Here is a 1,153,433-nt window from a genome sequence, read left to right as displayed (position 1 = left end):
TTAAAATGAATCAACTATACTGTTAAGAAAAGAACAGCGAAGAGAACAAAAGGATTTATTTTGAAATTAAGATTAAGACAACAGAAAGGAACAACCCAACTAAAAGTTGGAAGAAGCCATCTATTAAATGGAGCAAGTGGACATTGAGGAAATGAAAAAGAAAAGGTAAGCAAATTAGGGAGAAATTCCCATCCAAAATAGGAGATCAAGAAAGAAAGAAAATGGGGGGTCAAGAAACGGAATTATCCTTAAAGCAATTATTCATTAAAAATTTCCAGAATTAGAGGAAACAAATGCCTAGATTTTATGGACCAATTCAAAGCTTACTCACCGATGAAAACAGAACCCTATTAGCCACCTGTACATGTTAAAACACTTGTAACAAAAATATCTTATAAACTTTGAAGAGGAAACTACAGATCTCAGAATTTCATTGGCTTTCTCAACATCCATACTAGTAGTAAAAGGGAATAATTTTCTCAAGAAATATTATTTCAAATGTAGGCTTTTAAACTTAGCCAAACTGTGAAATAAATTTAAAAGTAGAAGGAAGACATTTTTGCTCATACAATAAGACCTTTGATTGATGCAATCTGCAAAGGAAAAAGGCTTTCAGAGAAAAAGCTTATTTTCCACTAAAAATAGACAATAGAAAAGCAGTTAGATTTCCTCCTATCCAAGGTGGAAAATGTTTAAAACCTGGAAACAAAGTCAAATCCCTTTTGTCCTTTTGCCTCCTTTTGTAAGAAAGTCTAGGAAACCTACAAGGAATAGCTATGAGTCATTACTGACTCTACAGCTGTGAGTTTAGTTTTGGTAATTAAATGGAAATTATTAACTTCAGGGGGGGAAAGCTTTGGAAGGAAGAAAAGTAATGAGGGTATTGTGTTAAGTTAGGTTCTCTAGAGACGAAAAACCAGTGATACTTGTATATGATTGTATATAGAAAGAGATTTATATCAAGAAAATGGCTTAAGTAGCTGTAGAAATAGGTAAGTACTCTGGATCAGATCAGGGGTGTCTAGATGACAAAATTCCCAACTATCCTAAATATATTATGTGGCTCAATTGTGAATTGGCTCACCAAATCATCAGAAGTAAAATAAGTAATCAGTATAAGATAGACTTCAGGAAAAATAAAATAAAACAAAATTAAATTAAAAAGACCAAATAATGAAAAATCATGCTAATTGACAACTGTGAAATCCCATAAAAATACATGGAGATATAATTGTTTAGCATAACAGTAGAATTGATAAATGCTGATCTAATGAGAACATAGAGTGAAAATATCACTATAGAGGCCATTGTCTTTGCACAGGTTTGCTAGAGACACAGAGGATTTACACACACATGAGCTGAATGTCAGGAAGCTTCAAAGGATACTTTGGACAAAGTAGAATACTATCATGAAATGTGCTAAGACAGGATTAGGTAACGAATGGGAAGAACATGTTCATCATTACTCAATCTGAAAGAACTAGAAGAAAATTGGAGCCTCCCATTGAAAAACTGAGGACTCTGAGCAAAATATTTTATGACACAGGAAGCAGCACCAGAAGATAGAAGGGAAACACAGTCATTGTACCAAAAAGAAACGGCCAACCTCCAGTCATTCCAAGAGGTAGCATGTGATCAAGAACTGATGGTACTGAAGGAGAAGTCACAAGCTACACTGGATGCACTGGCCAAAAGAAAAGAAAAAGTTTTAGTAATTGACAGCATAGGAAGAGAAACGTGTCAATAAACTGGAAATCCTCTCTCATTTATGCCAAAAATTTTTTTTATTTCTTTGAGGTGAATTTATTTGTCACTAAGGACCCCAAGTCCATTTCAATTTTATCTTTCTTCTGTTTATTTTTAAAGCCACTCAAACCACTATTTAGAGTTTAAGGATAAGGAATCTGGAGGAATTAATTATTTAAAAAGGAACATCATACACACACACATATGTTAGCCAGCCATCACAAAAATGAAATGACAATATTCTGTTAAACCCGCCATTTTTAATGCCAAGATACTTAAATGACAGTTACCTGGCTTGTGCCCATTCCAAAGAAAGGTGACTCGAGAGAATGCAGAAATTAGCAAAAATATCATCAATAAATCATGCAATTAAATTTTTGTTGAGTATACTTCAAAAACAGTTACAACTGTTGCTTTGTTTTGCTCTGTCTTGTTTTTGTGCTTATTTTTATTTCTACATGTCTATCTAGATAAGATAGGCAGGATAAACAAGCTGGAGGAGAAAACAATGGATTGACAGTTCCGGGGGACATGAAGGGGGGAGGAAGGATGTGGGTGTTAACAAACTCAGGATAAGGGAAAAACAAGTGATCTGAAATCAATGGCGAGGAGGGTACAGGGGGCCAAGTAGGGCTTGATCAAGGACAATGTAACTGAGAGGAATTGCTGAAATGCAAATGAAGGCTGAATGTGAATGTAAAAGGAAATAGAGGATAGAACTAGGAGGCAAAGGGCATTTATAGAGGTCTAAATATAGGCATGCTCATATGTAAATATATTTATATATGATGATGGAGAAATAGATCTATGTGCATATATTTATAGGTTTAGTACTAAAGTAGCAGATGGACATTGGGCCTGTACTCAAGTATTCCCTCAACATAAGAACCCTTTGTTCTATTAACCTGGCATTTCATGATAGTCACCTTCCTGGCATGATTACTGAAGACAAAGTGGGTGCAAAAAACAAATGTGGTGAAGGAAACCGAATGGTGCCCAGCTATCAAAAGATACAGCATCTGGGGGTCTTAAAGGCTTCAAGATAAACAAGCAGCCATCTAGCTGAGAAACAAAGCCCACATGGATGAAGCACACAAGCCTGTGTTATAAAAAAATCATATAAATGTGAATGAGGGAGAGTGCAGAGTGGATATTGAAAGTCCATCTGTAGGCAATTGGATATCCCTTTACATAAGGGTTGCAGGGAGGAGATGTGGCAGTCAGGGTGCAGTATATCACCAATGAAACATATAACTTTTCTCTAGTTCTTTAATGCTTCCTCCCCATCACTATCATCACCCCAGTTCTATCTTACAAATCTGGCTAGACCAGAACATGTACATGGGTACAGATAAGAGCTGGAAACACAGGGAATCTAGGACAGATAAACCCCTCAGGATCAATAATGAGAGTAGTCATACCAGGAGGGTAAGGGGAAGGTGGGGGGAGAAAGGAGGAACTGATCAAAATAATCAACATATAACCCCCTCCCAGGTGGATATAGAGCAAAAAAGTGGGTGATGGGAGACATCAGTTAGTTTAAGACATGAAAAAAATAATAGTTTATAAATTATCAAAGGTTCATGAAGAAGGGCAGGTGAAAAGATGAGAAGCTAATACCAAGGGCTCAAGTAGAAAGATAATGTGTGGGTAATGATGATGGCAACAAATGTACAAATGAGCTTGACACAGTGGAAGTATGTATGGATTATGATAAGATAAAATAAAATGTGAGAAAAAAGCTGCAACAGTACATTGATAAGAAGCTGACAAAAATTCAGGTATGATTTCAGGGTACAATTGCTAGTAGTGGATAGATCTTGGTTGAAGCAGAGAATCCAAAAGGATGTTATGCCAACTTGACCCTGTGTGAAATTGCGTGTGTATGTGTGTCAGGGGGGGGGTGTCCAATTTATCAATGAGGTCACAACCTAATAATGCCTCCTTGAAGGTGTAACTTTTTTAGTAAAAATTCATGCATTTGAATTACAATGCTGGTGAGTATTGAAAGTACTTTGGACTGCCAGAAGAACAGCTACATCTATCTTAGTACAAGCACTACCAGAATGCTCCTTCAAACAACAACAACAACAAACCCAAACCAAACTCACTGCTATTGAGGAATTTCTGATTCACATTGACTCTTAAAGAACTGGATAGAATTGCCCTGTGGGGTTCTGAGACTATAATTCTTTACAGAACTAGAAAATCTTTTCTTTCTCATATACAGAGGGCTGTTTTTAAGTGTGTAAAAGAACATTATGCTTGGTAAAGTACAAGGTCAGTGAAAAACAAAAAAGATCAACACAGTGGTAACATAACAATTGTGAGGATGGCACAGGACAGTACTGTGAACGGTTTTGTTCTGTTCTAAGAGGACTACTATGGTGAAACCACACTTGACAAAAACAATAATTAACACATGCGTATTTATATACAGGTATGAGTTACATAATATCTACATGTAATTTATGAGATGGCTTCAAAAGTTTTGTGGAAAATAGTATTGAAAGATAATGGATTTTTCCATGAACTTTTGAAGCTCCAGAGTAAGTAATTCCATGGCATAAGGAGGAGAGTCTTTCTTAGAGGGCACCAGATAGGACAGCATTGAGTGTGGAGCATTCAGGCAGCCTGGCCTCACTCAAGTATCTGTGGGTGCTTGGTTGCAGCCTATGAGCCATTTGTAGCTTTCAGCCACCACAACCACCCCCCAAACACACACACAATGCATGTCTTTGATTGAACCAAGGTGGCTGTCAACATGAGATCATCCAAAGCTCTGCTGAGCCACTCACTCAGTAGGTACCAGTAGGGGAAGACACTGGGTTGCAGTAGCTCTACTCCATCCCTCAGCATTGACTCAACTAGGGCATGTTGGGGCAGCTCAGACTGCTCAGGGACAACTATTACAATACAAAACCCTAAATCTATATCCTTTAACAGGAAGTCCTGGTGGCATAGTGGTTACACGTTGGGCTGCTAACTGCAAAGTCAGCAGTTCAAAACCACCAGCCTCTTCACGAGAGAAAGATGGGATTTTCTACTTCCTGAGAGAGTTATAGTTTCAGAAATTTACAGGCAGTTCTGCCCTGTCCTATAGGATTGCTATGAGTCAGCATGGACTCAGTGTTAGTGAGTGACTGTCATACAGCATGTGATTGTTGCGGCTGGTAAGTCCAAAACCTATAGGTCAGGGGAGAAGTTAAAGACTCTTAAGGGCTAGTGTTTATAGCCTGACAAAATATCAATTTATAGTATGGAGGCAGAACATAAATTAGGGAACTTTCCTTTCAATTGGCAACTCAGTCACTGCCATGCGCCACATTGGACTGAGCTGTCGAGAGTCCAAGTCCTGGACTGGAGCCTTGAAATCTGCCATGATGGGAGCCATGGAGAAGCTCAGATGCATACCAGGGATTTGCAGACCCCCCATGAACCACCTAGCCCAGAGTCGCAGACTGGGGCTTTGCAGACCCACCATGTGCCATCTTGCTTGGAGCCACAGGGAGTCATGGACTGGGTCCTTGCAGACCTGCTGAGCAAGCACTCAGCCCTTGGGGCCTCAGATAGTCACTGCCTGGGTCTATCACAGCTCGGGGATCATTGCTGCCCCATTCACTCCCAGCCAATGCAGTGATTGGAACAGTTGAGACCCTGGCCCAGAGGGCATCCTTCCCTCAAATGTAGCCTAGATCTGGAATCCAGGTGACCAACTACCTGGATATGGGAGCTCCCCCAGCTCACAACAGTCACACCACCTTAGACCCAAACAGGCCGCCACCCACCCATTGACCCCCTACAGCCTTACAACTTGTACTGGGAACTACCAGTCAAATTGAGTTCCTCACAGCTGTCCTCACTGGTGCTTGCAACCTCTCGTTGCTGTTGACCACTGAGTCACCGTGGCACCTGCCTACACTGCAGCCTGACCCAGCTCAGTAGGCCACAGGCAGCCATTGAAAACACTATTGCTAATCACACAGTGAAAGAATGCAGGCCTTCTTGTTCTCCTAGAATTATGGTGTCTTGCTCTTTGAAATCATCATGTAAACAACAGAATACCGCCTCACTCCCAATAAGAAAACAAGAAAGAAAAATCACAACAGCAAGGCTAATGACACTCATAGAAGGATCTGACATGGATCTGCCACAAAAAGAAAATTTCAGAAGACAGCTTGGAGTAATACAGGAGATGAGGGAAGCTACACAGACTAAGGATGCATTGGTAGAGCAGATGAAGTCCACGATAGAGGGAATGAAGTCCACGCACCAAAGGGAAATACAAGAGCTAATGGATGAAGTAGCAGAAGCTACACACAAGATAACAGATCTCATGACCAGTCTAGAGGTGGCTAAGAACCATATCAGTGATCTCAAAGGCAATCAGGCAGTCCTGAACAAAGGAGAAAGACAATTAAACAAGATAATAAAAGAGGCAGAAGAAAACCTACAATGATGGATGCTATGATGAGGAACAACATCTGAATTATTGGCCTACCAGAACAAGACACAACGAAGTCAACAGCTAAACTAAGAAGGGATTTCTGGACGAAAGCTTCCCCACCCTAATGAATGAGAACCAGTCACTCATACAGGAAGCAGAAAGGACACCAAGTAGACTAAACCTCAGGAAGAACTCACCACGGCATATAATAGTTAAACTATCCAACTTTGAGGAAAAAGAGAAAATCCTAAGAGCATCAAGAGAAAGGAAGACAGTCACATATGATGGCTTTCAGGTAGGAATATGCTCCAACTTAACAACAGAAACCATGAAGAAGAGGAGAGAGTGAGGTAACATCGTCCAAAACCTGAAAGAAATAACACCTCCCCTAGTATTTTTTGTCCTGTCAAATTATCTATTAAGATAGAAGGATAAATAAGGGTCTTCGAGGACAAGGAAAATCTTAAAGAATATACTGCAAGACATCCAAACCTGTGGAAGTTCCTTGCCGACTCACTATGGCTGGAAGACCAGCATCCACCAAGCACAAACCATATAGCTCAACTCCAACCAGAAGCCAACAAGCCCATACCAATCAGCAAGATAACATGGCCACAAAGGCAAAAGAAGGCAATAAAGAAGCCCCTCATAAAGACGCAGGACAGTGATAATAAGGGTGATAGAAAAACACCCAATTCAAAAGGCACAGGATTTCAGCTATGAATCCACAGATCATGATAATAACTCTAAATGTCAATGGCCTTAACTCCTACACTAAAATAAAAAGACTTGAAGACTGGCTTGGAAAACATAACCCATCGATCTGTTGACTGCAGGAAACACATGTTAAGCTTGCAGACAAAAATAAACTAGGAATAAAAGGCTGGTGGAAGATATACTAGGCAAATAGCAACTAAAAAAAGCAGGAGTCACAATCCTTATCTCAGACAAAACTAATCTCAAAGTTCAAACCATAAAAAGAGACAAGGAAGGGAACTTTATAATACTCAAAGTATCACTTTACCAGGAACCAGGTAGCATAATAAATATATATGCACCAAATGAGAGACCCACGAAATTTGTCAAACTATTCAGATCATGAAAAAAGATATCACAGATTCAACAATTACAGTAAGTAACTTTAATATACCACTTTCAAAGAAAGATAGATCATTGGGAAGGATGCTCAGTAAAGAGACTATAGAGCTAAATACAATTAGGCAACTAGACCCGATAGACATATTAAGAGCTTTCCAGCTATATGCAATAAAAATACGCATTCTTCTCAAGTGTGCATAGCTCATTTGTGAAAATAGACCACATGCGGGGACACAAGTCAAGCCTGAGTAAATTCTAACACTTAGAGATTATGCATAAGTCCTTCTCGGATCAACAAGCCATAAAGCTGGAGATAAATAAAAGGATGATCACAAAAAACAAGGACAAACAATTGGAGGATGAATAATGATCTGCGACATGAGATTGGAGGGGATATCAGAATGTTTCTAGAAGCTAATGAGAATAAATCATATCAACTCCTATAGGATACGGCAAAATCAGTTATCAGAGGCATCTTGATAGCAATAAGGGCATATATGAAGAAGGAAGAGAGACTTATGATGGATACGCTCTCACAAAACTTCCAGCAACTAGAACCAAGTCAACAGAACAATCCCTCCAACAGCAAAATAAAAGAAATAATAAAACTCAGGCAGAGTTGAACCATGGGACGACAAAAGAACGATGCAGAAAATTCATGCAGCAAAAGCTGGTTCTTTGAAAGGATCAACAGAATCGATAGACTACTGGCAAACCTAACCAAAGAATGGAAAGAGCAAACAACATTAGCCAGGATGAGGCATGAAGCAGGGGGAATCGCAATAGACTTTACGAGATTAAAAGGATAATCAAAAAGTACTATGAAAGTTTGTACACTAATGAATTCAACAATGTGGAAGACATGGACAAATACTTGGTAAAACAATCCCTCCCTAGACTATCCCAGATAGAGGTCAAGAACCTAAACAAACCCATAGCAAAAGAAGAAATAGATATAGATATCAGGAAGCTATCAACAAAGAAGCTCCTGGACCAGATAGCTTCACCAGAGAATTCTACAAAGGATCCTACAGGAATAGAAAACTATAGACCAATATCTATAATGAACACAGATGCAAAAATCTTCAACAATAGAATATAAAAGTATATAAAATGCATCATACATCAGGATGATGTAGGATTCATCCCAGGGATGCAGGGATAGTTTTATATCTGAAAATCCATCAATATTATACACAACATTGATAAGAGAAAGTATAAGAACCACAAGGTAATATCTATAGATGCAGAAAAAGCATTTGACCACATCCAACACCCATTCTTAATTAAGATACTTAGGAGGCTAGGAATGGAAGGGCAATTCCTCAAGTTAATGCAAGCTCTCTATGAAAAGTTGACAGCTAATATGTCAATGGAGAAAAGATGAAAACAATCCCACTGAAAAAGGGGACCAGACAAGGATGCCCCTTGTCCCTACTCCTTTTCAACATCGTACTAGAAATCCTAGCTAGCAACATAAGGCAGCAGAAGGACATCTAAGGTATCTAACTGGGAGAGGAGGCGTTGAAATTATCATAATTTGCAGATGACATGATTGTGTACATAAAAATTCCAAAAGCTCCACAACTGGAGTACTGACAGTGGAAGAAGAATATGGAAGAGTGGCAGGATACAATATTAGCAAACAGAAGTGGATTGGCTTGCTATGTACATCGGACAAGACCATGGAAGAGGAGATAAAGAAGGCAGTAGCATTCAGAATAGCCAAGAACAAACTGAAATATCTTGAGCTAACTAAACAAACAAAAGACCCATACACGGAAAACTATAAGACCCTACTACAGGAAACCAAAAGCAACCTACACAAATGGAGGAATATCCCATGCTCATGGATCAGGAAACTCAATATAGTAAAGATGTCTATCCTACCCAGGACACTTTTTAAGTTTAATGCTATCCAGATTCCAATACTAACAACCCTCTTCCAAGAATTAGGAAAACTGACCACTAATTTCATATGGAAATGGAAGAAGCCAGAATTAGCTGAGAATTCCTCAAGAAGAAGGACATAGTCAGAGGGTTCGCTTTACCTGACTTCCACACCTATTACACAGCCACAGTGGTCAAAACAGTATGGTACTGGCATAATGATGGATGCTCAGACCAATGGAAAAGAATAGAAAACCCAGAAATAAAATCATCAATATATAGACAACTGATCTTCGACAAGGGCCCCAAAAGCATTGAGTGGGAGGGTGACGCCCTATTTAACAAGTGGTGCTGGAAACAATGGAAATCCACATGTAGAAAAATGAAAGAAGATGTCTACCTCATCCCACACACAAGAACAAACTCAAGGTGGATCATGGACCTAGAAGTAAAACCCCAAACCATCGGGACCATTAGCAAAGGAATCAGGACAAACCTAAGAACCTTGGCCTAGGGAATACAAATGAAAACGATAGGGCAGGTTACACACAGAGGGGAACCTGAAATTGACAAGTGGGATTTACCAAGGACAAAACACCTAGGTGTGTCAAAAGTCTTTACCAAGAGGGTGACAAGGCAACCCACAGACTGGGAGAGTAGTTTTAGCAATGACACAACAGACAAAGGGATTATTAGGAAAATCTACAATACCCTCCTTTCCAGCAATAAAAGGAAAACAGTTAACCCCCTGAGGAAGTCGTCAAAAGAACTGAAAAGAAGTTTCACTAGGGTGGAGACCCGTATGGCTAATAAACATAAGAAAATTATCCCAGTCATTAGCCAGCAGATAAATGCAAATCAAAACAATCATGAGATACCATCGAACACCTTTGAGGCTAGCCCAAATCAGAAAATCAGAGAGCAACAAATGTTGGAGGGGATATGGCGAGATAGGAACTCTCCTACATTGCTGGTGGTCTTGTAGATATGTACAGCCACTATCGAAAGTGACCTGGCAATACTTTACAAAGATGGAAATTGAGCTACCTTATGACCCAGCTATCTCTCTACTGGACATATGCCCAGAAGAGGTAAGAAATAAACCATGATCAGTCATATGCGCTCCAATATTTATTGTGGTGCAATATATAATCGCAAAGAGTGGGAAACAATCTAAATTTTCATCGGTAGACAAGTGGATTAGTAAATTCTGGCACATACACACAATGGAGTACTGTGCATCACTAAAAAGCACTGATGAACACATGAAGCAGGTCTTTTCATGGGAAGAGCTGGAGGAAATTATGGCAAGTGAAGTCAGCCAATCACAAAAAGAGAAGTACAGCATGAATCCACTGATGTAAATGTAATTATCATGGTAGGTATAGAAGAGAAGCCACCTATATCATAGAATTTGAGTTGAGATACAGGGAATTGGGAGGAGGTTGGACCAAACCGAAGGGGGTATATGTTGGTCCAACACAAAAATGGGAAAAGGAGGGAGAGGGGAAGGAGAAAAAGAGGTGGGGTTGAAAGTGAAATGATGACAGAGGGAGCAGGGCACTAATCTACCCAGGGGGAGAGTACTGGTCTTGTCTCCACAGAATAGGGAGTGGGCATTCAGACCATGATGTACCAAACCATGAGGCCAGTGTGGCCCACGTGGAAGAATGAATGAAAAGAGAGAGCTATAGGGCTGGCCCCAACCAGAGCCAAAGTGACCTCCTCCCTGGAATTGGGTGTGGCAGAGAGTGGAACTGAACTTACAGCTTGGGGAGAGGGGCCAGCACACCACACCCACATGGATGCAGGCCGGGAGGGAGGAAGTGAAAGAGAGAGCTGGATTGGACCCCATGCTGGCACACCAGGCCCAGAGATTGACGTCCCTATGGGGAGCTAATGGGACACAGAGGGGACTGGGCAACCGACAACAGCACGTGTCACACTGCCCGCTTAGTGGAACAGACTGCAACAGAGGACATTTCTGGGGTCACACTGGGGAGGCAGTATGGTCTGAACCTCCAAAATGGAGTGAGCCCAGAAGAGAGCATACTGGAATAGCAGCTGGAGCAATCCAGAGCTATGTAGCCCCTGAGGAGCCCCCAAGGGGCACTCCAGACTGAGAGGGGCAGCTCCTGAGCAGTATTGAAGGTCAGTGAACAGACCCAGGATTTTTGTACATTTCTTCTCTCTCTTTTTAAATTTTTATGTTTTTTTATTTATTTGCTATTATCACTTTACAAAAACAGTTTGGGCTATGTCATAGTTGGTGTACCTACCTATATAGGATAGGCATGGGAGGATGCCTGAGGAGAGAGCAAAGGGGTCAATGGTCCTGGGGAGACCTGGGAGGTGAGGGCGGTGACAGAAGGGGGCAATGAGCAGGCTGTGCCATGAACAAGGGAACAACTGGGGTGTTGGAGTCAATAGCACGGAGGAGATAGGGATCTGAGGTGGGTGGGTGTGGGGTGTTGGAGCAACAGCAAACTAGCTAAGAGGAGGTACCAACAGGTGGAAATAAGGGGAAAGTGACAGTGGGGCAGGAGGAAGGTAAAAGGAAGCAGAGGAATGACCTAGGAAGCAAAGCAATGGATAGAGGTATAAACATAGCGGTGTACATTAATCCAAAGAATAAAGGTATTGGCCCATGTACATATATTGATATGGCAATACACTGAGGTAGGGGATGGACTTTGGGCCTCTGCTCAAACCCTCCCTCAATACAAGAACACTTGGTTCTAACCAATCAGCAGTCTGAGATGTTCACCCTCCCGAAACAATTGCTGAAGACAAAATGGGTGCATAAGCAAATGTGGTAAAGAAGGCAGATGGTGCCTGGCTATTAAAAGATATAGTGTCTGTGGTCGCAAAGGCTTGAAGTTACATAAACTGCCATTCAGTAGTGAAGCAACAAGTCCACATGGAAGAAGTACACCACTAGTGTGATCATTAGGAATCATAGAGACTGGATAATAGGCATCAGCAGACAATTAAACAAAAACATATTGTTGAGAATGAGGGGCGCTGGAGTAGAGATCCAAAGCACATCTGTAGAGAGTGGAACAATCTCCCCACAGAGAGGCTACAGGGAATGGATGAATCACCAGGGTACAATAAAGCATCTACTAAACACACTATATTCTCATGGTTCCTTGAGGCTTCCTCACTCACCACTACCATGACCCCAGTGCTGCTTCTCAATTCAGACTAGACCAAAACATGTCCACAGGTATAGACATGAATGGGAACTCACGACACACAGAATCCAGACACAGGAGTGGGAATAGTGATATCAGATGGGTAGGGGGAAGTGGGGGAGAGAAAGGGAGAAAGGGGATACTGATTGCAATGATCAACACATAACCATACACCCCTCTACAGGGGCAAGAACAACAGAAAACATGGGGGAAGGAAACAGCGGTCAGTGTGAGAGATGGAAATAACAATGTACAATCTATCAAAGGGATATGAGGGTGGAGTGGGGGAGGAGGTGGGGCAAGAGCCGAGTCCTTAATACCAAGGGCTCAATAGAAAGTAAATGTCTAGAAAAGAATGAAGTCAACATATGTACAAACATGCCTATTCAATTGATGTATAGCTTTTTATAAGAGTTGTACGAGCCCCCAATAAAGTGATTTTTTAAAAAAGTTCATGTGTAATGCAATGAAAAGATCATGGATTTCAAGCTTGAAGGTGAACAAGCAGCCATCTAGCTCAGAAGCAATAAAGCCCACATGGAAGAAGTACACCAGCCGGTGCAATCACGAGGTGCCAAAGGGACCAGGTATAAGGCATCATGCACACACACAAAAAGAATATATATATATATATATATATATATATATATATATATATATATATATATATATATATATATATATATATATATATATATATATATATACCATAGTGAATGAAGGGGGAAGTGCAGAGTGGAGACCCAAGGCCCAAGTGTCGACCACTGGAGACCCCCTCATAGAGGGGTTTAGGAGAGGAGACGGGTCAGTCAGGGTGCGATGTAGTACCGATGAACACAGCTTTCCCCCAGATCCTGGATGCTTCCTCCCCCCAACTACCATGATCCGAATTCTACCTTGCAGGACTGGATAGGGCAGAGATTGTACACTGGTGCATATGGGAGCTGGAGGCACAGGGAATCCAGGGTGGACGATACCTTCAGGACCAGGGGTGTGAGGGGCGATGCTGGGAGAGTGGAGGGTGAGTGGGTTAGAAAGGGGGAACTGATTACAAGGATCCACATGTGACCTCCTCCCTGGGAGATGGACGGCAGAGAAGGGGGTGAAGGGAGACTCTGGATGGGGCAAGATATGACAAAATAACAATCTGTGGATTATCAAGGGCTCATGAGGGAGGGGGAAGTGGGGAGGGGGGGTGGAAAGAGGACCTGATGCAGAGGGCTTAAGTGGAGAGCAAATGTTTTGAGTGTGATTAGGGCAAAGAATGTACGGATGTACTTTATACAATTGATGTATGTATATGTGTGGATTGTGATAAGAGTTGTATGAGCCCCTAATAAAATGTAAAAAAAGAAAGAAAATGATTAGGGCAAAGAATGTATAGATGTGCTTTATACAATTGATGCATGTATATGCATGGATTGTGATAAGAGTTGTATGAGCCCCTAATAAAATGTTTTTAAAAAACCCCACTAAATAAATAAATAAATAAAAAGAAAAGATCATGGATTTATGAAAACCCCCAATATACATACAGACATGCATACACATACATATATTATACTATTTATATGGGAAAAATCAGCAAGGAGAAGATGGACAGAAAATATTTCTGAAAAAATACCAAAAGAAGCTAATAGCCTCTCTTACCTCTCTCTCTCTCATAGAGAAACTGTAAATGCCATATAATAATAATCACTTCCACAAGTCGATTCCAGCTCATAGCAACCTTATAGGACAGGGTGGCACTGCCCCTAGGGGTTTCTGAACGACTCTTGTACCTGGTTTAAAAGGAAATATTACATGATACAAGGGGAATTCAAAAAGTTCATGGGGAGAAATGTTTTCCAGTATCTTGAATCCAGGATAGGTAACTCTATAGCGATAGCTGGATCAGTGGCTTACTGGGGGTGTGGGAGGGGAAGATGGAGGGATACAGGAGGGGAACAATGAGTACAAGAAGGAAGACAATGTTCTAGAACTGTTTGTAGTGATGATTATACAACTCTTTTTAACACGCCATGGAAGTATATGCTTTGTGATCGACATGTCAATTAAACTGTTAGGTCTCTCTCTCTGCCCTAAATTCCAACCTCAGCCCTTGGCTCCGCATGAGAAAGATTTCACACCGAAGCCGGGCTCGTGATCCAAGTGAATTTAATGAAGGTTCAAAGAAGCATCAGGGTTTACGCGGCACCCATAGGATTCCTTTGACCATGCGGCCTGGCAGAGACTGCTCCGGGACACGCAAGGATCTCTCCCCTCCCACGGAGACGACCAGACCGCCCAAGCAAGACAAGACCAAGAGCCCAAGAGCCCCTCTCCCTTCAGGTCCCTGCCTTTTCAAGGGTTCCCGGGGGAGGCGTGGTGAACGACCCCAGGTTGAGCCCATTGGCTGAATTGCAATCACCTGGCCCAGGTGGGCTGCTCCAGGTGTAACGCCCATCTGGACCCACCAGCGGGAAAATCCTGCTTTTGTCCGTTGCTGGCTCTCCTGGGCATGCGTAAATGGACTTCCCAATTCCCGAGGCTAAGCTACCTAACAAAACTACTTTATAAAAAGGTTCACAATGGGAATATCTGGTCTAGTAAAGTCCTGGGAAAGGTAAATGACATGTAGATGGAAAATGATGTTCTTGCAGAATCTGTTCAAAGAGGAACAATGCTCCTTTTCTAAGGTGTGCTTGAGTCAAGGCATGATATTATCAAGGCAGGTGTTTGCAAAATCGCAACAATCCATGTTGTAAATAATTATAGTCCTTATGTTCACATGAAAATAGGCTATATTTTATTATAGACTATATTAATAAGATATAGGCAAATATCTTGCTTTCTATCACCTCTCTCAGATATGTTTTGTTTGGGTGTGGATCACATGCAAATAAGGATGTGGACTTTGTTGACAGCAAGAGCTGGTTCAAATCCCAAATTTTGTTCTTACCAACTATAGGCTCTTAAGCCAGTATGAACTGCCCCAAAATAGGACTTATATCTATCTCTATCATCTATCCAAGACTTTCACTTAAATTCGAGTTTCAGATAAACAATGAACAATCTTTTAATGTAAGTGTACATGGAAACAAATGTGTCTTGGAAGAGTACGATCAGAGTGCACCCTAGAGGCAAAAATGGTGAGCCTTCGTCTCGCATATTTTAGATATGTTGTCAGGAGAGACCAGTCCCTGGAGAAGGACATCATGTTTGGTAAAGCAGAGGGGCAGCGAAAATGAGGAAGGCCCTCAACCAGATGGATTGACACTGTGGCTGCAACGAAGGGCATAGGACCAATTATGAGGATGGAACAGGACCCAGCAATGTTTGACAGTTGGTTGCTAAGGAGTCGACTCATGGCACTTAACAGCAACAACACAAGCATATCTCTTTTAGATATAAGTGTATAATCAGCAGTCAACACAAGTGTGGTTAGGTGCCATGGAAGCTTTCAATTCCTAGTGACTTTTCTTGGCTGTAATATTTACAGGGGCAATTGAAGCCTTTAGATGGGTTCAAATGGTCAACGTTCCAGGTTAGCAGCCAAGTGCTTTATCCTGTGTTCCACCTGGGCTCTTCCAGTGTGAAAAACAAATAAAAAATGAAAGCCACCGTCATCAAGTCAATTCTAACTCATAGTGACCCTATGAGCCCACATCAGTATCCCTGCAGCCAAAAGCTGCAGGCTGATGTCAAAGACCATATTGAGAGTCTGCACACCGAGTTAATTAGCTGACCACCTGTGTTAGTCTGGGTAGACTAGAGAAACAAATCCATGGACACACATATGTGTATAAGAAAGAGATTTATATACAAGAACAATTGAATACTGAGGAAACATCCCAGCCCAGTCCAGTTCAAGGCCATCATATTAGCCCATATGTCTGATGATCTATATTAGCACATATGTCTGGTAACAATCTATATTAGCACATATGTCTGATAACAATCTACAAAGTCCTCTTCAGACTCATGAAACACATGCAACGATACCGAATGTAGACGTCTGATCACAGGGCAGTGGGTACAAAGTCTTTGGGTCCAGTGATTGGAAACATCTCAGCGCTGGCAGGGCACTCTGCATCAGGGTGGATCCATGTGTCTTGTCAGCTGCTATGTCTCCTAGCTTAGAGTCTCCCACCTCCAAGGAAGAAGTACGGGATTTCTCAGAATTCTCAGAAGGCCACGCCCACACAGAGGCTTTAATTGACTATGATTTGATTGACAAGCTAGACTCCACCCCTACACTCTTAATCCTCAACCTGACAAACGATTATCTATCTCCCACACCACCTGAGTCACAGGACGGGAGCGTTTGCAGCAGCCAGGTGAGAAAACACAAGTGCTCAGAAGCAGTTCAGTTAAGGTAGGAGGCATGTTCAGGAAAAGAGGACACGAGACCTCACTTTGCAGTTTAACATTATTTTCATCATTTTGCATCAAACTTTCCCTGCCCTGCCCTGCCCTGGTGCAACCAAGTCGATGTTAGTAAAAGCAGCTAAAACAAGGCTAAAAAATGATCATACCTGTGATTAGCAGAAAGATGGCTTGACCTGTGCTGCGAAGATGTCTGGATGGATTAAGACTGTGCAAAGAAGCACATCACGGTGTCACTGCCTGGAAATGGACTCATGTCAGCCATCAGCGAGAAGGCACTGAGGGTTAGACTCTGAACCACAGACTTCAGTTGTCCCAGAGCCATCTCAGAAATCCATACAAAATGAGCTTGGGTCTGGCTGGAAAGAGCCAAAAGGAGATGCCTTTGACCAGAGCCCAGCTCATTGATTTGCTCCACAGGATTCCTTCATATAAATCCAACTGAGGTCCATAAAAGTTCCCAGACCCCTGCTTCTTATTTAAAAGTGGTTTCTTTTTTTCCTCAGTTATTTTTATTGTGAATCGAGTGGTTTGCAGAACAGGTTTTACATTTTAAAAATCCATACACATTTTGTTTCTTTTCATTTTTGTGACTCTTATAATGAAACATCACTTATCCTACCTCTTCCCCATTTTGTTTCTTAGGAAAGGGTAACTACCTCCTTTCCTGAGCCTTCTGAACTTTGTCCTTTGGTAAATGCTGCCCCTTTTACCTTCAGTGGCTAATTATTCTAAGAAAGACATACATACCCTTCCAGTGTTACTATTTCCCTTATAGATCTCGATAGAGTTTGGCTAAAAATTGAGCTGTGGGGTGTTCAGTTCTAGACTGACAGGAGACTATGGGAAGCCTTGGGACTTCCACCATTTTCTATCTCAGCGGTAAGATTGATCCTTTTCATGATTCGAGTTTTTGTTCCACATTTTTCTCCTGTCTGTCCAAACTAAAATACATACTCATTTCCATTGATTTGATTCAGACTCATGGTGACCCTATAGGACAGGGCAGAGCCGACCCTGTGGCTTTCTAAAACAGTAACTCTTTTTTTAAAAAATATTTATTTATTACATTTTATTAGGGACTCATACAACTCTTATCACAATCCATACATATACATACATCAATTGTATAAAGCACATCTGTACATTCTTTGCCCTAATCATTTTCTTTTTTTTCTCCTCTTTTCTTTTTTTACATTTTATTAGGGGCTCATACAACTCTTATCACAATCCATACATATACATACATCAATTGTATAAAGCACATCTGCACATTCCCTGCCCCAATCATTCTCAAAGCATTTGCTCTCCACTTAAGCCCCTTGCATCAGGTCCTCTTTTTTTCCCCCTTCCCTCCCCGCTCCCCCTCCCTCATGGAAGTAGAAATCCCCATGTTTATCCTGAGGAGCGGCGGATAGTTTGGAACTGCTGATTTGGTGGTTAGCAGCACAACGTGTAACCACTATGCCACCAGGGCTCCATCCCATTTGTCCGAGACCTTCTATTGTGTTCCCTTACAGAGCAGTTGAGGTGTTAACTGAACACCATCTAGTTCTTCTTGTCTCAGGGTTTAGGAGATAGATGTTCCAGTGGGCCAATAGCCCAATGGACTAATTGTTTCCAATAATCTATTAGACTAAGTGTCTGATTTTCATCTTATTTTTTCATTTGAACATGGAGAAACCAACAGTTTCCCCTTTGATGTCTACCCACAAGCTTCATAGTCCTAATTGTCAATTGATCTCAGCATTTCCCAAGACTATGGCCCTGGGCTGTCATGCCCAGTAACTCATTCCCTCATTCCCTTAAGGTGCTTTGTATGTCGAAGTCATTTTCATAAAATTTTTTCCTGTATGTTCGACCACCTTCATGGACAGGTTTGCAAAAAAGATAACTACCCATATACAAGTATCATCTGTCTATCTATCTATCTATCTATCTATCTATCTATCTATCTATCTATCTATCTATCTATCTATCATGTGAGTATTCTCTCATTCTCCCTCCTTTACCTATTCAGTCTGTGTGTTTATCCATGCATCTGCTCGTTGATCACGACTATTGGATGATTGTGTATATAATAGTTTTATAGTAGCTGTCTCTCTTGCCTTTAATTCTAGCATACCTCCTAGCGTCTCCTGATGCCTTCATCATTTGTGTGGGTGGGGGGCAATCTCTTTATTGTATATTGCCTTCTACTTCACCCAAATTGAATTTACTTGAATTCTTCTCCATTTGGAAGTCCCATGATTACACTATTCTCTCTTTTTATTTTGTAATTGTTTTGGTTATCAATTGATATTTCTCCTTCAGATATATGTATATATATATAAGTGTGTATGTATACATACACACTTATATATATATACATATTTGAATGCTTACATATCTGACCTGATATCTGGGTTGTGTTGAGATGTAGATTCTTCTCAGGTTGTTTTCTGATGTTAATTTTCTGTCCAAAGAACTCTTTGCACTTTTTATTGTATGGTTGATTTGGTTTTCATGAGTTCTTTTAATTTCTATTTATCTGGAAATGTCTTGAATTCACCATCATATTTGAGGGAAAACTTTTCTGGGTAAATGATTTCTGATAGATAATTTTTCGCTTTCAATATATATGTCATCCTAATGTCTTATATATGTTTTATATATGTCATTTTAGTGCCTTATTGTTTACCTGGTTTCTGTTGAGATATCAGTTATGTTTTGCTGGTCCTCCTTTCTGGGCCTCATATCATTTTTTATTAGCTGCTACCAAGTTCTTTTGTTGTCTTTGTCTTTGAAAAAAATTATTTATTATATGTATTAGTGATTTTCTTTAGGGGTCTATCTTGTTTGAGGCTCTTTTAGCTTCTTGAATACCTATTGTCTCATCTTTCATGATGTGAAGGACGTTTTCCAACAATAACTCTTTGAAAATGTTCTCTGTGGTTTTTGTTGTCTCTTCCTTTACTGGAAGTTTGATCACTCAAAGGTTATTCCTTAAATTAGGTCATAACCCACATAACTCTTAGACTTTCTTCAGAGTTTTTGTTTTTTATTTTCTTGACTATTCCTCTATTGGTAGATTTGTTCAAACTCACTAATTCATGTTCCATTGATTCATTTCTACTCCTTTGCCCTCATAATGAATGATTATCCATTTCTGAATATTTAGTATTCATTTTCTGGGTTTCTATTAGCTATTTTTTATGGCTGCCTGTGTTTCCATTAATATTGTCAAATTGTTCCTTTAGTGTTTTCCTGAATTTTTCTAAAGATTTGCTTGTGATTTTCTTCAGATTGTCTGAAGTTTTCCCAATCTACTGAAATGAACTAAACATCATTATTTTTAATTCTTTATCAGGTAATTCCAATGCCCTTTCTTCCTCAGAAAGTTTTTCTGTCTCTACTTTTTTTGTCAATTGCTTGAACCACTCTGCTTTGTTTCTCTATGTGAACTGAAATTGTCTGTTGTCTCTGAAACATTGTGGTATTGTTGTTTTTGTATTTAATTGATGTGTTAGTCTGGGTAGATGAGAGAAACAAATTCATAGACACTCCTGTGAATAAGAAAGAACTTTATATAAAGAGTAATTGTACATTAAGAAAACATCCCAGCCCAGTCAAGATGAAATCCATAAGTCTGATATTAGCCTATACGTCTGATACCGATCTATAATGTCTTCTTAATACTCACTGAACACATGCAATGATGCAGAATACAGGAAGATCAAAGGCCATTGGGTGGGAAGTCTTGTGGATCTAGTGGTGTTGCAAGCATCTCAGTGTTGACAGGGGTGTTCACGTGGATCCTTCAGCTTCAGGGCTTTAGGGTAGCTCCATATGTCTTGTCGACAGGAATGTCTCACAGAAAGTGAGCGTGTGTTCCACTTCCAGAGAGCTATTTAGCATCTTCACTTCTCCAAATGAGGTCATCAAGCTGAGAACTGACTGACAGGCTAAACTCTACCCTTCACTCGTAAGTCTCAAATTGACAACAGATTATGTAACTACCACAATTTATTATTGCATTTTAGTAAAATTATAGGTACTCACTACCTGTCTCCTGGTGGATGTGTCAGAGAATGTGCATGCATGCTATGTTCTCTGCTTGCTGTGCACATAGCAATGTTGAGGGTAGGTCTGGCTGATGTTGGTGGTGGTCTATAGCTAGTTAGGCAGTTCAGCATGAAGCACTGACCCTTATCCTGTAGGTAATGCACAGGGGTGACTTGGCTGCGTGGGTTAATTGGAGGAAAGCGTGTACACAATGACAAAGGGAAAAGAATATGACACTAAATAGAGAAAACAGAAAATAAGAATGAAATCAAGAGAAGCAGATAATAAAAAGAGAAGTGAGGAAAAATACAGTAAGCAAAACTAAAGAGTATAAAAAAGGAAAAAAGTAAGGAATATAAAAAGAGAAGGGGAACTGAAAAAATGAAGGGGGAGAGCAGAGAAACAAAGGATATAAACCAGGAAACGGGACAGAAAAGAAAAGGCAAACAAACAAAACAAAGACAAAGAAAGGTGAAAGCAGGCATAGGGTACCTGATGTAGGTTGGAACCCTCTGCCAGTTAAAGTCATCTCCAATTTTGTTTGAACGAAGAGACGGGCAGGGTCCCAAGAACTGTCGTTGATCCATAGTGATCAAAGACCCAGGTTTGGGGGAGCAAATGGTCTGGACACCTATCGTTGGCTCAGGGGAGATGTCTTGCTCACTGTGAGCAGTCTAACAAAGATCGAGGCTGCAGAGATAGGTGAGCCTAATTTATAAAGACCTGCATCTGTCTGGGGCAGCGCTTTTCCTGTGAGAAGAGCTTCAGGAACTACACTGATCTTCTGAGGTGTGGCCTTGAAGAGTTTGGGGTGCCAAGATGTTAAGACAGATTCACAGGGAAGCCAGAATATCGCAGAGCAATAGGGATGCTTTGATTAGTTTGTGCATCCTCATCATGGTAGTTAAGCATGAGGAAAAGGAGTTAGAGAAATTGGTGAGAGCAAACTTTCTTTCTGAGCTTTTATGGTCACTATTTACTCTCAAGAGAGGTGTGCAGGGTCAGGGTTGTGGACTGGATCCAGATAACACTGAATTTTCCCTCCTGCTCCGCTCTCTATTGGCGAGGAGGCCTGGGATAGGTGGTTGTACCTATCTGAGTCAGGTATCCCATCTGTAAAATAGGGATGGTAATGCCCACCACTTTGTGCATACACTGATCATTGAGATGAGCAGGTGTGAATGTCCTCCAGAGGTGCTATTAGATGCTATTAGTTATTAGATTGGGCACCACAAGGGAACCAGTGGTTACATCTACACTTCTATTCTAGTTTGGAGTTGGAGCACAGAAGGATATTGCCCGTGCTCTTCTTGTTCTTCCCCTGCTCACTCTCACACTGCAGGCAGTAATGCCGTCCAATAACTCTCCACAACAATCACTATGGGATGCCTGTTTTTTTACCTTTAGGATTTTGTAAGATGATTGGGCACTTTTCCCCCAGGGAACTCTCCAGAGCATTCCAGTAGATCAACAGTTCTGGAGGCTCAATGAAATGGCAAGTCACAATTTTGTGAAAGCGACAAATGGAAAAGGGCAATTTCCATGGGAAAAATGTCTGCTCCGAGTGAAGTTTTTCTGGCTTGATATTCAGTTTGGCCAGGCAGAGCCCCACGAACACGTCTTCTAATCTAATGAAAGGGACACTCTCAGAAACATCATATACCTTACTCGCAACATCACTAGAGAACACATAGCCCGTGCCAGAGCAAAAAGGCGGGTACCTGTCCCAGGGGTACTCGTCTTTACTGACAAACCACTTACTGGACTTATCCCTAATTGGATGGTCATTATTTATATCAAAGCCAGTGAAAAACCTAGTTGTTCTGTTTTTCTTTAGAAGCAGTTCGGTCAGATAGTAGACGTTCACAAACATGTCCGAGTCTGTCTTCATCACAAAGGCAGCCTGAGGGCAGAAGTGGTGGACCCACTCCATGCCCATCATGGTCTTCAGGGTCAAGTTGGCATAGACGTCCACAAAGTCCTTCTGGATAATATCTCCATGTCGCTGGCCTTCCCGAGACACCGCTGTCATTTCGTGCTGTGTGGCTGTGGTCCCCAGGAGAAAGAAGGTCTTTATCTGCTTCCCTTCCACGACGTTTGCTTGCCCCCACGTCTGTCTGATGGCCATGCGAGCGGGCACCTGTCTGTGAGAGGAAGTCACCAGCAGGACAAGGAAAGGAGGGTCCTGCCTGCAGTCTATTTCTGGGAGCTGGAGGAAGACCCCACTGTCTTTCTTGAAAACAAAGTGCTCTTCTTTTAAAGGAGTCAGATTGTTCATGCTGAAATATAAGCTCATGGCCCCGAGACCCAGAAGGAGAATAAATATACATCTCATCTTCAAGGAGGCCATCTTAAAAATCAAAGCAAATGATTAGATTTCAAGAGCAGGTGTGGTATTACATTAGGGGGTTAAGCTGAAGAAGAGGCCTTTGGTTCATGCACTATAGTCCAAAACTCCGGGATCCCATTACACAAAGGAGTAAAGTTCTATGGTCAAAAATTTGAGCATAGATGAGTTCCAGCAGCATTTCTCTAGGGAATAAGACAGAAAGCATGAGGATTATCACATTGGCCTGGCTCTGCTTCTCAGCAGCCTTAACCTATACCCAAATGCACACCAAACTCACTGCCATTGAATTGATTCTGACTTATAATAACCATAGAATATAGAGTAAAACTGTCTCTGTGGGTTTCCAAGGCTGCAGAATTTTACAGGAGCAGAAAGCTTCATCTTTCCACGGTATAGTAGCTGGTAGGTTTGAACTGCTCACTTTGTAGCTAACAGCTCAACACGTCACCCATTATGACACTTTACCCTATAGGACCCTCAAATGTCTTGTCTATAACATAAGGGATCAGGTGTCTCTCTCTAATTCCCTTATTGGTCCATCTGCCCTTGTCCTTCTGTGACTTGTTGGTGTGATCCAGATAGATAACTTACAAGACTGGAAGTCACATCTTCTAAACCTAAACATATACAATTTCCCCCTGATGTATTAATTATCTTTTTGTTGCTCCCAAAAGGACACAAAAGGTATTTCTGATTTGCATAACTACTTTGGAGTTCTGCCTTACCTGGCAATCATTGTGAGGTACCAAGGGTCAGCCATGACTCCATGTGTTACAGAGAAGAATTGCTACATAGGAATATGGTGGTCATAATATTTCTAGAAGCAGATCACCAGACCTTTTCATCTGTGGATCTACTGGGTAGGTGTGAATCACTAACCTTTAGGTTAAGGTCACCTGGATTCCTTTCCTCTATGAGTAGTTGCTATGACCCCCACCCCCTGCTACACACACACCCTGGTTACTGTTTAAATCACCTGTCTGATTCTTCATAGCTGCCCACTCATCTCTTCTATTATTGCCAATTTGGGATCATCAATGTTAATGCTATAGGAAAGCAAGATGAACCTTTGAAAAGTAAGCCACAGGGTAGATGCAAGAGGAAATTTGTTTCAGAGAATTTTCAGTGTTGGATGCTTGGCACCATCAAGTTCTGGGTTTGGTTCGACTCCCCTATATCATGAATCCAGAAGCTACTAGAAGGAAAAAAGAAAGAAGAGTGTTAGTCAGATCACATACTCCTTTCTGACTTGTCTCACACATTGTTGTTGCTAAAATTGGGTCACATATTGCTTACTACCCATCTTCAGGACACTTAGCCATCATGTGAACCCCACACAGCCCCAATTTAGTCATCTGCAAAATGCATATGATCAAGGCACACCTTGTCCACCATGTGGATCACCTCTCATCAAGGACATGCATAGGAAAATATCTGAGAATCCTTCAAGACTAAAAGGCTAGAAAACCACTTACTTCTTTCTAAGGAGATGTGAAGGACTTATAAATGAGCTCTAAGCAACTTATCATGTACAACTAACTTATCAAGTACTGCTTCCATAGACTAAACAAATCTGCCTTAGGAGAGGTACAGCCAGAACACTTCTTAGAAGTGAAGGTGGTGAGACTGTCTCACATATTTTGGACATGTTATCAGGAGAGACTAGACCCTGGAGAAGGACCTCATGTTTGGTAAAGTGGAAGGGTGGTAAAAAGGAGGAAGTCCTTTGATGAGATGAATTGACACGGTGGTTGCAACAATGGCCTCAAACATAAGAACAATTGTGAATGGTGCAGGGCCTGGCAGTATTCTGTTCTGTTGTATATAGAGTCACTACGAGACAGAATCAACTCAACATTACCTAACAACAAAAACACGAACTCAGTTTCAATTCATGGTGGCCCTGTGTGATGGAGTAGAACTGCCTCATAGGATTTTCTAAGTTGTAATCTTTACAGTCACATTTCAAATGCTTTTTGGCCTGTGGGGTCCATCAGCCAGCACTATCTCTGAAAATGTTCTGCTTCTATCCATTAGACCTTCAGTATTTCAATGCTATACATAGTTTTCAGCAGCTACTTCCTCTGAGGTGGGCAATAGTCTTCTTTACAGTCTGTTCTTTGTCTGGAAGCGCCAACAAAACATGTTCACTTTAGTTTACCCTGATGACCTTTGAAATACCAGTGATATAGATTTCATCATCACAGCAACATCCAAGCCACCACAGTACGATCAACTGACAGATAAATGGTGGCTTGTCTGACAGCCAAGAGAAGCTGCTTTCTCAAAGTAGAGTCAAGCATGCTGATGTGAATGAAGTAAGGCCTGTGAAAGTGGAAACTTTAGAATCTTCATTTGCAGATGGGGAAAGACTCAAGGTAGCAAAAATCTACTAGAATTTAGAACTTGGAATGTACAAAGTATGAATCAATGAACATTGGAAGTTATCAAAAATGAAATGGAATGTATAAAGACTGATATCATTAGTGAGTTAAAATGGATTAGTATTGGTAATTTTGAATCAGAAAGCCATATGATTTACTATACTGAGAATGGCACAATCAAGTGGAATGTCATTGCATTCATTGACAAAAAGGATATTTCAAGAGCTGTCATGAGGTACAGTGCTGTCTGTGATATTATTATATCTATCTGCCTTCAAGGAAATTCAATAAATATGACTTTTATTCAAATTTGTGCACCAACCAACAAAGCAAATGATAAAGACATTGAAGAATTCTACCAATGACTTCAGTCTGAAATTGATCAAACATGCCACCAATATGAATTGGTAGATATTGGTGGTTATAATGCAAAAGTTGGAAACAAAGATGGAAGGAACAGTAGTTAGAAAAGATGAATTTGATGATAGAAATGAAACTGAAGAGCACATGATATAATTTTTCAAGACCAATGACTTTCTTATAGAAAATTCATTTTTTTAACAACACAAATGGTAACTATACATGTGGACTTCTCCAGGTGGAATACACAGAAATCACATTGACCACATCTGTGGGAAGAGACAATGGAGAAGCTCTATTTCAGCAGCTGAAATCAGTACAGGGGCTGACTGTGGAAGAGACCTTCAATTGCTCATATGTAAATTCAAGTTGAAGCTGATAAAAATTATAACAAGTCCAGGAGAACAAAATACAACCTTAAATCTATCTCACCTGAATTTTGAGAGCTCTCAAGAACAGATTTGTGGCATTGAACACTAATGACAGAAGTCCTCATGAGCTATGGATGACATCAAGAACATCATATATGAAGGAAAAAGTCATTAAAAGACAATAAAGAAAGAAAAGATCAAAGTGAATGTCAGAAGAGATCCTGAAGCTTGTTCTTTATCATAGAGTAGCTAAGGTAAATGGAAGAAATGATGACTTCAAAGATCTGAATAGAAAATTTCAAAGGGTAGCTTGAGAAGAAAAAGTAAAATAGTATAAAGAAATATATTTAAAACACCAAAAATGAAGAACATGCTTAGCATATCTGAAACTTATAGAACTAAAGAAAAAATCCAAGCCTCGAACTGGAATGTTGAAATATTCTATGGGCAAAATATTGAATGATGCAGGAAGTATAAAAAGAAATTAGAAAGACTTCACAGAATAATTGTACCAAAAATAATTAGTTTGACATTCAACCATTTCAGAAGGTAGGGCATGAGTAAGAACCAATGATGCTACAGGAAGAAGTTCAAATTGCACTGAAGGCATTAGCCACAAACAAGGTTTCAGAAAGTTAAGGAGTACTGATTGAAATGTTTCAACAAGTTGATGAGACACTGAAAATACTTATTCATCGATACCAGGAAATTTATAAGGCTGCTACTTGGCCAACTGACTGGAAGAGATCCAAATTTGTACCAATTCCAAAGAGTGTGACCCAAGAGGATGTTCAAGTTATAGAACAATATCACATGAGCAAATTTTTGCTGAAGGTCATTCAATGATAATTGGAGCAGTACATTGACAGGAAGTTGCCAGAGGCTTAGCTGGATTCAGAAACGGACATGGGACGAGGGATATCATTGTTGATGTCAGATGGACCTTGGCTGAAAGCAGAAAACACCAGAAAAATGTTTAATTGTGTTTCATTGGCTTTTCACAATTGTGGTAGTTACATAATCTGTTGTCAGTTTGAGACTGAAGAGTGAAGGGGTGGAGTGCAGCCTGTCAATCAGGTCTCAGTTTAATGATCTCATTTAGAGGCGCCAAGAAGATAAATAGCTCACTGGAGGCAGAACACACTCTTACACTTAGGAGACATTCCTGTGGAGAAGATACCTGGAACTATGCTAGAGCCTGGAGCTGAGGGAGCCACATGGAGACCCCTGCCAGCAAGGAGATGCTAACAATACCACTGGATCCACAAGAATTTCTACCCACTGGCCTGCATTCTATTTTCTACTGTGATCATCTTGCATTTGGCATCATTGCATGTGTTTTATGAGTCTGAAGAGGACTTTATAGATTGGTATAGGACATGTGGGCTAATTTCAGACTTACGGACTTGAACAGGACTGGGCTGGGATTTTTTTCAATAATCAATTGCTCTTGTATATAAAGCCCTTTCTTATACATGAGTGTCTATGAATTTGTTTCTTTAGTCTATCCAGACGAACATAATAACACACTATGATTAGTCTTAAGAAGAATACGAATCCCAGTATACTTCATTGTATGCAGGACTTATACATGGATCAAAAGGCATTTATGGGAACAGAACAAGGGAATATTGCATGATTTAAAATCAGGAATGGTGTGCATCAGGGTTATAACCTGTAATAATATTTATTCAATCTGTATGCCGAGCAAATAATCAGAGAAGCTAGTTTATATGGAGAAGAATGTGGTATCAGGATTTGAGGAAGAGGTATTAAGATCTTTGATATGGAGAAACAAAACCTTGCTTCCTGAAAGTGAGGAAGACTTGAAGCACTTGCTGATGACAAGGAGTACCAATTGAAATGTTCCAAGCTGATGATACACAGAAAATAATCATTGATCCATACCAGGAAATTTAGAAGGCAACTACTTAGCCAACGAAGGATTGTATAGCTCAGTGTATGTATTGCAACTTAATGTAAAGAAAACCAAAATCCTTACAACTAGATTAGTAGGTAAGATTATGAGAAATGGGGGAAAAGATAGCATCTGTCAAGGACTTTGTCTTGCTTGCATCCATAATCAACGCACGTGGAAACAACAGTCAAGAGATCAAAAGATGCATCACACTGGGTAAATCTGCACAGAGCACTTTGGAATGTTGCAAAACGGGGAGATTACTTTGAGGACTAAGGTGTGTTTGACCCAAGTCATGGTATTTTCAACTGTCTCATATGCATGCTAAGGTTGGACGTTGAATATGAAAGCCCAGAGAAGAATCAATGTGTTTGATCTGTGGTGCTGGTGAAGAATATTGAAAGTACCCAGGACCGTCAAAAGGACTAACCAATCTGTCATGGACAAAGACCACCAGAGGGCTCCTCGGAGGCAAGGATGGCTAGACGTTGCCTCACGTGCTTTGGCCATGTTGTCTGGAGAGACCAGTCTCTGGAGAAGGGCGTCATGCTTGATAAAGGAGAGGGGCAGTGACAAAGAGGAAGGTCCTCAAAGAGATGAGTTGACACCGTGCTTGCAACAATATGCTAAATTCTAGGCGTGATTACGAGGATGGTGCCAACGGGACATTGCTCAAGCCAGTTGTACAAAAGGTTGCTATAAATCAGAAGCAACTCAGCAGCACCTAACCTCAACAATGGCAACAATTGTTTCTGGAATGGCTCTAGTGAAATAGTGCCTTTCATTAGTGTGCCATTGAAATCGAGTAATGTCAACTCAGTTTTTACCAAGTTTCATCCTGATGTACACATCCTACCTACCATGCTAACGGTAGAAGACAAGGCTAGCAGAAGCACAGTTCTGTGGGATGATTCATCCCCATGGAGGATAAAAAGCTGGCAGCCTCGCTCCAGGCTCTGTTTCTGAAGATCTGTACCTACGCACCAGCCTGAAGTTATGTGGCCAAGTGAGCACCTTCTCTTAGAGGGCCAGCATGGAGAATAAGGCCTGATATAGTTTGCTGAGCAAAATTAGTGCTTTCTAAAATCAGGTAAGTCCCAGAAAATCCCCAGAAGCACTTTTTACATTACAGATCCTTGTAACACAGTTAGGAGTAAACCCACACACCAGTATCCAAATGATTTTAGATGCACAAAACAAACACACAGAATTATAAAGGAAATCAGCTGTGTTGAAATAAATACATCCAAATATTTAAAATGTGTCAGTCTAACACTTGTAATTCTTCATTATTATATTTAATAATGGTATATATTTCTCATCTAGTAACTGCCTTAATATTAATTCCCAATAAAATGGTTTTGAAAAAAAAGCAGAATGAACTTGCTCAACAGTTGGGTGTATTCATAACTATTTTCATGTGGGTAAAAACACTGTTGATTTCTAGTGATAAAGCCATTGATACCACTAATATGTGAGTCAGGATATATATCCATAGTGGAAAGAAATGTAAAATTTCAATTTGAAGTTGGTAAAAATAAAGATGTAATTTTTTCCCCATCCATGGCTTCCTACCCACGGTTATTAGTTATTTTCTGGGAAAGCAAGATCTTTGACTTCTCAAAAACTCAAAAAACTCCTCATTGCCATCAAGTGAATACTGATTCATAGTCAATCCCATGAGCTTTAGAGATTGTAACTATTTAGAGGAGTAGAAAATCATGTTTCTTTCAAGGAGCTTCTGGTGGTTTTGAACCGCCAATCATGCCAATTGCAACACAATGTATAAGCACTACACCACCTAGGCTACTCCTGCTGGACAACCGCACACACACACACACACACACACACACAGACACACACACACACGTAGTCTCACGAGTAGTCACATTTCCACACACGTAGTCTCACGAGTAGTCACATTTCAACACTAATAATGACTGATTTTAGGGACGATGTCTCATTATTAAATGCAATAAAGATATCACAAATAGATTTATTAACCATATGGTGTGATAACTTCTAGGATGGCTTTTGGTCTTTTAATCTTTTGGGGTAGCAGTCACTTGCTTCTTCTCATCCTAGAGTGTTTCAACTTTACATCCAAAGACGTCTTTAAGATTCCAGTTGTTTCTGATTGCTGAGCACCATCTGATTTCTTCCCTTTCCTGTGCTATGGTACCCAATCTTCAGTGATCTCGCCACGAAGGCAAGCATTGAACAGGGCCACACTGTAAGGACTAATGGTTCTTAGACTAGGGCTTAGATTTGAGCTAAGTATGAACTCAAAACCCATTCCTAATTTTGAAGTTTATATATATCTCTTGCAACAGTGGTTCATTTTAGAGACAGCATTATCAGTTTAGTAGGAACTAATTTACATAACTTCTATGAAACATTTGGTAGTTTTAAATAAGAGTGTTATTAATCTATCCAATGGTACAGATTGTCAAGTACTACTGAGAGAAGGAAATATATATATATGAAAACTTTTTAGACTAAAATACATGGTATGCTCCTTTATACAAGTTAAAAATTTAAGTAATTGAACCCTGTTTTAGAAAGCAGTGAGGGTTAGATACAAGGCAAAAATTTCAATCATGGTCATTCACTAAGACAAAACTGTGTCTGCAGGACTAAGACATCACAAAAAGCAAGGCAAGTATGAAAATAACAAGTATATGGTCGTCATAAGTTGCCAACTTTTTGGAAAGTTGTGAAAAAAGAGATTTAAACCAGAGTCCTCTGACTTTCAAATCCTCTACCTCGGGGTAACAAGCCTCTGCTTCTTCTCACACTGCCACATTCCAGCCTAAGAATCATTCTTGTACTTCTTCCAAGACAGATTTGTTTGTTCTTCTGACAGTCCATGGTACTTTTCAATATTTCCCACCATTACCATAATTCCAGTGCCCCAATTATTCTGTGGGCTTCTTTATTCAATGTCTATGCATACAGACAATGGGCCAGGCACATCCTTGCTCTCCTTTAAAAAGGTCTTGTGCAGCAGATTTGCCCCATGTACTACATAACCTGATTTATTTCCTGCTGTTTTCAGGAGCATGGATCCAAGCAAAATGAAATATTGACAACTTCATCCTTTTCTGTGCTTTTCATGATTCTATTCAATGGTCCAGTTGTGAAGCGTTCTGTTCTCTCTAGATACCATTAAAAACCCTCTCTGAAGGCTGTGGTCCTCACGCTCCATCATGGTTTTGAAGCCCCCTTGTCTCTCAGCAAGCCAGGTTGTGTCATTTTCTTATCTTGGGTCTTCTTAAACCTCCTGCCAACTCTGGTGCCACATCCTTTTCATGGAGCCCATCTTCCTGGGCTATTTGCTCAAAATCCAGGTGAAATAAGTGTGGCGAAAGAGCACCGTCCTGGCACACGAGTTTTCTGGTTTTAGACTATGGAGTACCCTCTTTTCCTGTTCTTGTTCTTGGGCCACATGCTAACCTCCTGCTTCCATAAAGTGCATCAACTCCAATCAAACGAAGTGATTGGGGAATGGGAAATGCTGGTCCACGCTCACCACTACTCTCAGAATCAGTGAATTTTAGAGCTGAAAATCACTTTAGGCATCACCCCTATATTTATTGAGCACCTACTCTGTGCAAGGGATGGTGCTGGCCATTGTGGGAAGATGAAAGAGGTGCACTCATAGTCATGGTAGATACACATTGTATTCCCCCAAGTATGTGGAGAGCTGGGCTTACCTCCTTTGAACTCACTCCCCAGAGGAAAATATTGCTTTTTCCTTGTCAAAGGTAGATGAGCTTCCTCCTGGGAAGCTGCATTCTTGAGCTTGACATTTTCAACTTGTCTCTCATGGACACAGAGACGATAATTTCACTTCTCGAATGACTTGTGCAGGCAGGACAGAGAGAGGGGCATACATGTACTACGGGCCCTATTCTCCATTCAGGTGTCTCCTCACTCTTCCTGTGCAAGCTTCTCTACTGGGGAAAAAATGAACTTTTCTCAAAAGTTACCAGTGCATAAGGAACAAAATTGGGAAAAGATGAAGCTTTCTACTCCTGAAAATACTTACAAAAACTCATAGGGGACACTTCTGCTTTGTAATGAACTTGATGGCAGTGCACGAGTTGAAGCAACCAAGAACAGAATTTAGGGCTTTTTGAAACTCAACTCTCTTAAATATCTGAAGCGCACCCCGCCCCCCGCCCCGCTGAAAATTAGTCCAGACAACATTGAACATTTTTACTTAACACTTTTGTCCACGGTGTCAAAAAGGGAAAAACTGTGTTTATCGAGATGCAAGGTTCACTTACAGCAGCTGTTCACTGGAAATCAGCTTTCAATTTAGTTAGCTAAGACTCAAAGCACCGAGACGTCTCTTCTGGCAGAAATTTAGAGACAAGCTCATAACAGTAAAAAGGACACAGCAGACTGGCATTCAGGGTGTGGCTAATTATTCTATATAACCACCCTTCCTTAAAGGGGAAAAAAAAGGATGGACATTTTGATTGTGTATGTGTGGTGAAATATATGGAGAGAAATATTCTTTAGCTCATGTGAAATATCTTGAAAACCAATAGGAGACTTTTCTCAAAGAATATCTTCCTCCTCATTACTCTGGAATTCTGGACCCTCAAGAGTAGTATCATCATCTCCAGGGAACTTGAGTGTGAACCTGATAAAGAATTTGAAAGTAACAGGAAGTCAACATGTAAGTCACCATCACAGAGTTGGGGAAGGGAAAGATTTTTAAAAAGGCAGTGTGATCGTTCTAGAAACTATCACATAGCCGACCCAGATATGAACTTTGGGAAGCGCTCTGGGAAAGAACCAGTGGAAGCAGCACGGCAGTCACAATGAATTGTCCTGCATGAAATGCTTGTTAATCTTTGCAGGTAGAATTGTTATTTCTTGGCAAACAAGCTAGGTGACCTTTAAGAAAATGACCCAACTCCTTAAACCAGCTCCCAATGTCCTTTGTCATCTGTTCCAATTGACCTACCCTTGCTCCTGATGCCTGACTACACGTGTCCTTTTTGGGGGCCTTGAATGTAGCCTGCTCTTTCCCATCTTTGCACATAGCTCTCACTGAGTGCTGCCTCTTCTCTTTGCATCTCCCCACCTCCCACTTTTGTCCACTCACTCGCTCACTCACTGCCATCGAGTTGATTTGGACCCCTATTGACTGTGTAGAACAACAAACTGCCTCTGTAGGTTTCTGAAACTGGAATGTTTTATAGGAGTAGAAAGCCTCCTCTTCCTACTATGCAGCAGCTGGTGGTTTTGAACCTCAGACCTTGCAGTTACCAGCTCAATGCATAACCTGCTATACCACTGAGGCTCCTGTTCAGCTGACCCTTAATGCCTTTAATTGGGGCAAGGAGTGCTAGTGTGTAGTGGGTTACTCAATGAGCTGCTAACCAAAAGGCCAGTGGTTCAAAACTACCAGCTGCTTGTGGGAGAAAGATGAAGCTTTCCACTCCTGCCAAGAATTACAGTCTCAGAAACCCACAGGGGCAGTTCTACTCTGTCCTATAGGGTCGACATGAGTTGGAATCAACTTGATGGCTAATAGTTTTGTTTTCTTTTGTTTTTGTTTTGAGAGAGTCAGGGAATGCTCATGGCATCCATTGTATCATTTCCTGTTCAGTTGATAGGATTGATTTTATTAATTCTATGTGCAAAACATGAAATTCTGCCTACCTTTGTCACTAGTAAACCACTCCACAAGGACAGAGCCCATTTCCAGTATTTTCTTTCATATCCATCACCGCACACTGCTTGTGATAGAGAAGCCCAGTGGTCACTGCACACTGCTTGTGATAGAGAAGCCCAGTGGAGATTTCTGAATGAATAAAAGAGAACCAATGATACCCAGGCATCCAAAAGCCAAATTCTGCTCTGTTGTGACTCGGATATATTTTCTTTATATTTTTCTCTTACTTTTGCATTTTAAATATCATTATATTCATTTGTCACTTTTTTACAGTTATACATTTTCTAGTCTGTTTTGACAATAGTACTTAAAAGTTTTGAATCCAAAAAAAAAGAAAAAAAAGTTTTGAATCCATTAAGAGATGTTGATTTCAATTAGAAACATGTGTGTACATATTTATCAATTAAAAAACCCAAGATATGACTGTCCTTATGGATTCTTAAGATTAATAAAGGCTATACTTGACCATGCAGCTAGGAGAGAGGGAAACAAGCCAACCACTGCCTTGTGCTGCCTTGTTTCTGCAGTGGTATCAATATTGGTTTGGGTAGGGAACCATATGCCTTCATCCTATCAAGATGTAAAGATCAGATCCCACAATTAACATAGGGGTAGTAAGATAAGAGGTAGCGAGAGATGGAGGAGGAGGTTCTGGGCAGACATTAAACGGCCAAACAAGTTCATGAAGAAAAAAAATCTAATAATCAGAACAAACAACAGCAATCAAATCAAGACATACAAGCCAACTTATTTTGATGGTTTATATATATAGATGTTTAGCCAGCCTTCGATCAACTCCTTAAGGGTAGAACTTTATGTACAATTTACATGTTTCAAATAAGGTAGATTTTTCTTATTTGTTAAGGTTGAGTCACTTATCCAAGTTTTCACTTGCACACAGAGAGCTTTAAGGAAAAACAGAGGACATGAAGGGAGTTGACATTTTTTAGCCACAATGAAACAGTCAATAACCCCTTCGTACATGCTGGATTCAAGGCACGATCAGAAGCGAGTGTACCACAAAGTCACCAGGCACAAAATTGCTTGTTCATTGTAAAATTAATAACTTTAATTTTCTTACTGTATAGTATTTTTTTAATTCATAAAAAGGAATTTTTTGTTGGCTCTAGTAACACTAGTCCAATTCTGTGGACCACAAAGTTTATGTCCCCTGAGTCTCACCCTATTTTCTTGTTAGTCTCACATGATTGCTTTATCTTTTTAAATCATTTTATTAGGAGCTCATAAAACTCTTATCACAATACATACATACATCAATTGTGTAAAGCACATTTGTACATTCATTGCCCTCGTCATTCTCAAAACATTTGCTCTCCACCTAAACCCATGGTATCAGCTCCTAATTTTTCCCCTCCCTCCCTGTGCCCCCTCCCTCATGAACCCTCGATAATTTATACATTATTTTGTCAAATCTTGTACTGTCCGACGCCTCCCTTCACCCACTTTTCTGTTGTCCATCACCCAGGGAGGAGATCAGATGTAGATCCTTGTAATCGGTTCCTCCTTTCCAAACCACCCTCCCAGTATCATCGCTCACACCACTGGTCCTGAAGGGATCATCTGCCCTGGATTCCCTGTGTTTCCAGTTCCTATATGTACCAGTGTACATCCTGTGGTCTATCCAGATTTGTAAGGTAGAATTGGGATCATGATAGTGGGGAAGGTGGGGGAAGCATTTAGGAACTAGAAGAAAGCTGTATGTTTCATCGTTGCTACACTGCACCCTGACTGGCTCGTCTCCTCCCAGCGACCCTTCTGTAAGGGGATGCCCAATTGCCTACAGATGGGCTTTGGGTCTCCACCCCACACTCCCCCTCATTCACAATAATATGATATTTTTGTTCTTTGATGCCTGGTAACTGATCCCTTCCACCCCTCGTGATCACGCAGGTGGGTGTGTTTCTTCCATGTGGGCTTTGTTGCTTCTGAGCTAGATGGCTGCTGTTTATCTTCAAGCCTTTAAGACCCCAGATGCGCTATCTTTTGATAGCCAGACACCATCAGCTTTCTTCACCACATTTCCTTATTCACCCATTTTGGCTTCAGCAGTTGTGTCAGTAAGGTGAGCATCATAGAATGCTAATTTAATAGAAGAAAATATTCTTGCATCGAGGGAGTGCTTGAGTGGAGACCCAATGTCCTCTAAACCTATAAATACTCGCACATAGATCTATTTCCCCATCCTCATATCTAAATATATTTACATATGTACATGTCTTTATTTAGGCCTCTATAAATGTCCTTTGCCTCCTAGCTCTTTCTTCTATTTCCTTTGACTTTCCTCTTGTCCCACTATCATGCTCAGTCTTCATTTGGGTTTCAATAATTCCTCTTGTTCACATTACCATTGATCACACCCTACCAGGCCTCCTAAACCCTCCTCACCACCAATTTGGATCACTTGTTCCCTTGTCTCTGGGTTTGTTAACACCACTACCTTTCCCCCACCTCTCTCTCTCCCATGTCCCCCCAGAACTTTTAGTCCCGTTGTTTTCTCCTCCAAATTGTTCATCCAGCCTATCTTATTTAAACAGACTTGCGGAGATATTAACATGCACAAAAACAAGACAGCAAAACTAAGCAGCAATATACAACAAAACAACAACAACAACAAACCAATGGCAAAAAACAAAACAAAATACAACAAGAAAGAAAAGCTTGTAGTTAGTTCAAGGACTGTTTGTTGGCCTTTAGGAATGTTTTCCAGTCCAGTCTGTTGAGGCACCAAGCCCTGACCCCAAAGTCCACTTTCAGCATTCCCTGGGGACTTCGCCACTCGGTTCCCTTGCTGTTCTGTTGCACCCCCTTAGTGTTTGCCTTGGTGTGGAGGGATCAGATTGGGCGCAATTCCCACACTATGCCTCCAATGTTGTCACCTGTAGGGCTATGGGTCAGTGAGGGATGTCGTGTCTCATAGTGGAGCCGGCCCTGTGGTCCTCTCTGTGGACTGGCTGCTCTAAGCAGGAACATTGTCCTCAAGGCCTGGTCGGCCAGGAAGTGCTCCACTCCTCCTAATAACTTGAATTTATCCCTGCCCCCACCCCACTACATCCCTTCTTTTTATAAACAGCAAACCTTTTGCTATTTTATACATAAGCTAGCTGGCTTATTTCAATATGAAAGTGCCAATTCATTTTACAGAATTTTAAAAAGTTAGGTAGTGCTACAATAAATGTCCAGTAATCTACATAGGAACAATCTTTGATGGATGAAAATGATGAAGATTGAATAAGGTTACCAGATTACTTTATCTTATTTACATCTAAAGAAGATACCCAATGGTAAGAAAGAGACAGAAATTGGACAAATACTCACAAGGTGTAAAAATTACATCTACCTTTAAGTTTATGCTATAAGAAAATTTAAATCATCCTGCAGTCCATGACTATTTGTTCCTTGGGGGGGGGCTGTCTTCAAAACATCCCTTCTTGCTACAGATTTCACACTGTCATTTGAAGCTTCAGAGTTAGATTTTCAACGTTCTTCAAAATTAAAGAAAATCCCCTCTCTCCTACTAAGTTTCCCATCTCCCCCCACCTGGCAAATCACTCTGTGTTTCTTTTTTTACTCCCAGTCTCAGGCTGCATGATTAGGTCTCACATCCTGGGGTTTTTATATATAATCTATTGATCAATTAGTTTAGTGTAGATAACTTGAACCAGTACTGGAGCCACTATCAGGAGGAACACATGCTTTTCCCTGTAGGCACACAACAGGAAAGAAAGTGAACCAATTCAACCATGATGTTGGGCCTCCAAAATGGATAGAACTTGGCACAACTGGAGAAATGAATCTCTATCCTCCATGCTTTTCAATCATTTTGGATTCCTGGGCTGCTCTTTGATCTCTCAGAGCAGTGGTTCTCAACCTTCCTCATGCCACGACCCTTTCATACAGTTCCTCATGTTGTGGTGACCCCCCAACTATAACATTATTTTCATTGCTACTTCATAACTAATTTTGAGGCTGTTATGAATCATAATGTAAATATCTGATATGTAGGATGCATTTTCATTGTTACAAATTGAACATAATTAAATATAATTAAAATGTGATTAATCACAAAACAATATGTAATTCTATATTGTGAAATATTTATGTGTTTTCCAATGGTCTTTGGCGACCCCTATGAAAGGGGTGTTCAGCCTCCAAAGAGGTTGAGAGCCACTGCTGTAACTGTTTTCTTTGCTTCTCATAAGACTACGAGTCAGAGTCTGATACCACATGATTACGATTTTGAATAGTTTGAAATATAGCTTTAAATATCGGATAGTCACCAACAGGATCATCTTCATCATCCATGAATGTGGAATAGCCTTCCAGAGCAATCTCCTCAGCATCATCTTCTTCCCAGTCTTCATCATCACCATCTTCACCAGCTTGCTTACCGAGAATCTCCAAATATTTTGCCCATCTTCATCAGTATCATCTTCATCACTTCCTAGTACCTCAGTTTCATTGTCATCTTAGCTTCTTCATCATCATCACTATCATTCTCATGTTCTGTATGGCAGGCAGATGCTCTTTTTAATCCATTAAGAAGGCAAAAGCTGGCCAAATCTGTCCAGAAACCTGATGTCAAACTTGTGGTATTTGTTCTTTATCAATAAGAGCACGTAATCTCAGAACACACATCTTTCTGCCATGAAGTCCACAAAAGCAAGCAACATCACTATGCTATTGTGTAATGAAATGATTTCAACATTGCTGGGAAAATGAAGATTTTCTGATGTATTAAGCAGTAGTTAAGCATCATAATACAAAGTTGCAATAGCAACTTGCAGACACATTGTTCAAAGTTTACTTGTCTTAAGCTCTCTGGTCAGTCATTCTAAAGTGACTTCTACAAATAAGGGTAGAAGCACCTATCATCACCATGCCCTTTGCACTGTAGAATGAGGACTTCTAATAGTTGTTCTGTATGACACTCTGCATCTTCCCCTGAAACTTCTGTGAGAACCTTTTTGCACATTCTGGATATCACCTCAAGATACTTTGTATCAGACAGAGGAGTATCTATCAACTGCTACATACTTGTGAAGCAGAGGCATAATATCTGTGAAATAATCAAAGTCATCTTGCTCAAAGATGGAGTTTCTGCCAGCCTAGATGGTTTCTAGGGTCAGCATACTTTATCTGGAAGCATTTTATGCTAGCTCAGAGGTAGCTGACTTCCATTTTGTTCCAGGAAGGACCTAGGGAAACTGGAGGTTGCAGAGGTGATTATGAAAGGACTGTTGCACAGCCATGGTATCTGAAGTCGAGGTCATGTGTCCACACAAGTGTTGGGACCTGCACCCAGTGCCCAATCCAAGAGGGCAAATTTCTGACATTAGGCAGAGTAGGGATTGCGCTGGTGGGGTTGTCACCAACCTGTAGGTGAGTATGAGTGAGGACTTCTGGTCTCCAGAAGGTGTGGGAAACAAGGGGGGGAGTTCACTCCTTTGTGGTCTCCAGACTTTTGGGTGGAAGAGGACTTTTTTTGGTCCTCTCCCGGCAGTTTGCACACATCCCCGGATGGAAACTAAAAACAGGGTATGAACTGTGCCAAATTTTTGGAGGTAGAAGGAACAGATCCCAACGTAAATGATCCTAGAGAGAAACAGCCCAGTGAAGGAGAAAGACAGTGCTAATTTATGTATTAAGATATGGTAAGGATGCAAAGGTTATCCAATTCACGAGCAAAGAGGGACTTGTCTCAACACCATTGTTTGAGCGTGCTCTGTGAGCTCGTTCCTCTGCTCGATACTGGAATCACTGTCATGAAGGAAACTGATCCCTGACCCTGGTTTCTTTTGACAAGAGAAAGGATATTTTCCTTTGTCACCATGAACTACACAACATTACTTAACAGTGTACAAAGACGAGCCTAGCGGTGTGCTGTGCTGGTGTGAGCGCCAATGAGTCTACGAGTCACATTCACCCGTCCATACAAGAAGGGAGTGGACAGAACAAGTGGCATGTTGGGCCTTTTTAGTTTCAGTAATTTCTTATCTTATAAACAAGAAAAATTGGGAAGGCAGAGGACTCTGACTAAAAAAAATATGGACTTGGCAAAGGTCAGTTTATCCACCAACCCTGAGAAATTGGGCCAAAAAGTTTCTAAACGGTAAGAAGCTGTCCTCTGCACACTGACTCATCCAGGGGTGCTGTGCTGTCCATTGGCTTTGGGTTTGGTAATTGGGAAGCAACAGGGACCAGCCTCCACGGAAAAGGTGGAGTGTTTCTTCGTCAGGCGATCTCCCTGGTTTCCCTTGGAGGAGGCTGCAGTTTTGGAAGAGGTTCTTCACCAGCCAGTCCTCCTTCTGTTTCTAATGTCCTTACTGGGTTCTGGCTCTCAGCTCCTTTCTTGCCTCTCAGGGGCACAGTGCTAACAGCTCCCATTGTTGCTATTCTTGAGGGAGCCCCTACCCCCTTTTAACATGATTCTCTTTAATGACTTTCTTTGAGTGTGCATCTGTTTCCACGGACCCTGACTCCAGGAAGGTGACAAGACAGAGCGACAAAGTCAGCAATGAAACCTATTCATGAAAAGCATGTATAGATTACATACTTAGAAAATGTGATTGATGAGAGAGGTGCTTTACGTAGCAAACCTGGGCAACACAGGTGAGATGACTTGGTGACATCAGCTCCCAAAGTGGAAAGATGGTTGGGAAACAAAAGTTGTTTTATTGTTTTTTTTTTCTTTATTTAGTTCTTTTTCTTTTTTTATTAACAAATCATTTTATTGGTGGCTCTTACAGCCCTTGTAACAATCCATACATCAATTGTATCAAACACATTTGTATATCTGTTGTCATCATTTTCAAAACTCTTTCTGCTTGAGCCCTTACTGTTAGCTCCTCCCCCCCCCCAATTTTCCGACCCTCATGGACCCCTGATAGATTATAGATTTGTATTATTTTTATATCTTACATTGTCCACTCTCTTCCTTCGCTCACATTTCTGTTGTTCACCCCCCCTGGGGGAGTGTTATATGTCGATTACTGCAGTCAGTTCCCCATTTCTCCGCCTTCTCCCCTGACTTTTCCCCTACCCTCATGGTATATCACTACTCTCATTGCTGTTCTCTCCTGCATTATGTATGCCGAGAGCTCTTTATCTGTATCAGTGTACATGCTCCAGTCTAGCCGGTTTTGTAAAATAGAACTGGAAGCATGATAGTGGGGTGGGGAGGTGGGGGTAGGGATGTTGTGTGTTCCATTGGTACTATGCTACATGTGTTCGTCTGGGTGGACTATAGAAACAAATTCATAGACCCTCATATGTGTGTAAGAGAGAACTTTATATTAAAAAGGTAATTGTGTATTAACAAAACATCCCAGCCAAATCCAGAACAAGTCTATAAGTCTGATATTATGAAACCTGTCCAATACCAGTCTGTAAATTCTTCTTCAGACTCACGCAACACATGTAATGATTCAGAATGCAGGAAGATCACAGGGCAGTGTGTGGAAAGTCATGTGGATCCAGTGGTGGTGGAAGCATCTCAGTGCTGGCATGGGTCTCCACGTGGTTCCTCCAGCTCCAGGGCTTGACTCTATCAGTGTAGCTCCATGTGTCTTGTCAGCAGGAAAATGAAGCCTAGAGTCTCTCCCGCCTCCAGGGAGGAAGACAGAAGTTCCCAGAATCCTCAGGAGAAGGCCATGCCCACACAGAGCCCTCATTGGCTTTGGGCTGATTGACAGAGTAGAAGTAACTACCACACTGCACCCTGGCTGACTCATTCCTTCCTTGTCAGTATAAGATGGTATCTTGTTGTTGTTTAATTTGCATTTCTTGGATGGCTAGTGATCATGCACTCTCACTAACATTCAAATGTCTGTTGGCTATTTGGATGTCCTCTTTGGTGAACTAGTCATTCACGACCTTTACTCACTTTTAAATTGGGTTATTTGTCTTTTTCTAATTGAGGTGCTGCATTTCTATAGATTTTAGAAAGTATGACAATTGTGTTGGCATCAAAAAATTTTTCCAACTCCGTAAATTCTCTTTGTCACTCTTTTGATGAGAACTTATTTTTTAGTTTGGACTTGGGATATTCATATCACTCCATATTTCAATCATGTCAAGTAGAATTGTACAATTACTACCACAATCAGTTTCCAAACAATCTTTTTCTGCATGGACTCCTTGACATTGCCTCCCTTTACCCCAGCACCACCATTGTACTGTCCTCCCCTGAACCTCTTATTTTACTTGCTGTCCCTGGAGGTCTGTCAATCCTGGGTTTCATATTAAAAAAAAAACAGCAAACAAACAAACAGAAACACATATAACAGTTTCAAGAGAATGACCTCCATTGCCATAACATCTCTGAGATACGAACAAACAAAAACCAAACAAAACAAACCAAGACTATAGAACGTTTTGGAAACTGGACCAGGACCAGGCTGCCTCATAGTGGGGATTTACTGGCACAGTTTTAAATGTTCAGATCAGTTTTGATCTTCTCTCCTCCTCTCTCCCAAGCACTCCATTTAGTGACCACTTTCTTCCCATCCCTCCATTTCAGAAAGGGGGAATTCTCCATAGGCTAATTTCCCATGTCATTCCACTAATGAATCTTGGTCTCCCACTGTCATCCATCGCCTTCTGCACACCGGAGTCTCAGAATTTAAGTAGCTCTGATACCAATCCCTTCTTTGACTTCAGGTTATATGTGTTCCAATCTTTCAGTGACTTATGATGGTGTGCTTATTCCATGTGCATTTAGGTAACATCTCATGTAGATGGCTAATTGTTTGGAGGCAAGCTTTTCAGACCCCTGACGTTACTGTATCAGATAGCTGGGCACCATCTACATTTTTGCCACTTTTCTGAAGCACCTGTATCTTCTGTGTTCCATTCCTGTGGGTGAGTATATAGCAGGCCATGATGTCAGAACTAATTGTTCTTAAGTTAGAGCTAGGATTTAAAGCGAGCCCCAAATCCATTCCTGGGTCTATGCTTTTTTCCCCTTTTAATTCGTTGTAACTTGGGAGTCAATATGTATGTCATGTTTTCCATAGTTCAATCACATCTTTCGATGCATTTTCAGTAGGGCCCCACACATCTACATTTAGTCTGTGTGTTTACTTCCTTATATTCGATAGTGTGGTGATGCCCTTCAAGCAGGCCCTCAAGCCATTTCCTGTTTTCTCATTTATGATATTTATAGCTCTGGGCTTTACATTTAGTGCTTGACTCATCTTGAGTGTGTTTTTATACACGGGGTGAGATATGGGCCCTATTTCATTCTTCTACAGGTGAAAATCCAATTACGCGAACACCATTTTGTCAGAGAACAGTTGTTTGTGGATGGATGGGCTTATTTATAGGGTTTCTATTCTGTTCCACGGGTCTATTTATCTTTCGTTGTACAAGTATCAGGCTGTTTTAGCTACCTTGATTGTGTAATACCTTTCAAGGTCAGAAAGTGAGAGGCCCTTTTATTTGGGATGTGGATTTGTTTGGATGATTGCATTGTACTTAAAGGTTGCTCTGGGTAGTATCGACATCGACATTTTCACAATATTAAGCCTTCCTGTCTATAATCCTGGTATGTTCTTCCATTTTTTGTAAATCTCTTTTAGTTTCTTGTAGTAGTGCTTTTTAGTTTTCTTTTACAAGTTTTTTGTTTCTCTGATTAGGTTTATTCCTAAATATAACATTCTTTGTGTGGCTATTGAAAATAGTCTTGTTTTCTTGATTTCTTTTCCAGAGCTCTATTCAAAGAACAACTTCTTATTGCTGCCTGAAGACACTGTGCTCCACTTTTCTGTGAACCTCGAAGCCTGATGCTCTGCCTCTTGTTCACAGTCCTCTGTCTCATGGTCTCTGCACTGCTCCATTGGTGCCATGAAGGAATCTCAAATTTGTTTCATTCCTGGTTCTTCTTTCTTGCTGGTCATGGGATTCTGCTTCTAAAATGGCTCATTTTTATACACAGTAGAATGGAAACATGAATTAGTTTCCCCCATTAGAATTTCACACACCCTGCTTGCATCCTCCTACCCAGTCATTTGGTTGGAGTTACAAGTATGGATAGAAGAGCCATACCAAGCAATTTCCCTTCACTGTAGTGGTGTTTTAGAAAGGAGAGTATAGGTACAGAGATACAGCTTCACAGTTAATAGGTTTTATGGCCAAGGAGATGTATATGCAAAGATTAGCCCCAAACTACTGGAAGGTGAAAAAGACAAGATGGACCTTCTTCTATACTGACAGCCTGAATTTTGACATCTAGCCACTTTGACTTTCAGCAAGTACATTTTTTGTAGTAGTTTTTATTACTGCAGCACCAAGACCCTAAGACGGTGGGTCATGAAGGCAATGCAGTAAGATGGCCTTTTAAAAAAAAACAAACAACAACCAAAACCAAGAATTAAAAATATTAGAGAAGCTGGGCATAGTCAAGGTAACTATTGCTTTGTGGATTTTATGTGTGTGTGTGTGTTATTGTAATGGGGAAATCTACTGCAACAGATGTCATTGTGAGGACTAAGTGATGCCTGTCCCAAATCACCATATTTTTAGTCACCTTAACCGAAAACATGTAAAGGGTGAACAAGGACTCGGAGGGAGACCGAAGAAAACTTGGTGCATCTGAACTGTGGGTTGGAAAAGAATATCCAATGTACCATGGGCTTCTAAACAGCAACTCTGTGTTGCAGAAAGTGCAGCCAGAAGGCTACTAGAAGCAAGGACAGCAAGGCTTTGTCTCACATGCTTTGAAGGTGGACCTGGAGGACATCACTCTCAGCGAAGTAGAGGGCCGTAGAGAAAGGGGAAGACCCTCGGTGAGAAGGATTGACCCATTCCACCTGAACAGTGATCTCAAACATAACACCAAGTGTGAGAGTGACACGTGTGTGTGTGTTTTCTTCTGTTGCATACGGAGTCACTGTGAGTTGGAGTTGACTAGAAAGTGCTCGACAAAGAAAGCACAATGTATGTGTGAGTCATGATCCAACATGGATGAACTATTACAGATCAGTGTCTGAAAGTGATTCACTTGGAGTTGTACATTTCACTTTTATGAAGTTTCTGTCTCCAAATTACTAATCTCAGGACAGCTAACGTGATGCTGAGTTACTCCTACTTTTTATAGTTCTTCTGTGACTGAGAGGCCAGTGTGCAAGAAGTTAAGGCAGCCTTCCTGTCTCTCGTGGTGAAGGATTGAGCTATAGGCTTCTCCCTCTAGATAAACTGTTAAGCCTGCTTCCACTACCTCTGCTCCAAGACCTCTTCTACTCACTGGGCCAAGTCATCACCAGCTTTTTAATACAACAGTCCTGTCTGAGGGAGAAGGACAGGGCTATCTACTCCCATAGACAGGGACAGTCTCAGAAACTCACAGGGGGCAGTTCTACCCTCTCCTATAGGGCTGTTAAGAGTCAGCATCAACTCAATGACTGTGAATTTGGTTTTGATTTTTGGTAGTCAGTTCTCAGGGTCAGGAGAACTCCACAGAGGAGTGATGGGATGCTGTAACTGCTTTGATGGGGTGTTGTGCTGTGTGGTGGTTTGGGTGCGCCTATGACGGTGGAAGCTATGCCACTGGTGTTTCAGCCACCAGGGTTACTCTTGATAGTTTCTGCAAAGTTTATAGAGTAAAACCATTTAGCAAGAATGACCTAGCAATCTACTTTCAAAATTAGTCAATGAAAACAATATAGAGAACAACAGTTATCTGATATATTGCTGGAAGGTGAACCTCCTAGATCAGAAGATACTCAAATATACAGTGGCCACTACAAGCTACTTAAACATATCAACAATTATGACTATGGCACAGAACGGGGCAAAGTTTTTATTCTGTTGTCCAAGGGTTTGCCAGGAGTGAAATAACTAAGACAGCCCCATGGGCTTTCTTGGCTCAAAACCAAACACCAAAAATCCACTGGGATTAAATTGACTCTGACTAATGAAAACACCATAGGACAGAATATGACTGCTTTTTGGAGTTCCAAGACTGTAAAACTTTATGGGAGCGCACGGCTTCATCTTTCTTCTTCAGAGCAACTGGTGGGTTTGAACTCCCAGCCTCTTGCTTAGCAGCCCAATGTCCAATCACAGTGCCACTAGGCCTCCTCTCCCTTGTCCGGTAGGAGATTCACAGATTTAATGAATAATCTGAAAATGAATAATTTACAGCCGGGGTCGGGAACCTTTTTTCTGCCAAAGGTTTAATTATAACATCATTTATGGGATATCCATGATTTTCAAACTTGAAATTAGTCTGATATATTTGGTCAAACATTTAATTAACTCACCCTTAATGTGATGGCTGGAACTGGTTCTCTTTGGTGAGGTGTGTGATGTTAGCTGATATAGATGATTTTGCAGATTTTGTACAGCCCAAGGGTCAGATATTCCCCACACTTGACCTAGAGAGTCTTCAATCACAAGCCAAGGAACCTTCTTTTCTCAAATTGTTAAGCTCCAATACTCCGTTCATTCTTTCCTCTCAAGAAGCAACCATCTCTGTGCGATGCAGTCGAGGCCAATCTCCAAGTCTCTCTAGGAGAAAGGGTCCAGATTTTAGAATGCTGGTGGGATTATGTATTTCATCCTCATCTGCTCCAATAACAATTCAAAGAATTAAAAAGTAGTGTAAAATCCACTACTTTTCTATTAAACAGTCAGTAAGTTCTATAAGAATTTCTGCTTCAAGGATTACTGCAAAACAAAATATCTTTTAAAAAATGTTCAAAGTACCCTCTGTAAGCACCTGGCATTTTCGATTCACCTTACTCCTTCCCTTCCCACCCAGACTTTTACAGTAAATGGCCTGTGCTCACCATTTCTATTGCTTTCCTCATCAGTTAATTAATCCTTAACCTAGCTGTACCAGCCTGTGCTCACCATTTCTATTGCTTTCCTCATCCGTTAATTAATCCTTAACCTAGCTGTACCAGCCTTTCCTCCCACTGCTTTTAGAACATCACCCTATCATAGGTTACAGACAGCCTTCTTTTGATCAGGAAAATATTAACATAGGAATAAGTAGCCTCTTCCACTTTCGCAGTCTACCCAGAGTACTATGTTATATTGTTCCTTACAAAAAGGAGAGGATGCATGGAGGAAGCATCAAGAGAAATGGTAAAAGACAGAATAGAATATAAACCACATAGAAGAGGAGGGGCTCAAGGGTGACAGGAAAGACCCAATTGGGTTTCAGTGGCGAGACATCTAGTGTATTTGGAGAAAGGGGTGGGAAATGTGAAGGTGGCGGAAGAGGGAGCGGGGAATGAATTCAAAGTAGAAAGGGGCATTATGAGTGGCATCATCTTTGTTCCTGGAAAGACTTCAGGAAAGAGTCGGATCGCCCGTTGGCTATCAGACCAGTGGTTCTCTGAATAATATAATGTCAAGACTGATCCAAAGGACATCTTGACTTAATGCAGATTTTATCTTCAAAGGCTTGTTTCTGATGCCAGACAGTTTGGCTTTTCTTCTTGTGACTGTCAGAGTCGCTGGCCTCTAAGGTTCACTCTGTTCCAGCTCTCCTCCCACCTCCTTGCTTTTCTCTCGGGCTCTGCCCTGTTGGCTTTTCTTTCTTTTCCTGCTCAAAAAATTCAGGTGCATTCTCCCTCTGGACAAGGGCTTCCTTACTCACACCCATGCGTATGAACAAGACAACCGCCAACTCCTCCATCCGATTGGCTAAGGTAGAGGTTCAGTAAGTATTTATATTTCCACAGATATCTATGGAGATATAAATACCAACTGGACCTCCCACAGACATCTCAAATTCTGATCTTTCTCTCAGGCTGAATGTTCAAAAATCCACCGAGTCTCATTAGTCACAGGTGGAGTCCCAATTGCTACAACCTTATCTACTTCCCAGAGGCACACAAACTTGTACTCCAACTTGCACTGTGACGCTCAGAAGAACTTTCCAAACCCACAAACCAGACAGTGTTATGCCAATGTTGACAACCTTCTCGTGGAACCTCCACGACGCAGCCTCCACAGCTACCCCGGAGGGTTCCACAGAGGCACCAGATTGTTGCAGATCTTTATGCTGTTCTTTCTGTCTACATTATCCATTGTCTACCCACTGCTCCAATCCCTTCAGACTCAGCTCACATGTTGCCGTTCAAAGAAGTTTCCCTGACGAGTTGGCTTGCCCATCTCCCTTGGTATTACCACAATGTTGGGCACGAACTTCTATCATGGAACCACCAGATTAACCTTACTAGTTCATGTATCTTACTCTGCTTTATGATTGTAAATGGCCTGAGGACAGGGAATATTTTATTCGTTTCCATTTAAACCCTAGCACCTCACATCATATTTTATAGATAGTAGATGCAGAATAAAAATGGAATGAGTAAATAATGAATAGCTCAATGGATGAAATTGCCCAAAGGAACTGTACCTTGGACATATTTTGGTGAGCGGCGCCATTAGATTTTCACCTAGCCCTGACAACGCTGCCTGCACTCATTGTTGCTCTGAGGACTTCACAAGGCAAAGTCTATTTTCTTTATAATCTTTCCCCACTAGATTTTTGTTTTCTATGAGTAGAAAATTCTACAGGAAGGGACAAAGTAAAAAAGTAAACACCTGACTCAATCTCTGAAAATTGCTGCGGAAGCTATTTCCGTTCATCTGTGCCCCACTCTTTCTCTTGTTTTCACTCTGTAGCCCCTTTCAGGGACCACGTTCACGTCTGTTACCACCGCTGAGCCATCCCTGAAAATTGCTGTTTGGACAACCAAATGCTTTCCTTGGAACTCAATGAACTTAGTTCAACAAGGCAAGCTTGAGAGTACGTACAGACAATGCCACAATTTGAACATCACCTTCTAGTGAATATAAATCACCACCTTTGCTCTTTCATTGTTCTCTCACTTGACAACAGTAACACACACAGGAGTTTGATGGAGAAAAAGAGCTTTCAAAGTGGAAAAATAAGGTGTTTTACGGTGCAAAAGAGACTCCAAATCTCAAATATAAGAAGAACATTCAATTAGTCTTAAACAGGAAAAGAGAAGACAATGATAAAGATACATCACTGGATGCAGAAAATCATTAGCACAAGCTGGAATGGAGTTCACAGATTTGGGGATATTCAGAAACTTGAAAAGGGTAGGGAGGGCACGGAATCCTGATACCACATCCTTTTCCATATACTCCATCTGCTCTGATCATCTGCGAAGGATACAGATTGAGTAAGTATGTCGAGAGGACACAACCTTGAGACACACATTTCCTGATGTTGAATCAGGCATCCTCTTGTTCTGATCTTGATCCATCACTGCTTCTTGATCTACGTAGAGATTCAGCAGAAGCACAATGAAGTGTTCCAGAATTCCCATTCTTCTAAATACCATCCATAGTCAGTGATGGTCCACACAATTGAATGCCTTTGTTTAAATAATAAGACACAAGTAAAAATCCCCCCTGGTATTCCTTGCTTTGAGCCAAATTCTTCTTATATCAGGAATGATCTCCTTGTTCTATGTCCTCTTCTGAATATGACCTATACATCAGCAGCTCCCTGTCAATGTACTGCTGTAACTCTTGTTGGATGATCTTCACAATTCTACTTACATGTGATATCAATGTTATTGTTCTATAATTTGCACATTCTGTGGAGGCACCTCTCTTTATAATGGGTACACATATGGATCTCTTCCAGTCACTTGGCGAGGTCTTGCAAATTTCTTGGCCTAGACACATGAGTGTTTCCAGTGCTTCATCAGCTTGTGGAAACCTTTTCATTGGTATTCCATCAATCCCAGAAACCTTGTTGTTGTTTTGTGGTAATGCTCTCAGTATAGCTTGAACTTCTTCCTTCAGGACCATCGGTTTTTAATTGTATGCCATCTCTTGAAATGGTCGAATGTTGGCTAGTTCTTTTTGATATAGTAAGTTGGTGTATTCCTTCCATCTTCTTCTGATGCTTCCTGCATTGTTCAAAATTATGCTCAGAATATTTTAATATAGAAATTTGGGACTTGATTTTTCTTCAGTTGTTTCAGCTTGATATTTGCTGAGCATGTCCTTCCTTTTGTGGTTTTCTAACTCCAAGTCTTTGTACATTTCATCATAATACCTTACTTTGTCTTCTTAAGCTGTTCTTTGGCATTCAGCTGTTTAGCTCTTTGGCTTCATCACTTCTTCTGTTTGCCTTAGCTACTGTCAACAAGGAGCACATTTCAAAGTCTGGCATCTACCTTTTTTTCTTTCCTGTCTTTTAATGACCTTGGGCTTTCTTCCTGCATGCTATTCTTGGTGTCATTCCACAGCTCACCAGATCTTCTGTCATTAGTGTTCAATTAGAGGCACAGCTTTTTTGAGATAGTCTCAAAATTTAGGTGGTATATTCTCGAGGTCACATTTTGGCTCTTGTGGACTAGTTTTAATTTTCTTCTACTTAACTTGAATTTACATATAAACAGTTGATGATCTGTCCCACTGTCAGTCCCTGGCCTCATTTCAATCGATAACATTGAATTTCTCACTGGTCCCTTCCCTCAGATGTAGTAAATTTGATTTCTGTGTACTCCATTTGGAAAAGGCTGTATGTATAGCTGTCATTTATTTTGTTTAAAAACAGAATTGGTGATGAAAAATTCATTGGTCTTGAAAACACCTATCTTGCAATCTCCAGCCTCATTTCTTTCACCAGGGTCATATTTTCCAACCTTTCCCCCTTCCTCTTTGTTTCCATGTTTCATATTTCAATCACCAATGATTACCAGTGCATCTTTCTTCTATGTTTGATCAATTTCAGACTGAAGACAGTGGTAGAATTCTCCAATTCCTTCATCACTAGTTTTTGGGGGTTGGTGTATAAATTTGAGTTACAGTGGTATTGATTGCATTCCCTTGAAGGCAGGCAGATATAATCCTATCACAGACCATGTTGTACTTCAAAATAGATCTTGAAATGTTCTTTTTTGACTATGAATGCAACACTCTTCCTTCTGATTGTATCATTCCCAGCATAATAATTCATGTTTTTCTGATTGAAAATGCCCAATACCAATCCATTTCCGCCAACTTACACTTAAGATATTGTTCATTATGTGTTCCATTTCATTTTGATGATTTCCAGTTTTCCTAGATTCACATTTCACACATTCCAAGTTCCAATTATTAATAGATAGTTACAGTTTTGGGGTCATTTTAAAATTATACCCTCCGAGCAAATGAATATCCTGAAAGCTTTACTCCATCCACTTCATGATAGTCGAGTCTACTTTGAGAAGGCAGCTTTTCTTCAGTCATAGGCTTTGAGTGCCTTCCAACCTGAGGGGATTATCTTCTGACATTATAACTGAAAGTAGAAGGCTAGTGGCTAATTCCTCAGAAGTGGACAGCCTATCCTTTCTTTGCAACCTATTCTTCATCTGGAAGCTCTGCGGAAACCTGTTCACCTTAGCTGATGTTACTAGTAGTTAATATACCAGTGACATAACTTCTATAGCAACATGCAAGTCAACATAGCATGACAAACTACCCGACACATGGTAGCATGCAAAGTTAGTGCTCAGAAATTTAAGCTTTAATACACAGAAAATAGAAGAGAAATTGTCCTGAACTAAATAACAATCTCCCAGAGACCCCTGATGCAACTGGGTACACCTTGGAAAGAGAGGCTGGCATGGGCCAGGCAGATTTGCAAGGCTATTGAACCGCAATTCAAGCCCAGGATCCCGTCATGGCAGAAAACCATGTCTAAAATTGACCAGAAGCCAGTCCAATCAACAAAATATTACTAGATAGAATTGTATCCCCCCAAATATGTGTCAGCAAGTCACAATTCCTATACATGTGTGGATGTAATCTCATTTGGTGATAGAGCTTCTTTTGTTTGAGGTCCTATCACTGTTAGGTATGTCCTGAGCCAATGCCATTTGGGATTTACAAAGAGCAGACTAGGCACTTGAGGAGAAAGCAGAAAGCACAGATAGTGGAAGACATGTCTTAATGCCACACTACCTGAGGGTCGGCATGGAATTAAGACACATAACCTACTGTCAAAATGAGGAAGGGATGGAGTCTAGCCTATCAATCAGATCACAACTTGATGACCTCATTTGGGGCACAATGGAGATAAATAGTGCACTGGAGGCCAGACACACACTCTCTCTGCTTCATCTTCCCATGAGACATTCCTGTTGACAAGCCACATGAGGCTATGCTGATGTAGCTAGAGTCCTGGAGATGGAGGCGCCATGTGGAGACCCAGGCCAGCCCTGAGATGCTTTCACCGCCATTGGATCCACAAGACTTTCACTGGCCTGTGACCTTCCTGTATTCAGCGTCATTGCATGTGTTGCATGAGTATGAAGAGGAATTTATAGACTGGTGTAGGACATATGGGCTAATATCAGACTTATAGACTTGATCTTGACTGGGCTTGGATGTTTTCTTAACATTCAATTGCTCTTTTATATAAAGCTCTCTCTTATACACATATGAGTGTCTATCAATTTGTTTCTCTAGTCCACCTGGACTAACACACTTCCCCAAGAGCTGACAAAGAGAGAACTATGACATTAAAGTCACTTTCCTCCTTTCTCCTGGGTTAATTTTAAGAAAAGGCAAGTTCCAGCAATTCATTAGGATTAATTCTTGCAGACCTTTATAACCCTGTAAATTGATTAAGAGCCATTGCAGTCCCTCAGTTCATTATTTTACTGAACCTTCCCATGTGTGCAGCTTATATTTATTTATGATATGCAGACAGTGGAGACAGGAGAAGCCTATTGCTGAGAGAAGGTATGAAAGGATAAGGCCAGTCTTCTAAAAAGGGAGACGTTTGACACCGAGGGAAAATGTCATGTCTAAACAGTCCTTCTTCACCAAGTGCTTTCTGTCTGATGAGAAATTTAGATTATGAAAACTATGCCCCTCACAGAGGGGGTCTATGGGTGGAGATGAGTCAGTCAGGGTGTGATGTAGCACCGATGAAGAATACAGATTTCCCCCAGTTCCTAAATGCTTCCTCCCGCCCCCCACCCCAACTATCATGATCCGAATTCTACCTTGCAAGTCTTGATAGAGCAGAGGTTGTACACTGGTACATATGAGGGCTGGAGACACAGGGAATCCAGGGTGGATGATACCTTCAGGACCAGGGATGTGAGGGGCAATACTGGGAGGGTAGAGGGAGAGGGGGTTGGAAAGAGGGAATCGATTACAAGGAGCTACATGTGACCTCCTCCCTGGCGGACGGACAACAGAAAATGGGGTGAAGGGAGACGCTGGATAGGGCAAGATATGACAAAATAATAATTTATAAATTATCAAGGGCTCATGAGGGAGGGGGAATTGGGGAGGGAGGGGAAAATAGAGGACCTGATGCAAAGGGCTTAAGTGGAGAGCAAATGCTTTGAAAATGATTAGGGCAAAGAATGTACAGATGTGCTTTATACAATTGATGTATGTATATGTATGGATTGTGATAAGAGTTGTATGAGCCCCTAATAAAATGTTTTAAAAAAACAAATCAATATCACCCTTTTATTTTGGTAAAATGTATATAACAAAATTGGGGTATTTTTAACACCTTAAAATCTACCATTTTGTGACATTAATCACATTCATTATGTTGTGCAGCCATCACCTGAAATGCAGCCTCAGTACCCCTTAAGCAATATCTATCCTCCCCTCCTCCCATCCTTGAAAACCACTACTTAAAAATACGACTTCATTTATTTTTTATTTTAGTAAGTACACATCTCTAATTTTAATAACACTTGCCATTTCAACATCTTGCACATATGATTCAGTGGCATCAATTATTATAATTAATTCTTTTATAGGAATTACCACTATCCATTTCTAAAATTTTTATTACCTTTCACAGAAGTTCAGTGTTCTCTATGCAATGGTTCCTCCTTCATTCCACTCTGGGAAACTACTGATAAATTTTTGAATCTAAATGTACTATTTCTAGATATTTTATATGGATGGGATAATATAATATTTATCTTTTGGTGACTGACTTATTTCATTTATCACAACACTTCCAAAGTTTCTGAAATGAACTCTTCATGGATGAGTTACCTGGCTTCTCTAGAGAAACAAACCAGTGACAACTCATATGTGGTGTGTGTGTATGTGTATATATGCATATCCCCCACAGTTATAGAAGTGAGTAAATCTAATCCAGTTCAAGTCCAAGGGTCAGATGTAAGCTGAAGGTTTCTCCTGACTCCTATAGCTGCAGGGGCTGGTGAACAGAAAGCAGGAAGGTGAAGCAGGAAGCCTGCAGGCTGATGGATGCCGGCCTGAATGAATCTGAGATCAGCCAAATGAATCCAATGTTGGCAGTCTGCTGAAGGCTGAAGGTTCCTGGGATCTGCAGGCCATATGAAATGAAGAGCCAGGATCCAAACCCAGTAGTAGAAGTGATTTAGTTTCTGCATATTATCAATTTATGAGTAGGCCACACCCTGAATGAAACATCTCTCAATCCCATCAAGGTCATGACCAGATTAAGGAAGTGTGGTCTCTCCATGAGCTGGATTGGCACAGTGGCTGCAGAGGAACGATGGTGAGGATGGTGCAGGACGGGGCAGTGTTTGGTTCTAGTGTGCACAGGGTCGCTATGAGTTGGGACCCACTTGATGGCACCTGACAACAATGACAACAACAACAGCATTCTCTCCACAACTGCTTCACAGAAGGTCCCATCATAGAGTAGACCACCCTATTTTAGATCTCATGATGGAAGAATCCTGGCCCATCCAATGGACATAAAACCTATCACAGAGGATCAATAATATTTCATTGTATATATGGACCATATTTTGTGTATCTGCTCATTGTTGATAGGCACTTGGACTGCTTCCATCTTTTAGGAATGAACATTGGTATAGACACTGAAATTAAACGTACTTTCCCATGTGCTTTCAGTTTTCCTGATCCCACTGGAAAGTTACTCCTGTAACCCATCAAACCTTAAAAACAAACTTTGCTATCAAGTCAATTCTGATTCATATCAACCCTACAGCATAAGGCTGAACCATCCCTGTGGGTTTCTGAAACTGGAACTCTTTAAAAAGTCTCACCTTTCTCCTGGGCAGCGCTTAGTGGCTGGTGGTTCTGAATTTCTGACCTTGCTGTTAGTAGTTAAGGCTTAAGCCATTATGCCACTATGGTTCCTTGTGATTTATTATGTTCATGTATTTCTTTTGCATTTCAAAAAGCACAGATATGGTCATCATGTGAAAATCTCTTCTTGTTAAAATTCAAAAGGTAACTAGTACTCAACATTGAAAAATGTTTCTACGTTTTCTCTGTTTTGCTGACTGACGTTTCTGAGATGGGTGCATATGACTTGTACTGACAGAACTGAAAAATGAAATTAATTAAAGCTTTTCTTAGTGCCCTAGAGTGTACCAACATTTCTCTTTGATCAGTCAAGTGTTTAGTACAAGCTGTCTTCAGAACAATAAACAGGTCTTGGATTGTGCTTTTTCTCTCCACTAGAGCAGAAAATAAAAATCTTTATATTTTTTGTTATAGGTGGAAGAAGCACACAAAAAAAGAAAAAAATAGAAGCTGATGAAAAATTTGTCCTTCCATTCTGTTTGACCTTTAATTTTTGTCCCCGCAAAGAGCATGTAATTTCCCTTATGTAAGACATATATTCATCTCTGGTGCTGTAGAGTAGCCTTGTTGGTGTTGTCAGGTAATGCTGGACTGCTAACCCTGAGGTATGTGGTTTCCGACTCACCATCTACTCCTGCTCCTACGAGACAGCTGAGGCTAACTGTTCTCATAGAGATTCACAATGCCTCCGGAAACCTATGTTGGGTCATGAGAAGTTAGAATTGACTCCATGGTAGTGGTTTGCGGCTGTAGGAAGTATTCTTGGTGGTACAGTGGTTTTAAGTGCTGGGCTGCTAACCAAAAGTTCCATGATTCAAATCCACCAGCTGATCCAAGGGAGAAAAAAACTTCCGGTGGAAGTTTATGGACTCTGAAACCCTATCCCCAAACCAAACAAAATTCACTACCATTGAGTCCATTCTGACTCACAGTAACCCTATAGTAAAGGGCGGCACTGCTCTGTGGGTTTCTGAGACTATCTTTATGGGAATAGAGAGCCTCATTTTTCTCCTGAGGAGCTCTGGTGGTTCTGAACTGCCGAGCTTCTGTTCATATGCCTAACCTGTAACCACTACCTCACCAGGGCTCCAGTGAAGCAGGTCTGTTCTGTCCACGAGTGGTGACTGATTTGTCTAGTGCATAGACGATCTAGAACAGCGATTCTCAACCTGTGGGTGTCAACCCCTTTTGGGGTCAAATGACCCTTTCACAGGGGTCACCAGATTCATAACAGTAGCAAAATAACAGTTATAAAGTAGCAACAAAAATAATTGTATGATTGGGGGAGTCACCACAACCTGAGGAACTGTATTAAAGGGTCGCGGCATTAGGAAATTGAGAACCACTGCTCTAGGAGACACTGGGTAGTTCTAAAACTTAAAGAACTCAACTACTATCAGACCTGGAAATCTGCTTCTGAAAGATCACTACCACAGAAACCCTTTGGGGCGCAGTTCCAATCTAGTACATGAATTGGCAAGGACAGCAATTGGTTTGCTTTTGGTTTTGTGCTGAGCAGTCTCCTTATAAATGAAGGTGCTGTTGCCTTCACTAGACAATGCCATGAGTCCTGGAAAGTTCCGGTCCAATCTACTGGGTTCAACATGTTTATCTTCTTAATAATCAAGCTTCCTTTCTTCCTTCACTGTCGTTGGGCCGTTATTTGATGAAGATAAACTGTACACGATGAAGATAAACTGCAAGCAAAGAAGACAGCAGATCCGTGCTTATGTAGCGCACACACACTGTTCTGGCTAACTTTAGCTTGAATTATGGAAGTAGAAATACAATTTCATTTTACTCAAGAATCTAGATGGACGACCTTGATAGTTAATAAAATTTACAGACTGCTCGTATAAGTGCGTGTGCCTATTTGTTATGACAAGCATTCACAGAATCGCTGAGTCATTCAGTTTGCTTCCATCACATGAAGTTGGTGTGCATTAAACTCAAATTTTGTGTAGTGGGTTTTTTTTCATACAATTTCTTGCCCTTCACTGCCATCTGGTGTTTAAAATAAAGGATAGCAGTTCATAAGGACACCAAGAAAACTGTACTGTAGACATTCACTCACTCACTCACCTACTCACTCACTTACACACTCACTCACTCACACACTCACTCACTCACTCACCCACTCACTCACCCACTCACTCACTCACACACTCACTCACTCACTCACTCCACTCACTCACTCACTCCACTCACTCACTCACTCACTCCACTCACTCACCTACTCACTCACTTACACACTCACTCACTCACACACTCACTCACTCACTCACCCACTCACTCACCCACTCACTCACTCACACACTCACTCACTCACTCCACTCACTCACTCACTCCACTCACTCACTCACTCACTCACTCCACTCACTCACTCATTCACTCCACTCACTCACTCACTCACTCCACTCACTCCACTCACTCACTCACTCACTCACTCACTCACTCACTCCATTCACTCACTCACTCACTCACTCATTCACTCACTTCACTCACTCCACTCACTCACTCCACTCACTCACTCACTCTACTCACTCCACTCACTCACTCCACTCACTCACTCACTCATTTACGGCCATCCAGTTGAGTGTGACTCACAGAGACCTTACAGGACAGGGTGGAGCAGCCCCTGTGGGTCTCTGAGACTGCAACTCTTTACAGGAGTAGAAAACCGTGGTGGTTTCCGATGCTGACCTGTGGTTAGCGGCCCACCAGGTAACTACTATGCCACCAGGACTCCCAATAGAACATCCTGATAGACAGAGACAAGATGGAAGCTGGCCAGGATTTCATTTTACTTGGACCTACAATCAATGCTCTTGAAAGCATCAGTCAAGAAATCAAATTATTGGGCAATTGCTCCACACTTTCAGAGGGCAACCCTGATGTATGCGACCTCTTTAACGTGTGAAACAGCTAACACATCATTTTGAGGACTAAGGTGGGCCCGACCCAAGTCCTGGTATCTTTAATCTTCTCAGAGACAAGTGAAAAATGGTCACTGGAGAAGAAAGACCACAGAAAATCAGTGTATACGCATTATGGTGCTGATGAAGAAGACTGACAGTACCATGTCCTGTCAGAAGGACCAAGGACTCGGTCTTGAAAGAAGTTCAGCCAGAATGCTCCTTTGAAGAGAGGGACGATGAAGCTGGTTCCCATGCGTTAGTCATCAGGAGTGACTAGCCCCAGGGAAAGGATTTCTAGGATTTCCTCGTGGTAACGTAGAGGGTAAAAGAGGATAACTTGGATTACAGAGTGGGCACAGCATCCTCAACAATTGTGAGGATGGTGCATGGCTTGACAGCATTTTGCTCTGTTGTATAAACGGTCACAATGAGTCGGGGCCGATATGAAATTTCATGGATTGCATAGATTTGTGGAACAGAACATGTGGTTGGGCCATAGGAGGGACTAGAATCAGGAAGGTAGCAGGAATTTCTAGATTTCTTTGCAAATAGCTTGCCACTTTCGACACTGTGGTACGGTGGCCTTTGATACCATGATTTTGTCACTCTCACCAAAGGGGCTGTGCAAACCACATACTTGTGGTGCATCTAGAGAATCGAGTGGACTCAATTCACTGCCAGTGAGTCGATGCTGACTCATCGAGAGGGTCCAACTGCCCCTGTGGGTTTCTGAGACGGTGACTGCTTTAGGAGCAGAAAGCCCCATCTTTCTCCCGGTAATTGGATAGCTTGTTAGTAAGGCACAGAGGAGGCATGGCACCTTTGTCAGGGAGGCACCAATCAAATAATGTATAGAAAACCTTACTTAGGGGACTGGTACGTTTTGCCATCCTCCTATGCATAAAATGAGATAGCTCCAAGGTAGACAGAGGAAGTCTCTCTACTACCAAGAAGAATAACTGACAGTGGAGTATATCCTTTCGACTTGGATCCCTGCACTACCTAGATCTACAAGATGGAGCGGGATTGAACACAGGAAAGGGGGAGACGCGTAAGCAGAGAACCAGTGGGAGCAGAGGCAGGGGAAGAGGGAGTGCCGTAGGAAACTTCTTGGCTCACAGAGCCAGAAAGCTGTGGGTCTTTAGGCTGGAGGCTTCCTGGTACAGCAGGTGCCTCCAGGTAGCTGATGGGCCTAAACTTGATGACCTATGGAGCCGGAGAGCTGAGAGCCTTCAGGTCAAGATCTGCTGTTCAAATGGGGTGCCTCTGGGCACTCACTGGCATGGCAAAAGAACTTTGCTACACTGACCCAAGCAGAATGGAGGCCAGGTCATGACTGAGTGGCTGAAGGCTGAGAGGCATCACAGGACATGGCTGAGAAACTGTTGCTCAGTCACCCCTGAGGTTGAATTACAAAGTGTTACTTCTTTAAGCAAACCCATAGCTGTGGATACGGTTTGTGAATTCTGTGTGGTCATCACAACAGATGGTCAAAGCCAGCGGGGGAGTGCTGTGGGAGAGACAGAATTGGCAGAAAGCTTGGAGAGTGGAGAAAGGCTTGACCTCTGGTTCATAGGAATCAGTCTTGGGCTGCTGCTGTTGCCGATTCTCTTTCCCTTTCATGAAGTTAGAGACCGATATCTGATGCTCTCTCCATACTATTTTACAAGCTCTGTGTAGGAGACATGCAGGCTGAAAAGCAGAGGAGTCGGCGCAGTGCTCGCCTTCATGTGACTGCACGTCTCCAGTGAGGGGCAGTGTTTTCAACCAGCCTTGGCTGGACTCCAGTCTCTGATTGTGAATTCTGGGTCTGAACCTGATCCAGTAGAAGTTTAAAGTTTCTGAAACCCTACCCCCAAAACCAAACCAAATTCACTTTGTGGCCTAAAGTGCTTCTCATCCAAACACTGGTATTTGGGCCTGCTGTTGGGCAGAGTGTCCTAAAAATGTCTAGCTGGCCACCTGTGTTGAGTGTTTGAGCCTCTTTAGTTGGTCTATCCTTTATTGAGAGGAGGTATTAAAGTTTCCTGCTGTTCCTAAAGAGTTGGCTGTTTCTCTCTTCCATTTTGCAAGAGTTTTATTTTTGAGGCACTTTCATTGGGTGCAGGAGCCCTCGTGGGGTAGGGGTTCCAGGTTGAGCTGCTAACAGTGAGGTCAACAGTTAAAATCCACCAGCCACCCTGCAGGAGAAAGATAAGGCTTTCTACTCCCATTATTAGTATCACCTCCCATTTCCCCACAACCTCCTCTGTCAAAGACCAAAAAACTACCCTGGATTTCATATAAAGAAAAATACACAAAAGCAAAACAAACAAAAAACAAAACCCAACAACAATAACAAAATAAAACATTGGAAGTCTCAGTTGAAAAGACAACAGACAACTTTTTTCTTGTCTCGCTAGTTTTTTCCCATTGTTTTTCTGCTTTCCAGTTTCTAAAATTTCTGCTCTAATCCTTATGATTGCTTTTCTTCTGTTGTTAGAGAATTTACATTGTTGCCTTTGCTTTACTTGTGGTGGGTGTTTGTTGCTTTTAGATTGCTCCTCTTTTCTCATGTGTGCATTGATTGCTACAAACAGGGTGTTTTTGAATTTATTAAACTTATTAAAGTTTGCTTTACTGCATAACATGTGATATAACTACAGGATGTACTGTGTGCACTGGAGAAGAATGGGTGCTGTGTCCTTGTAAAGTGTAGTGCTTTGCATATGTCTAAGATGTCAAGCTGGTTATATTGTATACCTTTTGTGTTCTTTATTGAATTTCTTTCCTGATGGTCTATCTTTCCCTAAGAGTAGTATGTTGAAGTCTCCTATTACTATTATCGAGCTGTCTGTTTCTATCTGTGCATTTGATTCACGAGCTTTGAGGGCCTTTCATTGGGAGTGCATATGTTTATTATGATTATGTCTTCTTGTTCTTTTAATCATTGTATGGTTTCCACTCTTATTTCACATTATGTTATTTGCTCAAAGTCTATTTTATCAGTCATTAGTATTGTCACTTATACTTTTTACAGTTGCAATTGATCTAGTAAATGTTTCTTCATCTTTTGATTTTAGTTTATTTTGTTGTCTTTGGATTTAAGGTGTTTCTTTTGCAGGCAGGATATTGATGTATCATGTTTTCTAATCCAGTCTGCTCTCTCTCCTTTTTTCTTTTTAATTTTTTGAAACTTTATTGTGAAATAGGTGGGGGCTTACATTTCAGATCGTCATTTTTTTCAAAGCTATGTATTCAATTTAAAAAATATCACTTTATTGGGGTCTCTTACAACTCTTTAAACATTCCATACTTCAATTGTATAAAGTATATTTATACATAGGTTGTCATCACGATTTTCTAAACATTTACTTTTTATTTGAGTCCTTGGGATCACCTTCTCTTTTTTCCCTCCCCCCCCTCCCTCCCACCCTCATAAACTCTTGATAATTTATAAATTATTATTATTTTCATATATTAAATCGACTGCTGTCCCCCTTCACCCATGTTTCTGTTGTTTGTCCCCCTGGGGAATGGAGATTAGGTGTTGATCACTGTGATTAGTTTCCCCTTCCTCCCCTGCTCTCCTCAACTTCCCCCTCTCCTTCTGGTATTGCTACTCCCATTTCTGTTCCTGAGGGGTCAAGGTGACCTGGATTCCGTGTTTCATGAGCTCTTATCTGTACCAGTGTACTTCCTCTGGACTAGCTCTCTTGATTGGTGCATTACTTCATTGACAAGCAGTGTCATTATTTTATACGCCAGTTTATTGCTGTCATTTGGTTGTGTTTATATTTGTTAATTTCTTTCTTTCTTTTTCTTTTGGTGTGGTTTCATTGGTTCTGTGTTGTTTTGAGTGTTGGGTTCAGTGTATTTATTTCTGGGTGGCAATGTCCTTTATGATTCTCTCAGGTTTATCTGTTGTTATTGATTCTCTGTTCATAAGGATTCAGTTAATATATTTTTTGTAACTCTGTTCTTGTTTTATGAACTTTTTTAGCTTCTCCTTGTCTGAAAATACTTTTATTCATACCACATATTTCAAGGATCACTTTTTTGGATACAGGATTCTTGGTTGGCAGTTTTTTTCTTTCAGAATGTGATATGTCACTCCATTTTCTTCTTGCTTTTGTAATTTGTGCTGAGAAGTCTGTACTTATCCTCATCAGTTTTCTTTTGTAGGTCACAATTCTTTTTTCTCTAGCTGTTTTCATGATTCTCTCCTATACTGTGAAATTAGTTTGACTACCATATATTGTAATGTTGTTCTTTTGAGACTATCTTTTTAAGGGTTCTCTCAACTTCTTAAATAGTTATTTTTTTCCTCCTATGTAATTTGGGATACATTTCTTACATTTTTTCTGCACTTCTTTTTCCACCCTTAAGTTTTTTTTCTTTTAAATCATTTTATTGGGGTCTCGTACAACTCCTATCACAATTCATACATCAATTGAATCAGGCATGTTTGTACATATGTTGCCTTCATTCTTTTCTAGACATTTACTTTCTTTAAAAAAATCATTTTATTGGGGGCTCATACAACAATACATACATACATCCGATTTTTTGTTTCTTCTTGCTCGGGAATCCCAGTGTAATGTAGGTTGTTTTTCCTGCTACTGTCTCATATTCTCAGGCTTAAAAAAAAGATTTCTTCACTTTCTTGTTGATTTTATCACTTATGGGTGGTAGTCAGAGTGCTTGACTAAGTTCTCACTGATACTATTTCTCTTTCTTCCATTCTATTCCTCAGGTATTTTATTTTGTCGCCTAAATCTGTTGACTTATTGTTTATCTTCTTTGACATTTTTTTGGTATAAAGCTTTCAGTTTTTCAAAATCTTCTGTTTTGCTCATGAATAGTCTCCACATCTCTTGAAGAGAACTGTGTATCATAATTTGATGGATTATATTTCTGGTAGTTCCAGGATCTCTTTTTGCAGAGTTCTTTGTTGGTTTGGGGCTATTTTCAGTTGTTTGTGTTTGTTTTTATTGATTTTAGGGGTGTATTGTGGTTGATAATGCTTTCTGCAGCATCATGGTACATCTGCTTGTGGTGTTTAGACTGCTGAGTTATATAGGGGTGGTTGGCTCTGTCTAGAGACATGGAGGAGGTCTAATCAAACTCAAAACCAAACTCACTGCCACTGAGTCAATTCTGACTTAATGTGTGTATGTTTTGCACTGCTAACCCTAAAGTCAGCAGTTCAAAACCACCAGCTGCTCTGATGGAGGAAGATGAAATAAGGGGGGGAGTTCTACCCTTCCCCATAGGGTTGCCAGGAGGATGGCTAGTAGGGTCTGTAAATCCTACAGTGGTATGGAGAAGAATGGAGAGAGATAGAAAGTTAAAAGTGGGTTGGGGAGCAGAATAGAAAGAATAAAGTAAAAGCAATAATAATAATAGGCTGTCTTTATAGATCACCAAATTTGTAAATATAAAGGGAAAATGTATTTAAGATGTATAATAAGAATTTATAGATCTGTGGAAACATATTTCATGAGGAAAAGTAGAGAGAGAGCAGACAAAGATAGTTGATGGGTCGGGTTAAAAAGTGTAAGCATATAATGAGATCAGAAGAGAATTAATGTATATCTGTATTTAGAAGAAGTCATTAAAGAAGAAAAGAGAACAGTGTGGAAGTTTAGAATTGTTTTTCAATTTGAGGATTAAAAGTGAAGGAGTGAAGACTAAGCTGTCCATCAGGTCATAGTCAATGAGGTCTCTGTGAGGGCGTGGCCTTCTCCTGTGGATTCTGGGAACTCTGGTATTCCTCCTTGGAGGTGGGAGACACTCTCTCTCTGCTGACTCCCTGTGAGACATCCCTGAGGAGAAGCCACATGGACCTGCCCTGATGCAGCCAGAGTCCGGGGGGGGGGGGGGGCTGGAGAAACCACATGGAGACCCCTGCCAGTGCTGAGATGCTTACAATGCCACTGGATCCACAAGATCTCCCACCCACTGGTCTGTGATCTTCCTGCATTCAGTATCATTGCATGTGTTTCATGAGTCTGAAGAGGACTTTATAGATTGGTACTGAACATATGGGTTAATATTGGACTCATGAACTTGATCTGGACTGGGCTGGGATGTTTTCTCAATATTCAATTGCTCTTGTATATAAACCTCTTTCTTACACACATATGAGTCTCACTGGATTTGTTTCTTTTGTCAACCAGGACTAACACAAACAGGAAAGAAAGAAGAAAAGAAATAGAGATAAGGAAGGAGAAAACAGAAGAAATAAAAAGACAAGGAGAGAAAGAATAATGAAAGAATGGGACCGTGCAAAGAAAAGGAGATAAAACAAAAGACAGGTGTTGCTTCATGTGGATTCTGGGGTTCTTTTTCTGTTGCAACATGAGCATAAGCAGGCTGTGTACTCAGAGGAAAAGAAAAAATAAGTTCACTCAAAAACAAAACAAAACACATACCTGTATTTTGTGACTATGTCTGAATCTGCCTGCTTGCCTGCTTTTGCCTACGAGGCATGAACATTCCCAGGGGTGTGTGGCCACATAAGAGGAGAACGTAGGAGAAAACTAGGAAAACACAAAAATCAAAAAAGTTAAAATGATAAAAAAAATACAATCAGTGTGTGGATGGGGAATCTTGCTTCTTTGGAAGTGAATTTGGTGCACATTCTCTGGGTGAGCTGGAGGCGGTGTGGGAGAGAGGGACCAAAGCAGCAAGCTGGAAAGAAGGAAACACGAAATGGCCAAAAGAATTGCTTGAGCAGTGAGGAGGTCTGCACCAAGCTCCCCATATTCTTAAATCCCGCAGGGCCCCAAGGCCAACAAGTTAAGAGGTTTGGGCTTGGTGGTTGGCTCAAGGCAGGGACCAATCAGCTTATTCGGGGTATGAGGAGCAGCTTGGATCACTGTTCAATGGGGAAGGAGAGTCAGTCACAGCCCACAGGTGTTGCTGATCTCTAACCTTAAGCTTTTAGATTGTTGTTCTAGTTCCCAAGAGTCACAGCCTTCCCTCCTGGTGGAACCTCTTACAATGGCTGAGGAGATCTTCCTGCACTTGTTACCTCTTTCACAGAAGAGATACTGCTGACCTCACATTCCTGGTGTGAAAGTGTCTGATTCTTCTTTTTTAATGGTCAAGAGATTTTCTGTTCCTGTTGCTAAAATGACTCTTTTATGCCCAATGGATTTCTAAACTGAACAACCCCTGAGTCGTCTCTCCTTATTGTATAATCTCACCTAGTCGTTTGTTGAGAGTTAGAAGAGCTATGCCAAGTAATTCCATTTCACCTTGGCCACAATTTCTTTCTAGCCATTGTCCCTTTCCTACTTGAAAAATTACTCTTTTTTTTGGGTCCAGTTCCCTCTACAGTTACCACAATTCTCTCAGCATCCTCCCCCCCCCCCCACATCCTCTCTCTCAGATCCAGAAGTTAAGAAGAACCCATTAACCCAGTACTCTGAGAAGACAAACAAGTTATTTGATCTGAAGAATCTTCATTTATGATCGGAGCTTCAAGCATCTGCATCCATAAACTTAGTCAAGTTCAGAGCAAGCCATCAGGACTGTAGCAATGCACATAATCTCCCCAAATGAAACATCTTTTTCTTCATTGGGCTGGGTTCTGGTCAACTCAGCTTCATCATCCGAGTAAATAAGTTGGGTGCCACACCTGACTTCTTCTGGGTATGCAAGGGGGAAGTAAAATAAAACTCCATATATGTCCTAGGATGATTCTTCTTTGGAAGAAATCACACATGCTTCCATCACAGCCTCACTATTCTGTCATTAACTAAGTGTCACAAAGCTCCTTTAGTGCTGATAAATGCCCCAAGCTGCCTGCCCCAAGACACTGCCTGCCCCAAGACACTCTTGTTCTATTCATGCCCTGGGATAGTTGAGTTATTACATGGGGCATTAAAAAAAAGAGGTCATCAAAATTTCACTGGACAAAAAAGTTTGCAATGTCTGTTATAGAGTAATTAGAGAAAACAGTGACTTCAGAAAAACATTTGATTGATCAATGCTCATTTCTGTAGTCAAAAGAAATCTAACTTTCATTCTCAGAAGCAAGGAGTCCATGATGAAAGTCACCATGAACACCAGGAATTCCATTTCTACAATAACCCCCAGTCACTATGCAGGAGAAAAATAATGATCAGGAGGGATTCAATGGAGGCTGATCCCAAGTGCTTTCTATGCTTCCGCTATAAGCAATAGCCTTCTGCAAACTCCGAAATTTAAACTTTAATACACTCTCAATAACTCACATCTTTGCATAATGTGATAGTCACCTAATCTGGTGTCCATTTAAGGATTAAGAGTATAGAGGTGTAGTCTAGGCTGTCAATCTGGAGATAGCCGATGAGACTTCTGCGTGGGCATGACCTTCTTCTGAGAATTCTGGAAAATCTGGTACTTCCTCCCTGAAGGTGGGAGACACTTCTCTCTCTCAATCACTCCCTGGGAGACATTGCAGAAGACAGGCTACATGGATGCAACCAGACCTTGGAAGCCAGAGAAGTCACAGAGAGACCCCTGCCAGCACTGAGATGTTTACAATGCCACTGGACCCAAAGACTTTCTACCCACTGGCTTGTGATCGTCCTGCATTTGGCTTCATTGCATGTGATTTGTGAGTCTGAAGAGGACTTTGTAGATTAGTGTTGGACATATGGGTTAATATCAGACTTATGGCCTTCGACTGGACTGGGTCTGGAAGTTCTGTGTTCAATTCCTCTTGTATATAAAACTCTTTAAAAAATCATTTTATTGGGGGCTCGTACAATTCTTATCACAATCCATAAATACATCCATTGTGTTGAGCACATATGTACATTTGTTGCCATCATCATTCTCAAAACACCTGCCTTCAACTTGAGCCCTTAATATTGGCTTCTCACCCCCCCCACTTCCTTCTCCCTCATGAATCCTTCATATTTCATAAATTATTATTATTTTGTCATATGTCACACTGTCTGACGTCCCCCCCACCTTCTTCTGTGCTGTCCCTTCCCCAGGGAGAAGGCTATAGGTAGATTCTTGTAATCGGTTCCTCCTTTCCATCTCACCTTCCCTCCACCATCCAGGCATCGCCACTCTCACCACTGGTCCTGAAGGAGTCATCTGTCCTGGATTCCTTGTGTTTCCCATTGCTATTTGTACCCATGTACATCCTCTGGACTAGCCAGATTTGTAAGGTAGAATTGAGATCATGATAGTGGGGGGGGGGAAGTTATGTTTCATCGTTGCGACCCTGCACCCTGACTGGCTCATCTCCTCCCCACAACCCTTCAGTAAGGGGGTGTCCGGTTGCCTACCAATGGGCTTTGAGTCTCCACTCTGCATTCACTCACACTTACAATGATATGATTTTTTTTTTTGTTCTTTGATGCTTGATACCTGATCCCTTCGACAGCTCGTGGTCACACAGGCTGGTGTGCTTCTTCCATGTGGGCTTTGTTGCTTCTGAACTATATGGCCACTTGTTTATCTTCAAGCCTTTAAGACCCCAGATGCTATATCTTTTGATAGCCAGACACCATCAGCTTTCTTCACCACATTTGCTTATGCACACATTTGTCTTCAGTGATGATAATAGGAAGGTGAGCAACCACTGATATGATTTTTAGTTCTTTGATGTCTGATAATTGGTCCCTATCTATACCTCGTGGTCAGACAGGCTGGTTTGCTTCTTCCATGTGAGCTTTGATGCTTCTCAGCAGAGGACAGCACTGAAGCTGCAGCTAGGGAAGAGGGCATGTCTGATCAGAGTAAATTCGAGCAAATGAAGGGGGAGGAAGAGAGAGAGAGAGGAGCATATCCTGATCTACCAGGCCTGGAGGATGATATCCCCGCTCTGAACAGCCAATGGACAGAGTGGACATTATGGCTGATCCCACTATGAGACACACCGTCCCTTGATGGCCCAGTGCCCTAAGGGGGACAACACTGGAGACTCAGGGTCGGGACTGGCCCAGACTGACCCTGTGACACCAAGGCAAACCACTAAAAGAGTGCAGCCAAGCAACTGTGGGAGCAGAGCAGGGAGCCCCTGAGGGACTACAAAGGACAGACTCTGGGGTCAGAGCATGGTACCCCATCGGACCTGACTGAAGGACACACCTAGAGATAAAAAAAATCAGACCTTGATCTATTTACAGATTTTTTCTTTCTTTTAATTAATTTACTCTTCTATGGGTAATTGGTTTCCTTTTTTGTTGTCATCGCTGTGTTCTCACTCATCGCCTATCTTGCTATGGCTTGATTTTTGGTGCATATTATTATCTCTACAGATCTATCTAGATAAGATAGACTGGATGAATTGTCTGGAGGAGAAAACAATGGGGCTAATGGTTCCAGGGGGACACTGAGATGGGGAGGCAGGGGTAAGGAGGCGGTTCTGACCAACCCAGGACAGGGGAGCAACAAGTGATCCAAAATCAGTGGCAAGGAGGTTGTGGAAGGCCTGGTAGGGATTCAGCAAGGGCAATGTAACCGAGAGAAATTACCAAAACCCAAATGAAGGCTGAGTATGGTAGTGGGACAAGAGGAAAGAACTTGGTGACAAAGGGTATTTATAGAGGTCTAAAGACTGGAATATACATATGTAAATATATTTATATGAGTGTGGAAAACAGATCTATGTGCATATATTTATAGGTTTAGTATTAAGGCAGCGGATGGACATTGGGCCTCCACTCAAGTACTTACTCAATGCAAGAACACGTTGTTCTATTAAGTTGCCATTCCAGGATGCACACCTTCCTGACATGATAGCTGAAGAAAAATGTGTGCATAAGCAAATGTGGTGAAGAAAGGGGATGGTAGCCGGCTATCAAAAGATATAGCATCTGGGGTCTTAAAAGCTTGAGAGTAAACAAGTGGCCATGTAGCTCAGAAGCAACAAAGCCCATATGGAAGAACAGACCATCCTGTGTGATCACGAGGTGCCAAAGGGATCAGTTATCAGGCATCAAACAACATAAAATCATATCATTGGGTACACACCTCCATGACATGATCGCTGAAGACAAATGGGTATATCAGCAAATGTGGCGAAGAAAGCTGATGGTGCCCGGCTAAGAAAAGGTGTAGCATCTGATGTCCTAAAGGCTTGAAGGTAAATAAGCAGCCATCTAGCTCAGAAGCAACAAAGCCCACATGGAAGAATCACACCAGTCTGTGAGATCACGAGGTGTTGAAGGGATCAAGTACAAGGCCTCATCAGAACAAAAAAATCTTACCATAGTGATGAAGGGGGAAGTGCAGAGTGGAGATCCAAAGCCCATTTGTAAGCCACTGGACATCCCCTGGCAGAGGGGTCTAGGGGAGGAGACGAGCCAGTCAATGTGCGATGCAGCAACAATGAAAAATACAACTTTCCTCTAGTTCCTAAATGTTTCCTCCCCCACCACCCCACCCCACTATCATGATCTCAATTCTACCTTGAAAGTCTGGCTAGACCAGAGGATGGACACTGGTACAGATAGGAACTGGAAACACAGGGAATCCAGGGTGGATGATCCCTTCAGGACCAGTGGTGTGAGTGGCGATTGTGATACTGGGAGGGTGGAGGGAGAGTGGGTCGGGAAGAGGGAACTGATTACAAGGATCTACGTGTGAACTCCTCCCTGGGAGATGGACAACAGAAAAGTGGGTGAAGGGAGACATCAGACAGGGAAAGATATGATAAAATAATAATTTATATATTATCAAGGTTTCATGAGGGAGGGGGGCCGGGGAGGGAGGGGAAAAAATGAGGACCTGATGCCAGGGGCTTAAGTGGAGAGCAAATGTTTTGAGAATAATGAGGGCAATGAATGTACAAATGTGCTTTACACAATTGATGCATGTATGGATTGTGATAAGAGTTGTATGAGCCCCTAATAAAACAATTAAAAAGAAAAAAAAGAAAGCGGACCATAAGGTGCTTTGAGTCGGGTTTGGGACAGTGGTCATTCCCTGAGATTGGCCTGGCATGAGGTCCCTGGGTGGCTCGGACCAAAGGCCGTGCTGAGCTACTTTTAGAAAGACGGCTGCCAAGGAGCACTCTGATTCTGTGGCACCAGGGGTGCCGTGAGCTGGCCTGAACCCCCCGAACCACTACGCTCATTGGTTCCTCTCTGAGCAGATGGAGGTGGGGAGTCAGTGGCCCGAGGACTACCCCGTTTGACCCCCAGTTCTCACGTAATAATGCTCCACTGAAAATGACACTGGATTCCAGAGGGCTTCCTCTTACGATGTTTTTTTTTCCCCTTGCAAAAGAACCTGTTTTCATGAAGTGTACCTGCCTGGGAAGGAGACAGAACCGGCTTTACCAGCCTCTGGGTCTGTGCTGGAGGCAATGAGGGACCAAGGTCAGCCAGGCTATCTGAGGCCATCCATCATGTTCAGCCCCTCCCCTCAAACGCCCCCTACCCACCCACCTGTCACAAAGGCAGGGAGCTGTGTGTCTCCGGTTTCTTTGTGAATGAGGAAAACCAGGTTGAGTAGGGGGGTGAGAAGTGTCTGACTCTAAGGGACTTGAAATAGTCTCCAGGGAAGAATGAGGAGAAGAGGCTGGCTCGGAGAACAGTTTGGGCCCTGAGGCCTTTGGTGTCTGGGCCTGGTCTGTAGCTCCTGTCGGGGATTGGTTAATGATTATGGAGGAAATATTTTCCTCTGGGGCACTTACACCTTCCTGCAGAGACCACACCTTTATTTATAACCCAGCCAGTGACGGGACAGAAAAATGTCATGAGGCACCGTCCGTACACAGGTTACGGGAGACTGGGACTTTCTCAGGCCAGCAGGAATTTGTTCTGGAGTTTGTGTGGAGAGAGAACACAGGCAAGGAGACTTTTAGAAATGGAATGCTTGCTCTGAAGTCCTGAGAGATCAACAGCCAGAGGTAAGATTCTCGCTGTCCCGCTCCTGCACTGGGGATTTTCTAGTCTGTTGATTGATCCACAAGGATCTGGGCCTCCTCCAACTGATTACTTAGCCCTCCCGACCAGGAAGCTTTAGCTCAGAGGAAGCCTTAGGCTGAGTTTTTTTCTAAGAAGGGTATTGCTATTTTCCCTTAACTTCTACAAAGTTAAAAATGAGCTACTCTGAGCATTTAGATATTTGGGAAGATGTATCATGTAATCATTCTCAGGCCGGCAGTGAATCTCGCTCTCAGGGACATGTAGCAGAGACGGTGCTACAATTTTGTGGGGGAGGACTTAGAGACTGAAAACTTGCTATGATATCACCAGGTTCCTTCTTGGACACTGTTCAGTGACAAGTCTACAATTTTACTTCCTATGAAGATTTCCCTTCAATGAGACATGTTTATAGAAAATAAAATCGTGAAACCTATGGAAGTTCTAAGACTGCCCCTGCCTTATCAGGCCAGGCCAAGGTGAAACCAAGGCCCCACATGTCAGGGGACACAGAACTGGATCTTTGGGCTGTGGGAGGTGTGTTAGTGCTGTTTTATTTCTGAGAGATGGTTTGGGGCGAGTCCTTAGTATGGCTTCTGTTGCGATTAATTCCCACCAACTCTTGAGAAGCAACTTAGCCTCGGTTCTGTGTAGGCTTGGGTTTCGTGCTGCTGACAAACAAGGCATTTTGACAAATGGCAAACTATTTTCATCAACCCAGAAATAAGCATTAATTAATTGAGATGGTCAGATTTGGCAACCAATATGACTAACTAGCTGGGTGGGTCCGCACACATCTTCTGAGTGTTAATATCTGTCTTTTCAGTATAGTATGAAATAGGTTTGGTGGTTAGACCCTATCCAATATAATTTAACAAGACTTAACACTTTAAGATGACTTTGCCATTCACAAAAGTTAGGCGGTTCAATTCTTCCATAATGAAATGAGTGAGAAGTTACCTATTGGGTCTCATTGAGACCCAATTTTCCAATATTTTCCCATAGAGATATTAAATCGCACAGGCTTGGGCATAGGTCCTTGTTTCATTCAAGTGTCTGATTTTAACTTAAACTTGAAGCCAGCTTTGGGACAGTGTCCATTCCATGCACGTCCACCCAACATTGAGTTCATGTTGCTTGTAATCTCATGGGGTCCCTGGGCAGTAGAGATGATGAACATGTTTGCTATCAACTAAAAGGATGGAAGTTTGAGCCCACCCGGCGGCTTCTCAAACGAAGGGCCTGGTAATCTGCTTCTGAAACACTGGCCGCTGGAAACTCGGGAGCGCAGTTCCACTCGGACACACAGAGGATTGCTGTGGGTTAGAATCAGCTCCCAAGGTGTTCCCACTCTGCCCGCAGTTCTGATTGTTAAAGCCTTTGGACTCGTCAGAAACAGAATTACTTTCTCATACAGAGAATCAATATGAATCTCACGTGAGGACAATGGCCGAAAGGAGGGTTTAATATGTTTAATCATCTCTGCTTAGTCCCTGACATGCTTCAAATTGGTTATTAGTGATTAGAAATATTTCCTAATCCACCTTAATTTATTGCTACAGTTTTGTTAAGGTCTGTTCCACATTTCCTGTTGATAACTGTAAGATGCATAATAACCTTTTTATAACTAGGTGACTTAACGTCTCTGGTCCTTTGCAGTAGTCTCTTGTTCCAGATGACTGGTAGAGTGATTTAAAGGTAGAGTTTATAAACTGAAACTTGAAAATTAGTAAATGATTTATTTACTCAGGGTCTTAACTTATTTCAGGATGACTATGATTTCACCTCAGCTGTGTGCAACTGTAGCGCAACATGGTCTTGGAGCAGTCTTCGGGGATTGTCTGCACTGGTCCCAAATGATCTCCCATTAGGGTCACCAGGAAGCCAGCACATGAGTAATTACCATGTAGTCAAGACCCGAGCTAGTGCCAGAGAGTTGATTCTGGCTCATATCACCCCATAGGATAGTGTAGAACAGCCCCATAGAATTCCCCAAATGGAATCTTTCTCTCTCAGAGTGGATAGTGAATTCAAATCACTGGCCTTTCAGTTATTGGCTGGGTGCTTTGAGAACCAGAAAAATGCAGAGGAGGGGAACTCTATATTGCGCTAGAAAGCTGTAAACACTCAGTAATGTGCTTCAGCGGGAAAAGTTGTCACTAGCCTGTGCGTATCTACTCTTTCAACTCATATGAAGTATTTTTTTTCGCATGTTAAAGTGTGGTGATTAATTGGTCATGACCGTTTTAGTTTTTGTATGTCTTGTAGGAGCCCTGGTGATGCAAAGGTTAAGTGCTCAGTTGCTGACAGAAAGATTGGCAGTTCTAACCCAGCCAGGGGCTGTGAAGGAAAAGCACACTGGATGATGTGCTGCTATAAAGATTACAGTCACAAAACCCTCTGAGCCATCCTAATCTGTATGGCTACTCCGAGTCAGAATTGACTCTGCGAAGACAAGTGACCACACTGAGTATGTGGGTACATTTGAAAATCCCACTTGGAGCCCTGTGTCTTGTGATATCTGTGCAGATGCCAAAGGTATTACCTGAAATACTAGCCCAGGTCCCTGTGTGCTATATATCTGTGATATCTAAGAATGGCTGGGATGCAGGTCTTTTCCTGGGCCTAAATGGCTTCTGGTTTTGTAGACAGTTCTTGGTCCACTTTCCCCCACCTCCACCCTGCTGACCATGGACTTCCTCCCCTACCAAATCATATCCTTAGAAATTTCTCCAACCCCCAAATCCAAACTCACAGCTGTGGAGTTGATTTCGACTCATAGGGACTCATAGAGAGGGTTTCTGAGAACTCTACTGTAGTAGAGAGCCTCTTATTTTTCCCATGGAGTGGATGGTGCCTTCAAACTGCTGACCTTATAGTTAGCAGCCCAACAAATGACTCACTACACCACCAGGGCTCCTGATAGTAATGTTTAGTATCAACTTTAATCATAGAATATTATATGAGAAATATACAGGCAGATTGCTTAAATGAAATATTGCAATCACGTGTTCAGTGTCATGGAGTCCATGCTGACTCATAGAGACCTTATGGGACAGGGTAGAACTGCCCTTGTGAGTTTCCCAGACTGTAACTCTTTATGGGAGTAAAAAGCACCAGCTGGTGTTTTCAAACATTTGAACTTGGGGTTAGTAGCCCGATGCAGAACCATTACATCACCAGGGCACGTTGAAATATTGAAATAGAAATAAATACTAACAACGAAATTGTCTTGTAAAATCATTCTGCATTGAGGTACATTATTTCCTTTCTTTCTTCAAAATTATCCGTAACTTCAATTTTTATCCATGCCTTGGGCCACCTTCTCCTAGGGAACTTTAAAAAGTTTGTGGAACAATTGCAATGGATTTTAAATTCAATTGTCTATGAACTTATTTAAGTCCTCTCGTATTTATTTTGTTGTGTGTCTTCTTGAGACACACTTCTTGAGAGTGTAAACTCCTGTGGCTAAGATTAAAAGCAAAACAGATTTCTTATCCTTGATCAAAAAGCATCATGCTTATAATGAATACAAGTCAGTTCACTCTCTACATCTGGGCCAATAATTCCTTGGTAATGACAGGCCGCCGTGTCCCACAATGGGCCCAGAAGGTAAGATCACTGAATTCAGTGATTCTCAAACCGGAGCAGATATAAATATCATCTGTAGAATTTACTAACCCACAGAGTAATGGAACTACCCCCGTTTCTGATTCAGGAGATCTGAATCCCTTTGGGGCCCTGTGGGCTAAGTGCGGGGCTACCAACCATAAAATGAATGGTTTAAGCCCACCCGTCGCTCCTTGGGAGCAAGATGAGATTGTCTGTTCTCTTAGAATAGTCTGAGGGTGGCTATGGAATCTACTGAATGGCAGTGGGTTAGTCCCTGGATGATGCCAATGGTGGTTGGGTACTAAACAAAAGTTGGAGGATGGAATCAGAGATGCCTTGGAAGAAAGTCTTGTCAACTTCCAAAATATTAGTCATTGAAACCCTTTTGGAGTTCAATTGTACTCTGACACACATGGGGACATAAAGGGCATAGAATTTGCTTTCTTAACCAAATCCCTCGGTGAGGTTGATATTGCTAATCACACTATGACTGATCATACTATGCTTATCTAAACTGTTCACATTTCCTGGTAGGGGTGCAGCCTGTCTCTGACTGGTACTTGACTCATGCCAAGGCTATGACCTGTTTGCTTTCCCTCCTCAGGTGAGGAAGAAAATGATGAGATGGAGGGCCTCTGGAAAGGCATCCCCCCCCTCCTGGTCATCCTGACTGGGCTGGCAGGTATGGGTAATGGTAAAGTTGATGAAATGTTCTTTGGGTAGGACTCAAGAGGAGACCACTGGGGCAGACAGCTGTGCCACTGCTCCATGAAGGTGTGTGATACCAGGCCTTTGACAGGCATTTGTTGTGTGGCGAAGAAAACAGCTCCTCCTAAACTCGTTGTGGAGCTAACAAACCTCTCAACACTCATTTAGGGACATGGTGGCCAAGGGAGTTGTTTCAGCCACAGTTGGTGGTTGCAAACAACTCTTCTGGGTTTAGGTGGGAAACTAATTGATTTCAGGTCTGTTGTTTTTCTAACACCCTTCTTTCCTGCAAAAGTTGAGCCTTAAGTATTATTTTGAGGGGAGGGATAGCTTTGGTCTGAGGCCTGCAGATGGTTATTTCAGGAGGAGAGAGTCTTTGGGGGTAAATTATAGAGGTCACAGAGAGATCGGGGTCCATTTTGGGGAGTGAGCTACTTTTTATGCTTCGTTTTGGAAATTCTGGGTGGGGGTAGGGTCACCTCCATTTGTGGACTTGGCTCTGAATGTCTTAAGAGTAACCCAGGGTACATCCAAAGGGCTCTTCCCTCTTCATCTCGTTACTCTGCTGGGAATGCTCTTCGCACCAATATCCACATATTCTCCTTCTTTCATTTTCACAGCCAATATTCCGGAGACCCAGGCTCTGATCATTTACCTTAATGGCCCCGGGCACACACTCACCTTTAGTCTATTTTCTCTCACCAATTCTGAAGGACCATCTAGTCTGTTGATTTAATTTGTTGTCTGCTTTCCCTCTTGAGAACATAACCGCCTTGTAGACAAGATTTAAAAATTCATTGATTAAAGCGTCCATGCTGTACACCTCATCAGGATTTTAGTATATGTTGCTCCTGGTTTAATGGATAGTGGTATTTATAATGGATCGGCGGTACAGCTCTTGCTGAGCTAAGGTCAAATCTCAGACCATATACCTCATATGCAGCTGCCAACTACCCGTGGAAAATTGCATGTCCCTAGATGGAAAGGTCTCTTGATCTACTTTAAAAAAAAAAAAGTTAATGAAAAGTCTATGGATCACAGTGGTCTAAATGCAAACAATCGCAGGGATGGCACAGGACTGGGCAGTGCTTTGTTCTGTTGTACACAGGGTCCTTGTGAATTGGGGACTGACTTAAGGGCAATTAATAACAACAGAGCCTCCCCCAAAGCAAAAACTAACTAAATAAAATAACATTGCCCAGAAGTTGATGATTCAGACTCAGGGAAACCTCATCTGTGCCAGGATATCATTATGTTCCACAGGATTTTCAACAACTGATTGTTAAAAAATAGAACCACAAATCTCTTAGTAGTAGGTAAGTGCTTATCTGACGTGTTAGATTGGGTTTTCTAGAGAAGCAAAACCAGTGACAGTTGTGATGTCGATGTCAGTAGAAAGAAAGTTCTATCAAGAAAAGACTTACATAGTTATAGAAGTAAGTATGTCCAGTCTGGCTCAACAGATGTAAGCTTGAAGCTTCTCCTGATGTGGGAGCTGCCAGGCTGGTAAATGGGAAACAGGATGACGAAGCAGGAGGACCACAGGCTTGTGGGTGCAGAGGTAAACGAATTCAAAGTCTGCTGAATGGATCCAAAGTTGAGAGACTGCCGAGGGCTCCTTGGATTGGCAGGCAACACAATGGGAGATTGATGGATCCAGATCCAGCAGAAGGTGAAAGGGCAAGAAGGGGCTGGCTTTGCTCAGTCTCTTGTACAAAAGGCCATATGCCCCAAGGCCATGTCATCAGGCTATGATCTGATTTTTTTTATGACCTTATTGATAAGATGAGCTCCACCCCTACCTTCATCCAGAGTGTCTAGTTGACATAAACTCTAACCATTAAAATGGACACGTGTTACTTCCTGGCCATCACTAGGCTAAAAAGAAACCAGCCAGCCGTTGTTCCTGCCACACAGATGAAGTACCACTACAAAGGCCTCAGGCTTTTAAAATGTGGGTGAAGTGGAATGCTAACTGGTATTGAAAGAATGATGGGTTAAAGCCCCAATAGAAACTTAATTTCCCTTTTAGAAAGCAAGGACAGCATGTGCACGGCAACCCAAATCTCTTGACCGATTGAGTCGAAAAGATTGGTGTTCAACTTAAAGATGTGTATTGCTCTCCGCAGTCCTGCCAACCGTCCAGCATCACAGATCAGGCCCTGAAAGGCTTGCCATGCTTCTTCCAAGGTTCCCATGGCAGGGAGTCAATCCATGGCGTTTGCCGTACCTATTAGTGTCCTGGATCACCCCGATTGGGGGTGGGGAGGCGGGATTCAGGTCTGCAGTTTTCATTTAACCAGCCATGACTCAGCTAGTTTGACCAGTTTTAGGAAAGTTTTGAGCAACAGGAGCTTAGGGCCTAGAAGTGGGGATAGACTTTTGCAATAGACACACTGAACAATACAGTGTAAACTCAGCACTGTGACAATAGCATTAAAGAAGTATCGATGCTTTCAGAACCTCAGGTCAGATGATTTATAACTCCAAGAGCGTGGTCTAGGAAGGCTTCCCCGAAGAGAAGGCAGCTCCTCTAGAAGGCGAGACTTAACTGTAGTCAATGGGATGGGTACTTCAGGTTGAGTGCCTGCCTTTGTAGAGAGCTAGAGGCTAGAGAGGGCTGGCTAGTTTGATAAATTACAGAAGACAGAGTGCAGGGCAGTGTGAAGCTGAAAGGAAGCTGATGCGTGTCTAAAGACCCCATAGCTGTCGAGCCAATTCTGACTTACAGCGACCCTGTAGGACAGGGTAGAACTGTGGGTTTCTGAGATTGTAAATCTTAAAAAAAATCATTTTATTGGAAGTTCTTACAGATATCCTAACATTCCATAGTTCAATCACATCAATCAGTATCATGCAATTGCTACCCCAGTCTGTTTCAAAGCATTTTCTTTCGTTTTGAACTCCTTGATCTCAGCTCCCTTTTATCCCTTCCCTTCCCACCCTCCCACCAAGGAAGCCTTATTTTATTTTATTCCTTTGACGCAGCTCACACCATCCACTATATCCATTTATGTACAGTTTTGCTGGTCGCAGAGATTGAAAATCTTAACAGGAGTAAAGAGCCTTGTGGTTCGCAGCCCAATGAGCTACGTGCTATGCCACTTAAGATACAGTAATGTTAAGGGCTATTTTGGTATTTGTCCTGACAACTGAAATATCGTAAACCATGTGTGTGGGAGGGGGTGGGGGGCAGGGTCCTTGGTCAGATTTGTGTATTGAGGTCATTCTGGCTGTAGTATGGAAGACAGGTCTGGGTAGCTCCCACCACTGTCAGCAGGTGTGGACAGGTGTCTCAGACCTGCTTCAGGATTCCTCACTCTCCCTTCTCCCTTCCTTTCCCATGGTCCCAACTCCTAGTGTGTTTTGCTTCCATTTCAACCTTCCCAAAATGCAACTCTACAATCGTTCATGCTTTCTGCCCTATAACTTTTACTTCCAATGCACCTTTCCAATGTCTACTTTCCTGTGTTTCTGCTCATTAGATGACGTCCCTATGTGACACAAATGGTTGGCATGCTTGACTGGTAACCAGAAGGTCAAAGGTTTGGGTCTTCCCAGAGATATCTCTGAAGAAAGGCCTGACACAGCACTTCCTGGAAAGCAGCCATTGAGAATCCCATGGAGTACAACTGTACTCTGACGTACATGGAGTCATTGTGGCTTAGAGTTAACCTGAGTGCAACCTAGTACATTGGCATGCTAACCGAAAGGTCGGCAGTTTGAAGCCATCAGCTGCTCTGTGGGGAAAAGATGAGGTTGTCCACTCCTGTAAAGATTTACGGTCTTGGAAACTACCATGGCAACTCTACTCTGTCCTACACGGTCACTATGAGTCAGGACTGACTCAATGACAGCGAGTGAGTGAGAGGGTGCATCTGTGTTGATTTGTTTGTTTCTCATTGAACTTTAAGAGATGGGGGAGGGGAAGCCTCTACAAAAGGCAGCAAAGGAAGTTGGACAAGGCAAGGGGAGAGTGCAAGATGATAAGGCCCAGTGGGTGCAGGTCCTCCATGTCACCCATGCCAGGGGGACAACCAACAGCTGACCCAGGAAGCTGAGCAAAAGCAGTCACAGAGGGATGATACTTGTACTTAGAATCAGCTTAGGGAGGTCAAATATTGGAGTTCTGGGGGATTCTATGGGTGTTCTTGTCCGAGTTATTTCAATTTCTAGCTAGTCAGCTGGAATAAGCAGAAGGGAAGCTGATTGTTTCCATGGAAATGCCTGGTTCAGCAGGACCCTGAGGTCCAGAGGCAGGGCTGGCGAGGTGGGGCTGGGAATTGAAGAGTGTTGGCATGATTACAAACCTTGCAAGTGGAAATAACCTAAGTGCCTATCAATCGATGCATGAATCAACAAAATGTGCTCTATTCCTACCATATACAATCATTTAAGCCAAACTCTCTGCTAATAAGTTGACTCTGGCCCACAGTGACCCTACAGGACAGGGTAGAACTGCCCGTGTGGGTTTCCAACACTGGAACTCTTTCACGGGAGTAGACATTTTCCTCTTTCTCCCGAGGATCCACTAACAGTTTCGAATGGCTGACCTTATGGTTAGCAGTCTAACATGTAACCATTATGACACCAGGGATCTTTTTTTAAAAAATATTTTACTGGGGGCTATTACAACTCTTATCACAATCCATCCATCCATTGTGTCAAGCACATTTGTACATTTGTTGCCATCATCATTTTCACATTTTCTTTCTACTTGAGCCCTTGATATCAGCTAGTCATTTTTCCCTCCCTCCTCAGTCTCCCTCCATCATGAACCCTTGATAATTTATAAATTATTATTAATATTTTATGTCTTATACTGACTGATGTCTCCCTTCACCCACTTTTCTGTTGTTCATTCCCCTGAGAGAGGGTTATATGTAGATCATTGTGATCGGTTCCCCTTTCTTCCCCCAAGCTTCACCTTACCTTCCTGGTATCGCTATTCTCAATATGGGTCCTGAGGAGTTTATCTGTCCTGGATTCCCTGTGTTACTAGCTCTTAGCTGTACCTATTCTGGTCTAGCTGGATTTATAAGGTAGAATTGAGTTTATAATAGTGGGGGTGCGGTGGGGAGGAAACATTAAAGGACTAGAGAAAAGTTGTATGCTTCAACAGTGCTATACTTCACCCTGACTAGCTTGTTTCTTCCTTGTGACTCTTCTGTAAGGGATGGCCAATTGTCTACAGATGGGCTTTGGGTCTTCACTGTGCTCCCCCCCACCCATTCACAATGATATGATTTTTTTTTGTTCTGGATCTTTGATGCCTGATCTCTGATCCCATCGACACCTCATGATCACACCGGGACACCAAGACTTCTTAAACTATTTTCACCCAACTATAAAGAGACATGAAGTCCTGACGTATACCATAGCATGGATAAACCCGGAAAACATGCTGTATGAAATGCCAACACAAAAGGACCACTTATATGAGCTCTCATGAACCAGGCAAGGAGAGGAGGGACAGGGAGAGAAGATTCATTGCTTGGGGACACTGATGGGAAAGTTAAGGATAATTAGCAATAGATAATGATGTTTGTACAACATGAGGAATTCGATGAATGTCACTGAATTACAGATGTGAGGAATGTTGAAATTGTAAATGTTTTGTTACATACATATTTACTGTAATCACAACAATAAATTCTTGCAAGTGGAGAGTGCCTACAAGGAAAACAATATAGACAGCAGAGACTAGGAGCTGGTGTTAGGTGGCTCCGAAACTGGGGACCTTGGAGATATTGCTGGGTGGAGGCAAGGGTGTGGGTGGTGATGCATTGACACCTGATTTGTCCCCATCTTGCACACAGTAAAAAGAAGGGCAAAGGGGAAAAGAGGTTGTGAGTTGCAGTCCTTGGTTGTTTGATTAAAGGTCTTATTTACACTGATCTCATGTTTGCTCTTTGTGGGGCAGAGTTGCACAGAACGGGTAGCAGAAAATAGTGTCAAAAGTGGTCAGATACTCACATGACCAGAAATGCTACTTCTTAATCTTGAGGTTCAGCGGAAGGAGAGTTTACTTGTGGTTGTAGTAGGTGGCATTTCCAGAGGACTTGAGCACTCAGGACTTGATACTTTGGCTCAGAGTTTGAACCCATGCAGAAGTGATTTGGAAGCAAAACCTCATAATCTGCTTCAGACACAACAACTGTTGAAATCCCAAGAGTCGACTAGGGCAAGTGTGTGTGTGTGTGTGTGTGTGTGTGTGTGTGTTTAATTTGAAGGTGAAAGCCACACACAGGTTCAAGTTTCCCCTTGGAGGCGCTCTTGCCCTCCTTCTCGCTTAATCCCAGCTATGTCTGGAATACCAGCAGCCAGGCAAGATATGGGGCTTGCATGGACCTTATGACTCCTCAGTCTGTGTTTTTTAACTTTTTATCGTGATTTAGGTGAGTAGGCCATCAATTTTACATTTAAGAATTTATTCACATATTGTTCAAAATTGCCCATGTAAATCTCCTCAAGGGACTGTCACTTATCCTACTTCCTCCCAGTGTTTCCTGTCTCCATTCTTCCTCCTTTCCTCACCCTCATTTCTTGAGCAAATGCTTCCTTTGTGTTCTTAAGTGGTTGATTATTCTAATCTGAAGGTGATTATGGGCCGCAGTCTTCGGAGTGCTACTAGTCTCTGTACAACCAATAATTCTGTTCTCTTTCACATTTTGGGGTTCGTTTTCATATTCTGCACCCCCACCCCACCCTGACTCTATCCAGGAACTTCTAATTGGATCCTTTTTGGAGAAGTTGGTTGTGATGGCCAGGTACAATCTAGTTCTTTTGGTCTCAGGGTTATAGAGATTTATGTGTGGTCCGTTGGACTAATTGTTTTCATTTATCTTTTCATTTTTATCCTCTGGATAGGGAGACACCAAAATAGTTGTACCTTGGATGACTGCTCATGAGATTTTAAGAACCCAGCCACTATTCACCAAAGCAGGATGTAGAACATTGTCATTGTGAGCAATGGTATTAACCAATTGACCTTAGTGTCTCCCGAGACTATGGTCTTCAGTCTCTAGGCCCCAAGATTCATGCCCTTAAAGATCTTGGCTATGTCTAAGGAGCTTTCATAACTTTGCCCTCTGTGTGAATTTTAAAATACTGGTTTTGGAGAATAGTGTTCAGGCATGAAATAATTTCACTGTCTCATTGAGCAGAGAAAGGAGCTGTGGGTTCAATGGGTGGGCTTCTTATGTTGACTTTTTTGGAGGGTGGGGGGAGTTGGAGGCCCTGGAACTCACCCACCTCTGCATTTACTCTCCACAGCACTAGAAAGGTTTTGTCGATTAGCTCTGGTTAGTCCTTCTGTAGGAGCTTTCGTGGTGCAGTTGTTGAAGTGCTTGACTGCTAATTGAAAGATCAGTTGTTCAAATTCACCAGCAGCAGCTCCACAGGAGAAGGATGTAACAGTCATTTCTGTGCAGATTTAGAGCATTAGCAACCTTATAGCACAGTTCTACCATGTCATGCATGATAATGATGAGTTGGAATCAACTCAATGCCATGGGTGGGTGGTTAGGATCGGGGAGAAGGTTGTTATTATAGCATGGAGCATGAGAGTAGGTTTGGTCTCTTTCCTCTGGAGTTAGATTTGCCTTTTTCTTTACTTTCCCCCCTTTTCTGAAAGTACAGTTCAGAATTCATGGAAAGGGCTGAGCTGGTACAGGGCCTAGCCTCCCTAAGGAATAATGAATTACCTCCTTTCTTCACGCTTAAAAAAACCCCTCAGATCTAAGGGATTTTTGATGAAAAGGACTCGTCCAAAGTTAAGGGTAAGGGATAAGACCCACGCTAAGTGGTTTTTTAGTTTAGAGTTTTTAATACTGTGCCCACAAGCAAGACAAAATAGTGATCAGCTGCATTGCTGCCAACTCCTAACTCCTGGGGTCTTTATATTTTGACATTGTGATCAATAGGCTTTCCAGAAGTGGGTTGCCAGAATGCTCTTCCTAGTCTATCTTAAGCTGGAAGTGCCACTGGAATCTGTTGAGCATCCTAGCAGTACATATTCCCCAACTGACACAGGGGTGGTGGCTGCAGACGGCTTTTCATTTGATGAGTTTGAACTAGACTATCACTTGTGACAGAGAGAGTTCTATCATTAAACACTAGATTAACCTCCTTTGTTGATTCTGACTGCTGCCACCTGTCACTGCTTGCCCCTACAATTATGTTCTGTTAAGTGGTTCATTCTCTCCATCGACAGGTTCTGACAGAGCATTCTGGGTCTGCAGGTGAGGTAGTTAGTTTATTGTGCCAACCTGACTGATAAACACATGTGGTGTTAATTGAAGGGCAGAGGGATAAATGGCTCAGTGATCCTCACCTTTCTAGTTCTTGGGCCTTTTTGCTTTGTGATGGTCATAGCAGGGTGCAGCTGCCTTAGCCAGTTCTCTGCTTCAGCTGGCAAGGTTGACTTCCTCCTCCAAGACATCCCCGAGGAGAAGCCACACGGATCTACCTTGATGCAGCCCTGGGTGCTGGAGCAGCTGTGTGGAGACGCCCCCACCAGCACTAAGAAGCTTACACATTCACCGATTCGGCCTTCCTCCTGCGGTCGGCATCATAGTGTGTGTTTTATGAGATGGAGGAGGACTTTGTAGATTGGTGTTGGACATATGGGTGAATGTTGGGCTTGTGGGCTTGGGCAGCACTGGGTTGGGATGTTTTCTTGATGTGCACTTACCCTTTATATAAAACTCTCTCTTATCCATATGGGTTTCTGTGGATTGGTTTCTCTAAAGGACCCAGACTCACACAGCAGGTGAAGTGGTAATGTGTATCAGCTTTGTCCCTCCCCAGAAATTTTTAGAGCTAGAAGGAGATCCTTTTAGAATTGGCCTTCTGATTTGACCATATAAGTTGATAAGTTGAAGAGGGAGGCAGTAGTTACTTGGAGGCACACTTCCTGTCACACGATAAGATGACCTCTGTGGTGGAATCTATTGTCGGCAGCTATTGCGAAGTGTCTTCCAACTAGAGGGAAGAATATATCAGGCCATAAATTCTAATTTTCCAATGGCTGATTTTCAGAAGTAGATTATCAGAACCCCCCCCCCATCCCCCATCCCTAGTTGATCTCAATCTGGAAGCTCCACTGACACCTGTCCACAATGGTGACACCACTGGTCTTTGAAATCAGGTGGCATAGGTCCCATCATCCCAGCAACACAAAGTTAGGGGGTGGGAAGAAAGATGGTAGAGGGAAAGATGTCCTGGTGGTCCTGGAGGTTTCTGATCTACCAGTGGGTGACCTGGTGTTGGACCAGTAGGACATAGAGTCTGAGTTACTAGGTGAAACTGCAGGGGATCCCAACTGGTCAACCCCGAAGTTTTAAGTTGTACAGTTGGTTTATATTGATTGACTCACTTCTTGGCTTGAAATTTTGTTTGCCTTTTAGCTTCTGGATCCAGCTCTCAAATCCTAGAAGGCCCCAAGAATGCAACAGTGTTGGCGGGCTCAGAGGCTCGCTTCAATTGCACCGTGTCACAGGGCTGGAAGCTCATCATGTGGTCACTAAACAACACAGTGGTCCTGAGCCTCACTCCCAAAGAGCCCATCATCACAAACGAACGTTTCACCTCTGCCAATTATGAAGTGGATGGCAATTTCATCTCTGAGATGATCATCCATGATGTGAAGCTCACAGATGCAGGCCACATCAAATGCAGCCTTCAGAACAGTGACCAGGATGGCTCTGCATTCCTTTCAGTCCAAGGTGTGTATGCAGGTGGAGCCACAAGGGTGAGAGGTGAGGGGGTTGGGGTGGGTGGGGAATCTGGAGCCTATTGTTTTAGATAGAAGACATTCATGTCAGTTGTGAAGACATATATTTTCTATCCTTCAGAATTATGGTCTTGAGGAATGTTTATTGTTGTGTCATTTCTTCTTTCTTTCTCTCTCTCTCTCTCTTTCCTTTCTCCTTTTCTTTTCTTTTACTAAGACTTTCAGAGAAGGATTTTTGTCACTTCCCCATATAATCCATTCCAGTATCTAACAACTCTTGAAAATGTATCCTAGAAGACCTGGTGGTGTAACGGGTTATAAGTTGGACTACTAACCACAAGGATAACAACTCGAAACCACCAGCTACTCTGTTGGAGAAGAATGAGGCTTTCTACTTCCATAAAGATTGACAGTCTCTGAAACCCACCGGGGCAATTCTACCCTGTCCTGTCGGGTCATTATGGGTCAGAATGAACTCAGTGGCAGTGAGTGGTTTTGATTCTGGAATCCTTCAGGTGCCAAATGCAATCACTTTGCTCTGTGTTGGAGTGCCAAATGCAATCACGTTGGAGTCTGGGTGGAGTCTGCGTTGGAGTCTGGGTGGTGCCGATGGTTAAGGAGCTTGGTTACTAACTGAAAGACTGGGATTGGAGGCTTCCTGGATGCCGCTCTGAAGAAAGACCTGGCTAGATCTTTCTGAGAAACCAGCCTCTGAGAATCCCAGGGAGTACATTCTACTCTGACATATGTGGAGCCACTGTGAGTTGGCCTTGACCCATGGCAGACTGGCTTTCTTTGGTTAGATGATAGAGTTGACAGCCATTACCTCTTCTCTAATGTTTCATATGCTGTACTTGACTATATATTTGTTTGTCTTATATCATTTATGACATATAAAGCATTTATGTCATCTAAAGCAGGCTTTTTCTCTTCTCACTAGCTGAATTTCCCCATTATTTCTCTACTTTGCCCCTACCTACAGTACTCTCTATTAGAGGTGTGTGTTTACTCCAAATATCAAGTCTTTTATTGAAAATACAATATAAAGAAAAAATGTAGTAATGGATAAATTTACTTTTTCTCTGTAATGATAATTCCGAGTATCCAATTTTTATTTAAATTTGTGTGATATAGTTAAGGCTACAATGGTATTTTATAAATTGTTTTATGAGGCTATTAGGACTAGTTGAGGTCATGTTACATAGTGAAAAATAAATCAATAAAGAAATTCTCTATAATGCTCATAGAGCTCCTAATTTTTATGACAGTATTCTTTATATATGTGTTTTTGGCTTAAAATTATTTTTTACTCATCAAAGGAACCCTGGTGGCACTGTGAGTTAAGCATGGGCCTACAAATCCTATGGTCTGTAGTCTCAGAAACCATAAGGAATAGTTCTCTGCCCTACAGAGTCTCTGTGAGTCAAAATTAACCTACACAATTGGCTGCAGTCGAGTTGGTTTGGGTTATTTGCTCACTGAGGAGAATATTTCCAAAATTCTGTCTTTATCTGTGCTCCTGAAAAATTGAATTTGTTTACATTGGGTGGAGATAAATGTCTACATTTTATAAATTGCCATGTCTTTACTCTTCTGTGTCTTCAATTTAGTGTGATTTAGTTAGTGGTACAATGATATTTTATAAATGATTAGTGATTTTATGAGGCTCCTTAGGACTGTTGGCCTTGTTTACATGATGAGATTCTTATCACGATCGTTTGCAATATAAGGGAAAGAATAGAATCCAAAATGATGCACTCTGGCTTTGCTTTTATCAGGCAACTCCCTGGGTGTGCCCGGCATGGGTCAATTTCCTCATCATTCAAATGCTCATAAGATTTCTCTGCCCACTTCATAGTTTCATTATAAGGATCAAATAATTTTTAAAATACTGACTAAAAATGATGACTTGGAGATTACAATTTTTTACCTGATTTAGTTTAATAAATATGCAGTTGGAGAACCAGTGTGATAAAGCGGTTAATAGGGCAGACTCAGGAACCTGACAACCCAGGGTCAAGTTCCAGCTTTACTTACTATGTGATCTTAGGAACCCAAGACACTCAATGGGTTAAGCATTGGATTGTGAACATTTAGTAGTTTGTACCACAAGCTGCTTCACAAGAGAAACATAAGACAGTCTACTTCCATCTGGAAAGACATAGAACAGCTCTACGCTGTTATTATTCTGAGTTTGGGTTTTTTGTTATGTTTTTTTTGTATGTGATCTTGTTAAGGTTATGCAATAACTTTGTGCCCTAGTTTCTTCATCTTAGAACTTTTGTTGGAGCAGGTGGCTAGATATATATAAGCTTTTATTTAGAATATCACCTGGCTTATAGAAATTGCTATATAGTCATTCACTGTTACTTATTGTGTTCAAAGCAAGAGTATGCCATTGTGGTTAGTCTTGACGTAGGACATAAAGATGAATGGAGTCCTTGAATGTTGGAATGTTTAATGTATTCAGCTCAGTGGCTAATTGAAAGGTTGGATCTTCAAGTCAACACTGAGGCTCCTAGAAACTATTAAAACTCTGAGGTAGCACAGTTCTAATCTGACATACACTCCCCCACCCTTAAATTGAATAAAAATGATACAGTCCTTGGCCCCCAAAACTTTAGAAGAAGATGGATAAGAGAAGTACAAAATAATCCTGGTACATTTGTTGAATGACACAAAAGAGACCCCAGATTTACATATAATTTATAGAGGCACAGTTATCCCGTATTAAACATGGCAACATCAAGACCAAGTCAAAGGCAAAGATAATTCATCTAGATGAAGGAGACTGTGGAGATAGGCCACAGTGGTGTCCCTGGATATACAGAAAACTGACCACTTAAAAAGGACATGATAACATAAGGAAAGCTGTCACAAAAGCATGTTTGGGGTCAGGTCAATATATTATAGTTGCAGGCAGAGCCACATAAACAGGAATGGGACCATGATTGGCATGTGTACATGTGCAAGTTAGTAGAACTTACAAGATTGGTTCAGGGGTTCTCCAACCAAGGCAGTCAGGATATGACTCATGATATATTCGAACAAGTCCCTAAGGGCTAGATTGCCACTCTCTTGGATGGCTAGAGTGCATGCTGCCCGAGAGCAAGACTATTCACCGTGCTAACAGAAAGAATTCAGTGGCTCTGGGGAAATGACCTCTGTGGCCGTTAGGAGCCCTATGTGGACAGTAGACTGTGTGGCAGCTTGCTGCAGCCATCCTCTTCTCTGGTGTCTCTTCCACTGCATAGCCCACCTCCATTGCGCTGCGGTGTACACACAATAGCAACACAGTGAAACAGGAATCTCCATCTAAACGGTGGCTTTCAAAATGTGTTTTACTTATTGAAAATTTCTCCCTTTGGCTTTTGTGATTTTGGTGTATTTTCATAGTTTTCATTTCATTCCTTGTTCTCTTCTACTTCCTCCTCCCATGTGCCCCTACCCCCCTGGGAATATGCACACCTCCCAAGGCAAACTCACCTATACCATGATTATATTCTTTTTTTTTTAACATTTTATTAGGGGCTCATACAACTCTTATCACAATCCATACATATACATACATCAATTGTATAAAACACATCTGTACATTCTTTGCCCTAATCATTTTCTTTCTTTTTCTTTTTTTACATTTTATTAGGGGCTCATACAACTCTTATCACAATCCACACATATACATACATCAATTGTATAAAGCACATCCATACATTCCTTTCCCTAATCACTCTCAAAGCATTTGCTTTCCACTTAAGCCCTCCGCGTCAGGTCCTCTTTTTTCCCTCCTCCCTCCCCGCTCCCCCCTCTCTCATGAGCCCTTGATAATTTATAGATTGTTATTTTGTCATATCTTGCCCGATCCAGAGTCTCCCTCCCCCACCTTTTCTGGCATCCATCTCCCATTAACCAGTTTTTTTCTGTTACTCTGAGAGCAGATACATACTCATGCCCATGCTGACATAGCAACAGGAGTGTACAGCATCTACACCCAAGCCATATTCCTGTCTTGCTTATCCTTCTCTATCCTACACATTCAAAATTTTTTGTTATTCTCTTTATTCTTGTATCTTCTTCCCCTCTGTCTTTTTGTCTGTTAAATGTATATTTACACAAATCCTCTTCTTTGGGACTGATTATTTGTTTACACTTTTCTCATGCAACACCAATTATCACTTTCTCCACTTGCTCTGCTTTTCCTTATGAACGATGTTACTATGGCACCTATGAATTATTATCACACCTCTGAAAATACATTTACCCATTTTTAAAAATAAATCTTTTGGTCTAATCAGAAGGTCTATTATTACTATTATTATTTTCTTTTCTTTATTCTTCTCCTGCTTACGTGTCTCTTTTTTGTCTCCATTCCCCCACTGTATGTGTTATGGCTCTTGTTAGACCTCCCCCACATCATAGGCAACTACCCCTATAAGACCTAGCAGCTCACAAACCACCAATAACTGCACCTCGATGCCATAGAAACAGCAGCCTGTCACAGTGCACCCCCCCCCCAACAATCAAGAAAAGCAAACAAAAATAACTTAAAATTACCCAAACCCAATGGAAGACTCTGAAAAAGAGGCCCTGGAGTTGCCAGAAATATAAATAAGAAGATGATAAATAAGAAGTATCCAGAGATGTGGGAAATACTCATGAGAATGCCATAAAGATTTGAAAACTAGGAACTTTACATCGAAAGAGATCCCAGAAGGTTAATAAGGTTACAGAAGTAAGCATCATGTTAATAGGTGAGAAATAGAAGGAAAAGAAAGTGATAGCAGCAGGCTAAATACATTTGCTCAGATGACAACCAACAAGAGAAACAAACAACAAAAAGGCTAAGGAACCCAGTGAAAGCCTGAGAATGATGTGGGACATTACCAAGAGAACCAACCTGTGTCTCAACTGGATCCTGAACAAGAAAACAAAACAAAATAAAATACAGAGAAAATAGTATGAGAGATTACAGAATAAAATTTAGCTAACATCACTAAAGAAGATGAAATAACTCATCAAGAAGCGGAGAGAACTCCAAATAGCAGGAATCTCAAAAGAGAAACATTGTGACTAGTCACAATCAAATTCTACAATTTCAAGAACAGAGAGAATCCTGAGGGCAGCTAAGGGAAATAAAGAAAAATCACCTACAAGGGAAAATTGGCAACACTGTGCAGGCCAAAGGACAATGGAGTGACGTATATCAAATTCTGAGAGGGTGGGGAAAAAAAGCGAACCAAGAATCCTATACCAGCACAATTATCCCTCAAATATGAAAATATAAAAATATTTCTAGACAAGAAAAAAATTAAGAAAGTAGTAAAAACACAACTAGTGTTACGAACAAAATTTATGGATCACTATGGACAGAGAATTATCAACAGTGGCAGACAAACTTGACAGTATCATACAGGACAATATCACCCAGAAACCAATACAGTGCAGACATCACTCAAAGCAGCACAGCCTTACAGGAGGAACAGAGACACAATAAACACACACACACACACACACACAGAGCAAAAAGACAGCAATGAACTCCTATAGATCAGTAATGACAGTGGATATAAAAGGATTAAATGCATAATGAAAAGGCAGAGAGTAGCAGACCGGATTAGAAAACAAGACCCAGTCTTCAAGACGCCTACAAGAGATACACCTTAAACACAAAGACAAGAATAGACTAGAATTCAAAGTATGAAGAAAAATTTACCAAGCTAATGGTAATCAAATAAGCATGAATGGCAATAGTACTCTCTGATAAAATAGACTTCAAGGCAAGTAGCATAATGAGAGACATGAATGGACACTATGCAATGATTAAAGGAACAATACGTTGTCCTATATTTTATTTTGTTTTGGATAGTTTTCCTTCTTTTCTTGGTATATATATATTTTTCTATATGTAATCCAGGAGAGATACATCTATAAATAGTAAATAGATTAACAATATTTCAGGATTATGACGGGAAGTGAGGGAGGCAGACGGGAAGCTAATCATAAAGTGTGCAAGGAAGAGGAAAATATTCTACAATTGGTCGTAGTTATGATCACACAATTCTTTAATATGTTTAAACTATTGAATTGTATGATATATGAATTAGAAGTATAAAAATGTTAACTTTTTTTAAGAAAAAAGAAATAATTCATTGAAGGTTTAATGTATGCGAGAGACAAAATGAATTTAGAGATTCCATTGTGTAAATCATAGACTTCTGCGAAGTTAGTGCTAAGAATTTATACTGTAATGCAGTGGAAATGGTGGCAAGGGCAATGGGAGAAAGACAAAGCTTAGGTTCATAATGGGAAAGGCAATGAGAGAATCAAGAAAGCCTTCCTGGGAGACTGAGTAGAGAAGGCACCATTTGAAATTTGTCCACGTGATTGCAGAATATTCCGTCAAATGGGAAAGGGAGAGACCATGCTTGGATCTGGGAAATGCACGGTCAGAGGCATGGCTTCATAGTGCTGTGCTTATATCAGAGCAAATCTGTTAATCCGTGTGATTGGTTTTGTAGCATCTTTCCCCAAATCCATAAGTCTAAAAAGTCATACAAATAGCCCTTTTGATATAATGGTAATTATTATAGCTTTCTCTCGTAGTACAGATTGCAAAACAAGCATCGGGGACGTAAAGTCTCCTCCAAGGTGACACAGAAAGAACTGTTAGTCTGCGCAGACTCTATTTTATCCTGGTCCCATGGCTTGAATGACCTTTTGTACTTAGTGGAATAGATGCTCTGGACTGTGGTGGGGAGGGGAGATAAAAGACTCTTGACAGAGGAAGAAGCATCCCCACACACTTTAATGAGTGATACAGGATCCTGTCCTTAAGGTATTGACAAACAAAACTAAGGAAGTTTATATAACTGGTTGGTGGTTTGAGTACACCTGAGACCCCTACGGAGCACAGTTCTACTTAGACCCACAAGGGGTTGGCCAGGGTTCAGGGCTTTCTCGAGAACAACTGGTTAGTTCATTGCATCTGGGATTTCGGAGTACCCTTCAGATCCACTTGTGGTGAGTTTTATCTTCAATGTCAAAACTGTTTTCCTTAAAATACTAAAAGATTCAAGTTGCCTTTTTCACATTCATTCTTCCAGTGCACAGAGGAACCTTCTGCTCTACCCTGGGAAGATCCACATAACTCAGTGAACTCAGTCATTTTCCAAAGGACTAATCTACAATGATACAGAATCATGCAAATGTACTGAGCCAATCAAGCTCTCAGACAGAGCAGTGGATTTAAATTTAGCAGAGCATGAAAGCCTTTTGGTAATGCTTCCGATTTCCATGATGCAACGCTTCTTTAAGAAACCACCACTTGCCCAGTTTCTGTGAAGCATCAAGAAGAATACCCATGATTATCTGAATGGCTCTGAAGTATTCCTCACTGTTTCCACTACACATTTTGTGATATCAGATTTTCCTTATATACTTCGAATAAAAGACTATGGTTGCAACAGAGTGAATGAAGAAACAGATGTGAGCATTGAGCCAGATGTGAAAGGGATGAGCATAGCTCTTTATTTGCATAAAATAATGTTGCTTCTCTTACTAAATATTTTTGGTTTAAAATTTTAATTATTTTTCATAAAATATCTTCTGTGTTGACATGTAATGAGGTCATGCTATTTTTCAAATCATTTTATTGGGGGATCATACAACTCATCACAATCTATAATACATTAATTGTGTAAAGCACATGTGTACATTCATTGCCCTCATCATTCTCAAAACATTTGCTCTCCACTTAAGCCCTGGCATCAGTTCCTCATTTCCCCCCTCCCTCCCCAATACCCCCTCCCTCCAGAACCTTTGATAATTTATAAATTATTATTTTGTCATATCTTACACTGTCTGACGTCTCCCTTCACCCACTTTTCTGTTGTCTATCCCCCAGGGACGAGGTTATATGTAGATCTTAGTAATCAGTTGGTTCCCCCTTTCCAACCCACCCTCCAGGTATCACCACTCTCACCACTGGTCCTGAAGGGATCATCTGTCCTGGATTCCCTGTGTTTCCAGTTCCTATATGTACCAGTGTACATCTTCTGGTCTAGTCAGATTTGTAAGGTAGAATTGGGATCATGATATTGGGGGGGGGGGCATGCGGGGGAGAGAAAGCATTTAGGAACTAGAGAAAAGTTATATGTTTCATCATTGCTACACCACACATTGACTAGTTCATCTCCTCCCAGTGACCCTTCTGTAAGGGGATGTCCGGTTGCCTACAGATCGGTCTTGGGTCCCCAAGCTGCACTCCCCTCATTCACAATGCTTTGATTTTTTGTTCTTTGATTCATGATACCTGATCCCAATGACACCTCATGATCACACAGGCTGGTGTGCTTCTTTCATGCGGGCTTTGTTGCTTCTGAACTAGATAGCTGCTTGATTATCTTCAAGCCTTTAAGATCCCAGATGCTATATCTCTTGATAGCCGGGCACCATCAGCTTTCTTCACCACATTTGCTTATGCACCCATTTGTTCTCAGTGATCATGTCGGGAAGGTGAGCATCATGAAATGCCAGTTTTATAGAATAAAGTATTCTTTTATTGAGGGAGTACTTGAGTGGAGGCCCAAAGTCCACCTGCTACCTTAATACTAAGCCTATAAATATATGCACATAGATCTATTAACCCATCCTTATAAATAAATATATTTACATATATACATGCCTTTATTTAGACCTCTACAAATGCCCTTTGCCTCCTAGCTATTTCCTCTATTTCCTTTTAATTTCCTCTTGTCCCACTATCATGCTCAGCCTTCATTTTGGGTTTCAGTAATTCCTCTCGGTTACATTACCCTTGATCACGCTCTATTGTCATGAGTGGTGCGATCAATAATTACTTAACACTTTTAGACATTTTTGAATGCTCAGTTTATTCACTGAAAATACACATCAAACAATCTAAAAATAACTCAAACTACTAAGGATAAAGATATTGAAGCAAATATGAGTATAGGGTCATAATAACAGCACTCTTCACATATATTATTCTAGCATCATAGTCCCAACAAGTATTGCCTTCATCGGTGTACTCACCCTGGGTAGAGTTGGAGAGAACAGGAGTTTATGTCCTTGGTTCCTAGCTCTCCAAAAAGTCATTGTCTCCACCCAGGTTTAAATGGATAGCCTGGCTGTCTCTTTGACGTCTTCACTGTCCCAGTCAAGTCTTAGCGGGTTTCTCCACACTTTTTTTGGCTGGCTTTTGGGCATTGGTCAGGTCTCAGCCAAGTCTTATCAGTGTTCCCTACACTTCTCTGGTGGCTCCTTTGATCAGCTGTTGGTTCTTGACGAGGGTCCAACTTCTTGGCTAGGCCCTATGTCACACTTTATTTCTTCTCTAAAGTGGAGTTTCTTGTGTTTGTTTCTTTTGAGGTGACTCAACGTCTTTCAAGGTAGTTCAACGTCTTTCAAGGGAGTTCTTTGGTGCTCTCATCACCTACCAGGCCTCCTACATCCTCCTCACTACCGATTTGGATCACTTGTTGTTCCCTTGTCCCTGGGTTTGTTAACACCACATCCTTTCCCTCAACCTCCCTTTCTGCCATGTCCCCCTGGAACTGTCAGTTGTTTTCTCCTCCAGATTGTACATCCAGCCTATCTTATTTAGACAGACCTCCTGAGATAATAATATCCACAAAAACAAAACAAAGCAACAAAAGAAAATAAAACAACAACAAAATCCAGTGACAAAGCAACAATAAGAAAGAAAAGCCTTCAGTTAGTTCAAAGACTGTTTGTTGGCCTTTAGGAGTGTTTTCTGGTTGAGTCTGATGGGGTGCCAAGCTCTGGCCCCAAAATCGATTTTTGGTATTCCCTGGGGACTTGTTGCTCTGTTCCCCTTGCTGTTCTGTTGCACACCCTTAGTGTTTTGCCTCAGTGTGGTGGGATCAGATTGGGCGCAATTCCTTCACTGTGTCTCCAGTGTTGTCCCTTGTAAAGCTATGGGTCAGTGAGGGATGTTGTGTCTCATAGTGGTGGGGAGCCTTCAGGAGGTCATTCTATTTTTAAAAATATTTTAAAACAGGCAAATATTTACAGTTTTCATTTTAATTTCAAATAGGATCTCTATTGATAGATGTAGCCCACATAAATAAAAGATTTTAGGGGTCCTCAATGATTTTTATGAGTTTGAAGAGGTCCTGAAATGGTAACATTTTAATAGTAAATCATTGATTTATTCAATTATCTCAATTGATAGGTAGAAAATTGAGGTGGAAAAAAGAAACAATGACATGCCTAAGGAAATCGTAATTTTGCCGCTGAGGCAGCACTGAAAAATTAGCTGATTTTTCATTCGGTATTCTTTTGATTATGTTATGTATCAAGAAGCTTTAGAACATTTTAAATTTAATATATTACTATATGTGTCTCTGTGGATATATCTTTAGTAGGGTTAACCCTCAGATTATTTGATGAGTTCTGGCCATAAGAGTTCTTTCTAGATGGACTATCTACAGTGTGAATGTTGAAATATGTAGGAGATTTCTGAATAAAAAAACTTTCCAATAATTTATCTGAGTAAGATATGATAGAGCTTAGTTATATATGATTAGATTTTGATTTAATTTGTAACTAAAAAAAACCACTTTAAGACATTGTCTAAGAGAGAGTTTTATATAAAGGTTAAGTGCACATCAGGAAAACATCCCAACCCAGTTTTGCCCAAGCCCACAAGTCCAACATTAACCCATATGTCCAACACCAATACACAAAGTCTTCCTCCATCTCACAAAACAGATGCAATGATGCCGACTGTAGGAGGAAAACCGAGTCAGTGAAGGTGTAAGCATCTCAGTGCTGGCAGGGGTCTCCACTCGGGTGCTCCAGCACCCAGGGCTGCATCGGGGTAGGTCCATGTGGCTTCTCCTCAGGGATGTCTTGCAGGAAGTGAGCCTTGCAAGCTAAAGCAGGGAACTGGCTAAGGCAGCTGCACCCTGGTCTGACCAACAGAAAGCACGAGACCCGAGAACTCGAAAGGCGAGGTTCACTGAGCCATTTATCCCTCCGCCTTTCAATTAATCCACATGTGTTTATGAGCCAGGTTGGTATAGTAAACTAACTACCTCAGACATCATTGCAATAAGTTATGTTGTTGTATGTGCTTTATTTTAATGCATGACTTGATAGATATAGGCAGAGATGGACAGACAGCTAGAGAAATCCTAGCAAATACTCCTGCATGGTGCAAAAAGTTGTTTGTCTGCTCAGTGGAAGGTTGGAGGTTGGAGTGTAGCCAGAGGTACCTCAGCAGAAATTCCGGGTGATCTACTTGTAAAAAGCCAGCCATTGAAACCCCTAGGGAATACCGCTCTGCTCTGATGAGCGAGGGGTCACCAGGAGCCAGAGTTGACTCTATAGCGAGTGGTTTAACCAAATGCCGGGAAGGGATTCTTTTCCATGAGGTTCTGGGCTAAATTACCATGACATTGAAGAGAACAGAAGGGTTGACTTCACAGGACAGTCTGATGGAATTTGCAATTCTGCTTCAGTGATTGTGTAGCCCCTATTGCATGTTCCCTCTGGCTCCAGATTTTTCGCTCTTTCATTTTTTCCATCATTGTGTGTGATGATGGAGCACTCTCACTCTTTCCAGTGAAATCACCCACTGCCATCAGGCTGGTTCTGACTCTGAGTGACGCTAAAGGACAGAGTCCTCAGGGTTTCTGAGACTATATATTTTTTGTGGGACCAGACAGTCTCACTTTTCTCCAAAGAAACATCTGGCAGGTTTGAACCATACTTTGTGGTTAGCGGTCCAATTCATATCCCACAGCACCACCAGGGTTTCTCCCAGGAAATTGGCCAGTGTAAGTAAAGAGACACGTAAAACCTGTGTGAAGGCTTCCAAATGACATTCACACCCTCTCTCAACTGGGGAAGATGTCTCTCGTGAAATATTATTTGAAGAAACAAAAGGAAACAAGAACACCTGGAACTGCGAGGGATAATTATTTCTTCAGAATGTTTCTTTCTTTTTTCTTCTCCAGTTATGGGACAGTTGTTCATCCCCAGTGGCGATCTGGAAGTCACTGAGGATGAGCCCCGCAATGTAACTTGTCTCGCAGTGGGCTGGGTTCCACTCCCAGATATTGTCTGGGAGATCAATGTTCCAGTAAGCCATTCCAGCTATTCCTCCTTCCCGGAGCCTGACAACCCCCAAAGTGCAATGAGCATCCTCACACTCACTCCCAAAGGCAACGGGACCTTGACTTGCGTGGCAAATGCCAAGGGTCTGCAAGCCCACATGTCTGCTGCTGTAAACCTTACTGTGGTTGAACCTTCCTTGGGTAAGTGGATCTTTCTTACTTTCTATAAGATACATGAATATTTCATGCTCTTTATTTTATATGTCATGCTCCTTAATCAACAATGTGGAAGAAAATTGTACAGTGACATTGATTTCAGTTAGAAGTGGTAATGAGGGCAAATTACCTGTACTGTCAGTTTTATGACTCTGTAATTTCATATGCTTTTAAAATTCCATCTTTTGATTCTCCATTTTCTACTTACATATAATAACCATGAAAAGTCTCACCAGTTCTTTATCACAAAATAGCATCAATTTCAGGGACAAACATTTGGATCAAGATGTTTTTCTACAGCTTTTCGTCATTGCCCTCGTTTCAGGCAGTCCCCTAGGTCAATATGGAACAAGTCTTTCTAATATTTGAGGAGTAGTCTTCAATCCTCTAGGATTTCTTCTAATCTTAGGGGAATTGGAATGTATCTTGTCTTAACCCAGTAAGTCTACAGTGTGTTTGAAAGGATCAAGTGGATTTTAATATTATCTTGCCTGAATAAGTTGAATGAATTTAATGCTTAGATCCCCAAGAGTCTGTTCTGGATCTTTGACATAGTGAAAACTAAGCATACATTGTCTGCAGAGACTGTTGAGGTTATGGTATCCCTGGCTCAACTAGAAGGTTGGTTTATATTGTAGGGCTGCAGTGAGTGCTGGAGGGTGGTCTAAAGAAATACTGTCTTGGTCTTACAGCTGGGTGGTGGAGAGCTGGGCGTAGAACCTGGGAAAGGCTCCTTCTCTCGTTGTCCAAAGCTCTTCCCAATATAGAAACTACGTAAGATTTTTCAAAGTTACAATCGAATCAAAATGCAGTTGATTCTTGGTACTCTTGGTAGTTATGTGAACATTGGATTAGCTCATACTAGTTCACTTCTCCAGAGGAAATACAAGGGTAACCTCCCCTGTGGGGCTCCGACTATGCCATTTTCGCCACCCTATCAGCACATAAACTTGTTTTTGTGTTTCTGCTTACAAGACACCTTATTTAACACATATGTTGTTGACTCATTAGCACTGTACTCATGGACGGCGGTACTATAACTTGTGCCTGAATGTACTATCTTCCACATACAAACACTGGTTATCACATGCACACTATGCATGGGGCCAAAAAAAACCCCAAAATTAAAATGTGGGACTACATAGACACATAAAAATCCTTGTGAGGATGATGCAGGACTGGGTGGTGTTTCTTTCTGTTGCATGGTCGTTATGAATCAGACCTGCCTCGATAGCACCTAATAACACCACAGCATAGAGCATGGGAAGAATACATGTTTGGATTATGCGAACTCAACCAAGAAGACAGAGGGTTACACTGACTGACTAGAACTGGGGACACACGCACCAGCCAACTCAAATGGTTTGTCTCTGACCCTGTACACGGAAGACAACAAAGGTGCCCAGGATCTAGGTTATAAATAAATTCTCTTAAATGGTTCTTACTCAAAAATATGGAACCTGTGAATAATTAAGATTATAATCACAACAACCAAGTAAACAGTTGTAGTAACCAGTTCAATAAAATAGCAAGTGTTCTATACTTTTCTAACCATTGTTTCAACTACTTACCAATACACCTACAGACCAACATGAATAGGAGTGATTGCTCTTCGTATCTTCATGGTAAGGAGATGAAGGAATACTGCGTTTGAGATTTGCTTACATCCATAGAGTTAATAGATGGCAGAAGGCAGCCCTTGTGATCTGGATTGAGTCCGTCCATGCATTTACTGTGTCCACCATTGATGGGCATGTGAGTAGCCACTTGGAAGGGGTTGCCATGAATCTATGAAAGCTACACAGAGCCTAACCTGCTGTAAGTCTCAACAGTTTGGGACCTTACACCACAGGGATACTTACTCATGCAACACAAGCTTGATCCCTCCATGCCAATCTTGAGGATTTACGGTACTCAGGTATTCACACACAGGGAGATCTGCTGACAACAGAAATGAGCACATCAGTGAAGACATGTTTAAGGTAGAAGATAGACTGATGGGCCTGGGAGGAGCTGGGGGCCACACGTCCTATCCACGTGGACTGAGAGGCTGACGCCAGTCCTGGTGGGTTGTTGCCAAGGGAATGTGGAACCCGCACTGCCAGATATTCCAGTTTTTCAAGAAGCTGGAAATATTGATGTACAATATTACGCTCCTGACTTCTAAACGTTGGCACCTAAGCCAACATTTCTGTCACTCTGCAGGCCAGGAAGAACAACAAGGGCTTGGCAGCTCCCAATTGCCCAACTCTGCTTAAAGCCTCTTTTTGAGACATTGGGTCTTAGAAAACAGTGAAACGGTACAACAGGGTAAACATTTATCTCAAAGAGAAGTAACTCTCAACCACTTTTTCTTTCTTTCTAAACTCAGTGGCGCAACACCAAAGACAAGGGTTTCTCACCCTTTTCTCTCATTGGAATGTTCTGAGAGGTCTTTGGTTCTGGAATACTAAAGAGCCATAGATTGAGGCACTTGGGGTGGCCTTTGCCTCATCTATTTATTGCTCGCAGGCCTGTATCGGTGTATCTGTGCCTGGGGTGGCCCAGGGGGCAGCTACTCCAGAGAAGTTTAGACTCAGTTTCTGTGGCTCTCAAGGCTTTTGAGGTTAATGATACAGAATGTTTTGGTGCTTTGATTTTAAGTCAAGGTGAATTTTTTCCTTAGCTCATCCATCATCTCAAGACTTAACATGAAGATGAAGCTAGCATTCCAACATAGCTTTCTCGTCTCAGCTTATTATTTTGAATGAGTAAACATCATCAGGAAAGTAACAAGAATGGAACAGTGAATGTCTATATATCTTCACACCAATGATCAGTTGCTGTTGTGTCGATTCTCATTCTTGGTGATCCCATATGTGTCCCTTGGTGGTACCAGTAGTTAATGCTCTCAGCTGCTGACCAGAAATTTGATAGCCATCCGAGGTGCTGCCAAAGAACTGCCTGGCAGTCTCCTTAAAAAAAAAATCAGTCATTAAATATTCCGTGTAACACAGTTCTATTTTGCCACACATGGATCTCCATTAGTCACGATACTTTTCTCTCAAATGCTAACACTTTGCTAGTTTTGCTGTCTCTCAGCTTTGCTTTAGTTCCCTATGGAAGCATTTGGTAGCTATTTGGAGGCACTACAATGCTTTATCCCTAAACCCTTAAGCATGTACTATATATTAAAAACAAGTCCACTCTCAATAAGCCCAACGAGACTGAGAGGAAATTTAACATTCTACAACACTCTTTAAATGATACCTAATTATATGTGGCTGTTGAGTGACCATTCTTTGTCCCAACTGTCTCTCACGTCACACCTTTTTTACCTATTGCTAAATCATGGTCTGAGTCATTTGTTTCTACAGGGTTTTATAGTGCTTTTATGCTTCTATCATTCTGTGCTAGTCCAGGTTGACTAGGTGAACAATTTTAGACATTCATGTGCATAAAAGTGTTTTATATCAAAGAGCAATTATATATTGAGAAAACATCCCAGCCTAGTCCAGATCAAGTCTATAAATCCGATATTATCCCATATGTTGTTACTAGTCCATGAATTCCAGATCAAGTCCATAAGTTCAATATTAACCCATATATCAATACTAGTCCACAAATTCCACTTTAGACTAATGCAGTCATGCACTGACACTGAAGTGGTAGAAGCAGCCCGGCCCTGGCGTAGGTCTCCAACTTTGAGGCTCTGGCTGCCATCAGCCTGTCTCCATGTGGCTTGTCAGCAAGAATGTCTCTGAGAGAGTGAGTCTGTGTCCCACCTTCAAAGAGCTATTTATCTCCTTAGCGCCTCCAAATAAGGTCATCAGGCTGTGACCTGATTGACAAGCTAAACTTCACCCCTTCACTCTCAAGTCTCAAATTGACCACAGAGTATGTAACTACCATGCTTTCTTTCTATATTTATTAGTTCACACTCTTCTGTAAAGACGTGTCTTCCCAGTCCTTTGATTCCCTTTCTCGCCTCTTCTTTCCTTTCTTTCTTCTTCCCTTTCCTCTTCCACACTTTCTGTCTGGATTTTCAATACATTATAATCTGTGCCTGACGTTGCTAATTTGAATTACTCAAATGACTCCAGATTTGGCCAATGGGAATCCCTTCAAGCTTGATCTTGTGTCCTTTTGACAAAACCCAGAGTTTTTGAGCACTTGGTGAAAACAAGATCTTCCAAACTCACACAATGCTTTCCCCATCTCAGCCTGAGGTTCCTGGAGGCGCAAAAGTTGTTGTTCCACTACTAACCCAAGGCTGGTGGTTTGAAACCCATCCACAGCTTTGTGGAAACAAGCTCTGATTGTCTGCTTCCATAAAGACCCCAATCAAAAAAACCCTATGGATCTTGGGCCATATCTTTAACACATGGGGTCCACATGAGCCTGACATGACATGACAACAACAATTCCATGTTTTGTCCCAATGTGGACTCAATCATTTCTCCAAGGAGCAGACATAGCTTGTCTATAACCACACGTCCCCCCTACCTACTCCCCCCAATGTTTGATAATTGCTTTAAGCCATTCTATTTTTATGAAAGACCTACTGTATATACTCGAGTATAAGCCAACCCGAATATCAGCCAAGGTACCTAATTTTATCACAAAACTGCATTAAAAATGTGCTGAAAAGCTCAGCTTATACGTGAGTATATATGGTACATTAGGATATGGGTTTTTTTCCCCCCCTAACCCAAAGGAATCTCTGTCTCTCTCTCTCTCTCTCTCTCTCTCTCTCTCACACACACACACACACACACACACACACACTCAGGGGGAAAAGGAAGACTAGGATTCCACGCTTGTTGTGCAGCACGCTGTCAAAGAGGCAGCGCACACCCAGCACCCTGAGGGGCAGTGCCCAGCTCATCTCCCAGGAGAGCATGCTGCTTCTCTGCATCCTCTTGCCACCACTGCATTGAATTGTGTTTGCAAAACATAGAGGCTAGTGTTATTTTAGATTTTGTGCATCACTTGGTATGGTTTGTAAGGTTATTTTGATGGGGGTAGTGCTCAGAATTTTTTCCGCATAGAGATGAATGGTAATTGTGTCTTGGATTTGGCCTTAAGACAGGCTTCCTAGGAACCCTGAACATGTAGATAGCAGGAGAAACCTGTGCATAGATATGATCCACCGTGGTCCAGGTTTTGAAAGAGAAGATTCCCAAGAATTGTGTTAGTCTCAGAAGACATGAAACTGACCGCTGTACCTCCCATCTTAACAAGGTGACTGTGCAACCAGGCTGCTAGAGATTAGCTTGCCTGTGGTTGATTCCTTTTGTAGGGAAGGGTAAGGAGCACTTAACTTCTCTGGATTGATTTGATTCCTCTGAATTCTTCTTGGATGAGGAGTAGTGAAGTGAGCGGGCTTAATGACGGCAGCTGGGACGGGAGCACCCTGGCGAGCAGGGCACAGTGGGTGCGCCGCAATGAGTCGTACTTTATTGGGCTCATTAGGAAAAGGGTAATTTGTTTCTAAATTATTCATCAAGATCCTGAGCAGCTGGTGGCTGGCTGCATGGTGTGTGTTTTGTGCAAGTGTAAGTAGCTGCAGACCTCATTATGGCCTTGGCCGGCGGTGTTCGCAGGAGGAGCTGCTGAGCACAGCCAGGTTTGCAGAGAACGGAGAATTAATGAGGCTGCACCATGGCAGGCTCCCTCACACGGCCCCGAGAAGCATCCGTCCTGCCATAACTGTTTCCTCCAAGTGCAAGGAATTCATTTCCAATGCAGACCCGTTCCCTTTAAGGCATGCAGAGAATGGTGAATGTGGCCTAGAGACCTGAGGACATATGAACAGCTTCTAGAATCTAGTGACTGCCCTTAGAATCTTAATTGAGTGACAAGTGGCAGTAGTGGGGCAGAGAAAAGTGGTGGGGGAGATGAGCCCTTCTTCATTTTGGGTCTTCTGCTCTTGCCCCAAGTCACTGATCTTCGGGAGTCTGTTTCAGGCTTGTGAAATAAGGGAAAAAAGAATAATGCAGAGAAACTCTCTCCGGGATGGGAGTTGGGAGAGAAGTGCTAAACATGAAGCACTAGACTGAAGACATATCCCTCACCCCCCTCAGATACTCTGATCTAATTGGTCTGTATAAGACCAGGAAATTAATTGCAGTTTTTAATTTTATTATGCCAAAATACACATAACATAAACTTTGTCATTGTAACCATCCTCTCCCTTTTTAAGCTTACAATTCTATGACATCACTGTTATGCAAGAATCACTGCCCTCTGCAGTTAACACCCAACAATTCAGGGGTTAAGAGCATTGATCCCGCTTGAAGTTGAAAAACCACTTATAACATTTCATTTCCCCCCAACTTACCTATTGGGCTGCCATGGAACAGAAGCCCCACCAATAACGTCAACAGTAGATTAGCTCATACTTTGTGTGTCATATGTACCACGTCCAGCACTTGTTGGGCAGTTTGTCAGACTGTGGTAATGGCATGCTCCTGTCATGACGAAAGCTGTGTCACTGGTATTTCAAACACCAGCAGGGTCACCCCAAGTGCACAGGCTTCAGCAGAGCTTTCGGACTAAGAGTAGACGACTACAAAGAAGGAATAGGCTGTCCACTGCAGAGGGATTTGCCATGGAAAGCCCTATGGAGAGAATGAACACATGGTTAGTTACTGAAAACCTCATGAACAGGAGCAGAACATGCTAGAAATCGCGTCAGAAGATGAGCCCCTCAGGCCAGAGGCCCTGAAAGCATGAAGAAGAACTGCAGAAGGGCTGCCCTCTCAAAGCAGTGGTTGTTGTTGGAGGTGCTTTTGAGTTGGTTTCAACCCACAGAGACCTTCGCACAACAGAACGACACACTGCCCAGACCTGCGCCATCGTACAACCAATTGTTCCTACGCCTGAGCCCTGTGTCGCAGCCACTGTGTCGATCCAGCTCCTTCAGAAGCATCCTCTATTTGCTGCCCCTCTAATTCACCAAACGTGACATCCTCCAGGGAGTGGTCTCTCCTGACTCTCTGTCCTCAGTAAGTAAGACACAGTGTCACCATCCCTTCCTCTAAGGAGCACTCTGGCCATACTTCTTTAAGACAAACATTCCAACATTTGTCCTTTTAGCAGTCCACGCTCCTTTCAACATTCTTCTCCAGCACCACCATTCAAACGCATCGATTCTTCTTCAATCTTCCTTTTTCAGTGTCCAACTTTCACATACACACGAGGCAATGAATTAAAAATACAATGGCTTGGGTCAGGTGCACCTTAGTTCTCAAAGCAACATCCTTGCTTTTCAGTACTCTAAAGAGGTCTTGTGTAGCAGATGTCTGTTTGTGCTTGCTGTCTAGAAAACAGTTGGGGCCCAGTTTGCTGGCAAAGACTGGGGTCCCTGACCCCTACCTCGGGCAGGGGCACCTGCTGGAGGCCCCAGTTTCACAGCACTCTAGAGGTGCGCGCTGAAGCTGGATTACTGAGTTTGAAGCATTGAGGTCTCAGTAATTTTCCTGTTGTTGTGTTTTCTAGATGGGGAAGTGGGAGGAGTTCCCTTACGTTAGAGCATTTCTCCTTTTTAGGAGCAGTAAAGACCTTCATTCCCAGTGCACCCAGGACCCCGGAAGGGGCCCTGAAGCTAGGGGCTATGATTCTTCCAGTTCTGAACCTGCCAACATTCTACCCTTAGTAGAGACAGCTGGGGAGTTTGGTCCCCAGGCAGTCCACAGGCCTTTCACCCTGATTGAACTCAAGCAGATTAACAGTGACCTGGGCAGTTACTCCGACAAGCCCCAACAGTGCATAGAAAGCTTCCAGCACCTCACTCTAGCCTATGATTTTACTTGGAAGGATGTAATGGTCATACTGGGACAGACTTTGAGAAGGAATGAGTGTTCAAAGGTGCTAGGACGTTTGCAGAGGTGATATATGTGATGAGCGATAAGTACTCAATAGGGGAAACAGGTGCGCCTTTCACTGAATCTGCTTGGGATCATAATGACCCCAAGGACAGGTGGACACGGGAACATTTTCTGGTGTGTATCACAAGTGGACTGAAGTCAGGGAGACAAAAGGCTATTTATTATGCCAACGTGACAGCGATTCACCAGGGACCTGAGAAAGCCCATGGGCTTCTTGGAGTAGTTAAAGGAGGCTTTTGATCTTTTGACTGCTGCTTCAATATACATTGATCATGGATCCAAGAAAGATACAATCTTTGACAACTTCAAACATGATGCTATTACCTATTGGCCAAATTGTGAGGATTTTGGTCTTCTTTACACTGAGTTGTAATCCACACTGAAGGCTGTGATTCTTGATCTCCATCTTCAAGTCTGCCTCCCTTCCAGCATGCAAGGTTGTGTCATCTAAACATTGATGGTCATTAATGAGACATCCTCCAATCCTGATGCCACATTCATCGTCAAATAAGCCAGATTCTTTGGTTAATTGTTCAGCATACAGATTTAAGAAGTATGGTAAGAGTCTACAACCCTGTCTCACATCTTTCCTGATTTTAAACTGTGTAGTAGTCCCTCATTTCCTCCAAAGCAGGGTCTTTCTTTCATTGTTTGTTCTTAGTCTGCAAGCTCTGCTGGAACCTGCTCATTTTGGGTGACACAGCTGGAACTGGGTGGGCAGGTCATGATGGTGCCAAACTATTGAAGCAGGTTTTCGAAGCTGGAGGAAGAGCCCATTCCTGTTTTTCCCCTTTTGTTATGCCACTTGACGTTAGTGTCCCCTGAGCCTACATTCCTGAACTGTCAGACTCAGTGACTCATGTTCAAATGATGTGGATGGAGTAAAGAGGTCACATGATGCATTTCATTAGGTTAATCTGCTACACCAGACCCCTTTAAAGTGTGGGAAAGTAAGGCTTTACCTTGAGGACTGTGCTAGTTCCACAATCTCATGTCAACTTGAGGTTATTAAGAGTGAAGGAGTGGAGTCTAGTCTGTCAATCTGGTCATAGCCTGATGACATCTCCTAGTCAGTATGGCCTTCTCACGAGGATTCTGGGAACTTCCTCTCTCTCTCTGCCATTGTCTTCCTGTTGACAAGCCATGTGGTGATTTGCTGAGCCCTTGGAGAGTCTCTCTCTCTCTTTCTGCTTTACCTTTCTGCTGGTGAACCACTTAGGAACCTGCTGGAGACATGCCAGACCCTGGAGATATGTCCACTGACATTGGATTCATAAGACTTTTTACCCACTGGCCCGTGATCTGCATTCTGCAACATTACTTGTGTCTGTGTGAGTCTGAGGAGGAATTTATGGACCAGTATCAGATTTATGGGCTTGATCTGGACTGGGCTGGCATGCTTTCCTGATCTACAACAACTTCTTCATATAAACAGTTCTCTTTTACATATGTGAGTGCCCCTGGATTTGTTTCTCTTGTCAACTCAGTAACACAAAGTCTAAGGTATGTCTAAACCAAGCCGTGCAATTTTAATTGCCTCATATATATGTGAAAGTTGGACACCGAAAAAGGAAGATCAAAGATGAATAGATGCATTTGAATTGTGGTGCTGGAGAAAAATATTGATAAAAGACACATCTTCTGGGAAGAAGCACCGCCAGAATGTTCCTTAGAGGCAAAGACGGAGAGACTTCATCTCATGTACCTTGAACATATTATCAGCAGGGATCAGTCCCTGGCAAAGGACACGCTGCTTGGTACAATAGACAGCGATAAAGAGGAGGGCCCTCTACGAGATGGATTGATGAGGGGCCGCACCAATGGGCTCAACCGTAAGAGTAATTGTGACGATAGCGTCTCACCAGCAGTGGTCTCTATATAGGGTCTCTATGACTCAGAACTGTCTCAATGCACCTAACCGCAGCACCATCTGAACTGCAGCCACATGCCGACTGCATTTGCAGTATGAGAGAAAAAAGTACTTTGCAAAACGGGCGAGGTTTTTGAGACTGCTAGAGTACCCGCAGTGCCTGTCTTGCATTTCCTTGTCTCCCTTTTACAATGGTTCTCACACTGGCCTCGCTGACCTTGAAGTGACTGGCAACCACGGCCACAGACTTCAGTCCGCAGTCCACATCAAGCAATTTATCTTTATCTTGTAATGCCATGTCCTGGCTAGAGTTCACGTTAGCTAGGCACTCCTGGGTGAAGGTAGGGGTGGAGACCAACCTACCTATCAATCAGGTTGTAGCCTGATAATACTTCTTGAGGGCTGCGATCTTTTGTAGAAGAGAGATACCCTGAACAGAGGTGAACCCCTCTTTTTCCTCTTCTCTGCTGGTTCTGAATCCTGTGTCTGGTTTGTCAAGCGGCTGTTATGTGGCCCATTGATTCCAGGACCTGATTGCTGACCTTGGATTTACTTGCCCAATGTTGCATTCATTTACCTCTGCATCCACTGGCCTGTGGCTCTCCTGGCTCTTCCTGCTGCTTTCTGCTCACCACCTCCTGCAGCTGCATGAGTCAGAGAAGCTCTTGTCATATATCTGACCTGTGGACTTGAATGGAGTGCTCTCACCCGCTTTTACAACTGCGTAGATGGTTTCTCTCTCTCTATTTGTGTGTGTGTGTGTGTGTGTGTGCATGCACAAGCATCAAAGGTTTTGATTCTCCAGAGAACTAGCCCTAACACATTTGGCACCAGGAATAACAAGAGTTATTAAGAATAACTAGAGTAACAAAATCATAAATATGAGTTCTCCACATTGGTTCTCAAGTCGATTAGGCTTAAAAGCCCTGAAAACTCCTCCTCTCTTTCTGGAAGTATGGAGAAGTCTGTATTCACTATTAGTAAAGAGGGCACTGTTAATCCATGGGGTTTAACTAATACCTCAATAGCACCACCAATAGATGATGTGATGGTGACAAGTGAGGTTCTGGGTGTGTTTTATATCTTCCTATGGTTTTGTTGGGAGAGAAAGTATAGGAAAGCTGGTTGTTGGGACTACTTATAATAGACAAGCTAGTAGTGGAGAGAGATGAACTCAGACCTTCAGGAGCCCAGCTCAGTTGATGAATTAAAGACCTTGAAACTTCTTCATGTGCCATGAAAGTAAAACTTATCTCTTCTAGTAACAGAACTGATATTGTTGAAAACAAAACCGATGTTTTTACCTTATGAATAGCTGAATAAAAAATGGCAGCTTGATTCTCCACCAAGAAAGGTGTCTGATATTAAAGAGAGAGCATTTGATTAGAAAGTATTGGCCCCCTGAAACCAGGGATTGGATCTAGGGGCTGGTATCCAGAATATGGACACATTCAGCCCCTACGTTCCATTGAGCCACTACAGTCAGGACCACCCTCCCATCTGAAGAGATAAATCCACTCTCAGAAGAAGTGGACTCTACTCGTAAAGAACTGCCAGAGTTTTCTCACATGTCTTGACAGATACCTGGACACTCTGTGCGGGAATGGTTATTAAGGGTGTGGGATAATGTGACAAGGAACATACGTGCAGATCAGCTTGAGTTGATCAATATGGGTACACGAAGTCCAGAGCCTTCATTCAATGCTTCAGCTAGAAAGGTTAGGAGAGAATCTCAGGGTTTATTTGGTTGGTTCACTGAAGCCTGGTTGTGAGACAGCCTATACTAAGTCAGGATGAAGTACTAGACTTGGTTTACCATAGAAGAAGGTATCCAAAGGCTTAGGGAAGTTGACATGTTAGGGTGGATTTATCAGGATAGACCCATGGATCTACTGAGGGAGTACTCCAAGGACACAACTTTTACCCAAAGCAGTAAGAAGCAAATTTGTGAAGGAAGCCCCAGCATCTCTGAAGACTCTTGTGATTTCATTGTCAAGCTCAGCTTGATGATGGGAACCGTCCTAATTGAATGAAGACGGTTGCCTGCAATGGGGCTCATGGAGCCCTGTGAGGGGGGCCACGTTGCAGCACTCATTTGATGGAGAAAAAATTGGCCTGGGTACCATAATGAGCAGAAGATTCAAAGTAGTAATGAAAACAGCCTGACTTGTATGGATTGATGGTATTGGACACTTAGGTGGAGCATCCTTATAAATGAAATAGATGGGAAGTCTAGTAAATATTTACTTGAACTATACAAGCAGAAAAATTAAAGATCATGTGATTGACAGTCTAATTTTAATAGCCAGAATAGAGACTCACAACCCCTTAGTCAATTCTCACACTTGAGCCGGTTTACAGACCCACAACCACTTGCATGAAGGGGAGGCCAGGTCCTTTGGAGGAAGGAACCCACCGCACCACCACATGTTTGTCCTGTTAGTCTTTCTCCTGGTCTTCCATGAAGGGATCTGCAGTCTGTCACCAGGGTGACTGTTCATTGGGAAACAGGAAACAATCTGACTTTTGGTGTCGGTGATTACACTGGTTGTGAATTGATGCTAATCCCTGGGGACCCAAATCAGTGGGTCCAGTGGGATCTGAGCCCATTCTTTAGTAATTCCTCCAGTTTCAGAATGTGTTATTGGGTTAGACATAACCAGTAACTTGTACAACCCCAATACTGGGTCCCTGAAATATAGAATAATGGCTATTTGGTAGGAGCGGCAATTGGAATGTGCCCAGGAAAATAATAGACTAAAAAGAAGATTGCATTCCTGGAGGGTTTGCAGAGATTAACGCCACCATCAAGGATTTGAAGAGTGCAGGAATGGTGATTCCCACCACCTCTCCATTTAACTCACCTGTTTAGCCTGTCCAAAAATCTGTTGGAACTTGGCAAATGAGAAAAGATTATTGTCAACTTAACTATTTGTGATTCCAATTGTAGCTGTTGTTTCATATGTGGTTTTATTACATGAGCAAATGAACACTTCTCCTGGTTCCTGGTACGCAACTATTGATCTGGCCAATGCCTTTTTCTCAGTTCCCATTTCTAAAGGTCACCAGAAGTAGTTTGCCTTCAACTGGCATGGTCAACAAAACAGTTTTACAACTCTCTATCTTGGTTCTTTAGGACCATGCCATAATTTAGTGCAGCGGGACCTTGTTGCCTTCACCTGTCATAAAATGTCACGGTGGTCCATTGCATTGATGACAATATGATGATTGGACCCAGGAAGGAAGAAATATCAGTGACTTTAGGCAAACTGAGAAAACATCTACATGCTAGATGGTGAGAGATTTTATCCCAACCAAAACTCAGGTGCCTTCAACTCCTGTGAATTTTCTAGGGGTTCAGTGTGGGGCATGTGGAGATATCCCTACTAAATTGAAAGAAAAGTTATGGCACCTGGTTCCTCTCCTAACTAAAAAAGGATGCTTGATCCTTGATGGGTCCCTGGGTTTTGGAGGTGACATACCCTCATTTGTGTGTATTACTTCCACCCATATATCAGGTGACCAAAGAAGCTGCTAGCTCTGAGTGGGGTCCAGAACCAGAGAAGGCTCCACAAGAGATTCAGGCTGCTGTGCAAGCCACTCTGCCCCTTGGGTCATATGATCCAGCTGATACAATGGGGGGCTTCGGGGGTCAGTGGCAGCTAGAGATGAAGTTTGGAGTCTATGGCCAGGCTCTATTAGTGAATCATAGAGCAGGCCCTTCAGATTTGGGATCAAAGGTCTAACAGCCTATGCAGACAACCACTCCCCTTTTGAAAAACAGCTTTTGGCCTGCTACTGGATCTTAGTGGAGACTGAATGCCTCACCATGGGATTCCAAATCACCTCGCGATTTGAGCTGCCTAGCATGAACTGAGTGTTGTCTGACCCACAGAGTCATGAAGTTTGATGTGCACAGTAACCCTCCATTATTTAATAGACGTCGTATTTAAGAGATCAAGCTAGAGCAGGATCTAAAGGTACAAGCAAGCTACACAAAGAAGGGCCAATGGCCTAAGTATCATCTTTTTTCTAAGTCTGCACCAATGGTATCATTGGGGGTTCCTTATGATCAGTTGACTGAGGAAGGGAAAACTCATGCTTAGTACCGGCAGTTCTGTAAAATATGTGGGTCCAACTCAAAAGTGCAGTGTAGCATCACTGCGGCCTTTTTCTCGGATCTCTCTGAAGGACAGTGTTGAAGGGAAATCATCCTAATGGGCAGAACTTGGAGTGGTACACCTGGCCTTTCAGTTTGTATGGAAGGCAAAATGGCTAAATGTGCAACTGTATATTGATTCATGGACTGTGGGCAATGACATGACAGGACGGTCATGGACTGGGAAAGAAAATGACTGAGAAATCTGTGACAAGGAGGTGTGGGCAAGAGGTTTGTAGATAGACCTCTGGGAGTGGGCCAAAAAAAGAGACAACTGTGTCTCATGTGATTGCTCACCAAAGGGTTACCTCTGAAGAGGAGGGCATTGAAAATCAAGTGAGTCAGATGACACATGCTGTATAAACCAGCATTCTCTCTCCCAGCCCTTCTTGTCTCTGCTCAATTGGTGCAGGAACAAAGTGGCCTTGGTGGCAGGAATGGAAAGTATGCATGGTCTCAGCAGCATGGAATTCGGCTCACCAAGGCTGCCTTGGCTACTGCTACTGCTGAGTGTCCAATTGGCCAGCAGCAGAGATCAACACTGAGTCCAAGATAGGGGGTTATTTCTCAAAGAGGTCAACCAGCAACCTAGTGGCGATTGGTTAGCTAGGCCCACTTTCTTCAGGGAAAAGGCAGCATTTTGTTCTTACTGGAATAGACACTTACTCTGGCAATGGACTTGCTCTCCCTACATGCAGTACTTCTGTCTACCATTTGTGGACTGTGGTCGTTATGCTGTCTGTTGTCAATTTGACACCTAAGAATGAAGGGGTAGAGGTTTGCTGGTCAATCAGGTAACTGATTGGTGACCTTATTTGGAGGCATAAAGGAGATAAATGGCTCACTGGAGGCAGGACAAACCCTCACTCCCTGCAGGACATTCCTGTTGAGAAGACACATGGAGCAACATTAGAGCCCTGGAGCTGAAGTAGCCACGTAGAGATTCCTGCCAGTGCTGAGATGCTTCCACTGCCACTGGTTCACCAAACTTTCCACCCACTGGACTGTGATCTTCCTGCATTTGGCATCATTGCATGGGTTTCTTGAGTATGAAGAGGACTTTATAGATCAGTATCAAATATATGGGCTAATATCAGGCTTATGGACTTGATCTGGACTGGGCTGGGATGTTTTCTCAATATTCAATTGCTGTTGTATATAAAGCTTTCTTATACACATATGAGTGTCTATGAATTTTGTTTCTCTAGTCTACCCAGACTAACACATGGACTTACAGAATGCTCCATCCACTAACATGGCATCCCACACAGAATTACTTTAATCAAGGGACTCACTTCACAGTGAATAAAGTGCAGCAATGGGCCCATTCTAATGAAATCCATTAGTCTTATCATGTTCCCCATCATCCTGAAGCAAACAACTTGATAGAAAGACGGAATGAACTTTTAACGATGAAATTTAGTGCCAGCTTGGTGGCAATACCTTGAAAATTTGGGGCAATATTCTCTGGTAGGCTATGTATATACTCTAAGCCAGCATCCAATATATGGTGCTGATTCTTCAATAGCCAGTATTGACAGGTCCAGGAGTCAATGGGTGGAGATCAGAGTAGACCATTCACTTGTACTTTTACTTTCACTTTTACACTTTTGCCCCCATTTTTGCTTCTGGTCCCTGCAACCCCTGTGTTCTTTGCATCTGGAGGTCTCTGTTCCAAAGGTAGAGATACTCTACCTGGAGACAGAATGCTTGTTCTCTGGAACTGGAGCAGCTACGAGTATCTCTTGGTCATTTTGGACTCCTCCTAGCTCGGATCAACAGGCAAAGAAGGATGTTACCGTATTGAGTGGTGTGATTGATCCTGATTACCAAGGGGATATTGGATTAGTATTGCATAATGGTGGTGAAGAAGAATATATCTGGAGTCCCGGAGATTCCTTAGGTCATCTCTTAGAACTACCGTGTCCTGTGCTTAAAGTGGATGGTCAAGTACAACATCCAAATTCTGACATGACAACTAATATCCCAGCCTTTTCAAAAATGAAGGTTTGGGTCTACCCATTAGGCCAAGTACCACGACCAGCTGAGGACAAAGGAAATATGGAATGGGTAGTGGAAGGAGGTTGGTCTAAAGACCAGCTATTGACATATGACAAGGTGCAGAAACAAGACCTATAATTGTTATGAATAATTCCAATATATATGTATATATTAAATTTTTGTTTTGTTTACTTAAAAAATATAAAGTGAAAATGGGGTTAGTACATTTATGGCTGTTCACACATTAGTGGTCTCATTAGACAAAAGTATGCTTTTGTTACTATCTTTGGAGATTATGTATGGTTGAAGAGTTGTTTATAGGTGTGAAGTTGACAAAGGGTGGTCTGTGATGGCTAGAGTTTATTTCAACTAGACACTCCTGCCAATGAGCTGCAACCTACAAACAATTCTGAGGATGGCACAGGACAGGGAAATGTGTCACTCAATTGTACTAGGGTTGCTACGAGTCTGAAGTGACTCAATTGAACCCAACAACAACAGACATTACTGGCTAAGGGTAGGGGTGAACCCAGCCTATCAATCAGGTCACAGCCTGGTTATTCCCTTGGGTGTGTGGCCTTTTGTATAAAAGAAGGGCCCTGAGCAGAGCCGAGTCCCTCTTTTTCCCTTCGCCGTCTGCTGGATCTGAATCCCATGTCTGGTTCATCAATCTCCTGTTGTATGGCCTACTGATCTCAGGAACTGTCAGTCAGTGGCTGACTTTGCATTTATTCTTCCAATCTTGGATTCATTTGCTTCTGCATCCATCAGCCTGAGGCGCTCCTGCTTCTTCATCCTCTTTCCTGTCTATCAGCTTCCACAGACACAAGTGAGGGAAGCCTTCAGCTAACATCTGACCTATAGACTTGAATTGGACTGGACTTAGAACTTCTACAACGGTATAGGCCATTTCTTGGTATAAATATTCTTCTATCTATCTATCTATCTATCTATCTATCTATCTATCTATCTATCATCTATCTATCTATCTTACACACACACACATACACAAGTGTCACTTGTTTTTCTTTTTTAGCAAACCCAACCTAACACACCATCACTTTCTCTGCCTCTTGGGGGCACTGCCAGTATCACTAGCGTCCCTTCACAGGTTTACAGCATTGCATTCGATACAAGGAAACTATACAAGAACCTTGAGAGATCACATTTTGCTGTGATATGTAATTTACTGAAGAGATGAACTGCTCATTAGTGTCACATGACGCCAAACCCAAAATACAACAAAACACCTACTTATAAGTACCCCTGTGCAATTGACAACTGTGCTGCTCAAGGGTCACCCGTATTTCCAAAATTGCATCATCACCTCCAACAGAAGGTCTGGACCCATTCAGCAATATCTCCCTGCCCCACCCTCTCCCAGCCCCTGGTAACTGTTCATCTATTTTGGTCTTTATGCATTTGCTAGTCTAGATATTTCACGTAAATTGGATCATACAACATTTCTTCTTTTGTGACTGACTCATTTCACTTAGTATAATATTTTAAAGTTTCATCCGGTGTCGCATGTGTCAGGGCTTCATATCTCTTTATGGGTGAATAAAAAGATTCCATCATATGGATAAATCAAATTTGATTTATCCATTCATATACTAATAAATACTTGAGCTGTTTCCACTTTTTGAGCTATTATGGATAATGCTACAGTGAACACTAGTATATACATGTATCTGTTTGAATATCTACTTTTGACTCTTTGGGTAAATACTTGGTAATTTCTGGGTTATATTATAGTTAGTTTTTTGAAGAACTACCAAAATGTTTTCTAGAGTGTGTGTAGAAACTGACATCTCAAGAATAGCACTCCCTCACTTTATTTTAACGTGGCCAGGAGGATCGTTAGATTAACAACCTCAACAGACACACCTTCTAAAGCAACTTCTCTTCTGTTACACTGTTCATAGAAATGGGCACCACACAGCTGGGGTTCAGATCCCAGTTGGCCTGGTCACCTGCTGTGCGGCTTTGAGAAAGCTCCTTAACCCCTCCGTGCCTCACTTGTTGGTAAATTTGAAAGCCCAACCTACTTTAGGAAGTCTCTGTACAGCAAGACAATGATCATCATTACTCCATTGATCCAGAGACAGGATCATGCCTTGCACATGTTGGTGGTGACATTTTGTGTGAATAAAGTTAGATTAAGAAAATCCCATGCACTCTTTAACACTCCAGTCCTCTTTCAGATCATATAGGGAATACTCTTTTCTTTGTCCTCACAGATGGGAAAAGGACAGTCTCAAAACGAAGATTGAAGCCCCAGGGCCAATTCAGCAGCACAGCCCTAACATACACAACGATTTGTGAAGGAACATAGAAAGGAAACAGGTCGTGCTGACTGCAGATTTCTCAGGCTTAGTGTCCTCCTGTTCTCTCGAAAATTCGCTACTCAGCTGGAATCATGCACATCTTCCACTAAGGAACAAGTTGGCATCCACCTTTGGACTTTTCTTAAAATGTATTTATTTCCTTTGAGACCGGGGCTGTCTGTTCCCCAGAAAGATGGATGCCCAGAGGATGATTTCTAAACATTGCACTAGGGGACAGACATGAGTCAGACCTGGAAAGTCTCTGTTCCGTGTGTCTTTGAATGATTTACATATCTCTTTGTCCCGAGTGTCCTATCTGTACAAGGAAGGAGTTGGGCGACAAGTGGAATCATTCCAAGTTTCTTGGTGTTTTGTTCACTGACATAATTTTGCATGTATTGCTATGGGATTGTCATTATTTATTTTTCCCTTAATCTACTGTGAGTACACTCATTAAAAATGTTATTATCGCTAGCTGCTGTTTGGTTGGTTACAACTCATAGTAATTTATGCACGACAAAACAAAACACTGCCCTGTCCTGCGTTTCTCACAATTGCATTTATGGTTGAGCTCATTGCCGCAGCCACTGTCAATCCATCTCCTTGAGGGACTCATTCTTTTTTGCTGCCCCTCAGATTTACCCAGCATGATATCTTTCTTCTGACAACATGGTCAAAGCACACGATAGGAAAGCTTGCCATCTCGTCTGGAAGGAGCATTCTGGCTGTATGTCTTCCAAGACAGATTTGTTTGTTCTTTTGGCAGGTCATCGTACTTTGGATATTCTTTGCCAGCAGCATAATTCAAATGTATTGACTGTTCTTCAGTTTTCCTTATTCAGTGTTCATCTTTCACATGCATATGAGGTGATTGAAAACACTTTGGCTATGGAGATCCCCTCATAGAGGGGTTTAGGAGAGGAGATGGGTTAATTAGGGTGTGAGGTAGTACCGATGAAGAACACAGCTTTCTCCCAGATCCTGGATGCTTCCTCCCCCAACTACCATAATCCGAATTCTACCTTGCAGGACTGGATAGGGCAGAGGCTGTACACTGGTACATATGAGGGCTGGAGGTACAGGGAATCCAGGGTGGATGATACCTTCAGGACCAAGGGCGTGAGGGGCGATGCTGGGAGAGTGGAGGGTGAGTGGGTTGGAAGGGGGGAACTGATTACAAGGATCCACATGTGACCTCTTCCCTGGGAGAGGGACAGCAGAGAAGGGGGGAAGGGAGACTCCGGATAGGGCAAGATATGACAAAATAACGAGGTATAAATTACCAAGGGCACATGAGGGAGGGGGGAAAAGGGAGGGAGGGGAAAAAAAAGAGGACCTGATGCAAGGGGCTTAAATGGAGAGCAAATGCTTTGAAAATGATTGGGGCAGGGAATGTATGGATGTGCTTTATACAATTGATGTATGTATATGTATGTATGGTGATAAGAGTTGTATGGGTCCCTAATAAAATGTAAAAAGAAAAAAAAAAGAAAAGAAAACACTTTGGCTAAGGTCAGGCATATCTTCATCTTCAAAGTAACAGCCATACTTTACAACACCGGAAGAACTCTTATGCAGCAGATTGACTCAATGCATAGTTTTATCTCCTGATTACTGCTTCCGTGAACATTGATTGTGGATTCAAACAAGACACAGTCAATGACAAATTCAATCTTTTCTCCCCCCAATGTTATCTATGGGTCCAGTTGTGAGGATTTTTTTTTATATAGAGTTGTAATACATATTGAAATCTGAAATTCTTGATCTTCACTAAGTGCTTCAAGCCATTTTTACTTTCCACAAGCGGGGTTGTGTTATCTGAACACTGCATGTTCAGGTCCTCCAATCCTGATGCTGCATTCTTCTTCACGTAATCCAGTTTCCCTGGTAATTTGATCAGCATACTGGTTGAGCAGGTATGGGGAGAGGATACCATCCTGTGGCATACATTTTCTGATTTAAAACCATGCACTATGCTCTTGTTCTGTTCACAGGACTGCGCAAGTTCTTCATGAGCAGAATGTAGTGTTCTGGGATTCTGTTTCTTCTCAAGGTTATCCAGCATTTGTTATGATCTGTAGAGTCTAATGCCTTGGCATAGTAAATAAACACAAGCAAACATCTTTCTTGTTTTCTACTGTGCGTCAAGATTCATCTGCCATCAGCAATAATATCCCCTGTTCCAGGTCCTCTTCTGAACCTGGCCTGAACCTCTTGCAGCTCCCAGTCAGTACACTGCTACAATGGCTGTTGAGGGATTTCAGCACAATTGTACTTGCATATGGTATTCAGGATATTGTTTCATAATTTGAGAATTGTCACCTTTCTTTGAGAGGTGCACAAATATGGATCTCTTCTAGTCAGTTGGCCAAGGAGTTGTCTTCCAAATTTCCTGGTATAGATGAGTGAGCAGTTTTAGTGCTTCCTCAGCTTGTTGAAACGTTTCAGTTTGTGTTTCATCAACTCCTGGAGCCTTGTTTTTGGCTACTTCTTTCAGTAAAGTTGAAGTTCTTCCTTTAATACTATTGCGTCTTGATCATATGCTATCATTGAGTTTTGATTGGTTCTTTTTGGTACAAAGAGTCTGTATCCTTTCTATTTTCTTTGGATGCTTCCTGCATCATTCAATATTTTTCCCATAGAATCTTTGGATATTGCAACCTAAGTCTTGACTTTTTATTTAGTTCTTTCAGTTTTAATATATGCCAAATGCGTTCTTTGTATTTTTTTAAAACTCTAGGTATTTGCATAGTTCATTATAATTTTTTTACTTTGTGTTCTTGAGCTGTCCTTTGAAAATTTCTGTTTAGCCCTTTGATTTCATCATTTCTTCCATTTGCCTTAACTACTTTATCGAAAGAAAGTTTCAGAGTCTTATCTGACATCTAATTTTGTTTTTTCTTTTTCCCCTAGGTTTAGTTACCCTTTTCTTTCTTTATGTATGATGTTCTTGATGTCATTCCATAGTTCATCAGGTATTCTGTCCTTAGTGTTCAGTGCGTCAACTGTTCTTGAAATTCTGGTGGGAGATACTTAAGTTAATATTTTGGCTTTTGTGGACTTGTTTTAATATTCTTCATTTTCAACCAAACAAAAGAGCCATTGATGGTCTGTTCCATACTCGATCCCTGGCCTGATTTTGTCTGCTGATATTGAGTTAATCCATCTTCTCTTCCCACATATGTAGTTATTTTGATTTCTGTGTATTCCATCTGGAGAAGTCCACATGTACGTACTCACTATTGGTGTTGTTGAAAAAGGTATTTGCTATAAAGGTGCTCTTGGTCTTGCAAAATCCTGCCAGGTTATCTCCAGCTTTATTTCTATTACCAAGACCATGTTTTCCAACTTCTGTCCCTTGATCTTTGTTTCAAAATTTGTATTCCAATGGCCAATAATTATTAATGTATCTTGATTGCATGTTTGATCAATTTATGACTGAAGATGTTTGAAAAATTCTTTAATTTCTTCATCACTAGTTTTAGTGGTTGGTTCAAAATTTGTTTTGATTGGATTTCCTTGTATAATGATAAATATTTTACTATCACAAACATTTTTGTACTTCAAGATAGATCATGAAACGTCTTTTTCGATGATGCATGGGATGCCTTTCTTCCTGCATCTGTCATTCCCGGCACAGTAAACCATATGATTTTTTGATTCAAAGTCACCAATACCAGTCCAATTCAGCTCACGAATGCCTAGAAAGTCAATCTGTATGAGTGCTGGTTCATTGTTGCAGACTTCAAATTTCCTTAGAGTTACACTTTATACATACCAAATTCTGGTTATTAATTGATATTTGCGGGTGTTTCTTTTCATTTTGGGCCATGCCCTATAAGCAAATGAAGGTCCCTAAGGCTTTATTCCTGCAAACGTTTCTCCATCTGCGTCATTATGACTCATGCTATTTTGAGAAGGCAGCTTCTCCTCAGCCATATTTTGAGTGCTTTCCGACCTGAGGGTTTCATGTTTTGGCACTATCTCTGGCAGTGCTCTGCTCTTCCTGAGGTTTTCAGAATCTGCCCATGTTTTGACTCTATCCATAAGGTTTTCAGTGGCCAGTTCCTCAGAAATGACCAGTGTACTTCTTCTTTGTAGTCTGTTCTTAGTCTGGAAGCTCTGCAGAAGCCTGCTCACTTTGGGTGACCCTGCTGGTATTTGAAATTTCTTGACATAGCTTCCAGCGTCACAGCAACACACAAGCCATGGTAATATGACAAACTGACAGACAAGTCGTGGATTCCAAAGGAACAAAATAGACTCATGTTCAATGAACATATCCATGATATATGTATGTGTAGGAGGCCCCTAGATGATCCCTGGCTGTGCAGTGACCCAAAGGTCCACAGTTGGAGGCCCCTGGCCACTCTGCAGGAGAAAGACGGGGCAGCTTGTTTCTGTTTAGGTGACAGCAGTGGAAACCCTATGGCACCGTTCTACACAGTTGCTATGAACCAGAATCAATGTGATATCAGTGGGCTTGTTTGGGTTTAGTTACAAGAGGCCTCTAGGTAGTGAGAATGATTTGTGCCTGGCGACTAAACTGAAGACTGACAGTGCAAACGCAGCCACAGGGACCATGGAATAAAGGTTTGGAACTCTGCTTCCATAAATGCTACCGTCAAGAAACTCTCCGGAACAGTTCAATTTGATGGTGTCGCTGTGTGTCAGAATTGACTTGTTACCTCAGCAGCAGTGGATTGTGTGTGCGTGTTTCGTGCGTGGGCATGGCTACCGCTTGGGGACCATATCTGACCTCCTTTGGCTACCCACAGCAGAAGGAAAGTTCATCTTCACACCAGCCCAAGACTGATTTCCACACGGCAGAGGTCAGGCATGCATCCCTCTACTCTCCATTCTTCGATCTCCATATTCTGACACCAGATGTTCCTCTTTATGAAGCTCCGCTTCTCTGTGGGTCCCATAGTTTTTTGCAGTGGCCACACAGAGCTCTCAGACAGCACACACAATTACGGGGTTTATCAGGAGATGTGGAACCCCTGGGGGCATAGAGTTTACAAGTTTGGCTGCCAACGGTGGAGGTCACCAGCTTGAAACCACCACTTGCAGGAGAAAGCTAGGGCTTTTTACTCCAGTAAAGCGTTACAATCTCAGATACCCACAGGGACAGTTCTACCCTGCTGTACTGTGTCACCATGATTCAGAATTGACTCAATGGAAATGAGTTTAGTTTGGTATTAGGAAAGTTAAAGGTTACCCACAAGGCAGGATCAGGAAACGTTAAGGATTGTTCTACATCAACACCAAATTCTTAGCCAGCAGTCAAATCTCTGGTTCTTCCTCTGGTCCTCAGTTTCTCAGCCACAGGGTCCCTTGACCTCTACCTTGGTCCATGTACCAAGAAGCCCTCTTCCTGCTCTGCATCACAGTCACATTGTTTCAACACTGCTACTCTATTCTGTCTCTTTGCCTCTGGCCTCAGCATGGCATGGCTGTTGCTGCTTCCTCCACTTCAAGTAGGGAGTTTGAACATACTCCATTGGTAGAGTATGTTCCTTAATGGTTGAGATAGTTAGTTTATTGTGCCAGCCTGGCCGATAAACACATGTGGGATTAATTGAAGGGCGGAGAGATAAATGGCTCAGTGAGCCTCGCCTTTCTTGTCTCTCACTCTTTGATCATTGGACAAGTGTGTAGCTGCCTTTCTTGTTCTGTGTCTCAATTTGCAAGCTACACTACCTGTGGGGCACTTAACCTGTGAGCTGTGTTGCTGTAATTTGAGGTCCATTTAAGACTTGCCTCGCCAGAGAATTGGAATGTACATCTCTGGAGCTGGGGACTGACAGTTGGTGACCTCGCTGACGGTTGGTGACCTGCCTTGCTGTTTGCTGCCTGTGCTGGGATAGCCTAGCTCTCTCTACAGAGGACTACCTGTGTCTCACAACTCTCTCATGGGAGTGAGTTGCACTGAGCAATTTGTACTGCTTTATAATTTAAATGTTCATTTCTTGTATTATATATCTATCTGTATATAATTTAACAGTTCATTTCTTGTGTTATCTATCTATATATCTTTATATATATATATTTATCAGAAATCTGGTTTTATCTCTCTAGAGAACCTTGTCTAACACAATGGTCCTGAGAATTCTCTCTCTCTCTGTTTCTGAGATGGCTTTCTTAGACACAGACGGATGGCAACCAAAGCTGACCAATCCCCTTGATTAGCTATTGGTTCACTGACTGGAAGAAGTCCATATTTATGCCCATTCCAAAGAGAGGTGACCCAACAGAGTGTTCAAACTATAGAACAATGTCATATCTCACACAAGTAGCATTTTGCTGAAGATCATCCAACAATGATTGTAGCAGCACATGGACAGGAAATCTGCAGAAGTTCAGTTGGCATTCAGAAGAAGATGTGAATCAAGAGATATCATAGCTGATGTTTCAGATGATCAGATCTTGGTTCAAAGTAGAGAATACCTGAAAGATGTTTACTTGTGCTTTGTTGAATATGTGAAGGCATTAGACAGCATGGACTGTAATAAACTTTGAATAATCTTGAGAAGAATGAGAATTCCAGAGCACTTCATTATGCTCCTAAGGAAATTGTACGTGGATCAGGAGACAACTGTGAGAACAGAACAAGGGGACACTGCATGGCTTAAATTGGGAAAGGGGGGTGTCAAGGGTTGTATCCTGTGGGCATACTTGTTCCATCTGCATGCTGAACAAATCATCAGAGAAGCTGGATTATATGAAGAAGAATGTGGCATCAGGATAGGAGGAAGGCTTGTTAATAATAAATATTATTATGAATAATTATTAATATTAAACTCTGATATGCAGATGACACAACCTTGAGTAGTACGTGAAGCACTTGCTCATGAAGATCAAGAATTGCAGCCTTCAGTATGGAATATAACTTAATGTAAAGAAGATCAAAATCCTCACAATTGGACCCATAGGACACAAGATGACAAGCATAGAAAAGAGTGAAATTGTCAAGGATTTTGTCTTGCGTGGACCCACAGTCAATGCTCATGGAAGCAGCAGTCAAGAGACGAAGAGAAGAGTTGAATTGGGTAAATCTGATGCATACAATCTCTTTAGAGTATTGAAAATCAAAGATGTTACTTTGAGGATTAAGGTACACCTGACTCAAGCCATCATCCTTTCCATTGCCTCGTATGCATGTGGAAATTGGACATTGACTATATAAGGAATACCAAAGAAGAACTGATTCATTTGAATTGTGATGCTCAAGAAGGATATCGAAAGTATCATGGAATGCTAAAAGGATAAACCCACCTGTCTTGGAAGAAGTACAGATGCTCCTTACAGGCAAGGGTGGCAAGATTCTGCCTTACATGTTTTTTATATATTATCAGGAGAAACCAATCTTTGGAGAAGGGCGTCATACATGGTAGAGTGGAGGAGCTTGGAAAAAGAGGAAGGCCCTCAAGGAGACGGATTGACACCGTGGCTGCAGCAATGGGCTCAGCCATAAGAGCAATTGTAAGGATGGCACAAGACCATGCTGTGTTTCATTCTGTTGTGCATAGGGTAGCTATGGGTTGGAACTGACTCGGTAGCACCCAACAACAACAACAACAACAACAACAACAACAACAACAACCCAACCAGTTGGTAGAAGTTACAGAGTCCTGGGTAGAGCAGCCATATTAAGAAATTTCACTTTGTAATGAAGGGGGAAGTGCAGAGTGGAGACCCAAGGCCCATTTGTCGGCCACTGGAGATCCCCTCACAGAGGGGTTTAGGAGAGGAGATGGGTCAGTCAGGGTGTGATGTAGTACCGATGAAGAACACAGCTTCCCCCCAGGTCCTGGATGCTTCCTCCCCCCAACTACCATGATCTGAATTCTACCTTGCAGTACTGGATGGGACAGAGGTTGTGCACTGGTGCATGTGGGAGATGGAGGCACAGGGAATCCAGGGTGGATGATACCTTCAGGACCAGGGGTGTGAGGGGCGATACTGGAAGAGTGGAGGGTGAGTGGATTGGATAGGGGGAACTGATTACAAGGATCCACATGTGACCTCCTCCCTGGTAGACGGACGGCAGAGAAGTGGGGGAGGGAGACTCCAGATAGGGCAAGATATGACAAAATAACCATCTATAAATTATCAAGGAGTCATGAGGGAGGGGAGAGTGGGGAGGGAGGGAAAAAAAAGAGGACCTGATGCAAAGGGCTTAAGTGGAGAGCAAATGCTTTGAAAATGATTAGGGCAAAGAATGTACGGATGTGCTTTATACAATTGATGTATGTATATGTATGGATTGTGATAAGAGTTGTATGAGCCCCTAATAAAATGTAAAAAAAAAAAAGAAAAAAGAAATCGGATCTGTCCACCATTGCAGAAGTTAAATCAAAAATAGGTCATGGAATTGTGACTAAGAAGACCAAAAGTGTGTACTAAAAGCCTGTATCACATTCATATAATTAATTCCTGATGTGATCCTAATAAAATCTAACTGTCAACCTTAAAACCAATGAGTGATAAGATATTCAGAGATGGCAAAATGTTCATTCACCTTTGGATCAACAGACCTGTCAGTTATCTTAGTAAACCATTACTCCAGTCCTGTTCAGTCATTTTATAATCATTACTTTGTAAAAGCAATCAAGGCCTTCCTCACCTAGGACTCAAAACATCATATATATTTCTAGCCGTGATGCAGCGGGAAGTGCTATCTCGAATACTTGTGCCTCTAACTGAATGAACCTTTGTCATGAGTAATTCTGAATGATGTCTATATTTGATTGCGTTTCACAACTACAGAGATGATATAGCTTTTAGTCAATATGAAGTTGAATATATCACTGAAAATAAAGCTCAACTATAAAAAGAAGAAGAAGAAATTTCACTTTGCCATGATGTATGTATGTAATTCAGGGATCCCTGGTAGTCCAGTGGGTCAGGCATTGAGTTACCACCTAGACAATTTGTGATTCAAAGCCATTCGCTTTTTCAAAAGAGAACGATGAGGTATTCTGCTTCCATGAAGATTTACATCTTTGGAAACCCTATGAGATAATGCTATTTGGCCCTATGAGGTCAATCTGAGATGTAATTGACTCGACAGCAGTAGGTTGATATTATTCATCGTGCATGTTAAATTAAAAATTACTATTAAAAGAAAATGTATCCCTAGTACCAAATCATGCTTTCTCCTGGTGCACACATCAAAATCCTGGACTAGAGGGAGAGCAGATACCTTAGCTAAGTGTGAAATTCAGTGAAAGATTTGACTCCCATGAAATGAGGTCACGGCAAATAGGAAGCGAACGAGCAGGGATGAGATCCTGGCACCAGGTTTATTATTGTTCAAGCACGGGGTGTGCGTGTAACATCATTTTGTTATAGTTGGAAGGGGCAGCAAGGAATCAGTGCGGCAGCGAGGTCACGGTGTTACCTAGTCTCTTCCTGGACCTGGTCAACAAGCCTTCAAGGTGCCCTCCCTTCTTTTACACAGGCTCTCCCAAGAAGAAAGCATGTAGGTTATCTCTGTACTCGAGTAGTGGAAAGGTTATGTTAAGACTCGGTTGGCCAGAGGTCAGCAGGCTGATCGTTCTCCCCTGCAGAGGAAGAAAAGGCCACACTGACGGGGGGCGAGGTGGGCGGGTGTTTGGGTAGGCCACAGAGGCTGTTGTCAGAGGTGAGTGGGAATTTCAAACTTCTCTCTTAAATCTTGAGATGGACCTCAACACATCCCACCTGCTGGCTCCCTGATGATAAGAACTCCTATTATTTGCAAATGTGTTTGTAAGAGTTCACCATTCAGAGGGGGACCACAGCAACCTCAAACATATGCCACATACCTTAGAGCAGTGGTTGGTTCTCAGCCTGTGGGTCACGACCCCTTTGGGAGTCAAATGACCCTTTCACAGAGGTCATCTGATTCATAACAGTAGAAAAATTCCTAGTTATGTAGTAGCAACGAAAATAATTTTATGGTTGGGGGCCACCACAACATGAGGAAATGTATTAATGGGTTGTGGAATGAGGAAGGTTGGGAACCACAGCCTTAGAGTGTTCTTTGCCCTTTCATACTTTTTCTTGAGTCTCTGAGCATCCTGGGAGTGGCAAGGACTATTCACAACAAGCCAGCTAGAAGCTAAGGGTAATGCAGCAAGTACACTATGGCCACGGGGCTCCACTGGTTCCATGGACACAAAGCCCACAGTGATTTCAGCCATAAACCCCTCCCATGATGGTCTGATTTCTCAGACTGGATGGTGGTTATTACACTGTAATTCAGGTCTTCATATGTGTTTTTTAATTCCTGGCCTTCCTCCTCCTTCTGCTACCAAGCTGAGTACCCGGCTGTGGCCCTTTCTTCCTTTGCAGGAAAGAGCAATTAACGTGCCAACTGAATCTTAACACAACCTTTCCTCTGCTCCAACACAGAGATAACCTATTAGTTCTCAGGGAGTGCTTGGTCCCTTACTGCAACTGCCAACTATAGCAAAATGATACTATACTCCCTGAACTCCCTGAGGCAGGGGGCCATCTCTGTGGGTGGGGTTGCTTGGATCTCCTTTTGCTTGTGCATCAGACATTCTCCCAGTGTGAGTAATGGACACTTGCTTCAGAAACCCCTGGGGGTACTAGGCAGTCGACATGGGCCTGGGTCTGCATGGGCAGCACATATTCCAGGTGACACTTGGGATCACCAGTGTTAGTAAACCTGTTCTGTGGCACAAGGACATGCGCTTGTATACTCAGTGGAGACAGTGTCTTGAGAGCGCCGACTCTAGAGCTGGGGACAGCGAGCTGTAAAGGGTGGAGCCTGTCCTCTCTAGTCTTCCCTTTTCTTTGGGGAGCCAAAGCTGTCTGTAGCTGCCCCAGCCCATCTCAGATCTAGATGGATGTCATCAAGGAAGTAGTTTGGGCTTTTCTACAATTCTATACGGGGCATCTGTGATATTTTAAATAGTACTATTTTATCTCTTTCGGTTCTCATATCCATTGGAGCGGCTACACAGAACTCACCGCCAATATTCATGATTAAAAGGTTTATTAAGGAAGTTGACAGGTTGTCATGCAAATGAGAAGTGCTCAGAATACAGTTTACCAGGACATGCTACAAAGCTTGTTCCTGTCTCCTAATGAATCCCTCAAAGGGCATTCCACTCCTTTGTAAGCCTCAACCCAAAGGCATTCAGTTCAAGCTCCATGAGTCAGCAAACCCAACTCCCTGAATTAAGTGCTCAGAGGAAGCCCACTCCAGGAAGCCTTTGTTGAAGGCCCTCAGCTCCACTTCTGTGGGTCAGCGAGCCCCGTTTCCATAAGTAAGTGCCCAGTGGCACTCCACTCTATGAGTCAGCCTCCTGTCCCAAAGCACTCAGCTTTATTTGCTCTGTGGGCTGAGAAGGCCACCACTCTGTTCCATGTTTGGGCTCTTAATTCCCTCCTGCTCTCCTCTGATGTTGGTTTTATTTTGGTGGCGTCTTGGAGAAGCTCTGGTGGCTCGTCGAGTAGGGACTCAGCTGCTTAACACAAGGTCTGATTTGAAGCTCCAGTGGCTCTGTTAGAGGAAACGTTTGCAGTCTACTGCTGTGAACGTGGTAGCCTAGGAAAGCCTGTTCGACAGGGCCAGAATTGACAGGATGGCACACATCAGGAGCTAGACTCTTGTGTGCTTGGCACATATGAATGTGAGCCAGATGCCTTTTTCAATTGAGTCCAGCAGTTTGTTATTGGCTGCTCTTCAATCAGCCCCCACCTCCTGACCACCCCATGCACAAGGGCTGAAGACCCTGCCTGTTCAGCACCAGCTATCCCCACGATCAGTGGCAGATTGTAGGGTTTTTGTCAGCTGATGGTGGGGAGTACATTGCCAGGCATTTCTTCCTATTCTTCCTCAGTTTGGAAGTTCCATTGAAACCTTTTCAGTATTATAGTCATATGCAAGCTTCCACTGACAGACGGGGAGTGGCTGCCCTTGAGTTACTTTGGCAGGCAAGGACTTGAACCCTGATCTTCTGCAAGGAAGTAAAGAATTCTACCATAGATCCACTCCTGCTCCCACAGTCCAGGAGTAGGTGCTCAATAAATATTTCTTGACTTAATAAAAGAGGTCTGAGCTTGTTAATCATCATAAGCCCAGTTACAGAATGGGAGAGCCCCAGCTGTGTCTGCCTTTAGGGAATGCTAGAGACTCATTGTGGGGGAAAGAAGAGTCCCCAACAAATGGCGCCATCGCGTGGCAGTGGGAGGGGAGCTCTTTTGAGTAGTGCCCCATGTGGCAGTTGTATGGCCCCATGTTGGGCTCCATTTGTTGGGGGCCCTTCTCCCCCCACCACAACTTGTGTGAAAATGTTGTGTGGCTAAGTCATTATTAGCAGTAATTGCTGTTGTAACAGAAAGGATTGTAGAATATTGAGCAATTCCACAAACTGAAGGGCAGTTGGCATAGGATACCACACCACACCACACTTTAAGCCAGATTGTTATATTATTTGAAAACATCATCAATTGATAGTATGGCACAAACACTGATTGCATATCACAGGCAGTAACAAGCATCACTAATATTTTTTTTCTCCTTTCAAATTTATAGGCCATTTTAATGGATCATCATTGCCTACCTGGGCAATAATTCTCCTTGCAGTATCGTTTTCATTGCTTTTGATCCTGATAATCATTCTGATTATAATATTTTGCTGCTGTTGTGTCTCCAGGAAAGATAAAAAAGGTAACGCTTTTGTTCATATGGATTTGTATCTATTTTTGGTATGAGCAGGTGAAGTTCATCAGCGCACCAGGTCTTTGCAAAGATCTCTCAGCTTTCCAGATCCTTGAAAGGACACATAATCAGAGAAAGGACGTTCTTTCTTTCTTTTGGAAGTGATTTCTTAAGCGTCTGTATTAGACAGGGTTCTCTAGAGAGACAAACCAGATTGCTACCATTTATCCCTCTGCCCATCAGTTAATCCTCCTTGTGTTTACCGGCCAGGCTGGCACAATAAACTATAGCAGCGTCTGATAGAAACTTGCTATAAAAATACAAAAAAACAAACAAACCCCAAAACCCAATAACTGGGAGAATGGGGCATTAATAACAATGAGCACAAGAAGGAAGAAAACGCTTTAGAATGGATTAAGGTGAGGATTGGCCAATTCTTTAAAAATTGATTGAACTATTGAAGTGTATGATATGTGAATTTTATGTCAATAAAACTAAAAATAAAAAGAAACATACAAATACAAGAAACTAAACCACCATCATTGAGTCAATTCTGACTCCTATCAACTGGGACTGGAAGTTTTATGGGAGCAGATTGTTTTGTCTTTCTCCCATGGAGGGGTTGGGGGTTCAAGCCATGGACCTTGTGGTTAGCAACCCCAGACTGAGCTTACAACACGAATAGGGCCCCTTTGAAGTTGATGTACTTGCAGTAAATGAAAGGGGATGCACTTTGGGGAAAGTGGGCACCTGGCACTTTTCTTATCAAAGACGTTGACTACTTGATTTTCAGTTGTCTTTGTAAGTTGTCTGGCTTCTGTAATCTTTGAGGTCGATGGTATGGCTTTTCTAGAATAATGCCTACCTGAGCACACTAAAAACATGTTCCCTATTTTGTGGGGTTCCACGTCTCTCTGTATAGATCCATGTTGCTGCAGGAGCAGAAGGACAAATTATTTTCCATTCATCAAAATAAATTGAATAAAAGTCATTCCACATTTCCTCTGAAGGAAATCTTCTGAGATATCCCAAGATATATGAAAATGAAGGCCTCCTTTAAGGGCTGGACTCCACACTGGGGTGGATTCGATGTACCGTTGGGGAGTTTGCGACTTTGGAAGCTTCAGGAAACTATGTTCTGGACAGACTCAGGGCTTTCTGAGTCTGTGTCTGCCTTTCCTCATCAAATCTTCACCTACTCTTGGTTGCATATTTTGAATAGTTAAATTGTTTTGCTTAAGATCAGAAATTTGAAGTTAGAATACATGTGAATTTAATTGCAAATTTTCTTTTATCAACAAAAAAAGATAATATTGCTATTTGAGGAGAACTTTTCTTTCTTTATTTTTTTTTCATGCCAAGACCCCAGGTTAAGTCTTTTACACTGAGTAGCTCTCTTAATGAGATATTCTTTGTCAACCACTTGGTGGAGCATTAATTCCTCCACGGATTTGTTTTGTGATGGAGGATTTAAGTCTGTGGTATAACTTTCTATCTGGGAATAAAAAATAAAATTCCCGTTTTCCCAGATTAGGTATAATATTTTTACCTGGCACTTACTTCTAGTCCACTGATCAATGACTCAAGTAAAATACACTGGAATTTAAATGAAAATTATTAGATAGGACTTAACTTTCCATGCAGGTGTTCACTAGGGATTGTACAGTACTTTTAGGTTATTATTTGATCATCAACTATGGTGGAGTCCTTGAAGAATATGACTTGGACTTCCTGATTTTCCATAATAACTATTTTCCATAGTTCTTCTTAGGTTAGTGGAGAAGGCTCCAAATAGGATCTGCGGAGAGATGATTCTCTACCTTATCATTTCCTCATTTATAAAGTGGGAGGAAGAATTATCCTATAGATGTTTGGGTGGAAATTACACCCAAACTAGGTGTGTGTTTTCTCTTTAGATAACGAGATAAAAAGCCCACTGAACTATTTTATTTTCCTTTGCATTTAAATCAAGTCCAGGGAAGTCAATGAAAAGACCTGCAAAGATAGGTTTACAAACTTGCCCTGCCCCAGCAGGTGTGATCCCCTTTGGAAACCAGACTACAACTTAAAATAAAGGGCAAGGTTCCAGTCAAGTTCTGGGGTTTAGTGTTTACAAGGGAATGTCAATAGTTTATCCTTACATATTCATATTAGTATATGATATGAAACAGACTCAATATTATTTCTTAACACTATTTTAAAATTATTTTGCTTTTGAAATTCATCATCATATATTTTCAAAGTATGTTCTGCTCTTGACTTGACTGGAGCTGGGGAGTCCAGAGCTGACTGATCATGACTCCACTTCATTGAGAGGCTTTGGATTATTCAGAGAGAGCCGCCCAAAGGCCATCTTCTCCAGTCTTACACTGCTGGGAACAAGGAGGGTGATGTCCACTCCTACTAGAGGCCATGCCACTGCGTAGTACAAATAGTTAGTACACTCAGGTGCTGGCTGAAAGGTTGAGGGTTCCATCCTCCCAGAAACATCTTGAAAGAAAAGCCTAGAGATCTACTTCCATAAAAATCACCACTGAAAACCAGGCGGAACACTGTTCTACGCTGACACATATGTTGTTGCTGGGTGCCGTGGAGTCAGTTCTGACTTAGAGGCGACTCTATGCACAACAGGGACACACACACACACACACCCCGCCCCGTTCTGCATTCTTGGCACAGCTGTTCTTATATTTGAACCCACGGCGTCAGCCCATCTTGTCCAGGGTCTTCCTCTTTTCCACTGACCCTCTACTTCACAAGCACGAGTTCTTCTCCAGGGACTGGCCTTTCCTGATAGCATGTCCAGCGTATTGTAAAGCAGGGTCAACTGATGGCAACTTGTTTGTTTGTTTTAGTAGAGGCCATGGGGAGACCCAACAACCTCTCCCTCAATTCAGGTAGGCCATCTCTGAGGTTGAGTTTGAGGAGTGAATTGGCAGTACTCATTTAGCAAGAGTAAGGGAGCATATGATCTAAAGTTGGAAAATTAGTGTTTTTTGGAGCTCTGTTCAAGTTGATAGGCCAGAAAACTTGTGTAGGAGAGCACAGAGAACTCTGGGCTCGGGGCTGGCCAGTCCAGGACTGGACCACACCTCTGATCCTCCCATCTAGGAATTTTGTATCTCCTCCTGTCCATTGAGTAAAACCAAGCCAAACCAGTTTTTGTCCAGTCACCTCCAATTCAAGATGGCATCCTGTAGAACCGTGCTTCAAAGGGTTTTCAATGGCTGATCATTTGGAAATTGATTGCCAGCCTTTCCTCCAAGACATCTCTGTGTGGACTTGAGCCGCCAACCTTTCAGCTAGCAGGTGAGATGTTAATGACGGACACCACCTAGAGACATGATCCAACTGATGACAGCATTTTCTCTGCTGGCAGGAGGGATCCCAGTGCTGTGAACTGAATAGGAAACTTCTTAGATAGCGACAGGAAGTCTATCTTAGAATTCAAGAAAGGTGGTAGCTATAATTCTTAGAATTGAAAGAGATATGTTACTATAAAATTACTGCTAGAAATAAGTAGCAGATTTTTAATGATCCTTCGTCTTGGTTTATAGTGATTAAATGGGAGAACACACTGGTGTCTGTGGCTGGCCTGGCTCTGGTGCGCAGTTGAGATGGGGTCGATGTCTGCCCTCCTGTTAACACAGGACTGCTTGCTTTGAGTGAAGGGTGAATTCAGTCTATGTATTCTTCCCCAGCAAATTCGACACTCACTACGTTCTTATTGGATAATGACTACACTTCTGGCATGTGGGGCTGGCTTTGCTTATATTTTAGTTATTCTCTGAAAGACTAGTGAATTCCAAGATCATTACGCTTGACAGTCATGTGATCATTTGGGATCGGAGATGTGAATAATGCCTGTTGGGCTACAAATAGTTACTAAAGTAAGGTCTCTCCAAACCAGGGGCTCCAAACAAATCGCATTGCTGATTTTTAGAATAAATACCCTCATTTTCTTAATGCAATTCTGTTCTTTTTCAGAATCTAGTTACCAAAGTGAAATAAGGTAAGTTTAAATAATATCAATTTAAAAAATCACACACACACACACACACACACACACACAATACCAAACCAAAAATACAAAAACAAAGAAACCCCTCAACTAGAACCTTATTATTTATGTTATGAAAATTAAGTACTGAAAATGGAAAGAGTGATCATGTGCATGCCATTCACATAATTCCAGGGCCACATTCATTAGTAGGTTATACTGGGGGAGTTGCTACTGGCTACTTCGACTTGCCTTACTTCCCACTCATTTAGAACATGCTGTAGATAAGCTCTGGTGGGGAAGGGGTTAAGAAGTTGACGGCTAGTCCAAGGGTTGACAGTTTGAATCCACCAGCTACTCTTTGAGAGAAAGTTGTGGCAGTCTGCTTTCATTAAGATTGCTGTCTGGAAATCCCCTGGGGGCAGTTTCATAGTTTCCTATAAAGTCTTTCTGAGTTAGAACCCAACCCACTGACAAAGGACGTTTGCTGTTTAGCATTTGCAACTTGTTCCACAAGAGGGCACTGTGCACCGTGACTGCTGCTCTTCCTGCTGGAGTCAAAGCTAAGAACAAGTCCTGTTTCTTTTCTTTTTCTCTACACCCACCCCGATCCCAATTATCCTGATTTATTTTATCTTTATGTATTTAAAAATAATTTTATTTGGGGCTTGTACAACTCTTATCACAATCCATACATACATCCTTTGTGTCAAGCACATTTGTGCATTTGTTGCCATCATCATTCTCAAAGCATTTTCTTTCTACCTGAGCCCTAGGTATCAGCTCCTCATTTTCCCCCTCCCCTACCTTCCCTCCCTCATGAACCCTTGATAATTTATAAATTATTATTATCTTTTAATGTCTTACACTGTCCAATGTCTCCCTTCATCCACTTTTCTGTTGTCCCAGGGAGGGAGTTATGTGTAGATTATTGTGATCGGTTCCCCCTTTCTGCCCCCACTTTCCCCCTACTCTCCTGGTATCACTATTCTCATTATTAGTCCTGAGGGTTTATCTGTCCTGGACTCCCTGTGTTTCCAGCTCTTATCTGTACTAGTGTACATGCTCTGGTCTAGCTGGATTTGTAAGGTCATGATAGTGGGGGTGGGGGTGGGGAGGAAGCATTAAAGAACTAGAGGAAAGTTGTATGTTTCATCGGTGCTACACTGCACCCTGACTGACTTGTCTCCTCCCCGTGACCTTTCTGTAAGGGGATGTCCAGTTGCCTACAGATGGGCTTTGGGTCTCCACTCTGCACACGCCCTCATTCACAATGATATGATTTTTGTTTTTTGAGGCCTAATACCTGATCCCATCGGCACCTGGTGATCACAAAGGCTGGTGTGCTTCTTTAATGTGGCCTTTGCTGCTTTTTAGCTAGATGGCTGCTTGTTTATCTTCAAGCCTTTAAGACCCCAGATATTATATCTTTTGATAGCCAGGCACCATCAGCTTTCTTCACCACCTTTGCTTATGTACCCGCTTTATCTTCAGTGATCATGTTGGGAAGGTGAGCATCATGGAATGCCAGTTTAATAGAACAAAGTGTTCTTGCGATAAAGGAGTACTTGAGTAGAGGCCCAACGTCCATCTGCTTCCTCAATACTGAACCTATACATGTATATCTGTGTTCATTTTTATATAGTATTCCATTGATTATACGAGAGGCCTGTTTAGCTTGACATAATACTGTTACATCATTTTTTCAAAATAGATATGCTGCTTTAGACTTTGACCGGCTTTTAGAAATGGTACATTATTTCACCTTGGAGGATGTTTCATACTTATTTTATCAGCCCTTGGTGCTGGCCGTAGAGTCCTCATGGCATAAGTTAAGTACTTGGCTACAAAAAGAGGTTGGCAGTTCGAGTCCACCCAGAGATGCTTTGGAGGAAGGGCAGGCGATCTGCTTCTGCAAGTGCATAGCTTTGATGGTTGTATGGAGCACAGTTCTCCTGCGACCTCCATGGGGAGGCCAAGATGAGTTGGAGTCAACTTGATGGCAACTGTTTGGTGCTTGGTTGTAGCTGAGTGACTGGTGGGTCCCAACTTCCTCCCTTAGGACCATCCGCTGAGCTCTTAACTACGGCATCACCAGTACTGCCGTACATGCACAGTCCAAGTCCACATTGAGGTGGATGCTATTAAACTAAGTGCATGCCCAAGGTCGTGAGTAATTTGTTGGGGCACGAGGATTCAAATTGCAAGGGCTTTGACTCGATGATAAGCACCGTGGTCTTCTAGAAAACTATACAATTCCCATTACTTGTCTTATGTAATTTGTGTTAAAATAATTTAAATTGGAATATGAGTTTATCTTATAAATAATAAACTCAGAAAAACCTATTGACATTGAGACCGTAACTCTTTATGGGAGTAGAAAGTCCCGTCTTTCTCCCACGGAGCGGCTGGTGGTTTCACACCGCTGACTTTGCAGTGAGCAGCCTTACTTTTAACCACCACACCAGGGCCCCTCTTATAAATCATAGAGTTAGACATTTCCCTTTCTTACATTATTTTCACCAGTAATTCTGTTCATAGGGCAGACCTGTCTTAAAGGGAAGGAGTTAATGGGCTGCTTTTAATTTTTACTTTAAAAATTATTGGACAGCTGGATTTTTGCGAGTTTTGATATGAAAAATAATTTATGAATGGGTATTTTTTCAAGCACATTTGGTATATATCCTTGATTATCCCCCTAAAATTTAGGATATGTACCGAATGTGCTTAAAAAATAAAACAGTGGTTCTCAACCTTTCTAATGCCACGACCCTTTAATACAGTTCCTTATGTTGTGGTGACTCCCCCAATGATAAAATTATTTTCGTTGCTACTTCATAACTGTAATTTTGCTACTGCTATGAATCGGGCGAGTCCTGTGAAAACGTTGTTCGACCCCCCATGGGGTCGCAGCCCACAGGTTGAGAACCCCTGCCCTAGAATAAATTCTTAAAGGTTAAATATGAATATTCTAAATGGTTTGTATGTCCATTGCCAAATTCCTCCTTTTAGGAAGCTGCACCTTTTAATCCCTTTACTTCAGGGGCTAGTGTCAGGTTTTGTCCTCTGAAGAGCCAGATAGTAGATAGTTTTGGTTTGGACCAGCTTGATGGTCTCATGAAACTCAGTACTGTTGCTATAAGATGAAAGCAAAGAGGTGGGACTCTAGTCCAATAAAATTTTATTTGCAAAAACAGGCAGTGGGCTGGATTTGGTCTCTGGGGCAAAATTTACTGATCCTTGCTTTCTTGTTGGAGCCTATCCAGATAAAATCCCTTCTTCCACCACTGTGGGACTGGGATGGCAGTAATGAGAGTGTCCATTCAGATCCTCACCACTCCCCCAAGTCAGCAACCAAGCTGTGGACTTAGGACATCCTAAGTCCTATGTGTCATGAACCTCTGAGCATAGTCGTGTGAACCAAATCCTCATGGCTAATTAACATTTTCTTCTTAACACGATCCGATTCTAGGAAATCAGCAAACAAGAAAGCAAAAGCAGAAAGCAGGGAAAGAAAGATAAGTGGAGATGAAAACTATGGATACATCTCAAATGAGCCAAGGACTTCCAGTAAGTGGGCATGACGACTGGGAAGGGGTTGGCCTCGAAAGGGGGAACTGCAAGAGACACCATGGCAACATCAATTGCACAAGGGTTGCTGGGTAATTTTTAGAAGACTGGGAAATTTAAGGCACCTTCGAGAAACTGAATCAAAGTAAAAATTCACAAATTTCTCCAAAACTTAATATATAGTCAGGTGGAAATCTTAAGGTTTAAACCATGTGTAGGCATCTTTGTTTGTTTTTAACTCTTTCTTTGTGAGCCTACATTCACCTTAAAGTGTGAGAGGTGCCATTGTAATGCCTTGGGAATAATGTCCCCCCAAATTCATCTGGATTAGAATAAAATGGAAACCCAAAGACATCTGTTCCTATTCCACTTCATAACCCAATCTCGAAATGTCTTTTTGTACAATCTCACTTCCAATCTCGTACAGGACATAGGGGTAAACAGAGGCTAGCAGGCATGCATCTGTTGAAGGGAATTTTATTAGTAAGAATCAGAGGCAGTATTTGAACTTAGGTTTATTTTTTAGGGCTAATGAGAGGGAGGGGCTGTACAATTTCCCTTATAATAGTCAGGGTCCTGGTCAAGGTGGACGGATAAAGCAAATTTCATGGAAAGATGATTACCCAATCAACCCTTGATGGGTAGCTGGAAAATACACATTTTATTTGATATATATACTTTCCATTTCACCACAACTGCCTCCCATGCAAGGGCATTGGTGGTTCAGTGATTTAATTCTCACTTTTCACTTGGGAGATCTGGGTTTGATGCTCAGTCAATGCACGTCATGCCAGCCTGTACTAACAAAGCCAGGCAGACTCATATATGTGTAAGAGAGAGTTTTATATCAAAGAGTAATTGTACATTAAGAAAACATCCCAGCCCCATCCAGTTCAAGTCCATAAGTCCAATATTAGTCCATAAGTCTGATACCAGTCTATAAATTCCTCTTTACTCGAGCAACACATGCAATGACGCTACATGCAGGAAGATCACAGGCCAGTGGGTGGAAAGTCTTGTGGACCTAGTGGCGGTGGAAGCATCCCTGCACTGGCATAGGTCTCCAGGTGTCTCCTCCAGCTCAGGGATCTGGGTCCATCAGCATAGTTCCATGTGGCTTGTCAACAGGAACTTGAAGCAGAGAGAGTGTGGCTTTGGCCTCCAGTGAGCCATCAAGTTGAGGTCATCAAGCTGTTTGACAGGGTGAACTCTATTGCTTTGCTCTCAATAGTCTCAAGTTGACACCAGATTATGTAACTACCACACATGGCCTTTTGCAAAATCTCCAGCAGGCAGATATTTGATTAATTGAGAAATTAATGAAGGAATTTGATCAAAACCTCAATCAAAGCAAGACCCTCTTCCCCACTTGCTTAAATTTTCCCTGGATTTCTTTCCTTTGGCCAGCCATTAAACCTTTGATTTCTTCATGTAGTGGGTCAAAAAGGGAATAGATTTTGTGTCACTTTGCCATCATTTTATTTTGTTTAAATGAATACAATTCTGAAATTATGGTTAAGGATTATTTTAAGGTTGGGATAATAAATAGAAGCAGATGAATATCTTTATATTTAAAAATTGCTAGCATACAGCCATTGGTTTTTGTCACTGCCACTCTAAATCATTCTTCCACTCTAAAATCATTCATGTCATCTTGTTGCAGACGAGATCTCAGCTCTCCCTTCGAAGTCCTATGAACTCAATGTCCCCAACCAGCTCAGCCCCAGGCAGCCCCCTCCGGTGAGTGAGGACTTTTGTCCTCTTTTTGGAAAATGGTGTCTATTTAGAGCTATGTTCTTGGTATATATGTCATATATAGACTCTAATGCACGTAACCCTGTGCATGTCCGCGTATAAGACAGAGCTTTCAGTGTGGTTAACTTTTCAGAAGTAGCATGCCAGGCTTTCCTTCTGAGGCACCTCCGCAGAAACGAACTCCTGACCTTTCTGTTTTCTGCCAGTTGCATCCTCCTTTTGCAACCCCCGGGGCTTCTAACCAAGGGTTGTTGAGTAGATTCTGACTCAGGTTGACACCCTGTGTTACAGAACAGAGTTGTGTGTAGGCTTGTCTTGGTTGTAAACTTTACAGACTTAGGTTGCCTGGACTATCTTCTGTGGCACCGTTGGATGAATTCAAGCCGCCAACCTTTAAGGCGGGTAGAGGACTGCAAACCACTGGAACTGCCCAGAGTTCCTAGGTGATAAAACATGGTGTGTGCTTTATGTTCATGATGGAGCAAGTTGTCCCTGTTCCTCTCCCTAACAACTGGCCAGCCTGGAAGGAAGAGGTCTGAGACATGGAGTGCTAACTAAGTTCCGTGTACCTGTGCCTATTTGCTCTGTGTGCATTCCTGTGGAGGTCAGGAGTTGACTTGCAACAATCTCTGTCTGAATCAGTATTCTAATGAGCAGTGTTTGTGATTTGCCATCTCTTCTCTTTGAGCCAATGTTTCCCAGGACTTAATGCCAACAACTCTCTGCTCTCCTGGTTCGCCAGTATCCACAAGATGCCCTTCTGCACTTGGGCACACAGGGGTGTAGTTCACAGATGGCTCCTGGTGGCTGGGTCAGGAGCAGAACTGAGAAAATGTGGTTTAGTCCAAATGCAAGATTTGTACCTGGGAAACATGGGAATTGGAATCATCCTATGAGTATTGGCACTTTAGGGGAGAGAATGGGATTCATGGATATCTAAGGCCAGCATCCCTGGCAGACTGTGGTTCCCTTTTTCTGAGATGAAGAATGTTGTAGGTGGAGCAGGTTTAGGGGCAAAGATCAGAAGAGTAGTTTGGAATCGGCTGGTTTTTATATATACAGTTGAATACACCAACCTGGAGTTCTAAAAGCTGCACACATTTTAGGTGCTGCTTGTTGTCACACACCTATTTGAGGGATAGCATCCCTGGTGACTCTGTGGGTTAAGCATTGCACTGCTACCAGCAAGGTTGGTCATTCAAACCCAAAAGTTACTCCAAGGGCGAAAGAAGAAATTGTAAGCTCCCCAAAAGATACAGTCTTGGAAAACTTAAAGAGAAGTTCTGCTCTGTCCTATTCAGAGTTTCTATGAGATGGAATTTACTACCATGGATTAGAGGCTGTGAGGACACAGCATATTAATTTTCTGATGAAGAGCTAGCATTGCTGAAAATATATGTACAAGACATGTAAATATATTTACATATGATTATGGGGAGATAGATCTATGCATACATTTATAGGTTTGGTATTAAGGAAGAATATGGACAATGGGCCTCTATTCAAGTACTCCCTCAACAGAAGAACACTTTGTTCTAATAATCCGGCACTCTGAAGTGCTCACCTTCCTGACAGGATCGCTGAAGACAAAGTGAGTGCATAAGCAAATGTGGTAATGAAAGCTAATGGTGCCCAGGTATCAAAAGATACAGTGTCTGGGGTCTTAAACAAACAACCATCTAGCTGAGAAACAAAAAAGTCCATATGGAAGAAGGACATCAGCCTGCGTGATCATGAGGTTTCGAGGGGATCTGGTATCAGGCATAAACGACCCAGATTTTAAAAACCATAATGTGAAGGGGGGGGGAGTGTAGAGTGGAGGCCCAAAGCCAACCTGTAAGCAATTGGACATCCCCTTACAGAAAGGGTGGGGAGAAGATGGGCCAGTAAGTGCGTACTGTAGCACGGATGAAACATATAGCTTTCCTCTAGTTCTTTAATACTTCTTGCTCCCTAATTCTTGACCCTAATTCATGACCCTAAATCTGTCTTACAAATCTAGCTAGACCAGAGCATGTACATGGGTACAGATAACAGCTGGAAACACAGGGAATCCAGGACAGATAAACTCCTCAGGGCCAATATTGACAGTAGCCATGCCAGGAGGGTAAGGAGAAGGTGGCGGGAGAAAGAGGGAACCGATCACAATGACCAGAGTGATGGACAACAGACAAGGAGGCAGGGGGAAGACATCAGACAGTGCAGGGCATGAAAACAATAATAATTTGTAATTTATCAAGGGTTCATGAGGGAGGGAGGGAGAAGGAGGGAGAAAAATGAGGAGCTGATACCAAGGGCTCAAGTGGAGAGACAATGCTTTGAAAACGCTGATGGCAACATATGTACAAGTGTACTTGAGACAAGTATGTATGGATGGATTGTCATAAGAGATGTACAAGCCCCACCAATGATTTAAAAACTATATATGTGTACAAGCTAGGGTTCATTTTCAGAGAATTAGATACTTTTATATTCCAAAATATACTAGACTACATATGCAAATCCAGGTCATTGTGGTTCTCTGGTATGTCTTTCACTTTGCATGCAGGAAACTGGAGTTTGATTCCAAGTCAATGCGCTTCATGTGCAGCCAACAGCCCTCTGTCAAAGGTGCCTTGTGTATTGTTTTGATTCTGAACAGGGTTTAGTGTAGCTGCCACACTAAAACAGACCAGGAAGAGAGGTCTGACAATCCACTGGTGAAAATCAACCAATGGGGAAAAACCTTATGACTCACATGGTCTGATCTGCATCTAATCATGGGGATGGTGCAGGACTCAGCAGGGTTTTGTTCCATTGTGCACAGGATTTCCATGAGCCAGGGCGGCTAATAACAGCTATAGTCTCTACCCATCTCTTTCTCTCTCTCCCTCCCTAGCTCCCTATCACCTATTTACCTACTTATCTATCTGCCCCAAAAAGTATTGCTAATAGGGCTCCGGTTTATTCCAGGGTGTTTAAACGGATCTCTACGATCAGAGGATGGACCACAGGCAAGTTTTCTCAATAACAACCTTGCTTTATTAGGGTGCCTTTAAAAAAAGTCCAATCAAAAGTGGTTCTGAGAGGACCTACTGGACCAGTTAAAGTCAAGGCAGAGCGGCCAGTCCAGAATGTTATAGAGACTGCTGTTTGGGATATTGATAGATTTTCTCAAAGGACACAAGTCGATCATGGGCTTATTGTGAGAAAATTGAAAGAAAACAGAAAACCATATTGATGAGATAAAGGCCAAGAAATTTGCTTCAAGAAATTGCGTGCACACACACACACACATCACGCATCACAACATACCTGCTCATTCTTTGAGGGTAGCAAGTGGTATCCTGTGAACATTTCTCTGAAAAACCTCATCCCATTAACTTCAGAGCCCCAATCTTTCCCCATTCAGGCTTCTTTTTGTTCTCCAAACTCAAGGAAATGAAAAAGAAACACAAGATGAGTCCTTAGAGGGCTCTGAAGCTGTTCCTTTGATGTGGAAAGTGCAGAATTCTTTGGGGGCAAGAGTTAGGGAGATGGGGACCTTGACTTCAGGTGTGCATAGACCTAGATGAAGGATATGTTGAGAAACAACGACTTCACATTTTGATCTTTTTGTTTAAGAAAGGTTTTTATGATTTTGCACCAGTGCTTTTTGACCTCGCTTTGAATTTACCTCCAGCACTATTTTCCTGCCCTCTCTAAAGGCCACTTCAAAAAGGAAGCATTGTTTCCAAAAATTCTGCAAAGGAGTTCCCATTAAATATGAATGCTGTTCCCTTTTCAGGTTTTGGAAAAGCTAGACTGAAAGGTTGGCTTTCTGATGAGACATCGAATCAAACAGCGTTTGTTCTGCATAGGAGTTGTTAGTGGCCTAAGGTAATAGTGCTGAGTGATTGCCTTCACAGGCCCCCAGTCCTTCTCTCTTGGAAAGGAGAGAGCATATTTACTCCTTTCCATGTAGCTCTAGGCTGTAATATTCCCCTCTGTGGAGGGGAACCAGCTTGATGCATACTTCTTGCCAGTGATGTGTGCCTTCCAGGCCTCTAGCAGGAGAGAGGACCTTTGATTGATGCTCAACTATATGCTGGGAGCAACTAAGTGATGCTATTCGTGGCTACAGTAATCCCCAGGTGGGAAGACATATGAGCGAGCTGTCCTCCACAAGAAGAAGGTCTGCATGAGGAATGGTCAGCTCCTTATAGGAGGTGTTCCAAGGTACTCACCTCGGGCTAACTGTCAGGGAAATGGAAAGGCCAATTCCTTTCCATCAAGTCTGCTCTGTTTGGGACATATGTGTCTTAATTTAACCTGGGGCTGGAAGGAACAATCACTGAAATGCAACAGGTGCCGTTTGCATTGAAAAAGATATTACTGTGAAATGAAGTGATTTTCAGGCTATAATTTTAGAATTGCAATGGTAGTCAATCATTTTAAGGAGTAGCAGCTGTATGGGGGACAACATTGGAGACACAGTTCAGAAATTATGCCCGGTCTGACCCTCCAACTCTGGATAAAACATGAAAAGGGAGTACAACAGAGCAAAGCAATAAAGTCCCTGAAGATTCCCAAAATAGACTTCAGGGACAGGGCTTGGCACCTCATCAGACTCGGGGGAAAATATTCATAAAGGTCAACAAACAGACCTGGAACTATTTATAGGCTTCCCACTCCACCCCCGCCATGTCTGTCTATATAAGATAGGCAGGATAAACAATCCTGGAGAAAGCAATGGGACCAATGGTTCCGGGAGAGGTGGGGGAAAGGAAGGGAGGAGCCAACAAACCCAGGGACAAGGGAACAAGTGATCTAAAATCAATGGTGAGGAGGGTGGTGAATGCCTAGTGGTTTGATCAAGTGCAACGTAGTTGATAAGAAATACTGAAAGCCAAATGAAGGTCAAACATGATAGTGGGACAGGATGAAAGTAAAAGGAAATAAAGGAAATGATTAGGAAGCAAAGGACATTAATAGAGGTATAAATACAGACATGTGCATATATAATATATATAATGATAGGGAAATAGATCTATGTACATATAATTATATGTTAGGTATTAAGGTAGCAGATGGACATTGGGCCTCTACTCAAGAACTCCCTCAATGCAAGTACACTTTGTTCTAATAACCTGACATTCTGTGTTCACCTTCCCAACATGATTGCTGAAGGCAAAATGGGTGCATAAGCAAATGTGGTGAAGGAAACTGATGGTGTCTGGCTATAAAAATATATAGCTTCTGGGGTCTTAAAAGGCTTGAAGGAAAACAAGAAGCCATCTACCTGGTAAGTAACAAAGACCACATGGATGAAGCACACAAGCCTGTGTTATATGAAATGTTGACAGCATCAGAAGACCCTAAACCAACAATCATATCAATGCAAACGAGGTGGATCAGAGTGGAGACCCAAAGCCCATCTGTAGAAAATTGGACATCCTCTCACAGAAGGGTCACAAGGAAGGGATGAGCCAGCTAGGGTGGGTGCTGTATAGCACCGATGAAACATACACCGTTCCTCTCGTTCTTGAATGCTTCTTCCCTCCCACTCTCCTGACCCCAGTTCTACCTCACAAATCCAGTAGACCAGAGCATGTACACTGGTGCAGATAAGAGCTCTCGAACCACAGAATCCAGGACACATAAACCCCTCAGGAAGAATAATGGAAGTAGTGATTCCATGAGGGGAGTGGGGAGGTGGGAGGAGAAAGGGGAAACAGATCGTAATAATCCATGTATAACCCCCTGTGTTAGCCTGGTTACATTAGAAAAACAAATCCACATATGTATAAGAGAGCATTTTATATAAGAGAGAGCTCTATATAAAGGGTAAGTGCACACCAAGAAAACATCCCAACCCAGTGCTGCCCAAGCCCCACAAGTCCAACATTAGCCCATATGTCTGACACCAATCCACAAAGTCCTCCTCCACCTCACAAAACACACACAGTGGTGCCAACAGCAGGAGGAAAGCCAAATCAGTGAATGTGTAAGCATCTCAGCACTTGCAGGGTCTCCACCCAGTTGCTCCAGCACCCAGGGCTGCATCGGGGTAGGTCCATGTGGCTTCTCCTCAGGGATGTCTTGCAGGAAGTGAGCCTTGCCAGCTAAATCAGGGAACTGGCTAAGGCAGCTGCACCCTGGTCCGACCATCAGAAAGCAAGAGACCCGAGAACTAGAAAGGCGAGGCTTACTGAGCCATTTATCTCTCTGAACTTCAATTAACCCCACATGTGGTTATAGGCCAGGTTGACACAGTAAAGTTTAACTATATTAACCCTCCCCCCACACACACATACACACACCAGGGTGACAAGCAACAGAAACATGGGTGAAAGGAGACAGTAGATGGTGTAAAATATGAAACAATAATAACTTACAATTTATCAAGGGTTCATGAAGGTGGGAGAGTGGGGAGGGAGGAAAAAACTGAGGAGCTGATACCCAAGGCTCAAGTAGAAAGAAAATGTTTTGAAAAGGTTGATGGCAAACTATGAACAAATGTGTATGAAGCAATGGATGTATGGATTGTTATAAGAGCTCTAAGAGTCCCCAGTAAAATGATAAAAACGAAGTAGCATCTGATGAACAACAGATGATATTGGAGGAAGAAGCCCAAGCTGCACTGAAGGCATTAGTGAAAAACACACTCTAAGAATTAACAAAGTATCAGTGTAAATGTTTCAAAACCAGACGCAATACTGGAAGCACTCCCTTGTCTATGCCATGAAGTTTAGGAGAGTCAGTGGCTAACCCACTGGAAAAGAACCGTATTCGTGCCCTTCCCACTGCAGAGATCATCACATAATAGCATTAATGTCACACACAAGTAAAATTTTGCTGAAAATAATTCAAAAGTTGTTGCAGAAATACAATGACATGGAACGTTCAGAAACTCCAAACTGATTCAGAAGAGGATGTGTAATGAGGAAAACTATTGCTGACATCATAGATCTTGGTTGAAGGTAGAGAATACCAGAAAGAGGTTTACTTGTGTTTTATAGACTATGCAAAAGCTGTGTGGATCATACCAAAGCATGGATAGCATTTGAAGAAGAGGAATTCCAGAACACTTAAATGATTTGAAACCTGTACATCGATGAAGAGACAGTCATTCAAATAAAACAAGAGGATATGTCATTGTTTAAAATCATGTACATTATCAGTGATTCTCAGCCTTCCTAATGCTGTGGCCCTTTAATACACTTCCTCATGTTGTGGTGACCCCAATTATTTTCATTGCTACTTCATCACTGTAATTTTGCTACTGTTATGAATCGGGCGACCTCTATGAAAGGGTCGTTCAACCCCCAAAAGGGTCACAGCCCACAGGTTGAGAACTGCTGATGTACACCATGATTTCAAGGAAAAGTATACATCAATGTTATATCCTTTAACACCATTTATTCCATCCAAAGGCTGAACAAATAATCCAAGAAAGTGGATGACAGGCAGAAGAATGTGGTATCCTGACTGGAGGAATTCTCACTAACGATCGGCAGAGGCCACGGCGTTGCCTGTTGACGGGACTGGAGTACTCACCGGGAAAACCTGAGAGTCCTGCCTTTCCCGCGGATTAGGATTCCAACTCAACATAAAGGATATAGACATCCGCTCAACGTGACCAACAAGCAACTGATACTCAGAGAACATGTAAACGTTCTCCAGGATCACTCTTACTTGAATCCACAATCAACACCCATGGCAGCCATGTGCCGCAGGAGATCTCTTTGCAGTGTTCAAAAACGTCCCTTGGAAAACTAAGTTCACTTGATCCAAGTCGTGGTAGTTCATCTCGCCTGGTATTATGGTGAAAGCAGGAAAATGAATAAGGAAGATTGCAGAAGAATCGGTGCTTTTGGTGTGGGTTAAAGCTACTGAATACACCACAGACTGTCAGAAGAATGAACGAATCTGTCTTGGAAGAAGTAGGTCCAGAAAGTTCCTTAGAAACCAGGATGGAGCGACTTCATCTTACATACTTTGGACATGTTATCAGAAGAGACTAAGCCCATGCTTGGTCAAGCCAAGGGTTAGTGAAAAAGAGGAAGACTCTCTAAGAGAAGGACTGACCCAGTGTTTGCAACAACAGGCCCCAATAAAAGACTAATTGTGAGTGTGGTCCAGGAGTAGGCAGTGTTTATGAGTGGGCTTGGCTTGATGGCACTTAACAACAGCAAAAACAATCATTTCAGAAGGGTGTGGCCCTGTGGAGCCTGACAATTAAACAGATCTTTTGTTGTCTACAGCAAGCGTATTTCTCAGTCCCACATGGCGGGGCTCATTGGGTCAGCTAAATGTCCTAGCCACATGACAAAGTGTCAACACCAGGAACATAAAAGCTCTCACTTGGGTCTTAGTGCGGGATGTAGGTTTTGTTAACAGAAGAGCAACTGGTGAGCATGTGCACTTGTCCCTGCTCACCTGGCGCTCTCATCCAGCACCTTATGCTGGGGATGGCATTTACCTAACCTATGGCCATTGCCCACCAGGTGCTGTCCCATGGATTCCGACTCACGTGGGCCAAAGTAGAAGGTGCCTCACAAGGGTCTCAGTGGCTGATTATTCTGTAAAAGATCACTTGACCTTTATTTCGAGGTTTCTCTAGGTAAATTCTAACCTACAAACTTTTTTTTCCTTTAATGTTACATTTCCATTTATTCATTAACAGCTGACTGTGCGAAGCAAATACAGACCATATATATTTCTCTATTTATTACCCGAGCTGTGCGGAAACTGGCTCACTCCTCATAACAGAGTTCTAGATCACTTAACACTGTGTAATTTAGCATAGAGGAAAGACAGCTTTTCCCCAAATTCAGGCATCGCTGAAGAAAGAAGTTCTTATGTCAATTGGTAGGGATAGTCTGCTCTGCATTTTCACAGGTGTAAAATTAGAACAGAACAGAAAAAGTTCTAAATCGTTCTTTTTCTACCTGTAGGGTTTAGGTTTTATAGCCCCAGTCTGGGACATCTGTTTTATCATTTGAGAACATATGACTTGTTGATGCTATTTTTGATCTATATTTGTTTGTCTAACATCAAATGTCACCGAGCATCCTGTCCATGCTGCTCTTAGATATGAAACATCCTCACTTTTTTGTATCCACAAAACTTAGTTCTTTTACAAGAAAAATCAGAAGACTTGCTAAAGTTTTCGATCTCCCCTATAACTTTTTATTAGCAACCAAATACTTGACTTTTTCTAACACCAGTGAGTTCACCTCCAGTCCAGCACAGTCTTGCTGCATGTTTATCAATCATGCATTCATTGAAGTGAAGGACATCATCAGTCCCCAGAGTGAAGCTGCCCTAAGAGCTCACATGCCCCCATGTAGGACATGACATAGCTCTGTTAGCTGCTAATCACGATCCAGTGATGACCAGGAACATTACTTGATGAGCAGAGAGGAATACGTAACACAAAAGCAACATATTTAACGGGTTTTTGAAAAGAAAGTTAAATCATTCCATGTCCAATTGCCATTTCCTTCAGCTTTCTTCTAGGGTCTCAGTTCAAATACACCCCAGGGAGGAGGAAACCCAAAGGTCCAGGGACCTCTGATAGGAGGCAATGGTGTTATATAAAACGGGAGGGTGGGAATTTAGTATTTCAGGAGGGATTATGGAAGTTGGACATTGAATAAAGAAGACCAAAGAAAAAGTGATGCATTTGAATGGTGGTGCTGGTGAAGAACATTGAAAGTGCCGTGCGCTGCTAGAAGAACAAGCAAATCTGTCTTGGGGAAAGTTCAGCCTTAATGCTCCTTAGACGCGAGCATGGTGAGACTTGGCCTCATGTACTTTGACCATGTTATCAGGAGAGACCAATCCCTGGAAAAGAACATCGTGCTTGGTAAAGTGGAGGGACAGTTAAAAAGAACCTCAATGAAAGAGATTGACACAGTGGCTTCAGCAGCGAGCTCAGACCTAAGGACAAGTGTGAATAAGGTGCAGGACCAAGCAGTGATTTGCTCTGTGTACATAGGATATCTGTGAGTTGGAACTGACTAATAGTGCCTACCAACAGGAGAGATTGCTGTTGTTTATTGCCATCAGGTGTCAATTCTGCTTCATAGAGACTCCACGTGTGCAGACTATGTGGCTGCGACCTTCCAAAAGACAATCTCCAGCCTTGTCTTTCAAAATGCCTGTAGGGGATTTGAATTGCCATTCGTTAGGTTAATAATTGCACCAGTTAATGGCTTGTGCCACACAGGGACTCTTTAGGAAGACTTAGGAAACCCCATTTGCTGCTACACCAACCTCCCTTAATTCTTTCCCCATTGAGCTCCATTCCGATGAACGTCTAAACCCAGGAGCCCGCACTGCCACAGAGAAGGTCCTGATGGGCAGTAAGGGGACATATTTTCAAACCCTTAGTTATCTCTTAATGGTTCCATCCTGAGCTTCCGCAGAAAATGTCAGTAGGCATAGGCTTTGGGGTGGAGATTTCCCTGCAATGCCAGCCATTGTGCTCAGTAGCTAGCTCCAGTGGGTGGTGAGGGTTGATGTGGGAAGGCCAGGCCCAGTCTTGTGAGGCTGCGTTGTACTGGGTTGTATACCCTGGAAAGAACCACTTGCTCCTCGGGGAGCTTCACCCTGCTGGTCTTCTTCAACTCTCTCATGCATCCTCCTCCTCTGCTCACTGTTATATTCCCAGAATGGGGTCTTCTTACTAGAGGCTCCGGTGTAGGGCATTTCTTTCTCCTGACACCAGGTGGAAGAAATGGGTGTGTTTCCTATATCCTGGATTATTATTTTAGCCAAAAGAATCCATGTTGATTGGAGGTATACCCAGACCCTAGGGATCCTGCTGGCTTGGCAGTAGTTCTCAATACAGTAGTGTGTCAGAAGCACTTTGGACTCTTGTTAAAAAAAAAACACCCCAAAACAACAACCTCCTCCTTGGGGAACGACCAACAGAAAAGTGGGTGAAGGGAGACGTCGGACAATGTAAGATATGACCAAATAATAATTTATATATTATCAAGGGTTCATGAGGGAAGGGGGAGTGGGGATGGGTGGTGGTGGAAATGAGGACCTGATGCCAGGGGTTTATGTGGAGAGAAATGTTTTGAGAAGGATGAGGGTAATGAATGTACAAATATGCTTTATACAATTGATGTATGTATGGATTGTGATAAAAGTTATATGAGCTCCCAATAAAACGATTAAAAGAAAAGAAATAATGACACACAACCAATACATAAATAGATAATAAAGCACTAGAGCTCTCTCTTTCTGGATCCAAATCTCTTGGAAATAGAGTCAAAGGTATAGTCTTTTTACCACATGTCCCAGGTGATCTGCTTTAAGAAAACTCTTTTGGGGCCCTGGATAAACAGCTAACAGGTTTGCCTGACACTCTTGCAAAGGGAAAGTAACCTCTGAGTTCTAGGGGTCTTCTTACAACTGTGCCTTTAGAACCACCGGTGCCTCATGATCTCACAGCCCTGAACTTGCCACAAAGCATGAAGGGAGCTGAGGCGTCACTGCGATGGTTCCCAATGAAATGTCCAATGTGGTGCTCCTAAGGAACTTCCCATGGAAAGACCTTGACACTGAGATGCCCCACCATCCACACCATGCCACCGAGGGGGCACACATTTGTAAACGTTTTTGTTTTAGATGCCCTAAGGGACATCCTGGAGTCCTTGAGTAGAGGGCAAACCTCTAACACCCTTGGCTGCAAACGGAAAGTTGAAGGTCCAACCCAGCCCCCACCCCTCAGAAGGACGCCCTGAAGATCTCCTTCCAAAAGATGAGCTCCTGAGGATCCCATGAAGCGCACTTCTACCCCAGCACCTGGGCTCACCGTGGGTTAGTGTCCATTTGATGGCCACTGGTTTAAGGCCCATTGCAGCCAGTGTGAATTAAAGAGAGCAAATTAAAAAAAAAAACATTTTATTAGGGGCTCATACAACTCTTATCACAATCCATACATATACATACATCAATTGTATAAAGTACATCCGTACATTCTTTGCCCTAATCATTTTCAAAGCATTTGCTCTCCGCTTAAGCCCTTTGCATCAGGTCCTCTTTTTTCCCCCTCCCTCCCCATTCCCCCTCCCTCATGAGCCCTTGATAATTTATAGATTGTTATTTTGTCATATCTTGCCCTATCCGGAGTCTCCCTTCCCCCCCTTCTCTGCCGTCCATCCCCCAGGGAGGAAGTCACATGTGGATCCTTGTAATCAGTTCCCCCTTTCCAACCCACTCACCCTCACTCTCCCAGCATCGCCCCTCACACCCCTGAAGGTCCACCTGGATTCCCTGTGCCTCCAGCTCCCAAACGCACCAGTGTACAACCAAAGAGAGCAAATTTTATGACTCCAGAACAAGCATTAAATCAAGGATCAGAAAGGGAAAGGGGGAATGATTTTTCAAAGCTAACAGATATCAAAGCAGGACTCTTTTTTTTTTTTCCATACCAAGTATTTCTATTATGGCCAGATTTATAGCTAGGATACATTATTCTGACATGGGTTTCTACATAAGAGTTTTTGTCCCCTGAAAAATAGTGTAACTTTGGCTGGAACACATTAGAAAAAGAGCTAATAAATAAAATTAGAAAACCATACTAAAAATTCCACTCTGTTAATGGAGAAAGGCATGCAGTTTTTATTTTTATCTGAAGCCACGGGGTTTGAAAATGTTGTGCATCTTGATGAATATTTAAAACAAATAACCCTCCTTCTCCTTTCCTCTTTCCCCTGCTCGACTTGCTGTCAGTCATTTTTTCTGGTTATTTTAGGCAATTCTGTCTCTCCCTCTCGTGAGTCTGTCAGTTTGGGAAAGTGAGCATCATGATAGATAACTTGAGCCTGGCTCAGATCTTCACTGATCGCTCCCCCATGGAGATATCAACATAAATACACTCTTGATAAATTTAGCAAACAGCAATACGTTTGCGCACAGCAGCAGCGGAAACAGAGGCCAAGAAACAGTTAGAACAATTGCAAGCCCCTTCCCGACAGAAGGCTTGGTGGGATTCTTCTGGCCCATTTCTGAAATAGTTCTCTCAGCCCTCTTGTTTTCCTTGTGCTATCGGCAGTCAGTCAATGAAAGCCACGAGCCAGTGAGTCTATGCACAGGACTCACTGGCTCTCCGCTGCTGTGTAAATAATTTATTATGCCCGCTTACATTATTTAAGATGTTCAATGTGGCCACCGTGCCTTGGCATCAGAACCAGCTTTCTCAGGGCGGCCAGGAAAAGCATGCGGCATGCCTTTTAATACAGCCAAACCCAAACTACTTTCTGTCATGTCACGTTTGACTCGTGGAGGCCCTACAAGACAGCGTAGAACTGCCCTCATGGGCTTCCAAGGTTACAGCCTTTACAGAAGTAGAGTACCACTTCTTTCTCTCCTGAAGCAGCTGGGCTTGAACCACTGATCTTAGTGCTTGGTCACTCTGCCACCAAGATTCCTTACATTTTCAAGGGAAACACTGTTAAGCAGCAAGGACCCCTGGTGGGTGACATGCTGGGTTGCTAACCACAAGATCAGCAGTTCTAAATCACCAGTTGCTCTGTGGGAAAAGATGAGGCTTTACTATTGCCATAAAGAGCTACAGTCTCAGGAGTCCAAAGGGGCAGTTCTCCGTCCAGCACATTTGTACATCTGTTGGCATCATCATTCTCTAAACACCTGCTTTCTACTTGAACCCTTGGTATCAGCTCCTCATTCTCCCCTCCCTCCCCGCTCCCCTCTCCCCTCTCCCCCTTCATAATTTATAAATAATTATAATTTTATCGTATCATACACCATCCGATGTCTCCCTTACCCAGTTCTCCGCTCTCTGTCCTCCAGGGAGGAGGTTATATGTAGATCTTGTCATCTGTTCCCCCTTTATCCCTCACCCTCCCTCCACCCTCCCAATATCACCACTCTCACCACTGTCTGTCCTTGATTCCCTGTCTTTCCAGTTCCTATCTGTACATCCTCCAGTCCAGCCGGATATGTAAGGTAGAATTGGTACAATGATAGTTCAGGGGGAGGAAGCATTTAAGAACTAGAGGAAAATTGTATGTTTCATCGTTGCTACACTGCACTGACTGGCTCGTCACCTCCCCGGAGCCCTTCTGCAAGGGGATGTCCAATTTTCCCCTAGGTGGGCCCTGGGTCCCCACTCTGCACTCCCCCTCATTCACAATGCTATGAATTTTGTTTTGGTTTTTTGTCTTTGATGCCTGATACCTGATCCCTTCGATGCCTTGTCATCTCACAGGCTGGTGTGCATTTTCCATGTGGGCTTTGTTGTTTCTCAGTTAGATGGCTCCTTGTTTATCTTCCAGCCTATGGGGCCCCAGATTCTATATATTTTGACAACTGGGCACCGTCAGCTTTCTTCACCGCATTTTCCTATGGACCCGCTTTGTCTTCAGTGTTAGTGTCGTGGTATGCGAATTCAGTGTTCTTGTTTGTCTGAATTACATTACATTTCTGAGTGGGAGGAGTATAGACCAAGCCCATTCTTGACAGGAGCCAGCATTGAGCTCTGCCAAAACCAGGACTTTCATAGGAAAATCAAGAGACAAAAATCAAACACAAAACAGTGAGCCTTCTACTTATTTGTCTTCATTTTTTTAAAAAAAGGAGTATATGGCTTGTTCTTTGAGTCCTGGACTTGGAAAACTTTTAGAGTGTGTGTTATTAAAAATAATGGGGTAAAGGGAGAACATACTACATTTCCCCGCCCATGCCTCAATTTTATCCTAGATAGCAGGTGAAATTTCCTTCCCAAGTGTACATTTTAAAGTGATCTCTATCAATTAAATCACCCATTTTCTTGTTCTTACCAGGAACCTACTAGATCTGGGCCAGCCCCCACACCTCGCCCACGTGTTTCTTTCATGACGGCCAGTCCAAAGAAGGTCAGGAACGTCACATTGGTTTAGGAAAGATGTTCCTTGGACTTCGCTTTGTGCCCGGCAGACAGGCCCAGCATGAAGATGTCAACATGTCATCCCCACACTGGAGTCAAGCTTTGCTGACATGATCTAGAAGGGATGATGTTGGAATCACTGGAAATGATATTTTATTGTGAGAAGACGAATCCATTTTCCCAGCTCCTGAAGTAGAATTTGACTTTTAAAGTGTTTCAGTATTTTTTAAGTGAATCCCTTAAGGTTGTTAAATATTAAAAAATGAAAATTCGTCATGATAAAATCCCTCAACACTCAACACTCCTGCTTGTTAATCCAATAAGTGAAAGACATGTCTATATCTTATCATGATCTTTAAATGTTCGCATTATCCTAAATCACATTGACATGCTATTTATGTGTTTTTAATATGTGGGCATTATTATGGGCTATTGTTGAAGTAGGAGTCCATCAGACATCTAGATTTGGCAAATCAGAATATGGATTGCACAGGCTAAAAGTCAGATTAAGTTCCAAAGCGGATGCGCACCTTCCAACTATCTCAGTGTTAAATGTTTACATGAAGCGACCCATTTTTATCAACTCTCTTATCAGGCCATTCTTGTGTCTTCCAGTGAGTTAGAGATGGATGATGCTTTGTAAGACTGTATTTCACATACTACACAGACCATGAAAAATGTGCTCTTTAATAAATAAAAAGGAAAACCACCCAAACTTGTATTGCCTTTTTAAAAAATATATTAATTCCTTTACTCTCAGCAGAGCTTCCAGACTAAAACCGCGTCGGGAGAAAGATGGGTGACCTCTTCCTGAAATCAACCACCAGAAATCCTCTGATCTTGTTGTGTGGGGTCGCCATGAGGCAGGGACTAACAATCACCTTTCATGTGGAAGTTTAAAGAATCATAGTGTTTAGGAATCAAACATTTTCCCTAGAAGAAAACAGAAGCCCCCGTAGAATGCCATCTTCTTGTCTCTCTGTCTTTGCCTCCTCGGTATCTGCCTCATGAAAGACGGTGACACTTGCCATTTGGAGTGAGACAACTGCCTTTTCAAAATATTTTAATTTTTTTTATATGGATGGGTTGTTCTTGTTGTGTCTGTTGAGTCAATTCCTGCTATAACAGTACTCTATGACAGAGTTGCACTGCTCCATTGTGAAGTTTTGAGGTTGGAACTAAAAAAATATTTTATTGACATGTAATTCACATATCATACAATTCAATAGTTCAATCACATCAAGAAGATTTGTGCAATCATCACCAGAGTTTCAGAACTTTTTCTTCATTCTTGTACTCATTGTTATTAGTTCCCCATTTCTCCCCACGCCAGGGGAACCACTAATCCAGTGCCTGGCTTTATAGATTTACCAATTCTGGATTTCATTGTAAGTAAAACATTAACAAACAAACAAATCCACGTGTATACTAAAGATTATAATCCCCTCTAGGGGATTATTTTATGGTATTATATATAATTTTCAAGTGGGGTGACCTTGGACAAGATACTTAACTGTTAAAAAAACCGCACAAAAGCAGACATTTTACGGCCATTTAAAATGAAACACAGCAAATTAGTTCCCCATTCAGTGATATATATGTATGCATTCCTTCCCCCTACGGTGTCCCCCACTGCCCAGACTTTGACTGGTATCACCACAATGTGTTCACAGTGTCCCTATTTTCACCCTGCCTTCCTGTTTCCATCTATCCAGTTTCTCTAGCTCTCATTGGCTTCTCATCTTTGCTTTCCGGCAATGTTGACAATTTAGCCGTATCGTTGGTTATTCTACGGAGAACATTCCTTAGGTGTCATGGATTATTTTATAGGTCCACCTTACATAGGCCTGAAAGGTGACTTCCAGAAGTGGCCCGTCTTCTGGTACTCTCTCTGGCAACACTCTCTCCTTCATCCATCAGGTCTTCAGTACCTGACAATGTTTGGTGCTGTCCATAGGCTTTCAGTGGACAGTCAGAAGTGGACAGTCTTATTTCTTTTAATCCAAGACCAGAAGAACGAGGTGAGTTCTCACAGCTGGTCCAATAGGTAACATTATGATCCTGAACAAAGATTCAGCTTGTCAAGGATTTTGTCTTGCTTGGATCCACAATCAATGTTCATGGAAGGAGCAGCCAAGAGAACAAATGATGCCTTACATTAGGTAAATCTGCTGCTAACGACCCTTTTAGGGTGTTGAAAAGCAAGGATGTTACGTTGAGTACTAAAGTGTGCCTGACCTAAGCCGTGGTGTTTTCAATGGCCTTGTATGCATGTGGAAGTTAGATATTGAAGAGGTGAGCCCTGGACTGCTAACCACAAGGTCTGCTACTTAAACTCACCAGTCTGTGCTCAGGATAAAGTTTAGTCCATCTGTGTTAGTCTGGGTAGACTAGAGGAACAAATCCATGGACACACATAAGTGTATAAGAAAGAGATTTATATACACAAGCAATTGAACATTGGGAAAACATCCCAGCCCAGTCCAGATTAAGTCCATAAGTCCGATATTAGCCCATATGTCCGATATCAATCTATAAAGTCCCCATTCAGACTCACGAAACACATGCAATGATGCCGAATGCAGATCACAGGCCAGTGATAGGAAGTCTTTGGGTCCAGTGGCGTTGTAAGCATCTCAGTGCTGGCAGGGGTCTCTCTGTGGCTTCTCTGGCTTCCAAGGTCTGGTTGCGTCCATATGGCTTGTCTTCTGCAATGTCTCCCAGGTAGTAGCAGAGAGAGAGAGAGGTGTCTTCCACCTCTAATGAGGAAGTACCAGATTCCCTAGAACTTGCAGAAGGCCATGCCCACAGAAGTCTTATTGGCTATCTTCAGATTGACAGCCTAGACTCCACCCCTACACACTTAATCCTTAAACTGACACCAGATTAGGTGTGACTACCACACTATGTGCTCCCATAAAGATGTATGGCCTCAGAAATCCTAATATAGCGACACTAGGAGTCAGAATGGACTCAAGTGAAGTGGATTGAGTTTTAAAACAATGGTATGTCACTGTGTTTTGGGGAAAACTTGCATAGCAAATTAGATTTCCATTGAACTATTACTACACAAGACGTTAGTTACATTTTCCATAATGTGCCAACATTTTCATTACACCATGCGGAATCTCTCCTTTCCAGGAATTTGGTTTCCCTGTCTCTGTACTCTTTCTCCTTGCTTTAGAGTAACTAATAATTATTCCATCTCATATAGATTTTTTAAAAAAATGGTAACAGTGCTCCTTGGTAATAATCTTTATTTTATGATCCAATCTGTTATTTAGTTAAAAGGTGGCCTCAGGGGCTGATTTTGGTTCAAGGTTCAGGGTGATAGTATCTGGGTGACATTATCTAGTCTCAACAGGTCCCTTAAGTCTGTACTTCTTAAGAATTGGAGTTTGGTCCCGCATCGTCCCTCTCTATCAGGATCCATTGGTTGTGGCCCTGGTCAGTGCTCCTCCTCTCAGTAGATGGCTGTTGTTTGTGTGGACTGCTAATCTGCAGACCAGCTTCTTTTCTGATTCTTTGCATTCCTTCTTTCTTTTACTTCAGAGGAGAAGAGCCTGAAAGATGCACGTGAGATTGGCCAGTAACCACATTGTAAGACCTGAGGCCAACTCAGAAAATTAGGATTGAGAACATAAACTTTTTGAACTGTGTTGTGCCAATCGACTGCGTTGTTCTATGGTCCTAAAACCGGAAAGCAGTTCTGGAAGGTGTTTATTTATGTCTAAGAAGTACCCATGACTGTGCCCCTAAGAGATGTATTGTATATATGAATATTCATGTACACGGACATACACATGTATAATTTATATGTGTGTATACACGTATGCATATACACACATGTATACATACATGTACAAGATAGACACACACATATAATTATACACTGCATGCATATGTACATACATATGTAACCACACATAAATTTGTTGTTGCTATAAATGCCCAATTATGTATATTCTACAATTTACCCCAAATATTTGTTTTTCAGTGTGTGCATTTCGTAGTGACTTCCTTTACCTTGGTCAAGCTACGTGCAGCTCACACGACTTTAGGGCTACCTTTAAATATTTCTATTGTCTAGATGTATTTTAATTCTCTACTTTGGTCTTCCTTTGAGCTACCAGCAACAACTGGAGGACTATCTCTTAACAGTACAGGGACCTTTAAAGATTGGTCAGTGTGCGTTCTGTGTCATTTTGATTGGTCAATGCCCATGATATCTGTTCTCATTGGAATTGGTTATTTAATGTTAATTTTGACTGCAAAACGTGTCATATTGATTGTGAAATCTTTTAGTATCAGCCCTGTGATAGTTACAAAATTTCACGTCAACTTGATAAATAAGTATAGAGGTGTTCTAGCCTGTCAATCAGGTCACAGTCTGATGATGCCTCCTTGTGGGCGTGGCCTTCTCATGAGAATTCTGGGAACTTCCTCTCTTTCTCTCTGGAGGCCAGTGACACACTCTCTCTGCTTCAGTTTCTGGCTGTTGAGACACTCAAGAGGGCTGGCGGAAACACCCGCCAGTGCTGAGATACTTCCGCTGCTATTGGATCCACAAGACAGTTCATCCACCAGCCTGTGATCTTCCTGTATTCAGCATCATTGCATGTGTTGCATGAGTCTGAAGAGGAATTTGTAGACCAGTATTGGACATATGGGCTAATATCAGAGTTATGGACTTGATCTTAACTGAGCTGGGATGTTTTCTCAATACACAATTGCTCTCTGATATAAAACTCTTTCCTACACATATGTGAGTGTCCCTAGATTTGTTTCTCTAGTCAACCCTGCCTAACACACCTTTGTATTCTGTGAAATCCAGGTCATGGAGACCATATGCTGCAGAGTCAAACTACGCTCCATAGAGTATTCAGGGATGCAAAGTTTTAGAAGCAGATTGCTAAGTTTTTGAGGCACCTCTTTGTGAGTTTGAACTGTCAGCCTTTTTGTTAATGGCCAAATGCTTAACTGTTTGCACCACCCAGAGGCTCCATTATTGCTTAAAACATCCTAAAAAATGTCATCTCTTCTTGAACTCTCTCTTTAATGGGACGGAATTGGTTATCAATGTTTCTTGGGAGTAGAATTAAAATGTCTAATTAAAAAAATATTTGAATATTTCCATAACACTTTTCTAATAAAAATATTGTCACATTATTTTTCCATGTAAAGAATTGGCAATTCAATTCCTTAAAAAAGAGATATTTAGTAGCTTTCTCGATATACTATTCACATATCATATACTGCATAGTTAAGTCACTATTATAAAGAGTTGTATCTATATATCATCACAAACAGTTCTATGCTCTCTGTGCTCCTGCATTTGTTGTTTGGTCCCCAAATTCCCCCCTCAAGTCCCCCACCCTTGATCATGATAATCCACTGCATCAGTTAACCAAACTTGGCCAAGTGTTACCATGGGTAAAGGAGGAAGAATTGTTGCTTAGGGGGCCTTGAGTTTATGCTAATGGTGGCAGAATACTTTGGAAAAGGATATCAATAATTATACACCACAAAGAGCATTATCAACGGTACTGAATCATACATGTAGAAGTTGTTGAATTGGAGAATGTTTTGTTTTGTATATATTTTGCCACAATTAAAAAAAATAATTACTGTATAGACTTGAGTATAAGCCTACCTGAATATCAGCCGAGGCACCTAATTCTACCACAAAAGCTGCATTAAAAATGTGCTGAAAAACTCGGCTTATACATGAGTAGTATATATGGTACATGAACAACAGTGAGTACAAGGAAGAAGAAAATGTTCTAGAATTAATTGTGGTGGTAATTGTACAACTCTTCTTGGTATGATTGAATTGTATGACCTGGATGATGTGCCAATGAAACTTAAAAATGAGATTTCTGTTGATTATAACCTTTTACTCTCTAGTAGTCTGATTTGATCTCCAATACCTTCGTTAAATAGATTAGGAGAAGAGAAAAGACAGAAGGTTGAGAAGACCCTTGGGACAGAGCTTCTCTATGTGTTAACTCCATGCTCTTCACCTATTGATTAAGCATTGGCTGCAAACAGCAAGATCAGTGGTTCTAAACCCATGAGCTGCTCTGCACGAGAAAGATGAAGCTTTCTACTCCGGTTATGACATAGAGTCTCAAAAACGACAGGACAGTACCGCTTCACCCTGCCAGGTCACTATGACTCAGAATGGACTCAATGGTAGTGCATCTTTGTTGTCTTTTTTAGACCATCCTTAGAATTGAAATCCCATACTAAGGAAAATGGCATGTCTTTTATGCCTTCCATAACCTTTAAAACCCCTGGTATACTGTGTATTTGTAGTAAAAGTAAATATTGACACCAAGTAGCTTGGTATGGAAGAAGACAGTATATTGAAGCAGAGTGAATATTTATATTCCTACTACAAAAATTGTATTCAGAAGACTTACATTTATATGGTTACTTTAGGACCCAGAGGGTTTCAGTTGCATGTCAAACATAATTGAGTTTTAAGTTTGTACTCTGGGGAACAATGCTAAATGATTTTCATAGACCCTGGTGGTGCTACCAGATGAGCACTGGACTATTAATGGCAAGGTAAGTGGTTCAAACCTGTCAACCACTCTGAGGGAGAATGCTGAAGGTGCCTGCTTTTTGTAAAGATTCACAGGCTCAGAAGTCCTATTTAGGGTCATTATGAGTTGGAATCAACTTTATAGCAATGGGTTTGTATTTGTTTTATTTCCCCAATTTGTAAGAAGAAAATTCGCTATTTGAACAGAACTATTTAGAGCTTCATTGTGCAGTATGGTAGCCACTAGCCATATAGGGCTATATCAATTTAGATGGCTGAAAATAACATTTTCAATTCAGTTTTTCAATTACATTAGCCCCATTTCAATTGCTCAGGAGCTAGAGAAGCTAGTAACTACCATACTGAAGAATACAAATAACCGATTTCCATCATCACAGAAAGTTCTACTGAACAATGCCTTTGGAGAGGTAGCCATTTAGAAATGACCTTGTTGTGTTGAGGATGGGCTATTGTACATAAGCATACAACCTCTGCTTTCTGTCAGTAGGCTTAGCCCATTTTTTATTTAGGAATCCTGCAAACCCCAAAGCAGCTTTCAACTGAAAATAGTGTCTTGCTGATGTGGGAAATTCATCTCTCACTTGCGCAGTGCAAAAAGCTGAGGTAAGCCCAGGGGGGTTGTGTGAGAGCCGTAGATCACAGTAGCACTCCACCAAGTTTGTTTCTCAGAAAGATGGATACTGTTCTTTGCTACTTGATGAGCGATCAGCCTGCATATTTGCTTAAAGAAATACCATCCACCATGATAAGTCATAAATCCTAGGCAGGGCAACCACACCTCTCCAGTCACCCAAGAAGACATTGACCTTGGTGACTATGATCGCAAACCTGCTCTCTGCAATCCAGGATCTTCTGTAGGTTACTTAAAGCAAGAGTTAACTGGCCTTATCATGGAGTATCTAAAATAATTTTAGACTCAAATAGAAGCACTTCTTTTGCTCCTTATGACCTTGACCGTCTGTTAGGTGTATTAAGGCTGCTGTCTTAGCTTCTTAGAGGTGCTGTAACAGAAATAGTGTGAGTGACTTTGTTGTTAGAGGCCATTGAGCTAATTTTAGACTCATACAGGATAGAACTGCTCCTAAAGATTTTGCATGGTGCTGTCTCTATGGGAGCATACCACCAATTCTTTACTCATGTGGAATGGCTGGTGGGTGCCTGCTGCTTATAGCTGAATTTCAAGTGCCTTTAGTGAACAGAAAATAATTATCTCTCAGTTTATGAGACTAGGGATCCCAAGTTAGGGCCCCACCTCCAGGGGAAAGCTCTGTCACTCTGGGGAATAATCCACATCTATTTGAGCTTCTTACTCTTGATTCATCTTTCTCAAGTTGTACTGCTTTGCTTTTGTACCTAATCTGGTCTTTTATCTATCTATCTATCTATTTATTTTTGTGTAATTTTTTCCAGTTTTGATGTAAATATACAAAACAAAACATGCTCCAATTCAACAACTTCTGCATGTACAATCCAGTGCCATTGATTACACTCTTCTTGTTGTACAGCCATTATTTATACTCCTCTCCAACGTGTCCCACTAATATTAAATTAAGCTCAATGTCCCTAAGAAAAAACCCGTCCTCCTTCACCCATGGCAACCATAGGCCGAGTTTAGTTCCTTTTTTTTAAAGTCATTTTCTTGATACAATATTCACATAGCTGATCGTTTATATCTAAAAAGTGAGGGGCTTAAATTAAATTAAATCTACTCTGATACAGCCTCTTTAACATAATTGAAAATCTATTCCCAAATGAGATTTTATGAACAGGGTTTCCAAGACAAGTTGGGGGTGGGCCCAATTTATTTCATAACAGGTTGACAGCTCATAGGAGTTGGTTAACTTAAATGTTGATGGGTGTGCAGGAGATATATCAGACACTGTCCCAACACCTTCTCCTGCCATTTACAAACGCAGGACACTGCCCTAGTGTGGAGATGGAGCAGTTGAAAACTTGAAGTCTTGAGAGAAAGGAGCAGCAAGTGTGAGATAGAAAGATAAAGAAGGGTCCTGTGGAGGCAGGGCATAACATGGGCCTTGGGTAGATGAATGATTTGACAGGCCCTGAGGAGTACCTGCGGACCTGAGGCATTGATACTCCCAGCAGGATGGAAGGGTGGATGAGAGGTTGCTAGACTTGGATGGAAAGGACTTCCAACAAGAGGTGAAACAGGTACAGGACACAATCAACCTTTGGGAATCTGCTAGGGAGGGCGCGTAACAAAGAAGCCTGGTTCCTGCTCATGCCTCCATTGGATAAACCTAACCAGAACTCACTGGCTCAGTGATCTCACCTGGGGAGTCTGTACAGCACAGTCTCTTAGGAGAAGTTGAAGGGGGAAGGTGGAAAATGGACCCTGAGGGAGAGCCAGGATGTTCTGCCCAGTATATTCCACTCCTTCGCTTCTTGAAGGACGAAGTTATTCATCGCAAGAGGAAAGGCTTTGAGTTGCATTGACCTTGAGGGACACTTAGGATGACTGTTTCCGCATCAGACACTGAAGTGACTGGATAGATGGCGGGCTGCTCCAGTCCCTTCTGGCAGTGACCTTTGTTATGTGTTGAAATGTTTCTTCTCAAATGATGGGTTGAATGTGACACTGTTTGGAAATAGGATTTTCTTTTGTTATGTTGATGGAGAATCCCTACAAGATGCAAGCAATCTCTTCAACCTCTTTTACCTCAAAGACTTCCACCTGAAGTTCTCAGAAGAAAGACTTGGGAAACAACTTCTGAAAAAGTACCCATAGAAAACATTGTTTTCCCGTCCTCTGATATATGTGAGTTGGAATAGACACAATGGCACTGTTTTTGTTTGTATTATTAGGTCATAAGGAGCCTGTTGGTGTAGTGGTTACCAAGGGGGCTGCAATCCACAAGGTCAGCAGTTTGATACCAACAGATGCTCCTCAGAAGAAAGATGGGGCTTTCTATTCCAGTAAACAGTTATAGTCTCAGAAAGTCACAGGGGGAGTTTATATCCTGTCTTATAGGGTGACTGTGAGTCAGCATCAACTCAATGGCAGTGAGTCTGGTTTTGGTTTATTGGGGTCATAGTGAAGTAGCGTGGGTCCTATACCTAGTCCTTTCAGATTGGTATATCATCAAAGGGAAGATTAGGCCCTGAGACTCATGGATAGAAGGGCCAAGAAGCTTCCGAGGTTACAGAAATTCAAAGATCTAAGGGATAATCTTGCCCTAGAGGTCACAGCCCTGCTAATATCTTGAAGTGGGATTCCAAGCATCCAACCGTGAGGGAAAACACTTCTGTTCTTTAAAACCTTCCACTTGCAGTATTTTTAAAATGACAGCCCTAGGACACTAACAGTATGGCCTGGCTGTTAAGGTGGAGCCTGGCTCTGTCCAGGTGTGTGCAGGCAACCTCTCAGCCCTGCGGCCTGGGAGGGAGGTGTACTCATCTCTAGGCGATCAATATCCAATCCTCTACTAACTCAGCCTGCAAATCATGGCACAGGATGAGGCCTTAGGTGAGACTCTCTCCCTAGCATTTCTTTCTTTTTAAAAAAAAAAATCCTTTTACTGGGGGCTCATACAGCTCTTATCACAATACATCCATCCAACCATTGTGTCAAGCACATGTGCCCATGTTGCCATCATCCTTTTAAAAACATTTTCTTTTACTTGAGCCATTGGTATCAGCTCATTTTTGCCTCTCCCCCTCCCTCTCTCTCTCCCTCCCTTTTTCCCTCCCTCCCTCATGAACCCTTGATAATTTATAAATTTTTCACCCATGTCTTACACTGACCCTTGTCTCCCTTCACCCACTTTTCTGTTGTCCGCCCCACTGGGAGGGGTTATATGTTGATCATTGTGATCAATTCCTCCTTTCTCTCCCCACCCCCCTTCCCCCACCTTCCCCTTAGCCTCCTGGTATTGCTACTCTCATTATTGGTCCTGAGGGGTTTATCTGTCCTGGATTCCCTGTGTTTCTTATCTGTACCAATGTACATCCTCTGGTCTAGCCAGATTTGTAAGGTACAATTGGGGTCATGATAGTGGGAGGGAGGAAGCATTAAAGAATTAGAATAAATTTGTATGTTATAATTATGTCGGTGCTACACTGCACCCTGACTGGTTCGTATTTTCCAGGTGACCCTTCTGTAAGGGGATGTCTTATTGCCTACAGATGGGCTTTCGGTCTCCACTCCATACTCCCCGTAGCATTTCTGATGGAGCACACCCATTGCTCAATGCAAATCTTGACCAAATACAGAGTCTGAGGTAGCCGGTTGGGGCCTGGGCTGAGAGCTACCCCATCATTGTCTTTTCTCTCTCTATCTCTCTCTCTCTCTTTTTTTTTTTTTTTGCAAGAGTCATGTTATTTCAAAAAGTACCATGAGATTCTGAAACCCCTGGCTGGTGGGAAGATTGGAGATTCTAACAGCCAACTTGCAGCTTCAGACTGAGAAATTCCTGCTGGACTTCCTACTAACACTGGCTTGAGAGGGTAAAAATATTTTTAAGATTCTAGTACAGTATGGGGAAATGCAGCAAAGAGTCTATTGATTATATTTCTCTTCAGGAGCCTTAAAAATGTATGATGTCTCACAGGGTAACTTAATTTGGGATCAATTGGTGATATTCTGCTTCAATTTGTTGGCTAATAAAGTCTGAAGTAGTTCAAATAATAGAAAATTATTGTCTAAGTCTAAAACTAATTTTTAAAAATTACAGTAACCTATAATTTTTCCTCATAAAGTATAAATTGAATTGGACTGGGTGAAATGTAGTCACCCTGCAGTCTGCGGCCCCACAGATGATGGATCAACATGCCTGCAACTTTTGTTGTGCATGTGTACGCGGGTGTGTTGTGTGTGCACATACATAATTGTGCATGTGCTACCATATGTTCATGCATGTCCATATATGCTCTTGGAGGTATGTGAGTATAATGTGTGTGCTTGTGTATTTACCTGTGTATGCACACATCTGTATTTGCATGTTTCTCTCCATGTTGTGTTTTTGTGTATGAGTAAGTGTGTTGATATGTGTATATATCCTTTTATTTGTGCATATCCTCTTACTTCTGTGTGTGAATGTACACAGGTATGTGTACAGAGCAAGAGAAGGAAGAGACATAACTACTATAGAGATCAGCAAATGTTAGCTCAATATTTGAAACTAGCCTGCTGCCTGTTTTTATGTAGTCAAGTGCTTGAAAAAAATCAAAAGAATACTATTTCATGACATGATAAGTATGTTAAACTCTAATTTCAATGTCTGCAAGGAAGGTTTTACTAGGAATCAGTCACCCTATTCATTTACATATTGTCGAGGCTGTTTTCAAGTTAAAAGGAGCAAAGATTATAAGACCTTGTATTAATCTGGGTTGTCTAGACCCTAGAGGGGAAAAATTGATACTCACTTACAGATAAAGAACTTTATATCAAGGAGTAATTTTCTATCAGGATATCATCCCAGCCCAGTCCACCTGAAGTCCACGGGTCCAATGGTAGCTGGGGCCCTCTGCAGACTCATGTAGTTGCAGGTCTATCTATGATGCATAAAGTTGAAGCAGGAGGATCACAGGGTGGTGGGTGCAGAGTCGCACGGATCCAAGGTCACTGGGAACATGTGGCTGCCCCTGGAGGCAGACACAGAGTACCAGGGAAGAGGAAGGTGAAGGGCAAGAATTTGTAGAAGTTCCCTGTGTCTCTCTTATAAAAGAGCACACATCCCCACGGAGGAATCATCAGGCTGTGACGCGACTACATTTTCACATAGGTTCCCATGGACATAAACTCTAGCTGCCACAGAGCCACAGTGTCGCCAAGATTTACTATTTGATCCTTTACAGAAAAAGTTTGCTGCCTTTTAGCGCCCAAACTATACCAATAGGTCATTGGCCTTCTCTTTCATTACAGGATAACTTATGACATACTTGCTTGTGTAATTAATCAATGCCTAGTTCCCCTGGTAAATTTCCTGACGTAGGTTGGCAGGAACCACGCAGTTCTGCTTCTGCCCTGTAGCCCTGGTGCTGCTTGGTTAGACCTGAGAAGACAAATCCGGTGTAGTCAGTGCCTGCTTGCAGAATGGGTGATTACAGCAAGAGCAGAGAGGCCCCAGGGAATTTGGTTTTGCTTGGAGTCAGCCATGCTTTGTGTTGTCAGGATCTCTGGGCCGTCAAGCACCTTTGATACCTGCTTGTCAGTGGCATGTTCTGTTTATACATCCATTCAGCTCCTGGAGCAGCATCTCAAGCCACGGGGACAAAAACACCCACCTGTGGCTGAGATGTCCACCTCGAAGGTAATCACCACGCTCTTTGGAGTATTTCAAGTGAGCGTGTGAACGTTGGATTGTTCTCTCTTTGGAGTTCCCACAGAAGCAGCAGCTCAGAAAGGAGGAGTCACTCCATGTTCTTGAAGATGTAACTCGACTCTGAGCAAAGAAGATCACTCCAAACTCACTGCCATCGAGTCCCTTCTGACTCATTGTGACCCTAGAGCTAGAGCAGAACTGCCCCCAGGGGTTTCTGAGACGGGAACTCTTTAGAGGGAGTGGAAAGCCTCGTCTTTCTCCCCAAGCAAAGTGAAGGAAACTATTAACACTAGCATGTTCAGGTATTGCTCTCTCTCCATCTACTGATCGTCTGTAACTGGATGTTTACATATATCTTGAAAAGTTCTAGAGCAATAGTGGAGTCTAAGTAACATGCTGAATTCGTGGTAATTATATTGGGCTTCACACTGCTTTGTTTTCTGAATATATATTTGCAGATGCTGCATTGAGCATCTGTTTGAGTCGAAATTTGCCATTTAAATGAGGAACATTGCTCTGCGCTGGCTCGGCTATACTGTTGTTGTCGAGTCCATGCTGGCTCATAGCAACACTGTAGGACGGAATAGAACAGCTGCCCCAACTGGCTTCCAAGGGTGTGATCTTTACAAGGATGTGGGCAGATAGCCACACCTTTCTTCCGTGGAACCTCTGGTGGGTTTAGAAAGTCAAAATTTTGGCCAGCAGGTAATAGTTAACCACTGGGCTCCCAGTGCTTCCTGGCTAGGATAGATGCAGGAGAATTGTTAAACAAGTTGGTGGAAGAATGGAATTTTCCCATGCACAGGTTGAATCCCCTTTGTAGACTGCCAGAAGGAATGACCTTCCTACCTTACCCTCCAAAATGTATTGCTTTTCTTTGGCCCATTTGAAAATCAGAGACAGGTCATAGGTCACAAGGTCACAGCAGCCTGAAATCTAAGGAGGAAGAGTACCTCCCTGCCATCACCTCCCCTTCCACACAGACCAAAAAAAAGTAAAATAAGTCTAGACAGAAGCAGTGGCTCCTCTGTGACAAAATACAGGGGGAAGTGGCAGTTTTCTGTGTGCGCAAAGTGTTTCAAAGGCATCCACTAAAATTCTAACAATTGTTAAAGACCTGGTGTGGACCAGCGTGATGGGAAGAGAAAGCCTGGGAGGACCAGGCACAAGGTGAATCTGCACTCATCCATAGCAAACCCACAACACACGTGTGCACAGTGAGACAATGAACTCGTGACTGAGGGTCCACGTCTCCTGCTGAGGGAAATGCGGGGGGAAGGAGCAGCAGCCTTGCATTTTCTGTTTCCGCTCCCAGTGGTGTCATGTTCTGAATGGGCAGGCAGAGACTGCCCAGGACTCTTTGCTTCGCGAACTTTCTGGAGGACTGCCGCTGTTTAGACATGTCCTCTCCAGCATCCTTTTCAGACTCAGAGTATGTATGAGAATGAGTCTGTGAGAGGGCAAGTGCCAGACTGCTGAATGCTTCTTTTTCCTCCACGTTGGGGCCGTGACTGCGAACCCTTTGGGGGAAGTCTTGAAGTAAAATCTATAGTGTGAACTCATCGTGACGTCTCCTTCACTGGAGGCTTCGGGTTGGTGAGCCAATTCCAGTGCAGGAAGCTGGTAAGAGGGCCAGAATTTTCACTGTGTGTGCTAGTTTGGTTTTCTGTGCCAGCGTGGCTCCTGTAGGAACACGTGGGTGGAATTTATCTTGTCGATCAGGTTGCAGCTTGACTGGAGGGCCACCAAGATCACTGGCTTTCAGAGGCTGACCTCTGTCTATCTTTCTCCCTGAAGGTGGGCCACACACCTCTCTCTTTGCTTTTACTTTCCTATTGACATGATGAGACATCTCGGAACCCTGGAGATGCATCCGCTGCCACTAGATCCACAAAACTTTGCACCCATTGGCCAGTGATCCTCCTGCATCATCATTGCATGTGCTGTATGAGTCTGAAGAGGGATTTATGGACTAGTATTAAACTTATGGGTTAATATCAGACTTAATGGACTTCATATGGAATTGGCTGGGGTGTTTTCTTAATAGATAATTACTCTTTGATATAAAGCTTCCTCTTACACATACATGAGTGTCCTTGGATTTGTTTCTCTGGTCAACCTGGTCTAACACATTATGGTTACTGAAAAAAGTCTTTGATTTTTAAAATGTTTTAATTGAAAGGACCTTTGGTGGCACAAAAAATAAATATTTGGCTGCAAACCCAGAAGTTAGTGGTTCAAACCCATTCAATGGCTCCATGGAACAAAGACCTGATAATCTTCTTACTTAAAGATGACAACCAAGAAAACCCTTTGGGGACGATTCAGTCACATGAGTTGAAATAGAATGCGACACACAGCAGGGACAACAACAAAGATGAAGTCAGAACTAAGAATATTGAACATGTACTCCAGGGTTAGAATCAAACCACCTTCACCATCGAGTCAACCATGTTCTGATCATGCTGTCCTTGCAGTCCTTTCTGTTACTCAACTCCCTGGTCTCTGAAACTACAAGGAGCTTGTTTTAGAACCAGTACTGAACTTCAAAGAGTTCAGGTACTTTCTTCTCCAATGTATCCTTCAAATCCGTAGTTGGACTGTGGCCACTAGGCTTTCCTGGCAGATCACAATTAGGAGATGCACAAGTAGGTTCCTTGCTAAGTCTACTCCATCTTTCATGTCTCCCTAAACTGCTGAATTATTTTCTCTACTACACATCAAGGGATTTCTGGCAAGTTGATGTCACTCAATGTAGGACATTACTGAGTAAAGGTTATATTCAAGCCATTGAGTAAAATCTTAGAGCCATTCTCTGCTGTTGAGCTAAACTTACTGCATAAAAAATTTATGGTAATATCAACATTTCAGTAATATCAGCCTGATATAAAATTGTAGCAATTCCTCACCGGTTCAGAATTTTTAGAATCTGTTCCCACATTTATTCTCCTTCCTAGTTACCATAAATTAGCAAAAGCTTGCATTTGTTACTCAGTTAATTGGCATATGTGAAGGTTATCTTTCATTCCTCCTTCCAGATCCCTGTTCACAGTTGTCTAATGTTTTCAGAGTCCAGTTCTATATTAGTTACTCACCATACATTAGTAAAATTTTGAATATCTACCTGTCTGTCTGTCTATCTATCATCATCTTTGTGCATGTGGAAGCTATCCTCCATTTCTTCCCATAGGTCCCCCTTTACAATTGTCTGCCATGAATTCTCTACTGAGAGACTGATCTTTGATGATCTAAGTCAAAAGGATCCTATGTTCCCTGGATCTCAACTGAGTTCAGGCCCTGGAAGATCCTGGAGGGAAGGAACAGAATGAGGAGACAAATGATGTTTCAGCATGGTTTCATTATTTGTCAGAGTTTAGGATTCTTTGAAGATATTCTGTTCTCCACGAGCCTACTTCTGGGAGTCAGTAATCTATCTTCCGTCACCGATTTCGCGCATTCAAAAAAAAAAAAGTAGCTACCCATGAGCTGATCATGGTAGTTCCATAATTTGGTGTCAATTTGGGACTTGAGAGGATTAAGAGTGAAGGGGTAGAGTCTAGTTTGTCAATCAGATGAAGCCTCTGTGTGGGAATGGCCTTCTGAGAATTCTGGGAATTTTCTGGATTTCCTTCTTAGAGGCAGGAGAGACTCTCTGCTGACTTCCTGAGAGACATCTCTGAGGTGAAGCTATGTGGACCTACCCTGATGCATACCTCTGAAGCTGGAGAAAGCATGGGGAGACCCTCCTCCCCACCCTACGCCAGCGCTGAGATGCTTACAATGCCACTGGATCCACAAGAGTTCCAGCCTACTGGCTTGTGATCATATTGCATTCAGCATCATTGCATGTGTTTTGTGAGTCTGAAGAAGACCTTATAGATTGATATTGGACATATGGGCTAATATCAGACTTATGGACTTGATCTGGACTGGGCTGGGATATTTTCTCAATATTCAATTGCTATTGTATATAAACCTTTTTCTTATACACATATGAGTTTCTATGGATTTGTTTCTCTAGTCTACCCGGACTAACACACTGCTCCTAACTCATGTCAACTCCATATGTGTGGAAGAGTGCTTCATAGGATTTTTAGTGGTGACTGTGCAGAAGTAGACTTTCTGAAGTGACTCTGGGTGGGCTCCAATTTCCAACCTTTTGTTTGCCAGAATGTGCTTACCGTTTGTACCTTCCTTAAGCCTAGAGGTAGGCCTTCCATAGGCCTTTCAATAACTTGGGTAACTGAGTAACTGCTTTATAAAACTCCCACCTGTTTGCCTTGAGTTATCAAAAGGTTTTAAATGATAATATATATTATAATGTCACTTCAGACACATCAGACTAGACATAAAACATAAGATGAGAATCCCCTAAAACTATCATACAATAGCATAATGGTAATCTAATACAGTTATCATCTTGACTGATTTCCCTCTGGCCTTTTCTTCTAGATGAGTTTTTTGATGTATTTGAAATACTGGAATTTCTTTTAAGAAAATCACTATAATTATAAATATCTTTTCTATTGCTGAACAGTTTTCATAGTTGCCTTTTTAAATGACAACATGTTATTTCTTTGAGTGAATTTATCATATTTTATTTCTGTCCCCTCCTTTTGCTGCACATTTTAAGTCAGTTCCAGTTTTCTTGAGCTGTAAGGAAAAGCCTTTTTGCACATGTCTTCCACAATATAGAATATTCCCCTCGGGCTGTTTCTAAGTAAAGGAAAGATTGACCCCTCTTACACAGGTATACATGCATCACGTACTTACAAATGCATCAGCCTGCCATTTCTCCTACTAAAAATAACCTGCCTCTTTTCTGCTTATTCCCTTCTATCTTTGACTTTGCTATCCTCTGTCAACCCGAGAAAGCAAAACGTGCTCCCTCATTTCGATAATTCATGAAAATAGATGTCAGGTCACGGGTCAAATCCCAGTACTATTATCTAATAATTCCAAGTCGTGAATTTTGTACCTCTAAGTCTATCCATGGTGCTGCAGACATTGCACTGCTAACCGTAAGGTCACTGGCTCCAATGCACGAGCCATCCTGGGTGAGAAACATGAGGCTGTCTACTCTCTGTAATGATTTATAGGCTTCAAGCCCTACCGAGCAGTTCTCCTTGTCCTATAGGACTGTTATTAGTCAGAATTGACTTGACTGCAGTCAAGTTTGGGGTTTGGTTATTAATAACCAAAGAATTCCTCCAATTATTTTTTTTTCTTATCATAAATCATTCCTTTTGTGATCAAGACACATTTTTTAAAAAAAATCAAACCCAACAAAAAACCAAGGACACTTTAGTGTTATGAAAATTCATGCCTATACTTATAAATATTTTAGCTAAATATGTCTTTCAAATTATATTAATATATACTTAACACACAGGCGTGTCCTTTAAATACTTGTTCTAAAATGATGTGTTCATTTAAAAAGTAGAGAGGAAAACTTCAATAAAGCATTTTTCTTTTGTGTGAGTCAGCATATATTGTGAATGACAGTTACATAAAAACTAAAATGAATAAAAACCTGAGGATAGATTTCTATAGTTGGGTGATTTGAGTCCACAAATAAAAATTGTATTGACTCCAATATGTGACCTCTCTTTAAACAATGAACGCATCATCCTGCTATGGGGAGAGGGCCTACTTCAGAACCATTTGTTTCTTCTACTTGCAATCAACATTTAAGTAAGTCAATACACATTTTTTTGACATTTAAGGTTCCTTAGGATATAAAGAGTAAGGTACCGTTTCACAGTATTTTCAAGTTGTTCCAAAGTTATTCTTGCTTATGTTCTATGTCTGAGAACTTGTGTTTGAGTCATTATATGGGGTTAGTTCGAATGCTATCAGAAAAAGAGAAACATATCCTTTGATTTCCAGATTTACTTGATATGTCTACAAAGACTGGCTATACTGAAGCTAGTATTCAAGTGAGAACTTTTTGGAGTTTAGTGAAATCTTCGGATTATTCCAAATTGTCACTTTGGTTCATATACTTAGTCACCTCTTCACTCAATTACTGACTAGACATGTGACCCAGTAGCAAAATTGATTGAAGGGAAGCTTTTAACCAAAGAAGGTGATTCCAGGAAGCAGAAGTGAGAAAGCAGAGAAAGTAGATGGGGAAGGAGGAAAAAGCGGTACTAGTGTAAGTGTGTTGTTGATCCATTACTTATACTGTGGTAGCTGGTGTGTTGCTACAATATGGGAAGCTATGCCACCAGTATTTCAAATACTAGCAGGGTCACCCATGGGGAATGGTCTTGAGTGTAGCTTCCAGACAATACAGAGTAGAAAGAAGGGCCTGACGATATACTTTTGAACAGTAGCCATTGAACGTCCTGTGGGTCATCCTGGAATATTGTCTGATTTGGCGCTGGAAGGTGAGTTGGAAGGCACTTAAATTCCTATTAAACTGGAACATGCCAATGATTAAGAAGATGATGATGCAGAACTAAAGAATCCTTTGCTCTGTTGTATGTGGGATTGTCGTAAGTGAGAGTCAATTGGAAGGCAACTAGCAACTACAGATTTAGACCACTGCTGCTGTGGACAGTCGAGAATCAAGCCAGGTGGAGGTCCTTAAAGCGTATGGGCTGCTTCCCGGAAATATCCACTTGAAGGACAGGAGTGACCTGTGCCTCTCTCCATTGCCTGATGGATAGTACACATGAAATATTCCCTCTCCTCTTTCAAGATCTTACTGAAAAACAAAAACCCAAAAAACAAAATGTAAAATGAGGAAAATCTCTGGTGACTGTCTGGGATGGGATGTTGCAAGTGTGAGACAAAGTTAAGGTTGCCACACTGTTGAGCATATCTGTGGAAGTGGGACAAGGAGGTATGGCTTGAGAAACGGCGGCATCTACTGCAGAGAAGTCCACTGATTTCCCCATTTTCTTGTTTGACTCTGTTACTGAATAAGGAAATCAGGGAAAGAATCAAGGCAAAAGCCATGGGTTAAATCACGCAAACTCTGGTGCCAAGAGTCTAACACGCTAAGTCTTTCTGCTTTATTGGCAAACTGCTGAGAAATTGTGTGGTACTTGCAGCTGCTCGCTGATTATGATAATTATGAGGAAACGAATTAATGACGAAGCCTGGGGGTATTGATAAGCATTCTTCTACTGTCGCTGATATGCAAATAGATATTCTCTTATAGGAGTAACTAGACATAAAAATTAATGTGTGGGTCATGCTTTAAATTTATTTACTCTTTCAGGAGAAATGGAAGCAGAGGCAACAGCCATCTGCCAAATGCAAAATTCAGACCCGTTCTTTAGAAAACGTACAACTCTAATCTTCAAAAATCAATGAATGGTCAATTGTGGTAAAAGAATGTTGACCACAGTTAGTCATGTTTTAATACAGCACCATAATGCTCTTGACTTATTTAGTTCATCATTAAGATAAAAATAATTAATGACAGCTGTCTGAGTGAGGCACCACATGAAATAGAACTATGATTTATGTCTTCTTAAAAGCTTAAAATACAGAACAGACCACTTATGTGAGAGACAAAATAATGTCAAATCAAATGTGTGTTCAGTTAAACACTTTTAAAGACTAGCTATTTGATGACCAAGGATCAAGGATAGTGACGGCGAGGAGATTTAAAAGTTACTTTGGTGAGGTTAGCATAGGGAGATCTCATGATTGTTTTCATAATGAGTTCTCTGGAAGAAATTTGTCAAGATAAAAATGCTAAGTAATAATGTTGAGAGAGGGTGGTGGATATGAATAGACCGGAATCTCAAAGATGACTTGGGAATGGAATTATAACCAAAAGGTCATTGAATAAACTTTCCAAAGAAGAGATATTTTAGGCAAGTTGGATAGAAGTTGTTAAGAGAATAGATCCTTAATAAAATTGAATTAAAGAATGAATAGAGATGATCAGTGAAAGACACCCAGGGAAAGTTGGAGAGGTACTTTGAAGTAGTCGGTTTTGCATCAATTCATTATAAGGGGAAAACACATTACAGTCTTCATTCAAGAAAGATGTGCCCATGATGGAAAGTGCAGTCAAAGAGAAGGCTAAGTTGCAGACTTTTGGCTACTGAAGGGAAGGTTCCCATGTGGAGCATGATCGATCCCAGAATGGAAGCCAGCAAGAATACAAAAGATTTATCACTGGGCTAGCCATCATGGTCAGGACTTAGTGCTTGCAGTAGGCTACTAACTGCAAGGTCCACAGTTCAAAACCACCAACCTCTGTACAGGATAACGAAGAGGCTTTCTACTGCCGTGAAGAGTTACAATTTCAGAAACCCAAAAGGACAGTTCAGTTCTATCGTCTCCGGTAGATATGGGTCAGAATGGACATATGGCAGAGAGTAGAGTGAGTATTACTGGGCAAGGTCTCCCACCATTTATGAGTGAGAGCTTGTTGAGGTTCTTCTGAGGAAGAATTTATTTTAAAATTTACTTTATTCTTGTTACTGTTGAGAGTATGGGATTAAATACAGATTTAAGAATTTCCACATGCACAATTCAGCCACATTGATTACACTCATTGTATATTCTCTTTTTCCTTTTATTAATTTTTTTGTATACTGTTCTTGCGATTGCCACCGAGTTGGCTGCCATCCACAGGAACCTATGCACAGCAGAATGAAACACTGCCCCGTCTTGCACCATTCTCACCATTGAAGTCACGGTTTCAATTTGACCTTGCTCTTTTTTGCTGACCCTCTACTTGACCCAGCATGATGTCCTTTACCGGGGTCGGGTCTCTGCTGACAACATGTCCAAAGTCTCATCAATCTTGCATCTAGGAAGGGCTCTGGCTTCATTTCTTCTAAGACAGATTTGTTTGTCCTTTGGGCTTTCCAGCATACTATTAATACTCTTCTCCAGCACCACAAGCAGAAGCATCCATTCTTCTTTGGTCTTTATTCAATGTCTAACTTTCACATGTATATGAGGCAATTGAAAATACCATAGCCCGGGTCAGGCACACCTTAGTCCTCAAAGTAATAACCTTGCTTTTCAACCCTTAAAGAGGTCTTTTGCAACAGGTTTACCTAATGTAAGTGTCATGTGATCTTTTGCATGCCACTTCCAGGAGCATTGATTATGGAGTCAAGCAAAACAAAATCTTTGACAACTTTAATCTTTTCTGCCTGTGTCATGATGTTACTTCTTGGTCCAGTTGTGAGGATTTTTTTTATCTTCTTTGCATTGAGGTATAATCCATATTGAATACTGAAATCATTGATCTGCATCAGCACATGCTTTGTACTTTCAACGTTCCAATTATTAGTAGATTTTTGTAGCTGTTTTTTCAACTTTGAGTTGTGTCCCATAAGCAAATGAGAATCCTGACCGCTTCACTCCCACAGGCTTTACTGCATTCACGGCACCATGGTGGACTCTACTTCGAGCAAGCAGCTCTTCCTCAGTCACATTTCAGTGTCTTGTGACCCTGGGGGCCTATCTTCTGGCGCTCTCTCAGACAATATTACTGCTTCCATTCATTGGGCCTTCAATATCTGACAATGTTTCCATGCTATGCATAAGGCTTTAGCAGCTACTTCCTCTGAAGTAGGCAACTGACTCTTCATTGTTTGTAGTCTGAAAAACTCTTCTGGCATTTGAAATACGGTGACAAAGTTTCTAGCAGCACAGCACACAAGCCACCACAATAGGAAAACTGACAGATACGCGGTGGCAATGACCATAATGTACATATATCTGTTTGTGTCCTGTCTCTTACTTATGAAATTCCTATTGCCAGTTGTTTGAGGCGCTTCCATAGTGTTTCCCACAGTGGTTTCACATTTTTTCAGTTCTACTAGCAGTGCATTAAGTTCCATATCCTCAGTGCCTCTACAGCATTTGCTATTTCCATTTCTTGAATCCTGTTTGCATCATCACAGGAAGGTCCGGTCTTATCATTGTTTTGATTTTCATCTCTTGCATAGCTAGTGATTGTGCACATTTCTCTATGTGTTGCTTGGTCATTTGGATATCACCTTTTGTGAACTGCCAATTCATGTCCTTTTCCCATGTAAAAAATTGGATTATTTATGTTTTTATTGTTGAGGTGTTTGAATTTTTTATAGTGTTTAGAGATTTGTCTCTTATGTTGTCAAAAACCTTCCTACTTTTCGTTTTAAAAAAATTAAGTCTTTTGAAAAACATGGAGACTTATTTTTAGTATATCCAATTCTTCTTTTTGGTCTTCTACTATGTGTGTTATCTTAATTATGTTTGATAATGTGTCTATGACCAGGATTAAGTCCCTAAGCTTGTCCCTGTTTTCTCACTGACTGTCTCTATAACTCTTGTATTTACATTTAGGTCTTTTATCTATCTAGATTTCATTCTTGTACATGGGTTGAAGTATGTGTCCTGTTTCATTCTTTTTCAGAAGGAGATTCAATTTGGTCAGCATCATTTTTTAATAAACTATCACCTTTTGCCAAAGATCAGTTTTCGGTAGATGGGTGAATTTATTTCTGGGTTGTCTAAATTGTTCCATTGCTCCATATATCTATTATTGTACAAATACAATGGACAATTTTTAGTCCTCATATTGTTTTACCATTGTAGTGAAGTGAAATTCTTCATATGGCTTTTCTATCCATGTTTATTAAACTCCAACCAAATGATTGTATGGAACTATGTAAACAGGGTATGTGTAAAACTAATCTAAAAGTTTGGTCATTTTTATTTGCCACTCCCCTGGCTGTAAGCATAAACCATTTCAGAGACAGAAACAGAGAATTTCGGGACCATCAAGGAAGAAGAGCTGTTAGCGGAACACATTTGATATCTCTATCTGAAGTGGCAAAGATGAGAACAGAGACAGCCGAGGCTGTGGCATGGAGAACTTGGGATAGAGGAAAGGATCTTGGTGAACATTAGAGACCAAGGCAAGGAGACCATGAGACAGAGCAGAAGAAAAGTAGTGAGGCGATGAAACTACGAGGCATAACAACAGGCTGGCTTCCTAGCTGGCAGAGGCCGACGCCAGGGGACCATGGGAAGTGAGGATGAGACAGAAACTGGGCTATTGACTAAGGAGAGGTGCTTCTGTGAACAGAAGACTCTATCTTTAATATTTTCTAATCCTGGCTTGTGATAACCTGATAACTTCCCAAGAATTGTCTATCAGTTTTCTGTACTTTGGTGGCTTGTGTGTTGCTGTGATGCTGGAAGCTATTTCACTGGTGTTTCAAATGGCAGCAGAGTCATCCAAAATGAACAGGTTTCTGCAGAACTTCCAGACTAAGAGCAGACAATGAGGAACTCATCTGTACTCTTCAGAGGAAGCAGTGCTGAAAACCTCTTCAATAGCATGGAAACATTGTCAGATATTGAAGGCTTAATAAATGGAAGCAAAATACTGTCAGAGATAGTGACAAAGGATGGGCCACTCAGGTCAGAAGGCACTCCATATGTGGCTGCAGAGCAGCTGCTGTCTTGGGGTGGAGGCAACCATGGTGGTGTGAGGAGGATAAAGCCTGTAGGAATGGAGCCATGAGGCTCTTTATTTGATGATGAGGCACTACTCCAGGTAAGGAGGGGCAGCTGCAAAAATCTGCTGAATAAAGGTTCTTGGAATGTGAAAAGTATGAATCTAGGGAAACCAGAAGTCATCAACAATGAAATGGAACTCCTAAAAATCAGTGAACTGATTCGTGAACTTAAATAGGTATTGGCCCTTTTGAATCAGAAAATCGTGACGTACAATGGTGGGAATGACACAATCAGAAGGATGGCTTGGCATTAACTGCCAAAAAGGGCATTGTAAACCCAATCTGCAAGTACAGTGCTGTCTGTGACAGGATTATGTTATCCACCTCCAAGTAAATCTAAATCAGTTCAACTATTATTCAAATTCATGTATCCACCACAAAAGTTAGAGATCTGAAATTGACCAAATGTGTGATCAAGGTGCATTAATAATTATTGGCAATTGGAAGGCAAAGTTGAAAACAAAGAAGGAACAGTAGTCTTGGTGATAGAAATTAAATCAGAGGTAACATGATAAAATTTTGCAAAAGCAACAACTTGTTCATAGCAAATACCTTTTCAGCAACACAAAAGGTTGACATGCATGTGGACTTCGCCAGATGGAATAAGCAGAAATCAAATTGACTATGTCTGTGGGAAGAGATGATGGTAAAGCTCCACACCAGCAGTTAAAACCAGACAGGGGCTGACTATGAAACAGATCACAAAGTACATGCTTAGCATATCTTAAATGACAAGAACTGAAGAAAAATTTTGAGCCTTGAGCTACTATTCAAAGATTGTATGGGCAAGATATTGAACGATGCAGGGACACATTGAAAGAAGGTGGAAAGACTATACGGAGCTACTGTAGCAAAAATAATTGGAGGTAAAACCAATGATACTGAAGGGAGAAGTTCAAGCTGTACTGAAAGCATTAGCCCAAAACAAGGCTCCATGAATTGATGGAATAGCAAATGAAATATTTCAATAGGTTGATGAAACACTGGAAGTACTTATTCATTTATGTCAGGAAATTTGGAAGACAGCCACTTGGTCAGCTGACTGGAAGAGACCCTTATTTGTGCCCATTACAAAGAAAGGTGACCCAATAGAATGTTCAAATTATATGAAGAAGCATGTGGCCTCATAACTGGGGGAAGACTTATTAACAACCTGCAATATGCAGGTAACTTATTGAAAGTGAAGAAACCTTGGAGCCCTTGCTGATGAAGATCAAGTATTGCAGCCTTCAAAATGGCCATAACTGGACCAATAGATAACCTCATGATAGATGGAGAAAAGGTTGACGTCAAAGATTTTGTCTTTCTTGGATCCATAATTAATGATCATGGAAGCAGCTATCAAGAGATCAAAATTTGAGTTGCATTGGATAAATATTCCACACAAGACTTCTTTAGAGTACTGAAAAGGAAGGATGTTACTTTAATGGACTGCTAAAAGGACAAATTAATCTGTCTTGGGAAAAGTATGGTCAGTGTTCCTTGGAAGGAAGGATGTTAAGACTTTGTCTTCAGTTCTTTGGACGTGCTATCAGGAGAGACTGGTGCCTGGTAAAGGACATTATTCTTGGTAGAGTAGGGAGGCAACAAACAAGAGGAAGGCCTTCAAGGGGATGGACTGACAGGGTGGCTATGATGAGGGGTCACACATAAGAATAATTAATTGTGAGGATGGTACAGGGTCTGCCAATATTTTTTTCTGTTGTACGTAGGGTCACTATGGGTCAGAACCAACTTGATGGCACCTACAATATTATAAAAATCTCAAACAGACCAAAATAAGCACTAATAGTTGGCAGAATCATGACCCCAAACATGCCCATGTTATAACCTTGAGAATCTATGAATTGGTTACCGTTCTCAGTAAAAGTAATTGAACATGCTGTATAAAGAACAGTAACTGACAGTTGGTAATTTATGTTTATGACCTTCGAGTTTGGAATGTCCTGATGGATCCTACTTAATCAGATGGGTACTTACAGATAGAAGAGAAAGTCAGAAATGTGGATCAGAAATATGTAGACTTAGAAGACTATGTAGACTTAGAAGAACATCATGGTGGTGCCTTTGAAGAAGGAGGAAGGTGGGCATGAATCAATGAATACAAAGCCCTTAAAAAATGAGAAAATCCTTCAGTTTACAGTTACCAAGAGAAAGGTGCTTTGGTCCTATCTGTGAGGAAATGAATTCTTCAAACAATTCAAATGGAAGCCAAACAGATTCTCCACTAGAGCCTATTCACTAGATTCTCCACTAGAGCCTGTAGTACCCAGGCCTGATGGCATGTTGACTTTAGAATAGTGAGACCATACAGGACCTTCATCTTACAAAACTACCATCAGAAATGTGCCTTTCAAGCAGGGCTTTGAAAAGGTGGCTTCCACTTCAGCCAGTGCTGAGAATTTTCACTTTTGTCCCAGATACACTTAAAGAGAATCTATAGATTAACAAAATTCCCAAGCAATTCTTATAGATACCCAGGGATCTTTCTCTTTAGAATGTAGATTTTGATTCAGTAATTCTGAGAAAGAAAAGAAAATCCTCAGCCTGTGGTGGAATCACACCAGTTTGAAGCCCTAGTTTTAAAGCACTAAATTTGTGGTAATTTGTTACAACTGCAGCGAGACATGAACGTAATCTCAATTATCATTCTTCACCAAGCCAGGATTTTCTCTCACCTGCAAGGTTTTTGTTGTTATTTTCCATTAAGTGGATTAATTACTCTGGTTATTTGCTGGAGTAGGGCAATTAGAAGAGGTAGTCTCCCTTGTAGTTTACTAATTGTTTCTGCTCCATAAAATAATGATGTGATGCTTTAGAACACAATTCAGGTCATGTCTTTCTCTTACTCAGAAGGCTTCAAAGTCCCAAATTTTTATCATGGTCCACATGTCTCTATATGATCTGACACCCATATCACTTTATGATCTGAAATTCTTCCAGTTTTCTTCTCCTTCATTATCATGCCAACCACTTTGGTCTTTTTTTGCAGTTTCTAAATAACATTGAGCTCATTCGGTTTCAGGGCTTTTACCTTTTCAATGAGTTTTCCTTCAGACACTGACCTGGTTTACCTTCTTGTTTAATTCAGGTCACTGCAGGACTTGCCCATCATATTAAAAATAACCAATTGTATTACTTTTGATAAAATTGTATTTGAAATTAGTGAAGCTGGAAAAAATCACTTGGTCTTGAATCAGCCCTGACTCCTGATGACCTCTTGAGTTTCAGAGTAAAACTATGTACCATAGAATTTTCAGTGGCTGATTTTTTTTTTTTTTGGAATTAGATCACCAGATCTTTCTTTTGAGGTGGCTCTGGGTGTGCTTGAACCTCCAACATTTCAGTTTGTGACAGCAAGTTAAGTGCACCAGGGACTTCATCTGTTCCTACCACTTGCAAAAAAAAAAAAAAAAAAAAAGCTTCAAGTAGGCACATAAGCAAGTCCATGTGCATGCGTGTGCACAAAAGCACGTGTCTTATTGGCTAGAACAACTCTTGTCATATATATATTTTGGGTCTCCATACAAATTTTGCGGAATAAATAGGTGAAGGGCAGGGTGTGGCAAGGGAAATAAAAGGAACTCATCTTTTCCACACCCAGAGTGCTTGGGGAGGGAATGGAGTGAAGTCTTCCTTATTTTCTAAATGATTACTTCTTTACTTGCTCAGACTAATTAAGGCACCCGTTGGCACAGTGAATGAAGGGTCTCTGCAAAGTGATGGGAGGAAGTGGGCTGGATTGGGCTCCCCTGGTACCCAGGGCAACTCAAACAGAAGCATCTGACAGGACTGCTTCGGTGCCAACTCTGACTTTGGAACTCAAGAGGTGCAAGCGTGCACCGCGTTTTTCCTTGCTCCTTGGGTTTTCTGCTAACCCCATGTCGTTCTTGAGTATAATGGTGACTGGAAGGAAGTTCTCATTTCCTGCTGCTCACAAAGTGAGCTGGCACCATGTGCTCACACCCCGGAGAACAGGTCTGATGAAGTGATGCACCTCGCTTCTCTCATGTCTGACGGTGGTGTCTCTGAAGCTCAAGACAGTGCCTTCACAGGCCATGTGATGCTAACAAAAATACTCATTCAGCAAAGAGCCCCTATTTTTCAGGGAGGAGATGCCAGCAGGTAGGTCCTTGGGTCCATGTGAACAGTAGAACTCCGTAATCTCTCCATCTGCTTCCATTCACCCATATTTCAAGATGTACACCGGACAGCAGGGCTTCGGCTTCAACCACTTTCTCAGTTCCTATCATGAGTTTTTGTGTAGTTTTATCCAAACATTTTCCCTCTGCTTACAAAACAGTAGTTTTCTTTCATTTATCTATTTTAAAAATATTTGCTTTGTCTGTATTGAGTCTCTCTTCTAAATGAAGTAGGGTAAGAGGAGGGCATGGTTGACATTAGTGATTCAACCTGCTGAACTGCACTGAAGACATGCCTTGCGATGGGTCACAATTACCCTAACATGCACTGGAGCTTTCTGTGTGTCAGGCATTGTGGTAGTTACATAATCTGGTGTCAATTTGAGGATTAAGAGTATAGGGGTGTAATCTAGCCTGTCAATCATTATACAGCCAATGAGGCCTCTGTGTGGGCATGGCCTTCTCCTGAGGATTCTGGGAACTCTTGTATTTCCTCCTTGGATGTGGGAGACACACACTCTCTCTGCTTACTCCCTTGGGGGACTATCAACTTACAAGATTCACTGCCTGCAAGAAATTTCTGAGAAGAAGCCACATGAAGCTACCCTGAGGCAGTCAGATTTTCATAGCTGAAGGAACCACGTAGTCAGTGCTGAGATGCTTACAACACCAATGGATCCACAAGACTCCCAACCTACTGTGATCTTCTTTCATTTGGCATCATTGCATGTGTTTCGTGAGTCTGAAGAGGACTCTATAGATTGGTGTAGGACATATGGGCTAATATTGGACTTATGGACTTGATCTGGACTGGGCTGGGATGTTATCTCAATGTTCAATTGCTCTTGTATACAAACCTCTTTCTTATACACATATGAGGGTCTATGAATTTGTTTCTCTAGTCTGTCCAGACTAACACAGGCATAGTCATAAGAACAGTACTTTTATGCACAAACCTGTCTATTCTCTCTCTACGGGGCCACAAACGAAGAACAGAAATGTATTCTTTCACAGTTCTGGAGGCAGAAAGCCAGCAGATCCATGCTCTTTCTGAATGCTCAAGGGGTAAAATGCATTCTTGTCTCTTCTAGCTTTAGTGGCCACAGTGTTCCTTGGCTTCTCTTAGTGTCACTTTAATACTTACCTTCATCTCCACATGGCTGTCCCTCTATGTTTCTCTGTTTGTGTCTTTCTTTTTATAAGGACATCACTCATACTGAATTAGGACCCACCGATCTGCTTAATCCTATTTTCAAATATGTTCACATTCAAAGGTTGTGAGCTTAAGACCAGGAGTCATCTTTGGGGTAAACAAATCAACCCACAGCACATACCTACCAAGTAACCAATATCCTGACCAAGCAGAAAACATCCAGCTACATGAGCAGCATTCATTCATTCAAAATTATTTATCTTTCACTTTTTCCACATTGGGTTGGGCACCCAGGATGAGGAACAAATGAGGAGCAAATCTCAACATCTGGAACTTCGAGTGGAGGCGGGGGGAGGGGGCATATCTTTAAAGGCGACTTTTTTTTCTGTTCTCTTTAAATCTTTCATTTTTTCCCCCTCCTCATTATTTGAAAAAATGGGACGGATTCTAATTTCCCGTAAGGTCCTGAAATGTTCTATTGAATTGTGCTTCTGTTTTTGTTGTGCACACAACTCTCTTTTGCTCTGCAGAATCCAAAATTTGAACTCTAAAATAGAAACCCTAAAATTACACCCTGAAAGAGGAAAAGAGCTAGGAGGACCTGTCTTCTCTATTCTAGCACACCCACTGGAATATCCTCGTTGTCTCTAGGAGAAGATAAAGATCATTTTAGAATCTTCTTAACAGTTGCGTGAGAAAAACTTATTGAAAGATGTGTGGTACTTCCTTCCTATCACTATTGATTTATAAGAAGTCCATATTATTTTGCATTTGCTCTTACAGGATCAAGTCTCCCATGATCTATTTTTTGTTTCTTCTTGATACCTGATGTTTGTGGCCAGCTCATTACATCAGAGGCTTGGAGCAGTTTTTCTCAAATCTTCTGCTCTATGTTGTCTTGGCAGCAGAAGGATGCATGTTTCTAACTCCTGAGGGACTGACCTTCAGTGGCTTACCAAAACCACATTTGTGTGGGTGTGTGCATGAGTGTGAAATTTCATGTTTTAGCTTAATATTCAGCTTAATATTGCCTAAGTTTGAAAATTTCATCCCATTACATATTCTGTCATGTTTTAATATCAAGATGTTTATTTTTCAAGATGAGCTATCAAACAATGTTGGTGCTTTGGGATGCTGTGTGAAACACATTGACCCTACTACACATGTGTTGTGAGGATTGTGAGGGTCGTAACAAAGAAATCCTGGGTGGTACAAACAGTTGATGGGCCTGGCTGCAAACTGGAAGTTTGTAGCTTTGAGGACACCCAGAATTTATTTCAACAACGTTCAGCCATCGTGAACCTCATGGAGGAGAGTTCTACTCTGAAACCCTTCAGGTTGCCATGATTGGGGTTAGCTTAATGGCACAGCGTCCGGAGGGTGTAAAGAGCCCTATGAGCAAAGGGAAGGGTTCGATCCTGTCTTTGCTTATCATCTATGTGCCTAGCAACCTGTTACCTCGATTGTGAATGCAGTTGTAATTCTACCTCCGCATGCCAATATTGACTGCTGTTGTTGCTGGCAGGTGCCCTGGAATCAGGTCCAGCCCATAGCGACGTTATACACAAGAGCACCAACCACTCCCTGGTTCCATGCTAGCCTCATAATAGTGCAGACCTAGTGTCAATCCATGTCCTCGAGGACCTTTTCTTTGTTGCTGTCCCTCTGCTTTACCAAGCATGATGTCTTTCCTAAGGCACTCATCTTTCCTGGCAACGTGCCCAACATATGTAAGACAAGGTCTAGCCATCCTTGCCTCTAAGGACCACCTGGTCTTCTTCCAATACAGACTGGCTTGTCTTTTTAGCAGTCCATGATACTTTTAATATTCTTCTCCAGCACCACAATTCAAATGCATCTATTTTTCTATAGTCTTCTTTATTCAGTGTTCAACGTTCACATGAGTATGATGTGTGTGTGGGGGGGGAGGGGGGTACACCATGACTTGGGTGAGGCACACCTTAGTGCTCAAAGTAACATCGTTGATTTTCAATACTCTCTTTTGACTGCTGCATACCTGAGCATTGATTGTGGATACAAGCAAGACAAAATCTTTGACAACACCAATCTTTTCTCCATTTATATTTAGTGGCTTTAAAGAACAGAATGTTTTTCTTCTGGTTCAGGAGGCTCAAGTTCAAATTCAAGGCACCACGGAGAGGCTCTCTCTGTAGGCTCTTTGCTTCTTTCAGCTTCTGTAGCCTTGGGGTTTCTCTGCTCCTTGGGAATCTTTACATAAGAGTTATATTCTGCCCCCTACTTTTCCCCCTTTCTGCTTAATCTTTTTAAATAACAGTTTTATTGGAATATGATTCACACACCATACAGTTCAATGGCTTAAATGTATTAAAGTATTGTGCAATCATCACCACAATCAATTTTAGAATATTTTCTTCTTTTATTGCACTCATGATTACTAGCTACTCAATTTTAACCAATGTTCCTGCCCTAACCCTAAAGAACTATTCATCAAGTCACTGTGACTGTAGATTTTCCTATTCTGGATTTCATATAAAGAGAAACCAACACAACAAAGCAAGAAATAAACAAACAAAGCCCCAACAACAATGACAAAATCAAATAGAGAAAACCCTCAATTGAAAAGAAAGCAGAAAATATTAAAAACTGAAACAAATTTAAAATGGGTCCGCAGGCAGATCAAATATGAAGGTGTTACATGCTAGCCTAACAACATCTGCCATATTTGACTTAACAATGCTCTCTGATAGCAAACCTAGTCATACCCCAGAACTATGGTCAGGGGATTCACTGTAGCCGATCTCAGACTCATTTACTCTGCAAATGGATTTTGGGCTTCCTGTCATCCATGCTCGGCTCACAGCTTATTGCTATTGAGTGGATGGTGACTCACAACAGCCCTAAAGGACAGATAGGGTGTTTAGTCTTCAGAGACTCAGGAATGAGAAAGGTGTCATTCATATCCTGATTCGAACTGAGAGTTCAGAATTTAAGCTCAGAATTTAACCACCATTCCCTTCTTCATTTGGATTCTATTATTTCGAATCCTTGGATCAAGAAGGTTGGTGTGCTCTTCCTGTGTGGACTTAGTTGGCACCTCACTTAGATGGTTGCTGGTTTTATGACAAGCTTTGAGATTCAGGAGGCTATGCTTCCGAATAGCTGAGCACCATCTGATTTCTTCACCATGCATTGCTAAAGCTCTTGAACATATGCTACCTCCTGAGTTACCTGAATCTCACCAATTCTTCCTGGTACAATGACTTTCTATCTTCTTTTGATGCTTCCTGCATTGTTCAATATTTTCCCCATAAAATCCTTCAAAATTACAATTCAAGGCTTCTATTTTTTTCTTCAGTTCTTTCAGCATGAGAAATATCACGGTGTTTAGCCCCCTTAGTTTTCTAACTCCAGGTCTTTAAGCATTCCATTACAATACTTTATTCTGTGTTCTGCAGTTGTCCTTTGAACATGTCTAGCCAGCTCTTTTCCTTTATAATTTGTTTAATTCCCAGTAGCTACTCTACCTGTAGAAAGCAGTTACAAAGTATTTTGCTGCATCCATTTTGTTATTTTTCTTCCTTCCCGGTTGCTTTCTTCATGGAATTGATGTCATTCCACAGCTTATCTGGTCTTTGCTCCTTAGTGTTTAACGTGTCACATCTGTGATTCAGATGCTCACTAAATTGAAGTGGTATATATACTCAAGGTTGGACATTGAGTCTTGTGGACTTATTTTAATTTTTTTTTGTTTTAAGTTGAATTTGCATATGGGCAATTGATGGTCTGTTTTGTGATCGGTGTTTGGCTGGTTCTGACTGATGATACATAGCTTCTCTGTCATCTCGTTGTACTGATACAATTGACTTGATTTTTGAGTAGTCTATCTATCAAGGTTCATCTTTGATATAGTTTTTAGCTTATGTTGTTAACAAAAGGCATTTGTAATGAATAAGTCATTATAATAGGCCAGGCTATCTAGACAAATCCAGGGACACTCACTTATGTATACGAAATAATTTAAATCAAGAAGTAATTATAAACATTCCAGCCCAGTCCAAATCAAGACCATAAGTCCAATTCTAGCTCATAAGACCCTCTTCAGACTCACGTAGGTGCAGTGCAGGGGATGATGAAGGAAGACCCGAAGACCAAGGCCTGTGGGTGCAGACTTGAGCGGATTCAAGGTTGGTAGAACCATGCCGAGTGTTCCTTTGGTGTAGGCAGCAGAGTCCCCAGCAAGCAGGAAGACAAAGGGGCAGAGAGAGAAGGAGCTTCTCAATTTCCTACTCTTACAAGAAGGCCACACCCCCAAGAAGGCCACACCCCCAAGAAGGCCACACCCCCAAGAAGGCTTCACCAGGCTGTGATCTGGTTGAGAGGTTGGATTCTACCCCTAGTTTCATATAGCTTCTTATTTTAAATTGTGCCCATAAATAAATGAAATTTGTTTGCTCCATCCATGTCATTGAGGCAGACTCTGCCTTGAAGAAGCAGCTCTTCTGCAATATATTTTGAGTGCCTTGCAACCCACAGGGTACATCTTTCGACACTATATCAGATAATGCCACAATTCATAAAGCTTCCACTTTTTCAGAAGTAGAGCAGTTTTTCAGAAGTAGACCACCAGGTCCTTCTTTGTCTTTCTTATTCTGAACACTTCCATGAGACCTGCCCACTATGGATGACCCTGCTGTGCTTTGAAATATTTATGGTACAGTTTCCAGCAATACAGCAACACTGAAGCCATCCTTTGTCAAATTGACAGACGAGTGGTGACAGTAAACTTTACCTAACTTATTTTTCCACTTTTCCACATTGATTCTTTTTTTTCCTATTTGGGGCGAGAGTGACCACCACTCCACTTCCATGTCAAGTTTGAGGGGGTTTCTAGTGTAGACAAGTGTGATAGTACAAGGAATGTCATTGTGCATCTTAACGCGGGTCAACTTGTGCCTTAATAATGGAATTGAACTATTGGATTGTATGATGTGTTAATTATTGCTCAATAAAACTAAAGAAAATAAGTAAAAGGAGTCTGGTAGGTGTGGTGTGAGGGAGCAAAATGCACAGTAGGAAGACCAGAAAACAAGGAGAAGACACAGCATACCTTAAACAGCTGCAGGGAAGGACCCTGAACCTGGAACCTGCTCAAGCAAGTGTTGGAGAACAAGGCTGAGAGAATCCGGAGGCCAACACTTTTTACTGAGGTTTGGAGGCAGGGGGTTGGGGGTCAGTGTGTGCTGATATCATATTGGTCAATTTGAAAGCAGGTGGAATATATTACTTCAGCATAAGGGGAAAGTTTTATCATGGAGAATCATAATAGGGCCAGGCTGAAAGAGACCAGAATAACCAGGGTTGCTGACAGACTCAGGAACGTGGAGGCTATCAAGTAGCCTCTGATTTATAGCAGCCCCACATGTGCAGGGCAGAACGGTGCTGCCTCGGGTGGTCAAGGCTGCGACCTTTCGGAAGCAGATCACTGGGACTCTTTTCAGAAACATCTCTGTGTGGGTTCCAGTCACCGACCTTTCAGGCAGTTGCTGAATGTTTAAGCAACTGCATTCTCCACCAGATTGTTTCCTTGATAGCAGTAGGGTCTTTATCAGAAAACGCCCTAAAAGGCATGGCCAGAAATGTCAGCTAGAGGCCACACCTAATGAGAAACAGAGTGTCATGGGCTGAACTGTGTGTTTCCCCCAAATATGTGTTGTAAAAACTAACCCCTATGCATGTGGTGATCATCGCCTTGGGCATGGATTGTTTGTATTAAGTGAATGAGGTGGGGTTAGCCTAGGATGGTCCTCACTCAGTCTATTATGAGCTATAAATAGGAAGTGAACAAGCTAGCAGAGGAAACAAGGCTGCAGAAAGCCTGATGCAGCCACATAATGCTCTTCCAGGAGCAGAAGCTCAACAAGTCAAGCACCTCCTTTTGAGGCAACACAGAGACGCTTCCTCTAGAAGAGGCAACATGAATTTGGACGTCTAGCCCACAACATTCAGAGAAAGTAAGCTGTGTTTGTTAAGGATGCCCCCTTATGGTACTTCTGATACAGCAGCCCTATCTGAGACAGTGATGAGACAGAAATGGCCTTGCCAAAAACGGAGTGAAAGGCAACTCAAAACCCAAATCACAGCATGGAGTCAATTCTGGCCCATAGAAACCACAGGGCAGAACTGGCCCCATGCATTTCTGAGCAGCAACTCTTTATGGGAGTAGAAAGCCTCACTAAGCAGGAGGAAGTTTGAACTGCTCACCTTGTGGTTAGCTGCCCAAAGCATAACCAGTACATCACCAGCACGCCCAAAAGACAACTAGGCAGCAAACTGTGTTTGTCCTATGACCCAACCACATGTGAATGCCACTGTTGTTGTTTCGGATGTCACTGAGGCAGTTCCACTCACAGAGACCCTGTCTTCATTCAGTCTGTGCCATCCCCACAGCTGTTTGAGCCCATTGTTTGAGCCACTGTCCGTCCATCTTGTTGGGAGTCTCCCTCTTTTTTGCTGCCCCTCTACATTAGCAAGCATGATTTCCTTTTTCCAAGGACTGGCCTCTCTTTTTAACATGCCCAGTGTGTGTGAGATGGAAGTCTCACCATCCTTGCCTCTAAGGAGCCTTGTGCCTGTATTTCTTCCTAGACAGCTTGTTTTGTTATTTTGGAACTCTGTGCACTTTCAATATTATTCATCAGCACCATAATTCAAGCGCATTGATTTTTTTCCCCATCTTCTTTATTCAGTGTCCAAATTCCACATGCATATGAGGCAATGGGAAACATCAGGTTTGGGGTCAGGCACACCTTAGTCCACAAAGTAACGTCCTTGCTTTTTAAAACTTTATAGAGTTCTTGTACAGCAGATTTACCTAGTGTAGCACATCTTTTGATCTCTTGATTGCTGCTTCCACGAGCACTGATTGAATATCCAAGCAAGACAAAATCCTTGACAATTCCAAACTTTCCCCCACTTATTATGGTATTAGCATTTGTGAGGATTTGGGTTTAATTTACATTGAGTTGTAATCATACTGAAGGCTACAGTCCCTGATTTTCATCAGCAAGTGCTTCAATTCCTCCTTACTTTCAGCATGCAAGTTTGTGTCAAATTCATATTATTGCAGGCTATTAACAAGGCTTCCTCCAATCCTGATGCCACATTCTTCTGCACATAAGCCAGCTTCTCTGAATCTGCTCAGCATACAGATTGAATAAGTATAGTGAGAGGATACAACCCTGACACACCTTTCCTGAGTTTACACCACGCAGTATGTCCTTGTTCAGTTTGCACAACTGCCTCTTGATCTATTTACAAGTTCTGCAGGAGCATAATTAAATGTTCTGTGATCCCCATTCTTCTCAAGACTGTACATACTTCATTATGGTTTACACAACTGACTACCTTAGGACAGTAAAAAAAAAACACAAACACATGCCTTTCTAGCATTCTCAGCTCTCAGCAGAATTCCATGTGATATAAACAATGGCATTCATTTCCACATCCTCTTTTGAGTGTGGCCTGAACATACGGCAGCTCCCTGTCAATGTACTGCTGCAGATGTTGTTGGATGTTCTTCAGCAAAATTTTACTTGCATGTGGTATTAATGATATTATTCTATAATTTAAGAAATCTGTTGCATGGGTTTTCTTCTGAATGAGTACAAGTATGGAAGTCTTCCAGTCAGCTGTCCCCTCAAATTCCTGGAAGTCATTAGGGAAATCCAAACCCTTACCTCATTGCCTATTCTCCAATACCCTGAGATGTACACATCCATTAGCCAGACTCACCTGCTCATTTTGTAGTCCATGAATATAAATCTTTGGGGGTAAGAAGTTTGGAGAAGAAAGGTGAGAGTGGACCAAGAAGGCCCAAACCTAAAATAATCCCTTCATCTCAAGTTCTCCTCTAGTATCAGCCCCATTTCTTTCTCCATTGCAAAACCAACTCTCTGGAAGAGCTATCTCTAGTTGATCTCTTTATACACTTCCCCCATTCTTTGTTTAACTTGTTGTCACCCGGACCCCCACCATATACAGCAGAGTTCTCATGATGCATTGCCCAAGTTAAAACTATAGAAGGCACTCCTAAATCTTCTATTTTCTATAATTAATCTTTTTGAAATCTCCACAGTTAATCTTTTCTCTCATCCTTTCAGCATTCAGAAATAAATCTTGCCATGTTGTTGTTGTTGTTGATTGCCTTTGAAATGGTCCGTAACTCATGGAAAATGGAATGAAATGTTTCTCAGTTCTGTATCATTCCAATGATTGGTGATTGATCAAAGAAAACCTTGTGATCCATAGGATTTTAAATGTTGATTTTTGGAAGTAGATTGCCAAGCTTTCCTTTCTAGTCCATCTTAGTCTAGAAGTACTGCTAAAACCTGTTCAGCATCATAGCAACAAAGCAAGCCTCCACTGACATTTTGATGTGAATGCATATGAAGTATCTTGGCTAGAAACTGAACCTAGGTGTATTAGTCTGGGTATTTTAGAGAAACAAATCCACAGAAAATCATGTATAAGAGAGAATTTTACATAAAGATTAAGTGCACATCATGAAAACATCCCAACCCAGTGCTGCCCAAGTCCACAAGTCCAACATTAACCCATATGTCCGACACAAATCCACAAAGTCCTCCTCCATCTCAAAAAACACACTATGATACCAACTGCAGGAGGAAAGCCGAATCAGTGAAGTGTAAGCATCTCAGTGCTGGCAGGGGTCTCCACATGGCTGCTCCAGCACCCAGGGCTGCATCAGGGTAGGTCCATGTGGCTTCTCCTTAGGGATGTCTTGCAGGAAGTGAGCCTTGCAAGCTGAAGCAGAGAACTGGTTAAGACAGCTGCTCCCTGGTCTGACCATCACAAAGCAAGAGACCTGAGGACTCAAAGGCGAAGCTCACTGAGCCATTTATCTCTCCGCCCTTCAATTAACCCCACATGTGTTTATTGGCCAGGTTGGCATAATAAACTAACTCACTAGGTCTTCTTCATGGAAGGTGAGGACTCTATCATTGAAACACTATGATCCACATGTTACGATAGCTCTCTCTAATTGGCCACAAGGTATGAAAACACCTTTGTCAGTTCTTGGATTTTCCTAGACTATCTTTATCTTGGGATACTACACTTGTTATTCCTCTGTCTGGTACATTATCTTCCTTCTTCATCATTTAAATTCAAATGTACATTGCTCCTCCTTTTACCATGCTGACCAATTTGCTAAAATTGACCCATTCCATCTTTCACTCATAACTTGTGTTATCATCTTTTCCACACCTAATACTAACCAATGTTGTTATGCCTGTGTATATTTTAATTCTAATTACCTTTTTACCTCTAAGCAAGACCTAAGCTCTGTAAAAGAATTTCTTCCCAGGTGTATTAGGCCAGATTGACTAGAGAAACAAATCCAGTGACAATGACCTATGTGTAAGAAAAATGTTTATATCAAGAAGTAATTGTATATCAGGAAAATATCCCAGCCCAATCCAACTCAAGTCCACAAGTCTAAAACTAGTACACAAGTCCCTCGTCAGACTTGCACAGCCACATGCAATGATGGAGAATGCAGCAAGATCTCAGGTTGGTGGGTGAAAAGTCCTGTGGATCCAATGACAGTGGAAGCATCACAGGGCTGGCGCAGGTCTCAGCGTGGCTCATCAACAAGTAGGTGAAAGCAGGGAGAGATGGGTGGTTCCCAGGCCCCTCCTTATGAGAAGGCCATGTCCACAAACAGTCACCACCAGGCTATGACCTGATTGACAGGCTAGACTCCACCCCTACACTTTTATATCTTCAAGTTGACACAAAATTATGTAACTACCACACCAGGTTTTCCCAACATGCCATTCCTGCATGTTGCAGATGTTCATTGTATATTTACCCCAATTTTAAGGGATGAATCTATTAATTCTGACATCTTTTTGGCCATCATTTGGGAAATACAATTGAATATGGGTAAATAGTTATAGGATCCCTGATTGACAGGCCCTGTGTGGCCACTTTGGGGAATAAACGTTTCATGAGACCTGGAAGTAATTATAATCTTCTATCTCTGTGTAGCTTTTAACTCTTATAAACTTCCCTCTCCTTCCTAGTTATCTCTTTTCTTTTCTCTTCCTACATATTACTGTCTTTGGCTTCTCTTGGATCCTCACATATATTTGCTCCCCCGCCACCACACCACCCTCACCACACGACCCCCCTATCACCACCACCCCGGTTTGTTTGTTTTCTCAGCTTTCTCTTTCCTTCTCTAGATGGACTGAAAAAAGCAGAGTGTTTTCAGAGAAGTCACACAGCTCTCTAAGGTCATACAACTCATGCACCGAGTTGAATCTTGACAGCAGAGAGAGCCCTGTGAGACTGACTTGCTTCACAACTATTTTTCTTCCCAAGGAAGGCATGAGGCAAACAGGTCTTTGAGATACAGCATGAGAAGTCCTACAATCCAGTTGACAAGCCTTTGGAATGGCGATGACTCAGTGGAGGCAGGAGTGTCTCTGCAAAGAGCCTTCCAAACAGGCTTTGTTGGGGAGCTGGTAATGACAGTGGAGGAGGAGGGTACACTCGATTCAGCCTTGAGAACAGCTGGATCAGGCAAAGGGTGGGCTGGGGTAGCAGCAGCAACAGGGAGGGCTCCAGACTTAGGGAACAATTTGTATGGAGGCACTGATCTCTTTGAACTACATCTTCCTCTCAGCAATAAGATTAGCCAACTGCATCATGAGAGAGAACAGTCCCCACAAGTCCTCCCTTCCTCCTGACCCCAAATGCAAACTTGAGGGATTTCCCTCTGGACACCACACGCAAGTCTGAGGGATTTATCTCACTTTCATAGTTTTATGGAAAGATTCATGGAACTCATTAAAGGCTGTCACACGAGGCTAAGCCAAAAGGTATCGCTAGTAGGATTCCAGTTCATATATAAATGAATGCATTCCAAGCAAACCATGTTGAAAAATGTCCTTGCCATCAATGAATGCCTGCGGTTAAGTTTTCTTGGTGTTACACTTGACTTAATCTCATTAAGGCACCTTAAACAGCAGAGAGAGAGAGATGGAGAGAGAGACAGAGAGAGAGAGAGAGAGAGAGAGAGAGAGAGAGAGAGAGAGAGAGAGAGAGAGAGAGAGAGCAGTCAGAAGAGTGGCTTCTAAAGGGATCTGGTGGGTCATTTCAATTCAAGGCAAAGAGAATAGCTCAGAAGGTTGTGGCAACTATTTTGAGGGTCCTGAAGGAGTCACCTTGATAGTTTATTTTGAAGGACACAAAGTGCTCATGGGGTCTTCTTATGCAAAATTTTAAGAAAGGCCAGGAATGTTGTGCCATTTTTTCCCATCATGACAATGAATCTGCTCAGTGTTCAAGGGCAGCAATGGCTGTCCTATGAGAATTCCACTGGAAAACCTTACCCCATCCACACCACCACTCTGATCTTCCCTCCACATGTTTCTTTTGTTTCCCAGATCACAGAACATTTCATAGGAATGTGATTTGAGTTCCCTGAAAACGCCCAAACCGCGTTTTTGACATGGAGTGAATCAAAGAGCAGAGAACTCTTTCGCAAAAGGCTGGAGCAGTTGAAGCAATACCTTTGTAAGCGTGTAGCCCTAGATGAAGGCTATGTGAAGAAATAATGGCTTCACTTGTTGTTGTTGCTTAATAACGGTTTCTTTGATTTTGTAGTAATGTTTTTATTCACAGTTGCAGGAGAATTTATTACAGGAGAAGGTTATGAATTAAAATAAGCCAAGAAAAGAGACACATCGGATAAATGTCAGGAGAAATCCAACTGCAGAGCTTCTGGTCTTCCCATCCGTCAGACATCTCAGCAGGGTGACTTACGGCCCCGGTCCTGCCTAGGGACTAAGCCAATACATTAATTTTCCTTTTCCTCAGGAGAACAGATAAATCATATTGTTAGATTGTCTGGTGGTCAAAGCTTTCAAGGAAACAAAGATATTCATATCAGATAAGCCATCCTAAAGGTCTAGAGATTGCTTTCACCATTCATCTATCAGTCTGTGGCATTGTGGTCGCTTGTGTGTTACTATGATATGGAAAGCTATGTTACTTAATATTTCAAGTACCTTAGGGGACCCATGGAAGGCATGTTTCAATAGAGCTTCTAAACAAAGACACCCTAGGAAGAAAGACCTAAAAATCTACTTTTGAAAATTAACCAAGGAAGACAATGTAAATCACCACAGAATATTTTCTGGTATAGTTATGGAAGATGAACTCCTTATGTTGGACTTCATCTACACAGGATTTGCAACAATAAATTTTAAAATTCAAGTGATTTGGAAGATGGTGAGCATCATGGGTTGGAGATGACATCACAGTAACTAATGGCAACCATAATTTCCTCCTAAGATCGAGGAGCAAAGGTTACACCCCATTTGAAGAACAAGCATTTAAAAAAATATTATTAATTAGGGGTTAGTACATATATCACATCATTCCTTATGTTGTCACTGTCTTTGTTTCAGTTTTGCCAAGCTTAGTCTTCCATCTTGTGGTCTGTACGGCTTAAGACTTTTTCAGTTTTGTGATTCAACTATGTGTTTGTGGTCTGATGGAAGACCTAACAGAACAACATAGTTTGGGATCTTTCAAAGTAAAATTTTTTAAAAAGTCATTTTTCTATTTGACTCAACTTTTCTTTACTTCTGTGATTGGTAGGTTTATTGTGCTAACCTGGCCAATAAGAACACGTGGGATTAATAAGGTCGCAGTTTGATTGAGGGAAAAGAGATAAATGGCTTGGAAAGCCCCACTGCTCTCTTTCTCTTGCTCTCTGGTGATCGGATCAGAGTGCAGTTGCCTTAGCTAGTTCTCTGCCTTAACTTGTGAGCTACACTACCAGTGGGCCACCCAACCTGTGGTTTGTGTCGCTAGAACTTCAGGTTCATTTGAGACCTGCTTTACCATGCTGCAAATATATACATAGCTTGAGCTTGGGACTGTTGAATCCTGTTCTCTGGATGATCGTTAGTGACCTCACCTGTCTGCTGCTTGTGGCAGGACTGCCTGATGTCTGCTCTCTTGACCTTGGACCCAGCAGCTCTCGTGAGTTGAAGGACTTTCAGTATATTAACTGTCCCACGGAAGTGAGTTGAACTGAGTCTTCTGTACTGTTGTGTGGACTAATTAGCTGGTATATTCCTTCATGCTGTATCTATCTCTATCTCTTTATAAAATCATAAGTGTCCTGGTTTAGTTTCTCTGGAGAACCCTGCCTAACACAATTTCTTTTTCCTTTTTATTATGAATCACGTGAGAGTTTACATTTCAGATTTAAACAACTTATCAAATCACCCAATAGCTTGCCTTGACCACCCTTTTATCTCTTTATTCTCTTGTGGAATAATGTCTTCAATTTCACCTTAGGCATGCCATACCTTTATTCTATTGCTTCCTCTTCCTTCCCATACCTGATAACCATCAAAGTCTGTTTGTTTTGGTGTGAAAAACCTTTACCTTTATATTTTTCCCTTATAACAATGGCCTTATATACTACTTGCCTTTTTATGATTGACCAATTTCACTCAGCATAAATTCTCCAAATTTATCCATATTGTCACAGGTTTCACAGTTTCAGCCTTATTCTTCAGTGATGTGCAGTGTTCCACTCTGTGTATGTGCCAAAGTTTATTTACCCATTCTTCTGCTGATGGGCATTTAGGTTGTTTCCATCTTCTTGCTAATGTGAATAGTGTTGTTATAAACACGGGTGTGCATATATCTATTTGTGTTAGAGCTCTTACTTCTTTAAGTTATATATCCAGCAAAGGGATTGCTGTTGACCCAAATTTTAATTTATTCACTGGGTTGATGTCCTTACAGCATGCTACCTCACTGGCATAGCTGTCTTGAAGAAGTATTTAAAATTTGTTCCAATTTCCCAGGAAAAAAAGTGAATAAAAGGGAGTGGAAGGGTGAGTAAGAAAAGATAAGAGAGAGGTAAGAAAGAAAGAATCAGTCTGAGAAAAAGTGGACTAATACCTTTCAGACATTTCAGGGGGAAAAATCACAAGGTATATATAATTCAACAACAACAACAACAAAAACAGTAGGAAAATATTGTCCTCTATTGAGATACTTTGTTAGCATGGCAATTATCAGCCAATGACAGAAGAGAAGCCCCTCCACTCCCTTTTATTCACTTTTTCTCCTGGGAAATCTTTTATTTAAGCTCTAGAGATATTTATTGTGTGGAGAAAATCCATGATTTGAAGGTGATAAGTAAGAGCATCTCTACTTCCACTTAGAAAACCCAACTGTGGCAGTGAGGGTGGGTGATGGAAATCAGAAAACAACCAACCAAGCAAAAACCTTGTAAAGAGAGCTATTCATAAATAGACTTTTGAGACAGGTTAAAAGATCACTCTTGTGCAATCTTCAAAAGTTGACCAGCCTGCAAATACTTTCTTTTCTGGCCTGGGTGTTCTTTTAGGTTGAACTGTGTCCCCAGAAAAGGTGTATGGAAGCCCTAACCCCAGATCCCAAGAGTCCTCGTTTGAAAATAGGGTCTTTGAAGATGTCCTCAATTAGCATGGCATCAGATTGAAGAAGGATGGGTCCTAAATCTACATGAGTGGTATCCTTACAAGAAGAGGAGACATGTTGAGGGGAATGGAGGCAGAGATTAGAGTGATGTCTAAGAGTGCATAGTACTGCTGACCATCGCCAGAAGAGAGGAGAGAGACAAGAATCAGATCTCCCTCACAGCTCAGTCGCATTCCACACTGGTGATACTCTGATTTCAGAATCAGCCTCTAGGACTGTGAGACATGACGTTTCTGTTCTTATGAGCCATCCAGATGGCGGCACATCCTTATGGCAGTCCTGCGGAATAAATACATGGAGTAGGACGCCTTTTATTTTAAAGTTATTTATAATTTGGGCCTTAAACCCATAGCCCTGATAAAAACTTCTATCCTAGTGTCCAGATCCCAGAAGAGTGGGGGAAGAGGTATACTTTTATCTTCACCCCTTTTCTAAACTTCAAGAAATAATTATCGAGGTCTCTTTTAAACACATTAATTCCCTTGCCTAAATAGAGATTGAAATTTGTTAAGTGATAATTAATGTCTTTTTTACCTCTTAATTAAAAGTTAACTGTCAGTAGAAAGTGCCAAGGAATATTTTTGTGCTGCACCCAGGCAGTGAATGCTCATTTGTTTAACTGGCCTGCTGGTGTTGGGAGACATCAACCAGGTTGAAGGCCAGAGGCCAAGCACATGTATGCGAAGACAGGTTAGCGATTTGGGAAGCTTGAAATACAAGTTCTTCTATACGAAATTCAAGGTGAGACCAAAACAATAAAATGAAAAATTGCTTCAAAATCAGTTCCCAAACCCTTTACTCCACCACCTGCTTGCTGGAGAAGAAGGCTTTGTTTTGTCTTCCTGGGGACGACTGATGAGTCATGCATATACCAGCTTTCCCCGGAAACTTCCCTTAGTGGGAAGAGAGCTTGGTCACCATACTCTGAGATGCCACTGGGCCTGCACTCTCTCTGTGTCCTTCCTGATGTCATCCGACAGTGCTCTTCATGCAGACACAGGTGGTGTTGAACTGAAATTCCCCACAGAATGCTTTTTCCTCACCATTGTTCACACCTTAGTTATGACATGAGCTAACTTGGTCCAAGATTCAAGGCGAGCCACAGCTTTTGTATGTAGAGTGTATTTTTTAAAAATCACATCTTTCACATTACACACTTAATTTGCATATGATTTCTATTTATTACACATTGCGCTTTTATTTACTACGTGTAAAGTACTGAAACCACATCAAATAGCAGATGGTCAACCATTTTGACCTGCAAAATCAAACATTCATGTGGTTTAGCCTAATGCGTGACTTAACGTTATCCTTGCAATAACTTCATGGGAAAGATATTATTTTGTTTATTTCATGGGCGGTGAACAGCCGCTCTCAGTGAGATTAAGGTAGTCTGCTCAGGTTACACAGTTATAGGCTGTCACAGCCGCTTTTGTTATTCCAAAGCCTGTCTTGGAAGCAGTGTGTTATTTTCTACCCACTCCTTGGTTCTCAGGACCCCTGTCTGAGTGTTTCCAAAGGGAGATAGCTTGGATGAAAATTCAGTGTTTGTTTTTTTCACAGTAGTGAAGTGTGAAGTGGAACTTAAAATGAAGTAGGTAGTTTCGTTTTCAGGAATCCCCTGGTTGATGCAAACAGGTACGAGTTTAACTTCTGCCTGAGAGGTTGGCAGTTCAAACCCACCCAGAAAAGCCGAAGACGTCAGGCGGAGGAACCTTCTTTCAAAGGGTTGTCGCTTGGAAAACCTGTCAATCAGCTCTGCACACATGGGGTCGCCAGGAGTCAGAATCACCTGGAAGGCAGCTAACAACAATAGTAACAGCTTAGTTGTTACAGTGTCCCAGGCAGTTATTTGGAATTTAGAATGTAAGCATCCTTCAGGGTTGTGGGACAATCTAGACTGAACATGCTGCTCCCAAAGTTAATTACTTTCTCTTTAGAAACATGGATCCAAATGATCCCCGGGTTTCTTCTACAGTAGAGTGTGGTCCTTCTGGACCGTCCCTGAGTTTTTTTTATTTTTTTAAAGTGTCATTTCCCTTCCATGGATAAATAATTGGACTGGTGGGTTGTCTCTGACCAGTCCCATTTTTAGGACACACTGGGCCTACAGAATCAGGCTTCAGGCTATTTCTGGGTGCCATAATTCTGACATGTGGCCATATCTTTCAGGAAAAGTAGACCCAATGAGGGGGAGAGAAATGGGGCAGGATGAGAGAATAGGGGTGGGCATCTAAGCAAGCGGGAGATCCTCAAGATGCCCCAAGGGTAAGGAGCCACAGAGAATGATCGTCTTTGATCCACCGGGTGACCTGAGGGGCTGAGAAGGCCAACTGGCCAAGAAAGAGGGTCATGTCTAAAGGAAATGCTTCCTGTTTTTCCTTGTCCTTTCCTTGATGTGAGCAAATAATTATGTGAAGAAGAATGCAGCACCAGGACCTTAAATTTTTTTTCATTTATTTATTTTTAATTAATCATTTTATTGGGGGTCCTTACAAATCTTATAACAATCCAACATTCAATTGTATTAAACACACTTGTGCATATGTTACCTTCAACATTTCCAAAACATTTTCTTTATACTTGAGCCCTTGGTATCAGCTCCTCTTTTTGCCCCTCCCTCCCCCATCCACCCACCCTCATGCATCCTTGATTAATTATATACTAGTATTGTTATTTTGTATATTGCACTGTCCGTTGTCTCCCTTCACCCACATTTCTGTTATTCACCCCCCTAGGGATGGGGCTATATATCCAAACTTATGATGGGGTCCCCCTTTTGCCCCCTCCACCATTCCCCTACCCTCATAATATTGTTACTCCCAATACTATTCCTGACGGTTTTCTCTGTCCTGATTTCCACGTGTCAAGAGCTCTTATTTATACCAATGTGTGCTCTCTAGTCTAGCTGGATTGTAAGGTAGAACTAGTTTATAGTAGTGGGTGGGAGACGGGGAAAAGCATTCAGAAACTAGAGGAATGATGTATGTTTCGCTGGTGCTTTATTGCACTCTGGTTGAATTGCCCCTTCCTTGTAACCCTTCTGTGTGTGTGGGGTGGGGGGGTGTCCAACTGTCTACAGATGGGCTTTGGGTCTCCACTCCAACCCCCCTCTTTTGCATTGATATAATTGTTTGTTTGGGATCTTTTGATACCTGATACCTGATCCCGTCAATACCTCATGATCACACAAGCTGGTGTGCTTCTTCCATGTGGGCTTATTTACTTTCATACAAGATGGCAGCTTGTTTAACTTCAAGCCTTTAAAACCCCAGATGCTGTATCTTTTGATAGCTGGGCACCATCCACTTTCTTCACCACATTTACTTATGCATCCATTTTGTCTTCAGCAATCTTGTCAGGAAGGTATCAAAGAGTGCCAGGTTATTAGAACAAAATGTTTTTGTGTTTAGGGAATCGTTGAGTAGAGGCCCAAAGTAAGTCTGCTATCTTAATACATAACATATAAATATATGTCCACTGGCATCTATGTTTTCAGTATAAATTAATATATTTACTATACTTGCCTATAGCTATACCTCTATAAATAGCTTTGCCTCTTCATTCTTCCCTCTATTTCCTTTCACCTTCCTCCTATCCCACTATTAACAACCTGCAATACATAGCAGACACAATCTTGCTTGTTGAAGATGAAGAGGATTTAAAGCACTTACTGATGAAGATAAAGGCTTACTGGTTTCAGTCATGATTACTGCTCAATGGAAGAAGACCGAAACCCTCACAATTGAATCAATATGTTGCAATGTGATAAATGGGGAAAAGATTGAAGTTGTCAAGGATTTTGTCTTTCTTGGATCCATAATCAATGATCATGGAAGTAACATAAATCTATATCTTAAAAGCTCTTTGAAGTGTCGAAAAACAAGTAGATTACTGGGAGTACCATGGTGTGTTCGACCCAAGTCACGGCATTTTCAATCACCCCATAACCATGTGAAAGTTGGGCTTCAATAGAGAAAACTGAAGAAGAATCTATGTATTTGAATTTTGGTGTTGGCTAAGAATATTGAAAATACCATGATCTGCCAACAGAATCAACAAATCTGTCTCGGAATAAGTACAGCCATTATGCTCCTTAGAGGCAAGGGTGGTGGACTTTGCTCACATAAAATGGATATGTTGTCAGGAGAGACCAGTCCTTGGTGACATCATGCTTGGTTCAGTAGAGGGACAGCAAAAAAGAGAATGGCCCTTGACAAGATGGATTGATATAGTGGCTGCAGCAATGGACTTAAGCATAGGAACAATGGTTAGGAGAGAGCAGGACCTGACAGTGTTTTCTCTCTGTTGTATGCATTGATTGTCGGCATGCATGGTAAATGACTGGACACCTACCAACAATAACAACAACTCCTCCCTGAGTCCAGACTTCTTAGCTGGTAGTCTGACTTCTATCATTGGGGTCCATGAAGCAATACTACTTATCTATAATCAATCCTTCTTTTGACTTAAGCCAGCTGAAAATGTTTGTTGGATTTTTGAAATCAATATAAGCCTAAATAAGGGAACTCTGTTCCTTCCCGCACATGTGAAAAATGATCTTTGCTTTAGAACCCTCCTTTAGAAAATAAAGTTAAACTTGATGAAATAGGAAGATGCTCATCTTAGTTTGGTTCTATGGGAGATTAATCTTTGTAGAGTAGAAGAACTTAGATTTCATTGTTCAAGGCAAAATTTCTAAAATTAAATAGGCAAATTACTAGTGAAATAAAGATGTTATTAGTTAAATAATTTCAAAGGGAAATTTCCTGGTTTCTCAACTTTAAATTTTTTCTTCTTGAGATACTTCTTGGAAATTGCTTTTGACATCTGAAATTTAACCAATTTTCACCTATTTATGGTGAAGCCAATTTTAATAAAATTGAAATGCACTATTTTAACTGAACTACATTATGAAGTAAGAACATGGGTGCTCTCTACATCAAATAAACCATTTTCTATGACTCCTTTGTATTTTTTTCATGGATAATAGGAACATCTATTTTCCTTCTATTGAGATAATCACTGCTTGAGTATCCTAGCCTAATTATCTTTAAGGTTTAATCATTGCAAAAGTCACTGAACTACTTGGAAATAACAGCTTTAGCACCAACTAAAAGAATTATATGTGAAATAAATTCCAACCTTAGAAGCTGAAAGAGATGACAGCAGTAGACATCTATGACTCTATTCTTTTATTTTATAATTATAAGTATTAAATCCCATCATTATGAAAAATAATACACTTAATTAATTTTTTTTTAAAAACCTAACTTTTCTTCTTACATAATGGGGATCGGATGCTCAGCTCATCAAATGCTTAGGGAAATAATTTAAGATTTGGGGGACTTCTGGAGGGTCAAAGTTGACTTTGAAGATTAATCATTAGCATTCTAGATAATTATTTAAGAGCTTTGGGATTGTAACTTAGCTTTTGTAGAGACCAAGACTATGTTCCAAACCTTGGTATGAACTACACAGGTTGGAATCCATTTCATTCCTTTATTATTTGATGACATTTGGAGGGGGAACTCTGATGGTTATGCATCAGGTTGCTAACTACAAGGTCAACAGTTTGAAACCACCAGTTGCTCCTTGGGAGAAAGTCAGGCTTTCTACTCCTGTAAGAGTCTCAGAAACTCACAGAGGCAGTCCTCCCCTGTCCTCTAGGGTTGCTATCAATTGGAATCTACTCCACGGCAGAGTTTGGTTGTTGTTGTTTTAAAGTTTAAAGTTGTAAAGCTTCCTCTGTTTTAAAGCAGAAGAAATGGTCTGTTGAGGTTAGGCACATTTCTATTTGCCCAAAGCCTCATGCTGGGAGCAGTATCAGGCTTACCAGTGCACAAGCTGCAGAGAACTTTCTGAATGAGCTCAGAATTTCCCCTCCAGCTATTGACTTCAAGAGCAGGCAAGAATGGACCCTGTTCTACCCCTGAGTCACTCTGTCTCCAGGTGCCTGACACAGCCCTGCTCTGTGAGTAGTCTCAGTCTCATCAGGTCTTCTTTAATCAATACACCAGATTCTCTGATCATCAGTCACTGCATAGTATCTCACAAAAAGATTCCATGGGCGAGACGGGGAAATTTATAGAGAAGATGTTCCATCTCACAGGAAACAAAAGGTGTGATTCATGAAGATCATGCCACTTTTGGAGAAAAACCTGTAGCTCAGCTGAAAGATAGTAAAGTTCATGGCAAAGATGGTGCAGCTAATGAGAAATAAAGTGGGATTCATGGAGGAGATGGTGTAGATCATGAAGAAGATGATGCAGAGTTTCTGATCTTCACATGTCTATCTCCCAGAGGTCCATGGGACCACCCACTTCATTAAAGCTACCCTGTATTTTTGGTGTCTTCTCAATGCAAAATATCTTGCTCACCAGGCAAAATAAAACCAAAGTCTTTATATTAATATGGCAAACAAATCTTAGTCACTGCTGAGAGAGACCCACCAACACTCACCATCATCAAGTTGATTCCAACAATAGATCAAGCATCACAACAATTGTGAGGATGGTGAGGGTCCAGACAGTGTTCTGTCCTGTTGTGCAGAGTCCCTAAAGCAACAATGGACTTCTGAAAAAGCACAAGACGCTGAAGAAGTTCATGTCCTCCATGTCCTTTATTAAATCCTTTACTGTTATTGTTAAGGGGTGTCTGTTTAGGGGTGAGTGGGGAGTGAGATGATCCACACTTAATATTTGGTGTAGAGATGTTTTAATAGATAGAATTGTTGCCCTTAAAACATTCAGGATAAAATAAAACCACCAAAAGGGTGTTTTCACCTAAAATATTTTCACTTAGTTTAGACAACCAAACCTATTGTTCTTGAGTCAAAGCTGACTCATGAGGACCCCTATGTGTCAAGGTGGAAGTGCAAACCATAGAGTCTAAAGTGGCTGATTTTTTGGAAGTAGATCATCAGACCTTTCTTTGGAGGCACTTCTGGGTTGATTCAAACGGCCAACCTTTTAGTCAGCAGCTGAATATGCTTGCACTGAACAAGGAGTCAGTTGACTTAGATTTCTAGTTTCAAAAACTAGTTTTCAGAATAGGAATGAAAGCCTTTTTGTTTGGTTAATTTTCTTTACCATAAAGATCACTTTACCCATTTGGATAAAATTTATGTAGTTTTAAGTTTCATTATCCACAATTAAACCTTCATGGAAATATCTCCATTTTTAAGCTAATAACTGTCAATGCTCTGGGAGGACAATTGCTACAAAACATCAATCCGCAGTCCCATACTTCTCAACTGCTTAATTGGGGAGTTACACTTTTCCAAAGGCCTTTTCTTCACTGAACTTAATTGCCCCATATTTATTTATTTTATTTTACTTTATCATTATTAAATTCTTCAGCAGGAATGTTGGGTATTACTTTAAAAGCCAGTACTCATTTTAAATTGAACGAACTTGTCACTTCTTATGCTAATGTTTTGCAGCCTGGAAATAACTAAAATTACATGTGTTTTGCAGTCTGGAAATAACTAAATTTACATGAGTGTTTTACAGGAGACCAATTTTGGATATCTTTTTTTCCTTCATTTTGAAAGAAGTTAGTATAGTTTCCAGCATTTTATTGACATGTGCATTGGGTTCAGATAGAAGTAACACAATTATTTATATCTATATATTATTCTTTCAGGGCCTCTTCAAGTGTTGTCTAATTTATCGCAATAAGAGTGCACTGGGAACGTATAGTGATTGTTTGTTTCCTGTCTACCATGTTCTCCTGTCTCCATACAAGCACACACATTCATGATCTTGAACACATACACTCCCGCTTCCAACATCCTTGTCTTCTCTGGCTGGTTTTATAAGGATGCAAGAAAGAACAGTATTATTCACCAAGATAATACATTTATGAAAGAAAAACCTGATCACACTTTTTTTATAATGACTATATTCAGGAAAAATGGTTTGAATGATCTGAATTCAGAAACACAGAAGTTACTATAGGTGAATGCAACAGTTCTATCACTTGTTTTCATGTTATGCTCATTTTCAGATCATTTGGGGATTCTTACCTTAATTTTATCTAAAACAAACAACCTATTTAGCCTTAACCCACATTGACTCTTGCTGGAAACTCTTGTGATCACAGACTGACCTATCATACTTAATCCTACTAATCTCTCTATTTTTAGATGGCCTTTTAATTCAGGTGGAATACCCTGAAGGTTGTATTTGGGGTTTCGTGAACTTCTTCAGCTTCACTTGACTTTTCATACGAGCAATTGATAGTCTGTTCCCCTAACCTTGTTCTAACTGATGATACTGAGCTTCTGCTTTGTCCCCCCCTCCCACCTTACATATACAGTTTATTTGACTCCTGCATAATTTAATTCTTAAATAGTCCATCTGTCCAGATGCATGTATCTAGTTACTATTTATGTTATTGTCAAAAAGACATTTGCAATGAATGTTAATGGTCTTACAAAAATTTATCTAAGGGCCTATCTTAGCAATGATATCCCCTGTTACACAGTCTCTTCTCATTCTGCCTTGAACTTCTGGTATTTCCCTGTCAATGTACTGCTGCAACTGTTGTTGGGTAATCTTAAGCAAGATTTTACTTGTGTGAGAGATATCAGTGATATTACTCAATAGTTTGAGCATTCTGTTGGGTCAACTTTCTTTGAAATGGGCACAAACGTGGATCTCTTCAAGTTAGTTGGGCAATCAGCTGTCATTCTTGGCATACACAAGTGAGCACTGCCAGAGCTTCTTCAGATTTCTGAAACACTGCACTGGGTGCTCTGTCAATTCCTGGAGCCTTGTTTTTGTCTAATGCTTTCAGTGCAGTTTGGACTTTTTTCAGCACCATTGCTACCTCCTGAAGTGGTGGACTGTCGACTAGTTCTTTCTGGAACATTGACTCCGTATAGTCTTTCCATCTTCTCTTCATCCTTCCTGCATCATTCAATATTTTCCCCATAGAATCTTTCAAAATTACAATTTGAGACTTGAATTTTTTTCTGGAGTTCTTTCAGTTTCAGATATGCTGAGTGTTTCTTCTAATTCTAGGTCCTGGCACTTTTAGTTAGAGTATTTGGGTTTGTCTTCTTGAGTAGGCCTTTGATATTTCCTATTCAGCTCCTTGAATTCATCCTTTCTCCCATTTTCTTTAGCTGCTTTATTATTGAGATAAAGTTTCAGAATCTCATTTGATGAAGTCTTTTGATGAGCATAGAAGTCTTATTTTTAATAGGCCATGTCACCTATTTTATCTTTGACTGTGTGTGCTTCCTTCATTACATTTTATAGTAAAACTGCAAACTACAGAATATAGGGAAAATTACACAATTAGGGATAGGAAGGACATTTCTCAATTTAATAAAGGCTCTCTATATAAAAAACAATGCCAATATCCCATTTAATGTGGGGAAATCTGAAAGCAGTTCCCTCTAAAAACAATAACCAGACAAGGATACGCCCTATCATTACTCTTAATCAACATTGTACTGGAAGTTTTAGTCAGAATCATTAGATAACAGAAAAAAACAAACAAAAGAAACCAAATTGGAAAAATAAGTGAAACTCCCACTGTTTGCAATTGATAAGATTTTACATGTAAAAAACTCTAAAGGCTTGATAAAAAACATTAGTAGAAACAATTGAAAGGTTTGGCAACATGGCAGGATATAAGATTAACAATTTGGAATCAGCTGGATTCCTGTGTAATAACACAGATAGCTTTGAAAAAGACATCAAGAAAATACTATCATTTACCATAACAACACAAAAGGTGAAATACTTAGGAATAAACTGAACAAGTCAAACAAAAGAGCTGTAAAGAAACCTACAGCGCACTGTTACAAGAAACCAAAAGAAGACGTATGGAAGAGTATCCCATGTCCATGGATAAGAAGGCTTAATATTGTGAAACATGTCAACACTACCCAACACAATCTATAAATACAAGAAATTCCAATCCAACTCTCAACTTCATTCCTTAACTTAGTGGAAAACTCAGTTACTAACTTCAAAAAGAAACAGACCTCGGAAAAGAAAATATTTCCTTATAAAAAATAACAGGGGAGGCCTCAGACTACCTGTCCTCAAAACCTACTACACAGAAACAGAAGTCAAAACAGTCCATACTGGTGCCATGATAACGATAGAGACCAATGTAACAGAATACAAACCCAGAGATAAATTCATCCACCTACAGAACATAAATCTTTGACCCAGCACCAGAAAACATTAAATGGCACAGAGACATTTTCTTCCACAATTGGTGCTGGCAATACTGGATCTCTGTCTACAGAAGGATGAAACAGGAGCCATACTTCACCCTATGTACAAAACAAATTCAAGATGTACCAAAGCATTAAATGTAAATTCTAGAGCTATAAAAATTATCAATAAGAAAATTGGGGCACACTTAAGAGCACTATTGGAGGACACAGACATACTATCAAATATAATGAAGAAAGCACACGTAATGGAAGACAAAACAGATGACTGGCACCTGCTAAACATAAGACTCTTATGAAAGAGGGAACCCATCACAAGGTTAGATATATAGCTCCCCCAAGGGGACAAATAACAGAAATGTGGGTGAAGGAGACAGCAGATAGTGTAAGATACAAAATAATAATAACAATATGTAATTTATACAGGATTTACTCGGTGGGGAGGGTGGGGGAAGGAGGGGGAAAAGAGGTGCTTATGCCAAGGGCTCAAGTAGAAAACGTTTTGGCAATGATGATGGCAACATATGTACAAATATGCTCGATACAATTGATGTATGGAATGTCATAAGAGCTGTAAGAACCCCCAATATAATGATTTAAAAAATGAAGATTCCTATGCACATCAAAAGACTTCACCAAGTGGGTGAAATGAGACACCATTGTTTGGGGGGAAAACCCTGGGAATAACACAAGAGACATGGGACTGATCTATAAAATCTATGGAATACTGCAAGGCCTCTATAGAAAAATACACACAAATAATCCAATTTAAAAGTGAGGTAAAGACATGAACAGACAAATCACCAAAAAGGACATTCAAATGGCAACAACACATGAAAAATGTTCATAACCACTAGTCACCCAGGAGATGCAAATCAAAACAATGATGAGATAACACCTTCTCCCGGCAATGATAGCCCATTTGGAAACAAAACAAAGCAAAAAACCCATGAAATAACAAATACTAGAGAGGGTGTGGAGAAATTAGAACTCTTATACATTGTTGTTGGGCCTATAAACATGTACAACCGCTGTGGAAAGCAAGATAAACAAAAGCAAACACACTGTTGTTGAGTTGATGCTGACTCATAGCTACCTTGGAGGACAGGGTTAGAACTGCCTCTGTGAGTTTCTGAGACTAACTCGTTATGGGAGGAGAACGTCTCATCTTGGTTTTTAGGAGTAATGGTGATTTCAAATGGCTGTACTTTCATATAGAAGACCAATAAGTAACCACTGCAGCAGCGAGGCTCCTATTGCGGGAATTTCATGAAAACAACTGGGAATGGCAATCACATACAATCCAGGAATACCTCTGTTGGGCATATGCCCTAAAGAAATAAGAGATGTAACAAATGCCTGACTTATACACTGTTCACATTATCAAGAAGTTGGAAATAGTCCAGAAGCTCGGCATTAGAATGGCTAAAGAAACTTTGGTACATACACACAATGTAACACTATGCATTGTTAAAAATAACTAAGGAAACTGCAAAGCACTTCATGATCTGGATGGACCTGGAGCACATTATGCTGAATGATGTTGGTGAATCACCAAAAGACAAATATTTTTAGGTCAGTGCTATAAACACCAAAACAGGAATCTGTACTCAGGTCATGTGATCACTTAATGTGGTCTCCGCAAAACAGTATGGTGGGGTGCCTGTCTTTCTAATGTTTATAATCCATTGATCACTCCTTTATTTTTATATCTTATAAAACACTTCTTCAATGGAGGCTTCCCCTCAGTTTGTTTTAGTTTTTTATTTAATGGGGGGAGGAACAGGACTAAATAGTTCCTGCCATACAGAATTATCCCAGGGTCACCTCAAATTGATGGAGCCTCTCATAATGACAATCAGTGAGTTTCAATGGGAATTCATAATCAGAAACGGGGTGGGGTATGTCTGTCTCTGTGAAGGTGTTTTCATTTCTGTTGGTGGGTAAATCAAAGGTCAGTCTACCTATGGGGAAAATGCGTAACATTACATCTGTAGACCCCAATGGCAGAATCTGCCCACTATTAACTTGTTAATCATGCATTTTGGCTGTTTCTTTTCAGCCCTTGTTGACATTGACTGTGTGCTATATGCTACCTGGATTTTAGATTTTTTCTTTTCAAAGTGTACAGAAAACACATCAAATTATGTGATATGGAAACCCCATTATATTAGTCTGGGTACTTTAGAGAAATAAATCCACAGAAAATCATGTATAAGAGAGAGTTTTATATAAAGGTTAACTGCACATCAAGAAAAACATTCCAATCCAGTGCTTCCCAGGCCTACAAGTTCAACATTAGCCCATATGTCTGACACCAGTCCACAAAGTCCTCCTCCATCTCACAAAACAGATACAATGATGCCGACTGCAGGAGGAAAGACGAGTAAGTGAATGTGTAAGCATCTCAGAACTGGCAGGAGTCTCCACACGGCTGCTCCAGCACCCAGGGCTGCATTGAGGTAGGTCCATGCAGCTTCTCCTGGGGATGTCTTGCAGAAAATGAGCTTTTCAGCTGAAGCAGGGAACTGGCTAAGGCAGCTGTACCTTGCCTGGTCTGACCATCACAAACAAGAGACCTGAGAAATCGAAAGGTGAGGCTCACCAAACCATTTGTTGCTCTGCCCTTCAATTAACCCCACATGTGTTTATCGACCAGGTTGGCACAATAAACTTTAACTATCTCACCCATTAGGGGAACCAGATTTTACCTTAAACAGAACTGCTGCAGATTAAGGGAACTAAAATATTCTTTTGGACTGAACGCTGATACACCCTCATGTGAGAAAAAAGCAGAGGAATACTCTCTCATGATCATAGATTTAGAAGTCATTGGATTTCTAAAGCAAGTCAGTTGAAACCTCTTCCTTGGAGGTTGCCCCCAAATTAGAAATTTAAAACTATAATATATATGTTAATACTTATTTTACTTTTTAATATCTAAGTCATACAGATATGGTTTTGCTTTTTTGAGTGTGATTGAATTTTTTGCCTTGGGTCTAACTCACAATGCTGTCTTAAGATAGTGTTCCATTACTTAAGGTTTTAGCCTGTATAAGTGAACATCTCACATGTTTTAGTTTAAAAATCTTTCCTATATTTGCATATTTTCTTTTCTCCATAGTACTTTGAATTTGATATCATTGGCCAGATTAATGATACTATTATGAGAATTACTAAATATCTCATGGAGTTTAGTAAAATTATTTCTCAAAAAGCTTAAACTGTTGCCCCTAAAGTGAACCAGGCATCTGTATATATAAACTTCAGATAATACAAATGGATTCTGAGCTTACATTTAACCATAAACTCTAATGTAAGAATAATTAGTTCTTATGATGTGGCCCTGCTCAATACTTGCCTTCATGAAGGTATTGTGGAAGATATTGATGCTATAAGAAAGTGGGGCAAAGAAATCAGATGGTGCATAGCTATCAGAAATAATAGTATCTGGGCTTTTAAAGACTTGTCTTAAAACAAGCAGCCATCTAAGTGAGGGGTTAGCTAAGTTTACACAAAAGGAGCACACCAGCCTGTGTGATCCAAGGATTGTAAATAATAAAATCCAAGATCAGAGGGTAGAATTGTATTAAGGCTTAAATTCTGAGCACAGATTTTTGAAGACTGTGGGTGACAGTCATATCCCAAAATCCATTTGCAGAGTCCCCATGAGGAATGTATTCTATTGAATTACCTGGGACCATTGACTAGGGATGTGCATTGAAAAGTGGATTACTTCAGATACATTTAGGTTAAAATTTAACATATTATCAATTGTTTTCTTTCTCTTTTCTTGACCCTTTAAAAATTTGTTCTAGTGTTCATTATCTTCTGCTTTCTATTGGATTGAATTGTTTCTGTGTTTTATTTTGTTGCCCTTGTTGGTTTTTTATGGGGTATGATTTGAGGAAGTGGGGGGAGTCTAGCCTGTCAATCAGGTCATAGCCAATGAGGCTTCTTTGTGGACATGGCATTCTCCTAAGGATTCTGGGAACTCCTATCTTCCTCCCGGAAGGCAGGATACACTCTGTCCCTGTGAGAGAGATACAAGCTGTATGGAGCTATGCTGATGGAGCTAGAGTCCTGGAGCTGGAGGAGCCATGTGGAGACCCACACCAGTGCTGAGATGCTTCTACCACCACTGGATCTGTGATCTTCCTGAATTTGACATCATTGCATGTGTTGTGTGAGCCTGAAGAGGAATTTATAGATTGGTATTGGACACGTGTGCTAACATTGGACATATGGACTTGATCTGGACTGGGCCGGTATGTTTTATTAATATACAATTATTATTTATATAAAGCTCTTTCTTATACACATATGAGTGTTTCTGGATTTGTTTCTCTAGTCAACTCAGACTAAAACAAAGGGTAATGGGGAGCAAATAAATATGTGTACAAGTATGAAGAAAATGTACTAAAATTGATTGTGGTGATGGTTGCGTCTCTTTTGAATATATTTAAAATGTTGAATTGTATGGTATGTGAATTATATATTAATAAAATAAATAGACATGACAAGCTTAACACTAATCAGAGAAGATTTGACAAGCATGAGATGATATCAAGAACACCAAATATGAAAAAAGCAAAGGGTCATTAGAAAAACAAGAAAGAAAAGATTGATTTTCATCTCAGAAGAAACTCTGAAACTCGCTCTTGATCATAGGATAGATAAATCAAGTGGAAGAAATGATGAAATAAAAGACCTGAATAGAATTTTCAAAGGGCAGTGTGCGAAGACAAAGTAGAGTATTATAATTTTTATTATTAAATATTGAAGTATTATTATTATTAAATGTGCAAAGACCTGACATTAGAAAACAAAAAGGGAAGGCCAGGCTCAGCATCTATCAAGCTGAAAGAATAGAAGAAAACATCCCTACCTCATGTTTAAGTATTGAAAAATCCTATAGGCAAAACATTGAATCAAAAGCATCGAACAATAATCGAAGGAATTCACAGAGTCTCTGTATCATAAAGAACTGGTCAACATTCAACCATTTCAAAAGGTAGCATATGGTCAAAAACCAAAGGTAGTGAAGAAAGAGGCCCAAGCTGCGCTGAAAGCATTAGTCAAAAAAAGGGTTCAGGAATTTATATTATATCAATTGAAATATTTCAGCAAGCTGATGAAGTACTGGAAGCACTTACTTGTTTATTTCAAGAAATTTGGAAGACAGCTACCTGGCCAACTATTGGGAAAAGATACAAATTTATGCCTATTCAAAAAAAGTGACACATTAGAATGAAGAAATTATGGAACATTATCATTACTATCACATGGAAGTAAAATTTTGCTGAAGATCATTAATCAACTGTAGCAGTGCATAGACAGGGAGCTGCCAGAAACTCAAGCCAAATTCAGAAGGTGTTGTGGCATGAGAGATATCATCATTGATGTCAGATACATCTTGGCTGAAAGCAGAGAATTCCAGAAAGATGTTTCCTTGTGTTTTATTGCCTATGAAAAATCATCCAACTGTATAGCTCAAAACAAGCTATGGGTTACATTGAGAAGTTAAGAACATTTAATTTTGCTTATGGTGAACCTGAACCAAAAGTCAGTTAAATGAACAGAACAAAATAATAGTGCATGGCTAAAAATCAGCAGTGGTGTGGATCAGGGTTGTATCCTTTCACCATAATTGTCTAATCTGCATGCTGAGCAAATAATCTGAGAAGTTAGACTACCTGAAGGCTAGGAGGGCATCAGGATCGGAGGCACACCACCAGTCAGTGACATGTGGAGTGGCAAGTGAGCAGGGCTTGAGGCATTTGCTGATGAAGATCAAGGACAGTTGTCTTCTGTATGGATTACAATTCAATGCAAAGAAAACGAAATCCTTCGCAACTCCACAAACATCGTGATAATTGCAGAAAAGATCAAAGTTGTCAAGGATTTCATTTGTCATGGTTCCACAATCAATACTCAGGGAAGCAGCAGTCAAGAAATAAAGCTACCTGTTGTGCCGGACTATTCTGCTGCATGAGTGTTGCTTCTCTTTAAATTGCTGAAGAGCAGGGGTGTCAGTTAGAGGTATAAGGTCCACCTGACCCAAGTCATGGTATTGCAAATCACCGCACATACATGTGAAAGTTAGACATTGAGTAAGGTAGACAGAAGAATTATGCATTTACATTATTGTGTTGGTAAAGAAAATTAAAGTACTGCAGAGTGCCTGAAGAACAAACAGATTTGTCTGAGAAATATAGCTAAAATGCTCCTGAGATAGTTAGTTTACTGTGCCGGCCTGGCCAATCAACACAAGTGGGATTAATTGAAGGGTGGAGAGATAAATGGCTCGTTGATCCTTGCCTTTCTTGTCTCTCGCTCTTTGATCATCAGACTGGTATGCGGCTGCCTTGCTTGTTCCGTGCCTCAATTTACAGACTACACTACCTGTGGAACGCCCAGACTATGAACTGTGTCGCTGTAAGTTGAGGTCCCTTTAAGACCACACGATTGGAATTTACATCTCTTGAGCTGGGGACTGACAGTTGGTGACCTGGCTGACAGTTGGTGACCTGCCTTGCTGTTTGCTGCTTGTGGTGGGATAGCCTAGCTCTCTCTACAGAGGACTTCCTGGCGGTCCTCAAAACTTGAAGGACTGCCAGTGTCTCACAACTCTCTCATGGAAGAGAGTTGTACTGAGCCATTTGTACTGCTTTATAATTTGACTGTTCATTTCTTGTCTTATATATACATATATGTACATAATTTAGCAGTTCATTTCTTGTGCTATATATCTAACTCTCTCTCTCTCTCTATATATATATATATATATATAATTATCAGCAATCTGGCTTTATCTCTCTAGAGAACCCTGTCTACTTCAGCTCCTTAGAATCAAGGATAGTGAGACTGTATCTCGTGTACTTTGGACATCTAATCAGGAGAAACCAGTCCTTGGAAAAAGGCAACACGCTTCATAAATGGAAGGTCAGCAAAACGAGTCACTCCTTTGAGGAGATGGACTGACAGAGTGGCCACGCTGATGGCCAAACATAAGCCTATCTCCCTTGTGGGCAGTGTTTCATTCTCTTGTACTTTGGCTCAGTATGAGTTGGAACCATCTTGATGGCAGCACGTGGAAGTGGGAGTGTGAATAAGGAAGACCAGAGAATAATTTTACACTTGAATTATGGTGTTTGGAAAAAAATATTGAAAGTACCAAACACATCTGTCCTGAAAGAAGTACAACCAGAATGCTCCTTTGAAGTGAGACAGCTGAGGCTTGTTTTACATTGGATAGGCGAACAAGAGAGACCAGTCCCTGGAAAAGAACATCATATTTGGTAAACTAGCCAGTAAGAGAAAAGGAGAATTCTCTCAAGGATATGAATCGACAAAGTGCATGTAACACTGGACTCAAATATAACAATTCTGAGGATGCTACAGGGTGGGGGAGCATTTTTCTGTTGTGCACAGGGTCTCTGTGAGTCAGATCTGACTGGACAGTACCCAAGGACAACAGCAATCATGGAAGTACCACAAAAAAAAAAAAGGTCTGATTACCTGAGGCTGAAAGGTGACACAGCCTTGGAAAACCCATGGAGCACAGTCCTGCTGTGTAACCCGCAGAGTCCCCATCAGCCTGAAGTGAACTGCCACAACTGGTTTGGGCTGGTTTCCCTTTGGGTGGTTTTAATACTGCCACCTGTCCTCTCTTACTTCTAGGTCTTGTCTTCCCTTTACCCAGGTGGTGCAGAGGTTAAGCATTAGGTTGTTTAACAAAAGGTTTATGGTTCAACTCACTAGTTGCGTCAAGGGGGAATGTTAGAGCATCAGAAAAAACTATGGGGCTGTTCTACTCTGTCCTATAGGGTTGAAATGCCAAGACCTTGACCCAATGGCAGTGGGTGTCATTTGTGTTGCTCTCAGGAAGCCTGGTCTGCAGTTACTGGCCCTATACTATATAGAGTAAGAATGACGCTGGGACTTCTCCCAGCAGCACATATCTTGATGCTTTAGAAACGGTGATACATAACGTGATACACATGTTATGTCTACTCTAAGGCTTCCGATATCCACATCCTATTCTTTTCATCGTAACTCTCAACTTTCTACTTCACGCAGGGCAGGCCATCACTCTCTCCGAGATTCCAAGTGTTACAAGATTCCAGGTGGCTTGATATTATCTCCTGGTGCCTTCTCTAGAGAATTAAGTCTTGTATCTTAGGACAGTCTCCCCATGCCAATGCACTTTCTTTTGTCCGATTTTCCCCTGCTCTAACCCTGTCTTTATACCTTGATGCAACACTCTTGGAGTCCAATCCTGCGCATGTATGGTGACAAAGCCCTGTCACTCCTGTAGATATAGATCATCTCTTCACTAAGCAGGTCCAGACTTCCCAAGTCCATTTCAGAGTGATTTAACCACAGTTTTGAGGATAGTGGTCAGTGGGAGTAGAGGGCAAATTCTAAAGTGAACACGAGTCTCTGCATAATCTTAATTCAAAGGTGACTCCTTTTTAATGAGATTTGTGCTTCACTTATTATTAAGCCCCAGGCATACTTTTATTCCTCACCTGTTTCTGCCTTCAGATTGTAGAAATAACTCTTAAAAAAACCCATTTAATGAGAGCTTTTACAGCTTGTAATTTATAACTTACCCAAGAATGACTCTGGATTTCATACTTAGTCTGGGATTTGTGATTAATTAGGAAAGATCAATGGCTAGAAAGAAATATTATGTTTGTCAAATTAGAAGGTTGGTGAAATGCTAAATGATATGGATTGACACAATAGCCACAATGATGGGATCATATGTAATCAAAGATCATGAAGATGACACAGAAATGGGCAATATCTTTTTTGGGGTCATCTAATTCTATATAAAAGCTCACCGTGATTTGGAACCAACTTGACAGCAGCTAATAACAGCAAGCATTGGCTTATTTGGACCAACAGTGTTGATTTACCCGGAAGCAGCCATCTAATTCCATTGTCCTTGTAATTAAACTCTCCTATATATTCTTCAAATGATTAGCAAACTACTCCACTAGTATGCGCTAGATGGGCCATCCTACCTCTCCGAAGCAAACAGCTTAACAGTTCAAGTACTCAAGTAGATTGGAAGTCTCCATTCTCCACCTACTATCAGTGAGGGGTGCTCAATGCTGCTGGTCTGCAGGTGGTCTGTGGCAGTGTGTAGTTTCTTTTTTAACAAAATCATTTTATTGGGGACTTGTACAGCTATTATCACAATCGCAACATCTATCCATTGTGTCAAGCACATTTGTTGTCATCATTTTCAAAACATTTTCTTTATACTTGAGCCCTTGGTATCAGCTCAATTCCCCCCCTCGCCCACCTTCCTTCCCTCCCTCATGAACCCTTAATAATTTATTAAAATTTTTTTCATGCCTTACACTGATCACTGTCTCCCTTTACCCACTTTTTCTGTTGTCCGTCCCCCTGGGAGGGGGTTATATGTAGATTATTGTGATCCATTCTTCCTTTCTCCCCACACCTTCTCCTTCCCCTCCTAGTATCACCACTCTCATTATTGGTACTGAGGGGTTCATCTGTCCTGGATTCCTTATTTCCAGATTTTATCTGTACCAGTATACAAGCTCTGGTCTAGCTGGATTTGTAACGTAGAATTGGGATCATGATAATGGGCGGTCGGGGAAGCATTAAAGAACTAGAGGAAAGTTGTATGTTTCATCGGTGCTACACTGCACCCCGACTGGCTCTTTCTTGTGACCCTTCTATAAGTGGTTGTCCAATTATCTACAGATGGGCTTTGGGTCTCTACTCTGCACTCCCCTTCATTCACACTGATATGGTTTTTTGGTTTTGGGCCTTTGATGCCTGATACTTTATCCCATTGACACCTCATGATCATACAGACTGCTGTGCTTCTTCCATGTAGGCCTTGTTGTGTCTCAGTTAGATGGCTGCTTGTTTACCTTCAAGCCTTTAAGTCCCCCAGTACTATATCTTTGATAAGTGGGCACCATCAGCTTTCTTTACCACATTTGCTTATGTACCCATTTTGTCTTCAGCAATCTTGTTGGGAAGGTGAGCATCACAGAATGCCAGTTATTAGAACAACGTGTTCTTGACTTGAGGGAGTACTTGAGTAGAGGCCCATTGTCTGTCTGCTACCTTAACACTTAACATATAAATATGTGCACATAGGTCCATTTCCCTTTCATTATATATAAATATATTTACATATGTACATGCCTTTATTTAGACCTCTATAAATGTCCTTTACCTCTTGGCTCTTTCCTCTATTTCCTTTTACTTTCCTCTTGTCCCACTATCATGTTCAGCCTTCATTAGGGTTTCAGTAATTCCTCTTGGCTGCATTGCCCTTGATCAAGCCCCACCAGGCACCCTACGTCCTCTTTGCCATCAATTTTAGATCACTTGTTTTTCCCTCATCTCTGGGTTTGTTGACACCCCTTATCCTTTTCCCCACCTCCCTTTTTCCATAGCCCCCCTGAAACTGTCAGTCTTGTTTTCTCCTCTGGAGAGGAGTTCTGTTTCCAAAGAAAATGCTTTGCTCACAATCAGGTGTCCTCAAACTACAGTCTGTGGGCCACATGCGGCCTGCTGAGGACATTTATCCGGCCCGCTGGGTGTTCTTGCCCCATTTTTTTTAACTTCAAAATAAGATATATGCAGTTTGCATAGGAATTTTTTTTATAACTATAGTCCAGCTCTCCAATGAGTCTGAGGGACAGTGAACTGGCCCCTGTTTAAAAAATTTCAGGACCTCTGCTCCTAATTTTTGTGTGGTGATTCTGAGTTCTCTCCTTCTTGGCTCAGTCTCTTTCCATTTATCTCTTGTAAGAGAAAAGGTGATGTGAACCACACTCTCTTATAGAGCTGTGATCTGAGTAAGAGTCTGAATCCCATCCTCATCTTCTTACACTTGATGGCTAGTCAAATCACATCACATTATGGGAATGATCACATCATTACATAACTATCAAACCATATCATTGCATAACTTCCAAGCTACTGAGAATCATGGTCCAGCCAAGTTGACATGTAGATTTTGGAGACACTATCCATGACAGGCAGGGAGGTCAGGTTTTCTTTCTTTCTCTTTTAAAATTTATATTTATTATTTCTTGAGGTTGATTTTATTATTGCTTTTATTAAATCATTTTATTCAGGGCTGATACACCTCTTATCACAATCCATGTATATATCCACTGTGTCAAACACATTTGTACATTTGTTGTCCCATTGTTTTCTCTTTCAGATTGTTTATCCAGCCTATCATATATAGGTATATATATATATATATATATATAACCTGCAGAGATAATAATAATAATATACACACAAAAAAGACAGAGGAAAACAAATTGACAAAACAAAACAAAACAAAACAACAACAACAAAAACCAACGACAGAAAAAGAGAAAAGCCTATAAATAGTTCAAGGTCTGTTTGTTGACCTTTAGGAGTGTTTGGTGGTGGAGTCTCATGGGGTGCCACGCTCTGGCCCCAAAGTCTATTTTTGGTACTCCCTCGGGACTTCCTTGCTCTGCTCCCTTTGCTGTTCTTTTGCACACACTTAGTGTTTTGCCTCGGTGTGGTGGGGTCATATTGGGCACAATTCCCACACTGTATCTCTAGTGTTGTCCCATGTAGGGCTATGGGTCAGTGAGCGATGTCATGTCTCATAGTGGGACTGGCCATATGGTCCTCTCTGTGCATTGGCTGCTCTGAGCAAGAATATCGACCTCAAGGCTTGGTGGACCAGGATGTGCTCCACTCTCTCTTTCTACCCCTTCATTTGCTCCCATGTGCTCTGATCAGACACATCCCTCTCCCTGATCTGCAGCTTCAGTGCTGTCCTCTGAAGTAAATTCTTCTGGGGAGAGAGGGGGCTGTCCACACCATTGGGATTGGGACCGGCCCCTCAGACTTCTCTACTGGTTCCCTGCTTCACGCCGATATGTTGCATTCACATCTTGGAGCACCGGGTTGAAGTCTGGTCTCTCTTTCCCTGTGGAGATATAAACAATACCCTCCCCTTGGGTGGGTTAGTGCCCTGTGCCCCTGCTACCTATTTCTGTTTATCCCCCCCCCCTTTTTGGCTGGCTACCATCTGTACCCTGGCCAGGTTTTCATAGTCATTTATTGAAAATGAACTGCTCACAAGGGCATTCTGATTTTGGGTGGAGGGAAGTCTCCCTAAGGGTCTCAGTTGAAAGTTGAGTCCTTCCTCCCAAACTCTCAGGAGCTTAAGGAATGGGTTCTTCATTCCTGAAAAGCAGTTGAGGTGGCATTGACTATGACTCATGTTCACCCATGTGCTATACAGGGCTTTCAGTGGCTGATTTTTCAGAAGGAGACAACCAGCCCTTGAATCGGAGATACCTTTGCTTACCTTTTTGGGTTAGCAGCCAAAAGAACTAACTGCGACATCCAGGGACTGGGTTTCTGGAGGGCCCACTACATTGTTCTCTACAGAGACCACCTTCAGCAACAGTTGAGGAAAACCCTCCTTTCCCTCCCTCCCTCTCAAAAACAACCACTGACCTTCAAGTTTGAAAGCAATTCCAGGAGAATGAATTGGAGCAGTCAACCTGTGGGAAGTGATGATAGGGAAATAATTAAGGACTTGACAGATACGATTCTGAAAGGTGTCGTGGCTACTGAGAAGCAGAAGCCTATCAGCAGGTTCACAGTGTGGTCTTCACTGATGGGCTGGGAGTGGAGGCATCAGACATGGTGGTTCTTTGAATAAAACGCCTGCTGACCTTTTCATCAAAGAGAGGGGCTACAGAGGATGACACATTCTGTGAACTTCACACCATGCATTTCTGGAGGACAGGCATGGGCATTTAATTGGTCTGAAAAGGACTTCAGGTTATAAAATGACCTTTTCATCTGTAACCAGGGAACAATTTAAATCTTAAAAATAGCAGCTTTCCGGGAGATTACAATGAGAAATTAGAATATGAGTAAAGAAGGAGGGAACCTGAATGTTGGCACAGGGGCTTTGTCTGTCCACCTAGTTTCCCATACATTTCCCTGTCTCTGCTACTGGCTGTTGTTTTCTTTCTTAAAGAGTTTTGCTGGCATATAATTCATCTATCATGCAATTATGAGTCCAATCACGTTAAGAGGGGTTGTGAAATTATCACCAAAACCCATTTGAGGATATTTTCTTCTTTCTCATACTCAATGATGTTAGCTTCCCATCCCCTGCGCCCACCTTGCCTTAGGTAATTATTGATCCAGTTACTGTCTCTGTAGATTTTCCTATCCTGGATTTCATACACAGAAAGTCATACAAAGAAAAGAAACAAGCAAACAAAACCAACAACAGTGTGGTAGTTACATACTCGTGTCAATTTGGGACTTGAGAGGATTAAGAGTGTAGGGGTGGAGTCTAGTCTGTCAATCGGGCTATAGCCAATGAAGTCTCTGTGTGGAGAATTGAGCCCTTCTCCGGAGAATTCTGGAACTCTGGCATTTCCTCCTTGCAGGCAGAAGACACTCTCACTCTGCTCACTCCCTGGAGACATCCCTGTGGGGAAGACACATGGAGTGAGACTGATGAGCCAGACCTCAGGAGCCAGAAAGGCCACGTGAAAAACCCTGCCAGTGCTGAGATGTTTACAATGCCATTGGATCTGAAAGACTTCCAACTGACTGGCCTATGATCTTCCTCCATTCAGCATCATTGCATGTGTTTTATGAGTCTGAAGAGGACATTTTAGGTTGGCATCAGACATAGGGGCTAATATCAGACTTATGTACTTGGTCTGGACTGGGCTGAGATGTTTTCTCAATGTTCAATTGCTCTTGCATATAAACCTCTTTCTTATACACATGAGTGTCTATGAATTTGTTTCTCTAGTCTACCCAGACTAAGACAAACAGTGATAAAACAAAACAGAGAGAAACCTCAATTGCAAAGAAAGCTGAAAATATTAAAAACTGAAACAACTTTAAAATGGGTTGAAAGATAGATCTGATGATAAAGTATCACACTTTAACTCAACTACATCTGCCACATTCACCTTTAGAAGGCTCGCTCTCTGTGTTAGCAAGGCTATTGGCTGTTTTATTGTTTTTGAAAAAGGAATGATCACACCAAGAGTCAAGGTGACACTGGAGGTTGTGTAAGTGAAACATAAATTATTTTAGATGGAGAGGCAGTGGTGGGAAGAGGGAATGAGGAGAGAGAGAAAGAGAGGAGAGAGGTAGAGTCAGAGACTAATACATGTTTAATTACTTCAAGAAATTATAGAATGTATGTATCTGTATCAGTTAGGATTCTGTAGAAAAATAGAACCAAAAAATGGATTATCATTCCTATCTACCTGCCACTGTATCTAGTGAGAGATTTATTTTAAGGAATTGATTCATAGTATTATAAGGATTTTTGACCAAGCTCTCTGTCACCTTATAGGATGGAGTAGAACTGATCCTATAGGTGTCTGAGACTGTAGCTCTTTATGGGAATAGAAAACCACCTCTCTTTCCCATGGAGCAGCTGGTGATTTTTAACTACCAACCTTGGAGTTATCAGCCTAATGAATAACCCACAATACCACCTGGGCTCCATATAGTATAAAGATTCACAATCTAGAGTTGACCTTGAAGTTGTGGGCATCTTTGAGTCTGAAGTCTCTAGGAAAGGCAATAGGCTATTTTGTGGCAGAAGTTCATTCTCTTCAGAACACCCTGTTTTTTTCTCTTAGCATCTGAGTAAAATAAATTAATCATAAAAGGAAAAATATTGTAAGAAATCAATGTAAACATTCAAGAAAAGTTTATTCTTTGAAGGAGACTCAAGTAGGGAGGGAAGGAAACTACATCATTAACCTGAGAGTAGTCAAAGGCAAGAAGACCCTGGGAGGAGCACAAGACCTAAAGGCAACAAAGGCTATTAATATTATATACATGAGGGTGTATAACAGTAATGACAATAATCTATGAGTAGATAAATAGATAGACTCTCAAGCTGAACAAGAGTGGGAAGGTTAATGGAATTATACATGTGCTATATACTATATAGATTTGGTTGAGAATGTTTCCACATATATATTGACAGATGCTACATATATATGTATGAATATAGGAGCATCTATAGGGGACATTTTGAAAAATTCTTAGTCATAACCAAACACCTTGATGGAGTGACCCGTTGGGCCTGGGGGTTCAAGACCATAGTCTTGAGGGACACCGAGTCAACTGCCATAATATAGTCTACATCAACAGTATTCTATCTCCTACTTCAGCGAGTAGACACTGGAGTCTCAAAATCTGCTGAGCAGCAATCTAAGGTACAACTATCGGTCTCTCCCCACCCAGAACAAAAAGGAGTAAAGAAGACCAAAGACACAAGGAAATGATTAGATTAAAGGACTCATGACTGTGTGCACACTCGCCTCTATGAAGCTGAGACGGGAAGTGGTGCCTGACTCTCATTGCTGACTACTGTAAAGGGATAACGATGGAAGGTCTTGGATAGAATGTGAGAAAAATGCGGACCAAAACTCTAAGCAACAGCAGTAACAAAAAGACCAAGGTTATTGGTCTGATAAAGACTGGTGGAATCACCTAGGTCTAGAGCCTTATGAAACCCTTTATACCAAGAACTAAGCTCACCCCACTGGCTCAGTGTTCCACTGCATGATATGCAGACTTGCAAAGTGAGCAATGACACCAGTTAGATATGCACTTACAGCAGTCAACTACATGAGATCAAAAGAGCACCATTTGCCCAGGAACAAAGCGCACCAGACAGAAGGACAGACAAAAATGTGAACTCCAAGGAGGAAGTGGGAAGAATGTGCTTACATTGTAGAGACTGGAAACATGTCACAAAATAAAAATGTGTATGAACTGTTGAATAGAAAAGCAACGTGCTCTGTAATCGTTCACTCGAATTACAATAACAAGTTAAAAAAAAACAGAACAAAAAAATTTGCCTTGGCTTCCTCGAGCTGCCATACAAAGTACAGCAGATCGAAAGGCTTTAAAGACAGAGTTCATTGTGTCACAATTAAGGAGGCCTGGAGTCCATATTGAGGTGTCAACTGTGTTGATTCCTCTTCAGACGCAGAGAGAAGCTGTTTGATGTCGCTCTCCCAGCTTCTGGTGGTAGTGATGTTTCTCAGCATTTCTTTGCTGCTTGTAGATTTATCTTTCTATATGTCATCTTCCCACGGTGTAACTACCTCTGGCTGTTGTCTCCTTTTGTAAGACACTATTTAGACGAGATTCGAATCACTCCCACGGTGGTACCACTTATTATCTGATTACCATGATTGAGAACATCTCCCAAGAAAGAGCCTATTTCCAAACATGGCCACCCTCCAGCACATCTATCTGGAGCACACAACTCAAACTCTAACAGGACTGCAGCTGACTGGACGAGGCTCTCTCTTCTTCTGGAGAATAATAGACTTTACATGCCACCAATTAGTTTAAAAGCTAATCACATTTATAAAATACTTCCATAACGACACCTGGACTGCTGGTTGGTCAAACACCTGGGCAGTTCCAGGGAGAAGGTCCTCATTCTTTAAGTAGAGGCCAGGTAATGGGACAAGAGGTGGGTTTTCTTTAAAGCCCTTTCATTTCCTGAGACTATACCCAAAAGAAACACTGGGCATAGACAATCTGATGAAAAGCTTTAGGCCATTAACAGTCTCCTTAAATAATCCTCAAGGTGGATTTTGAAATGCTGCCTGGTCCAACTTTCCACCTTCAGGCAGGAACCCACTTCCAAGAAGACAAAACTAATCTATACATATTACGTATTTTTTTCAACAATTACAGAAACACATTTTTGTATTTTAATTCAGCAAGGCTGAAGTATTCCCCCAAGATCTAATATGTGAAGCTGTAGATCTAATTCTCTTGAAGTTCTTTCAGAATTTATTCCCCAGCTCAATATATTTAGTATATATATTTTTGCTTAGGTTGGCAGATGCAAGGTTTTAATATTTCTGTATTACTGGGGGAGCAAACAAGACACTGAGAAATGGAGAGACTCTTCCAAGGTCGTTCACAAAACCAAGGATCATGCCAAGAAGTGAAGTCCTAAGCTCTAGCTCATGACTCCATCCATTCTGCAATGCAGTGCTGGGTGGATCTGAGGCTCTAACGACTGTCCATTAATTGCCCATAATCAGTTGCCCGTGAGTTGATTCGGAGTCACCTGTGTGTGTGCGCCAGAGCAGAGCCAGGCTCCACAGAGTTTTCATTGGCTGAATTTTCAGAAGAACATGACCAGGCCTTTCTTCTCTAACACCCCTGTAAGACTCCAACTGTCTACTCTTCCCTGGTTGAGCAGCATCAACCATTTTCACAACCCAGGAATGCTGAGACCATCCAAGGTCAGGGCCTGCACTTGATGAGTCTGGTGGCTCATTTAATGTGACGATCCCACTGCTCCACAAGCACGGATGTGTCTGGCAGCAGGGCCATTCTGCCACCTGTGAGGTCATGGAAGATGTGCACCACAGCCTGAGGGCTTGTGGTATTTGCCAGTTGCTTGACTGTAACCCACGAGATCTGATTGTTCCATGGAAGCTTGACTGGCCCTTTGGGGCTACCCAACACGTGTGTTTTTTAAAACAGACACAGCTCCGCCACTCATTAACAGATCCATGATTTATGCTAGTTGTTTAAGATTTCCTGGGGAGATGGAGAACAGGATTTTCCATAGGGCAAAAATTTATGGGATTCCACTTAAGGTACTTCGCTTATTTTCTTGAGGAAACTGACATGGTCAAAGGGTTCATGCTCTCAGTTGCTAACTGGAAGGTTGGTGGTTCAAGCCCACCCAGAGTTACCACAGAAAGAAGTCCTGGATCTCTACTTCAAAGAAACCAGCCATTGAGAACCCTACAGGGCACAGTTATACTCTGACTCACCTGGATCACCATGATTTGGGATCAACTCAGGGACAAACTGTTATTTTTCCCCTGACATTCTCCCCTAGGGGCTTGTCAACTCATCTATCCCCTTTCCTATAGTCTTTGCAAACTCCTAATTGTCCGAAACAACAGCACATTTGGTGAGCAAAGACACAGCGTAGCCTGGGCACCGTCAATATCATACCACTCCTGTGGCTGTTGTTCAGTGTTTGCAAGCTCTAGGTTGTTGTAAATTAGTAAATACCATGTATTACAAGAGCATTTAATGTCATCAGCAGCACAGAGGCCGCTTACCCATCACGTCTCCTCAACGTGTCCCCTCAGCCGGAGCACAGTTGGCAAAGCCCTGCACCATGACACTCTCCAGATTTCCAAGGGAATTCCACCATCCCTCTCAAGGATCTGGATGATTGAACTCTTCAAGATAGCCCTTCCCTATGGGGCCTTCCCTATGGGGGTGGTTCTGCTCCTAAGGAATTCTGGTTTTCCCTTTGTCTTACTTACCTTGTGCTGTGGTAGCAAAAATACCACTAATGTGTGGCTTTACTTTATTTCTTAAAACCCCGGAAGTCTAGAAGTTAGGACTCTAGAGGTCAATTCTAGAGGGAAGTCCTTCCTTGTATATTCTAATTTCACATAGGCACTCACTCCCTGCCATCGAGTCGATGCCAAATCAGAAGTCCTTGGCAATGCTGTGTCGGTGGATTCATCTGCCTCCGTGTTTACATTCCCTGCCCCTTACTTTTAGCACCCGTCTCCCCTCCAGGCTATGCATGCCTCGGTTCCCTTCTGCTCGTTTATAAAACACCACTTAATTCCGTTTAAGACTCATCCTACGTGGATATAACCTTATTCAAATAACAAAAGCCCCTATTTCCAAGCAAGTTTCTGTTCACAGGTTTAGGTGTAAGTCCCTATCTTCCAGGGGCCACAGTTCAATTCATAATCTTGCACAGAAAGAGTAATGAGCCCTTGCTGCCTAGCCTGTTGTCTATCAGCAGGGAACACCAAGGCGCCAGCCATCATCCCTCATCCCACTTCTCTGTCTCCACTTCCAACCACCCCTGAAATCCTAAGCACATCCTGCCTGAGCCTTCAGACCAGCAGATACGGAGATGGACGGGAGGAAATGCCGGGGGAAGAGGATCCGAATACACTGGAAGCGGAGCTTTTATCAGCTTGCAAATGGTTCCGGGTAGTCAGGATTCTCAGAGCTAAGGATGTCTGTTTCCGTGGTGTGACATTTGAGTTGTTAAAATGAATATATCAATCTTCCCATTGAAAGGGGTTTGCTATGGACACGTTCCACGTAAAGCGGCAATGAATTAAGATTGATTTCCTCATGCCACAGACGAGACTCTGTCTTGCTGCCTGGTGTTTGAGCTTACTCGCGCTCACGTGGCGTAGGAAAGGGCGCTGGGCCAAGGAATCCTGGAAGCAGCTCATGTTCACTTAGGGGACATTTGGCCTTTCCCTCATTGGGAATGGGGATGTTGGCGCTACCAAGAAAATAATCAAAAGGAAATCTAATGTGCTCCTTGAGTCCTGAACAATTACTTCCCCAAGGTGATCTTTGTACCTTCGGCTGCTCCCTTTTGTGTGTATGCCCTAGTGCTTCAGATAATGCCATGTTCTTGCATTATGAGTCATAGCAAGATGAAGAAGATGCACTTATTTATTTTAGTAACAACATGGAAGTAAATTACGAAAACAAAGAAGCATGCTGCTGTGACGTTGATGTTGGCTCATAGTGTTTTCATGTGTGTCAGAGCAGAACTGGGTTGTGGAGACTTTTCTTGGCTATGGGGTTAACAGAAGCAGATGGGCAGGCCTTCTTTCATCGTTGCCCCTGGGTTGATTCCAATGCTAACCTTTGGATTTGCAGCAGAACATACCCTAAGTGTTGCTTCCTAAATGCTGCTTTTTTGAGTCATCAAAGAGACTTAGCATATATATACATATATAATTTAAAAGACTTGGGATATTATATATATGTGTATGTATATATATGTATGTGTATATATATATATATATATATATATATATATATATATATATATATATATATATATATATATATAACCTATTGTCATCTAGTTGATTCTGATAGTGACATGGATCTGAGAGAAAAAAAAAAAAGAGAGAGAAAACAAGCAAGCTCATCTTTCTCTGTCTGAATGGCTGGTGGGTTTGAACTGCTGAACTTGCAGTTAGTAGCCCAACATCTGAGAGAGGGATTGGAGGGAAGGAGAAAGAGTGTGTTTCCTGGTAGCACTTGGTTGCTGTCTGAAATATCAGAGGTCTTAACCCACCCGCTGCTTCTTGGGAGTAATATGACGCAGTCTGCGTCTGTAAAGATTCAAGGCATTGCAAACCCTATGGGCAGTTCTGCTCTGTCTGGCCATTGGCTTGATGTCAGTGGACTTTCTTATATTTTATATATGTATCCAAATATATAATATACACTTTTAAACATAGTTAAATTGAGTTTTAGAAATTATTAAAATCAATTAATTCAAAATAAAACATCATACAAGTAAATTTTAAATAGAATTTTATAAATACATAATTTACATGAAATAATGAATAAAATCAATAAAAGATATTTGGATTACTGTAAAACATACCATAGTTTTAATTTAATATTACTTATTTTACACTAATCTTGGGTTACCCCACTTGAATTTGGTGAGGTGGCCAGTGAAATTGGAAAGTTGCAGAAGGGACTTAAAAAATAAATTTACCTAAGGACAAAGGGTTAGGGAAGGAGAAATGGAAACAGGAAACACAGGGAGAAAGTGGAATAAGCGGTGGTGCATTAAGGGAGTGGAAATGGATGCACTGAAAGAAAATGTGTATAAAAGTTGAAGGTGGGGATCTCCAGAGGGGTCTAGGGGAGGAGATGAGTCAGTCAGGGTGCGATGTAGCACCGATGAAGAATACAGCTTTCCCCCAGATCCTAAATGCTTCCTCCCCCGCAACTACCATGATCCGAATTCTACCTTGCAAGTCTGGATAGAGCAGAGGGTGTACAGTGGTGCAGATAGGAGCTGGAGTCACAGGGAATCCAGGGCGGATGATACCTTCTGGACAAGGGTTGTGAGTGGCAATACTGGGAGAGTAGAGGGGGAGTGGGTTGGAAAGGGGGAACCGATTACAGGGATATACATGTGACCTCCTCCCTGGGGGATGGACAACAGAAAAAGAGGTGAAGGGAGATGCCAGATAGGGCAAGATATGACAAAATAATAATATATAAATTATCAAGGGCTCATGAGCGAGGGGGGAGTGGGGAAGGAGGGGGAAAAAAGAGGACCTGATGCAAAGGACTTGAGTGGAAAGCAAATGCTTTGAAAATGATTATGGCAAAGAATGTACACATGTGCTTTGTACAATTGATGTATGTATATGTATGGATTTTGATAAGAGTTGTATGAGCCCCTAATAAAATGTTAAAAAAAAAAAAGTTGAAGGTAAAACTGATGGTATGCTCTGTAAACCTTCACCTAAATCACAGTAAAAGTTAAAAATAAATAGCACGAAATAAAATAATCCTACATCAAATAATAAAATGAAGTGTTTATCTTTATTCTTGAACTCACACACTTAGCTTAAAATTTCCTTCTTTCTGGGCAGATCTGGGAGCAGCGACTCAGTCCGTCATTTCGCTTTGTTCCACTAGGTGGCCCTTTGCGCTCTCGGATACTCGCGAGGCGTTCAGACAGGTGAGTGAATCTCATTGGCTTCTGGGAGGCATGATGCCACCAGGCAGCCCTTTTTAAGAGGAAAGCCAGGACCAGGGAATCGCGGTCCTTGAGCAGCAGAGCTGTGCTGAGCGCTGAGATCCAGGAACTGCTGTGCTGACGCCAACATGAGCGAGGTGAGCAGTGTTTCTAACATGGAGAGGGGAACTTGGGAGTGAGGAGAGCGACTTGTGCCGCACAGTTTGTCCAGAGACCAGGGTGGGGGGTGGAGGTGTGCTGGGAAGGAACACATCTATCCTGGACCACATTTGAGTCTCGCTTTGTAACGGCAAGGGCAGCATTTGGTTAAGTTTGCAACTTTCTTTCAGCCTTAGCAACAGAAAGGTGTTACCCGCTTGCTCCTTATTCGATTCTGACTGCCAGACGTGTTTGGGGTCTTATTATCTTGGGAAGATGTGCGCTCAGGGCAGCCTGCCTGTGTGTTTTCTCTTTGGTGGACACCTTTCCAGACTGCTAGCAGGCAGACCATCTGGGGAAAGGAAGCTTTGGCGGAGGAGTGGGAGAGGGTTTGGGATCTGGCTCTTTATTGCACTACGGAAGAGAAGTAATGCTTGTACAAACTACATCTGCAGTTAATCAGGACACGGGTGTGTGTGCAAATAGTGTCACCTATAGAAAACCCTGCGTATATGGTTATATGGGTATCCGATGGGAGAAGGCATTGATAGCAGACAAGCTATGATGTAAAATTGGAAGTCACTTCTTTGAAAATCTCTTTCGTATGTGTTTGGTGGTGGCAAACTGGTAACTCATTTTATTTATCAAAGAAGAGCATGTTCTTTTCCGATTTTCATGAGGCAGATTTTAGGTTGTAAAACAGCATCCTCTAATTCAGCTAGATGACCGGCCAAGCCTGTTTGCATTTGGTTGACACTTAGTAACCTTTTAAAATCTTTTATTCTCTCCCTCTCTTTGAAAGATGGGCGATCCTTTCTGAAAGTCTAGAGTAAATTTGAACACTTCAGAAATAAAATTCCTCTTCATTGCTTTTTATCCCTTTGATGGGTGACTTTTGAGATTCCAGAAAGGAGGGGCGGCAGAGCGTTATAAAATTGAGGGATTAGGTTTGGGATGGAGCCAAGGGCGTGAGTAGAGAAGACAGCTAATATGGCGTGGAAGATGGGAAGTCCCCTCACACCAGCAGTAACAGTAACTACAACAATAGCTAATAGCTGCCAAGTCGTCTGCTCGCCCAGCGTGGGGCCAACAGTTCAGCAGCGCGGCCTTATTTGAGCAACTCTTTGAGGAAGGGGTTATTATTATCACTCCCAATTGACAGAGGAGGAAACTAAGGCCGAGACATATTAACTAATTTGCTCACCATGAGCATCTAGTGCTTGGCAGACCAGCACTTGGACTGCAAGCCCGGGCAGTCTACTGTCAGGTGGATCTTGATGTGCAAATGCATGTAGTATGCTCTGAACAGCTGGTGCCAGAAAACGAGGCAGGATGACGGTGGGAGGTGAAGAGAGGGAAGTTGGCACTCTTCACTGGAGGTAGGGCAATAAGGACAAGGCCCCGTCGCCTACAGACGGGGGTCGTCCAGGGACTTTCTGCTGGAAGCTACAGAGATTTCTGAATCAACTTACCTTGAGTCAGCTTCCCTGGCTGTGGCAAGCGAAATGGCAGCTTGGAATGGGAGTTTGAACATGACAGCTTCCCATAAAAGCAGGGTTTAGACACCTGCTCAGCCTTGGATGGCCCCTCTTCTGAGGCTGGTCTACTCCTAGGGGATGCCTCTCCTGTCAACGCATCTGCCCAGCATGGGACCCCGTACTCTCCAGGGAACCACAGCTCAGCTACGCTCACTTCACTGTGCTGGTCTTCAGTAAGCCAGAGAATTTCCTGAGCTCAGCCTGTTATTAGGCTCATAACCTCATTTCCCTGAACGTGTAATTGGGGCAGCTCCACGGTAGCTGCTTCCTGGACCCCAGCCGCCAGGATTCCATTCAGACACAATTGTAGTGCTAAAGCCTCTCCTTTTGGTGTTGATGAAATTCCACAACATGCATACTCCACTTGTTTGGCCCCCAAGTATGCTCACCAAGTCCCTCCCAGCTCTCCCCGCCTTTCTGTTCCCTCTGCGGCCATCCTGCCTGTCAAATAACATGCCATCCCTGCTTCTCCCCCGCTCCCCCCAACTCCCCGGCCTCCAGCCACTACTGAAGAAGTGTCCAGGCCAGCTTAGCGAGCATTCTCCGGCTGATGTCCAAGTTCCTGCCAGGCTGTTCCTGGGAGAGCAAGAATTTGTCCTTTAGCTTCAACTTCAATCTGCTTACAATATTTAATAAAGTTGGACAGAAATTCCTTTCTTGGGAGAGAACTGGATTATCCCTCCACCCAAAAAAAAAAAAAAAGTTTTCTTTGGTTGAAAGCCGCTGAATTAAATGTGGCTTCTAGTTCTCATGACTCAGGAAGAAGTAGATTTCATAGGAGCATTCCCGTTTGTGACTAATTGCTACATGGGTCAAGCAATGGCTTCTCTGACTCTGTTTCCATTTCAGGATTTATTTATGTCTGGTGTGAAAATAGTTCCTTCTGCAGCCATCAAGGGTTAAGTCCTCCTGCAGAAATTCTAGAACTTTCTAGCTGTCCCTGGACTGGCATGAGGAGCTGGGTTGGGCAAGAGTGCATTCCCAAAGGGTCTCACATTCACGAGGTCTCACAGACAGTAAGGTGAATGAGCAAAGCACTGCCTTGAACTTGGGCGACTCGACAGTGTGGCCATACCTTTTTGGAGGGAGGACTGACATGTGATTGAAAAGAGCAACTCAAGTACAGCGAGCAAGTAAAGTCCAAATTTAGGGCAGCGTGAGAGAGCGGAGGTGGTTTGTGGGGGTGTCTAATTTACATTTCAGTATTAAATATGTCAGATGTTCCTGAAGCAATAGACAAGATGGATTGGAAGACAATTTAGCAAGGATCAAATTGAAGGATTAAGACTATTAGCTGGAACAAGAATTCCAACCATCGTGGTTCAGGTTTACAAAATGCCCTTTCTCCTCTCTCTGTGGATCCCACCATGCACCAGAGAGGAAGAAAAGGGCTCCCTTTGTCTAGCCACCGAATACTTTTAAATTTTTTAAAACGTTATGTTCTGTGAACAATGACAACCAGTCCCATGTTCTTACTTAGGTATTCTGTTTTTCAAAGAGCTTTCCAAAAGAACTTATTTACACTGGCCAGGAGCAAGCAAAGCCTTTCAGGCAAGTATTTGCAGAGTTGATTTTAATAACAGCACCCAGACCCTGCCTGGAAAGAAGTTTCCCAGGCAAGTAACACTGTAGTTGACAGGTCTGACTTGTAATTGAGGTGCCCTTAGGAAAAGCACCCTCCTCACCCCTTGGCTGCACTGTGATAAACTTTCTTCCGGAGCTGTCTTCGATGGGAAGTTTTAACTCAGTACCAACATTGCGGTCTCCCTTTATATATATATTTGTTTCCAGGAAAGGTTTATGTTTGCCAAAGGGCGCTGCACCAAGGGCGTGTGAGGGCAGGGCAAACCTCTGATGCGGCGAAACCTTCCTGAGATGGAATTTGCTGACAGGATGGCCTTATATTTTCAGACCTCGACGGTTTTCTGGTTTTGATAGGAAACATTCTTACTACTTTTCTTTCTTTTCCCCCATTTTATTGGGAGCGCTTACAGATGGTGTAACAATCCAGAGTTCAGTTAGATCAAGGAAGATTGTATAATTATTGCCACCATCGTTTTCAAAACATTTTCTTTCTTCTTGCACTCTTCGGTCTCAGCTCCTTTTGGTCTATGCCCTCTCCCTCGCTGTTCCCCGGAACCCTTGCTAATATATGAAATATTATTGTTGTTCCTTCTTTCTTTTAGTCTCTCACACCATCAAAGGTATCCGTACACCTGCCCTTCTGTTACTTGTTCCCCTCACGTGGGGTTCTATAGTCATTGTTGCTATCAACCCTCCCCACTGTAATTTTCTATCATGCTCTAAAGAATGGTTCTGGCTTTCATGGGTTTTACTGAATATAAAAACAAGCAATAACCCATAAGGAAAGAAGAAAGCAGTGGTTGGCATGGTCTGGACAGAGATTTGCAAGGGGAGCAAATGCCCCTGGAGTATAAAGGTGTGGACCGAGAATGCACCCGGGCTTTTGTTTGTTTATTCTTCATCAAAGTAGATGGTGTTTTTTTTTTTTTAAAAAGCATGAACCAGAGGATTGGGGTTAAACAATTAGCCCTCACAGGAAGCTGCTGGGGAGAGAGATGGTAGAAGGAAGCCGACCTCAGGTGAGAATTATGAGAGACATGGATTTCTAATGAGATTGTAGTGCACTGAAACAGATGGGTGGGGGAGTAGGGCTGCAAGGAGCTGTAAATTGTAGTCCCGTTGTGGAGCCTGGGTTTTGAGGTAGCTGCATGAAGTGTGGGTTTTGTAACTGGTTCCAAAGGTCATCAGCTGAAGGTCACACGACAATTCAATTTCTTCTGTGATTTCAACTTCGTTTGGGGGCAGAGCTGCAGCTGAGAAATGGAAAGATCCAGGAAGATCAGTGCTGGTGTTGTGAGATCGCACACGGATAGGTGCTCTGCTTCCGCTCATGGAAACATCAGGTCTAGAAAGACACCGGTGACAATTTGGCTTTGAAGCTTGTCTTCCCCAGACTGTGAAGAGAGCAAGAGTTAGCATGAAAATGTGTTTGCTGGGCCACTGATTGCTTTGGACCACCATGAAATCTGTCTTCCACATCCCACATTTCATTAACGAATGCTGAGCCATGTGGAAGTCTCTGTGTACGAGTCTTCTTTTGTGAATCCTAAGCATGACAGAATGCTGCTAGATACATATTTTTTTTCCCCAGAAGGTAAAATGTGAATCAATGACTCACGATTGATTTCATGGAAGGTTACGTGAGGTGGTGTGGTGAAGAGTTTTAAAAATAGGTTTTTGGAATGGAAAGTGCCTTGATTTTTATGATGAAAGCACTGTCTACATTAGTAATGTTTTAAAATTCTAAGTTCTGCACTCAAACGAAGTGTTAAGCACTCACAATTTGGCGGCAGTCCATCACCTCCTTGTCTCTTGAACATGGGCTCAAGCTTGGGGCTTCCAGTTCTGTGGCCCAGTGGGTTCAGCGTTGGGCTGCTAACTCCACTAGGTCGACAGTCCAAACTCACTAGCCATGCAGCCGGGGAAAGATGAGGCTGTTTGCTCCCATAAAGATTTACATTTCTCAGAAAGCCTATGGACTAGTTCCGTCCTATCCTATCAGGCCACTGTGAGTTGGAATCAACTCATTGGCAGTGGATTTGGGTATCGAGAGAAGGCGTTGTTATCCTGTGGCAGTGGGAGGGAAGAATTTTAGAGATTGCATATGCAGAAGTTTATACTATATGTGACTAATGCTTTTTCCCCCCTGGAATGCAGCATGAAGATCATACTGTTAAGGTCTTTTGGGTTGTACTTTATTCATGAATCTTATCTTATCTGGACGGTGAACTTCTAGACCACCGGGAAGGCTTTCTCTCATCCTCAAGGCTCAGATCCTGGTTAGATCCATAGCATGTGTTCAGTTACCAAGAAAATAAATGCATTTTGAGATATGTTTATATAAGTTAACACTAATAAATAGATACCCTCTTTTCAAAATGCTGACATTTGTGTTAAGTATGGAGAGAGAGTGAAAAATAACGTTCTATCTTTCGCTCTTGACTACTAGTTTGACACCTTTGTCTGCCATTTACATCTTCCATTGGAAGCGAGTGCATTGTTTTATATATATTATATAAATAATGCTTTCCTGGTAGAAAAAGAAAATGAGAGCAAGGGAAGAGTCGCAACAGAAAGAACTCTTGACATTTGGGGAAATGTCAAGGAAAATGTACGAGCGAAGTGAGGGACACAATTCTAATATCCTAGCTTTCAGTCTTGTCTCTATGGAGAGAATGTGACTGCGGTGAAGTTGTATGGCGTTCACACAGCAGGGACCGCAGCCACAGAGGCAGGGCCTGGAAATAACTTGAAAAATTGTTTACTCTGTTGAAATAGGAAATCAATTTGACGTGCTTAGAGAGGAATGCAGAAGACCCTACGTAGAATATTAGGAGCCCTCACGATACAACGATGAAGCACTCAACTGCTAGTCAAACAGTGAGCTGTTCAAAGCCACCAGCAGATCCTTGGACAAAAAGACCTGGTGGTTTACTCCTGTAGAGAGTAAAGCATAGGAAACCCTGTGGGGAAGCTCTCCCTGGCAAATAGGGTCCCCAGGAACTGGAATGACTTTTCAGACAAGAACAACTAAGCATATCGCTAGTAAGATGGGCTCTTGTGCTGAAACACAGTTGGGAAAAATTAAAATTCTGGCATATTGTTTGTGGAAGGTAAAATCGATCTGGCAGACAGAAGACAGACTGCATATTTAATTTTTTAGTCAATTGATTATGAAATAAGAATATATGGCGCTCCATATACAGCAAAATGTTGACCCAGATTTGCTCACCTGGGAAGTCAGGGGTGAAATTGTGGGACCTGATAGGCTCTCCGTGTTCCTATTGTTCCCAGCCATAAACCACTTACCATTTTTCTCATGGTCTTTGGAATGAAATGAGGAATACATAATGAATGGATAAACATTTACCATTTGTTTTGATATAGATGCCATCTGGGGACATATCTGAGAATGTTCTATAGATTATTGTCTGTGCTACAAGCAAAAGACACTTTCCACCTCCATCAATGGCCCAACCCAAGCCTATAAATTCAACCTCCATTTCTGGGCTGCTTTACATGAACAATGCAGCATAACTTTCACATCCCAGGCATCAATCTGCTGGAATATTGTTTGTGCCTTGAATATAGTCCTAAATTTATGCTTCAAAATCTCTCTGAATTACTTCTCATTCCATTTCGGAAAGGGAAATGCTTGGCCATATTTATAACATTGCCAGTAGAAAAATCTATCACTCACTAAATGCCATGATTTCATATTTTACCCTTAAACTGCCACCTCATAAAGCAAGCGGGAGGTGAATTAGGATCGTAAAGTAAAAGGTAACTGTCTACAAAGTGAAGACTCCCCTGAAAACACCCCAGGAAATGGAAACTAACTATAAAATGATGAAGCAATTCAAGCGAGAGTAGTTTTTTTCTTTCTTAAAGCAACTGGAATGGAGAGCAAGCCTGTCCCTGTCATTCTACCCTTTCAAGGTCATCTGGGACAGGTCTCAATGTCTTAAGTCACATGTACTTCAATCTTCAACCCAATGACCTGGAAGACACGTCTTTTGCTTACTCGTCTTTGAATACTTGTTTTTGAATTTTTTTGATATTTGAGTTTGGATCTGGGTTGTCTTGAGATTTTTATTGATTGATTTGGGTAGGAGCAGTTGGGCATGGCAAAAGAAATGGTCCTCATGCCACCACCTCTGTGACGGCACTAACAAACTAAGAGGATGATTGTTGTTAGATGTCAAGTTGACTCTCCTTCCCTATTGATCCTGAACACAGCAGAAATGAAGCACAGCCTCTTCCTGCAGCCTCCCGCCGTCACTGTGCATGTTTGAGCCTGTTGCTGCAGCCTCTAGTCCAGCCATCTCCTGGAGACTCTTCCCCTTTTTGGCTGATCTTCTACGAAGGCCCGTGTCCTTCTCCAGGGACTGGTTCCTCCTGGTGACCTATCCAAAGTACATGAAATGAACTTTCGGCCTCCTTGCTTCTAAGATACTCTTCTGGAAGTTCACGGTATAATCGGTACTCTTTGTCAAAAGCAGAGTTCAAAGGCATTGGTTCTTCTTTAGTCTTTTCTTTTTCATTGTCCAGCTTCCACATGCGTCTGAGGCAATTGAAAGTACAATGGCTTGGAGCAGGGGCATCTTAGTCTTCAAAAGGACTTCTTCACTTCTGAGAGCTTTCAAGAGATCTTTGGTAGCAGATTTACCCAAACGCAGTCTGTCATTTCTTGACTGCTGTTTCCATGAGTATTGATAGTGGACCCAAGTAAAATGAAATCTTTAATAATTCCAATCTTTTCTCTGCTTATTGTGATGTTTATTTGTCCATTGTTGGGGATCCTCCCTTTCTTTATGGTGAGGTTGCCGTCCGCTTGCTGTCAGTGAGTTTGGTTTGAGTTTTTGCGTCTCAGTGTGATCAATGCTGGAGTCTGGGGTCTTTGTTCTTAATCAGTGTTGCATGCCTTCAAGTCCTTCAGGGTCGTATGTCCCAACTGCGCACCGCAGAGTGTGAACTAAATCTTCCTCCATCCCCAATGTTGCAGAGTCCGGCATCTTGTATTACTTACTCAGTTTAGAGGTTAAATAAGTATGGCGAAAGGATAAAACCTGGACACAGAATATTTTTCATTTTAAAGATTAAGGTGTCCCCTTGTTCTGGTCTAATGACTGCCTCTTCATCTTGATACAGGTTCCTTATGAATATAATTAAGTATTTTGAGTTCCCGTTCTTTGAAATGCTATCCATAATTTGTTATGATTCACACCGTGGAAAGCTTTTGCTTATTAATGCAGCAAAGATGAACATCTTTCTGTTATTCTCTGCTTGTAGCCAAGATTCTGATGTCAACCATGATGTACCTGATTCCATGTCCTCTTCGGAATCTGGCTTGAATGTCTGTCAGCGTTCTGTGTATGTGCTCCTGCAACTGTTTTTGAATTCTCTTCATCAGAATTTTACTTGAAGGTGATGTTAATGATGTTGTTCAATAATCTCTGCATTCTTTTGTTCACCTTCCAACTTGAGGGCTACCATTAAGTACTATAACTGTAAATGATCCGCTGCTATTTCTAAGGGTTTCCATGATCAATTTTCTTTGCTCGCTGTTTCTTATTCTTTCTATGTCAGTCTGGGAACTCTGTTAAAACCTCCCTACCATGGTTGAACCTGCTGGCATTTGAGACTCTGGTGGCATAGTTTCCAGCATCACAACCACATGGGAGCACTCGCAGGGTGACAAACTAATAGAATGAATTAGATAATAAAGTGACTAATTATTTTAATTTATACAACCCAGAGGAGAGGCAATAATTAAATGAACCAGACTGTCATAGTCTTGCTAATTGCAATGACTTTATGAACCCTGGTCAACACTTCCAGGCACACTCTCTATTTAAGGGAATTTAATTGTTCATGGGGATATTGAATTCAAATACTCTTCTTGGTAATCACACATTCTTTTGCATTTAATATGATGACTGTGGCTTTCAAACTCATATCGGCATTCTACTAATGTAGAAGCATTAATTAGTCCTTCCCTTATTGTTTGCATTAGTGGTATTAGTATATTTCCCATCTGTGATTTTATGAATGAATCCTTTAAAGTCACTTATTGGCTATAGGTAGAGGACGGCAGTTCAAGGTAGTTTGTATAATCTAGAAATTCTCTTATTGAAGCACAAGGAACTTGAACCCAGCTTGTGGCGGTATGCTGAGAGTAAGCCAACCAGACAGGTGTCCCTTCTCATCTCCAGTCACGTAACTATCACCCTTTCCCACCCACCGAATCGGGTTTTTGATGTTAGGTACCATCCAGCCACAACAACTTCTGCACAACAGAACAAAATGTGCCCTCGTCCTAAGCTGTGTTACAGCCTATTGCCCCAGCCATTGTACCCATTTCCCCCAAGGTCTTCCTCCTTTGATTGGATCCTCTCCTTTAGCAAGATGATGTCCTTTTTCTTCAGCTTGATCTCTGTAGATCTCTGCAAAGTATATGAGAAGAGGTCTCTCTCTCCTTGCTCTATCTTTGCTGCATTTTCTCCTAGAAAGAATGTGTTTGTTCTTCTATAATTCAGTCATCCTTTCAATATTCTTTACCAGTGTCATAATTCAAATGCATCATTCTTCTCTGGTCATATTTTTGGGTCCAGATTTCATATGCAATTGGAAATACTATACATGGTTTGAATTGTACACACCTTAATCCTCAGAGTGGTGTACATGCTCTTTAATACTTTAAAAGGGTCTGTGAAGCAGATTTGCCCAATGCACGGCCATTTTACTTTTTAAAAATTTAAATATCATTTTACTGGGGGCTCTTACAACTCTGACAACAATCTATACATCAACTGTATCAAGCATATGTGTATATATGTTGCCATCACCATTTTCTAAACATTTACTTTCTATTGGAGCCCTTGGTATCAACTACTCTGACAACTGCCCCCCTAATTGAAACTTTGATGAATTATAAATTATTATTAGTTTATTATCTTACACTGAGTGCTGTCTCCCTTCCCCTATGGTTTCTGTTGTCCACCGTCATTTGATTTGTAACTCCCACTAATCTTGTTAGTGGATCCAAGTAACGTGAAATCCTTGACAACTTCCGTCTTTTCTCCATTTATCATGATGCTGTCTCTTGGTCTAATTATGAAGATTTTTATTTTCTTTACGTCAAATTGGAATCCATTTTGAGAGCTCTGATCCATTCAAATGAGGGTCGATGGTCACGATACAACCTAAATTCCTTCTTAGTCTCCAGCGATGTAAATGGTTAACACTTTTGGGTGCCAAGTGAACAGCTGGTGGCTTACGTCTGCCTAGACGCAGCTCCGCAGAAGGGCCTGGTGACCGACTTTGGGAAAGTCAGCCACTGACTGCTGCGGGGCACCGTTCAACTCTAACACGTGGGAGGTCGTTGCAAGCCAGAATTAACTGTACTCGACTGGTTCTAATTTCCTCATTGTCGTCCGATCCTAAACAGAAGTTCTCAAGTTTTCTTCACCTGTGGCAGTAACACTTCACAATTCCACCGGTGTCATTCCATGGCCACTGCGTTAAACAGGGCCACTTAGAGTTGTACAGCACACATGCTGTGTGTGAGCGCGCAGGCCCTGCCGCTCCTGCACACGCATGGTCTAGAAATGACTGGCATGTCTCTTTGTCCTCCTCAGAAGGCAGGGAGCTGGCGGAAGTCATCGTTGCCGTTTAATTCAGCGCAGCCCTTTTAAAAACAAAACAAAAAACAACAACCGTGCTCTCAAAGGAAGGAGCCCTGGTGGGAATGGGCTCCAGCAACAGCACTGTGGGAGAGAGAGGTGGATAGCAACTTCGGAAAGCTCAACAGCCATGGAAACTGACGGAGCAGTTCTACTCATGGCCGGAAGGTTGTTATGAATCAATTTGACTGGAAAGTCATGGCCATGGCTCCTCCCCCACCCCCCCCCTGCCCGGTGCTCAGAGGTTAACCTTGTCCAAAACCAGAGTCTTTTGAGGAAAAGCGAGATGAGGCACTGACACATTTCCAATCCTATTAAATCTCTCAATTGCAGTTATCACCTGGATATAACCTAATTTCTCTCGCACTTGTCCCAATTCCATTCAGGGCTTGGGCATGACATATATTTAAAACATGATGGTCCTGGGTATTTTTTATTAAGCTCCCCTTTTAAAAATAAAAAAGAGCAATGACAGCAATCTTGATAAAGGCTTACTTGACATCTCTAACTGTATACCGAGAGAGGCCATCAGATGTGGGAGAGGACAGTTGGATAAAAGCCAGTGACGCTATTTGTGTGAAAGATCTCGCTAAGACCTTTGCTGGCAGCGCATCCTCCTGCCTTGCTCAGTATCTGTTTCTTGATTTGGTGTGAATGGCTTACAGACATCGTCCCCTCCATGCCTTGTCTTACCTTGATAGCAATGTTTGTATAAGAAAAAAGTATTCTGGAGCCAAGAACACAAAGCCGTTTAGAAAATTCTTTCCCAGGGAATGGTGGTCGTACATATGGTCAAACTGTTTCATGTCTCGTCTACAGTCAGGGCTTTTATCCGTCAACATTTTGCTGCCTTCCAGATTGTGAAACCCCGAATGATAGAGGCGATGTCTGCTCGACCTTTTTCTGTTCCAGGCACATTTCACTCAGCTACGGTGGGCTCTCCTTCTGTATTAGACACTGTGCTGGGAAATTACATAAGACACAGTCGCGTCCCTTCAAAGAGCTTATGGATCCCTGTCGGAGAGACACAATCACATAAAATAAGCTCTGTACTCTTTGTGTCTCAGGGCCCAAGTAGCATGATGATGATTTTCTTTTGGGGAGTTTGTTCAAGGGATGAGTTCATTCCCGTGTTTGCGTTTGTAACAAGATAGAGTGTGAATGGTTAATGCCAGAGCTGCTCACCAAAGGTTGGAGGTTTGAGTCCATACAGGGGGCCCATGGCAGAAAGGCCTGGTGGTACAGCCATTGAAATGTTCATGGAGCGCAGTGTTATTCTGACAGAGTTGGGGTGGCATGAATCGGAATGGGCTCCAGGGCACCTGGTGGTGGCTTTCTTGTTTTGACTTAAACAAGAACTATACAGAACAGGAGGAGAGTGGTGGTGCAGTGGGGAAATTCTTGCTTTTCATAAGATGCAAAACCAGAATGAACCCCACTGCTAGCAGGTTGATTCGGACCCTAGATAAAGTTTCCGAGGCTGTCGATCTTTATGGGGGCAGATAACCTTACCTCTGCCCCATAGAGTGGATGGTGAACTTCATCTCTTCTGTTAGCAGACCAGCACTTACCTGACAGTGCCACCCGAATTCCCAGGCAATGGACTTCACCCATAGCTACCATCATCTGTCCCGGGAGGGACAGATGATGCCGGACATATTTCAGGGATGCTTCCAGACTGAGGTGGACTAGGAAGAAAGACGTGGCAATCTAATTCTGACCAAACCCGCCCCCCACAAAAAAACAAAAACAAGCAATGAAACCCTATGGATCACAATGGGCTGGTCCCATTTGCGTGGGTTGCCATGAGTTGGGGGCAGACTCCTTGGCAGGTAACAGCATCATACAGAGCAGAGATCTAGTCACTGTGTAAACCAAGTGCCAAGGAAGCATTGATTGATTTGCCCTTCTGCTGGGGTGGGAAAAGTGGAAAGGAAATGCTCAGAAAGCTTTCCCAGAGGAGCGGATGCTTATGAACCTCAATTGATTGAACAATAGCACCACCATAGCTACCAGTATTTTTAAAAGGTCAAAGGATCTTAGAACTGCATGAGCATCGGTATCCAGTAGTCTTTGATTTCAATGAATGGACACATTGTGTCTATTATAATAGCGTGGCTACTTTCTAATACCTGCCAGGTGAACAGGATTGTTTTAAAGCATTAGAATCGTTAGCTTCCATATCAATGAATATTTGAGTTCTCTCGACTCAATTTTTATATAACGTGTTAATTGGAAAATGTATTTTTAGAACAGTGGAAGACTCATGAGGACAGCCAATATTTTTCGAGTGGAGAGGATTGTACGTCTTGTTTTATCTTGAAGGTTACATTGTCTATAGTAAGAAATGCTTACATATGTTTGCATGTGTCTCTATAGCGGACGTCCAAACATCAAAGCATTCACGTTTGTCCACACTGAGAGATCACTGAGCTCTTTGTACCACATTATTATTATTTTTCTCCTTTTGGAGTTTGTTCAAGGGATGGGCTCCTCGCTGTCTGTATTTATAGCTCTGTTCTCACATATGCATAAGTCCTGTCAAAATATCTAGATAATACAGTGCCACCTCTCCAATATTATTTCTGGCAATGTTCTATACCTCAGAAATGTGGGCAACTTCACCTCTTCTGGAAGAGTATGTCTTAAAATAGATGTAGCAATTTGTCAAGCACCTCCACCAGAAGCTTCCTTCCGGTTCAGAATTGTGTTTTTATGCTTCATCTGGGTTTTATTCTTTCACTTCTTCAGTGTAGATTTGTGTCATTTTTCTGGGCAATGTTTTATGAATTCCCAAGCCCTGCACTTCTGCTGAGAACCAGATTTGGCTGAAATTCATGTGTGAGCCCTCCCACAGTTGAATTTTTGGATGAGAATTTTGAATTTTCACATGACAAAAATATAAATGCAGTGTAATGTAACTGTAGAGCTATAAGCAGTGGCCCAAGGGAACTCCACTCCCGTTCCTTATGCCCCTCTTGGTTGCCACAAGGAAGCAAGACACGAACAGATCTCTGGCAGGATTGATGCCATTTAAAACCTAGCAACAGTTTGCAAAATGCTTCCTCCTGCCCGCCCCTGAAAGACACCATTTGTAAGGTGACATATCTGAGAGGTGGGAAGTACCCAGGGTGGGGGCTGGAGGCATGGCTAAGAACAGAAATTGGTGGAGGACCCATGAAAAATATCAGTGAGGAGTCTCTGCTTAAAACGTTGAGAATTTCCGAATGCTGCCTGCAGACCATGACCCCAAAGATGAGCGTTGTCTTGGCCTGGAGTCCTGTATGCACTGACCACATGTCTATGAAACTGGCCCTGGATGAGCATGTGGGGCTGCGATTTTTTTAAATTGTGGTGAAAATATACACAATAACTATCCATCAGCTCAACCGTTTCTACATGTATTCCATGACATGGATGGCATCCTCCATGCTGTACAACCCACGATCCTTCACCTTCTCCCAAGTAGCACCAGACAGGGTGCTGTATCGCACCAATGAAATATGCAGCTTTCTTCTAGTTCTCTAATGCTTCCTGCCACAATCGTGATCCCAATTCTACCTTACAATTCTGGCTAAAGCAGACCATGAACAGTGGTACAGATCAGAGCAGGAAACACAGGGAATCCAGGACAGATAAACCCCTCAGGACCAGTGGTGAGAGTAGCAATACCAGGAGGGTAAGGGGAAGGTGCGGTAAAAGGAGGAACCTATCACAAGGATCTACATATAACCCACTCCATGGGGGATGGACAAGAGAAAAGTGGGTGAAGGGAGGCATTGGAAAGTTTAAGACATAAAAAATCATAATAATTTATAAATTATCGAGGGTGAGGAAGGGAGAGAGGGAGGGAGAGGAAGAGGATCATGAGGAGCTGATACCAAGGGTTCAAGGAGAAAGCAAATGTTTTGAGAATGATGATGGCAACAAACGTACAAATGTGCTTGACACAATAGATGGATGCATAGATTGTGAAAAGAGTAGTATGAGCCCCCAATAAAATGATTAAAAAAATAGGTCTAGAAATGGCACAAGCCATTTGAGCTCCACTACTAACCTAAAGGTTGCTGGTGTGCACTAACTCACTAGTGCCGTGGAACAGGGGCCTGGCAACCTGCTGCTGACACGATTACAGTCAAGAAAACCCTATGGAATCGTTCCACTGCATGACACATGGGTTGCCTTGAGCTGCTATGGACTCAACTCAAAATAGCCATTGGGCACCAGCTAGCTCTGGTCTAGAAGAGGTTGGATTAGTGCTAACTAAGTTCTCCCATGAGTCTTTGGTTTCTTCACTCTCCTTTGCTCCAGACAGGAAGAGACCAAGAGTCATGTTTTAGGTAGCCAACTGAAAGCTTTTAAAGTAAGATATGAAACATTATCTTTATAAACAATCTGAAGCCAACTGACTGAGCCTATATTCCTAAGCCTTCAACACCCTCTCCCCCCATCAATGCCGTGTTCGGTTATATCTCGGTAGTATTTGTAACCATGCTCTTCTGAGGTTTAATATATGTGAATATATTCATAGCACACATAAATATGTAGATGCCCATGTCTGCAGATACACCTGTAAGTGCCTACTCATAGACTCACGCGTGCTTTACTAAAAATGAACATGGATCTCTGCTGCTTAAACGTCACTTCCACCAATCAGATGGAGGTTTTGGCTACCAATGAAACCCACTTAGTAGCACAACGTATCAAGAAACCTGGATGCTGGCTTAGCCTGGAGCGTGTTTAGCGGATGTAGTCAAAGGACGGATAGGAAAACACTTAGGAAAGGCAATATTTTAAAGAGACCATACGAATGCTAACCTATAACCACAATATGAAAACACTCCTGAATTCTACTCCCAAACAACTTTAAGAAGTGTTGATCATTTATTAGGCTGACCCGTTTGATTCAAAACAGTTTTGCACACACCACCCCTCTTTTTTTCCGTCTTCCCCTTGTGGCTCAAATGGTTAAGCACTTAACTACTATCTGAAAGGTTGATGGTTTAAGCCCACTCAGCGGTATCTCAGAAGAAAGACCTGGTTATCTACTTCTGAAAAATCAGCCACGGAAACCCTGAAAGAGCGCAGTGCTACTCTGCTGTAGGGCAGGTCTCCGGGAGTCGGAAAGACTTGACACCAACTTGTGTTTAGTTTTTCTTCTCAGAAGGAACACAGTGCCCAGGGAAGACGCAGAAAAAGAAGTATTATGATTGCTCAACTAAAGAAACATTTTTACACACCGGGCTTGGGAATTAAGGGGTTTATCTTAATAACAGTCATTAATAATAGCCAAGATCAATATGTTCAGCTATGAAGCGACCCGTCGGCGTGAGCATCATCCATTCATAATGGCACCATTCTTGGAAGACAGCCTTAAATTACATTTGCGTTCATTAAATTGCAGCTGAGTTTGTCTTCCAGGAAATTAAGTTGCTCTTTAAAGTTAAGTCTACATCAAACAAAAGAAGTTTTTTAAAAAATTGAAAATGGAATCTAAATCAAATATCCCTGTTAGATTGATTTACTAGGCAGTCAGGGAGAGATGCATTCATTTCTACTGACGAGATTATTAGAATATTCACCTCCACAGGGAGCAACCCAGACGCACTGGCGGTGGAGCGGGTTATGCTTTGGGCCGCCAATCACAAGGCAGCAGTATCTCAATTCACTTCCTTAGTCAGATCTTGGGAGAAAAATGAGACTTTCTTCTGCCATAAAGATTTCCAGCCTCACCAATCCAAAGGAGGCAGCTCTCTTCTGCCAAATAGCGTTGCTATAAGTCTGAATCAACTCGGTGGCAATGGGTTTGTTTATGATAGGCCACAACCTATCCAATAGACAATGTACCCTGTAACCTCTGAGTCTGTCTGAATTCGCTTCTTAGAGGTCCTTGGGGAGTGAAAACAGCTCGTGCTTGGTCACTAACTAAAAACCCAGTGCTTTGAACCCACCAAGCAGTGCCGAAGAAGAAAGGCCTGGAAATCCGCTTCTTTTTGTAAAGATGATGTGTTAGTCCAGGTTGACCAGAGAAACAAATCCAGAGACTCTCATATGTGTGTAAGAGGGAACTTTATATCAAAGGGCAATTGTACATTAAGAAAACATCCCAGCCCAGATCAAATCCATAAGTCCAATATTATACCATATGTCAATACTAGTCCATAAATTCTTCTTTAGACTCATGCAGCCATGCAATGATGCTGAATACAGGAAGATCACAGACCAGTGGGTGCAAGGTCTTGTGGATCTAGTGGTGCTGGATGCATCTCAGTGCTGGCGTAGGTCTCCATATGACTCCTCCAGCTCCAGGGCTCTGGCTCCATCAGTGTAGCTCCATGTGGCTTGTCATCAGGAATGCAAAGCAGAGAGCGTGTGTCTGGCCGCTGGTAAGCTATTTATCTCTGCTGCGCCTCCAAATGAGGTCGTGAAGCTGCAAACTAACTGACAGGCTAAACTCCACCCCTTCGTGCTTAATAGTGTCAAGTTGATACCAAACTGTGTAACTACCACAGATGACAGCCAAGAAAACTCTATGAGCAGTTCAACCCTGAAACACATGGGGTCATTACAAGTCAGAATCAGGCTTGAAAATGCAATGTGGGCCAAACATCCGTGCTATATTGAGTTTCTAGGATAATTATGAAGCTGGCATAGGACCTGGCTGGATTTCATTCTGTTTTCTCTAGGGTCACTATTATTTAGAACTGACTCAACATCCCCTAACAGCAATGAGATAGTGAGGGGTGAAACGTTTGTTTCAATGATGAGTTTATTAGAAGCTGCACATCAAGGAGTAGTCTATGGAACAATTCATATACGTACCTTTTAATCCAAATCTGTGTCTCAGTTCACTTCTTTAGCTGTGACTGTTGATTTAGGACCTACCATTTCCCTTTCTTCCAAAGTACACAACTTTATACTTCTGCCATTTTTCTGAAGCTATTTCTATTTGAGTAGAGGGGTTGAGGGGAGTCTCAGCTGCTTCTTGGACAAAAAAAGCCTCTTGTTTTGAAGCCTGGGACAGTGCCTCCTTGAGAGACCGCCTTCATAGTGTATAGTGCCAAACATATATCTGTAGTTAATCGCATAGAAGTCATCGCACGGGGAGGGGAGCAGACCTGTATGGAAGTCACACATAATGGAGAGTCTGTGTAGCTATGGGTGAAAACTAGACGGGTGAAAACTAGGTGAGGGAGCGACTTCCCTGGACCCAGCACCCAAGCTCACAGTTAATTGGGCATGTATCTACAGACGTAGAAGCAGAGAGGATGCTGGAAACAATATGTTTCCATCCATCTGTTCTTGACCGCAGAGCTTTGAGATGGTGTACCCTCCCAGAATACTGCTGTTAAACAAGGGGGGAGGGAGAGGGTTGGACAAAGATCATGGCCCCCACCCTGCCCCCAGAAGGATTGAGGTATAACATGTGTGAAGTCAGGTTCAGAAGGGGTCAGCAATGTGAGGTCCTCTATCTTCTGGATGACAGAGGTTTTTCCCCTCCAGAGGCAATTCACAGTTATGCCATCGAGTAGGCTCTGACTCATAGCGACCCTACAGGACAGAACTACCCCTGTGGGTTTCAAAGACTCTAACTTTACAGAGCAGAAAGCCTCATCTTTCTCCCATGGAGTGGCTGGTGGTTTCAAACCAATGATCTTGCAGTTAGCAGCCCAATGCATCACCTACCATGCCACCAAGGAGGCTACAGTAAATGGTAAATGCCCAGACCTGTAAGCCAGGCTGCTCATGTTCAAATCCAAAATTCATCCTCTCCACTAGGCTGCTTTTGTCTTTGGATAAAACCCTTGACCTCTGTGTCTCAAGTTGGCATAGTAGTTACCTCCCCTTCAGGGTGACTGCTCTCTTTTTTAGTTGTCAAGTTCAGAGTAGAACTGTGCTCTGGGGGAGCGGGGGGAGCGGTTTCAATAGCTGTAATCTTGCATGGAGAGATTGCCAGGCTTTTCTTCGGCAGTGCTGCTGAGTGACTTTGAGCTGCCCTTCCTGGTTAGCACTCAAACACATTAACCACTTGCCCCATCCAGGGACCTTTCTACCAGGCAGTTTCTTTGATTGTTATTGAGAAACAGAAGGTGGAAAAACCACCCAACCAATCCCCGGCTGTTGAGTTGATTCTGACTCTGCAGGGCCCAATAGTGACCCGTGGACCAGAATGGAATGGCCACGTGGAGTTTCTCAGGCTGTTGTCTTTATAGAAGCAGACTGCTGCATCTTTCTTCCGCTGGTGAGTTTCAACTACCAACCTTTCAATTAGCAGCTGACTATTTGGCCACTCAGGAGCCCTGGTGGTATAGTGGTTATGATCCAATGAGCTGTGAGTCGCATGGTTGGCAGTTTGAAACCACCAGCTGCTTCTCTGGAGAAAGGCAGGAATTTTTATACCATTAGCAGTTACAGTTACACAACCACCCCCAGGGGGTCGCTAGGAGTCAGCATTGAGTTGTGACAGCGAGTTTGGTTCTTGTACTTAACCACTGCCCCGCTGGGCTGCTTTTTTGAGCGAGGTTTTAGACAAAAAGGCTTGTGGCTCAGTTCAAAGGCAGGAACCAACAGCCTTTGTCCAAACCCGGAGGCATCCTTTTTTCTCACAGCCTTCGAGAAGGGCTGTTCTTGGCTCCCGGGATCTGGCTTTGCCTTTGTTCTTGGGCACACCGCCTTGTGCATGTAAAGGGAACGAGGAGTGTATGGTGACGATCATGATCAGCTACTGCGGTGGCAAAACTGACCCGTGGGACCGCAGTGGAGGAGAGTGGCCACTCTTCCCAGGGTGGGTGGCTGCTTCGGGCCTGACAAGCCTGACTTCCCCAGCTGCGGCTGTTTTTACCCGTTCATCTTCTGCCACCCTTTTGGACCCATTTACTACACCCAGCATGGCATTTGATACCCTCTTTTGCAGGAGGGACAGAGAGATGGGATGCTGTGAGAGCCACACCAAGAGGCTCTGCTCCCTGTGGTCGGTTTCTGTTTTGTGGGGAGACCACTTCTGGGGATTCTAACCTCACATTCACTTGCCCAGCTGCTGAAATATAAATTGCCCTGAAAATCCTCACATCCGTCCAAGAGAGACAGGCATAGTTTTGGTGTTTGCACTCTCTAGGCTTGGTTTAATTCCTGAAACTGGCCAGGTCTCTTGATTTTTCCCTTTCTTATTTAGTATAAGGTAGACTTGTGTGGGAACACAGCAGTGTAGAACCAAGCATCAATTTCTGCATTTAAATGTATCTTTGGGAAAACCTGTGTTAGTCTAGATAGATTAGAGAAACAAATTCATGGACACATATATGTGTATAAGAAAGAGATTTATAAACAAGCGCGATTGGACATTGAGAAAACATCCCAGCCCAGTCCAGATCAGGTCCATACGTCCAATATTGGCCCATATATCTGATGCCAATCTATAAAGTCCTCTTCAGACTCACAAAACACATGCAATGAAGCCAAATGCAGGACGATCACAGGCCAGTGGGTAGAAAGTCTTTGGGTCCAGTGACGTTGTAAGCATCTCAGTGCTGGCAGGGGTTTCTCTGTGGCTTCTCTGGCTTCAGAGGTCTGGTTGCCTCCATGTGGCCTGTCTTCTGCAATGTCTCCCAGGGAGTAGCAGAGAGAGAGAGAGAGAGAGAGAGAGAGAGAGAGAGAGAGAGAGAGAGAGAGAGAGAAAGTGTCTTCCACCTCCAAGGAGGAAGTACCAGATTTCCCAGAATGCTCAGGAGGCCATGCCCTCCAGATTGACAGCCTAGAGTCTAGACTCCACCCCTGCATTCTCAATCCTTAAATTGACACCAGATTAGGTGACTACCACACCTTCCCATGGCCTTTCTCCCTCTTGGCTGCTGCCTGGCCAGCCATGCCCGCCTGGGATGTGGAGAGAAAGCCAAGCTCTCTGTCTTTCTCGGCTCTGCTGAGGGTGAGGCCTTCTGAGCACCCTGTGAGAAATCATAAGCCTAAATCAAACTTACTGCCCTTGAGCCAATGCCAACTCATGGCTGACTGTAGGACAGGGTAGAACTGCCTCTGTGGGTTTCCAAGACTGTAACTCTTTACTGGAATAGAAAGCCCTCCTGAGGAGCTACTGGTGGTTTTGAACTGCTGACTCTGCAGCTAGCAGCCCAATGCATAACTACACCACCATCTGGGCTTCTCTTGAAAGAAGATAAACCTTTGGATATTGCTATCTTTGTCTGAGATCTGGTGGAGTCTTCTATAAGATCAGCAGTTATTATAGAGCATCTGCCCCTCATATCTAAAACCTTCATGTTGAGGATGACTTAGAAGAATTTCTCTGGGTTAAGCTCAGAGGCAGAGGTTGCCTAATGAGCTCTATGTTCATGCATCATTTTGGCAGCTTGTATATCCTGTTTGGGGGAACTTCCATTGAGTCAGCTCTGACTCGTGACCCCATGGCAAGAGAACGAACATGGCTCAGTCCAGTCCTACCTGCGTGGTTGTAGGACACTTGTATCCATTGTAACAACTACTGCACATTTCGAGTGCTTGCAACCTAAGGAGAGGGCACTGGCAGCACAGTAGGTGAAGCATTGGGCTGCTTATTAGCAAGGTCAGCAGTTCAATCCCAATTACAGCTCCATAGGAGAAGGATGAGGTGGTCTGTTCATGGAGTGGTTCTACTCTGTCTATTGGAATCAACAACACAGCAGTGGGTTTGATATTTGGCTTCCAGCCTAGATGGTTTCTCTTTTAACCAACACATTGGACAATGTTCTATTATGATCCGTAAGGTTTTATTGGCTAATTGTCACCAGGATTTTCTTCCTTGTTTGTCTTAGTCCGAATGCTCCATTGGAGCCTGTCCACCATGAGTGATCTTGATAATATCTGTTGGTGGTATAGCTGTCATACATGCCACCATAATACCACAAACTGACCAAAGCTGATGGAAAGATGGCTGATGGTATGTCACGAGGCTACCTCCTTTCAATATCTTCTCTTTGTAGAGTAAAATAGAAGCTGTGGTTTGAACCAAATGCACACACACACACACACACACACACACACTCAAACACACACAAAAGCAGCCTCAAATCAAATGCCCAGAAAACGTCAACTGAGATTAATAACTTAATAACTAATGTAGGTAGAGGCTGCATGCTTTATGAAAAAAAACAATTATTAATACTTTCTCTTAGGATTCCCATACTTGGCATGTAAGATGTTGTTTGATATTATTTCATTCATTTTCATTTACCATGAAGAAGAAACTGAAATGATTAAGCAGTCAAGGTTCTGAGAAGGAAATCACTGTGGTAGTTACACAATCTTGTGTCAACTTGAGGATATTGGGTGAAGGGGTGGAGCCTAGGCTGTTAATCAGGTTACAGCCTGATAATGCTTCCGTGTGGGCATGGCTTTCTCATGATGGTTCTTGGAACTTCCTCTCTTTCCCCTGTGAGGTGGGCAACACACTCTCTCTGTTTTACCTTCTTGTTGACAAGCCACATGGAGCCATGCTGATGGCAGCCAGAGCCCTGGAGATGCATCCACCACCATTGGATCCACAGGAATTTCCACCCACCAGTCTGTGATCTTCCTGCATTTAGCATCATTGCATGTGCTGCATGAGTCTAAAGAGGAATTATGGACTAGTATCAGACACATATGTTGATATCGGACTTATGGACTTGATCTGGTCTGATCTGGGATGTTTCCTCAATATACAATTGCTCATCTATATAAAGATCTCTCTTACACATACGTGTCCCTGGATTTGTTTCTCTAGTTAACCTGGACAAACACGAACACACTTAGCCAGTGGCATGTGGTCATATGTGAATGAGAGCCATTAATTCATACCAGTCTCCAAAAGGCAGAGTCCAGTATGCGTTTTATGGCCTCAACGCTACTGCACACGGAGTACAGTGGAATAGAAACATGTGTAGGTCTTCTCCACTGTGCCATTGTTTTGCAGGCTGGTTCTTTATGGGACTAGATCCCTGCAATGGGAGTATGTTTACCCCACAACCCAATGGAGTATGTAGGCTGCTGTCCTCAATCAGTAGAAGCAGTAATTGATGCTCAGAGGTGCTAAGTGGCCTGCTCAGTGCCAGGGTTGGGATTACCTGGGTCGCTTGATTCCAAGACCTTCATTCTTCTTTTTTTTTATATGAAAAAGTTAGGTTTATTAAGGTGTAACATATTTAATTAAATCTACCCTTTTAACTTGTAAAACCTGATCAACTGTGACTCAGGTGTATAGTCTCATGACTGAAATATGGAATATTCAATCTTCTCAAAGAGTTCTCTCTTGTGTCCCTCTCCCACCCCAGCCCCAGAGCATACATTCTTCCTCAGGCCACCCCAAGTCAAAATCACCCCAGCCCATCATACACAGTATTGGCGCTCTCTTTAGAATCGCAGTAGAAGTAGGTCAAAGTAAGTGAGTACAACAAGTACAGAGTAAGTGTTACAACAATGTCTAACTGGTGCTTGATAATTAATGAATTCTGAGAAACTTAACCAGGGATAGAGAGCTTGCTGACGGTTCCTGGCTCTTGTAAATGTAAACCATTTCAAGACCTCAGAAGCAGAGCGGGTTCAGCACGGGCCTGAGAATGTGAGCTCTTCCACGAAGCCCTCATCTTTCAATGGGTTTCTGTCCTGCTCCTTCGAAAACTGAAAACCCAAAGCAGCCCCTGATGCCTCCCCTCCAGGGGCTGTAGATAGCCATGCCCCGTGAGAGTGATGGGCATGAGAAGGCTTCCTTCCCCTCGCAGCAACCAGAGAACCAAACGCCCAACTTCAAGGGTCCCTACAGCACTGAGCCTGCTCCCGTGTGTCAAGCATGGTCCTTACTGAGCCTCAGAGAATGTAGTTCTTGGTGCTAGCTGGAAAGACACATGCCTCTGGACCAAAGAGTTGACGCTGGGCAGAATGGTTTAAAGAGGGCATTTGTCTCCTGTCTGTCCCAGAGAGGGTATCCTGCTTCTATGAAGTTAAGGTTTAGGAGAGAATTCAACTCATGGCCACAGAACGGCAGGTCCCATGGAGAAGAAGGGTATTGACTGGGCCACCTAGAAGGGAGGGTTCAGTGTCTGTCCTCAGGGGTCAGGGCGTTGAGAGCAGGTCCCCAGGGCACCCAGGAGAAGGTGGGGCTGCCAATCTCTCTTCAATGGATGTCTCTATCCTGAAGGACCTGGGTGGTGCAAACAGCTAACGCACTCAGATCCGAACCCATAGTGGAGTTTCTGTTCCACAAAGAGGCAGAGTCACCGTGGAAGAAAGGCCTGGTGATCTATTTCTGAACAAGCAACCGCTGAGGATTCCATGCTGAATCACGTCGGGCTGTCTTGAGTCTGCATCTACTTGGCAGACGTTAGTCGGACCTTGCTTGACATAGCCCAAAACAATGGGGCTTTCTTTCCTTCTGTGTGACATCTCTACAAGGACTTGGTAAATAAGAGCCAACAGCAGCCAGATGTTGGGAACAGAGGAAAAATTGCTAGAGCACTTGGAGTAAGCATGCGCCCCTCTCCGGATGCAGACAACAAGTTGTCCCCTTGCCGTCATCCAATCACGACGTTTCTGGGAAGCACAGCAGGCCCACTGGGACTCTTCCAGGGCATTTAGTTCCAAAGACTGTAACACACATTGCTCTGCCTCTTTCTTGAGCGAAGCTGGCTAACCCAGCCAAGTGATGTTAATGGCATTGCTGAGGTATGTAGGATTTGAAAGCTTATTGGTTCTGATTCCAGATGAATGAGACACAGTAGGCCAGACATTTCTTGTCGTCAGAACTATAGAATTACAAGGAACCGCGACTGCACCTCCGCGACTGCTCTTTAAGTCACATTGCGAAGCTGCAACATATGACATGATACGTGTGGCCTATGCAATTCTTATGAAACAGAGATGATACTGACATGTGTTCACACAGGGAAAAGATGGGAAGAGACGCTCCCGGATCATGAACATTGATCAACACTGACTAGTCAGATCCTAAGGTGGTTTGGCTTCCCCACCCCCCTTGTAGGTTTATTTCGTAAAATTTGCTCAACATCCAAACCCTACTTTTATAACTAGAAACCATTCTTTAAGAAGATGGTTGTAGTTAGGACGTTTATCTGACAACCTCCCCTATCTATTGTCATCTACAAAAAAATTGGGGTGGCAGAAATGATGGAATTTTCTTCCCTTCCTGGTGGAGTCGCTTGGGTGGAAATGGGGGAGCTCACGAAATGTGGACCGGAAGAAAGAAGACATTCTGAAACTGACTGTGGTGATGATCGCACAAACTTAATAAGACGGATGGTTCAGTTGTATGATAGGTGAAGTATATACCAATAAAACAATCTTTTTAAAAAGAGGATGGTGACACAAGAGCTATTGTTGTTGTTGTTGCTGTGAAGTACTGTCCGGTTGGCGACTGATTCATATTGTCGGGTCTGGACACTATCTCCATGATTGGTTCCAATCAGACCAGGGAGTACTAATTAAAAAAAATAGGACTGTAGGTTAAAATGTAAAGTGAATTTCCATAGAGAAATCACAAATCCTTAATAATGAGAGTCCTTTCTTAAGTAGTCTACCTAGACCACAGGGATGCTAATTATTCCTACTACTAAAAAGGTCAGGATAAAAATGCTGGAAATAGAACATAGTATTGGGTCAGAAATTCAGCCTGCTAGTCTCCCTAAGGTGAGAATGAGCTCAGAGTGAGAGAGAGCATTAGAAAGATTGAATATCTCTCCTCTCTCCCTCTTTTTCAGCCAACTCTCTCCCCCTCACCCAATCTTTCCTGTTGAAGTCTACTTTCAACCTTAGTTTCTGACTCCTTAGGGAATAAATTAGTAGTGATTATATTGCTCAATTTCTCCAATGCTTCCAGAGGAAGTAGAGCGGTGTTAAAAACATCAGTAGTAAGAAATGCACCTCATCTCTCTTGAGCACAAAAGTGTTGGCATGAATTTCTCTCTGGCTCTTCAGACAAATTCGGGGACTTTGATTTGGAAGGTGCTTTAATGATGTGCCTTTGATGTTCCTGAACGTCCCTATGCCTATAGGTGGCTGTGACTGCAAGCAATCATCAGCTACCTGCTGGGCCACCCTGCTCTTTATCCACAGCCCTGCATAATTGCTGGCCGTCTGCTCCCTGGGCTGCTTAAAGACTTATATTTCATCTAAAAGCGTGTGATTCTTCATCAATAAGACATCAGACCTAATACCATAGAAGCATGCCTTTTTTCTCTATAAACATGGTGATCAGAAGAAATCCACAGAAGAAACCCTTAGAAGGGCTGGCTGAGATAATTGGGGTGTTTCTGCATCTTGATTTCTCTGCCATTGCTTCTGGGGAACAAGTACACCGTGAGGGCTTCCATGGCCCCTGAATGCGAGTGTGCGAGGACGTGCCAGCGACCCGCAGATGTGCTGTTTCTCTTCTTCATGGCCCGCCTGAACTGCTTGCCAGGACGCCACCCTGCAGGGCTGCCAGAAACCCTGCCCTCATTAGAAATGTGTCATATCAGGAGACACTGGCACGGGAGGAAGACAGCAGCACAGAGAAAAATAACAAGAGAAAACGCATCACCGGGGACTAGATAGCACCAAATAGCACTAGCTAACAAGAACTTCCAGTTGAGATGGATGTCTTGTTCCTTCCTGTGGAGTGTGTACAGGGCTTGGTAGACCAGGGCAATAGAGGCCAGGCACAGAGTGCCTTCGAACAAACAGGTTTCCCTCTCTCGATGCAAGGAGCCTCCGTGGCACAGTGGTTATGTGTTGAGCTGTGATCCGCATGGTTGGCAGTTTGAAACACAAGCAGTTAAACATTAAACAGTGAGTCTTGGAAGCCCCATAGTAGGTCACCGAGTCAGCATTGACTCCATGACAACGTGTGTGCACTCTCTTGATGCAGACCAGTGATTTGATGTCATTGAATGATGCCGCTTCTGGGAAGCACTGTCGCTGATGGAGCAGCGAGCTGATGGGCACTGCACGTGTTTTTCTGCCAGGTCCCTTACCTGGTGCCGGTGGGAGTCAGGCATGATCATTCCCTTCTCCGTGGGAGGAAATGGAGACTTGGATGAGCAATCAATTCAGGATGTGGGAAGACTCCTTTTGCTACTCCCACTTTGATATGTGCTGGAGTCCCACCCATGCCCATGTGTTGGTCATTTTGGGGTCGCAGTTCTTACCTCTCCTTAGTGGGATGGGCTTTTCCCCTCTGTCTGACCCACTAGCCCGTGAGCTATGTAGGGGCAGGAATCTACATCTTACATTTTCTCAGCGACCTCTAGGCTTGCCCAGTGCCGGCTCACAGGCCTGCCTTCCTGAGAGTTATCTTCTTTCATCCAGTCTCTGTGTTACCAATATCATACACATGTATATGGTTTTTTTTCAACCTTTTGTTGAAAAAGTGTGCACCTATAGCAGGAAGATGGGAGTGAAGTGGGGAAATACCCATGGATAATGAAAAAGGCAGACAGGAGAAAAATCGATGATTTCAAATTGTGGTGTCGACAATGAGACGAACAGACAAATCAGAAGAAATACAACCAGAATGTTCCTAAGGGGAGAGGATAGCAAACCACAGACACGCCTACTTTAGGCATTTGATCAGGAACAAAACAATGACTAGAAAAGACAATCCTGGTTGGGAAAGTAGAAAGCAAACAAAATGAGAGAAATTCTCAGTGAAAAAGATGGACACAATAGTCACACCAGTGGGCTCAAGCATAACAAATGTCATGAAGGTGGCCCAGGACCTGGAATGCTTTCCTGCCGTTGGCCATCGGCTGCCTTGAGTTGGGGCTGACTTTGTGGTAACAACAACAACACAAGGGTGATGAATTGGATGGGAAGGGTCTATATGGGCCTTGGAGAATATGGGGATTGTGTGTGTCCTTATCCTTCAAAAGGCTGTAAGTTCCCTACCCCAGTGATGACTGTCTTGTCACGCCTTGTCTTAACAAGTCAAAAGCGAAGTCAAGTTCTCAGAGCGAGTACACATTCATCCATTTACAGGGTAGAGGTATAGGTTTAGAAAATGTCCTGGGATTACCATTTGTACCTCAATTCAGTATACATTTCAGTGACTTCACCTTGTATCGAAAAAGAAATTTGAAAAAATATAAAAGAAAGAAAAAATAAATTTGTTTTTCATCCTAAAGATGAAATATATACTGGGGTGAATGATTCTCCCCCCCTAATAGGCATGATCTATCTGGTGATCTGAATTATTGTTAATGAAGAAATGGATTTTGATGATTTGATTTCAAATATGGCATATGAGAAATATACATGATTATATGGAAATTGGGTAAAATTGTTTGTAAAAATTCACACCGTAATTCCAGAAATTATGTAATGAACACAAACAACAACATGAATCCTTAACTGACAACCTTGACCCATGAGAAATGTGTAGAGAAAGGTTTTAGAATAATTTTCTACACCCTTGTGATTATTCAGTCCCTTGAGTCCATTGACTTGCTTTAGAGGAGCACTGTGTTAGAACTTGAAGCAAAGGGCAACACCAGCAATACTGATTATGTTTTCATTTAAATTTTCAATAATTTGTTCAGCATATAGTTTGCATTAACTTAGATTTTAAATCATATTGGATAACCTTGATTTTGGAGAAGTTTGGTTTCGCTGAAATTCAGTGCCCGACATAAATGTCTCATTTTCCTTATCTGTAGTGATAACTCAAAGAGCATTATAATTTTGTAATAAATTTCTCTAGAAGAATGGTGTTCCCAGAAGTTGTCAAATCTCTCCATTTCAAAGGAAACATATACTTTGTGGTGCATCCAGTATGAATTCTTGGTACCAGCCCATTTTCTGCTCAATCTGATAATATTAAGACAAATCATTATTATTGATGTTTATATAGCTCCTCAATAGAGCATCTGCATGTGATACATGTCCTAATCCCTCTTCAAAGTACACAGAGAAATAGATCCAAAGGCATTATTTACCTGAAAAATAGAATGGACTGTTTAGCCTATGAGTCATTTAATATGACAGAATTGTCCGTCGTTTTGCAACGTGGTTAAAAAAATTAAGTTACCAATTTGTGTGCCAATCATGCATCTCTTCCTTCTTCAGACCTTATCAGTGTGGACACTTGTACGTGGCCAGCCCTATGAGGGCTCAGACGAACTTCAGGCAGGTGCCATCTCCCCACCTCCTGTCTTAGGGCTTCTTGTGGGCTGGAGAAGAGACAAAGAGGGTGCCTTGGCCCAGGTCAGAAGTCCAGGAGATGCACAACCCATGGTGCAAACCAAACACCAATAAGAAACAGGAGCTAGTGAATAAAATTACACTTCCTCCTGAGAGTCTGTCGTATTGGGTTGAATAGGGTCTCCCCAAAATTCATATCTACTTGCGTCTTTTCAGATGCAATGAGTGAATGCAAGTTATAGTGGACTCAGAGGACCCTAATCTACTGACCCACTCTTCACTCACTCACTCACTCACTCACTCACTCACTCTCACTCCACTCACTCACACTCACTCACTCACTCACTCACTCACTCACTCACTCACTCTCACTCCTATCAAGTTGATTCTGACTCATAGCAACCCTATAAATCAGGGTAAAACTGCCCCTGTGGGTTTCTAAGACCATAACTCTTTATGCGAGTAAAAAAACCTAGTCTTTCTCCCAAGTCTGATATCCTTATAAAAAGAGGTACAACTATGAAGACACACAGAGGGGGCGTTATATGGAGACAAAGGCAGGATTTAGAGAGATGCATTCCAATGTCCAGGGACACCAAGGAACACCGGGAACATTAAGAAGGAGGTTTTCTGCTCCTATGAAGATCTGACATCAACCCCCAGCGAGAAGTTCCATTTAGTGATGTGGGGTCTCTGTGGGTTGGGGTCAACTCAAAGGTAATGAGTACCTGAAGCTAGGAAAGGCAAGGAATGGTCCTCCCTAAGAGCCTGCAGAGGGAACAAGGTCCTGTCATTGCCTTGGTTTTTGATTCCCAGTCTTGAGTGCTGTTTTCAGCTGCCCAAGAGATTAACACCAAGCCAAACCAAACTCACTGCCATCGAGTCAATTCTGGCTCCTTGTGACCCTATAGGACAGGGTGGAACTGTCCCTGTGATTTTCCAAGACTAACTCTTCATGGAGGTATTAAGCCCCGTCTTTCTGCTGAAGAGGGGCTGGTGGTTTCAAACTGCAGACTTGTGCGTAGCAGCCTAATTCAGAACCACCAGAATGTTCAGATTCGAGCAAGCACAGCTGTCCTCCAAAGCAACTCGTACACTTATCTCGGAGGACAGCCCCACGGGCTCAGCACCTGCTTGCTTGTCCTCTGCTAACTCTTCTGCCTCCCCGCATCCCCCCCCCACACACACACACTGGAAAGTCATGGTACAAATAGCCTTTCCCTCAGTCCCTGCTTTCTGGAAAACTCGGCCTAAGACATTGTCTCTGGAATTATCATGCAGCCCTTGGTCCTATAGAACTTTCAGGGACAAGGACTTAAACACTCTCTCTTTAAATACTCCCCCTGGCGGTCTGTGAACACTTGGCTTGTGCTGGATTATAAGCAGCAGCATTCAAGGCACAAGGACTTTATTTCGCTTTCCCCTAATTAGAGCTTTGGTGAATTCCAGAATACTCTTACGAAGCGCTGGTGGCCCAATAGCGTGGTGCTCAGCCGCTAAGTGAAAGGTTAGCCATTCAAACTCGCCCAGGGGGAAAGGGCCTGGCACTCTACTCCTGTGAAGAGCACACACTGGAAAGCCTATGGGTACTTATACTCTGTTCTACAGGGTGAGTAGAATTGACTAGATGGAACCCAACAAAGCAGCACCTTTTAATTAGCGACCACCACCACAGACAGACATGCCCTCTTCTGAGGCTGGTGTGAGGCCCTGGTAAGCACTGAGAACCCAGAGCGAGTCTCCTCTGGAAATGGTTCTGCTGTTTTCCCTCAGTGGCTCTCAATGCTATCGCTCCTGGGCGGTGCAAACAGCGAAGACGCTCGGGTGCTAACTGAAAGGTTGCGGGCTTGAGTTCACCCAGAGATGCCTTGGAAGACGGGTCTGATGATCTTCTTCCAAAAGATCCAACAGTGAAAATCCTCTGGAACCCAGTTCTCCTCTGGAACACATGGGGTCACTGGGAGTTGTAGTTCACTGGACAGCAACTGGTTCCATTTGTTTGTTTGTTTTACCCTCTCCAAGTCATCTCAACAGCTCCCTGGCATGCATCAAGCTGCACACTTTGAGGGAGAGCGAAAGGCCACAGTACTTTTTAATAACCTTGGACGGGTGTTTAGTATTTCTTAATGGCAACAGAGCTTGGTATCTAAGGAGCTGGTTTGGAAAAAAAGGACCCTGTGGCCTGAAGAGCCAGGGTAATGAGCGTGACTGTGCTTGTGGCGGGATCCGCTCCCGCAGTGGCCAGCCCCTTGAAGAAGGCTTTGGTGACGGCAATAGGAGCATTGTTTTCATATGTTTGGAGACGAGGTGCCAGTCTGCACAAGGAGGTTGAACACAGTTGGCTGGAACAGCAGGGAGGCTGATTTCAGATGGTAGGAGGAGGAAGGGATGGCTATTCTAGACACTTGGAAAAAATGTAGGAGAAGGCGCTGTGCCTGCAATGGGATAATATGTTCTAAGGAATCTCCAATAGAAGTGAATCTAATGAAAGTGAAGCCATTAGAGTTGAGTGTGGCTGGAAGTAGACCAGGAAAAGACTAGAATGAGAACACTTGAGCCAAGTACCATGGCCTCGGGCAGACAGGAAACATCATGGTGGCGTTCCCATGGGGACAGAGTTGTGGTGAAATTTGGGGGCTCTGGTTTTGCTGTTGTTGAAATTTAGGTAGATTTTTTTACCTTCCCCCCCTCACCCCAAGAAGAACAAAACAAGCAAAAGGCCACCTATGCCATGCTCTGTTGTCTTTAGTGGCCGTGATCATTGACTACCTAGATCTCTTGGAGACAGCAGAGCAAATTTCTCCCGATAGACAGGCATTGAACGTCACCTTCATGAAGTGCTGTAAAACATATGTGCTTAATTTTCTGGAAAACTCTGACGGGGTGTTTTCCCATCTGAGTTAACCTGGGGATTTTATTATGTATAGGGGGAAAATTCCCTACCTTCTGCATTCCCAACTATTAAATTGATATATAAACTGAATAACATCGAGTATGGAATGTGTGATATCACACAACTCTTTTTGAAGTTACATGGAAAGATCTCAGAATTTCAGAATCTCATATCAAGGGTCTGCACGGAAGGCAGTTTGTTATGCGGGAGAAAGATGAGGTTTTCTGCTTCCGTAAAAATTACTTCCCAGAAGTTTTATTGGCATAAAATCCACATACCCTACAATTTACTAGTTCAGTCCTGTAGAGAATCACTGTACAACCATCTCCACAATCAGCTTTAGAGTATTTGCTCCAATCTTGTACATGTGTTATTGTCTCCCTATTCTGCATCCCTGCCATACCTCAAGGAACCACTAATCCAGTTACTGTTTCTATAGATTTACCGCTCCTGAATTTCATATACAGAAAAACTTTGAAAAAAAACAGCAAACTAACAAGAGTAACAAGGTAAAACAGATAAAGACCCCAATCAAAAAGAAAGCAAAAATAATACAAATGAAAGCAAACTTGAATGGATCATAAGGAAGATCAAATTAAAGCATGCTAAATTTTAACCTAACTGCTCTGCAACACAGACATGAGCCCTGTATAGGAACCAGAACTGAGGACAATGGGATCGTGGTTGGGGCTCATGGAGGGAGGAGGCGGGGATATTCTCTCCTTGGGAACGAGAGTGGGTGGAATAGATGGAGGGCCCTTCCCCAGGACTCTGACGTCTATTACCTCATTAAAAAAACAACAACCTAACTTTCCCTTCCTTGTCTTTTAGAGAAAGACCTACAATTCTGCATTAATTCATTTATTTATGTTAGCATAACCTACTCTTTGCTTCCTAATTTTATTTAAGCTTCACAGAACATTTCAGAGCTAGTATAGAATTGAGCCCTCAGCCGTTGGATTGACTCTGCCCGTCAGCCAAATGTCCCCCAAACCCTCAACCTGTGTCGCCGGGACCGGCACCACTCAAGGCCAGCAGTTAAGTCAGCCCCCACTTGTGGAGACCCCCTATGGGTCAGAGTAGAGGTGTAGACGTGTTTTAATGGCCTGGCTTGGGGAAGTAGATCACTGGTATTTCTTCCAAAGAGCCTCCGGGTAGGCTTGCGGGTCCAGCTCTCGGGTGGTAGTTGTGCCCATTAACTCTTTGAACCACGCAGAGCATCCTGATGAAGTCATGGTAACCTTGGAAGGTGGATTGCCCTACCTCACCAGTGGTGATTGCGGATGGAGACCTTTAGGAGGGGGGGCAGGCATGATACTGATACACCCCGGGCACAGTGGGGAAGAGGAAGAGCGTTGGAGCTGGGGCTTCTGGGGTAGAGTGCTGCCTCTTCCACTTTAGTACTGTGCAATCGTAGCCAGTTCCTCTCTGTGCCAAAAGCCCTAGGAGGAGATGGGACGGGTTAATGAGACCTTGGTGATATTAAAAGCCTGGACGTAAACACCTGGATGATAACTGGCAGTGCTTCGGTCATGTCTGTCCCCAGTGGGTGTGTACTACACAATCCCTAGTTATCACTAACCGTTCCTGCTGATAAAATAATAATGTGTCATGACCATTCTAAACCAAACCTGTTGCTCTAGGGTCAATTCTGACTAGGGTCACCCCCACCCCTCCCTGGCGTGTGTCAGAGTAGACATGTGCTATACGGTTTCTTGTCTACCATCTCTATGGAAGCAAATGAACAGGCCTGTTGTCTGCAGTGTCATCGAGTGGGTTGGAACTTCCAACCTTTAGGTGAGTGGTTCGTTGTAGACTCTTTGTGCCATACAAGACCTAAATGGCCACCCTGGATCCTGGGAATAGGGGCACACTCGGGTCATTCTCCTTCCACCCCAGTCTTTGTTTAAAATGTTGCAAGCTCCCCAAGGATTCTGAGATGAGACACTTCGAAGATGCGGTCTTTTTCATCAGGACCATTTTCAGTTGCAAGACATTGTCTTCTTTCGACAGTCATCAGCTTCTTTCTGACTTCCTCAAGTAAGACCTGACACAAAAAACCCATCATAGAAATCCTGAAAAACATGACTCCCCTCCTCTCTTGGGCACATATCACTTTGCTTCTAAAAGGTAATTTTTTTATGGAACTAAGTGCCCATTACATTTGAAAGGTGCCGGTGTTTAAAGCACTTAAAGACAGTGGGGCTGGTGGTGGAGGGAATATATCCACTTTGCATGCAGATTCCCCTCCATTTGGCTCTATCCAACTGTGAAACCAGGTCCTTTTATTCCACGGAACCTGCTTTTCTTTCTGGGCTGTCTATGAATTAAGCGGGGAAGAGTGGACGTTTTAAGTAATTGAGGAGTGGAGCCGCAGACTGCTTGGTTGCCCACAATGGCGGTCAGATGACCATCATTTTCATGAAGCAAACTAGCCAGCATTGTGGCATCAAATTAAGGACAAGCAAGAAGAAAGGGGGCATCTTTACTTGTAGATCTACTATGTGTAAGCACTGCGCTAACAAGTTTCAAAAAAGGTGATCTATATTACAGATTGATCATTTATTCTAGGTAAGCATCCCTGGGTGACTGAAATGATCAAATGCTTGGTGACAGATCAACCTCAGAGACATTACGAAGGCCTGGCAATGAGCTTAGGAAAGGCGCTGGCCTGGGAAACCCTGTGGAGCACAGCCCCACTCTGCACATACGGGGGCGCCAGGTGTTGGAGTTGACTTGATGGCAACTGGTTTGATTTTTTGGTTTCTGCCTGGGGCCATGGAGAGATGTCATAATTTCACCTGTCCGTTTGTGCACGAACAATTGATGTGTGGCTAAACATTGCAGGCTCATATAGCTATGTGCAAAGAGATAGGTCTGGCATTTAAGGAATTCAAGATCTTTCAAGTTACCCATGAAGAAGGGATCCAGAGTTATGTAAGTTCACACTTGCTTCCTCTTTTGTCTCTGTTCCTTGCTGAAGAAAGGAGGCTTTGTCTCCCTCTGACCTGGGAGGAACGTCTTGGGAGGTATAAAGGGTTAATGCACTTGGCCACTAACACAAAGGTTTGAGGTTTGAGTCTATCAATTGGTGTCTTGGAAGAAAGTCCTGATGATGTTCTAAGGAAAGGTGGGAGGAGTAATAAAATCCATATGGATCACCGTGGTCCCATGCCACTGTACCTTGTGTCACTGGGGCCAACTTGAGAGCAGCAAGCATCATTGATGACCTAGAAGGATGTTTGTATTTCAAATCGACTAGAACAGGACGAGAAGCCCTAGCGGCATGGTCAAGTAAGCAATGGACTGCTAACCGCATAACTGGAGGTTCAAATCCACCGTTGATCCACAGGCGAAAGGCGAGGCTATCTGCTTCCATAAAGATGTCCATTCTCAGAAGCCCTCTGTAAGGTCCCTGTGAGTTGGAAGCTACTGGATGGCAATAAGTGGCTGATGGGTGGGATGGGGATGTAAGGGAAGAGCAGAGAGTAGTGAGTAGGGGACTTATTCTTTTTCTTGGGCTATCAACCACACAAGTCAAACAGTGTGCACAGGAATGGTGACTCTGGTTTATACAAGTCTTTACCAATCACCCTATTTAATTAGATGAACTTTGCGAGTGAGCAAAATTCTCCCATATGATCCATCTATGGCTAGCAAGATTTGACTAAAGATCTGAGGATTTCACGTGATGACATGGAAAGCTCATGTGGATTAATAATTGTACTTCTGATTCTGCTTTCAGGTTGAAGTCTTGAAACCATTTGTAAAGTGTTAGGTAACTTCTTATTTCTTAGTAGGGTCACATATAAAAAGGTGAAGCGGTTTTCTCTGTGTTCAGTGGGCTGCCCCTCGTTCCAAAATGCCATTCAGATAATCACGTAGCAATGGCAAGGAAGTGGCTCCCCCACTAATTAATTCACTCAGTACTCATGGACAAATCACGTTCCCAACCAGGACCTCATTTGTTTTCTTTACCTGAAAGCTAGAGACTACACGATGTCTTTGTTGCTGCTGTGTGCTGCTTTTTTTTTTTTTTTTTTTTGGTGGGGGGAGAGAGCTTCTGTACAGCAGAGGGAAACCTGCCACCTTTAAGATCAAGGTTGTGTCTCAGGCCTGGACTGAGGTTATAGTGTCAATCTAGTTCATTTTCACCATCTCCTTATGTCACCAAACTTGATGGTCTTTTCTAGCAATTGATCTTTCCTGATGATGTGTAAGTGAGTTGAAGTCTCACCATCTGGCTTTTACAAAACCTTCTTGATGTGTTTTGTGTAAGAAAGATTATTTGTCTCTCTAAGCCTTTTTACCACTGAGCTTTTTTTCTCATCACAATAAAAAAACCCTGAATCAACAAAATAATATCTCCTTGTATTAGGAGAGTTATACATGTGATTTTAGGAGATAAGAACATTGTTATTCAAAGATTCACTCATTTCTGTCAAGTCCATTCTTACACTAACTGCTCCTTCAGGTTCATGAGACTCATTCTTGACAGTCTCGTCTTTGAACTACCGACTGTTCATTTCAGAGCCCAACACTTAACCTCCTGTGCCACCAGGGACCCTCCTCAGATAGTAATGGAATGAGCTGTGAGGAAATACACTTGCATGTTTATGCCGGGAATGCACTTCGCCCAGCTCCCTGAACTCAACTAGCTTCCTGCCCAAAAGTTCAAGTCTAACGAAATATTCGTAGTTCTGGTCAAACCTAGTAAAGTGAAAATACATAGAACAGACATTTTAATAAGGATAGAAAAATAATTGCACAATTGAAGCAATTGATTATGAGCATAATGCTTTCATTTTTAAAAATTTTGATATCCTTTAAGAAAGGATTTGGACTTACAGAGAAATTGTCCATCTTGCCTTGTTTCTAGAATTGATGACCTTGTCTTGGCATATTGTTATATACTAAAGTCCATTGTATATATGCGGATTCACTCCTTGTGTTGTACACTCCTGTGGATTTTGATAAATGGATCATGTCATGTGCCCACTGTGAAAGTACCATGCAGAATAGCTTCACATTTTGAAAAATGTTCTTTTCTTCACCTATCCATCTGTTAAATATACATTGTTTAATTACTTTTGCTTATTTAAAATTTTAAATTGTGCATTAGGAGGTTTACAGAGTCGATCATCAGTTGTACATTTCAACAATTCAGACAGACTTTTGGTCAACTCATCAATGGAATTGCAGTCCTGCATGCACCACCAATTATTTCACTTTCCCCACAGTTCCTGTTTCCCTTTCCCCTTCTTTCATAACCCTCTGAACTTTGCCCTTGGCTATTTCCTTTAAGTGGTTGATTATTCTACCACAGTTCCCGTTTGAGGCCTGAAGGGTAAGAGCCATGGTCCCAAGGAGCCCCCCTCATCTCTATCACACCAGTAAGCCTGGTCTCATTAAAGATTTTGAGTTTTGTTTCATATGTTTTCCCCATTCTATCTAGAATTTTCTAAGATACATGGATTCTGTTTTAGTTTGTTAAAATAAGGCTTGCACAGAAAAGAAATTATAACTGTGTAATGCCCATCACTGACAAATGTGAGGCTTCTGATTTTGAGATTGTACTAAACTTTGGCTGTTCCGGCCATTTCACAAAAGTCTGGCTTCTGATTTCCCTGACTGGAGAATTGCCTTTTCAAAGCAGTGAACAAAGGACAGGGTCTGGTTCCTGTACCCGGTCCTTTCCTGGGTTGAGCTCATGACACTGGCCTCTTGGGAACATCAAGCATACTTTAGCCATTTAAGTTAATGTGGAATAGAATTTGATATAATGCAAAGGATATTTGAAACAACGAAAGAAACCAAAGTAATTCTGACTATCATAGTAACGATTTCTTCTTCTTTTCACATCCCTTTAGCGACAAGGTGCCGGGGCAACCAGTGGAAAAGACAAGACAGCTGGTGAAAATGGTAAGATGACATGAGTAGTCCAACTTTCCTTTCCCCATACGTAGCCTTGGGCATGCAGCACGCGTGGACCATGCCCTCCATTCCAGTCAGCGTACTAAAGACGTCTGTGCTTAAGTTGAGAGAGGAGTGTAGCAATTCATAGTGAGCATCAGGGTCTGGTTTTCCAAAGACAACCAAGATAGATAAATGCAGTGCTAAGAACCATTTGTCTCCCAAAGGAGGAATCCCATTTTGGGCAACATGATAATTACGGCAAATATAGTCCTCTGCTTTCTTCATTAGGGTTGGTGAGAATCATCCTCGTTGTTGTGAGGATGAAATGAGATCAAATGAGAAAAGTGCTTTGAAAACTGTGAAGTGAGAAGCTCATGAAGGGATTTTGAAAATGAGCTTTAGTCCACCTCCTACAACCAAAGACGGTACAGGTCTCAGGAGACGGGCTGAGTAAGTGAGTGTCCACGTGGTGGTTCTCTGGGAAATCTAAACAATAGTGCGGAGACGAGCACTTTCCATACTGTCTCTCTGCTCTCCCCCGCAGCCTTCCACTGTAGCGATCACCCTCCTATTCCATGGATGGGTAAAGGGAAGTTTGGCATGGGAGAACTGGAATGTGACTAGGAATAGGAGTGGCATGGATTTAAACACAGTTTTATTGGCATATCATAGTTCACATATCATAGAACCCAGTGGTTTAATCATATTGAAAGAGTTGTGTAGTGATCACCAGTCAATATTAGAACATTTTCGTTGTTCTTGTACTTATTATTATTAGCTCTCCATTTCCCCCATCTCCTTAACCCTAAGAGATTATTGATTCAGTTACTTGTAGATGCATTTATCCGGAATTTTATATACAAACCAAAAACAATAAAAAGAAAAACCAACCAAATAAAACATAGGGAAACCTTCATTGAAAAAAAGTAGAAAATATTATAAACTAGAACAAATTTGAAAATTAAAAATTAGGATAAATTAGTCAAAAGGGTGGACAAATGATAAAGTGTTAAATTTTAACCTAACGACGTCTGCATTAATCCACTTTCCAATGCACTCTGACACCATGACTATTCACATCCTTGGGCAATGGTCAGAAGTGTTTCACCAGAGGCTTAACCACAGGGGGACCCAGCAAATGGATTCTGGGTTTAGGCTGTCATCCGTAGTCCTCCGCAAACTGGGTCCACAGAGTTGAAGCTCTAATACCATTCCCTCCTCTGGTCTTGGGTATAATTACTTACAAACATTGGATCAAACAGGTTGGCATGCATATTCTGTGTGGACTTAACTGACACTTCAGTTAGATGGCTGCTTGCTATAAGACAAGCCTTTCATATGCCAGAGGCCAGTCTTTCTAATGACGGCCATCAAAGGATTTCCACACTTTCCAGAATGGATCATGAAGGAGACACATTTGGCTTTAAGTCTTAGCTCCCCAACTCACTGATGGTGATGGAGAGAGAAAGTGTAAAACTGGGGGGTGGGGAGGAATCCCTTTTAAGTATTGGGGACTACACATTCTAGGCCTTGTGAGGCCAGAAGACCCATAGTCTTCTGACTTTTTCTTAATTACTAATCAAACTCACCTTTCATGGAAAACTACTTATACATTCATTTGGATAGAATTTGTGGTGGTGCCTGCCAAACTGTAGATAATCAGCAGCTATAAAACTCCGAGTGGCCTAAAAACCAAAACCAAAATGGGTCACCTATGGTCAGTGTGACCTGTAACTCAGGCAAGAATGGTTCCTAGTCATTGTTCTTGTCTAGGCCCTGTTGACATGCCCAGTCTTCTGGAACATCCTGCTTTGCAGAACGTTCTAGTAGGGTAGAAAGACGGGAGCCCAGGGCATCGTGTCCGTAAGTCGAGGGACCCATTGCCTGAGACTGCTCTGATCAGAGCTCGGTGGGATACTCTTATCCTCAATCTTACTGTGTTTCTTGCCCTCAAGGATTTTTTAACAAAAACTTCTTTAAATTAGAATGTGTGGGGGATGCAGATGGAACAAAAGATGGAGCTTGAAAGGGAAGAGCAGAAGTGGAGTTGCCTTCATAAGGAAGCACCAACTGATACACAGGTGTGCCCCTCATATCAGACCTTTAGGGGTCTCCGCTGTGGTTCTCAATCATATGTGAAAGCTCATTGTAGGTCACTTCAATTAGACCTCCCAGCCTTAGAATGCCTCACAGTCAGTCACAGGGCATCTCAGAAATCCACTACTGCAGTGCTCCTCAGACTTTTTTTGTTTTGTTTTGGTCACACAATTTCTCCTCATTCTTAAATATTTTTGAAAACGTCAAAGAACTTTTATGTTTCTGGGTCATTCTTACCAATGTTTCCCATATTAGAAATTAAAACCGAGAAGCTTTAAAAAAGGGATTTACTGATTAATTCATTAAAAGTAAACTAATAAACTTAGTCTCACCCACTTTAGACAGGTTGTCAGGAGAGACCAGTCCCTGGAGAAGGACCTCACGCTTGGTAAAGTAGAGGGGTAGCTTAAAAGAGAAGGCCTTTGACAAGATGGACTGACCCAGTGGCTGCAACAATGGGCTCAAACATAGGAACATTTGTGAGGATGGCCCAGGACCGGGCAGTGTTTGTTCTGTTGTGTACAAGGTTGATATGGGTCAGAACAACTCAATGGCGCCTAACAAAACAATAGGCCTATTTTATAAAAGTTAAGATGACTTTTTATTGGAAAATAATTATATTTTCCAAAACAAACAAAAATTTAGATACAAGTGGTAATAGTGTATATATTTTTGCAATCGATGCCTGCTTTATTAGAGGATTTCTGATTCTGCATTCAGTTTGTTGTGAGAACACGCCTCACAAGGCCTCTGAAACATTCCAAGTTGTATGGCTGGGATAATAGAAGTTAAGAAAGCAGCTATTACCTTAATAGTAACCAAATTATGTTTGATCTTAGAGATCTATCAAAGTAGGGAGGCACGCCAGGGTTCCGGATCCATACTTTGAGAACTGCTGCTTTAGCAATTCCTGTGTCAGAGATGAGCAGTTCCTTGTAGAATACTTTCCAAGAGGAATGGGGGCCACACCAGGATCAAGTCCCAGGTGTCTGATGCCTCTGCACCCCTGGTTTCACCATGGCACCCACTGATCCCTTGAAGCATGTCTCCTTGGCCAGTGTTTTCCACCAAGTAGAACCGTCAGTGATTACAGATAATAAGCTACTTCGTGCCATTTACAGATATAGAATCCCTTTTGAGCACAAACTGGTCTACCCAATGGAAACTGGAGTCTTTTCTAAAGAAGTAAAAAGCTAATTGCATGAGGAAATTTGAGATATGGATCTAGGTTTTGATTATATAATTCTAGATATTGAAAGCAATTCTTTTTTGATAAGAACACAAGGATATTAGAAGTGGGGGTTATTTAATAGTGATAGATAACAGCACTGTATAAGTTAAAGTTATTGTAAATATGCTGTTGCTTAATTTTAGGTAAGTTTTCTCATATGTAGACACACATTGCATTACTATAATGCTAAACTTATGCTTTTGCCTTTAAAAAAATGAACGAGGACAAAAGATCGTAGTAACCTGAAAGTGACTAGCAATCGTCAGGAAGGTGCTTTCTTAAGGAGTCCAAGTTGATTCCGTCTTTATTCTACAACTCTTGAAATGAGAAATCATCTTTGAATATCACTTTTAATGTAATATTGCATCCCATTGAAATTCAAATGGTTTCAGGCTGGCACCACAGGTCCCTAGGGAGATCTCTTATTATAATGTATATTTCTGATTAATATCAATGAGGCTGCCTACTTGCCTTGAAGGAATAAGGACCCTGAGAATGGAAATATGAAGAGCAAAGCATCAAAGTGTTATGAGGCTTGGATAATATTCAATTAATCATAGGATGGAAACTCCTAAATGTATTATTCTTCCAACCCTCAATGTATTCTTATTCCAAATATGTCAAATAAGGTCGAGGTCCTTGTGTAAGATTTAAGACAATTGGAATGACTTGAGTGTGCCTTTAAATTAAAGTTCATATTACTGAAGCGACAGATTGAGGATTTTCGCATTAAAATACGAGGGTACCTCAATTCTTGAGTGGTGCTCTGGAGTTTTGTTATCCTGGACACTATCTTGAGAGGGTCGCTGGATAGAAGTCAGGCTTCTTGTAATTCCAAGGTTTATTTTATTGTTGGGACTGTTGTCATGATGTGAAATATGACATCTATATTAACACTACCATTTAGAACGTCCCTGAAATCGTCCGCCTTTTTATAAGAAGCAACAAATCCAGAGTAAAACATTAAAAGTCTTGTTGGTGTCGTGGCTACGAGTTGGGGTGTGATCTACAAGGTCTGCAGTTTGAAACTAACAGCCGCTCCAGCATGGGTGCACTCCTGCTCCCACAGTCACCGCCTTGGACGCCCACTGGGCCAGTGCCACCCTTTCCTGAAGGGTCGCTATGAGTTGGCTTCAACTAGGTGGCAGTGAGTTTGTTGGTTCTTTGGGGGAAAGGCTGTGCCTTAAGAAGATTCTACCATGTGCCCAGATGTGCTGAAAGTCCTTCAGGGTTAGTTTGATTTGATATCATGGCAAACAGTGAGCAAAGTAAAACGGTAGTGCACGGGGAACTTCCTCTCGCTGCTTTGAATAACACCTCGAAAGAACTGTGTCTCACTTGGGAGTTTTGAGGACACACAACATACATACACATCAAATACGTGGAGAGATTAAAAAGGACCCCCAGTTCTACATAGTTACACTACCTACCCTACCATTATGCCGAGAAGGTCCGTGGGCAGTATAAACAACCAGTGGTTCAAACCCATGCAGCGATACTACAGGACAAAGGGCCTGGAGATCTACTCCCAAGAGTTCTACTTCCCAGAAGTCTACTGTAACACGCGGAACGCCATGAGTTGAAACTGACTCAACAACTAGCAATAGCCACATCCAACTGTGCGAGCTTAAAAGCAAACAGCCCAATCTCTAATGCCAAAGCACCTCCCTCCTCAGTTCATTTCTTTACTGCTGGGGCTCCAGATCAGCAGAGACCCCATGGTTCTTCAGTGCCAAGGTTAACGAAGATCTTTCCGGGTTCTTGATTTGGGCGGATTGTGGCGCTGGTACTTTTAAACGATCACTTCTCTCTGGTTTATGGGAATGTGTGGGGACAGTTATAATGTGTCAGGGAGGGGTAATCTCAGCTTGGAGTAAGGAAGACGAGGTGTCGGGCCCAGGTAGGAGAGCTGAATAAGTGGTTCTTACTGAAGCCAAGAGAGAAGGTCAAGTTTTGCAGGATGACTAGGGTGGAAGGCAAAAGGAAGAAATTAAGTTTTCAGGAAGGATACAGTGGGATTCTTCCCTGCTACTGATAGTAACAAGTAATGTTCTGCTTCAGCGTTGTACGAGGGTGAGGACAAGCAGCCTGTCATCTAGGTTTGGGCTCTGTTTGGGGCTGGAACATCCAGCCTCTGAAGGAAAGCTCTGACCCACACCGATGACTTAACATGCCAATTCTGCATCCTTCACAGCAGGAGCTTGGGAGGACACTTGTGGGCCTAAACTCCGCCTCTTTGTAAAGTGGAAGAGAGCTGAGGGTATCGAACTGCTATGCCCATCTTAAATGTGCTGCTTACAACAGTAACAGACTGTCATTAAAACAAACTAGCAAAAACCAAAGTCCCCATCCATTGCCTTGGAGTCGATGCCAACTCACAGTGACCCTATTGGAATGGAACTGCCCCTATGGCTCCCAAGGCTATGACTCTTTTTATTACTATTGAATTTTTTTTACTGCTGTTTGGTGAAAGGTTACAGGGCAAATTAGTTTTCAATAAGTTGTACACACTGTGTTTTATGACATTGTTTGAGTCTCCAGAGGTGACATTGCTCTTCCTAGTTTCCATTCACCCTTCTTTTCTGCCCATGTCTGCCTTCCCTGCTTTGTCTCTGGGCCAATCCTGCCCTGTTGGTCTCATATAATTGATTGCATTAATGTATAGTTATTACTTCATAGGCTTATCTGTTTTTTCATTTTTTTATTTTTGCTGAATGTTGATTCCCATGGAATAGGTTCACTCCAAGAATTTCAGGGGTGTCTCAGGGCCACAGTCTCATGGGTTCCATCACTGTCAATCAGACCAGTTAGTCTAGTCTTTTTTGTGACTTTGAATTTTGCTCTACAGTTCCCCCCCGCCCCTGTCTAAACCCAAAGCAACCCAAACTTGCTGCCAAAGAGTCCACTTTGACTCATAGCTTCCCTATAGGATAAGGTAGAACCCCTCTCCCCACTGACCCCCTTTCGTTTTCTGAGACTGTAACTCTTTATTGGAGTTTACTGGAATAGAGAGCTTCATCTTTCTCTCTCAGAGGAACTGGTGGTTTTGAACCTCCGACCTCATGGTAGGCAGCCCAATGCATCCTTTCTGTCTAGGACTTGCTATTTTGATCCCATTGAAAGCATGGTAACCAGTCACAGTTTTGTTATTCGGGTATCCTGGCAGTAGAGGTTCACAGGGCCCATTAGTCCTTTGGACCAATGGCTTCTTTCAGTTCAATTGTCTTCACTCTCCTTTGTTCCAGATGAGGAGAGACTAATAGTTACACCTTAGAGGCCTGCTTCCAAGTGCTTAAGACCCCATTTGCTACTTACTAAAGTGTAGACATTGTCTTTGTGGACTAAGCTATAAGGCTGCAAACCTCTAGGGAAGCAGACTGTCATGTCTTTTTTCTTTGGAGTAGCTGGTGGGTTTGGAATGCTGGCCTCCTATTTAGCAGTAGCCTGCTTCACCAAAGAGCCACAGGCACCCTTTCCATACAAAAAGCACCTTCCTACAGCAATGAGTCTCTAGGGTGCAACATTTTCCTGGCCAGAGAGCGGTCACTCTGTTTCCTGCTGGAGCAATCAAGCCACAAGCGGGATCATGCCAAGAATCCAAGGTGCTGATGGATCACGAGAGCTCCTACAAAGCACCAGGTGAGGTTGAAAGCAACTGGCACAGCGGGGTCTATTGGTCCTCCCTCTGCTTTTTCACATTTCAAGCAACCAGGGGGGAAAAGATATTTTAAAATAAGAGTAGTTAACCGTTATTTCTTGTTGTTCTTCTCACTCACAGTCAGTGCTGACTCATAGCGACCGCCCCCTGTGGGTTTCCCAGACTCTTGTTTTACAGGAGTCCGGTCTCTGGTGTCATCGAGTCAGTTCCAACCCAGAGCGACCCTAGGCACAACAGAAGGAAATCCCGCCCACTCCTGCGCCAGCCTCACACGTGGCTTTGTTTTAGCCCATTCTTCCAGCCACTGTGACAATCCATCTCAGGGTCTACTTCACCGAGCACGATGCCCTTTTCCAGGACAGCCTTCAAACATTGCTAGCAGGTTATGTTCTGTAAATGTTTGGTCTGAACTCTGTAGAGAAGCGGTATGCCATCACAAAGAGATGGATACACAAGGCTGCTTCTAATATTGATTCAGATGGAGGAAGCAATGGAATTGGAATTGCTTATTAAGCCAGACCTCTAAGCCATCAGGGTCTCTACAGCAGCCCGATCAAAGGGTAATATTGTTCAACAGCAAATCGATTATATGTGGCGGTTCTTTTAGGAATTAGTGCTGATGGGGAATTTATTACTGCCAATCTCAGTTTCCAGAGAGACTTTCCCGCACCCTCCAGAGTTTGTTATAATAACTTCCATGTGCCAGTAACCCCTTGGATGCATATGATGCCTCCAATCCGTTGCCTTTGGAGTAAACATGCGTGAAGGGTGGTCAACAGAGCAGGGCTTTGTACGGATCCCTAATTGCATTTCTTTGAGTCCCTGCATGGTGCAAATGGTTAAGGACTCAACCTCTAGAGCCTAGGTGAAATTTAGGGAAGGCTCCTGCGGAAGGTCGATTGACTTTCCTAATGAAGGTCACATAAGAGGAAAATAGCTGGGCTCAGGATTCAAGTTACCTGGCTCCTAATCCATTCACTTCAGAACATCTGAATTTGGGGTCTCTTTTGAGTTCCTCCATGACCAGCACTCTTGTCTGTGAACTAGCAACGTGGGTGGCCATGTGATTTGAGGCCACGTAACAGAATGAAACCAGCAGGACTACATATTGGCCAAACTTGAGCTTTAGTCTCCATTGTACTATTATTTCATCAACTAATGAACTCAAAACAACACAAAGCCACGGCCATCCAGTCAGTTCTGTGTGACAGTGTAGAACTTCCCCTTCAGGGTTTCTTCGTTGTAATCTTCATGGGAGCAGATCACCAGACCTTTCTTCTGTGGCGTGACTACCCGGGCTTACGCCACCAATCTCTGGGGTAGTAATGGAGGGTGAACCTTTCGCATCACCCAGGGACCCCCCTGCCCACTCACACACACTCAATTAGCTACTAGCAAATAGGTGTGACTTCAGACTAATCACAGGGACAGCCACGTTCTTTTTCAAAAATAAAAACATTGCTGCCTTGGTGGCATAGGGTTACAAGTAGGGCAACTAGCCTCAAAGTCAGCAGTTCAAACCCACTAACCACTCTAAGGGGAAACAATGAGGCTTTCTGCTCCTGTGAAAGTTTACACTCAGAAACCCAAAGTGCAGTGCGACTTGAAGGCAGTGAGTTTTGTTGTTGCTGTGAACTTTTCAGGGGTGGTGCTGGAGGGGGACGGTGTTGGCAGTATACTCATTGATGCGCTTAACCATAAATGTTGACGATAGAATGCCAGATAACTTTAGACCAGCTGAAGACAGAATACGATTGCACCATATCACTAAGTCGGGGAAAGGTCCCTATGCCCTGGTGAGAAAATGGAGTTTTAAATGATGCTGAAGGAGTTTCTGTTGATGATCTTTTGAAGCCTATGAAATAGCTTGAACCAGAAAATGGCGATCCTTTTCTCCTTTGGGATCCTGCCTCAGTCTGGAGACAGGAATGCTTCATATTCTGCTTACCAATGATTTGTATGGAAATACTGTTTCTCAAGTGCTTGAAAACACTTTGCTCTTTTAAGTTGGATAAACACTCCTAATTTTATTTATAGAATTAATTTGCACAGCAAGCAGGTTTCCAGGGAAGCAACTTGAACTTCAGCCTTGGCTAACCAGTGTTGTTAGTTGAGTCAGCTCTAATTCATGGCAACCTTGAGTACAAGAGAATGAAATATGGCCTGGGCCTGGGCCATCCTTGCACTGATCATCGGTCTGTTTAATCCATTGCTGTAGCTAAATGACACCCGCCCACTAGCCTCCTGTCATTCCCAACACGTGGCAGCCCTTCAGATGGAGTAGAACCGCCCTGCAGGGTGTCCAAGACTTTCCATCTTTACGAAGGAGACGTCCTTGCCTTTCTCCTGGAGAGCTGGTGGCTCCAACTGTTCCCGTTTGGCTTGGGAGCCACGCGCTTTGAGCACTGCATCAGCACGGCTGCTCGGGCAAATGATCAGATGGTTTAAATCTGCAGGTTTCACATGAATGAAATTCACCTGGGGTTGCAATCAGGCATGTCGAAATTCTCAATGTTTCTTCTGGGGGAAGAAGGATTCTTGGAATCGCGAAATTGTCTTAAACACTGGGACCTCCCTCACAGGGCAGACAAGATCAGTTCTCCCAAGCACACTGAACAGGGGCAGTGAAGCCTCCCTTCCCCTCATCCTGGCTTCCGGGATGTCCGCAGAGCAACCAGGGCGCTTACCGCAGACCCAGGACAGCGGTCCCCTGAGCGTCCTGACCGAGTTCTCAGTCAGTGCCTCCGGGGCACAGTATTCCATTGCACACTTGGGGACTGCTTTGCGTTTATGTAGATTTCACTCAGGAGAATTGATCCGTCGCCTCCAGCATCCTTAATCAGTAGGCTCTGGAGTTTCTTCTGATCGATACTAATTAATTGTGAGGAGTTAGCTCAACGCCGTGAATGATTTAATCAGGAAGTGGTGCCGTTTCGCTCCTCATACGGTATTTTATTGACACCGCACTGGGGCTATTCTTGCTTTCAGGAAGTGACCAGTTTTCATTAACTTAAGGCAAGCTGAGAATAGATTTGGCTCTGAATTCTCTTTTTTAAATGAGTTACTTCAAAATATGATAGTGGAATTTTTGGCCTTGTGCTACAGTCTCATCTAGCAGATTGGCAAGCACCACAAACACCAGCACTCTCTGCAACTACAACTCCCCCCGAGTCAGTCTCAGAACCCCTGAGGGCAGTGGTACCCTCTCCTATAGGGTGGCTGTGGGTCAGACTCAAGTGGACAGCAGTGAGAGAGGGGGGATGGGAAAGGGAGATCATTCCTTAGGGGTATTTGTGCTCTTTTTGACTCCGCATAGCGTTTCAAGGTTCCTCCTTGGTGTAACACGTTATCAGGATGCCGTTTCTCTTTACGGCCGAGTGGACAGTTTTACCTTGTCCTACAGGGTGGCTGCGAGTCAGAGTTGACTTGGTGGCAGTGAGTTTGGGTTGGTTTGTTTTTTAGTATTTTGTTGTATGCATTCAACAAATTTTGTTTATTTGTCTTTTGATAGAAACTTAGTTTGTTTCCATTTTGTGGCTAATGGAAATAATGCTAAAATCAACATCCCTATACAAATCACTGTTTCTGTTTCCCCTTTTGCTTCTTTTGGGTATAAGCTTAGGAGTGGAATTTCTGTGTATGTGGTAACCTATATTTAACTTATTGAGGTGATTTCCAAATTGGTTTCCTCAATAGCTACAACAGTTTACATTGCCACTAGCAATGAATGAGGCTCCCAGTGTCTCAATGTCCTTCCCAACACCTACAGTTTCCATTAATTTTTTTTCATCACAACAATCTTAGTCCCCTTTTTCTTTTCAAATGCTTATAAAAGTGACATCAGCTACATGACTTTCAGGGTCCAGTAAAGACAAACACAAACACATGAAGGTACAGGCCCCTTGTTCAAACATTATTAAGAATTTCCCCACCAAAGCATTAACCCAGCCTATGAGTCAACATTGACTCGATGGCAGCAAGCCTTACTGAGTTCAAAGTGCTTTGTGACGACTAGGTACATCCCAAATCTGTGAAGAAAACTTTGATGAAAGATGTCATATTCACATTAAAAATAAAACAAACAACACACAATTAAGTGTAGGTCTTTACTTACAAAATCTATGTTCTTTACAACACTTAAAAACTGCTATCTGATTCAAGCACAATAGCTAGATAATTGGAAACTTGTTGGTATGAAAAATTAATTTGAATCTACTGGGCCTTCTAAGTAAGGGTCATAGAATTTCCTTGATCTTTATATTTTCTTTACTTTATAATGAACTTGGCCCAAAGCTCGTCGATCACTCTCTACATTGGTGGTAATTTTGAATGGCTTCTGATTTTGGATATCGCATAGTGGATGAAAGATGGCAGCAAATCCCTGAAGAGGGGACCCACATCCCTTCACCTTGCACCTGGGTGGGCTCTCTGCTCCTTTAACCGGTATAATGCTACCAAAGTACTATCGTGTCAGTGTCTGGGCCCAGGTCAGAAACTGGCAGCTCCCATTTCCTCTGCGCTAGAATGCTCACCATGAGAGAAATCAGTTGCCATGTGAGAAGCCTGGCTGGCCTACCCCACCATGCTTAGAGGAAGCCCATGTTACACAGCACTAGTGAACATGAGCATAACTCACCTCTCTGATCTTTTCTCATCCGACTCTTCCCTTACTTACCTGCTCCATGTGCGCTACGATGGCTGCTTAGAATTTAATCATTCCTTGATTCAGTCTTTTATGTCATTGGTCTTCAGAAAGATGGAGCCCTCTTGGGACAGTGGTTGGGCACTCCGCTGCTCACAAGAAGATTGGCAGTTCAAACCTGCCAGGTGTTCTATGGGAGAAAGATGTGCTACTTTTCTCCCATCGGTTTGGTCATAAAGGGCAGCTATGAACTGGAATCAACTTTACAATTGAGTAGTTTTTAGAAAGGGCATATGGTGCAGGTAATAGACCCTAGACTCTAGCTTTCTCCCACCCATTGATTTGAGAAAAAGTTGCTCAGCAGCGACTAGACACTGTATTCCAAACTTGGGATGGAATATTTTCAGGGGGTCATGCTGGGAGAGTGATGTGGAGAGTTCTTGTTGACAAATGCATCGGTTAGGATCCTAGGAAAGAGGAGGCAGGACACGCCAACTGGCATTTTGTGAAAATAAAGGCAGTGAGGTTCTTTGGTAGAATTTTCTCCTGAAACATCAGCTAATGTGAAAACCCCATGGGCCATGGTGGTCCTATTTGCCACCAATTATGAGGCTGGTATAGGACTGGGGACGTTTCGTTCCATTGTGCATGAGGTTGCCATACATTGGTGCTGACCTGTTGGCCCCCAGCCATCATAACTACTAGAAACAAACCATATGCAAAGGTCAATGCAGGGTTTAGGGAAATCACAGAAGACAATGTGGCACGTTGGTTTGACCATGTAGGCTACGGAGGGGAGGTGCTGGGGTCAAAAAAGTACTACATGTAAGGACCCTGGCGTTCTCTTGAAGGAGACAACAGAACTGGGACAACTTTGCAGGGACTTGTAAGGCTACCAGATATAACAAATAAATACACCTCCTCACTTACGGACCCGATTCAGGTTCAAAGACTGGTGCCTTAAGCAAACTCCGGGTTATATAAGCTTGATGAAGACATGGAGGTGGCCCGGAAACTCAGACCCCTAGAACTGCTGTGCATGGGAAGGCAAGTCCCTGCCAGGAGCCCAGTGATTAGAGTAGAGGCACCGTTGGCTGTTCTGTGGCTCAAGGAACCAGCAGGTCCAGGGGTCAAGATAGTTGGGGGAGATCGCTTTCTATGCCAATATCCCCCAGAGACACCCCACTACAGCTCCATCATCTGCTGTTGCCCCTTATGGTCGGGAAGCTCCCACAGAAACATGACATGCTGCTAAGCTTAGAAGGACTAGAATCCAAGGCAGAGCCTGGAAAACTGCTCCGGAGAGGAGCTTAGCTGCGAAGCTGAAGAGGAAGAAGGACGGCTCTCACACCCCCAACTAACCCTATTACACTTTCTGCTACTGAGCTTGGTCCCTTCAGGCGCTGAGGTAAAAAGAACATCAGTATCCTCTCCACTCCAGTTGTTTGTACCTCCCCCTCGGCTCCTCCGGCCACTCACAGGCCCTTCCCAGAAGGGCTGCCTCCAAGTCCACCTCAGTGGGCCCTTTAGCACAAAGCTGAAGCTGCAGCATTGGCACCGGAGGTGGGGATGGGCCTGGCAAGAGGCCTTCTGGTGAGCTCGCTGCTTCTGTGAAGAGCCTGGCAGACATAAGTGGCTCTGTAAACCAGGGGCTGGACATGGGGAGAAGCCCAGGTTAGTACACAAAGGCCTGGGACAGGTAGTTTGCTAGTCCTGTAAATGTGAAAAGTCAGATAGCAAGATAGTTGCATCGGTTATTGAGGGAGGAGTAAGTATCTATGGGATGTTCAATTCAATTAGAATTTTATATAAAATATTTTAATATAATTATGTTCCATGACACTATTGAGACACGTTTCCCTCTAAAGCGGCTTTTGTGGTTTATCTAAAATTTCACATTTACCTGGGCAGTCTGTATTTCATCTGGCCACCTAAGCAGAAAGGAAGCCGAGGGTATGAGGAATACCCAGGCCTCTTTCTCCTTCCACCTTCTGGACATTTCTAATGCCTTCCATTGGGTGAGCTCAACCAGTACCATGGAGCACTGGTTCCACAGACCAGGACCGGGGTGAAGAGTGAATCTGAAAAAGGAGCATGATGTCCCTCTGTCCTTCCCAATGCACTTCCCTCACACAGCCCTTGGGCCAAGTTACCCCATGCCCCCTGGAGTCTCTGTTTAAAAAGCATTGCCCGTTATATTCTTAAGTATACACGTTATTATTGGGGTTATTTTATTTGATTCTTGTTAAAGAGGAAGACCTTGAAGAAGATTGCTTGGCAACACTGTGGCTACATCAGTGGGCTGAGCACAGCAATGATTCTGCAGACAGCGCGGGAGCAGGCAGGCGCCCTTCTGCTGGACACAGGGTGCTGGGCAGAGTCACCAACTCCATGACCCCCAACGGTCCCAGCCTCTCAGTGACCACACCTGCACAAAGACAAAGTGGGAATGCTTTGGGCACACAAATTCTGGCTTACTAGAAAAAGAGAAAGAGATGGGGTCCATCAACATATTTTTTAAAATTGTGTAGTGTCTGTCTGGTTTAATTTTTTAAAGAAAAGAAAACTGTCAGATCTATTTTTGAAGGATGACATATTTGACATTCCTACAGCAATTAGGCTGTCCCTGTGAAGGTGAGCGTGTGTTTCAGGCAGTCAGTTTGAGCTCCTTGCCCGCCCCTCCACTTCTCCCACCCACAAGTGTCATTCAGGAAGCAAAGGGAGGAGGTAGCCAAAGTGTGTGTTGGGGAGATGGGGGCTAGGGGGGATGATCAGGAAGACAGCAGCGGAGAAAGCAGGGGGTGTATATGGTAAGATATAGTACTGCACAAATCTCGACCACGTCTGAACAGAAAACCCTAATGGGACCAAATGGGGCCACCTGGGAGGTGAGTAGAGGTCAAAGCAGGCGTGGTCCCCTATAAGCCACATTTATCACCAAACTGAACTAAAACCAAACTCACTCCCATTGAGTCATTTCTGATCCATGGTGACCTTACAGGACAGTGTAGTACTGCCCCCAGGGAGTTTCTGAGACTGTAACTATTTACAGGAGTAGAAAGCCTCATCTTTCCCTGCAGAGCAGCTGGTGGTTTCAAACTGCTAACTTCATGGTTAGCAGCCCAATGGACACACAACCACTGTGCCACCTGGGCTCCTGGGAAGTGAAGGCATGGGGCAGAGGTAAAAGGAGTCATGGCAGTCCAGTGGTAGAATGTTCATCTTCCATGCTGAAGACACAGGTTCAATTCCTAACCTTTATACTGCATGTGCCATTCCCAACCACCCGCCTGTCAGTGGAGGCTTGCTGTCATGCTGGGCAGGGTTCAGTGGCGCTGGTAGATGAAGATGGAGTAGGAAGAGAGGCTTGGCAATCACTTTCTGAAAATCACTCAATGAAAACATGTCAATCACAGTGGTCTGGTCTGAAGTCAACCATGGGGAAAGCATATTTTGTTCTATTGTGCATGGGGCTGCTGTGCACGAGAAGTAGAATAGATTGCAGCTAACAGCCACAGAAGGGACCAAGTGAGGTGACATCTGAGCAGCATGAGTTCCTTCTGTGGTGGGCTGAAGCAGAAGGCCAAAGAGGCTGCCTTCTTGGGGGGCCTACAGTAGCCCACAGCTTTCTTCCACTAAGTGTGTGCATGATTCACCCCTCAAGCCCTGGCACCCAGGTGATGGTGGAGATGAATTCCTTGTCTGATTCAAGATATCCTCAGGGAGGCTGGGGTGGCAAGAGGTTGCTGACCCACTTAGCGCTTCAGATGTTGATCTGGGCTGGGAAGCCAGGTTAAACCTGATTTTGTGGTCGAGCCCTCCCCAGCTTCCTGTAAGGGCAGCACAGACAAAAGACACCGGGCATTTCTCTCATTGTCCTGATGAAGGGGCAGATGTGCTTGCATGTATGTCCCTTTGGGATTCCTTCATTTCAGAGCCTTGAATTAAACTTCAAACATGTGACTGCAATAGGAACTGCTCTTAAAGAGAAAGAAAGAAAGGAAGGAAGGAAGAAAGAAAGTCAGATCAGCAATTTCCATTTTCTAATGAAGTACAGTCCAAACCCAGAATTGAATCCCTCTCCCTCCCAGCACAACTAGGGATTATTGTTCTTTCTGGTACTTTGATGAAAGAAGTGAATTAGCACATCTTGAATGCAATAAGTGTGCTGGAAGTACGGAGTGAAGAAGGATAATCAATAGTCTAAGATCGTTGAGTTAAGAGGCAGTTGTTGATAAGTCTCATGTTTTCCAGCCTTGATTTGGGGGAGCATTTGGTTTGGGGAGACCTGTGTGTCATGAATGGATAAGTGCTTGATTCTTAGCTAAAAGGCTGGTGGTGGCAATCGACTCAGGAGTACTTGGAAGAAAGGTCATAGCTTTGGAAGACCCAACGGAGTACAGTTCTACTTGCTCACCAGGAGGAGTCACCCTAAGTCGGAATCCTCCTCTCCCACCACCACCAGGAATGATTTGTTTTCACAAAAATGGTTGCTTATTAGTCTGGCCCGTCACCACAGGCAGGTAGTATAACTTCTCAGGACCAGGACTTCCTCCTCTCATTAACTATTTTTGTCTCACAGCTCCTTTCTTAACGGTGACATTTTTGTTATTTTCACCATCAATGAGAAGACTCATTATTTTCCTAGCAGTAGATTGGATTTAGGATCCCTGGTAGCACAGTGATTGACTGCTAACCCAAAGTTAGGACTGCTTAACCTACCTTAGGAGAATGATGAGGCAGTTTGCTTCTAATCTAAGGTTCCAATCAAAACCCAAATTCCCCATCAAATCGATTCTGATACATAGTGACCCTATATATTAGACAGGGTTCGCTAGAGAGATACAACCAGATTGCTGATAAATATATATATACATATATATGTATAGATAGATAGATAGATAATACAAGAAATGAACTGTTAAATTATATACAGATAGATGCAGATCCACCTAGAGAAGATAGGCTGGACAAACAATGTGAGAAGAAAATAACGGGACCAACGGTCCTGGAGGGACATGAGAGTGTGGGAGGTAGGGGAAGGGAAGAGGTGTTGGCCAACACAGGGACAAGGGAAAAATGAGTGGTTCAAAACCAGTGGAGGGAGGGGATGGGAGGACTGGTAGGGAGTGACCAAGGCCAAGGTAACTGAGAGGAATTACTGAAACCAGAATGAAGGCTGAACATGGTAGTGGGACAGGAGGGAAGTGTAAGGAAATAGAGGAAAGGAGTAGGAGGCAAAGGGCATATATAGAAGCCTAAATTTAGACATGAGAATATGTAAATATATTTATGATTATGGGGGAAATAGACCTATGTGCATATATTTATAGGTTCAGTAGTAGGGTATCAGGTGGACATTGGGCCTCCTCATGCACACTCCCTCAATACAATAGCACCTTGCTCAGCTACACGGTCATTCCATGATACCCACTTTCCCGACATGATCACTGAAGACAGACGTGAGCATAAGCTATCAAAAACATATAGTGTCTGGGGTCTTAAAGGCTTGAAGGCAAACAAGTGGCCATGTAGCTCGGGAGCAACAAAGCCCACAGCAAAGAAGCACACAAGCCTAAGTGAACACGGGGTGTTCAAAGGATCAGGTAGGAGACACCAAAGAACAAAAATCATCATTGTGTGATCACCTTCCCCACATAAATGCTGAAGACGTATGTGTGCCTAAGTAAGTGTGGTGAAGAAGGCTGATGGTGCCCGGCTATTGAGAGATATAACATCTGAGGACTTAAAGCTTGAAAGTAAACAAGCGGCCATCTAGCCCAGGAGCAACAAAGCCAACATGGAAACAGCACACCACCATGTGTGATCATGAAGGGGCGAGGGGACCAGGTTTCAAGCAACAAAGGCGGGGAAAAAAAATCATATCATCGTGAATGAGGGGAGTGTATGATGGGGACCCAATGCTCATCTGTAGACAACTGGACATCTCTTGCAGAGGGGTAGTGGGTAGGAGATGAGTCGCTCAGGGTTCAGTGTAGCAACAATGAAACTCAAAACCTTCCTCTAGTTCTTAAATGCTTCCCCCCCCCCCAATTATCATGAGCCCAATTCTACCTTGCAAACCAGGTTACACCAGAGGATGCACAGCGGTGCAGTTGGGATCTGGAAACACAGGGAATCTAGGACAGATGAACCCCTCAGGACCAACGGTGAGAGTGATGATACTAGGAGGGAAGGGAGTATAGAAAGGAACCGATCTTGGGGATCTACATATAATCTCCTCTCTGGGGGGTGGGCAACAGGAAAGTGGGTGAAGGGAGATGCCAGGCAGTGTAAGATAAGATAAAATAATAATTTATAAATTATTAAGGGCTCATGAGGGAGGGGGGAGTGACGAGGGAGGGGGAGAGAAAAAGGGAAAATGAGCTGATTCCAGGAACACAAGCAGAAGGCGAATTTTGAGAATGATGAGGGCAACGAATGCATTAAGGGTGCTTTACTCAATTGATGTATGTATGGATTGTGATAAGAGTTGTATGAGCCCCAATAAAATTATTTATAAAAATTATACACAGATATATAGATAACAATACAAGAAATGAACAGTTAAATTATAAAGCAGTACAAATGCCTCAGTGCAACTCACTCCCATGAGAGAGTTGTGAGACACTGGCAGTCCTTCAAGTCTTGAGGGCCTCCAGGTAGTCCTCTGTAGAGAGAGCTAGGCTATCTCGGCACAGGCAGCAAACAGCAAGGCAGGTCACCAACCATCAGCCAGGTCACCAACAGTCCCCAACTCCAGAGATATACATTCCAATTCTCTGGCGAGGCAGGTCTTAAAGGGGCCTCAAATTACAGCAACACAGTCCATAGGTTAGGTGTCCCACAGGTAGTATAGCTTGCAAATGGAGGCACAGAACAAGCAAGGCAGTTGCACACTGGTCCTATGATCAAAGAGCGAGAGACAAGAAAGGCAAGGCTCACTGAGCCATTTATCTCTCCGCCCTTCAATTAATCCCACATGTGTTTATTGGCCAGGTTGGCACAATAAACTAACTATCTCACCCTGTAAGATTATATAGCCTTAGAAACCCTAAGGGTCTGTTATACTCTGTCCTACAGGGTCTCTGTGAGTCAGAATTGACTCGATGGCAGTAGGCTTGATTTGGCTTGAGTTTAAATGGAATTAAATAGGCCATTTAAAAAATTAAATTTTCCTTGAAAATTACATCCCTCCAAAACAAACAGATCATTTATCTTAACAACCCCCTGGAAGTTCGTTGGGTTCTTGTCACAGCCTTTGTGTTCTTACTGATACCTGCCTTTACTCTTTCCTATGGATAGCAGCAATTGTGTACACAATTGATTTTCTTTCCTACGACTTATTAAACAAACATCCACAGAAGGGACATGTTAGAAAAACACAAATGTATTCTCTTACAGTTCTGGGGACTTCATGTCCAAAATCAAAGTGTCAGCTGGGCCAAGCTCACTCAGAAGGCCCTAGTGGGGAAGGCCCTTAATAGTTCCTTTCCAGGTGTTCCTGGACTTGGTGTCCTCAGTCTGTCATGCTGTATTTGTCTTCATCTTAAGAAGATACCACTCAGATTCAAGTATGGACCAATCATGTTAACTCAATTGATATCATCTCCAAAGACCCTATTTCCAAGCAAGGTCATCTTCACAGGTAGGAGGGGTTAAGACTTCCAAATATCTTTTGAGGAGACATTAATGATCAGCCGAAGTGTATACTGATCCTATAGCACCAGATGGGGGATCAGAAGAGGAAGAGGCATTGGAATGACCATGGTATTTACCAGATATTGATCATGATGTTTACCAGAACACTTCTTCCATAATTGATGATTACATGAAATGGAGCATGCAGCTATTCTTGTGCCTGGCAAGTAGCTTCTACAATGTTTTTTACAGCGTCCTCTTCTCTCTACCATGCTATCACGCTAGACCCTGAAGAAAATTGAACTGTGCTCTGTCATTTATTTAGAAAGCACAGTCTCCTTGGATGTCGGAAAGCTGCTTTAGTGGCTAGGCAAGCATGTGAGGGGAGCGTTGCAGAATCTAGGCATGATTGAACTGACTTTGACCATGAGCATCACTCATTTCCCACAGCTTAGCCCTCATTGACAATTAGATGCAGTGGCGTCTCATTTCAGACTTTTCCGAGATTTGGGGTTTCAGTATTACAGTGCCAACATCAACCTTTCAGCAGCTTGAAATGATGTGAAGTGAGCAAAATTCCATCTCCCGCCAGTCCCACCACTCCCATCACTCCCACCTCAACAAGGTGCTTTCCTAGGGTGATCTGAAATGGGCCAGGTCATCAAGATGCTTCTTGTAAATTAAGATGCATTTGATGATCAAGAAAGTACTTGAAATATTCCCCATGGGTAGCTTGCAGCTCCATCATTGCTTAGCCTTTTAAGAGGAAATAGACACATTTTTAGTAGGTAAAAGTTTTCCACGGGGGTTATTCATGAAGTCTGCCAGAGTCTCCTCTCCCCTTGCTCTGAAGACTGTGATTTCTTCAGGATTTCTGTGATTGCTGAGAGTTCTTGACCTGCCAGCCATTGGCCTCAATGACACATCCTCCTCTTGATGGTCAGGCAAACAAGCCACCTTTGATACCTTGTGTGCTCTTGAGCAGCGTGCGCAAGAATGGAAAAGGAAGATGAATGGTATCATTTCTTCAGCCCCATTCATCTCTTTTAACTGTAGTAAAAATATAATGTATTTGCCAATAAATCAATGTTGGTGGCACCTATGGCATCAATCATGGTTTGCATCCATGCCAATGTCAGTTGCCACATTTGCCATCACCATAAGCAGACACCCATGCTTCCTGAATACTATGGTGGCCCATTCCTTTTATTTTGGTCAATGATGGTGCAATGTTGTCTTTTTACTCCTGTCTAATTTTCTCACTTTATCATCTGGCGGCCACCTCTTTTATGGGACACTAAGGATACTTGACTTCTTTTGATCTCCCTTTCTAAAGGCACCGAGGCAATATTGCTTATGAGTCCAGAAGAGAAATATGATGGCCTCTTGGCCAGAGGTAGTAGACAGGAAAGAAGATTCAATGGACAGAATCTGAATGGGATTGGTCCAGCTATGAAGGTGTGATCACACATAGTTATTTTTGATGAAATACCTATTTCTACAAACTGGGTGGAAATGGGATAATGTGGCCTTGTATCTGGACAACTACATCCCCAACTAGTTGAAGGCCAAATTTGCAAGTAGGGCGTATATTCTCAGATTTTGCTGCGTGTAGTTTAGTCTTGTAATGAGGACTGCTGGGTTGGTGAGGAGCCTCTGGGGAAGCCGAGATGTAGATGACAATGGTCCAGTCCTCACAGGCCCACAAGGGATGGGTGGCCTTGCATGGTGGCAATGAGTTACACCTGCACACTCCTCCTGAAAGTATCACGATAATTTTGCAGCCAAAAAGGTATTCCAATTTTCTTTTGAAACCACATGGCCATGTGGTCTGTGGCCCTAGACAGTGCCACATGGAGCCACGTGCTGTCATCTGCTGGTGTGTGTTCATGATGGCGGTGTTAGTTTCCTACGGCTCTCATGAAAAAAAAATTGCCTCAAATTGTGTGGCTGAAACAACCGAATTTATTCTCACAGTTCTGAAGCTTAGACATCAAGGTGTTGCCAGGGCTGTATTTTCTCTGAAGGCCTCAGGAGAAGAGTGTTTCTGCCCTTTCTGCTTGCTTTTGGTGGTGGCAAGCAATTCTTGGTATTTCTTAGCTGGTATGTGCATCGACTATCTTTACCTAGCTGTCTCACCTCTCTGTGTTGCTTTGTCACTATTTTCATGCTGGTAATATAGTGAGATACACATTGGGCTGTGAACCATAAGGTCAGCAGTTTAAATTCACTAGTTGCTCCTTGGGAGAAAGATGGGGTTTTCTACTCTTGTAAAGAGTTACAGTCTCAGAAACCCACAAGAGCAGGTCTACCAGACCATACAGGATTGCTATGAATCAGAATTAACTCACTGGTTGTGAGTTTTACTTTGTTTTCTTTTAAGCTTTCACTGACAGAGAAACTTATCCCAAAGAGATTCGGACCCACCCTACTCTAGGATGGTGTCATGTTAACAAATTACACCTTCAATGGCTCTATTTTCAAGAAAGATCACCGTCTGCAATATTTAAACATATCTTCAGCAAAGTCTGCCCTTTAGATCTGAAATGGTTGCTTTTACTAGCATTGAGGTGAGTTCAGTTTTAGACACGAAGGGTAAGGACCAGAGGCTTGTGTTCTCCATAGTCTTTATCTCACCAGGAAGCCTGGTTTCTTTTACCATTTTGGGTTCTGTTTCATATTTATTTCTCCCACTCTGTGCAGGCTTCCTAATGCAACCCTTTCCAGAGCAACTGTTAGTGATAACCTGGCACCATCACCAATGTCTGTGTGGTCCGTTAGTTCATGGAGCTAATTGTTTCCATGTGTCTTTTGATTTTTGTCACTCTCCTTACCTTTGGATGGGCAGAGACCAATCATTGCACTTTAGATGGCTGCTTGCTAAATGAAGATGTAGAACAGGTTCTTTGTGAATGGTAACATCCCCATTTTTTAACCCAGTAGAACTCATACCCATGATTGTGTATGTATTCATCTTTGGAATGTGCATGAAACTGCCAAGACATCCCATCTCCGAATCCCTGACAATCCAATAATGAGTTCCAACGACTCCTCCAAAAATTCTCACTTGCCTTTTGTATAAATCAAGCTATTAACACCTTCGCTGATGGAAAGGCAAGGAGGAGTTGAGCTTCAGTTATATCATTATGAGCTGATTAGCTTGCAGAAAAATAGGAGAAGGTCTTGGAAGGCACTGTGAGATAAAACGAGTTTTTTTCATTATTATTCTTCTCACATACTTCAAAGTTGAACAAAACTATAAAATCTTTCCAATTACATATCTGAGTTAGCCTATTAGGTCACCATGGCCATTCACAGCTGGCAAACTATAACTCCCTCTTGTACGATTCCTCAGTTCAGCTTAAAATGACTTTAGCTAAAGGCCAGATGCTACTGCTCCTGGGAAATGTTCCCATTCTCTAATAGACTGATGTTTGACATTCCCCCCGAACATTCTATCTAAATTGGTTTTCTCCATCAGTTCCTTGACATCACCCTCTGTTAATGTTCCCTTGAGCTATTATAACCAAAAGAGCATATTTTAGCACTGCTTAAAATTTTAATGTAGACAGAAATGCTTCTACCACCTCTGTTTATATCAGAATCCATCAAGGGGTAATAGGTAGCTCAATGTCGGTGGCTGGAAAAGAATGATTTTGGAAAAGGAAAAAAAAAGTTTTAGATCTTGTTGGCCAACACTAGAAATTTCTGTGTCTGAAATTCTTGAAAGTAATGGTAATGTTCTCCTACATATTTGGTACATGACAACTTATGAATGAAGAATCTTTGATGAAGTACACAAAGGGCAAGAGTATGGCTCTCCTGCTGTGCTTTTTTCCTTGCCGTCAGGCTGGCTCTGACTCTGGGTGACCTCTGTACAACACAACAGAATGTTGTCTGGTACTATACAGTCCTCGCAATTACTGGTTTGTTAGAGGCCATTGACGCAGTTACTCCATCAATCCATCTCATAGAAGCTGGCCTTCCCATTTTACAGGGAAAAACCAATTGCTAGGAAAGGATGTCATCGTTGGTTGGGAGTCGATGAAAATGAGGAAACCCTTGTGTGAGCTGCACTGACATAATTGGCCGTACCAATGGACCCAAACGCACCGGTGATCCATAGACAGAGTAGGACTGTGTAACATTGCCTTCTGTTCTGTATGAGCTTGCCACGTGTCACAGCCAACCCTTTGGCTAATTAAAACAATAGAGCTTTATTCCTTCTTGGGTAGTTATCTTTAGTTTATTTCATTCTCTTCTTTCAAATATGTGAACCCATCTTTAAGGTAAGATGAATAATAAAACACAAAGCCTGAGATGACATCCTCTTACAGCTAATTCTACAAATACTCCACCACCAGCTCTTAAGATCGTGTCGTTTCAGAAAAGCAAATGGAAACCTTGAGCACTGGCTCAAAGCCACCCAAGAGAAGTTCTTCAGAGGATTGTGGTTGTGAGGTCAGGCAACCAGAGGGTGGGACATATCACATTCACTCCCACAATCTACAGTTCCTAGACGCTCTACACACACCTCTGCTTACTCCCAGACACACACATCACAACATGGGCCCCACATCTGTTCAGAACCCTTTCTTGCCCTTGTGACATTCCGACATGGAACAGTAGGTCATGCTGTGTGATGTACAGAACTTTAAAAAATGAGAAATCAAAGGCGCATGTAGACACATCTATTGCTGCTCCTTTTTTCTCCTCACACATGAAAAAGAAAGAAGATGAAGCACAGCCTAGGCCCCAGGATGAATGGGGAATCAAGGTCAGAGAAGCCTTCCGTCTGAGCATTGAGCAGCAGTGGGCATTCATCCGCTCGCCCAGCTGGACCTGGGAGGAAGCTGGCTTTGGCTTTGCTACACACATCCCCTTTCAACGTGCCAATCAGGGATTTGCATCCCACATTGAATTCTATATAAATGGAGGCATCCACCAAACCGATTTGTGCATCTAAGAACCCTTGGAATCCCTGGAAATGGACCCAGGAAATGCGTGTCCTGCCCGGATTCGAGGGGCAAGGCTGGAGTGCCAGAATGGGAATGCGTCCCGTGAGATAGTGCAGCCCATCCACTTAGTTGGCAGAGGGTCCAAGAAGACTGCAGAATGATCTGCCAAGCCTGAAGCGAGACGCTGCCCCCCTGCTTGAGATGTGCCCTTTGAATCCGGCAACACCATGGAAGGAGAAAAGTCTCCCAAAATCCCCAGCATCTGGAAATAGCTGTGGGGTCCATTCTGGTGTTCATGCAATGCTTTCTCGTCCACTCTGCCAGCGTGACAGAAATGTGCAAAAACAGCAACAAAAACGTCGCTGTCAGTTCGATTCTCACGGATGGCAACCACATGATTTATAGAATAAAGGTTTTTGTTTTGATTTGATTTGATTTTCTGCAGTCTCGATGGAAGCAGATTGCCGTGTCTTCCTTCTGTGGGTCTGCTGCTCGGTTTGGGCTGCCGACCATTCAGCTGAGTAAAAACTGTTTAGGCCATGCGGCTGTTAATGCCACCACAACTCGTGCCTAGTCACACGATGACCGGCACTTGGTCTCCCCAGCTTTTGCTTCTGCATTGACCCCTAGGATGCATCCTATTTGCTCCGGCAACTACTTCGCAGCTTTCTTTTTTTCTCCTCTTTTCTTTTTTTACATTTTATTAGGGACTCATACACCTCTTATCACAATCCACACATATACATACATCAATTGTATAAAGCACATCCGCACATTCCCTGCCCCAATCATTCTCAAAGCATCTGCTCTCCACTCAAGCGCTTTGCATCAGGTCCTCTTTTTTTCCCCCTTCCTCCCCGCTCCCCCCTCCCTCATGTGCCCTTGGTAATTTATACATCGTTATTTTGTCATATCTTGCCCTATCCGGAGTGCAGTGATCGGGTTGCATGTTAGATAAGCAAAGACAATAGGGAGGGGACAGAGGAACAGATTAATTGGAAACAGAACCGAGAAGAGCTGGGAGAAAAATGTCACTTATAGCTGACCAAATTAGGCTTTGCATTCATGAGAACGTACTTCAAATGACGAAAGACTCGCCGTTTCAGGATACCTCTATTTTAGGACAAAATGAAATTCTCTTTTCGAAATAGCTGTGAATCTCCAGGAAGGAGCTAACTTGGGTCAGGGTAAAGTTAGAAGAAAGGGGAGTGGTGCTTTTATTTGATTTGGAGAGCACAATAGAGGCAGAAAGCCCCGTTGGCTGGCACAGATAATTCCTGACCTTGCTCGTTAATCTCTGCCTCTTCGCAAAGACCTGGAAAATTGCAATCCTCCGCCCCAGAAGACCCCGTTCAACAGGTCCAGAGCCAGCAGGCAGGACCGAGAGATCACTCCAAGCTCTGGGCTGGCTTTGCTGGGAGTCAACATTCCTGTCCAGCAAAGGGGCGGTTGCTTGCAGCTTACAACTCACGAACAACTGGATGAAGGGCAGCGTGGCCTTGTCAGTGACTATTTCCACTGTATTCTTAAAGAATGCATTGTCTTTCTATTTTCCTTGATGTTTCATTATGCAGACTGCTATATGCCAGCGATTTTAGATACTCTCTAGATAAATATATTAATCTTATTTTTTCCTCTGGAAGAATTGACCTTTTCCTGAACACAAGCTGCTTTGTTCCCTGGCTATAACCTGATCCAAGAAGAGACTTAAGGGATAGAAATTCCAATCCTCACCTGTTTTGCTTACCTCTCCCACTGGCACTGATTTCCCTTAAGAGCTATTTTGGATCCTTACCAAGGAGCCCCCACTATCGCTCCAGGACCGACCAGGTGGCCGCAGTGTCAGGCAGAGGGGAGTTCTCCCAGGGAACACTGGGAGTCAAAGGGTCCTGTGCCAATTAGCTTAATTATATTAAGGACAACACAACTGACAGCCGTTAATTCTTTCAAAGCTAATATTATGCTTTGAAAGAAGGCAGGGCATTCTCAAAAGCTTGGCATCAAAATAGCCCGTGTGTCAGGACGATGGCAGCTAAATGACTGTTATTTCTCTATGGCATGCTGAACTGTTGGGTCCTTTTATAGTCGGCTCTGTGCTGCGACTCCTAATCAAGGAAAACTCCTACTCTGGGCAATTATATCCCAATTTACTGCTGATGCTCAAATTTCTGATCTACAGGACTAGGCCTGTGGAGGTTGTCTGTTTCTATAAAATACATCCCAAGCTATGTAGGGATGCAAATATGCAAAGGAGAATCTTTACCTTTCTTGCGCGTGTGTGCATGTGTGTGTCTGCTTGTGTGTTCGTGAGTAGGTGCATGGACACCCACAAAACCCCCAAAACTGCTGTCTTCATGATTTATTACTAATATCCCTGGGAAATGAACTTAAATCATCATCCAGTTTGGGACAAATATATTTAAGAATGACCTTTCCCCAAACCTAAGGGTTCCTATGCTATATTTCTGAAATAGGTAGCATTTTAAGCGTTTTATCATCATCCTCTGGCTGTTGTGGTGTACTTGAATAGCTCTGTTCTGTGCTGGGTGACTTTTCATGATAGTTAATTTTTAAAGCATCTCTGTTCAGGAGTTGAGGTCTGTCCCTTAGACTGTGGATGCACGGGTGAAGAATACTTTTCTGGGAAGAGTCACCTCTCATCGATGAAGAGCCGTGCTGCCTCCTTCCATGAGAGGCTGAGGGTGTCTTTGAGGGGAGCTTCCTCCTACGGTTTCTCTGCTTCTGGGGTCTTCTCTGACAACCTGGGTACACTCCCACTCGCCCCCTCATTGCTTGGCACTAGTTCTGGAATTTCTGAAATACGATGACTTATTTATGCACTTGCCTTTCAACTTCCTCTTTGCCCTGGGTCAGCAGAAACGTGGGTGTGTTCTCTGCTCTCTCCAGGCATTGTACAATAGCCATGGGAATGGATCTGGCCTGCCAAATCATATGCGAAATAATACATTTGGAATGAGCATTCTCCCGGAGCATCTGGTAAACAGGCAGATTTTGCAAAAATGGTTAACTGTATTTAAACTCGGGTTATTTAAAAGATTTGTTTTCCCCGCTCTGTTAGTCTGGGTACTTTAGAGAAACAAATCCACAGAAACTCATGTATAAGAGAGAGTTTTATATAAAGGTTAAGTGCACATCAAGAAAAACCCCAACCCAGTGCTGCCCAAAGCCCATAAGTCCAACATTAAACCATGTGTCAGACACTAATCCACAAAGTCCTCCTCCATCTCACAAAACACACACTATGACACCCACTGCAGGAGGAAAGCCGAGTCAGTGAATGTGTAAGCATCTCAGTGCTGTCAGGGGTCTCCACACAGGTGCTCCAGCACCCAGGGCTGCATCAGGGTAGGTCCATGTGGCTTCTCCTCAAGGATGTTTCACAGGAAGTGAGCCTTGCCAGCTGAAGCAAGGAACTGGCTAAGGCAGCTGCACCCTGGTCCGACCATCACAAAGCAAGAGATCCAGAACTTGAAAGGCGAGGCTCACTGAGCCATTTATCCCTCCGCCCTTTAATTAACCCCACACGTGTTTATCAGCCAGGTTGGCACAATAGCCTAACTACCTCACTCACCAACGTACACTAAATGGTCTTGTAAAGAAGTCAGCCATGTTGGTCTTGGTCTCCATCCAGAGAGCCGGAAGTAGCTCTACACTGGAATATAAGCAGGATTTGGAGCCAGACCTGGATTCTGAGTCAGCCATTGGCCACGTAGTGAATGCGACACCCTTAGAAGTGGTGCATTATTTTCTATGAGCCCTTGTGCGTGGTGACGGTGACCATTCACTGGAGTTCCCATAAAATGCTGAAGAAGTTAACTGAGGAAAAGAACGCCAAACTGCTTTTAAACTTCCAATGCCCCCAAATCAGCACAGGTCAGTGGTTCTCAACCTGTGAGTCAAACAACCCCTTCACAGGGGTCACCTGATTCATAACAGTACCAAAATTAGAGTTATGAAGTAGCAACAAAAATAATTTTTAAATCATTTTATTGGGGGCTCATATGACTCTTATCACAATCCATACATACGTCAATTGTGTAAAGCACATTTGCACATTCATTGCCCTCATTATTCTCTAAGTATTTGCTCTCCACTTAAGCCCTTGGTATCAGTTCCTAATTTTCCCCCCTCCCTCCCACTCCCAGTCTCCTATGAACTCTTGATAATTTACGAATTATTATTATTTTTCCATATCTTGCACTGTATGACGTCTCCCTTCACCTACTTTAACAACAAAAATAATTTTCTGGGTGGCGGTCACCACAACATGAGGAACTGTATGAAAGGTGGTGGCATCAGGAAGATTGAGATCCAGTGGGGTAGGTGCTCAGTAAGCATGTGCCAAACTACAACACAGGATTTGAAAGCCACTCACCTGGTGTATCTAAATCAATAAATACAAGTGCAGTATTGGAAAATCAAACCATTTTCTCATTCTGTGGATTTTCATCACGATAGCATACATGCATGCTGTTTGCTTTCCAATCAGTTCCAACTCACGGTGACCCCATGTATATCAAGGATAGAACTTTGCTCCCTAAGGTGGGTCTTCCGTGACAGTTTTCAGGAAAAGATTGCATGTCTTCCTTTGGACGAGCCTCAGGATGGACTCAAACTGCCACCTTTTTGGTTAGTAACTCAGCATGGAAACAGTTTGCACCCCGCAGGGATTCCATTACAACTGCAGAGGCATATAATAGTTGGGATTTGGGATTGACCGGCAACTGGTAATAGTCCATTGCTTTTGTTTTTATGTCTTTTGTTTTATGTTTTTATGTCTCACTAGCATACATTTGCCATTACGTTACCTATAATAAAAATCCATGAGGGAAGACCTATTTAATATTTAGTGAAGAATGGCTTTTATTATGATTAAATCCTTAAGAAGGGATGACTATTCATTGATCTTATGACTTAATAAGCCATATCAGCAGGTGTCACATCCTGTCTCGGTGTGTAAAGAAAAGCAACGCTTCATGGAGCTAGAAGAAGGATCGGAATGAGGGCCAAGAAGAACTCCAAATGGGATGGTGTGGATTCCCAGAGAGAAGGCTGTGGCCATGCTGAATCCTGAGATGCTCTGAGCCCTCAGAGCACGTCCGGCACATTAGTGGCATGTCCACCTCCTCCCTTTTTTGTTGGATATGAATTTGATGAGGATTCGATCCAAGGAGAAAGTCCAACCCCCTGAGGCAATTTTGTACCTACAGTCTTTGAGGGAACATTTACAGGTGAGAAAAGTCCTTGGTGGTGCAAACAATTGCACATGATCCACTACTAACCGAAAGGTTGTAAGTTCAAGTCCACCTAGAGACTCCTTGGGAGAAGGCCCAGTGATCTACTGAAATGTCAGTCTTTGAAACCTCTATAAAGAGCAGCCCTACTTCAACATACGTGGAGGTTCTATCAATTAGAATAAACCTGGCAAAAATTGATAAATTAAGTGAAAATGATCTTCCAGAATCTAACCAATAATCCGATTTGTCTCTGCCAATTTGTATTCTGACCTCTTCAGACTGCCACATGTCCTCTGGGGATGGACGTGACAGTGTTGGGCACCTTTTGAAGGGATGTGGGATCTTGGTTCGCCCAGGAATATAGTATATTACATGTACGGGTATCTTTCTTCTCACACATTCTGTGTCGCACAGCCCAAAGGAGTGGGTTTTGCCTCATTCTCCAGTGGGGTTGGACTTGATGTCATTTGACCTTGGTGACTCAGTAGTAGCAGAATGCTCATCTTCCATGTGGAAGGCCTGCATTAGAGTCCCAGCCAGTGCATCCCAGTGGAGACTTGCTTGTTGCTGTAATTCTGCACAGGTTTCAGCGAAACTTCCAGAATAAGATGGACTAGGAAGAAAGGCATGATGAGCTACTTCAAAACTAGCCAATGAAAACCCCATGGGGCACAGTGGTCTATTCCACATGGGCTAGGTCAGGCAGCGTTTGTTCCACGCTTCAGCAATCAGGATGAGTAAGGGGATGGGCTAACTCATCAGCAGTCACGGCAGCCTCGGTAGAAGCAGCAGTAGCATCTTTTTATAATACATCGTTTCGTTGGTAATGCATAATCTTCCTCTTAGTTATCTCCAGAATGTCTACACAGAGGGTGAAATGACAGAATTCTGAAATCCCAGAGTGATAAGGACAACCACAACTGGGCGGTACTGGGCAGTTTGCAGCGAGTTTTAATCAAGTCCTGGTCATTCAGATGTACAAAGGGTCATCATGAGTGGTGCAATTTTACTCAGACAATGGGATCTTACTGACAACGTCAGGCAGAGCTTTCTTAGTTCGTGTGTGTGTGTGTGTGTGTGTGTGCAACACATGGAAATATGAGAGGAATGGTAGTGCTGCATTTTGGAAATGAGAAGGACACAATTTTCTCATAGAGTTAATGGAGATTCATTGTCCTTCTCTGGTGACATGGTAGGCCACATGTTGGGCTACTAATTGAAAGATTAACCGTCCAAATCCACCAGGCCTTCCTCAGGAAAAAGAAGAAGGTGTCTGCTCCCATAACAATTATAGCCTCAGAAACTCTAGGGAGCAGCTCTGCTCTGCCTACAGGGTGGCTGTGAATTGGAATCAGTATGATGGCAATGGCCTTGGCTTTTGATTTGGTCCTTCTCTGGCCTGTCGTGGAGTAAGAGAAAGCAAAGGGGCCTACAATATCCAGTGCTCTACTTGCCGTGAATGCGCAAGTGGACTCTGCTTGTGTAGTAGCGTTAGTTGTGTGTTAAGTGCCTCAGTCAGCTGCAGCTCGTGGTGACCTTATGTACCACAGAAGGAAACGCTGCCTAACCCTGTGTCATCCTCATAATCATTCCTGGTCGAGCCCATTGTTGCAGCCATTGTGTCAACCCATGTCATTGAGGAGACTCCATTTTCCCACGGACCTACTTGACCAGCACGAGTGCTTCGGGTCTAGTCTCCCCCTGACAACTTGTCTAAAGCACATGAGATGAAGTCTCACCAGCTTTATTTCTATGAAGCCTTCTAGATGGACTTCCTCCAAGACTGCTCTGTGTGTTCCTCTTGCAGTCCACGGCATTTTGTAGATTTTCTCTAACACTGTAATTCAAATGCATAAACTCTCTGGTCTTCCTTATTTACTGTCTATTTTTATATGTATATGAAACAATTGAAAATACCATGGCTTGGGTCAGGCACACCGTAGTCTGCAAATCACATCTTTGCTTTTTAGCATTTTAAATAGATCTTGTGCATCAGATTTGCCTAATGCAATATGTCGTGTGATTTATTGACTGTTTTTTCCGTGAACATTGATTATGGATCCCAGGAAAATGAAATCCTTGAAAATGACAATAAGATAGCTTTATGGAGATCAATTCACAGGTCATAAAATGTATCCATTTAAAGTATACAATGCAATAGTTTTTTTATATTTATAGATATGTGCAATCAGTTTTAGAATATATCACTTCAACAAGAAATCCCATATGCTTCTATTTTCATGTATCTTCATATACATTTCCATGTACTTTAAATATCACCCTTAATCCTTCCATTCCCTCCCTCCACAACCCCAAGTAATCACGAATCTACTTTCTATTCCTATAGACTTTCCTAGTCTGAACTTTCATGTGAATGGACTCACATAACATGTGGCCTTTTGTGACTGACTCCTTTCACCTTCGAGGTTCATCCAGGTTGTAGTCTGTATCAGTATTTCCTTCCTCTTTAGGGCACAATAACATCCCATGGATCAATAGACCACATTTTGTTTAACAATTATCCACTGGCGGACACTTGGGTTGTTTCCATTCTTTGGACTATTGTCAATTACACTGACATGAACATTCAGGTGCACGTTTCTGTGTGGACATATACTTTCATTTCTCTTGGGCATATACTTAGCAGTGGAACCTCCAGTTCACATGGCAAGATCACTCTATGTTTAATTATTTGAAGAATTGTCAGATTGTTTTGTCCAATGTTTATAATATCTACATGAAGTGTGCGCTATGGGCAGTACCAGTTGGCAGTGTTGAGTCTCTCTTTTTGACAAGGTTAAGTGTAGTCTTCATGATCTATGCTACTGAGCTGAGTCCACTTGGCACTCAGGCCACAACATGCAGCTCCTTGTCTTCCTGAAAGGCTGAGAGAGTACATTACCTGTTGTTTGATGTGGTCCGAGGACACCATGCTCCTGCTCAACTAACCCACCCTGCCCTTGAGCTCTCAGCACTTCACACTCGACGCCACAGGGAGTCTCTGCAAGCGCTATGTAACTTACAACATGGCTGTGTTCATTTCTTATGGCTGCCGCCACCAAATGCCACCTCCTGTGTGGCTTATGAGAATAGGAATGTATTGTCGCACAACTCCAGAGGCTGGGAATCTGATTTCAGTGTATCAACTTGATTCTTTTTGGAGTTTTGGGAATCTGTTCCATGCTGAGTTCCAAGCTTCTTTTATCTCCCAGAATTCCGTGGCATTCCTGGACCTGCAGCCCCAGCCGCTTTGTCTCCACATGACCATTTTCCATTTTGCTTATTTGTGTCTATGTCTATATTCCTTTTTTATAAGGACACCATTCATATAGGATTAGTACCCATTCTACTTCCACAAGACCTCAAGCTAACTGATAAGATCGTCAAAATTCCCATTTTTTTAAACAAAGTCAAGTTTATAGGCACCAGGGGTGAGAACATCAGCATACCTTTTTTGGAAATTCATAACATTTGGATTCACAACAATGAAAAATTGAATACTGAGGCTCTGGAGAGGGGCACAGATGCCATGGACGGGGGCAGTGGCTCTCCACTATCATGCATTTGCTCCCACTGAGAAGCTGGGCATTTAGAACAGATCTTTGCCAGGCTTCCAGGAAAACATCAAGCACCCCCCTATTCTCATATTGTTTGGTTGATCTATGCATCACCAAATCTAATCAGTGGTGCCCTCTCCTCTACAATTAATGTCTCTTCCACCCTGCTTTATACATCCTGGCTGCCTCTGTGGAAGAGGCCAACAAAGGCAGACCTTTAGGAAAGAATCAGTGAATCTATGAGGTAAACAGAAAGTAGTGCTTCTTTGAATATTAATGGTTTCTTTTTAAACACTGTAATCTTGTTCAAAGGCAAGAGAAAGCAATAAATCTTTTGGGGCTAAGGATATATTAGTTTAATACAAAATTATAAAATTTATCTTTATGATCCTTCTGTACTTTCCCAATATATTCCCTAAATGTACATAATTTTCTGCATTTTCATTTATCATTTTTCTAAAGGTAATATTGCGGTTTGGGTGCATTATTGTAAAAGGGAAAAGATGAATTGGGTCCTTCAACATCCTTAGGTTACCGCACTGCTTTATGTCTGAAAAAGATATCACCTGTCTTCTTTTGAATCAAAGCAATTTTATTGCAAGAGTTATTCTGGAAGGCAAAAGGAATTGGAATTCTAAACTATTTTATAAAAAAAAAAATCATGGTTCCTAGTGCTCCTGGGGGTTGCTGCTGTTGAATTGGGAGGTTTATGTATAACGGAGTTAAATGTTGCCTGGTCCTGCACCACGTTTAGTGTTGGTTAGTTGAGTTCACTGCTGTGATTAATGTGTTCATCGAACTCCTCTAGGGTGTCATGCATGTTCTCTGACCAATCATGACGTTCGCTATGGGTCATTCCTAATGACGTGTCCAAAGTAAGTGAGATGATGTCTTGCTATCATTGCTTCTAAGGAGCATTCTGGTCACATTTCTTTGAAGACTGATTTATTCATTCCTCTGGCAGCCTACAGTCCATTCAATGTTTTTTGCTTCTTGATTTTTTTGTCAGCAACATAATTCAAAAGCATCACTTCTTCATCTGCCTTCACTTCTCATTACCCAGCTTTCACATGCATATGAGATGATTAAAAGACGACCGTTTGGGTCAGGCACAGCTTAGCCATCAAAGTGAGTGACATCCTTGCTTATGTGCTCTTGGCACTGTAGGTTTATTACTGTTAGTAAGAGAAGAAGAAACCCGGAAACCATTCATATTGTAGGTTTTCTAGACACATGCCCTTTAGTCCAGGCTCATGTAATATCACAATTTGAAACATATATATATATATATATATATATATATATATATATATATATATATATATATATCAGCTTGAGATCCATTCAACTCATCTCCCTTCCACGGGTCCTAGCCCCTGATAGGTTTCTTGAAGAAAGTGCAATAGAGCTAAAAGGGCAAATAGCATCCAGGCGCAGTAACAAAGTGCTCCCTTTGTCCTCCTCCCCGTCTGGGTTCTTGTGGATTAACAAGAGGTGGCTCATAAGATTCTCCTAACACCGACAGACTCATCCTCTCGGCTTTTATGAACACTGGCAGCAAATCTAGGATAAAGGAAAATAGTTCATTGATTTAGGTCATCAACCAATCAGTCCAACAGGACTTGCAAAGGCCGGCCAGCAGTCTTGCCTTCCAGATGGAGGGAGTGATTGGAGGGCTCCAGGCAAAACCTGCTCAGGGTCTGGAGAAACTGAGCCGTCTCCTCAAGGGTCTGCCTAGGAAAGATCACACAACAGATGCATCTGAAATAAGAGCTAATGATCTTCTGTCCGGAGAGATTGGGGGACTGGGGGAGTGGAGAGAGAAAGAAAGGAGAAAGGAGAGAGAAAACAGGGTGAGAAAAAGAGAGAGGGAAACAGAAGGAGAGGGACAGAAAAGGAGAGATGAGTAGAGAGAAGGATTTGATATCTGGGGATGGGGGGAGGGCTATTGGAGAAAGAAAAGAGAGAGGAAAGGCGGAGAGAGCCAATGAACTAGAAGCCTGGAGTGTTAGAGCAAGCAGGAGGGAACCCTCTCTCCTTGACTGCCAGGCGCCTCGGGGTCTGCCCACTTTTATAGTCGTGAGTTCTAAGTGTCTTCTGCCACAGTCCCCAAGGACAGAAGTAATCGGACCATCAAGCCCCCAACTCACTGCCAGTGAGTGTATTCTCCATAGGATAGAGTTCAGAACTGTGTCCATGGGTTTCCAAGTGATATGTATATCACTTCATATACATATATATGGCATTTTCCAGTTCAACATTCCATTCTGCATTTGCATATATCCTATTTCCAAAGGTAATGTAATTTATTAATTAGTTTTATCCTTCTGCCATTAGTGAGAAATTCCTGCCATTAGTAGGACATCTGTTTCATTGGACTAGAAAGTTAAGTCTGATGGAAGTTCAGGGCAAACTGTGCTGTTCAGACTTCTTGATGATAAGAATGCAAGCCCATATTACAATAAACCCATTTTATTGGCAAAAGGGATGAAAGAGAACCCGGGTTGGTTGTTAACTCAGAGCTATTGGAGCAACTACTATGGACACAATCCCTGTAACAATGGTTCATATTTTGAATTAAAGGAGATATCAGAGAAAGCCACAGCATGGCTAAATGCATTTTTAAAATCCTATGCAGAAAGGAGTCTTGAGGAAAATAATATTGTACTCAGGAAAATGGGAAATGTCACAGCTGTGACCTCTGTTGATTCTGTGCCCTTGAGTTTCACTGTCCCTCTCCAGTGTGGCTCTTAGGCATCCAGGTGAAAGAAGACTGGGAACTGTGACGGGGGTCCAAACAAAACCCAAAACAACACTCTGCTGAATTTTCCTTTGTAAACTAGGTCTTGGCCCTGGGGCTGGAGGGACGCCTTGAACGCGCCACGTGGCAGACAGCAGGCCTTCCTCCCGCTGTTGTCTTCCTTCCCGCTTGCAGCTCAGTGATTGCCTTATGTTTGTGTTTTTTCTTGCGCAGATGGGCAGAAGAAAGTTCAAGAAGAGTTTGACATCGACATGGATGCTCCGGAGACAGAACGGGCAGCGGTGGCCATTCAGTCTCAGTTCAGAAAATTCCAGAAGAAGAAGGCTGGGTCCCAGTCCTAGCGGGAGGGCCCATCAGAGTGAGCCACTGAATGCAACCATCACTTACTAAGAAATTAAAAGAACAACATCCCTAAAGAGAAATTATCCAATCCCGGCACACCCCCACATGTGCGCATGCACACACACACATGCGCGCACACACACACACACACCCGAAACGTAAAATGCATGTTCTGCTACTGTGATATCTAAACCCTTGCCCTAAGGTGTAAAACCATGAGATTGTGAGTGGTTTCATCTCTTTGTGGATTTCCAGTACCATTCCTCCTGCAACCATCTCCCCTGATGGTGTAATAAATGGAGTTCCGAAGAGTAATTTAAGTGTCTGCCTTTATCTCTCTCTTTGTATGAATCAAGGGACGTGATTAGTGTGCAACAGATGAGCGCAGACCAGATGTCTGTTTTCCTGTTTTCTTAAGCACTGGGGGTGCAGCACGGAGCCTTCTGTGCTGAGCTTGGCTCTGAGAAACAGGGATCCAGTCTCAGCTGTGCTCCTCTCATTTGGGGAAAACTAACTACCCGCTAGGGATGGGATGGCGATACATTCTCATTTTATGATGGGAATTAGAGACCTCGTTTCCCCCTCTTTCCTGGGGTGCTAAAAATGCAGATGTTTCACAGGGGGAGGGGGATGGAGGTGGGGGAAAATGATGACTCATTCAGGGGAACAGAAGGCAACAGGGAGGGAGGCAGGGACACGGGACCCATCTACATTGGGAATGGGCCACCAGATTCACCTGAACGCAAAAACACTCAACGTCATTGAGTCCATTCAGACTCATGGTGACCCTCGGGACTGGGTGGAACTCCCCGTGTGGATTGCTGAGGCTGTCAACTCAGGAGCAGACGGCTTCGGCATTCTCCCTCCTCAGAGCTTCTGGTGGGTTCAAACAACTAGCCTTGCAGTTAGCAGCCCAAAGTTTAACCACTACCCAGACTCTTACCACCACCGAGTCAATTCGGACTCATAGTGACCCCTGTAGGTTTCTGAGACTGTAACTGTGGGACTAGAAAGCCCAGTCTTTGTCCTCCATGGAGTGGCTGGTGGCTTCAGACTGCTGATCATGTGGATCACAGCCCAAGTGGTCACCACCACTCTGCCAAGGCTCCTACCCAGCAAGCACACCTTTCAGAAACCCATAGCAGGAGCCCCTCCACGTAGAGGGCCATGCGCTGCACACCTGCAGTTTTTCTGCAGCAGTCTGCGAGGGGCGGGTTAGGGGGCAGGGAGAGGAGAGCTTCAGGAGAGAAGCAAGTCCTCCTGGTTCCACCACCACCTCTAGGCTTTCCTCTGCTCCTCACACTGCCATCTGCTCCCTGTCAGGTTGAGCTACTGGGACCAACAGCCTGGAGCTGCTCTCCGGCTTCTTCCCCACCTCGCCTCCATTCCCTGCAGACTTCACAGATAAATGACTGTACAAAAAGGTACCAACGACATCAAGGGAGAGTCCCCATGTGGACTCTCTTCGGCTTTTTCCAGCTGTTTGGGTCCATTTCACTGCTGGCATAGTGGTTAAATGATGCACGGCTACTACCTCAATGTTGGTGTTTTCAACCCATGGTAGGGGACCTTTGGGGATGTCCTAGTCTGTCCAAGAGGGTCATTCTGAGTCAAAATGGTTTGGGCACATTTCTGCCTTTAGGCCCCATCTATCAGGATCACCTGCTTTCCATGTCACCTGTGATATCTTTGCCCCATGAGCACCTGTTATAGAAGTCACAGCTAGTCTTCCAAACTCTGTGATGATTCCGCACCAGCCTAAGGCACCCTTCGGAGGGAGCTGCCTTTCTCTCTTCTGCACACAGGGGCTCCATATGTCCGAATCCACAGTGACTGGCAGGAGGGGTTCTGGTGATGGCTCTTTAGTCCAGAGTCAGGTTGAGGGAAGAAGGCAGATGGTGGCATGTGTGTGTGTTCGTATGTGCATGCATGCTCTTATGGGTGTCTGAATGTGAAAAAGATGAAGTTTGGTGGAAGTGAGGAAAGGGCCAACACGTGGCCTGTTGGTTGGGGAAGTTCTGCCTATCTGGCTGGGCTTCACTTGGTGTCACATGGTACAGATGGAGAAAGACTGGCAGGGTGGCTGGCTGTCTCCAAAAATCCATCTGAAAAGAGATTTATTGACTGTGTGTGGGAGGCCTTCCTGCTGGGCATTTCCTTGGGGTTAGAAACCAGGAAGCACGTGACTTGCTGGCATCAACTGCCAATCAGAGGAAAACAACCCAGAATTGCTTCAGCACTGCCAACCAGACCCTGCTCTGCAGGGGGCTCCAGATGGTCTCTGCTCTCCTCTGCAAACAGAGCCGGATGTTCAGGTAGCACTACTGGAAAATGTCTCCCAAACACGGGATGCGTACCTAACACAGAGCAATGAGAAAAGTCCACTGGATGTGTAGAATCCATTAGAATTCCCCAAGCTGTTCATGTAAGGCAAATTAGGGAAATATGAAATCATTTCAGAACTTAGATAAATTCCTTTATCACCCCATACTTCCAGTACCACTGTTGTCCCTCTAGAGATTTCATATGAAGGTAGTGGGGGTCTCCCCCTCCTGGATGAGGCGTTGACCCAATGATCAGGGCTGGTCTCTACAAGCTCTGCTGTAAACTGTCTCTGGAAGGGAATGTGGTTTTACAGTGAGGATGCTCCCCCTAGAGGGGACTCTCTGTGCAGAGGAGAAAATCCAAGGGTTGTGGATCTCAACTCCCCTTTCCTCCCTCCACATGCTAAGGGACAGGGGAAAGTCCCACAGTTTCATTGAGATGAGATGCGTAACAGTGGAAATGGGAAGAGGCAGGGAAGTTTCAGGAGACTTCACTGTCTGATCCTCCACTCTCATCACAATCATAGGCTACAGTACACTGGACTTCCCTTGAGCCTCAGAAATGAATTTATGTTTTCCCTTCCCAGTAGCATGCAAGACCCCATAGCTCCAGTGAACAGCAATGGGGGCTCCAAATATGCTCCCTCAGCATAGGAGTTATGTAGGGTTGCGTCACTGGCCTCATGGAGGTTGGAGAGAGAGACATGGCTAAGAGATCTAAGTTTGCAGGATCTCGCCCTTCTCCTGGACAGTAGTATTAATTAATCCAAGAAACAAGAGAGTAGTTTCCTCGGGCTGTACCCTGACAGAGAGGCCCAGGGTGTCAGCAAATTGGGGGTATCCCCAATTCTACTTAACTTCATAGTTACTAATTCCCTACTATATTCTAGGCCCCATGTTTGGTGCTCTGACTACCAAGGAGGAAAATTCTTCCAGTGAGGAGCTGAAAGCCTGGTGGGGAGGAGCCCTAGGCAAACAGATGACTGAAATGGAGACTCCAGGAGGGAGAGGGGCAGAGGGTCATGCTGTGACAGAACAAAGGGTGGGCTGCCCATACAGGCTTAAGATTCACAAGTCTCCCCCAAGGGACTGCTGCTTTCAGCTGCTAAGTGAAAGATGACCAGAACTACTAGGTGAAGGACTAATGATTGGTGTGTTCTGACAAATGCCTAGAGAAGAGGTGCTCAATTTTGCAGGCCCCAAACCTACTTCATCAGCAGACCGAGAGGTGTGGCCCTGGGATCCAAACCTGGAGAGGCTAGCATACAGTGTTACAAGCACTGAAGGTTTGGAATTGGATTAGCTCAACCACGAGTCCACAAAAAAGTTACCTACTTCAATCAGCTGGTTTCTTTAACAGTGTTAGAGGTCACTGTGTTGACTTTGACTCATAAAGATACTGTGTGTAGAAGAATAGAGGTACCACCTATGGTTTTCCATGACTGATTTTTCTTTTCTTTTTTAAAAATCATTTTATTAGGGGCTCGTACAACTCTTATCACAATCCATACATCCATCCATCGTGTCAAGCACATATGTACATCTGTTGCCATCATCATTCTCAAAACATTTGCTTTCTATTTGAGCCCTTGGTATCAGCTCATTTTCGCCCTCCCTCCCCACCTCCACTCCCTCACGAACACTTGATAATTCATAAATTATTATTTTGTCATGTCTTAAACTGTCCCATGTCTCCCTTCACCTACTTTTTCTATTGTCAATCCCCCAGGGAGGGGGTTATATGTAGATGCTTATGATGGGTTCCCCCTTTCTACCCCACCTTCCCTCCACTCTCCTGGTATCACTACTCTCACCACTGGTCCTGAAGAGTTCATCTGTCCTGGATTCCCTGCGTTTCCAGTTCCTATCTGTACCGGTGTACATCCTCTGGTCTGGCCAGATTTGTAAGGTAGAATTGGGATCATGATAGTGGGGGGGGGGGGGAGAGGAAGCATTAAAGAACTGGAGGAAAGCTGTATGTTTCATCATTGCTACCCTGCACCCTGACTGGCTCGTCTCCTCCCTGAAACCCTTCTGGAAGGGATTAGATGATCAGGCTTTTCTTCTAATGTGTCTCTGGAAGATTGATGGACTCGAACCCCCAATCTTTTAGTTAATTTCTCAGCACATTAACCATTTGCACCACCCAAGGCTTCCCTTAACATTCAAGTAGTGAGGAAATCCCTTGGCAAGGTGCTTGAGAAATAAGTAAATGCCTGTTTCCATGTAAGGATTGTTCTTGTGGTGCAAATGTTTCCGTGTTTGACTACTAACTGAAAGGTTGGTAGTTCAGATCCACCCAGAAGCACCTCAGAAGAAAGACTGGTGATTTTCTTCCAAAGAGCAGCCACTGAAACTCTATAGAATGTAATTCTGCTTTGAAGCACATGGGGTCACCATGAGTTGAAATCAACTCATTGACAACTGTGTGCTATTTTGTTTAATTTAATATAGCTAAGGTAATAAGTGGAAGTTCTAATTAATGATAAGAGTCAAGTATTGCTTACCTTAATAACAACCAATTTCCTGACTCATGAACCACAACATGGTACTATGATGTCTTTGGACAAGTGGTGGACAACTGAACCAAGAAATCGCCTTGGCTAATCAGATTCTCTTGTAAGTGGACTAACAACCATGGAAAGTGAGTTATGAGAAGGAGATGTGGAAGTGAGGCCAATGCCTGCACCATGCATGTAAAATCTACGTGCAAGCGCAGTTACCCAGCCTCTGAAGAGCCACTAAAAAAGCTACAAGAGCCCATTTAGAGACAGACGCAAGCAGATTGAAGAAACAAGATACCTGGTCTCTAGAAAGACATATAGAGGTAGTTATCTAGGCTCTTGCTGGTTGAATTAGTCATTTAGTTGCAATGAACAGAAACCCATTTGAACTGTCTAAAAAAAGATAGAATTATTCAGGTCTTACAGGCATCCAAGAATAGCATCTCAAGACATCCAAGAAAAGAGTAGAACACAACTAGCAGGCAGAATTACATTGGATTTATAAATAAATTGGGGCATGGTGGGGATGAATTGATGGCTTTTATTATTGTCTTTATACTATTTTGTGATTTTAGTAATGTTTATAGCTTTCTTCATGTGGGTTTTACACATTTCTTCTGTTCTATTTCTGGGTGTGTCACCATTTTTGTTGTTCTTCTAAACAGAAGATTTTCCATGGAATTTTAAAATGGTCTTGTTATTTTACTCGTTATACCAACTTCTGTATATTTGCCTATATATTCACTTAGTTTTTGGAACTACGTGACCTCTGATCATTTTTCATTCAATGGTTAAATTTCCAGGTAGTCAATCCTATTTTTTACAAATACAAACTTCTTTGCCTCTTCTTTCACCTTGACGTCAGATATTATGTAATTACTTCCATGATGAGATCTGCTATGAACTATAGATCAGTTAAAAGAGAGCTTCCTTGGGGGTGTTCCCTACTTCCAATATATGCATGTTCTGGCAAACCTCTCTTGCTTTTGCTTCATCCGAATCCTGCATTTGTCTCATCATCATCTGCTCTCTGGTTCTTTGAACTTGAGCCAGTAGCCTTCTGTATTGCCTGCCAACCTTGGGATTTATTAGCTTCTGAAGTCTGAGCCAGCAGCCTACCATCTACCTGCCAATCTTACATTTTTCAACCTCCACAGCACAGCCCATGAGCCAGCAGCCTACTGTCTGACCTGCCAATCTTGAGGTTATCAGCCCCTGTGATCATAAGAGTTAAGAAAACCCTCAAGCTTGCTCTCTGACTCATGTACTTGGGACTTGCTAACCTCTACAACTATGTGAGCCATTTTCTTGAGATACATCTTTCTCTCTCATCAATAGGACAGATTAGGTAGCATAGTGGGTTACTCATTGGACTACTAATCGAGAGGTCAGCAGTTTGAAACCACCTGTCACCGAAACCCATAGGGCACTTTTACCTTGTCCTATAAGGTGTCTATGAATCAGTGAGTTGGGGCTTTGTTTTGCTTCTTTAGAGAACCCAGATAAAACTCTTTCTTTCTCTAACTCTCTTTCTTCTGTTTTGTCATCCTGTGTTTTAGAAAGTTGTAGGAATTGTTGTGGGCTCAAAAGTAACAATGACGTACCATCTTATGGGGCAGTCCTTTTCAAAGGTTGATCAATTTCAATTTCTGCAGCGTCCAGCTTCACAGAAACAGGATTCTGCCACTTGCCTTGGATGTCCTTTGATGCAAGACGACCAGGCTGAACAGTACATTGGACTCTATTTACCATCCAATTGATTCAACACAGGACTCAGGTTTACACTCATCACCTGTCACTGCTTTTTCCAGTTACCACTTTAAGGCTGCTTCCATTTTCCTACGGCTGCGACAATGGCCTCTGTTTAATGCCACATTGGCCTTTTGGAAGTAGTTTGCTTTTTTTGCTAGCAGTTGCTTAATTGAATAACAATTAAGAGTAAGCAGAATGCTGCTATGCCTTATGTGACACCCCTGGGAACTGGGGATCTACAGAGCGTGGATAATGATGGGTTTGGAATAAAGCACGTACCCTGCTGCAATGAAGGGCAGTGCCCTGTTAGGGCTTATTGAGAAATGAATTGCTGGTTTCGCAGCAGGAGGAGTGTAAAATCAGAACCACTGAACCATTTCCCTTCCCCCTCTTTGCCCTGTAAAGCTGAGCTGAATACAGAGATTTTTTTAAGCATGCATTTTTATTATTTCAGTGGAGAATGTGCTTGTGCTGAAGGATCTCTGAAACCTGAGGGAGGGAGGGAGGGAGGGAGGATGGAAAGAAAGCAACCTCACTGCCATTGAGTCAATTCTGACTCATAGAGACCCTACAGGGCAGGGCAGAATTGCCTCCTCTTTCTCCCTCAGAGTGGATGGTGGTTTGGAACTGCTGACTCTGAGGTTATTAGTCCAACACGTAACCACTATGCCACCATGACTCCTTAAACACTCTACCAACCAAAAAACAAACTCACTGCCATCAAATCTACTCAAGAGAACCAATAGGACAGGACAGAACTGCCTCCAAGAGTCTCTGAGGCTGTAACAGTTACAGGAGGAGAAAGCCCCGGTCTTTCTCTGAGGAGAGGCTGGTGGTTTTGAACTGCTGACCTTTCGAATTACAGCCCAACTCATAACACTACACTGCCAGGGCTCCTTGACAGCACACAGTTGTAGGCCAAAGCGCGAATTAATTTTTTAAAAAGGTCCTTGTGAGGCTTTAGGCCAAAGAAAATTGCGTTCCATATATGTACCACAAGAATACCAGCAAAGACACTGTATAAACAAAGCAACAACAGCCAAGTAGAAAGCAAACATGTCTTCATTTGCCCCGTTTATCCTCAGTCGTTGTTATGGACAAACAAAGTTTCAGTTCAAGACACCAATTATCTCAACCATGTTGTGCAACTGTCACCAATAACCATCTGTGAATTTTCACCAACAGAAAGAAACGCAGTGGGTTTTTACTATAACCAAGAAATGAGTAGGGTTAGGGCCGGGTCTGCCCTGCACCATCTTCATAACAGTTGCTACATTTGAGCCGTTGTGGCAGCCATTATTTCAATCCATCTCATCGAAAGGCTTCCTCTTCTTTTCTGACCCTCTGCTTTACCAAGCATGACGCCCTTCTCCAGAGACAAAGTGGGTTTCTAAGGAATATTCTGGATGTACTTACTCCAAGACTGATGTATTCATTCTTCTCACAGTCCATGGTCTATTCAATATTCTTCTCTCACATCATGATGCGAACGCGCCAATTCTTCTTTGGTCTTGTTATTCACTTTCTGAATTTTAGTACCTCGGTAAAGTGGAGGGGCAGTGATTCAGAGGAAAGCCCTCAACGAGATGGATTGACCAAGGGGCTGCCGCAATGGGTTCAGGCATAGGAACAATTGTGACAATGGTGCCGACTGGGCATGTTTCATCCTGATGGGCATATGGTCGCTATAGGTTGGAACTGACGTGATGGCACCTCACACAGCAGCAGCAGCAGCAGCAGCAGCAGCTTTTGTATGCATTGCAAAAGACTGAAAACACTATAGCTGTCCCTGGTCACTATTTCCTCACTTCCTGAGTATTTTTCAGTCCTTTTAATGTGGTTTTCTCCTTACCAACGTGAGGGGTTTGACTCGAACCCTCAATCTTTCCTCTTTGCCCTCACCTGTGAATCTGGTTCCTCTCACTCCTATCCCTCTTACTTCTGAGCTGACCAGTTATTTCATAGAGCAGTTAGGGGGAAGCTAATAGCTACAGGCATTGTTGTTGCTACCTGCTATCAAATTGACCCCTGACTCATGGCTACCTCGTGCCAAAGGAATAAGATGTGATCTACTCCGGAACTTTCCCCTTCACTGGCCTATTGTGCTCCATCGGCTTTTCGTGGTCTGATGTTTAGAAGTAGGTTGCTAAGTCTTCCCTCCTAATATGTCTGCTGTTGTTGTTGTTAATGTTGTTACGTGCTGTCAAGTTGGTCCCTACTCCTTGCGATTCTGTGTACAACAAATTGAACACTTCCCGGGTTTAGATTGATTGAAATCTGGTTAGTATCATATAGAAATGAAAAACTTCACCAAAACATAGCTGTGTATAATTTGCATTGTCGAGAACCAAATCTGGGTCTAATCAATAGCCCTTCCCCCACCCCAATCTATGGAATTCACATAAGTTTTCTAACTGGAATGTGGTTGTTCCAAAGTCGTCTCCATGTCATGCTGAAGAAGGCATGGGGTGGGGGCGTGGATTGGACATGTTATGCAATGAATTAGGTCAGAGCAAATAATCTTCAGAAAGTTCACAAGAACATCGAATGAAAGATAATGAGATCGTTCCCCTAACTTTTTGAAGTTCTCTTATATATTGAAGCTTTGGCCCCCAAGTTTATAAATAAAACCCTGTTTGGAAATGGGGATTTCTCCTTGCTTTGTTAATGAGTCATTCCAGAGTAGCATGGGTCCTAAATCAAATCACTTGTCACGAGGGGTGGAGAGATGCCCTGTGAAGACCCCTCTATAGGCAAAGTAGCCTCCAGAATTGCCACTAGACACCAGATCACCAGCGACTAGGCACCATGACATGGCTGAAACCCTGTTTTGGACTTCAGGTTCCAGAACCATGAGAAAAATAAATTTCTGTTTTTAAAGGTTCCCTGTTGTGGTCTGTTTTGCTCTAATAGGTATCCAGGCCTGGAAGTGATTTATACCAAATCCATCCATTTTCCACATGCAGTCATCTGGCAACATCTCTTTGCCAGGGAATCTGGAAAATGTGTTCTACCTAAGTAGAGAGAGGGAGGTTTTGAAGGATATGCTAGTTTCTGCCACAACCTCTCCCTTCATCCCTTTCCCTCACACACAGCTTGCGTCTTTATGACACTTGCCGTGGCTTCAATTCCACACTGATTTCCATGATTCTTTGACACTTGTCTCTAGCACTCAAGTTCATGCGGTTGAGGATATCTCTTTTCCTGGCAGACGGAATGCTGGATAGGAAGTTGCTGAGAAATGCATAGATAAATAGTCTGTTCAGTGCACTCTACCGAAATGCTCCGCTCTTCCAGCATATGAGAGAGCAGAGCTCTAAAGAGAAACCTTGTGAATCTGGTCAGGAACAACCGAGTCAGACTGGTTTAAGCAGAGTTCAAGGTTAGCTTGTAGTCCTTCTTTTTAAAATGTTATTTTCTAAAGAGGGTCTTGGAAATCCAACTGTGTTATGGAGTCCTTTCTGCATTGTTTGCAATGAGTCAGTCACAAGTTGCACAGTTTGTGAGAGCAGTTGTTAAGCAAAAGGGTAGAGGCTCACTTCCACATACTAGTGCTGTGGAAGCAAGAATCAGCCATTGTAAAACCCAGGCAGAAAATTCTGTTCTCACACATACTGAGTTGCCATGAGTTAGAATTGACTCGAAGGCAACTCGTTTGTTTTTGGTTTTACCAGGGGTAGGCATGCAGTGGAACTCACGGTAGTTCATCCTCAAGATGCAGCTACATTTCCAGGCAACGCTCAAGCCCCTCCTCACAAAGGGTGAAACAAAATCCTCCAGCCCAGGGTAGCCTTAAGGGAAGCAGGTGCTTCATATTACCTTGTAATTCTTATGACTTCGCAGATCCTCCCCCCCTAATTTATTTTTGTGTGTCATCCTTTCCATATAAAACATTGCCCCTCCTCTCAAACTGCTCTAGCAGCTGAACGGTCTGCTTGGCGTTTGGGTTGGAGACCAGGTTTCATTTCCAATTCAGTCACTAGTACCAGTATCATCCCATGTTCTCAGATACTGGAGTTAGAGCCGCAACATAAATTTTGGGTGGGCACAAACGGATTCCCACAAATGGTGGGATTCACAAGGATTCTCTGGGTGCATCCAACATAAACACAATGATCCCTACAAAAGGGGGACAAGAGAGACGGTCCAAATCAGAAGAAAAAAAAGGTGCAATGATGCAGACAGAGATGGGAGTGAGGTGTTTTGAAGATGGAGGTAGGTGGGGCAAGCACTCATTTTGTGGGATTTCTCTGATAGAAGTACAGGCAACAATATGAGTTCTTCTTGAAATGCCCAGAAGGACCACAGCCCTCTGACCTCCTGGAATATAGCCCATAAAATCCAGTTCAGAGTTTCAAAAATATACACTTGTTGTGGCTGAGAATATACACAGCAGAACAAACACCAATTGAACACTTTTTACATAATAATAATTATACTATTTGAGTTGTACAATCATTCTCACCTTCTGTTTTCTCGATTGCGCCTTCCTCGTTCCCGTAAATTTGAGGCCCAATGAACTTCCTACCTAACCTTTTGGGTTGCGATTGTCAACTTGTTCTCACATAGATAGTTCTTGAAAGAGCATAACTCTCAAGGCAAATTATTTCCTAGTGACCCTAATGTGTGGTTTGGTTTTAAGATGACTTCAAGGGAAATTTTGGCTTAAGGTTTAAGGATTGCCACAGGGCAATAGGTTGAGAGTTTACTCGGCCTCCAGCATTCCAGAAAGTTTGCATTCCATACAAATTTGAAATTCTGTTCTGCAAATTCTCTCTTTTGATCAGAATTCTTCAATAGACTCTAGAATCAAAATCTTCAATACTGGTAGCTGGCTACCATCCCGTTATTCTGGTCTCGTGGCAAAGGTGGTTCATGAAGGCCTTCAGCCACACATTCCATATCCTCTTCCTATTCTTGACTCTCCTCCTGCTTCGGTTGCTCCAAAAACATGGATAGCAATTGTTATACCTTGTATTGCTGAGTGTAAGTTTTTAAGACCCCAGGCACTATACCATGAACTAAGAGGAAGAATAGAAACACTAAATACCGTTTGGGTCAATTAGCTGGGATGTCCCATGAAACCATGACCCTAAATCTCCAAACCCACTTTGAAGTTTTGACTTCCAGAATGATAAGATAATAAATATGTTTCTTTAGCCCTCTGAGTTGGTAGCCATTTGTGACAACAGCAATAAAAAGCCAATGAAGCCGTTTTCTGAGCTCTATCTTTTGTACCTTAACACCTATGCGCTCTTGTAATTTAACTGTGATTTAAATATACCCTTTACCGCCCTGTTAACAGAGACTTCCTTGAGGGGGAGACTATGCGTACCTCCCCGTACAAAGACAGCTTAGCCATGTGGCAGCTGCTGTAGGTGCTCTTGAGTTAATTCCAATTGATAATGACCTTGTGGGACAGGGTAGAACTGTCCCACAGGGTGTTATGGAGTGTAATTCTTAGGGAAGCGCACCACTGGGTCTACTTCCGGTGGAGCCACGGGCACAGGGCACAGGGGGCAGGTGGAGGGAGGTTGTTCAAATTGTCAGCCTTTGTGTTAGTAGCTGAAGGCACAACTGTTGTGCCGCCAGGACTCCTTATAGACACGTAAGAGGGACTAAATATGAATACATCCCTGTTGGAAGCAAACACCAGCGGTAAGGAAAACATTGGTGAGATAGATGGTGGGAGGACCCGCGGACCATCATGTCACCATTCCAGCTCTCTGGGGATGTAACTGTACAGCGGCTTCCCCTTTACAGCCTAACAGAATCCCCTAAGATGAGGAAGTTAGGATGGGCTGAAGGATCTGCAGCTCCCCATGACCAGACAACTGTGGGGTGATCTCCACATGTAGACGGGTCCTGCTTGAGGGCCGGCCTGGGGCGAGCATTTTCTGGTAGCTCAGGTATAGCTCTAGCTCTTCTGTGTCATTTGTTTGTAGTCGAGCCAGCAGCCACTGCAACCCCAGGGCACGGAGCCAAGCAGACAAAGGCACCGGCTGTGGGAATGGCTTTGCTACTGCAGCCGGGTGAGCGAGCAAGACGGACAGCACGGGCAGGGCGCTGCGCCGTGGCAGCATTCATTTCCCACTGCAGCCCCACTGCGTTCCTGCAGCACGCGCTGTCCTCACGAGCGTCCATCTCCAAGAGCACGAAGACGGCTTTCCAGGTCTGGGGCCTTGGTGCCACAGCACGGAGGGATCATACAGCAGAAAAGAGATGTTTGATTGGTTTGATGTGCTCCGCATTGGGTGTATGATGGCGAGCAAACCCCACGGAGTTTGGGTGGAGTAGCTGACCTGGATTTTGCTCTTGCCTGGGTCTGAATGAACAAAGACATTTTGCAACTTCCTGGTGAACAACCCAGCATGCGCTCCAGCTCTCATTTCCTTCGTTCCTGGGCCTCATCTTGCCCCCCATGTGTTCCTTCAGGATCATAAATCAAAGCGTGTTAGTGCTGTGAGCTGCCTTAGGGAACCTCTGTCTCTCCCCTTCTCACATCTAATTAAGGAGGAAAGGAAGGTTCGGTAAGATAGAGTGCCTTGTCCCTGCTACACGGCCAGGCCACCAGACACAGAGAGCCAGCCAAGTGTCCCCTGATGGGGCTTCACTCACACACAAAACGAACGCAACCAACCCACAAGGTCCTTCAGAGACGGAAGACTGCACTTTTCCCCAAATAGGCCTCAGTGGGTTCTTTGCTGATGGAGTGACCCAAATCCTTGGGAATGGAAGTGGAGTAAGGTCAGAAGCAAACATAAAGGGGCCTGCTCCATGGCTGTTTTAGTTAAAATTTCCCAAAAGTGGTGGTGGGTGGGGTGGGGGTGGGGGCACTCAGGAATGTAGCAGACGGGGTATAAGTCCGGCTGCTTTAACTAACATCTCAGATAAAACACCATCCCTGCTTGTTGACTCTGACGGATGGAGACCCAGGTGTATCGGAGTGGAACTGTCCTCCGTCGGGTTTTCAATGGCTGCTCTTTTACAGAGAGAGACTGCCAAGCCTTCCTTTCAAGGCGCCTTTGAGTAGATGTGAGCCATCGCCCTTTGGGTTAGTATCTGAGAACCTGGAAAGGTTCACACTACTCAGGGACTTCACACCCCAAACAACAATGTCATCACACCAGAGAGTTGGCTTCTCTCGCCCACAACCGTCCAGGAGGCCGAATGCAGGGCTAGTGTAGCAACTCTCGGGAGGGAGGGGCCCATCATCTTTTCATCTGCTTGCTTGGCCGTCCCTGGGGTGCCCTTTCTCACATGATCTAGCACGGCTCGTCGCCAGGTTCACATTCCAGGTGCGCGAGAGGACAGCAGATGGAGGACTGGAAGAGTGATTATAGACGTACAGCACACCCCCCCGACTGCACCAGCCGTCTCTGGTGGCCTCAGCCATGGGGGCGGGCACTGCATGGTCCAAGCATTCCAGACAATTGGCAGCTGTCCATTTTCTTTGGCACGGTTAGCCTGGGGGTGGGGGTTATGATTATTGTGGAGCAGATGCTAGCAGCCTTTCCAGCCCTCATCTTTCAAGTTAATCCCCGTGGCCTCTCCAAGGGCCCCTTGCACACTGCAGCACAGTAAAAAGCGACACGAATCCTTGCTGCTCAAAAGAGTCGCTGCTAATGATGCATGGAGATGGCCAAGGAATATCCCTGCTCTCTCGCTCCTAGGTGAGTACACTCTGAAGCATGTTCTGTAAAGCTCTCGCGCCTACCCACCTAGCTCCCTAGTGGGACTGATCCCTGAATGCCCATCCAGTAACCAGTCTGAAATTACATCACAAGCTTCCTCAGCTTTCCTTCGTTCCCCTTCCTTTGCAATGCTTCCTGATTAGCCTCCCACTTAGACCACTTGCATTCACATTGTCACATAAGGTTTGCTTCTGGGAGAACTTAACATAAGGCAAAGAAGATGTGTGGGCATTTTTAGGTAAAACTCCAGGTTCCAAAAATTCTGGACCATATGGAATCATATGTTTTGTTTACATCATGTTTTTCATATCCTCCTTTCATTAAAAAAACCCAACACTCTTAAGATTCAAGTGGATAAGAGTTGACATAATTTGTGTGCATCAAGAATTATTTCTTCGCTCCTCCTAGATCAGGTGTGAGTAAGTTCATTGCCTTGTTCTTTCTTAAAGGTCTTTCCACTCTTCAACTCCCAGGACATCTTAAAATGGTCCTTTTCCCTGAGACTAACCCCTTGTTTTTTTCTAATCTTAGTCGCTTAAAAGCATTCTGACCCCGGAGTCATTGCTTCCCAGTGAGCAAGCGTGAACATGATTAAGACTGCTAGAAAAAGTTAGAAGTCCAAATCCACCCAGAGGCCCCTCAGGGAAAAAGGCCTGGCCATCTACTTCTGAAGGATCCTGTCATTGAAATCCCGGTGGACTGCAGTTCCACCCGGCTGCCCTTGGCATCACCATGAATTGGAATTAACTTGGTGGCAACTGAGTAAAGGTAAAGGAGGGTAGCATAGGACAATCTGACTAGTGTCAGGTAGTAATTATGTTCTGAGTATTTGAAGATGGACAGGTATGAGCTCTTCAGGTATCCATGTGAGAAAGCAAATCGCAAATGTGTGAGAGCCATGTAGATGTGTCCCAGTGGGATTCATGCTTATGAGAAAGTGACTTTTCTGAAAAAGGAAGAGGTCTTCATGGAATCCAGGGAAGCTGACAGCTTCTGGGGAGGACTGGAGAGGTACAGAAGAGGAAAGGGGGTATTCCAAGAATGAGGACCACAACATCCATTAACAAGACCTTATTGCTCTCCAAAACCCTCCCTTCCCTTGAGAGTTGCAAATGGATTTTGCCTCTATTATTTTTCAGGTTGGCAAAACAAGAATTTCAGCTATTTGGAAGATAGTTATGTGGCCACCCAACAAGAAGAGATCCATCCTAAGGGGCAGCAAGTAGATTAAGGGCTTCTGGAGGGGCCCACTGGAGGTGGTGGGGTGACACAAGGGAGCCAATGTCACGGAGTTCCAGAAGGATAATAATGTTTTGAAGCTGATTGTGGTGGAAATTGTACAACAGGACTCGATGCGACTGAACTATGGAATGATATATGAATCAACTCACAAAAAATAAAAAGAATTAAAAGATTAACTACGTTTACACTGTATGCATTAAAAAAAGAGGCAGTTGTGTGAACAGAGCAAAGGCATACTGCATGGTTTAAAACATGGAAAGTTATATGTCAGGATTGCTTCCTCTCACCATAGTTACCCAATCTATATGCTGAGCAAATAACCAGAGAAGCTGGCTTACATGAGGAAGAATCCAGCATCAGAATTAGAGGAAGGCTTATCAACAATCTGCAATATGACACAACCTCGCTTGCTATAAAAGAGGGGGATTGGAAGCAGTTGCTTCAAGGATTGCGCCTTTACTACGGACTACAACTCAGTGTGCAGACAACCAAAACCCTTACAACTAGACCCACAGGAAAAATCAGGTGTTGTTAGTCTGGGTAGACTAGAGTAACAAATTCATTGACACTCATATGTGTAGTAGAGAGAGTTTTATATCAAAGAGCAATTGTAAATTAACTAACAAAGCATCCCAGCCCAGTCCAGTCCAAGTCCATAAGTCCCATATGTCCAGAATAATCTATAAATTCTTCTTTAGACTCACACAGCCATTCAGTGATGCTGAGTGCAGGAAGATCACAGGGCAGTAGGTGGAAAGTCATGTGGATCCAGTGGTGGTGGAAGCATCTCAGCAGGTCTCCACGTGACTCCTTCAGCTTAAAGGCTCTAGTGGAGTTCCCTGTGTCTTCTCAATGAGAATATCTTGCAGGGAGTTTGCATTTGTCCTGCCTTCAACCATTTATCTCCCTACTGCCCCCAAATGAGGTGATCAATCTGCGACCCGATTGACAGGCTAAACTCCTTCACTCTTAAGTTTCAAATTGACAACAGTTTATAACTGCCACATAAGGATAAATGTATAAAAGATTGACATTGTCAAGGATTTCATCTTGCTTGGATCCACAGCTAATGCTCGTGGAAGTAGCAGTCAAGATATTAAAATATATACATTGTACTTGGTAAATCTGTTATGAGACCTCTTTAAAGTATTGAAAAGCCAGGATGTTATTTTGAGGACTAAGGTACCTGTCCCAAGCTATAATAGTTTCAATTGCTTGATATGCATGTGAAAGTTGGATATGTAGTAAGGAAAACCAAAGAAAAATTGATGTATTTGAACTATTGGTGTTGAAGCATATTGAAAGTAGAATGGATGGTTAAAAGAACAAACAGATTTGACTTTGAAGTAATATAGCCAACATACTCCTTAAGAGAAAGGATGGTGAGACTTTGTTTCATGAACTTTGGACATGCTATCAGGAGAGACCAGTCCCTGGAGGACGTCATACTTGGTACAGTGGAGGACCAGCAAAATTGAGGAAGGCCTTCCACAACACGGATGGACACAATCCTCTCAAACACGAGAACAATAGTGAGGATGGCTCAGGACGGAGACGTGTTTGCTTCTGTTGTCTTTGAGTCGCTATGTGTTGCAACTGACAGCAAGGCACTTAATAATGACAACTCTTCTTTGCTAAAAGAGGTCTGACATAGTGTCTAAATAGACAAAACCTCAAGTAATTTTCAGGAAAAAGTAGAGCTAGTAGGGCTATGTGGATCATTACCATCTGCACCCATATCCCCTGTGTAGGTGCCAGAAGTTGAGAAATCACTGAGAGTGGGGAGCTCTGCTGCCTATCTCTTCTTCCCACCTTCCTGGCTATTCAGACATTTTTTCTGTCTCACTTAGATCCCTACCTTGTTGTTCTTAGGTGCTGTCAAGTCACTTCTGACTCACAGTGACCCCGTGTGCAACAGAACAAAACACTGCCTGGTCCTGTACCTTCACACAACTACCTTTCGACGTGAGTCCATTGCTGCAGCCATTGTGTCAATCCATCTCATTGGGGTCTTCCTCTCTTTCCCCAGCATGATGCCCTTCTATAGGCACTAGTCCCTCCTGACAGCATGTCTGAATTTTGGACATATTACCAGCCGCCCTACTTTGTTGTTATTGTTGTTGTGAGGTGTTGTTGTGTGGTGCCATTGAGTCGGTTGCAACTCATAGATGGCTAAGGAAGAACAGTTGAATTACATGGGATGATAAAAGTGAGCTTCTGTAACAAACAATCCACATCTAAATGGTTTAAATATGCAAAAGGGTGCTCCTCCTCTATGTTCTGGTGAGCACTGTGCTGCTTCCCTTGTCAGTCTTCCATTCATGGGTGACTCAGGGAGGCAGCTCCATTCCCTACCCTTGAGTCATTTGCTTCCAAGAAGAAGAGCTTGGGTTATTATACTGTGTGTTTGTTTCTTACGGCAGCCATAATAAAAGATCACAAACCGGATGGCTTAAAGCTACAGAAATTGATGCGCTCACAGTTGGAGGTCAGAATTCTGAAATCAAGGTATTGGCAGGGCTAGTTTCTTGAGGGAATTCTGAAGAAGAATCTTTTCCATGCCTCTCTCTGACTTCTGGCAATCTGTAGAGCTCCCTGGCTTCTAGATGTAAAACTCCAATCTCTGTGTCTTTACATAGCCTTCTTTTTCCTATAACTCTTTATCTGCCCCTTGCCTCTCTTGTATAAGGACTAGTCATTGGACTAGTCAAAGGCCATACTAAAGCCAAGACAAGCTCATCTTGAGATTTCTTAAATTTCATTGGCAAAATCCTTTGGTAAAAACTAGGTCTCTTTCATTGATTTCAGGAGTTAGGACTTCTGCACATTCCTTGGCGAGCTCAGTGACTAAGGAAGAGCAGAGAATGGATGTATTTGCATGACGCCACTGGTGAAGAGTGGTGAAAATGCCATAGACTTCCAGGAAAGGAAACAAACTTGTCCCCGAGGAAGTACAGCTGTAATGCTCCTTGGAGGCGAGGAGGATGAGATGTCATCTCATGTACTTTGGACAGGTTATCCAGAGAGACCAGTTTCTGCAGAAAGACCTCATGCTTGATAAAGTAGGGGTTCAATGTAAAAGAGGCAAACCCTCATGGAGATGGATTAATACATTGACTTCAACAATTGGCTCAAACGTAACAGTTATGAGGATGACATTGGATTGAATAGTATTTCCTTCCTTTGTATGTGAGGTCACTTTGAGTTGGCACCTACTCAATGGCACCAAACAAGTACAATAGGATTCAGTCCAGTACACATGACTTCTTTCATTGTCAAAAGGAGAGGTGGCACATGCTTCCATCCACATTCCACTGGCCAAAACAAGGCACAGCACCAACTGCCAGGCAAATCCAGTTTTCCTGTTCGCCCAGAGAAGCAAATGGTGTTGGCCAGCACCCAACCAGGCTCCTACATAATGGCTAATTCTCACATAGCACATACTCTCTGCTAGATCCCTGCTAAGGCTTTTGCAAAGGCGATCTCCTTTTAGTTCTCACAAGAAACCTCTGAGCTTGCTAATCAACCCAAACTAGTTGCTGTTAGTCCTTCTGACTCATGGAAATCTCATGGGTCAGAGAACTCTGCTCTACAGGTTTTCAATGGACAATTTTGTGAAGTGGGTTGTCAGGCCCTTCTTCTGAGTTCACTCTAGGTGGACTCAAACCTCCAACTTGGTAGATTGTAGTTCAACACATTAGCTGTTTGTACTCCCTAGGTACTCTCTGAGGTGGAGACTGTTAGTATAGATAATTCTCAGATGAGTGACCCACGACACAAAGTAGTTGTACAATGTTGCCAAGGCCATTTGTAAGTGGTGGAACCCCTGTGTTCATCGGAGCAGACATTCAGAGTCCCTATACCACACTGCCTCTAGGCACATGCCCTGTGCGACACCATCATGAGCTGGCCCCACCAGTCTAAGGTGTTTCTCAGTTCTTCTTTTACTCGTAACCACAGTCTGACATGGGTGTGGGGCTATTAGTTGCCATGGAGACGGCCACCAACTCATGCAGACACCATGTACAAATGACAGGATTCTATCATTGCGTTCCATGGGGCTTTCATCGGCTGATCCTTCTACTGTAGACCATCGCCCTCTCTTCCTAATATAGCTTAGTCCAGGAGTTCTCAGGAAATCTTTTCAGCAACATAGAAACACACCAGCCTCCACTATGAGAGTGAGGGCTGTACATGATGTGCACTGTCCATGGATCTCCCCATGGAAGGTGGGAATTCTACCATTGAACTACCACCCAGCCTGTGTGTAGCAACGCGCTTATCCTGTGGAGTTCTGCTTTTTTTTCTGAAATGCATTCTCCTGCCTTTTTGAGAAGTGTCTCAATTCCCTTCTCTCCTCGGTGACTTGTTCAAGGACACATGAAAGACCGATGGGATAGGCAAAGTGCTTACTGCTGGTCCCGTTGCTCAACGGTTCTGATGGACAAGGATGTCAATGCCGATGTCTCAAGTTGATTGAAGAAAGGCTGACAAGTTCATTCACCACAGAAGGGAATCTGGAAAGGTGGAGACTGGTGTGCACCTCAAGCATAATTATTGACTTTAGAGTGAGAGACTTCTGCAAATTTATTTCTATTTTGGCTTTTCCTGGAACTGCATTTCAGCAGCTCTGGCATAATCTACATCGAGCTGCAAAACATCAATTGGCAATTCATTTGAAACAGATCCAAATGACCTTGTCCGAATAGAGCAACGCAGCACATTTATAAGCAAGCAGTCTTTAGATTCGTGTCGTGCAGGGGAGGAAGGCACCTGGATTACTTTTACTCGCACTGCTGCCCCTTCTGTTCTGGAAATTTTTCTGTTGGTTTGCAAAAGACCAAAGGGGGAGAAGCGAGCTTGTGTAATCTTGTACTTCATTACTGATTATTGATCCCAAACCTTTTCTATATGCTATTGTCAGTACTGTTGAGTCTGTTCTGACTCACAGCATCCCTCTGTGTGACAGAATGAAACGCTGCCCCATGTGGGGCCACCTTCCCAACGGTTGCATGGCATGAGCTCATTGCTGCATACACTATGCCAATCCTTCTCATTGAGGGACTTCCTCTTGCCCCGGATCCTCTACTTTACCAAAAAGGATGTCCTTTGCCAAGGACTAATCCTTCCTGGAATATGGCCTAAGTTCAGGAGTAGGAATCCATAAAGTAGCCAAAAGATAAAGAGTTTTTGTGTTTCTTAAGAGTTTGGAGAGAACCCCTTGGCTACAGAGTAGGGCTAGTTGTAATCGTGACAGAAGCCAATGACCAGGCCTGGTTTGTCTGCAGTGCACTGGGTGGAGTTCAGCTATCCATCTTCCTGTGACCAGCCACGCACAAACAATCTGCACCACCCAGAGACCGTAAATAATAAACCTTCAAAGGAAATAAATATCTAGGAAGGGAGTGAGGGCGGAGAGGACAAAAAGACCAAAGGGGAGAAGAAAGGAAAGGTAAAAGCGGAGGGAGGAGAGGAAGAGGGAACAAAAGAAATAAGGAGGAGAGAAGTCATCTTCTGGTGGGGTGGGTTGAGGCTGTGGGGGCTCAGTGGTAGCATCTTGCCTTCCATACAGGAGACTTAGCTGATTCCCAGCGAATGCCCTCACATGCAGCTGCTACCACCTGGGAGTGACGTTTGTGCGATGCTGACGCTGTGCTGCTGAACAGGCTGCAGTGGAGCTGCTGGACTAAGACAGGTTAGGAAGAAAGGCCTAGTGATGCCATTCCTAAAAACCAGCTACTATGGCGCCGTGCCTGTGCTCTCCTGGTCTTGGGAGCAGAGCCAGTCTATACTTGTCAGCCCCTCACTCTCACAGCTGATTGTAGACACGTGGCACAATCCCAGCTAAGGAATATGGGCAAAGGAAAATGGAATTGGAGCCACTTTTAAGCCTGGTAGATTAAAGCAAATCAACAACATTTGTTTGCTTTGTGTAATTCTCTATTCTCTCCCCCCTCCCCGCCCCCTTTCAGGACAATAAGAAGACAGTCACTAGAAACACACCAGCCTGTGTGATCATGAGGTGTCGGTGGGATCAGGTATCAGGCATCAGAAGACCCAGAACAAACAATCGTATTGATGTAAATGAGCAGGAGCGGGGTTGGGGGTGGGGTGGTGGTGCAGAATGGAAACCCACAATCGATCTGGAGACAAATTGGACATCTCCGCACAGAAGGGTCACAAGGAAGGGTGAGCCAGCCAGCGCACATTACAGTACTGATGAAACATACAACATTTTGCTACTTCTTTAACACTTCCTCCCCCAACTATCATGACCCCAAATCTACCTTATAAATCTGGCTAGACCAGAGCATATAGATAGGTACAGAAAAGAGTTCTCAACACACAGAATCCAGGGCAGATAAACCCCTCAGGACCAATAATGAGAGTAGCAATACTAGTAAGGGTAAGGGTAAGGGTAAGGTGGGGGGAGAAAGTGAGAAATCTATCACAATGATTGGCTTAGACCCCACCTCCCCCACCATCACCACCACCAGGTGGATGAACAACAGAAACATGGATGAAGGGAGATAGCGGTCAGTGTGAGACATTAAAATAATAACAATTTATAAATTATCCAGGACTTATGAGGGAGGGAGGATAAAAGGAGGAGCTAATACCAAGGGCTCAGGTAGAAAGAAAATCTTTTGAGAATGATGATGGCAACCTATGTACAAATGTGACTGACACATGGATGGATGGATTGTTATAGGGGCTGCATGAGCCCCCAATAAAATGATTAAAAAATAGAAGTGGTTTCAGATAGAAGCAACCAAAGTCCCTGAATGATATATGGAAGCCTGCCTGACAGGACTCCACTTTCAGACTTAATATGTCCGCTTCTATCGTGTGACTGCCTGGCAATTTTGGTTTATACATTATAGCAGCTAACGCAGCTTAATTGATCCACCTGTGCGTGAAAGGTGAAGAGTGGGTGTTTCCTCAACAGCAAGTGAACAGCCAGCGAGTCTACATCCTTCAGCACATCGGGTAATAGGTCTGAGATGTGCCTTATTGTCAGTTTAAGTCTCATGCCGGAAGTCAAGGGAAGGTCCACAAGTTCTCGGAGAACCGTAGAAAACAACTTCTTCGGGGTACTGCCATTCTTTGGGATGTGGGGAGTATGCTGGAACGATGCTTGTCAATTCACAGATTTTTATTTCATGTTAAGTGTTGAATGTTTATTATTTGCAAGGGGTTCTTTGCCAAAAAAGACTCCATGTGTGGGCAGGAGGTGGACACATAGCGTGATACACCATCAGGGCTGACAATGCCACACGGGCACTCTTCTAAGTAGCCCCCGATTGCATCTTGTTTAACCCTGACCTTGTGAAGTAGACACTGTGCTGATCTCCATTTGGAAGCAGACTCAAACCCACTCACAGTTTTAAATTGTATTCATATTTCAGGGTTTTCAGTCCATTCAGGCCTTTAGATTTAAAAAAATGGGGATGGGGGGCCTGGTTTTTGTAAATAGATTCCCAGATGTTTCTTCCTACTTTGTGTTTGTCTAGAAGCTCCCTCAAAACCTGTCTACCATGTGTGATACGCTGATGTTCGAAACACCTGCAGCATTGCCCACAGCATCAGGGCAACACGTGAGGCGCCACAGTCAGACAAACTGGTGGACTAGAGGTCACTGTGAGCTACAGCCAACACAATAGATAATAGCAACATGCTTGTGAAGCCCTTGGAAGTCAAGTCTTACAGCATTGTGTTCATATTCTGATTTGGATTTTATTTTTCTTTTCACATTTATCACAAGTACTCTAGACTTCAATTAATCCTGAGCAGTTGAACAGAGTATTTAGAGAAAGGCAGATTCATCTCTGCAAGGCAGAGTTTCCCCAAAAAGCACTATAGCATATACAAGTCTATGTTGTGTCTTTTAATATCTGGGCAGAGGTAGATACTGCCTTGTAGAGTGATTTCCTCAGTTCCAGAAAGCATAGTTGGAATATGTTGAGCAACTGGTAGGATCCCTGTATTGAATCCCTGGCATATGGGGAAGATGTGTGCAGATTCAGAGAGGTGGCCTTCTCTGAATGGGTAACAAAGGTGTAGATATTTTTGATTCATGTGAGCGCTCACCAAAAAATTACCCCTGCTGAGGAGATTTTTAACAATCAAGTGAACAGGATAACATGTTCTATGGAAATGATCGTCCTCTTTCCCCAGTGACTGCTGTCTGTCCAATATGTGTAAGAACAAAGTCGCCATGATGGCAGGGCTGCGGCTACTGCATGGGCTCAGAAACAACCTCCCTCGCCCCTCACCCATCAAGGTCAACTTGGCAACGGCCACTAGAGCCACAGAGATCAAAATTGAGTTCCAGACATGGGACCCTTCCTCAATGATCAGCCAGCTACCTGGTGACAGGTTGATTACATAGAACCACTTCCATCATGGAAAAGACAATCTTTTGCTCTTATTGGAAATGCCAGCTATGCCAACATGATCAGTCGCAGAAATAAGGATTGCAATTGCTATGAGTATTTATTCCTTGTATGTACACATAAAATAATTTTGTTTGTTCACTTAGAAACTGTAAGAGTACAATTTTGGTTATATGAGTGTGTATACTACTTGTATCATGTTAGGCACAAGTGTGGTTATATAGTTGTCATTATTTAGAGATTATATATATTTTCGGGATATGTGTACAGGTCCAAGTTGACAAAGGGTGAACTGTGATAGTTAAGGTTTTGTTTCGATGCGACTGGATCAGAATTCTTAGTGGTTATGTTGTTAAACTGTAGTAATCGCTCATGAGGAGACATCCTTTCAAGTATGGTCTGTTTCCACTATTAGAAATGTTGAACAGCTTGCTGGGCTTTTGAAGAGTCTTAAGCTTGCAGGTGCTCATGGACGTCTGATTCTTTGGGCTTGAGCGAATGGCCTGCCACTTTGCCTGCTGATCCCGGGAGTCATCAACAGCTCCAAGTGTGACCTGCTACCTTTGGTTTTCATATACCTCTGCAGCCATAGCCTGACCTGCTGGCCTTGGATTTATTAGCCTCTGCAGTCACTAACTGTTGTCTTCTAGTTCATCTTGGGTTCATTAGCCCCTGCGGCTACTTACAGCAGAAGAAGCCTTCAGCTTAACATCTGAGCCACGGACGTGGAACTTGCCTGCTTCTACAACCGTGCGAGCCAGTTCCTTGATATAGCCTTTCTCTCTACATACACTGACAAGCTTCCCTGATGTCGCTTCTCTAGAAAACCCAGCCGAAGACAAATGCAATGATAAAATGTCCACTCTCCTCTGTCTACCTTTCTTTAAAGTATTTGCCCAGAAGACATTTAAAGACTAGCCCCATGTCTATACTTCCAAATATCACTGATAAACTTTGTCTTTGCTCCCTTGTGCTGCTGTAACAGAAATACCATAAGCGGGTGACTTTAAAGAACAGAAATTTGTTTTCTCACAGTTTAGGAAGCTAGAAGCCTTGAGAGAGAGAGGTCCTTCTTTGCTGACTTCTATTTGAAGTTCTTGTGTTTGTAGATTTATCTGCTCTCCTCATCAGCAAATAGCATCTGTTTTCCCTCCTTTGTCTTCCACTGTCGTGTGCTTATGCTGCTCTTTATACATAAAGTATGATGTTTAGGCACATGCTGCCCTGGCAAGAATTATGACCTCTCAGCAGATCAAATAAAACTCTATTTCCTAAGTCACAGGTCTGGGATCCAGGTTTTATATATAATATAATATGCATATAATAATATATAATATACTATATATCACAATTCAATCCATAACAATCATCCTGGATCACATTCACTCTGAGATAACGCTCTGCTTCTCTACACCTTGGCACAAATCTTGCTATCCACTCATTTCTTCTTTCCCTACTATTGAGTTCTTTTCTTGCTCCCACACACTACTAAATCAGAGACATTTTTGGACTACACTCAGTCTTCATTTTTCTTCACTTGAAGAATCTGATCTTCTATAAACTAACTGGCTCTCACATATCACCAACAGCTTCCTGGTTACAAATGTCCACTTAGCCGTGGCCTTGAGTTTTCTTTGAGCCTTGGTGATCTGTGTGTTTAACTGTTTGTACTACAAAGGATTTTCAATGATTTAAAAAATATTTTATAGTATCAATTCTTTCTTTTAAGGCATCCCTGTGTGGTATTGAATACTCAATCTTTCACGCACAAAGTCCTTTTCAGACAAACACCAGTAACACCTTGGTTTTAGCTTAGGTGGGGAGACAAAGATGAAGGCCAAGATATTCCTGCAATAATGAGACTTATGCAGAGAGAGGACAACATCCGCCCACCTGCTACCACTTCTGGATGGCCTCACACTATCAAGTGTGGAAAGTAGCTTCTTTCTTTGGCAAAGATGCGGAATTTCTGCCCCTTTTTACGTTAACTCCTCACTTCACTCTGTCTTTATTTGGAACTCTTTTCAACTTAAGCTATTCAGAAACTTTGGTTTTCTAAATTACCCTGAAATTACATTTTGTAGTCCATCTACAGCTTGATCAAAGAAATATGGTCCTTCATTCTTTGTAAGTTTAAAACAAAATTGCACTGCTGTTTATTTCTGTGACTTGGCCCACAAAGGAGCATGACATGCCTCTTGTGAACCCCACACCCCCTCCAGCTCACCCTCTCATTACGCTGCCCCTGGATGAAGTCTTGCTGCTTAGCATCTTGGCCTTGACTCACGTTGCAATCACCTGGGGAGCTTGTGAAAAAAATACCACTCACTTTTTGGGCACTACTCCAGATCAATTATGTGGCCCAGGCATCTGCAATTTTACACAGCTTTTCATGCGAGTTCATTGTGCTGCCAGAGTTGAGAACCATAGTGCCACTTGGATTTTTCCCGCTTCTGTTCCTTTCATCTGTTCAGGTCAAGATTAAAAATGATTCCAAGTTCTCATACTTTTTTAGATGTTAAAATCACTCGGAGCACTTGTTATAACACACATTTCTGGACCTCGCCCCTAGGGTTTCTGATTCGGTAGGACTGACTGGAGTGGAATTCATGGGAGGTGCAAAAAAGTTGACTCCTTCAGTTACCAACGGAAAGGTTGGATGTTGGCGTGTGCCCAGAGGTGCCTACAGAGAAAGGCTTGGCGATTACACACATGGGGTCACCGCGAATCAAAACTGCTTCAGAGGAAACCAGAAAAAAAAATCGATGGTAGGGCTCAAGATTTCGCATTTCTAACAAATTCCAATGGGATATTGATGCTACTGATCTGGGAATTCCACTATGGGAACCGATGCATCGCTCTGGTTACGATTCTTATTTTTCTAGAAATAATCCTCAGGATCAGGGACCCTACAGTGTCCACATTGACATTTAAAGTCCCATGTCTTGGGAAGCCCCTCAGTCCCAGAGAACTGGAATGGTTTCTTACTTCAGTGGGCTAATTGATGAACCTTTCCAGAAAGACATGTTCACACCTTAATCCCTGGAAACTGTGGATGTTGCTAGGATTTGAAAGAAAAGCTTTGCAGATGTATTTGTGTTAACAATCTTGAGATAAGAAGTTTCTTTTGGATTATCTGGTGGCTCCTAAACACAAAGGCAAGCATTTACAAGCGTGAGGCAGATGGAGATTCTGTGGTGAGAAGGGAAAACAATCTCACCACAGACACAGAGTGAGACAGCAATTAAGTCAAAGAATGCTGAGAGTCACCAATCATTGGAAGAGGTAAGAAAAGAACTGGTCCTAATGCCTTCAGACTGTGGAGACCCTGCTGGGTTTGAGATGCTGGTCCCCTAAACTAAGAGAGGACTACTTCTTGTTGCTTTAGCCACCAACTCCCAACAAATGATTTCACTGCCATCTAGCCAATTCAGACAAATAGCAACCCTACAGGACAGATCAGAACCACTCTGGGTTTCTGGAGCTATAAGTCTTTGAGACAGCAGAAAGCCTTATCCTTTCTCCCATGGAGCAGCTAGTGGGTTTGAACTGTTGACCTTGTTATTAAACACCCAGTGAAAAAACACTAGTGTTCCTATAAGTCACCAAATTAGAGATCATTTGTTTTCAGAGCCTTCGGACACTAACTCAGCTGCCTTAGCCAGTGTTCTTCTAGAAGGCAGCTTGGCGAACCTCCTTACCCTCTGTCAACTCGTATTGTCTCCATGGACAGAGTAGAACAGCCCCTTTGAATTTCCAAGAATTTAAATGTTTACTGGAGTAAACAGCCTCATCTTTCTCCGGTGGAGTGGCTGGTGGGTTTGAACTGCTGATCTTGTGGTTAGCAGCTCAATACTATGAGTCAGAATCAGCCTGGAAGCTGTTAGGTTCGGGGTGCTTATCCAATGTGACATCCTGAAGATGTGTTGCCACTGCAAAGACTAGCTGATTGGCTAATGAGTCTACAAAAAATGCTTCCCAGAGAGGACAGGCTAGAGACTAATGGAGCACAGATAATCTGAAATATTAAAAGTACCGAGGATTCCCTGAAGAGCAGCATTAAGCAGCAAATGATGTAAATAGGAAAATCTATTAATATTAAACATGCTACTAAGTTATGTGTGGGGTGGCAGTGTAACATTGCGGGTGGCCTGTCAAAAAGGCTCTGGAGCAATCGTCTTCTTTACACACAAACGTGACGACCCAGGGAACGTTAGCCCAACAGCTTCAACTACTGGGAAAGTAGTTCCATCCTAAAGTCAGGGGGCTGGAGCACTTGCTGTGTTCTGTAAAGATTCTGGCTGCTTCAGAATTGAGCCCAACCAAGGCAGCGTCCAGGTGAAAAGCTGTGTCCAGTGTCTGTGGTCAAAATGCCTGGAAGACAAAGGTCAAGTATACCATCAACAGGTGAATGGATAAATAAAATGTGGTATATACATAATATGTGAGGGACCTTTGGAAAAACATTTTAAAAATCATTATCTTTTAATTCCCCTTCATGTTTTCACACACCCACACACACACACCCGAGTCCTAGTTGTTTGGTGGCTAAACAATAGGCTGTTTGAACCCACACGTTCCCGTCAGAAGAAAGAAGAGACGGGCTTCTTCTGCAGATTTACAGACTTGGAATCCCTTTCCAGCAGGTCTACTCTGTTCTACAGCGTTGTTACGAGTTTGAAAGGACTCAACAGAAAATGCACACACACACGAGTATTAATTTATCATAAAAGAATGGATGTCCAAAGAACAAAAAATCATATAGTTGTGAATGAGGGGGCACGCAGAGTGGAGACCCAATGCCCATCTTTAGGCAATTGGACATCCCCTTACAGAAGGGTCACAGGGGGGAGATGAACCAGTCAGGGTTCAGTGTAGCACCAATGAAACATACAACTTTCCTCCAGTTCCTAAATGCTTCTGCAACCTCACCCCACCCCCACTATCATGATCCCAATTCTACCTTACAAATCTGGATAGACCAGAGGATGGACCCTGGTACAGATAGAAACTGGAAACACAAGTAATCCAGGGCGGATGATTCCTTCAGGATCAGTGGTAAGAGTGGCAATACCGGGAGGGAGGAAAAAGGGTGGGGTGGAAAGGGAGAACTGATTACAGGGATCTACATATAACCTCCTCCCTGGGGGATGGACAACAGAAAAGTGGGTGAAGGGAGATGTAGGACAGGGCAAGATATGACAAAATAATAATTTATAAATTATCAAGGGCTCATGAGGGAGGGGGGAGTGGGGAGGGAGGGGGAAAATGAGTTTCTGATGCCAGGGGCTTATGTGGAGAGAAAATGTTTTGAGAATGATGAGGGTAATGAATGCACAAATGTGCTTTATACAATTGATGTATGTATGAATTGTGATAATAGTTGTATGAGCCCCCAATAAAATGATTAAAAAAGAGGAATGTATCCTGATATACTCTGCAACATATATGAACCTTGAAAATACTATACTGAATAAAATAACTCAGTCACAAAAAGATAGATAATATATGATCCCAGTTATATGAAATATTTTGAATGAGAAAGTGCATAAAAACCAAAGTTTATTAGTATTAACCATAGACAGATGGGAGGGAAGGGAAAAGAGGGAGCCATTATTTCGGGGGACACTGAGCTTCTGCGAAGGGTAATGGGTAATTTGGAAATAAATAATGGTGACAAATAATGGTGAACACTAAATTGGTACATGTGAGGAATGTTGAAGTGAATAGCATTTTGTTACAAATATATTTCCCAAAATTAAAGAACCATGAAGAATGATATATAGGGAAAGCTGCCAAAAATGGTGAGTTGCCTTGTAAATGTTTCCATACTGGAAAACAATGTGAACATACATGGACATATTTGGGATGTTCTAACGATCATGCAAGAAGCCCTGGAGTCATAGTGGGTTACACACTGGGCTAGTAACCACACAGTCAGCAGTTCTACACCTGGCCCATGAGGTTTCTAGGAGTTGAAATAGACTCATTAGAAGTGAGTTTGTATGAGAGTTTGTCACTATCATGCTTATCATGCTTTGTTGTTTTCCATCTCTTCTGGAACTTTCACTATTGGTTCTGGATGATTCTGGTTCCCACATCTTTGCTGAAGTTAGTTATGGTTTTCTCAACCGTGGATTATGAGCTCAAGTACCCATATCGAACGATCATCTGTCTAGTTCCGGTTGCTCACACCCAGCCTCTGTTCAGCATATACTGTGACTTACTATATTTTTTCTTCTGTTTCTTTTCAGGAGCTTACCATTTGTCTCATGTGCACACCTGTCACCACATAGAAATCACATGTAATTTAAAGATAAGAAGCGGGTCTTCTGTTTGTTCACACTTTCATAGCATTCAAGTCTTTCATTATCACACAATAGAATTTTCCTTGGCACAAGCTTGTTCACAACTCCCATCTATTATGGATTTTGTTGTGTTTCCCATAAAAGATACATTGGAGATTGAATCCTCAGTGTCTATAAGTAAGACCTTATTTGGAAAGAGGGTCTCCGCAGCTGCTATCACTTAGGGTAGCATAACATCATACAAAAATAGGGTGAGTGCTGATCTTCTGTAACTAGCATTTATAAGAAAAGAGATATATAGCATTATTATATAACAAAAGAGATGCTGAGACAGAGAAATGTGTCCATGCATTTACAAGCCAAGGAACGTTAAAGACCACCAACCATCACCAGAAGTTAGAAGGAGGCATGGGGTAGATTTTCCTTCAGAGGCTCAGAAGAAATCAGCATGGTTGATAGACTGATCTTAGACCTCTAATGTCCGGAATGGTGAGAGAATATATTTCTGTTCTATGAGTTACACAGCTTGTGGTGCTTTGTTATTGTTGCCGTAGGAAACAATGTATCGGCCATCTCATTTTGTTATTGCTGAATTTAAATATTAATGCAACCTTCTGGTTCAATTGAGTGGGGCATCCTGAGTCCTGAGTGGGTGGTCAAAGCCAGCTCGTTGCTCTAGGAAACCAAGAAAGGGGATAAATATGTCAGATTTAGGAAAGATAGTGGGGCAGTAGGAAAAAAGCTTAGTTTCCAACACACTTGCACATATCCGATAAATGTTTAAGTGAATGTAGCCTCAAACAATCGAGTGACCAGGACCTTGCCATCAAACCAACTTGTCAAATTAACACACTGGCTCCAACAACAGGCTCAAACTTAACAACTGTGAGGCTAGTGCAGGACTGGACAGTATTTCCTCCTGATGCACATAGGGTTGCTATGAGTCAGAACCAACGTACGGCACCTCCCAATATAACAACAACCTTTAATGGATACTTTGGAGGGTTTTTACACCACAGAAAGAAGTGATTTTGAAGTTCTTGCTCTGCAAAGGTTGTCATATTGGATTAATTTATCTACTGAGATCACAGAAGGAAAATCCTAAATCATGTCCAATACCTGTCTAGGACACAAGCAGCCCAAAGGCCCAAGATCAATTTTAGGTGTGTTGGTGTAGGCTTAAAATTCACATGGCCTTTTATGCTCCAGTGCTTGCCTTGAAATTACCAACCAGAGAATGAAGTAAACATGTCTAGAAGGCGCACCATAGAAGCTGCATTATGTTGTTTCATTACTTTATTTATTTCTTCTTCACTGCTGAATGTCCTGGGGATTCAAGGTCTTCGGGCACGACTGACACGGAGTACAATGGTAAAGAGATGTTAGACTATTGATTTTAAAGACAGCGTGGTAAACATAGCTTATAAAGGGCCAAGGTGTAAAATACAATACTTCATTTTCCTAATTATCTCTATCATTAGTGTCTGTTTCTTGCTGCCAGGTGCTGTCAAGGTGGGTCTTTGATTTTAAGTCATGCGGAGGGTGATCTTCCCTCTGGGTTTTCCAGCTCTCGGTCTTTGCATGTTTCATGATAAAGTTTTCGTTTGTCTCCTGGAGCTGCCCTTTGAAATTTTCGGTCGAGCTCCGTGACCGGGTCATTTCTTATGTGTCCCTTAACTACTCTACAATTAAGAGCAAGTCTCAGGGTCTCTTCAGACACCCTCTTTGATCTCTTCTTTCTTTCCCATATTTTAATGACCTTTGGCTTTTCTTATTTATGATGGTATTGATGTCATCCCACAGCTCCAGATCATCTGTCACTAGTGCTCAATGCGTCAAATATGTTTTGAGTCATTCTAGAAATTAAGGTGGGATAGACTCAAGGTAATATTTTGACTCCTGTGGACTTATTTTGATGTTATTCAGTCTCTAACTGAACTTAGATATAACCAATTGATGGTTTGTTCCATTGGCTTGGTTTAGCTGCTAATAGTGAATTTCTCCATCAGCTTCCCACATATATAGTCTATTTGATTTCTGGGTATTCCGCCTGGAGAAGTCCATGTATATTGCCATCTTTCGTGATGTTGAAAAAAATGGTATTTACAACAAACAACTCATTGGTTTGCAAAATTCCATCATGTGATCTCCAGCTTTGTTTCTATCGCCAAGACTATATTTTCCACCTCTTACTACTTCCTCTTTGTTTCTAACATTTGAATTCCAACTGCAAATAATTATCAATGCATCTTGATAGCTTATTTTGTCAATTTCAGATTGAAAACATTGATAAAATTCTACAACTTCTTCGTCACTAACTTTGGCGGTTGGTGCATAGGTTTGAGTAATAGTTGTCTTGATTGTAGTGCCTTGAAGGTGGGTAGATATGATCCTGTCACAGACAGCACTGTGCTTCAAGATAGATCTTGAGATGTCCTTTCTGACAATGAATGCAAAGCCATTCCTCTTGATTGCTTCATTCCCGGCACAGTAAGCCATCTGATTTTCTGATTTAAAATGTCCAAGACACATTCTATGCAGCTGAATAATGCCTAAAATGTCAATTTTTATGAGTTCTATTTCATCTTTCAAACAAAAAATTTTCTGATACCTTTACTTTGCACATTCCATGTTCCAATTATTAGTATATGTTTAGATCTGTGTGCTATCATTTTGAGCTATGACTCATCAGCAAATTAAGGTCGCAGAAGCTTTACTCCCGCAGACTCTCTTCCATCCACAGAATTATGGCGGGCTGTTTTGGGAAGACACCCCTTCCTCCGTCACAGTTTGAGTGCTCTCCAGTTTGAGGACCCCAACTTCTGACACTGTCTCTGAAAATGTTCTGCTTCTTTTCGTGAGGTTTTCAGTATCTGACAATATTTCAATTCTGTCCACCTGGTTTGTGATGGCTAATTTCTCAGAAGTGGGCAACACATTCCCTTTTTTTTGTAGTCTGACCACTGTCTGGAAGCTCCCCCGAAGCCTGTTCACTTTGGGTGACCTGTTGGCATTTGAAATATTGGTGACATAGCTTCCAGCATCACAGCAACGCACAGCCACTCAGTAAGATAAGCTGACAGACAAATGGTCATGATTGGTGCTCTCAATATTATTAGTCAGAACAAAACCAGGACCAATTGTGGCAAAGACCATCAAGAGGGTGTGAAATTAGGGATAGCATTGATAATGATGGGTGGATGTCAGCTGGAATCAGAGAATATTAGGAAGATGTTTATCTGTGTTGTATGGACCATGCAAAGGCATTTGACTGTGTGCATCATAACAAACTGTGGGTAGCACTGAGACGACTAGGAACTCCAGAACACTTCATTGTGTTCACACAGAACCTGTGCAGGGCCCCAGAGGCTGCAATTCAAACAGATGAAAGGAAGACTGTGTAGTTTAAAATTAGAATAGGTGTGCATCAAAGGGTGCATCCTTTCGGCATACTTACATAACCTTCATGCTGTGAAAATAATACTGGAACCTGGATTTTATGAAGAACTTGGCATAATCCTCTGACTAAGGTTCACTGGTAATGTGTGATATGCAGATTACACCATCTCACTTCCCAAAGTGAAGAGCACTTGAAACAATTACTGATGAGGTGTGCATTTTCATTATGGGTTATAATTCAATAAAAACAAAACCAGAGTCCTGATACGTGGACCAATAGACAGCATCACTGTAAATGAAGAAACGATTAAAGTTGTCAACATTTTCATGGTACTTGAATCCACAATCACAGACGGAGAAGCTGCCAAACAGTTACATGACTTATTTCATTGGGCAGATATGCTATAAAACACCTACTTAAAGTGTTAAAAAAACAAAGATATCAGTTTAAGGAGGAAGATTTGCCTTACCCAAGGCATGGTATTTTTTTTTATTAACTCATATGAATGTGTAAGCTGTACAATAAATCAAGAAGACAGAGAAGACTTGAAACATTTGAAGTGTGGTATTGAAGAATATTGAAAATACCATGGACTGCCAGGAGAATAAGCAATCTGTCGTGAAAGAGGAACAGCCAGAAGGTTCCTTGGAAGAAAGGATGGTGAGACTTTGTGTTATGTAATTTGGATGTGTTACCAGGTGAGATCAGTCTCTTGAGAAACACATTATGCTTGATAAATTGGAGGGCAGTCAGATGGAATGATTCAGGGCTACAACATGGGCTGAGGATGACAAAGGACCGGCCAGTATGGAGTCACTTTGATTCAAAACTGGCTGGACTGCGCCTTCCCGCAACAATAAAGAAGAGAGTGGAATGAGGGCAGTGGTGATTCTGCAGGATGATGACTTTCCACATGGGAAACCTGGGTCCCAGTCCCAGGCAATGGACCTCATGCACAGCCACCACCTTCTGTAAATGATGCAATGATGATGAACAGGTTCCAGAACTTTGAAGCTAAGATAGACCAGGAAGAAATATTTCATGATGTATTTCCAAATACTGGCCAATCAAAGCCTCCATCTGGACAGAGTTTTTTTTTTAGGATAATAACTTCAGATTACAAAATTAACTTTGGCCAATGACAATCCTAGCAATCAGAAGAATCCAATCATAGGGATGGTACTGTACTGGGGTAATCATGAGTCTGGGTCCAACCAGACAGCAGCTAACAAGAACCACAAACCATTAGATAATCATTTTAATGGTGGGTTTGTAACAATTTTGCTTATGTCCTAGAAGTTGAGACTGATGACACTATCCGCCCCCACTAAGAATTTATGAAAAGATTAATCACTTCATGTAATGAGGAATACTTGTGATGTATTCCTCCATGTAATACATGGGGGGAAAGCAGGGCAGATATTCCAAGCAGTCTTAAAACAGTTTGAGAGATGTCTGGCTGGGATTAGGGGTCCCATAGGCGAGGGACTTGCATGGCCTGACTCTCCTAACAGTGCAATAGAAAGGTACCAACCATGATCACATGTATAGCAGAGGGAAAGGAGGGTGTGAGTTATGTCATGAGTCAAACATCAAAGATAGACTGGGAAAAAAGAAGATTCAGTGAGAGTTAGTGAGCAGAAAGGAGCAAATATGAAAGGCTTAGTAGGGTCTTTTCCCTCCTTGAAAACAGAGTAATCATGGGTGTTTGTAAGGTCCAGATGGAGGCTTTGATTGACAGTGTCTCAAGTGATACAGAAAGGAAGGTTATTGATGCTGAAAAGGCTGAAAAATGAAGTAGGCAGTTATTTTATTTTACTGAAAACAGAACTTAGGCCAGACAGGTCCATGCGCTTTGAAAATCCTTCCTCTCATCCTTTTAGCTCTTTGTTTGTGTCGGTGGAATTGTGTTCCCCCAAAATATATATTCAAGTCCCTGGTCTGTGTGAATGTATAATACATTAACATAACATCATAGTAGAGTATGGTGGACCTGACTTGATTGGACTGACGCCCTTTTGAAAAGAGGACAGAACACACAGATTAGCATACATGGGAGACAACCCTGGGGAGACACAGGGAGAAACTGGAGAGATGCTGCCACGTGCCAAGGGACTGCTGGGGCTACTAAAAGTTGGGAGAGGCACATGGAACACAATCTCTCTGGATACTTCAGAAGGGATGGACATTGCCAACATCCTGAAATTAGACTTCTAACCCCCAGTACTGTACTATTATAAATTTCTGCTGTCAAAGCCCTCCATTCTATGATGTTTTGTTACAACAAACCTATGAAGCCAATACACTGCTTAAGCATAAAGGTAGTGTTTTCTGTGACTTTTTTTAGTTAAACTAATTTTGAAGAAAAGTTTTATTCTGTAAACTTCTTTGACTGACATAAAGCATTCTTTTAAAATTTCTGGTCAGTTTAAATAAAAATATATAAATAACAATTTTTAGAAGTTACACTTTGATAAATGCCCAGCCATTCTCTTTTTTTATCCCCAGCTAAAGATAACTTACAAGCTTACAGAATTTGATCTTTCAGGGGGAAAAAAAATCCACCCGGCTGTTAAAAGTTGAGGTGGAAAATATCAGGTCAGCATGTTTCACAAAAAGAAGCATATAAGAATATCCAACTCAACTTGACTTTTCAGCCCATGAACCTCGGCGCTCACAGAATCACACTGTTGGGAAAATGCAAAGAAGACGGGGACTCATAAAGTGCAATGTTGCCATACCAGCTGAAAACACAGTACGTCTTTGCTTAATGGGGATCTAGCCCTGCTGGAGTTTGTGATTATGGCTGCTGAGCATAAGGGGCAAAATGTTCCCTGGCTCTCCAACATTTTCTTAATCGTTGAGATTTTAGTCGCAGTTATACTGTGAATACCTTCAAACTCAGAGGGCTCATTTAAAAGCACCATACTGGACAAGATTTGATGATGCTTACAGAGTTTGGGTTTGCTAGTTTGCAGATTTATATCGCCAGACCTTTTTTTCCAGTCTATCTTACTCTGGAAGTTCGGCCCGAACCTATCTTCCATGAGAGACCCTGCTGGCTGGACTTACCAGGGGTACATATCCTAGCATCACGGCAACATCTAAGCTTCTCCAGTGTGAAAACCTGACAGACCCCACGGAGTTAGGTGTGACGCTCTGAGCAAAGGGAGGGTTACAGGTTTCAGTGTGTGCAGTTAGAGTGCTGGTCTTCCAACGAGACTTCATGTTTTAGCCACAGATTCAAAGAAATAAATTCATGAGCAGGTAAACTTAACTTTAAGGACCTCAAAAGTGCCAATTCTTGGCCTGCAACTTAATTCCTTATCTTCAATCTTGTACAAATTAAGTTTAAAAAAGCAATATCTGTATTGGCTGCTTCACATAATTTAAAACAAACAAACAATCCAAAATGTCTCTTTAATTTTACTCTACCATGTGCTATAGTTCTCCAGGAGCAGAGTTATAAAAAGAAAATCTAGTTTTCAAGGTTTATTGAGAATGCTAACACAAGGAGGAAACTAATTTTTCATAAGCTTAATTTTATTTACATGACACTGCCTTGACTTTCTCCATTGTAAAGAAATCCATACTCTTCTAGAAATAGCTCCCTAGAATAATAGCCAAGAATATGGTCAGTTTTTATCTGTTAGGAGCTATCTTCAGACAGAGTATTTTTTAGGGCAATAACTTCAGATTACAAAATTAACTTTGGTTTTGGGACTTGATAATGAATTTCCATAACAGTTCCAATGGATATCCATCAGTATCTGACTTAAGTGTTTTCCTCATTTTGCACCAACGTGACTAATGCTTGAGGTTTTTATATCTGAAGTCATTATCTTTCCATTCGGTAAAGGAATGTTTGCTGTGTATTCCCTTTAATCTCCTCTTTCTCATTTGATGGCCTTTGCACAGCATGTCAACAGCCCTCAGAGCAGTCGTCCTCTCTCCCCTCCACTGCAAAGTCTCTGCAAGATTGGGACATAAATTTCAAATAAGTCATCAGTCAAATCAGTGATACTGCTGCAATAGGAGGCTTTGCTTTTGTCAAATCTTTGCATTGCCAAATTAAAAGTTTCAATGATAAAGCTGTGAATTAAATATCTCATAGCTTCTAATACTGTCTAACAATTCTAGCTTACTTTTGGGAAAAAAAGCAGCAGAACACATTACATTAACCAGTTGCATCTTGACAGGCTGCTGCTATTTTTAACAACACAAAACCAAAAATAAGCACTTTAAATTTTCTCCAAGATCATTCTCTGTAGCTAGCTATTATGGATTGAACTGTACTTTCAAAAACCATAGGTTGGAAATCCTAACCCATAACTATAATCCCATTTGGAAATAAGGTTCTTTCTGTTATGTGAAGGAGGCCTTACCAATGTAGAGTGTGCCTTAAGGCAATCAGTCTTAGGAGATCAAAAGAGTAGCTCAGGCATAGAGGCAAGGAATTATGAATGGGTGAAGATAAGTGCCACTTGGAGATGGCCAAGTAGCTCAAGAACAGAAGCTGAGAAAAGACAGACCTGTCCCCAAATCCCACAGAGAGAAAAGGTCTCCCTTTAGAGCAGGTGCTCTGAATTCTAACTCTGAGCCTTCTAAACTTCTGAGAAAATAAATGTTCACTTAAAACCCTTCATCTGCTGTAGCAAAGCTAAGAATCTAAAACAAATGAGATAAGCAAAAATTAGAAGGGCAGCATGACTTCATATTAAATAATATAAAATTATATATACATAATGAATTATACTATAAAATAAAATATTATAGTGAAGTGTGCCAAGACCTAGAGTTAGAAAATCAGAGGGAAGAACACCTCAGTATATGTTAGACTGGAAGAAATAAAGATAAAATTCAAGCCTCCGGTTTCAACAGTAAAAGATTTGGGGTCAAAATATTGAATGATTCAGGCAGCATCAAAATAAGGTGGAAAGAATACACAGTCACTGTACCAAAAAGAGCTGATAGACATTCAACCATTTCAAGAGGTGTATAAGCAAGAACCAATAGTACTGAAGGAAGAAGTCCAAGCTCCAGTGACAGCATTAGCCAAACACAAGGCCCCCCAAATTGATGGGATATCAATTGAAATGTTTTATTTATGAAACACTGGAAACACTCACTCATGTATGCCAGGAAATTTGGAAGACAGCTATTTGGCATTGACTGGAAGGGACCCACATTTGTACCCAGTCCAAAGAAAGATGACCCAAGAGAATGCTTACATCATAGAGACATATCACAGTCAAGTAAATTTTGCTGAAGAGCCTCCAACAGTGGCTTCAGCAGTACATTAGCAGAAAGCTGCCAGAGGTTCAGACTGGGGTCAGCACAGGAAGTGGCACAGGGCGTCATTGCTGATGTCAGCTGGATCTTGACTGAAAACAGAGACCCTCAGAAAGATAGCTACTGTGTTTTATTGACTAGACTAAGGCATTTGACCATGTGCATCATAACAAACTATGGATATCCTTCAGAAGAATGGGAGTCTTAGAACACTGCATTGGTCTACGTTTGGAACCTGTATATAGTTCAAGAGGTAGTTGTGCAAGGAGCACAAGAGAATACGGAATCAGAAAAGGTATGTGTCAGGGGGATAGCCTCTCACCATGCTTATTCAACCTGTATGTTGGGCGAATAACCAGAGAAATTGGCTTATATGAAGAGAAGTGTGGCATCAGGAGTGGAGGAAGGCGTATTAACATCCTGCAATATGAAGATGACACAACCTTGGTGCTTAGAGAGGACTTGAAGGTCTGATGAACATCAAGGATTGTAGCCTTCGGTATGGATTATAATTCAATGCAAAGAAAACAAAATTCTTCACAGCAGGAGCAGTTAGGTAACATCATGATAATTGGAAGAAAAATTTGAAGTTGTCAAAGATTTTGTCTTGCTTGGATCCACAATTAAGGCGTATGGAAGCAGCAGACAACAGATCTGTTGCCTTTGTGTTGAAAAGCACGGATGTTACTTTGAGATCTAAGTGCCGCCCGACCCAAACCATGGTATTTTCAAATACTACATATGCATGTGAAAGATGCAAATTGAATAAATAAAAGAGGTATTGATGTACTTAATTATGCTGCTGGCAAAGACTCTTGAAAGTGCCATAGACTGCTGAAAGGAAAAACGAATCTGTTTCAGAAGTACATACAGGCAGAAAGGTACTTAGAAACAAGAAGGGTGAGATTTCATCTTATGTACTGTGGGCATGTTATCAGGAAAGAGCAGTTTCTGGAAAAGGGCATCATACTTGGCAAAGTAGAAGGGTAGTGACAAAGAGGAAGACCCTGTGTCAGTCTGGGTAGACAAGAGAAACAAATTCATAGACTCTCGTAATATGTACAAGACAGAGCTTTGTAGTCACTGCTGTGGAAACAACGGCCCAGCATGCCCACTGTCTGCTAGCCGAAGCAGAGGCTACTCCCCTTCCTTTTGTTCAGTTCTGCGTCCTCCTCCCTGATAGCTTCCTTTCTTAATGTTCTTCTGTCATCTACAGATATCGCTGTATCTTAGTCTCCTAAACAACCATCTTTTCTAACCCTGACATCTCAAAAACAGGCTTCTATACTTGTTTCTTTTCAACATTGAATTAGTTATCTGACTTACTTGGGCTTTATTTGTCTCTCATATTTTATGTGCGGACTTTTAAAGCTTGACTTCTGGAAGAGCTAAATTAGGCCCACGACGTCCTCCCACTTGCTGCCAGAATCCAGTGTGTCTCCTCTATGTCCTGAAACTCAAACCTTCAGATTTTACTGTTCTAACGTCTCCCTTTTCTTCTTTCTTTTGCTACTGGCTCATCTTCTTTGTTCCTGTGCATTTCCCCCCCTAATTTCACAAACATCCTGAACTTTAACTTCAAATTCTATTAGTGTTATAGATGGAGTTGTATCCCCACAAAACTCGTGTTGAAATCGAAGCCCTTGTATCTGTAAATATGACCCTGTGTGGGAATAGACAGCTTTTTCTTTGCTTTGTTAACTTAGCCACACTGAAGAAGAAAACCAAAAACTCAGTGCCATAGAATTGCTGCTGACTCATAGGGACCCTATAAGACAGACCCTATAAGACCTTATGAGTTTGTGAGCCTGTAACTCTTTATGGGAGTAGAAGGTTGGTTCTAAATCTAATCTCTCCTGAATGACAAAAAAAGCAGATTCCGTAGAGAGACACACACCAGGGAAGGCACACATAGCAGATGCATGTATACGTCTAGGAGCTTAATGAATATTCAGTTACTAGAAATCGAAATAGACAGGAAAGGACCTCTCCTGGAGCTACACCTTGATGGTAGAGTTCGAGACCTCTGAACTGCAAAGACGTTAATCTCTCTTCTTTAAAGACACACATTTGTGGTATATTTTGTTATGACATTTCTTGGTAACTAAGACACTAAGTGATTTCCACGTCTTTCCAATGTGCAACAAACCAGATCAGGGATGCTCTTTGGTCATCTTCATATACTGGACCACTGTTATCATAAAGTTAATGTTTTGAGCTGAAACTTAGATTTTCATAGCTCATATTGACTCTACAACATTGGAATCAGTTTCACTCCTGGTATGCATGGGTATGTGCTCCCTGCGTGTCTCCAACATTGCATTCATCCGTCTGCATTGCTTTGTCTGAAACCTATGTTCCAATCAGGACAATTCCATATCCAGATAACCTTTAGCAGTGTATGAAAATATCATTGGTGTGACAACATTGAGAGATCTATGGATGTCTTGTAGGGAGAGGTCAGAGATGCTACTTAACTTCTTCTACGGAAAAGGATAGCTAGACTATGTGACAATGAGTTATCAAGTCTACAATGTCAATGATGCTGTAGTTGAGAAACTAATGCTAGTATGTTTTCCTGATCTTTGTACCTGCAGGGCTTGGTTCAATACATGAATTCAATAAATGTTTAATTAAACCAATGAATTAAGAGAAATTCTTTAAATGCCTTAGCATCTTCTCTTGAATCTTTAGTGGCTTACTCCTTTTTCTTTACTAATATCCATTCAGCTGAAATTCTAGCACCTCCATCAGGTCTTCCATAAGCCCTCAGAATCGCTCTTCTCGGCGCTCCTACAGCAATGACTTTCCTGTACTGACCTCTTCCTCTGGGGTAGCGTTTTATATGCATCCATTGCCACCTCTTTCATCATTCCCAAGTCTCTTGGGAGAACTTTAAACTGATTGCTCTTCTTTGGACCCTTCTCAAGGTCTGGTGGTATTGTCAGGTAAGCTTTTGACTGCTAATTTCAAGGTTAGTGGTTCAGCCTCAACAGCTACTCTACAGGAGAGAGCTGACGCTATCTGCTCCCGGGAAGATTTACAGTGTTGGAAACACTAAATATGGTCGATGTGGGTTGGAATCAATGCTATGCAGTGGGGTTCTTTCTTTCTTTCTTTCTTTCTTTCTTTCTTTCTTTCTTTCTTTCTTTCTTTCTTTCTTTCTTTTGTTCTAGCTTCTTAAGGCCTAACGGGGTGTTTCAGGATGGTGGATGAATTTCAATGCGCCGGCAAATGGCACGTACCCTTTTCTTGATCCAATGTACTTTTCAAGCACTAGGATGTCTCCTCTAAAAAATAGAGATTCTTGAGATTTCTTGTCTGGTGTTATTGCTAATCTAGTGATGAATGTCTGATTGAGAATTTTCAGCTGCTCTTTGTTGATACCAGTCTATTCTGAATCATGGAGATGCCAGGGGTTACTGAGTTGAACTACTCCAAAGAGTGTTCTCACCTGTAATCGCAACAGAAACAGATTGACCGATTTTTCCTCTGCAGTACTGTTGAGTGGAATGTGGGAACTGCCAACATTTAGGTCAGTAGTAGAGTACAAACTGGACCACCTTGATATTTCAGCAGTCCCCCTGTTGATGATTCTGTTGGTGCCTGTGGGGTGAGGAGAGGCCGCAACACATCATCACAGGTCCAGTAGGTGCAATTGTACAGCGATAATAAGTAAAGATTACAGTAAAGTCATAGAGAGAATGAGAGGTAGGGGAGAGATTCAAAATAATGGAGTCAGACACAATTCATAGTAGCATGCTCACCTCAGCCCCGCTTGGTGGTCCTCCTGGGGGGAGCCCGGCCATGAGAGCAGGAGAGAGCCTCCGGAGCGAGAGCAGGAGAGCTCCCATGTTATTGCTAACCAAGGGTTGGGAGGCATGATTACAGATAACCACACGTCACAGGAAGGGGCAGTACAATAGGTATACACATGGTAGCAAGGGGATGTATGACAGGCATAAGTGTGACAGGAGGGGGATGAGCTAGGGGCGTGCCCATAGGAATGGGAAGGTCTAAGGGAATACATGTGACAAGATGAGCGGACCCTAGATTCATGATGGCAGCCTAACCTTGGTCTTCCTTGGGTGGCTTTGACCAAGGAAACAGACAACTACTATCCTCAGAAGGGAGTGGGCCTATTTGTTGTAGGATAAACAGTGGTGTCTGCTTGGTCTAGATGGCTGATAACTCTTGGGGAGAATGACCCCTGATCTACTCCTGATGAGCTCCAAGTGTATAGTTAGTTGCAATCAGCTCAGTTTGGCATATATTTGGGGGAGAGAACTTGGGAGAAATCCTTCTGTTTCCCACAGGCGCCATCGAGTTGGTGCCGACCCAGAGTGACTTTATACACAACAGAACAAAACACTGCCTGGTTCTGAGCCATCCTCACTTATATTCCTATGCTTGAGCCCATTGTTGCAGCCATGGTGTCAATCCACCCCCTGAAGGACTTCCTCTCCTGCACTGCCCCTCTGTCTTGCCTAACATGATGTCCTTCTCCAGGGTCCAGTCTCTCCTGACCACATGTCCAAAGTATGTAAGACAAAATATTTTTATCCTTGTCGCTAAGGAGTACTCTGGCAGTATTTCTACCAAGAAAGACTCATTTGTCCTTTTTGGCAGTTCATAGTACTTTCAATATTCTTCTCCAGCACCACAATTCAAACGCATCAATTCTTCAGTTTTCTTTATTCAGTGTTAAACTTTCACTTGCATATGAAACACTGAAAAATCCCATGGCTTGGATCAGGAGCACCTTAGTCACCAAAGCAACACCCTGGCTCTTCAATAATCTAAAGAGGTCTTGTGCAATTGGTTTCCCCAATGCAAAACAACTTTTGATCTCTGGACTGCTGCTTCCATGAGCATTGATTGTGGATCCAAGCAAGACAAAATCCTTCACAACTTCAACCTTTTCTACATTTGTCATGATAGTACCTATTGGTCCAATTGGGAGGATTTGGGTCTTCTTGACATTGACTTGTAATCCAAACTGAAGGCTGCAGACCTTGATCTTCATCAGCAAGTGCTTCAAGTCTTCTTCATTTTTAACCAGCAAGGTTGTGTCATCTACATATTACAGGTTGTTAATAAGCCTTTTTCTAATCCTGATGCCACATTCTTCTTCATATAATCCAGATTTTCTGATGATTTTTCTCAGCAAAGTGATTGAACAAGTATGGTGAGAAGATATAACCCACAACCCTGATGCACACTTTTCCTGATTTTAACACTTGCAGGATCCCCTTGTTCTGCTTGCACAACTGCCTCTTGATCCATGTACAAGTTCTGAACGAACACGATGAACTGTTAATTCCCTTTCTTCTCAAGGTTATCTAGTCTGTTATGATCCACACAGTCAAGTGCCTTGGCATAGTCAGGAAAATACAAGCACACATCTTTGCGGTATTCTTTGCTTTCAATCACTATCCATCTGACATCAGTAATTGTCTCTCTTATTCCATTTGCTCTTCTGAATCTGGGATGGACCTCTGGCAGCTTCCTTTCAAAGTACTGCTTAAACCAGTATTGGATCATCTTAAGCAGCATTTTTACAGGGATTTTAGGTGAAGCATTTATTGGGTCACCTTTCCTTAGAATGGGTAAAAATATCTTCTCTCTTCTAGTCACTTGACCAAGTAGCTGTTTTCCAAATTTTCTGCCAAAGATGTCTGAGTGCTTCTTCTAGTGCTTCATCAGTTTGTTGAAACATTTCCATTGGTATTCCAATCCTGCGGCCTGGTTCTTGACCAATGCCTTCAGTGCAGCTTGAACTTCTTCAGCACAATTAGTTCTGCTCAGATGCTCCCTCCTGAAATGGTGGGATGTCGACTAGTTCTTTCTGCTGCAGTGACTCTGTGTGTGCATTCTTTCCATCTTCACTTGATGATCCAATATGTTGCCTATGGGATCTTTCAAGATTGCAACTCCAGGCTATCTGCTTAGTATTAGCTAAGTGAATTTCAACCAAAGGACTTTCAAAAACATTTTATGTAGCAGAGGCAGCATTGAAATTCATGAGTATCCTTTCATACAGTTGAATGATTTTTATATTAATATGTAAGTCAGTATGTTTGCATATAAATCATAAATAAACAACTCCTATTGCACTTGGCTGAGAACACATCACCAAATCATTATTAATTACTTTAAGAAATATGGTCATTTATTTAAAAACACTATGGGTTGAACCCAAGGATCCTGGTGGTGTTTTAAGCTGCTAATCGCAAGGCCAGCAGTTTGAATCCACCATCCAATCCTTGGAAGAAAAGTGAAGTTTTCTACTCTCATAAAGAGTTAGTCTTTGAAACCCACAGGGACAGTTTAACTCTGTCCTATAGAGTCACTTTAAGTCCTGATTGACTCTACAGCACTGAGCCTGTTTGTTTGTTTGTTTTTGAGAGTGGATTTACACTTTGGAGAGTTTTTGGTAGAGCGCTGGCAATGCAGTGGTTACTTGTTGGACTGCTAACTGCATGGTCAGCAGTTTGAAACCACCTGCTGCTCCATGGGAGAAAAATGGGGTCCCTTCCTTCTGTAAAGAGTCACAGTGTCCAACTGCCACAGGGGCAGTTCTACCATGGCCTACAGGGTAGTGATGATTCAGAATTAGCTCAATGGTAGTGAGTTTGGTTTGGAGTTTGGGGCTGGGTATCGCAAACAGTTTGCTTCGCTCATAACCAAAGGGTTGGAGACTGAAGATCACCTAGAAATTTTTCTGAAGAAAGATCTATCCATGTATTTCCAAAAGAAATCAGTCCTTTAAATTCCTACAAAGTAGCTTGACTCTGACACAGTGACATGGGCATGAGCCGGAGTTTAATTGATGGCCACCGTTTCATTTTGACTTTCTGAATCCTTGGAGTGGTCTAGTCCTCCTCAGAGTTGAGAACAGAGTGTCAGGAGGACTAACCCAGGCCCTCTCTGGTAGCTGAAAGCCTGGTTTAAACAAATGATCAGCTCGGTGTATCTTGGATCGTTTATAATCAGGTTCGGAAGCCTGCCCTCCCAATGGTTTTAAACAGAGGCCTTCAAAGAGTCTGAGGGAAAATTCCTTTATCTTTTATTTCCATTTTTCACAGCATTTTTGAAGCCATTGTTTATGTTTTGAAATCACTGGTTAACTCCTAGAATCTCAAGTGAAGAATTCAAAAGGGTCAAACTCACTTATTACCTCTTATTCATACCTTGTTTTGAGCATGTGTTTGAATATCTTCAGAAAAAAAAGCAATGTAAAGATTAGAGTGTTCAGAAGATTAGGACAATGGTGGTGGGATGGGGAGCAGGGGGAGGCAGCATATCCCTTGTCCTTCCTATGAATGACTCTTTAAAGTATTTCTGCTGGTCCAAATGAAGGCATCTCATTTCTGCCTCTGGTTAGGAAACTTCCAGGCATTTTTATTAGGGTTTCTATACTTTCTGCATAAGTGCATCATTGGGAGAGCTAAATTACATCTTTTATTTTAATGATATATTGTTGATTGACTTTTCACTCAATTTAATAGAGTAATCATCTTGCTCCCCAAGTGCCTATGACATGCTTCGATGCCCTAGGCCATGAGCCAGAATCAAGATCCCATGTAAGAAAGACATCAAGCTCTTTAACTGAGCAAAGAGAGATAATTGATTTCCTCTATCCTCATCCACCACCCCATTCCCACTCCCACTCCCACAGGCTGGCTTGAACTCGTTTTCATTTACGCTCCAAAGAGTTTTCCAAAATAGCAATCCCCGTTTATTTAAACTAATGTGTTATAGTAAGGCTTATTGTGCCAACCTGGCCAATAGGAACATGTGGGATTAATTAGGTTGCAGTTTGGAAGTCAAAGAGATAAATGATATTGCAAAGCCCACCCCACTCTCTCTTGCTCTCTGGTGATTGGAACGTGCTGGAGCGTGCTGCTGCTTTAGCTAATGCTGTACCGCAATCTGTCAGCTATCCTGCCTGTGGATCCTGCCATGCTGCTGGTGCATGCATCACTTGAGCTTGAGATGGTGGTTTCTGGCACCTTGCATTGCTTGCATTCAATATCCCATCTGGGCCTGCTTTGATAAGCTCCTGAGCTACTGCTGCTGCCCCACCCTGCTGTTTGCTGCCTGTGGGCAGACTCTGCTTGCCTTTTCCGAGGGAGGACTCCACTGTCCTTGATCATGGACCCAGAAGCCTAGGTGAAGGGCTTCTAGTATATTAATTCTTCCATGGAAGTGAGTTGAATTGAACCCTCTGTACTGCTGTGTGGACAAAATAGCTGTATTCCTTCTCACAGTATAAACCAACCTATCTATCTATCTATCTATCTATCTATCATCTATCTATAATAATAAAAGTCCTGTTTTGTTTCTGTAGAGAATCCTGCCTAACACATGATGTGCTCTTGATGAGCAAGAGATTGTGGGGTTTTATTTTTCTCTTTTCTTCTTAGTTTTCCTTTTGCCATGGAAATAGACTTTCATGGTTATAACTTTAATGTTAGAAGTAGTTTCATTTTTCTATTCAAAAACTGTGTGTTCATTCCCACAGAGAAGCTTGTACACACACATACACACACACACACACACACAGTGTGCTGAATTGTGTTTCAATTCTGAGCACTGAGTTTTCTGAAGCCTGCGGTTTAAATTCATATTGAATCTCCACATAGTTTCATCCTCCATTGAGTTATTTCTGGCTATTGATTGGCACAGTAAAAAGGTTTAAACTGAGACAGAATGTACTTGTTGACCAGGTCAGGAAGGGGCTATTTACCCTGGCCTTCTGGGAACTTGCTGGGTGGGCCCTTGGTGGAAGTTGGGATACCACAGCCAACTGATCATGAATCATTCCTATGACTTTGATTAATTGATCGCCCCCCAATCATGCATTTATGACAAAATCCCTCTGTTTTACATGCTATATAATTTAGCCATGTGGCTGTGAAGCCTTTGAATGCCATTTTGATCTCATACCAATGGTGTTTCTCATCTGGGTGATTTTGTTTTTTCCTGTTTTGTTTTTGATTTTCCAGTTTAAGATGTAATAAATAAATAAAGCCTTCAGTAAATCCCTAGTGGCATGGCGGGTTCTGAATTGAGCGACTAACTACAAGGGAAGCAGTTCAAGACCACCAGTCACTTTTCTAGAGAATGCTTAGACTTTTACCCTCAATTACACTCTGTCACCGTAAGTCAGAATCAGCTCGATGGTAGTGAGTTTAAACATATTTAAATTTGGGGTGTTGATCCTCTGTAACTGGAGAAAGACATCATGCGTGGGAAAGTAGCAGGGCATCAAAAAAAGAGGACTCTCAACAACGTGAATCGACACAGTGGCTGCAGGAAATGTGAGAACAATTGTGAGGATGGCACAGGACCGACTGGCAGTGTTCCATGGTCCCTTGTGTTGCATGGGTCGCTATGAACCAAAAATGACTCAACAGCACCTAACATAACGCATAACAACATCCTCTATCACAACGCACACAATTGCAATGAAGACATCTTGAATATCTTGGATAGTTTATAGCACATTGAGTACAAAGCATGCTCAATAGCACTGGGTTTGGATCACAGTGGAAATGATCATTCTGAAAGCCTCATGATTACAGCTGGCACTTTGTGGTTTAGTTTGTTTATTATCTACAACAATCATTAGAGGATCAATCACCAGAGGGAAGACAATGACCAAGACGCAGACACAGGTCCTCTGGCTTCTCTATCACAACAGCGTCTCTCAAGCTTGAGTATTATAAAGGCCCCTTAGAGGGGGGCAAAAGTATTCTTAGAGTTTCCTGAGACAAAGAGTAAAGTGGAATGCTGCTATTTTTTTTAATGATAACCTGGTCTAATAATGCGGTGACTTCAGAGGCATCCAAGCACACATACTATATTTATCTTTCTAAAGACTAACACCAAACTCCCAATAAACACAAACAAGCAATCATTGCTGCAGAACCCCGGGGCTCCTTGTGAATAGATGGACTCCAGAGTTTAAAATGCATCGCCCGCGACAAGGAATGTCATCTTCGGTAGTGTAGTGAATTAGGTTCACGAGTGAGCAGTTTGAATCGACCAGCCACTCCACAGGAGAAAGTTGAGGCTTCTTGCCCCATAAAGATTTGCACGTTGGAAACCCACAGGGACAATTCTACTCTGTCCTATAGGTTTGCTGTGAGTCCAAATTGACTCCATGACAATAAGTGTGATTTTCTGACAAATACTATTCTATAACCTCTTGAGTGAAGATATAGAATTCACCATCTTACTATTCAAGCTTCTGCAGAGGGTGGATCTCAGCCCCCGAATTCAGATCAGACATCCACATATGGAACCTTGTTTTTATATTTACATCTCAAGTCTTACCTGGATGGCAGAGAAGAGCCTAGAAAACTCGGAGTGCTGCTAGCTACTGTGGAAGTTATCAGTACACACAGACCCTCGTGGCCATCAAGCTGAAACTAGAGTGACGCATACCATTGTCATTGCCTGATTCTCAGACGCAAGTCACTGGACTTTGCTTCCCGGTCCACCTTATTCCGGAACCTCTATGGAAACCTGTTCAGCTTCACAGCAACGCTCAAGCCTCCATGTGAGATAGTCATTGCATGTGAGGTACACTGGCTGGGAATTGAACTCTGGTGTCCAGTATGGGAGGCAAGAATTCCACCGCTGGACTAGCACTGCCCTCATCCCACCCCCACCCCACCCCACCCCACATCCACCCAATTCAACATAAGCATAGCTGATTGAGGATTTCCTCTGACACATCACCATCTCCTCTTCTACTCAAAGTGTGTATACATTTAAGGGATGATGTTTTAGAAAGTGCCACTGCTTGGCAGAAGGAGGTATTGTGTCCGTTCCTCTCGTAGGTCATGTGTGCTGGCTTCTCTGACATCTACATTCTCCTTTGCTCAGGGGTCACTACTCTACCCAGAACTCTGTCTGCACTGTTCTGGCCTGCAGCTCGCATTCCCTTCAGCACGCCCTGGCTGGTTCTTAGGATGGGAAGGGCACCCTCTGGGGCTGTGGGCACTGCATTGCACTGCTCTTCAGAAGCCCACTTGTATCTCACTGCCAAGGTGAACAGAAAACCTTAGGACACTACACCACATCTGGGAGCATAGTTTCCAAAAGGCAATTCGAGACTACCAGCTGCCCCATGAGGCTTTCTCCTTTTGTAAAGAGTTAGTCTTGGAAACCCAATTAGGGAAGTCCTACCCTGATCTATAGGGTCGCTATGAGTCAAAACTGGCCCAATGGCAGCGAGCCATGCCTTATTACCCAAATAAAATATATCTATGTGTTGTTGTTAGATGCTGTTAGATTAAGTCGGTTCTGACCCATAGAGCCCCTGTGCACAACAGAATACAGCACTGCATAACCCTGCCCTGTCCTCACAAGAACTGGTTGGCACTCAGTCATGTCAAAGGTAGCATTTTTAAGAGCCAATGATAATGAAGAAAGAAGTCTGAGCTACACTGAAGACATTAGCAAAAACCAAGGCTCCAAGAACTCACAGAATAATAGTTGAAACATTTCAATAAGTTGATAAAGCACCACAAGCACTCATTCACCTATGAAAAGAAATGTGGAAGACGCTACCTTGCCAACCAGCTGGAAGAGGTCCGTGCTTGTAGATTCTAAAGACAGGTGACCAAGCACAATGTGGACATTATAGAACATTATCATGAATACCCTATGCGAGTAGGATTTTGCTGGAAAGCAGCCAATAACAGTTGCAGGTACATTGACAGAGAGCTTCCAGAATGCAGGCAGCATTCAGTAGCAGATATACCACAGAGGATAGCATCGCTGAGATCAGATGGCTCTCAGATGAACGCAGAGCATACCAGAACTATAGTTATTCATGCTTTACTAACTATACAAAGACGTTCGACTCTGGACCATAATGAACTACAGATAGCATCCAGAAGAGTGAAAAGTCTAGATCCCTTCATTGTACTCACAGGGAACCAACACATGCAACAAGTGGCAGTCTGCCAGCAGACCAAGGGGATATTGCAAGGTTTAAAATCTGAGAAGGTGTGTGTCAGAGTTGTATCATGTCATCATGCGGAACAAATACTCCTGGAAGTTAGAATCTGTGAATAAGAATGTAGCATCAGGATTAGAGGAAAGCTTTTTAACAATATGCAAGGATATAACCTTGCTTGCTAAAAATGAAGAGGACTTGTACTTCCTGGTGAAGATAAAGGACTGGCACTTGTAGTTTGGATTATAACTCCACATAAAGAAAGCCAAATCTCTACAACTGGACCTATAGACAGCATTGGGATCAATGGGTAAAAGGTTGAAACTGTCAAAGATTTCATTTTGTCCACCTCTACAACTGTGTGAGCCATTCCTTTGAAATAAACTCCGTAAACCCAAATCCTGACGACTGGACCCGTAGGTAACATTGTGGCAAATGGAGTGAAGATTAAAGTTGTCAAGGATATTCTCTTGCTTGGATTTACAATCTATGTCCATGGAAGAAGGAGATCAAGACGAGATGAAATGATGCAGTGCATGGGGTGAATCTGCTGTACAAGCCCTCTCTAGAGTGTTAACAAGTAAGGTGCCCCTGATTCAAGTCTTGGTATTTTCAATTGCCTCCACATGTATCTGTGAAAGATGGACTTTTAAATAAGGAATACCAAAGAAAAACGGATGCATTTGAATTGTGGTGCCGGCTAAGAATATTGAAAGTACCAGGGACTGTTAAAAGGACAAAAGTCCACCCTTGAAGGAGTACAGACAGGCTTCTCCTTAGAGGCAAGGATGGGGAAGTTCATTGCACGTGCTTTGGACATATTGTCAGGAGAGACCAGCTCCTTGGGGACATCATGCTTGGGAAAGTGTTGGGGCAGCAAACAAAAGGGAGACCCTCAGCAGATGGACTGAACAATGAGGAGGAGCACAGGCAGTGAGGAGCAGGAACGACAGGCAAATGTTGGGAGGAGCAGGCGGTGCCGCCCTGCTGTGCACGAGGTCCCTAGGAGCCAAAGCCAACTTGAGGACACCTAAGAACAACAACAACCACTACTGTACGTAAATAAGCCTCACTGGTTTTGCTGCTCTAGAAAGCCCATCCTCAAACACCTGCATTATTATTATTATTTTTATATGTTTATTGAGTTTCTTTCTCATTGCTGTGTCTATTGTTGAAAGTGGCATGTCCAAGTCTCCCACTATCATTGTAGAACGGTTGCTTTCTTTTTCAATTCTGTTAAGAGTTGTTTTATAAGTATTTTGGAGCTCTGTCACTGTGTACATAAACATATATTGTTGCTTTGTTTTCTTAGTGGATTGACCCTTTAATCCTTCCAGAATGCCAGTGTCTTATGATGGATTTTGAGTTAAAGCCTATTTTATTTGAAATTGGTATTGCTAGACCTCCTGTATTTTGGGGACTTATTTTTTGATATTTCTCCATCTGATTTTTAATATATATTTATTTTTTTGTGTATAAAATGTATCCCTTATAAGAAATATATTGGTTTTATTTTTAATCCATTTATACTCTACATCTTGTTTGGTAATTTAATTCATTCATATTCAGCATGATCAATAATAATTATAGATTCATTACTGTATTTTTAAAAGGATTGAAATTGTCAAGGATTTCATTTGGCTTGGATCCCCAATCAATGCTCATCAGAGCAGAAACCAAGAGATCAAAAGATGCATTGTTTTGGGTAAGTCTGCTGCATAGGACCTTTTTAAAGTGTTAAAAAGCAAGAACTTTACTTTGTGAACTAAGGCGCATCTGGACAAAGCCGTGAAATTTTCAGTTGCCTCATATGACACGTGTAATTGGACACCGAAAATAAAAAGACTGTAGTCAAATAAATGCATTTGATTTATGGTGCTGGTAGAGAATATTGAAAGTACCTTGGATGGCCACAAGGACAAACAAGTCTGTCTTAGAAGAAGTACGGCCAGAATACTCCTTGGAGGCAAGAAAGACAAGACTTCATCTTACATACTTTCAACATGTTATCAGGAAAGACCAGTCCCTGGCAGAGGGCATCGTGCTTGGTAAGGTAGAGGGGCAGTGGACGGCCTTCAGTGAGATCAATTCCTACAGTGGCTGCAAACGTGGGCTCAAGCATAACCACAATTGTGAAGAAGGTGCAGGTACTGACAGTGTTTGGGTCTGTTGTGCACAGGGTCACTGTGGGTCCACCTGACTTGATGGCCCTGAACAACAGCATGGAAGATTCCATTTTAGCTTTGGAGGATCCAGAATACTTTTGTCTATAAGAGCTGTGCCATTTTGCACACCCACCAGCAATAGATATGGCTTAATTTCCCCACATACTAACCACCACTTGTTATATCATGGCCCCGACCCTCCCCCCCCCCCCCGGCCACCATCTTAGCCATTCTAGTGGGAGTGAAATAGAATCTAATTGTGTTTTCAATTGGATCTCTCTGATGACTAAATGTGCACCTCACTCAAAGGGTGAATAAATGCGAGTCGCACTTTTCAAAGAATACTGAAAGTACCGTGGACAGCCAGAACTACAAAAAGATCTCTCTTGGAAGAAGTTTACCCAGAATGCTCCTTGGAAGCAAGGATGCTGAGACTTGGTCTCATGTACTTTGGACATGTTGTCAGAAGAGACCAAGTGTGGGTGCAGTGAAAAAAAAGGAAGACACTAGACAAAATGGTTTGACTCAGTGGTTGCAACAATGGACTCAAATATAACAATTGTGAACGTGGTGAGGTCCAGGTGGTTTTTCGTTCTGTTGTGAATGGAGTCGCTAAGAATCAGACTGACTCGATGGCAGTTAGTAACAACAACAACAGAGACTAAAGATGTTGAGCACCTTGTAGAATGTTTCATGATCATTTGAATGTTGTTTGCCCTTTTTTATTTGTCTATGAGTATGTTTTGAGTATTATTTGTTTATGAGTATGTTCTTCCAGGTTTAAGCATTTTTTCCTATTTATAAAAGTCTTTTTTTGACATCTATGACTTTTCTTATATGAATTATTTTATTGGGGGCTCTTACAGCTCTTAGAAAAATCCATGCATCAGTAACAAGCATATTTATACATTTGTTTCCATCATCATTTTCTAAACATTTTCTTTCTACTTGAACCCTTGGAATCAGCTCATTTTTCCCCTACCCCTCCTTCCCCTCCCACCCTCATGAATCCTTGATGTATTTTAAATTATTATTGTTTTCATATCTTCCATTGTCAGCTGTCTCCCTTTACCCATGTTTCTGTTTTTGATCCCAAAACCTTCTGTTTTTAACTTCTTTTTTTAAAAAAAAGTCTTTTGATAGCAAATGTTTAAAATTTTTATGAGCTTGGTACCATCACTTACTGTAAGGTTTTTTTTAATCATTTAGGACTCTGCTGTTTCTTTTTTCTTTCAATAGTTTTTTTATTTAATCATTTTATTGGGGTTCATACAATTCTTATCACAATCCATACATCCATCCATTGTGTCAAGAATATATGTACATTTGTTGCCATCACCATTCTCAAAACATTTGTCTTCTACTTGAGCCCTTAATATCTGCTGCTCATTTCCCCCCTCCCTCCCCACTGCCCCCTACCTCATGAACCCTTCATAATCCATAAATTATTATTATTTTTGTCATATATTACACTGTCCGATGTCTCCTCCCACCTTCTTCTCTGCTGTCCCTCCCCCAGGGAAGAGGCTATATGTAGATTTGTAGATTCTTGTAATCAGTTCCCCCTTTCTACCCCACAATCTCTCCACCCTCCAGGCATCTTCACTCTGGTCCTGAAGGAGTCATCTGTCCTGGATTCCCTGTGTTTCCGGTTGCTCTCTGTACCTATGTACATCCTCTGGTCTAGCCAGATTTGTAAGGTGGAATTGGGATTATGATAGTGGGGGCATGAAAGAACTGTAAGGTTTTAACCCTCCACCTACCTGTCAAGTTCCTGTATTGGCACGGCTTGCATATAGCAGTTATGCTGGAAGCTATGCCCCTGGTATTTGAAACACAAGCATGGTAACTCGTGATGGAAAGGTTGCAGTGGAACTCACAGACTAACTGGACAGACTAGCACCTTTGTTTCTGGAAATCAGTCAATGAAAACCCTATGAGAGGTCAGTTGCCTAAGTTAGAAGGCATTCAGAATACACAGTGACCGCAACAGATTAGAGCACGCCTACATCTATGAATATCGTGTAGGACTGGTCAGAAGTTTGTGCTGTTGTTTACAGGGCCACACGATTCGGAGCTGGTTGCACATGAAATAACAACAGCAGCAACTTTTTCACACCCATTAAGACCAAGCTTAAAGAATCTTCATCTTTCCCTTCACAAAACCCTTTCATAGGGCTAGAAACACAAAGCCCCAAATCCATCTATTCGATCACTTAGATAAATTACTATAATTATGTTTTGAAAAATGAGACTGGAAACACAAACACAGAATGAGCATCTAAGTACATTATAATTATAGTTCTGTTTGTCCTTGAATGAATTTCCAACTTGTCTTAGAATGAAGCAGATTCTGTTAAATATCTTTAACTAACTGCATATCAGCCCACTGCCATCGAGTGAATTTGGATTCATAGCTACCTTTTGTCAGGTTTCCAAGACCATAAATCTTTAGGAGAGAAGGAAGTTTTATATTTTTTCTCTTAGAGAAGCAGATGGGTTTGAACCACTGATGCTGAGGTTAGCAGCCTAACACGTTTCCAACATTACCACCTTAAGACACACTTAAATGTAAAGCTTTGTTTCTTTGCTCATAGTTACATATTGTCGTACAGAGCTAGCATATTGTCTGTTGAATGACTGAATCCATGATTAGACTATCGATGCTCATATAAAATAACAAGCAATTGGATGGATACACATCCACGTGGCTTACCCTCCTGGATGTTGTTGGTCTGGAGAGTACCACATCCATCGGACTCCTCATTTGCTGGAGGGTTTTTGAAGGTGATGAATCATCTAAACTCCAGGGTTAGCGCTATGCAACTAGTTCCAATGAACTCAGCCCGGAAAGTGACACACTGGATGTCTGTTAGCTGTTTACAGAATAAAAAGGATGTTTTTATAAAATAAACATAATGCATTAGAAAAAGGACATGAACAAAAGCAGGCCCAACAGCAGGGATAAAGCCAAGAGCACACCAGTCATCACTGCCATTGGTACTATGACCATAACCGGACGCTGGTGTGCAGAGCTGCTATGGAGGCAGAGCCCATCCCAGAGAGGTGCCTCTGGGTGGTAGCGATGACAAGTGATTTTCTCCATCGTGTCATCATCAAGGGGTCACCTCTTATTTATGAAGCCTGGAGCAGGAGATTCTCCTTTGCTGACCGCCTTCCTTTCCATTCAGCTTCACACATCTGCCTCACCTGTCACCAAAATTCTCCTCAGGGGGAAATTTTTGCCAATGGAAACTTTGTTTATAATCTAGATGAGAACCCCAGCCCAAAGTGGATTTTTTTATTACTTGGGTTGCAACTGAATTATAAAGAAATGTAGTTTTGCCAGAAAGAAGTTAGAATATCACCAGGGAAAGCAGCATGATCTTCTATTCTGATCCCTTCCAAGTGGTTGGCTGGTGGTCAAATGTCGCTCTTCTGGTTTCAGGGTTATTCAGGCGGAGCTTCATGTGGTCTGTTAGTCCAATTGCATCAATTATCCCTACCAATCTTTGATTTCCTTCTCTCCTTCTCTCTAGACAAGGAGAGACGAAAAGTTGAAATATAAATGACCACTCATTCGTTTTGAGACTGTAGTTGGTACTCCCTAAAGCAGGATGGAAAACATTGTCTTTGTGAACTATGCCATGCCAATTGACCTTCATGTCCCCGGGCCCAATGACTTATTTCTTCAGTGTTTTTTGTTAAGGTTAAGAAGTTTTCACAACTTTGCCTTTGGAGGATTTTCTTGGCTCTAACCGTTATGGAAGCAAATTGTCATTTTTTTTTCTTCCATGATGCCACTACCTGGTTTGATTTTGGTTACCATGGGGACAAATAGTTTATGCAACCAAAGAAACTGGACCCCGTAGCCTAGCCACGTGAATATATAAAAGTAACAATCACAGTAATGTGTGGAATACTCTTTGATTATCTCTGGTGTGACCCTAGTAAAATTGTGAAGGAAAGAGTTTGTTTCTTTACTGATGACTATCAACCATTTGGCATAGTGATTGAGATTGAAAATGGTTTTAATGCCATCCGAGCAAGGCAAAGTGTTTCCACCATAGTATGATTGTTGGGTTTTTTGTCAACTTGGCTGAGCCAGGATTCCCAATAGTTTGGTAGTTGAGACCTTCCCCACGATAACATGTAACATAATATAATCAACTCCATGATGAGATCTGCTTTAAGCCAAGCAGTTACTCAGGTTATAGCCCTGGTGGCATTTTCTCAGGGGAGTGACATGCTTCATATTTAAATAGATGCTTTTGAGAGCTGGCCTAAATCCTACATTTGTTGCATCAATCTTCAGTTGTTGAGCAAAGGGACTGTGATTTTACCAGCTGACCCTAGAAGCTATCAATGGTCCACCACATTGCCTGGTGGCTCTGAGAGCTACAAACAACATTCCATATTGTTTGCCAACCCTGGGAGCTATTAGAGCCTGCCAGACTGGATTCATTTGATATTGCCAGCCCTAAGCCTGATCTTCTGGCAATTAGTAGCTTGTGGTTTTCCTATCTCATCTTCCTGCTTCATGGGCCTTCACCTCTTGCAGTTGCAGGAATCAGGAGAAACCTTCAGTTTAACGTCTGATGATGCACCGACTTGGACTGAGCTGGACTTATCTGCTTCTCTAACTGTGTGAGGCATTTTCTTGATATAAATTTATCTCTTTATATAAGTATCACTGATTTTGCTTCTCCAGAAAATCCAACCTAACACACACAGACTCTAAAAGATACAAATGTCTGAATGGCCAAGTAATGGAACTTTAATGATGAGCTAGTAATAGGTAGCTAGATGATAGACAGATTAAATCTCATTAACTCTAACTCATGATGATCTTATTATAGAACAGAACAAAATATTACTTGGCTCAGCATCATCCTAAAAATTTCCAGCATTTTCAAATTCATGGTCACGGCTAGAGCATCAATTTACCTCACTGAGAGTGTCTCTTAGCCCCAGCCTCTCTCTACTACAGCAAACATGATGTCCTCCTCTAGCCTCTGATCCCTCCTGACAAGGTACACAAAGGAACTTGAACATGGTTCACTGGGCTTCATAAGGTTTGTATGGACTATTTTCAGAAGGTGGTCTCTGCACCCTTTTCCCAGCCTGCCCTCGTCTAGAAGCTCTGCTGCAACCGGTCGTTCACCTGCTGTTGGGAATCCTGGTGGCAAAGTTTACAGTGTCATAGCTACATGCAAGCCACGACAGCATGGAAAGCTGACAGGTATTGTGATATGACTTAATTATTGAGGTGCATGATATGAGAATTTTATGTCACTGAAATGATAAAAAAAGAAAGAAAACGGACAGATTCTCAGATGAGCATTTTGAGATTTAAACTCAAGACTTGAGTCAGATTTTGACCAACTCCACAGCTCCTACTGGAGCTTTTAAATTAAGATAATTTTTAAGTCTAGTTTCACATATTCCAAGTGCTAATTCTTAACACCACGGATTCATGTAAATTATAAAGAAAATTTCTCAGCGTATTGAGGAACTCTAATTTCAAAATTTCTGTGAGAAATTTTGTCCTTTCAAAAGTTTTATGTTAAGATTCTGTCCTTGGCTAATGAAACTGAGTTGAATAAGTTTGTACCCATTCAAACTTATGTACATGGAACAATAATATTGACATCAACGAGGAATCTTGTATTCAACGTGACTGGTGCTTGGGAACCAGAAAAATTGAGCTTCAAGTCTTATACCTGCTGCTTAGCAAATAACGCTGCATCTGTAAGTTTCATTTCTTTCCTCTTTAGAATGCGGGATAGTGATACCCATTCTATAGAGCATCATATTTGGTAAATTGGAGAGTCAGTGAAAACAAGTGAATCTGTCAATGAGATGAATTGATACAATCGTTTCAACAAGGAATGGACTTAGACATATCAACAATCCTGAAGATGGTACAGAACTAGGCAACTTTTTGCTTTGTTTTATTTAAGGTCACCGTGAATTGGAGTCAACTCAAAGGCAACTAACAGCAACACATTGTTACTCTTGCTACGGCATTTATGCAATGGTTGCAGCAGTACCTTGACAGGGAGCTGCCAGTGGTTCAGAATAGGGTGTGGAACAAGAGATGTCATTGGCTCTGTTTTGTGGATCTTATATGAAAGCAGAACATAACAGAAAGATGTTTATTTGTGTTTTATTGACTATGCCAAGGCATTTGACTATGTGGGTCATATCAAACCTTGGATAACCTAGCGAATGATGGAAATTCCAGAGCACAGGTGGAAATTGTACATGAACCAAACAGCAGTTGTGAGAACAGAAACAAAGGAATGCTGAATAGTTTTAACATCAGAAAAGGTGCGCATCGGGGTTGCATCCTCTCAGCATGCTTATTCAATCTGTATACTGAGCACATCAATAATCAGAGAAGCTGGCTTATATGAACAATGATGGGCATCAGGTTTAGAGGAAGGCTTATTAACAGCTTGTCCTATGCAGGTGTCATAACCCTATTTGCTGTAACTGAGGAGGACTTGAAACATTTGCTGATAAAGATGAAGGATTGCAGGCTTCCATATGGATTGCAATTCAATGTAAAGAAAACCAAAATTCTCTCAACTGGACCTCACAATGTAACAATAGGTAACATCATGATAACCAGAGAAAACCTGGGAGTTATTTAAGGTTTTCATTTTGTTTGGATCCATAATCAGTACTCATGGAAGCAGCAGCCAAGAGACCAAAGGACACATTAGGTAGATCCACTGCACAGACCTATTTAAAGTGGTGGAAATCAAGGATGCTACTTTGCTTTGAGGACTACGGTACGACTGACCCAAGCCAGGGTGTTTTTAATCACCTCATCTGTATGTGGAAGTTGGACACTGAATAAGGAAAACTGAAAAAGAATCAGCGCACTTGAACGATGGTGGTGGAAAAGAATATTGAAAGTACTATGTACTGCCAAAAGAACAAAGAGACCTTTCTGTGAAGCCATGCAGCCAGACTCCCCCTTAAAGACGAGGATGGTGAGACTTCATCTCACCAACTTTGGATGTGGTGTCAGGTACGACCAGTCCCCTGGAGCAGGACAGCGTGCTTGGTACAGGAAAGGGGCCACAAAGAGAGGAGGGATGGAGCGACACAGTGGCTGCTCTACTGACTCTGTGTTAGTCTGGGTAGACTAGAGAAACAAATTCATAAACATGCATATGTATATGCAAAGATGGAGTTTTATAAAGGGTAATTGTACATTAAGAAAACATTCCCAACTCAGTCCAGCCCAAGGTCATAAGTTTGATATTAGCCCATATGTCCGATACCAATCAATAAAGTCCTCTTCAGACTCACAAAACACATGAAATGACGCTGAATGTAGAAAATCAAAGGCCAGTAGGTACAAAGTCCTTGGATCCAGCGGCAGTGGAAACATCTCAGCACTGGCTGGGGTCTCGGCATGAGGATGCTTCATATCTTGTCAGCTGCTGTCTCTCAGGGAGTGTCAGAGAGTCTCCCACTTCCAAGAAGGAAATACCAGATTTCCCAGAATTCTCTGGAGAAGTCCATGCCCACAGAAGTCTCATTGGCTATCTCCAGATTGACAGCCTAGACTCCACCCTACACTCTCAATCCTTAAACTGACAGCAGATGAGGTGACTAACAAACACAACTCAAACATAAGAACAACTGTGAGGCTGGTGCCGAGCAGGGCCGTGTTCCAGTCTCTTGTACGTGGGGTAATTATGAATCGGAACCAATTCAATGGATCCTAACAGTAGTAACCCAGGACTTAGAGGTTATGCAGAGAATAGTGACTGAACCATAGTAGGCCTATACATGCTTGTTGTGAAGCTTGCTGGGAAATGTGATATCCATTTTCCTAGCAATACTCAGGTCGACTCTTGTTCACTGGTCTTGCCACACAGTCGTTTAGGAAACTACTTTCCATCAATTGACCCTTTAAAGGTTTGCTCATCACTTATTCTGAATTGCTTTATTTATAAGACATGCCAGCATGTATCCCTTTAAAAGTTAAATCACTGAAAATATGACCTTTGTGTTCTAAAGCTTCTTTTATCTGGTGCACACAAAATATTTGAAATGCCGAGACAGCCTTTTAAGTGGAGACATTTGCCACAGGCTGGCTCTACCAGATAAATGACCTTTCAGTTTACAGTGCACTAAGGAAAGTTCAAAGTTAATTTGCCAAACAACCGTTCAATTAAAGACTTGGAATCAATGCGGTCTTTCACATTGATTTACAACAGAAAAACCTACCTGCCCAGCCATGTGTTCCTCCCTTGTTTTCTAGTATCCTCCTCCCCATGTCTCTGGGGCATTGATAATAGAAGCTAATCTCTGTGGCTCCAGACCTCTGCTGGGATGCCTCATGGAAGCAGATTAGCCTGGAAGGCTTACAAAAACTCCTCAAAAAAAGCAGAAAGATATATGTGGGATCTGATGTCGCCGGTCACCAAAAATCCATTTTGCAGTGACAATGTTATCAAGTCTTCTTGCTGAATTCTGCCTCCTCAGGGGAATCCAAGGGCAAGTTATGTCCAGGTAGAAGTGTCAGCCTCTGGGTTTTGCCAAAGCAAAGAGAACAAAGGTTTAAGAAGAATGAGCCTGAAGTATGGAGCTTGTTGTTGTTAGACGCCATCAAATCGGTTCTGACTCAAAGTGCCCGGCAGAAGGAAGCACTGCACTGCCCCGTCCTGTGCTGTTCTCAACATTGCTCTTACGGTGAAGTCACTGTAACCGCTGCTGTGTCAATCCACCTCCTAGAAGGTCCTTCCCTCTCTAGCCGACTCTCTGTTTTAACAAGCTCCATGCCCCTTTACAGGGACTGGTTTCTTCTGATGTCCAAAGTATGTGACACAAGCCTAGCGATCCTCACGTCTAGGCAGCCTCCTGGCTATCCTCCCTCCAGATGGTGTTTCTTCTTCGGACAGTTTGCCATGCTGTGCTGGCTTGCATGTTGCTGTGATGGTAGAAGCTAAAGCTATGCCGTCAGTGTTTCAAATACCAGCAGGGATCCCCAGGGTGTCTGGAAATAGAGCTTCCAGAATAAGGACAACCTAGGAAGAGGAATTTCTGAGAGATTAGACACTGACAAACTTATGAATTGCAGAGGTACCTTATGACCTGAGTATTCCACTCTGAGGTGTGTACCCAGGATACTTACAAGCAGTGAAGAAAACAGAATCTTTTATCATGACAAGCCACATGGAGCCACGCTGATGCTGGACAGAGCCCTGGAGATGCTTCCACCACCACTGGATCCACTAGACTTCCCACCCACAGGCTAGTGATCTTCCTGCATTCAGTATCCTTGCATGTGTTGCACGAGTCTGAAGAGGAATTTATAGACTGGTGTCAGATATATGGGCTAATATCATACTTATGGACTTGATCTGGACTGGGCTTGGATGTTTTCTTAATATATAATTACTCTTCAATATAAAGCTCTCTCATATACATATGAGTGTCTCTGGATTTGTTTCTCTAGTTAACCTGGACTCACACACTGTACTAATCACAGTAGCCAAAGAAAAAAGGGGAAAAAGAAAGGAAACACCCAAGTATCCATTATGAGATGAATGCATAAATAAAATGTAGTACTTACATACTTAATAGAGTGTGTAAGTACTTACAATAGTTAAATGGAGTATTATTCACCTAATTTAAGAAAAATGAAGTTCTAATACATGTTACAGTATGAACAAACCTGGAAAACATAATGCTGAGTAAAAGAAATCAATAGCAGTAGGACAAATGTGTGATTTCACAAAGCGAAGTCCAAACAGTAGGCAAAGCATAGAGATCAGAGTTTAACAGTGGGTATGAGGAGCAGCAGAGAAGGAGAGGAGGGACCATTGTTTAGGACACATGGAGTTGTTGATGGTGCTAGAAATGATGCCAACAGATCCCAGTGATGGCTGTGCAGTGTGGTTGGTATAACTGGTTTCACTGAGATGCACATGTGAAAAATGTTGCTTTGGCAAATATTGTGCCATCCATAGCATTTTTGCAACCACAATAAAAGAGTAAGAATCAGGGCACAATCAGAAACTTAGCTTCCTTCCTATCACTTGGCCAAGACAGCTATTTTGACTTGAAAATTTCCTTTCATTTCTTTGTTGGAATCTGCAGCTCAGCTGTAGGCTGGCTGGTAAGCTGAAGTGTTCTGGGTTTTTTTTCAAGTACCCATCTTGATGGAAAAATTTCTGTTCTTTACACTCAAATGTGCTTCTTAATATCCAAGATAATGTTCATTTGAGTGTTTGTTCTGCTGTGGATGTTGTGTCCCTTTGAGCCAATTCTAACTTATAGCCACCCTATTGGACCAAACAGAACTTCTACAAAGACTTTGAAAGGTATAATCTTCAAGGGAGAAGACCTTCAGGTCTGTTCTCCTGTGGAATCAATGGTGGATTCAAAATGCTCACTTGTAAGTTAGCAGACAAGTGCTTAACCAATATGCATTGGACTCCGTAGTGAGCCTCTCAGGTGTTGCGTTTGCTGAGAGGTCACTTTCTGAAAATACTAACGCCTTGAATACAGCAAACAGAGCAAAGTTGATATGGAGTGAAGTCAGCAGGTCTAGGTCTGGTCAGAGGGATGATTGCGACCAGAATGTCTGCTGTTCTGGGACACCTCAAGCCAGAAGCCACTCCCTTTAGAAAGTCCCAGGTGCCCTAGATGTCTCTCCCAGGAGGGCTCCTCCTGGGACTGTAGTTCCCTCTGATGGCATGACCCAAAGACAGGATACAGTGGCTGTTTTCTTTCTTTTTTAAAAAAAATCACTTTATTGGGGGGCTCATACAATTCTTATCACAATCCATACATACATCCAATGTGTCAAAAACATATGTACATTTATTGCCATCATCATTCTCAAAACATTTGCCTTCTACTTGAGCCCTTAATATCAGCTGCTCATTTTCCCCCTCCCTCCCGACTCGCCCCCCACCTCGTGAACCCGTCATCGTTTATATATTATTATTTTGTCATATATTACACTGTCTGACGTTTCCCCCTGCCCTCTTCGTTGCTGTCTCTCCTCCAGGGATGAGGCTATGTGTAAATTCCTGTAATCAATTCCCCCTTTCTACCCCACATTCTCTCCACCATCCAGGCATCGCCGCGCTCATCACTGGTTCTGGAGGAGTCATCTGTCCTGGATTCCCTGTGTTTCCAGTTACTATATGTACCAATGTACATCCTTTGGTCTAGCCAGATTTGCAAGATAGTATTGGGATCATGATAGTGGGGGTGGGTGGGGAAGGAAGTATTTAAGAACTAGAGGAAAGTTATATGTTTCATCGTTGCTACCCTGCACCCTGCCTGGTTCATCTCCTCCCCACAGCCCCTCAGCAAGAGGTGTCCGGTTAGCTGCCTTCTGTTCCTGCTATCAAAAGCACTCCTGCCCCCGGAGGTCATTCCCTAGGGTCATGAGGCCACTTGAAAGGATGGACAAGCCACAGTCACCTTCAGGCTGAAGGAAAATCTTGCATTGCAACCCAGCATATTTTGGGCACAACTAGCTAAGGGCCATAGGATGTTGATTACTTTGCTTTTCATTTTTTGCTAGAAGCACATAACTGCCTCTTTAAATTATTTCAGCTAACCTCGGCTGATGGTCTGTGGATAAACAGAAGTGCCAGTTGCACTGAATTTGTGGGGTGATTTCACATAAAACAAGCTTGTTGTAAGCAGGAGATCTGTATTCAGGAGCATCTAATTAGGAAAACCTAACAACCACTTCAGTAAATGTCTCCCAGGGAGCCTGCATCTGTGCTCAGTGCTTCCATCGCACAGTACAGATTCATAGCTCTTGTGAGTCATTACAAACTCTTGTTACAGTCATAAAGGTATCCTCAGCCCTTGGGGAAAATGGAAACGGTGTTTGAGGTTTGAAAACTATTTGCTTGTGTGTGTGAATGTGTTAGTGTTTGAGTGTGCATGAGCATGTATGTGTTCACAATCATACATGTGTGTATATGTGAATATGCCAGTGTATATGTATGTGTATATGTTCCTGTGCATGTTTATATGTTTGAGTATGTAAGTACATGAGTGTCCAAGTACATATGCATACACATGCATATTATGTGTGTATCTCTATATGTGCGTGCATGTGTGTGTATCTAAGACAGTAGATCAGCTTTGCTCTGGATGCTTTCTTTCAGGTGTTCAGTTCTCTCCCTTGAGCTCTGAGTCTCCCCTATAAACACCTACATACCCATAAATTAAAACCAATCTAGTTACTATCAAGTTGATTCCAACTCATAGGAAACACATTTGTGGCAGAGTACAACTGTGCTCCGTGGGAGCTTGAGCTTTAAAAAGTAGATCGTCGGTCCTTTTATTTATTCATTTTGAGACAATGCTGAGAAGACTCAAATCTCCAGCCTTCAGATTAGCAGTCACACACTTAAGCATTTCCACCATCCATTTCACCCATGCCTTTAGATCCTTGAAATTTTGCTAGCTGTCATGTTTGGAAAATAGTATCCTCTAAGCCAATGGTTCCCAACCTTCCCAATGCCGTGACACTGGGAATACAGCTTCTTGTGTTATGGTGACCCCTGTTAGGGGGTCATAAAAGTATTTTTGTTGCTACTTCATAACTGTAATTTTGCTATTATTATGAATCGGGTGACCCCTGTGAAAGGGTGGTTCAATCCCCAAAGGGGTCGCGACCCACCGGTTGAGAACTGCTGCAAAGCTTTCTACATATAAAACATTTTAACATGCAACTCCTGGAAGCTAAGCAATGCTTCAAAATCCAAGAGGATTTGTGTCAAATAATGGCATTTATGTTTTCTCAAGAGTTAACAGGAAGGTTATTGTGGTTGACGGTGTCTCCATCACCCTTTAAACCATCCTACAGGACAAAGAGAAAGGACACTGTATTGTTGAATTCAGCTTCTGGGAGGTTATTGCTATCAAGTCACTGGCTGTATCCCCAGGAGCATCTCCGTGCCCTTATCTCACCTATTTCTTCCCCTGAAGAGAATGCTTGAAATTTCCTGGAATTTTTTAGCATTTGCACATAAATTTGACAGTACTACTCTAACAACATTTTATGAGCCAAAATCCAGAACAATTAGTATTAAACATTGAAAAAAAATACAGATTTTGATAGAGGAAAGCTTTAGCCAAGGGAGAGCTTTCTGAGCATAAAATCAGCAAGTATTCAGAATGGGAGAGAAAAGTGGTTTGCCTTTGACAGAGGCTGAGTGTAAGCAGGACTAGGAGAAACAGTGGGGAAGTGGGCTGGAAAGGTGACATTATCAGATAGTAAATCATCCTGGCGGATGGAGAAGATCGCCTATTCTCTGAGTGACTGGGGTGCTGTTGTGTCAATTCCAACTGCTAGAGATCCTACAGGAAAAAAGTCACCGACTGCAGTTTTAGTAGGAGCAGAGCTCCAGGGTTTTTCTGCTGCAGAGTTTCTGGGGGAGATCAACTCAATGACCTTTCAGTTAGCAGCCACATGCTTTAATTGTTTTGCCACAAAGCCTCCTTATTCTTTGTTGTTGTTTGTTGTTGGTAGGAGTCATCAAGTTGGTTCTGACTCAATGATCATTTGTCCAACCAACTCCTCCTGGTCCTATGCCATCCTCACAATTGTTACTTTTGAGCCCATCAATGAAGCCTTTGTGTCGTGTCAATCCAACTTGTCAAAGATCTTCCTCTTTTTTCCACTCTCCCCATACGTAACCAAACATGATGCCCTTTTCTGGGGCAAAAGAGACCACTCTTTTGACAAGATGTCCAAAGTACATAATATGAAGTTTTATCTGTCATCTTGCCTCTAAGGAGCATTCTGGCTGTACGTCTTCCAAGATGGATTTATTTTATTCTTTTGTCGGTCCATGGTACTTTGAATATTCTTCTCCAACACCATTATTCAAATGCATATGCTCTTCTTCAGTCATACTTATTCAAATCCAATTTTCAAATGCATATGTTAAATAAAAAACGCACTGCCATCAAGTTGCTGCCAATCCATAAGGACCCTATATGACAGGGGAGAACTGTCTGGTGAGTTTCTGAGACTGTAACTCTTTATGGGAGTAGACAGCCCCATCTTTCTCCTGCCATATATGTATGAGGTGATTGAAAATGCCATGCCTTGAGGAAGGTGCACCTTAGACCTCAAAGTAGCATCTTTGCTTTATAACATTTCAAAGAGACCGTGTGCAGCAGATTGACACAATGCATCATGTCATTTACTCTCCCGACTGTTACTGCCGTGAGCCCTCATTGCGGATTCAAGGAAGACATAATCCTTGACAAAGTCAACATTTGTTTTTATTTATCACACCTGGCTCAGTTGGATGATTTTGGCTTTCTTTACTTTGAGTTGTAATCCTACTGTAGGCTGCAACCCTTGACCTTCATCAGCAAGGGCTTCAAGTCCTTCTCACTTCCAGCACACAGAGTTGCGTCATCTATCTGCACATCACGGGCTGTTAATAAGCGTTTCTCTAATCCTAATGTCAAATTCTTCTGCCTATAAGCAAGGTTCTCTGATTATTTGCTCAACATCCACATAGAATAAGTGTAGCGAAAGGATGCAGCCCTGACACACACCTTTCCAGATTTTAAACCTTGCAGTATCCCCTGGTTGTGTTCTCACATCTGCCTCTGGATACATGTACAAGTTCCATAGGAATACAGCAATGTAATGCTATGGGAGTCTCATTCTGTTCAGGGTTATCCATAGTTTGTTATGATTCACACAATTAAGTGCCTTAACACTATCAGTGATACACAAATAAACACCTTTCTGATATTCTCTACTTTTAGCCAAGAGCTCACACTAGCAATGTTATCCCTTGTGATTCTGCGTGAACGTTCTCTTCGGAGTCCGCCTGAACATCTGTCAGCTCTCTGTCTGTTCTGCTGCAACCATTGCTGGATGATCTTCAGCAAAAGTTTAGATACGTGTGATAGCAATGGTATGGTTCTGTTTTGAGTCCACTGTTGGGTCATCTTTCTTTGGAATGGTTACAAGTATGAATCTTGCCAGTCAGTTGGCCAAGTAGCTGTCTTCCAAATGTCCTAACATAGACAAATGGGTGCTTCTCATGCTTCGTCAGCTTGTTGAAACATTTCAGTGGGTAGTCCATCAATTCCTGAAGCCTTGCTTGTGGCTAATGCCTTCAGTGCAGTGTGCACTTCTTCCTTCAGTGGCATTGGTTCTTGCTCATATGCTTCCTCATGAAATGGGAAACACAAAATCTAATCTCGCTGCCATTGAGTCCATTCTGATTGATAATGACCCTCTAGGACAGGGTAGAAATGCTCATGTGGGGTTCCAAGGCTGGGAATCTTTACAAAGCCTTGTCTTTCTTTCGATTCTCTGGGAGTTGTGAGGTGTCGTCGTGTGACTTCCAACTCATATCGACCCTCTGTACAACAGAATGAAACCTGGCCTGGTCCTGCATCATTCTCGGAATTGTTCTTGTGTTGGAGGCCATTAGTGTAGCTATTCTGTCGCTCCAACTTGTTGAGGGCCTTCCTCTTTGTTTTTCTCAGCTGCCCCTCCGTGTTCTGATGTGCTTCACCAGGACTGGCCTCTTCTGACATGTCCAAAGGCTTTGAAGAAGGAATTCGCTATCTACGTCAGAGGAATTAGCCACTGAAGACTTCGTGCAAAGCAAGGAAAGATTGTTGGATTCTCCGGGAGGGCCTCTTAAACAGGAAACAGAATGAACCAATGTAGTGGCTTTTCTCTTTCATATATACGTGCCTCAAGGAGTGAGAAAACATCTCTGATCAAAATATTCTTCCCATCAACGCTCTGGGGAGCCTGACTGCCATTATTGGCACAACTCCTTTTGGGTTCTGTGTTGTCTTAATTCATGTTCTTTCCTCTACTTCTCTGGGTTCTAATATCCGTTGTAATGACTGCACAGAATTCACAGACTATATTCACGATGAAAATTGTTTATTAAGGAAATTAAGTTGTAATGCCAGGGGGAAATGCTCGGGATAGTTGTTTATCAGGACATGTTAATACAGTTCTTTCAAGTCTGCTAATAAATGCCCAAAGAGGCATACCACTCCGCTGGAAGTCTCAATTCAAAGGTATTCAGTTCAACATCAGTGGATTAGCAATCCCAGCTCCCTGGATTAAGTGCCCAGGGACATCCTACTCTATAAGTCTCAGTCTGAAGGCACTCAGCTCCCCTTTCCTAGATCAGCAAGTCCAATGTCCCCAATTACATGTGCAGAGGCACCCTGTTCCACAAGACAGTCTCCTGAATAAAAGCACTCTGCCTTATTTGCTGCATGGGTTGGTAAGTCCTCCACTCTGTTCCATGCTCTGACTCCTGCTGCTGCTCCTCTGACATCTGGCTGGGATCTTGATCAGAAGACACACTCAACTCCTGGCTCTTGCTGGCACTGAAAGCCCTCTTCCTCCTCTTCAGAGGGCTTGTTTTCCACATAGCAGATGGCACTCCAGGAAGTCCTATCTGCACAGTTATTCATAGGGGAAGCCTATCTATATCTTCCCCAACCTTCTCTCCAGACCCATACAGGAAGAGGTTTTTTTGATGGGAGCTAGAGACATTGGCTGCAAGGGCCACATTAAATAATTCATTGTCCCTGTAGTTTCATGAAGGTTTTTTAAGCTTTCAGAAACTGCATATTAAAATATTTTATCATAAACGTTAAAAGCTCAAGGAATATTATTCTTTCCAAAATGTTGGTTCAGGCTGAGAGTGGGCCAAAACTCAGCAACTTTAGGAGAGGACAAAGAAAAGCTTAATGGAAATTTGATGAATAAGCCTTTGGTTCTGATTGCTCAGTGTGAATAAAGAAATCAATTATTCATTTCTGAGGCCCTGAATGGAAATGTGGTGGGTTTGTGTCTTGCCAAGGTCCCTGGGTAGCACCAATGGTTTGTGTTTTGCCACTAACTTAAAGATTGGTGGTTCAAAACCACCCAGCAGCTCTGGGGGTCAAAGGGTTGGTGAAATGCTTCCATAAGTACTGTAGCCAAGAAAAGTCTACAGAATAGCTCTACCCTCCAACACAAACGCCACCAGCAGTTGGAATTGACCTGACCATAACATTTTTGTCTTTGGTATCTGGGTCTTGACCTATAGAAAAGGGGGAAAGCTCATGGTGAAGCCTAGTGGCACAGACCGGATATTTTAGGCATTGTGGCCAACTGAGCCCGAGGAAAGCTGGTAGGAAAAGCACACTCCATCTTCCTCCAGTTCTTGCTGAAGTGTGAGGATAATCAGAGTTTAAGAACCTGGAGAAAAGAGAGTTGGCTGACTTTAATTTGGTCAAGACCAAGCAGAAGGAATGAAAAGGCAATTTTGAACATAAAACTTCATTTTTGCTCCCCAGAAAATCATTGCAGCCAAAAGTGGCTTCTCCTGACCCTCAAATTACAATGCGTGACCCACCCACGGGAGGCTACTGTTGGCTCTCAAGCGGCAGATGGCCTGTAGTTAGAGGGGCTATGAGAGCATCCCACCACACACACTCCTCCAGGCAGAAGGGACACAGGCAACAGGAAAGAAGGAGTGGAGTGGGCAGAGGAAAGTATGACCACAGAGCAAGAGGTGAGGCGGAAGAGAAGAGAACGTGGAAGAGCCACCACATGCTAGAAGACAGGGTGGGCCCATGCAAGGAGGGAAATGGAAGCTGAGGAACAACTGGTGTCTCCAGAGCAAAACATTGTGAGGGAGGAAAAGGCCCCAGTAGTGCATGTTACCTTCCAGAGTTTCTCCTCCTCCCAAGTGTCAATCAACAGGGCTGGTCCAAATGGAAGTCATGCCAGTCTTCTGCAATTCTGTAATTCCACACTTGACAATCCTCCGTGAGACATGGGGCAAAGCACAGAGAAGAACCCACAAAGATCCAGCACAGCCTGACATGAGGCTAATGCTGATGTATTTTCTTGCTAACGGTCTCTCTGGCCAGAATGAAAGCTGTCTGAGCACTGAGGGCTTGTTGGTTCACGGTGTGGGACCTCAGCTCCTATCTCGAGCATTTGATACATAGCAAGTACTTGGTGAATATTTGAATAAATGAGTGTAGATTGAATTGTATCCTCACTAAAGATATGAAAAACCCTAACTAACCCTTCTATCTGTGAATGTGGCTTCATTTGGAAATATAGCCTTCATGGTAACAATTAATGAAGCTAAAGTGAGATGGTGCTGGTTTCAGGTAGACACTAAATCCAATGGCTGGTGTACTTAGAAGAAGAGGGAGATCTGGCGACTCAAAGCAATACACAGGAAAGATGGTCAGATGAAAATCACCAGAGCTATAATTGAAGCAGTCCTGTGCAGTGCTGGGAGCTGCTAGAAGTTCAGAGAACTTATTTCCCCTCACGGCCCTCAGAAGGAAATCATCCTGCTGGGACCTTGTTGACTCAGAGACAATAAATATGAGTTGTTAACAGCCACCCAGTTTGTGGTCCTTTGTTTCAGTAGCCACAGGAAGCCAGTGCAAACGTAGGTGGTCAGACTTTATTTGTATTTTGTGAAACGTTTATATCTTGGATTTTTTATTTCACTCTTATTACCTAGTCCTGGTAATACAAATGAGAAAGGGCAAATCCCCTGGAGAAAGCCACTGCACGTCTCTTCACCTCTGTCCCTCATAGCAGTATGGCTCCAGCTGCTGTCAACTCAAGGCTGATTCATGGTGAAAGGGGCCCCATCGAGTCCTTGATGGCTGGAACCTTTCAAAAAAGATCATTAGACTTTTCTTCTCAAATGACTCTGATTAAGTCCAAGCTCCAATCTTATGGGTAACTGCTGAGTGCCTTAAAAGTTGGCCCCATTCCGGGGTTCTTAAAAATGGAGAGCCATCACGTTCCTGATACAATCGCTAAAAACAAAGCGGGTGCATAAGCAAATGTGAAGAAAGCTGATGGTGCCCGGCTATCAAAAAATGTAGGTGTCTGGGGTCTTAAAGGCTTGAAGGTAAACAAGCGACCATCTAGCTCCAAAGCAAAAACGTCCACGTGGAAGAAGCACACCAGCTTGTGCGATTATGAGGTGTTGAAGGAATCCGGTATCAGGCACAATCAGAACAAAAAAATCATATCATTGTGAATGAGGGGGGCGTGCGAAGTGGAGACCCAAAGCCCATCTTTAGGCAATTGGACATCTCCTTATGGAAGGGTCACAGGGAGGAGATGAGCTAGTCAGGGTGCAGTGTAGCAATGATGAAATATACAACTTTCCTCTAGTTCCTGAATGCTTCTTCCCCTTCCCCCTCCTGACTATCATGATCCCAATTCTACCTTGTAAATCTGGCTAGAACAGAGGATGTACACTGGTACAGATAGGAACTGGAAACACAGGGAATCCAGGGCAGATAGATGATCCCTTCAGGACCAGTGGTGAGAGTAGCAATACCGGGAGGGTGGAGGGAGATTGGGGTGGAAAGGGGGAGCCGATTAGAAAGATCTACATATAACCTCCTCCCTGGGGGCCGAACAACAGAAAAGTGGGTGAAGGGAGATATTGGACGGTGTACGATATGACAAAATACTAATTTATAAATTAACAAGGGTTCATGAGGAAGTGGGGAGCAAGGAGGGAGGGGGAAAAATGAGAAGCTGATGCCAGGGGCTTAAGTGATGCAAATGTTTTGAGAATGATGAGGGCAATGACTGTACAAATGTGCTTTACACAATTGATGTATGTATGGATTGTGATAAGACTTGTATGAGCCCCTGATAAAATGATTTTTTTTTTAAGAAGAAACTTTAAAGAAAATGGAGAGTCATATTTATTACACAGATGGAATGTGATTGATTACACAGGTGAAATGCAAGGAAATATTATCAACCTCTGATAAGAATGATCATTATCACTGGGACCATATGTCTGAACGCACTGTCATTGAGTCAATTGTGACTCATGGCACCTGTGGGTTCCAAGACTGTCGTTTTTACAGAAGCAGAAAGCCTGCTCCTTTCCCCAGAGAGCAGCTGGTGGTTACCAGCGATTGATTTTGTGGCTAGAAACCCAACACAGAACACAATGTCCCTGTGGGTCATGTTGCTAGTTTCCTGTAATGGTGCTATTTGCATGGATTTCATAACTGTGCTGTGGAGAGCAAGTGTACTGCCACATTTTGGGGAGTCGTGGTTTACTCATTTGAACAATAAGTTCTAAGCACTCTTCCCTCTCTCATAATCATGCCTACTTTCACAATTGCTCTCAGTGTAAAGACTAATGGTCCACACAATTTATTAGTCTGCATATTAGTCATAAAGGATAGAACAAATCTTTCTGGATGCACATGTCAGCATATTTCTCCCCACTGTGACTGAGGTCAGGGTAGGAGTGCATAGTTGCTGGCTCCTGTGGAGTCCATTACTGACTCATGGCAACCCCGGGCACAAGGGAACCAAAGCCACCTGAGCCCCTAAGCCACCCCACGATTGATGGGAGTAGGCACTGCTGTGCTTCGCTGACTGATATTTGGAAATAGATCGCCAGGCCTTTCTTTCTAGTCCCGCTTAGGCTGGCAGCTCCTTAGCCTGTTCATCATCATATCACACCCAAGTCTACACTGACAGAGAAATGCGTGGTAGCTATGCATCAGGTGCCTTGCTGGGAAGTGGACCTGGACGTCCTGCCTGGCAGGCAAGAACTCAACAACTGAACCACTTCTACACTACACCTGCATGATAATGAAACTCAGCTCACTGCGCTCCAGTCGATTCCAACTCATAATGATCCCCTAGGACACGGTAGAAGTGACCTCTGGGTTTCTAAGACTGAACATTTTCATGGGAGTAGAAACCCATGCTAATTCCATGCTGCCGGGTAGCTCCTTTTTGTTCCTGTTTCTCTTTCATTCCTTAGGAGGCTCCTGCTAAGACAAAGCAGCCAGAACACTTTAATCGGAGGGAAAATGAAAAGAAATCAGGGATGACGATCTTATGGGGCACTGGGGAAATCTGTGTCCTTTCTCTTGGGGTTCACAGGCTGAATTTCTCTTATTCCATCTTCTCACGTTCTGGACCTGCTGACAGGCAGTGAATTTTCTTTAAGACTGCTGTAGCACTGGGCTTCTGTTGCCAGAAATATCTTTTATGGAGCTATAAAAATATCCATGGAGCTTGAGAAACACACGGGTGGTCTCAGCTCATCTATAAGCGACTACACTTCTCAATTCCAGGAAGCAGACACTTTGGCCCTGGCTATTATGAAGCTGTAATTTATGACAGAGTTTAGAATTCTGATAATCCTGGGAAATTAAGATGAAATAGAAATTAATCAAGAAGGGTTTAAACTCCCAGCTCTAGGCCATAACTCTTCCAGGAAATAGATACAACCTCACCTGTTACTCTGATCTCAAAAGATGGCCTTTGAAGGTCAAGAAGTTCCTGTTGTTGATCCAACTTAAAGAGGTTGGTTCCCAAAGCACCAAGTGGTCTGTTTTGTAGAACAAATGGAGTTTTAATGACCTAAGGTGCTGTCTGAATATTCATGCTAATAGGTATTTTCCATTCAGGAAATAAGTGCATAGTGACCATGAATACTGATTAATTCCAAAGGCAGTTGTTAAAGACAACTAATTTACCCTGATTCTTGACTAGAAGCAGCAAATTGAAATATCCATTTAGAAAATTACAGAGACTCATCTATTTTTCCTTCACCTGGGCCTCCCAGAAGGTATCCTCCCCCAACTCCACTGAGCATCCAAATGCCTTTCACAAACATTTAACTGTTTTATACCAGCCATTAAATGTTCTGTTTCCCATTTACTGATATTCAGTTATCAATAAATATGCCCAATATGAAAACTTAGGTTGAATGTAAAAGTTCAACATTTAAAATGCATTTAACTAGATCCTTTAAAGAAGAAAGGCCTAACAGATAGGATAGTCAACCCTGTAGACCTGTACTGTGTAAATTGTCATTATTTCCACTGACTGTAAGGAAGCCTCCTGCTACAATGGTCAAGAGCTTGACTTTTAACCGAGAGGTGGGCAATTTAAAATCCTGCCAGCGCTACAGAGCTGGACCTTATGATGGAGAAGGTAGAATCAGGATTGGAGAAAGACTCATTAACAACCTGCTATACAAGGGAAAGACAAGTGATCCAAATCAATGTTGAGGAGAGTGTGGGAATCCTGGTAGGGCGTGATCAAGGGTAATGTAACCAAGAGGAATTGTTAAAACCCAGGTGGGGACTGAGCATGATAGTGGGACAGGAGGAAAGTCTAAGGAAATAGAGGAAAGAGCTGGGAGGCAAAGGGCATATATAGAGGTCTAGATAAAGGCATGTACATATGCAAATATATTTATATATGAGGATGGGGAAATAGATCTATGTGCATATCTTTATATGTTTAGTATTAAGGTAGCAGAAGGACATTGGACCTCCACTCAAGTACTCCCTCAATGCAAGAATACTTTGTTCTATTAAACTGGCATTCTATGATGCTCACCTTTCCAACACAACCACTGAAAACAAAGCGGGCACATAAGCAAATGTGGTAAAGAAAGCTGATGGTGCCCGGCTATCAAAAGATATAGCATCTGGGGTCTTAAAGGCTTGAAGTTAAACAAGTGGCCATCTAGCTCAGAAGCAACAAAGGCCACATGGAATAAGCACACCAGCCTATATGATCACAAGATGTCGAAGGGATCAGGCATCTGGCATCAGAACAAAAAAACTTATCATAGTGAATGAGGGGGCCAGTGTGAAGTGGAGACCCAAAGCCCATTTTTAGGCCACTGGACATCACCTTACAGAATGGTCTTGGGGAGGAGACGAGCCAGTCAGGGTGCAATGTAGCCACGATGAAAAATCCAACTTTCCTCTAGTTCCTAAGTGCTTCCTCCCCTCCCCTCCTCACCCCACTATCATGATCCCAATTCTACCTTGCAAGTCTGGCTAGACCAGAGGATATACACTGGTACAGATAGGAACTGGAAACACAGGGATTCCAGGGTGGATGATCTCTTCAGGACCAGTGGTGTGAGTGGCAATACTGGGAGGGTAGAGGGAGCGTAGGTTGGAAGGGGAACCAATTATAAGAATTTACATGTTACCTTCTCTCTGGGGGATGGGCAACAGAAAAGTGGGTGAAGGGAGATGTAGGACCGGGCAAGATATGACAAAATAATAACTTATAAATTATCAAGGGTTCATGAGGGAAGGGGGAGCGGGGAGGGACGGGAAAATGAGGAGCTGATGACAGGGGCTTAAGTGGAGAGCAAATGTTTTGAGAATGATGAGGCCAATGAATGTATAAATGTGCTTTGCACAATTGATATATGTATGGATTATGATAAGATTTGTATGAAACCCTAATAAAACAATTAGCAGAAAACCCTGCTATATCCAAATGAAAAAAATTGTCACTTGAAGAGGACTTAAAGCACCTCTTTCTTTCTTTCTTGCTTGCTTGCTTTCTTTCTTTTTTATAACTCATTTTATTGGGGGCTCTTACAACTCTTATCACAATTCATGCATACATCCTTTTTGTCAATCACATTTGTACTTTCTTGCCATTATCATTCTCAAAACATTTGCTTTTTATTTGAGCCCTTGGTATCAGCTTCTCATTTTCCCCTCCCTCCCCACCCACCATCCCTCAGGAACCCTTGATAATTTATAAATTAGTACTATTTTGTCATGTCTTACACTGTCTCACACTTCCTTTACCCACTTTTCTGTTGTCCGCCCCCAGGGAGGGGGTTATATGTACATAATTGTGAAACATTCCCCCTTTTTCCTCCACCTTCCCCTTCCCCTCCTGGTATGGCTACTCTTATTATTGGTCCTGAGGGGTTTATCTGCCCTGGATTCCCTGTGCTTCCAGCTCTTATCTGCACCAGTGTACATCCTCTGGTCTATCTGGATTTTTAAGGTAGAATTGGGATCATGATAGTGGCAGGGAGGAAGGATTAAAGAATTAGAGGAAAGTTGTATGTTTCATCATTCCTATACTGCACCATGACTGGCTCATCTCCTCCCCACACCTCTTTCTAAAGAAAATCATTATGGATTACACATCAACATACAGAAACAAAAATCCCGATAACTGCACCAATAAGACACATTCTGATCAACAGAGATTGTTTCAGGGAACAAAGGGGACTCCAAATATTTATTATAATTTAAGTAGAACACTTATTAAGTTTTAAACAGAACAACAACGAGACAAAGAGTTATCGTCCAGATGAGGGAGACTATTAACACAAATCATGGTGCCATGTAAGGATTTATAGCCACACAATCACTTTAAAAAGCCCTGGATAAGAAAACAAAGTGTCAAAAATCCATGATGGATAGTGGATCAATACATTACAGTTACAGGGGGCACTGCAGAAGAGGGAATGAAACATGACTGGGACAAGTACGTTATATATGACAGAAGATTGGTCTAGGGACTTCCAACCAAGGCAGCCATGATTATGGGACTCCCCTGTATGGGATTCCCAAGTATGGGGATCCCATCAAGGGCACACCTTGGCAGGCCCTAGAGGAGACTGAACTGGCCTTCCTGGGCTGGTGGAAGACAGGGGTGTGGAGGTGATCCACTTTCCAGTGCACATTGCCTGAGGGCAAGACCACGCAGAGGAATTGGATGGAGGCTTAATCCATGTGGGGACTCTGCAAATGGTTCTGGAGCTCTCACACTCATCCATCGCCTTTTGAAAATGGGGTCCTCAAGGTTGAAGCTCTGATACTAGACAAGAATGAAGTTGTCAAGGATTCAATTTTATTTGGATCTACAATCAGTGCCCATGGAAGGAGCAGTCAAGAAACCAAATGATTAATTGCACTGGTCGAATCTTTTCCAAACGACCTGTTTAAAGTTTACAGCTACTATGTCGCTTTGATGATTAACATGCGCTTGACTCAAGCCATGGCATTTTTAATCACCTCATATGCGAGGGAAATACTGACAAGGAAGACTGAAGAAAAATTATGTATTTTAATTAGGTTGTTGGCAAAAACTTTTGCACATACCCATCGACCACCAGAAAAATGAACAAATCAATCGCTTTCAAAGGAAGCAAAGCCAGAGTCCTTGAAGATGGTGAGACTTTGTTTCACAAACTTTGAGTTTATGAAGGGGAGAAGCCAATCCCTGGGGAAGGATAGTATTTAGGTAAAGCACACGTGAAAAAGAAAAAGTCCTCGGTGAGATGAATTAGCACAGTGACTACAACAATGGGCTAAAACATACCTGTCATGGAGATGGGGCCAGAGCAGGCACACTTGCACTTTGGTTCTGCTATCCTGTGCATGGAGCTGCTGAATGTTGGAACCTATGTTAAAGGATCACTGGATAACTCAGACACTATGCTAGGGATTGTGCTTTACGCTGAAGACTTAAGAATTAATGGAATGTGATTCCTGTTCTCAAGGGGGAGGGGGGAGTCATCCCTCAACAATGCGTTACGTGTCACAGAATAGATACGCAAAGTCTCTGATGGGCACTGAGAGTGCAATGCCGTTTGTAGTCATTTTTTATCCCACCGAACTGACTAAGTCTAAGCCCCAGTAGCACAATGGGTTAAGTGTTGGGCTGCTAAGAACAAGGTCAGTAGTTCAAACCCAGTGGTGACTCTGAGGGAGGAAGGTGAGGCAGTCTGCTTCCCTGAAGACTGACAGCTTTGGAAGCCCCTATGGGGCAGTTCTACACTGTTCTAGAGGGTTGCTCTGAATTGGCGTCAACGCAACAGAGTATTTTGTTTTCTGTCTTTGTCTTTAGTAAGCTTGCTAAGTGCTTTATATTTATCACATTATTTAATCCTCACAACTACCTTTGAGTTTATATCTTAAAGGCTTGGCTCTACAGAGAAACAAAACCAGTTAAGTGTGTTTATTTATACAGAGAGAGAGAGAGAGAGAGAGAGAGAGCTCTCAAGGAAGTGGATCATGCAGTTATGGAGAGACTGGCAAATCCCCTATTCTTGGCTCAAGTGTCAGGTTGGAGTTGTCTACTGATTCTCCGGGTTGCAAGGCTGTTGAACTCAAAATTTGCATGTCAGACAACAGACTATTGACTCACATGGCTGCAGAAGTTGGTGAATCTCAGAATGACCCAGTCAGATGCTAATTTAAGGGCCAACAACCAAAGGTCATAGATGATGATGATGAGCCAGATGCAGGATCCAAAACAATGGCAAGTCTGCCAGGTTATAGATTGAGTGTGAATCACAACCAGAAGATTTCCCTTACGTGAGAGTAAGGGGTAGACCTTGAGGAAGGGGGGGTGGGGGAGACTCGAATATTCCTTTTTGTCAGACTGTGACTCAGGACACACCCTGCCTAAATCTTGCTTTGTTGTTGCTCAATATCATCAAGTTGGTTCCTACCCACAAGAGCCCTCTTCTGCACAACAGAATAGAGCACTGCACCATCCTGACAATTGTTCCTGTTCATGACCCCCTTGTTGCAGCCACTATGCCAATCCATCTCCTTGAGACCCTTCCTCTTTTCAATCCCCCTCCTCTTTACCAAATATGATGTCCTTCTCAGGGACTAGTCCGTTCTGACAATAAGTCCAAAGTATGGGAGACAACATCTTGCCATCCATCCTTGCCTCTAAGAACCTCTCTGGTCATACTTCTTCCAAGACAGGTAGGTTTATCCTTTTGTCAGTCCATGGTTCTTTCAATATTCTTCTCCAGCACCACAATTCAAAGGCATCAATTTTTTTTATGGTCTTCCTTATTCAATGTCCAACTTTTACCTGTATACGAGGCAATTGAAAATACCATGCCTTGTGTCAGGTGCACCTTAGTCCTCAAAGCATCTTGTCTTATTAACATATAAAAGTGAGGCTATACAACACATAAAATGGAGAATAATTGCATAATGCCACACAAAAAAGTATAATCACAAATACCGGGAATTCTAGCCTAGTCAAGTTGGCTCATACGCTTTACCATCATAGTTTGAGTTTATATTTTTCTTCGTTTTACAGGTGAGGAAGTCAAGGAAAAGAAAGGTTGGGGAAATCATCCTACATCGTTCAGAGAGAAAGTGCAGTGGTTGGGCTCTGCAGCCCACACCATCACCAGACCAATTGCTTCTTCTTTCAGGAGGAGATACCTAAGGAATCTCAGATTCTTGAGATTCAGAAAATGGAGGAAATAGGAGCTGGATGATTTCTTTTCAAAATTACAACCCACTTGGGAAACACTACTATTTTAGGAACAGCAGCTGGTAGGTAGTTAGCTTAGGGACAGACGGTTATCCTCCCCACCCCCCACCCCCCGCCATGCCTGCAAAGGTCACCATAGAGGAGGTTGGAAAGAAATCAGGCAACCCTAGACACCTGTGAAGAGCCCAAACTGAGCATGCTCCCACTCAAGCCCCCAAACCAGAAGGGAGATACACCTGGATGGGCCAAATTAGGCCCAGGCTCAGGGCATCACCCAGATGGACCTAACTCAGTCAATGGGCCAATGGGATCAACTAATACCATCAGCCACACCTTTGCACAGCCAGGGAGTGGGCTAAAATAAAGACAAGGAACATGCTCTGGGATGCTCTCTTCACCTGCTCCTGGTCAGAGGCAGGGGAAGGGGGAGGGTCTTGCTCCCCTTCGTGGACTCACATGCACCTGCTTTGGACCTACTAAAGGACCACAGTCTCTTGACCCACGTGTCAGCCTCTAGGATTCTTGGACTTCCAGCCTCCTGGATCTGCCCCCCCACCCCAGTATCTGCATACACGAGTGTTCTTTTCCATGTAGTTGTTTGAGCCCAATTGTGAACCCTCTGAGACTGTTAAACCTGAAACTGGTGCTATCCTTCATAAAAACCCACTTGGAATACAAAACGGGCTTTGGCATGAATTCTTTTATTGTGCGAAGCCAAAAACCAAGGTATTACCACCTCCTGAAACCTAACATAGCAACAACCAAAAACAAAGAATAACTACCCCATAAAAATAATTATTGGACAATAAAGCCTATTAACATTTGAGATATGTTGTTTTGTGTTCTACCTTATTTATTATTGTCAGCAACAGAATCAAGACTGTGCTCACCTCATGATTTTTGCTAATCGGGCATAGAGGGGGAGCACATTCTGCAGCCTTGATTGCATCTGTACGGAAAGTCATGCAAACATGTTATAGCCACTGAGATGTCAGAGGAAGCAATAGAAGCCACTTCCGACTTCAAGAGGTGTCTCTTTGCATATCTCTGGGGATTCTGGCCTTTGCCTTGGGGCATTGAGTTCTAGAAAGCCCTACTAAAGGAAAGCTGAGCCATTAAGCTAGTCTTTCTGTGAGTGATTCATAAACCTTAATGTTTACTGACAGTCAAAGCCTAACCTGGTCTACCTTAACTAATACAAGTAGGCTTATGTATAGCCTCCTTGTAGGAAACAAAGATTTCTCCCAAGTCATCTCCCCCAAATATATGTTAGACTTAGGACACTGCTTGCAGCTAATGGTAAATGATTGTCAAGTTACCTTCCTGAAGGCAGTCAGTTGCCAGACAACTGTCTGGTCCCACCACAAGTAGGGCCCACTCCCTGCTGTTAAAAACAATGGGCTACTTCTCCCTAAAGACTTGAGACCATCAATCTGGTCCCTGTAGATGAGGTTTACACCCTACTGATAATGGCTTCTATAGTGAGCCAGAGAACAAGTCAAACATGCTCAGTGACAACCAAAGTTAGGCCGCCATCATAAATCTAGGGTCTGCCCATCTTGCCACATGTATATCTTTATTCCCTCATCTTCCAATAGCGTATGTACCCCTGGATCACCCCCTCCTATTACTGTATTACCTATAGCACAACCCTTTCCTCTGATGTATATCTTCACCTGTAATTAGGGGGCTTGCACGTCCCCAGAGAATATAAAAGACTTGGTTAACAATAAATTTCTCTCTCTCTCTCCATGTGGACCACCAAGTGAGGCTGAGGTGAGCATGCTACCATGAAATGTGCCGACTCCGTTATTTCAATCTCTCTTCTATCTCTCATGCTATAATCGTTACTTATTATCACATACAATTGTGCCTACCAGACTTGTGATGATGTGCTAGGGGCTGGTTTCCCTCACACCCCTTTTATTCCTACGCCGTTTTTCCAAGAAAGTCTAACACTCCCCAATTGTTGACTCTGCTGAGAGTTCTCCGCCTAGGCTGCAAGCCAGATTGTTTTTAGCATGATGCCCCTGTCAGGGAGAATCACCACTCTTTGTGGGGCCCAGGGGCATTGTGAGAGGTGGCCTGGATGGGCCCAGGCTTGAGAGGGAGTCTTCGGTCAGAAATGTCATGCTGAAGTAGTGTTAAGCCATTGAGATTCTGGGATTGTTTTGTTACCACAGTTTATGTGTCACCACTGACTGGTTGCAAGTAGCTTGTTCACAATGTTGCCTGAAGGCTGTGTGAAATGACACACCCAGGGCTTGGAGAGGATGGTTTGGCACAGACTCACTGAATTTGTATTGTCTCCTACAATGAACGCTGACATTAGCAATCCCAAGGAAGGGTGTTGTTGTAGCTAGGTGCCTTTGAGTTGATTTCTACTCACAGTGACCCTATGTCACAGAGTAAAACTGGTATGGAAGGGTAAGATCTCTCTCTCTGGGCTAGAGTTACACCTTGATCCTTGGCTCCGCACGAGAAAGAATTCATGCCAAAGCCTGGCTCATGATCCAAGTGAATTTAATGAGAGTTAAAGAAGCTTCAGGTTTTACACGGCACCCATAGGATTCCTCTGACCATGCGGCCTGGCAGAGACTGCTCGTGGTCACGCAAAGATCTCTCTCCCAAGTTTTCCTCCCAAAGACTCCTCTCCCTCTGGGTTTCTGCCTTTTCAAGGATTCCCGGGGGAGGCGTGGTGAACAACCCCAGGTGGATCCCATTGGCTGAATTGCAATCACCTGGCCCAGGTGGGCTGCTCCAGGTTTAATGAACATCTGTGCCCACCAGAAGGAAAACCTAGGCTTTTGTTCTATGCTTGGCTCTCCTGGGCATATGTCAATGGACATCCCATCCCTGCCTATCTGCCTATCAGAAGGTTCCCTGAAATGTAGGTTTTCTGGGAACCGATTGCCAAACTTTTTCCCACCGTGTCCCCGAGGAGCTCTGCCAGCCTTGAGATTAGCAGCTCAGTTGTTGCACCACCAGGACGTCTGAAGGAGGGGTAATTGGATAGAATGCCAAGAGTGCTGGGGTTAGGAAGCCTTGGGGTAAAATTCCAGACTATAGCCAATGAGCAGTGGGCATGTCACTTCCTCTGGCTCAGTCTCTGTTTCACTTTCTGACAATGCAGTAATAATAGCTACACACAGGCTCTCAAAAAGCTCAGCATTAATTTTGCAAAACAAACCCTACAAAGGAGATGTTCATGATGTATCGTGGTAACTAATTAGGATGGGGCATTTAATACCCACTTTACTGATAAGGGTGCCCAATTGGCACAGTGAGTTACACGTTGGGCTACTTATGACAAGGGCAGCAGTTGATCCTCAGCAGAAAGATAGGGCTGCCTGCTCCCATAAAGACCACCATCTCGGAAACTCTAAAGATCAAGTCGGCTCTGTCCGATTGGGGCACTGTGGGTGGGCATCGACTCCATAGCAATGGAGGCTTACAGATAAGGAGACTAAGGAGTAAAAAAGCTGATTGACACAGGACTGCAGTGTTTTATTATAGCGACCACAACTGATTTTAAGACACATGCTCATTTTATGTATTACTGAAGCCAAAACACTATGACAATTTAGCTAAATAAACAATGTTTCTTAGGCCTTAAAAGAATTTGTTTTCATAGCTACTGAAAGATATTTTAATCATATATCACTCTTAGACTTAAGAAAAGAAAACTGAAAGAACAACAAAGTATTGAACTTTCCTCCCTTAAATTTCATATTTAGATTCAGAGCCTAATTTACATTGGACTCAATTGCCACTCTCTGTGGCTTTGAGCCCACATCCCCTTCATACCATCGATGATGAGCCCAGAGAAACCCATTCATGGAAAGCAGAATTTGACTCCATCACCAGAAGGAGATTTAATGTATTTGCTCATTAAGGCATCAAAGATGGAAAGAGAGCGACAGGATGGTTTAGAAAACTCCCTAAATGTCTATGAAAACACACAAACCAATTAAGACAGAAAAACCAAAACCCATAGACATCAACTACCACAAAACTAGGAGGCAAGGAGGCCCACAAACCCCAGCATGCCTGTCCCGGGTGGTTGTGGCTGACAAATGGGATGGCTGATGCCATCACCACACTGCCTTTGCTATTTTGTCCCCTGCATCCCTCCCTTTCCCCCTTCTTTTTCCTTTGTTCTATTAAACCCAGACTTAAAAGGGGGAAAGAAACTAATAGTAACAGTCACTAATCTGTGCCCATCAGTGGGACCCACTGGGATCCCCGTAAACCTGAGTCATATGCATGGAAATTTCCAGAGTTCCCATGGTGAAAGGTAATGTTGTGCATTGCTATAAAGTCAATTTGTTGAAAGTACATAAATAACATTTGTGTGTGTGTGTTTGTAAAAGTTCTCATAAATAAATTCATAAGTCATAAAAATAATCTCTTTCCCCCCCAAATGTGTGCCATGGATTTGGTTTGGGAAATACAATTTTTAGAGAGGACACAAAAGGACAAATTTAAATTGAACAGCTTGAGAAACAGCTTCTAAATAAGACAGATGATTCGATTGTGAAATGGAGTTCAATGAAATTTGAAATGATTCGTTGTGTTTGTTTATGTCCCTAAATAAAGACCCAGACATTATTCAGCTCTGATTAAAATGGGAGGAAGCCAGCGCCGGGTCTCCTTCTTGGGGATGGGAAACTGTTCTACACTTTGCTGAGTCCAGTCCTGCCCTCCTCCCCTGGCCTCTGGGAAAAAGCTAGCATCCTTCCAAACCCATGTTTCAGGATGCTGCTCTCCCTAGCCTTGTTCAATCCCTGGAGATGTCTCCAATGCTGGCAACTCCCAATTTCATTCTTTGGTCTTGACTTTTCTCTGGGGTTCTAGACCCATATTTCCAAATTTTTGTAGGGCATCTTTATGGAAATATGGTGTTTTAAACTGGAATCCAGGGACAAAGGGTTCAAGAATGGCTGCAGAGTGTCAATGTTCTATGGAAGTTTTATGCAAAAAACATAGTGGGTGTATGTGTGTGCGTGTGTGTACATACACATGCCTGAAGGGGTGCATACCACCTATGCATTTTTTTCTTGGGAAAGAGACACATAGATTTGATCAGGTTTTCAAAGTGACCCTTGATGGCTTCTCCTCCTTACTAGCAAATTTTGGTGTTTTCTGATGGAGCACCTGGTGGTACACAAGGTTAAGTATTCAACTATTAATAGAAAGGTTGGCAATTGAGCTCACCCGAGGGTGTCTTGGAAAAAGGCCTGGCAAGCTGATGCCAAAAGGGGGTGGCCTCAAATTCCCTATGAGGTGCAATTCTACTCGACAGCACCATGTTTAGCGTGGGTTGGCCAACGTCATAATTGATTTCATGGCAACTGGCTGTTTTACCTCGTGCCAGCCCTTGGACTCAGCACGCTTACTTGCCTTGGTTGACTTCATGATTTCAGTAACCTTTTGAGGCATGATCTATGAGTATCTCCCATTTTTGACCCATAAAGAGCTGGAAGCATAATGAAGATGGTGAAGTAGCCAAGGTTATTTCCCTCGTTGCCATTGTGTCAAGGCTGACTCAAAGTGACCCCCTGACTGGTTCTGAGACTGTAACTGTTTACAGGGGGAGAAAGCTTAGTCTTTCTCCTGAGAAGCTGTTGGTGGTGGTTTTGAACTGCCAACCATGCAGATTATAGCCCAATGCATAACCACTGCACCATCAGGTGAGTGGTAGATATGGAGGACTCCAAGTCAAGTCTATCAGCAATGCCAAAGTTCTTGTTTCCAACACTGGGACTATTCTGACTCATGTCAAAGGTTAGGAATCACCCCTCCAAACCCCACATTCTCAGCTAACAAAGGTTTCACTGCCCCCTGCCCAGTCTTCTAGGACTCTTCTTATTAGTGAATTTTGTTTCACTTAAATCCATTTCTCAGAGGTTTCTCACAGCCACTCCTCCAAGCTTATCCCAAATACACTGTCTGAGTTTAGGCTCTCCTGATTTGGGAACTGGATTTTTGTCAAAAAGGCCTCTCTGCTTCTTCATCTCACCCCTAGCCCCGGTCCATCAACCAACTGTGGCCAACATTGTCTTCCTAAAGCAACAACTGATTGCGCTGCTTGATGTGCTTCCACAAGGTGCAGTCAGTCAGTCCTTTAGTACTGTGCTCGATGATCTGCCTCGCTCTGAGGCTGACAGCTGATGAGCTCTTCCAAGGGTTCTCCATTCCATCTGCCCTCGGGAACTTACAGCAAATTACCCCATCTCTTTTTGTGTTAAAATTACCTGTTGCCATAGAGCCCATTCCACCTCAAAGTGACCCTGTAAAGCAGAGCTGAACTACCTGGTACTGTAACCGCCGTAGAGGAAGCCGACTGCTCCGTCTTTCTCTTTCCAAGCAGCTGCTGTGTTCAAACAACCAACTCTTCTGTAAACAGTCAGGAACTTAACTACTGCATAACCACGACTTTTTCAGTGTTGCAATAAGGGTTTCAATTTCTATTTTAACAGGACACACACACACACACACACACCAGTTGTCATTCATTCAATTCCTACTCATGTGTGTCAGACTATAGGTGTCTCAGAATATAGCTATACTCTTTTCCCTTCCAAATGTTATTATTTTGTTGCAGTTGAGAATACACACAGTAAAACATACCCTAATTCAATCATTTCTGTACGTACAATTTAGGGATATTGAATACATTAATATTAGGGAATTGAATACATTGAACTGAATACATTGTTCAAGTTGTGCATCATTCCATTGCTATTTTATGAATTTCTACCCCCTCATCATAGATACACTCCTCAGGTTGGAAGGCATTTAAAGAAGACTTGGGAAGAGCTGCCTAGTGTAAACATTAGGGATATGGATGAAGTAAAGTTTATGAACCCTTAATTTACAGAAGTAGCATGACTCAAAGTGAGAACTGCTGCAAATATCTGTTAATGATCAGAATAAGAAATGTATAAAATATAAATCTAGGAAATTTGAAGTTATCAAAAAGAACTAAAATTCATGAAGGGAGATATCCTGGACATAAGTGAGCTGAAACAAACTGGTATTGACCATTTTGAAATATATAATCTACTATGCCAGGAATGAAATATGGAAAAGGAATGGTGTCACATTCATTGTAAAAAAAAACAACAACATTTCACAGTCTATCTTGGAACATAACACTGTCAGATGTGGGATAATATCAATTTTCCCACAAGGAGGATGAGCAAATGGGAGTATTATTTATATTTTTGCATCCATCACTAATGCTAATGATGAAGAAGTTGAAAAAATATGTGTGCTGATTTCTGCAATCTGAAATTGATCAAACATACAATGAGCACTTTTTGATGGGTACTTATGATTGGAGTGTGAAAGTTGGAAACAAAGAAAAAGAATCATCATTTTGGAAAGATGGCAATGGAGAAAAAAATAATGCAAGAGATCCCATGATAGAATTTTACAAGATCAAGACAGATCATCACTTGCTTATATGAAAGTTCAAGTGGAAGGTGAAGAAAATTAATACGAATCTATGAAAACCAATGTACATCCTTGAGACAATCCCACTTGAATTTAGAGATCATCTAGAAGATAGACTTGATGCACTGAGCCCTAATGACCAAAGACCAGATAAATTATGGGACAATATCAAGAACATCAGGCATGAAGAAAGCAAGGTACATTACAAAGAAAGACTAAATAGATGTCAGAAGAGACTCTGAAATTTGGGTTTGCAACTAAACCAATGGAAGAAATGAGGTCATAAAAGGAGGATTGTTGTCCATCCATGCAGATCCTTGAAATTGGTTCCCCCTTTCCACTCCGCTCTCCCTCCATCCTCCCAGTATCGCTACTCTCAACACTGGTCCTGAAGGGATCATCTGTCCCAGAATCCCTGTGTTTCCAGTTCCTATCTGTACCAGTGTACATCCTCCGGTCCAGTCGGATTTGTAAGGTAGAATTGGGATCATGATAGTGGGCAGGGAAGAAGCATTTAGGAACTAGAGGAAAGTTGTATGTTTCATCGTTGCCACACTGCACCCTGACTGACTCATCTCATCCCCGCAACCCTTACATAAGGGAATGTCCAGTTGCCTACAGATGGGCTTTGGGTCCTCACTCTGCACTCTCCCTCATTCACAGTGATAGGATTTTTTGTTCTTTGATGACTGATACCTCATCCCTGGGGAATAGACAACAGAAAAGTGGGTGAGCTGAAGGGAGACGTCAGACAGTGTAAGATATGACAAAATAATAATCTAAAAATTATCAACGGTTCATGAGGGAGGGGGGATCAAGGAGGGAGGCGGGGAATGAGGAGCTGTTGCCAGGGGCTTAGGTGGAGAGCAAATGTTTTGAGAAGGATGAGGGCAATGAATGTACAAATGTGCTTTATACAATTGATGTTTGTAGGGATTGTGATAAGAGTTGTATGAGCCCTGAATAAAATGATTTTTTTAAAAGGAGGATTTAGAAAAAACTGTGCAGAAGATTTCAAAGGCAGTTCTCATGCTCACTCACTGACTGTTAAGGAGTTGATGCAGTGGCCCTGTGGGATAGGCTAAAACTGTCCCTGTGAGTTTCTAAGGCAGTAACTCACTACAGAAATAGAAAGCCCCATCTCTCTCCCCCAGAGTGACTGGTAGTTTCAAACTGCTGACCTTCCAGTACACTACCTTCCAGTACAGTACCATAACCACTACACTACCAGTTCTCCTTAAAGGCAGCTTTAGAAGAAAAGAAATTATTACAATGGAATATGCAGAAACCTTGAGGTAGAAAACCAAAGGAGAAGAAAACACTGGGCATTTTTCAAGTTGAAAGAACTGAAGAAAAAAATTCAAACTTCAAGTTGCATTACTGAAGGATTCTGTGGGCAAAATATTGATAGATGCAGGACGACTTAAAAGAAGCAGGAAGACATATGCAGTGTTAATATGCCAAAAGGACTTGATCAATGCTCAATATTTAAAGAGTGGCATTTCGTGGAGAACTCACAGTCCTGAAGAAAGAGAGCTAAGCTGCACTGAAGGCACTGGTTTTAAAAATAGCCTTTGGAAATTAATGCTACTTCAAGTGAGAGGTATGTGAGGAATGCTCACTTGTCTATACTAAAATTTTTGGAAGACAACAGACTGGTGAACCACTTGGAAGAGATTCCTCTTCATGCCCAAAAGACCTCTTTAAAAGGGTTGAAGAGTAAAGATGTCCTATTGAGAACTGAGGTGCACCTGGTCCAAGCTGTGATGTTTCCAATGGCCTCACAGGCTAGACACAAGTAAAGAAGACAGAAGAATGATTGAGCTCTTTGACTTTGGTGTTGGCAAAGAATATTGAACCCCCATGGACTATAGCCTCAACAGCTGCCATTTGATGTTGCTGTTATAAAGGTATCTATTTGCTAATTCAATTTGTGTAGATACATAACTTATTGACCATGATCACAATAGCTGGCTGTATGACCCCAGCCTGAATCAATATGTTATTTCCATCACCTCACTATTGACCCTGCCTTTTACCCCTACTAACTTCTAATAAATTCTCTTTCATGTACTTGCTTTATCTTATCTTTTCATATAAGTGAGGTCATATAATATTTGTCCTTTAATGACTGATTTCCTTTAGTATTGTGTTCTCTAATTCTGTCCTTGGTGTACCATGTGTCAGTAATTAGATTCTCCGACTGGCTCAGTCATATTCCCTTGTATGTACATGAGACATTTTTAAATTCGGTTATTTGTTGATAGCCATTTCCTTTGTTTCCAACTTTTGGCTGCAGTGAATATTGGGGTACAAGACTCTTTTCAAGTTTATTCTTTCAAGTTCCATAAGATTTTCAGTGAATGAGTTTCCAGAAGTACATCATCAAGGTACCTCTTAGTGTATTAGAACCTCCAACTCACAGTTAACAAGTTAACCCATCCAAGAGCCCTGTATTTCATTTCCACTTTAATAATTTCAATACTTTGTTGTTGTTAGGCACCATTGAGTCATAGTGACTCTACGTACAACAGAACACATTACCACCCAATCCTACACCAGGCTCACAATTGTTCTTATGTCTGAGTCCATTGTTACAGCCACCATGCTATTCCATCATGCCAAGGGCCTTCCTCTGTTTTACTAACCCTCCCCCCTCCCCCATTTTATCAAGCATGGTGTCCTTCTACAAGGATTGGTCTCTCCTGACCATGTGCCCAAAGAACACGAGACAAAGTCTCGCCATCCTTGCCGCTAAAGAAATTCTCAATGTCCTTCTTAGACAGATGTGCTTGTTTCTTTGGCAGTCCCTGGCACTTTCATATCTGTCGCCAGCATCTTGGTTCAAGAGCATTGATTCTTCTTCAGTTTTCCTGATCCAGTGTCTGAATTTCTGCTTCCTCTGTGCTCTTCAGGTGGTGCTGGTGTGGCCCTTTAGTATGCCTTGTAATTTTTTGATGAAGCCCAGATATGTGATGTAGCCGAGAATAAAGCTGTGCATCTCTCAGTCGTGATCCTTTTAGATCCTGTACGTGGATCCAGTAGTTGTGACTTCTGATTCCAGTATGCACGAGTCTCTGTTCCTACATGTTTCTCCAATGTTCATGTTGGTGGCTTGGCCTATGACCTTCGTTCTTGGATTATGACACTGGCCTATGACATGAATTCTTGGAGAATTCATGGTTTTTAAGTTTTCGTTTTATTTTCCTGCGAAGGAGGATGATAGCGATAGTTTCCAAGCTGTTTCTATGCCAAGCAGAAACTGAAGGTCTGGATGCCCTGCCTTTACCCTGTTTGGAATATGGCAATAGTCCCCAGGTGGCCCAAATGGTTTGTTTCAACTACTAACTTAATGGTTGGCATTTGGATGCACCCAGTGACACAACGGCGGCTGATGACCTGCTTCCATAAAGATTACAGCCTGGAAAAGCCTATGCAGCTCTCTAGTCTGTGAAACACCAGTTGGAATCAACTCAGTGACAAGATGTTTTAGTTTTGGTTTCATTCCTGGCCATTGAAGGAAGAAGCCCAATCCTGAAACTGTAGCCCCAGAAGCTGAGGCAGCAGTTACTTGGCTGCATACTCTGGATCTCACAGCTTGCTGAGCCAGGAAAGCTCTGAGTTTATCACAAATAAGCAGGGAAAATGTCACCTTGCACCACCTGCTCTGGCCTCCTGGTGACAGTGATGCTGCCTCCCTTCCTCCTCCTCATCCCCAGAGGAGGGGAGTCACACCACCTGGCCCTGGCCCTCCCTCTCTCCACCTCTTCCTGCCTCCATGCTCTTTCATACATTTTAGACATCTTCCAACACCCTGCCTTACTTCTCTCTCTCACTATAAAAGACACTGGTTCTCTTGAGAATTTGAGATGATGTCTTAGTTTCTCAGGAATGACATAACTAAATACCATCCAAGTGGGTGGTTTTCAAGAACAGAAACTTATTTTCTCACAGTCCTGGAGACTACGTGTGTAGGGCATCAGTGTGAGGCAAGGTCCAAGCCTTTGTCTCTTTCAGCCTCTCAATGTTACTGCTGATAAATGTTGCTGAGTCATCCACAGCTCTGACAACTCCATTACGGGCTGGATCATTGCGGTCCAGAGGTTTAACTGGCTGATTTTTAGTAGTAAGTTGGGATGCTTTGCTTTCTAGTCGATCTTCGTCAGGGAGCTGTGCTGAAATCTTTTCAGTGTGCTAGCAACTCCCAAGCTTCTGCTGACAGATGGGGGAAGGCGGCACATGAAATGCATTTGATGGGAATTGAACCTGGGGCTCCCACATTGAGGGTGAGATTTCTAACACTGACTGAGATAGTTAAAGTTTATTGTGCTAGTGGCTCAGTAAGCCTCGCTTTTCTAGTTCTCGGGTCTCTCGCTTTCTGATAGTTGGACCAGGGTGCAGCTACCAGTTCCCTGCTTCAGCTGACAAGGCTCACTTCCTGCAAGACATCCCTGAGGAGAAGCCGCATGGACCTATCCTGATGTAGCCCTGGATGCTGGAGCAGCCCTGTGCAGACCCCTGCCAGCGCTGAGATGCTTACACGTTCACTGATTCGGCTTTCCTCCTGCAGTCGGCATCATTGTGTGTGATGGAGGAGGACTGTGTGGATTGATGTTGGACATATGGGTTAATGGGTTAATATTGGACTTCTGGGCTTTGGTAGCACTGGGTTGGGATGTTTTCTTGATTTGAACTTACCCTTTATATAAAACGCTCTCTTATACATATGAGTTTCTGTGGATTTGTTTCTCCAGTGTACCCAGACTAACACACTGACTCATCCATGTCCCTCAGCTCCTAGAAGTTGCTGGAAATCCTTGTCAGCTTTGGGTCTATTGATTCATCTCCCTCTGTCTTCATACGGGATCTTCCACAAGTACCTGCATCTATTCTGCTCTACTTTTAACACACCACTAAGAAATGGATTAGGCGTCCTGGTTCTGCAATGATTAATTGCCTGACTGCTAGCCAAAAGGTTAGTGATTCAAATCCAGTTGCCTCTCCTGGGAGAAAGATGTGGCAGTCTGCTTCCTTAATAAGTTTCCAGCCACGGAAACCCTCTGGGGAAGTTCTATTCCATTTTATGAGGTTGCCATGAGATCAAGTGGTCTCCTTGGCAAAAGTTTCCGCTTGTGCTCCTATCTGGGAATGAGGATTTCATTGTTAGTTAACGAGGCAGTGTCAGTGCAGGGTGCGTCTTAAGCCTTCACTCTGGAGATATAAAAGGAATAGTGTAGGCATCGAAGCAATTGGAGAAAGGTGCATGCCCTGTGGATCTTCAGTCTCCAGGAGGCTGTAGAGGAGAAAGTGAAAGAGCCAGAGATTTTTTCCCTCTGAGCAGATAACACCTAGAGCCAGCACCCTGAATGTAAAATTCCACCTTCCTAAAATGGAGCCCTGCTGGCTTAGTGGGTTATATTTTAGGCTGCTAATCCCAAGGTCAGTAGTTTGAACTCACCAGTTGCTGTGTTGAAGAAAGTTGAGGCTTTCTGTTCTCAAAAAAAAAAAAAAGTACAGCCTCCAAAACACACAGAGGAACTTCTCCTTTGTCTTGCAATGAGTCTTGGTTGACCGGAGGGCAGTGAAAGAGAGCTTCCTAAATTGTGAAGAAATAAAATTCTATTCACTTAAGCCAGCAAATTGTGGTATTTCTGTTACAGCTACCCTGACCCTAAGACAGTATTCATTATCCGTCTTCCACACTGATCGATGTGCAACCAGTCTTACTTAGTCTATATCCTCCTTTTCATTGGTTTGATTCCATCCCACAAATAGAAAGCATCAACACAAAATGTCTTCGCAAGATATTTATCTATACTCCTCAGAGACACATCACCCGCTGCACTCCCAGCAGCTGAGGACAACGGTTCTCAACTCTGAGGGGCATCTCTGGGGCCCACTGGGACATCGGCTGCATCCTTGCAGTGTAATCAATTGTTTTATATGGCCATTCCATTCTATCCATGGTCTTTTAACTTCCACAAAATGATTAGGCAAGCCCCAGTCTTGCAAGGGAGAGGTTAAATTGCTATCATAAATAAGGGCTTGATAATCCAACCAATGGGACAGAGCAGTCCAGGTACGGGATTGGTTGGTTTTGCCATCCCGCTAGTTCTATATAAAAGCAGGGTTTATAGCAGATGGCATCCTTTGGACCCAGGATTTCTGTACTGAGAACCGCCTAGACCCAGAAGAGAGAGAGAGCTGTAACTCTGAAGATTCAGAGACATGGAAAGAAAGAAACATTTGAAGCGGAATTTTCATCCCATGCAGAGATCTGAGCATCTCCGTTTAGAAGGATTGCCTGCCGTTAAAGAGCTGTAACACTTGATCATGTAGGATGGAGGATCAACTGTGCCTCAGAGAACACACTTTGCCCTTGTCCTCCGGGTAGCTCTAGCCTAAGCTCTGTGGATTGTATGCAGCAGGGATCACAGCAGCAAGAGAGAAGCGCCACACAGGCCTGGTAGGGCGGTGGGAGCCAGTGGCAGAGGGATGTAAGGGCCCATCAGAAAGGCTCAGGAGTCTGTGCAGGGCTCTGCTCCCAGGCAGGGCAGCACTGTGCGTCGTGGGTCCAGCTTGATCCCTGATAAGCATGGCACGGTGGGATGGTGAATGTCAGTGCATGGATGGGCTTCATTCTGAGGAGTCTTCTGATTGCCTGTGTCAGGGGACAGGCCTCCCTGTGAGGCAAGGTTGGTGTGCACACAGACATATCATCTTTAAAACGTCAAATAAAATGACCGTGTAGCGTTAGTAAGGAAAGGAGAGGCTCTCTAGTAGGAAAAATATCTCCCTTTAACAATCAGGAAAATGAGACCCAAAGAGCAGTACAATGTCTGCCTCACTGTTCGTGGAGTGACTCCTTCGCTGCTGGACCAGCCTTGGACTCTTCAAGCAGGTATGCCACTGATACAACAGGTGTGTGCTTCCTGAGTGATTGGAAGGCCTGTGACTCAAGCCCATCCACCAAAGTGGAGGATGAAAGGCCAAAAGTTCTTCTCCCAGAAGCCTTCTCCAAGAAAACCTCTGGGGGAAGCTCCATTCTGTAAGACATGGGGTCACCAGGAGTCAAATCGACCTGCTTTCAGGGAGCTTGGTTTGGCTTTTGTCTACTTGTTGACCGGCATTTTGTCTGCCTGCAGCCAAGTGCCTGCACTCCCCACCTCCCCGGGACAGAGACATCCAGGTTCTTTCTGGTCGGTGTTGGGTTGTGTGGGTTTGGGAAAACCATCTTGGAAGGTCTGCACTGGGCCCCTGCAAAGGAACCCATGGAACCGTCTCACAGCATGATAGATGGAATTGGCTTCACTGAATTTTACGTGTGACCATGTGAAATTGGCAAACCTTGTGTTCTCTATATTTTTATAAGAATTTCAAGTGGTGGTGTCTCTGAGATGGCTGCAAGAGTGCGTGTCACTCGAGGATTGTGTGCACAATCTGTGAAAAACTCTGGGATACTTGAGCTGCCCCATCTTTGAATTCCTCTGCTCAGTCCGTGTCCCACTTCTCAGTCTGTAGCTTAGGACTGGCATGTGGCAAGGGCACTCTAAGTGTTCTCTGAATAAACAAAGCATTTTCATAACTGATATCTTGCTCATCCAGCCTGCTAACACAGGCTTCTGTGCTTTCAATTGTCCCTAGGGAATCAGCATGATTTTCTCCATTCTTATTTATATCTAAAATTTGAAAAAAAATGTGCAAAATAAAAATGATTGTGCAGATGGCATTAGATTGGGAAGTATTTCATTCTGTTATATAGGAGGTCACAATGAGTCGGAGAGAAGCTGGATTATGCAAAAAAGAATGCAGCATGGTGACTGAAAGAAGCTATATTAGCAACCCCAATATGTAGACAACACAACCTTGCTTGCTGAAAGTGAGAAGGAACTGAAGCGCTTGCTGATGAAGATCAAGCATTGCAGCCTTTGATATTGAATCCAATTCAATGCAAGGGAGACCAAAACCCTTACAACTAGACCAATAGGTAAAATCATGGTAAATGGAGAAATGATTGAAGTTGTCAAGGATTTTGTCTTGCTTCGATCCATAATCAATGCTTATCGAAACAGCAATCAAGAGATCAAGCAATGCATTGCATTGAGAAAATCAGCTGCACAAGACCTCTTTAAATTGTTGAAAAGCAAGGAGGTTACTTTGAGGTCTAAGGTGGGCCTGGCCCCAGCCAGGGTATTTTCAATCACCTCATATGCATGTAAAAATTGAACTTTGAATAAGATGAACTCAAGTAGAATTTATGCCGTCGAATTATGCAGTTTCATCATGCTGCAAAATCTATGTCTTAATCCCACTGTCACTCCTCAAAACCCTATTCTTCTGTTGGAAATATGTGATTTATCATCCAAGGAGATTCTCTAGGATGTAGGCTTTGAAGGGGAGACTGGGAATAAGAGGCTTATTGAGGTAGGTTCTTGACAACAATGATTGTAAGGAAGAGGAGGGAGCTGATCTGGGTTGAGGGAAATGTTGAGCTGAGAAGTAGCTGTGAAAGGCCACAGCCTTTCCTATGGGGAGATCTGAGCTGGGATGTGTCTGCAGAATCTTCTTCACAAATTGATGCCAAAGGTGAGGCCTATTAAGCCTTACTAAAGAGTCAGAAGATAAGTTGGCCCTAGGGAAGGGTGTTATCCTTGAGGGTAGAGGTGGAAGCTCCATCTATCTAAGGCCAGTCCTGGACAGGATGCTGCAGCGCTGGTATGACAGAGAAACAGGAGAACACTGCATACACTGCTTTCATTGATTTACTCATCTAGATACCATTGATAGAAGCACTCTGGTCCTTCACAGCCATGATCAGACAAAGGACTCTGACACATGTTAGAGGGTTGTCATATAACTGTCTGCTACCTAGGGTTGTCTGTGCTCTCAGCAGTCCCCGCTCAGGCTTCCTTCCATTCCTGTATTCCAAGGGATAGTTTCCAAGATCAAGAACCCTGTAACTTATTTTAAAAAAACCTCTTCCATTCCAATTTCTCTCCTCACTTTCTCTCAAAACTACCTTCCCTAGTAACCGGTGCTGTCTGATTCTATTTTAATGTCAAGATGTTCCTTAATTATAAGAATAAGAATGGAGAAGATATGACAGGGTGGGGGGTGGAGATTTTCAGCCAACTCCCTCTTCTCCAAAACAAGAAAGCAAACAGACAAATGAGAACATGTCACAGTGGGAAATGTGGTAGAGCTGTGACCAAACCCAAACCAAATTAGTGGTCACTGATTTGATTCTAGCGTGGGGTGACCTCCGGGGTTCCGCACACAACCACGCCAGAGGGTTGTCAACACCTTTTGGAAGTGGCTTTCCAGGTCCTTGTTCTGAAGGGCTCTGAGTTAGATTTACATTACCGAGCTGTTGTTTAGTAATTGAGCATTGGCAGCACCCAAGGACACCGGAAGTAGAACAAGCTCCACACATAATCTATGGAGAGTTTGAAATGTACATACGGATCTAGTCATTTTTTATCTTTTCAAAATTGCAAAATTTTTATTTTAAAAAATTGCGACCAGGGATTCAGTTGGTACACGCATGAATTTATTCCAAACAAAACCTGCTTAGCTAGGCCTCTGTAAGCAGTGCAGGGCTGCAGACCAGTTCTCTCTGTCACACCTTAGTCTTAGTCTTCTGAGTGTGCCTTCAGAATAAAAGGCCTAATCTGCTGGGCCGGTTCAAGAGTTCGATTCAAGGCACAGAGATCAGCTGAGAAGGTTCTGGTGGTGGTGGTTGTTTTTTGTGTTTCCAAGGGGGTAATCTTGATAGATTTTCTCAATTCACAAAGGACACTCACAGGGCATTCTTCTGAAGAAGGTTTAAGAAACCTGGAAAAATGCAGGATGAAAAAAAGACCAGGAAAGTTGCATCCCATAATTTTTTGTCATCATGACAATGCACCTGTTCATCCTTTAAAGGCAACAAACACTGTTCCATAAGAATTCATTGGGGAATCTTACCCTATCTACCCCCCACAGTCCTGATATTGCCCCATCAGACTTCTATTTGACTCCATAATTCTTCGGGGAAGTCTTAAAGAGATGGAAACTTTACCTTCAAAAGGTCTAAGACCATAGGTTTCCAAGTTCATTTGGTCTGCGGCATCTTTTTCAGAAAAACAAAACAAAAAATAACATCTGCTCAATGCTACCCTGGCGATTGAAAGCTTCTGGATTACAGGCCGTCATCCAGGAAAAGGTGTAGGTATCTGTTTTACAGCCTCCTGTCTCCTGGGTCCTCCAGTTCCCGCCCTCCCCACAGTGGACTAGGGCTGCATCACCTTCTTGGGAAACATTTTTCTAGACCTAGATGGACAATATGCTACAAAACAATAGATTCTCATTTGGGTATTTTGTTTAACAGAGATTTTTCTAATTTAGGGGAAAAAAATTATCCAGAAGGAAAATAGAGCCCATTACTCCCACATGTGGGCCTTCCAAATATGGAAGTCACATAGCATGTGTCCTCTAGTTCACTGCCATCTGGTTTTGGAAACTTCCAACTAAAAGCTAACTTCTCCAGTGGTCACAGCTGCAATGATGGAGGTCACCCTCCTTTATCTCTCTTGGCATGCCTCCTGACGTTCACTGTCATATCGGACCTCTTTACCTATGGTGACAGTAGGCTCTCTGAGTTCTTCTCTGGTATGAGGGTAAGTCAAAAAAAGTTTTGCGGTTTAGTCACAGAAGCCTTTATTAAACAAACAAAACCATCAAAATGTGAAGCTATTGTGTCTCTGTACACCCTCCCTCCCGGACTATCCACTTCTGAAGGCGGCGCTGCCCCTTTCACTTCATTCCCTGTCAAAAATGGTAGTTTGGGAATCCTCGAGGGACTCAAATCGTGGTCCTTTTGAATGTTCTTTGAGTTTGGGGAACAAGAAGGAGGCAAGAGGAGGGCTATAAAATGGATGGGTGTCAGCTCCTCTTTTTTCTCTCCCTCATGAACCCTGGATAAATTATAAATATCTTGCATTGTCTGATGTCTCCCTTCACCCACGGGGGGCGGGCATATAAGGCATTGATCATTGAAATCAGTTCCCCTTCCACCCCTCCTCTCCCCCCCTCCCCACCTTCCTCATACCCTCCTGGTATCACTATTTCCATGACTGTTCCTGAGGGGTTTATCTGACCTGGAGTCTGTGTGTCCTGGTCTCTTATCTGTACCTGTGTACATGCTCCGGTCTAGCTAGAACTGAAAGGCAGGACTGGGGTCATGATCATGTGGGGTGAGGAAGCCTCAAAAACCAGAGGAATGTTGTGTGTTTCATTGGTGCTTTGCTGCACCCTGGTTGACTCACCCCTTCCTTATGACCCTTTTGTGAGGGGATGTCCTGTTGTCTACAGATGGATTTTGGTTCTCTGCTCCAACCACCTTCATTCTCAACAATATATTTTTGTTTGCTTTGGGTCTTCTGATCCCTGTTACCTGATCCTGTCAATACCTCTTGATCACACAGGCTGGTGTGCTTCTTCCATGTGGGCTTGCTGCTTCTCTGCTAGATGGCTGTTGTTTACCTTCAAGTCTTTAAGACCCCAGATGCTATATCTTTTGATAGCCGGGCACCATCAGCTTTCTTCACCACATTTGCTTATGCACCCGTTTTGTTTTTAGTGATCATGTCAGAAGGGTGAGTATCACAGAATGCCAGTTTGTTAGAAGAAATTGTTCTTGTGTTGAGAAAGGACTTGAGCAGAGACCCAAAGTCCATCCACATCCTCAATGTATTGCCACATAAATATATACGTATATAGACCAATACCTCTATTTTTATTCATTAATGTGTTTACATTAGTACACACCTATGTTTATACTTCTATCCATAGTTTTGTTTCCCAGATATTTCCTGTTTCCTTTTACCTTCCTCCTGTCCCACTATCATACTCACCCTTCTGCCTCTTAGTAATTCCTCTCAGCTGGCTTGCTGTTCCTCCAACACCACCAGGATCTCTACATCCTCCTCATTGTTGATTTTAATTTCCTAGTTGTTCCCCTGTCTATGCCGTTTTTTTGCTCACTGCTCCTTAACCCCACCTCATCCTACCTCTAAGTTCCATTGCTTTCTCCTCGGGTTTGCTTCCCGTGCCTCTTTTATATAAGAAGGCAAAACAACAGTAATGGTGACAAAACAAAAGATTGAATAAAAAGAGAAAAAAACTAGCTGAAAAAATGAAAAAGCATACATAATTCCAGGTCTGTCCTTTGTCCTTTATGACTATCTCCCCACTTGTCCTGGGTGTGTGTGGGGGGATGGTGCGGGGGGGGGTTCCAGGAACTGCCCCTCCTAGCTTAAAGTCTATTTTGGGGGCTTCTCAGAGGTTTGTGGGTACATAACAGATCAGCAATGGGAGCAAAGCCAAACTACAAAGGCAGGGAGTCTTTTGAGTTTATTCCAGCACTTTCTTCTCCATGGTAGCCCCACCTATTCCAAGGACTTTCAATGCTATCTCTGGGTTGTTGTTGCTCTCCCCTTCTTAGTGCCAAGCTGCTATGCACAGCTGCCACGGGGACCTAAACATTGCCAGATGCCTCACACAGATATCCTTGCTAAAATATTAAGATGCCCCATGATGGAGCAAACCATTATTCTTTCATTAAATCTGAGGCTCAAAGTAAAACTCCCCCTCTCACCTTTCACATGATCCCTCATGTAATTCCTCCTATTTTAATATTTGTTAGGACTCACCATTTAAATATTTATGGACTTTTAAATATTTGTTAGGACTCCCATTCCCTTATCTATGCGTTCATCTAACATTGCTGTCATTGAGAAAGAGCACCTTTGATGGCAGTGGCAGAAGAGAGAGAAGGTGGGTACAGCATTAACTGAGGAGCATGGTGAGGGCCCTTAAAGGCAGGTGTGCATACATGCAAAGAGTAGAGGTAGATCCCAGTTGTCATGGCTCACAAGGCTGCTCCTGACCTGCCTGGTGAGTCTCATCTTTATGCCGCTGCTGAGCAGATGCCCATGCGTGGGAAGGTGGCCACAGGGCCAGTGAGCCACGGGCTTTACTGCTAGCGACAGATTTACTGCCTGCATTTCTTGGGAACATGCCCTAACCTCTTGGGGCCTTCGATTCTATGTCTAACATAAGGCAGGTGTTAAATGAAAAAATATGTGTAAAATACTTAGTCCCGCACTTGACACATAGGAAGAACACCCACCCCCACATACTTATAGAATTGCTGAAGCTTCGTTATCAGTACAGGTTCACACACCATCTGATTCTGTCACTCTGAGGTGGGTTGCTTAGAGGTCTGTATTTTTTTTTTTACTAGATCAGTGGGTGACCTAAAACTCACTGCCGTCGAGCCAATTCAGACTCACTGCGACCCTATAAGACAGGGTAGAATGGCCCTTGTGGGCTTATTAGACTGTTACTCTTTATTAGAGGAGAAATCCTCTTATTTATTTCTTGAGTGGCTAGTGGTTTCAAACAACTGACCTTGTGCTTAGCAACTCAATGTGTAACCCACTACACAATAGACTCTATGGCACTGAGTTTGGTTTTGGCTACTATTGGGTGACCTGTTGGAGAATTACTGGCAGGTTTTTAGACACACAGCTAAAAGATGATTGAGACAAATCAGGCTTTTAATTTGAGTGGACTTCACCTTGGGCAAGGGCAGGAGACAGCTTTTCTGGGATGATGGGGTTGGGGTGGCCACTCTGACCCTGGGCCTCACAGCAGGCTGGTCTCATTTGGCCCTATTTAATCATGTCTCGTGTCTCTCAGCCTTTGATTGTTTGTCTCAAAGCTCAGGTATTTCACAGGCATTTTTATTTTCCATCTGCAACCACATTTTAATTCTGGCTCTGAAATTATTTTTAATTAATGGATACTTCTTAATGATTTATGATGTGCGCTCCCAGGTTACTAGGTAGGCGTCAAGTAGGAATATGTTTATGGGGAGTCAGAATATTGTAGTTCCTCCAAAAATTGCAAAAACTGAACACTAGGCTCATGGCCATGCTGTACACATTCCTCCCGATAATTCGTCAGCAGGGGAGGCTGTACTTTTTGATCTTGCTGGGACTGACCCAAAGCAAATTAGACATGTGCATTTTATGTTATCACACCAATGAACCCAGCTGCCTCATCAAAAGCAGGGGAGAGGAAAAATCCAAGACTACCTGGCCAGGTGCCTGTCAGTGCTCTGGATAGGAGGGGAAATCGTGGGGTGGGGCAACTGAAGCTGCTCTGTATTCTCTGGTTTTCCCTGACTTGAAAAGGTGGTAACCTGCTGTACTGGGGCAAAGGGACAAAGTCAGGACCTCCCAGCATTCTGATGCTGATATTTGACCTAGTTTAATATAGAAACCTACATGCTGCTTGTTCAACTCTACTTTTGCTTAGATTGGAGTCCATGGTGGTGCACATGGTTCATGCCATCAGTTGCTGACCAAAAGATGGGAGGTTCAAGTTCACTTGGATGGTGGTGCAGTAGAAAGGGGCCTGGTGAAATCTCTACCACTGAAAACTATCTGAAGCCCTGTTCTCCTTCAACACACCCAGAGTCCCCATGAAGCAGAGTGAGGAAGACAGTGACTGGTTACTGGTAATGTGACCTGAGGCTCCTTCCCTGAGGGGATATGTTTGAATGGCAGAGGTCTAGGAGCTCCCCTAGTTCTTCAGTTGAATGTAAAGATCTGGGTGGTCCTAGGCTACAGCTGCCTTAGCCCACTGAGCCGTCAACTAGTCCAATGGGAGTTTGCAAATAGTTTTGTTGCTAGTGGTCAAGACCATTGACCCTGATATCCACCATCGGGTTTGAATCCCATCTCTCTGTCCCATCAGGTCCTTTAATGACTGGAGCCTCAGGTTCTTCATCTATAGATTAGGAATGATGATGATGACCCCTCCCTTCATTGTTATTATAAGGGATAAATAACATTATATTCCTAAAGCTTTTAGAATGATGCCTGATAGACTAAATGGTAAGTAAGTTTAAAGATGGGGGGCATTGGGAGTTCCAGGCCAAAATTCTCTCCTTCCACATGGATGACTCAAATTTTATTCCCTGCTAATGTCCCTCACTGCACATCTGGCACCGATCTGTCAGAGGAAGTTTGTGTGTTGCTGTGACTCTGCACAGTTGTCAGTGTCACTTGCCGATTCAAACTAGGAAGACAGATCTGGTGGTCGACAACCACAAATTGGCTTATGAATACCCCAGAATTTTTTCCCTTGGACATGGAGTTGCCATGATCTGGGAGCTGACTCCAGGGCAGCTAAAAGGTTGGAAAACAAAAGAAGTAAACCAATGATGCTGACTTCTTTTCTTATGCTCCTCCCCTCCCCACTATCACCAAAGAATAAGACAGAGCCCTGGTGGCACAGTGGGTTAAGTGCTGGGCTGCTAACCATTAGGTCAGCAGTTGGAAACTACAGCTACCTCAAGGGAGAAAGGTGAGGCTTTCCACTCCTGCGAACAGAAACCCACAGACGCAGTTCTACCCTGTCTTATAGGATCACTATGAGTCAGAATTGACTCATAGGCAGTAAAGGGTTTTTTTTTTTTTGCTTTGTTTTTTTTAATGAGGTTTGAAAGCATAAGAAATAAAACATCATTCTGGTTAATGGGATTAACTGAGAGTTGGGGAGACAAGATGGACCACTCTAAGTTTCTATAATTCCCCCAGCATGGCCTTTCTTTCCACCACCTCCGCTTATCCCAGCACATATGATTTATGTGACTGTTGCCTTCTAACCACCTTTGATCCTCTCCGTTCAGAATGTCAAATGGGATCAGCATTTTCCTATAATTTTTTTTTTTTACAGATCTCTCATTTCAGTCATGGGTTGTCTCAGAGGGGTTCTATGTTAATTAATTTTTCTTTCTTTCTTTTCTTTTCCAGACAATTTGTTGCAAATGCTTGGTTTTCTGGAAGAGGTTTCAGGATGCTCAGATGTACACAGCAGGCCGGAATTTGGCCCTGTCACGGGGTTGGGAGATCAAGCATGACTATTAATAACAATTATCACAGGGAGCCTGCTCAGTATCAATGTCATATTCAAAATTATTATTCACCTAAGCATCTGCTCCCTCGAAATACAGGCCTGGGATTTTTATAGAACCCAATATTCAGTATATGCCTGTCTTCTCCCTTATTTCTAAAGAAACCCAGATCACGTTGTTGTTATCTCTAAGTTAGTTTCTTGCTTTTCACAGGTCCTTGGTAACAATATGGTAATGTCATTTTTAGGCGAGGGGGATGTAATTATATTGGGGTTACTGGAATCTAGATAGGTCATGGTGCATCACAGATAGAAGCTCTGCAAAACAGGAAGGAGACAGAAACGGACAGGTCAACATTTCAAACTCTTGGCTCTATCTTCCACTTCCTCCCCAGATCCAATGAGGCTGACCCAAATTGAAGACATGTGGGTCCTCTGACACACATCTTGAATAAGTGTTTCGATTAATTTTGCTGGATGGTTATATATTTTTATCATTGACTATTGCTCTCTGGAAGTACACAAGCAACTCTGGCTTGGTGGTTGTGCATGGGCTACTAGCCTCAACGTTAGTAAGTCAAAACCACCAGTAGCTCTACAGGAGCAAGATGAGGCTTTCTATATCCATAAAGAATTCAACTTGCATAAACTCACAGGAGCAGTTCTACTCTGTCCTATATGGTCGCTATGAGTTGGAATTGACTAAAAGGCAGTGAGTTTGGTTGGTGACTCAAAAGCCCTTAATATGTTTTCAAAACCCTAATGAAATTGGATAGTTCCATGTTGATCATGCAGTTGCTGATTATGTCCTAGACCAAGGATCCAGATATGCATGGTGGGCTTGGTATGTATGGTGCTTTTCATATTTCCTTATGAGGCCATTGTACACTTAAGCTAAAGAAAAGAAAACTAACCACTGAACCAGTGAATAACTTCCAAGTCAGTATCCATTGGGTTGATTTCACATGGTGACCTCATGTGTGTTCCATTACAACAGTGTTTCATAGTTCTCAGAAAGAGATCAGTAGGCTTTTTCCCCCCCTGAGATGCCTCTACAAATTCCTAGCCTTTCAGTTAATAGCTGAACCTGTTACCCATTTACACCACTCAGTGATTTAGCCAGGGGTTCGTTGGATCGCACTTTTATTGCATTGCATTTTGATGAAGGCCATTTTATGACCTTCAGTAAAGAGGGGAAAAATGAAAATACCTGTGATATCTGCAATCATTGACATATGTACATTCTACAGAGATTATTGTAACCCAAGAAACCCCACCCTAGGAGCCCTGGTGGCACAGTGGTTATACATTGGGCTGCTAACTGTGAGGTCAATAGTTCAAAACCACCAGCTGCTACACAGGAGAAAGATGAGGCTTTCTACTGCTGTAAAGAGTTAGCCTTGGAACCCATGGTGCAGTTCTATCCTGCCCTATAGGGTCACCTTGAGTCAGTTGACTAGATGACAGTGAGTTTGTTTTGTTTGAACCCAAACCTATGGTGGCACAGTGGTTAAGTGCTAAGCTATTAGCCAAAAAGCTGGTGATTGAAATACACCAAACTCTCCAAGAGAGAAAGATATGACAGTCTGCTAAATCTACATCCTTGTAACCCCTATGAAGAAGTTCTACTCTTCCCTACAGGGTTGCTGTGAGTAAAAAAGGACTGAACAGTAATGAGTTGGTTTTCTTAATCCTAACCTAGAAGCTAAACAACCCTATTTCCCTCACAGGAACTCATTTATATGATTGGCTTCCAGGAGCTTTTTTTTTTTTTTTACAAAACTACAAAGTCCTAGGAAAGGTTGGAAATGATGTGATCTTAGGGTCTTGAGGTTGGGTGTTCAGTAGTTACCGTTCTCTGTTACTAAGAGTTTAGAAATAAAATTTGGAATGGATTTTGGTGTCTGGGTCAGTTGCTCAAGAGATAAAATTACAAATGATTGATCCTTGGATGTTAACTTTCCGTTTCCTACAGAAATTGTAGTAAAGTGTCAAAAATGGGATAACTCCCAACAGCAGGAAGTCATTCTTTCATTGTTCTGGAGGTTAGAAGTTCAAAATCAAGGTGGTGGCATAAAAACACACTTCCTTTGAATATTGTAGGTGAAATGATTTTCTTGTTCCTTCTCAGGATTATATGTTTTCATTGATCCTTGTAATTCTGTGGCTGGTAAGTGCATCAATTTAAACTCTGCCTCCGTATTCACATGCCCATTCCACCCCCTCTCCCCACCCCCAATATCGCTATCTCTTCTTCTATTTTATAGGGATGCAAGTCATATCAGATTAGGGCCTAGTATGAGCTTAAATTCTGGCCACAGTACCTATGATGTCAGCCTATTTGGAAACAAGAGGGCTTTTTATTGGTGAATGAGACTACCACAGTAGGATGGGTACTTAGAACAATCACTTCTGAGATATAAAAGAGCAGAATAGCTACAAAAACACACCGGGGTGAGGGTCGGGAGGTGGAAGGTGGGAATGAGACAGTTGCTCACGATACCAAAGGAATACTCGGGATATAGACAAGAAAAAAATAAAAACTTCTGATAGCATGGACTTCTAGCTTTGAGCACTCTGAGAAAAAGAATTCTGTTCTTTAAAGCCTCCAGTTTGTGAGGTTTTAGTTATGGCAGCACTCTGAAAACTAAGACAGGGACCGACTTCAATATCATTCCATGTTAATTAATAACCTCTTCAAAGATCTTATTTACAGAAAAAGTAGCATGCACAAGTGCTGGACATCATTGTATCTTTTTTGAAGGACATAATTTAATCTATAACACCTAGGGGAAGAAGAAAAAGACCTGGTATTAATTGAAAAGATTTCTTTAGGGGATCTCCCTTTCAAGCAGCTGGGGAAATTCCTACCTACACCCCAAGGCCCTACAAGTAACTGGGGGAACTCCCGCCTGCTGTTTGTGGTGTTTCATGCTGCTGTAGGAACATCTGCCCAAGCTTCACGGTGATCTCTCTGAGTAGGGAAATTCTGCCTGCGATCCATGGTGCTCTACACCAATTAGGGTACACCCACCCTCTATGGCACTCTGGTTGCAGAGGGAAACACCACATGCCACCCAAAGTGCCCCAAGCCCCATGGGACACACCATTACAGCTTCCTGGGAAATCAGCCAGTGAAACGCCATCCCTGTGGGTCCACAACCACCTGACCAGTGTCCCATGAAAGGAGTATACAACTCAAATTTCAAATAATGGAATACTGGTTGGGTAGGGTAAGAGTAAAGCCACAGGATGATACAGTAGTAGCCTGATCCCCCAGTGCAGCTATCTGCAAGTAGTTCGAAGAAGCACTTATGCGAGTCTCCCGAGAGAGCCATCCCAGTGCTCTTCGACTCTGGAAGATAGTACCAGGTTCCTCTAAAACAATACGCAAAGAGCAACCATCCCCAACAGCCTCAATTAAAAAGCAGGAGAAACATTAGGCAATTCCAGAAGAAGTCATGAACCTAACAAAATGCATAGAAGAAGCAGACATGACCTGCCAGAGAAAGAAATGTTCAGAATGCAGTTTGGAATAATACAGGTTATGAGGGAAGCAATGGAGAAGAAGGAATAAATAATAAAGGAAATAAAGGCAATGCACTAAAGGAAAATACAAGACCTAAGGGAGGAAATAACACAATCAAGTAGCAAATTAACAGACTAGAGGCAGAGAATCACAGCAGTGACCTAGGGCATAACCATGCAGACTTCAACAAATGGGAAAGGCAGTCAAATAAGACAACCAGAGAAGCTGTAGAAAACCTGAGAGCCATCCATGTCTGATGCTGTGATTAGGAGCAATATTACAATAATTTGACTACCGGAACAAGACACAAGTCCACAGTGAAAATAACAAGGGAATCCTTAGAGGAAAACTTCCCCAGCTCAATAAATGAAAATCAGGCAATCATTCAAGAAGCCAAAAGAACACCAGCCAGACTAAACCCCAAGAAGTCACCAAGACACATAATAGTTAATTTATCCAACTATGAAGAAAATGAGAAAACCATAAGATCAGCTAGGGAAAACAAATAGTCACTTATAAAGATACCTAAATATGAATATCTTCAGACCTATCAGTGAACACGATGAAGAAGAGGGAGTGGAGTAACATATTCCAAAAATTGAAGGAAAATAATGCAAATCCAAGAATATTATATCTGGCCAAATTATGTATTAAGATAGATGGAGAAATAAGAGTCTTTGCAGACAAGGAAAAACTCAAAGAATATATAAAAAGAAACCCAGCCCTACAAAAGATCCTTGCTGACCCATCATGGGCAGAACATCCACACTCACTGTGCACAAATAATAGAAAATCACATAGAACAACTCAGCCCAGAGCGTGAAAAAGAGAAAACAGCCCCCAAGGTAGCATTAGCTCAATCATGGAAAAAAGGCAAAAATGAAACACACACACAACACAAACTGAGAAGATAGGTAGGTAGGAAAACACCCAACACAAAAGGTACAAGATCACAGAGTCCACAGATAGATGTAATAGCACTGAATATCAATGTTCTGGACTCAGGCATTAAAAGGCAGAGGCTAACAGACCGGCTCAGAAAACAGAACCCATGACTTTGCTGCCTACAGGAGAGACATCTCAAACTTACAGACAAAAAGAGATTGAGAATTAAAGGCTGGAGAAAAATATACCAAGCAAATGGCAATGCAAAATAAGCAGGGGTACCAATTTTAATCTCTGACAAAATTGATCTCAAAGTACAAGCCTTAACAAGAGACAAAGAGGTTCATTATAATGTTCCAGGGAACAGTAAACCAAGAACCAGTGAGCATAATAAATATATACATGCCCGACAAGAGATCCATGTAATTCATAAATCAAACACTCCAAAAGATAAAAAATGAATCACAGGTTCAACAATTATAGAAGATTACTTTAATACACCACTCTCTGAAAAAGACAGATCACAGTGAAATAGACTTAGCAAGGAGGCTACAGATCTAAAACAGCACAATTGGACGACTTACCTCATAGATATTTTAAGAGCTTTCCACCAAAATGAAAAAAAAAATCACATTATTTTCAAGTCCACATGGCACAAACTCAAAGATAGACCACATGCTGGGACACAAATTGAACCTGAGTAAAGTCAAGCACATAAAGATTGTGCAAACTTCTCTCCCCAACCTATATGTCATAAGGCTGGAAATCAACAAAAGTACAAGGAAGAAAACAAAGACAAACAATTGGAGAATGAATAACTCTACTTCAAAAAGAGTGGGTATTGGTCCAGCTCAAAGATGAAATCAGGAAGGTTTTAGAAACCAATGAGAATGAACATACTATGTACCAAAACCTTTGGGACACATCAAAGGCATTTACCAGAGGAAGTCTGATAGCAATAAATCCACACCTGAAAAAAAAAGAGACTTGTGGTTGATATGCTGGCACAAAACTTCCACCAATTAGAGCAGAGACAACAGAACAATTGTACTAATAGCAAAAGGAAATAAATAATTTTAAAAAACAGCTCTGAGATACAGGAGAGGGAAAACAAGAAAACTACTGAAAAAAAATAATGCAGCTAAAAGTTGGTTCTTTGAAAGGATTAACAGAATTGATAGGCCACTGGCAAATGTAACCCTAAGAAAGGAAGGAACAAATTTCCACAGCAAGAATGAGGGATGAAACAGGAGACATCACTACAGACTTTAATGAAATCAAAAGGATAATTACACAGTACTATGAATACCTGTACTTAATGAATACAACAACTTGGAAGACATGAACAAATACTTGAATAAACAATCCCTCCCTAAACTATCCCAGATGGACATCAAGAACCTCAACAGACCCATAGGAATAGAAGAAATAGACAAGGTCATCAAGGGATTACCAACCAAAAAATTCTAGGGAATGAAGAGGCGAAACGATCCTTATTCACAGACAATATGATTTTGTATATTGAAAACACTCTACATAAATGGAGTATTGGAAGAAATAGAGGAATATGGCAGAGTGGCAGGATACAATATCAACAAACAGAAGTTTATCAGACTGCTAAACACATCAGACAAGATCATAGAAGCGGCAATTAAAAAGGTAGTACCCTTTGCAATAGCCAAGCAAAAACTGAAACATCTAGGGATGTACCTGACTAAAAAACCAAATGATTTGTACAAGGAAAATTCCAGGACACTATTCCAAGCAACCAAGTATGACCTCAACAAATGGAAGAACATCCCATACTCGTAGATTGGAAGACTCAATATAGTAAAGTCAGTTGGTCAGTTCTGCCCAAGGCACTATATAAGTTTAATGCTATCCTGATATGAATAGCATCATCCTTCTTCAAAGAGAAATGGAAAAACTGATTACCAACTTCACATGGAGAGAGTAGATGCCCAGAATTAGCAGAGAACTCCCCAAGAAGATGGACAAAGTGGGAGAACTTGCTCTACTTGACTTTAGCACATATTATAAAGTCACAGACGTCAAAGCAGTATGGTACCGGTATAAGAACAAATATTCAGACCAATGGAAAAGAGCTGAAAACACATAAATAAAAATATCAGCATACAGACAATTGATTTTTAATAAGGGCCCAAAAATATAAAATGGGAAGCACTTGCCCTATTTAATAAATGATACTGGAAAAATGGATATCTTCTGCAGAAAAATAAAGCAAGAGTCTTACCTCACTCCATGCACAAGAATAATCTCAAGGTGGATCATAGAGTTTGAGGTAAGACCCCAAACTGTTAAGGCGATTAATGAGGGGATTGGGACAAACTTAAGAACCTTGGCACAGGGAATACATAGGCCAACAGAAATAGGGAAAGATATAAACACAGAGGAGCCACAAATTGACAAGTGGGATATACTGAAGATAAAACACCTGTGTGCATTGAAATAATATACCAAGAGAGTAATAAGAGAACCCACAGGCTGGGAAAACATCTTTAGCAATGACACATCAGACAAAGGCCTTATTACTAAAATCTACAATACTTTGCAAGCTTACAATCAGAAAAAACTAACTACCCCCTATGGAGGTGGACAAAAGACCTGAACACAAGTTTCCCAGGGGCAGAAATCCAAATGGCCAATAAACATATGAAATTGTTCCCGATCATTAGCCATAAGAGAAACACAAATTAAAACAACTATGAGATACCATGTAACACCCTCAAAGATAGCCAATTCAAAAAATCAGAAAGCAACAAGTATTTCGGGGGCTGTAGGGAGATAGGAACTCTCATCCACTGCTGGTGGACCTGTAGGTATGTACAGTCATTATTTAAATCAATTTGATGATATCTAAAACAGATGGACATGATCTACCATACTATCCAGCACTTCTTTCTATTGGACATATACCCAGAAGAGGCAAGAAACAAACCACGGCCAGACATCTGTGCTCCAATGTTCATGGTTCAATGCTCAATGTTCACAATTGCAAAGAGTTGGAAACAACCCAAATTTCCATCAACAGATGAACGGATCAAAAAACAGTGGTAAATACATACAATGGAGTACTACGCTTCCCTAAAACGCAGCGATGAATGCATGAAGCATATTGTCACATGGCAAGAACTGGAGGAAATCATGCTATGTGAATTAAGCCAAGTCCCAAAGGACAAGTACAACATGAGTTCACTGAGGTAAGCTTTTTTAAAAAACGGGGCACAGCAGGAAAGCTTTTATATACATACATACATACATTCCTGGGGTGAGGTCCAGCTACTATGGCAGGGGCCAAACCCAATCCAGGAATACATATGAGTGTCTGTGAATTTGTTTCTCTAGTCTTCCCAGACTAACATAAACTGCCCCACCTCCCTCAGTGGGAAGGGGTATAGGTAACAAATCATAAAAAAGAATTGTAAGTAGATTACCCTCCACAACATTGGTGGGTGTTTTAGTCTGGGTAGAGTAGAGAAATTAATCTTGGGAGACACTCATATGTGTATAAAAGAGAGCTTTATATACAAGAGCAATTGAATATTGAGAAAACATTCCAGCCCAGTCCAGATCAAATCCATACTTCTGATATTAGTCCATATGTCTGATACCAAATCATAAATTCCTCTTCAGACTCAGGGAACACATTCAATGATGTTGAATGCACAATGATCACAGGCCAGTGGGAGGGACGTCTTGTGGATACAGTGGCATTGTAAGCATCTCAGTGCTGGCAGGGGTCCTTCCGTGGCTCCCCTAGCTCAGGGCACTAGAGTAGTTCCATGTGTCTTCTTGACAGGGATATCTGGAAGGGAGTGGGCAGAGAGAAAGAGTGTTTTCTGCCTCCAAGAAGGAACAGTAGGAGTTCCCAGAATCCTCAGGAGAAGACCATGCCCACACAGTGGCCTCATTGGCTAGCATCTGATTGACAGGCTAGACTCCACCCCTTCACTCTGAATCCTCAACTTGACACAAGCTTATGTAATTACCACAATGGGTCTCATGAAATCACTAGACAGTCTTAAAAGGGGGGGGGGGCGGCGAAAAAGCCAAACCAAATTAAAAAAAAATCCTGAAAAACTTTAAATAAGCCATAGTCTTAATTTCACAGTGGTTAGGCACACAACTGTTAACCCACGGTTATTGGTTAGACTCCACCAGTCACTGTTTTGAAGACAGATGAAGGAAACTACTTCTGTAAAGATTAGAGCACTGGAAATTCCATAAGACAATTATGTGCTGTCCTACAGGGTCACTGAGTCAGAATGGACACAATGACGGTGGGTTTAGTTTGGAGTGTTTTCTTCCAGTTTGCAGCCAAGCACCTGACCTACAGATGTTGGATTTCCATCTGCCCCAAGCCTATGATCCAATTTAAAAAACAAATCTCTTCTTCGGTTTAAAAAAAATCATTTTATTGGGGGCTTGTACAATTCTTATCACAATCCATACATCCATTCATTGTGTCAAGAACATATGTACATTTGTTGCCATCATCATTCTCAAAACATTTGCCTTCTACTTGAGCTCTTAATATCTGCTGCTCATTTCCCCCCTCCCTCCCCACTCCCCCCTACCTCATGAACCCTTCATAATTAATGAATTATTACTTTGTCATATATTACACTGTCAGATGTCTTCCCTCCCCTCCCCGCCTTCTTCTCTGCTGTCCCTCCCCTCCCCGCCTTCTTCTCTGCTGTCCCTCCCCCAGGGAGGAGGCTATATGTAGATTCTTGTAATCAGTTCCCCCTTTCTGCCCCACATTTGCTCCACCCTCCAGGCATCGCCACTCTCACCACTGGTCCTGGAGGAGTCTCTTCTCTTTTATTATTAATTCTGATTCTCTAGAGAACCTGGCCAAACAATGTCTAGTCTTAAAGGCTTCTCTTGGATTTTCATGGAGAAGGAGTTGGTGTGGGAAGACTAAGAAGAGGAATTATACAACCAGAGCTTTTAGACTCCTCTCTTTATTAAAGAAAGCCCTGGGGACAGGGAAGAATGAGGTGGTTCATCAGGTAGGGGGGATTAGGAGGCTGGTAAGTAGAGGAAGAGAGATTTCTGGGTCAATCACTCAGGTGAGATACATCTCCATATGAAGACCGTGATTTCTAGCTTCATTTGCAGTCGTGAACTGCATCACACTATGTACCTAAATTTGTTTCTCAGAAGAACCTCTTGAGTCTTATAAGCTAGTGTTTATCATAAGAAGGTATTCAGAGAACATGGACCTACTCATTTAGTCCCCCTTCCCCTTACCCATGCACATCCTCTTTTTTTTTTCCATTCAGACAAACACAACCTTCTTTGTTATTGCTGATGTTGTTGTTATTGTTGTCACATGGCATCTCTTACCCATAACAATGCTATGCACAACCAAATGAAGCACTGCCTGGTCCTACACAATCCTCACAATTGTTCTTATGCTTCAGCGACCATTGTGTCAATCCATCTTGTCAAAGGCCTTCCTCTTTTTTGTTCCTCTCTACTTTACCAAGCATAGTGCCTTTCTCCAGAGATGGGGCCCTCCTGACAATATGTCCAAAGTACTTAAGACCATGTCTCATCATCCTGGCCTCTATGAAGCACTCTGGCCATACTCCTTCCAAGGCAGATTCATCCGTTCTTTTGGCAGCCGATGCCACTTTCAATAGTCATCGCTGGCACTCCAATCCAAGCACATTGATTCTTCCAACTTTCACATGCATATGAGGCAATTGAAAATGCCAGAACTGTGTCAGCCCCACCTTAGTCTTTAAAGTAACTTCCCTGCTTTTCAACTCTCTAAAAAGGTCTCATGCAGGGGATTTGCCCAGTGTAATTTGTCTTTTGATTTCTTGACTGCTGCTTCCATTGAACTTTGGTTGTAGATATAAGCATGATGAAATCTTTGTCAATTTTCATTTTTTCTCCACTTATCATGGTGATGATACATGTTGATGTAAATGTGGGGAGTTTTGTCTCCTGACATTGAGTTGCAATTCATACTAAAGGTTATAATCTTGTATCTTTATCAGCAGTGCTTCATGCCATCCTCACTTGCAGCAAGCAAGGTTTTGTCATCTGCATGCTGCAGATTGTTAATAAGCCTTTCTCCAATCCTAATGCCATATTCTTTGTCATATACTCCAGTTTCTCTGATTATTTTCTCAATATACAAATTGAATCAGTATGGTGAGAGAATACAACCCTGACACACTCCTTTTGTGATTAAACCATGCAGTATTCGCTTATGCTGTTTAAACAACTGCCTCTTAATCTATGTAGAAGTTCCTAATGAGAACAATTAAGTGTGTTGGAATTTCCATTATTTTCAAGGATATCCACAATCAAATGACTTCTCATAGTCAATACAACACAAGTAAGCATCTTCCTGGTATTCTCTGCTTTCAGCCAAGATCTGTGTGAAAATGATATTCCCTAATTCATATTCTCTTCTGAGAGGTTCGGGCTGGACTCTGCAGCTACTATCGTGGTATGATTTCAGCAAAATTTTACTTGCATGGGCGGGGAAGATGGCCGACAGGGACACCCGCATACTCTGAGAGCTCCTCCAAACAAAGCGGGATTGGCGACCAGGTAGCTGAATAGTAAGAGTCTGGTGAGTGAAATATCCCCCTGGGACAGCACCCCAGTCCTACCCCACGTATTTGTCCGGAGCAGGGGTCTAGGTCAATGAGGACCGGACTAGTGGGACATCTCTGGCCACTAAGCTGACGTGAGCTCACTGGCGACCGGCTTAGGCTCCATCCCCAAACGGACGCCAGCCCAGAGCCACTTGCCTGCCCTGCCTACTCCAGCGGCCCACTCCCCACTCCCCATACGCGGATCTCCACTGGGAGAGAAGCTTTCCTCTCCCGCAGTTCCCCTCTCCCCGCAGGGCAGCGATCTGCCCTCGGGCCCACGTCCCTCCCTCCATTCATCCAAGCTCAGGGGAGCGGACCCGCGGGTTGTCTGGCGACCCCCACGGGGGACCATCCACCCGCACCGCTGCCGCGGACCTCTCCACCTGCCCTCCGTGCGCTGGCCTCCCACCCCCGCCCGCCCCCGCCAGCCCCTGGCAGCCTAGCGCCAGCTCCACTCCTGGCCGGGACCCTGCGCTGAGCACTTCCCGCCAACAGGAGCCATAGCCCAACCCGCGCCTGTCCCGGACCCTGAGCTTCCGCGGAGCGCCGCGCCCCGCGCTGCTGAGTCTGCCCACCAAGGGCCCCCCCCTGCGCAAGGCACAAGAGTAGGTGCCCTCCCCAGGGTGCTGCGGGGACCCCGGCGGCCGCGACTCTGAGCCTGAGCAGAGGAAGGGCGCCATTGCCCCCTGCGGTTTCGCGCCAAGCCTCCTTTGCCGGCGCCATTACCCCCTGCGGTTTCGCGCCAAAAGGGCGGAGAGCGAACACCATTGTTCCCTGCAGTGTCCAGCCCGGGCAGATCAAACACTCCACCTGCAGTCTAGGCTTTGCAGTCCCTGAGGAGCCCTCAGTGAGCTCCAGCCAGCTCTCACCACCTGGGGCCCTGTTGGGTCCCCAGTGCCAGCCCTAAGCCTGCCGCAGCCCGCCCCAGCCACCCCAGGAGACGGCACAGTGGCCTGAGCCTCCACACAATAAGGTTACTCCTGTCTCCCAGAAGCATGGGGCCTATTAAAGGATCAAGGAAAAATCAACAGACCACATCACTCCCAACAAAAAAATCAGAAAAACGAGGCACTTTAACAGACCTAACGTCACTCATAGAAGAAACAGATATAGATCAGCCACAAAAGGAAATCTTCAGAACTCTGCTTGCAGTAATACAGGAGCTAAGAGAAGAAAACCAAAATAAGGATGCAACGATAGAAGGGATGAAATGCACAATAGAGGGGATGAAGTCCACAATAGAGGGGATGAATACTATCCACCAAAAGGAACTGCAGAAACTAACAGAGGAGGTAGCAGAGGCCACACAAAAGGTCACAGAAGCTATATCTAGGCTTGAGGAGGCTGAGAACCGTATCAGTGAACTCGAGGACGCTCAAAACAAACGAAGCAAGCGAGAAAAACAATCAGATAGGAAAATTAAAGAAACAGAAGACAGCCTGAGATCAATGACAGATGCTATGAAGAGGAAAAATATTCGAATAATTGGTCTACCGGAACACAACATAACACACAAATCGACCGCCAAGATAGCAAAGGAATTCCTGGAAGAAAATTTCCCCAACCTAACAAAGGAGAATCCGACTCTCATACAGGAAGCAGAGAGGACGCCGGCTAAGCTAAACACCAAGAAGAACACGCCAAGGCATATAATTGTAAAATTATCCAACTTAGAGGAAAAAGAGAAAATTCTACGAGCATCAAGAGAAAGGAAGACAGTCACATACAAAGGAGCGCAGGTAAGGGTATGCTCAGACTTATCAGCTGAAACCATGAAGAGGAGGAGAGAATGGAGCAGCATCTTCCAAATTCTGAAAGATAAAAATGCCTCCCCCAGAATCCTATACCCTGCCAAGTTATCCATTAAGATAGAGGGTAAGATAAGGGTCTTCCAGGACAAGGAAGAACTCAAAAAATATACTGCAAGTCACCCGACCCTGCAGAACATACTGGCTGACTCACTATGGCCAGAAGATCAAGCTCCAACTAGAACCTCCAGGAGACCACCATATATCCCATCTCCATCTAGAAGCCAACATGCCAGCAACACGTACCAGGACAACACGGTCTCAGATGGAAAAGAGGACAGGATAGAAACCCTCCACTCAAACGCAGTACACTGATATGAAGGAAGATAGGCAAAGACCCAAAACACAAAACAGAATATGGCAACCATGAAGCCAGAGATTGTAATAATCACTTTGAATACAAATGGGCTCAATTCATATGTTAAAAGAAAGAGGCTGGAGGATTGGATTAGAAAACATAACCCATCAATCTGCTGCCTGCAAGAGACACACCTTAAGCAAGCAGACAAGCATATGCTGAGAATAAAGGGCTGGCAGAAAGTTTACCAAGCAAATGGTAACTCCAAGAAGGCAGGAGTGGCTATCTTAATCTCCGACAAAATGGATCTCAAGATCCAAAACATAAAAAGAGACAAAGAGGGACATTACATAATGCTCAAAGGCTCAGTAAACCAGGAAGCAATAAGCATACTGAATATTTACGCACCTAATAATGGTGCGGCAAATTTCGTCAAACAAACTATTAAAAAAATGACAGAAGAAATCACGGAAACAACAATAATAGTGGGGGACTTCAACACTCCACTATCAGAGAAAGACAGGTCACAGGGAAAGAAGCTCAGCAAAGAGGCCAGAGAGCTAAACAATGTAATTAGGCAACAGGGCCTGATAGACATCTATAGAGCCTTTCATCCAAAAGCAAAAGGTTTCACATTCTTCTCCAATCCACACGGATCTTTCTCAAGAATAGATCACATGCTGGGGCACAAGGCCAGCCTGAGTAAATTCAAACACATAGATATTATCCAGACGTCTTTCTCAGACCACCATGCCATAAAGCTGGAGATTAATAGAAGGGCACCCAGAAAAGCAAGGGCCACCAATTGGAGAATAAACAACGATCTCCTGCGACATGAATGGGTTAAGGTCCAGATCAGAGAGGATATCAGGAAATTTCTAGAAACTAATGAGAACGAGCATACAACATATCAAAACTTATGGGACACTGCAAAGGCAGTTATCAGAGGTAGCTTGATATCACTGAATGCATATATGAAAAAAGAAGAAAGGCGTATGACAGATATGTTAACACAAAACCTCCAACAACTAGAACAGAGTCAACAGAACTACCCCTCCAATAGCAAGAGAAAAGAAATAATAAAAATCAGGGCGGAGTTAAACCAGTGGGAAGACAAAAGAACAATGCAAAGGATTAACGCAACTAGAAGCTGGTTTTATGAACGAATTAATAAAATTGACACTCCCCTGGCAAAGCTTACCAAAGATAGAAAGGAACAATCATCAATAGCCAGGATGAGGGATGAATCGGGGGCAATAACAACAGACCCCAATGAGATAAAAAGGATAATCACAAAGTACTATGAAGGTTTGTATTCTAATGAATTCAGAAACCTGGAAGACATGGATAAATATTTAGAAAAACAATCTATCCCTAGATTATCTGAGACAGAGATCAAGAACCTCAACAAACCCATAGCGAAGGAAGAAATAGAGAGTGTCATCAAAAACCTACCAAGGAAAAAGGCCCCAGGGCCAGATGGCTACACAGCAGAATTTTACCAAACATTCAGGGAAGAGCTGACACCGATCCTCCACAAAGTATTCCATAACATAGAAAAGAACGGCAAGCTCCCAAACTCATTTTACGAAGCCAGCATTACTTTGATACCCAAACAGGGAAAAGACCCCACAAGCGTAGAGAATTATAGACCAATATCTCTAATGAACATAGATGCAAAAATCCTTAACAAAATATTGGCCAATAGAATACAAAGGAACATCAAGCATATCATTCACCACGACCAAGTAGGATTCATCCCAGCGATGCAGGGATGGTTTAACATCCGAAAATCCATCAATATCATTCACCACATCGAGAAGAAAAAGGATAAAAACCATATGATAATATCCATAGATGCAGAAAAAGCATTTGACAACATCCAGCATCCATTCCTAATCAAAACACTCATGAAGATAGGATTGGAAGGTAAGTTCCTCAAGCTCATACAAGCTATCTATGAAAGACCAACAGCCAACATCATAGTCAATGGAGAAAAGACAAGAACAATACCACTGAAAAAGGGTACAAGACAAGGATGCCCCCTGTCCCCTCTTCTATTCAATATCGTTTTGGAGGTTCTGGCTAACAACATAAGACAGCGGAAGGACATCAAAGGGATCCAGTTGGGAGAAGAGGAGGTGAAACTATCGTTATTTGCAGATGACATGATCCTATACATTGAAGACCCCCAAAACTCCACAGTTGGAATACTTACAGCAATAGAGGAATACGGAAGAGTAGCAGGATACAAGATCAATAAACAGAAGTCGGTAGGGTTTCTATACACATCGGACAGGGCCATGGAAGAGGCGATTAAGAGGGAAGTACCCTTCACAGTAGCCAAGAACAAACTGAAATACCTAGGAATATACTTAACAAAAAATACTAAAGACCTATATAAGCATAATTATAAAACCCTATTACAGGAAACCAAAAGTGACCTTCACAAATGGATGAAGCTCCCCTGCTCATGGTTAGGTAGGCTGAACATAGTAAAGATGACAGTTCTTCCTAAAGCACTCTACAAGTTCAATGCTATACCAATCCAATTACCATCAACCTTCTTCAAAGAATTGGAAAAACTGACCACCAACTTCATATGGAGAGGGAAGAAACCCAGAATTAGCAGAGAACTCCTCAAGAAGAAGGACACAATTGGAGGACTCGCCCTACTTGATTTTAATGCCTACTACACAGCTACAGTGGTCAAAACAGCATGGTACTGGCACAATGATAGACACTCAGACCAGTGGAAAAGAATAGAAAGCCCAGGAGTAAAATCATCAGCATATAGACAACTGATCTTCGACAAGGGCCCCAAAAACGTCAAGTGGGAAGCAGATGCCCTCTTTAATAAGTGGTGCTGGAAACAATGGATATCCACATGTAGAAAGTTGAAACAAGACGTCTACCTCACCCCATGCACAAGAATACACTCAAGGTGGATCACAGATCTAGAAGTCAAACCCCAAACCATCAGGACCATTAAGGAAGGAATTGGGACTAATCTCAGAGCACTGGCCCAGGGAGCACATAGGCTCACTGCAACAGGGAAGGGGACACACACAGGTGATCTGGAAATCGACAAATGGGATCTAATAAGAATAAAACACCTGTGCACCTCGAAAGACTTTGCCAAGAGGGTGACAAGGCAACCCACAGACTGGGAGAAGATTTTTAGTAATGACACGTCAGACAAAGGGCTCATTACTAAAATCTACAACACCATCATGACCTGCAAAAAGAGGAAAACAGTTAACCCCCTAAGGAAGTGGGCAAAAGAAATGAGAAGAACTTTCACTAGAGAGGAGATCAATATGGCCAATAAATATATGAGAAAGTGCTCGAAGTCCCTTGCCATAAGAGAAATGCAAATCAAAACAACCATGAGATACCACCTAACACCCCTGAGGCTAGCCCAGATCAGTAAATCAGAGAGCAACAAGTGTTGGAGGGGCTGTGGTGAAATAGGAACCCTCCTCCACTGCTGGTGGTCGTGCAGATTTGTACAGACACTGTGGAAAGCAATCTGGCGATACCTAAAGAAAATGGAAATCGATCTACCTTACGACCCAGCCATCCCTCTACTGGGCATATACCCGGTTGAAGCAGCAAATAAAACACGACCAGTCATATGCGCTCCAATGTTTATTGCGGCACAATTCACAATAGCAAAGACTTGGAAACAGCCTAAGTTTCCATCGATAGACGAGTGGATTAGCAAACTTTGGCACATACACACAATGGAGTATTATGCAGCATTGAAAAGCACCGATGAGCACATGAAACACGTTATTTCATGGGAAGAGCTGGAAGGAATTATGCTAAGCGAGGTAAGCCAGTCCCAAAGGGACAGGTACAACATGAGTCCCCTGAGGTAAGTACAATCAGCATGACAGAAATGGGGCATTAATCAACCCAAGGGGAGGGTATTGTTTATATCTCCACAGGGAAAGTGGGACCAGACTTCAACCCAGTGTCGCAAGGTGTGAATGCATTATCCCGGCGTGGAGGACGGAACCGGTGGAGAGGTCTGGGAGGCAGGCCCCAGCACCATAAATTAAGTGGATTCCTGCCCCTCCCCCGAAAAGAACTTGTTCCAAAGGACGACATTGACCCTGCAGCTATGGGAGATGGTCATATTTGACCAGAGCACACGGGAGCAGATGAAGGGGCAGGAGGAGAGAGTGGAGCACAGCCTGGCCCACCAGGCCGTGATGATGATGTTCCTGAGTAGAGCAGCCAGTCCACAGAGAGAACAACATGGCTGGCCCTACTATGAGACATGATGCCCCTCAGTGACTAAGGGCGATACAGGGGACAGCACCGGAGACACAGTGTGGGAATTGCACCTGACCTGATCCCACCACACCGAGGCAATGCACTGGGGGAGTGCAGCGGAACAGCAAGGGAATGGAGTGGCAAGGTCCCCAGGGAATGCTGAAAGTGGACTTTGGGGCCAGGGCGTGGTGCCCCAACAGACTGGACTGGAAAACGCTCCTAAGGGCCAGCAAAGATCCCTGAACTAACTACAAGCTTTTCTCTTGTGAACTGTTTTGTTCTGTTCTTTTTCAGTGGTTTGTCTTGGTTGTTTTGTTGTCCGGTTATATACTGTTGCTTTGTGTTCCTCTGTCTAGTTTTCGTGCATGTTAGTGACTCCACAGGTCTGTCTGAATAGGACAGGCTGGATGAACTATCGGGAGGAAAAACAACGGGACCGACAGTTCCGGGGGGACTTGGGGTGGGGGGTAGGGGGGGTAAGGAAGTGGTGTTAACAAACCCAGGGACAAGGGAAAAACATGGGACCCCAAAGGGTAGAGAAGGGGGAGTGGCAGGCCTGGTGGGAAATGATCAAGGGTAAGGTTGATTAGAGAAGAGGTATACTCTAGCCCAGGTGGCAATGAAGCATGGTAGTAGGGCAGGAGGAAGGTCAAGGGAGATGGAGGAAAGAGCTAGGAGTCAAAGGGCATTCATGGAGGTCTAGACAAAGACATGTACATGCAAATATATATAGGAGGTTGGGGAAATAGATCTTTGTGTCTATATTTATAGATCAAGTATTAAGGTGGCGGAAGGACCTTGGGCCTCTACTCAAACACTCCCTCTATGCATGAATACCTTCTTTTATTAAATTGGAACTCTATGATGCTCACTCTCCCGACACAACAGCTGGAGCCTACATGGGTGAACAAGTAAATGTGGTGAAGAAAGCTGATGGTGCCCGGCTATCAAAAGAGATAGTGACTGGGGTCTTAAAGGCTTGAAGATAAACAAGCGGCCATCTAGCTCAGAAGCAACAAAGTCCACATGGAAGAACACAACAGCCTGTGTGATCGAGTGGTCCCAAAGGGATCAGTTACCAGGCATCAAAGAACAAAAAATCATATCATTGACTGCACACCTCCATGATAGGATCGCTGAAGACAAATGGGTGCATAAGCAAATGTGGTGAAGAAAGCTGATGGTGCCCGGCTATCAAAAGAGATAGTATCTGGGGTCTTAAAGGCTTGAAGGTGAACAAGCGGCCATCTCGCTCAGAAACAAATAAGCCCACATGGAAGAAGCACACCGGCCAGTGCGATCACGAGGTGCCCAAGGGACCAGATATAAGGCATCATGCAAAAAAAAAAAATATGTGTGTGTATGTTTGTGTATTTATGTGTATATGTATATATGTATGTGTATATATATATTATATTAAATGAAGGGGGAAGTGCAGAGTGGAGACCCAAGGCCCAAGTGTCAGCCAATGGAGATCCCCTCATAGAGGGGCTTAGGAGAGGAGATGGGTTAATTAGGGTGTGAGGTAGTATCGATGAAGAACACAGCTTTCCCCCAGATCCTGGATGCTTCCTCCCCCCAACTACCATGATCCGAATTCTACCTTGCAGGGCTGGATAGGACAGAGGCTGTACACTGGTACATAGGAGGGTTGGAGATACAGGGAATCCAGGGTGGATGATACCTCCAGGACCAAGGGAGTGAGGGACGATGCTGGGAGAGTGGAGGGTGAGTGGGTTGGAAAGGGGAAACTGATTACAAGGAGCCACATGTGACCTCTTCCCTGGGAGAGGGACAGCAGAGAAGGGGGGAAGGGAGACCCCGAATAGGGCAAGATATGACAAAATAACGAGGTATAAATTACCAAGGGCATATGTGGGAGGGGGGAAAAGGGAGGGAGGGGGGGAAAAAAAGGAGGACCTGATGCAAGGGGCTTAGGTGAAGAGCAAATGCCTTGAGAGTGATTGGGACAGGGAGTGTATGGGTGTGCTTTGTACAATTGATGTATGTATATGTATGGATTGTGGTAAGAGTTGTTGGAGTCCCTAATAAAATGTAAAAGAAAAAAAAAAAAAAAAAGAAAATGATTAGGGCAAAATATGTACAGATGTGCTTTATACAATTGATGTATGTCTATGTATGGATTGTGATAAGTGTTGTATGAGCCCCTAATAAAATGTTTAAAAAAAAAAATAAATTAAAAAAAAAAAAAAATTTTACTTGCATGGGATATCAATGACATTGTTCTATAATTTGAGCATTCTGTTGGGTCACCTTTTTGGGGAAATGGGTACAAGTGTGGATCTCTTCTGGTCCATTGGGTAAGTACGTGTTTTCCAAACTTCCTGGCATTGACAAGTGAGTGCTTCCAGTGCTGCATCAGCTTGTTGAAACATTTCATTGATATTCCATTAATTCCTGGAGCCTTGTTTCTGGCTGATGATTTCATTGCAGCTTGAACTTCTTCATGCATTGCCGTTGGTTGTTGCTCTTGTGCTACCTTCTGAAATGTGGAATGTCAACTAGTTCTTTTTGGTACACTGACTTTCTCTACTCTTTCCATCTTTTAGTACTTCCTGCATTATTCAATATTTTGCCCACGGAATCTTTCAATATAGCACCTTGGCTTAGTTGTTTGTGTTTTTTCCCCCTTGAGTTCTTTCAGTTTAAGATATGCTGAGCATGCTCTTCCTTTTTGGCTTTGGAACTTTAGATCTTTGCACACTTCATGATAATATTTGGCTCTGTCTTCTCCAGCTGCCCTTTGACATTTTCTGTCCATCTCTTTGATTTCATCTTCTCTTCCATTTGCTTTCTACAATGAAGAGCAAGTTTTAGAGTTTCTTCTGACAGCCATGCTGATCTTTACTTTCTTTTCAGTGGTCTTTTGCTTTCTTCCTGAATGATGTTCTTGATAGCTGCCGACAGCTCATTAGGTCTTCTGTCAGTAGTGTTCAATGCATGCAATCTGTTCTGGGGATGTTCTTGAAATTTAGGTTAGATAGACTCAAGAGTGGCTTTTTTTTTTTTTGCTTTGGTTTTTTTTTTGGCTCTCATCGACTTTTAAAAATTTTCTTCAGCTTCAACTTGAACTTAAATAAATGCAATGGATGGTTTGTTCCATAGTCAGCCTCCCACCTGGTTTTAGCTGCTGATGTTGAGCTTTTTCAACCCCTTTTCCCAAAGATGCAGTCTGCTTGCTTTTCAACATTCCATCAGAAGAGAGGTCTGACTGTTTAGCCACAGGCTGTGTTTTTGAAGAAAATGTATTTGCTACAACGAAGTCACTGGTCTTGCAACATTCTATCATGTGATCTCCAGCTTCATTTCTATCCCTTAGACCATATTTTCCAAGTACTAGTCCTCTCTCTTTGTTTACAACTTTTGAATTCCAATCACCAAGAATTATCGATGCATCTTCATCCATGTTTGAGCGATTTCAGACTGTAGATATATGTAAAATTCTTCGATTTCTGCATCACTAACTTTCCTAGTGGACGCATATATTTCAATGATAGTCTATTGTTTGGATTTCCTCTAATGGCTGCTATCCAGGGCCTTATCACAAACAGACTTGTATTTCAAGCTGTGTTTAAAAACCATTCTTCTTGATTGTCTCATTCCAGCCATATGATTTTATGATTCAAAATGGTCAATACTTAACCATTTCAGCTCACTTATGCCTAGATATTGATCTTTCTGTGTTACATTTCATTTTTGACAACTGTTTTCCTAAATTCAGTTTTCGTACGTTCTAAATTCCAATTATTAGTAAACTGTAGCTGTTTCTTCTTGCCTTGAGTTGTACCCATCAGCGAATAAAGATCCTCCAAGCTTTACCACCACAGGCTTTGCTCCATTCATGTTACCATGGTTGACTCTACTTTGAGCAAGCAGCTCCTCCTAAATCACATTTTGAGAGTCTTTGGAGCAGAGGAGCCCATCTTCTGGCACGATCTCTGACGCTATTCTTCACGCACTCCTCAGGCCTTCAGTATCTGACAATGTTTCAATGCTAGGCATAAGAATTTCAGAAGCTACTTCCTCCAAAGCAGGCAGTCCATTCCTTCCTTGTAGTCAGTTCTTTGTCTGGAAGCTCCACTGAAATCTGTTCCCTTTGGGTGAAACTGCTGGCCTTTGAAATACCAGTGATAAGTTGTTGTTAGCTACCATCTAGTCAGGTCTGATTCATATTGACCCCATGCACAATAGAACGAAACACTTCCTGGTCCTGCCCCATCCTCACAATTGTTCCTATGACTGAACCCACTGTTGTAGCCACTGTGTCAGTCCATCTCCTTGAGGGCCTGCCTCTTTTTTACTACCGCTCCAGTTTACCAAGCATGACGGCCTTCTCTAGGGACTGGTCTCTCCTGACAACATGTCCAAAGTATGTAAGATGAAACCTTGTCATCCTTGCCTCTAAGAAGCAGTCTGGACTTACTTCTTCCAAAACAGATTGGTTTATCCTTTTAGAAGTCCATGGTATTTTCAGTATTCTTAGCCAGCACTACAATTCAAAAGCATTGATTTTTCTTTGTACATAGCTTCCAGCATCACAGAAACACAAAAGCCACCACAATACAACAAACTAACAGGCAAGTCTTCTTTTAACATCTAAGATAACCACCTCCTTGAAGCGTTCTGTTAGACTGGCATGTATGGTCCTTCTTCTGGGATGCTTAATATGGCGCTAAAGTTATTCTGTTCTACTTTATCTGTCAGAAGGAGCCCTGGAGACACCATGGGTTAAGTGTTAGGCTGTTCACCAAAAGCTTGGTGATTCTAATCCCCTGACACTTCACACAAGAAAGATGGGATAGTCTGATTCCATATATACTGATAGCCAGGAAATCCTATGCAACTGTTCTATTTTGTCCTGTAGGGTCACTATGAGTTGGAATCAACTCAAAGGGAGTGAGTTTGGTTTATTTTATCTGCCAACTGTATTCATTTCATGTCTATAATCAGATGCTAAAATATTTGAAGGCCAGGATCTCATCTTTCAGAATTTTTATTTTCCACTTAAGGGAATAGAAAATGTTGAACACTTAGTACCTAAAAATATATCTTGAGTTATTGGAAGAGACAGCCTAAAGTAAGTTTAGAAGCTTGGATTAGTCAGGCATCTTTTTTAATTCTTTTAATGGAGCAGCTATGATGTGCTTGAAGAAATACATGTTTGATAGATTCTCTCCACTTCTTTTATTTCATTTTATGCACAAGTGTGTAAAGTTTGCCACATTCAAGCAAGAGTAGACCCCATTTGAAGGAACCTAATGACAGGACTTTCTTTGTTTTCTTGTTCTGGGCTCCGGAACATTAACTGATGAAGATAACGGAGGCATTCTGTTTTATCAACTAGTGAGTTTCTCAGCAGTACTTTCTAGAGCAATGGGAAGAAATGGTTTAGAAGGATTAAAATAATAGCATGAATACAATAAGAATAAGAAACTTTATCTGCAATATGCACATCACAAACTGGAAATCCTCTCTGACCACAAGAATAGTCTGATGCTCATTTTAAATGCAAATGTGTCCGTCCCTGAACGTTGGGCAGACCTGTATGTTTTTGCCTCTCACTGGCTCTTGCTTCACTCTGTCTTTGCCTCTCATCTGGTTCTGAGTGTCTCAGCTCCTCTCTCTGGCCCTTCACTGGTTTTTAATAGTGTCTTGTCATTTTTAGGTACAATAGCCCAGAGTTTTATTTTCTTGTAGGTATTATTATTATTATAGTTTTATTACCATATAATCCATGTATCATACAATTTAATGGCTCAACCGCACTAAGGTGTGCTGTACAATACACACCACAATCAGTTTCAGAACATTTTCCTCTTTCTCATACTCAATGTGTTAGCTCCTCATATCTCCCACCCACCCTGCACACCCCTAGAGAATTATTAATGCCTATCCTGTATTTCATTTACAGAGTCATAGAAAACACAAAGAAGAAATAAACAAACAAACAAAACAATGGCAAAACAAAACAGAAAAGCCTTAATAGAAAATAAAGCAGAAAATATGGAACATCGAAACAACTTTAAAATGGGCCAAAAGGGAGATTGCGCAATAAGGTGTTATATTTTAGCCTATTGACATGTACCATAATTAACTTTACAATGCTCTCTGTCTGAAAGCATGGCCATTCTCATCTCTGGAGTCTAATTAGAGGGGATTCAATGGAGTCTTAATCCATGTGGGTTCCCTGCAAATGGATTTGCGCTTCCACTATCATTCATAACCTTCTGCAAACGAGCTGTTCAACAATTTAAGCTCTGATACCATTCCCTTCTGTGAAATTGGATTATATATTTTTATAATACTTGGATCACACAGGCTTGCTTCTTTCATGGACTTAGTTGATGTCCCACTTAGATGGCTGCTTGTTTTAAGACAAGCTTTTAAGACCTCAGATACTATTCTTTCTGATAGTCGGACACTCTCTGGCTCCTATACTATGCTTTGCTCTAGCACCTTTATCTTCAGTGATCTTTTTACATGTGTAGTTATTGAGTAAGACTATGTCATAAGAATTACTGTTCATAGATTAAGGCTATGATTAAGTATGGTGCCAAATTCATTCATCTATCTATGGTTTATACACGTCTCTGGTTCACTTTAGAGACATCTCTGTCATTTTATGATAAGAGAATATTATCAATCATCACCATGGGACACAAAGTAATTTGATTGAGAGTATTTGGATTTTCTTTTTATTATTTATTATTGGGGATAGGGCAAATTTTCAGTAACACTGATTTTCAAAGGCAGAACCATACCTACAAGATTAATACATGTCAAAAGGAAGCAAGGAGAGCATTAAAATATCATATATATGGTAGTCCTAGACCACCACTTATTGGGCACCTTAAAAGCATTAGATCTAAACCAAAGTCCAACAACCACCAATTTCATAACATTGGCATAGCAGTCACCTGCTATTTCTCACACTGGGTGTTTCAACCTTAAGGCTAAGAAATATGTTGGTCCTTAAACCTGCTACATGTGAGCTTAAAGTTGTGGGATACAGAAGGATTTCTCCCAAGCTATCTACCCCAAATATATGCCTAACAGCTGCTTGTGAATGACCATACACTTGGAGGTCATCAGAAGTAGGTCAGGGGTTATTCTCCCTGAGAGCTATCAACCATCTAGAGCAAGCAGTCACCACTGTTTATCCCACAACAAATAGGGCCCACTCCCTTCTGATAAGGATAGTAGTAGTCTGTTTCCTTGTAGGAGACCCCAGAGAGGTCAAACCCGCCCAAGAATGACTAAGGCTAGGCTGCCATCTTGAATCTAGGGTCCGCCCATCTTGTCACATTATACCCCCAATCCCTCCTCTTCCTATTGCATGTATTTCCCTAGACCACCCCTTTTCGTTACTGTATTACCTATAGCACAACCCCTTCCTGTGATGTATATCCTTACCTATAATTAGGGGGCTTGCATGTCCCCAGAGAATATAAAAAGCCTGGGCTAGCATTAAACTCTCTCTCTCTCCCTCCACGTGGACCATCAGGCGGGGCTGAGGTGAGCATGTTACCATGAATCGTGTCTGACTCCATTTATTCCAATATTTCTCTTCTCTCTCTCATGCTCTCTATAACTTTACTATGATCTTTACTTATTATCACTGTACAATTGTGCCTACCAGACCCATAATGATGTGTTAGGGGCTGGCTTCCCCTGACATAAAGTAAACCCCAGTTTGTTTAGTGGCATTTCCACACAAAATTCTTCTAGTGTTGCCTATGTTGGTTGTTATGTGTCTAAAGCCCCAGTTATCTGTGGCCTGGATCACAAAGAGCTAGACAGTAACTAGGTCAAAAGTGTCCAATTACTGTAGGGGCATAGTACCAATCACATTCCCCTTTGAGTTCTATGTAAGCATTGTGAAGCACTTTTCCTGAGAGCAGTTTTGCTCCACCTGGTTTGCCCTCTAACAGAAGTATAATCACCTTCCTGAAACACCTTGTTTTGACTTGAATTTCCAGTAAGTGTCCCTAATCCTTCTTGTAGGAGTGTCTGTTGAGTTGTTGGTCTGTCTTAGAACAATGCTACATGGCAACAACTGATTGGTTTTCCTCCTCTTTCCCATCTTGAGAAACTGACCCAGTTTGTGAGATGAGACCTCCTCTGTCTCAGTGGTTTTTACGACACACAGATAAATGGGTGACAGGCTCATATGGTTCATGCGTACTAGGAAGGCTCCCTACCTCGTTGCTTAGGAGACTGGATTAGAAAATGGCATCACCGAAGAGCAGAAACCTGCTTTCATCTTGATGTTTCTAGTAATGGACTCATACAGTACTTGTCCTTCTGTGATTGACTAACTTCCGTCAGCATCATGGTTTTCAGGGCTATCTGTGTAATGAGGTGTTTCATGGATTCATTCTTGATTTTTAGGAATGCACAGTATTCCATTGTGTGATTGTACCAGAGTTTCTTTATCCATCCTTCTACTGTTGAGCATTTTAACAGCCCCAAATTATGCTGCCCTATCTGATGCATCAAATTTTGATGCCAATGATAAGAAAACAGTGATGTTTAAACATGGTATTTTCACATCTACCATTACTTGTATTTTTTAAAATTTTTTTAAAAAAATCTTTTTATTGGGGCTCATAAGGCTCTTATCACAGTCTGTACATACATCAATTGAGCAAAGCACCCTTATACATTCTTTGCACTCGCCATTCACATAATTCACCTTCTACTTGGGTTCCTGGAATCAGCTCGGTTTCCCTTGTATTATTTTTTTTGTGAGAGTATCTCCTAAAGGTTCCATGATGCATTCTTGTTGATATTGGATAATTTATATTAACTCTCATGTAAGTATAAAGGGAACAGCAATGATACGGTGTCTGGGTGAATCTTCACTGTACTCAAGAAGCTGTGGGCCTTCCCTATGTCAGGGGAAGTGGTACTTTGAATGAGAACAAAGCTAATCCAGTCTCTAAGAGAATTTAAGTAACTCAAGACTAGGGTGGAAGTATTTTAAAAAAAACACCCTCCAAAAACCCTTAAAAATAAAACTTCTCTAATTAGTAGAGCCATTTGCGCAACGCAAGTCTAAGTCTTTCACAACTTGCTCATTTGAGCCTAAACCCAAGAGCATCCTTTAGTTGAAATGATAGACTTGAACAGTGGCTTCAAAGTCATGAAACGTTAGTACTGAAACTTTAATTAAAAATGGCCATCACTTACCACTGTGAGAGAATGTCTCTCTTAATGGGCGTACTGTAGAGGAAATTTAGAAACTGTTTACAGCATCAATTTTGATTTCATCCTAATGGGAAACTTTAGAATATTTTAGAAAAAAATAACTGGCAAAAAATAAAAATGATAAACAAATATACACAGATCTCAAACAGGGTTGATTGACTGCCAGAGTCTGTGTCTGTGAATAGCCTTTTCCCCAGGGGAGAACTGGTCATTCTGAGAAGAAATGAATCCATCCGAGGTGAAGAGGTGGGTTATAGTTCTGGGGTGGATCAGCCTTACTCAAATGAAACCCTTGCTTGATCACTTTGTGTGTCTTCAGTAGAATTGGTTCTAATGGCCTTTATATTAACCTTGGGAATTTTATTGAATATGCACCACTTTTCTTTTTCAGGAAGTCATTGATTCGTTTCCAGGCTGGAGAGGTCACCATGAGTTGAGTTCATCAACCCAGCTGGCTAATTTATGTAATTCAGATCCTGGCAAGTCTCCCTCATTAAATAACACCCTGCTGTCTTCACAGAGCCTCACAGGGCAATTTATTTCAGGTAAGTTAACTATTACTGTACCACAGCTAGACCACAGCTTCTCATCTGTGGAAGGTTCCAACTGAGAAGCTGAGATTAGTAGACAGGGTTGAAGGAGAAAAGGGGGATAACGAGTCAGTTCAAAGTTGAGTGTTGGATGAAGGGTAGTGCTCACTCCCATCTGCGATGAGGATTCAGAGGAAGACAGACTGAGAAGAGAATGAGGAGTTCTGGCCACTTGGAAATCTCATTTCTGTTCTTTCTAAGTCTATGACCTAGGGTTGGCGCCTTGCTATTTGTAAGTCTGTTTTCGCACATGGAAAATGGGAATAAAAACACCTTTCTCGAGTAGTTGACATACACATCAAACAAGGAAAACATGCACAAAACTGGGAACCTGAAGTATGGTGAGTTGGCCAAGACCAAACCCCTGTGAAATGCCATTAGATTGGCTTGAGACCCTTTAAGTATGATGGAGGCCTATCAGTGATAGGGAGGCCGATCCCTGGGGATGCGCTGTTGTTGGTTGCCATCAAGTCCTTTCTGACTCATGTGTGCAGACTTGATGCTATGGGGTTTTCAAGGCTGTGACCTTTGGCTAGGTCTGTCTTCCCAGGTGCTTCTGGGTAGGTTCTAACAACCACCTTTGACTAGTCGTGGAGAATGTAACTGTTTCCATGCCACCCAGCACCTCCTATGGTGATTTGAGATCTTAACAATTATGATTCCGATCTCTATTAAAAAAATCATCTTTGTCGTACAAAGGGAAAAGATGTGAATGGATCCAAAGTATGTTCTTGTCCCATCCAAGTGACACAACTAGTCACCAGGAAAGTCACACAGATACAACACAGTCCATGCCTCCCCTTGGGGAGCTTCACGTCTAATTGGAGAAGCTGCAATATTTGGAACATGAGAACTCTGGATATCTTTTTCTGCATCACGGTCACTTCCACTTACTCCATCTTAGGTGTCGCTCACCTTTGGCGAGTTGTGTTCCTTCACCTGGAGAACTGAGAAAGTAAGCTACTGGGTCCTTGTGGTGGCATATAATAACTAGACAGGGCAAGCAGTGGCTTAATTACCATTACTAGATAAGATGAAAGCTAATCACAAAAAGTTCTTAAAATAGCACCGACTGGACAGCACCGCTAGAGAAGGAAATGGTGCTTTGGAATCCAAAGGAGAAAAGGTCAAGGTTTAGCTGAGAAACTCCAGGGATACTTCCACCAGCAGGAAATTCAATTGAGGCTGGGACTGAGCAATGGTTTCACCGGGTTGACTTGACTGAGGTGAACTTCCATGTCCTCTAATTCCTTCGCTGCATAGATGCTAGTTGGAGTGGACCACAGGACATTTACTTGTGAGTTCTAAGGCAAAGGAGAAGCCGTGGCTGCATTCCTTTAGAACCCAGGATACGTCGATGCACAGGTTTCACCAGTGTCACCACTCACACAAAATGTCTTCATGTGCTAGCTCGCCTGGTTGCTACAGATCAGTTGGCTCCCATGGAATTCTCCCTGTTGCTCTCCGGCTCACAGGACAGACTTGAGGTCATCCCCCAGACAGAGTGTCAGATTCTCTGGAAGAACACTCAGATTTAGAGGTGTGACACAGAGAGTGGCATAAGGCCCAAAATGAAGGTCTTGTGTTCCCCTGACTTCTGGGGAAGCTCAGGAGAGCCTTTAGTGGCTTACCTCATTTCTCTCCCAACTGTTCTCCTGCAGATAAGGCTCCCTAGTTAAGCAACTGCTGGATCCGCAATCAATGCTCATGGAAACAGGAGTCAAGAGATCAAACAAGGCATGGCACTGGGCAAATCTGCTGCATGAGACACTTTTACAGTGTTGAAAAGCAAGGACGTTATTCTGAGGACTAAGGTGTACCTGACCCAAGCCATGATATTTTCAGTCATCTAATATGCATGAGAAAGCTGGCCATCGAATAGGGAAGATCACAGAGGAATCGATGCATTTGAATTGTGGTGCTGGTAACATATATTGCAATTACCATGGACTGCCAAAAGAACAAACCGATCTGTCTGGAGAGGAGTATCCCCAAGGTGCTCCTTAAAGGCAAGGATGGCAAGACGTCATCTCTTGAACTTTGGACATCTGTCAGGAGAGCCCAATCCCCGGAGGAAGACACTGTGCTTGCTCAAGCAGAGGGGCAGTGAAAGAGAGGAGGGCCCTCAACACAACGGATTGGCCCAGTGACTGCAGCAAGGGGCTCCAGCATAGAAATGGTTGTGAAGGTCGCGCAGAGTCAGGCAGGGTTTTGTTCTGTTGCACATAGGGTCACTATGGGTCAGAATGGACTCAATGACACCTAACAAACGAACAAACCAGCAACAGTTTAAGCAACGTTCATTCCCACAGGGGCAGACATAAGGCCTGCTTACCCTTCTCCCACAGCCTCCAGTGCCCTACCTGCCCGAAGAGTTTTCCAAACAAGCTGATCATATCCTCCCAGGGAGCCAGAGACCACTCTTTCCCTTGGCCAGGTGAAGCCTGCCTCCCACAGCCCCTGTCTGTTCACGCTCTTCCAGAATGTGACCCTCCTGTGGCAACACCTGGGTGTCATGCATGTAACGAAACAGTAACTGTTGGGCTTAGCTCCTACTGTCACCAGTCCCGTGTTTGGGACTTAACCCCAGGTGGAAATCCTTCCCTGACCAATGAGGTGAAAGGGTGATGACAGAAACAGAGACCCACAGTCTAGTCCTCCCTCATTGAGGGCTCTGGCTCCTGCGTGTGGGGTCCAGCTTGTCCTCACGCTCCCCAAGTTCATGTTCGCCCTTCCTTTCCCTCCTGAAGGGAACCAGATACACCACCCTTTCAAATGTTAAAGAATAGAACCAGACACAAAGACCAGACGAGCCTTACAGAGAATGTTCGACAATCACGTGCTGCCTGTGCCACGATTGATGTTTCTCTGATGAACGTCAACTTTTACAGCTTTTAATAGGCACACTCAGGCTGAAGGAATAACAAGATCTGAAAAAGATATAAGACGGTGAGCCCATTCATGTGGCAGGTGGGGATTTTTAATCTACCACCTTGAGTCTACTACAAATACGACTGCCTTATTCCCTAAGGTACCCCCTTTTTCTGAAAGGGGAAGAGACAGAATATCTCTAACTCACATTAAACTCAATTACTGTTCAGGTTCTCTATGTGGACCCTTATCTTCAGAGGGGCGACTATTCCTTTCCAGGACTAACATGGTGACCTCGCAAGCAAGAGGGGAGCTGAACCTCAGTTGCCATCTGCAGACATTGGTCTCTCGGTGGCATCTCTGGTTCTGGTGGGCAGTCCTCCTTGCCCTGAGAGAGTATGCTCTTCTCCCAGCCTGTCCACTGTACACCTGACCTACAGGAACACATTTTTCTTCCATGCATCTATCAGAGTTGAGAGGGTGGTCTCTGTTGACCTCAACTACCCACTATGTATCTGCCTGTCCTCTTGCCTAGGACTCCAGGGGGTAAGCAGGGACCTAGGATCCTCAAACACATCAGAAGTTTTGTGGTCCTTTACCCTCAAGGTGGTATTTTTCCCTATAAGCAAAGAATCAGTTGCTCTTGAGTCAATTTCCATTCCTGGTGAGAGCAGGGGTCTCAGAGTAGAGAGTTCTTCACAGACTGATGTGGAAAATTTATGACTGATTATTTGGCAGGAAATCCCCAGGCTTTCTTCTGGGGAGCCCCCTGGGTTAAAACTTCCAAACCTTTCAATTAGCAATTGTGTGTTAACTCTTTACATGGCCCAGGAACTCTCTAAAGACAGGCAAGTATTTTAAACCTATTTTTTATCTCTTCTTTAGTCTATAGTTTTATAAAAAACAATAGCAATGCAAGAATAACACAATTATGAAGAATTTAACCTCCTCTTTATTTTCTAACTGAATTGATGGCTCTCATTTGAGCACATGGAGGCCCCAAAATAGAGGAGCAGGTGGAGGTGGAAATGGGAGGAGCGTATACATATGATTATCCTTTCTAAGCCTGGAGGTTTCAAGAAGATCAGAGCTGGAAGGAAAGAAGGAAGAGGATTTAAAGGAGGAGTTGATCAGGGCACTCTTATACAAAAGCCATGAAGGATGCGCCTTAGAGAGGCCATTTCATTTAACACTCCACAGAAAATAGTTTGGGTAGAATTCAAGGAAAGCAATACCATCACGAGGGTTAAGAAATCAGCAGGGATTGAAAATATGAGAGCACAGAGTGTTAGCCCCTTCTTCAAGATCATTATAAATAAAGGGAGACAGCTAATAGAGACTCTACAGCCTTTAAGGGATATTCAGTTCTCAGTAGGGTGGAAAGAAGGATATTTTTAGAATTCTGGAGGCTTGATTATTTTAGCTGACAGAGGCAAAAGAGCCAGACACCGGGAGAGATCAAACATGTATAGTGGAAAAACTCAACGCTTGGAAATGGGAAAGCTATTTTGGAATCTTGTCTGCGCTTCTTGTTTCGCTTGATGATCTTGCACAAGATAGTTAATTTCTGAGAGCTTAAGTTTCTTCGTTTGTTGTGGTGAAGTGAAATTGCTTAATACGCATCTTCAATCTATGCCTTTGTAGCTGCCACTACGTGATTGTGTGGTGCCATGCTATAGGGTGTGTGAAACTCCAATAGAAGGGCTTAGTCAGTTTTGCCATTCCTCTTGGTGTGAAAGAGCCATCTCAGAAGCAGAGAGAAAATTCTATAAGCATCAGAAAAGAAGAACCACCATGGAGTACTGCAAGATTCCTGTCCCGAGTGTTAGAGGCATAAGATGTCACAACTCCAAAATCATGAGACGCAGCAGAGGAGCCATGTCAACACCATGAAGCAGAGCAGAGATGCAGCACTGAGACCATGACGCAGGCAGTGGCTTTCCTGGTCCAAGGAACAAGGCAGACGCCAAAGGACCATGTGACCGAGAGGCTGAGCACTACAGAGAGAGATGCTTGTCCGCAGGGCTCCAAAGAGGTGTTGTGGGCAGAACTGTGACCACATGGAGTTTCTCTTCCTCATTGTGTGAAGTAGCCCCATACTGCTTTCCACAATGGTTGTACATATTTATCGTTCCACCAGGAGTGTATGAGGGTTTCAATCTTTCTGGACCTCCTCCCGCATTTGTTAGTTTATGATTTTTCAAATTTTCAGTTTCATTTAGCTGTTATTGCTGGTGTAAGGCAGTATCTCATCATTGCTTTGATTTGCATCTCCTGGATGCCTAAGGATTGTGAGCATTTTTTTCATGGTGGTTTGCCATTCAGATTCTTCTTTAGTGAACTGTCAGCTCATGTGCTCTCCCCATTTATTAAAAATTGGCTAATTAATTTTTCTTTTATTGAGGTTTTAGAGTTTTCTACAGATTTTAGAGATTAAGTCATGGTCCATTATCCATCATTTGTATAACTTTAGGGGATGTAGCAATTTGTATTGAAATATAATACATACTAAAAATGGGCAATGAATAAGGAAGTGTAATAAATTGATGTCTTTGAATTATGGTGCTGGCAAAGATGATTGGATACACTATAAGCCAGCAGTTCTCAACCTGTGGGTAGTGACCCATTGGGGGTTAAATGACCCTTTCACAGGGGTCACCCAATTCATAGCAGTAGCAAAATTAGTTATTAATTAGCAGAAAAAATAATTTTATGGTTGGGGGTCACCACAACATGAGGAACTGTATTAAAGGGTTGAGGCATTAGGGAGGTTGAGCACCATTGCTATAAGCTTCCATAAGGCAGATACACTAATCTTCAAAACTGCTGAATATTAACTGAAGTCTCTCAGCTCAAAACGCACTGTCATACAGTTGATTCTGACTCACAGCCACCCAATAGGATAGGGTAGAATTACCCCTGTGGGTTTCTGAGACTGTAACTCTTAATGGGATAAAAGTCCAGTCTTTTCCCTAAGAAACAGCTGGTAGTTTTGAACTGCTGGCCTTGTGGTCACCACCAGGGCTCCTTTCTAAACACTTCAATGTCACCTAACTCAACACATTTAGTATACATTTGTTCACTGAATCTATACACGCAGTGTATGTTAACTCAATGGAGTATATACATTTAAGGCACGTTAATCACTTAATTTGTTCTATAATTTGAACATTCTGTTGGGTCCCTTTCTTTGGAATGGGCACAAATATGAACCTCTTCCAGTTAGTTGGCCAAGTGGCTGTCTTCCAAATTTCCTGGCGTATATGACTGAGTGCTTCTAGTAGCTCATTAGCAGTTGAAACATTTCCATGATATTCCAGCATTCCTGGAGCCTTCCTCTGAGCTAATGCTTCCGGTGCATCTTGAACTTTTTCACTGGTTCTTGCTCAGATGCTACCTCCTGAAATTGTGGAGTATCGACTAGTTCTTTTTGGTACGATGACTCTGCGTGTTCTTTCCATTTCCTTTTGATCCTTGCTGCATCATTCAAAATTTCGCCCATTGAGTCTTTCGATATTGCAACTTGAGTTCTTTCACTTTAAGATATGCTGAGGTTGTTCTTCCCTTTGGGTTTTCTAAGTCTAGGTCTTTGCACATTTCATTATGATATTTGGTTTTGTGGTCTCCAGTTGCCCTTTGAAAATTTCTGTTCAGCTTTTTTTCCACTTCATCCTTTCTTCCATTTGTTTTAGCTACTCTAAAAACAAGTTTCAGAGTCGCTTCTAGCAGCCACTTTGATCTTCACTTTAGTTCCTGTCTTTTTAATGACCTTTTGCTTTCTTTGTGAATACTTTTCTCAATGTCCTCCTCCAGCTCACCAGGCCTTATGCCATTGGTGTCCAATGTGTCAAATCGGGATGTTCTTGACATGCAGGGGGGATAGTCATATTTGGCTCTTGTGAACTTGTTCTCACTTTGTTCAGCTTTACCATGAACTTGAATATGACTCTTCCACAGTGAGCTCTGGTCTGATTTCAGTGGTGGCTATGGAGGACTCCACAGTCTCTTCCCACAGATGTAATTAATTTGATTTCTGTATATTCCATCCAGATAATTCTTGTATAGTCATCTTTAGTCTTGTTGAAAGAGGATATTTGCTATAAACAAGTCTTAGGCTTTTCAAAAATTCTATTGTGTGATCTCCAGCATCATTCTATCACCAACTCCATATTTTCCAACTACTTTTCCTTCTTTGTTTCTGAAATTTGATTTCTAATAACCAATAATCATCAATGCATCTTGGATCAATTTCAGACTGAAATCATTGGTATAATTCCTCAGTTTCTTCATCACTAACTTTTGTGGTTGTTACAGGAATATGAATAATAATTATATGGATTGAGTTTCCTAGAATGCAGATAGCTATAATCCTGTCACAGGCAGCATTGCAGTTCATGATAGATTTTGCAATATCCTTTTCGGCAATGCATGCCATGTCATTCCTTTTGATTGTGTTATTTCCAGAATAATAAATTGCCTGATTTCCTGATTCAAAAGGGCCAATACTTGCCCATTTCAGCTCAGCTCACTAATGCCTAGGGTACTGATTGATGTTTGTGAGTTCCATTTCATTTCTGACACCTTTCCTAGATTCACCCTTGACACATCCCAAATTCCAATCATTAGCAGGCTTTCCAAGCTGTGCCTGCCTTCATTGAGTTGTGCCCCACCAGCAAATGAAAATCCCAATGGCTCTATTCCCAAAGGCTTTACTCAACTCATGTCACCCTGGTCGACATCACTCTAAGAACCTAGCTCCTCCTCAGTCACATTTCCGGTGCCTTCAGATTCAGGGCCCCGTTCTCTGCCACTATCTTTCACAATGTTCTGCTTCCATTCATTAGACCTTCAGTAACTGACAATGTTTCAAAGCTATGTATAAGGTTTTCAGCAGCTACTTCCTCTTAAGTGGGAAGCCAAGTCCTTCTTCATTGTCTGTTCTTAGTCTGGAAGCTCCACTGAAATCTGTTCACTTTGGGAACCCTGCTGGAATTTGAAATTCCAGTGACAAAGGTCCCAACATCACAGCAACACACAAGCCAAAACACATACAACAAATTGACAGACAAGTGAGGCTGAATGCAGGGAACTTGGCTGAAAGTGGACAAGGCCAAAAAAATACTTGTGTTTTATTGACTATGCCCAAGCATTTGACTGTGTGTATTATTTAAAAAAAACCCCGAAAAACTATGGATAACCTTGAGAAGAATGAGAGTTATGTAATATTTGATTGTTCTCATGCAGAACTTGTACATGGATCAAGAGGCAGTTGTAGAAATAGAAGAAAGGAATATGCATAGTCTCAAATCAGGAAAGGTGTGTGCCAGGGTTGTCTCCCCTCAACATACTTATTGAATCTGTATGCTGAGCAAGCCATCAAACAAGCTAGATTATATGAAGAAGAATGTGGCATCAGGACTGGGGGAAAGCTTACCAACAACTTTTAATATGCAGCCAACACAACCTTCCTTGTGGAAGTGAAGAAGATGTGAATCACTTACTGATGAAGATCAATGACTGCAGCTTTATGTACGGATTCCAGTTTAATGTCAAGAGGACCAAATTCCTCACAACTGGACCAATAGGTAACAGAAAAATAAATGGGGAAAGAGTTGAAGTTGTCAAGGATTTTGTTTGCTTGGATCCATGATAAATGCTCAAGGAACCAGCAGTCAAGAAACCCAAAGATGAGTTGCCTTGGGTGACGCTGCTGCACAAGACCTCTTTAGAGTGTTGAACAACAAGGAGATTATTTTCAGAACTAAGGTGTGCATTAACCAAGCCGTGTTAATTTCAGTTGCCTCTTATGAATATGCAGCTTAGATATCAAATAAGAAGAATATTGAAAGAACCATAGAATGCTAAAAGGACAAACTGGGATTTTTTGGCTTTGTTTTTGTTTTCTGGCAAGAAGCCCTCCCAGAGTGCTCCTTAGAAGCAAGGACGGCGAACTTCGCCTTAGATAGTTTGGACATATTATAAATAGGGGCCAGTCAGTGGAGAAGGACAAGTTTGGTACAGTAAAGGAGTCACAAAAAAGAGGAAGGCCCCTGATGAAGTGGATACACTCCATAGCTCCAACAATGAGCTCAAGCACGGGGACAGCTGTGCGCATGCGCAGGACCAGACAGCGCTCGCTCCATGGCTCTGCTGTCCATCAGGGTCGCTATGGGTTGGAACCAACTAAGTGGCACCTAACAACGACAGCAACTAGCCACTTAAATTAATAACCTGAAAGCAGGACTATGAAACAATGACCTTTACCATCCCTATTTTAGGAATGACGAATCTGAGTCACCGAGAGAAACCACTCATTCACGGACTGAGAACCAGCCATTGACGGGAAGACTGGCTAAGAAATCCATGCTCCTAACCACTGTGCACAATGATTCGGATGTCTACTTGACTATCAGAATAAAAAGTGATCACTTAGTTGATTGAAGAAAGAGGAATGACAATCACTAGAAAGCAAACTTGAGGGTGGAACAAAGTGGTGTGGTCAATAATCCAACTGTCAGAAGTGACCCTTGGGGGCTGAAAGGGAAGGACCAATAGGACAGGTGGAGCAGCAGGGTCTCGGAAGGCTACTGTAGCTCCTGTAGCCAGCTGCTCTTGAACCTACTCTTGAACTGACCACCTCTACTGCCTGGCTTCTGCATGAGCCAACCAACCACTCTCTTGCTTAAATCTAAATGGGCCGGGGCTTTCTCTCACTTTAATGCTGAAGATGATGAACTGATGCATTTCTGGAGTCCAGAGGTGGGGGAGGGAAGCAGAGTGTGTAGTTGTAGGTCCTGTGTTGCATATTGTCACCACCCAATCATTTATGTCCACCCAGAGACTCAGAATATAATAATTGACAAGATCAGTCCTAAGGGATAATGGACAACTCAACCACAACTCCAACCCCCAATAGCTCGAGCCTCGAAAAACTAAATGATTCTGGGCTACTACCACGGATGCTTTGATTGGGATCCTAGCAAAAGATGGAATGTGTCGGTGAAAAAGGTAGGGCAAAATTCAAAATCACACAAAAGACCAAACTGACTGCTCTGACGGAGACTCGTGAAACCTCTGAGACTATGACTCTTACACACTCTTCAAACCTGGAACTGGGACCACCCTGGGCTCACCATGTAGATAAACACTGCATAGACATATAAAGGGAACAATAACCCGTAAAGAACATCCTTTTCAGAACAATCGGCCATGTGAGATCTAAAGGGCAGCATGTGTCTCAAAGCAAAGTTCCCAATGCAGGAACATTAAATTGTTGAATGGGAAGCTTATATGTTCGGTCAACTTTCACCCAAACAACAATAACGTGTTTGTTTGTTTAAAAAGAAACTTTTTCTCAAATCCAGTTGTCATAAAACATAAATCATTCTATGAAAAATAAAATATATGCTTCAAAATCGATATTATACTCTTTTTAGAGACCCTTAAAAACGCACAAAATAATCTAAAAATTTAAAGATTGACCTTATTTGGAAAAAAGGCCACTGTCGGTGTAATTAATTAAGAAGACATACTGATTTAGGGTCAGCCCTGAATACAATGACTGGTGTCCTTGTGTGTTAAAAGAAGGTCCTGTGAAAATACAGAGACCCAATGAAAAGGTCAGACACTAATAGAGCCAAAGATTGGAGGGAGCTTCTATAAACCAAGACCTACCAAGGATAGTAAGGCAAGCACAAGAGCTAAGGGAATGGCATGGAATAGCACTGGAACCAAATGCTCTAGAAGGAAACTATTTAAAAAAAATTATTATGAAAAGAAAAGAAAATGATTAGGGCAAAGAATGTACAGACATGCTTTATACAATTGATGTATGTATACGTATGGATTGTGATAAGAGTTGTATGAGCCCCTAATAAAATGTTAAAAAAATTATTGATTAAATACTTTCATTGGGGACTCTTTCATCTCTTATCACAATCCATACATTCATCCATTGTGTTGAGCACATTTGTACACATGCGGCCATCATCATTTCCACGGATTTTCTTTCTACTTGAGCCCTTGATATCAGCTCATTTTTTTCTCCTCCCTCACCTTTCCTTGATTCCTCCCTTCCTCTATCCCTCCCTCCCTCCTTCCATCCCTCCTTCCCTCGTGAACCCTTTTGAAGCTCAAATGTTAAACCAGGGTTTCCAATGACGAAATAGGATTCTCGTTGCCATGTTCTTCACTCACACATGTGACTTGATAGCTAAGGACATTGAGGCAGGGGAGGCTAACTTTCCCAAGGTTCCATAGTTCATTTGTGGGAATGTTAATTTCGGATCCGGGTCCTCTGACTTCAAATCACACATTCTTCAGCATTGTGCTTTAAGACTCTTGTCGGGTTAAGCTCACAGGCACGTTTGCCTGCATGGAGAAGTCAGTACGAAGGATGCTGGACTGATGAAAGGCAAACAGGTGAGCTTTCCTTGAGCTGTTCTACTCCACGGAGCCTCCAGGTTCAGGGTACTTGATGAATAGACCTTGGTGTGGTGTGTGCTTAGGGTCAGAGGTTTCCACGTAAACCATGGGGTGAATTGCCTTGAAGTAATTTTCCCATAGTTACTATTTTTTGTTGCTCAAAGACTAACCCATATAAACTTTGTGCAAAAATACTTTTGTACATTTTTATTCCCCTTTGAGATCATTTGTTCTTCTCAAGTCAACGATCTCTTGCCCCAGGTGTTAGAATAGTGGGCTCTTCCTAGCAGGTGCTGGGAGAATGATCAGCCACAAAGCAGGACATCACAAGAGTCTTAAAAGGAAGCCAGGCTCAAATTTCTAGAAATGTGTTAAAAGGTCTCCATATGTATTTTAAGACCTATAAAAATTCTCCCTTCCACCTTTGAACATTGTCGTCCTCGCTGGTGGTACAAATGCTAATCCTCATTAGGTTTTAAACTTCGAAAGGATTTTGTTATCAAAGAGAAGGCTAAATTTGATGCTTCCTGGCAGAATACATTTCTGCTGAAGAAGCCAAATGACTTCCCCTCATGGACTTCACAGTCCTGACTGATTCACCTACTCCCCAAGGCTGTCGAACCAGATGAAAAGGGCCTTTGGTGGCTGTGTGCTTCAGCAGCATCCTGACAGTTCTTCATCTGGAGCTTGCCTAAGAGGGAAGGCTTAAACCCGGAAACTGGAGCTTCCACCGGAAGGTTTGTGAGACAAAGTCAGTGGGTGTGGCCACTACTTCCCATTATTCCTCCCTTTGTCTCATAGGCAACTGTAGAAAACCTCTCCAGAACTGGTTCCTGAGCCCTAGGGCAGGCAGAGCCAACTCAGAGAAACTGAATTATATGGAGGAGAGTGGGGTATCTGGATTGGAGGAAGGCTTATCAATATTACCTGCATTATGCAGATGGCACAACCTTGCTAGCCGAAAGTGAAGAGGAATTGAAGCAAGATCAAGGATTGCAGCCTTCAGTAGGAATTACAACTCAATGTCAAGAAGACCAAATGCTTCACAACTGGACCAATAGGTACGATCATGAAAGATAAAGGTCTGAATTTGTCAAGGATTTTGTCTTACTTGGTTCCACAGTCAATGTTCATGGAAGCAGCAGTCAAGAGATCAAAAGACGTGCTGCATTAGGTAAATCTGCAGCACAAGCCTTCTTTAGAGTATGGAAAAAAAGGATGCTTCTTTGAGGACTACAGTGTACCGTCGGTATTTTCATTGCATCACATGCATGTGAAAGTTGGGTATTGAATAAGGAAGACCATAGAGGAATAGACACGTTTGACTTGTGGTGCTGGAGAATAGTGAACGTGCCATGGGCTGCTCAAAGGACAAGCAGATCTGTATTGGAAGAAGTGCTCCTTAGAGGCAAAGATGGCAAGACTTCTCCTTATATACTTTGTACATGTTATAAGGAGAGAGCAGTCCCTGAAGAATGGCATCATATTTGGCAAAGTGGAAGAACTGAGAAAAGGGAGAAGACTCTAGATGAGATGGATGACACAGTGGCTGCATCCATGGGCTCGGGTATAGGAACAATTATGAGGATGCCAAAGGACCCTGCGGTGTTTCATTCTGTTGTACACGGGTCACTATGGGTTGGGGCTGACTCACTGGCACCTAACAACAGCAACAACGGGCAAGGCAGGGGAGCCTTTTACCTTTCAAGAGGGTTTTTGCTTTTGTATATTTACTTTTGGCTCACTAGCACCATCCTCAAGAAACTCAGGCTTTATTAAGAATCTCCCTCAAGAAATCTTAATTGGGAGGAATAAAAGTGGAAGTATTAAAATTATTATGTATTTTAATAAAATTTTAACTATTTTTATCGTGTATTTACTTACTTTCCTCCAATATGTGATGAATCTAAGATTTATGATTCATTAGAATAGTAAGAGGTACAAGGAAGAGAAAGACTCAGCTTTAAGTAGGGAGATGCAGAAACAGAACTTGAGATGTGATTTGACATGCAAATGGCTTATTAAACTCTTTCGATAGAGGCCACAAAGGGCATGAGGAGAAGAAAGGTTGGAAAAGGGAAGAAACCAAGAGCTAGTTTGTGAAATGTGACAAAGATCAACAAAAAGTGTTCTCATGTCTGAGCCCATTGATGCAGCCACTGTGTCAATCCATCTTGTCAAGGATCCACCTCTTTCTCACTGCCCCTCTACTTTACCAAGCCTGATGTCCTTCTCCAGGGACTAGTCTCTCCTAATAACTTGTCCAGAATACGTGAGGCAATTCTTTCACCCTTGCCTCTAAAGGAGCATTCTAGTTGTTCTTTGGTAATCCATGACACTTTCCATATTCTTCACCAACACCAGCATTCAAATACACTAACTCTTCTTTGGTCTTCCTTTGTCAACATCCAACTTTCACATGCATTTGAGGGAATTTTAAATTCCAAGACTTGAGTCAGGTGAGCCTTAATCCTCACAGCAGCATCCTTGCTTTTTAATGATGAAACATACAACTTTCCTCTAATTCTTAAATGCTTTCCTACCACCAGCACCCCACCCGCCCCACTACCATGATCCCAATTTTACCTTACAAGTCCGGCTAGACCAGAGGATGTACACTGGTACAGATAGGAACCGGAAACACAGGGAACTCAGTATATAGCTGATCCCTTCAGGACCAGTGGTGAGAGTGGTGATACCAGAGGGTGGAGGGGAGGTTGGGTAGAAAGGGGAACCAATGGTAAGGATCTACATATAACCTCCCTGGGGGACAGACAACAGAAAAGTGGATGAAGGGAGGGAGGCATCGTAAAGTGTCAGACATGACAAAATAACAATAATTTATGAATTATCAAGGGTTCATGAGGGAGAGGAGAACAGGGATGGAGGAGGAAAAATGAGGAGCTGATACTAAGGGGCATAAGTAGAAAGCAAATGTTTTGAGAATGATGATGACAACAAATGTACAAATGTGCTTGGCATACAATGGATGGATGTATGGATTGTGATAAGAGTTGTATGAGCCTTCAATAAAATGATTTAAAATAAAAAATAAAGAGAATTCTGGTGCAGTAGACTTACCCAATTTACTGCTTCATTTGACCTCTTGATGGATGCTTCCTTGACAACTTCAATCGTGCTCTGTTTATCATGATGTTATCTGTTGGTCCAGTTGTAAGGATTGCTGTTTTCTTTATACTGAATTGCAACCCACAGTGAAGGCTGCAGTCTCTGATCCTAATAGCAAATACTTTAAATCTCCCTTACTTTCAATATGCAACTTTGCTCATAAGCCTTCCTCCAATCTTAATGTCACACTCTTCTTCGTGTAATTTCATTTCTCTGATTATTTACTTAGCTTACAGATTGAATAAGTATGAAGAGAAGAGACAACCCTGATGTACATCTTCCCTGATTTTAAGCCATACAGTATGCCCTTGTTCTGTTTGCACAACTACCTCCCTCTTGATCCATGTGCTGGTTCCACGTGAGCACAAGGAATGTTCTGGAACTCCATCCTTTTCAAAGCTATCCATTGTTTGTTATGATCCAGACAGTCGAACGCCTTTGCAGAGTCAAGACAGCATAGTAAACATCTTTTTGGTGCTCTCTGCTTTCAGCCAAGATCCACCTGATGCGAGCAATAGTATCCCTTGTTCCACATCCTCTTCTGAATCTAACCTAAACCTCTTGCTGCAAGCGCCTGTTAATGTATTGCTGCAAACATTATTGGATGATCTGCAGCAATATTTTACTTCATATGGCATCAATGATATTGTTCTATAATTTGAGCATTCTGTTGGCTCACCGTTCATGGGAATGGGTACAAATATGGATCGCTTCCAGTCAGTTGGCCAAGTAGTTGTCTTCTACATTTCCTGGTTTACGTGAGCTGTGAATAGGCAGGTTGGATTTTTCCCACTGTCCTGTGAAAGCTGTAGAATGGCAGGGAGTAGAATTAGGAGTGTTTAAAGCAGCGAATTTATTGCCATCGAGTCAATTATAACTCAAATGACCCTATAGGATAGGGTAGAAATGCCCCTCTGGGTTTCGATGACCATTCATTTCTCACCTAGATAAGGTATAACCCATTATGCCAGGGTGGTGCAGAAAAAGGAAACCATGCTTTTTTCATGGCTTCTGTTTTCTCATGACTCTGTCTAATGAGAGTGAGATGAGGTGGTGGGTGGGAGCTTGAGTAGGGTCCTGCAGGATTTGCCTGGTCCAGGGGTAGTATCTGAGAGGATGGCTTTAGAGGAGCCTCTGTTTGGGTTGTTCTGTTTACATTTCCAAGGGTGAGCTAGATAGTGATGAGTCTCCTGACTCACATGCTTGTAGCAGGAGCAATGGCTTGGGGGGATGTGAACGAGGGGAGCAAGCCTTTTATTTATTTATTTTAATCATTTTATTGGGGGCTCGTACAGCTCTTATCACAATCCATCCATCCATCCATCCATCCATCCATCCATCCATCCATCCATTGTGTCAAACACATCTGTACATTTGTTGACATCATCATGCTCCAAACATTTGCTTTCTACTTGAGCTCTTGGTATCAGGCCCCTATTTTTCCCCTCCACCCCTCACCCTCCCACCCTCATGAACCCTTGATAATTTATAAATTATTATTATTTTTTAATGTCTTGCAATGTCCAATGTCTTCCTTCACTCATTTTTCTGTTGTCCATCCCCCAGGGAGGGGGTTATATGTAGATCCTTGTGATCACTTTCCCCTTTCAACCCCACTTTCCCCTTACCCTCCTGGTATGACTACTCTCATTATTAGTCCTGAGGGGTTGTCTGTCCTGGATTCCCTGTGTTTCCAGTTCCTATCTGTACCAGTGTACATCCTCTGGTCTATCTGGATTTGTAAGGTAGAATTGGGATCATGACAGTGGGGGGTAGGAAGCATTAAAGAGCTAGAGGTAAGTTGTATGTTTCATTGGTGCTATACTGAACCCTGACTGGCTCGTCTCCTCCCTGCGATCCTTCTGTAATGGGATGTCCAGTTGCCTACAGATGGGCTTTGGGTCTCCACTTTGCAACCCCCCTCATTCACAATGATGTGATCTTTTTGTTCTTTGATGCCTGATCCCTGATCCTATCGACATCTCGTGATCACACAGGCTCCACCAGCCTTTTAAACAGCAGGAAAACAACAGCAAAAAATGACTTTTCTGCTGACTCTTACACAAGGGTTTCCAGCTCCAACTTTAGAAATCTGCTAAAGATGATGTTTGGATAGAGTCCCCCCTACAGAGATTTTATTTAGAAGGGCCCGAGGGAAGGTCAATGTTTTCAACACCAGAATGCGAGTTTTGAGGCAATATGCAATAAAGCTTCCATTACCTGAAATCTGTGAACAACCAGGTTTTCTACATTCTTATTTTTAACTTTTCTATATCCTCCAGGATAAAGAGAAAATGCATGGCAATTAGTTGACTTTAGGAGCGTATTAAAAATACTAAAATACGTCTGATGCCCTTGACTTAAAGACATTCAGAGCATCTCTTGACCTTTCCACAACCGGTCTTCATATTTTCATTTGTTTTTAAACAATTAAAAACACTTACCAATCAATTGACTGATGCCCATACTTCATGGCATAGGTATGAAAAAATGAATGAAACACACCCTTCCCATACAAATACTTACAAGCAACTCAAACAGTTACCTAATGGGAAATGACACTTAGAACAACACTCTCTTAGTCAGGTTACAGAAAAGCCGTGGATGTCTCTGATCAATCTGCTTTGTTTATAGACAGAAGTCCATGCCAAAGGGCCTTGCACCAGATTTCACACCGAGTTATAAGAATAATTGGTGTTAACGTGAAGAATCTCAGTGCAATGGTCTTGGTTCAATGTCATGTGCTTTGCTAGTAGTAAATCCTCCTATGGTCCTACAGCATTAAACAAGCAACACTTTTTTAATGGTCAGAGCAAACACATGAGGCAAGCAAACAAATGCGTTTGGACAACAGTCTTTGCCAAGGATGGACACCTGTGTAGAAACATCCACCCGTTGTGCTTGGATAAATTCAAGAGTCTTATTCCTCCTGCTGGAATTGTCAGCACCTTTATAGGGTGCTTAGTTCTGCAACATGTATTGACAGAAGGTCATCCCGAACTTGAGGATCCTGAAAGGCTTTCAAAAAGGAAGCAACTAAGGATGACATGTAAAGAGTTTCCACGGGACAAGGAGGCCCCGTTGTCGTAAAGAGCACACTAAGTGTGGTACTGTGCTCACAAAGCGAAATCAAATCGATCTGAAAGGATGCCTCTGTCTTGGTTGGCGATAGCTCCAGTGTTACAAGGTGAACAAATTTAGGTAAGAGATGATTTTAGTCTCACTGTTCTGATGTGTGGGTGTCCAGATTCAGAGCATTGGTGGCCTAGCTTTGCTCGCCTTTTCTGGTCTGGGGGAAGGTGGGTTCTTTCTTGGTTTTCTATCCTCTGGTGGCCTCAGGTGTTTCTTAGTGTTTTTGGCACCTTCTCATGCTGCCTCTGCCCATGTGTGCACTGCCTCTGTCCTCCCTTTTTATCAGAAGGGTTAGGAGCCTCCTCCCTACTCTAGTATAACCTCACTAACTGATAGAAAGAGGAAAGAACCCAATTACCCATGTCCCACTCAGTTTATAGGGATTCACATTACATAGATTATAATGTTGTAATAACATATACCCCATAGTAGCATCTTTCTTTATGTGACTTGGGTGTTCAACTCGCCATAGGGGAAGAGTATATTGCTTGGGATTTTCATCAGTTGTGCCATTCCTTGGCAACGGCTAAGCACCTTCTTCACGTGGATGGGGAAACCGAGGCTGGGCATTGACATGGTATGGGGAATGTTATGTGATGTGGGTTTTCTCCATCATGGGCTCGATGTTAGCACAGAAAATCTCCGCTTGCTCAGGGCCAGATGGAGTCTTGCATTGTGACCTGTTTCTCTGTAGAAATTGCACAAATACAAGACCCACAGTCTCAGTATAGATATGGGAACACTCTTTTTAATATAGTGCTGAAATATTTACCCTAGGGATGATAAGATTATAACTTTACTTAGCGTGATGTTCACCCCCTGTGGGTGTCTGGGACTATAACTTTTTACAGAAGTAGAAAGCCCAGTTTTTCTCCCAAACTGCCAATCATGGAGATGGCAGACCAATGCATCACCACTACACCACCAGGAAATCACCACTACACCACCAGGGCTCCTGAGAGGACAAAAGTGTATGGAAAATAGAAAATTGGCCCTTTGAGAGTGTAACCCTTGCACCACACAAAGCATGGTTGGACGCGTTGCCTTCTTTCTGCTGGCGATGGCTCAGTGGAACTGGTAACCCATCTGCGTGCCAGTCTGCCCCCAGGCCCTGCTTCCCTGAGGGCCTTTCTGAAAGGCACACCTCACTCAAAGTATCTGCTCCCAGGGTTTTTGCACATGGAGACATGATGTCCCTGGGGCCTTGGAGAGGAGGCATAATGCCAGAGACAGCAAACACTGTCTCTTCTTCTTATAGTTTTGAAGTTTCTGGGACATAAACAGCTCTAAGGCTTTGCCAAGCTCGCTAAGGAGATGAAACAGCACCCAGTATCCTGGGCTCTAAGTTGCTTTCTCAAGGGGTTTAGTTTTTTTTGTGGCTCCTTATTAAAAATGAGAGGTACAGAACAGGAAGTGTGTGTGTGGGGGGGGGTTTCCCACCAACTTGCACACATTTCTGTGGCTGCGAGGGTCCCACTCAGAAGTCTGAGGTGTAGCTTGTCTTGCTGGAGAGTGACCTTATAGTGACCTTATAGGACAAGGTAAAACTGCCCCGACTGTAACTCTGTGGAAGTAGAAATCTCTGTCTCTCTCCTAAGGAGTGGCTGATGGCTTAGAACCGCTGACCTTGTGGCTAGCAGCCCAACATGTAACCCTTACACCACCAGCACTCCAGAGTGGAGGTTGGGGAAGGTACTTGGGGCTGCTCAGCATGTTTTAGTAGTGTCAGGAATGCTAGAGGGCCTGAATGGACTCTTTCAGCTACAAGGACTCCTGGTTCCGAGACTGAGGGTGTTGTTACTCACAGCTCAAGAGGCAGCGTGAGTATCATGGTCACAGAAGCACCCAGAGTCACCAAGGTCAATGGAGGGGTGTGGGGAAGACCAGGTGGACTCTGCGCAAGACCGGTGGCTGCTGCGCATGTGAGGCATCTCTGCTACAGCCGAGGAAGGCCAAGTTTAGGAAACACCAGTCTTTTCAAGAGGACTGCAAGTAAAATTTTTGCTTCAGAGGGAGACATTGTTTTTATGATCCCAGACAAATAACACTACTATCTTCAACCCAGGAGGGAGAACTTATCTCCATTTTCCAAGACTATTTGCTCTGCAAACATATCTGAAAAGATGGGGCAGAAGTTCCTGGTGCTTCTGCTCAGAAGACATGCACACATGCAAGAGACACACAAAGAGTTGTCTACCAAGTTATTCTCCTAACCCCACGGTAGTGATGCTTGCGGGGTCCAAGCTGGGCTGAGTGGCCTGCAGTCTGAAGTCTTATCTTGTTGCAGTGAAGACTGATCAAGATCATGTCCATGGTTACCATACTGTGCCAAGAGTGTGTTTTCTGTGTTGTATGGCATTATCAGAAGCCTGTCCTTGAACTGGCTCATCAAGGTCAGAAATTCTCTAGGTTACTCAAGAGCTCTGCCACCCTTTGGATTCTTTTCAGACTCACAAATGCTAGCACAGACCTGAAGATTCCTTCTTCATTTAAGCCCTTGTTAGGGTTGGTGAAAGCTTTTCCAAAGATTTTCCAAGACCTGCAGAAAATCTTCCCTTCATGGGCAGCCTTACTTCTTTTTCTCTGTGTTTGATGAATTACTTGGATCCAGTGGCTGGAGAAGCTGTGTGGTACTCAGGACCCCTGGATACTGAGGGCTTGCTATTCAGTCTTTCCTGGTGACCTTCAGAAAGATGGTGATACTCATTCTGTACCTCATTCTGTAGACAGTGTGAAAAGAAAACTTTTAAATATGAACACACTATTCAGTTCCTTTAAACCATTCGGGGGTAGGTGACCTAAAATGAACTAGTTCTTGAATTCCTGATTCTACCTCAATCCCAGGAGGCCGTGCACACTGTGCAGCATTGCTGGAAATAGGTTTTTAAGTTCCCAGTTTATCTGGAAACTCTCAGTCATTTCCATAAAAAATTCATGAAGGGGTTGGTGCCTAGGTGAATCGGGTATCACAATGCCAGGTCAGAGACTGTCCAACTTGGCATATGCAGAGCAATTGAGCCAAGAGTGTGCTGCTTTCTGTGCCATAAGACATTATCATAAATCTCAGTTTCAAGGGCACTGACACACAGTGAAGTAGTTAATATGACTCTTGTAGGCTTACTCTTATAACACCCACCAAAAGACTGGGTGGGACTATTCAAATAAGGTGTATGGGAACCACAAGGGATTTAGATAGCTTGCTGTAATACAAATCAAGGTACATGACACCCTTGCATGTGCGGGAGCATGCACATAAAGTGTATACAAACTTAAGAAGGGGACTGGTCATTTTTGCCATCCTAGCAAACTTAGGAGGAACCCTGGTGGCATACTGGTTACACATCGGGCTGTTAACTGCAAGGTGAGTAGTGTGAAACCACCAGACACTCCTTTGAAGAAAGAAAGGGCTCTGTACTTCAGAAAACAATTCCAGTCTCAAGAACTCACAGGAGCAGTTCTAATTCGCCCTACCGGATCCCTATGGGTTCATGTTAACTCAGGAAGTGAATTTGGTTTTTAGAGTAGGCTTCAAAGAGAGCTAGCAACAGCAGCAATAGCCAGAGAAATGGCAGTAGCAGGAGCAGCAGAACCATGAGACCAGTCAGAGAGAGCTTGGTAGGTTTTCCAGACCCCACAGTGAGAAAACGGAGTGCCTTCAGGCAGGATGTTTGTCACTAAGTGAAGGTTCCTCTGGGGACATGGCAGAGCTAAGCCTGATAAGCCATGGAGCTAGAGAACCGAGTCCCTCCAGGGTGAGGCTTACTGTTGAAGGGAATGTGCCTCTGGACATTTCCTGGGAGAGCTCATGAGCTTTTGACACTACCTTAGCAGGGAAAAGGCTGCGTCAGTCCACAAGGCCCCAGGGTGCAAGGGTCTAGACACTGAGGTCCAAAGAAGACCTGCTGTGGGCATGGCTGAAAAACTGTCTGTCCAAAGAATTGTATCCTGTGTTCTTCCCATTCTTGAGTTGTAACCTGGTGTTTCCCTAATAAACATAATCCTGAGGATTGTGCGTGCCATGAGGCCATTGCAATGATGTATTGAACACAGCAGAAACATAGACAGTACTATGGGAGAGTTGGCTTCGAGTCAGACTGGTTTATAAAAATGTTAGAGAGAAGCATCATGTCTAATCTCTGCCTCACAAAATCCAGTCCTGGGTTATTGGTCCTGAATTTCCTTCCCTGTTGTGAAATTAGAGGAGGTCAGATGCCTCCCTCATGCCAAATTTACAGTGGTAGAAACATGACGGAATGTAGGACATCGTGATTGGTAAAATAATGGGTCTCCAAATGCAAGGTGGGTCCTCCATGAGATGGGTTGACACTGTGACCGAAATAATGGACTCAAACAAGATGAGTCATGAAGATGGTACAGGACCAGGTAGGGTGTCGTTGGTTATGCTACCATGGCGAAGAATTAGAGCCGGCTCAATGGCAACTGACAATAGAGATCTAGTAGAGCCCAAATATGATGGTGTTTTACATCATCTTACTGTTCCATCACTTCTCACATCAACTTCTCCAACCTTGGCCTTTCATTAGTTGCCGTGGTGAATATGGAGAGAGGTAATGACCACACTGAAATCTGAATTAAATGGAAGCCCTGGGCTTCTGTAGATGGAATGAGTAGCATGCTACATGACTTACAGGTTCACTGTGAGGAGGTGAACATTACTCAGGTAGTCTACTGGCCCAATGGATGCCTAAGGGGAAACCCAGTTCATTAACTTTATAGCTATTGTCCATTGACCCTACAGTGATTGTCCAAAGGATAAATATTTCACTTAAGTTTCCCACTCTAAATTATAGCACTGCACTTGAAAATTTTGGCTAGTTAGATGACCTCCCAAATCCTGTAAAGAAAGGTAGAGATCAGGAGGAAAATTACTACTATTACCAATGATGTTTTTAGGTACAATTGAGTGGGCTGTGATCCACGGCAACTCAATGTACAAGAGACTGGAGCACTGCATGGTCCTGTGCCATCCTCACAATTGTAAGCCGTACTATCAATACAACAGTCTTTAAACATACACGGTGCCTATCACATCTACCACCTGTCAATCTAGACAGTGATTGTGGGCCATCTACCTACCTGAGAAGTAGGTGGGTCGTTTTCACAGTGTTTACATATTGAACGCTTTCTAATGAGCATTTTCAAGGTTTAAGACTTGACAGCCATCCATTCCAGAGGTAGTATTGATATAGAGTTTTTTATTTCTTATCTTGCTTGAGAGATAGAGAATAAACTAAATTTTGGTAATATAAAGGTTTTAGATTGATGAAAGATCATTTGTTTCCCCTCAGAAAGCTGCATTTTTTGCATGAAAAAGCAGTATGCGGAAATTCACATAATAACCTTTCAACATGAATTACATTATAAAACCCTTGCAAGAAAAAAAATGTACATCTTCCATTCATACATCACCTAATGTGAGAGCCAGCACGCATTCTTTGACGTGGTCTTGCAGCACTTCGGTGGGTGGTGCCACTGTAGCTAAGTGGGCCAAAAGGCTTGCTTAAAAAATAACGTGAAGTGCTCGCTTCGGCAGCACATATACTAAAAAATAATAACATGAAGGAAGTAGGGGAGGAAGGAAGGGAAGGGGTGGGAAGAGAAGATAAGGTGGAAGTTTCTAAACCTGCAGTTTGTAGTAATTGGCTGACTTATGCTCATAGGTTGAAAGGGAGTTTATAGAAATTATTCAAGAACACACGTTACCTGTGAGACTGAGCAGCCAAGGGCACTGGATCACGTGCTCTGATCAGAGCCAAACCTTTGACAGGAGGATATGCTTGTGTGTCCTTTACACAGAAGTGAGGCAGATGGGCAAGGATTATACCCTCTCCCCCAAGCCCATCATGTCAGGATCACAGCATGAGGTCTGCAAGCCATACCTATCGGTGAGTGTGTTCTTTATCAGCAGGGGCCCCACGGTGAATGATTCAAACTGAGAGGCAGGCACATCAAACTGAGCACTCGGAGGAACGTGGCTTCGTGTTGCCTAGTTTTCCTCTCCGTGCCGAGGGGTGAATTCATGGGCACGCGTGGCTGATGTTCTTACTGCAGTTTTGCTCCCCTGTCCTACCAGAGGTGACACAAGCCCTCAGTCCCGTGGAACAGACATCTCTAGCTCTTCTCTTCCTTTTGCAGTCAGTTGGGCCTAAACCCGGGGGTCTACAGCAGGGGTCAGCAAGCCCCTCCTGTCTCTGCATTGAATTGCGCCCCAGCACGCAACCCATGTGTCTGATCCAAGTGCCTGCACTTGCTGTCGTAACCCCACTTGGAAACAGTTACTATGTTAATGAGGGGCAGCATCGTTACAGAAGAGGAGCCCTGGTGGCTTAAGGGTTGCGTGTGGGGCTGCCAAACACAAGCCCAGCAGTTCAAAACTTACCAGGCACTCCATAGAAGCGAGATGAGGCTTTCTACTCCCATAAAGAGTTACAGTCTCTGAAACCCACAGAGGCAGTTCTACCCTGTCCTGTAGGGTCACTGTGATTAAAAAGCAACTCAACGACAGGAGAGTGGAGGAGATTGCAGGAGAAGCAGAGGTATTTGAGGCCTGGAACGTTACTCTGAAATAAAAGAAAGGGCTTCTTCCTGCAGCCAATGCCCTGTATTGACTCACAGCCTCCTAATTGTGAGACAGTATATTTAGCTCCTTTAAAACCAATCTATTTGTGGTATTTGTTACAGACAAACCCACTGCCAATGAGTTGATTCTAACACCCTATGTGGGTGTCTCAGGCTATAAAGCATTATGCGAGCAGACAGTTCATCTTTCTCCGAAGGAATGGCTGGTCGATTTGCACTTCTGACTTTGCGGTCACCTGTCAAACTTTACCTGCCACTACCAACAGGGGAAACTGAGACAGCGGGGGCCTAGTCCTATTGCAAGTATTCAACGTGGCCTCAGACAATCCCCAGGAGGTGGTTTTGGAGTAAAACTTAATTGATAAAAACAGCAGTGGGCTGGATTTGGCCCCAGGGCCATAGTTTGAAAGGGCATGGTCTCTCTGGTAGGAGCTCTGGTGGTGTTGTGGGGTTTGACTTGGATTGCTAACCCCAAGATGAGCAGTTTGAAACCACTAGCTGACCCATGGGCTTCTAAAAGTCAGGATCGACTCAATGGAAGTTAGGTCTCATGAGCAGTCTCAGTGTTGAGGAGGGAGGTGGACAAGGGCCTGTAAGAGTCCTGTAGAAGAGTTGAGCCAAAATCTCATTGGATTGAGATGAGCCCAGGTTGTGCCCACTGCCAGCCTGAGAGCAGGGGCTGCATCTTCTGTGCCCTTTCCAGCACTATGGACGGAGTTCACAGTGGGGGCATCTTCTCTGGCTTCTTATGTTGGGTGCTGGGTGGACTCAACAACCCGAGGTTTTGTATTCCCGGATACAATCAGTAGGAGGTAACAGAAGCAGGCATCCGAAATAAAGGCAGACAACCTTTTCTTTTTTTATTTCGCTTAGACAAAATGCAAAGTGTCTCATGAAATTAAAAAAAAAGGAAAAAGTAGAACAAAAAAGAAAATCAAAGAAAATCAAATCAAGTGGATCCCCCCCACCCCTTCACCGACGGCACTCATCCTAATTAACGACAAAAGATCAATTGAGGACCCAGCTTCCAATGGGAAAGAAACATGTGCAAACATGAATAAAGTTTTTCCCCTGCCCCCAATCAATGTTCCTTGTAAATTCACAAAGAGGGTCACTTCCCCCCGCCCTGTTTTCTTTCCTTAATATTGTGTGATAGAACGTCCAGTCAGAAGGTTTAATTCGTTCCCCCATGCACTTTGTAGAAAATCAGTAAAAATGCAGTAGCTGTGAAGGTCATAAAACTGGACTTCTTTCCCAAAAAATCAGATGCCCAGGTAGATGGAGCGCACACTCAGACAGAAAAAAAGCAGGAGAGTCTTTGCACTGTCTGTGATTTCAGTATTTCCTCTTTTTTTTAATATATTTTGGCAATTTTCTTTAATTATAAATATTGGAATTCAGTAAAAAAAAGGTAGCTTTGATTGGATTTTTTAAACTGTATTTACAACCACAGTCCAGTCATGCTGTTTGTTATACCAGGGTGTACGACTTTGCGTAGGGATTGTTTCCTTTCAAATGGCCCCGAGAGTCGAGCAGTGATTCTTGGGAGCTGCTCATTTTAGCTGCCTGTCCCAGCTCCGCCCCTTCTCGCTGAGGTAAAGTGGCCACAGCCCCGGACTGCCAGGACTGTCCTTCCCTCGTGGAGGAGGTGGAGGAGGAGGCCGCCTCCATGGGTATTGGCTCGAGGACTGTGGGGCGCTTCAGGGTCCGACTTTTCTGAGGTTCCAAGCAGGCTTGCCCTAAACTCAGGTCTCTGCTGGTGCCTGGACCTCCTCGGTTCAATAAAAAGTCCATTCTAAGGTATGGAGGCAAGTGGAGGAGGTCACCTGGAGACAAAGAGACAGCAGTTAGTTCTGGTTATCAGGGAACCCTTTGCCGAGCTCCTCCGGGCAGCGGAAGGGTTGGTACTTTGAACCCACCTAGAGGCACCTCCCAAGACAGGTCTGGGGATGTTTCAGAAAAAGGCCACAAACCTGAAAACCCTAGTAGCGCAGTTCTCACTCTGCATTCTCTGGGCTGCTATGCATCCGGATTGACCAACCGGCAACTAACAGACGCCACTACCAACCGCATTTGCTGAGTGGCCTGTGTAGGGAGGAGACCCTGGGAAGGCTGGTGGTGGAAATATCACTTTGCGCGGACACAGATTCAGTACACCTCATTAGAGTCTTGAGTACCTGGGAGGTGCCAACAGTTAATGTGGTCGGCTGCTAATGGAGAGGGATGAAGGTTTGAACCCATCCACAGAAAGACGTTGGAAAAAAAGTCCTGGTGATCTACTGAAAAAAACACACCTGTGAAAGTTCCTCATTCTATGCCAGCAGGCTCGAGTTTACCATGAATTGGTACCGACCCCATGGCAACTGGGTTTTTGTTTGATTTTAATCAGAGCTTATTACAAAGGCAAGTAAAACCATCCTCGTCCACTTCCAGGAGGCACAGATAGAGCTGGCCTCTGGGCATCGCATTACCTAGACTCGTTATACTTTTTATTGCAGTTTCAGTGGGGGTTTCCACTTCAGATCGTGGACTTGGTATGCCACAGTCTAATCCACGAATCGATCAGCTCAACCTTCCCCTGCACCTTGGTTTCCCTTCTCCCTTCTGCAGCTCACCATCCTAAATGCCATCCTTCACCCGGGAAATAGAGGTAACAGATCTTTCGAGAAACTATAGCCCAATGCAAAATAGACATCAAAGGCAGATGTGGACACTGAGTACCAGGTTAGATTAAACTGTACCCTAGTCTGTAAGTGCTCAGGAGAGTTTAGGGCTTGAAGAGGCCACCAGGGTTGCTATGGGAAGAGCAACAGAGAGCTGGTTTTCATCTCAACAATTCCGCTCAACTGTATGACCTTGGACGGTCAATGCGTGTGATGATTAGATTTTGTGCCAATTTGGTGCAGCTGTGGGAATATGTGGATGGAGTCCAACCTCTCAATCAGGACACAGACTGATGATGTCTCTGTGGAGGGGTGTTTTTTTTTTTTTTTTAAAGATCACTTTATTGGGGGCTCTTACAGCTCTTGGAACATCAATTGTGTGAAGCATATTAGTACATATGCTGCCATCATTATTTTCTAAACATTTACTTTCTAATTGAGACTTTGGTATCAGCTGTCTTTTTCCCCTTCCTCCCCTCCCACCCTCGTGACCTCTTGATAAATTATAAATTATTATTTTCATATCCTACTCCAACCACTGTCTCCCTTCATCCACCGTCTCTGTTATTTGAGGGGTGGGGTGGTGGGGGGAAGGTATGTGCTGATCATTGCGATTGGTTCCTCCTTCCTCCCCTCCTTTCATTCCCCCTACCCTCCTGGTATCACTACTCCCATTTCTGTTCCTGAGGGGCTTATCTGACCTGGATTTCATGTGTCCTGAGCTCTTATCTGTACCTGAGTACATGCTGTGGCCTAGCCCACAGTGAAAGGCAGGATTGGGGTCATGATAATTGGGGGTGAGGAAGCCTCAAAGAACCAGAGGAATATTGTTTATCATGCTATACTGTGCCCTGGTTGACTCATCCCTTCCTTGTGACCCTTCTGTGAGGGGATGTCCCAACTCTGAGTCCCCTGGTTCTCAACAATATGTTTTTTTGCTTGTTTGTTTTGGGTCTTCTGATGCCTTTTACCCGATCCCATTGACACCTAATAATCGCAAAGGCTGGTGTGCTCCTTTCAGGTGGGCTTGTTGCTTCTCTGCTAGATAGCCGCTTGTTTAACTCCAAGCCTTTATGAGCCCAGATGCTATATCTCTTGATAGCTAGGCACCATCAGCTTTCTTCACTACATTTCCTTGTGCACCCATTTTGGCTTCAGTGATTTTTCCAGGAGGGTGAGCATCACAGAATGCCAGGTTGTTAGAAAAAAGTGTTCTTGCATTGAGGCAGGGCTTGAGCAGAGGCCCAAAGTCTGTCCACTACCTCAGTGTATATATATATATATAAATTAGTGTATTTATGTATGTTCACACTTATATTTGTACCTCTATCCATAGCATTGCTTCCTAGGTATTTCCTCTGTTTCCTTGTACCTTCCTCAAGCTCCACCATCATGCTCGCTCTTCTCCTGCCTCTTAGTAATTCCTCTCAGATAGACTGCTATTGCTCCAACACCTCCAGGATCTCTAAGACCTCTTCATTGTTGATTTTAATTCCCTAGTTGTTCCCCTGTCTACAGTGTTGCTAGCTCACTAATCCTTTCCCCCATCTTTAAAGACTGAATGGAGAACTGGTCTCTCTCTCTTGTCCCTCTCCTTCCAGCTTGCTTGGATCCTACATCTGGCTTTGGGAGCCGGAGGCCCTTGTGGCTTGACAACCCTGGGAACTTTTCCTGTCACGTTCCTGCTGACTCTGGATACACGTGACTCCGGGCCCACCAGCCTGTGAGTTCTCAGCTTCCCACTTCACCTTCCTGCTTCATTAACTGGTGGCTACGTGAGGATGGAAGGGCCTCTGGCTACCAGCAGACCCATGGATTTGAGTTGGACTGGACAGGCCTACTTCTTGATCTACATTTATTTTTATACATATGTGAGTGTCACTGACTTTGTATCTCTAGACAATATAGCTAACACACTATTATCAAGTGTCTGTGACCCCTTTAGGTGAAAATACCAGTGCTAATAAGCCACCTTACCAGACCTTGCCTACCTGCTAAACTTCTTGTTTCTTCACAGTTTTCTTAGGAAACAGGGATGGGGTATATGAGAGGGCATTACATCGTGAGTTATGAAGAAGGCCCAAGGAAGGTGGCTTCAGGACTGATGGCAAGTATGAGTGGTGACAGATTAGAAGGGGTCAAGGCTGAATCCCTCTCAGGTACTAAGCTTAGGGAACCTGGTGACAGGTAGAACTGTCCACAGTGAAAGGGTAACTAGGAGAAAAATTTAATTAGTTGGAAAAGTTGATGGATTTTGTTTTAAACTTGCTGTGTTTTATGCGTTTATGGAGAACTAAAGAGGAAAAGGTTTAATGGGCATTTCATCTTAATGGTACGTCTAGAGGTATAACTCATTCCCACTTTTTCTCTAAAATGATGGTCACTATTTCTTTTGATTTACGATATTTCCTGCCTGCTTTATTTTCTTGTAAGTCTCACAGTCATCAATCATGCCTTCTTCAGGAGGCATCTCTGGACTTTCTAGAGTCTGAAGGTACAAGGTAGGGAGATTTCCAGAGCATTGATTCCAAGCAAGGGCTGCCATTAGCTGAGGTGATAGCAAGGAAGTGGAAGCGATGCATGCTGTTCGCACGGTGGCTTGCCTTCCAGCATGTTAGAAAATGTCTTCAAGTTTACCACTGAAAGGGAATAAGCCATACAATAGAAAGAAAGGATTGCCCAGTGGTGTAGAATAAGAAACAAATACAATAAAAACCCCACCCACTGCCACAGAGCTGATGCTGATGCGTAGCCACCTTCTGTAGAGTTTCTGGGGCTTTGTGAATCTTTATGGGATCAGATAGCCTCAAATTTCTCCTGAGGAATAGCTGGTGGATTTGAAGTGTCGTTGCTTACCTGATGGTGACACCAGGGCTGCAGGCATTAAAAACTGCATTTTGTACAATTTGAGCAAAAGACTTTTTAAGATACCATGACTTTTCTTAGGAATTTTCCCCAGGATGAGAGGAAAGATGAGCTTACTCTGTGGAGGTCTCTCAACTGATCTTCGTGTCCTTGCATTCTTTGACTGCTTGGTATCCATGATGTAAACATGCTTTTAGCATTTGCTTTTTTTGGACTTCTTTATCTTAGTCATTGATGGGGAATAATTATACAATTTAGTTAATAGCATATATTCACAAAAAATGGTTCCAGCTGTACTTTGGGTTGGGTTCTGTGGAAGCAAGGTCACTCTACTTTGACATTGGCTTCCTATCGCAAAGTAGAACATGGGGAAAGCCCAGAAATAAATACTTGGAAAGCACATTTTCTTATCACTCTTACAGAAATAGATGACATCATTTGGCTTTCTTTTGACAAGGATTTCGGTCATTTGATGCATTGGGGTTTGGCTAGCAACAAAGATGCTATGAGGTGAGGCCCATGACGGTCGCTCAGATGTTGACGGTACAGGTACATCTCATCACCTATTAGCATCATCCTGACAAATGGAAGTATGTAATTTTCAAAGGGGAAACATTATTTCTCTAATGCTTCTTAAGATATCATTGAAAATTATCTACATTGTGGTAGAGGGTGTGTTCTCTAACTGTTTCTATCAGGGGGCTAATTATCCATCAACAACCATCATGAAACCATCAACAGAAGCTCAAGAGAACAACAGGACAACAAAAAAGTGGGGCAGTGAAGAGCACATTGTATGTGAGACAAAACACCCCAACTGACCAATCTTGAAATTTGTGGCTCTAGATGAAGATTTTGAATATTCCTTCTAAGTATCATCGTTACTCCTGAGATCAATTGGTAAATTATATAATATAACCTTAAATTTGGTATTTTATTTGCATGGTTCATATTTGCTTGGAACTTTGGAGAAGAAACACAAAAGGCATTTGCTTCCAGGGTCCTTTGAAAATGTAGGTCAAGTGTTCCTCATGACGTTCCTGAGACCCAGCTCCATCTTGAGCACTTGACATATTTGCAAGGTGCTCTAACAGCTTTGGGGATAAGCCTCTGTGGATGAATAGTGTTTGTCAAACCCGCAAGAGGCAGCAGCACTCTGGCCCCAGCTGGATGGCCGCCTTAGATTGGGCTGAACAACCCCGTTGGAAACCAGGAGACAAAACTCAAGACATTCCCAGCCTGCTTTCAGGCCTTCTCCCCTTAAATTTGGTGATCCTGAGAGTTAGGTGAGTTGAGAAAGACTGGGGAGACATGGGACCTTCCGTAATAGAAATCACTCAGCCACGCTTCTTTATGGACAAAGACTACTGGTGTTTGCTTATCGCCGATCTGCCAGAGGATCATATCTCTCAATGATTTCTGAGTGATCCAAGTGAGGCTTTATCAAGTTGTGCGATGCTCTAATTAGCTCCTTTCAACTGTGTGTGTTTTCTGATTAGCACTCTCTGGTAACCCTTTCAACTGTCTGAATGCAGCAAATGAGCACTCTTAATAATTCATGCACTATGAACAAGAAAGCACCAGGGTAATGTGGGCATTGTTTATTTGTGCCATTTTATGTCACTGAAAAACCCCAGCCCACAGGCTAGTCCAAACACCAGCCTGAAACTGGATACTTGGATCGTCCATCCGCTTACTATGCTCTGCAGGTGTCTACAGACACCAGGGCAGCTCAGTTCTTATTACTGAAGAAAGGGTGAGAGACACAGAAAACTGGCAGTCTGGTTATCAGTACACTGGCTTCTCCCCCCCCCCCCCCCCCCGCCCACTTCGCCTTCCTGTATCCCATGTGAGAAACAAAGCATTGACAGAGGATGGAGATAAGGGGCAGAAGTCTGGAATGCTGTTGTCTGTATTGAGTCCAATGCAAGGTTTGAATCTGGGCTCATTTGTTTCATCCGTAAAGTGAGAATAAATTTACTGACTGTCCTTTCTTGCTAGACTGCTTTCTGAGAGTCTCACTAAACAGCTGCACTGAGAGGCAATCGACTCTGCCTTCATCAACCGCTGTGTGGGGTGTGGGAGGAACCCCAGCGGTTGCTGCCAAATGGCCTCTGCCTCCTGGTGGCCTCAGGTGTCACAGTAGGACTGTGCCCCAGAGGGGTTATGATGACAAGGATTTGTGGGTCAGCAAGGCTTTCTTCTGAACCAAGAGAAAAAGGAAAACGTTTCTCTTTCATGCTCCGTGACAGCAGCCAACAGCGGATGTGGCTTGCAGTGTCCTCCTCCTGGGCTCTGTGCCCTGAACACCTCCTCTGCAGGCTGAGCTGGAGATCTCCTGTTACCCATTTTTATGTCTCCACTGGGTCCAAGCTGGAAGAATGCTCCCCAACTCCCCTGCTCCACGAGGTAGCAGGCAGGTGGCCAGTTGGCCACCAGAGAAACCCTTGGGGCTCGATTGGGATTGCGCAGTGGGATCTGGACTTGTGGCTTTCAGTGGCTGCTCCCTGAGCCAGAATCCTCTTTGAACACAACTGACTCCACAGGGCTATTCCCTGTCCAACACCCTCCACCGCCTCCCCTCTCTGACCCCATTTGATGCTTTACGAAGCAACACATCTTGTAACAATCAACAGAGACCTGCTTGAGATGGTCATGTTTTGGGAACGAGCAGTGACCCAGAAAAAGTTCAAGGAGTCATTTGTCTTTGAATGGCAGGGTCACCGTGTTGGCTACCACCTCCTTGGATGTCCTTGTCTTTCAGGGACCACCCTTGGCACTTCGACATGCAAATCCATCATTGACAGACGTCCCCCCCCCCCCCCAAGTTAACACAAGTCCTGCTCTGGTGATTCTGCTCTCAGGAAAACAGTGACAATGACAATAGTGTCCAGGTGTCACATTGGTAAGGGTTTACACCCTCTTACCTACTTCACTCCCTCTTCTTGGTTTCCTTTTGACTTCTCTTTATTCCTTTCTCTATATCCCCACCCCCAGGCGCTGTGTGTTTCCTTTGCCTCCAGACTTTCATTGAAGTAAACAAAAGGCACAGGGAGAGAGCAGAACTGTGGTCTACAGAGTACAATGAGGGGAAAGCAGATGGCTGAGTTCAAACAGGGACTAGGGCACAGAAGTCAAGGCATGTGGGGGGAGTGTGAATGAGAGGGGAAGAGGGAGGGGGTGCATGTCTGAGAGAGGGGGAGACAGTGAGGAGAGAGCATGTGTTGGTGTGTGTGTGAGAGAGAGAGAGAGAGGGGGGTAGAATATATGTGTGTAAGAGACATAGTGAGGAGAGTGTGTGTATGTGTGTGAGAGGGAAAGAGAGCAAAGAGAGTTTTGTGTGTGTGTGTGAGGAGTGCATCAGTGTGTAAGAGAAAAGAATGAGTGTGATGTGTAAGAGTGTAAGTGTGTGAGAGACAAGGTGTGCATCTGAGAGAGCAAGATAGGGAAGTGTGAGTGATGAGAAAAAGAAAGTAGAGAGAGAGAGAGTGCTTGTGTGTAAGGGAATGAATGAAAGGGTGTGTGTCTGTGTATGAGAAAATGAGAGTGTGTCTGTGAGAGAGAATGAGTGTGTGTGTGTGTGTGTGTGAGAGAGAGAGAGAGAGAGAGAGAGAGAGAAAGAGAGAGATAGGGAGAATGTGTGTGAGAAAGATAAAGAGTGTGAGTGGAGAGCTGAGGGAGGGAAGAGAGGATGAAAGGAGAGGGAGAGAGAGCGAGACCTCACAGAACAGCCAAAGAGCAAGAGGAAGGAGGAAACGCCAGAGAGGGAAGCAGCAGACCAGAAGAGGAAGATAAGGTCTACAGAAGGCAGAGACAAACTGGTAGGAGGGCCTGGCTCCCATCCCACCACATGATCATGAAATAAATAGATCATGTGCCTCTAGCACAGTGGTTCTCAACCTTCCTAATGCCACGACCCTATAATACACTTCCTCATGTGTGGTGACCCCCAACCCATAACATTATTTTCATTGCTACTTCATCACTGTAATTTTGCTACTGTTATGAATCGGGCGACCCCTGTGAATGGGTCTTTCGATCCCCCAACGAGGTCACGACCCACTTTCTAATCTTCCTTTTCTCTGTTGACCTAACTGCTCCTATTCCGCACACCTGCCTACTCAGCTGAACCTAATTAGTGCTTCCTGCCCACAGCTGGTAGGAACACCCCGTGGTGACAGATGCCTGGCATGGTCCAGTCTGGGCCTGTGGGGCACAATCCACTTACAAACTGTGGGGCCTTTTAGTTGCCCTACTTGTACCTGTGTCCATCTGCATCTGATGGCATCTGATGGCATCTGATGGCCCTATGTTGAAAGTGGGGAGTGAGAGAGTGAAGGACTGAGATGCTGGAAACTGAGGCAGGTGAGGCTGTGATGGGAGGGATAAGGGGCGAGGAGACTGAGAAAGAGAATCAGAGTTAAAGAAACACACATTCGACACACATTCACACACACACACACACACCCCACACACACAGGGGTAGAAGTTAGTTAGAGGTAGAAAATGTTAAGGGAATCATGAAGAGAAGTTGCACATGGCGGCTGGCAGCGATTGGACACAATGAGAATATGCGACTATTTCGGATGGCAGACCCCACCCTGCGTCATCAAAAGGCTTCCCATAAGATACACCTTCTTTGCCTACCTGCCGCCCCCAGTTAGCTTGCTTGGATTCCTGCCTTCCTGGGATCCAGGGTGAAGTAGCCATTGTTTCAAGATTACGCCTTATGATCTGACATAATGCTCCACTTCTCATCCTTATGTCCCTGCCCTCTGGTGACCTTCAGTGCTACTGAAGTCTCTGAAAGTTCATATTAAAGAAGTCAGCATTGATTTCTCTGTCTCTAACCGCATCTACCACTGGAGTCATTAACACCCATTACTTACAGCCCAGACGTTTGGGAGAGTCCTCCAGCAGTTTTTCAATTGTCAGCAGATGGGCGTTCAACACCTGTCATCTTCTACCGTGGTCAAGTTCAACCCTTGGTTAGTCTGACTACCGTATTAAACCTGCCTTGCTTGAGTTGAACACAGGGAGACCGCCACTTCCTACCAGGAGCGCACAATTTCCTGAACTTTCTCAATTTATTCAGACTCACACAAAAAAAGTTAGAATGCATTTCAGCTTTGGGAGAAGAATGGCAAAATCAATACTGAAACAGAACAAGAATTAATTGATTCAGAAAATCTATAATGGTTGTACATCCATTAATCTGGCCTCAACCAGTGGCCCCTGCCACCTCCCACGCTCAGGGTTTGGAAATGTCTGTAGTTTAGGCTAGTGGCTCTCAACCTAGAGTGATTGTTCCCCTCAGGGGGCATGTGGAAATATCTGGCTAAAATACTGGCAAGGAAGGAAGGGACCCCTATAGGAATCTAATAGGCAGAGGCCCAGGATACTGCTCTTCTTCGTCTGATGCACAGGGCAGCCTCCACCACAAGAAATGATCCTGTTCCAAGAGTTAATGGCATTGATTTCTAGCAACTGTGGTTTAGATGATTAAAGTTCCTAATTCCAAGTGAGACATTAATTTGCTTTAATTTAACTCCAACATCTTTTAATTTGTCAAAAACAAGGAATCGGATTTGTTAACCTTGGAGAATGGATCTATCAAGACTCGTGACTTCAGTTGTTAAGAGGAGAAAACAAGACAGGATCGTGGTCACCTGGCAACAGTCTAGAGTTGTTTCTCTAATTTACAGTGAGATGGCAACTTAGTACATTGGAAAGAACACTGAGTAGAGTCTGAAGTTTTCTATTCAAGTCCTGCCTCCCACCTCTCAATCGTTTGGAAACTCCCTCCAATATTAATGCTCTTGGCTTTAAGGTGGGAAACAAATAAAAGCCTGTGGCCAATGAATTAATTCTGATGCATGGTGACACAATGCAGGGCAGATCAGTTCCAGAGGGTTTTCTTGGTTGTAAACTCTAGAAACCCCAGGCTTTTCATCTCAGGGACCTATGGGTGGGCTCACACCACCAGTCTTTCGACTAGTAGTCAAGCACAGGCCATTTACACCCTGGAGGCCTGTAAGTGAAGAGGCCACCACAGTTTCTAAGAACATCTTTAAGGTTTATAGATTCTGATACGCTAAGATATATTATGAGGAATCGGAATGGTCCTTATAGAGGCCAGTATGGTGAGACTGCCTCTCCGGTCCTTTGGACATGCTATCACAAGACACCAGTCCCTGGAAAAGGACGTGACGCTTGGCAAAGTGGGAGGCAATGAAAAAGAGGGAGAACCTCCACAAGGTGGAGGGACACAGCGGGTTCAACCCTGGGCTCAAACAGAAGGACACTCGTGAGGTCAGTGCAGGACAGGGCACTGTTTCCTTCTGTCACACGTAGGGTGGCTATGAGTTGACATGGTCTCAACAGCACTTTACAACAGCGTCGTTCATCATCTACAACGCAGGTGTAGCACATTTATTTTAGAGGCTTGGGGTTAAAAATGGGCAAACTAATATCTTTCTGGTGGCTGAGTTAGAATGGGCTGGATAGCAACTAACACCATCAACATGGTAAGGTGCATTGCAATTGCCCATTCCTCCTCCAATGTAATATTCCATTCCTCAGGGATTCAAAACATGCCTTTGCTTTGTGAGGCATGAAAGCGAATCATGGCCCCTAGAGGCTTACATTCCTTCCGGGGACACATAAAAAGGGACTTTCATCCATTCTGAAAAAGATTTGCTAGCTGTGCTTGGAGAGAGCTGGGGAGTCAAGCAAAAGTAAGCAGCAAACGATGCTTGTCTTGAGTTCTAGCTCTTTCTGTCGTAGCTGTGGGGTGCAAGCGGACTTGCAATGACAGTGAAGAAGTTACCACACGGGAGAGTGTGGGCTGCCAATTCCAGACGGACTGACACGAGATCTCACGCCTTTCTAGTTTAATATGGATGCTGTAGCATGGTAATGAAAACTTGTAAATGAACCTGTCTTGGTAAAAGAATCTTCGCTCCCAAGCAGCAACCAGGAAAAATCCTAAATAAATAATGTGCGATTGATATAAGAGGCTCATGTACACGAATTCTATTACCATCCTTGGCTTGTTACTTAGGAGGCTTCATGCATTTTTAAGAGCTCATCGATACTGTGATCCTCCCACTCTCTGGTGAAGTTTAAAAACGACACTGAGGTACGAAGTTGAGCTCTAACTTTGCAGCTGCTTGCGAGTCTTCAGTAGTCAAGGAACTCTGAAGAAAAACAAGATGAGAAAATGTCCCCCACACCGAGGCAGCTCAGAATTTGCTAGCAGAGACATTGGAGCACGCTGGGAAAGAGCCAAGAGACTCAAAGATGGATCTAGCTGCTGTGTAGGAATCCACATAGTTGGGTACCACCTATAGCAGATCTAAACCTCCGCTAGTGTTCCTCCGTGGGTGGTACCCAAGTGTGGGGATTGGCATAGGATGTGGATTTGCATAAGGACGGCAGCGCCATCTCAGCATCCCTGAGCATCTTGCATCCAGTAGAAGATGGAGCGGATGCACCTTGGAATTGTGAATTCCAAGCAGAGGAGAAAGGTATTTGTGGAGTTACAAATAGAGGCCAGAACAGGTTCCTGGTGGTGCTCACCTAAAGGTTGGTCCTGTGAGCCCCCCCCCCCCAGTAGCACACACAAGAAAAGGCTGGTGATCTGCTTCCATGAAGATGATAGCCCAGAAAACCCTGTGGCGCAGTCCTGTTGTGTAATTCAGTGACACAACAGGAGGAGACCAGTGGAGGACTGGAGTCTGGAGATCAGGGTCATGGTTGACAAGGAAGACAAGGCCCAACCTCACAGTAATTTGTAGGACCAACACTGGCTTCACTGGAAGATGGTCTTTTTACTCCTGTCTTTTTACTGCTGTCTTTTTACTTCATACTTTTCTGCATATTTTCAGGTTGCTCCTGCTGTCATAATGTACTGGACTGTGCATGTGTGTTAGTGAAGGGGCTTGTGGGTCCTGTCTGCCACAAGCAACAGTCCGTGTCCTGAATTCTGTCTTGTTTTATGAAGCCTTTCCAAACTCACCTGTCCTGAGTCTTCAGAACTCTCTGACTGCTCTCAATCATACACAACATTCTGGTAAATGATTGAGGATGTGGGCAGTACTGGTTGACTACAGTAACATTTGTACCAGGGCTGGTACCGGAGAGGGTTGAGGGATATGAGGGAAGCCTCGATGAGATGGACTGATAAAGTAGCAACAAGAGACATGCTCTACTAAAGACCTCCTCATGCTCGATTAAGTGATGGGGCAGCGAAGAGGAGGCAAACCCTCCATGAGATGGCTTGGGGCAGTGGCTGCAACACCGAGCTCAACACAGCAACAAGGAGAGGATGGGGCACAAGTGGGTAGTGTTTCATTCTGTTGTGTCCAGGGTCACTGTCAGTTGGAACAGCACCCGAAAGCAATATGATCATGACCATAAAGCACAGGCAACATTTCATTTTGCTATCCACCAGGTTGCATGATTTGGAGTCCACTTGATGGCAACTAATAACAGCATACAAGTATCCTAGGGTACCTGGTGCAGTATTTCTTGACATAAAAGATGATAAGAACAGGTTGGATAAATGCGAGTGCTAAGTCTGCATTTTAACCAGGTGTTTCTGGAGAGCAGTGAACGCTCCGTCACTATGGTGATCCTTTCTGCTTTCCTTAGTTACAATGGCATTTCGGAGATTTCTTGTTCTCTCAGGACACAAGAGGCCGGTTGCCTGTATGGGAACAGCTGCCTCCTCCCCTTTGACTACCAGCTAGAGGGGTTTATGCAAGCTTGAACTCCCCAGCAATAAAAAGTGAACCCCAATAAGTCAACAACACAAAAGGGTGAATCATCTGGGTCTAGAAGGTAAAGACAAGACAGACTGAGCAAGAGACTCCATCCTTGAGAACGCAAGGTGACAGACAAGGGCTCAAACCACAGCGACACAGTAAACCTTTGAGGAGGTGAATGAGTTCACAGGCCCATGTCCAGCTGGTGCCCCTTGTGCAGGAAGCAACTCCTGTAACCAGGCAGAGGGCAGAGGTGGGAGGAGGCAGCTGCAAGAGCTCCGTGGAAACACCTACTACACTCTTCTCTCCTGCAAATGGGCTTCGAGTTTCAAGGCCGGGGCTACTCTGCACAGGTGCACCATTACTGCATGGATCCGAGGGACATCTACTGAGGACAAATAGCGGATGCCGGAAAGCCTTTAAGCAGATGAAACTGTGAGGACCAGCAGTGGGATTTGGTTTTGCAGAGGGACCTGAGAGAAGAGCGGTGCATCCACACTGGTAGGACCACACGGAGAGGGTGTGAACAGCAACACGTGCAGGCTTTATTGAATGACCCCAGGGCCCCTCAATCAGGTGGGAGTGGTTAAAGTTTACACAGGGTGGTAAGGAACTGGTGGTGCGAGAGTCAAGCGCTGAGGGGCTAAGCAAAAAAGAAAAGTGGTTCCAATCTACCCAGTAGCTCTGGGAGAAAAGCCCCGGCGATTGCTTGTGTAGTTATTACAGACGAGGAGTCCCTTTGGGGATGGTGCTACTCTTTCAGTGAGATTTGCTATGAGTCCGAAGCGACTGCATGGTACAAAGTAACAACAGCAATACGTGGCAGCCCAGAGGCACACCTCACCGTGTGATGGATGCCGATCTCATTTTCACCCCAACACACTGTTCTTTGCTCTTCCCACTTCCCACGCTGCCTGGGCTCTGTCTCAGCCTTTAGATCTCGGGAACTGACAGCTCACTTCTCCGGAGATGCTCGTCCTGACCATCCCTCCCAGGCAGCCCCGGGACCTCTCTCCCTGCTCCTCCTAATGCCGTCGCATGTCACACTTCCCATGATCTGAAACCGTTTTCTGCTTACTTGATTATTGTCTGTCCTCCTTTCAAGAGAGCCAGCTTCTGGATGACGGGATTGTTTACCTGTGGGTGCTGTCTACCTACCCCTCTATCTTCAGCTGCTAAAGCAGAGCAGGCTCCTTAGTGGGAACCCAATTCCTATATGGTAGAGGAGGGAGAGCCAGAGGAAGAAGCAGGGCCAGCTTTAGGAAGGGGGTAGACCAGAGCAACTCATGTGTGTGTGTACACAAGGGCACCTATGTGAGCTAGCATGTCTATGTATGTAAGCACGTACAGGTGTGTGTGTATATGCTTATAGGTAACAATAATACTAATACTTGGGGGAAAAAAGACCTTTCCATGGCTTATGGGATAACATTAATGACAGAAATTTCAAATTTCGAAATTGAGTTGTAATGATGTGTGGAAGGAGCTGGGGAAACACCTTCGGCCCGAGGCCGGGGGGCTAAGCCCAGGGAAGACCTGTGCTCTGCGGGGTTTTCAAGGGCTGACTTTTCAGAACCGGATCCCCAGGTCTTTCTGACAAGAGACCTCTTGGTGAACTGGAGCTGCCAGCCTTTCAGTTCACAGACAAGGGTTTCACCCGGAAGCTTTTGAAAGGGAAGGTAAGAGAGTGCAGGCAATGGGTGTGAGGGATAAATCCTTGAATCTCAGGAGACAGGGGTAGGAGACACTGAGCCAGTCTACCGCTGGAGCAGAGTCCCAGCCTCAGATCACAAGTGAGATGCAATGTAAATAGATGGGGGGCCAGGGAGCAGTATTTGGCAGTGAAGATTTCTGGAGTCTAATTCTGACTCGAGCTAACTCGTGGTAGCCGTGTAGACTCTGAGAGGGAAACTGGCATGAGTGCAATGGCCGTGAGGACCAGAAGGCCAGCTGTCGGGTGGCACCAAGCTGAGCAGAAGAGTGAGCTTGTCCCCGGTGAAGGAAACAGCCATGTCTGTGTGCCCCAGTGGCCTCACTCACTTCCTACCTCGTGATTAAACACGGACACCCAAGAGAGAATAGGTACACGGTATTCCTAGAGACTAAATTTAAATCCAATAACTGCTTCACATAGTAAAAGAAAAAAACCAACAAACAATGAATGCTGAGTTGATTCTGACTCCCAGGGACTCCATGCATGTCACAAAAGAATTCTGCCCCATAAGCTTTCCTGTGTCTCTGCCCAGACTGGATGGAAACTCACCCTTCAAGTGAAGGGTAGTATCTGTGTGTTCGCCCCAGGGACTCCATGTTTTCCACGGCCCTGTCACTCAGAGAATCAACAAGTCAGCACCAGACAGTGGCCATGTCCAGTTAGACAACCTCACACATACGTATGCTGGGAGGGGCTGATATGCAGTTTTTAAGCCTGGGTCCCCAGGAGTGTTTACATTCAGAGATGTGAAGGGATTCAGCCTTCCTTGCTCCTAGCCAATTAGGTTGCATATTTGAAGCTCTGGGTTGGTTTACGTAGCACCACTGGATCAAGCAGGGTAAACATCATGCATAAGCAGCGGTAATTCAAGAATGTTCGAAGGGGCTCAATACGCTAACTGAAACCAAGACTAGATACTCCATACCCTTCACGTTCTGGAAACCACCCTGAGCAAGAGGGGGAAGTAGAAGGAGGCTGTTAAACGTTACCACAATTCCTCAGAAAAGTGGCGAGTAGTTTTGTTTGTTTGTTCTTAAAGAATAAAGTAATCTTTGCTCATTGGGGTGCAGGAGTCAGGGCATTGGATCATATATGAAATGTGCAAGGGTGAAAGTGCATTAAATCTAAAATTCAGGTTTTATTAGAAGCCTAAAGCTAGAGTCTGAACCCAGCCTCGGTGCTGATGAGTCATGTACACCGCGTTGGGAGTTGTCCCTATCTGGGAAGAGTTAAACACAAGAACAGGGAATAAATGGCTGTGTCTAAAGGTAGCCTGATGATGGAGCAGGCTTAAATAGCCTCATAAATTTCATCAATGCCATCTAATAACTGCATTATGTGAACCCACTGGTCAGTTTCATATTCAAGGATATTTATGAAGCACCCAATATGTTCCAGAAACAATGCACGGTATATGTCATCAATACCATGGATTCATTTGAAAATGTTCCTTGAGTCTTTACTATGTTTCTGGCAAAAGAGCTGGATCTTTTAACATTTAACACAACCCTTGTCTTCAGAGAGCTTGAAAGTAATGCTGCTACCCGAAACAGGCATAAAAACAGGATTATTAAAAAGAAAAAGAAAAGGTTTCGTGTTGGGCACAATGATATCCAGAGATTTGGAAGATTATGAATCAGATACTGACTGCTAACATCTAGAACCAAGAGGGAACACAGGTGAAGAATTTGATATTAATGCACAGTTTAGAAATCTGCTAATTCTGACATCGCCCGGAGGCACACATGATACATTATAACTATGTATTTTGTTCCCACCATTGGACATAGTTGTAAAGGAGCAACCGGAAGGCTCTTAGAAGAGGGGAATGTTTTTGTGAAGCATACTCACAGTTCAGTAAGAATCCAGTCATCTAGGGTAGACAACACAAAGCTTGCAGACATTAGAATTAAAAAAAAATTAAAAAAGATCTACTGCCTCAAGTTGTAACGTAATTTCATTCCAAATACTATACCCAGACTCTAGAAACTACCGAATTGTGATCTTTCCATTGTTGTGATTCAGAACCACATCATGAAGAAAGTTTAAACTTTTAAAATGCTAATGCAACAACAGGGAAAACATGTCACCCGAATGAAACATTAAACCTGGACTTATTCAAAAACAGCACAAAGGAGGACGAGCTGTGTCCGAAATCAGGTGGGGAGGGGGAAACTGTGACTGTGTCTCTCAGAGGGAAGCAGAAAGCACTCCAGTCAGGGACGCACAAGTGATGGGGCGGCTATCCCATCAGGGTTTCACCGGCTACTGAAGAAAGAGAAATGAAAACCGGAAAGACGAGAGACGCCAGTAGCACAGCTGCAGATGGCCTGGGAGTCAGGTGGGGATCTCACAAGGATCACACAGCAACGGAAAGAGCAGTTGATATCGCTGAGCGTGTTGTCTATCTATGCTACATACACCTGACACCCCAACCCACTGCCACTGAGCTGATTCTGACTCATAGCAACCCTACACAACGTTTCTAAGACTGGAACTCTTTGAGGGACTGGAACGTCTCACCTTTCTCTCTCCTGGGAGCAGCCATTGAGTCAGTTAGGTGCCATTGAGTCTGTTGTGACCCATAGCGACCCCGCTGCACAAGAGAACACAACACAGCCTGGTCCTTTGCCAACCTCACAATTGTTCCTGGGCCTGAGACCATTGTTGCAGCCACTCTGTCAGTCCATCTCCTTGAGGGCCTGCCTCTTTTTTTCCCCTGTCCCTCCACTTTACCAAGCATGATGTTCTTCTCCTGGGACTGGTCTCTTCTGATAAGATGTCCAAAGTATGTAAGACAAAGCCCTGCCATCCATGCCTCCAGGAGCACTCTGGCCCTACTTCCTCCAGATTCGTTTGTCTTTCACATGAATAGACTCTTCTTTGGTAATCCTTATTGAATGTCCAACTTTGACATGCATGTGAGGCAACTGGCACGATTGGAGCTTGGCATGCCAACCGTGTGGCTAGCAGTGTCACGCCAACCCCACAGTGCCACTGGTGCTCGTTTCATACAAAAAATCCTCCCAAAAAACACTGGCATCAAGTCACACCTGATTAAAGATCCAAAACCAAACCAGATTGCCTTCAAGTCTATTCCAGTTCAAAGGCTATAAATATTCATAGAAGCAGATGGCCACATTGTTTCTCCCAAGGAGCAGCTCCTGGGGTTTGAACAATGGATATTCCAGTAAGCAATGGGGTGCTTAAGACCGTGGGACCAAGATTCCTTCCCCAGAAAATTAAATAACTCTCTGTCATCAAGTCAGTTTGACTCATAATGACCCTAAGGGGCAGGGTGGAGCTGCTTCTGTGCGTTTCTGATGTGCAGCTCTTTAGAGAAGTGGAAAGCCTTGCTGTTCTCCTGAGGAAAGGGGGCTGGTTTCAAACTGCTGATCTTACAGATGGCAGCCCAACACAGAACTACTATGCCACCAGGGCTTAAAACTAAACCAGAATCCAATGCCACGGCATCAGTGCAGAGTCATAGGGACCCCTCTGCAGGTTTCTGAGACTGTAGCTGTTAAGCCAGTGTAAAGTTCAGTCTTTCTGCTTGGGAGCTGCTGGTGGTTTTGAACTGCCAACCTTGCAGATCACCACCTAACATGTAACTATTGCACCACCAGGGCTCCAGAAACCCACACATAATAAACCCATTCTATAGATTGCAGAAACCAGAGTGGAATGAGGTGAAACATGCCCACAGACACATTTTCTCCTGTGACCACCTTGCCCGGAAGCTGGACACGGACACACACACACCACGACCACCACCACCACCAACAACAAAAAATCTCTAGCACTGAACTGATGTTTTTCTGCATTTGCCTTGCAAGTACAAACCAAAAAATACACATTGGAAATGAAAACACGCACCAATAACAGCTCATCCTCTCCCTTGAGGGGCTGACGGAATGAAAATAAATGAAGCTATCACTCTTTATTGTTTGCTGGCATGAATCTTGGTTTAGAAGATTAGTTCCAGGGTAGAAAATTCTTATTTCATACCGTTTTATGCATTGGTAGGGCTTATTTCATCTGGGCTCTGTGCCATTAAACCAAGGCATTGGCAGTAATTTAGAATGGAAGATAAATGTTGAAATGGGACCAATATACAATGGCTCAGAAAATGGGTACCTGGAAGAATACAATTGAGTTCAACAAGATTCGAAAGGCCAAGCCACCAGGAGAGTTGCAGAGAGCTCTTTGATGGGCAAAGGCGATTCTTCTGACGAGAATCCTAACTGCCTTGGGTTGGATTCCCTCGGAAGGTGTTTCGTTTGGACGACACACTGGTTTGCAAATATCTGCGTTGACACTTGAGAACTGTGTGTTTCCAAATGAACTGGCTTCTCTTGAAAGACTAGCCCATGCCACATTTTCCATTTCCCCTTGGGATCAGTTAAGAGGAAGTTTGCTAGAATCTTTTCTCTTTCAGTAGTCCATGAATTCTATGAAAGTTCATATCCCCATCATTCTGATTTGCCCCCTACTCTCAATCCCCCTTCTCTCATTCCTGTTACCTGCCATGGCTTGTGGGCCTTAGTGTTTGGACCTCCCATCCCCACCCCCAGAGGACTTATTCAGAATTGAGTCAAAGACCAAAACTCCTGGTCAACTTACTGGTCAGTTATGGTCACTTTAGGCAGCACTTTAATATACAGTCCCAAACACAGGTGAATTCCTTCATCTTTCAAAGCCCGGTGGTGGCAGTTTTAGAACCCGTCCTTCCCATTGTGATGTCCTCTTCGCCTGGGTCCCTACGAGCCCTATACAGAAACTAGGGCAAAAGGGATTCTCTTCCGTTTCCAGGATCAGCCTTAAAAATGATCCACCAGCTCTGTTTTGTGGCTCTCGAAACATTCAACCCTAGACCCATGCAGCCACGACAGGTGCACTGCGCCCTGCAGAGACCTCCGGAGAGAAGTGTCACCACCAGCTCCAAGTTGACATGTGAGTGCACCCTTTTGGCAGTGATTCCTCCAATCCCAATGAAACTTCCAAAGGGGACACTGTGTGGAGCAGCAAGGAGTTGTCCCATCAAGCGCCGACCTCATTTCAGATTCACAAAAATGTCATTGTTGTGTAAAGGCTATAACCAAGGGAGTGGTTTGCCATCTAGCAAGACACACACAAAATGCCCAACCAGGACACCAAAGAAGCCTCTTTGAAAAGCAACAGTAATTGAAGAAGTGAATGTTCCTAAACCATGTCATCCCTCCCCCTCCCCCATTATACGCACACAAATCAATTCCTCTTCTCACCTGGCCGGTGTGCCTTTGGAACGGCCATGTTCATCACTCTTCCTCCATCCTGAGGCTTGGGAGGTGATGCAGTAAACCTGCAGATCCCCGATTCGGAAGGGGTGCTGGAGGTCAGACTGTCTGTGTACTCGTTAGTCCCTGCCGTCAACTGTTCGGACGACGTGTCCGATATGAAGCACTCTGTGATGGTGAATTTGGCGTGCCTCAACTGTTCTTCCAGCTTGGCGTGCTCGTAGGCCCTGGCAAGTTCTTCGTAAGTGGACGAGGCACTTTCTGTGGAGACCATGCTGCTTCTCGCTCGATCTAGGCCGTGCAAAAGAGAAAACACAATGATGACCTAGTCCCCTTAAGTTTGAACTACCTGGACTATCCGTTCTGGCCACTGAATGTCTGTAATCAGCCAGGGGTCTTGACTCTGAGCGGAGGAATCTGTCTGTCAATCAAGAAGCTGGCTTCATAAGCCACGACAACATGACCCCTGAATCCTGCGCCCCTCGCTGCAGTCAGTTGTCCCTAGCTTAGGACATTTCCATAAATGAGTAAATTCACTCTTATTTTAAAGAAACAAAACCTGCATGTAGTTAAACCAACTGGGAGTGTGGCATAACTGTACTGCGGTACCTTTTCCCTATTCTGACTTGCAAATTGATCGATACCATAGAGGCTGCTTAATTGGCATGAATGATTGGATTTCTATGGTTCAGCTCCCCTGGCCTTAGGCTAGGGGACGGAGGACGTGACCATGGTTAGAAAGGAAGATGTGAGTTTGCACATAAATTTTCCACTAGGCAGACTGGTTGGGGCTCCTGGGACTCCTCCCAGGGGGTTCTGGACAGACTGCCCTATGCAAGAAACAGAAAATAGCTCAAACAGAAGCAAATGTGCTTTTGAATCCAGGCACTATCTTCTGGTTGGGAGAGCTGTGCAGTGGAAGCCCACAAAAAAGTTCTGCAGTCACCTCAGTGAAACTCTGAGATTCTTCAAAGAAGAATTAACAGCCATAAAAATAAATTTACATGGTGACGTTCCACTTCTGGAACACTGTTTTTGAAGTATATCATCAAGAACAAAAGAAAAATGAGTATTCAAATTCCCTACAGCTATTAGGTTCAGATGTGATTTCTTTAAAAAAAATTTAGGTGTGTGGGGGGGGGTGCAATCCAGTGCTATTCTTAGGCCTTCTCTCTTCTTAGCAGTGCAATCTTGGTGCTTGATGACATAGACACTCGATGACTTACCTTATAATCAACCCGTTTAATTGTCAAAAGGATCAACCTATGTGCCCTATAGAGGGTGCTATGACCTTGTCACATAACTTCCAGTGCAGTATCATAATCTTGGAGATGGCATCGGGTTATACTCCCCTGAGGATAGCCAGGAATTATTGTCATTGTTCAGGTGCATGTAAAATTCCTCTAGGAGAAAGTAGCCTGACATTCAAGCCACTTGCAAAATAGATACCATTGGGGTCTGTTCTGCAGAATTCATTCAGCTCTGGATGCAAAGGCTAAACAGCTGTGTTGGTAGCTCTTAGGTAAATTGCTTTAAGCAGAAAATAAAACAAAATCAGTTGTTGAATGTATTGCAACTCACAGTGACCCTGACCCATGTGGGCAGAGTTCTGTTGTGTGGCAGGTTCTGTTCAGAGGGATTTCAATAGTTGATAATTTGGAAGTACCTCCAGATGGGCTCTCACTGCCAGCCACTCATTAGCAGCTTGAATGCTTACCCCTTTACACTTCCCAGAAATTCCAAGCTTTAAAAGACAGTAAGTTAACAAACAATGAAAAAATACAAACAGCCCCCCAGGAGTCCCCTAGAGAGACCCACAGCTCATGGTGTGGGCAAGTGCAAGGTCAGGGTCACCCAGACCAAGGAGGAGGAGTGCTGGTCCATACCTGTGTCCTGGGAGGGGCTGACGCTGTAACTGTCGCTCTCCTTGTCCACTGACCCTGCAGCCCTCGGTGTTGGCAGCCTCCAGTCCGTGGTGAGAGTGTGTGCTGAAATGGTGGGGTGGGGTCTGTTGAGGGTCCACTGGCTGGCATACCGGTTTCTCGCTGTTGGTCCGGCTTTTGCATTCCTCCTGGTGGTTGGATCTGTGAAGATTCAAGTCTAAAGTCTGTCTTGTTTCGAGATTTGCACGGCTGTTCACGGCTGAGAGGAGTTCCCCCATCTAGTCCCACCACTCGCCCCCTCCTTGATTTCTCCCTGCCTAGAGTCCGCTTCTCCTTTCTTTTATGGTGTGAAACACTCACCAGATACTTAAGTTGCTTCGAAACCATGATGATCTTACATGCCACCTTGCCTGCTCCGGTGCCACCCTTACAATTGCTGATATGTTTGAGTCCACTGTTACAGCGATGTGTCAACCCATCTTCTAGATGGGTTCTCTCGTTTCCCTTGCTTCTCTACTCTACGAACCACGGTGTCCTTTTCTAGCAATTGGATCAGACGCTTACACATTTAAACACTCAGTAGGAGAAAGAATATTAGATTTGGACCAAGAAGCTCTAGGTTGAAGCTTTGCTCTTGGCTCTAAATAATTTTGTGTCCCAGGGCTCATCTTTTAAACTCCCCACGCATCTCCATCTTTGTAAAATGAGCAAGCTCAGCCAAATATGCTGCGTCCATTCTAAGGTTCTTCTACCTCAAGATGCCCCCTGTACTACTGTCTCACGTGCACTTGTCTCCAAGCACAGCAGGTGCCAGCAAGTCAGACGAGCCTGGGGGTGACACTGTGCATTCAGAGTACCGCTATGCTCCCTAGGATGCTCAGCCCCTGCAAGTCGACCTTCAGCACCATCTGAAAGGTGGTCTTTGCTGGCTTTTAGCCCCAACCTTTCTATTAATAGTCAGGTAAGTAACCATTTGGTGACCCGTGAAGTCAGTCCCGTTGTCTCAAGTGTGATCGTCCTATGCTTTAGCTAAATTGCAAGCACTGAGAGCAGAAGGACCACACCTTTTGATTCCAGGGCTTCTAGGCATGGTGACCAGATTTTAACATCGGTGAAGCGGGACACCAGTGGGACACCATTGATAAAACTCATATCCTGGCGAAATAGCCACATGGCAGCCAAAAACCGTACACCCTAGCTTGTCGTGCATTCTTTCCAAAAATCGGGACTTTTTAAAAACGCTGCGGGACAAATTGTTAAAAAGCAGGATGTCTGGTCACCTTACTTAGAGGCCTTTGCATTTGGTAAAGTGTATCTTCAATGGAATTTTCCTAACTTTGATAAAGGTGACTTGGATTATTCAATCTGGAGAACAAATGGTGGTGGGCCATGCCTCTCTTACTCATCTGCCATGTGATAAAAGAGAAGGTTTATGCAAATAAGGGCTGGTGCCAGGTGGGTTTTCCTTGGGTCTGAAGCAAAGACACCAAATCCCATGGGAGGGACTAGGTTCTTTGCTATAAAAGTTGGAACACCTGGATTGGTTACCGTCGTTTATATTCCGTGTGTGTGTGTGTGTGTGTGTGTGTGTGTGTGTGTGTGTGTGTGTGTGATACTGTGGAAAGGGAAGAAGCTCTGGAATGATATTTTTTGCGGCTTTATCCTCACGCCCACCTCAGATCCTGGATGAGTCTTTCCCACTTTTGAATCCTCTGCTTCCCAAGGAGGAACCTCAACAGTTACATTTTAAAATGTCTGATCACGTCTAAGCACAGTCGCTTGTGCTGACAGATGTGATGGACGCTTACAGCGCAGTGATCCCAAGTCGCCCGTGTGTGAAACGCGGAAGGTGCCGCTTGAACATTTAAGCTAAGTTATAAGCAGCCTTAAGACAGCAGAAGCTTCTCTGACATAAACCACTTCGAATGTTATCAGCCACTACCTTGTTGTAGACCCCCTTGCTTTGTTGGCACAGGATATGACATAGCTCCTAGGGGATCTACGTTAACAAGTACTGAATGCGCACCCCCGGCTCTGAGCCAGTAGTGAGTCTCCTTTAGGCAATATGTGCTGGACACTCCTGAAGATCACGGCTGTCTGAGGTCAGAGGCCTAAACTACATAGCACTGCCAGGCTTTTTCTCTGCCAATGAGAGCAGCGTGGGCGCAGGTAGACACTCTTCCAGATGAATCTATGAACCTCTCTGAAGAGTGAGATTCTGCTGGAAATTCTGCCCCCACCCCCAATGCCCACCTTAGACCCCAGCTGCAAGCTACCTCCTCTCCTCCCATGTGCTGCGGTCAATCATCCTGCGGTCAATCATCCCTCCTTAGACCACTCACTAAAAGCAAGCATCCCAAGGCTGGGGATTTAAACCGCCACACTGCACTAACTTTACCCAACTCTGACTCCTTAGGTCGCAGTCAATGTCTTGGCATCTTAGCTGTGTGCTATGCTATGGCCACTTGGCATTAAACAACATGAGTTTATGCTGAAAAACCTGAATGTTTCTCTGCTTACGTTCACAAAATCACACAGGGCAACTGCTCAGCACGAATGAGGTAGCTGCATCCGAGAGGGTGCAACCCGTGGCATTGTGAACTCACCCAGCTATGTGCTCTTGAGGAGTCTGGAAGTGCCTCCCATGCAGGACATGGGGGTTCCTGTGCTGTACTGGGCCCATCCACTGAACCTATTGAAATGTCTCCCAGTGGTCAGATATCACCCAAGGTCACTTCATGGAGGAAGCAATAAAAGCTCAGGGAGAAGTGACAAAAGCGGAGCTCCAGGGAACCCACGGACAGAGGTCCACGATCGTTCGTCAGTTGACAGATGTGTCCTCACCTGGGGCAGCTGAGTTTTCCAAAACGCCCACATGACATTAATTCCTTTATCATTCCACGTGGGGGCATTAGAGGCTGGCACAGGTTAACCGGTGAAACGGCTTTCCTGTTTGCAAGTTTCTAGCCAGTGGACTTTGAACCTAATCCATCACTCGGTGAAGCTGGACGTGTCTTAAGATGGCAGGCAAATCAATGTATTTCAAGAATTCCTGGGCCATCACACACCTCGGTCTTGGTGCATACTCTCTGGGGCATTGATTTTAAGACTGATTTCATCCCTCACTTGCAAGGCTCTGCTGCAGAACTCCATTGGGAGGTTTTCTTTCTTGCTTGATTAGAATGTAAATGAGTGAGGCTGGTGTGCCAAGCTCTCTAGACAACAAGGTGTGAATGATAATTGCATCTGTCTCTGAAATGCTCCGAGAGAGGGCCTCAAAGAGATAGAAAAACATTATCCTGGGTAGGAGGCGAAATGTCTTCCAGGCACTATCGACTTGATAAGTGGAGCTTAAACAAGTGGAGCTTGTTATTTAAATGCTAATGAATCTTTTCCAGAAAATTACCCAGCTCCTTGCAGGAGTTTGGAGGGTTCGATCTTTATTCTTCTTGAAGTTTGCCATTATCGCCCTGGGTCATTCTGAGCAGGCTTATTGCTGGTAAGGGTGCTTGGAGGGGCCAGTTCTATAGTAAACTTTCTAAGGATTTCCATAAATTTACCCAGGATTTTACATAAACTATGAGGGTTCTCATCTACTCCCCACCCCCACACACACTCCCAATCCCCCACTGGGGAAGTAGGGCCAGGTAATCTGCTTCTGAAAGGTCACAGGCTTGAACAGCCTCTGGAAGCTTCTACTCTGTGGACTCGGCATAGTCACAGGTAGGGATCGGCTTGATGTCAACTAACACATCCATCATTGTTCTCGCATCATTGCAACCTCAGTTGTGGGTCATTCTGAGTTGGCTTGTTCCCGCTGAAGGCTCTAAGAGGGGCCAGTTCCAACGATCTACTTCAAGGTCGTGCTCACCCATCATTGCCACTGAGTCGAGGCAGGCTGGCAGTGACCCAGGCAACAGGGTAGAACCACCCCTGTGAGTTTCTGAGACTGAAACTCTTTGTGGGGGTAGATAGCTCCGTCTTTCTCCCTTGGAGTGGCCGATGGTTTCCAAGTGTTGAGCTTATGATTAGCAGGTCCTCGTGGAGCCCCTACACCACCAGGGTCCCCACTTCATGTAAGTAATTTTCTCAACCCCCTACATGCCTCACCTTTGTCCCACGGGCAGAGACCATTACTCCCATCGGCAAAATTTTTTACTAAGAATGTCCCACTGAGAGGAGCCCTGGTGGGGTAGTGGTTACCTGTTGGGCTGTGATCTGCAAGGTCAGCGGTTCGAAACCACCAGCTGCTCCTTGGGACAAAGATGGAGCTTTCCACTCCTGTAAACAGTACAGTCTTAGAAACTCATAGGGACAGTCTTCCCTGACCTATACAGGGTCACTATGAATCGGCATCTACTTAGTGGCTGTGAGTTTGTTTTGTTTTGTGTTTTGGTTTTTTTTGTCCCACTGAGGACATCGTAGGGTGGAGCTGCATGTGTCAGCTGCTATACAAATCTAGATGGCTCAAGTTACTTTTGTTCGTCATCCCCACTTTTTCTAGATGAAGACAGCTTCGCCAATGGCCTTGGGATGCTGAAATATAGGTCATGATATCCGTTCCTTTGAACCGTACCGATGGTTCTACTCTGCTCTGGACCAGCATCCTACAGGGGAAATTGTTTTTGTATGTAGAATACTGGAACATAAATTAAAAAAAAATTAACTAGGCTTTGGGGAGCTTTTGTTTTGTTTCCAACTAAACTATTCTGTCTGATTGCTCCTGAAATAGCAACTAATATATAAATTACTGAATGGAATCAAAGTCATATATATGTCTATATAAACACATGGAAGAGGTTACTGAATGGCATCAAAGCAAAATATATGTGTGTATATATATTTATATATACACTCTATGCATATATACATGTATATATTTTACTTTGCAGATAAGTATTGTGGATTTACTGCTACAGCATGTAAAGCACTACTAGTTTCCACAACATGCTAGTGAAAAGAAAAGTCATGATGAGGTATAATGTCTGCTAGAGCCAATAAGTTATATAGTGAGTAATATAAAGCACAATTGGCATTTCAACAATGGGTCAGACCCTTAGTTAAGCTTCTGCTCATGGAATCAAATTATTTTATTTGGCCTGAGTTTGGGATGGGTGAGTGGTTCATGGGGTTATAAACTATGTTATGTGATCTAAGATTGTGATCCTGATATTAATTTGACTTTCCTCCTCAAGCTATTGGCTTCTGTATCCATTGTCCACAGAGAGGCTGAAGCTAGCAGATCTAGATATTCCTGTCATTTAATTGATAAATGCTTCTGCACTGGGGGCTCTTCAACCACATCCATTGGTCCCCTCGCCCCAGTACCCCCTCTAGCACCATTCTGAGAGACTGAATCCATGCTGTAAGCTCTTCTTATTTAATAACTATTTAGAGTCCATTCTGTGGTCACTGCAATCTCTTTAAGTAACATCGATGCTAGTCTAAGGAAATATGGGAGTGGTTGAGAGCAGTGCTTTGGATAGGCTGCCAAAGTGTGAAGCCCTGTTTCACCACAAACTGGCTCGTTAGCCATGGCCAAGTGCCTGAAGCTGAGGTGCCCAATTCCCTCATCGCTGAGACCAGGTTGGTGTCAGCATCCACTTTTAGAGCTCTTGCAAGGAAGATTCACAAGCTCGAACTTCTAAAGCATGAGAGTGTCTGGGGAGAGTTCAATAGTGAGACTTTGCTCTAGAATAATACACACTCAGCAAGGGCAGGAGCACGTCCTGAGTGTACTGGAAAGATGTGTGTGTCAGAAATTTGGGGATTTGATGCAGCGGGCTAGAAATTCCATTAAGAGAATTTGACAGAAAAATATCCAGGAAAATCATAAAACTGGATTCTGGAGAACATACAGGATGCCTAAAGAAACGGAACACTATAGGTGGGCAGGAGCCACGTCCTACTCGTGTCTGTCCAGTTGCTTAGGAATGCTCTTTGCATGATATGTGGATGGATGGGTGGGTGGATGGAAGGGTGGATAGGTAATTCCCAGGTTCATAGAACAAAAAATAACAGGTCAGAGCTAATTGATACTTGTTACTTCACAATGTGTCTTCATTCTTTTGCATATGTTGATGTAAAATTGTATTTAAGTTCTCATTGGTAGTGAGTTCTTCAGCAAGTACCTCAAATTGTGGTGAGGCGTGACTATGTACAAAAGCACTTCACAGAGTTCATGAAAAAAATGGATGAAAAGGTCAAGGACATTTTCCATGCACTGTTTGATGCCCTGGGTGCGAGCATTAAAGACACCTCACTGTTGAGATGCTTGAGGTGATGACGAACAAAGAGAGAGGGGCTCAACTGAGTCTTATGTAAGCAACTAGTTAGATCTTTTTTCCTTCCCCTAGATTCTGCCTTAAGAACTTGACACTAGATCAATATTTTAAGGAGCTGTGCTAAATGCCTGATGTGTCATTTTGTGGCTCGGGCTGAGAACAGGGACATGAACTGAGTCCCAGATATTGGGAGCCCACAGGAGAAACCGAGAAGTGTTTTCACACGTCTGGAGACATAGTATATTGTTGCAATTTCTCCATTTGTGGCAGCTCGATGGCAGACTAATAAAATGCCTAGGAACATAACTTCTACACGCTAGTCATCCTAGTGGGCAAACAACATCTCCCAGCTGCTGTTCTTGCAATGAAGAGTTCCTATCATGGCAAACAGCCATCCCACAATTAGAACAATGCCCTTTTCAGGTGAGGAAAACCAAGGGCAAAAACTGAACTGATGCAGATTTGTCAACTGCAGTGAGAAGGGAGAAGACCTTGTCTCATGGGATGGGGTTGACAGAGGGGCACAGCCTGGAGGAGGTGAGCAGCCTCGGGGCATAGGAGATGACGGGGTGGGGGGTGGGAGGTGGGTGGGGGGGTCTGAACTAGAGAAGGGCTGCATTTGAGACTCTTGTGGCAACATTCTCCATTCTGCTTCCAGAATGGAATGCACCCAGTCTCTCAAAATGAGTTTCAGGGAATATTATTGAATGAAAAGTCTACTCAATGGTCTCCTTCTAGCACACGGTGTGCTACAGATGCTAAATGAATACTCTATTTTTTTAATCAGAGACTTGCATAAATTAGAGTAAATGTGTCTATTATGAATAAACATTATTATTGAGCGAAGTTCATCACAAATGGGAGAAGCATTGTTCCGTGCGTAAACTGCCTTTACTTCATTATAGTACTAGCAGAGCGCTACGCTCCTGGGGGCGGGGGAGGGGGTGGTGGGTAACCTGGAACTCCCAGAATGCAGTGTACACTAGTTAGTGACTTTGGCCTGCTAGGCCCTGCACGATCAGGCTCTCCCTCCTGCTCCATCCTCCTCCTCCTCAATGCATTCCAGGGCAGCTCCTGTCCCCCACACGCCTCAAAATCTTGGGAGTCTGGCCCTGGCTGCTTCCCTGCTCGCCTGTGAATCTTGGTTCAAGCTTTCTCCTCATTGGTGGCTTTCTCAGATGACCTGGACCTACGGGAGCTTCTTATTTCCCATTGCATTTATTTTCTCAATGACTCTTCACTATAGCTTGATGTCTTATTTTTCCAAGTACTTACTGAACAATAAGAGATGCTTTATTTCTTGCTTTACTGACCCAGGAGAGACTGAATATACAAATGACCAGACCATAAAGAAACATACAGCTCTGACCCACAACCCGCAGCAACCAGCCACAAAGTGGAACCATAGTCTGTGGCTACTAGTTGAGGAAGCAAAACGGCAATCCTTATAACAATGGGCTCCAAGTGGCCAGCACTTGATTAGTAAATAACAGTTGCCTTAATTTTTGTGCCCTTTCCAATTCAAGGTCAACCCCAAAAGCTATCCGTGTTCCCTGAGGCAATCATCTGCAACGCCTCGCTTCTCCAGCTTCCTCATGCACACAGCCTTCTATACGGCACCCTTCCCTCTTTTCCACTATAAAGCATCCCCACGTACTCGCCTGCTTTTGAGTCTCTGCCAAACCCTTGCCACACACCACAAGCCTGATGAAGTAGTCTCCATGTGTTCTCGTGCGGATGGCCTGTGTTGCTTCCCACACTGACTCCACTACTAGGAAGAAATAATGTCTTGTTGCATCTTGCTCATACTGTTGCATCTTGCTCATGCTGTGCTCCATCGCTGAGCACGGGCCCACAGGTCAAGGAAATGCTTAGTAAAGCTGCTGAATGTTACATGCGTGGAGTCGAAAGTCCCTTCCGCATGCTTGCAATACTTGAGCAGTGGGATCCATGTCGCGCCCTTCTCTGACCCGCCCACCTCCTTCCTATGTTCTATTCCGGTGGTCTGCGATGTCTGCTGGGGACCCAGAGACGTGTCTCTGTTCAGATTTTAAATGCCATAAGCGTGCTCTCCTCCTTCGTCTGAGCCCGAGCTTGCGGGAGGTGGGGTTCCCTGTGTGTCCTTGAGTGTCATGGCCTCTTCTCCCTTCTGGGTTATGCATTTACCACTAGCCCTAGTCCAGTTCTCTGCTCAATAAACCCTGGAAAGGAGGTGGAAATGCATGTTGCTTTTTCATCCAGCAAGGAGAGCCGCGGGAGAGCTACAGACTTGACAAGGATGCGGGACGAGGCACCTCTTTACCACAGGGGCAGGGGGCACAAGGGGCACTTCTTCCCATATTCCTCTGAAGCTGAGCCATTTCCAGTGGGTGGCATTTCTCAACATGGGGCTCCCAGGCACCAACATCACAATCATCTAGGATGCTTGTTACAATGCAGATTCCCGAGCCCCAACCTAGACCAACTGGATCAGGATGGTGCAGCCCTGGAATTGGCATTTTACACAGGACCCCTGGGTGATTTTGAGGCACACACCCCACTGTGGGGCACCAGTCCTGTGTCCTCTGCCTTTTGCTCTCTCCTGCGACTGCCCACAAAACTCCCACATTGGCTGCACCCCAGGAATGCTTGGGCCAAGGATCTGCTCTTGTCTGTCCCAGGCTCAACGCTTCCCAGAGGCAGGAGAGAAGGGCTCAGAGGCCCATCAGAGCCCAGGGTGGAGTCACTGAGATCACAATAGAAAGTCCAGTTTCTGGGGAGGATGAGAAAGGTCTAGAAGGTCTGAAGAGAAAGGCTCTCAGTTACACCCCTTCGCATGTCACAGTGTCACCAATGTCCCATTTTTGACCGGGCCAGTGACACCAAGGAAGGCAAGGTGGGAGGAGAGTGTAGAAAGAGATATAATGGAAGAATGAATGGCTCCTTTCGCACATTTTCTAAAGTAACTCGTCATGTGAAAGTCATTAACGATTCTAACTGTTCTCCCCAAAACTACAACCTTATACAACAGGCAACCTGTGGCACTTCACGGAGCGTGGCACGTTTCAGCCATACTTCACCAGAGAGGAGAATCGAGGGAGACTAGCTTTCAAGAGCAAAATATTTACTTTACTAATTCTAACACACTACTCTAGGAATGTAAATTTTAGCAAAGCGTGATTAGAGATTTAAAAGACAAACATCAAAGCTTTCAAAATGATAACAATCGGGACAACAATTTCTCAGTCCTTAACGAGGTTTAGGAACAATCTCAATTATGAAGAAACAAGAATATCTAATTAATAAGCTCTAGATGTGTATTAGGAAATTTAATTTCATGAAGTAATTGATTTCCATATATTATGGAGGCAAATATCCATAATTAAGCCCAACATAATTCCCAGGCTGTAATTTTTCTCCAACAGTTTCTTCAGCAGAAAAGTATAATAAGCTCTGAGGACAGACCCATCTAGGGCCGAATCTTGGGTTTGCTACTTATTAGACGTACAGCTTCAGGTTCTTTACCTAACCTCCCGGAGACTCGCCTTCTCCCGGATACAGCAAGGTCTCTAAGACTAGCTTTCCCCATGGGTTGCACAGATAATGAGTGTGAGAGCGCCTTTCTAGCCTGAAAGTCGCCCCGCAGTAGCCACAGGAATAATGTTAGCTGCCTTCCATGGGGGGTTGTCTAAATAACCAAACAAAAAATTACCTTACGCGGAAATGTCCAGTATTTTCTGGAGTAAATCAATACAAAGAGTTATTGGCTTGTAAGGACACACTTTGGATAACAGCGAAGACCCAACTGGATAACCCAATTTGAGATGCTAGTATATCCAATTGTTTCTGAGGCAGAGGGCTGGGGAGCCCCAACATTTCTCTGGTGCGGGAAAGAGGCACTTTCAACAGTGACGGTGCCTACGCGGTTTTAAGTGTTGATAGTCACTCACTTGTTCCTGGGCGAGCATCTGAAACGTCCACCAATGGCCCCGTGGCCTGCGACACTGACTGGTAGTGCACCGTGTGGGTCACCGTCAGCGACTTCTGTTTAGCCGCCTCCCCAAAGTCGGCATCGGTCAACAAGACAGTCGAACGGTCGTCTGCAAAACAGACACAAATGCAGAAACCCAAGCACTTTTACTCCTCTCTGCTTCCATGCCAAACACTTGGATAACAGTGACAGTCAATGAATCCTTGGACTTTAAAAAAAAGGGGGGTTTCTCCTTAGGCACTTGTGCTATTGATAATAACAAGGACGATGGTCTTTGCTGCCGCCGATTTGGTCCCTAGCCCATGGTGACCCCATTCATAACGAAAGCGAACACTTCCTGATCCTGTACCATTCCCATGAGCCATTGTGGCATGGATGGTTGTGTTTTGTAAGGTTTTTCTGGGCTGATTTTCAGAAGTAGATTGCCAGGCCTTTCTTGCTAGTCTGCCAGAGTCTAGCAGCACCGCTGAAATGTAATCAGCGTCATGGCAACACACTAAGATCCACAGATGGATGGTGGCTGCACATGGGGTCAGCGGGGGACTCCCACATGGCTATGGGGAATTCTACTGTTGAGCCAATGTCTCCATAACAACAATGACCTCTTGGGAAGCAACAAAGCAACTAAAACACAAGCACTATATCAAGAGTGACCCTGGAATGTTAAAAGTTAAACATTGTGCTTTGGGGTTGGTTTGGGGAGCGGGAGTTATACAGAATACATAATGGACAGATTGGGTCATTTCTCTTCCTCCATGCTTAGTTCCATTTGGATTAACCAAACACTGAATTTCAGGGGTGTTGGGGGCTTGTTGTTCTGGTTATCCATTTACCTCTGTTTGGGATTCACATATTTACAGAAATCTAACTTGAGACATCATCAGCAATGCCAGCCCCACCCAGCCATGGGCCTAGCAGTCACCTTTTGCGACTGAGGATGTTTCATAGTACTAGAAAAACACCTCTGCAGTTCTCGTCTCTATGTGTATATATTGATATTATTTCTATAATACATATTATATGCACACAGACACACCTTATATACACATTTCTGTTGCTGACTTGCAACAACTTTACATGTATCAAAGCAGAACTGTTCCTCCACAGCGTTCTCAATGGCTAATTTTTCAGAGGGATATATCCAGCCCTTTCTTCCGAGGTACGTCGGTGGATTTAAATCACCCCTGTTTTGGTCAACAGCCAAGTGCCTCACTGTTTGTAGCACCCAGAGACTTCACCGTTCCCTACTAAACCTGGCATCATTTTTGGAGAAAGACAGGAAAAGATGAGGAGGTCAGCTTCCTCTATTGTAAAGGATTGGAGGAACGACCCCTGTCTCCCCACCTCCTTTGAGCTAGAATTACTCGAGGGCACCCTTTCCCTGATTCACCTTACAACGACTCGCAGTCCTGCTGGTGTGGGCACAGGAAGGAGACACAGGGTAGAACCAGCTTTCCGTGGAACTCTGAAGATTACAGCATTCGCAGACAAGACTGTGCCGTGTGCTGTTATTTGGCTGCCTCGAGATTTTCATGACTTTGTTGTGATCAAGTCATTCTTTTAGACTTAAAACATAATTACTCTGAGAGGAGCTCTGTTCACATTTACGGATTTCAAATAAACTTTCAAGGACTGCAGCCCAGAAGATGCTCGCGTGAGCTTATCAGTGAGCTGGGCACACTCTCCGGTTTGCCGTGCCACCAGAACACCGATGTGGAAAGTCAACAACACCGCTAGACTACTGTGCCCAAAAAAGGCTCTGCGCAGAGTGAACCTTACAGAAATGCAATGACTCAGGCTCTGGCAGGAAAGCAAAGCCTCTCCAAGTGAGAATAAAGTGTCTTGGCAGAGAAGCTGAGGGAGGGCTCCAGTCTGCCACGGCGCGATGCAGATAGCTAGAGCGGACTCAGCACTGGACACAGGACCCCTCACAGGGGGCGCTTAGCTACAGCCAGGTGGCACCGACAGTTTGTGGTGCGGAACCTCACAGTGGTGCTTGGCGGTCTGCTTTGGTAAAGATTCAGAAAGGATTACGGCCCAGAGAACCCTATGGAGCAGTTCTACAGGGTACCACATGGGGTCGCCCTGAGTCCCAGTGGCCCTGTCAGCAGTGGGTTTTCTATAGACGCACTGACTTCCGCTGGGGCCTGGCTCAGAGGGTGCCTTCTATGGTCCCTAGAATAATGTTGAGAGGCTGAGGATTCTTCGCATCCCCCTGCTGAGAGCCTACCAGACTATCCGCAGGGCTAGGTTGCAAACTTTTAATGGGAAATCTCAGGTGCCTGTCAGTTTGTAATGTTAACCATTTATTCTGGCACCAAATTAATGGCCCTCGATTATTGGATTCTTCTTGTCAGAGCCCAGAGCATTTTAAAGTATCACATTTCTACTTCCCCAATAATTAGAAAATGCCATCGACCACCTGTCAGGCATCGCCAGGAGGTAAACGGCTCTTCATGACAGATGATCCTGGGTGGAGGGTGATGTATCTCCCCCTTACGGTCATTATTATGTAGAGAAGCATGGGCAGACCACCTCTGGGGTTAATGCAGCAGTGGCCAGCCTACTAGGCGACAATCTGCCAGTCACCAGGTGCATCGAACTCTATTTAAGAGCTAAACGTACACCTATTAACAAGCCTGGTGAGGAACACTTAGCCTATATCATAACCATATTAAAAGGTCGACAAAATTACATGTTGGCATTTGAGCTGATGCTTCAGGGAAGGTTTTAATTTTAATGTCCTCTCTATCAAACGAAATAAGAGAGTTCTCAGGGCTTTTACTGAAAAGAGAATTGAAAGAAGAACTTGGTACCTATCTGGGTGTGTGCACGTTATGATCATGGTCTGGGTTTTAGGCTGAGCTGTGCCTTCTCACAAGGGATGCGGTAGGGTGTTTACCATCCAGTGGGCTCCAACTTATCCCCACTCCGTGCACAGCAGAGTCAGATGTGACCTGGTCCTGTACCATCTTCACAAGTATCGGTCCATTGCTGCAGCCCCTATGTCTAGGGACCACTTTGGGCTTCACCGGCCTTATTCCAGAGCTTTGAATCTATTGAGGATGGTCAAAGAACTTAGCACGTAGGAGCCATTAGATCAATATTTCCCATCTGCCGGTCAGTTTGTTATGCCATGGTGGCCTGTGTACTGCTGTAATGAAGAAAGGACACTGCTATTTCAAATACCCGCAGCATCACTCACGGTGGGCAGACTTCGAGACTAAAACAGACTAGGAGGAAAGGTCTGTTCATCTGCTTCTGAAAATTAGCCAGGAAAACACAAACCCCGTGGAATGCAACAGAATGGCATCTAATGCATTGCTAGAAGCCGCATCTCCTAGGTAGGAAACACACCAAATCGCACAGTGGCGGCAGCCCTGGAATCTGGGGTGGCAAAGCTTGGGAGGACGGTGCAGGGCCAGGCAGCACGTCGTTCTGCTGTCTATGGAGTTGGGATAAATTGGAGGCAACTGGATGGCAATCCACAATCGGTCAGGACACCTTACCTGTGTTTTTTTAATCCATGGAAGGGAAGGCCAGGAGGGTAGGGATGGATGGAGCGTGGGAGACAAAGAGGGTGTGCTGCCAACCCTGTTACCCATGCTTTCCTGTCAGAAGGTGTCCGAGGAAGGGCCAGCAATTGGGTAGCTTTATTCAGGCTACAGGAAGGGGTTGCCCTGAGCCTGAATGTGAGGAAACACCTTCCAAAGTAAACATTGAGCTAACTTTGGAAGGAAGCAGCCCCAGGAACCAGGATCAGCGCCTGTTTCCATGGGTACCGGAAAGCTCAGAAGTATTGCTAAGGCAAGGGGTGCTGAGAAGTAGCTGGCTGAGTTGGAAGCAGGTGGCACTGCTGGTGGGGAATGGCCTGATGGGGAAGCAGGTGGGCTGGAAAGTATTCCTACTGGAAAGTATTCCTACTGGAAAGTATTCCTACTGGAAAGTATTCCTACTGGAAAGTATTCCTACTGGAAAGTATTCCTACAGGTAGGAATTCTGGTTCTGCTCTTAGGTCTAAGCGACCTCGACAAATCACAGGGCCTCGCCACACCTCCGTCATCAGGGGCGTATACACGTTTCCTGTGTCAGTGGGGAGGGTTAAATTAAATAATGCACATAAAAAGCTTGGAAAAGTACATTCCAGGGACTCTCGATGCGCGTCAGCTCTTCTTCGGCCTCTCCCTGCAGCAGGGGCATAGAGTCTCCAGTTCTGGATTGGACTGAATGAGACTGGATAGAGTCAAGACACCTTGAGCTTCAGTTGACTAAGCCCCAAACCTCCAGGTATCTGCTCTGCTCCTGTGAAATAAGGGGTTGGGTGTTTCCCAAGGATAATGGCTCAAGGGTATTGATGAGAGGGCTGGAGATCAGGCCTCTGAGAAACGACTTTTTGTCCCCCCAACTGCTAAGTAGAATTTCAATGCTTTCTCTAATGGAGGCCGGTCTCCCTGGAGCTGATGAATATAAAGTGTATCTCCAGGATGGGGCATTAAGAAATCTGCAGGCTTTACAGTTTTCTTTGGCTACATGGATTTTTTTCCCTTTCAAGCGGCATCAATAGCCTTCCAAGAAAGACTTCATGTGGAGACCAGAGCTGGGAAAACCTTGCCCCAGTGTATGTGACTCAGTTCTACCTCCTTTACTGTTCCTCATTCTCCTCAATACCTATTCTCAACTTTAGAACTCCTTGGCTCTTGCAGCAGGTCAGGCCGTCCCTCCTACCCTACAGTGCTTAGGCCAGGAGGGCATTGCTCCAGCAGCCACACCGTCTCCAGCAGCAAACCTGGCACCTTACCGATGGTCTCCATCGTGTCTCGCTCCTCAATCAAAAGCTGAGCCCTGGGTATATCTATATGCATTCTTAGCGTCTGCTGTTGCTTGCTCAAGGTATCCGAAGTCCGTGTATTCTTACTGGGAACAAACGAGAAGAAGGATATGTTAACAAATCCAGCTCGATGTCATTTTATGGCAGTGCTTGCTTAGAAACCAACTTGGTTGCTTCTCTAATTATACGACACACATGCAAGGACTGCAGCTCTGACTTGAGGAGAGGGAAGAAGACAAGTGCATCATGTGCGAATGTTTTCCCTTCATACAAATATTCACATTGGTTAATATGGAAGTCCATGGAAGCAGTCCAGAAGATTGCAAACTATCGCTTGCAATAGATGTTGGTTCGACACCTATCAGCAGAGCTTTTCTCAAAGGAAATGCTAAATGAGAACAAGAAATGAGCAATGTTGAAACCCAGAGCATTTGTCAGATGTGAGGTCTTTTCAGATCAAGGAGAAAGGTTGGTCAGCAGCTGCTGCTTGGTCAGCAGATCTGCTTGGGTGGGGGTTCGTTGGGTGGGGTTCGTTGGGTTGGCTTCATTGCGTGGGGGTTCATTGGGTGGGGTTTGTTGGGTTGGCTTCATTGGGTGGGGGTTCATTGGGTGGGGGTTCGTTGGGTGGGGTTTGTTGGGTTGGCTTCATTGCATGGGGGTTCATTGGGTGGGGGTTCGTTGGGTGGGGTTTGTTGGGTTGGCTTCATTGGGTGGGGTTCATTGGGTGGGGGTTCGTTGGGTGAGGGTCCCACTAATGGATTTGTATTTATAGCTGGCGCTGTTTTGTCTTTGTTCCAAATGTAAATCATAAACCTTGTTAGCTTCCCTGAACATTAGTTCCATTCTCTTAACTGATAGTACATTTCAGAATAGAAGAAAAGCAATTACTATAATAATTTTATCCCAGAAATTTGTGTACCAGAAAATTACTCTTCAAATGAGCTGTCTTCTCAAAAATAAATGGAAATAGGTGGTAAAGCTGCATGATATGCTCATATTCCATTACAGCCTGCGGTCAAAAACAAAAACGCAAATCCCAACGCTCTCCAAGTTGCACAAAAATACAAAATGTCAATAAAGGTCCTAATTAGCAATCCACATTAGAACGTGGCTGCTCGGTCATTATAGAAATGTAAGCATTTAGGAGTAGATTTCAAAATAATGTTTATGGAAACATCATACAAGGAGGCCCGGTCATTTAGGTAATTCAATCAACGAGTCAATCTATGGCATTCATAAATCATGCCCAATAATTGTCAAACTCTCCTTTTGGGGGTAGAATTCTAGAGCCTTAGTGCATGCAATGCTGATTCACTTCGGTGCTAGTTACTTTTCATAGGAAGCAGGAAAGGGGACACCCACACAGCAGCTCAGAGCCTTCCTCCACTTCAGCCAAGACTCTTAGTGAATCCCAAGGCTTTGCCTCCTTGGTTCCTTTCTCACGAACATAATATGAATCTACTGGCGATCCAGGTGGCTAGTGGAATGTCAATAATCCAAGGTCAGGTTCGTCCAAGAACTCCTTCCGATGTGTGCATGCTAACGCGGACGCTAATATTCTGAATATCTTATACTGCTTCTCTCTATTTGAATATAAACAAAATAGCCTCCGGAAAAGACAACTTACCGAAGATGTTAGCATTTCTATTTAGGGCTTGATCTTGAACCAGATTTCTTACCCCACAGATGAGGAACTGGGCTAGCTAGCTAGATCGTGCTAATTTTACAGAGCGCACATTCAAAGGTTTTGGCCTGAATTATTCACGTGGTCTCTATACCGTCTTAAACCACTTGCTTGCCTACCTTCTCGGCTTTATTTGTGGTTTAAACACATTAGTGGAACAAACAAAGTTTCACATACTTGTATAAACTAGTGTTTTGCTTACAGGGGGCTGCAGTTCAATCGGCTCTAACAAGCTGTATGTCCACAAAATATATGGGGACTCCTCTTCCGTGACGATCCGAGAGAGCTGTTTAGAAACTTCACCAGGGACCTGAGCTTTGTCCTTGCACCAAAAATAGCAGTGTGAGCTAGTTCCTTCTGCTCGTCATGAATAGTTATGAGGCAGTCAGGGGCTGCTCTATTAAACAGCAGCTATGAGCACAAAGTGCAGCCTGTGCTTAAATAACAATGAGGGGTGTGCGAGCAGATCTACACAGGAAGCAAGCGAAATAGCGGCTTGAACCACTGCAATTGGCACAGCGGCTTGGAACCTGATGAAACCTTACAAACAGGGACAATGAAAGCTGGAGGTCAACTCCACTGCCTTCTCTTCTGAGGTCAGCTGAGAGACGGCAAGAAAAGGCCCCATAACCTGAGACCGGAGGTCAATTGTTCCCCCACCATCTTTGCACTTGATGCTTCCTTTGCTTTGAGCAAAGGAACGCCCTCCCTCTTCCCAACACCCGCCTGGTTGACCTCTATTCTTTCTTCTGAACTTCACCCTGATGGCATCTTTTCAATGGGTCCATTGGATTCTCATGGGCTGTGGGAACTCACCACTCTGCTTTATTTTGTCTCCTGGACTGTCTAGCATATATATCTAATGCTCCATCTTCCTGATTATCAGTCTCTTCCACTGGAATGTAAGCTCCCAAAAGACAGTTTCATCTGTCCTGTTATTTCTCAATCACTGAAAACACCATATCCCACAAAGTGGTACTGAATAAATAAAATATTGTTCAAAGAAGGTTAAGCAGATCTTGTCCTTCTGTGAGCAGTTGTGTTAGCTGAATGACACAGACGCAAAGGCTTTACTTTGGGGCAATGATATTCTTTCAATTCTGAAATGTTTCTCAGACATCAACTAAATGGTGTCATTGTAATAATATTTACTGATATTTAATGAAGTATTGTTTTATGGAAATTATATCTCCAAAATTTCAACAATTGATTATTAGGACAGCAGCAAATCTTTACAAAGAATTATTAGAGGAAATCTCCTTTGCAACCTGGAAAAATACTCTCAATGGTTTCACTGTGGAAGCACAGGTGCGTGTCTTATGTGCTACAGGCTGATAATAAATAGAGGGTGAGCTAATATTAAAATATTCCATCATCAATTTGCCATCTGGATTTTCATTCAAATGACAGTGATGAGATTGGAGCATGATAAGGGACAGTACCTCCCAGCTCAGCCAATAAATTACTTAGTGACCCGAACCATTTATAGTCTTAATGTTTTCTTAAAGGTTGTGGGGGAGAACAAATGACGATGTGCTACACAGCGGTACTCACTCCTTAATAGGATGCAACGCATTCTGCAGTACCTAACTTTTACTGTAGGCCGTTAGGAGTACACCTTGCTGGAGTAACTGTGATCTCTTGTTTTAATGTGTGTGTAAAACTCTGTTATCAGGCGCTGTCAGGTCAGCGTGGCCCTATGTCCCACAGAACGGAAACTCCCTCGTCTTGTATCAGCCTCACCATCAGGCCTAAGTAGGAAATCTCTTGTTGCAGCTACTGTGTGGGGCCCTCTCCCTGGGAGGCTTTCCCTTTATTGCTGATCCTCTCCTTTCCCCAGCAGGGTGTCCTCCGGGAACTGGTTTCTCCTGACAGTACGACCAAAGTACAGGACACCATGTCTTGACATCTTCCCTCCCAAGGAGCATTCTAACTGTTCCTCCCCTGTAGCTGTGTTCATTCTTTTATCATTCCAAATTGAATTTTGGTAAAATCAATACTCTTCACCAACACCATAATTACAGGCATTAATTCTTCTATTGATCTTTCTTATGGACTGTCCAGCATTCACAAGAACTGAAAATGCCTTGGCTTGAGCTAGACCCACTCTAGTCCTCAAGATGAGACTTTTTCTTTTTAACACTTAAAAGAAGTTTTTTGCGGCAGCTTTGCCCAATCCAGTACCTACAGCCTTGACTTCTGTATTGCTGCTTCCATGGGTGTTAATTGCGGATACAAATAAAATGAGATCCTCGGCAGTTTCAGTGTTTTCTCTCTTTTATCACGATGCTGCTTATGGGTCCTGTGGTGAAGATTTTGCTTTCTTTACAGGCTATTGTTTTTGACCATAGCATTTCAAATCCTGTTCCTTTTCAGCAAGCGAGGCTAGGTCCTCTCGATATCATATGCTGTTAATGAGTCTTCCTCCAATCCTGATTCTGTATTCTCCTTCATCTCGGCCAGCTTTTTGAGCTGTTTGCTCAGCACAAAGATTGGATCAATATGTTAAAAAGATACAACCCTGATGAACACCTTTCCTGACTTTAAAGTGTGCAACATCCCCTTGTTCCGTTAGAAAGACAGCCTCTTGGCCTTTGTACGGGTGTCACAGGAGCACAAATGAAGGGTTCTGGAATGCCCAGTCACCACCAGGCTCTCCACCGTTTGTTTGATGCACACAGTCAAATGCTTTGCACAGTCAAAACAACACAGGTAGGCATCTTGCAGGTAGTCTCTGCTTCTAGGCAGGATTCATTGGCCGTCGCAATGATATTCCGTGTTCCATGCCCTATTCTAAATCCAGCTTGAATTCCTGGAAGTTCTTTGTCTATGTATAGCTGGGGCCATTTTTAAATTATCTGCAGCAAAAATGTATTTTCATGAATTTCTGGATAATTTCCACATTCTGTCAGATCATACTTCTTTGGAATAGACATGTTTGGCTCTCTTCCAATTGCCTGGTCACATAGATGCCTTCCAATTTTCTTGGCATCGAGAAGGGTGCGTTGCATCTGTTTGTAGAAATATCTTCAATGGCATTTTGTGCATTCCTGGAGTCTATTTTGTCACTAAAGCCTGCAGGGCAGCATGCATGTCTTCCTTCAGTACTGTCAGTTCTTCATCATCTGTTACCTCCTCAAACTATTAACTTCATTGGAGGCTAAGTTCATTTGAATCTCCTTTTGCGTAGAACCAGCTCTATTACTAATAATTACCCTTGACTATTAAACGTGTTGGTTAGTGCTTCTGAGCCAGTCAGTCTCACGTCTTAGGAGGCTGTTGTTTTTCAAATTGTTTTCTGGCTTAAGCACATAAAGGAGGAAGCTCGGTTAAGAACCGGCGAAGAGGTTGGCTGCTAATGGAAGGGTTCGTGGTTCAAACCTACCCAGAGGTTTGTTGGGAGGAAAACCTGTTGATCTCTGACTGTTAACACCGATAATAGAAAGCTCTCTGCGCAGTTCGACTCTGTCTTACGGGATCTTTGCTCAGTCATATTCACAGCACCCCACAACAATGGCAACCATAAAACGAAAATCCATGCGATCTGGATGGGCAGGGTGGAGTTTCTCCTATTTGACATACTTTACTCAGGGAGAAATGAAGGCCTGTCTGTAGGCATGGCATTTAGGCAAGAGAAATGGCATGTGGGCTCTAGGCTCCTAGGTCCTGGCTCAGCATGGAGTTGCACGTCTCTGTTTAGCCCTGAGGTAGCTCACACAGAGACTCAAGCCCGAGAGGACAACTACCCCTTTGGGTTCACAGGATGTAAATTTCCGTGGGAGCAGAAAGCCTCATGCTTCTCCTGAGGAGTGGCTGGTGGGTTGGAAGCGCTGACTTGTCAGGTAGCGGTTGGAAGAACTTTGATCCTCCTAAGCCACCCCAGTTCCTTCTAGGACACTGAATCCCTGAAATACTCACATGCCTCTTTTTGGCACATGGCAGAAAATGAAATGTTACCTCTGCCTAGACTCCAGAATGACAGTGCTAGAAACACCCTTAAATTGGTGACTGATTTGATCTCCTTTCAGCCAGGAAAGCGAGACACAGAGATCTAAAATCCCTTGTGCAAGATTGCAAAATTAACTGTTGGCAGCATGTGGTTGAGAAAATGAACCTCGGGTCTTCATTCTCCTCCCTGTACTCCCGGAGAAGGCAGCAGCAAGCATCAAGGACAGGAATCAGTATCCTGCTCTGTACCAATGGGTACCATGTGCCTAGATGTCTTGACCAACATCTGGAGAGCAGTGGCCTTTAACCACATAGGCGACACATCCTCTTGGTACTCAGCCTGTTAACTTGACAAACTGGGATTGATTCAGTCCTACAAGACGGAAAACATTTCTTTTACTTCTAAATTAATTATCTAAAATACCACCTTGGAATGTCTCTTCATTTTCAATCACTTGCACTCTTTTAAGAGAGAACCCCCCCCCACCCCGCACACCTTAATTCTCTTAAGTGGTAGTAATTACTGGTTTTAACACTCCTAATTTCATGTTGGCAACTGACAACTGAGAACACCAGTGTTAATTCTTGCTCGTATCAATAGGTGGTCTTTCAGCCACAGTAATTGCTCTGTTAACAGAGAGGATGCTTTCTAATGTCTTGCTCTGTGGCTCATGAGAAGGGGGAGGGCTGGATTCTAGGACCTCAGAGAAGCTAATACCAAATGCCAACTGAAAGAACACCGAATGTGTTGGAACAAAGCAGATTATGGATGCAGGGGATTTGGGAGGACAAGATTTATGGTTTTAGTGGTGGTATAGTGGTTACACATAGTGCTGCTTACTACAAGGTCAGAAGTTCAAAACCACCCCATCCACTCTGCAGGCAAAAAATGGCGCTTTCTACTCCTTAGAAGCCTAAAGAGGAAGTTCTGCCCTGTCCTATGGGGTCACTATGAGTCATCTTTGACTCCATGGCAGTGCGTTTGTTTTCTTTTTGTTTGTTTTGGCTCAGGAGGAGAAGTATGTTTAAGCATGATGGGAGGGAACGCGTGAAGCCGAGGGAGGAACCAGAAGAATTACAGGCATGGGCTCAGAAGCTTTTTCTGCAGGAGCCGGAGTGGGGATAGACATTAGTGAAGTGCTCTGGGAATGGGAGGGGGAGAGGGATGGGAAAGGTAGGAGGATCTGTGAGGTAAGCAAAAGACATGCGCATTCTAAATGGAATACTAGCTCGAGGAAACTATCGCCCTCTAGATTATGACCCGGCATTTTCTAGAAAAGTGAAAAAGTCAACATTGTATGGTGTCATTTCCTAAGCCATATTTTTAAAAATCTACAGTAGAACTGCTACTTTACTATGTAGGTCAGTTATGAATACAATAACTCAGGCTTATTTGTTTCTCTGGACGCTTTGTCTGAAGATTTACTCAACCCCAATGCACACGAAGTCACATGCCTGCCTTATACGGGGCCATAAAAACACCAAAGTACTTACTGAGCCGACAAGCACAGACATTAAAAGGTGAAAGTATGAAAGGCATTTCATGTACAGTCTCATAATCTTCGTAGGCAATTTTGAGATAAATAACCATTATGAGAGTGATTTTTTTTTCTGTAGAAAATTTGTATATGCTTGCCTCATCTCTGAGCTCCAGACTCTTACTTACAGTGGTCGATTGGACACCTTTACTGGATGCCTAAAAAGTATCCCACATTCCACACGGTCTGAACAGGTCCCTTCGTTACCATTAGTGACCTCCCTCCCTCTGAAAACAGTACAGTCTAGACTGCTTCTCTGCCTCCTGAATCTCAAAAAGTAGCACCCAATTGCATCTAATTATACAGAACATTGAAGAGTTATTCTTGATCTCTCCACCTCCTTGACCTAGGATTTAAATTGCTGTAAAATACTTTATGGTCATCTAAACATGTATTTGGGAAGTAATTATCGGTATGTCAATGATATTCTTCTCTATGACTTTGATCAAAGATGTCAGAGACATGGGACTGGGTGGCGTTGTAAATAATAATAAAAAGTACTAATTCCATATACAGACATGGTTAAGAAGTAAAAGCCAACTTTGGGTGGAGGAGGGACGGTCAAATCTCGTAGGCCCCACCCTTCTTCTTTCTCACACTGCCCTCACTTAGTGCCAAGTCTGGTTTCTTTGTCCACTTTTCAATTAGTATATGCAAATAGCTTCAAAACATTCATGGAAATGGAATTAGAATATCATGGAATCCTTCTCTTTTTGAAAGTACTTCACATGAATAAAAGGTTTAAAATGCAAATATCTAGTGATGTCATCTATGAGTTCATCCATACCTATGCAACTAACATCAGAAGGTTTCACTCGCTCAGCAAGAGAAGAGCTGACAAAACTGAGTATGTGGAGGAAGACAGGGAGTTCTTGAAGGAGAGGGACTGGGTGGGAGGTAGAGGTTGGGCTGAATGAAGAAATGTGCTCTTCTCACGCCTTCACTGGCACAAGCCTTGCGGGCACTTGATACTTTGAACAGGGACTTCTTGGTTTCTGTACTTGTGAACATTTGCTTTCTAACTCAACACCATTTTTTCACTCATGTGGCTCAGCATTACAAACTGAGCAATTGCAGTGCTGGGTCCTTCCAACTTGATGTTGAAAAATGTAGAATATGGTCTCCAGGACCTAAATGGACCAGATAATTGCGGTGGAGGCCAGCAAGGACTCAAGGCAAGTGGAGGGCAACGAGCCCTGGCAACTGAGGAAAGGGGACTCCCTCTAGGGCAGTCATCGTGTCTTCATCTTAGACCATCCCTTTAACAACACGGTACCTACCATTTTAAAAAATGCTTTTAACCTGGCAGGTTCTTTTAGGAAGAAGGCTCAGTTTCAAAGTTGATATATTTGTTGCTATCTTTTCTTGAGTTGGCTCTAACTCATGGTGACTCGGTGCACAAATCGATCCTGCCATTGCGATTCACAGGGTTTTCCATGGTTGATTTTTTCAGAAGTAGATCACAAGGCCTACCTCTACCTTAAGTCTGGAAGCTCTTGCAAACCCTGTTCAGCATCATAACAACAAGCAAGCTGCCATAACGTTCATGGTGGGGTGGGGTGGGGAGCATTACACTTGAGGTGTACAGGCCAGGAATAGAACCTGGGTCTCCCACGTGAGAGAAGAGATATCTCTCTAACTCTGCTAAATCTCAAAAGTGAGACTTATTTGAAAGCAAACCCAAAGCTACTTATCTACAAAGTGCCCCTTGGATCCCAGATTAATGGAAGCATTTTACTGGTTGAGTGCACACAATAAACAAACAACATATCATGTGTAAAAAAGATCTTATTAAAATTACATATGCAATAAAGTACTGCACAGGTATTTGGAATAAAGAATAAACATTACACGTCAAAAGAAAATGTGTCATATCAGAATATAATCATTAAAATAAGAGTCATCAACGCAAGCTTGACATTGTTTTTAGAAATGATCGTGGAATAGGAGGTCTTGTTCTTACCTCATAAGCATTTCAGCCAAACTCTTTGCATCTGAGGAAAGAAAGGTTGTATTAGTGCATGCCAAGCAACTCATTATCATTTACTTTGGTGACTTTTGACAAATATTCTAGAATGTCAGGTGACATTAGCCATTTTAAAATGCAATAGTATACCCAGATCAATACTAGTGATCTAATCTTTTATACATCGCTTATTTTTTCAAGGGGGCTGTTTTTATCTTGTTATTGGTATTACAAGTACATATCATAATGATCCCAGGCCATACATTTCTCAGAAATGTATTAAATGTTTCACTACAACTTATTGATTTTCACAGGAGTCTTTCTGTTACAGTGGGTTAAATGTTTGGCTGTGAATCACAAAGTGGGAAGTTCAAACCCCCGAGTTGCTCCATGGGAGAAAGATGATGCTGTCTGCTTCCATGAGGATTTATGGTCTCAGTAACACTTAGGCGCAGTTCTTCTCTGTCCTGTAGGGTTGCTATATGGGATGAGCCAGCATCAACCCTGTGGCAGGGTGGTTCATCGGTTTGTTTCATTGTTGATTGTCAAAGGAGCCTAGTTGGGGCAATGGGTTAGCCCTTGGCTGCTAACTGAAATATCAGTGAGTGAAATGCAGGGCATCGTACAGGAGAAAGCTATTCTGTGGGAGAAGAAGGTGGCAGTCTGCTTCTGTAAACCCTCTGGAGCAGTTCTTCTATGTCCTAGAGAAGTGGTTCTCGACCTTCCTGAGGCTGCAACCCTTTCATGCAGTTCCTCATGTGGTGGCGACCCCTTCCCCCAACCATGATTATTTTTGTTGCTACTCCAAACTGTAATTGGGTAACCCCTGTGAAAAGGTCATTCGACACCTAAAGGGGTCGTGACCCACAGGTTGAGAACCACCGTCCTGTAGGGTCACTAGAGTTGGAATTGACTATACGACAACAGGTTTCGTTTGCTTCTTTGTTCTCTATTGCTTCATATGTACATGAAAGTGAAAGTGCATCCAGAAGACCATAAAAGAACTGGTATTTGAATTATTTGTGGTGATAGATAATACTGAGTTCACCATGGACTAATAGAAGAATCAATTCATCTTGGTTGTAAGAAGTACCATCAGAAAGTTCTTTAGAAGCACGGATGGAAATACCTCTTCTTGTGTAGACTCGAAATATTATCAAAAAGGACCAGTCCCCCAGAGGCGGCAATCATGCTTGGTAAGGTACAGAACAGCAAAAGAAAGGAAGAAACTCAATAAGATGGATGAACACATCGACAATGGGCTCAACTCTCACACAGACTTTGAGGATTGGCAGATCCAGGCAGTGTTTTGTTCTGCTCTACAAGCCAGAGCTGACAGGATGGCACCTCACACTGTAAAAACATGTATTTGTCATGTGTAGAAATCCCGATTTTATATTCAGCTATCTGAAAATTAACATTTTGAAAGCAATTCATTTATGGAGTACAAATTCCACTGTCCCATTCTTCTATTTGTCATTGTTGTTGTTATCAAAATGCCATAAGTTAAAATGCGTGTGACATGGCAACTCAATTTTAAAAAGTGTTTCTTTTTTTGAAGCTATGAGTTCCCAAAGTGCGTCAGGCAATAAATGACGTATCTTGACACATAGCTATTTATTTCAAATTCACAAATAAAAGATGTTTTCCTTCCTCAGAGGCCATTGTTAATCTAGTCCTAGTTAGTCCTCCTGACAAAAGAAATACTACCTAAAAATTATACCAAAGAGAAAGTGATTTCTTTTTTTATGACATTATATTCTAAAGAAAGTGAGAATTTTCTTTAGAATTACTCTTCTTTACCCATTCTGTTCTGGCTAAATGAATGTCTTCTTTCTGAGAATACAAAAACCTTTGATTCCTTCTCCTTTCATTTCCCTCTGACAGTCTTCATGCTAACTGCACTGTTCCAGAAACAGAACATTCTGGAAACCGACTCAGCTGAGGGTGTGATGAGCTCTGTAGGGAACAAACCCATATGCAGGGGCATTCCATCTCAGGATCTGAGCACTGGCAAATGGAGCGTTTTCTGGTGGTAGAGCAGTGTGCTATTTTTGAGGTATGGGAAGAGCCCACAGTGGTAACTGAAGATTTCCAAATGGACCATCCCAGTCTCCCTCGGGAACCTCAAAGCAGGGTCCCAACTGTGCGCACAGATGGAGTCAGTCTGGGAAATGAAACCGGTCCTTTCAACCCACCCACATGGTGGAGCAAAGAAAGCAAAGCAGCGTTTAATTTCTAACTCCTTTCTATTTATCTTCAAAGACAAAGTAAATATTATGATGAGTTTCTTCTCTTCCTGAATGATTTAACACTTAAAAAGTAAATATATATGTTAAATGCCAGAAGTTTAGGATTAATTAGCTCCACGAACAGCCGAGCAGTGGCTAGCACAAAGCTCTAATAAATAGTAAAAACTGCCAAGGAGCAAACCTTCTACTTGAGTTCATCTTCTGAGGGTGAGTCACACTCTAACATCCTCAGGATCCACCTGGCGCGTTTGCTTCGCCCAACATCACTACTGAATTTCTTTCCTTAAAGTTAACGATCACAGTTGAGTTGGTACTGTTCTCTAGCATAACATTTTTCGGTATAATGCGCTATCAGCGTAATGTCCAACAAACAAGGACAGAATCCCCTCCAGAGTTGACATTGTCCACCTGCAATTTTGTGGTTTTTTACCACTAGTGGGCATTTTCCCTGAATGCTGCTGTTGGACAGGTCTAGGTACGACAACCACTTTGGTCAGCTGTGAGCTCTGCGATCACTGGACTGCCGGTCTTTTCGTTTCCCGTCTTACAGATGGGTCTCAAAGGAAATGCTATGAGAATGCTTCTTAGAAGGAAAGCTGGAGAGATTTCTTGCTTACTCTGGGCATGTCTCCAGGAAAGGCTAATCTCTTTTCTAAGAGCTCAGGTGGTTGTATGAGTTAGAAGTCGGGCTGCTAACCACAAGGTCACCAGTTCGCATCCACCAACTGCTTTGCAGGAGAAAGCTGAGGCTAGCTGCTCCCAGAATGATTTATATTCTTGGAAACCCTATATGGGGTCACTCTGAGTCGGAATCCACTGGGTGGCAGTGGGCTCATGCTTGGTCAGGTAAAACAACAACGACATCACCATGTGGTATGTCCACATCGCCAGTGATTTCAGTCATTTTCTCATTGCTCAGAAAGCATGTGTCCTCTAACCTAAATCCATTTTCTTTCAGCTCATACTTTGTACAATCGATTGGCTCTGAAAAGGGTGGACAACATCTTCGATCACCTGTAGTTTCCCCTTGCTTGTTCAAAGATCACCAACAGCGACCTTGGGGTTTCCACTGTAGAAATTTTGTTCAGAAGCCTCATGTGTGCATCCTTTAGGATCTAGAGACTAGAACCCCTTGGGACCTGCCATAATCTTGGCGATGGGGATTTTTTTTTTACCCTTGGATTCCATAGCATTTATATCAGCACTATTACACTGCTTATTATTTGTAACTTGTATGATAATGTTTTATAAATACAGGTAGTCGCCTGTACTTATGGGGGTTTTGACCACCATTTCATGGCCTTCACCTACATAGCCAGAAGCTGGTACACAAAAACAAAACTCAATGAAAAGACCCACTGCCGCCTACATGTAGGGCTGCTAATGCAAGGTTGGAAGTTTGAAACCACCAGTATCTCTGTAGGAAAACTACGGGCTTTCTACTCATAGCAAATCCCTGTCTTTCTCTCACACGGGGCGGGGTGGCAGAGGATTTTTTTTCAAAGGGCAGCTTGAGAAGACAAAGCCAGATATCATAATGAATGAGGAAAGACCTAGAATGTGGAAGCCAAAATAGAAAAACACACTCAGGATATTTTAAACTGAAAGAACTCAAGAGAAAAAATTGAAGCCTCAAGTTATAATCTTGAACTATTCTATGGGGAAAATATTGAATAATGAAGTGAGTATCAAGATAAGATGGAAAGAATGTAGAGAGTCAATGTACCAAAAAGAACTAGCAAATATTCCACCACTTTATGAGGTAGCATATGGCCAAGAACCAAAGGTGATGTAAGAGGAAGTTCAAGCTGCACTGAATGCATTAGTCAAAAGCAGCTCCAAGAATAGATGGACCACCAATGGAAATGTTTTGACAAGCGGATGAAGCACTGGAAGCGCTCACTCATCTGTGACAGGAAATTTGAAAGACAGCTACCTGGCCAACAGACTGGAAGATGTCCATATATTTGTACTCATTCCCCCTAAAAAGGTGACCCAACAGAATGCTCAAATTATAACACGCTGTCATTGATATCCCATGTGCCCATTATAAAGAAAAGCGACCCAATGCAAAACTCATACTAGAGATCAATGTAATTGATATCACGTTCAAATACAATATTGCTGAAGATCAGTTGCAGCAGTACATTGACAGGGAACTGTCAGAGGTTCAGGCCAGATTTAGAAGGGGACATGGAGCATTGCTGATGTCAGATGGATCTCGGCTCAAAGCAGAGAACACAAGAGCGTTATTTATTTGTGCTTTATTGGCTAGCCACTGGCCTTTGTGGATGATGATATACGGGATAACCTTGAGAAGAAGAGTTGCAGAATACGTCATCATGTTCATGAGGAACTAGTTCAAAGATCAAGAGGCAGTTGTGCAAACACAGCAAAGTGACAGTGCATGGTTTAAAATCAGGAAAAGTGTGCATCATAGCTGTAATGTCTCACCACACTTGTTCCAACTGTAGGTTGAGCCAATCATCAGAGAAACTAAAGGCTTAGAGGGAGGCTTATTAAATAGCTACAATATACATGTGACACAACCTTGTTTGCCGAAAGTGATAGGACTAGAAGCAGTTGCTGATGAAGAAAAAGGATTGGAGCTTTCAGTGTGGATTACAACTCAATGAAAAGTAGACCAAAATGCTCAAAAGTGGAAGAATTTTGCCTTTCTTGGATACACAATCAATGATCATGGAAAGATGAAGGGGATGTCAACAAACCCAGGATCAAGGAAACAACAAGTAACCTAAAATTGATGACAAGGAGGACATAGGATGCCCGGTGGGGCTTGATCAGGGCAATGTAACCTAGAGGAATTACTGAAACCAGAATGAGGGCTGAAGATGATAGTGGGACAAGAGGGAAGTAAAAGGAAATAGAGAAAAGAACTAGGAGACACAGGACATTTATAGAGGTCTAAACACAGGCAGGTACATATGTAAATATACTTATATATAATAGAGACATATATCTATGTACATATATTTATATGTTAACTATTAAGGTAGCAAATGGACATTGGGCCTCAACTCAAGCACCCCCTCAACACAAGGACACTGTGTTCTAATAACCCAGCATTCTGTGATGCTCACCTTCCCTGACATAATCACTGAAGACAAAATGGGTACATACATAAGCAAATGTGATGAAGTAAGTTTATGGTGCTGGGATACTAAAAGATACAGCATCTGGGGTCTTAAAGGCTTGAAGATAAACAAGCGGCCACCTAACTGAGAAGCAACAATGCCCACATGAAAGAAGCACACCAGCCTGTGTGATCATGAGGTGTCGATGGGATCAGGGGATCAGGCATCAAAGACTCAGAATAAAAAAATCATATGAATGTGAATGAGGGGGAGGGTGGAGCGACGACCCAAAGCCCATCTGTAGACAAATGGACATCCCCTTACAGAAGAGTCACAAGAAAGAAATGAGCCAGTTGGGGTGCAGTGTAGCCCTGAAACATAGAGGAAACATACATTTTTCCTCTAGTTCTTTAATGTTCTCCTCTGACTATCATGACCCCAATTCCACTTTACAAATCTGGCTAGACCAGAGCATGTACAGTAGTACCAGATAAGAGCTGTAAACACAGGAAATCCAGGGCAGATAAACCCTTTAGGACCAATAATGGGAGTAGCGATACCAAGAAGGTAAGGGGAAAGTGGTGGAAGAAAGGAGGAACTAATCAGAATTATTTATATATAACCCCCTCCCAGAGGGATCGACAACAGAAAAGTGGGTGAAGAGAGACAGCGGTTAGTGTAAGACATGCAAAAAAATTTTATAAGTGATTAAGGGTTCATGAGCGAGGGAGGGTGGAAAAAGGGGGAATGAGCTAATACCAAGGGCTCAAACAGAAAGAAAATGTTTTGAAAATGATGATGGCAACTATGTACCAATGCGCTAGACACATAAGATGGATGGATGGATTGTGATAAGAGATGTAAGAGTCCCCAATAAAATAATTTTTCAAGAAGTCAAAGGACGGTTTCCAATAGGTAAATCTGCTGCACATTAGAGTCTTGAAAAGCAAGGATGTTACTTTGAGGACAAAGGTGACCTTGACCTAGGCTATGATATTTTCCATGACCTCATATGCATATGGAAGTTGGACATTGAGTCTGGAAAACCAAAGAAGAATGGATGCATTTGAATTGCGGTGCTGGAGAAGAATGTTGACTGTATCAGGGTCTGCTCAAAGGGCAAACAAATCCTCCTGGGAAGAAGTACGGTCAGAGTGCTCTTTGGAGGTAAAGATGGCAAGACTTCATCTTACATATTCTAGACATGTTATCAGGAAACAAGTCCCTGGAAAAGGGATATCCTGTTTAGCCTAGTGGAGGGGCAACCCAAAAGAGGAGATCTCTCAACAATAAGGATACACCGTGGCTGCAAGCATGGGCGCAGGTATAGGAACAGCTGTGAGGATGGTGTAAGATCCTAAAGTGGTCCATTCTCTTGTGCACAGATCGGGTCGCCATGGGTCACAGCAGACTCGGGGGCACCTCTCAGAAAGTCTGAGGTGCTATGGAGCAGCTCTACCCTGTAATGTGGGCTCACTCTGAGTCAGGATGGACTCTGAAACAGTGAGTCTGGGTTTCTGCGGCCACCTAGGCAATTTGGTTTTTCATATTTGAAGATGCTCCAAAGTTACGCTTAAGGTTTCCAGGAGTTTCTTCCTCTGAAGTGGGGAGCCGAGGTCTTCTTTGTTGTCTGTTCTTAGTCTGGAAGCTCTATCTGGTGACTCTGCTGGCATTTAAAATACTGGTGACACAGCTTCCAGGATCCCAGCAACACGGAAGCCACCGCAGTATGGCAAAATGACAGACAAATAGTGTATTGGAAGAAGGAAGGCCAGAGTGCTCCCTAGAGGCTCCTTAGGATGGCAAGCCTTTGGCTTACATACCTTGGACCTACTGTCAGGAGAGACCAGTCCATGGAGAAAGGCATCATGCCCGGTAAAGTGGAGGGGTGGTGCAAAGGGGAAAGCCCTGGATGAAATGGACGGGCACAGTGGCTGCATTATGGAGTCAGGCACAGGAACAGTTGTGAGGCTGGTGCAGGACCGTGCAGTGTAGCCTTCCATTGTGTGGGTCACTGTGGGTCGGAGCCAGCTTGATGGCACGTAACAACCACACTAACGGCTAATTTGGACTCACCATGACCCTACATCATGTTTCCAAGGCTACAATTGTTTACAGGAACAGATGGCCTCCTCTTTCTCCTGACAAGTAGCTGGTGTGTTTGAACCACTGACCTTGAAATTAGCAGCCCAGTACTTACATACAATAAATGCCACATGGGCTCCTCCTATTAAAATTAAGGAATTAATTATAATTAATTAGGGGCTTTCTGATGACCTTTTCAAGCATATTGAGCCCATCTTTCTTTTGTCCTTTTTCCTTCCAACCTTTCCTCCCTCCCTTGTCTCCTCTTTCATTCCCATATTTCGTTCTCCCTCTCCCTTCTTTTCTTCCCTTCATCTAGGTACCTCCTCCTTTAACCCTTTCCCCCATCCTTGCTCCCTGCCTCCCTCTCTCCCTCTCTTTCTTTTTAATAATTCTTGTCCCACTTTTTTCCCAGTTCAAATAGCACTGTCAAAGAAAAGCGGATGTGAAGTGTCTCTTTTATTTGGGATCTCTTATTTTCGAAACATCTTCCCAAGCTTTGTTCTTCTTCTGCATCTAATACAGCTAATAGCAGCCACAATTGTCCCCTAATGTGAGGACTCAACCCCATGACACCTTCCCTAATGTACGCTTCCTGCCCATTCATTCTTTGTTCTGGGCTCTTTCTATCATATTTTGAGGTGGCAAATAATTAAGAAGGAGCATTCAAACAGTCAATATCGATTCAAATAATCGAATATTCAGTATCAAATAGTGATACTGGAATTTTGGAAGGAGAGAGTTTTAAAAGGACAAAATGCTCTCGCACCACTGAAACTGTCAAGAGGGTTAGAAAATTACAACTGGGGAGATGCATTTGATGCCTGGAAGATAACGGGCCATCAGAGAGCAGTTTCAATGCGGTGGTAGTTAAGCAGGATGGGACAGATGTGGAGTGGGGATAAAAGGGTATAAAGCGCAGGACATCATATTCTTTCAGGAACTCAGTGATCAAAAGAAGGTGAGAGGAGTTCAGTGGCTTGAAGACAGACAAGCTGGAAGGAATATATATTGAACTTCTACATTCTTTTGAATCACTCCTGCCATTAGAACCAGTCTTTTAAACCCATTTGCTCCATTTTTGTCGGCTAAAAGGCTAAATCACTCTCTCAGATAAAACCATTATCTCTTCCCATCACACCTGAAGAGATTAACCCAGCTGAACGGAAGATCCTTTGTCTGAGATATTGACTGTGGAAGCAGCTGGGCATTGCCTGGGGCAGCTGCTTTACAAGTCATTGCTGGGTGATCTCATGACTCACCCCATTAACCAGTTTTTAATCTCAGACCTATACCTAGATTTCCAGACCTATGACTAAACTTTAATATATGGTAAGAAGTACATAGTTTGTTATGATCTGTACATTTGTATGCCTTGGCATAGACAATAAAACACTCTCCAATATTCTCTACTTTGAGCCAAGATCCACCTGACATCAGCAATGACATTCCTTGTTCCACATTCTCTTCTGAGTCTGGCCTTCATTTCTGGCAGTTCCTAGTCAAGGTACTGCTGCAACAGCTATTGGATGGTAGCAACATTTTACTTGCATGTGATATCAATGACAATGTTCTATAATATGAGCATTCTGATGTATCTTCTTTCTTTGGAATAGGTACAAATAAGGATCTCTTATGATCAACTGGTCAAGTACCTGTCTTCCAAATTTCCAGACATAGACGAGTATGTGCTTCCAGTGCTTCATAAACTTGTTGAAACATTTCATTTGGCATTCCATCAATTTCTGGAGTCTCGTTTTTTGGCTAATGCTTTCAATGCACCTTGAACCACTTCTTTCAGTACCACTGGTTCTTGGTCATATGCTTCCTCCTGAAAAGGCGGAATGTTAGCACAGTGACTCAATGTATTTTTATTTTCTCTCGATGCTTCCTTCATCATTCATGTTTTTTACCCATAGAATCTTTCAAGATTGCAACACGAGGCTTGGATTTTTTTCCCTTGAGTTCTTGCAGTTTAAGATATACTGAATGTGTTCTTCCTTTTTGGTTTTCTAACTCTATATTTGTGCATATTTCATGATAATACTTTGTCTTTTCTAGCTGCCTTTCGAAATTTTCTGTTCAGCACTTTTACTTCATCATTTCTTCAATTTGCCTAAGCTACTCCATAATTAAGGGCAAGTTGCAGAGCCTCTTCTAACATCTATTTCGATCTTTTTCTCTTCTGTCTTTTAAATGAACTTTTGCTTTCTTCATGAATAATGTTCTTGATGTCCTCCCACAGATCATCAGGCCTTCTGTCATTCGTGTTCAATGTAAAAATCTGTTCTTGACATGTTCTCCAAATTCAGGTGGGATAGACTAAAGGTCTTATTTGGGCTTTCCTGGACTTGTTTTAATTTATTTTTCAGTTACAACCTGAACTTACATATGAGCAATCAATAATCTGTTACACAGTTGGCTTCTGGCCTAATTTAACCTGCTCATAATTATCTTTCCATTGTCTCTTCCCACAGATATCATCGATTTGAATTCCATTTGTTCCATGTGGAAGAGTCCAAGTGTAAAGTTACCTGTGTGTTGTTGCACAATGTTAGAGACACATGAGTAGTTTGTCTTGCAAAATTCTATCATGTGATTTTCCAGCTTCGTTTCTATCACCAAGACTACAGGAGGGGGCACCCTGCCCCCCCAAAAAAAGACAGAAGAAAGCTCCGCTGGGCAGAGCTTTCATAGTTTGCAATTTTCCTGCTAGGTGAGCATCAAGCAACTTGGTCTGAGTTAGTGCACCCAGTGGCATTGCCTGGGAAGGTTCTCTCTGGTCACAGTGAATTTTTTTGTAAAAGCAGTTTTGCTCAAAATTCATTTTTTTGTGATGGCCAATTTAAGAGAACAGCATGTGGCTGTAAAATTTTGTTTCCTGCTTTGGAAAAATGCTGCAGAAACTATCGGTGATGTTGTAAACAGCTTACAAGGACAACTTACAAAACTCGTGTATGAGTAGTTTCCTCATTTCAAGAAAGGTGAAATACCGATGGATGACAAACCTCATTCTGGATGTCCATCAACTTCTCTAATGGATGAAAATGTATTTGGAGTCTGTTCCACCAGGTCAGACTGTTAATCAACTTTCTTTCTATTTGGAGGTTCTGAAAAGATTGTGTAACAGTGTGTAACAAAAATCCTGATTTGTGGCAGACGGGGGACTGGCTTTGTTATCACGGCAATGCACCTGCTTACGCAGTCATCTCAGTGTGCCAGTTTTGGGGCAGAAAACAGCACGCCTCTTTTGTCCCACGAACCTCTGGCCTTGCTTGGTGTGACTTCTTTTTGTTTCCACAAATGAGGAGGGGCGTGAAAGAACAGTGATTTGATGACGTAGAAGAGGTGAAGAAAAAAAATGAGGGAGTTGCTATTAACCATCCAGAGTTTGAAAAATGTTTCCAAGAATGGAATCTCAGATTTGACAAATATAGTGTCATGAAGAGTACTTTGAAGGTGATAGCTTGTCTTGTAAAAAAATTTGAATACATAGCTTTGAAAAAAAAATTCCATTTTTTGTTCCTCTTTGTTTCCAACGTTTGCCTTGCAAATGCCAATAATTATTGATGCATCTTGATAGCTTTTTGATACATTTCTGACTGAAGACATTGGTAAAATTCTTCAATTTATTCATTACTCATATTAGTGATTAGAGCATAAATTTGAACAATAGTGTATTGATTAGCTTTCCTCATAGGCAGGTAGATAGAATCCTGTCACAGACAGTAGTGTACTTCAAGATAGATTTTCAACTGTCCTTTTGACAAGGAATGTCAAGCCATTGCTCTTGGATTGTTTCCTTCCCTGCATAGTGAATGCTATAGTTTTCTGTCTCAGAATGGCCAATGCCAGTCCATTTCAGCTCACAGATGCCTGGATATCAATCTTTATAAGTTCCCTTTCATTTCTGACCACTGTCTGTTTTCCTAGATTCATACTTCATACATTCCAGGTTTCAATTAATAGAACTTTGCAGCTGTTTCTTCTCATATTGAGTCATGTCCCAGCAGAAAATGAAGGTCCACACTGCTTGGCTTGATTCGTGTCATTAGGGTGGACTCAACTTCCTCAGCCATACTTTGTGTGCCTTGGTACTTTGGGTGCCTTGGTACTTTGGGTACCTTGGTACTTTGGGTACCTTGGTACTTTGTGTGCATTGGTACTTTGGGTGCCTTGGTACTTTGGGTGCCTTGGTACTTTGTGTGCATTGGTACTTTGTGTGCCTTGGTACTTTGTGTGCATTGGTACTTTGGGTGCCTTGGTACTTTGGGTGCATTGGTACTTTGGGTGCATTGGTACTTTGTGTGCCTTGGTACTTTGTGTACATTGGTACTTTGGGTGCCTTGGTACTTTGGGTGCCTTGATACTTTGGGTGCCTTGGTACTTTGGGTGCATTGGTACCTGCAGGGCTCATAATCAGGCACTTCTCTGCCATGTCCTACTTCAACCCATTAAGCCTTCACTATCTGACAACCACTCCATGCTAGCCATCTGGCTTGCAGTGGCTAATTCCTGCAAAGTGGACTGCCGGTTCTTCATAGTCTGGATGCTCTGCTAAACCTGTTCACCTTGGTGACCCTGTCGGTATTTGAAATACCACTGACATGGCTTCCAGCATCACAGCGACACACACACACACACACACACACACACACCACAGTATAGGCCAGTGTGTCGCCCCCATGCCACCAGTGTTAAACCACATTTCTATTGACCTGCTCAGTGACTCAGACACAGCCTGAGGCATATGAAAATGTTACAGAAAGGTTAGAACAAAGCAAAACAAAAGCACCACAAAGGCACTTTTTAGTACTTTTTTGTTAGTGCATGTTTCAATTGCTCAGTCCTAAGGAAAGCACCCAAGTTGGCTTCTGGGTATTCCAGCGTGGCCTTGCCCAGGCTCTGAGCTTTCTGTTGTGGGCCTTGCTTAGGTCATGAAGGAGCATGTCGATGATGTGCGGGAGGCAGAGTGCTAGACCTCATATGGTGCTGCTCTGCAAATCGGGAGGCTTAAGCTTCCTCGTGTTTATTTACAAAACAATTCCCACTCTGCCCCTCAAAATATATCGAAGTCATGGATCCTGTATCTGCCAATGTCACTTTATTTGGAAACAGGGTCTTTGCCAAGGTAATAAGGTTAAAATGAGGAAATACAAAGTAAGATGTGTTTGAAATCTATTGACTTATATCATTATCAGAATGGAAAACAAAAACACAGACATAGAGACCCAGAGGAGAAGACTGTGTGAAGATAGAGATTCAAGCAGCAGTTCTCAACCTGTGGGTTGCAACCCCTTTTGGGGTCAAACGACCCTTTCATAGGGGTCACCCAATTCATAATAGTAGTAAAATGTCAGTAATGAAGTCGCAACAAAAATAATGTTATGGTTGGGGGCTCACCACAACATGAGGAACTGTGTGAAAGGGTCACAGCAGTAGAAAGATTGAGAACCACTGGGTTGGAATGATGCATTCACAAGCTAAGAAATTCCCAGAACCACCAGAAAATGGAAGAGACAAGAAAATGTCTTCCTCAGAACCTTTGGAGGGGGCACAACCTGCCAATGCCTTGATTTTTGGACTTTTACTCTGCAGACTAGGATGTCAGTAAGGACAATCATTTTGATTTCTGGAGTTCTAGTTTGGTGAGATGAAATATCGGGGGTCCCTGGCACAAACCTACACTCAGTATCTATTTGGGATAGCAGATCTTGCCTCGTGGCCCTTCTTCTCATCAAAGACGAGCGTTTGAAATCTCCCTCCAACAATCTCTATTTGTCTCTGCCATTGAAGCTGTTCTCATAAAGAAGCTATTTTTGTAAGGGCTACAAACCTTTAGTTAGGCTTTTACAAGATCACGAAGAGGACTTTAGTTATCAGAATGCTCAAGTGAATAGTAGACTCCAAAGCCATGAGAGGCAATCCATCCACTGAAGAAAGCCTTTCCTTCTTGCGCTCTGAGAGAACTGCCAGTGCCAACACGGGCGAAACAGAGCCCCAGGCAGGGAAGAACTGCAGATCCGGGGCTAACACGAACTCTCTCCCTCCTGACTGCCCACTCTCGGTCTCCAGCTCCACTGGATGTCCTTGGGCCTGCTCTATCAATATCCCACGGTTCCTTGCTCCCCATTCTTCCATGCAGAAAGCCTTTTTCTAGTTATTTCTGCCACAGAAAGTTTGAAGATTTTGAAAGGATAATTCTATTAAGAAATGAAGGCAAAAGAAATACCAATGTCTTAAATGCCTCAAAGGACAGCCATGTGCCCCCAGTTTAACTACCGTTTGGTTATTTTTTCCTCTTGGCTATGCAACTTGTGGGGTGCCCACACCGTCTTGATTTACTGTAAGTCTTCTCTCTGTTGTTAAGTGTCACTGAGATCCTATACAAACAGTCCTGCCCCTGTGGATCCTTAAATTTCACTTGATCACTTGGTCTTCCGAGGGAGGGGAAGCTTGCGCTCATTTTCAGAGAAGCAGTGCAGCACTGTTAGCTGATACCAAGTTGACTCTGGCACCTGGTGGCCTATGTATACTCGAACGACGTGTTCCCCAGCTGACCAGTTCTGTGCCATCTGCAAGGTCATGGTCATCTTTGAGTGTATTCTGGTGACCTCGGTGTCAAACCATCTCATGAAGGCTTCTCTTGGTTTCCCTGATCCTCTATTTTACCAGCATCGAGTCCTTGTCTAGCAATTGGCCTTTCCTTCTTTGCTAATCTAAAGTGAGTGAGTACAAGTCTCACTCGTGAGCCTCGCTTCTAAGGAACATGCTGGTTGCATCTCTTCGATGTCTGATGTGTTCAGCCTAGCTGGAACATTACAGCAGAAGAAATGAAAGTGCTTTCCTCGTGATCCACTTTTTAAACTCAGGCAGCACCAGGAGCCCAGGTTTCTCTCTGGAAATGGTCTCCTGAATCTGACTGACTTTTATACATTCATCCATTTAAAAGCATGTTTAAAGTAATAAATGGATTTCTGTTCAAGGGAAAAGGGACATTTTATAACAGGAGCTTGGCCAGATTGTCTTTAACAGCTGGTTTTTGTCATTTGTTTAGCTGAAATCATTGGAGGTAGCTGTTTGACTTGGCACTACCAGGTGACTCACACTGGCTGTTGCCAACATGACCTTATACCCTCTTGGGTAAACTCACGCTAAAGGAGGAAGCTTTTAGAAATACTGAGGTCGATTTCTTGACACAAGAAACCAGATTTTCTAAGATTGGGCCTGCGGGGACTCTGGGCCCTGCTACTCACTTAGTCTATGAATTACTGCAAACCAAAGAATTACTGCAAACTAAATATGGCTTCTGCAGTCCTGGGCCAAGTTATAAAACCAACCCAAACCCACTGCCATGAAGTCAATTCTGACCATTTCCACTGAATAGGACAGAATAGAATTGTGTTCATCTTCACTGAAGCAGACTGCTCCCTCTTCCTCCCACAGAGGGTCTGGTGGTGTGAACTGCTGAGCAGATAACCACTGTGCCTTCTGAGCTCTTTGCATGAGGTTATGGATATTTTTTCAATGCACCATTTTCAGACAATTTAGCTTTTAAGAGGTCGCTGTGCTCTAAAATTAGTAAAGTGCTCAGGAAAGGAGAATATAGGTTGGCTAAAGTGTTTGAGTCCTATTTTCTTTCTTTCTTCTCTTTTTTTAAAAAATTTTTTATCTAAAACACACACATTTTATAGAATTTGCCTAGCTAGTTCTTGTCAATATGGTAAAACACACCTTATAGCTAATAAACATGTTAGTGGTTTCCAGTAACCCAACAATGCCCTCAAATTGACCTTTAATAGACATGCTAAAAATCTCGTATACAATATTTTCCAATAACTCAAACCATCTTATTCCCATTTGTTATTCTGAAGAGGGGTTACTTAGGCCACATTGACATGTTACTAGAAATGTCCTTTAATTTGGACAACCAAACTATTGTGTGAAGCAATTTTCTGTGTACAACCTGCAAATATGTTTGAACTCATTCCAGCGCAGGCACCGAATCTGCATCTTATGTGGGTCAGGTTGTAATTGGGTAATTCTCCTAATGAACTCTGGATTTGTAATAACGAAGTCACCCATTGCATTAAACACTATAACTGTAGCTTCTGGCCGAGTGAGGTGGAACTACTGTAGATTAAGTAAGATCTCAGTGGCCCCGCAGGGTTAAAAGGCAGGTCTTCCTGCAGCAAGGTCGGGCCCTGGGAGGACTCTCCCCTTACAACCAGCTTGCCTGCTTTGTCTTTTTAAGGCAGCATCCCTCACTGCTATAGAGAAGACGAGTCTGTACCTCCTCTGCTTCGCCTCGCCACCACCAGCGAGCCAGCTTCTATGGGGTGGAGTTTTACATATCTTTTTCTGTCTAGCCCGACACATGGCACTTGGCAGATAATAGGTGGTGTTTGGGGAAATTGAGTTTACCTTAATATGTCCCTCTAAACTTGCTGTTAAGCAGTTGACAATTAGGTCCCAAAGCCTTTGCAAGCTTGCTGCCCTCCCGTCAGACTCCTGCCTTGAAACGGCCTTAGTAAGCATCCACACAATGCCAGGCTTCTGCTTCCTGTGAACCAAGGCCTGCGACTTCTCTGGAATCCACAGCTCTCCAGCAGCTCCCCTGAATACATCCTCTCTGCCCCAGCATGGATCCACTTCCTGATGACAGCTGCATGTTGGCGCTATCTTTTCTCTGACACGAAGAAGAGAAAGCCGTGTCCAGGGAATGAGAGATCGTGCTTGCTGATGTGATGCATTGCTTTAAAAACATTTTCTTTAAACTGAGACTCACTATAAGACCAGAAGCAAGGATGCAAATAATAAAAATGCCTGCCCCAGGGTATTTTCTCGATGGAACCCGAGCAAAGCAATAACTAAATTACAAGGGACTTTTCAGAATGGAACTACAGCCTGCACAGGTCTTCTGGCAGTCCAACCCAAACGTAATGGTAAGACTCAGCAATATCTTTTAACTGGAAGTGTGCTGGGCAAAGAAAAGCAAGGTGAGTGGTGTCTAAGGCTTAAGGAGAGTAAGAAAATTAAAGGATTTGCCTTGGCAGGAAAGAGCAAAAGAAATGGCAGCTAGGAAACAAACAAACGAAACTAGATAGAATAGGCGGAAGGTGGTAATGTTCTGAAAATACACGACTTGTTTAACCCATATTCAGTCAAATTTTGTGATAGAGGCTTAAGTTTTTTTTTACTTTTTAATATGCCAGATTGACAATTGACAAGTTCCTAATTACAAGCAGTTCGACATAAGTGCATTAATATCATGACCACAATGTCCCTACAGTTCAGCTCATGACATCATGCTACCTGGGAAGCAGGGGCCATGTAAACGTCCAGTTGGTCTTTTTTGTGATGGTCATTCCCGCAGGGGCTCTGACCCAGTCTGCCCACATTGAATTCCTCAGTATCCTGAACTTGACATTTTATTTCAACTCATCCACTGCCACCTCCTCAATATACTGTGACTTATCCCACTTCCTCCAGTACTTTCCGTCTCTAGTCTGCTCTCTTTGTTAGCTATCTGAGCTCTGTCATGGGGGAAAGACTGCCTACCCATTTGATCTTAAATGCCCGATTCTTCTACCCCAAGGCTGGGTTCTGTTCCAGGCGTGAGGGGTGACCAATGGCTCTCGTCTATGGAGTCCCGCCAGCCTCCTTCCTACTAGTCTCTTTTCCGTGGTTGAGATTTGTTCCACGTTTTACCCCCATTCTCTTCAGGACCTTCTAATGTGGTTCTTAGCAGAGCAATTGGGAGTGGTAAGCAGACGCCATCTAGCTCTTCTGGCAAGCAGTATTATATTTTCGATTACTGTTTTGTTTCACTCTTAGGTAGTCTCCTTTTTGCTATTCACTTGGCATTTACATGGGATTGGTAAGGATCTTTGTTCTAGCATTCTTGCGTTCACTGCTACACATTCAGGTCTACCTTCTACAACAAACCTAGCGGTCACAAGATCCTTTCTTTGCTTCTTTGTATACCCGGCACCTAGCGCTATGATTTGGATAAAGTCACCACTCAATTACTGCCAAATTTAAGGAGAAATGATTAAGCTGATTTAAAAAAAGACTATATTTTAATGAGATAGATGAGCCATCTACATTCCTGGGTTGTAGACAGTACAAATGGAAGGGCTATTCTCGTATACAGATAGAGTGCAAAGTTCTTCGACTTTTCATTTGAGGGCAAAGGGAAAGAAAATTGAGAGTAGACTGTGTTAGATTTACACACACACACACACACGGAATGTGCTACGCTGAGTTACACAGATGAAACCAGATGACAATAATCCCATGTTTTCCTGCTCCAATTGGACTATGCCAAATGAAGTTTTTTTATAGAAGGTCTCAATATCTGTCCATCTTTCGCATCAGTGAGCTTGGGTGCCAGCACAGGCTTGCTTTAAAGAACTTGCTCCCCGACTTGCTCCTCCAATGGGATTTGGGAGAATATCTAGGACACTGCAAACCACACACACACACACACACACACACACACACACACACACACACACACACACATGCTCCAATGCAAAAGCCGAAAACCCAGCCCACTGCTGTGGAGCCATACTGGCTCATATTCTGGCAAAGAATGGCTGCATGGGGCTGTCTGGGCTGTGATCTTTATGGAAGCGATTGCTCCTGGAAGGGTTTGAATCACCAACCTTTAGAATAGTTAGTTGAGAGTAAACTATTACATTTTACAAAAAAGAAAAGAAAAGAAAAAGGCTTGGTTAAGCATCCTCATAGGTAAGGAGTGAAAGTCCACAGAACACTTCTGCCTCAGGTGTCCTCGCTCCGTCCTCAAATCAGCAAAGCAAGGAAAGTAAGCGCAGGTGGCCAGAAGCTGGAAATAGCCTCATCATGCAGAACTAGATAGAGCTGTACATTTTAATAATGGTGTCTGTTAACAATGGGTCTCATCTGGCTTATGTTCTCCATCTTCCATTAATCCCCCCACCCCGGCGCCCTGGCTCCACTTATGGTGAGGGAAATTCATACACCTCGCTGCAGCTCAAATTTCTAATTTAGGAAGCGGTGTATTTTCTGCTGCACAATGCTTTCCCAGTACCATAAACCTTCAATTTCTGATTCCAGGCAATGAAATAATTCTCATTTCCAGAGAGAATCAGCTAGGCCTTTCCTTGCAAAGGAAATTCTAATTGATGATCTTGCTGGAACAGCTGAAAAAAATCAAAGGGAATGGGATTGAAAACCCCACGGCAAAAACAACTTTCTCAGCCTACCAATAGGTGGGATTTAGGAAACAAGTAAAAGGTACTGTTTCATTCCACATCTGCTTCACTGAAATGGTAAAATTCCTATGACTTGTGCCTAAGGCTCTATGGAAGTTCTGGAGAAAACACAGGGACAAGGGAATAACAAGTGATCTAAAATTGGTGGTGAGGAGGGTGCAGGAGGTCTGGTAGGGCTTAATCAAGGGCAATGTAACCAAGAGGCATCACGGAAACCCAAATGAAGGCTGAACATCATAGTGGGACAAGAGGAAAGTAAAAGGAAGTAGAGGAAGGAACTAGGAAGCAAAGGGCATTTATAGAGGTCTAAATACAGGCATATACACATGTAAATTTATTTATTTATGACAAGGGAGAAATATATCTATGTGCATACATTTATAGGTTTAGTACCAAGGTAGCAGATGGACATTGGGCCTCGACTCACATACTCCCTAATGCAAGAACACTTTGTTCTATTAAACTGGCATTCCATGATGCTCATCTTTCCGACATTTTCATGGAAGACAAATTGGGTGTATCAGCAAATGTGGTGAAGAAAGCTGATGGTGCCCGGCTATCAAAAGATATATCATCTGGGGTCTTAAAGGCTTGAAGATAAACAAGCAGCCATCTAGCTGAGAAGCAACAAAGACCACATGGTAAAAGCACACTAGCCTGTGTGACCATGAGGTGTCGATAGGATCAGGTATCAGGCATCAAAGAACAAAAAATCATATAATTGTGAATGAGGGAGAGTGCTGAGTGGAGACCCAAAGCCCATCTGTAGGCAACTGGACATCCCCTTATGGTAGGGTCACGGGGAGGAGAAGAGCCAGTCAGGGTGCAGTATAGCACCAATGAAACATACAACTTTCCTCTAGTTCTTTAATGTTTCCTTCCCCCCACTATCTTGATTCCAATTCTACCTTAAAAATCTGACTAGACCAGAGGATGTACACTGATACACATCAGAGCTGGAAACACAGGGAATCCAGGACAGATAACTGCCTCAGGACCAATAATGAGAGTAGCGATACCAGGAGGGTAAGGGGAAGGTAGGGGAGAAAAGGGGAACTGATCACAATGATCTACATATAACCCCCTCCCTGGGGGATGGAAAACAGAAAAGTGGGTGAAGGGAGACGTCGGACAGTGTAAAACACGACAAAATAATAATTTATAAATTATCAAGGGTTCATGAGAGAAGGGTGGTGGGGAGGGAGGAGAAAACATGAGGAGCTGATAGCAAGGGGTCAAGTAGAAAGAAAATGTTTTGAGAATGATGATGGCAACAAATGTACAAATGTGCTCGACACAATGGCTATATGTATGGATTGTGAGAACAGCTGTATGAGCCCCCAATAGAATAATTAAAAATAAATTAGGTACTTTGAGGGATCTGGCTTGAAGAGGTTAAAATAATCCTTGCTGGGTTCAGCCTCCTGAGAGACGTCCCCATTGAATGCGAGTGGCAGTTTGCAGGAGTGGGCGAGTCCTCACTTACCTCTGAGCCTCTTCAGCCTCTGTTCCCTTCGCCGCCTCCGCACAACCAGCAACAGCACAAAGAGCAGCAAGACCCCGACCAAGATGCACGAAATGGTCACCAGCATCTTGAGCCCTTCGTTGGTGGTCAGCCCTTCTTCATTTTGGACAACTGACTTAATGAGTGGAGGGATTGTACCTGAAAACAGGGTCATGATGTTAGATGGCTATTAATGAAGAATAATGATGGAGTTTTTAGGAATGATGGGTTATAAAAATCGCGCTGGGTGAGCCAAAGGTTTCCGGGGTTATGAGCAATGAGAGAAACTCTTTATCTAGGTCCTCGCTAACCTATGTTCTCTTCCCTCTTTCTGCCCACACTTGGAATGCATTCCAAAGCTCAGTGAATTGGGATTTGCACAAAAAGGCATTTCTTTGGAAGGGACTCCATTGTGCAGGAACTTGGGAGCACAATGCCCAGACTAGGTGCTCCAAAAAAGTCATAATGCCTTTGCCCAGAATCAACTATGCTCTCGACATCAATGGAACAATTGATGGCGGCTGTTTGACAAATTGCACCTCCAAAGGGAACAATAGGCTTGGCCCGTGGGCAGGAGTAGACAGGTTGCCGAGAGAAGTTGCCATGGACAGATTTTATAGCACCTTAAAACCACTTGCCTTTTGCCTAGTCACCTTTGTTTTTTTAACCCAGGTGCAAGATGAAATCTTCTTTAAAAGCTGTTATTTTCAGGATGAAGAGCTACACAGAACCTGTCCAAGCAGAAGCATATCATCTCTAAGTGAACCGTTTGTTTCGTACGCATTGTCCAACAGGGCTATGGCATTCAGATTATTTAGTACTGCCAGGAAATTACCAAGTCGAGTGAACGCTAGCTCTTTTTAGCTCTCTTTTATCCAGAGACTGACTTCCAAAGGTACCAAGTTTTAACCACCAGCGTATTATTGTATAGGTTCAAGCATTTTAGCATCCTCCCATATGTAGGACACGTTATCCCACTGCATTTTCCATGTAAAATCAGGGCCATGAAGTCAGTGCTGGAGGAGAAGGAATGCAAAAATGATGTCATTTTCCCCAGAGCAAAGCTTGTCTTTATTTCGCATTGAGTACGCAGAGCAGAGATAATGAGGAGCCCTGGTCCCCTACACCAGGTGTTAAGCCTGAGATCAGTGCTCTTCCAACCTCCTGTGTTGACTGCTGGGCACTGCAGTCACAAATGTACAGATGTTTAGTTCAGAGGCATTACAGAGACCCAGGTGGGGATGGGTCTGCAGAGCAAAATAAAACAAAAGCAAAAAACTAAGGACAAGTGGGGAAACTGGGGCAAGGAAACAGTAGCACTATCCACGGACGTGGTCTGGCAGAAGAAAGAGCTTGATGTCCCACTAGTTATGGAGGTGTGGCTGATCGTCAAGGTTGGTTTTTCCCAATGAAAAGACAACTCGTCACGCAGATGCGGCAAATGAGATATTAAAGGTATGCAACCATGAGATTGGTCCAAAGACAGGCGCCATCTTTGTTCCAAGTGCAAATGTGTATTCTTATCTCTTGCCTTAATAAAACCGTGTGTGTGTGTGTGTGTGTACACTGCACTATTGGTTTTGGAAATAAATTCAAATGTGATTCATGTTTTCATGATGATCATCTATGATCCTGCATAGAATAAAAACATTATATATGTTTCAGAATGCAAACAGATTGAAAATTGATAAAGCACTCCCCCCACTCTCCAAAAAAGTTGTACTTTCCAATTGCGCACTTGAATAGTTTCTCATTGAATTTTTGGCCCACCCACAGATGTGCATATTTGGGCCATGTGCTCGCGTATCATACAGATTACAGGAAAACCAGAGCGTCAGAAAGAGACGCTCCATTTATGGAAACCAGTAATGTACAGAAACATATTTACCACCCCAGTGTGCAAAGGCTGTGGTGAACACTTTGTAGGGGCCCACGCCTTTATGGCAAAATGATGGAACAGCATTGGCAGGAGAAGCCGAGTCAAGAGCTGCCTGGAGGGGAGGACATTGGCAGCTACCCGTCCCACAGGCCGGGGACCTGGGCTGCTGTGCTTGGGAGAGACCTGAGAGGACAGGGGGGAGGGGGAGAGAATGGCCCTCACAGGAGATGGACATGGCCGGACACAGTGTACCAGGGGGAAAGAATCAGCTGTGGGCACACGAGCGCAGCCCAGGAGGAAGAAGCCAAATGGGAGTCAGCCTTACCCATTTCCTTGGGAATTTCAGAGGTTCTCGGGCTCAGAAGCATGCTTTTCCTAGGACACTACAGTGTATACTCCAAAGAGAGTCCTGCCAGGACTTTTAGGAAGCATGGTCCTAAATTCGTATTATTGGAGAGGGAGCCATCTGCCTTTAGCTTAATTGATTGTGAATTCGGTTTTAGTACTGACTGAGAGTGAATACAGTCTTGGGGTGTTTGCACAGGTGAAGATATTCTGGGCTAAGTCACTCTCACTGAGGGGTGAACACACAGGAGGTCCTGTAGAAAGCCAGCACCCAGCACACAGGGCTGGGTGCCCCGGCTCTCTCCTTTACCTCCGGAGGAGGGCACCTAATTCACTTGCTGTCACTCCCCGGGGGAAAAGCCACTGCAAAGCTCTGATTGTCAGTGTCCACAGGCTACTAGTTAGGGTCTGCTACGGTTCTCCACTTGATGGTAGTAGTTTTGTTTGGGGCCTTTTAAAGCCCCCTAGTCACAAGAGGGCAAGAGATTCTGCAGTGTTGATGGCATAACGATTTCAATAATGTAATTCCAGTCAACTAAATAGGAACCCTGGTGGCACTGTCGGGTAAGTGTTAGATTGCTCTAACCACAAGGTTGGTGGTTCAAGTCCTCAGGTGCTCCGAGGGAGAAGGATGGGGCTCTCTGCTCCCATAAAGACTTAGAGCTTCAGGAACCCTACGTAGGTTTGGTATGGATTGCAATCAACTCAATGGCAGTGGCTTGGTTTTCCTTGGTGGTTCAATGTCAAGTGACATCTAACTTGCCATTTAGAAAGTACATGAAAACTGTGTGAGTGCATCTATAAACCCTTGAACATGTGCCTGTGTGTACACGTATGGTGTGCATGTGTGTGTACATACAGTGTGCATGTATGAATGTTGTATATGCATGTAGTACATGTATACATTAACATTGTATACACTGAATATAGTGCGTATTCAATGAATATGGGTATCTGAGTGTGTATTTAAGTCTTGCATGTACGTGTGTGCCTGTGTGTTCTTGTGTGTATTATGAAGATTGTGCTTCTGTGGGCATGTGTTGTGCACATGTACAGAGTGCATGTATTTTTATGAACGCCTGTATTTGGCAGTGTATATATGTGCTACACCCAGGTGTATATATGTGTCCTACATGTGACTGTGTGTTTTCATGGGTTGGGGGTACATGTATGCACACATGTGTCGGTGGAAATACTTCAACGCATTATCTATCGGTGCCCCAGACTAACCTGACCTCCTTTACCATGGAAAAGTGTTTTTGCACATGCAGTTTAAGGGCTTAATGAGAGCAAAAAAGAAAGTTGTTATGTGGATTGGGATGGGGTGGGAAAGGGTGGGAGAAAACAAAGGCACTGTTAGCGCACCGTCGTCAACAAGGGCACAGGGCCACCAGGCAAAGCATCCTTCGCCCTCCAAGAAATATTCAGAGTTCCTCATGATATTCCCTAAGGCCCTCATGCTCTTATTTCTCGACACACAGTGACGGGCAGTCGCATGGCCACCTGGGGGGCTTGCACTAAAGAGCCCCATGCCAACTAGCACAGTCTGTGGACAGTGGTCACCCCCTCCAAGGATGAGTGGTAATGTGGAAGGGGCAGGGCAGGGAAGGCATGCACATTTCCTCTTGGGTGTGAGCAGGGAGGCTACAAAGTCGGCCACTTACTGCCATCGTAGTTGAGTGTGGCGAAGTTGGCCTGCTTCTCCGCACAGCCGGCGCTATTACACACCCGCATTTGCAGCTCGTACCAGGTGGCCTCCTGCAGGTCATACAGGATGTACGACTTGGAGAGAGAGGTCCGCTGAGCTGTTGTCCAAACGGTGGTGCCGAAGGGTCTGTACTCCAGCGTGAACGAGGTGATGGGGCAGCCGCCGTCATTCCACCCGATGAGATTCAGGCGCACGCGCGTGGTGTTGATGCTGGCAAAGAGTTCTTGCTCCTTTGAAAACTGGGGCTCTGCGGGAGGAGGCAGGTTCATGGGATACATGAGTGAAAACTGAAAAACCATCCATACATTTCCCTTCGGGATTTCTCAACCTGGAAGTCAGTCCATGTCTAATCTAGTCTCACAGGCCACTGCTAACAGGGATGTGATTGATCTCACCATAGCGATCTAGATGTGTGAGGGAAAAGTGGGCGAGGAGAGGTTCTCTGGGTTCCGTGGAGGTTCTGTGGTAGAATTCTTACCTGCCAGGAAGGAGATTCAGGTTTGATTCCCAGATAATGCATCGCATCAGTCACTACCCATCTGTCCCTGGAGGCTTGAGTGTTGCTACAAAGCTATACAGGTCGTGGTGGTGCTCCCAGACTACAACTAATTAACAAACACAAAAAAGACCCTGCTACTCTACTTCTGTAAATCGGCCAATAAACCCCTGTGGATGACAGTGGCCCAATTCTTTTGCCTATGAGATCACTGTGAGTTAGGATTCAACTCCATAGCGGGTACAGCAACAACAAAAGAATTTATCGTTGAGTGTCCATAAGAGTCAATGATTTTAATATGGGCTATTGGTTCTCACGGAGCAATATGCTGGGGTAACCTGTTTATCTTTCCATTCTGATAGACCCGAGTCGTGAGAAAACAAAGAGTTAGGTTTGGGAACTGCCAACAGGCAGCCCTTGTATCCACATTCTTGACGCTGGACCTTGCAGAGCTGGGTAGTTTCTGGATCAATCAACCCCGACCACGTAAAATCCTTACCACTTGACATCCCAAACTCAGGGACCGACCCAAGAAATGAGATCTCCACCTGACTTCTTGATCTCCTATCACCTGCAGCTGTTCCTCCCGGTCAAATTTCAGAGTGAAGGGACCTCCCAAGAACTTGTCTTCAACTCCCCACTACACTCACACCGCTCCGCATGATACCCCCACTTCTGGTGAGCCTCGGGCTCAGGCTTCACTGCTGAGTAAAATTGCCCAGGAGTTCATCTCTTTGAAGGACTTCTATTCAGATTTAAAAAAAAAAAAAAAGGAAGTCAAATTGGAGTACTAAGAAGGGATCCCAACCATGTCTCTCTTGGAAAAGAAGATCAGAAGCAATGCAAAAGTGATAGCTTTCCAACGGAGGTGGAGGCTGGGTGGGTGGGGTTCTGATTAAGGTTGAAGAGCCCACTGAGAGGGTTTAGGAAACAAATTCATTTGTTTTGGGCAAGTCCTGCTTTTCCAATGTTACTCTTCTTTGTAACTACAGATGAAACATTGAGAGAAAAAAGCAATGGAATACTCTTTAGGGACTGGCCATCTCGTTCAGTACTATAAAAACCAAACCACACCCTCAGCCATCCAGTCAATTGCAGTGCATTCCAACCCTCAACTGGGTTTCAAAGACGACGTACGTCTTCAAGGGAGAAGAGAGCCGCAGCTTTCTTTGGTCGAGTGGCTAGTGGGTTTGAACCACTGGTCTTGTAGTTAGCAACCCAGTGGGTACCTCACAGTGCCACACTCAGGCTCTTTTCACTGTGCCACACTCACTGCCATCGAGTCAATGCTGACTCGCAGCGACCCTACAGAACAGGGTAGAACTGCCCCTGTGAGTTTCTGAGACCCTTCACAGGAGTCGAAAGCCCTGTCTTTCTCCTGGTGGGTTTGTCCTGCTGACTTTGCAGTAGCAGCCCGACATGTCGCACATTACTCCACCGGGGCGCCTACCCCGTAGCACTGCCAGAGCCACCATATTCACACACATGTTTACAAATGACGAGTCTGTGAGGAGTCCAGTGCCCACTTCCACCTGGAAAAGAAAATGCAGAATCAAGAAGGCATGCATACCTTTCCCTAATGTCTTTGCTTCTATGATTTCACTTATGCGTCCTGGTCCCACTCCGTTTTGGGCAGTAAGTGTGAACTTGTACCAAGTACCACATTTCAGATTTTCCAGGCGGTAGGAACGTTCGCTTGGGCTGATGGGAAAACTTCCCCACTGCTCACTGTTATCCTCGGAGTACTGCAATATGTATCCTTCGGAAAAAGAAAAAGATTGAGATGACCGCATTTGCTTCCCACTTCCGGTTGACTAGTAGTGTCCTCTTTGTTATGGACCGAATTCTGGTCTAAGAACGCTGTGTTCGGGTGCCCTCAAGTCATGGCCACCCCACGCACAGAGAATGTAGCACACTGCCGTGTCTTGCTCCATCCTCACCATCCTGGTTATGTTCTAGTCCGCGGCTGCCGCCACTGTGTGTGGTAAATCCTAACATCTGTGCCTCTCACGGCCACCCAGTCAATGCTGACTCATAGCGATCCCCTGTGGGTTTCTGAGGCTGCCACTGGTGATGGAAGGAGAAAGCACAATCTTCCCCTGAGTGTTATTGGACTGTCACCCGTGTGAATCGCAGCCACACGCATAACCACTACACCACCTGGGCCAAGGACCTCTGTACCAGTGGATGCAAACCTTTGTGGAGTATGGGATTGTGTTATGCTAATGAGCCCCAGGGAGGCAGGGTGTGTTTTAAACCCATTGCGTTTGCTGTTGGGCAGGAGCAGCCTTAACCCTGAGAAAAGCAAGCAAAAACAGGCAGTCCCACACCCCGGGAGGTCTCTAAGGACCACCTTTGGAGATGCCAGGACCAGCTTTGCCCCAGAGTAGACCGGAGAGAGGAGCCTTCCACTGGTGCCTGAGTGTTGCACTCCGATCTCTAGACTGACTCCGAATGGTGTGAAAAACAGCGTCTGCTGGTTAAACCACCCACTTGTGCCGTGCCTCTTCTCAGAACCGGACAAGCTCTTGTAGGGCTAGAAGAGGCTGCTCAAAGTTCAAGCAGCTTCAGAAGAGAACGTTTGAAATCTTCTCCATTCCAGGAAATGTCACCTTGGATGGGAAAAGTGCTGTGATGGTAAAGTGATGGGTGAGGTACTTCAGCCACATCAGACATTACCAGAGCGCTATTTCTGCACCTCAAACAAACCCTCACCGCCGTCAACTCAGTGTCGACTCGCAGAGACCCACTGGACACAGACGAGCTGCTCCCTGGGGTTTCTGGGACTGGACTCCATACAGGAGCGGGGGCCTTGCCATTCTCTTACGGATCTGCTGCTGGGTTTGAATCACTGGAAACAAAAATGCTTTCTGTCCACTCCTTCCTAAAGATCCTGTTGGGCAGTAGAGAATCAACACTAACATCGCTAACGATCGGCCCTTCTCAGCATACTTGGCCATCGGGAGGGGCTGCTCAAGAGCTAAGGGCCTAGAAAAGGACTATACAGTATGTGGCATGGGATCTACTCAATCACCTACCTTACTCTTATGCTTCCTGGAGTGTCCAGTCAGTGGTCTGGAGAGGACTTGACTGTGGGTCCTAAGCCACGCCAACCTTTCAGCGGTAAACTGCTTTCTCCTTCATTCCAAACATTCCTTCCATGATTTTTTTCTCCACCTAACACTTTCGACCACTATTTCTACCACAACTAAGCACTGTCTACTTCTCGAACACTGTGTGTCAAACTTTGTCCTATGCCTCCTACTCATATTGTCTCACAGAGCCCTGTGAACAGTTATTACTGTCCCCAAATAACAGGCGAAGTCACTGGGGTCCACAGAGATGAAGTAATGAGTCCATAGATGCATACATTCATCCACACACACGCACACACACGCACACGCACACACACACACTTGCCACCTAACTCCTAGGGTTCCCATAGGACAGGGGAGAACTGCCCCTGTGGGTTTCCGAGACTGTAACTCTTTACAGGAGTAGAAAGCCTCCTTTTTCTCCTTTGATGCGATTAGTTATATTGAATTCCCAGCCACTGCTCTACCAGGGACTCATACAGACCACTGGCTTTTGGATCTTCTGCTCTTGGATCCTGTATGATAGTAAAACAACCATCTTTCTGGGGCAAGCACATCATCTCTGGCCTCTCCCTCTCTCTTGCTCAACACACATAGCTAGGACTAGACTTTCAGGCATATGGTTGCTATTGTCTATCCTGCTGGGGCATGTAGATGTAACACGGACAAAGCAGCTGTGTTAGCCCCAAAGGACAGCATCACATGTGTGCCGGTCCACTCAGATGGAGATCACCCATTATGCCTGGTCAGGACCTTCATGTCCCTTCTTACTCATTTCATCTCTGGCTCTCTGAAGCCACGGGGGCTTCCTCCTTCCCAAACCTCATCTGCCTCTTCTGTTGTGGCCCTGATCTGCATCCTCTCAACTCCTTCAATACCTGACTGATGAGCGATGGGTCAGGGAGCCCACTGCAGGGGCAGCCCTCAAGCCAACTCCTCTGTCACCACCTCCTGTGTGCTCTGGAGGACTGCACTCACCTGAGCATCTTCACTGTGTCAGCTCCATTCCGAAGAATGGCCATCTCCTTTGGAAAAAGCAATTCACTGAGAACCCCATGGAGCAGAGCTCTCTTCTGTCACACTCCGGTCTGCCAGGAATTGGAATCAACTCGATGACAATGGATCTTATTTCTTTTTTCTATTTTTGAACTACCAATGGAAAATCCTTACTCCCTGGTGATGGGTAAATGCAGGTCCCTGTGATTCGCCTTTGTCCTCTGTGAGTGTCATCAGTATCCCCCAGGACGTGCACGGTGGACTCACGGCTCTGATGCCAATGTCTGTGGTAAATCCGTGACAGGCACCACCCTCGATTGCCTTTGCCTTAGGAACGGTCACGAAAATGAGCTTCATCTCGCAGATCGACCACTCTGACACCTTTTTCGGTCTGCCTCCCCGACTCTCTCATACCTGCATAACCCAAACTTCACTTCAGTTGAGCCCAGAGCCCTCAGACTAGTCAATTCTTCATGAAAGGGCCCATTTCTCACGCTCTACGGCGGAGGTCCTCTGAACAATGAGACAGCATTGATATACCGTCCGAAGAACCCTCTCACTAGAAGGCTTGAATCCCTAACAGTAGTATGAGATTCCTAACAGTGCTTGCCTTGGCAGTTACCAGCCTTGGAACCCCAAGCCGCTTCTTCCCAGTTGTCCAGCATCCCTTGGGAAAGGCACCAGACCGTGATGACTGTGACCGCTACAATTGGTGCTATTTATCTGCAGCTGGGTCCTTGCTGCTGCCTGGCAATTACTTTGCTCATCTGTTAATGACTCGCTGTGGCATTATGCACGGCAGCTGTTACAAATCATGCCACCTCTTCTCCAACCCACAACCACAACCTCACCTCTAATCATCAGACTGTATTTTAAAAATAACCCCACCTTTTATTTTGTCCTTCTTATAACAGTAAAACTCCTCTCCTTCACCCAGTGGAGCAGTGCTAATAAATATGTAACATTGTATCTTTAAAACAAAGCAAAACAAAAAGAAAGGAAAACCATAAAGACCCAAGAGGCCCGGTATGCAGCATTGGTTGACTTCCATGGCCCACAAGTACTTTCAGGACGACTTCATGCACACTCTGGGAACTGGCGAGACGATAAAGTTTCACGAGCTGTAAGGACTCAGCCGAACACATCGTGGTCTTTCTTCATCACCAAACGTCCGTGTTTTTGCAGCTGGCCTCTGTCCTTTCTCCTGCTCAGAAAGAGCGGCTGTCCTCCACCTCCGATGTCCCCTCATCCTTTCCAACCCCATCGAGGATCTTTTAGTGTCTCTCGGCCCTCCTTTTTGTATCTTCAGTCTTTCTTCCTTTAGATAAGGCGTCCTCAAACTATGGCCCGCGGGCCACATGAGGCCCGCCGAGGACATTTATCTGTCCCACCGGGTGTTTTTGCCCCGTTTGTTTTTTACTTCAAAATAAGATATGTGGAGTGTGCATAGGAATTTGCTCATAGTTTCTTTTAAAAACTATAGTCCGGCCCTCCAACGGGTCTGAGGGACAGTGAATTGGCCTCCTGTTTAAAATGTTTGAGGACCCCTGCTTTAGATGAACCCCCATTCCTTGTTACACAGATTCCTTGGCATAAGCAGCTAAGCAGCTGATGACTAATCAAAAGGCCAGTGGCCTGAACCAGGCCTGGAGAGAGATCTGCTTCTGAAAGAACAGTCTCAGAGCACCCGCGGGAACAGACTCTGCCCGCGCAGGGGTCACCGTGAGTCAGGATCGATTCTGTATCGACTAACAGAAACAGCCCTGATTCCGCTAACTTGCTCAGAGAGATGCCTCCCACAAGGATTGCCAGGCCATGCCCTTCAAATGCCAGAGCGGCTGCTCCTGAGCCCAGGAACAAGTGCACAAAGAACATAGAGTAACACAGATTGGATACACAGTAACAACTTTGTGAATGGGATTGCTTGGGTGGATGGTCAGCACTTCAACAAACACTACAAAAATAGATTTGTGGCTTTTGTTTTAGGTAATGGAAGAACTGATTATGTAATGTGATTTGCAGGAGTTGGGGGTGGGGGGAGAATACATGACCATATAGCGATTAGTTGATGAAGATGTGCCCCTCACCGGCATGTGGGCCATGGTGGTTAATGAACGATTGTGGACAAATGGTATCTCATTACCTCTAATTGAGCTGCCCCCGTTATCTCCCGGGAGCCACGAGAGAGTAATGGAGGAAGACGTGGTTTTCGATACCGTGAGCCGAGGCTGATCCGGCGGAACTAGATAGGAGACAGTATTTGAAGAAAGAATTGGAATTAGTTTTTCACATCTTTAAGCTTCCTGAACAGTCATTTTACCAAATCATTTTTAACAGCCATTTATTAAATAAATGTTTTAGGTTGCCAAAATATGCAATTCACTTCTGTCAAAATGTCTAGTTCGTTGATATCCTGGGCTAAAGAGATAGAATAGAGTGAATCTATTATTTAAGACAATTGGCTCTCACAAAAATTCAACCCTGTTTCTACTTGGATTTATAGCTCACTCATTTCCTCACCAATCTTTTGAATTTCTGAGTTGCACATCACTAATTGAAATCTTCTTTAAACATACTAAAGAGTCAAGGCATATTTCATTGTGGATTCCAGCCATGAGAAAGATCAATAGCTATTCTGGGTTTATCAGGAAGGGGAAGAGAAGGGGGAGGAGTAAACGGTGGGTGTACCAGGGAGGATGCAGCTGGTACTCCACTAATGACCTCCAGATTTCTGATTTGAATCTCCTTGGTGGTGCCACTGAAGAAAGGCCTGGCAGTCTGTTTCCATAAAGATTGCAGTCAAGGAAACCTTATGGAGAATTCTGTTCTGTAGCACACGGGACTCCCATTCGTTAGTATCAACTCAACACCAATGATGTTGTTTGTTGGTTTGCTTTCTGTTTTGTTTTGTTTTAATCTACCAATACAGTTGCCACGGAGTCAACCTAGACCCATGTGCGCCAGAGTCAGACCTGTGCTCCAGAAGGTTCACGGGGTTTAGTAGGTGGTTGTTTAGTAGACCATCTGGTCTTCCCTTAACACACCTCCGGGCGGACTTTTCACACACCACCCCTCAGTCCTGAAAATCAAAGGTGTACTATCGAATGCAACACCTGAACTTGAAATTTCGTGCAAGATTGAAAGAAGACATGCTTCTAACGAACAGGCCTCCATATCATGTTAAACTGGTTCTGAGGGAGGACAGAAACATCAAACCAAATGGCAACAGCCAGAATCTGATTACCCGACTTTCCTAGAAAACTTCATGTGTTCTTTTTGTTTTTTTGCCTCTGGAAGAAACAGCCTGGTGCATTGACCCAAGGTTGTTCGCCCCGTCCTGCCAGAGTCATCAGAGAGTGTCTGCCTTTGAAAATGTCCAGGGAATCTCCAGACTTGCATTTACTTGAAATTCCAGATCAGTTTTGCAATTTTGTAAATGTCACCTGCTTCCTCTCTTTCTCTAACTGCCCCCTCACTCTTCCCGAGGATGATATTGATTTTATTTTTACTTGTTATAGTTTATTAACTTGACAACACTTAAATCCAAAGCAGCATACACCTGGATCTTTATACTAATAAAATATAAAACCAGAATCAGTCACTTGGAAATTTTAGGAACAATTTAAAAATCTCTTGAACTTATTGTACATTTTTTGCATATGAGATATAGGGGGAGGGGAGATCCAAATGCCTCGTGTTCAACATACTGCTAAATAATTTATCCGTATTCTTAAAATTTCACTAAGTTCCTTTTTTGCATACATTGTATATAAAAATGTACTTAATTAGCAGAAAAGAAAGTACAATTGAGACCTTTTGTCTTAAAATTTTTTGTTTGCACTTTTTGAATTATTCTTATATATGCGGAAACAGTGCAGTGGGAGGAAATTTTAATAACTTCTTAATGAAGACGTTTTCATAGAGGTGCATATAAGGAAAAAAGACATTAGATACTCTACCCCCTGAAATACGGGCTGTGTTAACTTTGGGCTTATGAAAGCTTTCTCAAAAATTTTTCCTTGAGTCATTTAATTGAATTTCCTAAAACGAATAAGCATTACTGTTGTACCATGAGAAAATAACTAAGCCTTAATGTTGATTTTTTTACATTTGTTTCATTTGCGTGCATAAAGGCCTGATTTGCAAACATGCAAACAACATGTCATTGAAAAGTCTCTAAACTTTGTACCTTGTACTTGTAAATTTAAAATAATTTCATCGGATCCCCAGTTATTGTTGGCGATGCAGCTGTAGTAGCCAGAGTCTTCTGCTTTCACTGTGCGGATAATGAAGCTCCCGTTGCTGAAGATGCTCCTTCGCCCATCAATCGTCACTAGGCTGGGTGTCCCGTTACTACCTCACAGGAAAAAAAATGCACAGATTAAAGAAATTACAACCCACATTAGCTCAAGGTGGGGACAAGCACACAGACTCTCCCGGAAGCAAACGGTTCAGTCGGAAGCGTTGTATTTCTTATATCAAGTAAATACTGTACGGTGCTTCTAGGAAGGAAAATACTCAAATAACTTGAGTTTTGTCCTTGGTGAAATGTGTTACATCAAAGGCTACGTCTGTGCCAAGGAACGGGGTTCTGGTTGGAGTCAGTGGGCTCCTCACACATGCCAGAGGCAGTCAGGTCTCCAAGGGGCTTCTCCCTCCAGCGCATGGGCTCTGGCCACTCTCTCTGTTTGGCAGTTCCAGGATTTTCTTCTGTAGACAGAAGCATCAAGGTTTCACCAAATCAGTCTTCCACATCCAGGGGCAACTACCTTTTAGGATTTCTTGTAGATTCACTTAAAGCTGCTAATATCTTAGGTGGGCAATGAAATGTATTTCAAGTGGGTGACCTGATTCTAGTGAAAAGGAGTTCTACACACTCATAACCATTGTCAAGGTAATGGGCAGTTGACCAGCCTGGGGTCTTCAGCCGGAAGGGCAGCTTGATGTTGATGGAGTCCTTATTTGCTTTCGATGAACTGACATTAAATGTAATGAGAAAGGCAATCGCTGGATCACTTCAATATTTAATAGATTATATCTTTTAAATATTCTTCTTTGTAAATAGTTATTCTTCTACTTATTTCAAATCTCATTACTCACAAGTGAATCTCAATTCATATTTATATCCATAAATATATATCTTAACAAATGTGTGTGTGTGTGTGATAGCCTATCCTATCCTATAGACAGGAGCCCTGGTGGTATAGTGGTTATGAATTGGGCTGTGATCCACATGGTCAGCAGTTTGAAACCACCAGAAGCTCCTCAGGACAAACACTAGGCTTTCTACTCAACCCACAGGGTGGGTCGCTATGCGTCAGCATTAAGTAGATGGCAGCAATGGTTTATTTTTTTTGGTATCCTCTAGAGAAAATATGTATGTATATATGTGTGTCTACACATATGCACATGTATATATGTATATGCTTACATCCATACACACACAGATATACACCCCTTAACATATATATCTAGCTCCTATTCTATATCTGTATATATATCCTATAGCTCTATTTAATTTATCTGTCTGGGCCTCGAGTCCCTGGGTTGTCCGTTGGCAACTGAACTTAAGTGCTAACTGCCTCTGCAGAAAGGCCGAGTGGCGGTGGCCCTTTCTGGAACACGTGGCCACTGACATGCTGTGGAGCAGAGTGCTACTCTGGCACTCTGGGTCGCCATGCGTCGGCGCCGACTCGCTAGCCACTGGCTAAGTAAGGACCATACAGGCCGTAGCCTCATTTCCTCCTCTGAATGAGAGAAAGCAAATGAAATATGCAATCAACTCTTTTCTTTCTATCTTGACTCTGTATTTTAGTAACTACTACTGAATATGGAAAATCAGATTTCATACTTCTGAAACCCTGATGCATTACACTGCTGCAAGAAGCTTCTCGCAGCCCTTGGGGTTAGTTAGCCTGGCTGGTCTATTGTCTGGGAAGGAGCGGAGCTAAGTGCCTAGTCTGTTGGGTACATAATTTGAGCACATTCATCTCAGGTACACCGACCAATTCCGCAATAAGATACAGCAAGCCTCCACAAAGATTACCGAGTTGAGCAGACAATTTGGCTTGTAAACATTTTCTTGAGAATTAAAAGCGGAATCTTAGGGTGGTACTAAACATTCGCATTGGGTTACTGGTTACCTGTCTTTCATCCACTTTACTGCAGGTGACGGATCCCCAACGGCTTTACAAGGCAAGACGATATCTTTCATCCACGGCGTCGTCACGGTTCCACTGAAGGTCAAGATGCGAGCGGGGGCTGGAACACCCAACAGGACAGAAGCCCAATTACTTCAGAGCTTGACTACAGTGGAGGCCAGACTGACCTTCCCCAGTGAAGTCATTTACACTCCAGGCCGCTGCAACATTGCCCATGCCTCTAACAACTGATCTCTGATGTCAGGGAATGGGGTGTTTTATCATAAGAAAGAACAAACAAGTAGCTGGGACCCTCATTGTAGCTTTTTCTTTTTCTTCTTCCATTGCCTGAACACAGGAAGCCTGAATTAAATACATGGGGTCCCATAATCCAAGCAGCTACAAGCTGTGTTTTCTACGAGCCAAATTATTTTCCAAAGCTTTTATTAAGCAATTTATCTTCACACCAGAACTGCACATTAAAATATACTTTTAATATCGGAGCGAACAGAGACCACAAAACGTAAAGCCCCATAAGGCAAGACGATGGAAAACAGGAACAACTTCTATTTATCAATTTTGTGGGACTTTCCTGTCTTTCTGATATCAGCTTCATCTTTAGCACCAAGACGAAGGAAAAATGAACATCTACAGAGGGATCGATCCTCTCTGAAAAGAACCACTATTTGCTTGGGACAATGACTGATGTCCAAGCACAAGGATTGGTCAGGGGTGTCTGGTATTGGCTTAGTCCTTCAATAGCTGAAAGGTTGAGGCAGTAGAGATGGGAAAGTGTGGAGCAGCCTGCCAGAGCGGCAAGTTCCCAGGAACACCTCCAGGTCTGACTCACATAAGCCAGGGAAAACACCAAGAAACACATCTTCCAGAGCCAGAATGATCTACTTGCCCGACCTTTGCTAAATATGTCTAACTTAATTTCTTAGGTTCCCAAACTCATTTGGTCTACTGTGCCCTTTAAAATACAAAAAAAAAAATACTCCTTGGCCCTTTGGTAATTAAGACTTCTACACGATAGACCATAATTGAGGATAAGGTGTCAACATCTGCTCTTGCAGCTCCACTGCCTCATTCTAGCGCCCCCCTCTGACATATGGCATGTTAATCTGGGTAGACTAGAGAAACAAATTTGTAGCCACACATACATGTATAAGAAAGAGGTTTATATACAAGAGCAGTTGAATATTGAGGAAACATCCCAGCCCAGTCCAGATCAAGTCCACAAGTCTGATATTAGCCCATATGTCCAATACCAATCTATAAAGTCCTCTTGTGAGCTACGAAACACATGCAATAATGCAGAATGCAGGAGGATCAGAGGCCAGGGGATGGGAATTCCTATGGATCCAGTGGCGTTACAAGCATCTCAGCACTGGCAGGGGTCTCCACATGGCTTCTCCAGCACCTAGGACTGCATCAGGGAGGTCCATGTGGCTTTCCTCAGGGATGTCTCACAGGGTGTCAGCCTTATCAGTAGAGAGTCTCCAGGGGAGTGAGTATTATCAGCAGAGAAAGATTGTGGCTCCCACTTCCAAGAAGGAATACGGGCTTTCCTAGAATATTCAGGAGAAGGCCAGGCCCAGACAGAGGCCTCATTGGCTATAACCTAATTGACAGTCTAGACCCCACCCCTTCACTCCTAATCCTCTCAAGTCCCAAATTGACACCAGATTATGTAACTACCAGACATGGTATCTTCCAAGTTGGGAACCTCTGCGTAACCTGGATAGACAGATGTATCGATACAGATCACAGCTGGAAGGCAATCTCACTCTGACCCCGGGCCCATAAGGATGGGACCAGGGTTCAGACTCCTCTCTTTGAGGATTTGGATTGGTTACAAGGGAATGGGAAGCAGATTTCCCAGAAAAATTCTAGAATGCCAAAAAAGATGAAGTTTCCAGAGTCAACTCATTATAAAACCATCCTGGTTGAAAACATGCACCTTAGACATTAAGATCTTTCAAACCAATCAATCCTCTTAGGGTAGTTCTAAGCCCCGTGGGCAGGAGTACAGAGAAGAGGAGATGCCAGCGGACTCCGAAGCTGGACTTGCGTGTGCAGTACGTCTCAGAGCAAAGACCAGCCATCGTTGGGAGCAACTGCACCTTCCGAAGGTCAAACCAGAGGCTCTTCCTCCTACGGCAGGCTCCTCTGAGACGGCGCCTGGGCTGTACTTCTCTGGGCCCAGAAGTGGTGTTTTCTCAGGAAGGGACCACTTTACCTGCTTCCTCATTTCTAATTTTCCATCATGATAACAAGAGAGACTCCAGTTCAGGGAGTGTCAAGCTTCTGCCCAGGTTAATGCTTTCATTTTTCCTTTCAAACGTTTCAGACTGTTGGTTTCTAGGAGGGCGGAAGTTCTCCCAAGGGAAATAGGGTGAGTAATGAAACTCACCTAGACTCAGGGGAGTTCAAGTTCTTCTAAGAGACACTCCACTGGTTTACATCAAAACGTAGAAGTCGCACAAACACAGGGTGTATATGAATATTTAGAGAAAACAGGTATGGTTTATCCATCTTTTGTCAAGAATCTTCCATTCTATTAGATTCCAATACACTAAAGTTCTTTAAGATGCTGTTTATAACCCTGTAATTGAATCTGGGGCTTTTGAACTGCTTACCACTAGCAATGTGCAAGCCACTTACTAGATCAACTTTCCTCTTCCAGTCCAGGCTCCGTTTCTAGAACTGACCCCCATTTGAAGCAGCAGGGATGTAGAGTCATAGATAAATATCCTCGAGTATAAGCCGACCGGAATATCAGCCGAGGCCCCTAATTTTACTACAAAAACTGCATTAAAAATGTGCTGAAAACCTTGGCTTATCCACGAGTTATATACGGTAGTTCAACTGCACCCAAACAACAGAACTCTCCCAACCTATGGCTCTGAAACTGGAGCAGGCAGCTGAATCAACTGGATCCTGTTGTTAAAATGCCATCTTCCCACGTTGTCCCTGTAGATTCACCGGGTCACTGGTGGCCTCAGAGAGTCTCTTTTAACAGTGACCCCAGGTAACTCGGAAGCGGAACTCTGATGCCCATGTGAAACCTGGGGGCTTGTATTCTCTTGGCCATATTCTGTTTGCCACACTGCCCCAGGTGGACTTCCTCTCGGATAGAGTCCAGGTGCCCATTCTGTTGGTCCTCCACAAAAATCCTCTTCTTGAACCGAAGGGTTGGGTTTTGCATCCTACTACCCATCAAGGCTGATAGTTCAAAAACGACCAACTGCTCCACAGGAGAAAGATGGGGCTTTCTACTCCCGTAAACAGTTAGTTTCAGAAACTCACAGGGGCAGTTCTACCCTGTCCTATAGGCTTGTGTGGCAGTTACATAATCTGTCAACTTGAACGATGGGATGGGGTCTTGCCTGTCAATCAGGTTATTGTCAATGATGCCTCTGTGTGGACCTGGCCTTCTCCTGAGGATTTTGGGACTTCTTCTCTTCCTCCCTTGAGGTGAGACACACTCTCTCTCTGCTTTGCATTTCTGTTAACAAGGCACATGAAGCCAAACTGAGGAGCGTGGAGCTGGAGGAGCCACATGGAGAGCAGTACCAGCATTGAGATGTTTCCCCAAGCCTTTCCCCCACTGGCCTGCGATCTTCCTGCTTTTGGCATCATTGCATGTGCTGCGTGAGTCTGTAGAATAATTTATGGACTAGTATTGGACATATGGGCCAATATTGAACTAATGGACTTGATCTGGACTGGCCCAGGAAGTTTTCTTAATATACAATTACTCTTGGATATTAAACTCACTCTCATCCACATATGAGTGTCTCTGGTTTTGTTTCTCTAGTCAACCCAGACTCACACAGCTTGCTAAGGGTCAGCATCAATTTGATGGCAGTGAGAACCCATCCATAGATTTAGATGGCTGCCATTCAGCCTGATCTCTAAATGACACCAAACAACAAACGACCTCTTCTGCCTATGGGTGTTCCCAGACCTGTGGCTGGATCTTTCTACTCTAACGGCTGACCAGGGTCTGTCTTTTCTGGGTGGTCTCTGCCAGACTAAATGATTCCCCATTCCTGATAGAGTCTCTAGCTCAGCACCTAGGCATAAAGCCCATCTAGATGAACCATAACTATAGGCGAACTTCACTTGAACATGAGAAACCGAACATTTCTAGAGAAATCGATGTAAAAGAGAACTGGGGGACTGCCACATGAGAAGGAGGAGCCCACGTGTACTGAGCTGATACACAAGGTCGGTACTTTGAAACCACCAGCTGCTCTGCGGGAGAAAGATGGGGTTTCTGCTCCAATAAAGAGTTACCGTCTCACAGGGGCAGGTCCACCCTGTCCTGCAGGATCGCTGTGAGTCGGCGTCGACTCGATGGCAGTGGGTGTGTTTGGTCTGGCTTTGGTATAAGAAGGAGCCCTGAGGGCTCAGTGGGTTGCACGTGGGGCCGCTAACAAAGTTATCAGTTCAAACCCACTAGCTGCTCCACACGCAGGAGACAGATGAAGCTTTCTGCTCCCCTAAAGATGCATAATCTTCCTGACCTACAGGGGCAGGTCCACGCTGTCTTATAGGGTCCCTCTGGGTCAGAATCGATTGGATGGCACTGCAAGTCGAGTTTGCACATGTACATGAAGGGGCCCTGATGGTACAGTGGTTCGGGGCGTGACTCCTAACCCAAAGGCCACTGCATAGGACAAAATAGATTTCTTCCATACGTATTTACAGACTTGGAAATCTGACTGATTGGCTCTGCAGTTCGACTCTAGTCGACAGGGTGACTCAGAAACCCACAGGGGCAGTTCTACTGGGTCCTATAAGGTTGCTAGGAGTGAGGAGCCACTCAACGGAGTGCGTTTTAGAGCTGAAGGTCGCTAATGAGGGAGAATCCCTCCACAGCAATGTATGTAGGTAGGTAGGATCTTGAACCTCAACTGGACTCAGCGTTCTTGGCTGCTCTGAAATGATTTCCTATTGCCCCCTGTCTCCTTAAACTGCTGATCCTCTCATCATCCCCAAATGGATAGAGAGACTGGCAGGTAGTTCCTGCCACCAAATCTGTAAGCCCGCTGGCATCTGCCCTGTTCTCCTTCCTTGCTGTCCCCGTTGGACAAGGCGCACATCTTCCATTTACAGGTGTTCAGATGACTGCTCTATCTCCCTCACACCCTATCTGCTCTCTCTCTCCTGTACTATCTGCCTCTCTCCACCCCCATCTCTACTGGATTCTTCCCGTTGCCATTCTGATAGCAAGCATATCTAAAACAATGAAATTAGAACGCTTCCTTGGCCATGACCCTCTCTCAGGCTTCCCCCTTTGTCTACACATCTTTTAAATGATGTGTGTTTCAAGACTTCTCCATCAGCTGTCACCTTCCTGACCTCCTTCCTATTCACTCCTGCGCGCTCCTTTGTCAGCACAGTGGTGCTCAGAGATCAGTGAGGTCCCCCTAGTGGCCAAAGGAAAAGGCACTCTTGAGACTGGGTTCACTGCCGGCCGGGCAGCTTTCTTCCTTTTTTTCCCCAAGCATCTACCTTTCATCTATGACATAACACCCTCCTGGTTTTTCTTCTTTTCTGGCCTTCCACATTTTGCTTGGCAGCCATCATCTCACAGCTCAGTCCTGCCCCTCTATCTCCTCTGGATGGATCCTCCCTCCCAGATGACTGCATTTACATCTGGCTCCACACTCACAGCTACACCTGTTGAGGGCTGGAGCTTACTCCAAGTTCACAGACATTTCTGAATGGACGGTTTCCTGACCCCCCAAAAGGTAGCATGTCCAGTTTTCAACTCCCGACCCCCTCTCACCTGCTTCGAAGTCAGCTTCTGCCACAATCAGGACACCTCCCCCTACAGTAACTCTTGTGAGAATTCTGGGTGCATTCTTGTGGCTCCCCTTTCTATCTCTGTTTCCCATCTACCACCAAGCTCTGTCAGGTCTATATCCAAAACCTATCTTGGACTGGTCTGCTTTTCTAATCCTCGCTGTCCCTGTGAGAGTTCAAGCCACAAACTCCCAGGGCTGCTTGTTCTGCCCTCGTCACTTTATGCTGCCTATTTCTTAGCATGTTCATAAATATGTTGCTAAGAGTCCATGGAAGGATAGTTAGCATCTTGAAATACTTGTTTACTCTTTCAGATCCCTGGAGGCCATATTGGTAATAAATTGCCAGTACTATGCAGTCAAAGATCAGGGCCATCTCCCACTAGCCTGGATTTGTGATATAGTAAATTCTACTTACAAAAAACACTAACTCTGAAAAAGTGAAGGGCAGCAGTTCCTAGAAGTAGAATACGAATATACTGCTTAGCCTTAGACTGCTAGCTCCAAGGTCAGTCGTTCAAGCCGACAAGCCACTCTGTAGCAGAAATATGAGGCTGTTTGCTCCGGTAAACCTTGGAAACTCTGTATAGGGTTGCCATGAGTTAGAATGGACTCGACGCTAGTAGGTCTTGGGCTGGTTTTGATGTGAGCTGTGAGTCATACTAAGCACTCAATGTGACAGAAGTACATTTGCTTTTAGGAACTCTAGGTCTTTGGAGACTGTCTTCCCACTGCTACTTCAGATCTTGGTGTATAGCATTCTATCGGTCGAAAAACAGACTATGGTTTTCTTATATGTGTAGCATTGCCAATTTTGTTGTCAAAACATATATACACTACTCACGAACTACATGACGTCTTGGAAAGCTGTTATGTAGTAGTGTTCACCTACCCACAGGGGTGGGAGGAAATTCCTTTTTCCCCTGATTTTTGCAGATAGTCTCAGTTGCAAAACCATTCCCTCTTCGTGGTCTGGTTTGCACAAAAGCCCGATGCTGGAGCGCAGCCCTCTTTGGGGGCGGAGACACTTCATGGGACATTTTAAAAGTGGAACTCGAGTGAGAAACCAGGGCCTGACGCAGGCAGCAGCACACCTTTAGCTAACGGCTCGACCGTGATGATTTCACTGCTGTTGCCCCTCCCGGCCGAAGTCACTGCCACCACCCAGACGCTGTACTGGCGGTTCCGACTCAGGTTAGGGATTCTGTAGGAAAATGAGTCAGGGGAGGCTTCGAATTCGCTGATAACCTGTGAGAGGAGACATAAATGTTCCCAAATTCAATAAGGTAAGTTGACACAAATGGGTTTCCTAAATAAATGATTATAAACATGCTAGTCACCCACATGCTACATCACCAAAACCTTACCTGTTAAAACCAATAAAAGTCATACCTCGAGTATGGCTAGAAGAAACTAGAGTCACAATATTAAAAAAATGTAATGGTGACTTTAGGTGAATCAGACTTTATATTATTCTATACAATAGTGTTGAGAGCCACCAAGGAGTAATTTAATCAGTGAGTAATTTAACCCTTAAAATTATTAGTGCTAACACTTAGAGTTTTAACCGAGATGGCTATTAAGAACCATATTTATGCTCTGAAGTGACACAACCAAAAGTCATATAAAATACACACAACAACGATTTGAAAACCATTGCATGTACCAGGGAATGAGGAATAAGTATTCTTAAAAGATAGGAAACAAAAGAGGTCAGTCCTACAGATACACTTTCTATTTTGGGGGATTTTTAGAGTGCAGCACAGAGGAGTAATACCTGCACTTCCTCCAGGTGTTGTGCCATTGTCCCACAGGGGTCCAGACTTGAACTGTCAGGCAGGAATGAGAAGGTGGGATTTCATAGGACTCACTCACTGTCATTGAGTCATTTTTGCCACCTAGCGACCCCATAGACAAGGTAGAACTGCCCTTGTGGTTTCTGAAAGTGTAACTCCACGGGAGTCGAAAGCCTCACCTTTCTCCCCTGGAGGTTTTGAACTGTTGACCTTGAAGTCGGCAAACCCACATGTAACCAACTGTGCCATGAGGACTCTTGTAGGACAGAAGAGCTAAAAGGAAAGAAGTACACCCAGAAGAACCCAGGGTGTCCACAGGGATTTCACTTGGTTATCTAGTGAGGCACTGGGCTATTCACACATGGGGAGAGCTTGCCGAAGACCAGAGAAAGAGCCATCGGGAAAGACAGAAAGTCCCCAGAACTCACACAAGCCTAGGAATACTACCTGTTCCCACCACCAGCAGTTTGCAAAATCTGGAGCTTCATGGGGTGATGGACATAACATATAAAGCGCTTTACTCAGTGGTAGGAAAAATTAGCTCTAGGTTATTATGCCTAACAATCTTAAACACAAAGCTTGGAAAGCCCAAACAGTAACTGAAATAATTTAACTGTATCCCAGAATAAAGCTTAAGACTATTTATAGAAATAACAATATCCAGGCCCAAACAAGGTAAAATTCACAAGTTTGATTGCCAACAAAAATTTTCCAGGCAACACAGTTACCTAGCAACTGATGGACGGAGAAGCAAAATGTGTTATAGCCATACAATAGTATATTGTTTAGAAATACAAATGAAATTCAGAATTGATAGACAACATAATATGAATGAACATTGAAATCACTATACTAAGTCAAAAAGGGCAATCACAAACACAAAATAAAACATACACATTTATATTTCCCATTGTATGAAACATCCATGATTGGTGCACTCACGAGGATAGAAAACAAATTAGTGGTTTCCAGGGACTGGAAGAGGGAGGCAGAGAATGGGCTGTGGCGGAGAGTGGATATGAAGTGCCTCTTTGGAGTAATGCAGTTATTTAAAAGTTAGATCATGGTGAAGGTTACACAACTAAAAACCTTCGAACTGTACACTATACAAGTGTGAATTGATGCTTTAAAATGATATGTATAATATATACATATGAATACCCCCAGACATGTAAAGAAACAGAAAAATATCACTTATAATAAGTATATAAAATAACAAAACATACACAGAAGAGACCCACGTATGATGTTTTGCAGACAAGACAGCTGCTATTTTAACTGTTCCATCCAAAACATTAAGCAGAAGCATTAAAGATAAAACAATGATAAAAATCAGATATAATACATGAGGTGAAAAATATATGTAAGGGGATTAGAAGTCAAATATTGCAGAAAAGAATTTGTAAACTTGAACAGACAGTGCTAGAAACTATCCAAAATGAAACACAAAAAGAAAAGGTAGGCATAAAAGTCACCAGCCTAGTACACAAAGTTAGCAGTTCGAAGCACCAGCTGCTCTGTGGGCAAACAACAAGGCTTTCTCCTCCTCTGAAGAGTTGCAATCTTGGAAACGCAGAAATGGAGTACTACCCTGTCTAGTAGTGTCGCCATGTGTCTGAATCAACTGGATGGCAGCGAGTAAGTAGCTTGTGTGCGTGTGCGTGTGCGTTGTGTGTGTGTTTGTAACTAGAATGACTCAGGGAAGGTAGCAGGGGAAGAGAACAGGGGAAAAATTCAACTAAATAATGTCTGAAAGTTTTCAGAATTGATGGAAAGGATAAACCCATATACTCAGACACCTCTATGGACCCAAGTGTTTCCGTCTCCCTAGCTGGGAGTGTGTGCACTCACACTGCCGCTCCCCACAGCTACACAACCACGCCAGCGACACGGAGAAAAAATTACACCGAGAGAAAAGTAATTATTTAGATTAAAACCAGGGGGAGAGAGGAAATCTGTGAAACGTTTCCCAAGTAGAGATATGACACAGATCAAGGAATAACGGTGAGAAAAGCAATAGATTTTGGGCAAGGAAGACAGGGCAGTAACACCCTGAAAGGACAGAAAGAAAGAAAGAAAGAAAGAAAGAAAGAAAGAAAGAAAGAAAGAAAGAAAGAAAGAAAGAAAGAAAGAAAGAATGAGCGGAACCTAGGATTCTATGTGCAGTGGGTGGGGGAAGATTTCAAAAATGGAAGTGGCCTCTTTCAAATTTATGAAAAGCTAAATTACTGTTTATGAAAACAATGATTGATAAATTATCAAGGGTTCATGAGGGAGGGGGGAGCGGGGATGAAGGAGCGGGGGAAGAAAAAGAAAAATGAGGCTTCTCTGTATGCCCTCTGCCTCTTACTCCTTTCCTCTATTTCCTTACACTTCCCTCCTGTCCCACTACCATGATCAGCCTTCATTCTGGTTTCAGTAATTCCTCTCAGTTACCTTGCCCTTGGTCACTCCCTACCAGTCCTCCCATCCCCTCCCTCCACTGGTTTTGAACCACTCGTTGTTCCCTTGTCCCTGTGTTGGGCGACACCTCCTCCCTTCCCCTACCTCCCACACTCTCATGTCCCTCCGGGACCGTTGGTCCCGTTATTTTCTTATCTCATTGTTTGTCCAACCTATCTTATCTAGGTGGACCTGCAGATATATTAATATGTGCATAAAATTGGGGATGGCTTTGACAGCACCAAAGTGGCACATAAGAACATGGCGTCGACAGCAGCAACATTGACAAGCTAACACACAAAAAAGCCACTGACATACAAAATTTAAAAGAAGAGAAAAAAAAGCATAAAAACAAGACAGGAAAAAAAAGAAAAGCTTGTTAGTAATTTAAGGTCTGTTATTTGACCTTTAATGTTTTCCAGATGAATCTGATGGGGTGCCATGTCCTGGCCCCAAAGTTCATCCTTTATACTCCCTTAGGACCTCCTTGCTCTGCTTCCCTGCCACTCCATTGCAAGCCCCCAGTGTTTTGCCTCAGTGTGGTGGGGGCAGCTCAGTCGCACATCCCCCACTATGTCTCAGGTGCTGTCCCATGTAGGGCCATGCGTCAGTGCAGGATGTCGCATCTCACCGTGGGGCCGGCTATCTGGTCCTCTCTGTACATTCGGCCCTCTGAGCTGGGCTATCGTCCTCTGAGCTTGGTGGGCCCAGGTGGGCTCCACTCCATTCTTCCTCCTTCCTTTGCTTCAGCTTCCTTCTGGGTGTGGTGTGGTAGGTCAGTTCCTTTCCCACACCAGACAATCTATTTTCATTTACTGTGGTACTCCCTTCAATGGTGGGGGTCAGGCTAATTCTGGTTAGGGCTGGCGTATATTTATGATTATGGGAGAAATAGACCTATGTGCATATATTTATAGGTTTACTAGTAGGGTAGCAGATGGACATTGGGCCTCCTTGAGTGCATTCCCTCAATATAAGAGCACCTTGCTCAGCTAAACAGTCATTTCATGATACCCACATTCCTGACATAATCGCTGAAGACAGACGTGTGCATAAACAAATGTGGTGAAGAAAGCTGATGTGCCCGGATATCAAAAGATATAGTGTCTGGGTCTTAAAGGCTTGAAAGTAAACAAGCGGCCATCTAGCCCAGAAGCAACAAAGCCCACATGGAAGCAGCACACCAACATGTGTGATCATGAAGGGCCAAGGGTTTCAAGCACCAAAGAAGGGGGGGAATCATATCATCGTGAATGAGGGGAGCACATGGTGGGGACCCAATGCCCATGTGTAGACAACTGGACATCCCTTGCAGAGGGGTAGTGGGGAAGAGATGAGTCACTCAGGGTTCAGTATAGCAACAATGAAACTCAAAACCTGCCTCTAGTTCTTAAATGCTTCCTCCTCCCAACTATCACGATCCCAAATCTACTTTGCAAACCTGGTTAGACCAGAGGATGCACAGTGGTACAGATGGGATTTGGAAACACAGGGTCTAGGACAGATGAACCCCTCCTGACCAACGGTGAGAGTGGCGATACAGGGAGGGAAGGGTTGTAGAATGGGGGAACTGATCACAAGGATCTACATATAACTCCGCTCTGGGGGATGTACAATAGAAAAGTGGGTGAAGGGAGACACTGGACGGTGTAAGATAAGATAAAATAATATTTTATAAGTTATTAAGGGTTCATTAGGGAGGGGGGAGCAGGAGAGAGGGGGAGGGAAAAAAAGAAAATGAGGAGCTGATTCCAGGAACCCAGGCGGAAGGCAAATTTTGGGAATGATGAGGGCAACGAATGTATAGGTGCACTTTGCACAATTGATGTATGTATGGATTGTGATAAAAGTTGTATGAGCCCAATAAAATTATTTAAAAAATAAAAATAAAAGATAAAAGTAAAAAAATGAAAAGAAAAATGAGGAGCTAATTCCAAGAGCCCAAGTGGAAAGCAAATGTTTTGAGAATGATGAGGGTAATGAATGTATAAGTGTGCTTTACACAATTGACTTACGTATGGATTGTGATAAAAGTTGTATGAGCTCCAATAAAATGATTAAAAAAAGAATAACTGACAAACTATAGCTGTGTAAGTTTTGTATTTGCATTCCTTTTTTTCAAAATTGAATGAAATGAGATTGTCATTTGAAGAAAAGCACCTGACAGTATATGTTGCCTGTTATTACATTTAAATAAAATTAAAAAGAAAAGCTAAAGAAATTAATTATTAGAAAATATGCAAAACAAAAGATGTTAAAGAATTTTCTTCAGGCAGAAAAACAATATTAATATGCATGTACATAAAGGATGGAAGAACACAAGGAATGGTCACTACAAAGTTAAATCTGCAAGGTTATTATTATTAAAATATATTTAAGAGAAAATGGGGAGTTTAAAAATATCCATGTTGAGATGTCAGACAGTGTAAGACATGAGAAAATAATAATAATTTGTAAATTATCAAGGGTTCCTGAGGGAGGGGAAGCAGCGAGGGAGGGGGAAAATGAGGAGTTGATACCAAGGGCTCAAGTAGAAAGAAAATGTTTTGATAATAATAATGGCAACAAATGTACAAATGTGCTTGACACAATGGATGGATGTATGGATTGTGGTAAGAGCTGTATGAGTCCCCAAAAATGATTAAAAATATATATCCATGTCATGTGGGGTTAATAACAAGTAACATTCATGATAATGGCCCATAGTTGGAATGGAAAAAGTGGAAATATGGTATCTTAAGGTTTTATAGTATATGTATATAAATATAACTAAAAAATACACGGTGGTTATGCAACTTACTTTAAAAGAAGCAATTAAGTTACAATACAAAGAGTTATGGCTAATAAGTAAAAAAATAAACAAGAATCACAAGAAACTCAATGAATGTAAATAAGGAAGAAAAGGTTATAAAATGAATGAATATGTCAATAAAAATAAACATCAAGGCAATAGATTTAAGCCTAACAAGATCACTAATGATATTAAATGTGAATGGTCTAAGAATCTCACTTAAAAAGCAGAGATTGTCAGGTTGCATATAAAACACAACAAACTATAAGTTGTGTACAACTAATCTAGTTCAAATATAAAAATCTAAGTAAATTAAAAATAAAAGGGTGGAAACATTAGCCTCAGAAACATTCAGCATAAAAAAGCTGCAATTACTGTATTACTATATTTCAAAGTAGCTATTAGAGCAAATAATATTGCCAGTGATAAATAAGGTTTTTTCAAAACAACGAAGGGACCAAAGCACCCAGAGGATACAATTCTGAAAAGTTATGTGTCTAATACCAGAGCTTTAAAACCCATTAAGAAAAAAAACCTGAAATGCTTCAAAAAAACTTAGATTAACATGGGTTACTCTCGTTTCTTAAAAGGTTTCCAGGTGGAGCTATGTTAGACATTAGAATGTCAACTTCAAGAGTGGTGGTTGAAACCCACCTGCCGATTCACACAGAAAGATGAGGCTGTCTGTGCCCATAAAGACTGGTGGATTCAGAATCAACTTGGTAACAGTGCTTTTTGCCTTAACTTGAAGAAGCCATATGAAGTCTATTGGTATTAGACCCATTTTACTGATAAGGAAATTAAGCTTCCTAGAAAAAGTGATTCGTTGAGGCTAGGAAAAAAAAGTGGAGGAAAAAACTAAAAATCGCTGCTTTGGGTTCCAGTTCCAGATTCTTTCTTCACATTCAATATTACCAAGTGTGAATGGTAGTACTCCACACTGCCAATCAGGAGGGGTAGTATTCATGAAATACTTCTGATTTTGTTAGTTACATAAACCCATGTATGTCCCTAAACTGAATAAACTAGGGTATCAGTCCTACAATTAAACAGGGGACTCAAATCTTAACTATACTTATTCATTGTTGCAGAATCCTTTGCTTCCTTGATAAATTCCATGTGCGTGATTCACCTATTGTCAGATATGCAACTTATAAGCAGTCAAGCCTCAGATGATGGAAGTGAGACTATAGAGCTCTGACATGTATGTGTTTGTGTGCGCACTTCTATGTATGCATGAGTTTTTACCCATAGCTGCCCTTTCTCCTCATATTATTTGTACTTTCTTCAGAAACCAAAGAGAAAACCCCTCCTTCCAGAAGTTCAGAGATAATTTGGCTTGATTCCTGGAATAAGAAGGCAATAATCTCACGAGTGTATGTGTTTGTATTCTGTAATGTCCCGGGGCTACATTGCTGCCAAATTAGGTTTGCAAAGCTAAATGATGTGTGCATAGTATAGCAATTATTCTCGCAGAGCACCGCATCAACAAAGAATTAGAATATATTTATAAAATAGGATTTTCTGTAAAGAGTACATAGCTTTCACTTAAATCTTCACGGCGATCCTGCCTACAAGGAACAATTGATTCTTGATTACCTCCAAGATACACATCTGATTTCATGTTAATCTGAAGCATAAGGCATGGCAAAAGTCAACAATACAAACACAGTTTCTTATGCAACAATATGCGTTTCACGATTTATATGCAAGATTGAACAACAGCTTATTTCAAAATGATTTAGTTATAGAAACTTCCTCTAATGAGAGAAAAATCACTTGTGGATTAAAATGGAAAATAACAGAAATAAACTCATTGTCTCCAGCTGGTTATTTGAGAAAGTGGGTCTCAGTAATGCTGTCACCATTTGATATCATCACAGGCTGTTCCTGACTGAGCACTGGTCTTTCCTGCGACTGCTTCCTAAGTCAGTTCTGACTTAAATCGAACACTTGGCTTTAAAGTTTTCCTGATTGTTTCCTTTTATCAATCATCAAGCACCTTCCTTGATGTGCAGTGTGATTTTCAACCCATCAGTGGCAAGGGGCATTTTCTTAGAGAGGGGATCTGCGACCTAGAATATATTTAGATATTCTGGCCAAGCTTACTCTCTCAATCCTGCCCTCTTCTTACCGGACGTACAGCCTTGGGGCCACAAACCTGCAAGTCTCTGCTTACATGTCCAACTACAAATGCTGGACGTACCACTCATTCCCTTTCCACCCTCACGCAGTCCCATTAGCCAGCCGAAAGTCTCGAGCCGGCTGCCTGGTCTACCGAATGTGGACTTGGAACTTGACAGTATCTATAATCGTGCGAGTTAATTCCATGAGGTAAGTCTCTCTCTGTTGTTCTGCTTCGGTTCTCTAGAGAAGCCTAAGGCAAGGAGTGAGGATGCGTATCCATGTAGCCCATCGGAGAGAGCCAGGCTGTATGGGGAGAGTGCGCGCCTCTGGTAAAAGCCCACATTGTGTAATGTATGATATTTATGTCAAATGGTGTCACTTAGCTACATGCGGTGTATAATTCTACCACTGATAACAGTTTTGGGAGGAGGCAAGTCCCTTTAAAATCACAGTGACCTTGTAGGACATGGAAGAACTGCCCCGTGGAGTTTCCGAACCTGCCACCGAAGCAGAAGCAGGCACCCCATCTTTCTCCCAAAGAGCAGTTGATGGGTTCCAGCCACCAGTCTCTCCATGAGTAGTTGAGGATGTACTGTTTGTCCCATCAAGGCCCTTCCCCTCAGGGCTAGAGAGCCAGAAACGCTTTTTTAAAGAAAGGAGCATCGTACGTGCTTCCGTAAGAGACTTTTCCTCACTACTTTCCCATGAACTCCTGTGTGACGGTGGTGAGGCGCCACTGAGTCACTTTGACGCATAGCAACGGTATACACAGCAGAACAACACACTGCCCGTTTGAAGTCCTCACAGCGGTTAAGTTTGCGGCCCCTGGTGCGCCACGGTGTCAATCCATCTCACTGAGGCGCCTCTTCGTTTCTTGCTGACCAGCTACATTCCCTCACTCGATGTCCCTCTCCAGGGACTGGTCTTTCCTGATGATGGGAGACGAGTCTTGCTGGAATATCCGCTACGGACCATTCTGCAGGAACGCCCTTCGAGACAGACTGGTTTGCTCCCTTGGTCGGCCATGGTGGTGGCACACAAAACAGTGATTACATTTACATTTTGCTATTGTTCTCCTCATTGGAGACCACATATTTTCTTAAACCATGATCTAGTAGTATTGAAGCAGAGCTCTTTTGTGGGTGTTTTGGGGTACCCCCCTCATATACCATAAATTTGGGTTGGCCAACTTAGAAGACACTGTTCTTTCTCATTTTACAATGTGCAAACATGTTGATGCTATCAGAATGCAGAGTTAAATGAACATTCATTATTAATTGCTTCTCACTTGGAATGATTCTAAGCAGTGGCCATGTTTGGGTTTGATCCTTCAGGGATTTTGGAATAAGAAGAGAGAAGTGCATTCACCTCTCTAGATCATAAGTTCCCATACTTCTTTGGCTTACTGCCCCTTAAAAAATAAAATAAGAAACACCTCAGCGCCCACTGATGATGAAAACCTTTTGTCCGGCAGCTCATAATTCAGGATACATTATATGGATCTGCTTTTGCATCCCCCTGCATTGTTCTGGTAACTGAGAAGGGGCAGTCACCCCCCACTTTGGGAAGAATTGCTCTAGATGAAGGTGTGTAATAAAAATAATCCACAGAGTTTTGTTTGCTTGTTCAGGGTGAGGAGAGACTGGTATTGTGTTTCAAGATATAAAGTTAAAATATAAGATATTTATGCCATATATATCATATATTAGTATGACTGTTTTGCTTGCAAATCAAATGTTCATGATTCTTACCAGGCTCTCAAATATCCATGGTATGATACGAACTGCACTGTTGGTATGGAGATGTGGGTAGGGCGTAGCCATGGTGATAATAAGTAGTTTAGGATACTTTAAGCCAGCTAGGTCAATGTGCTATATTATAGATTCCCAAATTGTCTGGCATGTGGCCCCCTTTTCAGAAAAAAAAATTACTCATTGCCTCCCTGGCATGTAAGAAATGTTGTACCTATAGCCCATCAAAATCAATATGGAGAACTTCACCGCCATTGAGTCGATTCTGACTCAAAGCAACCCTACAGGACATGGTCGAAGCGTCCCTGTGGGCTTCTGAAATTAAGTGGATCTAAAGTGTCAATGCCCCTGGCTTGCTCCAGAGCCCCCAGGAGCAGTGACCCTCACTTGAAGCGCCACCCTATCCTCTACCTTTGAGCTGTGGTACAGAAATCGATTAGTAGCCTGGCTAATCACAATAAGAGTTGTACAAGTTCTTGATTTTACTTCAATTTCATTTTATGTAGATCCACAATCAGTGCCCTTGCTAGCATCAGTCAGGAACGGACACAACCGGGCGCAAAGGTCTTCTTTAAACGGTTTATGAACGAAGAAGACACTTTGAGGACGAAGGTGCACCTGGAAGAGCTAGAACGAGATTATGGACCATAAAGAAGGCACTGTGGTGCTGGTGAAGCCGAGTGAATGGACGCCGGGCTACCAGAAGAGTGGACACCGCTCTCAGAGCAGTTCAGTTGACGCGGTCATCTGGCGTGAGCACGGGACACCTCACCGCACCATGCATCTTGAGCAGGTTAGCAGGAGAGCGTCATGGTTGGTCCAGAGAGGGTGAGAGACCCTTAGCTTAGAGACATCCTCAGGGAGATGATGGACTCAGTGGTACACGTGGCACCGACTGTGAGCATACTGCGGGAACGGGCAGTGTTGTCTTCTGTTGACAACTGTGGTTATGGGCTGGAGTCAGCCATAAACCACAGAATGAATATTTGCCGAGTTTGAATTATTATGACCTACTGTGATCAATCCCTGCATCTATGACAAGATTGGTTCTTGTCACCTTGGAACAAGAAATGATCACGGCCCGATTTCACTGGAATCGTTAACAAATGAGGTAAGTAGGATCCTATTAACACTTAAGGGGAATTCAGATGGATTCCCCTTTTGAAGTCTTTCTGTTGTAGCTGAGGCCGTGGGTTACTCTTCTAAGATACCTAGGAAAATAATGTGACAAATTATGAATTTGCATCCTAAAAATTACAGTCAGGTTTGTTTTTAGTTTTTTTTTTACAGCACTTCTGATGGGTCTGCCTCCTTCCAGACTATCCTGGGAGTGGGGAACACAGACAATGGATGGACCACTGCGCCCCCCATGGCAGCCAAAGAGCTCACCCTTCAAGGGCTCTGCTCGACTCTGCGCTATCTCTGTACGAATGGCCGGCAGCACCGTGGGTTTCTAAGACATTCAACAACACACTCCTCAAATGCATGTAAGGGTTTCTAGAAAGCTATTCTTCACCTTGTGTTTCAAGACCCGCCACTGAAAAGCTTGGAAACCGGTTCTGCTGGATCTAGCCTCACTCACTCCAGATACGTTGGCGGCATGATGTGGGATTAATAGTTTTCCTTTCATCTTTAAGACAACTTTCACCAGTAAATAAGAAACAATAGTGACAATGAATTACTCTAAATGTTCTTTGGGGATTTGTATAAATCTGGAAAGATACCCAATAATTAAGGTCCATGTAGACTATAAATGGTTGTACTTGGTTATTAGCCAAAGGGTTGATGGTTTGAACCTACCTAGTAGCAGTGTGGAAGAAAGGTCTGGCAATCAGCTTCCATAAAAATGACAACCTACACCCTACCCCTCACCCCTCAACCCCCCTCCAAAATAAAAGAAAACCTACGGAGCTCAGCTCTACTCTGAAACATGCAGGGTTTCCATTAGTTGGACTGATGAGTGGATGGCCACTAACAATAATAACAACATTCCAAGGATTGGTGAAGTCATCTCCATCTCGCTCTCAGTCTTCAACACACATGAATGCTCAGTAGCACCTGAATGGCCTCCACCAAGTGCTGTACCATAGTTGCCCTTTGCTAGCACATTAGCCTTTATGGTCGCCATTTTAGGCCATGCTGTGTTGTGGTTCAGGGTCTCAGACGTGGGGTCTGAGCCTTTCCCCTCCCTATACATGCTGCCTCTTGACTCTGTTCAGACCAATGCATAAGGCTGGCACCCATTACACTGGGGTGGACTGAGGACACGCTTGTTACACTGAAGTAAATTTAACATTGACCTAGATATTGTATGAATATGATAGAAATAAAATGTGTAGATAAGGACAGTGGAGTTACAACAGACTGCTCAGAACACATTATTCAGCACGTCAGATTGATGTGAAAATAATTCCACTGTACAATATTTCAATTAACTTTTTAATGGAAAACTAATTCTATCAAAGATATATTGAAACTGCTTTACAAAGCCCTGCTATGTGATTATTGAAATTCAATTTTAAAGAAACAAAAACCTCAAATGTTCTGATGTCATATAAGGAGTGTTTACAGTGATTACAAACACACACACACACACACACACACACACACTCACACCAAACAAAAACAAAATAAAAGCTCTACTCAATAGCAGAATAAACAAAATGGAAGGCTCTTAATTGTATGGCAACAACCATTTCAGAACACTTAAATTCCTTCCTTTTATTAGCCTGGATTCCATTAATAAGCAATAGTTAGCTGGATCAATTTATGATTTTTCTACATTTTAAAAATTCCTACCTGTAATATATTTAGACCGCTTTTCTTATCTCTACCAGAAGATAATGCTTTACCACACGCATATACACACAAACTTCCTAAAGAGATGTACTGGTAAAGCCAGCACTCGTCAAAGGGGGCAAATATGAAAGCTAATTGTTTTATTCCAATTTGATGGTCTCTTCGGCTCTTGTTGAGACCACCATAAACCAATTGGCATCTAGTGAACTCGGGCTCCTGGCCACCCATATGTGTCTGCTCAGAACTGAAGTCCCTCACTGTCAGTGGTTGACATTTTAGAAGTAGATTGAATCAATTGCACTGAAAACATCTAAATTCACAGCTACCCTCTAGAAAAGAGCAGGATGCCTGTGATCTTCATAGATGCAGACTGTCACGTCTTTCTCCCGCAGGAAGGAGATCATGACACCTTCTTATCGCACGATGTCTGGGGGAATTGGAACCACCAACCTTGCTTTGGCTTATGTAGCCATGGAGTTTGGTTCCTTGTTTCTTTGGTTTCTTGTTAATTGTCACGTGACATTTTTCTCCTCCTCGCTTGTGCTTGCTAATTTATGTGCCTAATCTGTTCTTTTTCTGTCTCTGACTTAGTTATCTCGAGCTTTAATAACACAAAAATCACTAGTGGATGACCTGTATCAACCACCAATATGTTTTGCTCAGTTTAGGAGGTTAGAAGTCTGAATCCAGGACATCAGCAGCTTTCTGGGAAAGCTTTATCTCTGTGTTGGCTCTGGGGAAAGGTCTTTGTCTCATTTTGACATCTGTGGCCTAGGCATTGACTAGAAACCTCCATGTCTTGGCATCAGTCTTCCCCTTAGCTCAAGGATGTTCTCAGCCTAGGTCCTAAGGATACACTCTGCTCCCAACAGTTCTTTCCTAATGGCATGGAGGTGACTCTTGCTCTGCTTACTTCTTTCTCTTTATCTCTTGTAAGCTAGAAGGTGATGCAGAAAACAATGCAGGGACCTGATCTTTATCTCAGGTCATACACCCCACTCGAATTCCCTGACAACGAATTGCTGATGACATCAGATCACATCATGGGGGATGATCACAGTACCAAACTGGGCCACTATGTAACTGCCAAACCACTGAGAAGCATGGCCTGTACAAATTGGCAAACATTTGAGGAAGGGAGAGAACAATTCAAAATATGACAATCCCCAAAGTGGATAGGTTTAAGATACACCTTACACTGATATAACAAAGAAAACCCTAATTTCAAATGGGGTTACATATGTAGATAAAGAAGGTGGACATTTAAGACATTACTTTGTGGGGACTCCAATCTGTAACAGATATAAACTGAAATCTAATATTTTCAAGATGACTTAGAACCACATTCCATCAGAACTGGCTGTGAAAAATTAAGAGGATTTCCAAGGGAAATGCTTTAATAATTCTTCAAGAATATACTTCAACAAGAGTTCTTATAAAACCAGGATTTATCTTCCTACATCTGGGATGCTTAGGTACTAGTTTTGCCTCAAGGACATGTTTCTGGGTCCCTTCTAGGCAAGGAATTGAACAAGATGCTCAGGGCTCCAGTGAAGTTGTGGTTCTTCCCAGGGCACAGGGAACCTTGCAGAGGCCTGCCCCAGGAAGGGCTCAATAAAGAGATGCTAAATGAGTGATTAACTGCATTTCTGTAAATGGAACATGATGTTATGTTCTCCAGCAAACATTAGGCATCTTCATAATTTTGAGTTTTGCCATTACATGAAAAAAGATGATCTACCATTAGACCTTTGAGATAAAAAAGTAGAAGAATTATTTCCACATTAGTGATCCCCCCCCTCCACCCCTTACTGGTAATGGAACTTCATTATTCAAAAGCACAGGAACAGTATCAATTTTTTTTCTGTAATAGAAAGTATCTCAAAGTATAATACATATTTTACTGCCTTTTTAAGCAGAAACTTAATGACTCACAGTAGTAATTTATAAAATGTAAGTCAAGACATTTCCTGATTATCCACTATTTCGGCATAATACTCAACTTTCTGGAAGGCATAGGAGTGGCTAACCTTGGTCCCTGCTCTTAAGAAACAGGCAAGCGATTGCAGGGCCAGATATGGGCTCAACCCCAATAATGACACAAATGAGTATGGTGAGGTTGAAAGTCAATGCCAAGGAGACTCTGTGGAGGAGAGGCTGTGGGCCATCCGGGGAAAGAGTCTGGACTTTGGCCACTGACACTTGTGAGTTCCAGACCCTATCTTCATCATGCTCTCTCTGTGATCCTGGTCCGATCTCACTGATTCCATTTTGTCATCAGTAATGTGCATCCAAGAAGGACAACATTTCTTGAAGATGGTGGTTGTCACGATGCAATATAGTGTTTTTTTAATGTGGTTGATAGAAGCAACTTAGAGTGGGTCAGCATTACATAGAGTAAGAGAAAAATTTGATTTCTGTATTTTTTGTTGCGTGTGTACATAGGATTGTGATTCTAACCTGTCCGTCTTACTTTGGATCATGAGCGAATAGATTTAAAATCATGAACATCAATGGACATAAAGCTTTAGCTAGAAGAGAGCAAGTACTCAAAATTAAAGGTTGGAGGTTTATGTTGAGCTTAAAGAACAACACTGTCTTCCCTGGGAGGATGCAAAGGAAAAGGCAAGGAGGACACACACACACACACACACACACACACACACACTATCATGTGAGTCAGGTAAAGGATGGCAGTTCCTGGGTGGTATAACCAGTTAATGTGGTTGACTGCTCACTAAGAGACTCGACGTTGGAGTCTACTCAGAAGTACCTTGAAAGAAAGATGTGGCATTCTACTTCTGGGGAAAAAAGCCATTCAGATCCCTACTGATCACTGCTCTTCTCAGATACACATGGGATCACAATGATTGAGAGTCAACTTGATGCTGCTGGATTTAGCTAGTGGGTGAGAGCAGGTCAGCAGACATGAAACTAGATAGGCATGAGAGTGGCGTCTTGAGACCTGGATGTGAAATTGAAGAGTTGGAACTTCTTTCTAAGGTGGAAAGAGAGGGCCACCTAAAGGTTTTACACAAAGGAGCGACAGCATCAGAGACAGGATTTGAAAGAGGAATTATGACGTGGTGCTGACAATGAGCAGGGAGAGACTGGCAGTGAATAGACTTGGCATGCGGTTACACTGGTGAAGACCTGAACTAGGCCCGAGGGTAATAAAAGTGGGCATGGAAAGAAAAATCAGCAAAATATTGCAGGGAGAGAAGGCTCATGACACGATCGTGATGTGGCTTGTTGACAGTTTCTCAGTCTTTAACACTCTTTCTTAACCCGATACATCAGGTAAAAGTCTCATCCTCCTACAAATCAGAAACAAAACCCCAAAATAACCCAAAACTGAGCCCACTGCCATAGAATCCATTCTGATGACTAGAACCCCTATAGGACAGGGTAGAATTGTCCCTCTGTGGGTTTCTGAGACTGTAACTCTTTGAGGGAGTAGAAAGCCTCATCTTTGTCTTGCAGAGTGGTGGTGGTTTTGAACTGCTGACCTCTAAGTTACAGCCCCCAAATAACCTACTATGCCCCCATAGCTCTCCTGTAAGACAGAGCTAATAGATATCTTTCAAGACACCATCTCTGATCTCATTGGTTCAATAAACCACCCCTCCTTTCCCAGCTCACATTTGCCGGTGATCAGTGATCCTGTAACATGCCCTGTTTTTTTTCCAATCGTTTTATTAGGGGCTCATACAACTCTTATCACAATCCATACATACGTCAATTGTGTAAAACACATTTATACATTCATTGCCCTCATCATTCTCAAAACATTTGCTCTCCACTCAAGCCCCTGGCATCAGATCCTCATTTTCCCCTCCCTCCCTGCTCCCCCCTCCCTCAAGAGCCCTTGAAAATTTACAAATTATTATTTTGTCATATCTTACCCTGTCCTGTTACATTCGTTGTCACACTGCATGGAGCGGTGCCGTTCTGCTTCCTAAGCACTAGGAGCTCCTCAAGGAAGCATTCTCTGCCCCCTTTCTCTGGAGGCCCATGTGAAAGATGCTCAGTGTTCTTCACTAAGCGTTTCGGTTTTCCTGTCTCCTAGGGATGTGTGAAACTTGTACTTCTGTGGATCCCTGTGGTTGGGTGAAGACGTGCCACATGCTAGTCGATGAGTTGTACTGGGGCACTTAATGCCAACATCTGACCTTCCGGAGATTTCTTTCCCTGCACTTTAAACCCTGCCTGCATCCTAGAGCGCAGAGAAGACATAGCAGAGCTACTGCCAACCCACAATAGGAATGAATGTGGAAGAAAAACGTAACTGTCCTTTTGTAAATGGCTGAGAGTTTGGGTTTGTTTGTTACACAGCACGTGTCCACTTCCCTGGGCTGATACACCTCGGGAACTGGCTCAGAGTTTCGTACAGTGTACATATGCAGAGGTCCTGCAATCTCTTGGGACTACATTTCCCAGGAGCCCTTGCACTTCCCAACAGTCTTTTCCACGTGAATATTTAAAAGCCTCTTTTCCTGTGGGCAGGCAGAAAGAAAGAAGTAACAGAGAGCCAGTCACAGAGGCTGGTATGGTGATTTCTTGCCCTCTCCCGGGAGATTCGTAATAAAATTTCTCCATGTGAAAACTCCATTCTGGGCCTCCCAAAATAAATCTTTATTTTGGTAAGGCAAGGACCCATAGCTCTGGTAAGAAATGCCTAGCAATAGACAATAGATAGGGCCCTGTTGGTTCAGTAGAATTCGTGCCTTTACTGCAGAAGACTCCGAGCAGATTCCTGGCCCCTGGAAGCTCAGGCCCCCTCTGTCAGCAAGCTGCCTGATGCTCTGAGGCCAGAGCACAATCCCGTGGGACTTCCAGGCTAAACTGGATTAGCAAGGAGGACTTCTACTAATCTACTTCTGAACATCAGCCCACACAAACCCTATGGATTGCAATGATCTAATATATAACCCTTAAAAGGAAGGACGCAGGGCTGGTTGGGGATCCATTTGAAGGCAGCTAAGAGCCGCATTAGAAAATATATTTTATATGTGAGATGACAAAAAAAATCTTATGTCTTTTAACAAGGTCTTTTCAGAAGGAAGCGAGGTGAGTCTGGGATCTCAAGAGAAAATTCCCATTAGCGAGAGGGTTAGCTCAGGGACTCATTGAAGGAAGATCCGATTGCATAGTGTGCTTTGTCCTGATTTATCCTTTCCATGTTCTACATTCAACTATGAAATCATTGCAGGAAGAGGAGAAAAAAAAGTCCAGATTTGTGAGCAAGAAAAATATGTAGAACTAACACTGCCCTCTGGTGGTTATTCCAACGCAAAGGCAGACATGTAAAAACCTTAAAATAATTGCTATGATCCAGTTTTCAGACTTAAAATTAAATCACAGAACTTAAAGATTTAAAAAACCTCCCATTCAAATATTTATGATTTGTTATTAAATTTTTATGAACAAACATAATTGATGGGATTTATTTCTCAGAGAAATGTATTCATTCTCTTTGCTCATACAGATATTTTAGCTTAAAAAGGGATCTGGGGAGCAGTGAGTTTTTGTTCACGGCAATTATGGATGAGGGTTGAATAGGATTAATTCAATGGATTATATTAATGAAACTAAATGTTATCCCTGAGACATGTTAGAGACAAATGTTCTTTCATACACAAGCACACACACACGCACATCCTGGTGATGGAGTGAGTTACACACTGGGCTATACAACACAGGTCAGCAAGTCAAACCCACCATTTGCTCCACGGGAGAAAGATGAGTATTTGTTGGGTATTTTGTAGAGTTACAGTCTCAAAAACCCACAGGGGTATATCCACCCTGTCCTATGGGGTTGCCATGAGTAGGAATTGGCTCGATGACAGCGAGTTTGGTTTTTAAATATATATATATATACACATATATTCAATATAAACATATATACACATATACATATATATACATATATATTTGAAATATTTTTAAAGGAAAACAAGAGGCCTCGTGGCATACACTGATGTTTAAAACAGATGAAGAGCAATGTGGCCATGCAGCTATAATGAGACTGCGTCTATCTCACTTAGCTTTACTGAGGACAGCCAAGGGGTACCAGATCCGACTTGTAAAACTCAATAATTGGTGTTTCCAGAATAATGCAGGCACCTTGGGACTAATTATTGTACTGATCACATTTCTAGATCTATGGTGATTTCTCAGGATAGCCAAAAGGCAGCCAAAGACACCCTCATAGTTGTTGCCAACCAGCATGAAGGTGAGAAATGCAGTTGTGGTAGATGTAATTGTTTGGAGATAGTCTTGTTACATGTTGTGTTCTGCCCAGAGACAGAAGGGAAACACTTGGGGAAATAATTTACGCTCCATCTTGCTTTATTTTGTTTTCAAAACATGAAACTATTATTATTACTATATACAATCCAATATATTCAGTGTTGGTTCTGAGATAGATAGAGCCCACCTTCCATGGAGGAGATGCATGATTAATTCCTGGTCAATGAGGGCTACTACTAATCCTGTGCAACTGCCACTGTCTGTCCGTGGAGACTTTCATGCTGCCATGATGTTGAACATGTTTCAGAAGAGCTTATAAGTAGAGCAGGAAGAAAGGTCTGGTGAACTACTTCCAAAATGCAGCCAAAGTAATTAAACCCTATGGGTTTCAATGGTCTGCTTGTGCTGTGCATGGGATCACTGAGTCAAGTGGACTCAATGGCAGTCATGAACAACCATCTTTACCCTGGAAGGATGGTGCCTAACATAACCCAGAGCCCGAACAAATTGTTGCTCTCTCATTCAAGTGTCAGTCACCTAGGACTGGGTCCCCACAGGCCAGAGCGGGACTTTCTGTGGCGAGAAGAAGACCAAAGGAGAGCAAATGTCGTTACATTTCTTTGAACCACTGCTGTCTTCCTAGTGCATCAAAATAGCAGAGGTGAGTTGATTGGCAAATAGGCACAGGAATGAATAAACGAAAATAAAAAGCACGTCAAATGCTCGTGGGAAGCAAATACCTTTTACTTCAGCAGAAACTTTGGGTCTCCTTATGAATAAGGGGGTCTCTTAGGGATCGTAAGACAATTGGAAAATAAATCCAGAGGAGGCAAAGTGGCAGCCTTTGCACACCTGCCTGGGAAGGAGCGAGCTCCGTGAGGAATTCTGAGGCACTCTGAGGTGGGATTTGGACCTGCCCTCCTGAATGTGTGGGAGAGGGTCACGAGCTACAAATGACAAGAGAACCTCCTTCCTACTTGAAGGAGCTCATGTTTCCCTTCACAGAGGAAGGCTCATGAGTGGGAAGGAGACACAGATTTCAGGCAGCTAAAAGGCTCAACGTGGTGTTCTCAGACTGAGGTGCGTGGGAGTATCCCAGTGTGTCCCCAACAAGATCTGGCACTTGAGGGAACCAGCGTACTACAGCAGGGGCTAACTTGTATTCCCCTAAATGTATCCTGGTAATTAAGTGCTTGGCTGCTCACTGCAAGGCTGTCAGTTCAACCTCACCAGGCAGTCTGTTTCTGTAAAGATTTACAGCCCTGGACGTCCTCGGGGACAGGACTCCTCTGTTCTGCAGAGTCACTGTGAGTCAGAATGGTCTTGATGGCAAGGAGGAAACACCTGCTGGAGCCCCTGAGGTGCACAAAGAGGTGGGTGCTCCCACACTAATTCAGGGAGGATGCTTCCAACCCTTCCAAGAGGCCTGTTGGTTTGCTTCCAAAAGGTTGTCCTTTCAAAAGCCCCACCCAGCAGGAGATCTGGTGGTGTAATGGTTACACATGGAGCTGCTGCTCACTGCAAACTCAGCAGCTCAAAACCACCAGCCACTCTGCAGGAGAAAGATGGAGCTTTCTGCTCTGGGAAACAGTCTCAGAAACCCACAAGACAGACTCATCTGTCCTAGAGGGTCCCTATGAGCGGGCATTGATTTGATGACAGTGAGTCTGTTATTGAGCAAGTCTACTCTGTGTGCCTGCGGTTACCAGGAGTCAGTGGACTTTGTGGGAATCACCAACATCAAACACATGCTGAGGTCCCTCTTTGGGAACTGTGAGCATGACCTCCTGCAGATGTAGCGTCTTTTAAGACGCTGTTGGTTGTCATGCCATTACAGTAGAGTAGATGTATCATTAGTCCGATCTGAATAGCGCTCAAATACAAGAGGAGGAGACAGATGACAAGCCACAGGGCAAGAAGATGGCCCTGTGAAGATGGAGGCAGAGATTGCCACGAGGGCATCCAGTGATGTCCAGGCTCACCAGCCATCAGCAGAAGCTAAGAGGGAGGCATGGAACAGATTCTCCCTCCAAGGCTCAGAAGACACTCTGATTCTGGCCTCCTATTTTCCAGAATTGTGCAAGAATAAGTCCTTGTTCTTTCTTGTAAGTCAACCTGTTTGTGGTCCTTCAGTAGGGCAGCTCCAGGACAATAATATATTTGCCATACAGAGTGCTGTGGATTGAACTATGCCCCCCCCCCAAAAAAAAATGTGTTGTAATCCTTACCCCTGTATCTATGGGTGTAATCCCATTTGGGAATGAAGTTGTTTTTGTTATGTTAATGAAGCCCTAGCAGTGCAGGGTGTATTGTTAACCAATCACTTTCCAGGTAGGAACTCAAGCTGATTAAACAAGTAAGTGAGAGAGGCAGAGATAGAGGAAAACACACACTTAGTCACATCAAGATCTCCCCGGAACAGAAACTCAAGGAGACCAAGGCCCTCCTCTCGAGTTGGCACAGAGAAAAAGCTTGTCCTAGAGCCAGTAGCCTGACCTTAAAGCTTCCCACTTGTGGTATTTCTGTGATAGCAGACCCTGGGGGAGAGGGAGGGGAAATGGATGGAGCGCCCTTGCCAGTACAGGGGGATGATAGCCTGGCATTGTCATCTCAGCCTCTTTTCTGCTTGGTATCACTTAGCCTTGTTGTTGTGGTTGCTAGGTGCCATGAAGTCAGCTCCAACACAAGAGTGACCCTCTGTACAATGGAATGACAGCCCTCCTGGTCCTGCCTATCTTCACAACTGCTGTGTTTGAGTCCAGGGTTGCAGCCACCGTGTCCGTCCATCTGTGCTTCCATGATGAAGTACTGCAGGTGAGAGCTATCCTCATATTGGAAAGCAAATAAAACCCCACACACATCTTCCAGAACCATTCTGGATCATTTTACCACGAGCTTCTCATTTTACTCCCAGAAGTATTACTATGGATATACACACAGTCCGACATGTGACTTCACTAGTTTCCTCAGCAGAGGATGGGTCCGGGTGACCTGCCCATTGGCTCTCCCTGTCCTTACAACTTCCTGCTCTCATCTTCTGGTGGTCAGGCCCCTACTGTCCCTGGACTTGGAGGAACACAGCCCTTTAAAAACAAGAGTAATTAAGAACTCAGTCCGAGCAGTCATTTCACAAACACTCATTGAATGACCACATCTGTCGATCGAGTTCTGTATCAGAAGTTGGGCATTAAAAAAAAACCCAAACATAGATTTCCATTGGAAAATACTAAAAACAAAACAAAAAACTAAAAGACAAACAAAAAAATGGGGACGTAAGAACTCGAACGGGCACCTAAATCTGGGCTTTATTTTGTCGTTTTCAGACTGCTGCTGATGGGGACTCTTGTTGAGTCCATTTTGACACCTGGTGCCCCCTGTGTGCAGAGCGAGCAGTCTGCGCTCCAGTGGGGTTTCCAGGCTGCGTCTTGCAGGAGAACGCCAGGCCTGTCCTCGCAGGTGCCTCTGCGGGGATTCCAGGTGCCAAGCCTTTGGCTAGTGCTTGAGAATTTAACTACTTTTGCCACCGGGCTGCTTTGGATCTTAAAAAAAAAAAAAGAAAAGAAAAAAGTGTGACTGCCATTTTGGCTTTTCTGTTCTTCTCTATGAAATGTTCATTTTGACTGGTTTTTCTCTTTTATTCTGAACTGAGAAACAGTTTAACTTGATGGTTATTATCCAGTAGTAGCTATATTAAAGCATATACATTTTCAATATTATTGTAAGTCCTTTAATCCTTCATTCCTTCATCATAACCTAAGCTGACCACTGGGATGGCGAGAGTCACAGCCAAGCAAGTGCGGCACAGTGGCCCACCGCTGATGGCGGACTCATGTGTGTCACTGTAGAACTATGACCCACAGAGCTTTCAACGGCTGAGTTTTCAGAAATAGAGCCCCAAGCCTTTCTTCCAGGGCACTTCGGGGTAGATTCAAACTCCCAACCTTTTTGTTAGCAGCTAAGAGCATTGAGTGTTTGCCCCACTCAGGAATGCTAGGAGGGTCACACAGCTTGGCAGTTGCCTTGAAGTCCATGTCTTCACGTGCTGATCCCGGTGCTGCAGAACAGCGCCTTTCAGATCTTTCCCACTAGGTACCTGGGAGGTGGGACTTGAACTTCCAACTTTTCCATTAGTAGTTCAGTATTTAGCTGTTTGCACCTGCCCTGGACATTCTAAAGGTCACGTATCCCCAAATAATTCCCTCATTTTCAGCCCAACATGGGCCTGCCTGCTGCTCTTTCTCAGTGGGGGATGGAGCAGGAAGGGACATGAGGTGGGAAGAATTACAGGGGGTGGGATGGGGGAGAAAGTGTGAAGTGCATGGAATGATGAGTCCAACAGCAAAATCAATGGGTGCTGTCCACTGACTGTCAAGGAAGGCACAATTAAGTCCTTTGTGATCAGCCCACAGGCCGGGTTGCACCCCTTCTCATGATTGCGCTGTCCGGGAGGGCATGGCTTTGTGTGTGGACAGACAGGGGGAAAAGAAACCACTGCAGAGACCCAAGCAGATGGAAAAACAAAGGAACAGACCCGTCCATAGCTGGGAAGGAAGGCTCTTGGTTATTTGCCAACGTACCGTGGGGTAGGGGTGGGAGCAGAACACGGTGTACTTCCGGATGATGCCGTTCAGCTTGAGAGGGGGAAGCCAGGACACGAAGACTGTGGAGGCGGACGCCGCGGCTGCCTTGACCCCAGCGGGTGGACCTGGAACTACAAGTGCAGGTCATTTAGTCACAGCAGTGGGGCTTCCCTTGCCCCCACCACCACCTCCCATCCCTCTTCCCCACATTCTGCTGGGCGCTTCCCTAGCCTTTTCGGTGCTCAGGGATTTCTGGCCTCTGACTTACAGAGAATTTAGCTCTGGGTCAGCCCTTCTGCCAGGAAATTTGGCTCTGTATAGGCTGGAGTCCTGCATCATTGTCCATCTTGCCTCCTGAGAAGTGAGGGTGAATGGGCTCTGCTATTTAGAGCCCCTGCTCCTCTTTGCCCCCCAAATCAAAGCTATTCCCCACAAGTAGAGTCTAACTCATGGGGACCCATGCACTGCAGAGTGCAACTGCCCCACGGGGTTTCCTTAACAAGGTTTTCTGGAAGCACATCAGACTTGTCTTCTGCTGTGTGGCTGAAAGGGGGGTTTGCACCGCCAACCTTGAGGTTAGTAGCTAAGCACCGACCAGGGACCTTGTTCTCGAGGCCCAGACACTTTGTGATGATGTCGCCTTTGGCTCAGGAGAAGATGGGGAATGCCTTTTGTGACAAGGACTCACTCACTGTTTGTGGATGTAACACAGGCTTCTGAAAGCCATCGAAGACAGCAGAATGCGGCGGTAGCAATAGTAAGTTCGATTAGGTAGTGAGATGGCACACAGAGAAATCTGCTCGTCCCCGCTAGCTGCCCTTCTGTCTCTGTGCGGGAGGGGGAGCACCAGAGTGGAGTGTGTGGGGATCACGGGGACACCAAAAAGGCTTTGGGCTGCTGCACAGAGAAGCCTCGGGCTCTTGTTCTGGTCCTCCCAGGCCTAATTGTTCTTGTGGAGCAAGGTCCTAACCTTGAAGAAGGCCATACGATTCAAACCAAGGTACGTTCCTTTGAAGCCCCTGGAAGGATTTTTTGAGTCTCTTGGTGACTCAAAGACAATGTAATCACTCATTGTTATAGCTTAAATTGTGCCCAACCCATCCCATACAAAAGCATGTTAGAATCCTAACCTGTGTGTAGGTAGATCCAAATCCTGTTCAGAAATACTGTTTTCTTGTGATGCAATCAGAGTGTATCAGAGAAGGATGGGTTCTCTATCTAATCGCTTAAGAAAGAGCGGACTAGACACACACACATTCACAGCTGAGGGAGGATAGAGGCCATCCAGGAGAGAATGGTCCGGAACCATGAAAAAACCAGGGTAAGAACAAAGAAGGACTCAACTTGGTATAGACCCTGATTTGGATTTGTGGCTTCTATAATTTAGAGCAAATGCATTTCTGCTCACTGTTACCTTGATGTTAATTAAATGGTTTATGGTTGAACATAGGTCATGTAGTTACCTTTCTCCTTCTAAGTCAGAACTACGCATACAGCAGTGTTTGGAAGAGCCAAGGTGGATTTAACATAGTCACCATTTGAAACTATAGCATCTTTATTTCCTTTTTGGTCAAGCAGCCTGAAACCACCAGCTGCTCTGCAGGGGAGGATGAGACTTTCTACTCCCGAAAAGTAGTAGAAACCCTGTCTCAGAAACCCACGTGGCTGGTTCTACTCAGGACTATAAAATGAGAATCAACTTTGGTTTTATCTCCAAGATATTCTTAATACACGAGGGGCAAAGATAATAAAGTATACAAGGGGGCTCCTATAGTGTGTGGAAAAATTGAATGAAAAGAAAACGAATTTACTCACAAACTTTTTGAAATCTTACCATATACTGCCTGGCAGTGTTCTGTGCATTAGTTGTGTACTCAGTTATTTATGCATGTACATTGCTCACATTTTCAGAAAAGGAGTAAGATTGGATCTACTTTATGACTTTAGGGTAAAAATATTAATTGGAAAAAGGAATAAATTGCATTTTAAATATTTTATAACAGAAGCACAAATAGGATCTATATTTTAAACATGTAGTCTGTTTTGGTTAGCTTTTGTGACTCCCTTAAATCTAACACACAATTGTATTCAGCTCTATAAACCAGTCAAAAACTTCCTAGATCAGCTAGAAAGGCTGTAACGAGGGCTGGCACACATAACCATTTCTAATTCAGAAATTGAGTCGTGTGAGTCTGGGAGGTAAACATGACTACACTTGCTTGTTACTCCTCCACCAGTCTCTGCTCAATTCATTTAGACCATTCTGCTGCATCCCAACTAAATATTGACACTGAGGTCAGCACCATTCATTAACCCACTACCATTACTATCACACTTGCGACGCCTTCTCCATAGGGCAAATACGTGGTGGGGCCAGCAGGGGGCCTTCCACAATCAAACACCCCTTTTTGTACCCCTTTGGCACTGGATAGAAAATACAGACCAAGTGATTGACAAACCAGGTCTTGTTTTGAGGGGTCAGGTTTTGAGGCAGAACTCTGTGGTTTCAGATACTGGCAAGTTAATTAAAAATTGATCCAAAATTTTCAGTCCATGCAGAGCTGTAGAAAACTTCTTCAAAATGCATATGTGAACATTTATACTGTGACATCAATTTGCTCTTTAAAGAATGATTCCAGCGGCAATTGTGCTACTGCTTAGCAATGATAGGGAATGTTTTACATCCACCCCCACATTGCCCTGAGCCAGGAAGAGGGGAGAGCAAATAAAATATTCAGTGTGCGGAAGCATCCTACTATTCGTTCAGCTAGATCGTCTTACCCATCACACTACACTTTATATCAGGATTCTGGGGAGTAGCACTGGTAAGGATACTTTGCAGATGAGGTTAGTCCAGTGTATAGAAGGCTAGGTAGTATCCAAAGTCTCACAGGCAGCAGGTGAATGAACCAGCATCTAAACATAGGCCTTTCAATATTGGATATTTTAGATTACATTATGACTCTTGTCACCTTGTAAATATCTCTATAGGTCTGTAACTTCCTAGGGCTCTGCATTTTGACCTCAGTTATTCCTAAAGAAGCCAATTCATTTTAGCAGTACTTGCTGACATCTGCACATTCCCAAGAAGCACTACCTGTGTGCCCTTGAAAACTACAGCTAATGAGCATCACCCAGTGTGCAGATTCTAAATTCCAAAACATGCTGGGTAGGGGGGTAATAATGTGGAAAGGTAGGTGCATAGGGCTGTTTGGGGGAACAGGGTCTGGTCTTCTGAGTGAGAACAGAGAGTGAGATGGAAGAGGGCAAGTTCTGAAGTTCCATAGGAAGAATCTACTCAGGCTTCTGAACATAGGTCACGAGTGGTGTGTTCTTGGGACAGATCTGGCATAAAACAATACCACTGTTTCCATTCTATGCAACAGAAAAGGGTGATCAGACATCAAACCTGCCAACATATGGGAGTTCACGAACAATGGGTAAAGGTTCGCTGACCCCCACCCTGCTTAGTTTACTAGGGAATAGATCCCCGAGGAGAAAAAAAAAAACAAGTTGCAGATTTAAATCAGGCACGGGATGTGGTTATTCTGGTTTCTACTCCACCTCTATTGTAATTCTGTGCTCTGATCTATAAGGCTCTCCAAAAAGACCAATTTGATAGTAATTTCTTCTTCTTTGTTTAAAGTGGAGGCAATTTTTCTCACTGTTGCTATCATACTTAATAGATTTCAAATTGTTCTTCAAACAAACATGGGTAAGGCTCTCAGAGTTTCCTTTAAAATAATTTTTTAAAAGTTCTTTTTCATATGGCTTTTGTAGGTTTGCACGATAATTACACTGCCAAATATAAATTGTGGTTTAGGACAGTAAAAATTAATTGCCTGAAACAAACAGAGCCAAGAAGCAAAATGTCGCTAGATCATCATGAATTATTTCAACGGAATAAAAGTAATAAATAATAATAATAGTGATAGAGATACTCTCGGATTAAGGACGTACATTGATGTAATCAGTGCAGAGTGATAGGATGTGGGCCCAATGTGTACATTTCCCCGAGAAGGAGAGGAATGACCGGAGTGCCTACTGGCAGCAAAAGGGCCACTTACGTTAATCTGAGAGGATAGTAAAAAGCATGTAGGATAAATATTACAGCTTTGTGACAAAGAACATTCCTGTTTAAAATAATATTGGGCATAAAAATGGGGGGAGGGGAAAGAGGAGGGAAACGAGAGACCGAGAAGAAGGAAAAGGAAAAGAGAGGTGGAGAGAGGCGGGAAGAGAAAAGCATTAATAAGTGAAGACAATACAAGAAGCTCATGGCTTGGCTTGCCCTGAGCCGGCGCGATCTGGGAGGGCAGCACACAGGTTGGTGGGGAACAAAGCTGAGAGCAGAGAGGTGAACTCTCAGATCGGACATTTCCAGAGATAGCTTCAGCCCAGCAATGCTCTGGGGACCCTCCAGCTAGTGGTGAAGGCGGAAACAGAGCTTTCCACCAGTGACTCCCCTCCCTTCTCACCATCTTCTTTGGTCCTGGTGAAGATCTGCTCACTTCGGACCCCGTCTCCAGCACGGGTGAAGGCCAACACCTGGATGCTGTAGTTGGTGTATTTTTCGAGCCCATCCAGCTCCAGGGAAGGCTGTGTGGTGGTGACGTTTTTAATGTCACCCAGCTCTAGAGAATAGGAATAAGAAAGGACAATCCCATTACCATCATCTCTCAATGTTCTCCTCCCCTGTACCACAAGCAGCCAACTGTCAGGCACAGAAATGACACAGCAGCACTGGGCACAGTCAATGAGTAACACAGCTGCCATGGGGTGATTTGACTCATGGTCAACCACTACAGGCCACTAGGCCGGAAATAGTATTGAAAAACAGAGCAATTCACTCCAACTTAAGGTAGACGCTGGACGGCTAACTGCAAGGCCAACAGTTCAAACTCACCAGCAATGCTACTTTTTGCTCCAAGACAATTCTACTATGTCCTATAGGGTTGACATGAGTTGGAATCAATTTGATGGCAGTGGGTTTTTTTAATTTGTTTTAGTTTTAAGTGTTATAAACCCAATGCTACTACCATGGCGATAACTCACAGTTGTTCATCAATCATATCCCCCCACACTCCAATGCCAAGAAGTCTAGGACCATATATCACTTACTATGTAAATATAATTCTCTAACTACTCATTGGGCTTGCAGGATGTAAATGGTTAACTTGTTCTGCTGCTAATTGAACAGATAGAAGATTGGGTTCACCTAGAGGGCCCTCAGAATAAAGGCCTAGTGGTCTAAGTAAGCACATTTTGCCACTGAAAATCTTTGGAGCACAGTTCTACTCTGCATACATGGGCTGCCCTTGCGTGGGAATCGACTCAAGACAATGAGCTATTCATTAGGAAGCTTAGCAAGTTGAGGTTCTTTCTTTCCAAAACTAAGTCTACTTCTTTAGCATGCATGTATTTTTAAGTACGTAACTTCTCAAAATTGAAGCCAGGATGAGATGGCTTGACAAACTTCTCCCTTTACCCGGTGTGAACCGCTCTCAGCATGGTTGGTGAAATGACATGCTGACATGCGAGAAACGTGGTGTTATCTAAAAGTGCTCCGTTTTCTGCAGTGGGATCAGCTAATAATATCCAAAGGTGGAACATTATGATCTTCCATCTTTGGCATATATATTCTACGTGGTAATTTTAGAAAACTTATAAATGAGGTTAGAATAAGTAACCTCAACTTGCATGGGTGTTTGGACCCTGAATTTTTCAAACCTGTCACCTGTTGGGCAAGGTCAGAGTAAGGAGACAGCCCAAGGGAGCTGATAGGGGGGCTTGATCGGGGGCCATTGATAGGGAGGCTTGGCAGTTTGCAGGGACACTAGGTACCATGTGTCTCGTTCCCAGACGTGTTGAGATGGGAGGCACGGCTCCACGAGGATTCCTCGCTGAGGAGCTGCCTCTGGGAAAGACCACCTTGGAAAACATTTAGAAAGCTATAAGCAGTACCTGTTGGTCTCTCTGTGCTGCTGACAGAGGGGCCTGTACGGCTCTAAGCATAAGTATTAACTCGCTTCACCTACACAATGCTCCCATTATTCATTGCCACAACCTATCAGGGAATGGAGACTAGTGCACGGATCAGTTGCTAGCGCGAGGAAAGGCCCAAGGTCTTAGAACCTAGCAGGGTTCCCGGCAGCATGGCCATCGAGTCAGGTACCGTGGCCTGGAGTGAGTCCACGGTCCACGCTCAGAGCCCTTCTGTCACTCTCTCCCCCAGTGAAAGACTGAAGAGGAGCCAAGACAGAGAGTCCAGAGCAGGCACGGTGGGCAGACTCAATGGACTTTCTCCTCTCCGCCTTTCTTGCCCCTCCTCCTGCAAGGCACTGCCTACAAGTTTGGAGCTGGACGGCCACCTGTTTTGTGATTTGGACGATCTCCGCACATCCTTTGTGTATCTGTGTGTGCTGGTCACCCCAAGGACCAGAGCGGAACTGTCTGGAGCAGAAAAGTAGAATTCCAGTAAGCACAGAGCAGGCAGGGCTGAAGGAACCCCAGGGGTCTGTCTAGTAGTTACCGTTGGTCTGCTAAGTGTGAGAAAAACCGCCTGAATCCACCAGGTGCTTCTCCTGAGAAAGATGAGGCTTTCGACTGCCCCAAAGACTGCCCCGATCCCTGCCGTCGAGGAGAAGCTGACTCACAGCAACACTCCTGGGGGTTTCCAAGTCTTTAACTCTTCACACGGGTCATGAGTGTAGACCGTCCCATTTTCTCTTGTGGAGCGGGTGGTAGTTTCAAACTGCCAACCATGCGGCTCTCAATCAGAACCCAATGTGTAGCCACTATGCCACCAAGCCCCAGCCTAGGAAATCCACCGTGGCAGTTCTACTCTGGCTTATAGGGTCTCTATGAGTCAGAATCAACTCACTAACAGTAGACTTTCTGTTTCATTTTGTTAGGCGGTGCAGATGTTTAGTCCACTCTTGTTTATGGCAAGAGTTGTGAGAGAAGTGGAGAGGGAGGCACTAAGAGGGACGTGTGGGTCATGTCCTGGGCCACAATCAGGAGACAAGCCACCTCTCACAGTTATTATGGTGGAAGGCACGTCCTCCTACAGTGTGTGTTGTGAGCCCCCCGCTCTGCATGTGGTTTGAAGGACCTTTGTGAATGGCGTGTTTCTGCTATGTTAGTGGAACGTGTTTCTGTTGTGTTGGCTTCTGTTCAGGGGAGCCGGCAGCCTCCTCCTCCTCCCATGGAGTGACTGGTGGGTTCAAACCACTGACCTTGTAGCGAGCAGCTCAACGGGTCGCCTGTTATGTCACCAGGGCTTCTGTTCTCCTGCTTCCTGGGGGAAAGATGGAGATTTCTACCCCCATCGTTACTGTCTTGGGACCCCACAGGGGCAGTTCTAGTCTGGCCTAGAGGGTCACTAGGAGCCAACGTTGATTCTAAGACATGATGCTACTGTGCGGTTACAGCCATTAGCCTTTATGTTAGTGGGTGAACACAAAGTGGTTTGGGTGCTATCGCCTTAAGAATGTTATTAAAAAGTACACAAGAACAAACACAGATACAGGTAGGTTAAAACTTAACACCTTATCATGCGTGTTCTTTTTGTCCATTTAACATGTGTTCTAGCTTTTATGATCTTCTGTTTTCTCTTTGACCAGGGGTTTACTTTGTTACTGTGTCTGCTCATTTCTGTGTGTTTTTCTTCATATGAAATCCAGCACAAATCAAACGTACTATCATCGCGTCGATGCCCACGCATAGGTGGGATAGTATATATGTGTTGAGCTGCTTACCATTGGGTCAGCAGTTCTGAACCATCAGCTGCTGATCCATAGGGAAGAGAGAGAGAGAGAGAGAGAGAGAGAGAGAGAGAGAGAGAGAGAGAGAAGGGATGGGGAGCTTTCCACTCCTGTAAAGAGTTCGTGTCATAAACTCACTGGTGTCGCTCTGCTCTGTCCTATGGAGTTGTTAGAAGTCTGTGAGATCCAGGTGAATCTACAGAGACAGTAACTGGATTCATAGCTTCCTAGGGTTAGGTCAGGGGAGGTGGCAGGGAAACAGGAAGCTGATAATGAGTACCAGAAAGATGAAAATGTTCTAAAACTGTGGTGATAATCACATAACTCTTTATAATATGTTCAAACCATTGAATTGTAGGATACGTGGATTAAACATCACAAAACTGTTAACATTAAAAAAAACAGGTTCCTAGGAATGATGAAAGCCTGCAAACTAAGACAAAATGGACAAATCTGGCTGAATCAAAATGCACAACCTTGATAAAAAAAAAAGATGCGCATCAAAGAAGTTTCTCAACAAACAACACTAAGAGATCAGTAGATTGAGGGAAAATATTTAAGAGTCATCTGTCTGATAAGGGTTTGATCTCAAGAATGTAGAAACAAATCCTACAGCTTAACAAGAAAATAAATAAAAGCAAACATCTCAACTGAAAAACAGGACGTGGATGGTAACAGAAATTTCACAAAATAATGAACACAAATGGGAAACAACTACCCGTTTTGAAGTTATATAGTTTGTTTTACAAAAAAGAAAGCTTTTAAAACAAAATATTGCATGTTCTCATTCAGACTCCATCTCATTCTCAACATGTTTCAAGGCAGAAAACAAAACAAAGTAAAAGGAGGGCGGCATGAACTTCTCTGAGGCAGACCCTGACCAGCACACATACACCCACAACTAGCTGACACCTAAATGTTGCTTCTTTTCAGAACCAACTGTCTTTGTCTCAGAGGAAGAAAAAAACAAAACAAAGTGTGCTAAGTACCTCAGATGCAGATGGAAACGGCGACCTTTCAAAATGGACAACGGGCCTAACAAATGCAGGTGAAGAGTTTCTGGCAGCTCTTAAAAATAATTTAACTTTTTGATAGGGAGAAAATGTGCGTACGTTTCTCCAGAGTTTTAAAATGGAATCTTTCCTATCAATTATGTTAGCCTGTTTTACCATAGCTGATGACATTAACAATGACAAAGTGACTTTCTTACATCTATGTCTGCGAGTACTTGGCGCGCAGCCAATCTTGGGAGTAGTAAAAATCTTTAATTCTTTCTGCTTCCTGGAGGTCTGTGAGTAGATGCGTATGTGATGCTGGCTCATTCGTGAGCAGGTAGTGTTCTTTACACACTCATTTACTGTTAGGTAGCAAGAGAGGGGGTTGTTCCCCTCCATGCTGAGGGGCCCTACAGGAGGCTGGAAGCCAACAAAGGCTAAAGGGCATGGCTAATTCAGGCCTCTAAGTGGAGCAGGGAGGGGAGAGGGGTGTGTAACACCTAGGTGGGCGGTACACCTGGACTGCCCCAATTTAAGCCAGGTGGACTTAATTCAGCCAACTGGGTCAACCAGTACTGTTGACCACGCCTCCCAGTGGAAGGCCCCAAAAACCCGGAGCCTGGAGACGACCACCACCCCCCTCTCTTTCCTGCTGCTCCCCTGCCTTCTGCTCTGCAGTGCTATGGGCTCTCGCTCTAGCCTCAGGTCCCCACGTGTGTGGGTGCAGTCCTGTGTTCAATTAACTGCAACACCTGAAACTTCTATCTTTTACAAAAACCCACTTAGATCTCAAACCAGGCTTCGGTGTGAATTCTTTGTCATGAGAAACCAAGGACTGAGGTATTTCTCACCAGAGAGATCCAATACTGTCACTGCTGAAATCACGTTAAATCTGCAGGCACCAAACTTTGCAGAAACTGTCTAAAGGGGACTTGTGGAGGTCTTGTGCACCCAGCAATCACATGACCCACCTCAATACCCACCCCCCACCCCCAAACAAACCCACTGTCCCACGGTCATCAAGTCGACTCTGATTTACTCTGCAGACAGCCTCGTCTCGCTCCCGGAGAGTGGCTGGTGGGGTTTGACCCAATAGCCTTGCAGTTAGCAGCTCAATACCTCTCCCATGGTGCGTTCAGGGATTGCATGCAGTTACCCGCTCATTGCAAAGGGTCTCTTGTATAGGTAGCAAAGTGGCTGTTTATAGGAAAGTTTGGGTTTTTGAGGATTTCTTTATGAAAGTAGAAGTGCATGTTGTATGTAATGCATGATTGATTCATCAAGCCACACGGTGCCTGAGTATGTAAACTATCTCTCAGATCTGCATACATTTTCAATACACTCCATGTAGAGAGCCTTATGCTTCTGGGCGCTCACGTTTGTGAAGGCATGGCTGGCTGAGCCATGTCAAGGACATCAACCACCAGAGGAGCTGGGGGCTAATAGGCATGATGAGTCCATATGAGATTTATGCAAACAGATGATAAACGAAACCCCCACATTCACTGCTGATGAATTGACTCAGACTTACGGGGAGCTTATAGGACAGAGAACTGCCTCATCGGGTTTCGAAGACTATAATCTTTACGGAAGCAGACTGCCATATTCTCCTGTGGAGCAGATGGTGGATTTGAACTGCCAACCTTTTGGTTAGTAAATGAGAGCTTAACCATTGCACCACCAGGGCTTTGCATAAGATGAATGATGTGGATGAATGACCCCTTCTGGAGTCTGGAAATGCTTATTTCCCACACGTACACTAGGAGTTGTTTTAGTGTAAGATTGCTTTTAGCTGAGTATGCCAGGAAGTGGAATGTTTTTAATCCAGAGGAGAAGTAGCTGACCAGAACAAGAACACACGAACTGTGATGACAAGGAATTATGTCAACTCGACTCTCCTGGGTAAGGCCAAGGCTGGAGCCCAACCTGTCACATGGTGTCACAGGCCTTTCATGTAAGAGAGAGAGCCTGAGCAGTCATCTCTTCCTTGGCCCCATGCCTTCTGCCAGAGCTGGATCTCTCATCTGGTTCCTCCCTCTCCTGCTGTGCTTTCTGCCAATCCCAGGAGCTGTCAGTGGACTGTCAGTGGACTGTCAGTGGATTGTCAGTGGCGGGTGCATTCGGTTGACTGCAGCCCTCTGCATGCACTAGCCTCGGCTTCACCATCCTGCTTCCACGAGTCAGGAGGCGCCTCCCTTGAGTCAGAATGGACATGCCTATTTCTATGACTGTGTAAACCATTTCAGGATAGAAATATCTCTCTCTGTTTACAATACATGCTAGTGTTACTGATTACTACTTCTCTACAGAACCCAACTTATGTACTGGTACCATAATAATAGTCTATCCATGACATAGATCACTTTTTCAAATGTTCATTGCTCTATATATCTGTGTGTGTGTGTTTAAAGCTGTTTATTTGGTTGGGGTGGTGGTGATGTGAAGTTGTTAAGGAATCAAGTTGAAACTGTTCATCTAGGGCTGCGGTTCTCAACCTGTGGGTCATGACCCTTTTGGGGGTCAAACAACCCTTTCACAGGGGTGACCTGATTCATAACAGTAGCAAAATTAGAGTTATGAAGTACCAACAAAAATAATTTGATGGCTGGGGTCACCACAAGATGAGGAACTGTATTAAAGGGTCACAGTGTTAGGAAGGCTGAGAACCCACAGACCTATGGGGTCGCCCAATAGGGCTATGAAATCTAGTTCATATTCGGGTTATACGTACGTATTAGCTTCTCTTACTCTGCCTAATGTAGAGTCTCCATCCAGGTGGAAACCACACCCTCTCTGCCTAGTGCCGTCCAGCACAGAGGAGCAGCTCCGTTAGCTAGCATGTCGGTAGGGGGGCGGATGGGTGGGTGGTTACAGCGTGCCTTCAGCACTGTGCATCATGAGAAGGTCTGGATCTGAATCAAGGAGTAGGCCCGGCCCTTGTGGCTGGGAGGCAGTTCTGGCTGCAGACATGAACAGCTACGTCTTGAACACCAGTATTTACTCGGCAAGTTGCAGTTATTTTGCAAATGTTTCTTCCTTCCTTTATTCGCAGACTGTTATAACAACAACACATGCAACCAGCATATTTGTTGTTGCTGCCTGTTCCTGCAACAGCACCCAGTCCAGCCATTAACGTGTTGGGTGACAGATAAGAACAGAATCTCCCGGGTGGGGGGTGGGGGAGAGAGTTCATTGGGAAAGACATGCCCACCTCAACCTGAGTCCCAATCATTGGCAGCTCCTACACTCTCTGAGACCCGCTTTTGTGTGTGTGTGTGTGTGTGTGTGTGTTTAATGAGTCATGTGTGTTCCAGGAATGAGTGCGTAGATGGGGCTCTGTTTGCAGAACCACCCCACGTGGGCCTAAGGAAGGACAGGGTTGGTTTGGGACAAGGTGTGCTCACACAAAGTCAGAGATCACCCACCGGAGTCCCCCCCTGGTCAGGTGGGCTGATCGAATCACCAAACTGGAGGAGGAGCCTGGCCAGGTACAGACGGTGCAGGAGGAAGCTAGGCGACTGACAGCAGGGAAGGATGCTGACGGGGCCAACTTTGGGAGGCCTGTCCTGCCAGGCATCGGTCACACGACAGAGTTCCAGGAGGGAAGCTTGGCCGACATGCACACCGTGATGGATGTTCTCTTAGGAAAAAGGCTAGCTGCCTTTCCAGTAGGGCTCTGCCTTCCCACAGTCTTGCCCAAACAAGCTGTAGGATTTTGGCCTACATTTTGAAAGAAAGCAACAACAACAAAGAAACAAAGGGGGAAGAGAGGAAGAAAGGAAATAATGGGGAAGAATGAAGAGAAAGCGATGAAAGGAAGGTACTAGAAAGTCTGCAGTGGGCCCTGCTTCCTGCGGGAGTTGCGGCACCACTGCTCAGACCCCAGGCCTGTAGTCTCACAGTCCAAATGCAGGAACTTAAGACGCTTCTCGGCAAAGTCCCTTTTGGGGAGCAGAAGAGGTCAATCTTGTAGGATTCAGACGTAACACTTGGTAGCTACTGGCTCAGGTGTCTCTGCTGGCAGCAGTGCGTGAGGGCGATGTCTTGGCATGGATGGTGTTGCTCTTGGGTGTCGTTGACTTGGCCCAATGCACAGTGACTCAACAGAAGGGACTGTAGCTGTGTCTGCACCACTGCCACAATCGCTGCCATGTCGGAGCCTATCGGTGCAGCCTCTGGTATCAGTCCGGCTCATTGAGGCTGCCCGTGTACTTCACCAAGCATTATGTCCTTCTCCAGAGAGTGCTCTCTCACAATGACAGGTCCAAAATACACAGACACACCCAATTAGAGAAACACACCTAGTCCACGCTTGCTCAAGGACCACCCCTCGCCTGTACTCCGAGTTCTTTCTTTGCCAGCATGGGATATTTGACATAGCTTTTATGTACCTGTCATTCCTGAGTTTAATGTGTTTGCAGCTAACTCAAAGGTTGGAGGTTCAAGTCCACCCAGACGTCTATTGGAACAAAGCAGTCTGGCAGTGAGTCTACTCCTGAGAATCAGTCTTTGAACACTGTATAGAGCATAGTTCTACTCTGACCCATATGGACACCAGAAGTTGGAGCCTACTCCAGAGCAGCAAAGTATAACGACAACAAATGTGCCTGATATAATGTTGGGTGAGGCATGAAAACGAAATAGCATGGGGAAAAGAGGATGGTGCCTATTTGTCTTGACCCCACAGTAGGAATGGGGTCTGCAAATTCCATTGTGTTTCCTGAGGGACAAATTCAACCCCCAGTTTAGTGTGCTTACCTCCGTCCATGAGGTTGGCCCAGTAAATGACTCGGAACCCCTGGAGAATTCCGTTCAGGGCTTCTTTGGAAAGCGTGGACCAGGATATTGATATGCTTTCTGGTGATGTTGCTATGGCTTGGACATTTTCAGGGGGGAAACTGGGCACTGAAATGAAATCATTAGACTCTGTAGTAACCGTGGGTGGTTTTAATTGTGAAAGCAATACTGAAGACACATCATTTACAGTACCAGTGTTCAAGCTAAACTGAAATTTGTCCTCAATGCCCCGAACAAAACACCTAACAACCACCACCCCCAAATTCCAAGTGCCGTTTACCCATACACACAGTTATTAGCTCAGAAAAGATCTTGAGTTTATGCTCAGGCCCTGCTGGACTTCCATAATTTCCCCTTCCACCTTTGCTGGTTTTCCGTTTATTAGCCTTTCCTCATTTTAAGCAGCTGAGTACATTTCTGATCAGATGATGGGAGTAAAGGGCCATTAATTGTCTGGCTTATTTTTGGATTAAAATAGTAGCTTCTGAGCTACTGTTTTAAGGCCCATTTATTCCACACACCCCACCTTCACCGTTTGTAATAGCTGGCATACAAACAGGGATTCCCACTATTGAAAGTGCTGAAGAGCAGAAACGTCATCCTAACTCGTACACTGGCCCTTCCCCACCATCGCCCCTTCCGAGATGAGAGTGTTTCATCAGAGGAAAGGGAAGCAGTGCAGTAAGCGACAGGTCAGAAGGTGATTGGGCCAATGGCAGCCCCGAGTTTGTGCAGACCGGGAGCACTGGGGCTGAGAGCACGCCTCATGATGAAAACTGAGGGTTGTAGTCAAAAGAAAAGGCACGTTGAGCCATTATTGCAAAGATTGTGAAATGAAAAGAAAACTCCACGGTCTTTGGGCTTCTGCTCATCTAAGACTTCTTTGCCTAGGGTAATGATCCAAAATTGTAGATATAAATCATAATCTGCTCCCGCAAACCTATGATCAAGTGGCTAGTTGCACACGAGGTGATTGCAGTCTAAGCTTGTTGCTTTAGAACCCACTCCTTGTTGCGATTGTTAACGCCTCCCCTGCCTTATTTCTGCACCTCCAGAGCCCCCTGGTTTTCCATGTACTTCTGTAGTTTATCATATTAGCATGTCAGAGTGCGAGGGAGATTTTATCCCCGATGGCCGCCAGGGGGCACTCAATCACTATCAGATTTACACAAGGAAGCCTGATCAGTCATTTTCCTTGGGTCTCAGAATACCTGATAATATTAAGCAATCAATTAAAAAAATAGAAAAATGCAGAAAGAAACCCCTTTTTAACATTGCTTTAGGAGACGTTCTTAGAAGATCAGATTGCTACATTCCAGTCAGACTGGAGGAACAATTAAGAAAGGCTGGATTTCACTCAAGCTTGAAATAAAAGAGGGAACAAGAATGGATTTGGGCTTTGGGGCTAGATTCTGCCAAGGACGTGCTCCAGTCCATTCAGCTCCTGGGTTAAGTAGAGGAGCTTCTTCCCCTCCAGAGACCCTGCCGGCCCTGTCGCCCTTGTCACTGCAGAGAGCCAGACTACAGGGACCACCCCCCCACCCCCGATGTCACACCGAAATAGTGAAATAGTCCCGTAGGAGCGCCATGACCTTCCCCGCCCCTCCTCAGCCATACCATCCTCGAGGGTGGTGGTGATGATTTCCTGAGAAGAAGGTCCCGTTCCGGCCCGGTTGCAGGCCTGCACCACCAGGCCATACTGGGTGAACTTATTTAGGTTGTCCAGGGTGTAAATCTCACTGTCCCCAGTGGTGTCAATACTGATGATGTTGAACTGGAAGTTGCCCCCGGTGCTGTACTCTCGGTATCCTATTTGGTAGCCTCGGATGATCCCATTCTGCAAGTGCTTCTTGGGAGCCTACACGGGAACAGGAAAGAAAAGAAGACACTGAAGAACCCCTGAGGTGCGACAGGGATGAAATCACCCCACCCCCACGTAGAGACTCTTCCAGGACACAGAAATATATTCAAACAAGAAGTGTAACTGTAGTGGTAAGGGCATCATCCCAGCGTACTCACCCACAGGGCTTGCTGTTGGCGCGCGTTCATTCCTGCTTTACCTGACCCGTGCATTCAATTCCTACCACAACCCTGGGAGATGACAGTCCTGTTACCCACCTTTTACAGCTATGGACCACAGGGGCAGTGATAAGCCAGGGATGCACACTGATCAGTGGATATCTGAGAAGCAGGTAGCCCTGCTGGAGGCCGGCCTCCCCCTCCCTTCTCAGCCTCTGCCCCACACCGTCTTCCCTGATTGGTTGAGACTTTTCACGTGGCAGATTGAGGTGTGGTGCTTCCACGCATAACAATGATCACACAGGGAAGCCATTCTTCCTTGTACCTGTGTATTGAGCTTGCAGACACTGTGCCAGGCTTTGATTTCAATGTGTTCTAGAAGTGAGTTTGCAAACTGAAGCTTGTAAGTCCGGTCCCTCTCTCCCTCTCTGATCTCATTGGAGCTCTTGTTGTTGTTTTGTTTGGGGGTATATTCTTGTTTTTGCAAGTCTATCTAGATAAGATAGGTGGGATGAATAATCCAGAGTAGAAAACAACAGGATTGACTGTTCCAGGGTCGGACGTGGGGACACGGGAGAGGGGGAGGTGAGGGAAAGAAGGGGGTGCCAACAAACCCAGGGACAAGGAATCAGCAAGTGATCTAAAATTGATGGTGAAGATGGTGCCCGGCTGTCAAAAGATATAGCATTAGGGTCTTAAAGACTTTAAGATAAACTAGAAGCAATCTAGCTGAGAAGCAACAAAGCGCACGTGGAAAAAGCACACCAGACTGTGTGATCATAAGGTATTGATGGGATCGGGTATCAAAGACCCAGAACAAAATATCATATTTATGTGAATGAGGGAGAGAACGGAGTAGAGACCCAAAGCCCATCTGTAGACAATTGAACATCTCCTCACAGAATGGTCATAAGTAAGAGAGGAGCCAGTGAGGGTGCAGTATATGAAACACACAGTTTTCCTCTAGTTCTTTAATGCTTCCCCCTATCATGACCCCAATTCTACCTTACAAAATGTGGCTAGATTAGAACATGTACACTGGTATAGATAAGAGCTCCAAACACAGGGAATCCAGGACAGATAAACCCCTCATGACCAATAATGAAAGTAGCAATACCAGGAGGAGAAGTGGAAGGTGGGGGGAAGAAAGGGAGAACCAATAAAAATGATTAAACTATATCCGCCTCCCAGGGGGACGAACTACAGAAAAGTGAGTGAAGGGAGACAATGGTTGGTGTAGGACATGAAGAAGAATATACATATAAATTATCAGGGCTCATGTGGGAGGTGGGGTAGGGAAAGGAGTGGGGAAGCAATGAGCTGATACCAAGGGCTCAAGTAGAAAGAAACTGTTTTGTAAATGATGATGGCAACATATGTACAAATGTGCTTGACACAATGGATGGATGGATGGATTGCAATAGGAGCTATAAAAACTCCCAATAAAATAGTTTAAAAAGAAAAGAAAAACGAGGCTCTCTACCCCCATGTAAAGCTAACACTCTAGCAGGACTTTCAACGACAGCGACCTTTCCAAGTTGACAGGTAGAATGTGAAGGGTCCTGAGCGACAAGGCAGGGAACCGGCCTTCTTGCAACAAGGCCTACGTTCCTTGGGGATCATTTGGGGGTGATTCTGGCTCATAGCGATCCTATGAGAGAACAGTGTACCAATTCAGAGACAGAGCATTTTGCTAGCCATAGTTGGCTCTTTTTTTAGAAGGCAGACCCTTCTCCAGCTCTCCCTAAGACCCACTCCCAGGGGATGGACAAGTAGTCAGTTCTCTGCAGGTCTTTGAGCAGTCAACACATGTGCGCAGATGTCTGTATGCTTTTGTTGTTAGGTCCATCGAGGCAGTGCTGCCCCACAGCAACGCTGTGCACAACAGAAAGACACTCTGCCCAGTCCTGACCATCCTCACAATTGTTCTTATGCCTGATCCATTGGTGCAGCCACTGCGCTAACCTCTCTCCTTGAGCGCCTTCCTCTGGTCCGCATGTGAGAGTGTAAGCCTACGGATGTATGTATGCATACACCAAAACCTATGTGACGCCTTATCCTTTGATCTCCTGGTGGACCCGTTTTAAAGTTGGTTCAGGTTTTCTTATTTTCTGCTTTCTTTTTCACAGAGATTTTTCTGTTTGTTTTGCTACTTCTATTGGTTTTATTGTTGGTGGTGGTGGTTTGGTTCCTGGTTTGTTTTGTACAATTTTCTGTATGTGACAGAAATTCAAGACAACTAAATCTATAGATAGTGTGGCGGTTACATAATCTCCTGTCAACTTGTGAAGGGGTGGAGTCTAGCCTGCGCGAAGGAAAGAAATAGTTCACTGGAGGCCAGATACAGTCTCTCTTGGTTCGACTCCCTGCGGGTGATTCCTGTTAACAAGCCACATGGAGCTACACTGATAGACCCAGAGCCCTAGAGCTGGAGAAGCCACCTGGAGACCCACATCAGTGCTGAGATGCTTCTACCACCACTGGATCCATAAGACTTTCTACCCACTGGCCTATCATCTTCCTGCATTCAGCGTCATTGCATGGCTGCATGAGTCTGAAGAGGAATTTATGGACTAGTATCGACATGTGGGGTAATATCGGACTTACGGACTTGATCTGGACTGGGCTGGGATATTTTCTTAATGTATAATTGCTTTTTGATATACAGTCCTCTTTTATACACATATGAGTCTCCCTGGATTTGTTTCTCTAGTCTACCCGGACTAACAGTGGATTACTAATTAGCTGGGTGCATCGCAGGGGAGGCTGTGGGCAAGTAAGTAGCTAACAAACACTGAGTTTGAGAAAGGAGAAAACGTTCTCAAATTAATTGTGGTGATGATTGCACAATTCTGAATATGATCGAATGATTAAATTGTATGACATGTGACTTTTATGCCAATAAAATTATTGAAAATGAAAAAAATTGAGTTTCAAAATACAAAAGATATATATGTTTACACACACATATGTATACAAATTATAAGACCATAGATTTTCCCTGAATTGTTTAAAGCCCTCCTTGTAGATGTATACCCATGGACGCATACATAACATCTTGAGCTCTCAGAGCTCTGAAAACCCGGCTCTGTGCTGAACTTGCCGTTCGCTCAGTTGGAGAGCAAGGGTAAACACCGAAGCACTTGAGAGACTCTACAGAACCGCGAAGTGTCTGTGTGCAGGCATTGGAGGGTGACGGCCAGCAGGCATGGAGAAAGTGGCCCGTGAGAGTGGTCTGAAGCGGTATGAAGAGGCAAACCCAGGTGGCTTTGGAAGAACGGGTGGGACCCAAGGAAGTGAAGAGGAAGATGCCACGGGAGGAGCCGGCTTCTCCCACAGAGCCGCTGACCGTGCAGTTAAGCAACCCAACGCATAACCCACTCTGCCCCCAGAGCTCCGGAGCCTCTCCTGGCAGAGGCTGTAACATGCACAGCCTGGAGAAAGGACAAGGTGGGGCTGGCCCTTGCAAAGCAGCGGAATCTGAAGGAGGGGAGTTTGGAGCGTGAGAAGTCAGAGAAGCAGCTAAGCCAATGAATAAAGCCAGTAAATTATGAAGACCATCTGCAATGTCGTCTCTCGGCAGGATTAGGCGCCTGGGCTGTGTGTAGACGTTAGGCTGCTTTACCCAAGAGAAGTAAAGCCACGCTCCACTGCCAGAGCAAGTCTCTTCCTGCTGGCGGCGCTCTGGGCCCAGTCTGGATGAGTGCTGTGTGCAGAGAGCAGGGGAGCAGCCACGACACCATTTCTTCTCCTAGTCCAGTCAACAGCGAGTCCTATGTAACAATCCGTACTTGCCAATCATATGCAAACACATGGGCCCCACTGAGCCAATAGGGAAGGGTGCTGCAGTTGTTCTCTGTGTTCTGAAAGAGGATGCAAAGATTTTAGATTTTCACAACTCATTTCCAAGGATATTGTTTTCCTACCGGTACTGAACTACTTTTCTATACTGAATCATTAAATCAGATTTCCTAACAAAAGTCATTGAGAGTCAAATTTAAACAAAGGTAAGTTCTCCTGTTTCACAGTTTGCTTGTTTTTAATTCTTAAATGCAGTGGTCACAATGGCGTTCGTCGTTGCTGTGTGCTGTTGAGTTGATTCTGTCTAACAGTCATGCCGTGTGTCAGAATAGAACTGCCCGTAGGACTTTCTTAGGAAATCTTTATGGAATCAAAAAGCAAAACACCGAACCCACTGCTGTTGAGTCCACTCTGACTCATAGTGACCCCATAGAATAGGGTAGAACTATACCTATGGGTTTGTGAGACTATAATTCGTTACAGCACTACCGAGCCTGTTCATCTTTACTCAGAATGGCTGGTGGGCTCGAAGCGCTGACCATGCCATTATCAGCCCAGTGCATAAGCACTACGCCATCTCTTTTTCTGAGGAGCTGCTGGATGGCTTAACACTACCAACTTTCCAGTTTGCAGTCGTGTGCTTAACCATTGTGCCTCCTTGTGCCCGACGTATTAAATGTTTAAAATTCGTCATTCATTCTCATCAATGGTTCAAGTGACTTGCTTTAAGATGTGAATCCTTTCTAAGTTATCAACTCAGAAGTCACTGTACAGAGTGATACCTTCAGGTGATAAGGGAAGTGTTGACCAGGGAAGCTAATGGCTCACACACAAGCCAATTGGGAAGCTGGCGCAGGCCCGAGGGGTGTTTTCCTCTGTTGTGTACGGGGCGCTGAGGGTCCGAACAGACTCTAGGGCAACAAGAACAACTACAACCTACCTAGTGTTGATGATCTCGTTCTTTGGCTAAAATGTTTTGTAGAAGAATTATTGCCTCACACTAAGCGTATTTGGGCAGTATTCCTACACAGCTTCTACCTACCTTCTGAATATTCAATTAAATGAACCCTTCAGTACATAAGCAAAGCAGTCTCATGGTTGTCTTCATATTCTGCACACCTGTTGGGTATCGTTTCTTTTCCACTTCCTTTTCTTTCATGGTTATAATCCCATGTTTATTCCAGTCTTTCCAACTCATTTTATTCTGATGATGCTTTATTTTTTTATGATGTTTTATTTAATTTAACCTTTTCCCCATTGTTAGGGACATTGCTTTTTCCTAATTTACTTTCTACCACAAATATAACATGTAGTTTGTGTGTGTAGTTTCTGTGATTTTTGAGTTTATTTATAACACTATATTCTTCGGCGTGGTTGACTCTCTTATTAATATAACTTTTTAGGTTATGCTTCCATTGGTTGTTAACAAGATAAGAGTGTGTAGATGTGCAATACAACGAGCAGCGTTACCGACCACATTTATCCAATGGAACAAATAAGAGCTCTCCTCTGTTTTTATTGCTATTTTGCTTCTGAAATGAAATATGCTAAATAGACTTATGAGTTATTTAAAGGTTGTTGTAGTCTAAGCAATCTATAGGTGTCACGTAGAGTAATTTGTCCTACCGGAGAAAGAAGTGGTAGGTGATTCATGTACACAAGAAACAGTTTAATGCTGGAGTCTTAGGCCCACCACCCGTGCATTTCTAAAATCATCTGAGAGAGGAAGTGTGGGTGGCGTAGGGGAGGACTGTTCATGGGTGTCGGCCTCTTTATGGGTTGGTGAAAATATTCAGGAGATAGCATGGCAATGGGTGTACAAGGAGAGAATTGTACCTTTCAAACAGGAATGCTACATTAATTAAACCTCAAGAAGGCTACTTCCATGAGTTGGAATCATGTTTAGACTACTTATCTCTCTACTTCTAGAACAATAATTGTCTATAGCATCACCATTATTATGAAGACCACCAATCAACACGCTCCACTGCCACCATCTCCACCGAACCAGCATTACTACCACCGATAGCAACACAACCACGTCTTACCACCACCTTTATCATCACTACCACCATCACCGTCACCATGGCCAATATTATCTGTACTTCCTCCTGGACAACCACCACCACCACTAGACTACCCGCATCTCCACCAACGTCACCCAACGACATTGTCATCACAACTACCGCCACCACTTGTCCTCTCCATCATTTATGGAACACTTGCTTTTCCCTAAACTGTATAATTAGCAGGTGCTGTGGGTGGGTTCCCAGTTGCCTTCCCATTGACCTCAAACAGCTTCACTACCCCTCTTTACAAACGATGAAATTGAAAGTCCAAGAGGTTGCAACTTTTATAAAGGGAAATGTAGAGATGGAATTCTATCCCAAGTCTAATGAATAATTGCATTTAATTTTAATCACTAGTCTTTAGTACGCTAAGAATTTAACACTAACCTAATAAATAATATCAAAGAGCCCCAAATTGCTTTACTTTCTTTTTGGCACAGCACGTTCACAAGGCTTGGAGAGTCGTGGCAAACAAACTATGCACAAGACATTTTACTTCTCTAAAATACTTAAGAAACTGCTTTAAAAAGAAAATTAAAGTATTTTCTTGGACAAAGTCAAACCAATGTGCTAAAGAAATAGGGGAAATCTATAAATTATAGGCTGACATGTCAGATTTGAATTTTTAGATGTACTAGGATTAAAGGAATACTTGACATCAAAAGAAGTAACACAGAACTCCTAAAAATACCCATAAATGCAGATTTTCTACATTAATCCATTTGTTTGACAGTATTCTTCTTATAGTTTGAAAGTTAGTAACTAATATACTTTACTTAAAAACTGGGGTAACGCCTTAAACACAACTGCTCGAGTCATGTGGTGATTGATTGATAAGGCTCAATTCTCTACTTATGCAAAACCTGAACTAGATAGAGATGGTTTCTGGTACAGGTAAGAGACGGTAACCTAATACAGAAAGCCCTTTTAGAATACAAAGCTAACTAGCATTAGAAAGAAAACAATTGTGAAACATGTAAGATTTATCACTAGGTTTTGTGGTACTATGTTAGTAGGTCTAATAGGATAGGGAGAATAAAAAGAGAAGACATCAAGTAGGAATCTTAAACAATATTTTAAATCTGGGTTGCAAAACGCGGAGGAGACACTTTGTCTAAGAAGTCTCCTTTAGCAATCCCTCTGCCTCCCCAAATATCAGGGGTTCCTTTTGTGGCCGCTGGGCCCTGCCGCAGGAGTCTGGGTATTATAATGCCCCTCTGTACTGGCTCGCTGACTCCATGAAGAAGTGTGGGCATTCTAATTCTTTTACATTTCCCCTGGTCACCAACCCCCCTTGAAAGAATGTCCTTCCTCGTGTTTTCAACCATAAAAGCCCTACTATTCTCAAAGGATCAACTCAACATTTTACTCCCCAGGGAGACCTCTCTTCCCACTGGTCACCTCTGGCACTCAGTGCTCTCCCATCAATTCAATGGTAACTAATCATTTAGGCCTCCTCTGTGGCCAGCATTCCATATCAAATGTCTGGCTTCCAAAATGTTGACCATGTAGTGGTGCTAACAAACCCAGGGATAAGGGAACAACAAGTGATTCAAATTGGTGGTGAGGAAGGTGTAGGAGGCCTGGTAGGCCGTGATTAAGGGTGACGTAACCAAGAGGAATTACTAAAACCCAAATGAAAATTGAGCATGGTAGTGGGACAAGAGGAAAGTAAAAGGAAATAGAGGAAAGAACTAGGAGGCAAAGGGCATATAGAGAGGCTAAATAAAGACATGTACATATGTAAATATATTTATATATGAGGATGGGGAAATAGATCTACGCACATATATTTATAGGTTTAGTATTAAGGTAGTAGATGGACATTGGGCCTCCACTGAAGTACTCCCTCAATGCAAGAATATGTTGTTCTACTAAACCAGCATTCTATGATGCTCACCTTCCTGACACAATCACTGAAGACAAAGCAGGTGAATAAGCAAATGTGTTGAAGAAAGCTGATGGTGCCCGGCTATCAAAAGATACAGCTTCTGGGGTCTTAAAGGCTTGAAGGTAAACAAGCGGCCATCTAGCTTAGAAGCAAACAAATCCCACATGGAAGAAGCATACAGTCTGTGTGATCATGAGGTGTTGAAGGGATCAGATATCAGGCATCATCAGAACAAAAAATCTTATCATTGTGAATGAGGAGGGGAGTGGGGAGTGGAGACCCAAAGCCCATTTGTCGGCCACTGGACATCCCCTTCAGAAGGGTCTCGGGGAGGAGACGAGTCAATCAGAGTGTGATGTAGCAACGATGAAATGTACAACTTTCCTTTAGTTCCTAAATGCTTCCTCCTCCCCCACTGTCATGATCCCAATTCTGCCTTACAAATATAGCTAGACCAGAGGATGTACACTGGTACAGATAGGAACTGGAAACACGGGGAATCCAGGTGGATGATCCATTCAGGACCTGTGGTGTGAGTGGCCATACTGGGAAGATGGGCTGGAAAGGGGGGACCGATTACAAGGATCTACATATAACCTCCTCCCTGGGGGACGGCCAACAGAAAAGTGCATGAAGGGAGACGTCAGACAGGGCAAGATATGACAAAATAATAATTTATAAATCATTACGGATTCATGAGGGAGGGGGGAAATGAGGAGCAGATGCCAGGGGCTTATGTGGAGAGCAAATGTTTTGAGAATGATGAGGGCAATGAATGTACAAATGTGCTTTACACAATTTATGTATGTATGGATAGTGATAAGAGTTGCATGAGCCCCTAATAAAATGATTAACAAATTAAAATAATAAAATAAAATCTTAACCATCAGCTGCTGGAGTGCAGGGTCCTTTCCACAAGCATGTGTTTGATCTCACCCTCTTCCCTCCCCAAATCATGGTTCCAACACAGTGGACGTTCTCACAAGATATTACTGTAGACAGAGAAGAGAATTTTTAAAAATCTAGGGAGAAATCCTCCAGTGGGCGAGGGAGCACTTGCATTGTGGATTTAAGCACCTGGCAATCCAAGCACATTCCAGGCAGGGTAAGGTGGTATCTGCGAGCCTGCCTCCAGAGCGAGTATTCTGCTTTCCCCTGTGCTCAAATCCCTTTGAGTGAACTGCCTGTCCCAGGGAAGGCCTCACCTGTGCCAGACCACTGTTCCCAGGTGATGAGGAACTGTTTTTCCAAGCTGAGCCTCACATGTCTTTCATTTACCTCTGGGTCTAGGAAGGGCTCAGACTCGGCTTGCACTTGTCTCTTTTCTCTGCCGTCCGTCCGGAGTGTCCTCTCTCCTTTCCAGCCCTGTCTCTGCTCGCCCCTCTTTCTTCTTTCTCCTTTTTGCAGTCTCTCCAAACAGCCTTCTTTCATCCTTGCTGGGGCGATTCCTCCAGCCTCCAAATCCCTCCCAACCCCCAATTCTTTTAAGAAAGAGCCTCTTTTGATCTCCATGACAACAGGCGCGCTGTGTCAATTTATGTGTACGCTTTGCCAGGGATGGTGTTTTAGGTGTCCATCCAAAGCAGCCTGCCAGCTGCGGTGGCAGGTTCCTCTCCCTTTAGAGAGACCGTGGAAGGGGAGCCTCCTGGAGGTGAATCATGAGAAGAGGTACATTGCAGAAAAGCCCCAGCCACGCCCGGTTTTCGGCATTCCTTCCTTCCTCCTGGCTTCTCAGGGTGAAGGCAGGGGTGGTCCTGTGGACCACAGACCTGGGCCCTTGATGATCACGGGACTATGCGGGCACTCTCAGTCACTCCACAGGTAGATGAGTGGTACAGTTTCTCTTCCAAGCCTTCAAATTGACTTAAACTGGGACCTGCCTTCATCCACCTTGAATTCCAAGGGTGGTGGTCTGTCCGATGCATCTTCTGGTCCGTCCTCCCTCTACACCCTTTCTCCTCTCCGACAGCAGCAGCTCCCCCATCAGTCAGTTCAGCGAACGGCTGTATTCAAGCTTTCACACATTAACTGAGGACCACTCCTAAAACCAACTCACATATTTCAGTCTCATCAGAAATTGCCATGGACTATTACTCAGTCTAAGGATCCCTGGCGGTGCTATCCGATAGAGCACCAGACTGCTGACGACAAGGGTTCAAACCCGCCAGTCTTGCCTTCAGAGAAATACGAGGCTGGCTGCTCCTGTACAAATTTGGAAAACCTTAGACACCCTACATAAGATCGCTACGAGTCTGAATTCATTCTATGGCAGAGGGCTTGATTTTTTGTTTTGTTTCATTACCAAAGAAATAAATACATAAAACCTTGCCTTCATAGTGATTTTAACTCACAGTGACCTTCAAGTACAGAGTAGAACTGTCCCAAGGAATTTTTCAGGCCCTCATCTTCAGGGAAGCAGACAGACCCCTCCCCCCCACTAACTCCCTTTCTCCTCCGGAGCTGCTAGTGGGTTCAAACTGCTGACCTTTCCATTAGCAGACTCGTGCTTAACCACAGTGCCACCAGGGCTCACAAAATTAAGAGCTTGGCTGCCAACGAAAAAGTCCAGTATTTCAAACCCACCAGCTTCCCTGTGGGAGAAAGATGCGACAGCTGGCTTGTACACAGATTAGAAATTTCTGGGGCAGGTGAACACTGTCTTATAGTGTCGATATGCGTCAGAATTCACTGGATGGCAATTGGTTTGGATTTTTTGGGTTCGTTTTTATTATACATAGAAGAAGGAAAAGAAAAATGCTAGGCTACTAACTAAAAAGTTGATTATTTGAATCCATCCAGGGGCTTCAGTTCTCTGGCGGAAAAATCCAGATGGTTGGTTCCTGTACAGATTGCCATCTAGAAAACACTATGGGTTAGTTCTACTCTGTCACATGGCATTACTATGGGTCTGAATCCACTTGATGTCAGTGGGCTTAAGGATGCCTCCATTAGCTGGAATTCTCGAGGATTGGGGCGGGATGGTGTTTTGGTTAAAAGTATTCACCCAAACCTCCCAAATGCTCCCAACTCTGTCAAATCGCTAAGTACTCAAATCTAATGTGGACCGCATCAGTTTGTTGTGTAACACTGCTCACTCTAAATACAATTCTCGTCCGCAGGGTCTGATACTGAAGGTTGGGGAATTGGAAAACTCATTCTAGGGATTTTTATCTTGCGTCATCATCCTTTAGATAATTGTTCTCAGTGCCACAGTGTTCAACAGGAGGACATTTCATATTGCGGGCACCGGACTGCTAAGCGCTCCTTCCTGTAAAGATTTTCAGCCTCAGGACACGTGCATCGTGTTGCTAGGAGGCAGAATGTGGGAGAGAGACGGATTTCTACTCCCGTTAACAGGTACCATTCTGGAAACTCACAGGGCTGCTCTGAGCCAGCATGGACTCGGCGTCAGTGAGAGGAAAAAAAAAAAAGGTCAGAATTCTTTTGATGGCAGTAGATATATGAATCTAAAGACATTTCTAATTTAAGCAAAATGAAATCAATAAGGAGCCTATCGTTTTTCCATCTCTGCTTCAGATTGCATTATCTAGATCAATGTTTTAAAATAATAATTAAAATATTAAAGATTATATCTAATTAATGCCTCTTAAAATGATATGTAAAATTGATGCTCATTCGTCTGTCATGAATTTGCATAAAATGGTGTGGTGGTGGTAACACAAATCTGAGACTGACCAGAAGAGAGAAAGTGACCCAAACCAGTCACAAGGGCGGCCCTGTGTCAATCCCAACTCAGAGTAGAACTGTCCCATGGATGTTCACAGCTGTGAACCCTTAGAAGCACCTTGCCAGCTTCAACCCACCAGAATTTTCATTCATAGTTCAGTGTTTCATCATTTGAATCACCCATGGAATCTCCAAGAAGGTGGTAGACACTCATAGGAGAGTCCTGTCCTGTCAGCATTTTGGACAACATTTTGGGATAGAGACTATAAAACAAACTTTTCTGAAAATCAAAGAATTTTTTTTTGGTTCATCATTTTCAGATACGTTATCAATATTTGTGATCAATTATCTAAATCTTCAACTATCCTTTCTGATTTTGAGAAAATCCAGCAATTATCCACAAAAACCATTCAGTAGAGTGAATTAAATTTACTCAAATTCTTTCCATTTTCAGACGCATGTGGGGCAAGAGCTAGAAAATAAGTCTTTCATGCTATTTTTCATTTCTTCTAGATTTATTGACATTTTTTCTAAGGAGCCTGCTAAGGTATAGCTTAGCATTTCTACTTCACTCAAAATAAGTAAAAGGATGTAACAACAGCCCATTCCGTCATTCTTTGTCATACCATGGTGGCTTGTGTGTTGCCATGAAGCTGGGAGTTATCATGGACAAAGTTCAGATCTTCTCTAGACTAAGACAGATAAGGAAGAAAGCCCATGGTAATCTACTTCTAAAAATTGGCCCCTCAAACCCTGTGGGTTTGGGCTCAAGCATGCCAACCATTATGAAGATGGAGAAGAACCTGGCAATATTTCATTATGTTATACATATGGTTGCCAAGTCAATGACCATCACCTTCTATAATACAGACAATTAGATATGGTAATGGTCCTTCTACATCTTCCCAGGGGCTTGTGTTTGAAGATGTTCCTTCCCTTTTAGACTTATTAATCAAGTAACTGCTGTCTTTTTAAAAAATTAAGGAGAATATTTATTGTCTTTAAATGGGACAAAGAACACAAAGACAAAGACACATCACCCAGGTGAAGGATCCCAGGAGCATGAGGTCAGGATGGCTTCTGAGGACTTCATAGCAAGGCATTCACAAAGGGAATGGTCACAAGGTCATGAATGGTGGCAGTTCCATACATCACAGTGACAAGTGGGACTACAGACGTGGACCATGATTGGGACATGTACATTATGTTAGACAGAAGAGCTTACAAGACTGGTTCGGGGCCTTCTGATCGAGGCAGTCAGGGTACGACTGATAGGACCTGACTCGTAACTATGAGAACCCCAGCACTTTCCTCAAAGACACACTCAACCAAGCCCTTCAGAGAGGCTGCCCATCCCTCAGCTGGCTGAAAAGTGAGAGGCAATCCTACTTTACAAAGCTCTCTGCCTGAGGGTAAGGTTATCTACATACTTGGTTAATTATCCAAAAGAATTTAATGGAGGATTAATCTATGTAGGGTCTCTTCAAATAGAATTTGGTTTATCACTGTCATGCATAGCATCTCATTTCAATTGCTACTTGTTTGAAGACAAGATTTCAGGCCCCAGACACTATTCTTTCTGCTAGCTAGGAACCACCTGATTTCTTCACCTCACATTTCTATGCAGATCTTCTCTAGACTAAGACAGATTAGGAAGAAAGCCCATGCGCCTATACCTTCAGTGATCACTTCCTGAGGGCTAGTATGAAGGATTTTTAATCAAAGATAGTAGACACCCAAGTGGCTACTTTATGCTGTACCAGAGTACAGATTTTATCTCTGGGCATCTACCACTGTAGACTTTGGGGTCTTCCATTGCCTCATGAATTAGGCCATCACCATAGTGCTTCAGAGGCCAATCAAGTATGGAACACCAAACTGTATGTCTCATTATCTCCAACACACTTATGATCTCACGCAACACTCATTCATCCATCCATTTATTTGTTCAACACAGTGGGGGTCAAAGATTAATGAAATACTCTCTACCCGGGAGTTCACAGAAGAGCAGGAGCGATGTACCACCATGCGACTGGAGCCCGGAAGATAAAACAATTCATTCTACCTTGGGGATTCTCACGTCCTACCTGAAAGGGTCCCATCTGATCTGAGCCTTGACTAAGCGTACTGGACAGGCAGGGAAGCGAATAGAATGAAGAGCATAAATATACTACTGCGATCATCAGTTAAAACCCGAGAAGGGGTGAAGATAAATGATTTTTTGTGTGTCTAATAATTTTTAGTGTATCTTCAGTAAAAACAAACAAAACATCTGTTGCCCTGGGTTCCACTCTGACTCATGGGGACCCCATGCAGGTCAGAGTAGAAATGTACTCCACAGGGTTAATGGCCGACTCCTAAGAAGTAGATCCCTAGGCCTTTCTTCCAAGGAGCTTCCAGAGCGGCTCCTAAATGCCAGATGTTTTCAGTGGTCAAACACTTGCCATCTGTATCGTCCAAGGAACCTTCTGTGTTTGGTAGGCCGCGGGAAATCATTGACAGGCCTGGATATTTAAATGTCTGAAACTGTTCTTTGACGAAAGAAATAATTAAACTAAAACGGGAAAGTTACTTATTTTATTTAAAAGAGGCTGCTTTTGCAAGATTGCCTGAACAATAATACATTAGTATTACATCCCATGTTATGGAAAAGTTTAAAAAGATATATTTGCCTTTTATATGTTCTACATTTTTACATGAGTTCTTCCTCATTATCATGGATGGAACTGTGTTCCTCCTACATGGTATATGCTAAAATCTTAACATCTGTACCATTAATATGACCTTGTTGAAAACAGAGTTTTTCTTTTCTGATGAGTTATACCTGTTGTGGGTAGGTCCTAAACCTAATTACTTCGAAGCTTTAAAAAGAGCAGAACAGACAGAGTGGTGTGAAGCAGGAAGGAAGACACTACAGAACACCAGGGATCTCATGGGTCTACTGACAAGGAAGGGTCTTTCCATGGTCCATTTCCTGAATTCTGTTTTCTAGCCATCTGAATTGTGAGGAGATAACTTTCTCGACCCTAAAGTGACTCACTTGTGATTTTCTTTTTCCTAAAGGCAGCACTCACTAACCAAGACACCCACCATGATCCCAGAGCTAGTCTCTCCTCGGTCTCTGCATGTGGCACAGCTTCTACTCCTCATCAGCTGCTGGTCTGGTGACTCAGGCCTCCCAGTGCTCCTGACACTTACCAGTACTCACTGACAGAGACCCCTTTGGGCTGATGCTATTTTCTTCCCATCGCCCCTTCTTGGCTTGTTTTCTTCCCTCTCCTCTTTCACTTCATGCCTTATTTCACTAAAATAAGAATGTCTTACAGGGCACAGATACTGAGATGGATTAACAGTGAGAGCGCACACTTCCTTAACATGCTTCACTGTTAACTGCAACAGCAGAGATTGGAGTCTACCCAGGAGTTCCGGGGAAGATAGGTCTGTTGGCATGCTTCTCAGAAAATGGCCTTTGAATACCCGTAGGGTGTGCACATGCTGTTGACTTGAGTCACAGTTGACTCAGTTGGAACTTGAGCAAGACTCTAGATTATGGATCGTAGCAGGCAATGTAGTTGCATCCACGGCATACTTTAGAAGCCCCTACAAAGTTCAATCACAAGCCAGTGAAAAGATATGTGAATCATATGCCAATACAACTGTGTCAATAAAAGAAAAGGCAGGTCTTATCTCATCTCATCTGTTTTGTCCCAACTTATCTACCCGAGTACTGACAGCTCCCCAGCAATGACCCCACTACTCCGAGTCTCATGCTGCTGCTCCTTGTAGACTCCAATTGGTGTGAAGTCTAATGGAAACAAGATGTTCTTTTAATCATCCACAAAACACTCTTCCTTTTGGTACAGAAAAGAAATTATAACTTCGATGGACCGACTCTTGCTTTTCTGTTGGGAGAGAAAAGATGCAATGCTTTTTAAAGCATCAAAAGTGGGTGCTTATGTATAAGATTGAGGTGCTCTGTAGAACGGTACCACTCTCATGCAGCTCCCCCTACCAAAAGAGAGAGAGAGAGAGAGAGAGAGAGAGAGAGAGAGAGAGAGAGAGAGAGAGAGAGAGAGAGAGAGAAGATAGTAGAAGCCACGGGGGGAATAACTGGCCTTTTTCAGTAAGGTGAGTGGATGAACTTCACAGAGGCTTAATTCAAGGGAGTGAGTCAGCACTCCTTTGTAGAGTGTGGGGAATGGATTTGGGATGATGGCCTGCTGACTGCCTTTTCTGGTCCAGTGTGTGATGCTTGTAGGCAGTGGCTGTGCTCACAGAAGAGAAAGACGTGGCTCCTGGCTGAAGCTCAGGAATCATGCCAAGCTGCCCACTGAAATGACAACTCACTAGGTGGGGAGGGAAAAAAAAATCAACTCTTAGGAACTCGTTGCAACCAGCTGGTTGCTGGTTAATCTGTGTTAAGAAGGGCATCTGTACCTAACAATGTGATACCCACTCCCTGATTTTTGAAAATGTGGCCTAGTCAATTTAAACAATGCTGTACATTGATTTACTGACTACTACTTCTATGAGTGTATTACATCTAAAGGATACATAACGTTTAACCCATAGCACAAAATAGCTCAGTTTTTATGCAATGAAAGTTCAAGATCTACCTTCTTTATAAAGCAACTTACAAGGGAAGGGGAAGTGAAAATGCTGAATGGGATTGCAAATCGCTGTAAACAGCTTTTCTAAAGTATTCAAAAGTAAAGCAGTCACATTGAGCACGAAGGTGTACCTGACCCAAGTCATATTTTCAATCGCCTCTGATGCCTAAGAAAACTGGGCAAAGAAAATGGGAGACCTGAAAACCATCGATGGCTTGAACTGGTGTTGGGGAAGAATACTGAACACATCAAAAACTGAGAGAAGAAAAGGCAAATGTATCCTGGAAGTAGTGGCAAGGTTGGGGAGACTTGATCTCACATCCCTGGAGGGACCACATTCTGGAGCTGGACATACCATGGTTGGTAGATGGTCAGCGATAGAAAGCAAGGAAGCCCCACCCCAAGGTAGATTTATACAGTGACTGGGATACAGCAGTGACTGTGGCAGTGATTTGTTCTGTTGTACATAAGTGGCTATTAATTAAAACTGGCGCCAGACTATTAGCATAGGAGCCCGGGTTGCAATCCGCTTGGTTGGCAGTTCAAAACCACCATAGCTCCACAGGAGACAGACTGGGATTTCTACTCCTGTAAACAGACTCAGAATCCCACAGGAGTCTCTATAAGTCAGAATAGTCTCAATGGAAGTGAGGATTGTTTTTTTGTTTGTTTGTTTTTAACAATAACAATAGCCATTTGAGGCATTCTTGTGTGGTGCAAATGATTGGGAACTCAGCTTCTAATCAAAAAGGTTGGAGGTTTGAGTCTACCCAGAGGCACCTTTGAAAAACCGATTTTCTACTTCTGAACAACCAGCCATTGAAAACCCTGTTATACTCTGAGACCCCCGGGGTACCCATGACTTGGAATCAATTTAGTGGCAACTAGTTCGCTAGGTTGGTTAGTCATTTTGTGAAGAAGCAAAACTAAGGGCAAAGCCAGATGAGTTGGAGGAGGCATGGAACTGTTCAAAGAGGTTTGTGATTGGAAGAGCTCACCGTGTTTCTTTGCGTGATGTCACAGGAAAACAGCTAACGATCAGGCAGGAAAGACCCATGAGCAATGGAAGTGACCTGGGCGTGGGGTAATTAGGCACCTACTCAAAAGTTTTGACTCAATCGCAACATTCAAGAGAAGATTCAATCTGGCCTCGATGGTTATTTCTAGGGACTCCTTGGAGTCATGGAGACGTAGGCACAGGTAGGTAAGTGCCAGGGTACTGACTTCAGGGTCAACAGGAGAGTGGCGTTCACGCTGCGGTCTGTGCTAGGCCTGCACCATCACGTAATCAACGCGTGCTCCTTTATTGAGAAAAGCTCTGTCTCGTAAAACATGTCTGCTAAACCGAACACTTGTTTGGTGGTCTAGTCGTTTACATGGTTCCTCAAGCGTGCTTGCTCTCCCGGTGACTAGCAATAGGCGTTTCTTCAGCTAACTAGCGGCGAGGCCCCAGGTCACAAAAGTTAGGCACGTGGTCAAGACCCTTCTTCTCCTGACCCGCATGCTGACAGGTATCCACCAGCCATGCTTCCCCACGAAGGACAGCAGAAAAAGTGACCACTCCGACAGAATGGGAGAGTGTAATCACAGACTAGTTTCACTCTTCCTGTGGAGTCCAGGCCTCTGTCAAGATTCAAAGGGACGGAGGTGGGGCATTCACAGCGTCCCCCCACCCCCCGGAGCCAGAGACCTTGCTGGCGAGGTATTCAAAAGGTGAGCACACAGAGCCCATGTTCAGAAATGGACTTTCAACCTGTTACATATTTTTTTTAAGTTAGATGTAATGCTGGTATCTTGGCAACACAACACTTAACCCGACAGGAACAAACGCTAGGAACACAAGTGTTTAGTATGGTTTACCTTCCAGGTGACCCTGATGCTTTGAGATGATATGGGCTCCAGGTGAACTTCCTGAGGTGGGCCATCAGGAGCTGAAAAGACCAAAGACCCACCAGCAAGTTAGACATGAGCAGGTCAGAGTACATTGAAATGCTTCAGCAGGCCTTCAAGACATCCCCACGTTTGGCATGGTTCCCACTGAGATTGGGCCGATGCCAACTCACAGGGACCCTACCGGGCAGATGAGACCTGCTCCACAGAGTTTCCAAGGCTGTCAAATCTTTAAGGGGCCAGAAAGCACCATCTTTCACCTGTCGTGCAACGGGCGGGTTTGACTCTCCCGCTTTGGGGCTCGCAGTCTCCGGGTTCACGCACTACATCGACATGGCTCCATGTTTGGCTTACAGAACCCAATCCAGCTTGGATTGTGGGCAAAATCTATTTCTCGGAGTCACTGTGTAAAGTCTGTTTGTTTTCTTATTTCTCAGAAAATCCTGAGAACTATCATTGCATTCTTTTTAGACAAATGGATGGACAAAGCCCGAGACTGTGAAAGTTGCTGGGTAAAACAGGAAGTCCTCAGCAACATTTCTTCTCCAACACTCTACCTAGGATGGCAGTAAAGACCTGTACTCTTCCCCTGGGGAGCCAGATTTCTTGAGGTGGCACTCTACTTAAGTGACTGAGGAGGGATGGGGGTAAACTATGCCGGAATTTTATACCTTGCAGTTGCTTTTTAAAATCATTTTATTGGGGGCTCGTACAATTCTTATCACAATCCATACATATATCCATTGTGTCAAGCACATTTGTACATTTGTTGCCATCATCATTCTCAGAACATTTGCTTTCTACTTGAACCCTTGGTACCAGCTCCTCATTTCCACCTCCCTTCTTGCTCCCTCTTCCCTCATGAACTCTTGATAATTTATAAATTATTATTATTATTGTCATATCTTATACTGTCCGATGTCTCCCTTCATCCATTTTTCTGTTGTCCATCCCCCAGGGAGGAGATTACATGTCGATCCTTGTGATCAGTTTCCCCTTTTTACCCCACCTTCCCTCTACCCTCCCGGTATGGCCACTCTCACCACTGGTCCTGAGGGGTTCATCCGCCCTGGATTCCCTGTGTTTCCGGTTCCTATCTGTACCAGTGTCCATCCTCTGGTCTAGCCACATTTGTAAGGTAGAACTGGGATCATGATAGTGGGGGAGGGGGGGAGGAAGCATTTAGCAGTTGCTTTTGTGGTGCTGGCCCTCCACAATTTCCCATGAAAACACTTGCTGGCTAACCAGAGCTGTCTCCACAGCGGCCAAGGCAGAGAAACAACATTTGCAGCTCTCATCAGCCCATGTCCCAGGCCTATGGGGTAAGCCAGGGAATCTCAGAGACAGAGCCATCACCCCCGGTTAACAGCCAGTGTGTGGGTAGCAGACTGAGTATCTGTGGGCATAGTGTGAAACCAAGAGGGAAAAGAGATGTCTCCACTGAGAGTGTTCAGAATCTAGTCAGAGTCATGCACCCTTATACCAAGGGAAAGCAACAATATAAAGGTGCCTATCTTCCAACAAGGCTTTCCCCTTCAATTGTCTTTCCTGCAGGTTCCAGCTTGGCTTGGGAGCCACCCACAGCCTTGGCTGGGTCCCCTCAGAGTAGGGAGGGCCATGATGCAATCATGTTAGCAAACTGGCTTTTTCAGTGGGACAGCCCTGCCCTCACTCTCTATGCGCACAGATCAAAGCTTCCTAACGTCAGGAGCCAGATCGACCATACATTCTTGCTCCTTGGAAGATAAAGTGATTTGCAGATGCTGAAATCTGGAACATGTATCCCTTCCTGGATAGCTGCGCTGGGGGTGCTATTGCTTCTTGGAAGGTGGCCTGGTGGCAGTTATGAGTTGGACTGCTAACCACGAGTGGATTATTCAACCCCACCAGCAACTCCCAGGGAGAAAGCGGATTCCTGCTCCTAGAAAGAGTTACGGTCTCGGAAACCCGCAGGCTGCTGTACCCTGTGCTTTAGGGTCTCAACGCAACGAGGAGGAGCCAACTCACGGCAGTGAGTGTACTTGCCTCCGAGATTTCTTTCTCTATCCTGAGTATGCTGGCGCTGAAGTTAATTTCCCAAAGTGTACCAAAGGTGGCAGCTGGCATCCAACTAATTCTGATCATTGTTGTGACCATTTCTGCTGTTTCTAATTTCTGCTCACAGGGTTGAAGGCTTTCACTATCAGACCCAAAGAAAGCCACAGACTGCTCCAATTTTGTGGTCCCCAAGAAGTATCCACATAATCCTTCTTGAAAAATTATTTTGAGGTCTGACAGCTGTATGGAGGTTTGGTTATTTTAATGTAGTTGTGTCTAATCCAATTACATTAAAGAAGCCTACTCGCGAGGCATCAGAGGCAATGCAAGTGTCCCTACCAGACTTTGGGGATGCCTTTCTCAGGAGGAAGGCAGACAGTGGTCCCACTAGGTATTTTCTCACTGAGATCAACGAACAATTAAAGACAAAGGCCCTAGTACAAAAAAAAAATCAGATCTATGGCCATTAGTCAATTCTTACTCATGGTGCCCTGTGTATGGTGGAGTAGAATTGCTCTATGAAGATTGCTTGGCTGATTTGGTGTTTAGTTCTTGTGCTTGGTGTTTGCCTGGAAACAGTGAGACTGGCAGTTCAAACCCACTACAGAAGAGAGCCCTTGCACTATGTTTTCATAATGATTACCACTAAGACACCTTATTGGCTCAGTTCTACATTGTAACATGCCCGGGTTGCCATGAGTCGGGAGAGATTGAATGAAAAAGTTAAAAAAATACCTCTATAGAGGTAGATTTCAGGCCTTTCATCTGCAGCATTGCTGTGTGTGTTATAGTCACCAGGTTGGTCCTAACTGACAAACTTTGGGTATGTAGTCAATCATAAACTCTTGTACCACACACCCTAGGGTATATTACACGATAACGTTGGGTGTCATCAATCAGTTCTGAACCACTGCGACCCTCTGTGCCACAGAGTGAAGCACCACCTGGTCCTGCACCACCCTCACCATTGTTCTTGAGGCCACTGCGGCAGCCACGTGTCCATCCAAATCAAGGGCCTTCCTCTTGTTTGCTGCCCTTCCCTGTTACCAAGCACGATGTCCTCCTCTAGGGACTGGTCTCTTCTGACAACATGACGAATGTACAGCAGATGAACGCTCGCCATCCCTGCCTCTCAGGACCATTCTGTCTGTACTTCTTCCAGGTAGAATACTTTAAACCCAGACTCACTGCGCTCGAGTCAGTCCTGACTCAGACTGACCGTATCTAGAGTGTCCAGAAGCAGACAGCCTCAACTTTCCAAGGAAGGATGGCTGGGCTTGCACCGCCGACCTGTGATTAGCAATCTAACCTCACCGTGCTCCTGCAGCACCTTAGTAGAGCACATGTGCAACTGGCCTGTTTCCTGTGACCACACACAGAGGACGATTTGGAGTGGGAGCTGAGATGATCTGCCCCCCAGCATGGCCCGCCATTTTCAGAAGGCCCCTAGCAAAGTGGTGAGAGGTCGTGGCTTTTTGCCTTTCCCACACAGACCCATGATCTTCAAGAACGGAAACCCTTTATTGGTGTCCACAGTGGTTACAAGCTAGGCTCCCAATGGTAAGGACAGCAGTTCAAAACCACCAGCCACTCTGAGGGAGAAAGACAGGGCTTTCTACTGACGTAAGGAATCAGTTTCTGAAGCTCATGGGGGCAGTTGTACCCCGTCTGAGAGGGTCACCCTGAGGCAGCACTGCGTCGATGGCAGTGGGAGTGAGGCACAGGATGTCATAAACAGTGACGGGATCGGCAACAATTTGAACGTTTGGAAGCTTGAATCTCTCCAGAGATGCCTCTAAAGAAAGGCCTGGCCACCAACTTCAAAAACATCAGTCGCTGTAAGCCCTCTGGAAAGGAACTTTACTTTGACCCACGCCGGACCTTCATAAGTTCAAGTCTACTTGACAGCAACTGGTTTGATTTTCTAAAATAAAAGTACCACCTTTGTGACTCAGTCTACCACGAATGTAATGTTTTGTTCATGTGATCTATATTGATTGATCTATTCTTTGAAGTGAGTATCTTGGTACCCCTCCTTTCTCAAAAATTAAAATCAGAGAAACAATATAACAGTTGAACAGCAGAAGCTTATATAATACAGGTAGCCCTCAATTTATATATTTGAGATGGAATAAGCTGTACTTAGAACGCTTGTTGTCATTATTTCCTATACATTGTATTGTTAGTAATATGTGCTGTGTAAACTATTGCAGCAAGTAGTAGTGTGTTAGCATTCTCAGACATTCACTTACTTTTCTCCATTTTATGATTTACTGTTCAAAACACTGCAGTATATAGTAGCCTATCACCTGGTCTAGATAAAGTTGATGTCCGTGTCAGGAGTCAGACAGGACAGAGAGTTGGGCAACAATCAATGGTGACATTTACAATGCTTGCATTGTATACACACACCTTACAGCCGTTCCGCTAATTTTGCTGTGAGACACTGATGCCAGTGACATTGTAGACCAGGTGTATGTTGTTGCTACATACTGTTGAGTTCGTGGCTACCCCCTAGTGACCCTATGCACAACAAAACCCGACACAGCAACGCCCTCGCGTTCATTGCTGCTTCAGCCCATTGTCATTGTCACTGCGTCAATCCAGCTCTGGTGAAGGATCTTCCTCTTTTTTGGCTGACCCTCTACCAGGAGCATGCTGCCCTTCTCTAGACTGGTCTCTCCTGATGAAAGGTGAGGCGAAGTCTCACAATCCTCCCTTCTAAGGAGCTTTGTGGCTGTATTTTTTCCAGTACAGAATTATTTATTCTTCTGGCAGTCGTGGTGTATTCGACCTTCTTGGCCAACATCATAATTCAAATGCATCAAATGCATAATTGAAAATTATCTTGTGGACTTCCCTATTCATTGTCCAGCTGTCACATGCATAGGGGGATGGGAACAACCATGACTTGTGACAGATGTACCTATGTGACCTTATTCAGTGTTTCCTATCAGAAGAAGCACCGGCTATTCATTTGAACTGGGGTATTTATTTAACTTATGTTGGAACTGACTGTGGCAGGCTTGATGAAACTACTCCTTCTTCCAAGTCTATCTAAGTCTGAAAGCTCTGCTAAAACCTCTCCACCCTGGATGGCCCTGCTGGTATTTGAAATACCAATGGTTTGCAGCAACATGCAGGCCAGCACAGTCTCAAACTCTGACCGACACCTGTTTAAAAGGCAAGGTATCACTTTCAGAACTAAGGTGCCCCTGACCCAAGCCATAGTATTTTCAGTCACCTTATAATGCAAATGAAAACTAGACAAGAAATAAAGAGGACCAGATGAAAATGATTGATACATTCGATGCTGGTAATGAATCCCGAAAGTACCACGGACTGTGAGAACAAACAACTCTGTCTTGGAAGAGGTAGAGAATGCTCATGTATGTTAAGCATGATCAAGAGACCAGTCCCTGGAAAGGACATCATGCTTGGTGGAATGGGGTCAGAAGAGGAGAAGAAGACCCTTCATGAGATCGATTGGCACACTGGCTGTGACAATGGGCTCAAATATTACAATTGTGAAGATGGCACAAGACCGGGCAGTGTTTTGTTCTAAGGCAGCAAGGGTTGCTGTGAGTTGGACTCGATAGCCCCCAACAACAACAACAACACACAGCAATGGGGACAGTAACAGTTTCGGACTTTGCTTCGATCCTATGTGCTGGAGGTTCCAGTCAATCCAGAGGTGCCTCAGAACAAAAAAGCCTGGCCATCTATTGTTGAAGAATCAGCCATTGGACCCTACGCCACCCAGCTCTACTCTAACACATGGGCTTCCAGGGACGGAGCGAATACTGACTGGTAATGGTGCGTTAAGCAGAAAGGGGGCAACGTGTGCCAGATGCGCAGTGGGTTTAATTTTAAACTAGATGGTCAGGGTGGGACTTACTGACAAGACATTTAAGATGGCAGGGGGAGGAGAGAAGCACAGTGGGGATAGAAAGATGCCTGGTGGGGGGTTCTTTCTAGCACTTACGAAGAATGACAAGGAGGCCAGTGATTTCATTCGGGTTCATTTCCAGTGTCTCTCCAAATGGAAGCTAGAGAAAACTGACAGCAAATTCTGCAACTAGATGACTGGAGGTAGGGGTGTAGCACGTGTCTAGTTTTCTCCTGGGGGAACTCTGAGCCTTTTACTGCTTTGGGGAATATACCTTTGATATCGCTCAGTTCTACCATGCCCTGCTGCTAGCCAGTTCCTGCTTCAAAGCCTGTGCCTCCAGCTCAGCAGACAGGGTGCCCCCTCCCCCCAAAGGGAGCTGTTCTTCTCAGCTGTGATTAGAAGTGATGCAAAGACTGTTTCCTTGCGGCATATCTCATGGAAACCAAATGACTCTGTGCCATGACCCTTCCCTAATGCTGATCCCTTGTTCTCTGGCACATCTGTGCAAACTCACTGGTGTGTCAAAGAGGAGCTCATATAATTGAACTCCACTTTCTATGGGCAACCTCCTAATGAAAATGATGAAGGAATCAGCCACTCCAAGAATGGTCACCGGCACTAAGTGACATGTGACCTTCAGGGTGCAGCCGCTAATGGGAAAGTTGGTCTTTCATGAGGGTCAGCTGACACGTGACATGCTGATTACTGTCAGAGAAGACTTGGCATGTCAGGCACGCTTTCAGTCCATTAGGAGCTAACCCCGATAACGCTGACAGTGTCTCCACTTACTCTCGTGACTTCTCCTTTTGGGGGCACTGAGGGTTGTAAGGGGGAGTCAGGGACAGTATGGTTGATAATCTGATCTCTCTTATGTGTTTGTTCTCTGAGGCCAAGTGCAGCAAATGGAATAATAATTCTTTTATGCACTGTCACATAAAAATAAACTCAACCTGTCAGAGTTAGAACAACACTCTTTTCCAATACTGGCGAGCTCTCACTCACTCATCGACATCAAATCAATACTGACTCATAGAGACCGGCTAGGACAGGGAAGAGCAGCTTCTGTGGGTTCATGAGAGTGTAATTCTTTACGGAAGTCTGAAGTCCTGGTTGCCTCTTATGAATCCACTGGTGCTGTCCCACTGCTGCCCTTGTGCATGGCAGGGGAACACATAACTGCTGTGCTAGGTGTTATGCACCCAGCAGGGAGGCCGTCTTCACTCAGCAGCAACCCCAATCACAAGTGTCCAGGGTCAAGTTATTTACATCAGAAATGCAGAGATCTTGTCTCTAAGGGACCAGGGGGGTAAAGTACTTAAGATTTGTGAGTCACTTGTGGATATTATTACATCTTATTTTTTTAAAAACAACTTTTCAATTTTTAAAACTTAATAACTCAAAACTCCACAAAAATAAGCCAGAATTATCTCCTGAAAAATATATAATTTGCTGATCCATGAATAAAAACTACTGTTAATGAGGGTAGATGGCCAGACTGATAAATGTCTGATGAAACCTAATCAGTTAGTCAGAATAACCCGAGAAGAAGAGATGCATTTGAATTATAGTGTTGGAAAAGAATATTGAAAGCGTCAGGGACTGCCAAAGGAACAAGGAGGAAGGACAGTCGGAGGACTTCTTAGAAGCCAGGGTGATGAGACTTCATCTCATGCACTTGGGTCACGCCATCCGGAGAGACATCTCCCTGGAAAATGGCATACCTGTCAAAGAAGCAGGTCAGTGAAAGAGAGGAAGATGCTCAGTGAGGCGAATTGTCACCGTGCTTGCAGCAAGGGTTTAAACATGACAATTGGGATGGTGGCAGAAGACCAGGCAGTGTTTTGTTCTGCTGTGTTTAGGTTATTATGAGTGGTTTTATCTATTTGAGTTTCAATATTGAAAGGTCCTACGAGCAAAATAATGGAACGATGCAGGAAGCATCGAAAGATGGAAAGAATACACAGAGTTACTGCGTCAGAAAATATAGTTGCCATCCAGCTATGTCAAGTGGTAGCATATAAGCAAGGAAGGACCAATGTCACTGAAGGATGTTCCAGCTGCACTGAAAGAATCAGGCAAAACCAGGCTCCAGGAATTGATGGAATCCCAATGGCAGTGTTTCAGCAATCTGGGGAAGCACTGGGAGCACTCACTCATCTCTGCCAGGAAATTTGGCAGACAGCTACTTGACCAACTGACAGGAAGAGCCTCCTATTTGTGCCTCAAAGAAAAGTGACCCAACAGAATGCTCAAATAATAGAACAAGCTCACGAGGATGGGGCAGGAGGGCAGCGTTTCCTTCTGCTACGTACCAAGTCACTGTGAGTCACATGCCTCTCTGCAGCGCACACCTTCCACACCTGACCTTTCTCTGGGCAACTTCTTCCTGTTTCCGTAAATGCAGAGGCACATGAGAGAACAACAATCTGACAATGTAGAAGAGGTGAAGAAAAAATGAGGGAGGTGCTGTCAGTCATCCAGCCAGATGGGTTTGAAAAATGTTTCCAATAATGGAAAAGTAGATTTGACAAATGCAGTAAGTGTAATGGAGAGTACTTTGAAGGTGATAAGGTTGTTTTTTTTAAAATATTAAAAAATTAAATAAATAGCTTGGAAAAAAGTTTTCATTTTTGGGGGGTGGGGTCCTTCATATGAAGAAGAATGAAGCACTAGGATTGGACTAAGACTTATTAACAACCTCCGGCACAAAAATGACACTACCTTAATTGCTGAAATTGAGGAGAACTTGAAGAACTTGATGATGAAGAGCAAGGATTACAGCCTTCAGCGCAGATCACAACTTGAAGAACAGCAAACGGAAGTCCTCAGAAGTGAACTGGTAGGCAACACCGTGATACACAAAGAGAAGGTTGAAGTTGCCAGCAGTTGCCAAGGAGTTTTTTCTAACTTGATTCCACATCAGTGCTCATGGACACATCAGCCAATAGATCAAAGGAAGAACTGCATTGGGTAAATCTGCTGCCCAAGTCCTCTTTAACGTGTTGATGAGCAAGGGTATTATTTTGTCAACTAAGTTGTTCCTGACCAAGCCATGGTATTTTAAGTTGCCTCATCTGCATGTGAAAGTCAGACATTCAATGAGGAAGACCAAAGAAGAATTGATACATTTGAATTATGCTGCTGGTGAAGAATGTTGAAAGGACCACGCACTCCCCAAAGAACAAACCAATATCTTGTTAGAATTACCTCCAGAATGCTCATTGGAAGCGAGGATGGTGGGACTTCGTCTCACATACTTTGGACATATTATTATCATTAGAATCTAGAATCTAGTCCATGGTAAAGGACATCATACGTGATAAAGCCAAAAAAAAAAGGAAAGTCTTCGACAAGATAGGCTGACACAGGGCTGCTACAATGGGCTCACACATAAGCGTCATTGGAAGACGGCACAGAATCTGGCAGTGTCTGTGCTCTGTGGTTCACAGGGTCGCTAGGAGTGGGAACTGACTCAAAGGGCACGCACCACCACCACTACCAGCTCAAAGGGTTTACAAACACTGGGCAGACTCCAAGAACACATACCAGCAGTTCTTATCTGTTGCGGGCTGCAGTTTCTGACCTGGGATGTGTTCCACCCGAATCAGAACTGACTTACAGAACGAGAGTCCGCTGGCACAGAAGCTTCGTGCATTTGGTGATTAGAGAGCTGATATGTGGGCCCCACTCTCTGTTCAGCTTTCTTCCTCCACTTTCTGTGTGTACCGCTTGCTTTTCTACATTTAACTAAATTATTTTTTCCAAATTTTCAGGGTGGATTTCATCCACCACACATATAGCTCCCACACATTCTAAAGACAATCAAATCCTTGGAGTAAGTTTATGAATCTCCAACCCAGTGTGAGGCACACAGTAGAAATAGGAGTGGCATATATCCCCAGGCGCTGGGGTCACAGGGTAATCAAGGACCCAGGGGACCACTGAGAAATGATGACAAACCTCAAAAGCTATGGTGAGAAAGACACACTCTCTGAGCTGGGGGAAAGAGACATGAAGTCCATCCATGGAAACCGGAAAGGATATATGGGGCAAGGGAGGGGGTACCTTTGACTTGGCTTTGGAAGGAAGCATTCTGAGTCTCTGAGAGCCTTCTAGCTACAGACAGGGAGCATATTATATGCACAGGAGTAAGGAGTGGGGTAGTTACAAGAAGTCCTCCTTGGGCTGTGGCCACACTGCGTCGGACTCACACAATCCTACAATCTCACAGGCTCAATCCCTGGGCTTGGTGTCTCTTCAGAGGTGTCCTCGGGTTCCTGAGACTTAGACATTGTAGGAGGGGGCTTCACAAAGTTCATGGGGAAAATCCCATGACTTTCCCTTTCCATTTCCCAGAACTTTATGAAGCCTCATATTTACAAAAATGGAATTTGCCCACAACTTCCAGAAGCTTCCATTTGAGGATTCTCACTGCTTGAATGATGACCTCATTTTATCTTGATGGTAGTCAGTGAGGCAGAGAAAAGGCTTGCTTTCTTTTTGAAAATGTAAACACCATGTGCCTGCGGGAAGAGGCAGCCATGGTAGGCAAGTCTGATCAAGGTGTTCTTTGCCAGCATTAGGAGCCCTGGTGCGGTAGTGCCTGGGCTGCTGCACCCAAGGTCAGCCGCTTGCATGCACCAACCCCTCTGCAGGAGAGACCAGGCTTGCCACTCCTGCAACGATGCCCAGCTTTGGCAACCCCAAGGGGAAGGTCTACTCTGTCTAATAGGGTCTCTGGGAATTGGAGTCCACTTGATGGCAATGGGCTGGTCAGAGTTGGTGCCCTGTGGGCTACCTGAGTCGCAGAAGACAATGCCTTTGGGATGTCAGTCACAATAACCTATGGATGGAGATAGAAGCACATTATGCTTTATAGCTTTCCTTGCTCATTCTTGTTCCTCTCTGTGTATTGTCCAAAAGTAAAAGGAGAGGCACGGTGGGTGCAGCCAGCAGCCAACACCCCAAATTCTCAAAACCAGCCCGGGAGCTGGGGAGGCAGCGCTGTGTCTGCGGTGCATGTAGGCAGCTGCACTGCAGTCTGCGGTGGGGAGTGGCTGGTCACCTGGCCTCCCGACAGGGAAGCAAACGCTGCCATGGCAACGGGCAGCTGCAGTGGAGGTCAGCCAGGGAATGAATACAAAGCAGCCACAGCAGCATGAGGAGCGGCAATCAAGAAGGCAGCACCAGGAAAACACAGTTAGGCTGAGAAGGTTGTGGAGCTGCGGCTGGATTAGGGAAAGGAGCCACAGGAAAGGAGAAGGTTGGTGTGGAAGTCCAAGAAGATATTGCCTGCAGAAGGGCAGAGGAGGCGCTTCTTCCCCCAAATCCAGCATGACAAGAGGCCACAGAGCTCCAGGCTGATTTTAGTAATTCCTCAAAAACAAAACGAGCAAAAACCACCCTCACTGCCTTCGGGGCAAGCCAACTATAGCAACCCTATAGGCCAGGGGAGCCGGGAAGAATGACCCTTGTGAGTTTCCAAGATGGCAATTCCCTATGGGAATGAAAAACCCATTCTTTCTCCCTGTAAGAGGCTGGTGGTTTCAAACTGCGGACCTTCTAGTTAGCAGCCCAACGCAGACCCTCTAGCCCACCAGGGCCCCTTTGGTAAACATTGGGTGGTGCAAATTGTCAATGTGTGTGGCTGATCTCCGGAGGTGAGAGGGTGGTGTGCACCTAGAGCCACTGGTTTCCACAGAAATCCCCCCAAAACCCAGCCACTGAAAACCCTCTGCGTGTCTGCAATACGAATGTGCTGTATATTGTGCTATGTTTTCACACAGTGAAAACTGAAAAGAACCCTGTGCTGCGCTGCACTGTTCTGCATCGAAAACACCTGGGCGTTGGGTGGGAGCACCATGTGGGGGAGTCAACTCAGCAGCTGAGAGTTTTAGAGAGTTATTATTACTTTCAGTGAGCATCTATTGTCACAGGAATAGGTCATTCTGGAGCCATGCAAAGAGCTTTGCGGGGCTGGAGGCCTCCAGGTATCCAATATGTTTGCAGTAAGGAGGAGGAAAGCAGCATTTTGCCCATCTTACGTATGCGAAGTGATGCACACACAGTAGCAGAAAAAGGCCCACCCTCAGTTTGTTATGCATACCATCACATCACCTACCACTGGGGACCGTCTCTAAGGAGTAATGTGCTCTGGTATTGAGGTCTGGCACAGTGGCTAAGCACAGTGGCTTGCTGGCACAGTGGCTTGCTGGCACAGTGGCTAAGCACTTTGCTGTTAACTGACAGGTTGAGAGATTGAATCCTCCAACCCCACCATGTGAGAAAGATGAGACAGTCTGCTTCTGTACAGATCCACAGTCCGAGAAACCTCATTGAAGAAGTGCTATCCACCGGCAGGGTTGCTCAGGTCAGAGTCAACTCCACAGCATCAGATATCTCGCATGTGTGTTTTTTGGGGGCTGCGATTTAGTCATCTTTTGCAGTTCAGGGAGAATTGTACATTGTAACATCTTTCTTCCAGGGAAAAACTGGTTGCCTATATCAAAATCTTACAATTCTGCATCTGTTCAAATCCTGCCAGCCTTCATCTTGGAGTTTGACATGAAATGACCTTAGATGTGCCGCAAGGGTGCTCATTACAGTGTGTCTTTAAAAATTAAAATGTTAAAACAATATCCATATCTAATAATATTGCCTGTGTTAAATAAACAGTAGCTGATGCTGTTGTAATTAGCACAAGAGGATTTAAGATATGCACTAAAACAACGCCTCTTTGGAGCACCCTTAATAAGGGTAACTAAGAAGGAGGTGGTCGGGCAAAAAAATCAAGGTCACCTGGAACCCACGTTCAGACAAACCACCAGTGGGCCCCTAGTTATCTGGGTGATAATCGCCTTCGTCTTGGCAGTGGAGAAATAGGATTAGCAGATGCTGTGACCTCCCAGCCTCAGTGCAGTAGGTAGGGCCCAGTCAGCGCTGATTCTAGGCAGGGAAAGAGACGGTCTATTGGAAACATAGATTTGTGTTTCTCCCAAGACACGAGCCAGTCCTTGCTCCTTACCTTTCCTGCCTCATGAAGCCCAAGGCAACTTGGTTCCTCCCCTCTTGCCAGGAGGTAGGCTGACATCCAGCATATGTGGCCCCTGTCTAACACCCCGGTCCTCCACAAGCTGTTTAACTGTGCTTCTGGACAGCCTAAGATGGGCACAGTGTGAAAGACTCGGTGTGTGTGTGCTCACACATGTGCCTGTGGGTGTGCTTGTTTATATGCATGTCTGTGGGTATTAAAACAGGTTGTAAAGATAATGTAGTAGGTTAAATCAGAATGGTCAGGGGTTAGCTTTTGGTGGCCAGATTATGAAAGCTGTTTTGCATTCTTCATTGTACTTATCCATAATTTCAAATTTGTTACGAATTACTTTGGAATAGGAAAAAAAAGAGCAAAAACTTTTTTTTTTTACAATATTGACATTCTTAGCTGGTATTTTGTATTAGTGAATACTTATTAAATAGGAAAAATAGTACATATTTACTAATATGAAGTCTTTATGTATGGCATGCCCCTTTTGCACGCTCTTAGGGAACATCTTTGTTTCCTGGGGCCAAGGGCAAGAAAGACACTCCTGGTTCTCCCTTCAGCCTACACTCAGGCATCCAAACAAAGGGATTATAAAAAGAACAGGGCTCTTTCATCTCAGCAGATTATCCGTCCCGCATGTCTTGCTTTAAGTCTGGGCGAGGAGCACCTTGAACTCGAGCCTATTTGAAGAGCAGTGTCTTCAACGTAGGAGACAGAGCACTGCCCGTGATTTTCACAGGACACAGAACTACGGCGAACACTCATCAAAGTCCCCCCTGGGGAGGGCAACGTCTGGTTCAGCATGCAACCTCCAGAGCCGAACAATGGGCTCCTGGGCTCTGGAGGGGATGTGAGCCGGAGCCCGGCTAGGCGTACCTGCCTCGTCCGCAGTGATGGTGAGCTCGTTGCTGGGCTCGCTCTTGCCGATCCGGTTCTTGGCATACATGCGGATGCTGTAGGTGGAGGAGGGGTGGATATCAATGATGGTGGCCGAGTTCAGCTGAGGGGAAACATCTTTGGTTCTCTGAGCAGAATCCCAGGAGTCTTTGGGGTTTTGTTTTTTTCAAAAAAGAAGAGATAGAGATGTGAGTTTTTTCCCTCTGCCTTTGAAAGTTCGCAAATAGGAATTAAACACAAAAACAGAAAGAAAGGAGAGAAAGAGAAATGACAACTCAAAATGAAGTCTTTATGCACGATTCCCAGTGATTTGGCAGGGCAGGGGACATCGGAGGGACCAGACGTCACACACTCCTTACTCACACTGCGGGGACCAAGGACTGCAACTGCAAGACTAAGAAACTCAGAGCAGGTGGACTGAGCGCTCACCAAGGAGACATAGAGTTGGTGGAAGCTCATGTCAGTAGGGTGGAAAGCAGCCATTTCTAGGCATGCACTGTCCATGATTTTATGCATTATGGTTTGATTATATACACCTCCCCCCCCTTAAAATGACCTTTCTGGTTTTAAACAGCATTGTACAATCAATGAGACTTCTAGGCACAGGTGGATCCTTCCTTTTGCCAATGCAGAGTCATAAAAACTTAAAAATCTTGGACAAACTAGTAGCAGTCTCTAGGATTGACACCAGCTACCGAACATCTTTCTCAATTTTCACTTTTGAAATCATCTTGGTTTGCACCCTTGATGGCAGGGATGTGGGCCCAACCGCAGCTGATTTTCCCAGTAGCTCTCATTCCATCCGTGTCAATCTGTACCTGGTGATTTTAGGGCTTCAACCAAAGATCAGGACGTTTCCAGGCACTTTCTGATTGGTGTTATATAAGGTGGGCAAGCTCCTTGCAGTGAACAACTTGACTTTGGGTCCTGGTCACACCTGTGACCAATCAGTAGGGGCTGACCAGACTATAGGGGACCACAGGAGGCCCAGTGCTGACTAAACTGCAGGATATGATGTCATCTATCATGGCCACAGGCTGCAGCCAATAAAGGGTTTAGATGATGGGAACACTGGGAAGCTTCCTGAGTGGTGAAAGGAAATGTCTCTCAAGCAGGGAAGTGCGTCCACAGCAACTGGGAAACTCTGTGCCCAGATCCCTCCCATGCCTCACCCGGTGCCTTTTTTCCTGCGAGGTTAAAGGTAGGCCTTTTCCTAAAGTCTGAGTTGTTCTAATAGTTGGTTGAACCTATGAAACAGAGAAGGGACTAGGGTGCACTGGACTAGCCTGGAAGGAGTAGGGATAAGAGAAAAGATAGCTCTGGGAGCTGAGGGAGGTCTGGACTGACCAGGGAAGAGAAGGGGAGATTTGTTTGGGACTCGGTTTGCGTATGGAGAGGGATTTGTGATCCACCACACCCTTAACATCAGAGGAGGATGCTCTCAGCCTCCTGAGACTGATTAGACACACGGGAGATGGTCAAGAGAGGCTATTAGCTTTGGGAGAGCAAAAATCCTCCTGAGAGAGTGGGTGGAGGCAATGCGTGCACATCCCACACTCCCCAGGTGCTCTTCCAGGAAGCTCATCATCCTTGTGCTTCAGTGGTATTCTGTATTCCCTGTTGGGGAATTCTAAGCCCCAACAGGGCAGGGAGCTCACTCGCCATGTTCAATACTGTATTCCCAGTGCGAGCACAGTGCTTGGCCCAGGGTAAAAAACAAAAGCACATGCCTCATGGAATAAATAGATAGTGTCTGACCTCAGAGCCCTTGGAATAATCCCGTCCTCCTTTCTGCCCTCACCCTTGTCCCCAAATGAGTATATAAATATAGAAGCAATCATCAATGCAAGAGATTTTCTGGACTTATAGGAAAAATGTCACTTAAGGACTCCCTTTGAATGTTCTAACATATTATTGGAAATTATGCAGAACAGAAATTGACAGTTCAATACTCTAGTTAAGTGAGAACGTTTCCTAAAGGTAGAAGAAGCGGGCATGGGGGCGGGGGAGGGGGAATTAGAAGAAGACAAGAACTAAGGCAGAAGAGCGGACAACGGAAGGGAGGTGCTTTTTGTACCAAGAGAACACGTAACTATGAGCCTTGGGCCACAAAAACCAACTCAGGCCTACTAGAGAGGAGGTTTGGGATAAAGGGGAAACCGAGACCCAGCAAGATGCAGCCGAACTTAGCGGTCACAGGAGAAGGAACTCGCTGGTGGTGAAGTATAATGCTGGCTGGGTAGGATGGAAGTTTCTGGAACTGTCAGGCCAATAAAGACACATTGGTCTTTGCTGGAAGACATGTCTGGGAGTGGCTAAGGCATTAAAACAAGCCTTTTAATGTCTATAGGCTGCCTCCCTTGGGAGAAAGATGGGGCATTCTACTCTTGTAACGATTTATACTCTCGGACAGTTCTACCTTGTCCTGTAGGGTCGCGATGAGATTGAAGCAACTCAACAGCAGTGAGTGAGTGTGTGGCTGCTTCCACCTCCTGCCAACTCACATTGGGTATAAAGAGCTATGTGGGAGGACCCAGGCAGGGGCACTAGGGCAGGAACTCCAAGGTCGTTGGAGAATGGTCCCTGTTTGCATGGCTTCTGTTTTGTACTGGCTGCATTCTGAAAGGGCAGGGTGGTGTCAGTGGTCAGGCTTTGTAGACTGTGGTTTACAATGCCACTGGGTGGGCTTTTCACTGTAGGTCAAGCAGATAAGAGAGGCCATGTCCTTCTAGGGAAACCCGCTCTGCAGACGATGTGATAGTCATAGGAGGACTAAAGAGGGGACAGGACAACCTAGGAGAATGGAGCTGGGCAAGGGGCTCACAGGATGACTCCTGGTCTGCCATGCTGAAGGGCAAGCAGGTGGATACTTGGTTATAAACCCAGGGTACTTGTGAAAGGGACACACTGGGCTTTAAAGACAGAAGCCCTGACACTTGGTAGGATGGAACTGAATCCTGAACTAGAAACTCGGAAGAACACACCATATGAAGGACACAAACAACATCATAGGAGTAAATCACTAACAAAAATGTGTGCTGGGAAACACAGGAGGCTGCAGGTAAAACCAGGACTAGAGGGCCCTTGGTTAAGGATCCAAAGAGAAGCGGAAGAATGGAATTGTTGGGGGAATTGATGACAGGTCTTCTGGACTAATGGAGAAGGTAGATGATTTTTATAAACGTAGGAAGCAAATGTAGCCTAAACCAAAACCAAATCCACACTCACTGCTGTCGAATTTATTCTGGACCACAGAGTACAATGCTCTATAGGGTTTCTGAGGCTGTAAGTCTCCGTGGAAGTAGACAGCCTCACGATTCCTGCACAGAGCAGCTAGTGGATTTGAATTATCAACCTTGTAGGCAGCAACATAATGCTTAACCCACTGTGCCACTAGGACTCCTTACATGTAGCCTAAAGACAGCCCTACAGTCACCACTGAAGAGTTCTTAGCAAGGGCACTATTTATAGAGGTTTGAGCTGGGTGAATGAGGAGCCCTGGTGGTGTTGTGGGTTGGTGACACGTTGGGCTGTTAACCGCAATGTTGGCAGTTCAAAACCATGAGCCTCTCTGAGAGAGATAGATGAGGCTTTCTACTCTCATAAACCACAGGGGGCCGCTCGACTCTGTCCTACAAGGTCACTATGAGTCAGAAACGATTTGATGAGTTTTGGGGGGGTGTCAAGATGAAAGGAGCCAGCCAGGATGGTGCGGCTCACAAAGACTAGTATGTCTCCTGGGTGGACGTGATGGATAGAGTAGATCTAAGGGAGAGCTGGTGGTGACTGTGTGGTTCAGGGAAAGAGGGGGACCTTACCGGACAGAGGGCAGCTTGTGATGCTGGAGGGATCCTGACTACGATCTCTTGAGGTAGATGGTATCTTAACTCATTGAACCAATGGGAATTGAAGAGGATATGTAGCCAAGTCCATGACTAGACAGAGTCAAGCCAAGAGAGGAACCAGGACAGCTGTGACCCTTCTTGCCCAAGCCTTGACCACCATCAGCTCCCAAAACACAGTGGGTGGGGCAGGTCCTGCCTGCAAGCATACGGATCCACAGTTAAGAGTTATGTGTGTGTGGTTTAGCAAAGTGACTGTTGGAAGCCGATTGTCCTGGATCCAGTATCTGCCAAGCCCTTCCCAGTGGTGTGATCCTGGGCAAGCTAGTCTTCACTACTTCACTTTGTGAGGCACCATAGTGACTTTCTCATCCAATCTCTCGGTGCCACATCTCTCAGTTTGCTCAACTGTAAAATCAAACTAGTAATACAACACTCATCACCATATTTATGGCCCTTTAGTAAGGTGTCCTGGTGGCTTTGTGGGTTAAGCCTTTGGTTGCTAACCACAAGGTCCGTGGTTCAAAACTATCAGAAAGGTGAGGCTCTGTGCTCCTATGAAAATTTAGTCTCAGAAACAATCTGGAGGGTTGCAATGAGTCAGAATCTACTCCAGCACAGTGTGGGTTGGTTTTCGGTGTACTGGATGGAGGCAGTGGCAGTTCAGGGCTAGAATTTGTACCACCCAAGCTGAGTCGTGGGATCTATTCCCAGGTTCTGCACTTGATGCAGAACCAACAGCTGTCTGTCAGAGGATGTTTGCCTGTTGCCAACTGAACAAGTTTCAGTGGAGCTTCTAGATTAAGACAGACTAGTGAGAAAGTCCTATGATCTACTTCTAAATGGCAGTCAAGTCTCATGATCACAACTGCCTAGGACCTGGTTGCATTTCTCAATGACGAAAGATGAGGTTCCCGGGAGCTGGGTGCCAACCCCATAGCAACTATCTCAACAACAGCGAGGCAAATTAATGGAGCTCTGCCAATTGTCTCCACATCCAGTTTGAATCCAACCAGTCATTGATCATCTAAACACTATCTCTTAAATCACCCTGCCTGATTTTGGGGTTTCCTTTACATCATTTGGGAAAACGCCCTTTCTCCAAATGTCTTGGTTCCCATGATGGCGTGATCCTTTATAATCCCATCTCCTGCTTTTGTGTGGTGGCCCCTTACATCCGCTGACTCCATTAGTCCCTGAGTCTTGACCTGCCTTCATTTTAACTTTGACTACAGCTTCAGTGTAACATGCACTACATTATTCCTGATTGTGTAACCTGCACGAAGGCCCAGTGCCCAGAATGAGAAAGTGAGGCTACTTCATGGTCTCCGAGGATTTTATTAACCCTTCTCATACTCATGATGCTCTAACGCCTCGGATCTTTCAGGAAGCATGGTAACAAAATGCAGACTCAAGCCTACAGCTGTGGTTTTCTCCCCTCGGCTCAGGGGCCCTGGCATTTTCCCATTCAAATGAGGAAAGGACACACCTTTAGAGTGGCCCTACTAGGTGGGTCCTCTTATCTTTGAGCTCTTTGGTGACTTGGGAAGAGCCAGCCCAGTGGAAATATGTGAGTGCTTTCTGTGTGCGATAGGAAATACCATCAGCCCACACTGCAGTATTTCAAGTGACTTCAGTGAGTGCCTGGATGAGCCCTGCTGGTGTAGTGGTCACATGCTGGGCTTCAATTAGCATGGTCAGCAGTTCGAAACCACCAGCAACTCCGCAGGAGAAAGCCGGGATTTTCTAATCCCGTCAACAGTTACAGTCTCAGAAATCCACAGGGGGGGTCGCTGTGAGTCGGCATTGACTCAGTGGCAGTGAGCGTGGTTGGCTTTGGCAGCGTAGTGCCTAGTCTTTACCAGGAGTAGTTCTCTACAACTACGATGAGGTTGGTGATTCCACCAGCCAGGGCTACCATCGCAGAGGGCCAAGCCTGGGCTGAGCTCAGGGTCCTGGACAGAGGGTCACTGTCCAGAGCAGGCCACCTGATTGGGAGACTGGGAAGTGAAGAGAAGCAAGCTGGGGTGAAAAATAATGGCAACACCTATCTCTACCATGAACTGCTCACGCACCCATCAGCCACAACGAGGAGCCCAGCTGAGGTGGGCGACAGCTCAGGGTGATGAAGTAAGGTGGAAGGACCCATCAATAAAGTGTCCATTGTTGACACCTAACTGCATATCCCTACGAAGGGAACCTGGAAGTCCTTCATACAAGCCAAGAGATAGTTGGGCAAGAAAGCGCACTCTGAACTACCGTGGACTCGAGGTTTGTTCTTGGAGGTAAAATGGAAAAGGAAAGAAAAAAAATTATCATAAAGCACATGGGCTTGTGAAGTTAACTGGCGCTGGAGAAAATAAAGGACTTACCTGATTTATTTTTGCATTCGATATCGTAGCCCGTGATGGGGCTGTTTCCATCGAAGCCCATGGTCCACCTGAGTGTAATTGTGCGTGCTTTCACGTCTTTGATCTCAATCTCCGGAGGATCGGGGGGCTCTGGAAGAGCAATAGAGAGGCGCAGGGTTACTTCAACTGTAGCTCAGCCAGCAGATGAAGTGGGGATGCTGGGGAGGGCTCACCCAGGGCTTGCCAGCATTAGACCAGGGTAGATGCTTTTTATCTGGAAATGGTTCTTGTTTCTGTTTTTTTTCTTAATAACAGTGCAGGGATATAATATTGTACTCCCACTCCCCCTGCCCCACACACATATTAGAACTTTCATAACCTTTGCGGAGCTGGGTCCAACTAGAAAGATTTAAATACCACTAGCCTAGGTTGGAATCCAGAGCTCAGATAAGCTCGTGTCCTGAGTGACCAGCTTTCCTTTGTCCAGAGCTGGCCAAAGGGGCGCCAGCATCCCACTTCTGTGGCTGAAGCATGAAGAAGGCTGTGGGGTCCACTGCCATTTGTGGTAGGGCGGGTACCTGGGTTTGGGGCTGCACTTTGACATGTGCATAGACTCTGCAGACGACGGCGTTCATGATATCAAACCTGTGCAAAACGTTCTGAAAGCAGAGCAGAGCACATGGAACCATGCAGAAACTGGAGCACAGGTAGGCATTTCCTACCCGGAGGGAGCTGTGTGTTTTTCTAACGCTGTCTGCTGCCTACCTTGCACTGTTAGCTGGATTATCCCACGGTCCTCTCCATAAGAGTTAATAGCATGGCAGGAAAAGAAGCCAGAATCTTCTCGCACCGTGGGCAAAATCTGCACAAAGAGAATACAATATATTCAGGAGCACGGATCAAGAGACCAACTGAAATGGCTTCGGGCTTTGAAAACCTTGACGGTCCCCTTTGATCTTTCACATACACACATGGACTCACAAGCACAGACACGTGAACAGACACCGCACATGCGCACGCACACACAGCCTTTGAAGAAAACTCAGCACAGTGGTCCATGTGCAGACGTGTAGATTCAATGTACATGATAAATGTCAACACTCGGTTTGCTAATTTTCTCAGTTGAAGTATAATTTATACCTTCAGAATAAGATGCCACAGCGGCTTGACACATACCCCACATCGTGTACCTTTAAGCCTCAGAAGCCACCAGGGTAAGGAAACAGACTCAGAAATACCACAAAGATGGATCCCACATAGTCCCACATATCCCCGATTAGAGTTCTGTTCTAGAAGGGTTCTGATTGGGCCCTTGATGGAGACTTGATATAAATGTCTCTAATATAGGGCCTTTTTCTTTGTTTTTTTCCCTTATGTTATTTCCCACCTCATATTAAAAGCATGACTCAATTAACTACCAACGAAGATTTTTTAAAAAGAGGGAGAATAAAAATACATTCATGATCATTTATTAGAGGTAAGATTTTATTTTAAACATTGGCATTTTCCAAGGAGAGTTGTGCTTTTTTGTCCCCACGATAATATTGTTGTGTTCCCAAACCCTTTGGTTTTTCTTCTCACAGGAAGTGAAAGCATGCACACCGCATTGGCTGACATTCTTCCAGAATTAAATGTCATTACAAAACCCTCTTATTCCCACCTCTTTTTTATGATAGCTGAATTTCCTGTCGCTTTCCTAGCAATGTTACTCTTACCAACATGATAAAGCGCTCTTTGTCCCGGCCACTTGGGAATCTTTCAGTGCACGGGCAGAGAGAGGCGTGTTGCAACTTCCACCAGAACAGTTGTTATTTGTCACCCAGCTGTGTGAGGGAAAGGAGCCCTGGGGCGGCAGTGGGTAAACCCTCCACTAAACAGACAGTCCTTCAGTTCAAACCCACCCGCTGCTCCGCAAGAGAAAGTTGCGGCAGTCTGCCTCTGTAAAGATCACAGGCTGGGAAGCCCCACGGGGCAGTTCAGTTCTCTTCTGTTGGGTCTCTCTGAGCTGGAATCAACTCAAAAGTGATGGGTTCGGCTTGGTTTGGGATGAAAGAGCAGACTGATTTTGCAAACACAGTTAGAGTCTCTGTGGGCGTGTCCTTCATGTTTTTACCTGCAGAGTGGAAATCACTTCCTCTCCCACCTCCTTGGTGGAGACGAGATAACGGGCCATTTCTGGGTTAATGATCCGGTCTTCTTTCTCCCAGCGGACAATGATGGGCTTCTCGCCATGGGCCGTGCAACTCATTTCCTTCTTCTGACCCTGAGTGGCCAGGGTTGTATTGGGATAGGATGTTATCATCGCAGGAACTGAAACCAGAAAGGACACAACTTGGTCAGCAAAACCAGATTCTTGGTTTTCCACTAGCCAGGTGATCAGTTCAGCCAGGTTTAAAGATATGTTTCTTTGAAATACATGATATTCCAGGAACTGCTGAACAGGAGTGGGGAACAAAGTATTGGTAGGAAAGTGGAATGTGAAAGAAATCGCTCTTAGTAGAAATAACAGAGTGACTTCCCATCCACCGGAGGAAGTGACTCTCGCCCCTCTAGAACACAGGAAAGTGCCTTTACTTACTTATTAGTCAGGACAGGAGCACACCTTTAAGAAGTAGACTCCTTCTCAGCCAGCATCTATGCTTCTACATATAATTTTCAACTCTGTCCGTGAAAACCTTCACTGCTTGCTTAGGTGGCAAGTCAATCCTTAAAGAAGATTTGGTGGTGTACTGGTTTACATGTTGGGCCGCTAACTACAAGGTCCTCAGTTCAAAACGACCAGTCACTCCTTGGGAGGAATATGAGGCTTCCTACTCCTGTAAAGAGTTACGGTCTTGGGAACCCACAGGTGCGGTTCTTCCTTGTCCTATATGGTCACTGTGAGTCAAAATTGACTCGACAACAGTGAGCCCATTCCTATATTTCCTTCTAGCCACTCCCATCCCTCCCCTATGTTGTGAGGTGCCAAGAGTCTATTTTGACTCATAGTGATCCCATGGGACAGAGTCAAATTGCCCCATGGGGTTTTTTGAACTGGGCCATTTTCAGGAAAAGATGGTTGGGATCCAATTGCTAATCTTTCAGTTAGATGCCGAGTGCTTACCTGTTGAACAACTGAAGGTTACAAACCTTTGCCAGTCCCCAGAGACCCTCCCCAATTCACTGAGCAAACAAAAACCTCCATTTGTGACACTACTCCACATTCCTCCTTGATCTCAAAATTATATAAAGACTCCAATTTCCTTCTCAGATTCGGTGGATAACATAACATTCTACCCCTCTTTGCCATGCTGCAAAGGCTGAGCAACATAGAGAGGGTTTCACAAAGGTTGCGCCAAGATTCAATGATCTTTTAATTCCATTTCCCCATGACTTTTTTAAGCCCGCCCCTCACCCCCAAATAACAAAGACGTTTTAAAATTCATGCACAGCTTACAAAAAAGTGAACAAACACCCTAGTTGCCAAAACCATAAGGAACTGGAACTACAGATGTAAGAGGACGTTTGGCTCCCCAAGACGTAGCGAGTTAACAAAGCCTGGGTCTCAAAGGACTCTGTCTTCAGAGCAAGGGTAAAACTGGGGGAGCAGAGAGGAGGGCCCACCCATGGCAAAGGGAGCGAACTGCCTTGGCTTTGCATGATGGGTTTTAAAATACAAAAGAAAACTCACCCCTTAGAATTTATAAATGGCCTGGTTCTTCATAGTTGGGGATTGAATTCAAGTGAGGAATCAGTATGAAATGAAGATGATTCCACTTTGGTAACCTGTCTGAAGAACCTAACAGAGGCAAACACATTCTATGGAGGGGTGTACCCTCAACCCAAGATCAATGTTACTTCTCGAAAAAAAGCTCTGCTTAGCACGAGGCTCACCACGCAAACCTACGAAACACATGAGAAAGCAATCCACTAGGATTGAGAATCAATTTTCAAGGACTTTCCGATGACCAGCTGCCATTGGGCCACTTTGGTGCTGACCCATGGTGACCCATGCATATTGGAGTAGCTCTGTAATCCAGAGGGATTCCCATGGCTGACCACTTGGAAGTAGATCAGTAGGGACTGCTTCCAAAGTCTCTCTAGCTATACTCGAACCTACAGTTTGTTAGCAACCAAGCACCAATAACCATCTACACCACCCAGGAAGGCCAGAACGGTCAGATACAGACTCTGAAATATATGTACATAGGCTGTCTAAAGATATTTTAAAAACACAAGAGACCAATAAGAAGCTATTTTAAAAGACGATGGATCTTTTTAAAATACCCCAAGCAAATCGGCATGGTGCCTAATTTTTATCTTGTTTTGAGTCACGGGAAGACAGACTTTCATTTCTAAGGCCAACATCACAATTGCACTTTTTGATACTCTTCCTGTTAAAGGCTTCTAGTACTCCCTAGGCGCTTGATCATAGAAACACTGTGGCCTCGTTTAAGACTGGCATGTGCCTTGTAATGCCTTAGCCCATGGCCAAACTGGTGGTTGAAATACATAATAAAAAGTCAGAGATCTGTCAATTTTGTAGCTTGTACACTCAAGGGAGAATTCCTTTAGAGGCAAAACCACTGCTTTACCGAGACACCGACAGTACATGGAGTTGGCAAATTGGTGACGGAGCCAAAGAGGACACACGTCCCAGCTCACAATGACAGCTCAACTGTTCCAGCAGCAAAACTGATTCTGTTATCCTCATTTTGGTCCATTCGTGTATCCATGTTGGACCAGAAAGTGACCTTGAAGGTGGAAATAATAACTTGAGCCCAGGAGAGAACAATGGAGGCCGAGATTCTTAACGTCATCGCGAAACTGCAGTGCCAGCCCTGGCCTGCTGTGGGACACGCTTACACGAGGGAAAACTAAACTATGATCTTTATAAACAGTGGTGCTCATCCGTCATCATTTTGAGGTTTCCTCTATAGGAGACTGAAGATTATTTTGAGCTGAACTTAAACCTTAGGTCTGAATCTTTCTGCACAATATGGCATATTTCCCACATAAAAGCAAACAAACAAACAACATCTACTGATCGACTTCGCAGGTGAGACCAGCCCATCTATTTATTACTAATAATAAAAATTAACTTATTATTCATTGGGATTTAATACATACACCGTAGCATTCTCTAGTTCCATCATGTCAAGTAGAATTGTACAATTGCTACCACACCCAGGTTTCAAAAGTTCTTTTTCTACCAGACGTTTTCCAATGCCATCCCCGATTGCCTAGTCATTGTCGTAGGTTGCTCTGTTATCAGAGAGAATAACGTGACCGATAGTTGCCTGGGCTTGAGTCTATAGTTGTGTCACTTGTTCCCTGCATCCTCGGTGGCCGAGTCTGTCCTTTGTACAGTGAGAATAGCAACTGCTGAGAAGGTGGAGCAGATCGGCACAGCGCCTACAGCCCGGGCTAGCTACCCAGCACAGGCATGGAGCCAGCGCTATCGCACCGTGTGTCAGACGGTCTCTTTGTGCACCTGATGGCAAGGATTTCCGCAGGCCTCACAGGAGGCAGGATTTTCAGACACAGCGTCTGCGGTGCGTGGCTGCCTCCGGCCTCTGAGTGGCTCTCCTTGATGAGCCCTCTCTGCTTCCCATACCTTCAGTTTGGGCCCACTCTGGATTCTTTTGAAGATCGAAGGCTAAGCCATGGCAAGATAGGATCCCCAGTCTACCAAGCTTGGCTTACATTGGAAAACTGAATAAATCCACTGTAAGATCTAGTGAAAGAAAATATTTACTCTTTACTCTTCCTCCTAACGCTGGAGAACATGAATCTGAAACCATAAAACCCACATACAATTTGGGTTTGTCACATGACCGCCAATCCCTCAGGGAAGGAGCCTGAGGCCTGAGCAATGAATATAGGCCTCCAGTCTGGAAAGCTAGGGAGCAAGGGTGACTTAGTGATAGAATTCTTATCTTTGATATGAGAGACCCCCGGTTGAATTCCCAACTAATGCGCCTCATTCACAGACGACAGTTGTCTGTCAGGGGTGGCTTGCACGCTGCTGTGGTGCTGAACCAGTTTGGGACTGAAATAGATTAGGAGGAGAGGCCTGGGAGCCCTCTTCAGCCAATCAGCCAGTGAGCTCCATCTCAAGCTCAATGATCTAATTTACAATCCACCATGAGGACGCATGAAGAGCAGGCAGTGTTTCGTTTCATTATGCACAGGGTCGCCTCGAATCGAGGCTGATGCCAGGGAAGCCCATGAGTAGCCACAGTAGTTGCAAAGTTGTATTTTGGAAATCAACCACGTGTGATAAAGAGGATTTTCCCACTGGCGGTCTTTCTGCAAAAGAAGATCTGAACCATGGCCAGGCATGGGAAAATACCGATTCCCTCTGCGGACAGGTAAGTGTGATCACGTCCCCAATCTAGGAGATTTCATCCTGCTGGTTTCTGCCTTTCCAAGGAGAGCCAACCAAGCCTGCGCGGAGCATCCCTGTCCTACTTTAGGAGCGGCAGTGCTGGGGAGCCAATGCCACGTGCGGCTGCATTTCTCTGGATTGTCAGTCCCTGCTACTTCAGAACAACTGACTGGAAGAAGGCATCATTCCTTTCTATGAAAACACAGCACTGTTTTGAGGACTGGGCTCCTCCCCCCCCCACCCCCCCCCCAGCTCCCACCTCCCATTGCAATTTTAAGTAACGGGAACAGCTCTGCTACGTCTGGACCTCTGGTTTACTTATGAGGTGTCTGTCTTTACCCTCACTTCTCCTTGAGAAAAGTGCCCAGAAAAATAAGCATTTTCATTCCAGTTACAAGAGTCAGAGTTTATTCAGGAATCCTTCCACTCCCCCCGGAAACTGGGATCCCACTCAAATGTCTTCAGTCCTTTAAGGGAATGGTCAGCAGGATTGAGAAACAAAACAAAATAACAAGAAGAAAAGTACAAATCAAAGGGCCCTTTGCAATGCTAATGTTTGGAGGCAGGACCTTTTCACTTGTCAGTCATGGTTGTGGGGAGATGACAATGTGTCAGCACAGCAGCCCTTCCTGACATGGACTCCTGAAGCATAACTAATGGGAAGGAGATCTCGGCAGAGACTGGCACCAAGGAGAGGCTGGGGCACACCTTGAGAGCCTAGGCAAAGGGAACACAGATGCAAAAGGGCTCTGTTCAAAGATCACGTCCTGTGACTTCCCTGCAAACCAACTCACTAAGAAAGGTCGGGACTGTTTCATGTCAGGATGCATCAGTTTACATACATTGTTATCCGAAAGTTTGCTACCACCAAACCCCACACCAAGCACACTGCCATCGAGAAGTGTCGGATTCATGAACACTCTATGGGACAGAGTAGAACTGTCCCTGTGGGTTTCCAAGACTGTAAGTCTTTATGGGAGTAGAAAATCTCATCTTTCCCCCAAGACTGGCCTCCTTATAGAAATGGGTAAAACCATAAAGAGCCACAGGGGAGAATGGTATCTGAAGACAACAGCAGCATTTTAGAGTGAAGCATCCACAAGTCCACCATGTGACTCACTACGCCCCCGGGACTCCTTGATACCACCCAACACCACCCTCACAGTCAGCACATCTCCTTTCTTATTGTCCTGGGGAGGATCGCCTGACCTGCTTTCCTGCAGCACAAAGATGGGAGGGAAGCACGGCGGTGCAGCCGTGCAGCTGTCACCAACCAAGTCCTCAAGGGCTGATTATGCCCTTTCCCACCAACTCTACAGCCCAGTGACATCATTGCTCCCTTTTAAGCTTGAAATTAGAACTGGTGGCAGTATTTACACTGCTGCAATTGGCAAATGTTAGAAACTAACCCTTTTTATCCCCAAGAGAGTTGTCACACATTTCCCAGCACACACCTATGTTTTGTCAGCACACATGTGTTTTCATTATATCAATGACTGCAAATGTGCTTCCTCCTCCATCAAGCCAGGAGCATGGCGAAGATGGGAAGTGGAGACTGAGAGTGCTAACTAACCTTACCCACCAAAGCGGTAGGTGCTGGGTCATGGAAAGGGTTAATGCATTTGGCTGCTACCCAAAAGGCTAGAGGTTCAAGTGGACCCAGAGGCACCTTGAAGAAAGGCACGGTGATATGTTCCGAAAAGTGAACCATTGAGAACCCCAGGGAGCAGTTCGACTTTTATGGACACGGTTGTGCCATGATTACAGTTGGCTCCCAGCAACTAGATGAACTGGTTTTACTTCTAAGAGTGGATCCTACCAACAGCAACAGCCTCTCAGTATGTGTTCACACAGATAACTCAGGCATACCTTGATATATACCTTGATAAAATACATTACTCCCCTCAAGTCTATTAATCAATCTACCAGTAACAGATCATTGATCCCAATCCATTTTTATTTCTTTCCGCTCTCCAGATCTGCTAGAAAAACCGCCTAAGAAGCAAACACAGAGCACAAAGCACTCCAGGTGACATCAGGCTAGACAATCGGTTGTCATGACCCTGCAGTGCAATCCCCTCATTTTACAGAGGAGAGGCGGAGCTTGAGCCCTCTCTGGGCTTGGCATACTTTTTTTTGACTTGAATATGGCTGTGATTCAGGAAGCTATGCGACCGATATTTCAAAGCCAGGGAGATCACCCATGGTGAACAGGGTTTAATGGAGTTTCCAAACTAAGATGGGGAAGAAAGGTCTGATCATCTGCTTTTAAGAGTTAGTCAATGGAAACTGTGGGAGTTACATTGAATATTGCCTAGTGTCATCCTGCAGGGAGTTCCTGAGTGGTGCTAATGGTGAAATGCTCAACTAGTTGGTGAAAGCCGAGTAGTTTGAACCTGCCCAGAGGTGCCTCAGAATTTGGTCCTGGATGATCTGCTTCTCACAGGTCTTGAAACCTCAGTGGGGCAGTCCTACCCGGTAGGCCAGGGATAGTCAGAATTGATTGGGTGACAACTGGTTTTCTTGTTTGTTAGTTTTTGTTTTTACGCGTTAGCATGGAAAGTTCTGTATCCCAAGAAATCTCTTTGTTCTTCCACTCAGTGATATCAGATGACTGAAGGAAGGTGTGGGTCAAGAAGGAAGCCATAAGTCTCCTCAAAGTCTCTCCCCCTGCCCCAAAGACAGAGACAGGAGATATTTGTACCTTCTAGAGGGGAGGGACATGCTCCGGGACTTCCACCCATTTTTCAAACTATTCCTTCAGTGACATGTATTTCAGTTCATCCTAACCTTGCATCTATTTGAATATCCAGGTGCTCACACAGAACTGTTGAACACCTAATTAGCATTCTCATACATGGATTCGAATTTAAATTCATTCTCTTTTATATTCTCAAACCAAAGCAACTGGTGTCTTCAAGTCAGTTCTGACTCATAGGAACCTTATAAATTGCCCTAGGACCCATTCCGAGGTGATATCCCCATCTGGGAGTAGAATGCCTCATCTTTCTCCCAAGGAACAGCTGGTAGGTTCAAACTGCTGAACTCTCAGTTTGAAGCCCAACTCGTAACTCACTCCATCACCAAGACTCCTGACCCTTCTTTAGTAGGGCGTCAACATTTATTGGAGACAAGATTTCAAAAACAAACGAGTGAAAGCATGAACCAGCTAGGGGTACCTCGGGATCAGACACTAGGACTGCAATGGCATCTTCTGAACTTGGACATCCAGGGAAGACCGTCTGGAATCTGCATTGTGTAGCAGGCAGAGGGAGTGACTCGCCCAGACCATGCAGATGTGGCTTGAGATCAGGTGGCCTTGGCATTGCAGCACTGTCCTGAGGCTACAGCTCTGCTCTTGTATCATGGTGACAGGCTGCAAAGAGTGGGCAGGCAGTCAACTGCTCTGGGCCTCTCTGTTCCTTCATGAGAGTTGAATGAGTTCGGGTCCTCTAAATCTAGGCTGCACCCTCTGAATTAGAGTCACTCAGGGCGCATGAAAATATGCCAGTCTGGGCCCCACTCCAGATGGAGTGAATTGGAGTCTCCTGGATAGGGCACAGGTATAGGATTTATTTTAAGTGATCCCACTTTACGTTGTGGGCTGAAACCACTCAGCCAGATGATCTCCAAGACCTTCCCAAGCCCAGCTTCACTCCCTCTCTCCCCCACCCCTCCTTTCCTCTCCCCGCTCCTTTTCTTCTTTCCAGCCACCTGTCTCTACATTCATATTTCCAGTAATCTCTTCAATCACCCATCCCTCAATCCATTCCTCCATCCTACTTTTGGTCCCTTCTTCTCCCATTTCCATCTCTTTTGCATCATAGGAAACTGAGCAAATGGTTAGATTTTATTATTTATGATGACATTACAGAGGAGAGACAGATGGAAATGTGAATGGATGGATGACAAGAAAGAAAGGAGGGCCCCGAGGGAGAGAGAGATATGGGAGAGGAATGGATGGAAAGTCAGACAAGGGAATGGCTTGAAGATGAAAGAATAAGTGAATGATGGATGCATGCATGCATTCATGCATGGGTGGGAGGGAGAGGTAGAGGGGATGTGTTAAGGGACACAGGATAGAGGTCACTCAAGTCACAGGGCTCAGGGCCCAAGGAAAATGTAGGGTCCGTGTTCAAGAAGCAGGAAAACATGCTACTCAGTCTGAAAAGATCCAGCTTGTTTCTTCTCTGGTCTCTTTCTCTGTGGGTCACAGGGTTCCTCATTTCCATTCAATAAAAGAGCCTCCCCAAGAGAGAGAGAGAGAGGGCAGCACTTGGGGTGCGTGCAGACCCTCACCTTGCAGGGACCTAACCGGGAGGTGGGCGTCAGCCCCGCAGGCAATGTGTCACAGGGGCAGCAGGGTCCCCTCCCTCTCGGGGAGGTGCCATACCCAGCTGGGGCCTGGGCTGTATGGGCCATCTGCCAGGAGGCTGCCCCTGGGTGCAAGTCCAGCATTCAGCTCTCTTGGTGGCCATTGCCATCCCTGTGCAGAGGGACGCATCTTGGGTCACCCTGGAGAGGAGGAAGAAGAATTGGAGAAGAAAGAGCCCTTGGGTGAGAGGCTAGGCCCGGTGACATGTAACCATGAAAATAGAATGGGAGCCAGATAGTTATTTTCTCCATGGCCGTCATGAAAGCCACACACAGCGAGGCGAATCTCAAAGAAAGAAGTGATTAATCCCTTTCTAATGCAGCACAATCTGGCCAACATCACCTCTCAGGGGAACCGTGGGCCCACAAACATTAAGGGGTGGGACACAAAGCATCAACATGCTCAGCTGCTAACTGAACCATGAGAGCGTTACGTTCCCCCATAGGTGCCCCAGAGAATAGGCCTGGTGTGCCACTTCCAAAACAGCGTCCCTGACAATCCTGTGAACAGTTCTGCCCTGAACCACTTGGGGGCGTCATGAAGTGGCCTCCACTCTGTGGTCTCTGGTGTGCACCAGGCAGTTTCTAATCCTTTACTAGCTTGGGGGCCCCAAGTGCCCCTCAGGAAGCCCCACCAGCATTTTCCCCATTACAGCCAACCACATGCTCCCCTCGCGATTCATCCCTTAAAATCTCAGTAAGCTTCGGAGGGGATTGCAAATCTTCCTCCAGCCTTTCAGGGGTCCAGCGGCACCTTCCGCATTTGGAGGCTCCGCCTCCCAGGTTCATCTCTGTTTCTGCATCTGGAAGAGCAATGGGCCCTGCAGTCTCCTCATGCTGAGACGAGGGTTCACGAGGTGACGTGCGTGGAACCCACTGAGAGGGTGGGAAGAAAGGCCCCGCAGAAGCACAGCGCACCATCATCACTGCCGCAGAATCAAGCACGGTTCCTGTCTAAAGACTTATTGTTCATAAAAGTTTTAGCAAGCGGGGCTGCCTACTGGGCAGCTCTAATCCCTATAAAGAAAATGATTTCTCCAGCCAGGAATTAATAAGTTCTTAGACATACTAAAATATCTCCTCTGCTGGGTTATTATGCTTACATAACGAAGTTACTTTGATTATAACCATTAATCAAATCCGTGTTTTCAAGCTTGAGCGGGTGCATTTGATGTTAAGCTTTAACAAGAATGCCAACATCTCCCCTCCCCGGCAGCGGCGCCAGGGCCTTGTGACAGGATGAAATGTGTCAGAGCAGGGACAGGGTACATTTAGGGATCATCTGACATCCATGCTGGAGTTGTTTCAGGTCACATAAGGGTTTCCATAAATAATCAGCAGGGCTTTCTTCCAGGGTGGGTTTGAACCTCTATCCTTGTGGTTGCTAGCTAAGCATGTTTACCATTTGTACCCCAGGGATTCCTTGTGAACATCGGGGAGAAAACAAAAACCAAAATAGTAGGTAGAGTTTGATTTTTTTTTTTTTAACTAACAGTGATGGCTTTAAAACACGAACAGGTTGCAAACCAATAGACTGTGCCATCCTGAAAAATTGAGGAAGAAAATTAACCCACTTAGGTTTGAAATATCAATAAAAAACGATGGTGTATTTGCCAGTCACCAAAGCCACCTAATGATTGCCCCCTGCTGGTAGGCAAGCTCCTGTGTGGTCCCCTCCCACATTGTGCCAGAGAGGTTAGTCTGTGTGACCAATAGAATAAGGTGGAAGGTGTAGCAAGTCACTGCCTGGGTGAGATCATCAAAAGACTGCAGCTTCCAGCATGGGTGAGTGAACTCTCTCCCTCTCTGCCTGCTTCTCTCCCTCTCCCTTGTCACTGGACCCGGGACATAAGCGTCACCATGTCACAAGGAAAGCAGTGACTCAAGGAAAGGAACTTCAGCGTCTGGCAAATAGCCTGCCAACAGCTCCACGAGGGAACTCCGGCACAGATTCTCCTCATCCAACTTTGTTCTCTACCGAGGATTTTGATTCAGTTCTTGGAAGACAGGGAGTTTCCATAGAAACAGAACCAGCAGTTTCCAAGTGCCCTGTGGACCCACAGGGTGTTGGCCCAAGGTTATGATTTAAATTTAGAGCAGGTACTTAATGCACTGCTGTACCCCCACCCCCAACACAGAGAATCCAAGTGAAAGAAAGAATCATCATCATCAGTAGTGGTGGTGAGTGAACATCACTTTCAACACCGCACAGCATCTGACTACTTGGCAATCCCGACAGCCAGAGGTGGGCCACCTGGAGCCTTTGGTTTGGTTGGGTCGGTGTCCAGGACTTCATTTCGGCCTTTGGAGCTACAACATGCTCACTGAAACTGTAGTCCCTCAAGTCGCCCCTGGCCCTTGAAGCCATCCCTCTCACTTGGTCTCACTCCCTCCGTGCCCTCTTCATTAAGCACGGCTATGTGCTTCGGTGTGCATGCCTGTAATAGGTGCAGGTGCTATTTTTAATTTGGTAGTCGGGATATGCATCATCTTTTTATTTTTGTGTGCCATTATTATATAACCATGCTTGTATCAAAAACATCAGATACCCTGATGTAATAATGATACGCTACTACCCATCTGTCAGTTTTCATATTCTGGTGATTTGGGTGGTGATGTGATACTGGAAGTTGTGACACCAGCATTTCTAAGACCACGAGGGTCACCTGTGGTGACAGGCCTCAGTGGGCTTCCAGACTGTTGAGGAAGAAAGGCCAATGATCTCATTCTGCAAACGGATCAATAAAAAACCCTGTGGATCGAAACTGAACATTGTTGGACTTACTTGCTTAGCACATGTCACCAAACAGGCCAATTATTGGAAGGAGAGCATGTGTTTGGTGCAAAGTCAGCCAACAAGGGTGAGGAAGACCTTTGCTGAGATGGACTGGCAAAGTGATGGATTTGCATATACTGGCAAAGGTGAGGATGGGGCAGGATTAGGATTAGGATTAGGATTCGGTTTCGGTTCTGTTGTCACCATGAGTCTGAGTCCATTAAAAGGCAACTGACAATATAATCTTGAGGCCAATTATAGCTAACGTGTGCTATAGAACTTGTGCTGCGAGCTTTATACCTGTTAGATTCCAATCTTCATAACAACCCTACGAGTTAGATGCTATCACTGCTCCTATATTTTGAGCACACTGATTGAGGTCTACATAGACTGAGTGGCATGTTCATGATCATGAAGGCAGTATGTGATGGAGCCAGAATTTTTAGCGAAGCGGTCTATATGTTTCCTAACCAGGAAGGTAGACCTAATAAACCTAGTTTACCTTAGCTCATTCTCACTGATATTTAGACTGCAGGTAAAATGCCCTTGCCCTGTCTGTATTTGCTTATGTCTTGGTGCTTCTATTCTACTTTATGATATGTACAGATACATATGTGTTGGTATCTGTGATCTGAGACTTTTTGCTATAAGAATTGAATCTAATTTATGGTGTCCTTAGATGTTTACGGTAGAACTGCACCAGAGAGTTTTCTTGCTTATAACCATTACAGAAGCTGACACTAGGCCTTCCTGTAGCAGTGTCACCGATTGGGTTTGAACTACTAATCTTGGTTAATAGTTGAGCAAAAACAAGTTGAACACCCAGTGAATGGGTAGGCATATAGAGAGACATGCAAACCATACATAATTTTCATTGCTGTATAATATTTCATTCTATGAATATTCCACAGTTGTTTATTTGGCTGGTTTCAATTTGGGGCCATTAAAAGTAATACTGCTACAAACACCCTCGTACATATAGCCTGTGCATGTTTGTATGAAATTCTTTATGTTCATTCAGAGAGATGAACATTCTGGTCATGATACACAAATGAGTATATATTGAACTTCATGAGGCAAATGCCAAACAGCTCCCAAAATAATGCAGACACAGTCTCATCTGAAATTAGTGCGTACTATTACTTTTTAAAAAGAGAGCTAGTGTTGTCTTGGGAGACCTGGTGACATAGTGGTCATGTGTTGATCTCTGAACCCCTAAGTCAAGCATTCAAAACCAATAGCCACTTGGAGCGAGAAATATGAGGCTTTCTATTTCTAGAAAAATTTATAGTCCCTGAAATCCACAAGAGCAGTTTGATCCTGTCCTGTAAGGTGGTTATGAGCCGGCATTGACTACATGGCAGTGAGTTTGGTTTGAGCGTTGCTGTGGGCATGGCATTGTGCTGCTCACTAAAGGCTGGGGTTCAAGCCCATCAGTTCTTCAGAAAGATTAGGCAGGCTGATCCCCTGAAGCTTTATAGTCTCAGAAAGCCTACATTGACTCCCTGTGAGACAGAATCAACTCACAGTCTTACTTTGTTTAGAATAGGGGTTCTTCAAGTGTGTCCCTGAATAAGCAGCATAGCCTCAGTGGGGAACTTAATGGAAATGACAACTCTGGGCCCTGGATCTCCTAGGAACAAGCCCTCCAAGGGTCTCTGATGTGTGCTATGCTTCTCTGTCCCTCTCCCATCACTCACAGTCTTACTTTCTGGTCCCCACTGGCTATGTTCTGAAAAAATAAAAACCCACTCCATCAGGAATCACAAGAGCTGACCCTGCATTTTGGATCTGACCATCCCAAGCAACTAACTTAGTATTATGTATGCTCTGCACCCTATTTCTCATATGTACAATGAGCATGCTGGTGCTCAATACAGAGCCAGTATAAAGCTCAAATATAAGAAAACCTGCTGTCATTTAGAGTATTTATACAAACAATTAGACCCCAAATCCAGCCATCAAAGTTGAATCTGACTTATTATGACCCTGTATAGGGTTTCTGAGACTGTAAATCTTTGTAAAAGTAGTCAGCCTCATCTTTCTACTACAGAGTTGCTGGTGGGTTTGAACTGCTGACCTTGCAATTGCCAGGCCATAATCTAGTCCACAACAGCAGCTGGGCTATTTATAAAGTTGTTTATAACATCAGCTGATTTCCTTTTCTAGAGCCCTGGTGAGGACGGGTGACACAATGGGCCGTGACCTGCAAGGTCCGCAGTTATAATCCAGTAGCTACTTCATGGGAGAAAAACAGAGTTTTCTCCTCCTGAAACAGAGTTTTTCTCCTCTCAGAAAGTCCTAGGGGCAGTTCTACCCTGCCCTATAGGGTCACTATGAGTTGAGGTGCACTCTATAGCAGTGAGTGTGTTTGTTTTGAGCTAACTTGTGTAGTCAAGTCTTCTTCCCATCTACAGCATGCATTCGTCTAAGGCTGAAGGGCTTTGACATGTAGGAATGGCTATCCTGGAGAAACTGAAGAGTGTTAAGATTTTGCAATTGTAAAGATTTTAGGGATGTAAACTATGTAGTGTGACTTTGATAAAGCTTGAGCAACAAATAAACTTTGCTTAAAAGTAAATTTCACATCCAAACGTAACTAAAAGAATGGTGGTCGTTGTGGTTGTGGTTGTTGTTGTTAGGCACCATGGCGTCCGTGCTGACCCATAGCAACCCCATGCACAATAGAACGAAACAACACATGGTCCTGCACCATCCTCACAATCAGTCCCACGCCAAAGCCCATTGTTGCAGCCACTGTGTAAATCCACCTCATCAAGGGCCTCCCTCTTTTTCCCTGCTCCTCCACTTTCCAGGGACTGGGCTCTCCTGAGGACAGGTCCACAGCACTCAAGGCAGTGTCTCGCTATCTTTGCCTCCAAGGCGCACCCTGGCCTGACTTCTTCCAGCACAGATCGGTGTGTCCTTCTGGCAGTCCAGCACCACAATTCAAGGGCAGTCATTCCTCTTCGGTCTTCCTTATTAAATGTCCAACTTTCACGTGTAGGTGAGGCAACTGAAAACACCATGACTTGGGTCCGGCACACTAAAAAGCTATTGCTATGAAATCAGAAACCTTTATTATACAAACTTATTTTTTAAAATTGAAGCTGTTGCTTCACAATATAGCCCTGTTTTAGGTCTAGATTCTTCTTTCTGAAGGTGATATTCCATCTCTCTAATCTTTGCTCAAATAATTCGGTGCTATTCAATGTCTATCATGTCAAAAATAAAGCTTTGGCATCCTCGAGGGACTCAATTTTTAAAAAAATTTTCTTTTTAGGAACAAAAGAGTACTAAAGGCACGAGAGGGAAGACTGAAGTTTGTTGGACGACTGGGGCACGGCTTACCAGTGCGCGTCTCCCAGCACAGCCCTTGCTTCGCCTGAAGAACGGACAGGTGGACTGCACTGGTGGAAAATCACCTGACATTTCCTGGTGCTTTTCAAGTTCTTCATAATGATCGCCCATGATTGAAGCACGCTCTTCAGGAGCAATGAGTGAATATTACTCTCTGGACTCTTAGAAAGCAAAGTCATCACCACAACCTTCTACGCTGGCTTCTCTGTCTTAAAATTCACTGGCCCAGCAGATCCCCTCTGAAGTTAATGTTTTGACTGGACTTTTTTCTTTAAGGCACCACAGGGAGATGCGGAAAGACAGATCATTGAGAGAACTTGTCTACACCTCCCCACACATCACAGAGACGGAGTTTAACTTGTTTTGTTTGGGGTAAAACGAGACACGTGTATGAACTGGAAATCCTGTATGAATACTTTCTGACGTACTCCTGTCGGTGTTCTACATAAAATACTAATGTATTTGGTAGACAATATAGTTATTGGAAGATGTGTCCCATTTAATCCGTGATCTTTTCAATAATCTCATGAATATGAAAGTTGGTAGTGAGAAAGAAAAAAGAAGACTGATGCATGTGAGTTGCCATGTTCATGGAAAACATTGAATGTGGAGTGTCAGAAATCTCTTGAAAAAGGAAAAATGAGTCTTATAATGAAATATCATGCGTATGCTCCTTTTAAGTGAGTTGGTTTACTTTGGACATACTCCCAGGACAAGCCAGCCCTAAAAAGCTACCGCGTTTTGTAGAAGAACAATGAACAGGAGGGAAGCGTTCAGGGAGACGAGACAGATTGACCCAATAGTCCCAACCAGGGACTCACACAGGCCAGTGGTCACGAAGATGGAGCAGGGCCAGGCGCTCTGTCTTTCTGTTTGACACAACTCTGCTTGATAGCAACTACTCACACCTGCCATCTGCCCCAGTCCATTGGTAGCATAGGTAAAGTAAAGCGGGGAAGGGTAGGTTCTGAACTGCTAGAGGAGCCCTGGTGGTGTAGGGTTATGTGTTCGGCTAGTAACTGTAAGGTTGACAGTTCAAAACCATGAGCTGCTCCTTGAAGAAGGACAGGGCTTTCTTCTCCTGTAAGGAGGGACAGTTTCAGAAACCTACAGGGGCAGGTCTGCCGGCCTTACAGGGTCACTATGAGTTGGAAGTGGCTGCATGAGTTTTCTTTTTTTTTGGGGGGGGGGATAATTTGATATGAAAAGACTGGGGGATAATCTGCTTCTTTTCAAGAAGAAAATCTTGGATTGTGTTTTCAAAGGGGATAACACCACAGACTAAGAGAAGGGTGTACATGTATGTTCATGCATGCATGTTGGGTATATGCAAGTATGTCTATGTGTACACAAGTGTGCCATGTATGATCTGTGAATCCCTGTGTCAGTGCATGGGTGTGCACATGTGTTTGTGTATGCTCATGTATGTACATGATGTTGGAGATACAGAAGGTAATTTCTGAGCCACTGGAGGAAGAATTTTTATTCCTCTAGCATCATTCTCCCAAATTTTACAGGAAAGCAAAAGTTCTGTCCATTTTTATGTTTATTGGAAAATATACAATTATATGTGTATTTTCCTTCTACGACTTCTCTTTCTTTCTCTTTCAAAAAAAAGCCACTTCAAAGTTCTCAGATCATCTCTTTCAATTTACCCTAATTTATAGATTTATTAATGGGATGACTGGCTGAGGCAGGGTCCAAAATAAGCAGACTCACTGTCATCGGGTTGGTTCTGCCCCATAGTGAACTTCCCCTGTGAGTTTCTGAGACTGTCACTCCCTACAGGAGCAGAAAGCCTCATGTTCTCCCCTGGAGCATCTGGTGGTTTTGAACAGGAAACCTGGCATGCAGTTAGCAGCCTAACATGTAACCCGCTGTGCTCCCAGGCTCCCTGAGACAGAGACTAGGGAAAGGGAAAATAGTCCAAGTGATTTCTAGATGGAAACCCAGAATAAAGAGCCCAGCTCTGCCTAGCCTGGTGGGAGCCTCAACTGGCCACAATGTTCTAGTCATCATTCAAAATGGGGTAACTTCCCCTTTGGATTATTATTGATGTGAACAGAGGCAGCTCATGGAAATGCAGGGTGAGCAAACACACGTGCACAGCCTCGTCTGGCTCGGTGGCATGGCCTTACAGGCTCCACGTGAGCCATAGCTACATTTGCCAATATTTTCCATGTATTGCTTCATTGTCTTCTGTTTACATCGGTGGATAAATCTTAAAAAGGAAGGAATGGAAAGGAGCAACGATTCTAGGCAAACGGAACAGTTAATAAGGAGATAGTTTATGATCAAACAGCTCTCAAGGGGATTTCTGATTTCAGGAACATGTGTAACCGTCCCTCCCTGGGGGGTGAGCAGACACTAATTGAGGTACTGATGGCTCCAAATGAAGCAGAAACCCACAAGGAAGACTCTGCTGCGGTGGGATCAGCCTGCCAAGCAGTGCGTGCCGGAGCATTAGTGGATTTCATTCACTGCTTGTTCGTGCAAGTATGAGTGGCTTTAAGCACAGAAGACTTGGTTCTGTTACAGCATCCAGGCCTGGGCTAAAAAGCCAGGGGGTCCAATCTGCTGAAGTGCTGAGAGCATCTCTGAAAATTTCCTAGAGCGCTTCCGTTTCAGAACGAGCATTGCATGTTTCCCTCTGTTTATATGAAACAGGTATTGCTCTTGGTGGCCATCTTTGAGGCTATTCCTACCTCCTGGCAACCCCACAAGCAGAAGGAAAGGCTGATTAATCCCAGGATCAGTTGCAGGTCAGGCCACAGGGATGCACATGGTGGCCATTGGCTGGTTTGGAGAGGCAGATAGCCAGGCCTTTCATCCTACTCCATCTGAGCCTGGGAGCACCGAGGACACCTCTTTAAGGTCAGATCAGTAAGCTGGGTGGGTCCCGGCTGTACGTGACATGTATTGTCAGGGCATGGAGACCAGGCTGCCCACAGGGAGAGTGAGAAGACTGTCGCCGAACCACCAATGTTCTCAGTCAGCACGTCACATATTACAGTGTTCTCATCACACAGGACCTAAGCTTGTTTCAAAGGACACAAGGAGCGGAAAGAAGGTTTGACAGCGTAATACGCAGCCGCCTAGACAGAGAGCAGTACTCTCTTCATCCAGCTGGGGGAAACGTAGCAGGCACTAGAGGTTCTTCGTTGTTTGACTTTTTAATATGTAGCATAACACCCTCACGGCAGCCGGGCGCAGGCTGCTTTCTCAGAAAGTCTCAGATGCCTAAAGAAGAGGGACTGTGAGCTGTGACGGAGCACGCACCGTGTGCTGTAGCTGTCGCTTCTTTCAGAACTCCAGCCAGTTCTCAGAAGAGCCAGTACACTCCAAGTCATGGCAGCTGCTGCGTGGGTGTCAGAGCAAGGCTGTGTGCTCTGCAAGGTTTCCACTGGCCGATTGTGGGGAAGTAGCTCACCGGGCCTGTCTTCTGGGGTGTCCTCTGATGGACTGGAACCTCCAATCTCGGCAGCTGACATTGAGTCAGTTAGTAGCAGAGTATATTCTAAGACGAAGTCATCTCCACGTACCGATGTAACCAGGGCCTTACCTATTGTGTTCCCAGCAAGGTGAGACATAACTAGGATATCCTCATCAGGGTGGGTGTGCCTAGTGACCTGGACAAGAGGTAAGACTGGAACCTCCGGCACTGGCCAGGAAGAGAGAGAAGATTGCTGGCTGGGATGGCCAGCAGCCGAGCTTCTCAGCTTGAGCCAGCTGCAGACTCACCTGGAGCGTGTGCTGAAGAGCAGAGGGCTGGGCCGAACCCCACCACATCTCAGTCACTGAGCTCAGGGAGGGGCCTGAGAGTTTGCATGTTGGATAAGTTCCCAGGCGACCCTGCTGGACTTAGGACCACAGGTTGAGAACTATGGGCCAGGAAGGATGGCTGACCCCAGGCCCAAACAGGGCCTCCTGGGTGCTCTGCACAGTGTTATCTAGATCTGTTCTGCTAAACCACAAAGGGAGTTTTTTAACTTCATCTATTTTTATTGTTAGTAAAGAAGTCCTAGGGGCCAGAAGAGGCATGGCTGGAGGGTCAAGCCATACGGTGGCTTTGACAGAAAAATTCCAGGCAACCTATCCCCCCAAATGACTGCAGGCAAGAAAACCTCCTGAGACAGGTCTACACCGTCACCTTGAGTCACTGTGTCAAAGCAGTAACAGTGTTTCAGTGCTTCACAGTGCAGCTTCACAGTGCTTCACACCATGGGTGCTGCGAACATCATAACCTTTGCTCCCACCCCAAGGTTTGCCAACATCGTCAAAGGAAATCTAGGTGAATATATTGGATATATATTGATTTATATTGAATATAAATCTAGGTGAATGTATTGCATATATATTGATTTATATTGAATATAAATCTAGGTGAGTATATTGAATATATATTGATTTAAACTGAATATAAATCCAGGTGAGTATATTGAAGACAAGAAAGAAATTGTGTGCACAGGCCTCAAACCAGGACCCTGAAAGGAAAAGTCTGGTCCCTGGGACTAGGTGACAATGTTACAATTCTACAAAGCAAGAAATGGACAAGCCAACAAAATTAGAACACCAAAACACTGGAAAACTTGACAATGCACAAGAAAAGATGATCATATGATAATAAGAGTACATGACCATGAACAAAAATTAAATCCACCAAAAAGCCAAACTCATTTCCATGGTGTCAATGCCAACGGTAGAACTGCCCACATGAATTTCTGAGACTGTGCCCTTTTGGGGTAGACATGCCCTGTCTTTCTTCTGAGGAGCGGCTGGTGGCTTTGAAATGCCGGCCTTGTGGTTAGCAGGTCCACTTGTAACCATTACACTTACCAGGGATCTTTATTTCAGAAAAATAATGTGTATGTATAGGGGTCTTTTTTAAAAGACAGAATATGCAAGAATCAAGTGTAAAGATACTAAACTTTTCTTGTGATCAAAACAAAAGCTAATTTTTTGCTGAGTAAAAACAGGGCAGAATACTTTGGTAGGGGATGGGATGCTGAGCAGAAATGCCAGTCAGCATGGCTTTATGGAACCTGTGTGGTCACATATAACAAAATTCTGCACCACCTCATCCTCTGGTCCTGAAATTCCTTTTCTGATATTTTCTTCTACGAAGTCACTGTTTGAGTTTGTGTTTAATGATACTTGTTACCTCCTCATAAATGACAAAACCAAACCCAAACTCACTGACATAGTGTCAAGGTTGCTTCATAGTGACTCCCCGTGGGTTTATGGGAGTAGAAAGCCCAGCCTTTCTCCAGAGGAGCTGCTGGTGGTTTCAAACTGTTAACCATGCTGATCACAGACCAACACATCAGCTATGGATCTGATTGACAGACTAGACTCCACCCCTTCACTCTTAATCCTCTCAAGTCCCAAATGGATACCAGATTATGTAACTACCACAAGGGATGGATGGCCTAGTTGACTGACTTATGGACATGAGCTGGATTGGGCCGGGCTGTTTCATTGGTGTGTCATTAACTTCTTGATATAAAGGTCTCTGTTACACATGCATGTGTCACTGAGTTTGCTTCCCCACTCAACCCGGCCCACACAGCTGCTCTGACAGAACCACTGCCGGTAGATGGATAGTTTCCACACACTGACACTTATTTCTTCACAGTTCTGGAGGATAGGAGTTAAAATTTGAGGTTCTGGGTTTAGGGGCACGCTTTCTCTTCCTGTCAGCCCTGGGGGAAGGTCCTTGTCTCTTCTGAGTTTCTATTCCTGGCGATTGTCACGTGGCTTGGCATCTCTCTTCCTCCATCTCTGCTTGCTTCCCTTATCAGCTTGGTTTAGATGCCTTATAGATCTCAAAAGATTGACTCCAGATGCACCCTACACTAACCTGCCTCATTAATTATCATAAAACAACCCGTTCCTAAATGGGATTATCAGTACAGGTCTAGAGATTAGCACTTCTAACACATTTTGTGGAGGAGGCACAATGAAATCCAAAATACCCCTCTCCCTTATATTAAAAACTAAGCAGTAACACAAAACAAGCCAACTTGATCCTCTAGAAAAACCCAGGCATGTTGGCTGGTGATGGACACATCTCTCCACTAGCAACAAAAGAAGACAAACAGCCCTGGAAGCTAAGGTCAGCGCTATTGTGAAATGGGGGTGGGGGTGGGTCTCTAAAGCACACGAAGCAGACAATTAAATAAGGAGGCACTATTTGGGGAAGCTGCAATCAGAATTAATAGCAGAGACAAGGTTCTGTGGGCTTAGAGAATCTGCCTGCAGCCGCTTGGACAATGGGAGTCCCTCTTTCAGGATGTTCAGCTCTGGTTTCTATGGCAACGGAGTGCACCTGCTCAGGCCTTGCCAAGGAGCCTGTGGCAGGAGGTTGTTAAGAGAGGCGTAGGGGAGGCGTGCGCGGGTATGTGGGGATACGGCCAACCCTGGGGCTGTCTTGAACAGGCTTTAGAAAAAACAAGTGAAGAGGACATTGAAGGATGGCTCCGCACCCCTAGTCCCCCCCCTGCTCTTCTGTACCGGAGGTGTCTGCTTGCCCAAGGCCCGCACATCTCTCCATCTTCTGCTCTCTATTCAACTCTGTCTGTGGTAACACATGAACAGCATATGACTCACTGCTGTGTCCACGATGCTAAGTGTACAAGTCATCGTTCATGACAGTCAATCTATTGTGCAATTATCTCCATGTTTTCCTCCAAAACGATCTCATCACCCCAGACGAAATCTCTGAACCCATGAAACAATAACTACACCCCACCCTACCCTGATTCCACCCTCCCCTGGCTGCTGACTTCCTGTCTCGATGCATTTCCTACTCTGGATGCTGTACACAAATGGGATCAGGCCATACTTGTCCCTGTGTCTCAGACTCTGCTCAGTCAGGAGAATGTTCCCAAGCTCCATCCATGTTGTGGCAGGCATCAGTCTTCATGTCTCACTGTGGCTGAGTCAGTGTCCTTTGTACGGATAAGTCATGGTGCGTTGATCTGTGTTTCCCTATTCATTTGTTGATAGACAGATTGTTTCCAAATATTGTACATTGTGAATATGCAATATACACCAGGAAATATTGTATATTGACTATACAATATGCTGTAATGAACATATATAAGTATCTATTAAAACTCTTTCCAATAGATACTTGGTTATTTAGAGTATACATCTTACATATTTGGATATATATATATATATATATATATATATATATATATATATATAATTGCTTAGCCATATGTGAAACCTGTGTGATTCTTTGAGTAAATTCCGAGCATTTGCCCACAGAAGGTGCCCGATTTTACTCGCAGGCTAATGCTGGCCTCTGGCTGTTTCTGTGACAGATTACAAAGCCTGGATTCTGTCCTGAGCAACAGGCTCCTACGTCTGGAAGTGTACTTGAGATTCCAATTGGATGGCACGCCACTAGCTCACACTCAGTATGGGCACAATGGAATATGGCAACTGCCCCTACCCCCAAGCCCTCACCCGACCCCTGTTGCCTATGCTTTCGGTCAATCTTCAGACAGTCTAAAACATGCACTGTCATCTGATTGGTTCCCATCCTACGGGAGAGGGTAGAACCGCTACATTGGATTTCCCAGATTTAAATCTTTATGGGAACAGATAGCTTCATGTTCCTCCCTCAGAGTGACTGGTGGGCTCGAACTGCTGACCTTGTGGTTAGCAGCTTAATGCACAGCACATTATACCAGGCTCCAAACCAAAAGCCCAACTCACTCCCATCCAGTGATGCCGACTCACAGAGACCTTACAGAACAGGTAGAACTACCCCTGTGGGGCACCTTCCAAATTGGACATGTCCTTTCTGGTCCCACACCCATCACCTTTGTCCAAGCCTTATTCACGATGCCTGTGGTGAACCACTGGCAATAGTTCCGGCAGCCTCCTTTCCTTTGTTCCTCACTGCAGTCTGTTCTGACCTCGTTCAGCTTTCTGAAATGCCACTTCCATGATGACATTGACTCATATTGGCTCCCACCATCCAGAGACTCAGCTGCATTTCCACAACTTTACATTGAAGCCATTGCATAATCTTGCTGTGACCTATATTTCTAGTGGCCAACAGACTAGTCTTTTAACCAGACCATCTCTGTCTTTGCTTGAACACGTTTTCCATGTTCCTACAACTGGCTCAATAGGAACAGGGTTTTCTTTTTCCAAGAAATGCTGACCAGGCTCTTTGGGCTTCCTGAGCATCATCTCTACATTGCAACAAGTCTAGGCATTCCACTGGTCCATAGCCGTTCCAGAGATTCCCTCTCTAAAGTGATTTAACTTCTCTGAAAACACATCAATTTATGCATGTTATGAATAATCCATGTATCCTTCTATTGCCTTTTGACATTACTTTTAAAATACGTTTATTTTGAAATAATTATAAATGCAGACAAAGTTGCAAAACTACGGCTGAGTCATCAAGTTCCCTTCAGCTAGTTTCTTTGCATGGTAACATTTCATACAATGAGCAATGAAAGCACCATGGCCAAAAACAAACAAAAAAATGTGTTGTATAGTCAGAATGGTCCTTAGTAACCAGGATGGAAAGACTTCAACTCGCGTGCTTTGGACATGTTTTCAGGAGAGACCAATCTTTGGGAAAAGACGTGATGCTTGGTAAGATGCAGGAGCATCAAACAAGAGGTGTCCAAGGAGACAGCCTGACACGGGGACTGCAGCAATAATTTGTTGTTCTCAAACAATAATTTGGCGCATGCCGCAGGACTGGACAGTGTTTCGTTGTGTTGTCCACCAGGTTGCTATGGTTTGGAACTGGCTCAGCAGCACCTAACAACAAGCATAATGTGGTGCAATGTCAAATGTCGGGAATTGGCATTGCCATTGGCGGTGCAGATAGTTGCCCAACTGCTGTCACATCAGGACTAGTCAGAGAAGGACCCTGTCAATCCGCTCTCTTGTTCTGAGTCAAGTCATTTCCTGTCCTCAATGGATGACCCTCTGGCGTCCCAAGAAGGCCTGCTGACAGGGACAGGTACTGGCTACACTTCTCACTAAGTAATCAGCCTCATATGTTTTCTGGTCTGAAGACAAAGTCACTCTCTACATAAAAAACAGTTCTGAAATGAGGAGCAGGACTATGACAATTTCCCCAGGGCATTGCATGAGGCTCTGTAAGGCTTCTTCAGGGGAGGGTCTTGGCATGGAGTGGCATGAACCCCTTTCTAGAACCTTCCATGACAATGTGACCACACTGGAGACCTGCATTAATGATGGTCAGCAGTTGCCACTTACCTTAATTACCTAGTGCTGCTATTACAGAAATACAACATTTCTTTAACAGACACACATTTATTTTCTCACAGTTTAAGAGCTCATAAGTTCAAAACCAGGCACCACCAGATCTAGGGGAAGACTTTCTTTGTGGGCCCTGGAGGAAGGTCCTTGTCTCTTAGGAGCTTCTACTCATGGGTGAGCTTCATGTGACTTAGCATCTCTCTTTGCCCTGTGCGTACTACCTTTGCTTGCTTGTTTCATCTTTCTTATATTTCAAAAGAGATTGGTTTAAAACATACCGCACACTAATCCTGCCTCATTAACATAACAGAAGAAACCATTCCAAAAGTGGGATTGTAACCACAGTCATAGAGGTTAGGATTAATAACTCCCATTTGTAGGGGACCCAATTGAGTTTACAACATAGGCTTAACATTCACATGCATCTTAAAATAAAGAGGGATGGTCTCTCTGAGGATCAGAAACAAGGATGCTACTTTATGGCTCCTAAGGGCCCTCTGTTCCTCTCTCTATATAGATCCCTAAAGGAAAATCAGCGCCATTCTTTTCCCCAATAAACCTAATTAAGCTAAGTTGCTCAGACAATCACCACAATGCCAGAGAGGAAGATATAGGGAATAAAGCCTTGAGAAAGCCCCCATCACGCCAGCATTTTGGGGTGATGCCATCCTTACTGGGAAATATTTTCAAGTACTCTGAGCATTACATCCACTGCTCTAGTGAGCCATCCTTTCTCAGGGCCAAGGAGACTCAGCGTGCCTACTTTAGGCTGCTTTGCACTTCCTTTCCATTGTCCTCACACTGGGACCACACACCTGTCTGGGGGGTTTCGACAGTAAGTGTGACATCAATGAATTCAGGCACCTGGATATAAAACAACCCTCATTTGGGGTCGCTATTTTCCATTTTCCATCTCATCCTTATAGTGAGTTGAGCTATGGGTCCCAAAATATATACTCATGCCTTCATTTCTGGAATGTCAGAATACAACTTTATTTGGAAGAAAGTGCCTTGTGTCTACTTCAAGGTTTTCAGTAATAACACTTAGGAAGTGGACAGTCTATTGATTCTTTGTAGTCTGTTCTTAGCCTTGAGGCTCTGCTGAAACCTGTTCACTTTGGGTGACCCTGCTTGTATTTTAAATACCAGTGACATAGCCTCCAGTATTACAGAAACACACCAGCTACCACAGTGGGACAAACTGACAGACAAGTGGTGGCTGAAATCCTCACAGCTGGACCAATGATAAATGGAGAAAAGATTGAAGTTGTTAAGGATTTCATCTGTTTGGATCTAGTATCAATGCTCATAGAAGCAGCTGTTAAGAGATTACAGGACGCATTGCATTGGGTAAATCTCTTGCCTTAGACCTCCTTAAAGTGTTGAAGTGAGGTTATTTTGGGGACTAATGTGCACCTGATTTAAGCCACAGTATTTTCAATCATCTCATAAACTGTGGAAGTTGGACACTGAATAAAGACCGAAGAAGAATCAATGTGTTCATTACGGTGCTGGCCAAGAATATTGAAAGTACCATAGACCGCCAAAAGAACAAACAAATCTGCCAAGGAAGAAGTACAGCCAGAATGCTCCTCAGAGGCAAGGTGTGGTAAGATTTTGTCTTACATCCTATGGACATATTGTCAGGAAAGCCAGTTCCTGGAGGAGGACACCTTGTTTGGTAAAGTGGTGGGCAGTGACAAAGAAAAAACCCTCTCCATGAGGGACTGATGCAGTGGTGACAGCAATAGGCTCAAACATAGGAAAAATTGTGACGATGACACAGGGCCAGGCAGTGTGTCACTCTGTTACACACTGGGGTGCTATCAGTTGGAACCAACTCAATGACACCGAACAACAAGGTAAGTCACTTCAGTTAAGATCATCCAGCTGAGACTAGGCACTAAGTGAAAAGACAGGTTTCATTACTGAGTAGAGGGGAAGCTTGTAGGTGGTAGACAGGCCTGTGGAGATGGAGAGAATTGCCGTATGGGTAAGCATAGAATGTAGACCTGATTTTCCTCATCCAAGTATCCCTCCCTGACATCTTACTCTGCATGTGTCTGTTTGGCTGTCTGTCTTGCAAGCAAGCTACATGGGAACAGTGACTCTGATGATTGGTAGGTAACCCAGGGCAGCCCAGCACCCAAAATTGTTAGCACTGAACAGATATTTGTGACATCACCTACATGAATGAATTGAAGCTAGGTGGCTGTGTGATTCTCTACATGAGATAAAGTACTCGGTATCAAGGATGGACAGATCAGAGGGTGCTGGAGAGAGCCTCACGCAGAGGAGTAATATGAGGCCAAACTCTAAGTCAGAAGACCTGCATATTGGCAGGTAGGCAGGCAGCAGAGAAGGGAGGTGCTTCTGGAGGATCATCAGTGAAAAACTGATGGGAAGTGCTGGGACCCTGCAAAGCAGTGATGGGATCTTCAAAGGTTATCCTTGTTCTTCCGCACCCCAGAAAAGAGGTTCAAACCCGGACAAAGACAAGGTAGAATACAGATTTGTCAGCTGCTAGCAAAGAGCTATACAAACAATGGCTAAATCAAGACAGTTTTTCTTCTTTTAAAAATATGCCACAGACTTCTTATAGATTTTCAATGATACCAGGCCCCATCTCTCAGCTTGGCCCTTAGTGTCCTTGGAACAAACATTCTTCTTACTGTTAGTTGCAGTCTATCTGCCTCCCCCGCATGTTGGCCCCAAGCACAACTCAGTAAACCACTGCTCCATATTTGTTGCTATTGTAGATTCTGAGTGCACTCCAACTCCCGAGGCGCATCTTCTAGTGCTGTATCAGACAGTATTCTATTGTGATCCACTGGATGGCTCTTGGATATTTTTTAGAAGTAGATTGCCAGACCTTTCTTCCTAGCTGCCTTAGTCTGGAAGACCCACTGAAATCTATGCTTTCTGGGTGACGGGGCTGGTGTTTGACATAGGAAACCGAGGTTCCAGCATTACAGTGACATGCAAGCCGTCATTACAGAACAAATTGCCAGATGGATGGTGGCTTTGCATAGGTCACAGTATTCCTCAGCACTTTAAATATTATTTTTTCCCTCAGTGCCCCATCTTTCCTGAGTCCCAGAGTTCCATTTATAGGCCCTACAAGTCTGACTCCTCAGATTTGGGTTTCTCCTCCTCCACTTGCGCACCCACACCACTCACTCTAGAAACATGCCCTCCAACCTTCCTTTTGGCGATTGTTGCCTTCTGCATGAAGGTCCCACTGCCACTGTGATTCTCACTGGCCCTGACTGCAGACCCACAGAGCCCCTCTCAGAGGGGCCGATTTTCACTTCAGAAGGTAAGATGCTCAAAAGCAGCCCTATGGAGCACAGAAGCCCTTTGTGGGTGTGATCAATGTCAGTCTCATGGACTGGCTTCGTTATAGCCACCATCTCGAGCAGACAGTCTAGATGGACGAATGAATGGATTCCTAGAAATCCACAATGCTAACACACGGAGAGAGCAGTGGGGGGTTCCCGGTAGAATTCCTGTCTCTGTGCAGGAGATGCAGGTTTGAAGCTTAGGCAGTCCACCCCTGTGTAGCCAGCCCCTGTCTGGGAGTGGAGGCGTGTATGTTTCGATCATGCTGACTGGGTTTCAGCATCGCTTCTAGACTAAATAAACTAGAAAGGAAGATTGGTTAGATATTTGTAAAAATCGGTCCATGAAGACCCTCTGGAGCACACCATATGGTTGTGTGTGTGTATGTGTGTGTTGTGTGTGTGTGTGTGACCATGAGTTGAAACCAACTTGTCAGCAGCAAATAACAGTATTGAATATATATAGATCGGCATAAAGGAAGTGTTATCAGTGGAGGGTTATCATGAAATCAGAGCTCAGGGCTCTCTGTGAGGGACTGTCTCTCCCCAACTATGAGATGTCCTGGGAAATCCTTCACTGCTTTGTGTCTCTGATTAATCATCTAGAAGAGCTGGGGGTTTGATTGAATGGTCTTTAAGATATCTTCTAGCTCACACCTGCTCTGATTCAATTTGGTACTCGGAAGTCTCCCAGAGGCACTTCAGTGGGATTTACATGTTTGGGATAAAATATATCCCTAGCAGAATGAAGATTAATAAGCACCCTCATGTCTTTAAAGGGAGGTGGGAGCCTGAGCAAGCAGAATCAACATTAATTCTACTTATACAAACCTGAAGGAATATCATCTACGTAAGATAGTTTCGGTTTAATATTGTTTTTCTTCTAAGCTCAGAATAAAGAGTTCAAAGCGCATTAAAAAAATGAGATCCTATCCTCGCCTCTTGTTGGAGCAACATTTATTGATTGAAGACTAATGATTGGAACTTTTAAAATAAAATGGCAGGATCAATAAATCACAATTCATATGTGAAACTGTCCATTTCCTTCTCCTTTTTCTTTTACACTTAGATTTGGTTTTTAATTCAAGATTCTCTAGAGGAGGACTCAGACAGGAACACAGACTCCACGCCAATATTCTCTCCCTAAGATAAGTGATAAGCAAACCAAGGATTACGTTTGTTATTGTTGTTTTGTGGTTCTCCTAGCTTAATCATGTTCCCTTTTATATAGGGTCAGTTGCTTTCTGAAAGGCTTTGTAAAACCATACACTAGAGTAGCTTAATAAGTCAAGAATATCTGCTTTGATATTGGGTTCTTTTAAGAACTCTCTCAAAACCCAGTCCCATCAAGGACAGTCCCACTTATAGGGGCCCTAAAGGACATGGTGACTGTCTCCCTGTGAGTTCCTGAGGCGATAACTCTTTAAAAGAGTAGACAGTCCCGTTGTTCTCTCAAGGAGTGGCTGTTGGTTTTGAACCGCTAACCTTGCAGTTAGCAGCCGAACTCTTAACCACCATGGTGAAGGATCTGTCTCTGTGGGCTTAAATTGATGAGAGTGACTGTTAAATTTAGATAGGTGCCTCAGGGAGCAATGAGTGATGTTAATGGTGGAGAGACGACTCCATGGGTGAGAATGGTTGCCCAGTTCAATTGACTGAGCTATACGTGTGGAAATGGCTAGAGCGGTGGATATTGTGCTGTGTATATTCTCAAGTGCAACAATGACAACACCTCTGGAAGCACAGTTGGGAAGCTGGTTTGGAAGCTTGCTTGGAATCACAGAAGTTTGCCTATGTGCAGAGCTATACGGATACCTTCTATTGTTCTATACAAGCAGCTTCTGGGTGGCACACACAGTAAGCCCCAAGCTACTAACTGAAAGGTCGGTGGTTTGCATCGTCCCATGTGTGACTTGGAAGAAAGACCTGGAATTCTGCTTCCACAAGGTCCAAGCCAATGAAAACACTATAGACAAGTCTCACTTTGGTACCATTTGGGTTACAAGAGTGAGAAGTCACTCAACAATAACTGTTTGTGAAGAAGGTTACCTTAGTCCGGTTCTCTGAGAAAAACATGAGGAGTATATACACACACATATACAACTCTTCTTAAAAGCAACTTAATTATGGAAGTATGTAAATGAGTGTTATATCAAGAAACTACTAAAAAAAAGAAAGAAAGAAAGCAAAGTTGGTCAATGGTTACCATGGGTGAAGGAGGAAGAAGTTTTGCTTAGGGGGTTAAGGGTGGTGGAATCATTTAGAAAAAGATGTCAATCTGGCTACACAATGCATAGAGCATTAGCAAGGGCTCTGAATTACACATGGAGACACCGTGGAGTTGGAGGATGTTTTTCTGTGTATATTTTTACCACAGTTAGAAATAATGAGGACAAGGAAGAAGGAATGTTCACAAATGGATCGTGGTCCTGATTGTATAACTCTTCTGGATATGTATCAACCATTGCATTGTATGATGTGTGGCTGAAGTGCCAATAAAACGGTTTTAAAATAGACTCACTGCCATTGAGTGAATGCCATACACACACATGTTATATAGTAATGTTACGTGTTCTGTGTGTATATGTATGTATGTATGTATAGACCTCTCACTGTTTTTTTTTTCAGAGAACCAAACTGCCATCTTTTATCAAAAACATTGTGACAATATGTTTATCATTTTAAGATGACTTCTTTTTTTAAACATTTTATTAGGGGCTCATGCAACTCTTATCACAACCCATACATACATCAATTGTAGAAAGCACATCTGTACATTTTAAGATGACTTCTTAATTAACTTTTAAGACACAGTATATTCCCTATTTAACATACAACTAGAAAATGAATTCACTATTTCCTTATCCTCTAACGATACTGTGTATTCATAAGCATTGCCTTTGCCTAAGTTTTTAAGATTATCTTCTGTATTCAAGCATTTGTATTCAAGAGGGAAATGAGCTAATTTTACCTTTTAATTATTTTTTTTCATTGATACAAATAGATTATGAAGGAATGCAATGCTGTGCAAACTTTACTCTGAGAAAACTCTAATAATTTGTAATCTTTTCTTAAAACCTTCATATTGTTAGCACCACACAGTGGTGAGAGAATTATTATATTCTTGATTCAATGTTTTTCAGATTTCAAATTAAAATGGTTTCATGTAGATTCAAAAATGCAGAGAAGTATAAAGCAGCACAACTTATACTACCCATAATTTTAATTCAAAGAAAGGTGAACATTTTTAGCACTGTTATTATTTTCTCATCTTTCCCATAAACTTTTCTTTGTATGTCAGAGAAAGAAGAATCAGTCCACTCCCATCAAGGTGTGCAGCCTCGGAGTCTCTGTGCTATGAGGTTGCTATGCGTTAGAATATGGTCTACAGTACTGTGTTTGGCTTGGTGGCTGTTTATTTTCTTTGCATTGCCAAGATTATCCTATACAAACATTTTAAAATAAGAAAGACAGAAGAAGAGTTGATGTATTTGAATTGTAGTGCTGCCAAGAAATATTGAAAGTATCACGGACTCCCGAATAAACATGTTTTTGAAGAATTACAACCAGAATGCTCCTTAGAAGCAAGGATGGTGAGACTTTGTCTCATGTACAGGGGGCACGCTATCAGGAGACAAGCCTTGGGGAAAGGACATGAGACTTGCTGCAGTATTGGGCCAGTGACAAGAAGGGAGAGCCTGGAAGAAATGGATTGACACGGTGGCTGCAACAATGTAAAGATTGCCCAGGACTGAGCAGTGTGTCCTTCTGTGGCACACAGGGGCCGTGGGAGTTGGAATTAACTTAATGACATCTTACAACAACATTTCTTTCAAACATCTTAGATCACATTTCCTTTACACTAAGAAAGCTACTTGAAATGCATCACCTAAAATTACTCGAGAATGCTGAATTGAGTAGATATAATTCATGTGCACTTTCACTTCCTTGTTTTAATGATCCTACAGTTCTATGGTGACTCTTAGGCATACATTTTTCTCTCCACATTTTATTTCATTGGGACAGCTAGTTAAGAATGTGCTTGTTGGTCTGGGGGCCATCACGTCCATTCCAACATCCAGAGACCCTATGAGCAACAGGATAGAGACCACCAGTCCTATGCCAAGGTAGTGAGTCAAAAAGATGTACACTTTGAAAGGTTTTGAGAAACACGCTAGCATGGATATATGAGTGTGTGTGCATGTGTACATGTGTGTCTGTGTGTATGTATATATATATACCAATCCATGTAGGTATGTAGGTATTTATCAGTTTCAATGTGGAGATATACATAGCTTTGTTTCACAATGTCTGTTCTTACAAATTTCTGTTACTGAGCAATGCTTTGTTTCCCTGCATGTTTATTACTAAAGTCAATGTTAAAGCAATTGCAGAACAGAGTGAAATTCACTTTAGATAATGTTCTCCTTCATAAAAACATTTACCTTCTATAAACTAACATGAATGCCAATATGCTGAAATCTGTCATGGGTTTGACTATGCTCATACATGTAAATTAATAATTTTCTGAATATGCTCACTGGAGTTTTTTTTCCTTCCATAAAATAAAGTGAATAATTCTGGGGAAATTAGCCTTAAATATCTATAGGAAAACAGAGAAAAGAAAATGTTTAGAAAACTAATAGAGGAACTATTAGAATACTGTGACCGCTCAGTCGTGTGTAGTATGAGAGACACACAATCTGGACTCACTGGCATCTCAGGAGTCAATGTCTAACCAAGAGCTGACAAACAGCAATCTAACAAACAGCTCTCTACCCTTCATAACATATGGTAGGTTTCTTGAAATTTGATCGTGTGTGTGTGTGTGTGTGTGTGTGTAAGGAGTCTACATTATGGTTGTCTGAGCAATATGACTTTGCATGTCAGTCTTTCACCCTTTTCTCCCTGTACTGTGGGGAGGGAGAAGCAAAAGGCTGGAGTTCATGGAAAGACGTCAGAAGGGTGCAGGGAGCAGCACACCACAATTAAAGAAAGCCAACACCTGTCCGTGGCTGGCCACCTCCTCTGTCCATTCACTATTTCCACCCAAAGCAAAGGCAAGAATCAGAGAAGTCTTGTTCAAAAAGAAGCACACAATAGAATTGAGTGTGCAAACTAGGAATGATAAATGCTGCATTGAATGTCTAAAGAGTTAGTTGCTGTGATTATCACTATTATTTACACAGGAAAATACCCTATATTCATAAGCATTGCTGTAGCCCGGCGTTTTTTAGGTTAAAGTACTTGGTATGCAAGAGGGAAATGAGCTAATTCAATTTTAAATTAATTTTTACAATGGCACATAAATAGATTATAAAGGCATTTGATCTTATGCAAACTCTGCTTTGACAAACTCTAACATTTCAAAATCCTCTTTTTCAGATATCTGTATAATGTTAGTGCCACACAGTGGCGAGAAAGTGCTGGAACTTCTACAAGAATTATAGCGATTTTCCCTAGGAGAGTGTACTACCGTCGAAAGGTGAGGAAGGACAGAGAGCACTCGAGTGGTTCTCTGCACAGAGGGCCATCACAAGCGGTGTGTATGCACGTGGACAACGCTGGAGGTGCTGCCGCATCCTCCCCACCCTCAAGTCTCCCCACCCTCAAGTCTCTCCACCCTCAAGTCTCCCCACCCTCAAGTCTCCCCACCCTCAAGTCTCCCCACCCTCAGGTCTCCCCACCCGGCCCAAACAGTCCCTGCTCCTACCTCTTCTCATTAAGACCAGTGTTCACGTGACCACATGGCTACTTTTATCTACCTTAAAGTCTATGGCCCAGGTGAAGAAATTGAGACTCAGAGACACAAAGAGACCTGCTTACAAGTCACTGATGAGAAGCAAGGTCAGGCTTTCAAGCCATTTTTGTCTAACTCCAATACTGGTGTTGATTCTTATGCAGGAGTTATGCAATCTCCTTAGCAGGACATGCCTCACTGACAGGTTCCTCCTGGGCTACCTGCGCTATCCAGCTCACGCCCCTCCGACCCAGTCTGCCGAGAGTACTGAAATTGGTAGAGTACGTTGGGCTGTTCACACTTGAAATGGGAATCACCTGAAGCAGGTCATCTACTTGTGAATTGGCCCCCTGTGGCCATCCAGTCCAGCTCTGCCTCACAGGGACGGATGGTCGTAGTGGAACTGCCTCGTGACCTTTCCAAGGCTGTTGATGTTTGTGGCGGCAGACCGCCATGCTGTTCTCCTCTGAAGCAGCTGTTGGGTTTCAACAGCCAACCTTTGGCTTAGCAGATAAGTTTTAATCGCTGCGCCACCAGGGATGCCTGTGAATTTGCCTACACAATAAAATGTACCAACAATACTTGTTTTTCTTTTTATGGTCAGAAGCATGAATAGAATGGTCTACAATTTAGTTGTCCAACATGCCTGTTCCCAACAAAGATGATGTTTTGCCTTCTCGTTTCACCTCTCCTATTAGAAAGAAGTGCCCTATTTACTGCCCCATTTTTCACATTTTTGGTGATTTCAGTTGGCGGTTTTGCTGTTTAAAATGGCTCCCAAATGAAGTGCTGTTGTACTGTCCAGTTTTCCTAAGCACAAGAAGGCTACAATGTAGGTGTTGGGTAAGCCTCCGTCATGCCTGACTTATAATGACATTTACCATGAGCTCGCGGTTCACAAATCAACAAGTGTCTTTAAAGAGTAATATACCCCAAACAAGGTTGTGCATTGGCAAGTTGATGAAAATGTTGCGACCGAGGCCCACAGTAACTTAGCCCTCGATTTCCACTGGCATAAAGGGTTCCAACCTCATTATTTCATTGCTCACCACTTATAGGGTTATTGAAAGGCCAGCAGTTCAAGCCCACCCAGGAGCTCCTCGGGAAAGAAAATCTGCTGATTTGCTCTTGTGAACCCCACCGCCAAAGGAACACTATGGGGTAATTCTACTGTACACCACAGGGGTCACCATGCATAGGGGCCAACTTGACACTAGTTAGCAACATCATATATTAGCAATTTCCAAAGGTGAACTTTAGCTATATTAGAGTCCTCAAGAATCTTTCAAGAATTTGTAAGACCAAAAGAATGTTCATAGTAGTACTCAGAAATGTGCTGTCTTTTGGAGCCTGTGATGCAAAAGGGACTGGAGGCCAACCCACCATGCCTTTGTCTAAATCCAGACAGTGACATCAATGTACAGGTTTTGTTTTTCTAGAAAACCCAACCTAACATAGTTACTGACGGAAAAGTTAGTAGATCAAATTTTCCTGGAGGCATCTAGGTAGAAAGTCCTGGTGATCAACTTCTGAACGATCCATCGTCGAAAACCCTGCTCTGAAACAGACGGGGCCACCATGAGTTGGAATGGACTCAACAGCAACTGACTTTTTGAAAATTATTACTTTTTTATAAATGAGTCCTGAGACCCAAGCAGTTGAGAAGTACTAGTCTATAAAATCGAGACAGTTTAAAAGTTCATAATCCATTTTAATATGCCTGTAGGGGGAGTCCGGGTGGTGTAGTGGTTACAAATTCAGCTATTAGCCAAGGTCAGTGATTGAAACCACCAGCTGTACCTCAGGAGAAAGAGATTTCTACTCCTGTAAAGAGTGACAGTCTTGGAAACAAGCAGAGAGAGTTCTACACTGTCCTATAAGATCACTAAGGGTCAGAATCAGCTCGGCAGCAGTGAGTTTGGATTTTGTTTATAGGGTTTAAAGTCTGATGAACTTTAAATTCAAAAAAGGGGCTCAAGCTCCATGTACACTTTAATCCATGAAAACGTTTTTTTCTCAAGGTTTTGTACCATAAACATTCCATATCCCCAGCAGACTCCACCAGCCATCTCATCAGCCACCTCATCAGCCTTCCTGGCCTTTCTGGATGAGGCTCCCATCCAGACTCATGTCAATGTTGGCCTTTCTGGATGAGTTTCCCCTTCTCCCAGTTGGGAAGAGAATTATCAATGTAAAATCAGGGCTGAGCTGCCCAGCGCTCTGGGGAACCTACAGCCCAGCTGCCACTGCTGCTTCTGTGCGCATTGACTGAATCCACGCAAGATGAAAGTCTCAATAACATCAATCTTTTCTCCAGGTATCGTGATGCTACTTATTGGTCCAGTTGTGAGGATCTGAGTCTTCTTTATATTGAGTTGCAATCCATTCTGAAGGCTACAATCCTGGATCTCCTTCAGCAAGTGCTTCAAGTCCTCCTCTCATTAGTAAGCAAGGTGTGTCATCTGCATATTGATGGTTGTTTATCAGCCTTCCTCCATTCTTGATACTGCATTCTTCTTCATATATGCCAGCTTCTCTTTTTTTTTCTCAGCATGCAGATTAAACAAGCATAGTGACAGGAAACAACGCCTACACAGATCTTTCCTAACTTTAAACCATGTATATGCAATCTCTTTGTTCTGTTCACACAGCTCCCTCGATCCATGTACAAATTCCTCGGGAAGGCAATGAATTGTTCTGGAATTCCCATTCTTCTCAAGGTTATCCATAGCTTACTATGGTCCACACAGTCCAAGGCTCTAGCACAGCCAATAAAACATGAGTAAACAACATTTTGGTGCTCTCTGCGATGAGCCAAGATCTGCCTGACATCAGCAATGATGTCCCTGTTCCACATCCTCTTCTGATTCTGGCTTGAATTTCTGGCAGCTCCCTCTCAACGGGCCTAGAAACTTGACAGCGATCATGGGGACAATGCAGAACCAAGCAGTATTTGTTCTGCGTTGCACAAGATTGCTATGAATTGCAGTCAGTATCGGAGCAGCTGTCAAGACCATCACCATCATCTACAACACAGATTTCTCTGCACATCACTCTGATCATACCACAAAAGCTCATAGAAATTCCTAGTAAACTGAGATGGCTCTGTCCCCACCTCCTGCCCTCACCCATAGTTGTGCAATGCTGGTTGTACATTAAGATGGCTGTAGTACTTGTAGACATGCGATAGCTTCAGGGGAGGGTCACACACTGTTATCTCCCTCAGCTCAGCCTTTTGATGACCTACGAAGCCTCACTCCATCTTCCCTTTCTTGTGGTTCATGGAGCATCACACTTCTCCATTTGAAGACCCTTACATTCTTTGTTATCCAGACGATTCACACTGAAACTGCAGCCTACAACACATCTTGGCACACAGTCAACTTGAGCTACTGGGTGAACCTCCGTGTGTCTGTAGTCTACAGTATCATATGGAACTTCAGTACCTACTGAGTTTCTCTTTCCTTGTAAGGTCTGCAGTATATTTTGGGGTTCACCTAGTGTCCTGAGTTAAGAGGGAGCTTTCCCACCTAAGGCCATGAGAGTAGTGAGTGTGAGCTTCCAGTTTGCTATCGAAGAGTTCTGTGGCTTCAGGACTTCCAGCACTGTTAGCTCACTGCCATCAGGTTGATGCTGACTCGTAGGGACACTCTGAGCCTGAGAGGAAATTAGAAACTAAACAAGGAACTATTATCGATTGAGTTGTGTCTCCCACAAAATGAGTACATTTGGTACAGTCTAACCATCATGCTGTTGGTTGTAATCTCATTTGGGAAGGGGGTACTTTTGTTATGTTGTGGAGATAGGATTAGTGTAAATTGTGGGTGTGCTTTTGGCTAATCTTTTTTTGGAGGACCATAGAAAAATGAGTAGAACTGTCTCTATGGGTTGCTGAGATTGTCACTGTTTACGAGAGTGGAAAGACTCACATCTCCCTTCCCCAGAGGGGTTGGTGGGTTCAAACTGCAGACCTAAAGGTTAGCAGCCCAGCTCATGACCCACTGTACCACTAGGGCTAGAGACTAGGCAAGCAACAAAAGCAGCGATGGTCCAAGAAGGAGGCCAAGCCACAAGAAGACTGCCCAGGAGCAGAAGTTCAAATGTGACCAAGACAAACCAGAGCGGACAAAGAAAGCCTTCATCTATAACCAGCACCTTGCATTCAGAGCTGTAGTCTCCTAAACTGTGAGAAAGTCAATATATATTTGCTAAAAACTACCTGCTGTATTGCTGATAGAGCAGCACCAGAGAAGACAGTAACGTCTCGATGGTTTCGGAACTGCATGTACAACAGAAGGGAATTTTGCCTGGTCCGGCACCATCTTTCTGAGACTTGGTGGGTTTGAGTCCATTGTTGTGGCCCCTGGGCTTGTTGAGTGCACCATGACCCAGTGACCTTAAGGAGTTCATCTCTCTGCACTGCATTGGACACTATTCTGTAATGAGCCATATGGTTTTCAATGGCCCATTTTCAGGCCTTTCCTCCCTGTCTGCCACTGCCTGGAAACCCCTGACACCTGCCCACGGTGGTGGCCTTGTTGGGATTTAAATACCAGCAGCATAGCATCCACCACCACAGCTGCACTCTGCTCAACAACAAACCAATAGCTGGACAACAAACCAATAGCTGGACACCTTGCTTGTCATGCTTTCCAGTGAATTTAATCTCTCTCTCAATAAACATGCAACTGAAGAGTAAACAATGATATATCAAGGTTATGTTCCTTTTTACAAAAAAATCAGACCCATTCACACTGTACTAGAGGCCATCATCGTTACAGAGACCTCTCCCACATTGGGGATGGTAAACATGCTTTCATCTTCAAGGGAGGAAAAGGCTCATAGTCACATGATGCTTTCCCATTATTCAAAATTAAGATTGTTTTGATCAAACAAAGATCACCAAAGCCCAAGTGATAAATTGCATGGTAACTCAGTTATACTGCTAGTACTATATTGAGAGTATAAAAAAATTCTATATTTCCTTTAAAATGTACAGCTAAATCTAAAAGGATTGTTTCTTCTTGTATATCTGTACAGGTCCTAAAGAATTGTAAACTGTCAACCTGGCTGCTCATGTTTCTTATCTGTATGTTAGAAGCAGCTCCCCTAGGGAAGCCTGTAAGTCGTCTGCTCCCTTCTTACAGTACTGCCCTATGTTCCAAGTCCACAGTCTAATCCAAAGTAGAGGTTCACTGAACAAACGATGCATGAACAAATCCAACATGCTTCCTCGAGTTCCCACTTCAAGGAGCATCTGGGCATCCCACACCTTTCACTGTGGGTTGTTGTCAGGTCAGCTCAGCCCTCAGACTTTGGTTTTCTCCTGTCCTGGTGAGTCCACACAGCTGTGGGTATCTTCAAAGAACCAACAGTTTTATAGAACTTCCATTTCTGCAGGGTGAGATTTCAGTGGGCAAACATGGGAAGCAAGAAGTGAGGCCTCAGTGCCTACAGCCAAAGAAATAAAGTACCAAAGGGGGTGGGGACACAGTGTAATGAAGGAAGGATTGAGCATAGGGGGTCTGGGGCCAGGCTGTTTGGGTCTGAATCTTGGTTCTGCCTCCAATAAGCCCAGAGGTCTTAGGAAAGTTATCCAGACCTCAGTTCCTTTACCTGTAAATTGGAGTTAATAAGAGCACTCACCTCATAGTTTTGAAATAATGATTCCACACAAGAATCATGATAAAGAGCTTGGAATTTGCTTGAGACTAGGGTGTTAAGTTGGCTCAAAATAGTACAATAATTGCCTCAGTCAACAAGGGCCATGTGTGTGCTGCATGACAACCAAATCTATTGTCAGTGGCATTTTGACTAGAACACAACCAGCTGGCCCTGCTCTAAGGCAGCAGCTGACTGGGTGGCTTTGAATGTGTGTTGTTCTCTGGCCTGACAATAATGTTGCTCTCTGAACGTCTTGCCATGGTGTTTCTTCCTGAAGGTTTCGACAGCCTGGTTTGGGAGATTCAATCTTTGGCAGGACTCTGAAGAGCAACAAGCTATCAAAGTGCCATAGGCCATCCTCTTTGAGATGGTGCATCTGCTTGTAACCTACTCAGGTCAAACCACCACAGGCAGCATGCTACGTAATCCACACTCTTGTTTACCACGGCGAGGGCTGCACCGTTTGAAAGTAGTTCAAAGTCTTGTCTATGGCAGAATAAACACAAAATGATAAGCATTTATTGAATTAGATAAATGAGTTATAGATGTTTTCCTTAACAGATTCTGATAGGAGGCTGTGCCCATTGATGTCACTGGGCCAGGTGTAAGGGGAATTTGAATGGGAAGTTGTAATAGATTAAATTTTGTTCCTCAAAAATATGTGTTAGACTCTGTATTAGGCTGGGCTCACTAGTGCAGAAAAACAGGGGCATGCATATATGTATGAGAAAGAGCTTTATATCAACAAGTAATCTTATATCCAAAGAGAGCACCCCACATAAACCCCCCACCCCAGTCCAACTTGAGTCCATAAGTCTTATACAACCCAGGGCCCTATTAAATGTCATAGCTGAAGGTGGTGATGCAGAAAAGTGAAGTGGGAAGCCTGAAGATCACAATCTGGTGAGTGCAAAGTGCCACGGATGCAAAGTTGGTGTAAACATGGCAGGGTATCGACGGCTCTCAGGTTGACAGCAGAGTCCCCACAAGCAAGAAGGCAAAGTTTCTCAAAGAAAGGAAGGTTCTCAGGTTCTCTGCTTATAAGGAGGCCACAACCTCAAGGAGGCCTCATTGACTGTGACCTGATTGACAGGCTGGATTCCAACGCTATACTTTCATACATCCTCAAGTTGACATAAAATCATCTAACTACCACAGAATCTTAAGCCCTATATTCCAATATCTGGGATGCAATCCCTGTTGGAAATACATTTTTCTTTTTATCTTTATTAAATCATACCTGAATAGGGTGAGTACTAAACCTAATCTTTTCTGAATTATAAAAAGAGGCAATTAGACTTAGAGACACACATTGGAAGACAGATGCTGCATGAGTGAAGAATTCATGTAGATGCCAAGAAATCAATGAATTTCTGGGCTAATGAAGGAAACATGGTGGAACTGTAGGCTAACCATTGAGATGCTAACAGAAACTCTGTAGTTCAAACTCACCAGTTGCTCTACCTGCAAGCTACAAGTCGATTTGATTCCAAAATTATTTATAGCCTTGGAAACCCTATGAAGCAAGTTCTACTCTATCCTGTAGGGTCATTGTGAATTGGAATTGAGTCAACTTCAGAGGATTTAGTTCTTTGGGTAGAATAAATTAACAAGGTAGAGACCCTGATTTGATTGTTTAACCTTGATAACTGTGAAAAAGGAAGTGTCCATTATTTAAAGTGACCCACTGTGGTGTTTGTGTTAAGGCAGCACTGGGTAATGGCGATAGAAACCACGGGGAACTTTATTGTACGCTGACGTAGAGCTTCTCCCATCAATTGAACACAGAACTACTCTCATCCAATTCTCACGCCAGCTCCTGGAAAGCATGTTCCGTGTGTCCCCGTTCACACACATGCAGTACAGCCCTCACTTTCCATGCCTAAGATAAGTCCACCTGTGGCTTTGTGTGGGCTTCATGAAGGGGTGCTGCTCTTTTTGCAGTGACACCTACCAGAGGAGACAGTGCAATCAGTACCTGGCAGCGCCTCACAGCTCTCCCCTGTCTTTCTGGAACCTTACCACTGCAAGTGAGAGAACAACTGTGCCCTTTTCACCCAAATCTCTGATGCTGGTTGAACCCCCCAGAAGAGGTGACTCTCCCACTTCGCTTAGTTCCAGAGGATGGAAACAATATTCTTCTGAAAAGAGGTCATCTAGTACGCATGTCCCACAGATTATTCACTGTTTAATTTTCTGTCTTTTTGAACGTTTTTCTAGGTAAGACTTCAGAGATATAATGCAGTAGTGGACAGTCATATGTCCAGAGAGGAGCCAGGTGGTTCTGATGGGTTATCCCTGGGCCTCCCCCGCCTCCAGGGGATCACTTTCAAAGATCTGTACAGCACAGAAAATAATGCAATATTTTAGGATGCCAAAACCACAGATCAAGTAAGTGATTGAAAAAAATAATTTTGGATCTACTAACGGGAAAATAAATTCTCCCCCTCCCCCTTAATTGAGAAGCAGTAGAGATAGTACTTAGATTGGAAGCAGGAGTTTGACTTAACAATTTGCTCAGGAAACTACAGCTGTGATAAATCATGTTCAAATGAGCACTGCCCTATACGCAAGCACATATGAAGTTGTCCGCAGAGTTAGCAATCAAGTGGAACAGGTGAAAGAGAAAATCCATGTGCTGATTTTACAGGAACTACTAACCCTGGAGAGGTCTTTACCCCTCATGACCGTCTGGTAGAAGTTAGGGCCACTAACCCCATTAATGTAAATGAGCACCATCCTTTTATTTATTTAAAATGGACTGAGAGCTTCCCATGAACTGTCACTTTGGGTCAGTAAGACTGAAGATGTATGCTCAGGCTCAGACAAGGCTCAGAGTTACCCTCCACGCAGTCTACCTAATCATTTTTGAGGGCTCATACAACTCTTATCATAATCCATAGAGACATCAATTTTTTGTTGCCCTCATCATTGTCCAAACATTTGCTCTCCACTTAAGCCCCTGGCATCAGCTCCTCATTTTGTCCTCCTCCGTTTCCCCTCCCCCTTCCTCATGAACCCTTGATAACTTATAAATTATTAGTTTGTCATATCTAACACTGTTCAACGTCTTCCTTCACCCACTTTTCTGTTGTCCGACCCCAGGGAGGAGGTCACATGGAGATCCCTGTAAGGACTCTCCCTTCCTACCAGATCTTACCCCGGACTTTCCTTTCCATTCTTGACGATGCATTCTTGCATTATCATCATTGAGCACGTTGGTGCTAGAACCCAAGCCTTCCTTGTAGGAAACCGGGGTTTGATTACTGGTCAATGCAATTCATGTACAGCCACTACTCGTCTGTATCTGGAGGCTTGCGTGTTCCTGCGATGCTGGAGAGGTTTCAACACAGCTCCCAGACTAAGACAGACTAGGCATAAAGGTGTGGGGACTAACTTCTGAAAGCAAGTCAATGAATCACATCAGACCCACCATCCACCATGAGGTCCCTGAGTGGAGCACAGTTTGTGCTCGACTGCTAACTTAAAAGTCGGTGGCTTGAACCACCCAGTGGTGCCATAGCAGAAAGGTTTAACAATCTGCTTCCATGCAGTGACAGTCCAATAAAGAAAAGAGAACGCTGTGGGACAGTTCTGCGCTGTAATCGGCAGGGGAGTCACAAGTCAGAATCAACTTGGCAAGGATGTGTTTGGTTTTTATGTTTTAATTCTTTCTTTAGAGCAGTGGTTCTCAACCTGTGGGTCACAACCCCTTAGGGGGTCGAATGGCCCTTTCACAGGGTTGCCCGATTCATCACAGTAGCAAAATGACAGGTATGAAGTAGCAACGAAGATAATTTGATGGCTGGGGGATCACCACAACATGAGACACTGTCTGAAAGGGCCACTGCTTTGGAGGGTCACGGATCACCTTCTCACAAGGTTTGAGATCTTCCAGGAAGAATGAGCTTTTGGAAGCAGACACTCTCATAAGATTTAGTCATTATTTTGCATAGAGTAAATTGCTCTTTGTGAGATGGAGCTTGAATGAGTAGAAGGGTGCAAGATTGTCCAAACAATGAAGTATGGAATCATCTCTTTGGCTCCATGGCAGTCACACTCTGCTTCTCCACCTTCTGGGTGGCTGGGAGGTCTGCGCTTCTGGATACCCTATTGTTAGGTGGGGTCACGTGGCTGACTTTAGCCAATGAGTTTTGAGGAGAAACAATGAGTGGTTTCATACTGTATTTGTTGGGATGAAACTATCCAGATGTTTTCCTGCAGGCATGGTGATAGGAACCTTGAGATGGTACTGCTTCATCAGTGGAACCTTGTGAGACCATAGTGCTTCTACTTCAAATGCATGGACCTACTGTTTTCACTGGAAACAAACAACTCTTTTGGCTTTGCACTAAAGAGAATGCAGGCCGCTGGTTTCGGAAGGCTTTGTTGTTGCTAGGCAGAGCTGAACTGATGCCAAGTGAGAGAGGAGATTTCCCTCTAGGGCTTTCCAGGATCTTCGTGAAAGGAGCCTTCACAGCACCCTGTGTCAGTGCGCGGTTGCTCAATGAAAAGGCAGCAATTTAGACCCAGCAGTTGCGCCAGGGAAGAAAGATGAGACAGGTTGTAAAGATGTATAATTCTACTCTCCTGTATTCACATTAACTCGATGTCAACAGGTAGGATGAGCTTTACAGAAGTCACCACAAGATCTTTCTCCCACCGAGCTTCTGGGTGGAGATTTGAGTTCCCCATGACTTGAAGGAAAGGAAAGGCGATCTACTTAGGAATCATCCATTGCTGAAGACCCTATGGAGCACCATTCTACTCTGACACAGCTGAGTTGCCATGAGTTGGAACCGACGAGACAGCAGCAGGGACCCAAGACTAAGACAGCATGAGGGAAACACAAAGGCAAAGAAAGAAATACTAAACCTGTTGTGGTGGAGCTAATTCCTCCTCATAGTAACCCCATGTATTGCAGGGAAGAACTGCTCTGTGGGATTCCCTCGACTGGAAATCTTTATGGAAGCAGGGCTCCAGTGTTTCTTTTGCAGTGCCGCTTAGTGTGTTGAAGCCACGCACATTTTTTAAGTCACTGAGAGGAAAGAGTTCACACCGTCGCTGGAGTTAGAGAAGGCCATGGTTTTGACTCAAAGAGTTGATTGTCAGCTGAGCATACTAGTGGGAAGAGACACACAGAGAGATTATGCTCTGTAGGTAGAGAGCTAGTTAGGGAGGTCATGCTTCAGGAGCCCAGGCGGGGCCACAGTTCAACACCGGATTGTTAACTGGAAGTTGGAGGTTTGGGCCTGCCCATCAGCTATTCGTGGGCTCATGACGTGGCCATTTGCTTCCATCTAGAAGACAGCCTAGAAAACTCAGCGAGGCAGCTCTACCCTGTCACCTGAGGGTTGCGATGGGTTGCAAATCCCCCTGAAGGCACCTAGCAAGAACAGGTGCATGAAGGAGGAAAGAGCGTAGCATTTTATTATATTTAAAAATACTAAACAGGATTTTAGAAGTCCTGGGGGCATAGTGGTTATGGTCTGGACTATGATGTCAAAGATCCTCTCCTCCGAAAAAAGACCAGGCTTCCTAGTCCCACAAATAGTCACAGTTCACACTGGATGAATGCATGGATTGGGATAAGAGATGGAAGAGCCCTCAATAAAAGCATTTAAAAAAAATAGTCACAGTCTCAGAAACTCAAAGGGGTAGTTCTACCCTGACCTACAAGGTCTTTATAAGTCAGCATCTGCCTCGAGGGCATTGAGTTTGTTATTTTAGACATCATTTTATTTATATTATCGCACTCAATCACTGCCATTGAGCCAATGTTGACTCACAGTGACCCTACAGGCCAGGGTAGAATTGCCCCTGTGAGTTTCTGAAATAGTGACTCTCAAGGAGAACAGAAGGCACAGGGCTTTCTCCTGCAGAACGGTGGGCAGTTTCAAACTTCTAACCGTGTGGATTGCAATTCTCACACACAAAATTATCAAAACAATACAAAATGCTGACTGGAACTTCCCTGATTGATTCACGACCCACTCAGAAGTTGAGAAATTTGATTTGAAAACTACTAACCCAACTCAGGAAATCTTTCCATTTTATTTTTTTAAGAATAGTTTTGTTGGCATTACATCACATATCACACAATTTGATCATGAAGAGGACGTGTGCAATCACAGCCGTGATTCATTTCAGAACATTTTCTTCTCTTACTCGTTGCTGTTAGCTCCCCATTTACCCCCAGCCTGCCCAGTCATGCCCTGGGCAATACTCATCCAGCTCCTCTCTCTATGGATCTACTTGTCTCGGATTTCATATGCAGAAAATCATGCACAGCATCAATAGGAAGCAAAACAACCCAAAAAACCAAGCAACAATGACAAAGCAAAACAGAGAAAAACCTTAATCAAAAAGAAATCAGAAAATATTAGAAGGCCCAATGATCAGGTGTTAACATTTCAGCATAGTCACATCGGCCATAACCAATGTTACTATGACTGCTGTCTGACAGGCAGGACCTTCACATCCCAGGGCAATGGCCAGAGGGGATTCACCAGACTTCATCCACATGGGAGTGATACAAAACAGATCCGGGGCTTCCACTATCAATCATATCCTTCTGCAAACTGGGTGCTCACAATTTCAACTTCGATGCCATTCCCTTCATCAATTTAGATTTTATTATTTACAATCCTTGGATCACACACACTGGGGTGCTTTACGCATATTTCCCCATGAAATGTGCAAACAGGACCAACTACATGATCTGTAGTGATCAGTGCAGAATGAAAATAGGCACACTTTATGAAAAAAGATGATGAATTTCAAGATGGTGACAGCAGGGCGCAAATTCAAGCATGCAACCCTCTAGTGTGCGGCGGCTTGTCCAGGCCCCAAAGGTCACACACTTGTGAAGTTGGCTCTGCCTATAAAATGCGAGCCTTTCAAGATTATAGACCACGTTTTACCAGTGCAGCCTCAGTTTCAGTGTTTTATCCTAGGACTGTGTGCACAGGGCTGTGAGGACTGAATTAGTCTAAAATTTCTGGAGGAGAAAAATAATGGGAAGAGTGGAACTCCCTGTCCAGCAGACTCTATCCTGGCCACCACTTTAGTTACCCCCAGTGCCAGGAGGGGCCCACCACCACAGCAGTCCACACGGACCTTGAGGGAAGGGGAAAGGAGGGAGAGACGCTTGGGGGGGAGGGAGGGGGTTCTACTATACTGCTCTGACTTAATTAATGAGTGATAATTTACCTCTTAAGTTCTAATATCCATTGCAATTGTCACATAGAAACGCACCGACAAAATTTATGATTAAAGGGTTTATTAAGGAAGTTAATAAGTTACAATGCCAGTGAAGAATGCTCAGGGTAGTTGTTTGCTAGGACAGGTTACAAAGCTTCACGTCAGCAAATAAATGTCCAAAGGGGCATTCAGCTCAAGCTCTGTAAGTCAGCAAACCCAGCTCCCTGCTCCCTGCAATAAGTGACCAGAAGCACTCCAGTCCATTAAGCCTCAGACCAAAGGCACTAAGCTCCACTTCCATGGTCAGCAGGTCCAGCTCTCCCAATTAAGTGCCCAGAGGTACCTCACTCCAGAAGTCAACCTCCTCCACAAAAGCACATTGTTACTTGCTCTGTGGGTTGGGGAGTCCATCAATCTGTTCTGTGCTCTTGGTCCTGGTTCTGCTGCTCCTCTGATGTTGTAGCTATCATCTGGATCTGGGAGGTTCACTGGGCAGGGATCTCTTTACCCCCAAGAGTCAGAGAGTGGAGCATGTCCTGTGGACCCAAGATCCCTGCCTGGTGACCCTCCTGGATGTCAATGACAGCTACAATGTCAACGGAGCAGCAATTAGCAGCCCAAGGTCAAACCCCTATTGCCAGCAGGGCTCCTGTTCACTCTCACCACCATCTGATACTCCCCATTTTCATCACACTGGTTCCAGCAGAAGAGGTGTGGGATTCACCATGGTGGGCTCATCCACTACTTCCTGTTTAAACAGTATCTGAAGTCCTGCTGCCTGTTTGCATCTCCTTTCCAAGATGCAGGCCAGAGAGGGCACACATTCTGAGGCGCTGATGGCACTCTGCAAAGGCTAGAAAAGGAAGGAGGGCTTTAGAGGCCTTTCCTCCTCTGAGTTCCTCCCAGCTCCGGGGACCTCGAGTACTGCTGGGGTGGAAGGATGGGAGAGGCCGGGCCCAGTAGCCAAAATAGTCATCTGATGGGCAGTTTGCAAGAGACGTCCTTCTTTGCCAGCAGCCAGAGAAAATAAACAAATAAGGGAGCGAGCAAGCAGCATGTAGACGTGCCCGAACTTCACACTGCCAGCTCTCTAACGAGGCAGGGCTCATTTCTGCTGAGTGCCCAGGGCTTGGCAGTGTGGAGGACCTTAGCGGCCTTAGGAACCTGCAAGAAGCAAACCAAGAGGAAGGAAGACAGCCACCTTGAACACACTTCCTTCCACGGCCAAAGGCGCCGACTCCTATCCTGGCCGTGCAGACACAGACTAGCTGTGAGAGAAAACCCACAATGGGTCGCTCCAGCAACTGCCAGAGCGATTTATTGGTGCTTGTGTCTTGAGGCGGCTGCTGCCTGTTGAGGTAATGACACATGATGGGTGATTAAAGTGCAAGTCCTTAAATCAACGCTGTGCTAGGGTCTGTGGAAGAAACAATCCTGGTCGGGGTGAGGGGGTGAAGAAAAGGGGACTCATCAGGACAGACAAAAAGGGCCTGCTATCCTAACAAGAACATAGTCTTTGCACTTGGGGGACCTGTTCATGTTTGCAGGATTGCCCCTGATCCTTCTCTCAAATATGCAAGAAAGCAGCAAGAACCCTCCCAGCATGCACCCTGGTGAGGCTCCGGGGACTTAGTTTGCATATGTAGCTATCTGCACTGCACCTCCAGTTCTGTCTGTAGGGGGACCCCGTCACCATGGAGCAAGTCAGAGGGGTTACACCTCCCAAACTCAAAACCCACTGCCTTCAAGTCTCTTCTTTTGCTGGCTGATTTTTAGGAAATAGATCACCAGGCCTTTCTCCTGGGATGCCTCTTGGTGGATCTGAACTTCCAATCTTTCAGTTTACAGTCAAGTGCCTTAACCATTTACACCTTCCAAGGATCCCTCGGGATGATTTTACCTGATTTGACCTGATTGCCAAAGCCTCTGTCTCTCAGCTTCCCTCTCTTCTGGGGTTAGGGATGGTGAGACTGGAGGGGACAGGCATAGCCACCATCTCTTGTCTCCTTTGATCTGGAGAGTTACAGGCAAAGAAGATACCATGGGTGAGCTGGTTGGAGGTGGGGAATGGGGACATGCGGAGGGGGGTTGCTTCTTACAGATCTGAAGCTGAACAGACCAATGCAGCCTTCTTCCTGTCTTGCTAGCAAGCTGAATGAGGTGGGGGGATGAAGGGCACTCTTGGAGGGTGGTGAAAACCACTGCCATGCTCAGCCCCCCCTTCCTTTTCCCTGAACACTTCTGAGCACTATGTTTAGAGGGACTGAATACGCATGGGCAAGAATTCCATCCACCTTCTCCAAGTTCAATGCTGAGCAGATGTCTGCCCAAATTGGGGCCCCTGGGGAACCAGACTGGGAGTGAGCACATGTGTTATGCTCAGGAACCGGGGAAGGTGAGAACAAACCCAGAAGGAAAGCAGAGTCGAGACAAAATCGGATGCTGCACTGCTTTGAAATGCAGAACTAGGAAAATGAGCGGGCAACTCTGGTGTGCAGCCCGGAGAAAGGAAGAGATTCTATCTCAGCTCCTTCACTTGTGAGCTGTGGGAGGGCTTTGCCTCGCTGCTGGACTTTCAGTGCCCAAACCAGGGGACCCAGGCAAGCCGAGAGGAGTGGAACTCTATGGATTACCTTGAGATACTGCTTAACCTTTGGTTACCAGCACCTTGTGTGCTTGACACAATGGATGGACCGTGATAAGAGCTTTAAGAGCCCCCAATAAAATGATTTAAAAGAAAAGTAGCAAAAAAAAATAAAAGTTCTCCCAACTACATTGGAAACATCAGCATAAAAGTACACCCAAAGTGTTCGTAGGTTTAATAGGACATTATAAGCCAGTTGTCAAGTCAGTGCCCAGGTGTGGCACAGTAAACAAAACAGAACCTCAATCCAAAAGAAAGCAGAAAATATAGAAAACAGATGGGTCAAAAGTGAGATCAGATAATGAAGTATTGCATTTTGACCGGTCATCTGCCATGTCGACTTTACACTGCTCTCCTTCTGATAACGAGGCTATTGTAGCCCTCGACTGTGGTCAGTGGGAATTCGCTGGAGGCTTCATGTGTGTGGAGCTCCCGCAAATGGGTTTTACGTGTCCACTGTCATCCATGGCCTTCCGCAAGGCAGTATTTACACTGTAAGCTCGGATGCCATTCCCTCCTTCCTATCTGGGTTTTGTTATTTTCAATCTATGGATCACACAGGCTGGTGTGCTTCTTCCATGTGGACTTGGTTGTTACATTTTAAGGCAAGGCTTTAAGGTCTGAGGCCCTATTCTTTCTGACAGCCGAGCATGGTCTGGTCAGATTTTTTCCATACCACCTTGTTACCAAATGAATGACATCTCTCATGTGAACAAGGGATCCACAGACACCATCAACCATAAATATATATGTATTTTGCTTGCATTTCATTCTCACCTCAATAGAAGGACAACTAGTTATTATGGCATGGCCCTGCTGGGTGCTTTCCTTATGACGAGATCACTGAAGACATGGTGCTGTAGAAAAGTGCAGTGTCGGAGCAGAACTGTGCCCCTGGGTTTTCAATGGCCAATCTTTCCAAAGCCGCTTTCCAGGACTTCCCATTGAGCCCAGGGAGGCCTAAACCTCGACTTTGATTCTGAAGCCAAACCCATTACCCATTTGTTCCACCGGGTACTCCAAACAGTAGACTGTTGCTGGTGACTGCCATTGAGTAGGCCCCTGGCTCGTGGCAACTCTGTGCACAATCTACTAAACGCGGCCTGGTGTGGCCCTTCCTCAGGATCCCGTAAAAATCATCCTGCTGTGGTCAGAGGGATTGTACTGCCTGGTTTTCAAAGGTCGATAGCCATGCCTGTCTTCTGGATTTGTCCTCGTGTGAATGTCAGTTGAAACCTGCTGAAGCATCACAGCGACGTGCACGCCTCCACAACAGACAGGCGGTGTCTGCACATGCGGTGCGCTGGCTCGGCACTGAACCTGGGAATCTCATGCGGAAGGCAAGAATCCCACCACCGAGTCACACACAAGAGCATGTCAATAACTAGTAGCAATAAATATAGTGTTAATAACGGCACTTCTAAATTAGAATAAGATGACTCTCAAGTAGTTCGACGTCTATCAGTGAGAACAAGAAAGCCAGACCAGATGAGACCTTTCCTGGATTATTGGGGGATTAATCCTAGAGGAGGAGGAAGTAGAGGTGATCCCTGCCCACTGGGATGGAGAGTCCAGCACACGGGGACGTGAACACACCTACATCAGAGGAGGGGTGGGGAGGTTGCTCATGCAGCTGGCTGCCTCTCGGAAAAATGGGATGAACCAATTGTCAGGGCAGAGCTAAGACAGGTAGATCCTGACATTTGTTGTTGTATTGGTTTGGATTTTGTTTTGTTTTTTTCGGAACTAGGATGAGCTGAGGAGAACACAGACACACGGCAGCCCTGACCTCAGGCAAAATCCCAGGGGCTCCAGGAAAGCAGAAGAGAGGGAAACCGCAAAGACGCCACAGAGCGAGGCAGGCTAGAAGGGGTGCAGGCCCACGGTGAGGGGCCATCCGTGCATCCAGTCTGCAGTGGGAGAGCCCAGGGAGGGCTGGCCTGGGCGCAGGAGCTCTCGGCCTTCCCAGAACCCTCCACGGAATGATGGTCCACTTGTGGTGGGCCTATCCCAGTGGGGTGCTCAGAGTCCCATGCTGGCACGGTTCTAGGGGAGGGGGCCTAAACAACGGCTGTGGTCGCTGTGCTGACTTTTAAACCCTAGCACCAACCCCTCCTAGTGCCACTTCTATAGCAGTTCTACTCACAGGGGCCTTCATTCACCTCCCAAGCTGTGCGGAAATCGAGAGCGCTCATCCAAATAAAAACAAGGAGATTTCGTTATTCAGCGTTTGCTGTAGCAAAGGACTCTGCCAGCATCGCCTGCGGTGGGCAGCCTCAGAGGCAGAGAGGGGGGAACTCAGAGGCACCTTCACGCAGCGCCCAGGAATCCCAGCGTTCTTGCCGGGGCCTGCGATGCCTTTAAACCTGGTGATGGAAGGAAAGGAAAGCAAAAGGGCTGGTGCTATGGTGACGAATGTGGGGAAGGAAGATGGGAAACTGTAGCATTGGGAAATAATCCATCGGGCAAGACAGCCGGATGATAGCTAGAGTAGATACATGGCAGCACGTGGCGAGCTGGAAGTAAAATTGGTAAATTGGCTCGATCCATCATGTGTGGTTTGTTTCATAATTGTTTGGATGTCCACGCCCACAGTCACCACACAGGGTGGATGACCCACTCCCAGCACCTAACACGTGGCCGGTTAACATTTTCACATGAAGGCGCAACCCGGAATTGCAGGTCCCCAGAGAGCCGCGCTCTCGCCTCCTTTTACCTCTGCTGCTAATCAGTGAAAGGACAAAGGTGCCAGGAAGACAGCGCTGAAGTGAGGCTGCGGTGCCAGGGACATGTTCCCAGCCTCTCCCTTAATGAGAACATCTGAAAGATTCCTGACGTGGCTGTGTCCAGGGAGGCTGCTCGAAGGAATTAAGGGCTGCTTCTATGAAGGGGCTGCTGGCACAAAGTTGGGAATGTTAAGAGTGAGTGGTTGAGAGCATGTGTTACCATCTCCACGACCCTGGCCTGCCAGTTCCTGGGATGGCCGAGGTACCGAGCTCCATCTGTATCTCTATATCCTGAAAAGATATGGAAGCCTTTCTGCTGATGTCTGGCTCCCGTGCTTCCTGTTCGGGAGCACGTTGCTATGCTCCTCCTGTCAAAAATGTACAGGGAACAAATGCTACTGAAGCAGGTAGCAGGCTCTCTGGGGTTGAAAACGGAGCAAGTCCCCCAAGGCAGGGCTAACAAGACACTGGGCTAGTCATGTAGATAGTGTGACCGCTAACACCACAGAGACCAAAAAGTTGCTAGACAGGTGAGTCTGACTCGTGGTGACTGGCCCCATGTGGGTCAGAGACGGATTGTGTTCCAAATTGTTTTCAATGTCAGTCTTCTGTTTCCTTTCAGGAGCAGATTACTGGGCTTTGCTTCCAGAGCCCCTCTGGGAGGATTAGAACCCCCCACCCCAGCTGTTGCTTAGCAGCTGAGTACAATGGTCATTTACACCACCCAGGGACTCCAGGATGCACAAAGCAGAACAGTATTCAATAACATAAGAAAAGGTTGCCAATGCGGAGATTGGACTAAAAGGCAGGTTATTAAAGGAAGTTCAGAAAGTTCAGACATGCCTAGTTCAAAACAAGCAGACAAACATACATAGACAGAGGGAAAACAGAGCCCAAGGGGATTTATAACTATGTTGACAACTGTGGGGGGTGGAGTTGTGTTGTTTCACTATCATACCCTTCAGGGGCACCAGCTCTATTGATTTCGCCCTGCTTGCTTCTCCCTGTTTCGGCCCTCCCATCTGGCTCATCTTCAGGAGAGTGACTTACAATGCATACGGAGGACAGTGAGAGGAATGCGGCATCTAAAGTTGTGCACATCCCTCTGTGGCTTTTGGGGAGCCGGTAGTGCCCTAAAGCATGTACATCATGGCATGCGAACCCTAAGATGACCCCAATGATCCCACCTCCTGAGGGCCACAACCCAGTGTAGTGTTTCTTTCTCGAGTGTGGGTACGCAGTGACCCTATCCTAAGGAGTATGCCCCAAGAGGACAACTCTCATCCCACCTAGCAAAGGAAAGCATGTATCTCAGAAATTGATGGCACAAAAGCACAAGTGTCAGAACACTGAAAAACAGGCAAATCTGTATGTCTTAGTACACTGGTTCTCAACCTGTGGGTCACGAAGGGTCACCTAAGGCCATCGGAAAACGTATTTGCGATCGTCTGAGTAATCGAAACACCACTCCTCTCTCTGTCTCCAGGTTCACACACATGCAGATACACCCTCATACGAGTACCCAGCGTGAAGACTGTTAGTCATGCTACACCATGCTTCAAGACAGAATTTTATTTATCTGTAATTAGAAATAAATATTTCACAATATACAATTAAGTATTGTTTTTGTAATGAATCACTATGCTTTAATTATGTTCAATATCTAACAATGAAAACACATCCTGCATATCAGATATTTACATGATGATTTATAACAGTAGCAAAATTATAATTATAAAATAGCAATGAAAATAATTTTATGGTTGGGGGTCACCGCAACACACACTCTATTAAAGGGCTGCAGCATTACAAAGGTTGAGAACCACTGTCTTAGACTTAATAATAGTGGGAAGGGGAGAAAAATGGAGAAATGGCTCTTAGGAAGCAGTGAGGGTTTTTTGTTTTTGTTGTTGTTGCTGTTTTGTTTGTTTATTATTAATGGGAATGGGTAATTTTGGCAAGAGCCATTCACAATGGTTGTACAAATGATTGATATAATTGCTGTTACTGAATTATATGCATGAGAATTGCTGAATTGACCGAGGTGTTACCTATAATACGCAAAAGAATAAGCTAGAATATGGAAACTGGGAAGGCGTGTCACTTCCATGTGTAGGTTCCCTACAGTTGTAAGTTCCATCTCATGGAAGAGCCTCTCTAGGCTTCCCTCTCTTTCACATTTTGATGCGTCGAGATGCCATTTTGGAGACCGTCGCATAGCAAAGAACCGAGGTTGTCTCTGACCCATCATCAGGGAGGATCTGAGGTCTCAGTCTGTTGCCCTGCAAGAAACTGGCTCCTGTAAGAAGTACATGTGCTCACAGGCAGGACTCTCCCCTTTCAAGCCTTCCCAAGAGACCTCAGTCCTGGCCGACACCTTGACGTGGCCTCGTGAGAACTCTTGAAACAGAGCAACATGTTAAACTGTGCCTCTACTGCAGACCCTCAGAAACGAGGATAACAAATGTGTGCTGTTTTAAAGCACTGAATCTCTGCTGGTTAGCCTTCATAGAGAAATAAAACAAGGCCTCGTTCCATAACACACATAGGGGTAGCCCGATGCTTTTATGGGCACAGAAACCTTCAGGGGTCGAGTCTTGATGATTTGGGCTCATGATTAGAAAGCTCAGTTGTCCACAGATATCAAAAATGACAAGACACTTCACCTTTTATTGTTTGACTCCTTTGTCTCTTTTATATCCTTCATACCGTGAACAAGCCAAGTGTCCCTCTGCAGATACTGAGTAAAAATTTATCTTTAAAAAAAATTTTATCTTTAAATGTTGGTGTACTTGAATGTTTTTCTTTGAAATTACTTGTCCATATTAGAAAAAAAAAAACACCCCAAACACAGGAAGGAATACAATTTTATCACCAGGGGAAAATCTAAACTAAGAATGAATGAATAAACAAGTACGTACGTAAATCAATCAATCATACACGCTAAATGGGCAAGTAAACAGAACTGGATGCCAAGAAGTGTTTGCTGTGACCCCAGATTTATTTCCATGACCCCAGGTGTGGCTCACAAGTGCCCTGTGCTTAAGCATTCTAAGGAAAACGAGACTTGGTTCTCATTCAGGGTTAACTAAACTCTGCTGTCCCCAAGCTGAACAGAATTGGGAGTAGTAAGGAAGAAAGAAAATGGCCCTGAGTTATCAGAGAGTACCCTCACTTATGTTTCTTGTTCCTTTATAATTCAAGTGAGGGGACTGGCAAAAGCATCGCACTCATAGGAGAACTTATAAAAGTGGGTGACCGACTTCCAATGCCAAGATGACTTGTTCATCTACCATTCACCAATTGAATAGGACAGATAAATTAGAGGGAGACAGATCCCAGTCTGAAGAGTAGAGATGGGACAAAGATGTGTGCATTTCCATGAACACTACAGGAAATATCTGGGCTTGATTGATAACTTGATTAAGATGGTTGGTTACAGTGAGGTTTGAGGTTTACCTGCCAAGTCTCACACATACACATCCCCAGGACAGAGCCTGCGTCTGGCTATTTCCCAGACAGAGAACTTTGGTGGAGTGACAGTACTATGCAGCCAGGGCCAGAATAAATAGGGGCCTGACATCACCACCATCGCCTCCTAGCACCTCCATGCACAGCAGAGAAAGCCATCCAGAAAGAAAAGTAAGGCACTACAGACAGGGGGAGGGTGGACAACACGTTTAAATGGGATGAGTCATCATGATATTAGAGAATAAATAAAACATTCAAACCTACCTGGGAAATTGTCATAGCAGATCTGAGAACTAAATCTGATTCATAACTACTTCCCACCAATCAAGACCCGACATCTTAAAAAATCTGACAAATTCACATGTATTTGTTGATAGAATCGTGAGTTTTTCTAATCACAGCAAACAATGTTCCACCTGCTTGAAGCATATTGCAATTTAACACAGAGCATGAAAAGGGGATGCTTATTAAACCCAGGTCTCCAGCCCCATTTACAGCCAACTTAGCTTCAGGACTCTCCGCAGCCCAGTTGATAGCCTAAATGCAATTGGCTCACATCGTCTTCCTCTGCCAGGCTGAGCTCCTCCCCGCCCCACACAAGTGCTAATCTTGAACTTCTTCCCAAAGCTTCCAGTACACACATCTGCATCTCAGCGTCCATTTCCCCCGTGAGCCTGCCGAAGACAACCCTTTCTTCGCGGTGTTAGTTTTCCGCTTCCAAAAAACTTATCGTTAAGAGCCTCGCAGTATATTGATATGCAGCTCTGTCATAAAAACATCTACATAATTTTCCGTTGTTTATTTGTTTAGTTCTATTTTTCCCCATTAGACGGTAAGCTCCATGGTGGAGAAGACTCCCTGATCTGGTCATTAATGCATCTCCAGGGTCATGACTGGGTCGTAGTACACAGTGTGTGTTGAGTGCACATTTGTGGGATGAACACAGCACTTGAGGGCAGTTAAAGTAAATTAAGGTGATCACTCAATTTCATTTCATTTCCTTAGAAGCAAGGCAAGCAAAATTTGGAATCGTGTACTTTGAACACGTTATCAGGAGGTACCAGACCCTGGAGAAGGCCATGTTGCTTGGTGAAGTGGAGGGGCAGCAAAAAGGAGGAAGGTCCTCAAGGAGCTAGGTTGACGCCGTAACTTGAACAACGGCTAAGGTGTAACCATGATTGCGAGGCTGGCATAAGACCTAGCAGTGCTTTGTTCTGTTGTATACAGGCTGCCTATGAGTCAAAACGGATTTGACGGTCCCTAACAGTGATTCTATCCACAATCAATGGGCACTTTCTGAGGACGTTATAATCTGTAAGATCTATTGTTATTGTGCTGCTGAGTGTCGGGATGCTAACTGCAAGGGCGGCGGTTTGAAACCACCAGCGGCTCCTGTGGAGAAAATTGGGGCTGTCTCCTCCCATCAACAGTTAGAGTCTTGGGAACAACAAGGGCAGTGTGACCCTGCTCTATAGGGTCCCTGAGTCGGCATCCATTCCGCGGCTGAGAGAGAGTTGCTATTCTGTACTGATGAGTCATTTCCAACTCAGAGGCGTCCATTGGACCTAATAGGACTGTAGTGAAAAGACAAAACCCTCAATGAGATTGTGTGACGCAGTGGCTGCAGTAATGTCAACTTTAACAAGTGTGCAGATGACACAGGACTGGATGGAGTTTCCTCAGTTGCACTACAGAGGATCACTACAAGTCTGAGCAGACTTGATGACACTTACTAACAACCATCCGCTGACCTGGAAGTATAGATTATCCTAGAGCAATAGTACCACGACCCTTTAATACAGTTGCTCATGTTCTGGTGACCGCCCCCACCAACCACAGAACTATTTTTGATGCTACTTCATAACTGTAATTTTGCTACTGTTATGAATTGGGCAACCCCTGTGAAAGGGCCATTTGACCCCCTACAGGGGTCATGACCCACAAGTTGAGAACCACTGTACCTAGAGTGTCCTAGTGGACTCACTCTAATCACATGGCCCCTTAAAAGTGGAAAGAGGCGGAAGAGTCCATCAAATGGATGGACCAGAAAAAAGGTAAGACAATTGAGGCAGAAGGGATCAGCCAGTCTTACAACGTGAAATGAGCTCGTCATGTAGTAAGTGGATGAGTGCAGGCAACAGAGAGGCTTCAGAGAGCGAAGGTTGGCTCCCAGCTTACATCGAATGCCACGAACCGAATTATGCCAACAACAAAAATGGGCTAAGAGGTCTATTCTTGACCAGAGTCTCTGCTGACAGCTAGGCCTTTGCCTTGTGAGTTCCAAATCAGAGAAACTTCTAGCCCACAAAATACTGAGCTAATGAAGCAGGTGTAGTTTTAAGCCATTAAGATTGTGGTAATGTATTAAGGCATTTTATGGATTGTGTTGTGTCCTCCAAAAAGAGGTGGACTCTTGAGCTCTTGGGTGTGCCTGACTCAAGCCATTGTATTTCCAATATCTTGCATGCAGGTGAGAGAGAGTCAGAGAGTGATAAAGAAGGCCACCGGACAATGGATGCATTGAATTGTGTGGTGGCAAAAAATACTGAAAATTCCATGGATTATCAGAAGAACCATCAAATCACTCTTGGAAGAAGTACAACCAGAAGTGAGGCTGGTGAGACTTTATGCCATGTATGCTGGATATGTTATTAGAAAAGGCCAATCCCTAGAAAGAATATTGTGGTTGGTAAAGTAGAGGTTCAGCAACGAAGCGGAAGACCATCGAGGAGATGGCTTGACCCAGTGGCTGCCAACAATGGGCTCATGTGAATGTGGTAAAAGACTGGGCAGTGTTTTCATTCTGTTGCGCATAGCTTATGTTACTATGAGTTTGAACTGACTGGACGGGACCTAACAACAGTAAGAAGGAGTCATGCTGTCACTATGTGCTTGGCCGCTCAATGGAAGGTCTGCAGTTCAAACGCATGAGCAGCTCTGTGGGAGAAAGGTGGAGCAGGGTGCTTTTGTAAAGAGTTATAGTTGGGGAAAGCCTCTGGAGCATTGCTGCTGTGTCCATTCGGGCCACTCTGAGTTGGAAATGACTCCTTGGCAATCGACACATATTTACAAATAAGATCTTGTCTGAAAATAGGATTGTTTTTGCAGTTTTGTTACAGTTCTTAGGTCCTGTCCAGGTAGGGTGGGATCTACATTGAATAAATTCTGAGTTGTATGAGCCCCTAATAAAATGTTTTTTTTTAATATTTTTGTTGCTACTTCATAGCTGTAATTTTGCTACTGTTATGAATCGTCATGTAAATATCTGATATGCAGAAAGTATTTTCATTGTTACAAATTGAACATAATTAAAGTATAGTGATGAATCACAAAAACAGTATGCAATTAAAAAAAAGAAAATCAAAATGGAAACCGGGGCATGCACACAAGAGAAGAAAAATGCAGGGTGAAGACCATCTTCAAGCCACGGAACCAAGGAATACCTGAAATTACTGACATGGCAAGAATGGACCTGCACAGACCAGGATTTGGACTTCTAGTCTCCAAAGCAGTGAGGACATACATTGCTGTCCTTTAAAAACACCTACTTCTGTCACTTGTGTTACAACAGTTTTATAAGTTTTAAAACATTGCAAGAATACGAACACAGTACAGCAGACATTCAATGTATAATTCTAGTGTATTTAAAATTGGGTGTTTCCATATTAAAATGCAGTAGATCCTGGGCATGTATAGAAAGAACAGCTTGGGTTTCAATTATTTGTCAGCAACGTGGCAGTTCTGTGCAAGGTAAAATGTGTAATTCTGCTAAGACAGTTATTTAGGGGTGAGAGCTGCAAGGCACAGTATGAAAATTGGAGCCTTCCCATCACCACCCACTCACAGCCTGTCCCCCTTGTCCTGGGGTTGTGCTAGCTTCACTCAGTGCATACTTCCCAGCTGTTTACAGTGAGCCCCTTGGGGGACAGGACTCCAGAAGCCGAGGGAGTGCTTAGAACAACAACCTAGAGCATCTTGAGAGGTAATTATAAAAATCCCAATGTTCGCAGTTGTGAAAATAAATTTATGGCAGCATGTGAGCACGGAGGGCTTATCAGATGTCTTGGAAGTAATCCTGGAGAAAGCCCAGGGCCTCCAGACATTATTATTTTTAATGATCATGCACCAACCCTTTTCACTCTCCTCTAATAGATTGTTGTTAGCTGCTACCATGGAGTTGGCTCTGGACCCATATGACCTTGCGCTCAATGAAACAAAACACTGCCCTGTCCTGCATCATCCCATGCTTGGTAATAGTTCAGACTACGGTTGATGCACAAAATTTCTGTTAACAGATGTTCAGAAGTCCTTCTTGGTCTGGAAGCTCTCTGTTCAGTATCATAGCAACATACAATTGGCTGGGATTGAACCCAGGTCTCCTGCAAGGAAGGCAACACTTCTACCACTGAAGCCCATATTGCCTTCATCTTCAGCACACAGCCAGAGTAATCTGAAGTTGGCTGCCTGGTACGATGACAATGATCACAACCACGTGGTTATGTGCTTATCAATAGGTCTTTCAGTCCCTGGCTGCTCCTTTTTCCTTATACTTTTCACAGAGGGATGTGTCTCCCCTTATTACATCATCAACTGGATTTAAGCAAAAGTGCTCTCTTCCCTTGTTCACATTAAGAAGGAATGACTGCAGAATTTCAAAGCAATTTCCGACTCGGCGTTAGTCCCATTGTTCAGCCCCTGCACATTCTGTCTCAGATGGATACAGAAACCACCGCCGACGGGGTGTGTGCCCTGAGTCTGCAGAAAATGTCTTGTTCTGCAGCAGCATCCCACAAAGTGTGAACAGTGGGGAAATGATGGAAACCTTTAGAAATACAGAAAAATGAATCAGCATTCTAGAACTTTCCTCCACAGGGTCCTGGGTGACCTGGCCCAGCGCTTCCTTCCTTCTCTCCCTCCACCCCCACTGCTGCGAAACCAGCCAGCAACTCATAACTTTTGGGGCTCAGGGAAGATAATTTTTAAAGTCATGAATGGATAAATTTATTTGCAAGCTTGATGTTCAGTAAGAGAACCATTATAAACATTATGCTAGACCTTACTGTGAAGTATGGTATGTAATTGTTAGAAGCCATTGAGTTGGCTTTGACCCCGCAATAGGACAAAGCACTGCACAGCCCTGAGCCGGCCTCACCACGGTTCCTGTGCCAGAGCCTGAGCTTGGTGTTCTGTCCATCTTCTCTTGATGCTTCCTGCATCATTTGAGGTTTTTGCCTATAGAATCTTTTTAAAATTGCAGTTCCAGGCTTGCATGCTTTCCTGAGTTCTTTGAGTTTCAGATATGCTGACCCTGTTCTTCCCTTTTAGACTTCTAACTCTAGGTCCTTGAACTTTTCATTATAATCTCTGTCTTTGTCTTCTGAAGGAGTCCTTTGAAATTTTCTATTCAGCTCCTTGACTCCCTCCTTTCTTGAATTTGCTTTAGCTACTCTGTGAGTAAGAGCAAGTTTCAGGGCAGCTTCTGACATCCGCTTTCATCTATCCTTTCTTTTAAATGACCTTTCGCTTTCTTCTTGAAAGATGATCTTGATGTCCTCCCACAGCCTTCTGTCATTAGTGTTCAAGGCAGCAAATCTGTTCTTAAGATGTTCTCAAAATTCAAGCAGGACATTCTCAATTCTGTATTTTGACCCTTTGTGGATTTGTTTTAACATTCTTCAACTTCATCCTGAACTTATATATGAGCAATTGATGGTCTATTCCACGATTATCCTCGGGCCTTGTTTTAGCTGCTGGTATATAGGTTTGTCATCATGTCTTCCCAAAGACGAAGTCAGTTTTATTTCTGTGTATTCCAACAAGAGAAGCCCATGTGTGTCATGAAAAAGAGTATTTGCTACTAACAAGTCCTTGGTTTTGCCAAATTCTTTCAAGCAATCTCCAGTTTCATTTCTATGACCAAATCCATATTTTCCAACTACTGTTCCCTCCTGTTTGTTTCCAACTTTTACATTCCAGTAACCGATTACTCTCAATACATATCTATTGCATGCTTGATATATTTCTGACTGAAGTTGTTAGCAGAATTTTTCATCACTAGTTTTTGTGGTTGGTGAATAAATTTGAATAATAGTTGCATTTATTGGATTTTCCTGAAGGCAGATGGATCTAATCAGATCACAGATAGTATGGTACTTCTTGATCAATTTAGCCAGATCCTTTCTGATAATGAATGTCATGCCATTCCTCTTGAGTGTGTTATTCCCAGCATGGTAAATCACGACTTTTAAAATTCAAAATGGCCAATACCAGTCCATTTCATTTCCCTAATGCCTAAGATATCGATCTTCATGTGTTCCCTTTCATTTTGACCACCTCTAATTTTCCTGAATTCATGCTTTGCACATGCCCAGTTGTAATCAATAGAAGAGTTCTGCAGCTTCCTTTTCTCTTTACCTGGAGTCATGCCCCAGCAGAAAATGAAGATCTGGGGGGCCCCACTCCCTCGGGCTTTACCCGGCTCATGTCACCAGGGTCCCCTCCCCTCCAAGAAATCAGCTCCTTGCTGGACACATTTCAGACCCGAGGCACCTGTCTGCCAGCAGTATTTCCCACACTAGTCTACTTCCTAGGTTGAGGCTTTCGGTATTTCAAATTGCTTCTGATGTAGGCATAAGGCGTCCAGAGGCTTCTTCCTCCGAAGTGGGGAGTCGAGTCCGTCTTTGTTGTCTGTTCTTCGTCTGACAGCTCAGCTGAAACCTGTTCATTTTGAGTGTCCATTTAAATACCGGTGACACAGCTCCTAGCTCTTCGCAACCATGCACAGCCAACAAAGTAGAACAAACAGACACATGGTGGGAAATATGGCATATACCCATTATAAAAAAGATGAAGCTCTATGTACTTCTCCGGAAAAATAGTTGGGATATATTGTTGCTATGGATTGAAGTGTATCTCCTAGAATGCTCATTAGAAGCAAATATGGCAAGACTTCATCCCATGTACCTTGGAGAGAAGAGTTCCTGGAGAAGGCTATCAAGCGCGATCCAGTGGATTGTCAGTGGAACAAAAGAAGACCCCTGACACGAGGGCTGCAACAACAGGCTGAGTGTAGCAACCACTTGAGGATAGCACAGGGCTGGGCAATGTTTGAGTCGACTATACAACGGATCCAATTTGGCTGTTTCAAATGACAAAGACACACACATATATATTCCACTATTTTTTTTGAGATTCTGAATCATAATTATGCTTATCAGACACAGTAAAACTGGTCTAGATGGTTTCCAAGACTGTACATCTTTCTGAGTGTGGCTGTCTCATCTTTCTCCAAAGGAGGGATTTGTGATTAGAACTGTTAACCTTTAAATGGACAACCAAATGTTTAACCCACTGTACTACCAGGGTTGTACCTATTCAAGGGAGATTCAAAAAGTTCATGGAAAAAATGATCATCTATTTCAATTTCCCTATGAACCTTTTAAAACTTTATACCGATGCCTATGTACAATATATACGTGTGTGAATACACATATAAACATGAAACACACACACATATATATATAAATTCATTGATCTTCATCAGTAAGTTCTTCAAGTATTCTTTATTTTCAGCAAACAAGGTTGTGTCAAGGAAGTAAGGATGATTACACAGCCTTGTATAAAAAATGACACAGCCCTTTTTGCTTAAAGAGACCATGTGACATGTGAAGAACTTACCGATAACAATCAAAGAATACAGCCAGCAATATGGATTATATAACTCAGTGTAAAAATAATTCTCATAATAGGACCAATAGGCAAACTTACAATAAATACAGAAAAGATTGAAATTATCAAGCAATTCAGTTTATTTGGATCCATAATTCATATTCAGGGAGGCAGGAGTCAAGAAGTCAAGCAAGGTTTGAAAATCTGCTGTAGAAGCCTTCTTGAAAGTGTAAAAGGGACAAATTCTGATTTGGGTTTTCATTCTTTATAATCCTTGGATCCCACGGCTGATGTGCTTCTTCCATGTGGACTTAGTTGATGCCTCCCTTAGATGACTGCTTGTTTGAAGACAAGACTTTAAGACCCAAGATACTATTCTTTCTGATAGACAGGTACCATCTGGTTTCTTCTTCGTACTTTGCTTTAGCACTCATATCTTCAGCAAGCTCTTCATGAGGGTGAGAATTAAGCAGGGCCATATAATAAAAATGAATTGTTCTTAGATTGAAATAAGTATTATGTTTGAGCCCCAAATCCATTCATATATCTATGAATTATATAAGTCTCTGGTTCACTTTAGAGATATTACAGTCATTTCTGTGATAGAGAAGATTATAAATCATCTCCCAAGGGTATATGGTAATACAAATGATAGTGTCACTGAGGAAACAGTATCTGAGCTTAAATTGTGAACCCTGAGTTTGCAGAGGCTGTGGATGACAGTGGAAGAACACATTCCATTTACAGGGTTCACACATGGATACAGCCTCAGGTGAATTCTCTCGGAACACAGTCCATGGATGTGAACAGCTTAGGTATCAGACAGAGTTGGGTTAAACTGCAATTATCATTTGATCTCTCTCTGATTCTTTTTAAAGTTGTTTTAGTTTTTAATGTTTTCTGCTTTCTTTCCATTTGAGATTTTTCTATATCTTGTCTAATCATTGTTGTTAGGTTTGTTTGCTTGTCTGCTTCCCATTTGTGTGTCACATGATGTTCTGTATACAAAATCCAAGGTAGGTACATTTAAAAAGACAGTAACCAGATTGGTAAATGCCTAGAGGCCTGGTAGGTGGTGGATTGGGGGAACGGGGAGCAAACAATAATGAGTATGAGAGAAAAATATTCTGAAATTGTGGTCATAATTGTATAATTATTCTTAATATTATTGAACTGTTAAATTGTTTGATATATGGATTAAATGTCAATAAAATGATTTTATAAAGTATCAGAGAACAAAAATGTCCCTTTGAGGACTATGAAGTACTTGACTCAAGCTATGGTAATTTTCCTATCACTTCATAAGCATGTGAAATCTGGATAATGAATAAGAAACACCACAGAACAATTAAGTCACTCAAATGATGGTGTTGGTGAAGAATACTGGAAAAGGCAAAGCCAGAATGCTTCTTCCAAGTGAGGATTGTGAGACCTGGTCTCACATACTTTGGATATGTTGTTAAGGGGGGCTAGTAACTAACAGGATGACTGGGCGGGCCCAAGCCAAACTATGTTGATCCCCTCCCCAAAAGAAGGTGCTACTGAGAGCAGCACTAAAGATATAGCCTAGGGAGAGAGGGGGCTGTCCAGACAACAAGGGAGCCAGCTGGGAAGGAGGGAGGGAGAGAAAGAGACTCCTCATCATGGTCCACAAAGCCCTGGGGACGACATCCCTGCTCAGAGCGAACATCCCATGCACAGAGAGGATGGTGAGGCCAGCCTCACCATGAGAAAAGATATTCCCTCACTGACCCGTACCACCACAGGGGACAGCACTGGAGAGGAGACGCTGTGTGGAAAGTGTGCCCAGTCTGCACCATGCACAGAGGGGTGAGACGCAAAGGGAGTGCAATAGGGCAGCAAGGGGAGCAAAGTAACCAAGTTCCCGAGGAATCCGGAAAATAGACTTCTGATTCTTGGAAGATGGCTTGGCACCTCATCAGACTTGATCGGGAAACATACATAAGGGTTATCAGACAGACCTGGAACTAGCTATTTTTTAAAAGAGTTATTTGGATTTTGTTTGTTTTGTTTTTCTTTCACCCAATGTCTATCTATATGGTAGACAGGACCAGTGGTTCTGGGAGGGCATGAGTAAGGAGGGGCGGAAGGGGGAGCAAGGAGCTAACAAACTCAGGGACAAGGGCACAACAAGAGATCTAAAACTGATGGTGAGGAGGGTGTAGAATGCCTGCGGGGTCTGATCAAGTGTCATGTATCTGAGAGGAATTACTGAGAGCCAAATGGTGGGTGAGCATGATAGTGGGATAGGAAGGTGAAAGGAAATAGAGGAAAGAGGTAGGAGGCAAAAGCTAATTATAGAGGTGTAGCTATAGGTATGTATATATGTAATTATATTAATTTATAACGAAAGGAACAGAGGCCATTGTACATATATTTATAAGTTAAGTTTCAAGAGAGCGGATGAACTTTAGGTCTCTACTTAAGGTCTCCCTTAACAGAAAAACACTTTGTCCTAATAAGCTGTAACTCGTTGATACTTACCTTCCCATCACGATAGCTGAAGAAAAAAATGGGTGCATAGCAAATGTGTTGAAGAAGCCAGATGGTGACCGGCTATGAAAGATGTAGCATCTGGGGTCTTAAAGGCTTGAAGCTAAACAAGTGGCCACCTAGCAGGGAAGCAAATAAGCCCACATGGAAGAAGCGCGCCAGCTTGTGTGATCATGAGGTGTCAAGGGGAGCAAGTAGCAGGTATCAAAAGATCCCAAACAAACAATTATCTTGATGTGAAAGAGCGGGGTTGGAGTGGAGATCCAAAGCCCATCTGTAGATGATTGGGCATCCCCCATACAGGAGTTACAAAACAGGGACAATTCAACTAGTGTGCAGTATAGCACCAACAAAACACACATCACTCCTTCAGTTCCTGAATGCACCCCCACCACACACTACCATGACTCAGTTCTGCTTGAATTTAATGACTAATAATATTGAGCGTATTTTCATGTGCATATTATTATTTGCATACCTTCCTTGAGAAAAAGCTTAAACATTTCTTTGTTTATAGATCAATTTGTCTTTTGATAGCTGAGATTTAAACAAATACATATTCTAAATACAAGTTTCTTGTCTTATATATGCTTTGCAACTTATTTCTCCAGTTCTGTGGGCTGTCGTTTCACTTGCTTGCTTATGTCATTCAAAGCACAAAACTAATTAAGGAAGCCTAATGTATGTACCCTTTTGTCACAGATTCGGGCATTATATCTCAGAAAAAATTGCCTCATCCACAATGCAAAAAATTTATTCTTTTAGAATTTCATTCTTGTAATTCTGGCATGTAGGTCCATAATCTATTTTGAGATCTTTTTGAATGTTATGTGAGGTAGAGGTTCAATGTCATTCGTTAGCTCTGAAAAGTGTATACATTTACATTAACTTATGATGATCATTATGATAGCATTTGTAGGTGATTTGAGAATCAAATAACCAATACAAATAGAAATGAATAACTTGACCAAAAGGGCAACTCCTAAGCAGCAGAGCCGATTCCCATCTCCGCAGCCTGACTTGTGCATCCATTTTCTTTGGTCACTTCCTAAGAAGAACTGGTTGCTCTAGAATGACAGAGGAGATGGGATGGCCAACAAAGGTGTTAACCCGACCGATGAACCAGGTATGAAAACTAAATGCTAGCTCTTGTTCACAGATTCCACCATGATACATATTTGTTAATGACAGATATAGTATATCAATATTTGGGGGACAAGAGAAGAATTTTCTAAATATAGTGCTAATATATACGAGAGTTCTAAGGATATACTGTTAGATTTAACTACATGGCACTTTTTAAAAAACCTATATCAAGATACTATAAAATCAAATTTTTAAACTTTAGACCTTTCAGTTTTTTAGTATTGGATGAACTAACTTCCAAAACATGACACTTGGCAGATCAACTGCAACATTCAGAGAAATCCTAGAGGAAAAGTAGTCATTGAGATGGCAAGTTCACTATTTGGACATCATATTTGCTCAATTTGTTGAATGGGTACTAAACAGGCAGACTTGAGTAGGCTCGGGAAACAGGCAGCCACTCAAATGGAAAGAACTGGATGGTGATTCCAGCACCTGCCCCTACAAGGAAAAATGACTATGGAGTTTATATTCAGGCAATACTATGTCTATCAGGGCAAAAATCACTCTTTGTTGGAATGTAAAAGAATGCTCAGTCTCTATAGTGTATCATTGATAATGTCTAGTATTTAAAAAATTACAAGACATGCCAAGTAACAGAAAACAATGTGTCCTAAGTTGACTAAAACTACAGGAAAAACAATCAACAGAAATGCACAGAAGACTCATATTGTAATCAGTAGGCAAGGCCTAAAAAAGCTATCATGAATATACCCACCTATACAAATAAATGCAAATGAGTGAGAAATAGACTGATGGATAATATTAGAAAAAATAGAGAATATTAAAATAAATGTATAAAACGTACAATAACTAAATGGAAAATCTCATTGCATGTTCTCAAAACAGATAGGCATAGCAGAAGAGTCAATAGACATTAAAAGAGATCACATACAATTTAATAAGATCAGATACAATAAGTAAAATGTTTAGAATAAGTCATAGTCATTACTGTTTCAGGGCCTTGGGTGGTAGAGACAGTTTTAGCTCAACTACTAACCCAAAGGTTGGTGGTTGGAACCCACACAGTAGTACCACAAAAGAAATGCCTGGCAATCTGCTTTCATCAGCATCTAGCGAGAGTATGCTCTGGGGCCCAGTTCTGAGGTCACCGAGTTGGACACTAGTTCTAAACTTTCTGAACATTAGGGACACCTTCAAAAAAGTACCGAAGGTTAGAGTGTTTCTTCCCAGAAAAGAATGCCTTATTCATTCCACAAAAGGGCAAGGTTCCGAGGGCCTGGTAAGGTTATTCGCAAACTAAGGGTGTCCGAGAGTCAAGCTTCAGAAACCTTGATTGAGAAGAGCTGAGACTTTTGTGCAGCGGAGTGGAAACAGCGTGTGAAATCCCTGACTATCGTGCATTGACCTGCTGGGCTGAGGGAACAGAGAAGTGAGGGGCCCTTGGGGACAGGGCTGGACAGAAGCCCATGGAGCTGCGGGCTTTCCTCTAGTTCAAACATTATATTTGAAACAACAACAAACAAAAACTGCAGGCTCTCTCGGGAAGCAGCTGCTTCTGTCTGATGAGACTCTTTCACGGTGCACATGAAGGACTTCCATGAAGTGACTACAGAGGAGTGGCTGCTCGGTCCTCGGGGGTTCTGGACCGCTGACGCCCCTGCGCTGGGAGCACAGGCAGGCGTGAGGCAGGAGGAGGGACAATGGCGTGAGGGGAACTTTCAGAGAAGCTCACACACTGCAGAGGTCCGGGAGCTCTAGAGCGACGCTGTTCCCCTAAAGGATCACATGGCCCTGCTCCCAAAGTGGTGGCTGGTGATACAGACATTTAACACACTCAGTTGCTAACTGAAACAGGGAAGCTTTGTGTCCAACCCGGAGTCTCCTCAGGAGAAGGCACTGACCACCAACTTCCCGGGATCAGTGAATGGGCATCCTGCGGAGCAGTTACCCTCTGCCCGCCCACATGGAGTCACTGTGAGTCAGAATCAATCCCAATAACAACTAGTGTGAGAGGTTGGGAGAGGCCCACTCTCTACAGAAGGTCGTCTCCCTAGCCCCTGATTTTCCTGGGAGAAAGGAGTGAGGATATCGGAAATGAGAGCAAAATTTGGTTGAAATTTGAAGCTTGCTCCCTCAGGTTTGGTTTGTTTTATTTTGCCTGATAGGAGGAAAGGAGGAAGGAGAAAGGAGGAAGTACTCATTCCAGGATCCATCTTCATGGGTGATCTTTGGTAAAGAGGTGAAATAGGATTAAATAACAATGTAAACTTATGCAGAACAGCCACAAACTGTACGGATGATTTTCCATTCCTGTTTGTTTTCCTGCTTTCTCCTATCAAAACCTGGAGAGGGCAGGAGTCATTAGACTAGTGTGCTTGGAAAGCAGTGAGCAAGCTTCCCAGACTAGAGACTGCACCCCACGTGCCACGTAGAGCATCAGGCCTGTCAGTATCATCTGATCTTAAAAACATCTTTAAACCCAACACCAACCATCGATGGAGACTAGAGTTTTTAAATGAGAATTCACAATTATTTGCTAGGACCTTAATTCAGAGATTACAAAACAAGAGTATCTCAGGCTGCTATGGAAGACATTTGGGGCTGGAAACTAAAATAAAAACATTAAAAACGTGCCTGGTATACGCCTGCTAATGTTAGATGGCAAAGGGCCTCAAGACCCCCCTGCTATAGAGTCAGGAACAATCCTATTTCACTGACAGGGCATAAGATCTGTTTGGTCAGGTGGTAGCAATGGCTGGGGCAGTCTGCTCTGTCCATGGAAAAGTAGAATCAACTCTTTTAACTGTCTTCCATGTTATTGTATCTCTTCTCCATATTGTTAGTAAAATAAAAAGGACCAGATTAGCCACTGCCTGCTTTGTGTTCAAGGAGAAAGATGAGGGTTTGTATTCCTGTAAAGAGTTCCAGTCCTGAAACCCACAGGGGCAGTTCTACCCTGTCCTATAAGGCAGCCAGGGGTTGGCATCAACTCCACGGCAGTGAGTTTTTTGAGAGAATAACCTCCCTGGGTCAATTTTTTATGTTCTTAATGTATGACACACAAAGAAAAGTTGAAATCATTCCTACGTTTGCTAATTTAAATAAAAGTGTATCTGAACTGGGGATTCCAGAGCAACAGAGAAGTTCACTACACAGTTGTCTTCAACACACACTGTCTTTACACTTTGTATCTTTTTATTATATTATACTTTTTCCCCCAGTGACCTTATATAAGGGTTCTGAGGCTGTAAATCTTTAGGAGGGCAGATGGGCTATCTTTCTCCCATGGAGTGGCTGGTTGTTTGAACAACCAACTTTGTGGTTAGTAGTTTAACGTTGTACAGTCTATGGTACAACGCCAATGCTAGCAACAACAGATAAAATCGAAATAGAGGGTTTCTGAGTAAGTCTTGTGGTCAATAAGAAGTCACAGTTTATCTAACAGAAAATAACACAAATGAAGAACAGATAAGCCGCTATGTGTCAGAGTTAACTTGATTATAGTGGGTTTGGGGTGTTTGGGTTTGGAATCTAAAAGTGAATTTCAGTGATGTTTGTGTGTACATGTATAAGGTTTCAAAACTAGCCACATGAAGACTAGTATCCTCCTAATTCATCAACTCTACTAGTCCATTACTTCTGGCAGAATAATAAAAAATACAATACCACTTTTTAGACTCTTATAATGGCAAAAGTAATCGTTCTAAATCGGAGATGTTTACTAAATTGGACAGAGGAGACCTTGGTAGTGTAGAAGGGTACGTGTTGGTCTGTTAACCACAAGGTCAGTAGTTGAAAATCACCAGCCACTCCTTGGAAGAAGGACCAGGCTTTCTGCTCCTGTGGAGATTTACAGTCTTAGAAAGACAAAGGGGCAGTTCTACTCTGCCCTAGGGCTCAGGAGTCAGAATGCACACAGTGGCAGTGAGTTTGCTCATTTGCTTGTCTTCTTTGCATAAATTAGATACGCAACCACTCTCAGTAAAAGCTGGGTGCACTTCACACTCTTTCCTTGGTGATTTAGTTACCAATGTGTGAAGACAATGACATTCAAGGAGTGCTTTGTATAAGTCGAGTCAGCAGCATGGACCCTAAGTTTAAAACCATTCTTGTTTCCATAAATGTGACGGACCTATATCCATCTGTTGCCAATAATACAATTCATTAAAATAGATCTCTGTAAAGAACACGTTTGGTGCTAGGCATCAAACTTCCCCCCCATGCAATCCATATCACAGAAATATTAGTGCTACAAGTGAGGCCCTGCTCACCTGCTGGGCTGCTCATGACCCTCCCAGATGGCTGAGGACTGGGGGGAGGTGGGGGAGGCTGCAGGGAGCGGAGAGCATGGCACAGACCCTGCGCAGGAAGCGCCCAGATTTTTCCTGTGCTCACCAATTTCTCTTGAGGGCAGCAAAAGTTCAACCCCCTAAGATGCCAACCAATGTGCATGAGTTACTTTAACCAGGTGTAGGCAGACAACTGAAGACTCAGCCAAAGAAAGAAACAAAGTCAAGCCCTAGTGAGGAAAAACAAAGCATTCATGTTCCTTACTTTTAACCGTGAGGTACATGGACTTGCTGACGTCTGCGCCCACATCGTTGCTGACCTTGCAGAGGTAGTAGCCACTGTCTTCTTCCACAACGTGCTTGATCAACAAGGACCCGTTGCTGAGGACCTGAATTCGGCCATTCAAGGCAATTGGTTGGAACTGGGGTACCCCAGCACCTGAAATAGAATAAAAATGAGGCGTGATGATGTAAGCATAAGTAAATAGATCTAAAAATGAGCTGTCGTTCATCCAAAATAATAAAGAGAAAAGATGGTTGTTTAACATGTTTCCTACAGGACAGTGGCGGGATCTACCAAAATTGCCCCCCACATTCAAGCTCTTCTTTAAAGAGAGCCATATTTGTTTACAACGCCAATTTTAAACTCTGAGATTGAGAATAAGAGAGCTTACAGATCATTTCTCCATCAAAAGCCAAACCACGATCTTTTCAATCACCTTATGCTCATGCAAAATCCAGACAATGAAAAAGGAAGACAGAAGAAAGGAAATGTTTGAAGACAAAATCTGAGGGGAACAGTGTGCCCGATATCGCAATGCACCTGTGAGAGATAGTGAGTGTGCTGGGACACTGGGACAGACGAAGGAACACAGCAGGGAGGAGGATGAAAACAGACGGCGGCGTGGACATCTTTCTCACGAATAATAAAGCATTTGACGTGATTTGCAAAGTGTTGGCTACTCAAAAAATGGCTTAGGGACAAGTGATTAATCATGTAAGCTAATGATAGCAACAATTATGATGTTTATGATGACACATAATGTGCCTTGATTGATGCAACATCATATACGCTTTTTAGAATTCATTTTATGAAATTATCACGCTACCTACTTACTTCATCCATGGCACATATGCTGACACTGTGGTTCACATAGGCTCAGCAGTTTGTGTAAAATGGTCCAGCCAGATGGCGATGTTTCTAGAATCTGTGCTCCTAGCTCACTCTCTCCACGGAGAGTTCCCTCATTCCAACATTACTTCTTTTCTTAAAATGAGTTCCGATTTAATAAAACGTTATGTGTAAATGAGAGCTTGCTATCAGGCTTGAAAATGTTTACATAGAATCAACATCCTAAAATACCATACAAAAGCAAAAAGACAAGAATAGAACATCCATGTCCTACTTTTAGTGAAACCAGGACAGCGTTAACATTTCAACCACGGTAATAGGTATGGTATATTGACAACAGTGGTGACTGAGCAGAGATGCCTACAGAAAGGCAGGCGCAGCTCAGCCGTGACTGTGGATCTCAGCAAGCAGCAACAAGAAATCCCTTGTGATAGGGAAAGGCATTCCCTGTGGGATAAAAACCAATCTGTGTGAATACTGTGCAAAGACTCGGTTGGACTGGAGCTTCCCTAGACTTGCCTTGATTCTTAGAGTTACTAAAAGTAGATTAAGTGAGAAATCAGGTATTTGTACAAAGCATTCCTTTCTGGGGTATGGATTTTCTTCAAATGTGAGCAATCAAAAAGAAGTTAGGAGCAATCAATAAAGGCATAAGAAGAATGGAGAAAGTTGATTGAAAATAAAATTAAGTGGAGAAATTTCTCCAGAAAATGATGCCATGGTTTGGAGAAAAGTTGTGACTAAAATGAACAAGTATTCAAACTGAAGCAGGAGCTCAAGTCAGACGGTATGTGAGCTGGCAGAACTTGTGCCAGAGGAGATAAAAATAAAATCACAGAACTGTAGACAAAGTGGCAGAGAACACCGAGGAGATCTGCCATCACTGGGTGGATGGGGCATGGAGAACAAAATGAAACAACAACAACACAGGAATATGCGGATCTTAAAAATCGCAGAGAAAAGAACAGCCATAGGGAGAAAACCCTATGGCTCTCTACCAGGAGACCCCCCCCCCCCAAAAGAAAGCAAACATATGGAAAAGAACAAATATTTAAGGATATAATTCCATGCATGTTTCTTAACTGACTTGAGGGGGGAAATGGCTGTCAGGTAGCAAACCCAGGAGGGAGTCCTCAGCCGGTTCCAGAGAAGTCCCACTCACAAAGGCTCCTTGCTTCTTGACATCAGAGGGTCCACTTGAAAGATTAGAACGCCAAGTTCTTTTTCTCTTTTGAAAAATTCAGTGATCAGCACCACAGGTTGAGCTTTCCTGACTCCTCTCCACCCTTGTGTTGGCCCAAGCCATCTCAAAATACTCCACTCGCCTCTCCCACCAAGAGCAGATTCATCCCAAGCCCCAACACATTCAGCCAAGCCCTCACCTCGCTGGCCCTGGGAGCCCTGCATGGAGGGCAGACTACAACTGCCCAAGCAGTGCTTTATTTTTTTAAACTATTTTATTAATAAAATTAATTTTATTATAATTTAATTGTACTAATTTTTAAACCATTTTATTAATTTGCCTCCTCTCCCTTTAGAGCCCAGGTATCCACCAGCTCCCTGCCACACCTAAAGTCTCGGTGCTCCCAGCCAGCAAAATGGCCGTCCTCAACCTTGGGTTTTTATTTGGCTTCTCAGCATCTGGGCTATCCTTTGATTTTACTATACATTGACTTAGATTACCTTTTTACTTCCAAGTCCTCTTCCTATGCTTCCCATCTCCCCGCCCTCTGCCCCAGGCTCGACACCCCTCTTAGGTAGACAAAGGCACACCACACCTATGGAACCCCATTCCTTTCTTTCACTTTGTCCTTCGGGGTACCGCCCACCTCCAACACTGACCAATAACTGGAGCTTTTTCAGAGCACACCTCTACCTTTGCAGGAGCACAGACTGGTCACAGACCCTGTTCCAAGCCACCCAGCCAAGTCCCTCATCTTGCTAAAAATCAACAGTAGAGAGAACAGAAACATAGGGACACGAAGAGGTAACAGCATGCTACTTAACCATGGCGAAGTAATCGACCATAGAAGGGATGATATTAAGAACTTCCTTGAAACAAATGAGAATGATAACACAACATATCAAAACCCTTTGAACAGAATCAAAGCAGTTCTCAGTGGGCAATTTATAACAATCAGTGCACAAGTGGAAAGAGAAAACCCAAAACGGCACCTTAACACACTTCTAACCATTGGAACACAAGCAACAATGCAAACCTTCCAACAACAGAAGAAAAGAAAATATAAAGATTAGAGTAAGAATAATAAACACACCGGGAAAGAAAAAAAATGGAAAAAAATCAGCAAAATATGAAACTGGTTCTCTGAAAGGATTAAAAAAATTGACGAACCACTGGCAATTTAAAGAAAAAGTAAGAGAAAATGCAAATATTTAGAATTTTATAAGAGAATGTTAACATCACAACAGATTCATATGAAATAAAAAAGGACATAAAAATAGCCCACTACTCTGAAAGACTGTCCTCCAACAAGTTTGATAATAAAGAACAAGTGGACAAATTCCTAGAAATACGCTATCTGCCCAAATTAGCAGAGATGCGTGTAGAAAACGTGAACAGGAAGAAATAGAGACGGCCACCAAGAAGCTTCTTACTGAGAAATGTCTAGGACCCGAGGGCTACACGGCGAATTCTTACAACTATTCAGTGACGAGCTGTCACCTATTCTACACAGACATTCCAGAACATAGAAAGGAACTTAAAACTCCTAAATTGGTTCTATAAAGTGAGCATTACCCGCATACCCAAACCAGGCAAGGATCCCACAAAGACAGAAAACTTCAGATCAATGGGCCTCATTACCACATATGCAAAAATTCTGACTAACAGAAGCCAACATATATTTTTTCAAAGAATTAACCATGATCAAGTAGGCTCATCCCAGAGCTGCTAAGATGGTTCAACAACAGAAAAGCAATTAATGCCATCGAGCACATAAACCAGGCAAAGACTAAGAACGATATGATTTTTGTCAGTAGATCAAGAGGAGACATTTGACTACATCTGCCATCCATTTCTGATAAGAAAGAAACATTCAACAAAATAGGAGTGGAAGGTGAATTCCTTCTATTTAAACACGATAAAGGCTATATGGGAAAATCCAACAGCCACATCAGACTCCAGGAGACAAACGGAAAGCATTGTGCTGAACAAGGAAACCGGGTACGGATGCCACTGTCACAGTTCTTACTCAACAGCATGCTGACATCTTGGCCAGAACCACTAGACAACAAAAATAAACCAAGAGAATACAAATGGGCAAAGAAGAAGTGAAATTATTGCTATTTGAAGACAACACAATTTTATCGAGAGAGAACCTTACGGTTTCTACAAAAAGATTGTTGGGAACGATTTTGGTATACGGTAAAGAAGCAGGTAGAAGATTAACAAGCAAACATCAGTTGAATTCCTGAATAACAACAATGCAAGCTCTGAAAAAGATATTAAGGAGACTATGCCATTTACGATTCTACACAGAAGATGAAATACCTAGGGGAAACCTAACCACACTATCAAGTGATCTATACAAAGGAGACCACAGAACATTATTACAAGAAACCAAGAGACTTACACCAATGGGAGAATATACTGTGGTCAAAGAATAACGGAAGACAATATTGTGACAATATCAATTCTACCTAAAGCAATCTATAAATAAAATGCAATTCTAGTCCAAATCTCAACTGCATTCTTTACAGAAATGGCAAAGCTAATGACCAACTTCCTATGGACAAGGAAGAGACCTAGGATAAGCAAAAAATCCTCAAGAAGAACCAAGGAGGCCTCACACAACCGGGCTTCAAAAGCCTACGACGTCAAAATAACCACAGGCATCAAAACAACCTGGTGCTTCTCCCACAAGAGATACACAGTACAACTGAACAACATAGACCATCCAGAATTAGTGAATTCTGGTCAACGGTGAAGGGAAAATAAGGTCAATTTTGCGTAATGGTTACATAACGAGATCAAAATAGCTGTGGTCACTCAGTTGTCCACCAAATTCAACGATAACAGCAGCAAAAACAAAACAAAAGAACATGCAAATAACGCTGCACCTGTTGATACTAAGTAGGTCCACCTAAAGAATCCATAAGGTTAGTTTCTTGGCTTGAAATTTTAGCGCCCTGGTGCTATTCAATAAGTGGGCCTAAAGTTGATTTTAGAGCGTCTGCTTTGCTTCGTAGCTTAGTGGGTCGCACCTACACACCTTAAAGCTTGCAAACAACCACCCAAGATAGTACTGGTCTCCGTGCACCTGGACAAGCCAAGGAAGACGACCTTGGAATTGGCAAAGGAAAAATACAGTGAGGAGTTTCAATGTCACAATGGAGGCATGTGACACTCAATGTGACCTCCTTTGCCACGAGATAAAAATATGCCGATGGTGCCCAGCTGCTTGAATTGTAAGTTTTATTCAACAACCCACTAGACAGATGGATCGGAAGTCTTCTAGCAGACATGGCTATTCCATACAAGGGAGCAAGCTACCGTATTCCGGGCACTGAAATAAAGTACATTATTGACGGATCTTTAGTGCTTGGAAAAGGACATCATGCTGGGTAAAGCAGGTGGGCAGCAAAAATGAGGAAGAGCCTTTGGTGAGATGGCTTGACCTGCTGGAGGCAACTGTGCGCTCAAACACTGCAACAGTTGTGAGGGCGGTGCAGGATGGGCGATGCTTCAATGAGTCACTGTGAAGAACCCACTGAAAGGCAAGCAACACCTATTCCTGTTCTGTAGTGGGTTTCCAAGGGCATGTTAGAACAGAAAATTCCATGATCCCATTAAAAACACCTGGGTATCCTGGTAACTGTATGTGAGAGAGGAGACTCAGGAGAGGAGGGGTGTATCCAAACGCCAGGCTTATCTGATCCTTTATAGCGTCGCATGTATTGGGCAGGTAACAAGCAAATCCAAGCGCTCTGGACTTACCTTTAGAGAATTTCCACACTATGGTGGGTACAGGATAACCCTCAGCTGAGCAGTTAAGTATGACAGCTTTGCCATAAATGCCGTCCTGGTCCCGGGGCTGAACCACAAACTTGGGGGGAACTGGAAAGAGAGGACCACCACCAATAAGTCAGACAAGATTGCGATATAATAAAAGCATGCTTCAGATTTCTAGTGATTCCCAAAATAAGCACACTGTTTTGCAGAAAGGAGAACATCGGTGTTTACAGTGTAGAGAACACTAGGAGGAAAGTGGGGGAAATGCTTCTTATTCCCATTAATGATCTTATGTAAATGGAAGTTATTTTGCACTAGGGAAAACTGAACTCCGGGAAGAAAGATGGCATTTTGCTTTTAATCTGCTATCAAAGGAGGTCTTCAGGAATTTCCTCTATTAAAAATAGAGGTAGGACTACCATTTAAAGGATTGATAAAGCATATATGTGATCCTTAAATAGTAATTTTCTAGGGTAAGTAGTTTTCTTGGGGTCTAATTACCTTAACCCTTGTTTTCCCTCTCATAAGAGATGGAGGGAGACTTAATAGCCATCCCTTATATGGTGACATAAAAGGTTAAGTCCTCGGCTGCTAACCGAAAGACTGGAAGTCCAAGACCATCTAGAGGCCCCTCAGAAGATAGGACTGATCCAGTACTCCCCCCAAACCAGTTGCTGAAAACCCCATGACGCACATTTCTGCTCCAGCACACACGGGGTCCATGAGTGGGTTTTGGGGTTACAGCAAATAATGAACACAAGACCATATTTGATACTGGGCTTTTCCAAAAGTCTGACGATGGCTCGTTCTTCCAGGTGCCAGCACCATTTTGGACCAAAGTTGAAGCCCTGTCCCATAATGACTAGAGCATGTAGCTACATGGAGCATCAGATCAAGCAATTGCTTATTTGCTGAGTTCTGTGAGGTGCTGAATAAATCCAACTAAAATAAACATGCCGTATATACTCGAGTCTAACCCCTCCAAATATCAGCCGAGGCACCTAATTTTACCACAAAAACTGCATTAAAAATGTGCTGGAAAATTCGGCTTACACACGAGTCTATACAGTACATACATTGCTTAAAATATACCTACCAAGAGAAAGCAAATGTTTCATGTGAAGTTACTGGGGTTCAATAATATTCAGCTCTTAGAGGGGAGACCCCACAAGGACATAGAGAAGCTGAGCTGTTACAGGGCGCACTTCCTTCCCGCAGCACGGTGATTAATGATGCGGTCCAAGACTCTCAGGGGAGGAGTCTCTGGGGCTTACTTGTCACACACACAGGCCAGAATTTAAAACCACCAGCTGCTCTGCAAGAGAAAGAGGAAGCTTTCTCCCCTTGAAATATGTTCTGTCTCCTAAACCTGCCCACTGGGGTGGTTCTCTACTGTCCCAGGGGTGGTTAGGGGTCAGACTGGCCTCAATGGCAGTGAGAGACTTTCTGTGACACAGTCACAGAATTATGTGAGAAAAGACATGAAGGGAGACGCCTGGCAGTGTAAGATATGATAAAATAATATTTATAAATTATCAAGGGTTCATGAGGGAGGGGGTGAGCAGGGGAGGAGGGGGAAGGGAAGGAAAATGGGGAGCTGATTCCAGGAGCCCAAGCGGAAAGGAAGAGTTTTGAGAATGATGAGGGCAACAAATGTATGAATGTGCTTTACACAACTGATGTATGTGTGGATTGTGATAAGAGTTGTATGAGTCCCAATAAAATGATAAAAAGAAAGAAAAGACATAAGTATGTCCACCAAATATGAGATGCTTAGAAGGTTTAAATGGTCTTCCTCAATTTCCCATAATTCCTTGGTAGGTGATCTTGCCCACCTTGACATATCTAGGATTCTTCATTTCGAGATCAAGAAGTAAGTCTCCTTACCCCAGCTGTTCTGGCGTTCAGGAGAGCACAAACAAGGGTTACGCAAGGGAGGATTGTGGTCTAGGTTAGCTGAGAAGCATGTTGAAATGATGTAAGCCACAGTGTGATCACTTTGGACATGAAATAATCAAGGAGGAGAGAAAAATATTGAGACGGCAGAGGCACCTAAAAAAGCGAACCCACTACTGTGTTTCTAGAGTCGCCCTGGTCTAGTTCCCTTCCTCAGCTTTATGTAAAAAGTGCTGCACACTGAGAAGCCAGCACACTTGATGGTTAGACACATACGCTACTTAAGGATCACATATATGTTTTATCAATCCTCTAAATCATAGCTCTCCAAACTACCACTCCCATTTTGGAAACAACTCAGCAGCCCCCTTGCAATGAAAAACATGTCTACTCTAGCCCTTAATCCAGGATAAAATGCCGTTTTTGTGGTACATCCCTCCCCACCCTAGTACTTTCCAGAGGTTGGTATGACTCGCTTTGGGAAACGGTGTCTTAAATGGTGATTTTCACTCTAATTTCCATAGCAAATTCCTGAAAACCTCGTCTAGTAACACAAATTAAAATCACAATGTCTCATTTCCTTAGTGTATTTAAATGCCTGGGTTGATAATCAGCTCTATGATCTTCAGTTGGATAATGTGCAAGTTATCAAATATCTTCTAGCCTCAATTCCATTATCGATAGGATTACTATAAGGATTAAAAAATGAAAGCCAAAAACGTTCTTAGAACAATGCCTGGCAGATGTTATGATGTTGTATGAGTGCTGGCTAATTTAGTACATGCAGTATATCCAGCTTGAATGTATTCATAGCAAGGTCCTCAATTGGCACATGAAATAAGTTGTTTATATAACCACGGGTTTCTAGAATAATACTTAGCCAGCAAATAGTTTTCTTTATTTCAGATGTTTAAAATAATATAATACTGGGTGATCGTCATGCATGGTGAGGAATTTTATTTGAAGGACAGTAACCATAAACCAAACACATTGTCATTGAGTCAATTCTGACTCATGATGACCCTATAGAACAGGGTAGAACTGCTCCTGTGGGTTTTTGAGACTGCCACCATTTATGGGAGCAGAAAGCCTCATCTTTCCCCCACAGAGTGAGTGATGGCTTTGAACTGCTAACCTTGAGGTTACCAGCTCAATGCATAACCAGTACACCACTAGACCTCCTTCTAATGACAATTTTCAATTAACATTGTTCAACTAACATCAAGGTCAGATTGTAAAGTTTAAGACATATTTCCAGAAATATGGTAGGGGTGAGAGAGGTTAAGTCTATAGTCCTCTACACTATGATCCAATGGGCTTAAATTCTTCTGTGGACAGCAAGAAACTCCATGTCAAACAGGCAAGGGAACTAATCTCATGCCTTTCCCTGAAAGAATGTCCAGTTATAATGAACAGATTCATGATTCTTCCCATCAGTTTGGCTTTAATCCAAAGGGATGTTACTTAAACACAGATCAAAGAGGTTTCTGTGGGAAATTGCATTGACATATTATTGCAAGCAAGGTAATTACAAATAGAAATAGCCTCTAAATTAGTGGAATGTTTCTAATAAATCATCAAGTTCAGAATAACTGCTTGCTCTGACTTCAAACCTTTCCTTCCCTGTTCACTGAACACTGAGTGTGCTGGTCTTGCTACACCTTGAACACCGGGCTCACTCCTGGCTCCGGGTTATTGTACTAGTGCTTTCTACCTAGAAAGCACTTCTTCAGTTAGCCGTGCAATGGACTCCTTCCTAAGCACTTCACAAACTGGCGAGCACCAAGTCGAGCCACTGCTCAATAAAATAAAAGCAGTAGAGCAAGAGCTAACAGACTTTGGTTCTCCAAATTAGTGAGCTGGATCAGGAATTAAATCTACAGCTCTTCCATCTTTATTCTCTTCTACTTTCCTTTGCACAATTATTTGACATTTCATACTTGAGGTCAATGAAGCGTTGACTTGGCACTCACAGGCATTCTACATGTTTTTCTTTGTGATGACCAGTAATTTTCATATAATTTCAGGCACACACCATCTGGAACGTTGTTGAATTTGGTTTGATTGACACCTGGCCAATCAAGGTCAAGTCCCCTGCTTACCTCTCACAATGAGCTGGCTTTGATGCTCCACAGCCGCTGCCTCATTCCGTGCGATGCAGGTGTAGTTCCCATTGTGCATCAAGGAGAGGTTCGAAATCCTTAAGGAGCTGGTGAAGTCAATGTTGTCGATGGTCACGCCGAGGCTTGCTGGGATAGGTCGGCCATCTTTCTGCCAGGTGATGGTGATTGGTAAGTCCCCTGAGACCACGACACATGGGATGAAGACTCTCTGCCCTATGGAGAATCTTGGAAACTCAAAAGGTTGGATAAAAGGTGGAACTGGAAGAGAAAAAGGAAGAGAAGTGTAATGGAGGGATGTTCCTAATGAGTCAGCATTCACTTTTTCTATAACTTGTTTATATTCCTTTGGAAAAGGCATACAATCACTGGAAAAGGTAAAACAATCATTGATATGTCTGATTCAGTCAATCTGGGTTGGATCCTGAGAATTTCCATTTCTTACAACTTTCCAGGTGATACTGGTAGTACTGATCTTGGAACCATGTTTTTGAGGTCTTTAACCATATTAAATGGTGTGGTAGTTACATAATCTGGTAGACTGGAGACTATTAAGAGTGAAGGGGTGGAGCTTAACATGTCAATCAGGTTGCATCTTGATCACCTAAATTGGAGACACTGTGGAGATCAAGACACACACCCTCTCTGCTTTATGTATTCCTGCTGACAAGAACCATGGAGCTATACTAGAGCCCTGGAGCTAAAGGAGCCACGTGGAGACTTCTGCCAGCACTGAGATGCTGGATCCACAAGACATTCCACCCACTGGCCTGTGATCTTCCTGCATTCGTCATCATTGACTGTTCTGTGTGAGTTTGAAAAGGCATTTATAGATTGTTAATGGACATATGGGCTCATATCAGACTTATGGACTTGATCTGGACTGGACTGGGATGGTTTCTCAATATGTAATTGCTCTTTTATATAAAGCTCTTTCTTATACACATATGTGTTTATGAATTTGTTTCTCAAGTCAACCAAGACTAACATAAGTGGTCCTAACATTATTAGCTATCTCATGTCTTTGTTTAAACTGGATATTGGAAATTCAAATATTGAGGAGGGCTTAATAAGACCCCATAGTTAGCAATTAAAGGGAGATGAAAAACTAAACACAAATTACAGGTCTTCCACAAAGAAGGCAAGCAAAGTTATGGTATGCAATTAACAATTCACCTGACCTGTATGTCAAACACAATTGCTTTCTTTTTCTTTAAGCCATGACTCATGAGGATGTGGTATACAATTCTCAAAAAATCTTTTCAAGAGTTCAAAACTATAAAAGTTTGCATTCAGAAGACATAAAATTAGAGACAAAACTAAGGCAAGTGATTCAGTGTCAGCAAAAGCAAGCCATCCCTTTGAGGCCCAGTGATTACTTTATCTAATTCATTATGTCACCGAAGTAAAAAGTACATTATCTGAATCTTGTTGGTTATAAAAGCCTGTGATATTACAGCAGCAGAAATTCTGAATGTGACTCACAACAGGTTTTGATATAACCTTTCTACAAGAGCTATGTAAATATCTCCTAAATGTCACTTAGTACTCCCTGTGCGCATTTCCTCTGAGTCGGGATTGGCTCCTCTCTGTGGCTGTTCAGAGTCACAAGATGTTGCTAAATGCCAGCCTATAATCTTTGTTCCTCAGCTCTCAACAAGAAAGCTAAATCAGCCTATGTTTCTGTGTATTTTCCCTTAAGAAGTAATTGCATATTGCTTTTCATGGGAATATTAAAAATTCTTTCCTTAGTACCACATATTGGTATGGGTTTAGTTTTAGTTTATTTTGGGCAATTAACAGTGTTTTCTTGATCCAGTTTCTTTAACTCTGTGATTCTGTTTCTTCTTGTATACAATGGCGATCATGAAATGGAATTCATGAGAGTGGTAGGGGAAGGAATAGAGAATCAACACACCCAGGGCCCATTTGGTTCATGGAAGCTTCACTCTGTCTGCTTTCCGTTCTAGTTCTTTGACACAAGGCCCACAACTTACTGTGAAAATCAAATCCTTTAAATGCACTTGACACAAACAGACTCCATGTTTATTGTTGGTGTTGTCGCTTGTTGCGGTTGAGTATACTCTGACCTTATTTATGAAAAAGTGCAACCACAACATGTTGTTCTGAACACATGCCTCTCTTTCAATTTCTTCACTGCCTGTAGGATCCAGGAACACCGCAAGGTCCAGACTGACATCCCTCCAGACCAACAACTTTCACCTACAATGAGTACCTTTATTGTTTCCACCATAATAATTTCTGATTGTGAAGAGTGCACACTGTTCCCATCTGTGATCTCACCCCCATCATCCAGCCCATTCTCACCTCTCTTATCCTATCATTCGAAAACTTCACTCATTTGCCACCTGCTTTGGGAACCATTGCCTCCTGACTCTAGACCCCTGGTGATGCTGAGTTTCCCCTTGGAAACTCTTCTGTGACAAGCAGACTCAGAACTTGTTAGATGTCTATCATCTCTGATTCTAAGTTATTCTACATACATTACTGATGTGCTAAAATCCATGATTTTCCTATTTTCATACTGCTGTTCACCCCAGTCAACTGGAGCATCTTCTATTTCTGACCATTGTTGGTCCTCTCGGAGGGCACTGGCCATATCCAGCCAGGTTTACAGTTCTGTTTGTCTGCCAACTTTCCTGATGACCCCAGCCTCTCTTTGGGAGCCACCTTCTAGTGACAGTAGATGGACAAACACTATCTGAATAAATGAATCACAGGACTAAAGTTATTCGTTGTGTTAAGAATTATTTTGATAACAAAGGTTTAGTATAATTATACTATTCTCACTTACTGTGATAATTTTCACTTCTGAACTGAAGTACTGAAGTAATATCATTAAATAAAAAAGGCAAATTTAATGTCAACAAAGTTGTAGGAAAATATACATGTATAGTTCTTTGATAGCTACATAGTTCTTGAAGAAATACGAGTTGGTGTTCATGGAGATGCCTTTCCTCAATCCCTTTTCAAGAAAGGTTGTTTTTTATTTTTGTTTTTCCCCAGATGCTGAAGCTGAGGTACACTGGCAGACTTTGATTAATAGCAGCATTGAAAATCAGCTCAGCACAATGACCCCCCTCTCCTAAAGACACACCTTTGCTGGGCTGACCTACAGCTGCTAGCTGATTGAGGGGCGTGTGGGACAGTGAACTGTAGCTTTTCCAACCATAGTCTTTGTCACTCTCACCAAATGACTGGGTAAGACCATTTGAATAGGGTGTGTGAGATAGCTTAGAAGCAGGAATGGGGAGATCTGAGTATTATCAACAAAGAAGACCAGGATCAGAGCACATCCTTTGCACCCTAGGATCCCCACAGTGAACCTTTTCCATCTAGAGACAGATGTGACACTAAAGGAGCAGAGAGGAGTGCAACAGAGATTGATTCACTAGCAAAATCAAGAGGCAGATTGAAAGACAGCAGATTTCCCTGCACACAAAGTGAATGCAGCTGCGAGCCTTCCGGCAAAAAGGTCGACTCCCGGCATTCGTCAGTGCCCACTGCTCAGACCGAGGCCAAGGTGCCATGTGATGGAGAGACCGGGAGCCAGAGAGAGGTACATCTCTGGCCATGGCTAAGGAGAGGTGCTGTGTTCCAAATAACTGTATTCTTCACATTTCTGATACTTGTCTGTGAGTTTTGTGTGGCGGCTGCAATGAATGGTCACACCTAGCAGATAAGCATAGTGCCGTAGAAGGAACTGTCGGTCAGAATTGGTAAGGGGCATTGGTGGGCAGAGGCATTTCAGAGCGCTACCTCACAGGAATCTGCCAGTGGTGGGTGCTGATGGGGATTTTCACCATGCCTCCTTGTGAGGTCACAGGAGGTTTTACACTACCCTTTTAAATTGAGGCATAAAAGTCAGGTGAAGAACTCAACTCAGATCAGCTACATAGTTCCCTGGGCTTTTGCCTGAAGCTGTCAGTCTGCTTTGCAGCCCAACCTCTCTTCCTTCAGTGGTGGTTCAAAGGTGGTTGAACGTTTCCAGCAGCGGTTCTCAATTTGTGGGTCATGTGACCCCCCTTGGGGGACAACAACCCTTTCACAGGGGCACCTAAGCCATCAGAAAACACATATTTCTGATGGTTGTAGGACCCGAGAATCCGCTCCTCTGTCTCAGGTGAGTTGTCCACATGCATATATGCTGATCTGGTGTGAAATAAGCTATCTCAACCTTCACACTGACTTTGGCATTTTACTCATACTGTTACAAAATGTAACAATGTAACTTACTGTTGTTATATTAAGATTGTTACCCATGCTACACCATGTGTCCAGACAAAATTTCATTTATTTGTAATTAGAAATAAATATTTAACAATATATAATTACATATTGTTTTGTGATTAATCACTACACTTTAATTGTGGTCAATTTGTAACAATGAAAATACATCCTGCGTAAACAAGCCAGAAGAGAGAACAATGGGACTAAAGTTGTGGGGGGACATGGGAAAGGGGGAGGTGGGGGAAAGGAAGTAGATATTAACAGACAGAGGGATAAGGGAACTACAAGGGACCAAGGGTCGATGGCAAGAGGGTGGAGGAGGTCTGGTGGGGCTTTATCATGTGCAATGTAACCGAGAGGAATTCCTGAACCCCAAATGAAGGCTGAACATGATAGGGGGACAAGAGGAAAGTAAAAGGAAATAGAGGAGAGAACTAGGAGGCAAAGGGCATTTATAGAGATGTAAATACAGGCATATACATATGTAAATATATTTATATATGATGATAGGGAGATAGATCTATGTTCATATATTTATAGGTTTAGTATTAAGGTAGCAGATGGACATTGGGCCTCTACTCAAGTACTCCCCCAACACAAGAACACTTTGTTCTAATAATCAGCACTCTGAAATGCTCACCTTCCTGACACAACCGCTGAAGGCAAAGCGGTTGTATAAGCAAATGTGGTGAAGAAAGCTGATGGTGCCTGGCTATCAAAAGATACAGCATCTGGGTTCTTCAAGGCATGAAGATAAACAAGCAGCCATCTAGCTGAACAACAACAAAGCCCACATGGAAGAAGCACACCAGCCTGTGTGATCATGAGGTGTCAATGAGATCAGGTACCAGGCATCAAAGACCCAGAACGAAAAAATTATAATGTGAATGAGGGGGGGTAATGTAGAGTGGAGGCCAAAAGCCAATCTGTAAGCAATTGGACTTCTCCTTACAGAAGGGTTGTGAGGAGAAGACGGGCCAGGATAGCACCAATGAAACATAAACAGCTTTTCTCTGGTTCTTTAATGCTTCCTTCCCCCATCCTCCCACCACTATCATGACCCTAATTCTACCTTACAAATCTGGCTAGACCAGAGCATGTACACGGGTACAGATAAGAGCTGGAAACACAGGGAATCCAGGACAGAAAAACTCCTTGGGACCAATACTGGATATAGCCATACCAGGAGGATAAGGGTAAGGTGGGGGAAGAAATGGGGAACCAATCACAATGACCTATCTTTAACTCCCTCCCAGGGGGGTGGACAACAGAGAAGGGGGTGGGGGGAGACATAGGGCATTGGAAGACATTGAAAAATAATTGGTAAATTATCAAGAGTTCCTGAGGGAGGGGAAAAATGAGAAGCTGATACCAAGGGCTCAAGTGGAGAAAAAATGCTTGGAAAGCGATGATGGCAACATATGTACAAATGTGCTTGAGACAATGGATCTATGGAGACAATGGATCTATGTAAAGATTATGATAAGAGTTGTACGAGCCCCCAATAAAGTGGTTTAAAAAAACAGAAAAAAGAAAATACATCCTGCATATCAAATATTTACATTACAATACCTAACAGTAACAAAATTACAGTCATTAAGTAGCAATGAAAATAATTCTATGGTTGGGGGTCACCACAACATGAAGAACTGTATTGAAGGGTGCTGAGTCAGGAAGGTTGAGAACCACTCATTTAAGAGATTCGCTCAGCCGAGAGGTACTTTTGTGAGATATACTTTAATGAAAGTTCAGCCATGGAAAACCTATTGACCTCAGGTCTTCTCTGATACACATAGGGTCACCAAGAACCAGCATCAAGTTGATGGCAAAAAGAGTCTGTGAGTCTTATCTTGAGATATGGGCTCGAAGCTTACGAGAACAATGCTCACTCTGAACATGTGTCTTCATCTCTAACATGTACCTGTGCATATTCATAAACTCATCAAATGTATGTGAAATGGAATAAAATGAGAATAAAAATGTTATTACTGGAATTAAAAGACTAGAAACTCAAAATGGATCAACTTGACTCATAGCACCCCCATAGGATAATTAGAACTGTCCCTGTGGGTTTCCAAGATTATATCCCTATAAGGGAGTAGAAAGCTTCCCTTTTCTTCCACCAGACACTGTATATACTGAAAAAAGTAGGATTCCTAGTAGGTTAGACATAAAGAATAGTGTCTACAAGCTAAATATCAGCCCAAAGAACATGGTTGACAGAGAAATAGCATGATTTTGGAACAGACCACAAGAAAATTAGCTAGACCTTGGGTAGCATAAATTGTTAAGGATTTAGCTGCCAATCAAAAGACTTGGGGGTGGGGTGGTGTTCACAGAGCTAATGGGGAGCAGCACCTGAGACACTGGTCTGACATCCCCTCCCCCCCGACACACACACACACACACACACACACATACCAGGATGTAACACGAAGGGAGTGCAACATAGCAGCAAGGGGAGCAAAGCAATGAAATCCCAAAGGAATCCTGAAAATAGACTTCATATTCGGGGAACAGTGCTTGGCACCTCATCAGACCCGATTGGAAAACATTCAGAAGGGTCAACAGACAGACCTGGAACTAGGCTTTTGTTTTGTTTTCTTTTCCTCACATCTATCTAGATAAGCTAAGCAGGAGAAAACAATGGGACCAATGGTTCCGTGGGGACATGGGAGAGGAGGAGGTGGGGAAAGGGAGGTGGGGGCCAACAAACCTAGGGACAAGGGACCAACAAGAGATCTAAAATTGATGGGGGAGGGCATAGAATGCTTGGTGGAATTTGATCAAGTGCAACGTAGTCCAGAGGAATTACTGAGAAGGTCAAACATAACTGTAGGACAGGAGGAAAGTAAAAGGAAACTGCGGAAAGACCTAGGAGGCTAAAGACATTTATAGATGTATAAACATATCATGTACATGTATAAATACATTACTATATAATGATAGGGCTATATGTCTATGTACATATATTTTTAAATGTTTAGTATTAAGGTAGCAGACGGATATTGGGAATCTACTCAAGTCCTCCGTAAATGCAAAAACACTTTGTTCTATTAAATTGGTGAGTTAGTTTATTGTGCCAACCTGGCCGATAAACACATGTGGGGTTAATTGAAGGTTAATTCGAGTTCTCAGGTCTCTTGTTTTGTGATGGTCTGACCAGGGTGCAGCTGCCTTAACCAGTTCCTGCTTCAGCTGGCAAGGCTCACTTCCTGCAAGACATCCCTGAGGAGAAGCCACATGGCCCTACCCCGATGCAGCCCTGGGTGCTGGAGCAGCCGTGTGGAGACCCCTGCCCACGCTGAGATGCTTACACATTCACTGACTTGGCTTTCCTCCTGCAGTCGGCATCATTGTGTGTGTTTTGTGAGATGGAGGAGGACTTTGTGGATTGGTGTCGAACATATGGGTTAATGTTGGACTTGTGAGCTTGGGCAGACCTGGGTTGGGATGTTTTCATGATACACACTTACCCTTTATATAAAACTCTCTCTTATACATGTGCTTCTGTGGATTTGCTTCTTTAAAGTACCCAGACTAATGCAGCAGGAAAGAAAGGGAAGATCAAAATGTATGTCAGAACAGACTCTGAAACTAGTTCTTGATTGTAGCAAATAAAAGATGAAGTAAAAGAGCTGAACAGAACATTTCAGAGTGTAGCTTGAGGAGACAATGTAAAGCATTATAATGAAACATGAAGTTCAAAAACCAAAACCAAAGAGCATGTACAGCACAGAGTGAGAAACTTAATTCTAGCCCTAATCTAAGAAAAATTAGTTCTTATGACATATTCGTGCTCGATGCCCAGCCTCATGAAATCGCTAAAGAGACGGGTGCTAGAGCAAAGGGTGGTAAGAAACCCGATGTTGCTTGACAATGCAGTAGCATAGCATCTGGGGTCTTAAAGGTTTGTCTTGAAACAAGCAGTCATCTAAGTGAGGTGTCAACCAAGGCCACAGGGAAGAAGATGGCAATGGATGGAGATGGTTCACACACCAGCCTGTGTGACCCAAGGATTGTAAATACAATTCGATTCCAAAGGATAGAATGGTATCAGAGCTTAAATTGTGGACACCCGATTGGCAGAGGATATGGATGACAGTGGGAGCCAAATCCAATCCATTCCCAGGATTCCCACAAGTAGTGAACATCTGGTGAGTCCTCTCTGACCAGTCAGGGAATGTGAATAGCGTCGCTATTAGAAAGAGAACATTGTAAATCCATTATGGCAAATAGGATTAGGTCAAACTGTAATACCTAATCATCTGATCTCTTTGATCTCTCTTTTGCCCCATTTCAAAGTTATTTCAGTTTTTACTATTTTCTGCTTTCTCTTTGATTGAGGTATTTTTGCTTTGTCTACTAGTTGTTTTATTTGTTTGTCTTCAGTGCATGCTTTTGTATAATTGTGCTTTATCAGTATATGAAATCAGGATAGACAGATCTGTAGATGGGGCGATGCCAAGGGAGGGTAGGGAAATGAGGGAGCTAGTAATGAGCACGGGAAGAAAACATTGAGAAATTGACTGTGGTGATGATTGCACAAAGCTCGAATGAATAAATGGCGTGGCACGTGAAGTATATGCCAATAGAACTCTTTAGAGTATAAAAAGAAATGAAAAAAATCCTAGCCTTGAGTTGCTATTTTAAAAATCTTCTATGAGTAAAATATTGAACCATGCAGGAAGCATAAAAAATAGATGGAAAGAATACACAGAGCAACTGTACTCAAAAGAAGCAGCGGGCATTCCACCACTTCAAGAGGTCGCATCTGATCAAGAATTGATGGTACTGAAGGGAAAATTCAGCTGAAACTGAAGGCATTAGGAAAAAACAAGGCTCTCTGAATTGATGGAATATCAACTGAAACGTTTCAATACACTGAAGCCCTGGAGGCCCTTATTCATCTCTGCCAAGAAATTTGGAAGATAGCTACCTTGGTGAACTGACTGGAAGAGATACATATTTATACTTACGCCAAAGAAAGGTGAGCCCATAGAGTGCAGAAATTATCAAACAATAGAATTGATATCACATGCCAGTAACATTTTGCTGAAAATCACTCGGCAATATTTGGAGCAGTGCATATACTGGTATTCAAGCCAGATTCAGAAGAGAATGTGTAACAAAGGATAATATTGCTGATGTCATATGGCTCTTGGTTGAAACTGGAGAACACCACAAAGATGTTTACTTGTGCTTTGTAGACTCTGCAAAGCCATTTGACTGTGGAGAACAAAACAAACCATGGACAGCATGGAGAACATTGGGAATTCCAGAACCTGTGTCCGGACCAGAGGCAATCTCTCTAACTGATCAAGGACATACTACATAGTGTAAAAACTAGCAAGATGTGGATCAGGGTTGTATCCTTTCCCCATACGTATTAAATCTGAGTGTTCAGCAAATCATCAGAAAAGCTGGAATATATGGCGAAGAGTGTGACATCGGGATTGGAAGAAGACTTATTAAAAATCTGAGATGCAGATAAACACAACCTTGCTTTCTGAAAGATGGGAAGACTGGAAGCACTTGTTCATGAAGGGTGAGGAGTGCATCCTTCAGTATGCATTATGACTCAATGTAAAGACGACCAAGAGCCTTATAACTGAACCATTAGGTAATATCATGATACATGGAGAAATGATTGAAGATCTTGAGGATTTCATCTTGCTTGGATCCACAACCAATGCTCATGGAAGCAGCAGTAAAGAGATCAAAGGATGCATCGCACAATATCTCTTTACAGTTTTGAAGAGAAAGGCTGTTACTATGAGGTCGAAGGTGTACCTGACCCAAGCCATGGAGTTTTCAATTGCTTTGGCTGCAGGTGGAAGGTGGGCACTGGAGCAGGAAGACTGAAGAATCAATGCGTTTACATTATAGTGCTGCAGAAAAATATCGCAAGTACCATTGACGGCTAAAATTTGTCTTGGAAGACGTACAGTCAGAGGCTCCTTAGAAGAAAGGATGGCAAGACTTTATCTCCCATACTTTGGCCATGTTATAAAGAGAAACCAGTTCCTGGAAAGGAATAGTGTGTTGGGTCAAGTTGAAGCGTCAAGTAGAAGTGAAACAGAAGATCCTCAACAAGATGGACAGACACTGGCTGCAACAATGAGCTCACACATAGCACACATTTTAAGGATGGCGCAGGACTGGACAATGTTTGCTTCTGATGTACAAAGGGACACTGCGAATCAGCCTGACTCGACAGAACCTAATGTGTGCAGACCATACATGTTACCCCAGGATTGTTCCCAACCATAAATATTTTATAATTGAAAATGGTATAGATCATTCAATCTTAAAAGATTTGATGCACTAAAATAATAGCCCCTGATGTATAATTTAAGTTGCATACTCCTTTATAAAACATTTTACAGTTTAAATCTAAATTTTCTAAGTCAATCTCCTTATGCCCTTTCTAACATCTGAGTAAAACTGAAAATTGCTAATGGTATATAATTGCTGGTATATATAAAAAGTTAGAAGTCATCCTAAATAAGGTATGCAAGTGGTATTTTAGACCAAGTAACGATGGACATAGCTGCTAGGCTGCAATACCAAAAAAGGGAAAAAGAGAGAGAAAAGCCTAGACCGGTACAGAGCATTCCCTAATTTGTTGTTTTTCATTAGGAAAGTTCTAAACGGGCTTAAGCAGGGTGGTCTCTGTTTCCACTCACCCAGCCAGGAATTTTTCTCTCTTGACATGCAAAGCTTCATTTTTCTATACATAAAAGATGGATAATGAAATAAAAATAAGGTGAGAAATCCTAGAGTATTAGTAGTCAATTATTGTAATTTATCTTAGAAAATGCTCCTTAAAATCTGTTTTGAAGCAATAATTTGACAAAATGTATGCACTCCCAGATCTGCTTTGGCAAATGTACATATCACTTTTATATAATGAACACTTCCACTACCCATATGTCAGTTTGTCATGTTCTGGTGGCTTAGTATGGCTGTGACAACATGAGTTATGTCACCAGTGTTTCAAATACCAGCAGAATCAGGCCTGGGGGACAGGTCTCAGTAGAATTTCTAAATTTAGACAGACTAGGGTAAAAAAGTCTGGTGATCTGCATCTAAAAATTAGTCAATGAATGAATACTTGATAGAACAGAGACTGCTGATCTAAGACTTTGACTCACGTTGTGCTTGTCACCACGAGGACCCACTGCTGCAGAAGTCATTGTGCTTGTCAGAGCAGAGGGCCAGCCACTGTGAGAGACACTGTCAGTGAAATCGACAGACATGTTTGCAACAATGGACTCAAACATGCCAATGAAGATGGTTCTGGATCAGGCAACCTTGTGTTCTGTATACATGGGGAGACCGTGGATCTGAGCCAACTCTATGGAAACTCACAAGTTGATGGATAAACAGAAGAGAAGTAGAGAAAAGGTTTGAATAGGAAACAAGTGCCCAGATCAGAACTCCTCTGAGACCAAAACTAGTTCTCTTGTTAGGTGCCTTCAAGTCAGATCTGACCCATCTGACCCTATGGACACAGAACGAAACACTGCAGGGTCCTGTGCCATCCTCACAATCGTTCCCGCCACAGCAAGGCCATTGTTGCAGCCACGGTGACACTCCATCTTGTTGCGGCCCTTCCTCTTTTTCACTGACTTCCACCTCACCAAGTACAATGTCCTCCTCCAAGGACCAGTCTCTCCTGATCATATGTTCAAAGCAGGGAAGATGAAGTCTTGCCATCCTTGCCTCTAAGGAGCACTCTGGCAATACTTCTTCCAAAACACATTTGTCTACCCTTTGAGCAGTCCATGGTCCTTTTGGAAAGTCCTTATTGAACATATACTGGCTCTAAATCACCCATAACTTGTATTAATATGGTAATGTATAGATAGATCGAGCCTCCAGCAACACACCTGTTTAAACGATTTTGATATGAGTTCCTATCTTTTGTAACCAATATGTCCATGGTCAATACATTGATTCATGTTAAACGAGGAAATGTATAAACAGGAGCCTTTTCCTTGTATTTCTGTCTAACGTATATCTAGTATGATTCTAGGTAAACATTTGCTGTGTCTCTCAACACAAAATTAAACTCAACAGTAGCGTTCACAAAGGCCCATGCTATGTACATGCCAGCTATGTACTGTGGTCTTCAAACACGCAGTCCTGGTTCCTCAATCCCATCCAGTCTTAAAGAGCCACCTTCCTATTTATTTGTTTAACACATATTTCAATGGCAACGTATCGAAAACTAGACATGCTCCATTTCTTCCCTGTCTGCTTCGCGACATCTTTTGCTTTCACCGCTGACAGCAGGGTGTTTCTTTTCATTTCTCAGTCCAAACTCATGCAGTGATTCTTGACAACTTTATTTCCCTAACATCTCACACACTTCATCGGTGGTCCTATTGACTAGACCTGCAAAATATATCCGGAATCTGTCTCTACTCATTCCTCTACAGCTCTACCCTAGTCCAAGCAACCAACACCTCACACCTTAGAGGAGAGTCCCAGCAAGTCCCCACTCCTCCTCTTCTCTTGTGCCCTATTCACAGTACAGCAGCCAGAGCCTCTTTTGAAGACCTAAGCCATGGCCTGACCTCTTCTACGTAAAATCATCCAATAACTCCTCCATCTCATTCATAAGAAAGATCTAAGACTTTACAACGCAAACCATGGTCTACAAAGCCCTATATGACATGGCCTAGCTGTCTCATCCTCTACTAAACGCTTGCAGTCTTTGTATTTTGGACCCTACCCTTTCTCTACTGCTCAGGGTTGCTGGGTAGTCTCCTGACTGCTTTAGCCCCATCTGTTCCTTTTGCACAAAATGTTCTTTCCCCTGATGTCAGTTTGGCTCTTTCACATACCTTCACGCACTTCCTCAAACCTCACCTTTTCAAACAAGACTTCCCTTACCACCCTGTTAAATCCTACAGATGGTACCACACATACCGGCAGTCATCCTACATCGCCCGTCCATGAGATTTGGTCTTGAAAAGTAGCCTGAGGCTCAGTGACTGGAATCCTCTCAGTAGAAACGTGGCAACAGAAGACTTGGCAATCTGCTTCCATAGAACGAAAGCTAAGAAAAGTCTCTGGATCACAGGTCTACTTTGTAGCACATTAGATTACTACAAGTTAGGATCAATTCAATGGCAACGGGTTTTTAATGGCATTTGGTCCTACTTTATTTTTAACTCTACTGTAATTTAATCTCTAGTTGAATTCTATCAATTAAAATGAAAAGGATTTGATTAATATTGTTTTGTGCTGGTCTGGCAAATTTTTTTAATTCACTGATGAAAAGTACCTTCTTTGTATTTTTGTTTCCTAAATATATATATATCTCCAACTGTGATATTAATAAATGTAGCTTTAAATATTATATAATAAATTATGTCCATATTTGAAAATTCTGTACAATTCAGCAGGATAGTAATTTTCAAAAGATCAGTATGGGTAAACTGTCCAGCAGGATAGGTGAATTTATTTTAATAAGCGACAGTACACATTCATTTATATGGCTTCTGATCCTCTGATCCAGCTAACCTGTTAGATGGATGGTCATGTTTGAACTCTCTGCATAAATAGAGAATAGTAGGAGAGAGATTCTCTTTTGCTCATTTGTTTTACCTGCTTATTATTTGTCTCTCTGGACTGGAATAAGAACTCCATGAGGAAAAGAACTCTGTCATCTCCTTCATCTTCATACTCTTAGCGCTCAGACAAGTGCAGAGCGGGGAGAAGACGCTTCATAAATATAAATGATGGTGGGAGAAATACATAAGACCCAACGACGAAATGTACTCAGCATTACAATGTGGTGTTAATCAAACATTTCTAACAATTTGAGGGGGACAAAACTAAGGTAGATATGAATTAAAATCATTCACATTTGTGAACATATATCTAGCATATTATAGACTTAATGCACATGTGACAAACTACGTGTTTTTGTGTGTGTGTAAGTATGTAGATGGCTCTTGCCAAGTGTAACGGGAGGTGGGAGAAAGTAGACCCCCATGAACTGTGCACCTTTATAACCAGGAACTTGAAGATCCCTGGGTGAGTCTATGCAATCCTTTCGATAGCCCAGGCAAGAAACTCCGCATGTCTCGAGGCTGCCTCCATGTGCTTTTGAGATCATTTTACTGCATTTAATTGACTGCCATTAAGTCGACTCGACTCCGTAGGACAGAGAGAGCTGCCCCTTTTGGTTTCTAAAGTGGCGATCTCCAGGAGAGCAGCGAGGTCATCATTCGCTCCCCAGAGCAGGAGCTGGGTTCAAACTACTGACTTAACTGTCAGCCAGGCCAGAGCTAAGGAACTGCCATTAGAGCTCCTCATTTCATGACACAACACAGCTGTTATGTCATTATGAACATCATTTCGTCACCAGCTGAAGACACTGACTTGGACAGGAAAGAAATGGGTTTCCCTCGGGATCCGCCATGAGCACTGGGAAACTCCTGAGTGACTGTTTTCACTAAGGCAGCCTTTACTGGTAAGGAGACTGGGGTGGGGCTACATGAAGGGGTACCAAAAAATGGATCTCCCTCCAAAGCTGTAAGTATATGTACTTTTTCTAAAACAACCTTATAACTTTCAAAGGACTCTCCATTACACATGACCCATTTGTGAAATCTGTGATTCCATTCTTGGACACGGTTTTCAAACTCATCTGTTTGGATGGATGGCGGACAGCACCTCCCTCATTTGTTTCCTTTACCTCCTCCAAGTCCTCAAATCACTGTCCTTTCATGTCTTTCTTCATTAATGGAAACAAAAAGAAGTCGCACAGAGTGAGGTCAGGTGAGTAAGGTGCATGGGGCAAGAGAGGCATGCTGTTTTTGGACAAAAACTGGCACACTGAAATGGCTGCGTGAGCAGGTCCATTGTTGTGGTGGCAAAACCAATTCCCAATCTGCCACAAATCAGGCCTTTTTTTTTTTTTGTCGCACACTGTTATGCTATCTTTTCAGAACCTCTACATAGAATGCTTGATGAACAGTCTGACCTGGTGGAAAGAACTCCAAACGCATTACAAGTAACCATTTTCATCAGTTTGGGAAGTTGACAGATGCCTAAAATGAGGTGTGTCAGCAATCAACTCATACACTTGCATTTTTCCCATAGTGCTGTCCTTGCAGGCTGTGTTCAAAATCGAAAGAGTTTCTGCAGCATTTTTCCCAAGCAGAAAGCAAAATCTCACTGCTGTATGCTGTTCTCTTAAATCAGCCACCGCAAAACAAACAAAAAACCCTCCAAGGTTTGAGCGAAACTTCCTTTATAAAAAAATTTATTGTGACCAGAGAGAACCTTCCCAGGTGATGGCACTGGGCGCACTAACTCAGAGCGAGTTGCTTGATGCTCTCCTAATGGGAAAAATGCATTCAATGCAAGCTCTGCTCCACCCAGCGCAATTCTGGTTCTTGGGTACCTGCCTTGCATGATGTCCAAAGCTTATCTTGATGGCTGGAGTCCATAATAGAACAGGTCATAAATTTAAGTTAGGAAACATACTGGTGGCTCCTTTAACTATATGAATTCCTACTTCATTGTTATTGCTACTTATCTAGCACACATGAGAAGTTTGACTGAAGTCATCCTACAGTATAAAAAAGACTTTCCAATTGGATTATAAATGAACCCATTTTTAGGGGACAAAGGTAGCTTTACTTGTTTTCAAATTTTACTTACCTTGTTGTGAATATACAGAGGAAAATATATAACAGTTCAATGTGCACAACTGATTGGCATTAATTACAGTCCCACTCCTTATCAAAATTGCTCTGGATCCTCCTTTAAATAAACTCTGCTCTCTAAGATTCCTGAAAAGTCTTTGGGGTTCTTGTCATTTTAAAACTACACAGATTTTTCTCGAGAGCATATAATTCAAGGCAGTCATTTCTTACTAGTTAAGCTTAACTATTGTTTGATCTTAATTAAGAAAACTTCCAGGACAGATGATCCCTTCAGGACCAGTTGTGAGAGTAGCGATGCCGGGAGGGTGGGGTGGAAAGGGGGAACCGATTACAAGGATCTACATATAACCTCCTCCCTGGGGGACAGACAAGATAAAAGTGGGGGGGAAGGGAGACATCGGACAGTACGAGATATAACAAAATAATAATTTATAAATTATCAAGGGTTCCTGAGGGTGAGGGGGGCAGGGGGGAATGGATAATGAGGAGCTGATGCCAAAGGCTTAAGTGGAGAGCAAATGTTTTGAGAATGATGAGGGAAACAAATTTACAAATGTGCTTTACACAATTGATGGATGTATGGATTGCGATGAGTTATATGAACCCCTAGTCAAATGATTAAAAAAGAAAACTTAAGGTTTAAAGACCAAGATATATATTTTTAAATATATTTGCTAACAAAGCCAAAATGATCTGGTTCTCTTGTCCCCTGTGGCTATGTTAAGTACATATGTCTTCTGGAACACCAAGCCAAAAATTATATGAAAAGAAATTTCATATGTCTTGTGTAAGGAAAATTGACTGTCATGGAGTCAATCCCAACTCATAGTGCAGACTGCAATTCCTTAGGGTTTCCAAGACTATACTGTGTGTGTGAGCAGCCAGTCTCATCTTTCTTCTAGGGCAAGCTGGTGAGTATGAACCTAACCCACTATGCCAACAGGGCCACTTAATAAGGGCAACAGAGATCCTAATGTATTCATCACATGCAGACTTCTCAGAATTACAGCAGTCTTCGTGTTTGGTCTAGAAAGAAAGACTTCAAAACCAGAAAATGAAAGGCTTACGCATCACGACAGTGCTATCCCATCGGGCATGAGGTCGCCATGAGCCAGTGGTCAGCCAACAACAACCCATCATAGACGGGAACAGTTGGGTAACCCTGAGGAGCTGAGAGCGTGGGAGAGGAGCATTACCTTTCACTGTGACATGAACACTCTGGCTGGTGGAGAGCTGCGGCTGGACCAGGACGTTGCATGTGTACTCCCCCTCGTCCACTTCCTTTTGCACATCTGAGAGCTTTAGCGTTCCATTGTTCTCAAACGCCACTTGGCGGTGGTTAAAAGGAAGCAAATTCGAGTTCTTATACCATTTGATGGAGTAATATGGGTAGCCAATCACACGGCAGTGGATATAGGTATCCCGTCCTGCTATTGCTGTGATATTTTTCATTGGTCGAATGCTTGCAGGCCCTGGAGAAACATAAAGAAACTCTTGAAAATAATTTCAGGGTACACCTCATGTGGGAAAATGAGTGTACTTTCCCTTGAATTGAAAATGCATATTATTTTCATATAGGCACATCTTTCCAATTTTAAAAAAAAGTCTGCATCGGCACGTTCATGAAGAGGGTTTGCTTTGTGTTTCTTGTTTCGTATTTTTACTTTTTATGGCTTTCAAAGAGAATTATAAAAGTTTTTAGCTTATCAGCTTCTCTTATTAAAATGGTTTGAATGACAAAAGGCAATCTACTCAATAACAAGTCTAACTAGTCTACCCTGAACAATAATGCAGTTTAAGTGAAGACACTGGTGGCAACAGATACGCCATCTTACCCTCTCTATAAGATAGACTGTGTGGGCGGAGTGTCTGCCATGTTGCACGGTGCACCCTAAGTTAAGGTGCCATGTGCATGAAGCTTTCCCATGAATGTAGTAAAACAGAAGAAGGGATCAGAAGGAAGGGGCATGCAGAGCATAAACCAGGAAAGCCAAGTTCAAGTGGACACAGCTGAGAGTTAGATAGGTAGATAGATCGATAGATAGATAGATAGATAGATAGATAGATAGATAGATAGATAGATAGCTAAGTAAGAGAGATAACAAGCTGACTGAAGAAACTGAAGTGCCATGTCCAACATTAACCCCCTCAGTGCCATTCCTGAATCAGAAGGAAAGGGTAGGAAACGGGAAGCAACACATCATCCATTCTTGGCATTCCAAGACTCAGCTCGGTGCATGCAAAAACCTCCTTCTCCACTACCGTGAGTCATGTGTGTGTTTTTTGAGGAGCTGATTTGACAAGCACCTCTTACGTTTATTCGAGCCTGGTACAGGACGACTCCGGCTGAGTTGTTGGCCGTGCAGCGGTAGACGCCCCCGTCCCGGACCTGAGAGCTGGAGATGTTCAGGTAGCTGACCACGTTGCCCTCTGACGTGATCATCTGGCTGATGCGGTGACTGCCACCCTTCAGGATAGGGTCATCATCCAGCGTCCACGTGATCGTGGGCAACGGGGTTCCCTTCACGTTGCACATGAGGGACACCGGCTCCGCTGGACTCACCACTTTTTCACTAAAGGCAGAAATAATTTTGGGGGTTCCATCTGTAGGAAGAGAAGTTATGGAAGGAAGTGACACATACGATTCATTAAATAACTTCTATTTGCATTTATTTAATAATTAGGACATAGCTGGAGTGGCTATTAAGTGCAACAAAATGCGTCTGGTTTTGTTGGTGGAGCTAACTCTTATAAGAATAATAATATTTTTGAAATAGGTAAACGCAGTGGTAGCAAGGTCTAACCAATGGCTCCCACATTTCTGACGGTCATCATCAGAAAACTATCTGCAACTCCGATGTTCATGGTAAGCAATGCCAGTTCCCAAGACATCTACAATTCCAAACAGGTATGTCCTCACCCTAATTATAAATACGTGACAGCCACAAACCAAGGTAACTTTAGTTTCCTGCTTTCTTTCCAGGTCAATCATGTTAGGAATTGTTTGCAGGGAATTATTTAGAGGAGTGAATGAAATCATTGACACTGACGATCTCAAATTCATCTTGATGTTTTTTGTAGTTTTCATAGTAAATGGTAAGTACATGTAAATACTGAAGGCTTTAGGAAGGCATTAAATTAGCTATGAAACTTCTAGCATGTGGTACATAAAATATGACCGTATATAATTTACCATTCGAAATGGGGAACTTTCAAGATTGAAATGGGGACTACTAATTACATGAGAGGAACAGTTATAACCCAGGTCTGTCCCAGGTTAATTCTCCATAGAAAAATTTAATATGATCAACAAAGAGCAATGATCATTTTCTGTTATTTCTTTCTATCAATTATATATACTGTTCTTGACTATGTGGTGGGAATCACAAACACAGAGGGTCCCTGGTGGCAGAGTAAGTTCAAACCCACGAACCCCTGTCAGCTCCCATGATGAGATACAGATGCAGCAGTTCAGCTGTGTCCCGCGGAGCTGTTATGGGTTAGAATTGGCTTGGTGGCACTCATGAAGTTTAATGATACACTACTCCCTTCATATTTTTCCATTGAGAAAAAAATAAATGAGAGGGCTTCGGAAAGTTCATGGGATCAGGCCATTATCTTTGCATTAGTATTTGGCAGGATTTCTGAGTGCAGCAAAAACAAACAAAAAACAACTGCTCTCTCCAAACCAAACTCATTGCCATTGAGTAGATTTTGACCCATAGTGATCCTATATGACAGGGGAGAACTGGCCCTGTGGGTGTCTGAGATTGTAACTCTTCAGGGGAGTAGAAAACCTTGTCTTTCTACCTCGGGACAGCTGGTGATTTTGAACTGCTGACCTTGTGGTTAGCAACCCAACGTGTTCCCCACCATGCCACCATGGCTCCTAGGATATCTTGTCTTGTCTAGAGGGGGCTTCTTAAAAAACTAATCTCAATTAAAGCGTTTTCTCCATAAAACAGTATAATATTTAATAGATTGTTATCAATATATTGTTTAGCATTTAAAATATTAACAAAATAATTCATATTTATTGTTAAACAATTGGAAACTATCAGCAGTCAAAAGAACAGAAATACAACATTTTAAATATCCCTGAGGAGAGAATTCCTCATCCCCCTAGCCAGACCCGCTGGGTAGGGCTCTCCTAACAGTGGTGCCTTTATACAATTCCCCAATTTCCTACTCTAAGAGTCCTGATATTCAGTTTCTTCATCCTGACATTACATAGCTTATTTAAATAACTGGGAAATATCATTTCAGATTCATTTGAGGACACTAACAACCTTCCAGGAGACTGGCGAATTTCTTTTACTATGTTTAATCCCAGATGCATTCCTAAGTAGTCTGTCCCAGTGTCCTTGCATTGGGAGCTACTTGTTAATGTCAGAGATGAGCAAGGAACTTAAAAATTAAAACTAAAGGCCTGTGTTTCCCCTCCTGAAACACTACATATATTGTACCATCAAGTTTTCACTCCAACTGCACAGAGAAGTCACACTCATTTTGGCTGTTATTCTTTGGACATAACTAATCATTGGTGCTCGGAAGTGTCGAGGTTACTGTAATTGTCTCAGAATTCAGTTCTTTTGCAGGATGTGTTCAGCTGTACGTTTCTCTGTATTAAACTGGGCACTAGACACTCGTTGAAAAGGAACTGAAGCGGTTTTAGAAAAAGGAACATCACATCACTGCTTATGTGAAGTGGATCGTGGCTGAAAGCAGAGAATATCAGAGTAGTGTTTTCTGACTATTCAAAGAGGGATTTGACTGCGTAGATTATAACAAACCTTGGGCAACATTATGAAAAAATAGAATTCCAAAATAACTTGTACTTAAGAGGGAGCCCATGGTATTGAACCCGAGGACACTGAGCAGTTTAAAATCAGGGAAAGTGTGCATCAGGGATGTTTCCTTGCACTGCACTTACTCAATCTGTACATTGAGAGAATAATCCAAGGGACTACTAGCTGTCTTTTAGATGTCTACTCACAAGCTTTTAGGAAGCCAGTAGCTGCTCACCCAAGCAAGTGCAGAACACGGTAGAAACTATGTAGTGCGACTTCACCAGGCCCCTTTCATTCTCTTCCGTCACAAGAAATGAGAAAACCTCTGCTTGGCTTTTTGCAATAGTGGTCTTTTGTGATTGACTAATTTCACTCAGCCTAATGTTTATTTTGCTCTGGTTTTTATTGTTGTTTGTTTCTTTTTGAGGGGTGCTATTGGTTTCATTGTTCCACGTAATTTTCTGTGCTGAGTTCATTTTGTTCATGGGTTTTCTTGACATGTTCTTTATTGCTGTTGTTGTAATGTTGACTAAACTTTGATGGTTATGCTTTTGATAAGGGTTCTTCATTTTCTTTAAAGTGGTCTCTACGATAGAGATATTTGATATCATATTTTGGCTCTTGTCAACTAGTTTTCATTTTCCAGCTTCAATCTAAACTTGCAGATAAGCAATTGTTGGTCTGATTCACAGTTGGCCCCTGGACTAGTTTTAAGGGATGTCAGTGAGATTCTCCACTATCTCTTTTCACAAAAGTAATCGATTTGATCTCTGAATACTGCATCTAGAGAAGTCCCTGGGCATAGTCATCACTCATGTTGCTGAAAAGCATACTGGAATGTAGAAGTCATTGGCCTGGCAAAATGTCATGTGATTCCCTTTCTTTTATCATCATATTTTCCAACTATTGGTAGTTCCTCTTTATTTCTGACTTTTGAATTTCAGTAACCAATCATTACAAATGCATCCTGATTGCACGTTTGATCAGTTTCACGTAGCGTTCTTTAATTGCTCTTCACCATTGGCATTAGTGATGTAAAACTGAATAATAGTTTTATTAACTCTTCTTCCTTGTAGGCATATCGGCATTATGCAATCACACGTTAACATTGTCCAGATCTTGATGACATATACAAAATCCAAATCTGAAGGAGGGAAGAGTATCAGAATTTAAATTGTAAACACAAAATTTGCACAAAGCTATGGATGACATTGAAAGCTCAAAATCCATCTGCAGGGTCCACATAAAGATTACGTTTCCAGGGGCCCTCCTCTGACCTCGGCGGGAGGGTGTAAATAAACTTACTATAAGACAGAGGCTATTGTAAACTGGATTATGGCAGATGGAATTGGGATATAAAGTGGTCCTTTGCTCTCCCTTTTGACTCATTTTAGATTTTTTCTAGTTTTCAATATTCTCTGCTTTTGTCTCAACATAGATATTTTTTCTTCTGTTTTACTTTAATATTGTCATTGGTCTTTTCTTTCTTTACGTGCGTCTGCTTCCCGGTGCACGATGCACAGGATGGGAGGGAGGGCATAGATATATGTAGAGAGAATGGGTGTAAGGGCTTGCTGGGGATCTTGGGAGGCGGAGGTGGGAGGTTGAAAGGAAATGGGAGCACATAATGAATGCAGGGTGTGGTTTTATATATAATATATATGATATCACTCTTAAATATGGTTGAACTATGGAAGCATTTGATATGTGAAACAAATCTCAATAAAACTGTTGGGGGAAATAGATCTTGAACGATTCTTTTTGATGATGCGTGGTTATTCCTCTTGGATTTGTCCTTCCTGACATATTAAGCCATAGGACTCATTCAAAGTGGTCAGTATCAATCCATTTCAGCTTACGGGGGCTCAGGATATGGATTTTACTATATTCCATTGCATTTTTGATAACTTCTAATGTTTCTCTTTTCACAGTTTGCACAGTCTACCGTCTGAGTACTAGCAAATGTTTGCAGCTTCTTCTGCTCATGTTGACTTGTGCCCACTCAGCGGGTGCAGGCACTGAAGGCGCTGCTTCATCCACATCAACGAGGCTGACCGCATGTGGAGAAGCAGCTCCTCCTCAGCAATGACGTACCTTCCCCTCTGAGGAGTGCATCATGTGGACGTCGCCGTACAATGTCCTGCAGCTATCCACAGGGCTACAGCGCCTGTTCCCTCAGAAGGGGACAGCCGATTCCTTCTGTTAACGTGCTCTTACAATGGACGCACGACTGAAACCAGTTTGGCATATGGGAAGCCACTGGTATTTGAACTGTAGGGGGCGCATCTTCCCGCATCTCAGCACCTCACAAACCACGATCCCCGACAAACTGACAGATAAGTGGGTGACTATTTTAAAGAGAATTTTTGCTTCAAGAAAATTTAGTGTTGCAATGCATGAAATTGATCTTTTGCTCCATTTTAAAAGGTAATCCCAATTGTATATTAGAAAGGCTTTATAATGTGAATGCTTCAGGTTGGATAAATTAGTCTACCTATCTTATCATTCTATCTGTTAATTTATTTAAATTACTAATCCTTTCTTCTTTCTTTCCTAATCTGTCACTCTAGCCAATAGAGCAAGTTTTCGTATTTGGTTTTGATACATGTCCACCTATCACGACTACGTGGTCCTTTATGTTAATGAACATTTTGAAAACAGCAGCTCTGAAGTCTATGCCTATTAATGTTATCATCTGGGTGTCTACTCAGGGTCTGCTTCTATTGCCTATTGTATCTTTTAACCTTTGGTCATAGTGTCCTTTTTTTAATCTGTTTTTTTATTATATAATTAGGTATCCTCCTCTAGTTTTTCTATTTTTCAGCTCACAAGTTGCAAAGATGTTTATGTGCAGGTTTTGACACTCCTTGTATGCATTTCTTTCCTCCTTCTTGAAATTTCTCTACGCAGTTTGAAATTGTTACAGCTGATTTAACAGCCCAGATCTCTGTCTTCTGACATTTCAGTCCCGTAAATCTGTATATTTCTGGTTTTATGCTGATGACTTTTGTTTGTTTGCTATTTTCCCCTACACAACACAGGGTGTACGTGCGCGTGTGTTTGGGGGGTGGGGAGGGGAGGGATGTATCACTGTAGATATAAGCTAATTCTTTTGCTATCTTTCAAGGGTCAAATCTCTTTCCAACTGCTTGTCATGTATCTCTAATATTTCTGTTTAGTTTTGCTCTCTTCAGAGTTTCTCATTTCTACCCCTTCGGATTCATCTGCAACTTGCCATATTACCATTTCCAGAAATGGAAGAAGTTATTTTTCTGTTCCATTTTCCAGTAATTCTGGTTTGATCCCTAACCTGTAACTATTCGAACCCCGTTCTTGCAGCCTGGTAAGAAATGCTCCTCGGTGCTTTTCTTGTGTCGGCAGCCGTTCCTGGCTCCTAGTTTTTACAGTTTTGTGTAAATCCATAGCTATTTCACTGAGACTAATGGGAGTTGTATCAGAGGAGAGTAGTTAGACACCACTTGAAATAAAGTATTAGAGATGTACTTGCAATTCCATTTGGGGTCTATTTTGCTACATTAGCACTGTCATCTTCCACAAGAGAAAAAAATAAAATGAAGCTCCTTGTCCTGAATGGAAACTGACAGGCGACAAATAAATCCGTGAGCATGCACAGGATGCTCTTCTGCCCGCCTTTTTGTTCAAGTGACAGGCTTTTTTGGAGATGAAAGCAGACATTATTTTCCCAGTGAGACTTCAGTGTCTTTGAAATCTTTCCCGCTGTCACTCTCTGATAACCCGAACTCTTTCGACATCATTATGGATGATCAATATGCTCTTTAGGTTTTCTGAGTCACAGGAGATGGTTGCCAAGGTAATTCAGCCTAGACAAGTAATCTCTCCCTTTTACAAAAAGAACCCCAAGATCGTGTAAGGACCACATTGCATCATCACTATCAAATGGCCTCTATACAAGTTGATGACTATCTGCACTTCATTATTATGTGGAACACAGAGTCAGGATTGTAGTATGAGTACCATGCATTCACCTCATTTCACATTTGCCTTAAAAACTCACTTTCATAACTTGCAATGATTTCCTTGAATAAAAAATAAGAATCATTTTGCTAATGCCTGGCTCTTCTAAACAGTTAGCTAAAGTTAAAGAATCAATAGCAGAAATGTCCTCAGCATAAGGATGCATGTAACCTTACTTTCCTCTGTAAATGAACTTAATATTTTCACCTGTAGCTATATGAAGGTGACTTTGTTATATTAAGCAATCGATAACAGACTCATTTAAAACACATATAGACACACATTCCAACGAGACAAACATAAGATAAGTGCTAGTTGAACTGTCTCGTGGTAAACATGTATGTCACTTTCATGTTACCTATGATAGATTCCTTCCTTGACTGACTAACAGGCTTGAAGATTTCACTGTGCAGTGCTCAGTTAAGACAGGAAAAATGTATAACATTATGCCCCAGTAGCCAAAACCCCAAAGTAATTCCTCCTGTTTTTCAACCACCTAGATTTGTGGAAATTTGGACCCGACCATGGACAATTACACTCAGCAGAACATTTTTTCCACTCCATAAGGCATCAGAGTAAAATTCCTCTCTTTGCTTCCTACACAATGCTTCTCAACTAAGGACTACTTCTCCTCTGTGATGCCTCAGAGGGTATTTGGCAATATCTGCAGTGATTTGATGTTGTTCGAATTTGGGGGGTGGGGTGGGCAGGGCACTTGGAGGGGTAGCACAACAATTAAAATCTAGTGGAGAGAAGCCACATTCTATAATGTATAAAGGCAGGTCCCCAAGCAGGCTATTGAGACACTGTGTCAGAGGATAATGAATTATCACCCTAAGCAGACATTTCAAATTTCTAGGGTTTATATCATGACAAGTAACAGTAACGCAGAGTGGGCATCCTTTTGGCTACTTCAATTCATCTTACTTCTAAAATACAATTCATTTCCTCAGGACGTGGTCTTTCTTTTATGTGCCCGTATTAGCTAAAACATAAAGTTGATTCACAAGCTCTCTCAGATAAACAGAAATATTAAGATTGACAGCCACTGGTGTTGCTCCCCCCAGTTTTTCTGATGTGAGTGCTTTGGGTTGATTCTTTCTCAACTTAACTCTGTGAAGCGGCCCACTGACCTTCAAGAACCACCTGCACATAGTCTTGAGCAGATAGCTTATCCTTGCGAGCAAAGCACTGGTACGCGCCCCCGTCGCTTTTGACCATGTGATCCATTACAAGGTTCTCGTGGTTGATCCCTGTGATCCTCACATTTTTTCCAGGATTGAGGATTTCACCATTTCGGTACCAGGAGAGTTCCTGGTCCTCAGTTCCTGTGACACTGCAGGACAAGGAAACTTGGCTACCCACGCTGCTCTTAACCTTCCTGGGGCTGATGGTGGCCTTCAGTGGCTCTGGAGATTTGGATAAAGGGGGTGGAGAAAAAGTTAGGAATATCACAAATGTAAATGTTATTTCCACAATGTGCAGAACTTTTGACAAGGTGGAAAATGCAGTATTCCAAGCATACTCTATACCATTCTTAATAAACATACAAAAACACCTTTAGATTCACTGTTATTTCATAGTCCCCATTGGAAACACCTTATTGTTATTTGTCTGTCCAGCCATCCTTTCCTATGTAGGAAATGGACTGATGTTGACTCAGTTGCTGTCTCACTATGTAAAGGTAAGAACGATAACATCAAGCCTTTGGTAATAAGATAAGCAGGTGCTTACTAACAGTAGAGGCATGAACATTTATATATTTAATCTTATTTGTTTAGTCCCAAGGTAGGACAGGTGGGTTTTCCCTAGGCCATTCTTTCACACATACATGCATATACTCACTCACATCATATATTGTGACTTAATCAGTACCCACAATACATAGCTATCACCGAAGATTGCTATGAGAATTTTTGACCATGAAATGAGGGGAAAAAATCATTAAAATGAGGCTAACTGGTATGAACAAGGATAAAATCACATCCTTGACCTTTTATGTTTCAATTTAATAGATCCTAATGCAACCTCGCAATAGAGCATCTACTGTGTGCCAAGGGCCGAGTAACCTCACGGTGAGACAACGATGAATGATGCAGAAGCATACTAGCACCGCGGTATAACGAAGATGTTCTACAAAATCTCCAAATACTTTAGATGCATTATTTAACCCAGTCTTCATGCTGTCCTATAATTTTGAATCATCATTTCAATTTTATAGACTAGGAAATGGTCATTCAGAAAGATTAGTAACTTCAACAAGTCCAATAGCACAAGCTAGGTCTTTTGGTTTTTTTTTAAAGTTCTCATGACTTATCTGCATTTTATTAGTACATCAATACATTGTAAAGTATTTGGTTCATAGGAGCTCATCATCTGCTAAATAGATAATACAAATACAACAATGATATATTACAAAAGTCCAGTGATGCTTAGTGTTCTAGAGACATTGAAAATGTGAACTGACGTCAATAGGAAGATTGGGAAAGTCATTATCTGTAATGGCTGGATGGGGCATAGACTGAAATGGATGGGGACAGGTCATTCCAGAGTGTGAACTGCACAAAAAATGGTAAATAATCATGTTTGAGGAAGAGTTTCTAATTTTGTTCGACTCTAACCCAGGGTCAGTGAAGGAGAAAATTAATACAAATATGACAAAAGCAATCTATGACAAGATGAAAAGGACTTTGAGATGCAGGTATTCAATTGAAAGAATTAGAGGAAGCATTCAAGTATTTTCAATGTCATGATCAACCATGCTTTTTTTCTAAGAGAATTGAGTAGTCCATTTGTGTTGGATAATTTAGAGTGGGCAGGAAATTGGTCAGTAAGGAGGTAATACAAATATCTTACAAGCTGTAATTTAGGTCTAATCTAAGACAGGAAGGATGTGAGGAACATAGTTGAGAAACATTGAAATACAGATTTGAAGACATGGCAGGACTTGTCTTTAGAGATAAGAGAGATAAGAGTAACCAGGATTTAAATTTCACATATGCCAGGTCGAAATGGCACCAAGTTGAGTTTAGAATATCATGCTTCTAGGTTTCCAAGCAAACATTTGAGTGGAGATATCAAACCAGTAGACCTCCTCCTCTGGCACTCAGGTAGGAAATGAAGGTTAAAGATTCACATTTGGGAGGTGGGTGGTGGGGAACCAACATATAAAAGATCAAGTGGAAGTAGTTTCAGAATTTTGAACCCAAGGGGCTGCTGTCTGCTCAGAGAAGAGAGCCAACGATGACAAAAGCAAAGAACAGTTCAGAACGGAAGAAAACATTTGAGAACATAGGTATTATAAACTGCCCATCTAAAATAATTTGGAGATGAAAAGAATGGGACCAATAGTTCCTGGAGTAGCCAGGACCAGCAGAAGTGGGAGAAAGGAAGCAGGGGGTGGGGGAGAGAACCAACCCACGTACAAGAGAACAACAAGTGAACTAAAATCAATGGAGCGAAGGGAGTAGGATGTCTAGAGGGGCTTAATCAAGGGAAACGTAGCAGTGAGGAATTACTAAACCCGAATGAAAGCTGAACATGATGGTGGGGCAAGAGGAAAGTAAAAGGAAATAGAAGAAAGAACCAGGAGGCAAAGGACATTATAGAGGTCTAAATACAGGCATGTACATATGTAAATATATATATATGTTCATATCTATATAATTTATAAATTATCAAGAGTTCATGAGGGAGAGGAGAGTGGGGAAGGAGGGCAAAAATGAGGAGCTTATGCCAGGGGCTTAAGTGGAGAGCAAATGTCTTGAGAATGATGAGGGTAATGAATGTACAAATATGCTTTACACAATTGATGTATGTATGGAATGTGAGACCCAATAAAATTATTTTAAAAATTAAGGTTGCAGATGGACATTGGGCCTCACCTTAAATTTTAATAATCTGGAATTTTAATAATCTGGCATTTGTTTTAATAATCTGGCATTCTATGATGCTCACCTCCCTGACAGGATCACTGAAGACAAAATGGGTGCATAAGAAAATGTGGTAAAGAAAGCTGATAGTGCTCAGCTATCAAAAGATAGAGTGTCTGGGGTCTTAATGACTTGAATATAAACATGTAGCTATTTGGCTCAGAAGCAACAAAGCCCACACGGAAGGAGCACACCAGCCTATGTGACCATGAGGTATTGATGGGATCAAGTGTCAGACATCTAAGACCCAGAACAAAATCATACCCAATGTGAATTGGGGAGGGGGGGCATGGAGTGGAGACCCAATGCCCATCTGTAGACAATTGGACATCCCCACACAGAGGGGTCACAAGGGAGAGATGAGCCAGGCAGGGTGTAATATGGCACCGATGAAACACACAGCTTTCCTCCAGTTCTTTGGTACTTCCTTCACCCCACTATCATGACCTCAATTCTACTCTACAAATCAGATTAGACCAGACCATGCACACTGCTACATATAAGAGCCCCACAACACAGAGAATCCATGATAGATAAACCCCTAAGGCCTAACAATGAGAGTAGAGATACCAGGAGGATTAAGGGAGGGTGGGAGAAGAAAGGAGGAAACCGATCACATGGATCAACCTATAACCCCCCTCTCAGGGGGACAAAAAATGGAAAAGTGGGTGAGGGGCAACGGAGGACAATGTAAGATATGGAAATAATAATCTATAACTTATCAAGGGTTCATAAGGGAGGGTGGGTGGGGAAGGAAGGAAAAGAAATGGGGAGCTGATATCAGGAGCTCAAGTGAGAAGAGAATGCTTTGAAAGTGATGATGGGAACAGATGTGCAAATGTACTTGACACACTGGAGGAATGTATGGATTGTGACAAGAGATGTAAGAAGAATTCCCAGTAAAAGTATTTAATAAAAAATTTTTTTAAAAGAACATTATGCTTCTAAGCTTCCAACGAAACATCCGAATGAAGATATCAAACCAGTAGACGTGCTCCTCTGGCACTCAGGTAGGAAACGAAGGTTAAAGATTCACATTTGGGACTTGGGGCGGGGTCGCAGTGTGTGGGAAACCAACATATAAAAGATCAAGGAGAAGTGGTTTCAGAATTTTGAAGCCAAGGGGTTGCTCTCTGCTCAGAGAAGAGAGCCAACGATGACAAAAGCAAAGAACAGTTCAGAACGGGAGAAGAGAACATTTGAGAACATAGGTATTAAGAACTGCCCATCCAAAAAGTATTTGCTCATGAAAAAACTGGAACAGACTTACTTTAAAATATACAGCCTTGAATTAAAATCCTATTGTAATAAGTGAGCGTGGGCAACTCCTGTAACGTGGGTTTCCTCTTTGGCAAAACGGAGTTAGCTCTTTGGCCAGGACGGCAATAAGGAGCCGGGGAGGCAATGGGAAGGCTCAGAGATGAAGGGCCAACAGCAACTCCATGATGGCCGCCCCACCACCATCGCTCAGTACCACCCAACTTACGTTTCACGTACAGGCGGCCTATCACCTTCGCAGTCCCATATCTGTTGGACACTTCACATACATAGCTGCCTGAGTCTGAGGGGCGTGTGTTCTCCACGAGCAGCCCTGTCACAGTCTTCTGGAACCTTCCAGAGAGCTCCAGAGGCATGTTGTCCTTTAGCCAGCGGTAGTCTGGCTCAGGGTGCCCAAGCGCTTTGCACGGCAGTTCCACGCGCTGCCCTGACATGGCTTTGCGGTGATCAAACCCGTCCAGTATGGATGGGGCCGAATTCGCTGGGTCTACAGGGAAAACAGAAAGCTCTTAGAGACAGTGAACAAGGGGTCGAATGAGGGGTCATTAGGCATAGTTCAGCAGCGTGCGTCATTTACATTCCATGCATCCCAGCAATAACTGATACTGACTTTTAAGACTTTATAAATGAATAGGAAAAAAAAAGCGCTCAGTTCACAGACGTCCTGAACACAAAAACACGTTGAAAGGTCGAAAGTTGGGAAGGGCTTACGCTCCTGGTTCCTTGGAAATAATGAACAAATCTAGAAGCATCTTGCTTCCAGCGGAGTCAACCGTTTACTCGAAGAACTGGGTTCTCTTAGCACACTCCTAGGAGCCCGGTGGTGCAGTGGTTACACATGGGGCTGCCAACCGCCAGGTCAGGGATCCCAGCCCACCATTCGGTTCCTCGGGAGAAAGGTCAGCCTCTCTACCCCCATCAAGAGTTAGAGCAGCAGAAACGTTCTACAAAGGCCTGTAGAGGTGGCTAGTCCACCAGGTCTGTTCCACGAGGCAGTTCTACAAGGTCCTGTAGGGTGGCTATTAGTCAGGATCAACTGGATGGGAGCTTTGTTGGTGTTTACAAAAAGAAAGAAAAAGAAATAAAAAGAATTGGTGTTTACAAAAAGAAAGAAATAGAAAAAACTTGCACCCCACCCCGAGATGGACAAATCCCATGTAGAGCATTAATCAAAGGTTACCGAGCAATGTGGAGTCTACCCAGGAAGAGAGGAAGCACACGGAGACACCAAACCAAAACTAAACCTGCTGCCATCAAATCCATGTACACTCCTGGCAACCCTCTAGGGCAGAGTACAAGCATTCTTTTGGATTTTATTTACGGGGGCCCAAAGCCTCATTTTCCTCCCTCAGAGCAGCGGGTGGGTACAAAGTACCGGTTTTGAGGTGAGCAGCCGAAGATGCTATGCTGTCAGTGGAGATACAGTGACCACAAAAGCACAAAAACCTCTCTGTGACAAGACTCTTAATAACCTTCCACTTCATTAAAATCTATCTCCACCATCCCCCAAACAAGATAATCCTAAACCTTTGGAGTTTTGATTAATGGCTTTATTGTGCAAATGAATGGGGGCTAGCCAGATCTCATGGGGCACCAGATAACCTCTGGCAGGAAAAAAAACCTCAATTATTCGAAGGCTAGCCAATTAGTTAATTTTCTGTGTGTTTTATCAGTAAAGGTCAGTACAAATCACCCATAATTAGGCCACCTGGTTATCTGGAATGATCTCCCTAAATGCATACAGATGAACTGCACTAATAAACACAATATACTTTTATTTCTTTTGTGCGTCAAGTCTTTTGAGACTGAGGAATGTCAGAGGTTTCCTTTCGAAAAAGCAATGGCAGTGAAAATCATTTTAGCATACGTTTAGCATAAGTGAAATTTATGTCACAAGAAAATGAATTTTGTACCTAGCTGTTAAATTGAGAGCGCATCGTTGATTCATTCAACAATTGTTTTCCCTCTGCCTGCAAGAGCAGCACAGAGTTCAGCACTGAAGGCAGTGACTGGTGAAGGAAGCCAGATGCCCTCCTGATGCTTATGTTCCAGGCGGGTCACGACAACAGCAGACCAAAACTCACAATTCACGTAACTGTGATCAACTTCATTTTGACACACAATGAGCCAATCGAGGGCAGGGTAAATCTGCTCCCGTGGGTCCCCAAGACTGTAATTTCTTAAGGAAGTAGAAAGTCTCATCTTTCTCTTGCAGAGCAGCTGGTGGTTTCAAACTTCTGACCTTGTGGTTAGCAATCCAGTGTGTCCTCCCACTACTCCCTCAGGGTTTTTTGCAAGGCCAGCATAAGCCATGTATTCAAAACCAAGCTCACTGCCATCAAGTTGATTCTCACTCACTGTACTTGGGAGAAAGCCAAAAGGAGTCTCCACCCTACCACCTGTCTTACATATTTTGGATCTGTCATACCTAAAATAGCATAAACCAATCACCTTTAGCAAATCAATCTATTGCTCTCATACTCTCTCTCTAGACACACACACACACACACACACTGATCTGTGATCAACAAGGTCAGCAGTTTGAAACCAAACAGCCAGCTCCGAGGGAGAAAGATGGGGCTTTCTACTCTTCTAAACAGTTATAATCTCAGAAAATCACAGGGCACTTGTACCCTGTCTTATAGGTTTATATATATATATATATGTAAACACATATATACACATTAATTTGTGTTATTACATGTGTGTATTATACATACATATATACCAAGGTGAGTAAGAAAGAAGAAACCTTTATTAAATAGAAATATCAAAATGAGAAACTATTGCTTTCTGAAATGTTTTCCATTTGGTCTATATACTTATACAAGTGTTGTTTCCATCTTTCCAAACCTTCCTCAAAGAATTCTGAGCTCTTTTATTTATACAACATCAAACTGCCAATTTGGGGATCTTCCAGGTACTCCATCTGAGTCCCTTTCAAATGTTCTTGACATTTGGGGAACAAGCAGAAGTCTCAAAGGGTAGAAGTAGAGCTGTAGTGGGAATGGAATCAGGTTTTTCAAGGGCATTTTTTTAGGGCAGCCACTGTATAGCCTTCTAAGAATAAGCAAATACATTGTCTTGAGGGGACAGTTTTTGGCAAAATGTTTCTGACTTTTTTCTTACCAGTGTGATTTTCTATTTTCTAAAAACTTCATAATCTGTCCCCATAATCATCATTTGTCCTTTGAGAAAAATCTATCACGATGACCCCTTTGTGATTGCTAACAAGACAGCTGACACAACCTACCAAACTGATCTCTTACCAGTGTCATTATGACATTCCTTTTTAAAAAAAAAATTAATTGAATACTTTTATTAGGGGCTCTTAGATCTCTTATCACGATCCACACAATCATTCATTGTGTCCAGCACATTTGTATACATGCTGCCATAGTCATTTTCAAAGCATTTTCTTTCTACTTGGGCCCTTGATATCAGCACCCCATTTCCCCCCCCTCAGACCCCTGCCCGCCCTCTCTCATGAACCCTTGATAAGTTATAGATTATTATGTTCATATCTTACATCGTCCTCTGTCACCCTTCACCCACTTTTCTTTTGTTCATCTCCCTGGGAGGGGGTTATATGTTTACTCTTGTGATTGATTCCCCCTTTCTGCACCCCCCTTCCCCATATCATCCTGGTCTCTCTATTCTCATTGACATTCCTTTTCAATGAAAGCAAACACTTTTCTGTAGTATTCTGAACTTGCATAATGTCACCATGTCATTAATCTGCTCTGGACTAAGATGACAGGCACTGCGCATATTTTCTTTCCTTTTGTTCTTACAGATTAACAAAGGCAATCACATCATAACTATACAAGTTCCATGAACTCTTTGAAGCATCCTGGTATAGTGATTACCTATGTTTTATTGACTTTGTTAAGGGTGAGGCTAATCATTACCATGAAAATAAAGCCTATTGAAAAATACAAAGGATAAAGTAACAGTTGGCCTAACCAAAAAAATAGGGAGAGAAAATAAATATTCTCAAGTTCAGAAGGGAATTATTATTAAAGAATTACAGTAAAATAATTTTTAAATTAATCTATTTTAATTATAACTTGTATTATTTTTAGATGTTGAAAGATGAGTGAGTGGGTTCTGGTTAATTTGAAAGAAGAAGAGAAAGTCAGATAAAAAATTGTAACTAGAAAATTCACTTTGACTCATTATCTCTGGTGTACAGAGAATCAGGGTTTTAATTACTTCCTCCTCAAAAAAAATCACTTCCTTACAATGTTCTGTCCCTTTCGCTGATACAACACCATTTCAAGGAAAACAAAATGCCCTTAAATTATCTACAGAAAATAACTATTGGCTAATCTCATTCAGCTATCATAAAACTCTAGGTTAGTAACCACAGAACAATTTTACATTCTGAAGCCACAAAGGCAAAGGTCAGATATGATTGTCTACTTCACATTTCTAAGCTCTCTACAGAATGCTAATGTATCACTGTGTGAATGAATTGTTTATTTGTTTGACAGATAGGTCAATCAAAAGCCAATTGTGAAATTACACAAACAGTTGGGTTGGTATTTATTCCAAGTATATGCCCCATAAAGGGAAATAGACATCTGATGTGAAAAACAAGTTAGAATACATTGCTTTTAGGAATCCTTTACCCAAGAATAGTCCTGGAAGGTAGTGGGTTAGCATGAATATCATTCAGACTGTAGATATGGATGATTTCCCCAACATTGTTGGGCTAATGTTGGTTTATAAAAGGTATGGTCAAGAAGGCCCTGCTTTCCTCCCACTTAGCTATGAATGAACGTATATAAGTGGTAGTTAGTACTGTCAATAACAGAAATCACTGCCTCAAAGGAATGTGAAGGTTTACAAAATGGGAAATGACTTCACTTGAAGTATTTGTATTGCATTGTATTGGTATTTATTTAAATCAAACCTAAACCAAATTCTCTTGGAAAGAGTTGTTCCAACTCACAGCACCCTGGAAGACAGCAGAACGACACCATGTGGTTTCTAAAACTACATTTTGAAAGGCATAGAAAATCTCCTCTTTCTCCTACGGAGCAGCAGGTTGGTTAGAACTGCTGGTCTTGGAGCTATCAGTCCAACTCATAAGCTACTAAATCACCAGGGCTCATTAAAAAGAAAACATTAACAGCAAAACATAAATCTCACTCATCGAGACCATATAGGACAGAGCTGTGTTTTTCTTTATTGTTTTTTAAAAGAAAACCTTGAATTTGCTGGAAATGAGGATGATGAAACTCCATCTTTCTTATTTTGGACATATGATCAGTAAATACATATTGTTATTTAAAAAGAAAGCATTGTGTTTGGTGAACTTGAGGACATGCTCACGGAGGGCAGCCATCGGTGAGACGGCCTCATGCACTCAGCGCAAGACGGACTCCAATAGAGCGCTGGTCATCAGGTATTCCAGGGCCAGTCAGCAGCCCTTCCGTTGTACAGTCACCGTGTTGTGGAGTTGGCCCAGCGACAACTAACAACAACAATACATTGGCTAAGATATTTATGCGGCAAGCTAGAGGCTTCGTATTTATCCGAAATGTCCTGATTTGGGTCGCGTCACCGCAGGACACTAATGCAGACACATCAGAAATAGAAAGCATGGCTGTGATAAGGTTTTACCTGATACAAAAAGTCGAGCGCTGTTACTCTGTCTCGTCTCCCCAGTATATCTATGCCGTGTGATACAGCGGTAGTTATACAATCCATCTTCATTCTGTACATCTTTAATATACAAGGCTCCCGTGGATGTGATGAGAAATCTAGATCCTGAAATACATAAAAACGATTGCCGGATTAAAAGCAATGGAAAGCAAGCCAATTACAGAAACAATTCATCAAATAGTTGGGGGTTTACCTGAATTAACATATGCAACGGCTAAAAATAAGGAGTGTGCGTTATTTTAAGTGTCCAGGCTATTTAGATTTTTAACTAGCTGAAATTGCAAGCATTTTGTAAGCATGTTACACAATAAATATCTACTTAGAAAATCTAATTTCATAAATTAAATATTTAGGTCATGTATTTCATAGACATAGCTGGTCTATAATTGCTACGGAGCTAATTAGTAGACTTTCTATTTGAATGATGCCAGTTAACCACGTAGGAGCTTCTTTTGCAAATTTCTAACTCATGAAAGTGTAACTCATTCTAACTCATTTTTGTCCTAATTAAAAACATAAAATGCTTTTAGGCTACACAGCAATAAGATACCCCAGAAACTTCTAAAGGAAGATAGCTTTATTGCTATTGATGAGATCAAGTTTTCTTATATTTGGTGTTATAGAGTAGTCTGATATATCTTAATAAATACTTTAAAAACAACTATTCAAATAATACTCAACGCCATGGAGTCAATGCTGACTCAGAGAATTGCCCCTTGTGAGTTTCGGAGACTGTAACACTTTAAAGAAGTAGAAAGCCTCATCTTACTCCTGCTGAGCAGCTGGTGGTTTTGAACTGCTGGCCTTGCAGTTAGCAGCCCTTCTCAAAACTACTATGCCAATTACTATTTTTATCTTAGAAAGAAAAAAGTCAGCCCTGGTGACATAGTACGTTACCCTGCTAACCGACCGTGAGGCCAGGTGTTCAAAGGCACCAGCTGCTCTGTGTGAAAAGGCTTTCTACTCCCCTAAAAATGTACAGCCTTGGAAAACCCTAGGCCCATACTTTGTCTAATAGCATTGCTCAGAGTGAGAAGTGACTCCACGGAAGTGAGGTGGAAGAGGTGTTTTAAAATCAGAAGTACAAGTCCATGTATTCTTCTAACTAGTGGTTTTGCCAGGACAACGTGAGTTGCAGTACAGAAATGACCAACATCAATAGATCAGATATTACGTTTGATAACAAGGATCAGGATGGTTTTCCCTCTGTAAAGAAAAATAGCTAGAGACGACTTCAGTGCTCAATCATAATTTGGTGGTAAACCAAATAAAAACAAGAGTTGACTTCCAGTGTAGTTATTGCATCTCTACAGTGGGTGGCTCATCCACATGCTGCCACTGACGTTTTCCTTTCTGTGGACTAGATCTACTGGAAATATCTGATCAAAGATAATGCCCTGCTGTCTGTTTGGGAAAAGCCTGAATTGACCCCCCCCAAAAATGAACAAACAGACAAAATATATTTTCCTGATTATTTTCTGTGGTTCATGTTCTACTTCCTTGCATTTATTTTAATCAGAGTTTTAATGTTAAGCAGAATCCCAGGAGCCTTGGCTTCATTTCCTGAGCTTTCACAGACCAAAACTGAAAACAGGAGTCCCCAAGTCATTGCTTGGCAATCCACAGCCTGTGAAGGCTCGGCTTTATTCATACATCATTTGCCTAGATAAACATTAAAATAGCTCGTTATTTGAAAGGATATAGGGGGAAATAGGACTATGAAAAAACAAACCATTAAATAACACAAAAGAAAACAGACCCAACCTAAGTGTTTCAAAGGAACACAAATTAACTTTGAAAAATAGCATGAGCTACCTCTGTGTAATATTTCAAGTTAACTTTTAAACAATTTCACGTAGTTGCTTATTTTCAAACTTCCTTCAAGTATGGTAAATATTAGAATTGCTGAAATGTCTCCAAATTCTATCTACTTGAGATGGTGTTTTGTTTCCCTACTCTCCTCCAAAGGAAGATCTAAAAATACTTTTTGTCACTTGTCATATGTCATCATGCTCTGAACCTTTCCTGCCACTATACATTGTATATAATTGAAACATGTTTTTTCTTTCAACATATTTTGCATAGTTACCCAATGCTTTAATAACCAGTTCTTCTAGAGTGCATGGTGATAGACATAAGGGAGTGACACAAAAATAAGATAATGTATGTAATTCCTGTCAACTTTCTAACAGGGAGTGTTTGCATTGGGACTGCCAGGCAATCAGCAGTGGCAAAATGGAAGCAGAAAGCATTCTGTGTATCCTCCCCCCGCCCCCCCCCCGGATTTCTGAAAGGTGCTCTTCTCCAGGCATATTTAATCTAAGCATCACCCACTATGTTTCTGTGGCTTTTTTTTAAGTTCACCTATGTAACACGCTTGTGTGGTGCAGAAAGCAGCTTGGTCTTTGTTTTCGGTTTTTTCAAATAAGGCCACACCTGATGCCATGCGTCCAGCTAAGCAGCCTAAGTGGAACTACCTAGTGGTAAGACATCATTGTACTCATGATGGCCACGAGGAGAGGGAAGCTTCCTGGTTGTAGGTCACGTAAAGGGCAGGGCAATACACCCTTCCTTGGAGCACAGAAGCTCTGTGCTGGGACCATGGCCAGACCTCTCCACATCATGCATCTCTCAATTTGTATTCTTTTTGATTAGATGAAATCTGTAGTTGTAGGTATGACATATTTGCCTCATGACTCTCTGAGTCAGTAAACTATCAAACCCACAGAGAGAGCAATAGCCTTTGACTGTCTGAGCTGGAACCCACCTTAGGGCACTCAGGGTTGGGCAGAGGGCACCACTAGGGCAGTTGGCTATGTGGGGAGAGAAGAGGGAAGGGGAAGAGTGGATCAAGCTCCACCTTCGTGAGGTTGAAATCAAGCTGGCCCGATGCCAATGGAATTGGCCTGCTTTGCTCTTTGTTTGTGGAGTGCTGAATCAAACTATTTTGAGACGTGTTGCTTCAGAAGAACCTGGTTCTTTTGTGTCCTCTTGCAATCACATTCTGCGAGGTTCATTGTAAGGATTGGGGAAGGAGTTGCCAGACTTACCCGATTTAATTTGAACTATCTCTGCCTAGCCCCTCATTTCTCATTGAAATCAGGTGCTGTTGAGTCATCTTTGACGCATGACAATCTAGGATAGAGCTGTGTTCCACAGAATTTTCAATGGCAGATCTTTCGGAAATCTTGATCTGTAAGCCTTTATTCCCAGACGCCTCTGGGTCAACTCAATCTACCAGCTTTTTGGTTAGCAGAGTGTGTTAAGCATTTACACTGCCAGAAGACTCTAATATTCACTGAAACTCATCTCAAAATTGATCAACATTTAAAACATACAGTAAAGAAATAGGAGGAGTTGTTAGGTGTCTTTGAGTGGTTAGGTCTCAGGGACACTACGTCCAATAGAATGAAACATTGTGCCATCCTGGGTCATCCTCCCAGGTGCTCCTGTGGAGTAGAGGCTTCCCTTTAAGAAAAGGCCTCAGAGCCCATGTTTCTGAGTGCAAAGCCATCTTGTGGGACTACCTGGTATGTGGCTCCTCAGGTAACAAAGACTCATTTTAACCACGCCCCCAGGAATTTCCATATCATTCAGAGTATCTTATTCCCATCCTTACATAAAATTTAAAAGCATGCTCCTATTAAAATCGGCAACTGTTAAGATGCAAATTAAACTGCATTTAGCTACAAGCACACATACTTTCTGACACACACACACACACACACACACACACACACACACACACACACACACCACCCTGGACTGGAGACAGGGGTGCAAAGCCATACTTTAATTTCTAGGACTGCATGGCTCAGAACACCCTGAGCACTTCGGATGGAAACATTTTCTTAAATAGAATTCACACTCGTCTCATGTTTAACAGACTTCAAATCAAAAGCAAGAGCTGAGCGAGAGTGAGTAATGTTGACATAGGAGGTTGTCATTCTTGCACTTCCACGGTTGAGCTATGTTGCTCAGTTATTGGAGCCCTGTCTCAGAAGGGCACTGAATGGGTGCTTCGATCCATGGTCCTGCCTTTACTAGCTCTCCTGCTGCCTCCTTTCCCGATGGCTGTCAGTTGTTACTTCTCTCTACTGACACTCCCGTCTGCACTCTTAGCATGCGATGCGTTTAGTCTGCTCAGAGTGAGGAATGGCTCCTATTAGGACTTTGCATACACAAAGAATAAACGTGTTAGAAGTGAGTTCTAGGAAGTTCTCCAACGTGAGCGTGCTTATTAGTGACACCAAATGACTTGGTACCAGTTCACCGAAGGCTTCTTGGATCTCGGAATCCAGGGAGAAAACTCTCCCAGTAGGCGGGCACTTTCAGAAAAGCAGAGAGATGCAGGAAGAAGATCTTTATAGTGGAGGAGAACTGCATAAGCTTCCCCCTAATGTCATGGCGCTGAGAAGTGGAGAATACACAAAGTGTAGCGGCTCCTGAAGTTCAAATGCGATTTCCCTCTGGGTTTCTGTTTCAGAAAAGAAGACAGAATATTCTGCACACGGGCACAGAGATGTAATAGCAACCATTTTAGAAATTCATTTCACTGAATTGTGGGTGGTTGAAAGAGAAGCCTGCCCTTTTAAGCAGCAGAATAAGCATGAGCAACTTAAAGAGAGGGGCAGGTGGGAGCTAGGCATAGGAAGTACCATTGGTGCTGGCTAAGCAGGAGGGGGGTGGTACAAATGCTTAATGAACTTGGCTGCCAACTACAAGGTTGGAGGCTTGAGTCAACCCAAGGCTGCCTCTGAAGGACTGGAAATCTACTTCGGAAAAGTCAGTTATTGAAAACACCATGGGATAAAATTCTACTCTGACAAACAAGGAGCCACTGTAAGTTAGAAGAGACTCAATGGCAATTTAAAAAAAAAAATAAAGGGAATTAATGAATTACTTATGACATTTCTAGACATAGTTTTCAAACCCCCAAATAACCTTTCCCATGTGGGGGCAAGGTGCTGATTGCATGATATGGTTCAGCAGCTTTGTGGTCTATTTATTCATTGCACCAATACAGTTCTGGGCTCCAGGAAGCATCAATCTAAAGGTTTAGGTTTTCACAGGAGCAGATGAAGGGGCAGGAGGAGAGAGTGGAGCACAGCCTGGCCCACCAGGCCATGATGATGATGTTCCTGAGTAGAGCAGCCAGTCCACAGAGAGAACAACATGGCTGGCCCCACTATGAGACATGATGCCCCTCAGTGACTAAGGGCGATACAGGGGACTGCACCGGAGACACAGTGTGGGAATTGCACCTGACCTGATCCCACCACACCAAGGCAAAGCACTGGGGGAGTGCAGCGGAACAGCAAGGGAATGGAGTGGCAAGGTCCCCAGGGAACGCTGAAAGTGGACTTTGGGGCCAGGGCGTGGTGCCCCAGCAGACTGGACTGGAAAACACTCCTAAGGGCCACCAAACGATCCCTGAACTAAAAAAAAAAAAAAAAAAAAGGTTTAGGTTTTAAGATTAAAGACATCCTGTCAAGGCATGAACAAGAGGAGGGGAAAGGTGAGGGAGCTGGGAAGCTTGACTGTATCAGGAAAGGACCCCGATTTAATGCCACATGGATGAAAGGGGTGATACCACCAGGGAGGAAAATTGGTGCTTCTCACCAAATCCGCATTCGTTCCTGTGCATTATTCAAATGTACAAAATACCTGTTTTGATTCGGTTGAACAATCAACTAATCTTTTCTTGCCTCTATAAAATTATGAGCCCTCCTCCTGGTGCACTGTAAAGATGTTCCACGTGGCACAGGCTCACCAATCTTGGGAGCTCCCTCAGTGTGGAGGAATGAAAACGCAAGGCAAGGAATCCAGTGGATCTGGCTTCCAAGCCTGTGAGCAAGATCAGTCACTCAAGCTCCCTGACCTCTAAACATCTGTGAAAGGCAGATGGTGAGTAATGCTCTTTGATCCGCTGCACATTGACTTTGACAATGAACACAGACATGGGAATGAGGGTGAGGAGGGTGCAGGACCAGGCCCTCCTTTGTTCTGTTGTACATAGTACGGTCATTATAAGTTGGAACTTACTTGATAGCACTATATATTATCATCTAACACATGATACACTGGCAAAAAAGTGGCATTTACAGAAATGAAGGAAATGCTTTTAAGATAATACATTTTGGTGTTCTTTTAGAGAAGGTCAGTCAACAGAATCTATTTCATGTTATCCAGTAGGCATCTGGTAACAAGACAGGGAAAAGTCTACAGACACATATTAGAAGAGTAGATTACATAACTTATTGGTTTACTTATAAAAGGCAACTTCGTGTTGAGAAAGTGAAAAAAATAGAATGATGCATATAAAATTAAATCATACTTTTGCGACTTAGAGGAATACAATTGTGCTACTATGATTTCTGAGCCAGGGTCACATGACAGTGGTATGCATAGAAATAAACCATGGACCAGTCTGTCCTACTGCTGCGCTTTGCATGTTGTTCTGATGCTGGAAGGTGCTCCACTGGTATTTCAAATACTCACATTGTCTTTCATACCTACATCCTGTCTCCACAGTGTTCAGTGGAGCTTCCAGACTAAGACAGACTGGAGGGGAAATGCCTGGTAACCTATTTCGAAAATTGGGTAAAAACCCTATGAAGCACAGAATAATACATAAGACCCCAACTTGGGTATCTTGGATACGCCATCCGGAGGGACCAATTTCATGTTTTATAAAATGGAGAGCCTATGAAGGTGCGGGAAACACTGAGGGAGAGGGCTTGGTAGAACGACCGCAACAATAGAATCAACTTGACCCGTGATCACGAAGCCGCGCAGCATCACCACGAGGACCCGCTCCCACATGTGCAAATAATAACCAGAGTGACAAGAACAACAAAGTAAGCCCAGAACATAGTGAGCTCACAGACAGCTTGATATGTCCCAGTGAGGAGCTGGGGAGAAAGGTTACTGTTTTCAGAAATTGTTTCTAGAGTGAAAAATACTCTTCACAAACTTGGAATCTTTTTCCCTTAATCATTTCCATAATTTTAAAAATGATTTCCTGGCATATTGGTATCTGGCCGGACATACACAATCTGAAGTCTTCACATTAACGACTTTTCCCTCTTCATCCCTCATCCCATATGGTGACTTTCTGAGCACTTCTGCAATATACCTAAGTTCACCCACTTCTTTCTCTCCACTGGTAGCTTTCAAATCCAAGGACTCTGCTCATCTAGCACTTGTGCTTCTATGCCATTTATATGCCATTCCCCACTCACTCCCAACAATGATCCTTAAAAATGTCACACCAGATAACTTAGTGTCATGTATTCTATTTAATTGGCTAGGTTATGTTGACCTGCTGTTTGGGCAGACACTGGTGTAGGTATGCGTCCAGAAAAGCCACCTGCCTAGTCTAGACGATAGGTTATGAAATGTTTACATGTAATTATCATTTAAATAAGTTGGCCTTAAATAAAGCAGATTATCTTCCAAAACTTGAATAAAGCCCTGAAAGTCAAGTGAAGGTCTGAAGAGCAAAACTAGAGGTTTTCAGGAGAGAATTCCACCTCCAGATGAAAAAGGTGATGACAGAATTCCTCACTGCCCCTTGCACCTGCACTACCAAAGTGGGACAAAGGACTACCAACTCTCTAACCTTCTGCCTGACCTATGGATTTTGGGCTTATCAGTACTCACAACTGTAAAAGTCCAAACTTTGAACTCAATCAATATTAACAGCTAGAAATAGAGACAGATAACATACTTGTATATGTATAGAGGGAGACAGAGGTATGTGCATAAAAGAGTTTGTGTCTTTAGCGAACACATGTCACCATTGCCCACCTTGTTCATGGATCCATTGGTCAAGAACAGGGGTAACTGGAGGAAATGAATAACTGGTTTCCAAATAACATGTCATCCTACCACTTGATTGCTAAGTCCTCCTCTTCAAAGGTGAGCCCTTGGTGAGCACTCACATGAGATACAAACATCTTCACTCTTTGAGCCCATTCAGAGGTCTAGCTATTGAACCCCAGTCGCTCAGCCCTTCTTCCAGTGAGCTTTCCCTGCCAGTCTCCATCTCACACCCTGGCCTCAGTTCCAAAGTCAGCTTTCAAGCACAACCAGCCCACACCAACCCGATCCATGCATCACCATGCTTATATCCTGATGGAGTTTCCGTGTGTGTGTGTGTGTGTGTGTGTGTGTGTGTGTGTGTACTTGGTTCAGAATCTCTTTCTAACTGGGATATAAGCATCATGAGATCCGAATCGTGGGCTGTCTTGCTCAACTATTTATCCCAGATACTTAGAACAGGTTTTGACTTATCCTACACCCTCCTAAAACCTTTGTGAAATAGGTAGAAGACAGAACCAAACCTATCAATGGATGCATAAAAAAATGGTTTCTCCTCGGGTCTGGATAACAAGAAGTAAGTCAAAATACTTCTTTTTACATTCTGGCATGAGATACATTCATGTATAATACATAAAAAATAGTTTGCCCCCTCCAGTTATGAATATATTCTTCTATGAAAATGAGCGCATGCTAAGGCTTTGAAGTTAATTATCCTGTCACTATTCTCTCTGGCTTTTTTCCTATGCAGACAGGTTCTTAGATATTATTTTCAGGAAGATTTTAAAATGTACATTTGCTCTTTTACTTAGTCAGAAGTATCTTAGGGGTTTCTTTTGGATATCATAATCTTAACTGAGTTAATAGTAATTAAATGAACAGATGGTTTTTCTATGAAGATGCCAACTGTTAGTGCAACACAATGAAACTTCTGTCAGCTGTGCCTGCCACCTCCAATTGACAGTCATCCTGTACAAGGAAACCAAGCTTTCTCCTCAGCAGTTTCCTTAGCAGAGTCAATGAAATTAGCAGAACACAAGATTGAACCCTATGTCTTACGTACATAGCATTAGAAATGAGATGAGCATCTGAGCATCTTGCGTTTCTGCATTTGGAAGGTAACAAATTAGCTTTAGCTAAAATAGAAGTAGGAATTTATATATTTGTCTGGGTAAACTAGGGAAACAAACATACAGAACTCTATATGTATGATAGACGAGTTTTATATAAAGGGTAAGTGTACATTCAGAAAGCATCCCAGCCCCGTCCAGTCCAAGCCCATAAACCCTACTTAGCCCATATGTCCGGCACCAATCTATAGAGTCCGCCTCAATCTCAAAACACACACACACACACACACACACACACACACAATGATATCAAATGCAGGAGGATCACAGGCCAGTGGGTAGAAAGTCTTTGAATCAGCATCTCAGAGCTGGCAGAGGTCTCCACACGGCTTCTCCAGCACCCAGTGCTGCATCAGGGTAAATCCATGTGGCTTCTCTTCAGGGATATCTCACAGGAAGTGAGCCTTGTCAGCTGAGGCAGAGAACTAGCTAAGGCAGCTGCACCCTGGTCCGACCATCAGAGAGCAAGAGACAAGAGAAATAGAAGGGTGAGGCTCGCGGAGCCATTTATCTGTCTGCACTTCAATTAAACTGCCCTTCAATTAATCTCACATGTGTTTATCAGCAAGGGTAGCACAATAAACCTTAACTAGCATATATATACATCTTTGATAATTTTAAGGTTTTTTGAGTCTAGCTATTCCAGATGTACAGGTTGGGGATTGCCAGGAGCAGAAATGAGCAAGTGTTTGTGGTTGCTTCCTGAAAACCAGAAGGTCCTTGTGGATAACGAGTGGGGACTGGCCAGAGGATGCATCTGCTAGCCAATGTAGCCGAATCTCAGGACCCCTGATATAGCCTATCAGGGAAGCCCAGGACATGAGGGCTCAGAGACATTCCTGGCTGGTAAGCCCATCTGCTCTCGAGAAGATAGCATGTCTCTGGCTATAGAAGCACCAGGTTGGGAACTATCTTAGACCACACCCAATGTGTCACTTTGCTTGTATCCTTTGGGACTATAATAAATCCATTGTTGTAGATAGATGGGTTATGCCTGTTGACTTCAAGTCGATTCTGACTCATAACAGCCCTATAGCCGAGACTAGAGCTTCACCATTAACTTCTCAGGACTATAATCTTTAGGAAGCAGACTCCCACAGCTTTCTTCTAGGGAAGGTTTAGAACAGCTGATCTTTTGGTTAGCAGATGAGCATTTTCACCGCTGCGGCATCAGGGTTCTTTATACATGATGTGTTCTTCATGAATTCTGTGAATTGGTCCAGTGAATTATAAAACCCACAGGGGGAGCAGAAGGCAGAAAGGGAGGGTGCCACGGGGGCTCCTGAGACTGTGGATGGAATCCTGAAGGGGTGATGGGTAAACAACCCCACATTTTTGGCCAACAAAGGATGAGATATTGTGAAGACTCTGAAAAAATGTAGCTGGTGTCTATTTATATGACAGTGTGATGGTCAGTGTCCTTTTGATCCGTGTGCTCTGATCTAGCTCCAGGTGTCTTGAGTGAGAGAGAGAGAAAGTGCCTCAGGTGGTGACATGGGGGTGTGTGGACTGGCTCAGTTTCCACATTATGGAGGATGGATTTATGCTGATTTTTACCTTGAAGAAAGGAATTAAACACATGCTTTAAATCAACACTGAGTTCTGTTGTGGATGTGTTGGACAGGTGTCAAGCAAAAAGTACATGTAGGCACAAAAGAGCCATTGATTGTCCCTGAATAAATGAGTAGCCAGCTAGAGATCATGCTGCACGTCTTTGTGATCGAGTATTGTTTTATCAGAGACACGATAAGTGGGTGGCTGTTACAAGTGAATTAATTTTCTCATAATTTAGCCTCCTGGGAACCCTGCAGGAATAGGGTTATGTGTTGGCTGAGACCCTCAAGGTCAGCAGTTGAAACCTCCAGCTGCCCTATGGGGGGAACATGATGTTTCCACTCCCGTGAAGACTTACAGTCCAGCAAATCAGTTCTACCCTGTCCTTCAGGGATCACTGCGTGTCAAATCTGACTGACAGAGATGCCATGCTTGGTGAAGTAGAGGGGCAGGAGTTCTTGACCACGGTGGATGGACGCAGTGACTGCAACAAAGGCTCAACGACAGCAGCAATTGTGAAGATGGGGCAGGACTTGTCAGTGTTAGGATCCTAGGATCTCTAAGAGTCAAAACTGACTTTTAAATGGCATCTAATAAGAGGCTTGACTAGGAAAGGGAAATGATCAGCCACATATTGTTATTGGGAGTCAAGATGTGTCGATCCTTTTTTTGTTCTTGCTGAGAAAAATTTGCTAGGATATTATAGCGATTAGAATTTTATAATGTTGAACTCTCTTTGTCTCCGTTGAGAGGCATATTGGTACTGCAGCATAGTGCTAAGGAGCTCACCTACTAGTAAAAAGCCCGGAGGTTCTAATCCACCAGTTAGTCCCAGGTAGGAAGATGTGGTAGTCTGCTTCCATAAAATCACAGCCTTATCAGCCTACAGAGCGGCTCTCCTCTCTTCTGTGGTGTTACTGTGAGTGGGAAGACTCAGTGGGTTTAGTTTTGGTGTCCCCTTCAAAGCTCTTTCCCATAGAAAGTTTCACACATAGGCACATGTCAATGAATGCATAAAAGTACATTATAGAACTTTCTAGAAAACAAACCAGGTTCAGTAAGCCAAAATACCAAGCAAATGTCAATAAACAAACAAGGGGACCTCTCTACTAAGTAGCCAGGTTGCCATTTATAAGATCACAAGTTACAAAAAAAAACCCAAAAAACCCAAAACAAACAAACCCAAAAAAGATCACAGGTTCCAGGTAAGGTCCCTGAGTAATGCACATAGTCTCCACTCATCTACTAACCTAAGATGGGTGGTTCAAACCCGCCCAGCGGTACCTAGGAAGACAACCCCAAGGAGCTGCGTGTGTAAAATTTCAAAATCAATCCACATTTACTGCCGTCTAGCCGATTCCACCTCAGAGTGACCCTGCAGGAACTGCGTGCCCAGGGTAGAACGGCCTCTGTGCGTTCTGAACCGGTGACTGTTTGGCAATAGAAAGGCTTTTCCGACTCCCGCAGAGAAGGTGGCGCCTGCAAACTGCTGGGCAGCACCACTCCTCACCCTTACACCACCAAAGCGCGAGAAAATCCAGTGAACAGTTCTACGGTGACACACAGTGTTGCCGTCGGCTGAAATAGACTCGACAGCAACAGGTTGGAGTGCGTTTGTTTTTTTAAGACAGATACATGCAAACCCCGTGGAAGTATCTCCAAGATAGTACACAAACAACTACAGAGCAGTAGAGAGTGTTAGGCACCAAAACATCACAAGTGCAAAAGTGCCTTATGAATTTGCGTACATAATAAATGCTCAGAGAAACAGAATCATCAGACAGTCACCAAGATGCTGACTCCGGTGGCCTCTGGGGTCATGAGAGGGGGGGGAGGGCAGGAGAGGGTGTGGAGGATGCTCTACTTTGTCTCACACATTCATGTCCCTGACCAGCAGCTAAGAAAGACGTCTTCAGCGCACTATACCTGTGTGTTCAAATTCACTTTGAACAGAGTCTGTGAGCAGTCAGCACGTGGAAGTGTCAGGCATAGCCTGGTTTCATTTGGGCAAAGAAGAGATATACAGAGTAATATTTATATTGGAACTAAATGTGCCCAAAGCAAGCCTTTCATTTTTCTTGGCTTTAAAAGATAACTCTCTGGACATGAGTAAAAGCAGAAATGGGGGCTTACGGAACCCTCTCTGTCCTAATTCTGAGGCCCGAGGTCCAACCTTGAGGGAGCAGTACTATTGTGCACCTGAGTCATCATGAGTTAGAATGAACTTGATGGCTACGGACAAAGATAACAAGGTCTAACCCTCTCTTCAGAAGCTCGTCTTATCTTCCTGGACTATATTGGTATCGCGTAATTTTAACAAAACTGAATATTTCCCAGGTGGTGCGTGGATGTCAGTATCTTCTCTGGAGAAGAGTGGTCCTGGAGCCGCAGGATTCTCACCTCCATGCAGGGGACCTGGGTTTGGCTCTTCCCAATGCCGCTCGTCTATGCACACCACCTGGCTGAGGCTCGCATGTTGCTAGGATGCTGAACAGGGTTAAGCAGAGCTTCCAGATAAAAATGGTCTAGGAAGAAAGGCCTGGTGATCTACCTCTAAAATGGTCATTAAAATACTGCAGCTTTCTTTGCCCCAATCACAGGAATGGCACACACATGGGCGATGCTTTTTTTTATGTTGTCCTTGGGATCTCCATAAGCAGAGGGCTATTTGAGTTCAGTTAACAGTAACTATCTGTTCAAGGACAAAGGAATTCTTCTTGTTTGCATCAGCTACTTGCTGTTTCTCTCCAACCTTGCATGATATGGATATAAATGCTTGTTTGGTTATTGATGGCAAGAATAGATCCAGTTGTTTTTTTTTTTTCTGAGAGCAGGTTCAGTGCCATAGACGTCTAAGGCATCCTATTGAGATGGCAGAGTCTCAACCACACCACTTCATCTAAGTTATTTTGAATATCTTCTATGCTTATGAGATGCCCCAATGGTCAAATGCTTGGCTGCTAAGTGAAAAGTCAGCAGTTCAAACCCACCAGCTGCTGTGAAAGGTGGTGGAAGTTTGCTTCTCTTAAGATGTGCAGGCTTTGAAGCCCCCTGGGTGATTCGGGTCCTCTCCACCTGGTCACTCCGAGTCAGAATCAACCCGGTGGCCATGGGACACATGCTATTTGAAACTATCATCAACTTTTCCAAGAAAATGTCGGTTTAGACCTGGAATTGCCCAGAAAAAAAATTTCATCAGAGACAATTACCATACTTCATAATCCGAGGCGTAATCAATGAGCTACAAATCTTGAACTGGATTTGATAAATGAGGAATACTTATTTGGTACATGCATGTTTAAATTCTCTCAAAGTAATTTCACCAAGACATTCTTCTTATGTAAATAAAATTCTCTCAGTTAAATTTTCCTGCAGTTAAATGAGGCTCAATTATACACTACTAATTTAAGCCTGCAAACTGCATTCCGACTGTATACCTAATTACACTACTTAGGTTGTTAATGATCAGATCTTCGCTCTTGAACAGATCTCTGAGTCTGCCATTAATCTTTGCTCTAGTTAACTTTCTGCTTATTTAAACAAGAAATCCTTAGAAAGAATAGAATTTGATTTTTAGAGAAATTATTTTGAGGCTTTTAAAGAATCAAAGGAGCCTAAACAATTTGAGCTCTGTTTATTTATTTGCTTATTGGTTTGATTATGTGAGGAATGTGACAGTTACTGCTACGAACCTCACATATTTGAGTGGCGTCTCAAGTTGGTCAGACAAGTAGGTATAAGGGGAAAGACTCTAAGCTGCTCTTTAGGAAATTGAGACATGGACTTGTCTGTGCCAATGCATCTATGATTAGGAAGACGGCACAGACTTGGTCAGTGTTGTTCTGTTTACTCATGATCACTATAACTAACAGCATTTAAATGGCGTGCAGGGTAGTGTGGTCGAAGGATAGGGTGTGCAAAGGTACTGTGGTAGGAAAAATAGAAGAATGTTCAAAGAAATTATATACCATGTATGCTGACAACAGAACTGGCAGGAAGTCAGCTTGGCCGGGCTGTGGAGATGAAATAGTAGTAGTTCTGTGGTTCCAAGCAGGAACAGATAAATGGACAGAGAGACCCTTTACTGGAGGTACAATTCTTGGGTTGGAATATGAGGGATTTATTTAAAACTTCTGAAATTTCAAGGGAGGCAAATGGGGAGATGTAAAAAACAATTGGAAAAGAAATAGGAATATCAACAGAGATGCTTACGTATCTGGTGTACAGATATTCATGCAGGGTACACCAGCCCGATTTCCTGCTCTCCAGAAGGCCCGCATTGGGAAGCCAAGAGGGAATGCCTGTTTCATGTGGGTCACCTCTTTCAGTGATGGGTGTGGGCTACTGGGCCAATTTAAAAAGTAATATGTATAAAAAGGATTTCAATGGCCTCTTCCCTCCCAAGTGGGAAGCTGAGTGCTTCTTTCTTGTCTACCCTTAGTCTGGAGCCTCCCCTGAAACCTGTTCACTTTGGGTGATGTTGCTAACATTTGAAATACCAGTGACCTAGCTTCTAGCATCACACAAGCCACCACAGTATGCCAAACTGACAGACAAGTGTTGGAAAGACAAGTGAGGACCAGGCGTGCCTGACCCAAGCCCAAGCTACATTATTCTCCATTGCTTCAAATGCATGTGAAAGTTGGACTTAGAATACAGAAGATGGAAGAAGAATCGATGCATTTGAATCACGGTGCTAGAAAAGAATATTGACAGCATCACGGACTATTAAGTGCCTAAACTGATCTGTCTTGGAAGAAGTAAGGCCAGAGTGCTCCTTAGAGGCAAGGATGGTGTATTGGACTTGTGTTTATCGGCCAGGCTGGCACAATAAACTATAGCAGATGGCAAGCCTTCATCTTATATACTTTGAACATATTGGCAAGAGAGACCAGTCCCTGGAGAAGGACATCATGCTTGGCAAAGTGGAGGGGCAGCAACAAAGAGGACGGCCCTTGACGAGACGGCTGCACCAATGGGCTCAGTCGCAGGAACACTGTAAGGGATGGCTCAGGACAGCAGTGTTCCATTCTGCAGGGAACAGGGTCGCTATGATTTGAGCTAATGCAATTGCTACCACCACCACCAACATCATGTACAACAAGGGTAACGTGAAGAAAGGAAGAACATGATTCTTTGATCCATAATGATTGTGCTTCCAGGCCAAATGGAACTAAAGAGACTGAGCCTCCTGATGAAACACAGCGGTGATCAACCATAACACTCGTCTGTTTGATGCTAATGATATGTGGAAATGGGAAAGAATCTGGGGAAGAAATTAGCCATATATACCCAAGATCCATGACGCTGTGTCCATTTGATATTATGAGTGATGGTTCTCCACACTGTGGGCAAAACACACACACACACACACACACACACACACACACACACACCATTACTGCCATGGGATCAATTCAGTCTCATACTGACCCTGCACAGAGCTTCTAATCTTTACCGCAGCAGACAGTCTTACTTGTTCCCAATGATTGGCTGGCAGGTTTAAACCCCCAAGCTTGTTGTTAGAAGCCCAATACCTGGCCCTCAGCACCATCATTAATGGGAAATCAATTTCATGCATGATCACTTTATATTTAAAATAAAATTGGAAGCCCTAGAACATTATTTTGCATCATCGATGGTCGGGATGAGTATCTTACGAAGCTATATGTGTTAGTTCACATGTGGATAAGAGGACTGTGTTTGCAGGGGAGTGTGTGTGCATTTCCTGGGGTAAGTGAAAGGGTATGGTACTAGGGTCTGAGCTCATGGATACACTGGTTGGTTGAAGCAAGTGTGTTTAAACACGTCTCTGCAATAAGCACAATATGGCAGACACGTTCCTTTAGGGCCATAAAGGGCCTTCCAATAGACCCATGAAAACAGTGGCATCTGAGGGGGTCTGCTGGCCCAGATAAAAGAAAGTTAGCTAGGGCAGCTCAGAGTTTATAGAGTCTGTGTTTTGGGATTCAGAAGGGATCATCATGATAGAGTTGATCAAAAAGACCAAATATAATTATTGGTCTTATTAGGAAGATGCTTCAGGGAAATTTAAAAAGGCATTAGAAAGAAAACAACAAAAAACGCACCCAGCACATTGCATCAAGAAAAGGAGAACCCATTCCTCGAGGGTAGCAAGGGCTGACCTTAAAGATTTTTCCTGGAAAGCCATACCCCATTCCTACTACAACCCTGATCTTGTCCCTTTAAGCTTCTTTTTGTTCTCAAACTCAAAGAATATTTAAAAGGGACATGACTTGGGTCCCTCAAGTTGCCCAAACAAGCATTTTAATCTAGTATAAAATAAGGAGTGTCAACTTTCCCCAGGAAAGGTTAGAGCAATGCAAATGCTACCGTCAGAAGGGGATAGACTGAGGTGGAGGGTATGTTGATAAACAGTTCTGTGATAATTATGTTTATTGTGCCAACTAGGTCAATAGGAACATGTGGGCGGAGTTTAACAGGCTGCAGCTTGATTGGAGGGTGACAGAAGGAAAGAAAGAAAGAAAGCATCCCATCTCTTTCTTGTTCCCTAGTGATCAGACTAGTGTGTTGTTGTCTTAGCTGGTTCCCTGCTTCAACCTGTGTGCTACACTACCTGTGGCCAAGCCAACATGTGGATCATGTTCTAGAGCTTGAGGCTCCTTTGAAACCTGCTTCACCGTGCTGCTGCTACATACATGACTTGAGGTTGAGGCTGGTGGATCCTGTAACCTTGAGTGAGTTGAGGTCCAGGGCTTGCTTCGATAATCTACTGACTGTTGCCAACCCACCCTGCTGCCTTCGGGCAGGATCTGCCTGCCTTGCCTGAGGGAAGACTCCGCTGTCTGTTTCCTTGACCTTGGACTCAGCAGCCCATGTGAGTTGAAGGACTTCTAGTGTATTGACTGTTCCACCAAAGTGAGCTGAACTGAGGCCTCTGCACTGCTGTGTGGACTAATTAGTTGTTATATTCCTCCTTGCTGTATCTATCTATCTATCTATCTATCTATCTATCTATCTATCTATCTATCTATCTATCTATCATCTATCTGGATAATCATAAGTGTCCTGGTTTTGTTTCCTATAGAACCCTGAATAAACACAGTATATTCATATTTTTATGTTGTTGTTTAATAAAGACATAAGGCTTTGTAGTGATGCTTATTGACTCACCCTTGAATAGTAGTACATATCGAGGAGTATACTTTCTCTTCCATGAGCCTGAGTCAGAGATATCTCGAGGACTGTTCAGATTCCCGAGCTAGTTGTCCTCTTTTGGGCTGCTAAAAGCAAGGTCAGCAGTTTGAAACACCAGCCACGTCGCAAGAGAAAGACGGGACTTCTACTCCCACAAATAGTTACAGATTCAGAAACTCCATGGCAGTGAATTTTTAATGTTAACTTTTGTTTGAACTTTTGACCTTTCAATTAGTGGTCAAGCACTTGACCATTGTGCCACCAGGGATCTCATAAACATGGAAGAATCTCTAAAAAATGAGGTGAAGTGGTATGGTCGGGACTGCCATCTCAATGCAATAGCTTCGATATCTATTGCACTGAACTTGCGTACAGAGGAAAAAAGAAAACCACAGTAAAACTAGAAATGTACTTGCCATCAATAATCAAACAAACATTTACATCCACATTGTGCAAGGCTAGGGAGAAACAGCAGGTAGCTGATGCAAACAAGAGGAATTGCTTTGTGCTTAGAGAGTGATTTTTTAGTCAGCTCTCCCATCTCATGGAGATGGCAAGGACAACAGATAGAAACATTGCCCAGGGGGCACTGTGCCATCCTTGTGATCAACTATGGATTAGACCAGTGAACGCCACCGTCTGTTAATGACTTATTTTAGAGGTAGATCACCAGGCCTTTCTTCCTAGATCATTTTTATCTGGAAGCCCTGCTTAAACCTGTTCAGCATCCTAGCAACATGCGAGCCTCAGACAGGTGGTGTGCATACACAAGCGGCATTGGGAAGAGCCAAACCCAGGTCCCCTGCATGGAGGTGAGAATCCTGCTGCTGCAGGACCACTCTTCTCCAGAGAAGATACTGACATCCACGCACCGCCTAGGAAGTACCCCATTATGTCAAAATTGTGTGGTCCAAGAAGACAAGATGAGCTTCTGAAGAGAGGGTTAGACCTTGTCAGCTGCCATCAAGCTCATTCTAACTCATGATGACTCGTGCACAGAAGACAAGCTTAGATCTTAGGGCTAAGAATTAGGACAAAGAGGGTTCTGTAAGCCCCCATTTCTGCTTTTAAGCATGTCCCAAGTGTTACCTTTTAAAGCCAAGCAAAATGAAAGGCTTGCTTTGGGCACATTTAGCTCCACTATAAACTTTCCTTTGGATATCTCTTCTTCTTCTTCTTCTTCTTCTCCTCCTCCTCCTCCTCCTCCTCCTCCTCCTCCTCCTCCTCCTCCTCCTCCTCCTTCTCCTTCTTCTCCTTCACTACCATGCTCCCCACTTGAGATTGGGCTATGGCTGACACTTTCAAGTGCTGGTCACTCACAGACCCCTTGTTCAAAATAAAATCAGTGCACAGGTATAGTGCACTAAAGACATCTTCTTAGAAGCTGTTCAAGTACACGAGTGTGTGCAATAAAGCATAGTATTCTTCAGACCCTCTCCATCCTGCAGGCATGACCTCTGAGGCCACCAAAGTTAGCATCTTGGTGAATGTCGAATGAGCCTTTTTCAGCTGTGTATCCATTACATATACAAAACCATACACACATCCTCACTTGTGACCTTTTCCTCACTTTATGCAATCTATTGGAGATCATTCCAGAAGTGTGCATGCGTCTTCCTGTAAAACAAGCATCAACACTGTTGTGGAATCCGATTCTAACACCCTGTGATAGAGCACAGCTGCGCTATGGCGTTCTCCTGAACCCTGGTGGGGAGTGGGTTAGAGCTGGGCTGCTCAGCAGTTAGTCCCAGCTGCTCCTCAAGAGAAAGATGAGCTTTTCTACTCCCGGGAAGAGTCACAGTCTTGGAACCCACGAAGGCACTTGCACCCTAAATCACAAAGCCTCTATGAGTTTGAATGGACTTAGTGACAGTGAAAAACATCTTTTTTAATACATCCATGTCAAGGCAATTCTAAACTTCAGTGAAGCTGGGACAAACAGTGATAGTGACACAGGTAATGCTAAGAGATGCAAAGGTGTTACAGATGTTTGTGAAAACTGAGCAGCCAAGATTGACGATGCGTGGGTAAACCTGCCAGCAGCACCAGGTCAAGGCGGAAAGAGTACTTGGTCCATACACTTTTTTTATGAAGGGCGGGCTCAGGTGAACAGAACAGCAGCCCGTGGGGAGACGTCTGACTCCGTGTTTATAGGTTCTTCTTTCTCATGCTCCTGACCCAGACTCTCCTTTCCTTCTGGATTTTTGAGATTTAATGGAAAAGGTCCAAATCATGCATCCCTCACTGCTATCAGGCCGATTCTGGACTGCCCTTGTAGGTCGCTGACCTGTAACTCTCCACGATAGCAGGAAGCCTCGTCCTTTCCCCACTGCTGGTCGTTTTGAACTGCCAACCTTGCATGAGCCTAGCAGGCCAATGCACACCCACTATTTCACCACCTACACATCCCAACACGGCCGCTCATGGGTCCATCCCATCGTGCAGAACTGATCCGTGACAGCAACCTGATCGCTGTTAACTGTAGTGTCATTTGCTCTGTTTTAGTGGAAATCAAATTAACTCCAGAAAAAATTAATTTCACTTTATGTTCCCCCTGCTATCCTACCATTTTCTAAAGTGAAGGAATTCTGCTTTTGTGCCAAGATTTTTTTCTATCCAACACACAATATACAACTTTTACTTTGTATAGTTTTGCATGTTTGTTACTATAATAATAGGCAATTTACTGCTTACCATGAAAAGGCTTGCATTTTCCACCCAACATTATATTTTCTTAGATCTCTCCATCTTGATATAGAGAAACCTAGCCTATCATTTAATGAAAATGTATACTGCCTGAATGGAGTCCTGGAAGGTGTAAAGGGTTAATGCGATCCATTGCCAATAGAAAGGTTGGACGTTTGAGTCCACCCAGCAATGCCTCGGAAGAAAGAGCTAGTGACCAACTGAAAGTGCAGACACTGGAATCCCTGTGGAGTTCTACTCTGACATACATGAGTCGAACCGGACTCAGTAGCAACTGATTTTGCCCTGATGCCGCACTGCCTCGTGTCATGATTGAGGATGCTGAGATGCTTCTTCCTTGAATTTATTTTTAGTCCTTTCTGTTATGAGAATATAGTATATGTTGTCTGGACTGGAATCTCATTTCTTTTCATTTTTAAAAAAAATAGTATAGTATAGTCAACAAATCAAGAGTGGGTTATAACCATTTATACTTCTGAGTTTAAAAGACTAATGTTTTCTAAAACATTTTTGTTATAAAAAAAGAAAAATGATAGATAAGTAAACCAAATATCAATTTAAATCAGGAACGGGGAACCTCCAGCAAATAGCCCATCCGAGTTCCAACCACCACATCAGATGTGAGTTAATTGTTTGTACAAAAATAGCAGATTAATTTTTAAATTGATAATTTTGTATGGCTCAATGAATGGTGTTACAAATATACAAATTGGCCTTGGCCCAAACCAGTTCCCCACCTTCGACATAAATTAGCAGCAGAATTCTCAAGTAAGGAAAGACTTCAGATGTTCTTAAATAAAAACCAACAGAACACCTTATTGTGAGGATCTTGCTGCTGAACAGGTACCCTGAAACATTTATTCTACTGAGAAACCACATTTTTAACAACAACAAGTAAAGGAGATAAAATCCATTCAAGGGGAGAGGACTATTTATATCTCCACAGGGAAAGAGGGACCAGACTTCAACCCAGTGCTCCAAGATGTGAATGCAACATGCCGGCGTGGAGTAGGGAACCAGTGGAGAGTCTAGGGGCCGGCCCCAATCCCAACTACGTGAACACCTGCCCCTCGTCCCAGATGAATTTACTTCAGAGGACAGCACTGAATCTGCAGCTCTGGGAGAGAGACATATCTGATGGGAGCACACAGGAGCAGATGAAGGGGGAGGAAGAGAGAGTGGAGCACATCCTGGCCAACCAGGCCTTGAGAATGATGCTCGTGCTCAGAGCAGCCAGTCCACAAAGAGGACCATGGCTGGCCCCACTAGGAGACACGACGTCCCTCACTGACCCATAGCCCTACAGGGGGACAACACTGGAGACACTGTGGGAATTGTGCCCGATCTGATCCCGCCACATCGAGGCCAAACACTAAGGTGGTGCAACAGAACAGCAAGGGAACGGAGCAGTGAGGTCCCCCAGGGAATGCCAAAGGGGGACTTTGGGGCCAAGGCTTGATGCCCCAACAGACTGGACTGGAAAATACTCCTAAAGGCTAAGAAACAGTCCTTGAACTTACTAAAAACTTTTATTTCCTGTTGTGTTTTGTTTTGATTTTGTCATTGGTGTGTCATTGTTTTGTTGTATATTGTTGCTTGGTTTTGCTCTGTCTTGTTTTTGTGCATATTATTATCTCCAGAGGTCTGTCTAAATAAGATCGGCTGGATGATCAATCTGGAGGAGAAAACAATGGAACCGACAGTTCTAGGGGGGACATGGGAGAGGGGAAGATGGGGGAAAGTTAGTGGTGTAAACAAACCCAGGGACAAGGGAACAACAAGTAATACAAAGCGTTGGTGAGGAGGGTGTGGGAGGCCAGGTAGGGCATGATCAAGGTTAATGTAACCAAGAGGAATTACTGAAACCCAAATGAAGACTGAACATGATAGTGGGACAAGAGGAAAGTCAAAGGAAATAGAGGAAAGAGCTAGGAGGCAAAGGACATTTATAGAGGTCTAAATAAAGGCATGTACATATGTAAATATATTGATATATGAGGATGGGAAATTGATCTTTGTGCCTATATTTATAGGTTTAGTATAAAGGTAGCAGAAGGACATTGGGCCTCCACTCAAATACTCCCTCAATGCAAGAATACTTTCTTCTATTAAATTGGCATTCTATGATGTTCACCTTCTCAAACAATCACTGAAGACAAAACGGGTGAATAAGCAAATGTGGTGAAGAAAGCTGATGGTGCCCGGGTATCAAAAGATATAGTGTCTGGGGTCTTGAAGGCTTGCAGGTAAACAAGCGGCCATCTAGCTCAGAAACAACAAAGCCCACATGGAAGAAGCACACCAGCCTGTGCGATCATGAGGTGTCAAAGGGTTCAGGTATCAGGTATCATCAGAACAAAAAATCATATCATTGTGAATGAGGAGGGGAGTGTGGAGTGGAGACCCAAAGCCCATCTGTGGACAAATGGACATCCACTTACAGAAGCATCTCAGGGAGGAGGCGAGCCAGTCAGGGTGTGTTGTAGCAATGCTGAAACATACAACTTTCCTCTAGTTCCTAAATGCTTCCTACTCCACCCCCCAACTATCATGATCCCAATTCTACCTTACAAATCTGGCTAGACCAGAGGATGTACACTGGTACAGATAGAAACTAGAAACACAGGGAATCCGGGGCAGATGATCCCTTCAGGACCAGTGGGGTGAGTGGTGATCCTGGGAGGGTGGGTAGGTTGGTAAAGGGGAACCAATTACAAAGATCTACATATAACCTCCTCCCTGGAGGACAGACAACAGAAAAACTGGTGAAGGGAAACGTCGGACAGTGCAAGATATGACAAAGTAATAATTTGTAAATTATCAGTGGTTCATGAAGGAGGAGGGAGCAATAAGAGAGGGGAAAATATGATGCCAAGGGATTAGGTGGAGAGCAAATGTTTTGAGAATGATGAGGGCAAGGAATGTACAGATGTGCTTTACACAATTGATGTATGTATGGGTTGTGATAAGATTTGTATAAGCCCCTAATGAAATTATTTTAAAAAATGATTTCATAAAAAAATCTTTTGTCCTGTGCAAAGGGCAAAACCTTTGCAGAAAAATACAATTCTCTAAAAGAGGGGACCTCAAAAATTTAACAACTCAACCCAAACCAAACCAAGACAAAACCCATACAATTTTAGCAAAAGGTTCCTGTAAGAATACTTGTCTCTCCAGCTTGAACTTTTGGTAGGAGAATTATCTAGCCACAGCCCTGAGCTCTCTCCCGTTTGGCATTGGACTGTAGCTGTCATTCAGTTTGTCGCACTGTGGTGGTTTGTGTGTGGGTATGATTCTGGAAGCTATGTCAGTTGTATTTCAAATGCTTTTGGGGTTATTTGTAATGGACAGGTTTCAACACAGCTTCCAGACTAAAACAGACAAGAAAGACAGACTTGGCAGTCTACTTCCTAGTGTTAGCCAGTGAAAATCCTATAAATCACGACATAATATTGTCCATATAATGCTGGCAGATGAGCCCTCCCCTACCCCTAGTTTGGAAGGCATTAAAATACACATTGGTCATCACAATGGGCTTAAGACAACTGATTATGAACTTGATGTGGAGTCAGGTACACTTCATTCTGTTGTGCATGGGGTCATCAGGAGTAGGAGTCAACTCAATGGAAACTGACGATCAAAACAACATGGGCTAACAAACCTCATTCCTGGCCATCAACACATTGTCACTCAAGTTTGACATTTACTAAGAACATTTGGCAAGACCAGAAACAATCTGGAGGATCAGACTTAAAGGATGTTTACAGATAAAGCCCAACCCCCCTTCCCAATCCTGAGCTCCATCCCAAACCATGACACATACCAGAAAACAACTGATCATAAACAAAGAGTGTGAAGGAACATGAGACTTCAGGTAGTTGAATTACTGATTGTAGCTGATATAATAAGTGTTTCTAAATGTACAATTGAGTCAAAATGAGAGCAAAGAAAAAGATAATATCAACAAAGACAGATACCTTGGATAAAGAACATTATAGAATAAAATGACAAGAAATAAAAATTTTTAAAAAGATATCCCTTGATATAAATATTTAGAGTAGTTTTCCTGGGGGGAAAATCCGTGAACAAGAAAATAAATCCAATCAAATTACAAAAAAAATGCTAGAGAGTAAGAGAAACGTAAGTACACAGAGAGAGACTGGGACTGAGGATGGTATTCTATATGGTTGTGGGGTTGACAGTTTACTTAACAGTTTGATCTGTGTCCTTGGTTCCTAAGGAATAACCTCTAAAATCTTGGCTTCACTTTAGTGATTGAAATGCCTTTGATGAGGCCTCTAGACCCATTTGAGGGTCCGTGATAATGACATGCCTCTTGAGGAAGGTCTGGGGGTTGATTTTCATCATTCATATCCACATTGATGCTCCATTAACAACTGGACATGATGCTGCATGGGCTTCCTCGTTGGTGAAAGATATCAATGTATTTTTGAGACAAGGAAGCTCTGTGTTGAAAATCCTCCCACATTTCATTCTGTCTCTCTTCGTTTGTATCCCTTTAGCATTCATAAAACTATCACCATAAAACACTGTGCTTTTGTGAGTTCTGTGAATCGTTTCAGCAAGCTACTAAACGTGAAGAAGTAATGGGATCCAGCAGGTCAGATGTAGGGGCACCGTGGGTTCCCCAGGTTTGCAGTTGGTGTCTGAGAGCTGTGGAAGGCTTAGTAGTATGGATGGCTGTGTCCTCTTATCGTGTAAGCTCTGACCTCATTCTGGTGATTAGAATCAGAGGAAGAAGTACGGCATTTGCTGTTGAGAAATAGGTTGAAATGGATATGATATGGAATTAATTGACAACATGTCTTTATTTAGTTGTTGTGGAAAATGGAATAGACTTCATTGATATAAAAACACAATTAATTAAAGTTTGAAAAGGAGGAGAAAGATGTTACAGAAGCGATATTGGAGAAAAAGGCTGAATGTTTATTTCCCAGAACTGATAATGGCTGACTAGATATAAAGATTAAAGGGAGTGCTTCAGGAAGAGAAATAGTTCTCAAGGAAGAAACAAAATGCAAAAAGGAATGGTGGTAAGGAAATGTGTATATGTAACTCAACTGAAACACAAAATAAACTTCACTGTCACTAGGCTGATTCTGACCCATAGTGATCTGATGGGACAGTCGGCTGCCTGCCTGGGTCCTGAGGTTGTCGATTTTGATCGTTCTCCTGAGGACCAGCTGGCCTTGCACAGACCACGATGCCGCCAGGGCTCTTGGTATGTATGGCCACTCCATGTAAATGATTAGTATGTCAAATGCCAATAACGATCATGCTGATGTTGCTTAATATGGTGGCTGTACAGAAGAGCGATAGACCCCTGACAATAACAACCTTGAAGATAGGAAGGGGAGGAGATATTCTGGTCTTTTTATTATTTACTATGAGGCCAGGTCAGTGTCATTATATCTGTAGCTGAAGGAAAGTTAGCTTTCCTTGGTTTTGTGTGTGTGTGTGTGTGTGTGTGTGAGAGAGAGAGAGAGAGAGCGAGAGAGAGAGAGAGATTATAAAAATATCAGCCTTGCTAAGTCAATCCCAACTGAAGGTGACCCGCCCTTACAATGCACAACTACTTCATAGGATTTTCTTGGCTGTAATCTTAAGGAAAGCACATTGTCAGGCCTTTCTTCTGAAGTGCTGCTGGCTAAGTTCGAACTGCCAACCCTCAGGCTAGCAGTCCGGCAGTTTGTATCCAGCATCCTATTCATTGAAGGAGTTGTAAAGGACCCCGTGCATTGTGTTTCCACGCTGTGTAAGTGGAGGGGCAGCAAAAGAAACAGGAGACGGCCCTCCAGGAGCTGGACTGACACCATGGCTGCAATGATGGCCTCAGACAGAGGATCGATTACGAGACTAGCTTACGGCAGTTCTGCTGTACAAAGAGACACTATGGCTCAGAACTGACTCCACGGCACCTAACAACAAAACCCAGTCCAGAGATTCCATTTCAGTCACTTATTCATCAGGAATGCACCCACTTACTATTTTTCAAATGAGGTCACATGAAGTACAGTTTGCAAAGATCTGGCTCTCATTACTTCATTGAATTCTCATGCAAACACCATGGTGACTGAACCTACCTTGAAGGCTCACGGCTCTCTTACTTTGGGTGGTCTCATGTGATATATAGTAGACATTGAGAATGCCTCAACACTGAAGTCATGAATACATATGTTTCATATGGTAATATCTGACAGGAGTGTCAAGTGCTTTTTCCTACGGAATCACTTAGTCAACAAAAATTCAACTTGATATGACTTTTCAAAGATCATTGTGCTTTCTTCAGGGTGCTTGGAAAATAAAGCATTCCTCCCATACCCTGGGCTCTGAAAGCTAATAAAGTTTCAGCACTATCAATTCTAACAGTCAATAGAGAGAATTTTGTGTTCTGAAGGTGTTTAACAGTTTTCCACTTGATTTTGCACTTTTTTGTTTGTTTTCCGTAACCAGAACAGTGATGCAGCGGTGTCACGGGAGGGTGTCCGACGTGGCATTGTGATGTTCCCTCCTTGTGCACTTTGTTCACTTGCCCTTTAAATTATAGACATCCTTCTATCCATAACCCATGGCCTTTGGCAACTCCTGTCCTCTTGCTATTTCTTATCATCTGTATACTGGCTAGTTGCCAAGAGTTGACTCTGACTCCCGGCATTCCCACATGTATCAGAGTAGAACTGTGCTGTTTTCTCTGGATTTGCAATGGTTGATTTTTTTCTTTTTTTTAAATTCCCAGACACAGATCTCCAGTCCTTTCTTTCTGAGGTATCTATGGGTGGATCCCCACTATCATATTTTCAGTTAGTAACCCACAACTTTGATTCTTAAATCAACCAGGATAACCAGTTGTCTGGTAATTATTCTCAATCCATGTGCCGTTCACATTACTCAGCTGCACATATAACTGTCTACAGATGTGTGTGCCAGTGCTTGGGATGTTCTGATTCAACAGGTCTGAGATGGAATTCATTAGTCCCTTCCTTCATTCCCAGAGGTCCAAGGTTTGGGAAGGTACTGACCGGGCCTTCCTCCTAATCCGAACACCCCAATGTTGTCTTCTTGGCACCTCTCTGTTATGGTTCTCTTTCTAGTTCTATCAATTTCTACTTAATCTTCCATACTGAAATAATATAGTGCAATGTATACATAAATACCAGTAATATAATGTAATCTTCCATAATACAACAATCAATCCGTTGAGATCATACCAGTACAGGGCGAATCTTAAACTTAGTCACTTCTGAGCTATATAAAGAGCAGCCCAGGCTCTCTCTCTCTCTCTCTCTCACATGCACACACACACACACACACACACGCGCGCGCGCGCGCGGGGGGTGTGTGTGTGTGTGTGGGGTGTGTGAAGACAGATACTGTATGAAGATATGAAGATTGTACACAAAGATAGCAAGGGATTCCCTACATTACCAAAAAGGATGAAACCAACCCAGCTGAGATGTGATTTGGACTTCCTGTCACCAGAATGGTGAGCAAACACGATTCTGTTCTCTAACCACCCCCCCTCCCTGCCCCCGCCCGTCCTGTTTCTCACACAGCAGCACCAGGAGACCAGGAAACTCCCATTCTCCCCCGCTGATCGCCAGGGTGCGGTCTTCGAAACGATGTGATTAAAGGCCTGGCACTGCCAACTTTAGACTTTGAAAAGCCTGTTGAATCCGATGAAAACCTGTTTTAGTACATTCCAACGCAAGGGGACAACTGGGCTGTGGTTAAGCCGCTTCTCTCTGAATTGGGGCAAACAAGTCTTGGTTTCTTGTTTCCTCTTCCGTATTTTATCCCCACATTTTTCCAGCTAGCAATTGTTTTCAGATTTCATACATGACCCATTTAGTTCACATCAGATTACATTAGCAACCTCCACAGTAAAAATACCACGGAGTGAAATGATCCTGGTCACCCCAGAAATTCCCGGAACACACATGGTGTTACTTTCCCCTCAGCGCGGCTCCCCACACATGCAGCATGAGCCTGCGTCAAGCAGTCAGAGAAATCCCCTGAGTTTTCAGGTAATTTTCGCTCTTTTAGAGAAAGAATACAAAAGGGTTTTCACCAAAGTACATTTTACTCATTTTGATGTCTTCTGATAAATTATTCTCATGTCATGCTGAGAAAACTTCAACTTGTCATTTGAGCAAGAATGTAATAAAGTCATTATAAATGTCTAGCACTGAAGCCATTTTTCTTTCACTTCTTAATATTAAATTTTAATTAGAGACTATCCTTTAAATAACCAATATCTGATGGAGAGAAATAGCAAAAGTGAGGGCCATAAAGAAAAAGCTAATGTTATGAGAAAGACATGTGACCGGTGAGCACCAGCTCTTTCCAGCACATTCTGCCGACTTCCACCATGTGGCAGATGCTGGCACAATGGGGTATATAAAAGGAAGCCTGCGTTTTCATTACAGGTCTTTTAGCGCCAATACTGTCCAGGTATGTTTCCAAACTTCTTTGTTAAATTTCTAATTACTTTTACCCTAATGAATCAAACTGGCAAGTGAAACACACCTGAAGTGCTACAAAAACCTGGCTTAGAATAATGAGGGAAGTTATAAAAATCATCTTAAAGTCTCATTCTACAGGGCAGATAGAACCTGCTGCAAGCATCTTGTGGGCCATCACTCCCCCAAAGCTCTTCCTAGCCTCTAATCAGGCTTGTCGCTGCGCAGGCCCCTGTGCAATGATGACCATTTGGAGTATCACATTGTTCATAAATCGTGCAAGAGAAATCTTGAAAACAGACAGGTGGGAGAGGATGTGGAGGTAAGGGAACAGCAGCGTCAATGGAGATGGGGAGAATGAGTGAGAATGAATGCATCCTAAGAGGGTACACGGGGTGACCAAAGTTGTCCAATCTTCTGAAGACTATGGTCACAATTATTAAGAATAGTAGCACATTGGTTACCTATTTATCGCATGCCGCACCCTCAGCTCCCTGTCAAACCCTCTTGGGTACATTTGTAAGTGTGTGCTGGTTAGACGTGATGCCACCGTGACGGTGTCGGTGTGGAGGCAGGGATGGGGTCCAGCTTGTCAATCAATCGGAAGCCCAGTGATGCCTCCTTGGAGGTGTGACTTTTTATAGAAGCAAGAAGGAAAATGGCCTTTTTAACTCTGGCTTTTTACTCTTGCTGCCTACTGGGATTATGTCCTTGCTTCCATGTGGGTCTCTGACCTAGGGCCTAACATGGGAGCTGCTTACATCCTGCCATGTCTCACCGACTGTGGACCCACATGACTCTCCATCCGCCAGCCTGTGATCTTCCTGCTTTCCTCATCAGCCGGCAGCTGTGTACACATTATAAGCAAGGCATGTAGATCAATGCAAAGATGAATGGATTGATTTTCAATATAGTCAAATGGAACAATGTGATTGAAAGTCATTTCAAAGCATAACCATAAAGCATACGAATGCATATTTCTGTTAGAGAGACACTTTTGAATTTTTGTCAGTTTCGTACAAAGATGTATCCCTCTTCCTAGTGTTTGCAATCACCAAGCGTTTTTTTTCTAAAGGCAAGTGTAAGACAAAGAATGCTATCTGATTGGTTGTCTTCAGATTAGAAACTCTTCATGAGTGGGTGCATGCTGCTGTCTCAGTAACTTATTATGTTAAAAATGATGATTCAGTGAATACTTGCTCACTGGAAATATTTGGAAAAGATGTCATATACCTTTTTTGCTTTTATTGAAAAGTTATTACTGCAAACACAGGAAACTGTTAATTTCAAAATGTTGCTTTAAGTGTATACTGATGCAGTTCGCATGCATTAGTAGTTGGGGAAGAGACCGTAGGTGGCAAGAAGAGGTAAGCAATTCAGACCCCCATAGAAGGGCCTCTACAGTAAGGCCTGATGATCTGCTTCCAAAAGATCACAACCTGGAGATCTCCATGGAGTGCACTCTACTGTGCACACAGGGAATAGCCATATGTGGAAATCCCCTTGATGGCAACTCAGAATGATAGTTATTGGAACGTCACTGTGCTTACTTTCTAGAGAGAGGTCAACTGGGAAATATCATTCCTTGGAAAGGACACCATCCCTGGAAAATCTGAGGGTCTAGAAAGATGAGGGAAACCTTTAATGAGATGTGTTTCCATGAAAATCTCGACAATGGATTCATATCAAAGATGGTGAGGATTTGCATGGTAATCTCAACAATGGATTCATATCAAAGATGGTAATGGATTCATATCAAAGATGGTGAGGATTGGTTTGCCGGACGGGGCAACTGGCAATAAGAACTCCGAGTTGGATGGTGACCCTGGGTGAGATGAGGAGTGAGCAGCTCCTTCATCTTTCCCAGAGAGAAAAATCTCTCTCCAATAGGTTTGCAGACCTGTGTTAAACCCTTCTCTGAAATTATTTCATTTATCTCTTCATTATCGTTATGGTTATTTTACAGATCTTCAAACAATCAATACCTTTAATAAACTCTACACAAATATTGACAGAAGGAGAGGAATTTCCTCAGTACTTGCTAGACAGTTTAATTCTATATTGTACTAAACCCAAACCAAGTCCATGGACATTGAGTTGATTTGGGCTCTTAGTGTCTCTAGACAGGGTTTCCAAGCTGTAAATCTTTACCAGAGCAGATAGCCTCAACTTTCTCCAGGGGAGCAACTGGTTGGATTGAACCTCTGACTTCAAGTTTAGTTAAGCCTGCATCCTAACTTGCTGTGTAAACTTTGACCCCAAACAATATAATTTTTAAAAACCCATGCATTCACATGTTAGTGTTACATGCTAATATATCAACATGCTAATATACTGTACTCTAAAAACAGTATTATCTTTCTATCAGAGGGGGGGGAACCACTTGGTAAATATTTGAAAACTCAAGCACCAATAAAACAATTCAGATATCAAAGTTTCATGGATTCATATAAAAGATGGTGAAGATTGGCCTTAAAAGAATGTGGATGATACCTTCAGGACCAAGGGTGTGAGGGACGATGCTGGGAGAGTGGAGGGTGAGTGGGTTGGAAAGGGGAAACTGATTAAAAGGATCCACATGTGACCTCTTCCCTGGGAGAGGGACAGCAGAGAAGGGGGGAAGGGAGACTCTGGATAGGGCAAGATATGACAAAATAACGATGTATAAATTACCAAGGGCACATGAGGGAGGGGGGAATGGGGAGGGAGGGGGAAAAAAAAGAGGACCTGATGCAAGGGGCTTAAGTGGAGAGCAAATGCCTTGAGAATGATTGGGGCAGGGAATGTATGAATGTGCTTTATACAACTGATGTATGTATATGTATGAACTGTGAAAAGAATTGTATGAGCCCCAATAAATTGTTAAAATAAATTAAAAAAAAAAAAGAATGACATTTTAAAATTCAGTTTTAAAGTGAGACCTGACTAGTAAATGGTTCTGCTTTGCAGCTATTTTCTAAGAAACTACACTAGCAATACTTAGAACACGATAATATAATCACACGAATTCCTTACTGTTAGGAAGGCTGGAACACAGCTTTTTACAGCACCTAATATTGCGAGAGAAAGAACACATCGCACACCTGTAACGCAGTGGGGAAAGAAAGCAACTGTGCATAACAGGAGTGGCGAACCTTTTTTCTGTCAGCGACCATTTGGATATTATAACATCATTCAGGGACCATACAAAAGTACTAACTTAAATGTTAGCCTGCTGTATTTGATCAAACATCTAATTTAGTCGCCCCTAATGTGATGGCTATAATTGCTCCTCCTCGGTGAGGCCTATGATGCGGGCTGGTATTGAGTTTTCTTGGGCCTCATGTGGTCTTTCAGTTGGATGTTCCCCCACTCCAAGATGATAAGATAGGAACCCCTCTGGGTATTTGTACTCCCTGCACTTTTCTGACCTCACCTACCAGGCTGTATGGAATACAACTGAAGAACTACTTCCCGCAGCGGCCTGAACAGCCACATTAGTGCAAGTAGTAGCTCAGAAGCAATATTGTTTTTTTTCTTTTCTAAACATGACATAGGTGTGTCACCTAAGTACACACACAACCGTAAGCATTGCCAGAAGCTTTGGTTCTTCAGAACGCATGGACTTTCATGGCCTATCGGGACCACTTTCAATGATAAAAAATTTTAAAATTATATATAAATTTTCAAAACAGAAAAAAATCTACAGCACAAACCAAAAGCAAAAATATAGGCATTAAAGAGCTGTGAGATATTAGGCATCTCCCAAGCTCCGCTCCTTCTTTATGTCCAATAGAAGACCACCCCTCTAATGCATGCTGTTCCAACGGGGTGCTTCTCAAGCACAGACGAGATCCTTACTTAAAGGTGCTCTTGAGTGAGGGATTTGAGAATGCCCTAAATTATGAGAATTCAAACTCATATAAATACTACCTGGATTATATATATATATATTTCTCAATCCCACCCACTTCTGGAAGTCACATCAAAAGAAGTCGATAGAAACCAATCGTCAGTTAAGAATGCAATTCTGCATCACTCCTTCATCTATGTCAAGTAATTGGGAAGACCAAATGACTGTGACAGATACTTACAAGGGGGTACCCAAGAAACCCAGTAATTGCACTGGGCGGAGTGGAGCTTTCGTGGTACATATTTTTTTCCCACTAGGTGAGCATCAAGCAACTCATTCTGAGTTAGTGCAGCTAGTGGTGTCTCCTGGGAAGGTTCTCTTTTATCACAGCGAATTTTTTCACAAAGTAGTTTCGCTCTAACCTCTTTTTTTTTTTTTTTTTGGTGGTGGTTGATTTAAGAGAACAGTGTGAGGCTGTGGGATTTTGTTTCCGAATCGGGAAAAATGCCACAGAAACTGTTGTGATGTTGAACACAGCTGACAAGGACAGCACTATCAGAAAACTTGAGTGTACCAGTTATTTTCTCATTTCAAAAAGGTGAAATGCCAATTGATGACAAATGTCATTCTGGACATCCATTAACTTCCCAAGTGGACAAAATTGTCGACTCGTAGTGTATATGGAGTTTGTTTTACCAAGTTAGACTGTTCATCAAGCTTTATGTTTGGAGGTTCTAAAAAGAAAGCATAACACAGTGTGGCAGAAAAGGCCTGATTTGTGGCAGACAGGCGACTGGTTTTGCTACCACTACAATGCACCTGCTCATGATGCAGCCATCTCAGTGCACCAGCTTTTGGCAAAACACAGTATGCCTCTCTTGCTCCACACACCTGACTCACTTGTCCTGGCTCCATTGGACTTCTTTTTGTTCCCCAGAATGAAGATGTACATGAAAGGACATAGATTTTATGATTAGAAGAGGTCAGGGGGGAGTGGGGGCAAGCGAGGGAAGCGCCATCAGCCATCCAAATAGATGAGTTTGAAAAATATTTCCAAGAATGAATCACAGATTTGACAGATGTATTAAGTGTAAAGTAGAGTACTTTGAAGCTGATATGTTGTTTTGTTAAAAAAATTTTAAATACATAGATTTGAGAAAAAAATTCAATTTTGGGGGGTGGGGGGTGGTACCTTCTCTTATGTGTGTTCATTCTAAAGAAAGGTGGGCCAACTGAGCGTGGGGATTGGTGAAGATTACATTAATAGTACACACCAGTAAAATTTTGCTGGAGACAATACAAAAATGGTTGCAGCAGACACTCAACCAGTCATCCTACTGAACCTAGTTTCTCTGTGAGTTGAAACTGAGTTGATGCCACACCATCATAAATATATGTCTATTTAAAACTCAAGGTTGATAAGAAATCTGTAATCCACCCCCGCTCCCCAAAATGTACTTTCTTTCCTATGATAATTTAAAAGTTACTCTTTTGCTACAAATGCAGTGTATCTACACTTTTATAGAAAAGAAAGACAATGTATAGAATAAACTATACATCTCTCATCATTCTATCATTAAGAGGAGACCACAATTAACATGGCTTGAGTATTTCCATCAATAGTTCTTCTACATACATATGCATGTGGGTTTAGATAACTGCGATTATGGTTGATCTTTTAACAACACAGGTTGGAACTGTTTGGGGTCACTTACAGGAAGGTATTTTTTTTAATCACATCCTGCTGCACTAATTATTTCCATGTGTGAGGTGTATCTCTCCAGTAAATTGCATGTTGCAGTCAATGCAACTTTCATGTAGGTGCAGTATTTAATGCATCAAACATACAAAATATATGTTAGTTATGTATGTTGTCACTAAGGCTTCCAGGTGACAACAGGCTATTGTAGTTAAGTTTGGTGGGGGGGGGTGGTCAACATGTTTCATCTGTGTAGGGATCAGTGCTCATAAGCCCTCTCCTCACCACTACTGCTCAAGGGCTGACGGTATATTGCGATTATTTAAGCAGGTTTGCATTCTGTTTGGGTGACTTCTTACCAAGATGTGTAAGCCGTTAAACACTGTTTGAATGTTACTAAATCATGAATGCTTCCCCGCCATCCAGGTGCTTTAGTAGCCATTTAGTATTGTACCCCTGGGAAGAGAGCCAATAATTTAACATATCTACTCTTGGGTGCCTCTAACTTTTCAGTTTTATAATAGAGATCAGACAAGCAAACCCTTCCATTAAGTGTAGTTACCTACATGTTAAATTGTTTCCTTAATCAATAAAGCCTCTAGGGCCACATGGATAATTTTTAAGAGACATATATTAAATTGATGAGATTTTAGAAGACTGAGAGCAGGAATTTTACAATGTAGACGATGAGTGGTTTGGTACAATGCCAATCTTATTGTGGTCTAAATAGTGAGCATTGAATTTATGCCATCGTCCACAAAAGACAGCAAGTTTCATAAAGAAGAGGCCAATGAATGTGAGAGAAATCATTGACGAGATGAATTGACATAGTAGAGACCAAAACTTAGCTCAAATATACCAAGAACATGATTAGTGTAGCACTAAACAACCCTTTGCTCTGCTATACAGAAGGGTCACCATCATTTGGAGCTGGTCTGAAGCAACTAGACCACCATCACCGCCACCAATGTTGCCCAGAATGTTTATGAGCAAGAGGGAAGAGAAAGGGGGAGCAATAAACTTCACTGCACACTATATTTCAAGCATTTTACACCTCCCCAATTCTCACATGAATTAGAAGAGGACTATGAGGTTTGTAGAAGTTATGTAACTTGAGGACTAAGCTTCCATATCTAGGTTTGCCCGTTCCCCAATGCTATATTTTCCACACACTACCCTCTCCACGTGACTTGGACAAGAAGGGAAATGAGAGAAAGAGACCCCTGTCTCCCACACCTGCACCATCTCATACGCTCCGAAATCCCAACATGCACAATGCACACTTGTTTTGTAGAAGGCACTCCAGGCATGTGGCTCTAATAGAAAGGAAACAATTAAAATGTAATAGAAATGAAACGGAAAAGCTAGAATTAAGTCATTTCACTTGCTTAACTGGGGTGATCAACCAGTAGCTGTTTTCACCACTGATTCAAGTATATGGCATCCAGTTGAGTTTAACTTGCCAAAAGACTCAGATGATTTAAATATTTTTTTCACTCTAGTAAGAAATAGTGATAGATTTGAACTTCCTTCTCCTTTTTCCTTCTTGGCTCCTTCCATGAAGAAATCCAGGTGGCTCATTATTTTGAACTGAAGAAGGGGCTATTCAAGGTCATTCTTTAAATTTTCATCTTATTACTATTTTATCATAACTCAAGAGAATTACACTCTTTGATCTTAATGAAAGTCATATTTGAAGACAAGAAGTTTCTTTCTTCAAAGGTCAAGTCTATTTTTCCTCTTTCCTTTTTCTGGGCAGAAGATTCCAGTGTCTTTGGTGTCTAGCTTTAAAATGAAGTAACATCCGGCCTGGAAATTGAAAGTAGTTACACTTTCTGCTAGTTTGGAAAGAGTGAGCGAACCTGTAAGTTAATTTTTTAGAATCACTCGCATTAGTTACAATTGGTTACCTAATGAAAGTTGGTGGTTTCATAGGTAGATTCCAAGGTTGTCTTTGTAAGAAATTTCTTCTTGCTTTCTTTTTTGACTTTTCCTTTTTCTTCTTAACTCTTCTTACTCTGGATTTTTTGTTATTGGAAATATACACAACAAAACCTACACTGTGATCCTTACGGTTTATTGTGCCAACCTGGTCGATGAACACATGTGGAATTAATTGAAGGGGCGGAGATAAATGCCTGGGAGAGCCTCCTTTGTCTGGTCTCTTGCTCTCTGATGTTTGGACCAGTTGTGGATGCCTCAGCTGGGAAGGGGCACTTCCTGTGAGACATCCCTGAGGAGAAGCCACATGGACCTACCCCGATACAGCCCTGCATGGACCTACCCCAATACAGCCCTGGGTGCTGGGGAAGGGCCGTGGAGACCCCTGCCAGCAATGAGGTGCTGACACACTCACTGATTCTGCTTTCCTCCTGCCGTCGGCGTCGCTGCATGTGTTTTGTGAGTTTGAGGAGGACTTTGTAGATCGATGTCAGACATATGAGCTAATGTCCGACTTATGGGCTTGGACTGGATTAGTTTGGATGCTTACTGTACAATTACCCTTTATACAAAACTCTCTCATAAAATATGTGTGTTAATCAACTTTGTTTCTCTAGTCTGCCCAGACTAACACATGCAGAACCGTTTCTACATGTACAGCTCACTGACACTTGTGATGCTGTTCATGTTGTGAACCATTCTCCTATCCCTTGTCCACTTTGGCTCCACCTTCATCCATACCTGAGGACAGTAAGTCCCAGCGTCAGTTATGACTGGCAGACAAATGAACAACTTCCTAAGTGATACAGTGATAGAAATGTGACGGAACTTTGAATCGGTTGAACCAACCCCTTCATCACGATCGCTTTCCCTTGTTCCAGGTATCATTTTTTAAATCCCTGAAAAGGTTTCCAGTTTTGTCTTGAACTGGTCTACAAATCCATTGTCACCCAGTTGACTTATCTCATAACAACACTATCTCTCTAGGATGTCTGAGACTATAAGTCTTTACAGGATCAGACAACCTCATCCCCATCCACAGAGCAAGTGCCACCTTAAAGGAATGCTAAATAAGAATCATATGCACCTATCCTTGCTTCAAAACCTCCCTGTCATCTGGTCACTTCCCTCTCAGGGCAACTCCATACAAATTGGACTGAAGGACACACTTGCAAGCGATCTCATTTGTACATAACCCACGTACGGCTTTCCTCAAGGCTGCCCAGGTGTCCTATCTAACCTTCAAAGTCGTGATTGCCAATATGATCTCGGATCGAGTGTTCTTTTAAAAAGGGCCCAATGCCTAAGCTTTCTCTTTTTTACCCTTCATAATATTTAAAACAGATCAGAAAGATTGACCTTCCTATTTTGACTTTTCTTCCAGTCGATGACCACAAAGAAAATGGACACTAAAGCAATTCTGTAGAAGACTCATTCTGTCTTAAAGCTCTCTTCAAGAAATGCTGCAGTTGATGACATTTTCTTTTTGCTCTCTGGAGACCTCTAAGGGAGTGAGCGAGCTGGGGTGGGGTGGAGGAGTGGATGTTGGCACTTACGGCAGTGTGATTGACTGTATGGAATGATCATTTGCCAAGCCTTATTAAAAGCCCCTGAAATCACTCCTGTGCCTTGGCCCTTACACTCCATCAGCCATCAATTCAGAATGTCAAACCTGATTACCAGCACTCTCTCTGAAGCTATCTTCTGAGCCATCAGTCAGAGGGAAAGCTGTGTCTTTGTGTCCTTGTGTATGTAAATGCGCCCTATCAAGGCTTCCAATGCCAAGGCAACTGGCTCATTATGCCTCACAGTAACTTCAGCAGTGTTAACTTTCTAAGCCAAGGTGACATTTACTATCTTAAAGCTTAACTAATTAGAGGGATTTTGTTTAGTCTTCAATTCTACCACCTCTTGCATAAACATAGCTTTAATTTGAATACTAAAATATCTCAGTTTACAAAAAAAGTTAATGAGGTGTTTAAATGGCAAAGAACAATGTAACAAAATTCCATTGATTATCACCCATCTCAGAGACTAGATAAGAAGGGTTTCTACAGAATTTTGCCAATTTTCAAAAAGAAGAAATCTAACCTTAGGAATTAGCTGAATTACCTGGAGCCCCAGTGCCTGCCATTGAGCTGCTAACGGCAAGGTCAACAGCTCAAAACCACCCATCATTCTGAGGAAGAAAGATGAGGTGGTCTGCCTCTTGTAACAATCTTAAGTTTCGGAGAGCCAAAGGGGCAGTTTTACTCTGTCCTAAATGGTCAACAGAGGGTCACTATGAGTTGGCATTCATTCAAGGGCAGGGAGTTTGTTGTAAACAAAGATGATTAGCACCACCAAGGATACCTTAATTTGTTGCGGTGCTTTTAGATAGCAAGATGGTTAAGCACTTGGCTGCTGACACAAAGTTTGATGGTTCAAATTCACCAGCTGCTCCTTGGAAGAAAGGTGTGCCCAGGAGATTCTAAGCGCATTACACACACTGACTCAGGTAAGTGTATTGGCCCTCACTCGCTGACATCAATTCTGAGTCACATTGACACCTTAGGAGGAACTGCCCCTCTGGGTTTCTGAGGAGGCAACTCTCCTTGAGGAGAAAGTCTCATCTTTCTCCTGCACAGTGATTTCCAACGGCTGGTTCGAAACTCTTGGTTTCAAACTTCTGACCTTGCATGTAGCAGCTCACAGGGTAAACAACTAAGCCACCAGGGATCCATGATCTTATCCCTAAGGAGTCAGTAAGATAATTATACTATTTGTTTGTTGTTATTTTGACTTAGCAAGCATAAAACATATAATTTTTCCTGTCTTGGAATTTCCTTATGTTATGACACTTATATCAATATTTTATATGAATGGGGAATGAAACTTTATACAGAATCCCAGGTGAAAAATAGACATAAATGAATATTCTGAGATCAAAGCAGGCAGAGTGGGTCCAGATTCACCCTAATCCTCACCATCTCCTCCTTCCATCACCTCCCAGAGATACTTTTACTAAATGTCTATTGCAGTTGGTTTCGAATTTCTGGGTCTCAGGATTTTTAAATCCATGAAAAAATTATTGAGGAGCCCAAAGTGCTCTTGATATGTGATCCATAACTACTAAAATTCACTATACTAGAAATTAAAAGCCGGTTTTGAAATATTTATCTATTATAAAAATATTTATATTCTAGAAATATTTATCTAAGCTAAAATGTTTCTAAAAATAACTATATATTTAAAACATTAATCAATTGAGAAAAGTCACCTTATTTTCATTTTTATTAGCCTCTTTAATGTCACCTTTAGGGAGCTCTGGTAACACAGTGGGACACACATTGAGCTAACCACAAAGTTAGTTACTAAAGTCTATTAGTCATCCTGAGTTGAAGGATGGGGCTGTCTACGCCTCTAGGCAAAAATCCAGGATTTAAGTCTCAGAAACCCAAAAGGGCAGATCTACCTTGTCCAATGGTGTCTCTATGAGTCAGAATTGACTTGACATCAGGGCGTGAGGGGCAATATGATATTTACATGTATCGATGTCTGTCCCTGTGACTCAGAATCAACTCTATGGCACTAGGTTTGGGGTGAATCTCAGCTTTAAGAAAAGATCTTTCCCTTCTCACACCTGCTCCTGCATTTATTTTTCTGGTCGGATACTGAGTTGAAGTAAACCCAGATAAACTGGCTTCACACAGGTATCTAGATCGTTGGAAATAAAGTAACTTTCTAATGACTTTGGGGATACTTATGAATGTGATTGTGCTTGTCTCCAGGTTCATTGCAGCGGCTTTTTCATAAGTTGTTACATTTAAATCCATTGCTCTGTGTCAAGGGGATCAGGTACCATGCATCAAAGAACAAAATATCTTATCATTGTAAACGAGGGGGAGAGCAGATTGGGGACCCAAAGCCCATCTGTAGGCAACTGGACATTCCCGTACAGAAGGGTGGCGGGGAGGAGATGAGTCAGTCAGGGTGCAGTGTAGCAATGATGAAACATACAACTTTCCTCTAGTTCTTAAATGCTTCCTCTTCCCCCACTATCATGATCCCAATTCTACCTTATAAATCTGGCTACACCAGAGGCTGTACACTGGTACAGATAGGAACTGGAAACTCAGGGAATCCAGGACAGATGATCCCTTCAGGACCAGTGGTGAGAGTGGCTATACTGGAGGGTGGAGGGACGTGGGGTAGAAAGGGGGAACTGATTATAAGGATCTACATATAACCACCTCTGGGCAGACAACAGGGAAGTGGGTGAAGGGAGATATCAGATAGTGTAAGCTATGACAAAATAATAAATTATAAATTATCAAGGGTTCATGAGGGAGTGGGGAGCAGAAAGAGAGTGGGAAAAATGAGGATCTGATACCAAAGACTTAAGTAAAAAGGCAAATGTTTCGAGAACGATGAGGGCAACAAATGTGCAAATGTGCTTGACATACAATGTATGTATGAGTCCCCAATAAAATGATTTTAAATGCATAAATAAATCCATTGCTCTGTCTTGAACTTTGAAAGGATCTAATGCCCATGCATGACTTTTGTAACAGCAAACATTAGTCGTTTAGAAATATTAGTTCATAGAATTCTGCAGAGCTTCCCTTTTTGACACATTGTAATATTCAGTAGAAAAATATCCTATTTATTAATATCATCAGTGGTCTCATTAGGAAAGACTACATTTCCAGAAGCTGCCTGGCTCATAAGAGTAGATATAAGTTTACCAAAACTCTAGTTTTCATTCAAAAGTTAAATTGTTTTATTAAATCAAATACCTTCATTTATCTCAAAATGATAGGCTCCTGTATTCATTTTTGAGGAAATATTTGTCAATTATACGTAATTTGTTTATTGTTCTGTTCAGTAAAAGTGGTCTCCTACCCCAAAGAATCAGAGGATGGCCCAGCTTCAAACTTCAAACTGGTGGGCAGTATAATCCACAGACAGAGCTGGAAAACAATCCAGTGCCTCACACCTTTCCAGATCCCTGCACATGCCGACAGAGAACCACCGGAGTTTCTAAATGATCATGTGGATGTTACTCTTTTATGAACAGATGGTCTTTCACTCCTAAGAAGTACCTTTTGCTAGCAGATAAAAGTAAAATGGATCTGGTGGAGAGAGTTTAGATATAAAATAATCTCTAAACTGAGAAAAAAAACACACACACCTTATTTTTGCCCCAGACAAAGAAAAATAATCTACATTTCCAAGTGTTATTATTTTTCTCCTCTGTGCATTGGGCTGCTAACCACAAGGTCAGCAGTTCAAATTGACCACTCTCTCTATCGGAGAAAGGTGAGAATTTCTTATAGCGATTTATAGCCTCAGAAACCAAAGTAGTTTTCCTTTGCTCTGTGTGGTCGCTATGAGTCAGAAACAACTGGATGTTAGTGGGTTTAAAAGCTAAGCCTCATTGTTGATAAACAGGATCAAAACTGGAACTTACTTCAACTTGACATTGTCTTTGTCCATTTGTCTTATTATCCTGATTTGAAAGCTTTAAATTAAATGGGTTCTAATATTCAAGAGGATTCAAAAAGTTCATGGAAAATGCCTATCATCTTCTAATTCCATTTTCAATGAATTTTTTAAAAGTCCTCTTGTGTATTTGAACTTTAATTTCGTAAAGGCAAGTTTTCGCTATAGTAATTTTTTAAACCTTGAAAATACATAATTATGAGGATTAATATTAATGGAATATTAAAACAGAATAAAATATCAGTAAACAATCAATTGTCGCCTCACAGCCTTTCTAGAAGAAAGGTAAAATGGGAAAAAAGAATTAATAAATAGAATATATGCAAAACAGATGGCATACCTTTTCATCCAAGTTCCATAGTACTTGCCTTTCATGGTCCATTGAACTATCTCCCATTTCCTCCACTAGCCTCTGAAAACGGGGCCTTCCTATGATGAGCCCACTCTTCTCTCATGTCCCCCCAGCATTCTCATCACACGATGGACACTCATTATAGAGGTGTTCAATGACACAGATTGGTAAGAATGTGCAGGATAATAATTTCCATTGCATGTCACTAAAATATATCATTGAACTAACATTCTATAACATTGTTCCTTCATACATTTCAATAATTTTATAAGTTACCATGAAAACTCACTGACATTGAGGCAATGCCAATTTACCGTGACCTTCCAGAGCAGGGTAGAAGAGCCCCTGTGCGTTTCTGAGACTTTGCCTTCATATGGATGAAGAAAGCCTCATCCTCCTCCTAAAGAGCAAACAGTGGCTTTGAACTGCGGATCTTGGAGTTAGCAGCCCAATAATGCATAAGCAATATGCCAGCAGAATTCTTTTATTAGACTTCTTGATTTTTAACATAAACTCACAGCCATCAAGTCAATACTGACTCTTAGCCCCAACCCTGTGGGTTTCTGAGACTGCAACTGTTTACAGGATTAAAAAGCCCAATCTTTCTCCAGTGGAGTTGCTGGTGGTTTTGAACTGCCAAACATGCAGGTCACCACACAATGTGGAACCACTGCACCAGCACTCCTTAAGGACCTAGTAGATCTCAACTTTTCACCCAGCAGATCGCATATCGTGTTGGTGGCTTATGTGTTGCTGTGAAGCTGTAAGCCAGTCCATCTGTCTTTCAGATACCACGAGGGCCACTGTGGTGAATAGGCTTTACCTGAGCATTCTGACTAAGACTAGAAAGAAAGGGCAGGAAATCTACTTCTGAGAATTATCTGAGATCACAAGAAAATACTGTCCAATCTATTTCTAAAAGATGAGTCCTTGGGGTGGTCCCCACCACACAGTGCCTACCACAACAGGCTTGGGCAGACTGACAATCTGAGGATGGCACTTGACCAGGGAACATTTCATTCTATTGGACTCACGATTAACAAGACAAGAAGCAACAACAGGAGCACCTAGGACAATTCTTTTTCAAAAAAAAAAAATAAGTTGGTGACAAGGCTCATTGGAATTTTTTTCTGGAACTACTTACCTTAAACATCAAACTTCTCGTTTAACCGTTACATGGCTTCACCCCTAGATGGGTGCTGTGACACATGGCAGACAGAGGACAAGGGCACAGTTCTGTGGGATCTACCTTCTGAAGTAAGTTACACGTACCCCATGTTCTAGCACCAGCTCATCGATCACAGACGCACAGACACAGGTGCATGCAGCTCGACTCCAGCCAGAACTTTGATTTCGGTATGACGGTATCAATTAAAAAAAAAAGAGGAAAACCCCCTAGCCTGAAATATCAGGGGAGGGGGCGTCCTAGTTCCTAATAACTTATGAGGAAATGGAACTGCAATATATTTTGAGTGTTGAAAACTCTTGTGAGCTTTCTCAAAGCCACCACATTAAAAACACAGTTTGATTGGCGTTTAATGCACATACGACACAATTCAATAGTACAATCATGTGAATAAGATTTGTACAATCATCACCACAATCAAGTTTAGAATATTTTCTTCTTTCTTGTACTCATTATTATTAGCTCCCAAATTTCCCCCCAACCTTCCTTGGCATGCCCCCAAGAGACCATTCATCCAGTTATCATCTCTATAGATTTACTTATCCTGGACATTATAATCAGAAAAACATCCCAATAGCAACAATAAAGCCAAGAACAATAAAAAAGTAAAACGGAAAAATGTCAATTGAGAACAAGCAGGAAATAGTAAAAACTACAACTTTGAAGACTAAGGTGCACCTGACCCAGTCGTCACCTTTCCAGCTCTCCGATATGCTCAGTCCTTGAAAGCTGGATAGTGAATCAGGACAAGTGAAAAAGAATTGTCCTGGGAAATGCCCAGCCAGAACGTCCAGAAAGCTCCTCAGAAGCAAGGATTCTTATAGAGTAACAAGTCAAACCAAACTCAATGCTATCCAGTCAGTCCCGACTGGGAGTGACCCTGAATCAGGTTAGAACTGGCCCTGTGAGCTTCTGAGACAGTAACTGTTTCTCCCGAGGAGCAGCTGGTAGTTTTGAACTGCTGACCTTGCCGTTAGCAGTCCAGCTCCTCACGAGTACACCACCAGGGATCCTGGGTGAGCAACACTGTCAATGAGATGATTGGTGGTGGCTGCAACGACTGGCTCACTCGTGGCAAGGACTGTAAGGGGGTACAGGCCTGGGCAATGCTTCTTTCTCCTGTGCACGGGAACCGGCACCGCGGCACCGAGCGGCATGAGGTACACATGGTGCTCATTCAGGAACAGCACCGCCGTTCCTAGTGCTCGGGAAATGTGGCTAACAAAATGCCCTATAGAAACAAATAGTACAAAACGCGTCTGTTTTGGTAATATTAATCATAATTATCATCAATACCACAAGGATTAGACATTACTGAACTACACACATTGTGGCACGCCCTTTGCCTACCTTACTGAGTCTAACTCTCTTAAAAACGGAAGTGACTATGAAGCTAAACATGTCTACATTAAGCTCTGAGATGATCTCCAGGTATTCAAGTTGACTGCTTTATTTCAGGCCCATAACTTATACTTTCCACCTCTGAGATGAATCCAAGTACATGATACATCGCTTGACAACTGTCTCAGAGAGGGCTAATTTCAAAGAAATGTGTCTGTGGGGTAAACAAAACATTGCTGATTATAGAAAACTGTTTACATTTACACAATGTTGTGGCAATGAACATGAATAGTGACATTAAAGGATTTCGACATCCAATTTATCTGATCGCTCACATTCTGTGAACAAAGAGAATGTTGGAGATGGGTTAACTCAAAAGATCTTCAGAAGTGGTTTGTGGCATCCCGGTGACATTATGCAAATGAGCACCTAAGACCAAGTCTGTTGACTAGTTAGAAGGAACTGTGTACTCACCTGGTCTCAGAAGTGCAGGCGGCTGGAGGTAAAACACAAAGCTCAAAGGGTTTCCTTGGCAACGTGGTGCTTTCTCAGTGTACCATGGGTCCCTTCAGACATCGCATATTTGCAAGTGCTTTTTTTGTATCTAGAAATCTTATCCCCAAATGCATTCGATTTAAACAAACAATGAGAATAAGTCAATTTTAGATATCCTGTTCAGAAAGTTCTACCACTGATTAAACACTCATTCTAGAAACGTTTGGCAAGGTTCACTCCGCTGAGCTCTATGGGAACAGAATGGAGAGCAGATGAAGGTGTGCTCCCTCCTGGCTAAGAGCTCATCATGCTGTCACTGTCTAAGAAAGTCTCTTCAATTTTCACACCTGGCATGATGTGTTTTATATTCATTTCCATTCTGATTCAATGACTGGCTCCTTTTTCTTAGAGTGACTGATATTCATGAATTCTGCAGGCATCCCCAGAACACCCGGTTCTGCTTAATTTATATGAGGCGGGATAAAATCATTGAATGGAATGCTCTTCCAGCTTTGCCTGTCATTTGGATCAAATGGAGCCCTGCATCTGTGCCTCGTAAAGAACCTTCTGAGTCATACAGGAGACTAATAGCATTCCGCCCACACAGACAGATTTATCAGATTGGGGAAACAGAAGAAAATCTTTGCTATATTTCCAAAAAGAAGTATTTTTAGCTCATACAGAGTAGAGCAATCCACCCAGGTGGTCTAGGTTATATGAAACATGAGCTAGTCCGATTGGTGTTGTTGGTGGCCACGGAATGATTTCAGTCAAACAAAGATGCCCAGTCCTGCTCCATCTTCATGGACATTAGTATGTTGAGTCCACTGCTGCCATTATTGTGTCTCACACACACGCACACACACACGCACACACACACACACACACACACAGTTGTGGTTTTGGTAATTGCACCGGTTCAAAGAGTGGTTCTATAGAACAAAAGAACAAAACCCTGCCTCGCCCTGTGCCATTCTCATCGCTGTGTCCATGTTTGAGCCGTGATTGCAGCTGTGGAGCCAGTCCACCTTACTAGAGATGTACCTCTTTTTCACTGCACCTCTATTTGACTAAGCACGGTGTCCTTTCCTTAGGACTGGTCCCTCCTGATAACATGACTCGAGTACTTGAGATACATTCTTGCCATCCTCGCTTCTGAGGACCATCCTGTCTGTACTTCTTTCTAGGCAGATTTGGTCATGCTTCTAGTAGTTCACAGTAGAGTCAATATTCTTTGTCAACTTCATGATTCAAGTGCATCACTTCCCCCTTGATCTTCTTTATTCACGTATCAACACTGGCATGCATCTGGGGCAATGGAGGCACCCAAAGCCCCAAGGCGAAACTTTTGCTTTCCGACACTTGAAAGAGATCTTGTGCAGTAGATGTGCCCAGTGTGACGTGCCAGTTGATTTCTTGTCTGTGACTTCCACAGGCATTGATTGTGGATCCAAGTACAATTAAATCCTGGACAACTCCAATATTTTGCCCATTTATCATGTGAAGCGTTTTGTTTTCTTTATGTGGAAAGTTACAGTCTTTGGTCTCCATCAGTAAGTGCTTCAAGTCTTCTTCACTATCAACAAGAAGTTTGTGCCATCTGCTTATCAAAGGTATGAAAATATCACAGGCATGAAATGGTTTGGCTTGAAATACATGTGTGTGGGGATATATGCATAAGAACACACACACACACACACACACACATATATATATATACACATACATACCTATGGTATTTTCCAATTACTTAGGAACCGCTTGATGACTGAGTAAAATGAAGTAATTTATTTAATTCAGTCCACAAATAGTTCCTAACTAATAGGAGCCACACAAGATATGAGCGATGCGTGCATGGATGTGACCAGGCTAGAGGACGTAAGACTGGGAGCCCTCAGAGGAGATCATTCCCCCAAAGTCCATTTTGACCCATGCCCACCCCATATGCTACAGAGTAAAACTGCTTCTGGGATTTGGAGCTACAATCTACACAGAACCAGATAATCAGGACATTCTTACATAGCACCCCGGGATAAATTAGAACTACCAACCTTTAGGCGAGTGTTCAGGTGCAAACCATTTGTACCACCTGGGAGCAGCCAAAAAGGGCAACTTTTTTTTGGTGTTGCGTGTTCTGACAGGCATGTGCATGGGGGACTCTGAACAGCCTAAGACTGACCCCGTCTAATTGGGGTCAGGTCACAGATAATCTCATGCTACTACCCTTACACCAATGATAAAAATATAGCTCTGAAGGTTGAAGGTCAATAATAAGCTGGCTGGATGCCACATTAAAGACAAACTGGGAGTTAAGAGAATTTTATAAGATATCTTTTATTCAGGATTAAAAACGAATGCAATGGGAAGGGTTAGGTTCTGGAGATTCAGAAAGCAGTCACACACAGTATGAAGGGTGGAATGGCAAAGACTGTGTCTCAAATTGGCTCGGTTGTGATTTGTAGCGTTTGGGTTAACAGTACCCTAGTTGCTATTTGGGAATGTAAGGTAATATAGAGCAATTTAATGCAATGCAAGGCTGTATGATACAATATAAAGTCACTACTTTCAGTGATGGGATCAGCTATGTTCACCCAATCAGTCGAGAGCAAAGCTTCCTTGGGGCGTGGTCTGCTATCAGGATATAAACGGAGATGCAAACAGAGCTCGCTGTCCTTTGGACCTTGCACTGCTCTTGTAGTCTGACTTCCAGATCTGTGACTTAAGCCTGCAGAAGCCTGTCCTGCAGGACTATGGATTCGGGGACTGGCAATCTCACGACTGCTTGAGCTAATCTCCTGAAGTAAGTAAATCTCCCTTTTTCTCTCTGTATGTACATATACGCATATACATGTTAATACACATAAGCCCCATGTGTGTGAAAATTTATATGAAAGAAAAAGGTATATGTAAGTAAAAATGTGTGCGTGTGAATATGAATAGACGTAAGCAAAACTAAATAAATGAAGAAGAGTCCTGGTGGCCTAGTGGTTATACACTGGGTTGGTAAATGTTAGGTCAGCAGTTCAAGACCACCATCTGCTCCAAGAGAGAAAGACCAGGCTCTCTACTCTTGTAAAGAATCACAGCGTCAAAACCCCACATAGGTAGTTCTACCCTGTTCTCAAGGCTCACTAAGAGTCAGAACCCACTAGATAGCAGCGAGTTTGATTTGGGGGAAGCAAAACATACTGCTGTTCAGGTTCCAGTCCATACACGTGTCGCTTTAGTCCAAACAAATGTTTTTGAACTTGTCTCTGCTATCATGAGCAGCTGTAGACAAGCTCTCTCAGTCACACACTGGTCTTAGCCTCATGAGAGAGCTCCCAAACAAAAAGTTCATCAAACACTACTTGGGAGCGAAGTTGCTGAGGAATTGAATTCACGGTGGGGAAGTATGCTCAGAAGGCCGTGGAGATGGTGATGATGGAGATGGTGATGATGATGATGATGATATTCCAAACGGTGGTATTGATATAGATTTTCTCAACAGGCACAAGATGATCACAGGGGCTTATAATGAAAAAAGTTTCAAGGAAGTGGAAAATTGCCTAGGTGAGAAAAGTTGCAGGAAAATTAATTGAAGACTTTTTTTCCCCATCACAACAAAGTAACTGTTTATTCTTTGAGAGCATAGGGCTGTCTAATGGCAATTTGGGAGACACTGTTCCATCCAGTATACAGCCCCTACCTTACCCTTTCAGACTTCTTCTTGCTCCTAGGACTCAAAGGGCATTGTAAGTGACCATCACCCAAGTCCGTCACGGGTGCTGAAGCTGCCTTTGTGGGGGGCATCCTCCTGTGAGCACAGCATTCTCAAGGAAGGGCTAGAAAGGTAGAAATGCTGCCTTCAGAAGCGCACACACCTAGATGGAGGACGCGCCGAGACACAAGAGCTTCACACTTTGTTATTTTTGTTTAATAACGATTTTTCTGACTCTGTAGCATTGCCTTTACATGCACCCAAACACACCCACAGAGACACACATCTCACGGGCTTTGCTCCTCTCGAGAACCCAAACTAAGACAAGAAGGAAAGTGAATGCGGACAGAGGATCACTTGAAACTGGTATATCTTCTGGTTCTACCCTAGCATCAGACATTCATCACTCTTAAGTCTGCATTCGTTCTTCTGGAAGGTGTCTCTTATTTTAAAACGCATTGTACTGTTTCATGAAGACAGATGCGCAGGAGGTGATGCGTCGCTAGCGCTCCCTTCTCTGAGCCCATTTCGACCCAGGGGAAAGCCTGCAGAGGCTCTACTGCACGGACACAAGGCCTAACAGGGGTGCTCACCCAGGCACGCAGCTCGGCGCACAGATGTCGTTCATAATGTTCACTGACACAGCTAGTGTGTGCAGGCTGATGCGCTTCTGATTAATGAGGCATTTGCTCTCGATCAGGTAGTAATTTCAGAGTAGTTCATTCTCCGTGAGTTATGGATGGGATTTGAATATTGCCGCCTGACCTTTCCTGGTGTTTAGGTGATTCATGGTTGTTTTGTCCCCTCTGAGAAGTCACCCCTCTGAGAAATACTTCTTCGCATGACAGCTTAATATTAATGTTGATCGTGAAAAATACATGGAAAGCCTAAAGAATAAATTATATATATTTGGTGTGGATTTTAAACAGTGCTTTCATGTATCAACTCCTAGGAACGTTTTTATTCTGTATTGGCAACACTTTTAGTCCCGAGTTATCAAGAGCTTTACCAGTATTTTTTTCTGAATGTGATATAGATTTTTTAATGTCAAAATATATAATGATCATTACCACAATTGCCCATGAGGGAGTAACAAGACATTAAATAACTTGTGCTATGAGCAAACTATATGAACCAGTGGTTTGTAGACTTTGAAAACAGACAGTATAGGACTGTGGGCCTGAGAGAAAAGCATCCACAAGGCGACATCTATGATTTCCCTGGACGTCATGTGGTGGCATTTGTCTCATGTGCATGTGAACATTGGACACTCTATAAGGAAGACTGAAGAGAAATCAGTATTTGAATCATGGTGCTGAGGAAGACTACTGAAAGCACCACGGACTGCCAAGAGAACAGACAATTCTGTCTTGGAAGGAGTACAGCAAGCATACGCCTTAGAAGTGAGGGAAACAAGGCTTCATCTCAATTATCTTGAACTCATGATCAGGAGAGAGCAGTCCCTGGAAAAGTACGTCCTACTTGGTAAACGGAGCAGCAGTGCAGTAGAGGAAGGCGGACGGGCACAACAAGATGGACGGGCACAGTGGCTGCAACAATGGGCTCAAACAAGACAATGGCTTGAGGATGGCACAGCATTTTGTTCTGTTGTACATTGAGTCTCTCTGAGTCAGAGGCAACTCGATGGCACCCAACAACAACAACACACATGGTGGAAAGGGGTCCTCAGTCCTCTGAGCTGAGGACTCACACAAAGTTCTGAACTTGAGGTTGATTGCTAGAATTTTCCAGGAGAGTCCTTTTCTGAGACTGAGCTCCAGAGTTCCCAAGTCATCTGTTGAACACTAATCTGTGAATATGAGTAAGAAAAATCACCTAAACCAGCACAAGAACCACTGAAAAGGCGGAGGCATAACTATATCAAATTGTTTGTGCCACTGGCAGCCCAAGGGAAACCATGTGAGGAATCAAATAGTGTCCTCAGGTGAGTATCTGCTTAGTGCTGAGGTCAAATTAGCTCTAGACTGGAACCAGGATGGCATGGCTTAAAATCAAGCTTTTTTAGTTCCCACTGCTGCCAAATAATCTAGTTTTTCCTATGAAGAGAATAACAGTATATAAAGGTTAAAAATTCAGCACTGAAGAACATAAAATCCAAAATGATTGACGTCGGGGAAATAGATCATCAGGTCTATGTGGACAGACTATAGTATCTAACCTATCAGTTAGCAGCTGAACACATTAATCGCACACTCACACAGAATTATAGAATAGACATTGAAAACACAAATTAAAAAGCAAATAACAATAAAACAGGTAGAGTGAAAAGGCTAAAAGTAGAGATGAAATGAAATATTATCCAATTTAAAAGTGAAACATCTATGAATCTAATTAAAGGCATAGAAAGTGGGACCACGCATAGATGGGCCCAATATGTGAAGCAAACAATGAAGTTGTAGCTCCATATCCAACATTGTCAGAAAGTACATTAAATATCCCTATATACTGCCATGGCAGTTGATTCCCACGCATGGCAGCCCTATAGGGTGAGTGGAGCACCTCTTCTTGGGTTTCCAAGGTTGTAAATCTTTATGGTAGCATCATGATTTCTCCTCTGCATTAATATATAACCCAAAACCATCTGTCATTCCATCAATGCCAACTCATTGTGTCCCTATGTTACAAGGGAGAACTGCCCGTGTGTGTTCTTGAGATTACAGCTCTTTACAGGGGGAGCCTCATCGTTCTCCTATGGAGCAGCTGGTGGTGTCCAACTGCTGACCTTGCAGTTAGCAGCTCAACTTGTAACACTACACCACCAGGGCTCCCTATACATTAATAGGAGTGGTCTAAGTGTATCATTTAGAATGCAAATTTTATAAGATGACATAATAGCAGGGCTTTTAGATAAGCTTTCTGTAAGAAACCCACTTCAATTCTAAAAGCAGAGGTAGTTTAACAGTAAACTTTCTTCTGTCTTTGGGTTTGGTGACTGGTTTTATATAGGATACAAGCAAAAATTTTAAAATACTATAAAAGAAAAATATCACTGTTAAATTGCATTTCCACAAGACTGACAACCTTTGTTTTCAAAGCACTATCGAGAACAACGGTTTTAAGCCTATGGGTCTCGACCTCTTTGGGGGCCGGGCAACCCTTTCACAGGGATCACCCAATTCAAAACTGTAGCAAAATTACAAAATTACAGGAGCATGCCTCTCTTGCCCCACGAACCTTACACACCTGACTTCACTCCATGTGACTTCTTCTTGTTTTTGAGGATGAAAAGGGACATGAAGTAGCAGCAAAGATAATTGTCTGGTGAGGGGGGGTCACCACAACATGAGGAACTGTATGAAAGGGTCGCAGTGTGAGGAAGGGTGAGAACTACTGATCAAGAAAATGAAAAGCCCAGCTAAAGTACAGAAAGAAATGTTTACAAACCATGATATCCGATAAAGGACTTATATCCAGAATATATAAAGAATTCACAGAATTCAATTGTAAGACAAATATCCCAATTAAAAATTTCCAAAACTTTTGAATAGACATGTTACCAAAGATATTGGAATAGCCAACGAGCAAAGTAAAGACTTTTAATGGTATTATTAATGAGAGAAATGCAAGTTCAATCCACAATTATATGCCACTATATGAGGGGGTATCCTCCCTCAAAAAAAACCAAAACTGAATTGTGCTGGACAGAGCAGAGTTTCATCGCACGCATTTTTCTCACCAGGTGAGCATCAAGCAACTTGCTCTGAGTTAGTGCACCCAGTGGCATCACCTGGGAAGGTTCTCTCTGGTTACAGTGAATTATTTCATAAAAGCAGTTTTGTTTGAACCTGGTGTTCTGTGATGGCCAAATTAAGAGAAGAGCATAGGTCTGTGACATTTTGTTTCCTGCTTGGGAAAAGTGTCGCAGAAACTGCAGTGATGGTGAACACAGTTGACAAGTTCAGCACGAGGGGAAGCACTCAAGTGTGTGAGTGGTTTTCTCATTTCAAAAAGGTGAAATATCGATTGATGGATGACAACCCTCACTCTGGACATCCATCAATTTCCCAAACAGTAGACTTGTAGTACATTTGGAATTCATTCCACCAGGTCAGAGTGCTAATCAAGCTTTCTATTTAGAGTTTCTGAAAAGATTGTGTAACAGTATGTGACCAAAAAAAGAAGGCCTGATTTGTGGCAAGTAAGGGACTGGTTTTTCCACCATGACAATGCAACTGCTCATGCAGCGATCTTAGTGCACCATATTTTGGCTAAATAAAACAGCATGCCTCTCTTGCCCCACGAACCTTACACACCTGACTTCGCTCCATGTGACTTCTTTTTGTTTTTGAGGATGAAGAGGGACATGAGAGGACAACGATTTGAGGACTTAGAAGTGATGAAGGAAAAATGAGGGAGGCACCATCAGCCACCCAAACAGATACATTTGAAAATGTTTTCAAGAATGGAATCGCAGACTTGACAAGTGTATTAAGTGTAATGTAGAGTACTTTGAAGGTGGTAAGGGTGTTTTGTTAAACAAATATTAAATACATAGTTTTTGGGGGAAATTCCATTTGGGGGGTACCCCCTCGAATATCTCCTACTGTTGTTGTTATTAATTGCCAGTAAATTGATTAGTACTGACAGCCACCTCACTGTGCAGCACTGAACTGCCGCAGCATGGGTTTAAAGAAACTGATCTCCAGGCCTATCTTTCAAGAAATTTCTGGATGGGTTTGAAGAACCACCAATTTTCTCAGCTACTAATGGAATATTTAATCAGTTGCACCCACTCAGAGACTTTTAGCACTTCCCAGAATAGCTAATAAGTGTGGGTGACCATGTGAGGCAACTGGACCTCTCATATAATTTGTAAGGATGTACAATGTTCATGAATATTTAATTTCCCCTTCCACAAGGGGGAGAAGAGAACCCACAAAAAAGGGGTGGGGTGGAAAGAGTAAGCAATTGGGAGGTTAAATACATGAAGTTGTTGAATACAAAAATCATCATTCACCCACCCCCATCTAATTCACAATGACAAGTTAAAAAAGAAATGTTGGTGAATAATTTTTTCTGTCTACACCTCATGGAGTCTTGTATTTCTAGCCTACCCTTTTCTACATATTTCTTTTTTCATGCCTCTCTTGGAATATTACATTCATTTCACAGCCCAATAATGGGTTGCGACCTGCAGTTTGGAACATGATGATCTCATTAGCTCTGTCAATTGGCCTGGAAAACCATGGATTATGATTATCAAAGTGCAGAGAGGATCTTGAATCAATCACTCAGCTGTCAACACGAGCCAGCCTAAGGCTACAAAAGTGCTCTGCTAAGGCAAGGGCATGTCATCATGCCTCAAAGGTTGTCAACACAGAAGAAAAAGACTGAAGCAAAAGGAGAAGCAAATAAGAAGCAAAAGATTGTCAAAGCACGGGATAAAGAAAGAAAGCGAGATTTAGTTCAGCTTTACTCATCATATAAAAATTCATAAGTAGCTGAGGGAACATTTTCTCACCCTCCCTAGTTAGTTCTAGTGGATTTGGGATATATGCCTGAAATTTTTCAAGTGTCAAGGAAACAAAAAAGGAAGCGTCATTTCACTGGAAGTGAAAGAGAAGACCATTACTAAAGAGAAAACAAATAAAATTGGATCAGGAGATGTTAGGCACATGATATGCACTCAGAGCGTTTAATTTTATTTATGACTATTAAAAGGAATTAATGTAAAGAAGAGATTCCTTTTACTAACCAAAGCATTTGCAATTATAATGGAATGAGTGATTTCTGACTTTATATTGCTGCTAGGTGGTGGGTGCTGACTCATAGAACTCTACATACAATAGAATAAAACACTGTCTGATCCTGAGCCATCCTTGAAAGTGTTCTTACGTTGAGCCCACTGTGAAAGCCACTGGGTCAAAGCCATATCCTGGAGGGTCTTGCCCTGTTTTGCTGCCCACCCTCCCTTTTAACCAACCTTGATGTCTTTCTCTAGGGACTAGTCCCTCCGGATAAGATGTCCAAAGAACATGCAAGGAAGCCTTGGCATCCTCGGTTCTAAGGAGGATCCTGCCTATATTTCTGCCAAGACCCATTTGTTTGTCGGCAGTCATGGTACTTTCAATATTCTTCCCAGCACCGTCATGGCGTTATTGTAGTTATGAAACAGGAGTTGCTCACTGGGCAGATGGTTAAGCTCTCAGTTGATAATTCAAAGCTTTGATATCAAAGTCCACCTAGAGGTACCACAAAAAGGTACATCTTCAGAAAACCTTATGAAGCATAGTTCTGCACGGAAAGACAAGGTGCCACCCTATGTGGGCATCGAGTCAGTGACAACTGGTTGGGTTATTCTATAAAAGGAAATGACAAAGCAGTTAACTGGCTCCTGTCTTAGTTATGAACCGGAGCTGATTCAAATGAGAATGGGTTCAAACTCTAGTACAAAATAGCACGATGGTATGGAAGAATGGCATTGTGAGCTATGATTTCTTAATAGAGTTCTCTACCCAACAGCTCACACCACAATCGGAGTTAACATCCTAAGTGCTGCATATATTCAAAGAAGAAATGGGTAAATGACAGAGAAGCTAAAGAATTTTTTAGCTCTGGGTGATCCTTGTGCAAGACACTGGGGAAATAAACCAAATGCTGGCAAGGGGCCCTATGCAGGGGAGCAGGCCAATGAGGAGACAGCGTGATGCATGCCAGAACATGAGCCCAGAATCCTGGAAGGACAAGGGAGCCCTTCCTAGAAAATGAGAATGCAGTGTCCAAAGAAGGAAATAAACTCCCCTGTGCACAGCAGTCTGTCGGCTTGTCACCAAGCCCTGAGGCAACCACTGAGACACACCATTTGCTCCTTTCCTCTGGGGGCGGGTGAGACCTGCCTGGGAAGCCTCACATTGCAGCTCACCTTTCTTGCTGTATTCCCCTCTACCCACCATGACTCTTACGCAGCCTGGATCACCCAGCCTCTGGAGGGCATGTCCTGCCATGAAAACGACAGATTATATTAATGACACATGTGTTACATAACTCATATTTTCTTTCTCTTTTTTTTTAAGTGGAGCAAAGGCTGAGACCTGTAGGCTCATATGAGTGTATGCAGGTTCCTGACACTGTCCTTGGAAGCTCTTTATAATCCAAACCTCCTCGGTCTACTAGAGCATCAAGCATATTCTATCAATCACATAGTCAGCATGGTCTATTCTAGAGGTGGATCCCAAAGTCCTACCTTGGCTGGACTTTCTAATCATTCTTTTTCTCTGGATTGTGCACCTTTAATTCCTGCCTTTCAAGTGTAGCTCCTAGCTGTAGTACCCTACTTCTCTAGTTCTCCTAGAGCTGCAGTTCTCAACCTGTGAGTCATGACCCTTTTGGGTGTTGAACAATCCTTTCACAGGGTTCGCCTAAGACCATCAGAAAACACATTTTTCCGATGGTCTTATGAACTGAGACACCACTCCTCTATCCATCCAGGCAGGTCGGCCCGCACGCATATACCCGACATAGGAGTACCCAGTGTGATGATATCATTGCGCCAACCCCATCACATGCACCCTGTACAAATACAGGTGTATGTGATGGGGTTGGTGCCATAATGTACTTATGAGGACCACTCACACATGGGTAGAAAGCATCTACTGTGTAGAGAGTAGCTACTGTGTAGAAAGCAGCTGCTGTGTTGAAAGCAGCAGCATTGGAGGTAAAACAACACTTCATGAATTATAATTACTGGGTAGATGTAAAATCATGTACTGTAAAATCATCAACTACTGCAATATATATACCATGGGAACTTAATCTGGATGCTGATCAGTCTTTTTATATTCAGCTGTGGTTGATGTGAAACTGGCCCCTTGTGATAGTATCAGGTAAAAAAACCAACAGAGAATGGTAAATCATAGCAAACTCTAATGAACTGTATTGACTGAACTATGACATAGATCATCTTTTGTATTATTATAGCTATTGCTATATATTATTTTCATTAGCAAACCATTCCATGACAATGGATCATGTAGAGAAGAATGTTAAGAAAATAAAATATAGTGAGGCTATTTTACAGTATGGTTTTACCTCAATCATTGCAGCAAGAAGTGAGAAATCACAGTGTGTTATTTGTTGTGAAGTTCTATCAGCCGAACCTATGAAGCTGAACAAACTAAATCGCCATTTTGATACCAAGCATCTGAACTTTGGCAGCAAGAATACCAACAATTTTAGAAGCAAAGCTGATGGACTCAAGAAAGCCAGACTTGACACTGGTGGCAAGTACCACAAACAAAATGTAGCAGCCATTGAAGCTTCATATTTGGTGGCACTCAGAATCGCCAGAGCTATGAAACCTCACACCATTGCTGAGGATTTACTGTTGCCAGTGGCCAAAGACATTGCTCAAGTTATGATCCGAGACGGATTTGTTACGAAATTAAGTGCAACTTCCTCATCTAACGACACTGTCCACAGAAGAATAGACGACATGTCTGCTCATATTCTTGATCAAGTAATCCTGGAAGTGAAATATGCTCCACTTCCTATATTTAGCATACAGCTTGATGAATCTACAGACATTGCAAACTGTTCACAGTGACTGGTTTACGTGCGGTATGTTAATGATGGTGAATTTAAAGATGAGTTTCTTTTTTGGAAACCTCTTGAAACGACAACTACTGCACGTGATGGATTTGACACAGTTGGTTCATTTCTGAAAGAGCATAGCTCTCTTGGGGAAAGGTTGTGGTGTTTACACAGATGGTGCTCCATCTATGCTAGGATGTCGATCTGGATTTCAACACTTGGTACTGATCGAGTCACCAAAAATCATCGGAACTCACTGCATGATTCATCAGCAAATAGTAGCAATGAAGACACTGCGATAAGAGTTACAAGAAGTAATGGAATGCATCATAAGTTGTGTCAATTTTGTAAAGGCGAGCACTTTAAACAGCCAACTATTTTCACCCCCGTGCAACCAGTTGGATGTACCGAATAATACTCTGCTATTTCACACTGAAGTGAGATGGTTGTTGAGAGAAAAAGTTTTAAAATGAGTTTTTGAACTTTGTGATGACTTCAAAACGTTTTTAATCAGAAAGCAAGATCACAGTTTGAAGCACTTTTCAGCAATGAAAGTGAAGTGCAGAAAATAGCCTATTTGGTTGCCATCTTGAATGACTTAAATTTATCACTGCAAGGACCAAATGCAACATGCCTCGATTTGTCTGAAAAGATCAGATCATCTCAAATGAAACCTCAACTTTGTCAAAAAAAAGTTGGATAAAAATAAAATTTATATGTTGCCCACCTCATCTGTTTTCATTTGAGGAACATGACATTGAACCAGACAAAAGGATTACAATGATAAATTCTGTGAAAGAACATTTGCACATGCTTGCAGACAAAATTTCATCGTACTTTCCAAATCTACCTGACACCCCTTTCGCACTTGCCAGAAGCCCATTCACAGTCAAAACTGAAGATGTTTCTGAGGCAGCTCAAGCGTTGAGTTCATTGAACTCATTAACAGCGATGCAGTGAGAACTGATTTCTCTACAACGTCAGTTACAAGATTCTGGATCAAGTGTTTGCAGTCATATCCTGTTCTGTCTGAGACTGTGTTGGGCCTTCATCTTCCATTTCCAACAATGCATCTTTGTGAAAAAGGGTTTTCCAGCTTGTTGGCTATAAAGTCTAAATACAGAAGTAGACTTGTTTTGGAAGATGATCCTCATTGTGCCCTTGCAAAGACTGCCCCGGGATTTTCTGATCTGGTGAGAAAGAAGCCATCTCAACCTTCATAGTGTTACTCATGCTACACCATGCTTCAAGGCAAAATTTCATTTATTTGTAATTAGAAAGAAATATTTCATCATATATAATTACATATTGTTTTTTTGATTACCGGTAACCACTATGCTTTAATTATGCTCAATTTGTAACAATGAAAATACATGTTGCATATCATAATGATATCTTAATGATTCATAACAGTAGTAAAATTAAAGTTATGTAGAAACAATGAAAATAATGACTGGGGGTCAGCACAACATGAGGAACTGTATTAAAGGGTCATGGCATTTGGAAGGTTGAGAACCACTGACTTAGAGTAATATCTGGCAACCCCTCCCTGCAGGAGCTTCATGGCTTTCCACCTGAGGTTATGTTCTTTGGTTGCCTGCGTGTGTCTTAGTAACCTTGCAGTTATTTGTGGAGGCCAGTCTCTAGGTGGTACAAATGGTTAGCGCACTCAGCTAATAACAGAATGGTTGGAGGTTTAAGTCCACCCAGAGGCACCTAGCCCAATGGAGTTATATTCTGACAAATACAGTGTCACCACGAGCTGGCATCAAATTGATAACACATTTCTTTTTATCTCTTCCAAACCAGTATCCTGTGCTAAGTCGGTTCTTTCTTATCAATAGATGAATACTGAGGTTACATCTTACAACCAAAATGAATACTACTGGGGTCAAGTACTTGTATGAATTTTATTGTTTCACCTGAATCTACAGAACAATAGTACAGACAGACAATTCAAAAGGGCTCAATTTCAAGGTGAAATAAAATTGAAGTGAAGAACAATGATTTTACAGAACTTTGTGGCAATCAATTTCATATTTATGTCTATAAAGAAAATTTTAGGGCTGATATTAAGATCAATTGAATTTACAGATTTCGCTAAAAAACAATAAAAATAAAAATATTTTTTAAATCCTATTATTTAATAATCAATAACTTCTAAGTGATATATTATAGTACTCTCTCGTGGCTGGATTATATAGCAAGTTGTTTTCAGAATAAATTCTGGATGTTTTAAGAAAAGTACCTATCATTTAAAGTATCACAATTTAATAAACATTTTATAATGTAACTATTATACAGAAATTCAAGAACTGGTGAAACTACTAACTCTGTATATGGAAATGAAAGAACTCTAGAATGCTTAACACTCCATTACATTATACAATCTAATATTTTGTCTTCTGGAAAGGTGACATTGATCTGTCTTGGTTCAGGAACCCGATTAGACCTATAAACCTGACATTGATGTCTTTGAATACTCTATGGCATGAACCCAAATGGTACTCATCGAATAGCATTGACATGGTGCAGGAATTGAGTGGGTCTCTATTATGACTTTTCACTGATAATGTATAGTATCTCATATAGATTTTATCCCTTTGGCTAAAAGCCATTTTCAACATTTACAAAATATAATAGGTAGTGTAACCTTTAAATATAATCACTGTGAGGATTTGCAGAGTAATAGTGAATCGCTCTGGGCAACGTAGAAAACACACAAGAGTTCAATTCAGAAAAGCGACAAACGTTGATGAAAGGCAAACGGACAAAAGGTAATTGTTCCCTACTTAGAATAATGCTGCATTTAATGTTTTCTGAAGACAAGGAATCTATAGGGAAGGGCATAGGAAATTCCACGGAAAGGAAAGAAATGTGAAGGAGAACCGAGCAGTGAAGGAAGAACATGACTTCCTCCAGGAAAGAAGAGCTGGGAGCAGAACTTGTTCTTTGAACCGGGGTCTCTGTCTTGAGAACCCCCTAGACCCAGAAGATGCCAGGGTATGTGGGGATCACAAAGATATCACACAGATGTTGAAAGGAGACAAGGACCTTTCTCCAGACTTGACAGGGATAAAGCCTTCAACAAACACAGAGAGAGACCCAGTGCTGTGAACTCTGGTTTCTAACCTAACTTGTGATGGGAAACCCACGGGGGCAGTTCTACTCTGTTCTATAGGGTTGCTATGAGTTGAAATCAACTTTCTAGCAATGAGTTAAATTGTGATAAAATACATTTGTATTAAAAAGGAAAGAAATGCATATATCAACAATATGTTGAATTATTAGGGTATATGTTGTTATCAATTCCATCTCAAAATGACCCTAGAGGACAGAATAGAACTTTACCTAAGGATTTCTGAGATGAAGATGGAAGCAGAAAGGCTCATCTTGTACTGGAGAAGGCAGTGGGTTTGAGCTGCTGACCTTGTAGCTAGCAGCACAATTCTTAAACCACTTTTTGCCACCACGGTTCCTAATTAGGTGCTATAGTTGATTCTCATTCATAGCAACCATGTATAACAGTGTAAGATCGCCTCATAGAGCTTTCTTGCCTACAACGTTTGTGGAAATAAATGACCAGATCTTTATCTTTCTGAGTTAGTGGGTACATTCACATTGCTAATCTTTACGTTAGATGTAAAGCACTTAACCATTGAGAAACCAGGGTTTCCTCGCTATTTTGCCCGTTACTCCTATCAGGAGTGGTAACTTAAATTCTTACCAATGATTACCTCAGCAGAATTAACACCTGCCAAAGTGGATGGGAAATGGGAAAGAGAAATGAACCATTGGAGAATACCATGCCTTTGATTACGCTGATGCAAGCAGTTCCACCAGAGAGGTGCCTATCCTTTCACATGTTCCCTGTGCCTCTCTGCCACCTAACTTTTAGAAATGGCCCACTTTCTTTGTCTGAGTCCAGCCGTAAATTCAAAGGCTCTGAACATGCGATGCACGTGAAGAGATTGTTACAAACACAATGGATGCCCTATTGACACCAAGGCTAGCTTCCTTCTTGTGTGCACTTGGACTAGGGATAGAAATTATGGGTTTATCCACAAACTCCACTTATGCTTATATTCATGCCCATGGCAGACATCATTAACCTATTACTGCTGAGCTCGGGTAGACCTCTTGGTGCCTCTCTGCTGGATTCATGGCAGCTACTGCCAGTCATTCCCTAGAGCAGTGGTTCTCAACCTTCCTAATGCCACGACCCTTTCATACAGTTCCTCATGTTGTGGTGACCCCCAACCATAACATTATTTTCATTGCTACTTCATCACTGTAATGTTGCTAATGTGATGAATTGCTTGACCCCTGTGAAAGGGTCGCTTGACCCCCAAAGGGGTGGCGACCCACAGGTTGAGAAACGCTGCTCTAGAGGCACCTGCTTTAAAAAAAAAAAAAAAGGCCAAGGACATATTTGTTCCTTCTAATCCCATGTGCAGGGGCATAAGTCTTATTTTTTTCCAGTGGTAACATGTAAGCATAAGTTTTTAAATTTACATTCTTACATGTGGAGTCCCCGGGGTGGTTGAAAAGCTCAGCATGCTAGGCTGCTAACAGAAAGGGTAGAAGTTTGGGGCTCACGTAAAGGCACCTTGAATGACGGGCCTGGTGACCTCCCTGAGAAATGCCAGCCACTGGAACCTCTGTGGAGTGCAGGTCGATTCTGATACACGGGAGCTTCCATCAGTCACATACACTCACTGATAGCAGCTGGACAGTCTTGTAACATTTTTCTTCAGAACTTTCAATGACAGCTTATAGAAATTACACTGTTTACTCCCCCCAAATGAAGCAATTGTAAAACAAAAGCACCACCCATATAGACTGTTCCAGTAGGTTATGGTCTTGTAGAGAAATCAAACTTCACAAATATACCATCAATATAATATGTAATATACCATCAATATAATATATAATAAAATGTCCATTTACAGGCACAGGGCACTGTTGTCTAATAATGTCTTCTACTCAGTAATTATAATGACACAATTTTATCAGTAAAGGTTAAGTATCTTTATCTGAACAGAATGTGATGAAATTAGTCCTGATGTAATAAGTACCATTTGTCACGATTGGAGCAAGAGGTGTTGACAAGGCCTGGTTGTCGCCGTGGAAACCCCAGTGTTCCATTCCTTGTCTCTGTCGCCAGAGACAGTAATGAGGCATGAGGGTCCAGAGGGCACAGAGAGAACTGCCTGGCTAATTCCGTGAGCCCTTTCTGACTTTGCCGAGCAGTGGCATAGGTAAGCATCTGGGAGCATTTCACATCTAATGGGTATCTGCCACCAATGTTGAATCTGCTGATAAACATTTGGAATGGAAATAGTATATGAAAGTTCCCACCGATAAGGACAATGTCCAATTTTTAACTAACTCATGATCCATAAGGGATTAGATACAGAGACTGGGAGAGAGAAAGAGAGAGAGAAGTCAATTCAATCTCAAAGTAATGGAGTAGAATCTTTTGGGTTTCTGAGGTTATACATTTTCATGGGAGTAAAAAGCTTCATCTTTCTCCTGAGGAGCAGCTAGTGAGTTTGAACTGCTGGCCTGACTGTTAGCGGCCCAGCAAATGACACACTATGACGCCAGGAGTCCTACGAGAGAGCACAAAGGTAAAAAAATAGAGATTCCTCCTTTTATAAGCTTAGGGGAATGAACACATACTGATATGTTCCATGAGAATTAAGAACTTTTAACTAAATGTTTAAACATATATAATGAGAAAAATGAGAGCTAGGCACTTTTTTGAGGCTTAAACTACTTCCTATGTCTTAACTGATGAAATTGGTGGAGTTGCAAGGGGACACATGTGCAGCTGTGCTTCAACGGCATGAATCTGCTGAATGATGCGACCAGACCCAGAGACAGGTGCATTCTGGGTCAGCTTCTGCGTCAGCCTCACACTCATCTTTAGCTCAGCTTTCCTAGAGAATTTCACCCCCAAGCCAAAATTACACCTGAGAAATGAACAATGCTAAAACACAAGAACCACACCTAAAACATGAAGTATACCTGTAAACATGAATGCACCACTTGAAAGGCCCTGTGTGAGCCATAAATGAAGGTAAAATAATAATAAAAATAATACCACTGGGGTGATGGATGCCTGCCTTCACTATGGGCACAAATCAAACAGTGCAGGGGCTCAATCACAAAGGAGATGGGTTGCTGTGATTAAGAGAAGTATTACAAAATTAAGAGGAATATTATAAAGCTTATGCTCTCTTTCATTACCATTGTTTTTCTATACCTTCAGTGGCAAATTAGTCTTTTCTTTTTAATAAATAACTAGAACACAAATAAGAATAGTTTCCAAAATATGTAAGTAGAGATGCAGTTGCCGTATATTTAACATCCGTCGATATGAAAGTGGGATTTATCAGATATTGAGAGAATTGCAGCGATCTTAGTACCATGATGTTCCTTTTAAGAGCATGTTCTTCTATTTAGAATTTACTTTAAACTGGGGATAAAATAAATCTATTCTCAGAATATAGCACCAATTAAGTTTTCAAAAACTTTTTATATTGCATGCAATCAATGGTTTGCTTAAAGTTTTGAATCACAAAAGTTCATGTCAGACCACAGTTTTAAATTATTTTCTTCTAATATTTTTGTTCAGTTGGTGAAATTGAAATCAAATTATAATATTATTTTACTTTTTGGTTTCACTAAATGACAGGGTATTTATAAATAACTATGTACATATGTAAGCATATATAATATGTATATATATGTACTTATATGTACTTACATAAATATGTACTTATGTAAGCTTATATCACACACACACACATATATACAGGTGGTCCATAAAATGTTGCAGTTCTATTTTTAAGTATATACATATATGTATATATAACATACATATGTGTATATTTCATTTCCTAAACTGCCTCAATGAATTATCCCAGGCTGGGTAGTTTAAAACAACAGTGTGTTCGCTCACAGCTCTGAAGTACCTCAGTCTGAAATCCAGGTATAAAGCAAGGCCAGGATTCCCCCATGGGGCTAGGGAAGTAAGACCCTAGAACCTAGAAATGTTACTATTGTAATTTTCCTCTTTTCTTATAGGGATCCCAGTGATAGTGGAATAAAATGGTATAAAAACTAAAAGCAACATCTGCTAACCATTCAGATTGGGTCCACCCAAATGCAATATGACCTCATCTTAATAAATCTAGCGGCCAAGCCCCGGGGGCCCCGGTGGTGGAGTCCGTAAGTGAAACACTGCTACCTGAAAGGCCCTCACCAAAAGATGGGCCTGTTGAAGGCTGCCACTCCCACTCGGTGGGAGAAACCCGCAGACACCTGATGGGCTGGGTGAGAAGAGCTAGCGCTTCACAGACCCGCAGAGGCACCTTGGAAGAAAGAGGAGGTGACCTGCTTCCTAAAGGTCACCGGGCTCACAGAGCTTTCCTTTGACACACAGAGGGCTACCACGAGACCAGGGTCAGCTCCAGGCCAATCTGGGTTAGATTTAAGCCAGAACATGCACAATAAAACCTGTGAAATAATCCCTCGATGTCAGCCGTGGAGTCTGATACCACAAACCCATTTGAGAGAGTCTGTAGCTCTATGTTTGGCTCCAGGATCATTGCCACTGTCAGGCCGAATAGCTTCCTTAGAAGGAGACTCCCTGGGGAGGCCTGCCTGGCTCCGTTGACCACTGAGTGCTACTGAGTGAAATTGAAATATACTTGGACTCTGAGGGAGGGCGGCCCAACTGGGTGCCGTGCTGGGGAAATGGGACAGCAGTAATCGTTGCTCATAATGGCACATTATGCAAGGAAAGCAGTGTGAGCAATCACACTAATCAGGCCATCAAGTGGAAATAATTAAACAAAATAACGCAGCAGCACCTCAATTATAATTACAGAAAGCAATTCCAATTATGCTGCGTGTATGAAGAATTGATGGGATTTTGAATTTACATAATTATTTATTATTCTCAATAATTGCATATTGATCATCAGTAACATGATAGTTGTCACAGAAATATCTGATTAGGTCTTCTGGAGAGTGTACCATCACCCAAACCATCCACAAGACCTCCCCCCTCTTCATGCCCATGTTATTTCTCCACAACTTTGAAAAGTAGGCATCATGGTCTTCCTTTGTAGAGTGGGGCTAGTAGAATATAAAGGGCTCGACCTAAGGCTTACCTGTCTCCTCAACATTCTTCCAGAAAACTTTCCAGTAATGGGATGGGCTAGCCACAGCCAGACAGCCTGAGCACAGACAGGATGTCTCCATTAGGCAGGGTGTTGGGTAAGATGATGCCACTGTCTAGTTCTTACATTCCATGGCAGTCAGGGTAAGAGGCAGTGGGGTGACACAGTCTTGCACTTCAGCTGCTAGCGGATTAGCATTAGCGTCAAGTATCATCACACATGCCAACTCATACAATGGTGGGGTTAAAGCACAATCTAGTTGCTAGGTGATTTGTAAAGTCTGGCCAGACTTTAAAATTTTACATTTTGGGGGGGTTTGTTTGACTTCGTTGGGATGATGCGTTCAATAAATCTGTTATGGGTTGTTATGTTAGAAGTTAATCCTGTGGTGCATTTTGAATTTGTTCTGTACATGATGTAAGGGTTGCACTGAGGTGCATTTCTGGCCTCTGGATGTCCTTTTGTCCTAACATCTTTATTGAGATAGCGAACTTCCCTCCATTGAATGCCATTGGTCCGACATCAACAATGTTTTGTGTGTTTATATGTGGGTTCTCTATTCTGTTCCGTTCATCCACGTAGCTATCCCTTTGTGAATGGTGTGCACCACACACATGTGTCTATGAGACACATCATCAGACCCGTCTATGGATGCCATGTTTCCATTACATATGCTCTCTTCCCGTCAATGCCACATTTTGGTCAGGCTCACATTTCCAACATTTTTTCATAATGCTATTGTGCACTCAATGGACTACAATAGAGTAAACATAATTTCTTTTATTTTAATGAATCATTTTCATTGGGGGCTCTTACAGCTCTTATCACAATCCATACATCCATTGTATCCAGCACACTTGTACATTTGTTGCCATCATCATTTTCAAAACATTTTCTACTTCAGCCCTTGGTATCGGCTCCACTTTTTTTTCTTCCCTCCACCACCCTCTCATCCTTGTGACCCTTTGATAAACTATAAATTATTATTTTCATATCATACACCATCTGCTGTCTCCCTTCACCCACGTTTCTGTTGTTCGTCACTCTGGTGGGAAGCGTTATACATCAATCATTGCAATTGATTCCCGCTTTCTACCCCCACCTTGCCTCTACCTTCAAGGTATAGCTAATCTCATTATTGGTCCTGAGGGGTTTATCTGTCCTGGATTCTGTGTGTCAAGAGCTCATATCTGTACCACTGTATATGCTCTGGCCTAGCTGGATTTGTAAGGTACAACTGGGATCATGATAGTGGGCGTGGGGCAGCATTAAAAACTAGAGGAATGTTTTGTGTTTTATCCGTACTATACTACGTCCTGACTACTCATCCCTTCCTGTGACCCTTCTGTGAGGGGATGTCCAATAGTCTACAGGCTTTGGGTATCCACTCTGGTCCCCCTTGTTCACATGAATATGATTGTTTTCAACATACATTTTATGTGCACTTGAAAATAATTTTAATAACTCATGTGATTTGCTTTGCTGTAATTTGCATTATTACAGTGGTATGGAACAGAACCCAGACTATTTCTGAGGCATACCTGTATTAGTTTCCTCTTACTGCTAGAGTAAACAGTCACAAATTAGGTGACTTAACACAACACAAAATTATTACACAGAATGAGAAGTCTAAAGTTAAGGCGTCGGCAGGCTTGCGTTCCTTCTAGAGGCTTCAAGGGAGACTCAGTTTCCTTGTCTTTCCCACTGTCGAGAGATCACTTGTACTATTTGGAAATGAGCCCCTTCCTCCTCCTTCAAAGTACATCACACCAACCTCGGCTTCCGGTGTTAATCTTCTTACCTTCCTTTTATGCAAACCCTTGTTTCTGCTAACACAGGAGAATTTTCTCACCCCAGTCCCTTTGCTAGGTCAGGTAACATACTCATAAGTTCTGGAGATTAAGAAATGGTCATGTTTGGGAGAAGGCACTCTACTATCTAGCAAACCTCAAATCCAGCCTTAATAGTGGAAAGAGCAGGAAATATGATGTCCTCCAAAGTCATTGCCATGACTAGAGAGTCACTCACTTCTCTCTCAATCTCCAGGTCTCTTCTGACACCAACTGCAATGGCTACTGGGCACTTGAAAATATTTGGATATATGAGGTTACACAAAATGAGTATTTAAATTAATAATATATAATTCAATTAGTTTCACAGGTTTCTTTTTAATGTGGTTACCACAAAATAATAAACTCTTTTTTTAAATGAAACATTTCATCATGGCTTTGTGCCAGTTCAAAGTGCTTCAGCACCAATTATAGGTGATACATCTATTCATCTAAATTAAATGCCTTACAATTAAAAAATCACATAAACATTAAATTGGGGAAAGTTCCTCTTAAAACACTCAACATACAAAAATTGCACTTTAATTTTATTTTCTGGTTTAAAAGACTGGTAATATCGTTTGGGGGGTAATTCCATAGGACTCTGGTGCTCAAGCAAGGCGATACTGAATTCTAACTGTCAGTAGCCTTGGTTCGTGCTGGCATCTAGTGGTGTCTGCATATACAGATTTGGTGAGAAAATCGAGTGCATATTTTTAACTGTCATGAAAGAAAGGGCTGAGAATAAGAACATCAAGCCAGGACTAGCTGCAGGAAGAGTGCTCCTGGAGCCAAGCTTGTGCTGCCTCCCAGACCTGTATTAGCAGATGCACCCTCCCCCCTTTCAGCTGGTTTGTACGAAATTGCTAATGTTTGAACCCACCTCGCCTTCTGGTGGAAGACAGGGCTGGCTCCCTGCTTCTGTAAAGGCAATGCCTCTGGCTTTGGGAGGCAGGGAAAACTGTGACACACAGAGGCAGCCTCAGCAGTCTCTGTAGATGTACATGCCAGTCTACAATGGTGATGGTTCCGGTTGGTGTGTGCGTGTGTGTGGGGGGGGGGGGGCATATGGACATGAATCAGAGGATCAGGACCAACTACATCACTTCTGAGGCTAAATGGGAATTAAAGGAGTCCGGGTGGCATAATGGGCCACACATTGAGCTGCCAAATCCAAGGTGTGAACCCAAGAGCCACTCCTTGGATGGAGGCTGCTGGCTCCCGTGAAGATTGAAAAGTCTCAGAAACCCAAAGGGGCCATTCTACTCTGTCCTGTAGGGCCAGTGTAGGTAAGTTTTAAGAGAATTTTTCAAAATAAGATGTCTAATGTCTTGTGGGGCATTAGCAGGCGCTAAGTACATGGTTCCTGGATGTAAGAATACATCAAGCCTGGCTAGCAGCAGGCCAGTGTACCCTGTACTGGCCGAATGTACTTGCAAAAGGTATTGAACTCTCTAGGCCTGTGAGATTGCACAGTGGTTATGCACCGGGTTGTAATCCACAGGTCAGCAGTTCAAAACCATCAGCCACTCTGCGGGAGAAAGAGAGGGCTTTCTATTCCAATAAACATCTATAGTCTTGGAAACGCACATCTACCCCCTATCCTGTAGAGTCACTGTGAGTCGGCATTAACAGGATGGCAGTGGGTTTGGTTTGGCTTGGGCCTTTGTTTACTCATTTAAAAATGGGGATATTAATAGTAGGCCTTGTATCATGGAGCGTCTGTGAGGATCCACTAAGCAAATAGACAATAAGTTCTTGTGATAATTCCTACAAATTCGATTAATTTGCTATTCTTAGATTAATTCCATATTACAACTAACCATACCTCCTATCTTTGAATCGATGTCAACTCATGGAAACCCAATGTGTGTCAGAGCACAACTGTGCTCCACGCGGTTTTCACAGGCTGGTTTTTCACAAGTTGATCATCCGGCCATTCTTCCAAGGCCCCCTCAGGAGGAGTGAAATGTTTGCCTTTGTGTCAGCAGATGAACAAGGGAACACTCTTACTATCTAGGAACCCTTCTCCCCCACAAAAATACAGGCAAACATTGGATCAGAACTTAGGATATCACTTTTCCAATGTCTCAATTTTAACCTTAACCCACCCTGACCAAGCCTGGATACAACTGTTTAGTTACCAACATAGACAAATAAGAGTAATTTCTGAAAGCTTGATTTAACCAAAGGTACAAAGGGGATCTGGTGGCAATGGGGACTGGGCATTGGGCTGCTACCTGTAAGGTGAGCAGTTCAAACCCATTAGATGCTTTGATGAAGAGAGATGAGGCTGTCTGCTTCCATAAAGATTTATGGTGCCAAACAACAACAACTAATAAGAATAACAAAATAAAAGAGAAAAAAATCCTTTTGTTTTTCTTTATATGAAATCCAGGATAGCTAAATCTATACAGACAGTAAGTGGATTAATAGCCCCTTGGGGGTATCACAGGGACGGTTGGGGGGAAATGGGGAGTTAATAATGATGAGTACAAAAAAGAAGAAAATCTTCTAAAATTGATTGTAGGGATGATTGTACAACTCTTCTTGATATAACTGAACTATTGAATTGTATGATATGTGAATTATATGACAATAAAAGTGATGGGAAAAATAATAAAATGAATAAATAAAATGATTTACACTCCCAGAAAAGCTTTAATGGATCACTATAAGCCAGAATCAACTCGATGGCAGTAGATTTACAACTCTTTTAAGTGACAGGTATTTGTATGAAGGGAGGGTTCTGGGGCTTAATGCCTCAACAGCGATCAATCAGTCTTGCGTACTCCGAGTTTAGTGGAAGACGCAGGCAGGTCGTGAGGGACTTCTTAGTTCTCTGCACTAAGCCACCCTAAAATAACACGCTTCCTCCTGCACCCTGTGCTGATGCTGAGCTCCTGAATCAGACAAGACTGGTGTCCTCAACAACAACCTTCCTGTATGGCTGAGTTTCCAGATAAAGTTTCTTGTACTGAAAAACAGTTTTATTGACCTATATGTAGTTCACATATTGCACAAGTCAGTTATTCAAGCATATTGAAAAGAGTTTTGCAATCATCACCACAATTAATTCTAGAACAATTTCTTCATTCATTTTTATTAATAAATCATTTTATTGGGGGCTCCTTCAGCTCTTATAATAATTCATTCGTCAATTGTACCAAACACATTTGTACCTAAGTTGCCATCATCATTGTCTCAACCTGTTTTTTCTGCTCGAGCCCTTGGTCATTTTCTTTATTCTTACACTCAGCATTGATAGGTCCCATTTCTCCCAAACCTCCCTTGTTAGAGCCCCGAGAAACTGTTAATCCAATCAATATCTCTATGGAGTTGCCTATACTGGATTTCATGTATAGAAAAACATCCAAAGCAAAAAAACCCCAAACAACAACGATAACAAAATAAAACAAAGGAAAACCTCAATAAAAAAGAAAGTAGAGACTATTAAGAACTAGAACGCATGTAAAATGGGTCATAAGGCAGATAAAATGATACGGTGTTGAATTTTAACCTGACTGCATCTGCCTTCACCCACTGTTCAAAGCACTCTGTCCAGCAGCACGGCTCTCCACAGCCCTGCTCAATGGTCACAGGGGATTCACTGATGACTTTAATCCATGTCGGGATTCCGCAAGTGGATTTTGAACTTTCACCAGCATCCATAACCTTCTGCACACCAGGTGGCTCAGAATGTAGGCTCTACTATGGTCCCCTCCTCTGCTCTTATTTACAGTATTTGAATCGCACAGGCTGGTGTGGAGAATTGTTATCCTCAATCCCTTCAAGGTTTTCCCTGGTTGGGGAAAGTAGGGACAAAGAAGAGAGAGGCCGTGGGCATCACGTCCAGCAAGGATGCCTGGAATCGCTGAGCATCAGTCTAGGAGGGCCTTCTCCCAGCCCCCACCTTCCATCCAGACATTTGTTCTCTAAGATAACGTGGGTGGCCTATCACACGCCATCTTGTTGCCACGCTCAAGGCTTAGCAAATTCGGGAAGCATGGGTGTTAAAATAAATCAATGAATAAGTAAAAACAAAGCAAAACCAAAAACCTTGATGTCTTCTTTAACAAATAGACTGCATGAAATATGGAGGAAAATGTTTTTCTAAATACACAACAACTTGCACCATAAGGTGGGGAATTTTCTGTAACAGAGTCAACACAATCCTGGAACTTGTATATGCCAAACGAGTGAGGATACTGGCCGGAATGTGGTGGCTTTGGGGAGATCGTACTCTCAAGAGGCAAACCTCTGTACCTTCAACTTGACACCTTCCGGCTCAATGACTAGTCTCACGGGAAGCACCGGGAAGAGACAGGACTGCAATAAGTTCAAAAGAAAAGCTAAAGGCTGTGAAGTCCAAGGCTATGTTTGAGTCCCAACTGTGCTAGACTGAACAGATTAGTGAATCTCTCTGGGCCATAATGACCCCCTTTTTAGTAGGATCAACTCCAAAACATTAGCTCAGTAACTCATGTGAAACGGATTACATGAGTGTTTATGCACACATTATGCTGTGACCTTGGACTATATGCCATCTACTTACATTATTACAATTATAATCATCAATGTTATCTGATTGGATCATGTCAAACCAGCAGGACTCTATTCTAACTGACTTCAGACAGTCCTGGAGTCTAGTCTGCAAGCGGATCACTTTCCAAAGAGAAAATGTGTTCCCAGGTGCAAGAAACTATACATACTTCGAGCTCCTTTCTTGCTTCCAGCCACGTGTGTGTGTGTGTGTGTGTGTGTGTGTGTGAGCGAGAGAGAAAATGAAGCATGTTACAAGGAGCAGAAGAGAGAAGATAATTCCTATTCTTGTAAACAATTAGATGCTGCGATGCAGAATTGAACACTGCTGAATAAGCTTTCTAGCATCTTCGCTCTTTCCGTTTCAAGAAGCCACTAGAAAACATTTTCTGTATTGGTTATTTTATCTTAGTTATTTTTACTCACATATCTGGGGTCACATACCACAGGAGCAAGAGGACTATGTGGATTTTCCTAGTATGATTCATATATTTCACCTGCTCACACTGTCATATACTTGCATGAGATGCCAAGTCATCTCCCAATTTTTTTAAGGTTATAATTACAATTGGCAGTACTATGGACCTACATCCGCATAAAGTTCCTTATTTGGTCTTTGAATTGATGCTGTAAGAGAGACTCTGAAACCCAGCCTGCTGTCACCGAGTCGATTTCAATTCACAGTGACCCGGTAGGACCGATTAGACTAACTCCCTAGAGTTTCTGAAGCTGTAAGTCTTTGTGGGAGCAGAAAGCCTTCATTTCATACCACTGGCCATTGTTTCCCTGTGTCGGCAATAATTAGCAGGCAACAGTATAGCATTCCCTAATTAGAGAGCCTGTTCCTCTAGCCTCATTCTATGTAAGAGGGTTGAAGCGGTGAAGGATGAAGGGGCTGCTCCCCTGTTCGTGCAGAGGAAGCCGACTCCCTAGAAGTCCCCCTTTGATGACTAAGCTACTTCATTATAAAAATAAAACCCTAACTTAGAACACAATAATTGCCTTATCTTTCATATCTAAAAGGAGTTCATCAGTATTGTTCAAAAGGGAAGTCACATCAGTATTCCTTGGGTTCCCCGTGATTTTACTGGTGAAACTAAGCAGGAGGTAACATCCTAGTAACAAATATCAGTAGATATAAGATGGCTTCTGTTTTTCTGTGGCTTTACATCACTCAGGAAGTCTCTAGACTGACTATAGATTTTCTATATAAATATTTAAGTTTCAGAATACATTTAAAATATGTATATTACAACATGCATACACGTTACACATTATAGATTATATGGGCATCTCCTGCTTTTCTAGTTTTGTCAAGGAGTCCAAGATAAATGTATTAACACCCAATTAATAATAACTTTTTTAAACGTTTGTTTTATGCTGTTCTGCTTTTATAAAGGACCTACATTAGTAGTTTTTTATTTAAATCATGTTATTGGGGGCTTGTACAGCTCTCATCACAACCCATACATACATACATTGTGTCAAGCATATTTGTACATATTGCCATCATCATTTTCAAAACATTTTCTTTCTACTTGAGCCCTTGGTATCTGCTCATTTCCTCTCCCCGCCCTCTTTCCCTCATGAACCCTAGTTAATTTAAAATTTTTTATTTTTTTCATGTTTTACACCATCTACTGTTTACCTTCATCCACTTTTCTGTTGTCTGTCCCCCTGGGAGGGGGTTATATGTAGATCATTGTGATAGATTCCCCCTCCACCCCTGACCTTCCACTTACCCTCCTAGTATAGCTACTCTCATTATTGGTCCTCAGGGGTTTGTCACTCCTGGACTCCCTGTGTTTCCAGCTTTTATCTGTACCCGTGTACATGCTCTGGTCCAGCTGAATTTGTAAGGTAGAACTGGAGTCATGATAGTGGAGGGGTGAGGGCATTAGAGAACTAGAGGAAAGTTGTATGTTTCATCAGGGCCAGCTGGCTCTTCTCTTCCTACAGATGGGCTTTGGTTCTCCACTTGCCCTCCCCCTCATTCACATATGATTTTCTTTGATGCCTGAAACCTGATCGATCCCATCGACATCTCATGATCACACAGGCTGGTGTGCTTCTTCCATGTGGGCTTTGTTGCTTCTCAGCTAGATAGCTGCTTGTTTATCTTCAAGCCTTGAAGACCCCAGACGCTATATCTTTTGATAGCCGGGCACCATCAGCTTTCTTCACCACATTTGCTTATGTGCCCATTTTGTCTTCAGTGATCATGTCATGAAGGTGAGCATCACAGAATGCCGGGTTACTATAACAAAGTGTTCTTGCACTGAGTAGAGGCCGACTGTCCATCTACATTAATACTTCACATACAAATATATATACATAGCTCTATTTCCCTATTGTGATATATAAATATATTTACATATGCACATGCCTGTATTTAGACCTCAATCAATGTCCTTTGTCTTCTAGCTCTTTCCTCTACTTCCTCTTACTTGCCTCTTGTCTGAATTAGTAGCTTTTTTCACTTACTGAAAGAAAGAGGACTTTTCTTTGAAAAGACAAAAGGGGAACTATGTTTTAGCAGCCATGGCTGTTTTGCAGCAAGTCCTTAAAGAATATGCGAGCGTGGACTCACCAGGCTCCTTCCCCAAGAACTACACTCAGCACCAAGCTGCCAGAGCATTGAACTGTGCCTGTGAGACCCGTACCTAGTATTATGTAAGAACCTCTATCGTATTCGGCATAATTTTGGAGGCTATTTTGGGGGCCTGGGAACACTTGAGAATTTTTCCCATGTACATTAATATGTAATAAAATTGCCTCTCTTCTTGACATCATTACAGCTTAGGAAAGGTTTCAGAAGCTCACTCTAGTTCGGGGTAACAGGGGGAATATGTATTATATCATATTCTAGGGATTTATGGTACATATACCATACATTACATAAGAACCCCAGAGGTGTCGTGGTTACATGCTTCACTGGTAACTGAAGAGTAAGAGGCTCCATCTCACCACCTACCCTGTGGAGGAAGGATGGGGCAGTGTTTCTGTAAAGATTCCAGCCTGGGAAACCCAAGGCACCAGTTCAACTCTGTCCTATGGAGTCATTATGAGTTGGACTCCACTTGATGGCCCTGGGTTATGTATTATATATTATTGTCTATAACTCCTAGATTCATTGTCTCTATCTTATGCAGATTACTGCCACAGTAGACTCTCAGGGCACGTGCCCTTCTGCAGGCCTTGTTGACAGTGCCCCTCTCTGCTCTGCCTTCCAGAAAAGCGTGTCTGTGATAGTGACCACTGACTGGATGGTCTCAGCGTGCTGTGCAGGTGCTTAGGGAGAGTAGAAGTCAAGATGCCTGGATCACATAAATCAAAGATCTCATATCTACATTATGGAATAATGCACAGTTGGCAGTCATCTCTCCATGAAAAGATACTCATGCCCCTTTCAGTCAAAGTCGACACAAAACTTTAACCATGAGCCAGCTGGCATTGGATGCAGGCAGCGGGGATCATTATCCCATGTGGCACTTCCCTTGTCTTCCTCAGCTCATATCATTCCAGGTCCTCTCTCATGGAGCCGACTGGTCCTTGACGGAAGAATGGGTGCCGCCGTGCATTAAGGAGCCATTCTAACCGGTGCTATGACTGCGGAAGACGAAGTCTGGCGCAGATACTCAGCGAGCTCACTTCCGGTTTGCAAAGGCTTCATCAGGAAACAGCCGTGACTCCAGTGACGGTGAGAAGTGCATCTCACTTAAGAATCGCTCTCAAAGCCCAGGGCTGCAACTCTCTCACCAAAGGAAGTCAGTCCACAGATGAGCCATCAATGAAGGACGTTCCATTCACACATGTGGTAGAGCGGTAGCATATGCCCTAAAATATTTGTAAATATTTTATTGGAAATTGTCTTTAAGAATTGAAGTATAAATTCCCATGACTGTCCCATGAAAATGCCAGTCTGGAGTGTGGCAAGTGGTTAAGTGTTTGATTATGAGTGAAACGGCTGGCAGTTCCACCCACCCGGAGGCACCTTGGGAGGCAGACCTGGTGAGCTGCAAGGTCCCAACTTCAACAACCCATTGTCTTAGTTCTATCCTACGCACAGGGGACGGTCAACTTGACGGCAACGGCAGTAGCAACAACAAATGCAAGAGAATGCACGGCACATCTACAGATAGAGGTAGGACTGCAGATGTTGAAGCTCACGGCATCTTCTCAGCTGATCGAGTCAGTCTGCCTGCAAGGAGCAATGTCATGAATAGAACTGAGTTGTTTCCCGCAAACCCCGCCCCCCTCCAAAAAAAAAAAAGATGCTGCAGTGCTAACTCTGGGTATTTGTGAAGGGAACCCTGTTAGGTCTGAAGAGATTAACAGTTTGGCTAATAGGAAGTCAGACTGGAGTACACTGGATGTAGACTTGTGTCACGGGTGTCTTCAGAGAAAAGTGAGAAGACATAGGAAGGGGTGCTTCAAAGAGTTTATGGGGACAAGAGAATGACAAGGTAATAGAATTTTTCCAAATACTTTTTGACGCCCCTTGTAAAGCAGCAGACGAAGGGAAGGCAGACATTATGTGCCGCTACAGCTGCAAAACAAGGAATGTCTAGAGGTCCTAGACACTGGCAGAGAGGCGTGGACTAGGACCTCCAAAGAGTCTCAGAAGGAATCAATGTGGCTGCTGACATCCTAATCTAGACTCTCAGCCTCTCGAACTGTGAGCTTATAGGTCCTCTCGTTTAGAGTACTTCATTACTTAGCGATAGGAGACTAAGACTCTCGGTCTCCCTGTATGGTGCTTCCTCTTGTTTCTGGGTTGAACTTCTTCCTTCCGGCTCTGGCAGGGGCAGCCACACACCTGCCTGAGATCACAGTCTGAGCAGCAGGGACAACCACTCTGAGGGCTCTGGTACAACCAGTCCTTCCTTGGGAAGGAAGAGCCCCTGATCAAGCGACGGTTTGGGGTACAAGCAAAGTAAGCCCTACCCATTACAGTCCAAGAAGAAGAGGTGCGAGGCAAGACAGAGGAGTTCTTTGAATCAGCAGCACAAAACCAAAGATGAGCCATTTCCTTCTAGAAGCCTCTTTTATGATTTTGGGCTTTAAAGGGTCTAATTTAAATAAATATTTTAAAATTTTAAATATAGACTTTATTATACTCTCCATAGCCCTGTAGAATCCTTTACTGTTCCATATATTCATTTTTTTAAACCATTAATCAATTCTGTCAGGCGAAAGTGTACAGGAAGCAACTCATGGTGAGGAAACTCCTGCTCTGAGGAGGAAAGTATCTGCGACATTCCAGTCCCACTGCAGGCACGGCTTCAGGTTTTAGGCAGTCAAACACGTTTGACTACGTTTCAGGTCCTAAATATGGTATTCATTGAACAACAGATCTCATTGCCGTGCCTATAGGACCCTCCCTCCCACACACCTGCAGTTTCAGCAGCAACGGTCCTCTTGGAAAGAGGATTTCGCCATACTCTGGTGGTGTGGCCTGACAGTATATATTTTTGCTCTTAAATGATCTACCTCAGATGTGAGCAAGTCAACTCTCATGCTAGACATTCTGAGAAGTCTAGTGCATGATGTTTGCATCAACCAAACTCAAAGCTACTTAACATTTTTGAGGTGGGGGGGATAGTCAAAGTGGTATTTGTATATGCTTGTTTTCTCTAAAAATCCCATTTGCTTTGCCAAAAAAATTTTTTTTAATCACTTAGACTTTTTCCATGCAGTTGTTAGACTATTGGCTTAGTAAAATTAAGAATGTTTTGCATATTCCTTTAAAAGTTACATGAACCTAGAACTTAGCTCTGCTGTGCTCTATTTACTCTGCATACATCAAAATTGCTTCTCTTGCTCTCAGAGGCTAGTCACCAAAATCAATTTTCACATATGGTGGTGACAGCTTAATTTTTGTCTCGGGGTAGACTGAGAGAGTTCTAAATTGTGTGCCAAGATGTATTCATTTCCCATCGCTGTTCTAACCAAGTGTATCAACTTAGTGACTAAAAATAACAACAAATGATTTGCCATATAGATCTGGGAGTCAGAAGTCAAGGTGGTACGACATCATCAGAAATCGAGGTGCCTGCTGCCCCGCATTTCTTTCTGAAGCCTCCAAGGGGGATCCATGGCCTTGGCCTTTGCAGCTTCGAGAGCCGCCTTGGTTCGTTGGCTTATGCCAGCCTCACACACTACTGGCAACAGCCCCTCTGACCTTTCTGTAGTCCCCACATCTCACTCTGATGAGCCTGCCGGCACACGTCCTCTGCTGATAAGTAGTTGAGAGGTTAGCTTATCCGACCCAGTAAACCAGGACCATCTCTCCATCTCAAAATCAATCTCATCTGCACTAATAATTCCTATCCTCATATAAGGTAACATAGTCACCGGTTCTGAAAATTAGGACCTCGCCACTATGTGAGGTCATTATTTTTTAACTACAACGTCTTTATAACTATAGTCACTATTCCAAAATACCACCCAATTTTGAGGAACCACAGATCTGATCGTGTCAAAATGCCTATCTTGAGTCATTGCTTTTGAGATGAAAGAGATTAAATGCTCAATCAGAGCAGAGTTGGGGAAGGCAGTTGCCAAGCCACATTCAGATCGCCTAGCAGTAGAAGCTCAGCAAAGGCAAGGGCCTCCCCACAGAGGCAGCAGAGAGAGAAAGCCTGCCCGCTCAGCCAGTGCTCTGAACTTTCCCCTGGAGCCTAAATTCTGAGCAAATACATTTCTACTCGTCAAAGAAAACACACACACACAACCACAAGCTCATAGCTTAATCTTGACTGTTTCGTGCTCACTTTTTAAATATGACAAGGAAGACACGATGTCATCCCACGCACTCCTGAGGGAGCTCGGCACTGCACAGACTTCCACACGCGGCCAAAATCAGTGAGTCTTAACTTGAAGTCATTTCTGATGTATTTTTTTTAACACTATGTCCACAACAGTAACTGGACGGAGTTTTAAACTACATGTTTACTAAATCAGCTAAGCTTATGCCTAGAGTCTTCTGTTGGCAGTTTATTGGGTTTTGTTTTCTTTGAAGGCTCAAAGCCAAGAAAATTTTGGGAGCAAAAATAATCAGCAGACCTAATAATGGCCCTTCCAAGATGACCTTGCTCAAAGTATCTTCGACGATGCAAACACTCTAAGTGTCTAAATGAAGATCATGCTGACATCTCCTAAGAGTTCTTCTCACACTTTTTGATTTAAGCCATTTTTATTAGCTCAAGGAAGGACAGCAATTCTAAGTTGTTGTTGTTGTGAGGTGCCATAGAGGTGGTTCCCACTCACAGCGACCCCTCCAGTCCGGCACCGTACTCAAAATTGTTCTTGAGCCCAGTGATGAAGATTTAAGTATAACGGCTAAATCCACAATGTCTGAACTAATTATATCTTGTCTTTTATGCAAGTTCTGACTGAGTCCACAGAATAACAAGACAAAGTCGCAATTATCAGGTCCCGTTGAGTCAGTTCCAAACCACGATGGCTGCATGCACAACAGAATAAAACACTGCCCAGCGCTGTGCCATCTCCACAATTGTTGCCAAACCCGAGTCCACTGTTGGCAGCCACTGTGTCAACCCAGACAATAAGATGTTTAAAATAATTTTTGGATTTATTAATATAAATATGATTATACTTGAGTGAGTGTGTCTGACAATTCTGTAAGGATACACACAGAGAGAGACACACAATTGTTAGCAGGTAACTCTTATATTATGTTTTGAATCTTTTTTACCATGGTACTATGGCACCTTTATCAACAAAGCAGAACAACATATGGAGTCGAATAAAATAATATACAGATCCTTGATTTGTCTGATACTGGGAAAGGCAAAGGTTGATTTGTTGATGAGCCTGAACAGTCCAAGTGTTTTTGACACTTTAGTAATATTCCAGATGCAAGCTAATGCTTCAAAATGGACTCCACACGTCTCTGATGCCCACAGTCCGCTTCCAATGTCTAGGGAGAGTCTCACGGACTTATTTGCAATTGCCTGATGATATCCAGTTCTTTATTTCTGGTAACACAATGGGTGTTATTGACCCATAAGATTGATGGCCTTGGAAAATAATATTTATAAGGATAAAGTTCTCAGCTTAAGAATCCATTGTGTTTTCTTTTGTTATTTTTGTCATTGGTTTATTGTTGTTCTTTTGTTGCATATTGATGCTTGGTTTTGCCCTGTCTTGCTTTTATGCATGTTGTTATCTCCGCAGATCTGTCTAAATAAGATAGGTTGGATGAACAATCTGGAGGAGAAAACAACAGTACCGACTGTTCCGGGGGGACATGGGAGAGGGGGAGGTGGTGGAAAAGGATGCTCACCTTCCCGACACAACCGCTGAAGACAAAGCCGCTTGCAGAAGGTTCTTTGGGAGAAGACTAGCCAGACAGGGTGTGATGTAGCAACGATGAAAAATACAACATTCCTCTAGTTCCTAAATGCTTCCTCCCCACCCCTCCTACCCCCCACTATCATGATCCCAATTCCACCTTGCAAGTCTGGCTGGTACAGATAGGAACCAGAAACAGGTAATTCAGGGCAATGATCCATTCAGGACCAGTGGTGTGAGTGGTGATACTGGGAACGTAGAGGGAGGGTGGGTTGGAAAAGTGGACCTGATTACAAGGATCTACATGTTACCTCCTCCTTGGGGGACGGACAACAGAAAAGTAGGTGAAGGGAGATGTCGGACAGGGCAAGATATGACAAAACAATAATTTATAAATTATCAAGGTTTCATGAGGGAGGGGGAAGTGGGGAGGGAGGGTAAAAAAATGAGGACCTGATGTCAGGGGCTTAAGTGGAGAGCAAATGTTTTGAGGATGATGAGGGCAATGAATGTACAAATGTGTTTTACACAATTGAGGTATGTATGGATTGTGATACGAGTTGTATGAGCTCCTAATAAAACGATTAAAAAACTGCATTAAAAATGTGCTGAGAAAAAAAGAATCCATTGTAACTTTCCCAGATAATGACTTCAATATGTTTGACATATGAATCGTATTTTTACCTGAGTTTTATTTCAGATATAAAACCCACCTATAAAACCTGTGAGCTTTTGTCTATCATCTGAATAAAGTGTGCCCCAGGCTCACTGTTTCAGAATGAAACAGTAGGAATGCTCGAGGCACAGCAAAAACTCCCAAACCATGTTCTCCACCCCTGAGGTCATTTCAACTCATAGCAACCCTTTAGGACAGAGTAGAATGGCCTCGGTGGGATGCGAGGGTTGGAAATCTTTATGGTAGTACATAGTCTCATCTTTCTCCGGAAGAGTGGCTGGTGGGTTCGAACTGAAGACCTTGTGGTTAGCAGCCCACTATGCCACCCCAGGGCTCTTCTAAGCTTAGTTAACTTGAATACAAATCAAGAGAGGTGGGAAACATTTCAAAATATGTGACCATATTTACAGCTGGTGGTGTTAACACCACAGGAACAGGGTAATACATGTTGGAACTTGTGAGATAGGGCTCCTGAGCCTCCTCAGGATTAGGTATTGTGAATATTCTTCGGGTTCAGGAGGCACAGACATTTCACTACCTGCTGGATACCTGACCTAGGACAATTATATTAGGTGCATAGTGGTCTGGAGATATGACGATCTAAGTCGGACAGTGTCAGGAGAGTGAACTTAATTGACTACTCAAGAAGAGGGATGGACCATCCTCCAGTTAGGGCCTCAAGAGTGGATCAAGACAGTACTTTAAATATAGATAAAACACATACTGTATTATAAGGCCGACTTTATAAACACTTTTTGTCTAGCATATTGGAATTTCAATGAAGGTACGTGGTTGTTGATGTTTCGTTTAGCTATGGACAGCATATGGACAACTTTGACAGAAAATCAGGAATACATATGAAATATTCCAGGCAATGATTTATAGTTAAGGCAATGATTATTTTTCATCTCTGCTTTGCATTTTTTAAAAACAATTTCTACATGTACAATTCATTTTTTCTTACACATACAATTTTGTGACATCCTTATACTTTTCAAGTTGTACAACCATTTTCCAAATTATCCCACCACCATCAACATAAAATCATAGGTTTCCGTGGTAATCCTCTCTTTTTTAAGACTTAATACCAAACTAGTGCCAAGGAGCCAAAGATTGAAATAGACCTAAAACGTCCAATCCTGGAAGGAGGCTAGCTAGGCTGCCCCATTTCTGTCCCCCAGCCTCCTCCTTGAGTCTATTTCCTCATCTCTCTCTCTGGGTTCTGCGAAGCGCTTCAGTGTTCCACAATACTAACAAAATCCAAGGAAAGATCTCACTTGGTGGTAGGTACTGTCCGGTCCAAAATCAGAAGGTCAGGCAGGGGTAAGCCGGGTGCAGAGGCCAGGGGAAGCACGCCACTCCTGGCTCTGGCTGCTGATGAGCTCACAGCCCCTGTTTCTCAGTGGGCTCATTGCATGGGATGAAGGATGACCTGTTCACGATTGCTCACAGGGGAATTCTACCGGCATATTCCCCCACCTTCTTAACAGACCCATGCAGGGAAAGGTAGCTTGGTGTTAGTTATATGGTGCAATTAAATTTCACCCAGATATGATAACCTGTTATCCACGTGGATTATATCTTAGTTTTGCACATATGACCTGGGGTGTCTGTCAGGATGTTCCTATTAGGCACTGGACTCCTACTAATCCTTAATGAGTCAAGCTTTTATGTAGGTCACTCCAGAAGCTGTTTTCTTTCTCCTCTCAGCTGTAGCATATAATTCCTTACATTCATTATCGGAAACAGATAACCATTAAACAAATAGTGAGGTCCGATCCATACCTTCTACTAAGGTCCGAATGTAATCTCACCCTATTCCTGCTGGTTCGCAGATAATGTTCTCCAAAATGAGACTGCAGCCACATGCGTACGGCAGCTCCACCTACGGGATGGTGACTGTAAGGGCCATATTGAGCGCAACAGCCCCTTGAACAACAATTCTCCTTCCTCCCTCCTTTCCGCATATGGTAATCACTAATAATCATAGGATTTTACATATTGGCTTAGTTCATATGCATTAAATTATACAAGGGCACTTCAAGAAATTTGTCAGAAAAAAAAAATGAAAAGATAACAGACAATTTCCATTAACTTTTTCAAGTCCCTCTATATAATACATAATATCTTTATCTCTATATATAATATTTCCATCTATATAGCTAGCTGGCTATTATTTATATCTTCTTCGGGTTTTGGTAACATTCTGTGAAGGAGTGAAACTATTGTGGTTCAGTATGTGGAGGTTCCGTGCAGCGTTCTGAGCTCGGCCAAACCTAGACGGAGAGGTCCCTGTGTGATTGAGCCAAACCTAGTCTCCCCAGGGCAGGACTGTCAGTAATTCCGAACAGTTTCCACACCGCATGCTGAAGCAAGGGTAGGAAGGCTAAAGATCCTCAGACGTTTCATAAATCATCTGTGAGCATTCCACCTAGTTATGAAAAGACTCTGCCAACTAGAATGTGGGTTTCTTGTTGCATGGTGGAGATAAAGCTGTTCAGATTCTAAAGACCCATGAAGTCATTGAAGGCCAGGCCCCGGGGTTTCTCACAGAAAGCAGATGGAGTTTCAATGAAAGGAAAGTAACGTGTATTGTAGTTCTGCTCCCCATGACTCTTTCACCTGACTTAGACATCCCTTCTCTTTAAAAGGAGCGTAAATCTTCATTTAAAAAAAAAAAATCAGTAGTGGCGCTTTAACACGATATGAAAGGCAACAGACTTGGGTGGCAAAGGAACTTCCACATCAAATGGATGAGATAAGCGAGTGCTTTGGATTCTCTTGCCATAAGGTATATCCAGAAAGATCATGTGCACGTATGAGCATGTGTGTGAACCCTATCATATTAAATCTGCACCAGGAACAGAGTTGTCAGAATAAATAAAATCAAACAGCAGTGTGGTAGAGCATACTGATGATACTAATTTAGGTCCAACTGTTGCCAGGGACCACGTACTAGACTTCAGCTGGGAGAAGAGGTACTAAGTCACATCACTGTGGTTAGAATTCCCAGGAAGCTATGAGGTGTGGGGATATCATGGATGCTTTCTTTTTTTTTTTTGTACAAATGCAACATTTAACTAGGAATGATTATTTCCCTGTATCCATTGATTATGATAGCGAGACTCCTCAAAATTAGTATTACTGCCAATTACAATTGGATAGCTACAAAGCACTAAATATATGCACAGAAAGGTGCTGCACAATGTCTAACTGCACAATGTGCTGCAGATACTCCCACAGCCTCGTATCATCATAACAGAGTTCAGGAGTCGCAAATGGAGAAGAAGCTGTAGTAGACATATATTTGCTAAGTACTATAAATCCCATCTGTCTCTTTGGTCCTCTGTGTCCTAACCTTGGGGAATGGATCTCAAACTCCCTGGACGGCTGTCTGGACCACCAAGCTTGCCTCAGGCAGGCCACAGAGGTGCCACTGGAGCCCTGAAGGGATGCTTTGAGGGCCTGCCTCCCATGTTCAGGGCGCCCTGTACAGAATCACACGAGGACCTGAGGCATGGTGGATTCTGAGGTGGCAGCTACCCGAGGGTTCTGGCTGGGGCTGTGGTGTTGGGGGGAAGAATTGGAAAGATGGCCGGGGAGGAGAAAGTGGGGAGACTGGAAGACATTAAAGTCCAAGATGGGGGGCGGGCAGAGTAGGTGGGAACACAGTCGGGGTGCAATAAAGAGGAGCAGCAGCTGATGGGGTTGATCGCCAACCTCGTGATTGGCACCCAAAGGCTTCACCGACAGCACCACTAGATATAAACATGTGGTCAGTGCTCCCCTCCAAGGTGGTGAAATAGAAATCCGGTATTCAGAAAAGCTTTCCGAATGCTTGTTAAATTATACAAGCTGTTCGGGGAGATGTGTGCATAGAAAACTAAAAAATTCCACTGGTTTGGACTCACAGGGACCCAGTTGAGCAGAGAAGAATTGCCTCGTACGTTTATGTTGCTAGAGAAGGTCAGACATGAAATGTGCACTCCTTGTTTCCCCTTGTAAACAGGTCCGTATTTTCAAATGAGTTCTAGTAGTCATTCTAATAACCCATTAGCATTATACATATTTTGGGAAACTTTAGTTGTCAGTATAAACACATTGCTTTATCTCTATACAGCATGCTAGATAGCTTTTAGACTTGAGTGAGCAGCGCCATGCTACCAAGTTTTGAAGTATCAATGTGAGTCAGATTTTCCTGCCAGCATAAAGAGAAAACTGGAAATGTCAGCACTTTTCCTTTCCTTTTTTTTTCATGTACGATGCAAGTACTTTGCCATCAAGGCTAGTGCTTAGGGATGCAGCTGCAAAGGACTGACCCAGAATCTGTGCCCAATGCTACATTCTATACACGGAAATTGGGGAAAGCTGCAGGATTCTGGCTAGAGCTGAAATTAGTAGTTTATGCCTCAGATGTTCGTTTAGATGTAATTAGATAATCGCATATTCAATTCAGAATCACATTTAAAATGAGATCTAATATTTACAGTCGCTCTTTTTCTGTTGCTAGATTAAAACATGGCTGCCTCTCTGGTTTCTGAAGTGTGTGTATGTGTGTGTGTGTGTGTGTGTGTGTGTGTATGAATTCGCTATATATATATATATCTCCATTGCTGTTGAGTCAATTTCGACATAGAGGATTTCGGAGGATATATATATATCAGATTTCTGAGGTAGTTTTTCTTTAGAAAGTCTAATCTTTCTTAGAGGAACTGGTGGGTTCAAATTGCTGACCATAGGTTAGCCCAACATCTAACTCACTGTGTCACTCATCCTAACCCTACCCCACTGACAGTGAGTCCATTCTCAGTCACAGAGACCCTACACAGCCGGGGAAACTGCCCGTTGGGGTGGCAGAGAGTCTAAATCGTTACAGAAGTCAAAAATCTCCTTGTTTTCCCATGGAGCAGCCGGTGGTTTCAAACTATTGACCTGGCCATTAGCAGCCCAGTGCCACCGGGGCTCCATATGGATGACTCAACTTGGGCTTCAAGCCGTTTGAGGAAGCAATGGAAAAGAACACACATTTCCATAAACGTTTGAAGTCCTTGCCCATCTACACAAACACACGAGGGGGCTTCCAAAAGGTTGTAGAAAATGAAATGAAAAGATAACAGCCTTTTCCTCCAGACTGTCTGAAGCGCCTCATATGTCTACACGTGGGTGTGTGGTTAAACACACGATAATAGTAATATCACTGCTAACGGTGGCAGAAAAGAAAGTCTAACTTTTAAACCGTCCATCTGTTTTCCGAGCTTCTGGGATTGCTCTCTTCGGGAATTACGCTTCCTATCTTTCAGAACTGACTTTTGTTGAGGAGATAAGGCTGGGGGGGCCTATTTGAAAATTAACGCCCAGTTGTGTCCTATTATCTTAGTGCGACACACAGGTCCATGGCATGTGACGTTACAAACGGTCATGCTGATAAGTTAACAGTGGTGATTCGGGTGGATTCTGTACTACGGAATGGTCAATGCAAAAAGACCCGTCATAATCAAATGTACGACTTCCTTTCCCTACACACACATACTGAGGGGGCTCTTTGGAAGTAAATCTTTACCATCAATCTAAGCGCCAGTTAGGACGAATGTCAACAAACACTGGCGTCAATGACGATGGCATCCATTGAAAGTGGAACATTCAAACTGTCGTAATGATTCTTCTTCAAGAACAAATGACAGTCACTTAAGAAACATGTAACCAGCAACTTAAAATACACAAGACGCTGAGGTTGATGAAAGAGGAGGGCTTCCTTGCCCTCAGGTAACATGATTCTAACAAAAAGAGTCAGGGATGAACTTGAATACTCAGTATGAAGACGGAGAAAGAAGCAAAATCATGGCCCGGGTACAAGTACAGTGCAGGCAAGAAGGACACGCCCTTAGCTAGTGTCATCCATGTCAAGAGAGCCATTGCACTCCACCACGGTCCCAACATGAGGCTCAGGGCCACAAGGAGGCCCACATGCCTGCCCAGGTGGAGTAAGGAGAACTGCATGCTAATGAGTAGGATCATAGAGTGAAACGGAAAGATATATGGGCCAATTAGAGAATCTGTCACCATGGCAAAGTCTGCTGATGATAAATAAGGGCAATTTGTTGTTTTTGCTAGTCTGTTCCAAATCTCAAAGCTCCCACCATGTCTAGTTTATCTTCTTGTTTCCATGTTCTCTTCCCCGTGATGAAAAAATGTATGATGCAATGATGAAGGGACTCAGAAATGCCGCTGTGTGATTTGGTTCACGCTGTGTAGCCTACCTGTGTCTCTTCTGTTCCACCGGAGAACGAGGCTCACCACACACACCCGCAAGGACTGTCAGAAAGATGAAAGAGCCCGCACATGTGGAAGCTTGCTCTCAAGGTGGAGCTCAAGTACCCACTTTTCAATTCGCTCATTTTCTCGCCCTTAACATAGTATGAATGCTAATATCACAAACGGAAAGCCTCCATCTAGGATCGGAAAGAACTCCCCAAGAAACATAAAGAAAGAGGGCAATCCAAATACTGCTCCTGAGAATTTTCCAATGAAAGGGATCGGAAAGAACTCCCCAAGAAAGAGGGCGATGCAAACACTCCTGAGAGTTTTCTAATGAAATGGATCCCTGCCACATCTCATGGAAGCCAACTGATCCTGTGTAATAGGGTGGAGGCACACGTAAAACGCTTAGATAAAAATAGGGAAAGTCAAGTAGGAATGTGGGCAGCAACTGCCGTTGTAGTTGTCATGGATTTTATAACCACCGATCAGATACCGATTACAAATAATTAAGACCAAACGTATGCATTATCCCTGTTTCTGTGGGAATCAAGGCAGGACTTAGTGGGGCAATTTTCTCAGGGTCTCACGAGGTAGCAGTCAAGATGTTGGCCAGGCTCTGCTCTCATCTGAGGGCTCGAATGGAAAGAAGCTACTTGTAAGCTCATTCAAGTTGTTAGCAGGATTCATTTCTCACCAGTTGTACAACAAAACGCTACAGCGTCTTGCTAGATATTAGCTAGCAGCTATGTATCTTCTGCTCCTCGAAGCCCGTAGGAGATCTAGTAGCTACTCACAGGTCCTGGACACAAGGGACCTCTGAACAAGGGTGCTTCATCAACCCAGAGAAGAGAGTCATAAGAACAAGTCAGCACATAACACAAAGTCTTACAGAATGCTATGTAATCACCAGAATGGCATCCTATTTTGTTTGCCATTTTCTATTGGTGAGAAGCAAATCACAGGCCCTAAGCACACCCAAGGAACGAAACTACAAAACCATCTGAGCATCAGGAGGAAGAGATGCTTGGCTACCAACTGAGAGCACAGTGGTTAAAACCCACACGCTGCTCCATAGGAGAAACACAGGCAGGGCTGTTGCTCATCAAGATGACAGCCTTGGAAACCACATGGACTGTTCTATGTCCCATAGGCTCACTGAGGGTCAGAATTTACTCCATAGCAAAAATTAGAGAGAGGAAAAAAAAATCCACTCTAGAATGCCTGATGTGTTTAGGACTAGCTAAAGTATACTGTACAAAGTTATAATAATGGAGTTGGCCAGCTTACCAATAAATGGTAGAAAGAAACATACGGCATATACACACCAAGGGCCAAAAAGGGGGAAAGTAGGTAATAAAAAGAGAAAGCATGACATACAATTTTATATAGAACAGTATAAGACTGACTCCTAGATTGCACCACAAATTTCATGATACACGGCTGGCGTCGTGGTTATGTGTTTAGCTGCTAAGCACAAGGTCAGCACTTTGAAACTAACAGCTAGCCGTTCCGCAGGAGGAAGATTGGGTTTTCTACTCCTGTACGCAGTCCCAGTCTCTGAAACTCACAGGAGTAGTACGAGCCTGTCCTGTGGGGTCACTGTGAGTCATCTGGATGGCAGTGGATTATTTGGTTTGGGGAATTTTAAGATATCTAAGAGGAAGGAATATTGGAGATGTAGAAACATATATCAGACCAATTCAAATAGAGAAAAATCAGTGGCCATACTCTTCAGTATCAGCCAAGGTTGAAATTAGAGCACAGAGCATCGCATTAATGAGAGAAACGGGGAAAGTACAATTTTCCTGCAGGATATATGAGTCCTAAGTATCAGCACATAAAAAAAAACCTGTCAGATCAAAATCTATACAACAAAACACAGGAGATAAATATTGGCGGAAACATATTCAAATGGGGAAATTTGCTCTCAAATCTCCAAGTTCATGACGGAACAAATCTATATAGAAAGTAAGAAAAATGACACTTCAAAAAGTAAAATGAATATATCTGAACTAGTTGCAATTTACTTAATTTTGTAAACGAAATATTAATCATCCATTTTCCTTTACAGAAAAAGAGAGAGAGAGAGAAATCACCTATCTTGAAGGCATATAAAACCACAAGTACAAATTCATTAAAAAATGACACAGAACAGAATATTCTCTGAATTCACTGTAACAAAACCATCTACCAATGAAAATGTATTCTACTTTCAATTTAATCACAAAGGAGCCTAAAGCTGAAACTTGAGACCATTTAGAGAATAATAGTAATGAGTATCGTTCATGTCAGAGCACATGTAATATCGATTAAAAAGACACCACGCACAGAAGTGACTATCGATTTTTGTGCACATACTAATAACATGAATGAGAATATATACATCTAATAGATATTTATGCTTTTATGATGAATATTTAATATGCATCTAACTATAACAATTAAAAAGTAAATGAAAGCAATGAAATGACGAAAAAAATCCCAGATAATATATGAACATCCACATTCTGGAAACAGAGATGCTGTTCATCAGAGGAAAGGAAAGACTAAACAAAAGACATGCATAAAGAGCCAGGCCGAAAGCATGTCAAAGTGCATCAGAGGGATGCAGAGAAAAATTTGAAAAAATAGAAATTGTTACTGTGTGCCACTGAGTTAATCCTGATTCAGAGCAACCCTGTAAAAGAGAGTAAAATGACACTCCGTAGGGTTTTCTAGGCTGAAGACTTTACGGAAGCAGAATTTCAACTCCTCCTCCTCCTGTGGTGTGGCCAGTGGGTTTGTACTAACAACCTTCAAGCTAGAAGCCAGGTGCTTAACCGCTGTGCCACCAGGGCTCCTTCAAAGAAACTGTAGACCCAAATTAAGGTGAGAGAATTTCATGTTTTAAGGAGTGTGCTAATGAGATTTAGACAGATTTTTTTCCAACCAGATGATCTTATTTCAAAGTAAACATACACAGCCAGAACAATCCTAGAACACCCCACTCACACACACACACAGAGATAAAGACAGAGAGGTGTATAAGGTAGAAATAGATTTGACATATTTGAAAACATATATTTTAGGCTGTGGGACAAAAGATGCTTCAATAGAACCATGGAACAGAAAAGAGAGACCAAAGAGGGGCAAATAATTATAAATACTTAGCACATGATAAAAGTGGTATTGGATATCAAAAGGAAGCAAAATGATTATTCACTGAATAGTTCTGAAACAATAGGAACTTTGGGGAAAGAGAAAAAATGAGCTGAAATTGTATTCTCTCCGAGTACATACTATAGAGTGTTACAGAAATTCAACCAACTGGGCAGTATCTCTGAAGAGACAGTAACTGGATTAATAGTTCCCGGAGGGTATGGCAGAGAAGGTTGGGGGCAATAGGGAGTTAAAAAATATAAGAACAAAAGGAGCCAATGTTCAAAATTTGATTGTGGTGATGATTGTACAACTCATTTGGATTTGATTCAACTATTCAGTTGCATGATATGGGAATAAAATTGCTGAAAATAAGCAAATACACACATATACATATAAAGTTTAAAAACTTATTAGAGGAAAGGACTATTTTGTTTTTAATACTGCAAGATATAGAAAAGGTTTTCTAAGTATAATCCAAATCCCTGATGCCATTAACTATAAATTCTATCATGAAAAATAAAATAAATATTTCTGCACAGCAAAACATCCAAACTACCAGTCACATAGGAAAGTGAGAAAGTGGTTTGTTAATCTGGTCCATGGGGAAAAAAAGATTTCCTTTCATCCTGATAAAGTTCTATAAATGAACTGCTAAGGCACAGACCAAGATCTCAAAAGTAAGATGGTGAAGGATATTAACTGAAATGGGAAGTTCAATGGAAAGGGAATTTTACTCCAGAGGAATACGTGAAAAGATGCCTCATGCTGTGTATAAGAGAGATGCAAATCCAAAGTTTAAGATAATGTCTTCCCCTCATAGTGTTGCCGGGAGAGAGATAGGTGCTGGCATTGAATTCGGCAACAGTGTCAGGAGGCGCTTATGCGGTCGTGGTGAAGGTGCAAACTGATAAAGACTGATGGAGACAAATATGAAATTATTTAACAGATTTTAAAATATGCAGGACCTCTGACCCAGAAAGTTTAACTCTCGGATATTTATACAACAGACAGGCACATATATATCCAAATATATGAACTAAGAAGTCTTATCAGTTATAACCCTGTTTATAGTATAAAGGAACTATAAGAACCATGTTTATCAATAAAGGGCTAGCTAAGTACAATGAAGTACATTCATAAGATAGGAACTAAGCAACCATTCGATGAATTAAGACGCTCTAAGGGAATGGGCATGAATTAAAACATGAATGATATTCTACCTTTTGGGAAAATAAATCACCTGTAAGCATACTCTTGCACATGCATAGAATAACTCAAGAAACTGACAAAAGCCTTTGCCATGGAGTGGAGGACTGGATAACAACAGGCAAAGATGTTTAAAATAGTGGTCAGTCTGGTTTTATACCCAACCATTCTGTTTCTGGAGTACGGAGTCCAGAAGATAGGTGTAGCAGGCAGAATCAATGGCCCCCAAATATGGAATTAAAAATATAAAGATAAATAAAAGGTAATATATTTCCCTATAAATCTTTAGTCCCCTAGTATGTAAGGTTACCTGATATCTTAGTTTCTTCATGTAACACAAATTCCATAGTGGCTGGCTTTGAAGAACATAAATTAATTTTTTGACAATATTGTCATAGCCCATTGTTCTGCATCGAAAGATAATCTGACCAGTAGTTCTCCATCCTCTGCTGAATAATTCAGAGTGATGGAGAACTCACTTTTTCCTAAAAAACAATCCATTCCATCATTTAGAAGATTATTTACAATAGTTTGATTTCTGCCCTCACTGGCTGGGTACAGAGTAGAATTCCCATAGCAACGTTGGAAATTTAGATATTGCAGACAACAAGACACCACCTCATTTCCACAATTCACATTCCCTCCCTTCCGTCAGTGCACAGTGGCAGCAGTTTCCACCGGGCCATCATGAAGGGTGTCTGAAGTGCTGAGAGCAGGCAGCTCTGTTCCCAGGATTCTGCGACTCCATTGTGACCTGACGGACATATAGCTTGGATTTTTGTGTTTCACATAGAATTCCTTAAAGGGATTTGGTTCTAAGCAGAATTGACAGATCATTGCCTCCAAATATCATAATTTGTGTGTGTCTATTTCTTGTTTCCTTGTATTTAGTAATTTGCATGTGTTTTAAGGTACTTATAGAAACTAGAATTTAAGCCAGAGTTAGGGAAATGGTTTAGACATTATCTAAAGGCATTTTGACCACCAGAGGGCTCCCATATTTTGGTCATTATAATTCTATCTGTAGTTACACAATCAAACTTAGGGGATTTTCAGGGACAGCAATAAAATATTAATACAAGCCGTTTATGACACAAAAAATAAGTGAAAAATTTTAATGTATTTTGAAGTTGTCTTCATTTAAGGGTTTCCTGGTGGCACTGTGGCTTAAGTGATAGGCTCCTAACCAAAAGGTTGGTGGGGAGCTAGGCAGTCTACTCTCATAAACATTTACCCTGTGGCTTTACAGACTTACTCTGTCTCATAGTGTCCTTGTGAGTTGGAACTGACTTGATCGCGGTGGGTTTGTGTTCAGTTTTAACTCAATAAATGATCCTCTCACAAACAGAGAGATTCAATCTATAGAATTATTTCAACCTATCATTGATTTTTATTCATATATCAATTTAAATTTTCATAATTTTTTCTGTTAGAAATTGTCCTATGATTATGTGAAGTGAATTGTTTCAGTCTCATACATACAAACATACATACATTTCTACAAGTATCAATGATTATCTGAAATTATTTTACCTATAAAATTGAACATTATTTTTCCCCTTCTGCAGTGTATTTCATTTGTCCTATATTCATTTGACAAAATGCCCTTTGAAAATCTGGTGAGGCTGATGGCCTCTTGCCCCACAAAAAGATACACAATCACTGCATGCTTTTCCCTTATGCTGCTAGAGGGTTAACTCCTGGATTGATAACCTTTCATGTCTTCAAGGCTCACCAACCTTAAGAACTTATTTTTTTTAATTGGGGGTTCGTACAACTCTTTTCACAATCCATACATCCATCCAGTGTGTCCAGCACATTTACACATATGTTGACATCATCATTTTCAAAGCATTTTCTTTCTACTTCAGCCCATGGTATCAGTTTCTCATTTCCCCCCTCCCTCACTCCTTCATGAACCCTTGATAACTTATAAATTATTATTTTTACATGTCTTGCACTGTCCAATGTCCCCCCTTTACTCCCTTCTCTGTTGTCCACCCCCCTGGGAGGGGGTTATAAGTAGGAAAATTGACCACACTTTTAAAGGAGGTATTCCTTGATGTTGGGAAGGATATAAGAATAGTCAGCATTCTTATAAATACTTTCTGGAAGTTAAACTTGACATATTTTGGAGGTAATTTGGAAAATGAGTCTGGTTTTTTAAATGTGAATGCAGTTTAACCGAAACTTCATCCAGGAATTAAAGAGAAACAAAGTAGGAAATATTGCCATCAATATGTATTTTAGTGAAAAAAAAAGGGGGTAGCGTACACATGCAGATTCCATTTCAGAACTACTGTGAAATATCTGCCAGCTTGAACTCTACTCTCTAAAGGCAGGAAGCAGAGGAGAGAACTGCAGCCTCAGGGTCCATGAAGCAGCTCTCCCTCCCTCCCTCCCTCAGGACCAAAGACCTCACTGTGGGTGTGAGGTAGGGACTAAGAAAGGAGGGGCTGCTTAAAACCCCTGCAGTCTCATGCCTCCTTCTCCCAGTTCATGTGACTATCCCTTCCTCCATCTGGAGAATGGAAAGTGGCTTCTTTGGCTAAATTGAAATGGAGTTTTGGAGGATTCAAATATACAGCTAAGCATTAGATAGATAGATAGATAGATAGATAGATAGATAGATAGATAGATAGATAGATAGATAAGGGGGGAGGTGAGAATGCTTTCTGCAAAAATCAAATACAAATAGGATTTGGAGAACAACATAACAAAGAATTGAAATGTGATTAGCTCAATTCAGGAGATCTAGCATCTCACTAAGGAGAGTTTTGGCATGCAAGGAAAATGAGAAAAAACACTAAAGAACTGTGGGATTATAAAGAGACTTTCCCCCAGCTTTGTCTCCCCCAACAGACACACCAAACATTAGGGGCTTTTTGTCAGCATATGGTGGGAGGTCAGATGCTCACAGACATCCTCCCTGAAGGCAGTCAGTTGCCAGACAGGTAGGGAAGCTGCCTGCTGTTAAGGACAATGGGCTACTTTTCCCTAAAGCCTTGTGACCATTAGCTTGGTTCCTGTAGGTGGGGTTCACACCCTACTGATAATGGTTCCCATGGAGATCCAGAGAACAGATCAATCTGGCTCAGTGACATCCAAAGTTAGGCTGCCATCCTGAATCTAGGATCTGCCCTTCTTGTCACATGTATACCCCAATCCCGCCTCTTCCTATTGCATGCATATTCTTAGATTGTCCCCCTCTCATTCCTGTATAACCTATAGTGCAACCCCTTCCTGCGACGTATGTCTTTACCTGTAATTAGTGGGCTTGCACTCCCCCCAAAGATAGATAGGTCTGGGTAAGCAATAAATAACTCTCTCCGGCTCCCCTGCCTTGGCCTCTGGTCAGCTTCCCTTCCTCTCCTGTCCTTGCTCCCCTGTTCCCTTTTCCCTTGTCCTCCTTCCCCTCCCCATCTCTCCACATGGACCACTGAGTGGGGATGAGGTGAGTATGCTACCATGAAATGTGTCTGACTCCATTATGTCAATCTCTCTTTCATCTCTCATGTGTTCTATGACTTTAATATAATATACATTTATCTCAACCATACAATTGTGCCTATTGAACCTGTGATTAGTGGTGGGGGCTGGCACCCTCCCTTCCAAACACAAGGAAGAAATTATTCAACAACAACCACAAATACATGGAAATTTGCTAACTAGGAGGAATGTAAACATTTGCGCTGCAAGCGCATACACAATGATAAACAATGTGACTACACAATGACCAGCAACGCAACAGAACAAGGGCTACATTCAGGCACATTTTACATCACTTCTTGGATATGCAGAGAAGTCTATATGTTTCCAAAAAGAAGAATTAAAAAAATTACTAGATACATGAAGATCAGGAATCAGAATGTGATGATTAAGAAAATGAAAAGACAATAAAAAATTTATTTTATTTAAAATTGTTTTCAGGTTCAGGTTGTTTTAGAAAATGCTTAAGTTCTTTAAAATGTGTATTTCCCTGCACCTTTTCACAGAAATGACTGGATGGATGATATGTGCTGCTGAACGAAGAAGAGAAATATAAAACAGAAGGTAGGGGATATTCAGAAATTCCAGAGGAGGAAGAAATGGAATATACTCACTAATCACTTATTGAGAGTCATAAGTAGGCTCTGATGGCTAGGTCATTCTGTGGAAATGGAGGATGGCCACATCAGTGTCCTCCCTTACCTGCACTGTGACCCTCCTGCCAGGTCCCTGTAGGGTCACCTGCTACCTCTTTCTCCTCCATGCAATGCCATGGGAGTTTAGGACATCAATAATTTGTAAAATAATCTGATAGATTTTTTTTTTTTTACTACTGTCACAGAAGTGAACTGTTAGATAATGGGAGAGCATTAAGTGACACGAAAGTGTGCTCAGAGAGATAGCAGTGACTAGGACTTCAGGGAGCAGCCAGTCCTGATTGTCAGCTAGCTGGCAGGTTCAGGAAGAGCTCGCTTATGGGGAAACATGAGAATTGAGAAATTATTGACAATTCAGTTAAATTCAAGCAGAACTCTACTCAAAGAATGGGGATATGAGTTACATCACATAAAATTCCAATCTAGCATAATATGAAGTAGGTAGATACATAAGCATGATTTAGCAAAACAGAAATATTAAAATAAAAGTTAAAATGTAAAAAAATGTAATACATATATGTATAGTTTCCTCATATAAAAAATACATTATATATATATGGCAAAAGTAATTATTATCCAGGAAGGAAAATAGGCACCAAGTCTTCATCTGTGTGTTGCTTTAAGTACTTTATAACCACATGATATTAAAATGATTTCATGTATTACTGGATTTTAAAGATAATGCAGCAAATGCAAGGGATGAAAAAACGTTTGGCTAGACACCGTGGTAAAAGGCTTTCGAATAGTGTGACCTCATATTTATAGAAAATTAATAGGTATAAAATTACAAGTACACTCCAGTGTGTTTAAAATATTCATCTCTGGGACATAAAATTATAGAAGCCTCACATTTTATAATAGCAATTTCTAAATTCTGAATATTTTACAGATACTTTATATGAAAAATACAATGTTATAATTAAAAGCAATGCTACAACTAATGAAAGTTCTTAAATTTATGTTTTATTAATTTCAGGTTTGAACACAAAAGAAAAAAGCTTTATAACTTAATACAGTATAGATAATTTTTCAAACAGTAATTTTTCAACTCAGTAACTGTGACTGAAAATGAAAGTTGTATTAGACCATTGAATTCACATTTCTGTCTTTTGGGGATACACACACAGAGAAAGAAAATATCTATGAGCCTTGGATCTTCAATTTCACTCCATGAAACTTATGAGTTTCTAATAATATCACAGCAAAACCACTTGAACAGTTTGGTGCCATTGTGGATTAAATTGTATCACCCCCTCCCCCAATGTATCTGAATTCTCTCCTACTACCTAGGGATACAGGACTGCTTGAAAGCAGGGTTTTCTTTGGTATGTAAATGAGGTCATACCCAAGTAAGGTGGGTTCCAAAGGTAATAATATCTGAGTTATAAAAAGAGTAGAACAGATGCCAAGACATATGCACATATTGGAGAAAACAGATACCATGTAAGGGTTATCTATAAACCAAGGGGCCGAGGACCACCCAGGACTACCCACAAGGAAGGCTTTGACCCAGCTGTGACTTTGATGTACTTTTAGCCTCCAGAGTAGGAGACAATACATCTCTGGTTTCAGTCACCTACTTGCAGTTACTTCTGTTCCAGCAGCGCTCACCTTCCATTACCACGCAGCCTTCACCTCATGGAGGTTTGCTTATAGAAAGGTGCTCTCAGTTTGCAAGTCATTCGGCCCCTCCAATTCTGCTGGTTCTGCTGCAAAGAAGCACTTTGTCCTTGTTGAGTATTCTACATTTGAATCCAGTTCTAAGTTTATTGTTATTCATGAAACTTGAAATGCTTACTATTGTCATTATCATTAATGCATGAATAATACAAAATTCATCATTTTAAATTAGCCTTGTAATACTACAAATGCAAGAACAATGGCTAGGAGTTGTTTGTGTTTGATTCAACCACTTTACTTTCATTACCAGTGTTTCGTGATTTTCTGCCCTAGCCTCTGGGCATCACCTTCAGTTTCATCTAGCCATGTCTTTTCTGATAGGTTCTCCCTTTGATGTATCAGAAGAGGTTAAGAATAATGGGTCAAGATTCATAAAGAGAATTTTCTCTCTCTGAGATTTAGCACAATCATCGTAAACATTGTGCTAAACGGCGTAAACAGCGACAGATGATCTCCCTAAATTAAGCTCTTTCCTTCTAAAGTTCTGATGGTACGTGTACGAAAAAACAGCGCATTTGGACCAGTCCATTTACACTGGAAGGAGAGTATAGCCCTCTCCCAATAAAGAAAAGTCTGCATCTTGGGCAGAGTAATTTTTAGCCTAGTATTTGTAAAACAACAACCATAGCATCCAGCCATGCATTGAGTCTCTCTGAGTTGGAATCGACTCAATGGTGTTGAGCTTGTTCGTGTATGACTGAGGAGTCCCTAACCCTGCTCCAAGTACTTTCTAACAGAGACATTGAGGGAAAAAGCCACCAATCCAAGAACGCACAGCTGGAAAGTCGGAGTCCAGCATTCACATGAATCTACTGCAACCCCTGAGCCTCCAAAGCTGTTCGCAGGCTTTCTCACCCAGCAGAGAGGAGGCCAACCTCACTCCATTCACTGAACTGAGGCGCTTAAAGAAAGAGGCTTCCCAGAACCAAGTGACTTGCCGAGTGAAAAGCTAGGCTGGTGAAGTTATCTCGCCTGGAGTCACCTGCATTGGCTTTTAACCTGTTAGTGATGCCAACTAAATAAACATGGGCTTTTGCATAAATAGACCTTTCAATTCTTAAATTTAGAACACAGCCTTATCTCAAATATCAAAATACATATTTTTGAGAGTTGGGTATGAAACATGTTATTTTAAATCACATTTTAAATTCACTACGAGTCCTGGATACGAACACAGACATGTTGACTACTGGAGCAGAAGTGAGAACCCCAAAACAAATCCATCCATCGATGAACAATTGATCTTCAACAAAGAATCAAAATCCAGTAAATGCGGAAAACTGGATATCTTCTTGCAGAAAAACAAAACAGAATCTATATTCCACATGATATATAAAAGCTATTTCATGTTGGATCAAAGACTTGAATGCAAAACCTAAAAACAAAGATCAACACAAAAATAGAAGGATACGTAGGGGTCCCAATTTATGGTATAAATAAACTATCAAACATAATTATGAGTACACAAACAGCAGAAGATAAACTCGATGACTGAGAACTCCTACAAAATAAACACTTATATGCATCAAAAGACTTCCACAGAAGAGGAAGAAGAGAATCTATGTATTTGGGGGAAATGGTATTGGCATATGAGGCACGGGACTCACCTTTACATTTTTAGAGAAAAATCCATACTTCAAAAATTAAAAATGAAAATAATCAAATTTAATGTATACACTTGAGTGTAAGTCAACCTGAATATCAGCTGAGGCACCTAATTTTACCACAAAAGCTGAATAAAAATTGTGCTGAATAACTTGGCTTATACACAACCATATACAGTAACAATGTACACAGGTTGTAAATAAGAAATCCACCAAAGTTATTAAGGTAGCCAATAAATGCATGGAGAGAACTTGTGGTTATTAGGCATTCCCATGGCACTGAGCTGATCCTAACGCAGTGTGCTCTATTTATAGCGTTTCCATGTCTGTAAATCTTTACAGGAAAATACAGCATTCTATTTCTCCTGTGGAATGGCTGGTGGATTTGAACTGCCAACTTTAAAGTTAGAGGTCCAACAGTGCCATAATGGTCCCTTTATTAGCCATTGGTAGGATGCAAATCGACACTGCCATGAGAAACTGTCTCACACCAGCACTAATGACCTAATCAAAACCAGAAGTCAACACGTGTTTGGAAGGTTGTAGAGAGAGTCACACTCTCCCTCAGTGTAAGTGGAACTGGAAAATGGCCTGACCATTCTGGAAGATGGTGTAGTGCAACCTCAGGAAAGCTAGAAATAGACCGTCTATCTGATCAAACAGCTCCAGTCCTAAATCTATGTCCTAGAGAAATAAGAGCACTGGCATGAATAGACATATACTCCCTCATGTTCATTACAACATTATTCTTGATAATGACAGGGTGTGAGCAAACAAGTGTCTGTCAGCAAATGCATGGATAAACTGTGATACATATACACACTGGAATACTATGCACCGTTAAAGACACATGATGAATCTGCAAACATTTTTACAACACAGATAAACCTGGAAGACAGCATGCTTGGCGATATGTTGACGCAAAAGGAACCAATATTGCATGAGACCAATACAAGGAAACCAAGAAAAGTTTTATAAACAGAAAGAGACTGTCTTTGATGATTACCAGAAATGGGGGCGGGTAGGAGGGGACATCGCTCACTACAGTATACGCACATGGTAACTTCGGTAAAGGAAGCCTGGGAGTGAACGGGGCTATGAGTCATGCTGCTAATCGCAAGATCGTTCGCTTGAATCCACCACCTCTTTCAAGGGAAAAAGAGTCTGTCTGCTCCCATAAAGGCTTACAGCCTGCAGTCCTGAGGTAACAGCTCTACTCTGTCCTCTAAGAGTCAGAATCAACTCAACAGCAGTAGGTGAACTTTGGTGAAGGGAGAGATGATTCGTAATAGTGCAGAAGTCTGCACAACATAACAAAGGTAAAGGAAGCTATGGGAAGGTACCAAAGTAAATAATCACAATGGTGAATACTATTACATATACAGTCCTGCAACACCATACTAATGAACAATAATAGGTATAGGTAGCTGAACTGACAGGGAGAGTGTATGATAGTACATTTACATGTGCTATTGGGTCAGTATCAGATCATATACACACACATACATACACACAAATATGCACATATATGATATATGTGCATACAAGTATACAATAAATGACATGGGAGAGGCAGGCATGAAAACATCTTCGTCATAAGCAAACACCTTCAGGAATCAGATGCTAGACTTGAGGGCTGGGGTTCATAGTCTCAGGGGACATCTAAGCCAATTGACATGTCATAATCCATAAACATTCTAGAGAATAGCAACCAAGATTAAAAAAAAAACTATTGACCTTTTTCTTCTAGTAGCAAAGAAGAGTGAAGAGAAAAAAAGATTCAAGTAAACAATTAGTCTAAATGACAAATGCACCAGGTGAACCACAGTATCAATGAACCTGAGACCAACAGATGTGCTCGTGACTGCCTACCACCAGTACCCAATGTTCTGAGCACAACACAACACAAGGTACCACTTAGACTAGAGTGAGAGAAGGAAGTAGAACAAAGTTCTGGTTCGTGGAAACCAAAAACAACAAAAAGACTCAGAGCCCTTGAAACAACGATGCTTAACCACCCTCTAACTTAGAGCCCAAGCCACTTGCCGAGATCGCCTTTCTGCACATAAGAGATGGGTCTATAAATGGAACACCTGGGAGGAGCATGCTCCTCACAACAAGGACACAAGACTGCAGAGCAGCATGGGCCCTGAAGCCAAGTTTGAAGTCAGAAAGGCAGAAACACTGGAGGATATAAATCAGAAATCCTGATTTATGGTGGAATGGGGAGAATGCAGGCACCTTGTGGGGGTTGGGACACATGTTATAGCTTGTATAAAATGTGTATAAATTACTGAATGCAATTTATATAATGTGTATAAATTACTGAATGGGAAACTAATTTGCTCTGCTCATCTTCATTTAAACCATTATATTAACAAAAGAATAATTTTAAAAAGACCAAGATGGAGTTAAAGAAATCCTGAACTAAATCAGTTTTATTTAAAAACTAAAGAAAACTTTTGGGAAATAATTATGCTTGATTTATCACTTATGTATGCTAAATTTGCATATACATATAACCTTTAACTAGAGATACACATGCATCTGATTTCATCAGATATATCAGAACCTACCTGGGGACAAAACAGAAAATAAAGTTTCATTCTAAAATAATTGTCTTTGATTTTAAATCATCAAAATCACTCCATAAGAATGTGTATGTATAAAGTCATATTACAGAGAGTTCTAAATAAGACACGGAGTCAGTTATTGTGGACTCAGTTCTGACTCACGGTGACCACGGGAATGTCAGAATAGACTATCATCGACACAGCGGTTCTCGACCTTCCTCATGCAATGACCTTTTAATACAGTTCCTCATGCTGTGGTGACCCCCCCCCCAACCATAAATTTATTTTTGTTGCTACTTCATCACTGTCAGTTTGCTACTGTTATCAATCAGGCGACCCCTGTGAAAGGGTTGTTCCACCCTCAAAGGAGTTGCAACCCACAAGTTGAGACCCACTGCTCTACAGGGTTCTCAGTGGCTGCTTGTAAGGAAGCGGATTGCCAGACCTTTCTTCCAAGGTACTTCTGGGTGAACTCAAACCTTCCCCTTTTCTGTTAGCTACCAAACATGACAAGCGTTTGCATCAGAGAACAGTTCATTTCACTTATTTCATGCACATGCTTGTTTTGAAGGAGGTGGTTGGCTTAACACCAAGTGATGGAGGGGAACCCATATTATTCCTTTCTCAAAGCCATCATACGATGTTTTGCCCAGTCTGTGGTCCTCTGAAACACTGATGGTCCCCAGGGGCTGAGATGCCCTTCGCAGACCCTGAGTGCAGGCTAATGAGGTCACTGCACAGGGAGAAACGAGACCAGCAGCTTATGAGCACAGACACAGCGGGGGCTCGAGATTGGTGGTGCTTGGTCGCCAGGGTCAGCCCTCCCGGTAGGGCCTGCACCTCTTTCCTCAGCAAATGAGGCAGCCCAGGTGGGACACTAATTGATTTGAGCGGAAGCATCCGTGCTCTTGGGGAATAAGATGCAGTTTGCCAAAAGGACCGGGATTGTGCTATACAAAGCACCTACAGTGACTCAGTCCACTAGCTGCCAAGAAGTCCCCGCATCCCCTCAGTGAAGGTGACAGACGTGTCCACCGACGTCCCATCGAAAAAGAGAATGGCCTGCCTGCCTGAACAATACGTTTTATTTTGGCCCCAAATGACTTAGCCATGACCGAGGTCACATCAAATGTGCAATCTGAATATAAGGAGACAAGGGTTGGAATTCATTGTGAAACTTATCGTGGATCCCCCGCTGCAACGGGCGGTGGGCCAGTAAAGAACAGGCAGAGGACAAAGGCTTTCTGACAAGACAGACCACCCGAAAGGCAGCAGTGTGCCGACCCCACTCCTGAAGGCAGAGCCCGTGCCTGCAGGAACCCGCTGCCCCCCGCCCCCACCCTCTGCAGCTGAGAAATGGAGCCGTGTTCACCTGGAAAGAAGATCGTGTTGATTCTCTGTGGCCCAGAACATGCAAACATGAGGGGATCTCTTCAAAAGAAAAAGAGCAGTAAACGATGGTGGGAAGTTTTCCACAAATCTTTGACGCCACCCCATCGCCTATATCACTTGTCTTAGGTGGACATCACACAAAACACACGCACATCACATACAAGCGTGCGCCCCCACACACACAGCCACCACAAACACGCACCACATACAATGTCATACACGTGCTCACACATGCATACATGGACAGACAGGTTTAGAAATCCGAGAAAGTGGGTCTCTGGCTCCCCAACTCAGGGAACCCTCTGCCGTGGTGAACTGCTGCACTTAAGGTCCATCTTATTATTCCCCCGCCTTTTTTGGTAAATAAATTCTTTTCCTTTGTCCAAACGGTTAAAAATAAGCACGAGGAACACGTAAACATAAAAGGCAGCTAAGAATGGAGCGGCTGCCCTCCTCTCCCCACCCTGCAAACACAGCCCTGGGGAGGAGCTTGACAAATGCCACTTCCATCCTGGTGCCTCACAAAGATCGAATATTTCAGCAAGTTACCTCAGGACTGCACATTAACATTCATCACGGGCGGCACGGGGGAGGGCAGCACTCCCGCAGACAAGAAATAATGAGGACCTTAAGGCGTGTGCGCAGGCACGTGCGCGTGTGGAGATGGTCCAGGTCTGTTACAGGCACAGGGAACAGTTGTTCCTCACAGGCTCTCTCTCCCCCCTTGCCTGTGTACGGGCTCCTTCAGTCGCCCAGCACCACCAGGTGGATGGACAGCGCCACTCAAAGGAGCGCTTGGAGCCCTGGGGAGGCTGAAGGATCCGCGTCCCTACAGAGAAAGATGCACACGGTTGCCTGACCCACTCCCTGGATCCTAGAAGATCAGAGACTTTCTGAAGTGTGTCCAGCAGTGAGGTGTCCGCGGCCTGCCTGCCCACAGTCATATACAACAGCAAGCTTTCCCTCTTCAGGGCTCACCATCTCTTTAATCAGCTCCCGGGTTCATCCTGTGTGCAGACCTTGAACTCCGCTTTGACATAGGTCTGCATACTTAGGCCAGTGCCTTTCAGGACTCGAAGAGCTCGTTTGCGTGGACTGGACTGGCCAGTCTTAGGCCCAGCAAGAGGCATTCTCATGGAGAGCTTTATCCGACCGGGACCTCACAGTGTGTCTCTGTGTCTGGCTTCCTGCATTGAATATGGCCTTCCTGGGATTCTTCCAGGTTGTTGTGCACAGTCATACTGCTTTTCTGATTGTTTTTTTATAGTATTGTGGAGTGAATATGCTTCAGTTTATCTACCCAGTTAGCTCCAGAGGGACAGGGGCTTGGTTAGCCTTGTGTTTGGACCATGAGGAAGAGTGCTGGTATCTATGACTAGGTGAGCACAGGTAAGTATTTTTATTGGGGATATACTTGGGAATAGAATGTCTTTGTCAGTTTTGTAAGACATTGGTAATTTGCTTAAATTGTTGTACTTTTCTTGCTTCCATATTGAAAAAAAAAAACACTACCATCGAGTCAATTCCAGCTCATAGAAACCCTAAATCAGGCTGGAGTAGAACTGTCCCTGTGGCTTTCTATGGCTGGAAATCTGTATGCGAGCAGACAGCTTCGTCTTTATCCCTGGGAGCTCTGAAAGGATGTGAACTGATGTCCTTCTGGTTAGCAGCCCAATGTGCAACACTACTGCAGCCACAGCAGGCTACTGTACTGACGATGGCAAAATGACAAAGGATAACTGAGCCTCTCTATGACGCAGGCACTTTATGGCAACGATGCTTTCAATCTTCCCAGTGACGCTGTATGTTCTATTATGGTCCCAGATATTCAAATAATATGAGTGTTTTGACCAAGATTGTGATGGAAGACAACCATGCCTGTCACACTCCACCCTGAATCTTACTTCCCCATCTACAGGAGCTCATGAATCCTGTTTGAACTCAAAGGGGTATGTGAGGGTGACCATCACATAAAAGGGTAGTAGTTGGCTGCCCAGATGTTACGCATGTGGCTAACTGATTAATTCTTTTGGAAATATTATATAGGAAGTTGGGTCAGGGATGTGACTTTTGGAAGCTTGTAGAGCCACCACAACCCAAAGAAACAATGTGTATATGGAATTCTTCACAGTGTCGGTCACAAATATAATTCTCTTTTTGTTGTAAAAATCTATAGTAGCCATCAGAAGAAATAGGATACAATTACTTTATCACACACACACACACACACACACACACACACAGTGCCCTCCCATTGACTTTTGTGCCAAGTAAATGATAGTAAAACATATGAGCTGTGAAAAAAATGAATAAATACAGCCTTTCCTCACCTGCTGCTTACTGAACTTAATGAGATGGAATGCCGTGCAACAAGCCCCTTCCCCAAACGCCAGTCCGCTGAAACAGAACTCCCTGACACAATACAGAGAACACTGGTCAAGTGGAAGGTCAGGGATTATTTTTCTGTGAGTCCGTATCTGAATGCTGCTCCAGCTTCGTGCCTGGAGAGATTTCCGTGTCCACGTCCTGATTTCTATTCGCAAAGGGAACGGTGTCATTGAATAAGGGTGGTTTCACCCAAGAGAATAAAATAATTGTTAAAACAAAGCATTTCCCAAGACTCTTGTAGGGGAATCAATCTTCTCTTCCTAAATCTAAGCATCTTTTTTCAAAATTCTGGGCGAGCAAATGGTTGCTGGATATTGATAAAATAGAGTCCTTCAGTGGCACAAATGATTGAATTCTTGCCTAATAGCCAAAAGGTTGGCTGTTCAAACCCACCCAGAGGAGCTTCAGAAGATGTGTTCCTAAAAGGTCACCAACCTAAGAACCCAAGGGAGTAGTTCTGTGTACATACGGGGTCTCCATGAGCGAGGATCCATTTGAAGACAGGTAACAGCACACACAACACATGTTAAGTCACATTCTACCCCAAGCATAATGAAGCCAACTTTGGAAATAGTTCAGATTTTGTTGGCTAAACAAAGGAAGATAGGATATGTTCCTCAGGCAATCAGTAAAATACATCTATATATAATACAGGAGCATTCGTGGTACAATGGTTAAGTGCTGGGCTGCTGACTGAAGGTCTGTCGTGCAATCCCACCAGCAATCCCATTGGAGAAAAGACCCCAAATCTGTTCCCATAAAGGTTCTAGCCTAGGCAACCTTGTGCGGCGGTTTTCCTCTGCCAAATCTGGTTACCATGAGGTGGAGTTGACTATTCAGCACACAACCAATAAAGCACACACAAGTAGGCTGGCAGAACTTTGGCACTATGTGGAGCATATTTGGTGCGCCATAACTCACAATGAAATAAAGCCGTGCTGTAAACAATTTGGAGTTGTTGGAAGTTACACCAACACCTGCTGCCATCGGGTTGACTCCAACTCACAGTAACCCTACAGGACAGAGGAAGACTTTCAACGTACTTACGGCAGCAATCAGGCTTGCTGTTAGTAGTTCAGTGCATAACCCGCGACGACAGCAGGGCTCCTGGTGACAGTGACAACATACACACACTACAACTGCCATTACTCACCCCCTGTAGGACTCTGGATTTCACATAAGTGGGCTTTAAAGACAACACGGGTTCAAGGGCAAACCCAAAGCACATGTACCACCTTTGAGTGCGTTATAACTCACAGCAGCCCCAGAAGGCAGAGTAGAGCTAATGGCTGGGGTTACCAAGGCCGCAAATCTTTACTGAATTAGAAAGGCTCATCTTTCTTCTGAAGAGCCCCTTGTGAGCTCCCACTGCTGACTTTGCAGTTAGCAGCCCAACTGTAAGCAATCGTGCCAGCAGGGCTCCTGAGGCACCGCCTCGATGAGACCAATCACAGAGTGGAACTGCTCTGTTGGAGATTCTTGGCTGTACTCTGAACGGCTCACCGAGCTACCACAGTACTGCCAGTTGAGTTGTTCGGTGCTGCTTCCTTCAGGGTACTTGCTGCAACTGCTAGACGGGTGCAAGCCCCCGAGCTCGGAGTGACAGTTAAGCACAAGTAGCTTGTCGCATCAGAGGTGCTCTTACAGCGACACAGCCTCTAAGGGAAGAACACAAGTAATCTCTCAGCAGTTTGTGTGTTTAATTCTCAGTTATTCATACATATTAGTGGTTCAGAACTACTTAAAAAACACCGGTCTTCTTGCATAGAACAAAAAAAAAAAAGGAGCCTGCTGGCACTGTTGGCTAATGATTGGGCTGCTAACCACAAGATTGGAGATTCAAACTCAGCTTCCACTCCTAAAAACGAAAGAGGATCTGATCCTACTGGTGAAGATTGACAGCTTTAGAAACCCCAGGGAGAGCTGGTCTAAATTAGAATTGGATGCCAAAGGGACAACCATGTGTTTGTTTATGGTTTTTCATATGCAAAGAAGTGAAAACCATCCCTAACATCTCGATTTCCTAGGTAGTGCAAGCCACTAAACACGTAGCCAGTGACTTGCAGGTACAGAATCTCAGAATTATAAATGTGGCATGTTTGCTCTGAACAAATTCAAAACTCATGCTCCGCTCCCTAAACATTAAAACCGATCATTTTTGCCCTTGCCATTTGTGCCTGGAGCCTTGGTGGTGTCGTGGTTAGGTGTTCAGCTATAGGGTCGCTGTGAGAATTCACAGCTTGAGTTTGGTTGGGTTTCTATGTACGTATTTCACACGGGACTTTCCCTTCTTTGTCCTCTTGATAGTCAACATGTGTGTGTGTGTGTAGAATTTCTCTCTATATTTACTTACTAGAATACAGCATCATTTAGACCATGCTCCTGTTGTTGCTGCTGCATCAGATGAAACCATTATTGGTTTTGAGAAACAAGCCTAGAGAAATGATGACGTTTTCACACTGGCTGGAGCAATGTCTAAAAGAATTAGAACAAATGTTTACGTATCTTTCCTGAGGCTGGGCCCTGTGTAGGGAAGGCAGAAACTACTTCTACTGTAGAATCTCTGGTTCTCGTTATTCATATTTTTAGAGGCCTCATTTCCGTACCCCCCACCCCCCACCACTCCCCTCAGTCAGTCAGCAAGACAATTTATAACCCTTAACACTTTGCCTCAACACATCGAAAGCTGTAAACTGGAGGAGAATGGGCTGAGGTGCAGAGTCTCCCTCCCAGCAGATGTGTGCTTGAAAATGAGGTGATAACACAGGGAATGCTATCGGGGAGACTAATGACACACAGGCCGCCTAATTGTCAACAGGCAATTAAGGTAGAGCTGCTGTGTCGCTGCTAAAATTATTGTAAGAAACACATCTAACTTAAAATCCTTATTGTTGCAAAAATACACACAGGAGCAGAAGATTTGTCAATTTAATCTTTGCACGTGTACAATTTAGTGAGATTGTGTATATTAATCATGTTGGGCGACCACAAGCTGTAGTCACAGCCAGAATTCCTATCAACAACAACAAAAAGCTTCGCACACAACAGCTCCCCCCACCCTCACCCTGATTTCTGGCCCCTGGTAATTATTAATAGACTTGGTTCTTTCTATATTCTGGATATTTAAAATAATGAGGCTAAATAGTATCTGTGCCTTTGTAATGGACTTTCTTCATTCAGCGCAATACTTCAAGGTTCATGTGGAATGAAGTATATGTGAAGTGCATTTAATATATTGGTCTATTGTTTTTGTGAAAACGAGGCTCAGTGGCATGATGGATTAAGTGTTGGTTGGGCCCCTAATCAAAAGATTGGTAGTCCAAACCAACAGTCAATTGGAGGACTGACCGTCCATTGAGCATCTATTACAGATGGTGTGGTGTTAGCTATTAGAAATATTATTATTATATTTCAGTTTGTAAGAGGAAATCAAGATAATAAGCCATGTATTTATTTTAGAGTTCAATCAGCTTGATTTTCATATTGCACCAGGAAAACACATTGACTACAATTTACAATAGTTGTTATATCATTTACTGTTTTTTTATAATTTATTACATGAACTGTCAACTATGAAACTTTATCCAATTAAATGATACACAGCAGAGGTATATATTCATTGAGTATATACATCAAATCCTTTAGGCTGCTTATTAGATATACTTTTAAATATAATTCATCTAAATTTTGAATAGTCATTAATAAACTTGGATTGATATTTCTCCTTTAAAATCACATCCACATACCCTTCGTTGAACTCACCTTCATGAGAAGATAAGTAAGACTATGCATGCCGAAGAAAAATGCAGTGAAGAAATCAGATTGTGCCTGGTTTTCAGGAAAATTAGCATCTGGAGTCTTAAAGGATTGTCTCAAATCTAATTGAGGAATCTGCTAAGTCCACCGAGCTGTGTGACCCATGGATTGTAAACAATAAGATCCAAATCTTGAGGAGGGAGTGGTATCAGCACCTAAGTTCTTAACACCAGTTTACAGAACGTTGTGGATGATAGGAGAAGCCCAAAATTCTTTTGCAGTTTCCCGGCATAGACTGAGTCAATCCCAATGTCCATAGACTGGGAATATGAACAGCCCTAATATCAGTCAGAGCATTGCAAGTAGTTTCTTAGCATCTGTACTTAGACTGGAATATAGCACCGTCTCAATTTCCATTTGGATCCACTTTCAATTTATTCTAAAATTATTCTACAATGTTTTTCCTTAAATTGAAGTCTTTAAGTTTTATAGGATCCTCCTTGTTGTTTTGTTGTTGTTGTTTTGTTTTGTCTCTGATTTGTTTTTCTGTAGAGGGAAGCCAGGAGAGGTTGATTAATCAAGACAGTAACTGAAATCACCTGGGGACAAGAAAGTGTAAAGTGGAGCCAACAGCAACATGTGTAACAAGGAAGAAAATAGTCCCAAGTTGTTTTGGTGATTCTTCATTTGGTTGGCTACTGAATTGTATGGTGTGTTAATTAGTTTAGCTCACAAAAATTTTTTAAAAATTTACATCCCTGGGAGGGTCCAGAAAAGTGTGCCTGCTTTTCGTTATCATAAAAAAATAGAGAGCATAATATATATAATCATTACTTTTGGTCTGCATTATTTAAAACATCAAATGTCTACTTTAAAATTTCCAATATTTCATGACTTTCAGATTTTTATGTTAGCTATTATTTTCGGTTGATACATACACCATTATTTTAGTTAAATACAAACACACAGAACAAAAATCTAAAATGAACCCCACAGCCATTGAGTTGATTCTGAGTTATAACAACTCTATGGATACAGTAGAACTGCTAAGGGTTTCCAAGACTATACAAAGCAGACTGCCCTCTCTTTCTCTTATGAAGTTGGGTGGGTTTGAATTGCCAACCTTGAGGTTAGCAGCACAAAGCATAACCCATGTGTGTTAGGCCACGCTGACTTGAGAAACAAAATCAGATACACTTATATATGTGTAAGAAAGAGCTTTATATCAAGAAGCCTTATATATCAGGAAAACAATCCAGCCCAGTAAGTCCATAAGTCTGATGCTAGTCCATAAGTCCCTCTTTAGACTCACACAGTCATAAGCAATGAGGCAGAATGCAAGAATATTACAGGCCAGTGGGTGAAAAGTCTTGTGGATTCCGTGGTGGTGGATGAATCTCCAAGGCTCTGGCTGCCACCAGAGTCAACCACCAGGAAGGTGAGGGGGTGGTGGAGGGGCTTCCAAGGACCCTACTTATGAGAAGGCCACACCCACAGGGAGTCACTATCAGGCTGTGATTTGACTGACAGGTCAAATATCACTCCTACACTATTATATATCTTCAAGTTGACATGAAATTATATACCTCCCACACCACTAAGAACAAGGACTTTTGGGCGGGGGGTGAGCAAATGAAAAAAGAGGAAGACCCTCAATGTGATGGGCTGATAGTGGGGCAGCAACACTGAGCTCATGCAGATGAATGGTTGTGAACATGGCACAGGACAGGCAGTGTTTCAGGGCTGCTGTGATTACCGTATATACTCACGTATAAGCCGAGTTTTTCAGCACAAAAACTGGGGTTCGGCTTATATACGAGTCAGTGGTACCCCTAGCAAGGTGTAACATCTCCCTGGGGCCCGCCAGAGGTAACGGGGCGAGCACCTGTTATCTCAAGGGTGATTGCTGTTTCTCCACTATTCATTCAAAGCCCCACTGACACTGCAGGGTTTTGGATGTTTGTTTACTTACATCTAACCAATCAGAGCTGTCCTATGACATGGACGGCTCCAATTCGCAGAAGCACCCATAGTGATTCACTTACACTGGCAGCTGAAGTGGTAAAGATATGTCTGTGGCTGTGCTTTGTCTCTGTGTTAATTCACATCCTGTAGCTCCCGCCTGCACAGACTTCCTGCCCCTCTCCTCCCGGTTAACACGTTGCAGGGGCGAGGGGAGGTAGGTGGTGGTGCATTACTATGAAAGTTCTTTTTCAAAGTCTTATTTTTTTATCCTATTAGAAATGGATACTCTTGAACCCAAACAAAAACGCCGGCCATATGAGGCTGGTTTCAAAATGAAGGTTGTGCCAAGAGCAGAAGAAAGCAATAACAGTATTGCAAGTAGGGAATTCTGTGTTGACGAAAAGCAAGTGAGGGAGTGGCGGAAAATGAAGGCTGACTTGGAACAGATTCCAAAAGCTAAAAAAGCTTGTCGTGGTTTAACATCTTTTTATGGGGCTCGAGAGAGTGAATTGCATAAATGGGTATGGAGTGTCGTCAAAATGGTTACTGTATAACAAACATGGGAATCCACATACGTGCTCTACAAATGGCTAAGGATAAAAAATATAAAGCACCAGGCATTGAAAAATTTGCTGTGTCAGCAGGATGGTGTACCCGCTTCATGGCTAAAAAACTAGTTTTCTAATATTTAGCAGTCTCTTTACCAGTAAACCAACATTTACATCCACATGCCATGGGCTGGGTAAGCCCCAAACCTTCTCAAGTATTTCCCCATTTTAAGGATGTCATTGGAGGAAAGTGAGAAACGTTTGCGATGGGCAAATATGTTCCCGTGAAGGTCCAATCCAGCTTGCCCGCCCTGGTGACGCAACCCTTTGCTTGCCATTCATTAGGCTTCTTTCAACACTGCAGTGACAGATGTCAGTTTGTAGAAGACTTCCACACAGGCAAACATTTTATGTCCATAGCACTTCAAAGAAATCCTATTCATATATATATATATATATGTACACATATATACATAATATAGATATACATTCATATGTCTATCCATAAATACTATAAAGGACAATTAAGAGAATACATATAAATATTCAAGGCAAATTCTCAGTTGATTAATTTGAACACCTTACCTATACAGTCATTAATTATTGACATAAATGTATGCTCTGCACATGTCTATTCTCTATTTGTATGGGAGTCGTGATTTTCCCATTTAAAACTCCTCTCTGAATGGACTTGGGCGGTTTTCCCTATGGACTCCCGCGAGCTAGGTCACCTCTTGCAGCTGCTCTCCCTTCTCCTTCTGTGTTTCCCAAGCATGAGACACAACCCTGCTTCCTTCATCACCCAAAGCACGACTGACAGAGGCTGCTGGGAACTGCAGGCTTTAGTTGAGGATAGATGAGAACCACAGCTAGCTGGCAGGAAAATGGAAGCCTCAATGGACCAAATGATGGTCTCCATCATTAGATGATCTTTTCTATCTCTGCTCCTGGTGGGGAGGAAGTCCTGGTGGTATAGTGCTTACACATTGGACTGCGATCTCTAAGGTAAGCAGTTTGAAACCACCAGCAGCTCCAAGAGAGAAAGTCAGGGCTTTTTACTCCATAAATAGTTACAGTCTGGGAATCTCAGAGGAGCAGTTCTATGTACCACATCCTCATACCCAAAAATGAGTTTGAAATTTTACTTCTTGGATAGTAACACTATTACTTTAATATTTCTTTAGTGGGTGCTTCCGTCACAATTTCCTTCACCTTGCTTATTTATGGAGCCCTGTGATATAGTGGTTATGCATTGGGCTGCTAACCTCAAGACCAGTAGTTCAAAACCACCAGGCGCTCCTCAGGAGAAAGATGAGGCTTTTTATTCCTGTAAAGATTTAAAGTCTTAGAAACCCAACTAGGGCAGTTCTATCCTGTCCTGTAAGGTCATTGAATCAAAATCAACTGAATGGACTTTTTGTTTGGGGTTGATTTTTTTTTTACTGTGTACATAAGTTTTTAAGGCTGCTTACAAAAACACAAACTATAAACTCACGGTAGCAAAAATAAAACTAAGTATAAGCTATGGTTAATATACAGGTCAGAAAATTCCACTCGAGTCTCAGATGTCAGTTAGGTATTTGGATGAATGACTACATTGAAAAAGAAAGATCACTGTGATTAAATAGCTCACAGTATTAATCAAAATACCCAGAATGCACTTGACATAATCAAATAAAAGTTTTTACTGATCAAGTGTGGTTTACCTGTGCTTCTTTTTCTACCAGCTCCGTGCACCTTCTTTCCACCTCAGGCCTTGTGTCCTAGCTGGTCTCTCTGCTGGTAACTTTGCTCATTTGTTTGTCTAATTTCTTTGGTGACTTCAGAATCTCCATTGCAGCCAGTGGACCCAGCCTCATGAGGATGTATGTCAAATGCAAGAGTAAATGAGTGAATGAATGAAAGACCAGAGTATAGACCTCAAAGGGCCTGAGACCCACACCTATGCAAAATGACTTAATAAACTCATGCTGACCAATCTCCCATTCTAGTCTACATATGCTTTAGCATAAAAATGGAGGCTTTCACTGCCAATGGAATCCCAGGATGCCTTGCAGGGCTTGCACACAGCCTCTCTTTTCCAGACACACCTGCCCAGCCCTTAAAGACAAAACCTGGAGTCACATGATCAGCATCCTCATCAAAAGATTCTTGAAAGAAGCTACCAATGCAAAGGACTTCTCAGGGCCCCTGCATCCTGGTGCTGAGCTTTCCTGGGCTTCTGCTAGGTCTCTTACAGTATTTCTTCCCCTTCATTGTTATCTCCATTTGAGTGGGAGGCATCAGTGCCTGCCTTTATCACAGTTTTCTGTCTCCAATAGGCTGGGATCTAGAGCGCCTGGGAAAACGATGTGACAGCATTGCACATCCCGGGTCTGAGCAAGGAGGAACTCTGGCACACATGAATGCACAATCTTTAGCACCAAGGGTCAGCAACTACTAAATGTAGTTTATAACTGGTCCTTTCATTAATTCCTAGCTTAGGTCAATCTAAGAAAACCACCCACTCATCTCTGAACCTCCACGCTGGGGTGCATTTGAGTGGGCAGTGGGAGGATCTTTTCACTCTGACTCCATGGACAGAACCCAACCTATTGATGGTCAAAGTGCACGAGCATGGGGTTGCCAGGTGGAAAGATGATGGATAAAGGGGGATGTCTCTACCGAATGCCCAAGATAAATGGAAATTCGGTGGTCAGGCCACATAAAAGGGGCTGCAAAGCAATAAGTACACATTAGACACCTGTGGGGATGATCCAAGCGGGCCTCAGACCAAAGTCACAAGTCACCTGGGCCCCGTGAAGGGTAACCTGGGTTTGCATACTAGGTATCAGCAACATCACTTCCTATCATGGATGCACCTGAAGTCAGCCACTAAGATCGGCCAATCCCATCCACCGGGGCCGCCCCCAGAGGGGATGGGAGGGGACACATACAGAGTCAGGCTGCCCCTTTTGCTCTCAGGGGGCTCTGTCTTTCAGGTCTGGAGCATCTCTGTCCAGGGCTCACACTCTGTGGATGCCACTTCCGGCCCTTTTCCGTGTGTTTTTCCACACTCCCCTGAAGTGGCTGTTTTCAGTCGTGAACTCCCCCACAGCCCCCATGCCATGAGATCTTGTCTGTTTTCCAGAGATGGCATGTCCTGTCTGAGATTCTAATACCTGAAACTTCCCTTCCCCTCATGAAAGTCACTTGGATTTCTAAAAGTGCTTCTGTGGCGTGAATTCTTTCAGTGTCTAGAAGAACCGAGGAAAACCATCCCAGAAATCTAAGAGCGAAATGCATTTTCTCCCACTAAGGATACATACGACCAGGTTTCCATCAATAATTACAGCCAAGAACCTTTAACCTGAAGAAAGAGAATTATCCTGATTTTAGTTGGAGCAGCAAAAGTGAAACCTTCACTTCATCTTTCTCTACCACAACACAGTTCTCCAAAGCTGTATAAAGCATTTTAGTCTGTCTTGGTTTTATTTCAAGAATCTTCCTCACCGGATACAATTTAAATTCTAGTTATTTCCTCATCAAAAAGAAAAAATAGTGGGTTCAGGAGGGTTAACAGATTTCCAAGAGAGTTCATAGAGATTCACAAGCGATGTGCAGAGAATATTAGATGAAATTCTACTGCCCTACATCACACTCTTGTAGAACTGAACGCAAGTCCGCTCCAATTGATAATGTATCTGAGTTAGATGGGCTTGGTTACAGCTCTGGCAAAAAAGAAACCCAAGAAATGCTCACCCTTAAAACGGATCTGAGACTATGTTTTTAAACTACAGCTACTCTATTAAAAACAACAGCTGCCTTGGCATCAACTTCAAATACTGATCCCAACATGTGTCTCAGTAGAGCTGGCCTCCGTGGGACTGTCGATGGATGAGTTTTAAAGACTAGATCAGCAGGTCTCTTGCTCGCAGCACCTCTAGGTAGATGCTCCAAACCACTAACCCTTCCATCCGCACCAAGCGTGTCAACGTATGCACCATAATGTATGAAATCCATAGCTTACATTAGCTTCATTTTTCATTAATGTGGCTTCATGACACAGGCGATTGTAACATACAATTCAGCCAGCTCATAAATCTCTGGGTCTCTGCCTCTCTTGCTGGTTTTCTATAAAAAAGATATTTTTGAAACCCCTACCTACCTTATCTTGTGATGGCATTAAAGAATACACAAAGAATTATATTTACAGGGATTATATACATTTCAAGTGCAATCGTTCCAAGAATAAATGTTTCCTCATGAAAAACAGGTTTTGTAATGATACTTGATGAGCCCAAACACTGTCAATATTCAGGTCTTAAGAAATTGTAAAACATACCCAGAATCAGACTGCTGTTCCCAACATTCACTTCAGCCACGGCCCTTGTCTTTTATTCTGGAGCTCCTGTGTCTCCGATATATTCTACTCTACAATGCATCATATGTTATTAGGCAGATATTCCATATAATGAAGACATGTGTCTTTTAAATTCAGAAAGTGGCTTGATTTATTTTTGTATTTGCATTGGATTGAACAGTAGAGTAGCACAATGGGGGCCTCTTATGTTAAAATATGAGCAAATAATTGAGTACAATGCTTTCTTCCTAATTCCACCTTCCAGAGAAGATAGTTCCCATCTGTTCCAATCTCTTCCTTCTTAGATGGGTGTGCTTATAATTACAGGATATTTTTCCTCTTCGAGTCCTTCCCTGGACACTAATTAGAATCCCCTTCAGCAGCCGGGGGAGCCCTTGCCATAGTGGTTACACCATCAGGCTGCGAACCCCAAGGTCAGCAGAAACCACCAGCCATAAACGGCATCGATTAAATGGCAATCAGTGTTGTTGCTTGTGTCTTTTTTTCGCCAACCATATTACTGATAGGCAAACACTGGACTGCTAACCTGAAGTTTGGCAGTTCAAAGCCATCAGCTGCTCCTCAGGAGAAAGACGAGGTTGTCTGTTCCTGTGAAGAGGGTTTACAGTCTTGTATTAGAGCTCTAATTAGTGCTTTGCATGGCATCATGTAGGATAGAAAAAAATTCCTAGAAAAGTCCTTTCAGATTCAAGTACATTGTCTGAGAGTGGTTAAAATGGAATCATCTAAACTTACTATGCTAAAAAAAGAGGATAATACAATGATCTAAGCGTATTGGTATCCACAAACTATACACATATTGAGAAGATAATGATCACATCTGTTTATGTGGTTTTATATCAGGTATGATCATAGCCAGTAAGGATTCCTAGCTTAATAATGAGTAAGATGATATCAGTTACAAAATTGATCAAAATTGAGAAATTCAGATAAAAACAGTGAAGATAGTCACTGACTTCTCTCCTGTCTTCGAGCATCTTGACTAGCTATCCAGACTGAAATAAAAAAGACTCTACTGTAGAGAGGGTGATCAGACCTACCCACAGTCTTCCCATTGCGAACATTTCCCTTCGCAATCAGCAATCCACCACATGGCAGAGGCCCGGCATGCGGGTTACTTCTCCAGGAAGGTTAAGAGGAGCAATTAAGGGATTCAACATTTCATTCTTTAGTGCCACCCCCAACTCACTCTTATGAAATACAATCAGGGGAATGAGGAAAACACAATGAAATTTAACAAGCGTTTGCTGAAAAATTCCTCGGTGCACAGAAGGGGCCCTCAAGCGCCTGTACTGGAAGAACAGGTATGAACATTGCTCTCTTGGAGAAAACTGCAGGCGCACCCCGAGGACACAGGAAGCAGCGAGCTAACCGTGACAGATTGTGGATGTGGCATTTTTGTACAGGATTTCTATTTTATGCATTATTTTGACTTCCAAATGTATGGGGATTCAAGCCCATCCAGCCTACTGCCATGGGGTTGACTGCGGCGTGACAAACTCGTGTGTCAGCGGAGAAGTGCATCCCATAGGATCTTCTCGTTACGGACGGACGCAGACTGTCAAGCTTTTCTTCTATGGCACTGCCGGGTGGGTTGAACTGCCAACCGGAAGCTAGTAACTGGGTGCAAACTGTTTTTTGCTTCCCAGAAACCTAACTTGACTGGGGCAAACTCCTTTGAGTACATACGAAAGTTTGCCCCTTTGAACCCACAAAGACAGAATGAAATACTCCATGATCCCACTTCATTTTCACAATCGTTACTATGTGTGCAAAATTAAACCTTCAAAACCCAAACCCATTGCCCTCTAGTTAATTCTGGCTCGTAGTGACCTCTAAAATGGAGCAGGAACGCCCCCACGGGTTCCAATGGTGTAAATCTTTATGGAAGTAGACGGTCACATCTTTTCCCCACAGAGAGGCTGGTGGGTTTCAACCATTGATTTTTCGATTTGCAAATGAACTGCCAAGAAAACACGAAGGGGCTGTTCGGCTCAGTCACATCGGGTCACTTGTGAACCACCATTCCCCCAAGAGTACCCAGTAACAGCAGAATCATAGTGCATTGGCATTGGAAAAGCAAAGCAAATCCATCGACCTCAAGTCAGTTCCAACTATGGTGATCCGATGGTGATCCTGCAGGACAAAGCGGAATTGCTCCATATGACTTCAGAGGCTGTAAATCCCGAGGGAAGCAGACTGCTTTATCTTCCACCTGCAGAGCAACGGGTGGGTCTGAAACGGCCAATCATTCAGTTAGCAGGCCAACAGGTAACACACTGCACCGCCAGGAGTCCTTATTGATTCGGAAGAGATTGTAGAACTTCAGCCCTATGGTTCTCCAGCTGAGGGCCTCCTACTTTAGGGTATGTATGTGATCATGTATCAGAGCCTAAGAACCCATTGGTTGAGTGTCTTTTGTATGTCTGTATTAAGTAATGAAAAATTCCAAATACTCCTTCAGAGTATGTGCTGGCAAATAATTAAAAGAATCCACATGAATTTTCAAACCTTCAAACAATGTTCACAGACAATTTCAGCTGGCAGGGGAATGTTCTGAATGAAAGCCAAACTCCCCGGGGCTTTATGTTATATTGCCCTGAAGGGCAAACGCATGGCAAGATCTGAGGAAAAGTCAGACTCTTTAATTAGTAGATGAATAAAAGTGGGGCTCAGACAAGTTAAATGACTTCTAATGATGTTTGCATTAACTATTGGAGTAGACGCCATTCCCCCACCTGGGTTTTTTTTTAATTTTTAATTATAGGATAATGTGTTCTCTGGCTGGACTGAAGCATTACTTGTGGGTTGAACTTGGCTGGGACGTGCTAAAGAGGTCAAGTGCATTTTGGCTCAGATTCAAAGTAACCAGGTAGTTCTAAGAAATGGGAGCCTGGATGAAGACAAGGCTTCTTGGTGCCCCTCACTTAGGCTTTTTTAAGTTCAAAATAAATGATTTATGAATCTCCAGAATGCAATGAAACCATACTTTCTGTACATTCCTAGAGAGCCTAGAATGTTTTAGCTTTTGCTGGCCCCAAGTTAATGACTATACGCATACAAGCAAATGCGGTTGGATCTAACTGCTCTAATAAGGCATGTACCTATTTGGTAGAATTTAATTAGCAACACAGATCATTAGGAAATACCTGGCTATTAATCAGGTGTCCAGGCTAGGGTAGTGGTAGCATGTTAGGTTGTTAACTGCATGGTAAGCATTTCGAAATCACCAGCCGCTCTCAGGAGAATGCACGGTTTCCTATTCCCATAGTGACAGCCTGAGAAACTCACTGGGGCAGTTCTACCCTGTCCTGTTGCTAGGTACCATCGCGTTGGTTCTGTCCCATAGTGACCCTGTGCACAACTGGACGAAACACCGAATTGTCCTGCGCCATCCTCACAATTGTTCCTATGCCTGAGCCCATCGAGGCAGCCACATTTCAATCCATTTCACTCAAGGCCTCCCTCTTGTTTGACTGCCCCTCACTTGACCAAGCAGGATGTGCTCTCCAGTCACTAGTCTCTTGACAACATGTCCAAAGTATCGGAGTAAAGCCCTGGCATTCTTGCCTCGAAGGAGAACTCTAGTCATACTTTGTCCAAGACAGAATGTTTTCCTTTTAGCAGTCTGTGCTATCATCAACAATCTTCCCAGCACCACAATTCAAATGAATCAATTCTTCTTTAGTTCCTAATTAAGTATGCCGCTTTCACATGCCTATGAACATGCATGTGGGCAGCAGAAAGGACCATGGCTTGGAGGAGGCTCACCTAACCCTCAAAGTAATATCCTTGCTTTCCAACACTCAAAAAAGATCTTATGCAGCAGATTTACCTAATGAAATAATGTTTTGATCTCTTAACTGCTGCTCCCATGAGCATTGGTGTGGATCCAAGCAAGACAAAATCCTTGATAACCTTTCCTATCGGTTCGCTATGAGTCAGCATGGACTTGATGGCAGGGCTGATTTGAGGCGATCACTTACACCAGTGGTTCTCAACCTTCCTAATGCTGTGGTTCCTCATGTGGTGGTGACACCCAACCAAAAAATTATTTTCGTTGTTACTTCATAACTGTAATTTTGCTACTGTTATGAATCGGGCAACCCCTGTCCAAGGGTCGCTCAACCCCCAAAGGGGTCAATGACCCACAGGTTGAGACTAGCTGATGTAGATGATAAGCAAGGGATAGGAAAATCCTGGTCACTCATGAGTTAACTCATCCTCTATTTCTAGGGTTTGAGAGTTAGATGTATTCTCTCTGTCCATGTTGCCCTGTATTCTGGATGAAGGAGTCTGATAATTCATCATAACTGAATACTCAAGGTTTGATTGGAAGAAAGTATCTCAGAAATCTACCCTCTGTTCTGGATACAGGGATATTTTAATTTCTATTCTGATCATATGTACAAATGATGTTTGATGTAATGCTACAATCCTGCAGGGTCTATCGGAGCCACCTCCCCACACTGGACTAAGGGAATTATAACGAATATAGCTGAGTCTTTGGGCCCATTTTCATCCTTTGCTGGAAAGAGAGGTTTACAATGAGCTGTTAAAAAATGCTATTTTTATGGCCAAGCATACGTTTAACATGTTTTCCCTCCGAATACACATGCTATCAAGAATTAAGAGTCTTCCTAGGAAAGCAATAGCCTATAGCACTTCTGGCCTCTCAGTTATCATTTTGCTATAGTCTAGACAATAGCACCTTGAAAATCACCCTTTCACGTAGATTCTAATATCACACGGGAGCATTCAAATGAGCACAGACCCAACAATCACTGAAATTCAGACTGCAAATGAGTACTTGACCCAGCAACATGCTGATAGCTGTAGATGGAGTCCTGACTTCTATCTGCAAGGATAGGATCATAGCTGCAGAGTAGACCGTGTTAGTTGTCCTCCATGTTGTATGGAGGAAGAGGCTGGGGGGAGTCATATGTCTTGTCCGTAAGGTGGTAGGGCAGTGAGCAGAGAAGCAACCCTCCTGACTACTAGTTCTGGAAAATAATATCGATGCACAAAAATTTTTAAACAGAAAAAATAAATTTGTTTTTAAACTAATCTTTGGCAATAATTTACACTGAGGACTATCTCTTTTACTTTAAAATTATATAGGCTTAATGGCTTATTGTAAAAGTAACACAAAGGAATCTAGTAGGGTAAAAAAAATTCTCCCTACTGTAAAAAGATACCAATTCTTGTTTCTATTTAGAGAGGTGGGTTTTAAACCTGTCTACCTTATCTTTTTTCTCATTTCAGTCTTAAATATGTTTATCAAGGATGCTTCTGCTCTGAAAATAAGCTAATGAAAAAGGAGATGGTAGCTTCCCAAATATAAATGGTATTTCTACTTGTGATATTTCCTGAATCTGTTCCTGAATCGTGTGCACTGTATAGTGTCTTTAAAAGTTATTACTCGCACACACACACGATGGAACTTCAAAAGTTCATAGAAAAATTCCATTGTCTTTTCAATTCATCTGTCCATAAATTTACACACACATATAAGGAGATTTCTTAAAGCTTCTGGACAAGTAGAAGTAAAAGGTAAAGGAATTCTTTGAAGTCCGTTTGTATGTGTGTGAAAGGAATTGCACTGGGCAGAACAGAGCTTTCATAGTCTGCATTTTTCCCAGTGAGCAAGCATCAAGCAACTAGCTTCGGGTCAGTGCACCTAGTGGCATCACTGGGAAGGTTTTCTCTGGTCACAGTGAATTTTTCAGAAAAGCAGTTTCACTTGAACCTTTTTTTTTATGGTGGCCAATTTAAGAAAATAGCCTGTACCTGTGAAATTTAGTTTCTTGCTCTGGAAAAATGCCACACAAACTATTGTGATGTTGAACACAGCTTACAAGAACAGCACTATGGGAAAAACTCAAGCGTACAGTGTTTTTCTCATTTTAGAAGAGGCAAAGTGTCAGTGCATGACAAGCCTCGATCTTGATGTCCATCAACTTCCTGAATGATAGGAAATGTAAACTCCTAGCACGTTTGGAGTTCGTCCCACCAGGTAATACTGTTAACCAAGCTTTCTATTTAAAGCAGTGGTTCTCAACCTTCCTAATGCCATGACCATTTAATACAGTTCCTCATGTTGTGGTGACCCCAACCATAAAATTATTTTCATTGCTACTTCATATCTGTAATTTTGCTACTGTTATGAATCAGGCAGCCCCTGAGAAAGGATCATTCAACCCCCAAAAACCCCCAGGTGGAGAATCGCTAATTTAGAGGTTCTGAAAAGATTGTGTAATATTTTGTGACAAAAAAGGCCTGATTTTTAGCACACAGAGAATGGTTTTGCCACCATGACAGTGCACCTGCTCACACAGCCGTCATCGAAGTGTGCCTGTTTTTGGCAAAAAACACCATGCCTCTCTAGTCCCAAGCACCTGACTAACCTGACCTTACTCCATGCAGCTTATTTTTGTTTCTATGAATGAAGAGGGACATCAAAGGACAGTGATTTGATGACATAGAAGAAGTGAAGAAAAAAATGAGGGAGGTGCTGTCAGGCATCCAAACAGATGAATTTGGAAAATGTTTCCAAGCATGGAATCACAGACTTCACAAATACATTAAGTGTAATGGAGAGTACTTTGAAGGTAATAAGACTACTTTTAAAATTAATTTAAATGCATAGTTTAAAAAATCCAGTTCCAGTTTGGGGGGCTACCCCTCGTATTATGTACACACACATGCATATGGGGGCGGGGGAGGAAGTATGCCTGGCGGTGCAATGGTAAGGTGATCGACTACTAACTCCAAGGTGGACAGGTAACTCCCCAGGGTCTGCTCTCATTCCTTCACTTCTGCTCAGTTCTACTCCGCCATATAGGGTAACTATGAGTCAGAATCAATTGGATGATAGGCAACATGTGTATTTATGGTTTTCTCGTTTATCTAAGTGCAGGCTAGAAGCCTGCAATCCAATGTCTGCGTATCTTCCAAGGGGAAAATGAGAGAGGTTCATAAATTTGGCATGAAAAAAAGTGCATTTTATTCTTCATTAACTTCTAATTAGGACACTTTATTTAGGAAACAAACCACAAACACAGTTGCATTAGTATACTGTGACCTTGGCGCCATAGAAATCACTTACATTTTTATATTACATAACAGATATAGTAAACATCATTATATTTACATCACTCATTTCTCTAGATTTGTTATAGTAATTAAACCCTGCTTAAGAGTTTTAATTAATATGTTAATGGAGAATGCTATATATGCTACAGGATTATTTTTATTTGGTAATTATATTGATAAAAATATATCAAATAACTACCTTATAAGACAGGTGGTCCATAGGTTATTTACATATAATCTATGGTTAAGAATCAATACTCATAAATCCTATTTTATATTAAAAATCTGAGATACATGAAGTGGTACATCCCATATATACTCATGTCTAAGTCTAGTTTTCCAGCACATTAAAAAAAATCATTTTATTGGGGGCTCATATAATTCCTATCACAGTCCATACAGACATCCATTGTGTCAAGCACATAGTTACATCTATATTTATAACAGAACATTTGACAATTTAACATTTTTCAGGTGTCCAAAGATTGGGTGCCTTGGCTGATATTTGGGGCGGCTTACACTTGAGTATATATGGTAATAAAATGGGCACTACTTCACAATGAGCATTGAAATAATATTACCAGAGGCATTAGTGCGTCTGGATGTATTTCTTTAGAGTTGTTCGTGTCTACAAAGCATATAGGCTATATATTAAGGCAAGCGATTGCACGGCTAGTGTTAGTGAAGAATCACATCTAACTATGCAGCTGATGGATAAATCCAACATAAGTGCACATTTCAGGAAGGAACTCGTTTGCAATTCAAGGACTGCCTGCACAATGATTCTATTTCACACACTTAGAATCTCTGCTCTGAGATGGAGTCCCTGGGCTACAAAAGACAGCCAAACACCACCATGGCTCAGGACAGATTGACCAAGCACCACTGAATCTCAACAGAGATGCTGACAACTATCACCACCGCTTGCTCCTGCTTCAAAAACATCTACGTGCACGCTCTTTCATTCTTACTTCATCAACGTTCACAAAATGAGAGACTTCATTATGCTATGAGTAGACTGGGGCACAGTAATGGCCACGGAGACTGCAGATCTAAGCAACATTTTGTCCTGTTATCCATAAAATCACCAGGAGACCTAGCTGACTCAACATGGACCAGCAGCAGGTCTCTGGGAGCAATTTCCCAAATTCCCCAGCGCTGAGGAGGGGCAGCGAGGATTCCTATTAACATGTGTTCTCTCGCCCCCTGGCATGATGAGGTTAAGACAAAACTCGTATTTAATCTAAGCCCAGGATGATGTTCGTCTTCTCTTTTGTACTGATAAACTGAATGAGACAAAAAAGGTATCTTTGAAAAGTAATCTCCAGTCACTTTGATCGCATCCTCCTTGCGCTATCAAAAACGACCTACAAATACGCACTTAAGACAAAAGCACAGCGTGTCTTATCTCAGGACGGAAATACCCAGCACTAAGCCAGCGAGCACATGCTGAGCCATCACTTGCTGGCTCCACTCTCCACAGCCATGCCTTCTTCTCTGCTCTGTCCCATCTGCAGGTAGCGCCAAGAACTCAAACAAAAACAGACTGCGGACTTGGTTTCTCAATCATAAAGGCATCAGTGCTTGAGCTCGTTAGTAAGAAAGTTTAACCAGGATCTTACTTCTCCTGGATTTTCAGATCACAGTGATCGAGATCAGGTGGTCCTTCCCTTTTCTTTAAGTTTGATAGCATCTTCACTGTGGAACTTGGAACCGCAAATGGCATCCTGAAATTTGCCTCTGAATTAAATATTGATTGACTGTCACTGAGGATTGATTATTGTTGATCATCATTGTATTTTGTCATTGTCACTGGGTCTCCACTGCCTAGGAAAACCTTCCTTCCAAGGCTGCAAAAATAAGGTGCTTCTGGATAATTCAAATCGGCTCCAGAATGTCCAATTATCCTGGCATGTGCTCTGGGGTCTCAACATCAACGCCGCTCCTTCGCCTCAATAGAGCTGCTTACTTTTGAAGTTCTAATGCCTGTTCCCATGGACACCTCATGATCACATAGGCTGCTGTGTTTCTTCCATGTGGGCTTTGTTGATTCCTGCTAGATGGCCACTTGTTTGTCTTCAAGCTTTTAAGACCCAAAATACTATACATTTTAATAGCTGGGCACCGTATGCTTTCTCGCCACATTTGCTTCTGCACCCAGTTTGTCTTCAGCGATCATGTCAGCAAGCTGGCATTTCCCATGGCCAAATTGTTAGAACCAAGTGTTCTTATGCTGAGGGAGAAGTTGAGTAGATTTCCAAAGTCTGTCCACTACTTCAAAGTATTGCTTTATAAATATATGTAAATAGACCAATTCTCCAGTTTTTATGTATTAATACTAGTTATGATAACTGGACATTCAAGCACAGAGAGGCCATAGGAAGAGAAGATACATCCAGCACCAGTACAACACTGATGAAACACACAAGTCTCTAGGGCCTTAATCTTTCCTCGCTGCACTATTCAGATCTCAGTCCTACCTCAAAAAGCTAGCTAATCGGGCATACATACAGTGGTGCAACAAGAGCTCTCAATCTATGGAATTCAGGAGAGACAAACTCCTGAGAAACAGTAACAGGAGAAACAACTTCAAGAGTGTCCGGGAAGGGAAGGGGGAGCGTGCAAACTGATAGCAATGATGGCGAAATAACCCCCTTGAGGGGGACAAATACAAAGATTGTAGGCGAAGGGATAGAAGGGGGCGATGGGAGATATGTATAAACAACAATACATGATATATTAAGGGTTCACAAAGGTGGCAGAGTGGGAGAGGGAGGGGAAAAAGAGGAACTGATATCAAAGGGTTCAGGAAGAAAGATAATGCTTCAGAATTGTTGATGGTAATATTTGTACATATCTGCTTAATATAATGGATGCATGGACTGTTATAATATAGGTAAGAGCCCCCAATAAAATGATTTATGAATTAAAAAAAGAGAGAGGTTGTAAAATAAAAATCTCGAGAGCCCCTCATGAGCAGCTATTACAGTGCCAGGTTGAACCAGCCAAGGGACAGGGATATTAACCAACTCACTCTAACCTTCACATTAGTTCTGGAAACTTTTGTGGCCCACCCAGGAAGGGGGAGGGTTCAAAAAAAAAAAAGAAAAACGACTTGCTCATTACCTAACAGCGGGTCTTTACCAGGGATAGAGGCTGAGGCCTGGCCAGGCGGGAGGCAGGACTCAAGTCATGGGAAGTTGACGGTGATGGTCACAAGAGGATGACTCGCTCTCAAGCAGAGTACTTCGTGCCGACCCAGCCCTTCTTTGGGGTGCAGTCCTGTCTCACACTGACAGCATTGTGCACGTCGTGGTGGCTCTGTAGCTGCCCACACGTGTGCCCCCATGTGTGTAGGACAGACCCGCCACACGGGATTTTCCATGGCCGGGATCAGCCGGAAGCAGTTGTCAGAATTGTCTGCCAAGGCGGCCTAGATAGGTTCAAACAGCCCAACGTTCAGCTGGTAGAGGAGTCGATCACTGTCTGCACCATCCTGGGACATCTGTGTCATTGTTGGGTGGATTCCTTATTAAGATATTCCTAATAAAAGGAACTGACAAACCCGGGAGGCCATGGAAAGACTCAAAACGCCTCTGTCAATGAGTGTTCCCAGAAGCTGGAGACGCTCCAGCTGCCCAGCTTGAGAGGATGCCATCACGTTACGTTGTACACAGGGCCCTTCCTTTGTTGAGGAGGTACTGTCCAGTCAGCTCTGACTCAGTGTCGCTATGTACAACAGAAAGATTAGGGCTAACCCCGGAGGCGCACAGCATGGAAAAACAACGCACTGCTATCCCGTCAATTCCGACACACAGTGATCCCATCTAGGGATTCTGAGGCTGTCTGTCTTTACAGAGACAGATCACCGCTGCTTTCTGCGGAGGAGCACCTGCTAGGCCGGAACTGCCAACCTTGTGGCAATCCAATGCTTGCCAGACAGGGCTCCCTGTACACTATGGAGGCCAGCATTAATCATTTCAATGGATATTGTAAGTGATTCTTAAGTGACTCTCAGTTCCTTCTTCATGTTACTTTGTATTTTTAAACTATTCCAAGTGAACATGCATTTAAAAAAACACTTATATTGGGGGCGGTTACATCTCTTATCACAATGCATACATTCATCCATTGTGTCAAGCACATTTGTACAGATGCTGCCATCATCATCATTTTCAAGGCATTTTCTTTCTACTTGAGATCAAATATAACCCCCTCCCAGGGGGACGAACAACAGAAAAGTGGATTCAGGGCAATAGGGCGATGTAACATATGATAATAATATCTATAGCTTACCAAGATTTCATGAGGGAGGGAGTGTGGGGGACCGAGGGAGAAATGAGGAGCTAGTATCATGCATTTTCTTTTATCACTGTAAGAAACCCACTATAGCTTGGCAAGTATGATAGAGCAAATAGCTCTCCTGCTTTTCTCTTCCTGCCTGGGAGCACTGCGTGGTTTCGTTGGTCTAGGTTGCCAGGTTGGTCAGTAGACCAAGTTGAGTGTGAGACCTTTGCCAGTTAGCAGATAACATGGTTGCATTTTCGCCCACAACCCGGTTGCCTTCTCCACCAGTAATAAGAAAGCTTGGAGACAATGTTGAGAAGACATAAAACCTGGTGGAAAAATATTTCACTTACCAGAACTCACAAAGTCAATAAAACCCAAGCCATTACTGGCACTTCAGCCTAATGACTACCAGAAATTTAGCACAGTTTTAAAATTGCAAGCTGGTTTCTGCCCTCATTTTCACTCACAGATGTGTTGAACAGAAAGGATATTCTTCTAACAACAAGATGGAACTGAGTGCTGGCTACTGTTTGTGTGAACATAACAACTGTACTTCCTAGGGTTTTCAAGGTTTAATTTTTGAGAAGTAGACTACCACGCCTTTCTACCGAGGCACCTGTGCGTGGACATCAATCTCCAACCTTTTGCTTCACAGACAAGCACATGAACTCTTTGCACAGCCCAGAGACTCTCAGCTATCCACCGTGTTTAAAAATGTATCCAATTTATTTTAACTAGTTTATTTACTAGTTTAAAAAATGCAAAGCCCAAAGGTGTTTATGATTCATTCATCTGTTCAGAAAAAATTATTCTGGTAAAGTCTCAGAGAAATTCTTTCTCAACCCGTGCTCAGTCCTTTTAGAACTGCCTGTTGCACCCCTACACTCTGCCTTGAGAGATTTCAGAGAACACCCCTGACAGGCACATGCAATAATGAGTTTTCTCCACTCAGTGAACACTTGGAATCCTTTAACTTCCCCACCGGTTACAGGAACCCTGGACGTTACTAAGAGAACAGGCTGTGGCTGAGGTACGGGATGGCCGTTAGAATCTTTGCGCTTCAAATATGGCAATTAAATTGTTCTTTCGGGATATAAGCTCATCATGTGAAGTCGCTTGGGGAGCTGCTCAATGATTGCCATGTGCAGTGTTTCCCATTTAAAATCCCACGATGCCCCTGGGGTACCCTGTCCCTGTGCTCCTGGCGATAACTGCATCTTTGACTTTTAACACTTCACCAATAACTCCATCAATCAAAGTGTGTATCTGTGAAATGCGCAAAGCAGCTATATTTGACTCCTTTTACCTTCAGGAAGATGCTCAACATGATGCAAAGAATCATCAAAGAGTGTAAGATAGACGATCAGCGCTGTAAATGGGGACTTAGATGCAATACTTCTGCGCTGGTGTATGCTTCTGCAGAGATTCCTAGGCATTTGCAGGGGGCAGGGGGAGGCTTGGGTACAAATTCACCACAAGCTTAAGCTTGCATTTTAAAAAAATGTAGCTAAGTTTAGAAACTATTCTGTTCATCCTAAAGACCTATGAGTCCTTCCAGGCTAATCACAATGATGAAATTCTTGTCGCTGGGGACAATAATAACACCTGGTTTTGAGACAAACAATACCAAATTAATATCCTCGTTAATGAAATCCTAAGCTTGAAGGGCTGATGCCAATTTCTGGAGCTCACTAATAATGCCCACAGCATCTCTGATGAATACAGAGAAATCTCCGTGACAGCTCTACACTCATCGACTTACAGGGGAAGGATAAAAAAGGATGCAAATTTGCTTTGCCCCTTCTCTGCCTCATCTTTGCTGATGGGAAAGACTGAACAGTTCAAGCCAAGTTTACTTCATTCTGATATGAAGTAAGGCATGGCATTTGAGGACCAGTTACTAACGGGAAGAAGAGGAGTTGAGTAATCATTTCAGATGTCTAGCGTCATCTCGTCCCCCCCCCCCCAAATATCTATGAAGTGGATTCAAAAGTTTGTGGGGGAAATGCCATTAAAAAATAATAGAATTTCTCCATGAATTTTTTTGAAGCTCCGTTTTATCTAGCCAAAGAAACTTTGACTCTGGATTTCTGGAAACTCTTGGTGTAGCTGACAGGGTTTTGAACCAGTTCTTTCCAGGTGATGCATGGCTGATGTAATGACATCAGAACAGATCCCAATGTGTCAAATGTGTGTCCACTAGAACAATAATCAGATGGGAAAAAATGTGGGTTTACCCTCTGAAATGGGAGATTTCCAGAGGCACAGGGAGCCTCCCCAGGAGCTGGATGCTGGGGATTATTGCCATGACCATGAGAATGACATGTATTCAAAAGGGTGCAATCGAGGCCACCGTTGAGCTGGCTATCCATGTTGTCAATGGTACTGTGAGAGATGTTTTCTTTAGCCGGGCCAAGGTTCTCCCAGGATATTCTCTAACATAGTGTAGTCAGCTCCATGATGGGGTCGTCCATGAAGCATCCAAGCTGTTGGGGGTGCGATATACCTCCTTATTCTGGTCACAGTCTTGATTTGATTGAGGGAGGTTTCATTCAGGAGGTGGCCTCTTCAGAGTACAACCTGACAGCCTGTGGCAGTTATCTCACTTCTCCACCTGGACCTGGATCCTGCAGCTGCTTTGTCGACCATGTATATTGCCTGCTCTACCCAGGAGCCGTCAGTGTTCATTCAGCTCTGTATCCACCAACCTGTGGTCTTCCTATTCATTTCCCTGCTTCCCGCTTGTCAGCCCCTGCAGCTACACTAGCCTGGTGAAACATGAGGCTTACATCTGACCCACAGACTTGAGTTGGAATAGACCTATTCCCATCCACAGCTGTGTGAGCTATTTCGTGATGTAAGTCTATATACATATACATTTACAAGGGCTGCTGACTTTGCCTCTCTAGAGAACCTAGCCTAACACGTGTGTCAGTCACAGAATCCAGTGGTTGTGCAACGCACATGCTATCCTGCCCTGGCATTCTAAGAAGGGTGCTGAGCCATAATTTCTCCAATAATGACATTTTACTAATTCAGCTAATTCTAGCTTTGTTTCATTGGCCATGACTGAACCAGGAAGGCCTGGTTTTAAGCCCTGGTATCTAGAGAGAAGACTTTTAAAGATGTTACAATACAATATGTAATATTACATTAATATAATATATGTGTTTACATAACATACATGTATACAATATAATATCATTGTCAGGTGCCCCTGAATTGGTTCCAACTCATAGCAACCTATGTACAACAGAATACAGTACTTCACAGTCAAAGAAAAATATTGTTTACCCTATAGAATTATGAGAATATTAACTTGAAATATAATATGGAAAATATTGATATGTGGTTAGCTATAAATATATATATACATATGTTTCCCTGTTGTAACTAAAATGTTAACCCCACATCAAAGCATAAGAGTATAGTAGTTACATTTTGATATGAAGATGTATTTTCCACGTTAACATAACAATTATGAAATACCAGAGTCTAATTTCAGAAAATAGTCTCATATAACATTAAAATATAGAGCTCTTGTGTTTGACTCATGAATGACAAATACAGCATTTATACATTTACATCTATATTGTTGTCTTTCCTTAGTGACTAAATCATAGTTATTAAACCACCACTCACACTCCTAACACACTACTTCCCATCTGTACATATACTTTGCCTCCAGGAGGGCGCTGTTAGATCTATGCTTTGGAAAGACTGTCATGTCGCTAGCTGCTTCCTCGGGGTCCTATACCTCTCTGGGGTAGATACATAATCATTTGTCAATTTGAGGATTAAGAGTATAGGGGTGGATTCTAGCTTGTCAGTCAGATAAAACCAATGAGGCCTCTGTGTAGGCATGGCCTTCTCCTGAGAATCCTGGGAAATCCGGTATTTCCGTCATGGAAGTAGGAGACACTTCTCTTTCTCTGCTCACACCCTGGGAGACAGAGCAGCGAATAAGACCCATGGACTCACCCTGATGCAGAGACCCCAGCCAGCGCTGAGATGTTTCCAATGACACTGAATCCAAAGACTTTTTAACCATTGGCCTGTGATCATCTACATTTGGCGTCATTGCATGTGTTTCATGAGTCTGAAGAGGACTTTATAGATTGCTATCAGATATATGGGCTAATATCAGACTTATGGCCTTGAACTGGACTGGGCTGGGAGGTTTTCTCAATATTCAATTGCTCTTGTATATAAATCTCTTCCTTATACACAAATGTATGTCCATGGATTTGTTTTTCTAGACAACCCAGACTAACACGCTCTCCTCCCTCTTCCTTTCACTCTTGCATTTATGCCCAATTACTAAGTTGCTCTAAGGAGTCCTGTTGGCAGAGCTGTTAAGTACTTGGTTAATAACGGAATGGTTGGAGGTTTGAACCCATTAGTCACTCTGTGTTAGAAAAATATGCCAACACATTCCCCAAAGTTTACAGCCTGGGAAACCCTATGAGGTGGTTGTATTCTGTCTTATAGGGTTGCTATGAATTGGAATAAACTTGGCAGCAATTTCTAACTTGTTTCCTTGTTTTTATGGAGCTTCTCTACCAAAGCACCAATCCTCGGGCCTTTATAACCAAAAATCCAAAATGGATTTGCTAAGAGTGGCTGTGGAATTAAATTTTTTGTGTGAGTTTGGTAGGAGAATAGCCCTAAACCAAGTGAGCATATTTAGTCTGTGTGTCGAGAAAAGTGTGAAGGAAGACACACAGCACTGCTGGGCGGCAGAGAGAGACTGTTCGTGTTAAGAATTTATTCTTTTAAATCACTTGTCTTGATAGCAGCAAACCAATGCTGATAAACCTGGAGTGTATTACAACGAGAGCAATTAGTCAATTACAAAGGGACAGATATTATATGAGGCCATTATTATAAAAAGTCAACTAAAGGGTTAATATAAATAAAACCTTGTGGTGGAGGGAAGTGGAAGGAAAGGGGAGAAAATATCAGCAGTTAATGGAGACATTTGTTTGGGTGAAAAAATGGCAACATACAATCAGAGGGCAATCAACACAATATTGCTGAACAAAAGGAAGACTTAGCGAAGTGCAGGGGAGTTATAGGCAACACAACAAAATACTATTACATCCATGATCTTCCGTTATCAGAAATAACAAACATTAATCTAGCAGTGAACACAAAGGCAGACAGGCAAGATAAAAAGATATGAGTAGCCAAAAAGGACTGCCCTCAAAGTTTAGCAGATTATATTTCTATGTATGAATTTGCATGTGCTGAAATATATGTTTATTATAATAGAACAAAGAGGGGGTAGAGTTATATATACATTTTAGTCACAAAAATGCACCTAGGAATGAGTCACTGAACCTTGATGCTTGGACCACAGACTCTTGGGACATTAAGGTCAGTTGGTATAATAGAGCACAAAGACAAAATCTTACATTGCACTTTTTGAGTAGTGACTATAATCTTAAAAGCTTTTGAGGCTATATAAGGTGCTTGATTTTCGCCCCCATCTGTGGCAAAAAAGAATGAAGACAATTGAAGATCCACAGAAACAATTAGTTCAAAAGACCAGAAGAACTAGATGGTGCCCAGGTGTACCACTGCTTACTCCTCTGTGGCATTACAGGGTCCAGGGTAGAGTGGAATAAAAAATCTTAAAAAAAAACCCCTAAATCATAAGAAATAACTAGGCATGAGAGTCATACATAGATCTGAGAGTATAGCATTTAGTCTCCCTTGAGGTCTAGAGATGAACTCTCCACCACCCCCAGCTCAATTTCCAGCCAAACAATAGACAGGGGGAACCATAACACTAGGGGCTCACACAGCTTAGGATAATCAACCAACCATTTTAGATAAAAAAAGTATTTCCCAAGGACAAAGTTGAGAAGCGTTAGGAAAGAAGAAATAATACAGGCAGGACACACGGGGGAAGTGGTGTAAGTTCCAATGACCTGAAAGATGTTGTGCGTATAAACCAACTGTAGGATGGAAAGTCGATGGACTTTTTAAACCTTCACTAAGTTCACGTAAGAAAGTTCATTAAAACAACCTATTTCATAACTACTAACCAAACCCAAACTCACTGCCCTGGAACCCATGCTGGCTCATATCTACTCCCCTGTGGGTGTCTGAGATCTTCAACTGTTCAAGGGAGGAGAGAGCCCATTCTGCCTCCCCCAGGGCTACGAGTGGATTCTAAACCAACAAATAAACTCTGTATTACCAAGGCCCATAAAGAAAGCATTAAATAAATCAATGATAAAATTAATAAAATAAAGGATGCTGGAATCAGTTCACCGACACGTTAGTATGAAACTAACATGCCATTTACAGGCCAAAAGAAAAAATAAAATATATCAAAAAATCAATTTTTGGTCCCTAGAGCCTGTTATTTATATGTTTTCCAAACATACAGGTAATGGTAAAAAAATCAAAACAAAGGTATAATTGAAATCAAATTCAAAGGGGCAGTCTACTCTATCCTCCATGGTCACTGTGAGTTAGAATGATTTTATGTGTTCCACGGGGTTTATGTTGTCAGAGTTTTGGAAGTAGATACCAAAACCATTCTTTCTAGTCTCTCTCAGTAAGGGAGCTTTGCTGAAATCGTAGCAACATATCAACACAAAAGCATCCACGGACAAAGAGGTCTTGTCTGCTCATAAGGTATGCTGGCTGGTGGTATTCAGAGTCATGCCTCCTGAATAGAAGGCAAGAATCCTATTACTGTGTAACCACTGTCCCCATCTATTACTTTAAGCTGTTGGAAGTGATATCTTAAAAAGAGTTCCAGTGTCCAAACCACCATAGATAGGTACATGGATAGAGGCTCCAAAGGCTTGAGGAGACCACAGAGGAGAAGGGTATGGGAGACCTTCATATGGCATTTGCCCATGCGCCTCTCTTGAAAAATGCTCAGTCCTAGAGCGAGATGGGCCATATTTCCAACAGTTAGACGAGCTTAGAGATGCAGTGACTTGATTATTGGGTAGTCAATGATGGAAATAATGAATGTGTTAGTTTGTACTTTTGCACCGTCTTTAAATTTTATTGAACTTTTAATTTTGCAATTAATTTACACTGTTCTTAGTAAATATAGTCTTACGTGCTTCCAGTAAAGGTAATAGTGAGTAGATTGAGCATCTTCACCTCTTTCCGCATCTGAGAAGTGTGGTAGACTTTACAGCAACAAAACTATGCCCCCTGTAAGCAGTTCTTGGAACTGCAGTGCCTTGGACGGTTCGTTTTCTGTGTGTTCCAGAGCCCTGGTAGCCTCCTGTCCATGTTGGACTGTGATCAGCTAAGTCAGTAGTTAGACATCACCAACCACTTCCTGGGAGAAAGATTGGGCATTCTACTCTCAGTAAGAGTTACAGTTACCCCCCCTCCCCCCAACGGGGGGTTCTACCCTGTCCTACAGGGTTGCTATGAGTCAGCATGGACTCCAGGACAGTGAGTTTGGTGTTTTGAGATGAGTTCCAGGTGGTGAAAAAGGTCAATATGATGGTTTGGGAACTCAAAATGTTGGTGGTTCAATCAACCCAGAAGTGCCTTGGAAGAAAGGCCTGGTGAAATTAGCCAGTCAAAATCCTCTGGAGCACAGTTCTGACTCAAATGGCGTTCCCATGAATTGGAAGTGACCTAATGGCCACTAGTTATAGGTTCTTCAGTGTTTCCCCAGATTTTCCTAAATTCTCTCTAACATCAGGCCTCCAAGCTACAAACTGACCAAGATTCTCAGGTCTCCCTCTTTTCTGCTTCTTTCTTATCATCCCCTCGTCTATGTCTCACCCTGTTTTCACCACATACCTTTGCCTTTTGTGATTACTTGTTCTACTTTCTACTCCTCTCCTTCAATCACTCTGCCCTCCCCTTTTCTCTTCCACTCTCTTTGTCTTGAACGTGGTTACCATAGTATCTTATATAGAAAGGTATTCACTTCAATAGGATGGCAGGTCACAGTGAGCATGGAAGGATAGCTTCCCCCTCAAGTCACACCAAGTCTCCTCACATTCACTGCCATTGAGTCAATTCTGGCTTACAGAACTGCCCCGTTGCCTTTCCGTGACTAAAATCCATATGTGAGCAGACAGCCCCAGATTTCTTACTTGAAGCAGTTGGTGGGTTCAAACCACAGACCATGTGGTTAACAACTCAGTTCACAGCCCACTATGCCACCAGCATTCCTTACATCATCTCTAAGGATATGTAATTTGTTTCTCGGAAAGAGGTGGGTGCTTTGTGGTATCTTCTTTTAAGCCGCAAGGGAGAAAAGACTCCAAAACATATGAACTCACTAGTTACACCAACGCCCAGGGACCACAATGGTTCAACGAGTAAAATCCATATTGGGATAAAAGGCAGATCTAAGATGAGTGGCCAATAAACACATGTGGGGTTAATTGAAGGGCAGAGCGATAAATGGTTTGGTGTGCCTTGCCTTTTGAGTTCTCGGGTCTCTTGCTTGTGATGGTCGGACCAGGGTGCAGCTGCCTTAGCCAGTTCCCTGCTTCAGCTTGCAAGGCTCACTTCCTGCAAGACATCCCTAAGGAGAAGCCACATGGACCTACCACGATGCAGCCCTGGGTGCTGGAGCAGCCACGTGGAGACTCCTGCCTGTGCTGAGAGATGCTTACACATTCAATAAATGGGCTTTCTTCCTGCAGTTGGAGTCATTGTGTGTGTTTTGTGAGATGGAGGAGCACTTTGTGGATTGGTGTCAGACATATGGATTAATGTTGGACTTGTGGGCTTGGGCAGCACTGGGTTGGGATGTTTTCTTGATGTGCACTTAACCTTTATATAAAACTCTCTGTTATACATCTGAGTATCTGTGGATTTGTTTCTGTAATGTACCCAGACTAACACAATAAGCAATATGCATTCAGATGTTGAGTCTATGGAAGCGCTTAAAGAAAAATAATAATCTATTGAGAGACAGACTGGAAACCTGCGATGTACATAACAATGAAGAAAATATAAGCACAGTCAAAAATAATAAATATATTCTTCAGGAACCAGATCACAAAATGGAATGGAAAACAGACTGGCGCTCCACAAATTTGCATTGCCTGCGTCTCAAAGCTGCTAGGTAAACAATGACATGGTAGATTCTATTTGGAATCTGTATAGAAAATCTGAGGTCATCATGTGCATGGATACAGGCCTCTGCTGGTCAAGAGTGAGGTAGAACACATTTTTCTTCCCAATTTGCCTTTCAGGAAATGAAGCTAACTCCCGGAAGACCATTAAGAAATCATGGCAGGTACAAAAGAAACTAAGCAAATTTGACAAACCACATTCTTTGTTCCCAAAGAGTTCTACTATAGCGGCCATCCCGCAAGCTCTATTTTCAATTCTTGAGTCCTTTTCCTACCACCTTATGTTCTACCAAACCGAGGAGCCAGGAATTACTCCATCATCCCAGAGGAAATGAGCAAGGTTCTCCTCTCCATTTTACCAGTGCTCTAAAAAACAGCTGATGGTCAGAACTCTGGATCCATAAGGAAATGCCTCAGGCTCCAACCAAGCCCATCAGAAACTGGGAGCTTCTATCTTTCTACTCAACATCAATTGCAGAGCCTGTGGATCTTTCTTTTGCTTTCTGACACTGCATCAAACCAAACAAAGGGAGAGAATCCAACAAGCTACATGCACGGAACTCAGGTTGCCTATGAAAGTACATATCCCGATGTCCTGTGACAATATACAACAGAATGGGATAGAAACTATCTGTATTCCTTTCCATATAAAAGAAGCACTGGATTATTTGCTTTTCTCTGCTTTACAGGATACAATGAAAGCTTGCAGAAAATGGATCCTGCAGAACAGTGGGATTTGTTTCTTGTTTATTTTCGTGAACTAGTAAATGTAACCCAAATGGGTTCTGTTGTTGTTATCTGCTGTCTAGGCAGCTCCAGTTATTGTACAACAGAATGAAACTATGCCCTTGGTGACCGAGGATCACCTGGCCCACAGTCTTTTCAAGCATCTCAAATGCAGGCAAAAGCTGGGCCGTGATAAAGGAAGACGGAGGAAGACCGGTACACCTGAGTGGTCATGTTTGCAAAGAATGCTAATATTCCATGGACGGCAGGAACACTAAATGAATCCGTTTTAGAGGACATATAATGAGATCGCCCCTTAAAGGTGAGGATTCCTTTGGACACTTTAGCAGGAAAGCCTAATCCTGGGAAAGGACCCAGCTTTGCTAAATGAGAAGTCAGTGAAAACAAAGGACACTTCATGGGTGGGCACACCTTGGGCTCGAACCTCCTGAAGATGGCCCAAGGCTGAGCAACACCTCATTCACAAATGACCAACACGGTGTTGTGAATTAATGACACATTAATCATCACGATGTGTAAAATGGTCAACATTTTTGAATCGCTACTAATACGGCTTTCTTAACGAGGCTTATCAAATCACCTTGGTTCTTTGCAAGTTAGATCTCTGAAAAGAAAACTCTGATAGAGCAGATAAAGAAGGGGTCGGGTGGATCATTATCACTGAACGCCACTGAAACGTCTGCCATGGGTGTGCCAGGGAAGAAGGGGACAAGAGTATGCAAGATGAGTCAGTATCCATAATTAAGTTTTGGTTTATTTTCTCAATAACAAATTATTTCTTAGCCTTTCTAACAATCTTGGACTTTTCGAAACTTATAAACTCATTACTTCTGTGGTACTCAGAATATAGTCTCAAAACACACACACACACACACACACACACACTGCTATTGAGTTGGTTCTGACTCATAGTGACCCTCTAGGGCAGACTAGAACTGCCCCTGTAAATTTCTGAGACTATCAATCTTAATGGTGGTAAAAAGTCTCATCTTCCTCCCAAGGAGTAGCTGGTGTTTCTGAACTGCTAACCCTGCGCTTACCAGACCCAGGCATAACCACTATACCACCAGGGCTCAGAATATTAGTGCAAATCACCTTATTACTACTCTGAAACATGAGAGAGATTTGATGAAAATTCAAAATTCATTTAAATAGTTCTAGTTCTAAAGCAACTCTTTTTTTAACTTTTGCTATAAAAATTAAATTATTGTTTCATAAAAGGGTATATATGTACTAGTTATTTTTCACTTATAATTTTGAAGAAACATCCAAATAAGAGAGGTACGTGAATGGTACAAGGGATACCTTTCATAACAATTAACAATCGATGACATTTTGCCACATTTTGTATATGACGTTATTTTGAATAATAACCATACTTCTCATTGTTGGTGCAGTAACTGAGCAATTTGGGAGTAAACTGCGGACATGATGTTGCTTTCCCATTCATGACTCCTATGAGCATCTTATAAAGACAAGGAGAGTCATTCACATAACCAAAGAACCATACTAAAATTTGGAAAATGTCATCTTCAATTTTAGACAAGTCCTCAAAACTGGATGTGGTAATTACGTAAACTGTTGTCCATTTGAGACTTAAGAGTGAAGGGGTGGAGTTCAGCCTGTCAACCAGGTCGCAGCTTGATGACCTCATTCAGAGGCATGAAGGAGATAAATAGCTCATTGGAGGCAGGGCACACACTCACTCCCTGTGAGACAGCCTGATGGAGCTATGCTGATGCAGCCCTGGGAGCTGGAGGAGCCACGTGGAGACACCTGCCAGCCCTAAGATGCTTTCACTGCTACTGGATCCACAAGCCTTTCCACCTACTGGCCCATGATCTTGCTGCCTTCGGCATCAGTGCATGTGTTGCACAAATCGGAAGAGGAATTTATAGATTGGTATTGGACATATAGGCTAATGTCTGGCTTATGGACTTGATCTGGACTGGGCTGGGATGTCTTCTCTATATTCAACTGCTTTTGTATCTAAAGCTCTTTCTTAAACATATATGAGTCTCCCTGGATTTGTTTCTCTAGTCTACCCGGACTAACACGCTGGCCAATAAACAATATCATCATATATAAGTGGTTCTCAACCTGTGGGTCATGATCCTTTTGGGAGGGTGATTGACCTCTTCACAGGGGTCGCCCGATTCATAACAGTAGCAAAGTTATTGTTATGAAGTAGTAATGAAAATAATTTTATGGTTGGGGGTCACCACAATATGAGGGACTGGGCTAAAGGGTTGCGTCATTAGGAAGGTTGAGAACCACTGTGATATATGGAGAAAGTACTAAAGTTGTCAAGGATTTCACTTCACCTGGATGCACAATCAACACTTAAAGAAAACACCAATCAAAAATCAAGCAACATATCTCAGTGGACGGATCTGTTGTAAAAGACCTGATTGAAAGTTTGCAATGTATAGCAGCAAAGGTTAAAGTGCCCCTGACCCAAGCCATGGTATTTTCAATCACTTCATTTGCTTGTAAAAACTGAACAATGAATGAGGAGAAATGATGAGGAAGTCATGTATTCGAATTATAGTGTTGATGAAAACTACTGAATGTACTATGGTTTGGCATTAGAACAAACAAATCTTTTTTTCTCTCTCAAAAAAAATAGAGGCAGAATAAATCTTGGAAACAAGGACAGTGAGACTTGGTCTGACGTATTTTGGCGGTGTTATCAGAAGGGAGAGAGGCCCCTGGAGAAGGGCATCGGGCTTGGTAAAGGCGAAGGTTAGGTAGGAGAAAAGAGGGAGATCATCTAAGAGAACGAGTGACACAGTGGCTGCAGCAATGGGCTTAAACAGAACAGCCATTGCAAGGACGGTGCGGGCCAGGGTAGTGTTTCATTCTGCTGTACATATGGGGCTGCTCTGAGTCACAACAAGCTCCATGGCGCCTTACAAGGATCAGTGTCATCAAATTCCTCTTAACAATGCTTCCGACTTGATTCTAAGCAACAAAACATGATACGCTTCTGGGCAGCAAAGATGCATCTCCTTCATTCCCAGGTGTCTTGGACTTCGTGGCATAGTCTTATACTTGACATTCAGGTAGAAAATATTTGCTGAATAGTCAATTGTTCTTCAAGCAAAATTTAATCACTGTTAAGTATTTCGTGTCTCCAATACAAGAAGTAATTATCAGTTATGCTTATGTTATTTATAAAAGTTGATATGATCAATGCATAGGGGACAATGATTTATATTTTTTTAAATTACACTTAGTACTTTCACCACCAGCCCCCATAAATAACCCTCCAACATTAATGGAACTCTTGTCTTGAAACATGGCTGGCATTTGAGCCATTGGTTGGGGTTTGGATTTTAACATCGAGAAGTAGTACTCCCTGGCAAGAGGGGCTAGCAGGTCAAGGTGAGATGGGACCTGACCATGGTGCCCTCTTGTATTTCCCTTAGCCCCTTCAGCACCTTCCCCTCCAGATCTGTATAATGAAAATCAAGTCTCTCCAAACTGACTCCATTAAAATTAATTTTTAAATAACTGCTTGGTTTTTATCACTCCTTCCCCAAATGCTAGTTAATTCTAACTCTAAACTATGTAATTATAATACTTCTGCTGAAATACAAATTATCCGGTGCCCCTGGGGTGAGCGAGTTAGAATATATTTCATGTTCCATTCAACAGAGGAAACGTGTTATTGCTTAGACCGTGGCGGCAATGTGGCAGCCCGGCTGGCTCCCATCCCCCTGACACTTGAGGCTCCCCGTCCTTCTCTTTAGCATGAAGACAGAGCAGGGATGGCAGCTGGCTGGCCAGTCGGTGTAACACCTTCCCCAGTGGGGCTGTGGGCGCAGTGGCGTGCCAAGTTATTTTTGGCCAGGCACTGCAACACCGCCCCTTCAGGAGCCTTCCGTTTGTCCGTGGCCTAAGTGGCAGTCCATGTACCTGCAGCATTCGAGTCAATGTTGCCATGGAAACAGAACACCCCTTCCTGGTTCTGTCAAAATCCATCTCTATCTGCAGAGAGAAGGCAGGGGTCTGGAAGGAAAGAAACAGTGTGGGGGAGAAAGCACTCCTAGCTCCACAGGGTCCAACCATGGTGGGAAACTCCTATTGGCTTTTTGTGCTCATGGATCCACACGTATCCTGGAAGGAAGAGCCCAAAGCTCCTTTTCACTTTGATGAGACAATAGGAAATCCCCTGGGATTTTTCTTGTTGTTGTTGTTGTCGTCCATGGTTTTCGGTTTGGGTTTACTTTGTGATTTAGAATCCAAAGCCGGTCTTTACATGGCTGTCACGTGACATATTCAGGCCTTGAGATGAGCCCTCCCATTTCTAAAAGTTCCACGATGCTATATGACATTAGCAAATCCCTGGGTGGCAGCGTGGTTAACGTTGGCTGCTCACTGAAGGACTGGAGGTTCCAATTCATGCAGAGGCAGCTCAGAACAAAAGGCTAGCAACCAACTTCTGAAAAGCCAGCCCTGGAAACCACGTGGAGTCCAGTTGTCCTCAGACACACTTGGGGTCACCACAAGCTGGAGGTGACTTGGTGGCAGCAGGTTTCCTCTGATGGTCTGCTTTGAGTCTGAGCATGCCTAAGCCATATGGTCTGGCCTAGACCAAACACAGTCATAATTTCAGTGAATGAAACTGGGAGCATGTTACCAGGACAAATTAAGTCCCCTCCTACCTTTAGATAAAGAGCCTTAGTGGGGTTATGAGTTGGGCACAGGACTGCTAACTACAAGGTAGGCAACTTAAACTTAAACTTGAATTTCAGTGGCTCGCGGGAACGACGACCTTCAAGGGGCACACATCCATAGCTCTGCCTGACTTCAAAGACCCTCCTCCTTTAAGAACAGGTAATTCTCCTTTACAAAAACGATAACACACAAAACAGGACCTGTGAGATGGTAAGTACTGTCACTTCATTCCAGAAACTATTTTACAAAAACCATGTGCAAAATGAAAGATCTCTTTTGAAGCAGAACTGCACTAAATCTGTTTATATTTCATAGGTTTTTGAGCAGGGGAAAACAGTAATAATCAGCGAGCATGGATGAAGGTACATAGTCTGTTTATATAAGAGCCATACATAATCTGAATCTGATGGCAAGCAGCTTCCTATTTCTCTCTTTGGTTGTATGATTCAAGAATCCGTGTGTCTAGAATAATGCTTCATGCCCACGGGTGACTATAACCCTGGGGGGTGGTCCTCTGGCAATATCTGGAGACACACTGGGTTGTCATAGCTGGTGAGAAGGGATGTGAAACTGCCTTCCAGTGAGCAGAGGCCAGGGACACTGCTAAACATCTTACAGGGCATACGGCGGCCTCCACGACAAAGAAGTAGCTGATCCAAAAGCTCGGAGGTTGAGAAACCAGGCCCCAGAACAAAACCAGACGCAGAGCGGTCTATGCTTTCTGTTGGTGTCTGTGATACTGAACTGAAAAGTCGATACAACTTTTGATTAATGCCAAACAGTATCCCACAATTGACAGCTAGGAGGCTGGTACAAACTCAAGAGCAAAAGGCACGTTGTTCTCCTCTCAGAAGAGCTAAGCAAATAAAACCCATTTCAGCTCAGTTGTCATTTGTTAGCTCAAATCAACAAAGAGGGGTAATAGCAATGCAATTTGTTCCACTTGATTATAATTCATTTCGCTCAATGGGGAAGTCAGATTTGATGTTCATGATCATCAAGCACAGTTCCTACACAATGTATTTAATAAGAGTGCAGAGTATTTTAAATGCCTTCATTAATTTGATTTTTCCACTTAAGAAAAAAATATTGATAACTAAATCTATGTCACATTACTTCTTTGAGATGAGTTCCTCAATTATAAAAGAACATAATTCAACTTAGGCTACCTTTTTTGAAAATTGGGATTTATGGAATTCTGCTCATGAAAGACAAACTTTCTGAAGAATATGCCAAGGACATGTATGTACATATGTGTATATGTATACATGTATATATATCATATATGTATGCTGTTGTTGATTGGTGTAATTGAGTTGATTCTAACTCACAGTGAGCCTGTAGAAGCAAATGAAATAGCACCTGGTCCTCCGCCCTGGTGTGTTCTGGTGACATTGTCTGTTAGGCATTAGGCTGCTAACTTCAAGTTGAGTGGTTCAGGCCTACCTGTTGATCCTCAGGAGAAAGATGAGGCTGACTGTGCCTGTAAATATTCTTGAGTCTCAGAAATCCTATGTACAATCACCAGGGATCAGAATCAACTTTAGAGCATCGCAGGGAGGAGACTATTCAGTCAGGGTTCAGTGTAGCAATGATGAAATATGCAAATTTCCTCTAGTTCCTAAATGCTACCCCCACCTCCGCATTATCATGATCCCAATTCTACCTTACAATCCGGCTAGACCAGGGGATGATCACTGGTACAGATAGGAACTGGAAACCCAAGGAATCCAGGAGGGTGATCCCTTCAGGACCAGTGGTGAGAGTGGTGATACCGGGAGGGTGGGATGGAAAGGGGGAACAAATTACAAGGATCTACATATAACCTCCTCCCCACAACAGAAAAGTGGGTGAAGGGAGACATCGGAAAGTGTAAGATATGACAAAATAATAATTTATAAATTATCAAGGGTTCATGAGGGAGGAGGGAATGGGGAGGGAAGGGGTAAAATGAGGAGTTGATGCCAGGCGCTTATGTGGAGAGCAAATGTTTTGAGAATGATGAGGATAACGAATGTACAAATGTGTTTTATACAATTGATGTATTATGGATTGTGATATGAGTTGTAAGAGCTCCAATAAAATGATTTTAAAAATAGAATCAACTTTAGGGCAATGGGTTTGTGTGTTTATATATATGTGTGTGTAATATATATACATATGTATACTTGTATTAATTCTCATAATTTATACATATGTGTATATCAATATGTTTATATGTGTGAATGTATGTGTTTATATATGTATGTGTTATATTTGTGTTCTTATATACACAAATAAACCCATACAAATATACACATATACTTATTGGGGGGTTCAAAAACTTTGTGGAAAAAAAATCCCATTATCTTTTCATTCCATTTTTCTTTGAACTTTTTTTTTAACTTTTCATTGTGAACTGGGCAGAGCATATCATCAATTTGCCATTCAACAGTTCTCACAAGTTCAGCCTCATCTCCTTCAGTGCAATCCCTTCAAGGTGACTTTGCTCATGTCACCTCTTCCCTACACTTGCTGTCTCCAGTCTCCTTCTGGCCAAATCCTTCTATACGCTTATTCTTTCCCTCAAACTCTGGCAGCCCCTCAGGTTCACATTCTTATTTGGCTTGCTTTGGTCATAGAGGAGAGGGAGGGCATGCACGTGAGATCCCCTCTCTGGCCTTAGCTTAACCTGTACTGAGAAAGATAACTTGGATCGCTCCCTAGGCTCTAGTTTCAAAGAGCGGACAAGGTCATCGGCCAAGAGAGGACCAGGTGAGAGTTGGCATGGCAGGCACGTGGGCTTTGGGGGACTGAAGACAGTGAGCACATGTGGAGTACCTGCTGGCAGGCCAGGCACTTTGCTGGCCAGGTTTTGTAGCAGTTTGGAGAGACGTACTTGTGTACTCACAGAGACTGACGTCTGACCCTGTGAATCTCTCATGTGCTAATGCAAACTACAGTGGCTGGAGAAATCTTTCTACTACAGATTGTTGAAGCTAACCAGCCAGGTTACAAAGGACTTCCCTTCCTCAGGTTCCCTTCCTGGGGTTCCACTGCGTCAGTGTCCTCCATGGCCGCCAGAGTGGCACCAGGCAGTCCTCGCCTGAATGTTCACCCCATACCGCCTCCCTTGCAGGTAGCTCCCGCATCTGCGCTCTCTCAGGCATGCATCCCGTTAAGTCCCACTTTTCTCATGCTTCCTGTCCCTGAAATATGCTCCCCACCCCACCACACACACAAATCAGACTCTTGTTTTCTCCATCCTTCCAGCCCACACTGTACCTTTGACAGCCTTCTTTGAAGACCGAAAAGGCCACAAATGATCCCTGTGCAGTGGTTACAGAAGTGGCCACAATGCTGCACATCTCCCAGAACCGACAGCCTTTACACTTCTCTCCTCAAAACCTAGAGTCCTTCCTTCCACCCCTTGCACACAGGGTGGCTTTGTATTCTGCATTGGCCTACACAACATGGGAGAATTCTCTGTGTACCTGGGCCAAGCCTACGCTCAAGAGGCCTGCAACACGCCTGGTCTCTCTCTGAATTCTGCTGGGCTATAACGTATCATGTGACTCTAGAAACACAAAGGTCATCAAGAAGGAAACACACAGAGAAGGAAAGAAGTCATGGACATTAGGAAGTGGAAATAGACTGGTAATGAAATCGCACCAAAGAATCTTTCAAGGTGTATCTTGAAACACAGTGCTGTCGGTGATAGGATCATGAGTATAAGCCTACACGGAAGGCTTCGTAATACAAATATTACAAAAATTTATGTACGTCAAAATGTCTACCAATGACCTTAACCTAAAATTGATCAAACATACAATCAAGATGAATTGACTATTACTAGCAATTAGAAGTAGAAAGTTGAAAACAAAGCGGAAGCATCAGTAGTTAGAAAACACGGCCTTGGTAATAGAAACAAAACTGGAGATTGCATGATAGAATTTTGCCAGACCCATGACTTATTCATTAAAATATATATATTTTAAATATGTAATTAGTTTTAATATTACTTTAATTTTTATTGGGGGCCCTTACAGCTCTTATCACAATCCATACATCAATTGTATCAAGAAAATTTGTACATATGTTTCCATCATCATTTCCAAAACATTTTCTACTTGAATTCCTCTTTTTACAACTTCTTCTCCCACCCTCCCACTCTTGTGAATCCTTGATCAATTATATACTGTTTTTATTATTTCATATCTTACACTGTCCTTTGTCTCTATTCACCCATATTTCTGTTATCCATTCCCTTCAGGGGGAAGGGGCTATAATACATCTATTCTTGTAACAAGTTCCCCTGTCTCACCCCTCCCTCTCCCTCTCTTTCCCTCTACCCTCATCATATTGCTACACCCATTATTGTTCCTGAGGGATTTATCTTTCCTAAAGTTCATGTATTGAGAGTTATCTGTTCTTAGTGCTCTCTGGTCTAGCCAGATTTGCAAGTTAGAACTTGGTCATGGAAGTGTTTAGGAACTAGAGGAATGATGTGTGATTTGTCAGTGCTAAACTGCACTTTCGTTGAATCATCCCTTTCTTATACTGCTTCTGTGGGGGGATATGCAACTCGCTATAGGTGGGCTTTAGGCCTCCACTTCAACCCCCCTCTTTCACATTGATATAGTCTGTTTTGAATCTTTTGATGCCTGATTCTGTTGACATCTCATGATCACACAGGCTGGTGTGCTTCCTCCATGTCGGTTTATTTGCTTCCCTGTTACATGGCCACTTGTTGGACTTCAAGCCTTTAAGATCCCAGACGTTATATTTTTTGATAGTTGGGCACCATCTGCTTCCTTCAGCACATTTGCTTATGCACCCATTTTGTCTTCAGCAATCATGTTGGGAAGGTGATTATCAAAGAGAGCCAGGTTATCAGAACAAAGTGTTCTTGTGTTAAGGGAGGCCTTGAGTAGTGGCCCAAAGTCTGTCTGCTATCTGAATACTTATCAATAAATATATACACATTGGCCTCTATTCCTTTCATTGTAAATTAATATATTTATATGTATATGCCTATAACTATACCTCTATAAACAGCTTTTGCCTCCTGTTTCCTTCCTCTATTTCCTTTCACCTTCCTCCTATCCCACTATCATGCTCACCTCCATTTGGCTCTTAGCATTTGCCTTCAGATACATTGCTCTTGATCAAGCCCCACCTGGTGTTATATACCCTCCTCACCATCAGTTTTAGATCTCTTGTTGTTTCTTTATCTCTGAGTTTGTTAGCTACTTAATCCCCCTCGATGCCACTTCTACCTCTCCCATGTCCCCTGGGAACTGCTGGTCCCTTAGTTTTCTCCTTGGGTTTATTCATCCTGCCTATCTTATGTCAATAGACATAGGTGATAGAAAAAGAAGGAAAAAAAAACATAAACAAACAGAACACGAGAAGGAAAGAATCCATACTTCCATGTCTGTCTGCTGACCCTTAGGTATGTTTTCCAATCAACTCTGATTTTGTAAGAAACTTACATGATAACTATTTTCATTGCTATCTCCAGATGGAAGACATAAGGATATGACTAACTATAACTTGGGGGAGACTATAAAGAAGCTCAGTATCATCAGCCCCCCAAAAAAAGCCCAGGGACCCACTGTGGGAGAGGCCTCAATTGTTCTGACACACTTTCAGATACAGCTCCAGAAAATAAAACAAGCACACAAGAGCCACGTACAACCTTGAGTATAATACGACCACATTTGAGGCCCTCTCAGGAACAGATTTGCTGTATCAAACACTAATGGCCAAGCACCCAGCAGCGGGAGAGGTCGTCAGGAACACCGTCCAGGAAGGACGGAAAGGTCAGAAAGACTCGGAGACCGCTCTTGACTGTAGATTAGCTAAAGTCCATAAATGAACTGAACAGACGTTTTCAAAGGACAGGTCAAGAAGACAAAGTAAAGTATGATAATTTAAAATGAAATAACCTAGAGTAAAAAAAATACGAAATAGAACACTCTGAGCATATTTCACAATGAAAGAGCTGAAGAAAGAAAAAAATCAAGCCTTGAAATGGGATCCTGAAGGAGTCTATTGGGGAAAAATCATTTAGTGATGTAAGAAGTAGTGAAAGAATATGGCAGAAACAGCCACTGTCTCAGAAAGAACTGATTGCCGATAAACCGTTTCAAGAGGTAGCACCTGAGCAAGAACAGACACCATTAAAGGAAGACGCGCAAGCTGCAATGAAGGCGTCAAGAAAACAGAGTTCCAAGAATTGATGGAATCGCAATTGATATCTTTCAATAAATTGATGCACGCAGTGTTGAAAGCTACCACTAATCTCTACCAAGGAATTTGAAAGATAGCTACCTAGCCAAGTGTCTGAGGGAAAAAATTTCCGTTTGTAACCATTACAAGTAAAGGTAACCCAAGCGAGTGTGGAAAATTTCAAACAATATCATGGATATTCCTTACAATAAGTATTTTGCTTAAGATAACCCCAAAAGTGGTTTCAATGGTATATTGATGGGGAACTTTGAGAACTTCAAGCTGGCTTTCAGAAAAGGTCATTGAAAGAGGGAGACATAGCATTACGGACATCAGATAGATCTTGGCTGAAAGCAGTGAATACTGAAAGATGTTTACCTATTTATTCATTTTGACTATGCAAAGTCCTTCAATGCTGCGGATCATAAGGAACTAGAAATAACATTGCAAAGAAGGGGAATTCCAGTATACTTAACCATGGAACCAAGAGGCAGACTATAGAAAGGAACTGAGGATCCCACATAGTTTAAGCTCAGGAAAGGTGTGTTTCAGCTTTATGCCTTCAGCATATTTTACTCAATTTTATTTTATTTTTTATGCTGAGTAAATATGTTGAGAAGCTGGGCTAAATGAGGAAGAATTCAGCATCAGGATTGGAGAAAGACTAATGAATATACTACAATATGCAGATGACACAACTTAGCCCGCTGAAAATGAGGAGGACTTGAAGCACTTGCGGATGAAATAAGAGACTACAGCCTTCAACATGATGACGTCTCGATGGAAAGAAGACCAACCTCCTCCCCGTGGAGACCAGGATAAGCAGGAAGAGTGGTGGAAAATGCCAAGATGTATTTTTACTTGACTCTGCACTCAAGAGCCATGGAAGCAGCGGTCAAGAACACAAAAGACGTGTCACGTCGGGCAGATGCGTTGCACAAGACCTGTTTGACGTGGTCAAGAGCAAGGATGGCACTGGGAAGACGGAGCTGCACCATGCCATTGTACTTTCAGTCCCCTCGCCTGCATGTGAAATTGGGTAACAGGGAAGGCAGCAGCATCAGTGCATCTGAATTCTCCAGTGGGTGAAGCCAATTGAAAGCACTGTGGATTTTCAGAACAAACTAAGTGCTTTGTACAGCCCGAATGCTGCCTCGAGGCAAAGATGGTCAGATTTTGGCTCGTGTATTTTGGGTCTGTTATTCAGGAGACACCGGCCCCTGGAAAAAGAGGAAGCCTTCAGCGAGAGGCATGGCGGTGTCAACAATGTGCTCAAACATAGTTGTGAAGATGGAACAGAACCGCGCAGTGTCTCATTGTGTTGTCCGCAGAGTAATTAAGAGTCTGAACAGACTGGATGGTGCCTAGACAATGATCCTATCACAAGAGTCCCTGGCATTCTGCTGGATGAAAAGAAGCAATGTGACCCAGTCTGTCCCACCAGTCATTACCGGGGCATCCCTACGGTCAATCCCAGATGCCCAGCAGCGGCCTTGCTGAGAGGAAACTTGACATAACCATCTTGCAGTGCCTGATGCTGTTTCCTTGTTCCTGATGAAGAGGCACCTGCCTTGCCATGGAAGGAGGGGTGTTGAGTTCTCAGCAAAAGAACACATCTCTTTATGTACATACATCCACATTTCCTCTCCAGGCTGGCCGTTTTTACATCTTTTGTGCCCAAATATCACTGCCCCCTTCTTAAGTTGTTAAGGTTTTGGTCAGTCCCTATGATCATCACCGAACACTGTATTTCTATAATCTGCTGCTGCTGATTTTATAAACTATTATTGCTTTAGGCTTATGAAGATCTACACAGCATGGGCACAGTTGTAGACACGGTTCAATACCACATGTGCCAGAATCCCAGGATAAGTTGGGGCTCACCTCCACCCTCTGCCTGGCTTAACAAGGCATAAGAAAGAGACCCAAAGGGAAAAAGGACATCTGTCCAAGGATGGGAAGCAACCCCTCTAAGACCTTGGTCTACAGCAAGAAATCCCTTTATTTATCCTGTGCTACTGTATGGTACATATTTAGAGCATGAAAAACTGTTACATGTGGATTGAATTTATTTTGCCACTCGCCTAAGACTTTCTAGAACAGCCCTAATTAAAAATATGCCTTCTCAGAATAGGATGCGCAATGCTCTTCTCTAGGCAAAAAAAGAAAATACTGTTTTCACAATCAGCTCTCAGCATAAGGCATTCCGGGTAACGTTGCCACACATCACTGCTACGAGTTGTGTCCTCGTGCATTTCTTCTAACTAAATAATGTTAATTGAGGGCACAGACTTGAGTCTTGCCTTTGCCCTCTTAGCAGATAGTGAGTACATCCCTTGTTATTATTCAAAAATCTTGATAAAACTCTGGCTGCCAAATTTTTCTGTTTTCAGAATTCCGTGTGACAGAGAGAGGAGCAAAGCCTACTTGGGATAAACAGCAGATAGAGACTCACGCATATAATTAACCACACTGCTGTGAGTTGTGTCTCCTGACAGAGAGATGCTGGAGTGTACCCCTTACCAGTATGTGTGACCTTGTTTGGGACCTATGTTCCTCTCTGCATTTGTTATCAGTTAAACCGATGGAATTACATAGGAATCGGGTGGCTCTCAATCCTAATCCCTCCTGAGTAGTGTTTTATAGCAGTGAAGGACTGGCAGGAAAGAGAGGATGTCACATACACAGTTAGAATCTCCCCACAAGCCAAGGAACACCAAAGATTGCCAGCAGACCCCAGAACCTAGAAGAATGGTTTCTCCCTCAATGACCCCAGAAGGAACTGATGGAGTCAACACCTGAGAAAGACTTCCACTCTCCAGAGTTGAGAGGCTATTTCTTTAGGGTTTCTGAGACTGCGGCTCTTTATGGGAGCAAGCAGCCTCATCATTCTTCCTAAAAGCAACCAGCGTATCTGAACCTATGGCCTTGCAATTAGGCAGTCCAATGCTTAACTCACTGCACCACCAACACTTAACCCACCGCACTGACAGAGCTATTTGCAGTAGTGCTCAAATGCTCAGCTCACTTAAAACGGCATAAGGCAAACATTCTTCATTTGGCCCAATTGTCCTGAGAGGATGTAGAGCTTTCCTTACTTTTGTCCTCATGTGTGCTATTCTTTTTCTTTTACTTTTTTCATTTTATTGGGGACTCTTACAACTCTTGTCACAGTCCATACATTGCTTGCATTAGGTGAATTTTTACATATGTTGCCTTCATTCTTTTCTAGACATTTCCTTTCTATTGAGGCCTTGGTATCAGCTCCTCTTCCCCCCCAATCCCTCCCCCACCCCAACATAACCCATTTATAGATTGTACATTGTTATTATTTTCTTATCTCGCACCAACCGCTGTCTCCCGTGCCCCATGTCTTCTGTTGTTCTTCCCCCTGGAAAGGGGTGTGTGGTTATGTGTTGGTCATTGTGATTGGTTCCCCCTTTCTCCCTTCCTCTCCTCCTCCTCCTACCCTTCTGGCACCACTATTCCCACTCCTGTTCCTGGATGCTGTGTGTCATGAGCTCCCATCCCTTTCTGTACCTGTGCACATGTTCCGGTCTAGTCTGAATTGAGAAGCAGCACTGGGGTCATGGTAGTGGGGGGTGAGGACGCCTCAGGGGACCAGAGGAATATATTCCTCATGTGTGCTAGTCTATGCTTGCTTCCCGCTTGGAGCTCACCATGACCCCCTGCTCTGGGCTCCCTCTGGTGGCTCCCTCCTTCGGCCTTTATTATTGCCTGTCTTCTCCCAGGTCTCGGTTCACTGGGCCTTTCTCACCGGGACTAAGTGTTCTCTTTGCCTCCAGCATACCTTATTGTCACACCCACTGCCTTGAGCATGGCGTCCCCAGTACTGTAGACTTGCAAAAGAGGTCTACATCTGTGGATCAAACCCATCAGCCCCTCTGAGGGAGAAAGATGAGGTTTTCTATTCCTGTAAAGATTTGGAAACCATATATAGGGTCGCTATGGAATGCAATGGTTTTGGTTTAAAACTACAGTCATCGAGTAGATTCCAGTTCACAGACCCTATAGGACTGACTAGAAGTGCCTGATGGATTTTTGAGTGTTGAACACACTATATCTTGCTCCCACAAAGCAGCTGGTGGGTTTGAAAAGTTGACCTTGGGTTAGCAGTGCAACAGTTAAGCCACTATGCCACCAGGAATCATCACTAAACTATACAGGAAAAAAATCTTGAGATTTTATATATATATATTATGAAACATATATATGAAACAATATTCATATATATATATATGAAACAATACACATACATATGCAATAACAAGCATAAGGGATTGGGACTTCAAACACCAATCTCAGAGTACCAGCCAGGAAGAGACTGGACTGGGCCTGACCACTTTCTACATACTCCTGAGACCCTTCCCAGAATTTGCTGCAATGTGTTAAGAGAGTATTTTCAAGACTAGAGCATTTTTGTGAAATGCTTGGAGAAATTCTTCTTTATGCTCCCGTTACTGCTTAAGAACGAAGTCATGGATGCTGAGCAGCTCCAGAGCAACTTTCTGTTTGTAATAGAGCAGATAAAACAGGTTTGCTTTAACTACTGCACACAAAGATGCTGCCATACCTGTGGGGAAACCAGAGGTGAATCAAGAAATTTGACTGCTAGTACAGACCAAGGACACCTGATGAGTCCTGCAGATTGCCCAGCCACAGCTCCAGAACCGATCTCTCTCAGCCCTTAGGGCAGGAATCCCTCAGCACTAGGATTTGTCACCACATAGGCAGATGTTTTGTGGGGACTCAGGCAACAAAGCGATCCAGTAAGTACAATACACAGTGCTGTAGAGGAGCATGGAAGGGATAGAAGACAACTAAGTAGGAAAAAGCAAGAAATGTAGCACTCCAGCTGTGGATTTCAACAACTGTGTGGCCCCAAATGCCTTGTGGACAGCGTGAAGCAGAGCCAGGAGAATGCGGCCCAGGGGTCTGTGTGTGACTCGGGAAGGCCAGACGGGTAAGATGGTGCAGGCACAGACCCGTGGGAGTGAGCAGAGAGCCTGTGGTTCCTGGTGGAGGTGTGCCCTGAGAGATTGGTCAATGCAGAGAGATTGGTCAATGAAGGTCCCCTGAGGAAGGCAGGAGTGTGTGTGTGTGTGTGTGTGTGTGTGTGTGTGTATACACACACTGTTGGGACACCTACAGTTGTGGCTGCAGCAGAGAGCAACAGCAGGTAAATTCAGAGAGGATCGGGAAACAATAACAGGTCCCAAGGGGCAACTGTCTGGGTCTCCGTTAATGACTGTGTGGGTGTAAAGGATGGATAGCTATATCATTTAATTTGAATGAGTCCACAGATCAGAGAGGAAATGAAAAAATATTTTCAAAACAACATCCCTTGTATCGGGGAAGGAATTAAAATGGACTTCTGGGATGCTAGTATTGTTTCAGGATATTGTAACTAAAATGAATCATATTTTATTATCATGGTTTAAAATTACCCAAACTGCCTCACCTCCTGGCAGGCTATTGGGGATGTGTCCACATGTATGAGAATGCCTATAAAATAATTTTCTTTGGATAGTGTTCGTTATATACAGTCCAGCAATGGTATTTTAAATAGTGAAAAACCTATATCAAAACCATCTCTCACCAATTTCATAATTAAAGATCTGAGGACTGGCTAATTAGCCAGTGCACATCATTGAAGGGAAGAAATTCATCTGCTTATATATCCATTTTGCATTCACCCACTCATCCACCTATCCATCTATCCCTTCTTCCATTGATCATCTATTCATTTATATATTCATCCAACTACCTCTCCATCTCTCTGTCATTCATCTATCTTTAATCTAGGGAAAACCAATCACTCAGAACAATGAGAACTGATCTTGTAGTATTTTATCACTCCCAATATTTTAGTTGCTTAGAATTTAAAATTCCTAAAGTGGGATTGCTTACAATGATCACTTACAAAAAAATCTGGAGTTTAAAAAAAATAAATATTGTATTATTAGTACATGATTCATTATAAGTATCATCTGATTTTAAGGTCATTTTATATTTTAGCATTTAATACCATAATATGTACTCCATCCCCAAAGAAGATCGGGAGTATATAAAATAATGTGCAAGGCTTAATACCAATTCTTAATATTAATATGAATTTGTAATACAGGCAATTGTGTTTTTTTACCTTTGAAATTGGGATATTCCCAGGTTATAGTACGCAAATATTTTTATGAAAATTGACTTTTCTAACTAGAGTGAAAATTTGACCCCAGGTGGCAAAAATCAATTCATATTCCTTTTGACATTTTCTAACCTTGGAATTTCTCTAGAAGCAAAGTAGATGTATAAAGATTATATTCTGGGATATTAATTATTTCAAGTTGTTTCCTCAAGGGGGAAAGTAAATGTCATTTGTGACAGCTCAGAAGAAAGTCAAGGCAGTTTTACTTCTGGAATTGAAGACAAGGAAAGAGGAGAAGGTCAAATGGAAAATGCAGGCATCACACGTGCTACTGAGAGTGGCCTCCTGCGTCCCAGGGAAGATCCAAGGTGATTTGATGTGCAGCCCTGGCCTCCAGGGCTGACTCCAGTGCGCCTGCAAGCAGTTCCCCAGTTTTCCCCTTCAACCAGCAGGGCCGTGGTATCTGTCAGCCTGCATTCCTCTTCAGGAAAGGGGCTGTCTTAACTACCATTCTCTTTATGTGAAGAATATTTTTCTGGCTAATTTTCCAGGACTTATTTATTACTTTTTAAGACAGGAAATGTACTTTTAAATGCATCGTCCATCATCTTACACGATGCTTTTACATAAGCTAGTTAGCAGAAGCTTTTTCTGTATTACTAATCATGATCTTATCTACTGTCTTTTTCTCTGATTTGGATATGATAGCAAAGAAATGACCCTAAATAAGAGATACTATGATTTCTTCCATCATTACTTCTGTAGCCCAGCAGAGTATTTTAAGTGGGCCTCTCCACGTTCCTGGTATCATCCAGAGCAGAAAAAGCAAACGATGGAATTCTAGTTTGAAGAGTCGAGACTTTTAGCAAAGATACTGGGCTTGACTCATTGCTAAGGTGTCCAGGGTAAGAGGGTATTATGTCAAACTGGGTTTTAGAATCTTGTCTGTCCCTTCTTCTATGTGATCTTGAAATCTACAAACATTCTCAGTCCTTAATCATACTCATTCATAAAATGGACTCAATGAATAAGCACTACCCTACAGGTTTTTTGAGACTTAGATGATACACAATCGAAGTCTAGAACCATGTTTTACACAGAAGACACACAACCCCATGTTGGTTCTTCTCATTATTATTGTATGCATGAGCTTGGATAAATAATTCACTAGACTTATGTTTTCATTGAAAAAATCAATCAAAAATATTAATGGACTCAAGGGGAGAGTTAACTGTGCTAACACGAGTTGAGTGACTGACAAGTGCCCACCACTTTGTGTCTCGGGAGCTCAGGTTCCTTTGACGTCTGCTCTTCATTTCCTAACCAAGACACGCAATTTTTACTGTTTGACTGATAAGGTCAGAGTGCAGTGAATTATTTTCATATGGCAATTCTAGCCAGAGTCTGTGTTACTCTCACTCACAAAAGGAGTCTTGCTTTTGCTTTTATCCTAATGGATCTGGGGGGGGGGGGAGAGAAAGAGAGAGAGAGAAGAGTAGAGAAGAGACAACACTGATAGAATTTCAGTTGTGAGTAAATACTTACAGGGATAACTGTAATTGTAAAAAAAAAAAGTACCTGGGAACTCTCAAAAGGAGGTTGGTCAGTTTGCAAACTGCTGGGTTTAAAAATGAGCCATTTCAGAAGCACATGTGGGGATTCCATTAGCTGCCAGAAGGAAAATCCAGGGATAGACTGCGTCTGTCGGACACCAGAGCCCTGCACACTGGACATCCCAGCGTGGCACCAGGGAGCAACAAAGGGGTGACAGAGGGGGGACAACAGGAGCACCAAGAGCCAGAGCCATGGACTCTCCACACCAGAGAGCAAGTAAAACTGAGATCCTCTTGGCTTGTGGAAAAGAGTATCTGCAGGCACTTAACTGGGGGAACTAAGATTGCTGACACCCGTGGATTGAGAGCTGCATGACTTCGGTGGAAGTTTGGGATCAAATGGCAAGCCTTTTGAGTGTTTATTTTTTTCCCCTAAAGAGCTATTGTTCCCCCAAGTAGGGCAGCGAGAGCTCACCAGCAGTCAGCATGGCTGAGAACCATCTGTCCTGTTGAAATAATTCAAACAGTTGCATCCTGAACATTTGTAACCTGTCCATATCCCTGATAACCCCCACAATCAGGATGTTCTATGAGTTCTACGTAGCCACTGCAACGAATTAGCGGACCCTGTAAGGAAGTAGAGCTTGCTGTGCTGGGTATCAGAACTGAGAAGGTCGAAGGTCGGAGGGCGGAGGCTGACCTCATGCTGGAGGCATGGCTGGCTCAGCTTTATCGGAACCCGCCAATGACACCCTGTGGATCACCACCATCCAATCACTAGCCGGTCATGGAGCTGACTTGGGTCGGCTGCACCCTGTGACATGGTGTACAGCGTCCTTTTGAGTCAAGGGCGCAGTGAACAGCAATAGCAGTATCCACATTCAACGAGAGGACACGAGTAAGGGGAAGCAACGAAACCAGGGGTTAGCATGTTTCGGTTTGTTGCCTGAGAAACAGGAAGAGCTTCTACTTCCAGTAAACGGCAGGGGTGCCAACCAAAGCCCTTCAGGGACATCAACCACAGCACCCTCTAGCCTGCTTGAAGGAGGCTTGGTCTTCAACAGAACGTAGATGCGCTGATTTATCAGAAACATATATTGGCAGAAAAAGAGACAGCCTAGAACAGGCGGGCAATACCTGACGTCTGTGCACTGTGTGCTTATTTATTTCTAGCAATGGGACTGGGGCAAGAATCTGAGCCTCCGATCTTAGATTAACCAGGATGAGGATGGCTCTGTGCCATCCCACCAGGATTGTGGTAGGAACCAAACAGGAAACCCCGCATTTTTTAAAGGAGCCTGCGCATTGGGAAAGGAGCCCCAGGTGGCACAGGGCTGCTCAGTGCAAGGCACGCAGTTTGAAACCACCAGCTGCTCTGAGCCAGAAAGACAGGGCTTTCTACTCCCATGAAACACACAGGCAGGTCTATCCTGTCCAGTAGGGTTGGCATATGTCGGCGTCGACTTGATGGCAGTGAGTTTGGTTCTGGGTTTATACCTTGGGAAATATAATTTTTAAATGGACCATTATGGGGACAGCAAGTGCAGTCTAGTGTGTGAATAACCAATAATGGCCCTTACTCCCTGTCACAGAAAGCAGAACCTGATTTAAGCATTCGGGCTCATCTTCAGCTTCCTGTCTCTTTGGCAGGAAAGCCTTCTGGTGCAAACCTCATTCCAGCACATGCAGGTAGACACCTGCGTCAAGCTCAATGCATGTGCTTCTTATTCCTTACCCTGTGTGTTTTACTTTGTGAATGATGCTGATTTATATTCTGGCCACAAATGTAATTTGTGTCCCTTTAGAAAATTAGGGAGTAACAAACAAAACAAATAAACAAAAACAAGAGAAAAGGCGTAAATTAAGCATTTAGTTATTTTCCTAACAGATCCCGTTTTGTGGGTCGCTTGCCCTCATCCCATTGGGCTGTTACCAATACTCCCCCTGTTTTTCAGGTGACAAGACTCAACCTGGAGCAATGAATTCATGTGCCCAGGGTCGCGCAGGTCAGAAGTGACTGCAGATGATTAACAATTACACAGAATCATTTTTTTTCCTTCTTTTAAAAAAAATCATTTTCTTGGGAGCTCTGACAGCTCTTATAACATTCCATACATCAATTGTATCAAGCATATTTGTACATATGATACCATCATCATTTTCTAGACATTTCCTTTCTATTTGAGCCCTTGGTATCTGCGTATCTTCCTGCCCCACCCCTACCCTAGTGACCCCTTGATAAATTATAAATTATTATTGTTTTCATATTTTAAACTGACCACTATCTCCCTGCACCCACCAGTTTGTTGTTCATCTCCCTGGGGGGGCATATTATGTGTCGATCATTGTGATTGGTTCCCCCTTCTCCCACCTTCCCCCTACTCTCCTGGTATTGCTACTCCCATATCTATTCCTGAGGGGTTTATCTGACCCGGATTCCATGTGTCTTGAGCTCTTATCTGTACCAGTGTACATGCTCTGGTCTAACCAGAACTGAAAGGCAGGACTGGGTTCATGATAGTGCGGGATGAGGAAGCCTCAAAGCGCTTCCTCAGCACTATACTGTGCCCACACACAACCATTCTAGATCCTGCCCCAAAGGTTGTCACATCAGGATGCCTGGCCCACCTGATAGAATGGGTGTCAGGATCAAGCGTGGAGATTGTGCCAACACTCTAGACCATTTGGAAAGCTTACACAGGACTAGGCAAGAGCTTGGAGAAGTGGGGGTTGGAAATGGGAGAGGGGAGGAAAGACAGAGAAGAGGAGAAAGAAGAATAAACAGTCTGCAGCCATGGTTTCATGATATATAGATGACGCCTAATATAATTTGGGAGCCGTGATGCCATAGTGGTCATGGGTTGAACTACTAACTGTGAAGTTGGAAGTTTGAAACCACCAGCTGCTCTGGGGGAGAAAAAGGAGACTTTCTACTCCCATAAAAATTTACAATCTCAGAAACCCAGAGCGGGAGTTCTACCCTGTCCTATGGGGTTCCAATGACTCAGAATCGACTTGATGGCAGTGAGTTTGAGTTTTTAATATAGTTTTGCTAAATGGCACTAGGCAGGGATAGCCATTCAGATGGTTCCTGTGCCAATAAATACAGCCAGAGGTGGTTCCGTGGTAGAATTCTTGACTCCCACACTGGAAACCTGCAGTCACTACATGTCTGTTGGGGAAGGCTCGTGTGGTGTTATGATTTTTTTAAAGTTTCAACAGAGCATCCAAAGGAAGATGATGAACTAAAAAGAAACACCTGGCATTGGACCTCCAAGCAGAGGCCAACGCAACCTCTGTGATCACAGTGATCTCATCTGGAGCCTCTAGGGAGCCATAAGGCCCGGCAAGCTGCTGTTGCCTTGCGTGTGGGGTCACTGCGAGCCAGGGACCCCTTGCCAGCTGCTCGCAGCAACGAGATGCCAAGAAGCACATGATCTGTTTCTCAGGGCTCCATCTTTTCACCGAGAGCAAACAACATATACAGGTTATAGTTGCCTAACATGACTGATCATACAGATAGCATCACTAAATCATACACCTGACAAATGCTGAATTGCCCGATATTGTGCTACCTGTATTTTCACTACAATTCAAAATTTAAAAAGGGTTTTGTTAAAGCCACAAAAATGATGCATATGACAGTTGAGAAAAAGCAATTCATAACCTGAAGAGAAAATCTGAACTGAAATCCAGGCAGGAATGTTTTATAGATGAGACACTTGGCCTAGGAAAGAACTTTGCTGTGGACGGTCAGTGGATGTTGAGGGAGCCCCAGGACCCCAGAGGCCCCAAGTTTTCATAGAGCTCTGGGGTCTCTCTAGCAGAGCATGCGTGCTGCTGCATGGCTGAGCAGGCCAAGGGTCATCCTAGGCTGCGATGAGCATCTCTGAGATTGCAGGCTTGGGATGCTTGGTTTTCAAGTGAAATTTTGCTTCAGAAGAGGATTCTGTTGCTTAGAAACACGTTTGAAAGCCATGGGATGATACAGCTATTGCAACATCAATTAAAAGAATCTTATTACACTGTTAAAGGAAACATTTGCGTGCCTACAACAGGGCCCAGGGGAGACTCGGTGTAGAGGTGGCTTGCCTTTTGGTTGTCACTGAACAGCAACGAAGTGGGCAACATCTAGTTTGGGTGAGAGGGTGGGGGCTGTTAGGGAGGCAAGTGTGTTGTGTTACTGTGTCAATAAACTGATTTAAAGTTGAAAAAAAAAGGAAACATTTGCATCAGTATCTTCATTTGGATTAAGGATGCTTTCTCTGTGTGGACATACGGATGGGGGAGCATTTTTGGTGTGTCTTATTTTACCTACTGGTTCCATTCCTTAAATGTCATTTTTCAATTAGCAGCAAATAGCTTCATGCACTTTTTTCCTTTAGGCTCTACTGAAAACAAAATATAATAAAAGAAAGACACAATTCTCATGCTCATAATTTCTTTAATTGTACTGTAGACAATTCTTGGCAAATGTTTTATATCAAGTTGCCTTATATATTTAAAGAGGGTTTATTTGGCATGCTTGCTCCTTTCTCAATACCCTCATTAGAATTCATGATTTTATAACAAATATTGACTATTTGTTTAGTTGCTGTCAGACTTACTGGGGTCATTCCTGTTATATTTGGTAACTATGAACCTCCCTATATTATATACAACCCCCAAATAAAACAAGAATTGAGAAACTCCTTATTCATTAAGTAATTCAGTGAATATTAATTAAGGTTATTTGTGGTCTCAAGAAGATAAAGAACAGATCGAGCATCAATTCCTTTATGAAGCACTCTTGATTTTTCTTTTCCCCTATGAAACCAATTTCTCTCACTCCTTCATTCCCATAGGCCTCACAGGTCCTATGTACACTGAGCCATCTCCCCTCTGTCTATATTGATTCCCAGTGCCTGTGTCCCCTGCACGGTCTCTGCTGCTGTGCTGTGCGCCTCTGCAGCCTGAGAAGCGCGCTTTCGGGTCCCTGTATGCTGAATCGTCCTGAAATATGAGCTTTATGCTTCCAAACTATATGAAACTTTGTAAAAGAACCAACCGATAAGCATTTCTAGGATACGAGTGCTTGAAAATAATAAATCAGACAATACCTGATAATAAATATTCACAGAAGGGAACTGCCTGCCTTTTAAGAACCTTGTCCCAGGCTTCTCGTGTGCTCCCAATTAAAACGGCATGAAGGGCCGATCCCTATTGGGTGCTTCCCTGTCCCTTCTTGGGTCCATTTCAATTGCAGTGTCTGCCCTATGATTTCACCAACCAGGAATACCAAACCAGCCTACAGGGAGAAATATTTTTCTAAAATCTCTCTCTCTCACACAAGCACACACAGACACACACACACACACACACACACACACACACACACACACACTCCCCGCAGGCCTTTCGTGACCGTCATTGCTATGGAAGAGACTTGGCAGCCATTTTTCCAGGGTGCTTCAAAGTGGGTTGAAACTACCCACCTCCAGGGAGTGACTTTGGAGCTAGGTAACAGAGATAGGACTCAATAAACGTAAAACCAAACTCACTTCCACTGAATCCGTTCCAACTCAGTGACCCGAAAAGATAGGGTAGAACCAATCCTATGAGTTTCAAGAATAGAATTCTTTCCTGAAATAGGAAGTCTTATCTCTCTCCCACAGAGGGGGTATTGAACTGCTGACCTTGTGTTTAGCAGTCCAAGGTATAATCCCTACAATGCCCTAAATGTGACCTTAGGGGGGTTCCAGTCAATAAAAGGTTCCTGCCTTTTATTCTTAGTTCCTGTCCTGAATGTGCAACCTTGAAGTATAAAATGGGAGGCCCAGGCTTTGTCTCACAGGGTTCTAGAACCTGGGGAGTCAACCTTGTGCCTTAGAGGGCACTAGGAGTCATGCAAGGTGCTAGATGAAAACGTATGGATAGTGTAGTCAAAGGCTTAGCACAGTCTGGCTTGTCAAGACCTCCAGACAGATACCGATTGCCATGGGGTGAACCTTGATCCACAGTGACCCTACATGTGTCAGAGTAGAGCTTTGCTCCAAAGGGTTTCAGGACCTTATTTTTCAGAAGGAGATCCCCAGGCCTTTCTTCTGAGGCACCTCTGGGTACACTCAAATGTCCCAATTTCTGATTAGCAACTAAATATATGAAGCATTTTTTTAATCACCCATTGACTTCCCAGATAAATAGTAGTCCGTATTTGCTGTTGTTGCTATTAAGTTAGTGTTAGACATTTCCAAAGCAATTTTATTCATTGAGTTTAAATTTGAGAGTCAAATTAAATTTGGGAGGGTATTATTTTGATTTTTTTTAATTAAGGAGACTGAGAACCATGCATTCAACGTCACTTAATTAAAAGTATGCAAACTCTGCAGAATGAGGGTCAGAATTTAAAACCTGCTAACTTTCCAACTGGTACTCAACCTTCACAAACCTGGGGGATATCCCTTTCCTGTGATCCTCTGCTAGAGACAACACCCCCACTGGTCGTTGGAAGTAAACACATACTGGCTCCCCCAACAAGTGTAAAAGCCACCTTTCAAAGCCCACTGGCTCTAAGAAACCTTCCACATTGTGAAAGGTGAAGACGCTGTGAGTCAGGAGAGCAATGGCCAGGAAGGAGCCCAGGCCAGCTGATGCACCAGGAGCCAGTTTCCTCCCCTGTAAAGCCTCTGTAGTGGAGGATTCTACCCTTCTGTGTTAGTCTAGATTGACTGGAGAAACATTCATAGACATTCATATGTGTATAAGCAAGAGCTTTATATCAAAAAGTAATTATATATTAAGAAAACATCCCAGGACAGTCCAGATCAAATTCATAAGTTCAATATTAGCCCATATGTCTGATACCAGTTTGTAAATTCCTCTTTAGACTCACGCAACACATGTGATGTTGCAGAATGCAGGAAGATCATAGGCCAGTGGGTGGACAGTTGTGTGGATCCAGTGGTGGTGGAAGCATCTCAGAGCTGGTGTGGGTCTCAATGTGGCTCCTCCAGCTCCAGGGCTCTGGCCACATCAGCATAGCTCCATCAGCCTTGTCATCAGAAATACGAAACAGAGAGTGTGTGTTCCACTTCCAGGGAGGAAGATAGAAGTTCCCAGAATCCTCAGGAGAAAGCCATGCCCACAGAGAGACCTCATTGGCTATGGCCCCCAGCCCCAGGAGAGTCTACTTCCTCAGTATCCTTGGAAGGAAGGTCAGACACCGTAGGAGAAGTCGCTGCCCTGGTCCATTGCCCTCTATTTGCTTCACCTGCACCCCTGGCAACCTTCCAAGTACCTGGTGTGAGAAAGTCCTCACCTGGGTGATGATGGAGGGAAACAGTAGAGGCGCCCTGCAAACCTAACCCAAGCAGTCCAGCGCTAGTCTGCCCCCATGCAGAGACCCTGAAAGGCTGGAAAGCTGATTCCTCCTAAGCATAATCTCCTTTTTAAAACCCAGGGAGTTAGCTGTGGGACCCCATGAAAACCATACTCTTCAGGGTTAAAATTGTAATGTACTATTTACACACGGAGCAAAAGAGGGTTGCATAATTAAGAGCGCCCAGAAAATCGAGAGACGAAACACAGAGTGTGCTTTGAAGGAGGAAAGCACCCTTTTCTAGTTTTCCCCAGTGCATCTCCTAAGACACTAGTAGTGGTGGTGCAAAGGCCCGGGACTCCTGGGCTTTCAAAGGATGATTAAACCACGTGTTAGACTCTGGTCCTGTACTCCCACCCAGCATCATGCAGTGGAAGTGTGTGTGTGTGTGTGTGTGTGTGTGTGTGTGTGTGTGTGTAAGGGAGGGTCGTATCCTCTCTGGAGCAATGTTTATCAATGCCAGTGACTGGCCAGTTGATTCTGAGTATGGCGACCCCGGGTGCTACAGGCTAGAGCTTTGCTCCACAGGGTCTTATTAGCAGTAGTCTTTACGGTAGCAGATCACCAGGTGTTTCTTCTGCAGCTCCACTGGCTGGGTGGGTAAGAACCATGTTTAAGTTGGCAGCAGAGCATACACTGTTTGCACCCCCTAGGGAGCTTAGAGGAACTCTGGCGGCATAGTGGCCGTGCGTTGAACTGCTAACTGCAAGGTCAGCGGTTTGAAACCACCAGCTGATCCAGGGGAGATAGACCTTTCCTCCCCCATAAATAGTTACAGTCTCAGAAACTCTCAAGGTCACCTCTACCCTGTCCCATGGGGTCACTATGAATCAGCATTGAGTTGGAGGAAGCGACAGGCAGCTTCCTGAAAACGCACACCTCATTGTTGAAGAAAACATGCAATACTGATTGTCCCTTTCCCTGCAAAAGTGGATGTCCTCGGTGGAAAAGGCAGAGGCAGCAGGGCAGTACCCCCTGCCATCCTTGCCCTTTGCCCCTGGCAGCCTCTCTCCTGGGCCAAGGAGGGACCCTTTGTGCGTCCTGAATGAGGGGCGCTGGGTGAAAGCCGCCCGGCATATGGCGCCTGCGATTTTTTAGTGACAAGTGGCATGCTAGCAGAGCTAAGGAGGAGCAGGAAGAGCCAGTTGGCTAATCACTCCCTGTTGTCAGTACCCTCAGGCAGAATCATATTGCTTTATGCAGATGAGCTCATAACAGTTTCTTCAATTTGGCTTTTATAGAAAAAAGTGCTGGCTCTTTATGCTGTGTCAACAGCCACCCGAGGGCCTGCCACTTTACATTGCAAGTGTATTCCTATTCCAAGACAAGCGTTCAGCTGAACATCAGCGCTGCCTTCAGAGTTTAATTACCGCCCTCCCCATGGGGCCCAATGAGCCAGCCACTCCTCCCAAGGGGGTTCTGCTTGGTGATGATCTTTAACTAAGTAAGTAAATGCCAAATCAGTGCCTCTTAAAGCGTCCGCTTCTTATTTCCTCCTCGGCATGGAAGAGAGTAGGTGTTGAGTTCCGACTCCGGCTGGCAATGAGCCATGAGCAATTTACAATCCTGGGGTAATTAAGTTCTGATTGAACATAAACTAGTAGAATGACGATGTATGTGAGCAGTGGTGGCTCGGAGGTAGAGTTTTCGCCTCCCATGCGGGAGTCCGGGGTTCGATCCTCGGTCATGCACTTCATGCCCAGCCACTACCTGGCTGTCCCTGGGGGTTTCCAGGATGCTAAGCAGGTTACAGAGGAGCTTCCAGACTAAAACAGAACTACAAGAAAGGCCAAGGGATCTACTTCAGAAAAAGCAGTCACTGAAACCCTAAGGTCAGATCACAGAGGTCCACTGGGGTGACAGCTGATGGGGAAGTGTTTTGTTCCATTATGCCTGGACTTGCCATGAGTTGATCCCACAACAGCAAATGGCATAAACATACGAATGCATATGTACACATTTTAATTTCCTCTTTGAGATGTGCTCACACTCCTGAGGCCCCCTGCACTGTACTAAAGCAGTCCTTGAATTCTGGTAGCAAACGGGACTCCACTGACGGCGTTGAATGGGCCCTATCTGAAAGGAGCAGGTCATGGCCACTCCACTTCCCCATGGGTGATCACTATGCTGCCCTTTCCTGTCCGTGCTCCCTGAAGTCGGCCTCTCTGGGTGATACGCAATTGCCTTTTGGATGACAAATTAACATGTCAAGCGAGACCCACCCTGAAATTCTTGTTGCCTCACAAAGTCACAAAGAATCCCACAGTGGGAAGCGGAGACAGCATAAAGCACGTGGTCTATTTCTCACGCGGAATGATCACACCATTTGGGAGAACCTTTCTTTGATGCTCATGGAGGTTCCTATTGGCATAGACTCCTCTGTTTTGATTGTTGTTCGATTTTTCAGTGGGCTTCATGTTATCTTCGGGGGTGCAATTTTAGATTTACAGAAAGAAAAATGTGCGGGAAGACTATGAGAAGGCTCCAAAGAGGTTGTGGGGAAATTCCATTAACGCTTAATTTCTAGTACCGTTCCCACACACAGTTTCTCCCCTGCACACACACGTTTCCCCCGGGGATGCACGTCTCATATTGTTGTGCTACCATTACTAGAATTGAGACCCCAACATCAATACATCATGATTCACTAAAGTTCCTCGTCCACACTGGGGAGCACATCGTGTGTTGTAAAGTCCTGTGGCTTTTGACCAATGCAGAATGCGATGTGTCCATCATTACTGAATCGTATGGAAGGAGTTTCACAGTCCGAAAGTTGTGTTGTTCTTTTTTGAATTTTGGAAAAAGAGTATCATTTCTTTGGTCTTCTACTCTGAAATTGTAACTTGATAAAAACGCACTCAACATTGTGAATTTCCCTTCGGCTGCACTGACAAAGTGTGCAGCTAGGAAGAATAAGTGACGGTCATTATACAGCTGTGTCCAAGGCTGCAAGTTGCTTCTGACTCATAGCAAGCCTACAGGATAGAGTACAACTGCCCCCATAGGGTTTCCAGTCTTGTGGTCTGTACAGACAAAGATGGTCACATCCTTCTTCCATGAGTGGATGCCGGGGGTGGGGGTGGGGGGAAGGAATCCCAACCACTAAGGTCAGGAGCCCAGCATTTGACTATTGCACCACTCCCCACCCTCCACTGCCACTGAGTTGATTCCAATTCATAGCAACACTACAGGGCAGCGTAGAGCTGCCCCATCAGGTTTCCGAGGCTCTAAAGATTTATGAAACTAGACTGATTTTTCTCCCATGGTGGCCATTAGGGATTCAAGCCACAGACCTTTCAGATAGCAGCCAAGTACTTTAACCACGGTGTCACCAAGGCTCCTTAAATAACATTAGGTTTTCCGAACCTTTTATCCAGGGCCCGGAATAAAAGAAGCGATGTATGTGTTTTTATTCACTCCAACACCATATGCGATACAACTTTGGGTTTGGAAGACTCAAATTTTCTAGGTCTGCCACTTCTGTTTTATATGGTGTCAAATTTGGGGTAAATGACATTCTACATTCAACTTCCTCTTTACCTAATGACTATCGATTATATTGTTGTTGTTTTTTTCCTGTAGCCCAGCTAAGCAAAGGGGGACAAGGGGCAGGGTGAAATGCTGGGAGCAAACCACTGGGAGGCATACCACACCTGCTGCCACTGACAAATACTGGCCCACGGAATGACAAAAACCACTGGTTAAATCAGGATTTCCCTATGTCCCCTGACACATACAACAGTCAATGAATAAAAAGCACCGTGTTTTATCAAATGTCTACAAACTAGCAAGCATGATGCCTGGTCTTTTTGTAGACTTTATTTTGGTTACTTATGAAAGGAACCCTACAACAAAGAGCCGCTAGTCTGCTTCTACAGGAAACATCTACTGATCCCCAACTTAGACTGCCTCATCTGGCTCGCAGCGCCACACCAGCCCCTGGTGCCAGGCTTCACACTCCAGACTCAAAAATATCCTTCTTCTGGTTTTCCCTGGGCCCCTCCTTCGAAAGATGGAGTTTTAAAATATTTTATGGAAAATTAAATGAACAGTCTTAATAAGTCTCTCTGCATATAAAAGTGACTTTTGCTTCAAAATTATTAGTAACTGATTGCAACACCCTTGAAAATTATCCTTGGGATAGCTCCTTCATCACATGATGCAAGATATTCCCAACGAACCCATTATAATCTTTATGTATTTTTTAAATTACTGGTTGTTCATGCATCCTGCTGCTGTAGTCAGGCCTCCTTGACTTAGTGGGAGGATCAGCCCAGACCGAAGGTCCACAAGAATGGGACAAGTCATTGACAAATGATGGTGGCAGGTAGTCAGCAGGGCTGCATGCATCATGGGAAGGGCAGGATTTAAAGTTTGACCCCACAGTCACAGATCCCAGTTTTCTTCTTTAGGTTTCAAAGGCAACAGGAGAAAGTGCTCAGCATTCTCCACATGGAAATGTTGACTGGGGAGCCACTTATCCTTAGATGGGCTGGTTAAGCACTTCCAGATGAAGCTGGTATCAGTTGGCTCTGAAGAAGACACGCTGACTGGCATACAAGGCTGTCATCCACCCACAAATACCTGGGCCAATCCCCCTTTACTGGGATCAGTAATTATCTCATGAGCCCAAGAACACATTCTGTAGGGGAGCTGGCGATGGAAGGGTAGGGACATCCTGAATGTGTCCAAGCCCTCTCTTCAAAAAGAGGCGGTGGTGGTTACCACACAATGATAGTGAGAGAGTGAGAAACTGGTCAGTCAGGGGAATTCCAGGATAGAGGGAGGCTCAGTCCCCAGCTTCTATCCTCAGGGAATGTCATGGGCCCAAGGCTCTGGCTATGTGGGAACCACAAAGGCACATGATAGACTGTACTTCCAAAATCTGTAATGAGAAAAGAAGAGGGTGGGCCTCCATAGGCAACATTTTTCACACCTATTACAGCGGGAACCCAAACTTTGGGAACAGTGGCTAACGGAGGAGCCTGTAGGTGCATTAGTGTATCTATTCCTGTAGACGTACAGGTATGGCAACAAAACCACAGAAGTCTTTGCTAAAGAAAGAATTCAAACTGTGAAGCCACTGTTTGTTCCTTCTGGGCCAAGATGTTTCTGAAGGCAGTTTGTGCCTTGCTCTGAACCCCCCGGATGACTTCTGTGCTCTTCCATTTACACTGAAAACAAGGAACAGTTTGGGCCTCTTAGCAAGACACACTTTGTGTTCCTTTCAAGTGTTCTTTGAGTTTGGGGAACAGAAGAATAGTCTGAAGGGGTGAGGCCATGGCTGTGGGGCGGAGGACTGGAATTTCCCAGTGGAATTGGGACAGCCATTGGTAGTTGCTACCCTTGTAGAAGAAAAGCCCGGGTGCCTTAGCAGTTACTCATTGGCTGCAATCCCATAAGGTCAGCCGTTCAAATCCACCAGGTAATCTGCAGGACAAAGATGGGGCTTTCTATTCCCATAAAGAGCTTCAGCCTCAGAAGTTCACAGGGGCTGTTCTACCTTGCCCCACAGGGTTGCTATAAGATGTCACCCCCTCGCTGGCAAAGAGTAATCCTCTTACAGTGAGCAGGTGCATTGTTGTGATTGAAAAACTCCTGGTGCAACATTCCCACCCTTTTCCTCACCATCACAATCCACCCATGGTCTTCAAGAAAAGCTTTAAAATAACCCCTTGGGAAGCCACTCCCCCCCCCCCCCCGGAGTCACCAAAAACTTCCTGAGTTGACTTCCGTTCCTTGAATTTCACTTGACCTACAGCTGTGGCTGTGTCGTGGTTACACATCGGACTGCTACCCTCATGGTCAGCAGTTCGAAACACCAGCAAGCTCCCCGGTGGGTTTTCTATTCCTGTAAACAGTTACCGTCTCGGAAGCCCACAGGGACTGCTTTGGCTACCACTGACTCAATGGCAGTGAGGCTGAGATTCTTTTTGACAGCTATTCAAACTTTTCTCTTTTTCACTTTTCTTTGGCTTATATACACCTCCCAGACCAAACCCTAACGGGCAAAGAAAACCGTATTACTGCGAGAACGTATTTGCAATGATCCACTGATAGCTCATCCAGAGTCAAGTGTAAACACGTTTTGTTGGGAATAACGCTGGACATCTAGGACCAGGAAGCCTGATGGGAACCCTTGCGGATTTGTCTTCGTATATATAGAATCACACACAAAACCCATGAAAGCCTCCAGTTGGTTCCAATTCATGCTCCATCAGTCAGCTCTTTGTGGAAGCAGATGGTCACCTCTCTCCTGGGGCAGCTGATGGCTCATCAGGAGTCCAACACTGAATCCACAGCATCTGTTTTGTGTACACACACACACACACACACACACACACACACACACACACAAAGAGGCTTCAAGGATTTGGTTCATTAATTGAAAATTCCATTGCTCACGAACTTTTTGTTAGCCCATGCATATGTGTGTGTGTGTGTGTGTATGTGTGTGTGTGTTGTCATAAATAACCCATGAGCATCCTGTTGATTCCAGGGGCAGTGACTCCATGGGTCAAGAGTGTGAAACCACTCCTGAGCATTTTCTTGGCTCTGATCTCTAAGGAAGCAATCACAAGGCCTTCCCTCCGGTAGCCTGGCCTCCGGGTGGGGTCGAACTGCCACACGTCCAGTCCAGTGTTCACCTTGTACCACTCCTGGACTCCACAGCGTTCCGAATGTAAGCAACAGCTAGGATCTACCACGGCAGTTGCTCAGCCACCTTTGTGCATTAGAAACCGTTCCATCTTCTTTAACAACCTAATATTCTGTCTCAGTGATTCCGCCTGCAAGCTGCTGCCAAAGGTTAGCGGCTCCATCGACTGCCCATCTAAACTAGATCTCAAGCCACAGTGAAATCTAATACGGTTGATCAAATCGGTGGGCAATTTCTTTTATTGCTTTTTCATCCAGAGAAAGTGGTGCTTACATCAGCGTTAGGCATGGTCACCGTTTTACCGCCCTCGATGAACTAATTTCACTATTGTTTATGCCAGGCAGTTTTCAGACTGCTAGTCTATATAGGGTTCGTAAACATCTCTCTCTTCACCAAACATAATGATGGGCGATGTTTCCTGTGCTTATTGCCGCGATGGCAGCGACAGACATTAAACATCATCTGGAATCGGCTTTCGACTTTTCTCAGACGAGGATTAGGAGGTGAATCCAACCCGGAAATTGAACCACCCTATGCTTATCTTTGCTTATCTGATGACTGCCCAAAACCATCTGCTCTTAATTGTGAGGCAGCAAATTATTGAACAATCAGTGAGGCTTACAGGACAAAGCCTCTTAGGAACAGTTTCTATTCATGAGATTTAAAATTAATAGAAGATTCCATATCTACCTCGTCATTTTAAACAACATCAGCTCTGTTTGTTTTTAAATTCAAATGTTGTTTTTCAACAACTTTGTGAAGGCTTATCATCTTTTGCTTCAAAAAGTTTTTGTGTATTACCTCTGGCCCACCAAACAGCAGTGATTTCTAGAAATGGACACAATAAAGTCAAGTCCACCTGGTGCCCATCAGGGTTCCTGCTTTCAGAGTATGATTCATTCACAGGACACCTGAGGGCATCAATCATACTTATATGACAGACGCTCTCGGAAGCCATGCAACGACGTTGCTCAAATACATGAAATAGATTTTTTTTCAGAGGCAGTTGGAAACAAGCTTCTGGGCTTTTTGTTTTTGTCATTAATTTTTACTTCAACAAGCCGACCACGTCCTCCACTCTTCCCTAACCAGCCCTGGCTTTCCTAATTAAGAGGCGTCCCAGAAAAGTGTATTGACTCAGTGGTTCTCTATCTTCCTAACACCATGACTCTTTCATACAGTTTCTTGTGTGGTGGTGAGCCCAACCATAAGATTATTTTTGTTGCTACTTCGTCACTGTCATTTTGCTACTGTGATGAATCGAATGGCCCCTGTGAAAGGGTCATTCGACCCCCAAAGGGGTCGCGACCCACAGGTTGAGAACCTCTGTCTTAACTCCTCTCTCCTCTGATTCTCCAGCCCATAACACACCAGTTTCTAGCTAAAACTACACTGCTAACATGTTTCTAAAATCCTTACTTGAAATCTCAAATCTAGATGAATCTTCTGACACACTTCCTTGAACACTCCTGAACTAAACAAACAAACAACCCGATGCCATCAAGTTGATTCTGACTCACAGCGACCCTAGAAGGGCAGGGAGAACAGCTCCTGTGGGTTTGTGAGACTGGAACTCATCACAGGAGTTGAAAGCCTCATCTTTCTCCTAAAGAGCAGCTGGTGGTTTCCAACCGCCGACCTTGCAGCAGGTTAGATGAGCATCACCGAACCCAGGCTCTTAGAAATAGAAGGTTCTTGAGAGGCCATCCTTCTCAGTTCCTTCAGTGAGCATGTGATAGCACAAGGCCTAATGCAGGTCTTGGAACATATCCCCCACTGATAAGCTGGGCGCTAGGAGCCACTATAGTTTTCTTGGGTCACAATCCAAATAAAGTTCATACATCACAATTGGGGGGTGGAGGGGGTGAGGGGAAATAAGCCTATGGCATTAAGTAGCTTGTCCAAGACACAGGAAGTGCAAGAGTCAAGCCTAAGCAAAATCCAAGAACCCTAGATCTTACAGAAGTATATTTATCAACCATGTTATTTATAGATGTCTTCTTTGCTGGTTGGTTGTTGGTTATCTTAAAATGTTCATTGTTGATTCATGGTTTCTTTTCCCCACATGACAGCACAGATTGTCATTTTGATTGAATTTAAGAAGTTCTAAAATAGGGGCTCGGGTGGTGCTCTGGTTAAGCATTCAACCTCTAACTGAACAGTCAACAGTTGAAACCTTCCGTCAGCTACAGAAGAGGAAAGGCTTAGTGATCCATTCCTAATATGTACAGTCTAGGGAATCCAAAGGATGGCGCTGCTTTGTCCTGTGGGGCCCCATGTATGCCCGTGGGGCCCCATGTATGCCTGTGGGGCCCCATGAATGCCTGTGGGGCCCCATGTATGCCTGTGGGGCCCCATGTCTGCCTGTGGGGCCCCATGTATGCCTGTGGGGCCTCATGTATGCCTGTGGGGCACCATGTCTGCCTGTGGGGCCCCATGTGTGCCTGTGGGGCCCCATGTATGCCTATGGGGCCCCATGTGTGCCTGTGGGGCCCCATGAATCAATACAGACTTGACGGCATGCAACAATAACAGACGACTGTGTAAACTGAGCAATAAGGAATCATTTTCTAGAAAACCTTGAGTAGAATATTCAGAGGAATATATAATTCTCATTCGTAAAAGAAGTCAAAACCATATGACTTAATGGGTCCTAGAAATGTCTGTCCCTTCTGGTAGGCATTTCATCCTCTGACCAGTTTTAAAAGACATTTTCTCGTGTGAACCTACCCATCACGTTCTCATCACGTGGAAAATTACAGGGAAAGCAAACCAACTTCAACAGTCATCTGATCAAAAGTGACTGGAAGGTCATTGAGTATGATACTCAGTAAACAGCATGAATTGTGATCCTCAGTCAGATGACTCCTTAACTGACATACAGAGGTGAATGCTCTGTTTATAGGCTGACTGATGTTTTATAAAAATTAAAGAAATTATTCCTGTGCTTACATGTTCTTTGGAATGGCACAGCAAACTCTTTGCTACTCTAAATATTGCCAACATTTTGTAGGGGACTACCTGGAATCTCTCTGCCTCTGGTGATAGCTCAGGGATTCACTGCATGATCCAGTTGTATAGGAAGTGTCTCCTTACTTGTCCGTTTTCGCCCATTAAACTGTTAGCTCTTTAAGCACAATGGCCCACTTATTGTTCAGTACCTAGCACCAAGTTCAGTGCCGGGCATTTGGAAGCTATTCAGTAAAAGGTTATTAAATAAACAGCAATGTGTGAATGAAATAATGAATGCCTTAAGTTCTGAAACACTTTCTAAAGTGTTAGCACGTGCATTCATGAATTTGAGCTCCACACACTGCCATCCCCGCTTTCCGCTCCGACTTGATGGTGCTGGGTGACATACTCTGACTGGTGTGCACGCTGCAGGAAAAAGCCCACTGCAGAATCCAAGAGACCCAGATAAATCCACACACACAACCTCGAGTAATTAAAACATAGAGACCTTTACTGGGGCAACTATTTCCCAAAAGTATATGAACATGTTTTCGTGAGAGAATTAGCAGTGCCATAACTATTCCTTACTAACATAAGTCATATCTTACTAACATATATCTACGGTATTGAGATACTGAAGTCACTATTTAATTGCCTTCTGAAATCTGCTTAAAATCAAGACTATTTTCCAGCAGTGCTTTCTAATGAAGCCAAAATAAGAATCAAAATTTTTTAATCATGGATCTAAATAAAATCATATTTAATTATAAGAGATGATCTATTAATTCAACAGTATCATATAAATTAATAATCCAAATGTGTAGCCTTGGAACTTTGACAGATTCTAAATCACTGGTTTTTTCTAATCATAAGGTATTGACTAATTGGCTGAGAGAGGTACCAATGAGATAATTTGAGGAGGCTTCAAAAGTCCATGAGAAAATTCCATTATCTTTCAGCTCCATTTTCTCAGGAACTTTTTGACACCCTTCCCCCTTATACTGATATTTAAAAAACTCTTCTCTTAGTAAGAAAAAAATGAACTAATTAATATTACCCAAATATCTCTTCCTATATGTCTGATAGCAAAACTGCTACAGCGTTGTAAAAAGTGGTGCCAACCTTTTGGTTTACAAAGGGATTCTTATGTCTTTTTTGTATAGAAATATCAAATGGTGAGATGACATAATAATAACTGTGTATTACATAGTATACCAGCAACACACAGGCCTGGAAGCATACATTTCTAGTATGAGAACAAGGCTTGCTTAAAATGTAGCCAAAGTGGTCAAAGTACACATTTGAATGCAAATGCAAAAGATAGGGCCTGAGTTGCGACCATCGCCCATCCTTCTGTCTTCAAGGCCACTTTGATGGCTGGTCGGAGCAGGTGCACAGGGTTCTCATTCAGCCTTCCTTGAGGGCAGGAAGAGGCTGGAAGCTTCTTCGGGGGTTTCACAGCTGCACACGCAGCAAGTGAGGGTGCCTGTGATGATGACATTGTTGGGAAGAGGGGTTGGTTTAACCATTTCAAAGTGAGGGCAGGGCCCTGTAATATTAAAGGGCAGGTAAAAGCTGTCCTAAGGAGGATATTCATCACCCACTGACCCCCTGTATTCAATTTCTATGGAGTTACATTAACATGTCACTGGATGTAATGAATGATTTCCAAAGCTGTTTCCATCAAACACGACACAACTGAAACGCTGAAATACCAGTACATTTCAGGATCCAGAATGTAAAGCTTATTGTTATGGCTCCAGTTTTTCAGATCTCTGATGTTGTGCTGTTTATATGAATAAAAATAGTTGTATGCTTTTTAAAAATCTCTGAGCTCTGAGGGCAAGATATGACAAAATAATAATTTATAAATTATCAAGGGCTCATGAGGGAGTGGGGGGGGGATGAGGACCCGATATCAGGGGAGCTTAATTGGAAAGCAAATGTTTTGAGAATGATGAGGGCAATGAATGTACAAATGTGCTTTACACAATTGATGTATGTATGGATTGTGATAAGAGTTGTATGAGGCCCTAATAAAATGATTAAAAAAAGAAAGAAAGGAAAGGGAAAAATTAATAGCCGTTGCATTTGTTACAAGGAGCCCTATAGATTCCAGATGCACTCCCTCTGCTCTTGTGTAAAGTTCTGCTTCAACTAGAAAAGTAAAGTCCTCAAAGGGGCTATACTTGAAACAACAGAAGTATCAGTATTCGTCCAAACGATCATGTGCAAAGGGCCAGCCAGACTTGATGTAGCAATATATGAATCCAGTACAAACCAAAGCGGTATCGGTCAATCAAACCGTGCCACTCGTAGGAGTGTACATATACTCTAACTGTGCTCACTCCTAGCCTCAGTTATTTTGCTCAGGCAGCTATGTAATTTTTTTAAAAAATCAGAAACATGTAAAAATTAAAAAAGCAGAGTGCATTTACAAAAATATCTTGTAGCGGGAGGAAAGGAGATGAGAAAGGCGAGGATCCTAGAGGATCCTGCCCTCGGTGGTGTGAGTGCTGGCCTGCCTGGCCCAGAGCAGGGAGGGAGCCGACCTGCTCAGAATACGGGAGACGTTGCCAACATACATACATCCTGATCCTGATCCGGAGTTGTAGCCTGGTGATCTTGCCCGAGATTTATAAAACAGGTGAATAAGCCACGGAAGTATGTTCCGTGAGTTCTGTGTAGTCGTTGCAATGCGCTTTTGAGTCCCACAGAGAGCTGTTAGAGGCAGAAGACTGGTGTCACAACTGTCCAGGAGGTTGCAGAAAGGAGGTATGTTGGACTTCCACCTCACGAGAAACTAACAGCCTTAGGCTGACTTTGCTTAACTTACCGCCTTCTGAAGTTGGACGGGTTCTGCCAGTCCTACCAACCCTACCTGTTTACACCTGGGCGAAAAGATGCAAGGTGGACCAGTAGTAGTAGTGAAACACAAGTCAAGCTTCTCCAATGTTTTTCCTGGTAGCTGCATTTCCTGCATATGGTCTTACAGCTTTATATATACCTAACTACAAACAGTTCTTGATGTCGACCTCTGACAACTCTCTACCACAAAGGACCTAGATTTCATATACAAAGACCAGTTAAATAGTTGTCGCTCTTAACAGGAAAGAGAATGAATGAGAGGAATTACTGTTTAGGAAGCACTGTTTATGATTATGGTTGTGTCACGCGACTTGTGTCATTAGGCTCAGCTGAATTAAAAACATGAACAACGCAGACTTGGAACAAGTTGTGCCACCTCCCATTTTACCCTGAAGAACAAAGTCCCCGTTAGTATAGGCGATAGCAGCCTTCTTAAACAGCTAGTCTCCAAGGCATCATCCAATAAATTAATATCTATGATAGCTAATTGTTGAGTCAACTTGACTGGGGCAGGTTCTCGGTAAATTGGCAATAATCCCTCCTGATGTCACCTAAAATAATGGTATCAACTCTATGAGGAGCTAGAAGCTGGGGCGCAGGGTGGCCCCTTTGATGAGGTCACAGCCTTGATGCCATTTGAAGAAAGACTCCTCCTGGTTGTAGCTGGACCATTTATAAGCAGACCCTGTGGGAAAGCTTGTCACTTCTATTGCATCTGCTTCCTGCATCCGGTTCTTCAGTTTTGTGCCGTATTGCCTGCCGATCCTGAGCCATCAGCAAACTGCAAACTTGGAATCCACTGGATTCATTCGATTCCACAACTACTGTCCTGTGGTCTTCCTGCTTCGTCCTTTCTGGGTCACCAGCCCTGCAGCTGCACGGGTCCAGAGACGTCTCCACTTTACCATTGGACCCCACACTTGACCTGGCTGGAGTCACCTGCACCTACAAATGTGTGAGCCATTTCTATACATAAACGTCAGATATATATATATATACATATATATATAATAAAGCAGTGGTTTATATATTACATAATATCATGTATATACAGGATAGCAGCAATATATATATATTATATAGCAGTGGTTTTGCCTCTCATGGAAACCCCGCCTAACACAGTATCTATTCCTCCTATCAATTTCAGAACTTTTCTACCACTTGAAGATGTTGTAAATTGATTGTACATTCAGCACCTGCTACTAACATAGTCTTCATTTTATCTATGAAATGAAACTACTGTCCATCGCATCAATTTATAGCCTGAGAAGGCAATAATTGTGTTGGCAAACAAAATGAAATCATCATCCAAATACCAGGCAAGGGTGGTAAGGCCTCCCAGACTTTCTCACTTATGTCTAAGACAGTGAGCTGAAAGGTCATTTCTTAGTTCAAGGATTGATGGTAGAAGGGAAGAGTTCTCCTTTACATTTTCTTTACTTACTTCCTCTCTAAATTATGAGAGCCTTTCGTCCATTCTCATAAACCACCCTGGTTAGTTGAGCACCTTTGCTAGCGAATTTAAACTGTGCTTATTCTTGGTGCAGTAATGTCCTTCACTGGGGACTCCAGGAAGAAGTGAATTTCTGAGCCCACACATAGATCTGATAAGCAGACAGAAATCATTTTTATTATGTACATAAAAGTTCTCAGTTTAAAGGACAACCAATATTCTCCCCAGACAACCCATCCATGGAACCCTGGAAATAGGCTTTTCGTTCAAAGGTAACTTTATAATGCCAGGTAGAATTTAAAATGGAAGTCCTTAAGACTTGAAGGTGTAAGATGCAAGTAACAAAGCAAGAAAAATCGAAGCCACTAACAGGACTGTGGGGAGAGAGAACCCTCCTAATCAAAGACAATGTGAATGAACACAATGGTTTCCAGTAGATGATTAGATATTAGATATTAGATATTTCCTGAACCTCATGAAATATGCAATCTTTTCGTTTTAAGGAATCAATCCATACTTTCTACAGTAAAATAAAGTAAAAGAAGACCAGCAATCTAAAATCATCCTTACAAACTAGTTGAAAATCAGGAAAGGTCTATATCAGGTTTGTATCTTTTCACTCCATTATTTTATCTGTGTGCTAAGCAAATATCTGAGAAACTGGAATATTTATCAACAATATGTAGTATCGAGACTGTAAGACGACATATTAACAAGGTATGAGACACAGAAGACAAAACCTTTCTTACAGGACTTGAAAAGAACTTGAAGCACTTGCTGATGAAGATCAATGACTACAGCCTTCGGTACAGATAACTCCTCAACCTAAAACCGAAAACAACACAAACCCCTCACAGTCTTATCAATAAGCAGCAGCATGATACAAATCACTCAACCCCCTGCCATCAAGTTCATTCCAACAGTGGCAATACTAAGAAGTGTCCTAAGGTGTTTCCAAGACTATAAATATTTTCAGAAGCAAATTGCCACATCGTTCTTCTCTGTAGAGGCTGCTGCGTTCAAACTTCTGACCTTGCAATTAGTAGTCAATCACTTCAACCATAGTCCAACCAAGTTTCCCAACCTCATGAAAAACAGAAAAATATTAAATTGCTGAGGATTTCATTTTACTTGGATCCAAAAACAATGTCCAGGGAAAAAGCAGTCAGGAAATTAAATGGCATATTGCATTAGGCAAAGTTCCTAAAAATACCTCCGCAAAGCAGTCAACAGCAGAGTCCACTGTTAGGACTGAAGTGTGCCTGACCCTTAAAAGTAACCGTCACGCAATTGCTTCATATTCATAAGACAGTTGGACAATGAATAAGGAAAGCCAAGGAATAACCGAGGCGGCTGTGTTGGGAAAGAATATTGACTATGTAACATGGACTGAACAAACCTAACTTGGAATAAGTCCAACCAGACTGCTCCCTAGAAGCAAAGATGGCAAGACTTCATTCTGCAAACTTTGGGCATTGGGCATTTGGAGGGACCAATTCCTGGAGGAGGAGATTGTGTCTGATAAAGTGCAGGGTTGTCTAAACACAGAAAGACCCTGATGAGATGGACTGACAGAGAGGCCGCATCAATTGGGTCAAACATCACAATACCGTGGCTGACACAGGGCTGTCCGATGCCATGCTGCTGCGCATGAGTTGATCAGGAGTGTGAACTGACACGACCACATCTAACAACAACACAGTTCACTGGGGGAGTTTATCAAAAGCATGTATTCTTAGTCTTCTACAATTTTTTACTGAGGGGGCAGACATAAGTATCCTCGTTTTTTTAAATGAGCTCTCCGAGTGATTATAATACACTTTAAAGCAACTAATGTTTCAAGAAGCCACAAGGTTAAATTCAAACAACCAGGGACAGCTCCTTTTCAGACTGATGAGAAAACAGGGAGGGCCCCACTGCGCAAGTCAGACCCTCATGAGGTAAAGGAGACTCAGCCTTGGGGAAACCTGTCTGACTACACTTCTTCTAATTTCCAATGAGAATAATGCTACTGAGTGACCATGAGTTCTAGGCAAGGTACTACCTGTAAGTGATGTTGGGTAGAGTTGTGGGCATGAGGAACTCAAGAGCAGAGTATCCAAAACCCAAGCCTTCCCATGGAGCAGACTCCAGGCAGGAGACTCCCCACCACGGAGGCACTCTGTACAACTCAGTGGTTGGCCTGGGGTCTTTGAAGCCTACTGGCTTACTCACCACCCAGCAGTCCCCGCAGTTCCTCTCCAGCATCTCAGCAATACTGAACATGGAAACGAACCAGCACCGGCTTCCCCACTGGTGACTGCTGGGGCTCCCAGCGGGATCATTTCTTTGTATGCTCACATTTTCTGTGGGAAGTGGCCCTGTTGGAGCACAGCCTGTGCTGGTGGAAGCCACTCTCTAGTCCACCTTCTGGCATCCTGCAGGCAGGCTTCTATATTAGTGTTGGTCTCAGTTTCTGTAACATCAGGTTAATCATGGTAACACTTGGTGAGGCATTGTCTGTTCTGTCACACACCAACACACGGTCAAGAAGAGAAATGGGTTTCCACTGTCTACCTCATACGACCCGAACCAAGCTATAATCTCTCAAACTAAGCTTTATTTTTTAAAAAAGTCATTCTTAATCATCATCATTATTATGCTTCTTAGTTCTCTTCTGACATGATTGACAGATTAGTTTAATGATACCCAAAAGAGCAAAAAAATAGAATTCATCTTTGAAACTGCCTAATCTTGTACTTCCTGTTTTGCCATAAAGAGCAGATGACATTCTATGCTTATACATTTTTATGGGCAACAGTTGGAAGTGTAAAACCATATAATAAAAATTTACTGACATACGACTATAGCAATGGAGCTCAGGAGAAGTTCATATTACCGTTCTGCACCTGCTAGATGCATTTGTACAACAGAGAAGATTTAAAAATATAAAGTATCAGTGATCTAGGACATACAAGTCAGACAGAAGTCACCATATCACACAACCTATTGCAGCCGAGTCACACAAAGATGCTGAGGCACTTTGTTGAATTCCCCGGAAAGGCTGCCTTGATGGCTTCCAAAATCCAAGTTTTAAACTCTACTCCGAGAAGTACCTTTCCCACCATTGTTCTTAGTGTGCTATGATGAAGTATCAGAACACAGTGGCAGAATTCGCTGGTGGTCTGCACATGACCCCACCGGTCTGTCAGTTGGTTGAACTGTGGTGGTTTGGGAATTGCTAATATGCTGGAAACTATGCCGTCTGTCTTGCACACACCAGCAGATCACTCACGATGGACAGGCTTCAGCAGGGCTTCCAGGGCAACACAAACTAGGAAAGACAGCTCTGGTGGTGTACATTCAATACATTGGCATCAGAAACTCTATAGGTCATCAAAGAGTGTTGTCAGATAGAGTGATGAAGAAGAGTCCATCGGTTAGAAGGACTTAGAGTACACATTAGCTATAACAATGGATTCAAACACACCAGCAATAGTGAAGATGGCGATGAACTGGGTAATATTTCACTCTGGAATCAGAGCCAACGCCATTGCCACCAACAGCAATACATTTTGTCTCCATCCAAAAAAAGAATACTCTGGCAATTCAAGCTATTTCCCTGTGGAATGGATTGGAGTTATCAAGATAAACTCAAGAAAGTAGGAGTTATCAAGCAAAGCTCAGAGAGCCTGGAAGGCAAACACTATGATAGTCAGGGAATCCTTGGGAGCACTCTTGCATCGGGCAGGGATCTAGAGGTTATGATCTATAAAGTCCAGGTCAGCCACCAATTCCACGACCTCATGGTCTCTGATACTGATGTCAGCCCTAGCCTCAGCCGGGGGAAGATCTGGGCATATTCAGTCTGTTGATTGAATGTGCCCTGGTGGAGCTCTGAGTCAGGCACTGGGTTGTTAGCTACAGGGTCAGGGTTCAAACCTACCAGCCACCAGAAGGATACAGCTATCTGCTCGTGTTGAGTTTTACAAGAAATCCCCTACTCACTGCCATCGAGTCAACACTGACTCATAGCCACCTTCTGGAGTAGAAATCCCAGTCTTTCTCTTAAGGAGCTGCTAGTGGTTTCGAACTGCCCACCATGTGGCTCACGGCACAATGCATAACCACGACACCACCAGGGCTCCCCTATATAAGGGCACTAGGAATCAGAATTGACTTCAGAGATAAATTTTTGTATTGTTAATTTAGTAATCATCCAGCATAAACTGGGCTAAATCCTCCTTGCTTAGGGGAATTTTACTACAGATCATGGTTCATAAGCACTAATAAATGACTCTGGGGAGAGAAAAAAAATCTGGAGTGATCAAATTTGATATTATCAACATTAGTCTAAACATGGGAACTTCAAAAAGTTTGAGGAAAAAATACCTCACATACTCTTTGCACGATACCCCATGTACAACACTTCCTTTCAGGGATATGTCAAGCTTATGAAAAATACAGGGAGCCTTGGTGACATAGTGGGTGACATGTTGGGCTGTCAAGCACAGGGTCAGCAGTTCAAACCCACCAGCTGCCCCTTGGAAGAAAGATGAAGCTGTTTCGTCCCCTAGAGATTTTAAAGTCTTGGAAACCCAAAAGGCAATTCTACACTGTCCTGTAAGACTAGTATGAGTGGGAAGTAACTAGATGTCAGTGGGTTGTTTTAAAACTATCTCCTAGGACAGAATAAACACATGTGTATATGTTGAATATATGCTATTCCATCTGTTTTCTTGCGGACAGGATTTTAATTTTAGGGCTAATGTAAATCCTTCTTGCTTTTATTTAGTCTGTTTCTGATAACTGTTTCCATGGCAACAGAGCAAGGTGTTGGACTTGCCATTTGAGACAATGTATAAGGTCACCCATCAGCTTTTGGAAGATGAAATTACATCTCATTTCCTCTGTTTTCCTTTGACTTTTATTTAAATATCTCTATCTTAACACGATATGGAATTTATGAATATATGGAAATTATGAGCCACCCCCACATACAACTCATCACAATCCAAACATACATCCAAGGTGTCAAGCACATTTGTACATTTGTTGCCATCACCATTCTCAAAACATTTGCTTTCTACTTGAGCCCATGGCATCAGCTCCTCATTTTCCTCCCTCTCCACTTCCCCCTCCCTCATGAATCCTGGATAATTTATAAATTATTATTATTTTGTCACATTTTACACTGTCCAATGTCTCCCTTCACCCACTTCTCTGTCATACATCCTCCAGGGATGAGATTATATGTCTATCCTTGTCATTGGTTCCCCCTTTCCACCCCACCTTCCCTCAACCCTCCCAGTATGGCCACTCTCACCACTGGTCCTGAAGGGATCATCTGTCCTGGATTCCCTGTTTCCAGTTCCTACCTGTTTGTGTTCTCTCTCTCTCTCTCTCTCTCTCTCTCTCTCTCTCTCTCTCTCTCTCTCTCTCTCTCTCTCTCTCTCTCTCCATTTGTTTATTTATTGTTTGAGTCTTAGTTCAGATCCCAGATCTCCCAACTGCTGCCTTCCATGAAACATGTATAATAATGGCAAAAGCAAGTAGACAAAGTAGTTTTTTTTTAATTTTGGGAGATGGTAAAATTATGGTAAAACAGAACTAGTTGCAGTATAGTAAAAGACAATGAGCGATATGTAAGTCACAAAAAGACAAATATCATATGCCCCCCACTTTTATGAAATAACTAGAATAGGCAGGTATTGCGAGACAAAAGTCAATTTGTTGTTACCAGGAACTAGGGATATGGAATAGGAGCCGGTGGAGGGTTATTGATTCAAAAAAAAGTAAAGGAACCCAAAAAGGGAGGAGGAATCCTTTGTGTATCTTTCCATTTTTAAATAACAACTGTTACAATTTCATTTTTAACCATTGAATTCACTTCTTTTTCACTATTTAAATGTGATTTGAAGAAGCACCAGGTTTCTGTTTATGAGACTGAGAACGCTGGGAGCAGAGTCTGTGGGTGGTGGCACATGCTGGCTGTCGTGGGGGCGGAGGGGTGGGGGGATTGTCACTGAATTGCACACATGAGAAACATGAAGTGGGTATATGTTCTCTACAGTTTTACAAATAAAGGAAAAGATGAGCTGGATGACTTTGTAACAAACGAAATAAGCCTATCATTGGACTCAATTTCCCTACATGCACAGCAAACCCTTTTGCTTTCCTATGTCCTTCGGATTCATGCTGCTTGACTGCCCCCCACCCCCACCCTCCCATCCCCCTTCAGCACTGCTCAGAGAACGGCTTGATATGTTTACTGTCAAATCTCTCCTGACTCCTCATTTCCCTGTTTCCTTCCCTCACATTATCATCTCTTCCTAAACTGATTTTTTTCCAACTACCTCTGAAAATAACAGCTCATTAGAAAGTGATCAAAGAGTGAGTGAGCAATCGAATATAATTACACAAAATTACACAAATCCTAAACAAGGCACTCAGTGTGTGTGCGTCTGAGAAGCTGAAGCCGACCTCCGCCCGCCCCGGAGCTGCTGCAAGTCAGTCACTAATGAAGGGGGAGGGGGAGGGGAAGGGGGAGGGGGGAGTGGAGCTTTACTGTGCGCACACCGACCCTAACTACACAAGGGACGTTGTCCTCTTAGGAGGAACAGCACAATGGCGGATGGGCTTCTGTGAAAACAGAGCGGAGAGAGAGAATCTGTAAGGAGTTGCTAAAGCATTTGGGAAACAAAAGCTCCATGAAACTCCACACAGAAGAGTCCGTTTCCTGGGTGGGTCCCTCCGTCTCAAAATGTGAAATCCTCATGGAAGTCCCATAACCAAAGTCCCTCAGAGGAGGACCACGATGAGATGATCTACTTCTGTAGAAATTCCAGTCTTGGAAACCCTGTGGGGCAGTTTCACTCTGTCTCGGGGTCTCTCTGGGTTGATATTGATTACCCTGGAATGGTTGATTTGGTTTTTGTTTGCATTCCATGTGTGCTTGTTTGTTAGATCATAGTCATCCAAGCAGCCCAGAGTTGTCCAGATGGAAAGTCTTGCATCCGGAATGACCTCTTCGTCAATCAGGCTAGCTGATGACTGTACTTAAAAATACCTGAAAACATGAGATTTACTACTAAAGGTTAGAAAAGCAGTGAGAAGTCATGATCAGAATCTGTCCACGTTTTACACCGGTGGTTCTCAACCTTCCTAATGCTGTGGCCCTTTCATACAGTTCCTCATGTTGCAGTGACCCCTCCCCCCCAACCATAACATTATTTTTGTTGCTATTTCATTATTGTAATTTTGCTACTGCTATGAACTGGGAGACCCCTGTGAGAGGGTTGTTCAACTTCCAAAAGGGTCGCTACCCACAGGTTGAGAATCACTGTTCTACACAACCATTAAGCCTAGCTAGATTCTGAGATAAACATATGTGTGTATAAATATGTGTTGTTGTTAGATGCCATCAGATACCCTATGAATATCCTTCAAATCCAGGTGGGAAAAAGTCAAGCTTGCATTCTGGCTTTCATAGACTTGTTTTGGTTTCCTTCAGCCTGAAATTGAACTTGTATGTGAACAATTGATGGTCTGTTCCACAGTCGGTCCTGGTGATGCTTTTGATACTTGTCTATCCTGTTTATTCCATCTGGTGAAGTCCATGTATATAGTTTCCATTTATGCTATTGAAATAAGTTATTTGCATTGAAGAAATCACTGGTCTTGCAAAATTCTAAAATATCATCTACAGGGTTCATTTTCTGATTCCTGTTCCTTCTCCTTTGTTGCTAACTTTAACATTCCAATCATCAATAATTATCAATACATCTTGGCTGCCTATTTGATCAATTCTAGACTGAGAAAGTTCTTCAATTTCTTTATCGCTTCTTTAATCGGTTGGTACTTAAATGTGAATAGTAGTTGTATATAACTGGTCTTCATTGAGTATGTATAAACATCATCCTTGCAGCACTGCACTGCAAAGTCGATTTCGAGACGCTCTTTTTGACAATGCATGCAATGGTACTCCTCTTTAATTTGCCATTCGCAACATAGGAAACATATGATCACCTGATTTAAAAGGCCTATACCCGCCCATTTCAGCTTTTAATGCTTAAACTACTCATCTTTGTGTGTTCCCTTTCATTTTTGACAACTTCTAATTTTCTTCATCCATGCATTGTATATTCTACATTCCAGTTATTAATGGATCTTTATAGCTATGTCTCTTTATTTTTCATCATTCCTTTTAGCAGTTGAAGGCCCCCAAAGCTTGGCTCCATCTTCAGACATTGTAGCAGACGATGTTATGCTGCTATTAGTAAGGTATCTAGTGGCTAATCTCTGAGAAGTAGACAGCCTATTCCTTATTCCCAGTTTCTTTTTTTCTGGACGCTAACTGAAATGCGTTCACCATTGGTATTTGAAACACTGGTGGCACAGCTTCCAGCATCCCAGCAAACCACCACTGCATGGCAAATCGACAGGGCTATGCAAGCAAGGGGCTTCAAAAAGTCTGTAGCAATGCTCTGTTCCCTTTTAATTTCATTTTTCTCCATGAACTACTTAAAGCCCCCTGCATATAGGCATCAGGTGGCATTGAGGCGGATCCGACCCATAGCAACCTTATACACAACAGAATGAAGCACTGCCTGGTCCTGCGCCAGCCTCACAATTGTTCCTGTGCTGGAGCCCATTGTCAGCCACGGTGTCAGTCCATCTCCTGGAGGGCCTTCCTCTTGGTCACTGCCCCTCCGCTTGACCAAGAAAGATGCCCCTTCCTGTTTTTGTGTAAATTATTTATAGTGCATGAACATCTTGAGCCGACTTAGTAATTTGTGGTTTTCAACTACCTATATTAGATGCAGAGCTATGAGAATTGGAACTAACATAGCAGGAGCTTGATGTAATGAGCCCACAGCAAGGGGGAAGCATAAAGGTGGAGTAAAGTTGATGTACCTTAGCTTCTGCTTCCACAGTGACTATTTTATCATCTATCATGCTATCATTAATTGGTGACCATAGTAAGTATATTTGGTCAGGTTTCTTAAAATAGACAAGCAAGTAAGTAGTCATAAAACATCTTGTCATTTTTCCCCGTCTTGAAACCTTGTGTTAGAACAAAGTGCAGTGGCCACTGGAAACAAAAGGTTTTTATTGCTCTGTTCATAAGAGACTATCTGTGTGTGTGTGTGTGTGTGTCAGTGTGTGTGGCGGTGTGTGTGTGTCGGGGGAGGGGAGTGGCTAGGATTATAAAACATGAATTTTCCTGTGAGGAAATTAAGCTTCCAAATCTTTGGTAACAGTTCAGCTCTTGCACACAAACTGGAGTGAAGAGAGAGATGCTTCTTTGATGTGGCGCGTCATCTCGCCACCACCTTGTCCCTCCCACTACTTTGCTCTCTGCACTCTGGAACCCCTCACCCTGCTCTCTCTGCACACAGTGAGCACTGAGAATGAGCCTGTACCTCTCAACTGAGTCTCATCAACACTTTCACCTGCAAACTATGCTGCGTTGAGTAACATACTTCCCTTCCCTCAGTCTCTTTTTTCTGGTAGTAGACTCTACATCCTGGAATTCTTAGAACTACAATATGCAAGGGGTATGTAAAACATGAGCACAGTCAAGTCTAGTAAGTGAAGCTCCACTTTTGTGCCTTTACTGAGGCCACGATATTTCCGATCACCTTCTATGCCTGTATGCAGGTACAAATACCTCTGTGGGGTTCCGAGACTGTAACTCTTTATGGGAGCAGACAGCCCCAGCTTCTCCTGAGGAGGGGCCGGTGGTTTCTAACTGATGACCTTGTGGTTAGCAGGTCAACTCATTATCACTATGCCACAGAGGCTCCTGCTACTAGGTATTTATTTGAATTAAAAAAAAAAAACCAACACTGAATCTTTACAGGAACCTCAAAAGCTAACTCTATCTTATAAAAATGAGCATTTTCTACCAAGTTCTAGTACACACTACCTTGTTCCAGAAAGTGACTACTACGTAAACTGGAGGAAAGCTGTGTGCTTACATTGTTTGCTTCTTCGTTTTGTTTTTAGTTCAGAACTTTCCAAGGAGCCTTTGGTTCTGTCAGAAGGCAGCAAGGGGACTCCTGCTGGTGGTATTTCTGTATACATCATGACTCAATATATAGATGCAAACAATTGGCATCCTTTGTTGGAGAACTTACATAGTGAAATGCACATATTACGAAAAGATGATTCTTGTGTTCTATACAAGAATCCTGATTCTTTTTTTTTTTAAGGAGCAACGCGAGGAACAGAATTTCAAATTCGCAATGGGATCCAGACTTTCTGGAGTCGGTGGGGTTGTATAAGCCCCTCTGAGCTTTTCCTGTTCAACCAAAACTGTCTCCTGAAGCATCCCACGGGCACCCTCTCCCCACAAAAGAAGCTCGTCTTAATTCGTGAAGTAAATCTGCAGTGAGCATCGGACCCTTTCAAAGAATTCTCTTTGTGGGACCCCATGAACAGCAGCGTGCAAGGTGGGACAGGAGCTTAGGGGCAGTGAGTAGTAGAACGATGTGGAAGAGAAGTACTGATGCCACGCCCTGAAGGACGTAGCCAATGCTACTGACTGTTCACACGGAAATGATTGAAATGGCGCTTCTTTTGCGGTGTACAGTTTCACACACACACACACACACACACACACACATCTATGGCAATTTTTAAAAAGGGCAAAAGGATTCATTTCATTTTATCTTTGGATTTTAATTATCTCATTATAGTGAGTTCCTAATAGCTTTATTGAGGTATAACTTATTGAGGGGGCTTCAAAATTCATGAAAAAATGAATGAAAAGAAAGTAGACTTTTCCCAGGAGCTCTTTGAAGCTCCGCTTATTTACATGGCTGTGGGACTATCAGGGCAATCTATTTTGTAAAATTCCCATCCCCGCAAAAAGAGACGGAGGACTTAGCAATCGTGCCCCGTTCCTTCTGCTGGTCTCATGCAGCAGCAATCTCATTCTGCCCTATAAATTGGTCTTCCTGCACACTTCAAGGATATGGAATTGTTACATGTTCTCGGTCTTTTGTGTCTGGCACCTCTCAGTTTTCGTAATATTTCTATGCCCAGTCCTATCATTACTTGCTTTTTATTGTCAAGTCATCTTCTATCATACGGTTCAATTGCATGTGCTTGATCCATTCGTGAATGAGAAAATGCTATGAACGTTTATTTACATATAAAATGCTATGAATACTAATTTACATGTCTTCATATTGGTTAAACATTCTGAGGGTAGAAAGGAGAAGTGACGATGTAGTACGCACTTGGGAGTAAGCCTGATGCTCTTGGGTCTTGGAGCTAGTTCCTGCATACCTGTGATTCTAGCCATCCAACTGATGCCACTGCCAACCAAAGAGTACTCAGATGTTCAGGAAAAAATCCTCCTGACACTGTTGTCATAGAGATAAGTCACACATAGAGAACACCCCAGGATAAGTAACATATCAGATTTAAAGTGGAATTTATTTTCACAGAACTCAATCGCTATCCCTGCCTTGCAAATGACTCTGAATTATCATCCGCTGCCATATGTTCGCAATCAGCGCCTTGGGGTCTGCAAGATGCACAAACACAGCAGCTAAGTCGGGATTCCCTTATCGGTGCAAGAGCCCACGGCGCCAGTCACAGGCTTCTTTAACTTAATGTAAAAAGGAGAGATTTAACTTGCAGAGAGGAAAACCAGCTAACGAATCGCTGCCACATTGAGGACCCCATGACATGCCTTCAGAAGCTGGCCTTATTTTGAAAAACTGGATCCGAACAGTATCTGTGAGCTCCCCTCCCACACACTGCACACACATACACTCTCTCACATACCTGTCTATGCATACATGTACACACACACACATTCTCTCTCACATGCTCACTCACCCACACACATACACTCTCACATTCACACACACACTCAGAATCCCTCACACACTGTCGCACAAACATGCTCACACACATACACAAAACATGTTCCAAATATATCCTTTTATATACACTTTAAATACCAGTTAATATAAGCTTCATTAAAAAAGGTACAGACCTAAAGTCAAAATATAAGCTTTCGGATGGAAATGATAAACATTGAAGTTCATATTAAGCCCACTCCTATTGCCCCCTCGTGCCACTGAATGCACCTATTTAGCTTCCAGCCTCTTGCTACTTCCACATGTTACAGCATTATTGTCTCAAATTTTCACGGCTCGGGCTTTCCAATTAGCCAGTCAAAAGCCTGTGCTTCAGGAGACAGCCCAGATGCATCTGGCAAGGGCGCACAGTGAAACTGCTGCTTTGGAACGGCCGGCCAGGTCTGGGAACGGTCTCTGAGCGGGTGGCAGGATGCCATGGCCTAGCACACACTCAGCACTCTATCAAGAGCAGGTAAACGATGAAATGCAGGATAATAAAATCATAATGGCATCATCAAGGGCCTCCATTGTAACCCACTCTACAGTGAAAGACGTAAACGGTGCACATCTGACCTGAACTGCACCTCAAGAGTGCACAGCTCGCCGGCTTCTCATTGTGTCCTCTCGGCTTGGGTGCATCGTGGTTTACCTCTTGCTCTCACAGCTGCTCTCCGTGAAGTATACTCTTCCCTACCCCAGCGTAATTTGAACCTATCATGGGCTGCAGATTTATCATTAGCCAGGTTCCCAATCATGTCTCATTCCCCCTATTGTTGAGAGCATGCATTATGTGGCACGGAGTGCTTTTAAAACAACTCGTTGTCTCCGAGCTTCAGTCCTTGTATGTCATATTTCTCTGTGGGAAAAAAGGGAAATAACAGTGCTATCACTATGGGCATCACGGCTGTCCTTCAGGGAGACTGTTGCTTCCCCAGCACATCACCCCAAAGTAGCGGTTAAGTTGATGAAATGATGACGCAAGCCTAGATCGCGTGTAGAGACAGGAACCAAGGCATGTAGCCTTTTTACTGACAGTCCCATCGGTTCCCAAGGAGAGACCTCAGTGGTCTTGATGCCCTTTCTGGTCACTGGCTTCCAGATCAAATAACCATGATGATGCTCTGGGGTAAAGAGCAACATCACAGGATCTAAAACTCCTGCCTCCTTCATTGAGCCACGTCTAGCCCTCGACCCCAGGGCTGCTTGGCATTGAGACTGGATAACCCACGTGGGTCACGAAGCTCTGTTCACTCAGGCCTTTACCAGCCATCAGAGCAGTGAGATGAGGCGGCGCGGACTTGGGGAAGAAACCAGGCCGTGTCTCCACGCATTCGTTCAGGGGTTGAATGCTGGGCACCGTGCAAAGTGATGACTTCGGCCTCAACACCCCTTTGTAGGCATCACTTTGTCGTACATAGGGCGGTGGAGAGATGTGGGGTGAAGATGCCTTGAACCCATACTCCTCATAAGCATCCTTTCATTATAAGGAGAAACACCACACACTAATTTTTAAAAAGCGGATTGTGAGACCTATGAAGGCATCATGCAGGTCATTAAAATTACAATTTATGGCTCCCTTGGTGAAAAGAAGAAGATAAGATAGGCCAAATTGTATTCCCTTTTTATGATATTAAATACATTCAATGTTTGGTGCATTAGGTTATGGGCAGCATCCATTGGATGCGTTGGCTCTGGCTTCGGGTCACTCAGACCTGCTCTTTGTGGCCAAGCGCCCATTGGTTGCACGGCCCTTGAACGAGTCAGCCCATTACTTAACTCACTCTTGCTCTTTGTGATAAGGCAGTAGAAAAAGTAATACAACACCTGGATACATGGGCTCTTTATTTCCGCTTCTGTTCTGCCCACCAAAGACTGATTAATAATAATTTGCTCTGGAGGCAGATGAACAGGAAAGATGCGTGATAATTGAATAAGACAAGGGAGCCGTGCATGGTTTACAATTAAGAAACATGTCTTTCTAGGGTGCATCCTCTCAACATTCTGATCAACTCTGTAGGGTGAGCAAAGAATGCAGGGAGCTGGGTTATAGGAAGAAGAGGGTGGCATCAGGATCAGACGAAGGATTTTTAACAACCTGCGATATGCAAGTGATGTGCTTTGCATGATGAGGAAGACTTGAAGTACTCGGTGAAGATAACGGATGTCAGCCATCAGTGTGTATTACAATGAAATCATTTCACAGCCAGACCAATAGCTCCATCACTATAAATGGAGACAAGATGAACGCTCCCCAGAATTTCTTCTAGCATCAATCCATACTCAATGCGCATGGAAGAAGCAGTTAAGAGATCAAGCGATGCATTGCACGGATAAAACTGCTGCACGAGACGTCTCAGAGTGTTGTAAAGCAAGGACTTTGAGGGCTGAGGAATCCCTGAACCAAGTGACAGTGCATTTTCACTTGTCTCGTCACCATGGGACAGTTCCACGGTGAATAAGTCGGAGCAGCAGTAGCCCTAGTGGTCCAGGTGGGACATGCTGGGCTGCTAACTGCAAGGACAACAGTTCACAACCCCAGCTGCTCAGAGGGCGAAAGAAGGGGCTTTCCAGTCCTATAAAGAATTGCAGTTTTGCAAAGCCATGGGGGCAGTTCTGCCCTGTCCTGTAGGGTCGCTATGAGTCAGAATCCATGTGAGGACAATAAATTCGGGTTCTGGGGAAGAAGAAGCAATGCCTTTGAATTATGGTGCTGGTGCAGAATATTAAAAGTACAACGGACTGTAAAAAGAACAAACAAGTGTCTCTTGGAATAAGTGCAGCCAGAATGCTCCTCTGGCATGCGAAAGGAGAGGTTTTTTGTCCCATGTATTTTGTACATGTACCAGTAGGGACCAATTCCTGGAAAAGGCCATTATTCTTAGGCAGTAAGAAAGAGCAAGACCCTCCCATGACGGACTGACACAGTGTGCAACAATGGCCTCAACTGTGCTGAGAGTACAGCTGTATTCTTGGTACTCAGCACAGTGCCAGAATCAGGGCAAACACTCAACGGTTCTTGCTGAATTGGACTGATTGGGACACTAGTTTGGAAATCATTAAAATCCATCCTTCTGGACACTTTTGTTACTTTCTATGAGACGTTTCTCTTGATAAATTGCAACTCTTTCTCTGCTGCTTCTGATGGAATAGAAAAAGACTCTGTCTATTCCTTTTTCTATTTTCTTATAAACGATTTTTGGCTGTTAGTGATCGATGCATACTGAATAGGTGCCACCTCTCCTGCCTCTGTTAAGCACTGTGTACACGCCAGATTGTCTCATCTAGTTTTATACTAGCTAGACCGCTTCCCACAAAGCAGGAAGAATGAAGTGAGCATATTAACAAAAATGCAGGGCCTTATTTTAATAAAAACAGATGGCAATTTAGGATATGGTCTTTTCCTTGTTCTTCATCCTATTCTTTTGTTTTTTAGTTTGTGAAGATTAATTGTTCTACATGATTTTTTAAAAAAGAAAAAGGCAGTGAGTTTGGATGAATCCTTTTATCTGTTGGAATTTGTCCTGCCAGCTTCTCAAATTATGTGCTGTACACTGATCTCTGATGGCCTAGTGAGTTATTAAACCACCAGAGAGCAAAATACCGAAAGAATGACCCCCCAAAGTACACCTACCACCCTGGACAAGGAGTGACTTAACTATGGACACCCCCTTCTTCCAGCATAAGAGGCTGTACCTAAACTTGCTAGTTACCCATGACTGAAGGCAATATACCTTCCTATGGGTCCCAGTCCCATACAACCCGGGTAAGCAATTGAAAAGTAAATGGAGATGGGTAGCTTGCTCCAATGTAGTAAGATTTCTCTCAGGCTTTTAAGAAGGGAGAGCCACGGAGGGAAGGGCTGTCTCAACCAGACGCAGACCCGTCCAGCACATCAGAGACATGGATCCAGTAAAGATCTTTGTAAGAAGACAACAATATTGGAAAGCTGTTCATGCTTTTTCTTACCCTATTTCTGACCTTAAATGATAACCCTTGACACATACTGCATGTCACTGTGGAACACACACTTATCAACCCTTTGAGAGAGCTTTGTAATCCCGAGCTCTCTATCAATGAGGCATGACTACTTTACATGACATTTATGAATACCTCCCTCCCCACTTATGATCTTGTTTTTCTATATCCTTATTTACAAAGTGGATGCAAGACAACATTATAGAAGGGTATAATACATTTAAAATATAAAAATAGCACACCGTACATACACTTAAAAGTAGCCCCAAACCATTTATGGTAGAAAAGGAAGCAAAAGCATTTTTAGTGTACACAAGAAATGTCAAAAGTTGGAAGAAGGAGAGGAAGGCTGAGATCAATGCCTACAAGCATCCTTGAACATTCACCACGTATACCGCAGTGCCTCTCCAAGGCGGGGGCAGCGTGCGCAGGCAAAGGGAACCCTTGGAGTACAGAAGGCCAGGGACAGGTGTGGAGAGTAGAGGGAACGCTCCCCAAGCCAAAAAGCTGAAGCCAGTCTGTAAAGCAGAAGGACTCTTCCCCAGGGTGTAAAGCTCGTGGCTAGCCTATGCAGCAAAGGCAAGCTCGAAAGGGCCTTTCTTGTTGGTGTTCCAATCTCAAGCCACTCTGAAGGTAAAGTTCGGATCCCTGGCCAACCCCCAACCTGCCCCTCGCCGTTCTTCACCACATGTGAAGGTCACGGTAAACTAAATGCAATTAAACTTGCAACCAAGTTCAGATCCAGTCCAACTAACTCTACATGTGTGTTAAATTGTCTCAGAAATGTAGGTAAGGCCTTGTTGGATTGTGGAGTTAAATTTCTTAATATGGTTCTCCTTTCCATGTCTCTGCACATGATTGGGTGAGCTGGCTGTGCAATAGGGTATGTGCAACAGCGATAGGAAGGGTTGGTAGACTTTAGTTGCTACCTCCATAACGCTAATGATGAGTCATCTCAGCAAGATCCAAAGCAAGAGCAGAGTGCAGTCCCAGGACAATCTGAAGAAGAGCAACCAGTGCATCATCTCTGAGATCTCTGTCTGCAGTAGCGGTGGCCGAGATCAGAGGCAAGGAGACCCTGAGGCAGAACACAGAAAAAGAGTTGGCTCTCCGAGACCAAGCAGCAAGATAGCTTCCTAGCCCACACAGGCAGAGGCCACGGGACCACGCAGCCGAGAGGCTGAGGTTTAGCGAGCGCCGTGGCTGCGTACTGCCTGAGCAGAGCTGTTGCTGTGGACCAATGACTTGTCGGCTACACACTTTCCGATCTTGCTTGTGATGACTTACTGACTCCCCAACAAACCGCCCTCAGTCATGAATACTGTCTCTGAGTTGTGTGTGCACAACACTGCGGACATTACAATGACTTAGGGAACCCTTACTTCAATCTCAACGCAAAAGAAAAGAATCACAAGATATACGAAGAAACAAGAAAATGGAGCTCATGTTTAAAAGAGGAAATAGTTCAAAGAAGCAAACATGGAAATTTCCCAGATGATGTCATTGTTCACTGGGGATCTTAACGGCACATTGATGAAAGACCTAGAGCAAAATGTGAAGAATATAAAAAACATGTGAACTTGTGGATTTAATATAACAGAGAAATGGAAACAGTAAAAGCAAAAGTCAGATAAACCTTTCAGGATCAAATTATGTAACCAGAGAGAAAAAAATTCATTTGAGGAGCTTAATAGGAGGCGTAATATAGTAAAGTCAGCAAAAAACAATCAGTGAAATCAAAGGAAGGTCATTAAAAATGATCTAAACTGAGTTACAGAAGGATTAAAAAGTAAAAAGAAAAGAATAAAAATCACAGAAAGCAATCCAGATACGAGGAATAATATGAAGCAATGCAAGTGAATAGAATCCGCCCCCCGCCAAAAAATGATATGAGAGAAAAAAATTATCTTGAAAGACAATAGTCAATATTTTTCAAGCAATAAAAATATCATTACATGTCTCCAGGAAGCTCATCAAACCACAGACATAAAGATTTTTTTATTAAATTAAATCAGACATAGGCATATTATATGTAAACTGCTGAAAACAAAAGATACGGAGTAAGTCTTAAAAAAATAACAACCCATGTAATATACAAAGAAAATACCACAAGTAGCAACAACTACCTTTCTTATAACAGAATAAAATTTTAATGTACTGATATAAAAATAGGAAAAAAACCTGTCAGTATAAAATTTTACATACAATCGGTACATACCACAAAAAGGGAAATTGAAAAAAAGAAACCTTTCAACTAAAAAAGCCTCAAAAATATGTTGCCAGAAAACTTGTGCTATAAAAATAGTACAAGTTCAGTGGTTTGCAGGGAAATGAAGTCAAGTGGAAGCTCCGTCCTGGGAGATAGGATGGAATCATATGAAGTATAATACATATGAATAAACATAAAAGGTACCTTAGCACCTTTTGGGGTGTGTGTGTGTGTGTGTGTGTGTGTGTGTGTGAGCAGGGGTGCTTGAAAATGTTCATGACGTTCAAGGATGATGGAATGTATCCGTGGACATTTTGAAGCCCTCTCCTGGTGTACATATGCATGCACGGGTGTATACAGCGATACGTGTACATGAGCATATGCACCCATATGAGCTTTGGCAATATACAGCACACAAAGTACACAAGCATCTAAGCTATAACTTTCAAACTATACATAAAAAGGGGGCTTACAACATATAAATACCCAAAGGAGACACAACAGTAGAAGAGGATGGTAAATGGAGACACACGTATGTGAGGTTCTCACTTCACTGTTAAGCACTTTGATATATTTGGGAAATCATGTTAAAGATGCATATAGGAAGTTTAACAACCCACCCCTCCATAAAAAGTTTAAAAATTACTACAGGCAAGCAATTACAAAGTGAGGCAAGAAATAAGAATTTGAGGATCCCAAAACTTGAGGGACAACAGGAGAAAATTAATCCCAAGATAAAAGACTGATGTCTCATCATATCAATAACTGTCACAAATAAAAGTTGAAGAAATATCATTTAAAGAACAGATGAAAAAGCAAGACTGAACTATATCTTCTTTATAAGAAACGTTTATATTATAAACACGCAGATAGCTATAAATAAAAGGGTGAAAACCAACCTAGGTCATCATCCAACATAGTAAATTTGAGGGCAGACAGTAAAGCCAAGGACAAAGCTAGAGGTCCCTCATTTTACAGTCCCAAACATGTATGCCTCCAATCAAGAGCTTCGAAGTACATGGTGCAAAAACGGACCGAATTAAAGGAGAACATCCATATTAATATTTGGAGATTTTGATCTGCCTCTGCTAGTAATTGGTAAAACAAATAGACCGAAGATTAAAAAACAGAGGTGATTTGAGCAATGCTATCAACCAACTTAATTATAATGCCACTCAGCAATTGTGTAATTCAACTTCTAAGATGCCGCTAGTTTGGTTCCTATTGACGACCTTTCTGCAGGTCTACTCTGAAAAGCCATGGATGGGGGCCTTCAAGTACCAGAATCAACTCAATACCAGCTGCTTACATCAAAAATGAGAGGAGCATGAGACCTGTCATACATTTTTTTCAGGGATTAAAATGGTACCTCTTTGAAGGTTCTTAAAAGCTTGAAAATGTGAGAGTACTTCAAAACGTTTATGGAAATTGGAATTAATAGATAGTGAAAAAGTTCACAAATTTTTAAAACACCCTGATACAATCCTATCCCCACTATTTACCCAGAGAAATACTAACATATGTCCACAAAAAGACTTCTGCAAAATTATTCTTAGCAACCTTGGTTATATTAGCCAAACACTGGAAGCAGCCCAACTGCTTAGTGCCAGAAGAATGGAAAAAATAAAATCAAATTAAAAACTAATGGAATAAATTTCTGGAAAAAATAAAAAGCAACATTGTGTGCCATGCTAAAACACCCTACTGGGAAAAGGAAACCAAGCAGCCAAGAAAGCAGACAGCTTGACTCTACATGGAGTCCAGGAAAGAGTACCAGAACTCTGTGATGATCAGAGTCTGTGGGGTCATAGTTGGAACACCTACTGGTCACAGACATCAAGGAACTTTATGTTGTCTTAGGTGATGCAAGCGCTCCCGACTTGGGCTGAGTGGTACTTATGTGGGCGTGCTCATGGAACATGTATTCATATGGACATTGGGGGTTCACTGGTAGAATTCTCACCTTCCCTGTGCTGGGTCATGCAGACCATGCAAAGCCATCCACTGTCTGTCAGCGGAGACTCGTGTGTTGCTACAATACTGAGCAGATGTCAGTGGAACTTCCAGGCAAAATGAGCCTAGTGATCTACTTTCAATAATCAGTCAGTGAAACCTCAAGAGATCACAGTCTGACCAGATGGACGGCACATGTCTGGGCAGCTTTCCTTCTGCTGCCCAGGGGTCTCGATAAGCTGGAGGTTAACCTGACATCTACAAGCAACATTCAATACGCATGACTAGGCTCTTTTGAGGGGTGGGGAGAATTAACACCTTCACCTGATAATCAGAAGTTTGGAGGTTCAAGTCTACCCCGAAGTAGCTCAGAAGAGAGACCTGGCAATCTGGTTTCTAAAAATTAGGAAAACCCTACGGAACACGGGTTTTACTTTGCTGCATCAAAAGGTCACCACAAGTCAGAATTTAATCAAGGGCAACACAGCGTTCCTTCTGCAATCTGACGTTCCACTCGTGCTAGATCATGTCCACTGGGAGAGGAGCCCAGGCTATTTGGAGGGTGTAGGATTTGGGGTATTTTTCCAGGGTATTTGGAGGGTGAATCTGTAGGTTTTATATAGAAACAGGTGGATGATAAGGCACTCAAACCGGAAATTCCCAGCTAACAGTTCATGTCACTCTTTTTAAAAAACTTAACATCTGCCTAGAGTACAGAACCTTTCCTGTCATTTTTACCTTAAAGAATACAAATCACAAGCAGCAGAGTCAAATGTACATCTTCATTCCCAGAGTCAAATATTATACTCTAAGCATGGCACAAAATATAATGTATTTAAACTGTTTCTTATTTTTAATTTGCTTATTCCATATGCTGATGAGATTACCAAGTGCTCAGGAAATGCAGGTGAGTCACAAGGTAATTTACTTTACAGAAATGTCATTCTGTGGTTTAGCACGACCATTCTAAAACCCAGTATTTAATGGTACCCAGTTACACCCTACGTTGATTGACTATGTAATCCAGGGGGGCTGCATGTAATACAATTCACAAGTCAATTTTCAGGCAAATATTTCAATGCCTGATTTTTCTGTCTAAATCTAAATCTTTAGGTCAAAAATGGATAAGAAGAAATTGATCTCACAATTCTGTTCAAATATTGAGGACACTTACTTAAAAGTCACCCATTAAAATGCACATATATCAAATATGCCCACTCTGACTTTCTACCTGTGTTGTTTTCTTTTACTATCAGATGTAAACACACACATCAGATTCAGATGCTAAAATAAGTCTTTCCTAGCCAGAAGACACAAGAATAAAATATTCCTAGGTTCTATGTTAGAGATATATATGTGATAACAAGTAACTTTTGTAATGATCCCTAGAGATATGTATTTTAAAATGCAACATCTAGCATAGAGAGATTACAATATGGAAAAACCAGCAGGGGACACATACAATAATCAGTTTAGGGATTTCCATTCATGGGGTTCTGATTGTGGATACAGTACTGTTATGGGAATGATGGTAAGATCTAGAAAGAAACTGATTCTGGCTAGATGGGCAATAGCCAATGGCTTTACTGAACCATTCTTACTGGAAGCAGTACCTTGAACACTGTGTGACTACAAGCCCAACGTCAATGTCTAGAACAGAGTATTCTCTATGTGGACAAGTGCACAATGATTTCATCCCCCCCGCCTTGCCCCAGTGGGATAGTGGATAAAACAGGAAATGGTCATCTTTAAGGAAACCAAGAAATTGCCTTCAAAGCACTGATTTTTGCACACCGGGAAGGCAAACCTATATGGGGAACAGGTTGCTACGGTCAGGACTAGATGAGAGAATTGAATCGAAGTTTCTATAAAATTTTAGAAAATTGTGGGCGGGAAAGAGGGGACCAGGGATAACTTACTGTGTGTGAGCTATTGCAGGACAATCACTTCAGAATCCAGACGTACAAACGAGTATTTACAAAGCAATACTGTATTTTCAAGAGACATAAATCATCTGCTATATGTCCCTAGCCTGTAATACAAATGGCACAGTACACAATGAACCATGCAGAGTATGTGCTAGTTTCTAGGATGAGGATAGATATGTTAGCCATCTCAGGCTGGGGTTGATTCACTTGATTGAATGTCTGGCCATTCAACTTTCCAGGAGTCCCAATTATGATCAATCAACTCACAGAATTAACAGCCACAAGGGCATCCAGAGGCACGAGCGAAGTTCTGCCTGTGAGTGGATGAGGAGCTGTTCCCCTGTCCCCCCTTTCTTCCACCACACCCTCGCACCTGCCTCATCAACCGCTACGTATCTCTGCAACACCACCTCAGCTCTTCCAAACCTCAGACCAGCCAAGGGACAGAAAGAAAAGTACAAAGGGAGAAAAATTAACCAGATTTCTTTTAAGCAGATATCTCTATGGTTATCCAACTGACTCTAAAGACAATTTGATGAATTATTCTAAACTCTTAATGAAACCAATTAGACTAACTGGAGAGTCTGAGGATGATGAAGGGCAGCGCTGATGTTCACATGTGATGCATTCTCATATACAGGACCTGGAAGCGAATACATAGAACCTTCTGGTCATGCCAGCTTATGCCATAGATCATTGGTTCTCAAACTGTGGGTTGCAACCCCATTTGGGGTCAAATGACCCTTTCACAGGGGTTTACCCAATTCATAAGAGTATCAAAATTATAGTTATGAAGTAGGAACGAAAATAATTTTATGTTTGGAGGTCGCCACAGCATGAGGAACAGCCTTAAAGGGTCATGGCATTAGGAAGATTGAGGACCCCTGCTTTAAGGGGTCTATAAGCACAACTGCTCTGGGGAAGATGGCACTCCAGTGTGGTGACAGAAGAGCTCACAGGTCAAATCGCTGAGGTCGTGGAATGGTCTTCAACATTAGTGCTGAGCAAGGTAGAGTCTGGGCATCCGACAGCATTCTGAGCATGCCAAATGAAACAGTACAGGGTAAATTACTGTATAACTTAGTAATGCAAAATGTCTTTCAGTGTTTTGAAATGCAGGGTTACTAGGCAGAAAAGAATATAGCAAAACTGCTGATGTGGTTGGGATTATGCCTCAAGCAGACTGAAGGGAAAAACCATTTGCAATGGGAGATAGAAAGCTATAATTTGATACCCACTTTTCAGGTATGCTATGGAGAAAACAGTAAGAAAATTAGCACATAAAATTCTATATTCCTCCCATAAGCCCTTCTGTTGGAGCTGGACTCCTCTCCTCGATGGTACATAGAGGGACAGGTACATAGAGGGACAGGTACATAGAGGGATAGGTACATAGAGGGACAGGTACATAGAGGGATAGGTACATAGAGGGATAGGTACATAGAGGGATAGGTACATAGAGGGATAGGTACACAAAGGGATAGGTGGAGCCCTAATGAGGGATTGATCACACCAGCGTAAAATTTAAAATCTCTAGGTGTGAATGGACTGGTTGTACAGGTCACTGGGCTAGAACTTGGAAATAGCTAAAACTGACATAGTTTGCAAATCTATCTACCAGTCAAAGGGCACCTTGGAATTAGTTCAGACCAGGTACAAAGCTAAAGTGTTACCACTGACAAGAACAGATATTAGCTCCATCCCAAAAGAACTGGCAGGTACACAGGAAAGTGCTAGGAAGAAGCAAGGTAGTATGGATTTGGGAGGACTCACAAAATGGAAAGATCAAAACAGACAGTGTCAATGGTAAGGGAATGGGCAATAAGGAAGCTGCTCCCCCGATTTGCTAAAAGCTCTTGCATCCCTCAGTGTTAGTGGCTCTTATTCCATCCAGAAATGAGAAGCATCCCCACGTCCATTCCAATCTCTCAAAGAAATAGCGCTGGAAGTTGGTGTCTGTGGGACCCAAATATGGAGACTGCCTGAGGTCTGTGAAGAGATTATTAGAAATACCACACCCACGAGATACTCTGGGTGCAGGGACAGAGAATGTTGAAATACCAAGAGTCATTTGAGAGATTCTGATGATCCACAAACAGAGGAGCACCCCAAAAAATCAGAGGGATTAAAAAACTGGAGCTAGGTGGGTATCTCCATTAGGTACATAGAAAATTCAATTCAATCTTTTTTTTCTCTCTCTCTCTTTTTTTTTTCAATTCAATCTTAAAGGAAAACAAAAATGTTTAAAGGGACACACGAGGGAGCCCCATCTCATCAAGACCTTCCAGGACAGACTAAAATGGCTCCTGCAGTTTCAAAAAATGTCACTCTTTACAGAATGAAGTATTTCTCCCATGGAGTGGCTGCTGGGTTTGAACCGCTGACCTTGTGGTAAATAGCTCAGTGCTCAGCCCATCGGTGAATATGTAGGGGCTTCAAAACATTTGTAGAAAAAATTCCTTTAATTCCATTTTCCACGAACTTTTGGAAACTCCTTGTATATTCAATTATTGCTCTTTTTTTATAGGCATAGAAGCCTTCTTAAGGCACTCTGATGGTGCAGTGCTCAGAGCACTTGGCTGCCAATGGAAAGAGGACCTGATGCAAAGGGCTTAAGTGGAGAGCAAATGCTTTGAGAATGATTGGGGCAGGGAATGTGTGGATGTGCTTTATACAATTGATGTATGTATATGTATGGATTGTGATAAGAGTTGTATGAGTCCCTAATAAAATGTAAAAAAATAAAATAATAAATAAATAAATAAAAAGAAAAGTTACCAATACAAAACTATCTGCTGCTCCCCAGACAAAGACATGAGAGTCTGCTTCCACAAAGCTCACAGCCCTGTAAATCCTATTGGGCTGTCCTGTGGGGCTGTAGTATGACAGGATTGATTAGCTAGCAATGGGCTTGGGACTCTGGACGCTTTCTTAAGTTCATCAATACTTTAATGGTATAAGCAATGTCAGAGAGGATTTGCTTTTCCATGTTTAAAACAATCCCATATTCCTGTCTTCATTCAGGAATGACTGAGGAAATGAGAGAGGCCTGCTTGATTGCCCAGTGCCCTGGAGATCAATTTGATTAAAGGAAATGACAAGACTCCATCCTAAGAGGGAGGGAGAATTCAGAAGTACTCGGTCCAAGGGCGGCACAAAGGTCAAAGACAATTTAGTCAAATGCTTCTCACCCCTCGCTGAATGCAGGCTTCTTGGGGTAGAGATGTATTCCAGGAGATGCAGCTGTCTGTTCTGCCAAGAAGACAGGGGACTGCAAGAGCCATGCTGCCAGGGCTGCCTCCCTAATCTGTCTCTCAGAAACTCCCCAAGAGCCCACCAATTTCTCCAAACTTATGGTACCTCCATTAAGTTCCCAAACAACCACCTGAATCTAAGAATCCTATACTTCAATCCTAAAAAGATGGATGCTAAGTGGTTACAAAAATGACGTTTGGTATGACCACCACATCATGACATCTAAAAGACAAACAGGCACTAATTACATCCCTTGAAAATACAGAAGAATGAAGAGTGAGTCAAGGAGTGTATTAGAGAATGCACTCCTTTCAAAAACAAATAAAATCACCCACGCTAATAAAACCACACACATACAAAAAACATATAATGACTTTGGGAGAATGACAGTAACATCTCATCAGTGAGAGAGGTCACAGGTCATAGACCCTTAATTGGAACGTATCTTGACATCACCTAACTTCCGTTTGTCCATTTTTCCAACTAGAAAATCAGTCCTGTGTCTGAGCCCAGGACATATAATTTTCAGGACAGAATATGGGTCAGGGCTCATCTAAATTCCTGTTTTTCCAAATAAAAATGTGAATCAACACACTGATTTTATAACAAGACTAATGAAAGCATGTGTTCGGGGTCGAAGCTGTTTTCACTGTTTAAGTTTCAGACAATAATGTATTAGCATCAGGCGATTGAAGGAAAAAATAGTAAAGGGAAAAACTGGCTGCACGACTAAAATCATCCGAATGCATGGTCTTTATCACTAAAGATTAAATTTAGCACTTGATAAATTCCCCCAAATTCTACTAAAACCTCCAGATTTTATTATCTCGACTAATCATAGTATCTGCCCACTGAGTTTTATAAAGAGAACCATAAGCTAGATAATAAGCTGCAGTTCAAATTTTCACCCAGTCAAATGTGAATGTTCTGCAAAAACCATCATTTTCGGCTGTACAAGCCAACATTGTCTCTTCATGTGCTTGCACAGCCTCCAGGCAGGAGCTGGAGTTGAAAGTTAAACATCTATTTGCATTTGGTTGAGGAAATTCTCATCACCTTCTCATGAAATGTCACGGGTCTCCGTGGATTTGGTGAGATCAAAGCGTCGCTGCTTCCTGGGCTTCCAGCTTTAACCCCTGTCAATAGTCAGCCATTGGGTTTTTCTTTTTCTTGAGTCCAATGAGTTACTCCTGGCACAAGGCTGCTCATGTGGCTATGACTGTATAACGTTTTCTCTTTTATCTAATTTATTTAATTGAGATGCATGGGTTCCCACACTGCAGGTCATTTGCAAAACTGACATTAGGAGAATGGAAAGTGCAGACTGCTTGCTGAGAAGTCAGGGCATTTAAGAAGAAGGTTTCCTTGTTTCCATCCGGTGAGCGGTTAGTCGGTGCACACTCCCAGGTATTAGGGATGGGCTGAGGTCATTCCTGGTCCACACGCTTCACCAGAGGCCTAGGAAGACCTTGCCTGGCCCCTTCATCGTGCCAGGAAGACTTTCAGTCTATCTGACTCTGAACACTATTCTTTCTTTGCTGTGTCACCTAGCCTCCTCATATTGTTAGATATACTGTCACCAGTGCAGGGGAAAAATCATATTGTGACTAGAATTTGGCTATTACCAGCATTCGTCCTAGCAACACTAAGTAGGACAAATAAACTTGTTACTTACAAGTCAGGAGGCCCGCGGCAAGTCAGCTTTCATAAGCATCAATGGATGCTACAAGTTGGAGGCACTGGGCATGGGGGAAATGATAGTGGATTCGTATTTCCCAGTAATAGACTCTCAATGTGGAAGCCTTTGGTTTTACTGGAGATTCATAAAAATAACTGAGAAAAATAAATGACAACTCGAGTAGTATGTAATGGTAATCCGATAGAAATAATCAGAATCAACTTGGTGTCAACAAACAACATGACTGTGTGGGGAAAAACCACGAGGGCGGCTCTTTCCTCAGTCTCCCAGGACAGGGAGATGTGTCTCACATCTTTCTCCCACAGAGCAGCGGGTAGGTTTGAAATGGCAGTTGTTCAGTTAGAAACTAAACGCTTTAAACACTACATCAGTGGGGCTTCTTTATTCCATACAGATTATAAAATTAATGAGTACTCATGTTTCAAAATAGAAACAACTCCTTTATTCAAAAGGAAAGTTTTTAAGAGTTTGCTTATCCACTCAGCCAATATGTAATTCATTACTTCTTCTGTTCACTCAATCTAAAGCAAGAACATTTATCAACAACAACAACAAAAAAGTGGCAAAACTCAACCTCACGGTTTGGTTTCAGTTTATACAGTGGTTTTCAACCTTCCTCAAGCGTGACCTTTTAATACAGTTCCTCATGTTGTGGTGATCCCTCAACCATAAAATTATTTTCATTCCTATTTCATAACTGTAGTTTTGCTACTGTGATGAATGGGGCCACCCCTGTGATAATGTCTTCAACACCCCCCCCCGCCGCAAGGGGTCACGACCCACAGGTTGAGAACCGCTGGAAGATCATCTCCAGATTCTGTTTAATGCTATATAGAAATGAATGTTCCGACAATGCATTTGCAAAAGACAGAAAAGCTTAAAGAAAGGAAAGCAGGAAAACCATCAGCTTACAACAGTCCTAGACACGAACATCACTGCGAGCAGGCTTCTAGACAAAGTAAGATTTATGATGTATATGAGATGGAGTGTCTTGGTAGCTTATATAGGTGGTTTGAGTCCACCCAGAAGTGCCTCGGAAGAAAGGGTTGGTGGTCTGTTTCCAAAAGACCACAGTCAATGATAACCCTATGGAACACAGGGCTGCTCGGTCCATACATGGGCCTGTCATGAGTTAGAATCGATTTGACAGCAACTGGTATGATGAATGTCACCCTGGTTGTTAACAGAATATTGTTACAATTGTAGCCTCTTTTGCATATATGTGTGCGTGGGGGTGGGGTGGCCTCTCCTGTACTGCAGGCAGAAGCTCACAATGCGGAACAAGATGAGCAGCGCATTGGGCAGAGGTTTGCTGAGCCACTGTGCTACCTACAGGCAAGCTTTACAGAGGAGCGTGAGCATGTAGCGATCAACGTAACGGTGCCATAAGATCACGACTGACTCACTCTGCCGTAAGGACTTGTAACCACTATGTAAAAAGGCATACCTCACCCAAGCCATGCTTTTTTTCCCAATTGCTTCACATGCATGTGAAAGCTATATAATGAAGGAGGAGACTGAAGACGAACCGAGGCATTTGAGTTAGGGAGGTAGCAAAGAATACGGGATATAGCGCACACTGCTAACAGAGTGAATGCATCTGTTTGGGAGAGTGTACAGGCAGAATGCAGCTTAGAATCAAGAATGGCAAGACTTCATCCTAATTACTTTGCAGATGTTATTAGGAGGGGCATCTCCCCAGAGAAGGACATGATGTTTGGCAAAGCAGGTCAGTAAAATGATGAAGATCCTCCAGGGCTGTACAATCCTTGGACTGACATAATGGCTGTAGCAACAGGCTCAAATGTAGCTACTATTTGGACAATGGTGTATGATCAAGATAGCCCTGGTAGTGTAATAGATATGCACTGCAATGTTAGCCACGAGGTAAGCAGTTCAAACCCACCAACAGCTCTGTGGGAGAAAGACTTGGTTTTCTACTCTCATAAAGATTTACAGTCTCAGAAACCCACAGGACAGTTCTCTGTCCTATAGGTTCACTATAAGTCAACATTGACTCGATGGAAGTAAATTTGGACACTGATAGAACCAGGCAACATTCTGTTCTTTTATACATTGAGTCACTATGCGTCACGGCTGACTGAATGGCCCTAAGAACAACCTAGAAAAGTGGGCATCTATGAAAGATGGCCACACTGATTTTATATTTAAACAAATAGTAACATTATCCATCTTTTCCATCTTGTCATTCAAAATGCAAGATCGCTAAGTAACATTTAAGGAAGTGGTATGTTTAAAGGATATTGATATTGATGTTCATGAGTGGGTGGGTGTCAATAAACCTAATGCACTCAGAGGCCCTTCATATTCATCCTGTGCCAAAGAGCTCGTTCAATTTGGTGGTTTGTTAGCTTATTTCTTTGCAATGAGACAGTGTCTTTTCAGAGTTCCACAGCATGAGAAACTAAGGGATTCTGGTGGAGAGTTTGGAAAGCGTAAACATGTTGTATCCTTGGCAGGGAAATATCTTGGGGGAAGACACACAGAAAAAATCACTAAATTGTGGTTATTTCTGGAAGCAAGTAAATATCTTTAAAGATTCACCCACTGACAAATCTGGATGATATTAACTAAGGATAAACTCAAAAGGATTCTTGAGGAAAACCGAACTAGTGCATGGATGCCTTATCTCTTGAAGATCTCATGCACAGAGGTGCTCAGGAACCTGGTGGAAGAATGGCTTTCACACCGGGCTGCTGATGACAAGGTAGGAGTTTCACACCCACCAGCTGCTCTGCAGGACAGAGAAGAGGCTGTCTGCTTGCTACCATGCCTAGTACATTGGAAAGCAGAGGATGGCAGATACAGTTAGATTAACATTTAGTACCTCATCATGTGATCTCCCTTTTGACCCATTTTTAAGTCATTCAAGTTTTTAATATTTTCCATTTCCCTTTTGATTGAAATTTTTATCTATTTCGTTATTATTGCTAGGTATTTAGTTTCTTTGTTTTTGTGGCTTTTCAGAATATGAAATCCAGGCTAGGCGAAGCTAGAATGACAGTAACTGGATTAATAATTTCTTAGGGGTGGTGCAGGAGAGATTGGGGGGGGGGCATTAGGAGCTAATAACAATTACTACAAGAAAGAAGAAATTTTTTAAAATTGAGTGTGGCAATGATTGTACACCCTTCTTGATATGAGTGAACTATCGAATTGTATGATATGTAGACTGTGTGCAATAAGACTGTTTTAAATACAAAGAAAGAATCAAAGAAAACAACATCGGTTAAAAAAAGAAAGACATTCTCTAGGTACTTGTACAGCAAATGTCATCAAGTAAAGCCATGAAGAGTAGCCCCTGAAATCGCCCTGCCCTCCATCAATGATATGGGGTCCTTTTTTCTCTTATTTCCCACCCTCTCGCCTCCATCATGTCCTGCTCCTTCCCGTTGCCCCTCCCTGCCCCTGTCTGGCATTGTCGTAGTCTTTAAATGTTCCCTCGTTTTATCCAAATCCTACTATCCACCGTCGTTTTGTTTCTAACTAGGTTGTTGGCACAGGGTTCACATGTCGTGCAATTCCGTAGTCTGTCCGTGTTCTGGAGGGGCTACTCCTGTTCCGTGTGTGAATGCGCCAGAACTGGGTTAGCCAGTCCTTTAGAGAGGAGCATTTTCATTGCTTCAATCATGTTGCTATTATCAACATTTCTGCACTAAACAGATACACATATGAAATAAAAGAAGGAAGGGCTGTCTGCTTCTGAGATTTACAGATTCAGCAAGCCTAAGGAGTAGCCCTCCTGTGTCCTGAACCGCTGCTGTGAGTCGGAATCTATTTGACGGAGCGGGAATAGAAGCTTGTGTTCCTAAATGATCTATACTCTATCACACACAGAGACCCCACCCCCGAATAAATAGTAGTCAGGCCAATGGGATGCTATAGTAAAGGAAACAGGAGTATTTACTACATTGGTCCTTGCCCTGAAACAAATAAAAAAACTTCCATTAACCCATTCAAATGAAGTTTTTCATTTCTTTTAGGGGTGATAACAGCACTAGTTAGTATACTTCATCAATTCCACTCATTAAGTGTACTTTGTAAATCCACATTAAATTAAATCATAGCTCATTTAGTATCGAGCGCGTACTCATAACACATGCAACATACCTACGTGGCCATTCCTAAGTCGGCGTGGCTGCTTTTAGGGAGCCTTGAGTGCGCCGTGGTTATGCGCTGGTCTGCTAACCACAAGGTCGGCAGTTCAAAATGCCTAGCTTCTCCACGGGAGAAAGACAAGATGTGGTCTTGTATTTTTATTAAATTTTCTTTCTTTTTCACAAAACAAGCATTTTAAAGTTTTATACACTCTATTTCTAATCAATATTTTGATGGTTTTTTTTCTTGGATCATGATTGGTAAAAACTCACTTCACTCAAACTCACCACTGAGTCGATTACAACTGACAGCAGCCCCACCAAACAGTAGAACTGCTCCCGGGGGTTCCCGAGGCTGGATCTTCAGAGAAGGAGAATGCCTCGTCTTTCGCTGAACTGATAACAATGGGTACAAGAAAGCTGGTTGTTTGGAAGTGCTGACTCTGTAATTAGCAGGCCAAAGCATAACCCACTATGCCACGCTAGTGTCTAAAAATGATTTCCCCATCTTCCCCACCTGCTATATTCTCTTCTAGAAATGATATATCTTTGAGTCTTACATTTAAGTCTACGATCCATTTTTGAGTTCATTTTTTTCTGAAAGACGTGGGCTCTACCTGCAGACATGGCTGTGGGTCGAATTCGCCCTCTGATCTAGGCCAGGCCCCATTGTACCAAAGGGGAGCCCGGGCAGTAGAGAAGCTGCTGAAGGTCACACAGCAGGGGGCTGGCACAGTGTGGTAAGTGCTGAGCCCACTATTTTTCTAGGTCAGCTCTCAGCGCAGATCCAATGCACCTTTTAGCCTCCTTGGAATTAATAGCTCTCTGCTCTGGATGGAATCACTTCCCTATGCCATTTTCTTCCGCTAATAATATTAATAACCTCATGTTTATGCTCATAAGTAGCTTTTTAAAAATCAACTAACTTCCTAATTTAAATTTTTTCCCAAAGAGCACAATTATTTTTCACTTAATCAGCGAAGAACTAATAAAACAATCACAATTATGTTTGTGCTGTGAAATCACAGCAAGATAAGTGGTTCCAATCCCCTGTGGGGAATACACAAAGAGCCTCCCACTCAAACAGGTGATTCAAGAGATTCAGTTCAACCTCCCTGGGCCCCAGACCCAACCAGCCAAACCTGCTGTCTGTTGCCACTCATTCCACTTCTAGTCACCCTGTGTGTACCGTCTGTCATTTGACAGAAGCACACGGGCCACATTGTCTCCCGTGAACTGCGGTGAGTTTGAACTTCTGACCTTAGTCACTAGCCAAGCACTTAGCTAAACGGCTACTTTGAACAAAACCCGCTGCTGTTGAGTCATTCAAAGCAACCCTGCGGGACCTGTAGAATTGTCCACTGGGTTTCCAATGCTCTGAATCCTTAGCAAAGCAGACTGCCACAGCTCTCACCACAGAAGCAGCTGGTGGGTTTGAACTGCTCAGTTTCCGGTTAGCAGATGAGCACATGAACCACTGTCCCACCAGTTCAGCATCATCATCCAACCCTCTTCCATCCAGTTGATTCCAATTCACAGCGACCTTACGTCGGGTCCCCAGAGTCGTACATGTTTAAACAAGCGGATAGCCTCAGTCTTCCCCTGTGGAATGGTTGATGGGTTTAAACCACTGACCTTGAGGTCAGCAGTCTAATGCTTACAACACCATCATAGTCCTGTTTAATTCTGAATTTGTCTTGAAAACTGCCGATTCTGAGGATTTAACTTTACTAGGAAGTACCATTAAGCCTTTTAGGAGGGAAATGAAAATAAGTGGAAGGATAGAATATTTTCAATCTTCCCAACGCATGTTATCCAAGATGGAGCAAATATTCTGTGTAAAGGGGACATTGGGCCAAAGAGAGTTAATGAAGGCCAATATTCAAAGGAAAGGGATCACAGGTGGTGCAGTGGTTAAAGCACTACGCTGCTAACCAAAAGGTTGGTAGTTCTAGCCCACCAGCCTCTCCTTGGGAGAAAGATGTGGCATCTACTTCCTTGGGAACCCCATGGGGCAGTTTTATTCTTTCCTGTGGGGTTCATACAGGGGATCGGCTAGAGGCCTGTGGGCTTGGTTTTTCTGGATTGGGCAGTTTAAGGAGATGGACAATGATGAGATTTTAATCACTGCTGAAGAGAAAGTTCAGGGGCCAGGTTTTAAAGGTCTGGCCCTGGAGTTGTGGTTGGTGCATTACCCTGGGACTCAGCACTAGCTTAACAGTGGCCTACATACTAGAGCAGCGGTTCTCAACCTTAGTGTTGCGACCCCTTTGGAGATGGAATGATCCTTTCACAGGGGTCACCCAATTCATCACAGTAGCAAAACTACAGTGATGAAGTAGCAACAAAAATAATGTTCTGGTTGGGGGGGATCAGCACCACATGAGAAACTGTATTAAAGGATCACGGCATTAGGAAGGTTGAGAACCACTGCTCTAGAACTTGTGAATCAAATGCTTTCTAACACAGACCTATCAAATAAAGGGCAAATAAACAGTTGCCATCAAGTCAATTTCAACTCCGGCTACCCCACATATGTTAGCATAGAACTCTGCTCCACACACTTTTCAATGGTGACCTTTCAAAACTAGCCAGCCAAGTCTGTCTGTAGGAGGCCCCTCTGGGGACCTGACCCACCAGCCTCCAGTTCATTGGCATCACCACTCCTCCACTCTCACCTGGTAGTCATGTTATGCCAATGTGTTACACAGACCGATAAAGTTTAAACTACAAACAATAACAAAATACACTGTATATAAATAAATGCACTGACTAGAATCAAATCTTAAATGATGCAACAATGTTGGCTGCAAGGTTACAAGGGCACCCCCTTTGCCTCTTCTTCCTGAAATTTAGAATCCTATGTCCGTGAGCTGCTCCCCAGCTCATACTCAATGGCATTCTCATTTTCTTTCCATAGGCAACATTTCTAATAAGATGAATGCCAGGGTCTGTGTTCCAATGGGGTCTTAGAAAGAGTGAACCAGTGCGCATCATATGGGATTGTCGATGCCAACAGAAGCAATTAAGCACAACTGTTGTCATAAAACTTATTCTGAAGCAAGATAGAACACCTGGTTAGTTATCAATTAATAGCTTTTTATTAGGTTCTGCCTGGCTTTCTTTATCCTTATGTTTGATGATACTTGGGCGAGGGTTGTTTATGATTTATAGCAAGAATGGCAATTAAGATGTATGCTCATAGGAAATGCTTTGCATCTCTGCTCCAGGGAGAATAGCACCATGCAATGTTCCCTCCAATCACAAAACAGGGAAGGGAGCTGAGGCTCAGGGAGAGAAGCTGATGCAAGCTGGGAGAGCACTATTAGAGAGCAGGGTTGGGGAAGGGGCTGCCAAACACAAATATCAAGACTTCATGGCTCTGGAGGACAAAAATGCATTTTATCCACATCAAAGGCACTACTGAGCGTTGTGTCCACTGTGACTCATAGTGACCAACAGGACAGAGGAGAGCGGTCTCTTTGGGTTTATAAGACCAAATCTTTACTCAAGTAGAAAGCCTTATCTTTCTCACTTGGAGCACCTGGCAGATTTCAACTCTAACCTTCAGTTAGATTCAGCTTCTCCAAGGGAGAAATATGAGGTTGCTTGCTCCCATAAAGTTTACAGTCTCAGAACACTTGCAAATAGGTTGCTATGAGTGGTAGTGGACTCGGGGTAAACGGGCTTTCTATAATTCAGTAGTGATTGGGGTTCAGTCACATCCGACATAGATATTAGTAGGTTGATGTGGTCTCATCAGTCTAAAAAGAGCCCTGTTTCTAAATGGGGTTGCATCCGGTGGTATAAGAGTTAGGATTTCTGTTGCACCCCCTTATTGTTTTGCCTCAGTGTGGCGGGATCAGATTGGGCGCAATTCCCACAGTGTGTCTCCAGCGTTGTCCCCTGCAGGGCTATGGGTCATTGAGGGATGTCATGTCTCATAGTGGGGTGGGCCATGTGGTCTTCTCTGTGAACTGGCAGCGCTGAGTGTGAACATCATCCTCAAGGCCTGGTGGGCCAGGATGTGCTCCACTCTCTCCTCCTCCCCCTTCATCTGCTCCCGTGTGCTCCTATCAGATATGTCCATCTCCCAGAGCTGAAGATTCAATGCCATTATCTGAAGTAAATTTTTCTGAGGGAAGGGGCAGGTGTCCATGTAGCTGGGATTGGGACCGGCCCCCCAGATCTCTCCACTGGTTCCCTACTCCATGCCATCATATTGTATTCACATCTCGGAGCACTGGGTTGAGCAGCGAGGTCCCCAGGGAATGCCAAAGGTAGACTTTGGGGCCAGGGCTTGGTGCCCCAACAGATTGGACTGGAAAACACTCCTAAAGGCCAACAAACAGTCTTTGAACTACCTACATGCTTTTCTTTCTTGTTGAGTTTTTTTTTTTTGGTCATTAGTTTGTTGTTCTTGTTTTGTTGTATATTGTTGCTTTGTTTTGCTCTGCCTTGTTTTTTGTGCATGTTATTATCTCCATAGGTCTGTCTAAATAAGATAGGCTAGATGAACAATCTAGAGGCGAAAACAATGGAACTGACAGTTCCAGAGGGACATGGGAGAGGGGGAAGTAGAGGGAAAGGTAGTGATGTTAACAAGCCCAGGGACAAGGGAACAACAAGTGACCCAAATTCATGGTAAGGAGGGTGTGGGAGGCCTGGTAGAGTGTGATCAAGGGTAATGTAACCAAGAGGAATTACTGAAATCCAAATGAAGACTGAGCAGGATAGTGGGACAAGAGGAAAGTCAAAGGAAATAGAGGAAAGTGTTAGGAGGCAAAGGGCATTTATAGAGGTCTAAATAAAGGCATGTACATATGTATATATATTGATATATGAGGATGGTTAAATAGATCTATGTGCATATATTTACAGGTTTAGTATTAAGGTAGCAGATGGACATTGGGCCTGCACTCAAGTAATCCCTCAATGCAAGAATACTTTCTTCTATTAAACTGGTATTCTATGATGCACACCTTCCCGACACAATCGCTGAAGACAAAGCAGGAGAATAAGCAAATGTGGTGAAGAAAACTGATGGTGCCCAGCTATAAAAAGATATAGCATCTGGAGTCTTAAAGGCTTGAAGGTAAACAAGTGTCTATCTAGCTGAGAAACAAAAAGCCCACATGGAAGAAGAGCACCAGCCTGAGCCATCATGAGGTGCTAAAAGGATCGGTTATCAGCCATCAAAGAACAAAATAACATATCATTGTGTGCTCACCTCCCTAATATGATTGTTGAAGACAAATGGGTACATAAGCAAATGGGGCGAAGAAAGCTGATGGTGCCCGGCTATCAAAAGATATAGTGTGTGGAGTCTTAAAGGCTTGAAGGTAAACAAGCGGCCATCTAGCTCAGGAGCAACAAAGACCACATGGAAGAAGCACACCAGCCTGTGTGATCACGATGTGTCGAAGCGATCAATTGTCAGCATCATTAGAACAAAAAAATCATATCATAGTGAATGGGGAGGGGTGAAGAGTGGAGACCCAAAGCCCATTTGTAGGCCACTGGACATTCCCTTACAGAAGGGTCTCAGATAAGAGATGAACCAGTCAGGGTGCGATGTAGCAACGATGAAACATACAACTTTCCTCTAGTTCCTAAATGCCCCCCCCCCCCACCACCAACACTATCATGATCCCAATTCTACCTTATACATATGGATAGACCAGAGGATGCACGCTGGTATAGATAGGAACTGGAAACACGGGGAATTCAGGGTGGGTGATCCTTTCAGGACCAGTGGTGTGAGTGGTGATACTGGGAGGGTGGAGAAGGTGGGTTGGAAAGGGGGAACTGATTACAAAGATCTACATGTGACCTCCTCCCTCAAGGATGGACAACAGAAAAGTGGGTGAAGGGAGACGTAGGACAGTGCAAGATATGACAAAATAATAATTTGTAAATTATCAAGGGCTCATGAGGAAGGGGTGGCAGGGAGAGAGGGGAAAAATGAGGAGCTGATACCAGGGGCTTGGGTGTAGAGCAGATATTTTGAGACTGATGAGGGCAATGAATGTACAAATGTGCTTTACACAATTGATGTATATATAGATTGTGATGAGTTATATGAGCCCCTAATAAAATGATTTTAAAAAAAAGGGTTAGTATTTCTGTATGAATTTGGGGGGGGCTAAGGGGGGTGGCTCACAAATCAATCCATAATCACACCAACCAAACTCACCACTCAATGTCATTGAGTCAATGGCAACTCACAGCCGCCCTATAGGACAGGGTAGAACTGTTGCCAGTGGATTTGCAAGACCGCAACTGTTGATGGGAGTAGAAATCCTCATCTTTTTCCCACAGAGCTAGTTGTTGGTTTTGAAATCCTGGTCTTTCCACTCATAACACAACTTGTAAGCACTATACCACCTACACCAACAGAACTCCATGACAGGAGGGAAAGCACACTGAGAATTCCTGATTAGAGGAAGAAGAAGGATGCCAAGAGGGATGGATACCTTAGCTACACGGGGCTTTGTATTCATGTAAAGAGTTACCGTCTCAGACATCTACAGCAGTTGTTCTTGCCTGTGCTCCAGGCTCACTCTGAGTCAGAATTGACTCTCGATGGCAGTGAGTTTATTTTGAGTGGGAGACCAGCACTGGCTTTGGCAATGAGGTAGGGATGAGCATCAGGTGGTAGAACTGCCAGGGTGCTCAAAGCTCCAGTTAGAAATCTCATCAGTCAATGCTCCAGTAGCAAGATGAGACTGCTAAGAGTCCAGGAAAGAGTGTCATAGTCAGTGTGGGGTTAATAGAGGCTGAGTTCTGCTTCATGAGGGACGGGGATATACCACACGCTCAAAGAGCCACAGATATACACACACTCAAAGGGCCACCTTTTAGGGAGACCAAGAACTTTTAAAAAAAGGAGTGGTGGATCTGGAGACATCGTACAAAGGCCCATCTTGAGGATTCTGTGATTCGCAGGGGCACATGTCACATGTACAGTTCTCATCTGTGTCAGGTAGGTTTATTGTGCCAACCTGGCCAATGGGAACATGTGAGATTAATCAGGTCACAGTTTGATTGAAGCGCAGAGAAATAAGTGGCGCTACAAGGTCCACCCCACTCTCTGTTGCTCTCTGGTGACCAGAGCATGCTGAAACATGCACACTACTGCCGAAGCTAGTTCTCGGTCTCAACCTGTGAGCTACACTACCTGTGGGCTAAGCCAATCCATGGATCATGAATTGAGGTGCTAGAGCTTAAGGCTCCTTGGAGACCTGCTTTGCCATGCTGTTAGTGAGTACATCACTTGAGCTTGAGGCTGGTGGATTTTGTCGCCTTGCATTGCTTGCATTTGCTATCCTATCCTGTGGGAGCAGAAGGCTTCATCTTCTTCCTGCGGAAGCCCACTGGGTGGGCTTGAACTTCCAAGCATGCAGGTGTGCACTCAATGCTTACCCAGCAGGGTCATCAAGGTTCTTTGGAAGATGGATATGCAACGTATAAAAGAATGGTTCCCATAGGCAGTCAAATAGGCTTCAGGAAACACTGGCGCAAAACATATCTGAGCACAGTGCTTCTCGGGGTCTTTATATATTCACGGTAAATCTTCTGAAGAGTGACCATGTTTGAAGCATTTTATCAACCACATTAAACCCTTTCTCTCCAGCGCAGCTGTCTAATGGAAATATAACATAAGCAACACATGTAAACTACATATACATTTTATATTTTCAAGTAGGTTATGTTAGAAAAAATTAATAGCTGAAATTAACTTCAATACTAGTTTATGAACCTAGTATATCAGAGCTCCTACCTACTATTTTACGTGTAATCCACTTAACATGTTGAGATAATTTACATTCTTGTAATTGTACTACATCTTTGAAATGTGGCACGTTTTATTATTGCAGCATTGTCAACTCAGCCCAGTTGTTTTCTGAGTGCTTGTTAGCCACACATGGCTGCCTCACTGCCCAATAAGGATTCAAGGTATCTTGGAGGTCTTAGGGTTGCAGCACTGGTGTGATCTGTGATGCGTAGCTAGGCGCTATTTCCCAAGTTGGACTAATGTGGTGTTGGCTCATTCAATGACTCTCTTACTTTGGGTACCTGTTCCATAGGTTTATAGGGGACTCAAGAGTGTCTGCAATTGCACATCGAGGCTGGGATAAGTGGCCATACATCACGAGGGTAAAAATGCCTGACAACCTGTCCCCAGAGAAAGTTTGAGTTCACAGAAGATTGTACACCCCTGGTCAAGCGACCAAAGAAATACCATGGAAAGCTTAAAAAACAACAACAAGCTGAAGCACATAGTCTCACCTCATTGTAAACCATTAAACTCATTTAAGAAATTTCCCAAGCTTTCTAAAATGGTTTTACGTAGGAATGGCTGGGATGACAGGCTCAGTAAGTAGCAGGAGGGGAAAGAGTCCCCCACACTGACATCTCTCTGAGTATCTTTGCCTAGTGTCCAGATGGGCCTAGGCAAAGCCAGCACTTAGTACCATTTGGAAGATGAATGTAGTGAAATTCTGTTTAATGGGGTCATTTAACAGGTTTTATCTATATCTATCGGGGCTTCCTGTCAGCTATGTGACAGTTTATGGTACCGTGCTGGCGTGTGTTTTGCTGGATTCCAGAAACTATACCATCAGCATTGCAAACATGAAGTCACCCACAATAGTTAGCTTTCGATGGAGCTTCCAAACTCAGGCTGACTAGGAAGAAGATCTGGGATCCACATTCCACAAAGTTGTCAATGAAAACCCTGGGGACCCCAAGAGACCACTAGCTGGCTTCCCTTGGAAACATCCATCATCAGGCAGGATCCCTGGCTGGCAGAGAACATGACGTCTAGCAAAGCCAAGCGTCAATGCAGGTGGAAGAGCGCCTGCAGGAGAGCACTGAGCACGGCAACCTTGGCCATGCTGGTGTTCTGAGCATGACACGGGGCTGGGCAGTGTTCTGTGCTGCTGTGAGCAAGGTCACTGTGAGCCAGAGGCAACTGAAAGGCAACCACAACATTGAATTAGTTTATTGTGCCAATCTGGCTGATAAACACATGCAGGTTAATTGAAGAACGGAGGGATAAATGGTTCAGTGAGCCTCACCTTCCTCATTCTTGGGTCTCTTGCTCTGTGATGGTCACACCAGGGTGCAGCTACCTTAGCAGTTTCCTGCTTCAGCTTGCAAAGCTGACTTCCTGCAAGACATCCCTGAGGAGAAGCCACATGGACCTACCCTGATGCAGCCCTGGGTGCTGGAGCAGCCGTGTGGAGACCCCTGCCAGCGCTGAGATGCTTACACATTCACTGACTCAGCTTTCCTCCTGCAGTCGGCATCATTGCGTCTGTTTTGTGAGATGGAGGAGGACTTTGTGGATTGGTGTGGGGCATATGGGTTAATGGTTTAATGTTGGACTTGTGGGCTTGGGCAGCACTGGGTTGGGATGTTTTCTTGATGCGTATTTAACCTTTACATACAACTCTCTCTTATCCATGAGTTTCTGTGCATTTGTTTCTTTAAAGTACCTAGACTAATACAAACATAGTGGTTTTATATCCCTTTTTCTGAATGTATCTTATTCTACTTTCAAACCTACCCTAAATAGGACGTTTCTCAGAAAGTTCAAAGAATGCCTTGCGCATCCATGAAGACTACAACTGTTAATTCAGCTGTGTGATGCAAATTAATTGCAATCACGTTTTTTAAAGAGAAAACAATGGCAGGGAAGCGTATGCTCTAAAACTTGCCCTAGCATGCACAACTGCTGAGAGAAGATATTGCAGCCCACTCTTCCATTTTACATGTTGGGGATCCATAGCTATTATTTCTTATTTAGGAAGTAAAATTGACTGCACCTGGGCATATTATTAGCTGCTCACTGCAGGAAACCACACACTGATGGGCTATAATTTAGCACAGAAGGAAAAAAAGAGAGAGAGAAGAAAAAGGCAAGCCAATTAAAATGAAGCACATCACTTGGTGCCCATTTGCTGATTGCCTGGCAGAATTTATTGTCTTCTATTTTATAAATAGGAGATAATTAGAAAAGGAAAGAGCATGAGTGTGTCAAACTTTGGGGATCAAATTGCTTCCCCTACAAATAAAGGAAATGGCTCTATAAGCCCTTGAATTTAGCCTTGCCCACAGCAGAGACATACATGCCTCCTGTGCTCACCGAGGATGTGAGGGGAGCTCTACGGAGCAGGACCCAGCCCGGCCCTGCAGCCTGCAGCCCAGGCCTATGGGCGGTGCAGAAGATGGCCTTCCAGGTCAGAAGCAGGCCTGCCTTCTATGGAGCATGACTATTAGTCTGTAAGACATGACTCTACTCTTCCAGAAACCCACAGGAGCCTTGGAGATGCAATAGTCAAACGCACATCTACTAACCGAAATGTTAAGTTCAAACCCACCCAGGGCTCCTTGAGAGAAAGACTGAACAACCTGTTTCCATCAAGATTGCATCAGAGAAAGCTCTATGGAAAATTATTACTCTGTCGCACAGGGTCAGTATACATGAGTTGGAATGGATTCAACCTCACCACCAACATACCGTGTATACAGTCAAGAAACCACAAGAGAGAGAGAGAGAGAGTGTGTGTGTGTGTGTGTGTGTGTGTGTGTGTGTTTCCCTGCTTCATGTTAAATTTGAACAATCTGACATCCTGATAAACAGAAATTGAGGTTTAAATATTTCCTGGTTTGTTTGTTTTTAATTACACTCAGTAGAATTGAATTAAGAAACCCTGGTGGCATAGTGGTTCCATGTTGGGCTGCTACCCATAAGGTCAGCAGTTGGAAACCACCAGCATTCCCTGGTGAAAGGTAAGGCTCAGAACATTCTCAGAAACCCACAGGGCAAGTCACACTTTCCTACAGAGCAGTGGTTCTTGACCTTCCTAATGCCACGACCTCTCCTTACAGTTCTTCGTGTGGTGGTGACCCCGCAACCATAAGATTATTTTCGTTGCGACTTCATCCATGTAATTTTGCTACTGTTTTGAATTGGACAAACCCTGTGAAAGGGTTTTTGAGCTCCAAAGGTGTCACAACCCACAGGTTGAGAATCGCTGCTATAGAGTATGAGTCAGAATTGACTTGATGGCAGTGAGGTTTTCTTGTTCGTTTGCTTTGTAAGGGACTGTGTCTTCAGTGTGGCGTTCTGAACAACTCTTCCAAAGGAGGGCTGGAGATCAGTATTGTTCATTTGAATGGAGAACTCCTTTTGATTCACAAAAACCACTAAAGACTATATGGTGCAGGAAAAAGCACCCAGTGCACAAAGTTGTTTCAAAATGTTCTGCACGTCATGGCATGTACTTGTTAAGTCACAAAAGATACAATATCCAAGCATGGGCAGTGCTAAAACCAAACGACAGAGGACAATACAGCCACCACACTCTCTCCCACTAAGGAGGAGCATATGAATCCCATACAATGTCCACAAAATAAACAAAAAGCATCCTGTAGAAGAACTTTCACATGATACAGTTGCATGTACATGAAAGTGCAAATGATAGCCATAGGCATTCCTACCGACCTATTTCTATAAATATGGACATGGAGAAAGAGGTAGAAGTAGAGAGAGAATTGGTAGAGATGCCTGGAGAAATAGATGGAACTATCATACCACATGTGGACAGCAATTTTCTCTGAGTCATGATATCACAGATAACTTTATTATCCATTTTATAGTTTCCTGTGTTTTTATATTTTCATTAAATCGACTCTAGTTTTAACATTTGAGAAGAAAGCAAGCACATCCTCTGAGGGAAGTTTCCTCATCAAGGGATTCACTCACTTTGAAGGCAGAGAACCTGGAGTGTGAGAAAGTCAAACCATGTAAATGGATCTCGCCACATGATTACCCGTCATACCAATAGATGCTTTGCATTACTTTAAATGGTGATGTTACTTTCCTGAGAGAGGACCACATGCCCTGCATACATAAGACAATCAGATGCCTCGAGGCACAACAATGCTCGGGCTAGCTGTAGTCTGAGAAAAGGATACAGGACACAGGCTACCACACAACCACTATCATTTCCATTGAGTCGATGATGACTCGGAGGGAGCCGGTGAGTAGAACCTCTCCATAGGCTTTCCATGGCTGACTGTTTAGAAGTAAATTGCAAAAAAAGAAAGAAAAAGAAGTAAATTGCCAGGTGCTTTTGTTAGAGGTGAATTCTGAGTCGACTCAATCCTCCACTGATTTTGTTTGAATCTTAACACTTAATGGTTTGCAGCACCCTGAAACTCCAATAAGCAACTCAGAGGCACAGAGCGATCTATAGATGCAGTCTGACCAAGCTTTACATTTATCACTTATATTTTCAAAGGCTGACCTTGAGATAGATGTTTTTGAAAGCCACGGGACAGAGATGACCTGTGAATCTAGCTCAGCTGTGAGACTGCACTGAACATACCAGTAATGACAAAAGTCTGACTAGTTAAGACCCTCATTGTCTCAAATAAGGAAGCCTGGTAGTGTACTAGTTATGTTTTAGACTGCAATTTTCAAGATTTGCAGTTCAAAACCACCAGCCACTCTGGGCGAGAAAGATCAGGTTTCTTCTTCTGTAAACAGTGGCAGTCTTAGAAATCCATAGGAGCAGTTCTACCCTGTCCTATAGGGTTGCTTTGAGTCGGCTTTGACTTGATGCCAGTGAGTGCGGTGTGTGGAGTTGAGTGGTCTCAAACTGCCGTTGTTGTGGTTATGTGTCACTGCATCGACTACGACTGACAGTAACCAAATGGGAACAAGTGAACTGTCCTATAGGATTTCCGAGGTTGTCATGGTTACAGAAGCAGAAGTCGGAGTGTTTGCTCTGGTGAAGTTGCAGTTGCATCTATTGTTGGGCCCCTTTGCGTGAATTCTGACAGCCAGCAGCCCGGATGACAGAGCAGTCTGGCCCTGCAGGGTTCGCAGGCCACACGTTTTATGGAAGCAGTCATGGGCCAGGTGGCGGTTCAAATCACCAACCTTTATGCTAGTAGCTGAGAACTTAAACTTTTGTGCTACCCCTGCACTACAAGACCCTAATGTCTTTTCATTTTGGTGGGTGAATAAATTATATACCACATTAACTTGGTACGGCACAATGTTTTCTCTTCGTACGTGTGAAAAAGATGGAGGAATATGGACTAAAAAAGTCACAGTGACTCCTAGTTGGTTGGAAAGCCATTCTCCATACAATATTGACTTACCTTCTGGTCTAGCAACCTGAAAGGGTGTCCTTAATCTGATGCAATTGCAGTCATTTATAATATTCAAGTGACGTCATCAGGAATGTAGACAGTGTAGTAATGATGGCATCTTACAGAGCGCACATGTGTGCAAGAAAAGCCTGGCATGAGAGAACCCCGGCGATCCTTCCCCTCCCCGAGCACACGTGGGGATCACGTGGGCGGCAGGGCACAAGCTGTAAGGACAACATGGTCATGCGGGCTGAGTGTCCATCCTGCCCCGTCCCAGGCAGCCCCTTCTGGCCCTCCCCTGAGCTCTTCTTTACACGGTCTCCCTCCCCCGCCACAGTGACTGCCAGATCCACGAAGAAACGGCACATTAGTTACTTGAGTAAATGTAAATTGATTACTAAATGAATCACTATTCCACAGACACAGTGAATATTGTCAACGCATTTCTGGAGGCCAGTGCCACCCAGAAATGTCAACAACTAAACCAATGTGGCTGTTGTGTGCCATCTAGCAGGTTCCAATTGATGGTGACCATATAGGACAGAGCCGATTGTCCCGCAGAGTTTCTCGGCTGTCATCTTTAGAGGAACATGTTCTCAGGCAGTTTTGTTCTCCCCTGAAGCCACTGTAGGTTCAAACTAGCCAACTCTCAGACAGCAGCTGGTTGCTTCACCACTCTCCTACCAAGGTCCACGAGTTACTACTCACTGCCATCACTTGGATGCCAACTCACAGTGACCCTACAGGGCAGGGTAGAGCTGCCCCTGTCACTTTCCACAGCTGTGACCCATAATGAGCAGAAAAAAGCACAGTAGAGCGGCTGGTGGTTTTGAACTGCTAACTTGGTGGTTCATAGCCTAGCATGTAACCAGCACAGCACCAGGGCTCCTTCAGCCCACTAGTTAGGTCAGTCAATTAATTAAAACTAAACAAAATATTCCTGTCCAACAGAATAGATGTTAGATGGATGCGCGTCCTCACTGGTGTCCCCCTGGCACCACTCTCTGAGAAGGAGAGGTGTGGTAGACCAAGGGTTGAAGAAGCATCTTGGAAGCCATTCAGAAGGAACACCTTAAACATCACATTCATCCTAATGGTGAAGTGGCAGAAATCTATACAGAGAAAAGTCCCCTGTTTCTGGACGCACGTTCTGAGTGCAGTGAATTTATTCAGCACTTTGATGTGGGGGAAGAAAAAAAAGGCATGATGTGCATATGTGTAAATACTAACCCAAACATGGCAAAAAGCAGCTAAAAATCAATAAAGTAGCTTTTTAACAAATGGATCAAAGGGGTAGCCTAGCAGTTACATGCCAGTGATCTGAGGCTCGGTACATTGTCATTTCAAGGAAATAGCTTTCCTGACAGAAAAGTGACGCCTATCTGTAATGAGCTTCTTCTGAGGCAGGAGTATGCTGCTGCTTTTAAACTAGAGGCTCGAAAAACAGAACAACCTACTGCCGGGAGTCAAGTACGACTCATAGCAACCCAAAAAGCCAGGAAGAACTGTTCCAGAGGGTGTCTGAGACTCTAATCTGCAGGCAAGTAGGCTACTCCATAGTCCTTCCTTCGAGTGGCAAGCAGGTTCAAACTGCCCAAAGCTTAACTAGCCCCCAGTGGAGGTCTATGTTAAACCAAACTCAAACCAGAGCCTCAAGTTGCTTCTGACTAGCCGTGGCCCAATAAGGCAGATGGGAACAGCCCCGTGGCGTTTCTGATAAGGCAGATCTTCATGGAAACAGACTGACGGCTCTTTCCTGCAGGAAATAGACGGTGGCTTGGAAGCACTGTCCTTCCCACTAACAGCCCTGAATCTCTGCATAGACAAGTGGGCACAGAGCTCAGTTTCAAAAGGCAAAGTGCCTCTGGAGAGACCTACAGATCCAAAGGGTGATGTTCACAATCATCCCCCCCTCCCATCCCCTTCTCTCCCAGAGCAGACTTTAATATGTAAATATGTGGTCAGAGCAAACACTTGCCTAAGGATATAGAGGGTATTCTGGCTTTGTTTTGCCTTTGTTTGTTGCAGTTTCCTCACACCCCACAGCCTGCGTGTGACTGAAAGGTGCCTCTCTGATTTGTTCAGAAAGCTCACCACGGATCCTCCAGCTGCAGGGACGGTCTCCTGGAAGGTTTTCTTTCTTAAGCACAGGAGTTTTCAAATGGGCTCTCTCAGAAATGTGTTTCTTTCCTGTCTTCATGTGGAATTAGGCCATGAGGGAGCATTTTGGTGGGTTTGGTTTTGTATTTTGGGTCATACAGACTCATTCCAAGGGCTGCCTGCCTAAGACAGCCAGTGGCCTGGTAACAAAATGCCACGCTGCTAAGCTCTCTGCTCAGCCCTCAACTACCACCTTCAGCCTCTCCAAATGCAGTCTTTTTAACTAATGCGAAGAGCCCTTGCCTTTGTCAGAGTTAAAGAAAATATAAACCCCAAACAAACAAAATCATCACCATCCAACTGGTTATGAAGCCGCATGTCACAGAGTGGAACTGAGCTTCATAGCATTTTCTCGGCTGTAATCTCTGTGGAAACTGACCCCCAGGATGATTTTCCATGGTGTCGCTGGGTAGGTTCACTCGGGTGGGTGCGAATCTTTTAGGTGAGTAGTTGAGCCCAAACTCTCTATGCCACGGAGGAATCTTGAATTAAAGCATGACTCTGAATTAGCTTTTGGCTACTAGATACAGGAGAAAAGAGGTAAAGTTCCGAGGTATAAAGTTACTCCCGCAGCCCCTCTCCTTCACTCCTCTGCTCTCGCTGGACTTCCGGGTCAACAGCCCTGCCGTAGGAAGCAACCGTGGCCTAGGGGCTTACACACAGGATGATCGCCTGCATGGTCAGCACTTTGAACACCCCCAGTTGCTCCAGGGGAGAAAGATGTAATGAATCAGAGCCTCAGAAACCCTATATAGGGTGGAATAGGCTTCATGTCATTGGGTTGGTTTATTTTGATGTTGCTGTAACAGAGCCAGATAGACAGAATCATTTATCTCTTGATTTTGATCTGCTCTGTTGCCCTTAATAGCCCTTTAAGACAGAGGTAACGGAAGTACAGAAAGAAAGGAAGATAACGTCATGCTGAGATGGGCAATGGGCATATGGTGAGTTTAATTGTGCCCCCCCAAATAATTATGCTAAAATCCTGACTTTCCGATCCCTTTCCCCATGCCTGTGAATTTGAGCTTGTTTGGAAATAAGGTTTTATCAGTGACATTAACATGAATCCTGCTGGAGAGCAAGGTGGGTGCCAGCTAATCTACATGACCTAAAAACACAAGAATCTTGCCATTGCTTTGCAAGCAGTGAAAGGGCTCAGTGTGGCCCTTCTGTGCATAGGCATTGCAACTCTCCCAAATGACTGGGTGGGAACCTGAAGATAAGGTACAGATGACCCTGTTTGGGCATTCCGTTGGGAACCGAGTGAACCATACCAGAAGCAAGAAGAGAGAATTCCCACCATCCGGGAATCCAGTAGAGCACATGTGAGATATGTGCCTGAAGTAATGAAGCAGCAGGAAAAGGAGAGGCTACAGTACCCCAAAACGTGACCCTATAGGAAAGAGTAGCACTCCTGTGCATTGCTGAGACCGTCAGTATTTATGGGAGTAGAAAGCCTCATCTTTTTCCCACAGAGAGGATGATGGTTTTCAACTACTGACCTTGTGGTTTGTAACCCCATGAGTAACCCATTATACCACCAGGCTACTCACAGCAAGGTCAGCAGTTTGAAACCGTCGGACAAGGCTCTCTTCTTCCATAAAGAGTTATAGCCTTGGAAACTCAGGGGCATTCTACCCTGCACTGTAGGGTTCCTATGAGTTGGCATAGACTCAATGGGAGCGAGTTTGGTTTGAGACTCGACATTAGCAAAACTAGGAGACCAACCAGAGGGGCTATGCCAAAAGGAAACCATGGTAGAGATTAAGCAGAGGCCAAGTTAACTGCTTGTCTGAGAAGTCACGGACCCGAGAGAAACATGCTTGCCACCACGGTGGAGAAGAAAAACTATGGGCAAAAGAACTGCATTCCTACCATTTGGAAATCTGTTTGTTTCCCTAATAAACCCCATAATTATGACTCTTGTCTGTGAGTGTTGTGTAGTCAGCGCACTAAGTATGAGCCCAGCACAGAAGGAGAGTGTCATGGGGGGATTGGCTGATATCAAAAGGGGGTACAGGAGAATGGAGGGTGGAGGCATGCCTGACTTCTGCCCTGTGGCAGTTGGACTTGTGCTGGTATGGATCTGGATGTTCTGCTTCCCTAATAAAACTGGTGGGGGTCATATGTGGCCCCCACATACTTTCCCCAGCTTTTACTCCATTTCCAGAGACCCTGTAGGACACAGGAGGACTTCCTCACAGGATTTCCAGGGCTGTCCGTTTTCTATGGGAGCCGCCTGCTACTACTTTCTCCTGTAGAATTGCTAGTGGGCTTCAACAGCTAGTATTTCTGCTAGCAGCCGAGCAAGACTGCTTGCTTTCCGTCGTAAGTGGTGTTCTATAAAGGGGGAAAAGAGCCACAGAAATGAGGAGAGACACAGAGGGCAAGAATCTAGGTGCCGATGCCTAGACCAAGACATAAGTAGGACTGCGATAACCACACGGGAGTCAAAGAGGCTATTGGAGGTTCACCTGGGGTGCGGTTTTCCAAAACCACAGGGATGTACATGAAGATTAACTTTGTCTAGTCTTTTTGAAGGAAGACACATTACAGTGTGCAGTAAGGAGGTTTGGTGGTGGGGTGGACTATATTCTGTTCCCATCAAGATTTAAAGTCTTGGAAACCCCAAAGGTAGTTCTACTCTGTCCTACTGGGTCACTATGAGTCCAAACTGACTCAATGGAAGCGAGATTTGGGGCTATAGTGAACAGTACAGGGCATTGGGGGTCAATGGGACAAACTCCACTACTACGATGGGAATCCAAGCTACATTCCCAGTTAATGCACCTCATTTGCACCCATCAGCTGACTGTCTCGGGAGGCCTGTGTGCAGCCATGATCCTGAACAGGTTTCAGCAGAGCTTCCAGTGTAAGACTAGGGATAAAGGCCTGGTGACATACTTCTGAAAACTCTGACCATTCAGAACTGGAGGGTGGCTCAGGATCAGCTTTCGTTCGGTTGTCCATGAGGTTCCTATGAAGAAGGCTGGCTCCACAGCTACCAACAAGGAGGGTACTAATGAAAAGCACCGCGATCTTACATCCTTCAGAGAGCCGTTCTCTGAGAGCCTACCTCACCTGGAGTCGCTGTGTTCAGGTGCTCTTGCTTGAGTTCTGACCCACGGTGACCCTGTCATAAAAGGATGACACACTGCATGGCCCTGCACCATCCTCAGAACATCGTGCTGTGACTGTCCATGGCTCTGGGGGGCCTTCCTCTCTTTCTCCCTTCCTCTCTACTTTACCAAACACGATGGCTTTCGCCAAGGACTGCTCGCTCCTGACAACATGTCTCAAATATGCAAGACAATGTCTCGCCAGCCTCGCCTCTGAGGAGCACTCTGGCCGTACTCTGTTCCCATACTGTGAGGAATGATTTTAAATTTCTCTTCTCTGCGCTCCGTACTTAAGCTCTCATAGAGCATATCTAGCATGAGCAAATCTTCTCAGGAAACATACAAAATGTTCCTTAGAAGTTAGAGAGGCAGCAGATTGGCCTGCTTTCTTTGGAAGCATCACAAGAAAGACTCATTGCTGGCAAAGGACATCAGCACAGGTGTAAGGTTAAGGGTCAGAGAAAACAAGGGATGCCCTCAGTCAGATGGACTAACCCCACGGCCACAGCAATGGACTCAAATATACCAATGGCCAGGAAGATGGTGCAGGACAGGGCAGTGTTTCAGTCTGCTATATATCAGGTTGGTGTAAGGCAGAGCTGACTCAACAGTTAACTAAAGACAACAACAAATTTCATCTGTACAAACATACAACAAATAACAATTAAAAAACTAATTTCTCCTTACTAGCCCTACCATTTAACTACTTCTCATTCACAATCACGTTTTTTTTTTCAAGAGATGACACATAAATCTTTACTTCATCACCAACCACTCACCTTCAACCTCTTTGATAATGGGCTTTTTATCCAGGTGTCTGATGAATTTAAAGATTTCAAATCAATGACCTCATCTTGAACTTTCAGCAGCATTTCACAGGCAGAACGTGAAGAATGAAATACTGGAGTTACAAAGAACCCCGCTTAAGATCTTATTTTTCCCCTCTACATCTTAATGTTAGTAATATGCACTAGATATGAGTAAAATGTTGCAGGATATAATTTGCTGGTATTATCATTCATGGATTTTCTAAAGATCCATGATTCAACAAAGATCACACTTACAAAGATACTGGTAATAAAAGACAATAATAATGAAAAAAACACACAGAGACAGGTATTCAACTTATATGATAACTGATCATCATGGAGTCAATACAACGGAGCTTGGTCACTAAGTCAGAGATGACCAGTATAGAGACACCCTCCTTGAAGGTCATCAACCCTGCTTCCAAGCAAAATTTCCCCTGAACCCACTGGATTTTTCACTGAGGGTTCCTGCTTGGTTGACTAATGTTAGCGTTACTCAAAAACACACCGAGCCCTCTCTCCTTCCTGTTCCCACTCTGCATAGTGCTTCATTCATTCCAATGACCCTAAACAAAAACACATACGCTTATCACTCACCGATTTTATAGTCGAGCCTAACAGCCAAGCTGGTACGTCCACAAGTATCTTCTTATATTTAAAACACAATGTGTCTAAATGGCTCTCTCTACTAACAGAGATTTCCTCGTATCATTCTCACCCTAGGAAATGGGGTCACTATTCATCCAGTGAATCAATCTAGGAATCATTCTTGAAATTACATTCCCGCCTCTATGCTGTTTCCTGTACTCACTCTACCAGCACTAACTTTAGCTGATCCTAATCCCTCCCCCAAAATACATCAAGTCTGTCCATTTATCTCTACTTCCAGGTCTGGTCACCATCACCTTCCAGCTAGGCTTCTGTACAGTTCCCTAACTGGTCTCTCTGCATTTACATTTGCTTCTCGACAGTATTTTCCTAAACTTTATGAGCAAGAGTAGCCTTAAGCCAGTATTAAATCAACTCTCTGACCTCCTTAAAATACTTTATTCCCATTGAACTTAAGACTAAAACCAAAACTTTTACCATTGCCTTCAAGTCCCTGGATGAGGTAGACCAGCTCTCTCTGCCACCTTGCCTTCCTTTAGTCTCACTCAGTCGATGTCATTCCTTAGCGATATCACCAATGTGTAGCTCATTACTTGAGATGGAGCCAGACTGTTTATTTGATCTAAAATAGGTGCTCTTGTAGGCTGGCTCACAAATCTGTATTTGCTTCAGCTTAGTGTGTTTATTTTGCTTTCCTAACCTCTCTTTAGAAGGTAAGTTTATGATTGATTTATTTCACCTACCATAATGTACCCCAGGTTCATCCATGTTGTGACATGTTTTGAAGATTTGTTATTCTTTATTATTACATTGTATTCTACTGTGTGTATGTAAACAAATTGTTTATCCATTCATCCATTGATAAGAACTTAGATTGTTTTCATCTTTGTGTTATTGTGAATTTTGCTGCTGTAAGTGGGGTGTGCATAGGCCTATCTCTGTCAGAGCTCTTTTGGCCTTAGTACCTATACCTAAGAGTGGGATTACAGGATCATATGGTATTTCTATTTCTGGAATTTTGAGAAACTGTTTTCCATAGTGGTTGTATCATTTTACATTCCTCTCAGCGGTGCGTGCGAGTTCTACAACTTCAGCAGCATTTGTTATTTTCTGTTTTTAGTGTCACTATTGCTGTTGTGGGATAATAAGTCATTGTAGTGTTGACTTGCATTTCCCTAATGTCTAACGACTACACGCATCCCTAAGTATTGAAAGGCTGCAAAAATTAATGGAATTTTTATTATCTTTTCGTTCCATTTTTTCACAAATTTTTAAAACTCCCTTGTATTTATTGACTAGCCTAATGACTTCTTTGGTTAAATGTATGTGCATGTACTTTGTCCATTTTTAAAATGGATTGTTAATTTGTTATTGATGTGTTGGGAACTTTTAATACTTTTTAGAGATTAGACCCTTGTTAGATATGCGGTTGGCAACGTATTTTGTTCTCTAGACTTTGGTTTCTGCTAAGCTACCTGCTTTTATTCTTCTACCTCTTTCCCATGTAATGGATGCAGATTCTTTGTCAAAGATAAACTGTCTATGTGTGGGTGGATTTGTTTCTGTGTCCTCAGTGGTCTCTATGACAATGCCATAAGGGTGCCAGACTGTTTTGACAATTACAGCTACAGAGTAGGTTGTGAGATTGGGAAGTTGAGATCTTCTTTGTTTTTCTTCAGTAGTGCTCACTTTTCATGGTCTGCCAGGGCGGATGATACCTTCAGGACCAGGTGTGTGAGGGGCGATACTGGGAGGGTGGAGGGAGAGTGGGTTGGAAAGAGGGAACCGATTACAAGGATCTACATGTGACCTCCTCCCCGAGGGACGGACAACAGAAAAGGGGATGAAGGGAGACGTCGGACAGGGAAAGATATGACAAAATAATAATTTATAAATTATCAAGGACTCATGAGGGAGGGGGGAGCGGGGAGGGAGGGGGTAAAGAAGAGCACCTGATGCAAAGGGCTTAAGTGGAGAGCAAATGCTTTGCGAATGATGAGGGCAATTAATGTACAGATGTGCTTTACACGATTGATGTATGTACGGATTATGGTAAGAGTTGTATGAGTCCCTAATAAAGCGTTTAAAAAATAAATAAAAATAAAAAAGAAAATTGTTAATTACATTTTCCATCTCATTATGAATGTTACCAGAACATTGACCAATATCACATTTTATGTATAAATCACTTTGGGTAGTTTTGACATTTTCACAATATTAAGTCTTCTTATCCATGAACATAATCTTTTTCCATTTCTTTGGCTTTTGGATTTTTTTCTTTCTTCTTTTTATTTTCTTTAGTAGTGGCAAATAATTTTGGTTTGGTGTGTGTGTGTGTGTGTGTGTGTGTGTGTGTGTGTAACATGTTTCTAACTCTGGTTAAGTTTATCCCTTATTATTAAACCTTTGAATTTATGTGGAGAAGTCTATTGCAAAAGACATTATCCCATTTACATTTAGGGAGTTGCCTTAGTGTAGAAGAGCAATTCTCAACCCTCCTCATGCCATGACCCGTTAATACAGTTCCTCATGTTGTAGTGACCACCCCCATCATAAAATTATTTTCATTGCTATTTCAAAGCTGCAATTTTGCTACTGTTAGGAATTGGGTGACCCCTGTGAAAGGGTCATTCCACCCCAAAAGGGGTCACCCACAAGTTGAGAACCGCTGGTGTAGAATTAGACTGACTCATGTTTGTTGATTTTACAACTTGTCTTTTTGCTGAATTCTCCTAGTAGCTTTCTTGTTCAGGCTCTATAATTTTCTATGTAGAGGATTATATCATCTATAAGTAGCAATCATTTTACTGTTTTGTCTTATCAATTTGAATATCTTTTATTTCCCATTCTTGTTCTATTGATCTAGTTAGGACTTCTAGATAATACTGACTTAAAATGATTATTAAAAAGACCTTGCCTGATTCCCAATCTCATGGAAAAAGCTTTCAGGCTTTTTCTATGGAAAATAATGTTGGCTGTTGGTGTTGTGTACATCCCTTGATTGTGCTGAGCGACCACTCTTCTATTCCTATTTTGCTGAGTTTTTATTGAGAATGGGGACTAGATTTTTTTGCATCAGCTGAGGTAACAAAGAGATTTTCCTTTGTTTAGTTTCTGTGGTGGGTCACATTGATCGATCTTAGGATGCTGACCCATCCTTGGACAACACTACTTATGATATAGAATTGTTAGATCTGCAGGGGGTTCTGTTGAATGGAATTTTGTTGGGAATTTCCACGTCTATACTGTTGAGGAATGTTGGTCCACAATTTTATTTCACACAGGTGTGTGTATTTTTATCATGGTGGCTGATTTTGGTGTCAGGCTCATACTTAATAGAGTGAAGTTGATAGTACCCTATCCCTTTTCATGTTCTGGAACAATATGACTAAAAGTGGTGTCAACTCTTTTCTGAATTTTGGTAAAAGTCTCCACTGGAGTTCGTTAGGCTGGGGAATTATTTTTATTGAGATTTTTTTTCTTTGTTTCTTCTTTTGTTATTGACCCACTCACATTTTCTTCCTCTGTTTGTGTGACTTTAGGTGGGTAGTGTGGCTCTAGAAATGTGTCTATTTCTGCTGGTTTCCAAATGTATCGGGGTATGATAGTATACGTTTCTATTATGATTCTATTTATTGTAGCTTATATAACTTGTTCTTCTGTTTATTTTCAACTTCTCATTTTGTTCCTTTGTTAATCTGACTGGTGGTTTGTGAATTATATTGTTCCTCTCAAAAATTGACTCCTAGTCTTCTGACTGAGTATATCAAGGGTTTTCCTGGCTTTGTTCTGATCTTTGTGACTTGCTTTCTGCTGGGAGATGTAGTGTTCTATTGCTGCTCTTTTTGTGTTTGATCAAGCAGTCTGTAGAATTGAGCTATTTATTGGCTTAAGTCCTTTCTTGTTTTTTGATGTATGTATTTGTTGTTAGGAATTTTCCTCTGAGCACTACTTTTGCTGTATCCCAGAGACTTTGGTATACTATATTACCATTCTTGCTTAATTCTAGAACTTTGATTGCATTTTGTACTTCCTCTATTACCCAGTACCTGTAAAGCAGCAGTTCTCAACTTGGAAGTCGTGACCCCTTTGGAGGTCGAATGACTCTTTCACAGGGGTCACCTCACTCATAACAGTAGCAAAATTACAGTTATGAAGTAGCAACTAAAATAGTTTTATGGTTGGGGGTTACCACAACATGAGGAACTGTATTAAAAGTTCGCAGCATTGGGAAGGTTGAGAACCACTGTTTTAAAGAAAGTATGATTCAGTTTGTATGTATTAGATATTTTCCTCTTGTTCTTCCTGTCATGAAGTTCTAGGTTTATAGTGTCATGATTAGAAAAGATACTTTGGAGGAATCCAATGTTTCTATATTTTTTTAGGCTTATCTCATGACTTAACAGATGGGCAAATCTGGAAAATGATTTGTGTGTGCAGGAAAACAATATATGCTGTATTGTAACGTTTTGGTGATGTGAGTCAATGAGTGCATACATATGCATTCTGGCTATACTCTCTTGGTGGAGTGACCCCTGAATCTTTATATATAGTGTGGGCATGTTATCTAAACTCCCCTCTTCTGACTGCCTGACTTGCACAATGGGAGAAATACTGGTACTTCCTGACTCCCTTAGCTGCTGGGAAGGTTGTAGGCGGAAACACTTGGAAAGCACATGCTCGTGCAGCTGAAGGGAGCATCCCTGTACAGGTTTGAGTTTGCGAGGGTGGCACCTCCAGCCTTGGGAAGGGCCTCGGAGGAGCTGTGCTGGCTTCCAGAGCTGCTGACGCCAGTGCTGACGGAAGTGCCCCTGGGCAGGGCCATGTGGAGCCAATAAAGAGGCTTCCCAGGCCTCCTGGAAAGAGGAAAGGTCAAAATAAGAAGCAAATGAAATTATCCCCCCAAAGACATTCAGTTAATGGAGCCAATTGATGGAATTTGCCTGTGCCAGTCTATTTTAACACTTGTCTTTCTACAAATAAATAAAGATGTATAAAGAGCAGTTCATAAATTTGGAAGAAAGTGGAGAAATTGGGAGAGGGGAAAAGAGAGAGAAATAGAAGTATGGACAGGGGTGAGATAGAGAGCATTACCACTGGGAGTGAGGTCCAGATGCCCTGGTTTTCCCAAAAGCAGGGCATTCCAGGAATAGCTGAAAGCCTTAGGAAAAGATTCCTACCCAGGTCCTGTTCAAATGACCGGAATCAGTGTAGTGTGCAACTATCTCTGTACTGCCTACTTTAAGGCAGGCCCCTTCTACCAGCAATATCCACTGCCACTGCCCAAGACCTATCCAGTGCCCAGTTGAGCCTCCAAGTATGTAGAGGGGGCTTCGTTTGTCAGGAGCCACCACTGCAGCCAGTCACTCGCAAGGAGGTTACCAGAAACCCTTCTGAAGGAAAAGGCTGAGTAGACACTTCCTCTCACTACCATTGCCCCTTTCCATGGGAAGGGAGGACTGCCCACAGCCAACATCAGTGACGTTTACCTGTGCCTAGTTCTTCTTGACCTGTTGCTTTCTCTTAGGAACACTCCTGAGACAGTGAGTTCCCCACGGAGCTTTCCTCTGTCTCAGCACTTCACCTTCCCTGCCAGAAACAGAATGTCTCAGGGAGCCTTGAAGGCCTACTAAATCTTGGAAGACTGTGTGTTATAGACAGAGACATTGTCCTTCTGTGAAGGAGCTGGTACATTTGACCCCCAGCCCCTCTCAGTAGATGAGTGCTTATCCAGTGTGTTGTTATGGCTCCATATCTATAATACATGAGTATATCTGTGTATGTGTGTGTGTGTGTGTGTGTACATGCATGCAGGTACACATACAGAGAGACAAACAGACATAATATGTTATGGTTAGGTGCCATCAAGTCAGCTTGAGCGCAGAGAGGTCCAGGACACAGCCCAATGAAACACCAAGTGGTCCTGTGCTATCTTCACACTGGTTATGTTGTGCCCACTGCAGCAGCCAGGGTGTCAATCCAGGTCTTTGAGCGTCTCCCTCTCTTCTGCTTCTCCTCCAGTTTACCAAGTACGAGGTTCTTCACTAGGGACCGGTCTCTCCTGATCACGTGCCCAGAGTTCACGAGACAAAGTCCCTCCATCCTCGCTCCTAAGGAGCATTCTGGCTGTACTGCCTCCAAGGCAAGTGTGCTGGTTCTGGCAGTCCAGGGGACTCTCCGTGTTCTTCACCAGCACCGCAATTCAAATGCATCAATTGTACTTTAAGCTTCCTTAGTCAATGTCCAATTTTCACATACATATAAGGTGACTGAAAATATTACAGCTTGTTTCAGGTGCACCTTAGTCATCAAAGTAATATACTTGCTCTTCAGCACTTGAAAAAGATCTTCTGCAGCAGATTTATTCAATGCAATATATTGTTTGATTTTTGACTGCTGCTTCTGAGTAAGGAGCACTTGTGGGGTAGTGGTTATATGTTGGGCTGTGACCCACATGGCCAGCGGTTCAAAGCCATCTGTAGCTCCAAAGGAGAAATGAGTTTTTTCTACTCCTGTCAACAGTTACAGTCTCTTAGAAAGCCACAAGGGGTCACTATGAGTCAGCATTGCGCTGATGGAAGTGAGTTTAGCTTTCTAGCTTGGCTTCTATGAGCATGGACAATGGATCCAAGCAAGATGAAATCCTTGACAGCATCCATCTTTTCTCCATTTATCAGGATGCTGTCTATTAGTGCAGTTGTCAGGATTTTGTTTTCATCACATTGATTTACAATCCAGACTGAAGGCTGCAATTTTTGATCTTCATTAACAAGTGTTTGAATCTCGACTTGCGTATGAAAGAAGTAAAACGCATTCAGTACCTAACTCAGTTTCCAGGATGCTGTTTGTCTTCACTAATGCTGAATACTGTGATTATCTTTAGTTTATCACACACTGATTCCAAAATTAAATGCTATGCTGTGATTAATGGAAGGGCAAGATCATATTACTGCATTGGAATGGCTGTGTCGGAATATGTAAGCGTTCTTTAGTTCTAAATTTGTGGATTTTATTCCAATTACCTTGGCTTTGCGCAGTACTCTCACAGACAAGGAGACACACAGTAGCACTGGACCAGATCAGACCCAGCCCCTGTGGACCTGAGAAAAGAAGGGAATCCCGTAGAGCACCCTTCTCAGGCGGGTGTCCCTGCCATCTGCAGACCATCATAGCACAACCATCCCAGTGTTGGAATTGTCCTAAGATTATGGGTTTAGGTAGTTCATCTAGGCCAATTCCTTCCCCTTTGTTTTCCTAAGGGAATTTTATTTCTCAGAGATTTTTACAGAATACATGCCCATATCCTGGTCAGACTAATTTCATTGTACATATTGATTTGTTATCCACTCCCCCATCTTTAAATTTCTACTGATATGGTCTTGGGTTCCAACAACACCCCCCCCCCCCACTTACTTAATATATCATCACCAGAGAATAAAGACATGCTGAATTAGAGTTACTTAAGAGAGTCTGGCGTCACATGTACTGGTTGGGCTTTGAAGGTAAGAGAATAGCAGTTTTCAATGGCTTTTTCTAGAGCACCTGTTACGTGACCATACGGGAATACATACTCCAGAAAATCAGAGGCTAGTGTCCTTTGAGGCAGGCAGGGATACCCGCGGGATAGCCACAAAGACCCACTTTCCCATCAGTTCGTCCTCTCACCATGAGGACTGAGATACTCCAGGGCATGTGTAATTAGAAACATTCCCATTGCCCCACTGCTCATGCTCAGTAAATCACCAAACCCGCTTACTGCCATCGAGTCTGTCAGCATTCACAGCGGCCATGTGCTGGGAATTCTTACTCTTGGCCAGTTAGACATGGACAAATCCCATGTGGAATCAGCATAATAACAGATTCTTATATTAAAAATGTTATTATTCAGAAATCTATGGTTAAAAAATCTTTGTTCATTATAATAAACTGCTTGAATCCTGTATGAGGGACACTTCAGAAAGCCCATGGGAAAATTCCACTATCTTTTCATTCCATTTTCCATGAATGTTTCGAAGCCCCCTCATCTATCGAGAGTTATGTATTTAGCATAACTATAGCATTCGGATAGATATGTTTTCTAAACGGGCAACTTGCAGAATAGAAAGAAAAGAGCGTGTTCTGAATAGATAGGACACAAGACTGCCCCCCAGAAAGGGCACCGAAACAAAGAAGCAACCAAGAAATCAACATGAACCCCCTTGCCATCGAGCCAAATATCCCACAGGGATTCTACAGGACAAGGGAGAAGAAGTCCATTGGGTTCCTAAAGCTACCAATCTCGACAGAAGCATTCTGCCACCCCTTTCTCCTGTGGGGCAGCTGGTGAGTTCAAACAAGGCTCCAGGTTAGCCGTTGAAGCCTTAACCACTACACCAGCAGTTAAGGAGGATTACTTAGGACAAACGGAACACCGGCATAAAAGAGGAGAATTGTCAGAGGGTGTATAATGAATGGTATAAGGTGGAGTGTTTTTTTGTTGTTGTTATTTTTGGGGCTTCTTTGTGGGTTTGTGACCTGGATAGATATATATACAGGGGGGGGGGGACTTGTTTTTCTCTCAAAACTTGTTTTCTTGACATGGGAATAAAAACCACTTTAAAACATACCCTAAAAAATGTGGTTGCACTAGGTGCCCTGAAGTCGTTTCTGACTACTAGCGACCGCACCCCGTCATCACCACACTGTCGGACATGGGCCTGCCGTGGCAGCTACAGTGTCACCCCACCTCACCGAGGGTCTTCTTCTTCCATGACCTAGTTTACCAAGCATGCTCTCCCATAGGATGAACAGATTTCTCCTGATCACATGCCCACAGTAGGTGAGACAAAGTCTCGCCATCCTAGCTTCCTAAGGACCACTCTAGCTCTGTGGATTCCAAGACAGACTCGCTTCTTTCTGTCGTTCTGTCAGCTCATTTCCATGATCTTCAACAGCACCATAAATCAAATGCATCAGTTTCCCTTCGGTCTACCTTTTTATTGTCGCTCTTCCGACTACTTTTCTTAAGTGTAATGAGCTAAAACTCCTCCTAAAGTTTGGAAGATATGAAGCATTAGCATCTCTACTCTCAGATCACTGGGTGAATAGTTAAAGGAAGAATAAAAGCCAAACATTCCGCACTGCGTTTGGGCTTCTGGTTTCTAACAGAATGTAAAAGCACTGCTTCTCGCTTCTATACACTGGGGTCTGATTTTGCCCGTAAGACTCTTAATCTCAAAATGTTGCTGTTTTCATTAGTCACCATCAAGCTGGCCCCAACTCACAACGCCCCACAGCACAGAACAAACGCTGCCGGGCTGGGCTGAGTGATCACTGAGATGGCTTATGGATCGAGCCATTGGCTGAGTTGGGGGAGAAGATCAGTCAAGCCTTTCTTCCTAATCTGCTTTCCTCGGGAACTGTTCGGCACCAGAGCGACATGCAAAGCCTCCAATGTTAACCGGGCGGCGGCTAGGCATTGGCCAAGAATTGAACTCAGTTCTCCTGCCTGGAAAGTAAGAATTACACCACGGACCCAACAAACGTCCTCCTCCCAGAAAGATCGGCACCTTTCCCCTTCGTTTTGTCCAGATATTCGCTGAGATGTCCATTTCACAAAGACACCCTCACTGGCCATTTAAGGACAGAGCGCTTGCCTTCCCCACACGCGTCCTTGAGTTCTTTTTCTTTACAGCATGGATAACTAAGCATGGAATATTTACACAGTTATTGTTATGCCACTGAAATGTCAGCCCCAGGAAGTCAGCGCTCTTTCTTTGGGCTGCGTTCCCAGACCACAGCACACTCGTAGGCGCATAACCCCGAACGCCAGCACCAGGCCCTGGAGCCCCCTCTACCCTCGACCCACCCAGCAACCTTCAACCCAGGCTCCAGTAGACCTGCTCCCTAGGTCTCCCAGGCTATCCATTGTTATGGGCGCCGAAAGTCAGATCTTTTCCTGGCGGACTCCCACAGGTGGGTTCAAACTGCGCACCCTGTAGCCATCATCCCAATACACATAACTCACTCCCCGCCAGGCTCACAGGAGGCGTGCAGAGCTATCTGTGAACTGAAGGCAGGATGCCGCGAGAGCAGCCCAGAGAGAAGGCACTGTGCAAGGACGAAGGCTCACAGGGAAGGGCAGCCAGCGGAGAAAGGAGGGAAAAGCAATCCCTCCGGATGGAAGAAAAGGGTAAGTGGAGGGGGTGACGGGAAATGACGTAGAAGCAGAACAGGAACGCATAAGACATGGATGGGGAAGTCCAGAAATGGGGAGAAGATTGGATTTCAATTGTAAATGGCTGCTTGTCACTGGCTTTCAAGTAAGCATTGGTAGAAAGGCACAGACTGTAAATCAAAGTGTGAAAGGAGAGAGGAGCAAAGGGAGCTAGCTAGCGGGTAGAATGGGTACCATGGATATAAGGCAGAAAGAGGGGGGCAGAAGAGAGAAAGGGAAGGAAGGGGAAAGGGAGGCAGACAGAAAGGAGGGAGGTGGAGAAGGAAATCCCTCAAGGAGGTGGACTGACAAGGCGGCTGCCCTCGTGGGTTCAAGCCCGGGCCAGTTGTGAGGACGCTGCAGGGCCAGGCAGGGTTCCGTCCTGCTGTGCAGAGGGGGGCGATAGGTTGGATCGGACTCGATGGCACCTAAACACAGCAGCAGAGAATGAAGCGAGGAGGGAGGGTGAAGGGCGGGGAGAATAAAGGAAAGAAGGCGGATAGACCCAGCAGCACAGAATTTTACAGAATTTTAAAAAATGATTTAAAAGGTCTCATGGTAGGTTAAAGAGTAGGCTGCTAACCTCTCAGGTCAGAGACTCAAGCCTCCCAGCCACTCTGTGGGTAGAATGATGAGGCCGCCGCTTCCATGAGGATGTACCGCCGTGGACGCCCTCTGAGGCAGCTCTACTCTGACCTCTAGGGATCTTAGGGACGAGGCAGAATCAACTGGATAACAAATACGTGTACAAGGGTGTTGGTGTATGTCTGAATGTGAGCATGAGGGGTCATTCACCAGGTAACATGAATAAGTGCCTCGAGTACATAAAAAAACTAATTTGGCCATATTTTTGTATCTATTTTCATTTTCTAAGGCAAATGAGGAAAAATGAAAATGTATTCGTTTAGGACTTTAGGATAATCATACCAGGATAGGTCAGAGACTGCACTTCAGAGTTAAAAGAATCAACGGCAACGTATGCTGTGGGCTCAGACGGAGAATAGCAAGGACAAAGCCAACTCTTTAGAAGACACGCGGCATTACCAAAATAAATAACTGAAAACAAACGGAAGTTCCCATAGGACTCGAAGAAAGAGTAAAAATGAATTCCCCGAGGAGGAAAATGCATTTTGTTCTAATATTCTCTTAATAGATTTTTTTCAAACAGGATAAGAAGATTGAAAGGAACCCTGGTAACTCGCGATAAGTTATGCAAATTCTCATTTCACATCTCTGCTTTTGGGGGAAGCATCGGAACCATTTTTAAAGCTGCAAAACCCCGACATTTCCTATCTCTGCTCCCCAGCTGGCGAGCACAGCCAAAGGATTATGCATAAGACACACGTGATCATGCGTAGCTCAAAGGATCTGGGCTACCGCTGCTCTTGGGGGCTTTGAAGGAAGATTTTAAAATTACTGTTCCACTGCCTTATCTCAACCAAGAGGTTAAACACTCTCTCTCTTCTGCACCTTGCCCACTTACAGTGGGGGCTGCGAGGGAAATCGGCGCTTCTACAGCTATGAATGGATGATTCTTTGATTGTATGTTATCTAAGCAGCACTAAGAGAGAGAAAGTGGTACAATGGCCACAGCCATGGGCTGAGACACACCAGCAACCACGGGGTCAGCACAGGACTGAGAAACCCTTCCTTCTAGTATGCATGGGGTTGTCTTGGATCAGTAGGTTCAATGGCAAAAAAACAAAAACAAAAGCAGGAAACCACTAGGCCTTCCTTCCTCTCCTCTGCTTTTGAAAGTGTGAGCTTCCCCCCCGCCCCCCGCCCCCCCCCCCCCGCCCAGGCAAGATTTCACACTAATACTGTAATAATTTTTTTCAGGGTAGTGTCGCTAACAGAAATATATCCCTTGACATCTCTTAGGCTAGAAGGAATAAAATGAACAGGCTATGCTATATTTTGATTGTCCCCCTTCAAGAACAGTAATTAGGATGGTTTGCTAAAGGTAAAAAAAATGCCACCCCATTTCAAGTTTATCCTAGGGTTCTCCTTTATTTCATAGTACCTCGTTCAACAAACACTATAGCTTCAGAACATGTCACTTAACATAAATCTGCTGTCGTCAGTGATCATAGATCACAGGGAGCCTGAAAATCCTGGTTTCATTAGAAATGCCTTGAGAACTTCCAGATCACTAGCAGATCAAGTCCACCATTGTCACTCAAACACGACTTCTGTCTGGCCTTTGTTAAGTCAGATCCAAATAGAATCAACCCAGAACCATGAACTCTTGTTAGAATAGTTATAGGCAAAAGTATGTTCATCCCTTGTTATTTTTCTGATGAGAACCCACTAGAAATCAGTCTTTCTTAAGTGAACTTCAGAAATGAGACCATATGCTAGAAGACTGTATCACAAATTATATGTGTTAATGATTTGATCTGTACTACGTAGGAGTGATCAAAGGAGCATTTTCTTTTGAAAAACGTATTCTCAGCTATGCAGTTGCTGCTGTCAGGTCTGACCACCTAGGTGCAATCCTGAACTTGGGATGGAATGTCCTCGATTACATGCTGTTACTCTAAGCTCTCATACGTAACCTGTGTTCAACTTCCACTAACGGGATCCAAAGGCTGGTGGGTGTGCTTGAATTGTTTCCAGCCAAATGGTCCTTCTGGTTCCACCACTGGAAATGGATTACAGATGCTTTACCTCAAAATGAATAACAATCAGGATGGTTTAATGTTTGGAGTGGCAAGGGACGGGACATTTATAAAATTCCAATTAAATAGAGAGTTTCAACTCTACGTAAACAGTCAGGGTTAATTCACATCGTCTTCTCCGCCCCCACTTGCCCTGGTTTCCAGCTAGCAAAGCTGGGGCTGTAATTAGGGAATGGGTAGTACTCGCTGTTCACCAGTTGTGTGTAAGCTTTAAACTAATAACTCAGCAATTACGAGAAAAATGAGCAGTAATTACACCCATTTTGCTCGCTGCTAGACAGATGGAACGTTTTCTCCTCGTATTGGCACACTGTCACCACATTTATTTCATTTTTACTGTTTACTATTTGTTGTACTTTGATTAAGAGTAATTACAGACTAGGAAAATATGAAGAAACACGAATGTTGGTTATTTTGTAAAACTAGAAGGAAGCCCTTCTCCCGCTCTATATTGACAGAACTGTCATTTCAGACTGTATTCAAACAGCATCCACATCCTCAAGCTCGTTAGACACGGCACTGGGCTCCGGGACAGCTCTGTACCAGGGGGCTTCTACGCTTACTAACGGTGTGGATCACCGCAGATCCCGTCCATATTCTGCCTTCATCCTGTGCAGCCGCCTCCAGACCCTCACACGTGTCCATCTGGTCCCTATCCACCGAGGAAGCAAAGAAGAAATTCACCTGGGCGTGAAATCAACTGCACAATGTAAAAATCCTGGAGGCCTAGGAAAGATTATGGAAAAACCCCTTGATAGTTTCATTCCATTTTCCCTTGCACATTGTGAAGTGTCCTCCGCTCATTTCTACTGTTCTGCCGAAGCAGTGTTAGTGGTGCAGTGGTTAAGGACTCAGCAGCTAGTCCAAAGGTTGAGAGTTCAAGACCACCAGCCTCTTTGCAGGAGAAAGATGTGACAGTCAGCTTCCAACAAGAGTGCACCCTTGGAAACCAGAGGGAGCGGTTCTATTCTGCGCTCCAGGCTTGCCACGAGTCAGGGACTGACTTGACAATCATGTCCTCTGCTTCGTTTCGCTTTGTTTTCATTTTCAGTTGTTCTCGTGGTTTTGAAGAATAGAGGTCTAGTTCCGTCCTACCTACTAAAATAATTTCATGTACAAGGGTACTTCAACAAGGTCATGGGAAAGAGAATTAAAAGGTAATGGAGACCTTCCAGGAGCTTGTTTACGCCCCTCATGGGTTGTTCAATGGACTATTGATGTTGAGGGCAGTCTGGCTCCGATTACCTTCAAAAGCTCATTAGCATATGCAGCAGGACTTCAAGTGCATGTGATGGCTGCAAAGTCCTTACTGACAAAGCGTCAGGGGTACAGAGGGCATGGGCTAGGGGAGGGGAAGTGTCCTTGCACTCATTTTTAGCAAGCCAGATATTTCTCACTGGTAATGTTATTTGTGTGGACTGGGAGTTTGCACGATGGCTAACATCCAGGGAGTACTTAGATGTGTAATCATCACCCGTGGAGAAACTGTTTTCACTAATAGTAAAAATATCTCTTTTAGGGTACGCCCCAAGCGTAAAACAATGCACACTCCCCGCGTACGAGTCTCAGGAAGGCAGACTTTGTTAGCCACGAGTAGGCAGGGCAAGCTTCCAGCTTCAGTGCCCATAATGACACACTCCCCGAAGCAATAAAGGCCACCAGAGACCCCCACAGGCCCACAGGAAAGCCTAGAATTGCCAACAAACACGATCCTAAATGCATACTTGAATGCATTTGAAAAGTTGTGGCATTGGCTTCCATTTTTTGTTAACGGAGCGGGGTGGGGTGGGGTGGGAGGAGGCACGCTTGTTCTACATGGGCTCCATATTGATTCGCGGAGATGTCATGTGTTAATGCGCTGGCTCACTAATGGCTCTGCCTGGGTGGTAATCTGCTCTGCTAGTGCAAGGCCTGGAATTGATTAGTTCCCTTAATGAGCCTTAGATTGCCTTCCACCCAATATGGAGACTGCAAAGCAGACCGCTTGTTGGCTGGAGAAAACCAGCTTTCACTCAGCTGTCCAGGAGGGAAGCAATGAGGAGCAAGTGGCAGAGACAGTGGGAGGGCCGGAGCTTCAGGAGAGAGGACAGAGCAGAACCCTGTGCCTTTCCTAGGAGCCGCGGAGTGGTATATTACTGGGTCCCCTGAGGCAGGAGAACTGAGCAAGGTGAGGCTCCGACCTTACTCTCTAGCAATGACATGGGCAGGTTGGACAATATCTAGATTGGACTCTTGTCTCTGTCATGTGCCCTCTCTGTAATCCTGGCATGTCACCTTTCTTCTCTGATTCAGAGCTTCCTATAGATAAAGGAGAGACGGGAACAGTACCATCACCTTCGTTTGTGTGCAAATTACAGCAGATAGTTTTAAACCAATGTACTTGGGCCGGGGGAGGGAGTATGGAGAGAAGACAGGAATGAGGACATAGACCACAGGTCATTTTAAGACACAGACTTTTTTCTATGTGGTACTGGTAATGATGGATACAGGACAAGTACTTGCCAAAGTTCACAGACTGACAATTATTTATCACATTTCATAGAACCATGCAACACAAGGAGTGAAGCCCAATGCACACCAGGCATTTTAGTTAATAAAATGCATTGTTGTTGACTTATCAAAGAAAACAAATGCACCACAGGAATGTAACTCAAAAAACTCGGCCACCTCCTTGATTTTGATTGTGATTCGCAGTGACCCTTTAGAGTAGAGGAGAACTGCCCCTGTGGGCTCTGAGGCTGTAAATCTTGACAAGAGTAGAAAGCCTCCTCTCTCTCCTAAGGAGAGGCTGGTGGGCTCCAATTGTTGACATCTTAGAGGGCAGTCCACCGTGTGCCCGCAGGACCCCGCCCCGGGAGCATGAGATATTATAATATAATAATTATATCCCGCATTGGCAGGGCAAGTACATTAAAGCTCTGTGCACCCCGTACTTCTTCTGTTAACTGAAAAAGGCTCCAAAAATAATGCTTTTTTTTTTAAGTCCAGAATGCAATTGAAAATGTAACAGTACAAAGCCATTAAAATAAGCTTAGCAATGCTTTCTTCTTGTTGGGGAATAAGCGTGCAGTCTAGACCCCGTTACAGACAGAGGCAGAGGGAAAGGGCTACAGTGAAATCCATTCCCTCAATACCATGTCTTCAGTGCCGGTGGCTTCCCATGCACCAATTCTATCCTTAAATGACAGGACAAAGAAAAATAAGTAAAACTACAATACAATCAATTCAGCAAGTGGATGATGAATCGCTGATGCTCTGTGAGGCAGACGGGGGCTGGATCGCCCCGCAAGACTGTCAATAAGGCAGTGGAAGACTGAAAAGGGGGAATAAGGAGGCGTGGGTGGGAGAGGCTGCCTGGGATGCGTTTTATCACCATCAGAACTGTGTATTGATATTTTAAAATTTTTACAAAGGTAGGTCAAAAAAGGAAGAAGATAAAATAGCTTCCTCTTGCTCATAAGCCCATCTCCCCCTGCCATATATATGCATGCACATGACACTCATACACACACACCATGAATATCACGCATTCATACTATGCACACACACTCACACGCGCACATATCCATACACTTGGTGCAGACAAACCAAACACACGTCCATCAGGAAAGAAATGTTAGAGAGCATGTAAGGACTTGAACATGCTTTTAGTCTCATTCAGAAAATCATTCCTACTTTTAGAAAAACAGACAGCATTAGTTAATCCATCATGTTTATATTCAAAGAAAAGAACGGGATATTGTCTCACAGCTTAAATAAACAAAAGTCCTAGCCACGCGTAAAATGTCTACTCTTAGTATCTCATTCTGGGATGTGCTGTAGGAAACAATCGAGGACGGCTAATTAACAGCTTTCAGTATGCAAATGACACAACTTTGCTTGCTGTAAGCAAGGAGGACCTTCAATATGGATTATAACTCAATGTCAAGAAAACCAAATCCTCACAACAGGTCCAGTGGTAGCATCACGATAACCCAACAAACCCACTTCCCACTCAGTGTCTGCTCCTCACATCATGACTAGCGGAGAAAAGGTTGAAGCTGTCAAGGATTTCATCTCACTTAGATAATGAATCAATGCTCATGGAAGCAGACGTCAGAGATGACGCAATGCATTGCATTGGGAAAATCTGCTGTACAAGACTTCTTGAAAGTATTGAAATGTAAAGATATTACTTTGAGGACTGAGGTGCACTTGACCCAGGCCAAGGTATTTTCAATGGTCTCGTATGCATGTGGAAGTTAGATGCTGAATAAGGAAAACTTAAGAAGAATTGATGCACTTGAATGATGGGGCTCGCACAGAATATTGAAAGCATCATGGACAGACAACTGAGAGACACATCTGTCTTGGAAGAAGTACAGCCAGAATTCTCTTTAGAGGCACTGATGGTGAGCCTACATTGTATAAACTTTGTACCTATTTTCAGTAGAGACCAGTCCCTGGAGAAGGATGTAAGTCATGGTAAAGCCGAGAGGCAGTAAAAAGGGGGCCCTGGATGAGATGGATGGGCATGGTGGCGGCAACAATGGGCTCCAACATAAGAACCGTGGTGTGAGGACGGCACAGGATTGAGAAATGCTTTCTTCTGTTGATATGGGGTCACTATGAGTCAGAACGGGCTCCATGGCACCCCACCACCACCACCAAGGAGTGCACCCCGGAACTTGCTGTAGGAAATGAAATACATGTAACTCTCCGGTTATTTTCACTTTGCCTGGAAGAAACTTTCCTAATGATATTAACAGAGAACACAGCACTGAGATAAGATGCCTCGAGGAAGCTATGCTATGGCCTCACGGGGTGCTTGGATAAGGTGGACATTAAAACCTATACCAGGGAAACCATCACACGCATGCTGAACAAGCAAAGAAGAGGGGACTATAAATCTAAGCTCACTCTAACTTCTTACAGGAAGAGATAGCTCAATATAGTATTCAAGAATTCTTACTACAGTCTGATGCTCAATATGGGGCTTTCTCGCTCATGACCAAAGCTCATTTGCTCAGACTGCATGTAAACCAAGCAATCCATCCATGGAGTGTAAACACCCAAATGCTTTCCCTTGATTTACCTGAAGCCATTGGTTTTCAAAAGTTGCTTTTGCCCTCTCCTATTAAACAGACCACTCCGGATACTTGATACGACTAAAAGCATCCAGAAGGTTCGTTCTAGAAAACCTCAATCCTAAACTTCAGGTTTCAGGCAAGTTTTATTTGGTTCCAATTCAGTCTAATTATTTTCCCTGAAAGGTCGATCCTTAGAGATAGATAGAAACCACATTAATAAATGTTGCGAAGGTGTGAAATAGCAAACAAAACAAAAAAAGTACATGCTAATGCAATCATTATTATTGTCCTTGGGAATTATAAATAATGGTACTAGTTTTCCAAAGTGTCCCAATCCATTCTAAAGGACCAAATGTAAAAGGATCTTGTACAAAGTTAAATTGAGAAGGTGAACTCAAATCAGGATATAAACTCTTCCTAAGAAGAGCCCCTGGTGGCGTGCTGGTAAAGGGTCCGGCTGATCCGCAAGCTCGGCAGCTGGAAACCACCGGCAAAGATGGGGCCTTCTACTCCCACGAAGAGTTACACAGTAGAAATTCACAGGGCAGTTCTACCCTGTCCTATAGGGCCACTGTGAGAAGCAGCCATTGGCTTAATGGCAGTGAGTTTGCTCTTTTAGAGGGTACACCAGGGAGCACTGATTGGTGCAAACAGTTAACAAACTTGGCTGTAAACCAAAATGTTGTGGACTCAAGTTCACTCAGAGGCTCTTCAGAAGAAATCCCTTAAGACTTACTTCAAAATCAGCTGCTGGGTGCCCCTTGGAACAAAGCTCTATGCATACACTCCTGGGGCCTCTGAGAGTTGAGGTCACCACAAGGCAGAGCCAACCCAATGACCACCTGCTGTGTTCGCCTGAATCAAAGACTTTACCAGGAAGTCAAATGCAAATTTTCTCCTTAAACGAATTTAAAATGTAGTTGGTGAAAGAAGACCGATGCTTTTTCACAGGCTTCAGACTGCATGTTTGTTTGCTTTAATGTTTTCAGTTCTTTTGATTTGGACTCCACAGAAGTCAGTAAAAATGGAACACCAGCACTGGCCATGGCAAGTATCATTTCACGTGATCCTACTGTCGGGTCAATGTTCTACAGACGACTTTAGAGGTTTTATATTATTCAATCCTTGTGGTAGCTTTAGAATGTGAAGGGTCACTTTTCCTGTTTTGAACTTTGGATGATTGAGGCCCATCTCGCTTTCCTACGTGGAGTCCTGGCTGATGCACTCCAGTCTACAGGTACCCAGGGATCAAACTCTTACTGTTGCCTTTAGTCATGGAACAGGCTTCATAGAGCAGGTAGAAGCAACACTGGTCTAACGAAGAAATAATTGGAGAAGGAGGACACAGGAGGTGGCAGGTGTGGTTGGAAGAAGGCAGGAGGCACTGGGGGGTGGGGGGAGGGATGGAAGGGGGAAAAAAGACTGTCCCAGGTTAGAGTTTAAACACACTCACTACAACTGATGAGAGATGGGATTGCCAAGAGATAGGTGTCTGAGACTCTGGTTTTAGCCTGCTTGCCTCAGAATCACCTGGGAAGTTTGAGACATAAAAGTGTGTCATTCTTTAGGTATATGAGGATAAGTCAAAAAGTATTGTTACTAGACTGAGGTCTTGGAGGCTCCTGAGTAGCAACCTCCGGTGCAACTATTGGTCTCTCCCTTTCCAGAAGAAAGAAGAGGGAATACAATCAAAGGCACATGAAAATAGTCCTATGGACTAATGGGCCACGCAAATACCAGTCTTAACGACCCTGAGGCTAGAAGAACTGGATGGTGGCTGGCTACTGGGACCAGCTGTTCAGAAAGGGATCACATTAGCAGGCCCTGTATAGAATGGGAGGGAAATGTGGCACAACACTCAAAACCATAGACCAGGTGGACTGGTCAGAGACTGGTGGAGAATCCCAAGCCTTTGGCTCTTAGTCATCCTGCAGGGTTGTCACTGAAGTCACCCTTGTGGTCCCATTTTTTGCCAAATAATAGGTCTATAAGGGGAATAGTAACACGCGGGATGTGTGCACACCTTAGAATAACCAACCTTTTGAGATCAAAAGGGCAGCATTTACCCAAGGAGCAAGTTCAGAAGAGTTCGGAAAAAGGGAGGACTAGAAATAAGAGAACCCAAGGATTGAAAGCAAGATAAGTAATGTTACATTGTGGGAATTATACAATCAGTGACGTGACAAAACATATGTGTGACTTGTTGAATGGAAAACATGTGCTCTGGGATCCTATGCCCAATTCACAATAAAAAGTTAAAAAAAAAAAAGTGTGTCATTCTTAGTCACTTTGATTCTGGATGTGAGGAGTGAAGTCCAGGGGTTTTTGGTTTAACACGCTCCTCTGTGATCATGATGTGTGATGAGACCGGGAGCCACAAGGACAGAAGAGGCCTCATGAGGCCAACACGAGGGAATGTATATTTTCCGCTAAGAGTACACAGCCGAGCCTGGGGTCTCAGTGATAGCAGAAATCAGATCTGTCTTCGGTTTCTAGCACCTTGAGCACAGAATTTTCAGTAAACTAAAATGCATTTTTCAGGAGAGATGGATGAGTCGGTGGATGAGATTATGAATGATTTCATAATTCTACTTTGAGACACTGATTTCACAGTGTGGCAGAGTTAGAAAATCCAGCACACAGTAGGTGCTTCACAAATGCTTATGGGACAGCTGAATGATCGGGTTCATTCAAGTAAGTGTATAAAGCCAGGCTCAGGCTTTATGGAATTTCATGCTTCAGTACATTGCTTCTGATCATGTTTCAAACGTTTTATCTGCAATTAGGATCCTGACTGGATTCTGCACAAATGTGAAATGCTTGACCGGAGATTGAAGCTCACAATTTAAAACTATACAGTATTTTGTTGTCCTTTAAAATATATGTTTCCTTGAAAATGCAGCTGCTATATGTTGCAGATTTATTTCTGATGCACTGGGAAGTCGGGTATCCATATACTTGTAGCAAATTTTACAAATTGGCATACATGAAAAGAAAACACCAGTTGCATTGTGTTTTAGCTTCAGACTCAAGGAGCAGTCATAAAGGCAGCTCCCAGTGGAACAATGGAATGGACTCTCACTTATATACGCTTTTCTTGCATGCTGTCCCCTTTATATGTCCCCTCTGTCCTTTTGGGGTGGTTGCTTGGTGTCCTGAAAGCTGCAGAAATTAAGGAAATATGCTTGAGCACAGGGATAACAGGCAGCGCTGTGTTCCATGGTTTTAATGCTTCAACACGCGACACGGGTGTTCAGTGCCACAAAGGCTCAGTAGCCAAAAAGGAAGTTCCAGATAAACAGAGGTGCCGATCATGAACCCAGAGCAAAGGATTTTATCACAGATGGCCCCGCATACAGCTGAAATTAAGCTGTAATAATAACAACGCCAGGGACCAGGGAGAAATTGTTTTACTCACGGGGATGCTCAATGTTAGAGTAGTCCTGCTCCACAGACTTTCCTGGCTGTCGTCTTTATGAAAGCAGACCGCCAGGCCTTTCTTCTGTGATGCAACTGAGTTGGTTCAAACTACCAACCTTTTAGTAGAGCACTTTATTGTCTGCACCACCCAAGAATCTCTGGCTGCTAGCTGAATTATAACCAAGGTGTGAAAAGAGGCCTTTGGTGCCATGAGTATAGGACTGCTAACTGAAAGGATGGCCGTTCGAACCCACCAGCTACTCGCAGGGAGAAGAAACCTGCGATTGCCTCTCCTGAAGTTTCCAGCCTAGGAAATGCTACGGGCACGTCTCCTCAGTCGTGGGAGGGTCATCATGAGGTGGAACAGATGCAAGCCACCCTGAGAACTAAGTGGTGGAAACAGATCTCAATCCACCGTTTTCAAATGGCCCGATACTTCAATGCTTTCAGGCACCGGTATTTAGTAAAAGCTTAGATTCTCCAAGTGATTGCACTACCGTCACATGAGGAAAAGTCGGTAAGAAGAGTCCCCCAACCTCGTGGCAATACAAAATGTCGCGTGAGTTCTTCTGAAATCTGCACTCCCTGTCTCGTTCTGGGTTGACTGCCAGGATCGTTGGCAAAGCACTGCCACAGCTGGCGGTTTTGAGTCGAGAGCCTAAAAATCATGTGATCGCTGTAAAATTATTACACTCAAGGTGTCTGCACACCCACCTCGATTTAACAAAAGAGAAAATGGTACGTTTACACTCTTTTGACTTTTGACATCCTTAGTGGATGTGAGTTACCTCTGCCTCATGGCGACCCCGCGGGTGAGTGGCAGGGTAGAAGCACGTGCCATGGGGTTTCCGTGGCTGGAGCTTGGAGAAGGAGCTTGCCCAAGACTCCTTGGTACGAATTCAAGCCTCGAACTCTTTGGCTAGCTGCCAAGCCTGGTGACCATTTTTCAACATGCAGGATATCCGTTTTTTAAGATAGAAGTACTCACTGGAAGCCCAAGCTCATGGATGAAGAAGAAAAGGAAAAATACCAGCTAGGAAATACAACTCAAGCCAACTCTGGGGCTGTGTTTCGCATCTGGAATCCAAAGCATGCCTTGATGGCATCTCTTCCAGCACTGACGAGGCACGGTGGCACCATGGTGCAGCACTTGGCTGCTGAGCCAAAGGCTGGCAGTGCTTTCTCACAAAATTTTCCCTTTTTTCTAAGTTGTGAATCGAGGCTTTTTTGTCCAGAGTCTACAGCACCTCGATGTCACCCTGTTGATCAAGTTTTGCTCAGGCGATGTGCTCATCTGTCCACTGGGCAGTGCCTATCGATCCTTGTGCGAATAAGCTTCCTGGTCCTGCCCCAAGCAATCACAAAGCAGCAGTTACTGTTAAGGTAACCAGCGTTGAACCGTGCTCTGTAGGTTTCTTGTGGCCATGATCTTTCAGAAACAGGTCTTTCTTCCTAGGTGCTTCTGGATGGACCCAAGCTCCAAACTTTCAATTAGTAGACAAGACCTTAATTCTTACTGTATGAGCTTCCCAGGGCTCATACATCTTAAAATGACTCCTTCGTGGTGTCTATATTGTAGAAGCTGGTAAAACTCAGAAGACTGACAGACATCAATGAAATACTATTTTAAATAAAGTAGCTAAACACTGAGAATGACCAATCAAGTTGCTCTGAAATTATAATAGCCACAATACCCAAGTCCATGTGGGAATGAGCACTGTTTCTCTGGCAGCTCTGTTTAGTCTTATTTCTCCAAAGTGTTTTCTTAATTTCATAATATGTTTTAGGAACATATTATAGAGATATATTATGTTGCAAAAAACCTGTTAATAGCTTACTAAATGATCTAAAGTTAGTATTTCAAAAATATCTGATTAAACACTTGTCCTATGTTAATGATATAAAGTAAAATTTGATACATTCTAGCTAATTTTATGCAACTTTTCACTATTATTTAAAAAAGAAAAATTGGCTGACTTCCCAGAAATCCTATTATATAAACTGAATCCTAGGTTGATTCCCTAATCTAAAGCCGCAAAATTGCCAGTGATAGAGAAAATATTTAACAATGCTACCATAAATAAAGGATCAGATTTTTGGTACAGTTACAGGTAAGTCATGCACTACTGGAGCGACTATTCAAAATATCCCTTGTCTGGGTTTCATCTTCAAAGCTCATCAGACACTAATCCAAGACAGCTCGATGTCACTCTTTTTCGGGGGAGACCTAGGACTTCGCATCATGAATGGACATTTGTTTCTGGTTTACATAGCAACCCATGTCTGCATGAAAATAACACATCATCCAGCTGTTTCTATATTCAGATGTCCTGAAAGGTCCACACATATCTTGTACATTGGGCATATCCAGTCATGCTGAGGGGCATACGCGGGATGAGGAAAAGATACAGATATCAGAGAACTCCGGTGGATGAAGGTGGCCCATGCATGGGAACATGTGCAGGGGGCCAGGAAAACATAAATTGAGAAACCAAGCTGGCAAAACGGTGCTACAGTTCATATTCTTGTAACAACGAAAGCAGGAATTCAAAAAAAGAGAAAGCGAAAAGTTCAGTAAATGTCACACCGTACATATACCCAGAGGTGACACTGAAATGTTCGATAATGCATTTAATTCTATCAATTCATAATTAAATAAAAATGAAACATTTTTGTCACCAATTGAAAAATGTATACATACATGTAAAGACACACAGACACAATAAAATTCCCCAAGTGACTAAAGCTATAAAATTCAAGAGACTATTTCCCAGCAAGCCATCTAATATATCTGATCTTAGATACTACTGGGGCAGTCATCCCATGGGTGTGACAGTTCTGAACTGTATGCCCCACACACAAGGCAGTTATGATTTGCCATAGGTACTGCTAATGAACCTTGTCTTGGTAGAAGTTTGCATGTCGCCATGAGGTGAACTGACTTCAGCATAGCTTCTAGACTTAGACTAGGAAGAAAGGCTTGGAGATCTGATTTTGAAAATCTTCATTGCAAACTGCGTAGATCACAGTGGTCTGCTGTGGAATCGCTCATGGGGCTGTCAACGAGAACGGGAAACACTGAATTCGGTTGCCATGAGTCAGGGTGCAAGTCAGAACCAGCTAACAACAGCAAGGATCACGTCACGACCTTTGATGAATTCTTCTTTAAACAGACTCCTTATCCTGGAACCTGGTTGGGAAAGAGGGCATGGCTGTCCTGCCTGGCTTCTCTGTGTGCACCCTTCATGTGGCTTTTGATGGCAGAGCAGACCCCTTGTCTTCAATCACAGTTTGTCACTACTGCCTTCAGCCTTGCACCTGTTCTGCTGTCCCTGCCACCTACTGCCCATTCCTAAGCAGCAGGGGCATTGACATCCCCAGCCCCTAACGTCAGGCCGGCCCATATCCAGGACAGCCCCCCTTCAAGACCCTTACCACTCCTTGACCTCCACAGGACAGTGCCATTACTGACTATAGCCTCAAGACATAATCTGCTGACCAAATGGCATAGCCACTTTTAAAACGAACAAGAGACAGTTCCCTCTGGGTGTGTATCAGGGCTGAATATCAGCTACATCTTCCCTGGCAATGCAGCCCAACAAAGTTACATTGACATGAGGGCAACCATGCAAAAACCATCTACTAGATAGTTCTAGAAAGACAGGTGACTTGTTAGTTTCACTTCCGGGAAGGTCTAGGAGGGAGTGTGAGTGTGTCGTCATGGTGCAGTCATGGGAAATGAGGGGGGGGGGCAATAAAAGGTACGCTGAGCCCAGGTGTGCAGTACTATAGGGCAGGGCTTAGTTGGCAGTTCCACTTGGCACTTCACTTTGCCAGTTCGAAGGAGCTCCGGTGGTGCTGTGGCCGAGGGCTCACTTGCTAACCCAAAGATTGGTGGTTTGAGCCCACCCGCCACTCTGAGAGAGAATGGCGTGATAGTCTGCTTCCATAAAGATGAATAACCCCATTGCCCTTGAGTGGAATCTACCTTGCAGAGACTGTACCCTGAGTCTGTGCAGACACCAATTGCTTTTATGGAGGAGGAACGGGGCTGCAGAATCCTCTAACCACTGCACCAGGAGCAATCCTCCCAAATGATGACACCCTGGGGATCCTGGGAGGAGGGTCACAGGATCCCAGAGGGTGACTAGGAGTCAGGGCTGAACCCTCATCATGAGACTTGCCCACTCTACCTGTTGGCATTGCTTTCTGGGAGAAGACTGGGAACGTGGGGACTGGTGTTCACTCTGCTCAATACGTAGAGGGAAGCTAGCTGTTTGGGTGAGCGAGGGTGCGTCCTGCTTCCATTGTGGTGCTCCCAAGGGAGGCTGGAGCAGCAGTGAGGAGCGAGCAGGGCTATCACCAGTGCGCCACAGAGTTTCCTGGAGGGGTGGAAGAGACCTGGAAGACACGAGCGAGCATAGACCACCATTTGGACGGGTGCACAACATCATGGTGATGGACTTCAGTTTTCTCAGCTTAAAATGAACTCTTTCCAAGGGTCACGTATCACATGCAAAACCCGTTCTACGTGTTGAAGGAAGGCTTCATTTTCATGCACACATCTCTGAGCCCTTAGCACCTACACATACGATGCATCATTTTACTTATCTTTTGTGTATATGAATTTATTTATTTTTAATGAGATGGCCTAAAAAGAAATATAATGAACCCTAAACTAGCTGTATACCCATATTTTAATAATGTATCATGTGTATTGCTCTCATTCCTGACTTTGAAATACCACTAAGCTTAAGGGATGAGAGCAGGAGATAAAGTAAGATATTTTTTACCTGGACAGAGGCGGAGATGTTTGAGTAGTTGTTAGTTACGTCATCAGGCCCCAGTCAGAGGTCAATGACGGAAAGCGGTCAAGGGCAGAGGAAAAAGGGCGTGAGTGGGACAAGTAGGCAGGGCAGGTGCTTGATTCAGGAAGTTTCCTGGTTCTCTGGGTCTCCTCTTTAAAGCGTTGAAGAGCAAACAGGTTCCTCTGAGGACTACTGCCTCATGTGCATGTGAAAGCTGGATCCTGAATAAGGAAGCCCAGCAATGGATGATGGGTCTGAATTATGACGCTAGTGAAGAATAATGAAATCGCCATGGACCGAAAGAACAAAGAAATCGGTCTTAAGAGAACAGCCAGAAGGCTCTATGATAATGAGACTGTGTCTCACATATTCCGGGCAAGCTGTCAGGGGAGGCCCGTCCGTGGAGGAGGACAGCATGCTCGGCAAAGAGGAGCGGGAGCGGAAATGAGGATCGCACACCAGAAGTTGGGTCGACTGACTGCAAAGCTGAGCTCAAGCATAAGGACGGTCGCGAAGGACGTGTGGACTGAGCAGTGTGGTTCTGTTGTGCACGGTATCTCCCTGAGTCAGACTGGGCTCTACCGCTCCTAACAACAACAACCAGGGTCTCCCAAAGGGCGGTGTATGCTCACCTACTAACCTCAGCACTGGCAATTTGACCCGACCTAGTGTTCCATAGATGAGAGGCCTGGGGACTCCTTTCCATGAAAATTAGAGCTAAGAAAACACCACAGAGTCGTTCTGCTCTGTGGAACATGAGGTCTCCCTGAGTCAGCTTGTTGTTGGGAATAAGTGGCTCACCTGTAAGGACTCCTAAACTTCTACCTGCCTGTCCTATAAAGAATCTATGGCTTGGTGGAAAATCCCAGCTTTTGATATCAGATGATCATATGACCACATATGTCATGTGTTTGGTAGCCATTTGAATGTCCTTTCTGGTAAAATTAGTTGGGTTTCTATATACCAGCAATAGCCAATCTGAAAAGGAAGTTAGAGAAGAGATTCCATTTACAGTAGTAACCAGGAAAGCAAAATAAATAAAAACTGAATCCACTGCCATTGGTTGATCCCTATGCATAGTCACCCTACATAGTGTTTTAAAACTGCAAATCTTTACTGGAAGAGAAAGCTTCATTCTTCTCTCAAGGAACAGAGAGTGGGTTAGAAGTACTGACAGTGTGGTCCGAAGTCCAATGTGACAGCACCACCAGGGTTGGGTTGTGGGCTTACACAATGAAAACTATGAAACAGTGCTAAGGAGAAAAACGAAGACTTAAATAAATGCAAAAATATTCTACATTCATGGACTGGATGACTTAATATGGTCACACCATTGATGCTATCCAAAGTGATTTATAGATTAATTGAGGTTCCCTTTGAAATTCCAATAGCCCTCCTATAATAAATAGAAAAATCGTTCTCCACTTTTATGGAATGTCAAGAGGGCACAAATAGAACAATGTTTGTGAAAGAGAGATCCACATTTCCTGATTTTAAAACCTATTATACCATTACATTATTTAAAACAGACTGGTATTATTATGAGGATAGACACAGCAAAGGAATAAAACGGAGTACAGAAATAAGCCCCCATAGCTATGGTTAACTGAGTTTGACATGGGCACTAAGTCATCTCAGTAGAAAACAGAATTTCTTCAGCAAATGGTGCTGGAGACATGGATTTTCACATACAGAAAAATTAAACAAAATCTGAGCCTTACACTATACACAACAATAAATTCAAAGTGGATAAAGGCCCTAGGCATACAAGTAAAAACACTAAAATACTTAGAGAAATAAGCAGAGGCAACCAGGTCAGGTCTAGCCTGCAACAGTGGATTATCTTACATAATAACAAAAGCACAAACAGGAAAACATTAAGTAAATAAACAGGACCTCATAAAAATGAAGAACTTTTGTTCCTCTTCCTTACCAAGCTATTGACTAGAAGAACTTATTTTAAAACATATATCCCCACAAGAATGGAATACCCAAAATAAATTTAAAAGGTGACAACAAAAAGATAAATAACTCAATCATACAATGTGTAATGATTTGAATGTATATTTTACCAGAAAGGACATTCAAATGGCCACCAAATACATGACAAGGTGCACCATGTTATATGGTCAATCAGACATGCTATATACCAATAAAAAGTTGAATTGGCAAAAGTTCTGTAAACAGATAGGAATTTATAATGACAACATCTAAAATGTAGCTGCTGAGGTTGGTTATTGGTCTAGGAGGTGTGGTTTCTTGGTTTGGAGGCTTAGGGTTTATGGATTTATTGGATAGCCCAAACTAGTGCATTCTTGCCCCTGTATTTATTGTCCATCAATAGTTCAGCCTCTCTGGTTTCAAGAAAAGCTACTATTGACATTGTAGTGTAAGGCTACTATCTGGTAGGTGTCTTCAAAATTATGTGACTATGAAGAAATGAGCCTCATGTCCCCAATCCTACCACCAGTTCACTTGAGACATATGTGTCCCAAATACTTATATCAAAATTCTTATTACCCCCAGAAATGATTTCCTCTGCTTTCAGCATGTCGTCCATTAAGGAAAGGACACAATGTGGTCAGGTGTTACTGAGTTGGATCCAACTCATTGCGACCCTGTGCACAGCAGAACAAAACACCTCTGGCTCTGCACCAGCTCCACAATTGTGCTTAGGTCTGAGCTCGTGGTTATAGCCACGGTGTCCATGCAGCTTGCCTTGCTCAAGGGATTGGTCTCTCCTGACAAGATGTCCAAATCCATGAGACAAAGTTGCCAAACTCGCCTGCAAGGAGCATTCTGGCTGTACTCCTTCCAAGACAGATTGTTTATTCTGTTGGCGGAACGTGTGTATCAACAAAAATTTCAAAATGGAAAATAACTCATTCACGAAATAATTAATTGTCCTAACAACAAGTTTAGTGCTGTTGTTCTACCTCCTCATTTGAGATGTAGTATCTGAGGTCTTCAGAGCTTGCAGGAATAGTGGATAGTTGGTCTTTATTCACTTTGAATAACAGCGGCAGAAGGAGAGCCAGGATTGGGAGGAGAATATGGAATGCAAGGCTAATGGCTTCCATCAACACTTCCTCCATTGTCATCGTACCGGAAGAACTGGATAACACCGTATTACGGAACATTTGATCAGAGATTCCTTAGAAGAAACCTAAATTAAAAAGGAAGAAGGCAGAGCAGAATAGCAAGCTCACATGGATTCCAGGAAGGTAAGATGAGCTTGTGAATGCATTGCCCTGAGATCATCTTGAAGGTGCCTGAATATCAAAGAGAAGAGTGGCTGGGCTCTCAACGGTTGTTTTCAAACAAGCAGCCATCGAAGCGAGGCGTCAACTATGCCCACATGGAAAGAGATTGTGAGATTCTGTGGAGCCAGCGGCTACGGATGACAGTGAAATCTGGTAATACACTTGCAGGATCTCCACAGGGAGTGAGTTTCCGGGATTTTCCTCTAACCAGAACTGAGGGATGAGAATGACATGGTTATCAGACTGAGAGTATTGGAGAGACAACTAAAGTATATTTTAAATGATAAATCTGACTTAAGTGGTTAAAACCTTGTCACTTTATCTCCTTTTTGATATACTTTGTACTTGATGTGGATTGCTTTTTTTTTTTACACTTTCTGTATTTTTTTTCATATAAGGGTTTGTATTTGTTGTATTTTGTCATTACTGGTAGCCTTCTTGACTTTCTGTTATGTGATTTTCTATGTGTTTCAATAAATGAACTCCAGAATAGATGAATCTATAGAGACAGAAACTAGAATAATGGTCCCTACGGGGGTTGGTGGGGAGCTGAGGAGGAAAGGGGGAGCTGACATCAAGGAGTTTAAGGGGGGGGGCAGGTATTGAAACTGATTGTGGTAGTGATTGTACAATGCTGGATATGATTGATCTATGGAATGGTATGATGTCTGAATTAGCTCCTAATATTGAGGGAAAATGGCTTGGGGAAAAAAGGCCTTCAATGAAAAATACCCCTTGAGTTTTCTTAAAACCAAACACTAGTTTAGCTTAACTATTAAGTCTACGTTAAGCATTCTGTTATTTTAAGAAATATATATTTGCGCCTAAAATGAAAACAGCAAGTGGAAAGATGACAGGAGTCTTAAAACAGTGGTGCGTTCATTTTCACCGGACGAGGAACAACCAGGAAAAGCACAGCCAGGATGGCTGTACAACTTAAAGACTGCAATCAATTTCTGGAAGTTTGCCTGTAAACCTTATTGAATTCACATATGTTTTTCTGTGTATATTTAAATTCAAATATGAAATACGCTCACTACTTCTTAGGGATTTGATACTAAAAAATCTTAGGAGGGGAAACACTGTCAGAAACAGTACCAGAAGATGAGGTCCACTAGTTGGAAAAACCTCAAATTACTACTGGAGTAGAGTGGACCATAATGACATGCATGGAATAAGGCTTTGGGGGACTTTCATTTCCTGATGGTGCATTCCTCAACATAGAAGAAACAGATGCAAATGTCCATTAATAATTAGAACATGGAGCATATGAAGTATAAATCTAGGAAAATAGGAAAACATTAAAAATGAAATGGAACACATAAAGATGAATATCCTAGGCATTAGTGAGCTGAAATGGACTGGTATTGGCCATTTTGAATAAGACAATCATGCTTTACTATGCTACAAAATCAAGAACAATGGTGTCTCATGCATGATCAAAAAGGATATTTCAAGAATTAGCTTGAAGTACAATGATGTTTGTAATAGCATTAATATCTGTACATACATAAGAAAGCCCACTTAATGCAATTGTTATTCAAATATATGCACCAATCACTAAAGCTGATGACAAAGAAACTGAAGAACTCTGCAAAGTCTTCAGTCTGAAATTGATTAAACATGCAATCAAGATTCATTGATCATATTGGTGACTGGCGTGTAAAAGTTCAAAAGAGGAGGAAGTAGTTCTTAGAAAATATGACCTTGGTCATAGTAATGAAGCTGGAGATCACATGATAGAACTTTACAGGATCAATGATGTCCTCATCATAAATAATTTTTTTCAGCAACATAAATGCTAACTGTACAATGCGCACTATCAAATGGAATACACAGGAACCAAATTGACCTTATTTGTGGGAAGAGGCAATGATGGAAAAGCTCTATATTAGCAATTAAAAGGAGGCCAGGGGGTGAGTGTGGAAAATTGATCAATTGTTCATATGTAAGTCCAGAGTGATGTTGAAGAAAACCAGAACAAGTCCGCAAAAGTCAAAATACCACCTAGAGTCTATTCCACCTGAATTGTGAGAACATAGCAAGAACAGATTTGACATACTGAACACTGAAGATAAAACACCTTGGGGTGGTATCACTATATGCAAAAAGTAAAAGATATTTCAAAAGACAGAGAAAAGATTCAAGTAGCTGTCAGAAGAGACTCTAAAACTTGCTCCTGAATGTACAGTAATTAAATAAAATGTAAAGAATTAAGTAAAGATTTTCAAAGTGCAGCGTAAGAAGAGGAAATTAAATATCATAATGAAGCATGCAAAGACCTGGAGTGAGAAAGCCAAAAAAGCAAGTACACTCAGCATAGCTCAAGCTGAGAGACCTGAAGAAAACCCCAAGGCTTGAATGGAAATATTGGAAAGTTTTATGGACAAAATATTGAATGGTGCAGAAAGCATAAAAAATGGTGGAAGAAATACACAGTCACTGTATCAAAAATAAGCGTCCATACTAGCCATTTAAAGAGGGAGCATACGATTAAGGACCACTGATACTAAAAGAAGTCTAAATCACACTGAAGATACTAGTGAAAGACAACATCCAGGAACTGAGGGAATAGCCAAAGAAATGTTTCAAGCAGCTGATGAAGCACTGTAAGCACTCAATTGTCTAAGTCAAGAAATGTGGTAGCCATAAGAGAAATGCACATTAAAACAACTGAGATACCACCTAACACCCTCAAAGATAGCCCAACTCAAAACATCAGAAAGCAACAAGTGTTGGAGGGGCTGTGGGGAGATAGGAACTCTAGGCCCTGCTGGTGGACCTGGAGGTATGTACAGTCATTATGGAAATAGATTTGGCGATATCTAAAACAATTGGAGATGGAGCTTCCATACGACCCAGCAATCCCCCTACTGGGCATATACCCAGAAGAAGCAAGAAACAAACCACAGCCAGACATCTGTGCTCCAATGTTCATTGCGGCACAATTCACAATTGCAAGGAGTTGGAAACAACCCAAATTTCTATCAACTGATGAATGGATTAAAAAACTGTGGTACATACATACAATGGAGTACTACACTTCCCTAAAAAGCAGCGATGAACGCATGAAGCGCATTGCGTATGGGAATAACTGGAGGAAATCATGCTAAGTGAAGTAAGTCAAGCACAAAAGGGCAACTACAACATGAGTCCACTGAGGTAAGCTTAAAAACAAAACAAAAACGGGGCATAGGGGAAAACCCACTATATACATACATCCCTGGGGTGAGGTCCAGCAACTATGGCAGGGGCCAAACCCAATCCAGGGATACATATGCCAGCCAACTAACTAAGAGGGGGAAAGAAAGAGAAAAAAACAAAACAAAAAAAGGCTTGGGTAGGGGGCTAGCAGGGAACTAACCCACTCAAGGGGAGGGTATTGTTTATATTGCCACAGGAGAGGGAGCAACCAGGCTTCAACCCGATGCACCAAGACGTGAATACAACACACCGGCATGTACCAGGGAGCCAATAGAGAGGTCTGCGGGGCCAGCCCCAATCCCATCCCCACCCCCATAGAAGAATGCACTCAGAGGACAGCACTACAGCTTGGGGAGAGGGGTGCTTCGGGTTAGACACTGGAGAAACACAAGGGAATGGAGAGGGAGGACAGGAAACCCTGGCCCACCAAGCCCCAAGGACGACGTTCCTGCTCAGGGCAGGCAATGCACGAGAAGGTCGGTAGGGCCAGCCCCCCATGGGACAAGGCATCTCTCACTGAACCATGGCACTGCAGAGCCAGCACTGGAGACACGGTGTGGGAATAGTGCACCACCTGGCTCCTTCATGCTGGGGCGAGGCACTGAGGGCATGCGGCAAAGCAGCAGGGGGAACGGTGTGATGAAACCCCCGGGGAATACCAAAAATAGACTTTGGAGACAGAGTGTGGCACCCCATCCGACTTGATGGGAAAATACTCCTAAAGGCCAACAGACAGTGAACTATTTATAGGCTTTTCAATTTTGTCAGTAACTTTCTTTTTCTTATTGGTATTTTGGGGTTTTTTTGTTGCTGTTGTTATTTTGTTGTTGTTTACTTCCTCTGTTGTTTTATTTGGCTTTGCCTCGTTTTTGCACTTATTAATGCAAGAAAAGAACAGGACCAATGGTTCTGGGGGGGCACAGGAGAAGGTGAGGTGGGAGAAAGGAAGGAGGGTGGTGGGGGGATGGAAACAACCCAGAGACAAGGGAACAACAAGTGAAATAAAATCAATGAAAGGAAGGTCATAAGATGCCTAGTGGGGCTAAATCAAGGGCAATGTAGAATTGAGGAATTACTGAAACTAAAATGAAGGCCAAACATGATGGTGGTACAAAAGGAAAGTAAAAGGAAATAGAGGAAAGAACCAGGAGGCAAAGGACATTTATACCGGCCTAAATGCAGGCATGTAAAAGTGGAAATATATATATAATGAGAGGGGACTAGAACTATGTACTCATATCTATATGTAAGTAAGTTTGCAGATGGACATTGAGCCTCAACTCAAACACTCCCTCAACGCAAAAACACTTCGTTCTAACAATCTGGCATTCTGTGATACTCACCTTCCCACAATGGTCACTGGAAACAAAATGGGTGCATAAGCAAATGTGGTGAAGCAAGAGGATGGTGCCTGGCTCTCAAAAGATATACCGCCTGGGGTCTTAAAGACTTGAAGATAAACAAGCGGCCATCTAGTTGAGAAGCAACAAAGCCCACATGGAAGAATCACATCAGCCTGTGTGATCATGAGGTGTCGATGGGATCAGGTATCAGGCATCTAAGACCCAGAACATAACCATACCCATGGTGAAGGGTGAAGGAGGGGAGGAGAAGGCGCATGGAGTAGAGACCCAATGTCCATCTGTAGACAACTGGGTATCTCCTCACAGAGGGGTCACAGGGAAGAAATAAGCCAGTCAGGGTGTAGTATAGCACCAATGAAACACACAACTTTCCTCTAGTTCTTTAGTGCTTCCTTCCCCCCAATAACAGGACCTCAAGTCTCTCTTACAAATCAGATTAGACCAGAGTATGCACACTGCTACAGATAAGAGCCCAAAACATAGGGCCAACAGTGAGAATAGAGAATAGAGATTAGGGGAGGGTGGGGGAAGATGGGGTAATCGATCACAAGAATCAACCTAGAACCCCCTCCCAGTGGAATGAATAATGGAAAAGTGGGTGAGGGGTGACAGAGGACAATATAAGAGATGGAAATAATAATCTATAACTTATCAAGGGTTCATGAGGGAGGGTGGACAGGGGAGGAAGGGGAAAGAAATGGGGAGCTGATATCAGGGGCTCAAGTGGGAAGGAATGCTTTGAGAATGATGATGGCAGCATATGTGCAACTGTGCTTGACACACTGGATGAAGGTATGGATTTTGATAAGAGATGTAAGAGTCCCCAATAAAAGTATTTTTTTTTAAAAGGAAGAAATTTGGAAGACAGATAGCTGTCCAACTGGTTGGAAAAGATTCATGTTTTATGTCTATTCCAAGGAAAAGTGACCCACCCAATAGAATGTGAAAATTATCAGAAAATATCATTCAGATCTCATGAAAGTACTATATTGCTGAAAAGCATCGAACAGCTGTTGCAGCAGTACATTAATGGACATTTGCCAGAAATTCAAGCTGGATTTAGGAAAAGATGTGGCACAGGGGATAGCATTGCTGATGTCCGATGGGTCTTGGTTAAGAGCAGAGAGGACCAGAACGATGATTATTTGTGTTTTGTTGACTCTGCACAGACATTCATCTGTGTGGGACGTAACAAATTATGCACACCAGAGAGAAAAAATAAGAATACCAGCATATATTTAATGTGGAATCTATACATAAACCACGAAGGCGGCTGCAAAAACAGAAGAATACAGTGAGTTGTTTAAAACCAGGAATGGTGTGTTCCAGGCTCGCATCTTTTTACCAAACTGCATGGTGAGCAAATAACCAAAGACTCAATTATTTGAAGGAAGACCTGGCATCAGAATTGGAGGAAAGCTTTTTAATAACCTGTAATACACAGATGACACAGCATTGCTTGCTGAAAACAAGGAGGGTTTAGGCATTTGCCGAAAAAGCTCAAGGATGGCAGCCTTCGGAATGGATTACAATTCAATATAAATAGCATGAAAATCCCTGAAACTGGACCCGTAGACAAGATCATGATAAATGGAGGAAAGATTGAAGTTCTCAAGGATTTCATCTTGTTTGAATACATTATCAATGCTTTCAGGAGCAGCAGGCAAGAAATCAAGTGAAATGTTGCATTGGGCAACTCTGCTGCATCTCTAAGTGTTGAAAAGCAAGGGTCTCACTTTGCAGATGAAATTGTGCCTTACTCAGCCATATTATTTGTAATTGCTTAATTTGCATGCCAAATTTGGATAGCAAATAAGGCAGACAGCGAAAGAATTTTTATTGTGGTATTGTTTGTTTTAAATCATTTTATTGGGGGCTTTTACAACTCATCACAATCCATCCATCCATCCATCCATCCATTGTATCAAGCACATTTGTACAATTGTTGCCATCGTTTTCAAAACAGTTTCTTTCTACTTGAGCCCTTGGTATCAGGTCTTTTTTCTCCCTCCCCACCCTCCCGCTCTCATGAATTCTTGATAATTTATATATATACATACATGTCTTTCACTGACTGCTGTCACCCTTCACCCACTTGTCCCCCTAGGAGGGTGTTATATGTGATTGTGATTGTGATCTGTTTCCCCTTTCTCCCCCTACCTTCCCCTTACCCTCCTGGTATTGCTACTCTTATTATTGTTCCTGAGGGGTTTATCTGTCCTGGATTCCATGTGTTGCCAGCTCTTATCTGTACCAGTGTACACGTTCTGGTCTAGCCAAATTTGTAAGGTAGAACTAGGGGACATGGGGGAAGAAGCAATAAAGAACTAGAGAAAAGTTGTATGTTTCATCCGTGCAATACTGGACCCTGACTGGCTCATCTCTTACTTGTGACCCTTCTGTAAGGGGATGTCCAATTGTCTACTGATGGACTTTGGGTCTTCAATCTGCCCTCCCCCTTATTCACATCAATATGATTTTTTGTTATGGGTCCTTGATGCCTGTTACCTGATCTCATCAACACCTCATGATCACACAGGCTGGTGCGCTTCTTCCATGTGGGCTTTGTTGCTTCTCAGCTAGATGGCGACTTTTTTATCATTAAGCCATTAAGATCCCAGATACTATATATTTTGATAGCCGGGCACCATCAGCTTGTTTCACCACATTTGCTTATGCACCATTTTGTCTTCATGGATCATGCTGGGAAGGTGAGCATCACAGAATGCCGGGTTAATAGAACAAAGTGTTCTTGTGTTGAGGGAGTACTTGAGTGGAAGCCCAATGTCCATCTGCTACCTTAATACTTAACAAATAAATATATATACATAGATCTATTCCCCTACCATAATATATAATTTTTACATATATATGCCTGTATTTCAACCTCTACATATGTCCTTTGCCTCCTAATTCTTTCCTGTATTTCCTTTGACTTTCCTCTTGTTCCACTATTATGTTTAGCCTTCATTCGGGTTTTGGTAATTCCTCTCTTCTACATTGCCCTTGATCAAGCCCCACCAGGCATCCTACACCCTCCTCGCCATCAGTTTTCAATCACTTGTCCCTGGGTTTGTTGGCACCTTCTTTCCTTTCTCCTGCCTCCCCCTCTCCCGTGTCCCCTCAGAACCATCAGTCCCATTGTTTTCTTCTCCGGATTCTTTATCCCACCTATCTTATGAATTGTGGCATTGCTGAAGATTATTGAATGTATTAAGGACATCCAAAAGAAAAACAAAATACAAGACAAAAATCCTTCTAGCACTTTGTAAACACAGTGAATAACCTCTTGGAGTATTTTTTGGCTTTATATAAAACAAGGTTTTTTATTGTAAAATATAAGTGCCATTAGAAAATGCACAGGGTGTATCTTTGTTAAAGTAGATTTTTCAATGTTTTACAGAATTACATTTTTATGGGGAAAAGAGTTTTTATAATGAAGTTGTTTATTAAAAACTTCTGAATGAAAAAAAAGAAAAACAAATCTGTTTTGGAAGAAGCACAATTAGAATGCTACTTAGAAGTCAGAATGGCCAGACTTTGTCTCACATACTTTTGACAGGTCATCATGCTTTGTAAATTCATTGTAAAGAGAGAAGTCTGTCAAGGAGATGATTGGCACAGTGGCTTCAACAATGAACTTAAATATAGCAAACACTATACCATTGTGAGGATGGTGCGGGACTAGGCAGTTTTGTTCTGTTGTTCAGAGGATCACTAAGGATGAGAACCAACAAGACAGCACCAAACAACAATAGCATTCTCAACAAGAAGAGAAGCATTTTTAAGTGATTATGTTTAGGACTCATCTTCCTCTCCTATGATTCATCTTCCCCTCATATGACTAAATTAACATAACAAAAGCACATCCCTATTCCAAAATGGACTACAAACACAAGGCCATGGGTTGGACTTTAGCACACATTTGGTGGGAAGCATACTTTAATCCATTAAGACTGCCCTAATTTAAGACTGTATCTTAAATTCTTTTGCTACAAAGTTGATTACAACTCATTGAAAACCTACAGGGTAGAGTAAGGCTGTCCCACAGAATTTCCAAGGCTATAATCTATGGAAGAAGATTGACACATCTTTTGACCATTTGCATTAATCAACAATCTTTAGGTGAACAGATGACATCAAATGAACATGAATAAACTGCCAGGAAGTATGGCGGAAGAGACCTGAATTCTCTGAACAAGTCACAAATTGACTATGATGACTATGATTATTATGAACAAAATGAAATTAAGATTCTGCCAGTCAAAATCATGAAGTTTTAATATAAATTCTTTTGAGCTAAAAAATCAATTTTATTAGTGTATATGTTTGTAACTTAGAATTCGTGCTCTTTAGACATATACGTACATCAAAATCTCCTAACTTTTTGACCTAATTACAATGTGCAGTATTTGTCAACTTGGCAAATCTTTTCTTTTTCCCTACAAATTGGATCAACTATTAGGGCAGTACACACAACCAACAGATATCCAAGCCAATGTTCTGCTTAATAATATAATATAAATGGATTTGTAGGTTTGTGAAAGCATGTTTTATCCTTTCCAGCATTAATATAGGATTAATCATAGTTTTCTCCCTCCCTCCTGTATCTCAGCGTATGTTCCATCATTCGGGAAGCAAGGAGATACAGTGAATTCCAACGTCTCCGTTAGTTTTCTCCTGCTGCTGTAACAAATTACGACAACATTGGTGACTTAAAGTAATGCGCACATGTGACATCATTGATCTTGAGGTTGGAAGTCTGAACTGGGTCTTACTGGGCTAACATGAAGGTGTCAGTAGAGTTTCCTTCTGATAGCTCTGGAGGAGAGTCTGCCCCTTCCCTTTCCAGCTTTGGGAAACTCAATAGATTCCTAGGCTCTTGGCCTCCCTTTGGAGTTGCCAATTACTTGTCAAGTCTTTGTCAAATTGCATCTTGGGGCTCGGAGTCAGCTGCTCATTCTTTTCCTTACAAAGACCCTTGTGATGAGTTGGGGGCCAGATGGTGTGCAGGAGAATCTCATCTACTCTAGACCCTTAACTAATCACATCTGCACAGATCCTCTTGCCACATCAGGTACCATAGTCACAGGTTTAAGAATTGTAGATAGGCCAACGCCCCGGCGGAGAAGCTGAGGTCAACATCGAGTTTGAAATTAAAAGTGGATACAATACTATTTCAGCAATGCAGACAATAAAGTGTGTTGTTGTAGGTGATGGTGCCGTTGGTAAAACATGTCTCCTGATATCCTACACAACAAACAAATTTCCATCCGAATATGTACCAACTGTTTTTGACAACTATGCAGTCACAGTCATGATTGGTGGAGAGCCATATACTCTCGGACTTTTTGATACTGCAGGGCAAGAGGATTATGACAGATTACGGCCGCTGAGTTATCCACAAACAGATGTATTTCTAGTCTGTTTTTCAGTGGTCTCTCCATCCTCATTTGAAAATGTGAAAGAAAAGTGGGTACCTGAGATAACACACCACTGTCCAAAGACTCCTTTCTTGCTTGTTGGAACCCAAATTGATCTCAGAGATGACCCCTCTACTATTGAGAAACTTGCCAAGAACAAACAGAAGCCCATCACCCCAGAGACTGCCGAAAAGCTGGCCCGTGACCTGAAGGCTGTCAAGTACGTGGAGTGTTCTGCACTCACACAGAAAGGCCTAAAGAATGTATTTGACGAAGCAATATTGGCTGCCCTGGAGCCCCCAGAACCGAAGAAGAGCCGCAGGTGTGTGCTGCTATGAACATCTCTCCAGAGCCTTTCTGCACAGCTGATGTCGGCATCATACTAAAAGCAATGTTTAAATCAAACTAAAGATTAAAAATTAAAATTCGTTTTTGCAATAAAAAAAAAAGAATTGTAGATATTACAATATGAAAATGTTGAGGGCCATGATTGTGCCAACCACACTTTGAATACCCCAGACTGCAGGCTAAAGGCTGATATCCCCATGCAATACACTATCATAATACACCACTGAGGGACTCTCAATCCAGATGGAAAGTATGAGTTACAGTTGAGTTGACTCCAACTCATGATCATTCTATGCACGACTGAACAAAACACCGCCTGGCCCTGCGCCCTTTTTCATCTTGCTAGTATGCATGCACCCCCGTGTTCAGGCCATTGTGTCAGTCCACCTCACTGGGGGTTGCTCTTTGCAAAAACATGATGTCCTTCACCACCATGTGGTCCCTCTTGATGACATGTCCGAAATACTTAAGTCAAAGATTCAGACAAGTTTCTTTGGCCCATAAAGTTTTCCTTGGTTAATATTTGGAAATGGACCTCTGAACTTTATTTTATTTTTCCTCTGAGCCTTTCTTCATAGTCTTCATCAATCTGCAAGCTTCAGTGAAACCTGTCGGTGACCCTGCTGAGAGATGAAATCCCTCGTAGGGCAGATTGTAGCATCACAGCAACACACAAGGTACCACTGTTGTGTGTTGACAGAAGGCGGGAGCTGCAAATAACATGAAAATGTATATTCATAGTCCTATGAGATCACTAGATCAAGCAGGTTCCGAGCAGGACAGAAATCCTGGCTTTCTCACAGCAGAAAGTCCAAGGCAGATCACACACATATAAAATCCTGCCAGAAACGAGACTTAAAGCATGAGGCCTTCCTCTCGCCCCCCTCGTGTAGACTCTGAAATACATCTCTCAATTCATGTTGTCATTTCTACCTCACCTCTTGAAAGGCTACATTCTACTTTTTCTTAGATTTTCTGCCTTAGTTTTACATACATGCAGTGTGTGTGTTTGTGTGTGTGTCTGTGTGTGTGCTAATGGCATCAGGTTTTTCCACAAATCCCTTCACAATCCTAACATGAAAAAAATGTTCCATCTATTTTTGAAAACATCACAGCCAAGCCCTGTGTGTACGGCGTGGAGACGACTGCCACCCCTCCATTAGCAGCTGCTCTGTCTAGGCTGCTGAGTGTGTTCTTTCTGCATTCTCTCGAGTTGACCGGAGAGGCGACATGCACCATGAGACGCTTCCTACAGACAAAGGTCTGGGTGCAGGCCTGCTGTGTTCTACTCTTTCCAAAGGACTAATAGACCACTTTGGTGGCATTACATTGCATTTCTGTGTCACTTTTTCCGTGGCTGCTACAATGAGACAATGATATAGACTTTGTTCTTCCTGCCTGTCTTTGATGGTGGAAATTTAAAAGCTTATGTTTAATTGTCTGCTATGTGGATAAAAAATTATTTTAAACATAAGGCTGCCATGAGTTAAAACGAAGTTTATCAACATCAATATTTCAGATGATAGCAGAAATGAAAAAACAACATAATCCAAAGCACTCAGCTTAAGTAAGGGTGTGATGGTTTAGCACATATTAATGAACATAGATCAAAATTGGGAACATGTTCATTTGTTCAATCAACAAAAATGATTAAGTACCAATTGGGCATGAAACACTGTCCTACATGAACCCCTTGTTAGGGATTGAGCTGTCTCCTGAGAAGATATATGTAAGTCTCTTTTTTTTCTTTGAAATCATCTTATTGGGGGCTCATACAACTCTTATCACAATCCATACATCCATCCATTGTGTCTGGCACATTTGTACATCTGTTACCATCATCATTCTCAAAACATTTTCCTTCTACTTGAGCCCTTGGTACCAGCTTGTCATTTTTCTTCTCCCCCCCCCCACCACCGTCCCTCCTTCATGAACCCTTGATAATTTATAAATTAGTATTATTTTGTCATGTCTTACACTGTCCAATGTCTCCCTTCACCCATTTTGTGCTGTCCATCTCCCTGGGAGGGGGTTTTATGTAGATCCTTGGGATCAGTTCGCCCTTCCCCCACCCTCCATCTTCTACTCACCCTCCTGGTACGGCTAGTCTCAATATTGGTTCTGAGGGGTTTATCTGTACAGGATACCCTGTGGTTCCAGCTCTTATCTGTACCCATGTACATGCTCTGGTCTAGCCAAATTTGTAAGGTCGAATTGGTCTTAACCTCTATGCTTACGGATATGACCTTGCTGGAAACTCAGTCAAGTTGGCAACTAAATTCAAGTATGGTTCCTGGTCCAGTATTACTGGCTTCCTTACGAAAAGAGAACAGACACAAGGAGACACACAGAGAAGACGATGCAAAGGGAACACACAAAGCCAGAGATCCTTTAGGTTTTGCTGCAACAAGTCAAAGAGCATCAAGAACTACCACAAACCAGCAGAAGCTAGGAAGGAGAAAGGAAAGATTTTTTTTTCTCAAGAGTCTTCAGAAAGAGCATTGTTGTGCTGACCCTGAGCTTAGATTTGTGGCCTCGGAAACTGTGAGGAAAATCCATTTCTGTGGCTGTCAGGCTCCCAGTTGTGATCATGTGGTTTAGCGTTCTTAGAAAAATTCACATACCTCCTAACACAAGTCTGAGGCCTCAAATGCTTTGTATCTGTTTTTTACAAGTAAAATAACTATTTAAAAATATTAGAATCTGTACTCACCAAAGATTTTTTAATGTTTCTACTTTAACCAAGTCTTGTATTATAAGAGGGTTTTGCATATTTACCGGATGACCCACCTGCAACAGAATGCAGTTGAGGGGCATGACAGCTACCTTCGCCACACGGGGGGTATCCTTCTAGAACATAATGGAGGGCATCAGCTCACCCTAATGCCATCTTGACTGGACTGAGATTCACAGACACTGGAGCAATAGGCTGTCATGGGTAGTGACACTTTCCATCTGCAGAGATTACTTTTGAACTGACAGGAGGACTGCTTCCATAATTAGCCCTTAAGATGCAATTCTCTGCTGGCCTAATTACTTGGGCCATTGTCACAGACAATAAAAGCAAATAAACCAGGGTAAGAGTCTTGTTAAAATGTAAACCATCAGGGGGCTGGTTCAAGTGGCTTTCAAACTACAAGGGGAAAAGTGAAAAGAAAGGAGTCCACAGTTTTGTTTTCAGCTTAGAACAGAATTGCCAGGCAATTCCCCAGAAGCAGGCACAACCATGGCCTAGGCTGATGGACCCTAAGGCAGCTCAGCCACTAATTCCTAGGACAAGTATTCATGAGCAGGAAAAGATCGACTTGGATGTTTTGAGTTACTTGGAGGAATTAGAACCATTGTGGAAGAAAGTCCCCACCAGTGCAACGTTTATGCTGATGCGGTGATTACTAGTGATTCGTGTATCGCATTGGGAACATTTGCTGCGGGAGATCGCTTTTACGTGGCCAAAAATGATCCTTTGAAAATGAATCTGCATCTGGCCCAAGCCATAGTAGTTTCAATAGCCTCATATGCATGGAAAAGCTGAACCATGAATGAATAAGAAAGACCACCGAATAATGGGGCTTTCAAATTATGATGCTGATGAAGCATGATGAAAGTACCATGGACTTCCAGAAAAACAAACACATCTGTCTTTGAAGATGTGCTGGCAGAATGCTCCTTAGAAGCCAAGACAGATAGACTTGTCTCACGTATGCAGGACGTCTTATCAGGAGCAATCCAGGCAGTAGAGAAGGACACAGTGCTTGGGAAAGTAGAGGGTCAGTGAAAGAGAAGACGCCCCAATGGGAGTGATTGACACAGTGGCTGCACTAATGGGCTGAAGCATTAACAATTAGGAGGATGGTGCAGACCAAGCAGTGCTTCATTCTGTTGTAATTAGGGTGGCTAGGCGTTGGAGCCGATGCTGACTGACAACAGTGATGCAGCATGACCCGTTTTCATTCATTTATGCTCAAGAAATTACTGAGTTCAGATAAGCAATTGAAAATGGTAGGTGTCTACTCAGGCATGGGGAATGGAGACCTGAACGTCATTGAGTGGGAGACTATAATTTTCTCTACACACTTTTTAATACTTTCTGCGTGTTGGATTATGAATATATTATCTAATTACAAAAGTGCACCACCTGTTGGTTTGCCATACTACAGTGGCTTGCACATTTCTATAGTGCTGGAATCTATGTCAGGAATCTTTCAAATGCCTTCAGGGTCACCCATGGTGGACAGGTTTCAGCAAGATTTATAACTAAGACATAGTAGGAAGAAAGGCCTGGTAATGATATGTTTCTGGATATTAGCCTTTGGACACCTTGTGAATCATGACAGAAAACAGTCTGGCTCACTTGCTATGGACATACCATTACGAGGGTGGAGCATGAGAAGAAAACACCATTTGGTGAAGTAGGGGCTCAATGAAGGTCAGAGAGCTTTTTGGTGAGATGGATTGATAGAATGACTACAATGATGGACATGTATCTACTTTTTACTGTGAATTCTGTCAAGGTTTATAATGCATATCCTAAATTTTACCGTAAGCAACTCATACATACTTTGTTTCAAGTCATCCATGGCAACCCCTCAATGTGCAATCCCCTCGTCTGCTTTCTCCCTGGCTTTCCTGTCTTCTTTCCTCTTGCTTTCCCAACGCTGCCATTGTGTAGATGCTGTACTCCTGATCTTACAGGGTTGATTATTCTACCACATGGGTGGGTTCAGTTCCTGGCTTGAAGGCTGACCAAGGGTCATAGTCTGTAGACTCGTGCCTGTTTCTCTCTGCCCAGTAAGCCTTACCATTGTGGGTTTCGTTCCATATTTTCTACCACTCTATCCAGAACCTTCTATTATCCTTTGATCCTAATCCATGTAGTTGGCAGTGGGAGTGGATACCAACTACTTCCAGTCTCAGGTTGTGGAGACTAATGTTGGTGTCGTCCACAAAGACACTGAACTAAGTGTCCCCACGTCTTTCCATGATAACAACCTATTTTACAAAAGGCAAATGAAATGACAAGAACAAGTCAACAGTAACCTTGAGGTCAGCCGATGGTACTTCATGGAAACAGAATGATCAACTAAAATTGTCCTCATGTGGCATTCAGGCAAAGGTGTTATCAAGGCTGCTTGATCAGAATGGGGGTTACAGCAAAGGGACTCACTGAGTAAGAGGGCACCTGCTTCCCTTCCATGAACCAGGCACCATCAAATCCACTCCCACTCGCTCTAACCTCCTGTGTGTCGGTGTAGAATGGCGCACCATAGGATTTTCCATGACCTGACTTTTCTGAAGTTGATCACCAACTTTTCTTTCAATACGCTTGTGGGTTGCCTTGAACCCCCAACCTTTTAGTTAGCAACAAATCATATCAGCCACGGGCTCTACCTAGAGTCTTCCACCAGCTGCCACCAAAGAGCAAGTCTTATTGTTCGTTAGGTGCCATCTAGGCTCCTCTGACTCAGAGCAACCGAATGCACAACAGAAGGAAACGCTGCCTGATCCTTCACCAAGCAACTGCTCATTTGTTTGGACCCAAATTGGCATCTGACAAAGCTCCACTGCTTTGTTCCATAAGAACAAGTTTAGAAAGGGAAAGAAATGACCAGAAATAGTCAACAATAATCTCCAACTTGGGGAGAAAGAAACTGGTTCCTTCTCAGATCTCACCCGGGTAAAGGCAATGCCAGTTGATGAAAACATAACAAAAGCAAATCCCTGAAATGCCACCTCCTTTTGGGCCCATAGCACATTGACATTTAATGTCCGAGCCTTCTTGCCTTCACAAAGCCCCTGACCTTCTCCTCGGGGGTCAAGCCCTCTGGATCACCGGGCTTCTCAGACGATTCCACGCAAGGCTCAAAAATGAACGAATCCGCGGTTTGCACTTCTTAAGAGGAAACATCACGTTGCAATTGAGCTGAACTGACACTCTAATAGGTCATCGCGAGCTGAGAAAGAATGCCATTGCCAATCCTCTCCACGGGGCATCGTGGGAATTCTGCAAACATCTTCATATTCATGACGCTTAATTATAGCAAAATTGCCAATCTGTAAAATACAGCTACATTTGAATATGGCTTTCAAGTCTGAAACACGAACAAGGGGGCTGTGATCCCCTTGAGATCCCCCTGTAGCATGTGCAGGGAAGCACAAGTGAAAGGCAACTGAGGCAGGGCAAGAGAAAAAGAAAAGAAAAAGAAAAACAGATCAAGAGGCACGCTATGTTAACCAGAAAAAAAGTGAAAATGCCAGTCACAGAAAGGGTCTTATTATGTGCTTGTAATCAGCCACAATACTCAAATTGGTGACTAAAGACTCAGATAAAATCATGAGTTTAAGACATGAGTCGCAAAGATATAGAGATGTCAGTGAACGCACAGAAAGTTGCCAAGGCTGCAAGCACCGCCCATCTGTTCTGTTCAGAGGCTAAAGGAGGCCCGGTCTTGGAGCCCCTGCAGTAATCCACTAGAAACTGTAAGTGCTCGTTGAGAGAGGAGAGGAATCGTCTTGGAAAACTGGGCTGATGGTGCTTCTGCAATATATGAACAGAGGAATTGCAAGAAGCGTCTGTGGACATGTCTCATAGGATTAAAAATACATAAGTGTTTTGAACTCTGATAGGAATCAGAACCTTTGGCAGGGTTATGGTTATGGGGGCAGTGATTCGATGATCACTTGCCATGCAGGAGACAGAGGTTTGACTCGCAGTCAATGTGCCTCGCATGCTGGCCCTCACCTCGCTGTCCAGGGAAGCTTGCAGGTGGCTAGCCTGAACATGTTTCAGCAGACCTGCTAGACTCAGACACACTCAGAAGAAAATCCTGGCAATCTACTTCCGAAGAAAGTCACGGGAAACCCCATGGCGTACAATGGTCCCATTTGCTACCAGTCACAGGGATGGCTCAGAACCTAGAAATGTTTTGTTCCATTGTGCATGCAGTCGCTGTGAGTAGGGGGTGACTTGGTAGCCACTAAAAGTAAGCACATGACTATGATGTCCTAGCAAAGAAATAACCCGCCAGAATGAATTCTCACCTCCCACTTTTCTAAAGATTTGTTCTTGTATGTTCTGTCCACAAGCAAAAAGGAATTCCATGATATTTCATGATACTCCCTGATTACAGTTACTTGGTGCTCAGATGGATAATTATATGCCCCCCCACCTTTTCCATTTAACATTTTTATATTTTAACTCACTGGGGTGGCATCTGGTTCTTTGTGTACAAACACATGACTTATGAATAATGAGTCGACAATTAGCCCTCAGGCCACATTTGCTGCCAAGGCTGAGGGAGAACACCATGATGAATGAGACACACTTTAGACAGGTATGGCCACATAATGGGAATGCACCCTATTAGCGAGTGAACTGTGTTCCGTGAAAGTCCTGACTCCTGGGGCTGGTCCTGGTGTTTGAAACAGCACCTTTGAGGATGTTACCAGTTGTGTTAATATGAAGTGATATGGGAGTAGGACTGGGTCCTAATCCAACATGAGTGTTGTCCTTACTAACAAGAGTGGAAGAATCACAGATACAGACACGGAAGAAGGACGGCCATGTGAAGCTAGAGGAAGAGACTTCAGGCACACGGCAAAGAACACTGAAGCCTCCTGGCTGTGAGCAGGAGCTAAGAGCGAGACCTGGGACAGAGTCTACTGCGGAGCCACCAGGGAATCAACAGGGCTAACCGCTGAGTGGGGACTTCGTGTCTCCAGCAGAGGGATGATGCATAAAGCGTGTTGTAAACGTAATACAATAAATGCTCCTCAAATTAAAAAAGAATAGAATGAATCGGTTGCTTAAGAACATGTAGTGTGTGCAGCCTGATATTAGCACAAACCATCAAGAGAGCAGGGGAAACGCACTCGCCACTTGTCGTACTCTAGGAATGGCTCTCCGTGTTAACCCCACCCTCGAGCTTCCTGGTAGGTGCCATCAGGTTGGCACTCATTCATGGGGACTCTGTGGGCCATAGAACCAAACACAGCCCGATCCTGCACCACTCTCACATGGGCGACAAGTTGGAGCCTATTGCTGCAGCCTCTGTGTCACTCCGTCGTGGTGATGGTCTTCTCCGTCTCACTGACCCTCTACTTTACCAAGCATGGTGTCCTCCTCCAGAGTCCCTCCTGATAACATGTCCCAAGTACGTGAGACGAATTCTCACCGTCCTTGCTTCGAACCAGCATTCTGATTATGTTTCCTCCAGGACAGATTTCTTGGTTCTTCTGGAAGTCCACGGTACTTTCGGTAATGGGACCCCGCGCCACAATCCAAATGCATCGCGTCTCCATGGGTCTTTCTTACTCACTGTCCATTTGGTAGGACTGTCTCTGTGAACAAAAGCTCCAGAATTTACACGGAACCATGGTCACACTCTCAGTGACTGGCACCAAGAGAACTGGGCCCAGAGTGGTTTCACTGGGAAACCAGTCTTTAACGACCATAGACTGCTGTTTCTCTCCAAATACCACTGAAATGAACAAAGAGAGGGACAGAGAAGGGGGGAGGGAGAGGTGGAAAAAAGGGGGGACAGAGGAAAGGCGAGGCACAAAAGGAAAGGAAAGAAGGTGGAAGGAAAGGAGAGAAAGAGGAAGCAATCTGGATTAAGTGCTTAAAATAAGAAATGACACCATCAAATGTCCAGAATGTACATAAATTTATGATTAATAACAAAACATGCACATTCACGTATATGCCATTCAAAAATCCACTAAAAGTTACAAATACTTTTATTTATTTATTCATTTTTTAATCATTCTCTCACTGGTAAAACTGGCCTGAACTCAATGAGTCGGTGTGATCCTTCTTCACCACACTCTGCATGAAAAATTTTCAAGTTCTGCTGCAGGACAGTCCCATGCTCTATAGGGTACACCCATTGCTATCTAAAGTTTGAGAAACTCTGAATCTCTTCTGGAGGCAGGACTTGGGTAAGGCCTGAAGGAGCTAGGAACCTCTCTGCCTGGCAGGTGCTGCTGTCCTTGACAGTGAACTAGAAACCCAGAAACTCAATAGAGAAAGAAACATAAATCTCAATGACTGATGAAGGAAAAGGAGCTGGTTCTATTGCAAGAAGAATTCAATAACATCATCACATTAGGGTCTGCCATCCTTCGCGCTCCCCTCTGGAATAATTGCATAACCCAGTTTGAGCTTAACCTAAGCGAGGCCCACTTTGTACTCTGATTACATTTGAGCTTCCAGGATTGACCTTGAGGCTGAAGAATGTAGAACATGTTGGTGTGTAGTTTCCAATATAAGTAGGGCAGGTTTGCACAAATGATTTCTCAGGAATATCAGCATTGATATCGTGTATAAACAATATAAAACAGCTCAGTTATCAGTTTCCTATGTTTCACAGATCTGTATCTGTGTTGGGTATTTGTTACACCATCTATGTTGCCATCAGGTCAGCTCTGACCCTTGATAACTTTACAGATAACATAAAAATAGGCCACCAGGATTTTCTGTTTATCAGTGGTGTGTGTGTGTGTGTGCATGCGCGCATGTGCCTGTTTAGAGGTGCTAGTGTGTGTGACTTATTAAAATGAGTGCCAGAATAAGGGTTCATGTCTCTAAAAATTCTTCCATGGACAAACCATGCACAAACCCCCAAACCAATGCTCACAGCATGTTCACAGTCATGGATACATCTGCAAAGCAGCACATGTGTAGAGTGGTGAAAATTGTGAGTCATCTGATCCACAAGGCTGGTTCCATATCTGCAAATCACTACTGCCATGTTCAGTGCCCCCAGAGTCAAGAGAATTGATGGCATCTACAAGATTGTTTGCCTGAGGTCTACCCTAAGACCCCAAAACTGATGAGTCCAGCAACTCTGATGCCAAGGCTCACTGCTCTGCCCCAGCACCCTGTGCAATGCCTAGTCATGGTGGCATGTCCACTAAATAGATGCTGCTCAAACTGATGAAAGAATGCTGACCAATCTCATCTACAACAGAAAAAAACCTAGGCCAACATGATGTTGAGTGTAAATATTTCAGTGTGGTAATCAGACATTTTGCTGGATGCTTCCCTAAATTTCATATATTCTCCATGCATGTAAATGAAAGGTCGCATAGGATGTAGAGTCATCCCCAGTCGTGCCCAGCTTCAATCTGTCAATCTGCACTATAGGTGCAGATGTAGTCAGCTGCCCCTTGCTGGTGGACATCTACACTCCATTACGAGAGCGCTTAGGCAAACAAATTAATTTTTAAAATGCCAGGTAGGTAAGAAGATGTTTTTGTGCCCTCCCTGATGCTTCAGCTGATTCAAGACACCCACATACCAGGAGATGGATGACCACGGTAATGGAAGAAGAAAAAGAAGAAGAAGAAGACAATGAGGACACATTATTTACTGTGCCTTGCCACTCATAGATAGGAGAACTTTGGATGCAACATCTCATTGGCCCACTAAGATGACAATCCCCACAAGAAGGTAAATGGCACCATCATCATTTTCCAGAGAGGAACTAAAGTGCCAAGGAGCTTAGAAACTTGCCCAAGATCACACAGCGAGATGGCATAGCCTAAATTAGACCCCAGGAGGCCGAACTACAGAAGACGGGTGCCCTCAGTGCTGGATGAAGTCCCCTCACTGATGTCATCCGGGCTCTCCTCCGTTCATTCACCGCCTACTCTTCTCACCAGCGGCACCGTGGCACCTTCTGCTCATGGCCAGGCTGGTCAAGCTTCTGTAAGGAATGATCTGCTTGTGAGAAGGATGGAACAGTCCCTGGGAAGTACACACCACACACATGATAAAATGTCACATACGTGAATTCAGCTGTGATTTCACCTATGAACGAGACCGATTTTCCCATGTAGTTATTTAGAGGGGAAAGATAGCTTGTTTTATTTATTCTTTAAATGAATAGACTTTGTTTTTCAGAGCAGTTTTAGGTTTCCAGAAAATTTTCACAGAAAGTACAGGGAGCTCCCATACACCCCTCCCCTCGCTGCACACAGTTTTATTACTGACACCTGTAAAGGGGTTATATCTGTGAGACTATAGCGATACATTTGTATCACTGAACTCCATCATTTATATTAAGGACCGGTTTTGACAAATGTGTAATGCCATGTATCTACCACACAGTACCCGCAGATATGGTTCACTGCCCTCAGCATGTCCTGGGCTTCCCTTATATTCATCTACCCAGTCCTTCTCTCACCCCCTCATTTAAAAGGATGACCTCCTCTTTGCTTTCTCATCGGTGATTCCGAATCCCCAAGCTACAAAACAATCAGCACAGACAGACAAGACAGGACAAGCAGTCCTTTGTCAGAGCTGTAGGAGAGAGAGCACAATGTTTACCCAGTAACAGTGCTATCGGCTAGGGGGCCTCTGGACTGAAAGACAGAAGCTGAGAAGAACTGAAGGACATCATTCTGTCATGCGAAGGTGTGAAAGGATCGTGTAGGAAAAGATCCAATTTCATCCGTATTCTAATCAGAACCCTGTCCACATGCAGTCCCTCCAGGGACCTGATTATTCACCTTGGAACACATCTACTTTCTCAATGAGACCATACGTTCATTTCCTTCACCTCACAGCGTTAGAAGAAAATGCATGCACAGTTCTTACTGGAGGACGATTTGGAGAAGGATCAGAGAGAGGAAAGCAAAGGACCGCCATGTTTGCAATTAGAAAACGTATGAGGAAGGTTAAAAAATTTCTGGAAGAAGAAGGAAAAGCTAGAGGACCAGCCTTGGAGGAAGGAGCGTCTCTACCCCCAGCACAAGTAAAGAACAGGGCGACGATGAGTAAAGAGAAAAAATAGTTCAAACTTATATAGCTGGATTACTGGAAAGATCTATGGAACTTGAACATCAAAGAGTAGCAAAATATGAAAAAATAAAAACAACACAAAAAACCACTCTCCAGAAAAGTATATCCTGACAAAAGAAGTAGAAGCATCTTCTTGGTGTTTTTGTTTTAATGTTAGCACAATTTACCATTAACTAATTACAATTATGAGATGGCAACCATTTTCCAGAATGTTTCGGATTGTGACAACTAAGAAATGAAGCCTGTCATTTCCTTTTTATCTCAAATGCTTAACACTACCACCACCACCACCAATTGGTACGTTCTTAAATGGTTTTACTTATTATCAAATTTATTTTGTCAGATTTACCCCCAATAAAATTTATCCAACTATCAATGGCACCATTCGCCACTAGATTCTTCACGTCCAAAACTAGAAGACACCAAATAATTTCTGATTCTCCTCCTTCACATCCAATCTATTAGTCAACACAGTCAAGGCTCTACCAAGCATAACCCAAATCTGTCCTCTGTTTTCTTTCCCTATGTCTACCTTTCCAACTGTGTCAGGCAGGGTTCACTACAGAAACCAACCCAGGGCACTTATGACTTTATATATAACATATATCCCATATATAGCTATAGAGATGGCTTACACCGTGAGAAGGCATATAACCACCAAATAGTCCACACGGCAGTACAGAGGACTCAGTTCAACTCACTTCTGTGGAACACTTAATATACTGGAAGTCCTTCAACTGATGTGGGCTGCTGGGTCCAAGGTCAAGGTAGCAGACAGCATAGGCCTCCCTTGGGCAAGGCAGGCAGTCTGCCCACAGACAGCAAGCAGCAGGGTGGGTCACCAGCAGTCAGCAGCTCGGGTGCTTAGTGAAGAGGCCCAGATGGGATATCAGACACGAGTAATGCAAGGCGACAGGATCCACCAGCCTCAAGTTCAAGTGATGTATGCACCAGCAGTGTGGCAAAGCAGGTCTCCAAGGAGCCTCAAGCTCTAGTGACACAATACACAGGTTGGCCTGGCCCCCAGGTAGTATAGCTTGTAGGTTGAGGCACAGAACTAGCTTCAGCAGCAGCACACTGGTCCAATTACCAGAGAGTAAGAGAAAATGGGGTGGGCCTTGCACAGCCATTTAATCTCTTTGCCCTCCAAGCAAACTGCAACCTGATTATTCCCATATGTTCCTATGGGCCAGGTTGGCACAATAAACCTATCACATCGACCGAGTCTCTGCCATGTTTACTGAACTACTGTGTATCATCCCAACAAACCTTCTGAGGGTACAGATGACTCCCCTGGTGCACACTAGTCCCGTGCTAATACTACCGTCAGAGTCCACACTAAGCTCAAGGTACACGCAATTCCCATGACACACACTATTCACAGAGGACTCACGATTCCCGTGGATAAATGATTACTTAGCGATATACTATTTTAAGGGCCTATTTAGGGGATTCTCAGGGAACACGTTATTCTCAAGGTGCACACTACACCGACGGCACATACCATTCCCAGGGTGCACACTATTCTCTGTGTGAGAGTGAAGCTTTATGTCATCTCAGCTAGGCCAGCGTTCTCGGGAATTCGGCAGTAATCCTCCATGATGTGATCTAATACAATGCAATCCACCCCATGATTAGATCTAACCAATGAATTCAACTCTGTGAGTAGACAATAGTTGGGGTGGGCCTTGATCAGGACACACCCTTGGTTAATTGGAAGAAAGACCCAGGGGTGTGGCCTGCTCCTTTTGGAAGCAGAATCTGTGCGAAAGTTTTCAACTCTGCTGGATCTGGACCCTGCATCTGAGTCATCAACCTCCTATCATATTGCCTGCAGATCAGAAGAGCCATGAGCGTTCTCCCAACCTTGGATTGATTCCGCTGGGTCTCCCTGCTTCCTGGTTCAGAAGCCCCAACAGGAGTCTGGAGATGCCTCCAACTGACCATCTGACCCATGGATTTGAACAAACCTGGCCTTAACAGCTTCTCCAACTGCATGAGCCATCACTTGGTTAAAACATACATGCACATAAAAGAGACATCAGTTTTGCTTCTCTAGATAACCCAACTGGTAGACGTCATGGTACCAATTATTTCCCGGTATGTACACACTTCCTACAGTGCACATTACTCTCCATTTGGCAACTGTGTTAATGCCAATGCCTCGAATTCAAAAGTTTCCCATTATCCCTGCACTAAAATGCAAATTTCTTGTGGGCCTGAAGACCCACTCTAACCTGGCTCTGTCTAACATTCTCACTTGCATCTCTAAGCTTAGGGATCTGTGCACCAACCACAGCAAACTATCGACACGTGGCTGACCCTCTCTTGTTAGTGTAGCTCCCACCCTCTGAGGGCTTATCTTACCTCTCCACAGCACACCATCTGGAGCTGCCCAGGATAGCCTCATGATTTATGATCCTAAAGACAAAAATGACCCAGAGAAACTTCAAAGTGACTCCCACTCACCGCTATGGAGTCAGGGCAGGACAGGGCAGGACTGCTGCCTGCGAATGTCTGCGGCTGTAACTGCAGAGGAGAACGCCCTGGGAGTTCTCCCTCAGAGACACTGGTGGTTGTCAGTTGCTAGCCTGCAGGTAGCAACCCAGCGAGTAAGCCATACATTATCAAGGCTCCTTTACAAGGCGAGGCCGGAGCCCAACAAATATGAAGGTCTGTACATACTAAATTCTATAAAAACAGGATTTTCAGATTCAGTCTCCCTGTGCATTTGGGCTAGGCTACATTTAACCCTCGGTCATTCAATCGTCTAAGATGCTAAAAAAAATCGGAATGTAAGCCAGTCTTAAAACATAAAGTGTTCCTGTGGAGTCTGCTAGAATTCATGGTGACTGAACATGTATCAGACTAAAACTAGCAGGGCTTTTTTTTAAAAAAGCAGGTCACCAAACCTTTCTTCCAGAGTACCTCTGGGGGCACTTGAACTCGCAACCTTTCAGTTAGCCGCTGAGAACATTAACTATTTGCATCAACCAGGACCTTCAGTGAGCTTTTACAAACCTGCTGCCATTGAATCCATTCGGAATAGTGACCTCATAGAACAGAGCAGAACTGCTTCATAGGGTAACCTGAGCCGTAAATCTTTAAGGGTGTAGACAGTCTCATCTTGGTCCCGTGAATAGCTTGTGGGTTTGAACAGTCTCCCTGGTCTTTATTAGTCCAACGCTGAACACAGTGTGCCACGAGGGCTCCTTGAACCAGCTTCTGTGGCCTTAAATTCTAAAGCCATGTTTTCCGTGAACCACGTGAATGATCTGGTACGATCAAATCAAATAAAACCTAAAGATGCCACAGTGCATGATCCTAAAGAAATATCTTGCTTTTGCTTGATATATGATTATTCAATTTTCCATATCCAGAATACCATAGGACTCTCTCCTCATCTTCTTAACCTTTCCTTTGGGTACAACTTAGCAAATTTTTAAATTAAAAAATGTAAACCATATGTGTATTTTGTATGAACTAAATGTTGGCTTGGATTTGTTAATAGAAGCCAAAAAGGCAGAAATTATCCCTCAACCCACCTGCTATAGATTGAATGGTTTCCACCAATCGATGAAGTTCTGAGCCTTGTACTTGTGAATGCTACCTTGCCTAGTTTAAAGAAATCCGATCTTTCCTTACATATCTTATCAGACAACAGAGTCATCTGAGCATCTTCACTAGGAAGGAACACTCGCCCACCTTGGGGAAGCATCGCTAAATCTGAAGGACAATTTTCTCCTCGTTTCTAGGCTTCTCCCAGAATTTCGGAATCCACAGTCATCAGGAAAACATCACCTCACTTAATGCTGCATTAATATTTTAAACACAACATTTATAATATGTCTATTCTTGGCTTAAGGACGTGCCTATCCACAGGGAAGAGATGAGCCAGTCAGGGTACAGGGTAGCAACAATGAAACATACAACTTTCCTCTAGTTCTTTAAGGCTTCCTCCCCTCTACTGTCATGATCCCAATTCTCCCGTACAAATCCGGCTAGACTAAGAGGATGTACATGGATACAGATAAGAGCTGGAAACACAGGAAATCCAGGAAAGATAAACTCCTTGGGACCAATAATGAGAGCAGGGATACCAGGAGGGGGAGGGGAAGATGGGGGGTGGGGACAAAGGGGGAACTGATCACAATGATCTACACATAACTCCCTCCCTGGGGGTGGCCAACAGAAAAGTGGGTGAAGGGAGACATTGGTCAGTTAAGACATGAAAATAATAATAATAATAAGTTATTAAAGGTTCACGAGGTGGGGGAGGAGGGTAAATGAGCTAACACCGAGGGTTCAAGTAGAAAGAACACGATGATGGCATCAAACGTAAAAACATGTTTGACAAAATGATGTGTATATGCGTTGTGATAAAAGCCCCCAATAAAAAGATTTTTTTAAAAAGGACATTCCTTTCACTCATGTTTAACCAAGTACTCGGAAGCTCAAAAAAAAATGTTATGCTTCGGAATACAGGTGCTCCTCATCTTCCTGTAATAAATAGTTGAAGCATACACAAAAGATCAAAGAGATGAACCTCTATGGACCCCAATATTCAGTTCCAACAACTCCCACCCCCGCTGGACCTGCCGCATCCGAAACATACCATTTTGAAACTAACCCCAGAAGTTACGTATTAATATGGACATTGTATAAAGTAAATGTTGGTTCGTATTTGTTAAAAGAAGCCAAAAAGCCAGCATCATCCACGCCACCTACGGACTGAACTGTATCCCTCAGATGTTGAAGTCCTGAGCCCTCCATGTCCCCGTGAGTGTGACCTTCTATGAGGAAGTAGGGTCTTTCTCTAAAAATCTGACCAGTTATGTTATGAAGGCCATGTCAGATGAAGATGGGCCGTCATCCTGTATGACTGCATCTTCTGAAAGGGGAGGGCATACACACAGAGAGAGAAACACACAACAGGGAGATGGGACACATGGCCACGTAAAGATCCAAAGGACTCCTGGACATTCCAGAACCTGAAAGACCGAGAAAGGTCCAGAATGTTCAGAGGGAGCGCAACCCTACTGAGGGCCCACATTCCTACTTACAGCCTTCAGAACTGGGAGATATAAATTATGTTCTTTAAAGCCACCGACTTGGTGTGAGTCTGTTAGTCTCCCTAGGAAACAGAGGAAGCACCAACTACATGCATATAAACACATGCCCACAAACTGCATGCTTATGAAAACAAATTAGTCCAGCTGCCTCTGATCTAAGGCTGGCATCTCTGAATTCATTTCCTGGCAAGCCTCTAGAAGGGGCTGGTGATAGGGGCTCAGTATAATGTCTTTGTTCCAGATCCTGGGGCCTAATACGGCAGCACACTTACGACTGTCAAAACAGTTTGATCCACAAAACCCGTCAACAAAAGCAGGTCAGCAGGCTGGAGCAGAGAAGACATGTGTGCGTGTGTGAGGGTGGGGGGCGGGGAGGGGGAAATCAATAAATCTTTGAATTAATCATGCAGCTGCCAGAGAGAATCATGGGTGCACAAATGAAATGTATCCATGTAGCTATCTGCTTTTGTCCTTTCTTCTGATTATTCTTTCCTCCCCTGTGATCTGGATTCTATCTGTAGGATTCCTATGGCAAAAATGCCACTTCTGCAGCTTAGGACAAATAATTGTTGCCCATTCCGTTTCTCTCCCACCTAATTCTTCTTTTAAAAAGGATTGAGGCTGAAGATAAATAAGTCAAATTCAAATCAAGGGAAAACCATGAGTTCTAAATTGAGGCGAGTGTGTCCTCCAGCTTTTAATTTTTTCCATCACATATAGTAGCTAATCTGGTGCTGTAGTGGGTTATGTGTTGGGCAGGTAACCACAAAGTCAGCAGTTCGAAACCACCAGCCATGCCGAGGAAGGAAGATGAGGCTTTCTATTCCCATGAAGATTTACACCGTCAGAAATCCACAGGGCAATTCTACTCTGTCCTATAGGGTTGCTCTGAGTCAATATCAATTCCATGGCAGTGAACTGAGCTTATAACAGATAATGATAGCAAATTAACATCTTGATAACCTATAGTTTCCATTCTATGTACTGAGCTTATGTACAACAATGGACCTCACTGGATCTGGCTCCCAGATTCTCTTCACTGTCCCACCCTGCTGTCACACGTGGGCCTTAAAATGTTTGACCCTTTGCTGCTGCCTAAAAGTAGCCAACCCCCAAAACAGCAGCACCTTGAATGACGTGCCTCTCCTCACTCCTATTCTACTTCTGAATAACCATTTCACCCAGACACAGAAAATGGTAACAAGCAATGGCCGCAGTTAGTAAAAGGAGCTTAATCTTTGATTTTGCATTTAAAATGGAAGTAACTCTGGATATGCAGCTATATATCTATGTTTTATCCACCTAGAGCAAAAAAAAGGTGTCAAACTTAAGAGGAAATCTGCATTAAATGTATATTTTTAGAGCAAAGTAATTAATTTTCCAATTTCATCATTTCCCTGAGATGCTCTTAATGAAGTATGCTCTCACCATCTGTAAAGTCTTTCTTTTCCTTAAGTCTTAACATAAAACTGAAGACTTTTATCATGCATATCATGGAAATTTTGAGAAATAGATAGATCTTTTATGTTAAAAAATGCTAATAAACAGAATAACAGAGGCAGGTAAAAAGATAGGAGGCTGCCTGTCCAGGAGCATAAATAAACCACACGAGCTGTGCAGTGAGCCTCTCTCATCAGGCAGGTCTGAAAGGAACCAGAAGTCATCAGGGAGTCTCACACCTGCCACCAACCTCCTGGTTGTCCTGGAAACCATTGACGGACAATCACTAAAGGCATCACTAGCAGCAGATGCCACTTCAGGGCAGGTGATAGAGTGGAATTCAGTAGAAAAAGGAATGATTGGGACACAGAGTGGGGCACAGACTGATATAGAAAATAAGCCACCAATCACATCTGTACAAGCCCTTTGAAACTTATCTACAAGGAAGAGCTACAATTTTCATTAATGCTTTACTGTTTAAAGCAGGCATCTGGTAATATAATCTCTACCCCACCTCCCAACCTTGAATCCTAGAGTAATGCTGTAAAGAACAAAGTACTGAACTTGGAAAACCAAAGCTGCAGTAACATGTCACACGTGCCCAGATCGTGCCTACCCTGGCTCTCCGCCGAGGGCGCAAGCCTGGCTGTGTTCCCTTTCGGGAAATGGTCCTCCTCAATTTCAAATTCATTTGTTTTTTCAATGATAGGGTTTCAATTCAAATAGATAGCACTACAAAGAACTAAAAATTTCACCATCTAATTAGGGGGTGGGGTGCACAAAAAAAACTATCCAGTATGGCCTTTCTTTGCTAATATCATCTGTAGTTGGAAAATGACTTGATGCTAGCTTTTTATAAAAATCCCTTACTTTTCCTGGTACAAGAACAATTGTGGTAAAAGACACCGAGACAAAGCAGCAGATACACAAAGACAAAAACACATGTGGATTTTCTTTTTTAAAAGGCAAAAGATGCAAAGACAAACAAGAGACCCCCCCCAAAGAAAACCCCACAAGAATAAGGTTGAAAATTGCAATATGAAACATAGTTTAGTAAAAGAGACACTATTCAACCTTTATAATAGGCATGCAGCCTGGTATAAATATTTTAGTTCAACTGGGGAGATGGGGACAATGGTGGTTCAGTGGTAGAATTCTAGCCTTCCATATAAGAGACCTAGGTTCAATTCCTGGCCAATGCCTGTCCTGCATCGGCACCGCCCCTCTGTCATTGGAGGGTTGTGTGTGATCAGCATGCTGCTCATTGCAGTACAGCTCTGACTAAAATGGACAAGTAAGAAAAGTGGAAACAAAAAAGACCAGCCATTCAAGCAAGTTTGGTGCTTTCTGTGTTTTAGGGGGCAGCCACTAGTCCAGTCCACACCATCGGTTACCATAGATTTGATTCTTCTATCCCCCAAATATGAGAATACTAAAGTACTAAGAATACTTCTGTGAATGTATGTAAACTGTCCCTCCCCCTAAAAACCACTCTTGCCCCATGATATCCAACAGAGTTGGCATCAAATTGCATTTAAAATACTTGCTATTGAAATAAAACTCAAAAATAGAGACTGTCAAGTTCAAAACTATTAGCTTTGGGAGTGTAGTTTTCAATGAACAGCCTTTAAATAAATCTTGAAACTAGCCCCCATTAGCCTTTGTGGTTGCTTTAGTGTCATACGCTTATTGATTTTAAATAAAAATTATACCTAGTATGTCAATAGTCCACCTGGGTCCTTTTAAATAGGTCATTAAATTTAAAGAAGGCAGTTTTAAAAACTCACATCTTATGCATAGTGACTGTTTTTTTATATATGACTAGTGATGATGGTCATGAAGAAATTTTAAATTAAAAACAACAATTCCAATCCCAGTCGATATAGCAATGCCAAGTTCAAGCTTGAGTTCTCATGCTGCCATTCATGTGCCCCAAAGCCAAAGAACCCTCGAGTTGCTTCCTTCATTGGCAAAAGGATAAAATATTTTCCTAAAATGAGGTCTAGGTGGCCGGCCCCAATCTTAAATACTAAGTGAATGCCTGCCCCACCCCCCAAAACAATTTTTTACAAAAGACAGCATTGAATCTGCAGCTCCGGGAGAGCAACATATCTGATCAGAGCACACGGGAGCAGATGAAGGGGGAGTAGGAGAGAGTGGAGCATAGCCTGGCCCACCAGGCCTTGAGGATGATGATCCCAATTAGAGCAGCCAGTCCACAGAGAGGACCCACATGGCCAGCCCCACTATGAGACATGATGCCCCTCACTGACCCATAGCCCTAGAGGGGATAATATCAGACACAGTGTGGGAATTGTGCCTGATCTGATCACACCACACCGAGGCAAAACACTAAGGGGGTCCAACAGAACAGCAAGGGAATGGAGTGGGGAGGTCCCAAGGGAATGCTGAAGGTGGACTTTGGGGTCAGGATATGGTACTGCAAAAGACTGGACTAGAAAACACTCCTAAATGCCAACAAACAATCCTTGAACTAAATGCAAACTTTTATTTCTTGTTGTGTATTGTTTTGTTTTTTGTCATTGGTTTGTTGTTGATTTTGTTTTTTTGTATATTGTTGCTTGGTTTTGCTCTGTCTTGTTTTTGTGCATATTATTAGCTCTGCAGGTCTATCTAAATAAGATAGACTGATGAACAATCTGGAGGAGAAACCGATGGGACTAACAGTTCCATGGGGACATGGGAGAGGGGGAGGTGGAGGGAAAGGGAGTGGTATTAACAAACCCAGGGACAAGGGAAGAACAAGTGATTCAAATTCGTGGTGAGGAGGGTGTGGGAGGCCTGGTAGTGCATGGTTAAGGGTAATGTAGGCAAGAGGACTTGCTGAAACCCTGGTGGGGACTGAGCATAATAGTGGGACAGGAGGAAGGTCAAGGGAAATAGAGGAAAGATCTAGGAGGCAAAGGGCATTTATAGAGGTATAAAGACATGTGCATATGCAAATATATTTATATATGAGGATGGGGAAATAGATTTATGTGCATATATTTATAGGTTTAGTATTAAGGTAGCAGAAGGATATTGGGCCTACACTCAAATACTCTCTCGATGCAAGAGTACTTTCTTCTATTAAATTGGCATTCTATGATACTCACCTTCCTGACACAACCGCAGAAGACAAAGCAGGTGAATAAGCAAATGTGGTGAAGAAAGCTGATGGTGCCCGGCTATAAAAAGATACAGTGTCTGGGGTCTTAAAGGCTTGAAGGTAAACAAGCAGCCATCTAGCTCAGAAGCAACAAAGCCCACATGGAAGAAGCACACCAGCCTGTGTGATCACGAGGTGCCAAAGAGAAGAGTTATCAGGCATCAAAGAACAAAAAATCATATCATTGTGTGCTCACCTCCCCGAAATGATCACTGAAGACAAATGGGTGCATAAGCAAATGTGGCGAAGAAAGCTGATGGTGCCCAGCTATCAAAAGAGATAGCGTCTGGGGTCTTAAAGGCTTGAAGCTAAACAAGCAGCCATCTAGCTCAGGAGCAACAACACCCACATGGAAGAAGCACACCAGCCTGTGAGATCACAAGGTGCCAAAGGGATCAGGTATCAAGCATCATCAGAACAAAAATCTTACCATAGTGAACGAGGGGAGGGGGGAGTGCAGAGTGGAGACCCAAAGCCCATTTGTCTGCCACGGGAGAGCCCCTTGCAAAGGGGTTTTAAGGAGGAGATGAGCCAGTCAGGGTGCAATGTAGCAACGATGAAAAATACAACTTTCTTCTAATTCCTAAATGCTTCCTCCCCTCCCCCACTATCACGATCAAAATTCTACCTTGCAAGTCTGGCTAGACCAGAGGATGTACACTGGTACAGACAGGAACTGGAAACACAAGGAATCCAGGGCGGATGATCCCTTCAGTGCCATTGGTGTGAGTGGCAATACTGGGAGCGTCAAGGGAGGGTGGGTTGGAAAGGAGGAACCTATTACAAGGGGGAAAAGGGGAACCGATTACAAGGATCTACATGTGACCTCCTCCCTGGAGGACAAACGACAGAAAAGGGGGTGAAGGGAGACGTCAGAAAGGGTAAGATATGACAAAATAATAATAATTTATAACTTATCAAGGGCTCATGAGGGAGGGGGTACAGGGAGGGAGGAAAAAAATGAGGAGCTGATGCTAGGGGCTTAAGCGGAGAACAAATGTTTTGAGAATGATGAGGGCAATGAATGTACAAATGTGCTTTACACAATTGATGTATGTATGGATTGTGATAAGAGATATATGAGACCCTAATAAAATGATTAAAATATTTAATAAAAAAAGAAATCTGATTCTGTGATAAGGATGGTAGAATGCTCTAGGCAACATGCCCATCCTCCGCTGGACTGATGTAGCTAAAACAGCTCGAGGCTGTCTCTACTGCCTTCCATGTGGTCTATCCGGGCCTCTAGACAACCCTCTTCACGCTGTAGTTCCACCACCTTGAGATCCAGTCTCACCCAGTGTTGGCTAGCATAAAGCCAACATCTGCCCTACATCATCTGCTGCCTTGGCTTCAATTAATCCCTCTTCTAACCTTTCACCTTGATTCTGGAATGGTGCTCCTGTCTCGTCACATCATCTCTGAGCAGTTATGGGCTCTCACTAACTCTCCAAGTCATCAACCACATACGTTGCCATGACAAGAACCCATCCCTGTCATAGGACCATTTTTACATCACTCTTTGTGCCTTTCAGCCGTGCCATGTGTGAGTCTCCCTTTCTCATATTAATAAACTAGAAAGTTTCCAACACACCAGTAAGACTTCAGCACACACTGAGCTGAAGAGACGCTGCCTGCTTGAAACACAGAAGTCCACTGCTACAATTCTAGCTTGTCCCCAGGTGCAACCCACTGGGGGCCCCTCTGCTGAGGGCTGATGCAGCTTCCTCTCTGGGACCTGTGCATTCTAAAGTCTGTTTGTTTGTTTTTTCAACTTCCTGTGTGAGTCTCGTGCTGGTGAGGAAGAAACTGAAGGTGTCTACTAGCTTGTTTGGTCTAAAATTGATCAAACATGCAATCAACATGCACTAACCATTATTGACAATTGGAAAATGAAAGTGGGAAACAAAGAGGAGGAAAGAATAGTTGGAAAGTATGGCCTTGGTGATAGAAACCAGCTAGAGATTTCATGATAGAATTTTGCAAAACACCAGGACTTCTTCATCACAAATACTTTTTCAACCTACAAGGGACTACTGGAAACCACCTGACCCCATCTGGGGAGAGAGCCAGTGGAGAAGCCGACTATCACAGGACCAGGGTCTGAGCGGGCAGCAGTCCTTGGTTGCTCATACGTTTTAGCTTGAAGCAGAAAAAAATCAAAACAAGTCCACATGAGTGAAAGTACGACCTTAAATATATGCCCCCTGTATTTCCAGCTCATCCCCAGAACAAGGCAACTCTGAGATTGTCACCTTAAAATACTGTTTTAACCTGAATCTGAAACTATTCTCTGAGGTCACCCTTCAGCCAAATAATAGATTGGATTATAACATAAACAATATCCCTTGTAAAGAAGATGACCCTTAAACAATTCACTATATGAGACTAAACAGTCAATGTTAACCCCAAAGCAAAGAGGAAACAGCAAGGGAAGCTAGAACCATGGAGACAAAGCCAACCACGTGGAAGTAGTGAAAACACCAAGACATGGTGAAAATTGTCACCAATGTCTCAAAAGAATGTGTACAAAATTCTTCAATGGGAAACCTGGTTGTCTGTGTAAACTCTCCCCTAAGATTAATAACATTATTGGAAAATGATCTATATATAAGTCTTGAATGCTTGATATTTTTATACTATAGAACATTGTTGCCTAAACAAATTATGATTCCTCAAATCAAATTTTAGCCTGCTGAAAATGCTAACATTTAGAATATCAGTATTATCACTGCCTAATATTATTTTGTGAATGATCTTATTCTTCCCTTCAACACTCCAGAAAAGAAAGCTCATCGATAAACAGTTCATAAGAGAATACACAAGGGTGCAAAATACAGTGCATTGATTTACCTAAATGCCCACTTGCTGACGGCTACAAAGGATCAATCATCAGAGGGAAAGATAACAGGCAGAAGATGCCCCACAGTGGACCATGACATGAAACTACTTTTACATGTATGTGAAGCAAGGGAATATTTTGAGTCTTTGTTTGGGGGCTACAAAGTAATGTGGAGTGGGATCTTTCTCAAGGCTGGGAATATGTGGATTTGAGGCCATGGAATTCTTAATGTATACAGGGTCTTATTCAGTACATTTAGCAAGCATTTGGTACCCGACATATTTTAAAAAATGATTGTTGAATACGTGGAAGAAAAGGGGATGGAAGAAAATGAATCCACTGGGTCTCAGTGACTTGTGAAGTTAATTCTCTATAAGCAAGGGCCCTGGGTGGAACCAACAATAGATTGGACTGTCTGCTAACTTAAAGGTTGTCAATTCAAAGCCACCTAGTGAGACCATGACATAAGTCGGCAAGCTACTTCTACACAGGTTACAGCCACGGAAGCCCGGTGGAGCCATTCTACTCTGTAACACACGGGATCACGATGAGTTGGTCTAGACTTGATGGCAATGGTTTTAGTTTAACTGTTTTTGTTTTTCTTTTGTTCTTTATCCGTCTGCCTCCGTGGCTCATAAGTTAAAACGCATTTTTCCTGCTTGGGGCTATCATCCAAAATATACCGCTTCCAATTTGAGAACGCAAATTTGTCATCTCCCGAAAGCTAATGCTTAGTAGATGCTCTGTTTACTACAAATCTTTGAGGACCTCATTAGCAAACTATTTTTAGAACTGATATATGTGTAGCTTGCACTACACATCTACCATGACCTTCCTTCTCAGAGTCACCAGAGCTTCCTCGAGATCTATAAACAACCAGATTTTAATTACTTTCAGGTGGCAGTGGAGTAGCATATAAAGACGAATTTGCTGAACAATACACTTAGATGATAAAATTATCATCAAATCAATGTGTGTGTGATTTTTTAAAGGACCAGTGGTGAGAGTGGTGATACTGGGAGGGTGAAGGGGTGGGCGTAGAAAGGGGGAATGGATTACAAAGATCTACATGTAACCTCCTCACTGGGGGACAGACAACAGAAAAGTGGGTGAAGGGAGACGTCAGACAGGGTATGATATGAAAAAATAATAATTTATAAATTATCAAGGGTTCATGAGGGAGGGATAAGTGGGGCGAGGGGGAAAATGAGGATCTGATACCAAGAGCTCAAGTAGAAAGCAAATGTTTTGAGAATGATGAGGGTAACTAATGTACAAATGTGCTTTATACATTTGATTTATGTATGGATTGTGATGAGTTGTATGAGCCCCCAATAAAATGACTTTTTTTTTAAGACAGAGGCCTAAACTTTCCTAAAACCTTTCATAAAGCACCTATTTATCAGTGGCTTTAGTCCCCCAAATTACAGCACACTGAAAAGAAAAATCTGCCTCTTCACCTTTTTACTTCTAGTCCATTGTGTATCCATCGCACAGAGCATGATTTCCCATGTTTCGTATGAGGATCGTTTTTGCTAAATGTCAATATAAACACACATGCACAAAATAGATAAAGTAATATCAAGTATTCTTACTGTTTCTGCTAGTGTTTCAAACTTCTTTTTTGAGAATGTTAAAGAAATGCTTCCTGAATTCTGTAAGCCCCTGGTATTTTTTACTTCAAAAAGGAAGCTTTCTGAAGAGGCCAGGTGTGGTTTCTGATCATCCGAATGTTGATCTCATCCCCTTTAGGTGCAAAAACTTCCTGAGGGCAGCTGAGTTTGCTTGTCACCACGACAAGTTAAGCAGCTTGCACTGAAAACACTTCATGACCTTCAATAATGTATAATGACATCCTATTGTAAAGGGGTGTGTGTGTATGTGTTTGTGTGTGTGTGTGTGTGTGTGTGGTATTGAACCTGCAGGGGCATGTGCTACAGTTACAGCACCCACAAGCATGCACACACTTCTCCATAGCAACACCCTCCTCTTTAAAACATCTGCCCCACCCCCAAGTTTTTCTCAGACCCACTTGGTTCTCTGACTAACTTCTGCTGACCTGTGCTTAAGAAAATCCGTGTGGACTTTGGTTGATGGTCTCCCCCACCATTGAGAAAGTCCTCCAGAGCCCGGTCCTCCCCTGTAACACGTCAAGTGCCCTGAGTAGAACGGAAAAGTGCTTTCTCCATCCTAAAATGAAAACAACAGCAACAACAAGGCCTTCCCTAACCAACCATCGCTTTCTGAGCTCGCCCTCGCCGTCGCCCAGGAAAAATCAATCTTGGGTGCTCGTTCCTGTATTCTTTTTCATCCAGCACAGCCAGAGGAGAAATACTCATGCCAGGGCTGGCAGCCTGGTCATCTCTCCCTTGGGCCCTTAAAGGAAAAGAAGTCGCCTCTTATCAAACCTTGGCCACTCTGCCTGGCAGACTACTTCAGAGAACACCGCGTCGCAATGCCCGCGCCTGTCCTATCTTGCACAGCCAGCCTCTCCGACGGCACCCAAGAATGACAAGAGATATTCCATGCACGTGTCGGGCTTCTGTCCTTTGATGTTTAATGTGGGTAGAAAAGTGTTCCGTTTGCCCAAAACACTGGGAAAAGATCACATTCTGCCCCTTGAAATCACTGGTCCTAAGAGAGAAAATTCTCCTTGAGACCTCACTTATAAAGGTATTCATGTGGGAAATATCATAACTGAAAATTGGGCCTGTGCTAAGGAGGGAATAGTAAAATGTTTGCCTTTTCCATTTTCCAAATTCAGTTACCCTGGGGCTGTGTCTTTGATGTTAATGTAGCTCAAGCCCCAGTGAGAGTTTCTCAATTTTATCAGAAGAAACAGAAATGGAAAGCTGAGTTCTCTGAACGCTGGCCTCCCTGATGATAAGGAAATTCACAACAGGCTCTTCCGGCGTAACCCACACATAAAAAATGCTGATTTTGCCCCTTTCTAGGATGTTGTCTTGCAGATCACAACAGCAGCAATACCTTCAAAAGCACATCGCCGACCTAAACTGCTACTAAGAAAGGCCTGCCTCTCTTCTTCCAAAAGTTAGTTAACGAGAACCTTTCGGATCACACCAGAATAGCATTCAGTAAGGTGTGGGCAGATGAGCTGCCCGTGTTGGAAGGCTCTCCAAATGCACAGTGGTCCCCACAATGGCTTGAGCGCACCAATGACTGTGATGGTGGCTTACGCTCAGGCGGCCTCGTGCTCTGTGCACACGGGGTCTCCGTGAGTCAGAGATGAGGTCACAGCAATAAAAGCAACAACCACCCAAAGACTAGGACAGAGTCAGGTTGCGTTGTTCTGATCTTTCCGAGGCTTTTTCTTCTGTTTAGGGAAAGCCATTACAAGATGCATATATACATCATGACTCTTGTTTTCCCTGGTCCACAAGGCAATAGGGACCCAACGTATTCATTTAGACAGCTGATAGCAGTGTGTGTGTGTGTGTGTGTGTGTGTGTGTGCCCCTTAGATATTTTCTGTCTGCCTATTCACAAGCCTTTTGTTTTCTGCTTTGTCAAGTGGATATGGAAAGCCAAGCTTAGGGTGCATAGTGAAACATCCAGATGCACTGTGCAGGTGAACCATGCAGGTGAGTCAGTCAGGCAAACATCCAAGGAGAAGGCACAGAGAATCAGATCTTATGCGCCTCTGAAGGAATTACAAGACTGCTCATTGAAAGCATATATGTCGAGACTGATTCACTGCCTTTGGGCTCAAGACCAATCGTTGGAAAAAGACATCATGCTAGGTAGAGGGGAGGAGTCAATTGCAAGGTGGGAAACCCTCAAGAAGAGAGAGGAACACAATTGCCAATGGACTCAAGTATACCAGCAATCACCACAAATGTGGCGTGGGATCGGGCGATGTTTCTGTTCTGTTAAGACAGGAGGTGACATGAGCCAGAGCTGATCTGACTCCAGTCAACAGCAAGAGCTCATTTTTAGGCCATCGCTGTTTGCCTTCTGGGTACCCCTCAAAACGACTGATGGCATCAGCAACCCAAGGACCTGATGAAAAAACGGCACATCTTGATTCCTGAATGTACACTCAGCTCAACCTAAAGCTCCACTGGGAAGAAATCAGTGCATGGCTCAATGCACAGTAAGCTAATGAAAGCAAGCATCCAGATAGCAAAATAATCTATTCCGCTTACAGTAAAATTCAGGCAGATACACGTTTGCTGTTTCCACCACACAGTGAAGAAAGCCTAGTTCTTTAGCATCCAAATTCCATGGGGGGAAAATAGAAATCAATCAGTTCCGACCTGAAGGAATACACGGGACATCTTTATGTCATCTTTTTTGTAAACAGTTTTATTGGCATGGGTGGTGCATATCCTACTTTTACAGTGGAAAAAAATCTTTAGAAGACAAATAAACTGTACAATTTGCCATCGAATTAATTCCAAATCAGGACAAACCCATGTTGTTTCATGGGAGTTTATTGTTATTATTGTCATTGTTTGGGTGTCATCGTTACAGAAGCAGGCCACCAGGCCTTTCTTCCGAGGAGCCTCTGGATTAACCTGACCTCTAATCTTTTGGTTAGTCGTCAAGCTTTCTACCAAGCAGGGGTACAGCACTGCCTGAGGTCTCTAAGAGAGGAGAGATCATCATCACAGCCATGATTCCTCTAGAGCTCTGGCCGAGAGCATCTGCATTCCCCAGCTCTCACCTATTAGATGTAGGCCTCTCATGCCTTCCTCCTGGAGGGGTGTCGAGCAGATCCCAGGCACTGGGCGCAGCAGATGGATACACAGTCTCCTGCACAAGCATCTTCTCCAGGGAGAAGCATCTTCTCCTGCACAAGCATCTTCTCCACTGAGCTCCCGGAGTGGTGCGGAGGGTCACACCTTATGCAATGTCCATTAGGGTCTTCTCTTGACTCTATTAGCTTCCAGCTTTCTGAGGTCAGCCACTACTACCTCTCCATCTCTACCACTCCCCACCCCCGGCGGTTCCCCGCTTATTACATTAGAATACTTACACAGGCTTATTTTCATGGCTGATTTACTTAATTGCTTTTCTCCATGGAGAGAATCAGCAACTAAAGTACATGATGTGTGCAGAGAAGGGATGTTTCCTGGGACACATTTCCCAGCCAGATTCACTGCAGGCCAGATTACTTGGTATCCTGGGAAGAGTGTGGTGGGGTGCGGCCACTGCCAATTAATCAATCTAAACCAACCCAGCATGTAGTGATGGGGCTTCTCCGTTTACTTACAAGATAGAAATGGTCTCATACACTAGCATCCGCAGTGTCATTCCTGGAGCTCAGAGGTCACTCAGAACAAAGCCAGACCCAAGGAACCTCTGTGCATTGCAAGGTACTCCCCAGCCGTCAAGTCTCCAGCACTGACCTCCAGCAACCCGGCCCCAGGGATATAAAGAGGGGCCTGGGCAGTAGGAAGCCACTTCTGGGTGGAGCAAAGAACTAAGTACCTAGCTCCCTACAGACAGGCTGGTGGTTCAAGCCCACCCTGACGCTATTTGACTCAAAGGGGAAACTGAACGTGAAAACCCTCCTGGCCAGCCAACACTGCACACCTGGAAATCAGCATAACAGCAACTTGTTGCAGCAGTTGCCCCACCGGGCAGAAATACAATCTGTCACCACTTCAGCCGTCAGAACCTGCCTTAGATATGAAGACAATGCACGTTTTTGGCCCTGTTTGTTACCTCCAGGGGCTTCAGGACCTCCTTTCCTGAGAAACTTTGGCAGGTGCCATGGGTGGGCTTGGGCACAGGGCCCAGATCCCAGGTGTCAGCAGCGAGTGTGCCTCCTTTTCGAGGGCATGACACTCCCTGAGAGCCCTATTATCAACCACAAGGTCATTTGTACTGATAGGTCTTTTTGACTCTGGCTGAAATAGCTGAGGATAAACACTAATTTGCTTCCCCACCCCGCCCCCAGCTCTGTCACAAAGGGCATCTTTGGAATATCTTCTGTTTGGGTAAATGGCTTACTTCCAAACAAAGTAGCAAATCAAAAACCTAAGATTGATGTGTTCCTCAATGCATTAAAGACCTGCACTGTGTTTTCTTCCTAAAAATTGTGGTCAAGCATGAAAAGCCCAGTGCTGATGCCCAGTTCTTGATGTTGCTATGAAAACATGACCAAAGCCGAAGCAGAATCCAGATTGGGGGTACACATGGGAGCATCAGTTCCAATCAGCACACAGGAAATGCCACTGTCCTGCAGCTTCCAACTCGCCCAGCAGAAAAAGCCTCACCTTTTCCTTAATGAGGTTCCCCTGGGGAAGAAAACCAGCCCCTATTCGTGGAGATGGCAAATGCTAAACTCTGTGGAGTCTGACTCATAACTCGCCCACAGTGAGAATCCCGACTCACAGTGCTCGATTGGACAAGGTAGAACTGCCCTCGTAGGTTTCCCAGGCTGTAACTATTTAAAAATTATTATTAATCATTTTATTGGGGGGCTCTTATTATTAAGCACACTTGTACATATGTTGCCATCCACATTTCCAAAACATTTACTTTCTACTTCAACGCTGACAGTGAGATCGTATTCATGTAAATATGTGTAACTGAAATAAGAACTTAATCTACTATCTATGTTTGATGTACTCTGGCATTTTATAGTATTCTGTTCCCTTCTTCTTTTTAAAATGATCGTCAGTGTGGCTAAATGGATTTCTCAGCCCATCGCTTGAAACACCAATTTATATTGAATTTCAGAGTATGGAGTATGAGCTCCAACAGGCGTCTTAATTGTATCCTTTCATTCCCCGCTGGTTCTCCCAAAGAGTGCTGGGACATTTGTGAGGTCCAGGAATGCGTGACAGAAACTAGAAAGGACTCATTCACATCTCTCTCCTGTTCATTTGATAAATGTGGAGACTGAGGCTGAGAGAGGAGATGCCAGGTCCCTAGTCACCGAACTCAGTTAGCCTGAGACACAGTTCACAGTGTCAGGCCGATGCTCTTTTTTTAAAAACCCACCACCACATCCCAACTTCTCGGCTAAGGGATCTCATGTTGGTGGCGGTAGCGGCCCTGCCCTGCACCACAGTCACCAATGTTGTTCTGGTCACTATGCCAATCCCTCTGTGCAAAGGTCTCCCTTGCCTTCACCTGTCCTTCATTTACCAGTGGTCTCTGATGTCTTTTTCTAGTGCACATCTTTCTGGATGGCCTGTCCAAAGGAACTGTGAGGAAGTCTCACCATCCTTGCTTTTAAGGAATATTCTGGATGTTTCTCCCCAAGATTGGTTTGTTTGTCCTTTTGGCAGTTCACAGAATATACATTATTAGCCAACACTAAATGGAGTCAGTCAGACCCTCTCTTTTACTCAAGAGCTTGAGCATGTGTGAGTGGTTTGATGATTTCTTTTGAGGAGTAGAAAGCCTTGTGTTTTCTTTTTCCCCACTGGTGATTCTGAACTGCTGACCTTGCATTTAGCAGCCCAACACATAGCCACTGCACACACAGGGCTCTTTATCCATGTGAGCATACAACCAGTTAAGATGTTTGGAAGAGGCATTAGAACATATGTACATATCTGAACATGTATGTAATTTAGCAAGGGGACTTCAAAAAATTAATGGGCATATCTAACCCTCATTGTCTGCATAAATACTGTTCAGTCACTTAAAATTTTAATCTGTACCAGTCAACAGTCCATGTATTTTAGTCTGAAAAGCTGTTGTTTATAAATATGCTTTATTTTTCTTTATAGTATTTTAAATTCTATATTAGTAGCTAAATTGATGATATTAACAATAGGATGACACCTAACAACAGCAATTACCATAAGGCACATGGAGCTGATTTTTAACATTCAATGATAAAATGGTATCTTTAAAGTGACCTATAGCTATATGAATGGATTTTGACCTATAACTTACTTATAGCCCAATCTAAGAACAATTGGCTCTTATAGTGTGGCCCTACTCAATAGTTTCCTTCATGAAGACATCTTGACGATATGAATGTTATACCAAAGTGTGGTGAAGAAGTCAGATGGTATCTGGTTATCAGACAGGGTGGTGTCTGGGATCTTAAAGGCTTGTCCTAAAACAAGTAGCCATCTAAGGGAGAGGTCAGCTACGTTCACATAGAAAAAGCATACGAGCCTGTGTGATCCAAGGACTATAAAGAACATAACCTAAGACTGGAGAAGATAATAGCATTAGAACTTAAGTGCTGAGCACCCAGTTTGCAGAAGACTATGAATGACAGCGAAAGCTCAAAATCCGTTTGCAGGGTCCCCACGGTCAAGTCTCTAGTGCGTCCCCTCTGACTGCAGCCAGGGATGTGAGCAGCACACTACCAGACAGACTGCACTGGAAAGCAGATTGATACAGATGCAGCTAGGCTAAAAGTTAACACCTTTTCCTTCGTTTCCACCACTTGTCTGTCAGTTTGTCATTCTGCGTTGGCTTGTGGGTTGCTGTGATGCTGGATGCTAGAAGTTGGTATTTCAAATGCCACAGGGTCACCCAAATTGGACAGGTTTCAGAGGCGCCTCCTGATTAAGAACAGACAATGCAGGAGAACTTGATCCCCCACTTCAGGCAGGAGCTGCTTCAACCCGTAGGGATGGCTTCCAAACACTGTCAGACACTGAAGGTCTAGTTCATGGAAGCAGGATGTTATCAAAGTTAGTGTCGGAAGATGGGCCCCTCGGCTTTGAAGGCACTCCAAATGTGGCTCAGGAGCAGCTGATTTTTCATAGTGAAGTCAACCATGGTGACGTAAATTGGGTCAAGTCTGTGGGAGTGGAACCTCCGGGACCTTCATCTTGTGATGAGGCACGACGCAAGATAGGGACAAAGAGCTCAAGAAGCTGCCAATCATCTGAACTTGGAATGTCCAACGACGGATCTGAATTGTGGAGCTCGAGAAGACCCCAGACTGCTGAAAGTTCACACCCATCTGTCCTGGACGAAGTACAACCAGCGTGCTCCTTCGAGGCAAGGATGGAGAGACTCTGTCTTACGTGTGTCAGGCGAGACCACTCCCTGGAGAAGAACGCCGTGCTAGGGAGAGGGGCAGCAGACACAGAGGAAGGCCTCGCCGAGACAGACGGACTCCGCGCTGCAACAGAGGGCTTGCGCATACGAACGGTTGTGAGGGTGGCGCGGGGCTGGGCAGTGTTTCGTTCCGTTGTGCGGGTCAGAACGGCCTCTGTGGCACCTAACAACAATATCGTTTGTTCTCCCGTTTTCATTTGTTCTAATTTTTCATTTTTTCTGCTGTCTTTTCTACGGATGCTTTCCTCTGTTTTATTTTGTGCTTGTTGGATATTTTTGGTTTGGCTTGGTATATTTTTTGTGTGTATGAAATCTAGGATAGGTACATCTGTAGAGGCAGTAACTGGGTCAATAGTTTCTTAAGGTTCTGGAAGGAGACATTGGGTGAAAGTACAGAGGTAATAATAGGGAGGACAAGACAAAAGAAAATGGTTAAAATTGGTGTGGTGATGATTTCACGGGTCTTTTTAATTATTGTTAAAACAACCAAATCGTGTAACATATGAATTATATGTCAATAAAATGGTAAAAAATAGTTCACTGGCAAATGGAATTAAAAGACAAAGGAACTCCTTCACAGGCTTTATGAAGTCCCCTCATAATGGAGCCTGTATATGTATACATAGTACATGTTCTACATCTGTGTGTGCATAACATATACTATGTTATGTAACTGTATATGTTTGTGAATGTGTTTGTGTATATATATATAGTATGTATACATATTCCTATGTATGGTGTATTTCAGTTTATCTATCGCCCCTGAAGCAGATGTTTCTATTTCTCGCCCAGGTGTCCAATTCTCCTTTCCTTTAAGCCCATTCCCCACTGCAGACAGACACGGCCATGTGACCTGCTCTGGCCAGTACAACAGGAACATAAAGGACACGCATCACACTCCCACTCAGAGCCAGTTGGCAATGTGTCCAAGTTCTCCTCCCCTGCTGTGCAGAGCTCAAAGACTCATGTTCAGATTTCCTGGTTACAAAAAGGTGGACACTCTGTGAGCTGACTTCTTGAATGTGGGAGATTACAAATATGACAAAAAAGTTTTCCTTCCCTGAATCCATGGCATTGTCTATGTACATTTGAATGTCATTCCACTCTCCGTTGGACTCAGCCAGATAACTTGTTGCAATTTTCCTTTATTTAAGGTCCCTTCTAGCCAGATCGACACCTGAGGCTAATGAGTGGATGGTGCTGACTGAAGGTCAGGCGGTATGATGTGGTCAACCACAATCTCAAGATGAGGCCAGCGTGGGCCATGAACCCTAGTGTAAGGTGACCAGATTTTAACATTTGTAAATTGGGACACCATTGACTGGGGTGGAGGAGTGGGATTGTTGATTACAAATTTGGCCTATATGGAGCAATAAAAATTTTCATAGAACACAAAAATAGTATTGTAATATTTTTAAATTTCAACATAAGTACAATTTACAAATATAATACATTAAAAATTATGTATAGTATTATTTTATTCTTTGGCAAATTTCTCATCAGAGTGATTTTTTTCAGTAGATTGTTGCTGTTTAAAAGGTCATGAAATTTTTCACAATAATTTGTTAAATTATATTTTACACATAAAATGGCTTTCAAAGTCTCAACACTTAATTGTGATTTTTCTGATGTCCACACTTTATTTACCATAAAAAAAGCACGTTCAGTCACAGCATTAGTTCCTGGTTAGAACAGCGCGTATTCCACAATTATTAGTGCATTCTTGTATGGAACATGGTTTGTTTCAAAATGATGAAATATTTCTAACCATTTGTTCTCTATTGTGATTTTTGATGATGCCCAAGATTTAGCCTTTTCCTTATCAATATATATATTTAATAATGATACTTCATTAAAAAGATCATTTTCGGATATATTACTACATGGGAAATTTTCAGTAATATGATCAAATGATTTTTGCACATCATTCCAATTAAGTTCTTATTTTAATGTAACCCAATGAAAATGTTCAATATCATTGTAATGTACCGTCCACTCTTCTAAATAATCTATGCAGTTACTATAGAACTTTTTAACGTGATTCATGGAATCTGCATGATTTATTGCACCTTGTTCTTCTAGCTGGCTTATACTATTACGGATAGTTAATGGAAGAAAATTATTTTTTAACATCTCTTGACACTGAAATTTTAAATTATTAACTTCATTTGCTACTTCAATTACTGAAATTTTGTCACTTTCGATAAGTTTTATAGCATTTTGAAAAAAGAGCTGCTTGATTGTGTACAAACTCTAGCCAAATTTTTGAAGATTAAAAAAAAACTCTTCTAAAATTCTAAGACATTTATCCTGTGATAGAAAGTAAGATTTCAAAGGATCGTATATTTTCAATATCTTTCGACAGCTGGCAAAAGAGCTAACCAGCATGTTTTACTGTATCCAAATATTTTCTGATATTCGGCTTCCGCAGTTTCACAAAATTCTTTAAGCATTTCAACGCGCACAGTGTATATATAGAAATAAGTCTATATTTTAATAACAATATTTTCCACATCTATGGGCAACAAATCAGCAGCTGTTTGAATGGTGTTATGTATTATGTATATTTCCTTCCCGTTCTCCCGCCGTCCCCTAGCTTGTCATGCATTCTTTCCAAAAATCGGGACTTTTTTTGAAACGCTGCGGGATTCAGAACAAATTGTTTAAAATCGGGACTGTCCCACCAAAAGCGGGACGTCTGGTCACCTTACCCTAGTGCTGATTGGCAATGGTGACCAGGAAGAATAGTATGTGCCTCTTTGGACATGGAAGCTCCACACTGGGACTTCTCCAAGACCTAACCCTAGATATCTGTGTGTTTGTAACCGTTTTCATTGCAACCGGTCTCCAGCCACATACGGTGTACATTCCAGTGGATGAATAAACCCATAAGGGTAGTGAGAACCAGAAAGGGTCAATGGCTACCTGTTTGGCAATCTGAAAGAAGGCTTTCTTTCTTTAAGCCAACTCCACGTGACTATGATTGGAAATGAGGATGGAAGTGGGAAGCTCTGAGCTGGATCCACGTGCACATTTTCAGAATTGTACTCATTCATCCTGGTCCTCCTTACCATGCACTCGGCCATGAAGATACAATTTACCTACTTTGCCGTTTCTTGGCATTCTTTCCCACAAATCCCTCCAGAAACCATCAGGAAAGCCAAACTCACGAAATTAAAAACACTAAGCAAACAAGACTAGCAACTAGCATGTAAACAGGTATTTTGATTATCGCACTCATGCTCCGGTTTTTAAGAGTGGCATTGTTTTAGAACCCCAACTTAGCAAATAAGAGGATTAATTAATAAACAGAATTCATGATTCTATGACATACGGTGAACTTTGGATCCACTGGGAGGACAATATTAATAAAGCTTGAAAACTTCTATTTTCTATCAGCATCCTAGATTATGTATTCTTTAAAGGTGACGTGTTTTGGTTTTGATTTGATTATTTTAAGTGTTCACACCTTATTAAATAATAACAAAGACGCTCTAGCCAATCATAAAGGAAAAAATTTAAACGAGCTATTAGCTCCAACTTGTTATCTTTACAAGTAGACCAACTTTTGATGGTAATAAAAATGAGATCAAAATACCTTTGGAAAAATGCGTTTGCCAGTGAGGAGGCGCGCACGCTTGGCTAAAGACACACAAACGGCGGCAGGTACTCAGAATACACAGCGCGCACCATGGTTCTTTCCAGAAAGCACCCAAACATATTTAGAGACGCCAACAGTCGTTGTCCAATGATGTGCAAAATAGGAAAATTGAGCATTGTGCTTTCTTTGGCCTTCCCAAATAAACGGCAAAGAGCAGAAATCAACTATGCTTCAATACCATTAGAAATGGAGAACCACCATTCCCTAGAGGCTAAATTTCCATTGTGCAATTTCTAGAGACCAATACTAAGCCAAGAACATATTTCTGTACAGATATGTATTTCAGCACAAATGTGTCACTCTTAGCAGTAGCTTCAAGAAAGAGGTAGAGGCACAGCGTCAGTCTTAGTCACTTAAAAGACCCCGGGGAGAATGACATCAGGACTTCCGTGCTTCAGACCTTCTTCGTCAGAAGGTCAATCATAAGGACGGCACCGAGGTCTGGGAAGATGCAAACCTAACACCCCCTTATGTTTAGAGGCACAATCTCCTCCTAAAAGCAACATAATTGCTGCGCTCACAGTGCAAGTAACCAACTTCCAGCCATCGATGAAGGCCAGATACCTCGATCCAACATTGTGAAACAACATTAAACCATGTTTAGTTATTCGAAAGCGTCTCCTGTAAGCACGCCAATTTTAAAACTACAGCAAGCACATAAGTGAAAAGCCAGTTGTTCTATGAGAAATAACCTGGCAAAAGGTGAGCCTGGAAACGCCGTGCCACGTGGCCTACCTGAGACAAGTGAAACAGTGTCTTTCTCCCATGAGACAACAGTGATATACGCCTCCACCGAGGAGGGGATAATGCACTTGAAGACGGCCACATTGCCTCTCATGGTTCTCTGGTCCTCCACACGGACTGTATAGGGCTCCCGTAAAACTGGAAGGGAAGAAGAGGAGCCGCCGTTAGACACGCAGTCAGACAAGCGCATGATGAGCGTTCGCTCATTCGGATACACACATTTTAGGCTAAATATCCTCATAACTTGAAATACCGAGATTGGGAGAAAAATTAGAAATTCATTCGACGTCTTTGATTCTGTGATGGGTTGAACACTGTGTCCCCTCAAAATAGGTGCTGAGACCCTAGCCCGAGCAGCCATCGATGGAAGTTCTGGTGGCACAGCCATTGAGCGCCTGGCTACTAACTGAAAGCTTTCTGGTGTGAATCCTCTGGCTATCCCCAGAAAGGCATGGAAGTCCAGCCTCGGGCACCCAGTGGGGCAATTCTACCAATAGTTTCACCATTATTTGGAAATGAGTCCATGGCACAGGGTTTGGGGTTTTTCGCAGAATTGAAGCTATCATTCCTTTTGGAATTAGGGCTTTCTGGATATGTTAATGAGGTCTGTCACTATAGTGAGTGTCATCAACCTGATCCCTTGTGAGACATAAAAAGAGCAGGTTGGACAAGCTTTCACAAATGGGGGAAAGAGAGTGGGCTTTTGGAGACTGCCAGGACATTGAGGAAGGCAGGGGTCACAGAAGTTGAAATGAGGATCACCTTGCAGAGGCAGCAGAGAGCGACCTTGCCCCTGGAGGCAGGGCCCTGAATTTTGACTTGTAGTTCCTTAGCTGTGAGAAAGTAAAATTTGGTTCCCTGGTGGCACTCACTTGTAGCATTTCTGCCATGGCAGCACTAACAAAGTCAGACAACCACCAAACTTCAAAACAGCCACTCCATTAGCGATTAGCTATACTGTCTGCTAGTAGGGCAAGAACATGCAAAACATGTGGCCTGCCCCCAAAGGCATCTTGCGCTGGGAAGTAGCTTCTTAAAAGGGAGAAGGCTCCCTGTGGGAAGTCCTGATGATGGAATGGGAAACTCTTCTCCACGTCTTCTCAGGACCCGCTACAACAGAAGTGATTAAGCAAAAATCAGGAGAATTTTCTGACTATAAAGAGAAAGACTTACACACACACACACACACACACACACACACACACACACACACACACACAGGAGAAGCTACTTCTCAGGACTCTGAAAACTCTGTGACAATGATAATAATTCCCCATAGGTGATTTTTTTCTTCTTCTCTTAATGACAGTTGACAAGCAGTTTTAGAAACAACTATTCTGCTTCCTAATGCTTGGGAATAGAAACTGAGGATTGATTCTTTCCAAACCCTTTGAATGCTGCCAGAAGGCCAGGAAGAGTTCAGAGGGCACATTCACATGCTGCAGGGTTGGCTAAGAAGCAGCGTGGAACTGGGGTTTGGTACCTAGCTTACATATCCATTTCCCTGGGTTCACAGTCACACCATGTCATTCAATAACTGTGTGGTAGTGAGTAAGTTATTTTACCATCTGTTCAAGGGGAATGATGATGCTATAAGAGGAACTCTCAAACTGGGCTGTATCTGCACCCATCAAGCTTATTTCAACTCATAGAGAACTATACAGGACAGAATAGAGTGTCTTAGGTTTTTCATGACTATAAATCTTTTCAGGAGCCAAGAGACTCATCTTTCTTGTTCAGCGTGACCAGTGGTTTTGAACTACTAATCTTGCAGTCAACAGATAATTCATAGTCTTCAGTACCTCCGGGGTTCCTACTGTGATTATTAAATTAGTACATGCATGTAAAACCCATCGAACAGTACCTGGCCTTAGATGGTTAGGGATGGCAATGATTGCCAGTAGTCAGGGTTGGATTCATGTGTGTGAGGAAAGCCTCTAACTCCAGACATAGGACAGGAAGTGTCTAGTCCAAGTTTACACTGACACCAGATAGAAAGGTCAGTGTGTAAGGTTTATTTCTCCAGATTTTAATTTCTTCATATTTAAAATGAGGGTTCTAAGGCAGGAAGGTCTTTTTAATCTGAACTCCATATGTCTATAATATTCTAAGATACCTACAGACAACACGGGATTATCCAATAGTCTATTCGTAAACAATGAATCACTTATTGGCCAATAGACACCAAGAAAATATCCCTGGGATTCACTTCAAAAGAAACTAATTTACCAACTACTTGAGGAAGGAATCTCTAAAATGAATCTCCTTCTCCCAACAGAAGGAATAGAGTTCTTCAGAAAGGAGACATTTTTAAGATTGGAGCTAACACCATGGTGCATCACCATATTTGCTCAAGTGTATGCCACTCATTAGAAACCTGAGGAGTGCATTGTCCCTACCAGTCCATTTTTAAAACTGATATTTAACATTTTGCCCAAACATGGAGAATTCTTTACTGTCTCAAACCAGAGATTTTTCCCACTTTGGGACCAGATGGTGAGGTCCCAGGTGTTGAATGCACAACTCCAAGAGTGAGTTCAATAGCTAACCTCCCAGGGTGCCTGAGGCCCTGAGGCTTAGAACTGATGAAATAGGAAGATACCTTGAGAAGTAACATTTCCTTAAGGGGTAAAACCTGTGGTCCTAGGTTAGAGAGAGATAACAAAGAGACAGATAACCTATGTAGACTCATGAATAATTGGGGATGGAGGGTTGGTGAAGAAGAGAAGAAAAGTGGGCAGATGAGAGAAGATACGGACAACAGAACATGACAAAGGCCTTGAGGAAGAAGCCATCATCAAAGGGTTCCTTCCCACAGAAGGAGGTGCTTCCACTTCAAATGTGTGCACAGGAGACCCAGTGCGTTATGGTTGCTTCCAAGCTGTTAAGTCACACCATCTCCCCAAACGTTCACTGAGCATTTGTACACATACAAGTGAACATTAATGAAAGAGGGTCGCATTCTGTGTCTCTATCTACCACTCGTCTGCCCGTTTATCACACTGCGGTGGTTTGTGTGTCGCGGTGATGCCGGTGGCTCTGTCACTGATATTTCCATTGCCAGCAGGGTCACCAAAGTGAACAGGTTTCAGCTGAGCTTCCAGACTAAGGACAGACACTGACAAAGGGCTCACCTCCCCAATGCAGAAGAAACTGCTGAAAATCTTATGCATGTCTTTGAAGCATTTTCAAGTCCTGAAAGATTAAACAAAGGAAACAGCCTTGTTGGAGATACTATTGCTAGAATGGCCTCAAGTCTGAGAGCTCTCGAAATGTAACTAAAAGGGAGATGATTCCTTGGAGGCCTTTGTATGGTGACATGAGTCTGATAAAGCCTGGGTGAGTGGAGCTTTTACGGCAGCCATTTGCTGATTGGGCACGGCTCAACATAAAAAGAAAGAGCTACAAAAATATTCCAACGTTTGGAACTTGGAAAGTGTGAATTTAGAAAAATTGGATGTGGTCAAAAATTAAATGGAATGCATGAAGATAGATACACTAGGTAGGCATTAGTGAGCTGAAATGGACTGGAATAGGCCATCTTGAATCAGAAAATCAAGTGATTTACTATGCTGGGAATAACACAGTCAAGAGTAATGGCATGGAATTCATTGTCAGAAAGGACCTTGTTAAATAGATCATGAATTACAATGTCATCTGTGATTGGATTATATCTATCCAGCTCCAAGGAAATCCACTCAATACAACTATTATTCAAAGTTATACACCCACGGAAAAACTAATGATGGATAATTCTACCAATGGCTTCGGTTGAAAATTGATCAAACCTGCAATCAAGATTCATTGATAGTTATTGGTGATTGAAATATAAAAGCTGGAGATAAAGAGGAAGGAACCGTAATTGGAAAATATGGAGTTGGTGATGGAAATGAAGTTAGTAATCGTATGGCAGAATTTTGAAAAACTAATGACTTGTTCATAGCATAAGCCTTTCTGCAACAACACAAAAGTCAACTATACACATAAAAATCCTACATCTGTGGAAGACATGTTGGCGAAGCACAATATCACCAGCTAAAACCAGGCCAGGGTTGACTGTGAACCAGATCATCAACTGCTCAGATAGAAGTTCAAGACAAAGCTGAAGAAAATGAAAACAAGTCCACAGGAAACAAAATATGACCTTGAGTCTGTCTCCCATCAATGTCAAAAACATCTCAAGAACAGATTTGCTTCATTGGACACTAATGACAGAAGACCTGATTTGCTGTGGGAGGACATCAAGACCATTGTTCACGATGAAAGCCAAAGGTCATTGAAAAGACAGGAAAGAGAAAAAAAATCAAAGTGGTGGCAGAAGAGACTCTGGGACCTTCTCCAAATTGTAGAGTAGTTAAAGGAAGTGGAAGGAAGGATGAGATCAAGGAGCGGAACAAAAAATGTCAAAGGGCAGCTTGAGAAGACAAGGCCAAATATTATACGGAAATGTACAAGAACTTAAAATTAGAGAACCTAAAGGGAAGAAGATGATCAGCAGATGAATGATGCAGGAAGCATCAGGAGAAGGTTGAAAGATTACACAGTCATAGTGCCAGAAAGAACTAGTCAAAAGTCGACCATTTCAGGAGGTACCAATGGTGCTGAAGGAAGAAGCTCAAGCTGTACTGAATGCATTACCAAAAACAACGCTCCAGGAATTGATGGAATGCCCATTAAAATGTTTCAGAAAGCTGAAGAAGCCCTGGAAGCACTTACTCCTCTATACGGGAAACCTTCTAAGACATCTACTTGGCCAACTGACCTGAAGAAGTCCATATTTGCGCCCATTATAAAGAAAGGTGACCCAACAAAATACTCAAACTATAGAACGATATCACTGATATCACAGACAAGTAAAATTTTACTTCAGATCATCCAACAATGTTTGCCACAGCATATTGATAAGGAACTGCCAGAAATTCAGATTCAGAAGATGACATAGAACAAGGGATCTAATTACTGGTGACAGGTGGAGCTTGGCTCAAAGCAGAGGATACCTGTGTTTCATTGACTATGCAAAGGCATTCGACTGTGTGGACCATAATAAACTGTGGATGTGGTTGTTATATAATTGTCAATTTAAGGATTAAGCGTACAGGGGTAGAGTCTAGCCTGTCAATCAGGTCATTGCCAATGAGGTTTCTGTGTGGACATAGGCTTCCTCTGAGAATTCTGGGAATTCCGGTATTTCCTCCTTGGAGATGGGAGATACTCTGCTTACACTCTGGGAGACATAGCAGCTGACAAGATACATGTAACCACTCTGATGCAGCCCTGGCTGCTGGAGAAACTATGCAGAGACCCCTGCCAGTGCTGAGATATTTCCAATGCCACTGGATCCAAAGCCTTTCTACCCACTGGCCTGTGATCCTTTACATTTGGTGTCATTGCATGTATTTCATGAGTCTGAAGAGGACTTTGCAGATTGCTATCAGACATATGGGCTAATATCAGACTTATGGATTTAATCTGGACTGGGCTGGGATGTTTTCTCAATGTCCAATTGCTCTTGTATATAAATCTCTTTCTTATACACATGTGTGTCCATGGATTTGTTTCTCTAGTCTACCCGGACTAACACAGTGGATCACCTTTAGAAGAATGGGAATTCTAGAAACTTCATTGTGCTCATTCAGAACTTGTACATGGATCAAGAGGCAGTGATACAAAGAGAACAAGGGAATATTGCATGGTTTAAAATCAGTACAGGTGTGCCTCGGGGTTGTATAATCTCACCATACCTGTTCAATCTATATGCTGCGCAATTCTTCAGAGAAACTATCATATGAAGAAGAATGTGGCATCCGGATTGGAGGAAGACATACTAATAAAGTAGAGTACGCAGGGGACACAACTTTGCTTACTGAACGTGGGGAGGACTTGAAGCACTTGCTGATGAAGATCTAGGATGGTAGTCTTCAGTGTGGATTACAACTCAATGTTAAGACTAAAATCCTCACAACTGAACCAATAGGTAACATCATGAAACATGGAGTGAAGGTTGAAGTTGTCAAGGATTTTGTCTGGCTTGGATCCACAATCAATGCTCATGGAAGCAACAGCCAGGAGATCAAAAGATGTGTTGCATTAGGTAAATCTGCTGCATCAGACTTCTTTAGAGGATTGAAAAACTAGGATGTTTCTTTGAGGACTAAAGTGCACCTGACTCAAGCCATGGTCATATGGGTGCATTGCATCATGTGGACGTGAAAGTTGGACATTGAGTAAGGAAGACAGTAGAAGAATAGATGCATTTGAATTGTGGTGCTGGAGAAATAGTCTGCAAGTACTGTGGACTGCTATAAGGACAAACTGGTCAGTATTAGACAGATGAGGGCCAAAGTGCTCCTTAGAGGCAAGGAGGGCAATAGTTCATCTTACATATGCTGGATATGTGGTCAGGAGAGAGCAGACCCTGGGAGGACATCATGTTTGGTAAAGTGGGGGACAGTGAAAAGAGGAAGTCCCGGGATGAGATGTATCAACACAGTGGCTGACTAATGGGCTCCATTTGGCACGGGAACAATTGCAAGGGTGGCACGGGACTGTGCAGTGTCTAGTTCTTTTGTGCAGAGGGTCGCTATGGGTGGGAGCCAACTTGATGGCCCCGAACACCAACCCAGCAGGAAAGCACAGAGGAAAGCAACAATGGCCACCATGCGGCTTAGAGAGTGCCTTCGGACCAGGAGTGCAACCGTGCGCAAGTCCTGCTCACTGGGGACAGGCACAGAGGATGAGCAAGCCCTGCTGACCTTCCTGGTGTTCGAACCAAATGGCCACGTCCTAGAAAACCCTCCAGGTCCGAGAAACTCCACACACTCCATGAGGCCCCCCTCTCTCCTACAGCTCATCGGCCGCCTCCCGAGACCAGCAGACTTCTGCTTCTCCCCACTCCTCGTCAGGTTGCAAGAGGTCCAGATCATCTTGGACCCAGAAACCACAGTGGTGGTATGGGGAGTGGAAGGAAAATTACCCCCTGTCTCTTCCCTTATCCAGATGATGTATCCTTGATGAGAGATCATCTGTCCCCCGACCTTTAATTTAAGAAAATTCTCCTAGAACGTCTAATGATGCTTGCCATATGGTAGAAGCTCAATACATATATGGAGATTGAATGTATTAAAATACAGACTCTCTCTCCTTGAAAAACTTCTAATCCTATTAGTGAGTATATTGTTAGCTATTATGCACTCTGCTCCAACTCACAATGATCCCTTATACAATTGGATTGGATCCCTTGTACAATTGGGTCCTCTGTACAATTGCATTTCCTATGGCTGATTATCTAAAGTAGATTTTTCAGGCTTTTCTTCCTGGTCCTTGTTAATCTGGAAGCTCTGCTGGAGCGTATTCAGCATCATAGCAACACAGGCGCCTCCACTGATGATGGCTGGCTGGTTGCTGCACCTAACATTCATTAGATTGGCAACTTCCGCACAGAAGGCAAGATTCTACAACTGAGCCACGAATGCCCCCTAATATGTAAAATGCATGCATCTATATATGAATTTATTGCCTCGACTGGAAAGGGTTTAGTTCTTGGTTTTTATTCATTATTTTAAAGAAAGAAGTTTTGTATTTTAATTTGAGATTTCCATTTCATTAATGGAAAAAAACGTTTACTCCTGACACCGACACAGGTTTAGAAATTGGCACTGCCAAAGTTGGGGATATAGCTCTCACTGCACAAGCTAAGTGAGATTCGGGAGAGCCTTGTTGCATAGATTTTGTCTTCACTTTACAGTTGAACACTAATCATTTTAGCAGAGAGTAGTCTAGAAATTGACGATGTAGGCAAATTCGGAAGGAAGTGTAGTTCACAGGTGATCGGCACTTGCACTGCGGGATGACAGTATCTAACTTTGTGCTTCTGTCATAAATTGGGTTGTCCTAGAGGAGAAGCTTGGGACACGAAGCAGGGTAAAGTGTCTGATTAAGGACCTGATCCCTGGAGAATCAGCAAGAGAGTGAAGAACTAGGGCAGAAAGGGGAAGAAGTTGAGTGGCGTGTGATTCCAAATGAAGCCCCAGCCCCCATCTGATCCTGCAGGGAGCTCTGAAGTGTCCATTCTACTCTGAGCCCATCTGAGCTCTGTGCAAAGAAGCTGTGATTTTCTATTCCAGGAGTAATTCTGGCCATGGCTTGGAACTGGTCACCGAAGGTGTCTGTCCTAGGTACATTCCTCTGTCTTTTCAGAGTGGGGGGCAGCTCCAGTGAACAAGCAGCCTTCCTGCAGACCTTGGAGACAGATCTGAGAATAACTACGTGCACTACAATCATGTTACTCTTCTTTACGACCTACAAGCTTTGAAATGTACCCATAAGGTCTAATAGGCTGTGATGGTTAGGGATTATGTCAACTATATATTCCTGAGTAAGGGTAGACCTGCAGTCCATCCTATCAATTGGGTCACTGCTTGATGATATCTCCTTGGTATCATAAACTTTTTGTGTAAGAATGAGAGACACTGGGGACTCTCTCTCTCTCTCTCTCTCTCTCTCTCTCTCTCTCTCTCTCTCTCTCTCTCTCTCTCTGCCACCTTACTTTCCTGCTTGTTGGGACTCTGATTATATCCAGAGTTGGCTCGGTGGGTCACCAACCCTGAGTATTTTTGAAGCCCTTTTGTGTTAGTCTGGGTAGACTAGAGAAACAAATCCATGGACATGCATATGTGTGTAAGAAAGAGATCTATATACAAGAGCAACTGAACATTGAGAAAACATATGATTTTTTGTTCTTTGATGCCTGATACCTGATCCTTTCGATACCTCGTGATCACACAGGCTGGTGTGCTTCTTCTATGCTTCCGCCCCACTACTATCATGACCCCAATTCTGCCTTACAAATCCTGCTAGACCAGAGCATGTACATTGGTACACGTAAAAGCTCTCAACACAGGAAAACCAGGACAGATAACCCCCTCAGAAACAATAATAGGAATAGCAATACCATGAAGGTAGGGGGAAGGTGGGGAAAACAACAGAAAGTTGGTGTAGGGAGATTTTTTTCATTAACCTCAGTTAGCTCTTCCATATGCGCACGGATCAGTATTCTGATAAATACCTAAGGGGACCTCAGGTTCTCTCTCCATGTTGCTTTCTCAATGATCATTTGCCCATAAACTCTAACTGTTCCCATCTCTCCAAACTCATTTCTGTGTCCTTGGGTTGAGGGTTCTAGTCTCCATTTAGGACCCATTCCTATACCTGGCCACTATCATGTCAATGAGCTAACAGCAAACACAGGGTTCATTTTGTCATTCTACTTTTGGGGATCACTTTTATCCATTGTCTAATGTCCATGCTTGAAATTTGTCATTTTATACATTTGATCTATGTTTGCTTTGCTGGTTTGGTTCTTTCAGATAGAAAATTAGATTCATTCTCTGCTACTCTTCTCAATGTTGCCTATAAGTGAAAGTCCCAGCCCAATGCTATTAATGAAAGTTTAAATGAGGCTTCCTAAACCTGTAAAGAATTGTTGTCTCAGAAATCCACAGAAGCAGCTCTACCTTATCCTATCGGGTCACTATGACTCAGTGGCAGTGAATGAGTACTAAGAAGGAAATTTGAAAATATCTTGACTTGCCCAAGGTCCTCCAGCTGATGACTATTTGCTAAGTAGAGAATATGACCTGGGAGGAGCAGTACCGCTTCCAGTGGCTCACCTGCATCCCGGAGTTAGGTTACAAATGGCAAGGGAGTGGTTCCTTTCGGAGCACAAACACCATTGCCAGTGCATAAGAAATTATGTGTATGTCTTCTCTCTATTGCTTGCATCCAGACCTCAGTCACAGTCACTATAATGTTAAAGGCAAGAATCCCCTGGGGTGCAGTATGAGAGATTATAAAGGCAGTTTTACTTGAATTATTGCAGGAAAAGATTAGTACCTCAAGGGATAATATTTATTCAACCCAATCTTACATTGTAGTCAACAATGGATACCATACACCTCCCTTCATCTATCCTTCTGAACAATTACCAAGTACTGTACTAAGTACTATACTGATATCTAGCCCTGAATAGTATTTGACTCAATGGCAGTGGGTTTTTTTGTTTGTTTGTTTATGTATATGTACATTAGAATCTACTTTTTGTTATTGTCGTTAGGTCCTGTGGAATGGATTTCGAAAGAGAACCGCTATGTACAACAGAACAAACATCGCCTGGTCCTGCACCATCCTCAAAATTGTTATCCTTGAGCTCGTGGTTGCAGCCATTATGTAAATCCATCTCATTGAGGGTCCTCTTCCTTTCCTTGGCCTTCTTCCATGGGAGCCTTGGTGGTGGTGTGGTTATGTCTTGGGCTGCAATCCACGTGGGTGGCAGTTTGAATCCATCAGCAGCTCCACGGGAGAAACACTGCACTTTCTACTTCCTAAACGGTTACCGTCCCTGAAACCACAGGTAGTCGCTATGGCAGTGAGTTTGGTTACTTTACCAAGCATGCTGCATTTACTATCAACCATATAAACATGGTAAAACCAGATTTCAAAATAATCCAATAAATAATCTGAGAGATTATTACAACTCTAATACAGTCATAATGTGAACTACGTGAAATGAAAAGAGAAATCCCATTTGGTACATTAAGCCAGTGTACGCATGCTGGGCTCATATTTGGTAGATTTCGTAGAACAAAGGGCATACCAGTGCCTGAAGAACAAAGAACAAAAGTGCCTGTGCACAAAAGGTGAGGGTTGTAGCAGACATACCAGACAGGAGATTATGCCAACCCTATCACTCTAAACTTTCAATGTCATGAACAATTAATAACCAGATATATTAAAAATGTTAATGGAGCGCCACAATAATCCGTTAATTTCAATGTCTATCAAGAGAACTAGTTGGCAGTCTATCGTGTCAAGAGGTAGCATTTGAGCAGGAACAACGGTGCTGAAGGAGACTCTCATACTGCACTGAATGCACTAGCCACAAACAAGGCTCCAGGAAGTTATCAGACACCCATTGAAATGTTTCAAGAAAATGAAGACGCACTGGACGCACTCACTCATCTATGCCAGGGCATGTGGACGACAGTTACATGGCCAATGGACTGGATGAGAACCGTATGTGTGCCCGTTCCAAAGAAAGGTCATCCAACAAAATGCTCAAGCTATAGAATGATATCATACTCCAATAAAAGGTGACTTAAGATCATCCAACAGCGGTTACAGGATCACTTACATAGTGAACTGCCAGAAGTTCAGGGTGGATTCAAAAGAGGAAGCCGAGCAAGGGATATCATTCCTGAGAAATGAATCTTAGTTCAAGGCAGAGAATACTAGAAAGATGTTTACTGTTGTTTCATTGACTATGTAAAGCCATTCGACTGTGTGGACCACAAGAAACTGTGGATCACCGTGAAAAGAATGCGAATTCCAGGACACTTCACTGAGCTACTTCGGAACTTGAACATGGATCAAGAGGCATTTGTGCAAACAGAACAAGGGAACACTGCATGATTTAAAAGCAGGGAAGGTGTGCGTCAGGGTTGAACCCTCTCACCATACCTGTTGAATCTAAATGGGAAGCAAATCATCAGAGAAACTAGACAATATGAAGAAGAGTGTGGCATCTGGGTTGGAGTAAGCCTTCTTAACAACCTGCAGTATGCAGACGACTCAACTTGGCTTGGTCACAAGCCAGTGATTACAACTTTAAGTACTTGCTGAGGAAGATCAAGGATTGTAGCCTTCAGTGTGGATTACAACTCAACGTCAGAAAGACCCAAATCCTCACAATTGGACCGATACGTAACTGCATGATACATGGAGAAAAGGTTGAAGTTGTCAAGGATTTTGTCTCACTTGGTGCCACAATCAGGATTCAGGGAAGTAGCAGTCTAGAGATCAAAAGACAAGTTGCATTAGGTAAATCTACTGCCTAAGATTTCTTTAGCACATTACAGTGCAAGAATTCTGTGAGGGCTAAGGTGTGCCTGACCCAAGCAATGCATCATATGAATTTGAAAGTTCAACATTGAACAAGGATGTCCGAAAAGAATCGATGCATTTGAATTGCGGTGCTGGCGAAGAATACTGACAGTACCATGGACTGCTAAAAGGACAAACTGATGTCTATTGCGTGAAGTAAGGCCAGAGTGCAAGACTTCATCTTACATATTCTGGGAAAATTGTCAGGAGAGATGTCTCTGGAGAAGGACATCACATTTGGTAAAGCAGAGGGAGGGGTGGCAGAAAAGAAGAAGGCCCTCAACCAGCTGGATGGACACCGTGGTTGCATCAGTGGGTCCAGGCATAGGAACAACTGTGAAGCTGGCGCAGGACCGTGCATTGTGTTGCTGTGTTGTGCATAGAGGCGGCATGGGTGAGATCCAACATGATGGCACCCAACAACCACGTCAGAGACTGAACGCAAGTTATATACAGGAATAACTATTTGAAGTGCTACTTTCCTCCATACATTGTGAAGTGGGGGTTATTGTCTTTACCACACATCATTAAAAGTTTTCACCTGCTAAGTGGGATTGACTATTTACCCATGACTGATAGGTTTGGAAGTCCCGACAACAATTGCAGTGACTTTATTTTAATGATTTAAAGATATCAATTTTCATAGCTTTTGATTAAAGTCAATCTTTTCTTCCTTTCTTTAATACATTCTAGAAATTCACGAACATGTCAAGAAGATCAAAATAGAGTTGGGAAAATGACTAGCTGGCAGCATGAGTCACAGTCATGCTTGATTGCTTACTTCAAAGTGATCAAAGACAGTCATTCGGGAACACCTCATATTTTGCTCGTTACAATGTCTTTAATAACCTCCTCCTCACTTACTGCAGGAAATATTACAAAGCTTCTCTAGCTACCTGATGTCTAAGGCAACAAAGTCAGATTCTCTTTCCCTGCCATTCTATTGTATCAACCTGCTCAAGGATTTGATAGGCCAAGCTCAAAAATAATTAGAATGCTGTTTGCTATCAGGAGTCTAGCTGAAAAGTTGTTGTTGTGGATGTTTCAGGGGAGGGGGTTTTTAAGTCTATAGAATGATATAATTTGTCTGTAGACACAGTCATTGATGCCTCTGCGTCTCAAGCTATAGTCCTGGGTATGGATATAGAATAATGATGACCGAATAATAAAAAACTGCATGCCAATAAAAGGACTATAACTAATATTGGGTTTATGGATTGAGATAGTTAAGGTGTATTGTACCAACCTGGCCAATAAACACTGTGGGAATAATTGAAGGGCAGAGAGATAAATGGCTCAGAGAGCCTCGCCTTTCTGGTTGTCTGGTCAGCTGCCTTAGCCAGTTCCCTGTTTTAGTTGGCAAGGCTCACTGCCTGCAAGACATCCCTGAGGAGAAGCCACATGGAGACTCCTGCCAGCGCTGAGATGCTTACACATTCACTGACTCGGCTTTCCTCCTGCCGTCAGTGTCATTGCATGTGTTTTTGTGAGATTGAGGAAGACTTCGTAGATCGGTGTCGGACATATAGGCTAATGTTGGACTTATGGGCTTAGGCAGCACTGGGTTGGGATACTTTCTTAATGTACACTTACCCTTTAGATAAAACTCTCTCTTATACACACATGAGTTTGTGTGGATTTGTTTCTCTAGTCTACCCAGACTAACAAACGGATTGACAACATTTCAGCAACATACTACCGACACCAAAATGTTTTTTTTAAGAGAGAGCCCTTTATTGCAAGATGAATGCAGGCATATTAATTGGATTCTATTTCAGTTAGGTTACACATTTATGCAATAATTTACTCCAGTTGAATTGTCACCTACTCTAAAATTAGTTTCTTCTCTTCCTTTCTCCATCCCGTTTCTCTACTACCTAACTTCAGTAGAGGGAAAACAGAGCCATGGCAGGAGAATTGGGACACTGAAAGTTTGGATCAAACTATCAATTAGTCATATCATATTGATTTCTCATATAAATGATAATAGCAATTAGTCATATCGATTACAGACTACACACACTTGGTAGCACTTGTTTCAAATTTTGTTGCAACAATTCAGTTGCTCTGAACCCTGGTCTAGGAATGGACTCCGCTCTCAAAAAGCTTCTCAGCGGTGTCTAGATGAGCTAGCGGTGGGGCTTTCAATGATGGTAACGGTGATGGCATTTCTATAAACATAAACACCCCACACCTCTACCCTACCAGGCACAGAGGGAATACAATTGAAAAACGGTACTCACCAGCCTTGATGTGGACATCCTGACTTCTAATTTTCCCTGAAGGATTTTCAGCTGTGCAATAATAAGTATTGTCATGGATTAAGGTACTAAAGCTTGAAGGAGGGAAGGGGAAAATTTGGAGAGTGCCGTTGGGGTGGACGTGGCGGATCCCGGGGACATCGTAGATCTCCTCGCCCGTCGCTAGGTACCATCTGAGAGTCACAGGAGGGATGCCTGCAGCAGGGCAGGGCACCAGGGTCCCCGAGGTGCTCGCAAACACTACCTCTTGCAGAGATGCATTGACAAAGTAGAGGCTGGAGTGTAGGTCTTCACTGAACACTGGAAGAAGATGAAACAGGCTTCAGTAAGTCAAATGCACTTCCAACCTATCTCACCTCACGAGAGCATTCTATGAACCACTTACAAGCAGCTCCACCAAAACAAAGCAAAACCAATCGCCTCCTGGTTCATTCTGACTCATCATGAGCACACATGTGTCGAAGGAGAACTGGGAACCATAAAGACGTCCTGGGTTGTGACCGATCTTTCAGAAGTAGATGGGCCAGAACTTTCCAGGAAGACACCTCCAGGTAAGTGTGACCCACCAAACTTTCAGTGAGTACCTACAAGCTTCACTATTTTCATCCCTCGAGGCGTCAAATGTGCTCTATTTAAACTAGGTAATTAAAAATAAATCAAGATGAACTATCTGGAGGAAAAACAACAGGACCGACAGTTCTGGGGGGACTTGGGGTGGGGGGGTAGGGAGGGTAAGGAAGTGGTGTTAACAAACCCAGGGACAAGGGAAAAACATGGGACCCCAAATGGTAGAGAAGGGGGAGTGGCAGGCCAGGTGGGAAATGATCAAGGGTAAGGTTGCTTACAGAAGAGGTATACTCTAGCCCAGGTGGCGATGAAGCATGGTAGTAGGGCAGGAGGAAAGTCAAGGGAGATGGAGGAAAGAGCTAGGAGTCCAAGGGCATTCATGGAGGTCTAGACAAAGACATGTACATGCAAATATATATAGGAGGATGGGGAAATAGATCTATGTGTCTATATTTATAGGTCAAGTATTAAGGTGGCGGAAGGACCTTGGGCCTCTACTCAAACACTCCCTCAATGCATGAATACCTTCTTTTATTAAATTGGAACTCTATGATGCTCACTCTCCCGACACAACGGCTGGAGCCAAAGTGGGTGAACAAGTAAATGTGAAGAAAGCTGATGGTGCCCGGCTATCAAAAGAGATAGTGACTGGGGTCTTAAAGGCTTGAAGATAAACAAGCGGCCATCTAGCTCAGAAGCAACAAAGTCCACATGGAAGAACACACCAGCCTGTGTGATCGAGTGGTCCCAAAGGGATCAGTTACCAGGCATCAAAGAACAAAAAATCATATCATTGACTGCACACCTCCATGATAGGATCGCTGAAGACAAATGGGTGCATAAGCAAATGTGGTGAAGAAAGATGATGGTGCCCGGCTATCAAAAGAGATAGTGTCTGGGGTCTTAAAGGCTTGAAGGTGAACAAGCGGCGATCTAGCTCAGAAGCAAATAAGCCCACATGGAAGAAGCACACCGGCCAGTGCGATCACGAGGTGCCCAAGGGACCAGGTATAAGGCATCATGCAAAAAAAAGAGATATAAGTGTGTATATGTATGTGTATATGTATATATGTATGTGTATGTATGTATATATATATATCATATTAAATGAAGGGGGGAGTGCAGAGTGGAGACCCAAGGCCCAAGTGTCGACCAATGGAGATCCCCTCATAGAGGGGTTTAGGAGTGGAGATGGGTTAATTAGGGTGTGAGGTAGTATCGATGAAGAACACAGCTTTCCCCCAGATCCTGGATGCTTCCTCCCCCCAACTACCATGATCCAAATTCTACCTTGCAGGGCTGGATAGGACAGAGGCTGTACACTGGTGCATATGAGGGTTGGAGGTACAGGGAATCCAGGGTGGATGATACCTTCAGGACCAAGGGTGTGAGGGACGATGCTGGGAGAGTGGAGGGTGAGTGGGTTGGAAAGGGGGAACTGATTACAAGGATCCACATGTGACCTCTTCCCTGGGAGTGGGACAGCAGAGAAGGGGGGAAGGGAGACTCCGGATAGGGCAAGATATGACAAAATAACGATGTATAAATTACCAAGGGCATATGAGGGAGGGGGGAATGGGGAGGGAGGGGGAAAAAAAAAGAGGACCTGATGCAAGGGGCTTAAGTGGAGAGCAAATGCCTTGAGAATGATTGGGGCAGGGAATGTATGGATGTGCTTTATACAATTGATGTATGTATATGTATGGATTGTGGTAAGAGTTGTATGAGTCCCTAATAAAATGTAAAAGAAGAAAAGAGAAAAAAATGATTAGGGCAAAGACTGTACAGATGTGCTTTATACAATTGATGTATGTATATGTATGAACTGTGAAAAGAATTGTATGAGCCCCAATAAATTGTTAAAATAAAAAACAAATAAATAAATAAATAAATAAAAAGATTTGTTTGAAAAATAAATAAATAAAAAATAAAAATAAATCAAAATTGAGAGAGAAAATGAAAAATGACAACCATCCAAATTTTATACTTTGGACACAAACTGATTAATTTTATGCATCTTAAATTTTTCTAGATGACTCCTTAATCCCATGGCCTCTCTCTTCTTTCAATATTTTATTGATCAGGATCAGACTTTATGCTATGTATTTTCAATATCTCTTTTGTCTACCTTCATATGGAGGAAGAACATATGCTCTATGTGGGCAAAGTCTTGATTTTCTCACAGAGGATGAATAATATATTAAGTCTGACATATCTCTGAAGAAGAGGGTAATACATAAACGTAATTCTTAAGTGGAAGTAGGTAATGTTGCAACTGAAACTTGCAGGCGGATTATATGGAATCCACTGAACATGGAGGGTCACTACGTAGTTTTATGAATAAAGGTTTTCACATTTTTGCATAATAAGCAAACACTAATATTTCATAAATACTTTGAAAGAGACCTGGTGATACAACAATTAGTGGTTGGCAACTAATCACGAGGTCAGCAGTTCAAGTCCACCCAATGACTTACACCTACCCAGTGGCTCTGTAGAAGAAAGATCTGACAAACTATTATTTCCATACAGATTAAAACACCAAAACCAAATCCACTGTAGCAAGCCAATTTTGACTCACAGCAACTCACGAGGACAGAGGAGAGCTGCCCCTGTGGGTTGTCGAAGTTGCAAATCCTTACAGAAGCAGACAACCTCATCTTTCTCCTTCAGAGTGCGTGGTGGGTTTGAACTGCCGAAATGTTGATATCGTAAATGTGTCGATATTTTTAATGTTTACTTCCTACCATACTGTAAGTACACAATTAATGTCAACTGTTATAACCATTGTCCTCATTTATTCATATTCTTATCTCAAATATAGCATGGCAAAATATTTTGCAAAGTTTTTCATTTAAAATGATTGTTTCACATATATTTGAATGTGTATATGTCTATTTTTATATGTAGTCATATGTATTGGAACATTAAAATTGAAATAAATTTAACTTGACTTGAACTCTTGCAGAGACTAACGCAATGCAGTGTCCCTTGGTTTCCTGATTGCTGTTTCATGGGCAGTGATTGTAGGTTCAAATAAAATGAAGTTCTCGAAAATGTTAGTATATTCTTAGTTTATCATAATGTTACTTATTGATCCGTTTGTAAAGTTTTATTTTAAATTTTCTCTACGTTGACATGTAATCCATAGTGATGGCCGCAGTCTTTGATCTTGACTCATTAATTCCTTCAAGTCCTCTTCACTTTCAGCCAGCAAGATTATGCAATCTGCAGATCACAGAGGTATTAACAAGTTATGAGTTTTTTAACAAGTCTATTAACAAGTCGCACATGAGCACAATAAAGTGCTCTGGAATTCCTATTCCGTGCCACAGTCTCCCTAATTCTGTCCACTCAATATGATATAGGCAACAAAACACAGATAAGCATCTTTCTGGTATTTATTTTTTCAGCAAGGGCCATCTGTCTTTAACCTTGATATCTCTCAGACCATGTCTTCTCTCAAATCTGGCTTCAATTTCTGGCAATGTTATGTGAATGCAGGAGAAAAACATTTTTTAATTATCTTTGACACATTTTTATCTGTATGTGATTTTAATGATATTGCTCAATAATTTCAACAACATGTTGGATCTCCTTTCTTTGGGATAAAAAGTAGGAGTCAATCATCTCTTGGATTTGCCTTGGCTTCCTCCCCATACAGATGCCCTACGACCGCATCTTTTATGCACCGCTTTGGTTTGGAAGTTCGTATTATGTATCACTCTGTTGTCCCCTGGAGTCAGTTTGTTAGCTTTAGTTGACTTTTGTGGCGTTGCTATCTGGGTTGTGTCTAGCTGATGTACTGTGTCTTCATGTCAGGTTGTTGTCTTTACATAAAGAAACTCCTTTTAATAATCCTTATACGGCTGGTTGAAAGGACAATCTCCATAGTTTCTGCTTAGCTGTGAATTTCTTAGTTTCTCCACTGGTTTTGAAAAGACAGTATTGCTGGACATGAGGAACTCCTTTGGCGATTCTTTTCCTTCAAGATTTCTACGGCTGCATTTAATCTATAGTTGTCAGATCTCCGGGAAGCCGCGTTTGCAGAAGTGAGGACCCTTCTTCTCTCTTTGATGAAATATCTTTCTTCTTTCGCTTGATCACTGGAAGGGACCTACGGTTTTCCCACTTGGGTCAATGCCAGCGATTTCTTCAGTGGGAAACAGAGTGACGACATTTATAAAAGATGGGGGTTGGAAAAAAACCATCTTGTAAAAGTGGTGGATCGAGAAATTGCCACTTTAAGGATTTCTCCTGACCATACCTAAAGTCTTTTGGCACAGCGTCATAAGTCAGAACATCACCTTTATTGCTAACCAAAAACATCAATTGAGATCAGATGCAAAATTAATCGTTGTACATTTTGTTTTTTAAGTCAAATATAAGTCCTGCTAGTAGTATTCTGTTTTGAAGTAAAATTGTGCTCTGTAGCGTTATCGTTGACTCCTCCCAAAGTAATCACCAGGACTCCCTTTCAAGACACTTTTGTGTAGACTTAAATCTCCAATCTTTTATTTAACAGCCAAGTGCATTACCTATTTGTCTTATCCAGAGACTCCACCATATTGTTAGAAATGGAATAAACAACGGTGACTCATTTAGACTACAGATATAGATTTCCCCACGCTGGTATTCTGCACACTGGAGTCCAGCTCATTCTGAACTAAACAAAACCGGCTCGTAGTTTAATCTAATCCTGTGTGCGCCGAAAGTGGCCTTGATAAGAACAGCGAGTCTTTGAGAATATACATGTACATACGAAATATTATTTAATTAAGTGTACAGTCCCTAATTATAAACTACATTCCAAAAGCTGTCATGTGAAATAATTGAAATCACTTGGAGAAAAATAAAAAATGCAGTTTTAAGCAGAGTAGTTAAAGAGATAAGTGATGTCAAGGGCTACTGTCACTTTGCCTTAATTTTTAAGGGCATATTTTACATTGTTCTTTGTGTTTCACACTACTGAGTTTAATGTTGTCATTTAAACACACTCTCCAAGATACACATCATATGGCCACAGGCAAAAGCAAACCCAAACTATGTTCCAACAGCTTTTGTTTCTCCCATCAAAGGGGCCATCCATCTGCCTAAATAATAGCACTTCATTTTGTGGAGGGCTTCACGCTTTCTAAAGACAGTAGCAAATGCTCCTTTTAGGAAGGGTGCAGGCAATTTGAATGTGACATGTGTGTGAGTGAGTGTGTGTGTGTGTGTGTGTGTGTGTAAGTTCCTTGGAAATTATTAAAATTTAATAACAGAGCACAGGAAAACACTTGGCATCATACTGTTGTTAAAATCAGAGTATGAAATTTGAAGGAACCAACATGGAGGGAGTGAAAGGCAGGGGTTGTGGAAGATTACTCCTTCCGTCACAGAAGTCTCCATATTTTATAGTGTTAAACAGATGGTACAACCAAGACTCCAAGGACAAACATAAAGAAGGATGCTACACTGAAAAAGAAAAGAAGTCAATATTGCTCTCTTTAAAATGCCAATAAGGCAAGGTGAAAAAAAGAGCTGTGGGCAAAAACTCTGCAACAAGTGGTGATACAGTTTCCTATCTAGGCAACCAGGTTTACTGAGCATCTCCTGGGGAGCAGACATCGGGTAGGGTACCAATGATGAAAATCTGAGTAAGTTATGGTCCTAATGGCAAGAACTGTTGGTCTGAAGGAGTCTATGATCACATAAAAAATAAGTTATGCTTCTGTTTGCTGAGCAGGAGCATACGTGATTGAGAAATTAACCCAGCATCAGAAAGCCTTTCCAGAAGAGGAAGGAAGAGTACAGTTATGGAAAAATAGTTGTTGTCAAACACACCCATAGCATATGCATAGGTGTTGAGCCATCATAGCTAGGAGAGAAGTTCAAAATATACTTCACAACAGTACTTTGGTACCGAAGTGTTAGCGTACATACTTTCAGAGCGAGAGCTTCTGGTCCACCATATTCGTTTATTCCACAAGCATTTCTTTGGTACTTACTAAGTAGTAGTAGCTTTTACAACCCTAAAGCCTTGAAAGGTACTAATGACTAAGGCTGGCAGGGTCACCCGTCCCAGAGTACGTCCATGTCAGGAGCAGCATTATAAAGTCCAGCATGTAAAGGGCGCCAAGTGTTCAACTAAAACAAACAAGCAATCAACAAAAAACCCACTGACAATGAGTCTGTTCCCACGCACAAAGACCTCACAGGGCAGAAAGGAACTGCCCGCAGGCTTTACAAGGATACAATCTCTAGGGAAGCAAATGACCACGTCTTTCTCCCAGTGAGGGATTGGTGCATTTAACCCACTGACTTGACCACGTCTTTCTCCCAGGGAGGGATTGGTGCATTTAACCCACTGACTTGACCACGTCTTTCTCCCAGGGAGGGATTGGTGCATTTAACCCACTGACTTGACCACGTCTTTCTCCCAGGGAGGGATTGGTGCATTTAACCCACTGACTTTCGCGGATCGGTTAAATAAAGTTTTGTTTCAGACTGGCTCAGACTGTGGTTAAAGCCATCTTTCTCTTGAGCCCGGGTGCACATCGTGGTTTCAAACTTCAGGCCTTGGGTGGCAGACGCTTAACCACAGATTCTTTGGAGCCCAGGAGTGGCGTGGTGTCAAGTGGGGCTGCAATCCACATGGTTGGCAGTTTGAAACCAGCAGCAGCCCCTTGGGAGAAAGGCTGGGCTTTCTACTCCCTTAAACAGTGTAAGAACCCCACAGGGGATCACTAAGAGTCAGCAGTGCGATTGGTTTTTATTTTTTTCTTCAGTAGATTAACCACTCTGCAAGGAGGGCTCACTCCTTTGACTAAAAAAAAAGTGTACTTAATCCTAGAGCCAATGAAGAGTCCCTCCCTCTCCTAGACATGCCATAATGAAAAACATAAACCTAAGTGTATAGAAAAATGTGGACATAACAACCAAAGAGGGGGGGACTTAAAGTATTATGAACTAATTAATTTATAAAGCAAATACCACATACCCACACAAAAGAAAATATGAATATTCATAAAAATCAATGCAGTACAACACGAGAGATAACCTCAATGAACCATGAAAACATTATGCTAAGTGGAAGAAGCCAGTGAAAAATAACCTGACACTGTATGATTCCATACAAATAAAATATCCAAATGGTAAATCTTTTTTTTTTAATCTCCAGTTACACAGGAAGGGGTTGGAGTAATAAAGGTCACTGGGTGTTTTTCTAAGGTGATACAATGTTCTAAAACTGATGGCCATGTGGTTGCACATATTTATGAAAGCCCGTGGCTGTCCAGTCAGTTCCAGCTCATATTAAAGCTACAGGGCAGAGTGGAACTGTCCGCTTGAGTTTCTGAAGCTGTGAACCTTTACAGGAGCAGAAAACCTCATCTTTCTCTCATGGAGTGGTTGGTAGATTTGAACTGCTGCCCTTGCAATTGGAATCAGCCCAATATGTAACACAGTAAGATGTTAGGTGTCTACATATCGATACACTAAAATTCAATGAATTGTACACTTGAAATGGGTGAATCATCTGGTATCTAAATTGAATCTCAAGAAAGTATTTCAGAAATCAGTAGCTGTTGGAAATGATACAAAACTAACAATTTTCTTAAATTATTATTTAAGAAAGTAAACACTGTGTAGATGAGGACAAGACTAGAAGCAGATGTATGATCACGAGGTGTCAAAGGGATCAGTATTAGGCATCAAAGAACAAAAAATCATATCATTGTGTGCTCACCTTCCTGATATGATCGCTGAAGACAAACAGGTGCATAAGCAAATGTGGTGAAAAAAGCTGATGGTGCCCGGCTATCAAAAGATATAGTGTCTGGGGTCTTAAAGGCCTGAAGATAAACAAGTGGCCATCTATTCAGAAGCAACAAAGCCTACATGGAAGAAGCACACCAGCCTGTGCAATCAGGAGGTGTCAAAGGGATCAGTTATCAGGCATCAGAGAACAAAAATCGTATCATTGTGAATGACATAGAGTGAGGAGTGGGGACTCAAAACCCATCTGTGGGCAACTTGACATCCCCTTACAGAAGGGTCTCAGGGAGGAGATGAGCCAGCCAGGGTGCAGGGAAGCAATGATGAAACATACAACTTTCCTCTAGTTCTTAAATGCTTCCTCCTTCACCACTATCATAATCCCATTTCTACCTCACAAATCCTGCTAGACCAGAGGATGTACACTGGTACAGATAGGAACTGGAAACACAGGGAATCCAGGACAGATGATCCCTTCAGGACCAGTGGTGAGAGTGGCGATACCAGGACGGTGGAGGGAGGGTAGAGTAGAAAGGGGGAATCGATTAAAAGCATCTACATATAACCTCCTCCCTGGGGGGCGGACAACAGAAAAGTGGGTGAAGGGAGATGTAGGACAGTGTAATATATGACAAAATCATAATTTAGAAATTATCAAGGGTTCATGAGGGAGGGAGGAGTAGGGAGGGAGGGGGAAATTGAGGACCTGATACCAAGGGCTCAAGGAGAAAGCAAATGTTTTGAGAATGATGATGGCAACAAATGTACAAATGTGCTTGACACAATGGATGGATGGATGGATTGTGATAAGAGTTGTATGAGCCCCCAATAAAATGATTAAAAAAATACGAGGCAGGAAGTCCATTTAGGCTGTTGATGTTGGTGTGGTGACTGATTTCTGGGTTGAACATTGATGATTTGAAGGCAAAGAAAGACCTAGTTGTGTGCATGTGTGTGTGTCTATCTGAAAAAGTGCCATCAGAGTTTGTGTCCAAGAATGTAGGACTAAGAAATAGAGCAAATCAATGTATAAAAAAACTAAATGGCTTACAGGACTAGCTGCAAAGGTCTGCCACGAAATAGAGAATATGGAAGGAATAGATGACAAGGTAGAAGAAAAACACTCAATTTTCATAAGGGTAAGTGAGCATTTCTCTTGGACTACCAGTAACAAATTGAATATAGAAATACAGTGCTCCAGAGAGAATGTCCACTCAGCAGTGTGCTGTCCAGTGTAGGGTGAGATCTCCTAAGGAAGTATAAAGAACAAGAAACATGGTAGGTTTCACTGATAAGGTGGGAAAACGACATCTGGTAATGGACTTCTGTCAAAAGTACAAAGCCAGCAACTAGAAATCAACAGGGAAAATTCAATTTTTCAAATAGGCAAAATATCTGTGTGTGCAGTCAATTCACATAGCCAATAAGCACATCAGAGAAATTAAAAATAAAAATACAAGGAGATAGATACCCTTCCACGCCCATTCAAACAACTGAAACGAACAAACAAACAAACAACAGCATACATGTGTCCCGAGACTCTCGGGGTGTGGAGCAACAGGAACTATGAACACTGTGGGTGAGGCAGTCAATGGATGAACTCGGCATGGGAAGTCTTTCCCAATGACTACTCAATCCCAGCATGCACCTACTACGCTTCACAATGCTCTTTCTTAGCGTTTAGTGCAACTAATAGAGTATGCTAACCTTAAGCATTACATTCTCTTTTTTTCACTTTTTATTATTATTTTTTAATCATTTTATTGGGGGCTTATACAATTCTTATCACAATCCATACATTCATCCATTGTGTCAAGAACATATGTACATTTGTTGCCCTCATCATTCTCAAAACATTTGTCTTCTACTTGAGCTCTTAATATCTGCTGCTCATTTCCCCCTCCCTCCCCAATCCCCCTACCTCATGAACCCTTCATAATTCATAAATTATTATTATTTTTATAGGTTACTCTGTCCAAAGTATCCCCCTGCCTTCTTCTCTGCTGTCCAGCCCCCAGGGAGGAGGCTATACCTAGATTCTTGTAATCAGGTTTCCCTTTCTACCCCACATTCTCTCTACGCTCCCTGTATCGCTACTCTCACCACTGGTCCTGAAGGAGTCATCTGTCCTGGATTCCCTGTGTTTCCAGCTGCTATCTGTACCTATGTACATCCTCTGATCTAGCCAGATTTGTAAGGTAGAATTGGGATAATGACAGTGGGGGGGAGGGGGGAGGAAGCATTTAAGAACCAGAGGAAAGTTATATGTTTCATCGTTGCTACCCTGCACCCTGATTGAATTCTAGATTTATATAAAATTATATAGATCATTCTTCATAAGAATTTAATGCTTGGCAGGGTGCAGTCAGAGCCAGTCAAGCATTAAATTCTTATGAAGATTTATCTATATAAATTCAAATGGATAACACTTCCTCTAAAGCATATATAAGAATTTATGGGGGAAGAGAATCCAAATCCACGGTGATCAGACAATATAGAAATTTAAAATGTGAAAGTATACAACCAATGTCACTAGAATTGTGAATGCTCATATATTTTCAAATATACTGCAACAAGTATATTTGTATACAAATGCAGTATATATGCAAATATACTGAATATATGTTGCAAAACACAAAATACATATATAAAGTGTTACAGTATATATAACAAATATACACAAATTCATATATATATATTTTTATGTGTGTGTGGGGGGGTGTTTGGGTGTGTGTATATACACACAGGCTATCAGTTTGAAACCACTCCTCAGTAGAAAGACGGGGCTCTCTATTCCTGTAAACAGTTCCAGTCTCAGAAACCCACAGGGGAAATTCTACACTGTCCTGTAGGGTAATGATGAGTTGCTATGGCAATGACATACATATGCTGCAGTTGGTTGGTCGTTTCAAAGCCATAAAGACCCCATGTACAAGAGAATGAAACGGTGCTCAGTCATGCACCATCCTCGCAATATTTGAGCTCTCACTGTACCAACCACTGCATCAATGCACCTCACTGGGGGTCTTCCTTGTGTTTACCGACTCTCTGTACCGTACAAGTTATTAAGGTTGACTGTGCTTCAAGGGAGCAGGTGCTGTTCATAAGGTTTTCACTGGCTGATCCCTCACAAGTGCACAACCTATTTCTTCTTTCTAGTCCAGCCTTAGTCGGAAAGCTCAACTGAAATTCTTTCACCATGCAAGGGTGATCCTGCTGGTATCTGAAATGTGACTACTCATCTTTCAGTTTGTTACAGCACTGTGGTGGTTTATGTGTTGCTGCTGCTTTGTGTATACGTGTGTGTGTTGAATTTCACTCCGAGCTACAGATTTTTTTATGGATGTAATTGTATTCTCCTTAAATTATGTGTTGGAATCCTAACCCTTATACCTTGGGACATAATCCAATATAACATAATGTGATCATCTTCTATAAGCAATCTAATCAATCAGTAGAGTCATGCCAGCATAGGGTGAATCCTCAATCTAATCATTTCTGAATTATAGAAAAATCATATTAGGGATAGACATGGGAAGAGAAAGGCTATATGAAGATTGCCAAGGTACCACAGCACCAAGAAATACTGGGCTGCAGATAAGAACAAAAGATTCTCACAGCCTGTCCCTGATTTAGACTCTTATCCTCTAGAAAGTGAGTAATCCATTTCTGTTCTTTAGAACCACCCACTTGTGGTAACTCCATCACAGCAGGTCTAAGAAACTAAGGTTCCATCCAACAGAAATGCATCCAGATAATGACCAGAAATACACTGGGAAATATATCTAGCAGAAATATTTTCAAAAGTCAAAATATTTAAAACTACCCAGAGTAAAATGGATAAATGCATTTATAAAAGGAAGTCCTAAATATTGATCAATGTTAAAAATCTATAATTATTAAAAATATGAATTACACAACTATAAAGTTGAAAGTAAACAGAAACAAAATGACATATCCTATATTTTCCCATTTAAGTATAACATTAGGAAAAATTAATCTATAATGTCAAGAGTCAGGATAATGGTTATTCCAGAGACTTGAGAATTAGCACTCATCCAGGCTAATGGAAATATATGTTTCTCAATCTGGATGCTGGGCACACAGGGATGTTCAACTGATGAACATTGTTTGAATTGTCTATGATATGCACACTTTTCAAGCACTGTTTTATAACTCAGTGACAGAATTTGAAGATAAAGAATTTGAATAAATTGAGAAACACAGAGATAAAGAAGAAATTACATGAGTGGCAACCCAAATCCCATAAAGAATATTACTTTCTAAATAAAGTATAGTATCAATTGCTGCTGAGATGTCAGAAAACGTGAAAAATGAAAAGACCATTATATTTGCCAACTGAATAAATTCATTTTGAATGGAAATGCCAATTGAGTCGAAAAATACTTATTGATTTTATTGACATATGTGAATGGAGATGCTTTCAAAAATGAACAGCTTCCGTTAAGAATCTAAAGAAAAGAATATAAATTAATCATAGATAAATATATTTACAATGCATAAACGTTAGCTGATTCTGAGAATCTAACATGTTTTCATATTTGAATAAATGCTTAGAAATATAGTGTCATCTTGATCAGACAATCTGAAAATAGATAAATGACTAGTCAGTCTCATAATGACTTGGAAAGCATTTCAATTTCTATGAAAGAATATCAACTCAGGTTACAAAAATATGCTGACATGCTTTAGCAATTATTTAACTAATCAATGTATTTCAATCATTCTATCTTCTCCCTGGCACCATGGAATAAGTGCCAGGAATTGTCCTCATGGAATAAGATTAAACTAAATTTCAGAAAGAAATAAGTCTTAGTTATATAAAATCTGTCTGGGACCATGATAAAAAAAAAAGCCAAACAACAGGAACTGGATTTTCTCTTCTGCTTTATTCAACTAAAGACTTAGACAAAATGTACGCGGGAATGGCTTTCAGACCCTGGATGACACAGAGTGCAGAACAAGGAATGAGGATCCAAGGAATAAATAAGTTAACCCTAAGAATTGACTGGGTTACCCACTGCAGAGAGCTTCCAACACTGCTGCCAGAACTGAGTACACCGTTTTGTGGAGGAGACAAAGTGTGAGGTTCAAGAAAGCCAACAGGCTAGAATTTTAGAGGCAGGAAAAAAAGTGAAGCTTCACAGAGAGGAAGCTCTGGAGAATTGAAGAAGTGTCATTTTCTGTTTCTGGCTCTGCATAACCTTCATGTGCAGGTGGGAAAACTACCAAGGCTCATGAAGAATCGGGGGCAAAGGGCAGGTAGGAAAGCCTGGACACTGACAGTGAGCAGGGAATGGTTCAAGTTCCTACCGGTCAGAGTGAAACAGACACCTAAGCTATGAGACCTCAGAGAGTCATCTGTCACTCACTTGTCAGTTTGTACCACAGTGGTCCAAGCTGGCATATCGATGTGAGGGTGGAAGCTGTGCACCATCTCTTAAAATGTTAACAGGGTCTCATGGGGTGGACAGCTTTCAGTGGATCTTGCAGACTAAGACAGACTAGGAAGAAAGAACTGGTGACCTGTGTCTAAAACAGCATTGGCTAACAGAAACCTTACTGATAGCAGTAGAATTATGTCTGATATACAACCAGAAGATGAGCATCTTAATTGGGAAGGTACTCAGAACATGATCGAGGAAGAGCTATCTCCTCAGAGTAGAGTTTATCTTAATAACATATATGGAGCAAAGCATTCAGAAAGATCATGGGTTGATGTGACATGATTAAAAGTGAGAAGAAAAAGCTTAAAACATTCATTCATAACCAAGATACATAATGCACCAATACAAACCGAAAAAACTGAAAGTTGGCTAAAATGAATTGGAGCCCTAGTGAAGTCAAATGGGCAAGCACCGGCCACTTTGAATGACACAGTCATTTGGTTTACCATGCTAAGAATGGAAGATGCAAGGAGAATAGCACTCGGTGAATTGTTAAAAAATAATATTTTAGTATATTCGGCAGTCCAACACTGATTGCTAGGATAATATCAATTCACCCACAAGAAAATTAATTACTTTACAACTATTGTTCACATGTACGCACCAACCACTAATGGTAAAACTAGAGAAATCAAACTTTTTACTAACTTCTGCAGTCTGAAATTAATCAAATCTGCAATCAAGATACATTGATAATTATTGGATGACAAAGAAGACAAAGGTTTGGAAAAAGAAGAAGATGATGAAGAAGAAGTTTTGGTATCTGGGAACTAGGCCCTTAGTTATAGAAATGGCACCATGTGCCCGGCTATCAAAAGAGATAGTGACTGGGGTCTTAAAGGCTTGAAGATAAACAAGCGGCCATCTAGCTCAGAAGCAACAAAGTCCACATGGAAGAACACACCAGCCTGTGTGATCGAGTGGTCCCAAAGGGATCAGTTACCAGGCATCAAAGAACAAAAAATCATATCATTGACTGCACACCTCCATGATAGGATCGCTGAAGACAAATGGGTGCATAAGCAAATGTGGTGAAGAAAGATGATGGTGCCCGGCTATCAAAAGAGATAGCGTCTGGGGTCTTAAAGGCTTGAAGGTGAACAAGCGGCCATCTAGCTCAGAAACAAATAAGCCCACATGGAAGAAGCACACCGGCCAGTGCGATCACGAGGTGCCCAAGGGACCAGGTATAAGGCATCATGCAAAAAAAAAAAGATTTAAGTGTGTGTATGTATGTGTATATATGTATATATATATCATATTAAATGAAGGGGGAAGTGCAGAGTGGAGACCCAAGGCCCAAGTGTCGACCAATGGAGATCCCCTCATAGAGGGGTTTAGGAGAGGAGATGGGTTAATTAGGGTGTGAGGTAGTATCGATGAAGAACACAGCTTTCCCCCAGATCCTGGATGCTTCCTCCCCCCAACTACCATGATCCGAATTCTACCTTGCAGGGCTGGATAGGACAGAGGCTGTACACTGGTGCATATGAGGGTTGGAGGTACAGGGAATCCAGGGTGGATGATACCTTCAGGACCAAGGGTGTGAGGGACGATGCTGGGAGAGTGGAGGGTGAGTGGGTTGGAAAGGGGGAACTGATTACAAGGATCCACATGTGACCTCTTCCTTGGGAGAGGGACAGCAGAGAAGGGGGGAAGGGAGACTCCGGATAGGGCAAGATATGACAAAATAACGATGTATAAATTACCAAGGGCATATGAGGGAGGGGGGAATGGGGAGGGAGGGGAAAAAAAAAAAGAGGACCTGATGCAAGGGGCTTAAGTGGAGAGCAAATGCCTTGAGAATGATTGGGGCAGGGAATGTATGGATGTGCTTTATACAATTGATGTATGTATATGTATGGATTGTGGTAAGAGTTGTATGAGTCCCTAATAAAATGTAAAAGAAGAAAAGAGAAAAAAATGATTAGGGCAAAGACTGTACAGATGTGCTTTATACAATTGATGTATGTATATGTATGAACTGGGAAAAGAATTGTATGAGCCCCAATAAATTGTTAAAATAAATTTTAAAAAAAAGAAATGGCACCATGATAGAATCGTGCAAAACCAAAGACCTATTTATTGGAATTATCATTCTTCGACAACATAAAAATCAACTACATATGTGGACCTTCACAGAGAAAATAAACAGGATTCAAATGGAGTATATCTGTGAGCAATATGATGAAGAAACTCAATTACATCAGTCAAAAAGGCCAAGGCAGACTGTAAATAAGATGATCGATCATTCATATACAAGTTGAAAAAATTTAAAAGAAACCCGTGTGAACCAAAATTCAACTTTATGTATATTCAACCTGAATTTAGAGACCATCTCAAGAACAGATTTGATGCACAGGCGACTAATGACTGAAGATCGATGAACTGGCTGTGGAATGGCATCAAGAGCATCGTGCATGAAGAAAGCAAAAGGTCATTAAAAAGACAGTAAAGAAAAGATAAAAATTGGATGTCAGAAGAAACTTTGAAACTTACTTTTCAACTAAGAATAGCTAAAGCAAATGAACAAAAAAATGAAATAAAACAGCAGAATGAAAGATTTCAAAGGGTAGTTCTTCTTCAGGCCTGTAAATGAACTCCTGCCCACGGCTCAATTTTCAGTCAAACAATACAAAGACCTATCAGCGGGGTAATGAACTTTGTGAAGTACACAGCCCTTAGAACAATCCACCATTTGACATCAGAAGGTCAGTATTTACCATAAGAACAAAGTTTAAAAGTGTTAAGAGAGAACAAAGAATAAAACAAATAAAAATAAAAACACAACTAGTTCAATATGTCATGCTACATCATAAAAATTACAATAAATGTATACAAAGTTCTGAATGGAAAATCAACTACCCTTCAAATCTTCACCCAATTTAAAAGAAAAATTTGAAAAGACCAAGTAAGATAGCATGATAAGATGCACCAAGACCTGGAGCTAGAAGACCCAAAGGGAAGACCAGGACTGGCGTTTCTCACGCTTTGAGGGGCAACATTGAAGGTCGCCAAGGGCGAGATATTAAACGATGCAAGAAGCATCAAATGGTATAAAGAATGTCATCGTTGATGCCAGAGAGATCATGGCTAAAGGCAGAAGATGCTGGAAAGATGTTTATCTGTCTTATGTTAGTAAAGAATATCATCGTTGCTGCCAGAGAGATCTCGGCTAAAAGCAGAAGATGCACACTGGTGCATATGGGAGCTGGAGGCACATGGAATCCAGGGTGGACAATACCTTCAGGACCAGGGGTGTGAGGGGCGAGGCTGGGAGAGTGGAAGGTGAGTGGGTTGGAAAGGGGGAACTGATTACAAGGATCCACATGTGACCTCCTCCCTGGGAGATGGACGGCAGAGAAGGGGGGGGGGAAGGAAGACTCCGGATAAGGCAAGATATGACAAAATAACAATCTGTGGATTATCAAGGGCTCATGAGCGAGGGGGTGCGGGGAGGGAGGGGAAAAAAAAACGAGGACCTGATGCAGAGGGCTTAAGTGGAGAGCAAATGCTTTGACAGTGATTAGGGCAACGAATGTACGGATGTGCTTTATACAATTGATGTATGTATATGTGTGGATTGTGATAAGAGTTGTATGAGCCCCTAATAAAATGTTAAAAAAAAATCAGAAGATGCTGGAAAGATGTTTATCTGTCTTATGTTAATGGTGTGACGGCATTATATTTTGTAGATCATAATAAATTATGGATAATATTTTAAAATGGGAATTCCACAACACATCATTGTGCTCACATAGAACCTATACAAAGATCAAGAAACAAGTGTTTGAAAAAAACAAAATAAAACACGGCAATATTGTGTGGGTTAAAGTCAGTAAAAACCTGATTTCAGGTTGTAGCCTTTTACTGTACTTATTTAATCTGGATGCAAAGGAATAATATAAGAAACTCGACCCTGTTTAAGAATATGGAATCAGGAGTGAAGGAAGGCTCATTAACACAGGAGACATGCAGCTGACACAGCCTTTTTTACTGTTAGCCAAGCACTTACTGATAAAAATCAGAGATCCACAATAATCAAGATATCTAGTAGCATATTTCATTTGGTAGATCTGCTACAAAGGACATGTTTAAATGTTAGAATAAAAAATATTTAAAATGTTGAAAAACAACCCCAGTCATAACAGTTGCAATTTTTTTTCAAAGAAGAAGAGTTGATGCCTCTGAATCTTGGTGTTGGCAAAAACAGTTTATGTATTATGGATTGACAAAAATAAACAGATCTGTGCTGGTAGACACATAACAAGAATGCTCCTTAAAATTGAGGCTGCTGAGACTTTTTCTTACATACTTCGGACGTATTTTCAGAAGAGACCAGTGTCTGAAGTTGGCGCTCAGGCTTGGTCAAACAGACGGTTCAGATAAAGGAAGTAGCCTCTCAGCAAAACCGACTGACAACGTAGCGGCGACAACGGGCTCTAACATGGCACCGGATGTGAGGAGGTACATGGCTGGGCAGTGATTCATTCTGCTGCACATGATGGTCGCTATGAGATGGAGCTTACTCGGTGATAGCTAACAACAAGAGACAGAGCACTCAGAAGCATATCATCTCAGCAAGGTGGGTCAAATAAATTCCAAAAATGATAAAGTGAACCTTAAAGTTATCAAAATGATTGCAAGTCACTTTATTAACTTGAGACTCTGGTGTGCAGAAGGCCACTGAGGGCACTGGAAGCCCCAAATACAATCTACCCGGGAAAAAGCCTCTGGTGATGTCCCTCTAACCGTGATTGAGGATGGGAACACCAGGTTATCAGATAGAGAGTATTACAGAGATGACTGTAGTAGATTAAAAGGATCAATCTGACTTGAACACTTAAAACATTGTCATTTGATCTCCCTCTGATATAATTTGGGTTTGATCTGGTCTAGGTTGTGTGTGTGTGTGTGTGTGCGCGCGCGCATGCACACACCATATTGGGATTTATCTCTGTTATAGTTTGTCATTGTGGATAGCCTTCTTGAATCTTTGTTATTGGTTTTTCTATGTTTTTCAGTATAGGAAACCCAGGATAGATGAACCTATCGAGATAACAACTAAAATAAGGGTTCTTGGGGGATCTGTGTTGGGGAGGGAATAAAGGAAGCTGATTTCAAGGAGTTCAAAAAGGAAGAAAATGTTTTGAAATGGATGGTGGTAGCAATTGTATAATGATGCTCGATGTGATGGAACTAGGGAATGGTATGATGTCTTCATTAACACCTAATAAAGTTGTTTGGGGCAAAAAAGAAATAAGAAATACAATACAATACAACACTAGTTATTAGCATTCTATAAGATTCAGCAATCAATTATGTACAATGTAGAATACCTATCATGAACTTCATTATCATGCATAAGTAGGAAAATATAACCTATTATTAGGGATAAACTCAATGAATAGAAACAGCCATACAGATGATAAAACTGGCAGGCATAAAAATTAAAATTGTGTTATAAGCAGTTTCCAAACACGTTAGAGAGAACAGGGCAAACAATCCATTTCGTGTTGATAAATGGGAATACTAAAGATGCAAAAATTCAACATCTGTAAGTTAAGATATGATATATTAAAGGGGAAAAACTATTAACAGCAGATTGAAGACTGCAGAGTAAGACATGACTAATGCACATCAAAAACCTAAACTCACCGCCATCAAGTCCAAGCCAGCTCACAGTCACCTCATAGGACAGGGCAGAACTGCCCTGGGAGTTTCTGAGCGTGAAACTCTTTACGGGAGTAGAAAGCCCGATCTTTTCCTGCAGTGAGGCTGGTTTTTGAACTGTTCACCTTGCGGACTACAGTCCAGCACATAATGGCTCTGAGCCCCTTGAATAAAATCTTTCAATAAAAAGCATACAATGGGAAAATATAAAGTAAAATGTCAAAAATTTAATTAGTGAGATTAAGAGATAGTATGTGCTCCAACAGAAACATAGGGATTTCTGGTGGTAGAAGAGCCATGCACTTGGCTGCGAATGGAAAGGTTGGCAATTGGAACCCACCAGTCACTCCACGGAAAAGAAGACTTAACAGTCCCCTTCCGAAAAGAATTAGTCTTCACGACCCCCGAGGGCAGATCAGCTCTCCCCTGCAGGTCACAATAAGTTGGAACCGGCTTGATGGCAATCAGTTTACTTTCTAAGACATACCGGGAGGGTCTTCCAAAAGTTCATGTACTTTCAAGATAAAATTCTTTAACCTTTTCCTTTTGTTTTCCCACAAACTTTTTGAAGACCCCTCCCCTCTTTTCTTTTTTGTTTGTTTGTTCTTTAATCATTTTATTGGGGAATCATACAACTCTTATCACAATCCACACATACAGCCTTTGTATCAAGCACAATGTACATTTTTTAGTCAAATATAAATGAATTAGAAATTGTATTGTCCTAAACATTCCTCTTACTAGAGTGGTATTTACAAGCTTTACATTTTATTTTTTTTACTCATTTTATTAGGGGCTCATACAGCTCTTATCACAATGCATACACACATCGATTGTGTAAAGCACATTTGTACATTCATTGCCCTCATCATTCTCAAAACATTTGCTTTCCATTTAAGCTCCCCTGACATCAGGTCCTCATTTTTCCATCCCTCCCCACTGCCCCCTCCATCATGAACCCTTGATAATTTATCAATTATTATTTTGTCATATCTTGACCCGTCCAACATCTCCCTTCACCCACTTTTCTCTTGTCTGTCCCCCAGAGAAGAGGTCACATGTAGATCCTTGTAATCGGTTCCCCCTTTCCAATCCGCGCTCCCTCCACCCTCCCAGTATCGCCACTCTCACCACTGGTCCTGAAGGGATCACCCGCCCTGGATTCCCTGAGTTTCCAGTTCCTGTGTGTACCAGTGTCCATGCTCTGGTCTAGCCGGACTTGCACGGGAGGATTGCCCTCCCTCTTTTAACTGAAATTCCAGCAGCAGTATGAAGTAGAGAAATTGAAGAACATGTGTCTAAGTTCTTAAAATTGAATGACTATTACAACCTCAAATATCTAAGAAACTTAATAAACACCAAACAATAAAAGTAGAATGAAACCAAATCCTAACAGATCATAGTTAAGTAAATTACTAAAAGCCTTAAAGGTAAGCAGACTTTTTTTCAAAAGGAAGAAAACACACGTTCCATGCAGAGACACAAAGAAAGGCAGTAGGGCCCTCTCAGAGACACCGCGAGGCGGAAGGCAGTGCAGAGACAAACTCTCACAAACAAACCTATCGAGCAACCGCCCCATCGCCAGGGGGGAAGAGACAGAGAGACAAAATAATGACTTATTTTTCATAAGATAAAGTTAAGGGAATTCATAGTCACTGTATCAATACTACAAAGAATGTTAAAGGATGCTATCAATGGTAAAAGCAGAATGGAAAAAAAAATACATAGAAGTGTGTGGCTTCAAAAAATGTGCCCAGAATGATAAAAAAAAATTTTTAACTCAAAATTATTGTCAAAATATAATTATGCTAAATAAGAATAATAACATATTGTGGGGTGTATAGCATGTACAGAGTTAAAGTTAAGAACACTGACACAACGGCTATCAAAAGATAGCATCTGGGGTCTTAAAGGCTTGAAGATAAACAAGCGGCCATCTAGCTCAGAAGCAACAAAGCCCACAAGGAAGAAGCACACCAGCCTGTGTGATCATGAGGTGTCAAAGGGATCAGGTACCGGGCATCTAAGACCCAGAACAAAAACATACCCAATGTGAATAGCAGGGTGGGGGTGCAGGGAACATGGAGTGGATGCCAGTCTATAAGCAATTGGACATCCCGTCACGGAGGGGTCACAGGGAAGAGATGAGCCAGTCAGGGTGCAGTACAGCACCGATGAAACACACAACTTTCCTCTAGTTCTTTGGTGCTTCCTTACCTCCACGATCAGGACCTCAATTCTACCTTACAAACTGGATTAGACCAGAACATGCACAGTGCTATGGATAAGAGCCACAACACAGGGAATCAGGACAGATAAAACCCCCAGAGAGAAAGGGGAAATCGATCACAAGGATCCATATATAACCCCCTCCCAGGGGGACAAACATCAGAAAAATGGGTGAGAGTGACAAAGGAGATGTAAGATATGAAAATAATAATCTATAACTTATCAAGAGTTCATGTAGGAGGGTGGGCAGGGGAGGGAGGGAGAAGAAATGGGGAGCTGATATCAGGGGCTCAAGTGGGAAGAAAATGCTTTGGAAAGGATGATGGCGGCATATGTGCAAATGTGCTCGGCACACTGGAGGAATGTATGGATTGTGATAAGAGATGTCAGAGCCCCCAATAAAAGTATTTTTAAAAATGAACATTGGCACAATTCAGATGAGAGGAAATTAATTACTATCTATTATAAACTTATTCTACTATGCACTGTAGTATAATATCATTTGAAAGTAGACCAGGTTAGACGAAAGATGTAAAAAATCACTCTATTAACCCAAAAGCAAGTGTGGAGGGAAGAAAAGGAACATTGAAGAAAAGAAATAGGCAGCTCCCAATTATCAAGAGAGAATTAAACCTGAAAGAAAATTTGATTCTATACATTAAATGTAAATAACCTAAACATTCCAATTAAAAAGGCAGAATTTGACAGACTAGGTGGGAAACTAAGACTTAATTATATTCTATCTAGGATAAGCCCATTTTTAATTAAGAAATGACTAGAATGAAAGTAAAATTATTTAAAATATATATATTGCTAACGTTACTTTTTTTAAAAATTTAGAAAAGAATATTATGTAGGATTTAAAGTTATTTTCCAGTGATAAATGGTCAATTTATCAAGAGGCTATAACAGTACTAAATGTCTATTACGAATAAGAGGACTTCAAATTCCATCAAGCAACTGTGTTAGAAAAGAACAGAGAAAGAGGCAAAGAGAAAGGGAGGGGCCTGAGAATAAACTATCTTTCTTTACACTATTAACTGAAATTTTCATGAGAGTGACATATCAATATTTATTGTTAAGATCTAATTTGATACTTTGCACACTTGATTTCAATAAACTGTTCTTAGTCTGGAAGCTCTGCTACAACCTGTTTGGTGCATAAGTTGAATAATAGTTGTATTGGCTGGATTTCCTTGTCTATAGATAGATATTATCTTATCACAACAGTGTTGTAATTCAAGATAGATCCAGAGAAATAACCTGTGTGTCTCCAAACAAATCGATTAATCTAAGCCCATATTTACTGGAATTCAGAACACTGGTCCCTCAGTCTCTGAAGTCCCCAAGCTCCTTCCCACCTCTGGTTCTGCACAGATACTTGACTTTATATGGAGTGCTTACTAATCTTCCCCTTCTCCTCTCCCCCCACCCCCATTAGGTAGTACTCGGTCTTGGAATTTAGCTAAAATATCCATTCCTCAGTAATTCATTCTTGGTCTTTTATCTCCCAGATCCCAGGCCCCATTTCTCAGAGCCTTTATCATACTGGTTTGGTACATGCCCATTATATTGAAATCCAGAAAGAGGCAGCAAATAGATGATGATAAAACTATTCCTGGTACGTATATTCTGATAGGTATTCATAGCCTCTGATTTTTCACTGAGCACATAAATGACGGGAAGAGAGAATTAAAATAGTATGGTTTTCATGCTCTCTATAGTTTCCTTTACAAATAACATATAGTCTGTACTTAAAATACATTATCTATTGTAACCTGAATTTAATTACATATATATCAAAGGGCCCCAAGGATGAGTGTCCAAGAAATTAATTTCTTTGATATGATAAGAGGATCATATTTCTAACATGTTAGCTACTTTGAGTAAGAATGTTTATTCAATATTTATATGAATTTTGCAGCAAGGGAAAAAACTTTAATTTTTCTCTGTGTTTAACAAAACTCTAGAGGAAAACGAAAGAATGTTTAACTCAGAAAATGTCTTAAGTATTGTTTGTAATGCCCTTCTAGAGAAATATGCTTAGATGTGTGCAGGGAATTCATTTTGGAACCAGTCTCTCTGTCCCTTTGGAGGGATGAAAGTCACTCTCATTAACATTGCTGGGGGCTAAGTGTACCTCTTCAGAGGAAAATACGGAATCAGTAATGAGTAATATGTATGCAATTTGCTATGTTCCATTATTTACATTTTAAACTCAAAGGTTTCAAAAGACATGAAAGTGGCTAACAATTTAGATGAAGCAGAAGACCCTCTGGGAATTAGGATTACAAGAAGGAAAGCAGATGAAAAAGGCAACATTATATGAATTTCACCTTAGCATTTGGAAGAATAAAATTAAGGAGCAAATGAAACAAACAAAGAAAGGAAGAGGGATGAATGCAGAGGGACATGAGAAATTATAAATTAAGGAAATCGACATTTAAAAACATGAATTGTATACCTGAAAAATGCTTAATTGAAAATATGGTGTAGTGCCTATAGTTACATAATAATATAGTAATTAAAAAAATAAAAGTAAATAATGAAATTAATATAATATTGAAAGGATTTATTCCAGAAGATTAAAAGGCAGTAGCTTGGTTAAAGAAAAAATAATTAGGAAAAACATATAAAAAACGCACCAATATGGAATACCAACAAACATTTGAGAAAGAAGAAAGTATAAAACTATCAAATGAATATAAATTATGATGTTAATTGAGGTGAATTGGATCACCTCTTCTATGATTCAACTGGCTTTGATTCACATCAGCTGAATCACCTCTTCAGAATACCAGACAGATTCAACTGGCTGCAATTCACATAACTTAAATCACCTATCTAGAACACTTAACTTGTACTCATTTAGAAGTACAATGATAGTATGTTAAGGTTTCTTGTGCCAACCTGGCCGATAAACACATGTAGGATTAATTGAAGGGCAGGAGCTATATGGCTCAGTGAGCCTCGCCTTTCTGGTACTCTAGTCTCTTGTTCTCTGATGGTCAGACCAGTGAGCGGCTGCCTTAGCTAGTTCTCTGCCTCAGCTAGCAACGCTCACTTCCTGCGAGACATCCCTGAGGTGAAGCCACATGGACCTATCCTGATGCAGACCTGGGTGTTGGAGAAGCCGCGTGGAGACCCCTGCCAGCGCTGAAATGCTTACATGCTCACTGATTCGGCTTTCCTCCTGCATTTGGCGTTATTGCGTGGGTTTTGCAAGTTTGAGGAGAGCTTTGTACATCAGTGTCGGACATGTGGGCTCATGTTGGACTTATGGGCTTGGATTGGACTGGGTTAGGATTCTTTCTTAATGTACACTTACATTTTATGTAAAACTCTCTCTTACATACATATGAGTTTATGTGGATTTGTTTCTCTAGTCTACCAGAGTAACACACCATATATAAATATATATCACAGGGCAGTAAGGTGAACAGAATAATGAAAATCTGCCTAGTTTAAAATCAAGAAAGGTATACACCAGGGTTGTGCTTTCTTAGCACACTTACTGTGTTATTCTGGGTTGACTAAAGAAATCCAGAGGTACTCAAATATGTGTATAAGAAAGAGGATTATATAGAAGAGCAACTGAACATTGAGAAAACAGCCTAGCCAAGTTGAGATCAAGTCCATAAGTCTGACATTAGCCCATATGTCCAATACCAATCTATAAAGTTCTCTTCAGACTCACAAAACATGTGCAATGATGCTGAATTTAGGAAGATCACAGGCCAGTGGGTGCACAGTCTTGCGGATCCAGTGGTGGTAGAAGCACCTCAGTGCTGGCAGGGGTCTCCACGTTGCTCCTCCAGTTCCCAGTGCACAGGATCTATCAACATAGTGCCATGTGTCATGTCAGTAGAGTGTTTCTCAGGGAGTGAGCCCAGAGAGTGTCTCCTGACTCCAAGGAGGGAAATACAGGAGTTCTCAGAATACTCAGGGGAAGGCCACTCCCACGCGGAGGCCTCATTGGCTATATCCCCATCGACAGGCTAGACTCCACCCCTACACTCAATCCTCAAACTGACTCCAGCTTATGTAACTATCACACTTATTCACACTGTGTGCTCAGCAAATAATCAAAGCTGGGGTATATGAAGAAGAACATGGCACCAGGACTGGAAGAAAGCTTATTAACCCTATAACGCTGGAATTTTTAATATCAGAAAAAATGTTTTATTTATATTCTTTACTTTCATATTAATCAATATATTAATAAAATTAATTATATTAATTAAATGTTATAAAATGTCATGCTGGGCGTTATAGGGTTAATCTTGTGCAAATGACACAACCTTGCTTGCTGCAAATGAGGAGTAATTGAAACACTTGCTGAAGAAGATCAAGGATTATAAGCTTCAATATATATTACAACTTAATGTAAAGAAATAAAAAATTGTCACAAATTAACCAATGGTAACATCATAATAAGTAAATGATTGAAGTTGTCAGTATTTCGTTTTGCTTGCAACCACAATCACTGCTCATGGAAGCAGCAGTCAAGAAATCAAAGTACTGTGTCTTCAGTGTTGTCAGTTAGGGATGTCATGTCTTGTGCTGGAATTGTGCCCATAACACAGGGGCAAAACACTAAGGGAACAGCAAGGGGAGCAAAGCAATAAAGTCCCTGTGGAATACCAAAAATAGACTTTGGAGCCTGGAATGGCACCCAACCAGACTCAACTGGAAAACACTCCTAAAGGTCAACAAACAGACCTGGAACTACAACTATTTATAGGCTTTACTTTTTTGGTCATTGTTGGTTTTTTTTCATTGTTGTTTTGCTTTTTTGTTTTCTATTGCTCTGCCTTGCTTTTGTGCTTATAATTGTCTCTGCATGTCTGTCTATATAAGATAGGCGGGATAAACAATCCGGAGGAGAAAACAATGGACAGACAGTTCCAGGGGAACATGGGAAAAGAGGAGGCAATGGAAAGGAAGAGGGTGTCAATAAACTCAGGGACAAGGGAACAACAAGTGATCTAAAATCGATGAGGAGGGCATAGGATACCTGGCATGGCTTGATCAAAGGCGATGTAGCCAAGAGAAATTACTGAAACCCAAATGAAGGCTGAACATGATAGTGAGACAAGAGGGAATAAAAAGGAAATTGATAGAAAATTAGGAAGCAAAGGACATTTATAAAAGTCTAAATACAGGCATGTACATATGTAAATATATTTATATATAACAATAGGAAAGTAGATCTTTGTACATATTTTATATGTTAAATATTAAGGTAGCAGATGGACATTGGGCCTCTACTCAAGTACTCCCTCACAGCAAGAACACACTGCAGTCTGTGATGCTCACCTTCCCAACACTGAAGACAAATGGGTGCATAAGCAAATATGGTGAAGAAAGCTGATGGTGCCCAGGTATCAAAAGATATAGCGTCTGGGGACTTAAAGGCTTGAAGATAAACAAGCGACCATCTAGCTGAGCAGTGACAAAGCCCACATGGAAGAAGCACACCAACCTGTGTGATCATGAGGTGTCAATGGGATCGGGTATAAGGCTTGACCCAGAACAAAAGACCCAAAACAAAAAAAATCTTATCAATATGAATCAGGGGGAGAGAGAGATCAAAGTACTCATTGCCTTGGGTTAATCTGCTGCAAAAACCTCTCTGAAGTGTTGGTAAGCAAGGATGTTACTTTGAGGACTAACGTGCCCCTGACGCAAGCCATGGTATTTTCAGTTGCCTCATGTGCACGTGAAAGTTGGCTATTGAATAGGGAAGATCAAAGAATAATAGATACATTTGAATTATGATGCTGGCTAAAAACATTGATATTACCATGAGCCACCAACAGAGCAAACAGATCTGTCTTATAAGAAGTACAACTTAGAAAGCTCCTTAGAAGAAATGATGCGAGACTTCATCTCACATACTTTGGACATGTTATCAGGAGAGACCGGGGCCTGGAAAAGGAAATCTGTTTGGTAAAGTAAAGGGGCAGGGAAAAGAGGAAGACGCTTGATGGAATGGACTGATACGGTGGCCACAATACTCCCTGAAACATCACCACAATTACGAGGATAGTACAGGACCAGGTAACACGTCCTTCTGTTCTACATAGTGTCACTAGGATGTAGAACGGAGTTGATGACATCTAACACCACAAACCACCTATTCAATGATTACATTGCCTGATGTCTCAGTGAGGAGCCCTGTGGTACTGTCTGGTAAGCGTTAGGCTGCTAGCAGCAAGATAGGCAACGTTCACACCCACCAGCCCCGCTGGGGAAGAAATGGGAGGCATCTGCTCCAGTAAAGATGAACAGCCTTGGAAATCCCACATAGCATTGCTATGAGCTGGAATCAACTTGACTTATTCTATCACTAAAGAATGAGAGAAATTATAACCAGAAGCTACAATGGTACTTCCACAGAAAAATAAAAATATTTAAATCTAGTAGTGCTGTAAATAGTGCCCCTTCATAAAAAGATGACTGTCTACTTTTGTAAAAGTCTACAGGTTCGGGAAGCCAACACAGAGCCACAACAACTAAGTCCAAATCAACTGGGTGGCTGTGGATTTGGGTGAGTTGGTTTGGGTCTTGAATATAAGTGGAACCATGGAAGCAAAACAATAAACAGGACAATATACTGATTCTCCATTTTGCATGTGTCTATCGTATCTTTCAAATGATTCATTTAAAATATATTGTAGAATATTGTTGAGACTGAGGTAGGGCTGGAAACAATGGAACAACCCCCCCACAGAGGGGCCGCAGGGAAAAGATAAGTCACCAAAGTGCAGTAAAGCATTAATGAAACACACTATATTCCTCTGGTCCCTTGAGGCGTCCTCACCCCCCACTACCATGACCTCAGTCCTGCTTCTCAATTCAGACTAGACCGGAACATGTCCACAGGTACAGATAAGAGATGGGAGCTCACGACACACAGAATGCAGCAACAGGAGTGGGAATAGTGATGCCAGAAGGATAGGAGGAGGAGGGGAAGAGGAAGGGGGAAAAGGGGATGGATCACAATGATTGACACATAGCCACACACCCTTCTCCAGGGGGAGGAACAACAGAAAGCATCAGGGGAGGGAGACAGCGGTCATTGTGAGAGATGAAAATAATAACAATGTACAATCTTTCAGGGGGTTATGAGGGTGGGGGGAGGGAGGGGAAGAGGAGCTGATACCAAGGTCTCAATAGAAAGTAAATGCCTAGAAAAGAATGAAGGCAACATATGTACAAACATGCCGGATTCAATCGATGCATGGATTGTGATAAGAGTTGTACGAGCCCCCAATAAAATGATTTCAAAAAATCAAACATATTGTATAAAAGTATTTTACAGGTAATGCCCAGATTTTAGTTTGTTTTTCAGGATTAACTAGATGTCCACTGTCATAAATACAAATAAACTTGAAAGCATAAAATTTTTAAAAATTGAATTAGACAAACACTTAGAAGATTGATTCTAGTCCTATATTTTCTTGTGGTTAGCTTCCATCAAGTCATAGTGGAATGAAGTATCCCCTTGCCTCCACCGTCCCCATGATTGATTCCAGATCAAAACACTGCTGTGAACACGGTTTTCACTGGTTGGTTTAAAGAAGTTAATCACTAGACTTCTTTTCCTAGTCTGTTTCAGTCAGGAAGTTTCACCGAAATATATTCAAGCATCCAGCATGGGCGCCTGTGGGACTGACATGCTCCTGTGGGACTACCTTTCTCCTTTCTCCATCCTACAGTAGTCCATCCAGCACCACCCAGGTTGGTACCCTCAAGCTACCATCAGCTTCTCTTTCATGTCCTTAGATGTATATGTCTCTTTAAACTGTCTTTCCTATCATATCAATGGAGTTTCATGGGGAGATGGGGGGGGGGCAGACAAACAGTCAAGGTTTCCACAAACATTTTGAAGGCTTTTCATTTATGTTCAGCTGCCGTGTGTTACTGGCAAATGCATAAATGTCTCCTGAGCGGAGATGGGAAAGTCCATTGTCTGAGATCCACTATGATACATTTCTCTTGTCCCATAGCATGTGCCAGACAATGGCACAGACCTCAGAGAACCTCGCTAACTTGCTACATCACTGTACTTGCACGTGACTCGGTCCCTTACGATTATTTTTGCCTTTGTGTCAGTGTGGTAATGCTTCTGTATTTGACCACTTGTCTGTCACGTTGTCATATTGTGTTGGCTCGTATGTTGCTATGATGCCATCAGCTATGATCCTGATGTTTCAATACCAGCAGGATCGCCCACGATTTAAGATCACCCAACAATGGATGCAGCGGTACACTGACAGGAAACAGCCAGAGGTTCAGGCCAGATTCAGAAGAGGATGTAGAGAAGGGGATATCTTTGGCGATGTCAGATGGAATTGGGCTCAAAGCAGCGAATATCAAAAAGCTGTTTGTTTTTGTTTTATTGACTGTGCCTCGGCCTTCAATTGGGTGGACCATAACAAACTGTGGATAGCCTTAAGGAGAATGGGAATTCCATACTATTTCATTGGGCTTACTAGGAACTTGGCCTTGGATTAGATCAAGGGTCAGTTGTGCCAACAGAACGAGGGAATGGATACTGCCTGGTTTAAAATCAGAAAAGGTACGTGGCATGGTTGTATCTTCTCAGCATACTTGCTCAATCTGTAAATGGAGCAAGTCACTAGAGCAGCTGGCTTCTATGAAAAAGAATGTGACCTCAGGATTGGAGGGAGGCGTGTTAAGCTCCTGTGATGTGCCCATGACATACCTTTGCTTGCTGAAAGCATGTAAGACTTGAGCCACGTCCAGATGAGGACCACGGATTGCAGCCTTCGGTGTAGAGTGGGACTCAATACAGAGAAGAAGAAGTCCTCACTACTAGACCAAGAAGTAACATTATGAAAAGCGGAAAAAACGTTGCCAAGGATTTTGGCCGGCTTGCCTTCTCGGTAATACTTAAGGATGCAGCAGTGGAGTACAGAAGGTCAAAGGCATAAACCTGACATGAACAGTTAAAATTTGTTAGCAGTTTCCCCCGATGATGCATGCTGGACCTGACCTGGTTTCCAAATTTTTATGTTTTTGGGGGTGGTATTGTCTTATTTTGGTTTTGATTGCACATATTAAGGGGGGGCTCAGAAGTGTTATGCCATCAACGGTCACCCGCTTGTGGTATATGTTTAATTTTTTGGTGTATGAAACCCAGGACTGACGCATCTATAGAGTCAGCAAAGTGGAATAAGGGTTTTGGCGGGAAGGAGGCACAAAGGTGGGGGCAGGGAAGGGGCAGTGATGTCAAGGGGTCCAAATAGAAGAAGAATGTTTGGAAAGTGATGGTGGTAGCAAATGTACAATTCTGCTGGATGTGGTTAAACTATGAAATGATTTAATTTATATGTGTTAATCCCCAAACAATTTTAAAAATCAAAAGATGAGTTGCATTAGATCAATTTTCTGCCTAAGACCTCTTTCTTTAGAGACTCGAAAAGAAAGGATGTTTCTTTGAGAACTACGCTACTCCTGATCCAAGCCATGATATTTCCAACTGCTTAATATACGTGTGAAAATTGGACATTGAATCAAGAAGACCGAAGAAGAAGAATCAATGCATTTGAACTGTGGTACTAGTAAACACTTTTGAGAGGACCATGGACTGCTAAAAGGACACGCAAATCCTTGAAGGTACAGATGAGGAAACTTAAACTTACATATTTTAGATATGTTGTCAGGAGAAACCATTCCCAGGAGAAGGATATCATGTTTGGCAGTGAAGAAGAAGACGACGAAGACAAAGACAGAGGAGGAGGAGGAGGAGGAGGAGGAGGAGGAAGGAGGAGCAGGAGGAGAAGAAGAAGAGGAAGAAGAAGGAGAGGAAGAGGAAGAAGAAGAAGAAGGAGAAGGAGAAGGAGGAGGAGGAGGAGGAGGAGGAGGAGGAGGAAGGAGGAGCAGGAGGAGAAGAAGAAGAGGAAGAAGAAGAAGAGGAAGAGGAAGAAGAAGAAGGAGAAGGAGAAGGAGGAGAAGGAGAAGGAGGAGGAGGAGGAGGAGGAGGAGGAGGAGGAGGAGGAGGAGGAGGAGGAGAAGAAGAAGGAGAAGGAGGAGAAGAAGAAGAAGATCCTTGAAGAAATGGATTGACATCATGACTGCAACAATGGGCTCAAACATGGGAACAATTGAGATAATACAGGACCAAGAACTGTGTCATTGTGTTGTGCATAAGGGTTGAGATGGATCCGAATCAGCTGGATGGCACCTAACAACAATAGGGTTACTCACGGTGAACCATTTTCTACAGAATTTCCAGCCTAGGACAGGCTGGACAGAGAAGTTAGCCCGTGAAAACCCTGTCTATTACACTAGTATACTGTCTAACACCATTCTGGAAGATGAATCTCCTTGATTGGAAAGCATTCAAAATACATGGTGGCCATGACTACGGACGCAAACACACATCCCAACAATGATGAAGTGGATCCGTTTAGGGTACCATATTTTTAAAATCATTTTATTGGGTGCTCACACAACTCATCATAATCCATACATCAATTGAATCAGGCATGTTTGTACATATGTTGCCCTCATCCTCTTCTAGACATTAACTTTCTATAGGGTACCATTTTGTTCAGTTGTACATGGATGAGGTTGTCATGAGTAAGAGCTGACACAATGGCAACTAGCAACACTGCTAGGACATCTGTACCTCAGGCACACTAATTGGGACATAGCCATCCATGTATACCATCTGGTTACACAGCACCAATATGCAGATGAGGCTTAAATTTAGATAACTAAATGCAACTGATATCAGGCTTCATGGCATTTCTCTCAAAGGGAAAAAAATATGCTCTGTTTCTGGGATTTTCATATAGTCGCCTAGCAGCTCTCAAGATCTCATGTTCAGGAATATAGAAGGTTAAGAGTTGTCATTTATCCTTTCTATGTCTCAGTATGTCCATTTATAGCAAACGGTGTAAGTCCAACCTAGACTCTCACACCCAACGTGTAGGTCAAGTAAACAGGAGACTTTAATAATGCAGCTTCTCAAAATACTTAGCGTCCACACACCTTGAGTTTTGGCTTCTGGGGATAAAGACTTAGGCAAAAGGCAGCGGTGATGTTTGCACAACGTGATTATTGGAGCCACGCTCCCTGAGCTGAGTATGAACGGGGAAAGCTGACCTGGCATGTGTGCTGCTATCTCCTCTTCTGGTAGTCTAAGCGATTAAAAATGCTTACAATTGAAAATAAAGAAATAGATGGAATTTAAAAGGCTACTGAAATAGGAATGCCACCTCCCGTAAAAAGGAAAATAGCGAAGAAAGGACAGATAACATACAGGAAAAAGAAACTCAAATGCGGGAGAGACACAAAGAGGATTTGCAGGGCGGCTACCAAAAGTCCCAGGATATCAACTGCATGGCAGAAACCAACATCAGCTTGGAGCAGACAGAAAGAAGCTCCCAGAGAGACATTTCCAGGAAAGAGTAAACATTTAAAGGGCCTGATATGTCCGAATGGACTACAAGGAATGGTGGAGTCCTGCGAGTGGATCTGGGGGGGGGGGGCATTAGCTACACATGCAGCAAGCACAGCAGCAGGGGACGATGAATTCTAGGGACGACACAAAGCTAGAAGAGAAAGGAAAATGCTTCATAACGCAACGTACGGCTCAGCTGTAGAGAATAGCTACACAACTCGAATAATGTACATGTTACACATTGATTTACCTCCCAACGGTAATAGAATTCTATGAAAATAAGAGGAGATAGGAGGGAGCTCCTTTATCACCCATTAAATTAAATAGGTATTTAAGCCCTGGGAAATGATGTATTTCAACATAGTTGCAATTTAGAAATATGAAGATAAACACGACTAAGAAAACAATCACTCAGAGAAGGCAAGTTTGTAGGTGACTGTGTCACAAATGTGTTCCATTCCAAACAAGTGCAGCAGCAGGAGAAGCCAGCCGTTGTGTAAAACGATGCCTTCCCTGCGCGCTACTCATAACGAGGCTCACTCTCAAACCATATCCGGCTGAACAGCACCTAAAGAACAACACCTGCACTGTCTGTCTCAACAGAACCTAATGAACAGCTGGCAAAGGAATGGGGAATGTATGTATCTCACCTACAGAAGCTTAGGTGGGTCTCAAACAAGGACAATGAAAATAATTCATTCGGGTCTAAAAATATATCTCCCATTTAGACTTCAAAACAAAAATTCAACTGAAGGGAACACTGGTTATTCATATCGTTATGCCCATATTCTGGGGTCCAGGCTCTTTAAGACACCCTATGCAAGAGATTCTCTTACACACTTCCTATTTGATGTGATTCTTTTCACGTGTGTTAATATTTCAGAAAGAGATCAATGAGAACCACACAAGAACATTTTAAAAGTTTCTATCAAATGCTAGCTTTTTAATAAAATAGTTAATGGCTGTGTGTTCTTAAGAGTTGCTCAAACTAAACACTTGAAGTCTGCCTTTGTGCTACTGCAAAAAAATACCAGTGGTGGGCACCTTTAAGGAGCAGAAATGCCTTTGTCATAGTTGAGGAGCCTAGGGGCCTGAATTCAGAGTAGAGGCTACAGGAGGATGGTCTTTGGTCAGCTCTGGGGGAAATCCTTGTCTCCGTTTCTGTAGCACAGGGATTCCGTGGCTCCTTGCTGATTACAACTAGCATCTGTCCCCATCTATGTGTACTAACATGTCTCTGTATCTGTGCTATTCCTTGTATCACCCACAAATGATCAGACTTCGGATACACCCTAGGCTGACAGAAAGGCACTGCCTTCAATTCCATGCCAACAAGTAGCAACCCTGCAGGGCATGGGAGAACTGTCCCTGTGGGTTTTCCAGACTAACTTTTCATGGGAGTAGGAAACCTCTGTCTTCATAGCCTCATTAATATGACAAAGCTATCTTAGCCCCAAACAAGGTAACATCACAGATACATATGTCAGCATGCAATTAAATCCTTAATATGGTCCTCTTTGATTTCCCTCTTTTGTCCTGCTTTGCAGCCAGTGAACCAGGTGTCAACACCTGCTACCTCCCTGCCACTCTGTAGTCCCAGCTCCCATCACCGCTTTCCTCTTCAGGGCCACTCCCTGCACATGCTCCCTCTTTTCCTCTTTTTTTTTTTTTAATTTTCAAGGCAATGATTCCTTTTTTTTTTTTTTTTGTAGTTTTATTGGCACGGCTTCCACATGTCATATAATTCAATAGTTCAATCATATCAAGAAGAGCTGATCATTAGCACAATCAATTTTAGAACATTTTCTTTCTCCTTGTACTCATAATTAGTGTAAGGTTTTTTAACTGTGGCAAAAATATATACAACCAAACCTTCTCCAATTCAACCCCTTCAAGATGTATACTTCAGTGCCATTGATTATACGCTGTCGTGCAACCACTGTTGATGTCCTTTTCCAAATTATTTCACCACCATTAACGTAACGTCAGTGCTCCCTAAGCAAAAGCCTTCCATTGCTCCTTCACCCCCATTCACCCTCATCGGTCAACTTTGGTTTCTTTTTCCCTCTTTCAGTAAGTTTTCTTTATATAAAATTAACATTTCATACACTTCTGATGCAAAGTCACTTTTTAAAAGAGTTGCATATACATCATCACAATCATCTCTAGCTCTCTCTTCCCCCTCCTGCAGTCCTTGCTTGCTCCCCCGCTCCTTTCACCACCCCATTCCCCAATAAGCCTCTGCATCAGATACTGGCTCTATGCATCCACCCTTCTGTGCTTTATAAACAGGGAAAATGAAACAGAATGAAAAAAATAAGATCAATATAAAGTTAAATAACGTTTCCAGGTCCTTCCATACCATGCAACGTTTCATGCTTTCTTCCCTGTTTTTTTTAAACCATTTTATTGGAGGCTCATGTTTTACAGGCAATTAGTAGTATTATTTTCATATTAGAGAGTAACATCCATGGGGACTTTGAACTTGGTTGTGAGGGACGGAGCTGGGGTTTTACCATAGGGACTATTTAGCAAATGAGTCAGGGTGGCAAGGTGGTTACAGGTTAGACTGCTGTGATCAGAACATTCGGTGCCTGGTGAACTCACCAACCAACCACTGTAGGTGAAAAGGTTGTAGGGTTCTGTTTGGGTAAAGATTTATAGCTTTAGAAACCCGGTGGAGCCAGGGGACCCTCCAGCAGCGAGCAAGGATCATAGTGAAGTACATTGCGTATTTCCTGGGGCTGATACCAAAATCATTCAGACTGGATCTTTGAGGGCTTTGAAATCTTAGATTTAGACAGATTGAGGCCCAGCAATGATATCCTTTCATTAGAATGTCTTACAAATAAAATAAATTTTAAAATTCTGCTACCGAAATATCTTTGGTTGCAGGATTGATATTCCTTTCTTGTTGCTATGTAAAATCTTAATTTTCCTACCTTCCTGAACTCCCTTATGAACTTGAAACTGTGCTCTGGCTGAAAAGCAGAAGGCCAGAGGACATGCTTTCCAGAGGGTTCCTCCTCAGACACCTGCACGCCCCACTCCATGGTGGAAAGGGAGCCCGCTCAAACTACGTTGTGGCACGAATGCTCATTTACAGCTGCAAGTGATTTTCCCTCGAGGGACCAAATCTCAGTTGGAAGTCATTAATTGTGACAGAATGCCTATCACACTAGATAGGATTCGCTGAGTCATAGAACCTTCCCTATCATAAAATGAGGAGGCTCACATTCCCTTTTCTGTTAAGTATTCACCACTTATTAGAACGGAGTTTAAACTCTCATAGAGCAGCAAGTGTGCCACTCATAACCCCGGGACCTACCCAATGCATCTTGGGCTCCAGCAAGCAGAACCCCACAGCCACCCAAGTCCCTTCACAAATACACTCAATAGAGAGCCCCCAGCTGACTAGGCTCACCTTCCTCCTGGGCACGGAAGAAGGTGGTAGCATGGAGCCCCGGGTCCCACATTGGAAGTCTGAGTTGATTTGGACTTGCCACCTCATTTAGAGGAGTTCTGGTGCAGGGGTTAACGTACCTACAAACCAAAAGGTGGGCTGTTCGAATCCAGGAGCCACTGCACAGATGTGTAAGTCAGCTTCCGCAGAGGCTTATAGCCTTGTTAATTGTAGAGCAGAGGGGGGAGTTTCTAGGATTCAAGGAATCCCTTCTACTCCGTCCCATATACAGGGTCACTCACTGATGGGTGGGGATCAACTCAGCAGCAGTGAGTTTGGTTTCTGTTTGTGCGGGTGATTTGTTTGTTTCCTCCATTGGGAAAAGTACCCTGGATGATACCTTTCTGGAGGTTTGAGGTGAGGGTTGGGATTGAGGGTTGGGTTGGGATGGGGAGGTTGGCTGACTGTCTCAGAACATTTTTAAACTTAAAAGAATAAGACTTTATTTCCCCCACCCTACCCCCTTCATGATGACTTCTGAAAAGTAACTGGGTTTGTAACATCTGGAAGTTATTATTGGGACGTTGACATCAAAACAACATAGCCACACTCATCTCCAAGAGGGACCGTGAGGACAGCATCAGTCAAAGCATTTTACTGTTTTTTAAATAAAAAACACAACATTATTACTTGTAAAGACAAAGAAATAATGCCCATTCAGTCTATGGGAAGGAACAGAAGACCACATACTCTAGCTCCCAACATAGACGTGCTGTCCACATAAGGGTGACACGGGGTCAGATTCCAGCAGGACCACTGCGAAAGCAGCACCAAGAGTGGGAGGGCATGAGTGGGGACTAGAACCCAGGCTCATAACACTCCAGACTCTACGTCAACAGTGTCTTCATTTACACAATTGGGGGTATCTACAGTATCCCATCACGGGTCCGTCACTGTGTTATCAGGAGGTTGCTGGCATGTGGCTGGAAGCTATGCCACTGGTATTTTAAATACCATCAGAGTCACCCTTGAGAGACAGGTTTCAGCAAACAAATTCTAGACTAAAACAGACTAGAAATAAAGGCCTGGATCCTACTGCTCGAAGCTGGCCAATGAAAACTCTGTGGCTCATAACAGAGCATGGCCTGATACGTCATGGGTCATAACAGAATGCTGAGTCACTTGCTGTGGGCACATAGTCAGGAGGGGTCACTCACTGGAGGAAGACATCATGTTTGGTGAAGTGGAGGGCCAGCGAGGGCAAGGCAGACACTTGGTGAGATGGATGGGCACAATAGCCACAATGATGAACTTGAACATGCTGGCAATTGTAAGGATGGCGCAGGACCAGGCAACACTTCTTTCTGTTACACATAAGGTTGCCATGAGTTAGAGTTGAGTTGACGGCAGCTAATAACAACAATATGGCATCATCGTAATAACACAGTACATGCAACTCACTCAGTGACGACTAAGAGGTAACATTTACACCACTAGAAAATATTAAGACGCCTGTCTATTACCATCAGAAAAATATTCAGCAAACAGAAATTGAACCCCTGATCCCAAGGCATTATCACAAAGAATATTTCCATGTTTGCATATCTGGACTAAATCTATGCATTTATTATACACAAAAGATTGCATAATTCTGAATTATTTATTTAAAATGCAAGGTCTATAGACCAGAAAATGCCAAAGGAATTACCTCTAAATTACAGTAAGAAATGCAGGTATTAAGTGTAAACATTTAAAAATACTAGGAACAAGTTTAAGTCAACCTTACAAAAATGCTTCACTCACTCACTCACTGCCATGAATTCCAACTTAAAGTGACCCTATAGGACAGAGTAGAACTGCCCTGAGTGGAACAGAAAGTCCCGCCCCCACCCCCACCCCCACCCTTCAGAGAGGCTGGTGCTTACAAACTGGTGACCTTGTGGTGACAAGCCCAATATGTAACCCACGATGCCACCAGGACTCCTCCCAAGAACCATCAATCGAAAGCATCAGCCTGGCAGTAACCTTGTCTGACTGAAAATTTTAGCAGTTACTTAAAGTTAGCATAATGATATAACTGATAATAAAGGGAACGGTAATAACAAGAAAAGGCATTCATTGACTACCGTGTCAGACACTACTCATTATCTCATGTAAGCCCACCCCGAATCCCATGACCTCGGCAATATTTTTCCATTAAAGGCATGAGACTAACTATAACTCATGGAGGTAGAAGAAAACGACAATTTTAGAGGAACCAGAAGATTCCTTCTGAGACACCAATAATGGGAGGAATCTGATGGGTTGCCAATGTCTGCCATGGGCTAGAGGATTATCACATTATATATAAAACAAAGTCATTAAGAGGTATACAATTCTACCTGCTCTACAGTGAGGCCATTCTTGGAAAATCCCACCAGGAACTAACAATGTACTGGTGAAGCCACAGAGTGGGGTTGCAGGTTGATAAGACAATATCTAAGGTTCTTATGCCTTCATTTTAGGAAGCATGTTAGAATTGTGCAGCTATGTATGTTTCTGTCTTATAACAGATTTATTGAATTTATAGCTGAATCCACGAGACGACTTCTTTTTTTTTAACATTTTATTAGGGGCTCATACAACTCTTATCACAATCCATACATATACATGCATCAATTGTATAAAGCACATCTGTACATTCTTTGCCCTAATCATTTTCTTTTTTTTCCTCCTCTTTTCTTTTTTTACATTTTATTAGGGGCTCATACAACTCTTATCACAATCCATACATATACATGCATCAATTGTATAAAGCACATCCATACATTCCCTGCCCCAATCATTCTCAAAGCATTTGCTCTCCACTTAAGCCCTTTGCATCAGGTCCTCTTTTTTTTCCCTCCCTCCCCATTCCCCCCTCCCTCATGTGCCCTTGGTAATTTATACATCGTTATTTTGTCATATCTTGCCCTATCCGGAGTCTCCCTTCCCCCTCTTCTCTGCCGTCCCTCTCCCAGTGAGGAGGTCACATGTGGATCCTTGTAGTCAGTTCCCCATTTCCAACCCACTCTCCCAGCATCATCCCTCACACCCCTGATCCTGAAGGTATCGTCCACTCTGGATTCCCTGTGCCCCCAGCCCCCATATGCACCAGTGTACAACCTCTGCCCTATCCAGTCCTACAAGGTAGAATTCGGATCATGGTAGTTGGGGGGAGGAAGCATCCAGGATCTGGACTTCTGGATGAATGTTGTCAGAAAGGGGCCCGTGATTAAGTGTACATTAACTCCAATTCATAAAATAGTTCATACACTTATTGAGGCCCTTTGAGATGAATGTGTTTTATAAAACCTGTTAGCTTTAATTTCTAAACTAGTTCTAATTAACTCATTCTAATATCTCTAAATTAGTTCTAATTAATTATATGATATGTATAATATAAATTAATGCTTATAGCTCAAATCCAAGATAAAAGCAGAAAAAGGACAAGGGGGAAAGGAAACTACTTGTTAAGAGGACTCGAATGTGAAGAGGGCAGTATCTGTGATCATCATCCCGGTTTAATGATGCTCTGTGCTGCTAGTACCGGGCGCAGCGCCAGCACCAGGGCTGGGAGCATCACTCAATATTTTGTCTTCTGTTATAAGAGTGTCCCCACTCCTGGTGTTGAGTAAGATCATGAGTTTATCAAGTCAGATGAATATATAAAATGATCCAGAGTGATTACAGGGACAACTAAATATCCATATTAATAAACATTAATAAAATCCATTGAGTAAATGTGGAGGCTGTCAGTAGATGAAGGAAAGTCGAAACTTTCTTTAAAATAAATACCTTTCAGAAAAAACAAGAGAGGCCTGTGTTGACCAAAGACCGTGCCAGGCATTCTGGGGAACATAGATGGCAAGGAGCTGCGGCCCTCCCCCCAATCCGTAGATTACGCTCCCTGTAACAAGGGGCATGGCGAATGGGTGGAGGGGTGTAAGCAACAACCAATGTATTCTGTCAGGATTCCTGGGAGCACCGGGGAGGAGGTGGCCTGCAGCCAATTGTGCAGTTTCAATTCCCCCGGCAGGGTGCACTCTTCCTTTCTGAAAGACCTAATTGTGAAGGCCTGGTAGTGCAGCGATGAAGTGCTCAGCTGCTAATCAAAGGGTGGGCTAGCTGAATGCACCCGCCATTCTGCAGAGAAAGGCACAGCGGTCTGTTTCTATCTAAATGTATAGCAGCCTCCTCTGTCCTATACCGTGGCTAGGAGGCAGTCAAATCAGTAACAATGAGCATTTGACAATGTCTAGAGGAATTATTCTGAACTCTGGTGACATGATGGGTCACACAAAATGTGTCCAGGCCTCTCTATTAGCTTCTGGTAACAGCAAGTAACGGTAGGCATTTTGGGGCTTAGAGATGATGCCAATCTCTTCCTCCACCTTCACAGGATGACCTGCTCTCTGTGTCTCCACTCCTTTTGTTAAGATCACATTTCTACTGGCTTAGGACCCACCTTACTCTAGGATGAACTCATGTTAACTCAACTCGCAGCATTTTCAAAGCCGAATTCTAAACCAGTGCAAACGCACAGATTTTGAGGGTCAGTGTTTAACACTCCAGTTTGGGAGACACAATATAATTCGTATAGGAAACCCACCCAATGCCATTGAGTCGATTCCAGCTCATAGCAACCCTGAATAGGATTTTTCAGCAGCGTCTCGTCTTTCTCCTTTGGAGTACCTGGTAGTTTTGAACTTCTGATCTTGTCATTAGCGGCTCCACACTTACTCTTACAGTGCACCAGAGCTCCTTATAAAAGAATCCAAGTGCTTTTCTTTTTCAGAACTTGTGTCTTTTGGGTGGGATATAGCCAATAGTAAGAATTAAACTCCCGAAGCCCAGACACAACCTAAGAACCTAAATTTTCCCTTTTTGGGTTTTCATTTTATAATTGTTTTCTTCCCTTTCCAACCCTTGGACTCTCTTCTTTTATCTTGGCTTCCTTTCTAGCTTGAGCTCTAATCCCAGGGCTTCCTTTGGCATTTGCATTCATATCAAGTTTTGGAACACTATTCTCCAACAGCGCCCGTTATTTTCTCACCTATTGCTTCAAAGCATCTGGGTCGTCAAGGAACGTGTCAATGATCAGTGGGGCCACAGGTCACTTTCACATTCAAACACTGAGCATTAGCCTGGGTGATGCATCTTCTGCTGGGGAAACATGGGTGGAAGGACGCTGTGCCTACAGGAGTCCCGCTATACCGAGCTCCAAGAGGAGCTCGGCGGCACCACCTTGAGAAAGGGCTGAGCTGCCGCACAGTAGAGGAGGAGCTGGGCATGCGAAAGGAGGGATCTAGTCTTGTTAGAGGCTTTGGAAGCTCACTCCCCCTTCCCATACAAACATTCACCCATGTTCCTAATTAATTAAACAGTGATTTTCTTCCCTAGCGCTATCATGAAGTGATATAGTGAGCTACACATAAGTCTGCTAACTGCAGGGTCGGTTGTTTGAACCCAGCAGCTGCTCTGTGAGAGAAAGAGGAGGCTTTCGGTTCTCATAAAAATGCACAGCCTCGTGTTTACCTTCAAGCCTTTAAGATCCCAGATGCTATATCTTTTGATCATGATAAATGAGGGGGAGTGCAGATTGGGAAGCCAAAGCCCATCTGAAGGCAACTGGACATCCCCTTACAGAAGGGTTGCAGGGAGGAGAAAAGCCAGTCAGTGGGCAGTGTAGCAACAACGACACATACAACTTTCCTCTAGTCCCTAAATGCTTCCTCGTCCCCCACCCCCCAACCCACTATCATGATACCAATTCTACTGGCTAGACCAGAGGATGGGCACTGGTACAGATAGGAACTGGAAACACAGGGAATCCAGGGCGGATGATCCCTTCAGGACCAGTGGTGAGAGTGGCCATACCGGGAGGATAGAGGGAGAGTGGGGTGGAAAGGGGGAACCAATTACAAAAGGATCTACATATAATCTCCTCGCTGGGGAATGGACAACAGAAAAGTGGGTGAAGGGAGACGTCAGACAGTGTAAGACATGAAAAATAATAATAATTTATAAATTATCAAGGGTTTATGAGGCAAGGGGTGGAGGGGAGGGAGGGGAAAACATGATGAGCTGATGCCAAGGGCTCAAGTAGAAAGCAAATGTTCTGAGCATGATGAGGACAACAAATGTATAAATGTGCTTGACACAATGGATGGATGTATGGATTGTGATAAGAGTTGTACAAGGCCCCAATAAAATGATTTTTAAATAAAAATAATAAATAAACCATGTAGCTAGTGTGTGTGTGTGTGTGTGTGTGTGTAAGTAAAATAAAGGAATAATGGGGGTTAAAGTGCTTAGCTGCTAACCTAAAGTTTGGACACACCAGCTGCTTTCAAGGAGAACGATGAGCTAATCTGCATCTACGAAGAATGTGCCTGTTGTTAGGTGCTCTGCAGTCAATTCTACTCAAATGAGGTCATCCTAGAACAGTGTGGGTCCCAATCCAGTAGAAGTGGCGACCGCATCCAAGAGCAGTAGAGACGCCCAGAGAGCAGACCGTCATGAGAAGGTGGAGGAAGGGATTGGAGTCATCTACAAGTCATGAAACTTTAAGAATCGTTTGCTGCCACCAGAAACTAGGAGGGAGGCCTAGAGTAAATTCTTCCTCAGCACCATCAGAAAGCATGAACATGGTCCAATTCCTAGCCTCTAAAACTGAGTAAACTTCTCTTCCCACACATCATCCAGCTTATAGTGTTTGTTAGGGATGCTCTACAAAATGAATATAATTTCAGACCTCCTACCTACTTTATGTTTATATATCCAGAGACAGATTCAGGTAACCACAGCCCCGGGACCAAATCTGCCCCCACTACTTGTTTTTGTAAATAAAAACCCACTGGAACACAGACAAATCCACTTGTTTATGTATTTTTGATCATTGTTTTTCTACTAAAATCTATGAAGTCGAGTTGCTATGATAAAGGGTACACATGGTCTTCTGTGCCTAAACTATTTATTGCCTGACTCTACAGAAAAAGTATGTTCAACTATGCTCAAGAAAGTAATCTTTATGAACAAGTACTGACTCTGTTTTGTTTACTGCTGTAGCCCTAGAAATTATCCCCAGAAATGCCAGCTGCTGTCCAGTAGATGCCATGCACAACAGAACAAAGTGCCTTCCCGTCCTACACCATCCCCGAGATTACTGAGGGATCAGATTGTTGTCAGTTTTAGGATTTTCGTTGGATACGTGTGGGAACAGATCTCTTTCCTACTGCACCATCAGAGAGGAAGTCTTCCTGAATTCTGACCAGAATCATAGCAATTCACAAGCCATCACTGACAGATGGTCAGTGGCTTCCAGGAAGTGGTCAACAATGGAGTCAGAGTCTCCTTCATAAAATGACGCTACTACAGACCCATCATGCTCCGTTATTGGACAATGTGATTGTTGCTGTGCTCTGGTGGCATGCACGTATTCGCATGAGGTCCTACCATCCTCACAATCATTGCTGTGCTGGAGTCCCTTGCTGCAGTCACTGCAGTAATCGACCTCAATGAAGGGCTTCTTCTTTTCACTGACTGCATATCTATGAACCATGCTGTCCTTCTCCAGCAACTGGTCTCGTCTGAAAATGTGTTCACAGTTGGTGAGCCGGAGCCTCATCACATTTCCACTACAGATTTGCTTATTCTTCTGGAAGCCCATGGTAGATGTTTGGAAGCGATCTAGAATCCATTTAATCTAGTGACCATGACTGCTACATCCCAGAAAGTGCATTCATTCCATGGAAAAAATCTCACTACGGATTCTTACTCCTTAGTAACAATACGACAACATGCCTTTGGACTACATGAGGGCTGACTGACTACACAAAACCTTCTATAATTTGACTATTGTCCTTTATTACCTTTCGCCCGCCAGCCACCTGCTATTTATCTAAAAGCAATGTGTTCTAATGAGTCATTCCATTCCTTAGCCACTTTAGTCAAATTCCAAATGGCAGTGGTTACATGTGGCTAGTAGCTAACCTTCTTCTTGCATAGCCCAGTGAAGCATTTCCACCACCACAGGCAGCCATACTGGGTAGTGGGCCACAGTATGTTCTGAGGCTACAGTCTCGCCTTCCCTGGATTTATTTCCATGAACACGGACACTAAACCAGCTAGGAAGGATTTACAAGTAGAATGGAAATGGTTTAATAAGGATTCTGGAACTACAAAACCAGGAGTCGTCGTTCAGGAGGCAACATGATAAAGAAAATAACATGCAGTATGGTATAGTGGGGTGATTATAAATTCCCCAAAGATAAAACACCCGATCTTCCAAAAGACAAACTTATGGGAAAATGGAATGAAAAGATACTGGAATGTTTCCACCAACTTTATGAATCTCTCTTGCATAAAGCTGTCTTTATATCTGTGAGATACTGAATGTTAACTAAAAGCACTGGTCAAGACATGGACTAATTCACTTACAAACTAACTGCATTGTTAGGTGCACATTACGATCAGAGTAGCCTGAGGCAGCACTTCAAACTAATGGGAGTAATTGCTTTTAAATAACGTTCCAATGAATGCAGCCTGCTTAAATGTCCTCTCTAACACCCTTGCCTATGGTATGAAAATGCTATCTATCAATCTAATAGGGACATATATATAATATGCACAGAAAGGACAATTGGCAGAGTCAAAAAGTTAAAAAAATAAATTAAAAGGTGGGGGGGGGGCTCTTTGTAGAGTGAATTAAAACACACAAGAATCTCAACTGCAATTGGAGTAAAACTGATCCTCCATCCACCCACATGGGTCTGCAGAATGCTAGCAAAAGGACCTCAACCTTGCTACTTAACCTCTTTATTTCAAATTTTTATTTTCAAATATGAAGGAAAATAAAAAATTATTGCTACAAAATACTAGACATCTCTATCACACGAAAATATCAAAACGTGAAGCTACTGTTTCTTGACATATTTCTACACACTTCCACCTCCCTAGCCCTTCCCTAGAGAATTCTGAGCTCTTTGATTGAGCTCAAGCTCAAGCCTCCCATGAACACCCTGTGACCATAGACGGGGGATGCGAATGCCTTGCTACCATGCAGGGTGCGTTGGTAAGTAGATGATGGTAGATGCAGTTAGGTTAAAATGGAACACCAATTTCAAATTTGTTTTAGTTTTAACATTTTCTAATTTCTTTCTGATTGAGGTTTTTCTCTGATTTGCTTTGTTATTGTTGTAGTTTTTGTTTTGTGTATCTTTTGTTTGTTGGTTGGTATATGAAATTCAGGATAGGTTAAATATATAAAGGCAGTAACTGGATTATGGTTTATTCGGGATATGAGAGTGGAGGTTGCGGGAAATGGGTAGCTAATAAACTCCATTCTACACTACTTCTTCAATGCAGTCGATCACTCAAAATGAGTATGATAAGAGCAATAATTTTTAATTGCACAGAACAAAACATTTGCCTATTCGACAATGTTTACATGCATTATCCAGGGACACTGACGTTGTTCTTCAGATTATGTGCAACCCTTGTCACCAGCGTTTTCTCAACGATTCTGCTGCATGGATATTCATTCAGTGACCCCTTCATCCCACTTCTTCCCTGGGGTCAGCTCTGCTTTCTGTATGCGTGTGCCTTTCATGTACATACAGACCACACTGTATTCGCATCTTTCACTCATTCATGCTGTGCGATGTAGCAGGACTCCATTGCTTCTGATAGCTCAGTAGTAGTCCAGCAAACGGAGGAACTGCCTTCACGAGACAGAGGGACACCAATGGCAGGTCAAACGTCGCAACAATGGCGAGGACGGAGCAGCCTCGGGGAGGGTTCCTCTGGTGTGTGCATGGGATCTCCATGAGTCGAGCTGACTGGACAGTACAGAATAATATTAAAACAACGTAGTTTTGCATGTGGGTAAATACAGTATTTTGTTTCTTCATCCATCTGTTGATGGTCATTTTGGCTGTTTCCCCTTCTGGTGGTTATGAAAAGGGACATAATGAACATTCTGTACAGTTTTCCATTTGTGTTTCTGCTTCCAATTCTCTTGAGTAGAAGGCTGGTTTGGTCAGCAATATGAGGAGACATAGAAAAAAATCCCATCGCCTTTGAATTCCATTTTCCATGAGCTCTTTGAAGCCCCTCCATGCCTGTGGCATAATAAGCCTGTCTACTTCACATCCCTCCCAGGAGACAGTGAGTGTTCCGGCTGAAAGTACAACGGCCCCGTGGACAGGGTGGGGTTCGGCTGGGCAGGCCTGCTTCTAGATGGCTGCTCGCATCACTTGAGCGACCAGAAACCCCAAACCTCTGGACAAGTGGACCACACAGTCTAAGGATCAAGTGAAGTTTAATTTGGGGTTGTGATTTCAGGAAACATCATCCAGGGAAGAGGAAGCAGCGGGAAGGGAAGACTGATATGGACTACCGATGAAAAGTAAGCTATCAATCCAGTGACCACGATGGGCAGCTTTGGCATAATCCACGGAGGGGATTCAGGAGCCAGACTAGAAACACACGCCTCACCCTCCTGACAGGGGAGGGGACCGAAGCACCTGTGGATGCCTCCAACTCCTGACAGTCATTGGGTGAGGGCTGATCCAGGAGTGCATTCCCAGGTACTTCCTTTCCGCCACTGAGAGCCCTGCTAGAAACTGCATGTCCAGTCAGCTGCCCCAAATGGTAAGGACTGAGATAATCTGCCTGGCACTAAGGTTATCGTCTATGAAACCACTCATTTCCCCGCCTAATTACCCTATGGCTGCCTTGCGGAGGGCAGCTCGTGTATGGGGAGGGCAGATGCAACCTAGAAGACAGGGCCACGTTAAGCTCTGAGTTTACAACCCTATTTCTTGAGACCACAGAAAGTTTGTAAGTCGGGCGTGATGGGGTGATAGAGAAGGAAAAGAAAAAAGATAGCTCCCCACACCTTCCTTTTAAATTAAAGGCAAAGCTTTTAGGAGCTGGAACTGGAATCTTAATGAAAGCATGGTATTGAGAGACCAGAGGACCTCAGGGCACAGTTTCTGCAACATGGAAGAGAAATAAAGATGATAAAGGGGGAATTTAACATGAATAAGATGTGGTGAAAATGCCACCTGAGTTATTAAGAGACCGTCTGGTTTTAATGGTGGTGGTAGCATGCGATGGCAGATAAGCTGAAGGGAGTCCAATGGGAAGCAATACCCTCTCCAATTCTAGGAAGTCACCAGGGAGACATGGCAGAAGGAAAGCACAAAGCGGAGAACCCAGCTGAGCTTGCACACTTGGCTCCCCATGGCCAGACTGTTGTGCAGGAGATGCTGGCAACATCCTCACCATCCCCACGCATGCCATGCCACACAACCCCCCCCACCCACCACCACCACCAGCACCTGCACCTGCACACACTAGCAGCGACGGGAGTTGCAAGAGGAAAATAAGGTACTACTTAAAACAGACGCATTTTTAGAAATTGCTCTATGCTACGTGCCTGAGCAGCAGCAGGACATTGACAGGGAACTGTCAGAAGTTCAGGCCAGATTCAAAAGAGGACGTGGAACAAAGGATATCATTGCTGATGTCAGATGGATCTTGGTTCAAAGCAGAGAGTACCTGAAAGATGCTTACTTGTGTTTCATTGGTTATGCAAAGGCACTCCTCTGTGTGGACCATTAGAAACTGTAAATAATTTTGAGAAGAATGTGACTGCAGAACACTTCATTTGGACCGTGTGCGTGGGTCAAGAGGCAGTTGTGTGAACAGAACAAAGGAATCCTGTGTCGTTCAGAATCAGGAAAGGTATGCATCAGGATTGTATCCTTTCACCAGACTTGTTCAATCGATAGTCTGAGAAAATCATCAGAGAATTTGGATTCTATGAAGAAGAGTGTGCCGTTAAGATTGAAGGAATGCGTATAACAACCCGAGGTGTGCAGATGACACCACCTTGCTCGCAGAAACTGAGGACCTGAAGCGCTTGCTAATGATATCAAGGATTGTAGCTTTCAGTGTGGATTACATCTCAGTGTAAGGAAGACCCAAATCCTCACTACTAGATTAATAGGAAGCACCATGCTAACTGGAGAAACAGCTGTCAAGAATGTTGTCTTGATTGGCTCTGCAACCAATGCTCACGGAAGCAACAGTCAAGACATCAAGAGATGCATTGCGTTGGGTAAATCTAATGCACAAGACCATGTTAGGATATAGACTATGTTACTTTGCGGACTACGGTGTGCCTGTCGCAAGCCCTGGTATTCTCCATGCATCATATGCATGTGAAAGTTGGATACTGAGTAAAGAAGACCATAGAATCGATGCATTTGAATGGTGGTGCTGGAGAAGAATATTGGAAGTACCAAAGACTGTTAAAAGACAAAGTGATCTATATTGGAAGAAGTGAGGTCAGAGTGCTCCATAGAGGCAAGGATGGCAAGACTCCATCTTAAATACTTTGGACATGTTGTCAGGAGAGACCAGACCCTGGAGAAGGACATCATGCTTGGTCAAGTGGAACGACAGCAAAAAAAAGGAAGGCCTTCAACTGTCACAGTGCCTGCATCCCTGGGCTCAGGCACAGAACAAGTGTGAAGAAGCTGCAGTCTGTTGTGCTATTGGTTGGAGCCAACTCAATGGCGCCTAACAATAACAATGCCTACACATGGCTACACGCTTTTACATTGTCATTCATTTAATCCTTCCTACCCACAACCCAGTTGTTGCTTGCTGCCATCCAATTGGTCCTCATATCACAGTGTGACCCATGAATAACAGAACCATATGGCACCCAGTCATGTGCCATCCCTGTGAGTGGCTGCAGATTACACCTATGTGACCAAAAGGGTTTTCAATGGCGTCTTCCCGGCCCATCGTAGTCTGAGAACTCTGCTGAAATGTATCCAGAGGGGTGGTAGCTGAGCATGAGGTGCCTTGACCATGAATCAAATATGGGACTTTCAAATGGAAGGCAAGAATTCTACTAGTGAACCAACCCTGTCCCCTTCCCTTGACCCTGAGAGAAAGGTATCCTAATTCTCATTATTTACATGAAGAAATGGTGTCCAAAGGACAAATTCATATGGGTCATGTCTTGAAACTGAAACTGTAACCCAGGTTACGTCACTCCTAAGCTTATGTAATTAATCACTACAATATTTTACAGCGCAGGCTGTAATGGGAAGTTGCCAAGATAAAATCTGTATTTTTTAATCTGCTACAAATACAAGAGATGATGTCACTTAATTCTATGGTAAATTATTGTCATAGAACAGTGACATCCCCTTATTCTTTGATGCATGCCCTCTGCTGTGTGGCTTTGTAACTCCTCCTGTCAAGAGGACATCCTTGAGTCTGAACATGTGACGTGGTAAGTGGGCTACTGGCCAGTGTGCAAGAGGATGGTTGAAAGCTTCCTGTGCACTAGATTTATCCTCTTACCGCTGAGCCCTACAACCCACACTATATGGACAAACCTGGCTAGTCTCTGGGGGACATGTGGGAGCCCCAGCCGGCCTGGCCATCCTCGACATGCAAGACTGTCTAGCCTTCCAACAGAAGCTGCCCCTATTGCTTATCTGACGCACAGCATCTGGAGAGATCGTCATTGTGTGCTGACTCAAGTCAATGAGTTGAGTTTCTATATAGGAGTAAGTAATAGAGCTCTTCAAAACTATCCAGTAACTCCTCAGTCTAACCTTAGCCTAGCATTGCAACCAGTCTTGGATTTTTTCCTTATTTATCTGTCTGTTTGACTTTGACTCATACCAATACCTTTTGTGACAAAGTAAGACTGAGCTCAATGGGCTTTGCAATGGCTGATTTTTCAACAGTGGATTGGCAGGGCTTTCTTTGGAGGTACCCCTGGGTAGACTCCGGCCTTTCCATCAGCAACCAGCACATGTTTCAACCATTTGCACCAACCAAGGACTCAATTTCTGAATCAGGCCCGTATTTGCAGTGGTCTCACTCTGCCTCCACCCTTATTTTCTAACCCCAGGACACAGCCTCTCTCTCCACTGCTTTCCAGATGCACTGTGTGCTGCTCGGGTGGATCTCCAAATCTAGAGATCTTCTTTAACTAAAATAAAATCCTACTCATCTGTGATAAGCAGGAAAATGCTGTTCCTGAAGGATGTGCACATTCTAATCCCTACAGCTTGTGAATGTTCCTAAATGTGGCAAACGGGACTTTAAAAACTCTGGTACATACCTATGATGGAGTACAATGCATCCCTAAAAAACAGCGATTAACACTTGAAGCACACCGTCACATGGGAAGAGTTGGAGGAAATCATGATAGGTGAAGTAAGCCCAGCACAAAAGGACAAGGACAACATGAGTCCACTGGGATGTGCTTAAGAAGCACTAGGGGCATAGGGGGAAAGCCACTAACCACATTAATTCCCGGGGCAAGGCCCAGGCACCCTGGCAGGAGTCAGACCCAACCCAGGGATTCATAGGGCAGCCAACTCAAAAAGGAGAGTGTAGAACACCTGGTGGGATTTGAGCAAGTGCAGTGTAGCCAAGAGGAATTCCTGAGAGACGAATGAAGGTCAAACATAATAGTGAGATAGAAGGAATGTAAAAAGAAATCGAGGAAAGAACTAGGAGGAAAAAGATATTTATAAAGATATAAATATAGGCATGGCTATGTGTAAATATATTAATATATAATAATAGGGTTATAGGTATATGGGCATATAATTATATGTTAAGTATCATGGTAACAGATGGACATTGAGCCTCTACTCACATCCTCCCACAATGCAAGTACACTTTATTTTAATAACGTGGCTTTCTGTGATGCTCACCCTCCCAGCATCATCACTGAAGATAAATTTGGGTGCATAAGCAATAGTGGTGAAAGAAGCTGATGTTGCCCGGCTATTAGAAGATACAGCATCTGGGGACTTAAAGGTTCAAAGTTAAACAAGTGGTTATCTAGCTGGGAAGCAGCAAAGACCACATGGCAGAAGCACACCAGCCTGTGTGATCCTGAGGTGTCAACAGGATCAGGTATCAGGCATCAGAAGACCCAAAACAAACAATCATATTGATGTGAACGAGGGGTTTTGAGTGGAGACCCAAGGCCCATCTGTAGCCAAATGGACATCCCCTCACATGAGTGTCACAAGGAAGGGATGAGCCAGCCAGGGTGAATTATAACACCTACAAAGCACAAAACATTTCTCTAGTTCCTAAATGTTTCCTCCTCTTCATCCTCATTATCATGACCTCAGTTCTACCTTCCAAATCTGGCTAGACTGGAGCATGTACACTGGTACAGATAAGAGCTCTTGACACAGAGAATCCAGGACAGATAAACCCCTCAAGAATAATAATGGTAGTAGTGATACCATGAAGGTAGGGGGATAGCTGGGGGGGTGGGAAGGGGGCAATCACAATGATCAATTTAGAACCCCTCCCCAGGAGGATGAACAACAGAAACATGGGTGAGGGGAGACAGGGGATAGTGCAAGATATGAACGTAATAATGATTTATAATTTATCAAGGGGTCACAAGGATGAGAGGATGGAGGAGGGAAGGGAAAAAAGGAGCTAATACCAAGGGCTCAAGTAGGAAAAAAAAAAGTTTAGAAAATGATGGCAACATATGTGCTCGATACAATTGATGTATAGGTTGTTATAAAAGCTGTAAGAGTCCCCAATACAATGATTTATAAAATTTTAAAAAAATTAAGGCTCTTGAGATTGGAAGCTCATCCTGTATTTTCCAGGTGGGCTCAATGGAATCATAAGCCTCCTGACGAGAGAAGCAAGCCAGGCAGGCATAGAAGAGATGAAAGGATCAAATGAGCAATCAGGGCGATACCGTTGCCAGAAAGGGGGTACTAGAGAAGATACGCCGGCAGCCTTTTACTGCTGATAAAAGCAAGGAGCAGGTTCTCCTTCTCGAGCTTTCAGAAGGGACCAGCCCTGTCCACACCTTTATGTCAGCCCAATAAGATTCATTTGCAGATTTCTGAACTGCAGAACTGTAAGGAAATAAAAATGTAAGTTGCATTAGAGCCTAAGCCTAGTGTACTTGATTTGAGGAAGACTTGGGGAGGAAGGCTTAATCAAACCTTCCATATACAAATGACACAACCTTGCTGGCCGACAGTGAAGGGGACTTGAAGGACATGCTGATGAAAGTCAAAGACTTTGCAAATCCTCACAGCCAGAGCTATAGACAACATCATGATGAATGGAAAAGAGAGCGAAGTTGTCAAGAATTTCTTCTTCTTTTTTTGTATCTCCAATAAATACTCATGGAAGTAGCAATCAAGAAATCAAATGACAGATCGCATCAGGAAAATCAGTTGCACAAAACTTCCTCAACATCTTAAAGAGCCAAGACGTCACTTGAGGTCTGAAGTATGCCTGACTCATGTAAAAGTTGGACAACGAATAAGGAGAACCACAGAAGAAATGGTGCACTTGAATTTTGGTGTTGGAAAATAATATTGGAAGTTCCATGCACTTCCAGAAGGACAAACAAATCTGTCTTGGAAGAAGTATAGCCAGAAAGCTCCTTAGAAAAGAGGAGGGTAAGCCTTCATCTCACGTATTTTGAAGATGTCAGCAGGAGAGGCCACTGCCTGGAAATGAACATCACATTTTTTCATGAAGAGAGAGAGTCAGTGCCACAGAGCAAACCCTCAATGAGGTGGACCGACGTCTAGGTGGAGCGACGTTGTGGCTTAAACAAAAGGCTCAAAAACAACAACAGATGTGAAAGTGTTACAGGACTGAACTGTGTTTCATTCTGTTGTATATAAGATTGCTATGACTGAGAACCAAACCAAGGGCATGCAACAAGGACATAAAATAGAGCATGTAGGAGTCCTGGTGATACTGTAGGCTGCTTATCGGGTTACTGACTGCAACATCATCATTCAAACCCACTGGACATTCTTTCAGGGAAAGATGAGATGCTGTCTTTACCTGTTAAAATGTACTATTTTGGAAACCCATCAGGAACAGCTCTATGCAATCTAACAGGATCACGAGGAATCATAATTAACTCTAAAGCAGCAGGTTTGGTTTTTAGTTAAACATGTCTTAATCTGAGGTCTTTCCCTCGTCTACCATCCACTGCCATTGAATTGATTTCAACTCCCTGCACTCCTGTGCATGTCAGTTTAGTTTACCTCCAAACCCCATGATCAAGATTCTTCAGGGCTCCTAATTCTTCCAACATCATGACTCCTGATGGCCAACTCTACTTTAGATTCCTCCTCAACTTGAGGGATATCTTATGGAATCTTTATGGGATACAGTCTACCCCCAACTAGCCAGGTATTATACACAAACCAGAATACACCTGCTGAGCTAGTCCACGAAGACCAACTGCCATGGATACCTTTGCCATGAGACCAGAACAAGACGGATCACAGCTACCTATCTGGAAGATTGTGATCAAAGAATCTATAGGAAAAATCCAGAACAAAAGGAAGAGTTACGTGTAATAATAGAATTTTAAGTTTCATGGAATCCAGCCTTATGTTGCCATTGTGGCGGGATGAACCCTTGAAACGATTGTTCTGAGCTAAACTTTAAACGTGAACCAAAAATATATCCTGAAGTGTTCTGTAAACATTTTAACTTAATTAGTGAAGAGCATTTGCCTTGAAGCTTATGCTCCTGAAAAGAACTATGGATATAGGATCAATAAGAGAAGCTCTTAAGGTTAAATAGAAACCTCAGAGGGCAGTGAGTTTACACTAGTGGGGGAGGATCCGCTCAGAAAGAGAGCGATAATATTTGTATAACTTGAAGAAGATAATTCATGCCAATGAATTGTGCCTGTAAAAATGTACGTTACAGCAACAACAAACACATTGTTAAAAAATGTTTTAACCATGATCGAAATTTATTTCTAAACTTTTCCATCACTTTACAAAGAAACTCCATGCCCACTAAACAATAACTCTCCATTCCCTCCTTTCCCTAGTGTGGCAGTTACATAATTTCATGTCAACTGGATAAATAGAATGTAGGGGTAGAGTCTAGCCTGTCAATCAGGTCACAAAGTAACACCTATCAGGAAGACTCTGGGAACTTTGTCTTTTTGTCCTGAGAGGAAGACCATACACTCTCTTTCTCTTCTAGACATTCCTGATGAGAAGCCACATGGAGCCACACCGCTGGGAACCAGAGCCCTGGAGATGCTTCCATTACCACTGGATCCACAAGACTTCCCACCCACTGGCCTGTGATCTTCCTGCACTCAGCATTATTGCATGTGTTGCATGAGTCTGAAGAGGAATTTGCAGACTAATACCAGACATATGGGCTAATATCAGACTTCATGACTTGATCCGGACTGGGCTGGGATGTTTTCTTAATATACATTTTGTCTTTGATATAAATCTCTCTCTTAAACACATGAGTGTCAATGAATTTGTTTCTCTAGTCAACCTGGTCTAACACACCTGTTTCAGGTTAACCACTAATAAAGGTTGTGGATGATGGTGAGAGGGGAAATTGCCTTTCTGAGAATCAGGCATTGCATTTAACACTGCTTCTGTTCCCAACAGAATTGTTCCAGTTTTTAAGCCAAGAAAACAGAGGCTGAGAGGTTAGATAAGTTGCGTGAAATCCATGGCGCTTACAGAGTAGTACCAGTCTTGACTCCCGGCCACCTTACTCCACAGATAGTGCTCGTACCACCGCACTGTGGTGTCCGGGGCCACACGCCCTCGTGCAGTAAGTGCCGCAAATGGATGCTCACAGCCATCTGCATGGTCCCTGCTTTGCCAGGCAGATAGGTGAGTCAGAAAAGCCATTGTGGCAGCAACGTTCTACAAAGAACAAGAGGATTGATCCCTTCTGTGTGCATCTCACCTCCTTTCACCAATGGCAGGCATCTTGCTGCTCCCTTTCCCTGGGGAATTTGTGGGGATTCTTTCACAGTGTCTTGGTTTCCTGTTCCAGTTGCTATGGAGTTGACTCCAACGCTGGCAACCCCATGGATGTCAAAGTGGAAACATGCTCCCAGGGTTTTCAAGGGTTAATTTTTCAGAAGCAGGATCCAGGTCTTTCTTCCAAGATGCTTCTGGGTAGGCTTGAATGTCCATCCTGTCAGGTAGCAGCTAAGTGTGTAAACCATTTGGGACACTTAGAGATGATAGTGACTGGTGATAATCTATGGCTCTGCCAATACACAGGCCTTCCCGTTCTTGACCCCACATTGTCCTTCTGCTCCATTGAATTTCTACCTGATGCCCCATGGAATTAGAGTAGAATTCCTCCAAGACACTTTTGCTGACTCGACCCCATCACACGCTGCAGGGAGTCATGTATGCATGCATGTATACCTGGGGGTGTGGGTATGTCCACCTGGGAGAGATATGGTGAGCTTCAAGCGGAAGATTCACTTAAAACCCTGAGGTTCTCCTCTTTTCTTTTTTCTTCTTTTTTTACATTTTATTAGAGGCTCATACAACTCTTATCACAACCCATACATATACAGACATCAATTGTATAAAGCACATCTGCACATTCCCTGCCCCAATCATTCTCAAAGCATTTGCTCTCCACTTAAGCCCATTGCATCAGGTCCTCTTTTTTTCCCCCTCCCTCCCCGCTCCCCCCTCCATCATGAGCCCTTGGTAATTTATACATCGTTATTTTGTCATATCTTGCCCTATCCGGAGTCTCCCTTCCCCCCTTCTCTGCTGTCCATCTCCCAGGGAGGAGGTCACATGTGGATCCTTGTAATCAGTTCTGATTAGGGCAAAGAATGTACAGATGTGCTTTATACAATTGATGTATGTATATGTATAGATTGTGATAAGAGTTGTATAAGCCCCTAATAAAATGTTTTTTTAAAAAACCCTGAGGTTCTTACACCACGCTGCTCAGGCATCCAGCTCGATTTCTTTTTCTCCATGTGATGCAGGTCTCACCCTTAGATCTCTACCTTCACTACTTTATGCTGCACTCTAACCTGTAACCAGGCGTCTCCCTGTTGAAAAGCTGACCTAGAGCTGAATCAACCAGAATCGAGGTGGGATGCTGAAAAGCATCATAGGATCTTTCAGAGTAGAGGATTCAATCATCCCTGACTTTCGTTCATCATGAAGGTACAACTTTGATAGACACAAGTCCTCCTCCACACTTCTGCAGGTCCCTACCTGGGTACTTATATTAGGTGTCTATTGCTTGCATAATACATTACCATAATTGGATTGTCTTAAACATAAATTTATTAACCTATAATTATAGAGATATAACAGTCTAAAATAGACTAAAAGATTTCTTTTGAAAGTTCTCAGGGATTATCAGTCTCCTTGGCTTTTCTATCTTCTAGAGTCAGCCTACATTCCTACGATTGTGGCATCTTCCTCCATCTTCAAAGCCAGGATAGCATCTTCCAATTAATGTATATATGTATGTATATCTCTGTCCCTGTCCCTGTCTCTCTTTCCTTTCTTCCTTTTCTGTTTCCTCTATTTTTTACTTAGGACTCTTGTTATAGTATAAGTTTGAATAATCAAAAATAAACTCCCCATCACAAGCTCCTTAACTTAATTACACCTACAAGAGCCCTTTGGCCATGGACAAAGATATTCACAGACTGTGAGGACTGGCACAGGGATGACTTTAGGGACCATTATTCTGCCCACCATGCCCACCGTGCTCCTGTGTAGCATTACTCACAAGGACCTGAGCAGAGCCAAAGGGTGCAGCCACACCTATCAAACTCTGGCATCACAGGGCCCTGTTCCTGATGGGCAATCAACACCTCAAACTTACATGAATGGACAGATAGTAAAGCCCTTCATTAGAGCAACACTACTCTGAAAGCAGTATTTTTTAAAAAATTTATTTATAAATCATTTTATTGGGGGTTCTTATAGCTCTTATATAAATCTATACATCAATTGTATCAAGCACACTTATACATATGTTGCCACCATCAATTTTGAAATATTTCCTTTCTGTTTAAGCCCTTGGTATCACCTCCTCTTTTTTTAATTCCCTCTCTCCCTCCCGCTCCCACCATCATGGGCCCCTGATAAAATATAAATTATTATTATTTTCATAGATTGCACAGCCTGCTGTCTCCTTTCACCTAAGTTACTGGTCGCTCATCCCACTAGGGAGGGGGTAGGAGTTATAGTCAGTTCCCCATTTCTCCCTCTTCACCCCTTGCCTTCCCCCTACCCTCATGGTATCACCACTCCCAGTGCTGTTACTGAAGGATCTATCTGTCCTGGATTCCATGTGTTGGGAGCTCATATCTGTACCAGTGTACGTGCTCCAGTCTAGCCGGATATGTAAGGCAGAACTGTGTTCATGATAGTGGGGGGCGGGGGGGCAGGGAGCATTAAAGAACTAGAGGACAGTTGTGTGTTCCATCGGTGCTGTGCTGCGCCCTGGCCGTTTCCTTCTTTCCTTGTGACCCTTCTGTAAGGGACTCTCCATATATCTACAGATGGGCTTTGGGTTTCCACTCCGACCCCCATCATTTCTATCAATATATTTGTTTGTTTGGGGTCTTCTGATGCCTGATACCTTATCCTGTCGGCACCTTGTGATCACCCAGGCTAGTGTGCTTCTTCCATGTGGGCTTTGTTGCTTCCTGCTAGATGGCCCCTTGTTTAGCTTCAAGCCTTTAAGACCCCAGACACTATATCTTTTAATAGCCAGGCATCGTCAGCTTTCTTCACATTTGCTTATGAACTCATTTTGTCTTCAGAAATCATGTAGGTAAGGTGTGCATCACAGAATGCCACGTTATTCGAACAAATTGTTCTTGCATTGAAGGAATACTTGAGTAGAGACCCACTGCCTGTCTGCTACCTTAGTGTATTTTTAAGATCATCTCATTAGAAGGTGCTGTTTAACTAACAGAATTTTACTATTATTGTTGGTTTGAAAAATTTTGGAGAGGCAGAAGAGATAGAGATGCAGAAGAAGGAGTCCAGGGTTTAACTTTTGAATACTTGGTACAAACGCAGTACTTACAGTACTTTTGAATACTTGGTACAAATGCAGTACTTACAGTACTACTTACAGTAGTAAGATTGCTATATGCCAGAAGTATGCCCCTAGTCCATGTCCCCCCCAAGTGAGGCACCGACAGAGGACACTCCCCTTGAGCGTCTATCGCTGTGGCTGGCATAGCTTCCCCTCTTCCTTGACCAGAGCACATCAGTGCTGACTCATGGTGCCTCCCTATGTATCAGAGGGGAGCTTGTCAATGGCTGTTCAGAAGCAGATGGGCAAGTCTTCCAGGGTGACCCCTCCTGGAGGTTTGTAGCTGAGTGGATGGTGAGTTGTTTATACCCACCCACCTCCACCCCCAGGCACTGAAGACAAACTCTATGGCCCCATCCTTCAGCCTCTCTAGTCCTACCTCCACCCTACTTCTAAACAGCCTTCTGGTCTACCTTACACTGGCCCGTCACTCTGGCATGGGTCATGCCCACCTGCGAGATGAGTTGTTTAATCCCCTGTGTAAGCGCAGCACAAATGTGACCCACAATTAAATAAATAAAGCTTTGTTCCCAGGGGCAGAACCATGAAGCATCAGAGAAGAGATGGGCGAGGGACTTGGGGGCATCCAACCATGCCAGGTGTGAAACTGTCTCCTCACACAACCATCCTGGACACACCTTGGTCAGATTTGAGTCTTAGTTCTCCAGTGCTGCCATAGCCAAAAATAACACAGGTGGATACACTTAGGAAACAGAACTGTATCTTCTCACAAGTTGGTGAAAAGAAGTCTGACCCCAGGGTGCCCCTCTAGGGGCAAATGTTCTCTCTGAATCTCTGATCTTGAGTGAGCTCCACATGGCTTGGCATCTCCATTCCTCTATCTCTGCTCCACTAGCTTGTTTAATCTCTTCCATATCCCCCCAAACACGGATCTAAGCACACCCTACACTAATCCTACCTAGTTAACCTAATGAAAACAACCCATTACAAATGGGATGAAAATCGCACACATCGAAGTTAAGATTTACAGCATATATTTGGGAGAGGTGGGCCTAATTCAGAGCAGCCCCAGTAGCACAGTGTCAGGCTGTGATTGTTAGGTTGGCAGTTCGAAACCACCAGCAGCTCCTCAGGAGAAAGATGAGGCTTTCTACTCCCCTAAAGAGTGCCAGTCTCAGAAACCCACAGTGGCAGCACCACTCTGCCCTAGAGGGTTGCCAGGAATCAGAATCAACTCAATGGCAGTGAATTTGGGCTTTGGGTTTGGAGCATAATTTCATTCATAACAATTTATATGAGGATTTAAAAAATTTTTGTTTTGTGTTTTCCTCCAGAAGAAATTAGTTTAATGACAATTTGCTAGAAAGAAGCCAATTATTTGCTAGAGGCCAGCAATAAAATAGGTGTTTGTTTGTTTGTTTTAATTTCCATACTCAAAGTTGTCTGTTAGTATCACACTGCCAATGTGTTTTCTTGAAGGCAGTGAAGGGGCTTAATCTAGGGCTTGGGGGTTTCCCTCTCCAGATGTCCCCTCGTTTTTTGCATCTTACACACCACTGGTCAATTGCAGGGAAAATAATTAGCTTCCCTCTACCCTGAGCTAATTATCAGGAGCTTCATTTAGCAGCCCATGCATGCTCTCATGGCAGCCTCCCTCCCAGCCCTGTGATCACAGGCCCAAGCAGAGGCAGACAGCAAAAGGCATTCCGGTGACAGCTGGCATGCCCGCCTCTGGGAATAAAACATTTTAGCACTTCATAAATTTCTAACAAGGTTTCAAATTGCCGCCGTTTCCCTCCTCTCAGCTCCGTCAACTAGCAAAAGGAGGGGGGGGGGGGATGAAGACTAATTAAATCTACAGTAGGAAAGTACTACTGGTAAGATTGTTACTTATTAAAAATAATGAACCCTTGGGAACAAATTGGAATGTGAAAGTTGGAAATGCAGAAAGATGAGTAGGCGGGAAAAATGGCCTTGGTGATAGAAATTACACCAGAGATCACATGACTGAATTTTGCAAGGCCAAACACATACTCATAGAAAATACCCTTTTTCAATAACATGAATGGCAGCTATGCATGTGGACCCTGCCAGATGGAACAGACAGGAATCAAATCGACTACATCAATGGAAAGAATCAATGTAGATATTCAACATCATTGGCCGTGGCCGACTGTGGAACACACATGCCATCAATCGGTCATATGTAATTTAAAGGTGAAGACAGAATAGAATTAATGTAAGTCCCTGAGAGCCCAAGGATGACCTTGAATTTCAAGGCCATCTCAAGAAGAGATGTGGTGCACTGAACAGGACTAGATGAAGAACCGAGAAGTTAAAGGATGGCAGAAATGACCTCAGACACGAAGAAAGCAAAAGGTCATGAACAAGACAAGAGCAGATCAGATGTCAGCAGAGACTCTGAAACGTGCTATTGCAATACAGGAGCTAAAGGCAGAGGAATAAACAGAGGCATGAGAAAGCTGAACAATAAATCTCAAAGGGCAGCTCCAGAGAGCAAAGTATTATAATGAAATGGGGAAAGACACAAAGTAGAAAAATAAAAAGTAAAGAATATGCTTCTTATTTAACAAGCTAGAACAACTGAAGGAAAAAGTTAAGCCTCAAGTTGAAATAATGAAGGATTCTATGGAAAAATACTAAATAGAGTAGGACGAATCAAGAAAAGATGGGAGAAATAACCAAGAGTCACTGAATCAAAAATAACTGGTCAATGTGCAACCATTTCAGGAGCCAATAAATGATCGAGAAATGATGGTATTCAAAGAAGTTCTGGCAGTACAGAAAGCAATGGCAAAAAAAAAAAAAAACAAGGCTCAAGGAGCTGACAGAATATCAACTGAGATATGTCAGCAAGTGGACGCAAAACTGGGGCAATCACTCATCTATGCCAAGAAGTTTAGAAAACAGCTACCTAGACAGCCAAGTGGAAGAGCTCCAAATCGATGCCCATTCCAAAGAAAGACGATCCAGTGGAAGGTGGAAAGTATCAAACAATACCTTTAATATCACAGGAAAGTAAAAGCTGGCCAAAGGTAATCAGAAACAGCTGTGGTGATGCATGTTAATGAGGAATTGCCCCAAATCCATGCCTGATTAAGAAAAGGCACAAAACAAAGTCCTATTTAAAATGTTTTTGTTTTCTTTACTGATGTCAGATGGGTTTTTGCTGTTAACATGAAATACAAGAAAAATGTTTACCTGAGTTTTATTGACTATGCAAACGCATTATATGGTGTGGATTATAACTCATTATGGGTAACATTGCAAAGATTGGGAATCCCAAAACATTTCATTGTACTGATGGAAAACCTATACACAGACCAAGAGAACAGAACAAGCTGATATTATGTGATATAAAATCAGGAAGGATATACATTGGAATTATACCTTTCATCAAGTGTCTTCAATCTGGACACTGACTAATTTGAGTAGCTAAGTCACAGTTTCCAAAAATTGGGCATTACTGCCCATTGGAGGACATTGGCACAATCCAGGAGGGCTGTAAAAGTGACTACCTACATTTGACATTGAGGAGCCCAGGTGGGTGCCTACTAGTAAGGTTAGCAGTTCAAAGCCACTAGCTGCTCCACTTGAGAAAGATATGGCTTTTTACTGCCATACAGAGTTACAGTTTCAGAAACCCATGAGGTAATTCTAACCCAGTGGTTCTCAACCTTCCTAATGCCAGGACCCTTTAATACAGTGCCTCCTGTTTTGATGACCACCCCCACCATTAAATTATTTCCATTGCTACTTCATAACTGTAATTTTGCTACTGTTATGAATCGAGGAATCCCTGTGAAAGGGTCATTCAACCCCCAAAGGGGTCATGACCCACAGGTTGAGAACTGCTGTTCGGAACTGTTCTATCTGGTTCCTATGTATTGGCATTGACTCAACAGCAGTGAGTTTGAGTTTTTGACACTTTATTCTGGATTATGGGCTATATAGTTAAAAGATTGTAATTGCTTGGGGGAACACAGTAAAAATTTTTAAGAGAGTGGTAAGCTAAATACATGTGGGAACCTATGAGCAAGACTGAAAAATAATGCAGTATCAGCATTAGAGTACGACTCATTAAATTCAGGATTAGAGGAAGGCTCATTAGGGGAAGGTAGCTGACACAACCTCCTTCTGAGAGTAGGAGGATTGGAAACAATGACTGATAAAGGTCAAAGACTGCAGCCTTCACTATGGATGATCCCTCAACACAGAGAAGATAAAATTCTTCAAAACAAGACCCATAAGCAGTATCCTAAAAAAAGAAGATAAAATTGAAGTTGTCAGCATTTCGTTTTACTTAATCAATAAAGAGCGCCTTTGGAGCAATAGTCATGACGTCAAAGGTCATTACGTTGGGAAAATTGGTTGTAAGGGGCTATTTAAAGTGTTAAAAAGCAAAGATGGTGCGATGTAGCAATGATGAAACATACAACTTTCCTCTAGTTCCTAAATGCTTCCTCTCCCCCTCCCCCACTATCATGATCCCAATTCCACCTTACAAATCCAGAGGATGCACAGTGGTACAGATAGGAACTGGAAACACAGGGAATCCAGGGCGATTGATCCCTTCAGGACCAGTGGTATGAGTGGCGATACTGGGAGCATAGAAGGAGGGTAGATTGGAAAGGGGGAACCCATTAAAAGGATCTACATGTGACCTCCTCCCTGGGGGACAGACAACAGAAAAGTGGGTGAAGGGAGACGTTGGATAGGAAAAGATATGACAAAATAATAATTTATAAATTATCAAGGGTTCATGAGGGAGGGGGAAATGAGGAGGGAGGGAAAAAATGAGGACCTGATGCCAGGGGCTTAGGTGGAGAGCAAATGTTTTGTGAATGATTAGGGCAATGAATGTATAAATGTGCTTTACACAATTGATGTGTGTATGGACTGTGATAAGAGTTGTATGAGCCCCTAATAAAATGATTAAATAAAGCAATAAAAGGCAAAGATGCCATTCTAAGAAGTAAAGTGCACCTGACCTAAGCCATGGTATTTTCAATCATTTCATGCCCATCTGAAACCTGACAATGAGTAAGGAAGACAGAAAACGTGGTTCCCGAGACAGCATGGCGTGCCAAAAGAACTAGCACAGTCTGCCTTGGGAAGAAGTACAGCCAGAATAAGTACTCCATGGAAGAGACGATGAGGGGTGTCACTTCACATACTTTCAGGGACAAGTCCTTTGAAAAAGGCATCATGCTTAGTACCATCAGGGGACCATGAAAAAGAGGAAGACCCTCAGCAAGACAGATTGACACCGGCAAAAATGGGTTCAAGCACAGCACCATCGTGAAGATGGCAGAAGACCAGGCGGCATCGGTTCTGTTGCGCCTGGCATCTCTACGAGTCAACACCAAGTAAGTGGACAGCGCCCAATGACAACGAAGGACCAAACTGCAGAAGAAGCAGAATGTCTCCTCATGGTCCCGGGATGTAAAACATACAAAGTATACATGGCAACTTTACATGTGCATAGTGCACCCACATAGGGAGGGGCTGTCTGTACTAACTTCATGCCAGTAACAGAGAAGTTATTATATGACCTCTTCATCTAAAATCTTGTGGAGAAGGAGACATAATAAACTAAAATGTTGAAAGAAAAAATATAACAATATTGAATATTATCATTAACACTCGACATTGCTCACCACACAGGCCAGGATAAACTTTTTCTCCTATGACTTTGACTGGAGCCCTGGTAATGCAGAGATGATGCGTTGGGCGGTGATCTTCATGGTCAGCATTTGAAAACCACCAGCAGCTACAGGGGAGAAAGATGGCTTTCTCCTCCCGAAAATGGTTAACAGTCTCAGAACCCCACAGGGGGTTACTGTGAGTCGGCATTGACTCCATGGCAGTGAGTCCGTCAGTCGTGACCTTTGCTGCAAGAAGACATTGTTGGTGAGGCATCCAGTGAGGAGAAACACAGCCATGAAGGGCCTTATGGAAATGACCCTTCCCATTATTTCGATCATAATCACAAATTACAAAACTAAATGTAACTTTCATTCTCTAGCTCTTTGTTTTAAAGGGGAAAATACTCAACTGAAACTATGGGTGATTCCAGGGCAGAGGGCAGATCCTTGAGTGGCACAGGTTCAACTTGGCCTTGAACTGAAAGGTGGGCGCTCTGCATGCACCATGAATCAGAATGGACTCGATCGCAGTGAGTATGGAGTTTTGGAGTTTGCAATGTTAAAGAAGAAGCAACCTCTGTTCCTCCAAATCACAGCAGGAAAACCTCTCTCTAGCATACAGCACTGCCCCAAGTTGAAAAGGAGTCAACCACCAACAACATGTGTAGGAGGAGCACCGTACAAGAGCTGAGAAGGGCAATTACTCACAGAGATGTCGGTCAACTAAACCATGTCAGTTGCACTATAGGAGAGGTGAGATCAGGGGTGGGAGGAGTGAGTTTTCAATAATTTTACTATTGGCCCAAGTAACTAACCACAATGACATCTCCCACCCACAGTGTATCACATATCAAGCTCTTCAGCCTGAAATATGGGGATTTGGCCACAAGGACAAAAGAGGAAAGAACTAAGGTTATAACAGATGCAGCAGGAAGACTGGGTCCAAATCCCAGTGAGAAAGGCACAGAGCAGGCCATCGGCAAGTATTAGTCAAAGCACTGAGACACACTCGAGCCTCCTGTCTGCCCTGGGCGCCCCAGCGCTCTGCTATGCTCACTGGTGATCTGCCTCACCTGGTACGTACCCGTGTTCAGTTTGACAAGACCGACCTTTATAGTGACATCTGTGAAAGAGTTCCCACAGCTAGACCGGGCAATGAAATACAGAGGAGAATTTGGCCCTATTTTAAATTAGCAGCCTCAATATATTCAGAACACCGACACTGGGAGCGGAGTTCCAACAACAGCTGAGGACTGAACTTCAGATGTGAATGGTTCCTTGGATATTAATTCCAGCCTTGTGAATATTTGGTTCTACACATCACGGCTAATTATCAGGATGAACTGCCAGTTCTGACAATGGCATCTGGTGACATTCTGGATCTTTTGAGAAGTAGAAGCCACAGTGACTTGACATGGCCAATTATGACCCTCACTACATCACTCACCGGTCTCCGGCTCTCTCTCATTCTCTCCTTTCTTCTCCCTGTCTTTCTCTCCCACTCATTTCTTTCTGACTTTACTAAGGGGCATATATTTTGTTTTTTCCCACATGTACAGACTTAGTCAAGGACAAAATAAAAAAACAACACTCAGAATGATAAAGCAGATAACTTATGAAACACTCTTACATGGATTAACATAGGAAGGCAGTGTGCTCTTAATAGTACATGTGCATGGTAGACTTCTATCTAGCCTTCTCACAGTTTTTGTACCTAGGTCATGATGTCACTGTAGAAATCAGGGCCACCTAGAGCCCCCTCTGGTCTCAACCCAAAGCTCTTGACCACTGTGAGTGTCAGTCAGACCAACAAGCTCAGTGACTTCACATCCCTCTGGGTCCATGGTTCAATTCTGAGAACAGCATCATAAAATATAATTACACTGAACGTTATACATGTTTCATAGGGATTCCCTGTGCAGGGGCTCGGCACATGCTTGCCACAATTGCCATCTTTTTTCCACACATGCAACAGGTGTTCCCTGCCCCTCCAAGCTGTCATTGCAGGGCACAGTTTGTGAGCGCAAGACCAGAGGCAGGCCAGAATTCCTGGCATAATCAGCAAACACAGTTGGGGCTTATTCTCCTGGGAGCCAATATCATGTCCCGGGTGTTTCTGATGGTAGGTGAACATTGCAGGCCAGCTTGTCTCAGATACAGTTAGAAATGGACTGTCGAATAGTCTGGAACCGTGCTTCAGACAATTCCTTCCTAGTCTATCCTGGCCAAACCAGACTGATGACGCCAAAATGGACCCACTTTTGCACAATTTTGGTAAATGAGCATGATTAAAGAGCAAGAAAAATCATGGGTCAATGTCCTGCTAGAAACTCAATCTCCTTCTAAGAAAACGAAGGTTGCACGAGCTTTGTAGCAAATGTCCTGATGGGCAGTGGTGGCCAGCGTTGCATGGCTGTCGTCCGGAAATAATCCGGTTTCCTGCATCAGGCCCGGAAAGGGTGCACTATGCCGCCCTCAAGCCTCTGACTGCTTGGTGTTCGACCTGGAATGTTTCACATTTCCATTATCGTTCTTCTTCACCCACATTGTGAAAATCCAGATCTGCTCTGATTTCACTCTGTTGGCCACAGCTGTCCAGTGTTTCAGGGTTCAAAAGCAGGGTTCCATAAAGACTGTTCACTGTCATAAGATTGAAAGTCATAAACGCATAATGCACCAATTACCATTGATATATTGGGGACGGCTTAAGGCATGGGGGAGGGGGAGTAGGAAATGGATGAAAGAAAAAATATTGTTCTTCCTTTGGAAACCCCAATTGAGATACAACTAAAGTTCATCCTAAAGGAGTCATGGAGGACTGTTTGTTCTTAATATACCAGTATTCTTTTACTGCAGTAAGTCGAAAAACAGTAAGAATCTTCCCTCTCAGTATTTTACATGTAAAATTCAGTAATATTACTGCCCTCAAGTTGGACAGCTGTCACAACTATCTGTTTTCGAAAGTTTCTACCACTTAAAAAGTTCAATGTCTTCCAAGCAATGGGCCCTCTTCTCCCCATCCCTAACAGCCACTAACTCTCTTTAGTCCGTATGCATTTGCCTCCTCGGGATATTTCATGTAAGTGGTATCATATATGTGTCCACTGTGACTGGCTTGTTTCACTCAGCATGTTTCCAAAGACCGTCCATGCTACAGCGTGTATCAAACTCCACATGAGGGTGGTCAGTGCCTGATGTAGGCCAACATCTCTGAACATCTCTGTGGTAAATCACTTGTGTCCTCATATTACAGGGTCTTAATCGTCAGAATTGACTAAGAATACTCTGAAGATGTTGACAAACCTTTGAGAATAACCAGATTCCATTTCTCCCTTATGAATGTGGAAATTCCAGCCAGAGGCCTGTGTAGAATCTCCACTAAAAACACCGGCTTGTTGTATTACATCTACCGTTGCAGGAGAGGGCTCCTGTGTTCTCCGATACACACCTGCATTCTGCATCTGGGCACAATGAGAACTCTCCCAAGAGCACCTACTGCGGGGCTGGTCCTCCCTCGGTCCTTCCTGGGAAGGTCACTGGTATCGCAGCATCACTTAGAGGCCCTGGATGCTGCAGTGTCTTAACTGTGAGCTCTTCCTCAAGTCAAACCAAATGCATGCGCTAAATTATATCCAGGATCTTCCAAACACTAAAATGTAGTTTTCAGATAACTGGTCTACTTTTCTTTTCTCCAGATGAAAGAGGAACTTGTATTTAATATTTTCCTTTAACATTTCTTAAAAGTAATTTAAGAAAATTTTCCCAGTTTTTTTACTTAAATACAACACCCCTTCCTGCCCACCCACCCCCCAAAAAAACAACCTCAACCTAGAACCAGCTCCCTGAGTCCTTTTTATTTTTCTCTCCATTGGAATAGGACCATCGCATGTGTTACACGTTGAACTGAGTCCCTCAACAGAAAAGGAGAACGACGTTTGTGTGAAATTGGCTCTTCCAGGACTCTTGGCTGTTCAGCAATCATGGTCTAGATCGTCATCTCCATGGTGTTAACTCACACTGCCATCAACTTCATAATGGGATCCGCTGTGAGCAGCCAATCAGTTGTAAGAAGAGTAGGGTAGAATGCCACCCCCTGACACAGGCCATGGCCCTAATGCTGCTTATTTAGAGAGATGGCCTTGTTTCCTGTTGAAACCAATGCTGTAAGGAGCTCGTTTGTTTCTTGCTTTGTCAGACTCTTGCATCTGACTCACTTTGTTAGTCTGGGTAGACTAGAGAAACAAATATAAGGAGACTTGTATGTGTATAAGAAAGAGTTTTATATCAAAGAGCAATTGTATATTGAGCAAACATCCCATCCCAGTCCAGATCAAGTCCATAAGTCTGATATTAGCCCATATGTCTGATACCAATCTATAAAGTCCTCTTCAGATTCACGAACACATGCAATGATGTAAATGCAGGAAGATCACAGGTCAGTGGGTAGAAAGTCTTGTGGCTCCAGTAGTGGTAGAAGCATCTTATCGCTGGTGTGACTCTCCAGGTGGCTCCTCTAGCTCCAGGGCTCTGGCTCCATCTGTATGTCTCCATGTGATGCATTGTCAGTAATGTCTCACAGGGAGTGAGCATGTGTCCTGCCTCCAATGAGCTATATCTCCTTAGCGCCTCCAAATGAGGTCATCAAGCTGTGACCTGGTTGACAGGCTAAACTCCACCCCTTCACTCTTAAACTACCACACTCACTACCAAACTACCTCAGGTTTTTTGAACTTGAGCCAGTGGCCTGCCCTATTGCCTGCCAACCCTAGATGCTATCAGTGACCAACCATCAGACCTGGTGACCTTGGATTTATCCATCTCTGCATACACCTGCCTGTTGTCTTCCAGCTATATCTTCATGCTTCCTTGTTCATCAGTCCCTGCAGGTATTTGAGTCAGGAGATGCCATAAACTTAACATCTGATCCATTGACTTGAACTTGACTATTCTTAACCCCCAAAACTATATTATAGTATTGATATAAATTTCTGTATGTGTGTGAGAGAGAGACAGAGACAGAGACAGAGAGACAGAGAGACAGAGAGAGACAGAGAGAGGCACTTGGGAGGGTCAACACTCACCCATGCCATGAATAGTGATATTAAATAGCAAATGAGCAATGAGAAGTTGACACACAGAGAGAGAGAGAGAGAGAGAGAGAAAGAGAGAGAGAGAGAGAGAGAGAGAGAAGAGAGAGAGAGAGAGAGAGAGAGAGAGAGAGAGAGAGAGAGAGAGAGAGAGACTGAGACTTACTGGTTTTGCTTTTGACCTTGACTCCAGAGAGGTCTTTGCAAATACCAATCAACATGAGGATATGTAAGAAAGCGATGGGCTCTAATCTGGCACACCTGGAAAAGAATGGAATGATGCTATCTCAAGCTAAAAAAAAAAAAAAAAGGCTTGGGGCTGTCAGAAGCCCCCAAGTGGAGCAAAACTAAACACCCCTTACCATCCAGAAGTCCAACCTCACTGCCACTTGGTCACTCTGCAGGAAAACAGAAAGACCAGATGACCAGCTCCCATCAAGATTTATAGCCTAGAAAATACCGTGCTGCCATTCTATTCTGTCACAGAGGGTTGTTCAGAAACTCAAAGAGGCCAGGAAGGATCCTCCCCTACCGCCTTCAGACAGGTCCTGGACACCTGGATTTTGGCTTCTGACATCCACAAGCATGGCCAAATAAATCTCTGTTGTTTGAGCGATCTCGTGTGTGGTGTTTCTGACAGTAGTCCTAGGAATCTAAAGCGCCACCTTTCAGTTCCTCATACTGTGATAGTTTTCATGTTGCTGTGCTCCTGGGAGCTATGGTACTGTTATCTCAAATAGCAACAGGGCCATTATGGTGGGCAGGTATCACTGGAGCTTCTAGATTAAGACAGATTGGGAAGGATGCGCACTGGCAATTTGCCACACAAAATCGACCAATCACAACAGTCTGGTCCAAAGACAGTGCAGAACCAGGCATCATTTTGTTCTACTGTGCACGGGTTGGCCCTGACCTGGGGAACAACTGACAGGGAGCTAAGAAAAGGCTTGATGTAAGAGGAAGTAAGTCACTTGGGTGTGCTTCAGAGGAGGTAAATACATGCTGAAGGAAACGCGACTCCATCAGTATGGATCCTAAAGCCCACCTCAACAAACATTTTCCTTTGAATAGACACTGCACCAGGTGTTCCACCAGCACCAGGGGCCCTGGTTTGTCTTCAGACTATTGTCATATGCACTCTTGGCTAACACGGAGAGAACCAGATGGAAAGGGCATCATGGTTAGTTGCTATGTAGTCAGCTCCGAGTCATGGTGATCTGATGTTTGACAGAAAGAACACGCTGCCCGAGCCTGTGCCCCTGCATGGGCAGGGCTGTCGGAGCCCACTGTGACAGCTATGGTGTCAATCCATCGCACTGCGAATTGCTTTCCCTTTCACTGGCGCTCTGCCAAGCATGTCCATTTCTAGAGGCTGGTCCTTCCCGATGCCACGCTCCAAGTAAGTGTGAGAGAGGCATGCCACCCTCCTTTCGAAACAGCATCTTGTTAGCTGTCTTCTAAAATGGAATTGTGCATGCCTCTGGAATCCCACAGTCGACTCTCTCTTCTACCCCCCACACCATACTTTGAACCCATCAAGCGGAAGTGGAGAGGGGTGAAGGTCATGAACTTTTTACAATTTTATCCTAAGAATTAAAATTTTTAAATTCAATCTCAAAAATATGAACCAATGCATGGTTCTAGGACTGATCAAGTTTTCCTCTTGTCCCATGTGCCAGGCGAGATGGAAGGCCTCTTTGACCCCATTTCTGTGGGGACAGTTCAGCATTGCAGTTGAAAGCCGGCAAGCACTAGCACTTTCCCTGTGGGCTTTCTGTGGTCCTCACGGCGTGGCCCATTTCCACCAGAGCTGCATCTCTCAGGAAACCAAGCACAAGTCAAAGGGAGTATATGAAGACATATGAAGAACCTTGAACAGTGAATTTTTTTAGCCTTAATTATTTTAGGTATAATTCTGAAACCAATTTTTTTTTTTTGTTTGTGATGTGTTTACTACTGCCTCAAAAACTGTTTTTGATTTGGAGAGGCATTCCAAGTAGGCACACCGGGAACTCAACCTAAAATAGCCAGTTAATTTAATATTGCATGCACATGTTTTATTTCCAAGTACATATGGAACACACGATGGAGAGAAAAAAGGGAGACTGGATTTTAGGATGTGATCTTTATGTGAATGTTCTTCATTATGTTGTAAGATGTAATTATGTTAATGGGGCAGATGCCATTAAAAAATATTCACTTCCACCCATGCTGATGACCTCAAAATGAGATCGCTAGATGGTGGTTGGTCTAACACTTTCATAATGAGTGATTGATTGCATGTCCTATTATGTTAACGCAAATCAAATTCTTAGTTACTGGTTTCAAATGCTATGCTGGTAAAAGATGAAAATAGAAAGTAACTCAATACCTGTGCCCCATAACTTTCTTCTAACTTACAGGTGTTCCCAACCTGTGTCACTTACGTTTGGCCATTCATCCATCTGAATATAGCCCCAGACAGTGATAGGAAGTTCCCTACTCCGTCAGCAAGAGCCTGCCCATCTCCAATCACCTCCCTTGGCTTGATGGTCTCTACAGCTCAATTCCCTACAACTATCCATAATAATGTGGCTTCCCTTTTTGGACAGATAAAGTTGGAATAGTAGATATTTAGGATGCCAGAGGACACAGAACCTCTATAGGTGTCACCTGTCGTGCAAAGTACGTCCTCTGGTGGCTGTTATGTGCCCCTCATCAGACCTTGGCACCAATCCTCTAACATCACAGAATTCAGAGTCAGAAATAAGCATCTGTGGAGCAGATTCTGCTTTGCCTTTGCACAGATCACTGCAGCAAGCCCATGAGCCCATTCCTCGCTGCCACGCGGTAGCTGCATCTCACATTCTTCTTAAAAAGTAAGACCAAATGCATGGTCGTAAAATCAAGTACTGCACGTATTGAGCCCCTATTGGCCAGAGCTGAACCGCCCCACGTCTTTCTCCCATAAAGGGGGGGCTTGAAGGTTCAAGTTACCAGTCTTTGGGTTAACAATCAGCAAAGAGCATAAACATTTGCCCTCGGGGGTCATCACCTTCCTCCCCTCCCTGCACCCCATGCCCACCCAGAATTCCTTCTGCCAAATAAAATCCACCTCTCTTTGCAGGGTACCTTCTCCTCAACCCTGCCAGCCCACGGTCAATAACTCACTGACTTAATGAAAAACAAAAACCAAAAACTGGCTGCATTACCCAAAGCTGGAACAAATTCTTCAGCACAGTTGGGCACAACAGGTCAGGCTTGAGGCTTGGCACCAACGAAGACCACATCTTGGACTCATCCAGCTCCCTTCCTGCCCTTTTCTTCAACCTAGCCTTCAATCCTTCCCTGCGCACGGATTCCCCAGTCATGTTCTGCTTCCAGAGAGCTCGCCTGTATTCGTTTTCTAGGGCTGCTGTAACAGATGACCGTGAACTGTTGCTATTGCTGGGTGCGGTCAGGTCAGTGCCAACCCATAGTGACCCTGGGTGCAGTGGAATTAAACATGCTCCGTCCTGCTCCGCTCTCACAATGGTTATGTTGGAGCCCCTTCTTGCAGCCATGGTATCAATCCATCTTTCTGAGGGCCTTCCTCTTTTTCACTGACCCCACACTTTCCCCAGGATCAGGTCCTTCTTCAGAGACTAGTCTTTCTTGACAACATGTCAGTGTGCACAAGATGAAGTCTCCCCATCCTCACTTTTAAGAAGCATTCTGGTTGCACATAAAACTAGGTGGCTTAACACAATAGAAATATATTCTCTCACAATGCTGGTAGTCAAAGTCTGAAATCAAGGTGCTGACAGAATTTGTTCTTCCTGATAGGCTCGGAGGAAGAAATATTTCCTTGCCTACCTCTATGCTAGTTCCGTGTGGTTGCCTGAATTCTTGCCTTCTTTTGCTTATAGATGCTTCACTCCGATCTCTGCTTCTGCCATCACATTGCCTTATTCTGTGTCCCTTTCTCCAAATATCCCTTTCTTTTCTTTTACAAAAACACCAGGTCCTGGATTTAATGTCAACCCTAAATCCAGGATGATATCACCGCCAGATCCTTCACTAATTCATCTATAAACACTATTTCTAAATAAGGCCACATGCTAAGGTTCTAATTGGACATGCATTTTGGAGCAACTCTACTCAGACTAGGACAACTAAGCCAAGTACTTACCAGTCAAGGTTAGCAAGAGAAGGCATGCGCCCTTGACCTTCCCTCTGAACCCATAGGACAGCAGGCTGTCCAGGATTTTTTGATGAAAATGTAGCATAACTAGGTAGTCTAGAGGAGACACAACACCCACATTGCTCTCCTTTCCTACAAGGATACTGAGAGAGCAACCTTGTGAGATAAGACTAACCTTATGTAATAAGACTAAGGGTCCCAGGCATTGTGAATAACAACTGTTTGCAATGGTTGTTTAAGAAGCCCAGATGGCCAGTGGCTAGGAACTTTGGAGACCCACTGGAAGCTGGGATCAGGTGCACTCTTCCCAACCAGAAGGAAGGTGTGGCTCTCATGGAATGCTAAAACTGAGTTCAATGCCCCCATCCTTACTGTCCACATGGTAAAACTGCCAGCTGAGACACTGCTGAGCAAATACGAGCAACCTTCCAGAGCTACTGTCAGACGATCATGTAATATGTTTTAGACTATAAATAATTTATTCACTAAATATAAACACAAGAAACCAGAGGGCAAAGAAAAGCGATTAAGGCAGCATCGTAGGATGAGCCAGCCGTTATAGGTAGGAATTAAATACACTCCTGGTTAATCATTGTCACGAGTGTGTTCAAACTAAAATTTGCTACCTCGTGTGACACCAAATTGGACTCTACTTTTTACCAACAAAATCATAAAATGGGAATGATACCGTTGCTAGAGAGTATAGCACAGTAGTTTTTAAAAGAGCACATTGGCATGTGAATGTGCTTTGGAGACAGAGAAAAGACATGACTTGCTTCCTTTTATCATAAATATTGGTGCTATGAGTGTTCTTATCTTCTTTGAGACTAGCATGGGTTCAAATCTAAGCACTAAGAGGTGCTGGGAATTTGGGTTTTAATTATGAGAGACACTATATCCTCCAAGGCTGCTCACTTCAACATTCCATCCAGAAGTGGGTAGGAAGGGGGGCCTGCTCCCCAAGCCCATGCTGACATTGCTGGGCTTCCATGGCTGCCAGTTTGGTAGAGGAAGTATGGCGTGCCATTGCTGTCTGGCACCCCTACGCTACCATCTGACTCCTGATCTCATATCCTATTTAATCACCTAGGTGGTTAGTCACGTTTTATAAACACGTGTGAACTCACACAATGCTGTAAGGATTCAGCCACTGCAGAGGCTGGAGACAGGCATGAAAGAGACTCTTCCCCAGAACCTCCAGAAGGGACCAGCTCTGCTGACAATGTGATTTTGACCTCTGACCTCCAGAATTTGATAGAATACATTTTGGTTGGCTTAAGCTATCTAGCTTGTGGTCAATGGCTAGATCGGCTCCAGGAGGCAAATGCACGGATGGTCGAAAGCACCTAGTACTTAGTGATATGAGCAGGATTTAGGCACGGGTGTTTGGGCTCCAGGCTCCCGAGTCCCATTCTCTACTCCCATAGCATGCTTTCATTCCTTAGGGTAGGTCTTAAATGTGTCCACAGAATGACCGAAACAGGTTCCAAACACAACTACAATTTGCATTGAACTCAAGATGGACTTGGGCCTGCGAATTGGGTCATTATGGAATCCTGTCTAATTCTTCACCTACCAGGTCAAACCTGGAAAGATAGCCAAGTGCCTTCCATCACCTAGCTGTATTTCTTAGAAGGTGGAGATCTCTGTTTAAATATCTATCAGGCATCATTTATATACTAAATGCCCAGGTTAACCCAGAAATGGCAAAGCAGGAGTAGCTCAAATTACCAGACTTACTAAGAACTTCCTGTGTGAAAACCTACAAGCAATTTACCATATATTTTTGAGTATACGCCGGCCAGACTATCAGCCTAGGCACCTAATTTTACCACAAAAACTGCATTAAACATGTGCTGAAAAGCTCGGCTTATACTCAAGTATATACGGTATTTTCTCTAAGTCACTGTTGGAACTTCTATTAGGGAGAAAGATGACGACAAGGAGCAGAACACCCTATTTCACAAGCTTTGGGGTAAGAGGCTGCCCTTTCCGAAAAGTCTGAGTTCAGGAAAATCCTCCTTAGTCCTTCAGGAAACAAAAACACTGGCTTCCATTGCCAGATGTTCACGTGGCAGGTTGGAACCAGCAATGCAGCGTGATTATTGCTCTGCCCTCATTTTGAAGGGAGATTAGAGAGTAGAGAGGATAGAGGAGAGGGTGAAAAAAAAAATACATTTGTGTGACTTGGGCTGATAAGTATCTGATTCACTTAATTATTCACCAAAGTCTTTTAAACCAGCTCCCCAAGAATAACCGTGAGACTCGAGTTGGATAATAAGAGCCACTGCTGTGAGTTCTGCAGATGTGATTCTAAACCACAGTGACCCCATGTGTGCAGAGTGGATCCCCTTCATAGGGTTTTCCAGGCCATCACTTTTCATTTTTGTTTTTTATTAAAAGATCATTTTATCGGGGGCTCTTACAGCTCTTATAACATCCATACATCAATTGTATCAAGCATATTTGTACATATGTTGCCATCATTATTTTCTAGATATTTACTTTCTATTGAGCCCTTCATGTCAGCCCCTCTTTTTCCTCTCCCTCCGCCCACCCATCCTCATGACCCCTTGATAAATTATTATTATTTTCATATCTTACACCAACTGCTGTCTCCTTTTCCCCACGGGTTCTGTTGTCCATCCCCCTGGTGGGAGGGCCCATGTGTCGTTTCCTTCTACCTTTCTTCCAAGGTGCCAAGGGTGGGCTTGAATCGCCATCCCTTCAATTAGTAGAGTATGTTAATCATGTGTACCACCCAAGCCACAAACCAAACTCACTGCCATGGAGTCGATTCTGACTCATAGCAGCCCTCCAGGACAGAGTGAATCTGTGCCTGTGGGTTTCTGAGGCTGTTATTCTTACAGGAGCAGAAAGCCTCATCTTTCTCCTTATACCATCTAAGGATCCCAAAATTTACAGTAAGGTAAAGCATTTCAAAACTGCAAACATAAACTCTTTTTGTTGAGGTTCAGATCTCTGGGGAGGTAACTGCATTCGATCAAAGGGCAGGTCTGAAGGGATTTCAACTTGAGGACCTTCATAACTGACAGCTTCTTATTCTCCAGGAGTTATGTTACCACTAATACTAAAATGTTCCCATCATAGTACTGCAAGGGTTGTAAATGAAACAACTTCATCCATCTGTGCGTAATTCCATGAACTCACTATGAAATAACTCTCATAGAAAAAAGTATGGTCTACTTCCCTGAGGTGATGTCCAGCCACTACGGCAGGGGCAAACCCAATCCAGGGATACATATGGCAGCCAACTATTAAGAAGGGGAACGAAAGAAAATAAGAAAAGAAAAGACTGGGTAGGTGGAGGCAGGGCACTAACCCACCCAAGGGGAGGGTTTTGTTTATATCGCCACAGGCAAAAGAGACAGAGAGAGAGACCAGGCTTTAACCTGATGTGCCAAGACATGAATACAACATACTGGCATGTACCAGGGAACCAATAGAGAGGTCTCAGGGCCGGCCCCAATCCCAACTATGTGTATCCCCCACCCCTCAGAAGAATGCACTTCAGAAGACAGCACTGGGGCTACAGCTTGGGGGGAGGGGTGTGTCTGATAGAGCACACAGGAGAAACATAAAGGGATGAACAGGGAGGGGAGGACATCCTGGCCGACCCAGCCATGAGGACGATATTCCTGCCTGAAGCAGACAACACAGAGAGGACCATATGGCCGGTCCCATGAGACACATGTGACACAACGTCACTCATTAAACCATACCGCTGTGTGGGACAACACTGGAGACACCGTGTGGGGATTGTGCACAATCTGACCCCATCACCCCATCAGGCAGGGGCAAAATGCTAAGGGGTGCAAAATGATGAAATCCCTGGGGAACATCAACAACAGATTTTGGAGACAGAGTGTGGCACCCCATCAGATTCCACTGGAAAGCACTCATAAAGGCCAACAAACAGACCCTGAACTATTTATAGGCCTATCCATTTTTGTCCATGGCTTTCTTTTTGTTGTTGTTGTTCTGTTGTTGTTATTGTTTTGCTGGTCTTGACTCCCTTTATTGTTTTATTTAGTTTTTCCTGGTTTTTTACACTTATTAAGGTATCTGCATGTCTATCTAAATAAGATAGGCAGAATAAATAATTTGGAGATTGAAAGAACAGGATCAATGGTCCCTGGTGGGATGGGGAGGGAAGAGGTGGGGAGATACAGGAGAAGGGGAGTTGGGACAAAGGAAGGGTGGGAACCAACCCAGGGACAAGAAAACAACAAGTGAACTAAAATCAATGGAGGGAAGGGTGTAGATGCCTAATGGGGCTTAATCAAGGGCAGTGTAGCACTGAGGAATTACTAAACCTGAATGAAGGCTGAACATGATGTTGGGACAAGAGTAAAGTAAAAGGAAACAGAGGAAAGAACCAGGAGGCAAAGGAAATTTATAGAGGTCTCGATAGAGGCATATATATATATAAAACAAGAGGAGAGTAGACCTATGTAGTCATATCTAGATGTTAAAAATTAAAGTTGCAGATGGACATTGGGCCTCACTCAGCTCAAGTACTCCATAAACACAAGAACACTTTGTTCTAACAATCCAGCATTCTGTGATGCTCACCTTCCTGATACAATTGCTGAAGACAAAATGGGTGTATAAGTAAATGTAGTGAAGAAAGTTGATGGTTCCCGGCTATTGAAAGATATAGTGTCTGGAGTCTTAAAGGCTTGAATATAAACAAGTGGCCATTTAGCTCAGAAGCAACAAAACCCACATGGAAGAAGCACACAAGCGTGTGTGATCATGAGGTGTCAATGGGATCAGGGACCAGGCATCTAAGACACAGAACAAAATCATACCCAAGGTGAATGAAGGAGGGGCATGGAGCGGAGATCCAATGTCCATCTGTAGATAATTGGACATCCCCCTACAGAGGGGTTACAGGGAAGAGTTGAGCCAGTCAGGCTACAGTATAGCACCGATGAAACACACAACTTTCCTCTAGTTCTTTGGTGTTTCCTTCCACCCACTAACATGACCTCAATTCTACTTTACCAATCAGATTAGACCAGAACATGCACACCACTGGACACTGGATAAGAGCCCACAACACAGGGGCTCCAGGATAGATAACCACCCCAAGGCCAACAATGAAAGTAGAGATGCCTAGAGGATTAGGGGAGAGTGGGGGGAGAAAGGGGGAATCGATTACAAGGATCAACCTATAATCCCCTCTCAGGGGGACAAACAACGGAAAAGTGGGTGAGGACAATGAAGGATGGTGTGATATAAAAATGATAATCTATAGCTTATCAAGGGTTTGTGAGGGAGGGTAGAGGAAGGGAGGGGGAAGAAACGAGGAGCTGATATCAGGGGCTCAAGTGGGAAGAAAATGCTTTAAAAATGATGATGGCAGCTTGTGTGCAAATGTGTTTGACACACTGTATTAATGTATAAATTGTGATAAGAGATGTAAGAGCCCCCAATAAAATATTTAATAAAAGGAAAAAGAAAACACTGTGGTCCTGAATTACCTAACACAAAGGGCAGGAGTGTCTTCTGTGATTGTTACATAATCTAGTGTCAATTTTGGACTTGAGAGGATTAAGAGTGGAGGGGTGGAGTCTAGTCTGTCAATCGGGTCATAGCCAACGAGGCCTCGGTTTGGGCATGGCCTTCTGAGAATTCTGGGAACTCCTTTATTTTCGTCCTTGGAGATGGGAGACACCTCTCTCTCTCTCTCTCTCTCTCTCTCTCTCTCTCTCTCTCTCTCTCTGTTCATTCACTGAGAGGCATTCTACTCACAAGACACATGGCACTGCACTGATAGAACCCATGCCCTGGAACTGGAGGAGCCACGTGGAGACCTCTGTGAACACTGAGATGCTTACAACGCCACTGGAACCACAAGAATTTGCACCCACTGCCGTATGATCATCCTGCATTCGGCATCATTGCATGTGTTTTGTGAGACTGAAGAGGACTTATAGTTTGATATCCGATATATGGGCTAATATCAGACTTATGAACTTGATCTGGACTGGGTTGGGATGTTTTCTCAATATGCAACTGCTCTTGTATATAAACCTATTCCTTATACACATATGAGTGTCTCTATGGGGTTGTTTCTCTTGTCAACCCAGACTAACACAGCTTCCACGAACCTATTAACAGCACTCCTACCACAAGACCTTTAAGTGACAGAAAATACTATCAATGGATTACATTGAGCATAAAGCTTTTGGATTCTATCTGAATCCAAATCTTGAACAGACATTTTTGTTACCATAGTTTGGCTTCCCCCATAGCTCTGGGGTGTGGCATTTGATTCAATTCCCAGCAAGAGACTCAAGCTGGTTTCATTCATTCATTTAAAGTTTGTATTGATCTTTCTGTGATATGATAAGAAAAAAACTGGCAGATACTGCCAACTATGGGTTTCTGCAGACCCAGAACATGGACAGCTCCCCGCCATGCCATTCCTGTCTGTTGATATGTCACTCTCATAAACATTAAATGACAAATGGCCTGCTCAAAACACACAGTGAAAGTCTTCAATCCTGTCCCGTTGCTGCTAAATAACTATTGCAAATAGTTACCATTTACTAAGCAAGCTTTCAACTATGCCCCACACCGTTTTTCAATGAAAGATATACCTTCCACATACTGTCACAGTGAGTTGTGTTGCCTTGTATTGTTGACAATGGTGCCTGACTCATCTGAAAACCTACTCAAACGCATGCCATCCAGTTGATTCTCATTGCGACCCGAGAGGACAGGGTGGGACTGCCTCCTATAGCTTTTCCAGACTGTCAGTCTTCACAGAGGTAGAAAGTTTACCTTTCTCACCAACAACTTCCAAAGTCATTTTTTCCCCTCACCACTAGTTATTTCAGATCAATAGGATCCTCCATAGTGGCTAGGTTTCAGTAGAGCTTCTGGACTAAACTATTTCCAAAAATTAGTCAGTGAAGATCCTACCAATTTTAACAGATTATGATCAGGTATAATGTTGGAATATGAGCCCCTTGGGTGGAAGGTCATTAAGCCATTGTGTGACAGCAGCAATTCACACGAGCACACCAACAATCATGAAGATGGTATAGGACTGGGCAGCACACAATTTGGGCTGCTAACCAGGAAGTCACCAGTTGGAAAATACCAGTGTCTCCTCAAGAGGAAGATGAGGCTTTCTGCTCCCAGAAAGAGTTAGTTTCAAAAACCCACTGGGGAAATTCTACCCTGTCCTATAGGGTTTCTATGAGTCAGGATCGACTCAATGGCAGTGAGTTAGATCTATGGGCTCACCCATGAATCAGAGTCTACTGCAAAGCATCGAACCACAACTAGGTGCCAGTGTAAGAGAAGATCCTTCACATTTACAACCAGGTCACTCTGGTCAAGTTCTAATAAATACACCATAAGGGTAGACATTTCAAGAATTTGCCAAAGTGTTCTATTCATGTCTGAGTGTGAGAAAATGGCATGGGGCCACATCTGACCTCTGGCTATACCGAAGAGAAGAAGTTGGCTAATATAAAGCAGACCTCAGACAGGCCTCCACCCTCCCTCTATCTTTAATCCTATTCTGATACCAACTAGCCCTCCCATAACACACTTTAAAAAATAAAATTAAAACATCTTCATTTTGCTCCAAAAGGGGAGTCAACAGATACAGAGAAGAAGCCAAACTTAACAGCCTTGACAAAATAAAATTAACCCCAGCAGACTACACAGGCAGAGTGCTCGGGTGACCCACCTTCTACAGATGTTAAAAAGGGGCACTCCCACGCATGGTCTCTTGCCTGGAACAGCCTGGGTCAGGATGTCAGCTATGTATTTTAATGGCCTTTTCAAGATACGTGTAGCGACTGGTCTTGTAGGCCGGGGGTGAAGCATGTTAGGAGGCTGAGCCTCAAAGTCCTTCAAGTTCTCTGTCGGGTTCAGTAATTGCTCACAATGGCTACACAGAACTCAAAGCAGTACATTCAATAGTGAGGGTTTGTTGGGGAGGAAAACAGGTTACTCTAGGCCAGATCCCCTTCTCAGCACTTTTTCATAGCCAGGTCTTGCTCCCATGATAAGGCATTCAGTCTCATGGCCCTGTAGCTGCTGCCTTGTTCCATGGACAGGAAAACCCACAGCTCTGGCTCAGTCTTGGCATTGTTCTTCCGCTGTGCCTCTTCGTCTCTGTACAGTGGCCTCTGCTACCTCAGACAGGGATCTCCCACATACTTTGCTTGGTAGTTCTTCTTTCTTGAAGATCATACATAGTATTTCCTGCTGCTGCTCCTAAAATGGGTCTCGTATCCCCAGGGTAAGGGTAAAACCGACCAATCCTCAATTAGAGTTCTCCATACTTATTTGCATTGTCCCACCTAATCACTTGGTGGGAGATACAGAGAAAGGAACATAAAAACCATGAATAATTGATTGCATGTCTCCACTGAGGGGATCTTCAAAACATTCATGGAATGTGGCAGAACTGTTCGCAGCATTGAGAAGTTGGAAAGAGCCCAAACCCCATCAGTACAAGAAGGGCTAAAGAAACTCTGGTACATATATACAACGGAATCGTACACATCATTTAAAAATATTGATGAAACTACGAAGCACCTCACGACACAGATGGACCTGGAGAACATTATGCCAAGTGAAGTTACACAATCACAAAGGACAAATAGGGTCTTAAAGGCTTGAAGATAAACAAGGAGTCATCTAGCTGAGAAGCAACAAAACCCACATGGAAGAAGCACACTAGCCTGTGTGATCATGAGGTGTCAGTGGGATCAGGTAACAGGCGTCAAAGACCCAGAACAAATAATCATATCAATGTGAATGAGGGAGAGTGCAGAGTGGAGACCCAAAGCCCATCTGTAAACAATTGAACACTCGCTTACAGAAGGGTCACAAGGAAGAGATGAGCCAGTCAGGGTGCAGTATAGCACCAATGAAACACACAACTTTCCTCTAGTTATTTAAAGCTTCCTTCCCCCAACTATCATGACCCCAATTCCACCTAACAAATCTGGTTAGACCAGAGCATGTACACTGGTAAAGACAAGAGCTGGCAACACAGGGAATCCAGAACAGATAATCCCGTCAGGCCCAATAATGAGAGCAGTGATACCAGGAGAGTAAGGGTAAGGTGGGGAAGAAAAGGTGAACTGGTCACAATGATCTACATATAATGCCCTCTCAGGGGGACAGACAACAGAAACGTGAGTGAAGGGAGACAGTGGTCAGTGTAAGCCATGAAAAAAATAATAATTAATAAATTATCAAGGGTTCATGAGGGAGTGGGGGGCCAAGAAATGAGGGATGAGATGACACCAAGGGCTCAATTTGAAAGAAAATGTTTTAAAAATGATGATGACAACGTATGTACAAATATGCTTGACACAATGGATGGAGGTATGGATTGGAATAAGAGCTGTACAAACCCCCCAATAAAATTATTTTTAAAGGGGGGAGGCAAATATTGTACGTGACCATTACTGTAAAGACAAACACCAAGACAAAGAGAGGCATCTCTCCTCAATCATTTAATCCAGTCTCCAGATAATGCAGTGATATGTCTGTCTAATGCTTATGATCCATTTATCACTCCCCTTTCCACCTTAAAAATCACTTCAGAGGTGGCCTCACGAAAGCTGGGGTCAGTTATTGTTATTATTATTTATTTAGGGAGGAGAGGAGCAGTACCACATAGTCCCTGCCATGAAGCATTTTCACATGGTCACCTCAGATTCATAGACATTCCTATAAAGGTGATCGGTGTATTTCAATGGAAAGTCATGACTAGAGGAGGGGTGGAATGTCTGTCTCTGAGAAGGTGATTTCACTCTTGTGAGTGTGTAAACCAAAGAGGGGCAACTAGTCTTGAGGAAAATGTTTAACGTTACTTATACAGATCCAGTGGGGAAATCTGCCCAGGAGTACCATGCTAACCGTGCATTTTGTACTGAGTTTCTTTTAAAGCTCTCATGATCTTGGCTGTGCATTATAACCAAACGCATCGCCATTCATTCAGTCAACTCAAATTCATAGCGACCCTACAAAACAGGGTAGAACTGCCTTGGTGTGATTCCAAGAGTAACTCTTCATGGGAGTAGAAAGCCGCTTCTTTCACCCTGTGTACCCTAGTCTACCTGGATAGTAGATTTTGTCTTTTTGAGGGATACAGCATTCATAGGCCATATAAGAATTATGGGATTTACAATTCCCTCTCAACCGGTGGGTCATGACCCTTTGGGGGGTCAAAGGACCCTTTCAAAGGGTTCGCCCAATTCATAACAGTAGCAAAATGACAGTTATAAAGTAGTGATGAAGATAATCTTATGGTTGGGAGTCACCACATCATGAGGAACTGCATTAAAGGGTCGCAGCATGAGGAAGGTTGAGAACCACTTCACAAAAGGAACTGGATTTCCCCTTAAACACATCTGTGGCAGATTAAAGGAACTGAAATACTCCTTCGGACTTAAAGCGGAAACACCCTCATCTTCATACTGCAAGTTGAAGTAGGACAAGAAGCGAGTGGGCCCACCGATAAGTGGGGCTGGCAGTGTGTGGACAAGCATGCAAAGGTGGCCCCAGTGAGGGGCCTGGCGCTGTTGAAGGAAAGTGCTGAGTACTGGAGTAACACTAGAGCAAATCACCACCTCACCTCCATCCTAGGGCTTTTCACTTCCTCACCTCTCTTCCAAGTATCCCCAAAGTGTGCCCAATTAGCGAAATGTGTTTAGTCTGCAATGAATACACGCTACCCACTAAGAAAACATTGTTACACGAGTGCATCTGGATTTCCCTCCCCCCACCCTGTAAATGCTTTTCTGTGTCCTGGATAACAAAGTATGTTTCATAAGTATATTTTCATTTTTTAATCTGAAAAGACAAAAGTATGGAATCTCAGGCAATAGAGGCATAGGCCTGCCTATCCTAGTTCATTTGTTTGTACATAAATTAAATGAAATTTAGTTCTAATTTAGATTGAAATGTTAACATTAGTTGATAAAAGATTATATATATTTATACATGCACACTGCTGCCATTGAATTAATTTTGACTCCCACCTGATAGAGTAAAATTGGGTTTCTGAGAGTATAAAGTTTCAGAGCAATAGGTACCTTTACCTTTGTCCTGTGGGATCAAACTGGTAACCTTGCAGCCCAATACGTAACTCAATATACCAACAAAGCTCCTTATAAAACAAAGCATTTTGGGTATTTAGCTTCATTGACGTTGATAGTCCCATGAAAAACGTAAGTATCCCACACTCAATAGAGCCTGGTACATCTCCTACGGCACACGGACCTTGTATTGGTTAAAGTTTGATGTGAAATAGATGGATCCTGCTTGCAACTTCTCCGCCCAGAGCTAGGAACACTAGGCCAACATTAGCAATAGTAATTTTTAACTGCTTTCACGAAGCTCTTCAACCAGTCACTGTGGATTTGACGCTCACTATGTTTGTCAGAATAGAACTGTCCTGATGAGGTTTTCGATGGTTGATCTTTTTTTTTAACTAAAAGATCATTTTATTGGGGACTCTTACAACTCTTGTTACAATCTATGCAGTGCTTGCATCAGGCGAATTTATACATATGTTGTCTTCATTCTTTTCTAGCCATTTATTTTCTATTGAACCCTTGGAATGAGCTTCTCTTTCCCGCCCCCCTCTTTCTCCACCCCCCACCCCTTGATGGATTATCATGAAGAGCCATCAGGACCGGGTAATAGGCAGCAGAAGACAGATAACAAACAAGCAAACAAAAGCAAACTGTTGAGAATGAGGTGGGTTGGAGCAGAGACCCAAAGCCCATCTGTAGACAATGGAACAAGCCCCCACAGAGGGACCACAGGGAAGGGATGAGTCAACCAGGGTGCAGTAAAGCATTGATGAAACACTCTATAGTCTTCTGGTTCCTTGAGGCTTCCTCCCCCCGCCCCCCCCGCCCCCGCCGCGCACACACACTACCATGACCCCATTGCTGCTTCTCAATTCAGACTAGACCAAAACATGTACACAGGTATAGATAAGAGTTGGGAGCTCATGACACACAAAATCCAGGAACAGTAATGGGAATAGTGATACCAGAAGGGTAGGGGGAAGAGGGGGAGAGGATGGAAAAAAGGGGAACCAATCATAATGATGGACACATAACTATACACCCCTCTCCAGGGAGAAGAAAACAGAGGTGAAGGGAGACAGCAGTCGGTGTGAGATATGAAAACAATATCAATGGTTGACCTTTAGAAGCAAAGCACCAGACATCCATTCCAAAGCACCAGACATCCATCCATTCCAAAGCACCGCTGTGTAGACTCAACCCTTTAATTGCTCAGTTAGCAGCTGGCCAAGTTCACCCGTGTGCACCAGCCAGGGACTCAACCATGAACTCCAGTGCACTATACACGTGAGCACATAAAACGTTGAACTTCCTGGACAATGTCCTGCGCTGTTGTTGGGTGCCGAGTTGGTTCAGACTCATGGTGACACTGTGGACAACAGAACATAACAATACTTGGTCCTGCACCAACCTCACAATGATTTTTATTTTTGAGCCCCCTGTTGAGGCCACTGTGGCAATCCATCTCCTCAAGTTTATCATTTTTGCTGCCATTCTACTTTACCAAACATGCTGTCCATCCAGGGGCTGGATTCGCTTGACAACATGACCAGCATATACCAGGTGAAGCCTTGCCATCCCTGCTTCTATGGGACACTGGCTATACTCTAAGATAGGTCAATTTTGTCCTTTTAGTAGCCCGTACTACTTTCAGTATTCTTCCCCAGCACCACAATTCAACTGCATCTTTCAATTATTCTCTGCGCTGAGTCAAGATCCATCTGACATCAGCAATGACATCCCTTATTCCAAGTATTCTTCTGCATCAGGTATGAATCTCTGGTAGTTCCCAATCAATGTACTGTTATGTCTAAAGTCCATGAGATGATGTGTCGCCATCCTTGCTTATGAGGAGCTTATGAGGAGCATTCTGGCTGTACTTCTTTTGGGCTTTCATGGTATTTTCAATATTTTTTTCCAGTACTATAATTCAAACACACTGGTCCTTCTTTGGTCTTCCTTAGTCAATGTCCAAATTTCACATGCATATGAAGTGATTGAAAATACCGTGGCTTGGGTCAGGCACATCTTAGATCTCAGAGTGACATCTTTGTTATTCAACACATTAAAGAGGTCTTGTGCAGCAGATTTACCCAATGTAATATATCGTTTTATTTCTTGACTGCTGCTTCCATGAGCATTAATTGTGGATTCAAGCAAGATAAGATCCTAGACAACTTCAGTCTTTTCTCCATGAATCATGATGTTGTCTATTGGACCAGTGTGTCAAATGTATATATATTAATCTAGATATACATATCTATTAGATATGTAGATGTAGATGAACCTCTACTCTAAAACATATGAAAGAGTTTAGATGAAATCTAAAGGCACAATTCAGATTTTTAATGAAGCTAGAGTCCTACAAGGATGTGTAGTAATCAGTCAAAAAGATTAACAATTGGTTTTCTTTTACTCTGTTTAATAGATTAGTGATCTAACACAGCCTAACTATTTTTTCACTTTATTTTTAAATCATTTTTGAAGGCTCTAGCGCTCGTATAATATTCCATACATCAATTGTATCAAGCACATTTGTACAAATCTTGCCATTATCATTTTCTAAACATTTATTTTCTATTTGAGTCTTTGGTATCAGCTCTTTGTTCCCTCCCTCCCTCACCTCCCAATTATAATTTTAACTATTATAAATTATTATTGTCTTCAAATCTTACACCAACCACTGTCTCCCTTCAAGCACATTTCTGTTGTTCATCTCCCTGGGGTAGTGAGGGGGGCATGGTATGCTTTGACCATTGCGATCTGTTCCCCCTTCCTACCTGTCTCCCCTCGACCCTCCTGGTATAACCTACTCCCATTGCTTTTCCTGAGGTGTTTATCTGACCCGGATTCTGCATGCCGTAACTTTATATATAAGTCATAGCTTTATATATAAACATTAAAATAACTATTTCTAAACTGGAATTTCATTACCTGACTTACAGTTGGTACTTATTAAATAAAACTTAATGCACAGACACATCAACAAATACCATTAAATGTGCAGTAACAACGGATTACTAAGGATCTCTGAGGGATCAGAAAGGATCTTTCCTCTGAGTACAGAGTGAACATGATCCTGTCAACTCCTGGACTCAGATTTCCGGCCTCCAGAACAAAGACAACGGATCTCCAAGCTTTAAAGCCATCCAGTTTGTCTACGCAGCCCTGACAGATAGCTCGGATCTTTATCTACCACACTTCTGCTGTGGAGACCCGCTGAAGCAATAGTTAAGCAGTCAGCTGTTAACTGAAAGCCCGCTGATTCAAACCCTAGCTGTGCAGGAAAAACCCAGGCCATTTGCTCTTGTAAAAGTTATAGCCTGGAAAACGTTCGGAAGCAGTTGTACTTTGGCTCATGGTGTGAGTTGAAACCCAACTTGAGAACATTCAAACGCCACCATATTGTGCTAATCCTCCCAAATTTGCCAACACATGTCATAAATGCCCAGGATGGCAGGACTGCCTTTATCCAGGAATACGGACTAATGGGGTGCCTCCTTCCCACACCCACCCCTTTCCTCCAATCCTCACACTGCTAAGTGAATCAAATAAGTCATCTTTCAAGAACACCAATCTACAGGGAGGAAGAAAGGTTCGTTTATTTTGAAATGTATTATTTGTCTAGCTCTATGTTCATAGGGAACTCCCATTTCATCACATCTAGTCACATCTCGCTACCCAGAATGGGAGCATGGCAGTCGAGCGGTAGAAGTCAAGTTGCACCTTCCAGGTGGGAGACCTTGGTTCAGTTCTTGACCAATGCACCTCACGTGCAGTCACCGCCCACCTGCCACTGAAAGCATGTGTGCCGGCATGAGGCTGAAGAAAGGTCTGGTAATCTGCTTCACAAAATCAGCCCATGAAAGCCCTGTGGGTCCCAGCCATTGTAGCCAGACCCAACAGTGGGAAGAGCAAAGAACCAAGCAGCATTTGGTTCCTCTGTGTCAGTTCTCACCATGAGACAAAAGGCCAACTTGACAGCAGCTACCATGACCACCACCGCCCAACACATAGATCTGTCTATACGAGGGTATACCCCCACACCCCCAAAACATGGAATTGCACTGGGAGGAGCAGAGATTATGTTGTGCACATTTTTCCCATGAGGCGAACATCAAGAAACTCGCTCTGAACTAGTGCGTCCAATGACATTGCCTGGGAAAGTTCTCTCTGGTCACAGTGAATTTTTTCATAAAAGCAGTTTTGCTCGAACATAATTTATATGATGGCCTATTTAAGAGAAGAGCACACAGCTATGAAATTTTGTTTCCTGCTCAGGAAAAGTGCCATAGAAACTAATGTGAGGCTGAACACAGCTTACAAAGACAGCGCTATGGGAAAAACTCAAGTGTACCAGTGGTTTTCTTGTTTCAAGATAGGTGAAATGTCGATTGATGACAAACCTCATTCTGGACGTCTGTCAACCTACCAAATGGACAAAAATGTTAACTCGTGCTACATTTGGAGTTCATTCCACCAGGTCAGACGGCTAATCAAGCTTTCTATTTAGAGGTTCTGAAAAAAATACATAACAGTGTGTGACAAGCAAGGCCTGATATGTGTCAGATGGAGGACTGGTTTTGCATCACGACAATGCACCTGCTCACGCAGCCATCTCAGGGCACCAGTTTTTGGAAAACCAGCATGCCTCTCACGCCCCACACACCTTACTCACCTGACCTCGCTCTGTGTCATTTCTTTTTGTTTCCATGAGTGAAGAGGGACATGAAAGGACAGCAATTTGATGACATAGAAGAGGTAAAGAAAAAACTGAGGGAGGTTCTGTCAGCCATCCAAACAGATGAGTTTGAAAAATGTTTCCAAGAATGGAATTGCAGATTTGACAAATGTATTAAGCATAATGGAGAGTCCTTTGAAGTTGATAAGGTTGTTTTGTTTTTTAAAAAAATAAATACATAGCTTTGAAAAAATTTGGGTTCTGGGGGGTACCCCCTTGTATGCTCTTGGTTGGTTTAATTACATTGGCATAACCAACTTTAACCACAGGTACAATTGATAACTAACCCCATGTGGCCTTGGCCTCCCTTTCAGTACAAGCTGAATAATACTAGAATCACTGTCGATAAAAGTCAATCCCTCAGATGAAGGAAATACAGGCAAGCCATGGAACATTTGTATGTTCTCATACAAAGACAATTATTTCCTCCAAAAAAAGATGAAGATTTACAACCAACCAATCAAATATCCATTTTCCTGTATGAAATGTACTTAATGAGAAAAGTGATGATTAAAGTCTGGCTATTTTATCCTGAAGCCCTAAAAAATACGTTAACTTTATAATACACACACAAACATATATACTTAGATGCACTTCTCCGTACTTGTGTGTATATATGTATATGCTGTGTGTGTCTATGTTTTGCCTGGCTGACATGGTCTGATCCATAAAATCAGAGCAACGAAACATGGCCAAAGCATTAAAAAAGATTTAAAAGCTATGGAAATCGATTTGGCGACTTTTCAAAGAGATGGAAACTGAGTTACCATAAAACCCAGCAATCCCCCTACTGGGTATATACCCAGAAGAGGCAAGAAACAAACCACAGCCAGACGTCTGTGCTCCAATGGTCATTGCGGCACAGTTCACAATCGCAAGGAGTTGGAAACAAACCAAATTCCCATCAACAGACGACTGGATTAAAAACTGTGGTACATACATACAATGGAGTACTATGAATTGTTAAAAAGCAGTGATGAATGTATGAAGTATATTGCTGCATGAGAAGAACTGGAGGAAATTATGCTAAGTGAAGTAACCCAAGCACAAAAGGACAAGTATAACATGAGTCTGCTGAGATAGTATATATATATATATAGAGAGAGAGAGAGAGAGAGAGAGAGAGAGAGAGAGAGAGAGAACAGAAAGGTATGTGCAAAGGGGGCACAGGGAAAAACCTACTGTATACAACACTCCAGGGGTGAGGTCCATGGGCCAGACCAAAGCCAGGGGTACATACGGTAGCCAACTAAAACGGGGGTGGAGGGAGGAAATGGAAAGAAAAAAAAGATGTGTGATGGGGGAACAGGGCACTGACCCACCCAAGGGGAGGGCATTGTTTGTGTCTCCACAGGGAAAGAGGGACCAGATTTAAAGCCAGTGCCAGACGAATGCAGTGTGCCGGCAAGGAGTGGGGAGCCAGTGGAGGGGCCCGAGGTCTCGGCCCCCATACCAGCTACATGGACAATTGCCCTTCACCCCAGAAGAATTTACCTGAGAGGATGGCACTGAAGCAGCAGCTAGGGGAGAGGGCATGTCTTATCAGAGCAAATGAGAGCAAATGAAGGGGGAGGAAGAGAGAGTGGAGCAAATCCTGGCCCATTAGGCCTAGAGGACAATATACCCGCTCTGAACAGCCAATGAACAGAGTGGAAAATATGGCTGATCCCACTACGAGCCACGCCGTCCCTTGATGGCCCAGGGCCCGAAGGGGGACAACACTGGAGACTCCGTGTCGGGACTGGCTCAGACTGACCCTGTGACAGTGAGGGAAACCACTGAAAGCGTGCAGCATAGCAACCTTGGGAGCAGAGCAGGAGCCCCTGAGGGAGTACAAAGAATAGACTGGGGCCAAAGCATAGTACCCCATCTGACCTGACTGAAAGACACACCTAGAGATAAAAAATAAGACCTTGATCTATTTACAGGTTTTTCTTTCTTTAAAATTTTTTTCTTTTAATTAATTTATTCTTCTATGGGTAATTGGTTTCCTTTTTTGTTGTCATCGCTGTGTTCTCACTCATTGCCTATATTGCTATGGCTTGATTTTTGGTGCATATTATTATCTCTACAGATCTATCTAGATAAGATAGACTGGATGAATAGTCTGGAGGCGAAAACAATGGGACCAATGGTTCCAGGGGAAACGGGAGAGGGGGAGAAGGGGGTAACGAGGTGGTGCTGACCAACCCAGGGGCAAGGGAGCAACAAGTGATCCAAAATCAGTGGCAAGGAGAGTGTGAGAGGCCTGGTAGTGATTCAGCAAGGGAAAAGCAACCAAGAGAAATTACTGAAACCCAAATGAAGGCTGAGCATGATAGTGGGACAAGAAGAAAGTAAAAGGAAATAGAGGAAAGATCTAGGTAACAAAGGGTATTTACAGAGGTCTAAAGACTGGAATTTACATATGTAAATATATTTTTATAAGAGTGTGGGGAAACAGATATATGTGCATATATTTATAGTTTTAGTATTAAGGCAGCAGATGGACATTGGGCCTCTTAATCAATGCAAGAACACATTGTTCTATTAAATTGCCATTCCAGGATGCGCACCTTCCCGACACGATTGCTGAAGAAAAATGGGTGCATAAGCAAATGTGGTGAAGAAAGCTGATGGTGCCCGGCTATCAAAAGACATAGCGTCTGGGGTCTTGGAGGCTTGAAGATAAACAAGTGGCCATCTAGCTGAGAAGTATCAAAGTCCACT

The 1,153,433-nt window shown here is 43.0% G+C and overlaps 5 protein-coding genes and 1 non-coding gene across 6 annotated transcripts; 4 read left to right on the top strand and 2 right to left on the bottom strand.

Moving 5' to 3' along the window:
- Nucleotides 1–22,168: 22,168 nt before the first annotated feature.
- Nucleotides 22,169–23,146, bottom strand: LOC142440503 (beta-1,3-galactosyltransferase 5-like). Its single transcript, XM_075542917.1, has one exon. The coding sequence runs from the start codon at nt 23,138–23,140 to the stop codon at nt 22,169–22,171; it is 972 nt and encodes a 323-aa protein (XP_075399032.1). The 5' UTR covers nt 23,141–23,146.
- A 51,829-nt stretch (nt 23,147–74,975) lies between these two features.
- Nucleotides 74,976–152,353, top strand: IGSF5 (immunoglobulin superfamily member 5). Its single transcript, XM_075543359.1, has 8 exons — nt 74,976–75,033; nt 84,470–84,787; nt 96,801–97,100; nt 127,900–128,034; nt 132,013–132,037; nt 135,498–135,595; nt 137,259–137,335; nt 152,137–152,353. The coding sequence occupies exons 1-8, from the start codon at nt 74,976–74,978 to the stop codon at nt 152,230–152,232; spliced, it is 1,107 nt and encodes a 368-aa protein (XP_075399474.1). The 3' UTR covers nt 152,233–152,353.
- A 142,324-nt stretch (nt 152,354–294,677) lies between these two features.
- PCP4 (Purkinje cell protein 4) lies at nt 294,678–302,306 on the top strand. The gene is made up of 2 exons (XM_075542916.1): nt 294,678–294,729; nt 302,179–302,306. The coding sequence occupies exons 1-2, from the start codon at nt 294,678–294,680 to the stop codon at nt 302,304–302,306; spliced, it is 180 nt and encodes a 59-aa protein (XP_075399031.1).
- A 156,495-nt stretch (nt 302,307–458,801) lies between these two features.
- On the bottom strand, nt 458,802–1,105,723 carry DSCAM (DS cell adhesion molecule). The gene is made up of 33 exons (XM_075542914.1): nt 1,105,510–1,105,723; nt 1,061,478–1,061,795; nt 1,047,289–1,047,435; nt 741,723–741,869; nt 736,300–736,578; nt 732,015–732,290; nt 724,403–724,699; nt 723,292–723,567; nt 706,134–706,412; nt 702,121–702,240; nt 696,297–696,470; nt 625,631–625,827; nt 624,283–624,379; nt 623,539–623,667; nt 617,304–617,471; nt 603,427–603,497; nt 585,107–585,347; nt 583,451–583,597; nt 574,410–574,565; nt 569,929–570,062; nt 546,488–546,641; nt 539,578–539,695; nt 537,624–537,787; nt 535,578–535,676; nt 530,914–531,102; nt 528,804–529,094; nt 524,898–525,074; nt 504,716–504,746; nt 495,553–495,668; nt 490,714–490,863; nt 480,504–480,701; nt 478,606–478,908; nt 458,802–459,157 (listed from the first exon to the last, which is right to left on the bottom strand). Exons 1-33 carry the CDS (start codon nt 1,105,721–1,105,723, stop codon nt 458,802–458,804), a joined length of 6,213 nt encoding a protein of 2,070 aa, XP_075399029.1.
- On the top strand, nt 985,701–985,854 carry LOC142442096 (small nucleolar RNA SNORA57). Its single transcript, XR_012783345.1, has one exon. It is a non-coding gene; the product is annotated as a small nucleolar RNA SNORA57 (small nucleolar RNA).
- LOC142439719 (cell division control protein 42 homolog) lies at nt 1,008,904–1,009,662 on the top strand. Its single transcript, XM_075542277.1, has one exon. It carries the CDS (start codon nt 1,008,973–1,008,975, stop codon nt 1,009,546–1,009,548), a length of 576 nt encoding a protein of 191 aa, XP_075398392.1. The 5' UTR covers nt 1,008,904–1,008,972; the 3' UTR covers nt 1,009,549–1,009,662.
- Nucleotides 1,105,724–1,153,433: the final 47,710 nt, after the last annotated feature.

This window comes from Tenrec ecaudatus, chromosome 2 (genome assembly GCF_050624435.1).
Source record: "Tenrec ecaudatus isolate mTenEca1 chromosome 2, mTenEca1.hap1, whole genome shotgun sequence".
NCBI classification, from domain to species: domain Eukaryota; kingdom Metazoa; phylum Chordata; class Mammalia; order Afrosoricida; family Tenrecidae; genus Tenrec; species Tenrec ecaudatus.
The sequence above is the reverse complement of the archived record's forward strand: the minus strand, read 5'-3'. Positions and strand labels throughout refer to the sequence as shown.

Coding starts and splice junctions, on each gene's coding strand:
- DSCAM (XM_075542914.1), bottom strand. CDS start 1,105,723: ATGGGCTTCCAGAAGAATAAGCAAATCTGTAGTGGAAATGTGATGAGG. Junction 625,828..696,296: donor CATGTACCTCACGGTTAAAA/GTAAGGAACATG, acceptor TTCTGGTTTCAG/TTCCTGCGATGATAACATCC. Junction 546,642..569,928: donor GCTCCCACCCCTACCCCACG/GTACGTTGGCAA, acceptor CTCCTCTCACAG/GTTATCAGCGAATTCGAAGC.
- LOC142439719 (XM_075542277.1), top strand. CDS start 1,008,973: ATGCAGACAATAAAGTGTGTTGTTGTAGGTGATGGTGCCGTTGGTAAA.
- LOC142440503 (XM_075542917.1), bottom strand. CDS start 23,140: ATGGCCTCCTTGAAGATGAGATGTATATTTATTCTCCTTCTGGGTCTC.
- PCP4 (XM_075542916.1), top strand. CDS start 294,678: ATGAGGAACTGTATGAAAGGTGGTGGCATCAGGAAGATTGAGATCCAG. Junction 294,730..302,178: donor GAAGATTGAGATCCAGTGGG/GTAGGTGCTCAG, acceptor TTTCTTGCGCAG/ATGGGCAGAAGAAAGTTCAA.
- IGSF5 (XM_075543359.1), top strand. CDS start 74,976: ATGGAGGGCCTCTGGAAAGGCATCCCCCCCCTCCTGGTCATCCTGACT. Junction 75,034..84,469: donor CATCCTGACTGGGCTGGCAG/GTATGGGTAATG, acceptor TTTGCCTTTTAG/CTTCTGGATCCAGCTCTCAA. Junction 97,101..127,899: donor TGTGGTTGAACCTTCCTTGG/GTAAGTGGATCT, acceptor TCAAATTTATAG/GCCATTTTAATGGATCATCA.